Source organism: Gallinula chloropus (genome assembly GCF_964237585.1).
Source record: "Gallinula chloropus genome assembly, chromosome: 1".
Lineage (NCBI taxonomy): Eukaryota > Metazoa > Chordata > Aves > Gruiformes > Rallidae > Gallinula > Gallinula chloropus.
This window is the reverse complement of record NC_140085.1, coordinates 104,373,465-105,448,708: the sequence shown is the minus strand read 5'-3', so window position 1 is coordinate 105,448,708 and position 1,075,244 is coordinate 104,373,465. Positions and strand designations below refer to the sequence as shown.

The 1,075,244-nt window shown below is 38.3% G+C and overlaps 1 protein-coding gene across 1 annotated transcript; it reads right to left on the bottom strand.

Annotated features, from left to right (window-relative positions):
• Nucleotides 1–288,191: 288,191 nt before the first annotated feature.
• Nucleotides 288,192–812,695, bottom strand: ROBO1 (roundabout guidance receptor 1; the record flags this gene model as incomplete). The annotated part of the gene is made up of 30 exons (XM_084279118.1): nucleotides 288,192–288,364; nucleotides 289,029–289,340; nucleotides 290,580–290,888; nucleotides 298,656–298,808; nucleotides 300,673–301,082; nucleotides 304,844–305,095; nucleotides 305,387–305,531; nucleotides 308,156–308,263; nucleotides 310,684–311,019; nucleotides 314,282–314,436; nucleotides 317,426–317,468; nucleotides 320,104–320,130; nucleotides 323,502–323,699; nucleotides 330,895–331,066; nucleotides 334,518–334,639; nucleotides 335,893–336,124; nucleotides 338,543–338,664; nucleotides 342,270–342,436; nucleotides 342,537–342,705; nucleotides 342,863–342,944; nucleotides 344,353–344,558; nucleotides 347,129–347,300; nucleotides 349,198–349,322; nucleotides 368,068–368,195; nucleotides 368,851–368,989; nucleotides 371,702–371,822; nucleotides 398,921–399,078; nucleotides 551,634–551,960; nucleotides 658,025–658,108; nucleotides 812,584–812,695. 30 exons carry the CDS (start codon nucleotides 812,693–812,695, stop codon nucleotides 288,192–288,194), a joined length of 5,259 nt encoding a protein of 1,752 aa, XP_084135244.1.
• Nucleotides 812,696–1,075,244: the final 262,549 nt, after the last annotated feature.

Sequence of the window (1,075,244 nt, the reverse complement as noted above, 5' to 3'; positions counted from 1 at the left end):
GGCAGAATTTTAGAGAAGTAAATTACAATGCTAAATATGTGTTGCTTTTCATTTCATTAACTTGTTCCATGATAAGATAAAACACTACAGCCATCAATTCTAACTCAGCACTATTGAATATTTAAAAAAAAAAAAGCAAAAAAAAAAAAAGCTAGTTATCTTCCTTAAAGTCAAGACTGTTATTTAGCAGGTTGCAAACCAAAAAAGTTAAAAAAACCTGTATACGTTTATTGATATATGTGACCAATGAATATATGTCATTTTCCTGCTTGTTAAACCATTATAGTCAAAACCACTACTTAAAAATGTGCAAAAATGTTGAAGCAAGATAAAGAAGGTGTCGTATTTACATATGGATGTTTTATATTTTAGTATTACCATACAAAGAGAAGACTATTCAGAGTACAATTCCAATTTAATTCTCTGGAAAGTGTTTAAGTCAGTCACCAGTAGATTTTCTTTCCCTTTTAATGCAAAAGCTTGTGCTGAGCTTTGGTGGAACACCTTACTCGCTGTATGCTAATTGAAATTCAGTATCATTAGACGTTGACAAAGCCATCCCAATTCCTTTCAAATACGTGTTTTATCTCTTCCACTGGAAAGTAAATGTGTGTCAGTATTAAAGCTGTGCAGTACCATGATATTCACTAACTTGTCCATCTGCTTCTGTACATTTTTGTTCATTAATAATTTGCTTACAATATTACATAAGATGTTGTTGTGTATCACGAAGTGTCTCCATTATCTTACAGGTGATGTCTCTTCTTCTTTTTTCTCTCTCTCTTTTCTATACAGTGTACTTCCAATGAACCACAGTACATATTTTTTAAAATGCCATTTAATTTACTATTTTAAAAGAAGTATTCTTCTTTTTTTTAAAAAAAAAAAATTGAAAACATTTATTGTGAATAATGTGTTTAAAGAAAAGGGATGTTGTGGCAGCACTTAGAATTGTTTTTTAATTTGTTTTTTTAAAAAAAACATGTTTATTGGCTACAGTTTGTTCACGAAAAAGTATGACCTCTTAATGTGTTTCATTGGTATTGTTAGTGCAGCAAAGTTTAATTGGCATAAAAAGTTGGTTAATAGTACTGTTGAAGTGTGTATTGTATATTTACTGGGGAAAAAATAAAACATATTCACATTTCAAATCTATGTTAAAAGACCTTGAGTAAGGAGTCAATATGTGAAAACCCGAACTGGGAAAAACAGGCAATAATAACATAGACTGAGCTATAATCATCACTGTCCACTTACAGGTAGCAAGGAACATTTTGTGCACTGGTTTTTGAAGGGAGCCAAGAGCTGTCTTATAAATATTCCAGTAGCAAACATCGCCCGTCGTCGGGATTTCTGTCTATATTGGGAATAGCTGTACCAATGCAATTGCACTGCTACAGCTATTCTGGCGGTACATCCTCCCTTTGTAGGCATACTATCTCAATGCCCAGTAAGGACCGCAAGTGCCAGCTTACTTTGTGTAAAGCCCATAAAGTAGTGGACACGTAAAACCTGTGTTGACTGGGTCTGAACCCTCAGACTCGGGTTTTGTACTGGTGGAGCTACTGCCAGCCCTGTACAGAATATCCTCAGAACCTACAGATAGATGCTAAGTCCATTTTTCTCAATCTTTGCATTGAATACATGCTCAAATTTAAATGCAGGAGGGATAAAGACCAAACGATAAGTTGTTACATGTGCTTCAGTGGTGTATTGCTGTATGGGCAGCCATTCCAGTGATGCAAAAAACAGACATTTATTTCTATGTTACTTACTGTTTCTCAAGCCCTTATCCAAGTAAGTAAACATTTCAAATGGCATTTAGTTGTCACCTGCAGTACAACCAAAGAGCCATTCCTTGGGAAAAGTACAAAAGGAACATGTGTTTTAAGTATGTTTATTTAACTGTAAACCGTCGGAAAAGGAAAACATGGCTGTTTGAAAGAGTGATATACTGGTTTATGCTTGCCTCAGCTCATACATTGCCAGTCAGGAGAAAAGGTGTGTACTAAGGCTGAGAAAGAGTCCTCACAATTGACAGAGGAAAGGTAATTGGGTTGGGGGAGATTCTGGCAGGAACTTTTTATTAAAAAAAAAAAAAAGAAATTCAGACAGCATTGGCTTTTCTATGGTTTATGTAGTTGGGGTTTTTTAATGATTAATGGTCTTTTTGAAACTTAGTAGGGGAAGGAAAAAAGTTGGCCTTCTTTTGTAAAGATTGGGGGGGACTTGTTTGCTGGGAGAGGGAGATTTTTTTTAAATTTCATTTTTATATTTTTAAGTCATGTTTTGTGTTCCATCTATCTGGAACACATTAGCTAAAATAAATTATTTTTGAAAACCACGTGGGCAACGGACAATTCATTTAGGAGGTATGTTGAAATAGCAGGAAAGATGGCAAAGAGTAATATTAAAAATAGAACACATTAGCATCAGCCACTTGCCCCTAGCATCAGCCAAGTCCACCACAGTTTACTGTGTCATTCTGAACCATTGATAATACGTATATGCTTCATTGCCTTTGGTTTCCATACCCAAATGAAGTGCTCAATGTCCCTAGGAGGCCTAGATCCTCAGGACACCAGATCTGTTTCTTTATTTTAAATCTGTGTTTAACCCAATCTGGTGGGACTGGAGTATGCTCCAGATGTACAAGCCCCCCACCCTGGCTGCTGGCACCCCTGCAGTCTCCAGCCAGGATGCACACATGGCTTCAGGCTCAGTGGGTTTCAGTTGATCCCTTTGCTAGGCACCTTGTCAGGCATCACCTACATAGAGGCAGGGTACTTCACCAGGGATGGTGTTTTTCAAGGCAGGGAAGGTCTTCGATGAGTTAGGCACTTTGGCAGTTCATATTAGGCATGTTTCACGTTTTGGGACCACCCTCCCCAGTCCTTGTCTTGGTGCTGTCCTCTGTGTACTTGGTGCTGCTGCTGTGCCCTGAATCTGGGTGCCTGGCATGTCAGGGCACGAGAGAAAAAGCACAGTGTTGCTGGGGGCAGGGGGGCCACTGCATGCATTGAGTGGCTGGATACATTCCCTATCAGTTGAGAGGGTACCAGGGAGCAGTGGTCCCAAACATCTGCTCTGCTCATTCCCTTGTTCTGTTTCAGATTGACCTCTTGGTCTGCTAAACTGCTCCACCACCTAAAATAACAGGGGTGACTTAGAGACATCTCATGGGACCCAGAGGAGATGTAAGGCCATGCCTACATGCTGTTTATGTGGACTGGGGACTTGGGGAGACCTAGCTCTGGGCAATAGTGTTGCTGTGAGGATGAGATTGCTCTGTAGCCTGCACAGCTGCATAGCTACATCCAGGAAGACCCCAGCAGAAAACAAGTTCCTAGAGTGCAGCTCAGCATTGCAGCCTTTCCTCTGGCATGTGACTCCTCATTTGGTCTGTCACAGACCATCATGAGTTTGATACTGGCTGCTCACCACATCCTGAGGACTGGAACCGCTTTTGTTGGCATTTAGGGAAATGAGGTCATTCCTCTCTCTGACAAAGCATGGAACACACACCCCTCCCGCCAAAAACCAAACAACAAAGAAACCCCAAACCTGCCCTTTAAGTACAAACCTTTTAAAACAAACCTCTAAAATCCTAGAAAAGAAAGTATTTCAGATTTACTTATTTGGGGATTATTTTTTTCCCCGTTTCCTGGTATTTTGTCTTAGCTAGCATTGAAATGATCTATTCATGTTTTTTTTTCAGAGCTGTCACACTCCCCCTCTGCCCCTTCTGTTCTCCAGCCCTTATCTTTCAGCTGTAAAGAAGTTATGGTAGAGAATAATTACATTTGTGTACTTCCTGCATCACAACTTTCAACAAGGTGCGCAGTTACATTCTGTTCAATTCCTCAAAGCCAGATGGGGATGAAATGCTTGGCAGTTTGGTTGTTTGGGGTTTTTTTTTTCCTAAAAAGGCCTGCTACTGTTGGTGCCGGTATTTGCTCCCCATTTATGCTGATCAGCACATCTTTTGCCTTCAAGGATGCCATTAGTAATTCTCCTTGGCGTTCAAAAGCAGGAATCCATTGTGCAGCACTTGGAGAGCCACTCGGATGCAGGTAAAGAATATAACAGCTTGAGCAAGTGCTAATTAGAACCAATTAAACTTAATTGACCTCCTTTGGCAGTAACAAGCGTAATAGAACTTGCTCTGTCCTTGCAAAATGGAGATCTCGCCTCCAAGCTAAGAGCAGAGCAGGGCTTCATGCCTCAGCCTGTAGCAATTATGTGACTGTGAGGGCCAGGAAACCGCTCCCTCCAATCTGCTGTAAAGGCTCAGATCTCCTGTACCAGGGCAGTGCACTCAAAGTGAGGTTTCCAGTTCAGTCTGGTTAAAGCCCTAACTTTCACAGAGCAAATGAGCATCCCAAGATACCCATGCTAATCTCTAGAAATGAGTTGGCAGAAAAACACAGTGCCTCTTTTATAGGTAAGTACTGGTGTGGGCATAAAAACAAAGAAGGGAAAAAAAAAAATAAACGAAGGAAAATAAAAGGCAGTTGTAGACCTGGGAGCTGGGAATGGTGACGGTGCTCAGAGGCTGTGGCTGTCCTCAGCAGCAGGTGTCAGCTCTGGTGTGCCCTCCTCTCGCCCACATTGGCGCCTGGGCTGGGGGAGCGATCTGCCTCCCACATAGCACGGCTCCCCATGGCACCTCGCAATGAGGTTGCCTTCTGCAAACCTCTGCTTGAAAAAGGGGCGCTGGGATCCATCCACGTGAGGTTCATGGGGCTGGGGTGCAGAGAGTGTCTGTGCACCGCTACCACGGCCGCCGATTTGGAAGTAGCCAGATGTTTCAAAATAAAAGGGGAGAGAGAGAGAGGGGGGGGAGGAATGTAGGTTAAGGAATGCATAGCTGCATGAATTCAAAAGTGTCGGTGGTGGGGGTTAAACTACAGGTCACTGCGAGAAGCTGAAAAGCCATTTTTATCAATAAACCCAAATGGATCTGCTCTCAACGCTGGTGGGTTGCTGACTTTTTCCTTGGCAGGAGCTGAACGCAGCTGGTTTTGCTGCTAACTTGGCCTTACTATGAACAGCAATAAAGGTGTTAGTCAGGTGCGAACTTTGATGTGACCAATAGCATCACTATCCCTTCAGGGAAATGTTCTTGTGCTGGCTTGTTAATGAATTTCTTTCCTAATGAGTATCATTAAAAATCCTTTGATTAGCTATTTGTGTGAATGCCCTTCCTTTTTCCTCTAAGCTGCCACTCGAACTGACGGCAGCAGGATCTGCCCGAGGCGGAAAGCATGCAGCTGTATGCCTTACCTCATGGATATAGGTCTGAGGAAAATAAGAAATAAGAAAGACAGAGAGAAAATAAAAAGGAAAAAAAGGATCTCACAGAGGAGCTGAAGTTGCTTTCCACACGTGCACAGCCTGAGCAGGCGGCAGCATTCAGATGAGAACGTCGTTGGGGGAAATGAAGAGCAATAGGCAGCGATGGTGAAGCATGTAACAATAATATCCATATACCTCCAGTACCAATGGGCAAAGAAACAAATAAAGCTATAACCCGGGGAAAGGGAATGCCAGAGAATAAATGGACCGCAGCAAGCAAACAAAAAATGCCGTGTCATAAAATGTAGCAAAAACCCCTTGAAAAACAAAATTAAAAGCAAAACAAGGCATTTCACATCCCAGGCCCCTTAATGAGATATTGATGGCATAGAAATTGCCTACTTCTATGCAAGACAAAAGGAAGCCCAAGAAACACTAAAACAATTAGGAAACAGATTTGGCTATCTGAGGTTTAATAGAAAGAGATGTGGCATAGCAGAGCACAATTAATCACCAATTGCCCGAAACACTTTCTTCTCCTGAGCTACTGCAGAGCTGTCTCCCCCCCTCCCCATCTTAAAATGACAGGCACCCAATCCAGTCTGTATGCAAAATAAGTCTCTCTCTACTATTCCTACCCTGGTCCCTCAAATCTCTCACTGAATTGCAGATACTGATAGAGCTTGTGCGCTTATTCTGGTGGCACAGCCCTCAAACTGGCTTCAGCCTACCCACCCCCTTCTTCCTGCTCCTCCTTTTCTCCATCAGGCACACGCTTCATCTACATGTTTTCTACCCTGTTGTTAGGCATATAATGAGGCTTTTCTATTTTTGTCCTTCTATACCCAGAAAGCTGTCTTAAACGCATCACGCTTTGAGATATATACAGCTTCGCTTTTATGCTTCATCCACGGAGACTATGAGGTTTAAGTTTAAAATGGGTCACTGGGTGCCTTCAGAGCATTTGTGAGTAAGGGAGAGCCATTGATGGGTCTCGGTCTGAGTGTCACAGCCCTGTTGGCAGGTCCTGAGAGACTCGGGGTGAACGATTGTGGTTGCAGAAGGACTCAGGCAGGGTGTCGCAGCCTGTGCCTATCACGCCACACATGATTCTCCGATTCGGTGTGTTTGTGTTAATAGCAGCAGCAAAATGTAACCTTAAAAACATCTGAAACAATAACTTGAAACAGTGACAAGCTGAGAGTAAATCTGGGGTCTGGTGAAAGCTGTGGTAAGGCATTTGCCTTTTCTTTCATAAAAATGAAATATTATGGTTTCCTGGGTAATCTCTGCAGTGTGGCAGCAGATTTTCGCCCATCAAAAGGCTGCCTCTCTGCTCAGGGTACCTTACCACCATGAGACATTGAAACACTTGCTGATTTTCTGCACATGAATGCTTGAGTACACAAAAGCCTGTTTCCAGGCATGTGGCTTTGAATTTCCTTCCACCGTGGCCCATGTGTGCTTTGATCTCCTGGGAGTTACCCAAATCCCAAGTGTTTCTGCAAGCACTCATCGCTAATTAAGAATATTCAAAGAACCCTTTCCATAATTTCATATTCTTTACTGTCTTGTGCATGCCTATGAATGAGAACAGCTACCAATTTCAGCTTTTGGTTGCTGTTCTGCTACACCTCCGATTTCACTGAGGGATTTCAGAGACATGGTTTTCATGTCAATTAGTTAATTAGAAACTAATGGTAAAAGTACTAGACATCTGACATCTGGTAAGTACCTTTGCACTTTGGCTGAGGGCAAAACCTTTTAGTACTTGTGCAGCTATATTTTTTTTAATGGCTTGGATCAGAGTTAGAGTGTGTTTTGTAATACTCCCGGTAAAGCTGCCTGGGTGAAGAACCTTCACTTTGAAGCTGAGTTGCTCCGATCAGAAGCTCCTGTTTGGACCAATACATGGACTTTTCTGGGACAAGTAAAACTTACGTGCCTTTCTAGCAGTAGCAGCACTGTTAAAAAAACACAAAACACAAAAAAGCAAACTTAGCCAGGTAAACTCAGGGTATTTTAGCGAGCACTTGGGGGTTTCCGGTGCTTTGGTCTCTGCTTGGCATTACCCAGGAAATACTTGGTGCAGGGATGTGTTTGTGCCTGCTGACATCCCTGGTGCCTCTCACCTCACCGGTCACACTCAGAGCAGGAGTGGCCCCAAAAGCTGAGTGCAAGGAGGAGAAAATTTTTGGAGGGAAGACTAAGAAGACATACAGTATATCAGCAACAGTTTTCATGACAACAAAGAATTCTTACAATTTTCTTCCAGCCCTTGACCCCCAGGTACACAGAGATACTCCTTTTCCCCACTGTCCATTTTTTACTTTGGATTTGGATAAATGTAAACTGCTGTCTCAGAAAAGGAAATTTTGGGAAAAAACCCAATAATAACTGGCAGAACAGTGTGGGGCAGGCCTCTCAAGGCAGGCCTCTGACCATCAATATTAGGATGTGTCAGTAAATTGATTATCGCTCGTACACTGTGCCTAGTGCTGACAATAATAATGACAGAATGCTCTTAATTGGTCCCAGGGAACAAAAATGAGACAGACAGGAAATTCTCCCCTTTTTTATAGTGAACAGTTTGGGTTTTGCTGTGGGTTTTTTGTTGGTATTTTTTTTTTCTTTTTTTCTCAAGCATTCACTAGTACCATGGTAGACTTAAGGGTGTTCTGAGGCATCTTATGCTCCTCACTTTCCTAAATCCATTTATTAAATTGAATGTTGTTGAGCATGAGGCTGACATTTGGTGATTCTCACGCAGTTTCTAATAGCTGCAGGGTGCTCATTTTTGGAAGCAGTTTTATGATGCTACAAAATGTCTTCTCTGCTTTTGCTGGCACATATCATGCCATATAGCTGAAGCAGAGCTGTCAGGACAGCATGTCTCTATTTAGCAGACCATTGTTTGTCATCGCACTGATATTCTTGGAGTTTTTTCAACTATAGCATTGTTGCCAATGGTTAAAATTTCAAAGCTTCATAAATGACTGTACACAGGAAGATTAATCCAGCTGGCAATCTTTGTACTTCTAAGATTTTTGTAGAAGTCATCAACAGGGGAGCCAATAATTTTCACTCTCTGATGAAGTCTTCATTATGGAGCATTGGAAACCTTGTTATAATGTGAATGACTTTGACATTATATCTTCAGTTATGTGCTTTGCACTTCTAATAGCACTTGTACAAAGGGAATTGAGCACTACAAAGTAGAGTAACCTAATTTTCCTCTGCATTTATACAGGCTTAGTAAGGGTCTCTCATGTTATTTACAATGTCTTTGTCAGATTCTTCTTATTTTAATTCCCTGGTATATAAAAGCTGGTGAATGTCAATCCCTGTAACTATCAGCTTTCAATAAACACAATCTACAGGGATGTGAGTCGTGTAGGACACGAAAGAGTCGGTCACTCCATAATGAGCAACTGGGAAGGGAGGACAAGTTAGCTCAAAACACTTTCGTGTTTGTCAGATTTAATTTGAGGTTTTGACTGCACACAGATTCAGAAACACTTGTCACAGGTGGTCAAGACATGCTAGGAAGAACTATAGTGAATAATAAGGCTATTGTGCTATAATGGTATCATAACACCTGAAGCAGCCATGGCAGCTGTTGTTTCATCATTCTTCAGCATTGATTTTATTATTCTCAAATGAAATTTTTGCAACTTTGACCTGCTAGTGGATTCTGTGATATTGAGGAAACACTAATAACATTTTCTTTTGTCTCTGTTCCTCTCATTTTATTTTATTTTTTCTAATCTTCTACCTCCTCACCCCTACTCTCTCACCCCCTGCAATAGACTTAGTTTCATCTTACTTGAGGTGTAACCAATTATCAGCGTAGCCCTGCTGATAAAACACTCTCAGATGGCTGCATTGGAAAAAATACAACCAAAACCAACCACCAAACCAAACCAAACCAAAAACAACCCACAAAAAACATCCACTACAAAAATAATTGGCCAATGCTGCTGAAAGCAGCTATATTTCCCTTTTCTCTTTATAAAACGTCTGTCAATATTCACAGGTCTCCAAAAAAACCCACCTTCTTATTCAAAAAAACAGCTTTCGTTTTCCTTCAACAAAGCAGTTTGATGGAAGCCTTAATTCACAGCCAGACAGGACCTGGCCCTTATCCTTGCATACACTTTAAGCACCATTTATCTTACAACCATCCCAGACAAGAAGTGATGGTACTCAGAGTACAACATCTATCCCATACTGCTTATACAAGCCACTTATTCACATCACTCATTTTCCACACAGCTACTCTTATATTTCTTACATCCCGCAAGTCTGGACTCTTAAATTTGTGATGTATTTTAGTACTAGCTTCACTGTTTTTAATTTTCTTCCCCTCAGTATTCTTTGTTTTTTTTTCTTTTTTTCTGAAGATGTGATTTTGTTCCTTGAGCCCCTTCTACAGATTGTATGGATAAGAGAAATCAGAGCCTGTGTGTTCTCCCTACATGAACAGAATCATTTACAGGTTGCCCACACTTGTGCCCATGTCAACGTAGGTGTTGCTGCTTCTGCAGCAATTTTGTGCTCAGCTGTTCTATCCTTTGGTACCTTGTGTGACATGAAGAAACCTGGAAAAACACAATCTCAATGTGGAGGTTTTTCACATCTCCTAGGCAGGCCTAGCTCCCCCTTCACTGCGCTATATTTACCGAAGTGTGATGCGGCTTTGAACAGTTTCTTACTTTCTCTTCCAAAAATTTTCCTTCAACCACAGAAGTTGTTGCTGCTGATCGCATCTGGAAATTCAGTGAACAGCTTAAGCCTCTCTGAGCCTGCACCCACGTAGCCAGCCAGTGATTTGGAATGGCTTCAGTTCAATGGAGCTAGTTAGGGAGAGACAGGACGTAGCCGGCATCCCCACTCGGCTGTGGTCATAAATCATCGTACAACCTGGCATTGACAAATTGGTCTTGGCCTAGAGCATCCGGGAGCTTTGTGAGAAGCCCGGCCAGGCTCGGGCTGAAACATTAGCAGCAGGCATCCCAGGATACGCTTTTCAAACTTCTGGATGGAGGTGGATATGCGAACAATATGCTTTGTGGGCAAATTTCCAGGAAAACCTATTGAAATTTTTAATTTGTCTTCAATTAGTTTTCCCGGAATTTTCTTTCAGTTCAGTTGCTATCTTCGTTGTCCAAATGAGCACGGGCAAGGTGGATCTAGAGTGATAATCAGGCTCATCTGTCAGCAGTGATATGAGAAAAATAGCAAGGCAGTTGCAATTTAGTGCACAAAACGTCGCTGTTAAAGGGTAACCAGTTCATCAAACTTTGCTGAAAATGATGAGGCTTTCCAGTGGCAATTTAGACTAGTAGTTGGAAAACAGTTCTAATCGGACTCCAAGGCTGAGTAGCTGTCACATATGGTGAATCTCCACAGAGACTGAAATAGGCTGAGAATTAATGAGCTTCTAATTTCAAGACTGATGTCTCTTGAATATGTCTCCTTTCTTCTCTGAGATTTTCCCCTCATCCCTCCTCTCCCCCTCCCCATCCATACCCTGTCCATTATATAAATTCCTTATCTCATAAGCAGTGGCCAAAGCACTTTTCTCACGTGTGCCTGCGTGTGTATAATAGGGCTTAAACTGAACGGTGTAAATGATCATTTCGGTATCTTACTCTACCAGCAAGTGGCACAACTGGAAGAACAGGGGGACGATGGCCACAGTAAGTTATTCTGTGAAAGAAATGACACTTTTTTTTAAGCAATAACAGATTTCTATCAATTATCATCAATGGAGTGCTGCTATGTGAGCATTTTAATGTTTCTATTGGCTGCTAATCTCTGTCTTTTCACTTCATCTTTTCCTCATATTCTTTTCTTCATCTTCCAGTCTTTTCTTCCATCTCAGTTTTTCTTTCCTTTTTTTTTTCTAACTTAGGTCTTTCTGCTTTTCCCATTCTGCTTCTTCTCAAGTACCCTTTTTCTCTGCTTTGTCTAGGATTTCCAACTTTCATGCTACTCTCCAACACCAGTCTTTCCGCCTCTAATTTTCCAAGCTCATTCTTTCCCCCATCTGCATTGCTAATGTGAAATTCACTACTTTAAATATGTCATTCTAATCGATGAATAGCTAAGTCTCTGAGCACGCATATGGCAAACTAGATGTCTCTAGAAAAATGAGTAGAATCAAGTTCACTCAACTGGTAAAAAGTGACTGGTGGTCCTGGTTTAACACATACCCAATTTCTGCTTGTTACAAAATGTTAAAGGAGTTCCTACATTTCCACATAGGGGTATAACCCTTGGAAAGGAATCAGTGATTTGCTACAAACATGCTAGCTCTTTAAGAAGATCTTGCAGGGAAACATCAGTCCTTCTGAGAGGTGGGGGGCAGAGGAAGCTGGCAATGCCTGTTTCTTTTTTCGTAATCTCCATGGTGCTGTTACAGAAAGATTTAGAACTGCTTACGGGCCTATTGGCTGGGCAGTGTAAGATGTGAGTACAGTAAAATATTGTTCTTTTTCCTCATTAAAGTATTATGAGTCCACTTTGACGTAAAATCCATAAAACATATGGATTTGGGGAGCTCTGAATCATTAATAACACAATGGCTTGTTTGTGAAGTAAATATAAGGGAAAGATGAACTGGAAATTAAATGTAATTGTAAAGGAAGTGAATTTTTTACAAGATAATAGAACTTACCAGTATGTTTTAGTCTACTGGTTTAACTGTAAAGAAGAGCAGATTAAGATTTAATCCAGGTGATTTTAAGTACAGCTAAAAGTGTTCCTCTCCTGACTTCATTTTGGGCTTTTTGGGTTTGGTTTGGGGTTTGTTTTTTCTTTTTTGTTTTGTTATTTTTGTTGGGGGGGTAATAAAAAGGCAAATAATCCTCATTTTGTGGTACAGCTTTATTTTGGCTGAGGACCATGTGATAGTCAGGTCCATGATAGTACCATGACTACAGGCAGGGCCATGCAGGGAGCCAAGGTGTTATGGAGGGAACCTACAGGGCTTTGAGCGTGCTCCTATATACTGACTGCTCACTTGCCCCTCTTGGGGAGGAGGGGAAGCAATCTGAGCTTCTCTGTGGCATCTCTGACACAGAAACCAAATGTCAGATTTCGGTTTTCTTTGCTGTGGTGCTGCACCCTGATAAGGATTTGGAGGGTTGCTGTGGTTTGTTTGGAAAAGCAGCAGCCCCTGAAGGTCCCTATCAACTTCCCTGGTGTTTTTTTGCCTCTATCTATAAGGCTGGATTTGGTGGAAGTAACTCAAAGGAACTTCTCCTTTCCCTCACATTGCTGGTACAGAGGCAGCTGTTGTAAACCTGTGGAATGAGGAAGGGAAGGTAGTACTGGCTGTTGGGGATCTGTGAGGCAGTCAGCTGTCTGGAATCAGGGAAAATGTTTCTATCTCCCTTCTGTCCCATGTGCCAGATACTTCTCCCCACACACACCTCCCCTTCCTGATTTGGTGGGGTTTTGTGATGATTTCTGTAAGTTATGGGAATGTTTCATCTTGTGAATTTTATCAGTTGGATGCTGAAAGGTAAGCCTCCTTCTCGGTGCGAAGATTAACAAAATAAATCGTGGTGTAGCATTGCTACACTCTCGCTTTCCCTTCTCAAGCATGAGATTATGGTTTCTGCATTGACTGGAACCACAAGATTGCGCTGACAGTCTCTGGGTGCTCTTGTTGCCTGGCACTGCTAGCTAGGAACGTAGAGATGTCACGAGGGAACCTACATTTCCATGGAGTATTTAAATAATCTACTGAAACTTTATGTATAAGTAGGTAGAGGGATTCTCTGTTTCTTAGAGAGCTTCACCAGCTGAAGTTGAGGATGAGATGATTTGTTGCTGGTGTTAGTTGTAACACCAATTCTCTCACTTCAACCCTTCCGAAAAGTCCAAACAACTCTTCATATGTGTGTGCTGCAAATTGCTTGGCAAGTGTTTTCTGTTGACATCAAACTAGTGAAATGACAGGTAAATTGTTTCATCGTGTAGATTACAGACTGGCAGCGTGGTATGCAAGGCTCGCAAAGTTAAAGAAGTAGCCAGCTGAAAGTCACAGTATCGCTTACCAATCATGGAGCATTAATCATCGAAATGGAGGCATCAGGGGTTTATTACAGTGTATAAAACGACCTTTGGCATCCATGCTTGTTTGGTTTTGAGCATCTCATGACCAAACACAGACAGTTATACCAAGCTTCACTGGTGCTGAGGGTTATACCAGGTGTCTCTGATTTCAGTCAAGATTGTAGCAAAAAATTTATACCAAATCATGAAGATAAAGGAAGATGTCACATTATTTTACATTACTAAAATAGTTGTATTGCTCATAAAAAAGATATTAAAACTAATATGGCCTAATGAAAGTGTCCCTGCCCATGGCAGGGGGGTTGGAACTAGATGATCTTTGAGGTCCCTCCCAACCCAAACCTGTCTGTGATTCTGTAATAAAGTCTGAATAATATAATTTATGAATACACCAGCATTTTACTAAGATTCACAGGCAGATGGATAAAGTTAGCATTAAATGCTTTTCCTCTCTGTTGCCATGTGGTCAAGACTATAACTAACAAAAGCATGCAACCTGCATCACACATATTTTGTCAAAGGAATGCTCACAGAAGCAGGTTTCATGAACCAATAAAGTAATTCTGTGGGTGTGTGAATTATAGAATTACCTATTAACTGAAAAAATAAATGTCAGAGCTTTGGGGGACATTGTGTTTGGTGTCATTGTCTGATAAATTCATTTTAAAATGTAAAAGGATTAAAAATTATCATTACTTAGGCCAGGATTAGTAATAAATAAGCAAAAGCTTTTTTGCTAAAGCTCTAGGTGAACAATGCCACTTGAAAATGAAACACTGGCAAAACGCCCATCTCCCCTGGGAAAAGCCCGAAGAGCCTGCAGTTCCTCTTTGTAAGCAAACAGCCTACGGAACACAGACGTCTTCCCGGTGCATTAAGAGCATCTCAACAGGGCACACTTTCTGTGTGTTTTTGTGATTACTTGTTTAATCGTGATGGTTAAATTCACAGAGGCAAACACAGGGATGGTAGGGGTTTTTTTCCATCTGCTCTTCGAGGGTCATATGTTTACATCTAAAAGGATTTTCCCCTCATCTGTGTGTACATAGTTTTGGTTTTTTAATTTCCTCCCCAAATGTGTCTTGCAAGAATGAGAAGACTGAAATGTGACCACAGACTTTAAGAACTGATTTTTCTCACACATGTTTTTAATTTTTTTTAATATATATCTTGCTGTAAGCAGGCACATTCCAACACACACGCACACGCAGCAGACTTTTCCTACTGCAGTAGTGCTGGCGTGAGGTACTTGCATGGCTCCCCACAATGACCTACCTGCTTGAATGGGGAAGGGAGAGTTCACACATCAGAAAAACTGAAATGACAAATCCATAATTTTGTGATAAGAAATGGAAAAAGGTTGATCGTTCCTCCTTGTTTGGCAAAACATCACTTGAATCATGACTTGTATCCGTAGTTGCAGGTGAGGTTTTTATTCAGAGCTGAGTTTCATAAGATCATGTATTTAATTCTTTATGAGAAAAAGCTAAAAGGCTGTTTCATTCCCCTTTTTAAAAGTGTTGCACACGCGGTTTTGATAGCTACATGTGTCATTCCACGTTAGACCATTGGGCCAGGCCAAACTAGCAGCAGCAGCAAGGAGGAGCTTGCTTCACCATGTCTGAGGGCTGCGAAGGCAGCAGGAGGAGCTGGTTTAGTATTGCACAGATAAGCCATCATCTTGGGGCAAGAACCACTGGGTCACTGAGCTCAGGCCAGGACCGAGTCTGGGGGGAAAAGACCCCCATGTCAATGGCAGCATGTGGCAGAGTGTGATAGTGGAAACCTACAGTTTGTTGCAGAGTGGGTGCTGGGGTATAGAAGTGAGTGGTCTGGTTCCCTCTGTGAAAGTGTGAGCCAGAGTTCTCAAACTCTGGCTTTAAAAAAAAAAATTGGGTTTGTTTCCACCTCCTGCAGGATGCTGAGCACCTGCTAGTGCTGCAGGATCACCTGAGTACCCAAAGAGGTCTTCCTAGGATCTGCTTTGGGGAACGCTGCATTTCTTTCTTAAAAACAGGCCTCTTGGGAGGCACAGGCTTGTGACTTGCCTACACAAGGGGATATGCTGCCTTGGCGTTTAAAGTGTGCCAGAGGCTTGTACTGGGGATATGGACCGGGCACGTCAGTACTGGTAACTGCATCCAGGACCAGCAATGCCCTGCCCTTGGGGTCAAGCATTTGTTCCTGCGTCGCTGCTCAGTTCCAGCCTCCTGCTGTTGACCACCCCACCACACCGTTCCCACCACCACTTGCTTTCCCGTGGTATCCCCACAATGCAGAAACCCAATTATCTTCTGCAGGCTGGCACTTCTTGGGTATAAGATGTCTGAAACGAAGTGAGACCATCTTTCTAGCATAAATAAGCTGTGGGATGTACGAGGGAGCAGAAGTACTTGGGACAGTGATGAGGATGTGGATTTGTTTCAGAGGGAATTTTGTTTGTATTGCTTAACCTTGAAATAGAACACAGTAGCAATATATTTAGATTATCCCTACAGCAAAAATAGCAATTTAAAACCAGTCTGAGGTCGAAACATGTCTTTTTCTAAACTTGTGTTAGCAGACAAGATGCTGCATTAACCTTCTGGCTGTGAGCAGGCCTCAAAGGAGCGTCCAGCAGCTCTGCATTAATAGTCTGAACACTATGGTGCTTCAATCGCAGTCGCTCCCGCTTCCCAAAATTGCTCCTATTTTAAGCCATCAATTTCCAGGCTTGAGACATGCTGACTTTGTAAAGGATACAGATGCTCCCCAATGGATAAATCTTGCAGATAGGAGATCTCATCAAGTTTCTGGGCTCTCTGCACCTGGGCAACATCGACCGGGCAACATGTAACAGCAGATTTCAGATGAGATCTAAATCTGGGTGTTACCTGGAAATAGTTTCTTTGCAACTGAGAGCTTCAGCTACCCCATGCCAAACAACAAGCACAAGTCTTTTTGCATTCCAGGAAAATTGGTGGATGTCTTTTTTTTTTTTTTTTTTTTTTTTTTTTTTTTTTTTTTTTTGTTGTGTCACATTCATAGTTTCTAAGGAACCTCTCAGTGAGATGCTGCCATTATGCTGAAGGAAATGAATTCAGATTTTCCAAATGCCTCTGGCCCTGTGGATTAAGAGAAGATTTTAAGATATTGCTTATTGTTTCTGTTCAGTTCAAGCAGTTAGTTATTTTCTGGTGTGGGTTGTTGGTTTGTTGGGGTTTTTTTTAATGGAACAAAGTAATTCCCATGTTTATCTTCTGTATTTTATATCCAGTGTTTTTGGTGCTAAGTATGCATTCTGTGTGTGTTTTACAATGCCTGTCCTCAACGCACACACTCCACATATGTTTCCTCTCCCGATTTGAATAGAAATCTAACACTGCAAGTGAAGAATGCTGAACTACTGTTTCACAAGCTGTCATTTCAGTGATAGATGGTAAATTGGAATTTTGCCATGCAAATTAGTTAATGCTCAGATGAAGACAGTGTTTAACTATTCAAATAAGATCTCGTTCTTGATCAGCTGTTTCAGCTTATATCTCTGGTGAAGCAGACAAATAGCTTTCAACTGGAGCAGGCAAGTAGAACTCCACAAAACCATCGACTGTGTTCACTTAGTACCATCTCAGTAGATCAAATGATGTTCAAACAGCACTGATCTGTAGCTATCAGCTGGAAACAGCCATGGATGCTGATCCTTCAGGCAAAAAAAATTGTGATAGTTGGTAGCATTTTGAAAGAAGAATTTACATCTCTGGAATCCACTACATCCAGAAATGTAAAAATCCAACAAACGCACAGTATGACCTTTCTTCTAACAAAAACATATGTAAAATCCACACACAAAGAATGATATATTTAGACTCTTAGTGGGAGGCAGCAGTGACTCCTATAGCAAAGTTCCCTAAGCCTACACTTTAAATGTGTCTAACCTTTTTTTTTAAGCAGCTTGCTACTGCTTTTGTTCACAGGAGACCTTTGAAATAGGGGAGGAAGAAAGGCCCTTGGCTATACAAAATGCCTGGCCTTTACCTGATACAACTCTGTGCTGTTATACATTTATAGCACTTCATTTCAACTTATTTTGCTTGGATTCCTCAGGGAAATTTTGGCAACCTGTCAAATAACTGAGAAGAAGCCACCTAGAGAGCGGGCCCTGCTCCCTCACCAGGAGACCTGCAGCAGCCTTGCTCACCCCTGGGAGGTAGCAAAGTCACCACAGGGGCAGTGGGGAAGGACAGGACCTTTCCAACTGCACAGCTTCCCCCACAGCTCTTTGCCAGACTCTCCCTGAAAGAACTGCCACAGTCTTCTGGATGTGAGGAACAATTGCAGCTAAATGTAACCACATCTGGGTCCTCACAGCTATACTCAGTGGTTCATGTATGTGTTTTTTACGGGCTGCTTTGCCAGCTAAGGCAGTTAATGCCGGAGTACAGGTATGCTGCGAGTTCATAGTAAAATGCCAGTGGCGATGGATGATGGGGAGTATAGAAGAAAAAGGTGTTGCTTTCCACTACAAAAAAAGTTAAACCTGGCCACCTGTACCTTCAACAGTGTGAATGCCAACTGAGGGTGACATTTTTGTCATCAATTCTTCTTTTATTTAGACTGCTCAAAAAGCATCTTTTTGTTTTTTTTTCTTGAAAGTTTTGCCTGCATATGTCTTCTAAAAAGTTTGAAAATACTGCCCACAGTAGGCACACCTGGTCTTCTTTCAGGTCCTTTAAGAGAACACCATAGAAACAGTACGTAGTTAAATGCTGACTACCACAGAGGCTAGCAGGAGCAGAAGGACCAACCTCACCTGCTTGGTTTCCCTCAGTGGATGGGGTGTGTTGGCTGCCCCAGCTGCTGCCAGGGTGGACAAGCTAAACAAGTTTCTGAAGAAGTACTGAGTGCTTAGTTTTCCACAGGAAGGAACCAGTGGATACACTAGGCAGAAGAAAGGAATACGGGACTGAGACATCCATGAGCGGGCAGAGAGGTGGAAGGAGGAAAGTAGAGAGTGGGGCAAGCACCAGAAGAAAGGACTTACTGAAACTGTGGTTCAGTAGTAGGTGCTGGCATCAGTTCTGGGTTTTGGACGCCACTGGGCAGACGCAGGGGAGAAAAAGCATATGATGTATTGGAGATGTTTGGAAGGGTGCACTGAACTCAATATTAAGAGGAGAGCTATCAGTTTAGTGATACACACAGTTAGCAGTTGTAGTAACATCCTTCGAACACATCTTTTTTTTTTATGTAGTTTTGTGTGTGTATTTATGGAATGGGCCATTTTCCTGGTGACTAATTTATATTCTAATCACGTTCCACTCTTTATATACATTTTAGCAGCATCTACAGTGCTAAGACATCTGCTGGAAGTGATGTAGGCAACCAAACCACTTTGGGCTAGCCTGGCGTTTCTCCCAGTGTTCTGACTCAAAGTTGAAATGTGTTGCTATCTTTTGCAAGATGTTCACAAAGCAACTCTTTACAAAAGGAGATTGTGCAGTGTGCCACCATTTGAAATCTCTTTACGGTGTTTTCCCATTAAAACAACAAACCTTGGCAGCTACCATCTACTGTTTTCTGATTTGCAGCCAGCCAATTATATCACTTAGAATGCACTTGATTAGCAAGGACACAAGTTCAAGGAACTGTCATCTGCCTTTGTGTAGTTCTAATTGTGCCTTAGGAGACACTTCTGTCTTCTCTTCCGTATGTTTATCTCCTTCACAGTAGTTCTCTTGCAAACATTATTTTAGCAGTGATCTCGCAACATTCTGACTGATTTCTAAAAGGTCAGCTATTAAAAGAATCCAGTTCCCTCAATCTTTTAGTGTGACCTTCAGTCATGAGACTAGATCTGATGGTTTCACTAGGAAGATCCGCAAGAGTGAAAATTGCTCCAGTGAATCAGAGCTTAAAAAAAACAGACTCTATTTTTGTGGCTTACCAGACGGAAGAGTTACTGTAAGGTCTGTAATCAGAAGGGCAGGCATGCTACCCATAATGGAGATGAAAACAATGGGATGGCCTTCAGCATGGGCTAACCATCCAAGCATGACCGAATGACCCTGCTGAATGTTCACAATGCATGCTGAGGCCCATAGAAGCAGCCTGGATTCTTTTTCTCCAAAACCGTAATTTCTCTATCTTTTGTGATTTGGTTAGCTCCCTGCCACCACATACACACAACACAACACTCACACAACATACATACTGCACTATTCATGAAAATACTGAAAGAGGTTAAATTTATATGTATAATTTACTGAATCAAGGGGTCTAAGGTTCTGCATTAAGAATCCTACAGATAAAATAAATCATTACAGGTCTTTGGGTTTGCTTCTTACATGATATTTCATGAAAACACTTTTTACAAAGTAATTTCAACTGTGTGTTTCATTTTGCTGTCTTGTGGTGTGATATTCATGTCATATGAGGAGATTCCAATTTTAGAATCATAGAATTATAGAATCACAGAATCATTTTGGTTGTAAAAGACCTTTAATATCGTCAAGTCCAACTGCTAACCTAGCAATGCCAAGTCCAACCACTAAACCATGTCCCTAAACACCACAGCTACTCTGTTTTAAAAACCTCCAAGGATGATGTTTCAATCACTTCCCTGGTCAGCCTGGTCCAGTGCTTGAGAAACCTTTCAGTTAAGAAATTTTTCCTAAAGCCAATCTAAACCTCCCCTGGTGCCACTTGTAGCCATTTCCTCTTGTCCTATTGCTTATTAGGTGGGAGAAAAGACCAACACTTTGCTACAACCTCCTTTCAGGGAGTTAGTTGTAGAGAGCAATGAAGTCTCCCCTCAACCTCCTTTACTCTAGACTAAACAACCCCAGTTCCATCAGCTGTTCCTCACAAGACCTGTTCTTCAAACCCTTCACCTGCTTTGTTGCCCTTCTTTGGACATGCTCCAGCACCTCAATGTCTTGTAGTGAGAGGTCCAAAACTGAACACAGGACTCAGAGTGCGGCCTCACCAGTGCTGAGTACAGGGGGACGATCAGTTCCTTGGTTCTGCTGGCCACACTGTTTCTGTGAAAGCACTCCTAGGTCCTCTTCCTTCAGTCAGCTTTCCAGTCAGTCCTCCCCAAGCCTGTAGTGCTGCATGGGCTTCCTGTGACACAAGTTCAGGACATGGCACTTGGCCTTACTGAAACATTTTGCAGTGGGAACTCTCAGTTTTTAAGTTTGCATGAGCATGTGCAAGATTTTCAGTTTTAAGCCTAATTCTCCTGCCTCTAAATAAGATGTAAGTATTAAATTTAAATACGATTTAAGTACTAAATTCAACAGAGGGTCTCTGGCTAACTTTTCTTTAATGCCGATTCAGCTTATATCACACTGCCCCAGGCCCTGACTGGTGACTGTCATAGGAAAATATGGTAACTAATAAATGTCAGCTAGGCATTTAATTCCCCATGAAGCCTTTTGTTCATCTTTATCCCTGCTGTAGCACTACAATGGGAATGCAACAACTAGGGCTGCCGGAAGTAGAAACTAAAGTCTTTGCAATAGCCAAAGGAGCCCAGGCACAGGGTGGGCCATAGCTGAGGAGAGGGGTACAAGTGTCTGGCAACGATGCTACCTCTGTGGGGCTTGTTTGCTGGTGGGGTTCCAGTTACTCCTAACTGGAGACCTGTTTCTGGCACACTGTCTGAGCCATGTGTTTTTGTTGTCTCCTCTCCTGCCCTTCAACATCAAGTGCAATGTTTATTGATTTTCACCAAATAACCAGGGTGGGATTTACCCGTAGTTCAGATGAAATTTTAAAGTATCTCTGCTCACCCTTTGTATCCTATCCTATCCTATCCTATCCTATCCTATCCTATCCTATCCTATCCTATCCTATCCTATCCTATCCTATCCTATCCTATCCTATCCTATCCTCAAAGTAGTGGAAGCATTAAATAATGTTATCTATGTATAATGCTGGCTATATGACATGAGCTTGAAGCATGGTCCTGACAATCTGTGTATGTTCACCACATGTACGCTTAACCCATTTCCATGATCAAAGCTGTTCCTTCCTGTTTTAGTGCTCTGACATCCTGCCAGTAAGGATGGTGTCAGATGTCACATGACCCAGTCACAAGTGACCTTATTCAGCAAGGGAGAAAGATGTCTTGTTTGACGTCAAACAGGCATTACATCTCTACACTCACTTTTCCTTGCCGGTAGGAATTAATGAGTCCTCAAAATAGTTCTATTTTGGTTCCTCTCAAGCTGCTCATCTACCTCAGTTGCTGCACTTTAGGAAAGAGCTATGCAAATCTGAAAAATCTTATTGAAAGGACAATGCTAGTAACACTATTAAAGACAGCATAGGGCTTTCAGATGAAAAGTGTATGTTGCATGAAAAGCATACACAGAACATAATTAAGCTGGTGAGTCCTTCCTTTATTCATGACACCCTTTTTTTGGACTTCAACAGCGAGTACACCATGGAATGTAAAGTTTCTCTTTTGTTTGTCACTGCGTCCTACACCATTTTTATTTCACGTTGGTATATCCAAGCAGAACAAATCTGCTCACAAGCAAAGGAGGGAAGCAGACTGGATGTTTTAAGTTAAATGTTTTCAGAAGTCCCAAGTATCCAACCAATCTAATTTTAAGATCAAATCTTACTTGGATTTATCCCATTAAAAGGCTCTGTTAATTTATTTAGGGTATCTTCTGCTGTATTTGCTTTCAGAGTTGTTTGCTTTACTACTGGGTGTGACACAGTCTTCTGTTTTATCTCGTGTTTCTCATGAACGCTGTAGTAGTATGATCAATTGTCGCTCGGAAAAACTTCGAATTTTCTCATTACTGCAAGACATTAAATTGCCAGGATATGATTTACTTTAGCAAGTGGCTTTTATGGCATCTATATTTCAGAAATTCTGTGACTTGTTTAAATTTCCATTTCCTTGTGAATGTGTCTGTGTGTATGGCGAAACAAAGAAAGAATTGACTAACACACTGGAAGCATTAGGCATTCGAAGCTGCCCTGTTAGACAAATACAACAGCAGCACACTGCACCACATGAAACTGGAGCAACCACCTGGAAGAGAAGGAGAGAAGAGCTTAGGCTATTAACGCAGACTTTGAAACCATTTTGTCAACAAAATGCTCTTCTTTAGTTTGACCGCAGAGATAAGGAATGACAGGAAAGCAAAAAAAAAATAGAATATGCAACTGTCTTAAAAGTCTGAAAATATGCAGTGTATTTCTTCTGGTCTTTTGCATCTGATCTAATTTTTGCTGACTTACTGGCAACTGGAATTTACCCTTATACAGCTTGATTAATATAAGAGCAATGAATGGCAGTGTAAGAGTCCAACCATACCCATGCCTTAGCATATACCACATGTTCCTTTGTAATGACAGCACCGTAGAGTCTTTGTGCTGATATCTGCTGGAGGAGGATGCTGGAACATAAAGCTGGAGGAAATTGCTGTGCCTACCCCATCAGGTATGTGATACTGAACTGAGTTCACGCAAGGGTAAAATGCCGTGGTGTAGCAGGAGGCAAGATGGGATTGGTGCTATTCATACCAACAAACAACTCTGAGAAAACACAAGATTAAACAAATTAGTTGCTTGTTATATTAAACCCAGGCCTGAATATTTGCTGAAAGGATATTGCCCCTGCAAAACCTGATGGTCAAATGTGTCTCTTGCTAGACAGCATGTTGAGCATTTTGAGCATGTTGAGCATGTTGAGCATTTTCTTGACCATCAGAGCAATGAAGCAGGCCCACGTGACTTCCCGGAGAAGACATCTCTCCAGGCTGGGCACGTATGAAGCACTGCTCTGCCTGCTCCAGTGCTTGCTGCCCCTCCTGGAAGAGGACATGGTAATTTCAGTTACAGGACGAGTTGAGAGGGCTGCAGCTGCAGAGACAGCTTAAGAGAGCGGTGTCCTTCCTGGGACCCAAAGGTATTTTAAACAGGAGGCTCACATTTAAGAAATGGGCAGAGACTGCCTCAAGGCATCTGGGGGTCACTTCTGAGCACCTCACCTCTGGCACAAAGCCCTGCAGGCCTGCTCAAAGGTACTGGCCAGAAGTGGGGCAGAGAGATGGGCAGACCCAGAGTCCAGTGAGACGTGACACCTGTCTGCAATGCTGATAAATGGAATAAAAGACATTCTGTTTCGAGTCACTTTCAGAAAGAGGAGCTCAAATGCTGTCAGAATTTGTGACTAATGACCAATTAACTCGGTAATGAATCTACTTGCCTCTGTGATACTTGTATCTCTTCTTTATTTTACTAGCCAAAGCATTTTAAGTTCAAACCCGGAGACAGCATCCTTTATCACCTGGGCAAAGCACAATTTAAAAACACTTAGCAGTTCCTTTGTGTGTATTTTTAAAATACTCTTATAGCATTTAGGATTAATAGGCAAGCAAACTCTGTCGCCAACATATAGAGCAATTGTAATACTGCAGAAACCTCCTAGAACACTTTCTTAACAACCTGTTCTTGTTGTACCCTTAATTGGGTTTCTGGTATACCTCAGAAGACTAATGGACTGCTCTGGATACTACTTGCATAGCAATAATTTCCCCTATGGCTACATGAGAAAATGGATTTCTGTTACTAGTCTCCATTTAGATGAGACTGCACAGCTATGTGTGCAAATAGACATATAAACCTAGAGGAAATTAGTAACTGAGTGATGAAAGGATGCTCAGTGGGGCTGTATGTCTAGAAGAAAGAGGAAGGAGCATGTCTGATCTGTGCCTTTATCTTGACTCTGTTTAAATGGGCAATGTTAGCTCTTGGGATGAACAAACCTTTCCTTCTGAAACACATCTGGACATGAAGGGGGGCAGCTGCAGTTGCAGATTTCTTTCGGACATGCAACCAGGATCTGGCCATCAGATCCTCATCCAGGAATGAGGACTGCAGGGTTTACCATGGAGCAAGACCTACATCATGGTGTGGACAGAGAGCATTTGTGCCTTTCTTGGAGTTGCATAGGTTGACCTGCCAAAAGACAGCCTGGGATAGTGAATATCTTAATATGTTTCACTTGTTGAATCTATCTTCTTTTTTTTATTTTCTCTCTGACACTTAAAATTTTCACATAAATTCCTCTTAGAAAATAAGAGCTCTCTCTCCCCATAATAATTTTGGTGTTAATATGGCCCTGAACAATTATTTTATAATGTACATTTTAAAATATTTAAACAGGCTGAAACACTGTTATACTTCGATGGCTCTCTGGATGCATTTAGTTTGCCTGAAATATGGCCAGAGGAGCAATTTAGAAATATGTTGGGAAAAATTCAGCTATACAAAGAAAATTTGAGTGTTATCACAGTTAAATATGGATGAGTCTTGCAGAGTATCAAAGCAGTGCATCGGCTCCTTATATGGTTCATGAGGAGCTTTTGGTGCTGTCTAAATGCAGAAGCAACAGAAGTTAATGGAGAATACTGCTCTTGTATAGGACATAATTAATAGGCAGCCTTTTTATCCCTTCATACTCTTGGAACATCCCTAGAGATTGGGTGAAAGTCTCTTCTTTTAAAAAACAGTGAGGGATTAGGACCATATTGTAAAACACTGAGGTGGGTACTCTCTTTGTGCATTTGCTGCCTGATAAGGACACTGAGGATGCTGTTCAGCATCCTTTATCTAAGAGGATTTGAACCCAAACCTCCCAGGAGAGTGCCGTAATTAGCACTCTGCCGGGTAGCCAGAGTAGGCTGAGGTTTTGCACACTCATTACCTATTGTTGGAGCATCTCTGATGCTGTCAGATTTTATGTTTACAGAATTTATGTTTAAGTGTGTGTACATGTCCCGACCATTGGGCCAAATATTTAAATTGGCAGCTTGCTGTCTCATGTTAAGGCATTTAGGGGGTTCTTCTGTCAGAAAGTTTGGGTTGCTTGGTTTTAGCAGTGCTATTAGGGCTATGTGTGTTTTTTTAGGACCTAAATTAGGCATCTAATTGATCTTTAGATCCCCAGATCTCTTTTAATTCCCCCAAGGACCTAGTCTTTAGTTCATATTCTTGAGGTTTTCTCAAGAAATAACTTCTTTTTTAGCCGAGAAAGAAAATTATGCAGGGAAACATTACCTTCAGGCTTATTATAAAATCCTGACTGTGCAGTAAAGATGCAGCTGCTTGCAATTCATCACCTAACTTTCCTTAAGTCCTATTGGTGGATGTCTTTAATAACCACATTTCTGCCAGCAGATGTAGCGCTGCTTACATTTATATGCAATTTTTTTTAAAAAAATATATATAACTGCATAAAGCATAGAGTTTTTATGTGCGTTCTGCTCTATTGTTTTTTTCTTTGTTGTCTAAAAGCTGCATAAAGCTACACATTTTTTTTTTGTCCACCTACTAAATGGAGCTCTAATTTTGCAGCCTACTCATGGTAATCCTTGTTGATGTCAGTGAGGTTTCATGCTTACTGAGACCCACCTATGCGGATCAGATTGTCTGATTCAGTAAGGCCATTTAAGTGCATGCCTAAATCTATGTCCCCTCACTGGTATCCTTACACACGAGGTGTGTTCTGTTGGTTCTGGCTGACTTGAGCAAAGCCTTCAAATCAGCCATATGCTGAAGTGTTTTGTTGATTAGAATGGGCTAAATCAGATGACAAAAACTGAATCCACTGACACACCCTTGTGAATCAGTGGCTGTTTTTCCAATACGTGTTTTCAAACCTAAAAAAGATGGAATTAATTGATTATTCCATCATTGTTGTAATTTGCTAAGATCTTTTCTGCTGAATGGCAGCACTGAAAAAAATGAAACAGAATAATTCTTCTCATCTTTGCTTCTGTTATTTACATTATTTGTGAAAATTCCCATGCTACATTTCAAAATGATTTCTCTGTCTATGTGCTAAACCAAGAGACACTGCTGCTCAGTCAGCTGAAAGTAATGTGGAAAAAACCCTCATTCATTTGCTTACAGCAAGTCTGAATCCTTGCCTATAAGAGTAGATTCTACAAATGATGAGCTACATCCTTATTTTGCTTGGTTATGAAAAGGAGGTTCTTGTGGATGCAAAATTAGAGACATTTTTGCTTTAAGCAGTAAGTTATGTTCCTCTTTCAGCCCTTGCTCATTTAGCACAGCTACAAAAGAAAGCTAAAATGCTCTTAGGAGGATAATGAGAAATAGACTTACACATGCGAGCTTCCTCTTCCCTTTTAGTGCTATGCACAATGTGCAGACAGATGCAAACTGGAGCTTTGCAGAGCTTGACTGATAAAGGCCGCCTTCTTGACCAGAAAAGAAATATTTGGTGATGAAGCTAGACAATATTCTTTTTCTTCATTGTCATTCAGTTTCTCAGTTCATTTAAAAAAAATAAATTAAGAATTGCCAATTGTTTTTGGACGAAACATTTTCTGTACAGATTACGATTTACTCAGAAATCAACCCCACACTTAATTTCTCTGATTAATTGCTTCAACAAGAAATAATGTAAACCTGTTGGCATCTATGTCTGCTTCTGCTGGGTAGGTAAGTACAACACAATGAGATAGGATCAGTGGTTTCTTGGTATGGAAAGTCTGCACTTCTCAACTATCCACAACATTTGTTTTTACACTCACAGTGTAGCAAGTCTCCATACATTTTTTACAAAATAAAAATGCAACTCAGCCACTACATCTACAGTAGAAACATACAATAAGCAATAAGCATTGTATAGCATTCCTATTGTGAGAAAACCCAATTATTGTCATGCAGCCTTAGTTTTAAAATCTCAGAACAGATGGCCATACTTCGAAATCATGAGTATTCTCCACAGACAAAGGGCTTTTGTCCAAATGGATCTGATTGCAGAATCAGGGCCTATATATATGGAAATACAAACTTGTACAATATTACACAACAGGGTCTGTTGATACACAGGGAATGTAGGAAGAGAATGCAGTTGCCACAATCTAGGTAATGGTGTGAATGACTTGAAGACTGTGCAAAACTAGTTTTTGTTCCAATAGAAAGTCTCTTCAATCAGGGAAAAGTCTTATTGTGAGCTATAAATTAGGGAAGAGGTCTTGCTAAGGAATTTTCTCAAAATCAGCTGAAATATATTAGCAGTTGACTGTCAAAATTAAGGCTCTAAGTTAGGAAGAATGTAAGTTTATCTTGAGATTATTAACGGAAGTAAAAATTAATACCATTGTTTTTCAGACTCATACATACTAGACTTCAGTCTCTTGAGTGGAAATGATAGAAAGCCATAAGTATTTTTTATTTGTTTGTTTGGGTCTTTTTTGTTACCACCTTTTTGTTTTGATCAAGGAAGCTATTATTCACAGAGAAAATCAAGTTTTGCTGAGTATGGGTTTCCCAGCTTCATTAGTGAATTAGAAATGACCTAGTTTTTTAAATCTATACGGCAGAGTATCCAGATGTTTGGTCGTGGGGTTTTTGTTTGTTTGTTTGTTTGTTTGTTTTCCTTCTGTAAAAGAGGGATCAAGAAATAAATGTTCTGAAGTATTTGAAGAGTGGAGGGAGTAGGAACTGGTGAATTACAGAGGGGGTAAACTAAGCTGATCAAACTGGGACTAACTGGCTGAGGCAACTGCATAGTCAACATTGCTACTACAGTTGTACTCCTTCAGTTCACCTTGCTTTCTCTCAAACATATCAGAAATGAATGAAGTGTAGGGAGAGCAAGTCTTGTAGCTGTCCCATCTTTGTGCAAGTGACTATCATAAGACGCTGATCCTGATTTAGAATGGCTGAGTAAAAGCACACAAGAAATTACTTGATTTACGGTTCTTTTTAAGTTAGTACCCATCATCAAAACGAAATGGTGAAAGTGTGAATAAAAATTGTTGGACGGTATTATAGGGCAAACTTCTTTGGACAGATGAAGAAAAGAAATAAATTGTTTTGTCAGGTTATTGACTTGCAGAACTGGGAGAAACAGAATGACACGCCAGTTTAAAGATTTAGACCACAAGTTCACACAGTGTTTCTAAACAGTAGATTACATGCTTTTGTCCTTTCCTACTTAGAGAAGCACAAAAATACCTGGTAAATTTTTTGTCATTTTCATAGTGCTGTGAACCCCATATGCTTCAAATACATCAGTCCAGGATCAACTTCTGATCTGTGACTCAGCTGAAGAAAAAGATGAGCCACAAATCATAATTCATTTATCTTTACTTTTGTCATTCTTTAGCATCAATGGTCTACCACCATTGACATAATTTCTCAAGTTTTACTTCCAGTCTTTTACAGCCTACACAGTCAGACTTGCCCAAACTTGTGTCCATTTCTAAATGGTACTGTACAACTTAAGAATATTTTGTAAGAAAGTTCACAGGAACAGAAAGGTGGGGAACGTTTTTTAGTCATTTTTATAACACAGAGAATAATTTCCTTACTTTTGGGAAATGACTGGAAGAATCTATTACAACCTTCCAATAGGATAGCATTTTGTAGACTTTGTCTGTTTTGACTGAAGTCCTTTCTCACTCCAAGAATTTAGTGGTTTTTAGCAATGACAATACAGTTAGGATTTGTTAGCTTTATTTCAGGAAAACAGTCCTTAAAGTCTTGAAGCACCAAGTGTCGTTCTGGTGGGAAAAAAAAGAGCATGGGAACCATGTTAGTGAATATTTAGCATCAGGCAGTTAAATTGATTGAAAGCTATTAATATTATCTCATTAGATGCATTAGAAGAAACAACTTCCATTATTAGATCTCAAGTTTTTCAAAAAGGCTGTGGCTAGGTAAGACACTCTTTTCCACTCTTGCATTTATTAAAGCCTTCACTGAATACTTATTTCTATATTTAGGTGATGGTATCACAGCTCATTACCAGTGAACAAATTAGTTTGAATCAGAATCCAATCTACCTGGCATTCAAGGGAATAAGTGTGTATGGAAAGTGTTCTCAGCATGATTCTGCAAGGGGGCCAGCTGCCCTCTTACTTACTAGAACAAGTCAGTAAGGGGCAGGGGAGAACGGTGATATACTGTTCTGTCTGCTTACATGTGATGTGAACATTTTGAAACAATGCTGTTGTTTTTTTTTCTTGTTGATGTGAACTTTTTTCTTCCGTCTCTCTTCCTTAAAATTTCTGGATCAATTAAGCCGTTTCTGTTGAATCAGAGCAAATATTACTGTCCTCTTTTGAGGAATCTTTAATAAATTCTAACCAGCAGAGGTAAAGAGTTTGATACAACTGCTGTGACAAAGTTTAGGAGGCTTTGTCAGCCTGGAGCTGAGGTAGTTAAGAAGTGGGAGACACAAGTTGATTGACTCCAGGTTTGGGGCACTGACATTTCAGAAACTCTATCACCGGGGTCACTCGTCATTTCTGAGCTACTTATTTTCATTCCTCCAGGCCCCAGTAAGTATGTTATTACCTCAGAACTTGTAGGACAGCTGTAGCCAGAGGTATCATGAGACCCCATGAAATCCGATGGCTTGGTCCTGCCAGGATCAGCAGAAGTAGGTCCAAGTTGAAGAGCAAAATGAACTTTAGTCCCTTTCATTTCCTGCATGATTGTCCCAGTCACAGCACTAACAAAAGGTGAGTCCCAGGCCTTCGGGTTTTTGTGGGCAATTTGTGAGTGTGTGTGTGAGCAAGCGCATGCGTGCGTGTGTGTGAGTGCATGCATGTGAGAAACCCAGCAGTAACCTTTTGATGGATTTGACCCAGTTTTGCAACTATTTTTCAGGTCAGCTGAACCTGTTCTTTTCTGATGAATAAATCATTTGTCTATATTTTTCTGCTCTGCTCTAATGGGGTGAACAATTGATGGTGGTGAGGTGATGTATAACATTCATCCATCTTACTAGATGGTCAGAATAGCTGTGCTAAGGAGTTAATTATGGCAGGTGTACCCCAGCAGCACACCTACTGCGACCACTACAGCTTCAACTCTGAGCAAAGGCAAGAAGGGTTGAAGCCTGCTGAAAGTTTTGGAGCCCTTGGAGGTTACTTCAAGACTGAGTAAGTTTTTTACCAGGATTTTCTCAATCTCAGCCAGCTGTCAGGTATTATACCATAGAAAATATCAGTGGCCAAACTTCTCCAGAATTATTAATTTTTTGGATAATGAATCCAAGGAAATAGATTTGTCTTTGGGGTAGAGCTTCTCTCTTCACTGATGAAAAAAAAATTAAGTCGGTCTTACTATGAATAAGGCATTTGCTAAAAGTTGACTAGGTTTTAACCATTCTGTTCTTTAAATAAGTGACTGTATTGGCAGACCATCTCAACTAAGTAACCAATTTTCTCTTTGAGTTTTTTCATTTCTTTGACCCTGAAATTTTAGGATACCAAAAATCTTGGGATAAAAAGCTGCATAAACACGCTGATTTTTTTTTTTTTCAATTAGTTTCAATCAGCTGTCACTGGAATAGAGACTTAGCTGAAACAGAAGGCAAAAGCAAAAGAAAAATTGGAAAGCAGACGCAATCAGCGCGGCTTTCCTAACATGGGCTATTATTTAAACTCAATGTTTGATGTAATTGACAATTGCATCTTACATATCCACAAACTTGAAATTTTTATAAAGATGTTTAGGTCTTATCACACCTTAAATATCCTTTTTACAGTTCCAGTGTAAAGATGCATACAATGCAGTGATGTGCAATGCAGATGGATTAATCTTAAAATGGATGGAGTAGTACTATAATAACACTGTTTTTACGACAAGCAAGGTATGAAGCTATCATGTTAAACATAATTTCTAAATTTGGGGTATTTTTTTGCAAATCTTGCCAGTCAGGTAATGTCTTGTCAAAACAGGTTTTAAAAGAAAAATAGCAACAACAGCAGCAATCTTGGTAATAAGAATTCTTTTAGAAGTCTAAAGGTATTTTCTAATGGAGCCAAGTAAACTCTTGATATACAATTTAATTGCCTGGTGGTTCATGCCTTTTCTTTTCTCAGGAGGGATTAGGGTAACTGCTTGAAACAAAAGAAACATCTATTTGAATCTTGACTCCCATAGCTCTTTGCATTTGTTTAATCTATTCCTGTAGTAAAAAGGGTTTATTTTTTTAATGCTGTCCTTTCATAAAAGTGCAGAGGGGTTTTATGTCCAAGTCTTAATGTAGGACTTTTTCAGGCCATGTGGAAAGAGAAAACAATGATGAACTATGATAACATTATCACTGATGTTGTGTTTCATCATCTGTTTTATTTGTATTTCAATAGCATCCAGAGATCTATTTAAGGACAGCACTGTGGAAAGCAGCGTATGAACACATGGCACAAGACAGACCTTGTCCAGAAAGAGCTTATGATGTAAATAAAAATGTCTATAAAGAAGTGAATTGACTACTTTTAGGCCAAGCACCAGGTTTTTTGGTTTCCATTTCTGTCCTCTGACTCACATTACCTTTTGCAGCACACACCTCATATATACTCTGACTAATTTCATCTGGGGAGACAGGGGTAGTCTGAAGTCATCTGTGTACTGCGCAAGTGATTCAACCATGACGTATTTCTCTGATTTCCTTCAAAATAATTTTGATGGGATTACCCAAGCATGTAAAATGATCAGTAAGTAGAACATAGAAAATGTAGTTTCTGATACAAAATTCAGTTATTCCAATGAGCATGAATAAACTTTGGTAATGTTGGTAGCAAAACATGATTGAGGACAGAGCCAAAGTAAAATGATTAGCAGCATTCCAGAGAATGCAGAATTTGGAACATGTGAAGAATGGGAATTAGTGGTTGATGTTCCAGTAGCAATTGCTCCCAGGGACCTCATATCTCTTAAATCAGCTAGAAGACCATCTGCTCCAAAGGATTTATCAATTACTACATTCCGCTTAAAGGAATTTTTGGTATTCAGTTATATTTCCCTCTGCTTCCTTTTTGCTGGAAACATTTTAAGTATGTCTGTTACTTCATGAAAAACTTCCATAATGAAGCTCCAGCTCAAAAGAATGTGGCTGTATATGTCATTACCCACTCAACCACAGAATCTATCTATAATGATTCCAAACCCTGTTCTGTCTGACACATAAAATATATACAAATCAAAACCTGTTGTGAGTAAAAAAAAATATCACATTCCTTTCGCTTTTTATTTTGTGCTAGTCAGTGGTGCAGGGAGCACAGGGCCAGCTCTTTGACTGGGCACTTGGATTTGTAATTCTTAAAAATATGGAAAACTCTATGTGTTAAAGCATCCACTATTGTAATAATCTTGGAAAATTTTCTTCAAAACTTCTCCTGTCCCAAAATTATTTCAATCCACAATTATCAAATTCTACATTCTTAGAAATTTACTTAAGCTGTTCTCCTGGCCTCTTGTCAGTATTGAATATTATCAGTCATATAAAGATCATCTTTTCATCTTGAGAGATCCCATGAGGGAGTTAGGGGTATTGGTCAATGATGAAAGCAGAGTCCTAAAAATATGTTCTACATAAACCATGTACTAATATATATATATATATATATATATATATATATATATATATAAAATATTGTTTCTGCGTGGAATTTACATCAAAATCTTTGCTATAAACACTTCATCTTTAGGACATTGCTCTTTCATCGGAGCTTTTTGTATTTGATCATGCTCCTAGTCCTTTTCAGCAGAACAATGAGGGTGTGCATCCCTCCATACTCCTTGGAGCAGGGTTCACTTGGACAGATCTTTGGAGCTCTGGACTTTACCAGGAAATCCAGAGCCATCTGGGCCTGTCCTTGCAGTTGGATGATTTCAATCTAACCCATGTTTCTGGTTGTTTGTTTTTCTGCTAAAAAACATTTCTATTTATTAGGAAATGTGTGTTAGATGGTTTGACACTGGAATTTGGCACGTATCTTGGAGTTAACTCGGCCAAAGTGATTTATAGCTGTTTATTCATGACCAGCATCCATTAGTGGAAAATGTTGTCCAAGTAAAATCCCATGAGAGGAGCACAATGGGGAATTGTTAGGACCTATCTACACAGCTAGTGTCCCAGCCACCACTGCAAGCAGGGACAATTACTTAATGGCTTTCTTCTGGTCATGCCACCAGCCAGTTACATCCCATTTAAATTCTGTTCCCATTCTTATCTTGTCTTCCTGAATTTTCAGAGATGGCTGGAGTTCACTCATCAGCACTGCAGAGCTGCTCTGCAGGAGGAGTGTGCCAAATTGTGGACTGCTGTTCCAACGATTAGCACCTGATCCTCACGTAGTCCTATTAAAACTTCCTAATGTAGTAAGCATGAGTAAGCATATCATTATCCGATCCTGGTTGAGCATCAAGCCTTCACATCTAATGGCAACTCTCATTTAGTGGAAATGAATGCTTTGTCCTGTACATTAAATATTAGACGAGTGAGGGAGGAAAGGGGCAGTAAAAGGCTTCCCTGACTTAGGCTGAAGAGAATCGTTGGAACATAACCTCTTTATCATGTGGTAAAGCACTTTGTAAATGATATAGGAGCTAAACTACATTACAAGAACATGGGGAGTTAAGAATGAAAACAGGCCATCTTAAAAGATGTACATTGTAGTAACTACTGGCTTCTAACTTTGTGATTAACTAGGTCATGACTGCCTTTATATTTCTCCTGTTTCAAATTCCAGAAACACTGGAATTCATTCATTGTATTGTAGTAGATTTTTGTCCTGCAAAATTGTGAAGCCAAGTAGACTGATTCTCTGCCTACCTCACTAGGAAATCTGATGTAATAGGACACTTTGCATCAAGGCTTGTAAACTTGTGGGGATAGGTACCAGGCCTTAGGAATAAACTGGCACAAGGTAAACGTTGTGCCAGTGTTGTCAGTTCTTTGCCGAGTTGTTAGTCTAAAAACATGGCTCGTAAGGAACATCTCTAAAATCTGGCAATTTATGTGGTCTGTGGATTTTTGGGTATGGTTGGTTGGGCTTTTGGTGTTTGATATTTTTCTACAGCCCTTTATGCTTAAGAAAGTGTGCTATACTAGAAAAAATGGTATAAAAGGATGTTTTAAAGTCTTCAGCCTCAGTTCAGGGAAGCATATATATATATGCGCATTTAACTGTAGGTACTTTCCTAGCTGATAAACTGTCAGCTGTGTTCTAATAAAATAGGGAAAAGATACATGTAAATACTAAACCCCATTTTTTTTCCAATGCTGGGGTCAACAAAGTGCTCTGTTTATCACAATATCTATCTCCACCATCTGGTTTTGATGCTTGAAAATGTGTTAGTCTTTCTCCAATGTCTCACTCTTCCTCTGCTCTCTCCCCAGGTATGAAAATAACCATTGACAGTAAATCATCTGTATATTCATCTTAAAAAGTAACAGTTTGGAGGGTTTTTTGGCTTCATAGAAAAAGTTTGAATAAAAGGAGACTTGGTGCACGCAGTAAATATTTTTCATGTGTTCATGAAAAAAGGAGAGGAACAACTAGAGTGGTTCCAAAAGGCCACCACATGAATGAAGGTGTCATCAAGAAACGGCAAATCACTTTACGTACATTACGGGAATGCTTCAGCTTTCTCAGAAACACCAAGAATAGGCCATTTTCAAGAGCCTCACCAGAACTTGTTAATCTTAATTATGTGCCTTAGCCTATATGCTAGGAAGATGGATTCTTCAGAGATAGTTGCAATCACAAAACAAAAAATACTTGGCATACAACTGTTTTGTAGCCTTTCAGTGTGATATGCTCTTGTACCTTCAGTGGGAGATTTGTTTTTATTTTCAAATTATGTCAAGAAAGCTGTTATTGCTATTCCATACTGGTACTTGGTGACTATGTGACAGTATAAAAATCGCATGGGAGTTTTATGGTATGTTGTGTCAGAAAGCATAATTTCTGAGCACAATGGATGAGCAGTATGTGTATCCTATTACTTCAGCATGCAATTAATAGAAAACCTTGTGCTGTGTGTTTGATTTAGTGAGTTGTAATGCTCTGCAGTAGATAACTGGCTGGCAAAGCCCTCCCTGTAAAGTCCTGCTAGGAGTAGGTGCAGTGGTAAATCTCACTTTCATCAATGAAACCTATTTAGGAGGAAAGATTTATGTTAAACTCCTTGTGCTTGTAGCCCCACTCAAAACTATAACTGGGTTTCTCTTGTCACCTACTTCTCACATTAGAGTAGCTGTTGCTATCATAACCACCTCCCTCCTTCCCTGCCCCCTTCCCCTTCCCCATTTATTGTCTGTTTTCACACTCCTCCTTGCTTTATAATCGCTCACTCACACTCATTTATCACTGGCTTACTCTGTCCTGCCTACACTATCTCCCATTTTTGTCATGGTGCACTGGTACATTACAAATACAATTAAACCTTTTACGATACCACAGCTTTTGGCTAATGCATCCCAGCTTCAAGGTTGAAAGATTTCTGATATTACCACTGATATCAGTTCTTTCCCATTTATCGGCAGTGTCCGGACTAATGCAGAAGTGCTGCATTAATTAAAGGAAGCATCCAGTAATGCTGCTGTTGTTGCCAGTCTGACACTGAATTGGAGCTTGATGCCTGCTCATGTTTTAAGAGCCATTCATCACACATGTCATCCCAAAGCAGCCAGCTGTCTGAGAAAAGCCTCATTTGCATTTCATCAGCTACACTCTCCCTCTTCTCCCTACCTTTTGTATGGAGCTTTGGCTTTTTTTTTTAAAGAGCGTAGTCTTCAAAAGCAGCTTAGCTAAAATTAGTATTCCATTTAGAAAGATGATTTTCTTTAGTTCAGAGGTCTTAGAATTGATCTGAGTGGAAAAAAAAGTGTCGTACAAACATAGCCACACAATCTGTCTGTATAAAGAAATTAATGCATTAGGGGGGAAGACAAAGATTTTTATGATGGATGGACTACACCTCTATTAGTTCTGTACATTAAGCTGTTAGAATTAATAAAACATTTCATTTATTTTGAAAGTTCCTTAAAGGGCATGGGATTTTAAAATCCCAGCAGCTCTGAATGATTCCGCATTATGGATTTTGATTTCCTTTATTGTTAGACGGAAATTGTCTGTGTCAGGTTATATTGAAGCCATTTTAGGAGGCCAAAGAACACGTGAAGCTGTGTCAGTGTGCAGAAACCAGTTGGAGAGAAGAGAAAAAAAAGAAATTATAAGCTCACACTTTCATTCAGTGCCTAACTTGATGAATTAAGTTTTGCTTTTGTTGCTTTACTGACTAGGGCAGATTCTGTAAACAGTCGTATCTACCATACAGCAAAATAACTGAAAGGTAAATCTGTCTGAATATATCTTTCTATATTAAATAGAAAAAGTTCTAGCTGTAGGCATATGGGTATGGTCATCTGCCTTAATTTGAATATGCACACAGTGTCAGGACTTGTTTATAAAAAGGAAAAAAACCCCACAAACCAAAACCAGTCCAAATTTGGCTCTTCATTTAAACAGCAACAATGCAGAGGCATTCTAGTTCAACAAAAAGCAGTTTCCAATTTTAAAATAACAGTATCCCTACTCCTAAACTGTATGAGAAGATTTCCAAGTCTTTCATTCCTTAAACCAGCCCTAAAATTCTACTCACTCACACAGTGAACGAGACACATCATACACAACCATTGTGATTTAAGTTGTTATCTGTCAGCAGTAGAGAGAGACGGGGCATGTATGTACAATAGGTGTCTACAACCGAATATAATTTGAGGGGCAGATGCTCTAGGGTGGGTTGGGCTACGAGGTGAGCCTTGCAGTTTTGCTGCCCTGACTGCAGAATGTGCCTCCTGCTTTCCCCAGGGTATGCGACTACCAGCCAAAACTAGTATGCAAAGGGGTGTTGAAGCACACCTGGATCTTATCCTAACTGCCTCTGGAAACAGCTAGCATATACATCTGGAAATGTTTTGACATAAACACCTTGACTAGATGCTTAATTATTAGAGAATTCAAGATTCATTTAGTGTGTGTGTTATACGCTGAGCTAGTGGGCAATAATTCCCTGAGCCTAGGTAAATATTAGCCAACAAATACCTAACTTTGGTACATATACTGAACTCCTGTTCTTTTCAACAAGGCTTAGGAAGCGAGTGCTCTGCTGAACAGGCTGCATGGTTGAACTGTGAAAAAGATAATGTGTATTTGCATTGGCAATACAAATGTTAAATGTTATTTATTCTGATTTTTCTTATTTTAGCTGCCCCATTTGAAGTTGATGAATTTAATTCAAATCCTGGCAAAAGTTACTTTAAGTCAATTTCTAATCCCAGCAGAAGTAAAGGTGAAGCAAACATCTCAAAAGTCTGACTTGGTGTGACAGTAAGGAAGGAAGGGATAACACTGGGACTGCATTAGGCTATGACTATGTTCAGGGAACCAGAGAAAGATGGCACTCTTGATTTGTAGAGGATGGAAGGTGTGGAAGCAGCCAAGGAGTACATGCTATTTCTTCTTCCTATTGCTATAGTCAGGACAAGGTCATAACCTATGTCTCCTTTTTGGAGCTATATTTGTGCTGCATATGCACAGATTATTGCAACAGGGGCATAATTTAGTATGTAGACGATATACCCGTGTGCTTTATTAGCCAGGGAAAAGGATCTCCACCTTAGTGTCAGGTGAGCACTAGGCATCGCTTCTGTTCCAAGCTGTAGCAGGTTGTTGTGCAGGATGGGTAGGAACCATTTTTCTCTAATTCCAGGAGTAATTTCAACAGATTTGCTCATGAAAAGCAAGAAATGAGCACAAGTTGCCTTCATTCCTTTCCGTGTCTCCATACACATCTACAAGATTTCATCTGTTTATATTTTGGAGTGAACAAAGCTGAAAGAAACATCAATCTTATGTAGCTTTATCATAGTTTTTTATTCCTTTGAAGAGTAATTTTTTCAGTCCATAGGAAAAGGGACCTTCAAGGTAGCATTTTTTAATGATACATTTGGTTGCAGCCACTCCCTGTCCTGTTCTTTCTTCTGCTACATGCCCCACAGCTGTTCCTTGTGTGACACCGTTGCCGCTCCTGCTATAGAGCAATATAGGCCTGGAAAAACTACAGACCTGGAAAAAACAGCAATAGTTGGCTTACCTTTTGCAGGTGGTAAAAAATTAATACACTTGTATCTGTTATTTCTTATATAGTTCCTTCCAGTTATTTAATATCACAAATTGGGAGTGTGCAGGGTAAAATAATTTGAACATACACTGCAATGCTTTAGTGTTCCCTATAATTTTTCAAATGTCTGGCTTTTAAATAGTGTAGACATAAATATTTTAAAATAAAATCAATATTTATTTCCTGGTTTTAGCATGGACTGTCTCACCAATACCTTTTAGTTGACTATGTGTATATCTTTATTGTGAAATAGCAAAACTTTGGGTTTTGACTCCTGATGTGATGTTTTAATGCATCTCACTGGGTTAGTCACTTATCCATCCCCCAAATTTTAAAACTTCTTCCTTGCTCTGATATGCACTTGATTCACTTTACTCTTATTTTCTGCTAATGTGATTATTGCATTTATATAGGGATTAATACCAGAATCAGATTTGCTTTCAAATTCTTTAAAAGTTGTCATCTCTCTATTGTCCAATTTATCAGATACCCAATTATCGAACCTTTTTTTCCCCCAGTCTCAGTGCAAAATATATATACATACACACAACCTTATCTCTATTTCCAGCTGGAAAATAAGAATTATTTGTGAAAGTAATTAAGAAGGATTGATTCCTAATGAAATTAAAATACTTGGAAGCCATATTCTGTGAACCCAATTGTCATTTAAATAGGGTTTGAATTGGTACCTGAATAGATTAATGGTTCTGAAGCCAAAGTGATGATTTTGGTCCTTTATAAAGCAACGGCATATAGAACTGAGCAAACACGTGACAGCAACATCATCATATATGAAGAGTTTACAGTCTATCCCCAGACAAAGCGTAGGGGATTAGACTTTGTCTGGAGACAGGGTGGAGACAGACTGTTAGGGGGAAGAATGAGAGCAGCGACTTTGGGCTAAGGCTGTGAGAAGCTGCTTTACATTGAAAAGACAGCCCCAAGAGACGATATGGGTTTTTAAGGGCATGCCAGCTGCTCCCAAGAACCTGAAGCAGAGGCAGCAGAAGAAGGTTGTGTGCACTCAGGGTCCCGTATAGACAGAAGAGGAAACTGCAAGTAGTCCATGAAACCCGAAAGAACCAGGTTTTGGTCAGAACAGCTCATGTGTTTGCAGCTCTACAGAAATCTGATGTGTGCCCATCCGCACCATTTTGTGGTGAGATTTGTGATAACCAGACCTGTGTCAGTACTGGGGAGGGGGAATTTCTCAATTAAAGATGGCAGTTACAGCATCAAAAAGTGTTGAAAAGGCAGTGGAAGGTATGATGACCGAGAGTGAGCATGAGCCATAGGAACCGTGGTGTAGCAGAGAAAGTGTAGGGGAAGAAAGGTATTGGGGTCTGAGCCTGGCACTTGGGAACAGCATTCAGGCACTTGTGGAAGGAAAAGGGCTTGCTTTGAGACCAGAGGAGTCCTGAACACAAAGACAGATATAGGCCTCTCCATACATTGCAGTAGCTTTTTTTCCTGCCTTTCATGCAGGTTTTGGGGTTTGTTCTCTCTAACTTTGCCTGTCCTCCATCCCATTCACTGCTAAGGAGCAAGAATAGCCTGAGCACTGGGGCGGCACACAGAGGAACCATGAATGAAGGGTCTGAACTGAGGTAAGAAGAATACATACACTCTGATGAGATAACCCAGAAAAATACAGCTGCCAGGAAACCTATAAAAGGCCATATACAACTGTTTCTTGTGCATAGCCTCTGAGGATCCCGTTTGGCCCAAATCTGCAAATCAAATCTATTTTTCTGTGCCTACCAGCTTCTGCCTGACGGACATGACCTTCTGCCCTGCTGTCATCTTTCTCTCCTTGGATCTCCATTACCATGTTCTTCTGGTTCTCCTGGGCATTTATTCTTTTCTGGTTCTTCAAGAAGAAGACTGTAGGAGAGAGAAGTAAATAGAAATACACAGAAAAGGCTTGCTGGTTTTTGCCAAGGTCAATTGCCCTCTTGTAAGCTTGCTTTCTAAAGAAAACCTTTTAGGTTTCAGATTCCTGATTGTGACAATGTGTAAATGTGAAAGAGACAGTTGACAAAGAGGATTGGAAAGAATTTTTTTTTGTGAACGGAACAATTTGTGAATCAAATTGTCTTAAAAGCTACTATTTCTGTTTACATTTAAATTTCCCTTGGAATAAATTTTAGAAATAAAAACTTATTTTAAACCATTAGGAATTTAACTACAACTCTGAATGATTGTGATGGAAATTTATTTTCTTCATAATTACATTTGTTTCAGTAAGAGAAACAAAAATAGAAATTGAAAAAAAGCTCATTCGTTTGACAAAACAAAACAGTTGCTCTAACTGTTATAGGATTGTGGTCCAGACTGGTTAAAGCTCTGGAAGAGTGAGATAATTTGCAAAGCAAAATGCATATGCAAATTAGTTGATCAAATCACTACATTATTTTTTCCTGGTGCTTTAAGTAAAAGAAGGAAAAGGCAAGACCAACAGTAGCAGGATGTCAGAATATACATTATTATTGTTGTTAATGGGATGTAATACTGAGCATGAGGAAAATGAAATTTTTAGCACTCGTGAGGCTATGGACAGCAGTAATTTCAGTGACAATGCAGTATAACTGAGATTGCATTTGATGCACACGAGAAAAGGGATGGCATTTATTCCATCTGATTTACATTATCTACAGTGTTGTCATCTGGACTACTCTTACATGCAACAGAGAGAAAATCGCTCTTACAGCACAATGATTCAGGTCGCAGATGGCAGGTTGGATCTTAAAACCCTTGCTGGTTCTCAGTAGAATATGAGTAACTAGGTGATTTCCAACAACCTGACAAATGTTAGGTGTTAATTATTATTTGCTAGACTTTCACACCTTCATATGTTATGTCCTGGAGGTTTTTCAGGATCTTACTATGAGGAAAACTTATAACAAGCAGAAGGCCTATGCTTGTGCAGCATTTCTTATCTGCAATGAGCAAGTCACTGGTGAGATTAAGTCCTGTTAGCTGTCACTTTGAAAAAAAATTGATATTATATGCAAGAAAAAGCATGTCTAGATTTGTAAAATTTGCTAAAACCAATTAATTATTGGTAGTATACTAAAAAAACCATCCATACAAGGTCAAAAACATGGCAGGTATTTATTGAAGTAACTTTGGCTTGACTTGTGCATACATTGCAGTATCTTACTGTCAAGTTAAAACCAGTACTGGAGAGTGATAAGTGGAAAACAATGAAAACACCAATTTTGAGTGACAGATGTTGATTTTTTTAGCAGTATTTCTGAAAAGTTAAATAGATATCAGGAAATAAATAATTAAGCAAATAAATACATAAATAAAAAAAGCACTGTATTACTCCAAAGAATAGCACTTTCAGATCTCCACAAGTGGAAAAAAAATGTAGCTATTGCTGTTTATAGCCTCTTCTAATGATAATCCTCCTGCTATACTTTTTATTCAACACCAAGTGTCAGCTCCCTAGAAAAAGCTCTTTGGGGTTGGACTTAAAAGCAATGTAGCTTTATGGGCTTTTATAAAAACAATAAGATAATTTCTTATGCTGTAAACATGCCAAATGAATTAGCATTACTGACCGAAAAATTCTAAAGACACAAAGGGATGAGGTTCAGTTCTCCAGAGAAAACCCAGGGAAGGAAGTGGCCATCAAGCCAGACTTCATCACAGAACAACTCTCATTAATTTAAAAAATCTGCTGACTTTTTGGAATTGTTACAGCAAATGACTTATGAAATGAAAAACTCTTTCCCAACCCAGTGAGCTTTTCAATCAATGTTCTCCATGATGTGCTGTTTGCTAGCTGTCTCAATTCAGCAACCCTAAAAATATTTAGCAATATAAATGTACATTTTAATAGCTTGCTGTGATCTCTCTTTTGATATCTGGCTTTCATGATCTGTCTTCATCCATCCACAATCTCTGGTGCCATCAGCCGAAAAGTCAGTTTCTCTCAAGGGTTCACCTGAAGGCGTCTGCACTACTGAGCTCCCTCCCAGCCCCCACTGCTGCACTGCTCTACATCCCCATCAGTCTCACCACAAATTTTTCTTTTTTTTTCTCTCCCATGCAAAATATAACAACAATCGTTTCCTGTGCATAGTCCATGCCCTGAGGAGCAGATTAAATTAAATTAAAACTTAAAAGAGGATTTGCCAACGGCTTAGATTTCTAGTTAAAATGCCTGAACTACAAATAAGTTTTATGCAGGTTATTGTTCTTTGGCAAATGCATTGTTATTACAAGTCTTTGCTAACAGACAGGCTAATCACTGCTGAGAGAGAGGGGGCTTGTTTATTGAGTGGCCCTTACACCACTTGCTGACTAACCTTTTCCTGTATTTTTTATACTGCATACCTTTTTATTCTCTCAATGGCAAAATGACTGAGATCTTCTGGGAAGCCAGCAGACACTATCACTCTGGGGAAGGGGTGCCTTTTGCACCAGCAGTGTAAAGCTATTGGTTTACATGAATCACAGGAATCATCAGTGTTAGGAAACTACCTTTCCTATTTATTTCCTCTGTGTTTTCTTTACAGTTGTGTCTCAGCCAAATGATACAGATAGTGTCTCTACCATTATAATCCCCAATTATCATAACTGCTGGTGCTGAGGAGCAGCAGAGAATAGTGAAGGACCCTGCAAGAAACCAAAGAAGGGTGTGCTGAACCATGCACCAGTTCTGTAAAAACATTGGCTGCTTCAGCACGAGTACCCTGAATGGCCCAGCCCCTGCATCCTGGTAGGGCAGGAGGTGGAACTGAAGAATCTGTTGGTATTGACAGCCATGGTGCTGTTTATGGAGAGGAGACCAAGAGGATGGGTATGTACTTCAGACACAAATGGATAGTAGTTAGTTACAGATCTAATTTTCTCTTTTTCATTACTTTTTCATTACTTTTTATGTCCTGTTGGAGAAAGACGCTGTGGAGGATTATGTACCTTCAATATGCAAAAGTTCTACCTTCGATATGCAAAAGTTATTGTTGTGTAATCTGCAGAGCAGTTTATGATGTATCTGAGCAGTTTGCACTTGTCCCAGCGCGTATACAGACTTCTGTCAGACACCTTGGTTCTGAATGATTCGTGAAGACCACAACTCCTATTTTCTCACAAGCTTCAAAGATATTTCTACACTGCTAAAAAGTGAAAGCACATAGGGCTAGACCACTGAGTAATTCATAGCTAATGAATAATACAAATGTGTAGCCTTTGCTTGTGCAACAAAGATTACCTTCCCATACTAGGTAAAGAAATTCAACCTGAAATGATTATTTTATAATCTCTTACATCCTGGGCCATAATAAAAGAACAGATTTCACTCTCTGTAATGAACATGAACTAGGAAAATCTGCAGCAATTGGGATTTACAGAGAACTTTCCATAATGGAAGCAAGCAAGATGATTTTTAAAACTTGCCCTAATGTTTAGGTTATTTAGGGTATGATTGTTAAAATTTTGAACAATAGCTACTTGATTGCATCTACCTGCAAGAAAGACACGTATGAAGGACAAAAGACACAGAAAATTAAGGAATAACAGCACAGAGAAGCGTGTTCCTGTGGTGGTTTGACCCTGGCTGGAGGCAGATCTTAATAAATCTGGACCTCAGGGTTTTTTTCTGACAGCACTGGCTAGAGTTTTTATCAGCTAATGCAAAAATGGCATTCAGGCAACTGAACTAGTATCTGTGTATAAGACTTACAGAATATTTTGAGGAGGTTCCATGTTAACATAAGGAAAAATTTTTTGACTGTGAGGGTGACAGAGCACTGGCACAGGCTGCCCAGAGAGGTGTGGAGTCTCCTTCTCTGGAGATATTCAAAACTCGCCTGGACATGTTCTTGTCTGACGTAATCTAGGTGATCCTGTTCTGGCAGGGATGTTGGAGTGGATGATCTCCAGAGATTCCCTTCTAACCCCTAATATTCTGTGATTCTGTGATTAACTGATTCAAACTGCTGTTTTGTGGTTTTCTTTCCCTATATCTTGCATATGAGCATACACAACAGCAAAGACTAAATCCCCAAACCCTGACCTGCAGGTATAACCTTATTGAAAAACATAAAACTTCATACTGCTTGTCTTTCCCTTGTTTCACAAGGATGTTCTCTTAAAAAGGACACAGCTGTAAAATAAGAAAAAAGGACACTAGGTGTGGTTTCAAATGGTTCATGTTTTAAAAGGGTTTTGAAAGATATATTGTGCTTGGAAAAGAGATGCGAATCTGTCCCCTGGCTTTAGATGACAGATCCCTGTCTGAGCAGAATGCTGGAATCTATACAAGAGTGATACACAGCCACACATCTGATGCCTTCCACAAAGGATTCCTAGGTTCTCTCTTCCTTTAGGCACAATAGAATCATGGTAGGTTAAACAATAGAATAATAGAACCGTGGAAGGTTAAACAAAGCCTTTTTGAGTCTTCTTCTACAAATACCATGCAGTGCTAATGCCATTTTGAAATAGAATCATAGAATCATGGGATCATAGAATGGCATGGGTTGGAAGGGACCCCAAGGATCATAGAGTTCCAACCTCCCTGCCACAGGCAGGGCCACCAAACTCCAGGCCTGGATCTACACAAGGTTGCCCAGGGCCCCATCCAACCTGGCCTTGAACAGGGACAGGGCATCCACCACCTCTCTGGGCAGCCTGTTCCAGCACCTCACCACTCTTTCTGTAAAAAACTTCCCCCTAATATCTAATTTAAACCTTCCTTCCTTTAGCTTTAATCCATTCCCCCTTGTCTTGCCATTGTCTACCCTTTTAAAAAGTTGATTCCCCTCCTGTTTGTATGCTCCCTTCAGGTACTGGAAGGCTGCAATGAAGTATTTACATTACTTCTTGCCAGAAATCCCCACTTCGTGGGCTTTTTTTAGGTCTGATGCTAACATTTTGGGGGTTGGACTCGATGATCTCTTGAGGTCCCTTCCAACTCTTACAATTCTGTGATTCTGTGATTATTTGCACTTTTCAATTCTTTTTCATGATCCCCAAGCCCCATGTTTCAGCTATACGAGTCCTGGAATATAGTCGCTCACATGTTACGGTAAACACATGCACTGTTTTGTCCAAATTCTTGCAGTCTCGGGGGGGGGAAACACAAAGATGGCCTCAGGAAAGAAATCATAAAGAGGTGCATATTTTGGACTTGCAACTGTATGGTTTAATCTAATTGAGCATTCATGAAAAAAAAAACAACCCTGCTTTATTACTTACCATAAATCCAAGATAATTCTATTTAATGTTCCTTTAACTGACAAAAAAGGATAAACATAGCTAACTATAAACATGACACAAATAAAATCTAGTATTCCTCCCATTCCCCACCCACTGTCCCAGTTGGCTATTTTATCATATCACTCGATATAAAATTTAACAGTATGTTATATAAATGATCCTTTTTCATTCTTTTGCATAATAATTGGCTGGTTTCCAGTAATAAAGAATAATAAAGCTACAATTTATTCCAAATCATAAACATCTTTGGTTTATATGTGTTTCTTTGCTTTTATTGTGGAGAAAACAATGCAGTGGCCAACAGAGAGCTACATCAGCAGATTGCAATAGTTGTTTGAAAAGAACTAGAGCCACTTGAATTCAGTCTGAATTTAGCTGACTTGGTGTCTTACTTCTTGGCTTAGGGAAGTAGAGGAGCTGCTAAAATGGTGACACAAATTAATGTCAATAAATTAGTACACTCATAAAAGGAGACTCACAATTTTAGTGCTAACAGCACACCATTATATGCAGCATAATGTAGTTTAAAAGGCACACTGATAAGTGGCTGTATTCAAATCCATTTCTGTGCCCTTTTGTGTTCTTATCTACCCCGGTCCAGCAGACAATCCAGCTTTTCACTAACCTTTGGCACTCCACCATCAGCAATAACCCGTGCTCTCCTTTATACCCATCCCCACAGCTTCCGTAATGAGTGAGCATCACCTGCGGTATGCTCCATTCGGAGCCACAGCATCAGCAGAACGCACCTGCTCCGGTGCCTGCCGCTGGAAAAGGCTCTGGGGCCCGTGGGAACCCGGCTGTGTGCCCTAAAGCCACGCCAGGGAAATGGCTAAATACCTATCATCTCCAGTGAGCTATGCCTTAGCCTCTAATCCTTGTAATTGCCTTAGTAAAAGGAAATAACCAAACAGGGTTAGTTCAGGTCCTGAACTGATGCAGTGTGTCTGGGCTGCTTCTGGCAAAACTGTAAGGTTGCCTGTGTTTGCGATGAATTCTTTGTTCAAATCAAATAGGGTAGTGTGGCACCATCTGAGTTTTAAAATCATTAATTTCCTTTAAATGATAATTTTTAAGTGGCTTTTAAAAAATATATGTATTTTTAAATTCCTCTCGTACACTTTGAAGTGTATTTATACTGAAATTGGAGGCATTTTCCCTTTAGGGATTTGTATATATTGGTCAATAGATATGAATACGTGCGTTCAGATGTTTGTATATAACTTTGAATTGTAACAGCTTTCTATGGGGATAAGTGGGCTTGTGATCATTTTAAAATAATAGCTGTAACAGTTAATGTTGAATAGCACTTTGAAAAGGATAGGTTTTCCAGAACTATTGGCAGAATGCAACAAATCGAAGTACTTTCCATCTACCCGAACCAAGTGCTTCTCAACCCTCCTTCCAGTTTTTGGGTTGGGGTTTTTTTGGTTGTTGTGTTTTGTTTTTTTTTTTTTCAGAAGGTGAATCTAGCTGAGAAGTTTAAAAAATGTGTTTTCTTAAAGCAAGGTCATTTTAGCATCAAATTGTTACACTCAGTTGTAAACTTAGAGAAGTGGTATCAGGGTTTCCAACATGAAGGCACACATTCTTCTGAAAACAGAGAAGTCTCACAAAATGAAAGCTTTTTGTTGCTGAATTGATATGTTCAAAGAAGTAGAATTCAAGTAAAAAAAAATGTCCAGGCTAAAGACAATGTTTCTAGTAGTAGAAATACAAGAAGATTACTAGGAGTATAGAACAAAAAGTCTTCTGTCTCGCAATACAATTTACAGTAAAGCAGGTAATATTATTTTCTCTCTCAGAAGTTCACTGAGACAGACAGTGAAGAAATAATGTATTTTGAAGTGTCAAATACGCTTATCATATTTTAGCATCTCATTTATGTATGTCTGACATATGATTTTGCTCTGGACTTCCCCAGAGAAATATATGTATATTTTCAAAATATTGCCTTTAAAAAAACTCCAAAACAACCCATTCATTTATATGATGAATCAGCAGATAACATAGAATATTCTGACTCTTCAAATTGAGTGCCTGGTATTACTCTGTTAACTCTAACCCTGCTTGGAATGTCCTTTATTTTTTATTGGAAGACAGGGAGCAACTGGCATGTTACATGTGTCACATTGACTATTATTTATTGATTTGGTTTGGGTTTTTTTTTTATATTCATAGCAAGATATGTATATTGAGTAAAAAACATTCCAGAAGGAACTCAGTGAATATAATAATCTAAAGTCTTTTACTAACCAAAGGAATTTGCTACCTTACAACTCAGAGTCCTGGACATTATTCGGTTGAGAACATAAAAAAATAGTACCAGGATTAATATGCCACCCACCAGTGTTAAGGATTAATATGGCAATGGTTTGGTTCCCCCATACCAGCACAAACTAATTCTTCCTAGCAGGAAAGCAGACCTCTTTTAACTAATGTGCTCATCAGCAAAGCAATTTATATTGCTGCGGACTTCGCCCCGTCTTGTGAGTAGAGGAGCTGCAGCTCCTAATTATTTTACAGACATTAAATAAAAGAAAAAAAAAGGAAAAAAAAAAGCGCCTTGCATTAGATCAATTTATTTTCTCATTTTTTAAGATAACCTGGTAATTTTTGAAAACATGCAGGAGGGATAGAAAAAAAGACCCATTAAATGCAGTTATGTTGCATTGAAAGGCCAGCAACATTGCGATACTGTGGGGAGATATCCTGTGGGATGGGCGAGACAATCGGAAAAGTAAAAGTGAGAAAACCGGTGGGGGAGATAAAGGTAGTTTAAGAGGGAAAGCAAAGGCAGCACACACAAGCAATGAAGAATGAGGAATTCATTCCCCACTCCCTATGGGCAGGAAGGTGTTCAGCCATCCCCAGGAAAGCAGGGCTCCAACATGTGTAACGGTGACTTGGGAAGACAAACGCTGTCCTTTGAATATCTCCCTTTTACTTCTTCTTTCCCTGGCTTTGTCAGTTAAGCATGATGTCATACAATATGGAATTTCCGTTTGGTCAGTTGGGGTCAGCTGTCCCAGCTGTGGCCTCTCCCAGCTTCTTGTGCATCCCCAGCCCACTTGCTGGTGGGGTGGTGTGAGCACCAGCAAAGGCCTTGGCTCTGTGTGAGCACCGCTCAGCAGTAACACGGCATCCCTGTGCTATCAGCACTGTCTCCTGCACAAAAAAACCCACAGCCCTGTACTAATTACCATGAAGAAAATTAACCCTATCCCAGCCAAAACCAGTATACATGGGCATCTCAGAGAAGCCATGACAGGATGAGAGCTGAAGTGAGACTCAGAACCCATTGTTTTCAATTGCTTTCCTCTTAGTTAAAATTCAAGATTTCAGCTTTTGGGTTGGATCCTTTGTCCACCAGAAATAGGAGATTTAGAACTGTTTGCACACACCACATACGCAGTCACAGTCGGTTGCCAAATGCTGCCTGCAGCAGAAGAGCAGCAGAGCTGGGTGAAGCTGGTCACCAACGGAGCTCCCTGGAGAAGGAGGCAGGGCTGAGGTGTATGTGAGCGCTTTTGATAGTCAGGGTAATACTGACACGGGAGTTTTCCTCCCTTCTCGGTTAACAGCACAGAAAATCATTGCTTTCACAAAGACCTACTTCCTCGGGCCTCTGTGATGCATCAGGAGCCTCTTTCTTATGCATGGGATTTCTCCTGCCAGAGAACAAAAGTAGAAGAAACAAGGAAGTGTTGTGTAAGCTGGGGGTGTGCAAAAATTGCAGGGTTCCTGTGTTGTTGTTACTTTAATTATTCAAATAAACAAGAGACATAAATTATCTTGACAGTGCCTGCTGGCCACCTGCCTAGCCAAATGTTGAGGAAAATATGTATGATATACAAGGAAGAAATATGTTTGAAAGCAATGCTATACTCCTCTAGTAAACCTTAACTGCTATTAGTGTTTGATTAGTAGGTTTAATGACATTTCTTCCTAAACTATGGAGTGGAATTTTGAAACAGTGATCATATTATCAATGGTAATTAAGGGAGTATTCTGAATATAATCCTGGGTTTATGAAAAGCAATGGAAATGTTTCTTCTCTTCCTTCACTTACTATTGTTTTGAAAGAAACAAAATAAAATAAACTATTATTATGCTTTTTAAGGGCAATGAGGCTTTATTGGAAGTAGTTCTATACTTAATAAATAAAATAATGGAAATATTTGTCAATTTCAAAACAGTCAATAATTAGCAATAGATTTAAAACTAATAATTTTGTGTTTGTTATGTATGTATTTCCTTCCACCAGTTCATTATCTGTTTTGGTTCAAGATAATGAGTGGCTTTGCTAAATCTAACAGATCTTATTGAATTCTTCCTTCTTGCTTACAATCAGCCTTTCAATCTCACTAGTATCACTCATCCAGTATGCTTTCACTGACCAGGGAACTGGTCCCTACTCAAAGTGCTGGTTCCTACTGCCTTATTGTCTCTCACCTCACAAAACTGCTTGCTCTTGCTGAAAGAAATGGAGGATTTCTGTGGTACAGCTTAAACAGCAGTGGCATACAGTAAAAGAACAGCATGACCTTCAGCCACACTGGGTTTCTATAGAGTTGAATAGCCTGACACATGGTGATGGTTTTCAGCCAAATAAGTAGTGGCATGTCTACTGAAAAGAGGGAAATCCTATATTTTTGTGATGACTACCTATAAAGGACTTTGTCCATCTATCTTAGCAATTCTGGAATGAAAAGAAAAATGATGCCAGGGTGAAGGAGAGAAGAAAAAATTTAAAAGGAAATGCTTTAAAGACTTAAATTAATTACATATTCATTAGAGAGCAAAGATCTGTGGAGTTAACTCGGAGCATGTATTTACTTATTAGAGATGCATGGGAGAAAAACAAGCTGAGGTGGTGTTAGAATAAGCTGCTCAGAAGTAAATAGCTTTTGAACCTCTGTTTTTAAATATTAAAATTCCTCCCAGTTGTATTTGAAATGTTTAATGAGAGGGAAAAAATATAGTCTATTCCAATCTTTTCCCCAGCTGAGCTACAAATTTGCTTACAACCTTACTGTTATCATGAAGTTAATAATCACGGTGACAGCAGAGAACAGTTGGAGTGTGTGAGACTTTCGCTTCTGCTAGATTCAGAATCCCATTAATGACTTCGATTAGCTCTTTTCTTCCCCCCTCTTCTTCTGGAGTCATGTCAGATGCGCACCACCTCTCAGAGTGCATTAAGTCTAATGTGGGATTTGAGAGCATGTAGAGTGCTGCCCAATGCCAAAGCTTTTTAGAAGAGGAGCTGCTGGAATTAAACCCTTACATTAACTGTTTGGTGGCATAAAAATAAAACCTAGAAAAAGAGAGCAAGAACCTGGCCAGTTTCTTCCTGGGGATTTTACCACCTATGTGTCTGCATACAGTTGTTGAAGATGGCAGCTGCCTGACAGCAACACTTACCAGAGTCAGGTCTTCTGACTCCAAGGACATTTCAGGGGACACTGATTCACTTGGCTCCACAACAAATGTGATCAAAACTGTTTTTTGAAAATTTGTAAAAAAAATTGGGAAATAAAATGGCAGGCTGGAGCCAAGCTGACCTCCTCCAATAACATAGCAAAGTAAATGTTACTTGTGTTCAAAGGGGTTTAATGCTTAACCTTCCAGCTGCTAAACCTTTCACATCACAAGGAAAGTGAGGTTTTTGGCAATGCAGAAAAATCTATAGTTTTTCATGTATGAAATGCAAATACTGCATATCGCAAAAAAATCTGCAACTAAGCAACCAACAAAAATAACCTGATATATTCATGAATCCAGCAGGTTGCTTTATTCTCAGACAAGGAAATGTTGCCATACCATTCAAGTGAATGTATTCTTTGTCTCATTCAGAAACCAGCTCAGCTGACAGCACATTGAAATTAAAGTGTTTGTTGCTTGGGTTTTTTTCCAGGATTATGCCGTAGGAAATACAGCAGCTGGAGTAGACCTAAAATACCTCCATCCCAGTATCTGGTAATCTTTCTCCAGTATAGTCTCCAAATTATGTAATCTGCCATTAGCCTCCAAGGAAGCTGCAGTTTGGTATTTGATGAAACAGAAGTTTAAATTACATCACCGTGGTTTCATAGATGTTCATGGACTCTTTCTTTATGATTTTATCTCATCTCTTCTTTACTTATTTTTATAGTGAACAGATTTTAAAAACGCCACTGCAGTGAGTTCCATCATTTAATTATAGCAAGGAGTACTTTCTTTCACTGAGTGCCCTTTCAATCTTGTATTACAAACATTGAATGTTTTGTTCTTTACTTTCTCCATTCCATGCATGATTTTGTATCCATTATTTGATTATATTTTATTATTGTATTATTTCATTATATTATGCATGCTCTTTCATTTCTCTCATTTCTCAACTGTAGTTATAGTTGATTTAAATTTCTCCACAGAAAAGAAAGCATGAGGATCATCATTTCTGCCTCTTCCCTGTACCTTGTCTCTTACTAAAATGTGAACTTTGAAATGGCACGACCAGCTTTGTACATGGCAGTCAAATCATTGTTTAGCAATGTAGTCTCATAGGGAGCCCAATCCATTGTTGAGAACAACTTTTCAGACTACTAATTTGAATATGGCAAATAGATGGTAGCAGGAGGGGATGAGACATCAGTTGAAGGCAAGTTGTTCAGTTTTCTGTTTTGAGTGCTCGAGTTTACAACTTTAATAATATTTTTCTAGCATATTTTTTCGTACTTATCAGAGGTGATCATGGCTTTTTTTACTGCTCACTAGAAGAGAAGCGTAATAAAAGGTTTTAGAATCTTATTTAAAAACACTGTTTCAGATCAATTCAACAAAAGCAAATATTTTGATTTGGAGGTTAAAGAAAGTGCAAGATGAGTGGGTTCCAACTGGAAGACAGATTTCAATTTTGCAGAAAATTCACTTGTTGAATATGAACACTTATTCTGAACATACACAAAAGCATAAGAGAAAAAGCTATTAATAGACTTGTAAAATCCAATACTTAGAAGTCAGGAAACATAAAAAACAAGTTAGTGTCTTGTTCACTCTTCTACATATTTGGTAATATACACATTTTTAATTACATAACATGTAGAGTATGTGTATAGTATCCTTTCTTCATTCAGTGTGCAGAATTAAGAGCACTCCCTTACCAGTTCAGCATTTTGTTTCATCTTCTATGGTCAGTACAAGGTTATTAAGCTTTACTTAAACTCAGTCTGCTAAAACTCTGCTCCAAAGCCAAGCTTAATAATTCTTGCTTGGGTTTTCTCTGATATTACTATTCTAGTGTTTTAGTGCTTTAGGGACATTAATGAATGCATCTTCTCTCTGCAGTGATTCAGGGTTGTTGGGAGCCAGCTCACAGAGATAAAAGTTAAAAGTGTAGACGTACTTTGGGTCTCAACTTCAGATGTGCAGCTGCCTTTTCAGTTCTGACTGCTATTTCGGATGTTAAAGCAAGAAAAAGCATTTATTCAGTTGCAAATATAGGGCAAATATAGGGCTCAAACTTTTTATCAGTCATTACCACCTCCAAGAAAAAATGTCCAGTTTAACTGTTTGCCTAGTGCGCAGAGCATCTGGGAAGTAGGCACAGGCAGGGCATCCACATCCTGGGCTGGGAATTCCTCCCCACCTGGAATTGACACTCCCCTGAAAAGGGCTTACAGAAAGGCTTTTGATGCATTCCCAGAACATATATGGTCCTCTAGTCTGATACCTTTGTCCCTGTTCTGCAAGGCCCCACTTGCCAGATATTTTAGTTAACTGGAATCATGTTTGCATTTACAAAAGTTTTTGATATGTGTAAATTGTTGTTGAGTTGCAAAAGATAAACCAAATAATCAGTGCCCCTCCTATCCAGATTTGTAAAACTGCTCTAAAACATTGTTGACATTGTTGCTGTTCAGAGATTAGTCACAGAGTTTCTCAGGTGGGTGAAATATTATGTTTCCTTGGCCCTATTGCAGTAATGGAAGAGTATTTTTTCTAAAATAATTCAACTAGACTGGAGCTTAATTGTTAAAAGTTCAGCAAAATTACATGCTACTCAAATAGGTTTTACAATGGAAAGGGAAAGATTGAGTAGTTAGCAGTATTAAGATGCTTAACAATGACAAATCATTAGAGCATCATGCTACTTTCTCTGGATGATGAACCCATTTTCCTGTAAAAAGTGGAAAATGTATCCTATTGCGGGATTTAATTCAAAACAAAGAGCTTCAAAATTTTCTACTCCCTGTAGGCATTATAAAGTGCCCTTGAAATTTTGTGGTGTGAATTATGGAAATTTATTTGTTTGTGATTATTATTTTTTCTCCTTATTTTCTGTCTAAATCATCATCTAAATTACAAATTGTAATTACTACACTATTACCACATTATGTGCCAAAAAGCATACTTAAATAATGAATATACTTTGTATGTGTTTTATTTGTTTTAAACATTTCACCTAAGCCTTCAGAATTTCCTCAGGGCATCACTTGTCTTTACCAAGGAACAATGCTTTTGCTTCTTGTGGAAAAGAGTGTAATATTTAATAGGAATATTCCCTTTTTTAGAACATTTGTTGCTGAGTTCTGTGGTAGGAACTCTGATAGTTTTAGCAGAGCAATTGTTGATTTATTGGGTTTGAGTTTGAACACTGACTTACATTAAAGCATAAACGTTTTAATCGATTGCCGTAGAGTGATTTAGGCAACATTAATTTTCACAGGTAAACTGCAGAGTCACCTGTGTTTCACAGAGATTAACCATGAACTGACCCAACTCTCAAACACTTACAATAAAGTACATCACCAGAAACAAGGTTATGGCACATCTACTGTAGCCTCTGCTTTTGTAAAAGCACCAGTACTCAAGAAGAAAAGCTCTTCCTTCTTCATTTGTTGGATAACCCCTCTTTATCAGGTTTCACATAAGCATGGCCACAATGAATTCAACAGCAGCATGCTGCATTTTACACAACTCCAGGGTAGAGCTGTCTACTTCTCCACCAGCAAAGAATTCCCCTGGCTCTTCTTCCCACTACATTGTCCTACTGCTTTGTTTGCTCCATTGTTTTTTCCTGCAGAGTGATACATTGCTGTATCTTCTCTTGCTGCAGCTGAAGTAGAGCCATCCATCATCCCAATCACTGGAACTAAGGATTTCATAGACTGGGAGTAAATTATGTAGCTCTGGGTGATGAGAGAGGAAAAGAGTGAGGGGATGTGTGTGTGTGTGTGTGTGTGTGTGTGTGTGTGTGTGTGTGTGTGTGTGTGTGTGTGTGTGTGTGTGTGAGGGGTTTGGGTTTATTTTTCCTCTCCTTGAACCTGCTATTTTGCATTACTGCTTCCTTTTACATAATATTTCTGCCTTGCTTGGGATCATGATAAGGAAAATACAACAGAAGTAGTTTCATTATTTCCAGAATGTAAATTTAATCAATACAAATGCAGTTAGCAGCTCCATAGCTGACTCGACTGTTGTTTGGATCTGAATTTGAGTTTCATTTGTGGCTTTCCTTTTGACTCTAATGCAATGCAGATGCAGACTTCATTAAAATAAATGTCCAGTAAACCATAAAATAATGTTGTATAGGTGTTGAGTCCAATATACTGTTACAGGCAAGCTCTTCTTCCTATTCAGATAAAGTAAGATCCAAGTGAGGCTCCTGGTTTTAATTTTAAAAGCTACAAATTATTAAAACCTGCAACTATGCCCTCAAACCAAGTAATTTTTGGCATCTAAAGTTAATTCTTAAATCTAACTCTAAACTGAAACTAGACCCCAAAATCTCAGCAGTGTATCTTCTCCAACTAGGGTGACTGGAAACAAAGGAGATGATTAGGTCAAATTTTCACTCTTCAGTAATGCTGAGTATCTCTTCCATCTGGAACTTTATGACATCTCTGGTCTTTCACTTTAAACTTGAGTTAGGGTATGGGTGGGCTACAAACATCTGTTTCCCTGAGGTTAACCCCAGGCACCTTTATGAGCAAATTAAGTACTTAAGTGTATTCCTGTCCTCTGCCAAACCCATAATCTGAATTCTGCAGGCTGAGATGAGGGCTTGCTTAAGTTAACAACAGGACATCCAGCTGCCTTCCTAGGCTTCACACCCCACTCCTCACTTTGTCATCTCTCTGAGGGTAGACTTGACAAATACTCTTTTACCCTTCAAATTTTTTCAAGGCCTTAAAGGCATTTTTCCAATTTAAATTAAGCTTCAAGTTTATATCAGTTAAGTTGCTTACAAGGATCCAAGAGCTAAACTACAAAGAGCACTGAAAGATTTGGGTATTAAGGCATGGATTTTTACTTCTAGCAAGGACACTCTAGGCTTGATATCCAAGTTACACTTCAGATTGCCTCTTGATGTTCAGGGCATATCTGAAATGACTGAACAAAGGAATAATGAAACTGCAGTTTAATGATAGAAGCGTGTTGTTTTTCATAGTCTTGTCATGGAAATTGTGTGTAAAAATAAATTTAAGCAAGCTTTGTTGTTATAGTTAGTGAAACAATCAAAGATGCTCATATAATCTCTTTGATAATTAACTGACAAGTTTTAATGGCACCATTGAATCAGAGAACAATGAAATATCCTTTCTAGTGTTTCAAAGTAAAATGAATTTTCTCTGCATTTGGTAAAGCTTACTTGGAATTTCAATTTCAAAATATGCTCACAGCGCTCTTTTGGAACTGACAACTTTCAGCTGTTCCTTTTGGGAGACACCACAAGGAGCTGCCCTGCCATCAGAAGTGATTTAAGTTTAGATCTGTCTTGTAAAGGCTTGACCATAAACCACCTTAAAGTCTGTTTTTTTGTGGGATGAACCTGAGGGCTACGAGGTAGTCAAACCTGCATGGTGAAGCTTTGGCACAAAGTGCAAGGAATCACCTGCACATCCTGTTAACGCTAAGTGCCAGCATATTTACCTGAAAATTTACTTTCTTCCTTGTCAAAGGAAGTGCTGTTCTCTGGGGCTCCATACAGGTTATCAAATCAACAGTATCATGAAATTGTCACTGATTTCTTTTTTGCTAGAGCTTGAGTAAAAATTACACATAGAGTGTAATATTTTTTTAATTCTGCTGTTAGACTAGGTTCTTTAGGAGAGACTAGGATCCCTTCCTGTCATCCTGTGAGACTCGGATTTATTTTAATTTAATGTGAGACTAGGATCCCTTTCAACAGCTGTGATGTATTACACCTTTTCTCAAATTCACCTTGTTTGACAGATCATAATCAGCCATATTGCAGCTAAGGAATGCTACAGATATACTCAGACCCACAGAATAAGATATAACATTCCTCTAACACAGTTCCAAGACCGTGTATAAGGTTAGAGTATTGCCCTATTTAATAAAACTAAGTGCATCTAATTTGGTGATGAATGCTGTCTGTTGCTGATTAATAAAGGAAAAGCTGCTAAAATGAGATAGGAAAGGCACCCTCTCAGTCAGTGCCAGGTTGGATGCAGTGTGGTGTCTAATACCATCAGAGAGACAGCAAGTACGTGTAAAGTTATAACGTAAAATGAACAAGAATTTCACACAGTGGCTGTCAATGTGTTTTTAATATATATCTGCATACAGTACACCAAAACCATAGGTCATCAATTCGTTTATATCAGATGACTTTGGGCCAAAAATATTTACTCTAAACCAAATTGTTTAGAGCCTACTTTTGGTAACAGGAATTCATGGGTATACGTTCCGGACAGAAATCCCTAAAGCTGTTTCACACACTCCACCAAACAGTCATGAGACTGGTTTACTGCTATTCTGTACTGGATTTGGGTGGAGTAAGCTGCCATGAAACACAGTTCACATCATTCATCAAATTCTCTAGTCGCCACATTCACCATTCAATTGTCAAAAGTAGATATTTCCTTACACTCTTCCTGGATGTCAGGCATGAAATTTGTTGTTTGCTGAGATTGCTAGCTTTTTATTTTCTTTCTTTACCTAATAAGGATGAGGTTTTTTCCTGACAATGTGTTTGTTTTGAATATTCATTTCTTTGCAGTATCTTGCAAATATACTTTCTACTGAAAAAAGAATGATTACATCTATTTCTGTTTCAGCTCTGCTGTTCTTGGATTCATTCTGTTGCTGAGTTGACCTGACATATTCTTAGCTGAGTAAGGCTTGTTATTAGCAATTCTAATATGCTTCATTTGAAACCCATATGCAGACAGAAAAAGTTTTAAAAATATAAGGAAGAGTAAAGTACTGATCCCTCTAGGATAATCACTTTCAAAACTGAGGGAACATCATCATAGTCAGCCTTTTTATTCTGGAAACCACGTTGCTTGGGAGAACAAAAGGTTTGGAAGAAAGAAGAGAAATGAGATATTTAGCTTTACATCTTTGTTTTTATACTTATTTTTAATCACTGTTATCTCAGTGTTCCAGTCCCATACTCAGTACTCATTTATAGCTCTTTCTGGACTGGATTTATGTTCTTTATGTTATTATGTTCTTTATCATAAGTTGTCCTGTGTTGCTCGTTTTCCCCTTAAATCTCAGCTTCTGAAGACAGGTTATTGTGTGAAACACTCAAAAACCTTTTTTCTTTTTCCATTTGTTCTTTTTTTTTTTTTAGTAACCGTACAGCTCTCCCAGATTGCTCTAAAAAGCTTCTAAACAGTGACATTTTAATCTCCCAGCAGTAGAACCCAATATTTGCAGTTTTAAAAATATTACCTTAAACCAAAACTATAATTTGAGTCCTAAATTCTGTCTCAATAGACATTAAACCTGTTTGCTATTTGTTATCTTTCTATATGATGGTATGAATATCTTAAAATGTTTAAAACCTGGCATCTCTACCATGAATGGCTGAACCATAGAAGATTTCACGATGATGATAATCATCAGTACTATAAGCAAAAGGGTTATCATGCCACTTCTGTTTACAGATGTGGCCAGAAGCACAGAAGAGGAGTAGGGAACTTGAGGGACCATTTGTGCGTGATTTTCAGTTGCCTCAGCAGAAAGTTCCTGCAAGAACTCAGGGAACTGTATTTTACTTTTATTCACATCTAAAAAGCGGTTCTTATAGGGTGAGTAATTCTATGCTGTCTTCACATCTTCTGTCTGAAATCTAGGCCAATGGAATGTCAGGTAAAGGGACAATCTTGCCAATGTGCATAAAAAGAAAAAAGAGGAACATTTTGCTTTTCCAAATATTTTAAAGTATGTAAAAATACTCTATTTTTCTATTTTAGACCTGCCACCGATTCAAAATTGCATATTTTGTTTCTGTAAAATTCTGACAAAACTCCTTTTTGACAGAAGTGTTTAGATATTAACTGAAATTATTTGCTTGAATCCCTTTTCTGAAGAATCCAGGCAATAAAATAAACATTTTAAGCCATATGGATCAGGAAAGTACTCTCTGATAATGTCTGGCTAGAAGAAGTGAGTGAGTGGGACTGGTTTCATGAGGAAGTGTTTAGGTAAATGAACACATTGTGCTTCCCTGTTGTATTTAATGTCTAGACAGGGAGAATATAACACTGGAAATATTTTTATGCCATTCATTTTTACTCCAAAACCACCTAGGTGTGTTTGGAATATGCAAATCTTCCTTTTGATCTCTGCTACTTACAGGAACCCCACTGATACAACTCCTGTTGCCTCATAATCTTTAATGCTTCCATCTTCAAATGGCTCCATTTCACTTCTGCCCCCAGCAAGGTAGGCACTTATTTTCCCTTTATAAATATGGGGAACTGGGGCTAGACTTTAACATCCTTGATTCACAGGAACAAAAACCAACAGCCTAGGGGGAGATATGCCAGGTTAGCTTGTTTTAGCTTAAACACAAACAGAACAGATGAGTAATATGGTACTGGTAACAAGTCTTTGCTTTGCCTCTTCCCATCCAGTAAGCATCATCAATGTGTAGAGAACAATTCTGGCTCCCGAATTCTTGAGAACAGATAGAAACTGATTTTTCTTATAGGTCAAAGATAAACACTGGGCTGCTGGAGGAAAGTACAGAAAAAGGTGTAAAGGGAGGAAGATGTAGGAAACAGGGTCTCAGAAACTGAATCTTGCTGATGCTATGGCTGCTGTGGAACCAGGGAGGAACCTGGAGGTGGTGATCTAGCTGCTTCCCTGCAAGTAGGGGGAGTATTCTTTATACTTTGTGAGAGTAGTTTTACTGACCTAAGCATCTGCCTATTTTGCCTTTCCCACAGCTGGCCTTGAGCAGGGCAAAGGGAAAATTTTTTGTGGATGCATCAGGATCACATGGAACAGTTCCCATATTCATACAGCATCTCTGGGACAACTCCAGCTATTGTTTCAAGGCAACTTCATATTAGGAGATGTTTAATGCATTTTAGATCTTTTTTATGTGATTTGGCAGCTGGGCATAAGAACAACAAATCAGACAAAGTGCCATCAGCCAACTCACTGCATGCCAGGGCTTGGAAATCTTGGCTGTGTGGCACCTTTTGTTTCATGCACTTACCTCGTAGCTTTGGTGAGCTCTGCCTGGCCCGGACCCCCTCATCCTCTGGCCACTACCACAGCCTCTACATTCCAAGCTGAAGAGGCCAACAGGACCCTGCACTGTTACAGCTGAGCTCAGACTACGTGCTTGTGTAGGTTTACAAGCTACGCCTTGATGTCCTCACAGGGAAAGCATTTGTATTCATATTGGCTCATTCAGTGAAAGCATGTTGTGCAATTTACAGAGAGTAATTTGTATTTGTTTTTGACTGGTATGATGTCCAGCTCTGGCTGACTGTTATTTTTCCTGCACCAGCAGATTTGAAGAGGGCTCGAGAGCCAGGTACTCAGCTGGGACAGACCATTATTGATGTGCTTACATCAACCAAGTGTTACTGCTTTACCATAGTTGCAAAATAACCCTTTCTGAAGATGCTCACTATTTTTCTTACCCACATTGACGATAACAAAATATCTGTGCCTTGTTGCTCACAAAGTTGCTTGCTTGCATTTGTTATAGCCTTTCCCCTTCCCACACCCTGCTCCTGATGATTTGCTGTCATTTATATACCTATTTTTTTTCAACAAATCTCTCTTTCCCAAACATTCATTTAGGCTGGCCTAAATTTTATGAGACCAATGTAAATGTTGAAGAGAATTCTGACTTGCAATGCTGTCTAGACCTCTGCTAAACCTCCAGAGCATTGTGGATGACAAGTGACAGCTTTTAAGATGAACTTTTTCTAAAGGAGTTTTTTAATCCTCCTAAGGAAACCCTTATGAATCCAGAATTGTAATGCATATATTTAAACTGTTTGATCTAGAATATTTTCTGGGTTCCCATTCTCTGCAGGAAAGGTTTTGCATCACACATATCTCTGCTTTCATTTCTCCTCATGTTTTCTTGCAATTTTGACAGTAATAGCTTTGAAATGTGTGAAGATAACTGCTCAGAGTTCTAACTACATTCTCAGGGGCTAAAGTACCTGTTACTTAAAAGTTTGCTTGTTTACTGGAGATGAGAGCATTTTTTTTCCCTCTGACTTAATTAATTCTTCCAAGAAGCAATGCAGGCAGGGCAGGAAGGCCTTTTTGCTGCCTGAACTGCAGTTTTGGCTGTTTTATTATTTCAGCATGAGAATGTATGAGGTGTAAATGCCCCCTCAGTTTGACAGTTCTCTCTGGTTTTTTACCCACAAAATATGTTATTCAAAGTAATTTTTCTATAAAGAATGAATAAGCTATTTGTAACACCCTGTGCTGTAAAAGGAAGGTAGGCCAGGGTGACTTTAGGCTCAGCAGACACTTCCAGTTCTGGGAAGAGAGTGCAGATAAGCTCCAGCTGGCCTGTGCTTTTCAGTGCCTGGAAGATTTCTAGGGGTTGTCCCTGCTTGTTTCAATGCTATCTGGGTGTGAGGCAGCGACTCCCCAGAAGAAGCAGCAGGATGCTGATGTTCAAGACGAAGCAGCAGCAGGGCACGCTGCTGCACAAAGGGCACCCACCTAACCAATGATGAGCACTATGCTGATTCCCACTTGCCGTTGGATGATAGAGCCCCCAGGTGCTCTGCTAGCACTGCTCAGCCCTGCTTTGGAAAGAGGCTGGGAAAATGACTGCTCTATTCATTTCTCACTCTTCTCCCAGATAAAAGGTTTCTCTTGAAAATGTCAAGGTTCCCTACATTTTGCAGCAATAAATATGCTACTATGTACAGACTGCCTACCCCATCTATGTGTAGTAGAGAATTGCTGGACTTCAGCTATTAAAAAACTCTCATGATTCCTTTTCATTACACATCCTTGAGACTCTCACAGCTCATATATTTTCTAAGCAGAAATAAATGCACATAAAAAGTGTGCATGCACTATGAATCTGTTGTGTTCACAATGTGTCAGAACTTCTTCACAAGCTACACAGGTGACAAAAGCGTGTGTAGCAAGTCAGATACATTTTGGATGTACCCGATTTACTGTGCATGCTCAAACTGTCTTCACAGTGCACACAAAAATGGGATGATCTGTCACAGATGAGTCATAGCCACTGCACATGCACTGCAGTGTTGAGATCTGGCGAGCTGTCAGGTCCCTCTGAGCTCATGCTTCTGGGAACCACTGGTCTAAATAGATGGATAGACAGTGCCGCCACGGGAGCAGAAGCTCAGAGCATGGGCTCAGAGGATTACCAGAGCCATAGGAGAGACCAACAAAAATTCTCAGCTTACTGAAGTCTTGTTAAATATTCTACCCATTGGATTTTCTTGTCAGAAGACATAATTTCACAGTTGTTTGTTGTGTAGTCTAAAAAATTCAAATTTAATGAATGTGAACTGGGAGAAATGCCACATACTAAGTTGTCATAAGAGAAATCAAGAGCCAGCATTTCCTGTGATCTGTGTGAAAGGGGGTGATTAAGTGAAAGAGAAGCTTTCACAAAGTCTGCAAGGGACTCTTACCATGCTTAGCATGAAGGGAAGAAACCCAGAGAATCAGGTATGCTTTTTAAAGAAATTTTCCCTGCACCTTTTTCCTATGCTATTGCTGGAAAAGTTAATAAGGAATTACCAGAAAGTGTTGTTCATGGCATTTATATTCTTCAAGTCTGATACTGTCTACAGAAGATGCCTGATGTACAGAAGACATTGTAAGGACTCAGCCTGCCACTGTAGGATCTAGTTAGTTAAGTCTTCCTCTCTACCTCATGTATGTTCAACCACCCAGTGCTGACCTATGACAACTCTGTAAGTCTGGTTTTGTAGCTTCTGCTCCTTCTTGTGCAGATACCTATAGCTGTGGACTACTTATTTGGGTAAACTTGTTTTATCAATATGTTTCATAGTGCTGTTTCAAACATGCATTTGGAATTCCTTGGAAATGAAAGCAGAACACTCCAATCAGTTTAGCATACTCTAATACTAAAATTAATATGATGATCAAAGCTTCATGCCACATGGAGACTGCATGGAGGCATATACAGTGAAGAGTGAGATGTCCAGAGTTCACCGATTTTCCAGAAAGGAGATTATAAACTCTGCACGCCAATACAAACAAAAAGAATTGATCAATCAACCTCTGTTTAAATTACTTTTAAAAAAATAACTGTTGAGGGGGTAAGGTGTACATGGAAATAGGCCCCTGCCTCAGAAATGGACAACCCATCAGAATGCAGAATACTGAAAAGGTCATCCTGAAATGGCATAGGACTGTATTTCATAAAACATAGGTGTTACATTTCTGGAACCTCATTTGTGTGACAAAAACTGTGACAAGAACAGAGGTTGGCACAAAATCAATATACTCGGGCAGGGACTGTAATAAATAATAAAAATGAAGAACAGCATAAATTTTAACCAGTTTTCATTACAACTTAAAGCTGGTCTGATTTCCTATGTGATCTCTTGAAGCTGCATAATTTCCAAAGAAACATCAACAAAGGTATATTTTTCATTTCGGATGAAAGGTGCTAAGACAAATATCAGAGAGGGAGGGCAGGGGGGAACTATTCATCAGCTTCACTTGCACTTGAATGTTACCAGCAAGGAAGGAGGTGTGGAGAAAAGGCCAGAAGGCAGGTGGGGTTTTGCCATGCACCATCACTGCCACAGTCATCTGTGTGACAAGGAGCCTTGGCTGTTTTGGTGTTCTTCAGTCCCAAGAAGTCTGTCTTATACTGTACTAAGAAACTTCTCACCCCTGAGCTGCTGTGCCATTGCACCACCCCTAGTTTCAACAGCCTCTTTGCAGATCCTGACACTAACATCTAGATCCTGACACCTTCATTTTCCAGTCAGATGTACCGGTAGTATCAATTAACAAGCATAATCCTCTTGTGTTAATCTGTCGCTCTCCTCTAAAATGTCAGCAGAGCCGCTGCTGTGAAGTGATAAATCCATTAGCTGCAATTTTATCAACCCAAATGGACACGAGCTCCACAGCCTGGCTCAGCCCATGGTGGCAATTGTCTCACAGAGACCTCCTTGGGCCAGACAAGTGACTCAGCTACCCCAGTTTCCCTCCCCGGGGAGAGGTAGGGAAATTCAAGCCCGGTCCTCCACAATACGTCTCCATTTAGATTGACAACTTCCCGTGACTGCGGGGTTAACCTTGTTATGACAGCACAGCTGCAGTTGCCATCTCTCCCCATCGCACACGATAGCGCAGCCTTCCCAAAGTAATAGCAGCTCTCGGAATCACAAATTACAGTGAGTGTTTCATCTCTTGTGTTGTTATTTAGCCCCAAATGACTCTGACATCAGTTTCTAATGGCGCAGATGGGCTTGTTTCAGCTTTCTCCCAAATGAAAGGTTAGCAGGGGACAGCTCCTGCTACACTGCCTCTTTTTTTGTGTTATTTTATTGTGAAAAATATGAATCAGCATCCACTTTCGTGCTCCTATTTGGCAAGTGCTTCGTTACTTGAACACCATTTCCAACCTCCCATCAAAAGTAATAGAGTTCAGATGCATCTGTACGTCACTGCATATTGTATATATTTCTGCCAAGAAAAATTGCATCTTTAATATGCCAGTGCTATTTTCATACTGTGCTTTTATTTAGCATGTTCAATATTCTTTTTTATTATTATTATTATCAGATGATTTGACTATAGTTTGTGTAGAAAGCCAATAGTGTAGTAGAAAGACCAAGGTACCCATAGACACTGTACTTTTTATTACTGTCAAAATATTTCAGTTAGAGGGTATGTTTAATTAGACCTACACTTCTCAAATTCAGCTTTAATATTTACCTTCTATCACATCACAACATATCAAACACAACTCAGTGTGTTCAACCTCTCTGACCACTGATGATTTTTTTTCAAGTGTTAGCAGACCACTGTATTCTCTCTACTTTCCGGATAGTTCCTAGCTAAATACACTTTCTGGATAAACATCACAGTACCTTCTGGATGTTATTCAATGACCATCACTGTCCGAATGTCTATGCTACATTCTCCTACACAAAAAGTCTGATAGCCTTAGAACTGTCTATTATTAGACAGAAAAAAGAATTTGTGAGGGGATATTTTTAGTGTTGACAAATATAGAGTGCAGCATTATTAAATTTCTTCAGTTGCCCTCTGTGTCTCAGGAATGTGCCAAACCCAATACGGCTTTTAATTGCTTCATTCTCTACTCAGTAATTTTCCTGCTGTTATTAGCGCGGGCTGCTCAGCAATCACTTGGAGCCAAGGCGTTTGTCGGAGATTTCCTTTGTGTAGTGTTTGTGTTCTGCCTCTCAGCGCTCCATAATGCAGTTCTGCACATGAATATCTGCTCTACGGTGTCACTCGTTCCAACTGGCAGTTGCAAGAACTCCAGGAAATATATTTCTCCATAAAGCAGGTCCTATAGCTATATCCAGATGATATTTCTTAGATGGCTATGCAAAAAGAACTGAAAAGATTTGGAAGATCTGTTAACACATTGCAGACGATTTTCAGTCACACAGGGAGGGATGAAAGCAGGTAGGGGAGTACTAGCATCAAGCAAGCACCTGCAGGCACTGCCCTGGGTTAGACAGTCCTGGCCTGTACAGTCTAAACCATTGTACAGATATCTATATTTCCATCTGTCTGTCTATCTGTCTTTCTATCTTGTGTGTAGCATTGTAATCATTACTGCTATGTAAAATGCAGAGGGACCATGCAAATAAAGTTAAATAACAAACTAGAATGTTTTTATGCAATCTATCTTGGTTTCATCAAATTTCAAATATAATTCCATTTATTGGAAGCTGCAAATCTGCATAGTCTGCTAACATGAAACCTCTAGGTACTTAATAACTAAGACTGATTTATAACTATATCCAAACATTTGATGCACAGTGATTGGACCAAATTAAAATGTTATTGCAAATTTCGAAGTTAGAAAAAATGTTACCAGTACTACATCCCTAACGGTACTGACTTAGCTGACAGCATACTGTCACTCTGCTGGAGATAGTATCGAATCCAGAGTGTCATTATACTGGGGTTCTGATACATGATGAAAACTGGCTGTGGAAGGGCATGGTTATGTGTCTCTGAAGGCAACTGCAGAGTAGATGGCTTGAAAGAGAGCAGATTCATGTTAAAGGGAGGAAAGTTTGGTTTCTCAAAGCAATAAATGCAAACAAAAATGTAACTAAGGTATCTTAGGCATTTTGGAGAGGTCCTTCAGAAATGCATATCATAATAGCAGCGTCTTCTCTAATTGATTATGCAGCCTGAAAGTTTGCCATTAAGTGCTTGGCAAAAGCATTACGCTCTAGCTCTCCCTACTGGATTATTATTACACAATTTCTGTATTTAATGAGTGCTATGTATTGTGCTCAACAATTAAATAGATAATCCAATCATCTCACTATATTGTATATATTTTTCACACTTTATGTGCATTGCAACAGATACAGCTATGGCTCATTTCTTTAATTTGCTAATTCTTCTTATTTTGTGATATATCAGACAAAAGTATGCTGGTTCTCCTGCTGCAGTTTCTGAAGAGTCATTCTAGAACATGTGACTGTTTCTTCTGGCTGTAAATTCCAAAAGTACCTAGGTAATCTTTAAGAAATTAAGGTAATATTTCAAAAGTGCATTTGGCTCTTAGAAACTTGAATGTTAGTGGCTTTCACTTAAACTTGGTTGTCTGTCTGAAAAAAGTGTTTTATTTCTGTTTAACTCGATACCGTTTTAATCTAATTGATATCTGAAAGCAAATGGAGAGACCAGTCTATACAGGTTTTATGTTTCTACCAGACCCAGTTGTGGTTATTCAAGGGAAAAAGGAAGTGGAAATTTATCTGAGTTTAAACATACATATGTTATATTTTTCTGTCTCTTCCAGTATGATAGCTGATATTTCAGGACTTAGCTAAAAGAAGCAGGATCTTCACTGATAAAAATTTGATTAAAGTATTTTTACTCACATGCTACAATAAACTAGTTTCTGCAGCAAAATGACCTTTATGAATCATTATACCAAAGAAAAAGTGTATTTATACTTTTACCCATATATGAGCTAATTGTAGGCTTATAAAATTTCACATTTCCTCTGAGACATAATATCCACTGAGAAAGTTTACAAAGAATATGATCATATACTGTGGCTGTAAATGCAAAAATTTGCTTTATCAAGTAATTTAGGAGGGCAAGGCGGTTGCTTTAGTGTGGGTACTATTATTGTTATTGTTATTCTTCCTATTCTTGTTATTATCGTTATTATTGTATTATTTCATTTTGCTTCATTGCAAAAATCTGTACAATAAACCAGAATATTTTTCATGTGGCTATGGTCCATGCGAAGTATCATTGTAAGAAATAAAGTAATTTTATTTTCACTGTAAAATACATAGTCTTGAATTCATCCAGACTAATTGAAATATTCCTGTTCTGCTGAAATTTAAAAAAGACCGGAGACCAACTCCAGTGTCTGAAAACAAGAGGCACTGAAAGTTTAAAATCATCAAGACTTTGGCAGTCTTGATCTAGGCAGTTTGTTGGTTTGTGCCAAAGCAAACTGAGGGAATAAGATAGTGATTAAACATGTAGAGATCAGGGAACCAGTGTTCAGATTTGCTCTTTAATCGTCTTCTTTTTTATTATTATTTTTTTTCCTTTTCTTTATTTTTTTTCTCTTTTGGTGTTTGGGGTTTTTTTTAAGCACAGTATATGCTCTCTAGGATGAAGAGAAGACGAATCCCTAGAAGATTAATCCTTTAAACTTACACTGTCAGGTATCTTAGACCCTGATTCAGTCTTGGCTCCTTGTGTCCTTATTATGCACAATGTAAGGTTTCTGTGATTCTGAGCTGTCTTTTACAGCAAATTAGCTAATTCCTTTTAAGAGGAAAATATGATGCACTTCTGGGAAATGGTCTTAGAACCACCTCGTGCCATATGGGTGCAACTACAGCAGGTTGGACTGCCTCAGCTCACTGCACACCTTCAATGTGAGCTCTGTAGTCTTTACATCCTTACCTACTCTTTTATACCCTCATGTTGCACCCAAAATATTTTAATTAAATCCTACAAGGATTACAAGTCCTTTTCAGTGTGGACAGAGACCTTTTACCTGAGATACATATGGTGCACTATGGGACAAGCATGGGACTCCCTCTCCCAGTGCATATAAGGATCAAGAATTTTGCAGTGGAATAGATGTTTTCAATAAGTTTAACCACAGTAGAGGCCAGGTACAAACTGAGATTTTAGATGGGCTGAATTTCTGAGCAGCCTATTTCTCCATGAGCAGAACAAGGGCATTCCTAGTTTAGGTATTTTAGTTCAGTACTGGAAGATACATTTGCTAAACCTGTGTTGGTGTAAAATCCAGCTCCTGCACTACAATCATTTTAGCAGTGGCATTATTGAAAAATATCTGGGTCTATAAACCACTCAGTGTGTAGAGATCTTCTAGCCTATTCTCTTTTTTTTTTCAATCTGTCTTGCCACTTTAAGTGTCCATTTGTTGCATTAACATGTTTTACTGACATAGGAAGTTTGCCTATGATAAATTAAGTGCATTCTATCAAGCAAGAAGAGGTTTTCACTTCACCTCGAAGTTGTTTGAGAAGTGTTTGATAGTTCTAAAACATTGGCTCACAGTACAGATTCCTCATTTCAGAACTGGTGCTTAGTGGCCAACAATTCAGAAGGGTCAGGATTTGCAGTGGAGCTCACATGAGCTCCCAAATCCAGGCAGTGGCAAGAAGTGATTAAGTTGCACAAGTGATGATAAGCATAGCAAAGGACTGAGTTTTATCCCCCCTTAGCTGAAGAACCCTACCACAGGTTTTGTCCAACAAAAACAAGATAGTGAAAAGCTAGAGAAGATATATAAAAGAAAATAAAGTTAAACAATCGTATTTTAAGAGGCATATATAGAACACAACTTGTTTAATGTGTGAAAAAGTAGGTTGAGAAATAACTTTGATTAAATTGATAATCTCTCCCAGTGGAAAAATGTCTAGGTACTAACTACTCTTTAATATAATGCAGAAAAAACAGAGCTAGTGTGTGCATACTGTAGCTGCATGAAATCACACGAGAAATAACAGTTTTGATTCAAAGGTGATTAACAAGTGTAGTAAACCACATGCATAAGTAATAGATTTTTACATTTCTCATGTTTTCATGCTAGTCTTTAATAAAATGTGTACTTGGCTGAAAAGCGGTCACCTTAGCAGAGCTCTGCAGTAACATAGCTATACTGCTTCTGTGACAGCTTGTTTCACAAGGGTATGGGATGATATAGAAACAAATTCAAACCAGTAATGCAATTAGTTATAAGTCCACCAGGGAGGTGGTGGAGTCACCATCCCTCAGGCTATTCAAGGACAAGTTGGATGACAGTTCTTAGGGACACAGTTTAGTTAGTAATATACACAGTAGGGGGACGGTTGGACTAGATGAACTTGGAGGTCTTTTCCAACCTTAATGATACTATGATTCTATGATTCTAAGTCATAGCTGTATGTTTGAGGAACAATCCAGCCTGAAGACACATGAGAAGACTAAATATATAGAGCCATCTGTCAAGATAGGGAACTGAGGTTTAAATGGGTGTGTGAATTTTTTCTTTTTCAAAATGATAATCCATAGCACCTTTCAGCAAGTCCTGTCCTTATCATTGCTTATAAGAGTAAGTATGCATATAGGGCGATTACAGAAATATCTTAACTAGTGCTTGATGCTGAGTTCACACTTTCTTTTAGGATAAATTTAAAGTTGCTTTTAAATCTGCTGTTCTCAAATTGGGCAAGTCCCCTAGGATCTGGGAAATCTCCATCTGGTCTCTATGTTTTCTTCATTCCCCTTTCCCTTTTCTTCTTTTCTTTCCTGAAAAATGTTCTCCTCTCTGTCAGTCACAGCGGAATACAGCATTTACTCTGATCGCATTAGGATAAAGAGAGAGAAAGCAAGTGGGGAACAAAGGCTGTGACCTTAATTAGGGGGTTGCACACTGTGCATGTGAGAACACCACACACTTTATTGCAGAGAAAAAAGATCCTGTCCTTCTGGTTTTGTTTAGTTTGGGGGTTTGTTTTTGGTTTTTTTCCCTTCGTTGTGACTCTGAGCTTCTGCAGGAGTGTGAAAAAGTAAAGCAGCATGTTGAGCTGAAAAGAGTGAAGGCACCACAACTTTATAGTAGTATCAAGAGCCACCTACAGAATTTATGGCTTATTGAATAGACCCCCTAAGCCTATGTGCATCTGATCTGACACAGAACTCTTATGTCTAAAACCAAAATTGTACATCTGCAAGAAATAAATGAATGGAAGGACAGATCCATGCAGCACGTTATCAGTTGCCTGCCACTTTCAGTATAGCAACCAGTAAAAACTCACTCATCCTGTCAAAGAAAAAAATCATTAAAAACATATGCATCTGGTGGAGAAACTGGACTAAAGATGGCTTACTAATGGCATCATATATCAGCATGTGACCTGGGGTGGAAACAGAAAATCCTGCAGAAAATATCCCTTTAATGTCAATAGGAACTAAGCAAAATTATTATATCATCAGATATGTCATAAACATGTCTTAAAAGCATTTTAGATGCACTATTTTTAGTAGCATAGTCTAAAAGCAAACACTGAATGTGGACCTGAATCAAACCAATATTTCACAAAACAAGCCTTTTCATAGCTGGACAGTCACATTGCTGTCAACATTTGTTGTTACACATTTATGATAATATATCCTAATGTTTAATTAAATGTATTTTATGTACCTTATATTTGTTTCATGTAAAAGCCGCTTGCGTGGTGCTTTCGTTTATTTCATATAAAGCTGGCTAAGTGACAATTTTTTTTGTATTCTTCCACAAGCAAGGTTTGGAAATAAAACTGGCTGATCTTTGACCCATGATCCTCACTTGTGGAGAAGATTTGGACTTCAGTAAATAGAAATAGCATTCTGTGTGGGCTGTGACTAAACTCATTTCAGCACATTTGCCGAGTGCTAAACAAGTCAGCCCTCATTTGCTGAGTTTCTGACTGGAGTCTGGAAAAGTGAGACAATGAAGAGCAAGAACAAAATGTCCCTAAAACATATGCATGAAGCAATATTTCTTTTCCTTACCCCCCTATGGCTTACTGACAGAAGTGATGTATCAAATGTATTTCATGATATGATTTATTAACACTTGTTAATTTGAGCAAATACAAACAATATGCTTTTCACACAGTGGAAAAATGATAGTACATAAATATGTGGGTGTACACTTGTTCTGAGCACTGACACAAAATGCACAATTGATATATTAATCGAAATCGATTGTCTTCTTGCAGGAAAATATGCTGTCAGCCAAGGACCATGTGCATGCTAGACAGGTTTTTCACAGGAGGGATGCTTCTAACACATCAGTACAAGAGAATGGGACTTATTTTGGCCCATTTCTTCAAGCTGTGCTTTTCTGTTGTGGTTGTTTCCCTTCTCTTGCCTCCCTTTTAGCACACTGAAGTGGTATCAGAGGAACAATTGTGCTACTTACTTTATTTCACTATGAGTTTTTGCAACAGTTTTGTTTCTTTTAAAGTTCTAATGAGTGAAAGGACCGTGAGTCTGATATGATGTCAGCATTTATTTTAGGGAGAAAAAACTATTCGAAGTCTTGTGGCTGCGGAAAGCACTTTGAAATAAGGTCCTTCTATCTTTAGAATGGATCAGAGCAAAGAAAATGTAGTTCAGACATCTTTATAAAGTCATGCATGTACATCAGTCAGATGAATTTTAGAGGGGTAAAGAGAACAAAAGGCATTTAAAAGATTTTAAAACACTGGTGTATTGTAAGTCTGCCAAAAGAAGAGAAAAAGAACCAGGAGAAAAAAAATCAGAAAAGATGCTAAAGAAGTGGTGAGGACATGGAAAAAATGAATGGCAGACAGAGATTGATAATGAATGTAGGGTACAGCAAGTGTTTTTATATTTTTGTCACAGACCATTACTTTGATCATATATCTAGATGTTAAGATGGTTAAAATAAATAAATAAATACCAAAACACACAAATATATAAATAAATAGCTTCCCAAACTGAGCCTTGAAAGAAATGGTGAGGTAGCATGAGGGAAAGATAAAAATGACATTTGAGAGGCTTTTGGTTAAGTAAGTAGTCTGCCACAGGAAAAAAATATAGAAAAAAAGGTTTAAAATTGTTCTGGAAGAAATGCAAGGTATGTTTACTCAATGCATATTTTCCTTTAATACTTTAAGAGAGGGTAGGCTGAGAGGAAGAATCGTATTCTTACGCTAGTCAGGCCAATATTAGACTGATGAATACTTCTCTCTTTTTTTTTTTTTTTTTAAATACAGGCTTTCAAATGCCTTTCTTGCTGATATGAAATGTAAACTTGTATATATATTCACCTAGAGCAAGATGTACAGCTCTTCTGCCTCCCACTGATAAATCAAGGCAATCAAGCTTTGCTGTGAGACCACTTGCTTCCTAAACCAGTCATGTAGCTCAGTGGGTAGCATGGAAGGGCAGCTGTTGGGGTGAGTTTGAAAATCCTGTGTGAAGAGGGGGTGCTGACTTGCAGATATACACTGTTTTATAGCTGTACAAATGTTTGGTCCTCTGAATACTGCAGGACTGGAAAAACAGATGAGAAAAGGTATTTTCTCACATTAGTTTATCTGGTGTTCTTGATTCATTGCTGCTGCTCAGCTGTGTAGCTGAGCGTATATGCCATAGATAAATTTCACTGATGTATAGATTTAACAGAGGCAGAAAACTCTGTAGCAGACTATGAGCTATTCTGTACATGCGTTTATCTGCGTAATTTTTTTTTAGTATAGCTATCTGTATTTCTAGTTTCCCAGAGTGCAGCTGGGTAGGTTGTGTTACTTCAAAGCAGACCATGCGCTTGCATAAGCCTCAGAATTGCTCTTCTCCAGATAGTACTTTTTCATTTGTGCATCCTGAAGTTCAGTCAGCCTTGGACAGGCAGAAATCTAGTTTCTTTTTAAAATCCACAGTCCAGAACAGTGTTCTCCTTATTGACAGAAAAATAAAATACATTTTCTATGAATGAGAAGAAATGCCTCTTTTAGATATTCATTTTGTGTTATCCATAGTTTAAGGTCATTAGTATTGGTCATGTAGTTAAGTATTTAGTACTAAGGAATAGACATTTCTGTCCTATCACATAGAAGGGAAGCAGTAAGGAAGCACTCTCACTGGCAGACAAGTAATAAGAGCATACCCATGATTTTCTTTGACACACACAGATTTAGTGAAGGAATGTGAAAAATTGAATTCGTGGGCATGGTATTCCCTCTGAGATGCACAATGAAGTGTAGATTGCACAGGAATAAGTCACTTTACTACTTTTTAGCCTGGCATTCTAAAAGAAAAACAAAGGAAGCTTGTGTTTGCATGCTGTCCCTCGTGTCTGTGCTCTTTCTGACTTCTGTTAGCATTTGAACCCATTGATCACTTTTAACTAAATGGGATGGAAAGACAGAGATTTTTCCAAGACTATTTCAATCGTGCAAGCATCACAACAACTGAAAACTGTTGGAGGAATGACTCAACTAGTCCCTCTAGCTGAGGAAAAGTCTGAATAACTTGCCTGTCTGTCTATAGCTATGTATGAACAAGTGATCAGCAGTCCGTTGCACCACATTGACCTAGTCCATCCTGCCAAAGATCCAAGGAAAAGTAGTGGGGCAATGTGGTTATGTGGCACCGAGAGGGGAAGCAGCAAAAGCAGTTTTGATGACAGAGTACAAATCTAAATGAAATCAGTCTCCAACACTGCTGCAGCTTGCTGATATTTTTATTAAGTTTTATATTCCTTTTATTATGCATAAAGCAGTGAATCTGCCACAGAGATTGGAGGTTTTAGAGTCTTACAAGAAAGAAAAGCTCCCCTTTGAAGCCCAAAATCTTTGCTCTGTTGGTTCTGGAACTGTTTTTTGATGATGTTCTGGGAAGAAAACAAGGCTGGTCATACTCTTTTTTATTGAAGTGACAACTTTAAAATGCTGATCTTAAGTACACAGAAATATATTGGGGAGGGTACAATTTCCATTATACAGAACTCAGAAAAAACAACTATTTTTTCATGGAAGTTCTCTCTTCTTTAGTCTTGCATCAGAATGGTGTCAGGCAGATGCATGGCTTTTCACAGAAAACAAAAAGTAGATATTGAAACACAACACTAATAATGCTGTTGCAACAGCTTTACAGAGTTGCTGTCTGAGCAATTTAACATTTTCAGAAGTGCTTAACGCTATTTGCTACAGGTTGAATACAGAGGTTCCTAGGCTCTACAAATAGCAGCATGTTGGCACATAAAGTCTACACAAGGTCTCAATAGTCTTTCTATTGACGGTGGTTGTAAGACTTCCTTTTTTTCCATTTTATTAATACTATTTAAAAAACTTTGGGTAAACCCATGCCAATTCTTATTTGTGTAGTGTGTAGTTTCTGTGATAAGATTAGAAATTTGGAGGGCACTCTGCCTCAGAATATTTGGTAAGGGAAAGTAGGGGGAGGTGGCACTGTGAGTTAATAATCCTCATCACAAGTCAACTTGTGTTGAGGATTATTAAAAATGAAGGGGAATGTGGAAATATGGAGTCAGTTTAAATTGAAGTATTGAGGGGGAAGGAAAAAGTAGTTACTACCTGTGGTTCAGGGTAGGGAAGCACACTCAGAGATAGCTGAGAGCATTAGATTAGTGACTACAGTAATATCTAGGGAATTTTAATTTGTATAATTTATTCACTCATTAATAAGGAGGCCTAACGCTTTATGTAGAACTCATTTTTATATCAGTGTGTGTTATAGGCAACTCAGCAAGGAAAAACTTCAGACTGAATTTTATTAAATAAAATGGATATGGTAAGTACCACGATCATTAGGGATAGATTTTGGATACAAATACAGGTGTATTAACATGTAAATGGTCCAATTTAATACAATCAGAAATGTATTAAGTAAAGTAGATTGGCAGTGTTTATGAGCAGAGAACTCAGGACAAAAAAAAATAAATTGGCAAAAAGATTGGAGGGTATACTGCAAAGTAAAAGCCGAAATTTAGATTATTTAAAGGCTCTGTTGATGAGTGATAAGTTGTTAAGTTAATTACGAGTAACAACAGAGAAGTCTGACATCTCATGGAGTCAAAAGCTTTGGCATGGATACAACATCATTAGAACAGAGGAAATATAAAAAAGAGCATTTGAAGAGTGAAATAGAATAAATGAGTCACTGTTGCCTGCCCCACAAGGACAACTAGGAGGAAAAATATCACTGTGATGGAGCTCTACCCTGTGGGTGGAGGATGAGGCAAGAGAAATAAGTAAAATGAGTAAGAGAACAGGAATCCAAGAGAAATTTAACCTTTTCCTTTGCAAGAACAAAGAACCTTGTTACCGACAACCCCTTCTTTAAGACATTACTTTTGACTTACTATCTTCTGTATAATACTATAAACTACTAAAAAGAGGGTCTGATTCTTTAAAGTTTCACAGTACTCATGGAGCATCACTCTACTGTGTCTATCTCAGTGAGGGGATATAGACCTCCCTGCACCTCTTTGCACAGAGGTGCTAGGGCAACTGGAGATGAAAACCACAAAGCGGTGGTTCATGTGGTAAAGATAGATTTTATTTTAAAAAACATATCCAACTCAGCAGTTGCAATTAACTTAGGGAAATACTGACCCTCAAACTACTGGAAAGATGTCAGACATAATCGGTTTACTAGTAGAAAACTGCCTTTCTGTGCCTAAAGAAGAACATCTTCACATTTCAGTGGATGGCAAAGATTTGCACGAGTGATGTTTTTCTTTACCTGTGATAAGACCAAAAAAAAAGAAGGTTTCTGAGATGATAAATAGTGTTGTCAAATTATTGCAGAGAACACATGCATTTCTAATTTCTTTGCCACATCTACGTCGCTTTATTAGTGCTGGACATAATGTGCTACACAACAGAAATTCTTTAAGTTAAACTCCTTTTTACCACTTTTTGTTTTGTTTTTATTCATTGAATCATCACACAATATAATAAGATGCAGTTTCATAGGCAAAACTTAGGACATGGATGAATTGGTACAGTGCCAAATTAATTTCAAAATAGGGTAAAACATTAAGTTGAAGGATGTCCCAACAGGAGCACAAACTCTTCCTCCATCTTCTCTAGAAACTGTGGCCAGGGGTGTACTCCTTGGGAAGAGGACGAATCCTGAGGTTATATGTGCTTTTTTCTTTGCCAGCTTCTTGGACAGCACATTATGTTTGCTGGAAATCAAGTATTTACTACTGAAACACGGTTTATGTTGGAAAGAAATAATACAGAACAAAGTGTTTCAGTGGGTTGACTGTGGTCGAACATGAACTGCAGGGTTCATCACAAGCAACCAGTATGGGAAGTGCCTTGAAAATTTTATTACATAGCTAAAGCAAAAACTCCAAAAAGCCGACACCAACCCACCCATTTCAGGACAATGAAATACTTCAACAATGGTGAGATTAGCTAGAATAGTATTATAAGCCTAATAATCAATTTGTTAACAATAGGTTTAGAAGAAGCAGCCTTTCAGTGAACGCGAAGAGGCTATGAAAGGTATTCACACTGGAAAAGAAACAATCGGAAAGGCCAAGAAAAAATATTAGTGAGTACTATCCTCCTCATCCATAATCAGTAATAAATTAGAAGGGTGTTTTATATTGTGTAATTGTGCATGCATCTTGACTGAGAAGTCTTCATAACGCACAAATCAAAGCATACCTACCACAAATTTTCCCTTAATCTTAGGAGAAACACATCAGCTGAAGCCTTGCAAGAGAGGAGTGAGTTGTTTTTCTTCTGTACACAAGTATTAAGGAAAAAAAAAAAAGGTAATTTTAGGAGGAAACGACTAGGAAATACAGGTAATGAGTAAAGTCAGCATTATTTGGGAATGTGGGAAGAATACGGGAAAGATCTTGTTTGAAGGAGAGCAGGGGAGATGGTTTATCATACCAGATGAAAATTACAGAAACTTAATTTGCCTCCTACAATCCAAGTTTTAGCTGTGCATTACATTGCCATGTTATGACCAGAAATGAAGGGGCAAAAATATAGCGTTCCTTGAATGTGAATTTTTTAAGGTTTTAGTACCCCGATGACAAACCAGTTCTCTTCTCAGAATCATTCAAGTCTCCCTTAGAGCGTATTTTAACTTGTTTGCTTCACTTAGACTTCTACTCACTATTTCATTCAGCTTATATCTGCATTTCACCTGATCAGCAGGGACCCAAGATCATGCTCTGGACCTGTGTCTCTCTGATGCAGGCAGGAGAGGGGGGACCCTTGCTCACACAGCTGTTCCCTGCAGCTCAGCCTGTGTCCAACAAGGCTGTGCCCATGAGGGAGGGATGGCAACCACCATCAGAAACCTGGGATCTTGCTGCTGTGTGTCTTCAGAGGAGACACCCCTGAAACAGGCATGCTGTGTAGGGCTTCACAGTCTCGAGGAGGTGGTTTCCTGTGGTGAAAAATAATAGTTTTGTGCTTGGAGTGCCCAGAACAAATTATTTTGACAGTCTTCACCGCTCCAGGTGGAAAATGACAACTTGTGCATGCTCTGAAATCAAGATGCCAGCTAGGCATGCTGTCCTTTTGGACCCCTTCATGTCTCACAAAAGTGGTGGGAGTCCTCAATAGGTAAATGAGGAGCTCCTGACTAAACTCAAACATAAATAGTGTATAAGTCATGAAATCAAGGGGAGGTTACCTAGGACAAATATAGAGACACTGTCTGGGTGTGCAGAAATGGGGTTAGGATCACCAAAACACTCTAGGGGTGTGACCTAGTGAGTGTGAAAGGCAACAAAATGTCTGTCTATAGATACATCAAAAGGAACTCCAGGCAAAATGTAGACTTTCTGCTAAAACGGAGCAAAGGACCTGCTGACAGGAGACATGGAAAACTCTGAGGTTCTCAGTGTCTTCTTCACCACCTGTGTAAGACTTGTCCTTTAGAATCCCAGGACCCTGAGACCCAAAGGGAAGTCTGGAGTAACTGTCTGTGGAGGAGGACCTAGTGAAGGAACATTCAAACAACCTGGACATAGATAATTCCCTGGGACCTGATGGGATGCAGCAATGAGGTATTCAGAGAGCTGAAGGATCCAGGGATCTAGAGGCCACTCAGCCTCACTTTGGTCTCTGGAAAACTGTTTCCAAACATGAAGTAGAGGAAGGTGCTGGGAGTAGGCAGCATGGATTTATGAAGGGCAAATCATGCCTGACTGACCTGAGAGCCTTTTATGATGAAATGATGGGCTTGGTAAATAAGGAAAAGTGGTGGATGTTATTTATCTTGACCTCAGCAAGGCTTTTGACACTTACCAGCGTATGTAAATACCTGAGGGATGTATTACATGTGTTAGGTGTATATATGTAGGAAGGCATGGTCAGACTCTTCTCAGTGGTGCCCAGCAACATGTCAAGAGGCAATGGGCACAAACTGAAATACAGGAAATTCATTTTAAGCATAAGAAAGCACTTTACTATTGTCACAAATTGTCCACAGATGCTGTGGGGTCTCCGTCCTTGGAGATATTAAGAAGTCATCTGGGCATGGTCCTAAGCAGCCTCCTGTAAGTGACTCTGCACTGAGCAGGAGATGGAAGGTGCCTTTATGTCTCTGTGGACCTATGCTTCTGTAACATAGTAGAAACATATATTAGTTTAAATAATTTTTGTTTCTGTCTTTGTGAGGCTCATGTTCTTAGATAAAATTTCTGAAAAAGAGCTGAATGAAAATGTCTTTTGTATTTCATACTTAATTTTAATAATGGAAATAGTTTTTGTATAAAGCAAATAAGCTGTCTGAAATGAAAGAGGGCATCTATGGTTTTAAGAGCTAGAAATAGGAATAAGAATTCCTGTGTTTAAAAGTTTCCAGGCTGTCATTGCGATAAATTAAGTTTCTAATTAAACACATGCTCACATACACAATCTTGGATGGGAATGCTATGCTTGATCAATAGCCCTAGGCTACACAGTAGCAGGCAGAATTATAGCAAATGGAACTGGATGAATGGGTTTACCTAATGACCACAATATGATTTATTTCATTGGTGGGAAAGGGGGGAGGAAGACATCAAAATGCTAAAAATACTACCCAAGCAAATTAAGATATGTTCTTACAGGAGATATATTCCCAAGAGATCCTCTGTGAGTATAGCAGATCAGAGCTCAGATCACTCTTAAAGAAGTGCACTTGATGAAAGTGTGTCAGCTAATCTGCATTCAGCTTGTTTTCCATTTATAATTAAGAAGGTTTTTTTATTATTTTTTAATGTAAATGCCTTAACCATGGACAATTACTGACTTAATCAGCACATTTTCACAGTGTCATGATTTTAGATCTTGGAGGGCTCTTAATACAAGAAACAAAATTAATACAGATAATTCCACATATAGATAAACAAATGAAAAATATGTCTTAGAATGAATTTTCACAAAATTGAATTTTTTGATCCCTGACCAAAACCCACTTACTATTTGGCATTTGCACTCCGACTTAAAGCAACATTCCCTGCAAAACCTGCCAGTGTGGCAATGTGGTGGTAATATGCTGGTGGTGAATCTGGGGCTGACAGCTACATGCTTGGCTCTGTCACCTGAGACATGTCACTGACCCTTCTGTCCCGTTACCTTGCCAGTGAAGAGAATAATGCCAACCACAGCAGACACACAGAGAGAAAGAGAGGAAGTCAGCTTTCTGAGTTTTGACTTCACTGTAAAGAGAGTATTGTGCTTTATGGCTTATGAACCTAAGTGAGACAAAATCTAAAGAGCTGACAAAATTTAGATGATTAGCAGGAAAAAAAAATGTCTCTGGACCCTCAAAATATATGCACTCACATGTACTAATTTTGTTTCTGGTTATTGGAAATGTTCCTTCAGTTTCTCTTTCTCCTTACTTATTTATCTGTGAAAAATGCAGAAAGTGAATATAAATCAGGTTTTGACTTTTTCTATAATTGTGCTTCTCAAAGGAGATAATTAAATTTCTGCCTCTTTGGGAAAAGGTCAGCATGTTGGGGTAACAAATATTCGTATCTCTAGGGCATTTGCCCTTATTAGCCATGAATCACTGTTTCATAAGCTTGGAGCCTTGGCTAGAATCCATCTAGCCTAAAATAGTTTGAAAACCTATGAATTAACTGAGATCCACTTTAATAGTTCAACTTTATTACTAATTAACCTGTATATGCCCCTGTTTGTTATGCTCTAATTCAGAAACTAACACTATCACTATTGTCTAGACCTATATTAAATGTACAGTACTATTTCTCCATTGCTTTAGGAATTTGTTCCTATGCTGATCACTTGTTTTGTACACAAATTAAGGCTGTACACAGGCTAAAGAGGTTAGAAAAGAAGTCTTTGAAAGGCTGATGTCTGTCAATCTTCTTTTCCACATTGACTCAAATCAACAAAACAGTCTGCATTTGATTGATGCTGGAGAGCTTAGTCGCAAGTTGAATGACATAATACAAGGCACTTTGTGGAGAAGCAAACAGACCAACTGGAAGAGAACAGAAGGATCATTTTTTTTTGCATTTTATGCAATCATTCCTTGTGATCTGAATTCATAATTAGGGTTTCTATTCAGCTTTTCAGCTGCTTTTAAGCTTTTAGGATGGCAGAGGTGGTCAGGGCTGCATTTTATCTCATCGACAACTTCTACATGAAATATTATGACCAAGTTCCTGTGACTTGGGCTGAATCCACAAAACCTCTCCAAGCCTTTTGATATCCGCTGTGATGGAGCTTGAGCTGACACCAAGCTGGGATCTGTGCAACTATGCCATTGCAACATACCTGGCCTTAACATACTATTTGGGTAGTCGGGCTGGGTGCTGCATCTGGAGGTCCAGAGCATTCTGCTGAAACACAGTGACAAAAGCACGGTTTTGTATATCTTCGTCAGCATGCCCTTGCTCATCTTAAATGCTCAGATTTATCAGTAGCCATCCCTAATATAAAATTTAGTCAAATCCCCCCAACACATCTGCATCCTTAACTTCAAAAGGTCACTAGGTCTCTCAGGTTTCTACAATAGCAACCCTGAGATACTAAACTGTCTGACTACTCTGAGACTGTGCTTAACTTACTGAAAGCTTGATGAAATTGAGAGACTGAGCAGTCCTCACATTTCATTCCTGTTGAGACTCATCCTTAGAAGGTGCTTCTCGATTGTACTTGTGCAAAGGAAAAGAAAAAGTAATGTCCTCCTACTCTTGACATCTCTTTCTTTTTAGCCTACACTTTCAGTATTAAGATGTTTAGAGATTTGAAACTCTTCCTTCTTCTTGGTGGTCTTAGAGACATTTTTAATTAGTTCCTCTACTTCATATCCCTGATATTCATGATACTTTTCAGTCTTCTTCCTTCCTGTTGAAATAGTTCCATATGGTGTGGATCAGAGAGCAGGATTCCCATTTTTTGTTATACAAGTATCACCTAAGAAGTCTAGGTTCTTTTTGAAATGCTAGTAAAAATGTAAACATTTTTCATTTAAGGATGCATTGTAGCATAGAGAGTAATGGAAAGTGTGTTTGTTTTTTTTTTTCTAGGTAAGTATCTTAACAGGTAACCTATACAGTCATGTTTATGTTTGTTCACCCTCTCTTTCTGGTCTACTGAACACAGAATGATAATATTATATTTAATATTAAAGTGGAACAATCACAATAGAATGACATGAGAGCATCTGCTCTCACAGAAGCATGTAGTATACTGATTCAAACCTTCACCTGGAAGGTGAGAGAAAAGGGTTCATAGCCCTTCAGAGAAAGAAACCGAAGCTGGGAGCATTAAACTTACATGTGTGAGAACTGTTTTATGTAGAATTTCTTTATGTGACAGTAACACATAGTTAATATAAAAAGACTGAAAATTTTGGTAATAAAGAACAAACAAAAGCATGAGTATCCCTAGTCGTACAAGGAAAACAGATGTTAGCAATACATTAAATTATAACTCCAGCACAGGCATATTCTATGTCTTTTTTTATTTGCCATTGATCTTCATACCACATAAAGTAAGAGCTTTCTCATAGTAATTTAATATTTTTTCAAGTTCTGCCAAGAGCTGACAAAATGTATTGAGACTCTGATAATAGCTAAGTGTGAGTTTATCCCAACACTTTAAGAGATCTCAATGTATTACATTTACTGTGCCGTAGGAGCTGCCTAAAAGAACATAGGTCTACTCAGGGCAGCAGAGGAAATAGTAAGGTATATGTATGAAAAGAGTTTGCATGTCTAATTTCATTGGAACAAACCTTGTATCAATGGGTTTAAAGCAGATTGAAAAAGCAGAAGCGGATACAAACCACTGTTTCTAGAGCCTGAAGTCCTGTACGGAAAAGTGCCTAGAACCAATTGCTTCAGAGAATGGGGCAAGAATATCTGCAATAAGCAGCTGTATGGGAAAAGGTCTAGTCATCTTTTCTAACCATACCAATAATTTCACTGTTTCAATTCAATTTTATTTTCATTAGCTGCCCCTTCTCTATGTCTAAGGAGAAAAGCTGAAGTGCTTGATATATACTCTGTACCATTTACTATTTTGTTTGTTTTTATTACTTCTCCTATAATTTTTCTCTGCTGGAAGATTAATGCATTCCAGCAATCTTTCCCAGGAGGAAAATAGATATGGATTTTTCAATTTAAAGAAACAAACAAACCCAAACCTTCCTCTATGAAGACAGCACTGAAAGTATACATAACTGATACCAGGTAAATGGAGTTAAAGAATAATCATCTCAGCTACACTTCTATGACTAGAAAGCTTTCAGTAGACAGAGGTATCTGTATGTGTAGATATTTATATGCTTTTAAAGACAGGTGAAGATTTTTTTGTTTGTTGGTTTGGAATCCTGAAGATTTGTATCCTGAAGATTTTTGATAAATCCATCGAAACTTTAATTGAATATTGCATAGTAAAGTTGGATAAAATGATAGACTTTTTCCTAATGGAGGAAACTTTTGCTATACAGGAAGGATAAAAAAAAAGAGTTTTTCACTTTAGAGACATCACTAGCAACGCATAATTGTCTTTCAGTGGTGCTATTTTAATATACAGCTTGGTCTGATTTCCAGCTGTGCAGTGCTTTCATTTGGAGGTGTAACAACTCATTGAACTTGGTGTCACTAGCCATTTCCCTCACATTCACTCATGATTGGACTTTCTATTACATTGTTGGAAAAGTGGGCGAAAAATGGCATCTGCCACAGTTTTTTGGTGGATTTAAGGAAATGAAGAAAGAAAAAAATGCCTGCTACAGTTTGAAAGATCTCTTTTCATATATTCCCATGGGCTTCGTATCTGTATAGACCAAGGCAGCTTCAGAAATCTGTTGTATTGTAAGATAATAATCTGCCAAAAAAAGAATAAACATCAACAGTCATAAATAACAAAGTTTTTTTTTCCTGCTGTTTGAATCTTACTTCCTCACTTCCTTTACTTCCTTTTGGCATTTAGGTTCTGGGAACAATTCTATAATAGTAATATTTTTACACCCACATATTTTATTTACAAGATTTATATTTATACTTTAGGCTTGACTTTTGTAATTTCCTTTGTCCACCTAACCCTATTCCCATCAACACTAGAGGTGTTAAATCACTTCATATGTTAAAAGTCATCATTTGCCTCTTTGACTTTTCAAGTACCCTTATGACTTTTATCTTGAAAAAAGTTATGAAATCCAGGATATTTTTCTCCAAACCCATGTCTGCTTTTTGGATTATCCTTAAGGGCTTCATTTTGCTAAAGTAACCAATGTTCTTTAATGACTTTCTACAATATCTCCAGGGAAATGAAATGGCTTTTTCATGTCTGAGCATTCAAAGTACCAGTTCCTTGTCCTATTGCCCTTACCATGGGACAGGGATTTGACAATGCCTGTCAAAGTAGCATCGTCTGTGGTATCAGAAATGGCAGTGTAAAAGCTGTCAGATTTTTGATCCCGTTGGCTATGGGCAGTTGTATTATCTTGTGGGGGCGTACATTTTTTCAGTGTAGCCTTCATCTTAATGGGGTGTGATAGCTTATGAATGCCAGATCAACATTCATTGCTGCACTGATTTTTTTCCCCCTTTTGTCCACCAATAATATCCTTGTGGCAGTGGGAGAAACTGTTTACATAAGAAAATAATTGGAAAATATTCATGACTTTGTAGGTACTTAGGCAGTAAGTGCTTTTATTTGTATGATGCAATCATATTAAGCGTGCACCTGTAAGTAAGTATTTATACTCCTGCCAATTTATAACAGGCTAGAGATCTAATGATTTTTGTGTCCTGCATAATTCCATCATTTTCCTTGTGCACAGCACAGGGCTGAGGCTGCACAAAAGCTTAGGCACTAAAATGTCCAGTAATACGGCATCAGTGTTGAGCAGTTTTGCTAATACAGAGGAATTCACAGTTCTGACTTCTGTTCCTAGCCTGGCATTGCAGTCATGAAATATGCATGTGGCAAATCAGGCAGAAAAGGATGTGACTCACATCAGACATCCTAATAAGTCTGCAAATGGGAAGTGTAGCAGAGAAGGTTATGCTCTGTACTTGCTCCTTCTTTGGGGTTTTGGAGTTTCATTGCATGGTCAGGACTCTGCTTCGTGATCCATCCACTGGAAGTAGGTGTCTGAATCAAGCCCTTCCTGATAAAACACAGACAGAAGCAAAGGTTTTCCCTGTCAGGGGAAATAAGAGAAGACGTGTTATACTATCATCAAATGTGTGTTTGACCTATTGAGTCATAAAGCATTCCTTCACGTGTTTGCTACTCTATTTTAGAACTCTTGGCTACTTCTTCACCACTACATTACACTTTTCTAATGAACTCTTATTGTGTACTGTGAAGATTCAATTATTTTATGCACACTAAAACAACTTCAGCAGGGGAACTGCCTCACATACAATATCTTGTACCAGTCCATGTCAGAAAATAGGGCTTGTAAAATCTGACAACTTGAGGTTGCATAGCATGTTCAGGAGAAGGTCCTGTAACTAGCTACTGAGTGTGTATTATCCACATTTTTCTGTTCCTTCCCCTTAGCTTTCGGAAAGAGGGCATGGGGTCTGACTTTGTAGGCTAAAATGGTGGGTTAATATACTCTGCTTGTAGTGAGCCAGGGAAGCTCTGCTATCACTTAGTTGTGTTACCTTAGCTTCATCTGTCCATGGATGAGAGACCATCTGCTGCTACAGATACAGTCAAGGTAAAGAAAATTATTCCCAAACTCCAAGTAGAGACAAATAAGTAGTTGAGTGGGGTGATAATATGCAGGTTACCAAAAACATTACTGAAGAAAAGCAGAGATTGCTTGGATACTTACCTCCTCTTGCTATAGTATGTCAGGTTCCAGATATAACTGGTGAAACAAGATGGGAGGCAGGATCATTGCTCAGAAACAAAGTGACCATTGGGATAGACTTCTTTTCACGTGGTGAACAATTGCATTTGCGCATCACTTGTTGGTGGTTTTGATTTGTTTTTATTTTTTAAATTATTATTACTATAATTATTGTAATTGTTATTATTATCATTACAATCTTCATTTGTTATCCTAATAAACTGGCTTTATCTCAACCCACGAGTTCTTTTCCATTCTCCTCCTGATCCCATTGGAGGGAAGGAGTGGGTGAGCAGCTCTGTGGTGCTCAGTTACTGGCTGGGGTTAAACCCCCACACACTGCCACACTTCACCAATCCTTTTTAGGCTGGGATGCAAGCAGCCTGTTCAGTTTTGTTCTTAGTTACTTTTGGACCAGCAATACTTCAGGAACTAGCATTAGGAATTTTCAGAATCTCAGCTTTGATCTTTGTCAGTTTTTCTGCAATTTTGCCCCCAAAACACTATCATGGATTTGGACTTTAGCGAACAACAGTAGTGAACAACCGTCCCACTGAATCAAGAGACATGAGTGTGCATTTAGAGGAGTAATTTCTTGGCTTTGCTATTGCATTCTGCATATCAGGAAAGCCAGATCTGTGTCTTTAAATGGATTTGTCGTAGAGCAAGTAATGGAACAACAGTAAGAACCTACTACTTCAAATCCTTCCTCTTAGACATTTTAATTAATATTCCTAAACACTTAAAGATGAATGAAATAATGTATTTCTTAAAGTAAATAAATGCATGCTGTATAAGAATTTCCAATTGTCTACATTAAGAGCAAGCAGATGGCTCATTGTAGTGTGTTATTTTTTTTATTTACAGAGCAGCTAGCTTTTACTACAATATCTCTACATCTCCAGGATTTCTCTTCCAAGATTATGTATAAGGTCTGTTTTAGCCGCAATATTTTAATTCATCACTACATATTTAGCAAACTCCTTCTTTTATCATTTGATGACAGAGGGGATTTTTTTCTCTGACATTTATTGCTTTTTAAACTGTATTTCTGGTCCAGTGCCAGATTTCTCCCAAAATATTGTAAATAAATGTGAGTAATACAGATTTGGATTTATGAAGCATAATGGCTGGATGCTTTAGCTGTGAAGAGATGCTTTATCATATTGTCCACCATTATGTGGGGAAACTTTAAGACTTGCTTCCCTGCTTTATTTTACTACAGTCCTTAAAGGTTTTAAACCAAGTTGCTTTGAGACATGAATGCAATTATAGTAACCAATCTGACATACACACAATGTGAATAAAATGCTCTATTATATACAGGCATTTTAACACTGATACATTTTACACACCTAAAATAAAGGCACCTTGAAATAAAACTCCTATCTCCCTCACCTCACTTATCTACTAATTACATATAAACTCACACAATACACAAAAAAGATTCCTGTATGTATATCATTAAGGAACATAAAAGAAAAGCTTATCTTTTTGCATGCTTATCTGTGAGGCTCAGTAATTTTCCTATCTGTAAGAATATATACTCTATATATGTGTATATTCATATATAATTTATATATACAAATATATCTCCCTACAGACTCTGAAGGATTAAAACACAGGCTGGGGAACCATTCCTGTATTCACACTTTCTGAAAGCAGATATTCCTTAAATGGAAGACTTGCATTTCTTCCTTCATGAGAGCTGCTTCATGAGACCGTGAAATCAATCCTGCAACCCTTTTGGCTAAATTTGGATTCAAAATGAAAAATTGTCTCTCCTCTAATATGCTTATTCTCTTTCAATCACCATTCCACAACCTGGATAATTTTTTATATCATAGAACGAATGTGCTGGTAACAAAGTTTGAAAATATGGTGGCTAAGCAAAATCACCACTCACTCACTTCCCCTGTATCAGGATGGGGAAGAGAATGGGAAGAGGAAAAGTGAGAAAACTTGTGGTTGAAAGAGAGACAGCTTAATATGTAAAACAAAAGCCTTGCATGCAAGCAAAGCAAAGCAAAGCAAGACAAGGAATTCATTCTCCACTCCCCAGGCAGGTGTTCAGCGCCCCCAAGAAAGCAGGGCTCCGTCACACCTGATGGTTACTGGGGAAGACAAATACCATAATCTCAGAAGTCCTCCCCCTTCTTCTTTTTTCCCCAGCTTTATATGATGATCATGGCGTCATATGGCATGGAATATCCCTTTGGTCAGTTGGGGTCAGCTGTCCCAGCTGGGTCCCCTCCCAACTCCTTGTGCACCCCCAGCCCACTGGCTGATGGGGTGGTGTGGGAATTACCACAGGCCTTGGTGCTGTACAAGTACCACTCAGCAGTAGACAATATCCCTGTATTATCAGCACTGTTTTCAGCAGAAATCCCAAACACAGCCCCATACGAGCAACTATGAAGGACATTAACTTGATTCCAGCCAAAACCAGCACACCCTAACTACTTCCCCAGGGAAGAATAAACTCTTTGTGCCCTCAGTTGTAGCAACAGGGTCTGGCATCACTTTTCATACTGTGAGAGGCTATGTATGTGCCACAATTCAGAGGTGATGTAGAAATGCGGGCTTCACAAGTTTCTTGTCTGATTTTATTCTGGTTTGTTTAATGATTTCCCAGTGGATCCAAAAGTTGCATAAGAATTCTAAGGAGAGGAATGACCCAGTTTGGAGAGATACCATCAGGGGACATTTCCCAAGTACCAGTTTGGGTATGGGAAAGGAAGCAGATGTTTTCTATCAACAACTAATGCTGAAGAGCTATTACTCCCTCCCTAACCACAGGCTGTAGGCCATAATCATGTACTCCCTTCTTCTGCTTCTATAGATGTACAGCAGCATGTAATAATTCAAATTCTGTCTTGTTGACACAGCTTGCTTCATCTGTACTGAGAGCAAGTTGTTTGTTCACTGAATCTGTGGACACATCAGCACTTTGCAGAGAGTAAAAGGAGTTGCTGCTTTCTTGATGGCAGTTGCAACTGCCTGCTGTCATCTGAGCCTCCTAGAAATCTGTGGCATCACCCTTAAATAACCACACAGAGTAAATTTCTGTCAATATGACATAATTACTTTTGTTAGAAAGAATCACAAACTTCTCCTGAAAAAAATCCCTTGAATAACTCATTGAAAATAAATCTTTTCTGTTAATTCAGCAAGCTGATTTCAAGAATTGCCCATTTGTGTTGAGTAATTATGCCATTTTGCATACACAGGGCAATTCTAGGAATTGCTCCAGTTAGATCTTTATCACTGTTGGGGAACGATGTGTGATACAGCCCTGGCTTTGTAGAGAGTGAGAATAGCAGGTATTCTGATGTAACGTATGATAGAATAATTGAGTAAAGATGAGATGCAATGGTTAAAACTGGCCTTAAAATACAGGTATATGTGCAAGAATTTCCCAGGGAAAATATTAAACACCAAAAGGAGAAAAAAATAAAAATGAAATAGTTAACTGGCATCAGTATAATAGAAGGGGAGTAACTACTAATCTGTTAAACTAAAAGAGGTTAGCTGAAGGACTAATTTTTAAATTTTTATAGTAAATGTAAACATGGTCAAGATGTCTGTTCTGTGAGAATGAGCACTGCAGTATTCTGTTTGGCCACTGTTTCTAATATATTAGCTATATATGTTGTCTTCTAGTGCACAGCTGTAGACATACCAAAATGGAAAACAAGACCATTAACTCCTTTCCCTTTGCAACATCACAGAGACCTGCTATTTGCAGATTTACAGAATGTATAATATAAATCTATATAACAGCCCAAGTTGTAAAGACCTTGAAAGCTGATCTGGTCCAGCCTTTCATAGGCAAGGGAGCCTAAATGAGATCAGCACCCTGTCCAATCACATCTTAAAAAACTCTACCACACCCTTGGGGAGGTCATTCTAGCGACTGACCTTTCTCACAGTAAAAAAATGTCTTCTTATATCAAGCTGAATACGTTTTGGTTTTTTTTAATTTAAAGTCTGTATGGATACAGCTGTGGTTTAGGCTCTGCTTAAGGTCAATGAGCCAATGGTGACCCTCATTCAAAGGAATCCTTGTTCTTCAATCAAGGAACAATTCTCAGGATTGTTGTGGGGAACAATCTTACATAGGGGACTATGCTATTGCTTCCATAGTAAGAGTTCTGAAAACAACGAGCTCAGTAGGAAGGTCATTTAAACTATGAAGACTGTGAAACTAAGGAATGCCATGAGATTATAAACCCTAAACAAAGATGAAGGATCACATTCACGGCAACAGTATTATAAGTTCTGTACCGATTCTGAAGAACACAGAAGGGTCGTTAGAAACTGACATATTTAATATAAATCTAAAACTTGTATCTCATGAAAAGGTGAAGAAAAGGATGAGATGAAAGATAGGAAGGGAAGTTTTACCATAGGCAAAAGGAAAAAGAATATGCAGATGTTCCCTGAGGCAACACAGGCAAGGTAAAGAAGGCTGTGCTACCACCTTCTCATGTTAGTTCTGGAGGTCAGTTCTAAAAGGTAGGAGTTACGTGTGGCAGAATTTTTTTCCTGACCAAGACACACCGTCAAGAAATCTTAGGAGACAGCAAGGAAAGGTGATTGGTGCCTGGCTTCACTTTGTGGGTCTTTTGGTGCTCTTACTATTTTTGTAACTTTTTTTCCACCTAAATTTAACAGTTTCTGTTGCCAGAATAATCCTAAATTTCAGCATGGCTGACAAATCTGTAATGTTCTTTTTTTCTTGGACTTAACATTCAACAAAAGTGCTGTTTTTCAGGGAACCCTTGCAAGAACACAGCCCATGGAGAAAAGTTTGGGGACCTACAAGGTCTGCCAGGGCTTGGGATAAATTCTTCTTCAGCATATGCTACCAAGCCCCTTCCTTGCAAAAGGTAGACAAGAGGAGGCAGCCTCTATGCTGACTATTTCCAAAGTGCTACAGCTGACCAGCGCAAATACCCTTTGGAGGAAAAGATATGACAAGTGACAAGCGGGAGTGGAATGTTGCTTTGTTATTCTGATTTTTCACTGACAAACGCGGATCAGCAGTATGTGTGAAAGGAACCTTAGACTGTGAAACAGCAGAGAGCTCAGGATATGATGTATAGACTTTTTTCCTTGCTTCATGGGGCTGCTGGGATATGAACATGCCATTTTTGGGCAAGCTAATTGCCTGTTCAGCAACTAAAAGCAAGATACCTTTGTTCTGTGAGTTACAATTCCCTGAAGTACACTGCAGTAGCAAAGCAGTAATTACAATGCAGCATGTCTTAAAAGAGCACTATTATACATTTCATGAAGAAAAGGATAACTTAGGCACTGCTGCTCACTGGTTAAGGCAAAAGATTTAATACATCTTAAGCACAATCATCTATGTTTTATGAATATAAATATGTTTTCATGCAGATTTCTCTCCTTCAGTCTCCAGAAAAGAGATTGTCTCACCTGAATGGAATGACTTCTAGATGAGGTAGCTAGTATAAATTATAGCAGGGCCCTTGGCTGAAGGGAAACACAGTGAATACTCAGAAAAGGATGGTGGAAAACAGAAGTGTGACCAAATGCAAAAGATTATGGATTTAATATATTACTGATACCCAACATAGAGTGAGCATGGTTGCAGTGTTTGGAAATCACAAACACCTTTGAGAATTAAGAGTACCTCATAAAATAGGAATAGGTAATTTCTTGGGGATTATTTATAAATCAGACTTTAATTAAAAGGTCAAGGAAAGATGAATGCATGTTTTAATAAATAGTTCATTATTATGGAATCTAAATATCAGTAAGCTGTTAATAATCTCTTATTGATAACTACAAGCATGCTATAGTTATTTATTAACCATTGGCAAATGGAACCTTTTCTATGCAGTTATAAAATTGCAGAAGGAAGCTGGAAAGAAACAAGATATGAATTAGGATTTTGACAGAAATCAGTAAGGGAAGGTACCTTGCAGAGCAATTATACTGTGGTGCATTATAGGTTCCATACACTCTTCTACTAACTATGTAATTTTCTCATCTCTCCATGGCACATATTTTGTGACTTTTTAATTAAAAAGGCCAACAATACCCAATAATCTTTTGCCACATAATACATTATTAGAAGAATCATAAGGAGATAGGATGAAGGAGCAAGCTTAATAAATGCTGCAAAGCATGCTGCTGCTCCTGAATGTTTGTCTTGGATTTCATATGATGTATGAGAAGCTGACATGTCCTGTGGGGGCTAGTTTACATTTTTTTATGAAAGGTTACAGTACTATGGACCTATAGTTTATTTAGTTTTGCACTAGCGATGTAAATATTTATTAAGGATTTGACTCGTTACATTTTGTGCAACCCTTGCACTCAAATCTGTGTGATTCACAGTATACTTAAACCAGAAATAATATCCCCTAAATCACACCTGTCTACAAAGGAAAATCTATCAGCTCTTTCACTCCCAACTCTTCACCTTGCATCAGGCAAAAGGGAAAAAAAAAAGCCAAAAAACAAACTGACTGCTGCTTTGAAATTAATTCACTGGAAAAATGTTCCTTTGTTAAGAAGTGCTTGGCTGGGATGGCTAGAGAAATGCAGATCTCAAAGAGTCAGTGTTCTTCTCTCTTAGGTCACCTAGCCCTTAATTTGGAAAAAAAAGTCTGTATCACCTCTTTTGTGGTGGGGATTTTGTTTGTTTCTTTTTATCTTTCTTTGGTTGGTGTTGGTTTTGGTGGGTTTTTTTTGTTTGCCTGCTTTTGTAAATCATCCATTGAAGGTTAGTTTTATGGAAAATAAACCCCAAAAAGTACTTTAGATCAGTAGTCTGACATACTCAGATTATATATCCAGTATCAAGATGCTGTATATACACAGTTTCAATTTCTTATATTGACAAAGCCTTTAGTCCAAGAAATGGCAGGGACAGCACAAGATACCCCAGCCAATAGGTTATTTTTGAGACAGACCCACTTGCTGCTGGAATTAAAAAGTACTAGTTCTGGGCGCCAGTGACTCAGTATTCCATGAACAATCAGAATTCACTGGGACTAGCTAAAAGCTTCTTGATCCCATCAAAATTACAGGATTTTTCCTCCCATTGCTTCTAATGACCTTTAACGTAGACCTTGTTAAGCTTATGAGAGTCACTCAAAGACTTCATGGCTTGTGCACATAGCCCTGCACAGATTTCCAGCGTGACATTTCTGTGAGGTAAACTGGGAGCTACAGACTTGTGATGCATTTTGCTTGTTTGCCTTTGGAAAGGCTTTGCTTTGAATTCTTTCCTACAGTGGCATGATTTCAAAATGCATGAATAAAAATATAAATTGCTGATAACCTGGTGGTAAGTGCAGTATTTTGAGAGATGAGTTTGAATTCCTGTATGCTAGGGAGATGTAAATCATGGTCTTACATCTCCTGCTGTACCCATCTTTTAAACAAGTCCATCTGCCATCTCATTTGACCCTGTCATACTCTAAAAAATACTTTCATGAGTGTCTTGCTAAATAAAAAACTACAGCCATTGTGGAGTCCAATTGGTCTCAAGGTTATGCAGTGTTAATCAGTTTTGTGTTCTTAATTCTGTTTTCAAATGTGGCCACTGTAGTCTTCCCATTCACTTTTGTGGTGCTTGATTGATTTTGTTATTAACATTACAAGTCATGGGATCAGATAGCAGTATGTTGAACAGACGTACATCAACACAAGTCTACTGAAATGTATATTGATTGCGGCAGTATTTTTAGTCTAGAAAGGTGTTTAAATTTTTGTGTTAGAATGTCTCTCTCTCTGTATAACATAGATAAATTTATAACAAATATCTATATAAATGAAATATAAAAAAAAATTACTTATCTTTCTGATAAATGACATCTCCTGCACTGTTACCTTATGCCTCCAGATAAAAACTGTAAAGCCAGCTTTTCCTGAGTACAAGAAAATACATCCTGAAACTTTAATTAAAGAATAATCTATCAATGACAAATTACCAGAGGGTGTATATGTCACTCTCAGTGTTGGCACGTCATTTCAAAGAACACAACAGAAATCACAGGAGACTAGCAGATCTGGGTATTTGTTTGCACTCAACAGACAAGGGGAACATAACTGATATGAAGCAATTTCTAGACAGTTTCTATATTAAGAGATTGGGTGGAAATTTCTTGACTCTGAAAAAAAAAGCTGGCACAAGAGCAAGTCTGCATCCTTTGCAAAGTCTATAAAATTCTACTAAAACAAGTAATCACTAGGTATATTGAAAACTACCAGTGTTGTATTACTTATGTTCATGTTAATGACATCTCCACACTGGATGAATTCCTGAACAGTTCTTTATTTGGCTTCATGGAAATAGTTCTTGTAACCCTATATAAACTTTTCTTTTAAAAGAGTGAGAGAAGAGGCATCTGAAAGGATATGAGAATACCTTTTTTACTCAGTTCTGTAACTCAAATTAATTTGTACATGTGGTAATTGGTCATCTGCACATTCACTTCTGTGCATAGAGCCATTTACAAAAGAGCAGCTCTGTGGTGAGTTCCTCTGTAATTGATAAAAATTGTTAAAAATTGTTTGTTAAAAAAGGTTAAAAATTGCTTGTGCACGCCATAACAGAAAACACACTGGGAAATATCGCTTGACTATTTGTTGCAATGTTTTTCACTCAGCTGATTAGTAAAAGCTCTTAAAAAAAAAAAAAAAGTTATTTACAATTGTCCTGTTTCCCATGCAACTGGACTTTGTTGTCCATAAGTTATTATTATAAGTCCTGTATCGAGACAGATTTCCAATTTGAGATACTGGCTACCAGTGGAAGTAAAAGCTGTTTTATCTTGCCTTTACTGAGGCATATGACATCATATGAATAACCTTACCATTAGCTGCTTCTTCTTAAGAAAAAACACCTGCGTGGTAAGAGTCGTAGTAAGCAATGATTATCAGTTCTTTATTCCTGCTCCATAGAGCATAGTTTTACCCAGGAGAACCTCGTAAACCAGGTGGAACAAAACTTACATCAGAATTGTATGGAAACTTCATTTAGTCTGAAAGTAATTTGCTGGCAGGATAGGAACCCGTTGTCCTGGGCAACGTACAGGGGATCACCTCGTGCAGGAGAGATGCACATACTTTAGCTATAAACCTGTGAACTATCTAGTCAATGTTATTTAACTTTTGCTTGGGTTTATTTGCTTCTTTCTGTGACTGTCAGCCACCAACTTTTTGCCTAGTTTTGAGCCATGAAACACACCCAGCATGTTCTATGTGAAAGACTGTTAAGTCTACAACAAAAACTTAGAAATTCACATCTAAAGGTCATGGCTACAATTCTATATGTAGACTCAATCAGACAATGTTTTTTCAGTAACTACTTTCAAGTCTTGACCCAAAGTAGTACATTAAGTCTCTGTCACGATGTTTGGCATGAGTGTAGTTGTATTATGTTTCTCCCCATTTATGCATCTTTTCTGTATGAACAAGATATTGGAATAAAAATCTGAAAGATGAGAAATTGAAGGAATTTAACTTTCTTAACAGCAGTGTTAAGGAGGTTGTGGATTGTTTGGCCTCAAGTCCATGGTAAACTGCAAGTCATGCCATTTCTGTTAGGGTATGGTCATTCACAATGCATATGTAAAATCTGTGGGATCAGGAGGAGTACAAAGGTGCAACACTGGACCCTGGCTGAGTTCTTTGTATTCTAATGGTCACCTCCCTTTTTAGGTGTTTTAGCGTACATTTTGGTAATTTCTATACTGCTTTACATGATTGATAGATAAATTCATTGTTTTCTTCCATTAGAAATTGCTTCTTTCATCAGAGGAAAGATGCTCCATGAATGTTATTCTGGAACTGCTGGTCCTTCAAATTTTCACTCCTTTTATAATGGTGGTTTGAGCACCCTTCCTTACAGTTTTGAACATCCTTTATAGTCCTTGGCTTTCGATACAGGGGATATTTAATACCTCACAAAAAAATAGCAAGTTGCAGACACTTGAGAAGATACCAGCTCAGCTTTCCGAATCTTGCTGTGACTTGAAAAGGGATGATTTATTTGTGTTTACATTCCTATCCTGTTGATTTGTGATTCTTTTTTTCTTCTTTATTATGGATTTCACTGTCTGGAGAGAAACACGTAAGTTCTTCTCAATGAGACTCAATTTTGGGGGGAAATAGTCAAACCAGAGTAACTCTCAGTGGACTTCTTCCTGGTTATGTTATATTTACTAAGTCCTCTTATATGATTAGTTTCAGTGTGAGATTACTTCTAAAATTAAATTATATTAATAATAGCCTGTTTCTGTAGCACGTGGCACTATAAAAGGTGTTCAATAATGATCTGATAGTAATTAATTAATTATCTGTGAAAGAGCTTCCTGATGATGGCATTTTTCCTTTGCATGATGAACATACATAATAGACCATCATTCTAGCAGGCTGTGAAACTATTAAGAGCAAGATGTGCTATGGTCACTGGCTTTCTACTATTAAGAATTGTAATTTAACTATAAATAATATTGTCAATGCATATATTGAGAGGGATCAAATTAGGATTTCACACAAAAATTAAAACCTCAAACCAGTTATGGAATAGTATCTAGTATAATCATTAAGAAGGAACTGAACTGCTAACATTGCAGTCCCATGATTAGAACTATCTAAATAGGAAACATTTAGTTTCATTAAGGAGTATAGAATCGCTTTATATGTGTAAATCAAGACAAACCAGGCAGGCAATACTGGTGGTCCTTCAGTATGCACAAATGACAGGCTTCTATTTTCAGTTAATAGAGTTCTCACAGGTTATTACAGGTGACAGTATCAGATTTTGTTACTCTTTCTTAATAAAATGGAATGTATAATGATACCACTTATTTCTTGGAAGGAAGACAAAGAGTTGTGGGCTATGGGGTTTTCATAGCTTTTTGTTCTATGGCAAACAGTTCTTAAGTTCAACTAGATCTCATTCAGACATTGGTGTTCATTTTAAAAAGTGGGGGCCAAAAGCAAAGGGAAAAAAGCCATGGGAGTTCCATATTTGTTTTAGTGGCACACACTATCTGTCCATCATAAAAAGCTAGCATACAAGTGCACATCTTGCCACACCTAGTTACCTCTATAATTAGGATGACCTTTAATTCAGATCTGAGCAGGGCAAGCTTTCTATTTTGAAATGTCTGTCTTAAAGCTGGCAGAGGTAACAGTGGTAAGACTTGCTTACGTAGCTGTTTCTGTGCAGCACAAACACACCTTTTACTTGGAAACAGGGGGTTTGTCCCTTCTTTGGGGGAAAAGCTGTAATTTTCTCCATATGTATGAACTGTTTTCTTTTCTTGGGAACTATTTTCAGTGAGAATCACTTCATACAGGTTATAGAAAGGCATTAACTTTTGAGTCTGCCTGATTCCTTCAGGTGAGCAACTCCATGTTTGCCTCCTAAAATGAACACTTCTGTAGGGTCCCATGTATATCCCATATATCTCATGTCACAGTCGAACAGCACAGATCATAGGGATGTATGAGCTACTCTTTATTCATATGCTCAGTTTCCTTTTTTTATTTTCTGTGGGAAGGTTACAGAATCAGTGCAACGTGTAGCTGGATTGTTTGAGCACCTGAGCAGAAAGTTCTTTGTGTACATCCTGGATTTCTTCCTGTGTTGCTGTTCAGCAATTTTGTTTTAGAGCAAAAATGGTTGACCTTCAACTTCAAGTATTCATGGCCTGATTTTAAAACATACTAAAGATTTACTTTTCCCTCTAGCTTCTCTGAGGGCTTAAGAAGTTATGAAAATTCAAACTCCAGATAGCCTAAGATGGACTCAAAACAGACAAGATGAATGTAGCGGGTTGGTTTTTTTATTGGTTGGTTGTTTTTTGGGGGGTTTTCTGGGGGGCTTTTTTGCCACAACTAACTTGTCCAAAGTTACAGAGGAGATGATGTAACAGACAGTCAGTATTCAAACACTGTCTTAAGAAAGATGCCATAGTTTGAAATCCAGACATCTGGTCATCATTAACCATCACTGTTCACACATGATATTTTACTTAGACTGAACCAGGAAGCAGACAGTAATTTATGTCCTGTAGTCAGTGGGAAAAAGTCTGGTAAAATGCACAAGTGATCATGAATGGAAATCTCTAACAGGTTCAGCCGTGGGGTAAGGTCAGTGAGGAGACAGATTTAAGAAAGGAAATCACACCTTGGTGATTTTCCTGGCTTGCAATAAGGAGGCTCCACCTAAGCTCGTCAGATGAGAAGTGGTGTTAAGGTACCTTTTCCGCAGAATGTCAGGCTGTATGTAAAGAGATTTTGCAATGTAAATGTTAAGATTCTTAGTGGTTGTTTGCTGTTATTTTATTTAGGTCAGTCTCTATAGTATTTTCTGAGAGGGAAAAAAAAAAAAGTGGCATTACTTCATTCAATTTCAAGTTGGCATTGTGAAATGTTAGTTTAATAGCTGTCGGGCAGTCAAATATCACAAGAGTTTTCCTGTGTACTTCTTGAATTTAGCCAAAGATTAAAATGTCATTGCTACCTTTAGGGACATTGGGAATGTACTGAATTACTCTGTGGATTATGCTTTGAATAGTTTCACCAGCTGAGTATAATTTAGGAATTTATCTCTTGTGCTCAGTTTTTCAATTCTTTATAAATTGTATTTGTGGACTGAGGTTAATAGCACTGGAAAGACCACTAATTTAACAGACTTCCACCTCAGATACTCTATTTTAACATTTAGCTCCTCGTACCCATACCTTTATAGTTTTTCTAGTCTTTAATGTGGTTTCTGAATTTCTAAAAGTTCAAGAAAGTCTGTGATACCACTGCATACCTGGGTAGAAGGATTAAACAGTGAGAGTGGATGATCAAATAATATTGTGGGATCAAGTAAGATTTTTGGGGAAGGGAAGGGAAGGGAAGGGAAGGGAAGGGAAGGGAAGGGAAGGGAAGGGAAGGGAAGGGAAGGGAAGGGAAGGGAAGGGAAGGGAAGGGAAGGGAAGGGAAGGGAAGGGAAGGGAAGGGAAGGGAAGGGAAGGGAAGGGAAGGGAAGGGAAGGGAAGGGAAGGGAAGGGAAGGGAAGGGAAGGGAAGGGAAGGGAAGGGAAGGGAAGGGAAGGGAAGGGAAGGGAAGGGAAGGGAAGGGAAGGGAAGGGAAGGGAAGGGAAGGGAAGGGAAGGGAAGGGAAGGGAAGGGAAGGGAAGGGAAGGGAAGGGAAGGGAAGGGAAGGGAAGGGAAGGGAAGGGAAGGGAAGGGAAGGCCTTTCTACTGCAAACTGGTCTATGATTCTACAGAGCAGTTCAAAAATTTCCCTGGTTCAGCTAAGCACTGAATATAGTCCTCAGAATTTATCCTTTATCCAGTACAGATAGAAAAGACTCAAATGCCTGAGTTTCTTATCACTGTATCTATTTCAATGTCTCTGTTCATAAACTTTGTCCTAATTTTATTAATGGCTAGAATTTTGGGGAAACTTATGTTTGTGCCTATTCATGTTCTCCATACACACAAAAGAGCCTTTGAAATCAATGACCCAAGTAATGGCTTTTTCACCCTTTTCCTTGGGATGCACTAGAAATCAATATTGCCGAATTCCAGGTTTCTCCCTTTCTCACTAAATTGCCATGTGCCTGAGTTCACTGTCCAGTCACCCCAGCGTGTTTTTAAACTGCGATGATTTTTGTTTCAATTCTCTGTTTTTCCTGTTGGTCTGACAGTTGGAGAAAACATCACGGAGTTTGGGGACACGCAGGCTGCGCTTCAGCCATGATAAACATAAGAAGCAATTATCTTTTCAGTATGTGTTTCTGTGTGCACAGACAGCTACACACACTTAGAGGATCACTTGCAGAATAAACCCAAGGAAAGAAAAAAGGTCTTTCTGACATTGTGTTAGTGAAGACCCTGAAAAACAAACCAAAACAAGACAAACAAAACAAAACAAAGATAAAACAAGTGAATTGGTGTGATTTTTCTGGTGTGTTCAGAAAAGATTGTGTTTCAGAAAATTTTTGTAAAACGGTATTTGTTTCAAAGAAATGTGGTTACTGCAGTTCGTGTTTCCTTCAAATAGAAGCACAATGAAGTAGAAAGACTCAAAATAGCGATGAACAGCTCATATGAAAGAATAAAAGGATATTCATATTACAGTGTTTTGTTTTTATGCCATTGGTCACTTTTGATTTTCATTTTGAGCTTTTGGTTCATTCAGTACCAAAATGTAGCACATGGGAAACCAGTACATTTGGATGACAAAAAATAATGTTAAAGAGTCCATCTCAGGAGTCAACATCAGTAACTTTATTTTGATCACAAGGATTGTCCCCAAAACAAAAGTGATTAATGAGAGCTATTCAAAACAAAAGCAAAAACTGATTAATAAAATGATGATAGAAGTGTGCTTTGTATAGGAACAAACAGGTAAGATCTCTAAATGAGTTTGGTGATATGTTGAGAAAAACAATGATTTTTTGTTTTTAGTTTTTCTTTTGAAATATTTTTCTTCTGATCTAGATTCAAGCTTACTACGTGACTGTCATAGCTCTTCATGTGTCTTCATCCCGTATTTCCGTTCCTCAGCCTAGGATGAATCATTATAGGATTAATTTTGAGTACAAAGAACTTGCAAGAGCACTATTTTCAAGTAGCATGGAAATATCGGTAAGTCATGGCACTCCATCAGAAACTATTAACTTTCAGCATCCTTAACGCTGATTAGCTTTAAGGTAATTGAGACCAGTCAATGTCTCTCTGGGACAAGAACCTTATTTTTTTTAAAGTCTATCATCAAAACTTCTATCTGCAGTGAGAACTCTAGGAATTGAATGGGATTCCATCTCATTTCCTCCAGGCCGCTGAACATATTCTTTATAATTTTAAATTTAATTCTCTCTGGGATAGTCTCATGAAAATAGAGTGTTTCATTGGTTGCATAAGGGAGTAACAAAGCTTTCTGGTCAATTATATTGATTGTAATTCTGACATTTTCAAATGTATTTCTCAATTTACTCCAATTATACTAAGCATGATTGTTAAGATGATTGTCTCGGACTTTGAAAGACATGCAATGAGCCAGCTCACTTGTAGTTGTGTCAAAGTTAATTAATTTTTCTGAACCTAAAATGACCAGGGATGCATTCTGCTTTCTGTTTTGAATTAAAATCGCTTTTTCACTATGTGTTATTCCTAGTTTTTATTGATTTTAGGTTCAAAGAGTATTAACTTCAATTCTAAATTTTCTTTTAACCTGTAAAGAACATGGAGGGATCACAAGCTCTGCTTAGAAATTTCCCCAAGGGGCTCATCCAAAGCTTAACAAAACATTCTCAGTGACTTAATTTCTCTTGATGTCTTTGAAGAACCTTCTCTTTCATCCTTCAGGTTCAATTTTTTGGTAATTCTTTTATTCAGATGCAATATATCCCAAACTAAGAGTAGTCTTCTTGCAACTGAAATTATCTCAATTTTTGCATATGTCCAAAAGCAAAAGTAATAACAAAAAAGAAAAATAGGTATTTAAAAGCAATTTTCATAACCTCTACCCTGTGGTGGGTTAGCCTTGTCCAACAGCAAAAAGTCCACTCAGTTACTCTTTTACTCACCTTATTGTAAGATGTGAGAGAATATAGGAACAAGAAGAATGTGAAGGATCCCATGTTGAGGTAAAGACAAGGAAATTACTTATCGATTACCTTTGTGGGCAAAACAGACCCAAACTAGGGAAAATTAAAATAATTCATCAATTAAAGTATTTAATTACTAATTTTGGTATTAGTAAACAAACAAGCAAACAAAACCCAACACCACTTCACCTCCTTCTTTCCCCAGGGTCAACTTCATTCCTTCTCTCCAGACTCTGCCTACAACCTGAGCAGTCCAGGGGAGACTGAGGGGTTCATAGTCGGCATGCAGCAGTTTCTCTCTGCTTCTCCCTACTTCTCACATCTTTCCTATGCTCCAGTGTGAGCCCTACACTGTAGCAGCTCCCTTTGGAAAAGTTATGTGCTATGGCATGGGTTCCTCTACAGGCTGTAGTGGATGTCTCTTGTGCTGCTACGGAGCACCTTCTCCTCCTCCTCTTCTTACCTATTTCAGCCAATAAAACTGGTACGGAGCAGCCAATGCAATCAGCCTTCTAGCTTCAAATAGGAGTGTGCTTTTTTGGAAGCAAATGTTGTGATTGCCCCAATTTATTGTGCTGCAGTTCTCTCTGTGGTGCAGCCTCAGAGTGCACAAACCAGGTTCCTTGAGGCATTGCCTTACCCTCAAAGGAGGCCCCACGGCACCCCTAGCCCATACTAGCCCCAGGCACTGCTCTGGAGCAGGGTTGGGCTAGTCTGTGAACCAACACACACAGGCGTGCGTGTTCGTGGGCACCTACGTGACTTGTCACCCACTGCTCTGCTGCCCATCTAGGGCACAGAGAGGTGCACTCACGGAGTGACAAACACACCAGTATTCGGTCCAGGGTTTGTCATATACCTCAAAGTACTGTGACCTGTGTGATAAGCCCTCTGCTTGCTGAGCTGCGTGTGATGAGTTCGACAGTATTGATCTAAAACCAAGTGAGACAGAAGCTATGAGACCAAAAAAAGATAAAAAAATGCAAGTTGGTTTGACACAGTAATTACCCCTATGATAGCTCTTTCTAGGTAAGGTAAATTGGTGATGACAATGTAGGGAAATTTTCCTCTCTAGCACTGTTTTCTGAATAAAATTTCCCACAGCTGTCAATCAGACCATTTTACCCTCACACTAAATTAGCACCATTTATTTTAACAGTGTCTTTTGTACAATGCTGAAAGGTGAACTATATTTTAATTCAATCTTGAGAATATTCTGTTGTGTTAAAAGTTCCTATTTTTGAGTAGTCTTTGTTATTTCTTAACTAAAAGTCTTTGACATACAAGCTTTACTTTCTCAGCCTGGTTCTGATCTGCAGAGCAGAGCCTAAGAAGTCATTTTCATTCGTTTTACTTCATAATTGGAAATGAACGACAATTTCTCTTTGATCATAGTCATATATATTTCCTTTTCATTTTACTGTGTAGCTGTAAGATGTTGTCTGCTTTGCATAACACTTATTGTATTTGGATATTTTGCTTTATTAAAACAGTAAATGCCTTTTAAAATTACTCTTGTGTCTCTCCTGCACTATCAATAAAATTCTGTAAGACTGAATGATAGTCTTGTTAATACTACAGGTAGTTTTAGAAAGAGGTTATTGCAACATGAACCTAAGTATTTTAAAGGTAATTCTCAGGCAAATTACTTTTCTTCTCAAAATAGAAGCTATGCTAATGTGGGATACACTGGGAACTGGCTACTGAGTCCAAGGAGGATTTTTAATTCCTACCCATCATGAAGACTTAAATATCTCATGGAAAGAGAGATGAATTTGATTTCCATTCCTATTCCAAGGTTGTATTTTGTCCAATAGCAGTCACAGCTACTGCTTGAGACAAAGACTGTACCCCATTTTTCATCTTTCAGAGCTTTAATCCCTTGATTGAAGACTCCCACTCCTTAAGAAGCGACAAGAAGCAATTTAGGAGGCTCTTTCAAGAAGCAATACTATGCTCACTGTTCTCCCCCTGCTTGTCCCACATTAAATAAGCTGTGTTTGACACAAAGCCATTAAAGGTGGCAAGTTAAATTCTCTCAGAACTTGCCTATAGCCTACCATGAAGGATGGTCTGAAAAGTATTGGCCATGTGGGTTCCAGATCTGGAAATTCAATGAAGGCTTCCTAACTCTGAGTTTGGAAGGGGACAGCTTTGGAAAAATGCAAACAGCAAGCAAACACTTACACTATTAGTCTTATTATAGACTATATAACCTTGGATGTGATTTTTTTAATTATTGTTTTAAAATATTTCAGGTTTGCTCAAGTCTCATTTTTTCTTGTGTTAATATCAGGTAATCTTGTCCCATAAAACTAGCTCTGCCATCAAAATGAGTCTTGCACATAGTATGTTTAGCCAAAAGCTTAATTATTCTGTGACTGCCACTTTCTTCCAGAGCCATCCAAATGCATAGATTGTGGTGTCTATAAGCTTGAAACTCTCTCAGTGTCTACTTAGTAAGCCCGTATCTCCATTCAGAGACAGAATCTAACAGTGCCATTTGCGTTTCCTGAGGAGTCAATGACAGGTTCACACCCAGAGCCAGCTCAGCATGCTACCACTAAGACACACACACAGGGTTTGAAATGATGATGGTGTCACCCAACTACCTGTTACTGAAGGTTGTGGGAGGACACCCATAGATCAAAAGTGGTAGACAAGTTGCTCCACCTGGCCATTGCCTTTTCTGAGACAGGAAGAAGAACAGTTGCAGAGCTCCTCTTGTGCTCACCCCAGCATAAGCAGCTAGACACCACGCTGGGTGCAGCTGGGAAGCACGAGCACCTGCTGGCACAAGGACAAGCAAAACAGATAGCTACTGATGAAAAAGAGGAGTGAAGCAGGTTGCTACCACTGTGCCGGGAGGTGGATCATCCACTTGGACAGATGTTTGAAGGTGTGCAGCTGGCCAAGAGGAGAAGGTCTTTGATTGCACCACATGGGCAGGGAAGTGTGTTGGTTTCTGAGTGCAAGGGAAGGTTGTGATATCCTTCTAGGAAAAGACAGGAGAAGAGGCACTTGCAGGGATGTCCATTTCCTGAAACGCCCGTGCTCTTCATTAAACCTCTCCTTAACCACTTTGGCTCCAGCTAAGCTTTACATAGTTGAATGGGAGATAGGATTGTAAGATTTTAAAAAAATGCTAGAGGCTCAGTGGTATCAAATAAACATGAAACTACTTTAAATTTGAAACTTAAGAAGATTCTTCTTTCTTCGTTGGTTAGGAAAAAATAATACATGGAATTTTTTATTTTTTTTTTTTGGTGAGTGCTCAGATCTCATTCCATAGTCCTTTATCCACTCCTTATTGAAACTTTTCATCAGACATACAAATTGGATAATGTGAGACCTCTCTTTAAAAAATGAAAGAAATGAGTGAAACTTTGCTAGTGAGCAAACCTATTCAATCAGTGTCTGTGTAAAAGCAGTTTTCAACATTAGCAACTGGATACCACCCATTAGTATGACTTAGTGCAGCTGTGAAATGCTGCCAAACTTAAGTAATACAATTATTATGTGGCGGCATTGCATAAAATAAACCAGGGCTGTCACTGTAAGGTCTCATTTGTAGCAATTCTGGTTTTAAAAGCTGATGAAGAACATCAGGCAGTTATGTGGTACAAGGTAGATCTGGGAAAGCTCAAAAAGACCCATGAGAATAAATTTAAAAATTGCAGTACAAGATCTCTTATCAAATTAAGAGAATATTGACTTTCTGTGTTGGTTCTTGCTTTCCTCAAGAAAAATGAAAAAAATCCGATTTCCACTGCAATTAAATACGAATTCCTGATACTTGCATGTCACAAATCATGTTGCAGAAACTTGTAGTGCTTTGATGACTACTTAGAAGAAGATAAACTTTCTATTGGTTTAATTCTTTAAGCAAGGAGGGGAAAAATAGAGATGGTGTCTCTTAAGTAATGGAGGGTTTCTTTGTATAAAAGCCAAGACACCACAAACTGATATTTTGGAAGGAATGCACCTGATTATGACTTTAAATAAAGACCCATGAATCCTACCAGAACCACAGAAATGTTCCTTAAGACTCCTGAACTACATTACATTAGTCCAAGAGACCTTCACAACATATGACACTCCAAAATTTCAGGCAAGGACTCAGCTATGTGTACAAAGCTTCAGCAAGGAAGGAAGCACAATGACCTGGAGAAGAGCAGAGGTTTTTTATTGAATTTATTTGATAGGTGAAAGAAGAAACTGGAGTTGAAACAAGTTGGGATTGGCTCAGGATCTTTAAAAACTCTTTGTGAAAAAATTGAGGTGTTCTTTTTCTCCTTAATATGCTATTAAAAAAAACCAAACAACCAAAACCATAGGTCATTTACAGCTAGGTTCTTGGGCTGTAATTCTGTATAAGGCCTTCTGAAGTCTGTCCTCTGTTGAGCAGAATTAAATAACATGAAAAAAAATTGAGAATTTCCATGGAATTATACTTACTGTGCCATCACCTTCACATGGATGTACTTATTTTCCCATTTAGAGACCATAACTATATGAGTTATGTAAGGGTCAATTGCTATGATATTTTCTTTTCTTTTAATTAACAATGTTTTGCAAAATTGGTTTGTTTTGTTTTGTTGGGGGGAGGAGGGTGTTTTGGGGTGGTATTTTTTTTCTCTAAAAGTGCTTTTTTTGTGAAATTTTACTGTAATTATTTCCTGCAATCTGGCAACTTCTGACTCCCCCAGCTGCACAGAGTTGGTGGAGAGTCAAATTTGACAGGAAACCTGTGAGTTAACTTTGTCAATAGGGGAATCCTAAGTTGTCATAGAGACTGTGAAACTGTTGGCCCTTAAATATTAAAAAAACCCACCCTGTTACCAGTAAAACAGTATGAGCCCAAGGAAAGGTGTTCCAATGATCCCTAAAAGCTGGAATGGTCCCATGGTCCAAGGACAGCCAGATGCATCTTAGAACACGGCAGAAAATACTGATAGAAGGTGTTGAATCACAAACGTCGATAGACTTTGCTTCTCAGAATTGCCAAAGAGGGGAAAAATCAGCTGGACTTCCACCATCGAGGAAATGTGATGCAGCTAAATCTCAGGAGAAACAAACTTCAGAATCTCTTGCGATCATACAAATTGCCACAGGGTTTGTGCCTCACTTCCCCTGCCTGGAAGTGTTGAAGGCCAGGTTGGATGGGGCTTTGCACAAGCTGGTCTAGTTGAAGATGTCCCTGTCCACGGCAAGGGGGAGTGGAACTAGATCATCTTTGAAGTCCCTTCCAACCATAACCTTTCTGTGATTCTGCGATTTTAAGAAAATTAAATGATGGGGGATTATGTTGCGTGTATACTGCAGTTCAAAGAAAATCAAAATTGCAACTGAATACTGAGAAGTTTGACACTCAGCACAACTTTATCACATAATTTTGAAAAAAGACTTCTATGTAGTCTGCATATACTCTGCTGTCTCTGTTGAATTAATGTGTAGTTACAGAAAATATATCAGTTTAACAACTTACAAGTTATAGGGGAAGACCTAAGCATTTTGGTATTGTTAAAGCTACATTTGATTTAAAGTTCCTTTAAAAAACCACCACAATATGTGAATCAGCTTAGAAACTGCCTTGGCAATCTCTATTTCCACATCTGTGGCCACAACTTACTTTTAAAAATTCAGGTTAGTGGTCTGTCATATATCTTTGACAGACCATGACATAGGCTATTAGACACCTTTGATTTTTCCATTTACCATTTTTTCCATTCAAGCTGTTTGCTTATCTAAGTTGATTTCAAATTAGAAAATGCACCTGATTTCTTCCATTTCCCTGTCTAGTATTTCTTAAATGGTGATGTTAATGTACACTTAGTACTTGGGTGACTTCCTAAGCTCTAATGTTTCATCATTTGCTGTAGACTCAACCCTGAGAAACTATTTCAAACTAAAAGCATGGTATAATAATCACATAGGCAAATCCAAATAGTTAATAGAAGTCAATAGGCCAAACACTGTTTTCTGATGTAAGTCTGCCAGCTCAGAATACAGCCCTTGAAATCAACACATTTATCCTGTATTTACTGCTTTTACCATGGTTAGCCTGATGGAAAGATCTAAGCTTGTGATTTCTTAGAGTTTATATGTTGTATCACTTGCCATACAATGCAGTTTAGATGTTACTTCGTAAAGATTGAGACGAAAAATCAGAACTGGTGTATAAACCTTCTAAATATTTAAAATGAAAGCTATCAGTAAATGTTCTACCTCAACAGAGTGAGAGGGAAACGATGGAATAACTGCAGAAATAATTGTGTCCAAAACTAATTCTTTAATGCTAGTTTGTAACACAGATTTAGTTTATAATTAGGATAATTTAAGAGAAGGAAATGAGACATCATCTACTCAGCAAAAGAAATATCAGACTTGATAGCTCAAGCTCACCCTTTCATAAGACATACTAAATTGCATGTTTAAAGCATTTCATACAATACTATCAGAAATCAAATTAAGAAAAATTGAGTTCTAATTCAATATAGATTGTGTTTGTAGAAGATATGATTTAATGGATTAGAAATGCAGTTTAAACAGCTACAGACCAATGATAAATCCAGGAGAACATAACCCAGTGTCCTTAAAAGGGGAAGTGTTATATGATGTAGATAAAGATTTTAAAGATTTGAAAGTTAAAATCATATCAAAAACTAAACAGGCTTTGGAGTTGTCAGTGCTTCAGTAGAAGAGCTCTGAGAAGAGCCTAATTGCTACAGGACATTTTTTGAATCAACAGCTCTTTGAGTTAGTACTGGAACAATATTGCACCCTTGGTTATGAAGGATGCTGTGGAGCTGTGATTTGTCAGCATTCCAGGATACTATTAAAAATACCATTGATCTCTATTTTTTTCCTCAGCAGCCAGGTGTGTTAATTCTGGTCCTCTGGATAATTTCAAATAGCTACTTATATTGAAGGCTATGTAGAGTAGATGATATAACTTGTTTTATCCTGAAATGGTAGCTTTTTTCTGCCTTGTTTCAAAATTGTTACTGGAAAGTCAGATCAACCTAGATAAATATTTTCTCATTATGTAAAGAAACCTTTTCTTACCTTTTTGGCATAAGATAAAGCAATGATTTTCTAAAGCCTTCTTTTGTGTTTGTTTTTTAAAAAAATATATGTAGTATCTTATTGTCATGATTTGGAACTGGAATTTGAAGTTAAATACATTAAGTGGCTTTTGTCAGAGAGCTGCCTTTTGCCATCCCTGTATAAAAATCTACTCAGACTTGCTACACCTTTGGGAAATCAGTTTGCACATGCTTGGTAGTGATGTGTTAAATTTTTTAACAGTCATATATTCCCAAAGGATATCATCTGCACTGGCAGTGCTCCAGCCAGGGCTGAGAATGGTTTCCTTTGCAACTGTCTTATAAAATCCTACAGGCCATGCTTGGTCCAGCAGTTGCACCAAAACTTGAATCTGTCTGTAGTGCTCTCAGTAACTTCCTACAAAGGACTCCAGGGGAATGTAGCAAAAAACCTCCCAGATTCTAATACAGGGGGGATAATACCTAGTAGTGGTATGAGAGGAAAGATCCCAAAGCAAAGCATGAAAAGACAGAATTGGAATGGCAGCCTTCAGTGGAGAGGACTCTGGTTCTTAGGGTGTAATGGGAGAAGAATGTGGGCCTACAAGATTGATGACGGTGGGACAAGAAATCTGAGTGATGGGAATGGTGAGATGTGATAAAAGTCTCGAAGGAAAACTCTACTACCGGAGGCTACAAAGTGTGTGTGGAAAAGGAGAGCAAGAGAGAAGCTGAATGAGGAAGCAGAAGTAGAAACTGCATACATCTTATGAAACAAACTTATTGTCTGACCTCAAGGTCATGTAACTTCCATGCACTGAACCAGTTTGTGCAGTTTTAATGAAGTCTAGACTGGAGGGGAAAACCTTAAGAACCAACTCTAACCTTAGCCTCTTTGTTTCTGAGCCTGGCATTCTAATCCCATTGGGATATGTGCCCCATCATTTAGACAGTTCTGCCTTTCTTCCCCCAGGACCTCCCCTCAGAGGTTAGCCTATCTTTTCCTGGCCTTGAATGATTCATCCTTCCTAGGAATTTTTCTCCTTTTTGTCCATAAATCTCCCAGCAGACCTGTCTCCAAGTCAGATGTCTCTTTCTTCTCAGAATCTTTACACTTGTTCTCTTTATCTGTGAAGACCCCACTAATGCTGGCACAGGCAATACTTGAACAGTCACCCACCTTATGACAGCCTTATATCTAAACCTGTGTATTTTTCTGTTGACTAGTGCACAAAATAACTCCACAACTATCAGGAAGTGATCACTAGCGAACGCACACAAATTCTTAAAGACAAGGTAAAAAAAATATTCTTTTAAAGTTGGAAGGAGCCACTGTAGTTGCTTTCATAGAATCATAGAATTATAGATTATCCTGAGTTAAAAAGGACCCATAAGGATCATCAAGTCCAACTCCTGGATCCACACAGTCAAAGTATGTGACTGAGTCACATACAAATCAAAATATGTGACTGAGTGCATCATCCAGGTGCTTCTTGAACTCAGTCAAACTCAGTTTGTTAGATAATGCAACTAAAGTAGCTTATAGACTCTCACCATACGACTCCTACTGATCCTTAGTTCTGATTCAGGTAGTGCACCCCTTTTTTGAAAGACGTTTAGATGAACAAACCAACAATAATTTTTTGTCTTGTTTTATTTTTTCTCTTGGTTTTTTTGGGGTTTTTGTTTGTTTGTTTGTTTTGTTTTGTTTTGTTTTGTTTGAGGAGAAGGGAAAATATATGGAGAAAGAGGCAAAAATTCTAGACAGACTATAGCTGGTTAGGCAAGGCATATAAATATTACCATGGAAATGGGAATCCCATTCCTCACTTGAGCATGACTGTGAGGAAGCTCACTGATTTCTCTATACCTCTTTTCCTGCAGTAGTATTGTTCTGTCTTTTTTGATTTAGATTTGTGGAAAGCAGAGACATGTTTGGGGTGTGCGTTTGAAGGCATTCATAACAAGATACCTTGCATATAAATGAAAGCAAGCCCACTTTCATCCCATGGTGCCAATCTCTCCCTGCTTGTATTGCCTGGGATCTGAGAAAGCTTTTAGCAGCAAACTTTGAAAACATTTCCATCAACTGTATGGAAGGGAATATAAAATCACTTCTGATAAGCTTGCAGAAGAGATGGGAAGTGATGGCATGGGGAAAAAAAAAAAAGATGATTGCAGGAGCTACTCTACTTGGCAAATGGGTACCCTTCAATCAAAATGTGCTTCGTTCTGTCTCACCAAATGCCAATAACAGACCGAGAAATAAGGAACCAAGTCAAGCCTAGAGAATGGAACAGTTTGCCTTGGAAAGCAGTGACTCTGAAAGGAATTTAGGGGTCACAGTATATATATGATTCCAAAGTCCTTTATGTGGTGCTGTGGAAAAGGGGTTAATGTCATCCATGGGTATATAAACACAGGAGTAGAGGGAGGTGAGCTTACCTCTGTGTGGTTGTTATTGCAATAATCTGAGCTCTTCTGGTCTCCATATTTTTAAAGGATGTTGGTAAGGGTACTAAAAAGAGTCATAAAAATGATTTAATGGCTGGAGACTTAATGACTTACAGTGAGAAATTTAAAGCACTCATTTTGTTAAGCTTATAAAAAAGGAGATTGAAAGGTGATTTGATAATGGTTTATAACCACATGCATAGAGAAAAACACTAGGGAACAAAGGATTCTTTAATCTACTGTGGAAAAAAAAAGAAGTATAGAAAGAATTGATGACTAAAACCTAAAACTTCAAATTAAAAACGTGGTCTGTATTTCTAGCTGGAAATGTAAAAATTTATGAAATTAGCACCTACACCTTTAGCTGACTTTAGGTCAAGTTGGCTGTAACTGAAGAAAATATTTTTATGCAATTAATGTAAGGGGAAAATAAAATAAAATAAAAAACAATTCATCCCCATCAACTTCCAATTTTTATTTTTTTTTTAAATCAACAAGGCATGGGCAGCAGACTGCTGTATTATTTGGTAGCTCTTTTGAGCCTCTGATTATAGGTGTCCAGTGCATGGGACAATGCAGAAGGTACAAGGTTAATCTCCAAATCAGCTGGCTAGAGACATGAATTTAAGTCTGCAGGAAAAAATGGACAAGGCAGTGATTTTTTTTACAGACAGGCTGAGAACTATTATGCAAACATTATGGACATAGATTGAATATTAGAAATAGTTTGCCATCAAAATTTAGGACTTGCCAGAAGCTATACGGCAAACACCATTTCCTTCCCCAACATTTAGTTTGAAGGAATTTGGCCCCGTATGTCTAAAGAGTAAGAGCCTTTTTTGCTATTAAAATCGTCTTTGTGCTTCTGGAATTCACGAAATGAAAAAACACTGAGCTAGAATGTCAGGGAAAGAATTCTTGATAGAAAACTCCTTAATCTTTGAAAATAATTCCATGGCGGGGGCTAGCCTGATTTTTATATGTTTGTTTGCTTATTTTCACCTTTCCCTTTTATGCTTCCTTCCTTCATCCTCTACTTTTCTGGGTATTTATCTATGTCCCACACCAGGAAGCCCAGCTGGAATAGCTCTCTGACAAGGTCTGCTCTTGTTACAACTCTTGCCCCACAGGCTGTCTGCACTGATTGATTGCACTTCACCGTACTATTGAGACAGAAGGACACCCTAGTCCTTGTTATTCTCCTTTAAGAGTGAGCAAATAATTCATAATGAATTGCTGATTTGGTTAATTTTAGTCCCTCCTCCCTATTTGTGAGTTATTTATGATTCTCATAAATACATTGGCTGAATAATTCCTATTAACAGTTCTGGTTCACATCTCATTTCAGAGCACTTCACTGCCAGTCTCCAATGTGTGACATTTGAGCTGTGTTATCTAAAGTAAGGATTTCTGGTATACTCTTCCATCAGATGACCGAATTCTCAGGATTCACTTTTCTTAACAGTTCAGGATAGCCTATCCAAGAAAAGCAAGACTCCTTTTCCTGTCACACACACTGTGTGATCTCTGCCCACTAGTGGCACCTTTCTCTGCCCTGGGTATAAATTGGAGACTTTTCTATTCACCTTTCAAGTATATATCTCTGTAGAAAAGTAATGTCCTGCTTATAAAGCAGTGTGTTAAATTAAGCTTTTTCCGGCCAGGAAAATGATACTGGATTTTTCCTGCCCCCACTTGACTTTCTGAGTTCCTCTGCATTTCTGATGTTTTATTACATCTTCAAGCCCTTTCTCACTGGGCACTAGAGGAGGTGTTGGCCCCTTGCCTATTCCTTTGCTGTAGTCATGATTGTTTTCAGTGCAGGAAAACTACCTGGGCAACAAGCAGGGGTATAGTCTAAATTACATGAAATCCTGCCTGTAAGAAATTCTTCCAACAAGGAAAAAGAAAAAGAAAAAAAAAAAGGCTCAATGGTTTCTGAACCTCGGGCCAGATTTTACTGTGTGAGTAGCTCTGTGCAGTACATTTATAGTGGCCACAGTGTTGCTAAAGATGTAGCACTGATACACCAGGCAACTAGGAACCTAAGGAACTTGAGTTGTAGTAGCTCCTCTCGTGAACCTGGTAAGTAGACAACCACCATATTTCTTTTCTGTTCTTCAGCTGCAAGAAAAACGTGGGCCTGGGAAAAAAAAAAAAAAAAAAAACACAAGAGGATTTATTCCCAGAAGTTTGTCCTTCAGATTTGTTACAGTAATCACAAAGTCCATTCTTGCCATAATTTATGCTTTGTACTTGATGGTTTCTCTCTTAAAATTCTTGGTTTTCTTCTTAAACATCAACTACTAACAATTCCGGTGGGAGGGATAGAAAATATATGTGAGGCTCAAGGTGATACTTAAGATTTGTATAGAGGTGGGAAAGAATAAGAAAATTAATGGCTTATTTATTGGTGCTAAAGATCTAGGTAATAAGCATGGAGAACTGGAAATATAGAGAAGTTATCTGGTCTATCTTGCTATGCTGGAAAGGGTTGTATGTGGGGGAAAAATGGTTGAATATGAAAAAAAACCCCAAAAACCAAAAAAACTGGCCACATCTTTTTTAGGAAGTCCAAGGCTGGGAAATGGTATTTGCTAATAATGATTGTTATTTCTCATTCAGAACTGGAGAGTGATGAATATATGTAAATCAGTGCACTGCCTAGCAAGGTGAGGGGTATCTTTTTGTTAAAGATCAAAATTAAGCTAGTAAAGAGCATTAGCTACACATTCAGCAGCTGTCTGAACAGAAGCAAATGTTGTTACAAATGGAAGTGCAGTGGGATGAGCATGAATGGTTAGTTCAGATAATTTAAGTTAGCTTCCTTACAAATGAACTAACTTCCTGGTCATCATGACAATGGAAAAAGGTGAATTGATCCTTCAATTGAAGTTACAGTAGTTGCCAAAACCCTGCCCCATCATAGCCTGAACAGAGACCTTATTTTTTAGACTTCCATACTTAAATTTGACAACTGAATTATCCAAATCTTAAGAATTCTATATGTAAGGACTGGGACAAAAAAGAAAAAAAAAAAGAAAACCGCAACAAATGAAAGTAGGGAAAGCATTTGTTTCCCTGTATGTAGATAGTCAGCTCAGTCTCAAATCACACCAGAGTTAAATGAGATGCCTTGAAAAGTCACTGCAGTTAAATAAGGAGATGGGAGGGTAACAGTGCAGTGGCAAACTTATTGTCTGACACAACAGAGCCTACAGTTTCTCGTATTAGCATGCAGTCTCTTTACAGTAGGGACGAATAGAAATATGTGGCAGGATATTCACCTCTGAAAATGTGATCCAGATATGGATATTTAGGATATATAGCCATTTCCTTCAGTCAAATGAACAATGAGATAGGACAAAGGGCAATGGCTGCAAGTTGGAGCACAAGAAGTTCCGCACCAACATGTGGAAGAACTTTTTCCCAGTGAGGGTGACAGAGCACTGGGACAGGCTGCCCAGGGAGGTGGTGGAGTCTCCTCCTCTTCAAGACCCGTCTGGACGCCTACCTGTTCAATATGAGCTAGGGAGCTGCTTTGGCAGGGGGCTTGGACCTGATGATCTCTCGAGGTCCCTTCCAACCCCTGTGATTCTGTGATTGTGTGATTCTGTGATCCTTTATGTAAATTCTGTACATTGTGACTTTAGAAGTGGACTTCATAACCTTGGTCCTCATGCCTGTTAATCAATTACACTCCTTTGTGTCAATTACTGAGCTGTTTCCAGTGAAGAAAACATCTGCTAAAAATTAATCCTTTGAATGTATATCTTGAAGACACCCAGTAAAGATGCATGAGGTTTTAGTTGCTAGAATACCCTAAACCTAGTATAAATGCCCTGAATTGTCTTCTGGGTGATTCAGTGGTCCATTATCTTTTTGTCTCTGTTGAGTACAGGAGACGGCCTAGTCAAATTTACATAAAACTAGGTGTCTGAAAGATGTTTTTTCCCCTAAGTGGGGTTTTCCCCTAAACCATGAAAAACTTACAATAATAAAACATCTAAAACCATTAAAGGTTCTAGGATGAAATATTTAAAAAATAGAAAATAATAATATTAAAACTTCTCATGAAAATTTCAGGTATTTTGGCATAAATTATTTGACAGACTCTTAATTGCATGTTAACATCTGTCTTTTTTTCCCTGGGTTCTGTTTGCTAGTGTTCACATAACAAGCAACTATTTAAGATCTCCTTTATCATTATGGCCCAATACATGTCTCTATGATTTATTTGCTACACTTCGTCCAACTCGTCACTGAAATCACAAGTATTAATTGGATTGTGTATTATTCTGATTTGATCACTACTATCGCATCAGAATCGCAACCACTCCATAACGTCTTTTTACATCAGCATTCAGAGACTAAAATTAAAAATATGCCCTAAATTTAGAATTCCCAAATTATGCCTTATTCTTTGGATGGTATTGTATTGTCTACAAAATCAATTTCTCTGTGCACAGATATGCCTGAGTCTTCTCAGTACCACCAGTGGTGCTTATGTACCTCTCCTCTGTCACCTCTTAGAATTAATATATCCATGTCAGATTTAGGTCAGTTTAATGTTAGTGGGAAATAGTTACACTCTTACACTGCTCAGAAAATGAAGTCATATGCAAATGAACGGGAATCAGATTGCAGTGAAACTCTTTAGACAAAATTTATTAGTCTCTGGCACATCAATCAATGGCTATGCATAAAAGATATGTATAAGACTAATCCTGCATCTTTCATAAAACATAAAATTTACAGTACCTATAATATCCTTACGCATAAACTTAAATGTGAATTGCCAATGTTTGCAATTACCTAGAAAATGGCCTGCTCTTATAATTATTAAAGCAAATGTATAAACCCTGGCTGACAGAAAACACAATTTTACCGCTATTAAGAGACAATTTGATGTATGAAATCACATTAGCATGCTCAAAAGATGGCTTTCAATCATTCACATGAACATTATAGACCTGTCCTATGGAAGCTCAAAAAGAGGATAGGTGATTTTTCAGAGATAAACCTTTATGAGTACATTACTTACACATTGCAAGTAGAGCAGAACAGTTATCTGCTGTCCTGAGAAACCATCAACTATACAAACTTCCTTCATGGACGAAAGACTGAAACTAATATAAATGTGATACAAAAATTTTGTTAGGGACTAAAGCCAATTTCCAAATCTTATAACCTGATATTAACTAGATATTTCTCTCCCACTTCAGGGGCTGGAAGGCAGGGAGGAGAGGGAGGTGAATCAGCTTTGTTCATGGGCCCCCTATTACAGAATGGGAGAAGATTTAGACTCCCAGTGTCCTTTGTCTGGACACGCTCAAATCAGTGACCAGGTTTGTATCCTAATGTGCAGACCACTAGCTACCTGGAGGGGAGAGTACAGACACATTGAGTACAGGCCTGTGTGAAAATATTTGCCTTTAGATCCCTGGTTTCCTTTGTAAACCCAGCCTTTGTTGTGAAGCCTCTGCCACAGCAGCAGCCATTTCCCCAGTTTTTCTCAAGAAAACTTCATTTTCTCTTTGAGGATAAGGGTATGGACATTTGGGAATGCTCATACACTTCATTCTCAAATAAAAATTTAGAAAACTTCCCTGACCCATTCTCTCTTTCCATTTGCCCTTGGGCTATATAGCTCTATGATGATCTAGACTATTCCAGCTGCTACAATAGCTAGTTTTTGACATAACTATAAGGCTGATGTCTGCTCTGTGACGATGTACATTCAAGTCCAGAAATAATAACAGCACCAAAATTTACTTCCTATGGCATAGACCTGATGGTGAATTTTTGAGGATTACCTGGTTATTGTATATTTTTATTTGAATGTTTCTTCTGTGGAAGTGCCACATTTTGTTGGTACAAGAGAATGTGCAACAAATTCATAAGAAGTTATCCAAAAGAGAAAGATAGAAAAACACAGACCTTCTAGAATTTCAACATGGTTTATAGTGTCTTGTATAAGTAGTTTGCCTTTTTCGTTATGGATTATTTCATGTATGCCAAAAGTCAACAGCCAGTTGTGCTTTAGGTATATTTCTGACTACCTGATAAATATGAAATCCAGTTTAATTTATGGGAGGACAAGTAAGTGAGAGACCTTGATGTAGAAGATACATGAATGACCAAGGTCAAAAACCATAATAGACTTTTGTGTTTAGAGCTTAAATAATAACTCATAATCAGTAGAGATAGAAGAGAAAATGGAGGTCAAACGCTGGTAGAAAGACTGAAACAGCAAGTACAGATGTTATTCAAACTGACAAAGTAAATATTATTTCAGTGAATAGCACATTCACTCCCGGCCCCAGCTTCCATTTGTGATACGCAATAGAACTACCAGCCTCAACTGGAACTGCTTATATGCTAAGAAAAGTGAGAGAAAGATGCACACGTAGGACTCATGCACACACAGAAACTGAGAGAGAAATCTCATTTGTGTAAACACGTGTGTATTGATATACATTCTTGGATTGTAAAAGAGCACCCAATCTCAGTTTATGTTGTTGCATAAACATGTCTGAATTTCAACTTTCATTTTCTACTTGAATTAACATCTGTATCTCCACCCATGAAAAAATTAATTTTTTTTCCAAATAATTAAAACCAACCTCTGTTTTTCAGTGCTAGGGTCTTCCACAGTTTCATACTCTCTGAGCTTTGATTAATAAGTCTTTATTTGAAAGAAATTTTTATTAGGAGGGACTCAAGGGACTATCTTCCTCTGAAATTTTTTAGTGGTGTAAGAAGGTATAGTTTAGAATTCAATTATGTGCATGAAAGAGATGCATTTCTTAACTGAAGAAAATGGAACTAAGAGTACTAGTTAGAATTCTTTACCACTTGTTTTCTTGAACCATACATTAAAGAATGAGATTTGAATCTGTAGGAAACCATTCTCAATCAGGTGCTAGTGTCCACATTGAGATGGATGTTTATGATCCATGGCACAAGGCAAGATCTTAGGAGAAAGAAAAAGAAAGCCTCAAGCCAAATTCTAAGAGAAACAGGCTACAAAAAGAGCATGGTGGAACACACAAACCCTATCTTCAGTTGGAAAAGAATATGGCAAGGTAAATGATTTGTGAAGTGTCAACTGAGTTCCAGACAGAAACACACAAAGATGAAGTGGTGCAGAAAAGGAAATAAACACCAATACATTGGTTCTTGACTAAAGAACGTATTTGTAAACTCATTAACTATTGCTCAAAACAGGCCACTGGGCAAGAGAGGAACACGAACAAAAATACAATTAGTACACCCACCTGGCCACATTTTCATACGGATTGAAAGAATGGCAATTTAAAAAAAAAAAAAAAAAAACAACCAAAAACCTTTTAAAATTACAGCTTCAATGCTGAGTAAAGAATGGGGTAATAGGGTTCACTAACCATCTGTATGTCATTCAGCTGTATGTCTAATAATACAGAATGTGATCAATAAAATATTTGTAAACTGAGCCTGGTCATTTATGCTTAAATAGCATAAGAAAGGAAGTTTTAGATCTGAAGTAATGTCAAATGTTACTGCCTTTTATTGGTATATTGCCTTATACCTCCTGGTTGAGGTCTAGCACAAACATTATTCCAAATGCATAAAGTGCATGTGACAAATTCCAACAATAGAAAGAAAAGCTGTGTTACCTTATGAATGACAGTCTAGTCTCATCAAATTCTTTGTCACATAATGCAGAAAAAAATCCAACATATTACAAACCTTAATTATAAATCAAGTAATTTCTTTACTGTACAATTCCATGTATATTAACCAAAGGATCTCTTAACCAATGATCAGAATAAGGAAATCAATCAAATATTAAATAAGAAGGACATGAGTTGTTTTTCCTGCCCTCAGTGCTTTAAATTGCAGATTCAAATAATATATGATCATTGTTCAAGAGTGATATAATTCGATTCAGCACACTTACTTTGTATCCAACATGCCAGAAAACTTAGACGAAATCCTACCCAAAAATTATTAATGTTAGTAAAATAATATCCTTCTTTGAGTTTAAATTACAGAGTGCATTATGGACCAATATGACTTCTGTGGTCACTGCACTGTTGATGCTTTTCTAAATAAAGAAAAACAGAGAACATCAAAACTTGGGCAATAAGGATCCCAGTTAGACAAGCACAGAGCACTCCGATCCAGCAAGCTACAGCAGGACAACTGACATAATAATGAACCAAAACATTTATGGATCATCAGCTCTCAAAGCTGTCCCAGAGTTTATGAAAAGCAGCTTGCATAATCACTGATCATATACTGATTAGCAATGGATTCAACTGTACAGAAAGTTGCAGGAGGACAACTGTAGCAAGCAAAAATCAATAATAAGATGTGCATAAGTGTGAAAAACTATTTTGTTGGTGACTTTTATGAAGAGGGGAATCATGATGATGTCTGAAATGTACATGTAGTATCTTTTTACTGCTCTGCAATTTATACAAAACATCTTCAGATACTTGACAGAGGAAAAAAAATATGTTTATTTCTGGCCGGCATATCTAAACAATAATTTTCTCTCCTGTATAGCGTAAGTATATAAGGCTAAGATACAATGCAAAAACTTCCTTCTGAACAGAAGAGAGGGCACCATTAATAACAACACAATCCATACTGTCAGTGAAGTTAGATCTAAATAGAATAATTCAGGCAGCAAGTTTCAGATTCAGAAGTCACTGGATCCTACTTCACCAGTTGAAGCAAGGTCATTTTAAAAAACAAATTAATAACAGCTACAGAGACAAGAAGTCCCTAAGATAGCTTTGTATTCAATGGCAAGAAAAAAAAAGAGAGTGCGAGGGAGAATGAGGAGTCAAAACAGGGCTTTCTTTTATTTATTTTGACCAGTCTCTCAAAGGTCCTTTGCAAATTAGAGAGTTTAGCCTCTCAATGACTAAAATTTATCTTTGCGAACATGACCTCACATTCATAATCTGTCAAGTACTTCAGAAAAAGAAAATTCCAAACTAGTTCTAGTTCTTACATCTGTCCAAAATATTCTGTTTTTCTCTTTCTGAAAGATGACATGTTTTATTTTTTATAAAGATTTCTGTCATACCGTTAATTTCATGCCCTTAAGCACCAAATTGGAGAATAATCATTCAAGTAAAGGCAATGAAAGGAAGCATCCCTTATTTTATAAGACACCACCTGGGCAGTGGTGTCATGTACCAGGAATGACAGGGAAGGTTGGTCAAGTGGGAAAAGCAAACTGGTATGGATATTATAGGCTAGGATGTTGATGACAGGTATGGTTACAGCATTTCCAGTGGGATTTACGGTAGCTGTAATCCAGAAGCTGTAAAAATTCTTGAGGGATTCTAATGGAAATCACACAGCGAGTTCCTTCCAAACAGAGACTCAGAAAACATAACCCTAAGAGCAGATTCAATTACTACTTTTAAGCTATCTCTTATTGCGGTGCATTTTTTCACATCTCTGGACAATGATATTAATGTTGTTCCCCCTGAGCCACACATTGTAGTGCACCATTAACCTTCTTGTAGACTATGAATTTGATACCTTGCTCCCCGGTGGAGTGCTGAGCAAACACACGTGTACTTGCTCACACAGACACACACGCAACCCCACTCTGTTACAACACTGTTCCTACAACGTTGGCAAAGGTTAAAATTAATTTTTTGTGTAGGTGTACATTGTACTCAGACAGCGGTCGATAGCTCTAACACTACCATGAAATACACAAGGTGTGTTTATAAATCTTCAGCCTTCGAATTAATTTCAGGCTGTGCTGCACACTCTTGCATCTACCAGTCTCTTATGTACCTGGGTTTTAATTGTTTCTCTCTTTGACATAATGAATACCAGAAAGTAGCCCTGAAGCACTTATTTTGTATCATAAATCATAGTATCTTTTTAAGAGAAGGATAATTACAACAAAATAATGTTTCAAAACTGCTTTTATTGTCTTCTTACCTTTGACAAATAGTGGAGAAAATAATTGCCCAAAGACAATGTACAACATTGATTTAGATGACTTGTTAACACACACAGAGTGCATTCTCTGAAAACAATCTTCTTTCCAAAAAAACAAAAACCCTGAACACCAAACCTGAGAACTCTTCAAGCTCCTGAGAAATTAATATTTTCAGGGCAAAGCACTGCACATTTGTAATTCCTTGTCTGTTTCTTAAAAGCCTGTGTGTCACATCTCTTCCGGCCTCTGTATGTGTGTTGTATTTTATTTTAAAAAATGCTTCATTTTATCAGCCTGCTTTCTTATTACTCCTCTTATTTTTCACAAGAGTTGTCTTTCCTTGCTGTTTTTCCTTTTTATCTCTTTTAGTTTTGATGGAAACATAAGATATCACTGGTTATACGAACCAGTGTGTTCTGGTACTTTTCTGTTTGTTTACTCTCTTTCTGGTGTGGAATCTGTCTTTACAGATTCTGCTGCTTTTGTGGGAAGCTGCTTGAGGTCAGATAAAGTTATACTGGAAGATGATCTCTTATAATCGCTGTTCCAGACAAATATTGCTTGAATCAAGTAGTAGCCATCAGATTGTACTAAACTTACTATGAAAAGCCAAGATGATTTGCTTTGTTCTTAAAGGAATATGAGAGAAACAAAGGTATCCCTCTTCAAGCTCAGTAGCTTGAGTATTGTTCATGTTTGTCTGTAGGAGTTGCGTTTACTTCTGCTGTTGTTTTTAAATAGTGATGAAGACATAGACTGAACAATAGACGCAAGCTACATTACCTCCCTTTTTCTGTTCTTCATCCCCAGTCCTTTCACCTTTTTAGATCTCAGGTACAGTGGTAGAGACCTATTTCACTAGGCTACAATCTCCATTACAATCACTAGGGTTTGTGTCTCTAAGCAGCCTGGGCAAACACGCTGCTTTGCAGGATCAGGATTTGCAAGAGAAGGCTGTTCATCAGCTTGTCTGGAGCTAGCAGAATGAGGCTGCAATTTAATCTGAAGGTGTCCAGATACTACTGAAGTAGAAATGACGTGAAGGAAGAAAAGGGCATACGAAAAGCAGATCCACCTGCCACTTCCCACAAAGAGGAATATGGTCTGAGGGATGTGAATATAACTTTGTTCTCTTCAAAATGTTCTCTTTGCTTTCTTCCCCTCTTTTGCGTATATGATCCTTAACTGCAACCAAGTACTTTCGTTTACATATTGAACTACTCAAACCTTCTTCCTCTTCCACACTCTGGTATAGTGAGTGACAAATTCACCGCACACTTACCATTGCCATTTACCCATGTCAAATCCACCTAACTCAGGATATTTTTTTTTCTGTGAGGTACTTCAGATAGAAGAAGGGAAAAAAAAAGGCAACCCCTGGCAGTTACACAGAATTGGGTTATTTACTACTAGAGATGAAGCTTGATTTGGGCCAAATGTTCACTGGAAGACAATGTAGAAGGCAGGAAGAACTGATTGACCACCTATGGACAGTAATAAACAAACAAACAAACAAAAATGTTGCAAAGACATTGATTGGAAAATTCATGAAGGGTAGGAGCACAAAACTTCAGAACCCAACTGGTAAAATTCTTTTCCTTTTAAGGTTTCTTTAATTTCTTTTGAATCTATACTGTCATAGCAATACTGTTAATATCCTATTGGAGTCAATGCACAGAAAGCTAGCTTCTGATATTAAAAAAGAAAAAAAAAAAAGGTTCATTTTAAGTATGACCATTAGAGAAGACTGTTTCATTTACGAGTCAGATGATATTTTTCTTAATGACTTAGTGGTAAAATCCATTTTAAAGACTTCCTTTTTTTTTTTTTTTTTTAAACAAAACAACAACCATCAAATGGAAGTGACAGCAGTCATGATACTAAACACACAACGGAAATAGAATTTCTTAGTAATGCATAGATGTTGAAAGCACAATTTATGACTTTGGACATATTACTACAATATTCATCATTACTGAAATATCATTTTGATGACATTTTGTAGAATAGCTTTTCATTAGCAAGATGTGTTGTTTCCTTTGCTTATTTATTAGTTGTGTGGTTTGGCAGCAACTAATGTAAAATAGTTTTCCAGAAAAAATAGTATTTCCTTATTCTTTTCAGCATCAGAAGAAAACACGAATGAGGGTCTTTCTCCTTAACTGTACGACTAATTTTCAACATGACAAATTAACCGTCAGTCATCCTTCTTGGACTGACTCCCAGGGAACCCCTCTCTAGCACTGGCCAGATCCTGAGGCTGAGCTCAGCAGCAGAATCACTTACCTTAGACAAAGCTTCCTCCAATCCGTGTTTTGTGATTTATGCTTGGAAGCACAAGGTTTTTTGCCCTCATTAAACAAACAAACAAACAAACAAAAAAAAAAACCAACCAAACAAACAAACAAAAACCCAAAAAAACCAACAAAGCAAATATACAATACCATGGGTTGCAACTGTGACCACTCTCAGAAACTCTATAAAATATCTGATCTTGTCTCACAAAGTTCTCTGGCCTTACTGTATCCATAACAACACGTTTCAACAGATATCTTGTCAATATGAATGTCTCACTCATATACTTGTTATCTATTTCTGTAGAAACAATTTATTAAAGACAAGTTAAGTAGCAAATGGGAACTGGAAGTTGATGTGATAAGAGGTGCACATTAAACCAAACCAAACCAAACCAAACCAAACCAAACCAAAAGGATCTAAACACATCTGAACTGCAGGTGTAGTTGAATTTCTTTACTTGTATCCAAATACTAATTTCTGTTCTGTAAAGGACTGAAGAAGCATTCGGGCTGAATATACTCAGACCTTGGAGTTAAAATCTGAAATTCATGCATATAGGATTTGAACTGTGAGTCCTACAAGGTTAAATCAAAATCCTTGAAGCTACTTTCCACAAAGCATTATCTTGTTGAACATTGCTGCAAGTGATTTCAGCAACAGTAACAGAATATTCATGCATGGCTGAAAACGTTTTAAGATCTACATGAATGATGTGGAAAAATGGCAGAGAAGGGAAACACTTAAACTAAAAGTATCTAACTGCTGATCTTCTGAGAATAGCCAGACACCTTTGGGTCATGCTTGAATGATAATGACAGCAATATACTTTAGTAGGTCCCCTCTTTCTCATCATGTGTAGGTCTTTGGTGTTCTAGACATTATAGACTGTTACCATTTATCTCTCAGCTTCATATGTAAGTTAGGGAACAGCTTCCAATGTACTTTTTGAGGATATGTGCACATGCACAGAATTGCATACATAGCCAAGCGATGTACAATACAGACCACTCCTCGATTCAGCTAAGTAGTGGAGGCAAGAAATAAAACAGCAGGAAAACCATCAACAGTGGCAGACAAAATACATCTTTCTAAAAGAAAAATAGGAAAATGATCTAATCTGCAGTCACAAAATAGATATATTTGTTTGTCTTATTTAGATTCACCTGAACACTACCTAAAATACTAGGGTCTCAAGTTTATGTTGATTCTTTTCAATTGGTACATCATTTCCATGCAAAGCCAAAAAAGACCCCCAAAACCCCCCAAAAATGCTTCTCTCTTAGTTAATATACCATAGCAGATCAATTGCTGCCTAGCCAATGTCAATTATTTTCTCCTAATCACAAAATGTTAAGTAAAGCCGTCAGTCTCCCCCATAAGAGCTTCTACTACCCTAACCCCCAAATTTATTAGCTAAAAGACCCTTAACAAAACTGCTCCTTTTCTTAATCAGTTGGTTTCTGTATCCCTTTTCAGATAATCTATTCTGACACCAATTAAAATGTTCGGTTTTGTCCCCTGTATTCAGCAGTGCTTGGCCAGTTCAGTCTGTCTGCTCTTCCAGCTCCCCTTCCCTCCTCACATAATTGTATCCACAGCTGCCAGTTCCCAAAGGGGTTGGTCTCCAAATTTCTCATCTATGTAAACTTTGCTCATGTAAGTAGTTCTGTGCAGGAAGAGAAAAGTAGGATACCAGATGTCAAGAAGTAAAGTGGAACTGCAACCACCTTTAAAATATGTATATACTGTCAAACTACATACAATTTAAGTAGCATTTAGCATCTTGAAAGCATGTCAAAATTAATCAACTAGAAGACACAGGTCTCTATTAAAATACTAGACAGCATAAAAGAAACTTTTCAGACCTGCACTGAAATTATAAAAAGGGTGGCATCTTGGAGGAAATAAAACCATAGACTTCCTACAGTTTAAGAACAAAGTATGACAAGCATGAGCAGCAGAGAAAATGTCACAAAAGTTCTATGTGGGAAAAGCTCTAAGTGTGTATCAATCAAGAAAATAAAAGTGGGAAAAAGGCTTCAAACCATCAGTGGCTAAAAGATCAAGGTGTACTTAGAAAACATGTCTCACCTTGAAATTTTCATGCAGAAAGGAAAAGATTTAAATAATCATTTTGCGTGCTTAGTGATTCCCAGAAAACTTTTCAGCCCATCCTGTGTGAGAGTGTATGCGGGGACATAGCTATGGCTCTCGCTGTCAGGGTGTATTCTCATGGAAATTTCTAACTGAATCACTCAATGGGCACATTTACATGGTAAAAAGCTGTAGAAAAATCTCCCAAAGCCAGAGGAAAGTTATACTGCCAAAACTGTTAAGCCCTAACTGGGTTTCCAAATAAAATTCAGTTTCTCTATTGGGTGCCACTTGAATGAGTCAACAATAAACTAAGGCGATAGTTAAAAAAGGCCTTTTTACATAGAAAAGTATCTTTCAGTTTCTGAAACAGCAATCCCCTTGAGAATAAATTGAAAGGTGAGACTTGTGAAAGGCTTTGTCCAGTTTCAGCCCAGTGCCTTTTATATGTTTAGAGATGCATTCTACTGTTGCTGCATATCAAGTTTGCAGCTTTAGTGTGGTTTTCATCAGTTGCACAGAGCAAAAGAAACATCTCTTTGGACTTTAAACAGCTTTTTAACATTTCCCGTATTGTGACTAGCCTAACATACAGACCCATTCATGGACCACTTTCACTCCCTCTCTCGTTAACCTCATCTCACACCTTTTCCGTCGGAAGTTCATCTGTTTGAGTACATGAAAAGTTCACAGAATGTAATATTAAAAGGAACTTCCTTCAGTGAAGGGCTGTAGTGGAGGTTGTGATGAATTTCATGCAGGCTTGAATCTTTGGAGACCCACTGTTATTTCATAATATTCCTCAGAATTTGTTTTGATCTGTAGCTTTCTCCAAGTACTCTTTATGTCATTGAGGTAGAAAAGTCATATGCATTCTACATGCCAAATATCTGGAGTGTGTGGTTGACATATTACTGATGATGACTTTGGGAAAAAACAAAAAAAACAAACCCCGTGGTAAGAGGATATACAACCACATTGATTGTGCTGAGTACTGCTAGACATGGGAGTTGTAAATACATACTGGGCTAAAGTATTTTTTATTTTAAAATATCAGTAAAATACCAGATGTGAATCTTGAATTTTAAGCAGTTCAGTTACTTGATCTCTCAAAAATACTCCAGAATACAATTTCAGCATTACTAGACAGCTGTTAAAGAGTTGGGCTCTCCTACCCATTTACCCCTAAAAGATACTTTATATAAGAATGTTTCTCTTTGATTACTTGAATAGAACACTGTGATAATATTTAGAATATGTTAATCAACATGCCTTTTTGTCCTTTGCTTTACACAGTTAGCAAGGTTGTATTTGGAGGTATGGGTCCTAGAAAGCACAAGACATAGCAGCAGTTGAAACAAAACCGTATGTTTGAGAAGTGGGCAATATTTGCAACAAATGCATATTTCAACTTCCCACATCTTGAAAAGTGCCAAAACCTGTCTGTAATATCACCCTCTCTTCTACTTAAAAAAAAAAAAAATTAAATGTTGATTTTCAGCGTTTCTCTCCATATGTATAAAAGTATCCTCCACCTCATAACAAAGCTTCCCATCTGAGATCAGCCCTATTGTAGAGATTCAGAAGATATAATTATTTTCATTAACTCAGACTTTAAAAAAATAATCAGGCTGGTGTTTGGGGCATATGTTCTTGCTGGCTTTGTCTTTTTGGTGAGACACAGTACAAAAATACAGTTGCAGTTGTGGTGGCCTTTAATTCTGCCTAATATTCCATTTGATTATAACTCAGTTCTTTATAATTCTTTGTTTTGTGGTTAAATGCTTTGTAGCTGTTTAAATTTTTCAGTTACAGAACATAAAGCCTGACAAACAACATCAAGAATTAACATATACTGAATATATGAAATGAGCCATATCCATCATCATTAGGAGCATAAATAAAATCCACTACTGCCAGATCTTCTTGATATTCATAGCAATATTTGAAACAAAAACCCCACCCATCTGCCATGAAAAGAATTTCTCATGTTGATCCTTTCACAGTCAAACAGGGTGGGTGGATAATAGCATTGAAAGCAGGGAGTGAAAAAGGGGCGAAGTTTTAAATAGCATAAATGAGAGCAGCATATAGACAAGCTTCCTTTAATCAGCCAGCCAGCATTAGACAATTTCAAAAACTGGCAGTTAACAGTGGATTTTTTTTTTAGCTTGTGGTGTTTGAAGGACATTGATATACACATCAAACAGAATTCAGGACACACATTGTGGAAGTGCCAGCTGAAGCTTTATATGTAAGTTAAAGCTGGATTTCAATCCCTTTATCATACACAAGACATACAGCCTGCCTCTCCTACCAAAATTTACACTCATTTTGAAAGAAGAATTAATTTTCTGAGGATTTACAGGTAAATGTGTTTATTAGAATCTAGTCTCTAAATCGTGTCATACTCTGCACCAGAGATCTCTCACTGGTCAAATTGCATAGCAAGCTTGTAATGGTCATTTTTAAAAATTATTATTTAGCATTAAAAACATATCTTGCTAAATTTCTTAGAGTGGCCCTGTTTAAAATTTTAAATACCTTTGTCTATGGAGGGCATGAACAAATGTACATTCCCGAATCTTGACCTTTTTACCTCCTCTTGTACACCTGCAACATTTCTGGTTGCTTTGTCTATGTTCCGTATGCACAAGTGTGCAGTTATGAGCATACATATGCCCAAATAGCAATGTCCTTCTGCTTTCTGTGGCCACATTACCTCACCTCAAACTATTCCAGCCCAAATTAATTTATCTGCCTCAAATATGACTGTTCTTGAAATAATATATTTTGACATCATTTTAAAAGCTGCCCGTTCACCTATCAGCAGAGGTGTCTGCATAGCCTCTTCTCCAGGAAAGAGCCACAAAGGTTATCTATCTCCCAGTGATCTAAGGAAAATAGCAGAAATGGATTCCTTCTGAAAGAACCTCCTGAAAGCAAGCTGGTAAATTCAGCTGTGTCATTGACAATGGTAGATGACAACCATTTTGAAAGATATTTCTCTGTATACAACCTATAAACATTGTTTTACTGAAGAGAACACTACTGGTTAAATGAAAACAGGGAAATAATTAATGTCTCTGTTCAGGTGGCTTGGTTGGCCTGTTTTTACATACTTACGATGAAATAACAAAGTTCTCCTTGCATGGGAATTGCAGGATATCATCCCCTAAATATTTATGCAGAAGTGATACATACTAATGAGAAGGAAATGGAAGTCCTTTAAAATGAAGAAAGGCTCCTTAGCCCAAGCAGATAGTTACCAAATCTACCAACTGTATTGTTAGATCACCATAGGCAGTGTTTACAAAAACCTTGTCATATACCAAAAATGATAAACTAAACCCAGTTGCTTTGTGTTTGAAAGAAATTTCAAAAAATACTTCTAATTGTTTTTAGTGCCATCTGGAAAGGAAAGAGTGGGTAAAAAAAAAGTAATGCAACCCACTTGAAAACAGACTTATAATGAATGCTTTAAAGAGGAAAGATAACTACTTCTAATTAAGTTCTGAATGCTTCAGCTACCATAAAAGGGAACAATAAACTTCTGGCATATATGCTAGGGAAGATGTGACTAAGTGAAAGGGTTTGCATCTAAAAATAAATTTAGGTTGTTGCAGTGCTCTGAAGATAAGAAATTCCAACATAGCTCCAGGTACAGTTGATTGCTGGGGGGAACTCAGCCTAATATGTGGAGGGGGAATAGTGTCTCCTGCCAAAGTGTGTAGAGATGGTGGAGGCTGGTCCTGCTGGTACCAGGCTCTGGGCAGGAATTTCCCTCCACAGGCATAGACTGTGAGGGCAACTGTCAGCCAACACCCACTTCTAGGAAATCACGCTACTAAATCCAGCATATGAAGGGTCTTTTTAATTTTTTTTTAATTTTAACAATTTATTTAATGACTGTTTTGTGATTTTTTTAAGCAAGAATTAGATTTCAGTCCAGACTGTAGAGCAATGGTTTTTTACATGTATGTAAAACTCCACTCCTTTCCCAAGGATGACAGCTGTTCCCATACCAGTCAACAAGAGTCACAGATGCTTAGACAACACATACAAAGCTGTGATCTTTTGAAAAGGAGATATAAACCTCCAAGTTTATTTCTGTCCTTCACTGTAGGCATCTGTTTTTGTAGATGTTTGTAGCGCCAAGCAGTATATAACTGGTGAAAAGCCAAGGAATCATTTGGATGGAAGGAATGGTACACTCGTAAGAAAATATTATCTTTGTTCCTCAATTGTCATATAATCAGTGATAGGAAACATTGTTTATAAGGGAAAGGAAAGGAAGGGAAGGGAAGGGAAGGGAAGGGAAGGGAAGGGAAGGGAAGGGAAGGGAAGGGAAGGGAAGGGAAGGGAAGGGAAGGGAAGGGAAGGGAAGGGAAGGGAAGGGAAGGGAAGGGAAGGGAAGGGAAGGGAAGGGAAGGGAAGGGAAGGGAAGGGAAGGGAAGGGAAGGGAAGGGAAGGGAAGGGAAGGGAAGGGAAGGGAAGGGAAGGGAAGGGAAGGGAAGGGAAGGGAAGGGAAGGGAAGGGAAGGGAAGGGAAGGGAAGGTTTTTCTTTGTATCTAAACAGACTATTTTACACTGTCTTCAATAACTGGAAAACCAACTGATGTTAAAAGAAAAAAAATGTATTTTTCTGATGAGAAATTTATGATCTTCATTGACTCCTGAGTGGTGCTTCAGGTACCAGTGTAAAGCTACAGATATTAAGCACTGTGCAGCAGGCTAGATGAGAGATGCACAGTGTGTTCGCTACTCCATTGAAATGTCTCAAATTTTCAGTTTGCAAATTTTTACCCTACAGCAAATGTGAGGAGTGTGTTATCATACTTGCTTTGGAAGCAGCATGCACACAGTTATTTCAAAGTAATGGAATCTGTAACTTTCTTTTCCTGTCGTGATTTGTTCATGTAGAAACACCTGTAACACAGTGTGTTTTGGAACAGATTTGCTACCTTGTCTGCTCGAGGTCACTCAAAAAGGTTGATCTAAAAAAACTATATATATTTATCATGGCTTTTTAAAAATCCCATTAAACTTGAAGCAGTCTTTGTGAAATTAAAATATTCATTTAAAATTAAACTGATCTTCATTTAGTTTAGTTCACTTCCAAGGTAACAACAGATGTAACACTGTATAAAAATTGTTTTGCTTACCTAAAGTGAGACAAATATCAGATGAAAGAGCAACTCTGAGACAAAACACTTTGCAGCTAGGTCATTTTGTCTCCAAGACTCACCTTTTAATTCTTATTTAATCTCAGAAGCCTTTAAGGCTTCTCCCAAAGTAGGTTCACCTACACTGCAGTAGGACATTTATTTGATTACTGGATAACTAGTGGCAGCCAATAATGCCAGATAAAAGCTAGCAGAATAATAAACTCTATGCCTCTTCCATCTTTCAAAGGAATGACTTTACTGTAAAGGAGTCAAACTTACATCCACCAGCAACAAATTAAAATAGGAAAATTTACCAGTCTTTTAATATTGGATTTTCTTATGGCAAAGAAGGAAAAACCTGAAGTCTGTAGCAGAAGTGCTTGTCTAGCCTGTAAAAAGAATAACTACCTTGTCACTTGATGACCAATTAACTGATAATAGAAATGTCTCATGAAAAAATCCTCTTCATGTTACCTTTTGAAACTATTTGCTTATAGAACCTTTTCCCCTAAAAAATGTGTAGGTTTAAATCTCACTGAAGCTTAGAAAACCTTAAATAATTGCTTTGAAACACAGCTGAATCATATTGTAGAGGGTAGGCAACAAGACATGAGCAGAGATTATCAGAATTTCAATTTAAGCTGCTGTTGCGCAGCACGAGTAGCTGTAGGGACAGACCCCAAGTTTTCAGAAAACACACACTTGTATGAACACACACGTGCAGACACGCAGTCATAGATGCACATGGACACGTATGCTGGCACACACACACGTGTATGACCAAAAATGCACAGACACGCACACACACAAATGCAGTCCTGGAAAGCAGCAGACTTTCTGGACCTACAGCAGCAGAATCCTGAACAAAATACAGTTGGCCAGAGATCTCTGAACAGTAGAAAACCATGGTTTATTTTGTTCCAAATATAAAAATATAATTGCTTGTTCTTCCAATTTCTGTACTATTCTATTGGCTATCCCAATGTTTGGGGTTTTTTTTAAGGATCTCAGTGTATGCATCTGTATGCACAGTTCCTTCATTTAGTATTCTTCTCCTTAGTATTAAAAAAATAAAATAAAATAAAATAAAATAAAATAAAATAAAATAAAATAAAATAAAATAAAATAAAATAAAATAATTTTTTTTTTAAAAAAAAAATTGCTTTGCCTTTGGCTGTAACTTCTCTTCTCAGTGGAAAACTGAATCTCATGCCAAATCTACTGCCCAGCACATAGATCAATAAATGTGTAGTGATGCTGCCAATGAAACTGACATGGAGGGGCTGAAGAAGCCCATGAGTCTGGAGGTGCAGCAGAAAGGACAGAAATGGGAAAACTGGTCCAGGAATGGGGAAACTGGCAGAAACAGGCAAAAGTGGCAGGACGCAGCAGGCTCCACCAGAGGAGTTTTGATCCTTGGGCAGACATCACTCCCCTGCAATCAGTCCTGATCTTTTCTAGGGAAAAGGCAGAGCACTAGAGGGAAAGAGCTCCTAGGTTTGACCTGTGGCATTACCTTGACCTAGACTGTCCACATTTCACAGGGACAGAAGACAAGATTAAATACTAGAGAAAATTAATAAAATCCCTAGTTTAACTACCTACTACCAATACTAAATAGATCTTCCTGAAGAATAGTGTTGCTGAATCACTTAAAGTTCAAATATAATTGAAAATGTGCTTATGAGAAATGTTTTTTGCAAAGCCTGTGAAACTTTGAGGATTAGGTTGAAGTATCCAACATGATCAATATCTTGCAATCGCATTAAGGCCTCAGGCAACAGGGGCCCTTGTTCCTTCCCATTTCCCATTTTCTGTTTTCTGTTTCTAGGCACCATCATAGGCAATCAGACATGAACAGAAAATGAATTTGCTACAAGCTAGTAGCATTGTAAGTGGCTTTGATATAAGTGGAACAAGGGTCGGTAACTTCTAAGCTCCGGTAGTCTGACAAGAATATTAAGTCCACCATTTATCCCCAATGAGTGCTTGATTAGCCATACAGTGCTCTGCTGACAGAGTTCACTAAAAATACATTATGCTAATAACACTTGAGTGCCAGCAACACTGGGAAACCCCAAGCCTTCACACAAAGAATGAGTCATTACGGTATTTACCTGGCAGATACAGTTATAGGCAAAAAAATGACTTCCTGCTCCTGTTTGCAAAGATATGAGCAGAAACAGCGGTGATTCCTCAAATCACGTAAAGATTAGGAAAAAAATAAGAAGCACCCCACGCTGGCACACTGGCATGTGGGAAATAGGGACAATTAGTTTGTTCCAAGCAGCCAGCTGTTGCAGGGGAACGCACACACTTACATGTATTTATCTTTGCCTAAAGTGTGTCATGGGGCTATTTGCTAGTGCCTCTTTCTGCCTGGTTTAACATCGAATGTGTTTTCTCCTTACTGTGGACTCACCCTGTAAGTGGGGATTCCCACTGCGGTCCCATGGTTCACCCCTGATCCCCAAACCATATCCATTGCCTCACTACCTGTAATCCTGCTGGCACGGCATTTGCTGTCATCTAAGGGAAGGATTTATAGGCTGACTCTTAGCTAGAGGTGTTACACACCCCACCAACAATCCAAACCATACTTCACTGTGTAGAAGACAGTTGGGTGGAGAGGTTCATTGCTACTTCAGATATTAACGCATTGAGTCATGCAGCTTCTTCCAAACACTGAACAACCCAGTCCTCTGCACAGTTCTCTGGTCCTCTACCATGACTGCCAATGAGCAATTAGCAGCTCTCCTAGCAGGCCTCTGGACTCCGCACAGAAGGCAGACGCGTTCTGTAGCTGACTGCCTGGCTGCCAGCTATTGCACAGGAGAATAGATGCACGGTACTTGGCCCTGACTCACAGCAAGGGCAAGCAATCCTTTCACAGACTTACAACATAGAGGGGTGTTTTCAAAAAAGGATCAAGCTTGGAAAAAGAAAGCATAATTAATCTGGCCATTAGAGCTGGTTAAATGTGAGTTTTTCAATTCTTTTTTTTTTTTTTCTCCCAAATCTTTTGCTGGCCAAACATGCTTTTCAGGCCCAGCCAAAATTAGGTCAAATTTGCCAAAGAGTTTCTGAGAGCAAAGGCAAAATTGCAAAAGACAATGTATTGTCTCTTCAATTTCAAAAATATTTGATTTTTAATATACTTTAGAGGTGTCATAAATATATTTTTAAGAGTCAATAAAAGTTAAACCAAAAAAGTTTGCTTTAGAATGTCTAAACCACTTTGCTATACCAGAAAGATATCTTTATTTTTAGTGCTTCGTTTTGCCAAGAAAACAGAAGAATAAAAAATAACTTGGGACAGTAAGCCAAACCCTGAGCAATCAACTGTTGCAAGCCACCAGGAAATTTAAATACAAAGGTACAAAAGAGCTAAGTAATCCAAGCTATTGTATCTTCTTGTACATGAAGTAATAATCTCAGAAAAACAAGCACTTCCATGCCACAATTGGTTTCATGCTAATGTAAATGTTTAAAATAGATCTGATGAATCCTACCTTAAAATGCCCATTTCTCTTCCTTGGCTTGAAGGGAAACAGGTGACCAGTGCTGGTGTAGCCTATTGCTTTCTCAATGCCCACAGTGCGGTGGGATGAATATCTGCATTTTAATAGTTCACTAAAAACTTTAAATTTTGATCTAAAAGATTGAAAACAGGGGACCAGAAATGAAGCACTGGCCAATGGAGAGAACATAAACTCGTTGATGACTCTGGCATTTAACATTTCATGCCCTACTTATTCCTACCTTTTCTTCCATCTAACCCACTCATCTTCCTTTTTTTTCTCCCTACCATCTTCTGTCTTTCTTTCTTCAAACCACACAGCTTGATTGCTGTTTTTTAGAAGCTACTGTTGACAGTGTACACCTGCTTCTGTCATCTGCTTGCTATCTTTCATCACCATTGGTAAACAACAGAGGACACTTTAAAAACTGTGAGAACTTATGCATAGTGGGTTATGAGAATTCTCCCAAACTGGGAAGCTGTACCACTGTCAACAGGAAATGACATTAGATGTAGCTACAAGCAAGGAATGCATCATTTTTTGACTCTAGTTTTTGAAAAGCCACCTTCATTACCTTCCATTTTTCAATGTTCTCTAGACTCAGACCTCATTTTGACGTTTTGTTATGAAATAAGTATTTCAGGAACCCTAACCTCAATTAGTTTTTTTTTTTGTCCCAGCATTCAAGTACCTACTGTTGAATTCCACACGAAATATTCCAATTTTTACATACATGTAGTTTTCTTGCAAGACAAGAAGTTCAAAGTGGGGCCTTAGAAGACTTCCAGTTGGTCCAAACCTGGCCAATAATTGCCAATGCACATGCATATGTGCATACACACACACACACACGCATGCACACACACACACACACACACACACACACACAAACATGGCATCTGTCTCTTAAATTTAATTTCATTTTTAGCTAGAGTTTTCTGATGATGTCTACCATACCCTACAGAAATACAATAAGGATCACAACAAAAAATAAGGGCAATCTGTATTACTTCTGGCTGTAAAAAAATCAGGGATCTGATGACACCTCTGAGGAAAGAGAGCAATGCCTGTAATCAATCCACTCCATAAAAGCAGTTTGCAGACAAATAAACAGAAAATATAATTCCAAGGAACTGACCATACTCCTGGATGACTGAACTGCTAATCACTTTGTCTGGCTGTATGGAAAGTTAAAGCAAGCTGAAAGTTTTCAATTTATAGTGAATAGTGCACTTAAGCAGCAGAAAATTATATACTTACTGTTCCACTCCAATTGTGTGTGACATATGAAGTACAATGAACTCCAGTAAAAAAAATAAATGAAACCAGGTGGTAAACAATCAAACTATACTCTTCATTAGCCTTGGTATTTATTCTACCATTTTGCAAGCAATATGAAGCCACATGCAGTGTTAGTGCCTTTTATTTCCTACTGTCCTTTATTTTTTAACATTTATATTATCATTATTTCCCTTCTACATTTTCCTTACTGTTACTTCTTTGTTGCCCTTCTGGGATTGTGATATTGTTTGTCTCCAAATTTACTACTGGGTTTAAACTCTCTTTGTTTTATAAAGTTAATTACACATCACTATAAACATGACAATGTAAATCTATCCTGTTATCACCCCCTCTTTCCTGATAAATTCTCAGTTAATTCCAGGAATATGGGGCAGGGCAGAAGATTTTTTCTGAGCACTTCTAAACCTGATTTCTGGCAGCAGAAGGACGCACTTGGGTACATGTAAACTACATTTGAGGCAGAATAGTTATGACCAAATAAAATCCTACCACAGATTTCTAAATATTTAATCCGGGTAAGGGTACAGAGACTTTGGTGGATACTGAACATGTAGCAAATCACAGATGATGCAGATTAAGGGTCTATGAAAGCAAACCATCTTTCTACCTTCAACTAAACATGTAAAATTACTTTTATGGAAATTGAAGACTTTGACCTTCTTTCCCCCAATTATTTAAAATCGCTGATTGTCTGTCTTTTTCATAGTTCTGTGCTGTACTCCTGGCAATAACAGCGAGCATGTTAGACTCAGAAACAGTAATTAGTACCTGCTCATACAAATGTTCTGGCCTGGATTTTCTCATTATTCAAACTCCATGTTTAGAAGACATGTTTAGAAGCAGAAATTGTTTTCCTACTGCGCTTCTAATTAACACTTCCATTAAGACCCAGGCAGAGAGCATGGAACATACTGAAAGAAACTGCTGTTTACAGAAACGGTGATAAAATGTATACAAATATGTCCTGCAAAGTGCAATCAAGCCAGCTTGCGTGACATGTGGATGTGTTTCTCTATGTATCTATGCACAAACAGATGTGGTACACTCACATGCAAGACTAATTTGTTCATTAACATAAAAAAAAAGCCCTCAATGAATAACAGTACATTAATTTCTATAATTACTTCTTGAATGCCCATATCACTGCTCAATTTAGTTTCTGAAGCCCTCAGTAGCTCCAGATAGAGTCCTGGGCACGATCATACTGGAAACTTCAGTTACCTTCCACAGTTTTTCCATTTACTAGACTGGATTTACTAGGGGTTCTGTATTTATACACTTCTAACATTTTTCTTATTCTATGTAAAATCTGAATTAACCCTAAATTAGGATAAATACCAACAGTATAGTCTTTTTATTTTTCTTTTTCTTCTTCAAAGGTAGAAGGAATTGATTAAATTGCTTGCTAAAGATCATAAATAATTCCGGATTTCTAGAAGAACCAATTTATACCTTTGAATAAAAACATGCAAAATCTTTTCAATTTTGCATACTTATACAAAAACAAGTGAGAAAAACCTCTAGGCAGCTATAACTGAATTTCACCTCCAGAAATCCCATTGAGAGGCTCAGGAGAGTCAATCCACAAGGAAAGAGATTGAATAAATAGTCTTGTGTCCTAAAGTGCAATAAGCTTTGCACTGTGAGAGCAAGTTTGAAAGCCTGACAATTAACTGTAACTCAGGGTTGGTGATAGGGCGATGTTGTTGTCTTTGTTTTTAATTACATTTTATTGAACAACTAAGTGATAAGCATCAAAAGACAAGATTGTCTTGGATCATCAAAGACTGGGGGAGTTTGTTTGTTCTGTGAATTCAGGCAAACTAAAAGAGCTTTTCCTGTGTTTACCTGAGTAATTAATGAAAGACCAAATTGCTTTTGAGCCAGCAGGCTGCAGTTAATTGGAGTTATGTGCATTCAGTGAACTTAGTGATTTGGAATAAAAAGGATTTACAGTTTAGGTGACAACCCTTTTCAGGGAAATATCACAGCAAAGTCTGAATATTAGAAGACAGTGTCCACGTCATGGAATTTATGTGGAGTTTTTCTTCAGGATGCTTGGGAAAATGTAATTAAATAACAAGTTTAAAAAGTGGGATCCAGAAAATTGGTCTATTGCTATTAATTTTTTTAACTAGTAAGATTAGTGAATCAGAGAAGTTTGCTACTCTGGCCTAAGGAAAATTACGTTTGCAGAGAGAGACGTCTTAATTTCTGAAACCATTACCATGCCTATTTTTCTAATGCAGTTCACTAAGGACTGGAGACATATTGTGATGCTCTTGATCATATGTAAAATATACTAACACTCTACCATTGTTATCAAACAATAGTTAAGACAATTTGCTTTCAAATGTACTACTCAAAATACCAAGAATTAACATAATTAATCTTGTTGGTTATTTATTTTATTCTCTAAACTTGCCCGAATAAGTTCACTGAAGTGTTCTTAAAGCTGCAGTGGTACTGGGGAGCAAAGACTGCCAAGGGACAAGCCCGCTGGGGAAGAGGACAAACAGGAAAGATCTTCTTCCTGACAAATGATGTGAAATTAAACACACAAGGTTCCTCCTTCCTTGCTCTAGTAAACTTAGAGTTATTTTCTCTTCATTCCCTTAATTATTTTTTTTTTCACTTATGTAAGAAGAAATTTGAAATAAAGATGAGGAAGTGTTCTTCCTTCCTTCCTTCCTGCAGAAACTAACTTATGGGTACATACACTCTTTCTTGGATCTAATTCTGACCAAATAGAAATTAGATGCTCAGACCCCACTTACAGTGCACTTCATGAATTTGTGCACTAAATATTTGTTTTATTAGTCTGGAATATCTGTTACATTCAGGTTTTTTCCACACAAATCAGTGCCCAAAAATGATTTATCTGTATTCCTTGGAGTTTGTGATACTGTTAACCTGTGGGTATTTCCATACACTTTTAATAATAGAAAAGGTTGGTCAATTTCACATGACTTTAAATGTATGTCTACTATATATTTTTTCTGAAATAAGAGAAGGTAAAAGATATGCAGTCATTGTTCTCTGCTTTCTAGTCTTCCAGTAATGATTTTTATAGCCAGTTTCAGAATTCTGTGTTCAAAGTTAATAATCGTACTTCTCCCTCTCTCCCTCCCTTCTTTGTCTCCCTTGTCCTTTCCCAGTAACAATGCTGATAAGTTGAACTTGTATTTCCTCATATTTTCAAGCATAAAGTGTAATCAAAGTCGTATGCAAAATCTCACTGCCATTACTGGGTTAGGGATCAGGCCTGAATGCCTTTCCCCAGAGCCCTGCTACTGAAATGTCTGCAACACGTTGTGGGAGGTAGTAAGATATTTCAACAGTTTTATTTTTAGCTTATCTGTTGGGACTAAAATTTTGCAGTGCATAGGAAAACTTCTTTCAGCCTCGAGTGCTGTGAGTGTCTGCAGAGGCTGTAGTATAAGCTGTGTTTAAGTTGTTACCAGCTACATTCCCAGTGGCTTCCTTTTTAATTTGATAAACTAAGAGATCCATTACATTTTAATATCTGGTTCATGAGTTAATAGAAAAAAGCTGGCTTAAATTAGTGATAAGGCACACAGACACACTGGACTTTAATCAGTTTGTCAAGTTGTGCTGTATGAGAGAAACTGCATAGGGCCAGAGGGTGCCATTTAAAAAAAAAAAAAAAAAAGAATTCTTCATTGAAGGCAATGAAGAATGGTCCTGGAAAACTGGACTGCTATTTTTTATTTAATTTAAGAAAAATTCTGCTACACTTGCTCCCATTGATTATGACCTTGCATTCTGAATAATGATAATTAAACCCTGGGATTTCATGAGAGGAATACTTTCTTAGAGCACATAATATTATTGGAACCCAGTGTCCCTCCCCCCACCCCCACCCACCCAATATAAAATGCTACAGAACAGGAGAATGGTAATAAATTGTTTGTTTTCTTTGCTTTCATTGATGTTGGCTGTTATTTTATACTTAAACCACCTAACTATCACATAAACAATGTCCACTTGATAAGCCTTCAAGAGCAATGTGCAAAGAACCTATAAAATATATGTATTTTTATATGTGCCTACAGACACACACACAAATATCTGTATACATGTATTTTCTCAGTTAGTTTTTTGAATTGTCAAATTCCATATTTCTTTCTTCCACTTCCAAAACTGATGACTACAAGATGTGAGGCCAAAAGACTTGAGGCAAAGCCATTATCAAGTGGAAAGCAATTACCTTGTGATAACTGACATAAAAAATACTTCACTAGCGGACATTTGGTAAATACAAATAACATTATTTTCTCTGTTTATATAAGAAGGAGAGCTTTCTTTCAGAAAGACTGGAAATTGTCAAGAACAATACAGGTTTACTGCATATTCAGTGTGTCTCCCACAGCCTCAGTAACATCTTTTATAAATAGTTTAATTTTCTTTCTTTGTTCGATGGTTATTTTCATTACTTACTAAGATAATGTCATGAAGTCACTGGTTATTCATTGCACAATTATGTAAATTACATTAAATCACTGAACAAATTGTTAACAAAACAAAAGAAAAGAAAACACGCAGGCTTCTAAGTAGTACCATGTATTTCCAATGGAGCTGAGAAGACTCAGCTAAAAGCAATAAAAATATCAGAGTAGAGAAGAAGAAACAGATTTCTTGTGGTTTCATTAATTTCTATTTTATAGGAAGATCAAGTGAAAAAAAAATCTGGAAATAATGTCTGTACATTGAAATACTTTTCCAAGTTTCCTTGCTCAGAACAGATATTATATAACAACACTGTAATGACCAATTATATTTCTGGAATTTGGAACCATCTTAGAAACCTCAATATTCACATCAGAATTCAGACAGGATGATCTTGTAGACCGAGAAATATTTTTCACTTATAAATGTGTTGATACTCAGTGTTACCAGCAATACTCTTCCTCTGAGGAGAAAGGGATTAATGCTCTTAGTATGGTGTATTTTAAAAGGACTGTAGCCACATCACTAATTTTACCAGTATAATTATATCAGTGTGTACAATATTATTTACAAAGCAGTTTCATAAATGACCTTTGTTAAGCCAAAGAATTCAGGAAAATTAGTGATACAATGCGAATAGTTAATATTTAAGTAGTCTGAAGAGCCAGATTTACTCTGGGTAGCCAAAGAGTTTCTGTAAGTCACAGTGTTCTCACAAACTACGTGGAAAGAAGAGAGATTTCAGTGAATAATTAAATACAGGGAGTTTTATTAATATAGAACTAATATATGGTACTATTAATCCAAGGAATGGAAGAAAGGAGAGGAGAGAGGAGAGGGAGAGGGAGAGGGAGAGGGAGAGGGAGAGGGAGAGGGAGAGGGAGAGGGAGAGGGAGAGGGAGAGGGAGAGGGAGAGGGAGAGGGAGAGGGAGAGGGAGAGGGAGAGGGAGAGGGAGAGGGAGAGGGAGAGGGAGAGGGAGAGGGAGAGGGAGAGGAGAGGAGAGGAGAGGAGAGGAGAGGAGAGGAGAGGAGAGGAGAGGAGAGGAGAGGAGAGGAGAGGAGAGGAGAGGAGAGGAGAGGAGAGGAGAGGAGAGGAGAGGAGAGGAGAGGAGGAAGGAACATCTGGATGATTAATTCCAGGCACAAAATCCAGCTATGAGGCTCATTTTCTTATATGGCTTGTGTAGGCCTGTGTAGATAATTCAGATATCATAATGTCAAGTCACATAATAAATAAAAACCAAATTATACTCATCACCTTGTATTTTGGCCAATGCAATGTTTGGCCTCATTCCATCCTATGGGATCATTTTCATGTAAAACAAGCCAGAAAGTTTAGTAAAGAAGAAATTGTTCCTAGGAATAAGAGACGTGTAGAGTCCCAGATATGTGCCAAGCCCAGAATTCCTTTAGAGACATAATGATATGAGAAGTTACTCTTAATGTGGTTAGGGGATAAATTGTGTTTGTTACTGCCTGATTTGCAGTCCACAAAGAAACAAGAGAGACAAGGGGCACCTTTCATACACAGCTACGGATCCCAGTGCATAATTTTGCTGCATACCTCCATAGGAACCAAATGATGCTTCTTAGCTTTTATATCTAGATAGGGAAAACAAATGAAACAGACCTTTTCAGTGCACTAAACAGTGCAAGCTATCCTGTCTATTTTCAGCACATTATATAAATCCCCACCCTCTCCCCCCAGCCCCCAGGAAAAAAAAAGGAAAAAAAAAAAGGGAGAAAAACAAAACAGGGAACAGGAACTACAGCTGCTCACAGCATTAACAAGCTGCTGCTAGCATTAGACTCGATCCAGAAGAACTTGACAACTTGTAGTCAGCTTGCTACCTGATGGAGTTTGTAATGGTGTATTAGGCATGAAGTATCTCTCCCCACCACAGGGAATCCCACTGAGGACAGAGTCCAGGAGTCACCAGGTGGAAGGAGCCAACCTTTTCCAGCCACCTCAAATATCCTGAGGCATTGTTTTGAAGCTGTTCCTTGTTCTCCAAATTGTGAAATATTTTGGGGGAAGAAGAAACAGACAATGCAGGATTGACGACTAACGTACTGATAGCACTGTTGGGAGGGTAGGATTCAGGTCTCTGCTCCATAAATAGTAATTAAATTCTTTACAAAATGCAGAAAAGATTCAGCAAGAGAGATTACAAGAACCCTGAATCAGAATATGCTGCAATATGGTGACTGGCAAACTTCATCTAGTGTAGTGAAATGTAATGAAGTAATTACATCATTTTACAGGTATCATTTTTACAGATTAGTTCTATCATATAATTTTACAGATAAAAATTATTGCACACATAAGTTCTAAAACACTGAACTATTGGATAAAAAGAAGAAAGTACACTCTCCGCAGCTGTGCTTTCTGCAGATTTGGAATTGGCTTGACACTGCTTTCTGGATCAGTTCCTCAGATGACCTACCTAGTTTCCAATTCTTAAGCCAGAAAGGGATGGATACTACCCTCTGTTTTCCCTTTTATTTGTAAGAATATGTCTCTATGTTCTTCCAATGACAAAAGCTGTTTCTAAATCCTTCACATTAAGGACATCCATTTTTTGTTTTTAATTTTTGCCCATATAAATGAGATTCCATAAATCTAATGGAATATAAAGAAAGAAGCTCTTCCTTCCTAGAGTCAAATTCTTAAATCACTTTTAAGAGCATTCTTTACACAAAGTTGCAGCAAACAAAAATGATGGTACTCCACACACAAAGCTGTAGCAGGCCAAATATTTCGAACCATTACAATTTCTTATGGTAGGGAATTTTTGAAAATGAAATCAGTGCATTCTAGGAAGGCTGTGAGGAGCAGAAAGCAGCCTGAAGCCTAAAGCTAAGAATCTACTAATTAAGATAGGCAATAAAAATGTTAATGAAGCAAACTTAAGGAGGATGGGGGAGAGTGATTACATAATTCTTTTGGCACTGTACAATGTCTCAGTGCTCTCAAACGGGAAAATGATGGGTAGGTAAACAAGTAAGAGGGGGAAAAAAAACAGGTCCTTTGATTCTGGGCCAAAGAAGAAGCTGTTCCAAAAGGCTTCTCTAACCAACATTAATAGTTCAAGTTGAAAACATTCAGATCTAAGAGCTCTCTCTAGTGTGCCAGCCCAGGGATAGCTCACAGAAACCAACCAGGCAGCCTGAGAAACTGGAATATTTAAGATGATTCTTGTGGAGTATGGTTTTAGCAATGTCTTTTGTTATTCTATTTGTAACTCTATTTCATGATTGTTACAAAACTTTAAGTAGACACAATATTTGGTTCTGTGTCCTATGTTATTGATGTTTCACTGCCAACGAACAAGTAGGTTCTTCATTCATGCTTGCATGGATCCTTAACGTGAGGCCTTTGGGATTACGCTTGTCTGTAGCCTTGTTGCCCAATAAGTACTGGTGTTGCAAGTAACAGGATTAGATCTAAACTAGCACCACAGACCTCAGTACCTCTCAGGCTCTTCCTGAACTTATTTTGGCCTACTCAGAGCCATATTTAGTCTTCTTCAGCCATACAACAATCACCTAATGTTCTAATGTTCACTATTACCTGCTTTGCTTTAGTTTGTGAACGACTGTACAGAGTAGTAGCAAGCAGTCTCTTAGTGCAGAATAAACTACTTATGACACTAGAATAAAATGAAGTGCAGAGGACTACTGGCATGGTGGGATAGCAGGGGTGATGACTCAACGGGATGACACCACTAGGGGCCCCAGGGCTATAAACATTTCATCAGTGGTCAGTCAATGGTCATTAAAAGAAGGACAGTAAAGACAGTTTTATGGATAACAGATAGAACAATAACCAGGTATCTAACATAAGGTAAATACCCTATACGCAGTAATGTGGAAAGGTGAACCAGCGAAGACACAGTAGGGCATAGATCACATCACAAAACTTATAAAATTAAGGCAGACATTCAATTAGAATAACAATAAAACCCCTGTCTGTATGATACAGACTTATTTTCCTTGTTACAACATTTTGAGTGTAGAAAATAGGTGGGAATACAAGCAATTTACTCTGTAACCTGGGCACAAAAATCAGTGGCACTTGCTGGATGCACAATACCCCACTGAATTTTTCTGGTGTTTCAGAAAGGTAAGAAGATATATAACCACCAAGACACTGAGCTGTTTGAGGAGATAATAATACAAAGCCCAGATAAAACATCTTTCCATATTAGTCATGAATCCCCTGGTCTGCAAGTGGGATAATAAAGAAAATTAAAATTGAGGATTGTCCCAATTTCATAATAGCTGTGAACGTGCCATCATTGGCATCAGTGGCACAAAGCATGATACTGGACTGAGGACTGCTTAGAACCATCTGTCTGTCAAGAATTCATAAACCCAAACCAAAGATTGGAATTCACCCTTCTATCAGTCCATTAGGACTTTTTTTTTTTCAGGACAGCTAAGCTCTTTACTCAGGCAGACAGTAGGGCATTTCTGTGTTTTTTCTTCTCTTGGAGGAATTACTTCTTTACACATGCAAAAAATATTGGTGCTCAATACTCAAAGATATGATAGTAATTTGAGTTTTTGAGTTCTGTTAGGATTTAAAAAGCTTAGGAAATAATATAATTGTACATTTCAGAGCACTTACTGTTTTCTTAATATAAAATACTTTTCATTAGAAAGAAAACCTATTAAGCACAGAAATAGGCTAATTTCTGGCAAAAATAAATTAATTGGCACTAATTTTGAAAAAAGTTGTCACATTGCTAACATTATAACTGTTTTAAAAATTTTTTATTACATTTATACAGAATTATTTTTTCCAATACAAAGTATATTATGAAATAGGCTTAAAAAAATTATTCATGTTAGGTGTAACTCACACTGTAAAGATTAAATACTATATTTATTTATTTCCAAGCTAAAGATGCCTGATATTTTGGGATTATGCATATTGATTTCAGAGAGACTGCCATTATGACCTGTCTTAAAATTTCTCTCAGTTCTATTACACGCTTTCCAAAACAGTAATAATGATTTGAGGTTTTGATTGCACTGGTAATACTCCTGTAACTAATAAATATATGAATTTGAACTCCTGTCTGGAAAACCTCCATTATTATGCGCAGTTTCACTTCATACTACAAACTTGTATGTGACTTGATTTTTTTTTTAATATGAAAATATTCATTTTTATCTGAAAATACTCCTTTTGGTAAGGTGTGATACAGCAGTATCAGAACAACGAATGAAGAAAAATGTATAAGAATTGAACATGAGTATATAATACTTATGTGGTGACCACTTCTCATTCCTTCTTTTTTAAAATAAAAATATTTTTAAAGGGAAAATTAAAAATAAAAATACATATTGAAAATTTTGTAGTATTTTTGTATCCAAGGCAATCACATATGTATCTCTTTTACTAACAGAAAAGGGATGTGTCATAAAGCTTATGGAAACCGGGAAATAAGTTATAATAATATCCTCCACTTTTTCTCCCTAGATATTAAGGTTATCTATAACTATTGCCATTCTACAAAAAAGGTAGCTTAGGAACAGAAGAGTTATCTGAATTATCTGGGTATAGACTGGTCTGGCTATTAAGAACTATTCACCTAACTCACCCTGGTGCACCCTCAGAAAGTACACCTAAGCCACTGTACAATCTTAGGTTTGATTTCTACTATCCTGGCTTTGTTTTCAAGGGCAATACATAAAGTTTTCTGTATACAGGTAGCGTTTTTCATGTAGTCTTCAAGAAGACAATGGTTTCAGCACAATGCCCGTATTTACAAAGGTGAAATGCAACCCCAGTAGCATGCAGGTTGGGAACAAATCATGTATATCAAGGAGAAGTCCAGAGAATTAGGCTATAAATACACAGAAACAATGACAAACCTCTAACCCTTAACTGTGTACCACTACAGCCCAATACAATAATTTATTATGTCAATAAAACTGGATGGAACATCAGCAAAAAATGCCAGTAAAAAGGAAAAAAATCTCTTCCTAAGAATATCAGTGACAAAGGAAGCCTGCAATGAACACTTTTTTTTTTTGCTTTGCACTCCGGAGTTTTAAAGAAAAAATGAAATTTACTCCACTCAATAGTCAGTGATGTATATAATTAAATAGAAAGGTTTGGAGGATGTGATTCTATGGTTACCGTAGCAACTAGCACCTAGATGGTCCATATTCCTGTGCTCTTTTACCATTACATAAATAAATAAATAAATAAAATCTGTCTATGACCCACTTGAAAACAAATAGGTTTGTACTGCTCAAGCTCCCATTGTTCTTTGCACGCATCTATCTATTATCGCTCAGAATCAGACTGTTGGGATAATCCTATGGTGGAAAAATTCCAGTGGATTTACCAAACAGCAATATGCATGCTCTATGGCTTGACCTATAGCATAGCAATGGAAATCCTGTGCTTGGTGATATGGGGCTCTATGTGGCCATAATTCTGTATAAGGGGAGAGGAAAGGAAGATTTTTAAAAAGCTGTTGCATTTCACAGGCTAAGCTACTTCCTTCTGTTTAGAAGAGTTTTATTTTTTTTTACCACAATCTACACTCAGCCCATCCTTTTAAGAACAATAAACTTTTGAAACCATATTTAGAGTGAACAGACATTGAGATTTTTTTTCCCAAAGTTCACCTTTCTGTTGTTCTAGTGTGAGCTGAAAATAGACTAAAGATGAGCTAAAGTGCTGAATACCGTATTGCCAGAGAGACTTTTCCAATGTTCATGTTAAGAAAATCTCCTTGCTTCTCCCATGTTACATCTGAGAACTTAAGAGAAAGGAACAACAAAAGTGTGACAAAGGGTACCAAGTTACAATGTACAGTAAAAACATCTAGTATTTGAGGACACTACTTCAACTATTTGTTCTGAGTTTAGAAGGCCTCTAATTGTAAATGTTTCTTATGTTTTTTAAAGGATGCAGTAACTTTCAAGCATAAGAACAAAAACTTAGCCCAACAAAGTAAATTACCATTCTCTTAAGTTTACCATCTCCTTCCTCAGAGGCCTCATAAGTCTTACTCTTAATTTTAAATATAATCCTTGCTTCTACTCTATCCATAGGAAAGTCAGAGTCACTGCAAATATTAATGTTAAAAAACCAGGAAGATGTTATTTTTTTGTTTACCACTGAAATGTTTGGTCATAATTCCAGGCAAATTTGAGAGCAGTTCCTTAAAATAACTCTATCTCTCTTTTTTTTTTTTTTTTTTGGGGGGGGGGGGTGTTTTTGTTTTTTTTTTTTTTTAATAAGCATTTGTTTCTGTAATCTCAGAGGTGGAAAAATAAAACAAATAACATAGAACACCTTTTTATCATATATCGATTTTAGATCTTCCAGTAATTGACTATAGAACACATCCAAATGCAATACATTTATTTATTAACTAAATATTTCTTATTAGAATGACAGCTTCCTTTTTTACATTCCTTCACTCTTTTCCCTGTGGGCCTTCGAATCCTTTCTTCCAGGCATCTTAACTTTAAATCATACTCATTTCCATTCTGTGATCAGACTATAAATACCTTGAACTGACAGACAGGCATATAAGAAACTACCTTTCCCCTCTCAGTCAGTTCATCCTTTTAGAATAACAATGGAAAAAGTCCAGTTTTAGAAATAGGACTCAGAAGAGGTTTTACACAGGCAGTGTGCCATAAGTTTCTCTACAAGCTTTCATGTACTTCAAGCCTTCATTGTATATGCCAACCCATATGCAGGAGACAGATGTTCATCCTTCCACTTTGTTAACTACCTTGTCACAATACATCACCATTTGTGTATTACTTTGTGGAGGTTTGGTTTACACAATTTAGTCGCTACTTCCTCCTGTGCTTAAGTAGGATTGGAGAAGTACCTGTTAGAGCAACTGAACTGCCTTATGCTTATACAGCTGGGTTTAATTATTATATTTAATATTCATATTACACGGCAAATATTTAAAGTCTGTTCTATCCTCACTGCAGGTAACAAGTTTGCATTTCTAAACCAGAGACCATTGGGCTGCCTGCAGAGTTTGGGTGATGGTTGGGGTGTATTTTCCCTCAGGTAGCCACCCTGAGACGGGTTAGCTGTAAGTGTGGCAAGTCAACCAAGCATCTAGCCCAACTACGCAACTTTGTGACCTCGCTCAGGTGCAGCCAGCCAGGACAGACACACTGTACTATTCACAGCCTCATCTGCAAATCTAATTCAGACCACTAACTCATTTCACATGCATTTGAAAAGAGTCATTATATGTGATAAACTTTTTGTCATGATCAGAGTGTGGCATTTGATTCAGGGAGCTAGCAGAGGAGAACAAGACCTGTGTAAAATGTGTAGAGGGACCCTGTTGACTCCTAATAACAGTGCTCAGTGAACTCAAGCCCTCTGCTGACATTGGTGGTCAGTGTGACACATGAGTCCACACACTGTGTGTTGGCATCAGGCATCAATTCGCTAGTCTCAGACTGAAAAGTTAATGTTGTTTACATGCTTTGTAGGATTCCAATAAGGGGGAGGCTGAACCCTCCAGTCTCACTGTAATATTTGTATTAACACTTTCCACTGTGCCAAATAAAAATGCCAAATTAACATTCACAAGGTTATTAAACAAAGGTAAATTTTTTGATACCGCTTATTGTCTTCCATAAACCGTCTTGTACATTTGACATATGTCCAGCACTGTGAAAACATATGAAACATGCAATCCCCTCCTGACTTATGCTGCTATGACTGAAAGTGGAATTGGAATTATTTGAGGGGAGTTAAAGATGCTTCACCTTCAGTAAAACATACCCTGCCCTTTCTCTTCTCAACACCTAATGCAACTGCAAATATGAGGCTATTCAGCCTATGTAGTCATAAAACACAGGCATAATTCACAAGCAGACAAAAAACCCCAGAATTTCTGAAGCACATCGACACTCCCTAAAGTATTCTTACTGTAACCCTGTGCAGTGCCAGACTCCAACAAAAATAAGAAAGGGGAAGTTGGGATGGCTGATGTTCACACACCATCAGTCCAAAGTTATTTAGCACAATTGTTTCTGTAATTGCAGCTCACTGGGAATGTTCAGTGTTCAATGGTCCTCAAAAATCAGACTTCCAATTGTCTGATGATGGTTTTGTTAGATGCATACACTGAGCTGGGAAATTCAGATGCACATGTGAGGACCAGAGAATTCTCAACACTGCCACAGATTTTGGGGCAAAGAGGGTCTTAATGGTATCTAAGCTGTTTTTCTTCATACAAATATATGTCTCTCTTGCTGAATCAATGGCACATATATACGACTCTAAGATACTGAAACTCAATAGTTATATTAAACTGCAGAGAATGAAAAAAATAGTGATAATAGGAAATTAATATTCTAAGAAAGGTCTTAAGGAACTTAAAATTAACCATTTATATGCAATTACTACTTCTGAAATAGAAGTAATTCTTATGAAATAGTAGTGGCAGCTTCACAGCTGGAGTAGCAGAGAAATGCTAGGGGGCATATGATGCCAAGAGTATACTCCTGCTTTAGGGGTGGAGTGAGACAGGGGGTCATGATGACTTGGGACTGTAAAGGTGCAGGAGCACACACCCCTGCCCAGCACCACCTGTTGTCTCCATATCTGATGAACGAGCTAAATTTGTCAGAAGGACTGCAGGCAAAAGTAGTGGACTGGTCCAAAGCTCTTTGAAGTTCTTCTGTATCCTGTATCCCCGTTCTAAATTCACACCTGAACCTACAATAATGACAATATGAGATGACAATTAAAGGCTATTTTACAGATGCTTCCAGTCTGCAGCAACATAAGGTATTGCAGTCAATAACTCTGCCGCCTCAGGAAATATTGAGCTGGGTAAAATCAAATCCCTTGGGGGAACAGAGCTCTGCGTTCAAACACTTGATCTTAGTTTATAGATGAGACTGTTCTCTGATGGCAAAGGAAATTACAGTCCTGTTGTAGAAGCTATATGAAAGATCATGCTATGAATCTCAGGCTGGGGCTGAGGAGCTCTGCTGCTCCTGGCGAGCAGCTTGTTAAAGGTAGGCTATATCTCTGTGGGTTCACAGCCCAGTCTACCACTTCTGCCTGTTAAACTTGGCGACAACACTCTAGACTAGCAGCTCTGCAGGGTGACAATGCTGATCCAGACTCCTTGTCAGACCAAGCAGTGGCAACCAGAGAGGGCTAAGCCTCTGGGCTGGGAATGAGAGACTCAGTGGTGCCAGAGCTGTGCTGTGTGAGCACAGCCAGAGAGAGAGAAACAGCCCCAATGTGTGCTCATCTAGGAAAGCACAGAAAGCTGGGGAAAATGGGTGCAAAAACCTCCTCAAAAGAAGACATGCAAACAGGCTGTGATTGTGTGGATAGTGCTGCAATTCTCCCCAAAACACATCACCCCTATGGTGTACAGAGGTACGCCAGAGGAACAGACTGCCAAAAGTGCCTGCTCTCACAGGCATTTCTTACACAGCATCTCCTGTTGCCACCGCAGGGGAACCAGCTGCTGTGGCAAATGCTCAGACCATGCAGGGTATTCGGGTTTTTTTCCCCATCAGTTAAACTCTTGAACAGTAGTACAAACCCACAGTAAAAATACCAGCAATTCAAATCCATTACTGTCTGTATGTGAAGTCCAACTAAGACAACTTTGCATAGACGTAAACCATGCAATCAAAGCAGTATTTTTCCCCATCTCCTACACACTACCTAGGTAATCTGCATACTTAAACAAAGCTTCCTAGTATTTATGCCTGAAAATGCATGGGAAACTGAAGCCAGATGGTTAGATGTCAGAGTGACTAAAAAATTGCTTTTAAAAAGGTAGGCTTCCAATAATTAATAGTCCAGATCTTCAGATAACGTAAGTCACTGATGTGAACTGCACAGTTCTGATTTACGCTGCTACATAATCTAGTTGTGTGTGTTCAACCCTTATTCTCAAAAACATTTAGCACAGATTGCTTGGATAACTTATTTTCAAGGTGGGGAAGGGGAACTAAGCATCCATTTGCTGAAAGCCTTTAAAGATACGACGTATACCAAAGCACTCTAAAACATAACCATGTATTAATTAAAACTTCATACTTTTAAAGCAGGAAAGGAATGTAACTCCAGCTGGAATAAACAACCCACTAGAGCACACAGTTTCCAAAGGCACAAATGGCAGCAAGGTACCTCCCGTCGAGAACTTGCGATGACAGGTCAGGTCAGACAATTCTGCACTCTCTCAGTATCCAAGTGGAAAGATGTCAAAAAGCTTCTGAAGACAAAATGACTGTCACTATTCTCTGCTGATCAAAGGAAAGTTTGCAGTTTAAGTTTCAGCTGAATTCTTAGCACTTGTAGAGTGGTGAAAAGATACTATACTTCTTCCCACCTGGTAGACTCTTGTATTACACCATGCATGGCAGTAATGAAGACGGATTAATGCTATTTATTTGCTGACACTGACAAGAGTAGCCTGTCTTTGTTTCTGTAGTTTATCATTAAAGTCTTGTTTTTCAACCTCAAATAGCCCCAAGACAATGCACTGCACTAATTAAGTACCAAAAAAAAAATGTTTAAACAACATTAATAGACTGAATGAAATCAGCAAAAGGCAAGACATTGTACACCCATTGACTACCCAGCCTTAACATGCTCCTGAGGTAGGAGAAAATGAAAAAGAAGGGTGTTTCTTTGTAAAGGTTCTCCGCCCTTTGAGCTACTGTTCATCAAGCACTATAGCTAAAGCACTAAGCCAAAACCAAATAAACCAAACAAACCAAACAAGACCCAAACCAAAAATGAAGCCACAGCAGCAAAGCTGGGTGGGTAGCACAGCACTGGAGCAGGTTGCCCAGGGAGGCTGTCAAATCTGTAGATCTGGTTTTCACAACCCAGTTAGACCAAGCCAGAGCAGACCTGATCTGGCAGTGGTGACAGTCCTATTTAGAGCTGGAGTTCCACCTAAAAGACCTTCAGTTGTCCCTTTGCACAGGTGTTTCAGTGATTTGATGATTCTGTGAAGAGACTGTCCTGATGTCAGCATGTGCTTGGGCAACTTACAGCCTGGCAAGAAAGGAAGTAACACCATTGTGCTTTGTAACTTATGTGCAGCCTGAGACTCTCTCTGCTTTCCAGTAGTGATATAACTCTTACTGAAACAAGCAGGAAAAACATCTCCTAATAAAAATAGTTAAACTTTTAAGTACAGATTTAATTACATTGACAAAGACCATTGATTTTCACACATGGAAATAAATTTACTCTGGTGCTTGTACTTACAAGACCCAAACCATAAGGATGAAATTCTTGGCTTACTACTTCTAAGTTGAGCTGGCTTTTTTTCATTTTCTTTGTTTTTCTTTTATTAAGAATTAATTAAAGAAAGCTATCAAGCTCATCTCTCTGGCTGAAGTCAGCCTTCTTTGCTTGAGAAAGTGCAGGCAGTACTTACAGCTGCAAGCAGCGTAAAGTCTATTTTAAAAATGCTTTTTATTTTAAAGGGTCACTGCCAAGGTGATTAGCACCAAATCCAAATGAGCTTTTAACCTGCCTTCTTCACTCTGTTGCTGATTTAGCTAGTAAAATCCTGCCAGCAACACCAGTTTTAAAACCTGCCCTCTGAAGCCATACCACAGCAAAAGGCTTCTTCAAGTCCAAGGAGATTATGTCTACGGTGGCACTCCTGTCAGCTGTCATTGTCACTTCCAAGGAGAAGTTAATTAGATTTGTTCAGCCTGACCTCTGCTTTAAGCTACCCTGGACCTGTCTAAATCTGTACCTGTCGGGTGCTCCCTGTCGGGGTCCTGCTCACCTATGCATCCAGGCTTGGCTCTCTCCCAAAGAGGGGTGTCAGGTCAGCTCCCCTCCCTTCTTGGCCTCTCATCTGCCTCCTTCGGCTAGCAGGGAGTTACCTCATCTAGCACACACTTAGGGGTAACAGGGACTCTGCTTTCATCTTTCATCCGTGCAACAGAGTGGGTATGTACATCCTCCGTAAATTCATCGGGTGCATGATTATCCACCACCACTGGCTGAAATAGGGCTGTGGGGACCCTGGGGAGGGAGGGTGGGAGGGAAGACCTTGCCCACAGGGCCTCCCCAGCACTAAGTTGTATAATCTTCCTTTTGTTTCAAATGTTTATTCACCATTAACTTCATTTTCTTTTGCTCAGATCAAGTGTGTTTATTATGTGGAGAGCTGGTAGAGATGTTTTTAATTAAGGTTGTCTAATAATTTCCTTTATAGCTTTCAGTTTTCCGTATTTATAACCCCAGGAACATTAATCATTCTGGGCTAAATTCTGCATGCCTCATTTCTGCCTCGAGTGGATTTGAATATGGGATCATCAGCTACCCCGCTCCTGCTTCCTATTTTTCTTCCCCAAAATATTCTCTTGCTTTAATAGAGTACAGTAGGCTGGGAGCCAGACGATCATAAATTGCACTTTCATCATTTCTACTGCATAATGCTAATAATTCTGTGCAATTGTATCTGTAATCAAGCAAGGTGTTATGCATCTTTTGCATAGAAAGCAGAAAACTGTCAGTCCATCAGCTTAATCAGTGAAGCTATGGAGGTTTTCAAAGGTTGTGCAAGGTCACCAGTGCAAACTGGGATTAAAACTTCATGGAAGAAATGTTATGCTGTCCACCATAGACAATGCTTCTAGACTACTTGCTTTTGCAAAAATATTAAGCATAAGAAGCCAAGACATGAAAAGAACTTCTGTAGTCATCAGATTTCTGCACTGTGATTGCACGGGATGCCATGCATACAGTATAATGCATCAGGGACACTCTCAGTTGAGCTGGGACTACCAGGCTTTTCCAGCTCTCAAGAAAGCTGGATGAAAGCCGAAATGAAAGTTTGACAGATCAGCATGGGGAGTCACACATCATTTCTAAAGCTCACAATGAAAAGATATTGTGATTATTAAAAAAAAAGAAAGAAACTAAGTTATTTGTGTTTCCATTCTACTGGACATTACAGGAGTAAATGCTGAGCTAGAGTCTTGATGCTCTCTCTCTTTTACTTTCCCTTTCCTTCTCTTTTTTTCCTTTCCATTCCCTCTTGTCTCTTCCTCTTTGTCTCTTTTTCCTCCCTTCACAATTTCAGCTAAATTCTCCCACTTTTTTCTTCTGCATCAAGTCCCCTTTGCGAAGAAGTGTCCTCAAAATGTTGTAAAATTAACTACAGTCTAGGGCAGCCACAAGTAGAACTATAGCTTACAGCTTATACTCTTCCAGCATCCACCAGTTCAAAACAGGTACCTGGCATCTTTTCTCCTTTGCAGTTAGGCTGTTCAGAACTCTAAAGGGGCGCAAGGTGTACAACAGATGTTGAACGCTTCTTCTGTCCTCCTTGGTAAAGCAGAAGAGTATGCATGTATCTGTAGCCCGACGCTGCTTGCCTCAGCCGTGAGAGTAGTTTCATTGAAGTTACTCTTAAAGCACACTGGCTTTGCCCTTTTGTGAAGAAAGCTGCCTTCACCTTTGGCACTGAATGCAAGATCACTCACTCTTCTGATTCTACTACAATACTTGGGTCCAATGGATAAGGAAGACAACCCAATTCTAAAGTTCTCCTATTCTGTAAGGTTAACCTTCACTTTAATCCTTATACTTTTCATTCATTTTTGTGAGTGCGGTTTCTTGAATATATCAGGTCACAAGCTTCAGTGGCAGAAAGAGAAGGGGCAAAAACCATTGTTAGACAAGAATGCTAATTCTGCGAGCGAGCCTTGAAAGGTTGAGTCAGCCTGCGCCACATTGTGAGAGTTCAGCAATGCTCCATTCATTTGTGTGACAAGCCTCATTATGAGGAAGCTTTTTAAAAGCAATTCATTCTGAGGGAGCTTTGGATACAGTTCCAAAAGCAGAAAATAAAACCTAGGAGAACGAGGGAAAGCAAAAAGAGCAGACAGGAGAATCAAGCAGGAAGGCATACAAAAATCAGCTCTTTTGCAAGTTCATTTTTTCATTATGTTTGACATTCTTCAGGAGGCAGAACTGCGCTGCACACTTGTGGCCTCAGGCAGTGAAGCTGGGAGAAGATATTTCAAGAACTGCAGAACACACACAGAGCTGTACAACACAGAAAAGATACAAAAACTGAATTGACAAGATCACGATGCTAACTTGCTCCAGAATTACATCAGCCAAGGTAGTCTATTTTGAAGTGGAAAATTGTGCATATTCTTAACTCTTCGGTCACTTCTTTGGACCTTTAGGTGGTGATCAAAAGACATGACAACTAAAGGTCAGCTGAAAAATGAGTGTAAAGTCAAACTCGCCACAAACCAATTAGACTTTCTGAAGAAAACAAGCTGTCCCTGCAAGTTGCATGTAGAGAGTTGCATGAGATACCATTAGCAACGTTTCTAAGCAGACAGTGAGAAAAATACATAAGTTGGTGATGTCCTATGGCTTCTAACAACCTCTAGGATTTGTGTTTGTCTTATTTTAAGTCAACCACGCCATTGCCGAGAAATTAAAAGAAACAAAGAGTGTTTTGTGCTCCCTCTGCTGGCTCTGGAGCAGCAGGTAGCTGACAAAAGCTAGACCCAGAACTTTGCTTTTTGGCATAATTCTGCGATGATGAAGCAGAAGGAACAAGCTTTGATTTTCATGGTGCTTTTCTATGTGATTTTTTTTCTCTTATTAAACAAGTGGGGAAAAAAAAAAAGGAAAAAATCTGAAATGCATTTTAGCTCCCTTTTAGTGGAAAAGTACATTTGAGAGTGATAGAAAACTAATTTCTAATGCTCGCTGAACTTGAAGGCATCTTGCAACAGTCAGCACCTGGTCAGTGACTGGGCAAGGCTGTGAGACCGAGTGGCTTGCAACAGTACAGATACTGGCAAATTCTCTCCAAATACTTGTTGCTATTAGGATTTTCTGTCTCGCTCTAAGCTGATCAGACCTCAGCTATGCTTATTAGCCAAGTAGAATTGGGGATTTAGCTCATGTGTTCAGCAAGTGTAAAAGAAAAAAGACTTCTATCTAAAAAAGATGAGATTTCACATAAACAAACTAGTGTGCTCATGAGAGGGTATTTGTACTCACCAGATTCACAGGAAAATACCAATGTGTTTGAGATATGTGGATATCTGGCATGCTTTGGTGCAAAGTGTTTCATGTCCTACACAGCAACTACAAGTGCTACATAGAAGGATGTCTCCTCTCACCCGGCAACGGTACATCTGTTGGCAGTTCTTGTGTGAAGAGGAAGGTGGGAAGAGTGATGTTAGAGTACAGGATGAACTCATTACTCCCGAAAAAGTGTCACACATCTTTTAGTAAAAATTCAAGAGAGAACAGAAGTCTGACTCATACTGAGTGAAGAACCTCTTAACCTTCAGAGGAACAGAAGCTGACCTTCTGTACATAAAAACATGTCAGTAGATATTTTAGGTCTGGTTCAAGCTGGGTTTTGGTTACAGCATTAAGACTATGCATTGCAAATACAGAACAGGAGAAGTACATGCATAAACATCAGGGACACATAAACCCCCAACTATTCCCATTGGGAACTTGCATTCTAAAGCACTGAAATAACACTCATGCTAGTGTTCAAATGCATTGCTATCAACCTAGAGCTATTCCTTTACAAGCACATGCATAATTCTGCTAATTCTTTGTCTTTTTTTCTACCGTGTTATTACTGCTCTGGACCTATATTTTTGCAATGGGCCACAGTGGCAGAGACCAGATATGGACTTCTTGTTAGGTGGCATAACTGAACACCAGCCTAGTCCCAAGGCAGAAACAAATTCCCCAGAGGCAACAACAGGATGGCACTGGCAGAGATCCTGTCTAAATAACTGGAAGACTGGACCACCTTCTTGGCATGTCCCACACTTTTGACCTTACCAGGCTCTTCATCATTTATATAATTCCTCTTAAAAGCCATTTCAGAGACATATAAAATGCCTTCCTTCAGCAAAGAAACTTGCATAAGGCACACATGAAAAACATGTGAGAAAATTCCACCGGCCATTTGATTAACACTAAAGAACAGAACTTTCTAACATAATGAAGCATGAAACATCATCAGGAGGCTGCATCTATCTAGAGAAGTGTCAGACAGCACAGTTTTATGAAGCATGAATAGTGTGCATTATGGAAAGAGAAAAAGATTTTAATTTTATTTCAACCTCAGCTACCAGCCCACCACCCCTAGGGTAGAGATGCTTCCATATGCAAGATTGGATAGTTTAGAAAGTCACATAAATTATTATGGCATGAATAACAGTAAAAGCATCAAACCCAGACTTTTCTTTGTTGGAAATGGTAGGCAAATTCCATCCTTTCTATGGTTTAGTTCCTTTATGTTTTTTCTTTAAGGATATCCTAAGAAAAATTAATTCTTGCTTTAAAATAAAACGGACAAAGAATAACATAAAAATTGAACTATATAAATTATTAATTTCATTCAATTTTAGAAGAGGAAGATGGATTCAGGGAACATTTTCCTTGTGATTCACTGAAAAATGTATTTTTTATGGGATCTACATGCTTAAATAGTTCAGAGTGATAATGTACATCTGCGTACTGTTTCCCTCTGTGAATATTACAACTATGAATTATGTTTGTAACATCCTCAAACTGGAGAGAGAGATATCAGATCTGGCAGCATTAGGGTTTAATTTTAGAATGCACCCAGTTGCCTGATAATCATTTACACCACAGACGCTACTATGCTTTCTTATCAACTGCAGTTTATTAGTAGTAATATATTACAGGAAAAATAAAATAAATCTGCAATGACTTTTGTATGACTAGACCCAGTAGAAGGGAGTCTCAGTTTCTGGAGAAACAGCTTCAATTCCCAGACTAAGATTCAGTTCAGCACCTACTCAAACCTACAGGGTCTGTGCTGATTGTGGATCCGCTCTCCCAAAGAGAGGAGCTACAAGGCAGTAGCTGTAACATTCGTGACCACTGTGAAGGGCCATCCTCCTTTTCCTTCAGTTGCATTTTCAGTCAGTTTTGAAACCCTGCTTCCAAAGTTTGCTTCCATTCATACAATGGCATATAAAAGTTATCTAGTTCCACACTTGATTTTTTCCAGTCCTTTTTAACTTAGCCAACATCAATGTTTCTGCTGAAAATGTCCTTTGGTGACTTGAAAACTCTATATTTGGCCTTAACACTACCACCAAACGATGTAATGAACTATTTTAATGAGAAAAGTCTCTATCAACCTGGCAACTAAGCTGCTAATATCTCATTCTTTGTACTGTCATAATAACATTCATCAGGGGTATGTAAAGAATGAGAATTAATTATTCCAGAGGGGTGTCTTTTTTTTAAATTTCCAAGTGTCCTCATGAAGAATCTAGTAAAGTATTCTCAGATTATTGTCTGAATTTCATCTTCATAGACAACTGGAATAATAATAAGCAAAAAAACCAAAAAAACCCCAAACCCTACCACAACTGCATATAAAGCAGGGGTCAAGACTTATTTTCAACTGAAAGAACCCGGCAACTTTCTTTTTGTATGTTGTTTACAATAAGTAGAAAGAAAACGTAAACTCTGTTCTGAACTACTGAAGAATTAGGAGGCTGCAGATATCTGATCACTGTGCCCAGTCATTTTCTACCTACTAATTCTTGCACAGCATGGTCTGCTGAGGGGTGTGAAAGATCAACAGCTGTAAAAACAGAACAATAGCTGCTCTGAAGTTTCACACCTGCATGCAGAGACTCCTTCCTCAACTCTGTGAACTTTGTCCCTTAACTATAAGGCAAAGGGGTTTTTTAAGTGTCATGCTGCTGTTTCTTTAGTAAACAATGGGCGTAATTAAAGCTATTATGTATCCTCCAGGTGAAAGGATACCAGTATTAGGTTGGAAAAAATATGGTTTAGGATTTAAGTGTCTGGATTTGTATTTCTTCTACTGTAGGTAATAAAATGTTACCAAATGAAAAAAGTGGCAGTAAATTTTTGTTATTGCATGGGAAATGGCTGCAACACTTAGGTGCAAATGCAGTTCATAGTTAAGTGCTATTAATAAATAGGCTTCTGACAAGAAGTTTATTTTAGTATGGCATAATGTAAGTTGCATTGAATTGCATTGCATTTAGCAAACAGAGCAATGGAGCTACCTACGGATCTGGAAATAACTATAGCTGGAGAAAAACGTTAGAGATAGCAGAATCACTCTGAAACTGTGAATTTAAACCCAGAAGATGGTGATGGAGTAATCACTTGCTGTTCTCAGAGGAGACTAAGAAATTAGTAGAGAGGTAAGGTAGAAGAAAAAAGGTGCAATTCATCATTCTCTTAGCATTTTTTTTCTCCATAGAAAAATTGTGCTAAGATGACTGGAAATATTTCACTTGCTATTTCAAAACCTACCAACTACTTAAAGGATAGAGACCTTATTGTTAAATAGTTAAAATGGAATGGAATAAACCCAAACCATAGGAATCCATGGCAACAGGTGTCCAAAATAGAATACCTCTGTCTTTCATTTAGAACCCTCCAGCAGGCTGGTTACTGGTTGAGTAATTTCACGCTGCCAAAATACCTTTGGGACATGCCACTTGCTTTGGAAGTACTGTACCATGGGCCTTAGGATCTGCAGAGAGCTCTGTATAAGGAAAACGTAAGCTTCTATCTGATGTCTCGGGTTTATAGTTACAGAAGTCATACATGCAAAGGCAGTGTTTGGGCTTATGGAGACAAGATGCTCCTATGCAGAGAGGGCCCTGTGCTGCTTATTTTAGTGAGGCTGGAATCTGCCTCATGATTTTTCCATCCAAGCAAAATGGTTGTATGGTGAGTTAATAGCAGATTTCATGCTTGTGAAATGAGACCTGTTTTATACTAGCTGGTAAATGGGAGCCCAGGAACCTTGCTCCTTCAACTTCAAACTTAAGTCTTTAAGAGCTTCTTATAAGAAACATCTTTTCAAAATATATTCAGTTATTGATATGTCTTCCCTTTGAAAATATTTCCCATGTCATGGCTGAAATAATTTATACAATGATAGACCTTGTGGCCTCCCCCTGCTGTCATTTTAAATGATATTTTTACTTCTCAGGGGAAGTGGTCTGAAAAAAGGTTTATGTAGAGTGTCTACACTGAGGAATGACTAGAGATAAGGTACCTGGGGAATAACACTAACTATACCCTACAGGTTATAGAATAACAATAATATAAAAAATAAGTATGGAAAATTGGAGAGGCCAACATAAATGAAACTGGAATTTAACACTTTAGGTAGAAAAACCCTACAGTAATCTTACATTGTGAGAGAAATGTACTAAACAGTTATGCTGAATAGATTTCTTGGAAGTGGGTGACCAAAGTAAGCAGCTTTCCCTTTTGGTTTATGGGTTATCTTGAAACATGCTTGATAATAAACCACTCATTTACCACAGGTTATCTTATAATGAAGCACATACACACACACACAGAGATTGATATATGCTGATTCTTTCACTGCATTCAAAAAAATAGGTAAAATACTTACTCTTTTATGCATCTGCACCACGTCTTATCCAGGACAGCTATTGGTGCATACCTCATTCTGTGCTACAGAGCACTGTGCCCAATTGGATGTCTATCAAAAAAGAAAGGCTGCTTCCTTCAGTAGAGCAGTAGGCAGAAACAACTGACAGTTGAAGAACCAGCATTTTAACCAAATCAGTATTTCAGAAATCTTAAGATGTCCTTTGTGATATTTCTTTCTCTTTCAATTAATCCCATCAGAAGCTGTATTGCTGGGACATAAAGTTCCACTTTCAGGGGTGCAAGCAGACATTCCTATGAAAACTTAATCTTTGTCAAGTATAAACAAATATAAAAGTAAATAACAAAAAAAGCAAGCCTCTGAATACCTTTCAGACATTAAAAAAACCCACATTAATTCCTCTCAGGGAGAGAGAGGTTGCCACACTAAAAGATGGCTTCAAAGCTTGATACTATTGCAGAGAGAGCATGGGAGCAGATCCATCCCAGTAACTAGCTACTTAATTTGTACGTTTTTCTTGCTGTTCATTGCAATGCATTTACAGCAAGTCATTTAAGCTACATTCACTCTGAAAAATTAAGCCCTGGTACTACATTTCAGTCTTAAGAATTGCCAGATGTTAGAAGGACACAGGAAATAAACACTTGGAAGTAGACAAAAGCTGTGTGTGTGCCTGGCTTACTTTACAGCTCTAAAATTTTCTTTTTTCATGTACCATAAATCTGCAAATCCCATATTCCAAGATTCACAGAAATATTTTGCAAGTACCTGAGTATTTTCTTAACATTCAGTTACTTCTATGCAGCTGGCAGCTCTGGTTTGTTGCATTGAAGAAAAAGAACAAATCAGTTTTAAACAACATCATTTTTTAAGACAAATTACCTTTCTGAAACTCCAAAGAAGTAATCTTACTCAGACATGGGAAGATCTATTGTCCTCTCATCCCTAGGCATAACTTTGATTAAAGCAGATCAAGGAGGGAATACACTTTCTAGTATTTAGATTTGTAAAACTATCTCAAATCAGACCCATGAAGAATATTAAGACCATCTTAATGGACAAGCCATTAAAAAAAGAGACCAAAACACATACATTTTATTGAGCAGAAACAGTGACGTATTACCCACAGGTTGCTACACTACCACAACTCCATTTTACTCACTGCAGCATATTAACCCACTGTACAACAAAGCCAAGGCAAATGAACAACAAAACCAACCAACTAACCAACAAAAAAAAATTAAAAAACCCACACAAAATTATATTGTAAGACCAGAGTCCAATTCAGAACAGCAGCATCTCTGCAGTTAACTAGAAATATCATGGAAAGCAGTCAGAGGCATAAAACTCTAATGAGCAACAACCCATTCTCCTTCAGACAACCTTAATTTAAAGTTTGCTAGCGCCTGTTTCTGGCTCAGAATCTATAACATCAGAATTTTAACTTCAGTGATATGGTAAACATGAGCATTGTGCTAAGACAGAAATTCTTCTCCTTCCATCACAGAAGCCACAGATGTCACTTCGTGTTTCTGTATGCAACAGCTTCACAACCAACTCCGTGCAGAAATAATTGGAACAGGTGGGGACTTCAACAACATATGACCAGAAATTTTTATCACAGCATCTCAAAATAAAATACTGACTAAGCTTAGAAAACATTCAGCGGAAAACAAGATACCACCTTCTGCTTTTCTCTCTTTTTGATGTCCTCCTGAAACAACCAGCAATGTGTATGCATAGATAACACACATATATATCATATACCCTATATAAACCCTTTCCACGCTTTCTTCTAAAATGTTAACAAAGACTATACAGTATTCTAAGCCTTTCAGTTATTCACTGTAGAGTAACTGCCCTCCCCATATTCTGTTTGTTTTGGAGCAAAGCCAGATAAAACACTCAAAGTTTAACCCTAGGTGGTAGAGGGGGCGTTTTTGTTTCTGGTTTTGTTTTTGGTTTCTGTGCTTTGGGTTTTTTTGGTAGTGTTTGTGTTGTTTGGTTGGTTTTGGGTTTTTTTAACACTTAGGTATTCTTTTTGACTGTTACAAAGAGAAAGGCACGTTGGGTAGTTCCTGTTAATAACTATATGTTCATTGTTCACGGAGGGCTTGCAAAGCATCTGGGGATAAATCAAAATAAAAGTTTTGGGTTTTTTTTACCAAGTCACCTAAACATTTTTGCTACAACTTTATACTTGACATATAGAGCAGTTATTTTCTATAATATCAGTGTTACAACTCTTTTATCCTTTCCTTCTGTTACAATGTTTGAGAAGGGGTAAGAAAGCCCAAGGTGTTCTAACTTTTGACCAACTCCCTTTGTGTTTATAGTATTTCATGTTGTACCTTTTGGGTCTGAACATGGTATCCAGAAGGAAAACAATGTCCCATCCTACTGATACTTCTGTCATTCAGCTCAGTCAATTAAAATATAATCTTCTGTGATGGATACACTGAGCCTCTTAACCAAAGTAGCAGTAGTTTGGTACAGGCTCTGAAGGAATTAAAGGCCTAAGCCGTAACTCCTCTAGGTTCAATCTTTTGTCTGAAAACCCACACAGTGAGTATCCAGGCATATGATCTTAGAACACTAATCACATGATTAACACAAGAATAGTGAGTGGCTTTTCCAAAATTCATTTACCATAAACAGGGAGTGAGCCTTCCCTGCTAGGCAGTGAGACTGCATGGCAATGATCTCCCCTTGATCTGGGACACCTCTCAAGGTTGGAAGAGAGATCTTTCACCAAGTGCAGACCTTCAGTAAGTGACAGATATTGTGCATAACCTTGTGTTATACTGCAGGAAGATTTTATCTTGGTAACTTGCATTGTTCAAATTATTGTGCAGTACAGGAGTATTGTGAAACTTGCCATTGAACTTTGCTAGGTTCCACTTTTACTACATCATATTTCAGTAAACCCCCTTCTGCTAGTACATTTGACAGTGGTTCTTTAAATCGCTAATTCGTGACATTGTAGCTTAACTGCTGAGAATTACATATAAAAACGGTTAGTTATTTCTTAGGTGCAATGCCTTTATTTCAGACACATTTTAAACAAGAATGCACATGAAGAATTATTTCCCCAGAACCAGAAGGTAAGAAGGAAAACAGTTTCCTTCCTCACCATTTCCAAGTCTGTTTCTCTAACAGCTTTTGTGTTAAACAGGCTTCTTTGTCAAACAACAATCTCTTTTACAAGAGAATTTTCTTTTCTCAAGGCAGATTTATCTCCCCATCTTCTGACTCTCTAGTTAGAACCATAGAATAACAGAATAACCTGAGGTGGAAGGGACTCATAAGGATCATCGCAGCTAAACCTTCCCTGTGACAGCTTCCTGCCCTTCCCCTGGGTTCTATCACTGGTCACCAAAGAGAGGAGATCAGTGCCTGCCCCTTCGCTCCCCCTCATCAGGAAGCCACAGACTATGATGTGGTCTCCCCTCAGTCTCCTTTTCTTCAGGATGTAGAAACCAAGGGACATCAGCCTCTCCTTGTAAGTCTTCCCCTCCAGACCCTTCACCATCCTTATTTCCTCTGAACACTCTCCAGTATTTTTATGTCCCTCTTGTACTGTGGCATCCAAAACTGCACCCAGTACTTGAGGTGAGGCTGCACCAGTGCAGTGTAAAACAGGACAATCCCCTTCCTGGACCAGCTGGCAATGCCGTGCTTGATGCATCCCAGGATGTAGGAGCCCACCTGGCTGCCTGGGCACACTGTTGGCTCATGTTTAATTTGCTGTCAACCAAGACCCCCAGATCCCTCTCAGCATGGCTGGCCTCCAGCATCTGATCCGCCAGTCTGTATGCACAGCCAGGGTTGCCCCTTCCCAGGTGCAGAATCCAGCACTTGCCTGTGTTAAAACTTCATGCTGTTGGTAATTGCCCAGCTCTCTGATCTGTCCAGGTAATATACTGGACTGTCTGAAATAGTCCACTGTCACTGTCAGGCACTGCTCACCTCCTTTGTTTGCAGCCAGTATATGGTAAGTGTGACTAGGAGAGAGCACATGGGTATCACTTCTGCCGTGCAAACCCAGACATTTGACCCTGCCACAGACAAGACATGGACACTTAGCTCCTTACCTTTACACTCTGATGACCAAAGGAGTACTCACTAGTTGTGGTTCATGGGCTGACCTGCATAGACCATTACCCCCCAGCAAACTGGTCTTCCATCATTCCAGCTGGGTCTGGAACTTTAGATTTGATGCTACCTTTTATTATCACCCAAGTTCTTGAACAGAGTTTGGTGTAGTTACTGATAAATAGCAACATGTTTTGCTGTGCTGATAATACAGCATTCTTATTAAAGAATGCTTAGTGTATATATTTTTGTTTAGGTATGTCACTGATGGAAGAGACAAGCAGGATAAGCCTTATGATTGTATGAAGCATGGCAAAATATATGGCAAAATATTACTGATGTTGATCAGAGTCATTCCCGTTTTACTACCAATTCAGCATTGCACTGAGGTCAGTAGTTGTTCATGTGTATTTACACATGAATAGCTGAGATTATCACGTTGGCATTCAATACCAAGTAGAGAGAAAAAGAGACTTCAGTTCTCAAAATAGTGATTCTTTTTTTCCAGTTTCTCTCCTAGTCAACTGCTGGGATGTGTGAGTGTGTGTACTCGCTGGTACCCAGTAAAGTGCAAAGGACTTGTGATAACTTATCTGGACAGGGTGACTGTGCTAATCTAGTCTTGTAGTAACTCAGTGAGCTCAATAAAGTTATTTTGGTAAAACTCTCCCCAAGGATATTAAAAATACAAGCAACTGTATAGCTCAGTACAAGGATTTGGAAAACTTTCCAAATATATTTAGCATAAGAAAGAGTGTTGGTTAGTTGAAGTCTCCCCATTGTTTGAAGGTATGGTTTACTGTTATGGACTACTAACAAAACATTATACTGCAACTACAACTCCTGTTGACAATACCAAACTTCTGTGAGTATTACTTACATGTGTTTCTCAAAGTATGCCAGGGCAGCTTCAATTGGAAGGCTTTCACTAGCAGAGAAGCATTGTGAAGAAACACATCTAGCCAGATTAGAAAAAAATTTAATCATAAAGCAATACACAAGAAAATATTTTCATCATGCTTTGCCATTTAGGTGACTGTGTTAGGTGAATACAAGAAAACTGGTAACCCAGGACGCAGTGCTATTGCTTACTGCCTTTGAAACAGTGGTTGCTTTGTTAATATGCTAAGATTTTGCCTTCTTGTTCCAGCAGTTGCCTTTAACAGCAGGATTAGCTGATTGTCTACAAAGACAAATCATGCTAAAGAACTGCCTTGTTCCCCTTGCCACTCTCCTGCAGCTGAGATGGGAAAGGTCTCGTAGCCTCAGCAGTGGCCCAATACATGGCGGGGCAGACCCCATTTCACTGGCAGAAATAAATTGTGCACTGTCTTCCCCCAGTACTGCTATTTAAAACAAGTATCCAGGAACTCATTATTAATATTAAATTTGTTAAGTACCGTACACATTTTCCTCAGCTTTGTATTATAGAAGCTATGCTAAACTGAAGCTATTTCCTTTTGTAGTCTGTAGTCCCGTTTTCTGACTTGAGTCCTCTGTCAATTTTTCCCCTTTGTTGCAACATAACCCCTCATGGCAAATAGGGCTTCAGCCTTTTCTAAAGAGTGAAATGCTAGTTGCTTTCATAAATAGAAATACTTCAATTATTCTTTGATACTTTTGCACTTCTGGAACATGATGGACTTTCATTTACCAGACCACCTCCGTATGAAAACATATTGTTTGGCAACCTTGATGCAGACGTTTCTTCTGTTTATGTGAAATATGTAGCTATTTCACTAATGTGTTTTAACCCAGACTGTAGGTTCTTTACCATCATTCTTTGGTTCACAAGCTTAAAAAAACCCTCCTCAGATCTATTTCCCTGCTGTCATATTTTCCTTTAGATATATTCTGAAGAAAGCTTCTTTTTCTGAATTGAAAAATGTCATAGTATGCTTTGTACTGTCTAATTTTTCATCTTATTAATACCAATAAGATAATGCATTTGAACACCACGCTATTTTCATAAGATTCATTGGGGGTCTATCTTTTTCCAGAACTACTCTAATGTTCAGATAATGAAGCGTAGGGGCTGAAATAGATAGCCTGCTGACCACCTGAACCCAGAAAGATTAAAATGTATGATTCAAAGCTGTTCAAGGGATATACTTTCTGGAAGAAAGATTCCTGTAGTGCTCTATCATTAACATCTAGACATTTCACACTGCAAAACTCTGAGGAAAGTGGCAATTCAATTGCTTCACATAGCCAAAAATACATGTTTAGAGAAAATGTGAGGAGCAGAAAAAAGGGTCATCAAGCTGCATTTATACTATCAATTAAGCTATTTGAAGAAACTTCTTTTGCTTCTGTAAAGACTAAACTTTTAGGTGGTCACAAATGAACAAATAACTGCAGCAAAATACTTCCTCTGGTATTTCTCATAAAGGAGGCGGAAAATGGCACCAATAAATATCGAACAAAGATAACAAAAGCAACATGCTGTTAGTAAAGCTTCCTATGGAAGTTTAGCCTCCAGAAATTAGATGCCAAGGGAAAGGTATAATTAATGAATTCAAATGCATGCTGTAGTAAAATCAACTGTAAAGTATATACATAATTATCAAAAATTATTTTTTTAACAGACATACCAGTGACGGACAGGGAACTGCGGGGGATTTTCAAGATTTCAAAATGCAGATTTGATGCGAGCTATGAAGTAGGTAGAAAGCATAAAAGATTGAACAACACTCATTTTCATCAAAACTGCCTTTAATAATGAATGTTGTCAAAAACCTTAAAAGCAGAAAATGTTGTGCATGTCTAATTACATTGAAATAACTGTAGTCAAACAATATAGAGATAATACCTTGCCTTTGGCTTCTAGAAGTTAAGACTGTGTCTTGGACTGCAGCCTAGCTACTTTCTACAGACTGTCAGAAGAAATCCCCAGCCTGATTTGATAAAAACTCTTGATTTAGTCAAGTGACTTATTGACTTCATTGAGGCTGAGGCTACACTGACTTTTCAAAATAAAATTTACAGAGAGCTGAACAAGAGCTTGAACTGGACAAGGATATATTTAATTATCAAAACTCAATAACATTTTAAAATGTTGTTTCTATTTCAAATGTTGTTCTTTGTTATATTAAATAGGTTTTGTATCTCCTTGCCTTCTCAAATAAAACACACACTGTGATCACAATGTATAATTTTTCTGACTTTCTTCATTAATGTTACTTCCAGATGTATTGCACAGACTCTCTGCTGAGGATCATTTATTGTACCTGTAAGCCCTGAGTTCAATTGTACCTATTGAACCCTGGCAGCTTTTCTATGGAATACCACTGCCAAGTTAGAGTCATCTGCACTTCAGAGGAATATCAAGAGGTAAAAATAAAATTTTGTTTGACACCTTGATTGTGCCTTGAGGCTACAAATCTGATGGTTTTTGATTAGTGAAAAGACACTGAGGTTTTGAGAACAGGTGGAATATGACAATTCAAGATGTTCTTCAAATGTAGCAAGGGCTAAATAGACTTCAATGTCTTTGACAGGTGCTTCCAAGAGATAACTATAACCACTTCAGTCTTGAAGGCTTTTTGGCCATGAATGAAACTTTCAGTAATCCATAGGCATCGTGACAAATTGTCAGCTATTCTGCATTATTTTTAGGAAGGCTGGAGTTCAACCTACCCTATGCTCCCCGGCTATTGGGAGACTTCCTTGGCAGCTGCAGAGTTGGATGGGTTGCTATTTATCTTGCTGTGAAGTGCAGTTTTCTCACATAGCAAATTGTCTTACAAGGTGTTAACATTTCCCGTTCCCACTCATCAAAACACTTACCACGAAACAGATGCACCAAAGATGAGTCAAGTTTGAACTCATACTTCAGCTACCAGGGTTCACTTCCATGAGATTTATACAGACAACTAAGATAAGAAAAGAGAAAGCTGAGCTGACTAGGGGACAGCAACCTGCTGTCCTGCTCCAAGGACAGTTCAGGTGAAGTCATTTGTTTACTTTTCTTTCCTAAATATTTACACTATATGGTATTTTGCACTGGCCAATCAAAAGGAGGGGACATCAAGGTTTGCTCTATTTTTACCCACTGTTAATGGCCCCCAGAGTTATTCCCTCCTATGGCATCACTGCAGAATTGAAGTGCCCTGTCTGCAGGATAGTTTTCACTTTTTCTGTGTCCTACATCAAAATAGGAACCCACTATTGTATGTGGAGCCGCCAAAGGAAGACTGTGCTAAAGAGTCTTTCAGCAAGGTCAGGAGGAAATGGAAACAGCACAAAAGCACCCAGTCAGATATGTTTCCCAGGCAATAATATGCCTGCATGTTGAAACAAACCCAAAAGCAGCATCCAAGTTCAGTACCACCACCGAATATTCTCCTCTTACTTGTAATGATTTATCTTTAAATCAGCAAAAGTTTGATTTACAGTAACTAAACAATATTTGCATCTTTTGAAGAATTGTTGCTGTTGATCCACGTAACCTTTCAACAGTCCAGAGCGATTGTTACTGACAAATGCACTAGTATGTTATTGCCAGAATGAATCCTCTGATGCAAGTCCTCCAGGAATTATAGTTAAAAATGTTTGCATGGGAAAGATCACAAACTAAAGCACCTGCTTTTCACTAACAAATTCACTAGGAATGTCTTTCTTTAAGGCATAATGAGCAGTCATGAGCTTTTATCATTATGAGAATAAAGACAGTTAATTTGACAGTTCTGCCTCCACACTCCTTCACACTTATTTATACCAAAATAACTCCCCTGACTTCACCAGGGCTGCTTCTGCTATGCACTGGGTCTTGAAAATAATCATACCCAAATTCTCTTATTTCAACAATGTCTTGATTTTTCCTCGACATTTTTCAAAATTCTTAGGAAACTAAATAGGACCACCCCTGGTTTGTGTGCCCTCCCTTGAACCGACAAGGTGAGCTAGGTGCTGTGTAAACACCCTTAATGGCTTGACAAGAAGGGGCACAGTTTAGGTTTCCTGTTTGCAAGATGTCCCTCTAAGTCATATAAGCCCTCTCATTAGCACCAAGTTGTCCTTTAATCACTGCCTCCTGTTCTCCCCTAGAAGTCAATGCATCCTTAAAAACTCACCTGAGAATCTGGCTGAGGACAGCAAAGATTAGGTCTTGCCAGCCTCCATGGTTTTATTCCTGCATAATTTCACTGTTTAATGCTTTCTACATATGCCCAGAGAAGAGCATACACCTATAGGAGTTGCAGGAGTCGATGCCATAGCCAAAATATAACCAGACTTTTCACGTGTAAGACCAGAGACAGGAACGATTTCAAAATATGTTTTTTTCCAGGACAGCATACAAAAGCTTACTAGGTAAAGTCATGCTTGGTCAGCACATAACACATGACACTATTGATATTACCTAAACTGTAATCCAGCTAGATATTAGTTCTGGTGCATTTAATTTTAACATAAAATGAAAAGATTTACCTGTGAACTTTATATGCAAAAAAGGTATGTTGAAAGATCAGAGAGAACATGTGTTTACAGAGAGAGCCTGTGCCTGTCCCTGACACGGGGTCTCCCAAAGGAGTCTCCTTGTGATCTCCTTGTGCATCCACACAGGTTCCTGTTGTAAATTTGCTCCACTTGGAAAAGATGTGGGTTTTTTGCCGGCAAATCTTTATTCTGACTTTTCTGATCAAATTATATCAAGCATCTAGGTCAAACACATGCTATGGATGAAATTAGGAGAAAACCCACAATTTGTCTAGCTTTTGTGGGGGTTGCTTACAATAATTTTTTGTCTAACATAACTAAAGAACTGTTTTCTTTCCATCGCTTTATGAGAAAACTCTCAAACAAAGCAGAGCTGATGAAATTTCTTGTCTAAGATCATTTCAGATAAATCAAATAAATTACATGACCAAAAGGTTACACAAATTATTTAAACATCTGAGTGAAATCTTATGGGACCCATAAACATTTCTCAATGATGAAACATACCAATAAGAGTTTTCTTTGTGGAGGTTATGCTGAGGTTCTCGCGGATTCCTTATAAACCATAAAAAGTGATTCCTGGGATATATATCTCAAACAAGGTTCCCTCCACCCCTTACTTCTGGGTAATATTTCACTAAAATCTAATAGCATTATATCTATAAACAATACAATACCCTGTATAAAGGCATATGTTGAATGGTTACTAAAGCGTAAAGAATAGTATCTAGGTATTTGACATACACACACAAAAAGCAATGGAACATGTACTACATATAATTCCTGTGAAATATTACCTGCCTATTTTTTCAGCATCTGAATAGCATGTAGCACCAAAGCACTCCTAAATGCTAAAATACAGAAAGAAATTTAAGCTGTTACAAAACAGTTTATTCAAATTTTTATTCCTGGTTTATGAACGTCCCACTCCTCTGTTCTCATTCCTCTTTCAAAGTTGCCAAGCATGGTATCACTTGCCTTTGTAGCTGCAGTTTATTTGGTAAGGACAAGATAACTTCCATCAAGCATGGCTTAATGAATTGATATCTTAAGACCACCTTCTACCCCCTTCCAGGGTAAATACTTCTGTGGCTTATGAAATAAAATTAACATTAGTCCATTAACAGTGTTCTGCAATACCTAAACATTGCATTTGGATGTACAATAGGTGCATGTAGAAATGCTAGCGATATGTTCAGATTATTACTTTACAGAATATGAGCTTGTATTTTTGAAGTAAATAAGAAGTAAAACACTGTGTTTCTTGCAGAAAGTGCTTGTCTTATAAGCGTTTTATATAGGATTTTTTTTTCTAGTGTTTGCATGAGATGATGAGATTTGTATCTGCGGTCACCATCAAAATACAGATTCAGAGGTTTTTATTCCAGAGCAGAGATTTGATCACTTACTCAGGAAAACATTAGTCCAGAGTTCAATATGTAAATTTTACTGTATCAATTATATATGGGAGGAAAGTATTGAGAATGAACAGCAAAACACAACAAACCACGGAAAGATATATAGTTTCACCAATGCTGCTAGACTTTTTCTTCTTGTCTTGGACATAAATTGCAAATAGAAAATAGTGTTGTGCCATTCTGTCACAAAATTATAGATTTAAAACCAGTAAAATTCAAGCCCTAGTAAATGAAACTATTTTTTCTTGTCATCCCTCAGGACTGCAATGTTATTACATAAAGGAAACAGAGGAATAAGACATATTGTTTCTACAACTAATTCTAAAAAACTATTTATGTATTTTATAAAAAACAGATCATCTAGGGGCTGCTTTTCTCTCTATTGAGTTGTTAAATTTAGCCACTCTAAAAATATGTTTCAAATATTTCTGCTTTGAATAAACCTGCAAAATCTCAGAGAAAAGGAAAAAAAAAAGATTAACTATCAGCTATTTTCTGTCATACTTGTGATATTTTGGCTACTTTTACTATTGCACACACAACAGAATTATTTCAGCAAAGGAAATGTTTATTTTTTGTCTAAAGAAAACAAAGCAAAACCAAGTGGAAGCTTTTCATTTGAGGTAAGGTAAATAAACTTTTGTGGAGAAAGGACAACTCTTTTGGAAGGGCAAAAGGTAATTGGATATTCTCACCTAATCATTTGGAAGTAGCATATGCAAAGGACATTTGTCAGCAGAAAACATGCAGTAAACCTGCATGATAGTTTGCTTTTTTGAGTATTACACTGCCTATGAGACTCTAAGAATGACCTAAGAGCATCAGGTAACTCATATGCTGATCAAAACATTCAGAGGTACAATAGTCAAGGCATACTCCTTCTCAGATGGTTACATCAGACATTTACGTACCTTCATCACCACATTAAGATGCACATATTGTTGAATTCTCTTCCAGACAAATAATTTGCTGTGTAGATGCAACAATTTCACTTACTTGAAAGTGTACTAAATAGAGAAACCTTAATGAAAAACCTAGTATTTCAAATATACAGATCTTTTTAGTTCAAACCTAGAAAGAAAAATCTATTCCTCAACAATTATTGCCAAGAGCTGGCTCAGTAACATGAAAACATGTCTTCTGTTTGGATTAGACCTAATTTGTGTCTGTCTCTTTAATGTGGCTATAAACCCTACATACCCTAACAGAAAAATCCATTTGAGTTTAGCCAAGTTCATTTCTATTTTCCCTGAAGTGATAAGACACTTGAGTTTACATTGGTTCCAGATTTACTACTTTAAGACTTTCAGCTCATGAACCTAGAGCTCTCATCCTTCACATTGTTCTCATTTTTGGAACTGATGAATTGTCAGTCCTGACGCTTGACAAGTCCCCACCCTGGAAGCAATAGGGGTTTGGTGAGAGAATGGTTTGTTGCCATCCATCCAGATGACAGAGACCTTGGCTTAATTTTATCCTACATCTTAAATGCTGTCCACACCAGTGTAACACTGCAGGAAAACAAGCCGACCCACCCCATAGATGGCTCATACTTTGATGAATATACTCAAGAAAAAGTTCTTTTTTTTCCCCTAAACTATTTTTTTTTCTTTATTTCAAGGATTTGTTCTAGGCCAGTGCTTTACATCAAGACAGGGACCTCACACTTGTTTGCTATCAACATGGCTATTGGAAATGTAACCAACCTTAACCTGAGCATGCTTGTAAATTTCCTTGATAGCATTACCTGACTAGTGTAAAGGGTTTAAATGGGTTTAACTGTAAGACAGGATCAGGTCAGCTGAACATCTTCAACAAAGTATTTTTCTAGTAGTGGAGATGCAAGACTTCCCTGCTGATTTGCCTGTTTTCTTTGTTTCTTCCTTGGGACTCACTCAACCTTTGTCCATTCTGTCTGTGGCTTTCCTGCTGTGCTAACAGTTTTCCTGTCACTCACACTCTTTGGGAATGATGCTAGGAAGAACTGCTTCGCTTGCATTTGATCAAGGAAGATGAAAGAGATCTGTTGGGTTTTCTTTTGCTTTTTGCCAAGCTGGCTATTTATAATAGTTGGTGACAACCTCTGAAAAGTTCAAATCTAGCTGCCAATCTCACCAGCTATCATGTCCTTAGGGCTATGCAGTAGTTGAAAAGCAGCGTGTGAGTGCTGATTAATTTCTATACCTCACATTCCCGAATACAATGAAAGCAGCTGAATTTACAACTTTGTCAAACTAATCTATTTTAATGAGCTGCATACAAATGTTTTACTTGAAAGAGAATTGCTGTTTACCATTTATGACAATAGGGTTTTAGTGAATATTGAGACTGTGTACAATAAGATATGAGAATGAGGAAATAAATCATATTGTGGCATTATTGAGCAGGTAGCTTGCAACAGCATGGAGCCACAATCAGACACCCTCAGGAGCACACCTTTTATGGACACATGCTCTATGGTGCATGCATACCTTCCATGGGAAACAAAGTAGCCTGGAAATATTAATTTGGAGACCACCAGTATAGTCAAAGACATATTTGAATAACGTTTGTTTCTCACTGTCAAAATGTTTACGATCACCTATCTCCTAAGCTAAAAATATCGCTGTTGCTTGAATAATGCACTGTGGGGAATGGCTAGATGAAAGCCAAACATGCAACTTCTTTTGAAGAATTTGACCCAGCAATAGGATATCCAGTTTCTGTTAGTTTGTCAGATTTAATGCAGGATTCAACTTGCTGACTCCAAGTCACACTACAGTGGTCAGTTGCTTGGCATTCAGTAGCTTGCAATGCAGCAGAAAGCATTATATTAGTTTGCCAAATAAGGGAATACCATAGCTCTGTTTGTGCAAGACAGATCTCTTTCAGTGCAGAGTCATCTTGTGGTGATGACACTGGTTTTTCCCATGGATACAAGAACTCTCCTAGAGGGGTGTGAAATGAGACTGGTTCAAGACACAAATTCTGCCATGATTCACTTGGTTTCCTGCTAAAACAGGCAGCCCCATGGTACATCAAAGTCTGCCTGAGCACGTACTGCAAACCCTTCCATTTTTTGGCTAGAGGCAAATTATTTATCTACGGGCAAACTTTGAGTATGGTGTAAAAGCCAGATCTGGCATCCTTTCATGTGAGTAATCCACACTGAGGCCAATAGCATTTTCCGAGTACAACTGAAAGAGCAATACACAAGTTAAACAACATCCTTGGTATCTGAAAGCCTTACCTTTAAAAAATAGAAACGCCTAGTGACAAGCTGTCATAGCTTGAAGAGCATCACAACAGAAAATGAGGTGAATGTCTCTGCTCATCTCCTGAAGTCAAAGAGAATTGGTTTCACTCCGCAGCCAGTACATCCTGTGCCCAACCCTAAGCTAGTTGTTCCATCAGTAGCAAAGGTATTGCAGAGTGGATAGAACAGCAGCTTTGGCATTACTGTCCTGGTATGCAGAGCTTTCTACAGCATGTCACAGAATCAGAGAATGGCTGAGGTTGAAAAGAACCTCTTGAGATCATCTAGTCCAAACCCCTGATCAAGCAAGGTCAGCCTGGTATTTTTGGTTGCTGTTTCTGTTATGGTTTGGTTTTCTGTGGTGGGTTGTTTGGGTTTTGTGTGTGTGTGTTTTGTGGGTTTTTTTTTATTTTTTTAAGTAAGTAATACAGGACAGTTTCATTAAAAAAAAAAAAGTATAGTCTGCTAGAATGGTATTGGAGAACTGTGAAAAGAATAGAGGGCCAAAGTTCATATATTCTCATGCATATTATCTGGTAAAAAGTACTCACAGAAAGCGATTTGATGCCCTACCAGAATAACTCTGGAAGGAACCTTCACATTTCCTTCAAGAAGAGTCATGGAGTGAACTAGTATCTGTGGGGCAGACAATATGGGCTCAAGAATCCAGGAGCAATGCCGGGAGCTATATTATATTATTTCACCATGCAGACTCATGCAGATAAAATGAAGGGCTCCTGCTAATGCAACAGCAACCACCTCTCTCTGCAAAGAGGGGTTCTTTCAGGCGAACTGAGCTGTGCACAAGCTTGCTGCTTCCTGAGCGTTTGTTACCCTCTGTGCTCATAGAAGATGCCAGGGGCTTTGGTGCCAGAACAAGTGTCTTGCTTGCTTTTCTGTCACCACAGCTTTGCCTTCACAATCCTGACTGAAATAGCTGTGCTGGCAGATTCCAGGGTAGATCTGTGCTTCGTTTCTGGAAACAAAGGAAAAGCACTTAAGGGAAGAGAATGTTTGAATAAATTTGTAATACATTGAAGATTGAAAGACAGGATGAAATTTAGATCTCTATTATTGTTACATGGCTCGACAATCCAAATTCTTACTATTCTGTTCAGGTTCAAAATCCCACACCTCATCATTGTGATCACCTGGCTGCAATGACTGAGATTTTCAAAGGAATATAAGGGCAGTCAGATTTCAGTGAGTTTTGGGCACCTGATTTTCCCTTGATAATTCCAGAACACAAAATAAGGTTTTTATTGTCTGAAAACTGCTTAAAAAACAAACAAAAAACCCCCAACCTAAAAAACCCCATCAGAAATTATTCCACGGCAATAAGAAATTGATTATATAAAGCTAAATCCCTTTTTAAGATTAGTGATTGCATCACTGAAACCAAACTCATACAGGAAAAACTGATCTTACGAAAACCAGAGTCTATCTGGGGGTAAAGGGGGATCACACTAAACAAATAGGCAGGTAAGACAATATAGAGAAATATCTCCTCAGACTGAAATACTGGATCATTTTTGAGAAAAAAAATAATAATGTTGCAGATGGCAAGGCTCTGGCTAAAGAAAATCTAGTTATAGCAGAGGAGTAAAGCATATGTTCCAGATACATACTATAAATAGATTAGGTACTCTTATGGGATATATGAGCATACAGAAGAGCAACAATAGAAAAGGCCAGAATAAATGTGCAGTTATTTTTTTTGTCCTGTTAGTTTCCTGCATGCATGTAATGGCATTACTGGTTTTTGGGTTGTGGTTTTTTTTTCACTCATCATATGTTTTAAAATTTAGTGTTTGATTCAAAATAAAGCTAATTTGCATTGGCATAGTGACTTAACTCACTGGTGTATTATTACTGTGTAAGCAGGTGTACCAGCAACTGCAAATAAATGCTTGCTGATAGAATCCCAGCAGGGTTTCTGATGAGTTTTCATTTTGTTGAACCTTACCCAGAAAATTATTGTGTAAAAAGCTTGCTTTGCTCTTAGTTCTTTGTCTGAAACATTATTTAGCTACACCTGGCCAAATTCATGGCAATTACACTAGCTATTCATAGAGGACATACGAAAAATCCCATCAGCCTTTTTTAAATCATTGTCTCAAAACCCGTGTATGAACAGTGAAAAAAATCCCCCTCAGATTAATATGCACAGTGAGACTTCTGATCCAAGCGCTGTTCACTGTATAACCTACATAGAGAAAGATAAAATAGAAGCTTTAAGGTGGAATCTAGGTGACGCATCACTGGAACACTCCAAGTGAAATTGTTTTACAGTAAAACACATCATTCAAAGCAAAAGTATCTATTACAATGATGGTTTTGGCAACACATTTGATCATGTCATTAGAGCTGGTGGGCTTTTTTAGTTATTTAGGCTGAGAGTATCTTCAATTATTTTGCTGTTTAGGGGCTTAATGGCTTAATTCAGAATACCCAAGAAATGCTGCAATGGGCGCTGCATGTCCCACATTCTACAGTCTCCCATGAAGGAATTATTTAGGTCAATCTTTCTTACCTACAGTAAAGAGGAGGAAAAAAGTTTTCAGTAAAAGGTTGAAGAATAGCTATTGATGCTTTCATATAGATCCACAAGAGTAACCACCAAAAGCACATACAAAATCCACATCTCATAAAGGTTTGCAAGTCATTTTCAAATATTACCATGGGGATTATTAGAAAGCCAGCAAACAAGATTAAAATAAATGTTTTCCTTTCCTACACTAGCAACTAAGCTTTTGCCAAAGAATGTGAATTAAAATGAGTTTTCCTATTGATTGCCAAGAGTGTTCATAATAATTTTAAGTTATAATAATGATAATTTACATACAATCTGGAAAAGTTGACAAAGTACCTAAAATCTGCTGTGAAAGGTTCTATAGAGGAACCACACCATTATTTACAAAGCATACTCACCTACTTCTTTTTAATCCCAGTCCCCCAAAAAAATCTACATACTCAAGGCAGTAGGACTACCTTTCCCCCCCAACTTAAAGCTAAATTTAATTCCAAAATTATACCCTATTGCATAAATTTTAGTCACCTGTGATGTGAAAGTCACTGGACTGAATTTCTGCAGCATCAGGAAATGGCCAACCCAGCCATTGTGCCATCATAATATGACACCTGCCAGCAGCTAGATGAACCAGTGTCTTCATATTTTCTTTCTGGGCTCCCCAGTTCAGGAAAATACTGGAAAGAGTCCAGAAATGGGCTACAAGGATGATGAGGGGACTGGGGCATCTCTTGTCTGAAGAAAGGCAGACAGATCTGGTCTGGAGAAGAGAAGACTGAGATGGCATTTCATCAAAACTTATAAACATCTGAAGGATGGGTGTCAAGAAGATGTGGCCAGACTCTCTTCAGTGGTTCCCAGTGACAGGAGAAGGGGCAATGGGCATAAACTGGAACACAGGAAGTTCTATCTCAACATGAGGAAAAGCTTCTTTACTGTGAAGGAGTTGGAGCACTGTGACAGGCTGCCCAGAGAAGCCATGGAGTCTTCTCTGGAGATACTAGAAATCTTGCCTGGATGTGATCCTGTGCAACCTTCTCAAGGAGATCCTGCTTTAAAAGGGGCTTGGACTAGATGATCTCCTGAGGTCCCTTCCAGTCTCTACTGTTCTGTGATTCTTGGAATGATTCATAAGGGCATGTGGTGGGATGACCTGCAAACCCACAACAGGGCACTCACTATTTCAGGTTCCACTCAATTCAGTGTACTAGATTGCATAAAAAATGTAAACCATCCATCCTATGAAGAGTCTCTGCTTCACAGCTTAAGTTTTTGTACTCACAGCTTTCAATGCCATGAAGACACTCACACACCTATCTTGCCCAGCTGAGAAAACAGAATATGGTAGTGACACAGGTGTGAGTAGGCTTCTGAAAATCACTTCCAGGTGCTTTTCAACTGTGGAAACATTGATGCATGGCCAAAGGAAGAGAAGGAAGATAGCAGAGTCACATGAATATTCACATACAAACCTAACTTCTTTATAAATCTGTCTTGAGTGCTTTGAGGAGGTTCCTATGTGAATAAAATTCACAATTTACTTCGGAAATGTATATATCTGACATCACTCAACTTTGTTGCATAACTTGCCATGTTTTAAAAGGACAAGAAATAGGAAGCAGGGTAATAGAGCACAACATGTGTCTAGGATGATATTACGTTTGTAGGCTCCATCATGAGCAGGAGTGTGATATCTTTTCAAGGGTTTGGATTGGGGTGGGGTTTTTGGGTATCACAGTGCCACCACTCATTTGTACAAAACTGGGTAAGTTGCCCTCATATTGGTGCTTTGGAAGGGTCTCTCCTGAGAGCCAGCTGTCACCAGCCTGCTGAACAGCAGTCTTTCCTCTCTGTAAAAAGTGGCTGTTTATGTATCTCTGCTCCTGCTGAGCTCAGCACTCGGCTAAACATGATGTGCCTCCTGCAAGAGCAGAGATCCCAATTTCCCCAGAAAAATGGGCTCTTGGTTCCTTCTGGCTGCTGACTTTGCTCTGGAGGAAGTTAGCTCCCAGCTCTGTGATCCCACTCACCTGCAAGCACAGCAAGAGTGGAAGCTGTTAACTCTCCTGTGAGCATAATTTCCATATATTTAAAGAGCTGTGATTCACAAATCATGAGAACTCCAAATTTAGCAAGACAAATTTTGGAAAAGCAGAAGTCCTGCCCCTTCTCCGCACTTGCCCTCAGATCTCAGGAGAAGCTGAGCCAGGTGCAGACAGGGTAAACTTTGCTTTAGAAGAAAATTAGATTTTTTTTTTTATTTTGTAATTCAGCTAGGAAAGGAATGAAAAAGCAAGCATGCAAGATACACAGTCCATTTAAGAGGAAACATGTAAACAGCATTTTTATCGGGTCATCCTGGAGAAGATGTTGATTGTTACCTTGACAAAAATACTTTATCTCCCTTACCAAGATCAGCGTGATAGACTGACTGGCAGAGCTATTAATTGATTCTTTGTATTTCTGATCTCACTAGGGCCAGCAAGCATTCCTAACAGTTTCAAATTCCTCATCATGACATCCATTATGTTCACCTCTGAGATGTCTAAATGTATTCCATGTATAATGGCAATGTTATGTAAAATGCAACATGACAGGAATACTTAGAATTGTTGAAAGCTGCACTGTGGAAACGAACCTTATTTGTGCTAGCCATCCAATATGGGATTTGCATGTTTTGGTTTTCCACAGGCACGCTGAGAAACTCAACTACGTAGGGGTTTAGACATTGCAGGTGGGCTAGCTTTATATCCCTTGTGGCTCCACTACAAATAGGAAACCAAACACAAACAAAAATAATCTATACAGGAAGAACAGGCATGCTGACAGAGATTGTTTGGTATTAGAAAAGCACAGTTACAGCTGCCTACTCTTTGTTACAATGTCTACAGTAAATCTGGGATAATGCTCGCACAAGAAACAAAGAACTACCACAGAGGACTCTAAAATAGGAGAAATAGAATCTGAAAGGTGTCAATTTAAGTAATTTAGCTACAGAAAAAAAAATAAAACAGTTCTTTAAAATCTCAGCCTTTCAATTACAGAAAGCAGCTGTGGGAAAATCTAGCCTTTCTTTGAAGCAGAGAAAAACAGGACAGTTGCATGATGCAGGCAAGAAAATTCCCACAGAGGAACTAGGAAAGTTAGTAGGTGCTGAGTGCAAAACACAGAATAAAGGATACTCTCGCGGTTAACCTGTGGAACTTCCTGAAACAGGATGATGTGAATGCTGACAATTCAGATGCCTCTTGGGATTTGAGTTCTTGGGAGAAAAAAATATAATCACACTTTATATAAAAATAATCTCTGTCACAGGTAGTGCTCACAGCACAATCTGTTGGAAGCTTCAGAGGACATTTGGTATGCAGTGTCATTATTCAATCTTCAATCCACATTTACAAACGACCACTGTCAGATCCTACCTTGTTGTATTTAAGAATTGTCCAGTATGACTCTCCTTATGCTCTTATCTTAAACATTTCCCATTTTGTAATTTCTCATTACAAAAATTAGTCCAAGAAAAAAACACTTTGGAGAAAAGGCAGCAAAGGAATCAGAGGCCACAGAGCTCAAGAGAAGCATTTAAAATAAATTTGCGGGTAAGAATATTTTTGTTTACCAGACATACTTTCCATCCCATTTGCATTCGATAGTTAATGATGTTTGGTTTATTTCCTTTTGCAATATTTCTCATCTCTCTGCAGGGAAAAGTTGGATCTGAAGGTGAAGATTCTAAGGAAGATCAGCTAAAGAAAACAGCAAAGTATTTCAGACTAAATAAATGTAGCCTATTCTGAGTTTAAAAGGCCACATGAATTGTAAGAAGGGCAGAATGATACAAGTGTGCAGTTGAGATTTGTAAACAGAAAGTTAAAAATATTTTTTTTCTTTCTTCAGAGTTGTGAATCTCACAGAACACCTTCCCTACACAAGAAAGGATAGACAAAGCCTCTTTTACCCCTTCTCTCAAGCAATCTCTTTGCAGAACCACAGCCTTGCAACAATTAAGATGATGACCCCTAAACCTGTAAAAACAATTTTGCTAACAAAATGAAGTAATTTTCAAGAACATTCAAAGAAACCAAATCGAAGCTTCATTCAAAAATTTAGAGTATCAATACTTTCAACATTTGAGAACAAGAAACACATAAATCTGGATTAGCAAAAAGTAAAGCCAGGCTTTATTCTTCCTTCCAACTACATTGTTCTTTTTGTCAAGCACTTTTTAAAAATAGATTTCTGTGAGATTGTCTGCATAATCACATCACTAAAGCTCCTGCTGGGCAGCTGTGTAAAATAGCTGCTTAAACTGCCCTGCATAGGCACTCTTGGATCTGTATACGTGGTATTTTCTCCAGTAAGTTCTTAAAAGAAATTATTTTTGTAGTCATCAGGGGTTTGATTCGTGACAAGGACATTCAGTTCCTCTTAAGTGAAAAATTATTGCTTTTGTCTTTTGTAAAGACAAAATCCTACATATTTCATTTGTAAATTTTTAAAGGGAGAATAAGAGCAGTCACACTGTAACTCTAAGGCTTTGGCTGTAGCATTTCTTAAAAATATAAAATCCTTGAAGTAGGAAAAAAAAAGGAGAAACTTCTTCTTACCTAGGCAAACTCCCTCTGTAGAATCAAAAAGAGATAAGCCTACAAGGGAGAAAGAAAATGGAAGAGGATTGTCATAGCAACCAGTTAAGAACATATTCAACACAGGAAACAATCTGATTAATCTCCTCCTTTTTTTAAGGACCACAGGACATACTGCACCATCCAGTTGAGTAACAGGACATTTTTTAAAAGGTAGTAAATTAAAGCTCATTTAATTTAAATTTGTAGTTTATTTGCAGATCTTTTGACTCATTCAATGCATATACAGTTTATAGGGCCATAAACAAAATTGAAAGTAGACACTGTTTTGTTTGTTAAATTACCTAGTCTGTAATTAAACCCAAACATTTTTGGCAGGAAAAAAAGAAAAGGTGATACTCCTTTTAAAAATTAGGAATACTCTTGCACTGAAAAATAAGAGAAAGGAAACTAAACTAGTCTAAGGCAGGAGATTAAAGACTGTAATCCCAACTACCCTTCACCATTTTTTTGCAAGCCAATCTACTACACTACAGAAATATTAGCTTCTGAGCAATATCTCCAATTCATGAAACAATAATTTTGTTTTAATATTGACAACAGCAATCCACTTAGTGGTACTCAGTCTCATTTTTACCATGTACAATAATAAAATACTTCTACATTGCTAGGTTTTTGATAAAACAGACACTTATTTACTTTCCCTTTGGGGATAGTCTTGATATAAGTAACACTTTATGAAATATGTCTCTGAAGGACTTGTTTTCCACCACTACACAAGTTCACATTTAAGAATTCCGGGAAAGACTTATTAGTAGATCTGGATGGAACACATTGTAGCTCATTAGCAAAACTTTATTGCAAATAAAAGAACAAGAGACAGAAAACTTTTAATAAAATGTTCCATCTTTTTTAAAGAAAGACATTTATTAAATACAGCTAAAGCCTGTTCTAAGATGAACTTAACAATTCTGCAAAAAGCCAACACTGTCTATTTTTCATCACAGGAGAATTTGCTCCAATAATAATTGGTGAATTGCTATTCCTCAAGTTTTCAGAGCCAAATGGCATTTCCTACAAATCCGTTCCTCTATGTAGCTGTTTATATTTTAAAAGTAGAGAAAAAACACTGCATAAGCTAAATAAAAGGGGTGTTTATTACATAATTGGATTCTGCAATTATTTTCTAGGAAGTTAAATTCATCTGTCTATTTCAGATATTTTAGGAAAAAGGACTATTACTGTAACTATTAAACCCTACATATTTCTGAGGTCTAAATTTTACCCTCAGGGCTTCCTTCAGATGCAAGAGAATGAAATGCAAAACCTTATTCTGGTGGAAAGAATTAATTATAGATTTGATCTCACTCATTCATATACTTTAAAATGTTCTAACAGATCCTAAACTTTAAGCTTAATTCTCTACCTTATCCCAGGGCAGAGCCAGTCTTTACTGAAGCTTGTATTACATCTACTTACTTCTTGGCTGGCCCATGAGAAGCAGTCTTCAGTTCCTGGGCCAGAAAGCCCAAGATAATACTATCATGGTGATGGGACCGCTATGGCTTTGCAAGGCCACTGTGTGGATGTAGACCATTCTTGACTTGAGGACTACTGAGCTGCTGCCAGCCAGCAGTTCCTCCAGCTGAAGGTTTCCTCCATTCTGTTTCCTATTCATATTCATTTTGCTTAAAAAACACTCAACAAATGGACAAGGTGGTGGCCTGAAAGTGGCAGGGGAGACAAGGGAAGCTGAAAGAGCTAATTCATAAGTCAAATGCTCACTTGCCAGATTTCAATTTCATCATCTGCTGTTGCAAGTCTTTTGAGGATTTTGTTAAAACTCTTGATAAAAATGTCCCTGCTATTTTTCTTTTAATAACCAGCCAGTTATTTTTTTGTCCCAACGAAGTATATATTGAAAGAACATACATTTTCAATTATTGTTACTACGTATTGTCCTTACCTTTCATGAAGGATGAAGTGGTATTATTTATTTTCCATATAAATACACTGATTTATGGTAGATTTCTGTTATGCTTATAAGAAATCAGGGATTGTTGAACACATTAAAATGATTAAGCATTAAACAGCAAATAAAAAATGATACTGTGCAAGTATCAAAATTGCAAAATGATACTGAAAGGGTAAGGTTTAATAAGATAAAGCAGTAAAATTTTTCTGGTTCTTCCCTGTAGTGTGAACTGTATTATGTATATTATTAACACAACATATGGAGACACTGAATCACCATCCTGGAAACTTGTAGGAAATAGGACTTTGTTACAAAAAACCTCAAAAATTGCTTTTTGTTTGTTTAGTTTTGGTTTGTCTTTTGGGTTTGGTGTGTGTTTACATTACAATATAATAAACTTTTTCCTTTTCTGGAACTTTTTCCTTCTCAGGATTATTGTCTCCAAAAGGATCAAGAGAAACCTGTAATCAGTTCTTGAAGAATCCACATGAATTTATCTCCCAAATCTCTAAACAGAGGATAATGAATGAATAGTCCTTGAACCTACACTGTATCTTGAGCATACTTGCAAAAATGAGAACAATTCACAAAACATTTAAACAACCTCAAGGGCAGATAAAATTATTTTGCCAAACAAACAAACATTACCATCAAATGTCACACAAAGTTCAGCTGGAATGAATGTGGCCACTTTAAAGCGGTCACTAATGACAAACTGCCTTCTACAGTATTTCTTTGACAGCATTAGAACATTTCAGGCCTATCATGAGCAGTAAATAGATCAGGCAATCATATGTTATCATGGTGAAGATCACTAGTAGAAATAAATCAGTGACCCATGATGCTATTCATTGGCAAAATAATCTTTTAACGAAGTATGAGTGGCAAAATCACCATTTGGATTGAGATACATATTCATAAAAATAAGGAATTTGCATATATATGTTTTTTCCTTCAAAGTATCTATCTCAAGCTTTACTTTACTTTCTGGAGGGGTCACCTACACTTCCAAAACTAATAAAAAAGATACATTAAAGGGAATCAGTTATCATTCATCCATGTAAGATTTCAATCTATTCTAGTTAGATCATGATGAATATTTTTTTCACTGATAACATTATATCCTGTTAATTTAGATTTTTGTAGCAATTTTTTTTTCTTTTTCTAAATAAGAAGATTGCTACACATGTACCTGCTAGCCATCAAGGCAATAAATATGCAAGGTCCTACAACTGAGAGAAATAATATTTGAAACAAAAAAGGCAATGGAAAACTCTTACCACAAACGTACTTTAAGTGTAACCAGCTATATGAAATCACAGAATCTTAGAATATTAGGAGTTGGAAGGGACCTTGAAAGATCATCTAGTCCAAAGCCCCCACCAGACCAGGATCACCTCAATCAGGTCACACAGGAACACATCCAGGTGGGTTTTGAATGTCTCCAGAGAAGGAGACTCCACAACTTCTCTGGGCAGTCTGTGCCAGTGCTCCATCACTCTCACAGAGAAAAAGTTTCTCCATATATTCACATGGAACTTCCTGTGCTCCAGCTTACACTCATTGCTCCTTGTCCTATTGCTGGCCATCACTGAGAAGAGCCTGGCTCTGTCCTCCTGACTCTAGAGCTTTACATATTTATGAACATTAATGAGGTATTTAAATACACCCCAGGATGCCATTGGCCACCTTAGCCAAGAGGGCACATTGCTGGTTCATGGTCATCCTGCTGTCCACCATGATCTCCAGGTCCTCTCACCTACACTGCTCTCCAGCAGGTCAGTCCCCAACCTGTACTGGTACATGGGATTAAAAATGTTATGTAAGAACTCACTACCATTTCAAATGAGCAGTAAAAAAAAAAAAAAAAGAATATTGCTTAAAAATACATAATTATGAAAAACCTGAATAAACACTCATAAAACAGTATATGAAACCTTCCTGAAATCTGAATCAACCTGCCATAAAAGGAGACAATTAGTGTATTTACTTCAAAACCACTGTTGTTGTTCCAACACAAAAAAGTTAATGTAGATACAGCCTATTTAGTGAGCTCTGGACATATTGCCTACAGAAACATTTATGTTTTTACACACACACACACACATATATGCAAGTATGTATACAATACTGGTTCACAATAACATACTTGTCTATTTTCATATAGAAAAAGTGAACTGCTCAAATTATAGCAGCAAAAGAATTTAGAAGCCAACACATTTTTTTGTCTCATATAACCTTCCTCGAGCAGGACTAACATAGAAGTTGAGAAATCAGAAAAATGAAAACTATTAGCATGAACAGAGTCACAAAATAGAAGGGTTTTGTTTTGTTTTGTTTTGGGGTTTTTTTTCCATCAAAGCCAGTAAGAAAATTTAAGACTGTTACCAGAATGGCTCCTTGGAATGGATTAATAAGGAATGATTACTTACTGTCTTATAGGGAGACATTAGATGAATTTAGGAGGTAACAGGTTCAAAATAGTAAAAAGGAGGAAGTTGTTTACACAATGTGCATTCAAGCACTGAAGCATCTTCTTCCAAGATGCTGTAGGTATTTAAAGTTTACTTGAATTCAAAGGAAATCCCTGAGTGGATCCTTATGGGTCCCTTCCAACTAAGTATATACTACAGTTCTATGACAACTGAGTAAATTAACAGAAGAAATATCTGCTGTGGACTATAGGGGAAAAAAAATGAAAATCCACCTGTTTTAGAAGCCTTTTTGCCACAAACTAGGAAAATACTTTGAGAAAGTATCATTAAATGAAACTTCTGATGGTTTTCTGTACTTTATCATATCAAAAGATACGTAAACATATTAAAATATATTGGTATTATCATCTTTCTGACTTCTATTTATTAACATTCACACTGTGAAAAACTGCATTGAGTAATGTCAATTGGGATTCTTCATCCTACTGTCCATGGACAAAAGAGACTTGTGAAAATGATGTGTGAAAACTATGCAGCACCATACTGCAGCTGCCAGCAAGAGGGACAATAAATATGGTAGAAATAAAACACACATGTAAACACTCATATTTTAACTGATTGTCAAAAAAAATAAGTAATACAAACCACTGAAACAATCTGTACAGAGTTATTAAAGGGTTTGGGATTAGCATTGCTTTTTTATTTTCTAAAAGTCTGGCTAAAAAGATCTAAAACCAGTGATCTATATATACATTCGCTGCCCTAATACAGCCACAGTCATATATTTTCTTTTTTTTTCTACACACATCCACATCCATCAATGCTATAAAATTTTTAAGAAATGGGGACTACCCCAGTCTGTTTCAGGAAGGGTGTAGAAGATATGTCTTTACATTAGTTCTATAAGCAAATCTCATTTCACAGGCATACTCTGAAGCTTTAAAACAGAAAGCTGCACTGTCCTTTATTTTATTATGTTCAGTACAATTGAAACTGAAGTCCCATCTTCTTAGTTAAGCCAAAACCAAAAAAAACCCAAAAGCAACATGTTTATTTTGGAAGCTTTGGTTGCTTTGAAGGGCTGGAGAGCTCAGATACTTGAGTAAATCAGACAGCACAATTCATGGTTCATTATGTTGCCTCTGTGTTACTCTGACAGCTCAGTCATATGTCTTTATATTTGGAAGCAAGAAAAACAAGTTTTTCTACTTAGAAACCTACTTAAGAAACTCAGCTTCCTCTGCCTTTATGCTTTATTTCTGAATTTTTTCAATCTATTAGGTTTTTCTTTTCAGTGGGGCACTTCCACTATAGACTGTCTGGTGTCTGATAATGTAAGTCTGATGTTCTGCCACAACAGTCTTTATCAGAACGTGTTTTGGAAGGATACTCCAGAAATTGAGATGAACAAAGCCAAAAGGTTTATACAGTAACAATTCTGAAAATCAGTCTATATCTATGTGGGTTTTTTCTTCCTTTTTATCCAAGTTAGGTGATAGAATATCCTGGGTCCAGTTCCCTAGTATTAGAAGCATGGTATGATGCTTTGGCAGGGGGGTTGGACCTGATGATCTCTTGAGGTCCCTTCCAACCCCAACAATTCTGTGGTACTATGATCTCTCAAAACAAAAAGCTATGGTGAAGCAAGGCATATGCCAGTGAGCACTGAAAAGATTCCATATAGCTGTTGCAGGGTTTTTTTAATATATTTGTGTTTGCAGGTATATGAACATTGTAGAATGAAGGCATATGATTCTTGCTTGCTACAGTAAAAATATACACATATAAATAACATTGAACCAGGAGCTCCAGAACAAAGCTCTGTTTGTGGATTAAGGTCATTTTTAGAAGGATATATGTTCTATTAGTTTTCTTTAATTTCCAGTTCTTAATTTCTGTAGGTTTTGTATAGTGTCAGTACATTAAAGGATGACTTTTCAAAATTAGCCTGGGAACACTGCAAAAGATTGCTATAGGTTATTACCCACAAATGGGTATACATAGATTTTGGATTAGTATGTTATTGTTATGAATATTTACACATGCACTGATGTATTAATGTGCTTAAAAAATTGACTGTATAATGAATTTACAGGGTTTTAAGCATGGACATGTGTGGCCGGATGGAAAGATTGACAGATTTTTACATTCAATAGGAAGGGAAGAATATTTCTGTGCAGGTATTAATCTCTTTTGTGTTCATGTATTTGTGAACTTCATGCCATGGTGCTGTCTTATATCTCTTTTACATTATATCCTGTGTCTGATTAATAAACTAATAAATAGAAGTTGTAAAGAATAAAATGTGTATGTTTGAAAATTCTTCTGTATTTAGGCATGTTGGGAATACTAGGCACTGGTCTGATTTCACAACAACACAAGACAAGCTGACAGCAGAGAGCTCATTTATCCTTAACACAGAGCAAAAAGTAAATATTCAGCCTTGTTGTTTGATTGTACTGTCTGGACACACTGTTCACATATTATATCTGACTATATTACTTTGAACAAGTTCAGCTACAACTACCAACAAGCCTCTGTGATTTAAATTCCTCAGTCATTTTTCTCTTTATAGCTTCCAGATTTTATGATGTCTCATCTTGAACCAACTGCCTTGGGCTACTACTGCTCTAACAATGCTCAATCTAGAAAACCGTCTAACCTAATGGAAAAGGTAAAAAATCAGAAAACAGAATCATGTGGACTCTGTTCTCTTAGGAACTGTAGTCTATGCTCTGCACGCTCTCCATAATGTTTTAGCTTATGTTTCCTCAATCTCACATTGTCCATTTTTTGAAATCTATAATATTATAAATACATTTATACCTCTGACTACCTCCAGGACTAACAACATTAAACATTCAGATACCATACCTTAGGCCACGCCAACACAAATATGCATAAATATCTTAAATTTACATTCGTCTTCTCATAAAACTGACTTTGTATTCCACACACTGGAACAGAAGAGACTACTGGTAGCAGTCATATAAAGAGAAATTTTTTTTTAAAGAGAGTACTTTTAAGGTGTTCTTTTTTTTTCCCTAGTATTTGAGGCCATAGCCAAAAAATACATCATGCCACATATTTTACAATACTATCTTACAAATAGAACATCCATTAGTTTCATAATTTTACTTCTTCATAAACCCCCCCAACAAAGCAAAACAGCAAAAAACCACGTAATTTGTGTCTGCTTGTTCTGTGTACAACAGAATATGCCAGCACAAACTGAATTAATACACTTAAGCAGCCTTCAGTGCTGCATTTGACATTGGTCTTCAGTGTAAATACAAAAAGCAAGAAAAAAAAAAAAGGAAATTTGTGAATAACTGGTACAATAAATCATGTTCACTTGAACTTAAAATTATTTTTCTTTATATTAATTAAGATAATTAGTATAAAGAAAAAAGTGTCTGTATATTAGACTCTGAGGACTTATGCTGCAGAAGGTATGTAACAATTAGTTTGTCTCTGTGCTGGTCAAAATTGAGTACAAAAGTAAAATCTTCATGGAAATGTTCTTCCAGACACTATTGGTTCCAAACACTGCAAACAGAGCTCTAGCCTTAACTCTTTAGGAAGAAAAAGCAATATTTTAACCCTACATACTTTGAGTGACAGAATGAGTGTAAAGTTAGTCTGACTGTAAAAGCAAAGAGAAGGTGCCCAGAGGGAAAAAAAAAAAAAAAAAAAAAAAAGAGACATTCATAACAAAACTGATCTCTAAATGCACTCAAGTGATTTATTTTTAGTATGTGCTTGCTGTATATTTGTACATGATGCTCATTAAAAAATGCATGTCTCAAGAGTCCAGGTCTCCATCTGAAATGGCAACAAATGCAACTTTGCACAAATGCCAAGCAGTAAATGAAAAATAAATTATCCAACTAAATAGTGTTTAATGAGGTTTAAATGACAGAAAGAAACATCATATTGGAAGAAGGTTAGTAAAGATTCAAGCAAATCTCCATCTGACTTTAGTATATAAAAGAAAAATAAAACACAAAGAGAGGTTTAGCAATGAATAAAGAAGCATTGATGACTCAGAAAACCGAAATTGGTATAGATGGTGAGAAACAGCTGACCTGTTTGTGAACAAATGTTAGGTGTAATTGAAGCAGCAAAAAGAAATATAAATGTAAGAGAGAACAGCAGATACTAAAGAAACAGATGTATAATCAAGCTTTGTAGGATTTATTTTTAATTGGTTAAGTTTTAATTCATTGAATCGGTAATGGTTTCATGGTTATAATTTCTGGAAAATACAGCAATAGTTGTGGACTCCTGGAGAGGAAGTTCTCAGTCTCCAAAGCTGTTGCAGGGAAGAAAGGATACAATTGCCCAGAAATTCCAATTACTAGTAAGCATCAGCAATCAAACCTCGGTTTTAACATGTAATTTTCAAGAAAAACACAAAATCTAGACTTAAGAAGCTTAGCTATAATGAATATCTAGCCATACGTACTAGAAAGTAAAATGTGAAAGTAAAATATATAGGGTAACTATTATAGACTGAATAATTAATGCTAAGCACAATTATAAAGTGTAGCTATTTCAGTATATAATAGTAAACAGATTTATTCACCAAATACCTACTGAGTCAGCAAGAGATGATTTTATGCTATTTTTAGATGAGGTTTTGGTAAGCAGCAAGGACAGAAAAGAAGAGCTGATTGCAGAAAATAACCTTGAATGGGGTGATCATGAGTGAATTCAATTTAAACTAAGATTAATAAACTATGGATTTCCATTTCGAAAAGACAGATTTTGAGATAGCAGAGTCATCTGGACTGCATTGACAAATGAATGTGGAAGAGGCTTGGAATTCTTTTTAGTCAAAAAGTGAAAGAAAAGATATGGAATTTGTACCCTAAGGGCAGCAGAAAAAGTGGTGTTATGGCCTTTATCCATACAAAAAAGGGCCTTCTTCCATTTACACTCCCCCATGAACATCTAAGATATGTGTGTGCTTGCAATGCCCTCCATTCATGTGTGTTAATTTCTCTCAAAATGGCAAGATTTGCTTGCAGAAAGCCTGAGATATCTGTACTCTATAAATAGTCCACTTTCTCTTAATATTAAGTCTGATCTTGGCAGATGTGTTGATGAGGCGGGCTGCCAGTCCTTGAAAAACACTTCATGTTCATCATTATACATATTATTGTGTCCTTGTGTCCTCAAAGTAGTTGATGTCAAATATATTTTCATGACTGGCCACAAAGATATTTTCCACTTCAATATATGAGAAATAAATGAAATGTCTGGAAATAATCTCTAGGCTGCACAGACGCTCCACTGTTCCAGCTGTTGCTGTAAGACCTCTGGCCCACGTGCCAAAAATTCTCAAAGCCCACTAATAAATAGGTTAAAAATGAATGGAAAAACTTCCTGTAAACAAATGTATTATTAGCAGTTTTGAGAGCACATATCACTAAAAGAGGATGGTAACTTCTGAAAAATAACCCCAAACATTTATATCTGTTTGTCCTGTGCTGTCAAACAAAATGCTATAATTTAACTACTTGCTCTGTCAGAACTTTAAAATTAAAAAAAAAAAAAAAAAAATGCCCTTTATGCCTTCCTTACACAGAAAGTTGCACACTGAAGTGTTTGAGGACTTGCTTCTATAATGATTATCATGCAAGGATCCAGAAATTGTTGGGCAGTTGCTAGGTTGAATTAAAGCAGAAGAGCAAGTAGAGGAACGTATTTAGCCATTAATAGATAAATAGGAAAGCAGTTGCTTTGAAACCAGTCACAAATTTACATTATCTTTTTTCCAAAAAATTACTTCTTGTTTTTCTAAGGAAACACTCTGTGGAGTTACAAATTTTTTGTCATTATCAAGGAAAGGGCAAGTGTGTTTATATGGATGTAGACAAACTATATTCCCAAAAACTCATCCAAAATTGAGGAACTTATTTTTCTTGACAAAAATATGTGACATTTCAGTACAATTTTGCATTTCTCCCAAATGGAAGCAAGTTCCATGCAAAATGAAAAAAACATTTCAAAGCTCAGGAAGATGCAGTATCAAACAATCATTATCCTCTGAAGAATTCAAAATTAAGACACAATTACTTTTTCTGTCATTATGTTATACTGAAATAGCACCACTAAATGTATATTAGTTTAAATACATTCATATAGTTGATACATCTTAATGTTACAATATCAATAAATGTGACTATGTCCCTACTTCTGTATATTATATTGAAAAAATATCAGTGTAACCCTTCCCATCCTTCTATCTGTAAACCTATACTCGAGCTGACACGTTCTCATAACTTACCAACCCTCCCAGGATTTAAGAAAACCAGAGAAAACAGATAAAATAAAATTTTAAAATCTGTATCATTTTATTGTTGTTACACTGCATTATTTAATTCTGTAGTAAGCTACATCCCAAGTGGCCTTGATTTGTTTTTTACTGTAGATCTATAACAGGCCTTGTTATACATTTTAATATAATTTTAATCAATAATGCTAAACTAGCAAGCACTAACTTTCACAAGCATTGTCAGATGTCCAATGATGCAAACATTAAGCACGGTAACATTTTACCTCACAACCTGTGAAGAAGTAAATAGGAATGTACCTTTTTGACTATTATCCTCCTGATACCAAAAGAAAATTATGTTATGTTTTCCTGTCCTAATGATTTAAATTAATTTAGCATTTTATGCAATTGAAGCTGTACACTGTATTTTCTATCCCTCTGTAAGTAAAATAGAAATATTGCTTAATTCACAGAAGGGGTTTCATGTTTAGCTCCATAATCACAGATTTGAGTAGCCTGAATGACAATTGCAAGGAAACTCAGGTTCTTCTTATTTTGTACAGAACTAAGCAGGACTTTTCACCAGGTGCTTTCACAGGTCTGCATGAGACACTCTTATTTTTTCACTTGTTCATTGTTTACTGCTAAACCTTAAGTTAATCAGTTAAAACAATACTGTGAGAAGGTCAATGTCCGTAGATTACTAGACAAGTTCATCGCCAGCGTGAAGAGTTTGTCCTTGCAAATACTCACATTCTTCCTCCCTAATCATCTTCACTGTTATTTGCTCAAGATGTTCAGAAAACAGAACCTAATAGTAGTTTTCTTCTTTTGATCACTTTTTTCCAAAGTAATATATTGGGCAAAATCACTAATAATTTTGAGGTTTTTTGATAGTGTACTCCAAAAACCTGTGCTGCCAAGTGAAGAAAGGCACAAAACGTATCTCATATTTCTTTGAAGAGCAGTGTTCCCAAATTACATCAATTTTACCCATTTTTGATCTCCTTCCGCTGCTTAATCTTAGATTAACACAGGATTAGATACCTATTTTGACATAAGTGGTTATTTATTGTAGTGCATGTAGGAAATTTATAGATTCAGGGAGTTGTAATAGACTGATGGAGAGCACGGCAAACATCTATGAGGGTGTGACAGAAAAGGTGAGAGGGTACCAGTCAGCCTACAGAGAGAAGTAGAGAGGGAACTATATTAGGAAGTAATAAGGAGAGACAAGGCCAGTAGTTTCCATGCACTGGGGTAATACCTTCTCATATTTAATACAAATCCATTGGAAGAGAGTGCAAGGATATTTATTTTTTCATTTGGCTGTCAGACGATAAGGATCTGGCATGGACGTTACTAAGACAGCAGCTCATATGTAGTAGTCCACAGTTTCCATTAAGGGGGGACTATTAGCTCCTAGTGCAAAACACATTTTCTTACTTCTCAGCCCCAGAAAGGGCCATAACAATCAGTTATGCTTCTCAGCGCTCCTTGAGAGGGAAGAGGGAGCCAGGGAGCCCTCAATGATATAAAGTGAGGAAAGGAAGTAAACGGTGTGATAGATGCATGAATGCAGTGTCACAGTCAGCCATGGCTTGTGGGCCCATCCCCTCTTCTAAAACCCCTTCAGCACTCTGCTGGGGGGTGTGAATTCCACCTGAGGAAAGCAGCGTGTGCCGTGGCAGGGCCAAACAGTGCACCTCTTGGAGTGCCGCTGCTGCCCTTGGCAAGCAGGATTTACCCTAGGGAAAATAGGAAAGCAATGCCTCCTCCTCGCTGAGCACAGGGGCTGTAACTGTCCTCACAGGCAGAGGAAAACCCCTTCTGGCACTCTTCCCTTCCTCTCGCTCCTCCAATATGATCCACAGATTAAAAAGTCTACACAAAATAGGGTTCTAAAAACAAGGCTGAGGATTTAAAATGAAGCAGTTACCACTGCAGTCACGTCCACGCAGCTTCTGTCCTCTCCCAGTAGCAGTTTTTGGAAAGGGACTTCGTGATACCTTGCTTGTAAACTGTGTGATATAAAATTAAGTTCTTTGCCCTTCCTTGGCAGAAGGAAATATAAAAATCACTACTATAAATGCTGCATCCATCTTTTAAAATGTATAGCTTTTAAGACTATATCACACATGGTGAAAACAGATCAAGAAAACAGATTGAGGCTTTTTAAACCATCAGTTTTATCCTGCCAGCTGCACTTATTCCCACTGTCATTTACTATCAACATTTTAGTGTTCCAAAAAAAGTGTAAAGACTCAAACATATTCGTGAAAAATAGTAGAAGCTGCATGCTAATGAAGCCACTCTTCCTGAGGGTCTGTCTCCTGCTATTTGTCAATAAGGGCGTTTAAGTTTCTATAGTAAATAACGTCTGCTCCTTACAACATATTGCAAAGCACCAAGAAGAAATAGGATGATAACAAGTACCAGGCATTGTTACTTTTCTAAGAGAAATGCTAGTGACTCCCTCCATCAATCCCCACCTTACACCCTCCCCCAACATCCTGAAAATAACATCTAATTAACTGATGTATCATTAAAAAATTTGGATTTCAGAATACGGCAACACAACACAAATATTATATAGTGGACAGGCCATTAAAACAGCAAAAAATTTTGTGAACTGTAAATACTGAAAGAGAATCGGATTTGTGCCATCATTCTCAGCAGCACATACAACAATTTTAAGAGGCTGAAGCTGACATCTGACTGACTCCTTAGCAAATATCACCCCTGGCTGCACTGGCAGATTCCACCATGATATCCAAGACTGAAACACTAACTGACTGCTGCCAAGACAGGACTGAGCCTTGGCTTTTACATTGTCTACTTACCGTGATTTTGTTTGTTTGTTGGTTGTTTTTCTTAAGAAATTATTATTAATTTATGAAATTATTTATATTTCTGCTTTACATTATCTTAACATGCAGTAACAATAACAGCAACGTATGCAAATACTTCCTCTCTCCAGTGGCCCAAATAAGATTTATATACTCTTATCTCTTCACATTGTCATTTTGTGCCATAAAAGCCATGAGAAATATGTGAGCATATGAAGGAAGGGATAGCCAAGAGGATATACAAGTAATTTAGTTTTTATCCCAAATATAAACAACAACATTTTAGTAAGCATAGATAAGCGCTGCTCCATTTCCATCAGGGGGTTTTGCTGCTATCTATATGGCATGATATTCATCATTCATACAACGACCTTCAACAATTTACTTTGCTACACTACCAAGACCCCTCTGTAGAATAAAGGCCAAGTCTACCAGAATTAGAATAATTAGTCTTTCTATAGAGCGGCTTTACATAGGTCTACCTTTGCCCTCATCGTAAAGCAGAACGATGCACTTTCACTCAGGTGCACCTACACAGATCTCCTAGTGACTGTACTATTCGCAGGTAATCTGGAGGCAAAATACAATCTTTAACATGTTGACTGGAAATTTGTGTTACTAGCAGGGATGAGGTACATTTCTCATCCAAAACATCCCCAGGTACTACAGGGCTGGAAACAGCAAGCATTTTATCTGTTGGTTCAAATGGATAAACAGGCATATCCAAATGCCTTTGAACTCTTCCACAGAGGTTTGGTCCTGCATCTTTCCCTCTAACTGTCTAGAGAGGGACAATTTGGCCAGCAGGAAGGTCCTGCCTCTCCCTGGGTAGCATAAGACATTCCTCTTACTCCAGAGCATCCCCTGGCTGGAGGCAGGCACTGAATTCCTATAGGTCATTTCTACTCAAACTACCTGTGTTAGCCACACTGCTGTAAGGAGGTAAAAACAAAGCTGCATTTGCCAGAATCGAAGTGGTGAGGTGAGACAACACCTTCAGGTGATGGCATGAATGTGTTTTACTCAGAGTAAAAGGTAAAAATAGGTACAGCAAATGTCGTTTTGCATGGCAAGGTTCGGGGCAGGGGGCGGGGGGGAAGAAGGGGGATGGGTGTAGGAGGACCGCAGTGGTGGCTTCTGCAAGGAGCTGCTAGAAGTTTCCACTAGGTCCAAACCACCTGAAACGTAGGAAGAAGTACTACCTTTGCAGTAACACTAGGTAGGATAACAGCTACAAGGGCTATTAGCCTCCATATTACAGATCAGCAGAAAGGGTCAGGGAAATGTATCAGCCAAGTAGTATATCTCAGCTAGGCAGAAGGAATCACTTTAATCTTCTCTGGGCTATTCACTGGGCTAAATCAAATGATATAAGCAATCATTCTGGAGCTTAGGGGGAAGGACTGCCCTTAGAGTGCCTGGATTTCTGTCTGGTGCCAGAAGTAAATCAAAATTAGGCATCTACAGAGAACTGCTTTAAGAAACACTAAGGGATCACTCAATAGGCCAAAGTCAAAGCAGAGAACCAGGCTGGTTGTTCAGTAGTTGAACTGACCTACAATGGGACCAAAACAATAAGGAATTCCTCTAGCATTTATCTTAGGTTTTCAAAAATAAAATAAAGGTTCAAACTAAAATCACTGTATTCAACACTTCCTAATTTTAAGCACATTTAGTTGAGAGTATAGGTACAAGTTTCACTTTTCAGCCCTCTCCAGTAAACATGCCCCAAACTACAGGTAGGGGAACATAGGGGGAAGGACTTTAACACAAGCCAGCTAAATTCTTCCATTGACTGCAGGGGAAACACATCTTCTCAATGTCAGGAAAATGCAGAAATCAAAATTACACTATTAAAAATAAATGTCACTTATCATACCTTTCAAGATGGGTGGTTTTGTCCTGTAGAAATGTAATAAATACAAATTCCCAGTCAGTCTGGGATATTTATAAAGGTGTGTTTTTCTCTTCCTTTATGCATACTCCTTGCCTGTTAGGAACATTTATTCAGTTTCACAGTAAACATTTTATGCTTCTGTATCCTGCAAGGTCAACTAGGCTTAGGAAAACCAAGCTGCTGTCTGTCTGACTTACCTCATCACTAAAATTCCCAGACAGAACAGAAACTCCAAAACTCATCAAAACGCTATCAGTTAGACTGGAGAGAATTAGAGCTGAATACTAATTTTAATACCTCTATTATGTATGCACGAGACAACTATACTTGAGGTTGAAATAAGTAACACATCTTGAAGGACTCTTGTTTATTCACTCTTCCCCAAAAGAAGAAACGCAACAATTCCATCTAATGAAGTGAGAAGGTGAAGGTAGTTTTACTTTGTGAGTGAGTTAGTTAATGAGGCAATATCCTCTTGAATCTTTGAGATAAGCTCTAGGTCAAAAGTAGACAAATTAGCATAACATTCATATTAATATATTTCAGAATCAGATACAGAAACAACCTGCACTCTGAAACCTGCCTAATCACAGACAGCTAATTTTCAAAGGAGTTTTGGCACTCATTATGGTGATGGATGACAGTACTAAAAACATCAACATTTCCTTGAGATCTGCCATGCTTTGTAGGCACTTCTCTTATGCACTCCATGAATTTTACTTTATATTTTTTCATAATTTATTTAAATACTCAGTGAAGTAAAATGAGGTTCCTTGCTGAAGATACTTTGGCATGCTGCAACATTGCATTTATATTCTTGCACCAAAGATAATTCAACACAGTATCATATTCTAGTAGCAGGCAGTTGCAGTGCTGTTATCACAACAAGAAAGGCACACAGACACACACATACAAAATATTCTGTACATGAAGTCAGCATGCTAGTATTTATGAACTTCAAGTTCACATATATAGATGCACACACATGTAAACACGTCAACTCACATGGCTGTGTGTACAGACAGCCACCAGTGTTTACAGAATTACACGTACGCTATTGTAGAAACATTAAATCATTTTATTTTCCTGTAAATTAAATGTTGGTAACTCCACAACACATTGACAACTCTGAGTTAACATTGCTCATTTTGTCTAGTAAAAAGAAAAAAAAAGCAGAGGGAGAGGGTGTGTGGAAGATACTATCCAAAAAATAATAATAAAAATAGGGATGCGTTTTGAAGAGGAAGGCCCCTACTGCCACTTCCTTAAATTCTAATGGATTCAGCTGATCAGGCTGGTTTAAGCTGCCTGCAATTCTGTGGAGTTCATCTGAACTAGTCAAGATAGCAAGCCTGATTCTAGAATGAAGTGCATTCCTTACAGTCTCAGAATTCACTGCTGCTGGAGAAGATTTATTGTGAAACACAGTATTAATCATCAACAAAAATGAAATGCAGTCCTTTGCCCTGTGAGCACCGGACTTGGATAAATAGGTGCTCAGGCCCTATCTTAGATGTGTGGTAAGTATCTTTGGAGGCAATGAGCACACTCAGCTTACACAGCATACGAGGGAAACTGATGTCTTTTGGCATCTTCTGGGTTCAGGCTCCTTCAGATTACAGTAAAAAAAAACAAACCACAAAGCACTGGTGCCTTAGGCAGTGAGGATTAGCCAAAAGCACAAAAACCTAAAAATAAGAAATGACTGGAGAGCGCAAGGCAATGGTAGGGATGAGGGGAAGATTTACCCTGCAAGTTGCTGGAGCACAAGCCGGCCATGGGCCTACTAGCAGTGGAAACTGGAGAGCTAGCCAAGGGAAGGGAGCTCATCTTATCTGACATGAGAGCTGACAGCATGTTGGTAGCCCTGGTCACAGACATGACAGCTGTGAGTCAGGTTACAGCTTTCCCTCTCCCACCCAGGGGCTCTGATCCCCCTCTCATTTGTAACAGGAACAAAATCTGCAGCTCACTAGCTGCTATGGTGATGGATGCAAGCACAGCATTTCTTACAGTAGTCACTTCCAGCTCACTGCTGGAAACATCTTTATCACCTAAATATTATTTTTGCTCAGTTTCACAATATTTTTCCTCTTACATCACCCTGAGACTCCCCTTTCTTGCTTACTGTTTTCTGAACAAGTTAAGCTATGGTCACCTTCCTCCACCCTTTGGGGCTGTGCAAGACATAGAGTGAAACACTGAACAAGACAGTCTCTATGCTCCTTTAAGCACTGTTATGCTTATGCTTTCCTAAAGAACGCTTTATCTGCTAGCACCTTCCTATTCATACATTCTAAACATGAAATGTGGGGTCTCTTATGGCAGCTTGGTTGGCACAAGCTGGAAGGTAAGCAGGGAAATTGTTGGCGACATCCTACTGTGGAGACTTAGTGGCACAAGCACTGCTGACCCCAGAAAGCAGAGTAGCTTAAACCTAAAGTGAATTCACTTTGCATCCAAATGGTTCCCTTAGTCAAACCACTAATATTCCAGGAGGATGTTTCCATCCCCAGCTGTGTGCTTTGTGTCCTGTGCTCAAACCGTTATGCCTGGCCACATTCTTGCATCATGCAAGAATGAATTAAAGCCATTAAGACAAGTCCATGAATTAAGAAAGTCCTCAGCAAAGAAAGCCTGATCTTTTGGATATGTGATGCCTGCATAGCTATGAATCTAACATGGTATTTTGATTCAACTGAAAAAAGAAAATAATAAAGAGCTGCTGCAGTCTCTCTGCCCAAAGCAGCCTTAAATAGAGACGGGAAAAGACAAAAACAAAAAAAAATTAACCAAGGAAAAGCATTATCAAACCAGAAAAATACAATATAGCTCTAATCTCTCCTTCACACAAGTATTTTCTGCAGCTGTCTGTGGTGGTTCAGCCTCAGGCAGTGGCTGAGCACCACATACCACTCACTCACTCCGGGAGAAGAAGCAGACAGAACCCCGCTATGTTGGGATAAGGACAGTTTACTGACAAAATCATCAACAACGTAGAACAGTAATGGCAAATTACACTCAAAACCAGCAATAACACAGAGTACCTTACTGACCCAACAATTGCTGCACGATATAAGGGCCAACCCAACACCCCAGCCACACTCAGACTGCCCTGGAGGCACCAGGCATGCTCCTCCCAACCAGCACCTCTTATGTGGGAGTGATGCCAGGTGGTGTGGAAACAGCCTGGGCTGACTCAGCTCACCTGTGCTGGCTGCTTGGGGAGCTGAACTTTGGCCTGGCCAGAACCAGGACACTGTAATATAGCAAAATTATTTTGTGAAAAGCTTTTGGTTTCCTCAGATATAAATATGCACCTTTAATATAGGTGAACAGGTAGTGAAAGCTCATAACTGTGTCTATCCATTGCATCACTGATACTCTTATATTGGGTCAAAACCCAGGGTTTTTCAAGTCCATTCCTACCCTGCCTAGTATTTATTTACTAGTATTGAAAATGTACCTCATTTCTAGTCAGATTACGACAGTAGCTTTCAGTTCACCAAACATCTTTATACTTTCTGCCATGTGGATCCTTATTCTTCAGCGAAACTCTCTGTAGAACACAACAAAGCCACCCCGCGTTTCTTTGGATGCCCCTCCCAGAAAGACCTCACGTGTCCTGATGCCAATGAACACCTTAGTCATATTTCAGCTGCTGCTATTCTGACAGAAAAGAATAGGATGCCAATGAAACTTCCTGGTATCCCTTTTATCGCTTGTCTGTGAGGGACTGCGTTTTTACTCTGCCCTTGCGCTCCACCTGTCATGAGGTGGTTCTCGTTCAGAAGAAACTGCAGGAGACAGTTGCAGCTTGAATAACTACAGCCAGCTTCAGAAACCATGTTGCTACTACCCACTCTGACAGGTACCCACATCAAAAAATATAGCATGCCAACTCTAGGTCCTTCACTCAGTGCTCAATCCAGGAAATGTTAGATACAACAGCTGGTTATAGGCCTTATATACAGCAACCTTATTCTTACGTGTAGCAACTGAATTCACTTGTTTGATATCCAAGATTCACTAGTCATCAAAATTATCAGGGGTCATATATGTATTCACATGAAACGAAGCGTTCAGCTGTTCAGCCTCACTTGATGGAAACCAAAGAACACAAGAAAAGGAATATCTCAATTCATGTTTGTGGGCTTGGTGGAATTTTGTCCCTCACTGTCTTTACAGTGTGTTTCCTCTTGTATCTTTAACCATTATAGATTCACAAGCATTATGCAAAACATTATGAAGATAATCGGCACGATGGGGGTTCAGTATTTAAGGAAAGTAACTCTTGTTTTTAATTACAGCATTTAAAATCATGTTACTGTCAAGTGGAATGCAGCCTTGCTCTTACGCAATTTGGCATCCATGGTTGGATTTAGGAAATCTCACAACCCTCTCCTTTTACAATGAAGATCATTTCCCTGATTTTCAGGTAACTGTGTACACGCAGTATATGCATTTTTGTTTGGGAGCTTTCCAAACTAAGGCTGAATAGCAAACAAATCAAAGGCATTGTACAAACATCTTCAAGGAAAATATTTTATTATTTTAACATACTGTAAATGAAGGAGGCCAGAAGTTCAGTTTTAGGTATCTCACCCCAAGAATGTAGGTTTCACTTCTGGCATACATAGTTCCTCATTTTTGCAATTTCTTCCTCCTAAAAAGTGAATCTCCTAACAAAAACAGCCCTAATGCAAAATTTCTTAGAGCAGACACTTTGACTACAGGTAATTAGATTTCACGTGTTTTATAATTTCAGTTATTTCACTTATACTATAATCAATGTTTTCCACATGTAAGGAACACTATTGGACTAGAGATTTCTATCTTACAAGCGAAAACAGCAAACAAAAGAATAAAACCAGTAATTAAAACAACATTCCAAATCCTGTTTGCATACAGATATACACTACACCTCAGCAACAGGAGAAAGTAATTGTATCCAGACACAAATGCATTACAAGACTGAAAAAAAACCCCATAATTGCTGTGCTTAATGTTTGTATCTTTTGTGTATATTTTAACCATATTTGCAATTTGCAAAGCTATTTGCCTGATGGCATTATTATAAATCTATGAAATCCATTCTTTGAACAGATGGTGCTATAAAGCACAATTGTATCTGGGAAGAGGTGTTTGAAGACATAGTATATGTGTAGGCGTACATGTGATGACACCTAGAAGACCACAAAAGCTATGTAAAATAGATAAGCACACCAACTGGGAGGCCCACTTTCCCAGGATGGCTGATAGGTATGTCTTTTTCATAATATCAAATGCCATCTTTGCAATGCTTGTAAAATAATATCCATTGGGTATAGGAATAAAGATCTCCACTGTTACTTCAGCAGTATCTTTTTCCTGAAAGCTCTGTATTCTCTGAGGATAATCTGTTTCAGCAAGAAAGAGATAAACAACATGCCATGTTATTTAGTTTCTCTGCATTTACAGGTAAGTTTTCCTTTTTTTTAATGGAACAATCTGCAATTGGTTCAAAAATCCAACAAAAGTTTAAGCATTTCTTTTCATCATAACATTATCATGTTTTCATTTTCATGAAAATATGCAGCAGAAATATAAAAACCAATGATATACTATTTAATTTGATGTATATAAGAAGCTGACTCCCAGTGCTGAAATTCGTACATGCTGGCATAGCTCAAGGAGAACAAATCTGCAATGAATGATGATAATTTGCACTGAAAGAAATTAGTGCCTATTTTGATTAGGAATTAGCCTTCTGTTCAAATTTCAGCAGAGTAATGTATTCATTCCTGGTTAGAACATTAACTGGGTTGAAAGGGTGAGACAAAAGCTGGTGGACAAAGGGAAAATTAAAAAGTAAAAAGATTAAAGAGCTATTTCTCTAGTTCTGTAATAAGGTAACTTACACAGTTGAAAAAACCCAAATAAACAAGACACACAAACAGCATGTCACACTGAAATTCCATGGTATAACCATGGTACCCAACCTTTGCTGAGGTAGGACCTCCTATTGTTCAGATTTTAGGAGTACATCTTGCATCTTTGTGCCTGATCAAACCCAAACTGCTCGGCTTTGGAGGCAGGTGGAAACATTACCACTTCATTACTACGTAAAAAAGAAAACAGCCCTTTAACAAATAGTGTAGCATTCATACCTTCAGTGTCGTGTCAGACAATATGAGCTTTCCCTTACTGAAATTAATTTGATATTACACATACCACCTCTGTAGTGACTTTGGACCATGGAGTAGATGCTTACCTACAAAAATTGCCATCGGTCTTGTGACTCCACAGGATGTGACAACACACAACTGTTGAAAATGTGGCACACACTTCATAATTACGTACATACAAATATCGCACAGCTAAGACTTTGCTTTCCTTTCTTTTAGCCTTGGTTTGAAAAAAAAAAAAACAAAACAAACAACAAAACCATCTGTTTTCTTAAATTCCTGTTAAACACACAGAAGCAGGCTTCAGAGCTACTGAAATCTTCAGTTGTCCTGCTACAGTTCCTACCCAGGGTGCCACACCAGCCAGGGCTCCTATTCTTACAAATTCTAGCCAAGAAAAACACATTTCCAGAAAGAATTGGCTAGAAATTCCACTTTATGTATTGCTAAACATGGTGGAGAGCAAATGAATTCTGAGCAATCTCTGCTCAGTGTAAGTCAAAGCGTTGACTCTGATGAAGCTGAACCTGGAAGGGTCTGCCATTCAAGTGTGCAAGTGCTTTGAGGAGTTAATCTAGGAGATAAGCTTTTAAAATGATGGTATTTCTGTTGTGGTGCCAGCTGTCAGGGCTCTGACAGTTTACCTCAGTACTGAATCTTCAGAACAAAGGAACTAGGTCATGAAACATAAAATTTAAGCATGTTCCCCATGAAACTTACCTTAAAAGACACGCATTCAGGTTACTAAGTCAAGAACTGAAAAGTCAGAAAATGACAAATTTAGGGCTGTATGTGCAACTTTAACTCTCCTTCTTTGTGTACACGCACTGTTGAACTACTAATTATATGACTGCAGAAATAATTATATTTAAAGACTTTATTTCAACTAACAGCAAAAAGGAATGCTGTTATTTAATTTTAAATCATTAATCAAAACAGGGGTTTAAAACATCTCGGTGAATATAGTGCCTGCCCATCAGTGGTTTTAAGTTATTTATGATTAACCTGACAACTAAGACTATTATATTTAATATTAGTTTTCCAAAACCACAAAAAATATTTACAAATATTCTAAAGGAATTAAGCTATTTAAGTGCAAATAAGGTCTTCTGCACAATGACAGAATGGTTTCCTCCCCTGCAGAAAGATATAGCCATTTTTTTTCCTCAATCAACATATTGTAAACCCGAACTAGTCAATGAATCTGGACTTAAGCATGACGAAGGCCTTAACCTAAATCCACTGAAAGCAGATCACGATCAGATGTAGAACTAATCTGAGAAGGAAAGAAGCATCTTGATACCCAGGCCCATTGAGAAACAAGCACCTGGATGACTAACTCAGTCCATGAAAAGATGAAGCTTTTTCAGCCAAGCTGTCTGTTACACAGCAGCAACCTGAGAACAGCAAAAAGTCTGACATTTCTTAGACCCACTCAGGCCACAGCAAAGACAACCTTGCCAAAAGCCATACATGCTTCTCATTCCCTAAGATCTCCAAATTCAATGAAGTATTCTAGCAACACACTTATTTCTTCACCACAGGACAAAGCAGAAATCTATGAAGGTTTGTTTAAGAAGGGAAAGGAACTGCATAGTAAAAGGAAATAGTTGCCATCTTCTCAACTTTAGGAAGACATCACCCCTTCTGTATCCTACCCACAGTCCAAATAGGACTTTGTCATCCCTCCTCCCCCAACCCCCTAGCTCCTTCCCTTCGTCACCTACCTGCTCCCTTTCACTGCCTCAGTTTTCCCCCATCTCCAATCTCAGTTCAGCTCCATTGGTCAGCAGCACCCCAACATCTCTATGTTACTTTTTATTTTGTTTATTGCTCTTTCTTCATCCCTTCCTCTTGGGTAAGACATGTGACAGCAAAGAAATGATAGCTCTGCCTCTGGACAGAGCTCAGCTGATGCATCTCAGCTCCACTTTTGCTCTTGGACACCATGAACAAAGCCTAGGCAAGGACTTCATCCACCAGCAGGAACACGCATCCTAAAGCAGTTTCTTGCCTCCCTAGCTACTAATTTTTCAGAAGACAAAATTGTCAATTGATTATAGCCAAAGGCTTTGACAGAGATCTCCTTCATTCAGTGTGAGCCAACTTCAACTTCCTTGTCAGGTACTCTTCAGTGTGCAGCTCCCAGTGTAAGTAATGAGCTTATAGCTGAGAGTGCAAGTTTTCAAATACTGATACCTTCCTCAAAAGCAGTGCTGATCCTAAGTCCCTTCTGTCTTCCTGCTCCAGGCAGGAAAGGAAGGACACAGTCTGTATATCCTCTTATATCCAAAATCCAAGGTGATGCATACGCCTTGTCCCACTTGCTACCCAGGCACAAAATGCATGTAATGTGTAGAGTACTCCTAAGATTTGCAAAGTTATTTCCTGCCATAGGAGATGTGACTCTAAATCAAACCTCAGTCTTTAATGACTGGGACATTTCATAAGGATAGAAAGTCTTGTGTGTGGCTAACTAATAAAGCTGGACAAAGTGTGGAAGCTTTTGGGAATACATTCTTCATACCTTGATTTCTTCAGGTCACAGATTTATGGGTCAAGTCTATTTAAAAACAACAGCAGCAAGTGTATGGTACCAGGTATGAGATAGAAAAATAAGGCAGATTATATCTAATATGTATTTACAAAGCCATTGCTCAAACTGTTCAGAGAATAAATGTTTCCTAGAGCCATTTTAAGCACACTGAAATATGCTCCCTGACAAACATATCTTTTACAACCTTTTCCAAGTCAGAAATGCTTTTCAGTTTAAAAACAGCAGATACTGTTTTTCTAAAGCAGTACAGAAGTGGCATATCCTTCAGCATAAAGTGCTTGCTTAGCGAAGATAATTGAGGATGGAAAATACACAATTTTGCTGTTCTATCCACTATGGCAATTAAAACCAACAATTAATTGTGTCAAGGTGCAATACGATGATTTTAATTACACTGCCAGAATAACAGAAGAGGTTCACATGTAATGACTGCACCCTTGATTGGCCCAGGATGGTACAGAAAAGATAGAAATCCTTCTCTAGGGCAATGTTGCCCATCTCTTTCTGCTTCACAAATAATCCCAGTAACTTATTTTATTTCCCTCCAAGGTAGCAGATTTTTGAAAGCGAAGCCAAGATATTTTTCCCTTTTATGGAAATTTTAAAATTCCAGTCTATTTTTAAATATTATTGAGAGAAGTATGCACATCATATTTTACAATCTGTTTCACCATTTTAAACATGGTTATGAAGATAACAATCCTAAAAGAACAAAAAAGGGTTTTTTCAGCAACATTCCCTAGACTCATAAAGTCTAGATTTCTCACTACCATTGCTATCACACTCAAGCACACTCGGAAAGCAGAACACCAAAAAGACCCTCTTTTCTTTAATTATGCTTTTACATCTACCGTCATTGAAATAGCATGCCTCAAGGCAAAGTAGGGAGAAACAGCAAACTCTTTCCTGAAAAGTTCATAAAGCAAACATGATCCATATATCTGAGTGTCTATTCCCCTTGTACCTTCAGGGAGAGAGGAATATTATTGAAATGATTAAGTTCATTTTACTGTCTAGTGCCTTTGAATAGTATTGTTAAATTCAAAAAAAAAAAAAAAGAATATCACTGCACTCCTGAAGCCAGTGTCTCTAATCTAGCGCTCGAGGCACATGGTACCTTATCCACATGCTGCAGAAGATTAATATATTCAGATTTATATTAGACATTTCAAGCTGGAGAGGGCAGTTTCACACTAATGCAATACCCTAGAGTAAATAGCTTTGTCAAAACAAGTTTTCCTGTGGTTTCTGACCTTTTTTTTTGAGCTGTTACAAATACAAAGATTGTCTTGATTCCTCTTGGTTTTATTCAAACAAACACCTGTGTTGGTTGTTGTGGTTTCGCCCTGGCTGGAGGCCAGACGTCCACCAAAGTCAGTCTATTACTCCCCTTAGTTGGACAGGGAAGAAAATATACATTAAGAGGCTCAGGAGTCAAAATAAGGACAGGGAGAGATCATTCTGTCATCAACGACGTGGGCAAAACAGACTCAACACAAAGTGAAGAAGAGAAAAACTACTCTACTTTATTACACTACACTACAAAAACAGCGAAGAAACGGGAGTTGAGAGCACGACCAGATCTTAAAACAAACGTAACCAGCTCTTAAAACACTTTCCCCCCACCAATGCCTTCTTAGCAGACTTTAGTCGTGATTTCACTCCCTTCTTCCCCCCTGTTCGCAGCACAGGGGGGGCAGGGACTGGGAGATGGGGGCTTCGGTCAGTCCCTTGCAAGTTGGTTTCCTTCTCGGCCAAGGAGTGGGCCTTTGTTCCACACCCTCCCACTGCCGCACCGTGGGGTCTCACCCACAGGAGACAGTCCTCCACGAACTTCTCCAACATGAATCCTTTTCCCAGGGCTTTATCTATTCACCAGCTGCCCTGGCGTGGGTCACTGCTGTGGCGGGCAGTCATAAATCACAATGTCTCTCAGTCCCAGACCTCTGTGGGGTCACCAGCCTCCCCCAGCAAACCTGTTCCGGTGCAAATCTCTCTCACTCGTCTCTGTTTCTCCTCATGGCTGCAAGTGTTGGCAGCGGCTTGTTCCAACGTAGGGTCACAGCATCTCCTCTATGTCTCCACCTGCTCCATCCAGCGTGGAGCCCCTCCACAGGCTGCAGGTGGGGTCTCGGCCTTTTCCATGGGTTTCTCCATGGGCTGCAGGGGCATCTTTCTCTCCAGCACCTGGGCCGCCTCCTCCCCCGCCCTTTCCAGGCCTTGGTGTCTGCACAGCTCGTTACATCTTCTCGCTACTTCCGGACTGTTTCCTCCTATATGTGATTCTCAGAGGCGCTTGACTATCTCTCGACTTTGGCCTTGAATTGCTCGTTGTTTATAGTTTAGGCTGGCAGAAAACTCTAACTGCTGCTTAAAGAAACTGTCTCAACAGCACAGCCTCACAAAACTGCAACATGGTGCATATTCATAGAGATGTTTCATATCACATCATGCATCTTCCAGACGGCTTTTATTAAAGGTCTTGGGGAAGATTTTCCTCTTACCCCGTTCCTTTCTTCTTCAGAATAGTTAATTAAAATACTTCCACAGAGATGCACAACATGGACCCACTAACTAGTGTCAGTCATTGTGCAAAAAATGAGCCAGTGTGTTGAGTAACTAGTTATTGCAACTTTTTTCTTTCATGGCATCCTGTGTTCTTATTGTGATTCAGCAGAACTGCTGAAGCATCAATTAGTGCATGGCTTCTAAAATCTTTTATAATTCATGCTTAAAATGCCAGTTTCATCCACAAAGCACAGCAGTCCCATAATCTACAAAATAAAATTTGGGGCTCAGTTTCCATTTACCTAAATTTCTTCAATAATAAAAATGTGTCTGCTGAAGACATCTGTTACAACTCAGTAACATCTAATTTTAAAGGCAAATAACAGAGTTCAGCTCCGTAAGATTAGAGGTTATGGGATAGGCCTTTTGGCTGGCTCGGCATCCCTGTTGAAATGTTCTGCCAGCCAACTTAATATATGCGTTAAAAAATCCCAATGACTTGATGATTCTCTCCTCCTCCTAAGCCTTAAAATAAAGGAATTCTGTCGCCTCTTAATGCTTTGCTCCATTGCATTGTTGAGCCTATGGCAGTGTCTGTTTGATGGGACTGACAATAATATTATTCCTTTTCACTAAAAATACAGGCTAAATGAGGAGAAATCCAGACTTAATTATATGGTGGAAACATATGCACTGCTGGAGAGGAGGTGGAGTTGCAAAAATTACTGTATTTCAGGCCAGCCCTGCTTGCACTCCTGGATTTCAGATATTGGACTTTGTCAACCCAAAGCTTGAGGCTCAGTTTTTTTCAGATCTAATTCAGCCTTCTAGCTCATATAAATCACGCAGTGGTACACAGGATGATTTTGGAGAGGAAGTATAACAATATCATGTTCATAACAACTAAACTGTCTGTAACTTTTAACCAAAATTTGGCATTCCTTTTTAATCCAAAACCCTGTGTGAGAAATAATTATGATTCTCTTGGGCAGTATACATATTAGTGAAATAACCAGATTTGAAATGCCTGTGGAAATCATGAGTAGAAGAAGGATAAGTCCACTTTACATAGCCTCTAAAAGAGCAACCAATCCAGCAAATCAGTAAGCAGAACTGCTTGCTAGGACACAAGTGAATAAAGCTGCAGAGAGCCATTCACCAGATACTCAGATGTTAGCGAATAAACCTCTTGTAATGCCAACAGAATCTGGGGAGATTGTGCCATCATAATCAATTTGCCTCATTTGAAAGGTGAGCACCAGAAATATTGTAAGCTCGGGATGAAAAATTATCAGGCATCCCACAGACTCGCTGCTGATGTTGCAGAGGTCTAAAGGGCCTGCTGGAGTTTTTGAAAGGGAGGAAAGCACAGGCCAGGTCATGGTTCAGGTTTTATTGCTCCTCTGTGCCCTGCTTCGCTTTAAGGCATGTGCCCTTACTCTGTCTCCTTGCCCAGCTCAGCAGCTTGCTCTCTTTCTCCCTCCTTTCTAGGAGAGCTTACTACAAGACTGTTTCTAGAGACTATCCATATACAGACAGTGCCTAAAAGTTAGAAGAATTATCAAACAAGCCACTTGCATGACTCAAATAAAGAAACTGCACTCCAGGAATAGGGGAGTGCCCTGGAATAACACCACAATAAGAATAAGACCATCTCCCCAGCTATCATCGGGTTTTCCTCAGGTACCACTCACAAGTAGCATTTTAATACACCTTGGTCCTATTTCCACACTATATTTTTTCTGGTATAGTCATTTGCAACTCTACAAATAATTGAAAGCTAAGTGACAGGCATTTCTATCTATTTTTAGTAGTGCTTTATGAACAAATATGTAATATAAAGTTTAGAAGTGAGAACCAACTGTTGACCAAAAATTCCATCATATTTAAAAAGGACAAAGACTTTGAACTAGCCACTTGGAACTCCATGGAAAGAACTTTTACCACCTTGACCTCTACCCCACTCCTCCCTGTACTGGTTCTAACATTCACCCAATTACCAGGTACACAAGGTGTTGCTAACTGAGCAAGAAAACTCCAAATTTACTTTTCTTATCCCCCCAAGTACTACCTTCCCTTTATTTTAGGAACAGTTGCCATAAGCTCACCTGAGTGCCACATCATGCTCAAGAGCAACATTAGAAGCACAAGCCTCCATGGGATAGAGCTGGCTGTGAGGGAAGGGAATGTCCCTTTTCACAGATGACATGCAATTGCATCAGCTGAAGCCATGTCACAAAAACACATCTCCAGAGAGTGAGGGGTGATCCTGCAGACTTAGTGGAACAGTCAGGAGCATAAGTGACACTTACCTGCTATTCACTCTTCCTGGTGCATGGCTAGGGAACAGAAATCTATGTGGCGCCCCAGCGTGGGGAAAGTTAAGAGGATGCTGAAAGCACAGCCACAGCTTATTCTCTGTTCTGCCCAGGGGTTAACCACCCATGTCCCTCTCATTTGGAACGTGTCATAATGCAACAAGCTAGCTCTTTACAACTGGAGGATAGATTTTGTTTATCATGGCTTCTTTAACTCAACAAATATTAAGCAATCCTATCGTTTCCATCTTCTCTCAGTGCTACAACATGTACCACTTTCACTCCGTTGTCTAATGAAGCTGTCTGTGTGCTGGACACACCTGCAGAGCTCTTTAGGAACAGAAGATTGGTCATCATCAAGCAAATGTTTCTTCACCTCTCATGACTCTATTTATGATATACTGATTAATCAATCATCAGGGAGATTAAAGGTCATCTTTACAAAATAAATGGCTTATGGCTGCAGCAAATCATGCCTTTGAGATTTATTGGAAAAGGCTGTAAATTGTCAGTCATGTTATTACACAAATAAATCAGATAGTTACTGCAAATTGATTAACTGATTCCAATTTTTTTAGGAACAAATTGTTGCTCCAACCTATTTTTCTCTCTTCTTGGACAAAATGATTGCTTTGTAGTCCAAGTGAATGATTGCCTGTGTGTCCAAGGCCACAGATATTGCTTTAAGTTACTGCACGCACATTAACGGTTTTTGAGTGTTGCTCACCACAATTTTCTTTCGCATGAGCGTGGCTCCTCATGTGAAAAGACTGAATGGTACAATGCCCATTTGAGATGCTGAAAATGTTATTTCAATGGCATAGTCAGCATTACATTTATATATATGGAATAACCCTACAATTAATATAGGTAGTTATTTTTCAAGTTTCACAATAAAACTAGACGACCAAGGATAATTTTCTACGCTGAGAGAGAAACAATGAAGATGCTCTCATTATACCTGGTTTGCTGTAAACATATCAGTATTGTGGGGTGAGGAGGGGAAAGGGAATTAATGGAATCTTTCAATAACAGAAAATAAAACTGGCTGAAATTCAGGAAATTCATTGCTGAAGTTACAATGAACTTTCTGGAGAAAATAATTATACTGAGGTACATGAAATTAGAAATTAAAAGCCAGCTAAGCACATTTAACTTAGTTTATTCTCACTGCATTTGCACCATCTGCATTTCTCACCCCCCCCGGATCACAGCTAGTAGACACATTGGTTGAATTTACACTGTCAATTTAGATTACTCTTTGTTTCGTTTCAGCGCCTTGTTGCTGCAACCAGCCTCACTGCATGCCCCTGCAGGATCCCTTCTGGAGGAAAACAGACAAGTTCCTCTCACCAGCTAAAACCCAGGCATGACGCCATGGCGAGATCAGCCCAGGTACTGCTCAGATTCGCGACATAGATAATTGCACCAGGTTTTTCTGCTGTTGTAGAGACCTGTCCTACGGTTGTAACAGGTCTTGCATCTTTGCGCATCCTCTTGGCATGCACAGCCACAGGCACAACCTGAGGTGTCATGCTATCAGAACACATATTCAAAAGCCTGTCATCTCTGGCACATCGCAAAGAAGTATTGATCGTTAAAATACCTTAAAACAGCTAAAATATTTCAGGATCAGTGAATGATGGGTGAAGCCAGAGGGCTCCTGCCTCAAACTACCCCAGAACTGGGAGTGTGTAGGGAGAAGGAAGTTCATACCTCAGAAGCCAAGAGGAAGATGTACCAGCTCAGCTTGTTGCTGAGAATTGTAAAGCACTACCACTCAAAACTGGAAAACTAAAAGCACCCCACTTGAAGGTCCATCATGAAAATTAGTATGAATATGTGACAAATATGGAGCAGGCAAATTTTGTGCGTACAATGGGCCAGAGGGGCATATAGGTGAGAAACAGAAAGCTGGGTGATACATGTGAGTGTGGTTTCATCCGAAGTGCCATCCTCTGAGACTAGCCAGGTCTCCCCAGAAGATCCCTAAAGGGAAGGACCTGAAAAAAAGTCACTTAATGCCATGTTCAAGCAGTTTGGTGGAAAAGTAAAGCCTCTATAAACTTGAATATAAAACTCTTGCTCTGGACAAAATGTGAAGTGGAGGTGGTCCTGACTATGCATACAAGATTTCTGTAGTAGGCACACAGTTATGTTGCCACTCCCAAAGGGAGATTGCTATCCCTCATCTTCAACAAATGGGACTTCAGCTTGAATCTAACTTATCACTCGTCTGGTCCTTCTGCATGTGATTGCAGTCATGAGGTTAGTGGATTGCTTGGACTGCTAATAGTGAAAATCTTTCCTGCCATCAGAAAACGTTTTGACCCTTTAGGGCACAGGCAGATGTCAGTGTCACTAGAACACATTTCTGGAACTTCTGTGAGAATAAAAGGAGATGTGTTGCCACTTCCACGGTAAGCAGGAAGAAAGGAGCTATAATTCTTTAAAATGGTGATGGAAAAGAAAAAGAGTTCAGCAACTTAAGATAAAGCTCTTAAAGAAGGGAAAGGCCATTGAACAAAGAAAAGGCTGTGTGGCTGACTGCAAATGTGAAGGAGTTTATGTCTTACCGATCTGAGCATACCATAAAGGAGCTGTTATGGACATTGCAAGAACTCTCATTGGCTTGCAAATCTTTAGCAGCTTGCACACGCAGGATGACCTTCTGCTGTTGCGAGGCCATCATAGTGCTGCACCCCTGTGTCCTCCACAAGGGCTGGAGCACATTCGATGCATATCAGGAAGAGGACTTTTGCCTTAGTTTGCTTTATAAGGATTCAAGTTTGCACACACCAGACTAACCCTGTGAACCAAACCATTGCCTAGGAAGGTAGGATGATGCACAGTTCGCTTTGAGACATTTCTAGCCCTTTTACAAAGAAAATGCTAACACGATCCCAGACGCTTCTATTACACACACATAATGACTAGCAGAACTGTTTATGCTATCATGAAGCAGCAGCTCTGGCAATGTGGACAGCAGACCTGATTAGCAAGTCTGATTCATCCCGGTCCCTCATTAAAGTCTTACCCCTTTGCATATACAGTAACACAATAGCTCCTAAAACATCCACTTTGCCAACATGAATACAGCTGAAAAGAAGATATTGTTTGGCCTCCTGAATGTTGGAGTTCCTAGTCTCTCAATACTGGAATGGCCCCAGCAGCTATGGGGTGCCGGTCAGAAAACTGACAAGCTTGAGGATAAATGTTTTATGGCAAAGATTTAACTGGCATCTGGCAGGTCCTGAAAGAAGGAGCAGAAAGATAACTGAAATGTCACATTTTCCCTTCAGAGCCTCCATGAAGCACAGTTCAGGCAAACCAGAGACTCTGTGCCAGACAGCTAAAAGGTCTGATCACCTCCTGCCCTAGGAGGGAAAGGTACCAGGCGCTCAGTGCCACCAGCTGCTCAGGCTCAGTCATTCATCTTTTTAGGAATGTTGCTGTTTTTTGTAAACACATTGATTCAAATAACTTGTTTATTATGAAGCAGCTCGTAACTGCCAAGGTGACTAAAAACACTACATGCTTGTTAACATACTTGAAAAATAAAGGTGATAGGATTGACAGAATCCACTAATCTGTTTAGGAGTTCATCTCAAAAATACTGATCATATACAGGCAAGTCAAAATTTGCTAGTCTTAAAAAGTTGATAATATCTAGTAATTCCATTTAGAAATTTTTTAGGCACTTTCTTCATGCATACTGACTCACATGCATCTGATATGCCACATACTTATCTGTTGCAAATCAGCCTTATCCCATCAACTCAAAAAAATATTTCATTAGTTGGAGCTAGGCTGATGCTTTTGTGATAGGCTCCTTCCTGCAGATGCCTGCAACACCAGACGGTCAGTGTAAGGTTACTGAATTCAATGGAGCAAGGCTGATTACCACCAGCTGAAAGCCCAGTCTTCCCTGTAAGCATGGGCAGTTATTTTGGGTATTTTTTTTAACTGTATCCTGAATACCTTTAAAAAGTTTTACAAAAGTTTTGTGCTTTTTACAATGGGTTCTAAAACATTAAAAATCTCTATAAATGTTTTAAAGATTTAACAAAGCCAAAAGAAAAAAAAATCTCTGCAGGTTCATCCACTCCTATTCTGAAGTTCCCTGTGGGCACACTGCTTCACAGAAACCCTTTTCCCAAAGTAACAGAATAACCTTTTAATAGCAAAAAGCTGTATTGTTATTCTTAACTCTTAGACCAATATTTGCTTTAGTTACATCATAATGAAGCCCTTTCTATAGAAATCAGCTGGAGAAAAATAATCCCTATGAAATTGTAACAAACAGGATGTGCCACCTAGCTCATTGGTTTTAAAATATCACTGTTATTTTTTTCTGATAAATGTAGTAAAATACCTGTAATATACTTTCAAGTAGCACCAAGCAGAACTGTTGAACTTTGCTTTTCAAATGTCTTCCTTTCTTTTTACAGTTTTGCCCTGAGGTCTCTGCACTTTGGTGAGTATATGAAAGTCCTCAGAATCCCCACTATTTTCTTTCACTTTCTTCTGTTACTAGCCATCTTCTGGGTTACCACTGAAAAAAACATGCTGTTGTAAGACAGCTATATGTGCTTCACTGTCTCTTGACACTCAGTGTTGCAAAGACCCAAGCAAACACTGCTAGTGAGCTCTCTTTAAGGTGACCAAATAGAAAAACATCTTTCAAATGACCAGGAATAGAAGAAATTAAATACTTAAAAATACTTAAAAAAACACTTCATTAACTTATTACTCTGAATATTTGAATTATAAGTAATAAGCAAAACTATAATATCCTACCTACCTTTCTTATATTGCTCATGGAACACAACATCTAGTATACCTGTAAATCTCACTGATAGGTCTCACCAGAAAAAGGCATACCTGGATGCATATATCAAAATTTAGTAATTCAAATACCATCTTGTACAGTTGTGATGCTGTGATTTGATCATCTGAGTGAGAGAATTATATGTCCTACTAACATACTCCAGCTTGAAAACTAAGAGCACAGAAATAAATCTTGTGGCTATTGAAGTCAATACACAAATTTTCATTGCTTTCCAAAAGGATAGGATCTGACATGTTGCAAAATCACTGTAGAGAAACACATAATAAACCCACGTTAAAAAACTACTTTTCATTTGGCTTCAGACCACTGTATAATGACCCAAAATATTTGCATTCCTTTGTCAAGCAATTCTATGTCCCATTATTTTAAAATAAGCTCCAGCATATCTTTAATATATCCCCCTACTCCCTGAAAGACTTTGTCAGTTTAAAGAAAAATGTTTTCCTTCCTTTTGGACAAAGTGTTCTAATACTGTGCTAAACTGCTAAAAAAGACATAATAGCCTTGCTTAGGTTCTCTTCTTGGTGGCATTCCCACCACTGAGTTATTATGCAAATTATTGCAATCTGGTTAGCTCCTTCCGTCTCTTTTCTTAACAAAAGGGGTCTGCAAGTGCTAATCAAACTGTTGTAATTTACATATTAATGAAGTTTTCATAATGGCACTTGCTTCATATGCAATATGAATGGTATGGAGACTTTTCACTCCTCTATTGAGCAACCACTACGTTTTGATTTCCTGAATTAGCTGATGTACATTTACAAACAAACTATAAGTGTATCACAGTATATCTCTCTATATAGATCAATATTTCTATATGTCTTCATGATCAGAATGACACCCTCCAGTATTTGAAGTTTAAACATAGCATCACTTATGCCTGTGGACTGTCATTATTTACTCACATTCCCTTGAACACTTTTGTTGCAGTCATTCTGCAAAATGCTAAAGGCATATTTTTCTGCTGAGACTGCTGAGCACAAATAAGTAGTTGATCATTTTTGTGGCTTAAAAAAAAAAAGAAAAAGGAAAGAAGATAGAGAAGAGTGAAAGAGATCAAGTTTTAAAAATACCACAACCCACTCATATGAAAAGTTGAAAGGTAAAAAATTGCCCTGAAAATTGCCCAGGATACACGATTCTATCGCATTAGAAAAAGCTGGATAAGGAAGCACACTGCGTTTCAATTTTCTATTCTATTTTCTATTTTGCTGTTATTTTAAAATCTGGCAACCACACAAATTCCTCTCAGTATTAGATCTTTGAAGTTTTCTAACTAAAGTTCTGGGATCACACCTGTCTGTGAGTCGATACAGTGGACTGCATTGTTTTCTACTTTGAGTTAAATAGCCAATCGTGAACAAAATTATGTCCTATAAATTCAATACATAAATTGTTAGGAAATCCCAAACAATACTGGGTATTCCAAGTGAAAAATTGTCATCCATATTCAAATTGAATCTCCAATTGTTGGGGTTTTTTTAATAACTTCCAGTCATGGGAACTTACTCGGTTCTTTTCAGTTAGACTGAACTGTTCTTTACCAAATATTTGTTCCTTACTAAATAGATTATGTGGAATCTCTCAAAACAATCCATTTTATTTAATCATTCTTCTTTATTCTTATTTGAACCTTCTTCACTATTTAACTCTTTTCTTCATGAGTGGACTCCAAACTTGAGCATTACAGAAAAATGTATTCTTAGTAACAGAAAATTTATACACCTCATCAGTTTCCCAGGTTTCTTCTCTGAACAACCCTATTAGCCTTTTTCAGCCATAATTGATTCTGGGAGCTATAACCACTATGCCTCAGTTTCCTGAATTTGTAACTGAGAATCTTTTTTACAGTGTTCTTGACACATCAAGATAGAAGACTCTTTGTCATGATGATATCTAATATGAATTGGTACTATATCTGAGAACACTGACCCAGGAGCTTAAAAACAATTTCTCCAAATTTTCAGAATCAAAATAATGAGAAATTATATTTTGTACAGAACTTCACTCCTGCTCTCCACTTACTCAACCCACTGTTTGCCCTTTAGGGTCTAATCCAAAGCCAACAGAGCCAATGTTATCCAGGCTTCAATTCAAGATTGGATTTGCACGGTGTACGATTTTTATCATTCAGAAAGAGACCTAGTAATGGTTTGCATCCGAAGCTTCATGACAAATACTTCAAAAGCAGATTGACGACATGTAGGAGGTATAGAATGATATTAAGAAAAGGATAATTTACACTGAAATTGAGGAAAACACTTGAGAATAAGATTGATTCAGCTACAGAGAATATTCCCAGGGGTGTTGATAAGTGTTTCATTGCTTTTGAGTATTTAGAACTAGTGCTAAGGAATAAATATATTTTCTTCTTTTAGTTCAAAGCGTTTGAAACTGAAGTCATGTTCTTTCCTATTATTTGTTCTTCTTTTTAGAAACTGACATGTGATCAATATTTTTAATTTACTAAAATAGCTAGTGTTTGAAAAATGATACATTTCAATAACTGTTGCAATTATATTCACTAAGCAGATCAGAATTAATCCAGAAAGGTCACAAAACAGTCAGTCAAATGTAATAGTAAGAATTTAATTCTATGTTTGAAATGTGTATTTTTTTCAACCAGAAAACCTAGCTCATATGAAAATCTAGAACACCTATATTTAGAATAAGGTTAAGCAATGCTTTGAAGATCATGCCTGTTTTTTACTCCTCCTATCCAGTTCTCAATATTTTATTCCCTGAAAAGAGAGGCAGGGACGATGTACAATGCCAGCCATCATGCCAGTGTCTTGTATTACCTTGCAGGGGAAAGATAGAAAGTATTTTGTGTACCTCTTCTCCTTGCTAAGGCATCTTATGACCCAACAAGAGACAGACAACCCTTCTAGCTATGTGAACTTCTTACCAACAGTACCCTATTATTGGGGGCCATTTAACACATGCCACGTACTTCAGAGACCAAAGAGATGATCTCTGAAAGGGGTTAACTGAAGAACAGCAATTGAAGAATTTGAACTTCATAAGCTGTATTCAACTCAAGAATTGCAAGTTGGCCATCCTGATCTAACTCAGTGCCAGCATACAAAGCAGGAATTAAAATAACCAGTATAATTCAGCACACATATTGCATACAATATCTGATAACAGATAAGGAAGCAAACGCTGAAAATACTGCTTTGAAACTTGCTTTTTCTTCATAAAACCTGTGGGAGGTTCATTCCAACCTTGTATAATTTCTGTAAGGAGTTCTGGCAAGATTTTAATGCAACCTCATTTTATGGAATCCTGGTTCCAGCCAGGATCTTCCCCAGGCAGCACAGGTGAGCCAAGCTGGCCAGGGCTGTTTCCACACCACCTGACATCACGCCCCCATAAACGGGGCTGGTTGGGGAGGGGCAGGTCAGTGATGGTCTGGGACAGTCTGAGTGTGGTTGGGTGTTGTGTTGGGCGTTGTGTCAGTTACTGGTCTGTGTTATCACCTCGACAGGTCCATAAAGTGCTCTGTGTCAACGTGTGTCTATTCGTATTCTGTCACCGCCTCTGTTGTTGTTCCCCTGTCACAGTGCCTTGTCAGTACCAGCCTTTATCCCACCCCCCCAACCCCAGGAGAGGGCAGGGTGCTCAGATGCTGCCTGGGGATGAACCACAACATATGGTCAGCTTTAAATTAGATACAAAAAATTACTTTTGTCAAAGGCTAAATATCCCGTTTTATTAAGGACAATATTCCCTGCAAGGAAAGTTCTAGTGATGTAGTGGCAGGCAAAGAAAAGTGGTGGGTGACATTGCGATTTTGAGCCAGGGAGGGCATGTCTCTCTCTCTCTCTCTCTCAAAACAAAACACTCATTGGGAGCTGGAATATAGTGTTTAATAATACAGTGTTAGAAGAGTCAGATGACTTTTTTGTCAATGCTGTCCTGTTTGTTTGGATTTTTTTCCAAGCAATTCTCAGGGACATATGAGGATCTAAATCCTTCCATAGCGGTATTGGTAAGCATTTTAAAAGCAAAGACTTATTGTTCTCTGCAAGTTGACATCCATGCCCAGGACCCCTCCTGTTCACATTCAGTTTACTAGCAAAGACAAAAGTACATAGCTCTTCGACGAACGAGAAGGGTGTTGGATAAACTGATTCATAAAACTTATCTAACTTTTTTTTTTTCTAGGATTCACCCACTTTTTGAGCAAATCAAGTGTTTTTTCCTATCAATGATTTACAGTTGAATCGGGAGTGGGGAGGGATCCTTTACTTCCTATGCATTTGGTGGCTTTTGCAAATACATCCCAAGTGGAAGAAATGTTTGCACAAATACTATGAAACAAAGAATGAACCATCTAAAGCAGATTTCACTAATATTCTGTGATACCAGTAGAAGTATTAATCTCATATCTGAAAGGCTCAGATTTGAAATATATCAATAATCTTTTGCAGTTGTTCTTTATTCCAGAAGACATAGCACATATTCCAAATCCTGGAAAACAAATAACAGACTCACCTTCTGCTGTGAATGACAGGGAAACTTCAAACACAGCAGCATATAGATACCTGGGAAAACAAAGTATAAAGAGTGTTTTGTGGAGACTTCTCAATCAAACCTTTCTAAAGAGAACAAATTCACTGATCCATACCAACTCAGTTACTTCTCATCCTAGATCAAATGGCTCAACAGAATTCTTTGTACAGACACTTAAAAAGACATTACAGACAAAATTATTTCGAAGCCAGCAAAACTGCCTTGCAGATTTTCTATTTTCGTACAGATCTGCACTACATTATGCATCTCAGAAAACTCCAGCAGAGCTCCTTCTATGAGATCAGTTATCTATCAGATTTGATCTGCTTAGAACAGGTTTAGCAAAGAAGTTAAAGCAGAGCAGTAAAAGGTTTAAAAGCATTCCCTGGAAAATATACTCTACATGGAATCCGCATGAAATTACAGGGGAGGAAGGAAATGGGAGAGGAGCGTATTTCTAGGAAGGTGTTGCATCTGTGACATGTCTGGCTGGGGCACAGGAGGGAACAATATAGATTCACACTGGCCAGTTGTTATCCAAGAAAAGCCTGCATAATTTAAGCACCCCATTTGTGTAAACATGGAAAAGATTAAAAAGTGTATGGTAGGCAAGTGATAGAAGTGGCAGGGAAGAGGCAGACCAGTGGGTTGTGGTGAGGAACCTGGATCTGTAGTGCCGAGAGGAACCTGGCTGGTGAAAGCAAAAACTCTTGTTAGGAACTAATGAACCACTCTGAGCTACAGAATTTCAGGATACTATGGTATGTGTGGAAAGAGCTGCAAGGGAAGATAACATAAACCTGGACCACCTGTGTTGACAATTTTTCTGGCCATGAAAATTTTATTCCCTACTAAGTGTGGAAACATCTACCTCTGGAAAAAGTTCCCAATAAATATATTGCTTGTTTCTATTACCTCCGCTTCTTACCTCATAAAGATCTACGTGCTAGGTTCCTCTCTGCTTTTACTTGTAATGAAAGACAATGCCAAGCTTCAATGAAATTAAGTTTGGACTCCTGCCAGAAACTTTTTGTGTGCTGTAATTTAATTTCATTTAAGAGAAAGGTGCATTCCAGCTCTGTCCGGGAACATGAGGAGGAAAACGTGTCATTGTCTCACATTTAGAAACAAGTGACAGATGTCATTGTTATAAAAATACTAGGATACTATATAGACTTGGGATGAGCAGTAATGGTAGTCTATTAATACACTCTCCTTATAAATGAGCAGAAGTTCTCATGTTTTCAGATTTTAAAAATTAGCTTGTCTAATTTAAAAACAATGGAGAAATATGGAGCTAAATTTCTGTGAGGGAAAATGTGTTTTTTGGAATTTATAATAAGGATTTGAAAAAGAACATTTACCTGGAATCCTGAATGAACAGGTTCACTTTAAAGCATTTGCCAATCCCCCAGTTTAAGATGGGAGATACAGCCCTCTGACTTGGCTCTACATTTCAAATATATGAACAAGCACAGACATATTTTAGGTCCATATGTCTGGAGACCAGTTACTGTCCAAAACAATCACTGTCTTTTTTTTCTAACACTTACTTCCCAAGTAAAGCAAAAAACCTATTTTAAATCATCTCAGACCAGATGTTTGTAGAAATCTCTTGCTTTTCTATGGTATTTGTGTTGGAAACAATTGCCAAGATGCCCAGACTGTCAGAGGGAAGTTAAAATTTAACCTTGGCAGAAGGCCATGTGATTGACATTTCCATTGCCAGAGTTTGTCCAAGCCATTTCAAGAGCCAGCTAGATTTCATTTTGCCTTATCTGTGGGTTATCATTCTTACAAGAATCATCTCATTCTGGCGGGATCTTGATTTAAGGCTTAAAAGTCAGCTGGGCTCAAACTGATTTTGCAAGGTCACAAACACTGCAGGTTTGTTCCATAATATGGAATTAGAAGATTGAGTGCCAGTCCTTTCAAGGTCCTAGCAACAGTTAGATGTGCCTCACGGTCTCATTCTCAATTAGGGCAATTTTTAAGGCTGTCAACAGCTCACAATTTTATCTCATGGTTCTCACCTCAATATTTTTTCCAGGTGCACAATGCTGACAAAAGTTTGCTTCCTTTCCATTTGCAAGCTACTTGGAGATCCTTCTTTAAATAAGTACACATTCCAAATTTTCACACAATCAAATAAAGTCTCCCTTTCCAATGAATCATCTGCTGCTTTAATTGTCTCTCTCAACCATGGGGACATATAAGATTAAATGCTCACTTGCATCTCTCTGGCATATGAAGGATCAGAGGTGCAAAATTGTTGCCATATTTGATTTAATTTCTAATTGTTTCATTAATTTACAAAAAATAGTTATTGTCAAATGTATTGCTGCTTTTTACACTAAGCCATTCCTCGGGGAAACAATTTAAGCACTGAAGTGTTGGTAAATAATTGCAAGGCATAGTTAACTAGTAGATTTTACCATTCAGTAGCCACTTGGGCTAGTCACTTGTTCTGCTAATATCACTGAAAGAGGGTAGCTCACACAAAATCCTAGGCAGGAAGTCATTGTACATGTGTGAACTGACTCTGAGAGGCACAAGTCCCACTGTGAGTGCTGTTCAGAACTGATGCAGGCTGACTGCATATGAGCAATAGATGTGATGTGGGGTCCTGGAGTGCACTTCTTGTAGGTTGGTGTAAGTCAGATCAATTGTATGGAGCAGGCACTGCACAACTAATAAGTCCTGGACATGTGAAACACTATTAATATATCATATGTTATGTATGTTACATATGATATAAACATCTCCTGTGTTAGAAATCTGAGAATTCTGAGATCAGAGAGCTTTTCACTTAATAGATGTTTTCATTTTTAATTTCAAGTATCAGATATCAAATTTTAGTGGGATGTCTCATGCCAATATGCAGCTCTGTATACATGAGGTAAGTGATGCAAAGTAATGCCATTAACGGGGGAAACCAGTCCTATCAAACCTTAACTTTTAAGGTAGCAACTGCCAGTTATTTCTAAATGTCTTAGTTTATTTGTGCCATCATTAATATTTACTGCTAGATTTCTACTCCTTTAGTTGCCTAAGTAATTACTGTACAAGGTGCTCCTTAAGACCAAAGAAAAAGAAACTGCAAGCTAATGTCTTAGTAACATTGTTACAGAACCTCGAAGGAACAAGGCAAATCTATATAATCCAAATTACCAGAGGGATACCTTTAACCAAAGTAGCCAACAAGCTACAGAAAGTTTTAATTTAATAATAAGTGTGAAACAGCACAATAATTGCTGCTACTTACTATTTGCATTACAGTAATATCAACGACAGAAAGTTATAAATCCTTCCCCAAAGAGCTTTGGTCCCAGTCCAGCCATGCACTTAAATAAATATACAACTTCAACTAAATCTACTGAATTGAAAATGCAGTTCATGTGCTTCAAGTTAAACAATGTGTTTGATCACTTTCCTGTGTCAGGGGCTTAAAAACTATGAATCTTTTTTTGGAAAACCAGGTTAGCCGTGTTAAGCTACGAGATGCTTTATCTAATGAAGACTAACCAGGGAAGCTTCATTTATATTTTTCCTTCAGTCTTTTTAGTAAGAGTAATTTCCATTTTGTTAAAAAAATTGCTTCCTCCTAAAAAAGTGCCCCATGAACGTACATGTCAGGGACTTCTGCTGGATCATAAATATAACTATCCACAACATAACCACCCAGGGATAGTCCGGTTATTTATTATATACCATAAACAACATGTTCTTCCCATCACTTTGAATTATCCTTGATGTCATGCCCTCTACCTTCATCTGGGCACTACTCTTTGTTTGCAAAGGTCACTGAAACTAAATACAGTGAACTAGCTGAAATCTGGCCAGTAGCTTGTACAGCAAACATAAGCATTTCAATTCCAGTTTCTCTATGGAGATGCCTCTATAGTCTGCTTGTCTTTTCCAGTGCTGTTGCATGCAGTCAGCAATTCAAAGACCATTAAAAAACAAAAACTGCTTCTTTGTCACTTGCATCTTCAGTTTCCTATAGCTGTTATTATTTGTTTGTCATCCACTTATAGAATCATAGAATCATTATGGTTGGAAAAGACCTCTGAGATCATCAAGTTCAACTGTCAATGCAACACCACTATGCACGTGAAACCATGCCCTGAATGTGCCACGTCTACATATGTCTTGAACACCTCCAGGGATGGTGATTTCACCACTTCCCTGGGCAGCCTGTTTCAATGCCTGACCACTCTTTCAGTAAAGAATTTTTTCCTAATATCCAATGTAAATGTCCCCTGCCACAACTTGAAGCCATTGCCTCTCTTCCTGTCACTAGTTACTTGGGACAAGAGAACAATACCCATTTTACTACCACCTCCTTTCAGGTAATTGTAGAGACTGATAGAGTCAACCTTCATTGTCCTCTTCTCCAGACTAAACCACCCCAGTTCCCCCAGTCACTTCTCAAAAAACCTGAAGATGGTAATAGGCGGAGTTCAAGCTAGAGACACTGCGTGGGAATACAGCTGGCTGAGTACCATAGGCATTTTCACATCTCAGTGATATTCTGTACTTGCTTTTTTAATTAGGTTCAAAAATCCTTTTTGTTCAGCCTGTGTCAGTCAATAATTCATACTCATGACTGAAGTACAACTACCTAAGGATTTTAGCAAAAGGCTTGACTGACATTACATGTAATTTGACAGGGTGAGGTGCGGTGCATAACCAGGTCACAAAGCCTTTGTGAGGTAGCTATTTATCATCATTAAAAGATTTTTGTATCCTCAGTGAGCCATATACTATAGAAAGTAGGAGTCAAGGTATGCACACAGCTGGAGAAAGCTCAGGATGTAAAACTCGCAAAGCAAGTGGACTGATCATCTCCATGGGTAAGCTACTGTCCAGTGAAGTCCACAGCAGCAAAGGCAGGTTCCAACACTAACGGATCACTCTTGCAAGTGAAATCACGGGCTGACGCATCGCCTTGTATTTTCCGAATCACACTGATACTTCATTTCTGTTCCTGAAACATGTTGATTCTTCAGCCACAAACCCCAGTGCTGCATGCAAAAGAGCCACAATTTAAGAGAAAGTGGACATAATATCAGGTAGAATGAATAAAAAGTAAGATATTTATATGAATAACAAATAACTTTGTAATAGACTATAAGTTTGATTTTCCAGATGCTATAGTGACTAATTACAGATTAATCTGCCTTCTAACTGAAACCATCACTTAGCTCCAAGATGTCTATTACATTAGTAGCAGTTCTTGAGCAAGAAGACTCTATACCTGTTAAACACCTATATATCCAGTACTTACAACCTTGTGAGACTGCTGGTAAAGGCAAAAGTCTTCTGAAATCTCTGTACCATTCTGCTGTCTGATAGACAGAGAAACCCCTTCCTCATGTCCAGTGTAAACCATATCATTAGTCTTTTAGTAAATTTACTGAAGAGAAGGAAAGAACTGGAAAAGATAAATACATAATAAAACTGATTACAAACAAAATCTGTGTCAAATCTGAATTATTGTTACATACTGGTTTGGACACTTCCATTTGGCCATGCTCCTGCAGTGTATTACCTTTTGTAATACACTATTTTCTAGAAAATATTTGAGGAGTTTGAAAACCATGAAATCATCACACAAATGCCACTACCTTGACAAAAAATATTTGACCTGCAAGCTTCGGTCCTGCTCTGAAAAGTGATGTGTAATTTGTAAAAGACAGAAGCAATGTGTTTAAGCAGCATCTGACACAAGAAGACAAGCTGTGGCCAGCTTGGAGGGCCACGCTGGAAGAGCAGCTGACCTCACCCCTCTTCCACATCCAGAAGAGAAGGGGTAAGCACAAATCATACATCTAAAAGCATCACCTCATAAAATGGTGGGAACAGGCTCAGTCTTCGAAGGAAAAGGATAATATCTTTAACTTCTTCACCAAGATGAGTCCTTCATAAAATTCATCACGGCCAAGGGTGAAAATGGCATTGATAATAAAATTATGTTAATTCTTTCTATACCAAATGCTGACAATACCACATAATAAAAACTAATAAAAACTAGTGGCGGAGGGCGGGGGGGGGGGGGCAGGGAATGGCAATTGGATTAAGCAATAACAGACTCTCTTAAATTTATGTTACTTGTCTAAATAAATTAAGTACCACAGCATGCTCCATCAATGACCCTACACATTTTCGCTAATATTTTTTATAATTGATGTCACAGACATATCTTGGAATAATGACATTATGTTTGCAAGTTTCTAGTGCTCTCATCAAGGAACTTGGAAAGTAATTTCCCAAAGACATCACCTGTTTCTGTCTTCATTTTCTTGAACTCTTATAGTTATAAATCATTTGCATTCTTTCCTCAAGATACTAGGAATATTCCTTTATGATCAGGTCTACATCATGAAGACCTTGGCTGTGAATCATTTAAGAGCATAAGCTTGTTCTCGACTTCAAGTACATGAGTGGTCTTTTTGAAACTGCTGGAAACATTTATAATTTTAATACCAAACTTCCCTTGGACTTTACAAGTCAGCCAGTAGCAGAAGGAAAAAAGGAAGGATGGAAGGATAGATGGAAGGAAAGAAGAATGGAAAGCCTGCTTGAGGCCTAGGCATACAGGTTGGGGTCTGCATGGTATGAAAATGCATGTGGTCTGTCCCCTGGTGAGTGTACCAGGTCCTCTCCTCAGATATTCCAAACTATTCAAAAGTTCCTGGTTCCTGCAGGAACCCTAAACACCCTACTTCAAACTATGTCAGTCTGGTGGAAAGCTGCACCATGACTGGCTTCACTGTGGCCGTGAAAGGTGTCTGCCACCATGGAAAGGTTTGTAAAACTGGAGAACTAATTTCCTTACTGTTTTCTTGCTTTGCTGAGCTATTCTGTTACCTCTTGCTGCCTTTAATCAGAATTTGGCAATCCAATAATGGGACCAGAGAGACAGAGAACTCTACGTCAAAAAGACCTCTAATTTCACCAGTATACCAACCTTAGCTCATCCCTGCCTCTGCTTCCCCATCTGTAAAATGGAGCTAAGATGACTCCTTTGCATCTCTTCCAAGGTAGTGCAGAGCTCTGAATGCTAAATGTAATGTTGAGTGTTGATAATTAGTTTAATTAAGAAATGTAATCCTTGCCCTGAGCTGCTTTTTATATCCCATCTCTTCTTGAAATCTCTTCTTTTGTTAGACATTTTCTTGCTTCCCTAGTCTTCCTTTTAAGTAGATAACTTTCTCGTTTTATTTTTCATTTACTGTAAATACTGCAGTAGAATATTTTGTCAGTTAAAATACACTTTACAATTCAATATTCAGCACTGATAATTATGTTCTTGACTTGCTTATGCTTATTTTTAGAGATTTCCCAATCCACTCCTCACTACTTTTTGTATATATTTTTAAAGAACCCTTCTGTTTATAATTATTTTTACATTGCCACTTAAACAAACTTGCATCTGTTGCCTTTTTTTCCCTTTAGACTGAACCAGGATGGATTTTAATTTCATCACCAACTGTTTCTAAAACACTTCTTAGAGTCTCCACTAGATTCCCTCTGCATAATAAAATCTTGACCAATAAAATACTAACCAAAATCTGTTAGGGCATTTTGTGTTTTCTCAAAGTCAACTTTCCTGCCATCTAGAATGCTCACTTTGCTTCCCCCAGCCCCCAAGAATATTTTTAACTAATGGCATTGTAATGTCCTGGGTGTTTCTTTGCTTCGGTCCTATTAATCATACTTGGTATATTTTCTAGGACTTGATCCAAAATAGCCTCTAACCATCTGAATGCTTCAGTAATGTGTAGAAGAAAGCAATCCTGAAATACCTCTCAAAATGTGTTCCTCCTCTTCATTTTTGTATTGAGTGGCATCCAAATCAACATCTGAGTAATTAAAACTCTGCCAGGATCAAATATCCTGCCTTGTTATAGGATTCTCCAGTGCATAAAAACATTTGCTGAGTCTGTGTTATTTTATTTTAACTACCCTAGAGATGTAAACTCTCTCTGCAGCATCCTAGAATCAACTTACAATTTTATGGCTGTAATTTCTATACAGATTTCTATGTCAGCCATAATACTTCATTTCACAAATCAATGTCCCACCTTACCTATTGCTTTAATTTACTTAAGCCTTTGGCACATTCTATATTCTTCATATATTTCTTTGTAAAATTAAAAATTCTATATTCTATATTTTTTTTATATTTCTTTGTAAAATTATTTTTCAAAGTATCCTACTTATAGAATTGTATATAAAATATACAAGCAGAATATAAGTGGACAGAAAAAAATTCACAAGATGCACAACGGAAACATCCACACAACAGAAATTCATTTGAATAAACTGCTTTAGATTTAATTTGATAGGCATGCTACAGTCTGCCTAACTTCTCTAGTCACGTTACAGCATTTGAAGTCACAAGCTCATGATTCTCTCTTGCTGTCATTACAGAAGCTGTTGGTAGAGATGGATATCTGTTTACGTTTTCAAATGGAAAACCGATCTTGATAGATCAGACAGACAGAGAAACAGATCAGAAAGCAGGTTGATTAGATTCGAGATCCCAGAGTCATTGAAAACTGGGGGTGCAGATCTCAGGGTGGTAGCAATTCACTAGTGAGGGAGCTGGGATATGAAGAGAGGAATACATGCAGTAAGAAAAATATCCCAGTCATTGAGGTAAGGCAGTAACTGAGAACCATCTTAGGCAGTGGAAGAGTCTAAAGACAGATGGAATTGCAGGGAAGTTACCTGGAGAGGTAGGATGAAAAGCCTGCACAAAATCAAGGGTCTTTGTGCAGGGTTCAACTCAGAATGAGATGTTTCAGTGACTAATAAAGAAGTTGGAATTACGTAACTCATGAGCCCTGAGCCTATCAATGATTCTTCTCTGAATTAAAGTTTTTTTCTTTTATTACTTCACCTATCATCTGTAAGAGAAAATTATTTATACTCCTTTTCATTTTTGCAGATGCAATTCTACACATGAATTTCTAAAACATTTTCAGTTGTGTATTTCCCATGTGATGTTCATTTCAGGAATCACAAGGAACTGCAGCAGGTTCATCCTTCTAATTTCTCTCAACTCACTAATCAACCTTCTCATTATGTTCACTAGTGTTTGGCCTCTGCTGAATAATCATTTTCCGATTAGCCTTACAGTTCTTACTTAAATGGTTATCCAAGCACAAATGAGTAAGCTCTATTCATAGGAGGCAGAACTTCCACAGTGTCCACCTTGACTTGTAACACCCTCTTATTCTTCCTTTGCTGCAAGCATCCCCTTGCTCCCCCATCATTACTAAAAATGGCTACAAAACCTTTAGCCACTTGGACAGTGAAGGAGGTTTTTTACATCTTTTTTCTAACTAGAATCTTCTTTGAATCCAGTAATAGCAATGGATTTGGAAATGAAAGCTGCAGAAGGATTCTGGATTTCAGGGAACTATCAGATCATTCACATTAGGATCCAGGTGTCCCAGAATGATGGCACCACTTTAGGTTTTAAAGCTTTAAAGTTCTCACTTGTTCTATGGGGAAAGAATAGACTAGAAACACACTTGGGGAATTAATTGCACCATTGGAAACCTAATACCTGGAAAATCCCACACAGGACAGGATGAGTACCTGGGTTGTCACTGTGGTCCTTGGCATTGGCTCAAATTGGAGTACAGAGAACCTAGGGAAAGATTTAACATTGTGGCCCTTGAGGAACTAGCTTGTGCCTAAAGCATATTCTTCTGAGTTCAGTGTCCACCTATGCAAGAATCACAGAATCACAAGGTTGGAAAAGACCTTTGAAGATCATCAAGTCCAACCATTCCCATCCTATGCTAAACCATATCCCTAAGTACCTCATCTACCCTTTCTTTGAACACATCCAGGGAAGGTGACTCAACCACATCCCTGGGCAGCCTGTTCCAGGCCCTGACATCTCTTTTAGTAAAGGCACAACTGAGATTCGTAGCTGCCCTTAACTATAAGGACGTCAGCACCAGTGCAAACAGAGCAGGTCCAGAAACATGTTAGCTTGCTTCTTTGAGCCAAAACTTCTTCATGATGGAATAAAAGCCAGTGTAGTGTTTAAATGTTGAATTTGGCTCTTCTCTTGATGCCATGCAAGTGCACAAGAGTGGCCAGAGAGAAGTACCAGAGGCTACCTGGATAGGGAGCCTTTTTTTTTTCCTTTCTATTCCAGAGCTTGATCATTCATGGTTTACCACTGTTACTCCATTACATTTTTTTCATTTAATTTTGGTTTTACAAAGCAGAATGCTGATAGTAGTCTCAAATATACTGATAAAAAACTGCTAGCTCTCTCAAATATGAACGTCTTCTATGGAGCTTGGTCACTTCTTCCATAAAAAAGAAAAAAAAATCAGACTGAAGAAATAAAACAAAACAGAAAAAAGGCTGAATTCTGCCTTTAATTTATGCTAGTTAAATCAAAATGCTAGGTGTAAGAAAGAATCATCAGGACTCTTTAACAACAGCCTTTGTTCACATGACAATTATGGTGCAGACATGACCATGGAGCTCTCAGTCCACAGTTGCCCTGAAAACAACATTTACATCTACATTGTTCTTTCACTTATCCTGGCAAATTATCCACCTCAAATAGATGAATGCTTATAATACCAAAGTGTTACTGTCCTTGAAGGTCTCAGTTTCCTAGTGATTTTAATTCAATATACAAATTGGGATTAACAATATGGAATTGGTTTTTTGGTTTTATATTAATTGAAATAGCTGTATGTTTATTTTGATGTTAATATTCAGGCTATCTGAATATATATATTCTATATATACATACATGAAACAAATATATATTACTTGTTTTAAGTACAAGCTTTTTTCTTAAAAACATAATTATATTTCTTGTAATTTTCTGGGAGTTCTGCATACTTTATTGTAAAATTGTAAAATAATATTATAGTTCTCCCTTCTTTATCACACAGATTTTTTTAGTTAAGTGAAAAAAGTGAAAAAATGGAGATGGAAAAAAACAGGGAAGAAATATAAAAGAAAAAGAAAGAACAATCTCTGGTGGATTTTCTTTTCTTTTTCTAAATAAATTCCTTAGAATATTTAATAGTGATAACAGCTTTTGCCTTGATTTTTATAACTGAACGGGAAAAAAAATCCTCTTTTTAACCTTTTGACAGGGTCTTTTCTGCAAATTATAGACAGTCGGAAAAATATTTCACACATTGTCCCTCCTCTAATTGTTACAGCTGTATTGTAGCAAAGGATGGAAGGTGAGTGTCTTACCTTTGATGAAAGAAAAAGAAGAAGTGAAAGAGGAAAAAGACATCTGGATTACCTTCAGGTAATACAATATTATTGTTTGAAAGCCTTGTTATTTCAGCAAAGCTTATCTTAGTTAATTCTCAATTTTCCCAGAACAGGACAACAGTCCGGTGAGGTGACACAGATACAGGAGGTCTCTACTCATTTTCAGCACTCTGAGTGATAAGGCTTAGCAAAAGTCTTTCTGAGATGATTAATGGCAGATTTGACTCTGGGAGGTAATTATAGGTTTTGACAAGAAGTTAGAGACTTTGGGGATGAAAGTGACTGTGAAGGTTTCACTGAGGAAACCAACCCCTGACAGGCACAACATGCTCATTACAGAAATTCTGAAAAAGCTCAGAGATCTATAAAATAAGCTAGATACAGAAGAACATGTTTTTATTAACCCCACTGCTGCTGACAGCAGATGCATCCTCCTTGTTGTTTGGGGACTGAAGTGATTTGTAACCTCAGTAAGTGCAGCCTTTTTAAAAAGCAGAGGATCATTTCCTTGTGAATTCTCTCCCATCCTCCCTCCTTCACCCTTCTGAGGGTTAGGCAGTGGAGAGTGGAGGGAGGCAATATCGGATAAATAGTGTCATGGAAAATAAATTATGCTTGATCAGAAAGTTCTTCCCATAATTCAACTAGTTACACTTGCTGCTATATTTTTTTTTTTTATTGTCTGGGTTTCAGCAGTGCTATGAGTAAAGAAAATATCAAAGTGGCATATGCACTTCTGATACTCAGAATACTTGTTTTCAGTATTCCGAAATGTAGGAGACGATGTATATGAGAACTGAAGCAAAGCCTAATTAAAAGGGCTTTCTCCAAGGTAAAGGCCCTTAAAGACAGCAGGGCTTCTGGTAGGAGCTCTTAGTGTCAGCAAGTGCTTTAGGCTCTTCAAAGCAGCATCTTTCAGCTGCTTCAAACTACTGTTTGGATTGACCATCATATTACTACAACTCAAAAATATACTGACCAAGCTTTTACTGCAGAACCTCTGACTTCCCAGATCTTTTGGCAATGTAGGGGGAAACAGTCTGCATCACACAGCAGAGAGCAGAGCCCTAATGTCAATTCTGAAATGAACTTTTCCCCAAAGAAATATCCTTTTCTCTTCCAGTGAATAAGAGCACTGAAATAGATTCCAGCTCTAGGAAAGGGCCATGAGACTTATTGTCAAATCTAAATATATTTACGATTCATACACTCCTTTGTACATCTTATCACTATCAGCTACAGACCTCATTTCAATAGTACCTCTGGCTCCTTTGTGCCTTTTTGTCAATATAAAGCAGCTGTAAACCTGCCTGCTCTGCCAAATTAAGTTGTTTTGTATTTCTGGAGTGGCACAAAGGAAAACCATCCCTCCCCATTTTGGTTTAATAAAACAGGGATATATGGGGCACACAGGAATCACAAAAGTAGACGTGGAACAAGAGTCACAAACCAGATTCTTGAGCTGCAATAAAACAGTGGCAATCCAAGGGAGAGATGGAAAATTGTGCTGGCTGGGAATTTCTCTCTGAGATTCCTCAAAAGCTGTTCTGTCAGAAACTAAAATGTCATTATTAGGCCGCCTGTCACAAACATTTCCAAAAATATATCTTCTCAAACCATTTGTGGGAATCTGTGAAAAGGGGCATATGCCCAAGTTCATTTTTATGACACTGTTTCTGTGACTTCATATTAATTGTGAACATACGCCTCAGCCCAGAAGGGGCTGGACAAGACGGACTAGGAACCATCAGTCAGCAAGAGGATGTCTCCCTGACCAGGGAGTCAGCATGGAGTCATTTGACTTCTCCTCAAAGCCTTGTTCTGAGGGTTTGAGTAAAAGTCAAATCAGAAATTTGTCCTGGACTTTGGTCCAGGAATAAATCTCTAACCTGCAATGAGTAATGAAAATATTAATAAGCAGAAGTGAGGTGAGCAGCAGAACTGCTCTGAGCAAGGCAGCATGAATTTCGCTTCTCGAAACAGAATTGAGTCCTTATTCCAATACATGGTCACACTTTCCACTGCATTAAAATAACCCCTGCGATGTAGATTATGTGACTATATTTAGGCACCTAACATAGAACAGCATTCATTAAACATAAATTCAATGTAGAAATCTCTCCTGGAGCTAGCCATTTTACTGTGCTGCTTTAGAATGAAATTGATCATAGTCTAGAAATCACAGATGCATATGGTTTGGGTTGGAAGAGACCTCAGAGATAATCTATTTCCAACCCCCTACCATGGTTAGGGACACCTTCAACTAGACCAGGTTGCCCAAAGCCCCATTCAACCTGGCCTTGAACACTGCCAGCAAGGGGGCAGCCAGTCTCTCTGGGCAGCCTGTGCCAGGACCTCATCATCCTCACAGGAAAGAATTTCTTCCTAATGTCTAATTTAAATCTATGCTCTTTCAGTTTAAAGCCTTTACTCCTCATCCTATCACTACGCACCCTTGTAAACTGTCCGTCTCCAGTTTTCAAACACTATTTCACTCATTGTATCTACATTTTGGTTAGGTAAAACCTGTCTTTGGCCTTCTGCTCTTTCACTGTGATGAGCAATGAGAGCAATCAAGATGATCCAGAGAGCAATCCAGAGCATTTGTTGTCCAAATTGTTCTTGCGTGGTTACCTGTCTCTCTCTGTACTGATTGAAAAGGGAGCCAAAAGGGAGTTCCTGGTGGCTATCAGGAACTAACCACTCTGAGAGTGAGTCTCACCTCTTAAGTCTCATATAAGATCTTCAGTTACATGTCTGGAATTAGGTGGAAGGCATCTGGGCCTGTAAATTTCTGTCTGACAGGGATTTGCAGACTATGCTTTCGTGCAAAAAACCTAATTTAATGGTTTGTCTTTATAAAAAACACAAAAGGAGTAACAGTAGGTGGAGTACTGTAGCACATAAAGTTTTTTGTGACTCACTTATAATATTTGGTTTCATCTTCGCTCCTCAGTGAAAGAAACAGCTACTGGAAGATCATGGTCTCAGGACCAGGCAGATGAACGTTAGGAAAAAGGCAGATCACACCACAGAGAGTAGATAAATAATGCGAAGCATGAAGCTGCAATGGTGAACCTAGCTAAAAACCTGTAAGCAAAGATGTTTGATATTTTAGAAGTTATTTCATGACATCCTTGAAGTACTATCTTACAGTTGACCAATATATTCTGTGAAAGCTTCCTTGAAGTTCTGTGTGTGAGAATTCACAGAAACTGACCTTTATGCCTGTACATAAAATGCTCACGTAAGAAATGCTTGTGTTATCATGCCGCCAGAGCACAAAGTACTGTGGGATTCACAAGGCCAATTGCAGATAATCAAGGATCAGATAAAAAGCATCCCATTTATTTCAGCAGAATTAGAGTACACAGCTCCATTTTCAAATAATCGCTGTCAAGGCATAAAATAAAAACTCAAAAAGACATCTGTCAAATAAAATTTTAATAACATATGAATCAGAACAAGTTGTGGCCCATTGTTTGAATATTCCAATAGTAGAAAAGGAGGTTAAATTCAGATAAATTATTCATTGAGAATAGTTGTTCATCTCTAGTATGTCTCTCTATAATTTAAACAAAAACAAAGGTGTGCCACGGAATAAAATGAGATTTTTTTTAATACTCCCTTGAATCTAGATGATTCAATTCCCTATCTCAGTCCAAAATAATTATTAAACACATGGATAAAAGCACTAATGCATAAAAAATATATTCAATTGGCAGATGACAAATACATTATTTATTGCTTCAAGTTATTGATGAGCTTTCATACCACCTCGTCATTCTGTTTTGCTCTGTCACTCATGAGCTATAAGATCATCAGTAACTCATAATAAATAATGTATCCATAGCCAGTCCTTTGGGTAGCTACCCCTATTTATCTAGTTATATGCACATGGATACGCACTTTCTCACCAAAACAAATGATAAGCACATTAAACAATACTGATTCAAACTTACAGGCAGAGAAAAAACCCAAAAAACAAGCCATTGAGGACATTAGAATTTGTTTGACTATATATATTTTTCATGCTAAGAATGCACTGCTAGAATAATATGCAGATATGGGAGGTTATAATGGTTCTTTCAAACAATATTTACGATAATTCAAAATCATAATGAAAACATATTTCAACAGATTTAATATAAGCATAGAGAATAAAATTAATACAGAATTTGGTTTGACTATTCAGTCAATGAACAGTACACTTTTAAGTTTATGGAAAATATTTGTAAAGGTATTAATGGAAAGTAAATTCAAATTGTATGATAGCCTTGTAAAAATAAAAATTACATACATTGTTGGACTTAATAGATGTTATTAGGAAGAACAAATTGATTCTGATACAATAACATCACTTTTTAATAAGTAAGACCCTAATACCTTTTCACCTTATAACACAAAGATTCCTGGATATTTGTATTGAAATGTTGATGCAGAGTGATCACTACTCTTGTTTTGACCTGGATAATAGTTATATACAATAAACTTATTAACTCTTTTTTTCAATGAATGAAGTAAGAATTCAGTTGGTTCATGTGAACTATGAAATGGTATTCAAAATGGTTAACCTGTTAACCTGAGTAACAATTTGCATTATCAAAAAGCAGCTGGAAGAGACCTTTTCTACATTCTTTGTCTTTGGGGAAAAAATATTGCTTGGGCCAGGTGCTAGAGCCTCCAATTCTCTACGTTGTGTGCCGGATTGCACGTTTTTTCTGTTACTCTAGCCACCTTGTTTTATAATTTGATATGTACAATCAGCAGTTTTAAATGGGTATATTAGGTGCATAAATTAGATGAATTGATAAAATACGTAAGCAGGATGAACATGAACAATATTGGGTTTTTTTTAAATTGTATTTTAAAACAGCTAATATGATTGTACAACACCAAAACCCAAGTATTTCCATAGGGAGATGCAATATGAAGTCTATCGTATAAAATCCTGATGACAAATGACGTAGAATACTATAGGGATACTTTGTGTAGTTCCAGTCATGTACAGTCAAGGAAGAGAGCTTCAAACTGGAACAGAAAAAAAAAGCAGGGTGTCTAGGTTAATATGAGGACTAAAAAGGCTTTGTTTGTTCATTTTAGAGAAAAAAAAATCAGTTTGTGTAAGTAGATTGTATATTTTGCAAATAATGTGAGTGTGTATGTGTTATAGGAAGAGAGGAATAAACATTTAAAAGAAAAACTATTTATACTAACCGACTAAGAACAAAGAGGAGGAAAACATGGCCAGGAATAACCTTGCAGAGCAAAAAAGATTTCCAGAGTGAAGTTTTGAAGTTTTTAAGCATATTTCTAGTAGGCATCACAAGGAGACCAACTGCAAAGGGAATTCAGTAAATCTATGAATGTCATTAGATAACACAAGGCAGGCTGCAGCTGCCCTTGATGACCCCAGAAACCTTCCCTACACTCTTGTAGACTACAATGTGATTTTTTTCCTGAATAAAGGCTGCACAATAACATACAGAACCACAAGGTCTCAGCTCTTGTTATTATTTCTCATTTAAAAGAAATAATTAAAAGAACTGCCTAATAGAACCAAACCAAACAAACCAACACCCTCCCCCACCCCCGAACCTCCCAGCTCGCAGCTACTTTCTCCTGCTCAGCACTGGGGCCCCATAGTTACCATCTTATCTTAGCAAGGCACAAAGAGTTACATATTACACACCTAGTCTTTTCCTGCAGCACCTTTCTCCACAGCTGAGAGCTGCCGGCTGCTCACCAAGAAGTAACAAATACGTGGAGATTTTACATGTTAAAAGAGGTGCTTATGGAAACAACAGTGACCCACACCGACTGAAATCAATAGGTATAGTAGCTGAATACACAGAAGTAAATGAAGAGCTGGCATGCCAAAATTCCTCAGTGCTTCCCACTGACTTCAAAGACTTATGTTAGGAAGGGGTCCAAATTAATTTTGTACGTGTTATTAAAGTTTTTCATCATTCAAGGCAGAGATAGGCTGAGGCCCCAAGGCTATGGTGAGCTACATGGCAGACCGTGAGCGCAGCTGCCCTGAAGCTGCACCTTAACCCAGTCGTACACAGCAGAGGCCTTTGCTTGACTGCCAGGAAAGGCTCAGACTCTGCCATATGCTGAAAATCAGAAAACAAACTCTACCTTAGCAGAGTGTGACAAAGTGGTCCCCACATATGGCCTTGTTTCACACAATGCTCATAAAGCAACCCATTACAGCAGCAAGCCAGATAAGTGTCTGGACTTTGGTTTTTTTTTTTACTTTTTCTTCCTAGGGAAAAAAAGAACTAGTACAATTCTACCCAGAATTTCATTCTTCTCCTTTTTTAAATCTGACATCTGCTGTCATATCCCAAAGTTTACACTAGAAAGCAGCAGCCTGGAATTTCTCAAATGTGTAAATTTTTCATATTGCACTGAGACTGCAACAGCCTTACCTAACCAACTGGATCTATCTGTCACCTGCCAAGCAGCACTTGCAATTTGTTTACAGTCAACTGTAAGGAGATATATAAACTCCCCCAGATGAGGAAGATGTTGAATTTACACAGACAAGTGACAAACGAGCTCAGAATGAGAACGCATACAGGAATAGCCTGCAGTATGCCATTATATCATGACACAAATATATGACAACTACTCTCACCAATGCCCATGGCAAATGTTTCCATGCTTTACCACCACTGGAATAATTTCTCTGTGTTGAAGTTCTTTTATTTTTTTCCTGAATGAGTGATTAGTTGTATAGTAATAATGAATAAAAAGAGACCTACTAGAGTGAGAAGATCGTACTGTACTGAATGGGTTTCGGGACAAGAGTCTAGTTATTGCAGTTAATGTGTCTCACTTCTTGTGGATCACTGTCCAGATACTAGATACCAGTAATACACTCCACTAGAAATATACACATGTATATGTGCTATGGTTAAGTTATAATCTTACTATATCCATCATTACATATAGTCTCTGATTATAATAAACAGAATAACCTACCATATGCATCTGAACAGTAATACAAGCCAAAGCTCGCACTGTGCATGAACAGCAGTCTTTCCTAAAAGAACTGGATTCTGCATCACTGCTAGCATGGAATTCAAGCTTCCTTCTGTCAAGCAGCATTTCCAGCTCTTTCAAAGCCTGAAAATCATGCCTCTGTAGAGAGAAACAAAACAGAAATCCTCTGGGCACAAAGTGAAATCCTCCCTAATCCCTCAAAATGAAGTTTACATTGCAGGAGGTGTTGCATAGATCTTGGGGTAATCCTCTGGAAGTGAAGGACTACCTTTGAAAACAAGGAAAAAGTGGCATCAACCATGGTAAATTCCCCAGTCTACAGATTGCTACTGGAGATAAGACTGATCCTTACTCAGACCTCCTACACATTTAGGAAACAGAGGAAGCAACCTTTCTGTTTTAGAAGGGTAGGCTTCTGTAGCCAACTAAATCTCCTATCTAAACACACCCAATCCAGGAGTTTCCAAAATGTAAGTTCTACCTTTTCAGCTTGAAAGCTCATTCCTCTCGTTGACTACTCATATCCCTGCGCTGCTTTGCTAGGAAGTTAAAATTTAGTTGAAGATGTTTGAAAAAGTAACAGAAGCGAGTTTCAGTAGAAATAAACCAAATTCCTCTGCCAGAGAAAATTGAAGCAGGAGTCACTGCCCAAATGCAGGCCAGCCAGTGCAGGCTGAAATATAACCAAAGAGTTATGACAGAATATGTGTGTATGCTTGCATGAGCTGGATTAGAGCTGGATTAGATACTGCTAGAAAATAACAAACTGTTACTGAGGATATTAAGGATAAGGAGTTGGACTTGATCATCTTTATAGGTCCAGATAGTCTATGATTCCATAAAGATTTGATTCCTAAAAAGTTCAGAAGACTGAGACTTTTTCCCTGTATTTTTCGTTTTTTTTTTTGTTTGTTTGTTTTTTTTTTTTTTTGAAGGTGGCTGGGAAGGACACATAGAACATTTGGACCAAGATCTTACTGTGGTTATCCAGAAGACTGGGACTTCATATTAAGCTTTGATGTCCTGACTGTAGTTCAAGACACACACTAGGCATTACTGTTTATTTACAGTAAAGGCTGAAGTATTTTCAAATTCTGAGACCCTTATGGACTAGACACTCAAAGAATGCAACAGAGTCATCCCTTCTGACACAGAAAAGAGAGAACATTAACAGAAGTTGCCTAAATTTAGTAAAAAAATAGGAATTGCCCTAAGGAGAAAGAAGCGTCATTACACCCGTATGCAATCCAGTACAATTTTCAGCTTCAAGAATAATGCAAATTACATTTAGCCTTACACAGCCCAGAAATGAGCTGTCCAGGAAGAACAAGGTTCATTTAGGCAACTAACCATTGTGCTATTTTAGATACCCTAGGGTATTGCCTCTATCCTTGCCTCCAGCTCCAGATCTTCTCCAAACCCTACATCCTCTGAAGGTGTCTGAGGTACCTAAGGACTTCTATCTAAAATGTTCTACATATTTATGTCTAGGAAGCTGAATCCCACCCATTATGCTTTTCCTGGTTTTATGCTGAAGGTGTAAAGAATATTATAGTCCATGTTTCTTGACAGTCCTGAGATATGTTCTGTGTAAAAGGAACGGTTGCTCCATCTTAACAACCCCTCTGTGTAAAAAGCAGCATAAAGAGGTCATATCAGAGCTGAAAATTGGGCCAAAGAGAGTATATTTTCCTCTGGATGCACAGTTATAATTACTATTATGTTTAGGGAATTGGGCTTGATCACTGAATGGAAAACACTTTGCAATTAAGAGGGTTGAAAGCATAACTAGATTTGAATAATTGATGTTAATTTCCATTTGCAGAGAAGACTATCACAACGCTGAATTCAAATGTCATGCAATCTTCTGGTCCATTCCCTCATTTCTTGTTGCCATAAATTGCAAAGTAATGCTAACTGGAGGGCCTTGTACAGAATTGCTATACGGATCATATCCCATTATACATCCAAAATCAGGAAGAATCCACACTTCCATCACTCATGCTTATGAAGCAAGTTATTTCCTTATTTGGCTATACAATTAACTTAAATGAAACTGAATGTAATGCCTTGAAAACAATACTAAATTAAATGGTAATGCAGTAATCCATCAATTACAATGGGGCAACTAATGGCTTGAAATAGCTTTGTACAAGAGTTTCTAGTTGGATTAATAATATAATTAATGCTATGTACTCACCATTAAAGTAGGAAATAAAATATTGTTTTAGTTAATCTCTCTTTGTCATTGATGGGGCAGTGCAATGCAACTAAAATGAATATTCATAACATGGTTTCCAAGTATGAAAGTATCTATGAAAAAAAATCCAACAACCAGAATTTGCCAAGTCTTAAAACAGTTATCACTGGAATTGCTCTAAGTATCAGAAATGATGAACACAGTTTAAATAACATTTTTTTTTTATGTTCCAAATGCAATAACAGTCATGTTAACTGTCTACAGGTTAGAGAGAGCAGAAGCTTTGAGTGACAGTGTGAGCTAGCAGCCCCAGTATTCAGTTGGCTCTCTTCTTTCGGAAGCACTACCAGAAGCACAGAAATTGGAAAAGATAGATGTAGATTATCTGGCCAGCTGTAGCAGGAAGGAACAGAAAAGAATCTATATTTGGAGAAATGAAGGGAAGCTCACCCCTATGCTTTGATCATCATGCAGACGATCAGTTACTTCAGATTTTCATACTTCCTACTGACATCTAACAAAGCTTAAGAACTGCAGGAATCTGCAGCCATGTGCATGTGTTTAGTGTCCCTTGCATGACACACGTGCAAAGAGATGCACAGCAGGTGTCACCCTTTCTAGTCTCCTTCATTAGACCCGGGATCTGAATAACACCGTCGCCCTCATGGTTTATTGAATTTAAAAAGCAATCTGCTCTGTTACTGACAGTTGTAAAACAGCCACTAGCTCCATGTTACAGACCAGAGGACTCAATATTTACCCAACAGATCCCAAAGATGTGGTTTAACCACCATCACCATTGGTCAAGAATGGGGTGGGAGCCAGAGGATGCTCAAGCGGACAGAGGGAGGGTGGGTGCCCTCTCCTGTCCTCCAAGTGCTGCCAAGGGGCCATGGGGTGGGGGGAAAAAGCCAGAGGAAGAACAGCCAAGCCCACCCCATGTGTCATGGCTAAAGCCGCCCTGCTCAAGCAATTTAGAGACGGCATAGGTCCTAATGTTCACAGGGGAAAGAGTACGATGTGCATGAGCACACCGGGACTTTAAAGCCTTGCAGCCCACTCCTTTGGATAGCTTTAGATCCAAGGGCTCTCTGAATAAGCCTGTACTTCAACAGCTGTTTAACACGTCCTATGGACCAAAACCACAACTATAAAGAGGAAACCAAAGCTCTGATTTCATGTTTTGTATGGAAAATTTGCCCCAAGACACTGGTTAGTTTATGACGTGATGCTAAGGACTCGAAGATTTATCTATAAATAGAGGTAGGCAGAGACATGCACGCAGACACAGTGCAGTTTGTCTTGGTATGTTTACAGTGGCCTTTGAAGCAGATATAAAAATAATTCCCCGTCGCAATAGGGCTCGCTCAGAGGCTCCACAGGAGAAATGGCTTGCTCCTACATCTCTTTGGACCGATGAACTGGAAAGCAGAGATAACACTACTGGCTCCTCCTTCCTTCACCTTTCCCTCTCTCAGGTTTTTGTCTTGCCCAGTAACTGAACAGATGCAGTTATGTCTGAGCTGCAGAAAAGCAAGGAAATGGCAGCTCTGCTTTGCTTCCTAATGCCTTTCCCTGACTCCAACACAACACCCCATGGGCAAGGTATATTCAAATAGACTGTTAACACATGCTACAGGGGTCACTTGCAGAGTAAAAAGCTATCTTGTATTATTTACAAGAAGTATTAGATAACATTTTGGCCACCGAGACACAAAGAAGCATCCTGAGATCATTAAAGCTTTAAAGTGCATGTAAAGCAGAAGGGTGTCTTTTTAAGAGGTTATCAAAGGATCCCACATGTATATCAAGTCGACTCTGATGGAAGCAAAAAGAAATATGCCTGTTAACATTAATGGGAACTGCAGAGTAAGTAGAAAGGCACTGAATCCTACCGTCTCTGAAAACCATGGAATGTACCTTTCAATAATGCTGAGATTTTAACTTGTGATTTAAGGTAATCTATACATTTCAGATAAGCATAGAACATTAGACATCATGCCTAAGAATTTGTAAGGGTTTAACACATCCACACAGAAAGGTTTTATTGTTTACTATCTAGGAGGGGAAGGTTGGTAAGGAAAATCGGCTTATCTTACTGTATTTATTTTATGCTCATAAGGGAAATGGAAGAAAACAACACAGGATATCAGAAAACCCAAGGGGTGAGTTGGAAAAAAGGTTAAAATAATGATATAGGATAGAGTCTCCACTGACCTTGTGCATTATGTCCTTTAAATGTAAACACCGCCTTGCAAACCAACAGTATTTTGCATTTTATTAGTGCCTGTGGAAGGACAATAAAAACACAGAAAGTGTAAAAGTCAGGCTTCTGCAAGATAACTTTAATAAGCTAAAATTAGGAGCATATCCTACCCAATTAAGGATGTCTTTTGTGTTGCAGTCATGCCTAACTATTTTTAAATATTGAAGGATATTCTAATGGATATTTGTGGCTATACTTCTATGACTTCCAAGAAGAGGAAAAACTGCACAAGAAGCCTGGGTTTGGGGGGGAAGGAGCACAGGAAAGTGAGTGTATTAAAAGCAAAGGTGGGTGATAAGTGGAGTGAAAAAAAAAAGGATTAAGAGGGAGAGAAAAAGTAGTTTTGAAGTCATTTGTATTTGAAGTAGGGGGAATGAACGGATTGTGGGGTTTTAATTGTTTGACTGTCTACAACTGTCTTGGGTGTCTTAACATCTGGAAAAGACTTGAATTACTAACGGAGTGAATAACTAGCAAAAAAAGCTTCATTAAATTATGAACCTACGTGTTTTAACGCCCCTTAACAAGAAAATACCAGTTAAAAGAGAAATCTGCTCCAGTGTAGAACAGTGTCCCACTCAGAAAGCACAGCTCCTCCACACCGGATTGAAGATGTGGATAGTGGCATCAGGGATGTGAAGCTGGGGACAATCCTGTGTGATCGCCTTGTCCTATGATTTATTGACTGCTGTCATGGCACATGGCATTGTGCAAACACTGCCCTAGGGTGTTTGTCCTCTAAATCAGACACAAATACTAGAAGTCAGACATAAAATACCAGGGGAGAGGCCAAACCAGATGGAGATGATCCATTTTACATCAGATGTGGATGTGACTTCCTCTTGGACTGATTACTTCTTGTTAGAAGATTGCTTTGCTCAAGGATTTAATGGAGAAGTGGCCATCAGCCCTACCAAGACAAAGAGCTCCCTTGCAGGTGCAGGATAAGCGCAACAACTGTAAATTTAGAACAGGGAGCACCGTTCAGGGACACCCTGTGACTAGAGACTGTTTAGCCAAGGTTCTGGATGCAGCATAGTCGTACCATGTACTGCCACCCTTGAGTAATTACAACATTTTGAAGTGACTGTTCTGTGTCTGCAGAACACAGGAAGCATGCCATGCTGACCTGGCACTTTGTTCAGAGCCAGATTTTATTTCTGTGCCTGGTCTTACATTGCACAGGCTGTATTTTACTCAAGAGGGAGGAAGAAAACTGAGCAGTACTAGTGCAGGCTTTTTCCTACTTCAGCTATTTAGACTGCAAAGTCTTCATGTGTCTGACCACGATTTTGTATAGGAGCAGGGCGGCACAATCTGGCATGTGCAGAATAATGCCAGACCATACATTTTGGCAAACTTGCTGACATACCTTTAAAATCATCATCATAAATATTCCCAGAGACATCAAGATCCTGAAGCCTGACAGCTGCATCGTCCAATGAACCCAAAGTCTTAGCCAAGATGGTAACACATGAAAATGAACTCCTGGGTTCATAAAGGACTGAAAGCCCTAGTGACTCACATGAGAGAAATTCACACAAAATAACCACGGTATCAGTGATCTATTGGCCCTGATCTCCAGAGAAATGTGTAAAGCATTTCCAGACACAAGCTTGAGAGCTAAACTTTGTAAATATACTGAATATCAAAAAATTCCCATATAGTTGTTAGCTTCATAACTTTCTTAGTTTCATGTTCACCTACACTCCTACTGATCAAGTTCTGGAGGAACTGTAATTTTATTTTGCTACACCTTATCATCCTTCTCCAGTAGTAACACTTCCAACAGATCTCATGCTTGTTGTCACATGATCTGAGATTCAACTACTCAAACTCAGCTTATATTTGAAAGCTGGTTTTTATTTTGAACATGAAAGGTGTGTAAAAAGGTTTATGTCCTCTGTTAACTGTTCTAGACATTTTAGTAGAAGATACCTGTTTTGACTAAAAACTGTTGGACAGAAACTAAGCACCTGGTGAATTTCTAGGGAAACTTCAAATTTGTCAGGTTTTTCCATATATAGCTCCATGAGAAGCAAAATAAATAGTTTTAAATATTTTCATTGTGTAAATATTTTCAGTTACTGAATTGAGACACTTTAGGCTGTATTTAGCACCTGAAGGAATCTCAACTCCAGTACCATTAGTGCTCACTCTGATCAACTCAGCTTTTGAGCCAAATCACCTCTTTTACTGGTATACAGTGGTCACCCTTCTTATTCAAGTGTATAGTGAACCCCTCCCCATGACTCACATCTAGCCATTATGTGCTATAAGGCAATTCACCAAAACAAAATGTTTTTATTTGCTTTAATAATTACTGCAAACTGGAGTCTTTGAATCCTCATTCACATTTTCTCTATTTTGCTGGGCAATTAGTTTCACTGGGATGAATGGGATACTTGAAATCTAATGCATGCCTCAGTGAGGGTAAGTACAGTGGGATCGGGTGTAACAATGGATAAAGTAAACACATTCTTTTGTTGTCATCCACCCTGTTCTTAAAAGCCCTATTTAAAATAGCTATCAGACAAAGATGGTGATGAAAAGACACAAAATGAGGCCATGAATAACAGCATAATTCAGATTAAGAATTGTAACCCAAAATGGCCTTCGGAATTAATAGGCTATTCAAAGAAAAAGAATACCCTCAATAAAAACAACTATTTATATGAAGTCCTCCCTTTATACCTTTAATTTAAGCAGAGCTTTTCCTCCTGAACTGCTGTTTTTCAAGTATTTATATGCTTCAGTCCACATGCAGGAGCAAATAGAACCTTGTATATTACTGACATATATGAAATGAGTAAGAAATATCACTGCATTTGCAGGACACTAAAACTCAGCTGTTACAACTGTGTGATGCAACTTGATTACTCACATAACAATACCTTGACATTCACTGGCTTCTTTATTTTGGAATTCTCCAATAGCAGTGAGTGCATGTTGTACATGAAGCCAGCAGTTTCAGATATCTTTAAATTATAAAGTTAGCATTTTTCATTATGTGTAGAAGTCATTTTAATGCATTTTTTCCCCTTTGTAATACAGAGTAATTATAAAGCTTGTAAAATGATGCTGTAATACTTTGGAAGATTGGGTGACTCATGCTTTGTTGCAGGGCAGTAAAGACTCAGGCTCTGTGGCGACATTTTCCTTAAAAATATCTTTCTCCTTCTCCCCTCAACAATGGTTGACACAGCTGACTCCAAAAAGTCCTGAAAACTGGCTACAAAAATATCTTCTTTAATGATTTGTTATGTTTTATCCCCCTAGTCTTATTCTTTATCTTACTGAAAAACACTTCAATCCATAAAAGTCTGTACAGCCTTGCTGCTAACAGGATTTTGTTCAAGTTGCACTGGCTCTTACCTCAGGTATGAGTGATGTTAAGTCTTGTAACAGCTATGACTGTCACACTGTATCCACATTTCCTCAAAAGTTTCTAGTTGATGCAGACAAAGGAGACTAATTATGAAAATCAATTACATATTGTTATAAATTTGAGACATACTCCAGTTGATAAAGCCAAACAACAATTTATTAATTAAGCAAGCCCGCAAGATATAGGCAAATATCAGCGCTGGGCGTCCGGAGGAGACCCTTGCTCCTGCAAACGGCACGCACCTCACCCTTCTGGAGTCCCCTTTTTATAGTCCCGTAGTTCCGGGTACACGTGGCATATTCCGGTGTTTTTCTGTAGCTGTGTAAGCTGGTAGTGGGGGTCGTCCTGGTCCCCCGTAGTCCTCCTCTACGTTGTGTTCAGTATCTTATTTGGTTAACTCATTTAATCCTATCAGGATGTTGCTAGTGATAAAACAATGGTTCCCCTTTTGACCTGGTTACCTATTCACAGCCATAGTCTACCACAGGCACCAACTCAGCAAGATCTGAAGTTCTTTCAGGGTGTTACTAGTGATGGAACAATGGTTCCCCTTTGCCCTAGTTGCTTATTTACAGTCATAGAAGGTTTGAGAACAATTACTTATTACAATCCCCCCTTTCAATTTTGACCAATTTGTTTCTCAAACCGACTAACAGCTTTTTGAGATAATAGCATTGATGCCTCTTCTTTTTCTAAATCGGTTTTGGGTCATCATTCAAGAAACATTAACGTGATTACCTTCGTTACATGGGTACTTGGCAGCATCTATGTATATACAATAGCTGGTATTCAAAGAATCCATTAATTCCAGTTCCTGTGGTTCTGGACCAATTGGGACTCTATCATCCCAAGAATCATACCTTGTCATGCCCTCACTGGTATTATAAATATAAGGACATCTTGCTATTTTACTCATTGCAACCTCAAAAACTTTCCAGGTGGAACTATTCAGTGGCACTCCTACCAAACATGTGATAAATGGAGTACTTGGTGTGGCAAGACTAGCACAAAAAGTAGTAGCATTCAAAGCTTGAGATAATGTAACCCAATACGTTTTGCCTTGGATCTAATGCGGTCCCAGTCCCCAAATAACAAAATACAAAATAAAATAAATCTATAAAAATACAATTATTAGCCCCCCTTTATTTAAGGCAATTGGTGGGTTCATAATAACTATTCTAGAGTGGTGACGCTTGGACTCAATCGTTTTTGTTTGGTATTTTCTGGTTCTTGGGTATCTGGTGCCTTTTTCAGCCTTGGTGTATGGAGCCATCTCGTGATAGGACTGGAGGGCTTAATACCCCACGATTTCCTTATGCCTCTGCCTCCTTTGCCTACTCCGTTGCTTGGAGCAGCAAGGTGTTCCATCTTCTCGGCAGCAGTCATAGTCTTCAGGGGTTCTTCCTGTCCTCAGCTTACAAGTGTTATAGGCTTCCCAATTTTTATGTTTCACTTCCAGGGCTGAACAATCCAAATGTTTCACCTGGGACCGGCACACTACCCGCATTATTTTTGGGCTACCTTGTTTATATTCATTGGGATATGTACAACCTAATTTGGGATTTATCCCTTTTGTATATATCCTCCACCACTCTTCAGACCCTTGGATAATCTCTCCGATTTTTACTGCTAATTTAAGGGTTAATTTGGTTAGTTTTCTTTCTGCCCAGTAACATTTTTCACAAATGTCTGGGGTATATTCTCTTTCTCTATAATGTACCCACCAATTGTCTTTACACACTCGACACTCAAAACAAAAGAAAGTATAACATATACATCCAACATTTGAACAAAATAAATTGTCATTCATAGACAGTTTTACTCGCTGGTTCTTCGAAAGGTGGCGTTTAAGTTGTCAGGATTGTTTGTAGTTTCCCACCGAGATTCTCGAACTGGTCTTTATTCTGCTCGTGCGTCCAACCTCTTTCGGCCGTTCAAACCGCAGTATCTGTGGTAAGCAACACAAGAAAGGGTCCCTCCCCCCCCGGTATCTTTTTTTCTGAGTTGTTGTTTATTGACCTTCTGGCATGTCAGGCACTTTCCCACCATCCTTTTGGCGATTTTATAAATTCCAATACACATATACTTGGTTCCAAAGTGGTCCACTAGTGCCTGTACTACCCAGTGGATAAATAAACAGCGACCTGTTGGCAAGGGTATGTCCCTCAAGTCAGGTCACACTTTAATATGGTATTCTATTATGTCTAAGCAGTTATGCTCAAGTTTTTGGTTATTAGTCTCCCCTTTTGATAAAAAGGTGGCAGGATTGAGGCATGATTCAGCAGTTATAACTAAATCATCTTTTTCCATTAAAATTGCTTCATACTTCAAAATCCTAGAATCAGTGAGACCTCTTCCTGCCTTCTGAGTCAGAATTGTCCTTACTTGATGTGGAGTGCTTACTATAAGTGCTCTTCCAAAAGTTAGCCTTCTGCTTTCTACCACCAAGAGGGCTGTGGCTGCTACTGCCTGTACACATTCAGGCCACCCTCGGGATATTGGGTCCAGCAGTTTAGATAAATAGGCAATTAGCTGTCGTTTGCCTCCCCACTTTTGAGTAACTCCCCCCCCCAGGGCTGTTTCCTTATCTATGGTAGCAAACAAGTGGAATGGTTTGTTAAGGGAGGGCAGTGCCATCACAGGAGTAGTGATCAAGTTTTGTTTTAATCCTTGTATTAATTCTTTTTCTTCATTACTCCATACCAAGTCATTAGGCTCTTCTAACAATTTAAAATATAATCCCTTTGTTTTTAGTACAAATGATTCAATCCATAGGCGACAATAGTCTGTCAATCCCAAAAATTTTCACAGCTCTTTCTTAGTTTTCCAGAGAAGTAACTCAACTACTCCTCTTATCTTCTCAGGGTTTATTTTCTGTCTCCCTTCACTGATTAGATGTCCTAAATATTTAACTTTCTTTTCCATGTACTGCAGTTTGGTTTTTTTTGATACTTTTAGTCCCTGTTTCCCTAGGAAATTTAGCAAAGCATTTGTTGTTTCCTTTACGATTCTCTTATTTTTCCCTGAGATTAAAAGATCATCTACATATTGTAGAAGGGTGACTTCAGTTGGGACTTTAAACTTTTCTAATACTTGTTTCAATGCTTGTCCAAATAAATTTGGTGATTCAGTGAATCCCTGAGGTAAAACTGTCCATCTAAATAAATTGTTGCTTTTGTCCTGTGAAAGGATCTTCCCATTCAAAAGCAAACATGTCTCTACTATCAGGGTCCAGTGGACAGGTCCAGAAAGCATCCTTTAAATCAATCATATTAAACCATCTGTGGTCATCTGGTGTTTTACTCAATAGAGTGTAAGGTTTAGGAACTACTGGGTGACGCACTTGAACTATTTGGTTTAACTGTCTTAAATCCTGTACCAAAGGATATGACCCATCGGGGGTTTTGTTTGTTTGTTTGTTTTTGGGTGGTTTTTGTTTTTTTTTTTTTACTGATAAGATTGGGGTATTAAAAGGAGACATACATGGTTTCAGAAGCTTATCCTTAATTAAACTCTCTATAAATGGTTGGAGACTTTTACAGCCTTCCAATGAAATAGCATACTGTTTTTGGCAAATAATGTCATTGTCCCTTTTAAGTTTAATCTTTAAAGTGGTAATGTTTAATCCACCTCGATTACCCTCTCGCACCCACGCTATTGGATCAATTTGGTTTTCATCTTCCTCTGTTAGTAAAGCCATGGATACCACAATTTGGTCATCCTGGGTTTTCAATTCCAATCCTAATTGTATTATCGAATCTCTTCCCAATAAATTAGTTCCGGAATCAGGGATATATAAATTGCCCACAAATTTTCTCATCACCTAATCTTAAAGTGGTATTTTCAAACATGGGGACTGGGAATCCTTTCCCTTTTACCCCGATACAGTTATACTTTGGTCTGATAGCTTCAGTCCTTGAGGTATAAAATTTAAGGAAGTCCTAGAAGCTCAACCAGGGAGACAACATCCTCCTCCTCCTGGGGTCCCACCTTCAATTTTATCAAGGGTTCTTGGTAGGACCTTAAATTAATAAACCCCTGACTTCCCTATTCATGTTCAAAGGACATGAAGGGAATTACCCTTTCTTCTTTTCTTAGCTCAGGACATTCTCACTTAAGATGTCCCTGTTTGCTACACCCGTAACATCCTGCTGAGAGAAAACCAGCCCATAGGGATTGCCAAAGTTTTCCCCTACCTCGGCCAATTCCTCCTTCATTCATGTTTCTCACACCCCTCCCACTTCCTTTTGTCCAGCTTTTCCCTCTATCTCTAGGTGAGACTGGCTCTGTTCTTTTCTTTACTACCTCATCAACAGCAGATACCATCATTTTTGCTTTCTGCTTCTGCTTTTCTTACTCTCTTTTCACAAACACTTTCTGAGCCTCTCTTAGTAAATCTTCCAAAGATCTTTCACTCCAACCATCTATCTTCTGTACCTTTCGCCTAATATCAGGTCATGCTTTAGTCACAAAATAAACTTTCAGAAGACCTTGTGCTACAGGATCTTCAGGATTCATACCCGAATATTTTCTCATTTGATCTCTCAGTCGCTGTAAAAACACTGAGGGTGTCTCATCTTTTTCCTGCTCAATCTCAAAGGCTTTAGTAAAGTTTAGGAGCAGCCTCCTTTATACCTTCTATGATTAGGTTTCTTAAATCTCCCATGTTAAAACAGGCTGTTTCTGCTAGTTGGGGTAGCAAGTATTGTGATCAATTGCTCGCAGAATCTTTTCCTTTAGGCTTTGCACATAGATTTTCAAGCTATCAGGAAGACCCCTAATCAGTGGTTTAAGGTGTGGCAAGGGGAATGCCCTGCCCCCATGGCTCATACATGCTTGAATACACACAGCCTTTTTGCACTGATTCTGCCAGCCCAGATAATTTAATGGAGCCAGCAGTTTTTCACCCAATCCTGTCCCTGGGGTAAGGGACAAGATCAGTGCATCTCAAGATTGCAAAACTTATCTATCCCCCAGGCCAGGGAAGAAGCATCATTAGAGATACTGACTGCCTTAGAGGCGGCCATCCTATAATTACCTACAAACTTCACAGGGGCAATACATCCTGAGAGGGCCACACTGTAGTATCCAAATTTCCCCTGTTCACTCTCAGGAGGTCACACTGTAGTTACACAGTTTACGTTACCCGTATCATACACTCTTTATTCTTTCATCGCCTAGACAGCTAGTCCCCTCAGTGGGCAATCATTAACCCCAAAGGACTGTCTGGCGGCTTACCGTGTAGCACTACCCTTGGGCTACCCATGGGATCAGACAGCTTGCTCTTCTTCTGTCCCATCGTCTGGAGCGCACTCAGTCAACAATATATTCACTCGCTTCCCCTGGTTCGTGGCTCACGCCCTCGCGGGCAATGAGAACCGCACTACTGAGGGTCCGCACTCGCCTGGGGAATGCGAGCTGCCGGTCCCCCTCTCATGCACACACACACTCGCCGCGCTTCCAGGATCCCTGACCCAGACCGAACGGATTTCCCCCCCAGATACTCACGCGTCCTGCGTCTTCGTCCGGACCTTTGTGCACAAAGTTTATAGGGTCTGCCGGCCTCCTTTGCCTAATATCTTGGAATTTGGGTTCGTCGGTGCAATCGAGATGGGAAATGGGCTACCAAGGCCGCCAAACAACAGGCGGGGCGCCTCCCTGATAAGACCAAGAGTCCCATCTCGTGAGTTGCATCCGAGTCACGGCACCAAATTGTTATGAATTTGAGACATACTCCAGTTGATAAAGCCAAACAACAATTTATTAATTAAGCAAGCCCGCAAGATATAGGCAAATATCAGCGCTGGGCGTCCGGAGGAGACCCTTGCTCCTGCAAACGGCACGCACCTCACCCTTCTGGAGTCCCCTTTTTATAGTCCCGTAGTTCCGGGTACACGTGGCATATTCCGGTGTTTTTCTGTAGCTGTGTAAGCTGGTAGTGGGGGTCGTCCTGGTCCCCCGTAGTCCTCCTCTACGTTGTGTTCAGTATCTTATTTGGTTAACTCATTTAATCCTATCAGGATGTTGCTAGTGATAAAACAATGGTTCCCCTTTTGACCTGGTTACCTATTCACAGCCATAGTCTACCACAGGCACCAACTCAGCAAGATCTGAAGTTCTTTCAGGGTGTTACTAGTGATGGAACAATGGTTCCCCTTTGCCCTAGTTGCTTATTTACAGTCATAGAAGGTTTGAGAACAATTACTTATTACACATATAAATGAGACTTATTAAGTATTAAACAAACTGTTGTATTTTGAATTTTCCCCCACTATGTTGTGCTCTGTTAAAAGCACATCAGTGCTTGAATACCTGAAAAAAACATTTCACAGCTGGGAAATAGTAAAGAGGTACAAGAAATCTGACTGAATCTGGAACAAAACCTGGATTTTGTCCAATGGAAAATCCCAACTTGACAAAGAAAGGAGTAGTTCTGACTGAATCAACCAGGAACAGTTGATAGAAAGTGTTCAGAAATCAAATAAATCATTATCAAAAATGCTACAAGAGACATCTCATAAAAGAAATCTCATATGCTGTGCAAAGCTGGAGTCTGAAAAACATTGCACACACTGATGCAAAATGAATTTACTAAGGCAATATCCCACCCTTAGCAAGAAGAAAGACCTCCATGATTTTTTTCAACAGAGCAAGCATCTGTTAAATGTACCAAGGGCAGAGTTCATGACCATTAAAGCAGAGTATGCATGACATTCCTGATCAGAAATGAGAAAAGATAACACATGAAAGAATAATCTCAGAGGAGAAAGAATAGCTCTGTGGGTTAAGAACATGGCAGTCCTTGGTACACTAGAATTTGCAAGGTGTCATAAAGCCATTGGAGAAGTAATTGAAAAAGTGCAGGCAACATTTCAACTAATTATTAAATGGATGTGAAGAATGACAAGCACTAAAGTTGATGGGCAAATTCTCCTTGTTCTTGAAACTTCAAGAAACAGAGAGAAAAGAGAAGGATTAAGAGATTCAGCATCCTCCATGATCATTAAAATATTTTTTAAAATATTTTTAAAAATATTTTTTAAAATAAAATAGAATATGTATGTGTATAAATATATTCGTATATATGTGTGTGTATGTATATATATGTGTGTATATATATATATAAAAACTTGTTCACACCATACAATTCTAAATAGCCAAGAGCAGATAACATACTGATTTTTCTCCTGACACCTCAAGTGCTGGGCATGTCCTAGGTAGCACAGAGGATGAGCCCATGCAGAATGCAATGAATTCTCCTGAAGAGGGTAAATTGCATGATTGTAAGGCACTGGCAGTGACGAGAACTAAAAGAAAGTCTGAAGTCTATTAGGGGTGAAACAAAAGAAGACAAAGCTCCAGGGTTCTTTTTTAATCTTATATATGCAAAATATATTTTTCAACAAAACCTGAACCTTTTGTTAGAAAAAAAATAGTTGCTAGCCATTGACATTTTTATATTGGTTGTAGGAAAGTGTGTTTGTGTCATAGACTACCTAGAGTCACTTCCTTCAGATAGCCTTACTAGATAATACTTCAGTTCAACAGTTATTTTTGGTACCCACTATCCCTGCAATAGTGGGTATGACTATGCAATTTTCAGCAAATTACACGTTTTGACATAATCTGCTGAAAATCTAAATAGGAAACATGGAAAAACACTCTAAAGCCAGACCTATCTCCACACTTAGCAGTGCTAGATTACAGTTTGGGACGAGTGAAATATAGGTTGCAAGCTGATAACATCTGGTTTGGTAGAAATCAGAAAATAAGAATGTTTGTACTTATGTGAGGGGCACTGGAGGCTTCTAGATGTACAAGACAAAACTCTCACTGTGATTTGGAGATGAGGAAACTTCCATTAATTCCCAAAAAGACAGTGCATTGTCCGAAAGCTACAGAGAGTAGCAGCACCTGGGAATTAGTGACAGAGGTTCTCAGTTTTCTGCTCCAGTCTCTCCAGCACTTTTGGAAAAAGCAAATATCCCTTCCCACTGTGGCAGATACTGAGGAAGAGCAGAGGCAATGCTTCTGCCATGCTGTCAGACACAACATACTGATGTGCTTAGCCTTGGGGCTTGGAGACACCAGGAAAATAGCACTATTGGAGTCCATGGAGAAACATGTATGTCTGTGTGGCAACACATGGAGCTTTGGAGCCTACAAGAACGTTATTGGTTTATAGAGAGGAATGCATCTGTGAAATCTCACCATCCTCTGTGTTTTTACTTGTTAGTATCAATGTGTTTGGCTGCAAAAGGCAGGTGTGGGAAGCTGCACATACAGAGAGTCATTGTAGGAGAGCTGAGCCATGGGATCTGTGGTGTGCGGAGCATTAGATTACACAGCAGTGAGCAGACAGACTCTGCATAAAGAAAAAACTACCCAACCCAGTGATTTGGAGGGAGTATTCGCCAGATGTACCATTAGCACATCGGGGGGGAAGCTCCAGGGACAGCTTAGCCCATCACAAGCATATTGGTCCCACAAGAAGAAGGCCCCATCCTGCTTTTCTCTTCTCCTTCTCCAAAGACCCATCCAGTTTTTTCTGGGGTTTGCTAGCCCCTCCCCTTAGCCCCTTAAGAAAGATTCGTAGCGAGTCTGAGGAAAACACAGGGTTAACTCCCCTGACAAGGTAAAAAGCTGGAGCCCAGGGCCAGGATTACCAAGGGGAATAAGAAAGGTGGGAATGGGACCCCCACCCCCTTTCAGCAGCAATGAGCTATTAATTTGCCTCAGCCATGTCTTGTGGAACAACAGCCGGCAATCGATCTCTGCTCAGCATTAACGGCAGCAGCAGAGCGTTTCTGACAGACTAAATGCGCACAATGAATGGTGAGGAGAGATAGTAAGCGGTTCTCCAGCCTTCAAGTTCTGGAAATTGGTGGTTGGGGGGGGAATAAAAATGTTGCCCCACCCTGCTTTTGGAAAAAGGCCTCACATTCCTCTGACCAATGCAAATCTAGAAAATACTGACATTTTTCACTGGAAAGAAAAGCAGCGAATACTAATCATTAACCAGTTACTAAGTATAGTTATCAGCTGAATCATATACATTGAGCAGAGGAATCGCTGCATCTGTTGTGTGGGAGGCAGACATTGTGCTGTTATGGGAGTGAACCGAGTGTCAAGTAATGCAGTATTCTTGTTACAGCTTCAGAACAGATGTCATTTTGTCATAGCTGCTGACACAATTTTGAAGATAAGAAGATTTGGAGATTCAGTCCATGATGTTTTAAAGCTAAACACAGACAGGATTAAAGCTTTAAATTTAAACATAAGCTAGATATGGCCTTACAGCACAGTTATATCAAACATACCCTAAAAAAAATCTTTAAAACCCACCATACTGTTTTTAATTTATTGTAATTGTGGTGTTAATGCTACTTCAATTACTATTGTACCATCTCATATATTATTAACTATTATTTTCAGAGAATAATGTAGCCAGAAAACTTGACCCTAGATCGCTGTTCTGGGGAAAAAAAAAAGTACAACTAATGAGGCTTGGTTTCCTTGGATTAAGTTTTATCGACTTTCACATCTAGGATGATGTAAACTCCAATGTAAGCCTTCCTCTGTGAGTGGGACCGCTTAAATGAACATCTTTGTGGATTCTCTGGTGTCTGGTACTGTATGAGCTCATGCTGCAGTATTTTTTTTCAATTGGTGATATTACAGAATTTCTCTTCTCCAGCCAGGCCTGTATTTTGAAACAGCTCTGCAACATTAATATCTTTCAAAATTCTGAACCTTGTTCAGTTTTAACTGGGTTAGCTCAATGGGTTTGAGTCTATTTGGTGAAAGAGACACCAGTCCATACCTGAAGACACAGTGATCACTTAATGACTTTTAGTGGGTTTATATTTAAAAACAGAAATACTACATAACAATTGAAGATGGAGTAGGAATTTCTTCAGCAATCTCCAAATTAATCTGAAGTTAATCAGCTTGGGTATGGGTACAGATACAAAGTGTAGATTTAAGTGCACAGAACAGATGAACTACAAGAAGAGTAGCCCATAGCGCTCTCTGATCTAGCCCAGCTAATGTACTGGCGCTCAAACTAGCAAAGGCCAGTTTAAAGGCTGGAGACACTTTTATATCCAGGTGAGCTGAAGGGACACTGATGACCACAATGTAGTCGGCATACATATAGCTATATCCCATTGTTGCAGTATCCATTATATATCTATTGTATATCAGTATAAATGTAAGATAAATAATGTAAATAAAAGGAAATAAAGTTCACTTCAGAGAAATTAATCCAGCACAGACATGAAAACTTAACCTATTATTTTGAAAGAAATCTATTCTGTGATTCTGGGTCCAGTGAAAAGAAAATACTAAATTCAATTGTAATTTGCTATTAAATGTTTCTCAAGGATTTTCTTTTACTGGTTAAATAACCTTAGTAAAGGACTCTCATTCTGTATAGTCATCTAAACTCTACATCAAAACAGTATTGCTTTTTGTTGAGGTTTAGTCGTGGCCACATATACTACAGAAGATTTCAAATGCATCAAACTCTACCCCAGCTGAACAGTATAAAACCAAATCAAAGTCTTGCCTTAGCAAGAGTAAAAGAAGGACTCTTAGCTTTTTTGACAGAGATTGAGCCAGGTCTCCCAGGAGCTTCCAAATATTTTACCAGTGACTACTCAAACCTCTTCTAGACATAGAATCACTACTGAGAAAAATGACTGCAAATACCTATCAGTCTCTATCTCTTTTGATTCTTTTAACAAGACTTTCAAATGATGATCTCATGGAGATCTGCTGTTAACGGCCTAAGCTGGTAAAAATAGTTTTATAAAACCTACAGTGAATAGATTGAGCTTTCTGACTATCCTGCCTGTCATTAGATATTTTAGTGACTTGTCCATGATCCTCTGTCCCCATAGACATGAACTGCTCATGGTTATTTCTAATGTGGGAAGCTTATCCTTTCTGCTGTTTTGCATCTGAACCCAAAGGCCATTGCTATGGCAGTTCAAACACTGTTTGCAAATAACACACAACTACTGGTCTCACACTAACAAACCAAGAATAGGAGAAAATGTCAAATTAACAAAGACAGTCAGAACTGCACCGGCTGGCACTGTATGGGCAAAATAACTAGCAGCAGGCAAAATATTTGTGCCGCCTTCTAATAGTGTGGAATATACTAGCATTAAAGTCAGTAAAATACTGTAACATGTACAAGAATATGGGGGTTGGACTCAATGATCTCTGGAGGTCCCTTCCAACCCCTACAATTCCATGAATCTGTGATTTTTCTAAAATGTTGTTTGAAAGTGTATCATGAGGAAAAGGAAGTGGAAAAATAGAGAGAACAATTAACTAGGTATATCATCAAATAGATCTTGCAAGTAATCTGATCTTTTGATACAGGAATGGTTTCACATTTCACAACTGTAAGCAGTCCAACCAAAGTTACAATAGGAAAAATGGGGCATTCTCTTCAACCTCTCCCAAGGTTCCAATCTCATCTTTATTGGTTATGCAATTAATCTCTACAAGTATGTTCAGGTCACTCTAAGTTTTTCATTTAATGTTTAAAATGATCTGCATGGGATTACTGTACCATTTGGAGTCACATAGCACTAAACCTACTCTGCTTGGATGGGTTTGTCTTGTGACTTTTTAGGAAAGAGAGGCCAACAAAGTGAGGTGGTGGAGTTTCTCTCTATGTGAGAGAGCAACTAGAATGTATTGAGTTCTGTTCAGGGGTGAATGAGGACCGAGTTGAGAGTTTTTTGGTAAGAATTAAGGGACAGGCTAGCATGGGTTTTACTGTTGTGGGTGTCTATTACAGGCCACCGTATCAGGATGGGAAAGTTGATGAGGCCTTGTACAGGCAGCTCATAGCACCCTCACAATCACAGGTCCTGGTTCTCATGGGGGATTTTAACTATTCAGATATTTGCTGGAAAGCCTACACAGCCAGCCATTTGCAGTCCAGGAAGTTCCTCCAGTGCATTTCTTGATGCAAATGGTGGATGAGACAACTAGGAGAAGAGTGCTGCTGGATCTTACACTCACTAACAAAGAAGGTCTGGCCAAAGTGGTAAAGACTGAGGACAGCTCTCGCTGCAGTGACCATGATGTGGTGGAGTTCAGGATCTTACATGGTAAGAACAGAGTACCAAACACGATCACAACCCTGGACTTCAGCAGGGCCAACTCTAGCCTTTTCAAACAACTGCTAGGGGAAATCCCATGGGACAGGGTACTAGAAGGAAAAGGAGCCCAAGATCACTTTTTCCAAGCCCAAGATCATCACATCCCAACAGGTAGGAAATAAAGAAAGGGAGCCAGAAGACCCGCATGGTTAAACAGGGGACTGTTGGGCAAATATAAGTGAAAGAAGAGAGTCTATAGTCCATGGAATGACATGATGCTACTTGGAGGGAATATAAGACTGATGTCAGAGCATGTAGGGAGGCAACTAGGAAAGCTAAGGCCTCTTTGGAGTTAAACCTTGCAAGGTAGGTCAAAGACAACAAAAAGGGCTTCTTCAAATATATTACAGACAAAACTAACACTAGAGGCAATGTAGGTCCTCTGTTGAATGAGTTCGGAGCCCTGGTGACAGAGAATATTAAGAAGGCAAAGTTACTAAATGCCTTCTTTGTCTCTGTCTCTGAGGACACCTGGAGACTGTCCTCAGGAGCCACAGGCCCCTGAGGCCCCAAAAGAAGTCAGGATAAATGAGGAGTTTACCTTGGTTGATGAGGTTAGGTATCAATTAAGCAATCTCTGGACATCCATAAATCCATGGGTCCTGATGGGATGCACCCGCAGGTGCTAAGGGAGTTGGTGAAAGTCATTGCTAGGCCACTCTCCATCTTCTTTGGTAATTCATGGGAAATGGGAGGGGTGTCTGAGGACTGGAAGAAAGCAAATGTCACTCCAGTCTTCACACAGGGCAAGAAGGAGGACCCTGGTAACTACAGACCAGTCAGCCTCACTTCCATCCCAGGAAAGGTGATGGAACAACTTATACTCAGTGCTGTCTCTGGGCATATCAAGGATAAGAGGGTCATTAGGAGCAGTTGGCATGGTTTTAGCAAGGGGAAGTCACGTTTGACCAATCTGATAGCCTTTAATGAAGACATAACCGGGTGGATAGGTGATGGTAGGGCAGTAGTTGTGGTTTACCTTGATTTCAGTAAAGCATTTGACAACATTTCCCACAGCATCCTCGCAGCTAAACTGAGGAAGCTTGATCTGGAGGATTAGGTTATGAGGTGGATTGTGAACTGGTTGAAGGAAAAAAAATTAAAGAGTTGTGGTCAGTGGGACAGAGTCTAGCTGGAGAGCTATATCTAGTGGAGTCCCTCAAGGATGAGTACTGGGACCAGTACTAGTCAATATATTCATCAATGACCTGGATGAGAGAACTGAGGGTACCATCATCAAGTTTGCCAATGGCACAAAATTAAGAGGAGTGGTTGAGACACTAGAAGGTTGTGCTGCCATTCAGTGAGATCTGGACAGACTGGAGAGTGGGAGGGGAGAAATTTAATAAAATAAAAGAGCAAGTGTGGAGTCTTGCATCTGGGGAAGAACACCCCCATGTACCAATATAGGTTGGGGACAGAAATGTTGGAGAGCAGCTGAGGGAAAAGGGACCTGGGGGTCCTGGTGGACAGCAGGATGACCATGAGCCAGCTACGTGCCCTTGTGGCTAAGAAGGCCAATGGCATCCTGGGGTGTATTGGAAGGAGTTCTCCTCCCCCTCTACTCTGCCCTGGTGAGACCACACTGGGAATATTGTGTCCAGTTCTGGACCCCTCAGTTCAAGAAGGACATAGAACTCCTTGAAAGAGTCCAGCGCAGAACCACCAAGATGATTAAGGGAGTGGAACACCTTCCTTATGAGGAAAGGCTGAGGGAGCTGGGTCTCTTTAGCCTGCAGAAGAGGAGACTGAGGGGTGACTTCATTAATATCTTTAAGTATGTAAAGTGTGAGTGTCAGGAGGATGAAGCCAGGCTCTTCTCACTGATGTCCAATGACAGAACAAGAGGCAACGGGTGCAAGTTGGAGCGTAGAAGGTTCCATGAGAACATAAGGAAAAACCTTTTCCCTATGAGGATGACGGAGCACTGGCACAGGCTGCCTAGAGAGGTTGTGGAGTCTCCTTCTCTGGAGGCATTCAAAACCCACCTGGACATGTAACTGCATGACTTAATCTAGGTGATCCTGCTCTGGCAGGGGGGTTGGACTACATGATCTCCAGAGATCCCTTCCAACCCCTAACATTCTGTGATTCTATGACTTCACTGATGTATAGGGATTTAACACCACACCATGTTTTGAAAGATAAAACTTAACTCACTGAATATAACCATTCCCTTTACATATTAATATGAAAGAACCTCTGATTGCCTTTCAAAAGGAAAAAATGACTTTACAGTCATATCCATACAGGAAAAGCTGATTTGAGGCTTGTTATAAAGTCACCTTCAGTAAATTCTGTTTAACCTCGTGGAAAACCACTAGCTAAAGTTAATCCATCAAAGGACAACATGCATCATTTTTCTCTTGAGGCCCATTAAAATTTCCAAAGTGTGAGAGTTTGGGCTTCCCCCCACCCCCCTCCCCCTCCACTCTCCTTGAATTCTTTACCTTAAGAATATTCTAGACATGATCCTATTCCAGGACTTTGCTTGCTCTTGACTTTCTTCAGAAAAATAAATCTTTCTCTGATTGTTGTAGTTGTCAATGCCTTTTCACTCCCTCTCTCTCTATATATATTTAACTGAATTATTAATGGTAGATTTTCTTTAAGTTCTGAAAGACATTCCCTTTTTGGGACTTCTAGGGACTGGGGTGAAGAGGACAACACATAATTCCTGAGAAGTACAAGGTGAAAGAAGCAGTCACATTGTCCTTCAGATCTATTAATTCATACAGGTTACTATCGCCTTTCCTGAGTTCAATATAGAAGTAAAAGCTTGTGTGCTGAATCTTAATTCATGCACGTGTTTCTCTCTATCGATTTCCTCCTATTGAATTTTCTGAAACACATGAATTAGAGACGCCTTTAGTTGCCATTTTAGACTTAGTCAGGTAAATGGTTAACGACCAAACCATGACACAGTGAAATCCTCATAATCATAGGAAATCTTAACGGTTAGACTTAATGATTTTGAAAGGGTTCTTTTTTCCACCTCCCAGGAGGGTATCATGTGTTTGGTCAAAAGGCAAGCTGTGATTTGAGGTACTCTGGCTCATGGATGGCTCCTTACCTGTGTGTATGTGGTGACTGTGCAGCTGTGAGGATATCTGCCTCCTCAAAGCAGGCTGTCAAGGAGGAGGAAAGAGGAGCAATGCCCACAGAGACCCCACTCTGTGATTGAGACTTGCTAGTTTAACAGTTGGACTTGATGATCGTAGAGGTTTTTTCCACCCAAAACAATTCTATGATTGTATGTTTAGGAAGCAACAGCAAGTACACATCCAGACCTTCAAAAGACAGAAAAGAAACTCCCCCTAAGGACTCTGGTGTTAATGTCTTGAGGTTTTCTGTACTTCAATAGAGAATGTTTCTGGACTGAGAGCAAAGACAACCAACCATCTCTGCAAGGGCACAATGGGTGTGAGGGCAGTCTGATCCTGCAGATCCTGTGTAAAATCCAAACTCTCTAGTTTGATCTGCAGAAAAGCTTTGGTTTTGATGGTGAAAATTCACATTACTTGTACATACATATTCTTGAAGAGGGATTGGCAGACCTACCTTGCATTTGCCTTTTATTTGTAGTCCCGCCACAGCAGCATCTGAATATCTGACCCCAAATGATTGGGGTATTTGTAGTGTTTTTTCTTCCCTGGTTGTTGCTCCTTCATCTTTTGATGTGTTCCCCTTCATTAAGAAAACAATATCTACTTAATATTATTTTATGACCAAACAAGAGCCTTTTCTTTAGAATCATGACTTTTCTCATAGTATCATATCACACCCATCATCCGGCTCCAGTTCTTTTTGACAGATGACTGTGATGCAGAAATATCTAAATCCTCAGGAGCAAGATCTTCCTTGACAGAAACTATCTAAGAAAGCAGCATGTCGTTCCCATGAACCACTCACAGTGGAGAGACCTGGGTGAGACTTGGGGACCAGTATCAGCAACAGGACTGACAAAAATACCAACCATGGCATTGTTGCTTCCTAGGAGAGCTGTGGCTATCAGAATAACTAAGCTTGGAAATTCAATTCAAACATGCTGATGGCTGCAAGCTTCTTTGCGTCTCTCTTATCCCGTGGGATACTGAACTCTTCCCTTTTTCACCACAATTATAAGCAACCCACGCCCTGACAGCATAGAGAAAGAAGTCTTTTTCTTAGAAAACAGCACTGGATGTTAAAAATTAATCTCTCTTGAGAGCCAGTAAATATGATCAAAAGTTTCTGCAAATTTCAGAAACACATTTTCACCATACACCTCTGTACACATGTCTATTTACATGTGTCTCTGGACACGTCTCTGTACAGATACACGTAGAGTTCATAGGTATGCAACACTCAGCACAACATTCTCAATTTCCCCATCACTTCCTATTGACCAAGCGCAGACTGAATACAGGTGGTCTCATAACAGCAAGCATAAAAGTGACATCCATTTTTTTATTGTAGAATAATCCACACTGTCAGATGTACTGCCATCTGTGTTATTCAGCACTACTGCTCACCGCCTGCTGCCACCAGCAGTGACCCATTGTTGAAGAAATTGCAGGAGGAGATGCTTAGCTTTATGATGGAGCTTGAAACTGGTCCCAGAGTCAAGTGTAACATAAACCCCAAAGCTGGATTTGCATGTGTGTTCAAACGATGTGCCCTGCTGTTACACACAACCACAGGCATATCTGAAGGGGATCGTCTCCACTATTTCCTTGTCAGGTATCAATGAGTTAAAATAATCAAGGACAGAAAATGCTTCATAAAATTGTGGCAGTAGAATTAAAGATCCCAGTGACTCAAGCTTACTTAAAACAGTTGCATCTACATCTGTCATTGCTGCATTATGGCAGAAACACTCCTAGCACCAAGCTTGGGGACAAATCTGAAGTCAAACCTGATTACAAGGACTGCTAGACTCCAATTATTAATGGGTGAATCCTTGCAAGAGAAAACCTTGGCCAAAATTTGGAGACCATTCTCTTTAAATTAAACTTATGCCCTAATGAACACTGGTCAGCATCGATGTTAAAATGAGCATGGTCTGTGCAGAATAGTACCTATGGGGACATTAAGACCTTCTATGCTTGTAGTCTGCTCTTTGTTTTCTTACCTTTTCCCTCACATCCTCAACTGCTAACAAGGAATATTTTCTGATATGACAACTGCTGTGGCAGTTTCATTTGTAGTGCAAAGCCAGGTACTAATCTACTATTGTAAGCAGTTCTATTTTGAGAATGAAAATGTTTTAATAGTCATTGTAAAATTAAAACATTGCAAGACAGAGATGTTTTCCTAATCATCACATTTTAAATAGCAAAAAGAGAAAAAAAAAATCTAACCAAGCAATTATCTTCAGTAGACACAGTTCAGTCACAAATATTTTGTCAGACTTTGGCCTTTTACTATGTATGCATTCATAATTCAAACCGCCATGTGATGTATAACAAATAAAGCCTGCCAGATGGACTAAAGATTGGAGGCAATAATTACAGATTAAACATGGACTAGTCATGGTCCCAGTTGTCCCATTCCACCTGTAAAGGGCCTGAAAAAATTTAGGAAAGTTTCCTACACAAATATTGCTTCAAAGGTGTTAAGAAGGTTTTTTTCTCAGCCATAATATTTTGACATGGGTCTATCAGTAAAACCAAAGTAAGCAAAAGCAAAAATCTGCAGAATGGATTAGCAGCAAGGCTACTTACTATGAGCTCCCTGTAGGTTTCTATAACTTTCACATTGCTTCCAAACAAGAATACAGTAGTAGCCTTCATCCATTCCTACAAACTCCTCATCAGTGACAAGACTTACTCTTCTCCTTGCGGTCCAGGTCTGAACCCTTAAATAATCTGAAGTCAATATCAGCTAGTTATCCACTAACAGTTTCTCTAACGTAATATTTTGTGTTATGCTGTAACAATACATTAAGACAATAATTTCATATAATAATGCAATTTAATGCTCTTTTTTTCACTCTAAAAGAAATTATGAGTGAAGGCTGAAGTTTGCCTGACTCCGAAGTTATGTCTTTCAAAGGTAGCTTCTGTATATACTGTTTCCATCCAGCTCTGACATACCTGAGCAGAGTAGGGAGGTGTAGTTACAAACACCAACATGTTATATTCTCTCTTACATGATGTCACATTATAATCTTAATTTCATGACATCGCTTGCACTGAACATTTTTCTATTCAGAACAAATGAAGTTTACATTCCTGTTAATGACTTCCATATATTTGCTGGAATCATAGTAATACATAAACATCTCTTGAAATTAGCAAGAAAAAGAAAAGACAGAAAACCCAAAAATCTCAGCATGCTATAAGCACTGTTGTTAATCTCTGAAATGGCAAAAATGTACCATTGAAATAGATCATAACCCTGGAAGAAAATTGAGTAAAGAACAAAAGTAAGCACAAAAAATCATTGTAGTTCTGAAAATGCTTTCAATAGGTATAAGATTTCCATTATATTACTGAAACATATATATTTGATTGCTTTGTCTTTCACTTACTTACTTCCTTTAAGTGATGTGAATAAGAAATAGAAAAAAAGATTTAAAAAGAGAAATGAAGAAAGCATAAAGCAGAAAATTAAATTGTACATTTTTAGCTCAGCCTTACACAAAATCCATCAAATAATAATAATAAAAAAAGATTAAAAGCTTTGTTAAATTTTTGTGAAAAAGAAAAGTTACTGTTGGTTCAAAAAAATTTTGGCTAGCTAAGTATAGTGGGTGTAAAATCCTGAACCTGGTGTTTCGTGGTGATACATTAAAAGAAGAATATGGGCATTAGTAGTGCCAGAAGATAATTTGTTTAGGTTATACATTGTTATCCTATAACTATTCCATTTTTCTTTTCTTTGTGTAAAGGTTGGTTCTTCATCTATATACCTATTAGTAGAAAATCACATGCATACAGTTGCACTCACACATTCTTAAAAACATGTATTTATTCAAACCAAAGCCCTGGTAAATATGGAATATATTTAAAATAAATTTAGCTGTAAGAAAGGAAAAATACTAATAAGAACCTCACAGAGCATGAAAATTAACTGTATGTTAATTGAAGTTGAATTTCAAACATAACATGGACTTTTGTAGAGCTCCAATTACAAAAATGGTACATTGAGTTCAGCATAATAACAGAGTTCATTCTGCCACAAACAGCAACTTTTTTTTTTAAGTCCAAACTCAAGCATTGTCAAGAAACGTGAGCATCACATCACACTGCACACAGTATTTAGTAACTGAGTATGGGGGTTTTCCAAGCACTGATAGGAGTAGTATATTGAGTCAGCAGGAGAGGCTTACTGAATATCTTGCCTCTGAAATCCATCTAGCGCAGATTACGAATACTATCACATGTAGAACAAATTTTTGTCAAGGTTACTTCTACCAGCAGTTGTTTTTCAGGACTGGATTGACAGTTTGACTGAGTCCATAATTTTCACAGTTGGAGTTTCATGATTTGTCATGCAACAGTGGCCAGCTTGGCGCAGTGGGAAAGTCCACAATCCTATAAATGCCCCAAAGGACATAGCAGGATTTACCATGCGTGTACTGATCCACTGGGATGGGGTCCAAGTCACAAATCATTCCTTTCACTCACAGGCAGGAGAATATTCCTGTTCAACAACTTCACAAGGATACTGTTCTGATCTGAAGGCTTACCTTCTTGTCCTTGTGCTGCTTTTTTCTGTTTCTTTATACAAGCATAGATACCCTGCACATCTGCATAGCTTATTGTGTTGACGATCAGATAAAGACAAGAAAACATTTAGCTCTGTAGTGAAACTGCCTCCCTGCATGCTTTTTGGTCTATAATTTTAGCTATTATTAAATCTGTGAGCTGTTAAACATCCTCATCTCTGCTGAAATAAGTAAGAGAAAAGAGTGATTGGCCCCTGGCAGGGCTGGGATCTAAATGATTTATAAAAGCTCAGTAGCTGCTTTTCTAATTCAGAATAATTTGTATTGAGCATGACTTTATGTGTAAAAAGGATTTACCAGACAAAACGGTGGATTGGCAAGAAAAGTAAGGAGGAAGAACATAGTATAACGGAGAAGAAAATTGTAAAAGTGAAATACCTAAAGGAGTAAAGAGAGCAGAACGAGAAGAATAAAGCTAGTTTCCTTTCAAAATCTCTTCTAGCAGGGCTTCCTTATGCCTGTTACAACATATTCACACAGCATCCCAAAAACCTTTCTCTTTGCAACCCCTATTGAAAGTTGCTGTTAGTAACATAGCAAGGACTGAAAATTCAACCTTTTCTGGCGACTGATTAGATTTCCAGCCTTACAGCTATGATTTCACCTTTCATTGTTACTCTCCTCAGTTACATGTGTTTATTTTTCTTCTGGCAACATCTCTCCTCTACTTTAGGTTTTTTTCAGTTCATGGACCAAGGAATCCTACATCATCTTCTTAAGTGGGACTCAGAGTAGTAGCTAAGACTACCAATTTACTCTTTTGACACAGATAATTTCTCTGGCCCAGAAGCCACAGTAGCAAATTGCAGTGCAAAGGGTATAGAAAGCAGGGGGAGGATGAAAAGTCAGTGAAATAAATAGCTTACAAAAAAAGTGCGACCCAAAGGTGAAATGAGTCTGTGGGTAGCTGTTGCTCGATTAATGGAAGAAGTAAAGCTAAAACACCAGGACCAAGACAGCTGGCTGTCAGTGGTGTCAGAGCTCAGGTAAGCCATTTTTCCTAGACAGAATATAAACCAACTTCTCCTTTTCAAAAGGTGGACATCTTTGTAAGTAAGCTCTGTGTGAGCAGAGTGGCTGATACAAGGGAGTTCTGTTTCTTTAGGAGACAAACAATGTGCTTCTGTGCCCCAAAGGCAATACTGGGAGAATGACCCTGGGGCTCTGGAGTTGGTAAAAGGGACGGCAACCTCCAGCACTCCTTACTTTTCTATTCCCCAAGCTGCATTTGAACTGCTATTTGGCATCCTCCTCTGCTTATCAGGGAGTGCTGCATTTTGGACTGAAAACTTGCTAAGAGCCAAATTTGTAAGCAGCTACTGAAAACATTATTCTGTCTTTCATCTCTGCATTGCTTATTGAATATTAATGTGTCTCTGACTTTTTACCACCATCAAAATTCCCCAGCCATATCCTGGCCACAAACCTCTGTTTCAGGATTTTTAACCTCATTTCTGCTCTGATAGTTTCCCAGTGCCTGTTTATTCAATACATGGCTTTACCTGTCTTTGTGGGAACAGGTTAAGTGCCCTCCTCTTCCATTACACAGCTATAGCATACTGCTACTCTTCCATAATTAAATATCTGCAGAAGAAGTGGACAGGCATGATGATGGATGTGATAGAGCACAGAGTGGCCATGGTGCAGTGGGCGCGTAAGGAAGGAGCCAGTACTAGAGGGAGCACACTCGCATGGAAGAGCCGGAACGACAGGAGATGCAGAAGCACTGTGGTTGGGCAGAAATGACTGTGCAGTCATTATTCAGATGAGCTCTCCCCAGCCAAACAGAGCGCTAGAAGCTACATATCTGTGAAATAAGTGTATGGTTATGGGTCATTAAGGCTACAATATCTATGTTCTCTCTCTGATGGGGGCAGTAACGTTTGACTGTAATTTTTAAGGATGCCTGAGGTTGCAGGAAAGTTACATCTAACATTTGCCAGATCTATTCTTTGGGGTTTTTCCATATGTAAAAAAAAAATGTATAGAATATCTGTAACTTGATAGCTAAAGCAGATCTCCCATGTTTTCATCCTGGTCAAATGGCATTGTGTACACATGCATTTCCTGGTTGAATCTGAGAAAGGATGGGACAACGGGGCTGACCTGCAGGCTAACAACATATTCATGATGCCTTTTGTTCAAGTATGACTTCTGCCAGAAATGTTGTTCCTGCAACTATACCAGAAATATAGATGCACATGGCTTTCCCTCGACTGAAGAACTTCTGGAGATAACGATCTTTTGTGTTAAACCACCTCTTTTTCCTTTTTTTCTTTTTTAGGTGTGTCTAAATGTGATGGAGTCTCGTCCACTGTGATCTCACTCCTAAGCGCTACAGTCAAATGTCTCATTTGGAGGATATTGATCCAAAGCAGTTGGGAAGAAAGAGAGATCTCTTTTGATGACTACATCACTTCAGAACCACAGTGCAGATCTCATGCTGTACTAATGAGATCTGTCGGTGTTTGTACCCTCATGTTATTTAGAACTTCATCACATACTGCAAATGCAGCTAGAACTCAACATTTGGGAATTAAAGCATCTGTCTATTCTGTCTTAAAAAAAACAAACAGGCAAAACTCCTTTAATTTTCCTGGCAATACAAATTTGTACTAAGCTCCCAAGTCTTTTGGGGACTTTTTTAGCTATTACAAAACATTAATTCCTCTTTTGGATAATGAGTCACATAAACAGTTTCAACTCCCTTATCTCGTCTGTCCCTCAGAGGAAGGAAATATCTTTCAGCTCTAGATGCAGGGCAGTAGCACTAAGGGATTTCAGTGTTGTGATAGTTTCCCAAAGGCCACCCATCAGTGCAGCAATGAAACACAAACCTCTGCATTACTATTAATCCAAAATACTAATCAGCATGACAGTTCTTAATGTCTCCTACAGCATGGAATTGGAATTTTTTTGCCATCCATTCCTGTCAGTCACCGTGGAAAAGCTTTGCCTGAAAGCAGAACTGATTCTGCTCAGCATGGAAGCTGAAAAATTCAGCTATGAGGCAGTTAATGTTAATATGCTACCAGAAATGACATTAAGACAGTGAAAAGTTCTAGCAAATGAGAGTAAACAAATTTAAAGGTGTGACAAAAATATGCTCATACATGTACTTATAGCAGATTAATAGTCCAAGTAATGGGTGGCTTCTAGAAATAAAGGGGAAACTTGTCTGCCTTTAAAGGTTCAGGAATACACACAGGTGCTTTAAAGGAAAAAAACCTGATCCCTTCTGATAGCCTTGTTTCACAGCTTGCAATCTGACCTGTCCTCATTTCCTTCATAATACACATACTTCTTTAAATTAAATTACCAGGATAAATGATTGAATCTTTAATTTAAACAAAGTCATAGGCAGATTTCCAACCCTGTTTTCTTGTTCCTGTGCTAAATGTACACCTGTCAGTCTCAGCCTGCAGCAATTATCAATTAGCTATGCCCTGCATTAGTCTGCATAGAAGCTAAAGAAAACTCTTCCATACAAGAAAAGGGGCAGAAATCCATTTTTTTTTTTGCTTTTCAAGCTCCTATCTTAGCTTAGGAGAAGAAGCAGCATCAGAAAGTGGATGCTACATCTCAGTTTATCCATGCAATTTGCTGCTGCAGTACAGGGATTGCTCTAATCTTGTCTTGCAGCAGGGCCAGGGAGAGTGGGGCTGGAGGGGAATGAGGCCCTGGGGGTGCATAAGGCAGACTGTCCTGCTGGGACCTGTTCTATAATTGCCTCCTAGGTGAAGAATCCTGAAGTGAGAGAGTACCTGCTAACTGGATCAGACTTTGCCTTCTCCATTACACTGCACTGATGTCTTCAAAATTTATGGATAGAGAAGTTTCTCCCTTTCCCTTGCTCCTGGCTCTTTCTCTGTCTTTTGCTTGCTCTTTTTCTCTTTCCCTTCTGCATTACTTTCTCCCTTTCTCTTTCTTGCTCTTTTTCTTCCTTTCTCTTATTTTCTTTTACCTTGGTGTGGCATTGATTCACATGCCATCCTTTCTCCAGAAAAGAAATTGCTGCCGTGTGTGAAAAAAGATTCTTTGATGGTGCTGCTAAGATGTTCAAGGGCACAGCAACACTGGGCAAGCTGTAGTCCTTAACAGATCTTTCCCTGGGAGGAGTTCAAAAAAGAAACTAAGAAGATGTCTCCCTATGGCAGAAATGTCATGCAGATCCCTCCAGTTCATTCAGGTTTCTGGAAAATAGCTTATGTTGACTTCTCTCACACTTGTGTACAAGTTGCAGGTAAGTTGGAAAAAGTGAGAAGATATCCAAACCCCCTCTTTCTTGATCATCACCTGCAAGTGGAACATTTACCTACCTGAGGAAAATGCCCAGCTTGGCTTTTCTGCAGAACAAATAGAAATAAACAACATTATTTCTGGACCATGTTTTGTATAGTATATCAAACCTACATCTGGAGCAAATTTTTACAGCTGAATCATAAGACTTGGAAGGCAGAATCCATAATGAAAATTATGACAGTGACATTGTTCTGCTAATAATATAGTAATTTCAACCACTTAAAATAATAATGTGGTACAGAAAACATAGTATTGCCCTAGCAGACAAAAGGGCTGAGAGAACACAAGTCAGTAAAACCACAGATCAGACTCAATTGCTTGCTGTAGAGTAAGTATTTAGAGTCATAGAATCACAGAACAGTTTCTGTTTGAAAGGACCTCAAAGCCCATCTAGTTCTCACCCCCCTGGCATCGACAGGGTCACAATCCATGAGACCAGGTTGCCCAAAACTCCATCCATTCTGGCCTTGGATAGTGAGAGGGAGGTTGCAGCCACAGCTTCTCTGGAAAGCCTGTGCCAGGGCATCACCGCCCTCACAGTGGAGAATTTCTTCCTTTTCCAGTTTAAACCCGTTTCCACTTGTGCTATCACTACTCTCTCTGATAAACATCCCCTCTCCAGCTTTCCTGTAGGCCCCTTCAGGTACTAGTAAACCTTAATAAGGTCTCCCAAGGGCCTTCTCCTCTCCAGGCTGAACAAGCCCAAGTCTCTAGGCCCGTCTTTGCAGGAGGAGTGCTCCAGCCCTCTGATCATCCTCATGGCTCATCTCTGGACTTGCTCCAACAGCTCCGCATCTGTCTTTTGCTGGGGACCCCAGAACTGGACACTGTACTCTAGGTGGGGTCTCACAGGAGCAGAGTAGAGGGGCAGAATCACCTCCCTTGACCTGCTGGTCCTATTTCTTTTGCTTCAGCCCAGGATGCATTTGCCTCTTGGGGCTGCAAGCACGCGTTGCCAGCTCATGTTAAGCTTCTCATCCACCAACACCCTCAAGACCTTCTCCTCAGGGCTTCTCTAAATCCATTCTCCACCCATCCTTTTCATGTGAAATGATATAAAAGGGATTCAGCCACATGATGCTCAGTGGCATTAATTGAACCCCATGCAGCAAAATCCCTCCCATACAGCTACCGCCCATATTTCTGATATGATAATTAAGCAATGGGATGTGTGCTCTGTTGCATTCATTTATACCTATGCTGTTAAACTCAGAATAGAAGCCAAGTATCACCAGTACAACCAGGCATAGGTCAACAATATACAAGCCTTGTACTACTGCACCCTATTGCTATTAGAAAATGTTAGCTAGAAACATTTATACAGCTAACTAAGCAATGACGTTCTGGGCTGTAAATGTAATCAGCCCTATTCACTGCAAGCGAGTTCAGCACCATGAATGGCGTTGATTACTCATGGTTTGTAAGGCTTCCAGACAATCAGATTACACAGAGGCGCATGCCCATTTTATAATTATGTAACAGAACAGTAAATAGAATTTTCATAAAAAATCCAATAATGTCCCTACTTTTTTTTTTTATTTTATGCAGCTAACACTCCTCCAACATTTCCACCTGGAATCTTCTATTCAGTCTTACCAGGGATGAATTTGGCTCAAATTCCACAGACTTAAGAAGATATAGTTACGTTCCATTTTATTTCCATGTTATCTTCTGTGATTTATCGAGGATATCACACTCTCACAGAACAACTAGACTTAATCCTGTATTTTAAAATGCCCACATCCATTTCTTTTTACACAAGCTTTATTAATGTTATTAAATTCTTAGTTTCATAAGAGTGAATGGGCTATAGAAATTTGTCTCTATTGATGTAGAACTGCAGTAAGCCTAGAAAGGAAACAATCTTCAAGCACTTATTAAGAAAGAAATAAATGTTTCCTTAATCACTAAATTAAATATAAAAGGTCAAAATTAAAAAATGCCATAGCATGAGATTAATCACCATCACCAAGAATCAATGATAATCCATAGGACCATAGGAGCACAAGTCCTGCTGAAACTAAGTAGAGGTTTGTCTTCTAAGACTGTTTTGGTATCTATACTAGGTGACTAATGCAAGTGAGAAAGGACACAGGATAACAGGTCTAACTGTTTAATATTGGGAGGGAAATAGTTTTCCTGAACTACCTGATACTGCTTTTACCTCCAGTAACTTGAACCTCAGGGTAATCCCATACTGAGTCAGTCAGTCAATGTCTGAACAGCAGAGTCCCCAACCCCAAGAGTTTTGGAGACAAAGACAGAGCTATACAAGACCAACAAAGCCAAGGATCAAACAGAGCAGCTACAGGCTTGTTCCGCTTGAATAGCTTGAGGTTAATACACAACATTTATTCGTCACTAGGCATAAATCTAAGTGACTCTGAGTAAGCTTAGCAGCAAGAGATTACTCGTGATTTAGTTATGTATCCAACTCAAAAGGATTATTTTAATACTGATATCAATATTACTTGGCTTGCACAGGCTGAGTGTTTGCCATGCTGTGACTGGAATTGGGAACTACAGAGTATATCTTACTCTCCTAATGCCAGCTCCATGGCTTGCTTCTGTCAAGCAGAAATCACCACTGCAAATCCTTGCTGTGACTGCAATGTGAAGGTGGGAGGGGAGGAGTACTTCTGTGTGTTACTTGCACTCAAAGCAAGATATGTTTAGTCAGAATTGTTCTACTGGTAAACACTACCCCAGATTTTCCACTTGTTTTTATGGTTTGAATATAGGAAATTATTGAGACAAAATGTACAGAACTAGGGTACTGGTATCTGCTCACTGAACCTTTACCAGTGCCACAAGGATCACAGGGTAGAATGAGAGAAAGAGAAAATTGACCTCTTTACCCAGAGCAGAAAACACCAAAGCTATTTTCACTGCAGTCTGTAAAAAAAACCATAATCTCTGTAGCCTTTAGGTGATACATAAATAATAAATTGAACAATCACAATGGTGTGTAATGGCAATATCAATAATAAAATAACCAACCTAGGGAAAAGAAATCAAAGCTAGAAAAAAACCCAGAATAATTCAAAAACAGAAGAGCAGAATATATGTGAATTAAAGGTGTAATAAGTCTCCAGGTAGCAAAGAACATCAAGTGCTATAAACTACCATTATATAGACAGCAAGAAAGATTCAGGGAAAGAGTCTTTTTTTGTCAGCTGCTTTCTTGCTGGTGCAGTTTCCAGCTACAGATATATCAAGGCTTTTTGCAAATATGCTCATGTCAGAATATATATTTTTAAAAGTACAAATAAACAAACCACCTGTAAACAGGCTTAATGAATGGCAGTAGATCTGTAAATACCACTGAACTGCTGTATTTCAGAGAATCCACACATGACAGTGAACAGGAATGAAAATTAAATGCCCATGCACTACTGAAATACATATTGACAAGTATCTTGCTTTCCTATTGTCATGATGTTCAAAGTCATTTTGTGCTAAAGTGCTGTGACTATTTATCAAAGACCTCTACTGGTAATTTGCAGGGAAATCATCTATGTTTTAGTTTAGACAAAGCATTAATTTTTACATTCAAGTAAAGGTCAACTATCACAGCCAGATGCAGCTGTAATGAAAATGTGTTTTGCTGAACAATGAAATAGTTCTTTCTATATTCTGTGTCAAATGCCTCTTTAAATTAGCTATATTAAAACTGTACGGAAAAAAGCACACACTAATCCTTCAACTGTCAGGTATGATAAGGAATTACTGAGATGTGAATTACAGGACTCAGGCAGGAAAACAGAACCAAGAAAAAAACACTTGAAAAAAATATGAATTATAACAAAGATTGGGATTGCTTAAAAAATAGCAAGGGCTAAACTGTTACAGATAGCATTTTATAGGATTATATACTTGATTTGAATTTATAGGCTTTATAGAATTTCAGTTCATGCTTTTTAGAACAGAAAAATAAAATATTATGGATGGTTTGGTTATATTCAGAGAAGAATTGGGAGAAATTTGTGCTTGAACTACCATATTTACATTGTCCTAGAGATATGTAAGAGTCTGCTCTAATTTTTGCATACCTTTGATGACTTCTTCATGAACTGCTCTCACATAATTAGTTTGAGGTGACAGTAAGAACTGGGCCAAAATTATTTATGAACGTGATTCAAATTTAGTAACATAAGGATCTCATTTTCCAGCTCTTCAGGAAAACATACTCTGAGCATTAAAAAAAAAAAAAACAAAAGATTAAAAGTTATGATCTGTATCACAAAGTACTATGTACTATTGATAAACATATATCTTATAATTGCTAAGTTCACACTGACTTTTAATAAAATCATAATTAAGAATATCTAGGAGAAAATAAAAATGTCAAAGTCTGAACTCTAAGTAAAGAGACTATAAAAATTACATGCCTTTGTACTTTTCTGCAGAAATACTATCAAACTTCTACAGATTTGCTGTTAAAACGGCCTGCCTCCCTGTTGTCCTTTCTGCATGACTACAGATTGCGGTTCAGTTCAGTTTGAGGGGTAGCCTGAAAGACAGCAATAGGCATCCAAGCAGCCTTCATATCATTAGACTGAAAGTTAAGCAGACCTAGATTTTGAATGAAAACTCTGCTTAAAGGCCCCAGCCCAGATCAGGATTTCGATTATATTTGCATTTGTATAAAGCCAGAAGGGTTTGGTTGAAATTTTAGGCTTTCTTAAGCCAGCATTTTTAGGCTTCAGTGTCTAAAGAAATCCACAGCTAGACAGAAAACAGAATTCTTTTTGAGTTTGTTTTTATTGCCTATAAGAACCGAAGGTTAGTGGTTCAAATATTTTCCACTGACAGGATTTAAAAAAAAACAACCTAATAATCCAGAGAATGATGAAACCTTTCAAATCAATAATGTTTCAATTTTGCTATGTTAACATGTAGTGACAAAACAGAATTGATAAAAATGAGAAACTCAAAATAACTCATTTCAGCATTTTCTAAGAGAAGATTGCCTTAGAAAAACACAGCTCCATAAAACTTCTACCTTTCAGTAAACTAGTGCCTCTGTTGCCTTTTATTTATAAGAGCAATTCATATTAACCTAAGAAGAATAAAGGCAATAATAAACAGCTCAAAAAAAAAAAAAAATCGACAGTTCATTTGAAGGAACTACTTGAGATGATCAAGTGTAAGAGTTTTGCAGTGCAATAGGAATGGTTATGTCATTGGTTTGTATCTTAACACTGCAACTTTTTTTTTAAGTAAAGATGATAGGACTGGAATTAGTCTCACTAAAGTTTAAGCATCAGCAGTGCAGATACCTAAGTCTGACCTGGTCCTCCTGGGCCCCTGGCATAAGCCATCAATCAAGAGAAATAGCCAGTGTCAGAACATGATATATCTGACCTATTTTAGACACATATCTTAGGATGAAATGCGTCGCATCAGGAAGATGCCATTTCCTTCTCCATACAAGGAGCCCGGGCACAGTCTCAGCCTAGGTGTAGACTGCTATGCTTGGGTCAGAAGACTCTCAACCGTGGAGTACAGGGCACAACAACAAAGACCAGGAAGGTACGGGTCATCCTGTGCTGGTTTTGGCTGGGATAGAGTAAATTTTCTTCATAGTAGCAGATATGGGTCTATGTTTAGGATTTATGTTGGAAACAGAGCTGATAACACAGGGATATTTTAGCTGCTGCTGAGCAGTGCTCACATAGAGCCAAGGCCTTTGCTGCTTCTCACACCACCCCACTAGCTGGGGGTACACAAGGTGTTGGGAGGGAACACAGCTGGCACAGCTGACCCCAACTGTCCACAGGCCTATTTCATACCATATGGTGCCATGTTCAATATATAGAGCTGGGGAAGAAGAAGAAAGAGGGGGAACATTGGGAATGATGGCATTTGTCTTTCCAAGTCACCATTAGGTGTGCTGGAGACCTGCTTTGCTGAGGATGGCTGAACATCTGCCTGCCCATGGGGAGTGGGGAATGAATTCTGTGTTCTGCTTTGCTTGTGTGTGTGGTTTTTGCTTTCCCTGTTAAACTGTCTTTATCTCACCCATGACTTTTCTCACTTTTACCCTTCCGACGGTCTCCCCCAGCCTGCTGGTGGGGAGTGAGCGGCTGTGTGGGGTGTAGTTGCCGGCTGGGGTTAAACCACGACACGTCCATGCATGCACACGCCCAGTTTACGTGAAGCTGTTGCCTAAATATTGCGGCTGGAATAAGAGATTCTTTCAGACAAGTTTGCCTTCTCTCTGGCTTTTTTTCTTTCTCCTGAAGGACAACTTAAGACGTAGCTTTGCGATTTAATTAAATGTGACACGTGTTGCTATAAGTTACGCAGTTGCAAGTACAGTATTTATGCCAAGTATGAGCAATCCTGGAGTAATTATGGTTTATGTTTTACAGAGGGCATGTCACTCAGCAGACAAGTTTCATGAAAGGACAGAGAAAAAGAAATGCCAAAAAAAGAGAAGGAAATTGTGGGCCAGAGGGTTTAAAGCTCCCAGCTGAATAAAGCGAAATGGGAAAGTCTCTTAATGACAGAGGAGCAGATATGACAATAATGATAATAAGAACCTAGAGGTTACAGTTTAGGGTCAGACTGCCAAAGCAGGCCCCGCGCTCAGGCTGCTGGGAGGCAATTACTCCAAGACTTGCTAGAAGTACTTTTTCCAAAGGTCTGCTCCAGAGCCTTTGGGGTGTAATTCCCTTTCAATGGTACAAGCTGGATAAAAAAGGCAATTTCAGAAGGTAGATGCAGAGAAGTAATGTCGACTGGAGGAGCGGGGGGGGGGTGTCTGGATGTATTCATAGGTAGACTCCATCATCACGCTACAGCTTGTAGCATGAAAAACCATGCTGCAGCTTTCGTGCACTGGAGTGTAACATCACTGGAAAAGCCATAGGAGAGACCGTGAGAGTCAAGGAAAAACATGAAGATATTTTGGTAATAGATACAAGATGCAATTTTAAAAAAAATGTTTAAATGCAAACTATACTAATTTTTTCCCATGGAATAGATATTCAATTTAGAGTTATTCATTTCTTGCCCTATAAACTACTGTGATTACAATTGTACTGGCATTTAATTAAATCACTGTAAGATACTTTGCTATCAATAAAAACTTTATAAACTATTGTAAATATCCTCCTTCCTCTGTGAGATTCAGCTATGCAGGTAGCAACATTGTTACCCTAAATATTTGCGAAGGAAGTGATCTCTAATTACACTGAGATATTAAAAATTGTGCAACCGTCGCGTGATGGGGTTTAAAATATTTGAATGTATTAAAATGTGCTCAGGGGCTAAATCCTAGGCTTCTAAGTCATTTAAGCGTATTTGAAAATTATTTCTTTTGTTTTCACACTTAGCACCTTGGGTGAAAAAGATGTGCTCTCAGGACACCGAATCACTCATGCAGTCACGCAGAAATGAATCAAAGCAATATGTAACACCCTATTAAAAAAATGCACCAGGCTAATAAAATTGCAGGAGGAGCTGGGTTGCCTCAATTAACTGCATTAAACTAAATACAAAGGAAGTTGTTTTCTACTCTCAAGTTCATGTACAGCAAGAGAGAGGGAGAGGTCCTACTCATCATCAACATAGTACCAGAGAATTACCAGCAGGTGCAGCAGAAGGTGCCTTCCTTTGGCCTGGAGAGGTGAGCTGAACAACCTTGTGATCCTCCTAGATTCTGGCAGCTCAAATTTCTTCACTGATGTCATGCTGGAACTGCTTTTACAGCACTCTTGCTCCTTTGCACCTCAGAGCATGGGGATTGGACTAGATGGCCTTTAAAGGTCCCTTCTAACCCCATACATTCTAAGATCCTATAACATCTACCTTCTGATTACAGGATATTTATTCTCCCTGGCTTCCTGGTGACTTGCACAATCTTATAGACTTGTCCTCTCTTTATCCTCTGGATCATGCCATTGAGGAGGGGGCGGGGGTCAGCTTTACTTTCGCAGGGCTCATGTTCTTCCTTCTTGTATTCTCATTTCTACTTCCTCACATATTTTCTCTGAACTCTCGCACACATTCAGATGGTCTCAACTGTCATCTTTCCAAACAGATTAAGATACCCCTAGTTCAGATTTAGCTTAGGGTGGAACATTCAACTTTGGATCTACCTCCAAAAGATAAGTTATTATAAGAATGAACTTTATTATTTTCTGCCTGTCCATTTCATTGTCTGAATAGTGAAATCAAGTTGACCACCATAGGCTACCTCAGCTATTGGTACTCTGCCATTTCCCCCAAACCACTGAAGTGTTTAGTCTTCTCTGTCTTAACACTGTGGTTTAGATGGAAAAGCAACACATTAACCTTAACGTCTTGCTCTGAAATTGAATATGATACTCCAGCATTCTAGCCTGTGTCAGAAGCTGCTGTCAGGGAAAAAGTTGCATCCTGTGCTTTCATGACTTTACTGATGAGTCCAGCTGTTAATGTTTCTTAATGAAGAGTGAGATTCCACTAGAATTTTAGACCAATTACACTGAGTTCAAATGAAATTATTCTGAATTTTTCACGTATAAACAGGCAGACAGATGTTTTTTCTATGTGTCTATAATAGTTCCTATCAAAAAGATGCACTATGACATGAATTAAAATGTCTTTACCACAAACTTTCAGTTTTCAAGGAGCATATCTGACTATAGAAAGTAGATGCTTCTCATTTTCTATAAATTTCACCGCAGCATCAGCTCTACAAACAACTAGAATTGGACAAAGTATGCCATTTGTGTTGTTACAAGTGCTGAGACAATGACACCTGCATGTCCCTCTCTTTCTACTGGATATCTCAGGTTTGCATTTGTTTTGCTTTGGATTTCTTAGCATCATCTCACTGGGAGTTCATAAAACGTCCTGGGATCAACAAATGCATTCAGGCCTTTTTCTTCCTCACAATTGTTTACAACAGACGAATTTCCAGCATATAATAGGCATTTATATAAATTCCTAAATGCATGACCTTGCATAGTGAACTTCTTAATTTCATCCAATATCTGTTATTCCAGCCCTCAAGGTGACCCGCTCCTCCGCCATCCTGACAATTGCTCACAACTTTTGTGATCAGCACATTTCATTATCGGACTCCTGCTTTTGTGCCAAGTACTTTAATGAAAACATTAAATAAGATTGTCCCAAAATTGATTCTCAAGGGCCTCCACTGATAGTCTCAGAATAACACTAGGCCTTACGTTTAAATGCTAATTATATTGTATTATTTACATTACGGTAGCAATGCTCAGCTCAGCCGTCCTGCAGCTCTTTGCACATGTACACAGGAGGAGAGAGAGCCCTTCTCCAGAAGAGACAGCTATCTGGGATGAGAGGACAGAGTAGAAGTAGTCTTCTACTGTTTTGAGAGGCCATAATCTAGGTGATGTCATGGCAGCTGTAACAAGATTATCTGAGAACTTAACTATTTAAAATTCAGATATCTGCTGTTTGAAGATTGGGGGAGGGCTGGGGATGGATGGGCACAAAGAGATCCTGCTGTAACTTACTCAACTACAAGAATGACGGTCTAAGGTTAATAGAAAACTGAAATTTCTAAGCAGCTGGTAAGGAAACGGATAGTGATAACGATAGTTTGCAAGCTATAATAGTGCCTGAAGAAATAGGATTTTTCTTTGATGTTCTTTACAAATCAGGATCCTGTCACACAAGGCATTCTCCATCACACAGAGAACTGGGTTTGCCAAATGAGATGCCTAACCGGTTAATCCAAACATTTCTCAACATTACTTTCTGCAGTTCTGGGAATTGTTTTTAATGTATCGTCTCTCACCAATATGAAATCAGTTTGGTGACTACAATCAAAGTCAATGAAGAACTGTTTGCTTCTGATTGTTGAAATACTGCAACCAGAAAATACCTAAGTGCAATTTATATTTTTCCTCTCAATTTTTCTTTGATCCTTTCTGTAAAGTTATGGTGATATTTGAACTAATTTCTTAAAAACTTGATGAATATATTAAACTATTAACTTTGACTGGAACTTTAACAAAAGATTCATATTTTAGCTGGACTAATATCTTTATAGTTTGCACTCAACAAGAAATATAAAGGAACTGAAATTAGTACATTATGTGTTTTACTGGCTCTAGGAATCTCTATTTCCCCAGCGTGAGCCTGATGTCAAAGCATAGTGACAGTGTGCATGCATCCAAGAAAGCAAGCCTACAAGCAGTGAATGGGGAACAAAAAAAAAAATCCACATAAATCTATTTTTCTTCTCTTCTTCCCCTTCCTTTTTTTTTTTTTTTTTTTTTTTTTTTGGTATAGTATAGATTTATTGCACTTCAGTGGACTGGTTAACTAACTAAATAAAAGCTCTCCAAAAGCTATTGAGAAACCATCTTGACTGTGATCGCAGAGCAAAACTGACAGAAGTGCTGCTGCTACTTACAGCTCATACAGAAACGCTCATATTCAGAGTGCTTGACAGACATTAAATTAATCCCACTGTATCTTAATTCTAATTGCCACGGGGATTCAGACAGTTCTGAGGCATATCTGCTGCAAAAGTTAAGTGTCTGTAGCACCTTCCGACTGCAGGAAATACAGCTAAGCCCCAGTTCGTTACTTTAGTGAGGATATGCTTTCAAGGATATTTTCCTACATTTTAACAAGGAGCTCAAGCATCCTGGTTGGTATCTTGCTGGCACAGCCTTATTAATCTCTCTGTAGTGTAAAAAATGGATGTAGCTAAAATTTGTCATTTGAAAGTTTTATGACGATTACTGTGACAGCCAAGAATCTCCACAGGAAGTATCACCTGTTAGTTGCTTTCATAAGACTTCCTAACAGTGTTTACTTGTTCTCCTTTCAGGGCAAAAAAAAGCCCCAAACAAACCACAAAACCCCATTAAAGAACATTTTCAACCACTCTCTTCACCTCCCTTTTTCAACTTTGAATTTTTCTTTGGGGACTGTCCTCGGTTCAGCAAGGATAGAGTTAATTTTCTTTCTAGCAGCTGGTGTAATGCTGCCTGTGTTTGGGAGTAAGGATGAGAGCAGTGCTGATAACACACTGGTATTTTAGACATTGCCAAGCAGTCAAGGACTTTTCAGATGTCCATGCTGCCCTGCTAACGAGAAGGTGGGGGGCACCCAGGAAGCTGTGAGGGGACACAGCTGGGACAGGTGACCCAAACTGGCCAAAGAGGATATTTCATGTCAATTACATCATGCTCAGAATAAAGGGGGGGCCAGCGAGGGGAGGAGTGCATGGCTCCAGGATGTGTGGTTCTGGGGATGGTCCAGCTCTGGGATGGATCTGAGCTGTATAGCCCGAGTTGTGCTGTTTGGTGAGAAACTGCATTGTGTATCACCAGTTTCATATATTTTTGCTATTACTGTTATTTCTCTCTCTGCTGTCCTAGAAAACTATCCTTACCCCAACCTACAAGGTTTGCCTTTGCTTTTTGTCCTTTTCCCCTTCCCCTTCTCCCCTCTATCGCCCCGAGAGCAAGCTGCTGTGCAGTGCTCAGCTCCCAGTTGGGGCAGAACCACAACACAGGCATGCAACATATCTGACCAACTCCCTTTCAAGCACTTGTGCACTCCATCACCTCATCACTGATCACAGTGCCAGGAGGACTGAATGCTGGGGAGGGGGGTGTGTGTGTGTCATATCTCGATTTCTGACACCGATACTCTGCAAACAACAGGTTCTTCAGCCCCTGCATCATTACACTGGGCTTCATTTTGCTGCCCTCCCTGACTTCCTCCTTGGAGTACAGTGGACAAAACCCTGAGAAAGGCAGAGAAGTACATGTGGACATGGATATAAGCAGGCAATGTATGAGGTACTGTAACCCCAGAGCATCAGTAGGCTGAGTTTGAGTTGGCGGTATTTCTTAATGTGCAATGAAGGAAAACATTGCAGGACTTCAGAACCTGAACATCAGCACTATGTTCAAAGCACTATGTTCCTTTGTGATCTTAATAAAATCTCAGAAGTGCTCTGTGAAGGTAAGTTTCCACTCATGTTTTGTACAGCCGGGAACAAACCGCCACCTGCCTCAGGGGAGTGCAATGAGGGTCCCTACATGAAATGTAATATGAACAGCTACACAGGCATGATAATAGAGTGTAGTAGTGTGAACTCTGGATTTGTTGTCGGCCTCTATTATAGCCAGCTGAAGTGAACTCTCAAGGGTTAGGTTCCCAGTGATGGGTGTTGGTTTCATAGCACTGTGCAGTGTCAATGGGAAAATCAAATATTCCTGCTGAAGAGAAGCATTTGCAAAATATTCACCAAAGCCAAAGATGTGGTCAACAAACACAGAGGTTGTGGCAAACTGCAGTTAGTGTTCATCCTCTCCACTCTATGAAACACATCTTGTGCAAAAAAAAATAAAAAAGGTAAAATGCAAGTGAAAAGAATGTCATACTGCAAGCACAGGAAGGTGGAACATTTTAGATTGATGAACAAGTGTACAGTTTTTTTTTCCTTTACACCTTGCACACTATCATCTGATGATGACTTCTGTGAAGTTCTTCTGAGGAACACAACCTGCAGTAACAGAAGCATAATATCCATGTCCCTCCCAAATGGATCACATAAGAATGACATTTGCTCAAGTAACATAAGATGCATATGCATAGGTCTATATATCCACATATAAATAAAACTATGTAGCACTCATATTCTTTACATCTGCCTAAACTAATTCTGTTTCCTACAAGACTTCCCCATTAGTACCTTGCATTTTTATACTACCTGTACAATTATTTCAGGCACCAGTATCCAAGAAATAAAGACTTGAGCATTATGATGTCTTTTGAATTTCACACTAAGGCAATGTTTGTTTTTTGTGCTGCTTCCTTTGAAGTATCTGTTTGTGATGGCTGTTTCCATTGTACATTGTGTTAGTAAGGTGATTAGCAGGCTAGTCTTGGCACACTGCTGAGGTGATTGTGGCACGACCTAGTTCTTCGCTCCACTTTCTTCGGGATTTTACTAGGTATGAGAAACTGCATTGCTCCGTACTCAGTGCAGTAGAGCACAAATTTCTTTTGCAAACATCTTGCTCAAGACTATAATGACATATTTGATTTTGTGACAATTAACATTGCAGAAACAAAGGTACTTGGCCATTATTTTCATGCTATTGAAATGCTTTAGGAATACCCTATTAGCTATCTTTTGTTAAAGGAGGCAGAGTGTGGAGGCTTGGGGTTTTTTTTGAATTGTTTTCCTTTTGTCCTTCTATGCATCAAATCCTGTAAGGGGTCCTTTACTGTTATCCCTTGCTGCTCTGTTTGAAGCAGACCTGTGCTTAAAGGCTGGTGGGAAGCTACAGAATAGAAGTCAATACTAAATCGTTTTATTCTACATTTCATTGTATTACTTTTGCTAAAAATATCTTACATCTAAAAAAAAAAAAATCCAATAAACACCATCTTTATCATCATGGACTGTCATGCTCCAAAAAAGGTCTGCAAAGCAACTGGCTCCAATTTAGGCCAGATACAGAGACTAAAGCTAAGTAGGTTCCACCCTCATCATCTCATGCGGCAGGAAAGCTGAATGCCACGGTGAATTAAAACCCCACTTTCCTCTTCTGGCAGCTTAAAACGAGCCTATTAGGTGTATATTTAGCAAGGACACAGAACAAAACCAACATGCGGCAAAGATTTCGCTCTTCTTCCAGTGTTCATTGCGCTGTGATGGCTATTGTTTACCAGCCTGTAAGGAGGCAATTGACTTCTGGGACAGTTCGACTCAACAGGAATTTTGCCATTAGCTTCAATGAGAATTGGGTTCCTCAGTTCAAGCTTTTGTTCTCTTTATATCCCTTGATTCCCCCTTTCCAACCTGTCTTCCTGCTTTACGGCTTTCATAGAGACTGGATTCCAGTTTCATCAATCCCTTTTACTCTTTCTGAATAAGATGGAGTGGGTTTTTTTCCCCCATCCTCAATATGGATCCCAATTTCCACAGTGTCATTTCAAACCTTTGACTGTTTCTGTGATCCACAACTCAGTGGCTTGATAAAAAGAAAGAATTAATTTAAGAACTAATGTTCCTAATCTTCAAATATTTCACAGGACAGTAGTGCACTGTTTTTTGTGAGGAACTATTTATAGGCAACAGAAAAATCCTTGGGCGGTGTTATCAAACACAAGCAAACTGTTCACATCGAGATCCATAGTTGGTGTTAATTTTAAAGATTCATCCTGAAAATTTCAGTTATTTCAAAACAAAAAAGGAGATGTTGAAGGACATGTCCAGTGAGGATGATGTTATACTCATACAATTATAGAATATACAGAGTTGGACCCATTAGGATCATCATGTCCACCTCAAACATCCATAAACATGTTCATCTTTCAGTCGTGTGTTTGGAACAGACTCTCAGTTCTCAACCTTAATCCCATCAAATACAAAAACCACACGCGTATCTCAGTCTGCATTTGTGTACACACTAAACATACTATAATGCTTCTCTTACAGATAAGCTGTAGGACTTTCATTTGAAAAGAATTTTCATCTGTAACATAAGCAAAAACAATGTGTGAAACTTTTCTCCACCTGTATGTAGATAATTAAACCGAATGCTTCATTTAAGGAATGTACCATTTCTACTTTTTAATAGATGAGTCTGTTGCTGACAGTAAAAGAATCCTTTAGGAACTGTGAATGCAAAGGTTGGAGATGCGCTTTTGAGAAAGCATACCGCAGAACAGATGTGATGGTAGCCAGATCTTATATTTTCCCTACAGAAGTTTTTTTCTTCCATAAGTTTAATCAAGGAAGGTAATATATTACAGAAAACTAAAGTAGGAAATATCAAAAGCAACATACTATGCAAAATTTATGGGGCCAACTAAAGCAATCAACTAGGTTGGGATTTTAACAACTAGCTGGGTCTGGAATAGAGGGAGTAGTGTGATAGTTCAAATATATTTTCAGGAGTTGAAGAAAATTGCACTTCTGTTACAGCTAACCTACTCATAAACTTTCTGCAAGTACAGATGTTGGCTATATTTGCATCACCCTAAAATAAAACCACTTTGTCTCTTATGCTTCAAAATAAATGCTCTTTGGAAAATAAACTTGTACATAATACTAAAACATGTGAGATGCATTTTCTAAAATTTTATGATTCTGACTTTTTAGCCATCTTTCAGAGTATCCCAATAAATACTATTTTACTTTCAATGAAGTCAGATTGAACAATACCTCTTACAGGATTTTGCAGCACACTTTAAGAAAAATCAAACTTCTACATTCCTGACATTAATCCAGCACACAAACAGTACAGATTCTCTAGCAAAACTCTTATTTTCTTCAGCTACACAGCATAATCAAACCTCCTGTTGCATTGGCTTTCCAGTCACTGGATAACTCCACATGTAAAGTAATAATGCATGAATGACTGAGTTTTACTGTACCTAGACTCCAAAGACCAGGTCAGGTGCGTGTCAATACCAATTAACAGCAATTTTAATTTTAAGGGCAAGCTGTTGTAAATTTTATGTTCACTGTGATGCTTTTGGTTAGACCACGGTGAACTGAGGACCCAGTGTGAACGCATGAACTCTGTGGCAACTCTGTGATACAGTGTCTCAAGCTACTGCTAAATCACAAAACAATCCAAGTAGCTCCTCAGGGAATCCCACCAACCATCAGACAAACTTATAGTAACGCTTACTAAAAAAATACATTGGGCAAGATTTCCCACTTACCTCTGTCTGAGGTCAGAAATTCAGCTGGAGTTTGACCTCTAGTGCAAAAGCTATGCAGATGGATATGGACAGCAGCTGGGGATCCAATGCCTGTTTTCCAGTATGTCACCGTGCCAGTACAGAATGAACCAAGTGCCTGTTCTTTCAGGCCATGAGCACCAGTGTTCCTGGACAGATACACCTTACAGAGGTCTACACATGACAGCTGCAACTGGATCCCAGCATTGTGATGCACCACTACACCTCTGGCAGTGGCTTAAGGTTTTGCGCCAAGTGGTTGACATGCTCAGGGACCATGCCTCAAGCTCCATCTCGTTTCCCACATCCTGCCATGGCAATGGCTTGGTCCTAAACCATGAGGCTGTTCCAGTGCCAGGAAAGACAATCATCTGCTGAAGCAGCCTGTGCCCATGAAATCAACCTCTCCTGCTTCCTCCAACAGAAAGGTGCAGCCAGATGGATGTCTCCTCTGGCACAGTCCTGTGTATGGGCTCTTGACTGGGTTATGTTGGCGGTTCTATCACATGCCGGTTGGAACTCCGGCACGACAGATGAAGATGCCCCAAAAAATCCTCCTAAGCAGTGTAGAAAAGTAACAAATTCGACTTACTCTACTATCTTAATATCTGCTTCAAAACTACAATTACAAAAAAAAAATAAATTGAAGCTCACACCCAATCAAGTTGTCGAGGCTCTAGACCCTTCTCTGGAAAGGCACTTGACGCTGTTAGTACGTTGCAGTACCTTTGGATCTGGGTCCAGACTGTTTAAAGCTCTCGGGAAAGGAGAAATACAGCAGCCAAAAAGACAAGTGACAAAAAGGTTTTGTTGAAGAAAAGCATCGGGGTTTTGATGGAACATGCTGTCTATCTTTTTCTGGGACCATCACCTGCTTGATTGTGATTCACAGCAGGACTCTGCCGAACACAGAATGGCTAACATGTAGGAACACAGCTGGCACATAAGACAAGACAAACTGTATTTGTGCAACCCTCAAGAAACTATAACTCAGAATACTCACTCCCTTCACATATTTGGATCTTATTTCCTTTGCAACAACTGTACCTTACCCCTGAGGTGAACGCTTTTGTTGGTACAGATTTTCTTCGTCAGCTCTCTCTGGAAATTGGCAGGCAAAGAGACATTTTCGTTATCACAGTTCATGAAGCACCCAGAAATCAGATCTTTAAAGCAATCAATTGTAATTATGTAAAAATCTTAGGCTGCATCCAGCTCTCCCACTTCGCTCATGTTACTGTAATGGAATGATTTCTAAGGGGCAGATTCTGACTCGTCTCAGTAGAAAGAAGAGCAGAGTAGGCCCTAAAATTACATTTGGGGAACACAAGAAACTACACAAGAAAGAGAATGTATTTGAGAACATTTTTAATAAATAATGTGACAAAAATTACTTTTCTGATTATTGGATCCTCAGTATGCAAAATTATGGCTAAAATATGAGGTTTCTTACATGAACATAATGAAAACATTAATCACATGGATTGTTCCTTTAGTACTGCACACCCTTTCTATGGAACCTTTCTTTAAAAATTAGCTAAATGAAAAATTTCAGTCCTCGGTAAACACCAAAACACTTTTTTTTTCTTTTTTTTTTTTTTTTTTTTTCATTGGGGCTAGTCCTGATAGCTGTCAATAAACAAACACACATTTTTTTCCATTAGCACCAATGACAAAGAAATTTTATAATTACAAAAAAGATCGTAAAATCTACAGACAGAGGACATCATTTGGCAAATTCAACGCAACTAATGCCTCTATTTCAGCTTTAATGATAATCCAATGTTGAGAGAGGCCACCATAAAAATTGGTAATTTTCTGTAAATCCAGGAAAAGTGAGAAGTGTTTTGATTATGGCCCACACTTACGTTTGTTACTTTACCGTCTGTCATCATTCAAATATTCCAAATACAAACATAGAGCATTAACAAAAAAGATGAAAAATATCCCAAACAAATGCTTAACATTTTCAATAAGACAAAGAAAAAAAAAAAAAAGGTTAATAGTTACAATGGTTTACAAACAAAGTTTAGTGATTGTGCTTTTAAAACCAAAAAAAAAAAAAAGATAAGCAGTGCATTACAAAAAAAATTAATTGCCAAGATCAAACAAAACTTCTTTTAAGTGGCACTTCTTCTTTAAGGTGAATCGACACAAGTAGAGGTCTGAGATTTGGGCCAGTAACAGTAAATGATATCACCCCATCATTATTAAAAATGTCCATCTATTTTCCTGCTTATTTTCATAAGCACTGTTGAAGTTGAAAATGAGAAAAAGTTTCTGATAAACTCGCTCACGTCATGATTAGGCAAATAGCAATCACACCAGCTTACTTCCTGCCTACCCCAAAGGACATTTTTAATAAGAATGTACTTAATGATGGAAATGGAAAGACAAATCAAAGTACCACAGGGGATTTAAAATGAGTACATATTTACAAATGAGCCACCTCATCCTAAATTAATTTTACTTGAATTTGTAAAACTGTATCATCCGCAAAAGGTTAGTGAGAGACTGGCAGAAAACAAGACACGCCGTCTGCACTGGAATCACAAGGTACTGCTTGTCCTCACCGCAGATGACAGTGAAATCCCCAGAATAAAAGAACACTCTTCCTCTTGATGTTCACTTTGGGGATCTCTTTAATCAATGCTGTAAGGACTTGTGACGTTATCGACTGGCTCACTGGTGTATCGGCAGTGTACTAAGCACTGCCTCGCTGGGAAGAAACCTCAGGATCCTCTCTGGGATGCCTTTCTGCTCTAATCCTGAAGCAGCAGCTGGCCCATGTACCAGCAGGAGCAGCTTACCCGCCTTCTTGGGCAGCGATGTAACAGAATAGGCTGGGGCCATTCCTAGTAAGGAGGATTTACAAAGAAAGAGCAAAATTAAAACTAGCATTCTGATGGCATGAAGAAAAATGAAAAATCGTACACTCTGATTGCACTGAACATTATTTCTGGCGTCAAACATCATCAGACTTGAGGCATCTTAAGTGATTTTTTTTTTTCTGATTAGATTTTGAAAGCCTGTTACAGTACATGTTGTCTTCAGCTTTCTGTTTCCTGTATTAAAGAAAAAAAGAGACATAAGTGACTGCATGCTAGATTATTTAAAGTGTGCTTCACATAATTATTAGACATTTGTTACCTTTACATAATTTCTTTTTTTAATTATGTGCAGCAATGTGACTGCATGTTGGATACCTTTTCTATAATCAAGGTTGAAACTGAACTAATATTGCTAGGCAGAAAGGTAAAGAGAAGAGTTCATGTCTTAATGTTTAAAAAAATCTAGAATAAACTTCCAAAAAACATGAAAATCAATGCCAAGGTGTTCTTAGAGGGGCTAATGGTTTATTTGCACTTTTGAAAGAATCTGGACAATGTAAAGTGCACATTTAAATTTTCAGTTCCATAGGTTTTAATGCGCTGTGCTACTTGTTTCTTGTGGTTTTGACACATTCTAAAATTTTCTTTTCTTCGAATGTGCATACTATTAATTGATGGATACACGTACTTATTTTTCTAAAAAGAAATATTTCTGGTTCACAATTGATCTTTCTTGGCATCTGCCTAAACCCATGAAATAGCCCTATTGTAGCCAGCTTCAGTAATGCAACTCCAGTTACCTCCATCTCTTCTTCTTCCTCCTCTCCTTGTTCATACGCTCCCAGTACTTGCATTTCTGCAACATTCCTTCGGGCTATATTTGCTTGATCTGCCCTCTGTCGACCTCCTGATCCTCTTGATGACATAGAGCTGGAGGAGCTGGGATCTCTAGGATTATTTGATGTTGGAAACGTTGGTCTAGAATATGGCAGGATGTCCTCTGTACAATTAAATAAATACATGGTTATGTAAACACATTCCTAGAGACATCATGATCCTAAAATTTCTGCAGGTACTTGATTTGTATTACTTTTTATGCTTCTCAGTAGTGATGCCTGAGAGGAAAATTAAATACAGTTTCCATAATAGCATTATAGAAGCTTTCTAGAGGAAAGTTATAGTATTCACATGGTAACATTCACCACAGAAAAACTAATTCATGATTACTGTCCACTTCATTTCAATTTACGATCACTGCTCTATGGTCTACAGGGAAATGAAGGAAAAAATAACATCACCCTGTAGTCTATTTTTGATACCACTGAGTAGGAGGAAATAGCAATACATGTATAAAACTGGCAAGGAGCTCACAGCATCTAATTATTAGTCCCTGTATTTCTCAAAGTGAGATTTAAACAAAATTAGTGGGCACATTCTAAAATTTCAGCACCAGCCTCATAAGGTTTTCTCCATAGTAATCCACTGCAATCAGTACCAATCTGTTACTAATTCGCCCATTTCCCCAACTTACTGCCCAATCACCCCTGATATTGACCCTGCAGGAAGAAAGGGCCAGGCATTTGTATGACTCCGTGTTGAAAGCCCGAGTGAACACTTGGCAAATTCTATTAATCGTGTTCTATAAATTAGTAACCTTGCCAGCTTCCATAAACAATGGATTACATTGATCAGGTCTGATTCACATAATGCCATGTCAGTATTTATACCTAATGCTTTACTACTAGGGCTTTCTTAATTTTTTTTAACTGGACCAGGTTTACAATTAGACAAAAACGGGCCAAGGGTCAATTCTTTGGTAGAAAAGTTGAACGCTCGACTTAAAAACTTACTATCTGGCTTTATTCAGTTCCCTTCCAAATTAGATTATGATTATACAGATTAGACAAAACTAGACTATAAATGTATGCAAGGGGCAAGGACACTGATCCTTAGCTCTCTCAAGGAATACTTCTGCCTGGGCTTCCTTAGCATGAGCTTTAACACATGATGGGTGCATTAGGAAAGCAAGAGAGAAAATCTTTGTTTTTTCCTAAGATTTTGTTTCCATCTTACCCTAATGAGAACCTGCAACATGACCTGCATTAGCACCTCTGTTAACAATAAATGGTGACAAGACCCGACTTGACTCACACCATTGCTGTAAGAGACCAGGAAAGAGCTGCCTCTTCCCTGCAATCAACACACAAAACTTCACTGAATCCAGGGCATGCAAAATAACCTTGAAGAAGATGAGTTTTTGCTGGTGTGCCTTCTCGTTTTGGTGCTTTATTTCCTCGCAGTTTCCCATCGTTTTGCTGCTCCTGCGATTCTCTCCGCTCTCCCGAATTTGTCCGCACGTCTGAATGCTGTCGCCCGTCCACCCCGTCCCTCCCCTTGTAGCTCGCTCCTTTCCTCTCTGCAGACCTGTCTGTCCTCGCTTCTACAGAAGCAAGTTTTGGCAGCATGACCGGCCGCACCTCCAGCTGCGATTTGGACTGAGCGGTCGGTGATTTTATAGCCGGAGGTGGCACAGGAGGGGGTGGCAAGTCTACAAAGTTGAAGAAGAATAATAATTACAATTACATCATACACTAATGAAATTAAGAAATAATATTTAACTTCCACTGAAGAAACAGACGCCCTATTTACTTTCAGCCCTCCCTCTGTCCCTTTCTCTCCACCCCAAAACGTATTATGTTACTGATACAACTGCTGATGGGTATTTTTCCAAAGCTTGAACTTTAAAAATGTGTAGACCCCTCACTGCCTTTTGAAATGATAATATTTGCTTTAAAATTATTACAAAAAAGCTGTCATAAACATTGGACACTTGGATATAAATGTATTGGCTATGGATAGAAGAGTTACTGATATTTATCATTTTGGCTAAGTCAATTCAACAAAACAGCACCTTGTGCTATAGTTACTCAAGGTCTTCAGTGTGCTGAGCATTGAACCAAGTTGGCTGGGGTGTAAGAATGTGTATCAGATGCACTGCTGATACATATAAGGATAGACTATATTAATTATTACATTCCTCTTTCAAAATAGTAGGTTAATCTAACATGCACAACCCTGATGTCTGTGGGTATCTCATGAGATATTAAAAAATATCCTCATTCAATCAACAAAGTAACAAGCTCTCAGGAAGCATAAAAAAAAAGGGAAAAAAAAGACACACAGGACTTTTGAATTAGTCTCCTTAAGTTAGCACAGCTTAAGGAGTTCTAAAATTCTGTATATATTTACAAGGCCTTTATAAAGCACACAGATATTTTACTTAGTTATTTTTTCTACGTCTGCATTAAGACTTAAAACTAGAATATGTACACTCTTCATCAGGTTACAATAGGGCTCTGTGGAATATAGAATGCCAAGGGGAAAAAGAAGTCAAACAAGGAAGCAACAACACAGAAGTGGTTCACAACAAAACTGTAGGAATAGACCACATGCTTATAAGAGAACAACAGGTTAAAAGAAAGTGAGATGTGAAAGACATTACTGAGGTTAATATTCTCAAGTGAGGCTGCAAAAAAAGCCCCACAACAGCACTATTAAAAATGTTACTTCAGCATTTTGTAATAGTGTGCATTCATTCTTTCTACTTCCAGAAAAATCTTGGAGCAGCTGTGTTTTTCAAACACCATCACTATATATACAGCTAATTCACCCTCTATTCAAGAGAACATTTCAACCGAAAATGAAACTAAATTGGGCCAAGAATAAAGGTAGTACTCCTGAATAAGAAGAAAATAGTCCTCTAACATATATGTATGAATTCAAATATGGTAGATGCCAGATATTTTTGAGAGGCTTTCCAGTGACACGAAGCATGTATGACTTGATCTCGCCTCATGGAATGGTGCAGCAACGCAGAAGTCAGTACTCTACGCAGTCCTACTGGGCATCATTCTCCATGTTAAATTGGTGGTATGGCTTGGAATTGGCTTTGGCCTCCTTTAAATAAGACTTGACATGTTATCAGTTGTCTAGACTGGGATGATGAAGTAGAAAGATGTCATAAAGTTCATTCCCTAAGGTTGCACATACTGCAGGTAAATGAGATCTGTAACATCATTCTTGCTACATTAATTCCACTGTCTTTGTAAAAAACACCACCACCACCAAAGAGAAGAAAAGGCCCCATAAAAACCCCAATCAAGCAAGCAACAAAGTTTCTCCTTGTTCTCATTTGTGGCTTGAATTTGGGACCAAATTCATATAACAAGAAACAGAGAAACATCTTCACTTCTGTTCCGCCTAGCTTAGAAAAAGTCGGACTAATGACCTTACATTCTTTGCAAAATATGTAGGGTAGTTTGTTTTTCAAAGTCTGGCAGGTTTAGGAATGTCATCATTATAGAATAACTAAAGGTAAACAATTGGATACTGAAAACTTAAGCATCTACTGAATTTTCAGCATTTCCAGAATTTTTCTTTTAAGAAAAAGCAGTCATTTCCAAAACTTGGAAAGGCACAAATTAGCTGGAAGCCTGGATGTACTAAGTTGATGAATCAAAATAATTTCGTTTATGGAGCAGGAATTATTAGACTATAAAGTAAGAACAAGGATTGATCTGTGGACAATGGACTGGGCTTGTATAACTGTGGGAACTAAAACTGTAAAATATTCCACAGACTTTGGCAAGAAAGCAGAGAATCAGCTATGTTGTATTCTTTTGTTATCCATAATGCCTTAAACCGAGTTTACAGTAGTAAGCTCTTTCCAATACACAATCACAGCAATAAATCTGTAATTTCACACATCAGAACAGCCTCCAGACTATGTCCTCTGTGCATCTAAAGATGCCCTGTGAGTTCTAACCACCAAAGACCTAGCCAAACCAGTTTCACTGTGCTGCCCCGGCCCAGTAGATGCTTAAATTCAGTATGTGTCTACAAGTGTGGGCATTTGGATCACAGGGCTCTATAGTCATGTAAGCTTAAGTGTCAATATCTGCTCAAAAAAAACCTTGGGCTGAAGTATGTAGCTTCATACAATTCAACAACTAGCTGACAAATCCTGTGAAGACCTCAGAATACTATGTGATATATTTCTTGAAGGTCCAGTGTATCAGATCATGGCAGATCCAGCCCAAAGCTCATCAAGCACAGTAATGGTTCAAAAGCAGATGGTGAGGGTTCCCACCTTTTGCAGAATACTTTTAGTGACTATAAAACTTGGTTGAGATTTAAAAAACAAGATAAACTTAATTAGCCTAAGGGGATTCAAACAATATTTTCCTTTCTTGGGAAAGCATCCTTCTCACATGCCTTGTCTCAGAAAAGGACACACCAAATCAGAAGCGGATGAAGATACCCAAACTCAGAAAGAGTAGGCTTCTGGAACCACAGCTGTTCATGCAGTTACTTGTGTCTTACATTCCCCAGTCACTGCCTCTATTATCAAAGCACTGTATAGCCCTTCTGTAGAGCCTGCTGATGTAAATGGAGTGTAGGCACTTAACACCCAGTGTTTTCAGCCACCTCTGGAGCCAGCCTCCAGCAGCTGCGACACAGCAATGCACTGGCTGAATACCAAGAGGAAGGAACAGCATCTTTCCCGTAGCCTATAAAACACAACTTTACAACAAACTACTTTATTCAAGAATTATATCCAGCTACACAGGACAATGAACAAAGTGGTGTTAAGTTTTGGCTATCGAAAGGAAAGATGCATTGGTATGAAAAGTTTGATAAAATGACAGCTTTATGGTACAGTGCTAACTAAAGAAAAGTGATATTCTCTTTCAAGAACATTTTTGCAACCTGCAGAGAAACTATAAAAAACTTCATTATAACACGGTACTCCTCGCTGAGAAGAATCCTTTACAGAGGAAAAAAAAAAAAAAAACAACAACTTTTCAGAGGTCAACACCATTACACCCCTGTGGTATTTATTTTAACAGCTCAGATCACAGAGAAAATCCAGATTCAATCTGCCTCCTCGACTACAAACTGGCACGCTTCTTATTAAAAGGAAAACAGAAGGTTCCATTGTAAGGAATAAAAAATAAATCACAAAGCAACATCAGACCAATATAAAGAACTCAGAAGTATTTGTTAAAGGTCAGCTGCTGCGCTCACATGTTTCATTCATGTCAGTGTATCACTGGCATACTACTTCCCACATAGCTAAAACAATTAAGGGATGCCATTTCACAGCGCGGTCTACAGGGGAAATCTTACACGTGTCTTTTGAAAGGAGTGATGATAATTCTCTAAATGAGAACATATACAGGAATCATGGGATAAGCAAAACACCAGTGGGGAAAAATAATATGCTAAGTTAGTCTGGCACTGAAGTGGAGAAAGCACAATTAAGCACACAAAGATGAATTGTAAGTAGCGGCAAATGAAGGAAGTAGGCCTTGCGAGGCAAGTCTCCCTCTTAAACCCGATTGGGCTGGCGGTTTCTACAGTCATACCCTGAAGAAAACAGCAGAGCTATAGATCTGATGCAATATTGGGAAAGGTATAGGCTGATTTTTTTTCAATTTCTTTTTTTTCTGTTGTGCATTTCTGCAGGCATGAAAACCTCAGGATTGTTCCTGACTTAGTAAAAGCTTTAAGATAATTTAAGATTCCTAAGACACATAATAAGCTCGGCTACTATTATTCACGTACTGAAGTTATTTTCACGCTTTATATTTCAGGAAACATGGCTTAAACTGTATGTAACTGGATGAATAAAGAGATACAGCAAAACTTGCTATGATGTATAATAGCAGTGAGTTGTTGGGTTGCAGGGGTTTTGTGCCTACACGTAGATTTACATAACGCCTCTGTCAAAACAATTTTCACTCTACAAAAAAAAATCCTTCAGTAACAAAATCAACATTTGCAAAATATCTCACAATGGAACCAGAAGTAAGGACTGCAAAGAGAGCAGCTATCTGAAAATTATTAACATTCCATAACCAGCTGGTTTCTAGCAGAGGTAAGAAATGCATTCCTACTTACTTCTCACCTTGCTGAAACTTGCGCAGAACAGGTTTCTTTGCATTGCGCATGCAGAGGGAGACAAAAGTACAAACCACACCAGCATGTGTAATTGCTTATCATTCCAAAGTGAAAATTCAAGGGAATATTTGGCAGATGCTCAACTGTCTTTTGCAAGAAATTCATCTGCCCTAATGTCGTTACACTGGTAACACAGAACACAGCTAAGCAACTCAGCCATGGTATCAAAGAGTTAGCTGTGAAAATGTTAATATTTTTTAATATTTGTCAGTCACCAAGTTAAGAAAAGAATTGGGATTTAAAATCTCGTGTGAACTGTTAGTGGTGTAATTCCTAATGAAATACCTATTGAATCATAGCAGTGATAAAATGCTTTTACCCTTTTATGTAAATGCTTACAATTCCAAAGGCTTGTAACTACTAATAAATAAATTCAAGAGCATTCAGAAGAGACAAAAATATTCTTTTAAAATTTGGTTCCTTAAATTAAATATGTAAGTAGGTCAGTCAAGGTTGAGAAGGAGGATACATCTGTTTGTTGGTTTTTGTAATGCACTCTTAGTAGTTAACTCTCTAAAAGGCTAGATGAAGAGCAATTAAAAATTCATACATTTTAATCCCTACCACCTACTGAGCAAAGATTTTTAGCAACAAATATGGAGAACATTTCACCGCTTGGATGACTGTCAAGGAACAAAACAACCGAGCTGAAATCCCATTCCACATAAAGTAGAAACTGATTTGAGCCAATGCTAGCAGAAAATATAAAATCGTTACTACTTATGCAATGCAGAGTAGATCAGAAATCACTCTCCTTTATTTAAAAAAAGGGCAGCACAGGTAGTAGACGAACTTTACTGCTAAATTAGTAACAAATACACCTTCAGAAATTCCAATCTCTTTCAGACATCTTGCTCTACATAGAAAACCAGAATTTTTTTAAGACTTACATGCATTGCGCTGCTGATGATGCTCTTGGCATTTTCAACCATTCATGCAAAACCTTAATTTATTTATCTATCTTTTCTGTCAACCAGTCATAAATTCTTCATGACACTGGTATTTCATGAAACTGCTAGCAAATACTAATTAAGGCAATTTTTGAACAGTAGAAAATTCTCTATATGTGAAAGTTAATTTCATTTTAAAGGCTGAAAAATAATGAAGTGATGTGTCTTTCTCTTTTCAGTGCTTATGCAATGCTTCTAGCCATTGATAAATGCTTAAATTCAGAATATTTGCTTTGCTTTATTGCAAACACACGTGTGTTCACCCACTATAAGGAAAAAAGAAAAAATCTATCAGGCACTCCTTTTTGAAAAAGATAAGTAACAGTGGGACATCAAGCCAACAGAAAAATCTAAGTATATCTGGGAAAGGTCAGTTGTGATTAAATGTTTCATTCATGTCTCCCTATCAGTTTTCTTCACTTAAGAAAAACAATTAGTTGATGTTATTTTTATGGATAATTCTAAAGGGATAATATATTAAATGTGACTATTAAAATGTATGGTTAGATTCTTCAGTATGGTTCCAAATATGCTTACATAAAATGTATTGAGGAAGGGAAAAAATAATTAAAAAAAAAAAATCAAACCTAAACAAGCCCTTCAACCTTTGAACTGGGTTTTATTAGTTCTGAAGAAATTAAAGCCATAATTTGCTGTTCCCTGAATGACCACGCTGCACTGCACACTAAACAGGTTAGCGGAAATTCTTACCTAATTAGAAAATATGCTGAAGTAAGCAGCTGCTATATAACACAAAACAAATATTGATCATGATTGTCAAATCTATTGCAATATCTAACCACAGTGCTCTCTGATTTAACTGTGTATAATTGCTTTCACAAAAAGCTGTCATCACACACAGGCCCACCTCTTATTTATTCCCGTGTTAGAGGAAAATGGCCACATAAAACTCCTGTTCAGATTTTTATTTCTGATGTTGTAGCTGTTGTGTTTGTATCGAGGTTTGACGCTCAGCCAATTATTCAGTTAAGGGCATTCTCTTCGAGAGAATAAAAGCTGATAAAATGTCCATAAAATCTTGCAAAATGCCATTACAAGGGTCTCATAAACGTAACATTTCTGGTGCGGTTTTGGGATTTACACCTTGTGTTGTCCTTTCACAGAAGCAAACATGCACAAAACCACTGCAATAACCTCTTGAAACCAGATAATATTCCAACAGCTCAGTTTCTCTGACAGAAGGGGCCTGGGCATAAGCCAAGAGGCCCAGGTGCACTGTGTCATGCCAGTATTTAATGCAGCCTAATATCAGATAGATGCTAGTGAGAGAAAATACTTGGAATAAAGTACAGATAATAGCACGGACAACCACTCATTGCTAAATTACTTCTGCTCATCGTGCTGTGAGCTTTGTATTAAATTTTTTTGTCAAGGGGCAGGAATCATAGGGAGAAGTGTCTCAAAACTCCCTTCTTGTAACCCTGGATAAGGATCTATAATATTAGGCTTTCATATGATAATGGCAAATGATGCCCCTCTTTGAAAAATTTCAGACTGGTAATGAAAGTCCTAATCAGATTGTTGTTGCGGAGAACCAGGAGGTGGGGAATGATGCTTTTCTTTCCCCTCCCCCCCGTTAGCAAATTTAGCAAACTTGACAAGATGGGTTAAGTCTTGGAGAATTTATCTTACATGAATTTCCAACAAAGCCCGTGGGTTGTTTTATAAAACTGGAAGGTAGTACTTTAATAAAAGCTGCACCACCTGAGGCATTTTCATTAAAGGCTCTCTCTAGACAACATCACAATGTTTGCATTATCCTCCTACACTCCCAAGAGAATACAAGCACTACCTTTTCAGCAAGAGTTGATATTGTGTGTGAAGGCACGAAAGAAGATGATTAGATTTTGCTTTTACTCACAAAGTAACCCCTTGCAACAATGCTGTGGTCAGGATTGGAATTCATTGATTTGTGTTGCCCACCATTTAAATGGTAAATGTGTTGGGTTTTTTTCAGGAAAAGATACATTCTGAAGGTTTTAATAGTCAGTCACGTGAACAAAGATTTTAATCCTAACCACACATTATTCTCAATGACTGTACTATTTATGCTATCTGGGCTCTTAAATAATGACAGTAATTAGCCGATTAGGACACTACAGAAAACAGGTGCAAGGCTCTGGAGTGGGAGCATCAATGTACAGTATTAAGGAACTCTGGCATTTAAAATGATTAATCTGTTCAATGTGTTTAGCAACAGGAAACACAAATCACTGAATTCTGAAACATAATGTCATCTCTGTGGAAAAATTTCACACACATGCACTGAATACATATTTAGAAAGGTTCACTGGCGTTTTCACCCATTTCAGTGGACTCACCATCTGTGTAGACTTCTCTGCGCAGATGTCCTGGCTGGTGTTTTTGCTTTTTGGCAGGTCGGACCTTCTGTATTACAACAGCACTCATGTTGCTGTCGGTAGACACGGGGCTGGTGGGTCTAGGACAGTGTGATGCATGAAAATGTCTACGGCCTGGAAATTGTTACAAGAACAATAGCTATTAGTTTCCTCATTTATAAAAAGACACGTCATGCTTTCTATTTTTTTTTTTTTCACATTGGAATGCCCTAGCTATACAAAACCTGAAAACACACTGCTGGAACAAAAAAGAAAATCTCATCCTTCTTGTAATCTGTTTTAGAGTGAGCCATAGCGAAATCAAAGCATCTGCTGTCCTATCAGTAGACATGTTGGCTTAGTTGCACAGAAATTATCCAGCTGATCGGTAGATGGAAGCTCCTGCCACAGGAAGCTGAGGACTGTAGGTGGCCAAGCACAGGGAGGTTTCTCACCTTCCAGAAACAACGAAGCATTTCACATTCAGAAGGGTTTCCCCTCCCCCAGATTGAGCAGCATGAGGTCAACCATGCCACCAGGAGAGCAAACCACTAGCAGGCCTTGGGTACAGATGCCCTCTCTGTTGCTTTGAGCAAATTACCAGGAATGCATCAGGGATGTATGACTGGCATTTTGTCACAGCTTGTTCGCAGATAAGTGTCACATTTTTAGGATGCGTAGCCAGGTATGGCTAGTATCAATACACAAAATCACTGCCTAACATGAACTGGACTATTGTAAAATTATTTACCTGCAGCAGCAACGGGATGTAAAAAGACCTTTTCTAAATAAGTAAATTCACAAGCACATAGAGAAAGACACTTATATGAACCTATATGTATAAAGTGGGTAATATCCTGGCCCCGTGCACATGAATGGGAGTTTTGCCACCTACTTCAATCGGGCAGGATTTCATCCAGAATTACTAAATTACCTCCCCTCTCACTCTTCATGATGAACAGCTGTGTTGAAATGAAACAGAGGACTGGTAACTGGGAGAGGATATCAGAAATGGGAGGAAAGTTGCAAATCTGTGGAGTCAGGGTGGACACAGAAGTGATAGAGTACCTCTTGTCCATGTTTGGCAGTTTAATAGGACTGGCAGGGAGCGCATTCACGGATCTGCTTGAAACCTGCATCCCATCCTCGGGAATTTTTGTTCTTTGTTGAACTATAACAATATCCTAGGCCTGGTTAGTGATCAGGCTACTGATTGCCTTTCTGTACCCAATCTTACTACCAACCAGTATGTTGTGACACACTAAATATTGAAAATACCATATTTCATATGTCCAGTGGTGACTCACAAAAAAGCCCCACCACCCAAACACAAAACATATGCATAAGGCCTTGCTGCATATTCAATCTATAATCTAAGCCATAGCTATATAACATGTCAAATTATGAAATATATATATATATATATAACATGTCAAATTCTGAAACCAACACAAACTCAGTTCATCCCAAAAATACAGCAGTAAGAGCTTGAGCAGCATTCTCCAAAAGACAGCAACAAAATAGAAAACTGAAAGCAAACACATGACAATTATATGTTTGTTTTTTTTTTTAAATCCAGGGGACATGTGACTCTAAAGGTTTACCATTTATTTGGACATTTCAATGCAGACAGATTAAATCTCTCACAAAGAGCGACTGAAAAAACTGAAAAAACTATGGAAAAGGATACAATTCTGTGATTTTTTTTTTTTCCTTACTGATTTCTGGGTGGAAACCCACTAGCAGGGACAAGGTTTGGAAATAATCAATGGCACCAAAAAATTAGGAACTAATTATGAAAAGCAGCGTAGACCAGCAATTTTTTAAACTGCTTCACCAAAATTTCTTTTCTCATTCTCCACTGTAAATTGACAGCTCCCCCCACACCGAACTTCTAACTGTCATAAGAACAAGAATAATTTGGGAAGCAGTTGTGGATAAATACAGTTCCCAATGGCCATTTTTTTCTCCTCTCTCACCAAACAGAGCACAAACTCACCTCCTGCTGCATCCTGCATCTGACGCCTGGCTACCTTCAGGCCAGCGTATTCTGCAGCTGCTGCAACAGCCTGTGCAAAATCTGCATCGGTAAAAAAGGATCCATCCGAAGAGCTAACGCTAGACCGCCCGCTTGAGATGTTATCTTCTTCAGAGGCTGAACCCCAGCCATTGATCATGGACCCTGTTACAGAGCTCTCCAAATCCCCAACACTGGAGGCAGGTGTCTGCTCAAGGCCACGCAAGAGGAGCCTTCTGTTCTGCATCTTGGCAACCTCTATATCTGCCTCATCTTCCTCCTCTTCTGGTGCGTCAGTATCCATATCAGAGACCAAGGGCCCTGAGATATATCCATAGGTATGTGGTGGGGAGATAGGCCTTGGAGGGGGTGGAGGACTCACAGGTTGACGTCTGCATAAAAATACAAGGGTAAGAAGAAGTCACGCAACAGTCAAAGAAAATAGCAGATTGATGAAAATACTGCTTTTCTTTCCCAACAAGCTTGACTTGACTTTTTAAATCAAAAGGATTTATATCTGAAAGGTTCATGGCTGTCTGGGGTTTTTTTTAGTTTTCATTTTTGCTGTAAATCAGTAATGACTGACAGCTATGCAGTTTATAATCTACCACAAAGAAATACGATTTTTTTAAATCCGGTTCCTTTATCACTGATTTTAATGAAAGTAGGCTTATTTTGCAGGAAGCTGCTCATTTTTCCTAAAGCAGGATTTGTACAGCTAGGCAAGGAGGTGGTGGTTACAGTTCACATAACCATTTAAAAAAAAAAATTATTTGTGAGCCCTTGAGGACACAAGTAAAAGAAGTGTCTGTATATTTCTCTAGAAGCTTGAGACTATCAATGTCAACAGAGGCTTATATCCAAACACATTGCTCCATTAACATTATCTTCCCTCCACCCGCCCCCGTGATTCAGAAAGATATGAAAAGAGATATTGTTATTTCATTATTTTTTAAATTGGTCTAGGGGATATTATTAAGAAAGAATTCTCTCCATAATGTTAGTTCTTGGTGCCTTAAGGACAATAAAATGTATATAAATGTATAACTTAATTTGAGCTTAAATTATCAGTAAAGATGTCTCCTCCAGCTTAAAGAGGTGAAGTATTAGGTATCATTGAATAAACGCCCAGTTAAGTTAATACCTCGCTCAGAAGTCCCTGGTAGCAACATTGTCCACAGTTTTTCTTCACAGGGACAGCAGCATGTTCTTTAATTGCTGTTTGATAGGAATAAATACTTCCTGCAGCAATGGTTGTACTGCTGGCATTTCTTGCATGGAATTCCTACTGCAGCCTTTGCAAAAAATCTCCACAGTAATTTTCCTTTGTCAATTTTCCCCTCTTGTTATCTCATTGACAATCAGTGACGCTCACAAATTAAATCTAATACTAAATTTGAAAGGAAACTGTAGCAAGAAAAAAACCCTAATACTTTGTGGTAAAAGCAAACTGAAACCTCCCTGGACTACATCTAGTGCCCATTTTCCACTTGCTATAGTAAGTACAAAGGTCAGTTAGGGATGTATATTCAGTAAGTCCCTTCTCCCAAATCCCCAAAGGCGTTGTTGCATAGGAATCTCTACCTGCCTTTGGCTAGAGACCTTGCTCAAGAAAGTTTTACTACCTTAATTTAAAGCTCCCGTGACAACCATCCTTGTGATGTATTTGCCACTCTTCCTACTCTTCATGTTTTGGGATTAGGAGACAGGCAACTGGTTACAAAATATGTTAGGGTTCTTGAAAATACAGCTTGCCTGCCAACCTTTAAGGGTAGGCTAATTGAGAGCAGCTGGTTCATGGGCATATGGAATTAACAATACTTCATTCACTTTATCTGATGTAGTGGTTCTTGCTTTAACAGTGACATCGTCTCTGATCTCAGCTCCCACTTTACCACTGATATTGTCTGCTATCTCACTAAATCTTTAGTTTTTTGCCTGCTTGTCCACCCCTGCAGAGCAGAGATTTCTGTTTCAGATCGCTATACTCCTTGCACATGGACTAGACAGAGAAATATTACATAGACCAGCACCACCAGAATTATATTCTAGATGTCTGTTTCTGATCAGCAATTGAGATAATATTCAGCAGAACTACAAGTAAAGCTGATGAAAAGTATGACAAACAGTATTTTAGACATTATTTTCATTATAAACGCACCATTTATAGCCACACACCTCATCCCCACCCTCACCACCACCACCCCCCGCCCCGAAACCAATAGAGCTCAGAATGTGTTCTTAATTGGAAAGTATTGCCACACCATACTCCAAACAGAAACCCTCTTTCCAGAAGGGGCTACAGCTGTTGAGCACAGTACATCCAACTCCAAAGCAGCAACATCACGGGACATATCAACACCATTAAATGGAAAAGGTAGTCAGTCAAGCTTTCCAAACCATGTAAGTAGAATAATGTGAATCTTTTTTAACTGAGATGGATGCAGCAAAAAGAAAGGAAATGTTGTTTGAAAATGGGAGGCAAAAAAAGACAAATTTAGTCACTACAAATTCTAACACTTGCAGCAAATCTACACTTAACCATTACAGGAAGAACAAAATAAATATAGATTTTATTTTTTCAGTCCACTCAATGAGTAAGCTGTACGCCCTGGGAGCTTAAACTGGAACATGCTTCCAGATACTTCTGCCAGTACTTTTTATGGCATTTATGGTGACTGGCCGCGAGTCTGTATTTGTGTTGAGCAAACTTTCTGCTTTTCAGGCAGTTGCTGGCCAGTTATGCACGTTTACATACATCTGCTCCAATGCCTAATCCGCTCTGTTTGTCAGTATGCATCTCCCACTCTCCGGAACATGGCAGCTGAGGTTCTGGAAAGTCACTCATATTACATCACTCACTCTGCATTTCTCTTTCCCATTAGTGTCGAGCTAGTTTAACCTCTAAATAACCCTGAAAACTTAAGTGATTAAAATGAACACTTCTGTGCCCTTCCATACTGGGGCCAATGGAAATTACAGGAAAATAGTATTAGCCACCCACCAATAAAAAGAGTGATTGTAAAGGCCTGGGAAGATAAAGGAAGAGAAAAAGATAGACAGTACAGGAAATCTTACCACAAAGAATAAAGCAAGGTAGACCAACTAGAAGTGGGGAGCAAAAATAAAAGCCGATACAGGCCTTTATAAAGAAAATTAATAACTGCTGCTTACTTTAAAAATGGGAAACATAAAAATTAACTAACTTTATAAAAAACCTTCTGGAAAATACATCCATAATGTCCAGCAAGATACATTAATAAAATCAAAGATCTACAGTCTACTTGGCAAGATCAAATTAATTCCATCATAATACACCTGTATTTCACTAAAAATAAAAAGCATGACTCAAATGTTGCAGATAAGTTTGTATATTTCTGGCAATAAAAACGTGTGCAAACGACTGGAGGAGAAAAATAATAAAAGAAATATAATTTGGGATAGAAAAGCTGAGCCTTCTTAACAAAAAACAATAGAATAAAGCATATACATAAAAAGCCTCATTCCAGATTCACTGTTTTATGGAAGAGAAGCTGTGAGAGTGTATATGCAAAACAGTTTGTACTAAAAGCAACTCAGAAGAAACAAAATTTCCCTGTAAGAAATATCTATCTTTATTAATGTTGGTCATTCCTTTAAATAAGGGTAGGTGGAAATGTTAAGAAAATTTTGCAAGCAATAATTTCCTGTATTAGGATTTATGAGAGAAGGAAAATCTATAGGTTATATAAATTATATATTTATATATATTCATGCATATTGGTGACAAGTTAATTGCACAGTTACTGTGAAATAATGCATGCTATTTTATGGTAATAATGCAGTAAATCTATTGGAAACAATGGAACTGTAATTATATGGTAAGCTGTGTTAACGATATCACTTTAATATCCTGATGACTGTGAATTTAACTTGTGTCAGCATCGTACGTACCGTAACGTGATATACTGCATTTCTTTCCATGGTATAATAATAAAGCAACTTAATTACGTATTTCTTAAGTTACAAATAGTTCTATCATCCAGGATTAGAAGTTCAATATTAACTGAATAAATATCATGGGGAAAATCTTGGCCTCACTGAATTCCGCAGGAATTTTCAGTGGGGCCAGGATGATGTTTACATCTCTCTCGCTACATTTGCATTGATTCACCTCCGGTCAGGTTGGTGTTGTATGTGTCCCAGATCCTCCTGACAGTCCTGTAACATGGGCTGGAGTTCTTCCTGGGGAGAGGGGGTGAGAGTGGCAGTTGACTGATGGCTATAGGAGACAGCGGCTGGAGAGGAAGCTGCTCCTCGGACAGGTGGAGTAGGACCTCGCTCATCTTCTTCCTCTTCCTCTAGCTCATCCTGCTGCAGATACATCCTTGCAGGTGGGACAGGACAAGGAATTTCTTGGTCATAGCTAAAATTAATTTTTTAAGAAAATAAGGACTTACATTTTTACTGTGTAATTAGCATATCTGATACACGTACAAACAGCCCAGAAAAAAATATTGCTAGATGTGCTCTTACAAACAGCTTAGTAAGCACATACTGAGAGGATGCACATCACTGTCAGCCAGTGATCTCTCTAAATAGCCACACTACAGCTAGTTGAGGAGCACCAGAACAGGAAGATGTGACTGCCAGCAAATTACAGTTCACTTGACTAGCGAGTAAAGCGAGCAATGGATGACGTATTCACGTTTCTTACCTTTCATCCACTGAAAGACTGTAATCTTCACTATTGCTATGGGGAGGTGGATGTGCTGGAGGGGGTGGGAGAAGATCTGCCCAGTTCATGCCAGCTTGCTTGGGAGCCTTTGGGGTGCGAGCACCTTTCTTGTGCCCTTGACTCCCTAAGAATAAAAAGAAGTAACTATTTGCAGTGCTTTAAAAAATCTCTTCATCCTTGTGCTTTGAAAAACTACATAATGATTTCCTCTTGCTGGGAATACGCTGTTGCGCTGAGTTGGAATAAACTGGTATTTCATTTTTTTACACCAATCTGTGTAATCCTAACTTCTATGTAGAACAACTCTACATTTTCAAGCACTTGAATGTAGCCAGAAAGTTTACATAGCATGGAAAAAGCACATGGGATCCAAAACTCAAACTGTTAATAAATAGCCAAAATGCGATAAAACCATAAATGAATTTTACAAGCAATGTCATTAAGAGTGAGCTTCCTACTTCTATTAATTACATTATAGATTATCATCTAAAACAAATGAGCTGTAGACATATTTTCTAAAGTGCCTTTATACTATTTAATTGCTGGAACCTAAAATACAATATGATACAGATATGATCTATTAAAGTTTCACTGTTGCATTAAGTCACTGAATATATGTAATTTGTACTTGTCCACTGAAACGTTTTAGGCACAATGAAATTACTGTTTTTAGTCTAAATGGCAGGTGCAGTTGAAAATAATTGCTAGAAGAACTAAAATAACATAAGAAAGAAGATCGATGAAGTATGGCACAAATGTTTTCAATGACTATTACTGGGAAATTATAGCTCATAATAAAACAACGCAGCTTTAACAGTTATGATAACTTTGAATAAGACCAATTATTTAGGTGGTCTTGAATTTTAGCTTTGGACATGGTTGTGATCAGAACAGACTACTATTGTTCCTTGGTATACATTTTTATCCTTCTTTGTTACTGTAACTTCTTTAATTCTAGATAAAGTCACATTATTTTTGAGCATGTTTTAGACTCCTTCATATTTCTCTCTTCAGCAGCTAAGGCATGGTTTTATATTACACATGATTAAATATATTGCAGTGAGATTCAGCAAACTTCTTTTTCTCGCTTCTGCCATCTCAGATTTTTATGAATAGTAGTTCTGCTTATTACTGTTCCACATTAGCTGCCAGATACAAATATGTTTAGCTATGTACAATTATTTTTCTGGTATCTCAGTATGTCAAGCAGGACCCTAACTATCCCAAGGCGACCATCATCTGTGCTGCCTACCCTAAGCACCATAATATATACTAGGTTCAGCACGATTAATTTATTGCTCTGGTCACCTTGCTTCATTCCTCCTGGAGTCCTTGCTACAGGACTATAAATTGTTAGCATTATGAATAACCATAATAGGTGTCAGCATGGAGAACACCACCTTCTCAATTTAATTTGCATGGATTCATACCCCTGAGATGTTTCACACTGAGTTTCGGGTCTTAATGTCATTGAGCACATGCTCATCACCACATCCTGATGTTGGAGACTTGGGAACAAGCAAAAGGCTGGCTCTGAGAAGAGCACCCCTGAGCAGCTGGGTGACTTGTGAGCCATGCTTATCCCAACCATGGAGAATACAGGTCACCCAAAGGCACAGCAGGCTCATCTACAAGTTTATGCCTCTGCTGTGAGGCAGCTATAGTCAGTTAAAATGGACCACAGGTTAGGATTAAGGCAACTGGACAACAGCGGGGCGGAAGATGAAAAGAAAAGCTCTAGACCTGATTAGAAGATGTAAAGTCCTGGGCGATGGTGACTGCAATCATAACTCACTCTATAAGTGGCTCGATGAAAATAAACATAGGCTCAGTATCAGACTTCGAGTAAAGCCTGTGTGCAGTTTACAGTTTATCTCTGAACATTTCACACACCTCTACCAGAAATCAAAGCTGAAAGTGAACAGGTTATATCCAGATGAGAAGCAATAATTTTTTTATTAAACCATATTCTGTGGTTCCAAAGCATGGAGCACAGTTTCAGTGCCCTGATCAGCATTCTCCAGCACAAAAAGCTGTCTTGTTTCAAGAGTTTTACAAAGGGCTCTTAAGATATTTTGCATAGGAGAAGCCAACGAGAAACAATATTTAACTTTAATTATCTACTGTCTACATTTGAATGATGTACAGGAATGTTCTTGACATATAGCCAAGGCATTGAAATCTATAAAAATCGTATGTAAGCATTTGTGCATTTTAACTCTATAAAATGTAGGGATTTAATTTTAAACATGAAAATTTTCTTAAAGCAGTTCTGTTAGGTATCACTCAAATGTCCTGGTACCTTAAGCTTATTCATGAACAAGGTTGTCTGGTGTGAGCTGACCCAAGAAATGGAAATCAGTGAAGTACCAGGAAGGTAATATATAAATTAAAGTATCTTTTTTTTTTGGTGACAGCTGTAAAGGAATTTCTACAAATTGCCCATCTGAGACCATGGTACTAACCAGTGGGGCATTAACAGTGGGAAATCCAACTTTTATTTGATAGCAGGACTTTCAAAATTGTGGATAATTAATCACTTAATTGACATTTAGGTTGCACTAATTATGAGGATTTCACAGAAATACAAGCACTTATTGGGCCAGTTCTTACACTGTTTAACAACCCTGCGAGTGTCAGTGGGTTCCTCTCTGTCATCCCCTCTGTCAGCCCAATAACTAGTGCTATAGGCATCGTTAGACGTCCAAACAACAGACCTAAGGTTTGGAAAACACAGTAGATACTCACCTGATGTACTACTGCCTCTGTCCGAGCTGTTGTAGGATCCACCTGTATTCTGGTCATATGACTGGTTGTACGGAATAGTTGGAGCAATGTTGTCATTTACCCGGTAATCTGCAAGTTTAACAGTACAGTTAATGCTACCTTTCAGAAACACATCTACTCTTATATACCTGCCTTATAACACAAAATAAGATCTCCTGAAAACAGGGAGGAATAAAAAAAATATTTTTTTTTTTTTTTGAAAGGAAAATCATCCTGCAATCCTGTAAGCTTAAGGAGAATCAGGGGAACTTAGGTGCTCCACAGCAAAACTGAAGGTGGTCACAATGCCTCTGCAACAACTATGTCTCAGTGGATATCTGTGACCTGTGTGAGCATTCTGTATACAGACTGTCACCTTGGATTGATTTTTCCACGGTCTCTGCTTAATTTATGCACACAGGGTGGCTAATGGACTATGGCAACCACTTTTTGCATTTCAAAGGTGACAAACCCACATAGGAATCAGCCCTGTATTACAAGGGCTGAAGGATCTGCTGGAGCAACCAGGCAGCTCCACTGAATGCGGTTTACAACATAAGAGGTCTTTGTTCAACGCCTGCTGGCTCCAGGAAGATGTCTATTTACATTGAGTCATGCAGGTTCTAGCTACCGCAAGGCCTTTTTCTGCTAATGGCCGTTCCCGTAACTTCCTTCTCCAGTTCCAAAGCACTTGAAATACACACGTTTTTTTAAAATCTAGATTTGGCAACCAGATCTGTAGAAGTTTAGCAGAAGTAAAATACTCATCTAACAAAACAGTACTCTGATGCCAAAAAGGAATTCTAATTTACAGGCAACAGAAAGGAGCCGAGTTACTCTTCATACAGCAAATAAAACTGCGTCATAAACGGAACCACTGGACATAAAGTAGTGACAATGAAGCACAGCATGCAACTCATCAAAATGGTTGTTTCCCATCACAAAAGCTATAGGTATAATCATCAGCAAGATGGTTTTGACTTAGGAAATGAGAAAACCAAGACCAGAATATTGACTCATAAAATAGCAAATCAAAACAAAAATAAACAAAACTAAGAATCCAGTCCCCATCTGCTGCAGAAATGTTTGCCATAATGTAAGCATGGGAGAAAGAGCAAAATGATAAATTCCACACCAGAGTGTATTCTGTAGTAGTTTCTCAGCCTAGTTGCATTCCAGAGACCACGCTGAAGCCCTACATGCCGCATATGTTTACACAGAGGATAAACAGTAAATCAACACTCTGAAATATGTATATATGGCTGTCAGCAGACAATGCTTTAAGGGGGCCTTTCCACACTACAATATGCTAGAGAATATGCAGCTGTAATATACACAGTTTGAAAGATGCCGTATCTTCCAGGGCATAAAAACCAAACATGTTTTAATTCCAGAACAGATACGTAACACACAGTTCATGAAAGAAAACATAATTACAAAAAAAATACAGCTTTCACCCTCTAGTAAGGAGCCACAAAAATTGAATTTTCTTTTGACATGTTTATGTCAAGGGAAGGTGTCACATTTTATATTGCCCTTTGAACTCCTCTGTGAGTAGATGGGTCCGGCTGAGAAAGCAACATTCCTGTAATGAAACGGATCTTTTTACTGGAAAACTTATCACTTATGCGATCGCCTGAGTTACAACAAGCCATGCAAAAAGTTCCGAGTTAGAATGGGTCCAGTTCCTAGGGATACTGTTTTGCAAATCAGGTTATTAAAAGAGGTTGCATGGTAGCCTGGAGGACTAGCAAGAAATCACATACCTATTTCTTCCAACTCCCACACATTATATTAAAGAAACATGCCCTCGAGGCCATGAAAGTACATTCTGATGTTTCCCTTTAACACTGAAATCAATTTATTTTTAGCTTCTGGATCCACAGACTTCAGTCAGGGTAACAAAGGAATTTAGTTTCCAAAACTGTGAGCGGTAGCATTGCCTCTCAATATGTGAATCGAAGGCTTGCTAGGAACAAGTCTAAAATGAATTGGATCACTCCGTTTGTGTCCCCAGTGTACAACACAATACAATTTTACAGAGTTTGATATGCAAAATTTCATTCGTTTACACGAACATGTAGATTTAATTAGTCTCCATCCACGACTGGGAAGAATGGGTTGACCTATTTAAAATTTAAGGTAGAGTATAATGTGACTACCATGCATCTGGCTTATGAATAAAATATCTGGCCTCTGTCCTAACCGATCCCTTACCTACTATTAAATTTAAATTAATCTCAAATCCATAGGAAATGTATTTTATTTCACTCTTTTCTAAAGATACAACGTGTTATTTTTTTCTAATAAATTCAATATCTGAAGGTTATTGTGGTGCTAATTAACTTTCTGACACTGCTAACTCTGGATTTCTAAATCTAAAGAGAGAGAAGTCTAAAAGCACCACAGAAGCCTGTAATTGCTGAACCTGAAAGCTTTAGACTCCCAGCACCAGAAGGTCAAAACTCCTCTGATGCCTAAAGAGGAGAAACAAGCTAAAAGCTCTTCACCTTTATTTAATTTGTTTTGCTCCATAATGTTGTACTGTATGGGTGCAACCTCTTGCTTTTGCTGAACAGAGGGTTTCCAGTGTTTCTCATTCGTATCCCCGCTGCCATTGTTAACATTATTGCTGATATTTGACTGGATGAGTTGAGTGGTTGCATAAGGAGTGGGCTGCCCAGGCTGGCTGACAAATCTTCCGTCCTTTAGATTTGGACTATTGAAGGTTTTCATCTCATTGATTTTGTTGCTGAGGTCCACATCCCCATACACAGTTGACTCAGGCAACATCAGGTTTGTTTGCTTGTTGTCCAGCTGATTGTTGTAATTTGCTATACAATCGGCTAACCACAGAGGAAAGAAAAAAGAAAAGGTCATTCTGTTCGCTTACACTATACTTTCAATGAAATTCCCTTTAAAAAACTTTTACTGCATAACTACATGGCTTGCATCCATGAAACAGAGATACTGTCATCAACTAAATGATTTAGAGAGTATTATTTACCTTATAAGCTACGACTTCAAAAGCAGCGCTTGCCCTTGTGGCTCACTGTAAATTCAGACCTTCTGAACTGTAACTACAATGACTTACCTTGCTGGGCTTTTTCTACAGCGGCCACAGAAGCAGTGATATTTTTAGACATTATTCTCAAAGAAGTATACATATCCAACTGTGAGTAAAATAATTTGCATTAAAAGGAAAAAAAAAATCAACCAAAACTTAGTAACAGGAGTAACTAAACGTGACCGTCATGTCACGTTGTCAACAATATTTAGACATTCTTGTGATAAGAAACAAATATACAACAGACTTTTATAAACCAGACTGAAACACGATTGCACATGATAGAATTAAAGAGAAGCAGTACAATGTGAAAGGTAACTCAGTACCCAGTAGCAAGTCTTTATTTGATCACTGTTTCCTTGTACAATCTTCTATTTTTGTTTGAGACAAAAAGACAGGAAAGCACTCTGGAATTCTTGCTAACCATTAGTTGCTTTGGGTATTGCAGAATAAATATTAGTATAGTAATGCTGTTGTCCTGCATGCTAAATATATATCACATAGACAGCGATAATTCATCTTCTGGTAGTTGCTGCATCATGAGATCACCACTTATTGGATAGAGTAAATTAGACATGTACTGATGCTCTGGCCACTACTGTGCACAGAAGCATTCTTTTGCTTCTGTGGGACAGCAGTTCCATGCACTTTTTTTTCCTCTCCACATCCACATTCAGTGTCTTCCACAGTCTACTGGGAAGACACTGAATGGAATAACACAGTCCGTGGGTTGGCAGTTAGAAGGCTTAGCATCCCATGATCATTAAGCAAAAATTATCATTTGCCAGTTGATTAATGAATCAATAATTACATAAAAATCACCAGGAATATAGTTTTCCTCTTTAAAAAAATGTAGTATGTATGCTAATGAGTTTGATTCAGAACCTGAAGTTCATTACGTGTGGAGGTGGTAATTAATTTATTGGAGAGGGTGTCAAGTAAAACTGAGTACAGAATTCAGTATGTAACCATTGCACTAAATGAAATAACTACTAAATATAGAGGATGTTCAGTTTCAAAGTTATTTGCTAATGCATACATGGTTTTGTTGAGAAATATTTCCTGAAATAGAGATACAAAATCTACTTGAGGAAAAAAACCACTGATCTCCATTTTCAGTGATTAAGGAACGGTATCAGAACATGGCACATACAACTTATCATTTCACATTTCATGCCTCCCAGCTTGTGTTTTTTGAAGGTTTTACTGCTTAAATGTTTCCATTTCTCCTTTTTCTTTCAGCTACTAAAATCATGGTACGTCTTTCCTCCTTTCGAAGTCTACTGTATTACATTGGGCAATTATACATCCAGCACTTTCTTTATTCCTAATACCTCATGCTTTGCTATAATACCCTTGTAGAGTCACTTGTGACACATATTTTTACTTTCTTCCATTTTCAGCTACATCTGATTTGTGTGTAGGGCAATACAGTTGATACAGTATATGCAGTAGGTACATTTCTTGCAGACACATTAGAATTCCTCACACAAAATACTTAAAACTGTTTTGCTTGTATAACAGAAGATTTATTCTTTTAGATTTTTTTTACAGCATGCAATTTTAGAACAACCTGTTCTCATTCTGTAGACTTGGAAGACAATACTATACTTAAATTAAAAATGCAGAGTTACTTAGCATATTCACAGCTATAGAGGGTGACATCCAACTCTGCTGCTTTAGCACTTAAGCCAAGCCCAAGCTGATATAATTAAGAATATTTGTCAGATATTCCAGGACAGGAGAGATCACCACGAGCCCCTTACCTGACCCTCACGCTCATGGACTCTACTCAAAAGCAAGGAACTGCTTTGCAGCACAACTGAGCTTAACATAAAAGCTAAATTGACAGAGAATCCATTGTACCTCAAGACAAGATGTTGCAATAGCTTGCAGCCCTCAAAAATATGCACTCACTTCCTTTTCTGAATTTCTTAAGTTTCAGTTGCTAGAACTTGGTATGTCTGTACTTGCCACAATAGAGTATCTCTAGATGAGAAATCTTTTTATGTAGGTTTTTGTGGACGTGATATCCTCAGGGAGAGCAAAAGACAAGTCTCTAATGTTAAAATCTCTCACCTTCCTCTGAAGCACCTGGCACTGGTCACTGTCAGAGAACATATTGCAGGAGATGAATTACCACCATCGCATTATGGCTGGTTTCACATTAATTACAGCAGGTAATGCTGTTTTGCACTTATGCAACTTCACTATAGGTAATCATACTTCCTCTCCAAAATGCTGGAAAATGCTGCCAGCAAATATCCGCTAGAGATACTAGTGGTGGAAAAGACTCATTTTCATTATTCACCCATACTAACAAGGTTAAAACAAAAGGAGAATGGGGTCTGTTAAAACAAAACGTGCAACAACTGAGCTTCCAGATATATTTCCTCAAGTGTCTTCAAAGGGAACTTGTGAGATTTTCTTGAAGAGCACTCCTAATCCTGGCCCAGCTCCTGGGAACTACCACTTAACCTAACATTTTGAGATTGCTTTTACAGGGTGAATTTAACGTTTTTTATCCAGAAAACCAGCTATGCCATTATTGTACAAAACAGCATCTCAAGGGATGTTTTGAATGTGCCCAAAGAGACTGTCTAGCGAGTACTGTAGCAATGTTTTATTCTTTGCTTCCCATCATTGCCAAAACAAAATGAAAATCGCACTACCTTTTGGTACTTGTCCTTCTCCAGCAAAACAACAAAGACATACAGGACAACCTAACAAATTCCTTATCTGCTCTTTTTTTGGATGCCAGAACATGTAAATCCAGTGTGATTTTGGGCAACATGGATTACTGCAGGGAATTCTTCAGCCTATAGCTTTCTACATCTGGCTAGGGACGAAAGGGGACAATAAAAAAAAAAGGGGATCTGGAAAGGAATCAAAAGCATAATCACAACATAAAGGAGTAACTTTACTAAATCTAAATGTATTGGAAATAAAAAAAAACCCGAACAAACCTGTACACTCTCTCAGGTATTAGAAATATATACTCTGCAAAGAAGATTCTTTAGCAAGGTAGAAACATATCTAACCTGGTCGACTGTACGTTGTAAGGTTGCTATCACTGTTCCCATTGCCAGCGGTGCAGCAGTTGATGGAGCAGTCATTGTGATTGTTTCCTGTGTTAGGCCAAGTATCTGCTAGCCATGGCTGAGTGGCTGGTTCACTGATGTTTAGGAGTCCTGGCCTTTAAAAACAAAGTTATGTCATTTCGAATATTAACTAGAAGCATTTACATATTGTAACTGTATTCTTCCCAAAAGGTTAGATATTACAAAATAATATCACATATTTAAAGGCTTGGGTATTGGAAAAGACAGCTTGATTCAATTATTTAATGGTTTCTGGTCTCTTATATAGCTTGTTCCTTGCCAAGATGCTCTGAAGTGAACAAAGACAGCATCAGTTCAGTTTGCTGAACTACACATATACATTAGTGTGCAATCTTTAATTGTCACTTGAGTTTGGGATTTTCTTTATTATTTTTACTTTCTGGGAAGGTTGCATTTTTATTTTTCTGTCTCTTCTCCCTTTCTTAAAAAAAGTGAGGTGAAAAGGGTGAAATTGGCAAGCCAAACAAACAAAAAATTCACACATGGAAGCGAGATGGATACGTGGAAATAAGAGCTGAATTTAGATGTGAATGCTCTCAAATTCTTGGTGATTTATGAATCCAAGTTCACCTCATCTCAGATAGTACTACTGTAGTGGATCAAAGGGAACAGCGGGTTACAGAAACCTCTGTTGCTTAGGAGTATTTGGATCTCATACTGAGTGGGAGATGCATCTTTGTTAATGAGTAAGCCACTCAGTGTTTATGTGGGTGGAACAGCAGCAGCTTGCAAGCAAGTTTAAAAGTAGCTGGGAATACTCAACATCTTAAAAATCATCCATCTATCAATGCTGCATACTTGTTGCATTTGGAGTACAGTGTATTCCTGCCACTGGCAGAAAGAAATTGCATTCCTTGGTTTCCAAGTTGCTGATTTTTTCTAGTGAGCATGAAAGATGTTCTGATGAATGTTTTGTAGAATCTTTTGTGCCTCTTCAGTTTTCACACTAACAATGCAATAGCATGTCCCAATCCCACATAAGTAGCATCCCTTAAGAATCTGCAATTGCTTTTCATAAATAAGGTGCTTTTAAAAATAGATAACGTTAGCCACACGTATTATTAATAATAATAATAAATAATAATAATAAAGGAACAGTCTCTTTCATCACAGGATTTGCCAGGCAACTTTCTATTTGAAATGGTGCAGAAACTCTGGAGAAGACTGAGCAAGCAGCCTTATGGGTGCTTGGCTGCCAGCTGGAGTCAGCCCACCATAATTGTCCTGACTTGAATTCTGTCTAGAAAAGTGATCACTTCAGAAAAGGGTGCTTTTTCAGCACCACAGAAGTGGGGTTATGTTGAAATGTATCACTGTGACATGCTGCATTCTGAATAATGCTTTAATACATAACTGCACTTGGCAAAAATGCTAAAGCCCTCCAAAACATTGCAAATATAATTTAAGGAAGCAAAAACCTTCAGTTTGCCAATCAGAGTTATGGTTTCATATGAGAAATAACGTATTCTTTTATATTGCAGAAGTATGTTTCATATTCTACAATGCACAGTACAACTGTGTGCATTCTGTAAATGCTATATATGCAAATGAATAAAAGACACGTAGATGTCAGCACCTTGAATCAATTCCACTGCTAGATTGTGGCATTGCTCCTTAAAACCAGGACAGTAAAAAATGATACTGCTTCCCTAGCAGGACCAAAATGACTGTATATGATGTAGACACCTCTGGGTTCATTTCTGCCCTCTGAGTCTACATGAGTGTGCTTTGTCTAGCTTGTGCTATGGGAAGAGCAAGACAGCGCAGTGGCACAAAGAACACAAAGGATGCTAACTGCGTAGTTTTTTTTTTTTTGAACAACCTTGTCAGGGAAAGGGAGAGTTCATCTCTGTTCTTTCTTATTTTCTCACTATCCCGGGGTGAAGGCAGCAACCCAGTGATTTAGAGATTTGCCCATTCAAAAATCACATGGCAACAGTTCTAGAGGTTTTTCTCCATGGTTTTACGGCTATGACATCACAGAAGCACATAGTGCTGGACAGAGATGTCTGCAATTGCTCTTAACGTGCCAGGTTCAGCAGCAGCAGCACAGCAGCCTCGCCTCCACGCAGCATTCAAGTAGACTGGGAATATTTAATTTTATGCCTAATCTTTACCATTACTGAATTTTTGTATGGTCTTGCAAATTAGGAATCACAAGACGCCACTTGTGAAATAGGAACTGATACCGGAATTTATCGCCCAGCTGCTCGCTGAGGTTTTAGAGTTTATTTCCACGTCATGCCACATCTTTAATTGAGATGCTTATGAAAAGGCATGTTTGAGTGTGACCTAAAAGTAAAAAAAAGATAAATGTGCTACTAAAATGACACTGCTCTGAGCTGCCCTCCTGCTAAAACCCCCGGTTTGCCTCCTGAAGAAAACTCCACCTGGACACAGGAAATATAAATTCCTTTTTTGTCCATTATCATTCATAAGCAAAAACGTAATCCAGTAAACATGCTTCAGCTAAATCCTCGATCTGGAATGGGCTAGGTTCTCAAAGCACAGATCCTTAAATTTAAAAGGTTTCCCTCTCCTTCAGTGCCCTGTCTCTTGTAAGAGATGCTTTAAATGTTTTGCATTCATAGGAAGATTTTTTCTTTAAAAAGTCACTTTATAAGCCGTTTACATCTTCAGCAATTTTTTCCAATAAGCGGTTTTGTTTGTAGTATTTGGGAACCAGCTATATTTCTTAATCTTCATAAATGCCACGACTTAATTACTTTTACTCCCTTAATCAGCGGCTAAGCCAGGTCTTTATTTTGAAGTTAAAGTGCTCCCTCTGCTGCTCATTCATTGAGTTGCGGTTTTTACAGGTTAACAAAGCTAAAAACATTACGACTCATTCTTTGGAAATCAAACTAAACATTCAAATCGTATATCCTCCTTCGACACAGAAAAAAAAAATACATGGCCAAAATTTATAAATTAATACAGTAAGTTAAACCATATCTCTGCAAGTTATTATTTTGCCATCACTTATAAGGACAACTGTACTCCTACCATCCTTACATTTAGTCGCACAGAATTTATAGCTTTAAAAGCAAAGCACATAATTACCTGCCTCCACTGCTTACGGCCTCTCCTCCTCTCTGATAGGTTACTGAAATAGTTAAAGATAGAAGAAAGGAAATAATTTTAAAATCATCAAAGACTCTGTAAATAGCAGTATTAAATTTGCCTTTGTTTCATTTGAGCTTAGACAATACATTGTGTATCATTAACTCTGAGTCTCATTCTACAAGCTAGTCCTTCAGACGCAAGCTTATGCACAACACCCGTGTTGCTGGACAACACTGCTAGCCTTAGGTCCAATAAAGTTTTACATTTTGGTTCTGCTCTGAAAAACACACACCCACCCACACACACACACACACACATATCGTTTAGGAAAGCAGGAAGCCATACATCAGGCTGAACTTATCCTTAACATAACTCTGCTGACTTCAGTGGAGTTACGCCGTGGAAGAATTTAGGTCATATATTTATTTCATGAATGGCTAGACGCTAAAGCTCTGCTCTACCTTCGTATTGGGTGAGATTAAAGAGGTATCACAATTCTGTAGCAGACCTGGCTTCCAATGTAAACAATGGCTCATTACAGCTGCACCCACCCCACAAACACATGCTCGTTCTGAACATTACTGCGCGGTACTCACTGAACGAGCACAGTCTAGAAGTCCACAGAATGTTTTACAATTGGATTTATCAATGATACTTTTTCTATCAAAAAAACTTCAATGTATCAATCTTGGCATAGAATGTTTGGCAGAAGGAGTACTTCCTGAACAGGAAGGGATAGTTTCTCTAGCATCTCAGAAGCATTGTACATTAACAGAGTGGATGCCCACATGCATTTATTTGCTGGCATGGATTGCATGTCCTTTGCAGGAAGCATCACAGTTGAGAAGTTAAGTTTTTAGGATGCGAACATCCAAGAAGACAACGTGCTATAAATTCTGCAGGTTTGCATTGGGTTTGGCAAAGGGTTAAGGAGATTGCCTCCCTGCAAATGTTGATGGATTCTACATTTTCCAACTAGGGATGTGTTGAAAATAGCAGCCAAATCCTGCTCTTTAAAAGAACTCCAAACTGGGAGTCTGCAAGAGAGAGATAAATGCTGGCAGTGATTACAATAACAGGATTAAAATGTAGGATGCATTGCTACAGGTAAGTCTTTTACTATAGGTAATGCTAAAGAAGAAGAGCTGGTTTCATTTAAAGTCAACGGAACTAATGACTGGGATCCTGGATTGAAAAAGGATTTTTTTTCCCCTTTAAATGTTTTACATACTTTGTGATTTTTTCCAATTTCTTCTTTGAAAATCTCAGTGCTATTTATTTTGCAGCGCTGACATATCTTACGGAGCCTTGATATTTTCTTTTAATGTTAAGAATCCAACAGAGAAAAATACATGTTAGCTAACCTACCAACCTCTGCAGAATTTCAGTAGCATGCTACAATGCGATTGCAACAGAACCCTTCTGTTAAGCCAATTAAAATAACAGCAAAATAATAGTAGTTTGAATTAGTCTCCACCATGGATCTCAAAGGACTTCAGAAACATTCAGGGCTGCTCTGACGCATTCCAAACAGTAAGCAACTCCACCAAATGTTAACAGGATGACTTTTGAAGCAAGATACTATTCAGAATGATTAAAAGCACATGGGTAAGGATCAACCCCATTTTGATTAGGTCTATGTGGATGAATACAGACAGATATGAGATTGCTTCATCTGCAGTCCAACTTGGAAGGATGTAACTCAGCTGCTGCCCAGAGGCCAAATTAGTACAGGGCTAATTTTGAGCTAATATGCCCGGCTAATGTGAGACTGCAGAGGAGGGGGTAGGTGGTTTTTACCTTGCCTGGAAATACACGTCCTGTGAGTCTCATGGACCTCTTGTGAAAAGAAGGGATTTAGAACAAAGAAGGAAGAGACAATCTGTCTGCTTGGTCAGGCTGCAGCTGAAAGCAATGCATGCAGTTGACTGGTGAGTACTGGCTGCATTGAACTGTGTCTACTGCAGAGGAAGAGCCACTGAACTGCCAGACTGTGGGACAGACTGAAGGTCAGCTCTACAGAAGAGGAAGACTCTCACGGACTTTGGTGGGCTACGGCCCAGGTTATGTCACATTTTGTGCATTTCCAAGCAAAATGAAACTCTGAATTTGAAATGTACCTCTGTTTATTTCGAGCAGGGTGCTTCTTTTAAAATTTTGTAGCACAAATACAGTTTAAGGCAGCAAGCAAAGAAACCTAACTGCTGTAACACTTCCATATTTTTGTAGTTTCCAAAGCAGGTAACTACTAGGATGCTGGATTAACACCGACTCAAAAGAAAAGAAGCAAATGTTTCACCAACTAAAATCCCACTGATTCCTTCTCAAGTCAGCACATCTGGGCTCTGCTAAAGTCATTCCTTCTCCCTCAGAAGCACCCTTCACATGGCTAGATGAAGAAGGCCATACTACTTAGCCCGTTGCAGGAAGAGAGCCCAGGTTCTACACACTGATGGGATCATGCTACAAAATGGTACACACTAGTGAAAAAAAATATGTGTCAGCTAAAAAACAAATACATACCACTTAGAGAACAAAATAATGATACCTGTCATTAATGAAATTGTTTAAAAACCCTTCAGAACAGCTGGGCTGGTTATGTCAGAAAAAAGAGAAACAGTATCACAAACACATGCTAAAGTAACAAAGAAGGGGGGAAAAGTGCAAATATATACCTGTTGGTGTGAAGGTAAAAGACGGGACTGAAAAATCAAAACAAAATACAAACTGGTTATTAAGCTGAAGAGAGAAAGGGAAACATACCACATTAGTATAAATCTAGCAGACAGCTGAACATAAAACAAATGTGTATAACTAACCCAGTAGTTCAGTCACATTGATATAGAAAACAAATCTAATCTGTGATTCAGAAAGTAGCTTGTCTCTGCAGGTACCATTCTGGGGGAAAAAAAAAAAAGCAAAAAAAAAAAAAGTTTGATATTCTATTGTACCCCTGAGGGAACTGGGCTGTGGTTTAAGCCTTTCAAGTACCCCTCAGTTTGGCATTTTAGGTTTTTCTGAAAATTCTAGCAGAAACACTCCCCCACCCCCTTAATCATTTTAGAATGCAGAATGACAGATTCCTTAACAAGGCCTTATCAAAGTCCTGTTGAATCTTATCTGCAGTTCACTAAGTAAATGCTCATTATGCTGAACTAATAGGCACACTGAAGTATTCAGTAAGGAAATAATAATCATATAAAGGAACAAAGAGAACTGCTGTTTTACTGTCTCTGAATCAAGAACGGCCCCAACTCTCACTCCAATCAAGGCACTAAAATCTACTGCAGCAATTAATTTTTGTTTTCATAGATGAGACTGTTAAACAGTTATTATCTTTTTTTCTTAAATAATTAGAGAAAAGGTAAAAAGATCTTCATAGGTGTTACACTTTTCTACCTTTCAACCCCTGGCTTTAAGAGGGAAAGGTTAACAGCAGAACAACGACATTGCTTGACAATCTTCACTCTCACAGCTACTATAAATCCTCTTTGGATCAATAGGGTGTCTAATCCAAATACAAAGCACCAGCATCTGCTCTTCCTATTAGCACATGCTCCCCCTCCTGTTGACAAGACAGTATAGTTTTTCTATCACTGATGGGCTGAAAAAGGCCAACATTGCCCTTTTTGATCTAACAACTGCAGAGAGAAACGTAAGAGAAACAATAAAATATTCACTGAAAGTAGCCTTGAGACAGAATTTGATCAGCAAACCTGGCACAGAAAGGAAAGGTTCTGGCTAAGAGAACCCCTGGCTTAATCTAATTTTTACAGTAACTCTGATGTTTGGGGGGAGTCATAAGTGTCATCTTGTTATAATTTAGGACATGCTGCAGTTCTTTTTCTCCTTTTACCAAGCCAATTTATTTCCAGGGATATGACACTAAGCAAAAAAGGAAAACCTCTGAGCATTTGCCTGTTTCAGGCTTCATTTGTAGCAGAGCTCTTTATCTTGGGAATTCCATTGTATTTTCTTTGAGCTAGGCCTTTTCACAGAGTCAAGTTTAATTTAGCTACATTGAAAAATGTAGAACCATAGTAACAGGGTTTCATTAAAATAGAAGGCACATTTAAACCAGAGCTATTCAAAAGAGAATCAAGTGTCTCAAAATTAATTTGCAATCACAAGGACACGAAAAAAAAATATCTTAAACTACTGTCTCATTGCTCTCCTGTGAGCTAAGTACTAAACCTAGTTTGGTTTCTTAAGGAACTGAGGAACAGATGAACAGAGGTTCAACTAAATGAAATCTTTATCGCTACCACATGAAAGAACAACTTAATTCTCAGAGCTTCTATTAATAAACTCTTCTGAGTGTGTAAGAGTGCTAGTACAATATGTATGTGTGGGAGTAGCGAAGTATTTTAACAGATGTCAGGCCTGAAGCTAAATATAAAAATAAATAAGTAAATGCAAGACTCAAGAAAGTTTGGGCTTGCAGTCATGACTTGATGCACTGCAGAGCGACAAAACCACTTTGCAATTTATATTGCACTAAGGATAGCTTTTTTTTTTCTTAAGGAACACTTACAATGGAAAGTACACATTTTCCATGGACTTCCATTAAAATCCCCGCCAAATTGCACAAAAGATATTTTTACAGATATTGAAAAACACAGCTGTTTTGAACAATAGCTGATGTCACAAAAGTAACCATTTTTAAGGACAAATTGCACGTCTTTTGCTTAATCATAGGTACTGTTGAAAGCATAGTGATGTTAGTTTGATAGAACTGTAGAAAGGCAGCATGGCAGCATGCTATTAGTAAAACAAAACAGAGCAGGCCAGTGCAGCAGCATGTTGGGGTCTGTCTTATCTAGGAATCCCTAGCAGAACACAACCAAGAGTGAAATTCGCTCCTGGTTTCTGCAGTTACAATTCTGCCACAGCCACTGTGCCTGAAGTCTATGGTGAGCGTCAACACTTAAACAGCACAGAGGACACCTTCAACTCCACAACACTCTCCAGAACTATTTCTGTGGTTCCACTCACTCGATTGCTGTTTTTAGCACCGCTGCTTTTTCACAGTGACACGGTGCTCCTGTTTGGAAACATTTGCGTTATTTTTTCCTATCTGCCTTGCCCATCACACATACACACCCGAAGTAACTAAACAACATACGCTCATACATTGGGATGTGTGCACCTTTCAAGCTTGGGTCTTTGGCTTGCTAAATATCACTTTTGCCTCTATTCCTTCAGAAGCAGGATCTCCCATTGCCTGATTCAGTCCAGAATTCACAGTTCTCACTCTGTGAGTGCCTATGAGGTCCTGCTTTGAGATGTAATGAACTGCAGCTTACTGAATTCAGCTTTAACTTTGGGTTTTAATCAAAAGACTATTGAATCAGGACAAATCAAGTTTTTATTCCAGAAAATCTTCGAGGTAGCGGTTCTAATTTCTTTTGTCACAGAGCATACTGTAAAGCAATGCTCATCCACCAACAAGCTGATATAAAAGGTATTGATAACACGAAAATGAAGAGGGCTTTCAGTTAGTCCCACTGCTACCATTCTAACCAAATGCAGATGGCAAGATGAGAGAGCCCCAGAATTCAGTCCCAGCAAAGGGTCTTACAACAGCATTTACGAAAGTGTCTTGGAAAATATTATTGACTGCTATGCTTTTGCAAACAGCCACTTCACCACATTCCCCCAAGTACACACACCAGAAGCATTACTGTAACGTACACCACTGTTAGTATACATAGCAGCAAGCAAAGGACCAAACAGGGGGACAATGAACTACCAAACAATTGGCTCCTTTTCAGATGGTTCAGTGTCAGATACCAACGGTACACTGGAACCTCCATCTTTACACTTCTCATTCGTAGGAGTACCTTTATGAAAAGCTAGTCTAGGTATTTTTCTAAAGGCTTATCCTTTAAAGCCAGGTTTAACACGTTTTGTGCTTCCTGCACTGGCTCCTGATCCGCACTTCCTGAAAGTACTGAAGCAATTCGATAACTCCTGCATCGAGTCTTAGAAGAACAAGAGACTGATAATCAAGTAAAAATAGCCAGTGAACAGGCATTCAGCAGCCAGAGGACCGAAATATATGATATGGCACCTTTTCTGATACCAGCGTAAGTACTAGTGAGTCCATTTCGCTTCTTCCTGTGGCGATACAACCAGATGCTGAAGACCATAAGGATAATCCAACAGGCTGCGCCAATTCCAGCAATAAAGGCAGGCTGCTTTACTACGTCAGAGATCTGCTGGGCTAAACTGACTTGATCTTCAGAAGACACGGGGTTTCCATGAGAATCTGAAAAAAAGATACCCAAAATAGCCATTCAATTTGAGTGAGCAACTGTGAAAGCATGAAAAGATCTGACATAACCGTAGTCCACTTTTTCAAGGCAAAATCTTTAAGATTGCTCTTCAATATTTATTTTTATATGTCTTTATAGAAAGACTTTGCTTTCCATTCAAGACAGGTACTTCCAACTTCACTGATCTTTTTTTCTTTTTATGAAATCCGCTAAAATCAGGCTACTGGGATACAAATAAAAAATTTAGGCTCATAAATTTCAAACTTAGGGACTACTATTTTAATTCAAATTTTTACTTTAGCAAAGCAACACCAGCTTCTGAAAGGGAAGCAATGAACACAAAAAGTAAAAGAAAGCTCAAGTATGAAACCCATGTAGTCTGTTCTCTGTGAATGGGTAGAAGTCACACCCCCAAACATCCGCTCCCATAACTGTACATTCATGTGAGATTAATACTGAGGGATACATTATCATGTCAAATGACTTAAATCCTGCATTGCACTCTAACATACTCTTTGCAGTCTTCTACTTTGACCTCAATTAAAAAAGACTGAATATTTAAAAGTATGTAAAGAAGTCCAAAATAACCAATTCTGTCCTCTTGATGTGGATGAAGAAGTTAATAACTAAAAAAGGAGTTATGAACTGGTAAAAATAGTCAAGCAGTCTCACTACTACTGAACAAGGAACCCATTTCCAAAACAGTTTATCCCACATGAAAATAAAGAAAATATACTTTTTCCCCACACACTTTTAATATTTTTCAATAGAGAAAGCACTAGTAAGAATCCATCTTTTCTGCTCTTTTTGTACTTAACTTTTACATGGAAGTTCTAGGAACAGTAGTAAGAATTTTCAGTCAGTGACCAGTGCTTTCTAACTGAAATGAAGCAACTCAAAAAAAAAAATCCTTCCTTCCTGATTTTCTACCACTACAGAAAGCACTTACTGGAAATATCATTACTGCACAGGGTGAGGGCAAGAATTTGAGACCTTTACTCAGAGACAATACTGCTTTACACATTCCTCAGCTTAGTCTTTGAAATACTGATTTTTACTCTTGTGAAAATCCAACAGTTAGTTGTTTTTTACTATGAGTAGTGACATCAGATTCAGAATGAGAGATTAATGTTTTAAGGAGCAAGGTGCTGTTATTAATTCTATTAATACAAGCTAGATAAGAAATGAAAAACTATTTCCTTAAATCAAAATGTGTTTTCCCTACAGACTAAAAACTGAATAGATTTTTTTTTAAGATGATGATATGTCTTGCATTATTCCAAATTAAGCCCAAATAAATGTAAGAAACTGCAATACAAACAGGAGGTGGAATCACAATGAACTGTATTAAAAAAAAAAAACAAAACAAAGCAAAAAAAAACCTTCTCTGGAGAAAGACACCTCTATGAATGGGAAATGGTTAAATTAATAACAGCTTCTTTCAGTGAAGGATTCCAGATTTCAGATTTTGAGACACAGAAGTCAAATATCTATTTTGCTGAGGAACCACCGCCGCCTTTGCTACCTTATTGGAAATTTTATTTCATATTTCAGGTCGCTTTATCTTCTGTGATCCTAAGTGCACTTCTAGTCAGAAAGTTCGCCAGGCAGACTCATTCTTTTCTTACTAATGCACCCTTTGTGTCTGCTGGGTTTATAGATTTCATGCCTATTTATGCAAGGTTAAGATGGGTTGCTTCAGATTTTATGGAGACAGCCAAGTGAAGTTCCATGCAAGTGTTTAGATGAGCTTAAACATATAAAGTATACTGTGGCCAATGAATTAAACCTGTCACTCTCTATCTCATCTTTTATCTCCTTGCAGCTGAGGCCATATTAAGATATGAAAACCTGCATCATCAGTCTCCCTTCAAAATGAGTAAGGCTAGCATTTCTGTACCTTCAAACAGCTACGCTACCTAGTACATCTTAATGGAATAGAATAAAAGATTTCTGGGGAACCTATGGTGCTGAATAAATTTTGAAGACTAAAAAATTTTTTTTTTTTCCTCTAATCCTCTAAATCTACATACTTTAAACAATAAATCCAGGGATGGGGAAGGCAATAATCACAATCTCAAAATTCAAATATACACACACAAACATCTTGCATTTCTCAGTCAATACAAAATACTGAAGAATCTCTTTGAACATTTATGGTTCTAATTTTTTGTTAACATTAATTTCATGGTATTATTTTGCCAATCATTGCAAGCATAAGAACAGCAACATAATATATTTGCTTTTATGAAACTAGGCTTACGGCACACTGTAGATGGGTGGACTGTTAGAGCCATTACATTACATTAGCCGGTATATATTTACACACGACGAGGAAAAAAAACACATGTGTATGTGTTCATGTAGAGTCACATAAACAGCATTTCTGACCCATGACCTGCTCCTCTTGTAATTAAAAAATAGACAGTAAGCTACATATCAAGCAAAGGGAATGAAATCTAGTGAACCCCTTATTACTAAAAGTTTCCAGGAACAATGTCTTGGAAGCCTTGCTTTGGGAAGGATATCTTGCCTCTCCACAATATTCCTGTGAGATCCTGAATGACCTGCCAGGAAAAAAGCTCTTGAACTAAAAAAAGTACTTTTTTTCATCCCAGGAAGTTTCTGGAAGCTTTAACTGAGATATAAACGCTTCATAATCAACATTCTTGTTCCTGCTTGCACTCCTCAGAGAGACGTGCCAAAATAATAAGCGAACATAAACATTCTACAGCAAAGTGCATCTCACTGCCAGAGCAGCAGCCGCAGCATTTAACGCACTTGAAAATGCCTCTGAGTTGTTGGAACAGCCTGATCCCACAACTCCCTGAAAGCAGCGTGTTATCACAGTGACTCATCCCTCCTTCTTCTTCTACCCCAAGATAAGAGCCGCCTTTTTAATCACAGCTAATGTTGCTATGGCTATTGCTCGCAAGCTACCTGATCTGACTGCCTTGAAGCTCCAAGTCTTCAACTTCCAGGACAACTAATTAGATTTACATCAAGAAAAAGTAGGACCTCTAATACTCAAATGTTAAATATTCATATAAATAAGAATAATAAACCCTAACATTCTAAGCTGTTAAATGTTAAATGATTAATATACAATTAAGATTGGAATGCCAAAGATTCAAAATACAGGAAATTCCAGGTTCACAGGTGTGCAAGCAACCTTAACTTTGCCCTGTATGTGTACAGCCTATGGAACAGTACTTCTCCATATGCTTGTGTCATTTAGTATACAAAATGTACAAGCAGTAAGTAGGAAGATCTAAGTTCTGTCAGCTTTGTTAATAATTCTGGCAATTTGGAACTTGCAAAACAACTAGAATCTGCAACATGAAGTCTGAGTGTTTCCTCAAATACATGTGCATGATGCAATATGAAAAATACTCTGTAAACTACTTGGTAAAATATTACCAGGTTAAGCACATGTTGTTTTGTCTCCTTTCTAGTTACGCACGTTTCTCAAACTGAAAAAATCTCATTTTTGCGCTTCAACCTAACTAACAGCACAGAGTTTGTGAGGAGACAGCACTGAACTGGTTTTGAAGGGCTTGTTGTGAGTCATTTGCAGGCCACAAGACAAAAACATCAACAAAAAAGCTCTTTACAGCTATCATGCTAGAAGTATCTGAGGGACTGGCAGAACAATATTCCTGAAGGCATGATAGCTAACACGCAAATCATCTCTTCTAAATGAACCAAGCAGAATAATAAACTTTGAGTGAGACTTTCTTCTGTTTTGCACACTCGACACATTAACTGGTTCGATAATGCACTCAATGTTTAGAATAACTGTGCAGACATTTTTTAATAAGTAACTGCATACCATGTATTTATATAAATTATGTTTATAAGAGTGACATTAACTGCAGTTGCGGGGCTTCCCAAACTTGGTACCATGAAGAAAAATATTATTATTATTTGCCAAGAAACATATCTAATATTGCTGAGCTATCATACATAGTGTCCTATCACTGGACAGAAGTTAGGGTACAGATCAGCAGAAAACTGTTTGTTGTAATAACTCTCACTTTTACATACAGGGTATTTTTCTGATCAATGTCATGAAGTTACATGTTGTGACAAGGTAAAAAGTTCTATACAAATTCAGTATTGGTTTTTTCTTCACATCAGAGTATTATAAGCTCACAATACAGTGAGCTGTGGTTAACTCTCACGAAATAATTTTTTTTTCCTTAACACCAAAGCTCTTGCAGTCTTTCTGTGTGTAAAATATTAACTTTTCTTTTAAATTCAGGGAGAAAAAAAAAGGGGGGGGGAGGGGAAAGAAAGGTTTCCCCAGCCCTTGGAATTCGACATAAAGCTTTGAAAGGTCATTCAAAGACCAGGAGAAAAATTCAGAAGCCCCAGGGGGAGTCTTTTAAGAAGACACACGTGATTTTTCAGTTGATCTCATGATTTTAAGCACAGAAAGGTGATTTTTGAATAACAAGCAAGTATATTGTTGGCTTGTCCCAGGTGGCACGGGAAGTCTGGGGTACCACAGATCAGTGAGCTGCTTCATGTCAGCCGAGACAGGGAAAATGAAAGAGCTTGGAGTTTACAATTTGTACCTGTCTTTGTAACAGGTTAAGTGCGCGCACGAGGTCAGTTATCACAGCTCAGCTGATGCATGGGACTGCGACTGCACGCCTCAGCTCGCAGAGAATCCAATTTCTCCTGTCCTCCCCTCTTGTTCTGGAAGGCAGCCTCCCAAAGGTGAAGCTTCCTCCTGTCATACACCCCACTAAGACTCTGCCCAGGCATTTCTGGCAGTCTGAAACCTGGGAGCACCCCACACAGCATGCAAAGTCACATATGAGGTTGCTGTGCAAGAGAGTAGACTATACCTAGAGTTGAAAGAAAACCCCTTTTTTTCAGAGGCTCCCAAGCCAGCCACAACCTAGTCTCACATTTTTGAAAGAAAAACACATTATAAGGAGACATGTTTAATTTTAATGAGAAGTTCTTAAAAATAATACATTTTTTAAAAAGCTGATATCTAAAACACATAGTATAGCCTGTTTCCATACACAGAATCATTAAATAGTTAAAAAAAGAGGGACAAAGTAACTATTCCTGAAGGGATAGTTGGGATCGGTGATAGAAACATCAGAACTTGAAGTTGTCAGTGGCAAGCATGCAGTTGCCAGAACAGTTAGGTGCAGGGAGTCAGAGCTCTCTCAAACCTTCTAAAAGTAGCATCCTTAGTCCTCCCCCTCCCTGGCCTCTTTTCCCTCTCTCTGTAACCATGTAATTTATTGCTGGTGAAAAGTGCCAACTGATGACATCAACAAATTAATTTTTATTCTTCAGAAGAGCTACCAGAAAACTCCAGCGTCTGCTCCACCCCCGTGCTGGGAGCACATCCAAAACGTAAGAATGTGATTCCTTGCGGGGGCTGTAGGAGAGTTCGTATCGCAGGGTAGTGTTAGGGAAACTGCAGCCATTCTTCTGCCTTGATGATTTTAGGTTGATGTGTGCTACTGAAGGGTACTCCTCTTACACTGAAGCACTAATTTTCAGCAGCCTCCTGCAGTTGCCAAAAGGACTGCAACACTCTCTAGGCACTTCTTTGTGCTGCTTCTAGCGGCATGGATCTCCACAAGACTCTGGTCTCATGGGTCTTTGCCATGTAACAACCAAATTATGGGATTTTTACTACAGTGTATGTAGATTTGGCCAGGCTGTTTAATTACAAGCAAGGAGTACAGTCTATGAGAGCAGACCCCAACCATAAGGAGATGTATGGCTCCTACCAGACTTGCACATTCAAACAACCTCTGAGGTGTGTGATTTCTTCATGCTTTCCAACATAGCATCAGTAAAGGCCAGGAACCCAGAGGCAGGCAAAAGTCTTACCCTGACTGAGTCTCATTTGTTTCTTTTTTTTTCACTTCCCCAAACCCCAAAGTGATTAAGTTCCATTACAAAATTCACCTTCATTTAGCATTTACATGTCATCTGAGAAAAGGGGAAAATAAAAGGTGTTTATGAAGTCTGGCTTTGGACAGAGAAGCTACCCTATTATTTTACAGTCATAAGCCTCATGAATATAATATTTTCAAAATCTAAGGTATACAGAGCAAAATTGACTTTGACTGGAAAGCTGGCTGTAGGAAACTCTGAATGGAAGCTAGCTAAAGGAAAGAACAATCCAACATATGACCATGGGGTTTTGCACCTATTAATGGAATATCATATAAACTATGTATAATTTTGTCATAAAAATCTCTATTAATGTAATAGAAATCATATGCCTGTGTAAGTTAAATAAGTTAAAAATTAACTCCATTTGAATAGCCAAGGAAACATACATGCAATTTTCCAGAGAATATATTAGTTGCTCAGTCTTGTTCTCACACGCTGTAATTACAGATTTTTAAATATAAAAAGCGAAATAACAATGAACATGACACAGAGACAGGGCATAAAGTCCAAAGCAACATACTGAGTTCGCTTTCACAATTACATACTATAACCATAAGGTATTTTGATAGAAGCATACTAGTAAAGCAGCATATGACTACACCTAAAGCTGCTTTAAATGCACATCAGTTAACCAACAGCAAAGATGCCTTTCTCTCAGGTACATCCAGAAGCAATGCTCCTGATCTGCATGTGTGACAGACAGATGTTAAGTGTAAAGAAGTCAGGAAGTCAAGATTATTGTAAATCATCTGTGTTACCCTTTTTCCCGTACTCAGGTTATTTTTCCTGAACTCAGGTTATTTACTAGCTTTCACAAGGAATTGGTATTTATTGTGCCTAATTTTAGCATGCTCTTGGGTTTTTTTTACTTCAATAAAGAAAGATAAAATCTGATCAAGACAAATTACATCCGTAAACTAAAGTTAGCCAACACTAGTGATTCACAGTCCCAAACATGTTTCATTATGCCAGTCTTAAGTATGAAAATTCACTTGGAAAAATCAATAATCAAAAAGCACCACTGAATGAGGTGATTAAAAAAAACCGCAACCCAACCTGTGTTGTTATCATCCCCTTTTTAGAAAGCAGTTAAGGCAAGTTTAAAACCAGAAACGCCAATTCCTGCAATTCCCGAGATCAAGTAACACTATCTATTTCACTTGTCTTGAAAGTATTCCTGGTGCCATAAAAGACAAAAGCAAACAAACAAAAATCATTGAAACCAATAGGTAGAATTACCAGCAGGCTTACCTAATTGGATAAACTGGGGATCGCTTTTTACTCCAGGTCCTGCCCCAGTACTTGCTGCCACTTCCACGCTATATCGAATACCAGGAACTAGGGAGGGGATGACTACAGAAAAGGTGGAACCGTCTACAGTCTTGTTTATGTGGTATCGACTTTCATTGCCAAGACACCAAACCTGCAGGGAAGTAAGCATAGGGCATGGATAAATATTCAAAATTCAACACCAAAGAGTAAGTAGGAGGGAGGATGACTCATTCCTTTCTGCTGGATAAAGACATTCATTATTTGTCACTACTCTAACATCTGTGGTCACGGATCACTGTCCATCTTGCTGAAAAGATACTTCTTGTTCCAAAGAGCAACTTCCAACTAGTAAAATGATTTGATGGGTTTATTGTTTATTCACATTTCAACCAGAGACATCAGTCCTAACGAAACTAAAAGCATTGGTAACAGGGAACAAATAAGGGAAGCCCCACAGCCAAGAATTATTCACATAAACAATGAAGTAAGAGCATCCAGTTAAATGAATTTGCAATTCTCTTGTTCAGGAATCATTTCTCAAACAAGGCTTTCTTCACTTAAGTGCAAGGGCAAGTCTTTCATCACATTATGTCACAAGAGAACTGATGTCATGCTGGAATCCACACATTTGGTTTTAAAAAATGGCAGCAAGAGGCAAGGATTGAGTACCATACCACCTACCATTGAGACACAACAACACAATATTAGATCTTATTTTTTGATTAACATCAGGACACAGGTCTAATTTCAATTTGCCACTTTATAAATCACATCAGTGATATTAAATGATTGGAAGAAACAATATGCTAATTTTATCTCTTTAGGCCTGCATCATTGATGTGGCAAATGGTTGAAGTCCCAGCTGCTATTAAAGTAGGAACTAATCTAATTTGTTAAAAAAATGATGAAGCTGTGTTTATTTTATTTTTATTCTGTTATCTCAAATTTATTGCTCTACAATGAATATTTACCCAGAAAGTTAAATTACTTAAATTCAGTACTTTATCTGTAAAGAAGCAAACTTTCTGAGTACAGCAGCATTTTTGAACCTGTGCTGACTGTACACAGGAGGGAAGATTTTTCTTTTGACATATGGAGCTCCTGAAAGATTTAGTACCCAGATAGCTGCTCTTAATCCCTTGTGCAATTCTGCTGCTGTGGTGATTGCCAGGTGAGTGAGCTATAGCTTCATGTGCACAACAATTGCTAGGGCCCTTTCTGTAGAGCCCTTTCTGCCTGGACACTGGAAATTTTATTTCCCCTCAGGACATTCTAAGACCCTTTTTTCCTCTATGGATGCCAAGGATTTAAACAAGGCTAGTGGGACTCTGAGGATCTGAAATGCATTTTAAGCTCCCTTGAAACAGAATTCCAAAGTAGTATATACATAACTGCTGCTGTGGAGCAGGTCAGAGCACACGAAGAAAGGAGAACCTTTTTATACTCTGATACTAAGTAAAGACTGTTTCAGTTAGTAGTAGGATAATTACTAGTAATATTAGTTATAGCACTATTCCTAAAGGATGGCCCATGAAAATCATCTTCTGTGAATAAGAATTCATCCATTTTCACATAAATTGTTACTGCCACCTTGTACAATGATGTATGTACAAACGATAAAACAAATTTATGTACTTGGAACTGTGCACTAATTTATAGAAATGTTTTGTTCTTAGGCACTCAAATACATGGAGAAATTCACAAATTAAGAACATTGGATTAAATGTCATGTTGTTCAGTACTTGCAAGACTGTATTTGATTGTTACATCTAAACAGAAGAGGGGAAACCAACATTTACAGTGTTAGGAAGGAAGGAGGGATTCACACTACAATAGCCACATAATTGAAGAAAGAATTACTTTAACAAGATAATATCTAACTTCCTGCTAGGGAAGGAGGGAATGACTTCTGCTGTGATTTGAATTTCTGATTTTTCTGTGTGCTACTGACACTTCTTAAATTAAAGTGGTATAATCTTCCCTATTTTGTCCTTTAATTACAGTAGATACACTCTTGCCTTATATCCGAGTTGCTGAGAAAGCAAAGAATTCCGCCACATATGAGTACCTTTTTTTTCTGCAATAAAATGTAGGATGAAAAAGAACAAAGAGTGAACAAAAAAAAGAGATTTTATAAGACATATATTTGGTTTTCCTTGTAATAACAAGGAAAAGAACTTACTAGTTCTTAATCTCAAACCACTGTTTCTGCATGTATTTTTTTTAATACAATTTTATTTACATCTAGCAACTTAAATAACAATTATATATATAGACACACACACATACACACACATATTCATTGTGTTTGTTTTCTATTCATGGTGAAAAGCAAAGGAAAATAATGGCACACACACAATAGATGTAGGTGTGAAACGTACCAGTGTGCCATCTACTGCTACACAAGCACTACAAGACACTTATTCTTTCACCTGATAGGCTATTATCTCTGAATGCTTGCAGGTACGTTAGATATTACATCCATTTGGAAATGTGAATTTCATGACTTTTATTGTTTTGTCCTTACAACATTAACATTATTCCAATGCACTTTCTTCATGGAAATAATTCCATCTCTCCAGCAAAAAGTGTCATTGAATAAAATAACTTCGCAAGCATTTTTTCCAACTATATTGTATAACTGAAACTAAGCCGAGACATGATGATTTGGGTTTTTTTTTACCAGTTGACCGAGTTCTGAAAAGCATTTTAGTACTCTAAATTGACCATGAAGCTTGGTGATCTCTTGCCTTTTCCTTTCCCACTGAGGACAAACAAAATATCAGAATCGTATTTGATAGCTAGGAATATATGTCTATATGTTTATCCTGAAAAAATACCCAAGACATTCTCATGTTAAAAATTTTCTCAATAATGCATATTTGTAGGGGACTGGAACCAAAGATTCTGCCACTCTGTGGCTATAAAGCTTACTTGATGTCCACTAGACATTTAAAATGTCTGTAGCTTGCTCAGGACAATGATCGCTAAACAATTTGAACTAAAAATAATACAGTGTATATTGCTAAATGAACATAAATAATAAATATTATATAATGCATTTACAATTTGTTAAAAATTAAATAGCATGATGAGACCGGTGTTTGCATGAAAGAAAATTTTCTATACGCTAAATGCATCAGGTATTATACAAGCATTCTTTACTTAAAAGTTTTCCATTTGTTTTAACTGCCCAGTTACGCATAATTTACTCAGATCTTAACACTGTTAATTATTATCCCTGAGCTTTTCAACTCATTAAGCCTGTTTATATTTATTACCTCGGCCAATGTCTTTGAGTAACAAAACGGTTCTCAAACAGGTATGGTTCCCTTTCTACTCGTGTGTGCATTTCTCCATTTATAATGAAGGCAAGAAGGTAGTTGTTTTAATTAAGAGTGTTGACCCTTTGCTTTGATTTATGGAGGCTGTTTTAATTGCTTCCTACCATCTAGAGAAATTACTAAACATGGAGTTTGATACGGAGAACTGGCTTTGCTTCAATTAACCAGTAGATGGAGCCAAGCATCCACAAACAACCTAATCTGTTACTACCTGGCCAAGATCCCCTCTGCCAGGGGATCCAGGCACGCCAGCAGTACCTTATATTCTTGAACCATCCCGTTCTGGTTGTCTTCAGGGGGTGGCTGCCAGGTGACCACAATTGCTGTCCCGTTCCCATCGTTCTTCATGACTGAAACGCTCTGAGGTGGAGCACTGGGAGCTGTTTGTTTGGAGAGAGGGATTAAGAGCGGTTAAGTTTGTCACACACAATGGTGAACTCTTTTCAGAGGAACCTGGTTTCTAGGCTACACAAATGCATTCTTGTATGCCCTACCATTCATTAAGGGCAGTTCTTGCCCACAAGCAAAAATTATACACAAGGAAAGCGATGTGAACCTGCAGCCAGGCTCCTGAGTTCTGCTGCAAACTCACTGTGCAGGACAGAAGCCACACTGGTCACCAGACTCTCCAAACTTGGACAGAGGTTACCTGACTGCCACAGTCCCAAGTACTGAATTCCTCACCGGTCTCAAAGGACTTCATCCAGGATCAACAGTTTTGAAAGATAAAGTCTACAAATTGAGTTCATTACAATGCTAAAACTCAATTCCTCTAATGCATAAACAGAAATGAGTAATACAAAACATACTGGAATCAGGACAGAATATCTTAATATTAACACATTTACAATAATGCTTTGTGTTTTGCATTTTAGATACTCTTTCTAAAAACTGGATGCTTAGGGTGAATGCAGTTAAGCAGACCTCTTGAACCACCTGCAGCGATAAACCAAAGAATTTATACTGGGGAGGGAAAAGAGAAGTGGAAAGGTATCGCATCCCAACAGAGGCACTGAAATCCTTATACAGAGGCGCTGGCCGTCTTGCATATTCATTATGTCTGAACAGCAACAAAAGGAACAGCTTCATGAACCTTCTCTTTTAAGCACATACATGAGAGGGAAATACATAATTCAGTCCACTAGATACGTTGCCCCCATTCATCTTTTCATTTTGTCTAACTGATTGATCCAGATATGAAAGCCGCCTAAAAATGTGGTTTCCATTCCCTCAGCTATAGTGCTTTGATGATTTCTGCGGTGTCTGCTATCTACTCAAGATAGTGATTAGTAAGTGCTTGAATCTGACAGAAGTCACTTGTGACCAGACCATGAACTCAGCAGGGAGGAGTGCACGCTGCAGTGAAGATAAAAAGCATGTTTCCCATTGTGTGTTGGAGGGGATTTTTGCACATCCCTCCCTCTCCGCCTCTCGCCCATGGTTCTGAATATTTACTTCAGTGTCACCAAACAATTCACATAATGATCAGTCCAACACGGCCTCCTCTGCCACAGATTGCCATTCTCAAACAGCACACACTTCAAACAAAATCAAATAACGCACATATCAGAGGAAAGCAGGCCAAAGTACTACTTCAAAAAGGAAAGACGAAGACAGTCTGCCTCCTACTTGCCTTCTTCCAGGGTCTTTGCAAATTTCACTTCACTGTCTGCTCCCTGAAACTCATTAAAAAAAGGGCGAGCCTTGATTTCGTAGTTTACACCTTTCTTCAGCTCGGGAATGATAACGCTGTTTTTGGTTGGAGTCCTCACTTCAAAGATTAACCACTCTGACTCTCCATAGGATGCTGGCGTAGGCCGGTACAGAATTTTATAACCTTGAATATACTGGGATTGCTGGTCCACCTGGGAAGACAGAAGAACACACAACATGTCCTTTAGTAAGCATGAAGGAGAATGGTGTCTGTGACCATTGTCCTTGGACTATCAGTCTGTTTTATTCAAAGTACACAACCCTACTGAAGCACCTGAAGGCTCCTTGCAATGCTGTAAATTACAGGCCTGATTCACAAGTGCACCAATCTTTTCAACACTGGTAGAACCGCGCTGGTTTCTGTGGATTTATGAAAGCATTAAAGGGGGATAACTGAGCTGTGTAATGTGCCCCAGCTCCATGAAATGAACAGCCTTTGCATCCGCTCAGCAATGCAGCCCAGCATAGGCCTGACTTCTACCCACCTGGATCTGCCCAGCAGGGCAGGGGCCACAGGGGAAAAGCGGGGAGGGCGAGGGAAGGGGATCTACAGCCCCACAACTCTTGGTGATGAATATGGAGATCAAAGAGAGAGCCTGCCAACTCTCCTGAGGTATGGAAGCCTCCCAAAATCCCGAAATGAGCACGGCTTCCTGCCTGCTTCCTTCTGGAGAAGGCAAATTGAAAGGGCAGCCAGCTGGCACTATCTCCACTGCTGTGATTAGGCTGGGCTCTGTCAGAGGGCAGGTTTGTCCAAGCACTTCCTCCACATCCACCCACTCAGTGGGAGGCTCCTCTGCTGGGGGCAAAGGGCTGTTTTGAGAGGGCTCTGAAGAGACTCGTAAAACTCAGTATGGTAACACAGACTAGGGAAACTCAGCGGTCCTGAGTGCTTTTTAGGCTGAGGTCATTTAATATCACACATATGAAGAAAGATCTTAATGTAAATGAGGGTGGGACTCAGTGCTTTTGTCTGTAATTGAAACAGAAAGCTATCAGACAGGAGTCATCTCTTGTGGAGCACTCGCTGTCTTATAAATACCGGTTTCAATTTCTGATGAAAAATGAAGTCCAATAACAACAACAACAGATTTTTTAGAAGTGCATTGGATTTTCCCTATTTTAAAAAATCTCACACAGTGATAAAATAGAACTGTTTGCTTGCAATTTTACTCCAAAAAGCAACACATTTAACTTCTTCATAATCACATAAGGAATGCCTGTGTTAACTAAAACTGAGGTAATGCTTATTTTTGAAATTGCAGAGAAGCCACAGGCCACCCAAGAGACTGACAAAAACTGCCTGTCTGGAAAAGGTTGTTCTGTAAGTAGAGGTCAACCAAAATCATGCTAGGAACTCAAAGATGTTTTAACGTTATTAGTTAAAACAGGAGATTGCCTGCTGCAGGTGGCTGTACTGCAGGGGACACTGAAATTACCATGCAACACAGCAGATATTATTTGTACACTTGCAGCACCAAGGAGCCCTGGTCATGGACCAGGACTCCATTGGGCCACAGCTCTTCTATAAAGCCAAAACACCTTTTGTTCTTGTTCAAAATGTTCTGCCATGGCCTGGCAGGGGCTATACTCTGTGCTCTCCATCACTGTCCCTGCCAATATATTGACATGTTCAGATGTCCTGAAAAGACCTTAAAGCTCACTCCATCTGGATTTATTCCTCCACCTACTCTAATTATCCCCCATTTTTACTTCATTCTGCATTCTGTTTTAAAACTGCTTTTCTTAGAATTACATTTTCTTATCCCATTGCTTGGCACTTGCAGCTTCCCATGTTGTTGTTTCTCTTCATTTCTACCACTTAATTGCCAGATATATCCCACAGTAAGCCATTTCTACTCCTTTCTCTCACTGGGACCTCAGCCTTGCAAGCCTACTTGAATGTTTTTCACATAAGTTCCCATTCTGCTTGCTTCAGGACTCCTACAATATTGTTTCCTCACTCTCTCACTTCCTCTGCTATACCCTCTATGTGACCAAATTCTTGCTTCCTCCTGTCAGAGCAATATCAACACAACATCTCAAAACTGCCTATTTTGTCTCTTCTCTCCATTTTCCTAGCACTGTGGGAAAGGATGGGTTCCGATGAGGCTATATTGGTTTGGGTGTGTTTCTCAGTATGCATGTAGGATGGAGGTAACACTTTCAAACAGAATTATGCAGTATTTCTCTCCACTGACAGACAGGGAAGTGCCCATGTTATCTCATTAGTGGATTGATACACTTCCTACTGAAAGCAGTGCAAAAGCTTCAAATGATATGACAAAAGAAGGCTTTGATCAGTCAGTCCTTTAGCTTCCAGAGGAGGACTCTGAAACTCTCACCATATTGTAAGCAGCACTCTCTATGGAGGCATAAAATGGTGAAAATAGGACAAAACATAATGAAGAAAGCAAGCAAAACCCACGTAGAACTCACTCCAGAGAAAAAAACATTTGCAGGCATACAAACAACACAGCTTCTTGAAGTGCGATTCCACTGGAGTCAAAAGGTCCATTTCAGCAGTATATATAGCCACCTCCATGATATACATATATATCTATACTTACAGTCCAATGAACTTCAATTGAGGATGAAGAAAGGATAGTAGGGTTGTGTAGATGTAGTACCACATCACCTAGTTCTCTCTGGACCTGCTTGTGATCCACACCTTGACTTGTTGGAGGAACATCTGTAATAATTTTGAGATTCCTTTCTCAGAAGTATATATGATTGTTGAAAAAAGTGCATGGTAATACAAATTAATATGTAATAAAGCATATTATGCTATCACTAATAAAATTTACCAAAATTAATTCCCAATTATGTAAGAAAAAACTACACAAGTACTTTCCCACATCACTACCAAATCAATGCACTGTTGACTGCGAGAAAGAGGAGGAAAATGCTGCATAAGAAGAAAAAACACACTCAGGGATGTCTTTGGTAAATGACTACAGCTGTATCTCTTCACTCTTTCCTGATGGTAGTAGAAAATGTTCTATTACCCATTCCAAATTCCAAGAGACCAGGAAACCTATAAAGAATGGCAAAAGCTGAAGCTGTATCTTCAGTTAAATTTAAGAGCAAACTTCCTGGTTTTAATTACAAAAGAAATGTAACAACTTAAGGAAAGAAAAATTAGTCATGTGGCTACAGCTTCTCTGATGGCAAGTGACTTCTGTAAGCTGGAGGCAGAGCACAGCTGAGTGCAGTCTGACTTCTGACATTTGGTCTATCTTATAGCTAAAAGAATTATTCATATGCATGAAGGGATAAATTCCTTTCAAAGTACACAATGGTACAATGGAAACATATTTTCTGCATGCAGAGATTTTGAAAAGTATATTTAACTGAAATGGAATGACTGTCAGATGAATAAATTTATAGGGCAATCACTATTAGGGTGTCTAAAATATACATGTACTATGGACAACAGAGTAACATAGTTATTGTATTGATTTCATATGTCTCTCTTAGATCATTTTAAACAAATACCATACTGACTATGGCAAAAAAATCACAGTCTAGGAAATTAATGAAAAGTACTCACAGTGATTTTTTTTTAAATGAATCTAATTCTAGATAGAGAGTAACGTATTACACAAACTTTTCTCCAGCCTACTCTTTCCCTGTCTGATCTCCTCTGCAGTCTAGGCAAGATCAGGAAATTTTTGAGGGTTCTGTTCTCTGAAGAGACTGAAAATTTCCATACCCATCTGCTTACAAGAAATGCCAAAGCGACAGCACACAGAAATTGCACATATATATTGCCATACAACTACTGTAATAAGTCACGGCGGGTGTGCAGACTATCTTGAAAGCTGAGTTTTGGATAGTGCAGTTGATGCTGATATAGAAGACACATTAAATTCAAGTGCAACAGTTAGAAAACCTGCTTTTTGCATGGTGTTCATATTCTCAGTTTGCCAGTGTTTGGTCTTATTTAAATAATAAAGAAAAAAACATTGTAAAACTACATTAGGACAAGGTAAGAGGACAAGTTTCTTTCCAGAAATATACTTTGGGAATACAAAGCCTATGTAGCTTTGAAATTTTATCATACAATTTCCCCAACATATTTACAAGAAGATGGGATTTCTTCAAAGTCGAAGCAGCACGCTGAGGCTAGTATGTATTCAGTGGGTGAAAACCTGGATTCTCAGCAAGGAACACTGATAACAACAAAACCCAAAATCCCACCACTGAGCCACTGCTGTGTCCACATGTAGTATGTTCCACTAAACAGTCCACTGATGAGAGTATTTCCCTCCCCTCCAAGGTTTGACAGCATTAAAGATAGCTGCTTCAGTTTGGATTGTTGCCTGAATATCACCCTGTTTAGAAGTTAACAAGAAAGTCAGTGGAATACTTCTATCTTTGCTAGCCATAAAAGATGAATCATCAACAATATGAATCAAACTATTAATAGGCTTAGCCATTTGCACATCTGGCCTACACACAATACAAATGTTTCCTTGTTTCAGCTCCAAGCTTCCAGAGCAGGGACTGTCAATGAGAAACGTTGTTGTTGATGTTGGTAAAGTGCAAAGACAGAAGGTAGGTCAGGGTCCTGGTCTGGACTTAGGAGAAGACTATTCCACCACCTAGACAAAGCTCTACTACTGGGAAATTTTTGAACTTATTTAGCTAGACTACCATTCAAACAAAGCTGAAATGGCATTGAAAGAAGAGTGGAATTGCTTTATAGAACTTTGACTTTGATTACATTTCTTGCTATTGATGAAAACTGTATATATTGGTTGTTACTTTCACTCAGGATTTGTGTGGTTCTCAGATCTTCAGATCTATTAGATTCCCAGAGGACAGTGAAGCTTTTCCATGCCATTATAAACCGTTCCATTCTGTAAGTGAACAGAACATACCGCCTCATTCACTGCTTATCAGTTAGGGCAGTGATCAGTCCATTTGGGACATCCAGACCTGCTATCTCATCTCCAGGATTCAAACAACACTGTATGACAAATGGACTGGTGCAGAACACGGCAGTCTGCCCTCATAATACCACATGTTCCCCTACTCTCAGGAGTACAGAACCCACAAAAACATTTCTAAATCTCTTCTTGGTAACAGACCTGTGAACCTGCACAATCCCTATTTTCCACGTGGCCTTGGCTCTGCTGTCTGTATATCCACTGAAATTGTCACCCATTAGGAGAAACACATAATAACAAAGGACAGCACTGTGAAATTGCTTACTCCCCAGGGGAGATGAGAAAGATTTGCTTTCAGGCCAACTTCAGAACAGATGAAAAGTCACCAAAGGAAAATGCATTGCTTCCTTTAAGGAACTTCCTTTCAAAAACAAACATGTACTTACTTACGAAAACAAAGAAACAAACATAGGACAGGGACAGTCTTAATAAACCAATGGGTCAATTTCATCAGTGAATAGGAAAAGAAGGAAACCAAGCAACAACAAAAAATAAAACAGGGAAAAAGAAAAAAAAAAAGAAAATGATCTCTATCACTTTTACTTTGCAAAAGAATATGCCTGGTTTTCCCCTTCTTAAGAATCAAAGTGTTTCCACTGGGAAATATGAATGCTGCAAAGTTGCACTGCATCATTCCCTGTAAAGCATCTTAAATGTCATTTATTTTCTACAGTAAATGCAAAAATATTTTACATTTTACATATCTGGATTCACTCCATAGCTGGACTTCAGTCATAGCTGGAGTCAGCGAATGACTCCTTCATCCAGTACTACCCAGCCTTTTATTCCACTTGGCAATCTGTAAGCATAGTCTCTTTTCCCTACGGTTTTATTTTCAATAGTAGTACTACCACAATACTTGTATTATATTGGCAAAACTCCTTTATTACCATATGATTCCTGATTCCTTCAAAATTTAAATTTCCCTCTTTCCTAATGCAGCAGAAACCAAGTCAGATTATGTGCTGTTTCTCGCTGTGTCAGTCTTAAGCCTCATTTGATTCACTGGACATAACAATATATTCATGGAATTTGAGCATTTCTGTGATAACAAATCAGGAATTACTTCTGTTGCTAACAAGCGGCATTATCCAAAGACAGTCACATCTTGAAGAAGAGATACTAGGATTCCCTTAGGCAAAGCAACATGCTGTCTAAGCAGCTTTTAGAATCTCTGTTACAGGGAAACACAAGTTTAAACATTGTATTTTACTATCTAGCATATATTAGAGCCAGGACAGACAGACATAGGAAAGCTAACAAAATTCCTGCATCTGGGTTTGCTCAGTCAACTTGTGACAGCCACTGTGGACACAGAAAATGTTTGGTATCAAAAGCTTACCTTGAGTTTTCACTGGATCAGATATTTGGCTTGGGTCACTTAGCCCATACGCATTAGCCGCCCTCACAAGGAATAGATAAATTGCGTTAGGTTTTAGCCCTTTCACTGCAAAACTCTCCGTTTTCACGTTTTCAGCTACAGTTTGCCAGCTGCTGCCAGATGCATGGCTAAGGATAAAACACACACAACAGCGGGTCAGCACGTGCTTCTTGAACAACAAGCTACATATAGGTGTGCATATAGTGAGATCACATTAGACTCATATACCTGAAGGCCTCAATTATGTAAGAGGTCGGTGTTGCACCTGAATTCAGATTAGGTTGCCATGACAATGTAACTGTATTTCTGCTGACATCTGTCACCTCGGGTTTTGATGGAGCACTGGGAATCAAGTTCGGGTCAGTGGGTCTTGGTGGCTGCACGGGGACTCCAAATTCTAACAAAGGAGAGAGAAATGCTGAGTACAGACAGGAAGCAGCTGTAAGCTAAGCGGTGTTCACATCTGCACTGAGACAGAGACAGAACTTCTGCATTTTGATTTCTGACTTTCCTCCATGTATTTTCTCCATGCAGAGAAAGCCTAATTGATTTACCTTGGACCTCTATGTATGCACTCCATGTAGCTTCGCCGCTTGGGGTTGAAGCGATGCAGGTGTACCGACCAGTGTCACCCAGCTAAGTGGGAAAAGAGAAGAATAAATATTTGAAACAATCAGGCACTCAGTGGGCTAGAAAGGTAATTACAGCTCACTGTGGTCCCCCGTGAATACGGATAAACGTAGTAGACTGCAAAAACTTAGAAGCAGAAACTTCTTCCACTAGAAGTTACGATTTCGCATGCTGCAAAATGGAAATGGATACTTATTTCTGCACATTTGATAAAGAATTAGAAAAGATACAGATTCTAACTTTATGTTACCTATTCTGTAATGAAAAAAAAAACAAAGGCTGATTCTTGTAGCATTTTATCCCTTGACTCCACAGAGGTCCTGACAAATAAATTGAGAAGGAATGCAGATGACCAGACCCCATGCCACTGTCAACCTTCTGCCTAAATAATACCTGGTGATTTGTCATCCTTAAAACAAAGCTTAAATATTGCACAGGGGCCTTGTACATACAGGGTTCCCTGTGTTAGTATAAATTTCACTCTACAGCGCACCTAAAAAACAAATCTCCACATGCTATTCTCATCCAGTTCTGAACGCTGGATTATTTGTCCATATGTGACTTAATCACATTTCAGAAGAGCTTCTTTTTTTCCCCAAAAAAAGTAATGCTATCCTCCTAAGGTTCCAGCCTCAGCAGATGAGTCGAATAGAAGTGCTCAAAAATCAAGGGGTTTAAAATCTAAGCAGAGAAGCTTGTAACTGCTAACAGGGTAACTCTGGGGAACACAGTTATGTATCCAGCCCTATATTAAACAAACAAACAAAAAAATACCAAACCCACACCACAACCTCCTATATTTTAGAGCACAGAAAAGACAGCAGAGAATAGCCAGTATGCTAAAATTTAACATTTTAAAACATTTTACAGCGGGCAAGGCATAACCAGCAATACTGACCAGGTACTTGCTGTAATTCCCTGAGGAAGCCAGGGATTTGGTAAGTGGTTAACCATTTTAAGCTATGTTTATGCTGTTGAGTGAATATGCTTAAACTTTAAAAACTGTTTTGAAAAAGCTGTGCACATGCCTCTATTACTGCAGCATGCCAAACAAAGGTTTTATTTATAAAGATTTGAAATAATTGGATCATTTTAATTTATTAGTGCCCAAGTAATTTAAAGGATCTGTCTTACTGAAATACGAGTTTTGCTTTCCCCTTCATGTTTTAAGTCCTTTAATTAATACCTCTTAAAAGCATTTTTCCTTATGAAATCTGAAATAATGTGCCCCAGGCAGAATAAGGTGTTAAGCATAGAGAATGAACTATCTGAGAGCATGAGGTATCAAAATTTTAATACATTTATTTAACATTTCATTAATTCTAAATGTAGGATTTACTACATGAAAAGTGCCCAGAGGGGGAAAACCAAAGTCAAACAAACACAGGAGAACCCCTTTGCCAGTTCAAGCTACCTTGGCATATCGGATCTGTAATGCTCCTGTCTCCAACTGCTTGATGCGAGAGTCCTGAGTAGAAACGAGGATCCCATCTTTTTTCCAGAGGATAGTGGGCATTAAAGCGCCTGTGGCCACGCAGTTCAGCACTAAAGTACCATCTACAGCTACTGTCTGATTCACAGGACCCTGTCGAATGACAGGGGGAGGCCGGTCTGCAATCACTGCCAGACGAAACAACAGGAAAGAGATTTCTGCAACTGGAAGCAATTTCTAATCATCTAAGCAACAGCAGTTGCTTGAGGCTTTGAAACAAACTCAAGATAATTAAACAAGTAATTAAAATGCATTATTCAGGGCAGGGTACATTATAATGATGCACAACTACAGAATTTTAAAATGGTACTTGGCATGGTATTTTCAGAAAGTAAAGCAGCATTACATATAACATAGTGGTATCCATTAGGCATTCTTTAATCCCAGTGCCTTCATAAAGTGGTAATGGAATGAGAATGGGCTTCCCAAATTCCTTGTCAAGGCACAGATTTCACCTTGTCCGTCTTCTACCATGTAGCAGGACTGTATTAGAGAATTCATACTTTCAGCATTCAAAGACAGAGAAAAAGGAGGTTGTAGGCAGGGAGGGGATAACCTGGAAAATATGCACTTCATTGAAAAAAAAAAGACTATCAACTCATCTTGCTGCTGTTTCCTAATTGGGAGATGTCTAGCATTAGGGTAAAGCAAACAAAGATAATGAACAGGGACCATGCAAAAAAATTTCAGTTAAGAAATATTTTTCCAGCAGTTTCTAACTTCTAGTTCTATGATGACTTAATCTGCCAATGTGATTTCAAAGTCACAGAAAGAATCCCACGGTGTGTTTGCATCAATTTTAATGCATCTTTTACACCATGGTAATTAAATGCCATCCACTGATTGTTCAATAACTGTGCACAGAAAAATGTAAAGCAGTCTCACAGAAAAAAGAATGATTGTTTATTGGAGGTTTTGGGTTTTTTTTTTTATGTTATATAATGGATAAATAAAAACAGAGATAAAAGCTATCATACAGTGTTTCAGTGACTTTGTCTGCCTGTACCATCCAACATGACATAGACTGATGACTCGAAAATAACCACAACTTTAACTATATAAATCTGTTCAGCAGTGTCATGCAGGATCACGCAACTTAAACTGGTTTGGTAGCTAAAATATAAACCTGAAGTTCTGATAATTTGTGAACGCTAGATATTTCTAAATTACTTTTCATAACAACAGACAGGGTGTTAGCATTGCTTTTTTGGGCTAAATTCCAACTCCTGTAATTTCATTTGCATGTTCAAGTGACACTGTGTTTTCAGCTGCATAATTTATCCTTTACTTCTTGTTCCAACTTGTTGCAATATACTGTGAGACCATTAGTATCCTTCTCCGCAGAGACAGCCAAAATGAACTCTCTTCTAGCTTGCTCTTGACTTTGACAAGTTTGCATGAGTTTGCCAATGGTAAGAGGCTGACTGATCTTGAACAGGGGAAATCTAATGCAACTGCAATGCCACTGAGGTTGATGGCAACTTCTGTTACTTTTAGGAATACCAGGGTATCGCTCTCCATATCCTGTCTTTACTTTTATAAAAACAAACCAACAAAAAAATTCCCAAGACATTACAGAAAAACAACCACCCATCAGATTGATCCAGAACATAAAGTAATGATAAAAGAAATATATTTCATTTTATTTTTTCCAAGTTCAGGTGGCATAGGTCATTAACTGGAAAACTCTTAATTTTCTTAATTTTCTTTTCAAAATTTATTTCTCACCTTGTCATGGGCATTGTCCCAATGAAAAATAGATAAAAGTGGATTAAGAAATGTGGTTTATGACTTGCAGCCCTATTCCTGCAAACAATCTCAATCCAGTGGGTGTAAATAAACAATTTTATTCTCCAGGTGCACTGCCTGTTTCTAATACTGCATCATGTCTGTGTTTCTTATTAGAGCAAAGGCCTAATTTACGGAAATTCTTGCAGATAACAGCTTCCCTCCTCACAAAGTCTCTCCTAAGACCACTCTTACCTTCCTTTTCTGTAAGTGCTAAAATTACTATTTTTTCTGTGTACCTTTGCTGTTAAAAAAAGTGAAGTATTTTTGATAATTAACAAATTCCCCTCACATCAGGACATATTACCACTTGCAATCATACCCCCCGTAGCTGTTTCATCTTTGTTTTTTCTTTCCCCAACTGCTCCTAAAAAGGAATTTACAGAAGTACTCATTTCTGTGTTATTCTACTGACTTTGTACAGGTTGAGGATTTTCCTTGTTATGCTGCAATACTAAAAAACAGGGGAAAACCAGGCAAATGGAGATACTAAGGAAATGGACACACAATAACAGGGATAAAGAACTAGGCAGGCAACAACCTGAAAGTAAACTTAATCTAGTGAGGAAAGCTAAAAAAGGGTCAGAGAGATCTGACAAGTCTGTAAGCTAAGGTACACTTAGTAAGGAAGCAAAGGTATACTTAGTGAGTGGTGTCCCTGCCCATGGCACGGAGGTTGGAACTTGATGATCTTTGGACCCTTCCAGCCCAAACCATTCTGTTATTCTATGATTCAATGTAGTGTTACAGAATATTTGAAATTTTAAACCTCTGAGAGAGACGGCCAAACCAGGAGTTTAATGTTCAAATAGATGTGCAATCCATGCAATGCAAAACAGACTTCAAAGGAGTGTCACAACATCCAAATACAAATAAAAACGTGGAAATGATAAAATAAACGTTTCGTTACCATCAGTAACTTCCAAGTAGGCTTTTGTTATGATACTTCCTGCAACATTTAAAGTCTGGCAGATATAGTACCCAACATCAGATCTCTGGACATTGGTGATAGTGAGGTCTCCTGTCTGGGAAACTGAAAATCGGCTGGATGACTGAGGGGGCTGGTATGAGAAAAGTAGATTCTACAAGATATACATGAAAGAAAATGGGGGAGGGAAAAAAGGTTAAATAAATTTCAATAATCTTAACTTTAATATAGCTTAAAAAAAAATCACCTTTTCACATTATGCGTAAAACTTTCAGCTCTTCGTATTGTAAGCATGTCTATACTAGAATATCAATAGATTTTAAAGGGTTTTTGTGGTAAAATATATATTGTGTAATTCTTTTGGCAATGCTCTAACACCCTCTGTGGTCAAAGCTGGACTTAACACAAAGTTTAACAGGAACTAGCAAAGATATGACATGCACAGATACCATAATGGTGCAAGCAACTGCAGTGAACCTAATTTCCTTTAACATTATTTTTAGAATTTACTCCAGGGCATTCTATTTACTTCATTTAAATTCAGAAGTTGGTTTACTTACTTGTATTTTAACTTTTACCTTCCTAAGAATGGAGCAGGTTTTTTTTAGAAAAGAGATGCTGTTTAGGTCTCTATGATCATAGTGTTTGCGTTCTATAATGAATCTTAAAATACAGAGTTAAATTCTATGCCAGTTTCTACTTAGAGACCTTTGGCATGAAATACCTGTATTTACAAACAGTGGACAAAAATCAGTACTGATATCAAAATAATACAAGTCCTTTGAACTAAGTACTGATTCTGAATGTCTACCTCTGGCTGAACAGTTTGTGAATGAGAATACTTCAAGGTGACAGAGGTTATTTTTTATCTCTCTGTCTTGCCTAACTACATATTACATTTTCAAAATAATCCAAAGGAATGGGATGTAACATTCTCTGTTTCAGTATTAGCAAACCTTATTTATTGACCTCCTCCTACAGTTCCCTCATGTCATGACAAGTGGTCACAACTCAGCAGAGTTGAAAGTGAGACAGAAAAATTACATACTAGGGAAAACTCAGCAAAAAAACCCCAAACCAGACCCTACAAAAATACAAGCATAATATGCTGGTATAGGTATACAATTGAAGAATATAATCTAAATTTGGTAAGCAGTCTAGTTATACTTAGGTATTTAGACAGAAACATTGAAAATGGGGTAAAGAAGCCAATCTCTAAGTGTTCTCAATTTCTCTGGCCTATTGTTCTGTAAGACAAAGAACCCTGTCATATGCTATTGCACCATTCATTCCTTGCATTCACAGGAAAACCAGAATCCCGTATTCCTTCTTTCCTTCCAATAAAGAATACTTTGTGTCACATCCCTCCTTCAAAGGATGACTCTGAAAGAAAATTGCGATTCTTTTGCTGTGCTATATTGTATTTCACCCACTGGCTTTACTCTACAAAGGAGCTGAAAATATTTTCCCCTCCTATTCAAATAAAGACGCTGGGAGAAAAGGTGACCTATTCAGGTATGACCTGTCAGCCAGCTGACTGAGGGGGAAAGTAGATCTCCTCAGCCCCAGACTAGAGTCCTACCCATGCAGTGATGTAGATCAATACAGCAAATGGCTTAGTTTGCCAGACACACACAAGGCAAACTAATATCTGCACCATAAGCTTAAAGCCAAACTTTCTTAACACTTGAGAGTGTTTGGGAGGTCAAACAAACTTCAGCATTGGTCATCTCTTCATCTCTTAAAAGGTTCTCCCTGTTGGGTTAAAAGATTTTCACAGCAGTGAAAAATAGAATGTTTCTAGTTGTTTCACAGATTTACTTTCACATTCATGGAGAAAACAGGAGATTGAGCAAAACATCGTCATCCTCGCTAGCGAGGATGACTTTCCCTTGTATGCAAGCAACTCAGAAGTAGAGAAGAAATATCCAGCACCTCTAAGCTCTAGACCTGTTTTCCACATCTTTAAAAGAGTAATTATTTTTTTTCTCTCATGTGACATCATCCCTTCAAGGACCTGATAGGAAGAAGGGACAGAAAAGCTGTTTTACCTGACTTCCCTCTCTCCTCCAAAAGATGGCTGGCTGGGGGTTTCCAGTTGCTTCACACTGGAAAGTCACTGTTCTCCCCAGTGCAGCTACCTGATCTCGAGGCTTTACAACAAACTGTGGAGGCTCTGAAAGGAATATAGAAAAATAAGTAAAAATATGAACATCACACAACTATCAGAAGACCAAAGTTAGCCTATTTGAAAGCACAATTTGCCTACTGACTTTAAACGGTATGAACTGGAATAGTCAAGTTTCTTTACATGGAAAAGCAGCACAAAGACACATCTGTCTTTAACAGCCACAGCTTCTGCATCAATAAGAGCATCTTTTCTGTTGCTGGACCTCCCAATTAAAATTGCAACAGTGCATCACATACTTTTATTACTGACCACTTATGCAAGAAAGCTGGTCCAATGGACTTGACGGGACTATTTGTAGAGCAACGATCACCAATACGAACAAATTTGTCACAATTTTGTTTTTTAAAGGAGGAGTACAGCTACAGGTCAGAAAGGAGAAATTCTTTGAGGGACAAATGGCTCACAGGCCACACTTTGTCCAGGGCTGCAATAAAAACTGTTGAATGACTAGGAATTTAGGCTTACATGCACAAAAGTCATTATGTTTGATTTAGGAAAGCTGAGGAGAGAGAAAGCCCTTAATTGCCTAGATAAGAGACTTTTGATGCAGACAGGGTCTCAAAAAAACTGAAGTCAAAAGCCCCCGAAATACTATTGAACAAATAACCATTTAGAATACTCAGTCCAATTACTGAAGAAGAATGAATTTAAAGGAACAGCAGAGCTAAATGTCTTTTTCATTTACATAGGCAAAGGCATGTTCAAACAAAATATATATGCAAATGAAGGCAAATTTGAAACATCTGCTCAGCCTAACATTATAAATATTGCCAGCATTGTCCAAACTGTTTGACTCATACAGAATTCAACAACCCCTTCATCCAGTAGTAAATAGAATGTCAAAAAATCATGTCAGCCACATTTAAAAAGATTCAGCAGAGATGACAGCATTAGATGTCTTGATGGGGCTAGCACAGAAAAAAAATATCTAGCTTGTTTTATAGGCTGTTAACTCACACTTCTTGAAAAATGTGCATTAAATGAAAGACCATTTACTTATTAATTTCCAATTCATTCTGATCATCTGTCCAAAACTCTCTCTCTCTTCATTGGGTTGAGAATAAACAGGATGTTATGAATCTGGCTTTAATAACTCAAAAGACTTTTGTGGGTTTTGGTGTGTGTTTATTTTGCCTTTCAAACATCTCTGTATTGACAAGATTTTCCTTTAAAAATAAAAAGTGTGAATCATATAATTAAAAGATATAATCCAATGTGTTTTATAAACATAAAGTAATTGTGGCTTTATCTAGAATGAATTTTGTAGTGCTCCAAGTCCTTTCTAAACATACTATAATTTGGGTTAGGGGCCAATTTCTTTCATTTCAGCTCCCTATTGAGTTCATATTAGAATATGCTCTTCCTACATCCCTCCTGCTTTGGGAGGAATGTTTAAAGCACAACAAGCTGTTATTTATGTTTGCTTGCAAACGCTACTGTTCCTAGAATTTCCTTAGGTAAGAATACCCAAAGTGAAGGTGAGATTGACCTACAGTAATTAGCAGACTTCAAAACATTTAGCTCTGAAATTTTCAATCAATACCTGGGAAGATGTGGGAAGACTTTTACGTGACAGCATGTTTAATTTAGAAGAGATGGTGAAACCAGTGGGGGTGTGCCACAGGACAGTGAGGTATGAGGGGGAAAATGGAGATGAGGGTGAAGGACCTTTGTTATGCTATTGGATTCTAATAACAAGAATAAATTTAGCATATAGTTAAATTTAGAGCTTGAGTGACACAATGCTACATAAAACAGATCTGAGGGTTTCTAAATCCTGTGCTAGTGCACAGGATTTGTAAGGTTTCAGATTTCATTGAACTTTAGAATGGGTACAGTTAAAAGGAGATTACAATGGAGAAATAGCTGAATGCTTATGATTCTAGTACCTGAAGATGACTGCTCAGGGACTACTGAACACAAAAGATGAGCAGAAATTCAGTCTTTCAGGTAACCATGGCAGAAATTATAAAATGTAAATGGGTATATGTTTCTCTAGATATTATTCTAAGTAGGTATTTTGTATGTATATTACTCTAAATATATAGGTATATTATGCACATGTGCACAGGGTTAAGTGAAACTTTGTGACCAAATCCAATTCCATGTTTATTGCATTGGAAGCAGTTCCACCATCTTTTTAACTTCAGTTTGCTTTCACCCCTTGGGTCCCATACATGTGGTGTGTGATGAATATACTGTAAAAGATGCCAGAATAATAATCCACTTAAGGAAAGCACAACTTCCGTCCTTGACATCTTTAAAACAAAAGTATTTTTTAATAGAACACTTTGAAGTTCTGCTACTGCCATCACTGAAGAAAGAAAACATTAGGATTTGACTCGTTACATCATGTAAAAACAGACAGAAAGTTATCAACCCATTACCTTTCTCTTTGCCATTAAGTTACCCATACTTCATGCAGAATTTATTCTGTGCGATGTATCTTGTCAATAACAAGTAAAAGATGGGAGCTGACTGGTTGAAGGACATGGAAGGGTATGGATGGGAAGGGGAGAAGTTCCCGTCACAGTGATACGATGATTAGAAGATGGCCAATAAAATTTCAACTTACCAGACATAACTAAAAACAAAAACAAAACAAAAAGAAAACATGGAATAAATAAAATTGAACAGACAGGAAACAAAGCAAAGAATAAAGCAAAATTAAAAAAAAATAAAAATAAAAAGGACCCTTGGTAAGGACCTTAGAAAGCACACATATATTCTGATATATGAAAAACAGGTTAAAAATGTTAAACCACATATTTTTTATTTGATTTTTAAGCAGAAGTCTCTATCAAATGCAGAAAGCCAGCTGTAGAGGAAAACAGATAACAGGCTAACATAATGGTCAGGCAACCTTGGTTCTACTCCAAGTCTTTCCAATGAACTGTTGTGTAACCGTGAGTAAGATTTCTTCTTTTTATAAAAATTTTCATTTAGTATTATTTCTCTGCAACAAGAGCTTTCCACTCTAAAATTAACTTGAAATCTCGAGTAAATATCAATTGTCAACATAGCCAACATGGACCAGTGATATTTAGACTCTTTCTAATCATCTGAATATCTCCAAATGGAAAAAAATTTTCTAAGGCAAACAGATATTACAAAGGAAGTTTATTAAAAAAAATTAAGAATGTGCTGAGGCATTTAGCCCACACACCAATTCTTTCAATATAAGATTGCTGTATTAAGGTCATAATGCTCAGCATTAAATTGTAAATGCAAACTAAACCAGGTAGTTTGATTCTTAAGCCTTTTCTTCCCTCCTACCCCAAACCTCAATTTCACTTCATTAAAAAACAGATTTACTACAAAACATTACATTTCTCAACAGAATTTCCTACTGTTAAATTATTTAATATTAAATTATCATTCAACCATAGTTAAAATTTTCATAAACTTTGAAATGGCACAGATCCTGGCAGGCTAATTCCGCTTACAGAAGAAAGGCATGTTAAAAAGCATTCCAACTGCTTATCTCTAATTGAAAGAACAGCCTGAAAATATGAAAATCATACATTTCTAAAATATACACAGATGCTGACAAAAATGTGAATCAAAAAAGCGCATGTGGTATAAGATAATTACAGTATTTTTTTTTTAAATTAAAATATATATATGTTACAAATATCAAGCCCTGCAACACTTTGGTCTTACTGCTTTACATAGAGAGTAAAACAGCTACTGTTCAGTGGGGTACACTTTCATGTTGGGTAGGTAAGCACCTGCAATACACCATCCTCTGATAAAACACATGGAGGATGATAATGACATCCAGTCTGCCAAAATTCATTAGGCATGAGGAATACTGGCTAACTGTTCAAATAAATACAGAGGACTCCAGGTGTATTATAAAAATGAAGCCGAAGGAGAATCAGATATAATATTGGAATTTGGATCATGTTGAAGCCAAGAAACTGCAACTGAAGGCGCCAAAACCAGCTCACATAGAGAATTTGGATTTTGTGTTACTAGAATCATGTGTAATTTTTTTAGGAAATAATCCCAAACAGAGGAAATTAAGATTATCATTTCTGAAAGATTTGATTTTCAATTTTAAGGAAGCATTCTCAATGTACATTAGCCTTCTTTAAGTTTGTGGGCTCAGTAATTCTCAAGAACATCAGCCTGTATCATTCTGCTCAGATTACCCTGGCAAGCCTATGATTTGTAAGAGGAGTGGCCATGAAACTATTCCCAAGAATTCCTGAAAGAAATATGGTCATCCCCAAGACTCAGCTCCTAGCTACTCTTTATCAAGTATGAGTACATTACCCAGTAACCACTCCTTTTTAACTGAAAAGCTCTCTACTAAAGTTAAAATTACGGTCTGACCTGCTCTGGAATTAGAAATCCTGCTCCATGAAACACATCTCACGTCCTACAAACTCTGATACAAGGATTAATGGGATGTAATTCTTGCACAGAGGAAGCAACTATAAATTTCCAATTTTCCATTACCCTAGTAGTGCCAAAAAGGGAAAAGTTCAGCCTTCTGGGTAGCAATGCAAAGCTGCCTGAGCCCGCTACTGAAGGCTCACCTGAAAATTGCTAACAGATAGGTATCTGTCTTGGTTGCTTAATTACATTTCTACAAATTAAATTAACTTTTAAGAGCTGAATTTCCACTTTTTTTACCAGACCATTCTGTTATTGTAGGTCAAAAATAGCCCTGTCAAGCAAATGTATTTTTTTCACCCACCTGTAAAAACAGAGGGGAGACGGATACTTGAAAATAAATCCCTGTAGAAACAGGGCATCATGTTGGTTGCAAGTCCATGGCAAGGGCAAAGGGTGAAATTTCATAGAAAAATTTAAACAGTTCTGTCAGAGGGACATCACGTGGCTTAAAGGAACAACAATAATAGTAACAGCTACAACAAAGACCACTTTCTTATTCTGATTTAAATATTACTGATATCTAAGGTTATTAAAACTGAGAAGTAAGTAGGTTTTTCTCTATTATGGCACATTATAGATTTGTGTTAATCGTGGCTTTTCACATGGCAATTAGAGAGAATAACCTGTTTGTAAAGACAGGGAGGTAGCATGCAAAACCACAAATTCCAAAGGAATAATACTTTTGCCTTTCAAATAATTTCCTTGACATGTGAGGTTTTTCAGGGAAGATGTTTCCACTCACAGAACAAAAAACAAAAGAAAAGTGTTTTCCAGACTAGTGACGTGATCCTTTAATGCCTTATTCTTGCCAGCTATACTATCACCCGCCTTGGGACTATTGGTGTCATTAAATACACTCATAAGAGTAGGAATTTGCAGTTTTAGGACTCAAACTACAGACTAGTATAGCTGTCAGATGGTAATGGAGCAGTTACTGTATTTAACAGATTAGTACTGTAGGGTCACAGGATAACCAGGTTGAAAGTAACCAAGAAGTCTCTAGTCTAACCTCCTGCTCAAGAGGGGTCAGCAATGGGGTGTGACCAGCTTGAACAGGGCTTGATGCAGTTGGGTCCCTAGGACTGAGAAAGCACTGCCTTTCTGGGCAGCCTGCTCCACTGTTTGACTGTCCACCCAGTGATGAAATTTCTCCTTATATCCATCCTTGATCTCCCTTGTTTCAACTTAGATCCATTGCTTCTTGTCCTCCCACCATGCACCATTATGAACAACCTTGCCATGAGCCAGCAGTGTGCCTCGGTGGCTAAGAGAGCTAATGGGATCCTGGGGTGCATCTGGAGGAGTGTAGCCAGCAGGTCAAAGGAGGTGATCCTCCCCCTCTACTCTGCCCTGGTCAGGCCCCACCTGGAGTATTGTGTCCAGTTCTGGGCTCCTTGGTTTAAAAAGGACAGGGATCTCCTGGAGAGAGTCCAAAGAAGAGCTACGAAGATGATTAAGGGCCTGGAGCATTTCCCCTATGAGGAAAGGCTGAGTAAGTTGGGACTGTTCAGCCTCGAGAAGAGAAGACTAAGGGGGGACCTAATTAAAGTTTATAAATATCTTAAGAAGGGGATGCAGGGGGAATCAGCCAGCCCCTTTTTAGTGGTTTGTGGGGATAGGACAAGGGGCAATGGCTGCAAGTTGGAGCACAGGAAGTTCCGCACCAACATGCGGAAGAACTTTCTCACAGTGAGGGTGACAGAGCCCTGGGACAGGCTGCCCAGGGAGGTGGTGGAGTCTCCTTCTCTGGAGATATTCAAGACCCGTCTGGACGCCTATCTGAGTGATATGTCCTAGGGAGCTGCTCTGGCAGGGGGGTTGGACCCGATGATCTCTCGAGGTCCCTTCCAACCCCTACAATTCTATGATTCTATGATTCTGTGATCTTACTGGCAACCTCATTGTAGGCCCCAGGGAACTGCTTTCACATCCCACCACCCTGAAGCCATTTCTCCTTGAAGCTGAGCAAGCACCATTCTCTCAGCCCTTCCTCAGAGGGCATATGTACATACATGACCTCCACATACTGTATGTAATGCCTGCATGTCTAAATAGCACATTCTTTTGGTAATGCTTCTGACAAAGGTGAATGCAAATGCTCACCTGGTGTTTCTCTGTAACTCACTGGTTTCATCAGATTTAAACATTACAGAGCTGTGTCTGTTTTTTAGTCTGATATTGGACAAGATATAAACTTCGAGTAAGCCATTCTTGAATGCTGTGGTAGTAATTATTTATCTCAAAAAAAGTAAAATTATAGAAATTTTCAGTCATTTATACTAATAAGGAGCTTTTGAGATCTTTAGATTCAAAGTGGTACTTAATTACTAAACAGTATTTTGTTCTGCATATTAAATACTCATTAATTATTGTTCTATTTCTACTTATGAATACCTTCCAGGTGGTCAAGATATCTTGCAATTCAGCTGACACAAGCTGAATACTTCTGATTTAAACTCAATGTGTTTCATTTTTGATTATTTAAATAAGCCTTCATGTCTTCAATAACCGCTTGACACCCTTACAGCATATAGAGGCTATTATAAAGGAAGCAAGAAAGTACAACTCCACATCAGAGAAATCAGACAATCCCAATCTTCAGGTCAATAATTACACACAACAACCAAGCTCATGTGCAATCTTTTGCTTCTGTATAAATCCTTGGCCATACGACTGATCAAGGAAATGTCAATCATGATGAAATTTAGATGGCTTTGAATTAATTTTGTGATGCATTAATCCCAGCTCAAGTGAAAAACATGAGAGGTTGCATGTGCCTGTAGAAACAAACTGGCAGGAGACAGTATGTGAGTATGAGACTGCTGGAAGAGACAGCAGACTTCAGGAGCAGGCATTCCTGATGTGGTCAGCCAGGCAGACACTAAGTGCAAGAGGAGAAGGTCCAGAGCTACCAACAGAGACAGCACAGAGAGCACTGCATCCATCTGTGATGGAGCACTGACATTCTACAGAATGGCTGAAACTCAGCTGCTTATAATCTCTGTAATCAGTGTGTGGGTGAGGAACCCACTGTTTATAATCTCTGTCTGAAATGTGTGGGTACAGAAAATTTGGGTACTAGCATTACATGCAGAGGAAATATGAAAGTCTGAGTATGTTTTGCAAACTGGTCAAACTGTGAGTGCTCAGTTCTTTAAAAAAAAAAACAAAACTAAACAATTTTATTTTTCAGCTCCTTCTCTAATTCCAAAGCCTCAGATAAAAAGCTGCCAACCCCTTCTGTTCATAAATATGTTTCACTGCTAAGCCTGCTGAAGTCTGAAATCTAGCTAACAACTTTTTATCCTCAAGTACCTGAGCAAGGACCACTGAATGCCTTTCTGAAACATGACCACCAGAAATTTATGCTGGTGTTTTGCGAAAACTATTATTAAGGGAGATAGTTTAAGACAATGTGCCATGTTTCATTTCCTATCTAGTGATTTGTAGGCTATTTGTTCTTTTCAAAGCAATCTGAAACACCCAATATCCTTGATATGCACATCTCTCTGCAGTCATTTGTGGAAAGTATCACTTTCCACAGAGAAATAAACAAAGGCCAAAATCTCTGGTTCTGAGAAAATATAAATGCTGCCATTCAGCTGTCTCCTGGCTTCAACCTGTGAAAAATTATGGGAAAATAACATCAGGCACTTACATAAGAATTGGGGTATATTGTTTTTCATCCTCATTTATTTCCCTATTTTCAGCTGTCACTTCTTGAGGTCTAGATACGTACATGTAAAATTCATATTTTCCCAGATTTTCTACCAAAAACCACATCCACGCAAGACCAGACTGAAACCCTTACTGACCATGAATGCTTTCACAGTACCTTGGCCCAGAGCTTGAAGAGTGATGCAGTACAGGAAAGGTCTGACAGTCTGAAGCTAAGCATGCCACAGCCATAGAGTTGAGGCAAAATGCTTACAACAGGTTTTTGATGTATTGAATCCAAAGTGATGACTTGTAATTCCAAACCCCTAGCAAGGGTTTAGGAAGAAATTCTTTACTATGAGGGTGGTGAGGTACTGCCATAGGTTGCCTAGAGAGGTTGTAGAAGCCCCATCCCTAGAAGTGCTTAGGGACAGGTTGGGTGAGGCTTTGGGCAACCTGGTCTGGTGGAGGGTGCTCCCTGCCCACATCAGGGTGGTTGGAACTAGATGGTCTTTGAGGTCCCTTCCAACCCAAATCATTCTATGGCTCTATGATTCTAAGGGAGCGATCACAGTTTATTAGAAAAATTCTGGTTTGGATTGCTGCAGATGTGCCAGAGAAGGACTTAAGTTTAAAGGAACAAGTGATTATGGTAACTTCAAAGTTACCAAAGGCAAAAAGACACAAATCTAACTGATTGGAAAAGAAACTGATTGATTGTTTCATATCATGGTATTGTAAGTAGGAGTATGAAATGAAGAAAGCACGCAGTTGAAAGCAAGCAAGAGTATTAAGAAAAACAGTGTTGATAATAAGATCACATTCAAAAGCAGTGGAAACCTTTAACAATGTTAAGGGAAAAGATCTCAGCATCAACTAGCTGCTGTGCTCCTCAACTTCCTTCCCAATGAGGTTTCATTTGTATTTATTTACTTTTTGTTTACGGTTGACCCACGCAGACTCATCTGTCAGGAGTTGGAACAGTGCAGACTTCTCACGTGCTGGGCATTAAATTAGAAACAGGCGAGTCTGTGCCCCATGTAAAAGTGTCACTCTCAGGGTTCTGGTGGGCTGCCAGCTTCACTCCTCCCTGTGCATTTACCTGGCTGTGCTCTGAGCCAGTAGCCATGAGACAGCTGCAGTGTGGAGAGCCGGCAGCCATAGTGCAACAGTGCTTACTCTGACCACGCAGAGCAAAATATAGCCTTTCATTGTCAGCACAGGGCACTTGCCTGGCAGGATGGAAGTAGCTTACACCTCTTGACCTGGTACCCAGTGAAAAAGGGCGGGTGTCTGTGCATGCCATGGGGAGCTAACGTGCTCTAGGAGAAAGCGGACTCAGTCTGGGAATGAAAAAAGGCAAGTGTTGCTCCTTGGTGCTGACAGTACAAATAAAGCCTTGGAAATGTAACTGCATTAAGAGCCAGTACACATACCAGGGAGAGACACAGGCGAGGATATGGCTTTAGTACATGTACCTAAATGTGTACGTCACAACACATGCAGCATGGCAGTTCAACATCATCAACTCCAGAACCAACTTGAGAGACCAGCTTTAAGTGTCATGGATTCAAAATCGACGACCAGAGCAAAAAACAGAAAAATGTAAAGTATCTGTTCTCAGCCCTGTGGCAGGAGCAACAGGCAATGAGTTTGTTGGTTTTATTATTGGTGACACAAGGTCATTAAGCTTCTCTACACTCTTTGGTGGCTTAAAATCCACCACCTGCTAACAACCTCCTGCTTTGGTGCTATTCTGTTTTCAAGAGCTATCAAATGGTATTTTGACACCTTATGGATTACTGGCCATTCTGAGATTTAATCTAGGCTGAGAGGTGTTTTCCTCCTCAACTCTAATTGATGGGGGTGGGCTATCTCAGCTGTATCTCAGTCATGGAACTGTATTATCTTAATGTCTGTTTCACAGCAGGCTAATGAATCTTCCCTTTAAACCATTTAAAAAAATCAAGATGAAAAGGGCTACATAACTGTGTGGGTGTGTATGTGTGGCGGGGAGAAACCTGCTGCAAAAATTTGTAGGAATAAAACAATGAACAAAGTATAAAACGTACTCATATGAGATATTTGATTTGCAAGCGATTTTGCTGATGCTAGCTATAAAATAAGAAAGTTCATAATCTCTGCTTCTGCAGGAGTCAAAGAAGATTTCAATGATAAAAACTCAAAATGGGGAAGTAGACTTTTCAGTGTGGTTTTAAAAGGTAGCACTTCTGAGGTTAATGCCTGTAGCACACAATTTAAAACATTTGTAAATCCTGTCGTCATTGCCTTGAGGTGACAGGAGAAATCTGAAATATGGGGGTTAGAAGACAAAGAGAGGGAAAGAGGGATTTAAGGTCTTCCAGAAGTTTGTCTCCTAGCCTCCCCTCCCCCTTTCTTGCTCTCTGTCCTCTTAAGCCATCCTATAAACCAAATACAATTTAGAGAGCACACTTAAGACAAGTCTAATTCCATCTATTTAAAAACTAGAGTAATGCAGTAAACTGTGGAGTCCTGTTTCCCAGGCTTCTCTCTTTGGAGAAGAGTTGTCTTCCCCTGTGTTTAAAAAGAACTGAGGTAATTTTGGGCACTGCTGCAACCTAAGTAGTGGTGGCTACAAATATTTATGCTAAAGCCTTTTAAAAGAGTGCAAAAAGATAGATGAATTTTAAATAAGCTGTGCAGAAGTACAACAAGATTATGATATCTGGATACTATTTGAAGAATTCCTAGGAGCTTCCTACAGCATTTTTTAACTTACAGTAAAAGATAGAGTTGAAAAGGAAACAGAGTGGATTTTTTTTTTCCCCCAGCTGTTTATGATAGCACAGTTTCCTTTCTGGAAAGAAGTGCTTGAAATCCATAGCAACCTTCTTGGAATAAGTCAAATCTACTTGTGAAAAGTGGCCAAGGTCCCATGATCAATGGATACCAAACACACGCTAAAATATAGAAGGATAATAAATCTCTGTAACTTTTGATCATTTAAAAAATGTTAGTTTGGACATGCAGTACTCAGTAAGGAGTTATGTCAACTGAAAGACAGTATTTCAATAGAAGTCTGGATTTCTTTTTATGGAGACACCACATTGCCCACAGGGAGACAACCCAAATCTACACATGGGACACTAATACCTGAACTTACCTTTTAGTAACATTAACAAGAAGGTAAGCGTGACATATTGACAAATTTTAATTATAGGTGGCAAAAAATTGCAACTGATAAGAATTTTATACAAGAAAAGGGATCTAGTTCATGTATAAAGACTGCAAGATACTTCACTACCAGTTCTTGAGCAGTACTCAGCATTTAACTATTTTAGTGTTCCAGCAAAACATATTTCATAGTAACAAATGGTACTCAAAACAGCTTATTAAAATAAGGTTTGAATCCGCTGTTATTTTAAGTCAGCTCTCTTTTTGATCAAGAACCAATTCAGAGATGACTGATTTTCATGACGCACATAAACTAAGAAAAATAAGAGAGTGAACTATAATCACTGTATAGTCCTTACAGACTATAAACAAGGCAAAAATAAAGTGTGTATTACTTTTTATGGATGTTTAGCACAATTTAATAAAGCTTATTTCAGAGTGAACATATAGCCAAAGTTTTGTTTAATGAATGATCAATGAAATTACTTTTTGTACTCTATTTTATACATAACCCCCCAAATCTGCAAACTCAACAACTTCTACTGCAATTTTACTTTCTCTACTCCAAAGATTATTGAAATGTTATCTTTAGAACAGCGGTCACAAAATAAAGTCTGCAACTGTGAAGCTTGATAAAAAACATTGATTTTTCCCTAGCTATGGGATTTAGGAAATTGCTGGGTATAGAAAAGCCTTCAGGTTATACTCGCTACTTTTTATTTGAGTGCTTAAGTATGCTGCAGAAATTATCTTTCTTCAATTAAAAGGTAAAATTTTTAAGAACTTTACAGCCACTAAAACCTTTTCAGCAGGAGAAAGCCTTTAGCTTCAACTTATTTTTATAGTAATGTTTCTCCAAATGATTTGGACTCCTGCTCTACTTGCTCAGGAACTCGTGTCTCAAGTCTTTGTTTCAAAGTACTAAATTGCAAGAAAGGATCTCAAAAGTTTTAAGTTGCTATTTTCCTGTAAGCAATTGCTGTCACTATTGTAAGAATGTGGTTTTAAAAAAATCCAGCTTAAAAACCATAGAAGCAGTTATTTACTACAATATGTTACATGGATTTGAAATAACTATCAATCACTTAAAAAAAAAAAAAAAGAAAACAACAAAACCCTGAAATAATTTACCTGTATTTCTTACACCTGTATTTCAGAAATGCTTCAGGAATCTTAAGTCTTCATCACTTGCATCAGTAGAACAAGCACCTTCAGGGCACTAATCTCCTTTTCAGATAGTTTCCCCAGTTCCTTCTGATTAACTTTTAAGATTTATATTCTTTCACCAGAAATAGGTGGCGGTCAAACTCTTCAGATCCTTGATAGAAATCTGAAGTGCTGTCATAGTTTACAGCAGTCATTAAGGGGGAAACGGCTGTTTCTTTAAGCTATGCAGATCACATGAGATGGTTTCCCTCATTCATCCTGACAAATGTTTATTAATTTAAAAAAATCATAAAGTTCATAGGACAATCTCTCATCTTTCTCCCTCTTTCATGGGGAATGAGGACAGAATATGGCCTAAAATTAGTTCTTTCAAAAGGAGAAAAGCTGACCTGAAGAGAGATCATGTAGACAAGTTCAGATTTAAATTCAAATCCTGGTTTTAAAATTCAAGTGGCTCAGCTGATCCATGATACTGAGAGACGTTCACTGCTAATGCATAATACCTGCCCTGTACCTCCATAGCATTTCTATAATCCCCCAAAAAGCGGAATTGTATTGTTGTTATTTTAATGTAGGTAGCTCGGATGCCTATAAAGCAATTACATTTACAACCCATTTATGTGTGCCAGTAGTCTGACACTGTGGAAACATTTATATGGCTATCTGACAGATGAAAGAGCAAAACCTATTCATTTTCATTCTGGGTGGTACTCTCAGCCCAACCCAGAAACCTTATCACATCGGTGCCTTTTAAGGCATGCCTTGAAGCTACTTTGCACAAAGAGGGGGTGGAAGGAGGAGGAAATTCCAGACCTGAAGCATGTGCCACCTTTTCAGAATAAAATTCCTTGTCAGTTGAGTAGTACAACAAAATCACAGCCAGAAGTGACCTCTCAGAAGTTCTGCTCACTATTCACCTTGCAGACAAGCTCTGTTAACCCTAAAATTAATGACATTGCAAGCTAAACCTCCTTGATATCAAAGATCACCACTGTAAAACATGAATTGGATGGATTAACTTCCATAGGAATTCTTTTTTCCTGCCAAACTGATAATACTGAATGTATTTAGTGTTTTTGAATGGCAAAAATTGATATTTTACATTTCAGTCATTACTGCTGCACACTGATGTGCATATTAGGCAGGGCACTGTAAGAAGTATTGTGAGGTCCTCCAGAGCCACTGCTCAAGGAAGAAGAATTAAGAACTCAAAGGCTGAGGATTGTTGCTCACTCCAAACCAGCTTGTGACTGACTGTCAGTCACTAACAGCCACAGTGTTGGTACCCGTCTTGCAAAGACCTCAAGTCAACTGAGTTACTTGACCTGTTTCGCTGTCAACTGCTGCTGAGTAGCAACTACATTGCCATCGCTGTAACGCTTATTGCCCAACTGCCTAGCAGGACTTCCACTGGAGCCCTAATTTTCACTTCTATCAGAAAGCAAAGCTTGATTCAGCACAAATTACGCATTTATAAAATTAAATGTTAAAAAAGACTGGTTAAGTGCTGCAAAAGGTAGAGAAGCAAAGTAGGGGGAAATATGTCAAATCTTTAGTTGTTAGATTTAGTTAAAATCATTTTTATGATAATATGTGAAATTTGCAAGGTTTTGAAGAAGCCCTACTTTTATTTCCATTAATAGGAAAGCAAAATCTCTTTTAGAACTGAAGTTCTGAGGCACATGTTCTGTGTGCCTTCGGAACACAGGCTTCAGTTACAATGTATATAGTAGTATTGCTACAGTCCTACTTCAAAGCATAAAGGTAAGTCATCTTTATGCCTTGGAAATCTCCAAGAAAACATGAGCACCTTGCACATATTAAATACATGTACAATAATCATATCAAACTTGCTTAGTGCAAGAGCAAGAGAGAAATTCACTGGTTCTAGAGATGCACTTTTGGCCATTGTTTGCCTTTTTGGAGCACATTGGATACTTAGTAACATACAGTGTATTGGTAGAATAGAATTACTCTGGGATGCTTCCTGGCAGTTTGCATTGACTGATGTATTTATTTAATATTTAATCACCTCCTGAACGAAACGCTTCCACATGAATTTAGCAGCGTCTCTGGGTGCCTTACACATGCACTATACATTGCTGTAAAATAAAAACAGTGGACTGAGACACTCTAGTTTTAGGAAAATGCAAACAACATCAGGATTACATTTTCTTAACTATTTAGCTTTCCAAGGAGAAAAGAAGATAACTTGACAAACAGTTTCATGCATGGAAATGCTTTTAAGCTGCAATAGTAAGAGAGTAAGTGAAGGGTTCAAACTTCCATGCCAATTCAGAACTACAAATTTGGTTTAGGAATATGACTGAAATTGCTATACAAATACATCATCTGTACTTCATCTGGGAGAAACGCTTATAAACCTCAGAGCTGGGAGTCTGTGTGCAAGGAAATGCAGATTCCAGTAATCAGAATCTGTGGTGCTGGTGCCATGCAGAGGAAGAACATTAAAAGGGAAATCATACTCCCTCCCCTTATCTGTGTTTTCTACAGTCAGTGTTATATACAGTTGAGTTGACAGTTCATAGTCAGCGTACACAGATAGGGCCCCCTTGCCTAGCTCACGGGCAGCACTGTGAGGCTTTCCGGAGACAGGGAGCACCGCAGAGCACGCACTATGCACTCACACGTTTGCTAGGTCAAGTAGGGCTGGAGCTGACCTGGAGGTGATGATACTGACAGAGCCAGGGCAGCTCTCTGTGGAGACACCAGGTTAGCTATTCAGCCTGTTTCAACCACACATCCCTGACACCTCGTTATCTCAATTAGCCCTGCTGTTGCACGCTCTACCTTTTAATACCCTAGATAAGCCTGCACAGTGCAGAACGGACACAGGTCAATCGCAGTGCTTCAGGCCTGAAAAATGACAAGTAAGAAGAGGGTATGTGCTCTTAACAGCGCTACCAACTCTAAGGTCTGAGAAGCGACCTGAAGAGCACAGCTTGCATCCCCTTCTGTGTGACAGCTCCCCTGTACAGGCATTTGACAGATGATGACAGACCCTTTCCTACTGTAGGCACGCATCTTCTGTGGTTACTGTTAACAGCTCTCATATTCTTTCTTGGACTACAGGCTGGTATGAAAGCAGTACAGATGTCAAGAGGGAAAAATTCCAAAACAATCCCCCACAAAAACTGAGGAAAATCCAAAACCAAGTGAAAAACCACCCCTCTTTCTCCTTTGCTGAATTTAGTAAGTCTACGCGGTGGCAGCTGTAACTTCTGAGGCCACGGTTAGTAACACAGCCCCCTGCTTACAAAGTTGTAACAGAAATAACTATTTGTAACAACAGAGTACACATTTACATTTACCCTACAGTCAACACATCTAGTATCTATTACCAAAAGTGGAAACGAGATCTGTCATTTCTAATTCTTAAATCACCTAGAAAAAATAAAATTCTCCTCAAAGACTTGTGTGTACACACAGTCTGTTCAATGCCATCTTACCACTGAAAAAAGATCAAATCTACCTCTTTAGATGGAGAATCCTCAAAACACTGACCCTTTATAGCAAAATGAAGTATTTTAAGCTAGAAGGAAGAGGTGGGGAGAGGAGGGAAGACAAGAGGGAGAAGAAAAAGTGAAAAAAAAAAAGTGGAAAAAGTTCTGAATGGAAAATAGATGTTTTCTAGAGAAGTCTTTTTTCCTACTTCCCATAAAACTGTGTCTCCTGGATACTGTAATGAATAGATTTTGATGGTAATTTACTACATTACTATTCTGGTTGCAGCTGAGATAAAATTACTTTTTCTTTCTAGTAGCTGTGCGTTGGATTTAGGATTAAACTAATACTGATAAACTGATGTTTTAGTTGTCATTAGGCAGCCATAGTGCTTACACTAACTGAAGGACTTTTCAGCTTCTCACACCCTGCCAGGTGCAGCAGAAGCTACAGAGCACAGCCAGGACAGCTGGCCCAGGTTGGCCAAAGGGATGTGCTCTGCCATATATTGCCATGCTCCAGATATAACTGGGAAAAACAAGCTGGGAGGCAGGATCACTGCTTGGAAACAGACTGGACATTGGGTTGTTTTACTTTCCTTTTGCACATGGTGAGCAATTGCATTTGTGCATCTTCTGTATTATTGCTATTACTATTATACCTGTTGTTACCATTACTATTATTCCATTCCTTTGTTATCCTATTAAGCTGTCTTTATCTCAACCCATGAGATATCTTTCCATTCTCGTCCCTTTCTCTTACGGGAGGGAAATGAGCAAGTGGCTGCATGGTGCTCAGTTACTATCTGGGGTAAAACCATGACAATTACCAAACACAAATTGGCCTTACACATTACAATTTCTCACATCAATCGCTTCTAGGAAGACATCAGTAGAGACAAATGGCTCAGGAGGTAATGCATGCACACTGGGAAACTAATTATCCCATAGCAATATCTGCAGACTAAAGCTGTTATAGTGTAAATATCTACTGTGTAATACAAATATTTAAATTTAAAAAAAAAACAAAAACAAAAAAAGAATCTTGCTGAATCAAGACTTAGGTTATGATACTCTTTCTTAAAAGTACCATTTTAAAAAACAAAATTCAAATATTTCACTCTATATTTCTGCATCTTCATACTTACGTGATTTTATAACTAAATAGCACCGTTAACCTAAATGAGATTACAAGAACATGTTTGCTTATAATTTGGAATAGGACTATGAAGGATTTAGGCTAACAATATCTTATTTCCAGAAATTAAACTGCTCAACCAGTCATAAAGATTTTTTTCTTAATACTGACATTTTAGAAGGTTAACAGTTGATATAAGACACAATCTTCAGTACAAATTACCACTTTAAAAACAATTCAGCCTTCCTCTTTTGAATAATCTGTGCTTACTGCTCTGTGGTGGTTCAGCCCCAAGCAGCAGCTGAGCACCACACTCTGCTTGCTCACTCCTGGAGGAGAAACAGAGAGCCCTGTGGGTTGGGATAAGGGCAGTTTACTGAGAAGCACAGCAAGAACAAAATCCAGGGACAAATTGCATACACCAGATGATAACACAGAGTACCTTACAGACCCAAGGATAGCACTGAGCCTCACACCAATGCCCCAGCAGCACTCATACTGCCTGGGAGGCACCAGAAGAACCCCTCCCCAACCAGCCCCTCCCATGGGGGAGTAATGCCAGGTGGTGCGGAAACAGCCCAGGCTGACTCAGCTCACCTGTGCTGTGCTGGGTGCTTAGGGAGGTTAGCTATGGCCTGGCCTGAACCAGGACATGCTCACATGTTAATCTTTTCTTCTAAAGCACTGAGCATAAGAGTTGGTTATTTTGCAAACATAAGATATCAGTGTTGATATATAAACATAATGGTGATCAACAAAATGAACATCTCAAAATTATTGGGTTTAAAAGACCTTTGACAAAAGAGTTCCTCTTTTCCCAGCAGCTACAGATGTTAGGGACAACAAATGTTTCTAGTGGAAAAAGGAGAGCAGGTTAAGGACAGGACCTTTCCTGTTACAGTAAATGTGTGAAAATAGAAGCCTGCTACCAGATAAGATACTTTCAAGCCTGTATTTCCCCAGAACTCCATAATGACTAATTGCCACTGAACAGAGTAAAGGACAAAAGGACCATCAGCGCTTCGAAAAAAGCACCAAGATGACATCATTGCCTGTCTTCCAGCCAGGAAAGGAAGAGAGGGATTATCTGAACAGTGAACATCTGGATCGTGTATATAGAGGCAGTGAAGGATTTTTATACATATTAGTTTACCAAGTTCCACTGAATTTTTATCTTACAAGGAAGCGGTAGTGCTACAACACCCTTCTATAATGAAAAAGCAACAGGAATTCCAGTGGTCTTAGTTAATGTATTTAAAAATACACAAACAGATTTTTCATTCACTGCTTCTTTACAACATTTAATTGAAACAAAAAAAAAAATTGCCAGATACTTGAACTTGTAACTCTTTCCTTTCAAGCTAAAACAATATAGTTTGGTAACACTGGTTTTTGTCTTTCTGATAGGGTTTCAGATACAAAGGTTGCAAGTGAGATGATACTGATCACACAGAAGTTCAAAATATATATGGTTCCCCATCCCAGTACCACTTACTGTTTAGAAAAGAAATCTTGTATTCAAAGTGCTTCAATTTCTTAAGAATGTAACTCAAACCAAATTTATACTTTTACCAGGATTTTTGTTTTGTTTTCTACACAACAGAGTTCCTGCATAAGTTGCAACACTAATAGCTGCATGTAGTCTCAACTATTCTGTGTATAGTAACTCTATAAAGTTGATGTGGAAAAAAAAAATCAGTTTTATTCTCGATTGGAGTACCATGCAAAGAAACAGTCTTACCTTGAACTGTTAGAGTTGCTGATGCTTCAGCTTTTCCAACCATATTTTCTGCAACACAAGTATATGAGCCCATGTCTCCTGCCATAACCTTCCGGATTTTCAAGGTATGATCATCACGGATTTCATATCTTTAAACACACATAGTAATAAACAATGAATAGGAATAGGAGAACTTTGTACAATTTCTGTAAAGGGTAACAATGTGGTGGGTTTGCTCTCATTTTTATTCCTACATTTGTCTTAGAAATAAAAATACGTATAAATCCTTATAAAGTGATAATGATCATATTTATATTATGCCTGGAGGTTGGTAGCACTGCCTGTGGCAGGGGGATGGAAATATATTTTTTGGCCTGAAAAGTTAATTGGAAACTTAGTAACAAACCATGTATGGCCAAGGCTGCTTTCTACATTACTACACTGCATTTTATATCAACTGCAATTCCAATATATACTTCTTGATATTTTATTCTAATTTATTATTTGTTACATGTTTTCCAAAACTTTTGCAACTAAAAAAGACTCTTCAGGTAAAGAATTAATCTGCATCAGTTATTACTGACAGAACTTAGTTATTTTTTTATTGTATCTGTCATGTGCTGTCGCAACGAGTGCTTGAGAACAAGCTGCACTTAAGTTTCAATATACATTATAACTTCAAACAGAGCTCAGTGATAATTAGAAACATCTTATTTGACCAGCCAGACCTGAAGAAAAAGACGAGTTAGCTGTCAAATTTTGAATGGCTAGATGTCATTAAAAAGGTAACTCCATGTATCGCACCTTGCTTTTGGTAACTCCCCATCATCTTTTCTCCATCTTACTGTAGGGACTGGGTCACCTCTTGCCTCACACTTGAACTCTGCACTGTCATCAACAGTTACAGCCAAATTACTTGGTCTCTTCACAAAAGATGGTCTCTCTGAAAGGAAAGGAAGAAAAAAAAAACCAACAGGGATTAGTCCAGCAATTCTGTATCTGAATTGTGATTTTCCCTGAAACATTACAGTTAGAGCAAGAAAGCAGGGTGATTAAGCTGATGGAAGTGCTTCTGGTGCTGGTCCTCTCACACCCAGGCTCAGGACAAGAGCTCAGCCAGGAAGCAGAAGATCTGTAGCTATGCAGGTGGCCAGTGCTGTGAACCTCTAGCACAAGAGGCAGATGCTCTCAACAGCGGCTCAGTACCCAAACAGAGACTTCCTTTTTTCTTCTGTATCATCCCTGCTGATACAGCTAAAGGTAAACACAACCTACACAGAAAACCTAAATACACAGCAGTCCTCAGATAGAAGCAGGCCTGTGGTAAGGATCGAGACAAATGACCACTCATCTCCTACACTGCTTCAGAAAGACAGAAGGCACAAATCAAACATTTTCTCACTTGAGGTTTTGACTCAATGTTGCTTCTAAATCTGGGGCTAATGAAGGCCCAGCACTGTAGCTCTGTGAGGTTGCTCGCAAATGTCAGCAGCAAATAGCATTTGATGCGATCATTTCTGATGCTGCATTAAAAAGACAATATTTTCTTTGACTATCACACATAAAACAATCCCAAAACCCCACAAAGTTGTCCGCAATTTTTGTTTAGAAAAATCACTGTTGTCCCTGATTTACACACTTTTCTACCTGTAACAAAGATTAAAAAGCTTTACGCTACTGCACTATTCATGGTTTCATACCAGGCTGGAGTGCAGTAAGCTTTGTACATGAGTAAAGAAGAAAAGGATTTTGTTTTTAACAGTTTCTGAGATACTCCAGGAAGGATTACCCATCTAGAAAGGCAGCACCAAGTGACAACCTGATGTCCGAAAAAGAGCAGGGAAGGTTTAACCAGAGAGTACTTTGCAGGTTCCTTTGCCTCAGGCAAATGACCCTTTTGCCTACAAACGTGTGAAAGCTTTGAGGGACTTGAGAAGGCAGTTTCATGTCTTGACTTGTGGGTATTAAAGCTATAAACATTATCTCCCTGGAACTGGAAGAGTCTGAAGCCACTGGCACAATCAGGAAGTGTGAATACCCAAAAATATGCCCTGAAATTCTCACAGGAGTATAAAAGCGCCAGACAGAAGGGTAAAGAGACAAACCCAGTGAGTGTGTCACATTTGTGTTTAACAAAGGTGGTTCCAAGTATTACTTTAACTTTGCAGATAAAGATACAGAGATTCAGTATTACAAACCCTTACTGAATAGTTCAAAAAGCATTGATGTGGAAATGTGAACTGAACAAAACCCTGAAAAAGAACTTCCTTTATTCTCAGGATATCCAGCCCAACTGGACACTTGTGTTGCAGAAAACCTATCTTTGCTTGCAATGCTAGGCAAATAATGTTAGATGAAATAGCAAGTTGATCTTCAAGCCCTCAGTTTTAGCCTGGATTTGCATAAAAGTGAGAAATAAAACAGGGACATACAGACACAAATCTAGCCGTCTATTAAAAAAAAAAATACAAATATAGACACACACATATACACTTTCTTGTAGGTGTAGTAAAAACATAGTTTGAATGCAAGAAAAAAAGAAAAACAACAGAGAATAAACTTGAGAGGAAGAATAGTTTGGGGGAAAAAATTTCAACTTAATTATGCAAGAGAGTAAGAAGCCATCTTCAGCACCACAGTGAAAGCCACAAGAGGCACCTCCTTCTCTAGATCAGTCTCCTAAAGGAAATGTCTGCCCATTCGTAACACTCTTATTCAAACACATGAATGGATAAGGGAAATCAGCACTGATTTATGTATCTGTCTTTGTCACACAAGTATTCAGTAAATACAAGGAAAGCTTAGCAGGGATCACTTTTAAAATTTCTAGTATTACAGTTTCTGACATGTAATCCTCCTTCTGATCTAAAGCAGAGACTTAAAACCACAAATTCAACTTCTAAATAGCCAAATGTCATAAACAGAAGATTTCTGTTGAAAGATTTTAATATATGAAGTCAGCACAGTTCTCATGCTTTTCCATGCATATCTAAGGCCTGAGTTGAAAGAATAAGATGTATCAAAGATTTTGAGAGAAAGTGATAAGACATTCAAACTTTTACTCTCCTGTTTGAAAATAAAACCTCACCAATTTTCCTCGGCTGAAAATCAGGAATAGATTTGAAGGGAAGACACGATGAAGGAAAAATGCAAAGACAGACCTTTTTCTGCAATGCATCTCTCTTACAGGTGTTTGGGAGAAGCCATATTTTCCAGCCTGGATTATCTAACAGTCCGTACCATGATTCCCTGGTTAGTAGTAGTAGACTAGTGAGTAGAACTAAAGCAGTTAACTGGTAGATCTGACTAGAAGCCCAGTGCTGGAACTGTACTCATGTTACTATGACCTTATTTCAATTCTAGACTTTGTTCTGAAGTTCTAAAAGTCTATTAGACAATAAATTTTCTCCCATAGTGCTTCAAAGGTGGGTTTGAAAGCAGCCAGATAGCAAAAAGAATCCAAGGTGATTGCAAAGCCACTTACTGCCTCCCATTTGCTAAAACACAACTGACAAAAAAAATGTCAACGAAAACACTGAAAAGGAAACAGATGAGAATGACCCTTGATAATAGCCTTCTTAGGAGAAACAAAAGGTGGACACCTTTATTTTCATGGACATTTTCATTAGCAGAGTCTTAAAACAGGAGTTCTTACCTAAAACAGTGAGCTCCGCAACTTCACTTTCACGTTCTCCAACCATATTTGTTCCAACACAAACATATTTGCCAGCATCATTCTTTCTTGTGTATGTGATCATAAGCTTTCCTCCTCTGATCTAAGACAAATCAAAGATAATGAAAAAATACTTTAAAATGAACTAGCAATTTAATAATATTTATTAACATGTAAAAGGTTTTGTTACAGATAATGGCAAGACCAAGCTCTCAGTGATATTCCAAATCATCATCCAAAAAAGTAAAATTACTATTATATTGGTTTCCTTCTTTTATGCAAAAAGGCTTAGCTTTACATCAGTATTTTAAAAATCTCTCATATTTGGACCCCTGTTACTCTTTTGTGTGACGCAACACTGGCTGTTCTACAGCCTGTTTAATGTGTGTTGTCCAGAAGGATGACAATTCTTTCCTACGTACTATGACAGTTTGTTATAATCAGGTGGAGAATAAAAATTAACACCAGACATAAATTCCATTTTCACATCAAGTGCTGCAATTTTGCTTGACAAGAAACCTGAGTACATTACCCTAACATTGGTCATGCTTGTTATTATTCAAGAATATTGTGTTTGTTTAGATTTCATTTCCATAGGAAGCAAAGAATTCTTTTTTATTCTTTAGTTCTTCTCCTTTAAATAAGTAATTTTAGTGGCTGATAAGCAGCTGGATAGAAGCAATTAAACCTTTACTGGCAAATGAATAACATTCTGCTCTTAATTCTGAATTCAGTTTTTGGAATATAATGGAATTCCAATAACCCTAAAATTGGAAAACATACTTGCCCTTTGTGATTCCAAATCTTATTATTTTATTTTAAAATATTTATTTAATACATATGGAAATATCTAATCTCCCTTTAGAAATATTCATTCTCCCATTTGTCTGACAAAATAATTGAACACGTTTCAAAGTTCACCAAAATGCAGTAAAATTTGTGTAACCAACTGAATACATACTGTGTTTAATATACAAACCCATTATTTAATCACATTAATCACATTTTAAAGTGAACATATGCTTATAAATCCAATCACATATGAAAACCACTGTAGTTCAGGGCATAGGTGGAAGTAAACAATAAATAAAAGTTACATGTGAAGATACATGAAAGGATCCAATGTGGTCAGTGACAAGGAGAGTGTTCTCAGTATGAGATATTTTGCTCAAGTTGCCTAGAGCTAGAAATCCATCCTTGAAAATTTGACATCTTGAACAGCATTGGACTCTTATTATCATTGTAAGATGTATGCACACGAAGATGACAGTCAGTTATTGAGATAAATGAACACGAACATGTAACATAGATAGTGTTGCATACAAATATCATTCTGTTGCCTTTGGCACTCCTTCTTTGAGAACAGAAAAGATACGTCCTTTATCATCTAGAAATCTAGTAATGCTGAAACTTCAAGGGGGATCTGAGGCATGAAGAATGAGAAAATTAAGGTGACCTGCAAACACACATTTTTCAAGAATTTGTATGCATTTTTAGATAGCTGACCACCTGAAACAGTAAGCATGAGAAGAGAAAGGAACATGTAACTAAAAGTCTAACTATATTTATTACTTTCTACTTCCTAAATGACAGAAATATGTTTATTTCCAATTAACCTATGCAAACAATTTTAAAAACAATTTTAGAAAGCTTTTGGGGTATTTGTATATCCAGATACATATGCAGAAATATATACTTCTCATGTATATCAATATTGAATGCACTAGATTTAACAAAGAAATCTATTTACATATCACAAGAATTTAGCAACTCTGCTGAGGACTTCAAGCCCACATGAACCAAAAGCAGTGATTTTCATACATGTCTTAAGAGCTGAAGTCCTACTGACATTCAGTACCACTTGTGCTCCTCTGTGATTCTGGCACCTAAGAAAATCCCATTCAAACTCATTACAGTATGCCATGGCTGTGTATTTTGCACAAATTGTAACCTCCAGCAAGTACTATCTAGGAATTTCTTCTAGTAATCACAAGAAGACTCTTTTCAAAGCAGAGATAGAGGGAAGCATTAAAGCAGAAACATTCAAACAACTAAAAAAAATTAAATAAATCACTGAGAGCTGCTTTTCTTCCAAGCTATTTGAGATTTTCATGAAGAAGGAGAAGCAGAGGAAACATTCCCTCATGGATACTGAGGCAGATTTCCAAAGCTCTAACATGCCTACTGAAGGAAGCTGTGCTTCTGAGATGGAATTCAGAACATATTTGGTGTCTTTTTCCTAAGGGCTTCCCTCTGCTGATCATGGTTGCTTGTTTGTTTTCCTTAAAAGAGAAGGAGGATTCAGAACTTTCACTACAATGACGCCACATTAACTTGTGACGGATTACACAGTTACAACAAAATGTACCACTGTGCACATGGAATTATGCATGTCTGTAACCAGAGCACTCACAGATGGCTAGAAGAAAACGCACTTCCGCTCTTGGATCACTGTAACACTCCATTTCCATGAAGTGTTAGCAATTAGGTACACGCCATCTCCGTAAGATTGATCAAGCCCTTCTGTTTATTACCAAGACATTGCAAAGCAGATTTGGAGCTATGACAAATTTATGTTCTATTTGTGTGGTGTTTGCCACATTTTCTCTCAACAGGAAATACTAGAAATACCCACGGACTGTAGAGCAATGGCTTTAACTAACAAAGTGCACAATGAAATACACACATGTGATAAACAAGGATAAACAAGCATTTCCTTGCTTTACTAAATTAAATCTAGTAACTTGGTACCACAGTGTGTCTCCAGCATTTAGAGCGGTGAAGAGCCAAATCATCTTGGGGGGGGGGGGAAGTATCTGAAATCATGCAAATTACAAACTATTCATAGTCTGTGGAAACTTAACAGTTAATCAAGGCGTTTTAATGTGAGTTCTTTGGCTCTTCTCATATTCGTGTCCCTGCCACAGAGTACACCAGCTGGAGTTTATAGTAGCAAATAATATAATGGCTTGAAAAAGTGACAGGCAGTGTAACATTTCATCTCAAACCTCCAGAAGAGTTGTTACCATGATGAATGCAAAGAAGAATCTTTTCTTCCTAGCAAACAAGATCTAGCAAGCAGTTTTGTTACACTACTCTGGTAGATACTACATATCATGGGAAAAGAATTGCTTTGCTAACTGCCAAAGTCTTAAGTCCAATTTTGAAAAGATGGAAGTCAGTATCGTGTTCCATTTATACAGAAATGATGCCAATGACTTTTTGACTTTTCACGCCTCTCCAGAATTTTGTTCTGTTCTGTGCCTTGCAGCAAACGTATCAGGGCTGCACAAGTAGAGAATACAAGAACTGCACTGAATATGGATGAATATGGTGTGATCAGCAGTTTGCAGATGATCTTCATTTGCCTGTTGTAGCAATGTACCGTGAGAAGACCAGACATGTGGCCCATCTAGACTCACTATTGCCCTGACATGTCTAGGCTTGCCCTAATATAATCAGGCCTGAGGGGCGAGCAGAGACATGTATGGGCAGAGCTGGTGAGCAGTGACAGAATATGCTGAAGCCTGAAAGAACAAGAAGAGAGGAACAAAACTAGAAACAGTAATGATGCATTGATGAGGAAAATGAAACTATCCAAGGAAGCTATCCATGGGAACAGTGATCGAAATTGCAAGGATGCCAAAAACTGCCTGATGAAGACTAACGTAATTCTGTGGTTTTAACCAATTATTAACAAGAATAAGATGCGTGAGCAGAGCGTGTAGCCAATAGCAATATAATGTAGTTCATCTACTGACATAGAAAATATAAATAAGCTGCGTGTATGTTTCAATAAATGAACTCAACATTGATCACATTGGTCTGAGTTAGGTCTGTCCTTCAACTCCCGCAGCCTGTAACATGTATGGACATCTGTGCACATGTTAAAAGAATATATGATAGCATGGTGACTTACAAAGACTTACTCAAACCTATTTTCTATGACCTGCCTGACCAACCACATTTTGCTCCTCATGAGCAAACTGCTCATTCAAGCAAGTCCACTTCATTTATTTCTTTAAACAATAGTTGGGGATGTCCATACAGAAAATTCTGGGCACCCAGAGAGTTAACTAGGTCCAGAATTGTAAATTATGGCCACCCAGCAGCAAAAAATCATATACAAATAATGAATCAACTCGGTCAGCCAATAAATCAAATCCATAAAAAATTACCCAAGGGTTCTACAACATACCACCAAGTATTCAGTATAGCTGTACACATATATATACTCACACACTTAAGCCTAAAACCATATTTTATGTACCTATGCCTATTGTATGTGCATGTGTAAATTTCTGTATGTATAAATCCATACCCATCTGTTAGAGTTAAGAAATGTTTTTATACATGCGGGTGATTAATTTACTTTTCACAGAAAAGTGCTACGAAATAAGAGAAAGAATGAAGCCATGAGAGAAAAGCTGGTAAGTCCAAATATAAAGGTGACTGGTATATGCTTTAACTTTCTTTTCGCTCCTAGTTTCATTCTATTTAATAAATGAAATCTGTTCTATTGCAAAATAATTCTAAAGCAAACTCAAATCCATAAGAAAATGAAATTTAGACTGCAGAGTGAAATACTGACCTCTGCTTATATGGCCAGGCTTTCTGCATGTGCAGTACCGCAAGTTTCCCATGTTTTCAGTCTTCTACAGTACAGCATACATAATATCACATTTTATTTAAATGAAAAGTGACAGGCATGTGATATTAATCTGTCAGACACGGGTTTTGCTTTAAAAGCATACCATCTAATTATAAATGACAATAAAAGAGTGAAAGAACAAGGCAAGTATAGGCAATTATAATTAATAGCGTCGCCGATGGTAGATAGAGGTAAAATGGAGTAAAATGGAGATAGTGCTTGCTCAGTTCCTTCCATGAAGTCTAGCATCCCAAATCAGATTAGTCTACCCATACTACGATTTAGCATTGCAGCACAGATTCTAAGACATGTAATGTCAGCAGTAGAAGACCACTTTCCAGTTTTTACCAAGTTGAAGAACTATCTTTAATTCTTATTTTGAAATGTGTATCTCATACCAAGCCTTGTGACTCCAATGTATTCTTACTTACCTATTTTAGCATGCCTAAATATCAGACACTAAACTTCAAAACATGTTCAAAATAGGTCTTTAACAATGATTAAAGTTTGTTCTTGCTTAACTTCAAAGCTCAGACAGAGGAGTCTGTCCCATTTTCAATTCCATTCTCTGGGACCCCAGGAAGGTACCTGCTGCCTCCTCCAGATCAAACACACAAAAAATTCTATTTGAAAGAAGTTTAAAACATACTTTCAAGTGGTCTTCCTGTGCTGTAAATCTCTGTCATGACAAAGTGCAAGTCAATTGTTCCCCCCTACCATACAGGCCAACAAAACATTCTTGTAATGATGACAGGTCTGAAGATTGAATCTCTAAAGGACAGTGCAAACCGCATAGGAAGATAGCTTTACTTATAAAGAAAGAGCATTTAAGGTAGATAGAATGACAATCGATTCAAGCTGTTGCTTCTGGCACCCCTGCCAATCTGGCCAGGACACTTCAAAGTCAGAATCAGATTCAAGTCCATTCGCAGTCTCCCTTCCTCTCTTTTATGGCCTCATTATTAATGGCTTCATCTACAAGAAGATGGGTATCTACAAAGGCTTAAGGGTTATCAGTGTCCTGAATTGTTTGGTGACTTCAGAGGGAGCTGAGGTTTATTCAGCACTTGGCATTATCACAAGACACCAAATACCAGAATTACCATATGTGTTTGATACTTCACCCAACAAACAAGGTCGTGGAAACAGATAAGATACATGTAGAATGTTATAAATCAACTTCAGAAATGAAAAATCCATACCTCAGCATATATAATTTTCAGAAGTTAAAACCTGTAACAATCCCAAACTTACTTTCTGCAAACATTTGGCTTTTGTTAATCACAAAGGAAGACTTAATTCAAAATAGGCTGTACTGGCTCATGCTAATCAGAACCAATTTCTGAACAGACAGCTATGTTTATATGAAAATATTTGAACCAGTGAAATACTTTCCTGAAATGTTTTCACAGCTACAGCACAAAACATTTACTATGTAATACTTCCTTTCTTATTATAAACCAAGATTAAAATCCTCTTACAATAAAAACACGTTACAACTACCTTCATGGCTTTAAAACTGCCCTACCAAGATCTCACACACACACAAAAAAAATCCCAAACACCCCCACCCCCCCAAAAAAGGAGAGAGAAAAAGAGGGAAAAAAAGAAAAAAGTAGAAGAAATTAGCAAATGTTTTCCTCAATAGAGATGTTCCACAATGTACAGAAAACACACTAAACTAATAGGCAACACATATGGCACATCCTGTGTGTCAGTAAAGTATATGGAACAAATCAATCTTTCTGCATACCCAAAGAAAACCCAACTGAGCCCAACATGGGAACAATGTGTATGCAGTGACAACTAGAATATTTTTGTAAAACTGTAAATTTAACCTCACGCAAGATTCTCCCTTGGCTGCACGGGTGCCTATGTAGCTTTCACTGCAATCCGTGACTGAAATCAGAAATAAAAGTGAACTTGAACTGAACTCAGTGTCTGGTATGTCTTAATTTCTCTCCCCTTAAGCAAGTATCTGATTTGAAGTATCTGTTACACAGGAATTTTCTTTTAAGCATCACTACTGCTGTGTTATGTGCACACCTCGAAGGATAAAATCCCAGACCAGCTGGGGTTAATTTGCCACCAAAAAAAAATCTCACAGTTTTTAATTATGTTACATGAAGTATCACAAATGTAATACTGAAAAATGATCCTAAAACCCCACAAATTTTGAAACATAAAAAATGCCTACCTGGTAGCCATAAAAGAAACGACATAGCCCAAATCTAGAGAGTTCAGCAGCCTATTTCCCACTGAGAGTGCCCACCCTGCAAACGACAGACCCAAGGCCACTCTGCGAGGCTGTGCTGGAAAGTCATCAAGAATGAACCCAAAGTTGGTTTCAGGCCAGCCCTCCGGGGATCACAAGGGTCCATTTACCCAACCAGATCAGACTCCACAGTGACTCTGCCCAATGCAGGATATGCCTAAACCTTCAAGATGGCACCAGGGGTAGGGGTGGAGGGGACAGGAGGACCATACTGCTTCAGAGGAGTATGGACTCTGCTGGTGATTTCAGTTCCTAACTCTCATTGTAGGTATTGACCAATGCTGCCTTGCTTTTCTAAACCTGGAGTTAATGCTGGCAGGACAACGACATGGCCTTAAGACAACTTTATATCAGGGGGTGTATTTCCATGATAGGGAATTTCCTGCTTTCCTCATGGGAAAGACAAGCTGTGCAGAGTACAAGTGTCCAACAGCAAAGTCTTAATTTTCAACTTCTGAGCATAGAGGCAGGGTAGATAAAACATCAGTAAGGTGTGTGATCTGATGAAACACATTTCTCAGAGTGCAGGTCTCTCACAGTCATCGTGTGAAAATATGGGATTTTTAAAGGTCCTAATATAGGGAGTTCTGAAGGGAACTGTTCTGACAGGACTCAACTTATTGAGAGCTTTGAAGCAGGCATTGATAGGTCTTCTACAATGAGCTCCCACAATAAACTGAAAGTCTTTTAACATGAAAAGACAAGATTCTCCTGGATTAAAAAGTACTACTGTGAAACAACAGCAACAAAATTATCACAGTCTGAGGAGAGACAATAGAAATAATAATAATAAAAGGAATTATCCAGAATTTCTCTCTTGACATGGGTCTGTGCAGAGGGTCATTATTTTCAGCTTTGGCTTCAGTCATTCCGTGACCTTCTGAGCTGTATCAGATTTGTCTCAGATTTCCACTGGCCTCAAAGAGAGAGCACACCCCCTCTGAGGCTGGTTGTGCACTGCTGGCTCCTTACTGAAGGGGATGCGAATTACAGGCTCCCGGATCCTTTCCGTGACCGTTGCACTTCCTGCACTCGATTGCCTGTGAAAGCTTTCTTCCCTGGAGCCAGCACAGCAGCTTCCCAAGGGGAGAAGGAATTTCTGCCTTCCTCTCTGGGTAAACCTGAGCCCATATAGCACAGAATACAAACTGAGAAGCAAACTTAAAAACACACACACACACAAAAATAACCCAACCCACCCCCCCTCCCTGCCCAAACCCTGAAAACTCACAGATGGTAAAATGCAGTTTCCACACATTTCCAAGTTGGTATTTTGACAGTTTTGAATCCTGAGGCATATTTGACTTCTCATTCAAAACATTGTCCTTCAGAACTTTATAATCAAGCTTACTTCCAAAGAAGCGCTGGCACTACCAGCTAAGCACCACAGATACCTAAATAATTCACAAAACGTACCCTTGAAAGACTATAAAATGTTTTCTAACTTAAATACTAAAACACCTGCTGTCCTGGGTTCAGCTGGGATAGAGTTAATTCTGACTTTTGATCAAGATGACATGTCATGGAAATGAGACAATACTTAAAAAAATAAATACATAAACCTGGCTTAAGTTTCAATCACATTTGTCTCTGAGCCTAAGCTGTGTATAACTCTAACTTTCATACCTAGGCTATGCTGGACATACAGGATTGTGAAAACGTTCAACCTTTCACATCATTTGTTTAACACTTTCAAAAAAAGGAACACATGCACCACACTGTTCATTTTTCACAAAAAGTTTAATACAAATGTCATATATTAATCCACCACATTTCACTCATCCATCAGCAATCACTGGGGCTCTTGTGAGTGCAGCACATGCAAATCATAAATCACAGTTTCCTTGTATTTTTTGCGGTCTGAACACAAGGTTTGTGCTACAGCACTGAGGTAAAAACCTGCAATCGCAGGCAACCACAAGGAAATCTGACTGTAACTATTATTTTTATTGGAGGAACACTGAAAAGACACTGGGCAAGACATTGCAGCTACAGATAAGGTCCCTGCTGGGAAGCTGCTAAAATTTCAGCTTGCAAAGAATAAGGAGGAGAATGTATGCACAGAGAGGTAAAGATCAAATCCCCCAAATCCCCCTGCCCACACAGCAGCCCAGCAAATTATTTAATTTCCATGTTCAATTTTAGATTCTCCAGAGAGACTCAACAGGTAGTAAGTGACCTGCAGATCTCTGTCCAGTCACAAATGTTCAAGCCTCTGCTACCCCAGGAGACTCTGCAATAGAAGCTGATCTTTAGCAATGGACAGTGAAGCCAGAAGCTACTTGGTTTCTGTTTCTCTTAAAACATGCCAGAACGGGTTGCACTCAAGCAGAACAAAGTATACACTGCTCCCATTCTCATTATGTGCTGGGATCTCTGCTCCCCGATGCTTACACGTTTCCCATGGCCATCCTTTAACTATGATACTCTCTCAGAACTGTTTTTTGTGGGTTCTTGCTAGCCTGGCCCTTTGAGAGATAAAACAGGGCTCCAGTGTCAGCAGGGACAGGCTGCCCACCAGTTCTCTTCCCACTCGGCCCTCGCCTTCAGAGCAGTGAACTGCTTACTGCTCAGTGCTCACATTGAAGTGGTTACAGTGCCAAAAGCCAAGGAAAATGAAGAGGAAGAAGCCTGAAGAATTGTGCTTCTTCCATTGACTCCTCTGCTAGGGCTGGGGCCTGCCTGAGCTATTCAGGGGGGCTCTGGAGTCCTGCTGGGATAATTGCTTCCTTTGCAGCAGTTTCTTGTTCTTCCTCTGGATGCCACAGTGGGTTTAAACTCCTGCCACAATTTTTTGTGATTGTTAAAAGGGTATTGTAAACTGCACCAAGGGAAAAGATGGAGGGGAAAAAAGAAAAAAGAAAGAAAGAAAAATAAAAAGTGGCTGGAAGCGGGGTAGAAACTGTCCTGGACACTGGAAATATCTGCTGCTTGCCTTCTTCATTTGCATTTAGAAAGCAAACTATGATTTAGCTGGCCATGTTGGAAATCAGTGTCTCCTGTTTGCGGTGATTTGCTATTGGTGGAATGGGCTTGAAAAAGTGGCAGAGAAGCCGAGATTACTCAGCACTTCCAGTTTCCCAGTTTTTCTTGTGGCTGTGCGCACATCTTTTTCAAAACCAGTGGTATCCTAAAATAAATAAGAAGCTCTGGCATCTTTGGTGTAAGCAGTGTAACAGCACGTAACAAATAAGAAGCAATCTGTATAGAAAACCATAAGTGTTACCTAATCAGATTTCAGCTCCCTTGGCACGAATGACCCTTTTTTAGGACAGTGACAAGTAGTTAAAAACTGTGAACATTCCCAAAGTAAACTTTCCTGCCTAAAAACACAGAAACAGCAACAGTATAGTTTCCAAAACAGATACAAATCCAAACCTTCAGTCTGAAGTAAACACTTAACTTTTAAAGCCATTACTGTTTCCTTGACAGCTACTCAAAAGCACAAGCAGAAAAGAGGATGTACTTTTGCATTTAAAAGACTAATCTACCTACCTAACATTCTGGCCAAGTTTTTCAAAAGCAGATGGAAACGGTTAGGAGTCCCTGACCACTATGCAAGGTAAGGAATAGTCAGCACTTCCAACTATCAGGGGGATATTGATGCATCCAGGTAGTTAAGTTTGTAAGTCCACTTTCAAAATTTGGCCTTGACTGCAGATCATCACTAGGTGTTGTCTGTAGCCTGTGGCATGCAATACGCAGAGAGCCTTCCAGACTGATCAGGGACCATTTACCGATGGGACGAGTAAGAGCTGCCCTCACCAAGGTCTGAACTCACCATTCCTGACATATACTCAATGACTCCAACCATCACTCCAATTACATAGAAATATTCATAGGAAAAATAGCTATGACTGACATTTCTCTGTGGTGTTCCCATTAATGCAAATTTTTCATCTGCTGACTTCTGCCCCATGCTGATGTACCCCAAGGAAAGTTAAGGAAAATGATGCAAAAAACACATGCTAAAGCATAGTGAGCTGACGTATGGGAACAGGCATGGGAGACAGTATTTAAAGGACTGTCTTGATAGTATCTATGCAAACAAAAGACCTTATCAATAAGCTTCCTTAGTCTTGCTTCCTTTTCCAACACAAACAAACATCAACAGGATTGACCACTATTGCAATAAGTAAACACATTTCAGTAGGTCACATCAGTACTCTGATGCTTGCACCAAGGTACAACTTTGTGGAAAATGTTTTTAACAGTAACATTCACCCTTGTATATATTAGAGGAAACATTTTCTCCAACACAGATCCACTGTTTTTGCTTGTTTATGTCTAGAAAAGGTAAATAAATACTTTCTACCCTAGAAAATTTATTTTTAACGGAAGACTAGGAATGTGGTTTGCAAACTCGGAATAGAGAAAACATTCCAAAATTAAGGGAGAATGTTCTAAAACCCCTCAAGTATGATGAGCATAAACCAAAACAATCAGCTGAATTAAGACTTCAACTATTTACTGTATACTCCATTATACTATTAGGCATGATACCTCATGCACTGCAGATAGATTTTTTCCTAAGACAGTTATATTGCTAGCTGTTGCTAGAAAAAAGAAAGCCAAATTCTTCTGAAAATGAGTCAGTCGTGACCAGAAAAGTCAGAATTTTAGAGAATGTTTTAAATAGAGGGGGTAATCAGTGTTCTGATTATTCTCTTCACGTTTTAAATAGTTCCATGTGTTACTATAAATCTGATAAAAAGGCTAGAAAATCTTTAAATGTTTTGTCCTTTGATGAGATCAACTTTCCATGGATTACAATGAAATGCTATGTGTTTTCCCCACACCTAAAAATCGGCAAGAAATATTTGGCAAAATATAATATTAATATTTCTATTATAATTTGGAAGAATGCTTAAATATTTTTTAATTTCTGACTACAGAAATTCTTGAAAATCCTATTAGATTCAAACTTTTGTTCAAGACGGGTAACAAAAGGCTAACTGCTGTAACATAGATATTGTTAATGACAATTTCACATCCATGCAAAGAACCATCCCATATGCAGGGCATTCTACACATAGAATACTAAACTCTCATATTTGCTGTATTTAAAGTTGCCTTTAATCATGTGTTGGATTTTGATCTAGGCTAATTCTGCTCACACAGCAAGCTAATTTCATAGCCTGATTGCTCGGAAGTAGGCCACAAAGGTGTGAGCTTATGATCCTAATGGTTACTTTCCAACAAATGCTTAGGGGAAGCAGAAGCCTAGGACTGGCCCTCTGCTGAGCCTGACCCATTCGTAGCTCAAAGCAGCAACTCTGTTCCCGAGATATAAGAGGAGGTGAAAACCAAAGCAGAAAGAAGGATTTAATGAGATGCATACTTCCTTGAGGAGTACAGGACTAGAAGTTTATTAAATGGATATTTGGAAGAAGGTGTACATATGGGATGCCCTCAGAAAGAAATTTCAGAAGATAAACTAGTCAGCTACGCATGCAGATATTAGAGTGGTTTGAAGTGCTGTTTCTTTTTCTGTGTGAACATGTGGTTAAAAACCCAGTACTCTTCCTTTCCAGAGAGCTCTTTTGTGGCATTGTCAGTTACTGTTCAGATGCATCCAAAGGGAAAAAACATGGGATCACACCTAACTGGAGTTAGTGTAATTGTTACACTAACTATTGTGACTTTCCAGACAAGCCTATGACAGGGCAAATGATATAAATCTGACTGAAAAGTGTAAGCAACTTAAGGCTTGCTACCTAAAAGATTGTGTTGAAGGTGTCTATTGAGAGGATAGAAAAGGATACAATACTGTCTCTCAACTGCACGTAAAGAGGGCAGAGAATAACTTCGCATATAGTCTGAATGCAGTAGATAGGTACTTAGCTGCAATGCCCGTAGACCTATTTTAAAGCCTGCATTTTATAAAAAATAAGGAAGAAAGAACACTAGGGAAAAACCTAGTAGACTATGAGCTGTTAGGGTTTAAAAGGAATCTCCTATATTAGCAGAAACAAAAATTGCATTTGGATTGTCCACTGTACCAAATTAAATAGGTCATCTTTACCTTATAAAACTTTTCAGTGTTAGCTAGTGTTAATTCTCCAATGAGAATATGCAGAAATCAATTGAAACAATGTAGGAGGGAGAATAAAACTGGTTTTTGTATCTATTCGTTTTGTTATTTCACAAACACAAAGCTGATGGCCATAACAGTATCTAGGAGAAGATCAGGCCAGTCAAATGGTGTATGTGTTTTATCAGAGGACAGCCTTGACAAAAATATGAATTTTGCTAAGAGGACATTTAAAGGGTCCATTGTATTAAAATAACTAATTTTAATACATATTCGGAAAATCTCTGTCAACAGACTTCTCTAATGAAGAGTTCCCTTGGCTGGATATCAGTCCCATAGACAAGAACGGCATTTGCAAATATAATTTTCTGAGTTAGCAAATCAAAACTCATTTTAATTACAGCTGGCTAATTATCCAACATGGTACCTTGGTAAGGCTATTCCAAATAAGTGTCCTTAACCTGTGAGTAGCTAGAACTTATCCCACAAAGCCAATACTTAATGATGTCATTTGTCTGTCACCACATACTTTTTCGCTGTGTCACCACATATTTTGAGAAGCTATGTGGTACTGTAAGCAACAGCTCAGGTATGGATCTACCCTTTTTCAAATTGAAAAAGATTACTCACCTTCATATTTTTGCTTTATAATCCTATAAAATAACCCTTGCTATTTTAATAATTTAGGAAAAACAGAGGTAAAACTCTTAATATTTCACATCTATTTGAGCACAAAATACGGAAGAAATATAATTCATTCTCAAAAATCATCAAAACATCTTCCTATGAAACAGCAGCGACTGAGGCTTCTGTTCAAGTTGCCTCAAACAGTGAGGGTTGATAAAGTCTCCGAATGAACAGGTATCCTGAACATCACAGGCTGTAATGATGTGTTAACCTTGGTGACAGTCAGAACTGAAGGGTCAATGGTTCAGCTGGCATCCCTGGGGGTGATCCTTCAAGGTGAATTTGAGACTCATTGACAGGGCAGCACAGTAAAACTGACACAGCAGACTAAGAAACCTGTATGTTACAAAGATGAAGAGCTGCCTTTTTCTTGAACTTTATATTCAGAGCACTAGAAGAAATGGCCTTTGTTACGATGGTTAGTGTGTGGAGAACTCAGTTCTCCACCAGCTGAAATCACAAAAGCAAGCACTTAAAAAAGTTACCTTCTACTTTCGGATTTGAAATAATTAGGCAAGGTTTTTCTGTTCTGGTTGCTTCAAATTTTAAAAGCTATTTCCTCATGTCCTACTTAAAAATGTCCTGAATGCTAAAATTATTATTTCTCCTCCTGCTGAAAAATTGGTTACAACTACCTATGTTGTTAGCTTCAAGAGAAGCAAACACAATAGATGACCTTTATATCACCAAAGCCTTTGATTCTAGATGACAAAAGTAGAGTAACAGCTGTCACCTCCAGTTGGGTAATTCTCAATATTTCAGAATGATAAATGCAAAAGATAACAGCCAGGCAAATAAGAAGGGAATTTTCTTAGCAGAAGGTCTCAATAGGACGAAACTGAGGATGGATATGGAGTACGCCCATAAAATCCTAGCTGGCACAAGGAAAGTAACTTCATGCCAAGCCACTAACAACCAGAAGTGAAGCCGTAACAACAGCAGCAAGGAAAAGAAGAAGGATGTCAACTCATTTAGCACTTCAAAAAGAGGCTTCTCCTCTGCTATAAATTGTACTATATACCCCCTTGGAAAGCCTGAGACACTAGTCTCAGTGAAGACAAAGGTAATACTCGCCCTGATTTCAGTACCGCCAACTCCGCACACCGAGAGTTCCGGATGTGCGCAAAGTGTATTTTCATGAAACATACTAATCATAGTCATTGTGAATGCAAATTTCCCAGGAGTTATAATCATGCAAAGTACCTACTGTAAAAGCATTCCTAGTTTATTAATAAACTTTTGAGATCCTTGAATACAAGTGAACCATCATTTCAAAACCGCTTTGAGGCTTCACCATATAACTTGAATTGTAAAGAGATGTTTTTGTTAAAGTAAAAGAAAATCTCAAAATATTTGCAGCTGGGCTAGATCCTGGAAGCATGATGCAGTCACAAACACCTAGAGCAGAGCACGGCCTAAGTATGTAAGCAAGAATATTACCCTACTGTTTTGTCTACAAAAAAAGAGCCTATTTGTGATTTAAGAAGTAGTAACACTTTGCACTTTGGCAAAGTGGCACAGCACAGCTTTGTTGCAACAGCGTCAGGCTGCTTTACCCATATGAATGAATTCAGTCCCACGACTCATGAAATGCTGAACAAGAAGTACTCAGCAATTTCAAGGCTTGCCCAGAATCACACAGGAAGATTGCAGTAGTCCGGCAATCTGCTTTGCTTAGCTTGCAGACTTTCTACCTCAAGGCAGTCTTTACCGTACAGTAATTTTCTCTGCAGCAGCTCACTCTCAAAAACCATGTTACAATGACTGTATAGTCTCATGGTAAAGACAGCTTATCTTTAATTCTGTCCAGTGTATGGGCCCGTCAGAGAGCAGAGCCACTCATTTCTGGAGCCTGAAATATCTACCATGAACCATCCAGCTTCCATTGGATACCTGCAGCTTCTGTGGTGACATTTTACCCAGATCTCACAACTATTTTTCCTACTTGACTTGTGCCAGGTCTTAGTCCAAGAGAAATGCACAAATGGAACACCAGAGCTCAAAGCAGCCCTAAGAGACAAAGAACTCCAGATTAATGGGAAGAGCAAGATCTGCAATCTGAAATGTAAGCCACGGAGAAGGGAAGCCCAAGCCATCATGTCAGTATCTTTTGCTTTCAAAAAACTTGGCATTCTGAATGGCCGACAGTTGGAAAAACAATGATACAAAATACACAGACCTTGAGTCATAGTCATCTTATTCAAGGAACCAAACTTCACATTTTGTTAGGAAAGACAAAGTTACATAAGCATACATCTCAATGGCTAGTTTCAAAATTAAATATATTCCATGCAGGGCTAAAAATGTTTCAATATATCTACCATGAAAGCATATTGCTTTCTCAAATTTTATATTTTTAACAGCATTATTTTCCCTGGAATGTTTGTGGGATTTCTTCTCTACTAAACTGAGAGGGGGAAGAAGTCACTCACTTTTCCCCCTCTTTATGTCTGGGTAATTTATTCACCCCCACGCAGCCAGAACCAGGTGGCCTTGCAGAAGCAAGCAGAAAACTGACGACAGCAGCAGAGAGAGAGGCAAAAGCAAAGCTGTTGAGTTAGAAGAAAATAATTAGATCCAAGTATAATTAACCACCCACACTTCCTCGTTAAATAAAAGAACAATCTCTGTGTGACCACGTGCCAAACAGATTCTTGTTAGATAACAAATTTTTACAGAGGGGGGAAAAAAAATCAATTAATTGCTCAATGCAGTGTATTAGCAAGAATTGTCCTACAGCTAGATAAGGAATGAAAATAGCTACTTTTCTTTCCTTTTTAAGGAGGGCAACCACAAGAAGGCAGACTTGGTCCTGCATGATGTTGCAAAGGAGCCTGGAATAACACCCTGCAATGTGTATTTTAGCCCCACACTACCACACATGGCGAATATCTGAACTTGGCAGTAAGTAATTGTGAGTATATTATTACCTGGAGAGAGAGAAGTACTCTGTTGGGTTGAGGAAACCCAAGAACTGAAAAATTATTATTTTTGAAGTGCTGTGATTTGGACTAGACTTTTCATATAACCAGAAGCATCACAGGAAACTCAGTAAGGCAAAACTATCCAAACAAAGTGAAATAAGCAAAAATGAAGTTGACAGAACTTTCAAAAAGTAGATCAAAAAATCAAAGCAAACCAAACAAGAAGCTCTAATCACTTACATCTGTTAAAGGCTCCAAAAATGGGCACTGCTCTTCTTTACTATTTTTATTTTACATTTTTCTTTTGATTACGAGAACATAATATGTGCAAACTCAGCACATAGATTGTTGAGGTTTTATTAAACATGCTTTTAGCGTTAGTGTCATTTTTACTTTACAAAACCAATTCCTAAAAAAAACATGATACACAGTAAAGTCTCAGTTAGCAGTTATCTGATATTTAGATTTTAAGTGACAACATGTGGCTGCTGTGGTGTGCAAGCGACTAGGAATATCAAAAATGCCAAGAACAATCACATTTATAAGGTTCGCTAGAGTTTTTCAAGAACAAAAATGTACCTTAACCCTCCCTTCTATCCCCCAAATGGAGAGGGTTTCGGTGCTTGGAAAACAATGGACACAGTGAGGAGCTGGGTTGCTTCACTTCACTGATACAGATTTGCTACAAATAATACAGTGATTTCAATAGGATGTATGTACGTTAAAATCTCTTTCATGCTTTACTAATGGGAGTACCTCTGTATGCAAGTGTAAAGAAAATGTAAATACAGTAAAAAATAAAGTAAAAGGTTCACAGGCCCAGAGAATTTCTAGTGCCGCTTGGCACATTTGATCCGTAGGGGTCCTAAAAGTCCCACGCCCAGTGGACTGAACATGTTTTCTGCCTGCACACGGTGTGCACACTTCAGTGTGAACCCTAATGCTCGGAGCATCAGATTCAAAAAAGGCTTTAAATGTCTGATTTTTTGAATATTGCTTTGCTCCTCAGCAGTTTTGCTCAAGATGAGGATTTGGAGAAGTCCCTAAGGGCTGGGACCAGACGCGTCTCCAGAAATGCATTTTTACTTGAGAGGAGTATGTCCAGACTCTACATGAAGGATTTCCATGCAGCTGGTGAAGGGAGGGAAGAAGGAGAATTAACTTTCTAAACCAAATCTTCATCTTATTGTGCATAATATAAGCAAACACTCCTTTCCCGACCGCTTAAAAAAACTAACCAAACAAAAATGTTTCTTTTTCATTAAGAGAATAAAATGAATGAAGAAATAATTTCCCTCCCACATCCTTTCTTCATCTCCCTTAACCATGCAAAAAAACCCCAACAACTAGACTGTCAGCCAAACAAAACAAAGAATTTACTTTCTCAGCATAATAAATCACCTTCGCTCCTAGCCATTCAAATCATAAAGTCCTACACGCGCAAGTAACCTCGCCTGAGATAACAACCACCTGGGTTTTTATTATTTTTTTAGGGAGAAGCTTCCCAGACTCCGTTTCTAAAATTTCAGATGGTCCCAGAGGTTCAAAACTCTCAATAAGCCATTTTAACAAGAAAATCCTGATAGTCTAATGTCTAGGCCCATGGAAGTCTCAAACCTCAGATATCTAACACATACTCTATTTGCTGCAGGCATTTATTTTCTTTTTTTATCTAGGTCATCAGTTCATGACTAGAGACAGACACAAAAAAGAAAAAATAAAATCCATGGAGAATTTTGACTTAGTGAGGAGTTTTCAAATTCCTTTAAGTCCACACAATATCTGCAAAAGAATTTCATTCTTCACCTTACCTTCATATTCAAAAGTAGAGTAGTGTAAAATAAAGTTGACATAGAAAAATACATACCTAGTTCACATTAAAAGAGTACTTTGCATTACTATGGGGTGAAACAATACTGAGAAACCATAGTTAGGCACGTCTAATGCCAAACATTTTAAGTGGCAAGAAAACAAGAAAGCTGAAGCGTCACTGATGCAAAGGAACACTTTGAGAGCTGTCAGACAAAACAGAAGGTGCATATTCTCTTAGCTATAGGGACAATATGATCAGCAATAACTTGGTTTAAAATACTAGCAATTAAATGACTATAAAGAGCCTTGTAGTCTAACGCTGAATGAGTTTCAGTTAGTGTGAACACAATTGTTAAATCTCATAACCTCACCATAACCTCACACAGTAGGTTACATTACAACCAGGTGTGCCCTTAGGACCATAGAGGTCAGTTGGATACTAAATGCAAAATCCGATCTCTGTGATAGTCAGCACAAGCCTACAGAACGTGGTGTGTCCCCCTGTCCACAAATGTTTGACACTGGGCCACTCTCTTGCCTTGTGTCATGATGACCATTCCCTTTCCACTAATTCCACAGACCAAGATTTTCCTTTGGAGATGTCTGCTGAAAAGGCAGTTCACATCAAGTGTGAACCAATGGATGGTTTATCCTGTCCTATACTTTATTCAGCAACCTTTCATAGAAGATTCAGGCTTAATAATGAGCCATTTAAACAGCCAGAACAATGTTGGGCATACAGCATGACTTAAACACTTCAGAGTAATGGGCTAATGGACTTTTTCCTCACTATTTTCTTGCAGCAAACATCACATCAATGGTGAAAGCATCCTGTCCTTCAAAGTAGTACTGGGGACAGTTGACTGCCAGACATATTAGAGAAGGAAGGGAATGTCCACACGGGTCTTTGTAGGCCTCTTGCTTTGGCTTGGCTCATGGAGATTTCAAGCCATGGCAAGATCCTCTTGCCCTTACCCTCAGTGCCACAGAAGCTGTGTGGCCATATTAGTACAATACCATGCCGGAATGATCTAGCCTGTCTCTCAGCAGGGCTTATTAGCTCAGGCTCGGCGCCACATTAACCGCTGCCATATGGCTTCTGGTCGATTCAAAGAGCGAACTGAATGAGCTCACATCTGCCTGACAAAGTCTGCATAGCTATGCTCTTTAAAATGGCAAACCTGCAAAAAGCTACGAGGAGAGAATCTTGTAATAGGTTAGGATTTTCAACCCGCGTTTACTTCAGTGCGTGTAGAAATACCAGATATCACTATTGACAGCTGTGGTCAGGGTTTGAAACTACTTGTGGATGTGTTAGGGATGAAAAGTTTCATCTCCAAGAGCTGAGTCTGAAAAATGATGTATGGTAAAACTTCAAATAGACTGGAAGAACAGAAAAACAAATATGAAAATAAAAGATGTCTGATACTTTTTCTTCTTTCTGTTAACCCAGGATACTACTCAGATATTTTACAGCCTTTTTAGGGCTCAGACAAAAAAACCCACAAACAATGTAAAAAATGAAGCAAGAAATACTAATCAAAGATAAATGTACCACTGAAAAGCATTCAGATTTGCCTGTGACAATTAAAAAATGACACAGGAAGTAGCAGTGAAGAAGATACCCTGAGAACTCTTTGTCTTAACACAGCATCATTGTGCAGATGTGGAAACTCGAGTGGTTTAGACCTGGCACAGGGAACGGCAGGCACACAGACAGAATTGAGGGGAAAGATGGGAAACGTGCCCTACTGATAACACAGGAGACAACAGAAGCACATGCCACGGTCAGAACAGAAAACAAGGCAGATGATCTAGAAGACACATTTTGAATGATCTGTGGAATCTGGAGAGCAGAGAGACTCCAGTTGGAGCAACAGGGACCCTGTATCAGAGCTTTAAGTGTGAACACAGAAAAACAGCGTCATATTTTGGAAAAGCTAAGAGCAAGAAACAGCAGGCTTGAGAGCCATTCTCAGTATCCTTTGGGACAGCTGTGTGGTTCCAAATTATTTTTCACAATCTTTTACTTTTTTTTTTTTTTTTTCCCCTTGGGGTGCCAAGCTAACTCACAGCATCTCCAGATGTGTCTCCAGAGGTAGCAATATTAGTACCAGAAGAAATATAAATCATTAAGAAAAACTACTCTTGATCCACAAGGAAGCCACCATCATAAGGATCAGCAGATGAAGGAAAAAGAGAGATAGCTAGGAAGCCAACCCTCTCACAGAGTGACAATAAGAGGCAGAATGAAGAAAAAGGAATGGGAAGAAAGGAAGTTGCTGGGGGGCAACAAATACATATTGGGAATCAGAAGAAAAAATACGCTTCTCATTTTAACCCTCCTGGGGCATATAGGAAATTGCTGCCTGCCCTTTAATCTGCCCCAAAACAGAAAAACAATTAAAATGAAATAAAACCCTGAACTGTAGGTACTTGCTCCCCCCTTCCCCTCACTCCCTCACTCCCATTGCTTTGTGTGCTGTGTACCCAGGCCATGATCCTTCACACAGCTGTGTGACAATGTCTTCTACGAGATTGTGCATTCTTTTGCTATGTGTCTTGAATATGTAATTTGAGCAGTTGGGAGACTTTAAGAGATAAACGATTAATAAGTTATTGAAAGAAAGAAAGGAGACCAGGGGAAGGGGTAAAAAAAAAAAAAGAGAAGTGGAGACAGAAAAAAAAAAGTGGAGAAGAAAGAAATACGGATAAACATCTTGAATGAATTTGGAGTGGCACCATAATAGTATGGTTTGTGTCAGGAGCATACCTATTTTAAAGGGTTAAGACTGTTAATACTGCACAGGACACAGCAACAAATTCAATCAGGTTTTGTTTCCTTTTTCTTGATTCACCACCCCTCTGCAGCTTTTCCCTGCAATTTAACTTTGGAAGGAAGGACCCCGTTCATAAATAGCAAATTAATTTCTGCTTTTTCCACTGTTCCTTCCAATACAAACAAGCCTTTCCCTCTTTTCCTTTTTAAATGATAGGCACAGTAATTTCTTCAATTTCTATTTGCTTTCTTGTTATCACCACGATCGCAGTGGGATCACCTGTGTATTTTTAAACTCGCCAAAGCACACTGAGGCTGTGAATGGTCTCCACCAAGAACAAACCAAGTTCTCTTTGACAATTCATTAACGAAAAAAAATGGGGCAAATGAATAAATAAAATGCCTTCCTGTGGGTGGTACCTTTAAGGAGGTTTTCCTGTCACAGCAGATGATCAGAGGCTTCGTTTTAACATTTTGTAGAAAACATTTTCATCACTCACCTAAGAGTAGCATTGTGCAAGACACAATAAATGCTTCATATTTGTGATGTACTACTTAAGGGCCAGGAAAAGAAACAGGAATCAAGAATTCAAGCTACAACTTATCTAAAATAAGAGTGTAAGTCTTTCAAAACTGTTGATGTCACAAGACAGCCACACAAAAAAGGAATGAAAACCTGCATGCATTATTCATCCTGTAACTTTGATCTTAAAAGCTAAGAAACTTGAACAAGCAAAGATAAATGGCTTCTCAAGCTTTTTCTTTTAAAAATCAAATGAGGACGATTCAGGATAAATGATAGATAAGAGTTAATACGAAAGAGGGGGAAATTGCAATCACAGTGCTGCACCAAAGTTTCAATGCAAAGGCTTTGCTTTTTGTATTCAATTACAAAGGATTTCTTTTTTAGGTACCAGCATCCTTTTTCATGTATATGTGAAAGATTTTACTTATTAAAATTTCATATTCAATATGCATAGCTTTTTTCTTCTACTACCTACACCACGGCTTCCTGCGAACAATTAGGAAGCTTTCTGAAGCTTGGGCTTCTACTGGTCATAGGGCAGGAACAACAGAGCCTGTGGAACACGGGCCTCCAAACCTGTCTCAAATATCAACTTGCTCTGGAGTTTACATAAGGTATGTATACATTCTCCCACTAGGAAAGTATTGATAATTACAGACACTCTGACTGGCTCCTGATTTTACTGAGGCTTAGTTAATTATGCAGGCATTGCCCCTAAAATATGAGACAAATGAGGAGGAAGATTCAAAAGTGCACGGAGGTTCCCCTGTCTAGATGGGAGATCCACAAAATCCTCTTTGAACGCTTTGTGCTCCCAAGAGTCTGTAATTATTCCCAGTTTTTGCCCAAAGAAATGCTCAAAGGCCCCACCATCTTGCTTAAATTACTGTATCTTATACACAGACAATTGCATTTGGGATTCACAAAGAAGACGGTGCAGCAACACGGTTCCTTAAGGGAGGCTGTGAGCAAACCTAACGCAGACAGACAGCACCGCTTGCATTACAAATCACAGCACACCAGCCATTTGCATCGGCAGCAAAGCCAGAGGAAGAGTGCCTTTACATTACAGCTTTACAGCAGGAGTTTTTGCTTATCTGAGCTGCCAAATTGTTACCTTCACACAAGCAGTTAGCACCGACAAGATGACAGAGTGGGGCTACACAGGTGGGAGGAAAAGGCTGGCTGAATCCAACAGCAGGTTGTGAGAGGGAGGGCAGGGATAGGGAATAAGGTGAAAATTTTATTGTGGTGGTTTGTGGCAGAAGGTCAGTGGGGACACCGTTTGAAAAGTAGCAGGGGGTTTTGGGGCACAACAGAAAGATAGATGGCTGAGAAGTGAATGGTGGCACCCTGGAGGTATTCACAGGCTTACAAACAACCAATATTCACAGCAACTGCTGGGAGTGCCCAAGCAAGTCATCGCTAATGCTACTCATGGCCACTGACGCTCCTGCCAACTGCATCTAGACAAAATACACTTGGAAAGACCAAGCCCAGTGATTACAGCAGTCAGCAGAAACTAGGAGACTTGACTGCACTTCCTCCTCAGCCGGAGGGAATGCAAACTCATAGCTTCCAGCGCCAAGGGAAGTGCCTGAAACACGTGGCTACGTCCTGATGAAACTGGGCTGCCATGCAAAGGAGATGGCTAGACTGAAGGGGCTGTTCCTGGTGACGATACCTAGCAGCCTGGAGTCCTGGCATAGATCCTCGCTCTGAGCAGTTCATGGGTCCATAAACTTCACCTGGCAAGGCAGCGATTCCAGATGCTCAAAACCGCTACAGGCTGGAAACAGAACAAGGAACTTACCCAACCCGTGAGCTCCCTTCTCCCTTACAGACAAGACATTGCATCTTCTTCCTCCACTATGCCTCACCTTCAAGAGGAGAGGCAGGCAGCCTCTCTTAGCACAGATGGAACTTTTCAGAAATCAGAGAAATGCATTTTATTTTTACATTGTTTGTGGCGCAAAATCAGAGTTATTCTGTGTGTGGCATCAAAACACCCCTTTCCAGCTACACATTTCATAGTAGGGATCCTGCATTCCACAGTAATCCCAGGAGAAAAATTAACTAGATGAGCACAGAATTGCACTAGTTCTGCTCTGGCCTTGTGATAATTGCTTTTCAATTCAACAAATTAAGTCGAAGATAAGCATTTGTTTCACATGCAGTCATTCCTGTTTCATTTGTAATATATGGAGAGGGATTAGCCACGTCAAGCACGTGCTGTAAAGAATACACATGAGAAAAATGCTGTTTAGCTCCCATGCACTGAGAAAAGTGTTTCTAGACAACACATTCAAAAGAAGAGGGGAAAAAAATGTTATTATGACGATTCTTTATCAGATACAGTGGACATGTGCACACTGAATAGCCTACACTAAGTCTGACTTGTGGTAAAACTGAGCAGTGCTGGGAAAGCTATGCTCAAAGAAAATGTGTGTTTCGATAATCCCTACCAGAGACAGCTGTGCCCACACCCTTACTTTACTTTAATTTCTTATTTATTCCACTCACTACTGTTTATAACCTGAAGGACATATAAATTAATTTCTCTCAGAAGTACATTTATTTGTCCAAAATATGCAAAGACTACTTTGATTTTTATTATCTCACCTACATAAACATATTGATTTCCTTAACCATACCAGCACAAAATAATATTTTCTTTTTATTGCATTCCAGGGGAAGTTGTGCTTGAACTTGGATCTTATTTAACTATTATTTATCTACATCTCTTGCTTCAGACTCTCTGTCAGGAACCAAGCTACCACTTCTGTTTCTCTGGCACCCTTAATACTCGGTCTGTAAAGGCTGGTTCTGCTGACGCAAAGAACAACGTTGTCATTGCAGATGAGAAAAAAAAGCTTCCATATAATTAAAAATAAGGTTGCTTCATGGACATACCCTCTTTTTGAAGAAAGTATAGCTATGAATCAAAAAAGAGGTGTCAAGCACTGTCCCTTATTCAAAAAACCCCTACAGTCTTAATATTTATTTTAAATCTGTCAGAAAGGAAAGCATTAATATGAAACACTCTAAACCGCTTTTGACAGAGAAGTCTTAAAATGGCAACAAGTCAAAGATCAACAAGCCTTTAAGAATGAAAACAACTGGAAATGCTTTAGAAGTGGAGCCATTAAAAACTCTTCATTGATTAAATGCCCCCTGGTATTACATATATATTGAACACCAACACATATAGTTTGTCATTTCCTGATCTGGTAATTTCATGGCTTAAAAAGAGGAAGGTAAAACCTGTAAACTATATTACCTGAAATTTAGTCTCACTGAGTTACTGATACTTTTGCCATCAGATAAATGGAGGTGTTCATTTTAAATGTAGGCACTTCCCTGGTTTTGGTGGGGTTTTTTGGTGGGGTTTTTTGGTTTTTTGTGGGGATTTTTTTGTAAAGGTTGATTTAACGTAAAAATGAAATCTACCATTTAAACCCCAAGAACTTCATTCAAAACCCAACCTGTTGCAGCTGTTGTACTCTTGATTCTTTAAATTTCTGTCACTAAACTGAAAGGGGAAATGACCTAAAGGAGAGAAGTTAACAGAAATGGAGTAATTCTAAGTCAGGTTTCAGAATTAATATTTCTTTGCCCATCTGTCCTTTAGCACGCTGTCCAATCCAGGTCCCAATGTCCCCTTGCCTTCTCCCAGGCACTGGCAAGATAATACAGATGGTTACTGCAAAGCTGTTAAGACACACATCTGAATGCATATTTATCTACTTGGCAAGATCCTGCTACAGCTGTAAGTCGATGCAGATCTGCATCACAATGCAGCTTCAGCCTTTTGCCTGTGTGAGAAAGCAGCCCTGATATTAAATAGCACTGGTTAAAACAATGCCAGGCAAATAGGAGGTAAATGAAGAAGTTGAACTAGCTATCCCAGCACTGTTAATTTACTCATCTGAAAACAAACACTCATTTGGGCACGTGAAACAACTGTATATCTGCACCCACATCAAAACTCATTTTCATGTGTTTATTTCTGGAAGCAGAAACTGATAACACAAGATAACTCCACCAGATGTCACGGCGAAAGAATACTGCCTAGGTGAGTAGTTGATACAATCACCGGAGAAGAAAACCAAACCAAGAGGCTTTATTCTGTCCTAAGCACAGTTTTAATAAATCCAGGTGGCACTGCCAGCCAGTGATAGCGGCTTTTGTCCTGAGGACCTCTTTGTTCCGGCAGCTGGGAGGAAGGGCAGTTTTCATGTCTACTGAAAGAAACGTACCTAATAAGCAACACCTGAAAATCCTTCAAGAGAATAAACTATAGCAATAGAAAATGTAAGATGAGAAAGCATTTCCTGGAAAAAAGGAAAAAGTAAAAAAAAAAAAAAGAGTAGCATTGGAATCTTCTCTTTATCTCAGGTCAATTGACTTGTCACAGTGGGAAGGAGATTTGAAAAGGAAATTGCAAGTTCTTAGCAAGTATGATTGGAGGAATTGAGTTAATAGCCAGCAATCAGTACAGGTTCAGTAGGGTACTTAAAAATTTAAATGTATGCATGTGCCACAACTACAGAATGCCTGTGCTTTGTCTTGTTTGTAAAAACCAAATGGAACAACAGGCAATTTAAATCTCAAACAAAAATGCTAATTTTTTACTTAGATTGCTGGGGTTTAAGTGTTCTTCCATGAAAAAAATCCCTCATTTCAGCATATGATTGAGGTATATAAATTGTATGTGCCTCTGATCTTGTTTTATGCTGGTAATCCTCCCAGTACCAACAGGATACTACACGGTATGTGCTTTCAGACGATAGTTTCTCAACATATGGAAAGATGTTTCGGATCACCATGTTGGCAGCATATAAATTACTTTTTGAACTCTATTTTTCATTGCCATTTCTTCAAGCCATTCGGGATCAACAGATTATTGTTTCATATGTCAAAAATTAAAAGAAGGATAGTCTTCTGATTTGAGAAGCTGCTCTATCCATAGTCTTGAACAATCACACACTGTATTCAACAAGCTACAGATACAGATGAATGTGACAACACCTCTTACAAGAAAATAGTTTCATTTGAGAGGGCAGGATAAGCCAAGATCTCTCTAAAGAAATATGAGTACATCCCAAAAGCCTTCTTATCTTTTCTAATACAACACACAACTTTTCCGCAGTCTTTTCAACAGAACTACAAAAGAAGGTCTCACCTAAGCTACTAGCAGTCCCTCTTTCCAACCAAAGAAGACAGATACCACAGGTTGCTAGAAAATTATAGAACAGTGATAAATACAATGAATCTCACCTCTGCAAGCTTCTAATTCCTCTTGGAAAAAGATGAATCTAGGTTTTGCAGCCATCTTTAATAAATAAATACATACCCTGCAATGAAGTAGTATGGGACTAGAGGATGCCTTCGAGGCAAGGAAAGGAGACATTCTAGAAAGTACAGCACAGCTGGATATCTGCATGCTAAACAGCCTACTAATTTTAGGTTAGATGATTTTTTGTGTAGTTTGGAAAACTTTTTATACTTACTGTAATTCTCTCATCTTTGTCATCTAGTGGGGTCCCATCTTTTTTCCATGATATAGTGGGTTCTGGGTGACCTCTTGGGGGTTGACATTCCATCACTGCAGGCTCGCCCACAGCTACCATTACATCTGACGGATTTTGTCGGAAGTCATCCCGTAAAACTGAAAGAATAAAGAAAATGAAGTAAATACACCAACAGTTTGTAATAAGTAATTGTTCTCAAACCTTCTATGACTGTAAATAAGCAACTAGGGCAAAGGGGAACCATTGTTCCATCACTAGTAACACCCTGAAAGAACTTCAGATCTTGCTGAGTTGGTGCCTGTGGTAGACTATGGCTGTGAATAGGTAACCAGGTCAAAAGGGGAACCATTGTTTTATCACTAGCAACATCCTGATAGGATTAAATGAGTTAACCAAATAAGATACTGAACACAACGTAGAGGAGGACTACGGGGGACCAGGACGACCCCCACTACCAGCTTACACAGCTACAGAAAAACACTGGAATATGCCACGTGTACCCGGAACTACAGGACTATAAAAAGGGGACTCCAGAAGGGTGAGGTGCGTGCCGTTTGCAGGAGCAAGGGTCTCCTCCGGACGCCCAGCGCTGATATTTGCCTATATCTTGCGGGCTTGCTTAATTAATAAATTGTTGTTTGGCTTTATCAACTGGACTATGTCTCAAATTCATAACAAGTTCACCAATAGCACTGCAAAGTGTGTTGATTAGGCATTTAATGGTCTCTGTTATCATTGTACTTCAAATTTATGAACAATTCAGATAACTGATTTCATTTGGCATCTGCGGATGGTCTTCCACACAATGATAGAGAAAACCCATGTACAACTCATATTTAATTTCCTACAAACAAGCCCAGTGACTTTAACACAAACAGAGGTGACAGGCTAATGCAGGCATAGAGCTGTCTGCCAACCCTGTGGGCACAGGATTCCTGTCACAGCTGAGAAAGACACAACGTCTTCTGCTCAGGCAGAAGGTCAATCAGGGAGAAGCATGGTGGATACTGCTTTCTGCCCCTCTTTTCCTGATGCACAAGGTCAGCCTGCCAATAACTCCAAGGTTTTTGGTTAAAGACTGGCCACTGGCTGTATGAATTGCACTTATCCCTGAATTTATTACAAAGATGAACAAACTGGCTAAATTTCCCAATTCTTTGATGACAAAAGATGCCAAATGTTTCTGCAGCTTCAGTCAAACTCATTGTTGCAATTAAGCTTGTGTCTTTCTAAGAGAAATATTAATAAAATATTTCTTGATCTCAGGGAATCAGCCCTTAGCTTGAGCAAGAGCCACATCCTTTGTTTGAAAGAAGTAAATTTTACTACTTTTTCACAGAAGGTAACACTTTTATTGTGGCTTCATTACTAGGATTTGTTCTTTCTCATCATTTGGCCAAGCCCAGGCCTAGGAAACTCTAATTCCCTCCAATCACCCACTATGAATTTTACGAAAACCCATGTGATTATTTTTCTTTTTGGGAGAGGAGAAGCATCATACTGTGCTTAGCAGAGCACTACACAGGGACACAGTTTACAGAATAATGACATTCCTAAATCTTGCCAAGTAAGTGGCATTAGGTTTAACCTAAAAATAAATAACTCAAATGATAACAAATATAAGGGTCTAGTCCTCCTACTGTTACTCCATCCACACTCAACAAAGGATATGGCAATGGAAAAGTACAATAAAACCAAAAGACTCTTAGGATTTTTACAAAGCTATCTGTCACTCTTTGCTATGTGCAACAATCTTGTGTCAACAGCAAACAGTGCCAAGAATCTACATATTCCCTAAGACATGGACCACAGATATATGGACCTTTGCTACTGAATAATGGTTTGGTTGTTAATGTTGCTTCAGAGTGCAGTGTGATTTATTGTTAGATGTTAAGGAATGTGGGTGTGCTTACAGATTGGCAGGTACAGCACTGCCAACAAACCATTCCTCTCTGCAAGGTCTTTCATGCTGAAAATGGTCTGAAGGCAAATGGGACTGAGGGATATACCTTTATCAGACCTACTTCCTGCAGTGCTATATAATATAAAATGGAGGAAAAAATGACTTGTAGTTCTTTGTTTTGAAGGTTTATTGGCAAATAGCCCTGTCAATAATCAGAACAACTGTGTTCTATAATTTCTTGTCAAGTACATCTACCTTACATTCTGATACCCTATCATTCAGTAGTTACAGTCACGGCCTGTGTTTGCAGGTTGGCTCATTATAACATAATACACAATGGACTGATACAGAAGCCCAGATGGGAATCAAAAGCAATAAATACGGAACATTTAACCACTGTTCTAGAAAGAAGACATAATTTCTAAAAGTACCAATGAGCATCTGTGTACCAACAAGACTGAAGTAAACTGCAGATCTCACCAGACATCATCTGAATTTACCAATCCTCTTCAATACCAAAGCACTAGCATTTCAAATATTTCAGCTTAATTATGAAGTTTCTGGATGCCCTGGAGCCAGGAGATAACTGATGCACTGAAAGACGATAATCAAGGACAATACAAACTAATGCAACAGAATGACAGGACCTAATGAAGAAATTATAGAATAAAATAGGTCGGAAGGGTTGGGAGGGGCCTAAGGAGGTCATCTAGTCTACAGCAATGAGATGCTGTTAAATGAACATTCTCTTAGATGAACTAGGTCTTTTGAACAGAGCAAGTATAAAAAGTTTATTAAAAAAAACCCCACCTATTACTTGGTGTACAAATAGCTGAGAGTATGGTCTATCTAGCAGTAAAGAATTTCTCTCCAAGAAGGAAAACACATGGATGTCTCCCTTCTATAGGCTAGGAAAATTGTCAATGTTCTCAGCTATAAAATTAATCCAGGTTACATCTAGAGGAAACAATATGTTCTCAGAAGGGGGAATGATGTAATTTTAAGTTATTCAGAAAAGTCAAAAGACCAATCCCTAGTTTCCCTTGTGTTTTCAACAAAACTTTATAAAGTTTAACCTGGATTCTCTTACAGCTTCCTCACTACATTTCCCTAAATACTGATGCATCAAAATAGGATACATCAGATTATTTTGGTTATGAGAGTATCAATATACTACTCACATACATTGAAAACCTTATATATACTTACTCCATTTACAACTTATATGGTATTACTAACCAGACGCAACTTCTTGCATTCCCAAGTAGCCCTCAAGCCATCCAGATACAGTAAATCATGGAAGTGTCTGGGTTGACGCTGCTTCTGCTGAAGTCAAAGAATTTTTTCTATTTACTTTAATAGAGCTTGATCTGGCTTGGAGCCACTGGGCATATTATTACTTCTTTTTTCCACTTCTCCGAACTAAAGAACATAAAAGAAGATGAAACAGAAGTTGCACCAAGTTACTAAAAAAAAATCCCCATATATCCAGTGGGAGGGATATTTTCCAGTGCCAGCAGCACATGAAAGTGCAGAGGACTTTATTTGCTACACCACAGTTCTACTGCAGCACAATAAAAGGGGTGTTTTGACCGTGAGTAAGAAACCTCCTAATACTGCTGAAGATTGTATCACTTGGATAAAGCTAAGAGATATATAAAAAGAAGTGCCCATAAGTTAAAATAAAATCAAATAAAATCAACTGAAGTGATCTTAATAAACTGTAAGTGCTTTTCAAGTCAGAAAGACCATATAAATCTAAGAGGAAAGCCTATCAGATAGCACCTCTGATGACGTTTAGCACCTTTGAAGCAGCAAAGAAGTCCAGCACTTACACAATAAAAACAAATTACTTCAGTAATTTCTACAGTCCTTAGTGTCAGATCAGCTCTATAAGCATAGTAACTTGCCTGTCAACAAAGACCTTTCACAAATTAACAAAGGCATAACAGAATGCCTTAGGAAAACATCAAAGGTCCAGACCATAGATACATCAAAACAATTTTTTTAATTATTATTATTTTGGCTCTAACATTACATAATGAATTTTTAACAAAATGTAATCCATTAGAGATTACTCCACAGATAGTTGTCATGTAACTATTTTTGCAGCTGTAAAGTGGAAATGTGCTCTGTTTTTTTTTTTTGCTTCGGGCCCTGACAATCTTGCATAAAGTTGTAAATTTAAAATTTTCTTCCCTAACTGAAAAAAAAATAATTCCTGTTCTTCCTAGTCAAGACTCACTGTAAACTGAGAATACATTTTCTTCTGAAGATATATTAGAAGTGTACTTTGTACATCTGGTACAGCGTGTGCTTTCAGTCACCCAAAGGTCAAATTTCACCACGTGCATCTCTTTCTATGTATATGCAGCTGGAATGAAAACAGATAAAATTAAGAGGATTTTTTCCTTTTTTAACAAATTCAGAGTACTTTGCATAGATAAAAATACCCTTACATTTCTGACATACTGCGGGTATGGTTTTCTTACATTTTACTCTAATATTTTCTAAACTGCAATGAATTATGACAGTAATTATTGTCACTGCACAGCTAGGACAACTCCACAGTCTTGCTGTGTGAACTCCGTACTCCAGTGTTTGTGCTGAAAACATTTCTGCGCCATCCTTGCTAAACTAATCAGGTTCAAGAGCAACTTTTTCTAACTCCACTTTAAAAGCAAGCTCCTTGTACAGCTATTTAAGGCAGCATACTACTCAATCAATAAAGTAATTACACTTTCCCCAGAGAATCTTTCCCAGAGCAGAAAGGAACTTGCAATCACTTGAGGATAAATTTTTATTGACAAGAACATAAGTAGAGACAATATTTTTTGTGTGTAAACGGTGTTTTTCAAAATGCAGCACCCAGTGCTTTTTTTCTAAATTTTTAATTTGCTAGTATGAAAAAGAGTGGGAGTCTTTACTGGGGAAAATGAGAGGGAAAAAGGCTGGCAGAATTTTATTTATTTATTTATTTTAATATATACACACTGCATATATCTAAGAAACTTTATTGTTAGAGTTTATCATTGAATAACTGTGATCTAGTTCAAAGACAATAAAGAAAACCAAAGCAAAACACACACAAAAAAGCAGCAAGCCAGAAAGCTTTAGTCATTAATAGAAAAGAATTAATTTGTAAGGAACACACTAATTACCATCATACACTATGGGCATCATGCCTTACTTAACAGGTGGCATCATTTAAGTAGTAGAAATAAGACAATCTTTTGGAAATTTTTATTACAGGACTATTTTAGTCAGACTGGCCAGATGCTTCATGCTAGACCAGTTTAAAGCAGTGCACCAAAATACTCCCAGGATCCCTAATCAACCAGACATTACAGCTGTGATCACCCGATGAACAGTGGAAGAGAGGGAGATTAAGAAATTTGGGGTGTAGTTTCATAATCAGATTAAGGCACCTTAATCCATTTCAATTTCCGACTTGCTTCCTGCTAACTCTCCTGCACTGTCCTGGACAAAGGGCACACACTATTTTGCACAGGTAGTTGCTGGGGAGCAGCCAGTGAGCCAAAGAGTCACACACTTAGACAATCGAAGAGATCCCAACAATTTCCACTCTTGTCGCATGACAATAATTTAAATATTTCTCCTTATTGCAACCCGTGCCTCAAAAATGTTGGAAAGTGAAATGAATGGAAGAGATGCCTATTCCTCACATTGTTTTATAAAACAATCAGACCTCAACTAGCAAGCAAATTTCCTCCCAGCAAAGAAAAATGTGACAACGCCAAGCAATATGCTAAAGCTCAGCAATGCCACCCTACTAACAGGCCACAGCTCTGCCTTTTGGCCAATTTTGTTGTAAAACCCTATGTAAAATATTTTTACTTTTATTTTAATACCCACTAATTCTAGTATTTTAATTCCTGTAAATTTACAACAAGCATGTCTGTTTCTCTTCCCTGCCTCCAAACAAAACAGCAGCTTTACAAAGAAAGTTCCCATCTAGTATGAGGAACAAAACCGCAACAACATGCACTTGCTGTAAAAAGCTGTAAGATGTGGAAAATGGTATTCAGAAGGTTATGGAAAAGTTCCAACCCCGTGACCCCATAATCAAATTGAAAGTAGACACATGGCCTAAGAGTTTACTCTCTCACAGAGCCAGCCCTCTTACGACACAGGACTTCCCTAATTATATCGGCTAAGAGTTTACCTTGAATAGGCTTCCAGATCTAGTGACTGCTCATTGTGAAGAGTCTGATCCTAAGGTGTTGTTATGCAGAGGTATGAAATGGAAGCTGTGAAATTATATCACACTTCTAGAAAGTTAACAAAATGTACTGCCTCAATTACTGTAACTGTTTTAAATGCGTTCTCCTCAAAGACTAATGTTTTTGATTGACTGCTTTTTATACAGCACCACCAAACTGGGATCTTAATGTCTACTGAAGGTCAATAGTTACCTTCTCTGGAAAAAAAGTGTCATTTCTTGTTATGTTAAGCAACACGTGTTAGCAAATACACCACCTGCATGCTTCTAAATCATTAACACAGAAAGAAATCACACAGTGCTGTACCTACTGGAACGCATCTTTTAAAAGGTGCTGATGACAAATACAGGTGATGTACTTGCAGCTAGCAATCTGCCGCACCGCAAGAGCAATTAAACACTGAGGCATTTGGAAGTGAACATACTGAATGCACAGAAAGATGTTAACATAATCACATTGGCATTCGTTATTTTTCATTCGGTCATTAAGAAGCTTACAGTCGCCAACAGGCAGAAATGCATACTTAAGGAGCAGGTTTCAAAAAAGATCTCTGTAAAAACTGCTGGCTGAAAGTTACTGATCATAACTACAAAAAAATATGAAAATCACTCGTAGCCAGTCTGATTGTCTTTCACTAGTTGAAGATTTGGGCTTTAAGTTTTGCCAGGAATCTAACTGGGCATCACAGCTGTCATCCCATAACTGTATTTTGATGTGTTGAAAGAAAAGTGTAAATGAATTAGATGATGAATTGGGAATCAATTAAACGACCAAATCTGATAAGTCATATAAAAAAGTAGTTTTAACTCCTGTGAGAAGGGCAACTGACAGGCCCAGGAGAGCATGCTGCAGCACTGGGAATCCTAATTAAGCCCTGAAGGATCTGTGATGCCTCAGGCATGCGACTCTGAGCGAGTCCCTTAGCTTGATTGAAAATTGGAAATAGATAAGGAGACCGGACCTAATTATTAATTTGATTGACTGTGTATAAAATGTGGACCGCCTCAACATCTTCCACATATTATGGCCTATGACAAGGCATTTATTGTATGTAACTTTGAATTTACTTCCTGCAACAGTAGATTCATATTTCGGACTGCCAGGACAGTTATTAATTTGTCCTAAAACAGTTACTTGGGGTGGGGTTTTTTTCTGTTGTTGTTATTATTGTTTTTATTTATTAATTTGTACATTCCATTTTAGAGTTTTGGGGTTATTTGAATAATGCTTTATAACAGATAATATTTTTAGAGTGACTGACACAGTGGATTTCCAGACTTATGGATATAAACCAGAGGGTTTTAGACACAGCTTACAGAAGGACTGTGTCTTTGGGAGATCACAAATTGTTTTTTTCCAAGGCAAAGAAGGTTTTACATCTTTAAATCCAAGGATTTGGGTGTGTTCTGTAAATAAAGGTTGGGGTTTTTTTCTACAGTCCAAGTCAAGGTCCTGGTGTCCAGTTTGCAATGAACTGTCAGCTGCCCTAGCCTTCAACGCAGACTGTAACAGAAAAGAAGAATCAGATTAAGTTACTGCAGCAAGACCTTGACTTGGCCCTCCTCATTAAAGCATAAAGAGGAAACTGAAATGACAGAAGAGATACTGAGATCAAACAATGAAAGAGGAAAGGTGAGAAGACATGTCACTGAAAAGCCAGTGTTTTTCTTAGCTACTTATCAAACCTTATTTCACAAGCAGTATGGTTTTCCTTTTTAAGAGAACAGACACAAAGCAACCCAGAAACAACAGTGTCCTATACCCCAGAATTCCAGGGAGAAAAATAAAGAAGGAATACAAGTAGCAAGGACAGAAGCAAACATGCAGCCAGTTTTCAATGAGAGCTTAAAGCTGGGATATATGACACTGGCAAATGAAGCCAGATTGCAATTGATTGAAAAGGTGTTGCTGCCAAATAGCGAGCTACGCTGGCTCGAGATGTGAAAAACTGACTCTCTTCCCATAGTTTCTAGGCTGGAAAATCCCTCACTAGGCCAAACCTGAAGGAACCTTATTTGTCTTCATTTGTGCTATTAAAAGAGGAGATACAACTGTTCCACAGGCTTGCCAACGGAACTGTGGCAGCACTGGTTCTGTAGCACGGGCAAGACTCAAATAGCTGCTGCTGGTACAATTGCTTACCTTCATCCTTTCATTCTGATCAGACAAAAGTTATCAGAGGAGACAATTACAAAGAAACAGATTCACATGCCTGTGATAACAAGTATTTCTGCAGCACAGCCCTAAACCTCCTTATGTGCTATGCTATTGTTTTGCTAAGGTCCTGCCTCAAGGCAGCAATTTTAGCTGTGTCCTTCTGCTTAGCATTCAAATTTAAGCATGTTATAACTGTACTGCTAGCATCACCATTTTTGAAAGGACACTATTTCCAAGAAAAATCCCCATTATTCTGTTAAACTGGTCAAAAAATATGTCATTTTAATATCAGGGAATATACAGTATCATTATCACACTCAAACAGTTAAGTCTCTTCTTCAATATCCTGGAAAAATGATATTCCACCACTACACCTGAGGTCAAGCCTGAAACATCAGTCAGAGGGTGCAAGATACGGGCACTTCATATGGCTGAGCGGCCAGTTCTAAGTAACAGCATCTGCTGTCACCAAACACCACAGCCAAGCCAGGCTGCTTAAAAATGTCGCTGAACTATTACACACACTTACAGTCTGCTCTCTTGTTCTCTTGTTATTATACACAATTTTATTCTGTTCAAAGGAACAGCAGACCCCAAAACCCCACTGCGTTTTCTCACCTCTCTCGACTGCTCTACAGCAGGATATGCTTTAGTTAGAAGGTGTTTCCTTAATTATACTCTGCATGTCCAAATGCATGAATATATTGCTCTTATGGTGATGTTATCTTGGTTCTTTACTTCCTAAAACATTCACCATGTAAACTGACAACAGGCTGCCACAGTAGAAACAGGTGAACTTTTTCAAAGTTGCACTTAGGCCTACTTTTCAGATTACTTTTGCTCATTTTAGAAAACATTTCAGGAAATCATCTCAGGGAAAAACGGCAGACAGCCTTATGCAGAGGTCATTGAGAAATACAGTCTTCATCTAATTCAATTAACTGCTTTGAGTTGGATCCCAAACCATACAGGCACACGTTTGTTCTATTTCAAGCATATTATAACATATCTAACAAATCATTCTGCCTTCTCAGTATATAAAGCGAGGTGCAATATCATGCCCTCAATTTTTTTATTGCTCAGAATTAAAAAAACCCTCTAGACAGATGCCTTGATGATTTACAACGATAACTCTTCATTTAGACAACTGTGTAAAGGCTTCAGATATTGTAAAACTCTACCTGGAGCATTACAAAAAGAAAAAAAGTTAATAGCTACAACAATGAAAAACAGTATGGTAAGCAAATGGACATGACCAAATTCACCAAGCTGGAACTTGCAACTCTTCAAGATTTATACGCTATCGTAAATGGCAAAAGACAATAAAATCACACAGAAAAGTACTTCTGCATTTAGACTCTTATTCTGGCTCCAGTCCCTATGAGATATTTAAAGGCAGGCAACATGCCAATTGATCAATATGTTAGTATTTAATGTGCAATAAGTGCTACTGAGTAAAAATCAGAGAAACATTGCCTGTTAGCAGAGTCTGCCTTATTGCTGGCAGGAAGGAGTGCACGAAGTTTTGGATCACCCCATGTGGTAAAACAGCAGCCAGAAGTCTGATTCAGAATTAACAAAAGGAAACGGAGGGCGATGCTCAGCGTGAACACAAATGCACATAAAGCCAGCCAGATTTCATTACTGAAGATTTTAATTTTGATTAAATGCTTCCTTTTATATTGGGTCACATGCATTGTTTTCAACCCTCTGTTTTCATTAATATTTTAATACAGGCAGAACATTAAGTTGCGTAACTTCAGTGTTGCGGCTAAAGATAGCATCTTTAATAACAGCTGGGAAAGAGATGCTGGCATCCATCCCCGTCCAACTTCGTAGCACTGTGAGGCACCACAGGCTGGTAGGGGCTTTGCAGCATGTAAGACAACGCATCTGCACTCACCGCCAAGGAAAAGAAAGTGGATGGATGCAACATTAGCTTAGTCTGTTTGAAACAGGGACTTACCAACACATTCAAGACAAAACCACCCTACGTAAGGGAGTTGGCTGTGAAAAGCCTAGCTGGATCAAGGCAGTGAGTGCATTTGGTGGAAATCTTGCCCTCACCTTTGCTTTACACCCTGTGAGAAACTGCAGTACAATGGCAACTCCTCAAAAACTTCCCCGGAAGCCACCGAGGTAAAGAAATTGCAACGTGTAACTTTAGTAATTGGACTGTTGACGTTTTTCCCCTTGTTTTTGCTATTTCTGACTCCTAATGATGAAACTGAATTTTGAGAGACCATACTTTTTCTTGATTCCATATGCCTGGAGTGCCATTAGCTCAATTTCCCCTGCCAATAAAAACCTGAACTGCGGGGTGCCACAATGCACACTACAAAGACCAATAAACTCCATTCATTCAATTCCTATCAGTCTTAAGCAGCAAATATAGGTTAATGTTCTGGTAAACCACAAGACTCTCACGTTTACATTAAGAGTTGTTAGAGAGAGAAAAAGCAAGTGTGTGGTATTGTGTGAAACCGGGAGCCTTGTTATTTCTCTATAAATTAGGAATATAATTCAGTTTTCGACTCAGTTCAGCAGATTGCTTCTTTTCTATATGTTTAACAAAAATATACTTGAAAACATGAGACTTGATCTAGATTCATTTTTAGGCATCTATTGATGCATTTTCAGGACACTTTAAAAAAAAAAAACAAATGCTTTGCAACTAATTTTGGTCAGCAGAATGCTGCAAGCCGGTGAATTTGCAATATGCCATTTTCTAATACTTCTCTCAGAAACAACTGAGTTAAGCGGGGAAAGCCAACCCTAAAACACTATCTGGATTGCCAAAATCCCTACCCTTGGCATTACTGATACACTGTGAGAAGACATTTTTGCTGTTATAGGACTTCCTAGCAAACAAAAGCTCCAGCTGGTTTGGTGCTGTGTAGCGTCATTGTTAGACATTTTAAATCTTACTGGTGAATGGCACCATGGAGGTTATTTACAATCATTCCTTACTATTAGTGTCTTTAGAGCAAAACAACATTGGCTTCAGCAGTCTACAATCAGGAATAATTCCAAGTTCTGTTTTCCTATCCTACCTGGTTAGTTAGTACAGTGCAGCTGTACCAGGCATGTCAGAAATTCAATTAATTTTTTAGGTTTCTGGTCTGCATATTTGTGTGGTCTCTAGTAAATACATGAGGTATACACAAGAAATTAAAAACTAATTTTGGCTTCTCTGGCTCCTCTTCAGTTTGTGTCCAAACAGAAAGAAAACCAAACTCATAAGCAAAATGGAAGTTCCTGTATGGATATGTTTAAATCAGCATTTGAGTTTGGATCAGGACTGCACTGTGAAGGAAAACTCCAAATCTTCTCCACCAACTTGGCTTTGATTCATATCTTACACTGGGCTTGGAATGCAAACACTGATTATCTTGGGAGGGATGGATGGAACTAGACCAGAAGATGAACACCAGTTTCTAATGGATGGTCAGGCAACAGACCAAACTGGAGCCCTCACAAGGCATGCACAGTGCAGGCACTGTTTCTCAGGCCAACTGTCTCCCTCTATAAAGACACATTTAGCGGGTTGTGCTACTTGAAACTACTTCCTGTAGACATAACGTACACATAGCAGAACTAAGAACATCTGGTATCATAAAAATTCCTTATGAATATCCAGTATAGCAGTCTTATCTTTTCCTCTCCACATTTCTTTTACCTACCACACCATGGTCTGTCCTCCAGTTCTTTCAGCATTACCATGCCTTTCCTCCCACATGCCTACTAAATTACTGTGGAGTAAGAGTTGCGAAATGGCTACTGTCAATATTTACACACTGTTTGCCTAGCCAGGAGGCCAAACAGGACAGATAAATTTTAAGTTCATATCACAGGTTTGCTTTCAGTGTATGTATCCATTTATTAGATTTTGACCAGTGACTGCAAAACCAACCAGGAGCAAAAGGGCTAAGAGAAAAGTGATACAAGCCTTTTCTTCTCAGAAACGAGAGAATACAAAACATCGAATGTTACCATGCTCATCCATAGATGAGAATCTAAAACAAAAAGAGACATTATCTTTGTGAAAGAGAAGTGTTTTGCTGTTGCTTGCATGCTTGAATGAAATTCACAAGCATCTATCCATAGCTTGCCATGATAAGTGACTACTCAGAAGCTTTCCTGAACTTTCTGACTGAGGTACTACAGTTACTTCATGTAGAAAATGCTTTTAAATTGTAGATACTCCTAATGTTTATACAAGGAGCGTGTAAGTCCTTGGTTTTCTGTGGTATGTTTCTTGTTCAGTTTACAGCAATGAGATACTCATACCACATAGACCGTCTGAAGTGGTACTGAAAATGCAATACATGTACACTGCAGCCAAAAGTTAAGATATGCATTTGCAGATTTCGGAATTCTGGTGGGAAGGACTATAGCTGTTCTGTCCTTACTAAAGCCACAGAAATACCAGTATTATGTATCAACAAATCCACAGAATCAATGCACCTGATCTAAAATGGGAACCCCAAAGAATGTAATACTAAGCCGGGGAGAAAAAAAAGTGAGTGTTTTTATCAATGAACAGAGGAAGCAGCACCACTAGCATTTAGTCACATTTTTGTGCCCATTTTATGCTTAGGTCTGTATGAATAACGCCTAAGTAGCCTTTCTTATTCTCACACGTAAAACCATACAACAGACAAAACTATCTGATCCCTCAGAGGAAAAAATTTTAAAGACCGAAGTGGTAACTCCATACATATTCATCTAAAAACCCAGTAACAAATACCTCACTAAATTCTGTCAAGGTTCATGGAAACAATTGGGATTTGTATATACATCATTTGGATATAGGCCATTATCAAACTATCTAGAGAGTTAATCAACAGAGGACACTCTCAGCAAAACAAGACTGATGCTACATAATCAGAAACACCGGAGCTGTAAACAATGGAAATGCACATTATTCCCAAACAGTATAAATAATTTAAGACTTCCAGAACAGAAATTAATCTACATACCATTTGAAGCACACAGAACCACCAATTCAGACAGAATAATAAAAAGTAAGGGGAAAACAGATGGATAATTAAAAAGATACTTTCCAAGTGGGAATACATGTAGCTTAGCAGTGCCCGTAACAAGTAAAGAAATAAATTTCACGGAAATCCTATTACGGGCACGTATATTTGATATGATTTTTGTTTTTCTTCCCAGAAAGGACTGGGGGTTTTTTCATCTGGTGTGATTGGACACTGAACCTGATATATCCATCAACATCTATCTGATTAACTCTTCAGTTCTTTGAAGCTTCAGTGTTTTATAGGGCATTATTTGCAGAGAGATGGAAACAATCTGATTTGCCCACATTTGAGATGGGCATTCTTCTTTTAGCCCCTGCTGCCCGAGAAGCCCATACCCTTTCCTCCCCAGATGAAGTCTCAACAGCATACTTCAAAGGAAAAAGATATTGATGGTGTCTTAACCTTTCCTTTGAAACAAAATCTCTAGATCCAATATCATCTAGCAAGGCTAATTGCATAGTATGCAAGGGAATTACTATTATTTCAACATAACGCACCATACAGAAATGATGAAAGCTGAGGCACTGCTGTAACAAGCTCTAAATAGAGGCAGCACTGCAAATGCACTATCAAAGGTGAGTATCTTGCACAGGTATATCAGGAAAATTTCACAAATTATCTTTATAACCTTAACAATTGCCTTCCAATATCAGTCAGCTTAGCCTGCAAAGAAAAGCTTGGGAGAAGAGAAGAAAAAGAGAGAGAGAGAGAGAATATGAAGATATGAAGAAGGTATGTGATTTCATGGTTAGATTTACTAAACATCTTTGATCATATTAACTCACTTGCTATTTATTTTACATTCAAATCTTCTCACCCTCTACAAGTTTTACATTTCCATGTAATACGCGTCCAAATTACTCTACAAGGTGATTTAAGATAACGTTGAAACAAAAATGGGAATGCAAGAGAGTAAGTAATGAAAATTTCATCAAAAAAGTAGAAATGTTATCTTTTTCATTAAACATTCATAGTTCAGACTGTCTACCTACCTAGAAACTCAACCAACGTGTTCTAAACATCTTTTACAATTCCATTTCAAAAAGTGGGCAGCTGCTCGATTATTTAACATGAAATAGTCAAATTTGAAAATAGTTATCCAGTTAGAATTCAAGTTTTTATGTCTTAGAAGCCTAACGATGACACTTCTGAAAGTCAAGCAGAAGAATCAAAAAGCAAGTATCTTCCTGTTTAGATTACTACAACCTCTCAAGTATTTTCTAGAATAGAAATTATTTTCTACATTGCAGGAATTTACCATAGTACTTCACTGGAGTTCTTTTTAGCAGTAATGCATGTGCTTTAGAACATGAATAGCTCTACTAAACTCGGATTGTCTAAAATGAATGGAGTTTTTTCTTTCTTCTGCAGCAAGAAAGAGTGAGAAAAAATCATGAAGAGAGAGGCATGTGCACAAGTAGATGTATGACCTAAACAGCAATTTGGAAAACTTGCTATATTAAATGACTTCTACTTTAAGTATGTAAACAAAAGGTGACTAACTTGGAGACAACTAAAAGCTTTGAAGTAAGAAAGAAGTACCTTCTACTCCTCATTGTGAAAATTCACACCTTAGATCAGTTCCACGATTTCCATAAAAACAAAAGTAAAAGAGAACTGCTGGAATCAGAGCTAGGAAAGGGCTTAAGGATGTGACAATGTTTCTGGAGCAACAATGAGTATAAGATATGCTTAAACATTTTCTTCAGTCAGTGAGAGACCTGACAGTTCTCCTAGAAATGTCAAAACCGGGTAAAAAGTCTTAAATCTTGTACTAGTATGGTCTTCAGGGGGCAAAAAACCAACCCAACCAACCCAAAAAGACCACCCACAAAAAACCCCCAATGCACCTACACAACAAAAAAAACCCCAAACCTTGAATAACAGTAACACATAGAATTTTTATAGACTGATCGTTGCCTTCTCTGTTCCTTTCTTACATAAGACTGCGGAGGTACGATTACCTGAGTTGCCTTCAGCACTGCAGCATGCTACCGGTGATTAGACACCAGGGACCATGCCTAGTTTTACTCAGAACGCAACAGTTGAACTTAATGCCACTAAGACCTGGTATGCTATAAGAAGATGCAGCTCCACACAAGGTAACAGACATTCAAAACAATTTTGTTAACAGTTCAACTGCTTTTGTCCATTTATATATATATAATATATACATATTATATTTCCCCACAGTGTCCAGATACTAGATCAAAATAGCTTTTGCCTCACCTATTTAAAAATAAACATAATGTACTTGCAAGTGCAAGTACTGTTTATCATTAAAAGTGTCTAGAATTTATACATGTTTACTTTAGGCAACATGATCGACCAAGAACAATCAAACATATTCTTAAAGGCAGCAAAACTCTTCAGAGTTCAGTACCCCAGTCCAGCAACCATTGCAACCATTACCAGTATTTTTAAAGTATTTGTTGTAAAATTTAGGCCTGAAATCTTTGACTTAAATGTTTTCAGGGAAACAGCTACAAAAAAAGAGCAAAGAAAAATGAGGTTACTTTTAATTAAACACAGAAATTAATATCTAGCACAAAATAGCACATTATTGATGTGGTAATTACAGTACTGTATTCTGAAAGATAAATATATTAGCAAGCCAGAAGGATCTGGCCATATTTTATTATGTTTTAATAGAGGGGAAACAGAGTTAAACAGATGGCACTCAGGATTTCTCAATGAATTCAGCATCTGTGAGTACATGTTGCATATATGCCAATTAAAACGTGTCCGAGTAAATGTAAATCCTTCGCTGATAGAACGTAAGCCAACCTAGCTGGCTTAAGATCAAGGTTAAACTTAAATGTCTGCTCAACTTGTAACAAGTTGCTCTCAAGTTGTTCACAAATTGCCGGTAAAATAATAAACCAGTGTTCATATTGATTTGTATTTATTTACATTCATAACTCTCCTCTCAAGTGTTGGGCTGAAGCACAAAGCCAAAAAAAAAAGTACTACATGAATCATTTGGCTAGACTAAATTGAAAAAATGCTTGTTTGATTTAAAAAGCTTCTGCAACAATATTCTGCAGAACTTTCCCTTTGGGTAGTTTTATGAAACAATCACTTCGGATGTTTGTTCATAATTTTTTATTAACCATACTAAGCTTCTTTTTACTTTCTTTTATTCTGCTACTGACAAATTGCCTATATATTAGGTTGTCATCTAAAATCTTTGCACAATGCAAAGTGAATGTTGAATATTGTGTAGCAAATATTGCATTACAGATGTACAGAAGAGGCTACATTGAAAAGTCAAAGCAATGCCGTTACGCAACCGTGTAGCTGTTCTAACTCAGTTTGGCATTCAACTCTCCCGTAATAAAAACATATTCGCACATGAACAGAAAAAATAGTCCCTTTGCTATGAAGGCATTAAAGAAAAAAACATCCAAATCCCAAGCTCACAAAACTTTCAATTTCCATCTATTTCTAGAATTCCGAAGGGCAGTTTAGCAGACGTGTACCCAAGAAGGCTGACCATCCACTCTCATGAGAAAAGAGAAGGCATTTTTGTGATGTGCTGGGCCATCCATAAAAATTTGGTATCATTGACTGAATTGGGGCAAACACACACTGAGCAAAGCTTGGATCTTTCGCAAGGCTAATCAATTAAGTCCCTTTATACATAGTCCATGTGCACAGCCTTTTCCCATACCACTTATTTTATGCTGGCAGTGTTTTGTTGAGGGAAAAGTCAGTCAGAAACTATAAAACATATAACACAACAGCAAATGAAATTAAATGCCCGAAGTGCAAATTGCTATCTAGGAGATGAAATCTGAACTATTCATGCATGTATACATAGTAGTAATAAATTAAATGATGGCAGTCAGGGAAAAGACCTAAATGTCATTAGGAAGAGTGCAATGGGAACACTGGTGCCCCACTCAACAACTACCAAATGAAAGCTTTCCTTGAAAGTAGGAAAGCAAAAGGTTTGTCGCTCTTCTCTACAACAGCAGGAATACAGTGACAAGGCAAGAAACATAGGTATCCCCACCTATCTTTAGAGAACAGCAATCACAGTGGATTTTGAACAGTTCACTACTTCAGCAAAACCTGTTTCTTAGGCACTTCTGCAAGACAGGCTAGGGAAGACATCCTCATGTCTTTTACAGAAGACCAATGACGAACAGAGTGCACACAAGGAGCCTGAAGTTCAGACCTATATTCATCACTGAACTATGGAACCTTTGGTTGAGAAGCATCACTGAAAATCAGGTTCCTGCACATTTTAATAACAATAGACAATGCTACTAGATAAGTACAGAAATAAACCCTTCCCAAAAGTCAGGGTCCACAACAGAACATGCTTCCAAAATTGGATTATGAATTGGGCGATGTCAGCAGAATTTTCTGACACAAATTTAACTAAGGACAGCACACTACTCTTGACTGCCTTGTGACTTGCAGTCTCTTATTGCACTATAGGGTGACTTCAGCAGGAACAATAAAACACTAAAATGTTGATACAATCAAAGGTCATACAGTACAAAATGACCGACTATATAATTTACTGGAAAAGAAGCACAGGGTCCAAAATAAGAAAACTTGTCACTCAAAGTACTATTTGCCAAGAAAAATAAAGCAGAAAGCCTTCTGAGCACAGGTAGCATTCAGCCCAGGCAGAGGCCAAGGGAATGGAAGACAAGATGACAGAGTAACTTGGCACCACTGAAAATATGACATGACAACCCGTGCTGTCTACTTCAGGCCCATTCTGTCCTCTATTGATTGATTCATCTAAAAAGATGATTTTGGGGAAAAGCAAATTCCAATGGCCACATGCAACAGCCCCCAAAACATCAGGTCTGCCTTAATCCACTACAGAAGAGTGTGCCAGTGAAGAGGAAGGAGAGGTTTGTATGCTGTGTTCTTCTTTCACACTCCTTTGCTCTCCAGTAATTTTTCCTGATTGCACCCATGCTTGATCTCGCCTATTGGCTCCTTTTCCAATCCTCTTTGGAGGCTTTGTATCCTTGTACTTAAAAGTTCCATCAAAGTGAGGCAAGGCCCATTTCCCCAATCAGTTTGCAAGGGCTGAAAGGCACATACATCATAGCAGACTGCAAGCTGTTTGAAAGCAGATGCAGAACCTTTTGATGACGGGAGCAATCTCTAGTTTTAGAAACAGCAAGTTTTGCAGCTGATGTTTCAGACGTATTTGTCTCAAAGGCCCTGGAAAATGAATGACAGAGCATCTCATAGGATGGATCGGGCCCTACCAGTACCCTTTGGAGCACTAATTCCTCACAACGACTGTAAGGATACGCAGATTAGAGTCGTTACTCAAGCTTGCAATGAACAAGATAATTCGATTCAATAACCGCTGTAGTTCTCTGCAGTTGCACAAAGAATAAACACTTAAAGACTCAACTCAGCAGCTTTCATTGTTTTCTACTGTAACTGCTGCTCTATTTATTCAGAACAGGCGACCTTCTAGTAACCTTGTTCTGTGGCTATGAATGAATGGAAATTTGAGTTTGACCTCACTTGGTGACCCCTATAAACAGAATTATACTACAACAATTTTGCATCTTTATGTCGGCATGTCAGATAAATATTTTATTTACTTGCTAACTGGATAATGCATTTTCAAAGCAACTCACAATGCTGAATGTGGTTTTAAAATATATTGTTAAATGAAGCAAAAATTCTTCTAATTTTTTAATATTTAAATATATTTGACATTTAAGAAATATTGGACATATTTGCCTTAGTGAGAATGCATTATGCATTAAAAAAAAGAGTTTTAGCTTCCATTAGGAAGCAGTACCTATGAATAATATATATTTTTCTAATGCCTTTTTATGTACACAAAACCATCAATTTGTACCTAGCTTAAAAGAAATCTAAATTGCAGGTAAGCCATCTAATGTGTCACTTACTACCTTTTGGCAAGCTTAGTCTAATCAGAGTTTTTCCACTAAATTACCCAGATCAACAGAAACTCTGCACAATTATAACCTGCTCTCTAACACAGCACATGATCTTTGCTCATGTGGGTAATTGCCAGGGTGGAAAATTGCAGTGAGGATGATGGTACAGATGTTCTTTTTCAGTTGACCAAACAAAATGAAAGAAAACAAAGAATTCCTGTTTCATAATGACTTCTATTTAAAATGCACTCTTTCATACACATTCACACACACATAAACCAGTATAATGGGAATTTTCTTCAGATTTTTCTAAAGGAAAAGTGATGTGTATGAAAGAGTGCATTTTAAATAGAAGTTGATGGCACAGGAAAAGATTAAGTTTTATGGCAGAGAAAGTATTAATAAAGCATCAACACATATGAAAACAGACATTCAATGTTTGCAAACTTTAAGAATGCACACTATCACACTTACTAAGGTAAAGCAGAATAGATACACTGGAGAAAATCTTTTTCACTTGTATGCAGAGATGAAAAACAAACAATCTCAGCACTCACAGGATAAAAAGGATTTGCCTGCAATTGTTATTACTGCTGCAGTTACCACTCCCCATCATTGAAAGCAGAAATTGCCCTTTAAGGAGATGAAGATAGGTCATCATAAGTAATGTCCCGCGTATTCACCAGAGACTTTTGCAGAACCATGCCCACAGGAGGGACATCTCTTGAAATCAATTTTCCAAATCTCATAACTCCCTGCCCTCCTCCCATCTTGTTCTTCTCTCCTCACAGGTACTCCCTGCTCTCTTCTCCAGTATATGTTTTTCGGTGAGATTCTATCAAGTTGTAGAAAATTTTGGTCTCTTGTTTTCTTACAACTAATTATTTTACATTGCACCCAAAACCCACCATTGAGCATCACTGCTGTTAGTTAAGGTTATCTGACATTTAGGTTATTTACAGAAGTGCCCTGCTTATTCTCAAATAAAATGTGCATCAAATAAATAAACCCTAGTGATTATTTTGCACTGACATACATAGGCACTAGCATTTGTTTAGGGCAACTTTGCTGGTTTTGGCTGGGATAGAATTAATTTTCCTCACAGTAGCTGGTAAAGAGCTGAGTTTTGGATTTGTGCCGGAAACAGCGCTGATAACACAGGGATGTTGTTGTTACTGCGGAACAGTGCTCACACAGAGCCAAGGCCTTTGCTGCTTCTCACCACCACCCCACCAGTCAGTGGGCTGGGGGTGCACAAGGGGTTGGGTGGGGACACAGCCGGAACAGCTGAGTCCAACTGATCAAAGGGATATTCCATACTATGTGATGTCACGCTCAGCATATAAAGCAGGGGAAAGAAGAAGGAACAGGGATACATTTGGAGTGATGGCATTTGTCTTCCTAAGTCACCATTAGCTGTGATGGAGCCCTGCTTCCCTGTGGATGGCTGAACACCTTCCTTGTCTTGATCTGCTTGCATACAGGATTTTTGCTTTCCCTTTTAAACTGTCTTTATCTCAACCTTTTTCCCTTCCAATTCTCTCTCACACCCTGCGTGGAGTGTAGTTGCCAGTTGGGGATAAAACACAATGCAATACAGAATGATCAAGATTTTACTATGCTAGAGAGAGACACAACAAGAAAAGGAGACACGGAACAAAAGGCGATATATAAAGGTTAGAGCTTAGAAGACAAACTGTTGGAAGCTGCTCTTCCCTTAATATAAGTGACAGGAGTAATTTTTATCAGAATGAGTAGCATAAAGCACATTGGAAAAGGAGGAGTTGCAGCAGAACTTGTGCTGACCCGAGAAATTATACTATGGACAGTAGTGAAAACCAAAACACTTTAAGAACACTGAGAAATATCCGTGGTGAAGATCTTCCACCAATGTACCCAAGAGGCAGGAGAAACAGAGATCTGCACCATGTTATGGCTCCTATCTTTCAGTTCCTTGTCTGTGAAAGTATTCGTATTCGAGAAGGAGGAGGAGAAAAGTTAATGGGTATATTGTATGCATAACATTTTGGTTTTGTGAGGGGTGCAAGAATCTCTGTATGAAGAACAGCTGCAAAACCATTTTGGTAAGGTAGGTACAGGCCAGAAACAAGCATTGCCACCTTCTATAGTCTAACCAACAGTGCTTTGCTGTTGTCATTCTTTAAACAGACTTGTGTCTTCTTTTGCTTGGAAATAAATAATACTCTTTGTTATTCAACATGGATATGAAAAAGACCAAGAAATATCCACATCACACTCAGACAGCATGCTGTTATCGCCTATCCCAAAGGCTTGGTTACATCTAAGCCTATTACTGGAGAAGGAAGAACAGCTTAGAGTCAACATGAGATTGGTGACTAGGTATGGATTAGCTACCCTCAACTTCGTTTCTCACAAAATTCGGATGCTTACGTGTCTGGATTAAGGGCAACAACCGGAAATAAGCAATAAAATTATCAGCACTTTTCAAGAAATACCGTATCAATTTCATGGTTCATAAGTCAGTACCTTCACGGTGTGTAGGTGCTGCATGAAAGTTTGCTGGCACAAGTCCTTCCATGACTGGTTCCTAACAGCACCACTATAATTTCTTACAGGTGATTCCGTAACTGCTCTGAACTGTGTTGCTAGTCACTGAAAATTTCATGTGTCAGAAAGGGAATGAACACCCATGTACGGTATAAAATGCAACTAAAAAACAACCTTATTTTTTCAGACATCTTTTTGCAAATCATGCTAAAGGCATGTGGTTGGCGTTAGGTTACACAGAAGATGCACCAGAGGAACTGCATTTCCTTGAGGTCTCTGAATACTGATAGAGAACAGAATATGCAATTATTTTACAATAATATATGCATTGCAATATATGCATTTTCCTGTATGATTTCTAATCATGAACAGGGATAAAAGTGTTCTTCCTATCAACCTCAAGGATGTATTTTATTTATCCTCACTGAGAACAAAGTAATTGAAAACACCCAACCAGTGTTTAACAATAACAAATACGTAATTACTGAGAGTTGCAGATGGGAAGAGTAAACCCACTATCTTTCAGCACTTTCTAGCATTTCCTATCCAGAGGAAAGTCAGTTCCCTTTTGTTTCCTCTGCAGAGCACATGCCTGTAACTACAGGCTAGGCTCACCCCTGCTTTAGTTGCCCATAAAGGTGCAGTACAAGACAAAAATATAGCAGCCTTTGGGCTATGTGTCTCTCTCAACGAGTCCGTCATGGATCAGTCACACAAGGCAGGTTCCTGAAATGCTGACCATCTCTCCAACACGCAAGTGACAAGTCAGAAGAACCATTTCATTTCAGGGTAATGGCCTAACATCAACAGTTAGTTAATGACTAAAAGATCTCCACCACACTCCTAGATATTTAAATATTTGCTCCCAAAGAATGGAGGGAAGAAGAGCAAAGAAGAGAACCCATTCGCTGCCTCATAACACAGGTAGGTGAGGCATAGTCTTCCCTCTTTTCCCAATCCAAAAACCTGTCTGTGGTGCAGGATTTCAGCTACTGATGTCAGCTTAAACTCAGCGCTGCATCAGACATCTCACTTCACCATGCCCTGGCCACAGCTCTGGCTGTGTTACCTCCACTTCTCTGAGAACAGCTGAACACAGCGTTTTCTGCCAAAGGGATCAACTTCAGCAACTTTGCAAGCTATTTCTATCACTAAATAACTTCACATGCAGTTAAATTTCAGGAATATCATATTAGCAGTACATAAGTTGCCTCCCAACCAAAACTGACACTCATAGTACACACACTGGTGGCGCACACATATCACCTCTCACAACTGAGAGGTCAGCAGTTAAATTCACATCTCCCTATTGTGATTCATGGAGAAACTTCTCATGTCTTTCTGAACAATGTCTCAAACACCAACCTTCTGGTTTATCTAAACACTAAAGGCCTAACACTAGCATTTCCATCCTATTCCCATTTGTGAGCTCTGCTCTCTGCAAAAAGTTAGGTATACCGCTGGAGTAACTTAGCATGCAGCAGGTTTGGGCTTCAAGTATTTGGTATTGAAAATAGTATTTTCTTTCTCTTTTTTTACAGCAATACTGTCAAAATTCTTTCCTTTAGCAAACATGTCAGCATTTAACTTATTAAGCAGTACTTGTGGCTTATTATAAACCATACCATTATATGGCCTGTATCTTTGATTCTGTGTTCACAGAAACAGCTGGATGTGCACACCGTGGAATTCACCAGTATCCACACAATGCTTCAGTGATGCAAAGACAGACCCATCTCTTGGTGCTCCCAAGTAATGGGAAGGTCTTCAAAACTATTTTAATCAATATAAAACCAATAAGTACATACTTATAAAAATGAGAGTACCAGGATTCAGTTAGGCTGATTTATTGTTGTTTCATGACTTTGTCTGAAAGCTTGCAAAAAATCAGCAACATTAGAAATGGATCATGAAGTAACTCCGTGCTAGGACATGATCGAACTGCCACTCCTGTTCCACTACAAATATCCTATACACCTTGTACATGCCACTCAGGGTGTATCTGTGCCCTGCAGACAGATTGCAGAGTAGCTACAATCATGTCAGCATGTTCCCATGGTGTGGTACCAGTGACGGGGATATTCCACAGCAGGTCTGAAATCAGTGAAGCCACCACAAAACCCAGCACCTGCAGTAAGAAACCTATTTGTCAGCGTTTACAAATCTGGGAACCGAACCATGCTAGCTGCCTCTGCAGTGTAAACGTGCCTTTACTTGCTCTACTGCCTGTTTCTCACCTACAAATCTTATGGCTTACCACACAGCTAAAGGTCATAAAACATTAGAAGCATGAAAGCTATATGAAAACCTCAGATAGATGTAGAACATGACCTAGATCGAGACATAAATACTGAGACGTAGTGAATACTGAGAGGATTTAGATCACTGAGCCCTTCAGAAACTAAAATGGCTTTATGTTAATGAAAATCCTCCCATCCTCTCCATATTGCCAAAAGCCCAGGCACATATGTTAAGAAATTCAACTAATTCATGGCTTTCTGTGCTTAAGGTCCTATTTTTGCCACAAAGACAGACACGTTTTTGTTGATCACACTATCAATGTTAACCTGAGAAGATATTACCAAACTGCTTCACTGTATTTTTGATACTCATATTAAATTCTGATCTGGAAGCCTGCAAATCAGTCATTACATAGGTTTGAATCATACTGAAACCGCACAAGTGAGATTTCTCTATTGTCTGTTTATAACATAAAAAGAACCATAATAATTTATGTGATATGGATCTGACAATTTCCATTCACCTGCTCCAATGGGAGCAAGAGGTTAATAAAAGATGTCAATTTAAATGAAAAGCACCGCAATTGGAATCCCGTTTTTTCATTTGCTCTTATACTATCAAATCCTGCAGAGTAAACAGTTGCCAGCTTCATGTGGCAAAATATATGAGGACTTTACATCACCGACTTTTATTGAATAACGAGGCTGCCGCCATACCTGGTCGAGGCTACCATTTTATGTATGCTCAAATTAAATTTACATTCTTTAACAAGCTCTTTGAAGCTCTGTTGATATTATGTGTACACTAATTACTGCCGTACTTTAAAGTTATAAGTAATTACATCAACTGGAATTCCAGTCAGATCATTAAAGTTTAGGGGCAGCCACAAGAGGTGACAGGAAGAAAGAGGACAGCGTTTCAATACACGCATGGAGCTGGACTATATGCAAGCACTGGATTCTTCTATAGGTTTCATATTGCCTAAAAAATTGTAATCTTCAGTGACACAACAAAACTTCACAATCTTACCAGAATCTGCACCTTGGCAGATACGATTCAACTGAGACCATGAATTGAAGACTTCTTATGCCTTCCACCCCTTCTTCCCATACAAAGTCCCGAAACTAAGAAACAACAGTTCCCCATGCGTAAGACTCAGCACAGACGTATACATAGGTATGCAAACAAAGATGCACGTCTGTTCACCAGCAGTTCCACAACAGCAGGTGATTGCCTGGGAAGTTGCTGTACCTCCCAATATCCTGACAGCAGCTTCGTGTCTTTCAGAAATCAGAGGAGGCCCTGGAGCCATAATAGTTATATTAGCACTTACACAGGAATTGGTTCCCAAGCAAACCTGCTTCCAAGCATTCAATGGGATTTTTTGGGGTGATTTGTTGTTGATATTTTAAAAAATAATTTTAAAAGGTCTCCTGCTGGGGCCAGCTCCTATGCAGTTCACCTGAGAACATTTTTCAGCTGACTACCATGACTCCTGTGGTTGCGGCTGCGATTCTGTAATGCTGCTACAAGGTCAGTGACCAGAAGGCAACGTTGGATGCTTTTTAAAAAGAAAAGTATTGGGAAAAAGGAGAACAAATGTTAAGGTGATGCCAATCACCAAGCTTATACCAATAAAAAAATTAAAAACTTAAGAGGAAATATGACTCCTTATTGCACTGAATAGCTATTTATAATTTTGTATTTGGGAACACTGGTGGATGGTACCAAATTGCCTATAATAAAACCACCTCCACAAAAAAACACCTTTAGCTGTCTGCCTTTGGGTTTTCTTTGGTGTTAGCTTGTTATGATTTTGGAGTGGCTAAAAACAGCTTCCTGAAACAATCTTGTAGCTCAAGTACAAATGCACTTACATGCAATAACTGCAATGTGTTTTCAACACAATCAATACAGCTTCACATTGAAGTACTTTGACATTGCTCATAGATCATCTCTATTCTACAAATTCATTTATTAATTCTATCACCAAAGGGTTACTAAAACCTCAGACTCTTATCTACATTTAGGTCTGCATTAGACAGTTGTAATCACATGATTGAATAATTTTCTGAAACAAAATAAAGCTTAGACCTAGATAAAATGACTGAGTCTTGGGTCTGTAACTACAAAATCTCTGGAAGAAGAGCCAAACCGGTAATTTATAAAACTAAACTCCATTTCAGTGACAGTAAAATAATAGAAGGATTTATGAATAGTTTCTCTCTTTGCTACACCCAGATTACTGTGTCATCTGGGTGAGGTTGAGGACTTAAGGGTATTTCACCTAAACCAATAAATGTATTTACTGAATCTGAACTAAGTGCTGAAGTTTATTTCTAACGAGTGTTGACTGATCTTGGCAAATAACGTGAATTAGACCACACATAGCTGAGCCAGACAAGTCATCACTAGTCAGCATGTCCCCAGGGGACAGAATGAATAAAAATTGTTTCTCAGCTTTTTTTTTTTTGAAGGATCACCACAAATGCTCATGTTGATAACAGCACTATCTTGACATCCTTTCAGCGCTGTTTGTAGCACTGGTAGTATCTTGTCTTGTTGAGACTTATTTTGCAAGTTAAAAAATGGAGCCATCTTAACAGTTTATTTTATTTTTATCTATCCAAACACTTATAACACACTCATCACCCCTGTGTTTGTAAGCTTGAGATTTGAATGTTGTCACACAAAGGATTAGTGTGCAAATCCACCAGGGCCTGGAGTGCTCCATGTCAAACAAAGGGTTTCATCGCCGGTTTCCAGCGTAGCAGCTCTGGGGTGGCAAGGGACTCTGCTCCAAGGGGTGCTGGGCTGGGGGGCAGAGAACCCGGCTGGTTTGACTCAGCTTTTCCTGACACCCTGAGCAATTTGCCTCACATCGCTCTGCCTCAGTCTCCAAGCAGAATGGAAACAGCGACAGCTCTCAAAAGCTATGCCTAGAAAGTCTAAATAAACATTCTGTCTCTATGAGTATTCTCTATGAAAAATGCACAAGATACCACTAAAAGGTTCAGGATGTTATCACGCTTAATTGCTTCCACTGAAAGCAATGCTCTGATGCCACCAGCACTGTCATTCTTGTGGGCTCTCAGGACCTGCCCAGCTTTCAATGAGCGAGGGCAGCCCTCAGGAGAGTGTCCCTGCCGGTGCAGCAGGAGGTTGCGGCCAGGGCCAACGCCAGGGATGGAGGACTGCCTGTCCCACCTACCTCACACCCTGACACAGAAATGCAGAGGGACAGCGCTTACAGAAATGCAGAGGAGCAGCGCTTTCAAAGAGAGCGATGAAGGGTGCCTGCATGCACCCATGCCAGGCACACTGCGGGGACACACACCTCTCCACATCAGTAAATGCATAGGTGCATTGCTGAAGCTCCTAGTCATAACTTGACTTGGTCTCACATGGACACTTGTATTTGTGCTGCCTTTAACCTGGTTCTGGTAAATTTTGCAGCCGCTGGACTCCCATAACTTTCTCCATAGTTTAGTTGTCTTTAAAACAAAGAAAACTCATGTACTGTGTTATAGAGTGTTGTTCCACCCAGATAAATTAGGCCTTCTGTAAATTTTTTTAAGTATGAAATCAGAAATAATGCAAGATAAAGAAAATATACAAAGGTTCAGTCTTATTTTTCATTTGCAGTAATTGCAAACTCCAATAATGTGACAAAAAACCCAACCCTTGAAACCAAACAAACTAAAAAAACCTCACAACCAAATCCCTCTTTGTTTGGCAAGGGTGGGTATCAGAGGTAGATGATTTGGAACACAAAACTTCTTGGACCACACCGTGCTACTGACTGTATCGGAGCATAGGAAGCTGGAGCTCTTCAAAGGTTATTTTAGAGACATCAAAAACATTTGCAGTCTAATATAATACTAACAACTTCTCTTTAAAAGTAACAGTGCATCTGCTAAACCTCTTTGTGCAAAGGACACAGCTCATTTGCTCTCTGGAGATTTTTCAGCTCTGCTGTATATCAGCTTAAGTAATCATAAAAAGCAAACATTACCTGCCATGAATTTCTTTTGTAAGTACACTTTGAGATGGTCCTGAAGTTCTTTTTAGCTACATCTTTGGTTACCTGTATGTTTCCCAGATCTCTAGGATCTGAGGCCAAAAATTGCTGGTTAAAAATAAAAACTCAATGTTGGTTCAGTGCTGGAGGAGGAAATTAGCATGTCCTTTGCATACAAGCTTCAGACAACGTGGAAAAAGTAGAAGTAATTGGAAATTCCTCTAATTGAAACCGAGTATTCAGATAAACTTGCACACATCTAACCTTTGTTCTTTTACTACACCACTGTTCAATTACACATGGAATAATGGAGCACAATAAAAGCTACGGCATCTATTCACACCACAGGAATCCAGTTTAATTATTCCCACTAGGAGATATGAAGTATTTCTTAATGCAAATACTGGACTCTCAGAACATTGACATCAAGGACCTGCACTGTATTTTCTCCTGCAGGGAATAAGGATAAAAAGTGTTGCATTTTACAGTCAGTTTAAGCGCAGTATTTTCTGAGGATTTTTCTATGGAATTAAAAAGAGGTATCTAAGTTTTCAGCAAAGTCCTTCCAGATTTTCCAGTGTGAAGTATGAATCTGCATAATGGAATTTTGCAAAATACAGTTTTTTCTACAAACATCAACAGAAACACACCGTAATGGGCTCTACATTCATTCCTGGGGCTGCCATCAAGATATAAGCAATTTTCTGTAAGCAGCAAGCCTCCTAGCGCTGGGTTTCACCATTAGCTATGCAGATATAAATTAGTACCAGTTACAATCAAATTGGGTGATAAATTTGTGGAACATATCAATGAGCAAAACTTCTTTTCTAAAGAAATGTCTAATGAGTGACAATAAATGAGGGCTTTAAAAAGGGTAGATTGATTTTCTAATGGTTTAATCAACAATTCAAAGATTTATACGGCGCAAAATGCAAACCTGAGGCCTCAACCTAAGCCAAAATATTTACTATTTGCCAGTACTGCACCCTCCTTTTCCACTTCCAAATTGATTTCCAGTGCCTTCTGCTGGTCCATAAAGTGAGGCAGTCTCCAAGCAGTGACTGGAGGCTGGTGACCTGGGGTCCCCCACAGAGCTCAGCTGCAGCACAGCTGAGAGTCCTCCACACTACCTACTCCATTACTACAGAAATCAGAATTCCCATTTCCTACATTTTAAAATAATTAAACAAAAACTAAATATGAAGGGAAAAAGGTCCTGAATCTCCAGGCTACCATATTAAAAGTCCTTTGTGTACTCCCAGAGTCTGTGGATTTTAGGTGAAGCTTTCTGAAACAGCAAGTGAGTCCCAAAACACACATCTGTCATGAGCAATAGCTTTTCCTCCAGCGACAGAAATAGGAAATAGTTTTAAGAAAGTATCTGTGTATTTTCATGAAAAGCATCTGCAATTTGATTCTGGAAGGAAAATGGTTTGTGATTGGGGTCTATGAAAAAAAAAAAAAAGAAGTCACAAAGTTTCATTTTGGAGGAAAATTGGGTTTTACATTGTCCCCTATGCTGTGTTAGTAATCCAAACATTCTCATTTATACTTGAAAAGCTCTGGTTGCAAATCACACTTATAAATAAAAGTAAGTTGATTTTCAGTGTCTATGGTGAATGACATGTATGCATATGTGAATTATGTATGTTCATATATATATATGCACACACATATATGTCTTCATCCAAAATACTAGAGCTATTGTAGGGTCTTTCAGCATTATGTTCAAAGGTACACTTACTTAAGCATAAAAAAATCTTTTCAATATAGCATTTTTAACTTGATATATCATTTAAAAAACCCCAAAACCTGGATAAACGAAATGTTTTGGACAAATATTGTAGATTCCCTGGTTTAACTTCTGTACAGAGACATATACACATCTTTGCCATACACACAGCTTAAAATTGCTACCATGTGCCAAGTAAACTTTTACAGATGTTCAGCAACAGAGTTCAAAGAAACTCCATTGTGTCTTCCTGGATATATACCAGCCAAATATATAAAACCAAAGAAATGTCAAGATATCAAATGAAGTGTCCGTTTGCTGATGTTCAGATAAATGAGAGATGCAGGACTGCTAATATTCTTTCTTTCTTGTTACTCGAAATACATCCAAACGGTGCTCTGCAGTTATTTTGAGCTTACATCGTGAGGCATTCCAGCCAAGCCATGACTTTTCCCCTTGGCTTTCAGAAGCATATTTCTACATCACAGTACATGCATGAAATTCTCCTCTCAAAACTTTTGTGCCCTTCCATAGAAACTGTTACTCTTTCTCAGTATTATACATTTTGGCCAGAGAAAAAGCTACATGTTGGGGTGTGGTTACTTTTGTAAATTTAATCATAAAAAACAGTTAAGTGTTTTTGTTTAGTATTACCAAAAGGTTCCTAGATAAGGTATGCCCCAAAAGGCCTACATTTATTTTTTATTTTCTAAAGACAAATATATTGCAAATCCATGTAATAAATCTAAAAACCTTGCAGTGAAGCTTGTAACTGAATGGTGAGTTTAATTCATCACGTCCTGCTGGCCACTCACCTGTTACATGCTTCAGGGCCCACTAATCCATCTTCCCTCAGACCATGTCTAACATTCCCACCTTTCAAACGCTTGAACATCTACAATCACTTCTTAAAAATAAAATGTAAGCCCTCCTCCCCCTAGAAATATTTCTTTTCTTCCTCTCCACAGCAGAATTTCCATTTACTTCCTTATCCCCAAAACACCCCCCATGCACACGCTCCAAATTACATTTCCCAAAGGCACAGGACAAGCCATACTCAGTCCTGGAATAGTGACAGGTTTAAAGTATAGTATTTCACAGCCCATTAGGGCTGGAAAGAGAGGCTTTTTAGCATTTAGTGAGCTACAAATTCCCCTTCCAATAAGAGATTCCCTGCTCCTACTTCACATTATTCACTCATTCTCTATATATGCATATATATACACATACACATCCAGCTGAATACAGATCTCTTTATGCCCATCCATCACATTTCTTCAACAGCAAATTTACTGAAAAGCTGTATTAGGCAATTTTTAAAGGTTTCTACGATTTATTTCTTGTAATTTTCCTTTGTATTCTAGTTCCACAGAGGCGGATTTGTTCTGTGGCAGGAACTCAGTCAAGCAAAGGAAGAGATGAGAAATAATACCATGAAACTGAGAAATAATTCAAGGGAGTTTTATAAAGATAGTTTTTTCTTTCATGAAAGTTATGTGGTACTTGGAGAATTCATGGTGTTTTGGTATAACATTAACAGGTTTATTTGCCTCAGGACGAACTGCAAAAGTAACTTACAGCTTTCACTCACAATACCATCAAAAGCTCTTGCCAGTAAAAGTTACCACAAAGCTTCATGCCTTCTTCCCCTCTTAAATTCAAATTCTGCTCTCATACAGAACAGTCCATAAATACCACTAACTAAATAAACAGGTTGGGTTTTCTTTTTTTTTTAAAGACAAATTAGGAATCATAGTTTTGTAATCTGAAAAATTAATTAAGCTTGATTTCTTGCAGATTTGTATCCTACAATCAGCTACTCCAGTGTCTAACCAGGTGGCAAATTGGAACTGCAGCTTTTCACTGGTTAAGTCACGACTGCTCTGCTCTCTGGTGTCTCATAAAGGTCAAACTCATGCACAGTACTTCTGCCAAGGTCTCTCACTCTCTGGGTTTCTTACCTAGGTGCTGGTATTTCCGTGAATTTGTAGGAATCGGAGTGTGTGAGGAACTAGGCTCTCCTTCAACCCTTCAGATTTGGTTGAAAGGGGACAGTGAGTTAAAAAATCTGTTGTTGTGGGAAATGCTCACATGCATGTGAACGCACGTGTGCACGCACACCCAGGCACACATAGTGTAATCACATAAACCTCATTTCCTTCGGAAACCAGGATAAAATGACATAGCAACAGCAGATGTGAACACAGTTATGAAAAGCAGCTGCGTAAGTTTTCCATGAAACAAACAAACATAAGGTCAACACGCATACAGGTTCCTTTAACAAAGCTCAACAGGCAAGCCTTTGAAATATTTACATAAATATTTTAAATATCCTCTTTCCGGGGGGCAGAGGATGCACATCTTAACTTCAGTTCATATAAGGCATGTTTCCTATTTTCTCTGGGTCCAACTCTTACCCATTGAATCAATGGAAGCTTTATCTCTGACTTTTAAGTCTACAGTCAGGATTACTTTCTCTGAATATACTGATATAATTTCTGTGGGCGTGCTCACACCTCCCCTTACTCTGCCTACACTTATATAAATAATACATTTTAAAATCTTTTCCATACCATATATAACTATATTTGAGGAATTCCAAAATCTGCCACTAACCAAATACATATAATAATCTTTGTAGCAAAATGAATTGGAACCCAGGGACATGTGGAGACAAGTATCACCACAAAACAGGCCCATACTCTTAACCAGAGGGATGAGCTTTCCCCTACTGACTATGGAAAACAGTTTGGGCTCTCTTAGACCAGTGTGAGAACCATTTAGCAAATGCTTTGTTACAGCCAACTTCAAAAGCCATCTGGAAGTTATACTGTGGCATGTGTCATACTGTCATATAAAAACACTGGGACCGTGAGGGGCAGCAGCAAACAGTCCCATCCTCTCCTGGTGCATTATGCAGACGTCAGAGAAGTTAACGGCATATCTACATTTAATATCCCACTTTTCTCAACTGATGCAGAAAGCTCAAGAAACCAATGGTAACACCCTAAGTAACCCAAAAAAGACATCTTGTGTTTAAGAATCGAATTCAAATATTAGTTCATACATGGCTTGACATTCTTTTTTTCCCAGTAGGTCACAGGAGATACATTTCCTCCTCAGTACTCCTCAAGGAAAGCTTCCTGGATGGAACATACATAATTTGAATGTTTCAGCTCAGTGAACCATTAGTTGATGTTTTCATACCTTTTCCAGAGGTAAAAAAGGTTAACTTAACAGCTTCTATGGCAAATGTAGTAAAAGACTAAAAAATACAATTACGTTTTGACCATAGTGTTCGTTACTCATGCAACCAAAGAATTGTTTGGGTTGGAAGGGACTTTTAAAGATCATCTAGTCCAACCCCTTTTTATAGAAGTTTTATTTTCCTTAACTCTAATTTCACTGGGAGTTGTAGTGGGTTTAATGCAACTTTTTTGAAATGAGGGACAATTTCATAGGAGATGAGGGAGTCTGGGCTGTTATTTTTAGTTGTGTGACTGATCCCTTGCTAACTAAAATAAAAAAAAAAATGAATAATAACAATTAAAATAAACAAACAAAAAAAAGAGCAATCAAAATTTTAAACAACTACCTCAACTACAGTCTGCCTTCCCTAATCTAGCAGTTAAGTTTCTTTCTTTCTATGGAGTAAGACTCAAGCAAAACTCACTCAATAACCTCCCCTAGGGAGATCGGGGTGAAAACTGAAAGAGAGGAAGAGTTATATGCACACGACATGGAAGGCACCAGCAGGCAGATCCCCTCAGGCTAAACACTGAAAACAAAGACTATCAGAATGTACAGCAAAGCACAGCCCCCTTGCAATGTTATAACTTCTTCAGAAAGCAAACAGCATCAAGTGAAGTACATACTTGATAGCCTAGACGCTCTAACTGGGATTAGTTACCTCAAGCAGAACGTTTTCAGCACACTGAAGTTTCTCAGCACCGCTTGTCTCTTTTTAAAAGAAAACCAGGCTGTGTTGCTTTTGCTGGTATAATTTCTATTTGCTAGAGCGAACAAACAGCAGTTTTCCTCATGTGAATGAAGGAGCAAAGCCTTTGTCAGGACAGGGACTCCTAAACTGGTGCAACCCTGTAATGCCCATGTGCATCCCGGTTTGAAACATTTTTCCTAGCTTTACCAGCTTTTCCCACTCTGTCACATTTAGTCTTTTACAATAGCTGGGAGCACAATGATGGCTGGATGCTTATTAAGAATCTGCACAGTAACGTTTCTTACAATACATGAGATGTCAGGTGTTTCAATGAGGATGACAATGCACTAAGTGCTTTGCCAGGTAACAGGTGTGCCACCACCAAGGTGAGCACTCATTGTTCTTTTTACTTAGGAAGAGGAGGGGAAGGCAAGTTCAAATGAAGCTAGAAAATGAAGATATGAAATGCAAACATGTAAATTAACTCTGTCCAGGATGACTTTACTAACATTTCAATTGCATTTTCAACAACATGCAAAGCTTATAATTAATGGTGTCACCGAATTTGCAGAGACAGGAGTGTCCAGAGTAATTTCCAAGTCTTATTTGCTGCCAGTGCTTATCTGATGTATCAGAAATATAATTAGAAGCCGACAATGAAGGAAGGAGGTTGATCTGAGAAGTTGGTCTCCAGTATGCATGCTTGATTGATATTATCAGTGTTCCCTGTTGAGAAAGATTACTAGTACCCAATCTTGCTGTATCGGATTAGAATTTTCTCTAATTACATCTCTGTTAACATTTTTTTCACTATCAATTCTTGTAAGCACATACCTATTCTGCTACTTTGCTAGAATATACTTCTTTGTGTCTGTAATCTTCACACAAAGTAAGGATAAACTTAACTTTGACAGTCATCAAAGCACATTATTTCTTAGAAAGTTATTCTCCCTCCTCAAAATATGTAAATATTTTCTGGTGGATTTTATCCTCCCAGATATGTTTTGGACTCTTCAGGATCCAGCTGAGGTATTTAGTTTAAGATTGCTGTCAGATCAATGAAACACAATCTCTACTGCAGCATACAAACTGATACACAACCGTATGTAACAGAGAAAACAAAGCCGGAGCCAGGAGCAACCCATTAACTTTGCAAGACAGTTGTCTATCCCTCTGAGAAGTTTAGCAAGATTTGCTAAAAATTAGTCAAAAGAAGAAGAAATTGCTTTCAATTGTTTTAGTTGTTTTCATACAGAAAGTATTAGGAATTTTCATACTATGTTTTAGAATCAGTTTTTCCGCAGTAAAACTCACACACAGATGCTGCTATGCATCAAAAGCAACAACTGCACTACTTTTCAGTTAAAACAAGCAAAATTAAAATAAAAAACCTAAAATGAAAGAAAAGTTCTGTTTCTTCACTGAATCCTTAATGAAAATGCAATTGATTTTCATTTTGCATCTGCCTTAGGGTCTGGCACATCCTGGATCAGCTTGCCAGTTCTTTGCTGCTTAGTTCATTGGAAAAAAAAAAAAAAAAAAAAAAAGAAAAAAAGAAAGTACTTCTGGCTTTGACAAAGTCCTTTTCCCTCTTGGACGCCTTCCCAATATTTGTGGTTCCTGATGCCTTTTTCTATGGACAGCTCAGACATCTCTGGGTTAGCCTGCCTTCTGCAGACCTCTAGATTTCTTTACTGTGCTGTTTGGATGAAGTTCCCAAACCCTCACACTCCTAAGTGTTCTCGCGACTCCCGCCTCTCACATGCTCTTCTGGTTTCTGAGCTGATGATTCTGGCACCAGTTTTTCGATAGTTCCTTTCCAGCAATGAGTCAATGTGGTACGAGTCTCAGCACAGCAGCTGCCTTCATCTTCCTCTTATTTTAACTAGCAGTACTCTGTTTAGCATCTTACATAAAGTCAAGCTTTAAAATGACTTGTAGAGGTCAGCAGCAGCTTTGTTCCCTTTTGTTTGGAATTCAGGATTCCTCAGAGATTGGTTCCGTCTCTTAAGGAGTACTCCAGAGTGGACATGTTCTCTTCACTTCTTCAGTACGTTTTCAGGTTTAGGTGCCTACATCTGAAGGTGCAGGCAAACCCACTCTTGAGACAATGGTTGCAGTTTGATAAGAAAACATGTCACAACGTACTTGAAAGATGGGAGCTTGCTTTAGATGTCATCTAGCAAAAAAAACCCCAAACCACTTGCAGGCACATGTTTTCTCTCTTTCTCCAAAAGTTAATCCAACTATGGAACACTAAAATGAATGTGACTTTGGATCCTAATGAGCACAATCAGATAGCCTAATCCATGTCTCATTCTTCTGATTTGCATCTATTCAACCCTAACAAACATAGGGAAACCAGGAACGCTTCTATGAAACCTATGCTGCTAATGAGGATACATAACCTAGAGGAAAAATACCTCCACAGGAGCCAGGAAAGGAAATTTATTTGTTGTAAAGACAAATATCTGACTTATAAATCCAGCAGTATTTATATATAATAATTCTGCTTGCTGCTGTTACAGAAACATTTCTAAACAGAACCAGATGCCTAAAGGCAGCTCTTCCATATCACTGAGAGCAAAAAGCATCATACTATCACTTTCCTGTGCCACCAGATCCCTTTTAGCTTTGGGATTTAGCAAGAGTTGCAAAGGCACTACTGAAGGCCTGAGACATGAAGAAACATGGCATGTGCCTAACTTCAAGACGGTAAAGAGCCTCTTTTTCTTAACGTGACGCACTGGTTGCAATGGCACATGTCATTAACAGCCCTGCTTTTTATGCTTCTAAATATTGAAGATACTAGCACACACCATGTAAAGACCTAAACAAGTCTTTCTTTACAGTTCTCTACACAGCTTTGTCCTTTTGTGTGTGTTACAATGCAACAGCTCATATCCTATCAATCTGGCTTTCGTGCATTTCTTATTAAAATGCTGTAACAATTCCTGAATAATATATTATTATTTTTTAATTAGTCAATCATTTCTGTAACCCTGAATTGTCATATCATAGAAAGATGTGTATGAGATTAGGAGTTGAAGTGAAACCTAAAATAGGATTCTGGCATTTGAAGGTTATTTGTCATATGGAGATTCATGCCACATCAGCCATTTTATATATGGTTACAAGGGAAACATCTGCAAGGTCTAACAGCTGATAAAGAATAACCTGCCCTGCTACTAAAAAAAGGAAGACTGCATTCTATTCAAAGGCTGCAGATAAGACTTAATGAACTGAGATTTCATAATGGAGAAATGATGGATAAAATAGACCTAATATAATCCACATACACAAAGCATGAAGAAAATAGCTTAAGATTCCTTTTTATGGGGTTTTTCCAGGTATTTACAATCCTGCATAAAATACAGATTTAACAATTTCTTTGAACAAGTCTTTCAATATCTTTTCCAGAGATGCCATTTCTAAATTAAGACTGTATGATTCCCTCCCCTTCTCCCACCCATGTCTTGGCAAGTGCTACTAAAACACATTATTTTAACCAGGATGGAGAATGCAGTCTCAGAGAGGGCCTGGGGATATTAGCTTTGCTGGCCTTTTTCATAGAGAAGAGGTTAATCCACATAAATTTTAACAGTACACTTATTGGTCATTTCAGAGACGAGCAAATCTAGTTGGTGGCATGGAAAAGAAGGATGGAATTAGAAGCTAAAGGGGAGAAAAAAATAAAAGAGAAAAGAAAAACCTTCTCACTGACAATAAACAACAAGCTTGACCTTTAGGAGGAGGGGGCTCTTTCCTCATACTCTAGCTCAAATGAGCTGAAAAGAAGATCTTAGCCACACAGGATGATTTATAAAATGGTGAATCCTACAGCAGAAGAAAAGAGGGAGCCTAAATGACAATGGGTGAAGGAATTAATTCCCATGACTTCAGGCAGTGTTTCACTTTCAGCTAAGCCTCAAACTAAACGCGCTATTTGCATACTGATTTAACCCCTTTGCAATTCTGTTTAGCAAAGGCCTGGCTCTGCGTCTCCACAGGACTGAGGCAAAGCCCATACATTGTTAAGTAAGTCCCTGACACTTCATCTGGCCACAGCTAGAACCAGAGGCTGGGTTTAGTTTCTGAGGTATTAAGGCATGCGAGTTTCAAAGCTAACAGAAATCTCGGAGACAAATGGAGCTTCCACTCCAGATCAAGCCCGTCGCACCACAGCCCTTCTACAATATTTGTAGCCTTGTCAACAGTTTTCCTTTCAAAATATATTGCTGAATCCAAACTTTAATCAAAAACATTTTATTTGGCCGGGAACTGCTACTTCTCAACCAAATGCTAATTGTGCCAACATTTTTTTTTTCCTTGTCTCAGTAACTTCGAGTTGTATTCTTGAAAAGATTGTTAAATCTGTTACAAGACTTGTCCTTCACAGCAGTGATACCAGTCTAGTAAGTAAGAAGGCTTTCATCATAGAACGACTCTTAGCTGCCAGCTTTCTCTACTGCGTATTAGTGAATAAAATGGGATAACCATGTGCTGTACAAGCATAATTGGCTGAAATGATCAATATGATTGGCTTCCACTCCTGTGGTATACATTTGCCTAAGCGCTCAGTAGGTGTTATACAACTGAGCGCGTGTTTTAGGATTGGCATTAAAAAACCCCGTTGAAACCATTTAAGGTCAATAATCACTCCTGGGAATGCCGAAGGGGAAGTATGGTACCAAGATTTCTACATTGTTTAAAAAAAAACCCAAAAAACAACAGTGGAAAAAACCCCAAACAAACTATACAAGTAACTTCATCTGGTGAAAAAATTACTTTGTAAAATGCATTGGAAAAGTAACTTTATTCTGTAACTGCTTTCATAATTCAGCTCTTATGTTACCCATAATGCTCCCAGGTCTGCGAGGGACAAAGGGAAATTTGCATCCAAGAAAGTGATACATATGGTTTTAATTGCTTTTTGCAGGGAAGTCAGGGTCCAACGTAAAGAAAAGTTATTCCAAACTCCAGCTTGCAAACCAGGTTTTCATGTGAAAATTTCCAATAAAAAAGCAGCAACAGATGTGGCTGAGGCTATTAACTTGCTTGGGACTTTTTTTTTTTTTTCCTAGTCTGTCCAGTTCCAATTATCTGCCATCTAGTTCTTCCCAATCAACACTGTTTTCACTAAGCATAGTCAAAGCTCCTCTCACAAAGTATCTTCCTGCAAAGATTCTGCTGTACATACAGCAATGTCTAATACCTTCCAGTACCTTCGGTTCTCTTTTTTTTTTCTTTTTTATGCATACCTGTTTTTTTTTTTCCCTTTTATTCCTGACATCATAGACTTCATATAGAGTATCATTTTTAAAGGAGGCAATGAAATACGGTATCAAGCTACTGCTCAGCAATGGAGCCATCTGTTCTAACACTAACCAGAGCAAAGGAACTCAACTTTGAACTCCCATAAAATATAACCAACATTTTCCTAATTCAATTCCTTGGTCTTGGCTACTCAGGGCGTTAGGCACAGTAAACCTTCACCTACAGATACTGTATCCAATGACATAGTTCAATTTTAATGCCCTCAGAATAAATACTGTGCTTTTCTTAAACAAATTAATCAAAAAATGTCCATAACTGACAACTATTTGCTGTTACAGACGCTACTCTTCCAACTACCTGTGAATGTGTTCAATTCTGCAAAGGAACCACTATTATGTGAGTGGAAAGCAGAAGAGAGATCACGAAAAGCTCAATGTTGGGGGCCAGCACAAAGGTTAGCACAGGATACAGGAATAAACATTACAAAATTTAAGGAAGAAGAAAGATGATGTGAGTAGTAATGAAAACATTAGCAGAGCAAGAAAAAAAGTAAAAAGACAGTATATAATATTCTTGAGTGTAAGCTAAGTTTCTAGGTCTAAGTAAATAAATAAATACACCAAGCACACCAAAATAAAATAAAAATTTAAAAACCCAACTATCTTAGCTAGGTGAAATTTCACAAAGCTCTGACAACTGGTTTTATAGAAATTATAGTTATTATTATGTCAAAATTTGTTGTCAATCTATAAATATAAATATTGTCTTTAGTCCTTATGATGATTCACAGAAGATCTGGATTGTTACCATCTGTGAAAGATACAGAATAAGCAACTAAAGCACAAGAATTCAGTTTAAATACTAATATATTTTGGGGCTGTAAGCAGCCATTAGAAAATGGCATCTCAATGAACTCCCTCCAAAACAAATCTTCACTTTTATTTTCAACACTAGTATGGAGGTGATGGTTGAAGCATGGATTGAAGGGAAAATGCTCTAAGAGGCTGCATGGTTTTATTTTCTTGTGATTGTATTCTTTCACTGTTACATATTTGGGGAAGAGATTATACATCTTTCACATTCTTTATATATATATATATTTCACATAATATTAAACCCGTCCAACATTTGGGCTTTCTAAACAACACTGCATTTACAAAAAAGATATAAAAAAATCTCAAACAAAAGAAGGCTAAATAGAAATGAAAACATTGCAAAATAATACACAACCTCTTGAAAATGTATAAAAAGAGGTTAATTTTAATCTATAGTCTACTTAATGTAATTTAGGTATCTTACATTTAATGAAAGAACATTTACCAGTAAGTTGCAAGTGATATGAAAACAGAGATCATTCATGTCAACATTTCTGGTTCTGCAACAGCCATTCAACAACATACATACAATTCTTCTATAATTCAGTGACTTTTAATTATGAATCCTATCTATGATAAGATCTTCAATCTGAGAAAAAAACCCCACCTAACAAAAAAAACCTCTGTGTGTTGTTAATAATTACATTGTCAACTCTGTATTTTCAGTTGAGTTGAAAGCACAAGCAGAAGTAATCAAATTAATACGCTTTGGCATATGTTAACACAGTGCCCAACACAGCTTTCTTTCAGGTTGTTCAGGAAACATTCCTAGTAACTTTAACATGCTTTTAAAAGGAAATTCCTGGGTGTAACTGAGTGATATCTAGCTCTTTAGAGACTGTGGACTCATGTATACTCTTGAGCTTTAATATGGCTGAGAGGATGGGAATATTGACAGTTTATGGACTAACGCGTAAGGACAAGAAAAAAAAAATCCTGTTTATAAAAGCACTGCTCCCATCAAACATTTTCTAATTTTCTATAAAGGACTAACAATGTTCATTGAAAGTTATATAACCCTTTCTGCTCCTTTCTTAAGAGAAGGCATATCGCCTGTGTACCTAATGACAAGGACATACTGGACAGGCATTTTGGTATCCACAAATTCTTTCCTCTCCATCATGCCCTCAGATCAAGGCTGTGAATTACCTGACCAATAGAATTTGCTTGTCAAATGGCACAATAAAAAAACTCTTTGCCATACAACCCTGCTGTTATGTTCATTTTCTGTGCCTCTTTCCTGTTTCTGCTCTTTGCCACTCTTTCTCTGCAGCAACACTCAAATCTCAATTCATCATTACTTTATCATCTTCATTCTCCTAAACTATAGTAGGAAACTGTCACACAGCAATCTACATTTTCATTTCTGAAAATAAAATAAGGTTATGGGCAAGGGGCTCGTACCTTTTCTTTACCACCAACAAGGTCACAGAATCACAGAAAGCTAGGGTTTGGAAGGCACCTCTGGAGCTCATCTAGTCCAAGCCCCCAGCCAGAGAAGGATCCCCTACAGCAACAATATAAAACTAGCTACATAAATAACATTATGTCACACAAGCTATACTAACGCACCATGCCAACCACAAGGATGGTGAATTAAATAATTACAGTCCTCATCTACAGGGTTTCTTGGAGAAAACAGCAGCAGACGCCAGAGAAGAAGTTCTAGAGCAAGCAGCTTTGCAGTGTCTAACCTCAGGGAAGAGAATCGAGCCCTCATCTGTCCATAGAAGTCTCTGTTGCTTGCCAGGGAAAACTTACAAACAAGAAATCTTGCTCCAATACCTGCCTCCCTGCATGCATATGTTTATTTTAAGGAAATTGCCATCTCTATGCATCTCATTTTATATGCATACAGGCGTTTTCTTTAATCTGATATGAAAAGAAGTAGCTGAAAAGAGGAAAAGCATGTCCTATGGTCTAGAGAAAAGTCAAAATACTTGAGCATCACTTGTGTTAAAGAATGGCAACGCAGGAAGTCAAGTGTACAAATACATTCTCCTTACATTTCTTCCTCTTCTAATAGAAATCGGATTTCTAGGCATCAAAAGTGTGTGCAGCTCCAGCATTTGAGATCTCCCACTGATATGGGAGTTTCAGAACATCTTTTGGGTGACCACATCCCCATTTCTGGCTTTCTGCTAAAAATGAATTGTCTATTATTATTATTATTATTATTGTTGTTGTTGTTGTTGTTGTTGTTGTTGTTTTGGTATGGGTTACCCTATGCCCACTTACAACAATTTTATATTAGATTGATTTGATTCACTTGAAAGCTTACTTTAATTACTAAAGCATGATTTTGTTCCAGCTTAGTTCTGTAAGCCAGAGTCTCCATTACTCTGTGAACATCATCATTAAAGAATGTGCTTTGTTCTTTTTTTTAAAAAGAAAAAAAAAAAAGTTCCACAATTCTTTCTTTGTTGGGTTTGCATTTTGTCTTTTTAGTTAACACTCAACTAAATCTCTTCTTTCTCTCTCTAATGTTCTTTGCAATCTGAAAAAAAAAATGAGTACTATAGTATTTCTTTATTTCTCATGTGGTTGTAACAAAATACAGTGGGAAATCTTTAATTTTCTACCTTCATAATTAAGGTAAGTGAAGCTGAAGGAAGAACCGCTCCTATAAAACTGAAGAATACCAAAAAAAGATCTGTAATTAGCACAGGCTTATAATGATTTTACAGAGAAAACGTACATTTTTGTACATTATAAAACATTCTTCTAAGGCTGATGCAAATTAATATTTACAAATCACTCTGAATCTTTCTCTGTAAGTATACAATAGTTCACTTGTTAACACTGACATATTTATCTGGCCTTTCCCAGTTGTAGGAAAAAATTATGTCAATTTTCCCTCAGACTGCCTTCCTATTCTGTCACACACATTATTTCATGAAACATGAATCCAAATGTTCTGTTTCTTTTCAATTTCCTTTCACCAAAAATTCCAGAGTCCCCCTCTTCGTGGCTTTTAGTAACAATTCAGTCTTTCTAGTCTAATGGCAAAAACTCAATACTGCTGTCTTTAATCCAGCTACTTTTCACTTTGACATCTTCAATACTGAAGATTCAACCCTTTGTTAGAACTACTTCTTTCCAGGTCAGAAGTTTTGCCTATGATTCTACATTAAGCCTCTCTTCACATAAGAAGCAGAAAGGCTTGACAAGATGTCTGAAAAACACAGCTACACACACAGAAGGAAAAAAAAAATAATGGATTTTAATAAAGATCATCTTTTACAAGTCTTAATAATCAAGTACTCAGGCACTTTCTAAAAGACTCAGGTGACTTGGTACTGGGATATGGGCCATTAGAATTATAGCCAATGCAAAGATAACTTGTATCACTTGGAAAAGAAAACAAAAAAATAAAAGATGTTTACATAATTAGAGGTACTTTGTCTCCTCACTTTCCAGATTAAAGAATCATCACTCGGTTCAAATCACCTACTGCAGGTCTGTGTCAGACTTTAGATAGTTGAAGAGATGAAGGTCCAAAGCAGCTGGGTGCGAATTCTGATCACAAAACCAACAGTTTTTGAATGGTTTGTCCTGGGGACAACATACTGGAAACTCTAACCTCAGTGTAACGAAACGAGGCAGAAGGGGTACACAGGTGAATCATTTGTAAAACTAAAGAATGGAAGATCATTTGCTTAGGAGAAATAGCTGTCTTTCCCATACCACAGAAAGGCAAATCCCCAGCCTGTGATATAGCTCCATATAGACTCAGTAGCCTGTATTGCCTTACTCATATGAGAATAACCTTGATTGTGAAGAACAACCACCCTTGATTAGCCACATCTCTTGATCCCAAAGGAGCAGAAAACTCCGAAGGAACACCCTATATAAAGCTAGAAACTGTACATGTAAATTAAACATAGTAGCGATCAGTATGTAAGAGATGAGAAAAACAAATTCCTCTGGATCTGTGGTCCAGTTGATGCTATGAAGACTGCTGTTCCAAATATCCTTTACAATCTTTCTTTTGTTATCGAAGACCATTATAGACAGCACTCCAACTCTGCCACATAAGCTTTGAGACACAGGGCTTAAACATCCTGAATTCTGTGCTCCTACGTAAGATTCGGGTCATAGAATCATAGAATCATAGAATTGTAGGGGTTGGAAGGGACCTCAAGAGATCATCGGGTCCAACCCCCCTGCCAAAGCAGGCTCCCTAGGACATATCACTCAGATAGGCGTCCAGACAGGTCTTGAATATCTCCAGAGATGGAGACTCCACCACCTCCCTGGGCAGCCTATCCCAGGGCTCTGTCACCCTCACTGGGAAAAAGTTCTTCCGCATGTTGGTGCGGAACTTCCTGTGCTCCAACTTGCAGCCATTACCCCTTGTCCTATCCCCACAGACCACTGAAAAGGGGCTGGCTGATTCCCCCTGCATCCCCTGCTTCAGATAATTATAAACTTTAATTCGGTCCCCCCTTAGTCTTCTCTTCTCAAGGCTGAAAAGTCCCAACTTACTCAGCCTTTCCTCATAGGGGAGATGTTCCAGGCCCCTAATCATCTTCGTGGCCCTTCTTTGGACTCTCTCCAGGGGATCCCTGTCCTTTTTAAACCAAGGAGCCCAGAACTGGACACAATACTCCAGGTGGGGCCTGACCAGGGCAGAGTAGAGGGGGAGGATCACCTCCTTTGACCTGCTGGCTATACTCCTCCGGATGCACCCCAGGATCCCACTGGCTCTCTTAGCCACCAGGGCACACTGCTGGCTCATGGCCAACCTGTCATCTACCAGGACCCCCAGGTCCTTCTCCACTGAGCTCTTCTCCAGCAGGTCATCCCCCAGCCTGTACTGATACAAACGGTTGTTCCTTCCCAGGTGCAAGACTTTACACTTGCTTTTGTTGAACTTCATCTGGTTTCTAACGGCCCAGCTCTCCAGCCTGTCCAGGTCTCGCTGGATGGCAGCGCAGTGTTCCTGCGTGTCAGCCACTCCTCCCAGCTTTGTATCATTGGTGTACTTGCTGAGGGTGGATGCTATTCCCTCATCAAGGTCGTCAATGAGGATATTAAACACGACTGGACCCAACACCGAGCCCTGGGGAACACCGCTAGTAACAGGCCTCCAGTCAGATTCTGCTCCTCGAATCACAACCCTCTGGGCTCGGCCTGACAGCCAATTCTCAACCCACCTCACCGTCCACTCATCTATCCCATGCTTTCTCAGCTTTGCTATCAGGGTGTCATGGGAGACAGTATCCCATGGGAGACAGTCCTCATTCTAAGACCTGAAGAAGGAAAAACAACTGTGTGGACACATGAAGCACACTTACGTGAACTTCAGATACGCCAGCAGAATCCTGCTTCCAACTGCAGACTGTTCAACCAATCATACAAATTTGAGGTTCTTTAGATCTACATCTGCCTGCAGCAGGTGGGGAATATATCCTGAGGAAGTATATTCTACAGATAGTCTATGCTACAAATTGAAAATAGCATAAAAAGTGGATCTCAGGATAAGAACATAAAAAAATCAAGAACTTGGTTCCATTGGATTGTGTACATTTTAGGACTTTGTTCCAAAAGAACCATATGTCTGGTTTTAAAATAGATACATTAAGTTCAAAACTGCTTACTGAAATGAACAGCAGTTCTGATTCAGATGTGTTTATAAACACAGAGGTTATGCCGAAAGATAAACAGGCATTTAAAAATGCTATGTATATTTGTGTATGGCTATCTGTATGTAAACCGGCCTCAAGTGTTATGCTTTGATTAATCCCTAAAAGGCAAACTTGCAGAACTAGGGACAAGTTACACTAACAGCAACCACAGAAATTACATGGGGGTAAAAAAAAAGGTTTTGCCTATAGGTAATTCAGTTATTTCTTTAAAGTTGGGGGTTTAGCTCACGAGTGCTTCCTTCTGCAATGCCACTCCTTTTTAAGGACACATGGTAAGCACAGATTTGTTTCAGCAGTGCAAATACCAATGGAAGATGTAAGCAAGGCACAGATTGGGAAAATCATTAAAAATAAGCTTTTCGGCTTTGAAAAGATGCTGCACCTCACAGAGCCAGTAGCAAAGAGTTTGTCTTTTAAAGGGTAGAACTACATGCTCATTGGAAATTAAGTAAACTCGTCTGGGTTTTATCTAACCAGGTGACCTAGAAATCTGTTCAAATCAAAGTACTCTTTCATGGGATATTAAGTTAGGAAACGCTAAAAGGTGGTTTGAAAATTCTAGCAGATTAGGTAACAAAATATTGAGACATGCTCATCCTGTCCCAAGGGGAAGTCAAGCCAAACAGAACACAACTGAAAACATTTTAAGACAATTCATCACGGAGAACTGCATACCGGAGATTCTTAACAAGATACACAAAATACACCTCTTAATCATCGCTGAGCATATAGAGTGCATATAGCTGAAAATTCCTGCCCTGTGATGGTAATAAATTGCTTTAGTATTGAGTTTTAAAATCAGGTCTATAGTGCTAATGCATACCATAGCTCCTTTTTATGTATTGATAATTACCTGCCCATTTCATTCTTGTTTAATATAGTTGCAATTTTGGAACAGCAAAAATTAATGGTCCCATTTTCCTCTAAGCTGGTGGTAGTGAAAGGCTCACATTAAGAAAGAGCTGTTGGAATGCTGAATCTTAATTTAACTTCAGAAGGGAGCTGCCAAAGAAAGACAGAACTGTTTTCTCAGTGTTGAACTTCATATTGAGAAAGACTGGCATTGGAGAAATGTAGTTTTCTCTCTAAAGACATTGTCGCATTGTCATATGTTTAAAGAGAAATAAATAAATAAATAAAAAATAACTGTGGAAGCTGAAAAGTACTCCTGAGGTCAGTGCTATGTAAGAAAGATGACTCTAATCAGTCAAAGGATTAAGGTAATAAAAGCGAAATACTTCAACCAGGTTACTGTCCTTAGACCTGATCATAAGAATGAGGAAGAAATAAACATTTGAAATGCCAATCCAAATAACCTTGACAATTGTTATTAAAAGGTACAGAATTTGTACAAAACTCTATAAGAAGGTTGTAATGGAACGTAGTGATTCTCTACTTCCTATTAAAACAGAAAAGATATATTTTGAAAAATAAAAAACAAGCACCTTTTGTTGGGATGTTTAAACAGATTCTCCTATTTTCAATCATCTGGTAGAAATTAAAGTGTCGAAGATCCAGGTAAATCTTAATAAGGCTATGCAATTTAATTCATCTTACAGTACACAAAAGGAAGTGAAATACTGTTCTAGGAGTGTTATTCAGTCCTTAGAGAAAGAGCTTCCCAGAAGGTTGATGCCTAAGTATGCAGTTAGAGCTCAACAGGATTTTCACAATGTACACACTGGGCTGCATAACTCATGTGTGATTGAGCAATTTCATTGTTCTAATCTTGTTTGTCATCGTACTTGAAGGCTTCAAAATAATGCTGTGGCCAGGAAAACACTTCTACATGTTTTCTACAGAGAAAGAACTGAAGCACAGACGAGCCAACCGGTCACACAAGTTGTCAATGAATAGGGAAATTGGGACAACCAAGCATGAGATGGGCCTTCTATCTCTTCTGCTTTGGAGATCATGGAAGAAGATCTAAGCACTCAGAGGAAAGCAAGTCTGGAGAGTACTCACATAGCTATTTTTCTTCCTTTTAGTGTAAACTGGTACTTTGTGCTATCTTTAGCTAGAACTAACTAGATGCAAAACTAGTAACTGCAAAAATGATCTGTTACTCTACTAAGGACTCAATTAAACACTGTATTTAGAGGAAGACTAAACAGAGTTCTTCATAGGGAAAAAATTCCATGTCCAGTCGTAGGATCAAACCCAAGCACATCTAAGATTTATTCAGAGTTTTTAGCATATTCAGCTCTGACAAGATTGAAGGCATAATTGTTTAAGAGATCTGGTTTTGTCTCCTCTACTTACCTGACATCACATGTATGTACAATACACCTTCATGAATTGTAATTTGTGTGCCACTAAAGAGATTTGTAAACGCGTACTACCAACTATGGACAGAGACAACAACTTCATCTTTAAATTGATCTGGAAAGCTAAAATCTCACCTTATTTACACAACACAGCCAAATTGAAATCAGTGAAGAAGATGTCACAACATTTCTGACACAGTTAGCCTCTAAGCACCACACCTCAAACGTGCAAAACCACTTTTAGTAGATACACTGAAGCATTAGACTTTGTCTATACAAATTACCTCATTCTGTTTCCTTGCTTTTACTTGAATTTTGCTGTTAGCAACCCAAAACTTACTACCACCATCTCCTGCTCATGTTTCTGGCACCAGGAACCCCAGAGCCACTCTATAAAACTCGATGCCTGTCAAAAAGGCTATTCTGAGTGTTTTGACTTGGCTTAAACCCAATAAGATTATTTTGCAGGAAACGGACAAAACTGGAACATATTATCTATTTACACTGATAAAGTCAGTCAGCTGGAATATATTAAAGAATTTGCTGGAGTTAAATTAAATTTTCTAGTAACTGCATCACCTGATATGGAAGAAACAGAACTTCTCAATTATAATGCGTCTATTTGAAGACCTCTTTCTTTCACATTTTATGTCCAAAATAATGGCACATGAAACAACTTCAGCTCTGCTTGATGTTGTACAGCTCAAGATCAAGCTTATACTCTTCTGTGGCTGGGAGTAAAATTGCACTCAATTTTAAATTATCTCTAATAAGCAGCATGTGCTGGTATACTTGTCAAAATTGCTCTGTTTACAGCAACAGCGGAAATAAGTATTTTTCAATAACTGACTCATATTTACAGATGCTGAGTTTTAATTATGATATACTCTGGTAATTAGGAAGAATGCAGAATGCAATACTCTTAATAGATTGGATTCTCTGAGAAATGAATGAGACTCCTTAAGAAAAAGATGGGACCATTGAGACAAAATGTGGTGACTATCATTTTAGACATTTAGTACTGCACAAAGATTTTAAAGTTTTCTAGCTTAATTTCTCTAACTTTTCTTACCTAGAAGAGGTATAGTATTGAAAAAAAAGCAGGAAAAATAAAAGCAAGCAAGCCAAGGAAATACCATTACACAATAAACCCCCAAATACGCAACCCCAAGAAACACATGTAAAGTAAATTCATCATTCTAACAATAGTTAGGGCCTACAAGTATCAATAATGTCAACCAGCAAGGCTAGCAAACTGTGTTATATTTCTGTGATAGGGTCAATGGTTTGTGTTGTGTTGATATCCTAGATTTCCATTTCCAATTTAATAGCTGCACTTGACTTTATTAAATACCTGCACTGTATGTTTTCTCTTTTTACGACTTTTTGGCTCACAAAGAACAAGCAAAAGTGCTTTAAGGGCCTCAGGGACCCATTCTTAGTACACTGCTATTTCCAACTGTTTTGGGTTGTGAGTTTGGTTTGTTGTGTTGGATTTTTATGTTTTTTTTAAACAATGATCTAAACATAAAATCTCTGTTGCAAGATCTCAAGATGACAGAGAGATTAGTAAGTACATAAATAATTAAAGAACTAAAGCAACTTGGCTACTGCTACAGAATAATCTATGAAGTTAAACAACTGCAAACCAACAAAATATGCTTGATACTGACAAATTGGAAATAAAATCTTTGAGATTAAATTGCAATTTAGTGTAATAAAAGTATGAAAACTAAAGTTTGGAAGGTTTTCATACAGTACAACTAAAACAATATAGATTGGAAGCCTCAAAATAAGCTACTGTTGGACGGAAAAGCGTAGCTGCCGCAGCGTGGCACCATGCCAGAGGCCGGTAACATTGGCACAACACTGCTCTGGGAGACAATCTGGCCACAAGCAACTGAAACTAATCTAACATTACGCTACCACTGAAAACAAAGGTTACAAATTTCTCTGCTTCTGGCCAGAAGGCAGCTGTAGTGCTCTTCATGGGGACTTGGATCAGATCACCAATTCAAATGGAGACAACACTTGGGTTTGTTTTTTTTGGTTTTTTTTTTCCATGGTAGATTTAGTCAGATGAGCAAACTTGATTCACCATGCTATGGCTTGGGTAGGAGGGCCAGCACAGGGGAAGAGTGGGAACGTGTGGCTGTGGCTGAAGAAAGAACAGCCTGTTCCCTTCAGCAGCAACGCAGGCTTTGACCAACTTGTAAGCCAACAAATAGCTACACCACTTCCAGAACCACATGAAGAAAAACATGCCATCAAGCAATATTTGCAGACAATTGCCATAACATGTGTTTCTAATGTAACACAGTGACCAAAAAAAAAAAGAAGGAAAAAAAAAATGCAACAGCAATACAACAATCACTGGTTGTGTATGAAGAGAAACTTCAAGTACAAGTGAAGAACTGGCTACACCTTTACACTGTGGTAGAAGGCACCCTGCCAGTTTTAGTTCCCATAGCTCAAGACAGAGAGGCAGTCAACACTTCTAACTCTTAAGATGAGAGCTTAGTTTTCCAGGCTGAACTTAGGACTGTTAGGAAACCCCATTCCTCATTTGATTCCCAGAAAGTATAGATCACTTGGTAAAAGTGATCATATGCCTTCTTGTCTGACTGCTTTCAGTTTTCATATTTATTTTCTGCTGCCCACCCTCCCCTCACACACCCTCCATCCCCCATTTCTGGGAGATGGAATAAAAGCAAAACTCCTAATTCCTTTAAAAATGTGCCTATTGGTTATTGGTATTCCTAGACACCAGCTTGTGGGCACTGCTTGCCCACAGAGTGTCATGTTGTCTGCTCCATGTATAATCAAATGGGATGTTTACTGTAGGTCTGACTGGCAGGAAGGAAAAGAGGAAACAAATCATCTCCCTTTTCAGCATACATGATGACATACCTGCTGAGATCATCTTAGCAAACTAATCATTTAGCATAGACCTCCAAATTGGTTAATTCTCTAGTCTCTGCTACTTTTAGCTGTTCAAAAAAAAAAATTATTTATATAAAGTTGCCAGTCTTTGCACGCTGTGTGAAATTTAACAGATGTGACATGCACGGTCCCAATGAGACTAAATGGTTTATTGATCCTTTCCAGTCTTAAACATTATGAAAGCCAGACCTAGTGGGCATGGCAGGCAGACCTGAATTATGATGAATCCCCAGGTGAAAACAACAATTGTGGCTAATGACAACTGTGGGGGGAAGGGGGGCAGTGGTTAAAAAATAAAATAGATCAATGCAATATAAAATAATTTCCACTTTAACTAATTTCATTTGACTGAGCGTGCAGCCAGATGCATCACACAGAGTCTGAAATCTTTACTGTGTGCGTGCTCACACGAGTATATGCAGACACAAATTACCATTGGGTGGAATTCATAAACCGTTCCTGTCCCATGTCTCCTCTACTGATGCTCATTGAAGGAAGGGATCTGAGACAGAGCCAGAGGCACAGGGGACAGCCCAAGCCTTCTTGCATTTTTCTGAATATTTGTCACAAAATGTTCAGTTCAACACGTGAAAATAAAGAGGAAAAAAACCCCAAACCCCAAAACCATAAAAGCCCCAAAAAGACAATTTACATCTATGTTTTCCTTGCCCCTATTTTGATAATGCTCAGGCCTTGGACTGCTCTTGCTGCATTTGTACTGTATCAAGCATAACAATGCCCCGGTCAGAGCCGGAATCCCTAAGGTCTAGTGTAATATATTTAATGAGTAATAATGCAGTCTCCTGCTGTTTCCTGTGTCTCTAGCTGCTACGCTGACCTTCTTCTCTTGATACTGCACATGTCAGCTGGCTCCATTTGCTTCTGGAATTAGCATTAAAATGGCAATCCTTAGAGATTATGCTACAGCCAGAGTAATGATAATGGAGATTTTGTAAATAACTTCCAGGATATTTTTAATCGCATATTTTAAAGCATAACACTTTTCCTATGATAATACGGAGCAAAACTAAAACAGTGTTTTCTTAAAAAAGAAAATAAAATAAATAATTGCTATAAGAACTTTGTGTTGGATAATATATTTCTTCATCTCTTGCTGCCAAGACAGCCTGTGGATGTATTTGTCAGAGCCATGCCATTAAGAAGATTTTATTGCAAGTTTATCCTAATTGAAAGAATAAATGTTTTTCCTTTCTAAAGTGACTGCTACAGACATGAAAATTCCTGCAATCTTTGATCAGATTTTAAAATGAAAGACAAACTATATTAGTTTAAAAATCTGATCAATAGTTATAAGATTGGTAGAAGCAATATAATATTTGATAAACAATAATTTTCAGGTACTGAAGCAACTGGTTACTGAAATTTTGCATGGGCATAGCATGTTGGAGTATTCCTCTCATGCTATACGTCAAAGTTGATACACATATTAAATCTAGTCCCTTCTATTGAACTAAACTGTGTTTTCTACATTTGTATCACTTGCCCTTTACCTGAAACTCAGTAGGAAGATGCTGTCACAACAGATTTGCCAGACCACATGAAAGTTCAAGGAGAAATAAGATTAAGAAATAGGATACATCAGAGCCTGTAAAATAAAAGCTTTTTTTTTGTAAGGTGAATCTTAACTGTTTAAAATTCTTAAGTTGAGTTTACACTGTATGTTCATAGGTTTGGTTTTTTGTAAACATATATATCTATATTTTTATATTTATATTTATGTTTTTATATTTACAATGCATGGAAAATATAAGGAAATACACTGATTTTGCACCAACAGCTATTAACAATGCTAAGAAATACAGTTAAGTACTGCACTTTATAAACTGTTTTTTAACATCATCCTGATTATATTTGCAGCATGTCAAACCTAAAAGACTACTGCCTAGTTAAGTATCTAAGAAGATTAATATTTCTAGTTAAAAAAATAAGTATACTTTAATCTGGCAAATGGAAAGATCAATTGCTGAAAGTTGTAATTGGACAAATTCAGTCCAGAAAACATAGAGAACACTCAACCATCAAGGAATGCAATAGATTCTCCCTCATTTGAAATCCTTTAATTAAGACTGGATGTCTGTCTGAAAGATATGCTCTAGCTCAGCCACAAATTGTAGGTTGGATATTGAAATTACTGAGTGAAATTCTAAGGCCTGTGATATGCAGGAGGTCCATTCCTGGTCTACATTTATACTGAGATGAAAGGCACTCTAAGTAGCACTTAATTTGATTTCTGTGAATTTTGAAGTCAATGTGTGTTCTCAGGGGCAGAAAGAAAGAATGCAGGCATGCAGACTGCAGCCTCGTTCCTCTAAATGAAGAGGATAATTTACCTTTCTTGTATGACAACACTTTTCTAACTGCAAAAGTAGTGTCTGTGCTCTCAAAAACATGCCAGTGCATTAGAAAAAAATCAAATATTTACAATATTTTTTAAAATAGGCATAATGTTACTTACTTAATTGATTTGTCATTGTACCATTCAGACACCATCTTAGCTTGCTATCTTACAGTCCTGTGGAACAGCTTAGAGTAATATTACTTCCATTTTCACCACTTTAAATACCTACTAATAGGTATATATTTTCCTCTCTATTAAGACAAAATCTAGATTTTTCATAAATGCATGCAAACCGGTTTCTCAGGCAAGATAAGGCTTTATAATCTCTTTATATGTAGTGCTGGGTGTGTTACAGAGACAACATTCCATACAGTAAGTCACAAGTTTCTCAAGAAACTGATGAGAGTTTAAGGGCAGCAGTAAAACCCATACCGTTCCTTGAAAGAGGAACAGTTCATGCAGAACTATGAGAAGATGCCAGCTTTTCCCTTTGCTAAGACAACATGAACTGGAACTAGCATGAGAACTGTCTATGGTTATCGAGGGTAGAAAAGCGAGCATCTGCTTAGACGGTTCAAGTCTACTAGTGTTATTTACACGGATAGTCCTGCTGAGCTTTGAGCTTTAAACCGAAGCTCAGAACTTGCAATGCATTATTAAACACTGGCTATGGAACACAGAGCCCCCCAGGCCAGAAATGAGCCAGGCTGGGCTGACTCAGCACTGTGTGCAGTGCAAATAGACACTCTGAAGTCCACAGGGTTACTAAAACCCTTCCTTCCCTCTATTCTCTCTCCTGTTATGAGCGGGCTGGCAGCAGGCTGGCAGCCGCAGGCAGCTCATCCTGCTTCGCTTGTTAGAGGGCTGCAGAGCCAGGACAAGCAGCACCAGCCTTGTGGGGAGAGGCAGGCTGCTTCAGGGGAGGCCTTGCCCACCTAATCTGCAGCACTTTGGAAACAAACAGTTCAGGATAACCTGTTCTCCCAGGTGAACTTCCCGTGCTGCTTCCAGCCTCTGCAGGGGTGACAGGTGCTCATCTCTGTCTGACACACTGCAGCCCAAAAGTCCTCCTTTCCATCCTGTCCATGCAGGGCTTTCTCCTGCTGCTTCCCAGCTCCAGTGTCTGACTGGCGTTTCATATGTTGACTTATTCTGATACACACTAGAGCACAGGGAAAGGAAAGCTGCTGTCTGAACAATCATGAAACACAGGAAGAACAAGGTTTAGGTTGGACTGTGTGTGCAAGTGCTGAGTGCTGGTCCACCCGTGCAGACCTGCCATCAGTACAAGCCTGGTTGTGCTGGGCAGATAATGGACACCTTGGGTGCCGGCGCTGCCTTCAGCACTGACAGCCCCAACCACACAGGGCATCTGACCCATATGAACCAGCCTGTCTGGGGCTACAAGGGCTCTGCAAAGTGACCTTCTCAATCTTGCTGACGCAGTTTCCTTTTGCAGCTCAAAAGTTCTGTGTTGAAATATGGTCATTCTCCAAATACTCTCATTTACATAAAATCAAATCAAATCAAGCACAGCAAGTAGGGAAAAAAAAAACCAAACCACAAACAAAAAAAACCAAAACCCAAACAACAAAACAAACCAAAAGCAGGGGAAGAGTGAAAATACCAAATGATGTACAATTAGCTGATGGAAATCTGCTCCTGTGATGTGAAAGATGCACCAATGTTTAAGTAATTTAAACGCTAACTTAATTACTCTCCTTTGGGAAGTAACTGAATTGGTGATGGGATGATCTAACAAGCCTCTCTCCTCTGTGAGACTTTGTAAGGAAAAGCACTTAATTTTAAAATGCTTATTTGCCAGTGCTGTGACTTTATCACCTCTGATCATTCTTACAATAATATTTCCCTATTCCTACTCAACTTTTAACTATGATGTCAAAGCTGTAATTTTCATCGATGAATAAAAATGCAATGCATTTTTAAATGGCAGAATTACTCATTAACTTCACAGACTCCCTTATCTACTTCTGAATGACCATCCCTGAGCTGTCTAGCTGAGATGGCCTTAGGGAGTTGCTCCACTATCAGCTGAAGTAGCAGAACTCTTTGAAGTCATTCTCTTGTAACTCCGAGTTTAAAAGAAAGCACTGCCTCCAAGGAATTCTAATTACAGTATTTCATTTTCAGGAACATATTTTTATACTGACCCAATGGCTCAAGGTACACACATCTTTCTTCTTGTCACTATGATAAATTAATAATGAAAAAAATATATTTTAAATATTTCCCATGCCAGAAGGTTTTAAATATGTGGTTAAAAAAAATCAAGGTCAGAAATTATCTGCAGTAAAACAAATTCAATTCTGATGAGGATTAAAACCCAAGTCATTCATCCGCTTTACAGTTCTATTTACAGTGTGTCCACATAGACTATTTACTAAATTGTGTATATGAACAGATTAATGGCAGTGGTAAAAATAGAACAAATTCAGTTAGAAGGAGAATGCCAACAGTTCAGGTTACAGCTTTTGTTGCTCTAAATAGGTTGTATTAAGTTTTATTTCTTTATGAAAGGCTACTTTACCTTTATTTTTAACTATGGTCAGATAATGGAAATACATCTCATTCACTAAAATACATGTACCTTAATTTGGTTGGAAAACATTCTAGCACTTTGCCTTTCTGAAGAAATCAAGGAAAAACTCAGTTCATTTAATCTCCGGAAAGGCAGCCGCAAAGCGATGACTTTGTGTGGTCAGGTTCTACTGAACAATAATAAAAGTTCCCTGGGAAAACATTACTACTCTTTGGAAAATTTTGTCCACTGACTTTGGAAACAGTGATTTGGTGTCATACACTTCACAATCAATTTTATGGATATGGCAGAAATACAAAGACGACTGAAGTAAGCCTACACAACAGTAATCTACATTGTTTACATTATAAGGCTGCATTCTAATTTTTCTACAGGGAGCAGTTAGTGTTAAATTATAAAGCAATAATTTTTTTACATAAAAATCCTACTGGGAAATGATATAACCTGGGTATTACAGAAGCAGTATGTCTACCTGATTAATTATACCAACTTTGGGATTCCAAGTTGCCTGCATTTAACTGGCTGGGAAATGCACATTTCCTTGCATTTTTAATACTGTATTAATCTTCAGTATTTCAATTCACCCAGGCAGTCAAATTAAACATTTTGAAAAAGCACAGTGATATGTCTTAACTTCGTATTAAAGATATTCCTGCTATGAAAGCTTAAGCATCCATTAGGAATTCAGGTGGAATAGAAAGGACTGATTAATTAAAACACAAAAGAGATTTGTTCCACTACTTTCTGAATGCCATTAAAGAAAGCAAGAGGAAACAATGGGATGAGCTCACTTATAGTTTGCCACCTTGTTTAAATGACGCGTTCTGGCAACCAAAACCAGTCCCCCAGAAATTCTGCCTCACTCCCACCCTTCTCCTGGTCTTCCAAATTGCATCAATCTGAGTATAACAAAATGTCAGTTGACTGCATTTCTCTAGCTTTAGGAACAAAACTTCTCTTTATTGTCCCACTGGGTAAAATGGGCTTGGATATCAGTAGGTGGCCTTTTCTGACAGGGCAGCATGTAGGACACCTACGGGACAGCACTGCAGACAGCACTGGATCCCAGAGTCAGCAACGTTAGAAGTAGACAGTGGAGGAAAATAAGAATAGAAGGGAAAACTTTTAGGACCTTCTATTTCTAAAGGCATTTTCCTACATGTTTATGGACCCAGATGTAAATGACCCACTAATAAATTGTCCACAAATTCTGACTTGAGCAGGTGCGATATTATTTACCAGCCATGATATTCTTCATATTATTTAGATATGCTAAGGGGTATTTAGGAACCTGTTAATCAATAAAACATATCTGAGAGTAATACTTCATAAAAGAATAGTAGAAAGACCAATATAAACAGGAAATTTCCATCAGCTTTATAAAAAGGACAGCATCTTTCATCTCCCAAATGCCCCTGCACATGCTGCTCTCTCAACTAAGAATTAATTAAACATATCGATATTATAATCCAACTTTATCATAAATTCAGAACCCTTTGTTGTCTCCTGAAACTCCTTAAATACCATAATCTTGTCATCTAGAAGGGTTTTAGCTGAAGATTGAGCTTTGCCATCACACATCAGAAAAGATGTTGGCTAACTCTCAGCTTAGACCAGAAAGGGATAAACAGAAAGTCATGATGTGTCCTCAGAGGAGAAGGTGCAACAGTGCTCAGAAGAATGGATAAGACTGGAAGGGAGACATGATAACAGTCCTTGTTTATATCAAAATTTCTTTCTTGTAAACTAGTAATATACCAGACACTTAAACGCTGCTGAGAAGTTTTACTTAGACCTAGTGATCTGTTGCAAGATTTGGAAGCAGACTTGATGTGAATGCTTCAAGAGAGGTTACCTCACAACTCTTGCATCCTATTACAAAGCATGTCTACTCTGACTTGCATGACAAATAAAAAGCACAAAATCATTGTATAGCCAAAACTATGCTGGATGACATCTTCAAGTGTCAAAACCTCTGCTTTTGATTTAATTGTTCAAATTCAAACTTTCTGTCAGGATGACAACAGAATGATCCCTTGAGGCTTGTTCTTTCTGAAGGTATGAATTAGAGGAATGATCTAACAAATCTTGATCCAAAAACACTGTCATAGAATGAATTAAACCTCAATATTGTGTAATGCAGAAACTGTGACTTCTGTGCTATTTTAAGTGATCTTCATATCTTCAATTTGAATCACAACCTGAAGAAAAAAAATATCTAAAGCTGTATTTTTTAACAAATAAGTCATTGATAGAGGCAGTCCCAACTTCCATGAACTGCATTCCACAATTCTTTGCAGTGAATCCAAGTAAACCTGCTTTTGTCTGTCATGATAGTATCTGGAGACAGGAGAATGATTTTTTTCCCTTTTCACTTTTTTTTTTTTTTAATTCTGGATATATGTGGAGATATGTATGCTATTTTCAGAGGTTACACAATAGTTTGCAAAATCACTATATTGGAAGGTTAAACAAGTTTTTGTAGAGAGATACGTAATGCAGCAGACTGGAAGGGATGAGAATTCCAAAGACCTTCTTCATAATGCCTGTTACTTTTACAGTGAATAGATCTTTCCTTTTCAGATTTGCATGTGCACGTCCCTGTACATGCATGTGCATGATTACAAAGTCCCAAAACATCAGTAGTGTGATGATGGAAAACATAGGGCTAGACGAACATGCCTAAATATTTCTGTGAATGGCAGAGTCAAAGCTAGCTCTGGAGAAGCTAGCTCTTGACAAATACTACATATTAGTCACATTTGGAAGGCTGTTCCAGTGATGCCCTGCTGCAACTCAACGCATTTTTTCATTGGGCCTTTACACCTTTACCATTAATATGTGATTAAAGGATTTGAAAAAAATTAATCAGGTAAAATATTATATCTGCTACCCCATTATCTCTGTAAGAGAGATATGAGAAACAATGTTTGTCCTTTTGCTTATCGCATAACTTCAAGACACCTCAGTGGTAAAGGCGCTACAAAAACGTTGGCAAGGCAGAACTGCTCAATACTGGAGTCTTAAAATATTGCCATTGCTGCAGGGGTAATTTCCACCCTACAGGATGCTGTCTGTAAAACAAGTTCCTACACAGTTCCTACCTATTATACCTGCGGGACATAACGAGATTTGAAAGATTCAGTGCTGTGTGAGTGATGCTTTTAAATAGAAATAACTTTCCTAAACAAGCAAGGTTTATATGGTTAGATTGCCTATCCATCTGCTTACCTGTCTCCTCCTAATAACTTGGTGGAATATGGTCGCTTTCAACCAAATTTAACACCAGGCTGTGGTCTCTGTGATAATTGCACTCCTACATGTTCTCTGAAAACGAGCTGCTAGAGCCGTGAGAGTCTAAATCAGTGTTCCCAGCAAGAAAAAGGCAGTCAAAGCTTTTAGGCAGTAGTTGGCTCACAAATTATTAGAAACATGCATTAACCACAACAGCCTCATGGCTTACCTGAGCAGCAAAGACTACGTAGAAATTAAATGGGGTTACCTGAGTATCGGTCCATACATTGAGAAAGGATGAGGAAACAACCATCAGAACTTTCTCTTTCCCTTTGATTAGTATTTTTGATTTTGCCTGAGATTTGGGGTTTTACAAGAACTCCGATACCCTGGCAGAGCACTCCAGTGTGCAAGCCTGATGATAGGAAGGCTTCCCACGATGCTTCCCTACAGCCACCACTCAGAGGCAGAGAATAGCCCTGACCCACCTCTCTTCCCAAGCCCTTCCTCTGAAGCTCCATGCACAGTGACAGGGTCTATGGCTACTGGATGGTGCTGTTACACAAAGAGAGGACATTCCTGACATTTCACAAACATCATCAAACCAACACAACAGTAAAACCGTGTGAGGTTTAATGATCTAGCTGCTTTGTGTTATTCATGTGCTGTAAAGGATACTGAATTTCAATGAGCAAATGAAATGAGAACAAGGACAGCACAATAAGGAAAATTTGTGTCCCTTTCAATGCAATTATACATACAATGGTCTATATGTACCTAGGCCAGTTTTCCATTTCTCCTAATTAAAAGCAATGAATCAGGACAGTTTATTGCTGTGTTTAGTTGTGTAGATATTTGTTTCCTAAAGGAGGTTTTGACTTCTCAGTTTGACATTTTCAGCATCAATTAACAATTGGATCTCATCTTCTGTTACAAAGTCTAATTTCAGATCCATTCTAGAGCCTATTAAAAAAAGCCTTTTGATTGAACCCTCACTTTCATTTACAATGTATAGCAATAGGACTGACAGAGATCACACAATAGAGATGGTTACATTTTATCACAAAAGGACTGAATAGTAATGAACTATCAAATTTGAGAAAAAGCATTATTTGTTTTTGCTACGTGTTAAAAAAAAAAACCCAAACAACTATGTAGGAGATACCCAGAAACTAACCCCGAATCAAGCTCTCGGTGTAACACACTGCAGAGATGCCAGTTGGAGTCCTGAAAGCAAGAGTACGCCTCATCACTGCAGTGCTGTGCCCACAAGAATAATTCTGTCATCTCCATGAGAACACAGATTATTTTAAGGCCATATAACACAATCATTACTGGCTACACTGTGCCTCATCTCACAGACATAAAAAGTGCTGTACAATAGGGGTTTTTCTTAATCTGCATTTCATTTTAATTAAGCAATTTACATTAAGAATAGAAAATAAGAGTAGGAGAAAATCATAATAGTCAACTTTAATACTTGTAATATTAATATCCTCTTAGGATGACAAATATAGTTTGACAGAACTGCTGAACTAAAGCACTACTTTACAGCCCATGAAATGCTGTCAGTTTAAAAACATCTCTGGAGTAGCATTGCTTGCTGTTTCTTTCCTTTCTTTTTTTTTTTTTTAAAGCTACATGATAAAATCTTCATTAGAACCCCATGCTATATTTTAGTTAACTTCTAAAATTATTTTTAAATATGCAGAATCTCTACCGTGATAACAACTTAGAAAATCATATTATGAAAAAAAGAGTCAACTTGGATTAAAGCAGTAAAATTGTGTCTTAGTGCTACAGAATCTAAAACCAAACCAAACCAAAAAACCTTCTAGTTTTACCATTCTGGTATACTTCTACTGAATAAATCTAGATTAAACCAAAGTACAGTCAGTAGCCAAAAGAAGTGGATTTGCTCAAAGTGCAAAAAGATCCAGGTTTCTCATTTGAGCTAACACACAGCTAGTTTTCCAAGTCCCTTAATAGGTCTTCAAGGAGCTGAAAGTAGATTTAGTCATTTGACTCTGGTCACAGTCAAGCAGAGTCTTGTTGCTAAAATCTTAATTACCACTTTGAGAACTGAAGCAGTGATGGAGGCTTTGTTTATGCCAATTGTCTTCTGAAGGCTGTCTACAGCAAGATACTTTCTTCTTTATGGAGCAAGTAACTTGGATCCAAATGACAGCTGAACAATGACCATAATATTTTTCATAAACCTGTTGGTGATAGTTTTTTAACTGCTCCAGTCAATGCTAAATATCTCAAGATAAATGCTAATCCTGGATACAGAAATGTAAATGTCATGCTGACTTGATGAAAGGGCTCTCAAATTACTAAGTTAGAATATCATTTTTGCTCCTAACGAAAAGCTTTAGCAGTGGCATTGGTCAACTCTAAACATGTGGGAAACCCTCCTTGCTGAATTTAATACAGAATGCTTCTGAATTATAAAAGTCTTCACCACCCCAAACACAAAATATTTAAGTACAAAGGGTCAAATAGACAATAACTACAAGTACTTCACTTGTAGCAATTTGGCAAATATTTCTACAGTAGCAAAATGAAATTAAGTGTTTGGCATTTTTTCATAGTCCTCAGATGAACAAATCAGGATGACTGCAAAAAGCAAAATAACTTTCAGACAATTTCTCCTGACATACTGGCTCCCCTTTAAGTACTACTATAAAATGCATTCTCTGATTCAGACTTTGTAGAGTGATAAAGATAAATGCACATGGACAATAGTTAAAAATAGCTGAGCTATAGCTAACAGATATGTAAAAATACATCCACATACTCACACAGAAATATGCAGACACATGTATACAGATAGAAAGCAAGTTAGCTTTATGTGGTTGTATGATACTACCTACTGTGAAATAGTAAGAAAGTAGCCAAACATTATACTTGTTTTGTAAAAGAGAGATTGTGCTGGTGGCACACACACACTCACACTCTCTCTCTCTCTCTCTCTCCCCCTCTCTTCAGAAAGAATAAGTGTTCTAACATACACCACAAGACCCAAACATCTATTCTTCATGTGCTTAGCTCCACTCACAAAACCTGTTTGCAAACCTGTGATTTGACATGGCCTGTGCCTGGATATAGCACAATAATAGCAGTAAAGAGAAAAATACAAATCTACGCATCATCATGTACATGATATCTTAGAACTGGAAGACAGAAGATACAACTACAAGGGACAATGGGAAACCGAAGACTGATGCTTTGAAAACACAGATTTATTTTTAACTCCTCTTTGACATCTACTGTTTTATAGTTAAGAGTATTTACTACCAAATTAGGATGAGGTTTTCAAAAGCTCTCCATGTTGGTTAAATCTGCTACCACTGAAGTTAATGGGGGCCAGATTCACAGATGGTGTAAATCGGCTTAATCCTATCAAATCCAGCTTTGAGTGTTTTATCACTAACTTCACTGAGTACAGATTAGGCCACTGCCGAGTCTTTTGAAAATCCCACTCCTTAATTCTTCTGCACACAGTACATTTAAAGCCCAGTAATTAAAAAAAAAAAAAAAAAAAAAAAGGAGAAAATAAAACAAAATGAGGCTACTAGCTCCAGAGGGGTCTACTTGTCCTCTCACAGAACATCCCAGCTGAGACTTGTAATCCAGTTTTCAAAGACATTCAACCTGGACATATCGTTAGTAAAAAGAATCCTGGCTCTTTCTAAAGGAAGCACTACTATGCTGACTAACTTATAGCCAGCTACTTGCTTGTGAAATAAATGCTCTCAGAGCTATTTGATAAAATCAGGGGAGGCCAACAACATGTACAATAACTAATTTTTTACATTATCTTAATCTGAGTCAAATTAAGACTGTAATTATAATGTATTTATCTCATGGTGTAACTGTACAACTGAAAATACTGCTTCGGTTAGTTTGCCATCAATCTTAAGAGGTTGTAAATTACTCTGTGAATAATAATTTGAAAGCAAAGAAAGGGACTTTTTGCTGTAAGAGTAAGAGGGAAGATACCCTCTGTAAGGGTATCAACTTTTAGGGGTATAAAATTTAGTGTGCAAGGTCAAGTGAACACTGCACAAGTCCTGTTAATCTTCATCTAGACAGAAACCATCAGCTTCAGCCACGGCCAATTTGTTAGAAACAGCCTTGTACTGTAGACAAAGAACTGGAGAAACTGAACTGCTGAAGCACTGAAATGTCAAAGCAACGGTTAGGTAACATGATTGGAGGACTCTATCAGGTAGTTTATATTTCACACTATTTGGAAAAGCCACCCCATTTTTGAAGTCCCTTCCCATCTTGTTTGCAAACCCCCATTCTGTATGTGGTGATGGTAGAAAGGGTGAGGTTTGTACCATCTCATCTAGTGCGCCGAGCCTCTCTCTGAAGGTATTCTGATGATACAAAGAAGAAAATAAAGAGCGCATGATCAGCTGTCTAAACTTCTGGCTGACTATGCAGGCAACCAGACAGAACAGTATTTGACTGAACGGTCAGGGATGTGAGAAACCTGAAGGCAACACAAGCAACTCTCTTCTCCCCAGGGGCCTTAAAGGAATTGTGAGGAGCTCCCAGGGCTGGCTAAGATTAAATTGTAAGCATTGCAAAACAGTACATTTTTTTGCAGTTAGGAGGCCACTGTTCCTGTTCTGCACACCTTTCTTACACTTCCATGACATTTTCTCTATGAGAAATGTCTCTGAAGAAAGAGAAAAATCATATGTGTGACTCAGAGGTTTCCATGTTATAAAGACACAGACCATGATAGGTAAATTATTTCTGGGGTTTCTACACTCATTTAGTTAATCAATGTCATAAAGATTCAATAGCACATCATCATGTCTCTGGCACAGAAAAACCAAGTACTTCTTAAGTGAAACTGAAAATATGAAACGACAATTTCAATCTCATTCTTGACACTGAAATCTGTGTTACAACCTTTTTCAAACCTGGAATCAGATATTTAGAAAGACTCTGCTCTCTTAAACACCTCATGAGTTTACTCACACAATTAAAGGGCAGATATCTAAACTACTTTTACAGTTTTATTAGAATTATAATATTTCAAGTGCTAAGATAACCTTAACATTTTTTTATCTCTATGATAACCTTAACTTTTGAGGTACCTTAACATCTTACCCCTCCATCTTACCCCTCCATCTTAATCAAGCTTTCTTTTACTCAATTTTTCCCCACAGACGACTAACTCTGTGACTGCAAAACAGCATCCCTGTAACAGTAATGTTTCCCACAAAAGCCTCAGAGTCACAAAGCAGTTTTACCAAAGTTATCCTGTCGCAATATTTACACAGAACTCAAAAACTGCTAGACTGGTGATGGGCTGTGTCATCATCACTAACCATTTAACTTATTTCATTACTAGCTTATACTGCCTCTGGCTGATTTTTTTCTTCATGCTTCTACTATCTCACACCACAGACCTATCTGCACTGTGCGTGGTATCACACACAGCACACTCATGGCATACAGTTTCCTCTCCTCCTGTTTTTCTTCTCTCTTTAGCTGCTGAAATCACTAAAGTAAAGCGACTGTTTATTGCAGTGTTAATTAATGATAGAGGGACAAGTGACCCTCACAAAAGCAGGAACCATCTCTTAACACCCACACTCCAATTGTATTGTCTAACCTTTCAGACAGTTAAAACTTCCAAAACTTATCACACAAAGAGGTTATACAAAACTAAAGCAGGAAGAGGTGCTTGGTTTTTATTTGTAAGTGTACCTTTGCACTCAATTCCAGTGAGTAACAGACTCCTTGAAATACTGCTTTCAGAACTCGGGTTCAGTAGCAACACATAGCAATGATCACTCCATTAATTTCTTCTTTTCATTCCAGGGAAATACCAAAGAGGGACAAATATAGTTGCAAAGGAATCAAACAAGGTCTTTTTCCATGACACACCCTTGATAACTACATGTGTTCCAAAGCTGCTTACAAAAGGTGGGATTTCAGTGGAAGATTGTTCAAGGTTTCTCCACAGGAAAATGTAAGTACAATAAACTCCACTATAGTGTTCATAGGGATTTACATACAAAATCCAGAAGAGAAATTAAAAAAAAAAAAAAAAAATCCCTCTCAGGCGTTAAATCTTTAATCCTTGGTTATTTGTCCAGCAAGGTGACAGATGGCAAATCTACTGCTATTATTAAAGCTCTTCCTCTGCATTGGCATCTGTTTTCCCTGGGGTAAGTAGAATGAGGGAGTTTGCCTGCCTAACCAAATCAGCCAAGTCTAGATATGACTCCTTTCAGTATATTAGTACTGCAGAGAACTACGCATCCTCACATTGCCTTCTAGTACTGTGTCTGACAGTAACCTACATATATTAGGTTGTCATGATATTCAGTTCCATCCTTTGCATAAAGGAGACTCTAAAAGTATATCAATTCACACCTATCTTCATATTTCTGGTACGTTAATAGCTGACAAAGATAGGCAGCAAATATTACCGATCTCAGAAAACTGCAATCGTAGCCATGGAAACAAGATCCAAGCATCAATTTGACTTCCGAATTCGAAACGAATGATCATTAAAAGAAGGTTGGTATTGACAAACTCTTTGATACAGCTGTGTGCTCCTGCAAGCATATCTAATCCCATAACACACAGACCTAGACTAAATCCTAGATAAAAATGAAGCTGCAAAAATATCTGCATCTATAGATGGATAATCTGCGGTGGGGGTAAAGGGGGTGCCGGGATATTTAGAAGACCACATTGATGACAGAGTCACTGTTCAATGAAAAGAATATTCTTTGTTTCAGAAAGTTGAAGGTACTAGGTGTTACCTGTGACATGTAATGAGAGTTTGCCATCCAACTTCAAAGAAACAAAAGAGCATTTCATGTAAACTATGTAAAACCATCCAGGGTAACAAGGGGAACTTGCTGAGATTTTCCTCATAGTGAATCCCTTTGCTTTTTCAGAAGCACATGTATACTCTATAGTGGAGTGTGGTGGGGACAGGGGACAGTTCTGTTTTCTGTTCTTACAGAAGGAGAAACTACCACCTACTTCAGAACCCTAACAGTCGAGGCTTTTATCTTCTCTAAAACCCAATTAAATTATTTCCTTCAAAATATGTCAGAAATTTTGCTCTAAATGACATTTAGCAACATTTTGCATTCCCTCAAAATTTTATTCACAGTTTAATGGAAGTACTTTCCATTACCAAAAGTGAAAAGTTACACTAAAATCATAAACCAAAAGATAAAAAGCGTTGAGATGCTGATGATTATTGTATGCAAAATGCTATATATCCATGCACCCCCAATGATAATACCATAACCTAGGTCACAGAAATAAACAACTGGCATTCAGTGTACAAAACTACTTTTCTTTTGGGGGATGGGTGTGGGTAAAGGGAGGCCCATGGGCAAGGTCTATAATTCATTCAGATTAGTTCCATTAACTGCTTTTTACAAACAATTTCAAACAAACCAAATAAAGACAAGCCGAAGAAAAGAAGCCATCTGCACAACTGAATGGTCAGTCAGCACATTTAACTTATATAAGCCATATTACTGAACAATGTAAACACTATCTCTCTGAGCTGACATCCTGGCAGAAAAAATATGCATCTTTCATGTGTTTGAGGTTAAAGTTGTTGTGAAGTGGTGTACCTTGCTCTAGAGAAGAGAGCAAACATACGCTTTATCTATGAAGAAGCGGGAAGGAAACAGAGCCTCTCAATGGTGTTCTGTTTGTGAGAAAGATTAAAAAGGAGGAAGCTTAAAACATGAAAAATGCAGCAGTCGGGAACTTGCTGAGAACTTTTTTTTTCCCCCCACTTAGTACAGATGCGAGTTAAAAGACAAGCGAGAAGAAGAAAAATGCATGTGACAACAGAAGGCAGCTACCCGTTGTGCAACATGCACGGTTACTGTCTCCTGAAAAAAAAACTCATTGCTTAATTCTGAGAAATATTTTTGACAGTGAGGTTTTCTGAACTTCTTAATTTGCTTTCTCCTGCCACCTAGATTATTAAACGGGCTGATTTATTTAAAACGAGCCTTTTGGCCTTTTGAATATAGAAAAAAACCCACCCTATTAAACAGTATGACTCAGGCACGTACCGTAATTTTTCCAGCAACAAAACAAAAGGTCAAAGGCTGAGCTTAGAATTGACAGGTTAGCTGTGCTGTAAATCAATACTAGCCTTTGTTGACTGCAGCGATCGCTTCATGGATAAAGGTCAAACCATTTAGAAGGTTCACGGAATAGTAATGAAACCTTGTGCTTCAATTCTTCCGTTTTTCTACACCCCCCAAAACATACTTCTCCTGTATTAGTCCTCTACCGAACAGAAAGATGAAATGATAAATTATAAATCATTCTGTTACTAGTCATAAACAGCAGTGAGACAGAAATCATCATCCATAAACTCTAAAAGTTCCCCTGACACCAGAAATTAAGAGGATGATGCCTTTCCCTGCTGGCCTAAGAGAGTGATTACTAGCGCTGTGCTAGTGCTGTAAAATACCACTTAATTTGGAATTCACCGTGAGACTACTAATTGGGTCAATAGCCAGAAAGTGAAAGGCAGCAGTGACAGTCTGCCACTCAAGCATGCTTTTGCTATCTGTTTAAAGATAGTTTATGCATCTGTAAGGAGCCGCCATCAGTGGGATGCAGCTGCAATTACACAAGGAGTAGGGACAACTGGAGGGATACCAGCTGAAACTGTATGGAAGGGTCTTGGACCTACGGAGTGCAAGGCCTTCCGGTATCCAGCTATAGCACTGCTTTCTTGATTGTCCCATAACAAAGCAGTGCTCTGAGCCAGGTCAAACAGGAGAAAGTTCAGGGCTAGGCTAGAAGACAGCATTTGTTTTGAAAACAGAAGCATCTCAATGAACCCAGAGTAGCTCCAGCTGTCCTTTGAGAGACAGACACCCACACGTTCATAGCGTACGCGGAAGAGAGCGAGCGCTAATTCATGCAGATCTTTTAGAAGAGATGCACCTTATCTTGAGAGAATTTCTTGAAAATAATTAGATAGAATTAAATCATACACCATTTAAATATGTAACCTTCAGGAAGTTATCAGTGGTTCTTCTATCAGTACAAATTCTGTAACTGGAGTTTCCAGCGTTTATTCTGTAAATGCATTCAGAAAGGCATTGACTGGTCTAAATGTTTCTTTTGATCTACTAAAGTTTTATTTGTTTCAACAATTTGTTGCTACTAATGTAGTATTCTGATTAGTTACCCCTCAGCTTCTTCCCTATTGCCAGACTCCTCTTAACAAGACTGTAAGCCACTTTGTCACTACACTGCAGGGGAGACAGAAGCTATCTCCTGGATTTCATCAGCTTGGCAATCGGAGATTTAGGATTCAGAAGAAAAGACAAATGCTTTTCTCTCCATTTTGATGCAGGTCAGCCACAGGAATTTGTCGTTTCCTGGAAAGCCCTGTACTATTATTGTTTTACACTTCACTGGAGTCAGTTAAGAAAGGTTAAAAAGCTTGAGGTTCTCTCTGAGGTCAGAAACATTAAGGAGCAAGTAACCCATGTGAGCACATGGTCTTACTATGAAGTCTCAAAAGCTCTTCTCCTGCTGCCTCGCTATTGTTTAATGCATTTTGGCCCATCATGTCGATGTAACTTATAAATAATTTGTACGATTTTCAGGAATGTTATCATCTCTTTGTGGCAAAACTGTGTGAAATACAATTCCGTGTGCAACATGATTCAAAGGTCATACCCTTATATGCAACTATGGAAAAGATTTAAACAAACCTCTTAAAATCAGTCTTTGTGTGCCATGTGCCCTGCTGGAATCACTGCATTCCCCCCTTCCTTTGAAAAGCAGGAACCAAATTCCTAACCTGGCTGTAGGGATGGGTCTGTCAATTCACAACAGACATCATCCCTCGATTACTTTAAAATGGAAACACTAATTTAAAAAGGCCAGGCACTATTTAAAGAAGAAAAAAAAAAATCTTCCTGCGGTTTTCCAAAAGCATTCCAATGAGGTTACTTACATTGCTTTGAAATTGGTTTGAGTTATGGGAAGGCCACAGCCTGAGAGCAGCAGCTGAGACAGCAGCGGAGATGAAAGTTTTTTAGCTTCCAGATTTGAGGGGGAACACAGCTGCTACAGCTGGTCCTCTCAGATCTCAACACTTACTACAGCGATCGAGAAAGCGATAATGTTTTGTGGCTGAGTTTGAAGAAGCATGAATTAAAACAGTCCTTAAATAGAACCAACATTCCCCCCACCAAATAATTAATCAAACACTAGGCTTTTAGCTCTGGAAATCAAAGTGGGCAGATTTTAAGGAAACTGGGTCCTGTTACATACTGAATTGCCACCTCTGCATTGTAGTGAGTAAGGACTTACTGGGTTTTAAAACAACCGGCATTTATTTATATTAACCCCATAGATGTGTGAGCAATTTTAATTGATATATAGCAGCATACATAGGAAGTAATTACACAAGTTTCTTGTAGACTGCTAGAAAAATGCAAATGATACCATTAAATGTTGATCTAGTCAGATATGATGGGCAAGTGTGAAATACAGGATGTTTTCAAAGAAAAACTGAAGCAATAATCTATGAGAAAAGGACTGCAGAAGTTTAAGATCTCTGTTTAGTAGCTGCTGAGACCTCAGCTCAGAAACGATTTTGTGATGCTATGCATTCTCCCTTCTAAGAATTTCAAGAAGTTGAGGGGTGGAGGAGAGAAAACACCCAAGTTTGGATTTTGGAGAAAATAAGCATCCTATTCCACACATGTAATTTCAACATCACTGCTAATTTCTGATTTTTTCTACAAACAAGTACTGATTTTAAACCAAAATGTTACCATGGTTACAGTTGTTATTCAAGCCTATTTAATCAACATGAAATTCATATTATTTTAACTGAAATTATCCAGATCCTGGAACAGAAAATAACTTTGTTAAGGCACAGAGGAAAGCACCAAACCAGAAACTCAGATTCAAATTTTCAGGCTCAGTTTATAAAAAGCTTTCAGTTCCCCACAGAGAGCAAAGCAGAGTGATGAATACAACAATAATGATGATGGCACTAGTTCAATTGAGGTGTTTAAACATAAATAGAGCAACTTTAGGAATCTGCCTTCTGCAAAGTTGTATTCCTGGTCAGTATTGTGCTGGTTTTGGCTGGGTAGATTTAATTCATTAGTATGGGTCTGTGTTTTGGATTTGTGCTGGAAACAGTGCCAATAACACAGGGATGTTTTAGCGACTGCTGAGCAGTGCTCACACAGCACCAAGGCCTTTGATGCTTCTCTCACCACCCCACCAGCCAATGGGCTGCGGGTACACAAAAAGCTGTGAGGGGTACACAGCCGGGACAGCAGACCCCAACTGACCAAAGGGATACACTATACCATATGGTGTCATCCTCAGCATATAAAGCTGAAGGAAAAAGGAGGAAGGGGGCAAGTGATGGTGTTTGTCTTCCCAAGTCACCATTAGGCATGCTGGAGCCCTGCTTTCCTGGGGATGGCTGAACACCTGCCTGGCCCATGGGAAGAGGGGAATGAATTCCTTGTTTTGCTTTGCTTGCACATGTGGGTTTTGATTTACTTATGAACTGTCTTTATTTCAACCCACAAGTTTTCACACCTTTACCCTTATGATTCACTCAGCCATCCTGCTGGGGGCAGTGAGTGGCTGGGTGCCCGCTGGGCTCAACCTGCAAGAGTCCAACAGTCAGCAACCAAGAGTTTGTCAAAAAATTAACACTCAAAAAATATACTTCTTCAGAAAACACCTCCAGTCACTGGTAGAAGTCTTTTGTATTGTGTTGTATACAAATTTATGAAAGAGAATGTATTTCAAACATGGCCTACCAGAACACAATATTTTCTTTCCTCTGGCATCTAAAATACAGCTTATGAAGCTGATGGTTCCTCTACAATCAATCAGACAAAGAACAAAAAAAAAAAAAAAAAAAATCATGTATCTTAAATAACCCCTTATTACTTTTAATTGCTTATGTCTTCTTATAAACTTATTACTGGTTATCATAAGAGGCATCCTTCAAGATTTTATTTATAAATCCTCTCCAAGTAGTAAAAATGCTGAAAGCAAATAATCACCAGTATTAAAAGTAGCCTTTATTCTATAAAGTGAGCTAAATCATTCAGGCACTTCGAAAGCTACATGAGCTACAAGCTGCCAAGTCGATACGCAAAAACCACACATTCACACAGACAAAAAACTCCCAGAACTACTTCATGACAATTTGCTTGGGAATTGTGTTATGATTCCCATTGGTTTTTCACAGGATGGATAACGGAACTTTACAAAATAATCATTCATAACAATTAATTTAAAAAGTAAATAAATGAAAAGTCATTCGCCACAGTAAACCTCATTTAGGACTCACTAAGAAATAGATATGGCCTAAACTACTATTATAACACAAAGAAACTTTGAATTTTAATTATGTGCCATGCACACAAGTTGTAGGTTATATTTTGATCAAACATGCTGAAAAAAACGGTCCTGTTTGAAATTAATCCAATCATGTTTTTTCTCCATGAAATAGGTTTTTGAATAAAACTTTAGATTAGTTAACCTGTTTTCCTTTCCTATTACTAAATTATGTACTTTTTTTTTTTTAAAGGCAGAAACTGTGTGTCTACAACAGGATTTTGTACATTTTATTGTGGATGCTCAAGAAATGAACTTCACAGAGAAGTTAGTGATAAATAATTACTGCATCCTTTCAAATGGCAGGTGCAAACGTTTGAAGCTTTTGTTTCTGTGGTGTGGGAAGTGAGTCATTTGAATGTTGCTGAGCTTAATTAGCCTACATTTGGAAAATGAATTTCAGACAAATGTCTTTCACAGCTTTCAGATGCATCCTCTAATTTTAACTTTAAAAAGGTAGTTAGGACAAAAAAATCACCATACAACCTTCCAGAGGAATTAATTTACAGTAGGATTCTGGACCTCTTTAAGTCAACAATTGGCTATTGTTGACCTAGAATTTCTTTCTTCCAAGGTACATTTCTTTCTGAGCTTGCAACTGGCCTCCACATTTTGGACCTTCTTGCTTCAGAGATTAGAAGCCTCCCGTATCAATATAAGCAGCACTGCTGGTACTTCAGCACAAAAAACAAAGCCTTCTCTGAAGTGGATTCATCCCGTCTAACAGCCTGCACAGAAGTACCACTCGGTTTATTTCAGTTGTTATAAACAGCAAGTGGTGCTCAGATCTAAGACGAGATCACAAAACATCAGCTACAGCCAGGAGCAAAAGAAGGCAGAGCAGAGCAGGCCCAACAGACATGCGAAGATACAGAAAACACCTGGCTTTGAGAGGGAAGAAGCTGGGCAAGTCCATGCAAGCTTCATTTCCAATAGGATCCATGTGCAGTTCACGTGGCTCATGCTGTATCTCCTCTGGAGTTAGAGTTCAGAAAAAATCTGGCAAAAGGCTTATGCAAAGTGCAAAATGATCACAGAGCTGACTACACCCATCAGATCTTCAGAACTACCAAAGACTGGAACTCTACTTTCGTTTTTAGTTAAAACCTCAGTTTTCATTACAGCCATATTTGATTCTCACCACTTGTATGGGACATACCCATGGGTGCTGAAGGAGCAGCAGTGGTAGAAGTCATTGCTAAGCCACTCTCCATCATCTTTGGTAAGTCATGGGAAACCGGAGGGGTGTCTGAGGACTGGAGGAAAGCAAATATCACTCCAGTCTTCATGCAGCGCAAGAAGAAGGACCTGGGTGACTACAAACAGTCAACCTCACCTCCATCCCAGAAAGGGTGATGGAACAACTTATACTCAGTGCAGTCTCTGGGCATATCAAGGATATGCCAATGACACAAAAGTGGGAGGAGTGGTTGGCACACCAGAAGGCTGTGCTGCCATTCAGCAAGATCTGGACAAGCTGGAGAGTTAGTAAGGGGGAAATTTAATGAAATACAATAAGGGCCAGTGTAGGGTCTTGCATCTGGGAAAGGTCCTTCTCCCTCTCTACTCTGCCCAGGTGAGATGGCATCTGGAATATTGTGTCCAGTTTTAGACCCCTCAGGTCAAGGACAGGGAGCTAGTTGAAAGACTCCAGTGCAGGGCCACAAAGATGATTAAGGGAGTGGAACACCTTCCTTATGAGGAAAGGCTGAGGGAGCTGGGCCTCTTTAGCCTGGAGAAGAGGAGACTGAGGGGTGTCCTCATTAATGTCTGTAAATATGTAAATGGTGAGTGTCAGGAGGATGTAGCCAGGCTTTTCTCAGTGATGGCCAGTGATAGGACAAGGGGCAATGGGTACGAGCTGAAGCACAGGAACTTCCATGTGAATATAAGGAAAAACCTTTTCACTGTGAGGGTGATGAAGCACTGGCACAGATTGCCCAGAGAGGTTGTATGGAGTTTCATTCTCTGGTGACATTCAAAACCTGCCAGGACGCGTCCCTGTGTGACCTGTCTCAGTGATCCTGCTCTGGCAGGGAGGTTGGGGAGACAATCTCCAGAAGTTCCTTTCCAACCCCTAATGCTCTGTGATTCCTGGCCAGCCAGGGAACACACTACAGGTCGTTATTATGGTGCAGATATTCTTGTATGTTTCAAAAGAACAAGTGCTTTTCACTCTTATACACTGCATTTTACATCCAGATCCATCTGCGAATCTCGGATGAGGAATAAATAACTAAGCAAAGCCTTTTAATTCAGAGGGCTACAATGCTAACAAGCCATGACATTATAATTCTTCTGAACATTTGCCATTAAAAAGCTACCCTTTAAAAGTACAGCAGTGAAGCGTGTTTGAAAAAAATACCCCTGAGATTGTTCTGCCTTACCAGAATTAACTGTTTCTTCGGTTTTATATTCCTTCCGCAAATCAAGTGTAGCATCAGGTAAATCCATCTGGCTACTGAACATTCAGTACAATATTTTCACTTACAAATGCTTCAAGGCATTTACATTGCCTCTTGCTTCAGAAGTGACATTTGGGATACATCCAACACTTGAATGTCACAACTTTAATCACTTGGGATTCAAATCAACCCAAAATCCCCATTCCTTCAATGGAAGCATTGGCATGTAAAGTACTAAGAAATACTCTTCTACTTTCTCAATCTTTCTACATATTAACATTAATCTATTGCATTAATATTAGATTACTTTCAACAAAATTTTAACTTTTCAAAAGAAATTACCTAGTCTTCCTCAGCTTAAAATAACTAAACCAAATAAGCTTAGAATGTATCATAATGTGAAATTCACATATTTAAATGCCTAACATTCTAGAAAAATTGCAGACTTCAGAAAATTTGATAAAACCATCAGTGAAACTTAAAATGAAATGGAATGAGCTAGCCTAAAACGATGCTGTTTAATTTACCTAATTATCAGGTAGAAATCAGAAATTCATACCAGCTAATTCTAAGCAAAAGATCCAACTAATTACACACCTATTGGAATTTTAGATCAGAATTACATATCCATGAAGAAAAAAGACAGTCAAAAACTCAAAACATTTATATTACAAACAAAGAAACTTTTTTAGTAGAGTTGTGCTTAAGCGAGAACACTCAGAGCTTTTTTTGAATGGTTTTATCATCTCCTAGTTAACATGCACAGCTATTTGTGACTTTACTAGAAAACGCCTTTGCAATTCAATCACTTGTTCAAGAAGTGTAAGCTTAACTTCCAATACGCCTTTGGGATTCAAAAGATACTCAAATACACCCCTCCTACATCTTGCAGCATTGCATTCTGAGTAAGCTGAGCGGCTATCATGTAAAATAGAGCAGCACAATGAAAATTGGCTTTTACAGACATTATCTCTAAAAAAGAGGGTCACTACTGATAAATCTGCCATGCCTTAGAACCAATACCACATAAAAGAGATAAGCCTGGGAATCAGGGAACACAGCATTTGGTTTGCTTGTCCCAAGCAGCTGTAGACATGAATTCTGAATGAAATGCTCACCTCTGCTGTGCTAATGCAATCCCACAAAATAAAATTAATAAAGCAGACAGCTGATAAAATCGTGGGCTGCCAACAACTACCAATAGAGCTTTTTTTAAATCCTTAATTGTATTAAAATAAAAATTCTGCTGAAATTTTCTACATCACCTGCATAATATGTCATTGCTTTAAAATTACTGTACTTTTTTCCTTATCCGTAAACATAAGCAGAATATTAATTAAAACTGCAACTTCATGATCAGATACAACACATAATTTTTGAGTATTCTTTCTATGAAGTGAAGAAAAACCTTCAAGATTTTCTATTGCTTTTACAGAACCTTGTGGGCAGCAGTAAAACTGTAAGTAATTATGCCAGTGCCACACTACTGCTGAGTCAAATGCCTGAAAATAAATCCAAGCATTAAAAAAGTCAGGAAATACCATTATTTGTGGAGAAATATGACCTAAAATCTGGTGTTATTGTGGGCAGCTATGACTAAAAACTTGAAACTGGGGTGAAAAAAAGTTATAGACTTTTCTTGGAAATGTATAGCAGACGCAAAATTTTGTTTCTCCCCTTAATTTGTCAACAGGCTTTGCCATGGGAAAGCAGTTGAAAGCCCCTTCTCATCTCATCCTCTGTGTCTAAAGACAAATACTGGTTAAAACCAAATCTATGAAGGCTGACCAAGGACCTGATCAATGCAGTTGGTCTTAGTAGGGGCTCTGCATGAGTTTACGACCCCCAGAATTTGTCTACCATGTTCTGAAGAACTCTCTATAAAATTAATTATTTTATTCAGACCAAGGAAAATGTTCAAGAGGTTGATTTCAATGTTTCTTTTGCAAGAGAACTTATTAAAATAACAGTTTCTGCAGTAAAATGTAGATTGAAGATTAATAAACTAATGAAGAAGTACTTGAATTAAAGTCATTACTGAAGTTAATTACTAAAGGTGGTACAAATATTGATTCTATTGTATTTTTGCTGATGTTCATACAAAACCTACCAACACCAAACAGATTACAAAAGCGAGTGAATGGGATAAGCCGTTTTGTTACAGATCTTATCACTGCACTCCAAACACATGCATTGAGAGCAGAGAAATAAAAAGCTTCAAATCAGATGTTAGGAAAAAAGCAGAACTACAGTAATTACATATCAGACAGACTTTTCCATTAAGTATCTTTCCTGTTTTTTCTCCTCTCCCTGGAAGTCCTAAAATACTGAGATATTCTGAGTACATGGCACCCCAACTCAATTTCCATGCCACACAGGATCCAACTGAAATACCATTTGAAAAATGTCATCTCTAAAAGAAAGTAGCATAAAGAGCTAATTACAAGATAATCTTACTGGTTAGCATCTGGTATCTGTGACTACTTTTTTTCCAAGTAAGTTCTATACCAAAGACTACAACATTAAGCAAACACATCTCTTTCATAATTAAAATTTTCTTATAAATATTATAATATAAACTCAGAAATGTTCTGCATTAAATATGAGTCTAAAGAACATTCCTAAAGTTCAAATGGACTTTTTTCCAAATCAGTGAAGGATTTTAATTTGGTGTAAGCAGCTGGCAAATGAGCCACAACTTCTGGAAGGTAGTCAATGTTTTTAATGCTTTCTATCAATTTGCAGATGCCCCTGAAGCCATTTCAGGTTCTTATGTAGAATTACACCAAATTGATATTTAAGGTTGGTGATTTAGTGTGTTTTAAGGTTGAAAAGATCAGTTATCAAACCATGTTTTTTCACTCAAAATGTATTTGGCTGACTTGGTGATTTACAAATCATTCTGTGATCAACATTCAGTAACACTTTGGAACACCTTCCCACCTCCTTCACTTTAATTCTTAATTTGGTTCAATGAAGAATAGTTAAGAAATACCATTCAGGCTGTAAATGATACAGTGACTGTTTTTCAGCATGCTAACAACAATACAACCTTTGTATATTTTCAAGGAAAATGACTTCTGAGAGAGAATATATCTATTCTGTATCTGAAAGCCACTAGAGCAAATGGCCATGCTTAGGTCCTTGACTTCAACCCTGGAAAATGCAAATATTGTCAATCTTATGTCATTTTATTTGCCTCCCTTTCACCAATCCTCTGACTACAGCTATTAAAGGAAAGGCTGCAAATAAACATTTTCTATTTACACATTTACAACCAAAACTTTAGCATTGTCTAAGTAAGTGAATTACAAGTTTTCATGAGATAATAAAACTACCTTTATTTTTAATCAACAATGGATTTTAATCAAATAGACCTAAACTTATTTCATATCTTGCTTGCCATTTCAAAATCAATGTCATCATTTGTATATATTTTTATACTTCAGTCCTGTAAAGATTTATGCACAAGGAACTCCCCCCATGGTGGGGAGGGTGGAACTAAATGATCTTTGAGGTCCACTCCAACCCAAAGCATTCTATGATTTTATGATTCTAGCATGTTCCAGTGTTGCCTTTTTATTCCCTTAGAAAAAAGCCACAATTTGTATTTTAAGTTTGCAACATGTACTCAAAACTCTGAAATAGAATTAAATTATAATGTAACATATTCCAGTTTTTTAAGGTAAGTAAATTCAGTAAATTATTTTTAGTGGCTTTTTGGTTTAAAATACCCAGAAGGTCTGGCACTTCTTTTCTTGGTTTCAGATGGTAAGACCATTGACATGGAGACCAGGGCTGCTTTTGACTGTCTACAGAAATAACAATCAATGGTTTAACGGACTCTGATTTGTATAGAACAGGCACCTATCTTGCAAGCTTAAAGGAGAAAACCAGTTGAAGAATTGGATATGGTTGCCATTTCTCTGCCTCAAAAAACTTGGTGCTGATACAGTGCCAGCAGTTGGCCCACAAGGCTAAGGCAGTCAATTCTTCCAGCCAGGATGAGGAAAATCAACTCACTCCCAGCTCTTGAGATTAAAAAAAAAAGCTAATCCCTTTGTTATTTAAAGGGATTTCCATCCAGGTACTCTCCAGGAGTACCAAGGATCCTGGATCTCACGGATTCATGAGTTAAGGGACTAGGTTGCCTTTAAGAAGGCAAACACGGTAATTTACAACACTCAACTAACCCAGATTGTTTACAAGTGCCAAAGGTTTATTAAAATGGTCCAAAGAAGAAAGTGATTTTGAGCTACCAATGTAAATATTCAATTTAAATTAACACCAATTTTAAAATTCATATAAAACTGCTGTAGGCATTGGAGATGATAGTTAAACTCTGACTGCACTCCTTTGAAGTGCATAAATGCTGGTTTTCTGTTTTGTTACTAAGAAAAAAGAAAGAGCTGGAACAAAACTGAAGTTGGGCAGACAGGTGAACTTCACCACATTGGAATAATCACTTAAAGCAAACACTCAAAGGCAAGAGAAACATTACGTCAATATTTCAGCAAAACGAGTCTGACCATCCCTCATAATCAGCTGCAAAACTCACTCAGATAAGGAGATAGAACCTGCACTGTTTAGCAAGGGTTATTATACTCTTTGCTTCAGACGTGTAAAATAACCCAACCCATTCATTTGAATTTTGCAAAAAATGTATATAGCATTAGACTAAGTTCATTAAGGGATTTTATACTGTCAAGATTATTTTTGTATAGTATTAAAATAAAAAGCATGTGGGTTTTTTTTATTATAGACTGTTCATTAATAATCACATAGCAGAAATACTCAAAAGAAGTAAAGACCAAAGTCCTTACAACGTTGTGAGCACAACAAGGGGAAAAGAAGACAAAAGAGGAGTTTTAAAATTTTATATTTAATGAAGGGGTTGTAGACTGTGATGTAAAGAAGTGCAGATTTAAAGAATAAAAATGGAAGTGGAGGAAGGCATAGCAAAATGTAGAGTGAGTCAAGGGCACACAAGAAGACAGTGAGAGGGAAAGTAAATCTTGCCAAGAAAATGGGATGGCTACTAAACAGACCTAGAGAAAATGACAGGAAATGAGTTTAGGAATTAGGTCATAGACATGGAAAGAAAACATTGGACTACAATGCCACCTGTTTCCCAACATTGGATAGGGATGGGCAGAAGAAGCTGAAAGCTAATTTCCTCTTCAGTTATGAAATAAATCACACAGAAATTAGAAGTTTTTTCCCCTCCTAAAAGCACACTGACATGATTATTCTGTAAAATTTTAAAACCAATCCAACCAAACATGCTTGAGAATAACTCAGATATACAAGTACTCTCCTACATGAGAGTAATAAATGCTAATTTCTTAGAATTTGCACCTTGGAGTAGTAGCTGCTAAGCTCTGAGCTCTATGGGTTACATTTATGGTATGTAGGAGAGAAAGTACATGTACTGATTTGAAAAGAGCGCTAAGTGAAAGCTGTAGCACTTTCGTTAAAGTGTCATGGCTATTGTCCAAAAAGACTGGAGCACTGCTCTTATCTCTAATTAAAATATAATATCTGATTCTCTGTATCTGACAATTTAGAAACGATATGACTTCTGAAGCATCAAAGGGTACCACAACCAGAAAACGTATTAGTGTTCAGAACAGCAACAACTGCCAAGGAGCTTTCCTGCAGGCCATCATTTCAGAGTTGATGTGTTGCCCTTCCAGCAGCAGCAGCACACAGTGAGCATACTTGCAAAAAATAAAGTAGGCAAGAATATTTCAGGAAAGTAACGACAGTTGATAACATACTTTTATATGCATCTATGAGAGACAGCAAGAGATGGGAAGACGTAAGCAGAGAGTTAGCATACTAAGAAGGGGAGTGCATATATATATATATCCATCCTAATAGTAATGACAGTTTTTCCTAGAAGGTAATCTCAGTTATACCCTGATTTGTGGAGATTAGCCAAGGACTAATGAGGTAACGTTTCTGCCCCCTGGGATACTATTCTTTTTGAATTATAAAGAAGTAGAGAACTGAAAAGTGGTCAGAAAACCTGCTCCTTCAGACAGTTTGTCAGTGACATCTCCACTGCAGGACATATCAGGGTGGGCTCTGCCCAAATATTTTGCATGCAAAGCACCTCAAATGCCTACAAAGTATTAGGTTGTCTCTGGAATTACTGGTAATTATTTTCTATAAAAACACATTTCATCAGATTATAACAGAGCACAATAATCTTTTATAATCATGTAAATATTTGAACCTAAACTTATCTTCAAAAGCAAACTGGCCTGCCAACAGGAACTGGGCTTATGTCACCACGCAAGACATACAGTCCTCTAAGGTTCAAAACAGGCGCAGGCCATTTATACCAGTACAAAAAAGATTTCATTCATTTACAAATTGGTGATTTCATACAAAATATTGAAAGTCAAATTACACACCATTATGAACATGCACAGAAATTTCAAGACTAACTCTGTGATTGCCTGGAGGATGACTCCTCCATCCAGGAACTGGGTAGAAAGAAATGTTGCAATATTTACATTTGTTGAGATGATGAAAGAGCAGTGAGGGATGATGGAGTATATGACTTTGGAATTCAGACTGTGATTTAGTGGATTTTGCATGAACAAAGCATTCTGAAATCAGCGCCTGCCACATGGATCACTGGTGATTCAGAAAATATTTCAGTGGAAAAGATACACACATAGGCCCTTGTTAGCATTTTGGCAACAGATCATTTCAGTTTTCCTGCCAGACGTTCAGAAGCCGAACTGGCATAATATCGTGCTGCACACTGTACATCCTGCACGTATCTTTCAGCTGTGATTGCTCTGGTATAACAAACGGCATCTGAGAAGCCATAAATATCAGTAACAGTTCCAGCCTACTAATATCTTGTCTCTCTCTTTAATTTGGCATCTCATACAAGTAACATCAGGCCTTTGCTTCTGCTCTGAATAGAGAGCATGTGCTTTTGGGAAAGGCAGACAGAAAGACATAACCCAAAAAGAAAAAGATGCCCAACTGTCTTTTTTTAAAACCACTGAATAGACACACAATTGAACCCCTGTGCAATACTCAATACGTGGCAGTGAGTGATTGAGTGCAACTAGGACAAAACAGATGCTTGACTTTTTGCCACTACTTCCAAGCAAGAAACATTAATAGTCACGTGTTCTCCATAAGCAACTAGAAAAGTCCAGGTGACATCTGTGACAACCGCTCTACTTCAGTATGAGCTTTCATTTTCACCCGTGTTGCTGTTGCAAGCGCAGCAGCATGTATACAAGAAGTCTACATCTTCTTCCATACAGTGCTCAAGCTCATTAAATGTCACAAAATGTTTCCAAATGGAGAAAGCGGAAAGGGCAAGGTTCATAACAGGATTTACAGAACAAAACATCCCTTTCACTTTCTCTGACTTGGGAGAACACTTACAGCAAAAGGAAAAAAAAAAAAAAACAAAACAAAAACCAACACCCACCTAAATAAACTGAAGTTCAGTCATCTGACTGCCCTAAAAGCTGTTAAACAAAACTGATAAAGCTAACCTATTAATCCTCCAGCAGGACTACTGTAGAAATTACAATTTATGCAACCTCCCTGGTTACTCTGATGTCTTTATCTGTGGAAGTGCAGTGACCCCTAAATGTCTTTGACCTACTAAGTGCTAACAGATCAAACACTCAACAGCTTTTAATATATTTTCAATTTGAGGTCTTCTAATCAGATGCTGACTCTGGAGTTCTCCAGCAATGAATATTTCATAATATTCAGCCAAATACTGCTAGAGTGAGAAAGTATCAACTCCTGTGGATTACACACAATATATTATCTGCATGCAATAATTTGGTTTCCTAAATTCTTATCATTTGGCAATATTGAGTGATTGGAGGGAATCAAAGCAGGCATGATAATAATACTTTAATAATAAATCACTATGAAAAATATATGGAAAGTTTTAGTCTGCAGCATTATAAATTCTTATTTCTTAAGCAATATTTCTTCATAGGGGAAAGGTACATGTGATACATTACATTCACAAGTTTATACTGACAGGAAGTACAAAAAGAAAATGTTGAACTTTTTCACTGAAATTCCACGTACAGACATTTATCATACTGGCAAGGAAATAAACTATTCCTGCCACAGGTCCAGATGTGGCATCATTCTACAAAAATAAACACAATTAATTATAAATTGGCCTACTCTACTGTATTAAAATGGAAAAAAAAAAAAGATTCAGTAGGACAATCATACAAAAGCAGAGGGGAAATAAATGGTAAAGATTATCCAATTAAAAAATAACTAATGGCTGTAAAAGAGATTATTTTCTTAGGCTGTTTTCTTCAATTAACAAAAGTAACAGGATCAATCTAGTCAAAGAAAACAATAATCTTACATTTTGTAAAATCCTTATTCATATTAATGTAAGAAGAACCTGCAGGACCAAATATGATGACGTGGGATTTATAAGGGATTCATAAGGAAGGATAAAGAACAAATCGAGTCAGGAGTTGATTAGAAGCCACTAAAATCTGACCTGGAAAGAAAGACTGTTATACACCACATTAAAGAATTCTAAACATAATCCAAGAGGTCATCCTCCTTCCTTTTGGTCCTCTTTTACTGTCACGGGAAGTACAATGTTATTACAAGTTTGTCTCTACCTAGTGGAAATGAAATGTTAATTATGTTTAATGACTCATTTTTCTACTGTTTGAATGCAAAAGTACTATGCAAAGTAAAATCATTCCGAACAGGCATAGTTAATAAATCCACAGTATTCAGAATAGGGATTGAGAAGGCAAACAGAATTTGCAATGTGTGCCAGTAAGTAGCTTACCTTCTCATGAACTCAGATTTGATGATCATTTCATTGGTTTTTCAAGTAAAAAATTGCTTGCACTTCAGCAATTTGCCAGAGGGGAAAAACCCTCTAGTATCGTATGACATGCAACAACTGAAGAACAAGCAACTCCCTATTTGAATGAAACAATTATACAATGTCACTAAGCTGAGCTAAAAATAAATAATCAATCCTCTTTAAAAGATGCATTACTGCTCTCTCATTTTTATTATGGAAAATACATTACCTTTATTAAACTACTTTTGTCCAAGCAGACTTTAAAAACATTTTAACTTAAAATGGAAAAAATAAAATGAGCTTGAACCGTGATGCTTGTTTCCCCTCCACACACACACTGGGACGATTATAAAAAATTCACAACCTGACTTATCTTTAATGTCTCATCCTTCTGAAACAAAACTAACTGCCCACATTCACCCACAATAGCTGTCTGAAAGGAAAGCTGTCAGAGAAGTAAGCCTTCAACACATGATTTGTCACTACATACCTCACACTGTGACTTGCATTGAACAGGCTTGCAGGCTCCACTGAACTTTCTTCATCCTAAGTGTAGAAATAGGGTCCCAGAAGAAAAGAAACAGATAGCAGTAGCCATATCCTCTCTTTCTAATGCACAGAATAAATACTGCTTGGAAGCCAGAAGTGGAACTTGAGGTTTGCTTTTTTTTTTGCTAAAGAATCCTTTCTCTGAAACCTGGATTTATAACTACTATTAAAATCAATAAAGTATTAGAGGAAGTAGTACTGCTTTTTTATGGTGGTAGCATCTTCTGCATTTCTGGGATTTATAGAGAGCAAGAAAGCAGCAGGAAGCACAACTAAGTCAGCCCTTGGAGACTTACATCTGAAAAAGTTATACATTTGCAGTAATTAAATAATATTCATAGTCACTGTAAGAAAACTAGTAATGTGAAAAGTTGTCCATAAACATGAAGGTCATTTCCACAGCTCCCTACTAAACACTGTTTAATTAAGAAGGAGATTTTCCAATTAAATATAACCAGTTGCATGGGGAAATTCTCTAAGGCAAAAAGGGAACTTGTGTTGAAAGCATCAGGTAGGTAAGCAGATTCTCCTCTTGTGCATTTGAAAGGATCTCTCCAGGAAAGCCCTGGTACAAATAAACATGAAGTGCTTCTGAAAATTCTCGTTCACTGCTGTGAAGAAGGGAAAATACATATTTCACAAATGATGCAAATGCAATGACTCTCTTACTAAACTAGAGTAAGTCTACTGGAGTAGACTTGCCATAGGAAAAATGTAACAGCTACTAAGTCCAGGCTCTAATTATTCTCTTCCAGGGCTGCAGGGCTTGCTGGGAAGAGCAGCATGCCACCCTTCACCAAAGATGACCACTCTGCCTGGTGAGTGGTGAGGGGAGATCGTCACAGGTCTGCGACGCCTCTTGCTCACCACAGCTGCCACCACTTTCTGCAGTCTTTTGAGACTTTTTGGATTTGTATAAATAGGGATGGAGGAATAAAAGCCAAAGGGAAGAAAAGAGCAGACAAGGATGTCTTATTAAGCAGCAAATTTCCCACGCTGTTGTTTTATCAATTATGACCTTAGCTAGAAACAAAGAAAGATCAGTGAGATTTGAAATCGGCAATACATCCCATCTGGCCTTATTCTTGTTATTGCAGATATTGAATTGGATTTAGATTTACTGGATGGGAGGCAGTAAAAAAATTCCCTTGTAAATTGCCTTCTGAGGAGGTACATGTGTCAAGAACTATGAACAAAGGAAGGGAAAGCATACCAACAGAGGAGAAACCAAGATAATTTTGGCAACCCAAGGACAAAGGGCAGGGTGTCAAGAAAGATTAAAAACTGAAAAATATTTCTGGAGAAACTCTCTCTTCAAATATTAGGTAGTGCTTACATCTTGGCAATCTTCACATGCAGAAGTGAGACTGTTTACAGGGAAAACAAAGATAGAAAGACACTGTCCAGCTCAATAAACAAGGCAAACTAGTACAGTTCTGGATAAAAGGAAGTTGCATTCTTCTGTCTCATTCGAGATGGTTAGCTGGCAGGACTCAAATCTGATGCCTTTTCAAATATTTTAATTCAGAAAATATTGGTTTGGACTTGAAAGAATGCACTTTGCAAGTCCTGGAAAAAATGGCTTTTCCTCTAGATGAAAGGGGCAAAGCTTAGAATAAAGTAATAGACTTGAAATATCTGGCTTTTCTGTCCAACAAGCAGATGTTTTCTAAAATATTTCTAGGGTGTAAAAGACGTGAGTGGTGAGTGCTGGAACTGCAAGCAAGGGACTGAACCCATGATCTTGGCCAAACGTCTTATAACAAGTCCCAGAAGGTCGCATGACAGAATTCCAGAGCACAATACAGAAACCTTTTTATTTATTTATTTTGCCTGTGTATTGAAACGCATCCAATATCCAAAGTGGTTATCATCCGATATCCATTTAAAAGCAGACAAAACTAATACCTATCGTTGATACCACCTCTATCCAGCAAGTACTTTTGACATTCCTGCCTTAACATGAAGAACAATACCGAAATAAGATCACAGAATCACAAGGTTGAAAAAGACCTTTAAGATCATCACGTCCAACCGTTCCCAACCTAAGGTAGGCCATATCCCTAAGTACATCATCTACCCTTTTTTTAAACACATCCAGGGAAGGTGACTCAACTACCACCCTGGGCAGCCTGTTCCAGGCCTCAACAACTCTTTCAGTAATTTTTTTTTTTCCTAATATCTAATCTGAACCTGCACTGGCACAGCTTAGTGCCATTTCCCCTTGTCCTATCTCCTGTCACTCAGCTGAAGAGACCATCGCCCACCTCTCTACAACTTCCCTTCAGGTAGTTGTAGGTGGTGATAAGGTCTCCCCTCAGCCTCCTCTTCTCCAGACTAAACATCCCCAGCTCCATCAGCTGCTTCTCTTATGATTTGCCCTCCAGCCCCTTCACCAGCCTGGTTGCCCTTCTCTGGACTCGCTCGACACTTGTATGCACCACTAAATGATTGCTGAGGCTGTGTGTGAAGCGACGCCTTTTGCGCAGAAGTGTAACGTATCAACGGCAGTAACTACATGATAAAAACATTTCTTTCATGTTGTTGATTACTCCCTGTGCTGTGGAAACAGCAGCCAGCATTCTCAGTGCTAATACCAGTTTCTTCCAAAAGTATGCTCAGATATTACTGACAAATATTTAACCTTCAGATAACAACCTTGGGTCTTTGTCCTTATTAAATTGTATTAATTCACTGATAACCAAATCTGCATGAACTATGACTCTGAAATGAGTAAGAAAGATAGAAGGCAAACACTTCCTGTATTGGTCTCCAGGTTGAAGTACTTTTAGAAATAGACTTTAAAATAAATACCATAGAAAATAGAGAGGAATTGGGGAAAAAAGAGAAAAAATCTTCTATGACACTAAACAAAATACATCTTTGGCAAATGAAAGCTATTTCCCTGTATTAAATGAAATTGCAAACATCTAATTCAACGTTTTTTGAGCCATCTTTCATAATGGGCCCATGGTACAGACCTGAAGAGCTTCGGTATTCTTTTATTTATCCAAATTTTGTAGCAAACACAATAGAATTATTCTCTGGTATTTCACTAAGAAATAAAAAATCATATAGATTTGAGGATAATTAATAGAGTCTGGAAAATTGATCTAAACTTTTATGTGCTTCATCTTTCACTTTTTTTAATTTTACAAATCATACTATAATTTTCTCTATATGAAAATATACATGAAATGCCTTCATCTGACATTGAGCTTAAGTGAAAGCCTTCAGATATGGATTGATGCTGCTGAGATTTTCCTCTTCATTTCAGTAGGTGATGACAAGTCAGATAAAAAGCAATTGCAGTAAGCAGCACACATGCTGGACTTGCAACCAACCTCAGCTTCATTGTACTTCAGAGCCTACAGCATTTACACTGTACCATCAATTCTCTATTACTTTAATATCATTTTCAAAATTCAAAAGACAACTTTGAGGTTCTTCAGACACAAATGCTACTCAACCTAAACATCAATACTTTGTGGTAACCTGTGTATTTTTACAACAAACATAAGCAGTGAAAACATAATAAAATCTTGAGACAACTTTTTTATTTTTCAAAAGACAACACTAATTCACCCTTGCATGGGACCAACAAATCCAGAAAGAACAAGCTGAGACGAAGGAAAAACTGGTGGGGAAGTTTAAAGGACGTAAATTTAGCAGAGGTGAAGAGTGTTTATTCTCAGTCTGAGAGTACACACACGGGCGTAGGGGCACACACATACAAACACAAAGATCTTTTCTTTATTAGGCTTGTGCTTTATTCTCCAGCCTCAAACAGGGTGACAAGCCATCACAGGAAGATATGATGTCTCTAGCTTACCCAACCAAGTATTGCATACACACAGAATTGCCAGAAAATGGTTTCTGCAAGATGAAAGTCTATCTGAAATTGCTAGTTGAAAATTCTATCTCACGCTTGGTAAGCAGACAAAAAAATATTGAACACACTGGAAAATGAACACATTCATCTGTACCTTCCCTGCATTATTTTACATAAATATTGGATTTGGGGGGTTGACAATGCTTATTTCTGTTTCTTGACAAAAAAAGAAAGTCATTGAGTTGGGGGAAGCATGGGACAGAGATGGACAAAAACATACATTTGCTCTCATAAACTAGAATCCACTATTTCAATGCAAAGCATTAGCCAGGAAAAGCAGACAACAGATTCTCATGGGATTATGTCATATCATGGTCTTCCAAACTTTATCTAATTCCTTGCCAGGCAAGTTTTACAGTTCATTAATGAGAAACAGCCTATCTACTTGGCCTGAGATGGGTGCCAGTCAGGTGTTGAGTGCTCTATGAACAGAGCTGAAAAAACGTAAATATTCATACAGGTATGAACACTGATTATTAGGCAACACTCTTTCACAAGTAATTTTGTCCAAGTCAGTTTACTTAATTACCCACCAGCTAAGTGCCAGCTAAAGAAATTCTGAATTTATACAACATATCTATCCACGTATAGCAGCAGACCCCTAAAAGTCTTTAAATACCCCAATCTTCCACCTTAAAGTTCACCTTGAATAATTACATATATTATTCCTATCCCTTAAGAGGAAAAAACAAGCAAGACAAAAAGCACACACACAATAAACCCAAACAAAAGACAAAAAGGGAAAGGGCAAGCAACAGCTATGCAAAAATTCCAGAGTCTGTGTTCTCTTCACCTGGATGGAAAGGAGAAAAAGTTTTGGCTTTGTTTTTCCCCTCATCCTCCCATTATTAATGACAGAGCTACAAAAGAAAATAACTACATATGTCTCTATGTGTTTGATGGTTTATATATCAACAAGCATACACCTAGGTATGCATTTAACGTTCCTAGGTGTCTCCTATTACAGTTATTGCTCACAAATAACTTGCTCTGATTTTAGTATAGATATCAGTATCCCTAACGAAAGGCCTGGAGAGTTGCTGTTTTATCGTTGCATGGCTGGATCTCATGAAGATTTCTCAATTCTCACAGCATAATCCTCCCAGCAAAGAGCTATTCAACAAAACAATTCTCTCTCCCTTTACAAAGATACCAGTCAGGAAGTCAGATATTGCATCAGACAGCTACTAAACCAGACCACCCTCTTAGCCCCCCACATTAGACACGGCTCCTTTGGAAGTCCCTACTAAAATGCTAAACACCAAGTCTGCAAAAAATTGGTTCCAGCAGACAAGAATGGAAATATCTGCCTTGGCCTTGCTGTGGTGCAGAGTACCAAGATTTCTCATGTCACCTCACACCAGCCCACGGTGCATGGACAGACAATGGGACTATTCTGAAAATGACCCTGTTAAACTGTGCAATCATAGCAAACTCCCAACTGAAAACCAGATTTCTTTAGTTAAGTCTAAACATGACTTCTCAATCAGATAGGAACTGTGTCCTGCAGATAGGTTTCCTCTCTAATTCCACGTACGAGGTTTTTCTCTTTCCAGATGACTTGCCAAAAGTTCCAGTAAATGTGATGAAAATGTGGCACCTCATTTTTTCCGTCCTTAAACTCTACCTAATTGTAAGACAGCTGACTTTGTCAGCTTAGAGACTGAGCTTCAGCTCTGGCTTTGCTTTCTTCACACGTCCAAGACAAAACCAAAGCAAGTGTCTTTTTCAGTCTGGGTTAAACATATCACTGCCTGTCAGCTCTGAGATGATGTTTTATGCTGCTCTTTTACACAATTTCAATAACAGTTAAATTCTTGCTAGTTTCATCCATCAGCTGTCCTCTCCACCTCTGCCAGCTACCTTCTAGATTGCCCTAAAGAAATGAGTTCACAAAGCTTCAGTGCAACAGGCCAACTGTCTTTGTTCACTTAATGCCTTGCTCAAATAAAAAGCCGTTTCATGGCATTCACTAAAGCTAATTCTTAAATGGTCCACCCTCGTAGTAGAGAAATAAGCAAAAATTTGAAACTTACGTAAGAATTTCAACCTAAGATAATTCTCTTTAGACTTAATTTTTTTTAGACTTCCTTTTCAACAAGTCGAAGATAATCTGGCAGGTGGCTCAGCCAGGCACACCACCAAACACCTGATCAAATAATCAAAAATAGAAGCTGTTCCTCTTCAGAAATCAACAGTTATTACACCAGCTGGCTGGTTTCATACAAAATAGTCTTGAACCTAAAGAGAGAAAGTATAAGGATACAGAAGGAGAAACTTATATAATTTTAGAGAAAGTGACAAATCAACGGGAAATATTAAGACAAAGGATATAAATCAGAGATAAGAAAATATATTTACTCATTCAATTTTAATTAAACAATTGCATTAAAATTCCCAATTATGCTTTAAGAAATACTCAGTGGAATAGGATTGAAAATCAAGGGACAGATTTTTGAAGTTCTCTGCTGAGATGTGTTCCCTACCACTCATCTCTGCGTAAGAAGTTTCCATTTTGATATATAATTAACCAAAGGGCCACAGTGAATACAAAATTTGTGAGATGAAATATCTAAATACAAACACAAGGGGAACACAGTAAAGAACACAGCAATAAGGCTGTACTACTTTTCTGGGAATTAAACAGCCTGAGCACTGTTTGAAACTAATTTGCATTACCACCATTTCATTCTACCATTTCATTACCACCATTTAGATATACCACCATTTCATACTATCCTGACAGATACAATAACAGCTTCTCTATATTTAAACCCAAACTTTAGCTAAATTTGGGAGAGGAGCCATAAAAAAAAACCCCAAAAAACCAAACCCAAACAACATGAAACTAACATCATAGAAACAAATTAAAAATCTGATGCAGATAGCTGTTTCTTTGAAAGCATCAAAAAAAAAAATCCAAGTATCGAACATAATCCTGTCTAAAACTTACTTTTTGTTTTCAATTCTTTGTGAAAGATGATTACCCATTCCTTCTAAATACAGTACAATAATGGTTGCAACTGAACTGAATTTTATTACATGAACAAATGCAAGCATGAATTTAGCAATGTTCTTCTCTCGTTTGGGAGGGAAGAGTTGGGAATATTCACATACAAAGTACATTTTACCATTTTGCATCTTGTGTACCAAGTGAAAGCTTCAGAAGATACAGAGTGGCTTGTTTAAAAGTAAACCCTCTCAGATAGAAAATGCTACATTTAGGAAAGCAATCAGATCTGACTAACTGCAGAATTAGTTCAAAATTTACAATATTATGCAAGGGGGCATACATATAACTCACAAAACATTACAACTTCCCTCAAAAAAGAAAAAGTCACTCAAAGAAAGAGCCTTTTAAGTTACAGTATATAAAATGGTGATCAGAAATAAACTAGGTGATGATGATAAAGTAAATTATGGTTATCACACTTAGTATTCAAGAATAGGGACACTACTGAAATTTTACCTGTACATAAATATTTTTTTTAAGTTTTAATGTCTAGAATCTGCATATGTTGGATTGTATCTATTTTAGTAAATCCTTCCCCATTGGAGGGCCTATTAGCTTTACCTATAACTTTAGTTAACCAATCAACTAAGATTCAGGTGTATCTGCAATATAGTAGGATATAATTGTGAAAAAGCCATGGAAAATTTCAAGCTGGGTAAGAAAGAAGAACTAAGTGGTTTGATTAATAGATAATTTTCTTTTTACAAACACGCTGAAAATTAAAAGCACCTGGAATTTGCAGGATGGCTCTGAACAGAAGGCATTCTTAATAGAAGTTTCATCAATGTCAAAAGAATTTATCCGGTGCTTTATTTGACAGAGGTGACTAAACTTTCTGACTGAGATGACCAGGTTACTCAAACAGTTATCCAGACTTCCATCAACATGAAACAAAAGAAATGCCTAGCCCCTGAAATCTCTCGTTTTTTAAGGGAAGGACACTAAATATTGCTTGGCCATATATATAGATTAGTGTACAGGAAGCAAAACCAAATGCTTTAACTATTATCTCTACTATATATAGTGAAAAAAAATGCTGATTTGGTTGACAACATGCATTTTAAACATTTGAAAGTTACTCAAAAGAGGCATGTAAGAACTATGACAGTGCCACAGAAATTCCTCTTTGTTAATGATGAAATGTTTCTATTAAAATAAAAATAAGTAAAATAACTTGGGTACTTGGGGCCCTTGATGCACATTGTTCCAAGATTTTAAAGTATGCTATTACAAGACAAAGAATCAACCTTGTCAAAAGCAGGAAAAGAATAAAAAGAAAAAAATATCAGGCTTAAGCTCCAAGGAAGAAATCCATAAGTGAATAAAACCAGAGATTTACAACGGAATTTGAGCTGCAGCTTTAACTATAGCTTTCACAGTCAGGGACAGTCATAGGCATTATCCATTCACACTAAAAAAAACAAAAGGGGGGAAAGGTGTATTTGGTACATCACAGTCGTCTTCCACTACCTGTAATCATCCATGTTCAGACCACGCTAGGAATGCAAATGCAGAAGGAATGATAGTTAACTGCATGTTACAAGGCAAGGGTGTAGTATTCTTTCCTGTACATGACATTCCCTTGCAATGAAAAACACCAAGTGTCCTATTTGCAGGATGCAAGGTTTTGCTTTACACTGTGGCTGTTTGAATTAAACACAAGTTAAATTGGGTACTTTATTTTTAAATTGACGATTTTTTTGAAATATGTTCCTTGATAAATTTTCTTCAAAGATGTATGCTTATAATCATAAACTTTTTACCAACAGATGATTAGTACAGACGTTCTGAATTAATGAAGCCTGTCCTTAGTTCCAAAACAAAATACATAAACTTTAAAATTTATTCACTGAGATCTGCCTTAGAAAGTAACATTTTTCCCCCCAGTACTCCACCCAGAAACCTGTTTCAAAACCTCATATCTCTTCTAATTAAACTCCCTTTATAAATTTCTAGTCAGGTTTTAATTAAAATCATTTTCTACTCCTCTGCACTTGGGTAAAATCTGGTCTTTAACAGTAAGGAAAGATCTTCCTCTTCTACACCCCTCATATGTTACAGATTTTTTAGCTCTCAATTTCACTAATAAAGGTGCTTTTATAGTCTCTTTTCACGATCCCAATTCACCATTTTCCCAGTGATTCTTGTAGATCTCCTCAGCATTACCTGTAGTCTCCATTCACATCTCTGGAACATGTGAGATGACCATTTTATGTGGTATTGCACGAGGTATCACCTGGGCTCTCTACAATGGCACAAAGGCTTCCTTACCTACTTAATAACATTTTTAGGCAGAATATCTTCTGGTACCCTCACAAACCTTGTTTTCAGTAACTTTTACTTTGTAAGATCATTGTATATGTTTGATAATTATGTTGTTCAACTTAAAAACAGGATTCTCTGTTCATCATTCTAATACAGGGCTATACATTTCAGATGATACTGAATTTAATTTTTTTTTATCCTCTTTACTAGAAGAGGTCCTAAGACTAGTAACCATGCGATCACTCAAGACCAAAAGTGACAATGTCTTAAGGTTAAAATTAGGAAAAAAATCTCACTGAATGAAAGACTACTATGTCCTCCTCCTTAAAATATATGAGCATTAAAAGGGCGAGGGAGTAAAGCATGGTCAAAGATTCACTTGTTAAATTAAAAAAAGCAAAAAAAAAAAGAAACACCCCCCCACACCCAAAAGACAAACCACCCCTCCCCCAGTTTCACAAACGGAAAACAAATGATTTTACACATCCACTTGTCCTCCTACTTCCATATTTTTTGATAGCCCCATGGCTGTATTCATTGTAGAAGCAAAATCCAAAATGCAAGGATTAAGGGGAGTCAGACGTTTGCAATGCTGGGTTAATGTTTTACGTTCTCATCAGACGCTACTGATAAGGGAGAAGCCTATTCAGAGAAGGATGCTGAAAAGTCATCATGCTGAATAAAAAAAAAAAAAAAAAGTAAGTCAGCACATTCAGCAGAAAGTTCCCTGGCAGTAGGTAACAAAAATGCTGATGAAAACAACCTTAAAGCCCACCATTAAAGCAGGCACCTTTGCAAGGGAGTTCCTAGCCAGTAGCTTACAAAGACGCAAACTCATAATAATGGATCATTACCATAAACCACAGACTAATTTAAAGACAGACTGGTCTTTTGGGGTTTGCTTCACTCTTGAGAACATAAAACTCGCATTTTTCATGCTGTCGCTGCTGTAGAGCAGAGGAAGATTTGTATGTAACGCCACCCCTTTACAAGATACGATCCCAAAGCATGTGGTGCTTCCCATAAAATTCTGACCTACTTAGTGGTTTCAAACTTGGCCTTCCCCCTCCTTGAATTATGTCCCAACTTCTGCTGTTGCAACTCAGACATATTCAATATAAGAATAGTGTAAGAACTATAGAAATTGTGTGCAGGATAACTATTTCTTGTCACATTTCAAATCCATTTAAAAGTTTTTCCACCAGAAACCAAGCGATATTTCTGCTGATTGTGTACACTTGTCAAAATCCATGTTTAAAAAACAGCTTCTTTGTATCTTTCCTTGCAATTGCATGGTTTCAAAAATACTTTTCTCACTAGCTTACACAGTATTGAGCAAAAGACAATAAAGTTTCCTTTTTGTATAGATTATTTTATAATTTAGACATCTAATTTTACTTGGAACTTTCAATTTTCCTGCAATACCTTTCAGAATGTCAGGAAAAAGTATACAGAACTATGTAATCATGGTCCTTTTCTTACTTGGTCCATCTCTAGAAGCTATTTAAACATTAAATTACTCACAAAACCACTGCATGAAACTATCAGACTTAATTAAAAATATCTCCCTTCCTCTCATTTTCTTTAATGCAAATGTTCTCCTTCCTTTCCTAAAGAGGAGCCACCTGACAGAGGTACGTTATTCTTACTTGTCGGGTTTATTTTCTTCACCTTTCCAAGAGAACTGAGGTAACTGTGACTTTCAGAAGGATTTATTGTTTTGTTTGCACTATTATCTCCCTCTGGAGAGATCAGATTTTGCTTTCTCTCCTCCATCAAAAGAGTAATAGATGGGCTAGCTGAACTATTAGATCTTATTTCTGTGTTGTCCGTACTCCTTTGTCCATCGACTGAAGCTCCGTCTGCAGTAGTATGCCTGCACTAGGTCTCCCTCTTTTCCCAGGCTACTGTACAAACAATTCAATACCACTGGGATCACTAAACAATTGCTTGGAAAGTTCATTGGTTTCAAGGTTCCTTTCATGCTTATACCCAGTTCTTTCTTTAGATTAAAAATCAGACACCTAAATAGCGGAAGCCTTGCCAATAAACTTGTGAATCAACAAAATCTGATCCCTAAACACAGTGAAAAGATCTTCCCCTTGCCTAGCATGACTACATCCAAATGAATTAATTCTTCATTCTGCAGAGCCACTGACATACAAAACAAGCATTTGTCCCCTCAACAAGTGATTCTATGCCTGTAGCCTAGTCCCACGTTTTTCCTGTGGTAGACGTTTTGCTACTTTGTCACTTCAGCTGTTTGAAAACACTTTTCTGCTGCCATGAAGTTAGTTAAGAAAATGTTAGTGGTTCCACTCCTCAAGTCACTATACCAAGAATTCCTTTTTTAACAAAAGTTTCCCTAGGAATGTTTCTAGGACAGCCATACTACACAAAAAGAGTATTCTGGAGGGATACTGAATGGTTCTGCTGAGAAAGTGAATGCTATGTTACAAATGTAGTTCAGTGGTATTCGATACCAGCGCACATTTTCCTTCAGCATCATCCTAAGGAGAACACTTACATCCACATTTTAATACATACTGCCCCAAACCACTCTTTATAACTCCATCTGGTATCTGACTCATCTTTTCTTTCGCGGCAGCTGCAATGAACAGAGAGCAGGACATGTCCCACCATGACACAAATACAGCTGTTCTTTCAATGTGGGCACACTTCATATGCAATGTGTACTGTGAAGGGGCACCATGAAACAATCACTCCGTTTTCCCAGTGTGGAGAACTAAGAGATTACCAAAGCTGGACTAATGGGCAGGGCAAACCGCAAAGGCCCTGCTGCTGGCAGAGCTGCGGGGCCACTTCTACCCCACCAAAAGTTCATTGTTTGTCACGTCTTGCCAGATGATCCCAATTACAAACTAGAGTTGTTCTTTCAAATGCTTGTGGATTTTAGTTATGTGAAAATGTGTTCTTTCTTCTTTTGCTATTGCCATCACTGCACTGGACTTAGGAAAATATTTATGCAAACGATATTAATGTCTCAAAATCCACACCTTTAGCTGGGAGAAAAGTGACACAATAACAGTTTTCAGACAAGCAAATGTTGCTGCAAAGAGAACAACTCTTGGTGTCCCTAGTGGACTGGACAGGGAATAATGCATTTAAATTTCAACAAGGATAATTCAGATGAGATAATGCAACAGTAGAACAGATTGCGCTCGGGAGATAGTGGAGTCTCCCAACACCGCAGGTCTTCGAAAATGCATTAAACAGACATTTACCAGGACTGATAACGGAGGCTGATTCAAGTGATCTGCTTTGCGATTCTTCTTGAATGGAAGTGGAGAATGTCTCCTGTTGGCACCTTCTGCCAGGCCTACCCTTCAACTACTGAAAACTATAGCACTGATATATATACACTCAACAATGAACATATAGCTCTCAAACACCCTCCATTCTCATTTCCTTGGGAGACCAGATAATTTGAAGGACAGTTTTTATGCAAGGTTTGCTGCCTAGAGTATAAGAGAAAAACAGTGGTAGTATGAAACTAACAAAAGTCAGGCAATGCCCACAGTTACCAAAAGGCAATTACAATTTTGTTTTGAATGTAAACTAGTCAAAATGTCATGAGTTAAATATTGATGTTAAACAAGGTATTCCACATCTCTGCTTCAGGCCACCAACACTTTCTTAGGCATTTTGTAAGAATATATGCAATTATATAATTTATATGTTCAACAGAAATAGCTTCCTTCACCTTCCTATATATTTTTTAAACCCACAACGCTGAACAAATCGATCCAAAATGTCTTAATAAACTTCACGTAAGGAGAATACAGAATCACGTCTTGAAAGAACTGAAAAAAAGTTAGCCGCCTTTTCTTCTACTGGAGAGTCAGTAACTTGGAAACAAAATTCCATATTCTGAAATGTGAGCCAGCATACATATCAAGACTTGAAATTTGAATTTCATTACTTGTAGCTTATCTTTCAGATGGAAACCATCAGATATCTATCTCTAGTAACACATGGAGACACCATCTCCTCAAGTGGGCATAGAAGGAATGAATCACTGAGTTCCTTCTGAGCACAGCATATTTCAAAAACAGAACAATGTTTCTTATCCGCTCACCTAAAATGTTGAGTATCTCTCTCAGTGATCTGGGGCACATTAAGCACACCATCAGTAAGTTCACAGATGCCAAATTGGGCAGAAGTGCTGATCTGCTTGTGGATGGGAAGACTCTACAGAGGGATCTGGCAAGTCTACATCAGTTGCCCAAGGCCAAACTGTATGAGGTTCAACAAGGCCAAGTGCTGGGTTCTGCATCACTATTGCAATTACATACTGTGAATATGTCAGTTCTACATAGACTTTAAAAAGTTTAGAACATCGCTGTATTACACATTCTCATTAGGTCCCTTCCCAGCCTGCAACTTTCTGCTACTTTTAGGACAATACCTAAAAAAGGGGGAGAAAAAAAAAAAAAAAAAAAAAATACTGGTATCCACATCCCCTTACTACTGTCCCCTACACTGTGACTGTTCTCTCTCCCTCACTGTTATGTGAGTTAAGTCTTGCCTTTCAATCTGATACTCTTTTTCTCCACCTGCACCGTTACTCCCATGTTAACCTAGAATCTTGACTCTCCACCATTAAAAAACCACACAACTAGATCTTACATCATTCTCCCAAATACTATTAGCACTGAATTCACAACATTTTAATATAGCTGTTATTTCTTGACTTTTCTTTAACTCTTCCTAGGTTCTGGTTCTGCACTCAGGATGCTACTTGCACATCTTTTTTTATTCTTGCATTTGTTCCTTTGAAGTTCTTATGAGAATCTCTTCAACACTTCAAATACGTTCAGTAACAGTAACAAAACACAGTAAACCAGTGTTTTATCAAAACAATGTGGAAAAAACCCATTCCATTTACTGAAAGTCCACCTTGGACAATTTAAAAGCTGCAATTTGATTCCAATTGCACCATATAAATGCCAGAGAGAATGAGAAACTGTCACTGTAATTGGCAAGTTCAAACACAGCAAGGCTCAGCTTTTATGATGGCTCATTTATGTATTATTTGTTGATTCCATGGGTGATGCATAAGAAAATGCAAAACACTGCTATCATTGCAGTAATTTTTAAAGCAAGTATGCAATTTTTCTCATAGATAACACTGGGGATATTTATGTGTTGTACTAAGAAAAATTCTCTGCAAATGACTTCCCAATAAAAGCGCTTTGCAATAATGCATCTCCCTCTGACATCTACACTACATAAACCCTTTGTCCAAAAGGTTTAAATCATTCTCTAGAAAATTAACCTACTATATATTTTAAACTTGAAAACCCAGTATGTCTTTGTCAGCATTTATTATTCAAAACCAAAGTGAAGCACAGCACAGCTCCTTTACAACGTACTATTGGATATAGCATTGGAATGAGCGCAATAATGCAGACTTTACTGAGTTTTACTTTTTGGGGTCAACGACCAAGATAATGAAAAACTTGTTGCCTTGTCACAAATAGCAGCAGTGTGGTGCAATGCATTCACTTGTTTATTGCATGCTGTAAAGCGATTTGCTAAGAATTTCATTGTGCATTAAGGTTCAATTTCACATTTGTTTCCACCCAGTGGTCTGGCCCAAATACAAGGTTAAGAAATATGCGAGCAAAACCTACATAGCATGTTTGATCTTATAAAAATTCATGAATATTGTTACCACATGCTTTCTTCACACACAAAAAGGGATCTAAATACCATCTGTGCAAGATAGTCTAATTAGGGGATTAGGACCACAGAAGTTCTGCTCGCTCATGTGTTCAAGCGCCTGGCTCCCTTGGCCACTTAAGAAAAAAAACAAGTGAAGAAGAGGAGAAAAGGGACAGCAGCACCCTCCTGGATCCAGTGTAGACAGGAGTTAACTACCCTCACAGAATTTAGTTGTCCAACTCTACCCACGGGAGTTTGCATTTTTTTCCCTTGATGTATAATGCCTGGCCCAGCTCAAGGCTTGTGAATAAACTTGGCACAGGATGAATCACATTTTAATAAGTTCAAATGATATTCTGCAACCGACTGGTATTTAATGGCTGCAGCATACTACAGGGACCAATTTTTCTGGATTTGGCACCAACAATAGAAAACTAAATGTTAAAAGCACATAAGTAGTTCTTAAACAAAATAAATGAGGTATAAACATAAGTAAAGGCTGGACTGAATATATAAAAAGAGTCTGACTACACACAAACCCAAAGATTTGGAACACCTTATTTTAGAAATGGAAGCGATAAACGTACAAAGCAATCTTCTAGTAAAACAGAATCACTAACTAACGTGCTTCACTATCAATTAAAACCCCTTCCTGTTTGCCATGTCATTTTTCTTAATCTAGGGATAATTTACAAATGTTAGTAACTACATGTAACCAAAATCCTTAAAGGAAAAATCAGATCATTGTATTTTGAACACAAATGCCACCAAGTTTCAACAGCTTATATTGTATTCAACAATTCGACAGAAATTTATAGAGCTAAGCACTGAACTTCCTCAGAAATATGTACTCAAAACAATTTTTTCCTCTTTGGCTCACAGAGTGCTCACAAACAGATGGGTTCTATTTTTTTAACATATTTAATAAATTTAATTTTTATTGTAGTTTTTTTTACCCTCTCTGTAGCAGCTGCTGATAGTTCACTTTGACTAAAGAAAAATAAAACTGTGAGACTGGTCATGAATCACAATTATGCAACCAGCCTGCTTCTTGACTGAGTACACATTTATATCTCTGCTACCACTAACTAAAATTTGTATTCTGAAAACATTTTCCAGGTTGAAGCCAAAACTGAATATCTTTGTGGAAGTAGTATATAATTCCAGACTATGGAAATATTACATGTAATTCCCACTGCTGTCCCAATCTTATAGCTAGAAGAATGCCATACAACAAGGCAATGTACTGTATCAACATTGTGCAAGACAACCGAGCGGAAGAGAACGACAGGATCTCCAATATCTTGCAGTAACATTGCCAACACCAAATCAGGTCTTTACCAGTGTCCAGATAAAGCACAGGGACCTTTTAAAAGCACTGTTTAATAATAAAGATGATCAATATTGTGCAATAATTAAGCTGAAGACGGAAATTACTCAAGTTGGTAAATGTTGAGATACTCAACATGATTACATCACTGAACCTAATTTTGATTTTCAGTGCTAGCCCTTGTTTAGACTAGCACTGCTGTGGAAGACAAACGGTTGATTACAAGGAGTAACGTTTTTAAGTGATTTAGTAAGACACAGCTGGCCATCCAGAAGAAAAGCAAATCCCCAAACAACTTATTTAATTGCACAAGCTTGAGTTTAAATTAAAGTAGCTCTGAAAAATTGGGGCTCTACCAACTTTCCTGAAAAGATTTCCTTTGATTACAATTTCAGTAAATTCACTAAAATGAAAAGTATTGCTTTAACCAAGTAAATACCCAGTAACCAGTATGGTTGGGCTTCTCCCAGAATAATGATCTCTGGTTCTCCAGCTGTGCTACATAAATACTGGAGAAACAGAAGACACCCAGTACCATATCCATGTTCCAGCGAGTACCTGACCTCACTCGAATTCAGAGCACCCACTTCCTAGTGACTAATAATCTCTCTCCCATCACAGATGCTCTAGAGCATCTTCTCAGATACTGGCATCCGCAATGAACTCACTTCATCAACAGATGTGAGGGTGCTGCTTACTCAGCTTATGAATGGTTGCCAGAAGAGATTTGCTGCTTCAGGCTGCAGTAAATTAATCCCAGGAGAGGCAAGGTTTATGTGCTTCTCCCAGAGTCTGAAGAAAATACTGATGGCACAATTCTAAGCAAGGCTAAGGACAGTGGAGAGCTGGAGATGACAGCCTTGGAAAATTCTGATGGAATGCTCTTTCAAGTCTGCATTACCTATAGGGTATTCACCTCAGAAACTCCACTTACCCTTTACAAGATACTGCTGTTTGCTGTTCAAATGTTTACACAGAGAAAATTGTTAGTAACAGTGTATATATACATTTAAAGTCAAGGACACAAAGCTAGCCAGTGAGGGCAATAAAACCAAATAAAGTACAAGCTACGGAACCTTCTTCCCAAAGCTCTACACTAGAAGGAAGACATTTTTTTTTTCCCCAGCAGAAATTCTTTCAATATGACCACTAGTCTGAGAAATTCAAATTCTGCATGGTTAGTTTCCTTTAATTTTTTGTGATCATTTATGATAATAAAATCTAAAATAACAAAAGCAGTCTAACTTTGCTTCCATTTTCAAAGCACCACCTAGAAGTAATGTCTGGTTGTATATTGGGAAAGGGAAGTTTTCTTTTCTGTTCTGAAAGCCAACTCCAGGTACTACCTTGATCATTTTGTTCTCCTTTCCCTGCCTGCTGAGTCAAAGAACGGCTACAAATGGGACACTTGCTGCACTGCTTCCCCCTCTATCTTCTGCCTACCATATTACGTATGTTCAAATACCCTGCTTATCTACACCACAACACAACTCTAACAGCTACTTGAAAAGGCCAGAACAGCATTTTTTATTTTTTTTTTTTTTCAAAATCTAATATGACTAAGCCAGAGTCAGCGATATGGGAAAGAAATATCAGGAAACTATTACAAACTCCATGTATCTAATGGCAAATGCTCAAAAATAGCGCATGCATTAAGGAAGCTGCCAACGGATCTTTCAAATCAGAAGCACTGCACATGAGAAGGAACTTCTCTTCAGCAACATTCATCCCTCTGATAAAAGCATTACTGCCAGTGGGAGTATTCAAGTGCTAAACTGTCAGCCGGGCAACATAAAAATATTTGTCTGCTTTTGGTTCAGCAGAGGAAGAAAGAAAGAAATGTGGGAAGTTCTGTCCTCAAGGTTTTATTTTCTTTATGTAGGCATGGACGTTCTACACCCAAGCTACACAGCTCCTACACAAAGTATGTATTTGTACAATATCTAACAGTGTAATATAGAACTTGAACAATAGGTTGGGTTCCAGAAAATGTTCAGCCTCCTCACTATCATTATGATTTTTGTCCAACCTTAACCTGCACTTTTGTGGGTTTTTTGGGTTTTTTTTTTAAATAAATCTCCATGGAGAACTAAAATAACAACATTGAGCAAAAATCTCTAATGGATACTCTGAGAGCTTACATGTGGGAGGAAACTGAAATCTAAGTTCTGTCTCCAAAACTACTGAAAAGGTAAATTATCTACAGTAGTGCAGATACAAAAAAATATTACACTTACTAGTAAATAAAGTATTATTATCTAAATCCAGTAGGTTCTGGACTTTATAAATAAATAAAAAAAATATATCATGATATTAAATGACTTCGGAATATCCACTACCTCAAATCAGCAAAAGATTTAGAAATCTGACAGAATATCCTGGAGCCTATTTATTTCTTTTCCCTGATTCTGTTGAGCACACTTTTCACCTAACACTTCCAGATTTACACTCATCCTCACTGAACTGCTTAACATCCCTGCCAGTTTGGGTTTTCTGGTATTTGCAACTTCACATTATTATTTTCTTGGAAACACAGCATCAAATAAGCTCTTGGGTTAGATAAAGGAACTGTCCCAATTGGAAGGAATCTGCTTGCTTCTACTTCCTCCACCAACTCCACTTAAAAGTCCTGCATCAGTGACGTTCTCAGGGTCTGATGGCAACATCAAGTGTTGGTACTCAAGCCCTGCAGTGGGAGCAGCAAGATTTGCTTCATTCTGTTACAGCTACAAACATGCTCAGCAGCAAAGACACAAGGAGATGGCTGCAGGATGGCAAACCACAGAGCTGGGTTACCTACAATAGCCACAGATTTGAGGAAGGACATGGGATCAATACACTGTTGCCTTCTTTTCTCTTTCCCAAAGGCAAACTTGCGTGAGAAAGAAGAGTTGACTTAATTTATCAAGCATTTAATAGAAAAAGCCGGAGGAAATTAAATTCATGAGCAACAACAGAAGCATGTACTTCTCCCTGCAGATCACCCTCTAGTAAGTCATCATTTCCTTAGTTTCTTCAACATATTCCACTTTTTTTTTTTTTTAATTGTTTCTAAAATACTGCATTTAATTCAAAAAGCCCTCCTACATTTATTTCAGTAGCTGGTAATATTGCATTGAGATTCCTGAGATTCGGCACCCGTGGGAAAACCAGTGCATGCAGTGAACCCTGCCGGCTACGTACTGAAACAGAGCCCAAGGAAACAGCAGGTCTGAGAAGCTCAAAGATGGCAAACAGCCACTTCAGTTTAACTCTGGGCTGTATCCTCCATGTCCATTTCGTGAACTCTCTGGAATATTTAAGAAATGCCATACACTATCATTTTCTTTGTTGTTTCTCCATTAGCCTTCACAACCTAAAAACATCTTTACCTGTAAAACACAAGAACACAAAATATTTCCTTGCAGGATGAGGCTCAAGGCCCGTTTCACCCAGTATTACATCCCCACCAGGGGTGAGTTGCAGATTCCTAAGTAACAGGCTTAATGGAATTACTGTTTTTGTAATACACAGAGTTCAGCTACTGGATATCAGGAAGAGTTTCCATCTGGATTTACACATTCAGTAGCCATTGACAGATCTATTCTCCATAGCTATTTATTTCCTTTAGGAGACAGTTTGTACCAGTATATTGCACTAGTGAAGCCATTTCATCATGCTAGAAGGAAAAAAAACAACAGTCTGAGATTTTCCTATTCAGTAAATTGGGAATTTTTTTTAAGAGTTTCTCCAGAACAATACTGCAATTAGGCAAAATGATATGTCATTCTCCATTTAATGGGAGCAAGAGAACAGACACAAAAATCTTCTTCTGACAGTCATCGCAGAAACCATGTAATCTTTAAAAATTACAATCTAATTAGGAAGGATAACTAACAAGGAGTGATGGAGTTTTTCTGGATTGTCACATATAGGTTGTTAAAACACAAGAAATGTTTAGAAAATGTACTTTCCATGCCTGTACTGGATTCTTAAAGCCTTTTGCTACTGATGAATGCTTAATCTGGCCAAATAAATAAAATCTTCCTCTCCAAAGCATTTCTATGAGGAAAATTAGCCAAGCTCCTCCTTGAATAGCATTGTGGGTGTTGTTTTTTTTTTAAAAATCACAGAATCACTGCTATTCCAATCAAAAAGAATCTTACCAATTTACTCAGAAGTAGCCAGTCAATAAATCGTTCATTGCACGGCTTTGCAACAATATTTTTGTATATTAAAATTTTAGGATTTGTGAGGTAATCACAAAACATTGTCTGCCCATGTTCCCTATAGGAGAGCAAAAGACAAGTGAAATATTCCTTGTAGTTCCATGGGATGTCCTTTCACATTTTCTTTAAAAGAAAAAAAAACAAAACAAAACCCCAAAAATCCGCCAACAAAGAAGCCAACAAGCAAAGAAACAGGAAGAACACCCACAGACAAGCAAACCAGATAAATTACCAAATTAAACTAGCTGAGCTTACAAGGGCAGTGGTCTCATGCTTCACACAGATGAATCATTAAAGGACATTCCCAGTGGTCTTCCAAAAGAGAGAAAGAATTAAATTCTATCATAAGTTAATGTCTGGCACAGAAAAGTTAAAATTAAATAACTGATAGAAATATGACTTGTAATTGGAGATGTTTCATTCAAATTTTATACACTTACTGTCTGGTTTAACTGCACTGGAAGGGCTGAGTGCCACCAAAAATACTTCAACGTCTCATGGTAACCCAGAATTTTGACTTCCAGAGCTGAGAGAATTACTACAACTAAAAGCCCACCATAAAATCCCCTTCGCTCCAGAGCTGATTCTGAATACTAATTCTGCCTGATCGGTCAGTGCCAGGACCATTTTTCCTGTTCCCTTGTAGAAAAACATAATTTTCTTATTACTTTTCCATCAACAATGCAACTGTCTCTACCCTCAGCCCCTTTGTGATGCAGATGAATATCAATCTCAAATACAACTGACAGTGCTTCACAGATACTCCCTTAAAACAGGTGTAATTAATTTTAAAACATCACTCGGACAATCTGCACAAATCCTGAAGTGAATTCCTTAGGAGGCACTAGCTAATCTGAACGAAAGAAATAAATCCCTTCCCAGACCTTCTCAGGGTTTAACCTTTCTAGAACCTTGGTTTTGCTTTTCAAATTTATTGCGAGCCATGGAGAAAGTAGGACAGTTAGTCTGCTGCCTTCCTGGGCACATAAAGAGTTATTTAAATGCTTTATCAACGTTTTGGAAAAGACCTCTCTTTCAAAACCGAGTTCCCACCACTTCCTTTGTGGTTCCACTCAAACAGTGGGCAACAGCATTAATTAAAACCAGCCGGCCAGATTTAGAGCATGCACTGTTTGTTGTTTTAAATTGTTGAATATCAATTACCTTATTATTTTGTGATTAGCATGAAACATATGCATCTATGCCTTGTGGCTTTTGGCAGTGATTTAAAAAAAAAATCAGCAACTTTGCATACGGCTGTAAAACAGCATGTTTCCAGGCATTTTTAGCGCTGACTAGAGCCATTCTCAATCTGCTCACCAGCATGAAGTTAATTAGGAGAGGCATGAAGCTTATGGCTGGGTGCAGAAATCAGCAATGGAACAAAATTATCCATTTTTGGCTTCAGCCAGTAACTGCCACTGTGTCTACATGATTTTTTTTTTAAATGCTTTCACTGTTAAGTATCAGTTGAAGCTTTAACTTTGTATCTCATCCAATTTTCTAAATCCTTCAATGAATGCAAATTGATGAACACATGAAAATGGAAAGAGCTAATTATGTAGAGCTCAGTAAGGTACTATAACATACTAATTTACAGAAAATCCAGTTTCAGACACAGACTTAGGATTCCTTTATCAACAGCGTGTTTTCGATCAGAGTGAAACGGGCGATTTTATTCAAAGAATGCCCAACCAAGCCTGTGATATAACCCATAAATGCTTTACAGGAATATCTGTATCAGAGGGAATCTCCCTGAACAAATGACAGCACTCCTGCATCATTACAGTCCATACACAGGGCAGAAAAAAGAAAAGAAAAGAAAACACTACCTTGGACACATGGAGTTCCTCAAGGCCCAGTATATTTTTCTCTTGGAACAAGATCGCAGTGAAAGGAGAGGAATATGATGAAAGAGAAATAAACAGGAAAACCTTCCTACTTGTAATAGATTTCATTCCTTACATGATAGTACACCAGAGATTTATTGGGGAAGAAGGCACATTAAAAATTAAATAAATAAGTAATCTAGGAACAGGTGAAATTCAAACTCCTTTCTCTTCACTTTGGAAGCTAAGGATGGATTTGCTTGTCTAGGTGACCTTCCTCAGTAAAAGGACCACTCACAGCTACATAATGAGGTATTTGTTACCTCTGCAATGCCTCAAACGTTGTGCATACATTAGGTTTTCAATTTAGATATGTCTGCTTTTCAATTACTCCCCAACATCCCCACATACTGCATTTTAGTTTGCATTGTGTAGCAGCCCTACAGCATGTGGATTCCCTCCAGATGAAGATAATGCAGGGTCTTGGAGAGGAGCTAAGGTCATATAGCCCAAGCATCTGGACCAGAACTAGTTTAAAGTAAAAGCTCTAAAGGCCATGAAGAGCTGCTGATGGGGCCCTCCTCAACCCAAACCTTTTCATTCTAATCCTGTTTTACTGTAGTATTTGTTAACATCAACACAATGAATCTTCTAAGTGTCCTTTGGCTTATGTGAGCAGAGTTTAACCAAAGTTCAATCTCATATCCTACAAAGTAGTCAGACATCAGGGAAACATTAGCTAGGTGCAAGAGGACACACAGGAGGATAGAGTAACAGTGGTTCAGATGAAAACAACAGGAGGAAGCTTGGGATATTCCAGGTCAGACCCTTCTTTTTCTTCTCAAGTAAAGAAATATTATAACAAGTCATTTCTGAAAACTGCTATTGTCTCTTCTGACACTGATTTAAGTTTCTATTCAACATACCTGCTTGGGAAGTGCCATGAGCTTTTACCTTTCAAAACCAACTGTTTCAGTACATGAACCTTTTCCTGATCCTTTTCCCCTGCAAAGCAGTTCTCCAGAAGAACACCCATGTTCTTTGGAATGTTGATTCCACATGACACAGAGTGCAAAATACCAAAAGCCAGGATGTGAGCTGCAGTCTCAACCTCACAAAGGAAAATCTATTCAGCACATTGCCACCTCTTGCATCAAGCATGACCAGTGCACTTAAAAGTACAAAACGGGACATATACTTTGAAACTAGATACGAGTTCAGGCAGAACCATAGGGTATGTCAAAACTTCGTAATTATGGCATTCCATCATGTCAAATTCACATTAAAACATAATCAGAACATTAACATTTTGATAGATAAATATAGAAGATGGATTTTTATAATGAACACATCAATCAAATTATGGTATGTCTGATCCTACCTTTTCCTTCTCTCTACTTCAAAGATTTAAAGACACAGTCATGATATCACAAACAAAAAGAACCAAAACAGTACCCACAAGTGGCAATTCAGACAGTTTTATAAAACATGGTTTCCAAAAGGAAAAAAACAAAAAAAGAGAAAACAAACCAATAGAGCAAATGGATGCTGAAGGCTAGAGAAGGCAAAAGAAATCAAAGTTCAGAGCCACAAGCAATACTAAAACTTATTTTTACTATGCCTTTTTTGTGACAAAAATACATCTCAAACTTTTGCAAAGAAATACAAACTTTCTTGTACTGAAAATTCACACAAGAGATCATTGAAGACTCCTGGATTTGGGGACAGGATGAGTGGAGGGAGGAATCTGATCCATGTTTCTGTTTCCAAATTAGTGTTAGAAGAGTTTGGAAGAAGAAAATTAAAGAGCAAAAACACATCTCTGAAATTATGAGGACTTTGGGTTCTAGTGACCATACCCTGATATCGCTTATTCTTCTGGTAGTAGAGATACAAAAAAATATTAATGTATACTGAAGACAATAAAGAACCACTAATGAACTAAGAAATGGGAAGAAGACAGACAATCTATTACACCTATTATTACCAAATCCAAAAGTAAATATTTTCCCTATAGATCCGATAGGAATGCAAAATTAAACACAATTAGAGCTCGATACAAATATAGCAAATGTAAGTACACTTACAGTACAAACAAGCGTGCACTTTGCCTACCACAGAACAATTCCATTCCAGGCTGCAGCCATTTCCAATCAGCATATGTTTGCTGTTCTATTTAAGGTGCTTTTTCATTATTTATTCTCCTATCGCATCACACAATTATTTTACAGTGATTTAAGCTGTTAGCTGGTAAGGTGGAAAGTTTTTCTATTTCATTCCCAGTATGCAAAGGCACGGTTTCCTGTATTTCAAGTGTACTCAATTAAAAAGTTAGAGGGCAGTTGATTTTACTAAACAGTCACTAGTTTGTGGCAACCATTTTCCTTCAGTAAAGAACTGCCATTTTACAGCTATTTTTATAGAAATTTAAATTCTATATTAAGAAAATCAAAAATAAGGCATTGGAAAGTTTGGAAGAGTTTTAGAGAGAGTAACAACACTCCTGGTTCTGTGTTGGCTTTGCTGTTTTAATTGGCCAAATGGTGCAGGATTACTCAGAAGATTAATTGAGGCTAATGAACTGAGGCGCCTCCCAAGGGCAGGAAAGGCCCTGTTCTCCAAGCCTTGTCACAGGGGTTTGTTTCAAAGCAGCAGGAGCGTACCAACAATTGCAGGTTAGGAACAGTAACCTGTCAAAAGACGAGAGAACTACTGAACTCACACACCCCCAACACTCCTTCCCTCTACACTTTTTTCTGAGCCTTAAATAAAAACTGGCACATAAACCTTAACCAAATCCAAACATCTCACTCTAAATTTAGTCTTAGCCATTTATTCATCTGCCAACTGAAGCTCATTATCCATTTTGACAAAAGACTTCGACTATGCATTAAATACAGCCAGGGGTCCCAAGCAGTAAGCTGCCTTGCAGCTGTGAGGGGCATGTCTGGGACATGTGCCCTTGGCATCTCCAGAGAGGAGAGACAGACTTCCTAAAGGGTCTCATTACCTGCTCAGGTTGTGGGCAAATCCAGCTTGACTGAAGTCCTGGCAATCAATTAACAGAGGTCCAGACCAGTCCAGGAAGGGAAACATCTAAAGAGAAGGGTGGGGAGCAGGGAAGACGCAGCTATCTCTTGCACTAGAAGAGCTTTTCATGTGCATATGTGCCTTAAGCATTGTTCTGCCACTGAAGCGCCACATTAATCAATGTTCAGGACTGCTTTAAATACAGAAGTACAGACCTGGCTATTCATCAGTGATTTATTACTGGGCCCAATATGCCGTCAACATGAAACGAGTTGGTACCTTGGAAGCTGCCACCAACAGAGAGAAGGGGGACGTGGCAGTGGGTGTACAGAGGCACAGTCAAGCCAGCTCCATTTAAATGCCATGCAAGGGAAACGCAGTGTCGGCAATCACCTCGGCAAACGTCCACAAAACATCCCAAGGGACTGAGTGCCTCATTTTGATTAGCAGAATTGTATAATTGCTGAGACTCCAGAAAATTAAAGCTCATGCAGTCATGAATACTGCCATTATATATACATAATGTCCTAAATGTCATTTGGAAGTGCCTGGAACTGAGGTTATAAATTAAGATATCTACACCTCCCCCAGAAGCCTATGGAAGTTTTAAAGCTGCATGTCCTTAAACAGAGAAAAATAAACCAGTTTTCCATGTTCTTATACTTCAAGAATTCTTGAATAAGTCATTTTAATGTAACCCAGAGATGGAAGTTTCAGATACATCTTTCATTTTGATGACCAGGGAATGTCTATTTAAAACTTTAATGAGAATTATCTCCGAAATCACCTCTTCTCTGGTTATGTGCTTGAGTCCCAAAGCACATATGGCAACTTAGTAACTCCTCAACAAGTTCAGCCCTCTTAAATATTACTCAAGGAGAGAGGAAGGACCAAAATCTCTCTGACCAAAAGAATTCACATGTTTAGCACATTTCTAAGTGCTTGGTTTTCCTCATGGCAAAAGCTAGAAAGAACAATTGCACTTCTATTCTTCCAGGGCAGTTAATATTTCAGTTTTATCTCGAGATTACCCTTAAATAATAATAAAAAAATACTACTATAGCACCCCTCACATTCAGATTTTTTTTGCATAAGATACAAATTAGCACACTTTGAACTGAAAGAATAGAAATTACATGGTAGAATTCCCAACATGTATGTATTACACAAAGAAGAAACAATAAGAAATTGTTTCAGGAAGAAAGAGGAAATCACTGCAGCTCAAAATACAAAGACCAAGAGTCAGAGGTCACAAGTTTAAAAGTGTGCCCTATAAACTCTGACACCAGCCCAAAATACGTATGTTGCAAAGTGCCATCTGTGCAATGTATATAAATGTTTTTTTTGCAATCTGTCTGAAAACTCAAAGGAAACGCAACCACAGCCTGTGGACAATTACAATTTGTCTTCTATTTCTAGAAAAATTAGGTTTGTGATCTCCTTCAAGGAGTGAATCTTAACTTTTGCTTAAATAATCTGTTCTTTTCCTTTAAAGGATACAATCCCCCTGATATTTCTGCTTTAGAGACAGCACACACACTGAGTAGTCAGTGCCTTCCTTGGCTCTTGAAAGAACACTCCACAAACAGATGTAGCATTTGGCTGTACAGCACTGAACCTATTAATATTACACTAACTGGATCTGTCTCAATGTCTGGTGGGTGTCCTTAAAATATTTTTTTTTTAAAAAAAGCACTCTTCCACAAATTCTACATCATTTGAGCCAGCAGTTTCATCCAAGTAGCGCACTCTGAGTTTCTGGTCTTCACACCACCTTTATTTTTACAAAGCTTTATGGGAACACTTATCATATATTCTAAACAAATGTGTCTCAGAAAATCTGATTTTTTTTTCCTAAAGGAACTTGCTAATATATCATAGCCTAAAGAAACATTTTTAATCCATGCATTCTCATCTAAACATTCTTTTAAAATAAATATATTTTGCAAAAGAAAGAACTAACTATGCTTTTTTTTTTATTTTGAAGTTTCATTTGTAAAAATGCAAGTACACATAAGTATGCATAAAACACAACATGCAGCAAGTCTGCTACAATTACAACATTGCAGTGCAATGGCTGGATAGTGCAATATTGTCCTTCAATTGACCTAAAAGCTTAAAATATTCTCCAAAGAAGGGATGTCACTCAGAATTACAAAGAGAAAAGCAATTTAAAATTTATGGCATTTTCTAAAATTACACAAAACAAATATGAGAATGTGAAAAAGTACAGTTAGAATTTGGCTCTGAATAGTTATATTAAGCATTTATTAATAAATCTTAATACACACACACATCCTTTGAAATACCTTAGCCTACTTGACAGGGAAAGCATAAAATAAGGTATAGCAATTAAAAAATAACAATAAGCATGAGCTACAGAAACTAGAAAAATTTACCTCCCTAAGGAGCAGCAAATTTAGATCTTACAAAGCCTTGGAAGAAAGCAGGACTGTATTCATTATATTTGCAAATGATGTGTAATCAAGGAAAGTAAAGGCGTTGAAAAATGGAAGCAGAGAAAGGCATCATGTTTGAAGAACCATATGAACAAAATCAGGCATGTGGGTGGAATATATTCTGCACTGAGGTTAAAAACATGTATTGACTTTAACTATGAACTACATGCAAAAAAATAGAAAAAAAAAAAAAGAAAGAGCTTTGAAAATGTTCAACATATTCACAAGAAAACCCTTACATGAAGAATAGAAGATTGTGTGATTCCAGTAGCATTACAGGCTTCAGGTAGCCATATAAAGTACTGCATATGAGGATTCATTAACTATAAAAGTATTTACTTGGTTCAAAGAGAAATTCAAAAGGACACGAGTGTAAGATTCTCTAACATAATTGAATGTACAAATTAGAATTATAATGAGACAGAATGCAGAGAGCATTATTTGGGTAAATTTGCAGTTGATGCAAATCTATATAGAGTTATTCACCATACTATTTATTTAAATGCTCTAATTTTTAATTTTTTTTTCCAATAACGGCAACACAAAAGAAAAAGGAAGAAAATCAGAGCAAGGCTGAGGTCTATCGTGTATAAAGTACACAGACTTTGAAATCAGCCATAAAGAATTTAATAGCTACTCTAGTGACAGCAGTCTCAGGGAAAAAAAGGCAAGGATGAAGAGGATTATAAAGAGCCAAGAATCCAATATTTAGCTAGCTACAGCACAATTTAAAAACAAGTGTCCTTTTTCAAAAGCATTACAGGATGAAATAGGACAACAGAGGATAAAATATATTAAATCTCTCATAATACTTAGAAATCAAAGCTCCAGCCACAGGAAATCAAGCTAATTCAATCTAAGTTCTTTAAATAAAAAGACTAGTTAACTGAGGTAAACATAAAGTTAGTCTACAAACTTCAGCTGGTTGCATAGCTCCCTCTTGAAATTAAGGGAGCTGCACAGGCAACTCAAGTTTAAGCTTTGGATGCACACATTGTTTACTGATTTACTATAGAACGAATGTAGAAAAAAACCTAGTATTCACTGGGCCCTATTAAAATGGCCACATTTGGATGATACGTAGCTTCTACTAACTAACATACAAAACTTCTACCACTAAGGTAGTGTTTGCATCACTGTTACATCATGGTTTTTGACAGTGATTAAAAACATTCAGGTAAACGAACTTTTTTAACTAGTAGGCCATGATCTAGGAGGCAACAGGTAAACACTGTGTATCCATGTAAATAATGCCCTGTATTTGCCCACTGAAGTAAAGCCTGAGCTAAAGGATACATAATTACAACCACAAGAGTAGTGCACTCCAAGACCTCTAAAACCATGAAGTCCAACCACCAGTCCAGCACCATCATGTCAACTAAACCATGTCTTGGAGTGCCAAGTCTACACATTTTTTGAACATATCCAGGGATGATGTCTCCACCACCTCTGAGCAGCACGTTCCAATGCCTGACCACTCTTTCAGTGAAGAAATTTTTCCTAATATCCAATCAAAACCCACCCCTGACACAATTTGATACTATTTCTTGTCATCCTATTGCTAGTTACTTGGAAGACAAGACCAACCCCCACATCACTATAACCTTCTTTCAGGTAACCTCCTTTCATTTGTTATAATGACAATTACTTTTTTTTTTTTTTTTTTAAATGAGGATGAGGGAGAACTCACATCATTCAAGCAATGGGTTTTCTGTTAAACCAGCACTGTGACTGCAATTTGAAATGGAAACCTAGAGGTTAAAAGCCCGAGATACTCCAAGCTGAAGCACTGAAAAAGAATTTCTCTAAATCCAAGAGGTAGAGTTTGTGATTGCCACAACATACACTTCCATTAGAATAGCTGTATCATGCCAGCGCAAGGAGGACAGAGTCATAGGCCAAGTAGATTAAGATTTTTACTTTTTTTTCAGGAAAAAAAAAGTTAGCATATATTCTGTCATCCAGAGAGGCATGTTTTTTCCTCATTTATAGCTAGACATACATTTTAGAGACACCTTGAAAGATGACAAAGCAATTTGTTAATAAAACTGAAATACCTTTCAGTGGAGAGCTGTTGAAGAAACAGTTTATATTTAAAAATTAAAATCTCAATACATTATGAAACAAAAATTACGTTTTCATTTTAAAGTGTTAGTTACACAATTATATATCCCATTAATATTTTCCTTTAATAATTCTTATTGATGTGAAAAGAGAACCCCCTCAGATGACAGTTTCTAAATAAGTGCTTTAAAAAACCCAACAACCCTGAAAGTGAACTTTTTACCTTAATGTTTGAGACAAAAAAAAAGAAGATTCATTATAAAAGTCAGTTTCAAAAAAAGAAAATATAAATTAGTTATAATTCCTAAATGGATTAAGTACGTATTTCAATTTCAACTCCTTTAATTTAATCCTATCTCTTGATACTGTAAATCCCATTCACTTATGGAGTTATCTGGTTAACATGGTTGATGCCCTAGAGGAATCTTTGAAGACATGACATCTATTGTTACGGAATGACACAAAAGATCGCTTCCAAACCTAATAAATCTCCAAATAAGCTGTTCTTTAAAAGTGAAATTGAACCATCTATACACTTAGCCCATGTTTGATAAAGTGTTTCATGGGTCAAGTAATGTTCTTACAACACATTTCAATTGAAGGAATTTGTCTTAATCACAATAGTATGCTAAAATTGAATCAACAGTCATCTCTTAATCATCCAAATTTTATTAAAGCTACAAGAACCCATACAGAGAATAATTTTATTCAAACTAATGAGAATTCAGGAGAACAAATTTACACAAATAAAATCAAATATAATTAACTTTTTGTGACAAAGGAGGAAACCTCCCCAAAGCATTTACCCACGAGCTTCAGTCTAGAGTACTTAATTTTTGAAGATTATACATAAAGGATAAACAAAGGATCCAGAACTAGCATATAATCAATGATAAAGAGGACACTTTGTGCTGTTACGTGAGGTGTGATCTCACATGTATGCGATAAAATCTTTATCTTCAAACTCAACACTCGCGTTTCTGCAGCTATACATTGCACTGAACTGCTTTTAGCCAACTCATTTATTTTACACAGATATAAATATTTCTTCCCCCACTTGTTTTAAGGGATTGCCTTGGGGCCTTTTTCAGTTTTGGATCAAGCAGACCCTTCTCACCGCATGGTCCCAAATAAGAAACAGGGTAGCAAGATGGTTCCAAGGCTACGCAGCCCATCCAGCCCTAAGTTTCCAACCACACCACAGTCTATCTTAACAAAGGTTTTAATTACAAACTTAACTGCCCAGCATGCCCGTTGGTTCTGCTAAAATCTAGATGGTTCATTATTGGCCACCACTCAGTTTCATTTACTGATGCAGATGTTAAAGGGTCTACAGAGACAACTGATCAGTACAACCTTCCTCAAAGTAACTTTGACACAGCCTACTGTATGTGCTGGTTTCTTTCAGTGTTATTAATCCTCACTTGGAATTGGCATGGACAGGGGCAAGAAGTCACTTTAAATCTTGTTTATTTCGTATTAGGGTTGATGTAACTTTTGTGGAAGAAATGCATCCTTTGAAGAGAAGACACCTTGATCTGTATGCTTACTGAAGTTGTTCAGGATTATAGAACTCTTAAATAAGACCTGATGGAAGTTCAGCAAGTAAAAAGCTAGCAAAACACTCAGATGGGCATGAAATTCTTTCTCCCCATGCCACAACTGTTTGCCATGTGCCTGAACTCTGTGAGAAGCACAGCTAGTCACCGTGTACATACTTTACCCATAGAAGCAGGGGTTTAGCTCACTGATGGACACAAAAAATATCTGACTTCTTTTTCTATCCCTCCCCTTTATTCTCAATAGGAGTCTGTTTACTATGCTCAAATTTTAAAGAACAGTGATGCAGCCTCTCAATTTTCAAACTGTTATTAGTTCTCGAATCACTGTAATTCATAAATGTTGCAACTTTGGCTTTATTACTTAGGCTGTCATGGGAGACGCATTACAAAAGCACTCACCACAGGCATACACTTTGGTCACAAAACAGTTCAGATAACTTTACCGATACTACTCAGAGGAGTAAGAGTTATAGGAAGACTGCGAACCCTGCCCGTAAATCAAGACTAACATAACATTTCTATGTGTAAGAAACACAGAAATAAATTAAGTCATAAAAAATAATCTTTCAAAAACAGAACAAAAGTAGCTACTGGCTTTGCCTCATATCCTGCCAGCACAAAGAATTCCTGCTCGCAAGAAAAACAGTCCACGTTGAAAGCAAGCAGAGAGGCCTGTGGGAATATGAAAAGTGCAAGGCTATTATTTCTAGGTTTTCACAGACAGAAATGTGTTTGGAGCTCCAAGAAAACACAGAAACCAGAAAACATGGCAATTTCAATTTTAACTAGAAGAACTCTGAAAGTGCAGTTCTGCATGTGGCTCTTGAAATTCTATCAGTATTACCATATAAGCCTTAATAAAAAAAGTTAATATTTTTAATTTTATTCCAAGCGAGGTCCTTTTGACAAGGTAACCTGTTCTCCAACATGCCCAAAATTAATTCAACTATGTATCCTGATAAAAAAAAAAAGTAATTCATTTGCTAGTTAAGGAACGGTTTACTTTATTTTCCTAACTGAACTTAAGAACAAAAAAGCCTTCATGGGTACAAGTTTGAATTCATTATTCCATTCTCTTTTCTGGTATTACCAGCATTGATTTGAGGGTTGGGGTGGGAGACAAGTGTCATGGGGGAAGTTGTGCAAAGGATATCATTAAGGAAACTGAAGTCTGGTCCACATACAAAGTTGGACTGTTGCAATAAATCAGTTCAACTTCAGATGTTGACACACTTTAATGGCTCTACCACTGACTTGTATATTTTAACACGTGTCAGTAAATAAACAGAAATAAGCCGAGCTGACATAAGCAGTTTGAAACCAGAACAAATATTCAACTGGGACACTAAACTTACTCAGTTAAGTCAGCTTCAAAACCTACTTTAAAAAGTAAACGAAGCATAGCAAGTGCTTACACATGAACATATAACACTTATAAACGCCCAGTGAGTCCAAGTCCTAAACATGGCAGAAGTACAGCAAGGGCGCAGTATTTCCAAAAGAAGTGAGAAGGGGGGTTGGTTTTCCTTGAGTGCATTTCATATGAATTTAAATAGAAGAACAGAAACACAGATATGCAGCATCCTTGTCTCTAATTTGCTGTTGGAAGGCTACAAAATAATATTGATTTCAAGCTTATCCTCAAAACCATTGCTCTAAGAGGCCTTTGGCAAAGTATCATTCTTAAAATACACAAAAACAAAAATTGCAGAAAATGATATTAACATTAGGCTCCTGCATCTCCAGAGCGCAGCTCTACTTCACTGAATATTCGCCTCAATTATCCATGTTATTTGCAAACAACTTGCATTATTTCTCCTGATTTCAATGTAGTCATCTATTCTTTTGGACTTGGAAGATGAACAATGTTTCCTCCTCTTATGAGCTGGCTTCATTTAAAATACAATTAATTAAAAATAAAAAATGTAAAATGAAAATAAACCCACAGACTAAGATGACACCAATTACTCAGATTTTTTTTTGTTTTATATAGACAGTTTCCAAGTTTGAAGATGGGACTTGAAATACCAACAAAACCCAAAACCTAGAATTGACTGGCCAAAGGAGAATTCTATTCACCTACCATAACAAAAAATTATCTATCCTTCCAGCTGCACTTCTGCAGATATTTTTAAATTATTCAAGTCTATAAAAAACAATTCATATTGATAAATTCAATTATAAACAAAAGCAAAAATTTATTATCTGAAAACTCAGAACAAATGTTTCTATGTTTTCTAACAAAAAGGAAGCCAGAAAGTAGGGATGTTCATGAATATCTGCTTATTACCTTATATTTTCTCTTTTATGACAATATTATCCCCTCCAAATATTGTTGTATGAGTGAAAATTGCTTAATATATAAATCAATATTTAATAAACTGTAATTTCAGAGATGTATCTTAGCTTTATTCCTGCTAGAAAAAGCTAATACACAGGGTACATATTACAGAAAGATCTCCAGGACCTGAAGGCCATCATCTTGGTAGAAGTAAGCCAGGAATCTCGGAAGTTCCCTCTGTACCCAGAGTTTCATGATGATATGACAACCTCGAGAAGCGACAGTCGCCTCTGCATGTCATGGAGAGTTAATCAACCAGCTCCTTTTCATTAAAGTATAACCTTGCAGTGGCATACATTATCAGAACATAACAGGAGCCATGACTCTTGTTAAACACAGTATTTTGAAAAAGAAGATATTTTGAGAAGATCACAAGAAAGACAAAAAACACTTTTGTTGAAGGACTAAAATTTGAAAGGACTTTCTCAAAACTGGCAGCATCTAAGAACTAACAAAAAAATCAGCAGGGGGACACAATACTGGAGATTTCAATGCAGTAATATTTACTGAAAAAAATATTTGCCAGTTCCAATCAAGCTACATTTATGTGGGTTTGGTTTGGGTTTGTTTTGGTTGGGGCTTTTTTGTTTGGTTGGTTGGGTTTTTTAAGTGGGTAGGAGGAATACTGCAAAATTGGCAGTGAACAGAAATTCTTGTTAAGGTGGGGGAAAATAATCTGGCGTGGAAATGATTTACATCTATAAAACGTTGGCCTGACAGACACGAATTAGCTCCTGTCTTCTGATATGCAGAAGACACATTAGCTATCATTTCTTCACACCTGTACCTTTGGTAAATTAGACCACATCAAGTGTCTCCTCTAATCACTTCTGTGATAGCACAATTTCCCCTCTGCAGTGGCCATTTTCATGCTTGTTTTCTTTCTCTCAGTATGTCAGTTTTCCCTTGTCTGCATCCTCCTCCCCCCTGCTCCAGTACTGGCTTAATACAACAACAACAAAAAAAAAAAAAAATGCAAAAGTTGATGGGCATGTCCAAGAGAAGCTGAATATGCTGTTTGATTTCTTTATCCACAATTTAAAATAGAACACAGCAAAAAATATATGTTTTTTCCAGTCACTGTAGTCCAACATTTATAGACTAAACACTTTCACTTAAAGATTTTCTGTAATATTTTTACCAAGTTTAAGAAAAGGTAAACTTAGTTATCAGAAAAAGTCCAAAGCACCAGAAAGAAGCATTAGAAATTAAATGCACCGATAACAGTACCATGTTATAACCATGAAATTGGTCTAAAGAAAACATTTATTGACAAGATTTTTTTAGAGCCGGATTTTTTTTAAATCTAGTTAGACAGCACATGCTAGAACAGGATGTACTTAGAATTAAGCAACCCTATTTCAGATCAAAGGATTTTGGAGCCATTTCTAGCCAGAGAATGACATTATTTATACTACTGTCTCCACAGAGGATAAATCCATTTCTTGTTTGAAAAGGTTAGGCAATAAAGAGAGATTTATAAAACTAGTACAAATAATTGGTTTCCTTTTCTTATCCTCTGTTGGTTTCAGTACATGTTGGATAACCTTAAACCTCCACCCAGTCTGGAACAAAATATTTTTTCTAAGATTTTACATGACTGTTTTTCTAAGAGATCTGCATGATTATAATTAGGTTTGTACCGAATCAAAACCATATTTTAAAGGAAGACCTATCTGCATATGTTCTCTCATAGTGTTCTAAAATTAGGATTTGTGGAAAGAGACTTCTCAGTCAGTTTTCTTATTTCATACACCTTTGTAAAATAATAATTACAAATACTCAGAAGAAAAAAAGAATGGAAGGAATTTCTAGTTTATAAACAGTATTAATTTTTATAAAATTAATTAATAGAGAATGAAGGCAGCAACAAATACGGAGGTAAACAGTGACTTTAATTATTTCTGAAAACTGTAGACTGGGATACTAGGTTTTATTGCAATTTACTATTTAGTTTAGTCCTTGGGGTTAAGTCACTATGTCTATACATAATGTTGTTTATTGAAAATACAAAATCACAGAATCACAAGGTTGGAAAAGACCTTTAAGATCATCAAGTACAACTGATGATAATACAATTTCATTATCCCTTAAAAACAGCCCAATTTTTAAAAATTGTTTAGGTATTGGTTGCCCTTTTATGGAGGGGAAAAAATAAACAAGCTTTTTAATATGCTGTGACATTCATTGAGATAATTTCCTAGTAACATTTGTAAATCAAGGGTTTCAAGATTTTATTGCATTTCACACAATGTCATTGATACTATCATTAACAGCTACAATCTATTTTTAAACATGTCAGACTTGCTGATGACTATCACTGACTATACCAGGTGATAAAATCACTGAAAAGTATTTTTAAATAAATATGAAGAAATGAGACTTTGAATGAAGTCATACACATCTTATGTTCTATTTATCCATAACGGAGGCAGAATAGCAACAGCAAAGAACAGGATGTCTTTTTCTGTGTAATAAAAATGAAATCCACCTAAACCATAATCGAAAAGGAGGGATTTCTCAGTGAAATGGTTCAGTGCTAGTTTTCACGCTCTGATTTAGCAATTTGATCGTGTTAAGCAAGAGACTCAGATACATCCTTAGTAGTAAGTATCACATACTTAAAACTTTTTGATTTTTAAGTGACATATAAATAAGCATCAACTTTTTGCAAAATTATTGCTTAAATATTTGGCATTTCCTTGATGACAGCTTGGCCAATTAATGCAAATTACTACAGCACTTAATATACAACTTTAACACCTGGGCACCAGAAATTAGTGAATATTCACTTAGTCATTTCACATAGGCCACTGAGCAATAAATCAGGACTAATGGCTAGAATGCAACTTCTTACCTAAAATGGACAAATTGAGTAGAACAAAGGAATATTTAACTAGCCTATAAATAAATGCCTTTTTAGAAGCTTTATTAGTCACAATCGGAAAAACACAATGAATATCGTCCAGCCAAAATGACCAATGTAACATCACAGAAATTGTTGAGACGTCCCCTTATTTTTCTCAACTAAATAAGACAATACCCAGTTGCCTATAAACAACTTATTTTTTGGTATACTAACCTGAATATCACACACAAAAATTAATACCAAGAAATTATTTTAAAAGTGAGGTATTTCCTGTTGAATGGAGCGTCATATGCTGCTCCAGCAAAAGCAATGAATAAGGTAACATCTGTGAGATTGTGTTTTCAGTAACTAGGTTAACAATTCTGCCCTGCTTTCCCATGCAAATACTGAAAAATTAAATTTAAAAAATCACATTTTAGGAAGAATTAATTAGTACAGGCTCATTTATCATTAAGTATATAGATATGCTACTGATGAAATGTGAACCTAGTACTTAGCTAGCAAGAGCAGCAGTGATGGAAGCTACAGGTACAAACTCATGCCAGGTAATGTGCAATGAATACAGAGGGAAAATAGGGCTCAGCTCAGAAAACTTCTATAAAGACGACACTATACAAGTAGCTTCACCTTTTCCACTGAACAGACTGAGCAGCTAGATTGAATGTGAACCTATTCAAACTCGGTTGACCAGAACTTCTTGTATGGTCCTTATCTAGTGACACACATCAATAAGCAAGTGTTGAATTCACAGATGGAGAGACATCTTTTCTGTACAGCTACAGATCTATGAGATCCACTCCTTTCTCCTCATCAGTGCCCTAACACTTTGTATAAACTGGAATAAAAGAGTCTGGACCAGCAGGGACTAAGAATGAGCCAATTATGCAGTGCTGTTGTGAGTCTATATGCATATTTTGCATCAGTTAGGCTTCTGCCATAATACTGTCTGGGGTCTCACTCTTCAAGAAAATAATTTTTAAATAAATAGCTTCAGACATCAGAAAGTCAATGGGAGTGTAACACGGATGACTAGAAGGTGTGAAAAACAACATGGAATCATCAAATCATTAAGATTGGAAAACACCTTCAAGATCATCCAGTCCAACAGTCACCCCTACACCACCATAGCCACTAAACCATCTCCTGAAGCGCCTCATCTACCTTTTTTTTTAAACACTCCCAGGGACAGTGACTCCACCACCTCCCTGTGCAGCTCCTTCCAATGCTTCACCACTGTTTCAGTGAAGAAATTTTTCCTGATATCCAATCTGATAGAAGGAAAGAGATTCAGCATTGCAAAGGAAGCAAACCTTAAGTACAACAAGTAATAATGGTCTTCAAGAGGGCAAAGTAATTCTTGAGAAAAAGACACTTTGTCTCCCTGTTAACACACAACACTAGAGAAAGTTCAGGTTCACCAGAGCTGAACAGAGGTGAAGGATCACCCCACTTTACCCACTGAAAACACTCTTCCTAACACAGGCCAGGAAGCTGGTAGCCGCCTTAGCCAAATGTGCACTGTTGGATTGTGGCCAAGCTGTGGTCCACCAGGACACCAAGGTCCTTCTCCGCAGAGCTACTTCCCAGCCCATCAGCCCCCAAGCCTATAACTTGGTATAAGAAGTTACTCTTAACAAGTACAGGATTTGGCACTTTCCGCTGTTGAACTTCATAAGGTTTCTCTTTGCCCAGTTTGACAGGCCAAAGTAATATGAAAGGCCAAAATGTCAGTGCATTCAAGTGACAAGTTCTAGCTAGAAGCTTCCATTCACCACTGAAAGCTTGAAAACATGCCAAGTGCACCTTTTGCCCCCTTAACATTTAATACAGGCTAGTTGTTGCTTACTAAGAAATTCCTCCAGCCCCAATCTCTTCTGAACTAGCACACCTTTCACACACTCCATCCTGTTCTATTCTTCCCAGTTACACTATTCTGTAGTTCCTCAGTAGCTATTCCTACTGATCCTACTATTTGTCTGAATTATCAAAGCCTCTTCTCATTCATTCAGCTATTAAACACTGGAAAATGCCTACAGTGGCTACCCAATACAATTCAGTTTCAGGCCACCTTCTTCACCAAAGTAATATTAACCCATTAAATCTGAACAAAACCTCTGAAACTGTAACACGGACAACATGCTGCACAGTATTCCCAGTATATTACACATGGGACCTCTCTCTGACATTACACTTGACACTTCAAGAACTCCACCATTTAGACAGAAGTATGCAGTACAGTTTCTAGCTGTATGTTTTCTTTTCCTCAAATATACACACTGATGAAATGGATATTTTTTAGATTTATAATCAAAACATCAAACTTGACAGTAAATGATATTTTGCAAGTGAGATTACTAAGCAAGAAAAGCAAGTTTATTTCTTTTTTAATCCCATTCTAATTATCTTTTTAATCTCCCAGCTAATGGAAGTCTACTCTAAATGTTATTTTATTCTATTGTGTTGCCTTTCAGTTACGCTGCAGTGCTCATCTCGACTAATATATGTCTGCAAATCAACTAGACTGGCTGTCTCTCTCAGTATCTACTGACCAGAAGGCATAGCCCAAAAGCTAATGAGCTGCTAAACATTGCTGCCATTGAAGAGACATGTATTGTGAATTTGCAATTTTGCAAAACACCATGCACATAACTGATGATTCCTGTCAGTAGCTGTAGTGTGAGATCACGATTGACTCCAAGATAACAATTAAACTGGAATACATTAGAGTAACTCGTTACAGATAGGAGAAGCATAAAGCTTGTCATTGACTGTGGCTTCATTTCCCTGACGCAATACTTCATGAAAGCCTTAATGATTTGTCAGGTATCACAGATGATGAGTCCATGTATAAAACTTACTTGGAATAGTCTACAGCTTTGCCCTTCTGCAGGCAAATCACAAATTTTATTTACTTTGGAATATAAACCTCTTTTGTCTGGATGCCCAGACAGAAGAAGAGCTAAATGATTCAGAAGAAAAGTATTACTATTCAGTCATTTCACTCATACAAAATTAAAGATCTGATTCACAAAAGGATGACTTATTTTTCAAGAACCTTAATTCCACATTGGACTTCACTACCCAGAGTCTTTAGTTCCCATTTCACTACAGAAGAGAAAGGGATGGCTCAGAACCAGATTCACACAGAAGGATTTTGCTAATTCCACCCCTGGACTCACTATATAAATTCTGCTTATAACTTCCTTCCTTTGTGAACCTGGACTACATATTCACTAGCATTTTAAAGGCAGAAGATTTTTTCCTGAAATTAGTAAATGTTGAACAAGGAACACGATATCTCATCCTTTTAGATTTAAGTGTCTGTTTCATCACTGAATTCATAAACCATAATCCTCTAGATTTAGATAAGATTCCTCCTTCAACAGAAAAAGGTCAATTCTTTCCAAATACAGCAACATTCGGAAATTAACCTATTTAGATTCAGTAGTTCAGTGGTCAAAATTCTCATACATGTATCATCACATCCTCAGGGACTAGGATCTCATCTCCCTAGCCATCTGGGCTGTTCTGAAGTGGGTTTGGTGATAAGTTTGTGTATTTATGTAAACTTAAATAAAGTAATAGTTATTGTTCTTGTTAAAATCAGTTAAGTCTTAATCAGCCCAAAATAATTTCACATTTCCCTTGCTCCCTTTCAGTGAACCTGTTTTTTGCAACCTTTGAACTCTCCTGCACCTGACTTATTTCTATCACGATTTTTTTTATATTTTATCAAATCAAGGACCAATATTTCTGTGATTCCCTGAACCAATGTGCCTGTTGTTCAAGTTAGTCCTGTTCATTTGTGACTAACAAAAGAGTAAATTTCCACTGACTGTGCTTTAAGCACATGCATATTTGTGCATACTGTCCTATTAAATGAATTCTAATGAAAATGGAAGTGACTTTACAGTAACATTTCCAGCAATGCATATCGACTGACTTTATAACAAAAAAAAAACAACTCAAAAAACAAAACCCCAAAAACCAAACCACAACAATAAAAAAACTGTTGAGAAAATCCCCAAATGTCAGGCTGCAGATTTTGATATTTTCCTCTAACTTTTCACACCACTTGAATTCTGAGGGGGAATGAATTTTATACAATGAAAATAAAGCTCAGCTGGCCCAAGGCCGAGGCTTTTTGGGAAGGCTGTTCGCTTAGGTGAAAAATGAAAGCAGTAAGTCATTAAAATTAGACACATTTTAAATCAGAGGTAGAAAATAAAGCAAGACACCAAGCCAGCTTCAGAAATTTTCTTTTACAACATCTTACTATATTCCTCACTCTAGAGTCAATAGGTGTGGAGGCCTTAAATTGGTGGGGGTTTCTTAGCTATTTTAAAAAAATTTGCTAGTTTTCTGTGATTTATGAAATAAATTCAAACCTTGATTTTTGTTTCCCAACTAACAAAGCATAAAGGACTAAATCTATGAACCACTGCTTTCATTGTACTCTTCCTCTTAAGGCCAAAAAATCAGCTTTCAAGTGGCACTGAACATTATTATCATCTAAGTGCATTGGCTCATGAAATATTGGACATTAAAATCAATCAGAGTTTATCAGAGAAGCCTGGAGAGAAAATGAGATGTTTGAAGTGTAACTTTTAGAAATAAAGGAGAAGAATTTTCATCACCGTAGCTGATCATGGGTGAAAAAACATGTGGACACAAAGTACAGACATTTTCATGCTTAGGAAATGAGGATCTGTGCACAGTAATCAGACAGAAAAAAATTCTCCAAGGACACATATGATTAACAAGCTGAAACCAATTAAATTCAAGTGAAATCCATTAGAACAGAAAACCCTTAAAATTCTGCTCATGCCTGCCTGGATGGCTACATGCTCCCTAAATAGGCACATGCAACATAGGACAGGACAACCAGAAGTTATTTGTACACTATTCACTTTGAGGAGGAGATTATGTAACCATTTTTCTTAAAGCTTTAGCACACCACTTTTTGTAGTGGATTGCTAAAGGATATTTACTAGTAAAGACAAACATATTTCTTGGCTGTCTTTTGACGTTTCAAAAAATATGCGCATTTGAAAAGCAATAACATAAACCAACCCCAAGTCACACTCTATTTATGCAGGAATACTTCGAGTGTGTTAGTTTCAGTAGTTCTTTTATGTTTCTTCTACTTTAAAAGAAAAACAAAACAATATAAAACAAAGCAAAACAAAAAGCAACTCACAAAGCAAAAGCCAAATGGACCAGGCAAAATGCTGGCAAAGCTGTTGATTCTCCTAAGCAACTTAAGTTTCATCTCCTATGCGGTAGCAGACTCTCTAGGTAATCGTGTCATTCTGTTAGTACCATTAAAACAGTTTTATCAATTTTTTTGTTAAGTTTACATTTGGTCGTTAATAAAGATTACAGACATGAGACTACTTTCTTGATTAATATCAATGCTTTAAAAATTAATTAATTAGAATTTCTGAGTAATTTCTGCTTTTAACCTATATCAGAAATTTAAGCCTCAACAAGACCCTTACCTGGACTTACTGGGCTCCAGTTTCACAAAGCTCATGCTCCTTTTCTGCCCAGAACCCTTCTACTATAGATCTAGAGAATGTAATTTTTTTCCTCCAAGTTTATTACATTCATTTTTATTAATAAGAAAAAAAACCAGTATAAACATGGTTTCTAAAAAAACACCCACCACCACCAACAACTTTATTCAGATAAAGACATGAAATTCTTTGTTATCCCCAAGTAAAAATAATGTGTCTGATGAATAGTCTCTCCCTGGCTCTGCTGTCCGCGGACTTCTCACACCCCTCCCTGTCTCAACCTTCAGAAGATGTTCCTCTGTCTCCTCTCCTTCCTCCAGGACTGGTGTGAGTTTGTCTCATTGATATGGCTTTAATGAACACGTCTGTGATGATAATTGCCAGAGCTTCCACCCCACTCCTGACCCATCCATGCTGTGTCCTCTAACAGTAGCTCAACATTAACAGAGCTTGTCTGGGGTTTGAACCACAACACTGGTTCTGCTGGTGAATTTTATCAATGAACTTAAGATAGCCACGTGTAGAGACAAGCAACTTTGGCTCCTGCTTGCCAGGGCCTGGAAGCAGAAAGCAGAGTCCCACAAAAGCCTCTCATGGAACATCAGTACCCATTTCCCCCACAACCTAGACAATTATTAAATATTTAAAAGGAAAATCAACTGCAATGCAGCATTTGTTCCTAATTTCTCCTTAGAGGGGGGGGAAAGGAAAAGGATAAAAAAAAAGATAAAAAAGGAAAAAACAAAGCCAACTCATTATACTCATGCTGGGAACAAAATTACTGGAGTCTGAAAAGTTACACATGTATATAAATTAAGCAATGTGGCTGAAAATAAATGCAAGTGAATTTACAAAGCAATTTTATTTCTTTTCTGCATGACCTTTGTTTTTCACCTAAATTAAATGAAAGGGGATGGTTCTAAAATACTCCCTCAATCTGTCTCCCACTGGTAAAAAAATAAATCTATACAAATGATAAACTTTAACATTTTGTCTACTATCTACTGACGAATATCATAGTAACACATGTAAAGAGGTCCATCAGGCAAGCTGAGTACATCTTGTATTACTATAAACATTAAACGGCCATGTTTACAGACAGGCAGTTTGATACTTCCCCCTCTGGACATTACATAGGAATAGATAAAGGGGTTAACATACAGTTGGTATTGTTCTAACAAGCAAGATATCAGCTGGTAGGTGAGACCATACAGAAAAGCACCACTGAAGCCCAAGGAAAATACCAGCTGTCTCTGCTCCAAGAAGACAGATTACCACCTGTCCCGTTATCTTCCATACACAATACAAGGCACGTTGGTCATTTTAACAGGGATAACTGTACCCATATGCTGTTTAATTTTGTGCTGCTCTCTGCCTACTTGTAAATATTCGTGATGGATCATTGTAAATCGTAGATTAGGCCAGTGGTGATGTTTAGCTAGAGGCTGAACTTCACGCTTACTTCAACTCCCTGAAGCCTTGGTTGACAGTACGTTATGTCAGCATCACGACTTCAGCAACCAACGGAAAGCACGCATAAGCACACGTGTGTGAGCACACATGCACACACAGAGGAAGGGAAAGAATTATTAAAAATTAAAATTGTAAAAAGAGTTTAGAGAAAAAGCTCTTTAAGTCACAGTCTGGCAAAAATGCATTCACTGAGCTATGTTTTATATACTGCAAGAACAGTATATAACATTTTAGGCAATAAACTGAATACTGCCATAGCTTTAAAACCAAACAAGAAAAAAACAAATCTTCCAACATCCTATACAGCTAGGAAGATCTTTTCCAGTAAGCTTTACATTGTTAGCAGAACATGCCATTTATGATACAAATACATGAACGGCATTTTTGTTTTTTCCAAACAAAGTATCAGCAGATTCAGAATATCAGCAAATAACTAGAAACTAGGCAACAACTTTCTGTTAACTTGGCCATTGATTCTTGCAAGGTAACTGAGTGGTTTTATATTTGAAATGCAGTTTGGAATAACTGGTTTCATAACACAGTCTGAGTTTTACAAAGTACAACAATGCAAAAGTAACGCTGCCACCTTCACAACTATAGCTTTGCCAAAAATGCTGACTCAACCTGAAATCTTCAGATGTCACAGGAGCTGCAAACTTTATTTGAATATTCTGGCTCTTTTGGAATATTCTTTTTTTCTGCCATTCTCTGTGCTGAAGACAAAAAAAAAAAAAAAGAATAAAGAAGAAAAAGGCACTTGAGAATGGCTGGCATGGAGCACAGCTGACTGCTGTCTGTCAGCCAGATGTTAGTAACTGAAAGCTGCATCATTTGCAGGGAATAGCAAGGGTGCCTGAATAGGACGCAGGAATACATCAATGAGGAGTGGGATGAAGAAGCTCAAATTTTGAGTCTCTCAAACTTCAGAGATTTGGGGTTTCTAGCAAGGTCTCTAGCCTTGCTCGAACCTTGCAAATATAGCTGCCCTAGCAGCTGCTCTGATGTTTGTTTGAACAAAGGTTTGTAAAAAATGTTGAAATAATTATTTTGTATGAAGTTGTTGCATAATGGTCTAAACTGTGAGTTATTGCAGGGCTCTGAGACAATGAGCTGTGGTTTTGACCCAGAACCAAGTATTAGTCACTTATGCTGCTCTCAGTTTTAGGAACAAATTAAAAGACCCAAAGCCGTGAAAGACTCACTCTGAAAGGATGGCAGATTCCCCATGGAAGCTCTGGGCACTCACTCATACTGTTAGATCAGGTGCGAAATTAGCAACAACTGAGCAGAAATATAACACCATACTCATCCCTTCATTTTTTTGCTAAAATAATGATGCAAATCACAAATCTACCATCTAGGCTTTTCAATATTTTGGATTTCTCAATTTTTCCAACAATAAAATGTCATCACATGTTTACACATAACATATATTTTAATTTGTCCCTTGTCTGCATGCACTTAATACTAAGCTGCTGAGTTAGCAAAATAAAAACAAATAAACAAAAAATAATTCTCACCCCAAAAAAACCCCAACAAACCAAAAACCAAAGAATCCACAGAACATTATTTTTGACAGTGACATATGATTTCTATTTGGAAATTCTAGGCTAGAAAACATAAAATTGTCATAAAATTAAACCATAGGAACTTCAGATTTTAAAACATGCTAGAATGTAGCTCAGCATGCAAGAGACACACAATTTATTGACAAATTACCTTAAAATATCTAGTAATTTTATTAGTCTCCACTTCAATGAAACTGATAAATTTTATTCTCGGTTGAATCAAGACAAGGCATTTCTTATGTTGATCTACATAGAAACTGAGCTTCACGTGTTGCTTTTTAATAAAACTTCAAATGCTCTTACAGTATGATCTTTTTAGTATTAACAAATGCAACTTCTAAAAATTGTTTCCCTTTTTTGTAAGAGAAATATAAATTCCTTTAATTAGATTTTAAAATAAAACCGTGTAAAGCCACAGAAAAGAAAATAAATTTTTCTACCTGAACTTCAGATACATTATTCATCTTCTCTCCAGGTTTATAAAGAATTATGGAATTTAATTATCATCTGTAAAGGTGATGAGGTAAAACTTAATCGTATAGCTATCAATACTCAAAGTCTGTTCAACTGCTAATTACCTTCTCAGCCTGGGCACTGTCACCTTGACGGTGCTCCCCCAACTGTGTGAGAGTTAGTACCCCAGTCTCAAAGATACAGCTTGGCTTCAACCTCAAACAGGCAGCTTTCTCAACTGCAAACTAAGTTTAACCACAATGGCCCATCAAGCAACAGTTATAATACTTAAATGCACTCAGCAATTGGTGTGGGATTATTTTAAATTATTCTGAAAACCCCACAGACAAAATATAAACAAGACTTTTTTTACAGCAATTTTTACAGAAATTGAGGAATGCCTCAAGCTCCTTCACACACAGGAATTTCTTTCAAGATCACAAAAAAAAGTAAGTTGACTGTTAAAAATTTTATGTCCTTTCACAAGTTTCATACTTAGGAGTTTATTCCCTGTAAAATAGTATAGTATTTTACCTAAAACCGTGCAGCAGGATGTGACTATATTATACTTAACAGTAAATAGTGTAAACACAAATTTACTGGGTTAGCAACTATGGTTTTCTTAACTGTCGGTAGAAGCAAACTCTCTTTCTGTAACATTTCCCTATAAACAAAGAAATTATTTTTAGTTTCAGCACTCAGAAAGAATAAATCTTCCATGCAGTCAGAATTGTATTGCTTAAGTCTGATTAGACCTTTGTTTCAAGTAACTGAAGACAGTTGTGTAATCCAGGCAAGAAACAGAGGTTCCACCCAGGCATCATTACTTAAGTCTAGTATATCAGGTGAAAATAACGAACTTCAAATGGTGGAGATTTAAAAATTCAACTTATCATTAGGGGAATGTCCAATAAGAAAAAACAAGTAAAGGCCCAAATTCTTTATAGGACAAGAGAAGTAACAACAAGATGAGAGAACCTGGAGGGAAATCATAATTTTGTCATACTTTTACCAAATTCCTAATTGTAGTCTGGCAGCAGTATGACATAGCCCTGCATGTTACCCTGACAGTGAGATGAGGATACCACCTCTGGCTGCTTATTCATGCTCCTTTACCAAAAGGTATCGTCTCTGAAAAATATCTGTTTAAATACATCGGCCCAATTGTAGGCTAAGTAACAACTAGAATATAACCTTTCCCTAACTTTAGTTTCTCAAAATAATTTTGTACAGTTTAAGTAGCACAATTAAATTTAGTTTTTCTCAAAACAATATTCAGGTTATTTACTTTAGATGGAAACAAACTCATTCATACTAACAAAACTCATTCATACTAACATCTAAGTGTTGTCTTCTCATTCATGCCAATGCCTGCCAGCTGTGCTTGGTAAAGCAGTAGCCACAGGGCTCCACTTCTCCTGCAAAACTACACAAAGAATTGCTTATCTCGCCATGCATGAAATGAGTTGTAGATCTTGTGACACTGTGCCACAACAGTAGGGTGGTTTAATCTGCATCTGAACTGAAAATTCCAGGAGAGTCTCAAGCCAGGCAGTGAATAGTTTTGGACCATGTCCATGGCTAACTTATCTCAGGTGTCAAGCACCGCTCTGACTGCAAACCAGTGGGAAGTTGTTTAAGGACAAATCCCAATTCAAATACTCAAAAGGACACTTGCTACCTCTGCCTGGGTGTCCACAACAGCACTTTTTCAAGAGAACAGTGTATCCTCTCTCTGCAGCCTATTCTGCTCTTCCCAGACACCTCTATCTACATCTTTACTTTTGCTCCTGTGAACATTGGATTTCATTCTCCCATCAGTATGGGGGCAGGGGGAAGGATGAAAACAGTGCTCAGTTTCCCAATATCTTCCTGACTCATTCAATACCTACACCTAAAAAAGTCCTGATGTTTTTCATGTGTATGTTCTGATTTTGCTGAAGAGCATCTTAATAAAATACTACTCTGGAACAAAAAATACAGTATTAATAACTTAGAAGAAAGTTAGCCACACAATTTTTTACACTTTCTTACTGCAGAATTTCTTATGATTATGAGAAAAAATAGTGGAGTTATGTCAGATATCATTATATGAAACAAAGTCACTATAAACCAACCAAAAACGTTGCAATCAGGATAGTTTGGGTTTTTTCTCCTTGTTATACATGCTTTTTAGAACTAAGATTATGAAATTATTTTTTTCAAACTTGCATAGAAAATTGAAGTAATGACATTTAATACAAAAAAGTACACTGTTTTCATTTGAGTTCCTTTAATTAAGCCTTTTTCCCTGTTGCCTAGAATAACAGAGGCAGAACAAAAATATATTTAAGTGGTTTACACTTTCCTCTATTTTATTTCTTTGAAATTCATAAGTCTTTGATCAAGAATATGTATAGCAACTTTTAGTTAATTAAAAGAAAATGTAAAGTAAGCTCATATTGCATTTACTGGAATTTTCATTTTCTTCTACAAAACTGTACAAAAAAATCCACCAAGAAAGTCTGGGAGTGTACAATATTTAAAGGATCTTCACTTATCTCAGTACATCCCTTGCTTTCCTTCCCAGATAAGTAGTGAAGTAATCTATGAACAAAAGTGAATAGAGATGCTTTACTGCATCAGGTCTATGCAACCTGAAATCTTACTTTTGCCGATAAACTCTGACATAGTTTGGCATTGATATTATTCTGAACTCTTTCCATATGATTACAAGCTGACAGGCTTTGAGGATGGGAGTTGGACTAGACATTCTCCAGAGAAATCTTCCAACCACAGCAATTCTAAAGCTGGTTTAGAAACAATGGCCTGCTAAATTTACATCTTTAAATGCTCATATTGGTACAAATATGTCTAGGTTTATTTTCTATTAAAACTTTAGTTATACAACTACTGCTCTTATTGAATGAGCCTTGCAGCAGAATACCTTCATGTACACAAGGCAACAGAATATTCCACTATGTTCACAAAAGCAATAAACATGCAAGACCACTTCACAGGCTCCAACACATCATCTCCTCTAGTCAGCTGGACAACCACACTCTGGAACTGCTTCAGTGAGTGCAATTCACAGAATCCCAGTTACCACAGCCACCCCTCATAAGACTTGCTCTCTAGACCTCCTTTGTTGCCTTTGTTGTCTGGACACGGTCCAGCACCTCAATGTCTTTCTTGCAGTCAGGAGCTCAAAACTGAACACAGGAAACAAGGTGTGGCCTCACCGGTGCTGAATACAGGGGGACAATCACTTCCCAAGTCCTGCTGGCCGCAAGGTTTCTGAAACAAGCCAGGATGGTTTTGGCCACCTTCGCCACTTGAGCTCATATTCAACCAACACTCACGGGTGCTTTTTCCACCAGCTTTCCATACACTCTTTCCCAAGTCTGTTGTGTTGTTGTGACCATACTGCAGGACACAGCACTTGGCCTTATCAAACCTCCTAAGATTTGCACTGGCCCATCAATCCAGCATGGCCAGATATCTCTGCAGAGCCTTCCTACCCTCAAGCACATTAACACCTCTGCTCAAATCACTGTCATCTGCAAATTTACTGAGGGTGCACTTGATAAGTTCCAAGGGAGGGGGCTTCCACAGCTTCTCTGTGCAACCTGTTTCAGTGCCTCACCACCCTTACAGTGAAGGATTTCTTCCAAATATCTAATCTAAATCTACCCCCCCTCCAGTTTAAAGCTATTGCCTCTTGTCTTATCACTGAAACAGGTACTTCTAAACAGTCCCTCTCCAGCTTTCATGTAGGTGCCTTCAGGTACTGGAAGGCTGCTATAATGTTACCCAGAGCCTTCTCTTCTCCAGGCTGAACATGCCCAACTCTCCCAGTCTGTCTTCACAAGAGAGGTGCACTCATCTTTGCAGCCCTCCTTTGGACATGCTCCAACAGCTTTATGTCCTTCCTGTACTGGGGACCCCAGCACTGGATGTAGTACTCCAGGGGGGGTCTCACGAGAGCAGAATACAGGAGCAGAATCACCACCCTTGTCCTGCTTGTCATGCTTCTTTTGCTGCAGCACAGGATAGAGTTGACTTTCTGGGTTGCAAGTGTACACTGCTGGCTCATGTTGAGCTTCAACCAGCCACACCCCCAAGTCATTCTCATCATGGCTTCTCTCAATCTATTCTCTGCCCATCCTGTATTTATTACAGAGGTCCACCTCTCAATCCTGTCAAGTTCCATCTGGATAGATTATTTCAAATAATAAATGAATATAAACCAAACAAATTTGAAATACTATTTCTTCTTAAAGTCTTTGTTTTTTATTAATTTCAATTTTATGGTAGGGTTATATTTTTTTTTTTAAAAAAGAAACTAACACATTTCTGTTTGTATACTCAAAGTCTGAAATGGTACAATCAAGGAAGACCCCCTTCCTCCACTTGAGACTGTATTTTCGCCCTGAGAACATCAATAAACTCAAAAACACCGAGAAAGTTAAGTCCTGATGGGATTTTTTTGGTTCTCAAATTTTATAGTTACCTAAAATTAACTGGGAGGTGATTGCAAGTTAAGAGAAAATGCCAACAATATTTTTCATGTTTCTTCACCTGAAATTCCTCAAAATCATAAGCCCTAATATCACACCATCTTGAATACATTAATTTAAAACTCTACTGGATCTACCAAGTTTCGGACCATAACATCTACCATGAGCATAATTTCACTCATGAGAAATCTTGCATATTTTAATATGATTCAGTATCTTTACAGAGTAGATATAATGGCAACCAACACAATGCTTACCTTGTAGTTAAAGAAAACTTTTTGTTTACCTTTGAAATTGCAAACATCCAGTTTACAAGAAAGTAAAGCATTATTAAAATGCATTCTTTCTAGAAATTTGCTATGACAACCCTCCACTGAGTTACATTTGGTTACAGATCAAACCCAAATTTTGTGGGGCTTTAAGTCAAAGGACAATTAATAGTATTTGCAAGTAGGCAATGTGTTGTTATTTTTTTTAAATCATGAATATATATATCAGAAACAACAACAGCAACAAATTCCTGGGGTTTTTTTCCTAAAGAAAATATCAAAAAGACTGAAAAATATCCACAGGAAAATAATTAATTTCTTCAGTTTTGATCAACTAGTGTGGTTTTTGCACATCACCTTGTGAGGAAAAAAACCTCAAAAGGCAAACCTTAACTGTACCCATGACAAGAATACCAAAGTCTTTGCAGAACTTTTCCAGCTGCCTGCATTTCAAGCACAGCTCACCTAAACCAGGAACCATCTCACTTCTGAAATGAGTATGATTTTCTGCCTTCTGTAATTGTTACCAAATCCAGTATGGAAAACTTAAGAGAGCTCTGAACAAACCATGGACTATACATATGAATATGTATATACATATACTATATAAGCACCTATGATTCTTTATTTCTGAAAGCTAGTTCTTGGTTCCTACTAATTTTTTAAAAGATCTTACTTGAAACCAAAAGTCACTGAAAATATTTGACTCAAATTTTACTTAAATCCTACAATAAGCAACATCATGGTCTTAATCTGAACATCTCAGTGAAGCTGCCCTAGCAGAACGGCTAACCTGCTTCAAATACTTGTCAATAAAGACTCAGCTGGCACTTTTTCCTCAACATACTCAACAAAACACTGCCTGTGCCACATAGTATGCCTATACAAAGGTTATTTCTATACAGCTGCAGGTCTCTTGAGATACATATTCTTCTGAGACAAAGGTAGAAAAGGTGCACTAGTTCAGGGCCACAGAGCAGATTAATTCAGGTCTGGAACAGAGTGTGGCTTCCTGGCCTCAGTACTATCTCGCATAACTCCTTTAGAAATGTGTTTTGCTTTGGTTTGGTTGGCTAGGGATTTTTAGGCCAGTTTTATGTTGCTGTACTTCATTACTGAACTCTGAAGACACGATACAGACTTCACTGATACAGATGGTCCTGACAACTAAACGCAATTTTTCATAGATTTGACATTGGTAATAACACACTTCTGTGTATATTTCATATTATTTTAAAATACTAATGCATTTGCCACTTCATAAGACAGCAAAGACAAATGGAAATATATTTTATGGTATCATCTGCTTAATAGACAAACCTTTAAAGAAGATGACTACGTTTTAAATGCAATCACTTATACCATATGTTCACATGTTCATGTTTGGCATATTGAATGTTAAGGTTGTACATACACATTCTAAAATGAAAAATACCTTCATTATTTAGCTTGTGAAATACTGACTGATGCTATCAAAAGTGACACTGAACTTGACAAAGTCAAATAATCAAGCTAAATAATCGACCAATGCACTTCCAACATTGCAGTGTACCTGTCCATCAACATCTCATGTAACAGAGATGGAGTAACAAGTAACCCACACATCTGATACAATACTCCCTCTGCAATTAGTATTATCCTAATGATTTATGCCATACACAAGCATGTAGCAATTTGAACTTTGGTGTAGAGACAGCATTGTCCTTAGTTAATTTATTTTTATTTCTTTTCCAAATTGAGCTCCCATTAAATGGAAGAGCAGATCTGTATCACCAAAAGACTACACACCAACCAGCTGTGTCCTCAACCGTAGCTTTTTGTACTTCATCTTGAACTAGAATCCAGATAAGATGAACAGCAAGGTTACCAGCCACCTTAAAATTTTCATAAACTTAAATGGTTAAATGACAGCCAAAGATGACTCTTCGTATCTACCTCATTCCCTTCAACATTTTCCTACACATGACAATCTATCTAGAACCGCAGGGATTTGGCCTCTGCTCCACTAAGAAATTCAGGTGCCTACAATCGCACCATAAAGCTGACTTTGCCCAGGACATACACACATGCTGGTGTTGGTATGTAAACCAGATAGACACATAAAAACAGTCTTTCACTGATAAATAGATAACTGAATATTTACAAAATGAGCTCCAAATCCTTGATGAGAACAGAAGCCAGAAAGTGATGTCCCACTCACAAGACATCAAATAATTATTACAAAATTTCTAATTAAAAAAATCCTTTGTAAACGAAACCCCTTTTAATCTTCACTGTAATTAAAGGCCCTTATGACCTCTACATCCTACAATCATATTTATCATAGGTTTTAATTATAAACTATGTTGAAGAGACTCTTATTGGCTACCAAGTCTTATTTCACATCACCAGTAATACTTACCATAGAAAAAAGCTGAAAGAGAAACAGTAATACTCTACTGGAAATGTTGTTCTGGGAATTAATTTAAAACTATTTGGACTACTGTTTTTATAAACAAAAAGGCAAAGCATCCTTAGAAGGCATTCATGTATTTTGACCATCAGTGAAATCACACGCTTAACAATACTTAGGAAAAAGTTCACTAATTTAACAAATTTTACAAAAATATTCACACTGCCATATATTCTATTGCTGTCAGAAAACAATTCCCTTTCCATTGCCATAAAGCATACATCTTCTCCCCACTGTAACCAAATATAACATCTTCCAGCATTAGCACTATTTCTGTCCGTGAAAAGGGTGAGGACTTCCAGACGGTATTTTCCAGTGTATTTTGGCTAAAATTCTTTCATAAGGAGTACTACTCTCCCTTTAATTTGCCCTAGTATAACACTACTCCTTCCTGATTCTTGTTGTAGAAGCTCTCTCTCCTTTCCAAGCACACCTTGAACTTCCTCAAGAAGGTGAAATCTGTAACATTACCCAGTCAGTGCCTTAAAAAATACAGCTGCAAAGCCTGCCATAACTTTTTATAGCATCCATATTACTTCCTTTATGGATGATACAATAAATCCAAGATTAAAAAAATAAAAATGCATGGGCAAATATAAGATCTTTATTGTATGCAATAATTGAAAATATATTTTGTCATTTATTTTTTTAAGGTAAAGCTGCTTTGTGTATTAAATGAATAATTTAATTAATGAATTAATTAAAATTCAATAGACCTTTAACCAAGATGCATGTATAAATTTGTGCAGGATTTTTATTTCCAGTGATATATACATGAAATCTATATAGAACACATGTGTATGTTTAATTAAACACACATTTTAAACAATATGCTGGTATACACTTTATTTAGTAGATGGACACAAAAAATGCAGGGCATTATCTAAAGTTAAAACATTTATTGCTTTAAACAGTCGAATCTATACACAACATTCCTTTTGTTCTGTTCACTTGAGGGTTTTTTAACTGCAAGCGGAAACAAAAGCAATGTAACTTCTTCCAAAGTTTGACACACTGCAGTGGTTACAGAATAAACTGAAAAACTTGCCCCTGATTATTTAGTAAACATATCTATTTTCAGATACGTTCAACTCATCAACCAGAAGGGTCTTCGATACCTTTACAGTAGGAACGATCAGACACAAATAATCATCAGGCATTAGACACACTAAGCCATCCATGTGTCTCAACAAATCATCTTAGTGATAATAATACCCGTCAAAGGAAGTAAGTTTTCTTTCTCCAAATCATTTAAAGACAAAACCTTCAATGATTACAGTCAGGAATAACAAGACTATAATCATTATTTTACCTTTCTGTGCTTTGAGTCTCCCACACAACATAATGCTGAACTTCAGGCCAATATCACATAACAGTGGGAGCAATCCCCTGCTTGCTTTCATTGAGGAAAAAGTTACCAAATTCTAGAGAGGCCACCAACGCAGGAAAATAGGAAATAACAGTTAGACAAAATTTTACCTAGCTTATATCCACTAACAGCAGCTTTCTTGGTTTGGGTAATAATCCTACTTCCAAGTCCAGCAGTGCCACTGCCTTTCAAGCCGACCCCATGAGAGATGTTCCCTCCTGCTGCAGCACCTGGCTGAGGGATGCCCTGGGGCTGCAAAGCCATTTCTACACTCAGAAGACTATCAAAGGCCTGAGATCCAGAACAGAGGACAAAGGAGGGCTCATTAAGAACTAAAATGGCAAGTACAGCAACTAGCATTATCAGAAAACAGACTTTGAAGAGACCCCAGAAACAGGAGGTGAGGGAAGGAGAGGGAGGAGGCATGGAGCCCTGAGGGCCTGGCACCTTCTGCAACTGGGCAAAGGCCTTCATCTTCCTACACAAGAGCAGGTCTGATGCAGAGTCTCCACGGGCAGAGGTGGATGAGGAATAAAAAGATTTGTTTTCTGTGCATTTTGCACGCATCAAGACACTTTTAAATGAAATCTGCTGAGCAAGACCATAGAGCGTAACCAGCTACTTTCAACTGTGTACTGCTCTTTTGGTGGTCTGTGGGTTTACAAGGAGCCATCAAGACGAATTACAAGCAGAACTGATAACTGAAGTCTGGTGAGCAGTTAATATCTTCAGATGTAGACCACAGATCAATTCAAACTTTCTACTCTTCTCTTTAAATATAAAGATACTGCAGGGAGCCTTACCCAGTCTTACATATCATCAGCTCACTTCAGTACTGGAATATTTCAAGTAAGGAAAAAAAAAAAGCAAACAGCAAACACAAAAGAAAAACCTAAAACCACACATTTTCTTACTGCAGTAAAATACAACCCAAAAAGTCTATGTTTCCCACAGAAGAAATGTGTATTAAAAAGCTACTACTGTTTTCTGACAAGTTGTGCTTCTGAAGTTTTAACTGCAATTTTCTTTTGCCCTTTCTACTTTGGTTCACTAATTTGTGTACTGTATGAATAGCAATGTATTTCTTCAAGACACAAACACTACTTAGGAAACCAAAACAGACTGAATGGCAAATCACACACCTTCTTAGCCTCGACCTCTCCTTACTCTGTTCTTAATTGAAGAATGACAGTAATGAAATAAAGTGCTGCTTTAAATTCACAGAACAGTATGAAAGCCAAAGTGCAACAGAATTAGCAATGTTTTACCCACAGATTTACTTCATAGGCACAAAACTGTTTAGCCTTTCTTCAGTGCTGTAAATGTAGTCAGGGTTGTATGCATATATATGCGTGTGTGTATATATATACATATATAGCTTCTTAGAGACAGAATCCCTGCATCTACTTCAATGCAAATATAGCACTAATTCGGATTTCTATAAAGTATGAGTTGATTTGCAGCCTCGTGTTACCTGTTAATATTTGCTTTAATAAAGCTACATGAGGTTGAGCAGAAGTCTCACGTATACCAAGCTTTTCAAATTTGGAATCCTTTGCACAACTGTTTTTTGAGCCTCTTCCAACTTCCCAATGCCCTTTTTCATGTGTGTGAAGACTCAGCATTCCAATAATGGTCTCACTGATGATTCACCTGTACTTCACCTCCCTACTTGTATTTCCAAGGATAATCTAGCGATATCTAAGTCATCTAATGAAAGTCCTTTTCAGCATCACCCCCTCACAGATGATGGTCCCAAAATGCTAAACTTCTTTAGCATTTTTTCTTTTAGGCTTTCTTTAGCCTAAAGCCTTTCATGCTTAGGCAGATGGTATGATGTTTGAATGCAAGCATATATACTTACCAAGCTAGTTAGTTGGAATACAGGGAATGGACTGTGCTTTACCAGCACTTGTTTAACTGTCAACATTTGCTTTATGTGCAAATCCTGCAAGTTGCAATTAACAATTACTGGGTAAATCCATTTTGAGCTATGAACTCATATTTCAGTAACTCTTTCTACATATAGCCACTGACATAGTACCTTTGTGTGCATATTTAGAGGAAATGGTCACTGCTCAATTCTTTCTATAAACTAGTCAGATGATTTGAACAAAAGTAAATCAGTTTTTCACCATAACCCTATACTGCTCCTCTATGCACAAGCTCCCCTCATGCTCATCTAATCCTCTATAAAGACTGGTTCAAATAACATTTCTTTTTTGTCATAATTGAAGTCAGGAAAAGATTAAACTTACTGGGAAGAAGAAAGTCACAAAATATTTAAATGATGACAGCATACTGAAGGAGCAAACCCAGGGACTGTGACTCCTAATTACTGCTCCCATTTTCTACCCTCTTAACTTTGAAGCTCTGCATCTATTCATGACATAGAGCAGAAATATGCATGAGTTGCGATTCTCCCTCTAGAACAGGGAAAACTAATTGACAGCCTGAAGGCTGAATCCAGCTCCTCAAGATGGTTTTACTTGGCTCCCACAATGGCCTAGAGCAAGACTGCACATCATGCACTGAGCTAAACAATTTGCTTAGCCCACAGGAGAGAAGAAAAGAATGAAAAGAAGTGAAGTAGAGGGTAGAAGAAATAAAAGAGCATGGGTGATGGTTGACAGCCTAAAAATGCAAGTGTAACCTTTTCAGCACTCTCCCACCTCCCCAGGTTGCGTACACTGAGAACAGTGAGCATGGAGCACAGCTGGAGCAGACTGAATCCTTCACAAGATCTTTGTCAAACCCAGATGAGCCAGAGGAGGAGCCACTTCCTGCTGCAGTGGACAACCACACCAGGCTCTTGACCCTACATGCTTTTTGAAACGGGTCTTTATAAGAGGTAGATTTGCTAGAGTAGCTAGACAATTAGGGGAGACCAGGAATGAACCAGTGCCCTAAGAATCCCTACAAACAGAAGAGAGGAAGGCAGCACCATTCCTGCAAGGACTGTACAGTCTCTCCAAAGGGAAATTACATTGTTGGAGCAGAGACATGGTTTGGATGTTCCTGGTCTGGGCACAAAGTCATCATCTTCACATCCAGTTTGTATTAAAACAAGGAAGTTGAATTTGACTTTGTAAGTTTTCCCTGAGCATGGGTATTCTGTATTGGCTGGGATAGAATTGATTTTCTTCACAGTAGCTAGTAAGGGGCTGAGTTTTAGATTTGTGCTAGAAATGATGTTGATAACACAAGATATATTGTTGTTACTGCCAAGCAGTACTTACACAGAGCCAAAGCCTTTGCTGCTTCTCACCACCACCCCACCAGACAGTGGGCTGGGGGTGCACAAAGAATTGGGAGGGGACACAGCCAGGACAGCTGACCCCAGCTGACCAGAGGGATATTCACAAAATCACAGAGCGTTAGGGGTTGGGAGGGAACTTGATATCTAAGTCCATCCCCCCCCCCCCCCCGCCCCGCATACTATATTACATCATGCCCAGCATATAAAGGGGGAGACTACTAGGGTTTTGGTCTTTGTCTTCCCATGTCACCACTGCACATGCTGGAGCCCTATTCCTGGAGATGGCTGACAACCTGCCTGCCCATGGGGAGTGGGGAATGAATTCATTGCCTTGCTTTGCCTGTGTGTGTGGCTTTTGCCTTTCCTATTAAATTGTCTTTATCTCAACCAATGAGTTTATTTTTACCCTTCCAATTCTCTTCCCCATCCTGCTGGTGGGGAGTAAGCGAGTGTCTGCATGGTGTTCAGTTGCCAGCTGGGGTTAAGCCATGACAATGGGCAAAATTGAAATCAGTAATGCTCATCTGTTTCTGCAGGAGCAGTCCCAAGTCAAGCAGGAACACACTAAACTGAACTCACAAAAACATGTGTCCCTGTACCAGGATAACACGCATGTCCTACAGTACCTCTACACCATTAGAATTTCTCTTTTGTCCCTTTCTCTTTCCAGACAATGGAGGGTTAAACATGCAATCATCTTTATATATTCATCTGATCTATGAGCAGCTGGCAGGGGGAGGGGGAAGAAGGGGAAAAAAAAAGGTGGCCCATAAGCATAGGGAATCAGCAATCCAGGCACTACAGGAATACAATCATAGATGGAAAATTGAAACTTATACGTTAAATAACCAAACTTCTATCTCAACACCAAAAGGGAAAATTTGTGGAATATGTCAAAAGACTTCTGAAGTTATTTGCAAACAGCTATGAAACATTTTGCATAGTCCTTAAAGCATAGTGATAAAGAACAGTCTTGTAAGGAATAGATGTAACAGCGAGTTCCCAACCTCTCCATGGGTGACAGACATCTTTGTGACCTGCTGAAACCAAGATTTAATTTCTTCCTGCCTCAGTTTTTCTTTCCAGAGAACAGCTATAGTAAGACATACTTGTTTGCCAAGTATGAATTCATTTGAACATTTATAAAATGCTTTTAAAAGCTTGACTTGAAATACCTACATATGAAACAGAGTAGTGTGGACTTTTCAGGGCACTCTTGCAAAATAAAACATCACAAAGCAATGCTAAGATACTGGAATCAAAGTACATGCACTGATTCTCTTCTGTACAGAGACAATATTTACTAAAATTTATGAGGGGACAGTCCTTTCCACAATACTGTAGTTGATGCTTATTGAGAAAGTTATATATGGATAAGTTCTCATGTATTTTGAAAAAAAAAAATGATCACTTAACAAACCAAAACCATAGTTATTTGAATGAGTGGTCCAAAAGAAGACACAGTTTTATAAAATACCTTACTAAAGTTACACTATCAGTGAAGCCTTTCCTGTTTTAAAATCTCACCACAGACTACACCAAAGAACTAATTCCTCTAGTAAAACTGGAGCCAAACAAATTATCTTCAGATAAAGATGTCTACGAGAGAGACTTGCTAGTGTCTGATGAAAAATTTAAGAGCAGCATGGTATTCAAGGAATCTGCCTAATTATTGCCATCTTACTCTTCTGGCATTTGTTGTCTACGTATTCTGTATACTTCAGAGTGAAAAAAATGTATTTTTAATTTTGACATCAAGAGAAGAACCTGAAGGTTTTTACTAAAGACTTTATCTGAACTATAATTGTTGAGTAAGGATAAGGCATTGAGCTGAATACCAGACTTGCAACACTAGCAGTTTCTGCCAATAAAGCATTTACTAATAAGAACTGAGGAACAAAAGCAAGCAAGAATGCCTTTGCATCTGGAAATGGTTACAGAAACCAAAATGGTAACTGTGTATAAAGTAGCAGTCACATAACCCCATGATTTTTTTTTCCTTTTAAGAACATGGGTTAGCAAAAGTATTTGACACTTTTGCCTTTTTTTTTTTTTTTCTAACTGGAACACTTTTAAGTTGTAAATTAATAGGAAAAAATAATTTTTAGTGGAGGAGAGCTTCCACTTTATTATATACTTCTGGAAGCAAATTATAGCAGGCATATAGGTAAAAATACTAAATTACAGTCAAGCCAGCTCTGGCATACAGCTCCCCTCCAATCACTTTTGATAGCATAGAAGCACAAAGAAGCCCAGTTTAGAGAGTCCACATGTGTTTAATCTTTGATTAATTGAAAGAAACTAAGCGCCTCCAGACATATTTCTTTTAATCACGAGCAAGATATCTTTTCAGTTGCTTTGCTAGTAGGAAAGAGTCAGCAGATGTCTGTCTGGTCTAAAGGGACTTTCTTTTTCTCTGGAGAAAACAGTTTAAATAGGAGAGGAGCAGCCATATGCTGACTATGCACTGCTTAACAGATGACGTAGAAAAGCATCTACTACCGCAGGGAGTGGAACAAGGCAGTTTTCAAATTAAATTTCTTTCAAATTCAAAGCAATCAGCTGAAATCAATTTACATACAGGATGAGAGTTAAATCAGACAGTTATCATCAAAACAGCTCACAGACAAAGATGCAAATCTATCTTTGTCAGCAGCAAGATTTTTTTAAGAAAGGTTTCAATATGATGACAGTAAGAAAGAAAGAAAATAAATTTCTTCCGTTTTAAATAGAGCTGATACTTTTGCTCTGCAGGTAACGATGATTCAAAAGAACAGTGTTATTATTACTGCTACTAATGTAACCCATCAATAACTAGTAATTGCAAAAGGTTCTTAATTCATACAGGAAAGAATATTGGCACAATGCAAACTTAGCTCCAAATTTACCAAAAAGCAAGACTTTCAGTACTTCCAGAAAACATGATTTCAAACATTGTAGGATGGGGGAAAAAAACCCATCCAAACAAGCAAAGCATGATTATTAATCAGCATTTTAATTGTATGATTTTAGTCATTTACATATATCCTTCTACCTCCATGCCTGTGAAATCCAAACACTAATAAAAACAGGAATGATCTCCCTCATTTAGTCCTACCAAGACATTGGGGGATGGTGGAGTGCTGATGAGCTGGAGAACACACAGAAAATGGGGGAAAAAACCAAAACCTGAGAAATTTAGTTGAAAACTACATGTAAAATTTCCCTTGGAATAAAGGATATATCCAAACCAGAAAAAAGAGGATACAGCCAATGTTGCAAATCCATTTGATAATTTCCACCAAGGAGTGTTACTGTACTCTGAACTTTGCTTGAAGCTCCAGCTTTTACAGTCCACAGGGCATCATACAGCCTTGAGACATGGCATGGCATGGCACGTAACTCCACAGACATGGGAGGAGAGTATCCAGTGGAAACTGAAAGCAGACTGGTATCAAAACCATCGCTTCCTTTTTCATACAATTAGTATGTCTATCTTTATTTGTATTTCTAGTTGATGTTAGGCTGTGTTGCCTTACACAGGCTTCTGAACAGCAACAGCAAAACTAAGGAGAGCTTTGGTGTCAATTCACTATATTGGCTGGACTCAAGAAAATTTCTTTGAATTAAAAGTGTTCAGGTTTAAGGGTGTCTCTTCCTTTCCAAGCATAAGCCTGAGAGAGAATCCCCCCACCCCACCCCTCCCCGAAGATAATAACCAATGAGTCTAAAGCTGCAAAGCAGAGCTTCCACCCAGTTCTACAAAACAACTTTTCCAGGTTTGGTTTAAGGTTTCAGATACTTTTACTCATCAGAGTCACCATCCCACAGAAAGACTGCCACTACATTCTATGCTTTATGAATTTACCAAGCTGCACTTCAGTTTCTGGCAAGACTACAAAACACATAATTTGCTTTATTATCCATCCCAGCATGGTCACCATAACATCCTAAATTAACTATACTGATTATTCTTAAGCTTATGAGTACAGTTCCATAACCGATTGAGAACTCTGTTGGCTTAAATCAACCTAAATTCCTCTGTTCCACATAGTTTCTGGGATGACACTAAGACATAAGCACAGCTTTCTTAGGTCACGCAAAGTGCTCATCTAGCCTACTATCTACTCCTGCCAAGGCCAGGGAAAAATAAAGAAAAGATTCCAATTCAATGCAATTATGTGTGCTGTTATCACAATAGTTGTAAGTCTCATGTTTATCAGAATCTATAAAAACCTTTTGTTTGTTTCATACATATCATGTTTATCCACTAACAATATCACTGACCTGTGAACTGTCTTGAGTACAGAAGTAACTACAATACTCAAATACATTAGCACACATTTCAACAGAAGTCCTCTTAGTCTGCTTACAAAATCTATTGAATCTTAGTATTTCATACTAACATGAAAGATATAAATGCTGCAGCTTTCCAGTCCCCTCCATGGTACAACATGGTAAAACACTAATCCTACAAATATTGGCTATGTAGCCATGGCATGAATCCATTCCTTCAGGGGTGTCTCCAGGTGACTAACGAAATCTGAGCTATCACAGCTATGGGAGCGTTTGTTTCAGATCCCATGTAACAGATTTGATCTAAGCAAGTCAGATGGAGGCAAGGCCTTTAAAGCCAGAGTCGTCTTTATCTGTCTGCACTTTGAATACAGATGTCATTTCTGTCGTCACTGGAAACAACATATTAACACTTGTAGAACTGTAGTGTGAGTGTATTTAGTCAAGGGTTTGATAACTAAGCACTATTTCTTTTGTATGTTTATCAAGCACTAATGGAAACTGTAGCACGCATCATAGGCACACATCTACGGGTCCACCACACGGAGGATGCAGAGAAGACAAAATTATGAATTAAAACTGAGTTAATAAATCTTTTAGTGAACTGGTGACAGGGATCACAGATCTGATAACAATGTTCCACCACCAAGTTTGTGGGGAGGTTGCGCTCCCTGGGACAAAGAGAGGAAAAATCATACTAAAAATAAAAGTCAAAAATTCTTCCCCAATCCGGTGAAATAAAAGTGGTACACAGAACGCAAACGAACCAAATCATTTTAGCATTGCCTTTAAGAACAAAATTCTTCAAGTTTTATCATTAAGAAATGTGAAAACATAGTAAGAGAGGTAGCTGTTGGAAGCACAGAAAATGCTCCTACATTATCCAACACATACTACTGTTAATCACGATAACTTAGAGAGATCTGCGGATCATGACAGCAAGTAAACAGAACAGTTCTTCTGACTTTCACTCAATATTAAAGTTATACAGCCAGGTAGGATGGTATACTGCCAACATAATGAGTTCCTCTCTTGACTGAAGAAAGGAGCTGATGGTTTGGTTAAAAATGGCATATTTTTCTCTGAGACCATGGGTGTCTCAACCCATGGAAATTATAAAAAGTGTCCAAAATGTTTGGTTTGTGGTCACATAATGGAAAAGGTAACTAACCTGTTGGTTCCCTGACTATTTTAACACACCAGCGATTGCACATTAGGTTTAAAACACAAAGCGTTTAGAAAAAAGAAGTTGTTTGCATTTTGACAGAATTGCACATCTCAAACATTAACTCAACCTGACTTGCCTAAAATTAATGGAAAATAAGAAAGAATTTTGCAGCTAATTGAACAGCTCATTTTTCCACATAACACAGGAAAAATGACTTACAGGGAAATCATCACTGATCTTTAGATTCTGTAGCAACTTTTTCTTCATCTGCCAAAGGAATTTCATAACAACAAGGGATATTTAATTTTACCAACAATAATTCATGATGCTGCTGATGAAGCCACCTTCTCCACTGGATGTTTAAATCTTGTTTCTTGTAAGTCAAAGGTACTGAAGTGTTTTTAACCATAAGACACCTGTAATGACTCTATGTCATGTTTATTCCTTTTAAATCATTTTGAAACTGCAATAATGCATTTTCAGAACTCCAGCAGCCATCAAATACATACTGAGGATTATGTTATACTGATGACAAAATTTCATATGAAGGAATCATGCCAAATTACTGGGTTATAAATTCATCTTTTTCTAAAAACTCACTATGACACAGCAAGGGTTGGGAAGGAAGAAAAGAAAACTCAATTCAGTGGGAAACATCAGATTTCCTATCTCAAGCTCATCACATAAAACCATTCAGCCACATTCTCTGAAACTTGACACAGGCCACTTGTGGATTGCTTGCATGAAGATGAGTTCTGTTCATAAAGAACACAGAGACTCAATAAGTTGGGACAGTCCAATTTGAAGACAATCTTAAATTATGTCTTATTTCCACCCAATAGAGGAGAACACCCTGACAATTTTTCTTTTCATTTGAAATCTCCTGAAATACGTTATTCTGTTGGCACCACGCTATGAGTTCACACTGAAATTGTTTAAGTGTGCCAGTACTTCATTTCATAACCATGCTATAGGACAGTCATGGAGGGCTGTCAGGATAGACATGGAAGTCTCATGGAACACCATTTATTTTAAACTAGGAATATAATAGTAATAATGATACCATTAAGTCTGAGTACCGTAAGACCTATAATATTTAAGCATTTCTGTTTGCTGCACTTTAGATTTCTGTGCAGCCTGACTTCCCTATCTCTTTCCATTTGGTGATTCTGGTTAGAATTTAAAGATGCACAAAGTAGATATACAGAATGAGAAACCCTTGCTATTTTCTAAGAGACCTTTAATGAAAAAGAATAAAAAGAAGGTTTAACGCATCTTTTAAAATTAGGTGGGGGACTTAAAAGACTACACTAACATTCAAACTCTCAACGTTTCTCAACTTACTGTAATGACAGAACAAAACAATATACACAACCTAGTAAAGGTAGCTAAAACAAATGTTCTTGCTTTCCTCAAGCAGAGATAACTACACTGTAAAAAGTAGCACATCTGCATGTTACTCTGACTTCATTACAAAGAAATTTCTCCTAAATGACGTTACCTTTTTTACTACACCATACTTCAGAGGCAGTTCAGAGTAATCTAGGCTTTGAATGACTGTTACAGCGGTATAGTAAAAGTCAAGGTAAACCTACCATTGATAAATGGTAGGTTTTAAGAAGCATTAGCAACAGAACTACTATTAAGCCTTCTACGCCGCCTCAAGCAACTTTAGTTAATGACATTGCTCATGGTAAGCAATGGTAGAGCTTTACTATATTTTTTTATATGTACTTAGGAGCTTAATGAGATTCTTGTAAAATTGAGATTCATCTTCATTATATAGGCACTCAAGCATCTGAATTGTCACTTGTTTATTACCAAGATATGAACTGCCCAGGTAACAAAATCTGCAAATGTGTTTATTTCAACTTGGCTTAAGACATAGATGTTGCACAACAGCAGCCAGGAGATCGTACTGTCTAGTGTAACACCTTATAGATTGAACATATGATGCAATCAACACACAGAGAAATAGCGACTCCTCATTATGAGAAGGATATTACTGGTTTCGAAGCCCCTGAGTAGACAGAGCTGTTCAAGTCACCTTTCAGATGAGTCCTGTGCCATGGAAGGTTTTTGTTTGGTTTTGAAGTCACAATGTGGCAAGTCTATTAAGTGGGACATTCCTGGGATCTAATGTAGAAAATATTTAGAGTATTACCCACTATAAATTGAAAACAAATGCGAGCAAACTTTTATATACAGCAGTATACTCTGTTACTGAGGTTAGAGATAACATGCATGGGCATGCATAGCTCTTGAGAAGCAAGTCCACTATGCAGCAAATCCTATAATAAAATGTACAAGAACTATGAGAGCAAATGTGAAAAGCTCAGAGAAATATCATTTGAAATCACAGAATCTTAGAATAGTTTGGGTTGTAAGAACTGAGAAATCACAGATTCATATAATGGTTTGGGTTGGAAGGGACTTGATCGAAGTCCCAAACCTCCTGCTGTAAACAAGGACAAATCCACTGACCAGCAAACATAATTAAACTAATGTGCTTCCATTTTTTTCTAACATCTTCGAAAACTTTACAGTGGAAAAAGATGGATGCAACCCTGCAGCTACTGTTGCTGCTCTTGGTATGGGTAGATGTCTACATAATGCTACATAACAGACACCCATGAGATCCAGAAATAAAATTTTGTTCAAAAAGGCTTAACTGGAGAAAAAAAAAAAAAAAAAAAAGAGAGAAAAACACAGGATCACTCTGTCACACACCAATAACTGAATTTGGTCTTGATCAGATGCATCCCTTCACCAGCCAGTCCTGAGAGATTCAAGCATAAGCAGCAGCAGCCACCTTCCAGCCTGCTAACGGGCAACTTCCCACTTTTTCAAAACTGCTTCTGCTTCTCTGCTGTGAAACAAAACTTTTGTTTCCCAACTGTTTGTGTGACAGCCTAAACAGTCTCCAGCCCTTACTCTGAGGATCAAGCATGGCTCCATTTTGCACTTCCACCCATAAAAGTTGACATTTATAGAGAGAATTACCCAGTTTCATTTCGACAAGGACATGCCCTTTTTCACATTCTTTAGGACCTTTCACTACTAGAGAAAGTGTCACTGGTAGGCAGTAATCCAAACCCAGTTACATTCCTCAAAAACAAAACATGCAGCTAATTTAAGTCAGTCTCCAGTGATCAAAAGGCTGAGTTCAGGAAGTCAAGAAGAGGGCAGCAAATGGACCTCTAGCAACATAAGTCTGAAGGATGACTACAGAATTTTATCTGATTATTCCATCACCACGCACTCTGGGCTACCCTACTGGAACCTCGTTCTACTGCGAATGAAGCTGGAAAACATAGAGAGTCTCCATTTCAGAATTTTTTTGGGAATAACATTTCAAATAAAGATGCAACCAGTCAACTACCAAAAAAAAAAAAAAAAAAAAAAAGGAATTTCCCAATTAATCTGGTGTTACATCTCTTATTTAATTGACATGTAATTTAGCTCACTGTTGAGTTCCTATTTATGCAGATTTAGACCCTTCCCATTAATGAACATCTTACAGATCTAAATTACACATAAAATGTCATGTAATATTAAATTACAAAGCTATTTCACACAGGGCTGTGGAGCTTAGAACAGTTTCACTAGTCCCTAAAGCGTCCAAGATATTTTAATTCTTGAAATATCAAGTGGCTAGCTATTTGAATAGATAAAGTTACAGTCCCTGCAACACTCAAATGCAATGCAGTCCATGGGGTTTCCAGGACTTGTTTGGTATATTCAATACAGACCTCACCCTTTACCAGCAAGAATCACCACCTTATTTTTCACGTTTGCCGGAGATACGCATCTGTGAAAGAAAATGTATCATCCTTCGGATTGAGATGCACGCCTCACTCAAATCACCAACGGAAGGCTGATGAATAGAGGCACAGAGCGGAGAGGAAACTCTCTGCAAGTTTATGATTCATGGATTTATCTCTCCCTCATTAAACACATCTGTTATAGAATGTAAAACAGCTTTTCATATATTGCACTTCTGAAATTTCTGGAGATTCGAAACGGCTCTACATTTCCTTCTGTGCAACTTCAGAATCTAGCACAGTGTACTTAAGAAACCCGAGCAACTTATTAAAAAGGCAACAAACTCTTTGTGGACTACCTCAGCAACGAGCACTGTAACTGCCTGAACAAAAGTTACCTGCATGAAGGAATAACAGGCATGAAAATTTGTTTTTAAACACTAAGCTGAATCACTTCACTGATCAGTGAAGGAACATCATCTGACTGAAACTGTTACTGTAAGAGGTGATGGAAGAAAATGAGATAAATTCCCTATCCTATTAGGAAAAAAAAATGATGCAGATGGGAGCCACTTACTCCAAAGAGCTTTCACAAAAAGTTTTTTGGTTAAACTTGCAGCACCAAAGCATATAATCAAAAGAGTACTCTAAACGATCTGCTGGACTTTGCAAATAAAACCCAGATAAAAGCAATCTTACTCTGTAAAGATACAAAAATTAAACTGTAACATAAGGATTTCTAAACCAGCAATGATATATGACTACATGTATACAAATGTAAACACCATGGTGCTCAAAGCAGGCATACTGAGAACCTAATCAAGTCAGTTTGCCAATTTGCCATTAATGCACTGCGAATGTAGCAACAGTTTATAATGGCAATAGCGTTACAGATATAATGCACAGATTTGGAATTTAATGCAAATTTATTCCACCAACCTTCAACTCCTTCCTTGTTCTTCACCTCTTCTGTGCTATTTAAAGTGTTTTGGTGCTTTTGCACTGTCATCTCACTACCTTTTCTATTAAAATAATAGCCTCTTCTGCTAAAATTCTTTGCCTATAATCTGCTGGTATACAATTAAAATTGTATATCATTATACCTCAAATATTTTTCCAAACATGGTAATCCCCCCTCTCCCCCAATAAACCGGTGTTTATTTTCTGACACTAGCCCCTCTCTATGAGAGTAATTTTGAGCTGGATTTACAATTTAATGCTATACTATTGTCGGTGGTGTACATCTGAACACTTTCAACAAGATACTCATCTTTGTCTTGAATGTTGGCAGAGGCTCTAGAAAAAAAAGATTTGTGGTGATCCCAGTATTTTGCGTTCAGACCCTCCACAGTTTTCACATGAAGATGACTTAAGGCAGGGGATAAACACTCAATTATCAACACCTGCATAGCAGTTAAACTGATGCATACCACTGTACCAATCATTGAAGCCTACCTCACGTTTCTGTGTTCTGATGAAAAATTGTGGAAGACACAGAAACACTACATGCACTTCAAACATTACTTCAAGGTACATCATAAACCAAAAAAAGGTGAAATAAGCACAACTGTCCAGGCTGCTTTTCAGGGACAGACCATTAAAACTCATTTTAAGAATCAACAAGCAGTGCTTTAAAGAACAGCAATGACATAAATATAAAAATCTCTTAAACATTAATGTCAACTGGAAATTTTACCTACAAGATACTGGATTTAACATTTGGGACTAACTAAGCGACATATAATTTTAACAGGTTATACATTTACTGGGTAAGCATACTTCCAGCAAGGCAGGCACTAATTACCTTTATCACTAAAAGCAGTAACAAGGAAACAGAATGGTCACAGATCTTAATCAGGTGTATTTACTATATTATATGTGATGCTTGAGAGCCTTCTAGTAAAAGAACGAAGAATGTCCTTGGGATTTTCTGTGAGTGTGAGCAAGACTAGACAAAGGACTCAAGTAAATGCACAAAAGTACAGTCTATTTCCTCTGCCTTCTGTGAAAGTTAGTAAAATCTTGCCCTTCTTCTAGAGTTATATATCAACAGTAGCATTTATTCAACTTTTCTAAAAGTTAGGAATCTCATCAGAACTAGTTAACAACATGACTTGTGTAGTCAACAGAGAGATCAGTATTTCAGAGAGCAACTCACCCAGCTCTGAGCTGGCTCTTGAACATAACACCAGATGAACTGCTACAGTTTACAGAGGAAGCCTATAAAAGCAACTTGAAATGGATACCTAACTTGAATTGCAAGATTTCTCCTCATACTTCAGTATCCCCAAATTGATATTTTTTGACCTACACTTGGCCCTCCCTATGAATGCTCAAAACCCTTTCATGTACACTCTCTTCCTCTAAAATAAGTAGAGTTTAAAGGGTATACAGGAAGAGATAAGCATTACAAAGTGATGTGAACATACTTGACTGCTCCTTCCGTTGGCCAAATACTTAGAACTAGAGAGATAATTTGCACAGAATTTCTTTTTGAGAAAAAAAAATACAAATAAAAACTTGAGTTTCTAAATCTGCCATTGTTTTTTGTAATGTTTATTTATGCAACAATTTGAAACATACCCTATTAAATCAAATCCTGGCTACTTTCCCTCTTATAACACATTGCACTTTGCATGGCTACCAGCAGAGGAAAAAAAAAAAATCTTTAACTTGAAATTAAGCACACAAAATCTACACAAACGTTAATTATCTTAACTGCATGGAAGTGTGAACGCAATGAGAATGCACAAAAATGTTTCAATTTCTACAGTGACAGGATAATCACTTCTGACTCTTTTTCTATTTCCCTATTTCTGGATCAATAATAATTAACTCCATAATTCCTTCATTGCTTTTAAGTCAATGCCTCAGAGGCAGCTCACACTCACTGTTTTAGCTTCAAATAACATCACAGCAAGCAGCTACTACCAAAGGGTGGAAAAAACCTAAAATATGTACTTACTTGCCACCTCCAGCGATGCGTTATGACTAACAGCTTCCCCAAGGTAATTCCTTGCCACACAGACATAGACCCCTTCATCTGGCCGGCTCTTGCGCCCATGGACTATGCGTAAGAAAAATAACGATCCGCTGGGCAGCAGCATGCGGTGGGAGCGTGGATCATCCTTGTCTGTTTCCACTCTTTCCCCTCCCTTGTACCACTCAATGGTGGGGGTCGGCCTTCCTTCTGCCTTACAGTTTAAAGTTGCTGGTTCTCCTTTGGAAACAATTAGATCAGAAGGGTGTTCGACAATTCGAGGTGGAAAATCTTCTTGCCGAAGACGGGAGCCTGGAAGACAGAAACGCAAGTTTTCATAGGAGATCGCTGACAAGTACAAGTCACTGTGCTTTGAAATACAGCTACTTAACCATTGTCATAGTACAGGATCTAATAAGAACAGGTATTCATATGTTTTTAAAGTGGAAAAAAAAAACCCAAACTCATAAAACACTTCACTATTTGCAACATTCTCCCAAGTGACTAACATTCAAAAGCATTGTTTTCAATAGGTCACCTGTGCCAGTGAACTGAGATGCCATGTTCTTAAGTCATATCCATTTACATAAATTTATACATAGATATATACACATAGAATATACACATAGAATAGATATATACACATAGAATTTTGAAATGCTAATCCTACAGACACCACACCATCATTACCAGCCAACCCGATACCACTGTAATTTATAACACAAAGTCACAGTCAACCTCACTTGACCTTTTGAAAAGCCCATTAATTCATACAATGTCTGCAAAATAAGCCCAACATCTCTGGCACCCACAAAACTGCTGTACTTTACTTGTACTATCAGATCTTTTCAGTCACTTAAGTGGCACCATGGAGGTACAAATGCGTGAGGTACCTGGATGCTTCTTCACTTCTTGTGCCAGGGAAAACTACAGCAGCTTTCTGCACTATAAAATTCTTACTGTCTTCCATCTAGAACACTGATATAACTTGAGACAACAGTTTGGGTGATAAACAAAAAAGTTACAAGCAAAGAAACCACTTTTCTTGAAAAGCATTCAAATTCAAACTAGCTTCAACTGCAAGCCAGTTGGCATGAAACATCCTACAGTGGTCTGGCTAGATATACACCACAGAAGAACATGGCAAGCGACTAGCAACCCAAGCACTCAAAATCAGGAATAAGCAGCCACAAAAACTTTTGGGGTTTTAAATCGCTGACTCAATTTCAAATTACTGTTTTCCTCCTTTCTCTCTTTCTTGATATATAACTTTGACATGGATGAAATTAGTCTCTTGGGCCACTAATTCCTGATTATTGAAATTTTTGATGCCAACATTCTTTATTAACATTAGTAACATGTTTTTGACCAGCTGTGAAGCACCAGAAAGAAATACAAGGTCTATTCCCTACTGGAACACAAATTGGTATGGAAAAGGTGAAGGAGACAAGGAGAGGACAGTCCCAGAGAGAGCACTATTTTCAATACATTTTATACATGTGTTTCTATGTAAGCATAGCATATATTTATGTAAATATTTTTAAATGCAGAACTTCTACATAATGTTTATTTCACATTTTGTTCACTTCGAGATAATCAATGCAAATTAAATGTTACACTATCTAGCACTAACCACACATTCCCAAATCTCTGGTAGTATGGCTTGACTACATCAAAATACATTTGCATTCTGTATGCAGTTAAAGAAGATCGTTTTATACGAGCATTATTGATCATTAAATTCAAAATAACAAAACAGCAACAAACCTACTTTTTTGTCCTTTGAGGAAAGATAATACGTCTAATATTTAGGACTATATTAGTAAGTTATAAGAAATATTTTCTCATTCATCTAAATTTGCCAATTTCTGTCTATATATTCAAAATATTGCAAGATCTTGTGGTACCTAAAGCAAACAAGCAATTTTATTGTAAAATTACCTCCAACAACTGCCAATGACATGAAAACTAAAGGATGCACAGAGACAGAAGCCAGGGAACTCCCAAATCCTTTTGGTAGCTACACACCACTGTGCAGGCCAGCCCTGCACATTACTCTAAAGTGTAACTTTGAGCTGGACCTCCCAGAGGTAGGGCACAGGCCAAATCCAGTGAAAGGACTGCTAAAAGCACAAGAAATTAAATTTGTGCCAACCAGCACTTGTCTTTTCCAGTAAGTAGAAATTCCTCAAACATACTTCTGCAAGTGTCTGCTCATCCTGACCTTTCACACAGCATTTGTGAAAAGCCCCTCATGTAATAATTCTGTCACAACCAGGGTAACCAATTTTAGATGTCTCTTTCTAAGACAAAAATACCTAAACAGACATAAACCCCTCATTTTATTCATACTTTTACTCGCTTGTTAAGTACCTCACAAGGAAAGGCACATAAACCAAGGAGGCGAGAACTACAATCAGTTGTTATAAGTCACTCTGGAAATATAAAAATCCAAGTTCCATATAAAATGTTTTTAAAAAGTTAAGAATTTTTAAGAGGGAAAAAAACTATGTATCACATTTGTTTTTTTTACAGACTGTGCTGGCAAACCAGCACACAATACAGTGCAAGCTTCCTATTGTTTCTAGTCCAGGCGACAAATAAATGAAATACCATTTTCAGATATATTGTATGCACACCTTCCATACTGGCACTCAAGTGACTGTACACTAACTTCAAGTACTGTACAGAAGGCAAGTTTAAAGACTGACCTCTAAACTTTCTTGATAACTGAGACTCAGAACTCTTGGAGGGGGGAAGGCCTCAGGAAACTCCAGGAATGCTTATATACTTGATAAATTTCTTTGCTGACTAACATTAGGAGTTAACATTACAGAAATGACCGATAATTTTGAGTTTTGTAGGTTGGTTGGTTGGTTTGTTTTTTTATCCTAGCATTTTATAAAGTAACATTTCTCTAGAAAAAAAATTGTAATATTGCTTGAAGCAGAAAGGGACAGAAGTTGCACAAGCAGTTGACTGGCACATAGTGAGCATTAACAACAGATTTAATGACAACTGCCTGAGGGGTATAATGGCCTTGACAACCAAGTTATAATCTTTCTATGTATCTACACATTTATTTTTTTTTAATATTTCTTTCCTTTTAGCCTAGTTATTTAAACTGCATTTACTTTTTACTGAGAAGAAGCAGCTTCTATTATCAACATAAATCTTATAGTGGGCACCAATCCTGTAATTTTCCTGTCAAAAATCCTTCCTAAGGGGATATTTGGTAAAAAAAAAAAAAAAGTAATAGAAGCAGAACACCTATTACATGCTGGATCTGCTATTAAATATACAATGGAGCTGCTTTTTCTTTCTCTCTAAGATGACAGCGTTGGGTTATAGGAACTAACCAACTTGTGTTCTCTGTTTTTATTACTATTCAAGTCCTTCATAAAAAGTCAACAGGATGCCACCAATTAAAGTATGCCATACTAATTATTTCATGCTGCTACTTAAAAAAAACAATTCTATGAAATCATTTTTCCAGTTTCTAGGACTGTGCCACAACTATTTTTATAAGAATTTAAACACTGAAATAAACAGATACAAAGGTTCGAAGGAAGCTAGCATTAAACTTGAAGAGGCAAGATTTACATTTGTTCCCACTCTAAAACTTCCTGTTGTTAGCATATACAAATAAAATATATTGAAAAATAGCAGGGAATGCGTATAAACGGATACAAACACTGCCCTTATCCTTAAAGTGGGCAATCAAAAAGGTTTCATGCAACTGGAACGAAGTGTCTTCATTTGCAACATATAAAGACAGTTAAAAATCAAGACCATATCTACACCCCATCTAAACTTCAGTCTATATGGATGTGGTCCTGTATGACCTAACCCAGGTGATCCTGCTCTGGTGGGGGATTGGGCCAGATGATTTCCAGAAGTACTTTCTAACCCCTGCCATTCTATACATGGAAAACCTGATTTCGCAAGATGTATACATCTAAATAATAATTTATCTAATGCCTTACAAAAGAACTGCATAATTCTTTGTCTTCAGCCAAGTGCCAAAATGCCAGTATACTCTTGGCCCCATTTCTTTGCCACTGCACAAGTGCAATATTTACCACTGATTTTCAGAGCACAAAACCTCCACTCTTCTTGTAAAGAAACATTTTGCTCAAGTTCTGAGTAACTGGTGTAGTTGCTATCAAAGTTATTAGTGAAATGCTAACAAGCAAAACTATAGGTTTTAAAAGACTCTTGCAAACAATTATACTGCATCAGAACATAGAAGCATTCCCAATTCCCCAGCATTTTAGCTACTCGGAATCTTAACATCTTTCAGAAATTTCTCAGAAAGTATGAGAAAGTTTTGTGATTTTGTTTATGTTGACTGGAAAGATGTTCCAAAACTTACTTGCTCTACTGGTTAGAAATCTTCCTCTAATCCTCAGGTTAAACATATCCCCAAGTAGCAAATGCCTCATTCCTCATTCTTCCTGTGCTTAAGCTGCCCTTTAATTCACATCTCTCCACACAGAGATACACACACGTCTCCGGATTTTTATCCCTTTGACACGCAAAACACAACCTTGCAACCTTTTCCTTTTTTTTTTTTTAAACCATCCTCTTGGATTTTCTGTTCTTGTCACTCTTAGAAATCCAACTCATCTCATTTAGTTTTCTCCTCATAAGCTGCAGGCACCTTGTCCTCGTCTTAAGGTCTAGTTTGAGTTCATCCTTTCTGAACATGGAAGGCCAAACCTACACACAGTTAAGAGGCAAGCAGACGGAATATTCCACACACACAATGCAAAAGCAGACTTTACATAGTATCACTTTGCAGCCTGTGCTTGGAATCTCACTTCATGCTACAGGGGAAAAATTACTACAGTAATTTTTCTGAAAGTGGCTTTTCCGTACACAAAGACATGTAGTTAACCTAATCTATTGGGTTTACCTGTTCTCACATAATGAATAATTTTCAAGGAAAAACAACAGGACAAGAAAGATCCACAGAGATCTTTTCCTGTTCACTTTCTCTCAAATTCTTCAATTTTTAAAATATTCTTACTCTTTATATACCACCCTTGTTCGGCTCTAATAAAACACCTGATTACCTGACCTTTGGGGCTGATAAGAAAAGCACATATTAAAAAGGAACTATTTTGAAATTTCTTTTACAGGTATTGCAGTCTTTCCTCTGTGACCAAATACAAGAAGTAATTAACCAAGTCAGTAATTAATGTCCTGCCTTTGGATTTTCCCTAAATAGTCAACTACTGTATAACAACAAAAAATTCACTTTCATACTCCACTTTGGCATAAAGCACAACAGCCCAAACTGCATTTAAACGGTACTTCTGGAACACTGATTTGAGAATAGCATTGGTCATCATATCATTTTGGTCTCAGAAAGTAATTCTTCACAGAGAGTTTTGTCTAACAACTGAGTATTGAACATATAATCCAGGAAAAAAGTTACATTTTTTCATCTAAACCTTGCCATTACTTTGCACAATCATAACTGTGAAGATTCCCATAACTACTTTAAAAGGATGCCAGCTTTGCAAACAAAAATGTCAGGCAACGGAGGTGCTACAGTCCTGCAGGTGAGCCAGCATTTGTACACTAAGGAGAAAAAAGAATAGCTGGGAAGTAACAGCACTGTTGCATCATCTAATTAACACCCAGGTGTTAATCAACAGGTTTACTGAAATACATTTTAAGATGTGTTTAATGGTTCCAAATACTGGTCTGGGAATAGGTCCAGTGCTTTCCAGTAACTTAGATACCATAAAACATGGGAAGCGAGGCTCTCATTGCAGTAGAACCTGCAATTCCCCCTACATGTTCCTAATACAGAGTAACACCTCCATTTCTTTTCCAAGCATGCAATGGAAAACTGGTGACCAAGACGTCACAAGAAAGAAAAGTGCTGAATGCTACCCAATCATTCCTGCCATGAAATTACTATGAAATCCCCTGAAAAAGAAGTTGTTCTTATTTCACTTCAGACCATTACACAAAGGAATGATTTTGTTTCCCTCCTTTAACTGCTATTTGAGTTCCTGTTCTCAGTGAGACATTAAATTATTAATAAATGTTCTTTTTCATTATTTCCATTACTAAAGGATATATTTTGGGTAAAGCAAGTTGCACTTTAAATACAAAGTCTGATTATAAAATATAAAAATAAATTTTGTGGGCCATGGCTTTTAAGCTAAAGTTGTAGGCACCCATAAAACATTATTCCCCACTTACAAAGATAGCCTTAAAGTATTTTATGTTGCTAAGACACTATGAATTACAATTACAGTTCTGTCACAGCTACCATACTATCAGGAGATGTCAGAAACCAGTAATTTACTGTACACTTATGGTTGGAAAAGAACTAGAATAACCACAGAGAGCCTGGAGTTTTAAGCCACGTCTGTCTGTCTCTCTGAAACAAGAGATTAAATGGGAGCTGTACTAAAAATGCCTCAAATCCAGGCTGATCTTATGCCTGGCTCTTACGCTGAGAGAAGATGTAACCCAAACAACTGGAAGTTATAGACATTTATTTTACACAATACTCATGTACTGGTCAACTGACATATTCTGGCAATAAGCTAAATAAACAAAAGGAGAAAATTAAAAACCATTTACCCACTATGTTGGTTTAAATGGTTTCTGTTCCTTATTCTGCAGCAATTCTGTACCAGTCAGAAAAAGACACAATTTTTTAGGCCAAAAGACCTCTGGAAATATGTGCCTCAACTTAGTTATTTAAACACTCTGACCAGGGCAGGGGGAGGGGGGTGGAGGAGCTTAAAAAAAAAATAAAATAAATCCAACAACAAAACCCCCACCAACTTTGGCAGGTACTGTATTGCAGAGATATTAACACTAAGTCTTTGTTTTAATACCTAAAGCCGTATTTCCCAGGAGATACTAAGAGAGACTAGCTCTAAAATAATCACTTTTAACAAAGAAGCTGAAAGCAGCAACAGTAAGAGTGATGCTTTAGTTTCTTAATACAAGATTAAATAAAATTTAAAAATTGCTCCTGAACAAACCATTTATTTTTGAGATATGTAGCTTTACAGTCAAACTTTGTTTTGTGAACACATGCTACTGGTTTGTCCAGCAGTTAGCATAAATAAGTCCTGACCTGGTTATTCATTAAATTAGCTAGAATGTAAACTTTGAATGATAATATTTATATTGGGCCATGTAGGATGCTGACATTAACATAAAACCTCAGGCAGTAGGTAATGTTCCCAGTGTAAGAAAATGTTCACTTTTAGTTTTCCTTAGTTCTGCTTTCTGGCAAGATACTTATCACATCTGACTTTAGCAGATACTGGAGTAACCCAAGATAGCAGTATTTGTAGCACTGACTTTTGAAACCAAGCTTCATTCAACAAAAATTAAAATAACCCACATCAAACTAGTCAGCTAGGAGAAGTGTTTTCCCTGAAAGAAAATGTTAATTACAGGAGTATTTTCATTAATAATGCAAAATAACCTATGACCCAATGAGCAACCACACTGTATTCAAAAACAAACACAATGGTAATAAAGCATACTTCGTTACTCATTTTGTCTTTGAAATGGCAGAAGTAGTGCTGGGAGGTGTTTCCTGCACTTAGATGACACTGAGATGTGTACAACAAGATGATGGAGAATGGGAGAGATGCACCCAAAGGCAAGCTCGTCTTTGGAGATCTGGATGTGACAGCCTGGCAATGACAAACCGCTGGAGACAATCATACTAAATTACAGGATGAGTGAAGCAGTGGCATCAGGCAGGTAGAGGGGGAACACCGAGAAGGCAGTGACATTGCAAGAACTGCACAGACCCTGGAACAGCAGTCAAAGAGCGTAAAAAGGATGGCTGGGGGAAGAGAAGTGGCAAAGGATTATCGAAAGGCTGTAAAGATTAGATAGAACTGGAGTAAAGAGTGAAAAAGACACTTGGGAAACAGATAGTTGAATATTCAACTGATAGGACTTGATGATAAACGGATACTTCTGTGGATAACAGATTTGGAAAGGTACCGGAAGTGACTGACGCTTAAACAGGCAAGTTGGGACAGGGTAGGACAACCTGGAGAAGCCCAGAGCAATCACTACTGCCCTTTTCCTCTCTAACAAATTATGTTCCCTACACAGGAAGGCCTGACAGCTCTGATCTGGTGTCAGCAGTTTCACCAGCACACCCAAGAAGAAAAACAACTACTGTAAATGGCAAAGTGTGGCAACAACAGCTGGCATGAGTCACCAAATAATTGACATTTCCAGAGCTTGTTTTTCAGTTGAGCCATGAAGGAAACAAGAGACTGTAAGGCCACCATCCTCCTCTCCTGCTCTGACCCTTATATGAACTATTGGTGTATTAATAAATTGATATGTAATACATATGTTCTATCTTGTACTTTATTTCATTCTTTGTTGGTAATTGTGATGTCAAACATACTGATGCAGGAAAAACATACTTCACCTTGAGGTTTGTCTATAATCAGTGTCAGAGATCCCACCTATTTGTGGCATGATTACAGCACACTAGGCTATTTTACTCCAGAGGCTTATATGGACCTAAACTAAAAGGCAAAATATCCCTGACACACTCATGCATAACTAAATATTTCTGAAGATATACCTGCCTTTTGAGACTTTATTAAAATCATTTAGCCATCAAAATACATGTAACACATTCTCTTCATATTATTTCAGATGGGTTACCCCCACTCTTCCAGATGTTTCAAAGCCCTCTCCTACCATGCTGTGGAATACCACCTTTTAATTCGCTTCCAAGTCCACATTCAGTGTAAGATTTAATCTGATATTGATCAACTGCATGTTCAAATATCTGAGAGATGCTGACAGAAGGGAAAAGGGATCCCAATTTCTGCAGGACTATCAGGAAATCAGAGAAACAGTTCTGAAAAGAGCAAGGGTTTCCCTTCTCAGATGAATCAAGCAACACCCCTCAACACTGCAGCAATAGAAGCCCAGTATAGCACTCCCAGGCTTATGCCTCTGCCGATTTTGGTATCTCACATATAACTGATATTGCCACTTATTCTTGCTTCCAAAATAAATTTGAAGCCCAACAGAAGGACTCAACACCTATCCCAAATCCTGCTTTTTAAAACTATAACAAATTTGTTTCAGCTATACAGGTGAATGAACTATCAAAACTGCTGTCATGAATCAACATATTCAGTATTAAAGGAAGGTTTACGTCAGCTCAGGAGCAAGTTTGAATTTAATTACTTAGAGTGATCATAATTTAGAAAATATTAGCAACAGAATAAAGAGAATCACTATTAACTATTCCTAAAATTATTTCTATTATTATTTTCAAATGTTAAAAAATTGGATTAAAACAGCTTGCTTTCACTCACTTTAAATCAATTTGACTTTTTGTACATCATCACATTTGGACAATTACAAAAAGGCCAGGCATTTTCAATTACAAGTTGTTACTGCAGTAAAATGCTACTGACATGTTTTAGATGCATAAAGAAGAATGGAAATTTAAACCCAAGTGAAGAACTATTTTCAATCATTTGTTTTGAATTGCATAAAATATACAGAACAACATCAATTAAATAATTCATAATTAATGTTTTCCACACACAAAAAAGTAATCAAATAACTACTTATTTAAAAGCTGTATATCCCTACCTTCTTCTCAAAAGATACTTTTATTCAAATATAAAGCTAAGTATGTTAGTATGAAAAACATAAGAGATAACACTCTTGCGGAAAAGTAACAAGTATCGCCTCCTGAGGAGATGGAGGAACTATGATCCCACTGCTTTAGAAATTAAACATCTGTTGAACTTCTAAGATGACTGCTAGCCAAATGAGACTTCACTGCTGCACACTGACATCTCAAAGACTCCATGAGAGACGATCCTGTTTGCAATAATAAGAACTACTACAGTATTTTCAGAGAACTTGTGAAATATTTTACCTTCCCGTACAAATGCAGGTTAACCACATATTCCTCAACATATATTTCAGCTCATTTGTGCACTAAAAAGCCATGACTTACTCTGCATAGCAATCAACGTGACATTCACTACATGGGTGAAGATATTGGTATTTTTGCTAATATAAAGAAAGACATGTCAAAGCAGCAAAGAAACTTTCACATAAAATAAGCTTCTACCTATCATTGCCATCAGGATAAACTTTTATCGAGACTCTGTGCTATGTTTTCCCTTTGACTGTTTGAATTTCTTGTACCTCAACAGGCAATGAAGTCCACTGGGTTTGGGTTTTCTTATTTCTTCAAAGGTTTGTTTTGTTCCAAATTCAAACTGAAGAGAGGTCTTCTTATTTCTACTTACTCCACTGCATAAAGCATAACTTCACAATGCTAATATTGAATCTAACTGTAGATGAAAGCACATAGAAAGCTGTGCCCCAGGACTTATTGAAATGCACAGTAGTATGAGCTTAGAAGACTACCACTGACTGAATTTTCTTCTCCGAGAGATGAAGAACTAAGGCTTCCAATACCATCTGTGGTTCATGTTCCCATCCCAAAGCATAGCTACCAAAAATCTAGTGATTTAAAAACAAACAAACAAAAAAAAAAATCAGCAAAATCTCTTTCACTCCTATAGCTTACCAACTGGATTTTAGCTCTAGTTGTAGTGAAAATCATACAAGTTGACTACACAGCGAAGACTTTCATTCAGTGGCTACCAAAAAGCTTCCTAAAAACAGGGCCTTGAGAGTTCCATTAACCAGGCTCATGTATTTACTCTTATATAAACCTTAAGTCATCTTGATCACCTACACCTTTAGCAACCACAGTTCTCACACTTTGAGCTCTGAATCATGTTACCGGGAAAGCTCTCTGGAAGATGTCAAGAAAAAGCCATGCAGGGAATTGCTCAGCTCCATATACTTCTCCTCTACCACTGCATATGGCAAAGTTTCTCAGTTACCAAATACTGAAGTAAGACCCACACAGAAGAAAAACTGGTTCAGTGTAAGAGCTATGTTAAAGTGATCATGACAGAAAACATCACCCTTTTACACAGTGGAGAAGCACAAACAAGCAGCTGGGTGAAATTTCTCCATGATCTCATAGCCGAGCACAGGGAGATGATTCAGTCAACAAGCTGGCTGTTACCCATAGCAAGAGCAAAGGGAAAGGCAAGCCATGGTACCTGCTGCAGGAGGCACTCCCCCAGCTAGCAGTCTGACACTCTGCCAAATGAAACATATGGGTATAAATGGAACTGAGAAAAGTACAAAGGACTTCAATTTTACTTTATGGTCTCTAAAAGATCACTGAACCTACCTCTCAATTTTCTAAACATAACAGCATGTCTTCTGGATAAAAGAAGATTCTACAGTATATACACAGCTACATATATATATACATATACATAAAATAAAAGTTAGCAATGTGGCTTTTAGTATTTCTCTTTCATTTTATACTAGAACTCAGTCTGTGAGAAAAGAAAAAAACTCAAATAGTTTCAAAACAAATATAACTTTGAAAGAACTCTCTGTAGACAGTAACTTCAATCTTCAAGCATCAAAAATGTAACACCTCTCTCTATGAAATTAGCAGGAGTAGTAGTAAAAGCACACTTTATCAAGTCATGTTACTGATAAAAGACATGGTAAAAAGAAACTTTAGCAGACTGTTTTCCTGAGTGTTCATAGAGAATTCTTCAGAAAAAACTGTAGCTCATCGCCTAAGTGTTCAGCAGCCTGCAATGTATTTAAACATTTAAAACAAAGCTTTTGAGATGCCCTGTATGATAGGCACACTTAAGGAAGATATTTAAACAGCACTAGTTTTAGGTGAGTTAGTAACTTCAAGAAAAAGTACTGAACCACATTTTTAGGGATAATTGTCCTGAGTAATTTATACTTTCAGAAAACAAAATATTTGAAATGGCCTTTTAAGGGATTAGTAACAAATCCCTAGAGGAATGCAACCCACCTCAGTCAATTTTCAACCTTAAAAGCAAATTCTGACATATCCTGAACATTAATGAAGACAATGTTTATACTTTACATAGCATGCTAAATGTGAGACTTTAGCAGGTAAACAAAAACGCTGTTGACTCTGCCTACTGAAGCTTATAATGGAAGAAAAAAAAGGTTCAAGAAGGTCAATAGCTTATAGTTGTTGAGGATGAGATTTAAGGAGTGAAGGACATCATTAACAGTATGAGAAAAAAAAAATACAATTATGTGACCAAGCAAAATAAAAGTCATTAATTTGGTTTTCTTTTGGATATTTAAATCATTTCAATTAATTTACAGCTATTTTAATAGCATGTTTAATAGCTAGCTTTTGAATTGCTATTATAAGGGGTTCTGGTGAAAGAATGAGAGTGCTGATAGAGAAACAGAGATCAATACTCAGAGGTCAAAAACTGATAAAAGACATGAGAGGAGAGGTAAGAGTAAGACACGGTATTACATAGCCATTAGGCCGAGTCAAAAGTAGCAGAAATGAATGTAAACAGCAAGAAACAGAAGAATTCTACACAACTATGGAATAAAAAAAATAATATCAGCATGCAAAAATGAAAGGAACAGAGTTGTATGATTTGAGAAGATTATAATGCATAATAAAACACTACCACAGGCAAGCAGACAGGGGTTGGTATGGTTTACACATATAAATGCAAATGATGACAAAGTCTCAAAATTATTGAGAGTAGCTGTTTAAAACAAGGGAAAGGAATCATCATTATTTCTAGCAGCAGTTCCAATGTGCTGGGGGAGGGGGCTCACACAGCAAAGAAAAATAGGTTATCCCAGGAACAAATAAGCCTTAGAGGAGTCTGTGCGCTCACAAATATTACCCATCTTCTTTGCAACTTTATCAGCAGATCTAATAAAAGAGATTACTTCTCTGCACAGGGCTTTTTTCACAAGGTAAGATAGCCATGTACAGAGAGGCAAACGGAAGAGCAACAGCAACAGCCTATAAAAGATGAACAGCTAGAGTCAAAGAATTCATCTCAGTATGCTCCTTCCACAAAGGTATTTTTCTCTAGTCTGTAAGACTCTAAGGTTTGATTATATTAGAGAATTCCATGCAACAAATTAAACTGCATTTTACAAGGATGTAGAAATACTGAAGAAAACCAGCTAATTTTATTCATACATATAAAGCAACAAATTTAATCTCAAGTACAAGTATCTCATCATCTACCACTCAGGATTATGGTAATACTTCCTATTATGCATGGAAACGACCAGTTCATTAAGTCTATGTGTTCCTCTCTAATTTATTAGAGAGTGGACTAGTTTTAATTACCACCATCACCTCCTGTCTTCCCACTCCCTCCTCCCATGGCTACTCCATGCAGAACTTGCTCAGTCCCTCTGGAGAGATAAAATTAGGCTGGGACCTTTACTGCCAACACATAACATTAATCTCACTAGAAATTCACACCATTCAAGTCGCAACATCTATCTCTGTTACTGCACAGGTAGGTTATCAACCATGACTTGAGAGGTGGATACAAGGAACTGGATGTTTTGTTCATTTTCGTGCTTGCAACAGCCTATCCAAGGTTTTAAGCAGGCTTTTTTTCCCTTTGCAATAGGGTTTTCAAGGCTGAGCTACCTTTTTCGATCATGAACTTAAGTACAGCATGGCTTCCAAACACTAAAAAGCAACTAATGCACAAATTTTCCACTATACGTAAACATCTATTTGAAACAAAACCTCTCAGCCAAAATTATGGCTTCCTGAATAGGCTGAAAACCTTCAGTGGGACTAATTAGATAGAACCACTAGGCCTTGAGGCTCACAGCTGCTCACAAGCCAGTACCCTCTGCAAAGGCTGAGAATTCAATGAATGGTTAGGGGTTTAAATTGATTAACGAGCATCATTTGTCCCTCCTCTACAGGTAATCTTCTTATTATCTAATATAACATTATATGGCTAATTAGTAGGCAATGCAGCACATATATCAGTTTAAGGGAATTTTTAATGACAATTAATTTGTCCTTAAAGTATTACTTTAAATAAAGAGGAAATTCTCTCTCAGCATCTTGATTCTCTTGCAGTGTCTTGATCAGTCTAGATTAAAAGCAAAAGTTTAGTGCTAAAAAAGGTCTATTAAATGGATCTTTTCTTGAGAGATTGTACCACAAATTGTCAGTCCTCTACGTATTATTTAGGAGTTCTGCTCTTAAGTTCTATAACTTTGTCATTACTCTGAGTATTTATAAGCTGTACTACTTGCATTAGGAACACCACACTGTAACAGCTACAGGACTTAGTAAACAGAAGTGAATTATAAGTAGTCCAGCTGCATGGGACACATTTAACACTACTTGATTCTTCGAAGGACAGTGGTGAACAGCCCACTCAGGACTGTTAGGAAGGAAACATTGTGAAAGGAGTCCCTAGTCTCCTTTTGCAGCAACTACTTTAATCTTTCAAAGAGCACACCATCATCTTTGAGAAATATAACATTGCTCAAAAGAGCAATGGTGTTAATTCATCAACTTTGAAAATTATAAATCCAGGCCCCAGAAAGAGTTGTCAGGGCCTGGAACAGGCTGCCCAGGGAGATGGTTAAGTCACCTTCCCTGGATGTGTTCAAAAAAAGGGTAGATGAGGTACTTAAGGATATGGTTTAGCTTAGGATGGGAATGGTTGGACTCGATCTTCAAAAGTCTCTTCCAACCTTGTTATTCTGTGATTCTGTAAAGTAAAAATTAAATGAAGAAGAAACTGATGTACAAGAGTTAGAAGGGGAGAAGAAAAAAGGACTAAAATATTTCAGCCTGAATTCCATGTTTTGCTATCAGGAAAAAATAAACTGGGCTTCAGGGAGAGCTCAAAGCTCTCAAAGACTGTGCAGCACTCAACCATATGTTGTTCTTTCAGCATAAGAGTGATGTGGTGAGGTCCCCTCTGGATATACCCCTAAGTGAAGCCACTATATGTAAACGCCAAGCATGCAGGGGGGAAAGAAAATAAATAAAAATATCTATTAAGTACATAAAACCCCCACAGAGTGCAGAGGAAAGACAAAATAACTCAATATAAAGTAATATTTTTTTAACATTCTAAGCAGAAAGTGACATTGAATTAGCCTACTTGGTGTGAAACTGCCTAACCAAGCCAAAGCCAAATTTCTTGTTTCCTCATGCCAAGCCACTTCAGTAATGGTAAATGAGTCACCTCCTTCCACCTGGAATGAGCAGCTAGGTACCTTGCTTTCCTGTGCAAAGATATTTGGCATACTAAACAGGCTTTCCCAAAAGGCACCATACCATTTTTAAAAAACAAGAAAAATATGGGGGGCTGATTTAAAAGCCTGATGAATTAATAACGGTGTTATAAGTCTACTCAAGACAGATTTCTGTTTAAAAAGACAGAAAAGTCTGAACCAAAGCTGAAAACTGCTTATATTTAAGTCAGGATATACAGCTTTAAGCATGAAAATACACCCTCTGCCTGCCTCTTGCTTGAAGAGGACCATTTTTCATCTAGTTGCTGTATTAGTTATTAATTGGCCATGCAGCATTATCAATGAGACAAGAAAGTTCAATGTTTATCCTTGTAATTCTCCAGAAAGTCATCTGTTAACTGATGAAGAAAGGCACAGGGGATTGGGTTAATGCCCAGCTACTGGAGCTTTGACCTTGTATTATTTACATAAACTGAGATCAACTTTTGTACAAATGCTCAGCAACTAAAAACCTGCAAATGGAAGAACATCTTACTTGGATATAAACTGATATCTTAAGATAAAAATGACAAATCAAACAATGGTTTCCAAGTTACTTTGAAAAATATATCAGAGAGAAAACTGAGTTCCAATCCGATACAAAAAATAATTTAAAAAAAAACATAAATATTTTTTCACATGACAATGGTGAACTCTGAAACTAGAAAAAAAGCCAGTCTTTTTTTCTCATGACATAAACTGAATATACTAAATCATGTCCATTAAAGCTACCATTCTATACACACCGCAGAAAGCGTTTCAGGTAGTACAGCCTTCTCTAAAGGTCTTGAAATGCAGTTAATACTAAATATCTGACAGACCTTCAACATTTCTGTTCTTACCAATTAAAGTAATTGTCATCATTGTCCAGGCCTTTGTAATCCCCTTAAAAGTGCTATTTTCCAAAGGAATAAACATGCTCCCAAACCTATTCTGAAATCACGAATTTACAAGTTCAGGCAATAAAAAGGTTCTGAGAAGCACCAAGTCCCTGGGCAATTCAATAGGATCCCAGTGCCTAAATCCTTAAAGCCAATTTCAAAAACTGAAAAACTTCTTAATATAGTTCTGAGAAAAGGGTGTGGAGGGGCTTTGGTTGGTTGGTTTTTACTTTAGATCACTTGACCATAGAACTCTTCCCCTAATTTAATAGGGCATGCCTGCATACACACCAACTCAAATGGGTTATCTCAGCAAGCATTTACCCACATTCATACAGGTTTCACAGATTGAACTCTGAAGTGTTATGTGATGATGACTAGAAACGATAAAGCAAGCAACTAAACAGGAAGCTCTGAGTATGCTGCCAGCCTAATGAAATAAATAGTGCATCTCAAGTATCTCATCCCATCCTTCTTACAGCCTAGTAAGAAAGAACTGGCTAAAGCAAACTGAGTCATGAAGTATAGTAAATGAAGACTAGAGAAATAAACACAAAGTAGTCTCTTTCCTTAGCCCTAATAAAATATCACCTTATAATTCCCTGAAATTCCACCTTAAACAAAACCACAAAAAGTTACAGATTTGCCATTCTTCAGCCTCTATTAACTACATTCCTTAACAAGATTATCTTCTTTCACTAGAAGTCAGTTTGACAGGCCACAGACTAAAACGTCTCTCATATCACCATAAATATGACTAAACCAAAACACTAATGCTGTTCTGAAGTATAACAACAGATCCAAAAAAAAATCTTTTATCCTAGTTTAAGAAAACATCCTCAGTGATTAAATGCAGAAGGAATACTCATATAAACATGTAGAATCAAGTCATTGTAAAGATCATCTCTGACCTTGATAAAAGCCCTTCTTGGTACATTTCAGGAGGAAAAATCCCCACTTTCCTGTTAATGCTGTCATAAAGCCTAGAATGGATTACTAAAGATGGTTACTTTTATGTTAAAAGCTCTCAGGCTGACAAGAATGAATTAGCAGGGGACAGGAAGTGAAAAGACAAATACTGCTAAAGAGCCTATTTCCACAAAGCCGCTGCAGTGAATGCAACTGCCTAAAGCCTTGCATCCTTATTAGCATTGTTCATTGTAGTCCCCTCTCCATGCAACAATTTACCTGCTCTCCTTCACTAATGTACAATCTTCCTTTTCTTTCTTTTTTTTTTTTTTCTCCATTAAGACAACTGCCTTCCTTATGAATACCTATCACTCACTCTACAGCATGCTGGCTGCTCACTGACACAGAACTCTTAGTAACTACTGGTGGAAAAAAAGAAAGACTGCAGGGGTAGACAGAACTATTATGGGAGCATAGTGCCTTGATTCTTATGAAGAAAATACAGTACACTACTAGAAACTACTCTGAATGAAATATTAATCTGTACAATTTAACAATTCTATAAATCATTGAAGATAAGCATTATTAAAGTAAACCCTAACTTAGTTAAAACAGTAAAGCTGGCTTTCCCACTTCCTCCAAATAAATATGTTTTTTTTTAAGTGAAGCTTACAATCAAAATATGATAGGATGACACTATAGTTTAACAAAATGAGGTACCATTCTCAAAATGAAGTATTTCTTCACACAGATAAAAATAATCCAGCTACATGTTCACCATTCCTTAACATACCCCAACCTAATATATTGTTTATACCTCCCCTCCTTTTCTTTTTCTAAGGTCAGGAAATTGCTGCATACAGATGCCAGATATTTCTGTCTTGCATAGGGAGATATGTTGAAGACACCATTTTACGAAGGGGATTTACATGAAGATAAAAAGCATGAAAGAAAATGTGGTTGACTTGACATATTATTATGCACACTTTATAAAAATCCCTATAACATTGACTGAGGTATACATTATATTTTAATCACAGTTCAAAAACACATTGCATCCAAAGTATGTGGTGTGATGTTGAAGACTATTATTACATTTTGAGTTTATTAAATGGTCAAACATTCTTTTTCTTTTTTTTTTTAGAGTAAGAGTTTGAGTTTCAGGGCTTTTCAGTATCTTTGATGCAGTCACTGTTGGGTCACTTTTGATCATCTGAAGGTCTCAGCAAAATTGATGACTGAATACCACAAAGATATTTTTAAAAATAAGTCAGAATATTCTTGTAACTGGCTCTAAACAGCTGGATGTGAGGCTAACAATAAAAACCACACCCTTCTATAAACCGGAACCAGATTTTTTCCCTGCAATGCTTCAGCTCCTTCATGCTACAGATTTATAAATTATATGAAAAGTTTATATAATAAAATCTTTACAGTTTCTAAAAAATAAAGAACAACCAAAAAAAATCCAAAATATTTTTTCTCTTCTCACCCAAAATAATCCAAATGTAACTATTGCAGAACCTGCCCAGGTCTGCAGAACCAAAAGCAGTGCCCGAGAGGTGTGACCAACACATTTTTCCCTAAAAGATATCAGAAATAAATTGTCTATTTATAAAAACAGGGGGAAAACCTGAATTTGCCACAGATGACATTCATACGGTTAGAACATATTTGACAAGTAGAGCTGAGTACAGCACTACTAAGGCTTGGATTTTTTTGTTAACACAAAAGCGTAGTCTTGCAAAACATGTGAGCAGACGAACTTAAGGTTTCTAAATAACATTAAATTACATGGGTCAGGTGACTTCAATTGAGAAGGTACTTTAGTATTGCCTTTATAACTCAGAGATTCGGATTGTTTAATATTAACCCAAGTTAAATATTACAAAAGTCAGAAACAAACATCAGCCAAACAGAAGAAACTTGTCCATTGTGAAGAAATTACCTTAAGTCAGTGTACTAGTTTTGGCTGGGCTAGAATTAATATTCTTTGTAGTAGCTGGTAAGAGGCCATTTTGGGTTTGTGCTGAAAACAGCATTGATAACACGGGGATGTTTTACCTACTGCTGAGCAGCAATCACACAGAGCCAAGGCCTCTGCTGCTGCTCCCACTACCCCACCAACCAGTGGGCTGAGGGCGCACAAGGAGTTGGGAGGGGGGGACAGCAGGGACAGCTGAGCCCATCTGACCAAAGGTGATACCATATCATATGATGTCATGCTCAGATATAAAGCTGGTGGAAGAATGAGGAAAGGGGGGTACTTTTAGGATTACAGCGCTTGTCTTCCCAAGTCACTGTTCTGCATATGACAGAGACCGGCTTTCCAAGGGGTGGCTGAACACCTGCCTGCCCATGGGGACTGGGGAATGGGGAATTAATTCCTTGCCTTGCTTTGCTTGTGCATGCATCTTTTGCTTTCCCTAATAAACTGTTTTTACCTCAACCCACGTGTTTTCTCACTTCTACTCTTCTGATCCTCTTCCTGCTGCTGGGGAGTGAGCAAGTAGCTACATGGGGCTTAGCTGCCAGCTGGGGCAAAGCCACAACTACCACAGCCAGACAGAGGTTATCTCTCCTTCCCACAATCTCTCCATCGCACCATCAGCTTGCTGCCACTACTCAAAGCTGGCACAGCTTCAAATTTTACCTAGCATTTTGCTTTTAAATTAAATTCCTCAGGAAAACTCATGATAAAGTTTTTCTCACCTCTTGCCTAGGTCCTCAGTTACAAATAACAGCTTTTGGTTTGACTTGCTACAACTTTCAGCAAGCCAAATCAATCACTACTGCTCTGGAAATTGACCTTACCATTTCCACTTGATAGGTATTTGTGAAGAGCTCAGTGAGGCACAAGCTAGAGTTCCACCATGCTTCAGAAGTCATCTTCACAGAAGGCTACATTTTAATATAAATGCATATAATTGTCCCTCTAAATTTTCAGCATTAAAAAACATTCTTTGCCCAGAGCATCATGGTGCTTCTGCCAACCACAAATGGCAAGACTGTGCAGCTTTAGTTCCTACTGGAACTCTGCATATCAACCTATGTGTGCTTTCTCTACCAAATACCTTCACACTACCCAAAGAGAATAATTTTTAAAGAACTATATAGTCTAAGTATTAAGTACAATTTGACTCCACCTTGTAAAAATAGATATTTCTGTCATCAAACAGGACTATTTCAGAAGATACACTATTAAATCTGGTTATTTCACCATCAGTTCATTTCTAAAATCATTATCTACGTACATCAAATACTTTCCAAAAAGATCAAAACAATTTAAGAGAATCATCTGCAAAATGAGCTGCTGAATGTTTTATTTCTGTCCAGATTGCCCTACAGCTTCTACACTGTGATAAAACATGCCAACATATCATACAATACTGGAGAATCGAGAGCTAAATTTACTGGATGTGAACGTGAAGGGGTTTTTTTTGGGGGAAGTTGTGGGAAATTCCGATATGAATCACCACTGAGGATGTCTGGGAGGAGAAAGCGAGCAGAAGAGAAATAAAAGAGAAACACAGAAATAATTCTTCCTATAAATAATGCTTTTCTATTGAAAAGTAAACCAGACTTAGAAAGAACGGCTGTGAATTCCTTAGACAGATGTTGTCAATAGATCTGTCCATTAGACACATTGGCAGCTAGCGCTATTGTGATGGGGTTTGTAAAATTCCACTTAAAAACTCAAAATAAACACACACGAAGTACATTAAGAAGTTAATGTCACACATTGGAAAGTTGAATTATTTCCCACCTATCACATAAAACTACCTACTGCTAATGTCTGAGAGTTTGCAGTTTTACAGGCTGTAGTACAAATGGACTTAAACCCACACATGGGACAGCTGGCCTTAACAGATGAAAAGCTCATACCTAATGGTTTTCCTCTGAGTCCTTCAGCATCTTTGTTTCTGTTTTCTTGTCAGAACTGACAACACATAGTGCTGTTTTCTCAGTGACATACCTATCATATAAAATTGCAAGTATTGGTTGCTCATCCGCCTCTCTCCCTAATGCAGGGTGCCTACTTCTTCCTACCTGATCAAACATTTTAAGTAATTAAATCTTAATCCTTAAATGCTTAAAAGGTAAATCTGTCTGGTTTATTTATCTGAAACTACATTCTAGAAACGTTTGATGCCAACAGATATGAGGCATTCTTAAATAAAAACATTTGAACTTAAGAATTCTTCACACCCTTCCAAAACCAACGTGTTTAGCTTCTACTGAGTTTTACAGAGGGGTGAGGGAAAAAAAAAACCACCACCAAAAATAAAAAAACAGATTTGGGAATTAAAATATTACCATTGTAACACAATGTCTTTTCATAGGACTTTATATGTTAAAGATACCCAGAATTTGACAGAATACTTAAAAGCTTTAAGAACAAAGTCCATTTGGTATTTAGGCAGGATGATGCATTAGCTTTTAAATGGCATGCATCTGGTCAAGTTCAACAAGTATATGTAAAATAATACCACTCTATTAGAAATTAAATATCTTTTAAAAACATGCATTTCTAGGATTACTGTCTTCCTCATTGTTAGGTCGATGATTAAAGTAAGCTGCAGCAATCACATTAAACAGCACTTCTGATGGCAAGGAGCTTAGAGATTCACTTCTAATTCTCAGAAATATTTAGAGCATTCAGAAAGTCAGAGCCTATCCCATTGCCCTACTTTATTTCTCCAATAAGAAATGTAACTGAAAGGAGCAATGGTTGAAACCTGTTCTTCTAAGGTGGGGGCAGATGCTTAACACAGAACATCTGTCCTCTAAGAGAACAGACATGTAGCTCCAATAAACTTGGTTGTTACCCATGTAAAAAGGAATGCATAAGCCAAACAAAGACAAGGCTGGTCTTATCGCAGGTAATGTGTATGGTGAGAAAACTCCTTGGAAAATGGTCAAGATCTAAGAGCAAGAGAGTTGTAATTTAATTACCCACTACAAAGCATTCCACCTGCCTAGAACAAAATCTGAGTCATACAGCGGCTGTTTTAATTATAAAAGACTCATTGGTTATATCTATGCCTCCACTGGCAGGGCAAATGTATCTTCAAGAACTTTTTCTCTCTTGTTACTGTGCTAGAAAAGAAAGTGTTTCTGAAGGAATCCATACAACACACTTGAAGATGGGCAACTGCTCCTGGAAGCAAGTACATAGTTACACTCATATCAAGGAAGTCCCCAAGACCTTAGCCTGCTTATAAATTCTAACTCTGACCAAACAATACCTGTATATGGAGAACAGACAATATGTAAAACAGCAATGACAAAGTCCTTTCCACTCCTGTTATTAGAAAAGAAGGCTTTTGTCTTTGTTCTTTTCTTAAAGATGGATGCTAAGCTGTAAACTGCAAAATCACTTTTTTGCATTTACACAGTATCATAATCCCAAAAAATGTAGAAACCACTTGTCATACCATATTTATGACTAATGCTATAAACAGTTAATTAGGTACTACACTGTGACGTTCATCACATCTTATAAAACTTAATTCCATATATTTGGGGGTATTTTGCGGGGTTTTTTTCTGTTGGTGGGTTGTTTGGGCTTTTGTTTTGTTGGGAGTTTTGAGTCAACTATCTTTACCTGAAAAATAAAATGCTTTCTACTGTAGTACCACAACTGGAAGCTCAGGCTGTTTATGCAAAAGGCTGGAGCAAGACTGCTCTGTAGCCAGTATGCTTCATAAAATTTAAACTCACTCAAGTGTTATGCTGCGGACCAGCACTTCCTTTATGGAAAGGAAAGGAATAGCGGCACTACAGGCTTGTGTTCACACAGCAGAATTTAACAAGGTAGAGATTGAGGAGAAGAGGGTGGACTCAGAGGGAAGGGTGCAATTTCCTAAGGAAACTGTAGTATTAACATAGGGATGTTCTGAGCAGAGGCTCAAATAAAAAATATAGAAGGAATCAAACAAAAATCCTTAGAAACGTGGATGGGACAAGCAAGAAATTATTTGTCATTATGTATCTTTAAAATGGCTTTTTTTTTGTTCTAATGCAACAGAAAATACATTTTATAAGTGACACTTTCCTCTCTGAAGCTTCCCAAATTATAAAAAGCTGTTAAAATACACACTTTAAAGATTCTGCAGGGGGTTCTTCTAAATATATATAAGCTTCCTTGTTTTATTAACAGTCTAGAACACTTTTTTTTTTCAAGGATGAATATTGTCTCAGAGAAAACATTCCCCCCCCCCCCGCCTCCTCTAGCATGCCAAAACTTGTATGTGTAGGGATGGAGACAGGCAGTAGTAAAGGATTAAAGGCCCATCTAAAAGGACTTGCTGAAAACTGTGAAAACTATTGCCTATTCATGAGAAGGATGACAAGAAGAAAAAAAAAAAAAGAGATCACAACAAAGATTCCTGAGTTATGTAAGTATTAATCTATTTCAAACTAAATAACTAAATATCCTGAAAATAAAGTATGGTAGATTGTGATCTAGAAGAACAAGCGTTTGCCATATGGAACCTTGGACTTGTTAAAACAATCAAGTACTTAGTGATTTTTGCATTATTTTATTTATCAAATTTACACACTTAACTTTGAAGTTTATTCCTGTGACAAATTGTTTTCATTTCCTAGAAAGCAAGGAAGGAGAGAAAGAGCTTATCTTTAGAAACTAATAAAGTCTCAGCTTACAAGGTTTACTCCTTAAGACTGTTGAAAATTAAAAAAAATACACTTAAAAAATAATCAAAATAGTTAAGATTTTTATCACCGTGGTAAGGATATCTTATTCTACTGGGAGGGAAAACATTACCAAATAGGATATGGACATTTCTTCTCCTCCTGCTGCTCCTGAAATTGAGAAATGTTTGGTTTGTTTGGAGGATTTTGTTATGCTAAGAAAAGGCATAATGCTCTAGACTTCAAACTCAAATATTATTCTACAAGTTGGTTAATACCAACACATTTCAAGCAGGCATGACATATCGTGTACAAGTCCAAATATAAAGGTAGTAACAAAAGCAAATACATAAAAACCTAAGCAGTATTTTTCATCAACAGCAACATTTCTGCAATTGTAAACCTAACATCATGCTAGCACTCCTGTCACAGACAACCAAATCCTTTCCACTGTACCTGGATGCAACTGCACTTTATCACAGGAAGTGTGCTTAGAACATTTTAACAATCCTATGTCGTTCCATATGAGTTCCATATGAGTTCCATATAATACACATCGGCAGGGAAGGCTAAGTGCAGTGAATATCCAGTACTTGTCAATGATCCATGGTAGGACATAAATAGTGAGGATAGACAAAGAATTCTTTTTGTTTTTTACAGTAACGAGTCACAGATTTAAATGTACATATATACATACAAAACCAGGCAATGGCACAAGCGTTTCATTGCTGAAGGTTATATAAAATATTTATCCCTAACACAACATTCCTTCAACTGTGAAACTCAAACCACTTCCTTATGATGGCAAGATAATATCGAATCTGTAATTTTCTATTCATGTTTTTGAATGCAAGAATGCACCCAAAAAGGTAAAATATTATTTCAAAAGCCAGTGTGTAGCTATTTCAATAAATATTGTTCTTTGGACTCCCTATCAATTTTCTTCAGGATAGAAATATTTCCCTAAGAAACAAACGTAGCTTAAGTAGCATCAACTTTTTATTGAATGCACATAATTAGCACTGGCCAATACATAAACAGCTTAACACAGAGAGGCACCAATTAGCTCAAACGCTGAATACATCCTAGATTCTAGACTTCTATTTTCATAGTTGGGTGCTGTGATCCTTTTCCATGGCTTTCATGGAGTCCTAATTAGTGATTTCTTAATCCCATTAAGAAAAACAAAACCAAAACACCCCACACACAACACAGCCACAAAAGAGCCCAACAAAAAAAAACCAACCAACCAACCCAACAACCTGAAGGTAGACTACGCCATTGCGTGAACAGGTGGGCATTTACACTAGGTCAGTCTAAAAGAGCCCACAAAAACATCTTTACTCTGTCAATGTGAAACAGAAGTGAAGAAAAGTCCTACTTAATTATTCCTTCTATGTTACCACTAATTAAAACATGGAGTCTCCTTTCATTAGAGACCTGCTGATATCCTGTGCATTAACTCACTAACAAGCAGTGCTGAATACACGAACTGAATGGCTGTTGAAACTTAGAGGTTCCAAAAGAAAGTATTTAAAGATTTTGTTCCCCTAGTCAGCTTCCAATTGAGAAAGAAACTCCCATTTACTTCTCATATTTTCCCCAGAATTTTTCCTCATTTACTTATTTTTAAGTCTGTATGCTTACAAGCCAGATATATTAATCTCTGGAACTGTGAGCCCTATCAATGAAAACTGAGAAGCTGTACGTGCAATCTTTCTCCCTGAAGGGAGCTTATAAGCAGGAGGGGATTCAATTTTTTAAGAGTAGATAATGGCAGGACAAGGGGGAACGGACTAAAGTTAAAGGAGGGAAGGTTTAGATTAGATACTAGGGGGATGTTTTTTACAGAAAGCGTGGTGAGGTGCTGGAACAGGCTGCCCAAAGAAGAAGTAGATTCCCCATCCCTGGAGGTGTTCAAGGCCAGGTTGGATGGGGCCCTGGGCAGCCTTGTGTAGATCCAGGCCTGGAGGTTGGTGTCCCTGCCTGTGGCAGGGGGGTTGGAGCTCTATGATCCTTGGGGTCCCTTCCAACCCAGACCATTCTATGATTCTACGATTCTATGATTCAAGGTATGTCTGCATGCTAGCACACCTTCTGACACTTTTCACAACCAAATTGTGGAAACAGTTGTTTCCTTTACTTTTATTCACCCCCAAGTAGACCTCTACTATTCTGACTTGGTCTGTTAATGACATGGGAAACAAGGCTTTGGAGTAGAGTCCTGTCTGACACCTGTCCTGAAATTATTAGCCCTCAGACTGCCAAGTCATTTGGGCACAAATATTAGCAAAATTGCAGTATTAACACGGACAATATTTAATTTAACTTCTTAAGTAGAAATGGCTTTTGATCCTACTTTATCCCAAAGGATATTACTTCATATTAAAAAAAAAAAAAATTACTCTGTAGGTAACTTACAAGTAAAATAATAATTTCCTCCACTACAATATACGTAAAGGTATAATTTTGCTTAACATTTGCCAGGGAACTATGCATGTTCCAAAACATACCAGATACATATTTTATTTTATTTTTTTAAGTCAGATATTGTATAATGTATTTGAGAGACATACCTTAACATGTTCAAAGAAAAGTTAACCCAAACTGTAATTAAAATAAATGTAAGCAGGGCAGGGCAAGCAAAACATCTGGATAGACTGTTAAAGGGGAAATAAAAGAAATAAGAAAAAAATAAACTAAGCAAAGGATTAAATGATAGAACAGCCACAGGAAAAAAAACCCAAAAAACAAAAAAAACCTGAGTGAGACCAAGATGACTTTGGTTGCAGTCTCCCACAACTTAGGGGATCTCCAGTCCCAAAGGAAGGAGCTGCTGGGAAAGTCCTGCATACCAGCCTTGTTTCTGAATCATTAGCAGAGATCACATCCGTCACTGAGGACCTACAAGTCCCTAACCTTCCATCACCTTTACTATCATGCTTGCCACACTGCTTCTCAAATTGCTGACATACAAGTGACTTCAGATCCCCACTGACCCAGACATGGAAAGTGACCTCTTAATCAGCAGGCACACAGCTCAGGGGCAGTCCATTGGACTGCTGCTACAGCCCAGCTGATGTACAGAAGGCAAAAGAATTCCCAGGCAGCAAAGGCGATGCCGAGCAGGATAGGCACCTGTGCTGCCGTACGCAGGCTCATCACAAACAAACACGATGGGGGCCCGACTTATCTCTGTTTACAACCCTCGAGAATTTAAGAGGGGAAACCCTGCCCAGGCTGCCCTAAACACAAGAGCACATATGATCCTTGCTTATTGTAAGTTTTCCCTGTCTGTTTGTGAATGTTTAAAGTATATGGTCTTATTCCTGGAGTTGTTTCAACACAAAAATAGTTTACCTTTTAATGTGTATTTACATTTCAGATGGTTGCACCCTGTAAATGATGAGCAACTGGCATGCAAAGCACGTCATATAGGAAACTTCAATACATCTGCTTACAGGAGAAACCAAAGTACTGGCCACTAAAGAGCCGCAATTCAAATTGAATAAAATAAATTTCTTCAGTCCTGCAAGCACTTAGAAAAATGTTAAATCTAGTTACAAATTATTCCATCAGTTGGAAAGGCCAATCTTAAGAGTGTCTGGGCAGCGCTGAATTGTTAAGGACAGCAACAACAAACCCAAAAGTCAGTCAGTATTTTCTTTTTCTCATTTACTGCATGCTCTTCCAATAGTATGTAGTATGCAATAGAAACTGGGGGTGGGAATGTCCTCCATTTGAGTGTTTTGTTGGGTTTGGTTTTTTTAAGTAGTGCACAGTCTGGTACTAAAAGCACGCAAGCTCTTTCAGACTTACACACAGCATTACTTGACATTAGATTAGGAAACTAATGCCATAGTTACTTCGACATGTTTTTTGAAGTCTACAGCTTTGCCATCTAGCTGGCTAAAAGAATCACAGTTTTCATTTGACCTGCAAGATTTATTTTTTGAACAACATAAAACTTAAATTTTTTCAGCCTTGCATTAGTTCTCTGCAACATTTTTTTGCACCTGTAGGAACCAGACTGATCCAGGCTTGGTTTTGATGAAGTTGTTCTGGAAGGACAGAGAATGCATCCTCATGAGCCCGAGAGGCCTAACTAGTCTATGTCCTTTTCCTTCTGCTGTGTAAAGATGTTTACTTGACAGTCAACTATAAGACAGCAACGTCAGCTGTTTAAGGGCAAAACATAGTAATTATTTCATTTTCACTAGATATATCAAAAGCCCTGAGATACACAATCAGATAACCTCTGAATGGGGCAGAGCAACCATTAGCAGTTTCCACTAAGAGCCATCTCTAGTCTCCTTTACATAGAAGTTACTAATTTTGTCAGTCATGCTGATTGATGTCTGACAGTTTTGTGACCTCAACTATTCTCAGATCACCCACTCATTTTGTTAGTAAAGAGAAGATCTGGAATGAGAAGCTGAAGTACCTATTCTCCCTTTATTTCCAAAACAGAAATGGTTTACAAACTTTTCATTTGTGGATAAAAAAAACCCCTCCTTGCAATAAACACAATCAAGATGTAAGAATGTTAACTTCTCCCTCAGAAGAGAGGGAAAAGAAAATAAATACAAAACACAGAACTGATTTGAACTTTTCCTTTGAGACAAGCTCTCGCCTTTGAGTTTGCAAGTTGCTCATCTACTTGGGCAGATTCTCAAGTGAAGTAAATTAACACCGGCTCATTGACTTCACTAGAACTACACTCCTTTACAACAGTTAAAGCTGACCTACATTAAAGCGGCATTTCACACCAAGGAAGAGCTTCCTAAGAACCGCTGGAGCCAGGAACTCCAGCACATTTCTTCTGCACACTTAAAGGTTATGCTGAATGCTGGTGCCCCTCTTCTCCAAGGCCCTGCAGTTCCTCCTTACACTGCAGTGATAAAAAAAAGTGATGGCTTACACAACCAATTTCTCACTGGTCAGCCGCAGCCAACTCACAGCTGGTGGATGAGGAGACAAAGCATGTGAAAGCCTGAGCAATTGCCCTTCAAACCTCTGGGCGGGAGTTGTGCCTGTGCTTGCCAGACTAAGTTACAGAACTCCGGTTTCAATTGAATTTTTTGCAGACTTCACCAGGCATCCTTCCGTTAACAGTCAGAGGCGTGTTCTGTCTGGAGCTGGTGGTTCCTTCTGACTGGAAATGTAGTGAAATGAAAGGAGGCTCGACACAAAAGGACTCAGAGATCAGGCAGGGAGAAAGAAAGCAAGCCACGTAATTCAGAATGGAAAAGTGTTAAGATACCTCCACACCCTTGAATTTCTTTCCTACCGTGCATAAATGTAGGTCAGAATACATAATCCAAACCACTAATGAAGGGAAAAAGAGCAACCAAGCCTCACAACCACTGGAACTAAATAAAGATTTAATACACTTGAGGAGATATACAGCACCACTCAAGACTGCAAGAAAGATACACACATGAACTCCATGGAAAAAGAAAATACTATTCAAAAGATCTAACTAGAAACAGAAGTTCTAAGAAGCTGTCTCATCGTGAACAGGAGGATTTTACGGAATGGGATGTGGGAGACCTGCACAAAGGTTACCAAAGTCTGACACTACAGAACCACTCAGTAGCAACAGGCATCCACAAGCAATCATAAATAAAATCATAAATAAATACTTCTCACTTTTTCCCATTAACTGATTAAATGAGGATACAGAAGCTGCACTCAAAGTTTGATATAAGTGCACCCCCTTTTTCATTTTCTTTTTTTTTTTTTAAATTAGCTTAACCTCATTAAATCAATTCTTATACTTACCAGGGCATGACACTGTTTACATAAGACTAAGTGCAAAACCCTGACCCCTGTATTTCCATCATGACCTCAGAGAATAGAGCCCACTCACCCCACCCCAGTTCTTACAACTTTAATTATGTTCAACAAGGCTCCTGTGCTTTAAAGGTATCATTTACCAAGACCAAAACCTGTTTGTTTTTATTCCCGTTAATCACTTCCATTTTTGTTTGTTCCATTTCTATGCCCTGGCTTTTGCAATCAGAATTGCTATCAGGCTGGATCACTTCTTCAGACGCAGCTGAACAGCCTTTTGCACTAGTATACATTTGTATGAAAATCCATACAATTTACCTCATATCTGATATAAATGGAATCATTGATATTCAAGAGAGCTATTTTTCTTGGCCCTTCAGGAAATCTTTAATGGGCTGGGGGGGGGCGGGGTGTGTGTGCATTGGGACGGGACAGAACAGGTCCTACCTTTATCATCAGTTACAATTTCAAAAACCAGGCTGAAAGCTTTAAAAGAAATTCCAGCCTTTCAGTGTAACTTCCCTGTCACTCAAAACACACCTATTCTCTTCCCACATGCCACTGAACTTTTTCGGGAATAAGGTAGAGTCAGAGAACTGAGTGAATACAACTTTAAAACTGTCTAGAAGGAGAGCTTAAACACAGTTGGGGAGTTTTACTGAGGTTTTATCTCAAGAAGTTCTTCAAATTATTTAATGGCATATGAGTATCATAAAAGTACATTAATGTTAGAAGTTAAGCTATAATAATAAGCCATTATCATTTAGTTTATCATTATCACTTAGTTTAAAGCCATTATCCTTTCACTTCACATTTAGAAGATGAACAGACAAAAAAAGAAAAACAAAGTTGTATTAGGCTCAAGTTTATTTAATGGGACTTCTAAATTGAAATAAAAAGTATGCAGTTTGAACTTTATGGCAAACTGCACAATCTTCACATTTTCTTTTCTGTACCACATGAGCAAGTCGTTCATTAGACATAAATGGGTAGAAAACAAGAGATTCTTTGTTTGCGTACATTAACTTAAAGCTGTAAAACTCATTCAGCCAAACTTTCACCTTTAAACCTTAACCTGACTTGTAACAACATTTGTAGCCTCTAAAATTACACTGCATGCACCCAGACGGAGTTAATCACCCTTCACTTTTGATGCGTTGAGTAATGATCTACCACTTAAACTTGAGCCCTTAAAAGCCTGAAGAAAAATATGTACATATCTGTCTTAAATCAGTAGCAAAATAACAAAACTCAGTACCTAGCATTGCCCAGTTGAAAAGACAAACAAAACAAGACATACAACTTGTAGCTTATGAAAGTTGAAAATAAGTGCATTTAAAGTCTCCTTGGAGATGAAATTCATGCTCCCCAGCACATGCTATTGATCAGACACCTGGTACTTCCAGGAGAAAAGAAAAAAAAAAAAAAGAAAAAAAACCCTAGTCACAGAGGAAACACTGGCTTTATTTCTTCTGTAATTTAAAACTTTGGTGGGGAATGAAATGGAGATTTGGAAATAGCATGTTCTAAAAGCTTGATGAGTTTGTTATCATTCCAAATGGCTAGCACCATCCTTTCTTTAAAGGAGTGATCTGTGCTTAACAGTGTTCATAATGTACTACAGCGCTTCCCAGAGAGGAACAAGACTATTCCTTTTCGAACCCTGCAATGGCTGAGTATTTTTGCCATCTAGAAGAAAAAAAAAAAAGTCAGAACTATGTAAACCAAATTAATAGAATTCAGCTTCTCTCACAATCCCGGCTAGATAACACAGGAAAAAAATTAAAGAATGTTATACAGCTCAGGAAAATTCAGAGCCAAAAATGCTTTGAAAAAGTAATTAGGCATGCAGGCAACAAAGAAGAAAAAGATAGAAAAATGAGAAGCTAATCCAAAACCAGTATGTGTGTTGAAGAAGCAGGGGAATGACTAACTACCACAGGAAAGAGACAAGCAGCACCAACACAACACACAGTAAATCCAACTTTGCAATGAATAACAAAAAAGGACCCTAAATCACAGAATTTGATTGATCTTGAAACTCTCCCCACTTTTCAAGTTTATACTTTATTAATCGTTTCTTTTTCCCCATTACTAAGTTTTTCCATGTATTTTCATGAGCGGAGAAGTGACACACATGACACACAACTTGAGAAAAACTTGCAAGGCAAGGTAAAACTGAAATCAGTCATCAAACTTAGTCTGACTTTAAGGGGCTGAGGATTCATCCTGGTTTTGTTTTTCTTCCCCAGGCCACAGAAGGAATGAGTTGCTGTTTCTCTCTCATTTATGCTAATAAAGAACAGAGAGCTATTTTTATTTTCTCTTTATTACTGCTTTTAAAAAAAGGAATCCTCGTTTTAAAGCAAGTTTTAACAAGTACGTTACAGTCTGCACACATAATGGCTTGGGTGGAGTAAAAGCCCTCAGCAACACAGCTCACAGAGCCAGTAATGGACTTGTCGCCAACACCCCGTGATTTCATGGCTGCTAGAACAAAAAAAAAGCCCCAAATGCCACATTCAGTTCATTGCAAAGAAAAGGATTAATTAACTCAATGCGTTTTTTTACTTGACCTGCGTAAGGTGAGTAGAGTAAAATAAAATTTCATTTTATGAGATTCAAAATGATCGGCTGCAAGCCTACAGGAATTGTGATGAAATAACCAAGAGAAATGACTAACTCTGTTTAATTCTAATTATTAGCGGACTGTAGGTCACCATGAATTTTTAGCTGTGAGGTTGTTGCTTACCTTCCCGCAATAATGTAATGGCAAACAAGTTGAAAAATGTTTTTTTTTCGGTAAATTGATATAAGATAAAATGCAAATTCCTGTCAAAAACAGAAATATCAGTCCCAAAGACACAATGATCTGAGTGCAGACATTAAACCAATCTTTCAGGAATAGTAACAGTTGACTTCACTGACATTTAAATAGTGCTCCCCCCCCCAAGAGAGAAAGAAAAAAAAAAAAAAAAAAAAAAAAACAAACAACCAAGCTGTCTATACAAATAACATTCACTCCTGGCCACAGCATTAAGTCACTGGGTCAACCTAAACCTGCCAAACTTCCTATCTGGCTTGGCTCTCCCAGCAAAGGCAGGTAAAAAAAAATCTCCATCTGATATAGAATACTGGAGAGAAGGGGAGAGTAGGAGGGGAGGGAGGACTGGAGGGGAAGGAGTGGGAGAAAAATAAAACAGTCCCATTCCACACTATGGCAAAGACTACCACATAAAGGTACAGACGGGAACAAAACAATCCTTTAGCTTTAAGGTGTCTTACTTCCTAGCTTTCTGCTAGATGCTCACCCTTAACCCATCCCCCCCCAAAAAAAAAATAATTGAAGACAACCAAGACAGCCATTAAACAAGCAGAAATACTGGCAACCCATTAGCCAAAAACATTGCAAGCAGAGATTTTGCATCAATGAAGTTTAGGGAACCTCAGCCCCTAGTCGGTAGAGATTTAAGTTGAATTCTAGTTTAGGGTTTGCAGCAATAAGCCCCAGAGAGATGATATCTTAAAAGGGAGCTAGGCTCTTCTAGAATATTTTCTACCCCTATGAATTTGCTGCAGAAAGGCTAATCATTTTAAGCAATAGCATCAAGAATGATGCCACTGTTTCTTTTTGTATTTCTAAAAAAAAACAAATTAACACTTGAAGACATACTTCACTGGTTTCTCTGTTCCCTCCAATAAAAAAAAAAAGCTTGGAAGTAAACAGAAATGTGTTTATATCAGTACTATAATCCTCCTACAGAATGACAGCCTTTGAACATTATTCTTCATATGATACCAAGCTACATTACCATTCGGCTCTGTAACTGCCAGAACCATGCTCGAGAAAAGTTAAAATACGTACTCTGCATGCCTCTAATCTTGTTTCACTTTATATGCTTCAATATTTTGCTTTCCCTATAGGCAACACAGATTAACACTCATGAGTGAAAGAAAATTGAAATAATCATTTTCTGACATTTTCTAAGCAGAAAAATACTCACCACCAGCAAAATTCCACCCTGCACACCACTTACTATTTCAAGGCTCTGACCAATGCATTCATGTTTTAAGTCACAAAATGTTCCTCAGAACAATTGCTTAAAAGTTCATTTATTAGTTTTGAAACTTAGCAGCAGCACTTCACAGATTTCTCCTTGTATCAAAAGGTAGGGAAGATTGTCATCCACCTTCCGTATTGAAGAGGCAAGCGAGATCAATGGATCCTTCTTTCCGCTTTGCATCTAGTCTTAAATTATTCCTTTTAATTTTTAAGGGCTGTATAACTGAAGCAATGAGTGTCATTAATCACTACTGAATGATTTAACCCAGCCATTCAGTTCCAGATGCTCCTCAGTGCTAGAGATATGCTAATGTCTCCCAAGCTTTACCCCCTTTTGCAGTTGAAACCATAATTTTCCACACTGGTGGAGACAGGATCTTACTCCTTGCATGGGGCCTCCTGCCAATCACTTTTATGCCTGATCAGTGGCACAGCATAAGTTCCATTCCACAGCTACATCAAGCACCTTTCCACTAAACCAGTTTGTTGTATAAGTCCTCTCCTACATTCTGCTGCTCCAGCATCACATTCCCGAGAACCCTACCCTCTCCAGCAAGAGTTTCTGGATCAGGGCACAAAAAGCAAAATAATTTGGTACTACCCTTACCTTGTTTTCTTTTCTCCTTGTTTCATCACATTAGTTCATTTTTTCCCCTACCTCCTACCATTCCCACCTCCTACCATTTAACACTTTGATTGTGAAGTATGTCAACTGCTGTACCTAGGGCATCAGCTCTATTCCAAAACCAGAAAATTGCGCTGACAAGTTTTGTGAGTGGGAGGTGAGGGGAGAAACATGTAGAATTTGTAAATGGCAGTCCTGAACCTGCCTAGCATCCAAGGGATCCCCAGCACAAAATTAGAGTGAGTTTATACCAGGTGCCAAGAGGTTTTTTCTTTTTCTTCTCTCAAGGAGTAGTGAGAATGAAGAACATTTGATCAAAAAAAAAAAAAAAAAAATGTGTATTTTATGACCTGTATTCACCACAAACATGGGCACAAACTATTTTTGGATTTGGGGATGCTATCATCACCTTAAGCTTATATGCTAGAGCTTATTTGGCCAACAGGAAATGTTTAAATTGAAAAGTCTGCTTGTGACCGATATTAGTAGAAAGTACTATGAAGTGACAAGCCGAGAAAATTCTAGAATACAGTCACAAACACGCTCTTCATTGGCTTCTCACCCCACACACAGATCAAGACGCACATGCATGTGTACGCAAAAGGTACACAGCTTTTTTCAGTTAATTGGCTCTAAAGAAAATGTTTGCCAGAATCTCAGTTCTCAGATGGGCTGACAACCCACAGTGGTCTAAAAACTTCTGCACCTGAAGGCAAGTCAGTTATGCAATTCAATTTGAACATTAGAATCAAGAGTTTCAAAAGGCACTGTGGATCTTAAGGGGCTCCAAATTTAGGCTAGAAGTTCCCAACTTAAACAACTACAACATCCTGGATTTCAAAACCCCAAGTTTTAGTGTTTGCTGAAGAATCAAGCCACTTGCTGAAGTATGTCCATCTGGTCACCATCAAAAATCTTTTTTCTTTTTTTTTTTTTTTTTTTTTTTAACCCCATTACCTATATCCAAAATACAGGAAAGCTCATCCAGCATCCATCGTTAGGCTCACATTGTATCCTAATTATAGGCATGTATAATATCCTAATTTCCAAGATGACAAACTGTTAACGTCTATTACATTACTGTAGAAACAAATAGGGTAAGTGTTCTATCTATTAATTTTAAACCATGAGCTACTTTATATGTCTAATCTTCAGTGTAAAGGCAGTTAAGCCATTAGATAAGAAGCAATGTAACTAACCCAGAATGCAAAATAAATACCTCGCCTCAGGATATGCAAATTTCAGAACATACAAAAAATGCTAACCGAGCAAGTCTTAATGCAACACTGGCATGTAGCACTTTAACAGTACTAAAGAAATCACAATTCTGATTTATGTACAAGACAGTTAAAGAGGCAGAGGACAAAGGCTACAACACTGCGTAACATCAGAAATATATAGACTATACAGTTCTCTTGCATGACTGTCACGGTTGACTTCAGGTTTCATTCACTGGAAATCGACCCTCACTATACCCTGTGCTTCACATCTAAGATGACAGGCTGTTCCAAAATTGAGCTTATCCAACTGCTAGTTTACTATACGAGACGAAGAAAATAAAATCTTAAATTTGAGGTTTTAAATCCAGAGCTCAGCACAGGCTTGGCAACTTTACAGATCTGTAATCTACAGTAAGAGATGTTCATATTATTTTAATCATTCACTATATTAGCATTAGACTTAAGGTAATGCAACACCATATTGAGCAAATAATTGCTAACAGAAAAGGGCAGCATGAATAATTTTGCATAATCGAAGTTGTTTTGTTTTGGTTTTTTTGCTTCAAACAAAGTATATGTATTTCAGGACTGCAGTAGTCTAAGTTGAATTTGGAGTAAATTATATTTAAATTACGTGCTCTGGGTATTTAACCTACGGTGCTTTACTTACATGTAAATATAAACATTTAACACAGTACAGAAAGCCCTATGCCATTCTAAAGGTGCGAAGTCTAGTGGCGGAAAACAAGAGGTGAGTGGGAGTACATTGTGGGATTTACCTCAACCACCTGCCAGCAAACCCACTGCGGTACTTCACCCCTTGTTTAGATATGGAATCCAATTGTTTGTTACGGAATTTCTTTGAAAGGCAAGTAAGAAAAGAAGTCTTCAGCAACATATTTACTATTTTGTGAAAGTATATATGCCAATCCAAGCATTCAATGTATGTCAGCATTCTGACTGGGAAAATGAATGCCTAAAATATCTTTATTTTGAAAATAAAATTTAAAAACCCCAACCAACTATGCACTAGCTGTATTGACTTTAGATATATATTTTTTTTAAAGTCCCTTAAAATAAAGGCAAAGCATGTTAAAAAATGAGACTGGAAATGACAAAAAATGCAAATGCCATTACCAATCCATGTACTGCACATTTACATCAGAAGGTGAAGCGCATGCCAAAGTTACACCATCAGGGCCTTCACTTCTGTAGCAACACAGACATAATTTCACTGGATAAGTGCTCAAATTACATGTAGTTCTTTGGACAAGGGTGCTGAAAGCAACTATGAGTAAGCTTGAGGACCTTAAATGCAGTTAATACAAAGATGCAAAGCTACTTTTTAAGCCTTCAAAACATACAGAGAGTATGTAAATCTGAATAAGCATCAGATCCTTATTGAATTTCCAAGTTTCTGCAACTGAAAAACACAATTAACATTATTTCCCACTAAAAAAAAAAAAAGTGAAGGCAAAAGTTCTCTGTTCCCTTCCTCAGCACAGTTTGCCTCCTTTGGGTAAGGCCACCGTAAGGATGCACTGCATTCAATAAGCCGTTGCGTCCCCAGCAAAGGAGAAAGGACCTCTGTTCATGGAGGTGAACACAGCATTCTGCATCTTCCCCTTGACTGCAGCTGCTCAGACTACAAGCAGGCACTAAATGAAAAGTCTGGCCTGCTACCGCTCACAAATCACATTAAAACGAAACAAATAAATTGGCCATCAGTCATACGCAGACACGCACACATCAGGCTTGGTCAGAAAATTTCCTAAGCTTCAGGAAGAGTGGCATGGAACCCTAGAATCCCTGAGGTACCAAGTTCCAAATGTGTGACTTCAGCATAGCTGGGTCCCACCTATGGCCCATGTCTGCAGACCCAAGCATTTGGTTCAGGTAAGGCATTTTCTTTCTTCACATGAAGCGTCCCTCTACCCACGCTAATTTAGCACCAATTTAAGGCTGACAACAGTCAGCCAAGAGGCATCAGTGTATGTGTGAAACACAGTATTATAGTCAAATAGTGGCATTAAGACCTAGATAGATAATCCTAAAGAAGGTATCAAGACAAGGTATAAAGTAGTAACTTATCTGGCCTTAAAAGCATCTCTAACTTTCAAGATATTTAAGAGGGGTCTTTCTTTCTAGCTCTATGCTCACCTCTTTGTCAAGCTTCTAGTCAGTAATAGGATTATACTCTTATTTCCCCTGTTTACACAATTTATTGGACTTAAAATACACCTCAGTTGCTACTTCAGTTATTTTACTATTTGCTTTACAATTTTATGAAGAGGCACTCAGGTGAAGAGTTAAGGAAGGTTATCACCACCAAACGAGATTATATAACAGAATACACAAGTAAAACATGTTAGGACCTCAACATATAGAATTCCTAAGTGCCCTTTAGTTTGCTTCAAAAGAGCCAGGTTCCTACAGACTCCCTGACCACAAAATAGCCTCAAAATATTAAAAGTTATTGACAACAAAAAGTCTCATTCTTAGATGTTCAAGTACACAACTCCCCCCAAAAAATCAACAAAAAACCCAACAACACTGATCGTCATTAGAGAGAAACGTGCTGACGAAGAATCTAAACCAGCTACTACAACACCAAGCCAAGCAACTGTTACTCACACAATGCATTTAGGGATGTGAAAAACAATAAATGGTAAAAGCTCAGCAAGTGAGTAGTCTTGCTAGCCCTGGAACATTATTAGATTAATTAGCAAAGCTATACCCTAATGAGACATAATATTAAACTTGTTTAGGATTATGAAATAAAACTCTTTCAGTTATTTAGGAAAATTAAGCACCAAACCAAAAACAGTGCTATTTGAGAATGAGGGAATAGGTTCTCAGATTCTTAAGTATCCCAAGTAGATTACTGTGTCTTGAATGTCTAATGACAGTATTTTCTCTCTCTGCTTCTTATGATAAAAAAAAAAAAGATTGGTTTTGAATCCCCATTGAACTTCTTTGGCCACCACTTCCAAAGCATTTTGTATTAAAACATAATTTGGCATGGATATCACATGTTAATGTTTGGCATTAAATAACATTGTAACTAGCCCTGCCTACAGTGGGCAAAAAAGTCAGCTTGAATGTTCTTCTGTTTGAAACAGGTATCCAAATTAATTGCTAAGCTGCATGAGTGTCTCTTTCTAGTTGAAAAGGAAAAGAACCCAACAAAGCAACAACCCACATAAATGCAAATTGGAAAGAAAAAAAAAAGTCCCCACCAAGTTTGATCTCTACAGGATTCTTTGATAACTCCTTACTTGTGATGAAATATTCTCTATCTCATATCACGTAGTTATATCTTTTTTTAGCCTGAAGTCCTCCAACACAGCACAGGCATGGCCAGCTTCATCTGAAAGTAGCTGACTGCATCTTAAACATTGTTACGCTAAAATTAGTTAGAACAGCACATCAGCCTATATTGGGTAGGGGAAAAGCACCTGGGGTTTATGCTTTCTTGGGTGAACCTGTTTACTGCACAGACTGTGCATTCATTATACTTTGACTTACTATGTAGATTTTTAAATTCTTTTATTACCATTAGACAGCAAGTATGGAAAAGAGCAGAAACATTTCCTGAAATACTCTAATACCACTTCCCTTTTTTACATACAAACTTACGGAACAAAGTGTATCAAATCAGTGACTGATTTATTTACTCAAATAGGTAGGCTAACTAACTGGGAAGGACTTTGGGGGTACTCCATGGGCACCCCTTAAACTATTAGCCATCAGAAGAGACCTCTCTCACGAAGGGATACAAGAGACAATTTTGCCCTCCACTGGCTAGAACTATCACTGGAAACCATGCCTGCCTCACTGCTGTCAGAGCTGCCCGTTTCATACAGCACGAAGAGCCCTCTCAAGCAAACGTACCAATCCCGTGTGGAGCACAGTAATTAGTATGGGTATCACGGACAGGAAACGGGGAAAACATGTTGAGCAGGTGGGAATCAGCAAGGCAATGCAATACCTTGTAGAAATATAAAGATTCCCATGGAGGGATGATAAAAATCAAACAGTAACATATTCAGCCTAGAGAACTGCTGGAGAAATGAACACGCACGTGGAGAACCAGAACCTTGACACTCTTATTCCCAGCAAAATCGTTCTGCATGTTTCTCCCCAGATATCCAAAAGCTTTCGTTCTTCCAAACGTAATAACTTGATGCGGCTGTTTCTTGAGAGACGGAGAGAGGAAAACTCAATGGATTATGAAGGAAAAACTGCCTCAAAATGGAGGAAAAAGGGCAGAATGCAAGTAAATACTCAAGGAAAATAAAGATATCAGAGAAGTACCCCTTAAAGCAATCTTTATTCTTATCTTTATGCAAATCAGCATTCAAATTACACTGGGAGACTAAGGGAGGAAAGCTACTAAATTCCAATGTTCCAACTTATTCGAATTTAAATTTATTCAACATTTATTAACCACAGAAGCAGATGAAAGAGGGTATTTCACAGGAATGCACAGAAGCAACACCAGGGTAAAAATTAGGGGATTTAAATTTTAGAGTGGCTTACCAATTACTGTTAAACACTAACGCATTTACCTTCCTATTATTAAGAGTCTCCTCCTCCCCATCCCCCAATTGTTTCCCCATCTCTTAGAAGTTTCTAACACCCCATTTGGAGTGTGGCCACACTTGATTCAGTAGTGGGCGTGAGGGAAGTGAAAACCTTCAGTGGAAAAGAGAGGAAAGGATCCATCAACTTGCAAGCAGATCAGCTGTCAGTGGAACTCAAAGGATTTCAGTGTGGAAACTGCTGTAGATGTCTCCTGTCCTTCCTTCTGCACTGCAGCCATCTGCCCTCAGACTTCATCCTGCCAAAGGTTTCTGGCATCTCCATTGTTCTAGACACAAGACTGACTATTTGACCACACTGAGGGAAAAAGAAACCCCTCTGGCAAGGGAGTTGGAACAGTTATTGTCCTGTGCTTGTCTCTATCTTTGTTACTGACTTTGCTCACTAGGCAAAATGAAAACTCCATTAAAAAAAAAAAAAATCACAGTTTTTTTCTTTTTTTTCTGCCCAAGAACTCGAGCTGGAATTAACATTATTGAAGAGAACATCTCCACCCTGAGGGGAAAAAAACCCCACAAAACCAGATGAAACAAGTCACATCCACCTTCCTCTATGGAGTATGTGAGAAATTTATGAATAAAGCAAAATTTTTAACTCACAACACCAAAAAAAAACCAAACTTTGTTCTTAACTTGGAGTTAATGATATCCCAGTACAGAACTGAGTTTGAGTACATCGTCTATGAAGTCAACTTTTCCATGTCTGGTACGATCACCATGAAAGATTTACATAGAGCAAATTGGCAAAAAGGCTCTTCACCGTTCCAATTGTTTCTTCCATTAAGTAAAGAAGGCAACGCAGTTAAAAGAGGGTTGAATGACTGACACAGTCAAAAGTGAAGACAGTTAAAGTTACTCTTTAAGAAAAAAGAAAACAAAAAACAAAACAAAAAAAAAACCAAAAAAAAAAAACCACAAAGCTTTCCGCATTGAAAGCCACAACAAGCAAACCTAATACCTAACAGAAAAAGGGTAATGGTTAAATTTATGATATAATCTAGAAACAGGCATAAGTTATTGCATTTGGTGACATAATTAAGACTTAAAGCTTCAGGCAGTGTACTTAAGTCTTTCAAAAACTTCATTCATTCGTCCAGTGACCAGGTGTCTCACGCTACGCTACCATAACTTTTACGGCTCAAAGGGGTCCTCGGCAAACTTATAAAAATCAATTAGGGCAGAAAAAGTCAGCGCCCAAACCAACCTCCACGCGAGGCTTTGCCGAACTTACTCGTAGCCTCACGTATGGCAAAAGGAGTTCCCGAGGCCGGGAAGGAATACCGGCACGGCGGAGAAACCCGCCCCCTAAGAGCAACAGGAAGCTTACACAGACACAAAACCCGAACCCCAAGCCCCTTCACGGCAACCCCGGTGCACGTGCGCACCCCGCGCCACCGCGGAGGCGGAGGGATGCGCACCCCCGTTCCGACGTCGGTGCGCGCTGCCCTCTACCGCGGACCTCGGCACCGCCACCGGGGAAGGGTGCTTGCGGAGAGCCAGATCTGCCATCGACAATGCCCTATTAGTACGACCCTATCTTTAACCTACAGACACGATAAGATGCCCCGACACGCATAAGCCCCGCGCAAACAGTGACTAATGACCATTAATCCGCCCTATCTCCTCGGCGATCTCTCCTGCTCTCATTTATCACTCTGGCGCGTCACTTCACACACGTGGGTAAACTTTAACCGCCAAGGTGAAGCGAAACCTGTCCGAAGCCCACCCCACCCTCCCCCGCCCGCCCTGCTCCCCACTCGGGGCGGGTGCGTGGGGCTACCCCGCTCGCTGCCCCCGCCGCCGCTAACGGGCCGCCTGCGGAAGGACGCGCAGTACCCGCGGCCTCTCCCCCGGCGCGTTATCCGCGGGGAGCCCCAGCCGAGCGGAAGGCGCAGCCCACCCCCCGCGGGAGGACGGGGTCACTTCCCGCCGTCCCCTCGCCGCCGCGGCTCGTTACCAGCCGTGGTCACAGTTAAACGACCCTCGGGAGCCCGCCGCCGCCACGGCTGCTGCAGCCGGCGGGGGAGGGGGCGACGCGGCCGCACGCAGCCCCGGGCCGCACCCGGGGCCGCGCATCCCACCCTCCCCAGCCCGGCCTCTGCGCCCAGCCGGGGGCAGCGCCCACCCGCGGAGGGGCCACGGCTGGCGGCGGCTCCCGACACCGCACCGGGGGCAAATGCGGTCCCGCTCTTCGTTTCCGAGGAAAGGAGGGAGGCGGGAAGGCGCGGAGCAGCCGGCTCAGCGCATCTCCCCCTCCGCCAAACCGGGGCGGGCGGCGGGAGCGCGGCCACCGCCGCGGCCTCGTAACCGACTCGCCTGCGCTGGTGGTTACCTGAGGTGAGACATATGAATCCAAAGAGGTAAAAGTGAGCAAACTCCGCGATCATTGTCCTCGGCTGGTGCCTGCAAGCAGTCTCATGCCAGAAGAGCAGGGGGGAAGAAACGAAGAGCCCCCAGTTGTAATTCCACAGAGAAGCTTAACGTAAGCGAGGTTTCCTAGTCCCGCCGGACTCCCAGGGCGATCCCCCTCTGGGAAGGGCACTGTCAGATCCGCGGGGCTCCAGCAGCAAGCCAACTCCGGCCGGCCTCCCCTCTCCCGGCCCTGGCTTTCCTAAGCGGCGCCTTGACACTTCCCAGGACTATCCAAAGCGACAGGAGAAAACAAAAGATCCTCCGAGTTCACGCAGCCGAGGTCCGCCGCCTCCCGATCACAAGTTGTCGCTCCGTCCCGACACTTTGGTTTTGGGTGCCCAGGACGAGCCAGTAACGGAACGCAGCTGGGACGGGGACGGACCGGCCTCCGCCGCCCTCCGAAGGCGAAGAGAGGGGTGGGCAGGGAAGAGCTCTCCGCAAAGTGCCCCGCCAAGTCACTGGGCAGCCGGCGCGGGCGAAGGGCGGGCGGCGGTGCGGGGCGAGCGGCGGACAGAGCTCGGCGGCGGCGCGGCGGCAGCCCCCGCTCCCATCACGGGGGAAGGAGGCGGGCGCGTCGGGGGCCGCGGCGGAGCCCGGCCGCGGTCAGGCGGGGCAGCGGTCAGGGGAGCCCCGGCGGCAGCCCCTCGCCCTGACCAGCATCGCCACCACCCCTTGCACGCGGGAATCCCAAACTCGCCCTTTCCCCAGCTCCGGAGGAGGGCACGGGAGGGGCGAAGGAAGGAAGAAAGAAAGGAGAGAGGGAGGGAGAACAAAACTTCCCCGGGCCAACGCCCCCAGCCACCCACCCCACCCGCCCGCCCTCAGCGCGGCACCAGCGGCGGCGGGAGAAGGAGGAGCGGCTCCTCGCCTTCCCCCGCCGCCGGGGCAGGGGTGCACGAGTCAGGCGGGGCCGATCCCGCCGCGCCTGAACTTTCTGGTGTCACGTCGAGTCGCTCCGGGCCGCCGTGGGTTTCCCCTTCCCCTTCCCCTTCCCCTTCCCCTCCCGACCGCCTCCGCCTCCTCCCCGCGCCGCCGCCGCGGCAGGTCTGGTGCCGCCTCAGGACACCTTAAAGGAGCCGCACCTACACGGCCCCCGCACGCCCAGCGCGGCGCGGCCCGGCCCGGCGGATCCCCCTACGCCCCGCCCCGCGCGGACCCAGCACCGCCTCCCCGCCTCCTCCCCCCGCCGGTCGCCGCCGAAGGTAACGAGCGGAGCGGGTCCCGCCGTCCCTCCGCCACCGGCCGTGCTCCGGGACACAGCGTAACTCCCTTCTCCCCCGTCTCCGGTCTGAGTCCGCGGCAGGGGAAGAGACCCCGGTCCGCGCTGGGTTAGCATCAGCCACGGGAAAAAGTGCTGATTCCCCTCCCCCCCCCCGCCGCAAACAAGCCAACAAAAATGCACCGCTCGGGTCTCTGCAGCCCCGAGCCCCAGGCGGAAATCGTCCCCCTCGAGGTTACCGGCGGTTCAGTCACCCCCGTGACCGGGCGACTCCACACGGCCAGGAAGAAGCCCCTCACCACCGCGGCGCGGCCCACAGCCGGTCGGGCCGCAGCCAGCCTTTCCCCTCGTGGTTTACCTGACCGTTTCCCTTGCCTCTGCTGCAAGGCAACAGGCAGGAGGCATCGCCGGTAGGTCCGGCATCACCTGGCACTCCCGGCGGAGCGAGGGGCCGGGGTTTGCCGGGTGGTCCCCCAGCGCCTACGGCCCAGCCGTGCGCCAGGCATGGACCAAACCTCTGGGCCAAGCGCCCACAAATCCTCGCTCCTGAGTCCAGTCGCACGGGCAAATACTAGGTAGGACTATGTGGACCTGCACGGTCAGCTCCGCCTGGCCTTGTTAGCTTTACCTCACCCCAGGAGAGGTGGTGGTGGTGGTGGGGCAAGAAGGTGTAGAGCTGTAGGTGAAAAGGGAAGGTGGGCTTGGCGGAGAGACTGCCACCTGTTAAGACAGACACAGCGCGCTGCTACCACCTCACCCGCACAGCTCCAGCTACTTCTAGGTTTGATTCATTGTTACGAGACCTTAAAAAGATGTTTCATTTCTAAGAACCGGGTAGAACACATTAGCCCCAGCGAGTGAGCCTGTTCTTGCTGCAGGATAACAAAATCCCAGCGAACGAACCTTCCTTTGCTTCCCATCGTGGGATCTGTAGACACCCCGTACTGTTATCAGCCAAACGAGTTAGGATGCTCTCAGCCACTATCAGTCCAACCGCACTTGCACTGCCCTGCTGCTACATTGGCCTCATTTCACCTCCCTTGTGGTGGCAAAGGGCAAACTCTGGCTGAAAAGTCCAACATCAGAAAGGTCCTGTCGGTTGCACTGAATCTGGTTTAGTCCACTTCTGTGCCAAGGTCTCTAAAGACAAATTTTCAGTAATGTAAAGCAAAATTGGCTTAATTGGATACTGAAGTTCCTAGTTTGTTAGCATATATATATATAATCTCAGCAGCAGCCAAGCTGACATGGTTTTCCACTAAAACTTGTGAGAATAGACCAAGCATTAGAACAGCCAACAGACAGAATAATAATCTAACACTAATCAGACATTAAATCTCATAGAAAAAAAAAAGTTAAGAGTTAGAGTACTACTTCAAACATGTTTAGAAAATTATAATAACTGTGAAATCAATAGCTATAAATACTTTTGCATATGGACAGATTTCTTCAAGCTGTACCTAGCCAACAATTCCTCATTCTGTTCAGGGACCTCAGGTCATTGTTCTGTGCCTTATGAAAGAAAAATGTATCAGCCCTTCAGAATTAAACCACGCTGCAAAAACAGTGAAGAGGTCCTTGGTAATCCTTGAACCCTAGTGAGAAGTTTGCAATTTCAGTAAATTGGGTTTGGGGTTGTTGGTTGTTTAGGTTTGTGGGGGTTTTTTTGGTTTGGTTTTTTTTTGTTTGTTTGTTTTTTTTGTTAGTTTTTGTTGTTTTTTTTTTTTTTAATTAAATAAATGGGAGTCAAATGCAGGGCTGAAAATGAGCCTCAAGAGCTCATTTGCTTCACCTCCCCCTTCTGAGATAGGGTCAAATACAATCAGACTCCCACCACCAAGTATTTTTTTAATCCCATTACTGTAGACTTCTAATGACTGAGATTTCACATCCTCTTTAGGAAACCTGTTCCAGTTACTATATAGTCAGATTTTCATTTTGGTTTTATGTCTAGACTAAGTAGTCTCCAGAAAGAAAACACGCTACAACTGCTAAACAATTGAAGGCATGTTTTTTTATTCCTCCTCGAGTATCAATACTTGACAGACTCACCGTGTACCAAATTACGTATTTTAATGCTTCTGTTAAAAAAGCAAAACCACAAATCTCCAAGTAGGTTTAGTCTATAGGGAATAAATGGCCTTACACACTCCGTGAATGCACTTATTATTTATATATACGTGTATTTATTTACTTCTGTCATTTTTATGTATCACCGGTTGTATATGAAGCTGTCAATGTTTCCTGTAATCTCTAATTGTAAAACCATCATTTTTAATGCATTTGTATGACATATGTATTATCTAGCAACATAAATTAAGCCATGTACTTTGTAACAGCAACAAGTATATACGGTGTGGAGTTAAAGTAAACAAAGCATTTAACTAATTCCCAGAGCCTGTTCTCTGCTCCAGATAAATCTGTTTCCTGTACATTAGTGAAATAGTAGATCTCTAGATTCACACACACTTTTGTTTAGGTCATTCAGAAGAAGGGCCAGTAAAATTTTATGCTGTGTATGTAGAAGTCTTCTGCATGTCAGACGTTAATTTTCTAATTTCACGTTTCAAATTCAGAGATATTCTAAATACAGCAGTGGATTAAAGCTCTGAAGCTTGAATGACCTTGCTGTGTGACCATGAGGTGACTGTAAGTAAAACAGTTTAAAGCTTTTGTGCCACAGTTACCCCCACCGTAACAGGCATCTGAGACTGTTTCTATGGCTATAAAGACTTTTTTTATCAGTTGAGAAGTACAGATTCATCCTCCTTTAGGTACCTACAGTCAAAGTACACTACAGCTTCCAAGACTTGTTCAATTTGTACTGTCTCAGATACTTCATAAGATCATCTTTAGCTGTCATTGTTTTCTCACTGAAGAAAAATTACTAGGAGTGCATATATACTGCTCTAATTATCTTTTTTTTTTAAATTCATTTACATTGTAATAATATATAACAGCTGCACGGCTGAGTGACTCTTCAAATTGTAAGCCTACAGAGATTCGTCAGAATATCTCAGAATGAAGAATATATCAGAATAAAGTAATTGATATCAGAATAAAGTAATTGACATAGTCGCTAATGCTGCAGATGTTCTTAGAAAATGTGTGCTATTCAAGCATCCTTATTGTCCTTGATACTGAGACTTACATACATATGTGTGAGACACACACACACATATAGATATATGCCACAACATGTTGCTAGGAAAAGAAGTACAGCTTTAACCTCTTGCAGTCTGGGGAACACTTCTCCTGTGTGTATAAAAACGACGGTGTGACTCACTGTGTTAATTCTGTAATAACATGTGAAACGTGTGTGCCTGGAAAATGATCAGGTAAGATCATAAGTAAATTTGGTGGCTTCTGAAAAGGAGAAGGCAAAAATGTTGTAAAATTATATTCCATTATACCATTGGGTAATTTTGACTCCAGAAACTGTAGAAAAAAATACCCCTATTCTAGTGGCATAAAGTCATGTTTCTAAGCTGATTTTAAAACTACAAAGATGACGGTGATACATGCATTTGATTGTACAACAGCATACATCTAGTGCATTCATCAAAGTGAAATATTAGCTCTAATTCCCAGCATGTATCTCTTTATTTAAATCTCATACAGTACCGAATGCACAACAGTTGAAGGACTGAATTTTTAATCTGGTATTTATCTTCTCCCAACTCTCTCACACACACGCTCGCCTGCCTTTTTTTCAGACTTACACAAACGTGTCATTTCTGAGATAACAGAACCACTCCTATGCCCAAAATTACACATGCTGCCTCTGTTTGAGGCACAGGAATCTGGTCGGGAAACCTCCAAGAAAAAGGAAAGGTTCTACAGACGTGATGGTTGGGATTCAGCAGATGGCACTCTTCCCTCGGAGTGACCGAAATCCGTGCTGCCTCGGAGACAAGGGACAATGGGCTTTTATAGATTATTTCTTTCACGTCACACAGAAGAACCTGAAATTCTGAGAGAGATCCCAGGATGCTCCTCTCTAAAGGCAGAGATGTGCACACAGTGTCTTGGAGGTGTCACGGGGTGTGTGTGTGTGTGTGGCAACTGCACAGTCTCGCAGCAAAGCTTTTTGAACTTCAAATGATTCTTACCTTCGAGATCTTAAAACTACTGTGTAGCCCTCCGGTTATCACCGGGAGCTGGCTGCCAGAAGTACCTATGCACCTGCGTGCGTACATTACGAGATCGGATGTGCACGTGTCTGCATAAGCACAAGGGGCTTATCATTCCAGGGCGTTTTGGGGCTGGCAGTGAGGATGACTGAGTCAGTAACGTTATTCTATATGCTACAATCAAGCTTCTATTGACCTCACAGGAAACTAGTTCAGGTAAGAGTAGTGCAGTCCCAGCGTTACCAATTAGACTATCATGAAGATGTCGGTACAGTTTATTCCAGCTAGAAAGCTTTTCACAGATTTTAGTTAAGACTTGAGTGGCACCCATCCCAGGCTTGAGCCTGCTTTCATACGATCAACGGCACAACACCGGCCAATGCACTTGCACGTTCACTTGTAGCGACTCATGTGTCCTGTACTTTGTGGTTTGGTTTGTTGGCTTCCCCCCCGATACCAGTTATTATCTTAATCACTTTAATGTTCGTCATTTACCTACCGTGGTCTAAAACATGGTTAAATTACTCTATCGCATTATGTTACCCTCAGAATGCAGTGCTCATTAAAAAAGGGCAGACACCTAAAAAAGTCCATTATATTCCTGCTATCATTCATCAACTGTAACAAAGTTTCAAGAATTCTTTCTTCCCAGACTGTTTAGGACACCACAGGAGGGATCAGTGGGATTATTTAGTAAACTGTCTTAAAAAAAAACCCCAAAAAACCAAAGTTTAAAAATCATTTTTTCTAAGTGCAAGAAGGTGAAATGAAAGGGCAAACTACAAGGAACTGTGTATCTCTCTCCACGTATTTGTTTTGAAGCGTATTATGGCCTAACGCCTGGTAGGCACCCTAACTGAAGTCAAGAAAGATGCGTGACAGCAGGACAGTGTATAATTTCTGTAGGGTTTTTGCAGTTTCAGTAGAAAAAGTATTTCTCTACATGGAGAACAAGCGAAACAGTCAGTGAAGCTGCTAGAAGAAGGGGCACTGTAAAATGGAGCTATGTATAAAAAGTGCACGGACAGCAAAAGCTTGAAAGTTGCCATATAATTAATTGGGATAATTATTATGAGTAACAAAAAATTGTTACGATTTCCATGCCCATCCAAGTCGATTTCTGTCTCTTGACCTGGCTGGTAACTGTTTAAACATGCTACTCAAATTATTTTCTTGTGTTTGTCTGTTAGGGCCTTGACATGACTTTGCTTTTATTGACATTAATTTTGGAATGTAACTCTTATTTCTTTGATGTTACTCTTTGTTACACACCGCTGGCGAATTTAGACCTCCGTACAACACTTACATCAGCACTCATAGTCATTGCAGAGTAAGGAATACTAGCAATAAAACACAAGTTTTATTTATGCTATGTTCAATTCGTAGATAGAGACCCTAAACAAGCTCAAGCCTCATTACGCTAGGTGTATAAAAACAACATGACAATAGATCCTTTCTTCAAAGGATTTATAAAGCATCATTATCAACATAAAGGACTACAAGAAAAATTCACCACCGGCATAAACAGGCGAAATTCCATTGATGTTTATCCTTTAATACTCCTTTATATTAGGGGTGAATGAGGCTTTTCACTTCTGTTTCAAAGATGCTCTAGCACATCCCCACTGGAACAAAAAAAAAAAAAAAAGAAAAAAAAAAAAAAGAAAAAAAATCACTGAAGCTGTATTCCTGCTGTTCCCTCAGTAAAAAATGCTAAGGGCATATTCTCTCTTTAGTCTACTCAGCAGATGAGCTCAAATGCCTTTTAAAAATTATTATAATTATAGGAAATACTGCGTCCAACTTCTGCTCTGTGGTTTTGTTCTTGTGGACGACAAAATGGTAATCTGCTTAATATGTAATTTATAGACAAACAACGCTGTATTCATTACAAACACGGCGTTATCTCTGATACCGCTAAAAACAAAGAGAGACCCGTCCCTGGAAATCTCAGCATCTGCTTGAAGCGGGTAACAAACGTGCTATTCAGGGCTTGGTACCTCGGAGGAAGGGTATGAGGGGTGTCACCTAGCAGTGTGGCCGGGCTGCCTGGCCTGTGAGAGAGCTAACAAGCAAACCTATCCCAATGGCATTGAACGAACTAACAAAATGAAAGAGAAAGGATTCTTTTCTCTTTATTTAATTACTCCAGGAGCTGTGAAGGCTTCGACAGAGCCTTATTGTTCTCTAATATCTGCCTTTGGGTACCCATTCATGTCACAGAATCCACTGATGCTGAAAAGGGTGGTAAGACTGATGCATCCAAAATTTTGAAGAGAAAATTACCTATGCTCCTGTCTTAGAGGAATGGTTTAATATTACCAGAGACAACCATTCTAAATGAGTTGCACAAAACTTTTGTTTAAGGTTACAAATAAGTGGAAGAAATGATATACAGTGCCTGTAGGTTCCATCAATTATATTTTAAAAGGAGGAACTATTCCATGGTTTTCAACAGGCCATCAAAAGAAGGTTTTTTACATGTACATGTATCAGTTCGAGATTGCTGCATGCATTTATAATTCATGAATAGTTAAGGTTAACCGTAGCAATGTGGAGATGAAAAGGATTACATAAACTATCCATCTTACTTCTTTGATTGAATTACTGCACATATTTAAAGCAGACGCCACTTAAGAACTGAATACCTGCAGTGAATTAACTCAGTCAAATGCAAAGCAGATACCCAAGCCAGCTCGCCCAGTACAATTTCAATTGCATGTTGAAATTTAAAATAACCAGCATACAATTTATAATTGCATGATGAAAGCCTATCTGATCCCATATATTTAACCTCTTTTAATTAAAAAAATGCTTACTATAGTTTTAATATTACATTCTGCCCTTGAGTGGAGGAAGGGAAAAAAGTGAGGATGGAACTACAAATGACAGAGACGTCCTGTTTCAGTGCCTCGAGCATCCGTTTTATTACACCCCCTGAAAATTTTTCAGCGTGTGCTGTGTGACCAGTATGGGAAGACAAGAAATGCTTTGCCCCATGATGATGGTATGCTCGTTTGCTGGCGTCAGAACCACACGCCACCCGTCAGCAGGCACAGTATGCTGCTGGAAGCAGCAGCAGGAGTCTTGCACTAGTAAGTACGCCTTGCTGGCGGTGCTGCGCTCGAAGCGGTAGCTCTTTTAACGAACAAGTAGAACTGCCTGTCTCTGTGTGTAAGGGCCAGCCCAGCCTCTGCCTCTTCTGCACATATGGAATTCATACAGGCCACCCATCATTCCTTGCAAAATATCCTAGGTAGAGAAGGGAGAGGGAGAGACCCAAGCAATTCTCATCCATACTAAAAGCTCTCAAAACCACACTCCAAGAGGACTGTGAAAATGTGTATTGCTTAGCTCAATTTCCAAACAAAAACGTGTATAAATGGATTTCAAGCGTTTGAGTAAAAAACAAACTATCCCTACTTTCTGAGGCAGGAAATAAAAGGAAAAAAGCAAAAACGCTAAGCTAATTGCCTCGCCCCCAAAACAGAGAGCAGACTTCTGTTGATCAGAAGCGTCTTATTCTGTTAGATACAAATGTTTTCTGTCCCTGGTGGCTTTTTCTTTTGGTTGTGTGTGTGTGTTTTTTGATGATGGATCCTGGTGAGAAGTGCCCAAGTGGTTTATCCTGTGAAGTGCAGTAGTAGACACTGATAAAGGACAAGATCTGTAGGGCAAAAGTAAGGATTGCTGCTGAGTGAGAGGACACTGTTGATGAGTTCTTGTATACCCATTCATATAGCAGGGTATTTTATTTTAAAATAGCTACTTTGAGCTTTGTGCAGGAAACTGCAGTACCAGGCTCCCACATTGCATACATCTCCTTTCTCATAGAAGGTCAGGCTGCCTTCAGAATAATAATAGTAATTTAAGAAAAACAAAACAAAACAAAACAAAACCAATAAAAACCCACCCAACCCAAACCAAAAAAGAAACTAGAGAGAGGGCCTTGGGCCCCAGCTAAATATTTCATTACAAAGAAAACTGGTCTTGCATGTGTTCTCCTTAAAACCTCCCAAAGGACAAATCTGTCAGGGTATGTCTACATAGTTAGGAGCATCCAGTAACACAGCTATTCCTCCCACTCTCTGAGACAGCCCGACACGAGCCAGCTCCAATCCAGAAGCTGAGTAAATATGCTATCATAGTGCCAAGCCTGAGCTAACACAGGTTGTGTCTCAACAGGCCTTATTAGCTCAGGCTCATTACTATAACAACGTGGCTGTGTGGCTGCTGCACTGCAGCTGGCTCGGCGTGACTGGCTTGCCATGTGCGAGGAGCAGGCACTTAAGTATCTGCTCCTGACTGTGTAGACATGCCGTCAGCGTGTTCCTCCTCTTCTTCCCGGAGATTCTGTCATTTAATTTAAAGGCAGCAGCTGCTCTTGTCAAAAAAAAAAAAAAAAAAAAAACCCTGTACTGGGATAAACCAAGACCATTTAAAAACTAGTATGTTTGTAAAAGGTTGTGGAGTAGTGACTGCTTCTAGCAGGTCTGAGGATCACTTCTGTGATGCCATGATGGGGTTTTCCCCAGTAGAAAGCACGACCTTAAGCTAGGATCACATAGGTATACAACTTTCCGTTCCCTCTTCTCTCACCTCTTAGCAGAAGAGATGCACAGAGCACTGGTGGAGGCCTAAAAACCACAGCAAACAGCTTTCAAATAGAAAGTGAAAACTTCACCCTGCTCTTTTGTATAAATAGACCCATTTTGTATTTCCCACGTTGTTACTGAGTAGACACAATTTATCCGCATTTACCTGTGACTATACTGTCAGATAAACATCCTATGGGAGGACACAGTCAGAGATGTATGGATGAGCAGCTGAACTCGAATGCAATGAGAACAGAAAAATCGCTCTTTGCATGGAAATGCTGGAAGGTTTTGGAGTTCAGATAGACATATCAGGCTAAGTAAATACTCAGATCAAACAAACTCCCAAGCTAACTTTTCCCAGGCCATAATAGGGGAGGATGTTACCTGGGATCTACCCTTTCCACATATGGTTTCTGTAGTTGTAGTTCTTAGGTAATTAAGTAGAAAAGCAACAGCAAGACAAACATTACATGCCAAAACCAAACTCTAAATCTACACCTAAACACACTAAGAAAATTATTCCTGATTGCTGTGCATTTTTTAATACTTTTTGTTTGTTTGTTTTTTAGCTTTAACTGACAGTTTCAAGTATTGTTTCATAATGGAGGAGTGTGGAAACACACTTTCATATATTCTAAATGAGTAGTCTCCCATAGAGATAACAACCTCAGGCCAGGGAACATTGCCTTGGCATTGAGAGGTTTTGCAATATTGAAATTGTGGACATTGCCACGAAAACATGGTACTACCAAGGACCTCTTCTTAACTGGTAGGGAAAACTGTTCACCTGAGTAAAAGTTGGAGAGATTTCTGTCAAACACACTCAGCTGGTTCTCTTTATGAAGCACTTCGGTTTTAATTGTAAAATTTAAAATTTTCTTCCCAACTTCTAAGAAAATACATGTGCCTCTTTTTTTGCGACACATTTTGGTATGCAATACTACTTGTGTTGCAACATTAGCATTTTGATTTAAAGGAGAAAATGAGGTTTAAAACCCTTAATTTTTATGATTACAATGGGGAAATCCTCTCAGTTGGTTCAATATGATAACTGAAGAGTCTACATGTCTTTCAGTACAGTACTTATCAAACCTCTAATGTACTTTGTTTCTTCATATCTGGATTGTTTCCAAAAAGCAAGTTTTTAGATTTGCGTGGATTATGCTGTAATGCCCTCTGCTGGTATTAAGAGTCTAAAAGCACTTTAGATTTCCAATTTGGTTTTTCAAAGTGGTATAAAAGTGATTTAAAGACTAGGTCTTCAACCACTATGAAGTCCTACCAGCATTTATGGCTGGTGAGACTCTGTAAGAGGCTTTTAGGTAAGAGTAGGCGAAGTGTTGTTAAACGGTATCAAATTCGGTATAAACTTCTTAAGAAGTCATCGTGATTGATTGAGGTTGCTCAAGAAAGCATATTTCCTAAATTCTCAAATTATATGAAAAATACCAGGGCTAAATCAAGAAACTATTAAGACCATCAACTGATGTCCATTAAACTTCAGAAGTTAATTTTGCCTTAGAAAATCAAGACTCTGAAAACCTTATGGCACTGGTCATGTTAGATTTCAGTGTTTAAGAGGTCTTGGCTTACATTTTGCCCTGCCAACATATGACAACAATCATACAGTGAAGCCACTACTCAAGCAAGGATCTGAATATATCCACTAAGACCTATATGATACTCCTAGTAGTTTAAATAGCTTTCAAGAAAATGGGAATGACAATTTAGACAATTAAGTAGACATGTACTGAAGAGTCCTGCTTTAATACTTCTATGGCATGAGTTCATGGACAGACAGAAATACTGGGATTCGTACTAAGTTTTTTCCTTCCCAATTTGCTACTGTCTTAGAGAAAGCTTAGTGAGATGCTACCCAGTCCCAAGGAGTTAATTAATGCTTTCCCTGAATAACTATCAAATACAGCAACATCATCTATGCAGCAAGATTAATCAAGTAATGTTTTCTTCAAAGTGCCCTATCATTTGAAGTATGTATTTCACAGTGGCCAGTTAAAATTGCCTTAATTATATATGGTACTGATAACAATAAGGTCTAGGTTGTTCTTGGTTTTGTCTTTCAGTTCTCTCTGAGCACAGAGTAAAAACTATAAACCTGGCCTGAATTTGGCATCTTGGAAACATGAATGAGAGTTTCAAAAGTGCTTTGCAGAGGGGGATGTTCAACTGCTGTTGAAAGAAATCCCCTTGGTATTCTTGAAAATCCCACCCTTAAACCTTTATTAAGAATCCCTTGAAAGAGATTTTTGCTTGAAGCAATAAATCTTCCCATCAGATATGCAGGGCAAATCACCAATTAACAGGAGACGTGAAGGATTTTCTTGATTACCGTTTGGACATGAATTTCTCTGGAGAGCTGCTTTTGTTCAAAACCAGCCCATCTCCTCCAGGTTTGAGCACAGTTGAAAACTGGACAAATTTTACCGCAGCAGAAATACGGGTTTGAAGAGGTTGAGATGTTTTCATGAGACAAACTGTTGTGCAGTAGATGACACATTATTGTTTTGACACAACATCGTTTCAGATGGCAAAAACATTCTGCTTCTGTGTGGCACAGTGGTGTTGGATCCAAACGATGAGTGCATGTAGATGTGTTCATAAACACGTTAAATGCAGACATTAGCACTCGAGACTGTTGTGTAGATTTAGGCTAATCCTCAGAGGATTTTAGGTTCTTGGATCTGCTGTGTCCTAAGCTGGCAGTAGCTTTGAGGTGACAACCCACTGCCTGAGAGCAGGTGTGGGAGGCCTGCCCGCCACTTTTCCAATACGTAGGAAAGGCTGGAATCTGTCTGTTTTCTTCCCCAAAATTTTAAGGATTTGCCATCTCTCTGGTTATTCATGTCACAGTGAAGCCACAGTGAAGACAAGAGTGGAGACAAATTTTAAATAGCATTATGCAGTTCTCGGTTTGCTCTGACGAGGATTGCAGTTGGTTTTATTTTATTTGTTTGAATTTAGGCTTTAAACTTAACATATTAACTACAGGAAATGGTTTGATCGATGATCAGTGAAATAGTGTGATGCTTCGCCTTTGTAAAATGGCCTTTATTGATATCCTGGAATACATTGCCCAATGTAGTCTAACAAAGTAACATTCTTGAGCTGTTTTTTATTTCTACTCTTCTCTACTAAAAAATGTATTAGAAGTAATGTTAATCCCAATTATATGTAACCATTTCTTACTAAAGAGGTTAGTATTGCATCCAGTGGCTAAGCAAAGGCAAATTGAAGGACCAGCATATTCTTTTATTACCTATTGGATTCAGGATAACCTATTGATTAAGGACTGATTACTCACTTGAATAGCAGGGAGCCTGAAGTAAGCACAGAGTGAAAAACCCATCTTAGAGAGATGAGATAGTCTGTTTCTAGAATCTCACTTCACATAGATAGATTGTTGTGATGCTTTAACAATGTAATCAAAGTGTAGAAACCCAGTAATATCCTCGCCCAAATGCTTGCATGCTTGCCATGATGCATAGGTCTTAACCATCCAGGGGGAAAAAGCTGTCCTGGTAACAAGAAAGCTTAGGCTGTTCTAGGGACAACAGCCACTTCTGTGGTGTAGCCATCTTCCCTGCTTCTCACAGCAGAGCACCCACTGAAAGCAAGAGGCACAAAGAAAAGCAGAAAGCCTGCTGTCCTCAGTGGCAACTCCTAAGCCTGACTAAGATTCCATAGCCACAAAGTTGCATCCAGGTCCATATACAGAATAACAAAAAAATACCTATGTCCAGTTGTCCGGCTTCTGCCCAGGCCAGAGGTAACCTCCCCAGGTTATTAATCACCTATGCTAGTGGCTGCACGGAGAGGTTAACTCTGGCCTGACCAGAACCAGGACACCAGTCCGGTTGTGCCTCAAATGTTTGCCGTCTGAAACACTGACGTGTCCAAATTAAGAGCACAACAATTTTACCTCAGGAGGCTTGAGGTCATGACTTCTGGAGTAACACGAAAGTTTTACTTCTGTCATACCCTGGAAAAACTAAGAACATTGTATTTGTACCCACAGGGAAAAATAACAATGGGTCAATACCTTTTTGGGTGCATTTATGCCAAACCGTTAACATCAGTGAGATACATGAACTAGATCTTTACTTTTGAAATCATATACCAGCTTCTGGAACCGATATGTACACGAGTGACTGGCAGTAGTACAACCAATCTACAGTAACATGCTACTGAAGAGTCTGGAGAAGAGGCACAATCTTCATTTCTTGATCGCTGCAAATTAAGATGAAGTGCTTTCCCAGAAGCCTTAGGCAAGTACGAGTGTGCCTGGTGGGGCCCTGTACAGCGCTTAAACGGGTGAAATTTAAATGGCTTTTACAAGCTTATACTTGTTAATCAAGTGTTATTTTCTGTCTCAAATGCTACAAATCATGCAACTGATACTAAACAATATATTATCCAGGAGACGACCATCCATATTTTAAAGTTTTGGGGTTTTTTCTGGTTTTGTTTTGTTGGTTTTTTGGGATTTTTTTTTGTCTGCAACTATAACAATGCCACAGCTTGCAAGAGGTTCTTTTCTACTAACAGAAATGAACAGAGATCCAAAACATGACAGCCCATACCCACAAAACGGGAACAAGTTACTGCTTTGACACCTCTTCAGTTTGTGGTTTACAGACTACAACACTAGTTGATTATGCTCATGTTCCTAATTATAAAAGTTAAGGGAATTTTCATATCTTTCAGTAGTGTCTTCAGTTGATTACAAGTAAGATTGGAAAACAAATCCTTTAATGAAATATGTGACATAGTTGTACTAAGTACAATCACACAGTGCTCAGCAAAGCTGCTGGTAAAGTGAAACAAATACAAATCCTCAGTGTTTCCATGAAATAAGTAATTAAATGTTTTCTAGTGTGCAGCTTCATGGAGTACAAAGAATAAATCACATAAAATAAAGGCAAGACACTAACAACCCGATTTCATGCAGAATTCCAACTCCTGAAAGGTTTGAAGCCTCAGGCACTTAGAATTTACTGTTCTCATTCAGAGAAATGATTTGCAGACCTAAATGAATATTTTAGGTTTTTTTCTTTGAGCCAAATGATCCATCTGTTTACTAAAACAATTCACTGCAAAGTCAAAGAGGTCATTTCAGGGTAAAACCTCCATCTTAGCAAAGGGTAAACCAAACAGGGTGTCAAGTTGAACTATTTGAAGTATAAAGTGACATCAGATAATGTTTGATGATAGTCAGATTGTATGATCTTTCTGCTGCAGCATTTTTAAGACTGGGAAACAAAGAAATATTTTCTGGAAGGTTAACAAAGATTTATGTTTCTGCCTCACTATCCTAGTCTTATGCTATCGAGTAGTGTACACAAGGAACTTTATCTGTAAAAATGTGTACACACTCCAAATCACTAAGTAGTTTACAGCCACACCACTGGACAAAGAAGCATTTGCCAGGAGTCTATGAATTTGTAAACTACATCAAGGCAATAGGCACATGCTAGTGAATATTCCTAATCTTTTCCTATTTTAGAATGAGAGATTAAATTTATTTCAAATAACTGATTTGCAGTAAAGTTGGAATGCTTGGTGGCAGAGAGAGAAGATAGGATAGAATATGTTCTTGTAGAACCAGCACGTTGTGTAGGAAAATGTTGTCAGAAATGAAAGTATACCATATTACCTAAATTTAACATTACAAAATAAATTAGGTGTTGTGATGTTTATAGTATGGCTTCTACTGAAACCAAAGGAGAGCTCCATTCAAATGGATTATATTCTCAAAATTATAATCTATTTTTGCTTCCTAAAATAAAAAAAAACAACAGAGATGTTGCCATGATTCTACAAAATCCATCCACTATTCCCAGGAATTAGCAGAACACATGGAGAATAAGAGCTGTTCTCAGTGAGCTGATTCTCCCCACTTGGATTGTGGGTTTCTTTTCATGTTCCATCCATTGGAAGCAGGACGGTGGAAATTCTGCGTTAGTGACTCTGCAGATAGTACAGAATCCAGTGAAGGAAACAGAATTAAGCAAAAAATCTGTACAGATAGTATTGTGAATACTTTTCCAACTCACAACCTCACCCAATGGTTGAAAGTACAGTGTTGGGTCCCAACCAGAGTTTATTGATCTGTGGAGCCTAGGGCCCCAAAAGAGAACCTGTTCCTTTGGACCTAGATTTCCTTTCAGTCATTATCTTCATCAGAAAATTCGAAGGTCATTTGTTTTACTCATACATTTTTCCATTTTTTCTTTTGAAGCCAAAGCAGAAATTTGTGGCACATTTTCTTTTCTGCACTAATGCCTTCCTTCCGTGTGCCTGGTTTGGAATAGTGTTTCACAGAAGCTCAGCTGTCTACAAGCAAGTTCTGTCCCTATTCCAACTGCAGCCAGCACACAGAAATGGGCAGCTCCAGAGGCCTTTTAAGGGATGGATCTTAACGCCTGTCTTAGAACTGATGAATCATCTTGTGGAAGTGCCTGTTTCTGCCCTCTTAGAGCAGAGAGGCAAGCATGCATGCCTCTCTGCATAGTTTAGACTTGACCTAACAACTTTAGGCAAGATCAATCCAATCTTTACATGTCCACTTGAGTGAAGGGCCTTGTTCTGCTTGCATAAGATGTTCACATGAAAGCATCTTCAATATCTAGCTTTACATATATTTAACACAGGTCTTTGCGGAAGGACTCTCTGCTGTAGACAAAGTCTGTGAAGAAGCAGTGAAACTACTAAGAACTATGAATCTGAGTGGTGTGGTTGAGCCATCATCCATCTGATTGAATCAAGCAGTTTCCTTGATTATTTTAGCAGAAAATTCTAAATCAGCTGTTTGCATACATAAATGAATTAAAAAAAATCAAATCACTGTAAGAAAGAGATAGATTAATTACTCTGCAATTTCCTTTAACACCATTACCTTTCTTCTAGTACCATGCAAGAGAAACACACAAACACAACTATATTTCCCTGGCCAGCAGTTCTGCCATACAAGAGGAAATTGCTCAAACCACAGCAAAAGACTACTATTGAGTCTTACATGTACACAATGCGTGTGCTTCTCTTTGTCCCCTTTGTCATCCACCTATTCTTGTATTTCAGGAAGAAACCATAATGGACTTTCTGTGCAATTAAGATCTTGTCCTAGTGTCTGTATTAGAGGTCTTGACTCCCTTTTAATTACCCTTTGAACAAAATGCTTAACTGAGCTTGCTTTAAGGTGGCTGGGTCCTTGATGTTGCATAACATAATAGTCTATCAACAGAAAAATCTTTTCATGTTTTCCTATAAACCCGCCTCACTTCTTGGTTTATAAAAATGATATTGTCAGTGTGCAAACAGTCCACTAAAGCAGACAGGGCACACAATGGTACTACTCATTCTTCCTTCCAGTAAAAATTTCTAGGATGACTTTTTATCTCCACGACCCTGGAACTGCAGGAGATCCTTTATCAGGGGCAGTGTTGCTTCTTCTTGTGCCCTGCTTTGGAAGATGCATTTTCCTTTGAAATGTGTGAAGACGACAGATAAATTGCAGTGAATCTATGTAAAATACCACCACCAAAAATCAAGTCTTACTCTCCAAACATGCTACACATAGACACTATAGAAATGAAGAAAAGTATATTCTCAATGGAGACCAGAAGAGTTCCCCATGTTCTGCATGTATGAAGTGTGGTGATGATGATAGGAAGCTGCCTCCTGCTTTACTCTCTTTTCATGTCTCTTGAGTTTTAACACCCAAGTAAGTGTTTAATCCTTACTGCTTATTTTCAAAGCCATGGCAAAATTCTTCCAAAGCTCTTTAGATAAACAGTGAAAAGGCTGTTCTAAAAACATATGTGTTGCTGTCTTTCCATTTCTTCTTTCAAATCCATTCCTTTGTACATGTCTTTTATGCTACTTTTGAGAATATTAGATGCACAGGCTAGAGGTAAAATACTGATATAACATAGATTTAATCTCATAAGAAAACAGATGCCATCTTTAAAATGATTTAAAGAGTACAGGTGCTTTATATTAATCAAATTCTTTTTTGCTTTGAGTATAACTATGTCAATTGAGGTGCTTATCTGTTCATGTTCTGTTCAGATAAATTACTGCTAATCATGTTTGAGGGCATGTTTAAGAGTTTTTAGACTGGTTATAGATATTATACCATTTAAAAACTACCATAAATATTGTACTTTAACAGCTATAGTGCATCTGGATAACATTCAACCCAATTTGTAATCGTTGCCACCTACTGTGCTACAGTAACCAAGCACAGAAGCACGTAGTTCATAGCCTGTGCACTCAAACTATACAGTAAATATTTCTGAGGTGGGTATCACAGCCTTACCTGCTTTACTATCGCTGTATATTTGAATATTATAATTGTTAAGAATTTATTGCAGGATTGCAGCCTCCGCTGCACATCCAAACCTATTCCACTTTCTTATGGGAGGAGGCTGTTAGCGGGAGAGGCAGAAGAACCAAATATATTCTTTATATTTCTCACTGGGAAAGATAATCTTAACCTAGGGGAGGGACATGGGAACCAAGTTGATTTACATAACAAAAATCAAACCTCTTTTCTGACTCAAAGCATAGAGGTTCGGGTGAGGTATGCTTGCAGTGAGCTGTACTCCTGTATTTTTTTTGGTATCACCAAGAAAATTAATTGCAGGATAGAAAGATAATCAAGTTGAGATTACTAAAAACCTTTGCAAGAGGCAAAAGAATCACTGGAAAATATAAGGAGCAACTTGGCTGATGTTGCAAGGTATAGCTGTATGAAGCACTCACTGAGAGAAGGGAGTAGGAGGGGGCAAAGGGAATCTGAAAACTTGGTAATGAATTTCACATGATGATATTATGCTACCAGAAGGAGATAAAGGGGAAAGTGAAGGAAGGGAGATGGGAGAAGTAAAACTGAAGACAGATTGGATGGAAACCAGGGAACAGGCAGATGCAGAAGCTGAGGAAAAGTGACAGTAACACTCTAATGAGAAGTGGAAAGGATTAGAATAGCTTCGGCAAGTCTAGTAGCATAGCAGTAACCCAGAGAAACCTAATGACAGTTGGGAACTTAAGCAGGGCCTCATATCTAGTCTGGATGTTACCAAGGTAAATGAAAATCTTTAACAACAGCACCACTTGAGTTCTTATTCAGGTGTTATGACAGTTACTTGCTGTTCATCAGAAGACTGCACTTTTGAGAGGAGGACTGGGTTATGCATTAAATATCTGAATAGAGCAAAAAAATCATCCTCTGTGCACTCAGGGCTTCCTATCCCTTTCTGAAGAATATTCCCCTCCTTATTTACTTTGACAGGAGTCAAAATGTTCAGTGTTTGACAGGGACTGGGCTTTAAGAATAGTCTTCAGTCATTACTGTCTTTATGTTTTCCTGTCTGCTGCCTATCTTGTAAAATACAATTTCCCAAATCCAAAGCCAGCCACCATCCTTCTTCAATCAGTTTCTTCACAGAGACTCACAAGTGTCACATCAACCAATCCAGCACCTCATTATAAAGCTGGGGGTGAAACATTGGGAAAAGAAAGCAAACAGAAAAGAAAAATGTAAATAGCATCACTTCTTGGTTACCAGGTGCATCTTATCTTATCTCTTTCTGTCTCCCAGGCTGTAAATTCCTTAGGGGTAAGGGTTGTCTTAGCAAGTGCTTTGTAGAGTGTTTATCACAGCATCATGCACCATCCTAGCACCGTGACAAATAAGTTGCTGAGCTACTTTTCAGTTACTGTACGTTATCTTATGCAACAGCGCTTTGGGATTAATATGTGTCAAGAAATTTGGACTTCATTGTTACCTTTCTATGACAAAACCCCTAGAAATTAGTGCTAAACCTGAGTTCTGTTTCGACTGCAGCACAAGTATGAGTAAAAGGGGTATTTGATTTACTCACTTGCAGGTTCTTTATGCTGAGATTTGCTGCTGCTTTGTTGACATGCTGGTTAGATTGCATGAAGTCTGGCAAACTGAACGGTCTTTATACCAAATTGCAAAATGGGTTTCTAAAAACTGTCCTGAAGTCAGGACTGAGATCCCTATGTTCTAAGCAATGCCGCTCCCCTGTTAGCCAACACCAGATATTCAAGGCAAGTGTACTTTTATATATGTCCACCCAATTCCTGTTCTGTTGTATTACTACATAATCTTTTCACTTTAGGCACGCTGATTTCAGTTGATGCCAATGCAATTTAATCCCAAATTCACGGCATACTGGCTGTTTCTATCCCAGCCCTTTCAAAGCTCTTCACTTGAAGCAGAGGCATGGGGGCAAGCGCTTTCTTCCCTCTGCCGCTAGCACAGGTTTGCATTTTTCCCTCCACCTAACAAGAAGTGATGCAAAAAGATGAATTGCTCATTTTTGTCTCTTTTGATACACTGATCTTTTATACCTTCTATTCACATTCCCAACTTACAGCAAATCACTTTTACTTCATTCTTTTCTGCAGTTTCCTAACCTGCTCTTCTAACAATCTCAGTGAAGCAGGTAGGTTGTATAAACAGAAAGATTTTTTGCAAAATGGCTTAAAACATTGTGTCAGGCAGTAAAAAAAGGATAGTTTCAGGGGTGGGATTTGACCTAAGAGATCACAGTTTACCTTCTGTTTACCCCCAGTCAGATTTGACATCACCATCTACATATGCAAAGTCAAATTGCAATTTGCATACAAGCCTAACAGCCCACCTCAGAAAATACATGCTTAATACATGCTTTATTCCTTCAGGTAAACCAAGGCACGTTCATAGTAGCACCCCATGACAACAGGTCATATGGCTTACATTCCAACTACGAACGAGAGCAATATTTCATGTTTGAGCTAACAAGACACAGGAGAGCTGTTCAACTGCTCTCAGCATCTTATTTCTCATGCACTGTGGTCGTCACGGACTTAATAGTAGCTAATATTAAGAACAGAGCTAAACCCCAAGTTTTGGTTAGCTAACAAGCAACGCCGCTCTTGTCAAGTCTACTTCCTTGTAAAAGCAACGGGTGTACAACTGCCTAATTTCTCTCTGCTTCCAAGTGGGACAGAGTCGCACTCATTCGTTATTTGTACCACCATTTTTTGGCAAAGTCCTGGAAAGAAAATATGTCACTAGGGCTAGAACATGTTGATAGACTTCGAAGTGAAGAGCTAAAAAGCAGCAGAGAATTTGGGGCCACGTGCATTTTGCTCCCAAAACCCCAGGTTTTAAGAGTCCTAGTTTTTCCAAAGCTGCCTTAAATGAAAACTGCCACTGCTAAGCAGAACTGCCAAATCCTACTGATGGCCAAAAATAGAAGGTCTGAAATTATCGATTACTTAAAAGAACTGCTTTGGCACCAGCTGTAGGCTACTGAGAAAGAGTGCAAATGCAACAAATGGTTTACTTTGTTGGAGTTCAGTTGGAGTTTTCTTCTTAGATACCAACTATGACAGATTTAGGCAGCTGTAAGGAGGAGGCTGAGATTACCTCTCATCTGATGTGGGGGAACCCAGCCAGGGAATTAGTGTCGGGAAGGGGAAGCAGCCTCTCCGGTCAGGTTTTCTCCAGTATTTGCCACAGAGAAGTAAGGACTCAATACATTGTACAATTTGCTGTACAGCCCCAGTGTGGAAAAGGTAAAGCAAAGGTAATGCTTATTTAACAAGGATCCATGCCTATGAATAATATTTTCAGCCTCTGACTGAATTCCAAATCTCAAAGTACGTGACAGAAATATATCTATTTGCTACACGATGAAACAGAACACCTAACCTACAATCAACGGTAGGCTTATTTTTTAAAAAACTCTTCATTCTGTATTGAAATAAAGACTTTTTTCTCTTTAAAATGAAAGAAGAGTAAAGACATCATGCTGAGGAAATTATGCAAATTAAAGAGAGTCCATGCAAACCAATTAGTTTCAAGATCAGAGGTGACATATTTTCTAAATAATACCAGTTTAAGCTTTTATTTTTGAGCCTATAAAGAAATACAACCTCACAGAAGAATGTATGAAAGATGGTAGAGTATCTACAGAAGAGAATTAGACTAACTTTCCATACCACAAATATGTTATATTAATAAAAAATAACCTCTTAAGAACAGTTAATTTATAAATTCCGGAATTCCTTTTATTGTTCTGTAGCCATGAGTTTTGACAAGACTGTATAACTTGATTGAAAGCTGGAGAGTGACTTTTTACAATGGCACGGAGTGACAGGGTAAGGGGCAATGGCTTTAAAACAGAAGAGGGTCAATTCAGCTGAGATACAAGGAAGAAATTCTTCCCTGTGACGGTGGTGAGGCACTGGCACAGGCTGTCTGGAGAAGCTGTGGCTGCCCCCTCCCTGGCAGTGTTCAAGGCCAGGTTGGATGGGGCTTTGGGCAACCTTGTCTGGTGGAGGGTGTCCCTGCCCACGGCAGGGGGGCTGGAACTAGATGGTCTTTGAGGTCCCTTCCAAACCAAACCATCCTAGGATCCTATGACTCACAGACTAAAAATTCATTAAGACCATGGACATAATGGCTAGATGTCTGGGGAGTCTTATAACAGACCCTTTGATTCAGAATACACTAGAGCAAGCGTTCATTTGGTGGTTTTCCTTGTGTCCACAATAACACCACCTGCCTTTAAAATGACTGCTTTGAGTCAGCTCTCCCCCAGAGCAGACAGTCGGCTAGTGCTCTCCAGTGCATTGCGTGCTCTTAATAGCCATGTACTATTTTTTTCCCAAATACCACAGCATCTATTCACCTGGGAATCTGTGGCAAGCTGGACTGAGGCCAGAGTAGTCCCCCTGCTCTGACTGCTTCTGGCAGAATTGCCATCCGCAAACCTGCTGCTCCCAGCACAATTTACTAGAGGTGTGTGGAAATTGTACTCATGGCCCCATATGGAACTTTGAAACTCTGTATATTTTATTTTTTTTTTCCTTTTCAGGAACCAAGTGAAAAGAATATACAAAGCCTGAGGTGTTTGGTTGCTGCAGAGCACATTCTCTTACTTTGTCTTTACTACTGAAATACATAAGAAGTTCTATGAGAAGCATTTTTAAAAAGGACAATTTAAATGTTGCATTCAATTCTTAGCAAAATAATTTATTTTTTAATTTTCGCTTTTTAACTCCTTTCTCTCCCCCCATTCATCTGAAATATTGTGATAAAACACCATTTTGGAGGGAAAACTGTTTGCTAAACAACTTCTTTTTCACACATTATTTCTCCTGCAAAGGAATTACATTTTGAGATAGATTTTGCATCAGCTATCCCTACTGGGAGGCTGTGCCAGAATTTCACTCTTCCCATGCACATATGCCTTTTTCTAATTTATACATTTATTTATAGCCACTTTATGCCTTCTAAGTATTGTGCCAACAACATCTTTATATTTGATGATTTCCTTCTCTTTCCCTGATGAATGTGTCCTGATGAATGCTTTTGGGAACAAACCTCTCTCAACCTTGTTGCTGCATGACAACTGTTTACCAGTTGTCGTTTTGTGATTGATGTGTACACTCAGGTGTTTTCCCTTTATTGTTTCACAATCATGAATTCTCAAATTTGTGGTTGAAAGTGGAAGTCCCCTAGTTTATGACCTTGTTCTTCACATACTCAGTCCTACTTCAGTTTTGTTAGTCACAGAATCACAAGGTTGGAAAAGACCTTTAAGATCATCAAGCCCAACTGTTCCTGTCCTATGCTAATTCATATCCCTAAGTATCTGATCTACCCTGTTTTTAAACACATCCAGGGAAGGTGACTCAACCCCCTCCCTGGGCAGCCTGTTCCAGGCCACGACAACGCTTTCAGTATTTTTTTTTTTTAAATATCTAACCTAAACCTGCCCTAGCACAGCTTAGAGCCATTTCCCCTTGTCCTATCTCTTGTCACTTGGCTAAAGAGACCATTGCCCACCTCTCTAACACCTCCTTTCACATAATTGTAGATGGTGATAAGGTCCTTATTTACAATGGTCTGGTATACTTCTGTATTAACGGGATCCACAAATCTTCCCATACACCATGCCCTCATACAAGGATGGTTAGGAAAACTTGTAATCTAGAGCAGAGCAAAGACAAATATTTGAAAGATTCCCCTGTAACTTCACTTCAGCTTAAATATTTCTGTAGCATTCCCTTCAGCATTGCCCTTTGAGTTGCTTACTCAATTCACTGATCTTATGCTAGTTTCAATCTTCTGCAGTATGTTTCAATTTTTGTTTACATAGAGGAGAAAAAAATCTGTACCCAAGTCTGGGTGTATTGAATATCTGCTTTTCTTCATATAAAAAAAATCAGTTATCAAAGAAAAATATGACATGCCATAATTTTTTTTCATAGTCATCAAATATAGAAAATCTTTCTATATTCTGTATTTCACTTTCCTTTTTTCCCCCCTCCCTTTCTCAGTCATAAATATGAATCCCATTTAACACCACAGTGATCACAGTGTTTTTCACAGTAAAAAATCAATGTGCCTGTCAACACACAGTCTTTTTCCACCCACCATACTCTAAACACAAACCATGCAAAACCACAGTTTCTCTCCAGCTTAGACCTAATACTACCAGCACACAGCTGTGAATATGTCAGGCAAGCGTGGGTTATTGAAGGGCAGGACATCTCACACCTTGGGTATTTAACATTGACTTCTAGCTTCCTACCAAACCTTTCCACACTGTCCCTGGTCTTCTACCACTTTCTCATTTCTACTCCACTTCCTACCTTCCTCAGAGAAACCCAGGTGGATGTGTTACCTCCTGCTCCATCAGCACCTCTACCACGCACTGCTCCGCACAAGAACCACGGCCCACACCTTCTGCATTTCTCTACCTCGGCTCCTCTTTCTGTACTCTCAGCTACTGGTAGAGCTCCTCAGACTGGCTGGGGGAACAACAGGAAAGCAGTTGTAGGAAAGGGGGAAGCCCGTGCCCCTCACCAGAACTTAGTCTGCTTCTGAACATACTTATGCCCAGAATTTGCAGGCATCAATCCTAACATACATGGAGTCTGGGAAAAAAAGCTCTGGTAAGTCTGCCTGGAATATAAAACTAGCTGAAAATGAAATACAAGATTCAGCTGAAGTATTATTTCAAATTTGGTATTTCCTGGAAGGCTGCTTCTCTTGTACCACGTCCTCTCTCAGTCTTTATTCAAAAACGGCGCATCAAGAGGAATGGGCCTTCTGTTCACATTAGATCTTTTTTTTTTACTATTGTTTATTCAAACTAACTGAAAATCATTTATCAAGATTTCAGCACAGGAGCAAATGGACATAAACAGGGTAGAAACAGAATCCTTCTCATGGCTGCTATAGCTGCAGCAGCACTTTAATACTGCACCAACAGTTTTTCCCCCAATAGCTTGTTTTTTAATACCCCCGCCCCCAACACCCCTTCCCCAAAATACTAGAAGCATCCAAAGCACCTTGCTGTCTTTGCAATGGTGGCTCCCGTAGCACAGTGCGACAGCTAAGACTCCTGAAAAGGTCCGATCCGTTGGGAAGCAAATAATCCATGTTTGCTTCGCCTGCCTGAATTTGTATTCCTGTGAAAGACGAGACTCCAAGAAAACCCCAAAGCAACACACCCACCCACACCCCCTCCTCAACACACACTAAAACACTGCCACCGGCGCCTGCTTAAGGACGGATAGAATAGGCCAGTGGTTTGGGGGGCATCACGTCCTTTAGAAAAGTTCCCACACTCAGAGGGCTTTCAGTGGTGGTGCCAGTGAACCGTTACGCAAAGCCCCCCCAAACACTTTGTAAACTCGGATCCGGGAGGACAATAGTAAAGTTCAGGGCTGGAAGGAGATAGTGTCCTGAATGCACAATGCCAAGCTTTGTCTGCGGGGGCTTCTGTCGAGGGAGAGGGCTACTTAATCTCCCCACTTGCCCTGGGGATTCTAGCTGGTTTAATGTGGCCTTTTTGAGCCCATGAACTGTAGAATATAGGCTGGTAACAACTTTCTTTAGGGCTGCCGCAGCAGAACCGAGGGCTGCCAACCCAGAACACCAGCACAGTGCTGCTAATGAGCACAAAGACGACCTTTAACTGCTCTTACAGCCACCGTGGCTGGAGTTTCATGTCATTCCTTGGTGAAGGAACTAATTCTTTGGCTTGTTTTATATGAGCCTAGCTTCTGCCACGCTGCAGAGGATGGCCTCTTCACCCATTTTTCTTTGTCTTTTTTTTCCTCTCTTTTGAATGATAATAAAGCCTGATGCATCTTTAATGAACTGTGGAGCTTTCAGGGCTTCCCCCCCCAGCCCTTACCATGTGCTGTACATACACACTTCATATGTGCTGACTGGCACAAAAATTATTGAAATTATTATTTATTGTTCTAAGGATAATGGCAAAAGCAAATCAAAAACAGTTGATGGATTTTTAACATTCAGGGACAAACTCCTGAAGTCAGTGAAATACCTGAAGTAAGATTAGAATAAGCTAATTTACTTCAGGAATCTTCTAGGTTTTGTTCTGTTATGAAATGTCAATGTTTTATTTTAGGTAATTTGGGCCTTTGTCTGTTTGTTCTATATTATGAATAAAATTGAGAACAACAAAATTGGAAAAAGTGATGCTATGTATTAAAACTGGATGTACACAAAGATGCAGATCCCTAAAACAACAGAAAAAAAATCAGATACCTCGTAGAGGAATGAATGACCAGAAATAAATACATATAAACATATGAACTCATTTGGCTTTCCATTGTCCAGCCAAAAGTATTTTCTTTATCAGCTACATATCCTGTTCCCTACCTGTGGACATAATAAGTGTAAATAATTTTCAGGTTGGGCTTTGTGAATATCTGCCTTTGCATCAATCTGAGTACTGCACTTGTCAGTGCACTCACGACAGGATATATGAACATTTGTGTTTGACTGTTATCTCCTTCCCTCCAGGTATCTAGAAACTATATAAAAGCTGCATGTGCATCTATCCATACTGGTATCTGAATATCCTTTTGTGTTTTCATGGGTTTTTTTTTAATCCCTCTTCACTTTGCTCTTTCCTTTCTACTTCACTCTGAATTTTTACATTAAAAATTAAAAAGATACAACACAACTAAGGCTGAAGTGTTAATGAGATACTCGGGGCAAAGGACACTTTCATAAGCCGCAGTTAGTTGCTTTTTGCTGCAGTAGCATAGGACAAAGCAGCACAGATGTTCTTTGTATGTATATTAATACTTCATATCAAGTAAGAAATGGGCCATAAGTAACAGACTCTTGCGTATGAAAGCCCAAAATGCAGCTGCATGTTTCGAAGCACACTAGCAGGCTGTTTTCTCTTTGAGAATGAATGCGTTTTATGGCCTCATGAGAAATCACAGATATTTACAGATTTAACCTAATCAAAGGCAGGCTGATGAGAAACGCACGTTGTAGGTGTTCTGGAAGCAGTAAATTAACTCTACTTTTAGTACTTTGGGGCTTTCTCTATCAAGAATCATTTGTGCACTACTTTTATGTGGAAAGCTCTGCTGTGAAGCAAAGCTGCTTTAACATATATTGATGCCCCCTGAGATTAGCCAGCAAGGTGAGAACTCATGCTGAGACACTAGCTTTACACCTATATGTCATGAGCCAAATTCATGACCCATTTTAGCAAATTGCTGCTCCCTTTGCACATGATGGCACGTGATGGTCAATGAAGTCAATTAAAGAGCATGGTTTAAGGAAGGAAAAAAACCATCAGGAATAAAGAGCTATAGAAAGTTTCACTCTAAACTAACTAGTACCACGGGATATGGATTTCGGTATTTGGCAAAACAATAAACTATGCATGGCATTTTACAGGCAATGGGATTTTGCTGTCCAGCTAACATTTGCTGTGAACCATGAGTTCATACAAACCCAGTAACTTGGTCCTGCTCTAGAAAATCAAATAAACAATTTTGCCTGAGAATTTATAGGGAATTAAACAGAGTTCTATGGCATCGATACCCAAAGATTTCTTCAAGCAGTCAGGCTAATACGTTAGATTGCTCTCGGTTTTTTTCCCATGGTATTTTGAACCAAACCCATTCTTATGGTATGTAACTTACTTTCAGGGTTCAGTCCAAGATATATAGCTGAGATATCAGTGATGTTAGAGATGGTAGCATTTAGGTCCTTAATCATGGCCTCAAACAGAACAATCCAAACCAGAACAGAAGTAAGAAGAGATTTGGCTGCATGCAAACACAATCTAAAGCAAAAAACTAATGAAAAATACGAAATCTGTTCTAAAACTTCACAGGCAAGCACAGGTTATTAAATCCATGCAAAAACTGTAGGATGAATCTGCAGAAGAGGTGGGAAACCCCTATTGTTTAGCCATCATGAGGGATAAAAAGGTCCTGAAAAACTACAAAGCCATTTGAGTTTGCTTTAACGTGCTCTTATGGCACCAGGTTGGCTTATACCTGGATAGATTTTGTTGGTGGTTTCATATGTGACATAGTGTTTGGTTACCTTGTGGAGGAAAGACCACTTAGGATAGGCAAGGCAAAAGGAAAAATCTATTTTCCTGGCTTCAACAGAGAAAATTAGTCTTTATGTTAGCAGCATAATTTCTGACCTAAAAAGAAAAGTTAGTTGGCCACAAGAGATTGATTTTGGCTGCTCATGAATCAAGCAAAAAAGTGAAGAGGCAGAGAAAGGGAAATTAATTATATGAAAGCTACATCCACATTTCCCTCTCTGAAGCTGAAGGCCAAGCAGAAAAGCTTCCGTGACTTTGCTGAGCGTGAGGCCAATGCCTGTGGCTCACTGTGGATGTAGGCAGCCCCTAGGTAACTATAAATTGCAGATCCCTGCATGAATGCAAATATAGTCACATTCACGCATCTGTGTTTTATTAAGTCAATATTGGTTGCCAAAAAAAGTATTATCATTTCCACTAATAAATAAATAATATTGTTAGGAATAGTCAAATATAAACTTAATTTTACTGCAACAGACAACCCTGCTTCCACAGAAAAAAGCTAAGGTCTTATACTTTGGCCATGTTATTTTTGTGTACAGAACATGAGTTATTTGATAATGGAGTAATACAGTTTCCAGAAATTATCTTGTATAGCTGCGGCAAAATCTTACTAATTTGTCCTAATAAACAACAGTCCCATTTGTGGGTTATGTCTTGTCTATATGAGGAAATGAATGCATTGTGAACTAGCATGTGAATTAAAAGTATACTTGCTACTCAACACCAATTCCTTGTATGGATGTGCTAAGATCTAGATTCATCCACCTAATTTTGGGCATACAACTGAAGAATCCAAGTTAGGAGCGTATGCGTCCTGCAGTATTTCTATCACTGGTGAAGGTTCTATTTGAGATTTCTCTTACGCTCTAGAAGAATCTCTCTTTAGCCATCACCTACATAGGGTAAGTAAATATAGATTAAACACCAGAAAGTAGATGAGATGTATCCTGGTGTAAGGGTGCTCCAGAACAGCAAGCCAAATCTATGCAAAGACGTGCCTTGGGCAGGTGTTGGCCTGGCTCCATAACTGTTCCTTCTGTCCCTGGATCAGCGATGAATAGGGAGTTTGGGACTGTGACTGCTTATGTTATGCTGGCTCTCTCTAAAAATAAGAGTTCTGTCTTCAGGGCTGTCAAATCAGTACTTTTTTTTTTTTACAAGCTTTAAAAGTTCACAGGTTTCTAGTAGAAAGGAAGGAGTATAAATAAAGAAAATACAATCCTCAGGCTTTTTGCCTCTCTCGCTCCCACCCCAAAGGACATTAGTATGTTCTGTCTGGTCTCTTTCAGCTTTAACATTTCCTGCTACACTCAGTGAAATTTAAACAAAATCACTTTTACAAACATTTAAATGGAAAAGTATGGCGTTTTGTCATTTCCCTCCTTGTCTAGCACTAATTAACAAAGCCTTTTTGTGCAAGCAGAAATCTTTCCATTTTTAGAGCTGGCATGCTCCTCCTTACTGATTCCCAACTGTGGTGGCACAATCCAGTATTTCTGAACAATGATGAGAACAGAAATAGATGGAATTCAATAGAAGCATGAATAATGGCAACCAGAAACGGAGTGGTGACATAATCTGTCTTCCAAACTGCCTTGAGATAGAGTCAAGAAAACACCGCTTTGTAACTTGTATGTTGTGATCACCTCTGATGGGTATCACCAAATAGTTTTCAGGACAGATTTACCCACTCTGGTTAGCCTTTTAAAAACTGTTAAATGAAAGCTGCGCTTACGTACTTCTGTCACACGTGCCATCAGCTCCCACGTCCTAATGATTATCAGCTGGTTGTTTTCTCCTGTGCTCAAGAGAGAGAAGGTCCCGCAGCCTTTCCCATGAGGCAGTTTCTGAAAATGCACTCAAGGAAGGGTATGCCACATGAAAAACACATTGAATAAACATGTTCAAGGGGGCAAAAGAGATGTAAGGCTCTGTGAACGTGTGTATGTGTATGTGATGTGTGCATATGCAGAGAAATACGAGGGGAACAACCTGAGTGAGGTGTGAGGCTGGTCAGACTTCCAGAGGGAAGGAGGCGGGTGAGTTCACATTCAGCAGAAAAAGCACTGTATCCAGATGCTGCTTTGTTTTGTTTCTAACACCAAGCTGTAAGCCTGCTTTATCAATACTATATTAGGTATCAGAAAGACAAATGCATTTTAAAATAAGTAGTATGATTTTGTAGGGTGTTTTTTTTTTTTTTGTTTTTTGTTTTTTTTTTTTTTTAACCAGACAAAACTTAAAATTCATTAGTGGTAAAACAATCCAATACAGTGAGGATGCAAAGTATTCATTTAGAGATTGAATTTACGGTCCTCAGAGGGATGCGACCCATTACAATTTGCTTATTATTATAGCTTTTGGGGGAACAAGATATGCATGGCTGTTAAAGCTGTGCCACGATTTATCACAGTCTGCTGTTTTCATTTGTTTGTGACTTTCTGAAAGAGTCTTTTTTTGGGCTGAGACCTCTATAATTGGTCTCAGCACAATGGAACTCCTCCTCACTCATCCCTCTTCCCGTCCCATCCCCCTGCCTTCAATCTGTTCAGCATTTTTGTGTTAGTGGTGAGTGGAAAAAACAGCGTTTATTAGAGGCTTGCTGCTTCTTTTTTTTTGTTTCACCATGGTTCAAAAGCTGTCTAAAAAAGAAACCAAGAGAATATTTGTTCGGCACGGCAGAAGAGCACAAACTGCCCAGTTTAAAGGTGCAAAGCGATGTTTTTGAAATATGATGGCACAGTGCCCCAGGGGGCATTTTCGTTATCTTTGCCACAGGAAGGTAAAACCCTTCCAGCTCGCTGACATAACACGATGCCCACATCTCTCTAGCACACTTCCCATTGCATTTGCCAAAAAGTAACTCCAAAAAGCACACAAAAGTCAATACAGGAGCAAGATCAAATGGAGCACAGTGGAAGGAAAGGTACTAGTGCAGTGGTTGAAAAGCTCTTTAAGTAAACAGCTCTCCTTTCAGACAGATCTGTGCATGATTTTCATCTCCACTTCCTTTATATGCAGCAATGGGCACTGCAGCTGACCTGTCCTCCTCCATCTCTTTTCCTTCTTGCCATCATTTCTTTCTGATCTTTCTTGTCCCTTTTCCTCTACCCTTTTGTGAGATTTTCTACTCAGAGTTTCAGCCTTTTCCTCTTGCAAAGCCATTCCATTTGTTTTTGTCCTACTGCTACTGTCAGTTCATCAGGGATTACATGCAACTGGTAGTAACACACCCTCCAAGAACTGTGAGGCTCCATTGTATTGACAAAAAAGGCAACTGTGGAAGAGAGCTCAAACCCCTGCCAAAGCGAGAGCTGCAGGCCAACCATACAGATCAGCACAGGGCTGCATATCAGAGGGCTATCTGTCAGAAGCTTGTGTCCAGATCGATAAACAACCTTTTTTGCACCTGTAAGCATTCCCTAACCTTTGTCTGCAATGACTGGAAACTCAATGTATGTGAGGGCAAGGATTAGGACAAGAAGACACTGCTTTCCATTGGGATCCTTAGATATGATTTCATTGCCTACAGGTAATTACTGTAATGTTTGATGTGGGTTTGAACATTCAGATTTGCTCCTCTTTTTCCTTCTCTTGAGTTTTGAGAAGTCATCTGGGCAAAGATGGGCCCTGGAGTCTCCTTGGATGCCAGGTTCACATCAGCGGAACGCCTCTGGTATCACTCACATTCCTCCTCAGCTAGACGAGGTCAAAGGGAGAAATAATCACAGCCAACCAGTGCTGAGCTGCTTGCACTTGATTAAATACACTGACACTATCATTAATCAAAGTTATGTTTCAATGGTATATTCATGGTGAAATATATGATTAATGCTATTGATATCAGAAGAACAACCTTCTGTTACCTTGCAACTACTTTGTCTTCTTTAAAATGAGTGGTGAGCTGCATTTGAGGGTATTCACGAGTGACTGAATGCACATGTGCATTTATTCCTGCCCTTTATGCATTTACCCACATTACCCACCATACGGCTTTGTGCCTGGGTGGGTGAGGGTGCCTCATGCAATACGCGCACGAGCAACGTTGTTGTTTACATATGTGAATCACCAGCACATGCTTTTAGAGCAGCTTGTCACACCCATTCGCTGCCACCAAGGGAAGCCTGGGGCAGCCGGGCAGCAGCGCTCTGCAGCGAGGCCTGGAAGACATTCCGCTTTAGGCGACTCCACTTGTCTGGAGGCGCAAAACATGGGTGTGAGGGGAAAAAGCATATTTGGCGTGACATTGATTTATGGGGTGCAATGTACTCCTTCTGCATACCAAACACAGAGCGCAGGCTGGTGTGGAGATTAGGGGAGGTGAGGCCATACTTTATTTTCTACCCCCTTGAGAGCCCGCTTGCCCCGTGAGGACAAGGGATAAAGAAGTCTCTGTAAACACCTGTTTCTCTATTTTTCCTTTCTCCTCCTGCGCTGTCGTCATATCTCAGAAGAATCTATCCCCTTGTATTAATCCAATTTCTTTAAAGAAATTAAAATTGCGATCCATAAGGAATGGGTTTAGCAAGCAAACAAATTACATTCCTCACCATTCTCTAATGGGCCTTTGAGCTTCAAGGCTTTGTAATTCCAGTCTCTGTGTATACTGCATACATACACTGCTTTTCCCTAAAGGAACTGACAGAATTTGTCTTGATTACTGAAAACAGATGTTGGTAGCATATGCATCATGTGCTACAGCTATGTTGCGTGAAAAATTGTGGCGAGAAATTCAAGATTCACCACCTGCAGAGTTACAGGTCTCCACTAGAGGGAGATCAGCAGAAAGCAAAAAAAGCCGTTCTGGACCCAAAAAGGATGACAGCAACACGATCATATATTTCCCCCTAAACTGGCGTTTTTAGGTATGCTGCTGTTTAGGAATTTCTAAATAACCAGAATCCACCTACCAAAGACTTGCATGGCATTTGCACGTTTGGGATGGAATGCGTGGATTTCAGTTACTTCAAAATTGTCGTCTGTATGAAACATGAAATTTTTGCATTGGAGTTGGTGATCTTATTAAGGCCTCATGTTTAGCTTTTATTTCACAATTTTGGCTTATATGCATCATAATTGAAAAATACAAATAAACACTCAAAGAATACAGCTACCAGATGACACTGATATTCTGCTTTTGTCTGACTTCTCTACGTTTTAGCGCATGTACTATAATTTGATACCTCAGGAAATACTTAAGCAAGCAAAATACTTCATACTTATGGATTTTAGATTATCTCCCTCACAAAAAGAAGATCATTCTCTGGAGAAGAAAGCAGTCCAATCACTTCAGCATTTAGAACATAAAAATAGCAAAAAAGGATTTGAAATTATGTCTTAATAGCTTAGTATTTCACATTTGATAAAAAGAAACCAACACAATGCAGACACAGCATTACGCTATATAATACTTCCTGGATTTTAGGATTTTTTTCCTTCTCATCATTCTGTTGTAACGATGTAGTTGTTATGATGCCCTTTAGGAGCAGAACATCTCCCTGGACTCTGTGTACTTACATGTTTTCTAATGTCCATGTAAGAATAACCCCATGCTCTTAAAAGCGGTGGTATCACCCTCACTGTGATGACTCTGTCTGTTCTGGGTGTTACAGTAAGTCTGGTTACTGTAGAGTGTTCTATGGTGGAGTGAAACTCTCACAATATAGACCTGGGATATTTAGCCAGTCTAGACAAAACGGGCAAGGACACAGCATGCAATCCCCACCGTGAACATCTATCTACAAACACACGGTCTTCTTTTAAAACACACAGTGCAAAATGACTTCATGGTAACGTGCATAGAGTATAAAAGGTTTTCTACCACTCTGTGGATGCTTCTTTTGCAAACACCCCAAAAGGGTGATCACAAAATTATTTTAACTCAGTGACACTTTGTGAAAGACTGTGAGCCCTTTCTATTTTGTACATTATTGCAGGATTTGAAAAAGTTAATTTTCCATAACTACTTGCCTGTTACCCCTGAAAACTTTAGGCAGTCGTCAGAATCTTGCCCTGCTTGCATGCCTAGCGGCTCTAATTTTTAAGAGGAAACTACAGACCTGGAAAAAAAGGAGGAATCTTTTCTTGGGTATTTTCAAGCTAGTCCATTTGCTCACCAACAGGAATTCATTTCTGACATTTAAAAAATGTAAGAGTTTCTGTATTCTTATTCAACACAGCCTACCTAATCTAGGATCTGGCCTCTGGGATTGATTTGTAACATAGGTTGAGGTATAAGCCAGTAACTTTGCATTAGACAAAACTATTTTCTTTCCATTTTAAATATATTTTCCTTTCATTCAATGCTACAGAAGGAAATAGGGGCAGTCAGTCTATCCTGGGAACCACAGCCTAGTATTATCAAGCAACTGTTGCTTCTAAATCCAATTTCTAAAAGTATTTTTCTGTGTATTTTTTACATCCCAGTTTGGGCTGTTCCGCTTTGAGTCAAATTTTCAGCTATTTAAAATAAGCAATTTTTATATAGCATCATCCTTGTTTAATCTTTATTTCTTCTGACCTGAGTTGTTTTACCAGAACTGAGATTGCATAATGTTTTTCAGTTTCAAATTCTAATGTCTTAATGCTGACATCTATTTGATTTGAAATATGTATACTATCACTCAAATAGAGGTATTACAACAATTTAAGAGACTTACCTATTGTTACTTCACTTCCTTTAAGAGTTTTGTTTCTCATGTTTCCACTGGTTCCCCTGCACTGTGCCTCTCAAAATCCTTTCTATCTTCCATTAAAGACACTTAATAGAGGTACTATTCTTTTTGTAATAAATTATACAGTACTGAGAAAAACTCAGTATGTTATATGAGGGTGTAAAATTTGAAATTTGGCAGGCACACTGCCTCCGAAGGTTGTCAATCAGGTGATTAGCATCACCCCATGCCTGCAGTGACATTGGCTTTTCCACCTCAAAGTGACTTCAGAGCCCTGTGGCTGGCTTTCTCTCTCAGAGGCACGAGAGTTGTACTGGCCTCTGCCCAAGGCAGTGACTCCAGCCTGTCCTAGGCATCAAATGTTAGTGCCCCTAATGTCATCTGTGCCACTAATAAGGTTAAGGCACTAATGATGCCACACTCAGAGGGTTCAACCTTTCTTCTTTGCGTCAGAGGAGCTATAGCTGTGTGAAGGGCAATGTGACTCATTGTAGCTTCCTCAGAAGAGCAGAGTAACTGGGTTAACTACAGAAAACGAACAATTTATATTGAAATGTGCTAGAGTTTTATCACTAGGAGCAATGCTTTCTGGAAGCCAAATGACTAAAGTTTTGTTAAACAAAGCTATATGATGTCAACTGGGCTCACTTACTGGTAAACAGATGTATTTTTCAAAAGCTGACATTTTTCATTGTCTCAGTCTAAGAATAATGTATATATTTGGCTAGCAGTAGATTTTGTTAATGTTTATGATACTTGGCTCTGAAAAAGTTGAATTCCAAGGGATATCCTAGATGTTGATTTCTAAAAATATAAGCCCTTGTTTCTTAATAGCTCTTATTATAAAAAATATATATTTTGAATTTTAATTTTATTTTTAGTTGTGATTTCTATTGATTCAGAATTAGAAACTTCTTAGAATTTCCCTTGAAATTCAGGAATAAAAAAAAAACAACCCCTTAAAGACTATTTCTTATATCATATGAAATACTGCTTTCCAAAGAATTTTTATCAGGGTACAAAAAAAAAAACAATGTCAAGGAGAAAAATTAAATCATTAATCCATATAAAAGGTGACAGTTGTAGCTGAAAAAAAATGAGTATGCATATATACAATGCAAATTCATTTTTACATCTATTTATGTTCACATGCATTTGCATTTACATTCAGAGAGATGATTCATTGAGCATTTTCATTCTGCCAAGTATGCTGGGAAAGTAGAGATGAAGACAACCAAAGCAGAGCTGAAGAAATGTGTAGGCTTTCTGCTACCTGGCTGTGATGGCGCACTGAGATTTTCTTCAGATTCAGTTGTCACCTGTGAGACTTATCTAAAGATTTAGGAATAGGTACCTCAGCAGTATGTCTGCATGGCATTCTGCAGGAAGAATGAAGAATTCAGGGCTTATTGGGCCACTATGTTGAAATGTGTTGCTTCCTTCTCAAGCGAATGTCTGGTTTTAGCCCCCACTCATTGTATTTTGATATGCTGCCACTTTCCATCTAGTGAGGATGGTAACACACTGTGATCAAATTTCTCCTTGAACTTATTTTTAACAAGTAAGCTAAGCAAACTAAGCATATTATTAGTATTCCAGTGGGAAATACGGAACATCTTGGCACTCTCCTGCATACATTTTTTTTCAGTATCTCCTGATACAACAAACATTAAAAAAGTGACATATTGGGCTCCTTCCATCCAGGAGGATTGTGTCTAAAATCCCAAACTACAGAAAATATATCACAGGCAGAGGGAATGGTGACAAAGGGGCAATTTATCAGGCTTTCATCTGTTTCAGATTCTGAAATAAGCTTTTAAGCTGGAGACATTTTTTCCACTCATTTACTAAAGCTACAACTGGGAGACTAGGTCATATATAAGCTGTAGTGATAAGCATTTTATGGGCATATAACTATATTTTTAATATAAAACTAAAATAATCAACCATATGGGGAAGATCATTCTGCAGCTTGAACACAGAAGTGCCGTTTAGAGTGAAGACTGAGATCCTAGGCTCATTGAAATCACTGGAAAAATCCTGTTGACTTCAGTGGACTGAATATTTAGCATTGATTATTTCCCACAGAAGGGTTAAACAGCATTTTTTTTTTTCCGGTCTTTTTGGTCCTTATCTTGCTACATAAGAACTTAAGAGCATTGAATACTGATGAAGGAAACTCACCATGCACATACAAAACCCTAGCATTTTACCTGCGGACTATTTCTAAGCAATTTGAAGTGACAGCCATTACTAATACAGAGCGTGGGTTTTACCACAGAGGTGCTGTGCAGGCTGCAGCATAGGGAATTTTGTGGAATTTCTCCTGGTTTGACCTCTGACCTTATTTATGGCAAAATTAATTCAGAATAGCATTTGTCTCTAACTCTCGAAAACAGAGACTGTCACTCCTACCAGATTATCCCATATAAAGTGATTTGATAATATATACTAATTTCCAAAATGAATTAGCTGACCTATAACGGCTGTTTATAATTAAGTTGTTGCCATTCGACTCTGAACCAAGCTCTGGACATGCAGCAGAATTTTTTCCAATAAATCAATTTTTATCCTATAAGCCAATTGACCCAAATCATTTCTTTTCCTTTAATAAAGGTATAGCCCTGTTTTAATCTCTTAACTACACACATCACATATGAAGCCATGAAAATTCTAGACCACTAATAATACAATACGTCTCTTGTTCCCACAACAAGAAAAAAGAACACCTGTATGACTTTCAAGCCACACCACTGAATCATTTGGCAAGAGATCAAACAGAACAGCATTGTTTTCGATTGCTATTCATTTATGTGCTGCCAAAACACATTATACTGCTTTTAAAAAGTGTCATGCTGATTACCACTTCCAAAGATTGCATTTCTATAGTTGATGAGCTCTGCTTCATCGCCTCTGTCAAAAATGAACACTTGCATTGTTAATATTCTCTCTCATAGGTTCTGAAACACTTAAAGGGGCTTACAAAGTTTGTGAAAAATATGAATAATATAATTTAAGTTGTATATTTTTTGTTGGTATAAGCTCCAGGAAGCTAAACCCAAATACCATCTATGCAGGTGTTGCTGATACAGTTTTCTAGTTTTCTCTAAGACTGTGAGTCTGAGACAACTGTGACTGACAGCAACAGATAATTCATCAGTGCATTTTCAGTCAAGCCCAGAAAACTCTTTCCAAACAAGCATGATACAAACAAAATGGATCCATTCACATGTACTGTATGATTGAAGTTGTACATGGGAATTGGTCTTTTGGCGAACTGGGCTTTCATAGAATCATAGAATCATCAAGGTTGAGATCATCAAGTCCAACTATCAGCCCTACACCACCATAACCTCTAAACCACTTCCCAGAGTACCACATCTACTTGTTTTTTGTACACCCTCAGGGACAGTGGCTCCACCACTTCCCTGGGAAGCCTGTTTCGATGCTTCACCACTCTTTCGGTGAAGAAATTTCTCTTCATATCCAATCTGAATGTCCCCCAGCACAACTTGAGACCATTTCCTCTTGTCCTGTCATTTGTCACTAGTGAGAAGAGGCCAACCCCCGCCTCACTTCAACTTCCTTTCAGGTAGCTGCAGAGAGCCTCCTCATCTCCAGGCTGAACAGCCCCAGCTCCCTCAGCCTCTCCTCATAAAGACCTCTCTCCAGACCCCTAATCAGCCTAGTCACCCTTGTCTGCACCCTCTCCAGCTGCAAAATTTTCTGACCAGCCACATCTTCAGAAATTCATCACAAAACCTACTTACCTATAGATAAATTAAAAGTATTGAGGCATTCCTAGCTATGCACCTACGTAACATGCAATTACACATAAACCCTAAGTTTTTTGGTACTTCTGAGGGCAGAATCTGCCTTTCACTGTCCAAAATTACAGGGCATCTGATTCTTGACTAAAGGCTTAATGTTAAGAAGTGTCAATTGAATAACATTAAAATACAGCATTTCAACTCTAATTTATACATTGTAATTTTAAGTCATTTTCATGAGTAGACTGAAGTGAATCATATTAAAAAACAGGTGTAGTTTTCATGGTTAGAGCACGTCTTTTGGGTCAAACAGTAAAACACATGAGTGAAAAAATTGCTATGGCATACACAGCACCAGAAAGGATTTGTGATGAAGCAAAATAGCTTAGTTATAAATTCAATAAACAATTCAGTAACTGAGGATTTCAATCTAAAATTGCTTTATGCCAAACATGCAACATTGTGAAACAATGAGATCTATCTTTTTAAAACAGACCTTGTGTTTACTTTTAAATAAATTAAAAGCCCCCCAAAAAACAAAAAGAATTCACAAAAAATCATTGCTTCCATGGACTTATGAAAGTTTTTTCTGAATGCACATTCTATAACATCAAACAGGACAGAAAACCCGTGCAGTTTCTCAGTAGTCCCAAGTTGTCCAAGGTTATTTAGCAAGACTCTCAAAGTGTGAAGAAAATACTATAAAATAGTGCCATAAGTGTAGTGAAACAGTGCCATAAAAAGCTGTCATAGGTGTTCTGAATGAGCAAAATTATGATTCTTGCTCTACAGACTTTCTATAATTTTGAGACAACTAAGTATGAAGAGCAATTGGCAAAGAGAAAAATGAAGATTACAAAGAACTACCGTGTGGTGTCTTTGCCACGATATGTTGCCAGCTGTCTGAACCACGCTGCTGTAATACGTGAACATCTATAATGCTTATATTTTTCAATAGGGTTTTAAACAAGAGCCAAAACATGTATGTCCATCACACAAAGCTGGTAGAGTAAAACAACTAGGCAGAGATTGACCAGATTGAAGTAATCTCCTTTTCCCTACTACAGTTAGGTGGCTCTGGACTTTTAACATAATCTCACTGCCATGAGTGCCCTTTACATGAATGAAAAGTTCAGAAAACACGCAAAACCAAACAAAAACCACACCAAAACAAGTAGTAGAGAAATTTCTGCAAATGTAAACTTCGCACAGTTGTTTTGAAATAGAACCGAGTCAGCCATTTGAATACATTTTTAATAAAAGTTTTGTTGTTCTACACAGATTTTATCAGTAGGAGGGACCTTTAGTAGGCAGCACTGAACCTCAAATTGTTAAAAACTGGGAAAAATAATGAGGAGAAAAGATGTTTCTACATATGGTTTTTTTTATGTATTTCCATCTTCCTGCAACCTGCCATTACACTTCACTTCTAACTTATGCTTCAGATCCCTAATCCTGAAAATAGCCAAAATGAAACATGATTATAGCCATTTCTAGGTAGTATGTTAGAAATTCAACTTCAAGTTCTTGTGATTACTTTGATTAGTCTACAGTTCTGAAGATCTTAGTTACTATCCATCACTTATGCAAACAGCTTTAGTCACAACAAAGACACTGTGAAATTATTTGTCTTTATGAAGTTTCTTGGGTAATGTGTACAGTTCCCAGAATCATTCTTCATTTAGCATTATGGAGTTGCAACAAATCACTGAATTAAAATAATTAAAAATTGGGGTGGTGAAATACCATGCTTGCTAAAATTAATGAAAACCTTCAGCCACTTAAAATTTTATGCAGAGTATTTTCATTGGATATGCAGATTATTTAGTAGGCGCTTTTATGTCTCTATTGTGCTAGTGTAATTCTATAATTCATGTTTTCTATAAATACATTTATGAAAACAAATTCCCATTTGTTGTACATGGTTAATTTGCTCCTATCATTCCAACAAAAACTACATATACAGAGTAATACTCCAATGCGTAGTAAAAACTACATATACTAGAGTATCATTGAAGATTGGCTTAAACAGAATAAAAATATATTTTTATGGTTTTAATAAGTCAAAGATTTCCTCAATCTTGTTTAAAATAAGTTTCAAGAAAATTTTAGCCGGATAGAATAATAGCATAATCATTCTCATTAAAACAGATACGCAGAAATGAAAGTAGAATATGTCCATTCAGAAAATTATTTAGTTTTGGACAAAACTAACATTTAACAGATGATTTTCAGAAATTTAGGGTTATCTATTAAATTCTACAGCAAGCTCACTTACACCGAAACACTCCTGTCAGTATAACCATAGATGTTTAGCCCACACATCTAATGAATGGGTTTGGGGAAATGACTTTTTACTAACTCTTATAAACAACAACAAAAAAATAAGATCACATTCACGGCATGGGGTTCACACAAAAATTTAGTGTACATCTACATTTATCAGAAATGTTAAATGTCAGAACCTGCCCTGAAGTTTTTTCTTTGAGACCTTCTCACAAGTGGATGCCGACTCTTCTCCTGATCTGTTTCAGCCAGCTGTTTTCACAGAGTTTCAGACTAAGATAAAAGAAAACTCTAAGGAATAGATGACCTCATGAGATTTCCACTCCTTAGGGTAGAAGCCTACTAAGAGCAGTTTATGATATTTCCCAGCTGTCAAAGTCATAATGAAAACCTTGCATTAACTAATTCAATATAAACAACTACCTCCAGACTCCATTGACTTGGCCAACTTCAAGTTTGCGTTTAAAGATCTTCTGAAAAGCCAAGATCTGAGGTTTTTTTCCACAAATCTATGCATGCAATAATTCTACAAAATACACGATTTACAGAAAACATTTCACACTCCTTTCCAGAATGCATCTGCTTTAATTAGCTGAATGTGATAATGGAACTGTGTCGGTTTTCAGGTTTCTAGCATTTAAACCAAATATTTTAGTTCACAAGGATGGGAGCTGCTCTGTGGGATATTTCCATGGCAGGTGGCAGCCTGCTTTCTTTCAACACACACCATACATGCATTCATTAAAAAAAAAAAAAAAAAAAAAGAAAAAATAGGGAAAGACGAAAAAGCACTGAATAAATTCCAATTTGGAATGATTATGTGAGTGTGGCCTTGTGTGCATGGAAACTCTCACCTATTGGCACTTGCGATTTTAGTATCATATAATTAAATTGATTTTTTTGTCAAGTCAGTTTTAAACTATGTCTTTGAGGTAAAAGGCCAGTGCATTAATCCACTGTGGTATTTATTATTTAAATATGAATCAAGAGGTCAATTAATGTTTTCATTGCTTTTGTAAATGAGTAATGGAGTACTGCTCAGAGCTCTTGGGAGAGTCTACTGTTAAACAGCAATATGATTTCATTCCTTTTTTCAAATGGCCCTAAATGTATTTATCATGCAGCTCTTGCCTTCTCCGCTGTAAGTGGGGAGTTTTACTTGAACTCTAATCTGTATACTGCACATCAAAAGGCTCAAGCTTCTCAAATATGCTAGGATTCTAGTTCCACTCTTCAAGCCTGTATCTCTTTTGCAGTAAAAGGGTGTGATGAATATACAGCTGATTTAATTCTAAGAATGAATGTCTCTCCATGTGCCAGACCTGAACTAGGAAGTTTCTATTTGATTCATATTATCTACAGTACAAAATTAAGCTAGTGAGGGCTGGCTAGCCACTCTGCTAAAATTGCTTCATATGTATGGAAAAGCGTATTTCGATATATATATATCTCCTGAGTTTACCAAACACCTGTATAAGCTCTACTTTCCGCACTAAATAGGGATAACGCTATTTAAAGCATTTTGTGTTAAAGCCAGAATTCCTTTTTCCTATGGGGGTTAGACTTGAACAGCTACTTTGTCACCTAATGAAACACCAGACTGCTGTAAAACGATCATGGTGCAATGTACTTCTCCTCATGGTTATCTGCTTCCTTATAAACTCTACAGTTCTCCTGGCCCAAAAGCACGCTGGCTATCTCAGCTAGGAGCAGAGATGCCAGATGTCAGCACAGGTATGGACTAGTTCAAGATCTTCACTCTAGTACAGTCTTGCTCACAGTTCCTCTGGCACCCGTTACTTTTCACTCTATTGCCTTTGGTCTCTTGTGCAAATTGAAAAATAAAAAATCAGATAGATAGGGAAAGAGACACCATCACATCGGTTTCTATGAAGAATATGTAAAACTTTTAGAAAGTGATACTTGATTTCTTCCTGCTGCTGCATTTGGGAACAAGGTTGACTGACCAGATAAATTCTGATTTCATTACTGCCTCTAATGTTACACAAGCAAGGAAGAACTATAAAAATGGCCTAGAACCTCTGACATTGTTCAATGATTCAAAACCTTCCAGTTAGGTCTATTAGAATTAAGTGGACTAATTGAGCAGTTAGAGTGGGCAGTTTATCTAAGTAAATAACAATAAGTAATGGCAAGCAAAATATGTTGCACTGTGACATCTTAGTGATCAAATCTAGTTTTTAAAATGGCAGAGAATACAGTTTAGAAGCCATCGTTACAATACTGATAACACAAAAAGAGAAATACATACCTACAAGAGAGAATTTGGGAAAAACTTTTAGAATTTTCATACCCCAGAATATAGGTTTTACCCCAATAGAGAGGAGAGTAGGACCCAAGCACGACCATTAAAAACAAAATGTAAAAAAAACATGAACACCAAAGACCAGGGAATGTGACTGAGCTCTGCAATTATACTGAAAGAAGACAGAAAAATTCTTTTGTGTACTTTGTGTAAAACGAGCCCTTTTACTTCAGTCAAGTCGCAGACTGTCTGCCTCTTCTTTGACCTTGCTCATCTAGTCCCCATCTCTGATGTATGAAGTGAGAGGCGAGGTGGTGAAATGCAAATAGGACTACAAATAAGGATCACGTATGTGCATGTGATGCTGAGACCTTCAAAGAGGCTCTAAAAGCAAAGCTAACACAGAAATCTGGCATTACTGCTACTCATCAAGAGAGGTGTGCACTCAAGGCAATCAAGTAGGTTGTCTATCGCTTAGCAGAGGTTGTTAATTGATAATTCTCCACATCTGTTTGAAGAGGGCTGCTCAATAATAGGATTTTATCTTTTTGTATAAAGGATGCAGCTTCTTCAACACACAACTGACTTTTTTTTTTTTCTTTTTTGGCACTGGACTTTTATCTAGAGCTGAAGCTTTGAAGTCTATGGTCCTGCTGTCAGGGCTTATTTCTTTTATTGGTTCTTTCTCCCTCTCAGACTAAGGCAATATAAAAATTGAAGCTGACAATTTTTCATTACTAATACACTTTTCATAGTTTTTGAACTTCATATTCAAAGGTTTCTTCTCACAGGAAAAGAAAATCACATGTTTAGTTTACGTTACAGTAACACCCAAAAGCTTACTCTGAGTCTACTGCAATATGATGCTCTTAAAAGGATAATTTCTGCTCCAGCGGCCTTACAATTTTACATTATTGCTAACAGTCCTTTTTCTGAGTGTGCTGAGTGCTTAGTCAAGATGCAATCTGGTGAATGAGGTTCAGAATATGACTACTGCTAATTAGCAGCTGTTAACAACTGCAAAGATGCATGTGGTACCAATGCCTCAATGCAGCAAAGAGAAGGGCTTCCTACATGATGAGTGGTTATTCACAGGGTTGCGCTGGTTCACGAAGCAAGTCTATTGTTGTTGGTACCCACAGTGTAGGGACAACGCTCTTGTTGGCTGCGAGCGGACTCTAAGCCATCCTGACAGATGGTTTCTGCCGTGGGTAGAGCGTGTGTGTTGTATGCAATATGTCAGAGCAATGATGCCCACTTAGGAGAAGCGAAGCGTCTGTCTTACCTTGATCTTCCACACTGCCACGCCGGCCTCAGTTCTGAAGTCACTGCATTTTAAAAAGCCTCCCCATACAGAGACTTCCAGTATTCCTGGACTTTGCAGAGAGCTTGAGAGGTAAGAAGGGTAACAGTAATGACAGTCCCATCACCACCTTTCATCCTTCAGCTAAAAGAATCCAGTGGAACGAGCCAAAAAACTTTTGGTAGGCCTGCCAAGGTTTGTAAATATGTCAACAAGGGGAGGAAACTCTGTGATAGTCCCTGTGCTAGAATGAAAAACATATGTGTGGACAACTGAATCTCCAGTGCTTTCGAGCGAGAGCACTTTCTGTGTATGACTGCTGCTATACTATGGTAAAGTAGGTTTATATACTGGAGGTATTTTAGCTAGATGTGCTTACTTCCCAGTAAGAAAAAGTACTTTACTGAAACCATTTCTCAAATGACAGCAAACTAACTGTTTTATCATGAGGTGAGTTATTGACATTTTGTCTATTTACCTGATTCACAGTATAGAGTAATGTAATGTGAGTGGCAAAAAAACCAGTTAAAAAGTCCCTCAAACTGATAACAGGGAAGTATTTTCCTCAGAATGATGACAATTTTAGCTTGCTTTCAAATTACACAAGAATTGTGCAGTGTCATCAATGATAATACATGACTAGTACAGCATGTGGCATGAGGACAAATGGTTGCCTGAACAGCCAGATCAATGAAGTTCGGTTTCCTAAGGTTCTGATTCTTCTCTCCTCTCCCAGCATTCACATTGCCACAATTCATTGCTTGCTCTGCTCACGATCTCTACATTATTTGCAGCCTAATGTCCTATTGTTAGTTCTCCCACAGTCTTCTTCTTGTGCTGTAATATCTCTGCTCTCTCCTGTGTCTTCTATTTACCATTTTGGAGATGTTGGCTGTTCAGTAGTCAGCCCCTGTTTGTAAGGAGTCCACAACTACATATCTGTTAATTTGTCAAGCAGTCCAAACAGAATGGGACCTGCCTTTTAGAGAAGAAGAAGAAGAAGAAAAAAAAAATCTTCCTTCTCTGTCATGTTTAGTTGACATTCAATTGTTAAAAGCAGGGCTGAGATCACAAACATTTTGTTCACGTAGAAGCACAGACAAATAAAGACTGCTTTTGCCCTTAAATCTAAAACATTCATGTAATTTTTATGCACCATCCTACCTCTGAAGGAAGCACTGCATTCATTTTTTTTTCTTTGCTGCTTAACATGTCATGTTAACATCTTATTGACTCCAAAATGTCTGATTATTATATTTTATGTTCTGTACAAAAGCACCCCCGACCCTCTTCCTTTGCTTTTCAACAGAGATTTACTAGTAAAGGCTGGAGTGCATAACAATGTTAGGGAGGCCTCATGATTTCCAGTATATCATGCTCCTGAGCGTTTATTCTGTTTTCATTACTTAACTGGGCTTCCTAAAATAACTATCTGTCATTTATCAATATGTAACGTACCTTTAATAAATATTACCTTTTCAGTTTTATTATATTTACTCCAATATGCAATACTTGGAACCATCCTTTGAAATAGGGTTTTCCTTCAGGAGTGTGAGTGGCTCCTTCCTATTCAGCTGGATTTACACAGATCATAAATTCAAGATAAAATGGAAACAACTGCAGTCGACCTGAATTGTGAAACTCAACCTTCTTACAAACCCTTGCAGTTCCCTGCTTGCGGATCTCAGTCTTATTTAACTAGAACCCAAGAGACGGCATTCTAGAGACCAAATGAAAAGCTCCTTATTGTGTACCTTGCCCGTGGAACACGATATTGTATAAAGCTTGTAACATCGTTAGATTGCTGGTAGCTTGTGGAAGTCAATAAGGGCAGAAGATGTTTTCTGATGATGGTTTCACTTGAGAAGCTTATTCTTGGTTTGTATTGATTCATTCTGATGTATGGTAGCAATCTCGTGAAATGTTCTAGTCTCTGAATTCCAAACAAAGGCTATTTGGGAAACTTCATATATTTCTTACTGGTTTATGTGTTTATATAGGAAAATAATGTCTCATATTTTTAATATAAATAGCCAGGCATTCTCCATCTACTGGAATAGTTTCAATGAGGAAATAAAATGTAAAGCCGTTCATTCTGACATATATAGAAGCAATATTTGTTTCATCATCGATTTCTGTTTATACTTACAGTTTATCAATGGAAATTTATTTCTGTAATGCAGTCATCTATGAAATTCAACATGTTTTAATCCACAACTTCATTTGTTTAGTGTTCTAGACCAATAATGTGTGTACTTGTCTTGCAATAAAGATGATGTGTGAAAATGAACTACTCTAAAACCTTATTTATCTTACATAGAGGTTATTTATCTAGGTATGTATAATATGCCTTCCATATTTTTATTCTTTTTCCTAACAAAAGCCTGTATTTTTGGAGGGACAAACCTTATTTAATCTAAGACAAAAATGTTGCAGTTCAGTATACCAGTTAAACAGATGGCTGGGCATTCATTACTCTCTACTCTTAGTGGCTGTTGGAGGTATAGAGAACTGGTAGCTGTCGAGTAAATGAGATGGGCACTGCTTGAATCAGACACGTAGTTAGTGTTATACCTGCACATCTACCTCAGAAAAATTCCTTCTTTAAATACAACTAGACCTATATCCACTAGTTTCTCTAGAGAACATAGAAGAAGAAGGGTAGAGTCAGACAGAGGTCAGATCCACAGCTATAGGGAACTCTAGGCACGGATCCATATAAAACATTACAAGGCTCTATCCTTGCTTTGAGCAGCACTGAGTAAAGGACCGGCAACCAAATGCAATACCCCCTGAACTGCCAGCCACTGTGAACTGAACCACATATTCATAAACAATTGTGAATTCTCTTTTAACTCTATAGGTTAGAATAATCGATATAAATGGGACCATAGCACATAGTAATGTGCATGCAACATTTTAGTGTGGAAAAATTCAAGCCAGCACTTGGCAAAGATCAACAGGCCCAATCTATCTAAATTTACCCATGCCTAAGGGGGTTTTTAACAATATTTGGATGCTGTGTAATTAACTTTTGCCTAAATAATGCTTCATCTAATGGCATTTTCATACATATCGTAATGATTTTCCAAAGATGTAGAAAATATATCCACATATTCAGCACTCTAGTTTTTCAACCACTCAACAAAGAAAAGAAATCCCCAAGAATTTTCTTGAGAAATGGTTGTATTATTTTTAAGTGGTAACTAATAATACAATCCCTTCAATGCTCCACTCACTTGAACATAATGAAAATCTCTAGGGACATCATCTAAGGCAATGAATGATACAGAGCTACTACATAAAATTCAGAATACACTGAATGGTTTTTTTGAAAGAACTTTTTGATATATAGCAGGTGTTACAGTAAAATCTCTTTAGTGAATTAGAATTTTCCATCACATCACACTGAGATCCATACGATGTGGAACAAAAAAGTATTATGCTTGATTTGGTAGTCAGGAGGAATGTCTATCTATAAATCAGAAACTGACTGAGTACAACACATATACCAGGTACCTCTGGGGAACATAAAACTGTGAAACATAGAGTGTAGTGGTACAGTTAATTTCTACTATTTTAGTATTATATTACCAGGCTTTCATTAGATGATCTGTCTTTAAAGGAAATGCAATTATTTCACATCCCTTTGTATTCTTGCCTGTACATGAAAGGAGGCATTGCAACTTAAAACAATTTCAGAATGCAGGAAGCTACCTCTTACTGGTTTTATTCAGTGATATATCTTTGGCTTCTTATTTGAGTGTCGTGTATTTAACTGTTTCTCTGCAATTTCTTTCTTGTACCAGAGGAGTTTGAATTGAAGTACATTTAAAATTGGTACTTGTGTTGAACATAGGTACTTTAAATCAGAAAGAACACATATAGGAAATCATTCTCAGATTATGTAAGTATTGAAGACATGCTGGCCTAATTTTTTTGCATCCTCAGGTTTTGCTGAAAGGTTTTTCAACACAAAAGCCCTGAAGGATCGGTTTCAGTGGGACTACTTTAAAGAACATTTATGTGGTAGGTCCATTTATGATATTTAAAATGAAGACTTAGAAATACTTCATATGTTAATATTTTATTTACTAACTTATATTAATTTAATGTACTTAATGCTGTTCCGTGTACATTTTTCTATTTTGATATTTGCTACTTTCCCATTATCAATCTTGATAATGAAATATATAAAATGTTAACATTTATCATATTTAACATACTTCACTCAGTCTAATCAGAACATTCTCAGGATGCTCTTAATAGAAGAATTAATTATTTTTTAAAAGAAGATTAGGTATGCTATTGTTTTCATTTATCAGCTGATATTAGTATGATTGATTAACAGACTACATTTTCAAGAAAAGGTATCAGTTTTGGAGAACTTTTTTTCCATTAATATCCCAGGAAAGTAGTGTTTGCTGTGCTAGTGGCAGCATGTTTTAGGTAAATCTATTAATCTTACATCCTTGCCAGAAAATAAAATACAGAAAAGGGTCTGCTACTAGATCTACAATAAAAACATCACAGTAAGATTTCATTTCCCAAAAGAAGGTAATCTTTTCTATTTCTCTGAAAAAAGATTTAAATGAGGTCTCATTAGCCTCAGTGGTTGGTGCTCAAGGTGTGCAGCTAGATTTGCTAACCTTTTGATTAAATCCCCAGAGGTCCCTGGCCTAGTTTTTCTGCGCTGACCATCTAAAATACATTCTGATGCATACTGTTGTTAAGGCAGTCGCAGAACCAGTATAATTAGTGAGCCTTAAGCTATTTAGAGCTTGAAAAGGCAAGAAACCATTCATATGGAAACTCACAGGCTTGGTGTCTCTTCCAAGGAAATCAAAAATCATCAGTGCAACACTGGGAGCCTTGACTATTCCTGATAAGATTACTTTCCTATTTGAGTCTCTTGCATGTTTGCTTGAAAAATACTGAAGTTTATCAGTAAAAGAAATTGTGAAGACAAGGATGGGAAAAGAGTTGGATGTTATGAATAATGGTGCCAAGTAAGAAGTTTTAATTGTCAGTATTTTTTCTACTAACACTTATCTAAAAATATTCCACATATATGTAATATTCCACTTTATTCCAAACCACAGTTGTTTTATGTTTGGTTGTTTTTTTTTACAAGAGAGGCTCATTATAATCCAAGTCCCAGGCTTGCCTATGTACTCTCTGTTGGAATCAGGTGGTTTCAGAATTGTCCAGAATAAATTTTTATTCCATTGACCTCATCTAGTGAAAGGATAAACAAGCCCCACTGATTCTGAGACACTGAAAAGCAAACTCAGAGGATGCTTTATCTATTTATTTTTCAAATGTCTTGCAAGAGAAAAGCTTCAAATTTAGCTTTAACCATACTGATAAACGGCCAAGTTAAAATCAACTTTTTCTATTATTTGAGTGCTCTAGCAGAGTCCTGAAAACATGTTTTTTACTTCTGCTGAAAAACAGAAAGACAAAAAAATAAGCAAACAAAAATATACAATTAAGAAATGTCCGATTCCTTGCAGGACTGTACGCTCTGCTATCTTAGTAGAAAAAAAGAAGGAAACTACATTTCAAAACCTGCTGGGGTACATAGAAGCCTACATTGTTCTAGTTGGTCTCATGCCCTTAAGTCAGTTTTTAGTAATTTTTTTAAAATCTTCCCATGAATAGTACTTCTTGGATCCATTGCTTGCTGAAGTAAACGGACTGTGGTTGGATGGGCATCGGATCAGTCTTACCACAAACAGATGTGTTATGGCTACAGGGAAGTGAATATAAGCAGCAAAAGATTGTAGCGAATCGTAATTTCTCCCTATATTCTGTTCAGGCTGTGTCCTGATGGATGCACACCACTGTTGAACACCACGCTACCCTGCCAGCACTGCTGCAGAGCCTATCACAGGGACACAGTTTTAGGAAAGCTAACTCAGCCGTTTCCAACTGCATCACTTTGATACACTTGTCTGCCTAAGTACAGCCGTTCTGCTTTGATCAGGCTGCCAAAATAAATGTGTCATAACGCTTTTTCTTTATCTCCGTTCAGCTTCAGGACAGCAGAATTTAAGAGCATCTGCAGCTACAAAAAGACCTTAACCTTGGTATAAGGACATTTTCCCAACCAAATAAGTAGAAAATTCATAATGATGTCATTTGAGTACTACAAAAGAACTATTGATCCAGATTTTAAAACTCACCGCCTCCATTCTTGAGAGAACTTTTTATAGACCTATTAAAAAAGAGATATCATCTTGTATATTTTTCTAGGTATTATAGTTAAGGTCACGTGAGTTAAAAAAAAAGAAAATAACTTTTTCTACCTATTCTGTTCCCCACTGAGTCCCTAGTCTCTTGTTACATTTGTAGCTGTCTTGCCTTGGATCAATATTTAGCATGTTGGCAAGTACAGAAACACAGGGACAAGCTGACCTGACACACTGGCATGTATACATGAGAATAAGCTTATAATTAACTTATAGTGAATATATATATTAATTAATTAGCTTATAAAGCACTTAGACAATAAAAGTATACTGTAACTCATTTGTATGGCTAAAGTACATCCCTGTCTGTATCAACAGGGCTCTACATCTCTAGGTTGTGCTCCTGGAAGAAAGAGCAAACAGCTCCTAAGCTCAGTGGGGTATTCTTTCTGGAAAGATAAAGCCTCTGTATCCTGGAGTACAAGGGAAGGTTCTTCACATTTTTTTAGTAGTTTTTCAAGTAATATTTTTGGCCAAGAAAACAGTTAGTTTCAGGTAGGTTAAGATAGAAAAAGTTGGAGTTTTTGTTTAAGTTCTTACGTTACAGAATCACAGACTAGCTAAGGTTGGTGGGTACTTTTAGAGGGTTTCTTGTCCAGCCCCCCTGCTCAGGCAGGTCCACTCAGGATCATGTGCAGATGGCTTTTGAATAGTTCCAAGAATGGAGACTTCACAGCCTCTCTGGGCAACCCAAGCTCATGCTCTGTCACCCTCTCTGTGAAAAACTGTTTCCTGATGGTCAGAGAGCATCTCCTGTGTTTGAGTTTGTGCCATTGCCATTGCCTCTGGTCCTGCTAGTGGGCACTACTGAAATGAGCCTGGTTCCATCCTCCTTGCACCCTAAAAGGTATAAACACCTTTTAGGTATTTATCACTGTATATAGTGATGAGAATCCTGCCTGTTATTACAAGCTTTAGTGTACCTGTAGCCCAATATTTTCCATTCTTAATAAGCTAAAAAATGGTTCATCACTGTGTTGATTTGCTGAAGTGATGCTTGCATTATGCCTGGCCAGCTGTTAGCAGTGTGTTACAAGTAATCTTGCTTGTTAAGAAAAACGCACACCTCCTTTACCTAAGGAAACATTTCCACTAAAAGTTCTTCATTATAAAGCCTTCCCTTTGGGATGATGATGCTGTTTACCTGGCTTGTATACACTCACAAGATCTTGAATGTTGAGGAATTTCCATCAGGGGCTGTATGGAATCAATATATTATGTTTATGGTGATATTTTTTTTTCCCTCCAAATCTTCAACACATTCCTGAAAACCCCCAAAATGTGTCTGTGTGTGTGTGGTATCAAATATTGAGTGTGTGTGATATATATCAGCTCTAATACTTCTTTATTTGAGAGGATTATTTTTTTTCTTGCATACTGATTGCTTCATGCTATGGATATAATTTTACTAAGTAAGTCCTGATAAACCTAAAAGTGACTATATTTATGCATATAAATTTTACATAAAGATACAGTTATTTTATGGGTGATGTATTCTCAAGAACTGAAAAACCTGTTAACAAAAATGTGTGCACATATTGTGCAACAACAGTCACACTATACCCACAAATGTCTTCAAATTTTGTTTTCCAAATAATCTTTCTCTTTTTTTAAGCAATTGATGATGATCTGGAATGTATTAACTAAACAGCTATAATTTTGGAGGAAGAAAACACCATTTTCAGCCTCCTGTGCTGTATTTATTGTTCATTAAAAATGGTCTCTAAAGTCTACATAATACCTGAACATTTCAGAGTACTTTTTTTCCAGAGAAATAGGTATCTTCCCCACCTCCCTGCCAGACTATTATGCTAAATTTGCCACTTGTGGTTTTGTAAGAAATCCAGAATACTAACTAAGTTCATGATCCATTCACCTTCCTTTTCCTTTCTCTGGTGCTTCCTGTCAAACCTCACCATTTCCACTGACATGAAGACTGCAATGTTATCCCTTTGTTTTTAAGCAAAAAAAAAAAAAAAAAGGAAAGAAAAATAATCTATATATGAAATTATGAAAGGCTTCATTACCTATCCTAGCACAAGCAAATAATCATACTGACAATGAAGCATATGAAACTTTGCTATCCAAAAATTTTAAGTGTACTGAAAAGCAATTTGGTTTCCCTTGGACAATACTTACTGCTAACAGAAAGAGCAAAATGTTGTATTTGACTTTACACAAACCCTGAAAAGTATTATGCTAAAGATTAGAAGTAAATAAGGAAAATAGTTTTGGTTGGGGTTTTTTTTGCACAGGTAAGTTATGAGGGCTTGTTTCATTACCATGTTAGCCAAAAAAAAAAAAAAAAAGAAAATGGGAGAATGAAGCAACGGGAGTTTGCTCACATTCACTCAGGACGGGAATAAAAGAGTTTAAGAAGAGGCAGAGAATGTAGTCAAAAAGCTAGGGCAGGTTTGGAAGAGATTATTTTGTAATATTCATGGTTTGAATAAAATAAAATTAGGGGTTTCCCTATATTTAGGAGAGCAAAATCAATTAAGCTGCTTTTTTTTTTTTTCCCATAAAGCAAGCAGCTGAGTTTTAGTAGTAATTTTTTACTGCCTTTCAGGAAGCATCAGACAGAAACCCTATAAATAATACATTGTCCAGTAAATTGTAAATTTTGCCACAGAAAAATGTCTCCTTCCTTATACAAGGGTCACTGAAAATCAATAGAGTTCCTTCTAAAAACCTCTCTACAATGTTTTAACGCTTGTAGGTGATGGTTCAACTTTTTATGGTTTATGGTAAGTAATGTACAAGAATAACACACATACACATAAAGCACTGAAAGAAATGTCTGATAGCACTTCTAGAAGGACCAGATAAAAATAACACTGGATCTTCTGATAGACGTTTATTGTTATTTTCTTCCTTAGCGTAGAAGTATGAAGCTGTGATTCTGGGACAAGAGCTGCAATTACACACACTGCTAAAGAGAGAGATCAATTTTGAAGGGAAATCCTAATTTCATTGATTCTTTGGATTATTTTAGACTCTTGAGTTTATCGGGTTTAACGCTGCCCCCCATGAGCGGGGACATTATGGTCTGGGTGGGTGAGCCACCAAAGGAGGCAAAACTTGATGATTCGTCATCTCAGAAGGTGATGGTTAATGGGCTGCAGCCTACCTGGAGGACAGAACAAGAGGGATGGCCAGGTCTCTCCTGGGACCTGGCCTGCTTAAGATCTTTATCAGTAACCTGGAGGAGGATACTCAGGCAAAATCCAACTGGAGGAACCAGTCCACATGCCCAGCAGCAGGGATGGCACCTGGAGGGAGCCAGATTGACTGGAGGAATGGGCCAACAGGAACCTAATGAAATTTAACAAGGACAAATGCAAAGTCCTGCCGTGGGGGAAGGGAGAGGGGGAAGGAACTCCCTGCATCCATGAGGGCTGGGGAGTACCAGCCTGGGGAGCAGCTCTGCTGTGAAGGCCCTGTGGCTCTGGGCCATCAACAAGCTGGATCTGAGCCAGCAGCCTGTTCTGGCAGCAGGGATGGTGGCCATCCTGGGCTACAGGTGGTAGATCAAGGAAAGAGACTATCCCTCCTACTCAGCACTCATCTGAGTATTGAACCCAGTTTTGGGCCTCCCGGGCAAAAAAGACATTTGATAAACTGGGACCAGTTCAACAGAGAGTCACCAGGACAGTCAGGGCTGGAGCATCAGGAGGATGAGGGACCAAGGCTTGTTCAACCTGATAAAGAGGCAGCTATAGGGGACAGAACAACCTGCTGACCATACCAACAGGGATTTTCTTGAGGAGATGGAGACACAGTCACTGCAGTGGCCCCTGGCAGGGTGAGAGACAACAGGCACAAGTCAAACCAAAAGAGGTTCAGACTAAATATAAGGAGAATTTATTTTCCCTGTGAGGACAGACAGGCGATGGAGCAGATTTCCCAGAGAGGCTGTGCCAGTTCTGACCCTGAAGGCTTTCAAGACCTGAGTGGATCAAACACTGAACAGCCTGGTCTGACCTCATAGCTGACCCTGCTTGCACAGGAGGTTGGACTAGAGACTCTCAACTCTTGCTTCCAGCCTGAATTATCCTGTAAATACATGAGCCTATATAGTAATTTTGGAAAATGACCAACTACACTAATATCTGATTTATAAGAAGTTACCTGTCAAAATTTTTGTTTTCCTACAATACTCTAGAACGTGCATTATTTCAGGCACAGTAAATGTCCAGTCTCCATCTATACAGTGCATTTCATTGCTATGCATCAATGAGATCATGGGCATTATCAACTTCCTACTTCTTTAAATGAAACAAATTGCCTGGCTAAAACAAAAGACTAACTTGTATAACACACCCTGATGAGGACGGGAAGTGATGATCTCTTACCGTTTTCATCCTGTGATAATTCATACTCTTTTGACCTACTGGCAGAAATTTGCACTTCTGAACATCCTCACAAATTGCTTTGCATACTTAATTCGCTGACAGCAGTGTCTGAGGGTAATTTACTCTGTCTTTACTCTTTCTAGGAGGCCCTCAGCAGAAAGCCTCTCATCAACTCCAGGGGTTCCTGTCTGACAGTCCAAATGGAAAAAAGAAAGTATGATATGCTGAGAATGCCTTTTGTTTTGATTTTACTTGTCTCAGGATTAATTAGGAACACACGAACTCAAGATTAAAATGCTCATCCTGGGGAATCAAATCTAGCATGCACAGCCATCATGAACTTAAAATCTTTCGGAAGGGGATTTCAAATTCCTGTCTGAAAATGGCTTTAGAATTTGCAGCTGTAAAGCTACCTAAATTTCTATCCTAAATTAATTAGGGGCAATTTTATGCCTGGTTATTCTTTTGTTGAGTAGTAATGTATGAGTGAAAGTTTAGAATCGCTCATTAGAAGAGCAAATACTTTGAGCTCTATTTGCCAATAACTACGTTTCTTCAAGTTGTACAGTCAACATGTTTTATAGTCATTTTTTTTTTTTTGTATGTGTTTTCTAAGGACATAAGGCTGGCAGTATATGCCAATCACACCCCCTTTCATTAAGACCTCTGTCAAAATAAGCTTTCTACTCCCGGATTATTTTAATAGCCCTTTCCTGCACCTTGTCTTGCTCAAAATCATCTTCCTGAGATATGGTTGTTTAGAATAATCCCTGGTATCTCAGCTATATAGGGGCATACACTGCTACTAATGTCATTATTCACACAATGTTTTGATGGCTTTTTTTTTTTTTTTCTTTCTTTTTTTTTTTTGGGAGACGGAGGCAAGGGAATCACAGAATCACAGAATCATAGGGGTTGGAAGGGACCTCGAGAGATCTTCGGGTCCAACCCCCTGCCAGAGCAGCTCCCTAGCTCATATTGCACAGATAAGCATCCAGATGGGTCTTGAATATCTCCAGAGAAGGAGACTCCACCACCTCCCTGGGCAACCTAGGAGCATAGGGGAGTGGACATGTCATTTTAAATTGGTCTGATGGCTACCGGAAAACTCACCAACTGGTTAGAAAACATGGATTTTGCCATTGCTTTCTGTTTTAATCAAAGCTCTGCCTTCAAGTATAACACAATAACTGGAGGAAGAGATTCTCTATAAACATTTTCATAAAAACTGTCAGTGTAAGATTTATGTAAGTATCTGTGCTTCAATATTGCTACTATATGTTTTAATTAAATTATTATGGCCCAAACAACACTATTGTTGATGGGAAACTCTATTGATTCGGTGCTATATTTACATCTATATTTTAATACATATTTTAAAAAGAAATCCTCAGTGTCTGTGTAGGAGGAACACTTGCAAAGAGAAGCACAAAACTGAAAGGACCTTTCTGGCAGTTCTGATTGATATGGGGGACAGAATGACTGCTGATAGACAAGAGCAGGCGATTTTTTTTTTAACTTTCTTTCTCCTTTCTTTCTTTTTCCTTAAACAAGCATATCAGTATCCATCTGTTCCTGGATTTAGAGTGCAGATGCACTTCAAGAAGTAACTTTGTAAAACTGGTATCATGGGGCTCTGTGCTCATTCTCCCAGTGACTTGAGAGCACACTTCCTCAGTTGGCAAGTTTTAAAAAAGAGAAAGAGTCTTAACTGCCAGTTTTGCACATATCCTGAGATGTAAAAATCAAGCAGTCCACTGTGTATTACTGATAGCACTAGGGATTCTGTAACTGCAATTAAATTAATGGCGCTGCTACATAATCTAGTGATTCATTCCGTTCTCTCAGACATGTTTGTTTTTCTCTTTAGGTTGTTGGATGGGATAAACTCAGCAAAATGAGACATGCTGATAGTTTACTTGGAATACTTGTATGGAAACAAGATCTTTGTTTTGTTCAGGCATCGCTACCTACCTTCTTCGGATCTGAAATAAGAGTCTCCTCTCAACCCAAAATACTCAAACTCTACAAGCTATATCTTAATTCACCCTTTTTGCATCCCATTCGGCAAACTTTGCTTTTGTTTCATGTGGGTTTTTTTCCCCCAGTATCACTCATTCTTTCCAACTAATCCTTAAAAGATGATACTTTAGAAGGAATATCAAATCAAAGAGCAAGCATTTCTTTACAACATTCTTACTTGTTATCCTGTCGCATATCATTACTTTTTCTCCTCTCACCTCTTCCTCTCTGCCATAAAATCTGTATATGCATTTACTACCCCTATGAATCTGTTAGAAATGGCTGGAAAATACTCCATTTCTCACAGAATATTGTAGATTTCCACCTTTGATGTCCAAGAAATCTTAGAAGTATTTTCTTGAGTGTGTTTTTAGAACTATCACTTTCCAAAGCATTCACTCTCTAATACATAGGATAACTGTATTTGGTTTGTGTGGCAATGTTTTGGTAGCAGAGGGCTACAGGGGTGGCTTCTGTCAGAAGCTGCTAGAAGCTTCTTCCATGTCCAAAAGAGCCAATGCCAGCAAGCTCCAAGATGGGCCCACTGCTAGCCAAGTCTGAGCTCATCAGCCACAGCACCTCTGGGATAAAGTAGTTAAAAAGGGGAAAAGAAAAAACACTAAGGGGCATTGCAGCCAGAGAGACCTAAGAATACATCAGAGAAACAACTCTGTAGACAGCAAGGTCAGTGAAAAAGTTGGTGGAGGACTACCTCATGTGGGAAGGACCCCATACTGGAGCAGGGGAAGAGTGTGAGGATCCTTCCCCCATGAGGAGGAAGGAGTGGCAGAGACTACGTGAGATGAACTGAATGCAACCCCCATTCCCTTTCTCGCTGTGCTGTTGGCAAGGGTAAGGGGTGGGGAAGGAAGGAGAGAAATTGGGCGTGAAGTTAAACCCGCAAAGAAGGGATGGGTGGGGGAAAGTATTTTAAGATTTGGCTTTATTTCTTATTATGCAATTCAGAATTGATTGGTATACATTTGCCTGAGTTGAGTCTGTTGTGCCCATGATGACGAGTGGGTTGTCTCTTCCTGTCCTTATCTCCACCCATTATATTTTCTACCCTGTCCAGTTGAGGAGGGCAGTGATAGAGCAGCTTTGGTGGGCACCTGGCCTCCAGCCAGGGTCAACCCACCACAATAACCTATGGAAATGCACTGGAATAGAAGAATAGACATCTCAGAAATGACTGTGTAATGAAGAGCAATTTTCCCTTACTTTCTTGAAATGCTCACCGAGGGCAATCTGTCTTATGTGACATGGGACGAAAAATTATCTACTACAAACAATTCTCCCGATCACATAACAGAGTAGTAAAAAACAAATATAATGAGGGAAAAAGGCATGGTATCTCTTGTCATACAAAAGAAGAGCAAGACAATGTTTTCATGATTAAAATCATGGGAGAAAAAAATCAAAGGCTAATTCTGGGTCACAAGTGGGAACCACAGGATTCCTCCGCATACTGGAAGAGCCTTTTGAGAATACTGTGGATAAAAAAGTTTGTTTGGAAAGATTCCTTTAGAAAGCCGTGAATCTGCTTAATGAGGAGTGGTGATCCCTGTCTGCAAACATTTGACGGTATAGTGTTAATTTAACAAGCCATCATTCTGGTCTCCAACACAAATGATACTCTGTGATCTGTTAAATGATCCCCGATATTTATGTCACAGTTGATTTAACAGGAAATGTGCTACTTCCTGGAATATAATGCACGCACACACTTCAACAGCACAGCACAATGCAATCTTAGAGATTACTCTGCAGCCGTTGATTATGTGGAAAATAACTGAGACTCATACTTGGTGCTTACTGCCCTTGCACTATTTTGGGGAGGAAAAAAGAAGGCTGTGGGCTAAGAGTGAACGGTGACATTACTAATCAGACTGGCAAACCAGATGTGAAATCTGATGTGGAATTACTTTACTCTTTTCTCGAAAAATCTGCCTTTACGGTTAAATATTAAACAGAAAAGTATGCTTAGTAGAGCTTTAGTTAAGATAGTTTTATCCTATGCTTTGCTTCAGATTTCCTCACTCCCTGCTGTGGGGCTGTGTCTCCCAAAGCTCCTCAGGCACTAGGGGACATCGTTCAGCACATCATCTGCTCCATTTGACCACAAAACACAAGCTCTTGCCTAGGAAGTCCTGATGTTATTTAAAGCCCTTCCTTCTGTGAGCCCTTTTCCCAAATTCTCTATTACCTAAGTTCTTGCAATATCTTTATTTGGATGATTTTCCATATTCTCCTCTGATACACAGTAGGAACTCTCCAAGATCTGTTTCCTAGCATCCCTTCCTTTTCTGTTTGTCCCTGTACTTATCTTCAGGACTTCACTGAAAAAAAATAACAATGGGTAAACTTAAGGGTTTCTTTCCACTCTGTCAAAACATTAGTCTTTGTTTGACATCTCTGCAGCCTAAACATGAAAACAACTGAATTCCTACTTGCATCTTCCATTGCCCTGCCTTCTTTTGGTGATGAGAAAAAAAAATCATTATATTCTGTGGTGCACACTCCTATCACCTGGTTGTCCTTTCACAGAACCTAGATCCAAACTGATGGAGAGGTGGGATTACTTGCAATTGTTTGTAGGTATCTACATGACTGCTAGTCACCTAAAGTTCCCTTAAAGTCAGTAGAAAGAGCAACAACTGTAGTTACAGAGCATTTCAGAAAACTACTTTGGATGTCTTCCTTAGTATAAATTAAGTACAACAAAATGTATCTGAATCATATGCTTTTATCCTATTGAATGTCACTGTGATCTCGACTGTTCTTTATGCACATCGTTAAAATAGCAATTTGGATTTTTACTACTATATGTCCTAACTATGCAATTATTTTCCAATCTGGCCTTGACAGAGTAGAGTTGGTCTTTTGTGAAGATGCAGACAAGGTAATCTGCCTGGCTCATTTCTTTAAACTGACTGAGCTACTGTTAAAACTTCTGGGGTTTTATTTTAACCTAAATCATTTGCAATCTGAATCCAGATCTGCCTACCATCTTTATTATGCTACATAAGTAGTCACATCAGCTTTCAGATTTTTTTAAAATTATTATTATTAGTAGTAGTAGTATTCTAAGCATTTCTCTCATCCCAAATATGCAAGAGAAAACCTTCCTATAAGCTCCCTTGGTCTAACACCAGCGCCATGCATATGGAACAATCCTGTGACTGACCTTCATTTCTCAATTTGTTATTTATTAAGACCTTATTTAATTGTATTACAAATAGTTTACAAAAGTGATGATCTTTAATATTGATGTGTGTGCAGCTTCTCCATTTAGGTCTGCAGTTAATAATTAATAATAGTTATTTTGAAAACAAAAACCCAATGACCTATAAAAAGTGTAACAATTTATTGGATACCACCTTGCTCTACTGATTAGGGAGATTAAAAAAAAAATCAAGAGTTTGGTCCTGTAACATACTAAGAATCATTAAAATTTAAATAAAAGCTCACCGTTTTCCAATAATAATGGTCTTGAAATTTATCAACAACTTCAATCTTTATCGGAAATAACTCAACCTCCTCTCTCCCCCCTGAAACCAATGTGTTTTAATTTTGGTATGAGGTTACTTCTTAAGGCAAGTGCTCACATCCACTGTGGAGATATCAGAACCTAAAGGGATAGCAAAAAGCCTCCCACTTTTAAGTGGATTTTAGGAAAACACACTGAAACACTCTCTGGGAGTCATGTACCTCCACTCCAGGACAGTATGAAACAGCTGGATATAATCATACTGAACAATACATAAGGAAAGAAAAATACATAGGAAAAAGTTATAATCTTAACCTTGAAACTACCCATACTAGCAAATGCTTTGCTGATTTACCCCACAGCTAAATTGATACGGAACTGGAAGATGTGCACTACAGATGTATCACTGCTCTTAGTATGAGTAAAAATTTCCAACCCTACTATATAACAGCAAGTTGTTTCCTTGTTTGGGTTCTGTCTATTCAGCCACCACCTGGAGACAAATGCAGGATTAAAAAATAAACTGCTGGGTTTTTTGCCCATGGGTCCAGACATTCTGGACTTCATCTGGGTGATTTTAGGAATGAGTCAGAGAATTTTATGTAAAAACTTTTCCTTTGGAGAATGGAATTCTATAGGTAAGAGACAACAAAAAATCATCTAAGAATACTTCCATAATATCTACAAACTGCATATTAGGCCCACATAAATGGACCCATGAATTAGGAGGGAAAAATAAAAGTAATTTCACCTATAAGATTTTATTATTGTTAATGTTATTTTCAAAAATCCTTACTGATTACTATAGAAACCTGTTGAACTAATTTAAATAAATACCTCAGGGCTTTTCTATATAAACCAAGTATACACATAGGGCTACTGATTACTATTACATAGTGGAAGAAAAATACCAGATCATTAAATCTTTAAACATGAAAAAACTTCTTTCCCTCATTCAGTGCTCATTCAAATAGAGGCACAAAAAATGTAATTAAGAAAACCCAGCCATCCTCTTGGTTTTCAATTTTGTTCAGCTTGTGTTTCCTTCCACCTTGATCCTGACTTTTATGTTAGCTTGGAAAACGCCTATTAAAAAAGAGCCTAGAGTTAAGATCTGGAGCCTCTGGGGAACTACTAGACCAGGGTTTGATTTTGTAAGTCCTTCCAAATGACCCCATTAATCTCTGAGAGGCTGGTTAAACAACCCCAACACCCTACAGAAGCCCATCCTCTGACATGGTGCCTAGATGTACATGTGCACCTTGGTATAGGTGAAGGGTCATCAAGGATGGATGGACACAGAAGGTGCTTAGGAAGTTTTCCCACGACCCCATGCTCAGAGGGCAGCTACTGTCTTAAACATATAACTTATACAACAGAAATACTGCCCTGCGAGGTGGGTGGGGGAAATGTCTTCGCTGTGGAGCAGCACCCCCTGCAGCCCTGACACCCTCTGCCTGTCATCACCTATCCGGCATGTTCACCATGGGATGTCCCCACCAAGCCTCCAGCTCCTCTCCAAAACATGCCTGTAGGCAAAGGTGATGGTGTCTTCCCCAAGAATCTTACCCCCACTACTCTTGTGGCTAAGGGCACTTGTGTAGGTTGCACACAGGGCCCCATCTCACACCTCCATGGGCAGACATGAAGATGGCAGGAGCAGAAGCTGCCTGCTGGGCACCTACCCCTGGCCAGGGAAGTGTGAGGGGGCTGGAGAGGAACCGATCGCTCCTCTCTAGGTAAAACTAAGCCACTTGATAGATAACTGAGTCTGACTTATGGTCTGAAATAAATTAGTAGCTGCTTAACTACAGGACCCAAGGATCATAGTTCCCAGCCCTATGAATCGGGGACCATAGATGTCCTGAACTCAAAATGGGGGGGGGGGGAGAATTTAGAAAAATAAGAAGAAGAATGTTCAGAAGGCAGAAAAATTTAAATAATCCACGTGCACCAGGGTGAAAACATCTATTATCTGAGGAAAGAATTGTATTGCTAGGCATTTTTTACCTTTTCAGGAAAAAAATAAACTGGAATAAAATTATGTGTCAAGGTTTCAAACCACATGCAGGGTTGATTGCAAGGGGTAGATGATGAAAGCCGTAATCAACGTAAGTGGTGTAAAACAGACCTGAAGTTTTATCAATGGACAAGAAATTACTACTTCTCTCATATTTCTTTATCTCCTTCTTGTACCCTGTAGGATTGTCTTAATTATGAATGTCTGACCCTGGAACGTGTGTTAATATCTTGACTAGATGCAGTTTTAAACCATGTGAGCAGTAATAGCACTAGTAACCCACCAGTAAAGTATTTAAAGAGTATCTTCGAGTTAAACATCCAACTCATTCTCTCTCCTTCATTCCCTTCTTTCCCTTTCCAACAGTTGCTACCACCAGAAGAATGAATGAATAGTAACTTCCACAACCTAAAAGTTACGCAGACCTAGAGCCTGTCACCATTCTGGACCGCCATGAAAACCAGAGGCCCAGGGACCCTGTAAGCTGAGCCCAAGCTGCGGTCAGCAGTGTGACTCCTGGAGCTGGGTGTTGTTTCAGTGTGCAGAGGTGTTGTGGGACTGTGTCCCTCCTCGGACATCCCTACTGGAACACGCTGCATGGTGCTGCTTATCTGGGGCTTTTCTTATTTGGCCTAGAGACACATTTCTCTAGTTTATTCAAAGCAGAAGCCAATGAAACAGATTCTCCAATCACATTTTAGCTTCACTTCTTGTTGTTTTGTTTTTTTTTTTCCTGCTGCAATATATTTTAATTTGTTTATAACAAAAACAAAGCAAAAGAAAACAAACTAAAATAAAGCACTTGGAAAAATCCCCGCATCTTAGGTCTTCAAAAACATTGCTCTGAGATGATATATTGCCTCATGCACTAATATACACAGTTAGAAGGGAAATAATGGGTGCATTGTTTCAACAACAGGAAAGGACTTTAAACATTTAAAAAACTGAAATGTACTGTAACACACACACACACAAACACAGTCATCTTGGTTAGTTAAAAGGCACGATCATATTTCCTGATGGTACTAAGGATGTGGAACTTGTAGCGTGATGGTGAAAGGGAGCCAGTTCGCAAAGATGAGTCAACCCCCGTGTACAGGTGGTAATGGCAGATGTAGGTGGAAAGTGTCAGAAGTAGGCAGTCAGGAATATTGTGGAAAGATGCACTCTACCTGTGTAGCCCAGCGAATTGTCGCCGTTATCAGAGGTGGGGAGTGGTGTCCCGCTGTCGTTTCCCTTCTCTAGGTCGTCGGAGTCTGTCGGAAACAACACCAGAGCTGCTGATGGGGTCACAGGAGTAACAGTAGTTGCCATTTCGATCACAACACGTCCAGACACAATTAAATCCACACATGACAGCAAGATCCACAGTGCCAGCACGCGGCACGCTTCCCCCTTCCCCCGCCTGCCTGGTGGTGCCCAGCAAAAGGCAGCCAGCAACATTGCCCAGGGTCCCCAAAACACTGCCTGACGTCCCGCTCTGCCCACCCCAAGCCTGTATTTGCAGCTCGCCAGGAGCAGTGGCCACCCTGCCAGCACAGGCTGTGGTGAGCATATGGAGACGGGGAAGGCAGGGGAGCTGAATGCTAGCATTGCTAATTTCCCACCTTATTGTTAATCAAAGCTATTGACTGTGATCACTCCCCATCATCGCTTCATCTCCTGGCAATTACAGACTCAGGGGACTTCACCTCTTTGTGGGGAGGAGGCGGAGGGGGGGTGGGACGGACTGTGTCTTGCCAAGCACAGGGGGGGTGCTCTACCTCTTCTGGAAGATGGGGCAGGGGAAAAGGTTAGAGCCCCTCTATGAAAAGGCAACAGTTTAACACCAAAAGAACTAAGACGAATTTTCTGAGTTGAAAGATGCTTTCAGGGAAACATTTAATTTTAGTGTCACACAAAAGGAAAAAAAAAAAGAAAAAAGAAAAAAAAGGGAAGGCAGCTGGTCAGCTAAACACATACATGAATACATGTTTTAAAAACCCAAGATAAATTGCTGATCAAACACCACAAAGCACTGTCACGATAACTCATAATCATGAACTAAATAATTCAAAGCAAAAAATAAAATAAAAATCCCAGTGGCTCTGGAAACAAAACTGCACAACCCAATGGAATTTGTTGTCAATATCATTAGAGCTTTTTATTCTCCTCTATACAGCTTAATATAAAACTTAAATCCCATTTTAAATTTACTTTTGATAGTGCACCATACAACAGATAACATCTAAAAAGGAACATTCACATTTTGTTTTAAAAAACCTGCAAGAAGCAAATCTCTTTACAAGAACGTCCACTACCACAACAATAGGCTGCTTATTTCTTTTTCCTGTTGACAGGTGTCAGATAATTTATTAATTATTGTAAAGACCCTGAATAGGGAAGATATATTTTGCACTCTCACACACACACTCATTCTGGACTTCTGTAATGACTGAAAGTGACTGCTCCTTTTCAACAAAATGCATGTGCTGCTAAGAATCATCCATAAGTTTCACAAAGCACCTAAAATAAATATCTATAAAATTAAACTACAATAAAACACATGTGATTTTCTTTTCTTTTTTGTATGCTTGATTTTATTAGCTCAATCAATCTAATTTTTAAAATGTGATGCCAAACGTTCATATTTTCCATTTGTTTTTTAAGCAATCGTATAGAGACCACATCCTTATAAATGAACACCTCTTTAATGAATTACAAAAGAAAAATGAAAAGAAAATAAAAACCCTTAGACAAACCTACTTAGGGGGACTTACTAGAAAGAATACTTCTTAAAAAAAGCCAATTAAATAATTGACAGCATGCCTTTCAAAACACTGTTGTGCAAATTAAGAATATAAAAGACAAAACAACAAAAAAACCCAAACACCAAGATGGTGTTTCATCTTGGCAGATGAAAAAAGTGAAATATGCTCGTTTATTGGTCCATTCATCTCTGCTAGCTCACTAATGGCCAATGTCACGTACATCTTTTAAATCTGCTCTGTAAATGGCCGTAGAGTGACTGGATCAACATTCTGCTTCTCCAGATTGCTCACTTATTTGCATTCAAGTGTTGATTGGGTCAGAGTTTTAAATTACAGCAGTAGAGAACAGAAGGATATGACTTTTTATTAAATTAAGAGGGACCACGCCTACTTTTTTTAGTGTAAATCCTCACAAGCAGCCACAGAAAGCTCAGCCTGAGATTTCATGCAGTGAACCCACTGGTCATCATTTTGAAAGATTGATTGCCTTCTAGGAGATTTAACCACACGCTACTCAAAATGATGAAGAAGGAGGGGGATGCACTGAAAGCTACTGGAGTGCTCTACCCATCAGCGTAGCGCTTGGCATCATGTGTAAGATAGAATTGCCTAATGAATCGATCACCATTTTTATGGGAGATACTCCCGCAGATATGGCATTCCCAACAAAGGGGAATTCCCACCCTCCTGGTAACAGCTCACAAAACAAAATGGTGCTAATGGCCTTTAGCAAGGCTCACCCAGCAGTTTAAATAGGAGCAGTTTCTATTTCAGAAACTTTGTCCATTTAATACACCCAAAAGGAGAGGAGAGAAGCAGCTTCAGAAACTATGCTACGGCTACTTGCACACATTTAGACATGAAAAATCTTGGCTTTGATCCTTCCCTGATGGAAACATGGGGAGCAGGCTTTTTTTTGACACTATCTGTATCTGCATCATATCTGCTAGTGACAAGGCACTTATTATTTACCACCAAAAAGTACAGAGCCTTTGAGAAATTCTACTTTTTGACCTGCTCATGAAGAACATGATATTCAACTAATGTTAAATTGCAGCGTCTGGGTGGAAATTCCGAGAACTGCTGAAGTTCAGTTCTTGCTGCGGGTGAATTCTACCCATTTCACTGAATGATAACTCTGCACCCAAGTCAGATGTTTCAGGCTGCGCCACCCTGCACTAAGCCAAATCTAATTTCAGCTCTGTCACACGATCCAGCTTTGCCTTTGCCTGAGACCCTCTGCTAAAACTTAAGAGAAATAAGTACTATTGACTTAAACAGCGTATTTTACCATGAGGCTGATGTGAAGGCGTTCTGTTGAATGGGTGCTAAAGGGCCTGAATGATAAGATACGGTGTATTTCTTATGACTACTTTGCTGTAAGATCAGGCAACTGATCAGCCACTTGTCTTTGCTAAACATAATTTAAACATAATGATTTTACTTCATTGCACTTTTTGAACTAGTCGCTGTGCCAAAAAAAAAAAAAAAGATGAAGGGAATTATATAACCTGGAACAATTCACTTGATGTAGGAAAAATTTGCAGCTGAATCTGAGTCAAAGGAGATGCTGAACTCTGTGTCTCATCCCTCTAGAGAAACACCACAATGGCTCTGCAACAGGACTCTCATCTAGTTTCAACTAATACGAAGTAGTAGAGTTTTCATTGAACTTACAAAGAGAGGTGTCCCTCAAAACAATTTTCCAGTAAGGTTGAACATCCTGGTTGAATTTCTATATCCGACAGGAGGAATTTAAACACAGCTCTCTGATATCCTAGATGCTCAGAAAATCTTATTTTCAGTGAAAAAAATTGTACTTTAATAAATACCTAAGCAGTAACTGATTGATTTATGAAGTCAAAAAATCCCCAAAATGAGAAATAAACAAAACAAAAGCATCCAATAAAACCCCCAACAAACCAGAGCCCAATATTTGATAAAAGAGAAAAACATTTTTATCTGTAAGTATGCAAAGCTTCAGAAAGAAGGTAAAACGAGTCCGTAATCTTGTTCTCACTGCCGCCCCCCCCCCCCCCCCCCCCCCCCACCAATCCCTCCTTTTTTTTTGTTATAGTCCCAAACAGGTTTATTTTGGAAGAGGAAGATGAAAAGTGAAGCCCTGACTACCCATGAGATAAAACAAAGCAAGCAAGAGTAGCTGTTACTAAACTTTTCTTTCACAAGAACATTTGAGAGTGGAAACCCCCCTCATGGTGATAAAAATATCTCATTCTCTCTTTCCACAGACATTTCTATAGTCACTATTCATTAAATTGGACAAGTATTTTACAGCATTAAAAAGACCCCAACAAATATCTTGCTAGGAGAGCACTAAGTTTACCAGCACTGAGTGGTCCAGATTTTTTGGTGGAACAGTTTCAGGTTTAGTCAGTACAGCCCAAGAACAGATGAAATCTTCATAAGAACAAGAGGATCTGTCTTAATCGTACAAGTTCAGGTGGTCCACTGGTGGTTAGACAGCACCAGAGATTTATGAAACTGTGAGGAGCCTTTTACAAGGAAGTTTCCACTGAAATCCATAAACTACTGCATTTTATTGAACTGCAGCAGGAGCTACTAAACACTATTCATGCTTTAATTTTCATATCTTTAACCCTTCAAAATACTAAATTCAAACATGAAATATTTACTAGTTACTTATTGTCTTGCTTCCCAACACCTCAGATCAGACACATTCATTTTCATTTACATTCAAAGTGCTTTGTGCAATCCTAAACTCAAAAATATTAAATATGCTTTCAACCATGTCTCTCCTATTCACAGAAAATTCACTGGTGTTTTTTTTTCCCCAATGGTAATAGAAAGTGATGCCATCGGTTATTGCTTCTTTTGTACCAAGAAGATATGTCTCTATGGCACATTTTATTGATGATGCATCCTTAAAAGTCCCCAAATGAGTAAGTATTGATGCCCTGGCCAGTCCTCTGGAGGACATAAAGAAAAATTGAAGAGACTTAAACAGACACAACTTCTTAGTACTGTAGGAATCTTAAGCATCTGAGTTTCTACACAGGTCATATTTTATTTGAAATTGAAGCCATCTACTGAAAAACATCTGACTACAAAATAGTAGCTGTTGTCTATTAAATTCCAAAATACGTAACTTCATTCTTTCTTGTTCTGCTTCTCTAAATTTCATCATCACCTTGGCGGGGGGGGACAAAACTGGGAGGAAACAGCATGATCAGCATTTTGCAAATGAACATTAATAAAAGATTAGGGTGAAGCAAATGAATATAAACTACTATCAATATTAGAATTGTGTTCTACAAATTGGATCAATTCCCATTGATTCTTTCCTAATGATCTAGGAAATTCAGGAAGAGATATCAGGCAAAAAAACCCCAACTCTGACTGCAACAAACCACAACGTACAATGAGGAAATAAATTAGCACCCCTTTTTTCAGTATTTTGTTTTATGCTAGGTTTTCATTGAAATTACAGTAGAAATACATTATAATATGTCTTCAGGGATATTTTGTTTAATTCTCTTTCTGAATTTTGTTATTCATAATGACAAAACATTTTATGCTATTAGAGTATAGGCAATAAGGATAATATCTAAGCAAGTACCACTGTTCAATTAATACGTCTGTGAGGGAAGTACTACCTACCATTATATATTTATTTACAAAGATACAGACAAGCTTTCCAGAATGTAGACCTAGTCTTCAGATCTGGATCAAAAAAGGAAAAATTTCAAGTTATGTATAGAATTGGGAATAATTGGGACACCCTTAGACTATTGCAGCTTTGTAAGCACTTACAGGTCAGTATCAGAAATCTCTGTAGCATCTGGCTGATTAACCTGGAGAATAAATTTACCAATGTTTCATATTAGCAGAAAGGAAACATTGTATTATTAAGACTTAACAGAGCAATGTTGTAGATACTTTCACATTCAGCCAGATAAAGTGCTTAAATCTGGTAACTTTTGGGAGTTATGGCCATTTTCATCCAACAAGAGTCTCCACAAGTAATTAAGAAGTCTTCATTAAAAGTTTACACTGCTCAGCTGCCTCATCTTAAAAGTTAAGAAAGGTTTAAGCTAAGGGGAAAAAGCAAACAATTGTTTTCACATAATGGGTTTAATCTGAGGATCTGGCATGAGTAAATTACAAATAAGTCCATAAGGCTGCCTTTTATTAATAGCCTGTACAAGTATGTTCCAGCAACTTAGTATGTGGTTCTAAAAATAAAATGTGCACTATGCACAGGTACAGAAATGCTATTCACTACACACAAGAGAATTTTCTGATAAGAACAGAATACTTCGTGGTGTAAAAAGCCTTCAGAACAGATTTTTCTAAAGCAAGGAAGAATACAGCTTTTATTCAATGGTTTCAGTATCTTTTTTGTTATTTTCTTCAAAGAACAGGGCATATGACAGAAATCCTGACAAAAATTCAGTAGTGGATGCTATTTAAACATCTTTCCTCCCCTTCATTTTCATGATTCATTTAATAACAGCCTTTAGCTCAGTAAATAGTAAATGAAGACTTCAAGTTATGCAAAAGCAGTAAACAACCTCTTTGCATCCTTATGCTGCCAGTAAACAACCTCTCTGCATCTTATTTTTATTTTGGAAGTAGGTAGCAAACATAGGTGTTAGCAACTTCAACACAGATAGAGAAACAGAAAATGCGTTTTATGGAGTAGCGTAACTGTGATTTGTTGGGTTTGTTGTTTGTTTGGGTTTGGTTTGTTTTAAATCTGCATCGCTTGCTTTTGAATTCCAAAGTCTTATTGTGGGATCAGTCACGCAGGAAACCATACGAATGTAATTACGCAGCGCCCTTTGAGCGCGATCACTTTAATTCTCAAAACTTGGTATTTAGCAGAGAGCACATAAACATGCACTGCAAGACTTGGATGCCCCCAAACGTGTCTTTTGTCCTCTCTCCACTTCCACCCACACCTTGACTTCTCCTAGGTCATCCTTGTACTTCTTATGCTGTCCCTTGTAGCTCTCTCCTGTTCGGCATCTGCTCCGGTTTCTTTCCCTGCCAGATAAACCCGAAGGTAACAGTCATTCCAGCTAATTAAATGGTGCTGAAAGTGACTTAACAGGTGGTGGCCCCAGCTGCTTGAGTTGCAGGGGTAGATAAGAGGCCCATCACTAGTCTGTGTAAGGCACTATGATTAATTAGGACAAGAAGCCATTTGCTAAGGAGGGACAACCAGATTTATAACAGAACTTTCTTCTCTAAGGCACAAGGAAACTTTCTCCAGAAAACACAGTAATAAAGGGCTTATTCAAATATGCTCACCAGTCATCTTCACTATGTCCAATCTGGCATGTGTATAAGATTAAACATATTTGGCATGGGATTCTTCATGTCAAGATTTTGTATTTTTACTGCAAACTCTGAATTTGACCTCACTTTAGGAAATTTCCTCTCTCTTAGAGGCTCTCTTATATTGTTTTCCTCCAAGGAAACTTCACACGCTTCTCCAGAGAGTTCTGATTACTGTGGGAACTACTATCAAGACATCTAAATAATAGCAACTAGCACCATTTGCAGTTGAAGAGCAGGTTATGCAAGCTTCCCATTTGAGTTTCCAAGTCCACTGGACTTCTCCTTGCAATAACCCCCTCACTGTTGTAATCAACTCCCTGAAACTACACCCAGTCCTCCAGGCACTGACCTGGGGAACTGCTGCTTCTATGCCTTTAGCCGTCTAAAGTTGTTTAAGTGCTTCACAAGTAGCTGTTCCCAAAATAGTAGTAAAGCACTGGGTTCATTTTCTCTTTACCGTAGAGCTGGAAGACAGTGAGAAACCCGCAATGCTTAATTACACCTTATTATATTCTGTTGAGTGGTGAACTTAAGAAAGGTGATGAATTTCCCTCATTAATGACTATTACAGACAGACAACGAAAATACAGGAACTAATTCAACATGCCACCCCCAACAGTCTTGCAGTCACGTAATTTAAAATTGTAACTGCCATAAAAATGAACATGGAAGGCAATGTACACAGTTCTGGAGCTGATAAAGCCCTTTCTTGTTCCTTTGCTTTTCTGCATATGGAAAGTCATTTTCTGACTTGTCAAAGATCTATCTGCAACATGATTGTGTCGTTCACATTGTATTAGTCTTTCTGCAGAGCTCAGCATGAAGAATAATATTAAATCAAGTGTGTAATGCTTGTTTATTTAAAGAACAGACATACTTGCACTAATACACTGTCCAGCAAGGGAATACACTGGCACATGAAGTAAATCTATTAAAACTGCTCTATAAGCAAGGAAGTCTTTCTGGTACCTCAAAAATCCCAGGCCCTTTCTTTTTAAGAGACATTCCTGACAAAATTGCCAGCTGTTCTGGTTCAGTTTCCCTTCCCTCCTTTTATAAATGCAGAGCTTTGAACCCTTTTGCTGTTGCCAACATGTTCTGTACCTCCCAACAATAACTTCTGCCATATCATTATTACTGGTACCCTTAGCATACAGATTTCTCAGAGGAAGTATGCCCTGTGGTTGCTCTTACATTCATTCCCTTCCCTTTTGCCTTCCACAGTCCCAGCCTTTTGCCAATGACAGAGAAGCCAGCAGACAGGACAGGTTCTGAAGGTCCTCTTCTTTCCATACATAAACCCACTCACATTCTGTTTAAACTGTTTTCTCTGCACAAACCAAACCAGGATGACGCTATATACTACGGGGTTATTCAAGGACTGAATAAAACATGGTGTTAACCCTGTCATAGTTTACAATTGAAATCTTGGTGGCCTAACAGGAAAGTAATTTAGTAAGTAATGTACAGGGAAGATTTTGAAATTTAATCAAAAGGTGAACTGCAAGGTAAACAGATACTCACACTGACTTGTAAAAGGACATGGAATGGAAAAACATGCCACGTCAATCAGTATGGCTTTACAAAAATAAATTTACAACAAGCTACAAGCATCATCAAGTCACAAATACATATCCATGCAAAGTAGTAGTAAATCAAGTCTGTCCAGAATTCCCTTTCCTATTAACCTTCTGAGACAGTGAGTTACCCACAGATATCAAATGATTCTCACTTGCAACACAATTATTTTATTTATTTATTTTTTTTTCAATCCAAAGAATGTTCTCTTTTATTCATACTAAGTAGAAGTACTTCAGGGAAGGTTTTGTCTTTTGTTATTAGATCACAGGGGTTCTTTCTATAAAGCTCTTCCTAAGAGTACCTAAGAGGTACTGCTTTTGTGCAGTGTAATGCAACACGTTCTACAAAGGAGGTTTTTAAGTTTGTCCCTTGGAGAGAGGAGAAGCCACACAACAGGTGTTCCTTCTTTCTTTGTTTACCTGAGCTGACTACTCACCACTCAAAATCATATCCTTAAGAAAACAAATGATGGAGCAAGTAAGCATTTGCCTGGAAAATTTGATATTAGGCTGAAGCCCTTTCTTGTTAAGGCAGCAAAATGCTCCCATTGACTGTATGCAGGGTTCTGTTAGCACAGCTGTGAATACTTCAGGGAAATGGGAGAAAGAGCCACAAATAAAGAATTAGCAATTGCTATCTAGCTTGTAATGAAACATACACATATGTCCCAATCAACTTAAATCTCAGTCTAAACTGGGAAAGATTCATAAAATAGTGGTAAGTTAATTTCGTAGCTTCTAGTGGTTCTTTAGCATCTTCCAGCTGGGAATCTCATTTCTCATTGTGATTAATGTTGGCCTCAAAAGAAAGCACAGGGTCAAAAATTACTCCAAGTTTATGAACTCAAACTCCAGACGAAATAGAACTACGGTGAAATGAAATAGCCGAGGAGAACAATCAATAACTCTTCTATCTTGTCAGAATTCAGCTCTGCAAAATTAATACCAGATAAGAAATCATACAACACAGCAAGGGGTACTTGGGTTTACAAGGATCTACAGATTTCTCTAGATATTGTCAGTTTGTAATATTGTGTACACTGAGCACGGGAATTACTAGCTAGAGGCAGTAATTTTGAAACAAAATAGGACCTTCAATAGATCCATGGGAACTCCCAAAATAATTAGAGCCGTAACTGGAAGCAGAGAGCCCAAAGCAATAACGTATGAACATTGAAAAATGTTACATGTTTTAAACTATACAAATGTGATGAGAACAATGCCAGTGTAAATAAAAAAAAAAAAAAGCTGCCCTATCAACATTTTGATGGATAAGACTATCGAGATGCCAAAGATGGAGCAAATTACAAGTCTATGTTCAAAAACCAACCAGACCTTTGATATAAACTGTCCAGTAAGATATAACCTTATCAGGAATTTCTGTTTGTGTGTTGGTAGATACATACCAAGAACTAAATAGCAAGTAGAAAGAACAATTATGCCACCCTTGAAAAGCAAAACCTCAAAACCCATAGAGCTAGAGCTCAGGAAATTTGGCTTCTCATAGTAAGGGACTCATTTACAGTCACAGTATTGAATTGAAAATGGAAGCACAGGTGACTAACAATGCATTGTGTCAGATTTGCTTGTCCAAAGTTTTCCCAAGTATATCATTACTGATTAGGTCACAGCTTTAATATCTCTGAACTCAAGTACAGCACTGTAAGAGTGACAGCTTAAAAAACCCAGAAATTTCTTCAGCAAGCCATGATTGTTTGTTTGCACTAACTTCATTAAACGTGTTGGTGCAGCTGCTTTGGGCAGGAAATAAAAAAATACTTCTGAAGCAACATTATACATATCATATGTTGCTAGCATGATTGGTTCCATATTGTTGGGGCCCTCAAGTGCCTCTAGGAGAGTTCCTCAGCAAATTTTAACATGTCAAACTGGATAAAAGTCAGAAGTAGATGCTCTATCCCTACGGGCTAGGACAACTGCTATTCAGCACAGAAACTCCTGCAGGGAAGATGATGCCCTGGCTTCGATCTGGGTCCTGCACATTCCCGATAAGAACACGTGGCCTGAGTCCCGAGGTGCCTGCCAGCAGCCCCCTCCAAACTGCTGCACACCCTGATGCCCTTGAGGTCCCTCTCTGACTGCTCACAGTTAAGATCTCAGCCCAAGGGTAACTCAGCTCAGTGGCAGTGGGGCCAGCAGCTCCCACCCCTTGCTGGGGTGGAACTTGTTGCCCACACGTGGGCAACAAGCCAGTGGAGCACAGCAGATGTGTCAACAAACCAATCAAATGTCCTTCAACAGCATTTTTACTACCTAGTCAATGGGGAAGCTCATAACCAGATCAGATCTCAAGTTGAAAACATTAGCTTACTGCAATGAACCTTTAAAATTAAATACACAGAGCAGATTATAAGTATACCACATAGCAGATTATATCAGAAGATCATGCCACTGATAAACACAGAGCTATGGAACAGGATCTGTACACATAGCATATAAATCGTAAACAAGTGAAGAAAACAAAACCGTAAGAACCTATAAAAAGGCAAGCATATTTTAGCATATTAAAGGCAATTAATCATCTTTCATTTTAGGAGGCCAGACTACAGAAAAACCCTGGAAAAATAATGTAATTTCAGAAGGTGTTAGATATAAAAAAAAAGAAATGCGTTGTATCAAATAACAAGTCCAGCTAGAGACTAATCGGACATTGAGCACTGGTTAGAAAGTAAAACACCACAAAGCAGTATGGTATTGTTTTATTACACTTTATTACATTTATTCCTATTTTAATATTTTAAATAGGAAAAAAACCCTCAAAAGATAGTTAAGAAATTTAAGCTTTAAAACAAAAGAAACAACTGCAACTGGAGAGTGACCAAGAAGATGTGGTAGAATCTTGAAAGTGTAACACTAGTGATAAATAAGCTGTAAGTGCTCAAAACTGAACACAACTGAAGCATTAAGCAAGTCAGTGAAAAAGAGCTTTCATTGGAGATGAAGACTGTTTCAGTGGCTACTTATTTTAGAACTTTTTCTTAGCTACAAAGGAGTGAGCAACGAAAACAGAAACGTTTGTTGCTAATATGTATATAATGTAATAAAAATTAGCCTGATTTATAATTAAAAATAACCTAACTCTGTAGCTTTTATTTTTTCTAAATTCTCAGGGCTGTATTTTTGAAAATGCAGTCTCAGAAAGGAATATACTGACACATAAACCAAAGGAAGTTATGTTCAGTGATGAAAGGTAAACTGATTTAAAACATAAAATAAATAAATAAATGAAGTTTCCCATAAGAACAGACCAAACGTTAACTAGTTTGACACTGATTTGCACTCATGCGTAGAAAGGATCCCTAGGTAAGCTCCCGCTTAAGCTTTTCTCATCAGCTCGAAACTTGAACATAATGATGTTTGACTAGACTCAGGCTGAGTGTGTCTCAGGGTCCTGCACCCCCAGTCATCCCAATCAGAGTGCTAGACAAAACCTTCCCAGGTTTACTTGCAGCTCCCACCATGGGTATGTTTCTCAAGGCAACCAAAATACAGAAGTTGGTGTGTGGTGAAGTTTCGTCCTAACATGCAGACAAAATGTAACTACAACTCATTTCTACTGGTTCAGACATAGCTTTGACACTCTTTCCATATTTATTTAAGATTTTGGCTAAGATTAGCAAGTGAATTGAGAAGACACTGGAGGAGGATACCCAACAGATGCTGACTGCAATAGCAAAACCCCTGCTCTGTAGAAAATCATACTAAAGTGAAACATTTTCAAGCCCTTTCCCATCCCTCTCAGCTGTATTTATTAATATACATATCATAATCTGAATTAGTAACATGAATATTTCATAAATCTGAATGACTGACTCCATTTCCATAATTTGAAGAATTATAAAGATACTTAAAATTGAAAATAAAGGCCACTGGTAAGAAGGAAAATAAAAATTCACTTTACGAAAAACTCTCTAGGCACATGAAGATTTTTCTGATGATATAGTATGAAAGAAAATTTTGTTGAATTTAAGCTGACCCCTCATTTATCATACCATGTGAGTGAGTCAGTTAATGACTATATTGATTCTCTTTTGTGTTCGTTCTTATACATTATCCAACCAAGGTGAAAGGAACTATAAACTATTAATTCTAGAGAAAAATGCTTCAATGGTAAGCATTTGAGGTGGCAGTTAAGAAGGATTATCATACAATAGTACTGAAATTATAGGACATATTCATATAATCGCAGTGGGAAATATCACGTAATACTCACTAGGTGATCTCTCGAAGTGGTGTGTTGCTGGTAACTAAAATGTACTCCAGCATCAGCTTCAGATCTGATATGTGTTAAGTGCTGCTTTTTGCTAAACTCAGAACTACTGGATTGCTTGGGAACCTTTGATCATTCAGAAAACAAGGATGAAATTGGCACCTGAGACCACAGTTTCTATAGCCTACCAGTATGTGAAGATGAGAAGAAGGAAAAAGATTCTATTTCTACACATACATGATTTCACAGGCATCTTGTGGAGTTTGGGGTTTTGCTGTCACTGAAATGTAAAGAGCAAAGCACATGATTCCCATGCTAATGCTTGCCTGTTTTGAAGAAAAATTTCTCAACAAGAGAAAAACAGAAAGCAAAATAAAGTTGAAGGAGCATCTTGGTGAAAACTGTGTTCGCACAGGCTTTTGTTAGCTGCTGAAAGGTTACGGCGCTAAGGGAAGCTGCAAGTCAGTAGGCAAGTGTATCTTATAATTTTATTTAAGTGCTTTGGAGAAAAGACGAAGAGAGAGAGGGAGAGAGAGAAAGCACACACTTGGTTCAGTCTATGGCTCCTTTTAAGGAAACAATTTCTTTTGTATTTCTATTACTAGAAAAACTGAAAACAGATATCTGAGGAAAACAGAACCAGATCTTCCATTGCAAAGAGACACTTCAGAAAAATACGGCTGGTGTCTCATGCAGTGCTCAACCACAGGGAAAGCCTGGGCTTGAGAAGAGCCCCTGACTGCTGCAGCTGGGGCTGAAGCCCCGTGGAGGTCAGGGAGGTGTGGCAGCGCCTCCGGGGAGAGCTTCCTAGGGGCCCAACAGAGCTGAGGTACAGCTGCTGCTGCTGCTGGAAAAGGAGGAGATGAAATTATAGCGTGGAGTGGGGAGGCAGGCAGGGGAGGAAAGCAGGATGTCTGAAGGGATGAACACACCACAGTTTCACTTTCATCCCTCTAATATTCTCAGGAATCACTTTAGGGGAATGAAAGCCATCACTTGAAAGTCTGATTCCTCTATCTTTACCCTTTGCAGTCATCTACAAAGAGCAGAAATGAACAAGCATTAAAAATGGTACAAACTGCTGCCTGAATCCAAATTAAGTCTGTGCAGTCAGAATATTTTGGTCAACAGTGCCAAAAAAACAGGCAGTTACAAGATGATTCGCCCACCTCAAATCCTTGGAAATAAAGAGACTCTTGTACAGCCTCATGGTCACAAATACATAAACTTGAAACTCTGGGAATTGTAGAAGTGGATCCGTGCAACTAATCTTACAGCAGCTTCCCCAGGCACTTCTTAATTCCGTGACATTATCAAAGTAATTTCCCAAGCAAAGAACAGATGATGGTCACTCAACAAGCAATGTCAGATCTCTCCTTATTGTTAGTATATATCCCAAATATCAGTCTAATGGTAGCTTCATATTGCTAAGTGACTTTGCCTGATGGTAATTGAAGTATTAAGTGCTTGAGGTACATAGACACCAAACACTGATGAGGAATCAGACTTTGTCAAAACCAACAAACTCATAGACATCACTGCTGAATGTCCTGCAAATCTGAACTAACACATTTTCCCCAAAAGCCCGCAAGCTGGAGGAGGTACTGTTATCATCATTTTAAAGCTGGAGATTGGAGATGCCATTGTGGTTAGAGTCAAGTTGTCTGGAGAAAGTCACTCATTTCAGACTTCCACAACACCAAGGCTTCCAGGTCCATGTTAAAAGCCTATACTGCTGGAGTTAGTAAAGGGAGAAGAGCATACTGATGATGTCCCAATACCTTCATGGTCTCTGGGATCTGGAGCTTTTAATCTGCTACCTGATCGCACAAGGTTGACTAGTTTCAAAGTTTCAGCCTATGCAGCCCGAGGGACCAAGCAAGCCAAAGATGTTATTAGCTCAAACAAGGACATTTACTGCCTTTATGAACATTACTAGACCAATGAATAATTACTTGATTAACCTACAGAGGAATATTTCCAATTCTTAGAAAAAGATTAGCAAGCATGAAAGAAATTTGTCGCTTCCACCAAGTATGTTTGAACAATTTAATAGCTAATTCATAATATTCTGGATGAAGCTGATATTTAATGTCTACTTTTTCAAAATACATCTAAATGTAATCTTCAGTCTTTAAAAATCTGGGTTTATGTTTGCATGGCTAATGTGAAATCAAATATAAACTGCAGACTTTGATTTCTGTCTTCTCCTTTTCTCTCTTTCTTCTTCCCAGTCCTCCCAACAAAGCAAAAACGTAAGCCCTATTGCTGTTTATAAGTATGCACGTGGAAGAAAATTGATAGCTGAGGCAAAGTTCTGTATGTGCTGCAGAAAATAAGGTTGTGCTGACAAAGGTTCACTTCATTTAAAGGAAACAGTTTGTGACTGATTTCTTGGGAAGTAAACAAAAGAGAAGTTATTTTAAAGGCTGTTTCAGCTCCTGGAATCAAGACAGCTTGAAGAATAAGAAATCTTAAGGAGAGAGATATGTTTTGAAAGGAAGAATGCTCACCTAGAAACCATATCAGCTGCTAACTTTTGAAATCAAGTATATGAATCAGTCACTTTTCTTGCTGGGTTACCACAATCAGATCAATAGTGCTCAAACCCAGACAGGTACTCAGATGCCAGACACCTCTGCGGATCTATTCCCAAGTGTTTCTATATCCAGTTTATAAAACGGGAATAAATGATTCCTGCATTATAAAATATGCATGTCCATATCAAATTGAAATATGTCTTAATGTCTTTGTTATTACTATAAATTACACTATCAAAAAATGTTTCAGTAATGATTTCAGAGGGCTTGATAAGTTATGAGAGGCATAAATTTATCTGAGACATTCCTTAACCACTTAACCTTCTTAAGCACTGAAAGTTAAAGAATTGTGTAAGTACAACTCTTATCTTCCTAATCCTATACTTTGAAGTGAACATTGTATTTGCATTGTAATTACATCTTCAGAAGTGTCAGCTGCAGCACCCTGTGAAAGAAATAGTTTTATTAGGCCAAAGTTCACCACTGCTACTGAAGGCTGGCAATTTGTTAAGCAGGTATAGGTATTCATTATTCTATAAAACAATGATTTATCTCACACAACACCATTCACGTTTTTGAGGTGACAGCGAGGATTTTCTTTGGTATAATGAGAAATACTAATGAGCATTAAAAATGCTCTTGCTGTTAATCTCCTCAACAGTCACGCGGCACCTTAGTCTTAAAGACTGAACTTTCTTAATATGAGACTTGTAAACTATGAAATCTAGCTATGCCTACCACCAAACACATACTTTGCATGTTAACAGGTCAGGTTTTGTCATTGCTAAAAACTCACGTCAAAACTGCTTCTGGTATTTCTGTGCTGCTACAGAAGGCCCTGGCAGCATTCAAACGCGACACGCTGCACGACCACTTAGCACAATCCTCAAATGACACAAGCTGCAAACACGTTCCTTCCCCGTGTCTCACAATGTACACCCCACATTTGCAAAAACCTAATTAGCAGCCTCTAAGACTGTTGAGTCAGGTTCTCCTCATTTGTGTTATGAAATGAATGGCAAAATCGCTGGGTTTTTATTCTGTATTACACAAGGCACTGCTTGACACCAAACGGATTTCTGGGATCACGTCTGGGTGAAGAAGCCACAACAGCTTGCTCTTTCATAGCTTAAGGAATTAGTGACCTTTTAAATATATCATAAAGCCTAATTTGGAAAGAGTAAATAAGGATGTAGTCTAAATATTTTTGCTTCATGAAGCTGGGCTAGCTGCAACATGCCCAGGTTATTCTCAAGACAAAGAAGTCCAAGCAAAAAAAAAATACCTTGGCATTTACGAATGCCATATGGAGTTTCCATGTGTCAGTGTTGTATGACAAAATTATCTCCCCAAATTTGTTTTCCCAAGATATTTATAATATATTGGTATTCTTGCCAGTGTTTTTTCTTCCAAATCCGGGAGGAGGAGAGTTAAATTATTTTTGACTCCAGAAGCAGAGAAAAATAATTAGCTTAAAAAATTCCAGCTACAGTCTGAAATGGCTTTTCCAGGCATAAACCGGCACATTATTAAGGCCTAGTGTTGTGGGACTTTCCATGGCTTGAGGCTAATGCTCTCCCCAAGCGAAGCAGAGGATCCATCTTTTCTCATGGTTTGATGCTCCTGTTTCTAACCTTCATGGTTTGTTAGCCAGGTGACCTTCAACCTTTGATCCTGCAAAGACTATTAGCAGTGACTCCAGGAGATTTGCCTCAATAGCACGGCTGTAGGGGAGCATTCCCAGGTGCAATATAAATGCAACTTATCACATCATTCTACAATTAATCAATGGGATATCACGATACACTCAGAATATGTATATATCAATATAAATAAATAAATACGCATATAAATAAAAATTGGCATTTAGTGGAGGTAAGTGAAGCTACATCCATTATGCTACTGTGAAACACATTTATGTACATATATCCTACTTATCCTCATCAAAAATAGGATTTATGCTTTGCTTCAAGCAAAGCCTTAGTGTCGTGACTGGGGAGTGTTCTTTAAACAAAGCTATAGGAATCAATGGCACAACCACCAGAGAAATTCTCTACGTTGCTTCAACAGCTTTTATTGAAATGGGACCCTTCAGACTAGAACAGACATTGCAAAATTCAGGACAGGTTTGACTACATGTCAAGTAAACAATTCAACACCTGCTGTGTTTGGGGCATTATTATAATATCAGTAAAATAACATCTCAGAGCTTTAGGCTGTTTAGAAGAATTGCCAGTAAGGATTTTTTTTTCCCCCTCTTCTTCACTCTAATTCCCACCAGTTGCAATTTCCCCTTCTCTTCAAGGTTCTTTGTGGCACTCCTCATTGGTGTCTTCTAAAAGTTTTCTTTCAGGATAAAAGGCTAAAAGGAAGCTTTCCATGGTGATAACATATCTCTAGTTAAATTCTGCTGCTCTTCATGTAGTTGTAAAATGAAGGCATTACCTGATGCTGTACTTAGATACAATATTTGAACAAAAATCCTTAAACAAGTTTTTTTTTTCTATTTAGATCATAATTAAAGTGAAACTATATGCCTAGGAAAGGAAGCATAGAAGGACCAAAGAAGATGCAAAAATAACATGTTCCTTAAAGCAAGTAAGACAAACCAGTATTACTTTACTGAGTCTATGGAATTTGAAATACATGTTTCACACATAACACAACATGATTCAAAACAGCTGACCTGGCCTCACAAAGAGTTTGGAAATTATGTAGTGACAACTAGAACTTAAAATGGCTCCAGTGACATAACTGTAACATGAACCAAAAGCCTCATCTTGCAAAGACTTCTGTGCTTCCCATTACGTGTGGTGGGAAGTCCCACTGACCTCATGGCTTTGAAGGGTAAGCAACCAACTATGTCTTTTCCTCTTCATAGTTTATTTGACTTCTGGTCTAGCAAATTAATAACTAAGAAGTGCCAAGCTTAAAATTAAGCATTCTTATTTGGGCAGCAATAGTTATGCGGACTCAGAGGAGGGTAACGACAGATAACGAGGATGGACAAGAGAAGAAAAAAGTTTAGTTGAGAAATGAGCTTCAGCTGCTGACTCATAGAAACATTTCTCAATGAAGCCATAAGGATGTTGCATATAGATTCAGCATGCCTGCGACTGCAGAACAGTCCATGGATTGTGCCCCTGTACTCGGCCTTGGTGAAGCCACACCTCGAGTACTGTGTGCAGTTCTGGGCTCCCCACCATAAAAAGGACATTGAGGTCCTTGAGCAAGTGCAGAGAAGGGCAACCAGGCTGGTGAAGGGACTGGAGGGCAAATCATATGAGGAAGGGCTGAGGGAGCTGGGGATGTTTAGCCTGGAGAAGAGGGGGTTGAGGGGAGACCTTATCACCACCTACAACTAGCTGAAGGGAGGTTGTAGAGAGGTGGACAATGGTCTCTTCAGCCAGGTGACAGAAGATAGAACAAGGGGAAATGGCATGAAGCTGTGCCAGGGCAGGTTTAGATTGGATATTAGAAAAAAAAAAAAAATTACTGAAAGAGTTGTCAGGGCCTGGAACAGGCTGCCCAGGGAGGTGGTTGAGTCACCTTCCCTGGATGTGTTTTAGAAAAGGGTAGATGACATACTTAGGGATATGGTTTAGCATAGGATGGGAACAGTTGGACTTGATCTTCAAAGGTCTCTTCCAACCTTGTGATTCGGTGATTCTGTGATTAAGAGCCATAGGAACAGTAACACCCCTCTTGAGCTTTTAAATTCTAATGACTATCAAGCCTGAAACCTGTTTTTTGTTGTTTGGATTTTTTTTCCTCTAATAAAGTTTATGGGTTGCATAATACACACTAAAAGTCTTTAGAGAGTTCCCATACCTATTTTGACTGTAAGGTATCCTTTGGTGATATTACTACATAATCAATCATAAAAAGAAGGGGGTAAGTTTCTAGGCTATTTTTGTAAACTTAAATAGCTGAAAAATAAATATTGAGTCTAGATAACTATACTTTCATCAGTATTGGGGGTATAAACCCTAACCAAGAAAAAAATCTGCCTCTGACTTTCTGATCCTCTCATTCCAGTTTCCATTTAAGACAGCAACACATGAAAAACCTTTCTTGAGATTTCTCCATTGCCATTACCAACAGAGCTGCATCCCTGACAGCAACACAATTCAATGCACCGAGACAGTCAATGCCCTCCTTTGTTACGCAGTCTCCAAATATTTAGTAGTATAATAGGAAGCGTAAAATGTTCCAAGTTCAGCAGAACATTGAACAGATATTTAGGTTTATCCCTTTATCAGCAGTTCAGTATATATTCTGTTTGAGGATGTTTAAGCTACATACAGTTCAATGGGACTTAAGCATGTGCTTAGCGGCAGTCATATGTCTTGACGAATGAGGATAGAAGTGCTGGTAAATGAGCGTTAGTCTTGCTTTTGAATTCCTGGTGTCTTCTTAAGACAGACTTTGAGACTGGTCTGTAAATCTTTTATTATTGCACACTCACTAATAGACTTGTCCTGGGGAGTCCTCTAGTATTACAGTGCAGATTCCTCAGATTATACCAAAAAAATCAAAATACCTATTACATGCAATGTCTTTCCTGTAAAGTGATATGCCAACTTCCATAATGGTTTACTATTCTCTATTTAGGAAAAAAAATTATATCTTTTAAACCTCCTAATTAAAATAACAAATAAAAAGACCTTTTTAGTAATAAGGAAGGAAACTGGCACAGAACCATAAAAAAGAAAAGCCAGCTGAGGAGCCTGCTAGAAAACAATACTATGTATAATTGGTGTTTAATTATGCAGAATTAACAAATGGCAGCAGCACTGGTTGTATTACTTGACCAGGGCTCCTTGCCAAGTCAACAAGCTGGTTTTAATGTAGGAAGAAACCCATTCAGTTATCTGGCGCCTTTGAGCAAGGCCCTAACTGCTGCGTTCTCCATCTGTGTTGCCAAAAACATTTAACAGAAGAAAGAAATCCGTTGATTTGCTAAAGCAAGATAAATTTCAGTCATTGATACGGGTGAATGCACCAATAAGATGATAAAAAAAGTTTTCTAAACATTTTATTCATCTGGTGCCAATGATGTAGTAACACCATGAGCGCTCAAAATACTAATTAGTATGATTTTGTAGGGTTGATATATTATACAATAGAATATCGAACATGTTTATTTGAATATATTACCTCCAATAACCCCTCCCTTCTCCATACACACATATTTGAATGTATTTAAAAACATGTTTAAATATTTATGTTCTCTAGAGCCTCATTACATAATTTTCTCCTATGGTAAGCAATTAATTTGCATTTTGAAATTAACATAACTATGATGATACATCTGAGAGGTTCATGGAGAGCACGCCTATTGATGTACCCACACTCAAAACTGACCCCTGTAATGGAGATGATTACTGTCCTTACCAGTAAACCACCTTACTTCCCCACTGCTGTGGCTTGCTGCACTCAGGAGATTTGTCCTGGAACACGATGTGCTTTTTGAAGGAGAGCTCAAATTCAATTTGAAAAAAAGCCTTTTTGAGTTAAGTACAGAGAACAGAAACCTTTGGGGGAAGGAGAATGCCACAAAAACTTGCAGATCCCCAAAAGTGTGTAGCAATTTGCCCCTTCTGAACTTTTCTTTCATCAGTAGGGTTCTTAGAGGGCTGTCACCATGACAATGGTAACAGTAGCAGATCAATGCTACTGTTCAACAGAACAGTCATATGAATGAGAACCTTCACTGAATAGCATATTGCTACAAATAGTACATTCATGTCACATATTTATACTTGTTTTCAGGAAAGCAGAAGGTCTAACAAGAACCACAGAAAGAGAAGCAGAATTTGGGTTTCAGTGGGACAGAAAATACTGGCAGAAAGTAAACAAATAGGAAAGTCTCTGTCAACCACACTCTCCTACAGATTTGCATAGATTTGGCTTCACACAAGTAGCTAGACCTGGTATTGTTAAGATACTGAACAGTTTTCTTCCATGTCAAACTAAGATTTAGGTTACTGCAAGATACAGTGAGTTAGTCTCATCTGAAATGCTAGGAAAAAGGTTAATTTTGACCGATCTTTCCCACAATGAGTCACTGCCACAGGAATCTGGTTGCAGCTGAAGAGAAACTACAACCAGAAAGATGTGTCTGCTTTCAGGGCTTGTCAAGACAGGGTGCATGCAAATAAAGAGCACCAATCTGTGCCGCACCAAGCGTGACACTGAACTAAATGGACACCTCTTCTACATCCTTAAAAAATAACAAACTTTAAAAGTCAATGCTCATTTTAACCCCTGCCTTTACTGGCAAAAAAGGGTGTTTTTCTCCTTCCTTTTTTTCATCATACATTTTCAATGACATTCAGCATCATAAAAAAGAATTCTTAAATCTACAATACGTTATGTTTGGAAATAGAAAGGTAAATAAAACATGCCCCTCTCCATGCGCGCGTGTGCATCAGTATGTGATTTTACAAAGTTGAGCTATTTCCAATGCAAACACAAGTAACTCTGGACATCCTCGTATATTCTGTATTTTATAGGCCCAGTAAAACTTGATCAAAATCCACTTATACTTGTTGGTTGTGTGACTTAACCTTTAGAGCAGATTAATTAGATTAACAGACCACATACTGTAGATTCCAGTACTTCCTCAATGGCTATTAAATTACACAGAAGGAATTATGTTTTAGGGTCCTGCTTCCTTAAATCAAATTCCAGCCCTGTCACCTTTCTTTCATTTATTAGACTGCAAAAGCTCTTGTTCATTTTGTAATAAAAACTGAACCTCTGTTAAATTCCATCCTCAGTACTTGAAGTTATTCATGATTGCTGTGCTTAGGATCAGATAACAACAGAATCTGAGTCTGTACTGGCAGAGTACAGTCCATGACAGGTATCCTCCCAAAGGAGTGAAAATGTGCCACTTTGTGAAGAGGCAGAGAGTAGCAGAGTATTTTTGACTTTTAAGAGATGGGCTACAAGCCATGCCCTGTGCCGACCACAGCAGTGGAAGTGCAGAATGGCTGCCACTGTGGCAGAAGGGAGCGAGCACCAAGGCTGGGAGAAAGGTACTGTTTGAAGGAGGTCAGTTGAGCCCTTGCCATCAGGTTAGGTAACACTAACATGCACAATGCCTCCTGGTTAAGGCATAGAGTTGGGTAAACAGGACTTAAGAAGTACTTCTGCTGCTTTCCCAGAATGTTCACTTTTTATTTCTCAAGACGTCCAACACAGCAAGCAAGGATTTTATACTTTTGCCCTGCTCTCCCAGACACCAGAGAGCCAGGGCAAACTCTTAAACATGGGAAGAATATCCAGCATTTCCCAGAAAGCACCAGAGAAACTGCATACCCACAACATGAAGCAGCTCTGAAGACCAATGGTATCCTGGGCTCCATCAGAAGAGGGGTGGCCAGCAGGGACAGGGAGGTGATTGTCCCTCCCTACTCTGCCCTTGTGAGGCCCCATCTGAAGTACTGTGTCCAGAGCTGGGGACCCCAATACAAGAAAGATGTGGAACTGTTGGAGAGGGTTCAGAGGAGGGCCATAAAGATGATTAGAGGGCTGGAGCACTCTCCCTATGAAGAGAAGCTGAGGGAGCTGGGCTTGTTCAGCCTAGAGAAGAGAAGGCTGTGGGGGGACCTCATTGCAGCCTTCCAATACCTGAAGGGAGCATACAAACAGGAGAGGAATCAACTTTTTAAGCAGATAGACAATGGCAGGACAAGGGGGAATGGCTTGAAGCTAAAGGAGGGAACATTTAGATTAGTTATTAGGGGGAAGATCTTTACAGAGAGAGTGGTGAGGTGCTGGAACAGGCTGCCCAGAGAGGTTGTGGATGCCCCGACCCTGGAGGTGTTCAAGGCCAGGTTGGATGGGGCCCTGGGCAATTTTGCCTAGATCTGAGCCTGAAGGTTGGTGGCCCTACCTGTGGCAGGGAGGTTGGAACTCTATGATCCTTGAGGTCCTTTGCAACCCATGCCATTCTATGATGATTCTATGATGATTCTGTGATGAAACTTCCATTTCAAGAGCTTCCTCCAAAGCAGAGCACTATTAGCTGGCCATACTCTTAATTCTTTTCTTCTAAAATGCAAAAAAGTATTTTCCTTCCAATTTTTTTTTTTTGGAGCTGTTTTCAGTTAAGGATGATAGCTTGGTGATGTGACTCTCCTGTAATTCTCAGGATTATGTCTAGGATGGTGGACTCTATCTGTGAAGTGTACAGCCGTAAGGACCAAGGCTTTGAATGTGTACACTTTGACAAGAGCAGGTAGAGAGCAGAGAAAATACCTGACAGACTCCACAGGTATGGAGGCTAAATTGTCAAGATGTAGCTTCCCACCACTTCTTGCTGATTGCATCTTGCCAGGAAACAACAGCACTCTCTAGGGTTGATGAAGCTCTGGGCAACATAATCTAGTTAAAGGTGCTCCTGCTTACTGCAGGGAGGTTGGACTAGATGACCTTGAAGGTTCCTTCCAACCTAATGCATTCTATTATTGTAAAATCTGTCACACAAGAACATGACTATGGACATCTGATCTACTGCACGCCAGCTGATGCATAGTTTTCCACTGAAATGGCAACATGCTCCTGCTGCCAAAATTGCTAGAAACACTGAAAGTGGAAGTACAGAAAAGTCGGTGACAGTGTACTTTTTAAGCTATCCAGATGCCCTGACTGGCTTTGAAGCAGTGGCACACTACCCAGCGCTAAACATACCAGTGTGCGCAGCCTCTGTGTCTGATTCAAACAGCGTTCAGGACAGTCCCATTAGGGCATCAGAAAAACTTGTCATAATCAAGACATCACAGTCTCATTCTTCTGTCTCTGCAGCTCGTTTCTGGCCTGCAATACTAATTCCACATTGCAGGCCAAGCTTTCTCACCCCACTTCCTGCTGGTGCTGCTCATTCTGCGCTCTCCATATAGCTGGCAAATCCCCTTACAGTTAGTACAGCTGCATTAGTAGCTGGGGCAATCCATGGCTCCTAGTGACAGGCCAATTATCTTTGAGGGTAGCAACTTACCCGCAATTGTATTTCTCCAAAACTGTGTGATTAAACCCATATGGCTTCAGTAAATAGCAAAGCAGTCTTGGAGAAAAAGCTTGATGAACAAAGACAAAAGAATCCTCCACCTTTATTTCCAAGGTGTTAAAAGCCACTCACTTGTATACATTTTTCAAGACAGAAATTTCATTTCAATTGGAGCAGGAAGGCAGAGCCTTTAAGCAGCCTGAGACAAAGAGGGTTTGGAACAATGGAAGAACCCTGACAACCCCGCACTTGTGATCAGGTAGCAGAGCCCGGGAGGAAAGCTGGAGAAGGCAATTAGGAGTAGCTCGCACTTGCCAAGAGACTTCGATCTTTAGGCAATCCCTCCTGAAGGGGCTTTGACAAGCCCTACAGGGAGTCCAGAGCTGCCCTAACTGCTCAGAACTTTTTCAGGATGCACCACGCCTGGTGCAAAGTATGACAAGATGTGAAAACTTCTTACTATAATCATGGCAGTGAGTAAAAATATTATTTCTATCTTTTTTTTTGGGGGGGGGGGGGGGGAGGGGCGGGGCACACACACGGATGCTCACGTCTTCATGCTTCGCGGCAGGAAAAGGAAGAGTGTGTATTTTAGGCTATCTATTCTTGCCATCCTAATTTGGATGCCATCTACCCCATGGTGGGAAGATCCTCCACAGTGATTTAAAGCACTTGAACTACAACCACAGCCAGAAGAGTCTGTCCTTGTTCACTAAGTACTTGCCAACTAATGATAAGCTGCTAAAATTGCATGCCTAAAGAAGGTGGTACTGCTGTAAATAATGCTAAAGGGTTCCTGCCCCCAAATGCTTACAGTTGTAAATAAAAAAAGAAGCAAAATGGACAGAGTCTTAATTTACTCTATGCCAGAAGTTAGCAGCAGAGAGAGAAACACTACCCAAGGTCTGTTCACCACTCACTAGATTCCATTTGCACAGCCAAAGACATTTGTATGACGGAGTTTAAAGCACAAAATCTCCTGCTAATAAAATCCTACGATGAATATTAGAGAAAAACATCCTTCTCCCTTCAATCATGGGGAAAAAAATTCTTTAATGCCTTTATCTTCTTACTTAAGATATAAATCTGCATTCTGAACTCCATTTTTCTCCCATTTGATTACCATACTGAATCAGGGGGGAAGAAGCACACTGAAAAATACATTCTTTGAATGAAAAAAGGAAAAAAAAAAATTCTTAGTGTCACAGATGGCTGTCAGGATGAAATGAAGCCTGTGTCTGCTGAGGGAATCAGACGTTAGTGTGAAATCTGAATAGAAAGGAACATAGCAGAAGGCAACATTTCAAAAGGAGTTCAGCACCAACTGGCATTGTGAGGGTTAATTTACTGCCAGGAACTGCTGGGCTTTTCATTCTCAGTAGACACACAATAGACAGATCCCAAAAGTACCCATCATAATCACAGATGCTGGGGATTAATGCTAAAATGAAAGCTTCATGAATATTAAAAATATCAAAACTGCTAATGATGTAGCAGAGTTTGGAATAACAACCAATCTGAAAATCTAAGAGTGTGCCATGCAGACATAGTGAGACACTGTCTTTTTAAAACTGATTAAACCTACTCAATTTGTAACAGAAAGAGGCTTATGCATATTAGGAGCTGAATCGACTGCCAAACTTTACAAATTGCACAGCCTAATTACCATAATTAAGCTTTGGATTGAAGAAGAAAATTCCATTTATCTCAGAATGACTCAGTGGAACTTCAACAAAGAAGGCAAAGTACATCAGATGGTATGGCCTCCCCCCCCCCCCCTTTTTTTTTTTTTTGCCTCTAAGTGGTGTTTCAAAAGCAGTTGTGAAAAAATAATCAGAGTGACAGCACAGAAATACTTTTGGTTGAAAAATCAGAAAAAATGCATAGTTTAGGGATCTGATTTTGGAATTTGCTGTAAACCCTCCCCTACAAACTGCTACAGTAAAATATGCTCTGTTTTTCAAATATAAAGTCTGAATCAGGACAAATGTAGCAATGTAAAGCCAAGTGTCTTTTATAACCTAAAGCAACATATAAGTCCTGTAACTACACTCCATCAGTTTCCTGGAGAGGACACGGGGGTAACGTTTTATCTGCTGGACTCTCCTGCTGGTATGCATGTCTGCTGTTTGCCCTCTCATGCCGACACAGAGAAGTTATCTCGAAGGATGAGATAACAGCTACCACATTTTAAGATAAAGACTACAAGTTAGTCTATGACTGAACTGGATCCAAAGTGTTCCACTAATCTAAAATGGGATTTGGATCTTGTCCTTAGGGAATGATTAGTCTGAGAACAATAAAAGAACAGCTGTGAAAACTTTATTATGGGATACAGGAAAATGTCTTACTGTATTTCCTGTCTTATCCCCATTTAGGAACAAAACATAATGTGAAGGTCTTCCTTCAGCTTACCTGGGCTTTTAAGTCACACACCTATGAGACCATATGTACACACAGACATCATACAAAGGAGAATGCTGGGATACTGGGTCAGTATTAACTCTCCCACATATAATGGGACTCTGACTTCTTCTCCCCTCCCCCCCTCCAAGTTTTGCTTGCCTTTTACTTTTGCTTCCAGGATGATGTTTATGTGTTTTCAGGTCTCTTTAAAGAAAGCTTTGAATAAAGTGGTCCTGGGGCAGGAAAAAAACACAACAAAACAAACCTATGCACAGGTTAATTTCTTAAAAACTAAAGAAAACTCACAGTGTGTTATCGCCCTGCAAACCAAAGCAAATTAAACAGACCTGTATCTCATTCCCTGTAAACTCAGGACTGTTAGATATCTGGTCTTATGGGCATGCTATAAGTACTTGTACAAATAAATGTGAATTAGAGCCCTAGGTGAACACATGAAAGAAAAAACAGGTAAAAATATAAAGGGCTGTCATGTTCAAACATGATTTTATACAGCTACATTAGAAGAATCATAGGGCCATCAGAAAAGAACTCTGCAAGGAGAAGCCAGGAACAATGTCAAAACACATGACTAGAAGATGCCACACAAAGGAAGAGGGAGAAGAATGCAATATCTATCAGCCCTGGTGCTTTCAGGAACAACCTGAATTTTCTGGAGCACATCTTTATTAAAGATTCGCTAACATTGTACGAAAATGTATTCATGTGTGAGCATATAAGAGAGAAGAAACTACTAACTAATTCTAGTCCAGAATTTGCATCCGTCAAGAAAGATGCAAATTTTAATGTGATATTACTCATCTCATTTATACAAACCATGATACATATCTGCTTCTATGAAATTCTGATGTCATATAATAACTAAAATGCAGAAAGCACCACCACATTTACTGAAATCAACAGAAATTATATTAAAAATACCAGACCACGGGTCCTTTTATGAAAATCTCTCATCTACGCACACCATGCCTTTCCCTCTTTTATGTGGCTGATAATACAACCATCTCTGAGATTAGCCATCAGCTGAAACTCCCCACAATGCAAACCAAGCATCCTGGCAGCAACTCCACACTGCGTTCTGAATAATCAGAAGGCATTCACTTCACATGCTCAAAATTAAGCTTGTGTTACTTTGTGTGGCGGCAGAAGAAAGAAATGCAAGTTGTGGAGACCCACTAGTCATGAGGAATTTCTGTGACTGGGTTATGTAAGCGATTACATTGAAGAGGTATGTATGTGAGCAATTTTCTCTGTTACTAATTCTGTATGTGGAAATGTACCCGTCTCCTTGTCTAAGATGAAAATAAGTTGACCAGACATACTAGAGATGCAAGCAGCAAGGGAAGAGGATGGTCCCAAATTTACATCATCTCCCCTGTTTCCTATGCTCATTAAAAAAGCAAACACATTCTTTATTGAGGAAATACAACAAAGCAGATTATCCTTTTTCTTTTCACCTTTTTTTTAAGAATCTTTTTTTTGTCCTTGCATGGATCTGTTCTGTGAACAAAAGCAGCTGTAACTGGATGAAACAGCAACAGAATAAGCAGCACTGTAAATTGTGTATTGTGTGATTATGTCTGGGTTGTTTGGTTTTTTTGATACCAGCCTCTCTTTTTACTCACCGTCCTGCACCCAGTGGAAAGCTCTGTGGTGGAAAACCTCACAGGGAGCTCTCAATAGGCTAACTACCCAAACGTCTAAGCCCTCCTTTTAAGTGGAATAAGGAGGTTAAGTGGTATCTAAACCAGACCAAAAAATAATAATAATAAAAAAAAATCATTACTCCTGCAGTAAGACACTGTCTGACCTCACTCAAAATCAACACACATGTTCAACAATTTAAGTGAAAAATGCCAGGACTTAAGTTGTCTCTGCTTCACCTGATCTTTTGTCTGAGGGATTGTTCCTTGAGTACCTCTGGCTAGAATGAACTTTATATAGACCACATACTGCTGAATAAAACCACCTCTCTACTTTCTCAGAAATTTTTCCCTTGCCCTCACTTTAAGAACAAAGAAAAATCTCTTTATTCATGGGTTCGAAACAAAACTTTAACACGTTACTTGATATTTGTAACCTTTTCAACAAGAATAGCCATAACCTAAAGCAGGTCAAGCACAATTGTGTGTGCTATGCAAGATGCCCTACTGTTGGTACAATCTATTGATAATCCCTCAGATAAGAACAGGAAAGATAAGTTCTAAATATTTGAGTTTTGAGTGAATGGACGTTCAGTTAATGATTCAAGATTTCACATAGTCTGTTCCTTTCATAGCCTGTTTGGTTTCAGTTTCTTGTTTAGACAAACTAACAAAACCACCTGATCTATCTCATTCCAATCTAAAATCTTGGTGAAGAGGCACAGGAGAGAAAAGCGGCAGCTCTGTTTGGTATTACACATAGAAAACAAATGTCTTCAAAATATTTTAAGTTAGTAAGAAGTACAAAGTTATGTATGATTGAAACAGCATTACTAAAATAATTTCATCCAAATAATTAGTTTATATTTTGCATTTTTAGAAATAAACCAAAGCTGGATGTAAATGTTTGGGTCATTTTAGAGGCTGCAACATAAAAACCCCACAACTGAACAACAAACCAAAGTGGAATCCTACACCACAAATGTTTCACCAGTTTAACAGAACATTAAGGAACTTTAGAAACTGGTATATTATTACTCAAGAAGAGATTTTATTACAGTTTATAATATGTCTGTTATTTCTAAAATCACTCAGGATTTTCTTAAGGTATTTTTATATACATTTCTGTTCTGTGTCAGTGGGCTAAAATCCTCACACCTTGTTCTGGTGTTAGGACTCGAGACGCTGAAGAACCCATTCCAATCCTTCAGAGGTCTAAATTAACCTCAAAGTTGCCTTCATTAAAAACTCTCATTCTTGTCCTGGCTTAGAAGGAGCGGGGCAATTTTATCAAGCTGATGTTGATGAGGCTCTGGAAGTCCTTTGAGAAGCTTACTATAGAATGGAATGCCTGGATGGCAATCTGTCAATACAGTACAGCACAGACATACATGTTTTTTAAAAAACAACATAGAAAAGAAAAAAAGAAGTCATAGAATCCTAGAACAGCTTGGGTTGGAAGGGACCTCAAAGATCATCTAGTTCCAACCCTCCTGCCATGGGCAGGGACACCTTCCCCTAGACCAGGTTGCCCAAAACCCCATCTAACATGGCCCTGAACACTGCCAGGGAGGGGGAAGCCACAGCTTCTCTATGCAGCCTGTGCCAGGGCCTCCTCACCTCTGTCACAGTGATGAATTTCTTCCTAATATCTAATCTAAATCTACCTTCTTTTAGTTTAAACCCATTACTCGTTGTCCTATCAGTATACTCTCTGATAAAGAGTTCCTCCCCAGTCTTCCTCTAGGTCCCTACAGGTACTAGAAGTCATTCAAGTCATCTTGAGCCTTTAGTATAGAAACATACAGATATGATGTAAAAGATATCTGTCATGATCTTCAGAGGGAGATATTTTGAGAAATACCCCTGGGCTAACCTGTACTTTGGAAGAGAATGTTTCTTTATATTGAACTATGGTCTATAAATATGCTGAAATTTAATTTACCCTAAATCTTAAAATATGGACAAAATGGTGGCAGGATACAAATGCTCAGAGAATTAAGGAATATATTGCCTATGACTTGTAGGTTAGTGGTTCAAATTCTGTCAGAGGAATAGTGACAGAAAGTCAATACAAACCGATGGCTGTTGCATGAACTACACGTGCATCAGGTAACTAGTTCAAGAGCATTTCCCAGTATAGTATAATTCCTGATGGGGAACAGCTGATGGTTGTAGCAAAAAAGCTGAACTGGACTCCTCTCCAATACAGACCCATGTTATGAAAAGTATGCACATTTGAAATATGTACATTTGAAAGCACTGGAAGAGCACTATTTACACTCTAGTTTCAAAAGATCTGTTTACCTTCAAATGTTGACAATGTGACTTGAGCATATATGCAAAATCAGTGTCACTAGACACCATGATTCAGAACTCTCTGCAGACATCACTTTTGCTGCCAGGGAAACACATTCACTTCACAAAAAAATATGCAGTTCAATAAATAGTATTCACTAATGCTCTTTCTTGCAAAGCAATAAATCAAAATTGTATTTTCCAAAAGATTCTATATTGTTCTTAGAGTACCATTATAACATTGCTTAACCAACATAAAGATGTGTCTATTAGAGTTCTTTATTAGATGGCACTAATAGGGTTTTTAAAATTGATACAAAGTTTTTTTCTAAGGTTTTGGGTTTTTTAAATACTCATTTAGAAAATGAGTGTAAAGAAAAGACATGAAGATGCTGGTGGACATTCTCTATTTTTTTAGGAAGAGCTAATTATTACTTAGAAACAATTTTCTGATTTTCATTTAAGAGTGTTCATTGTAAAAGTTTATTTCCATTACACTTCAATTGATACTAGATACGTTACAAGTTAGTTTAACTCTCAGGAACTCCAAAGCACAACTTTCTGGTGCTAGTGTAGCCAGAGCCACAGGGAACACATCCAGGAAGCAAATTCACCGCTGCTGTAAATCAAGTTGCTTTCAAAATTTAATTTCCCACACTGGCCAGAGCTCTTGAAACAAAACAGTAAAGCCAGCTCTCTACCACCTACACTGGAGATAATGTGAAGGATTCTGCTAATACCATATGGCAGCATAGTTAAACAGCTAAATTATTTAAGTCATCAGAATTTAAATTACATGGGTTTGGAACAGATTTAAGCAGCTCCCAAATTAAATGAAGTTTAAATTATAGGTGCCAAAAAAAAATCTAGAAAATACTTGAGTGTTATTATCAGTGCTTTTGTTCATACTGCACACATCATTGTCTTTTTCATTCCTTATTTTAACTTTTAATTTCTCTCAGATTTTTATAAAATGCCACCTATTTCAGAACCTCAGGCACACAATGGCTAATGTAACACAAATTTCCACTGACTTTAAGGCAGCAACCTTAATTTTGTGCATTTTAAGAACCACCACAGATATTTTCCCCAGTGAAAATCCTTCAAATTTACTCAACTTATTTTCAGTAGATCTTATTCTATCTAAGATCTACGGGTCCTACCGCTTCAGCAATCTTTGTTTTTCATTAGTCTGGAGAAGAAAAATCTAGAAATAAATCTCTGCTGTATGTTTTGATCACAGATAACTTCTTCCACTGTGGCTGAGTTGCAGTTGTACCCATACAAATCTCTCGACTAGAAAGAGAGGTGAAGTAACTTGATCTATCCTGGTTATAGTATAGGAAGAATACTTCCAAGGAGCCGTGGGAGTATCTGCAATACACTTAAAATAATACTGCAAAATACCTGAAACATATAAGAGGACCTTCTAAAGATTGAACCCCTCTCCTCCACACACACTTTGGGTTTTTTTGTGGAAAAGGACAACTTAATTTGTAATAATCTGTGAATTCAAAGTGCACCTCCTTAGCAAAACCTCTTTTCAACCCATGCAGAATCGCGGACATCTGTATCAAGGCTGGCTACCATTCTCCAGTATTGGAGAATAATTTTTAACACCTGTTTTTACAGCCTATTGGATGAATACGGCTGCTTTTGACAGACAAGTATTGGAACTAAACCATCAAATTACAGAACAAGTTAATTTAGGGAGGTACAGAATAGATGGGAGAGTTGAAAAGGATACAAATGTCTACTCATGTGTGAGTGAGTGATAAATTATGGAGCACAACGTTATTTCCTGGCAACTTTTTTACAACGTGGCTAGAGACTGATGAAACACAAGATGAGCCATAGTAAATCTGATAACTGGTTCTGTGAAGCCCAGACTTCTTTCTGTTCATGCTGGATGTTCAGAGAACTAAAATATACCTGATGTACAGATAGTCAGACAAGGAGGAAGGCTACTTGAAACGCATTTTTGGTTAGAAAAACAAGTTACACTGTTTTAGCCTTTTCTCTTTCAAAAGAAAGACAAGAAATTATACAGAAACAAAATATGCTGCACAGCAAAGACATGCACCAAGCATTTCAGCAACTGTTGCTAATAGGAGTCCCAAACAACACACTCGAAGTGGAAATCACTGCCACATGTTAAATGTATTTAGGATGTGATGCAGAAGGGCAAGATTAGTACAAAAATTCCAAACATGTGCGGGGAAGGAGATAACCCCTGAGGAATTCCAGTTCCACACAATAAAGGTGAAACTGCTCTGCTCAAGTTTCTCTGGACTAGCTGCAGCTACATCTGTGTGGCTATTCCCACCACCCATTTCACGTGCAGCTGCACCAAAATCTGAATGCGAGGAGAATCAGAGAACCCATCTGTGCTTAGCATAATATTGCCACAGGCACCGGAGTGGCAAACATGCAAATGAGCTGATTAATCAGGAGGTAATTATGCTTGGGTTACTCTTTCTGTTACAGAACTGCTTTGATAGCAAGATTAGGTATTATACATAGGAGCAGCTCACCAGGGAAAACGTCACAGTACCCTTCGAGAGAGTTTCAAGTCAAGCACATTTCCTCTAATATTTAGATGAACGTTTCATTTATGAGAATAGGTTTGTATGTCATTAAACCAAGTGAATCCTGACAGAGAGTGATAAGCCTATAAAATATTGCTTTCCAAAATAAAACATTTACATGGCACTTTCCAGCTAAAGCGATTCCCTGACACGGGGTACAATCTATTTACTCGTTTCCTACAAGGCCTATTTTCTCAGAGTAATATATTCTTAAATTTTTCCATCTCTTAGAACTGTGCTGCTGCTGTAAAAACAGAGCAGAAGTCACTAAAGGAAGATTAACTTAATTTAAATAAATAAAAAAAAAAGAAAGCAAGATACATTGAGCATCTTCAATGATCATGCAAAAATTCAGATGGGCAGTTATGTAGCAGTCTGTAGCAGTTATATTGCAGAGTAACAAGCAAATTTTTGTGCCCAGAGTATAAGCATAAGTCAGTGGAGGATTTCTATCTCCAACTTGGAGAGAGATTGCTCTAGAAGTTGCTTGATGATGGCAATCAAGGAAAGCTATCCCAGCTTGTGACTCACAGACCAGCAGCTCCGGCTTACAGCCTGCCAGGCCCCCTTGACATCTCCTCTGCAAGCTGTAGGAATTGCTGCAGTTAAGGACTGTGGGTTGTTCTGCAACCGTACAGAATCCAAGGACCTTCTCAAGCTGTGCTGTTCTTGTATTGCTCAGCATTCAGAACACAGCTGGCATTTTAGTGATCAGTCCTGTAAGCTGTTCAGTTCCCTGTATGTTCACATGCACGCCTTTCCTACTTTTGCACTTCTATAGGATCCCCTCACACACTGCCAGGATCACCAGAAAAACACGCATGCTGGAGCTAATTCACAATACAAGGACTCCAATGTGCACTTGCACCGATGATAATAAATCTCTATGGACTCAAGGCTATGTTATCTCTATCAGTTAAGGTGATTTTCCCCACTGAGAAGATTTAGCACACCTCCCCGGGAGGGCAGCGTGCCTGAGTAGGAAGCAGACTTTCACAGATGTCAAGCACAATAGCCTGCCCGCATGTGAGAGTTACGCGATTATTAGGATCACAATAGTGGAGGTTTGTATTCCTGGAGGGAGCACTAAATGCCCCAGGATCTATTATTTATACCAAAAATATTTATACGTGCACAGGTATCATGTGTCCTGCTTTCACCTCCTGAAGGGCCTAGCTTAGCACAGCGAACTGACCTGTGACACAGGGACTTCAGCACAGCCAGAGCACACCTTTTCTTTGCTTCCTAAGCACCTGACACTCTCCATGCTTGTAGCATGAAGAAATCTTTAAAGCAAGATTTGCACCTAATATTAAATATTACAATAAGCCAAGAACGTTAAGAGTACACCTAAAATATTTTTCCTCTGTGAGGAACATCTCTGTCTCTCATTTGTGGTGAGGTGTCTATGAGGTGTATTTAAGAAGTGATTGTGCGATGACTGCACCCCACCATTCACTATGCAGACAAACCCCATACAGGTTAACCCCAACACTACTCTGAAATGCTTCAGTGTGCCCCTTTTCCTTTTGGGCCTTCTCGCTAGTGTGGCAGATTACATCTCTGATTGAAAGCTCTGCCAGTGATTTTCCCACTGGGCTTTTTCAAAGACTGGATCCTGGTTGCAAAATACAGTCCATTTGGAACCTGTCTGGTTCCAGTTGAGTTTTGAAACCCCATGTTTGTACTGCACTGGATTTATGGAAAAAAACCCAACCCATCCACAACAAAAACAAACAAGCAAAACCGAAACCAAGCCATGCTAAATTATGCACAGCAGCAGCGATTGCTGACAGTAAATAACAACCTGTTTTGTGGATGGTCTCATGGCAGCTGGCTAGCTTCAGAGCCTTTCAATGCCTGGAAGAGCTGGCTGTGGATCTGGCTCTGCTGTGCCTGGGGGAAGGCTGATGATGGGCTGGATCCATGCACACTTAAATAAGCTCTGTCCTATTGAGAAATTCTTTGGTCCCTTCACCTGAGGGCTGAAGCATTAGCCTGTTTCCCACAGCATGTTACATGAGTTTGGGAGCTGAAGTAACACTGGAATCCAGTGTCAAATGTTTTTAGCCTTTGTTAGGGAAGAGGCTCACACTGCTCACAGCTGCTCTCTGGCACCTTGTCTCTCCTGAAACAGTACTAATGTCGGTATCAACCAGCAGAAAAAGTAGCAAACAAGGCTAAAAACATTTCTTCTTCAAAATATCATTCAGGGCTGTGCTATCAAGTGTAACATTCTGCAGTAACTGTAATTCACCGCAGTTTTCTAACAACCTGAGCCAAATTGCAACAGAAAGAGAAACAAACTAACAAATAAAAATTACCTCTTTCTGTACTCGAAATAGCAAGTAATAACAAGTAATACTCAACAACTGCTTTAATACCCTTTCTGAGTAGACATGCCAGTCTGTCTTACAGAAACTCGAACAAATTCATTTTGTGGAAAGATGAAAAAATCCAATAAAATTGGAAGCCGGGGTGTTCTATCACTTGGGCTTTTCCCCTCCTCCTTGCATGATGAGATGGGACACAGGATCCAAAAAAAGAGGTTTTATTAAAATAAAACCTTTAGCACTTGGCTTTTAAAGGAGAGAAATCTCCACATCCAGAAAATACAGAAAAGTCACGTAAAAGGTCAGACGATTCCTACCGCTTTCCTTGCCTTTGCATATTTGCCTTAGTCCTTAGTTCACTGAGAGACTTTTAGATTACACCACCTCTGACTGGTCTGTGGTGATCTCTGGGAGGATATCTGTATCCTCACCATTGGCTAGAATTGATTTTTAAAGAAAAAAAATTTACATGAGTTCCGATTTGTATCTTTGCTGCGACCACCTGCTTTTCCTTTTCCTGCCATTCACTGGTATCTGTAAAACTTCTGTCAACAAAGGCAATTAATTTTTGGATCATGCCATATCTGTACTCCTGAATGAAGAAATATTCTCTGTGACACCACCTGTATCATTCGAGATCTGAGAAGAGGTTTCACATGAGGTGTGTTAAAAATCAAGTGAAAAAATAAAATGAACTAAAGACTGAATGACAGTTCAACAATCATGCTCAGTAAGACTACCTAAGCATAAGTTTTTTCTGAGAGTGGATTATTCATAACACCTATTTGCATGGATAGGGCTAGTAACACACAGTATTTTAACTTGTGTTATAACTTCTTGAAAGAGTTTTACAGAAAGTAATTCCCACTGCACTTGGAAGTCTAAAACTAAGTGACTGTGCTAGAGCTCTACACAGGTAAAGCCAGGGTATTTCAAAAGATTTTACTCAATTTGCCTGTATTCAGCAAAGAATGAATTATTATATTTTCAAAACACCAAGTCAGCCAAACAGATAAAATTTATTACAGTTATAAGTCACCCCAGAAAATACAAGGCTCATAATCTGCCTCTTTCTGTCCTAGGCTCAGCTAGAATAAAGGTAATTTTCTTTCTAGTAGCTTCTATAGGATGAGAACAATGTTGATAATACACTGATATTTTAGTTGTTGCTGGGTAGTTACATTGTCTACACTAAGCAAAGGACTTTTCAGCGTCTCATGCCCTGCCCGGTGCACCAGAAGCTGTGAGAGCATAGCCAGGATAGGTGGTCCAGGCTGGCCAAAGGGATGTTCCCCAACATAGAATATCAGGCTCTGGTTCTAACTTTGGAAGCAACTTGGGAGGCAGTATCACTGCTCAGAAACAAACTGGGCAATTTTTTTTCTGCATGTGGTGAGCAATTGCATTCACACATCACATATATACACACACATATTACAAACACTATTATTATTCCCATCATTTGTTATCCTATTAAACTTTCTTTATCTCAACCCACAAGTCTTTTTTTCCATTCTGCTCCCCATCCCACTAGGAGAGGAGGGGTGAGTGAGCAGTTGCATGGTGATCAGTTACTGGCTGAGGCTAAACCATGACATTTTCACTGACCACGTATAAATTATGATACTTTTAAGCAACGGTGCATTACATGTATTCTTCCTTATTCAGAGATTTATTCAGATTAATTCTGAATATAGCAATTCACACCATATACCTTTGGTTTTCAGTTCTCCTTATGAATAATAATGATGTGATTAAAATGGCTGGGAAATAATATAATTAAACACCTTAGGTGATCTTTAGATGCTTCACTAAAGTACTTTAAGAGCCCTCAAGCCACGAATATGTTCCTGAAAAGCATACTAAAATTATTTTAATGTAATTGTTTAGCCCTTAAAGAAAACCTGTTAAAAAAAAAATCTGCTTTATTTTGCTTTCAACAAGCATAACTTTTATCAGACATACATAGAGTTGACACAAATATAAAGCTGACATAGAAATATCAGGCAGTTGGCAACATTTGTTAATACTTCCCTTTGAGAGGCCAGTTACAACAAAATTTGGGCAGACTTTTCACAGAAAACAGTAAGATTTGTCAGTATTGTTAACCTAAATAATAAAAGAGCTGCCAGACTGTAAAAAGTTATTAAGGAAGTGGTAATGAGGCAGCTTCAGAAAGAACTGGATGCCATAATATTTGCAATTTATTCTTAACATGCTGAAAAGATGTGGAACTGAAACGGTACCAACATAACAGCCATGGGAAGGTTACCCTCATGTGAGGTTTTTTTATTATTGTTATAAGCAGCTTCTGATACCATGACTAAAACATGCTGTTGATTCACCTGCGTATTTTAGCAAACCAGCCAGAATGCTCTTTCAGGTTATTGATGTCAGCAGTCCCAAAGGAAAATTTGGCATTTTTTCACCTTCTTATGTGGATTACAGTTTAGGTTCTCCTGGTGTATCCTGTTATGTACTGTTTACAATGTGCAAATATGTGAGTGGAAATCTGTGAAACATTGGTCTCTGTGATTCTCAGCTTGGGCAGCATCCGACACTCACCTATGTCATTCTCTCAGTTTCATGGAATACAGCTGGTGGACTTCAGCAACACAGCATTTGTTGGCTAAGCAGCAGATTATGCACCAAGCATCTAGTATAATATGTCAGTGAATATGGTTTTGTTTTCACTCTTATGACTGGATTTTAATAATTAAAAAAATAGAAGGAAATCAAGTGCTGTCCCTTGGTATTACAGGCAACCACATTTCATAATCTCTTATGTAAACTGATCAAGCTCTCTCAATTCAGTAATATTTTTATGACCTTCAGAAATGGCAGCAGCAAGGTATGTATAAATTTTAATTTATTTTTTTATACTGGATGAACTCTTTGAACCTTTTTTTTTTTGTTACAGTCAAAGACTTAGCCCCAGTGGAACAAGCACAATACAATTTAAGGAAAAAAAATACCAAATATATTAAAAAAATAGCTGTCTCTAGGTTAGCCAAATACTTTCACGAGATGAAAAAAAAATCTCATACCATGCTATCGTAAAATGTATTTTGGATTATAAAAAGCACACAACTGTCATCATATTGAAATATTAATTTCCTTTTATGCTAAGCAACTCTGTCATACCAAGCTGCAGTTGCCACTACAGCTAAGGGTGAGACTGATCATCCAAATTTGATTCAAAGCATTTTTGAAGCTGAAGTGGATCAAAGACTACAAGATTTGACCAAAATCTAATTTGTTTTCATCTAATATGTGGAATCACCCCTACTGCAACCAGAAGAAAAAGGATAAACACCACACACTGCATAGCAAAATGATGCAGCATCAGAAAAAGAGCCTAATTAGACAGTGTATGATGTATGACTTACACCTGAATGATCCATCTATACATGTAGAATTTAAACATGAACATGTCAATGCCATCTTTCAAGCCAAATGTATAGACTTAAGGCCTAGAAATATAAGTAGCAGAAGATATTTCTGATCCAAAGCTGAATAAGAACATTTAAAAAAAAAATTAAATAAAAGTACCAAGTCATTTATTTTTTTTCCATGGGCCATGAAGAGCTGATAATCGTTGGCAGTAGCACATTAGACATCTTTTAAGTAAAGGATGCTGAATAGAACATTTGATTATATTTTCAGATCACACTTTTGTGCTGTTCAGAAAGCTGTCAGGAAAAGCAAACGCTAGCTGTACTTGGGTTTGAAGAACAATGGCATTATCTGAGGTCTCATGAAATACCTCATATGTTGCTGATGACAGACAAGTGCTGGCATTTCATGTTCAAAAGTGAGCTAGAAATTGGGATTTTGGACAAGAAAACGTGTAAGAAAATAGTCAGGTTCAAATTATGACTTTAGCAAGCACTTGCTCAGTTTTCAATACACAGGATCTGCTAAGGCTTTCTTAGCTGTAAGGTAATTAGGTACACATTAATAGCCTTCTCCAAACAGACTGACCTGGAAGAATGAAACGGCCTCAGCCCCAGCACCTGGCTGCAGGGGAAATGGGAGGTGGAGTGTGGGTAGTGACATCTGCACTCTATTTGGTTAGCAAGACCAGCTTCAGAAACAAATTCAGAGGATTAAGCTCAACTTTTTCAAAGATCTCGATGCTGTGCTGCGGAGAGCAAGACATTTGACCTGGTGGCTGTTACTGTCAATCTTCAGACTTGGTAAAACACTGCTTGGCAGCAGTACTTACAGCATCTCCCCCTTTGCTCGGTTTTTCATTGTGCTTCATCTCAGACAGCCTTTTGTGTATCTGGGAAGCGACAGGAGGGTGATGCTGTTCTAACGCAGTCATGTTTGCTGACACCGTTACCTCAGACACTCAGTACATACAAAACCAGTAGTTACAAGTGCTGAGAGAAATTCAGTTTCTGCCACTACTACCAAATGCTCCAGATGTACTTAATAACTAGGCTATAATAGTCCTACTTCTATCTTTCTGAAGCTGTAAAAACTGCCTTAAAAAAGAGTAAAAAGTGATGTGAAAACAAGGACCAACAGCCAAGTTCAGGCCATTGCAGCTCTTGAAATACCAGCTCCGACTTTTCTCGAGAAACACAGATATCTCACCCAGAAATCGGGCTGTATTTGTTTTGCAATTTGAGTGAGTCAGACACATAAATATTTAAGTTTTAATTCAATTGCCTCTCCTGCGGTCGATGAGTCACTACTACTCTGATATCTGAGGAGTCTCACTAGGGGAGGTCCTGGAAATGTGTTATGACTCCCAAGTGGGTTCCAGCCGGAAAGTCTGTGAGCTGCACATTTAATATGTATAAACTTATTTTCCTTTCATACACTCAAAATACATGTAATGAACTAGAGTGTGTTTGCTTCCTGGACAGCAAACAATCTTGCAGCCAGAAAAAATGTTTACTTTGTAAACACTATTTTCTTTTCAGAAAAATGCTTTAGCAATAGGTTCCATGATGAAAAACAGTTTAGGTCATAAAAGACCTAAAAGAAATAGAAACGGTAACACTTTTCCCTCTCTCTAAACTCCTGAAATTAACTTACAAGACCTTACAGTCACTCTTAACATGCTAAAAATACACAGGCCATAGTCCACACAAATGGATGATGCAAGATAATTTCAAGGCCTTTGATCAAACCGGGACTATTATGAATCTTTCCATAGACAAGCTGCAAGGAGTAACTAATTAAAAACTGAAAGGCTACATTCCATCGGCATACACCTCATAAATCAAGCGTGGAAGTCAGTCGTGACTGCAACCTAAAAATAATTAATGCGGAGGGGCGAGAGTCATGCCCCTTCCTATATGGCACTCTGCAATATTCCTGAAACTGCTGTGAGCCATCTTACCACTACTGAGCATGAAATATGCCATCATTTACTCATTTGTGACAGTTCCTGTTTTGACTCATGCTGGATAAAACATGGCGTCAGCACCAAAGAAGCAGATGGACACCAAATTTAGTCCTGCTCTGAATTCGGAAGAAATCATGTCTTTCATCCATGGAGTTTCAGGTGAAAGAAGAAAAATAACCCCACTGGAGTGCAATAGGTCCAAAACAATGACAAAGCAAAAGACAAACCTGCACAGCCTTTGGGGCCTTACGAGCCCTGCAGCCCCTGAGACACTCCTGACCCTAGCTGTGAACCAAGCCAGCTAGTTTGCAGACGAAAAGTAAAGCCGCTGCAGATGTCCTGACACACCCCAAAGTCAAGTTATGGAGCCTGTGCAAATGAGCTCCCCATAGCCCACATCTCACAACTCCCAGTCCTCAGAAGATCTGTACGTATCTCATGGGGATGAAGCCCAAAGTAGCGTATCTTTGCTGCACAGCTGTTAGTGTGGAAATATTAGGTGTGAGCACAGTATTATTAAATCTTCCCCCCAATAACCACCTGTTGTTATACCCACAACACAAATTCTGTACATGCACGAGATGCAAGAGCATGAATATACACTATGCTCTTCCCCTCCAAAACAGAGACAAAACCCTTTGGTTTTCACTTCACCTGCATTTTGAAACTAGAATTTACATTTACCTGAAGTCCAGGCTTTCATATCCTGCTTAGCAGGCTTTGTGCAGCTCAAGCAGGTGTCACGATCTAATGGCATGTATTCAGGAGAACACTATTTTCACCGATCAGTTAAGGTAGCACAGAACTGACACCCAAAGGAAACCTATTTTTGGAGTATACAAAAGCCCCTTTTACTACATGTAGAAAGCCTAATGCATTTGTTTTCTTTTTCCTTATGCCAGAACATATGAACGAGGTGGTGGATATAGTGGAAAATGACATACTGCCTACATATGTTACCTCAGAATAAGGATTCCAAGAAGGACTCTGAATAACGTGTACCCCACATGCTTCAGCTTAAACTTTTCAGGTCTCTTTTCTACTGGTTGTTACACTGGCTTCTCTTTTACACTTTGCAATAAGCATATCAATTCTCTGGATGCTATGCTACTCCTATATGGCATTTCGTTCTTAATCACTGCATCCACCTTGAATTGATTTCATTTTTCTGAGACACTAACAAGGGAGGGGGCAGCCACTTTCCTACAGGTACCCAGAATACAAGTCTTTTTCAGAGGGGGAAATCCATGCCACAGGGTAATTTCATGGACACGGAATGCCATCATGCCACTGGCGCCTGAAATTTAGCGGTTAACTGTGGGTGCTGCAGGACTGCTTTTTATCACTGGTGTCAAATTTATAAGAAAATCACCACAGAATGCCTTTAATGTCGGCTACAGTTTTCAGTTCTGGAAAGTATCAGAAGGATGTAAGGCAATGGATCCCTTCCCATGTACAGGGATTTGTCTTCCAAAGCTGGAGCTATTAAGGATGATGGGCCGTAGTTCACAAACAATCAAGATGTCACTGAACTACAAAGCATTTTTTTCTTGGCATGTCACATAAGTAAAATAGAATTGAGTTTTACAGAAAATAATCTTTTCTTTTTTTCTGACTTTTCTTTCACTAATTTAGTGTTCAGATCTTGATGGTGACTTCTGACTCCACATACCAAAGAAAGTATCTGACATGACTTCATCACTGAGGACATATACAGTCACAGGTAACTCTTGTCCACAACTTTCATAGGAAATAAAACACTTGATTTCAGATAATTGCAAACTATGCTGCTACTACCTCTCAATAATGTGATTTTATTCATCAGAAATACAGGTCTGGAGTATTATCCTCTGGAAATCAACATTTTCCCAACAATAATTACAGACAACAGACTAATTTTTAAAAATCCACCAAAACCCTAAAACCTAACTATTTTATCAAATAAATATTCATAATAAAATGGTAGCAGGAAAGTATTTAAATATGACTTATCACTGTAGTACGAGTAGGGGTTTCACATGCAGTAATTTGGCAAGTTTTCACATACAGTAGTTGTATTTTCCCAAAGGGAGAGCCAAAATCTGGCCAGATCTGTCATGGTTTTGTACGTGTGCCAGATATGACACGAAATAGATGTGATTAATTATTTGGAGAATTATATGTACATGCATTTCCATGAAATAGTCACAATCGCCCCTATACAAATTATCCCAGCAGCCGTCTTGCTGGGCTGAGAGAGATGAGGGAACAGAGAGAAATCTCAGAGGCTGTGAGGTTCTACCCAGGACTGAAAGGAAAAAAACCCAACAAAATAACCCCACCCCAAACTTAACTGCCTTTTTTTTCCTCATTCTGGAGTGATTTTTAAATATATTTCTTTCTCAGTTTCTTCTTATTTTGTCCATGGTATAAAACTATAGCAAGGCATTTAAGATTCACAGAAGTATATGGACATTGGTTTGAAAAGTGAACAACAAAATTTAAACTTCTGACACAATCTTAAACATTTAAGAAATGGCCTGAATAGTTAAAAAGTCAAGCAACAAATATATTTTTCAAAAACTTATTCAAAAGGCAACATTTAAATTGGCAGGTCCTTTTTAAAATGCTCTTATTTTATATCTTCCCTTACCAACTACAATAACAGCAAGTATATTTTTTGTTAATTCATGTGCTCTCTAGGCAAGGAACACAAGAGCTTTCCAAACTGAGCCACAAAAATTATTGTCATAATAAATCATAAAGATTACAAGTGAGATGAAATAAGTTTAAAGATCATATTTTAGTAGATTTGGCCCCAAAACACTATGTGCTACATACACTGTCAGATGGTAATTTCCAATTAAGCTTGAATTATGCAAAAGCAGTATTTTAGCCGGGTTAGGGTGAAGCCTCTGTGTTCTTGTGACTATAAAGGAATTCCAGAATTCCTTAGACACAGTTCTAATTTTTGTGCCTTAGCGAAGACATAAAACAATCGCTTTATGGTCAATCAGTGAAGTCCTTAGAAGGGCTTGCTGGGGAAACTGCTACTGCCATCTGCAATGAAACTGTATAGGCATAACTAAAATGGAGCACAAGATACTCTTCCCTTATAAAAATCTGACCTGCTGGAGTAATTCCTGTGAACAGCCACCTGCTCTTACAAGCCAGGTGTTCTGTTTGGAAAGCGGAACTTAGCTTCATACTAACTTCTGAATGAGAAAGTCATTAAGGTGGCCAACCGTTCCCGCAGCCACTCCACTGCAAAAACTAGCTACGTTCTTATGATTCGAAAAAATGTCATTCAGATTTCATTCCTCTCAGATGGCACAATTAAAGCATTCAAACTGCAAGACAGAAGTATGGAAGATAAAAGGGAATTATAAAGGCAGATCTTTCAATGGTTCACTTTTTTGAACTACACGTTACGTAGTAGCGCATATCCAAACAACATGGTCATCTCATGGCCTTTCAAGCCACGAGAGTACCCAGCAGACACAACAGTCATGAAATGTCATGCTTTTATGCTATCTACTCCAGACTGACCAACAACTCTACAGAAAAAGCTTGACTTATTTTCTAAGGAATCACATCATCAGCCTGTCTTGAGACACCACCAGTTGTTTACATCAGGCATTGTGAGATCACTGTGGATCCAATCTTCATCTTTCTACATGCTGAACTGCATTGCTATAGCTCCTCTCATAGCGTCAAAGTTGAATTCCAAAGCAAAGAAGAAGAATACACTTGAAACAGCCTAGTTGCATAATTATACCTTTAATTTTGCCCCCTTCTGGGCAATGGATGCCTATGATATGTAGCAGATGTGAGAAATAAGCTGGGAATATTAAGTGGGAATTTTCTGTCTATATACTCTGGTGAGTATGAAGGACACATCTACGTTGTAGTAGGGGAAAATATGAAGAACAACCTAGCAGGATAAGGTGTTGTCCATATCTACAAAGGCAGTTGTCTGCTGTGTGATCCTTCTAGTTCTGAGGGCCAGAAGTGAAATCTAGCACTTCTGACTAGTCCCAAATGCACCACAGGAGCTGGAAACTTTGGGTCTGAGAATGTCAAGTCCTGGCACCTGCTCTCTGTGCTGTGGATGTGCCAGCATCACCTCAGTGCCAGTGTGTGAAGAAAGATCATGACTTTGTGTCACGAGTCACATTAAAGTGAAATTCATAACTGAATGACAGCCAAATCCAATAAACCAGAATCTTAACCAAGGCCCAATTGTAAATAAAACACCCGTTCCCTCACTTCCTCCAGACTCTCAAAGACATGAATGCCCCTTTTTGTCCCAATTCTGCATGTTTATACTCTGATGCCCTAGAATTAACATTGTAAAATCACTGTTCACCTTGCAGTATGTTCCCAGGAGCTGATCCCACACAAAAAGGAAAAGGAAGAGAGTAAAGCTCTCTCCTTGAAAAATGCCCAGGTATATTGTACTTAAATGACACTTCTAAGTGGAGAAATTTTAAAAGAAAAGAAAAAAGGAAAAAATCAATTTCATAGCTTTTATTCACTGAAACACACTAAGGAAATCAGAACTATGAATTCAACAGTACCTCTTTAAAAACATGATCTGATGCAATGGATAGATTTGATGCCAGAAGTATGTTGTATGTCATACGTTTCTGATGTAATTGATGTGAAACATTTAAACATTTCTAACTGCTGATTGTGGTCTTTCTGTCACCTAAACAGAAAAAGAGCATTTTAAATCCTTCTTCTGTTTTTGTTATTTTTATTGTGTGCTTTCAGTAAGGAGGTAAACACTCAGTCCCAGCTGGTTACCAAGTCACATTTATCAGGCCATTCTTCAAAGTAGTAACAATGTCACTTTTTTTTTTTTTTTTTTAGTTAAACAGTAGATAGTTTATATCTTCAGAATTAACTTTTTAAAATTTAAAATAATATTCTTGTTTCCCTACCTAGATGTCTGGGTTTATTTCTAGACACCAGTCTGAATACTTGAAAAAGCCAGAGAGGTGAATTAGCAGATCACGCTTAGACCCCAGGTAATGCCTTATATAAAAGCCTACTGATAGTCAACAGTATATAACTTAGTGACTTATGTAAATAAGTCTATTATTTACATAGTAAATAATATGACTATAGTAAAAAACCCCATTAAGATCATACCATTTTTAGGGTTTGGTTCATTTGTACTAGTAACAAGCATCATATGCACTTTCATATACAATGTCATGACTGGGAACTTTGGTACAGCTCCATCTGCTTTGGGAAGGGCTGGCTGGCACCAGAGCCCTGCAACGTCTCCCCACAAACCTGAAGCTGAGTAGCTACAGATGCAAGGACTAAAAGCAGGATTTGAACGGTCCCCTCTCCCTCCCCTTTTTCTTGAATGCCTCTTTTTCTCTGTTCCAGCACTCTGCAAACAAAGAAAATCGATTATCAGGTCACCCCTAATTAGCTACACAAGTGCTTTCTGCCACTGCTATCTCTTTTTTACACTTAAAAGCAGTGGAACAGGCAGACCAGAGAGGTGGTTGGATGGGTCTCTGAGCCACCTGATCTAATTGAAAATGTCCCTGAACATCGCAGAGGGGTTGGAGTAAATGGCCTTTAAAGTTTTCTTCCAACTAAAACTGATCTATGATTCAGGACATTACCCTAGCGAATTAACTCTCCTACCTAAATAGAAAAGTGGTAGTCACAGCAAGTAATTAAGAATTATTTTTCCGGCAGGAAAAGTACACACTTAAGTGATGTGTGAGTACAGTTCATTCAGGAATACCTGTGTCAATCTTGCGTGGGAGTGTCAAAATGACACCCCACAATAGGAAGCGTGTAATACTGGGATCCACCAGCAGCTCTGCTCCGCAGATGCATGATAGAAAGCAGGATGGGACACATCGGCAACATGTTTGTTTCTGCTTTGCCATGTCACTCCAATAACAGTTATGACCATGGGGGAAGAGGGGAGATAGGAAACCTCTAGATACACAGGAAGTGGTTTGGATAAAAGTCAATAATCACTGCCAGCATCTTTAGCATGAAAACCAGAAGACGTGCTGTGTCTTATCCTCTGAGCTTGAATAAACAGCACCACACTACTCTTCCTCTTTTGCTGTGGCATGAACTGCCATTGTTGTTTCAAGCTACTTTAACCAGCTACTACACACAAAACAAAATTTTCCAGATTATTTTCTTAGTAATTGTTTTTTCACTGAGTACATCTACACTGCTTGGAAAAATTAAGGATGGAACACAGAAAAGATCAGCAACACTGAGAAAAAAAAAACCCAAACAAACCTAAGGCCACCTTCTCCTCACAAGAAAAGAGCAAGGCTGCCAGGATTAGGGCCTTAGCCTGATGAAATCAAGAATTAAGACACAGACTTCCTGTCTGACTTTGAAAAAGATCACATGCTTCTGAATCAGATCTTAATGTGGAAGTACTGACATGTCCTCCGTCATCAGAAAGGCCTGCAAGCCTGGCAGATGCCCCAGGACCAGAAACCACTGAAGTGCATTAACATCAGCACAGCTTTTCTGATATAGATGATTTTAAAAGTGGGGCTTTGCTTTTAAATACGTACATATCTACAGTAACACGTCCTCAAAAAGAGTACTTGGGTTTATGTGCTTGTGTTTACCGTGTGAACAATGAAAGCACTACCTTTCCACCGATAACGTGTAGTAATTTCCTCTGAACCTCTCCCTAAAATGCACTGTTACAAGTATGAAATCTGTCTCGTTTGGCTTTTTCCTTTCTACCTTACCTTCTGAGAGATTGCATTGACTGTCACTTAAATGCACAACTCTAGTTATGTTTTGTTTATGGCTTTTCAGCAGCTCTGTAATCCTAGAGGATGAAAATATTTTCCATTTGCCACAGTGACACGTGCTGCAGAGAAAAAATATGAACAGCTGCAGGCTTCCCTAATAATGGGATCAGATAACACACTGTTCAGGATTTTGGCTTATCATTTTTCCTTAAAGGAAAAAGGAAGTCCTTCCATTTGACATCTCAGTGTCAGACTATGTAAGTACCATCACACCGTGGATCACAAGCGAGTGTTTCAAAATGAGATGTCTCTACACTGCCTGGCTGAGGAACATTCACCAATACAGAACCAGCCTGCTTGAACCATCTTTTTCTGAAACAAACTTGCTGCCTTTAATTTAGCCATGTGCGCTGTATGAGAGCACTCAGGAGGTCAGTCCTTTGCAATTAAACAAACTCTTCAGAAGAAAAAGAATCTTGCAGGTCAACGAAATTGAGGTGGTGAGTTGCCATTCCTCTACTAGAGAACTTTCAATATTTGTCAGTGATATATTAGGTCCATAAAAAATAAAATATCATTATTTAGGATGTTTACTTTAGCTTGGCTCTGAGAGGCATTTGTGACCTTACAGAAGTACTTCATTGGAGGTCATTATTTAGACTAAATTCCAGATACAGAAAACAAAGAGCTCTATTCATAACAACGAAGACAGCAAAGTATTCACAAGAGAAATGAGCAAGAATTTCAAAATGTAGACTAAATAGGACCGTGATTCAACAGAGGTCCCAATCCAGGAAAGCACCTCTGTAAAGCTAACTCTTCAAGCACGTACTTATTACTTATTTTCATTCTAAGCAGCAGTGAATTCTACAAAACTTTAAAAACACTTCAAAATGGTTTCTTGTCTTGGAGCCTGGGATTCGTCTCAAACAAATTCCTTGCTCATGCATAGGATAGACTCCATTAGAGAACAAAAAGACCCACTGCAGTATCAGTCACCACTGCAGCTGTCAAGCACATCATTTTCATGGTTCAGAATTACAATTTTTCTTACAGAACATCTAGAAGCACACAGGTCAGAAAGGGATGAAGCTTGTAGACAGGCAACTTGAATTCATTGAATCAACAATAAATGCATGAGCCAAAAGAGGAAACAACAGGACACGTTGTAGAAGGATAGCCTGCAAAACCCTGAGATCCAAATGAGCAGATCAGTTTTTAATTAACAGTTTATCTTTGTACCTTTTCCATAATAAACATTACTGAAAATATTACACACAAAGAAGCAGCAACACTGGTGCAAGGTCACTATTCTGATTCATCATGAAGTATACATCAGTGTTTCCTGAGGAATACATAAACATCACTTATGTCAGGTGATCTCAGAAACATTAATGTATTTTAAAGTACCTACAAATATTCTGCAACTTAACCAGACAGACTGAACAAGAAGTTGAGAATTGCTAAAGGCTGGAAACTACAAAGAAAATGAACCAACTTCATGTCCATTTACAGAAGCTATGAAGAATGGGTCAGTGGCTGAAGAGGTCTTAAAAAACAGTGTGTCACTAATTACCAAGTCTAAAAAGAGTCATTTATAGGATCTTCTCTGACAGTCGCTTGGAGTAAATATTGACTGATATTCATTAGCTTCCTCTTAAATGACAAGGTGATCTTTACTGAATATGCACAGTCTTATACAAAATGGTCTGGTCATGAAACATGTGAAATCATAAATTTCAAGTTTTCTTCCTGAACACATAAAGGAATAGTGGAAGATCTCAACTGACATGTCAAACCGTACTAGCTTTGAAATATTATCATGGAAAACCTTTAAGAAACAACACTGTTAGTAAATGTCAGTAATTCACAGAAATTTTTGGCCTCTTAAGTGAGGCTTCCTTCTCAATTCCTTCAGGTTTTTTTATATTTTTTGTAACACAAAGGCTTTCTGTAGAAAAGCCTACTACATGTACAGTCTGTACCATAGGGCTTAAAAAGACTTGGAGATGTTTGTGGTGTTGTACTAATAATTAGTGAGACATGATGCCAATAAAGATTGACTTTCTACAGAACTTCCTTAGACAACTGATCCTCTTTCCCTATCTGTTGAATGTGGAGGGTGAAAAGCATTAAAAATACAGAGAAAATATTTCTTACTTTCACAAAGATGGTTAAATAAGCCCTGCGTAACACTGAATTCTGGGACTGACATTTTTGCATCCATATTTATTATTTTTAAGCCTCCACATTAGTAAAAGACTATTGCTTTAACAGTGTGACCTAGTCCTCCCGGATTGAAGAACAATGTGGATTCCATTTAAATGAGATTAATGTTTTTTAAAAGCATGGGTTTTTTTTTAAATCTCACAGCAGACATAAAGAAAATAGCACCTTCTATTCTCCTATAAAGTAAACATATATATTATATGAATATAACTTTTCTGCATTTGTTTTGGGTTTATGTGGCAAGGTTTGTTAGCAGGGGGGCTAGAGGGGTGTGTTCTGAAAGAGGCTGCAAGAAGCTTCATCTAGGTCCAAGAGAACCAATACCAGCCAGCTCCAGGACAAAGCCACCTACTGGGAGCTTTTGCAGCCAGAGAGAGGAGTGAGATGTGAGAAACTTTACAGATACCAAGGTCAGTGAAGAAGGAAGGGGATGAGGTGTTTCAGGCACTGGAGGAGAGATTTCTCTCCAACTCTTGGTGAAGATCATGGTGAAACAGACTGTTCCACTGCAGCCCATGGAGGATGGTTGGGAACAGAGATTCCACCTGCAGCCCATGGAGGACCCCACAGAGTACACACCTCAAAAAAATTCTGACCCCTTTGGAAGCCCAGACTAGATCAGGCTCTTGGCAGGACCTATGGCACCCATGCTGGAGCAGTTTCACTGGCAGGGCTTGTGACCCTATGGTGGGCCTATGCTGAAGCAGTCTGTTCCTGATGATTTGCACCCCAATGAAAGGACCCATGTTGGAGCAGTTCATGAAAAACTGCAGCCCATGGGAAAGACTCATATTTGAGATCTGGTGGAGGGACCCCATGCTGGAGCAGGGGAAGAGTGCAAGGAGTCCTCTCTCTGAGAAGGAAGGAGCAGAAGAGACCACGTGATGAACTGACCACAACCGCCATTCCCTGTGCCCCCTGTGCCACTTGGTGGAGGATGTAGAGAAATTGGGAGCGAAGATGAGCCTGGGAACAAGGGAGGGCTGTGGGCAAGGTGTTTTAAGATTTGGGTTTACTTCTCATTGCTCTACTGTGGTTTACTTGGAAATAAACTAGATTTTTTTTTCCTAAGTCAGGTCTGATATGCTTATTATCGTAATTAATGGGTGATCTCTTTCCATCTTTACCTCAACACATGAGCCTTTTGTTCTCTCCCCTGTCCAGTTTAAGAGGGCAGTGATAGAGTGGTGCTGGTGACATCTGGCCTCCAGCCAGGGTCAACCCACCACAATATTGTTTGAAGTCACCCTATTAGATCTCACAATCCTGCTGGATCATTATGTATGATCATGGTTTTTATTTCTGAAACTATGTTGAGCCTGTAAAGACAGAAAGATCTGTTGCTAAAGGATATAAAAATAACATCTTTTTCTTGATTTTGAGAGGAAAAATCTTTGGAACAGCTGGGACATAGCCAAGAATATACTTTGCCCTGTACATTCTTTATCTAATATAAAGTTGCTTTGTTGTTACAGGCAGAAATCCATTTGCAATTGTTTTGGCGACTCTTAATAGCTCACATACTAACTGATTGGTTATTCACAGCTGACATCACTTACAAATAGTTGCAAAACTGTAGATCCGTATTTTGCACAATCATCTTAGGAAATACATATAAATAGTTACATAAATTTTTAATCAGCCTCATTTACTGATAAGAGTACTTTTATGAAGAAAGAATTTAAAAAAATCCCTTGGTTTTGTTTAAAAGCAGTATTTTCAAACTGTAGAAAGTAATGTACATCAACCAACCCCATGTTCTTCAGGAAAAAAACCTTGTACAGTCATTAATAAATTATATGCATGGGTGCAATATGCTGGACTACAAGTAATAAGCGATATAAGCACAGTACTCATATTACAATTCTATATGAATCTTTCTGAATAATGACAACTATGAACTTCTCCAAATGAACTCTACAACTCAACTGGACCTGATCTCTGCACTACTTTACCACCACATTAATGACGGTTGGTATTTACACTGGTTCCCTGATGTTCCCTTTCTCAGGGAAGAACCAAAGCCAACAAAGACTGCTTTGGCACTGTCTGGACATTTTACAAAGATTTAAGATTCAGCATTCTTAATCTGAAGTTATAACCTTATAAAACAAATTAAAAATTCAAGCCAATTACTCACATCATTCTGATAGAGATTTGTATGAAAAAAAAAATCAAATCCAAAAGGAAAATTGCACTGGAAAACTTGACTACTATGCACATGGGAGCATGCGAACCTGAAAAACACAGAACTAACACAACTTCACTGTACAGCTAAAATGTACAAGAAGTGGCTGTAAAAAAACCCTTTACTTCTAGCTCGCAGTTATTCCTCTGCCCTGTGAAGTATGAAAGACATGACACTAATTCTAACCATGAGTCATATTTGACTCTCATATTCAAGAAGCCACAAAGATTTCAATTTTCTCCCACGTGGGTGTGTAGAACTGCTGAATACACACTCAGATTTCCAGATATCACTGTATCTATTATACATGCTAACAGGATTAGCCAGCGCTAGACCGGCATCCACAGGAAGCACAATATGCGGCGAGACCTGAGGAATTCTCTCGGGAGGAAAAAGGTCTAAGTTGAGGCATGCATGATTTCAAAGCAATTCTTAGCACAATTAACTGCTTGACCTGCAAGATGAACAAGCATATCATTTAATTAATTGCTGAGCTTTTTTGAGCCACGCTGCTCATTTTTCTTAGAAGTGTATGATAATATACTGCTACCAGTTTTTATGGAGATGATCGAAGAAGCTGTGGATTAAATCGCCTGGTGATGAATCAGGACTGCATTTCCCCTTGCCCTCCATCTCTCCCATCAGCTCTGCTGATGTGATGTGTATTTATGCACCTTAATATTATTGTGAAGATGAAGCAACACTAATACTACTAGAAGCAATTCCGCTTCTTACAGAGGTTCCCTTTTTTTTTGTCTTCTTAATGATATAGGTAGAAAAATAAACTAAAAAAATAAAAATATTTTAAAGCAAGGTGTGAATTACCAATTAATTCTGTTGAAAAACAAACAGGTTTTGTCACTTTTGAACTATATCAAATATACTCTAACATAGTCCAGAACCTGCAAGTCAGAACAAAACCTAATTATTTTTCTCCCCATACAGGTAAGTGGATGGATTTTTATCTTGTCTTTCTATAGATTCACAGAAGTGACTAATTATTCCTTTAAGTTATCTGTTTAGAAGTATAAACATGCATTCTTTGGATCAGTGGCAGAAGACTCATGTGCAATTCTATTCTTTAACTTATGGAATACAGAAAGAAGTATAAACTTCAATAATTTTAAATAGTAACTTTTAAATTTATGGCCACAGCACATAAAAGCTCTGTGCAGGAAAATACTGGAAAATAACAATTTATTCTCTATAACTGACATCTTTCATAGATAACTGACATCTGTTTGTATTCACAAACAGAAGACCTGCTTTACTAAGCACTTAAGATTTTCATTTTGGCAGCAAAGCTGATGTTCATTTTGTTAGCAAAGGTGATGTTTGTTTTATCAGTGTATTGGAGAATTCTTAGATGACTTTGTCCCTCTACTCTTCTCTCATGAGACCCCACCTGGAGTACTGCATCCAGCCCTGGAGTCCCCAGAACAAGACAGACATCGAGCTGTCTGAGCAGGGCCAGAGGAGGGCTGCAGAGATGATCAGGAGGCTAGAGCACCTCTACTGTGAAGACAGGCTGAGAGAGTTGGGCTTGTTCAGCCTGGAGAAGAGAAGGCTCCAGGGAGACCTTATTACAGCATTTCAGTGTTAAAAGGGGTTTATAATAAAGATGGGAACAGACTTTTTAGCAGGGCCTGTTGGAACAAGACAAGGGGTAATGGCTGTAAAGAAAAAGAGGGTAGTTTTAGAATAGATATAAGGAAGACCTTTTTTATGATGAGGGTCATGAAACACTGGAACAGGTTGCTTAGAGAGATTGTAGATGCCCTGTCCCTGGAAAAATTGAAGTTCAGGCTGGACAGGGCTCTGAGAAACCTGATCTAGTTGAAAATGTCCCTGCTCACGGCAAGGAAATTGAACTAGATGACCTTTAAAGGTCTCTGGCAACCCAAACCATTCTATGATTCTGTGACTTCAGGAAAATCATCCTGAAAATCTGGTTTACTCACATAACTGGTAAGATCTAGGTAAATGGCTTGGTGCTATTAAAAAGCTTAAGTTTTTATTAATTAGAATTTTGCTTTGGGGGCCATATAGTTATGTCAAAACTTCTAGGCATCCCTGCAGTACACATATTAACTCTCTGCCACATTTCATATTACTTGCATGCAGCTCTTCAGTCAAATTAATTTTAAAAGGGGAGTAGAGTCACCAACAACTGCCTTTTCATTTCCAGCATTTCCTTCATTTCTTCTGGCACTAAACTGTTGTACTGCTCTTGTTTCTCCCCACCCCTCCAATCAATAAACATATAAAATTATTAGTTCATGCCATCTATATGAAGTCCATTATATATATAAGAGAAAAAGCACTTACACAACTGTCTTCACATAACCAAGTTAAGCAAAAAAGCCCCAAACAACCACATGGCCACTTCATGTTCCCTTCCTTAATTCTCCCAAAAGGCAAAGCAGAGACCCTTCTGCATTTTGTGTGATTTAGTAATTTAGAACAGGCTACACTTTTTCCCCTTGCCTTTTGGGTTGGTTTTTTGTTTGTTTTTGTTTTTTTTTTTTTAATCCCACATCTTTGTATAATTTAGATGCTAACTGATGAAATAGTTTTCCCTTTCCTTTATAAAAATGTGTATATTTATAAAAATTGTATAAACAATAGAACACTCACAAGAAGCCTCTAGTAATAATAATTTCTTCAAAAACTAACTTTTTAGTCTAAATGATTTCTCTTTGATCAAACAGCACCAATGTGTTGCAAAACCCATTGCTTTTAACAGTTGGTGAAAGCGTAACAAATTTTCAGGATGGCTTGAATTTATTGAGGAACAAATGAGGCTAGGGCAAGTAACACAGCGACTTTAAACAGAAACAGTAGAAATGAGGTGGGGAGTTCAGCTGCAGGGATGAACAGGAACATATAACTCTCTAAAGATGGAGAAAGCCAGCCTTTGTACCTCTTTTGGTCTCAGAAATATTCTTCCTGACAGCAAGGGATTTGCTATTAAAAGCATTTCACTCTTCTCAGTACTTTTCCTTTACAAAGTGTTAAAGATTTTCTATGACCTTATCAAGTCTCTACTTGCTCATATTCACCTCTGCTCTAAGAAGTACCAATAAGAGTTTTCTCTTTAATTCCCTACTATAATTAACTTAAGCTTGAAGCAACTCTTCTCTTCCATGATTAGCTTGAAGTTTGCAGTTTCTGACCTTGGTGCCTGAGAGCCAAGGAATCTGTTTTCCAACTGTGTCAACTAGTCTATTAAATAACGTAAGATTCCCCCAAAAGCCTTGTCCCCTGAGCCACAGCCCTCACCCATTTCAAACTAATTTATAAATACACATTCTTTCTGAAAGTGGAGCCCTTAACACACCCTGATGCTCTGAAACTAGTAGATGATTATCTGGAAAAGCAGCCCTTTCACAGTCAAATTATCATGGAAATACAGATATATCAAGATCCCTGCAAATTATACCAGGAACATATATACAACACAGCACAGCAAAAGGCAGGAAGGTTCCTGTACAATAAAGCACTTTATATAGAAGAAAGTGCATTTGAAGGAGGAAAGAGAAGCGGCACCTCCAAACATAAAGCTTTTTTTTTTCCTCTCAGAATTCAATTTTTTTTCCTACTCCACCTTTCTTTGTTGGCACGTATTTAACCACAGGATCTACTGATGTCAGAGGTTAGAAATTATCTGACTGCCACTCCCATGGCAATGAAGACAGTGTAAGACAGAAAAGGAGCCCTGGGCTGCCTTCTTTTCTCTGATCTTTGATGTCTTGTAGACAAGAATATTCATTAGTAACACAGACAAACTGACTAATGGCATGCAACTCGTCCATACCTATCTGTCAAATATTGAAAAGATAGTCCATTGATTTGTACAGGTCACTGTACAGAGCAACAGCTTTAGCAATGCAATGTCACACAAAGAACAACAAGCAGGAACTGACAGATGAGCCACATATTCTGCCAAAGTTGTATAAAAGTTAATTATAACATTTCCTAATGCCTACTTATGCAGGTAACATCTTCCCATCATTGAAATTATTGCTAGCAGGTACAAATGCCAACATAATTGACTTATATTCTGTTTACTATCAGATTTCTGCATTTATTTCAAATAGGTACAAATAAGACAAAAAATTGCATTTACCATTTGCCAATCCTATGTGCATATGAAATACCATACGACTATTCCTGTAAGATTTTTACCTGCTCTAAAGCAGATGACCAAAATGCCTGCTGCAAAATTCCTGAAGTCCATCACTGTGCCCATCCCAAGAATCACGAAAACAAAACCCAAGAAGGGCCACATCATTCCCTGTATCCTATCTTGAACAAAGAATCACAGAATCATAGAATGGCACATGTTGGAAGGGACCTCAAGGATCATAGTGCTCCAACCCCCCTGCCTCCAGGCCTGGATCTAAACAAGGTTGCCCAGGGCCCCATCCAACCTGGCCTTGAACACCTCCAGGGATGGGGCATCCACCACCTCTTTGGGCAGCGTGTTCCAGCACCTCACCACTCTTTCCGTAAAAAAACTTCCCGCTAATATCTAATTTAAACCTTCCTTCCTTTAGCTTCAATCCATTCCCCCTTGTCCTGCCATTGTCTGCCCTTTTAAAAAGTTGATTCCCCTCCTGTTTGTATGCTCCCTTCAGGTACTGGAAGGCTGCAATGAGATCCCCCCGCAGCCTTCTCTTCTCTAGGCTGAACAAGCCCAGCTCCCCAAGTCTCTCTTTGTAGGGCAGGTGCTTCTGCCCTCTAATCACCTTTGTGGCCTCCTCTGAACCCTCTCCAACAGTTCTACATCTTTCTTGAATTCGGGGCCCCAGATCTGGACACAGTACTCCAGATGGGGCCTCACAAGGGCAGAGGAGAAAGGGGCAATCACCTCCCTGTCCCTGCTGGCCACCCCTCTTCTGATGGAGCCCAGGATAACATTGGCTTCCCGAGCTGTAAAAGCACACTGCTGGCTCATGTTACATTTCTCATCCACCATGACACCCAGGTCCTTCTCAGCAGGGCTACTCTCAAGGAGCTCTTCTCCCAGTCTGTATATATGTCTGGGATTCTATATACAGACTGGGAAAACTATTTGTTTCTTACTAAGGAAACAACTTACTGCATGCCTGGTAGTTCTTTTTTTATATAAATAAAGCAGCATCTTAATATTGCCTTTAGAAAGAAAAATGATTGGTCATTTAGTCAATTAAGGTAAGGGAGTTTCCTAAACAGCACAAAATTACTTGACTGCCATGCAATGTTCCCTCTATTTTCATAGAAATGGTAGTAGACCTCCATAATTTCAACCCCCCAAAAATCTGGGGAAATGTAAACATGATCTTTTTACACCATCTTTCATGCTTTAAAATTTTCAATGGAACTATTGACATTTTGTGCTTTGTGTGGGTGCCCAGGGTATGTCAGGGGCACTGCAGGGCCTCTGTGCGGAGCTGCTGGGACCACCCAATGCTGAGTACAGCCTGTTCCAGATGACTCCAACCCACCCACCACAGGGTGAGAGGACCTGAAGGAAGCCGCGTTTGGGTTTTTTTAGTTTCTCACTACCTTATTTCTTACTATATTAATCAGCATGAATTTAGTTTTCTCCAATTCAAATCTGTTTTGCCTGTGACAGTAATCGGTAAATGATGGCCCTTGTCTTCATCTTGACTCATGAGCTTTTCCATCATACTTACTTTGTGTTGAGGAGTGGGAGTGAGCAAGCAGCTGGGCAGACATTTGGCCTTTGGCCAAGGTTAACTCACCATACTTTTTCTATAGATGATGCTTCTGTGAAGGGCATATCTGTCCAGACCCAAGATCTTGTCTGAACCTTGACACTACAGAATTTCAACTACATATTTAGTAAAATATTAATATCCCACGAGGTATGACCCATCTTGTCATTCTTAATTTATTTACTTAGAGAGAACTGATGCTTACAGGTTGCTGGACTCCCCAAGTATCACAGATCATTTCCACTGCAGCAGAACTTGAACCTACCTATTCCAAGTCCGACTCCTGGGCTGCAGTCAAACTGAAATTATACAAAGCCTCACAATGCTCGTCAGCTTCCTGAGGGAAGTATCAACTACTGTTGACATCTTTACAACAGCTGCTTCTATTAATACATGATAATAACATATTACCAACATTGATAAAACAAATTTCCATGAAACTACAAAAAAAAAAAATTCACAAACATGATCACGTCCTCCTTATTCTTAATAATGTCACATAAATAAATTCTTAAGTTGAACAGCAAGACTACCATACCTTTTTCATTACATGTGGACTGTAAAGGAAGTAGAAACACCAGTTCTATCAGGGGATTGTAGCAGATGATTTTGCCAAGATCAACCAACCTGCTGATGATTTCTATTACTGAAATGGTCTCCCATCCATAGTCTATGCTAAAGCAGAATTTAACTGTGGAAAATTAGAATCTCTGATTCCAGTACAAAGAACTAACACTAGGAAGAAACACTAATCCTAGGATTTAAAATCAAATGAAAATTTAAGGCATTTAAAGCATAAGGAAATAGGTTCCTCTAACTACATATTTATTTCACAGAGGAGATTACTGTAAGGACACTGAAACTGGCAAGGGAAAAGGGCAAAATTACATAATCTTAAAAAAAAAAAAAAAAAAGGCTCAGGACATAGGGATGAAAGACAAAGTCCTGAAATCCTTTTTCTTTAGGCTTGAGAAACTTCATCCCACCAAAGGCAGCTCTGCTTTTTCACTTCAGTCTTTCAATAGGTTCAGCTGAAAAATAATCTTAAAAAAAATCCAAGATGAAAAACTATGCCCAGAACAGCAAAACAAAAAAGAAACCCAGAAGTTTGGTTTTAGCTGGATCAGATCCCTTATGTGACTGAAGATATGACCACACAGTACCAAGTCTGGTACTACATAAGAATCAAGTTTGTGGACCGAAATGGAAAGAAACAAGAGTTGCATTATTTCTTCTATTGGTCCACTCTGTCTTTGAAGAAACCTCATCTACCTGTGAAATTGCATCCCCGCAAAAATATTAAATAATAAATGCCAGGTACAGTTTTGAAAACGTACAAAGGAACATACATCTTGTGAATCTGCACATGTAGCTCCCAGGTAGAACTGTTCATCTTCGTTTGTCAGCTGAGTTCAATCTACAATACCTGGGGAGAGCTAAGCTCCTCACAATATTAATTAAAACAACCAGTAGCAAGAAGAGTGTGTATTTTAAGGAAGTAACAAGAAAACCTGAAGAAGTTGTCTCCATCTCTGGAGATAATAAAAACCCAACTGGACACTGCCCTGAGCAACCTGGTGTGGCTTTCCCCAGTCTGAGAAAGCTGTTGGACCAGGTTGTCTCCAAAGGTGCCTTCCTGCTTTTCTATCACTTACACTTTTAAAAATACCTTCTGCCCAACATAATGTAAATGTTTTTAGAAAAGTTCTCTGGAATTATGCATTTTCTTTTCTGACAGGTAAATGTATCTCTATATTTCAAATAGTAATATTTTATTTTATTTTGACTGCTGATACAACATGTTAAGTGACAGATATCAAACAAATAAACAAGTCTTGATGTGTTGCAGTTAAGGCTTAAAATTTTCTGGTGATACGTTTTCTTTCAGAAAGGTGCAACAATACTGTTTTCATGTAACTTTTTAGTCCACCTTCTAATCTCAAAAAAAAAAAGTTATTTTATATTCAGTACTTTCTTCTGGCAGTTGCTTAACCTACTCTTTCTTTGACTTACAGAGCTATCAGTCACTGTTTTAAAGTCCTCAATAAACTAAATCGACTGCCCTGAAAGCAAGCCATCAATCATATTGACTAGTACTAAGAAAGGCCAACACCACATTAATTGCATGCAAAATTAACAAGAATTTGCAAGTGATTTTCTCAAGCAGAATCATCTCTTCTGTCCTTTGCATGTGTTGAATTACTAAGTATTCTTAGGTTAGAAGCAGCTCTATTAATATCAGAATAAATTTCCCGATTTCTCAGGAAATCACTTAATATTACCAAAACAGACAAAACCAGCAGGCGACGAAGAAGATTTTCTTTTAAAAAACTTGCTTGCATCAAACAAACCACGCTCTTCTGAGGTTTTAGGGCTGTTGCAGTGACTGTGCATGTTCTTACTATCCCAAGAGCTGCTGCAGCCCTCACACATTCGGCTCACAGAAAGCCATGGCCGATCAAGCCTCAATGTTCAAAACCCAAGTCGAAGTAGCATAACGTACCTAAAGAAGGACAACGTGTTCAAACCCCCTGAACAAAACCACCATCTCTATTGCTGTATTTCTAAATAGCAGAAGTAACCACTTGGGTGATCACACAGCTCGTTTCATGGAAGCCTTCTCATTATCCCTTGTGATCAGTATTGAAGTTGTACACACAGCTGTAGCCATTTTAACCTGACAAGCCTTTGTTCTTAGTTTCAACCCTCTACTTTTTTCACTTTATAACTTGGGGGGATATTCTTGTATTGATGAGTTCAATGTTTCTTATATAACTCACTGTGCAGGAGAAGATAATTACCCCGAGTAAGGTCTGACACCTTTCTTGCCGCCCCCTCCCCCTTTTCTTAAAGAGTGGGTAGATGAAAGCACGCTTTTTGAATTTTATATTGTATGTAAAATAATCATACTTCTCTCCCATTTGATCTATATTATCTTCATCTAGCATCAGTCACATAAGCTTAAAAAACAACATGGGCAGATCACATGAAAGCATTCTAGAGGGGCAGATGTGGAGATTAACAACTATGAGAAGGATACATTTTCACCGGTCTTCCAGACAGATCATAATATCTCTTAAGACAAATTTTTAATCCTGCACGTAACAGACTGGTGACCTAAAAAATTCTCAGTGTAATATTGTGTATCACATCTACACATGTTGGGGGATTTGAAACAAAAAAACATATCCCCCCAAAAAAACGTGGTGCTTTTGAATGGTTTGGGGTTTTGTTTGTTTTAAAAGCAGCCTGTCAGCACTTCATGGTCCATTAAGAGAGTCATCTTGCGTTCTCCTTCAAATACTATTCCTTCTGGGAGACTTTTCTCAACAATATGAACGGCTAGATTGTGGGTCACGATCTATCCACACTGTATGTCTGTGTTGGCATAGAAAGGCTATAAAATTCAGAGCAGTGGCAGGCAAGACAGCTCATCTGCCCTAAAAGGCTGCTGTAAGAGGCATTTTCACCTACTCCTTTCACGGTTTCTACCTCTTCTCTCTTTTCTTGCCAGACATGAGCCTTCCTCACAGAGACTGTTGTTCTAATCTGACTTAACAGCAAACTGACACAGCTCAGGAAGGCACCAGAAAATCCAATTCTCTCCCCCCTTTATTACTTTTACATCCCCATCTGAACTGCTTTGGTTTTCCAAGTGGTCAACTAAGCATCAGGACAGAACAAGGAGCAGGAGGAGAATGCAGGACCATCCCTTTCAGTGTCAGTGAACCCTGTGATCATCTGTGCCCTTACTGTCCAGTTACATCCGAATTCTCTTGATTTCAATAGCTGAGAACCAGCAAGTGGAATATATCGGCAACAGGAGCCTGCATACTCCTCAGCATTCAAGAGCACATTCAGTGCAACAAGAGTTACAGTCAAAGTATTGCTGTGCTCTGGAGTTCTTTATAAAACAATTCCCAGGAAAAAACTCACAATTTTGAGCTGTGTTCAAAAGTTTGACATTTAGTCTGAAGGTAGACCTCAACAGCTAAAATCCAAGGATGATAAAGCTGCCGCATGCTTATAGATCAGCTCATCTGAACCCAAAGGTGTAGAGTCCTGCATCCATCCATAGTAAGAGGCATTGATTATATCAGTAAAGATATGTTCACTAACCAGTATGCAGAAACAGGGGAAGGGAAAAGACGACAGTCAGAATTCCTAATGGTAAAGGGCTAGCGAAGGAGGATAAGGGAAAATTACAAGTCTTTGAAAAACCTAGCTGAAGAGGTGGCCTGTTCAAAAATCCAGCTATGTAAAATGCTGAATACAGGTCTTAGATTTAAACATCATATTTGCTATAAATTAAGTAAGAAGTAAGCCTCCTGAGAAGCAACAATGCTACTCTCCCAGGTAATTTGAACATTTTTTCCTCTACAAAGCTACATGACATGTGAAGATTACTCAGCTACTGGCTCTCCTGGGGAGGAGAATGGGAACAGCTAGATGCACTGATAATATCAAAGTATTGATCTGTTGGTCTAAACAAACTCACTATCCAGCAACACCTTCATGCCACAGTTTCATGAGCAGGAGTTCTGCACAATGGCTACGTTCAAACCTCAACTTGCCGAGGAGCAGCAGCAGCTGCTGCACTGACTAAAAATGGCACCATACCTCCCAGTACCGCATGCCCTTGGTCAGGTTAGGACAGTGGTGCTGACACCACAAAGAGGATCGCACTCAAGAATGGACTCAGGCTCAAAATAATCTGCTTGGGGTTTTTTGTGCATGACTTCTTTTTAATTTCTTCACATCAATTTTCTTAAAAATCTACTTATTCCACATAATATATCTAATATGGTCAACCTAAAATTGATTTTTCTGACATGAATAAAAACATGGTGGTTCACTACCACTCCCTGCCCCTGCCTGTCCCCCACCCCCCACTCCCCCTTCGACCTTTTTTAAAGAAGAATGCAACAATTTGGTTTCATTACTGCATATACACCCTATTAAGAGCTCAGATAGGTAAAGTGAACCTTAACTGAGGATTTGATTAAGTATCCCCTTTAACTTGTTGCACGTGTATTTTAGCCACAGTACTGACTACATAAGACTGACGTTTTCTACAACACTGGAGTCTCCTTGAAAATACTGACACCTTCAGTGAAGTACTGGAAATTAAATAAATACAATAGACTACACAGACCTACTCTGTGCTTTAACCCATATATGCCTGAAATAGAGCATGTGCCGATTCAGAACAAAGACTGCTGTTCTGAGATAACTAAAGGATAAAAAGATGCTAAGGAAACAGACTAAAGTCCAAAAGGTGATATCACAACAGAAAAAGTGGAGAATGAGCATTAAAATTATTTTTAAAAATGCATGATGCTTTCAAATGCCATACTAAATACAGAGTAATATTCAATGCAAACATACGTAATTCCAATAAAGAGTTAAAAGACTGAATATTAGATGCATGCTTAATTATCAAGTAAGCATGTAAGATAGTGAAACTGAGTCACAGATACCAAAGTATAAGTCTTAAGCACCAAGAGCCTGAGGAGGCAAAGATTGTTCAATTTGCAAAAATACAGTAAGATATTTCTCTTAAGTAATTTTTCACTGAAAAGAAATATTTTAACCAAATTGTATTTTTTCCCCTGACGCCACACATCTGTTTTCTACCAGATACTTAACCGACTTACTCCCTGCAAAAAATAATTAAAATTACCTAAAGAAAAAAAGAAATCAACATGTTGAAGGCAAACAAAGAACTTTCAGTGAAAATCCTTTGTTTTTCAGAACTTTGGATTTCTTGATGAAAAATTCTAATAAAGCCTTGAAGAATACGGAAGCCAGCATTAAACGGAAGGTGTTGCCTCAGAAGAGCCTCACGTACTAAGGCACTAAGCATATTAAGTTGTGTTCAGTTTTGCCACAGCTACTGGAAGAGGAGCAACACACTTTACAGGTTCAGACTTGTTCCAACTGCAGGATCTGTCACTATGAGGAAGTACGGTGCCTTTTCTGGCATCCATGCTGAAGGGGAACCTCCTGCTACAGACATTGTGTTACTGCACATAAATAGCTGAAATTCAGGTATCCAAGAAGATCCACCCCTATGGCACACAGGAGTGCTCGATCTTGGGGGAGAGGGGTTGTTTCACAAATGCAGAACTGCTTGAATAACAGTGACAACTCTTTCTACCACCTCTTCTCCATGTAGTTACCCCGTGAAAAAGGCACTAGGTTACTTATTGAAGTTTTCCTCCTTTAGAATAACCCCCTCAAGCTTGCTTTTGCACTAGGAAGAAATTTGAGCCTGATGAAGGGCAGCACTCGCTACAGTCAAATGGAATCCACATGTTTGTGCAACATGAAAAGGCAGATTAATAGAAAGAAGTTACTACATGTCATGACTGTAGAGTTTCCAGCCCAACTTCCTCCCATTTTCTTTACTGTCTGTCTCATTCTCATTCACATCACAACTCTCTAAAAAATAAATAAAACCAGCTGGGCTTCTTTCTATGGCATTATATCCAGGAAAGTATAGCTAAGCCCAGCATTCGAGTTACACAAATTTAGATCAGCTCAGGATGAGGTCCATAAAACTTCTGAAGTAACTCACCAGTATCATAAAAGCTCAAAACCACTGGCCAAGCCAAAAGGTCTAAAAACACTGGGAAGCAGCTGAAGCCGGCAAAATTACAAGCAATTGAAAACAGACGTGGTAACAGAAAGTGTTAAGAAACTTTAGCTATAGACATTGCTGCCAACTCTTGCTATAAATCAGACAAGTAAAATGGGAGGGGAACCATCAGCAGTCTGTTCAGAGCTTTTTAGAATAAGAGCATGTCTGTTTATATGCTTTGGTACAGTGCTAGAAAAATATGGTAATTAGAATAGAAATACTACATTTTGCTTTACACTAAGAACAGATAAAGTAAGGGATCTCCAGAATTTGCAGAGAGAACTAAAGATTTCATTTTTTTTTCCAATATCTTCTAAGTTTTTGTTAAAATTTCAGTATTTGAAACAAACTATATCTCCCAACCAGTTTTGCAGAAAATGTCAGCAAGACATGCTCATCTTCATCTAGAATAACAGCATAATTATAAATTAATTTAATTGCAATAATCAAGCACACTTCTACAGATTATGTTCCTACTGTTGAAGAGTACTGTGGAACACTTTTTGAGTATCATAGGGTTAAGATCTTGGTGAATAAGTGAGGCCCCTCTTGATTTTGGTCTTTGTGGCTAGCCTTCCTCAGATCTGTTCCAGAAGTTCCTTCTTTCCATCTTAATCCTCCAGACAAAATAATACTTCTTGCCTCTTTCACAGTGTTTTATATCTGGGATATATTCAGTCATCACAGAAATGCTGTCATTCCTTGATCTTGCAGGTGGGGAACAGAACTGATTCACCCTGGTCCCACAGCAACTCAATAGTTAGAATGAACAGATGCACCAAAGCAACCCAAGCAACTGAGCCACGAGCCTCCTTCTCTCTACTGAGATCTGCCACTCCTCACACCTCACATCCTAGCTCTGGGCACCACATCATCTTCTCACTCCCTGCTCTGTTCTCATTGCACCCCAGCCTTTGCAGGATCACACTCACACTATTGCTACTGTTGCTGCTCCTACTCTGCTCCTTGGGGTTTTTATGACTTTTGATAACGTGAGTGCTAAATAACCACTTGCACTGAGGCCTCAGCACTGACAAACTTTGTTCCATACACAAAGCCTTGGGCTTCTCCAATGAGCCCCAGGCAGGTGAAGAAAAACTGTGATGGGAGTGGCAAGGAAGTGAAAAGGGAGGACAGAAGCTTTGCAGTCTGCTTTTAAGGATTACAAGTTATATGCCAACTAAGAGGTATTTTAAAAATGCAATTTACCCTCTGCCAGGACTCATGCTACTAAGGCCATTTTTGAAAAAAAGAAAGGGGGTCTAAAAAAACATACGCAGTTAAGTTTTTGTTAACTGTTTTCTTCATCACCATTAATGACTTCATAGCAATACTTATTCTCCCCTGGTCTGAAAAGAAAATGTACTACTATTTTTAAATAATTCCAGATTATCCTAAACATTGTTTCTGTAAAAGCTAAAGTAAAACCATTACTGATCTTGACAGGAGATTTAAACCAGCTAAGCGGTTTGTTCACTTTTTAAACTCTTGCCTTATTTCTTCTGAACTATACCTCCCTCTATGTTTGAATGAACGACTAAATAAAAAGTAAAGCTGTGCAGTCTGCCTATTGATTTCACAGCCAGCTTGTCTGACAGAGCTGTTACCTGTGAAGTTTCTTGCACACCGTTTTAAGGAGCCAGTATTGCTCTAAAACCTACTGGAAATACAAAACAGTTGAGCAGTTCCTGTTTACTGTAGTATGGAGCCAGGACAATAAATAAAACAACAGTTCAATGCTTCTCAAACATGTTTGAGTTTCTGTTGGATGCATTTCAGTGTGACTTGAAGTATACGCTGACCTATAGATACTAATTACGGGTTTGCTCAACTACCAGAAGCTCAAAAAAATCTTTTACATGTACTGCATTATTATTACAGGGGATGTTTTCCCTTCAATTTAATCACACATTGACTCCATTTTGGTTTATTGTTTAAGTGCTGAAGAAAGTGAAATATAGGAATTTTAGGAAAATTCAGACTTGAAAAGCCTGAAATAAATCTCATGCACTTTTAAATAAATCAAGTAAACCACAGATGTAATGGCACAGAGCCTTACCAAAAAAATGGTTGAAAACACTTTTTTTACATAAATAGGAAAGTAGAGTCTACTATTGCTAGATTTTAATAACACCATATATTCTAATGCATACATATATCTTGAATGGGTATAGCTAGTAATGAAGTGTGAGATTAAACTACAATAACAACAACAGAAACATGGTAGGAAGCACAAACTTCTTTTATATCAACACACAGTTTAAGAGGTTCTATTTTATAAATATATAAAATAGGAAAATAAGGTGTGAATCGCTTATTTAAAATGCTTAAGTGTGGAGAGCTATCCTTATTCTGGACCAGACAATACCTGATTTAATGTAAAGACAGACAATAAACTTGGATGTGAAGAACAAAGAATTCCAGCTCAACCTTTAGATTTGTCCTTACATAGACCTACTTTTGCTCTAAGAATCCCAGAGCAATTAATTAGCTATGAATTTAAAAGATGTGGATCAATTCATACTTATCTAATAAAGAAGTGATCAAACCCTTATAGCTCCTCTTGCAAAAGTGTTCCAGAGACAGTGTAGAACAAAACTGTCCATACTTTGATTCACTGCCAAAAAATGTGAAGCCAGGTCTTCAGTAGCATGAAAATACAGAGTAAAAGGGCTTGAAGTGTGCATTTTCTTGCCAGTGATAAAAATTAAACAGCTAGGGTGAGGCAGGTAACAATGAAATCAAGAGCCACATTGTTTTCTTTACTTTTGAGCTCAGGAATTCCTGTATTGAGCAGGTAAGCAGAACTGTCAGACCAGAATGCATTTAAACAATTGGCTCGATCAAGGTCAGAGTGCTCAGCAGTTGCCAGGACTGAAAGGACTTCAGATCCTAAATTATACTCTCCCAAAATCTATCACCACAGCAGCTGAAGTACACAAGGCAAGACCATATTGAACAAGAACAAATATGCCATAGTTTGCTCTTTACCACTTACTACCGATTAGAGTTGCAGTTGATTCTGTCCCAATGGTTATTTACGTGGTTTTCAGACACTCCTGTCTGCCTTGTGTCATCCTCATACAGCCTGAGCCCAGAACACCCTCACCAGACACGCAAAGCCAAGCTTGCTGGACAAGCCTGTGGCAGGAGGTGGCTGCAGGGCTGTGCCAGCACCAAGCACCCCGCATCTATTCAGGAGCCATCATGGCCCCTGGCACTGGGTGGACAGATCCTGGCTTGGCAAAACTCGTCAGGCTCACACCAGAGAGGACAAGGGGACGCCTGGCTCTGTGGTCCTGTACTGCATCAGTGAGGCATCCTGGCACCGTACAGCAGTACCCAATTGGGTCTGCAAGACGCAGCTCGTGGCTAGCTAGCTAACCAGGTTCCCCTGTCAGACCTGAAATAGCTCTCACTGGGGGCAACAGGGCTTCTGCCCAGCACTATGTACTGCATACCATAGTACTCTATTATCCTGAATAATGGAACACACAAATAACATTACCTTGAATGACAGAAAACTCACTCCTGAAAAAAACACCAAACCACCACCTAGAAGTATTTTTTTAAATTTCAGGAAAGGGTGGAAGGTAATGTAAAGAATTAACAGAAAAAAAAAGAAAAAAAAAGTGATCTGACAACTATACCTTTTTTTTAATGTTTTCAATTTTTTTTTTAAATTTATTTTACTTTCTTACACTAACCATCTGCTTATTCTTTGCCAAGATGTATTAGCAAATGTCATTTTGACTTGGTCAAATATCCTCCTTCTGCGTTAAGATGATTAGGCTAATGGAATCACGTTATATTTATTATTTACAGAGTACATGGGAATGGCTTAGAAAAAGTTCAGGTTGAACAAAGCTCAAAAGATGACTTTATTTTTGGCACTTGCCATGTTTGCAGAAGAAACAATATCTAAGGAAGTGCAGTTAATGAAAGGAGTCTGTTTAATCAGCATAAAATAAACAGCTAAGAGCAGGTTGCACAGGGAGAAGCAATAAAAGAACAAGTGACTTGCTATGCTATTGTTTTCTTTTCAAGTTCTGCTTAAAACAGAAGCTTTTCAACAACTGTACTTAAATATATCAGCTTCAACACCGAATTCCATAAGGAAGGAAAGAAAAAACTCTCTGTCCTTTGTCCTACAACGCTCACGAGCCACCCTGTATCTTCTGTAAGCCTTATGACATGCTCCTCAAGTATAAGGTAAAGCACAAAAATCGATAAAAAAAGAGCACAATTTGTGCACCAGATGCAAGTAAAAACAGTAATGGAGCACAGAGACTGTATTTTAAGTGGAAAACTATGTTCACTGAATAAATAAGCTTCTCTTAACAACACATATGTAGACTCAAGAGTACACATTGGATTTGGGAATGTGCTGCCCTGCTGGAAATCTTTACGTGATCAGATCCTTCTACCCCCGTGGGACTTACAAAAATGACAAGCTGGATTTTCTTGTTATAGCAAAAGTTATGATGCTATTTTTGATCTTAAGCTGCTACTAGAGCCAGGCACAAATAATGCATCTACTGTCTTTGGAATAACAGGAGTAATAATAATTAAAAAAACCTGAAAAGAACAAACCACTTTTTTCTCTTTCAGGGGCCTTTCTTTTTACAACAGATTGGAATTGTCTACCATTTCACAAAGTCAGAATTCCAAAATGCCAGTTTTAAAGAATTGTCTTTTGCAAATTGCTTTAGTACAGTAACAAGGCTTCAAACACAACTCATCCTAGGAAGCTAGATGAAATCCTATTTCCATCCCTAAAGCAGCATGTGCAGTACAGAAACCTTCCCCCCCCACCCCCACCCTGCCCCGCCATCTGCTAAGCTCTCCTTGAAGGCATCACACACAGAAGTCAGCAGAATACGTTGGTCCGATGACTTTAGTCTCTCACTATAATCAAATAACAATCTCAGCATCTGGTTCTGTGACCTGGAACAAGAGTTTCTTGCTAGAAGACGCATACGTCTGCAGCATATTTTGCTTTTCCAACTGTAGTTTCAGCTTTTAAGTGAAACTAGTTCCACTGGCAAGACCTCAGATAGGAATGTAGAAAATGTAGGTGATTTATTTTTTTCTTCTAAAACTGTCTAGCAAAGGAATTTGAGTAAAAAGTAGGGCCCAAGGATGAAGCATGTGCCCATCTTCAAAAGAGATGAATAAAAGGAGTCATACACTACCACAATGCAAAACAGTACAGCCCAAAATCCCCTGCGCTTTTCCGTTCCCCATACCTCACAATACAGGTACAAGAGAACAGCCCAAGTGCTTAAGAAGCAGGAAGCTCAGAACAGTTGAAAGAACTTATTAGTCATGCAAAGAGACCGTGGAAATCGCTGCCAAAAGGCACAACAGAGAGCACACTTCGGAGACCCAAAGATACACTTTTTTCTATTTTTTGTAATAACTCGTGAAGATGAGCTTTCCATCGCTAAGGCTCTATGATGCTGCAGTCCATTTGTTTCCTGAGGTTCAGCTTCCAATTGCTTATACCTGTCATTATTCAGGCAAAAGATTTTCACGCTGGATACAGCTGCAGAACGAAAGCTTTGCAGGTTCAAATAAGCTTTGCACCTCATAGGTGATTCTGCATCCCGGAATTTTGGATTTTGTTTTCAGTTTCTTTCCTTAAAAGACAAACCTTAACAAAAAAAAACAACCCACAACTTTCCCTCAAACCTGTCATAACACTTAGATGAATCATTGATAACCAATGGCATTCTACACACTAAGGAATAGAGTCTCCTTCTCTGGAGACATTCAAAACCCACCTAGACATATTCCTGTATGATCTACTCTAGGTGATCCTGCTCTGGTAGGGCAGCTGGACTAGATGACCTTCGATGTCCCTTCCAACCCCTGCTGTTCTGTGATTCTGTGAATAACCACCAAAAAATAAAAAAAAAAAAGTGATGGAAAACTCCTCAGCTTAACTATCCAAAAAGGAAAAAAAAAGGGGAGAGAAAAAAAAAGAAAAAGAAAAAAGAATTGCTGCATACTGAATATGTCTAGAAACATTTTCTTCATTTTTATTCTAAAAGTAATGATTTGCAAATGGGAATTAAATGAATAAAGTTATATTCATATGGATAAGGATTCTAGGATATTATCTATAATCAGTCTGAAGAACCTGGAAGGTAGAAAAAAAAGGTAAGTGCCCAACAACCACAAAGACAGCACAGAAAAAAAGAGAAAATTATCACGTTAAAGGAACCACTGCTTCAAACTGCATATGTTCTCTGAGGAGGACAGGGAGGGCTGTACATGATCAATTATTTTCTGGAACCAAAATACAGGAGAAATAAAACTGACAGTAACTGTAGTGCTTTGCATTGACTGAACGGCTCCAGCACTGGGAGAACCTGGAGCCACGGCTTCAGTGGGTTCATAGAGCAGCTGCTGTGAGATATCACATCCAAGAATTAGATCTGAATTTTAAGTAGAAATTGAAATAAAGCTGAATCACAGATAAATTATGTGCAACTTTCTTCCCTTGTTTAGAATAGCCACGATACCTGTTACACCACACAATATAACACCGTAGCAGCACATTGCTGCAGTTCCACAACGTCCTTTACTGACATTAGGAGATGGGTTTCTAATTACCATCTGAGATCTTTGATTTAGAGGTATTTAGATATTTAGTGCTGAGCTACTACAAAGTTCTTCACTTTTGTGGGAGGTGAAGGGAGAAAGACAGAGGAAGAAGGAAGGAAGGAAGGAAGGATGGAATTCATTTTGTTTAAAGTTCGACTTGTAGGAAAAACAGCTTACTTCTGACAAAAATTCCCATGGGGAAATATGTCTTAATTTTAAGATTTTGCTTTAGGAAATGAATGATTTTTTTTTTTTTTTTTTTTACTGCATTTTTCCTCCTTTTACAGTTAAAATATATTACCTTACATTTATCTCTGATCCTGCTGAGTATGTTTACAATTGAAACTGTCAAGTTGTTTTCAGGCCAAGACACATTTTGGAGAAAACAGAAGCAGAAATAGCAATATCTGTCCAAAACAATTTAAAAAATGTACTAAAATAAAAAATAGAAGCTAGCATTTTGTGATATTCTGACATGATAGCAATAAGTGTGCTATGACTACTACCATCATATAGTGATGGTTTTATTTCTTTATGTATCAAATGGATGGAGTAAAATTGTATTTCAAAAATGTAAAAAAAAATTCAGTAACATTTTTTAACTTTTTTTCCTACCATTTCCTTTTAACGGAAAATATAAGCACCTCCTTCATTTCTGAGGGGAAATTAAAATAGTGACATATATAGGAGTTCTAACTCTTTAATGCAACTGCATTAAGTGTTAAGTCAACTTTTAAATCTGTGCATATGAATTTTGCATATTAAGAAGCTTACCAAAATCCTACCTGACTGCAGTCCTTTAAAAATAAAGCTGACATGTAGCAATGCATCGCATGAATTCAGTAACTGAGGAGACCTTTAGTGATAAGTAAGTAAATAACTCCACAATAAGTATCAGTACTCAGCAATAATACATACCAATTCAATAGCTACATCCTCCAATGAGGATCTGAAAGCTCTCCCCACTTTTGTAGCTGTGTGTTGAGCAGCCAGCTGATGAGCTAGAAAAAGTCCTCTTCCACACGTCTGGTTTGCTTAAATCCCAACAAAAAGGAAGTATGGCAGAAATGCTGGAAGGCCTGCATGCATACATGAACAATGAATTCTTGTCTTCACCAGCAAGGGCTCTAGCCACACTGCCCAGGTCACAGAAGGAATTGGGGTGACGAAAAATCACCCACTGTACAAAACATTCAGGCTTGAGACCATCTAAGAAACCTGAAGGTATACAAGTCTATGGGACCTGATGAGACACATCTGCAGAGAGATGCTGTAGATGCCCTGACCCTGCAAAAGTTCTACAGCTACCTGAAAGGAGGTTGTGGTGGGCTGGGGGTCAACCTCTTCTCACAGATAGGTAGCAACAGGACAAGAGGGAATGGCTGCAAGTTCTGCCAGGGGAGGTTCAGGTTAAATTAAGATAAATTTCTTTTCAGAAAGGTTCTAGGAAAGGTTGGATGACTTAGGCACATGGTTTAATTGGTAATATCATAGAATCGAATCATAGAATTGTAGGGGTTGGAAGGGACCTCAAGAGATCATCGGGTCCAACCCCCCTGCCAAAGCAGCTCCCTAGGACATATCACTCAGATAGGCATCCAAACGGGTCTTGAATATCTCCAGAGATGGAGACTCCACCACAAATTATACACAGGCTTCATTTTCAATTATTTTGGGAGTGGAAGGCATTAGTTAATTTCAGGTGAATAATCACTTAACCAAATTTGGTTTTATACTACTTTACAGGTAATGTTTTGTTTTATATAGATACAACATTTACTTTCCACAGGAAATGCCCATATGATGAATTCTGTAGGTTGATGTATTTTCAGGGAGTGTCAGATTTCACAGCATAATTCATAATACGTTTTTTCAATTATAAAAGTTGTTAAGAAAAGAATCTGTAAGAAGGAATTGAGAGATTAAATATCTCAGACTATAAGTTATAGTATAGTAGGCTACTGTGAATGCAAAAAACCCTCATAACTTCATACCATTTTGTATAAAAAAATGCTTGAGGAAATTACTAGAAATGGAAGAATATCTTTGCCTTGTAGCAATGCTTAATGAAGGTATTAAATTTTTGTCTTCTGAGGCTGTCAACTTACTTTGCTGAGGTTCACAAATCCTCCCTTAAGAGACATTTGTATTGCATGCATTTCAAAAAAAATGAGCTGAAAGATGGATAGAAAGAGGGTGTCTTATGAACTGAAGACAAGGAGCTGAATAAACCACTAGGTTTGGCTGCTACATGGAGTTGTTTCCTTCCCTTTCTTTGTTAACAGACACCATTGCTGTTGCACAGACTTAAAAGACCAGATGAAATTTAGGAAAAAGTGATGTAGGAAATGGAACAGGACTGCAAAGGGCGGGGGAAGTTTTTTAAAACAGTGGAGGGAGGGCACAAATACTCCAGTGGGTATAAAAAAATTAGAACATACATATATGAAAATCCTGGGAGTTAACATGAGAGACAAAATAAGAGAGACAAATTAAGAAAATGGATATGAAAAGTTTTCTGTTTTGTGTAGTGAAGAAAAAAAAAAGAGAAGGAAGAGAGGAAAAGAACTAAATACAACTTGGGAAAGTTAAAAGAAGGCAAAATTTTAAAGATTACAAAAGTGGGTCTGAAACATAAATCACAAAGTGATTAGTGGAATATTTAGCTCGATTCTCACAGAGAAAAGACTTCTAAGTAATTATATCTTTTGAATAGGGGATTGGAGCTACTCTGAAAGTTTTATTCAAGGACAGAAGCTATCTTGAGGAAAGGGAAGGGATTTTTGGAAAGAATACCAGCTTTAGACAACATGTACAGCTACAGAAAGGTTAAAATGGTAAAAGAAACTCAAAAAAAGGATCAAAGAGAAATTAAGATAAGAAAGTCAGTGAGAATAAGGGACTTTTCAAGCTTTTATCCAAATGCAGAATGAAGAAAGGAAACAGGAAATGAATACAAATCAGGGACTTTCTTGACAGAACAAAGTTCAGCATTAAAGGCAAATCTGTCATCTCAAACCCATGTGTTTACACTCAATTTTGGTACTTCAATTTTCAGACATGACATTGAAATACAGAATTCTCATTGAACTAGTAACTTTGAGCAAAATACATCATCTTACAAGGACAAAATTGTGTATTAAATTAACTTAATACATGCAATAACATGTAATTGCATTGCTTCCAAATCAGTCCAAAAACAGGAGGGTGGCTCAGTCACATTGCCCCGTCCTATAAGCTGCTTAGTTCATAGGGCAAGGTACTACCATTTCTTTAAATATTTTTTAAAAATCATTTTTATTGGTGCATTTCATTTGGTAGAAATGCACACACATTCTGAAGGCCTTATCCTGCAATGGAGGAATGCATGTATTTTTTCTAGTTTTCTCCAGTAGTTTCCTGAGCACCAGGAAAATTAAATGAGACATGTCAGGCAGAGAAAGCCTACTGCCTTCTCTCCTAACTTCAGAGGATGCTATAAAAGGAACCACAGAGAAAGTACCTTTGTGGAGTCAGTGACTTTCCTATTTGCTCAGAGGAGACAGCCTTGGCATGGATCAAGAGAGACACTTGTATAGGAGGTAGTATAAAAGGAGATAGAATAGACTTCCTGGTCATGAGACATTATTATCTTCTCCTGCCCTTTCCTATTCATACAGGTGCTGGAGGTCTGGAGAAGGGTCATAGGAACATTAGAGAAATGAGGGGGAAAAGACTGACTCTATTTAAGTGTTCTCTCTTCTTGACCTACTTTCACCAGCCCAGGCCTCCCATCAGCTACAGCAGATCCAAGGAAACTAGAATGGGACCTGGCATTACTGATATTATAAAATACTCTGTAGTTCTGAATGGTATATGCCCATTCCTAATACTTTGTTTCCCTTTCCCACCATGAGCTGTTCATGACTACTTCTGCTTCTCGTCCTTTATGTGTATCCAACATCCACTGCAAAGCGGTACATAGGTCATTGGCCTTTGGAGATCATCTTTAGCTTCAGACTAAGGCCTGAGAGCTGAGAGTTATCTGCTCTAATGAATAGGTCTGGGCTCAGCTAGGATAGGGTTAATTTTCTCTAGAAGTTGGGATGGGACACAGTCAGGACAGATGACTCAAACCCACCAAAGAGGGTACTCCATACCATATGGCATCATACACAGAGGGGGCTAGTCAGGGAGGGATGGTGTGATTCCAGGACAATCCGTCTTTGGGACATGCCTGAAACTGTGGTCTGAGTTGTGTGGTTGTAGGTGAGAAAGTGTCTTAAGTATCACCTGCTGTGTATATTCTTTTCTAAATCCTGCTGTTCTTTCCCTCTCCTTGTGCTGTCCCAGCACTGTCCTTATCCCAGCTCATGAGGTTTTGCCTTTGTCTCCCCATCCCAATGGGGGACAGGAGGGAAGTGAATGAGTAGCCACATGATGCTCAGCTGCCTGCTGAACCATGACATGAATATATACTCCTATACATACAGATATAATTTTCCTTTGCTTGTAATATTATGCATTTCTCAGTCCTGAGGACTCTGCAAGGGAATATCCTTCCTCTGAATCTTTGTAGTTAAGACGAAGAAATAACACAGAAATGTAAGAACACCACAAAAACCCTCTCAACTCTTCTATTAGCAGCAGAAGTGGAAGACAAGCCCTGGGTTTTAACTACCAGCACAGTGATTTGGGTATGTGTCCCCTGCCACATTCTATCTTTTTTAGACTATTGTGTCCTGGTCATCCTTAAAATTATGGAAGAGGCAAAATAAAATTTTAACACAAAATATTTAACTGACTATCTTGGCCCATGTGCTGGCTGCAGACCACTGTCTAGCTTTGTAGTCAAAAAGGCTTAAATAACTTATTTTTAGAAAGTAGAAATTAAAGTAAATCTTTGTTCACATCATAACATTGGAAAGACTTTAATGACATCGTTTAGATCTAAGTACTAAGTTGAATTTTCATTTGAGGTCACCATTTTAAGCAGTAGGTTTTTGATTAACTTTTTGACATTCAAAATTTTCCATATTCAAGTTAGAACATTCAGTAACAGAGGGGAAAATATAAACGAAAGGTCACAAGAGGTAATTCTTGCAAGCATTTGAGAAAGTACACAACTAACTTCAAAATGTCAAGCCAAAAATATCTTGATGTATGTCCCAGTGAAGGTATTTTATAGCAGTAAAAACTTCATTTCTTAAACTCAATTTTAGCTGAAACTCAAACAACCTCAAAAGAAATAAACAAACTTGAAATTCAGGAGGATGTTTTGTCCATCCATATTAAACTGAAGGATTCAGGTTAGGGACCATGATCAGTGCTGACAGTCTTAGTTATAATTTGTAGGGAAAGAGGCTAGACTCAGGGAATAGATAAAATAGAAAAGATGGACAGAGGCAGCCTTAAGAAGAGGCAAACAGGAGAAATCATGATCTGTGGATGAAATTGGCAACTTCCAGCATCTCAGGCCTGCAAAAGAATTTCCCACCTCTTGAAGGCAATTCAGTGTCCACAGAGTTTGTGGAACCATGGTACACAAGAGCTGTCAATATGCATGTGTGTTGAATAGATAATCCGCCAACAGGGCATCTGTCAGTGAGGGCTAGGAAATGTTACAGCAGTGTAGGCAACTCTCTCATTAACAGTAAAACTTCAGTCCTCTCCCTCCTCTTCCTCACCCCCAGCCTGCCTTTAAACAGCTTACATGATTTTGATAATCATTTCCATTTGTCTTAAAACTGCTTGAAATACAATGTTGCATATGAAAGCACATCTAGAATTAATTAGAGTCCTGCATCTGCAATTACATTTCCAACTAATCTGAAGCCAGAAGCAAAATCTTGATGACAGAATTCAGAGTGAAATCTTAGTTTAACCTTGGGAAGATGAAAATACCTTAATATTCATTGACCTATCATCTTAGTTTTAATCAATATTAATTTCTGATGCTAATAAATCTTTACACTATGCCAAGGACAGGGGAGTCAATAATTGCTTATCATAGAATAAAAATGCAAGATTATATTTTCATTTTTCACGTTTCAGACATGGCAATTCCCAGCCAGCATTTAAGTTCATAAAAGCATCTGTCTCAGGCTCCACCAGGTAAAAACAACTTAAAACTTTCCAGGCAGCCATGGTTAATTTAAGCACCACAGAAAATTTGAGTTTTTTCTCAGTGAGCCACAAAGTACTACCTCATTTAACACCTGTTACGTTGCAAGGAGATTACTCCACAAGGACAACCAATAGCCACATATCTCCCAAGAGTATCTCATGGAGAAACTATTTAGTAGGCTCAGACCTCAGAACGGGACACCATTCTTAAATTTTAGGCTAAACATTTCAAGATTTCATTCACTTAAGCATCAGGCAGCGAAGGGAGCTCATGAATATACTTAAGGCTGTGCTAAAATTCCCGTTGATTTTAACTGGGACAGGGGCTCTCCCTAGGGAAATGAAGACGATTTTGGTGACACTGGGAAAGAAGCCAAAGGCTGAAATAGCCAAGACTTAATAACTGTATTTAATTTCAAAGTATCCCAGCTTTGCCTCTAAAAACCTTGCCTTTGTGCTGGCTCTATCAGCATCGCTTCCGGACAGCACCAGCGAACGAACACGTTTAATGGGATGATAGTGTCACAATAACAGGTCATGCAGATAAGAAGGCAATACATAACAACTTGACATATTGATGGCTCGGTCTCCCTAATTTTAGTCCTAACAGGATCTTTTAAGCCTATATGTAGGCTGAACCCAAAGCTTACTGCACAAATAACTTTAACTGTTAACTCCACTTTTTAAGTTGGGTTCCACACAAGTCAGTGACTTTTGACTTTGATGATTAAGCTTTCTAATGGGATGCCACATGTTCGCAGGGGCAAACAATCAATCAGTGCAATACTCAAACCTCTTAATCAATGACTACAGCAATTGCTCTTTATTACAGAGTCAGCAATCTCCTGCTTTTAGCCAACAGCCACAGCCTTTAAAGCTGCTTCACTCCACTGCCATTTTTGCGTCTCTGACGCAAGATAGTGTGCCACTTATAGATAGCTACAAAAGAGGCCGTTGTATGTTACCAAGTTTTCTGATACTTTTCCTTTGATAGAACATTTAGGTTTTTTGCTAAAGAAAAAAAAAAAGGAAATTGCCATCTGATTTTACTGAAATCTAATTTATATCTATGTTAATTATGCGGCCAACGAGCCTCGAGGGATTATGTGGGAAGCCAATGGTACATGCTTTATCATCATAAATATTGTATTACTTCAAATGCAGTTTGGAAATCCCATTCTCAGCAGTTCTTAATGATATGCAGCACTCCAGGATAAAGCAGACTTATCTAATGTTAGAGTAAGTTCTACTGCTTGTTCACTATTTTTTTCAATTACTGTAATATCAATCTTCTTTTATACTTCAATAATCTACTAAAAGATAATATTATTATGCTAGTCAAAGGGTTACTGAAATTTCTATTTAAATGCTTTTGATCAGAAAACAAAAATAAATTAACAGTTGAAAAGCTTTTACCACAGCAAGAAAAAGTCTGTACATAATATTTTAGCCCTTTCAAAATTAAAATAAAGCAAACAAAAAAACCCCCAGCAAAAACCCAGTATACTTTTAGATAAGCATATTAATCTGTATCCTTAATACACTAAAATGCTACTAGGTTTTATGTGTCTTAATTAAAACAAATCCACTAGTCATGGAAGAAGATTTTATTTTGTGCCTGCAAAACAAGTGCACAAAGCGAACCGAGTGCAATAATTCCTTCCATCATTTAGAAGTCTTTCTTTACAGACCTCTATTCATGACTGCTTTCAGGACCTCTGTCTAGCTGACTTCCCCAAGCTACTTCATTTTTAAGGATGAACTTGCTCCTGGAAACTACCATGCTTTGTAATTGCTTAAATGCTTCGCTGTCAATTGCTGACTACTGATTTAAAAAAAAAAAAAAAAAAAAAGCCTTGATATAAACACCTGATCTGTACTCCAATCCCTTGTGGCCCTCAGTCTGTAAAGACACTGATAGAACTTGTACCCATTGAAAAGGAAATTGTGTGAGTGCTCTAAGAGGAAAGAGCTGCGCAAACTCCCCCAGTCCCAGGCAGCAGATAGAAACTGCCTTCAAACTGTGCTTTGTTTAAACACACCGCTGTTCCTTATGCAGATTCACAGTATCTAATCTGAGCTGAAAGTGTAATGAAAAAGGCACTGTGAGAGCATCACATGAGTTCCACCTGCATGGCTGGAGATGGATTACGCAGAGAACACGCAAAGCTGCATGCTTGAAGGGTCACAAACTCTTGCTGTTCACTGCACATGCCTTCTAAAATCCTCAGTTTATATCTCTCTCTTCCTACAGCTATACAGCTGCTGGTTTGCCTTGCTGTAAGCACTAACAGAAGCTGACCCACTGTTGTGGCTTCCTTTTTGGTTCTTCAGGGGCTGGTCACGGGTTGGGAGTGGAATAGAACTTTGGTTTCATGGCTTCCACAGCATATAAAAGTGGTTTCCTCTTGCCTGCACACAGATCTGATAAGCACAACCAGCAGGACTAATCAAAAGCCATGTGGAAACGGTGAAGGAAGATTCTTCACACTGTTGATACCTCCTCTTGCATTTCAGAAACAGTATGGGAAAAAACATAAATGTATAAAGATTTTTTTTTCTTTTAATAGGTTAAAATAGATATACCCATTTCCCCAAACCAGCACAGAATAAGGTTATGATCTGAAATTCAACACTCAATTAGAATGACAGCTTCTAGAAATCTTTAAAAAAAATCTTTAAGATATTGCCTCCCATCATAACTCGAGAAACACGTAGAAGTCATGTGTCCCAAAGAGGAGGGAGAAAGAATGAAGCACACAGTGTTCCTGAAATTAAGATAAAATTTCCAAATGGAGCAAATTCTTCTATGTCATTTATTTCTCCAATATAATTTATTTATCAGTTCTTAGTGCCATGCTGTGTCAGCACATTTCAGGTTTTAATGTAAACCAGACGAAATAGAGTTTAGCGTGACTACTACTATTACTCAGGTGTAATTTAAAGTATGGTTTAGGTCTAGGTGTGCAATAGGATATAACAAACAAGGAATTAGGAAAGTATAATGGAAAATACAAATAGATTATATAAAAAAATGCAGATTTCCTTTTTTTTCCCCCAAATTCAGAAATAGTTCCTGCTCATTCGTTTCAGACATCTTTTTAATGGACTTTTTTTGAGAACTGTTAACAATAAAAGTGATTCCTTTTTGTTTTAAAGACAGGCATTAATAATCCAAGTATAGAAGTTGATCAAATTAGACTAGTTAAAAGGAGCTTTTATTTCTGTAGTCAAGGAAGACTATTGCACACATTTTTCCATAGATTTTGGATAGTGGATACTTCACAATTTTTTATTAATGATAATAGAAGCATATTTAGTATTAGTCAAATGGAGACTCCCATGACAGAGTTGAGAGACTGCATCGTAAAGAGGTAAAAAGTCTTTTTTCTTTTTCAATTTAGGCATGAAAAAGCCTCTAAAGGAATTTCTCACAATGACAACTTAAACAATGATTGATCCACAGACAAAAAAAAAAAATGTTATTGTCAAGCTGAGCTTACTAGTACCTTAAATGCAAGATGGTTTCCCTTTCATGAAGGTCTTGTACTCTATGTCATATATTGGGAATACTGCATTGTATTTCTTAATTTCCAGAAACTCTAGATCTGTTCATCTTGGGACACCATATTCTGATTCCATTGCTTTGCGTTCATGGCAGTACTCATCACAATGCCTCTGGTGACTCATACTTGCCTCGTGTACATGGAAAATGCAGCTAATGCGGTTTCTATCAGGCTTCTAGGTGTCATCAGCACATGCAAGTTAAAACCCTTATCTGTGATCACATATCACACTGATGTTATTCACAGATAACCTAATATAATTTTCCTAAAAGGAAAATTAAGCTTAAATTCACTTACATAATGAGAATTTTCTGCTGACCCATTCATTGTTTGTCAAATATTAGAATTGATTAATAAAATACCCTAGATTTAAATAGTCCTTTGCAAACAAGTATCTTTTGAATGCCTTGTAAGAGTTGCATGACTGCAACCCCAGCTACCTGTCACAGAACTGCTGATTCCACATACTAAAGCTATCCATAGGTTTTTCATCATCTTTCTTGACTTGTGCCAATATTGTGCTTTTTATACTACACACCTCTTCCTTTATTTATTATTGATTTTTTCCTTATTAATTATATAACTGTTTTCATCCTTTTAATTTTCTTTTTTAATGCACTTATGTCACAGGAATTCCTCTGCCACAACTGAAGGCAGTCTAATTCAGTGAATTACACTTAGTGTCAAATATATGAAGTGTCGTACAACATTTGGGTTATATGAAACAACAACATAAGTTAATCAAATTATAAGTGCCTTTATACAAATGTGAATAGCTTCAAACTACTTTTTTTTTTTTTACTGGTTAAGTACTCTGTTGAGATATTTTATGATGGTGAAGCTAGCCACAATATATTCATCATGTATTTTAAAAATACTTGATAGGAACTGGATCCACAAATGAAGTCAGCTTATTTAACGAAAATGATAATTTCTCTCACGGTTTCTCTCAGTGACCTCCCTGGTCATCTGATATAAAAAGTTCCTTTATGGTCTGGGCAGCTGCTCTTTACACAGTATGCACTGTGGACAAACAGGATTCTCCAGCATCATAAAATCTGGGGAGCAGCAGCCTATACTGGGTGTCCTTCTACACCCTCAAGCTGCACCAAGCTTACTGTAGCCACCGTAAAAAGCTGCACCCCACAGGATGCAAAGTTCAAGTCCCACAGAAACCAAGACACGATGACACAAATTCTGCCACTGATGCCACAAGTGTGTGGTGGTAAGCATAAAATATGACAAGAATTTTGTAAAAGCATAAATAACTTCAACTTTAAATCACAAAGTTATCAAATGCTAAACTCCTGAACACGTTAAAAACACAATGCTATAGGGCTGTCGCTGGGATGGGAAGTTACAAAGCACATACTATTACGATACTAATTCCATCTTCAGAGCATTATTAGAGTGCAGGAAGATAACTTTTAGAAATGAATGGGCCTGTAAGGTAGCACACAAGGAGACAGCAACGAAGAGGAGAGATCGGTGGACGATGAATTCTCAAAGTGCTTTGCAGCAACTCCTCCCCACTGCTTCCAAAATCAGCTGGGCCTTCTCAATTGCAAAGCCAGCATTCAGAGCTCTGCCTAAGCAACATGTCTTGAACTGAGACATGAGAACCTAGATAAAGATTTATGAATGAGGGAATGGAATCATCCCAAACCTACAGATTTGGCCTGTTTCATTGCCTGTCATGTGGCAATATTGAAAAATGAGACTACAAAATTACCAGAAGTGTCTCAAATCTGACCTGGGGTGAACACAGAACACGATCCTTGCACATTTGTGACTGTCTTCTCTCTCCCTTCTGAATCTGTGCCAAACTGAAAACCCTGAGGGGAAGGGTGGGTCTTACTGGTCTGGGTGAGCAGGTCTTCCCTCTTCCTTTCATTCATCACACTCACTTAGATATTTCCACATCCCTTAAAAGAGTTAGGCTTGGATCCCACTCCTTTAGATGCCAGAAGACAAGTCTTTTAGCTTCCATCAAGATGCAACTATTGAAGACACCACAGATCACTAAGACAGTTGCGTGCCTGGAAAGAGTCCAGCAGAGAGTCACAAAGATGATTAAGGGCCTGGACCATCTCCCCTGTGAGGAAAGGCTGAGTGAACTGGGGCTGTTCAGCCTTGAGAAAAGATGACTGAGAGGGGATCTAATTTATGTTTATAAATATCTCAAGTGTAGGAGACAAAGGGAAACGGCCAATCTCTTTTCAGTGACATATGGGGACAGGACAAGGGGCAATGGCATGAAGCTGGAGCATAAGAAGTTCTGCACCAATATGCAGAAGAACTTTTTCACAGTGACAGAGCACTAAAATAGGCTGACTGGGGGGTTGTGGAGTCTCCTTCTCTGGAGATATTCAAGACCCATCTGGACGCCTACCTGTGCAACCTGTTCTAGAGAACCTGCTTTAGCCAGGGGATTGGACTCGTTGATCTCTTGAGGTCCCTTCCAACCCCTACGATTCTGTGATTCTGTCCCATAGTGCCTACCAATTTAAGCTTCATAGGCTCCTAACTTTACTCTAAAGAAGTTATTCAGTGTTTCTAGACCAGCAATAAAATCTCACAAGTATAGACTTTTAAAAATGCTGAATTCCTTGCCTACATGTATTTATCAGTTATTTCTATAATTTAAACCACTACAAAAATCACTTCAACATACAGGTTAGTAATTTTGAAAGAAATTAAACTTGGGCATCTCATATGTTGGAAGAGAAAAGTTTTGAATAGAAGTAATATTCATTCTCCAAGAACTGTTTTGTAGAGTAAATTATACCAAATGATTTCTCCTATCTCACAGTTTTCCTATTACAAGTGGAACATTCACAAGAAGATATTTTAACCACCACCTTCAAGTACCTTGAAGGACACTACCTAAATGAAGTGAATGAAAGCATAGGAAAGGCAAAAAAAATCTACTAATCAGAAAGCCTGCTAGGCAAAGATTGAAACAGTTATAGCTCCTTTCCACTTACAGGGATCATATAGATTGGCACTATAAAAACCTGTTGTTTGATACCAATAAATAAAAAGTCAAACCCAGCTATTTTCAAGAAAGAAGTTTCAGAACTGGAAGGGGAAAATTTGCACATTTATGTTTATTTTTTTTTGTACTTCTCTTTCCACCCTCTGCTCCCCTTGGGGTAGAGATGTAGCTCATTCAGAAACCCTGCTTACTGCCAATCACAGACGGAAAAAGAACAAGGCTAGAGGCTGACTAAATCATCGACTCCTTGCTACAGCTCTTTGAAGTTTTATATATTTATGTGTGTGTACACACACACAAAAAGTATGGTGTTTTCTGTTTTTCTTTTGCAGCCTAAAGGATCTCTTATGTCTCCTGGTATCTCAAGTCTGAATGAACCAATCTGAAGGTTAAGAGCATTTTTGCTGGAAGTTCACCAGCCTTCTTATTACCTGTGGTCAGGAGCTCAATTCTTAATGCTTTGATTTTGCCTTGGGAGTTTGGAAAGTATCATATCAATATTTGCATTAAATCTGTAGTAATGCGGTATAGCCCTAATTTAATTCACTAATTACATGGCAGATGTACATTCCACACAGCTACTTACCAGTAATTGAAGATATTTAAAATAATTGCTTTAATGAATGCACCATTAAGAATTTCATGTAATAATTCTACTCCAAATTGTCTCCAAAAAAACCTCAGGAGATACACCCAGTGATAGCATCTACATCAAAACCACTGTTTAATGTTTGGCATTTGAGAAGTATCCTAAGCTTACAGTAACAACAATAATGAAAAAAAAAAGAGTTGAATTCAATGGTATTCATCTCTAATTATGTCAATAAGATATTAACTGGTTTTATGGCTCTTAAGAGCTTGATTGTTCAATTCATAGTGACATGGGAGCTGTCTTTCAATTGGCAGAAGAAAAAACAGCAAAAAAACAGACTCCCAAAATGAATATATATGGTCAAGGAGCCCGGTTTACTGTTGCTGAATTTTATTCTCCTTTTCATTTTCAGTAATTGCAGTAAAATAGCTGCTCTTCAGGGACATATTAGGAAAAGAATAGTAATTAAGCTTAGGAAGGTATAATCTGTATAAAAATGAATTGGAACTGACTCAGTCCAAAACTAACGTATTATAGATTCAAATGAAAACCTAGCTGTACCCTGTGAATAGCTAATTCAAAAACACTTCCAGATTTCTAGATGTCAGCTCTGTCACTCTGGGCACATTTATTATCCTCCTCAAAATGTGTAACCCTTCAATGTGAAAAACGGCATCACTGAGGAGTCAACACTTTCTCTTCCCTAAGGAGCCATGCCTGGGAACACAAGCAAAAATCCTAAAACCAGACAAATAGGAACTCTCTTTATGAATGAGTGTGCATAGTTTATCAACGCAATCACTTAAATTATCCACATTGTTTTTGCAAAACATGCAGCCCGTGCTCTATTTCTTAAGCCAATCTCAGAAGCCACAAAGAAATCAACATCCCACAGGCTTATAACAGCTAGGTTTCCAGCATAGCTTTTTTGAATTGAAGCAGTTTACTAAGAATAAATAAATTCACTGTTTAATCATTCCTATACTTTGTTTCCAACTAGTGAAGAAAGGAAGAAGGACTAACAATCTGTAAATAATTGCTTTTTTGATGCTGTGCTTGGCAAAGCAAAGCAGTGAAAACTGTAGTGAGGTGTATTTTATGGGACCATCTCAAACAGTTCAAAGAAACTGGACCCCTCTAAAAATTGTGGGCTCTTGGCACATACATTTTCTACTAGACTTTAATAAAATGACACAGACACCAGTGAAAGTTACCACCAAATTCACTGGACTTCCTATGCCAGAAAATTCAAACTTGTCTACTTCCCTGCTTATATGACATTGTTGCTTTCCTAGCTCCCAGCTCCTCTACTCCAGTACTTGGCCTTCCCTTATTGAAGGGACTAGAAATACAGAGTTTATTATGTCAAGTCTAAATACTAGATTTATTGTTAAAATTATTTTAGTCAATATATGCACAGAAAAAAATAAAAGGGCTTTAACCAGACCTCTTAGATTTCTTCACTGTAAATTAGAAAACCAGAAATTAAATTGAACAGAAAGCAAAATAAAGCATCATTTTCCCTAACCACTAAATCACCTGTACCAACCTGTACAAATTAATATATTTTGGAATGTTCCCAAAGTTGAACTGTCAAAGCTAGCTTTAAAACAAGGTGTGAATTAGCTTCTTGCCATGCTTCACCCTTGACTTAACCCTCAAAGAGATGGCCAAAAAGGGGTAAACGAGCAGACAGGGAAGGAAGCGTACTGTCACTGAGAACAAGTCAGTCATACAATTTCTTGCCTATAATTTTGCAAATCACTGACCTCTGCATAGAAAATGTAAGAAGTGAAGCTCATAAAATGTGCTACCACCCCCAGAATAATCGGTTGTGTGATATTACTTATTTTAAATTAAAAAATATATTATAATGTTTATCGTCTTACATTGTTTTTCCAAGCTTTATTCCATATTTTTAGCCATCTTCCAATGGCATGGGAAAACCCTACATATAAACATTTCTAAAACCATGAAGAGGTGAAAACAGCTTCTTCTAGGATACAGGCCTAAGACTTAGAGAATACATGACAGTTGTATATAAAATCTATGCAAGCAAGGAGGGTTAGTAGAGCTTTACTATCAGACTAGAAATACTGGTTTTAATTATTCTGAGAACATCAACGATCTTGATGAGGGTATAGCATCCACCCTCAGCAAGTACGCCGATGATACAAAGCTGGGAGGATTGGCTGACACGCAGGAACACTGCGCTACCATCCAGCGAGACCTTGACAGGCTGGAGAGCTGGGCTGGGAGAAACCAGATGAGGTTCAACAAGAGCAAGTGTAAAGTCTTGCACCTGGGGAGGAACAACCGACTGTATCAGTACAGGCTGGGGGATGACCTGCTGGAAAGGAGCTCTGTGGAGAAGGACCTGGGGGTCCTGGTTGATGACAGGTTGGCTATGAGCCGGCAGTGCGCACTGGTGGCGAAGAGAGCCAATGGGATCCTGGGATGCATCAGGAAGAGTATGTCCAGCAGGTCGAAGGAAGTGATGCTCCCCCTCTACTCTGCGTTGGTCAGGCCCCACCTGGAGTACTGTGTCCAGTTCTGGGCTCCATGGTATAAAAAAGACAGGGATCTCCTGGAGAGAGTCCAGAGAAGGGCCACGAAGATGATTAAGGGCCTGGAACATCTCCCATATGAGGAAAGGCTGAGTAAGCTGGGTCTGTTCAGCCTGGAGAAAAGAAGGCTTAGGGGAGACCTAATTAGTGTTTATAAATATCTTAGACTTGGGACGCAGGGGGATTTGGCCAGCCCCTTTTCAGTGGTCTGTGGGGACAGGACTAGGGGCAATGGCTGTAAGCTGGAGCATAGGAAGTTCCGCACCAACATGCGGAAGAACTTTTTCACAGTGAGGGTGACGGAGCAGTGGAATAGGCTGCCCAGGGAGGTGGTTGAGTCTCCTTCTCTGGAGATATTCAAGTCTCGTCTGGATGCCTATCTGTGTAATATGAGATAGCGAGCCTGCTTTGGCAGGGGGGTTGGACCCGATGATCTCTTGAGGTCCCTTCCAACCCCTAAGATTCTGTGATTCTGTAACATTTGCAACACAACTGTATAAAACCCAAGCAGATCTGAAACACCATGCAATAGCATTCTGGCCTACAGATACACGCACAGAGATAACAGCTCCCTGTGATGCTCTTAATGCTGATGGATAAGATGCTGGCTCAGTTCCAGTCTGACACACGTGGGCCCGTGCTACAGCAAGTCCTGGAAAATAGGCAGTTGGTTTTAAGTATGCAGGACTAGGGAAGAAACTACCTTCTGCAGCATGCCAGATACTAAGTGAGGTTTAAAATCCAGTATGCCGAGGAGTTCGTAAAGCAGCCTTCTTCATTTAATTTATTAAACACTGGAACGTGCATATCAATTGCTGGAGAGTATCACAAGCGATTTACCTACATTGCTTATTTTGTGGTGCAATACAAGGAGACAAATATGTCCCAGCTCCTTATTGTATGTTAATATTAAATCATTACACATGGCAGCTGTTTTGTGTTCCTTGTGGTTTTCAGTTTCTCACTGACAGGTGTCTAAATCACAGAAACTATCCCCACATGTAGCAGCAGCTGGCCACACTGCCATCTCTGAGATACCAGAAGCTGAAAAAGGGGCAGTTTGTTTACTGGGATGATTAATGCAATCATCAGATAGCTCTGTCTGGTTTGAAAACTAAGAAGAATTTAGACCACTGTATTTTGAAGCATTCAGAAAAATAGTCTTTCTAAAGTTATAAGCAGGACATTGATTTTGTATGGAAAAAAAACCCAAAACACCCTGACAATGGCTTGAAATATTTGGTCAAAAAGCTGAAATATCATTTGCAGAGTTATCCTTTAGTTTAGCGAGCTTTTCATAACATGGCTGTGTTCAAGTCAGGTAATCCAATCACCAAAAGATTCCAGCATAGTACTCAAATAGATCATGTTATTCCTACATACCTGAATTTGGATGGATGTGTACTTTTTCAATGTTGTAGTCATTTTTCTGATAAGTGAGAAGAGTTCAAAGAAGACGGAGGCTTCATTGACAAGACAACATTAGGTCAAACACGTATTGTCATGGCTTTACTTCATTTACACTGGGAACAGGAATCAACAATACTATTTTCACACCAATGCCTGTTGGAGTGACAGTCCATCTAATCGTACGAGAACTGCTGGTATGCACCAAAAGACAGAAAGCAATAAAGCTCACAACACCCTGTATGGCAGAAGGTCACCCTCTTGGGGCTGGTGGAACCCCATTACACGCCTCTGTCCCTGCAGCCAAGTGGTGAAATGCCACCGCATCAACAGCGGGAGAGACCTTGACTGGCTTTGTAGAAACTTCTCCCAACAAAAGAATGGTGTCTGAAGAGCAAGTGTTGGACTGCTTCACTGAACCACCTTTCCCAGTCTGCCCAGATTCAAGCTTTTCTAAAGTTCACAATTAGAAAAGAGAAGCTGAAATCCAAATGAGCTTCAGCCCACACTGACTCTTCTCTATTTTCCCTGTTAACGTCCAGACTTTAAAGGGTTTAGAAAAGTGTTAACCATCTTGGTTGCAGACTCATTCCCTTAAGAAATTCTAAACCTGATATTGCAGAAAGGCATGGATATTTCATCCTCACACCTGCTAACCCTGGAGGAAAATATCTTTAAAACAATCTTCTGGGAATGCTTAAAAGAAAAAAAAAAAAAAAAAGAAAGAAAAAATCCTTAGAGCACATTCCCCAGAAATTTTAGAAATCTTCTAGAAGCACTGTGCCTTTGAAAAGAAAAGGCAGCAAAAACCCCCAGCGACAAACAAGGCAAGTTAATTCAAAGCATATTTTCAAGTATCGGATGTGCTCAACTGTAATAACTTCTGCTTCTATCACAAAGTTACAATTGAGCAGTACCACTGATGTGTACTCTATTAAAAAGAAAATCAAAATGGAAAAAATAGGGGGGTTTGTTATTTTAAGTGATTAAAAGAGAAATAAAAACCCCAACAAAACTGTTAGCACAGATCTAATCTTGCTAATAAATGTTTGTATAAGCATTAATGTATTCTGGTTATCTGCAGTACATTCTGAATGCAGTTCTCCCTTTGTTTAAAATCCATTTTTAAACAGGAATTTCTACAACTATAATTCACAAAAGATGTTACCTTTCACCCAGCATTATATTCATAAATTATATGCATTTATTGCTCTGAGGAAGTTTTTATTTAAAAGGTACCTCCTTTTATAAACAGCAAGGAGGAATCTCCTAAACATGCTGAGAGCCCCAAGATGACATTACTGGGGCTCAGTTGCACGCTATTTCGAGGCCAATACTAGTTAGAGATGAGAGAAGCAGGTCATCCTTTCCCCCCCCCCCCTCCCAGTATCTGCTGGGGCAGATGGAGGACACAAAAGCAGGAAGCTTCTTCATGGCATTAGCTTCCTGTGTTCAACCCCCTTCTAACTGCAGCTACATGGGGAGTTACTCCCTGATATGCCATCAGCGACTTAGAACAGAAATCAACATTTCTGGTGCAAACACACACTACCCAGGCTGATGAAATCAGTCCCACGGTGCTTTCTGTGCCTGCGCCTTACAAAAAGATAAATTACTACCTACGCAAGACAGAATGAAGCGAGCTCAGAGGGGAATTGTTCCTCAATAGGGTAAGTCATGTGCTGAGAAGCAATCCAAAACTCCGATTTCGGATCCATATGAAACTAAAGAGAGCAGATGCAGAATCCACTGCTCTGGCAATAAATCTCCCCTGCCCCCAGCACTGTGGTTTTCTTTATTGAACCGGCTCCCTTAGAAGTTCACAGCTGCCCCCTGAGTCCGACCTTCAACCTTCTGCCTGACTTGCTGTTGCAAGTATTATTAACATTGTATCTTTTAGAGCATATCAGCAGTTCTGGGGAGAGGGTGAAGGGGTGGTGGTATTTATTTATTTGGAAGTTACTTTTTGTCTTTCAAGTAGGAACATAGCTGTTGAACATACAGGGATGCAAGATAAGTGTTATAACTGTTCAACCAATTACCCCTGCACCACTCACGTGTATGTCACAAAAAGGGGCACCTGGTACTTTTTTGTATCATCAATCAGACTAAATGCAGTGTGAACAGACTGTTACGTGATTACAGGAAGCCCGTTCCTATGGGCCACTGAGAGCAAGACGTGTAGATACAGTTTAGAATAAACAGTTCTTTTTTCCTAATTTGAGGTGCATAATTAAATTTCTTCTTTTAATTAATAAAAGGATACCCAGAGAAACTGCTGACTTCCTTCCCCTGCCCTAACAAGGAAAACAAATACATAGGGAACAATACAATATTTTCTGTCCTTCATTGGCTTTCGTGGTGACACAGATACAGAATTTGGGACAAATCAGTGAATCTTGTTCCCAAACAAGGTTTCAAAACTACCTGACCACATCCCATATCTGATCACACTTCAGTTATGAGATTTTGTCCTGTAGCACAAGTCTGTTTTACATGGCAACACTGGAGAAGCTCATAACGCAGCCTAGACAAGGACAGACTCCCTATTTTGTTACTGTGAAGTCATCTTCAGGCTTTCATGAAGGCAATGCTATTAAGTACATGTTAAATATCATTAATAACTATTTAAATTATTAAAAAGAGAAATATGTAAATAATCTATTTGTGCATAAATTTATCTATGTTTCTGTTTAAACAAACTTATTTGTAACATAATCTAGTTATAAACTATAAATATTTTCTCGAATTCTGAGCACGACACATTATAATTTTGTTTGCAATATAATTATCCCTGTGTATCCCAGCATATGCTTTAAAGAATATTTTTTCCCATATGAAAACAACTACATAAATGTCCACTTTCCATAAATGCATAATTTAAATCTGTTTACTGAATGTTTTATACTAGTGCTCTGTGTCCAGGAAAAGGAAGAGATTTAAGCAACAGCATAGGGAAATTAATCTTTAGACTCAACCTGCCATTTTAAAATATCCCAATATATCTCTATTAGGCCAAAGTCAAAAGTCAACAGAAGTGCAGCCTGCCTAACCTCCTTATTCCTACATTAATCAATCTCATTCTGCTCCATTTTGCTTTTGGAATAGGAAATAAAAGAAATAAGGGGGGTGGGTGGGAGATGATTAGACAAACATACACCTTCAAGGACACTGCAGCTAGACTGTTGAAAAACATTCATTAAAATAAGGTAAGATAATACTTTCTTTCTGTAAAAGAAAGATCAGTCATAGTAATTAAATAGCCAAATGGAACCTTCAGGCATATTATAGTAAATCTCCAGTAAACTTCAATTAGTATTGAAGTAATGAGTCTGGAAACGATTTTTGTCCATATAAGCAATGCATATACTTAAAGAAAAAAAGCTAATAACTTAGATACCATCAAGGACCAGGTCACTAGATATATATTATATAAAATGATTCATTTAGCTAATTAATTGATACATAGTTTAAGATACATGTCTTTAAAAATCCTAAAAACCAAACAAAAAAACCCACCCCAAACCACCAACAAACCACCCCACCACAGTTCATCAGCAAGTCAGAACCACAACATTGCCCTTCAGTAGAGTGGTGCCATTTGATGGCCACATTCAAGCTGGCAGTCCCTTCTGCTGTCAGATCACCATAAAACATTCTATCTTCAAGAGCAGAAAACCCACTACTGTAAATGAAAGTCTTCCACACAGCCAAATGAAGAGACATAAATGGACAGTCATGTTGCATTCATGCTTTGTGAAAGTGTAAGAATAAAGCAAAGTGATCTCAACAGAGACTGGAGAGACATTTTCACCAAAATACTTTGTGCAAAACAGATGTATGCATTATGTTAAGCTAGTGTTGAATTTTCCTGAATGCTGTTTATTAAATATGATTGAAAATGTATGCACCATTCAGTGTTGAATTTTGACATTACAGTAAGTAAACGATGTTGATTTTTTGACAAATACAGTCATGAATACACTTTTCCACACACGAATCTAGAATCTGATCCTATCTGTATTAACATGATGGTGAAATCAGAAGACAAATGTTTACCACTCACCCACACCTACTCCTTCTTCATTTCCATAGCCCAAAAGCAGAGGAAACCTAGTTTTACTGAAAACCTAGTTTTACTGGTATCAGAGACAAAATTTTAGGGATTTCATAAGAATTGAGACTTCATCCTTGGGTCTGGGCACTGAGTCTTAAATTAGGATGTTCAAATCAAGACACAACTGATTCTTTTTAACTTACTACTTTCCAGGATTTTGTACAACACATCATGCTCCCACATGACATACTCAGTAAATAATCACCTCAATACCTTTCAGCAGTAAAATAGGTAAGAAATGTTCCTTCCTTTGTGTCTGCTTTCTTTCTGTGTGCTGGCCAGTAAATCAGAGCTAATGCAGAGAAAAGGCAGCCCAGGAAAATCTGTCCTCAGAAGGTAGGAAAAAAAATATTAAAAAAAAAAAATAATCTATATACCTTTCCTAATATGTCACAGGTTTTCCTTTCAATGGTTTATGCCATAAGGGCAGTCCAATTGAGGCAACAAGAATATGGGAAGAGTTGTTTAGCTCTTCCCAACTTTTCTAGTAAGTCAAGATTTTAGATAGCATGGACTGAAAAAACATGCATTGCATTAGTTTGTCTGCTTCTATAGGCATGCTTAACACTGATAAAACTGAATTTAGTTCTCGCTGCTACCGAGTCACTCACATTTACTCTAGTTCACCTCTGCATACCTCCAAAGAACTGGTAACTCACAAATCATATTTTTGTGGCACTATGATTTACAGAGTGTGAGGGGGACAATTACATAACTGTTTACTTAAACTCATAATTTCTTGGAAGCCCCACACAATCCTTTTGTTATCGTAATCTCTAATGGGCACATGTAGCGTGAACGCATCATGGCATGAAACTGGATATAGCTGACTTTGCCTGTCTGACTGGTGACTTACTGAGTCCTGCATGTCTGAACTTCTGGGAAACAGCTGCTGGTCCCACACTGAAATTAGAACATTTGAGCTCATCTGATTTATGTTAATTCCCGTGGGAACAATGACATGAAAAATGAATGCCACTTGTAAATAAAGTATTGGTTCTCTCGGTGGTGAAAAAAAAAACCCCAACAAAATAATCTATTTCAGAACACACTGATCTATTTACCACCTTGCTACACTGAAACATATACAGTGTCATGGTCTTGAAAACGGAGCCCTGAGTATCCGGCTGTTCAAAGAGGATATTATCAGTCTGTTGTCTTGCCATTATTTACATAATCATTTTGCTACAGTTATTGGGTTGGTTTCAGTTGAAAAAGAAATATGATGTTCCAGGGCATGAGGGAGGCAAGTAGAAATTAGGTTTATGTAGAAAAAGACAAGATACAGAAAATAAGTCTAAGTGATCTGACTGTCAAGGAGTTCATATTGGCCAAAATTTAAAAGCCATCACAGTTTATCTAGATCTGATTGCTCAGCCTGTCAGATCAAACATTTGAAATCTGCTTTTTTAACATTTTGGACTCTCATGGGAGACTCCACACAACATTACACTGTCCACTGATCAAGGCTGGTATTCACGAGACCAAAGTCAAGGAGGCTGGAAATGACTCCTTAAGGGTTTCCAGTTCTTCCTGTAGATGGACAGGAAGAACAATCCCTCAGAATATTCAGCATAGTCAAAAAAAATTAGCCAAAGCAAAGAACTACCAAGTTGTCCCTGTAACCAAAATATGACTGGATCATCTAATAACACGCTGAGATACTTCTTAGGTCTGCATAGCTAACAACAGTTATGACCTTTTAGCATGCAGGATTTATTACTTCTGAAGCTCTAGCAAAAAGTCTCATCAGTTGGCTGAACCTCCAAGTTTTACCTATGAGCACAAACAGCCTTTAATCAACTGGGGAGATTCTGCTGCTTGAGTTATATGAGGCAGCAGAGCACAGGCAGGGTTACTTAACAAAATTTACAGGATTTTTAAAGGAAATTAATGGAATTAAGTCTTTTCTAGGCTAGCTTGGAAAGACAGGTTAATAGGAGGTCAGGGAAGGAGAGAGTCATGGTCAATGTGCTTACAAATACAGAGAATCATCAACTAGAGCCATTTCAAAGGAAAGAGCACTAACATACTATTACTAGTAATCTCCTTATGAATTTTACGTGCCAAGTTCAACTCAGGGTTAATAAATAAAAAAACCCCAAACCAACCAAAACCAAAAACGCCTCTCCATCCTTAAGTTTTTGTAAAAACTACATTAATATATTTAAGAAAATTTCAGATTGCCCCTTTCAAAATTTAGATATAAAATTAAAGAACTTTTTGTGTATTCTCTTCCTTGAGTATATAGACAACTTTACTGTGATGTGCAAATGCTGGTGTACAAATGCCACCAAAGTCAAAAAGCGGGCATCAACAGTGGCATCTTCATACAATGCACTGAAAGTGCAGTGCCCCAAAGACATCCTCCCCTCAAAAAAAAAATTAATATGCACGTAAGACTGACTGACTGAATACCTCCACATTCTGCAGCTCTTTAGATGAGACTCTTTTAAGGCACAGGGTGACCCGAATTTAAGTTTTGCTATGTTCTTGAATGGTATAATGTGAAAACTTAGTTGACTAATCTGCAGTGGTTTTAGTGCAAATAGCTCTGAAAGGGGGGTGGGGAGGAATGGATGCTTTTGCCAAAGCAATAGGAAAACCCTCAAATATCAAAGGACTGAAGCAAGGGCGGGGGAGAAAGATACAGCACTTTATACAGATGTTTCATTAATGATTACCAATCCAATTGTGTCACTCCTCAATGTGCTAAAGGAGATTAAAGACTTTACTACAGTCTTCAGGGTTTTAGAGGTAGATTAATGTGGAATAGGACTTCCTGGAACCGAGATTTGGACTCGAGCAAAAAGAAACTAAACATATGAAAACTGCTATTAATAAGAACTGAAGTTTGGAGGTTTTTGTTTGTTTGTTTGTTTGTTTTTTTTTCTGAAGAACTGTATTTACGGAGGAAGACGAGGAACAGAACGTAAATGCTGGAAAGAAAGCTAAACTAAAAACGAAGAAGAATCTGTTGCCACTTAATGTCTTAGTGTCTCAATTTTTCTCCAAAACACGAAGTGCAAGATGGAGCATGTCAACTTGGTTATCTTGGGATGAAAAGCTTGGGGATTCAGACAAGCTACATATTAGTATTGTTTTCAAATGCAAACCAGCAATTTGTAGCCTTATTTTAATATTCACACACTTTCCTTCAGAATTTCCAGCAAAGGAAAAGAGGGAAGGAAACCCATACAAAAAACAAACCAATCAAGAACATCAGCTCTGTTTTACTAGCCACATTCTGCTTTTTCTCATTTCCCCCAATTTCCACTCTAAATTCCATTCAGTCAGCTTCCCAGTCTCTACAACCTGTATGAGAGGTTTTTGCCTCCAACGTTTTCAAAAGTCTCCAGGGAATGTTTTTTAAGCCATGGATATCAGTTCTCTTTTTTTTTTTTTGGCTGCATCAGTTAAAAAAATAAATAAATAATTTGCTATCTACATATAAACTACATAAACATTGAAGTCCCTCACAGCTGTCATGCTACACTTTTCCAAGGCAGAGATGGCTCCCTTTTATCCATGGAAGAATCTCTCAGGAATTCCATGAGATAAAATTCTCAGAAACTTCACTTTGAGCTTTTGTGTTGCCATCAATAATGAGGGAAAGAAACATTTTGTCCTTGGCTGTCACGTGTGTCATCCTCTCATTGAAGCATTCTAATCAGTAGCAAAGACAGACACTTTAGACATACCTTACCTGTTAAGCTAATAGTTACCTATTTTTTTAGTAAGTAGTACAATAATTGTCTCTTCAGCAACTAGTCCTAAAGTACAGCAATTACAGCTTGTACTAGAGCTCTTCATTAACAAAGCAGGAGTCTGAGCTTTTCCGTAACAAAATAGCTAAATTTAAGCAATAAAGACTGAATCGTTTTTTCATGTCCTAGTACTTTTTTTTTTCTTTCCAAAGGCAATGTTGAAAATATCAAGTTTCCTGCAGAATATTAGAGTCTGGAGAAGTATTGGTAAACAAAACAAAAATCAGTCCTGTTCCTAGTAACTGACATTCCTTGTCACAGACAGAGGACTATTCAGTTTGAAGGAGAAAGTGCTCAATGTTCAACTACCTTGAACAATAATCTCCGAAATCAAGCAGAGTGGAAGCACACATACTAGTCAATTTACAATTAGAAAACGCTTGATTATTCTTATTGTTAATATTTGCATATATATTTTTAATTGGTTTATCAGTATTTTGATTTTTTGTTATGTTTACCAATACCATCTTGGGAATATACATTTTTTTTTTTTTTTTAACTGTGGTTACAGCTAGGTTTAGTATGAAGAAGGTAAATTAATTTTTGAATTTATTTTCAAGTTATTTAATTTCTTCAGCTTAGCTAAGACACTTCAAGCCTTCACTTTACTGCTTTAACAGATAGCATGATAGCTTTTACACAATGCCCTTTTGTGTAAGGGATGTTTTGTTTATTAGGATGAGACAGACAACCATGGTAGAGGACCACACGCCTGCATGACATGCTACCAGCTATACTCCTTTCTCTCCCCTCTGCTTGGAGAACAGTTGTTTCCTTAAGAGCCTCCTTCCCCAAGCTCCTCGGAAGCTTCACCAGCATCTAATAGTGCAAAGTTCATTGTCTCACTTTTGCCTCTGGAAAGATGGAACTCCTTCCACCTCTGTCGTGGTTTCACCCGGCTGAGGGCCAAGATCCACGCAGCTGCCTGCTCCTTTAAGGAAAAGAGCAGGTTAAAGGGAAGAGGGAAGGGGGGTAAGAAGTAAGGGAAGGGAAAAAAGAAGAGAAAGGGGCAAATAACCCCAAAATCAAGAAATTAAGAGGCCCGTGGGTTGGGATAAGGATAGTTTACTAAGATAACAGAAAGATACAATGTAACAATACTAACAGGACTTCAAAGCAAAATATATGAAGCTGTTGATACACAAGGCAGTTTCTCACCGAACCACACAACTCAGGCCGTGCCACCCAGAGCCGTCCCGGAACCCGACCGTCCCCCCAAGAACCGCACGTCCCGGAGCCGCCCCAGGCCTTCCTCCCATCAGCCCCCGATATCCTGGGCAGGACGTAACTGGCGTGGAATACTCTCTTTGGTCAGCTCGGTCACCTGTCCTGGCTTCGCCCCTCCTTTCTCATGAAGAGCTGAGAAAGTCCTTGACTGTCTGACAGCAACTAGAAACATCAGGGTGTTATCAGCACTACTCCCATTTTACTCTCAAACACAGCATTTCATCCACTGTTACAAATGAAAATAACTCCATCCTGACCAAAACCAGGACAACCTCTTTTATCCTCCCATTTCTTATTTTGCAAATCTATACTCATCTTCAGTTGTGAGTTGATAAGACTTGCAGGGAAATATGATTTACCACACTTTTTTCCTGTCTTTCACATCTTAGGTGCATTTTCTAGATCAAAAAGAGACATAAAGATAAATTTACATACCTAACCCATCAGTATTTCTACTTCGCACTTATCGACTATGCTATATGGCTACAGTAGTTCATGATATTTATGATCCGGTTGTAATCCAGTTTCCTCAGGGAAGCAGAATGGTTTCTCTGGTTTCTCCTGCATCTCCATAAAGAGGGTCACTTGGATCCAACTGAACATACTGGGAGAGGGAAGGATGACCCTGGTCTGAAAGACTAATGCAATTTTCACAGAAACCAGGCTCTAGTGAAAGAAACTTCAAGGTGCAGTATGTTAGCTCCATTCATTGTTCTGTTAGTTTCTCAGGGCCTTGAGAACCAATGCTTCTCCTATGGATTAAGGACACAGAATAATGTAACCACTTGCATGTCTAAGAACATCCCAGATAGTGGCCTGTGTGAGAGAAATACACAGTTGTCCTGGTTTTGGCAGGGGAAGAGTTCATTTTCCTCCGAGTAGCTGGTATAGAGCTGTGTTTTGGCTCTAGGATGAGAACACACTGATGTTTTTAGCTGTTGCCAAGCAGTCAGGGACTTTTCAGCTTCTCCTTTTCAGCCCTGTCAATGAGAAGGTGGGGGCAACCAAGCACCTGGAATGAACATGACCAGGACAGCTGACCCAAACTGGCCATAAGGATGTTCCACACCATATGATGTCATGCTCAGTATATAACTGGGGAGTTGGACAAGGGCGGGGCAGTTTAAGAACTAGCTGGGGATCAGCTCTGGGTAGTGAGAAATTGTGCAGTTCATCACTTGGTTTGCATATTCTTTAATCATCATCATCATCCTCATCCATTTATGTCCTCTTAAACTGCCTTTATCTAAACCCATGAGTTTTACCTTTTTTCTTTTAGATTACCATCCCCCATCCCACTGCAGATGGGGGAAAAAAGACCACAAAAAAAGGGAAAACAACCCCACCACTAAAAAAGCTGAACCCCCCAAATACAAAACAGCAGTGAAGAGCCAAAAGTCAGAAGTCTGCCATATCAGCTGAAGTCATCTACACATATTAAGTATTTTTCCACTGTAATTCACCAAGGCAAAACAAAGTACAGTGGCAGGAAAACAGAATAGCAAATATTATGTCCTGCCAGCCCACATGAAATATTGATGATAACTCATGTGGAAAAAGATTTAATGTTGAAGTTTATCAGCACTTGACACATGACACATTCTAAATAATTAGGAATTACTGTAGGTGATAGATAGACCAGATCTTTGTGTCAATAGGAAGGGTCAGTTTCATACCAGCCTTAATCTGTATCAGTGTAGTCACAACAAAATATTGTATTAATGTGAATTTTTCATTAAAAAAGGGGTGGGAGAAAAAACTCCACACTAAAAAGAAAAAAAAATCCACTTAAAAATCCAGGGTTTTTTCTCCAAGTGAGCAGTGAAACTTGATTGACATAAGATACAGGAAAAGAACAGGAACTTCTATAAAACCGCAAATGCCTTTACATAGAGATCAAGGTTCCAGTGACTTCAGCTCATAATTAATGAGAATTAATTTTAAGAAAATCTGTGAAAAAATATCTTAAAATTTTGAATATAAAAATTAAGATATTTTTATGATACTAAGTAAAATAAGTAGTTAAACTCTTATGCAAATCTCTAAGAGATGGCTTAAATAGACCATGGAAAAAACTGCATGTGTATTTTTCACTGTGCTTTCAAAAGGTTGCACCTTTCGTTCTCAATGTTTATCTCTCTTGTCAACAGAACGAAGGGCTATCCAAAGGGATAACAACAGAGCATCAGGGATCCTTTTCATACCAACGACTCAGCTTGTAACCACTGTACTGCAATTGTTTGAATGATACTCATATGGGACTGGCATAAAGACCTAGCAGAGCATGAAGGAGATGGAAACAAGCACACATCCTGCACGTCTGGACATTGCTCCTACTTGGAAGGAGGTAATGCAAAAAGCTATGCATAGCTGCCTGCCACTGGTTAATGTTGCCTTGCGGAGGTTGCCCTTGCTGTCCTCCTGTAGCCACTGTAGAACTGACAGACGCCAATTCCACAGAGCGGGCAATGTGGCAAAAAGTTTTAGTGACTAAAGCCAAATAGCTGCCATTTCTAATGCAACTCCCTCTTGCTTTCAGCTCACTAATCCCTGATGTCCAGCGACTGGTGGGGATGGCCATACCGCTGATAGACTGCTAGAACTATAAATATCTATGCTCTTGTTCTATGGCAACATACTGCATGCCTAAGGAGATTTGAGTATCTTGAAATTCAAACCAAGGAATCCAGAGAGATGGACAGGATCAACGTAGTTGGGTGCAATGCTGGATTTTTTTTTTTATGGGGGGGGAGGTGGTTGATTGTCTTCTCCCCACCCCCCTCAATCCTCTCCAGACAGTGATGGCTATTGCTAAATTAGCACAAGAGTGGTTCAGCATAATTATTTGCCATCTCCCAGGCTGGCTAATCCCCCCTGAGCAAGGAGCCAAGCCTGCTTTGCAGCCCTCTGGAGATAGGGAAGAGAGAGCCTTCTGGCAGCAGATCAAAGAGCTACACTGTTCACTTGAAATACATAGAAGGCAGAAGCAGCCTGAGTTTTTATTAAGGTAGAGAATGCTTTTCTTGTTTTGCTGCTTTGCTGGCCATTTAGTTGGCTATGCCAATTCTCTGAGGGAGGCACAAGCCATCAGACAGATTTAGGGTATGTGCAAAGGAACCTGTAAAATCTTTTCCATCTACCTGAGAAGCATCCAGACAGGGATGGTTTCACAAGCCAGCCATTAGCTGACACAAAGTTTGTACAATTCTATATTTAGTTGGTTACAACTAGCAGAGCAACTCATAGGATTTTGCATTACTTTAAGAGGTACGTATTGGGTGCAGGTACCCCGGGTCTGTCAGGTGCTGCAGGGCATCTATGAGGAGCGGCCGGGGCTGCCCTGCACTGGGCACAGCTGGTTCCATCCAGCTCCAACCCACACAGTGCAAGGCACTGCTGAGCCCCACAGCCACCACAACGGCACTTCAGGGAAAGTCTGGCTAAGAAAGGGCAAAGCGCTGCCCAGCAGTGAGGGGAAGAGTGTGAGAAACAGGAGAGGCAAGAAAAAGACCAAGGTCAGCGAAGGAGGAACGTCATGATTGCCCAGCAGAGATGCACTGAGGGCTGTGGAAAGCCCATACTGGCACAGGGAAAAACTAAGATAAGGAAGAAGCATCTGATGGAAATTGCTGTGTGTTGACAGTATCCTCCTGCTGATCAGGGCTGAGGGTGGAGAAGTTGGGAGCAAAGGAGTGATATGGAGCTGGGGAAGGAGGAGTAGCTTTGATGGAAGCCATTTTAGGTTTTGTTTTTATTTGTCAACACCTGACACTATTTTTAATTAGCAATACATTTAATTTATTTTCCCCAAGTCAAGCCTATTTTGGTTTTGCCTGTGACAGTAACTCGTAAGCTATCTTACTGTTTATCATGGCACACAACCTTTCGCATCCTATTTTCTCCTAATGGGTGAGCAGCTGGGTGGGCATCTGACTGTTAGCCAAGGCAAAGCTACAACACAAATGTTAGGGCCACACTGCTTTGAGGAAGAGAAAGGTTTTACAGAGCTTTTAAAATATTATTAGGGTAAAAAGCAGAATAAGGCAACTCATTAGGAATTTTTTGGAAGTGTCCTCAAAATCTAGAATAAAATCACTGTGTGATATTAGAATGTCCTGTAGATTGAAAAAAAAAAAAAAAAAGCCAGCAATCTACACCTCTAACACATGCTAAGCAGTACAAATTTAGGCTCTGTACTTCTCTTATCCATCTGTACACTAGATGCAAGAACACGCCAGATCAAAGCAGAACTCTCCACAGCAGCAGCAATTTTCTATACACTGTGTGTATATGTGAAAGACTTTTCAAGGTAGAGTGAGAACTCATGTTTTCCAATAAATGTTTTCATTGCAGGCATGGTCTTCTGAAAAGAAGTGAATGAATTCAAATCCATAAATTCTGCACCAGGAAAAAGGGAAATCGGAACTCTGCACAACACAATCCATGGTAAGGCATGATAATTTATAAGGCCATATGTCAAGTCATACAACAGAAATGAAGGCACCATGGTCTCTAGAATGAAAAAGCCACTCCACAGCACTTTGATTGCTTGATAGTGACAGATGAGAGCTAGAAAATACAACATCCAAAATTCATATATCATACTGCAGATTGATGCGTGCACATACTGCAGTTTGAAAACCCTCCACTGTATTTATGCATCATGATAGAACACTCTAAGAGCCCTTTGCCTTACTGTATTTCAAGATAAGCTGTGAGGAGTAAAACAAACATCAAACAAACAAAAAGTTTACTCCTATATATTTAGTAAATCTCCATGAATCAAATTCAAAGAGATATTGAAAATTCATATAGGTTTTTTTGAACCATGTGCAACTCTCATAAGCACTTTTTTCCCCCCATTAAATGCACATCTGTCTAATTGAGCATTAACAATCTAATAAGGTACACAACAGGACCTGAAGAGCAACTTTTCTTTCAAAGCCTGCAGTGCACAGGTTCTGTATCACTCCCAGCTTTTCAATTAGATCATAATTATAACATGCCTCATTTAGAGCTACAGGAACCCTGACCCTGTCAACAGTACTGGACCATAACGTGTCTGTCTTAATTAGATCTGATTAGTTCTGGGCCCAGATTTCATTGTGAATCTTAGCTCTGTTAAAAACTGCTCATCTGTTTGGCAGCTGCAGATATTGCTGAGCCTTTTCATCATACTGCAAGGGTGTGCTATGCTCTTCCTGATTCTCCCAAGACATTAGGACTCAATGCAGCATTTTGCTTCGCCCTCAGAATAAGGCAGATTATGGAAAGTAAAGGAAGACGGTAAAAGAGAAGTCTTCATTCTTTTTACAGACAATTTCACACTGTATCAGACTGCTCAATTGTATTTTAATAGGGCTTAACATTTGTAGTAACAAGACATACTTTTTTTTGGGAAAAAAGTATTTTTGTAAAATATCTCACAGATATGTTGAAATTGAAGACGTGACAAGATAAAATCATCTATGTAATCTATGACTGACGGAAAAATGCATAAGTGGTGTGGTGTTCTGGTTGGTTTTGTTGTTATTTAGAGGATGTTGGGATTTTTTTCGTGTTTTTTTCTTTTTAACATCAAAGGTACTAAAATTTCTCAGAATTACCGTTCTGGGTGCATTTCTCCACTGTAGTATTTTGAGCATATTTTAATCATCTTAGAATGCATAAAAGCCTTTCACCAATAGTGATTTAATCTTACTTTGAAACACACGATTGATACAAAGAAAATAAACTTCATCCATTTTAATACCCTTCCCATCTTCTATGTTGTAATTGATTTTTTATCTGTATCACACTTTTGGGGTAATATTAAAAGAAATATATAATTATCTCAGTAAGAGAAAAGAAAACCATAACAGACATTCCCTAAGCATTAGTTATCAGTCTCTACTAAAAGCACTGTTCCCACAGTTTTCATAGCTACGTGTACAGCTTAAAAATAAAACCCCAACAGAAACAAAATCCAACCTCAACAACTTAGTTTACAAACAATACAGAATGAATTCTAGCAGCACAATGGTAGCAGTGTCTCAGTTATACTTCTTTGCTTGACTAAAAAAACCCTCAAATCCCCCAATGATTCTCATGTACTATAATTGCTGTGGAAAGCTGAAACATACTCAGCGTTATGAATACAGATTTAAAAGCTGTCATTGTATACACTACGCCTACAAAAGCACTGGCTAAAAAAAGCATTTCCAAGAGCTTCCATTATTGTCAAAAATGCAGAACCTTATTTAGGTAAAGGGACAACTCGGGTCACTCACAGAAGGTTGTCTTTAGAAAGGTAGTATTTAAACCTCACTCTCTGCACATCTCTGGTTCTTTGCAAATGAAGAGAGAAGCCCCATGTACTAATGTGATTGTTTATAAACGTGTTCTATATCTCACCAATAGTAACTTACATCTATCCCAATACAGTTACTTTAATTCTTAAGTATTAGAAAAGTGTCACAGTTTAACCAGACCAGTAGCTAAAACAACCACAGAGCTGCCTGCTCACCCCTCCCCTCTGCGTGGAATGAGGGAGAAAAGAAAAATAGGCCACACTTCTGAGTTGAGATAAAGAAGGCAGTTTAAGTGGACAGAAAATGAAAAGAATAATAAAGATTTTTTTTTTAAATAATGAAAAACAAGTGATGAACAGCACAATTTCTCACCACACAGAGCCGATGCTCAGCTAGTTCCCAAGTCGCCCTGCCTCCTGGCCAACCCCTCAGGTATATATATATTATGACATCATATGGTGTGGTATATCCCTTGAGGCAGTTTGGGTCTGCTGTCCAGACTGTGTCCCCTCTTAGGTGCTTGGGTATCCCCCACCTTCTCATTCTGGCCCATAGGTTGAGAAGCTGAGGAGACCTTGAAAGCTTGGCAACAACTAAAAACATCAGTGTGCTATCAACATTGTTGTCATCCTAGAGCCAAAACACAGCTCTGTACCAGCTGCTAGGAATAAATTTAACTCTATCCCCGCTGAATCCACAACAAAAAGTTGGAATATCTGAATAATATCACTTGTAAAAGCACAATATCACAAAACAATGTTAAAATCAATGTTTAAGAACAACTGGGCACTTCAAGACATTTTTCAGAAGTCAGAGCTAATCAATACCTAACCTCCAAGTTGCCATAAGAGATTATTACCAGAGTAGGATCATAGAATATACTGAGTTGGAAGGGACCCATAAGGATCATCAAGTCAAAGTCAGAGCGTGTGACTGAATGCAGAGTAAGAATACTTTGAAGAACACAAATATTAGCACATGCTTCATTATCAATGCCACACTTTTAAAAGTGTCTTAAGTAAGTTAAATGTTTAGCTTTATGAAGAAAACTGAGTAAGTGAAGAAAATTCAAAATGTCATTTCTTCACTATATACCAGAATAAGGATGCAGCAAGTACAAAAACCCTCAATTACAAAGCTTCCATTGCGATAACTCCCAGAAGCTAAACTTTTTTTATTATTTTTGAGTATGAAAATCTTAGAGCTGGAGGTAAGGAAGAATTATATTTAACGACTACCGTAGTATCTGTATAGCAAAAACATTTGCAATAAAACAACCAATCAACCTTAGTTCAAACCATAAGTCTAAACCTACTAATGTTCCTTCCTGCTTCTCAAGTTTAAATAGAGGTTACCTGAAAATTACGTTAAATTGAAAACTACCCCTGTGCCCCTACCCCTTGCCACAAGAGTCTCAAAATTTAGGTTTCATTAAAGAAGAGAAAATGAGAAGTAAAATGTGTCTAATAAAAGAAACAACTATGTCTTTAGAAGTTTCAAGTGTCATAGTAGATGGCACCCCAGGTATACTGAAGTACGTGATACTAGTTCTCTTTTTTTTTGCATTAGTTAATAATGATGAAAAAATCCATCTGTTGCACATTCCTCTTCCGAAATGTGATCTTACACCTCCTTCTATGTAAGCACTGTTAACTGTCCATTGAAAAAAAATTTCTGGTTTTAGGAGTCTCAGTTGTGTAGAGGAAGGATACTCTTTCAATCTTCCATCTCTGCTGCTTCAGTCTACCGGAGCTGTGCTCCTTTAAATACAGCTGAGGATACCATTGACCATCCCTGCTGTCAAGGTAGGCTGCCAGCTTATGCTTAGCTTCCTGTCACCAGGAATTAGGTCCTTTTCTGCAGAACTGCTTCCCAGCTTTTTATGTTGCCAGGGGCTATTTGCCTAAGTGTAAGGCTTTGCATTTGTCCTTGCCGGACTTTCTAATGTTCCTCCTGGCCCATTCCTTCAGCCTGAGTTCATCCAATCAGTATTTTACTTATCTAGTTCTCCATCCACTAAGACTGCAATAGCTTCACTTGGACACAGGAATGTCATGGGAGGCACTTGGAAAGGCTTTGCTGAAGTTAAATTACATCAATGGCTTTTTCCTCACTTGCCTATGCAGTTACTTTGTTAAGACAAAATAAGACAACAAGGTTGGTCAGACATGATTTACTATTGGTAACACCGTTCATTCCAAGTCACTACCGTCATGGGCCCAAAATTTCTACTGAGTTGATTTCCTTAGAGACTGAAGTGAGGTCTGTAGTCACCCTGATTGTCCTTTTGGCACTTTCTGTAGGTGATGTGTGTCACTTGCTGTTGAGACAGTCTCCAGGTCTCCCTGGAGGTATTGCAGATGGCCACACAGAAGAGAAGCAGAAGAAATTGTCCAAGGACAAATGAGTCTTGGCAGCTTCCAAGAAAACTCAGATCTGAGCCACCTGCACTCCTCCCTGGACAGTAGGTGAAATCAGCAGATGTGTCCCCTGTCCCTTGCAACAGGGAATCTCTCACAGGGATCTCTTGGCACTTTGTCTCCTGGTGGAGATGAGGCGCAGACTCAGCACCTGTGATACCTCCCCAGCATGAGCTCTCAGCCCCTTGCTTGCCATTAGGGCACCAAACTTACTCACAGAATTATCGGTGTTGGAAGGGACCATCTCATCCAACCCTCTGCCAAGGAGGTTCACTCAGGTCATGACACACAGTAACACATCCAGGTGGGTTTTGAAAGTCTCCAGACAGGGAAACTCCACAACTAATCTGCGCAGCCTGTGCCAGTGTTCTGTCACCCTCACAGTAAAGAAGCTTTTCCTCATGTGGAGGTGGAACTTCCTGTGTTCCAGTTTGTGCCAATTGCCCCTTGTCCTGTCACTTGGCACCAGTGAAAAAAGACTGGCCCCATCTTCTTGACACCCACCCTTCAGGTATTTATAGACGTTGATCAGATCTCAGCTTTCTCTTCTCCAGGCTGAACAAACCCGGGTTCCTCAGCCAAGGGAGAAAATGAAAAAGGAAAATAGGTAACACTTGTGGGTTGAGATAAAGGCAGTTTAAGAGGACAGAAAATGAAAAGAATAATAAAGATTTTTTAAAAATCATGAAAAATAAGTGAACAGCACAATTTCTCACCACACAGAGCCGATGCTCAGCTAGTTCCCAAGTCACCCTGCCTCATGGCCAACCCCTCAGGTATATACATATTATGACATCATATGGTGTGGTATATCCCTTGAGGCGGTTTGGGTCAGCTGTCCAGACCATGTCCCCTCCTAGCTGCTTGGGGTATCCCCCACCTTCTCATACTCTCCACATGCTCTATTCTCTTAATTATGCTTCCAGTCCTCCAGTGGACTCTCTCCAGTGTTTCCACATCTCTCCTGAAATGGGGAGCCCAGAACTGGACACAATACTCCAGATGATGCCTCACCAGGGTGTAGCAGAGGAGCAGAAGAACCTTCCTTGACCTCCTGGTCACACTTCCGCAGGTGTTGATCTGCAGGGACAGACAGAGCCATCCACTCATTCCTGGAAACCACAAATCTCCAGCCTGCCATGATGGCAGTCCCCATTTGCAGTTCAATCAAGCAGCTTCCCTCTGTGCCCCTGTCCACACAGATGGGGTGCGGGCACCTTCCTGCAAGGTCTGTGAAGGTCCTAATGCTCCTTCTTTCCTCTTCCCTAGTGCTGGGCTGTCTGCTTACCTCCTCCTGTAGCACACCTCCACAGGTGGGTGAGGACCTCACTACCATTCCAGTCCCAGAGAGCTGAGCCTGACCAGTCACTCCCAGAGCTCTGCTGAGTCCAGACTGTGACTGGGATGGTACAGCTACATTAGCCAGGGCAGGGGGAATGGGTGGTGTAGTCTCTGCACTGGCACTGACCAGTCCACGGCCAAGTTCCTGTCCTCAGCCCCATAAACTGCTGCCTCTGCTGCTTGTGCTCCCCACAGGCATGAAAAATAAATTCTCTTACTGCGATGGACTTGAGGTTGGGTGTATCTCACCTAAAACTACAGTTTTATCTTCCTTTTTTGTCCCACAAGTAGTCATTAAAAAACAGAGAAATGTAACGCTGGCACAAAATTTAAGCAATGGATGAATCCACTTTCACTTAGAGTTTCCTCTGCTGCAAGTAGTGCATACCCCAACAGGATTTAAAACGACACGACCACCTAAGCACCCCAAATTTATATTCCAGTCATTGTAACTGTCAGTCATTGGATTCCATTATCTTCAGCAGAATCTGTACAGTTACAAGAACAAACACAGCCACTAAGAATTACTGGGCAGAGACCTTGCTTTCTGGTATGGCTGCAAAGAAGCATGAAAACTACAGGGGCTGTCGGTGCACTGAACAGCGACTACAGTTTGGCCACTGACCCACATGAATTGCAAATGCTAATTTAGGGAATTTTTTAAAAACTCATTTGCATTAAAGCAATCAGCATTAAACTCTCCACAAATTATTTTGCAAGTAATTACACAAACATAATATTTTTAGGTATTAAACACAGACAAGGCCATAGTAATCTTAGCGGCTTTAGCCCAGTGAATAAATACGAATCATTGTGCATCTCTGCAGATTTTGGTTTCTGATCTCTGCTTTCTATTAAGAGTGTGTCATAATGTTTACAGAAACAGAACATTTATCATAAAATTCCATGCATGTGGCTTACTATAAATTAACTCCGACACATTTTGAATAATGAGATCACCAGTTTAGCAAAATATTACTGTAAACATTAGAAGTTAAGTAGCTCACTATTTTAAGATACTGTGACCTCACTACATGAAGTTTCATAAGAACAAAAAAGACTTTCCTGAAGTTTTTATGCTGTTTGTTGCCATTAATCATAGGAAAAAAGCGTTTGCATCAAGAGATTAATGTGTTTTGTATAATAAACAGTGTAAATAAAAAATGTGCATTACAAATCACCAGGAATTTTATTGAATTTATATCAACTGGCAAAATACAGTATAAGTTTATATTCAAGTAATAAAAACCAGAATTCATGCTGTATTTTGTTGCCAGTTGATATATTTACATTCCTTTGGGTCCCGTTAAAATTTCGGCAGCACTGTTTTAGATTCATTACTAATCTCACTGCGTCAGCTGACAGTGCAGTGCCCCAGCACTTCGTGCTCTAATCGCAAAGGACATCAACTCAGAGAAGCAAGCACACTGCTGGCTTTCAATGAGTATTAAAAAAAAAAAGAAATCCATATATTCAACCTGAAGAAGATATCTTCCTACAGATGAATGATTGCTAGCAGTTACCCATGCACAGGTTAACTTAGAATGACCTTTTCAGAATCATATAGAAAACTGAAATCCTAACTTCTGAGGACTTCCCAAACTTGTCTAACTTTGCTTTTCTTTTATGTTATTTGAGGTCCTGAAAGGAACCAGTAGGTTTTCCCTCCAAATCCAGAACTTCTTATTGTGCCATACCCTAGCAGGAGTGCAGAAGCCTATTAGGACAAGAACAGCAGCATAGAAATAACCTGTTCTGTGGTGCTGACAGAAACATACTAGTTCCTGTTGCCATGTCCCAGAGAGGATGGCAATAGTTGAAAACAGTTACACTCATAAAGAACAAGTCTGCCACAGGTAAGAGCACCAGGCCTTTATCAAGAAAAGCTTTCAAAACTATCTTTGAAAGCAGCACCCTGGGCACATGCACACACAATCCAAAACAAAAAGTGAATTGGGAACTATGAACTTCTTATGGCTGAAAGAGCTGGTGAGACTCTCTGAGCACTTAATCCATTTGTAGTGCTGTATGGCTTCCAGTGATGAGTATCCTATCATTCCTCCCCTACTCTTGCAGTAGCTGGTTTGCAGGTTTGGCACTGAAGGGGTGTGGATCAGAAATTAGGACAGCATCAAAGAATAATTTAGTCCTGAAGATTCCATCCCCACTTTTAGCACCGTAGTGAACATCCCATTTGGATAAAGGTTTCACTTGATGGAGCAAGATGTTAATTATAAAAAGCATTTTCCCCCAGCAAGTGTTACAAATATTTGGCATGGTGGTAGGCAGGCATGCAGGGGAAGAAATACAACAATCTAATATATGGAATTATTTTATTTTTTTTCCTTTCATTCCCTTAAAGGTAAGTCAAGACCACAGCGTTTAAGTCAATAAGCTATTAAAATTGCCTATGAACTACTGAAGCAAGAAAATATCTTGATGGTAAAATAAATTAGAACAGCACTGTCAATTTCTCCCCACTGGTAGATTAAAATATTCCAAGAATTACCAATAGCAAACTCCAAGCCTCCTTCCCTTATTATTGTCATTATCTCTTCCATTCCCCCAGCAATCCCTTTCCCTTCTTCCCTGCCCACATAAAAACACAAATGCAAAACAAGCCAATTCCAACCAAGAGTTCAAAAAAATCATACCAACTAAATCTAAACATACTTGTAAGTGGAAAAAATATCTATAGCAGAGGTGGCTTGTTGGTGGTGTGGGAGGCTATGTGCACATTGGTTTCTGTTTTTTGATGGGTTTTTTGGTTTTGTTTTTCTGTTTGTTTGTTTGTGTTTTTTAACACAAAGGTGATTATAGGACATGTGTTTTAATCCATAGCATGCCACATGAAGTAAATTCCGGCATGCTTTTAAAGCTTAGTGAGTTGTTAGGTTTGTATATTGCCACTTGCAATACTATCCCCCCAAAATGGATGCCATGCTTCATCTATGTAAATATATAGCCAAAATAAAAGCGATCCATCATCAGGGAAATTAAATTGTCCCTAAAATATTAGGAGTTCTGGAAATTATGAGGAAGAGAGAGTTCTGACAGTCAGATAGATTAACAGTGTGATAATAAATTAAACATAAAGCACCAATCCCAGCTGCCTGTGATCTAATGGTCACTCAGGGACATTGCAGAGCTTTAACATCTGGTGCAAAGAGGGCAAAATTACCACTACACTGGCCTTTCACCTTCTGAAGACACCAGGATTGCATATGGCACAGTTACATGTGTACCAGATGCTCACTTAAAATCTCTAATGATCCCTTTTCAGTAAACCCAAACAGTTTAAGTGATTTTTAGTCCAAGCTATATCACAATGAGGTCAAAAGAAAATGAAAACAGAGTACTACTTTTTCCATATAAGATTTCCTCCTTAGGAGACCTATCCTTAGGTAAGGGGAGTACTTGTTTCACTCCAGGTGGAAAGGGATGGACATTAAGTCCTGGGAAAAAGCTTCGGAAAGCACTGCCTAACAGTTGGCTGGCTTTAGCACATTTTCAGTATATTCCCTTTCAAATGAAAATGGCTATGCTTGAAAGCACAAAGTCGCAATTTAGAAAACCAATGCCACAGCGTACACAAATAATGACCTCCAAACCAATAAAAATGTAAATCCAAATTTAATGGGAGATTAAATACAGAGGGAAATTAACATTAGATCAACAATTTTATCTTGCATACAATATAATTGTTTCACTCATTCTTAATATTTGGGAAAAGACATGTGACTGTCTGTACTACACACAATTGTGCCCAGTGGTACTGCAGCATTTAATCCTTACATAAAGGTTTATTTCTATTTACCACCAAAAGGTTTTGTTTAATCATATCTTGTATCAACATGATAGCATTACATCAGACTGGAAGTACTTGCTTCAAATAAATCTGACCTTCATGAGTAAGATAAGGGAATATTTGAGGATTTTGTGGTTTTCTTTCTCCTGCTTCTTAAAACAGTGCATTTTCCTGCATATCTTAACTATTCAATGTGTCATTTACTATTTAGCCAACCATTAACTGCATTTCTAACTATTAATAATGTTTTCCACTCAGGAAGGATGAAGTAGTAAATTCTTAACCATGCCTTCCCGAGACAGACAAACAGAACCCAGCCCTACAGGCCCATAACCGCTCCTTACCACATGGCAATACGGCTTCACTTCAAACATGAACAGTGGCATGACTTATTTGGGAACTTCATGCTCAAGCAACTTCATGGAAAAGGTAGTTTAAGGCTAGGTAAATCTTTCCAGGAATTGCATAGAAGCTTGATAGTCTTTTGTTATGAATTTTCAGAAGTATTTGTACAGTGCCTTACATAATGAAAGTACATTGTGCCTAGGTAACCATTTGTAATTCAAGGAAACAAAAAACTTTCTTCTGGGTGAAGAACAGCAGACATGCACTGAAAGTTTGCATCCATGTATCAGGTCAGGGACTGGCAGCTGGCATTAAGACAGGCATTTTGTTAATTATGTCAAATCAGCAATCCTGATTTTGCAAGATTTTGACACCACCAGAACTCAATTGCCTCCTCCAAAAGGAGAAATGGGTAGTCTCATTTTTGACACTTCCTTTTTTAGGGATGAGGGATATGGAAGAAAAGAAGGAATATGTGTTTGTGGGGAAAAAAGAGCCTGCAAAACCCTAATAGTTAAATTTAAGTGAACTTTTAGGAAACAGTATCCTAAATTTTTACACTGGTTTTCTTTCACATAATGCACAAATCATATGTAGGCCTCCTTTATTAAAAAAAAAAAAAGGAAAGAAAAGGAAAAAAGAAATAAAAAAGAGACACTACTTCAAAGCCTTCTTTCCCCAAAAGGCTTAACACAGCATAGTACACCTGAGAAGTTTGCCTGTGTGATTTAGTAAGTATGAGCTGAAAAATTTTTTTCTTACAGATGTATTGTTAATCTCTAATGCAGCATACACTATCCAGTATAGTCCAATACAACACTTTCCTCCATTACCATAAAAAATTAGTACAGAGGTACAGTTACTCCTTACTGCTCAGTAGACTTGCTATGCTATATCATCCTTACATTGCTGTTATTGTAGGTTGCTTTCTTTTTCTCAATGTAGCCTTCAAAGACAAAAATTTACACTACGCCACCTTAAACCAGGAATCAAGCTGTTGCAATCAGAGGCCTCACAAACGTAACTGTCTTTATGCTTGACTTCCAGTTTACTCAAAGACGTATTTTGAACTTCCATTTTCTGCTGAAGACTGATAGGAACAAACACATTGCCACATTTTTTAAGATTTCACAGTTTTTTGCACATGCCCCACGGACCGGGTACGATCCAAATCTAAATCATGACTGGGAAATCCTTCCCAAGCAAAACCTCCAAACACAGTTAATACTGAGCCATACAATCAAAGGTGTAACTAGTAAAGTCTCAAAGACACTGGTGATCACTGATCAGACCATGATTTTACAGTTGTCATCTATTATCCTCCAAGATCTTAGAGCATTGTCTGAAGTTAGTTTTCCATTTAATATTTTAAAATTAGCACACAACTGAAGGTAAGAATTGGGATAATGTATCTGTCAAACCAGAAAACACTGTTAAACTGATTCTCAAGCAAACTCCCCAGTATTCAAGATCACCCAAATAGAGGACCACCACCGTACTAGTTGGGTTTCTACAGCAAGAATATATTCTGCTCTGAACCACAAAAGGAAAGAATTTTGAATTGACAATAGGAGGGGAAGGGCCTATCACAGCAATTAAAAATAAGTTTTACCATCTCTTGATGAGTTTTATTTTATTATGGTTTTATGGTTTCTTGTGGAATCATATTACTAACAGAATGTTTTGCATATGAGCTAAACTCATGAGACAACATCTGGATGTTACATTCCATCTAATAGCATTTGCAGAAACAGGCTGTTGGGATGAATCCCTCACGTGACAAGAATGTCTCCACTTTATTTGTTTTACTATTGGGCTCCTATATAAAAATGCCTGGGTAAACAGCATCCACACATCAGTTGAAGGATGTACAAGGAGTTTGGAAGGTTTCTTCTATAATTGTGTTATATTGAGAGACAAATCTATGGCACATTTAGTATGCTATTAATGCATTAAGATGGATCTCAGTACTGTACCGTGCTCAAGAGCTGTGACAAGTGGTAGTGAAGTGCTAATTTCAAGCACGCCTGCACAGCTCTGACTTCCATACGCCTTACCCTGCAGAACATCAGAAAACTCGAACACTTCTACACTGCATCTCCTGAACATCGTAATCCATCAAACCAAGGGATCATGAGAGATGTTCAATTACTTACACTTTCTCACCCTGTTGCAAACATGTGACCAGTTTTTAACACCACTGAGATTGTGTCACAAGGAAACAGTGTCAACTTTGATTTCCTCAGAATTAGCTACCCCTTGGGTAACTAAGCTTTCACATACTCAATGCATTTCCAAAAATAATTATTCATGTCTCAGTTCACAGTCCCATTTTAAAGGCTTTTCAACACAAATAGTAAGCCATTAAAATGTTATAAGACTTTAATCTATTGTTTGTTTTAAAATTGTTATAAAGTTTACTTCAATCTCCCTTCATGGAAGGTTTCATGAGGAAAACACATCATTTCAGAGAAATAATTCAGGAAGCGAAGAGTGCAACAGGGGTGAGGGAATAGATTTTTTGATGCGTAGGAGACAGGTTTAACTCTTCTCTATTATTAGGACAGGCGTGTATACATTTTGGGGAGAGAACAGTAGTCCTACTTTTGACTGTGAAAGTTTTCCTTTTTTCTTCCTAATTCATATATTCACTAGACAGATATCCACCCAGCATCAGATTAAAGAGACAAAAAGCAAACCCAGAAAGCAACAACATATCCATGATTGGTTTCTGTGACTTTTTAGTGGAGATGAACAAGTCTTTGCTTTACGGAACTCAATTATCCACACTGGAAAATAAAACCAAGCCCCAAAACATCAGACACCAAAACACTGTGCCTGCAAAACAGATTACCCCCACCCAAGGAAGAAGACAGGCTGTCTTCAGGAACAGGTACAAAACCCCCAAGTTCATAACTACTCTATGTAAGAGCTAATAGCTTTTACTGTAGGTTCCATATGTCATCATTTACTGAGTTTTCTGAGTTCACAGGACCCACCACTGACAGCTCTGATAGCCAACTAATTCTTCACAGGGAGTGACATCATTAGTGCTGTCAAATGGTGTGAGGGCCAAGCACCTCACTCCAGAACTGTTACCAGTAGCAACCTTTAGGAGTTCCAGGATTCCTCTCCATATGTAATTAAGAAATGTCTAAATTCATTTGCAATCTATAAAAGCAGTTTCACCTCTTGAATTATTAACAGCCCTAATGTTTACTCAATGGACGAATATGCTAGCAAAATTTTGGCAATGAAATAACCTGAATCTGTAGAAAAAAGAAATGAGGGTTTTAAACTTCTATGAGGCGGGGATACTCTTCCTAGGTTTTTGCCTTGGGGAAATAAAATAATAAATAAAAAAAGGTGACGGACACAGTCTGGTGAGTGATATTGGATACATACTAAAACTCTGGCGTTTGTTTTGTTTTAACTGAAATGGAGCTAATGTGGATTAGCTTAAGGTATAGCGTAGCATTATATACAGAGTTTGACTGGAAGCACTCACAGGACAACTAGAGTAGGAAAAATGGAAATAATATCATTTTAGGCCTGACAGCAGCTTCCTCCTTTACGGGCCTCAAAGGCAATTTTTTGTGATGCTACTGTTAGAACATATTTAAGTGACTAATCAGCATTTTTTCACCTAAAGCCTGAAGGGAGGCAGAGCACAGAAGTCACAAAGAAACAAAATAAATAGAGTGCATTGCAAAATCATTTCAATCAGTCATCTGGCTACAGAGAGATAACATTGAAATAGGGGGAGGTTAAGGATACAGTCTTTAACTAGACTGCCTACATGTCCTCATATTCGGCTACAGTATGATTTTCAGAGCTATCACCTCATCTTTTCCTTTCTATTGCTTCTTATATTGTTGCCGGGCATCCAAATGTTTACTACAGTCAGCATGCCACACCCAAACAGAGAAAGATAGCATTTATCAAAGCTTGGTGCAAAGAAGTAGAAAAAGTGCTGAGCTAGACAACATGAATACAAGAGCCTGGATTAGAACATTAGTTACGTGCGTGAACAGCGACAGCTGTATTTTGGTACAAACAGATGATTACAAGAAAGAGCCATAATGGCTTAGTGAGTTATTGTTTGTTAGCTGAGCAATAATACCTGAGTGTACACAAGCTCTCAGCTTGCTCCAAGTACAAAGCCTGATATTTTCACCATCAAACATGTACCAGCAGGCCAGCACTCCATCTTACTCAAGCCTCACTCCTGACCTCTCATATATCAATGCTATGTTATTATTGTGCAAGCCTCATGTTAGAGCTTGTGTGTTTAGGTGGGCACACTGAAGTACAGATGCCTGATCTTTAAGGTACCTAACCATTTTCTACAAGAAAAAACACAGTCACTTCTGAAGTGTCTCAACAGCAGATGCCATTTTCCACAAGAGGTCAATATGTCCTGAATAGAGAGTACTAATACATTTCTCTCTCCCTTGGCCCCCTCAAGGGAAGAGAAAACAAGAACTCAATGCTCAGCTATACAGACACAAAAAACACAAGGCAGAGCAGAGCTGTTGAAAAACTGGTTTTACTTTGGGTGCTCCTGACTTCTCAATAATCATAGAGTGGCAGATCACTTGAACAGGTTTCCCAGAGATGTACTGGTGGCCCCATCCCTGGAGATACTCAAGATCAGGCTTGATGGGGCTCTGAGCAACCTGACTGAGTGAAAATGTCCCTGCTTACTGCAGGAGGGTTAGACCAGCTGGCTTTTAAAAGATCCTTTCCAACCTAACGCATTCTATGATCCTATACTCAGATCTCACCTTTACATATTGACACCTCTACCTCCTCACTGTTCTGTGAATCTCCTGATGAAGGTAACTTGCCTTTGTGTGATCCTTCTACTTGTGTACTCCAGCAGCAGCTTGCAATAGAAACAGGCAGCAATTCCATAATTTATCCTATTTAACCACAACGGTTTTTCATAATTGTATTTCAAGATAGCATCTTGGGGTTTTTTTGAGATATTTCAGAAGGTCAGTTTCTAAACAGTACTGCACACCCACTGTAATTTTAATGTGTGTTTTACAATCATTTATTAAGAGCAATTATTACTTATTTATACATTAATTGTTACAATACCACTAAGAAATGTTCATGTATTAAGAGACATGGTTAAAATATTTCAAATTGACAGACACTCTCTTCTGGCCAGATTTGGTTGCACCGGAATATTGACTGACATTTCAAAATTAAGAACATTCCCTATTGGAAAAATAGGTTTTATTTAGGGTTTTTTTTATTTATTGAAATAAAAGTGCTAATATATATTTCACTGTTACTTGTTAACTGCTGGGAGTATAATTACAAGCGCTGTACATGAATTTGGCACATTCTAGCACAGATCATTAAGCCATTTCTTTGATGAAATGAAGGAGCATTGAGAAAATTCACTTATGCATTCCTCTTGCATACAGTCATGTCATCAATAATACATGCCTAGTGACTTTTGGGTTACTATTTTACACCATATGAATAACCAGTTCTTGTAATTTTATTGTAATCATGATACTTTAGAACAGAAACTTTTCATGGTTTCATTATCAATTACATCAATGTTACAACCCTTCCCCCCCACCTCTGAGTGGGAATGCCAACAATGGACAGAACCATCTTTTCACCAAAGTGAAATAAATTTAAGGTTTTCATTACTAAACATGGCAATCTAATCCTTGTCAGACAGGACTAACATCAGTCCATGTATGAAAACCCACAGCTAGATATGGCATATGAAAGGGAGCGGGAAAGAAGGAAGGAAGGAGGGAGGAAGGGAAACAGGGGGGACTGGGGTTTTGGGCCTCAGGAAGGCGGCTGATCTTGGCTACCTGGTACATGAAGAGAAGTACTAGTGGCTGTAAGCTTTTCAGAAGGAGGCAGCAAGTCTGGCGTGCATGTCAAGGCTAATTACCAAGTCAACTAAAACCAGCTTAGTGAGCACGGAAAAAAAGCCAAAGCTCTGTGAGACACTTGAATTTTGCATTATGGTGTATAATCTTTTTTCAACAAATTTTCTTTGTTCCTTGACATTTGACCTTTTTTCCTTGTCCTCCTCAAGCTGGTTTCTGTGAAGAGTTTCTGCTGGTTCAGATTCTTCAGAGGTTCCAGCCCACTTCCCCCAAAAAAGTAAAGTGTCATGGAAACCTGACTTTGACTTTGTCCTATCAAAGAAGTGTAAGTGATACCAGTGACAACCACCCAGCCTTCCCAGTGGGAGTGAAGCTACCTGGGGGCCTGTGTAGGTCTAGGGCAGCACTGACATGCTCTGGCCAGTACCTAGGTCCTGACTGAGCTCTGTTGAAGCAAGAGCTCCCAGAAACATGTTTGTCTTTCATTGCAGAACTGACAGGGTAGGGAGTTATTTACCTCCTTGACACACAGAGAAAGGAAATGCCAGCAGACATCAGGAATAAATACAGGGATTTGAAATGCAAATCTGTTCACCATACAGGCTGTCAGGATTGTAACCCTCCAACATTCCTTTCTTGGTATAAACAAAAACTAAGTTATATTGGATCCTAGGCTTGGCCTTCACAGCTTAGCATGCCTTACAACCACACTGCTTCATCTGAGTTTCAAACTTCATATAGTTCTTTGTTCATTAGCACTAATCTTTATTTAAAATGCTGTATCAAAAGCAGCTTTTCTCAAAGGTATTTCCAGTGAAGTTTATTTTCAATACAGGACATTACTTCAACTGCCAGCTCTTCAGATGTTAGTCACAAAATTTTGCATTCCTAGATCTCTTAATTCCTGGAAAAATTAAGAAAGTTTGAGGCAAGCAGAGAATCTGAAAGCTTCAGCATATTTTGCCTGTGGATAAAAGCCTGGAGAAAATACTGGTAGCCCACAGACCATGATATATTTAAAGGATCCATAAAAAACTTTTCAAAATCTTTTAATTAGCACTTGGGACTCTTAATATTACTGGCTTCCTGGTGCCTCCTTCAAACTTCTGCTTTGTAAAACTAGCACTATTTCTTCCTGTCTAAATCCTTCTTACTAGCATTGGGACAAGCTTTTGTCCACTATGTTGTAAACAATTGAAAATGTTTTATATGAGTGAATTTTCCTTTAAGAAAGAAATAGCCCACAATAACTAACAAACTTTGAAGATGTTACATAACATGCCCATTCTTTAACCAGAAACAGACATCAGAAATCTTGCATCTGCTGATATATCCAGGATTGCTTTACCAGCAGCAGCCACTTTTATTCACAGGCATTACTTCCCAATAGACAAATGACATCAGAAGAAACATTGTATTTTATTCACTACTCTTCCTGCACTAACGTAGTCAAGAGATGCCATCTCTAGTTGAAGAAGTACTTTCAAAACAATCTTAAACCCAAAAAATATTGAACATTCAAACTTCAGAATTTTCTGTATCCTAACATCCTGATCCCTTAACTGAGGACAATTTAATGCAAACTAAATAGGTAAGTAATAATTATAGTAAGTTTTCAACCATTAAGTCATCTTAAAAAAATATATAATCAGTTAGGCATGAAATAATTTCATTTGATTGTTCTGACAAGCGCTTCGTATCTGTTTCATGGGAAAACCAAACCACAAATGTGCATGATGGCAGTATTTTCCATGTCAGCAATAGATAGTGTAACATAAACAACAGAGCATGATTATCTAGGGCTGTCTTTAAGCCCCATGAGCGACGTTGTTTTAAAATTATTTTTCCTCTGTGTGTCTTCGGAATGATTTAGTCATAAGGGGGCGGGGGGGGGGGGAGGGGAGGGGGGGAGAGAATTTGCTCCTGCAACATGTTTCTTCCTGTAACATAAATTATGTTCTTCACAAATACTACTGATGAATACTAAGCCTCTAATGCTTTCATTAGCTGTCTCCATAAAATTTGGGAAGAATGTGAAAGGTAGCAAAGAACAAGCAGAAGAAGGGTAAGACACAGGTGCATACTAAGAGAAGTTATTTTTGTCTCTTTCCCACACATTAGACAATGCACAGGTAAATACATACCAGGATCTAAAAATGAAACAAATGCTTTGAGGGCATATAGTGAAAGGATGAGGAGCTCAGGCTGACCCGTCCCTCTAAGTGTTTGAGGCCAGGTTGGATGGGGCCTTGAGCAGCCTGGTCTAGTGAGAGGTGTCCCTGCCCATGGCAAGGGGTTGGAACTTTATGATCTTTAAGGTCCCTTCCAACTGTAACCATTCTACTGAGGGAAGTTGAGAGATCGTGATCTCCTCTTTGCAACAGACAGTTGCCTAAATATAGAGAAGGTAACTTGCATCTTACATATCTTTCTTCACAAATAATGACAACTCTAGCCAAATAACACATTAACGAGTTAACATGCTCAAAATGGGCAGATACTTAAAACAGTGTCTTATCTTATTTCTGAATGGGGATTCAGTCTTCAAATGCTCCACGGGTATCTTCCCATCTTTGGCCTCAATCGTAGCCCCAAAAAGCATTCTTCTCCTCATAAGCCTTTTCTAGTGACATTGGAAACTTTTCCTCACAGGAGGGGACAGGACAATTTATCTGCTGTCCAACTGTGCACACAGGCTAACGAAACGAAGACTTTTTGCACAATGCCTGATCTATAACAGATCTTCACCTCAAGCCATGAGCTGGGCCCTGTGCTATCTGTTCTTTCTTAAGCCAAGTTACAGACCACTTTCTGCAGACACGTTCTAAGCCATTTGGCATCAACCTGTACCTAAGGAGTTTTCCTGATCCTTCCCTGCAAAGCAAGACATTTTAATGACCTGATAACTCATCATCTCCAAAGAGGAATACAAGAAGCTGTCTTAGGCTATCTTGTCTTTGGCAATAAGCTGACTTTTTATACTTTTACTTCAGGAAGTACAGTGCAGCTTTGCGTTAACTTTCTGCCTAGATCCCTTAAGAGATTTCTATGAAAATAAATAAGTGAAGAAACATAATAATGTGTGACTTAAAGGGATGTTTTTGTATTGCTAGTGTACAGCCTCACAGAAGAAGCCGCTACATAGGCATTGCTTGCAAATAACTTCAAACTGAGAAGTTTCACCCTCTAAGGGCTAATTGATCATACTGAAGAGCAAGTAATCATGCATCTGATAGATACGTATAGGAATCAGCTGTTTGTATTTTTTAAATTTGTAGGTGCAGCCAAGTTACTTAAAATACCATGAATGTGCTTCTAATAGAAAACACAACAGTAGTCTTAATTTTAAGTTCTTCCCTCATCTGGACTCAGTTCCAGTAAACCATCATTAATAAAATGCATTGCAGAGCCCATTGCTTTCTGCAGTACTTAACAGTCCCTTCATTTTCCAGAAATGAAAAATTCCCATAATGGCCACAAACAACATTGTCTATAAAGCAGAAAGCCAGGCACAAGGAATTGTTCAGTAAATATTAAAGCCAGAGGCTTGTACCAAAGACCTCTCAACTATAAGTGCAGGAAAGAGTCAGTTAAAGCAAAAAATCCCGAAAAACTCTGACAATGTACAAGAAAAACCGTGTTTCACTCATCATACATGTTTTGAGATCAAATGTGAAATAAAGCTTAATTCACTTGAGAGTCAAAATGAAAAGAATTTTTTTTTTTTTTTTTTTTTTTTTTGGAGGGCGGGAGGGACATGAATCAGAGTTTCTTGCAAAAGCTTATGAAGACCAAACTCCTAGGTTCCCTAGTAATCGGGGAGAGAAACAACCCTAATTGTCTCCCAGGGTGCTTCTCTCCAACTGCTTTGAAAAAGATGAATCCTGCCCTTAGTGCCCATTAAACAAGAGCACTTACTTCCTCAAGTGGAATGACCTCCTGAACCACCCAGCGGCATGGTCTCCTGCCGTGAGCTGCAGGACCTACACCACTGTGGGTCATAAAGGACATACCAGACTCCTAACTTTCCTCCCGCAACAAAAGCAAGCCCCGAGTTAGTGATTAAAGCCAAGGGTGATGTATGAGGGGGAGTGGGGACACTTCAGGCCTCCCTTAGTAGTTTCCAACGTTTGCATATAAAATGCAGCGCAGTGCAATGTATACCACAGTAGTCTTGCATATCACTTCCTGTGTTAGGAACAAGGGATTCAGCACATTAAAGCCTATTTGGTAACATAATTAATGTCTTCCTTATTAGGCAATATTTGAATGGAAAAGCAGCAACACAATCTACAAATCACGTACGATGTGATTTACTGTCCTGCCATAACAAAAATCCCCACTGCTAGCACCACATGGAAGACTATCAGCGCTGTTCCTCCAAATGCCTTTGTTGCGTGCATCACCAGTCACCATGGACTGATGGGGTCTCCAAGACAGGTTCCCAAATCTCAGCTGAGTTCTCTCTGCTGGTGGGGGAGCTAGTGGAAGGGATGATGGCAGCACAAAATGCATTTTCTTGTGGGTTTTTTCTTTTTCCCCCCCTCTGTGTATATAGACTACCTCCATCTGGTACAGAAATTAGGGTATAAATGTTATTACCTGAAGTGCAGCAAGGTGACTGTGAACAAGACTTCAGTAGTTTAAGTATCAAAGCCTGCCACTACTGAGTGCTATCTGACCCTATGATAAAAGAGGCCTTGTTTTCCTTTCAGGTATGGAGTTCAGCAGTTTTTCAGATTACAGTTTCTACTCTTTCTCAGACCACAGACTTTAAACAATGGAAGCATTGCATCTGATAGTATGCTTATCGCTCTAGTAACATCCCTTTGATAAGCACGCTACCCTCGGAAAGAATGACATCAAGGAAAGAGCTGAATATTATAGATCTCAATGCTGTTTCAGTATAATGCAAAGATTTGCATAGGTTTTTTGCATGCAGTTGCCTAAACCCAGGTGCTAAGTGACATTTGTATGGCTTATGATATTCCTCCTAGTCTCCAGCTGGCTATTTCCTTTGCCCTAGGGTATCCCAGCCATCCAATGTCTAACTGGCACATAAAAGGCAGGACATGTGGGACAACAACAACAGTCTGGAGAAGCAGTTGGAAGTTAAGAAGAATGCTCTGAGGTGACTCTAAGTCAGAAAAAACACACATTTTTGGGCAACTGAATTCTATTTTCAGAGACAGGCAAAGACCTATTGCTAGTCTGGGCAACTGCAGAGCAGAAAAGGAGAGATACTCTACAGGCTTGCAGCTTTCGGCTCTTCCCTGGGAAGACACACGTCCCCAAGCACATGCTACCTGAATATATGCTGTATCCCATCTGTCCTATTTGTCTGAAACAAGTAATGAAAACTCAAAAAGCGTTATCTGATGTTTACAGTAGAGTAAAAAGAATAGAAAGGAATTTTATTTTAGCAAAGATCATTACTTTTATTTGCCTTAAAATACCATACAAGGTTCAAGTAGAAGTGAGTTACTGAAATGTAAGTGAATTAGCAATAGAAACCTGTGAGAGACAAACAGAAACAAGATTACTGTATATTTTCACAGTTCGTTGTACAGATGCCCATGAAAAACACCTTGTTATGGGAGTTACATGGCAGGACTGCTCCTTCAAGATGTCACCACTAGTTTTATTGCAGTTCACTGTTGCACTTTGGAAAACACACATATGCAGCAGGGCAGTTTATCATTATGTTCCCCTAGATTGCATGGTTTTAACAAAGTCTTGAGCATACTGAATAAAACCGAAGCATCAACAACAGCAACAAACCCAGACACACCACTGCACACAAACAAATGGAAAAAAATAAAAGATATCGAAGATACTGAAGAGTGGTTTAGACATTCAGAATCACATGGTGAAACTCAGCAGCCATCCAGGTTGGGTATATTGGGCTTATGCAAGAAAGCTTTGGAGAAAAACTAAAAATCAAAACAGGTCTCCCAAAAAGCCTGTTTAAAAAGAATACATCCTTACAGCACATGCCCCAGTAATCCTTCACATGAAGTGGGATCTTCTATTCTCCTATCATATCGCTGGATGATTATTTATTCTGAGAAGGACCAATGTACAGTTGCAGAAAAGACAAATATTTTAGTTCCCAGCCTCTTCCACAAAAACCCGCCTAATGGGTCAAACTCTTGGCTTAGAACAAGATCAGTTTGATTTAGGTTCTGTTCAACCTGTGCTAAAATTACATGATAACAACACAGTAATTTGTTTGCCTCTTCAGCATTTTAAGAGAGATTAATCCACTATTGACATTTAATGGAAATTAAGTTACAAGCATATTACAATATAACTGGGAAGCATGAAAGGAGTTACTCAACTAGAGTCATGCACATCCTGTTCTAGGGAATTACAGTACCGAGCACTCGTCAGAGTTTCTTTTAGTTTCCCTACAGGAGAATGAGGTAGAATTGAGTGCCAAAAAGTTATAACAGAAAGCAACTACTGAAGTCAGAAACACAGAATACAGCTCAAGCTGGCTGCTGCATGGAGCAGCTGAATGACTGCAGAGAGAATTGGGCAGTAGCACGTCCAGCCTCATGGGACCAGAGCAGCGAGCACAGCTAACTTACTCCAGGGCCAAGACACACGCTGCACTGACACAGCAAGACAGGAGACAGTCATGGTTAAATGTTTGTGGTGTTATTCTGCCTTACCTAGAGCATTTGAGTTCTGTGTCATTTAAAAAGTTAAATGGCCCAGTTTACCTTTCAACAAAAAATGACCTATTAGTGTTTGAGAGCACTTTGGTCAAACTGGGCTACTCAGAGAGCCCAACAGAAGTTTCCCCACAAATATTAACTCTTTCATGATGAGAGGTATGCCTCTGCATACCAGAATTCTATTTAGTATACTCTACTGATACTTTTATCTATTTTGCATCTTCAGATAAACAGTCTTCTAAAGTTTCAGTTCCAAGACACAGAAAAGCATGTATTTATTACCTGCTTCCTGATAGATATTTCATTCTTCACAAAACACAGAAACTTGATACATCTCTCTTTGATACCACTGATTATTAACAGAGAGCAGTTTTTAGTCCTGATTAAGTAATGAAACTAATCTGAGACAAACCCAAAACATAGTGAATCTCAGTTACATGAAACAGTTTCCAGCAATGAATTTGGCGCCATGATACGCTGCACATCATCATTTTAATACCTCTATGTTTAAAAAAAAAAGTTCTTTTGAAGTAGAACTAATCACAGCAGTCAAGGCAGAATGATGATAGCTGAAGGCAGAATAAGGGTAAGCTCCATGCAAGAAAGACTATCGCAACCGTTTTGACACAAGTTTGACACTTGAGAGGAGAGTGGTACAGCAGAAGGCATGGCTGCTCTTCTGCATGTGTGAGGCCTGGCCCAGGGACAGAAGCAGCTGCTGTTTGGGTATAGCCTCCTTTGATAGTGATACCCAAGCAAGCCAGACATGCAAGCCTCAGATGGGTGGATAAAACACATGTGCGTTTGCACAGCCAGGTTAGAACAGGTGGGTGCAGTTTCTTGTGTTCTCTTGAAGGTGCATTAGCAGCACTGCTTTCCCCTTAAGGTTCAGCATCTTTGCTTGTTATCTGGCTGCAAAGAACAATTTGTCTCCAGAACCTCATGTCCAGGCAAACACTAAGTTGCTGTAAGAGCAACAAAACCGACTGGAGTTAGCACAGCAAGACTTGCTTTGCCCTTACCTCAGGGCAAGCAGTACAATCCCAGACAGTCATGAGCTTGAACAGCATATGCACAAGGAAGATACTTGCAGGTGAGGAAAGCTGTGCATTGGTACAATTGCGCAGGGAAAATGCATATGGCACCTGCTGGCACCCTACAGGCGCTTTCCAGTGCCTTAAACCCCTTCAAAAACACTAAGTAAACAAGTTAAATTCCTCATCCCAAGGTTTACAATTTACGGGCGGGCAGATTGCTGCACCTACGTGGTGCCTCACTTAAGTCAGCATGGCTCCATGCAGGTGCAGCTGTCCATATGCACATAGTAAACTGCAGGCTCAAGGTTTATAATTGTTATTATAGAAAAAATAAAAATCAAAGACAGGCAAAGAACAGCAAGAAATTGGTTTACGCTTTCCCTGCACTCTGAGTGTATGAACGACTCAGAGAGAAGTAACAGAACTCATCCTGGCTTAATTTCTCTTTCTCCCTGTATAGGTACCTGGGGAAATGTCTCTCCAGAAAAGCTTGGGAAAAGCAGCAGCACATATTTTCGCCTGCAAAATGGGGGTATCAGAGTAAGGGCAATCGAGTCAGAGTAAACTCTAAAGTAGTGTGATTTGTTACTGCTGCATGCATTTTGGATTCTTTATGTAGACATGGATCCTTGAAAAGATATTGGCTGCAATATGCCTTACTTCGTGGGGTCCTCAAAGTTTGATTCGGGGAACGCGTGGGAGTGGTGTAAAGCAGACAGCTGTTCCTGCAATCTTCAGTAACCTCCTGTTTCATAACTGCTAGATCACATTATAGAAAAAGCGCATTCCAAGTATTACTTTTCAGAGTAACTCAGACTATACAGTTACTGCTATGGGAGTACCGTATGCTGAAATACAGGAGAGAAAGTGGGTTCTGTGGTCTGAAGAAAGAAAATGGGTCAGAGCCCCCATCTCTTCTAAAATACGTGAAACAGTGTGAGAAAACAGAAGTCACATTTCAGTCACCTGAATAACCGGTTCTGAGGTTGGAAGTCAGACTGTACGCTCATTAAATCATAATTTTTCAGTATTGCTGTTCGTTTTGTATGTTGCCAGTTCATCACCTCAGCATTGATTCAGAAGCCCCTTCCCATGAGCCAGCAAAGACTTGCAGAACTTATTTGATCAGTTTTTGCATTTAATTACTCAGTCTCATTTGCTTCTTGGTGTTTGAGAAACCTCAGGAGACAGTAAAAGCTTAGTGTCATGACAGAAGCCATTTTCAAAGCAAGATTATCTCCCCACCCCCTTTTACTCTGATTACATACAATTCCCAGGGAAAGAAGAAAAAAAAAAAAGAAAAAGAAAAAAAAAGGCAGGCAGCAAGACCCAACCTAACCCCCAGTCTCCCCAGCATTATTTGGACTTCTTACACAGGCAGACCTTCAAGACAGCTTTCCTCAGATAACAACTACCTTATTACAGAGACAACAAGGCTCTTAAGCACACATACAGCAAAGTTGGGGGGCCACCTTTGCAGCCCCTCCTGCGTTGCATCTTCGTGGCCGATATTATGCAACTAGAGACTTCCCTGCCACATCTGAAGTAAGCGCTCTGAAAAAGTCATTCTTTTCCCGCTCCAGCACACGCGTGACAGATAACACGGCCAGCCAGAGCTGAGCACAACTCCCCTCTGCCACGGTTTCTCTACACCAGAGCCACTCAGAAAGACCGTATATAAGATTCTCCTGCCGCTCTGTGTATTCAACATATATTGCCCAAAACAATTAGGTTTAGGAGTTTGCGCTCCACTAGGTTTTTAACAGCCGGAATAACACTTTTGGATTAGGAAACAGTTAGGACAGGCTTAGCTGAGAAAGTAAGGCAGAGAGAGCGCAGACCGCAGACCTGCGTGCGGCCTCAAGCAGCATTCTTTCTCCCTGCCTGAAGAATAATACGTAACGACAGTTTGTTTGATTTCCATAATAGAAAACAGTTCAAGAATATAGCAAAATATTTTCCAGTCACATGGCTGAAACTGAGTATTTTCTAGTAAAAAAAAAAAAGTTGTCGAAGCATTTTGTGAGAGAGTCTGTTAAGCCCATTGTTTGGGGACTACTTTTAAGCCCCTGTTCTTCAATTTCCTGAGTAGTGCCTTACGCGGCAGGTTGTAATCACTTCCATCCTTTGCAATATTTTAAATATGCCTATTTCAATCTAAGGCCATAAAATAAAAAAGAATAAAAAAACCTTACAATACTGAACTGCAGTGAGTTTGTCTTTCTAGCCATCTGAAAAGAATACTGAAATGGTAAAACCTACAACAGCTTTCTTCTTCCACCCCTTTTCTAATGGCATTATACAATAAATACAAAGGACCTGAAAGAATATGGAGTTTAAGAAGTCCATTCTGTTAGATAGTAACTGAACAGCAAAGTTGGTAAACCCCCCATTTCCACCTCCCCATCCTCCCCACTCCCACCCTGTTTCTTTTTCTTCAAGTTAAGCAAAAGACTTGAGTTTTGTTGGTTGTGGGTTTTTTTTTTTTGTGCATCTGTGTGTGCGTGCGTGCTTCTGGAATTACAGCTTTTATGAGCTAAAGATTCAGAAGAGTATCAAATCATCCACTAAAGTTCAGTATCCAAGAGGAAAAGAAAACAAAAGCTCCATTGTATCGACAACTCTTCTTTCCTTCCAGAGCAAATGCTTCCTAAAGAGTTCTTGCTTTTTAACAGACGATCAAAAAAGGCAACTGTAAGTTTCATCTATTGGTGTCTTCCATAGGGAAAAACATAGCACCGAACTAGATTTACACAAAGCAAAAGTAGGATGCCAGCAGAAATAAGTGCAGCATTCATTTAAAAAATGGATCAACCTGAAGGCATAAACTACATGAAAACAAATCTTTGAGTGCTCCTACACACACCCATCTTTGAAAACTTGGGTTTAATTATCAATATCTTTAGGTAAGTCTAGCAATACCTGAAGCATTTCCAGCACAGAAATTTTGGATTAAGCTCTGAACACAATTTAGAGCATAAAGCAAGAGATCTTCACATATTCTGCAGCAAAGCAAGAAACTGCAAAACTGCCGAAGTTTTTATAGCAACCCAGTTAAAACTTTTTTTTTTTCCTCCGTGAAAAACTTTATAAATAGGGCATACCATGTTCCTAACAGCCAAAGAAACAAGCTTCAAGCATATCACTCATCTGTTATATTGGTCTGCCATCTGTAGGTCACCGAGAAAATTCTTTATTCCTAGAATTTCAGAGTGCTTTGTTCATTAGCTGCACTTTTGAGTAGAGAGCAATTAGAATTATCGCCATCAGTAGTGCCCTTTACACATCATACACAGCTGATCAGCAAGTCATTCCAGTCGTGGGATCATTATGAGAGACTCAACACTTCTGCACCCCAGGAACCCTCCAATCCACAATGCAGAGTTGGTTTATTATCCTCACTTCTAATGGCATCGTGGGATTAGTAAGGTGTGAGCTGGAGCCTCAGGAATGGCCATTTATAGCTGGGTAATACCAGCTGCTCAGCCCTATGCCGTTGGGTTTCTCACCTCTGCTGTGCTGTATCGTACCTATATTCTGTGTGTGTGCGGGCACACACTTACAAGGTATAAAAATGTGTGTACCCATGCACACACTCACATTCTTGCACCCCATCCCATTTCTCTGCAAGTTTCTTCCAAGCATGACACAGGCAACGTTTCTCAGGGATGTGTATGAGTAAAAACAGCCCGATGGCCTTAAGATGCAAAATACTCTTTCTGTTTTCAATGTCCTCAGCCAACCTCAGCTGCAATTAGTTGTGAGCTCTCAGATTCTGCAGGCAACAGGAACTGCTGTGTCTGCGTGTCATGCTCACAGATGTCATTTAGACTGCTCAGTAGGAACAAGCGTTCCTTTAGAGATTAGTCCGTTCCTATCTGTTAGGATAGGAGATGAAAAAATAGCTCCGGAATAGTTGAGACAAGGTACAGAGAGAGGGCTCAGTGCCAGGATCTACCAGATTTGGGCAGGTTGGCTAGCACCTTTCAGGGTGTAAATTAAGTTATGGTCCATTGGGACTGTTGGGTATCACATTGACACAAACACACAAAAATTCTCCTTAGATCCACATGTTCTGCAGTGCAGTAATGAGCCCTTTACTAAGGATAAATTGCTTGAAGACACCTTCCTTCTATATTTCAGAATCTTTCTAGAACTAAAGGCAAAGGAATCTTCAGGCTTATAAACCAGTAAATAGGTTCATGCAATACAGGACAGTTCATCAGTGATACTAAACATTTGTGACCATGGTTCCCACACTTTAGGTAAGTATGGATACGAAATGGTATACAGCTCCTATCCGTGAAATCAGGGATTCCTAGCAAGGCTCTGATACAGCTGAAGGGAAAGAGATGCTCTTTTTGTCCAGAAAGTTTCCAACCACTGAAGTCTGCTCTATGCAGTCTTGCCAAATTCCAGGCAAAGAACATCTGCACTGCACCATATCTTATTGATCTGCGAGCGGAAAAGCCCAAGCTAGTTCTAAACAAATACTTAGAGACCTAGAAGCAGCCAAGAGGTCCCTGCTTAGACCAGTTGTGAGTGGGACTAGACTGCTTCCAAGGCTCTGGCTACTACCCCTGCCTAATGCGGTGGTGCACAGCCTTGACATACACACTCAGAGCAGATGAGATTTTCAACACATGGATTATTTTTTTTCTGTTGTAAACATGAACAAAGAGACAGTAAAACCATGGCTAGTGTCATGTGGTCAGCCCAGACAGAATATGTGCCCATGTCTGAAAGTTAATTATCACAAAAGAGAAAGGAGGGAAAAAACCCCACCCCAGCAAACAAACCCAAACCAAGTGACAACCTCCTGTATGACCCCCACACATATCATTCCTTTTCATATAATAGACTGGGTTCTTCTGAAACACAGTTGTATTGTGCTGAGAATACAGACCCCCCATATGTTAATCCCAGCCTTTCTTCTCCACAATTTAAAGGTGAAATATCCAGTCAAATCACTTACTCGAAGCATAATATCATCTTTCTTTCTGCAATCTGTACTGAACTCCTCATCCAGAAATGCACTTTAAAACCACAGCATAGAAAGGATATATCATACTACCAATTTATGTAAAAGTCAAAGCAAAACCCTACAAAGGTTAATTTCACCGATATTGAGTGCTCAGCTCTGCTTTGGATGGCAGTAAAACTGAGACTTCAGCTCGTTATTAAAAGAGCACAAGTTGGGAGTTTTCACACACTTCCAGAAATCTAATCAGTGCCCTACAGGAGGGAAAATGGGATCGGTATTCTTGTGGCACATCCTGAAGTGAAACACCAAGCGATTATCACCCTCATCAACAGAAGCAGGCACAGACAGCCTGCATCTCTCCAATAGCTTATTTGACAAATAAATGATACCTATCACTTCCCAATCTCACCTGGGCATCTTGGCAGTAAAATGGACTTAACTCCAATTTAGAAAAAAACTCTTTGGCATGGTCTCAAAGGAGAGGAGTAAGTATCATGAAGAGGATTGACCAGTTGGCGGTAAGTCAGGTCCAAGGGCGGAGTATCCTCTTTCAGAAAGGTGTCCAAGAAAGTGTTTGCACTTAAACACTGAACTGATACTTCCCCTGAATTATCAGTATCCTGTACGTGGTGCTACGCACTACAGGCAGTGACTAAGAGAGGTATTCCCCACCCCGTGCAGTCCTAAAGGTACTTTTTCAGAACTTGTTTGGATTCCTGGTAGTTTCCAGCCTCCACACTCTCCTTCAGGAGAGAATTCTATCATGCAACTCATTGTGGTCACACACACCAAAAAAAAAAAAAAAAAAAAGGAATCCTCTCTCTCAAAAAAACCCAACAAACCTGAAACCTCAAAATCCCCTACATAAAACCAAAAACCCCAAAAACCCTGTCACCTGATGTCTGCTGGACCTTGAACTGGAAGATTAAACTGCACAGACAATCAAGCACATTGGTTCAGACTGCCAGACAAGTTGTTTTAATCTAATCCTAAATTGCCTCAGGAACAAAGAGTGCTGTACACCACTTCGCCGGATCAAAATACAGACAGCTATAGCCAAAATAGAAATCTAGACTTTATGTTGGGAAATGTTAAATCCAGAGGAGAATTTCCTGTTGTGCAGTCTACAGCTGTGGGCTCAAGTGTCCAGCAAGGAGGCACAACATGCATGCAGTCCACAGCTCCAGCATAAACCCAGCTCGTGCCTGGAACAGTGAAAAAATTCCCAGCTATCCCATAACTACCACATCATTATATCTGTCACAAATACCGAGCTGCACAGGAGAAAATCTGTGGCTTGAAACTTAAACTGTCATGCAGAACTTCAGACAAAAGGGTATGTTTTTAATTATTTTACTTTTCAAGTGAACTTCTTGTCCTGTAGAATCCCATCTATGGCAAATAAATGGGAAACAAATCTGAAGTCATATTGTTGCACATCTGTGAGGCTAGCAAGCCACAGCTCATCTATTCTGAGAGCTTGAAAACTGAGAGCACATAAAACCGCTGCAGTCTTAGGTGAGATGAGGTGATCTCTGATGAAGGACCAATTAGATTATTATTAACAACTTGCAGTTAAGATCAGGCCTTTTCTTGAAACACTGCCATAAATACAAGTCATCGGTTTCAGCACAGGGATACCTTGGCAGTTACTCCGTGGTTAGTAGTGCAGTGGAAGTCAGGCTAAGTCTTTATATTACTTTGTGGAAATAGCAACCCTCCTATGATTACTGCTGTACCTAAATATATATATACACACTTGCTGATCAATACAGGTGTCTTGTGGCCTAGCTAAAAAGTGCTTCATGAATAGAAGGAAGATTAGAGCAATATTAGCTCTGTGAAGAGGACAAACAAAATTGTTTGGATCCTCATAATTTCTCTGGCCGCAAAAGTGACAGACCCCAACATATTCCAATACTTGACTGTTCCAGCTGTGAAAACAAACTTTTCAAAGTTCCCAACCAGCAGGATTTCACATTTCTGGGAAATGAAACACTACTAGTTGTTTTATTTATGGTATCTTTGCTTTATGACAGTTAATGAGCTGTAATTTTATAAAAGAGAACAAAAACAATACTTTGTGCCATCACAAATAGCCATCAGCATTATTTATTGCAGATGTTTTAATCTATTGTCGTAATAATGAAACATTCATTGTTTTGCTATCCTGAGCAATCTGTGAGAAATTTTAAATGACAAAGCTCCCCCTCCTTTCCCCCTGAAGTGTTTGCTCCTTTCCAGAAGTTTCTGTTGTGGAAGGGATAATGACGCGCTTGGTAAGAACCATAGCCGAGGAAACAAATGTACAGAAATAGTTTAACAATGAAGTTTAATCAATGCCTTCTGCAGAACACAACTGTTTTGTAGACAAACAGGACATTACAGCCATGATTAAATGCCAAATTTTTAGTCCTTGAGTTGATAAAATTCATGTAAAAGCAGTTTTCACAGTTTTTAGTTGGTTGTTTTAGTGTTGCAACTTGAAGGCATTCAAAAGCAAGTTGAAGACCATCAATTCAGTCGCATCCAGCCGCTGCTCTCATTGGGAACTGCCATGGCTGTCCAGTGATCTTATCAAAGCCAAGCAAACAGTTCCATGAATGCAAGACAACACCTGCCAGGGCTGTCCATACATACAGAGAACAGTATATTGACCCAGCTTCTCCAAGCTAAGCTGACAGCTCTGCAATCTGATCTGCCTCGTATCAGGAAAGAGTAGTGCTGAAACTCGCAACAAGGCAACTCCTTCACACCGATGCTTTGGTTTCCCACCTAGTAAGCAGTGATGAAAAGAAGTCTGGGATGACTTTACTACTTGAGCTGCATCAGCTTCCACACAAAAACATCAGGGGGTATAACAAAGCCAAACCTAACCCAACCCAATCCCTGAAGGCTCCTAGGACCAAGGTTTTGGTTCATGTTCCAGTGAACATTCCACATTCCTTGTCTTATTTCTCCATTAGCTCAACTATTGACTAATGCATTCCCACTCGCCTGGTAAAGCAAGGAGACAACTTAATTTAGAGCAGGTTTAGCATCTGTCAGGCAAGTAACAAGACAATCATTCACAAGGCTCTATACCTAAGAGAACTGGCAATTACTCAGCCATCTGGAAAAGACAAAAGAAAAAGTGAAAAGTTTGTAGTGTGGTGAGCTCATTTTCCAGCAGTTGACTTTCCACAATAACACTAAGGAGTCAGGAGCCCAACTTCTGCAGTTCTCCAGCATCGTAGTTTCACTTTAAATCAAGTTTAATCACAGAGGAAATAATGAACTGTAGAAAGTGGAGATGCGTTGAGGAAGAAGACCTATCACCTGGCCAAAGATGTTTTGAGCTCACCATCACGATCGTATTGCTACAATCCTATCATAAGGAAACAAGTAATTTGTCTTTATCACATCTAAAATTTAACTCTTTGAGGACTACTGCCTGCATTGCTTGTGCCATTTTCAATGAAAATAACTCCTCCATTACAGCACACCATTCCTGGTTGCAGGACCCAAAAGCTTACATTCAGCTCAGGTGACTTGAGGGAGTTCCCTGCAAGTACCAGCTCCTTGACTACGTGCTCCAGACCTACTAACCCCAACCACAGCCATCTTGTACATTATTACTTTTAGCCAGAATGAAAGCACTAGATGTAGCACAACCCTCTGTGTCCATATTCCCACCGCGATCTTTCGTTTCCACTCCTCATATCAACCAGATAGCTCAAGGGGAGCACTAAGGACACATATCTTCCATTGTAGTTCACCAGAAAGGGTCTTCAATACCAAAAAAAGTCACTTAGCATTCACTATTAAATGCAAAATGAAGTTTTGAGAAAGAAGGCTGCAGCAACAGATTATCTTGTCTTAAAAAGTGCTGCCTATTCTCCTAATAGCTTCCGCAGCAATTATCGAGGGAATTTAACTGAGATCCTTACTCGCAGGTAAAATGACAATTAAATCCAGCGTTGTTACAGTTAAACTGCACTCGGTTTCTTAAAGCATTTCCAAGGATATCAGATAACATTTCACATGCTTTTACTCTCGTCATAGCACAGGTAGAATCTGGGTTTAGGCTAGACATTTAAGCACATTAAAAACCACAATTGCTTAGGAACTTTCATTGCTGCATTTCCCTCATCAAGTCAAGTCTTAGGTATGTCCTGAAACTCTTTCTGTCCTTATCTACCTCTACAGCAGCGGTATCTTCACAGGTCTCCATTTCCCCTTTGAATTAGCTCAGTGATGCTATCTGCTTCAGAAACCTATGGTTGGTCTCTTCAGGTCAAAACTTCCCAAAACTAACATGAAAACTTGATAATATTCATGATGATGTTTGATTTACAGCTTGCCAGAGTTTGTTTGCTAGATCCCAGAGATCTGCCTCCTTTAAACACATTATTTTTCCTAGAGGTTTTTCAAAACTCATTTCAGTAGGTATGCTTTCAAATGTAAAACAAAGGTAAACTGTGACTCTTTGCTATCAAAGGAAGAAGACTCCCTTTCTCAGCCAAATGAAGCTTTTCAGGGGAGTTAATTACATTGCTAATGGGATCAAAAGACAATGTAGCATTCAAAAGTCATCTTAAAGTAACCACCAGGATGGAGAACACACATAAGCAGCCTTCCTCGCCTGTTTTATTTGTGGTAGACAGGCTAGTGATATTTGCTGCTCTTCTGAGCAGTGAGTCTCATTTCCTATTTACTTTAGGCCCAGGAACCTGTGCCCCGCAGCTGAGTCAATCCCATGCAGCAAGACAGCCAGATGTTTAGTTCCAACAGAGACTTCTCACATGTAACAGAGAACGGTCGGCATACAACTGCCTACAGATATCCAGGGAAAAGGGTTCCAACAGCATTGAAAGTATGTCAGGAGTCAAGGGCACTGTGCCCTGCTGTGATTTGCTTTGCAAGCTGGTAAGAAGCAAGATTTCAGAACTGCAATTTTCAGCTTCAGTACTCAGACTTGCATCTACTGCAAAAATATCACATTGTATGCAAAAAGAAACTACTACAGCACAAAAAAAAAAGAGAGAAGAAAAGGCCATCAAGCCAGGTGGTAACTGTGCTGCCCACAGCAGTGATTCCAAACAGACAGCTGAAGTGAATGCAGCATCATCACAAGGAAAAAAGTGTGGTTCCCAAGGATGATGGCTGGGTCGCTCAGCAAGCACCCTTTAAAAGTACCAAGGACAATCTCAGGCTTCACAGGACTCTGATGACCATTTGAAGAGATGCTAGGATGCTTTTTGATACAGCAGCTGTTAACATTAAAAGCAAAACCTTACAAAATACGAGCAGGTAATCCTGAATTGCTGTTAGGAGATATAATTGCTAAAGAGATCCTTACTCATCTTTATGTAGAAACTTCGTGCCCAAAATAATTACCAGCCAACATGCCTGGTTCATCTCCAAAACAACAAACCTGAAAAAACCAGCAGTTTTGTGAAGCTACCTCCTCAAACTTCTTCTTCTAAAGAATATTTTTGTAGCAAGAATAATAGAGGATTTTCCAGTACAGTAAGGATTGCTATTCCCACAGCTTCAGAATATTAGAAGCTTAACATACTATGCATTATCATTTAAGAAATTTTTACACAATTATTAATTGCATTCATACAACATGATAAAAACAAACCCAGGAATACATTACATTAGATGGCTCTTATTAAGTTAAATGCAATTGTGATTTCTCCACCTTACAGATAGTGGCAAGATAGAACTTTGACTGCTCTTCGCTGGGCTGTATATATCTCAATCAGCTGGCAGACCCACATTTTTATCTTTCAGACCAATAAATTTCAAGTACCCTTCAGTCCCTTGTAATCAAAGGGGCTCCTCTGCTTTTCAGCAACCTTACTCACTTCAGTAAGATCAACAGGACTCAAAGCTCTATTAGATGCCACTTTCCCTAAGGTCCACTGGATAGTTTGGGAAGAGTGACCAGTTTACCCACTCTGGTGTTCTGAACTCAATAACAAGAAAAGCTCTGACTACAGATTGGCAGAAACAGAATTAGCAATACACCATATGCTGCATTAAATTGCCAGCCTCTCTGCATCAAGGACCCTAGAACCGACCTAAGACCATAATAAGAAACAAATAAAGAAAAAGAAACAGATACAAAAACAAACACCTCCACCCCCCAAACCAATCCATAAAGTAAAGTTTAACCACAAAAAATAAAAAAACCCAAACAAAACAAACAAAAAACAAACCCAAACAAAAAACAGAGAGAAATAGGATTAAATAACAGCAATAAATTTATTGTGACCTTGTATTCCCATACCAGTTAAAGCTATCAACTCAAGGCCAAAGCTCACCACCCTAGAATTTCCTCAGGGAAAACTATTTGAGCACCTCACTCCCAACTCAGCATTCTCCTCTCCCTGCCCCACATAAGGCTTGCTCCTCCTCAGATTATTTCATCCACTGCCCCAGACAGTTGAGGAGCAACCTCTCTCAAGCTGATTGCAACCTTATTCACCAGACAAACATTACCACTGGGCCTTACAGGATTTAGCAAAAAACCTGCTGAGGACCAAACCAAGCTCAGACCAGAAAGCTGGTAGTGAAAGCCATCAAGCCAAAACCAACACGGAGTACTTTCATAGCACAAGACATTCCCAAGTCCTACAAAAAAGCCCTGTAACACATACCTTGAACTCACACATAGCTCCAAAGTCCCAATTTCAGCAAGACCAGGCTACTCCTAAGTTGCTGCCTTCCATCCCAATCTTCACTAAGGGATGGCCAGATCCACAGCTGGCACTAATAGCTCTGATCACTAGATTCATTTCTGCCAGCTGAGGAAAGGGGGTCCTACTTCGTAGCTTGGGGCACATTCCACTTCTTCTGTCACTTGTCATCTCATATACATCAGAATTAGCAAAGAATCAGTTGTGTTTCTGATAGACAGCTAATCTCTTTACTTGAAATGGCACATGACTTTCCACATCTGCCTGTTGAACTCTAGACAATGAAAACAATTTAAAGATCTGTGACAATACATTGAATAGTTACTGAAAGCAGATGCCAGTTTTGAGTATGACAAGTAGAGGTTTATTACTTCAGTCTAAGAGTATTCTAGCACTTATTTCTCTCCATAGATTGATGCAGGGTAATTCATAGCAGGAAGTCAAAACATTCAGCCAGTTTAACAGCAGCTTTCCATTCTCCTTCATAAATAGGTGTGAGCAAACTCTCTAAAAACCCCAGAATCAGGATGGCCACACAGCTGACTACCCCAAAGCATGAAAAATTCCTTTCCCCATCACCTCACTTTGGGATTTGATGATCACATCACCCCTGTTGCCTACAAAGCTCATCTAACTAGTGCAAGTACTGTTTAAAGATCAGTACCTACCGATCCTCATACCCTACTTGCTTTCCCCATGAGATAGAAAGGCACCGAGCTGTTTTCTGCAGCAGGATTTGGGGCGGCTGCTTGACTCAGATGTTAAAGAGCAACTGTCTAAATAAATATTCTGTACGACGTGAGGTTTATACTGTAACTTTATACTACACATGAATAACTACATTAAAAGAATTAATGCATGAATGGAGGTTTTCAATGTGATTTTGATCATCCTTCTGAAATTCAAACTCATAACCTATGCATGCACATTTTGCAAATTAAGCAAGAATTTCTTGTCACCTGTGAAGCATGAAAAGTTGATTTCAAATCACCAGAATAGCAATAGATGACAGTTATGTAGCTTGAATGGCTCGGGTCCAAGTTGAAATGTTTTCTCACAGTTTCAGAATTAAAGAACTTGTTTTGGAATTTTATATAAGCATTTTACTGTAAAGATGAATCACCAAGGCTGAAGGCAAAAGAAAAAAAAAAAAAAGCCCAGACATTCTCACAGCAACGAAAGTATCTTATTGAAAAGAATGTGCCTTACATTCTACAGTGTATTATTCCAAGAATCTTAAACTCCTTTATAAATGATTTCTAAATACTTCACAATACTTCTTTCAGTCTCACCTCTGTACTTTCTAACTCTTAAATGATTTTTTTTCTGTCAGATACATATGATAGGAACAAAACTAGCAGTCTAGAGGCAAAACTGAACAACTGTTCCCCTTTGGTGCCTTTTTTTTTTTCCAAGAAACAATAACTTTTTTTAATTTTCACCACCAAGTCCCTGATTTTTTTTCCATGCTGCCATCCCACATGAAAGTGACTGTTTTTAATTAAGCAAAAATGCCTCTATCCATTTTGAGTGAAAGACCTATTTTTTCTGTATTAGTAAGCACACAAGTATGTTTCCTTTAAGAAACACCAGAGCAGGTGTAGTCTGGCAGATAACACCTACCGTAAGCATACATTTTGCTAAGTAGCTGTGCCCACCTGACTCTGGAAGGCATCGCGTCTGTTATTATATAAATACATTTAAATTATGGATTAAATACATACGATAGCCTTCTTTCCCTGAACTTGGAAATTATATCCTAAGAACGAGCTGTGTGAAAGTGCAGAGATAATTAAATGGCACAAATGAAATCTTAGGCTAAATACTTGCATTTTTCAAAATGGATAAAACCATTCGGGTTACCCCGGGCTTATTGCAGAACTGCAGATGCTGTAGCATCAAGGCAAAAAAGGGCTGAAGTTGTGCAAAAAAGTTTCCAAAAGGCTTTTAAAAACTCAGAACAGGTATGAAACGAGCCACAGAGATTTTGTCAGGCACTGACACAAAGGGATTGAGAAGAGAGTACGTTTAAAGAAAAAGGAACAATTAATCTAATGATGACTTATTCTATGAATGCAGTCCTTACTTCTTCTGTGAATTCTTATGTCCACTTCAGGACTGCAGCCCAAGTCTGTAAGTGCTGTACTGAAGTACTGTAGTAACAAGAGAGTGGCAAGCAAAGAGCATGAACACATCTTTATGAATGTGCACAAAACACAGAGAGGTGTATGATCAAAGGCAGTGTGCAAATGTGAACTAAATACTGGACTCTTAATCTGAATTCTGGCATTTTCTGAGACTGCTCATCAACAATTACAGCAGTAGTGTTTTGAGTATTTAAGCATGAAATGACATCCTGCATGGATGGCAGCTTCAGTGTATCCTTCAGTAATTTCTAATTGTACTCCAAATGCTACCCTTCTGAAATAGGTACCGGGTGGAACGCAGCTGGCATTATATGCCCCATATCTATACGTACATTTAGGAGACCTGGGCCTCCAGGCTCTGTTTTGCTTTATCTGTGTGAGATGAAAACTCAAGCTGGCACCTTTAACAGTTCGATTCCAAGGAAACAGTAGAACTAAGTGTCATGTTAGGTAATCTTGGGGTCAGACTGGCTAAACAGGGGAGGTTAAGGAGGCTTTCTTTGCTAAGTAGAACCAAAGGTATTGTAACAAGGTACTGGTTAAAGCAGCTGCAATGCTTCTCTGCAGAAGGGGATATTTCCATGCTGCCTCTCGATGAAGCCAGCTAATCCTATGCGTGGTACCAAAAGTTGTCACAAAAAAACCCAGAACCTGTGTTTCATTGATAACAGCAACACTGACCTTGCCGGTTCCTGCCAAATCCATGTTCTGTGACGCTTGTATAGTGGTGAAACCCGGCTGTTACACCTCTTTCCTGTTCATTGGAAAAGTCAGTGCTGTAATCTGCACCTAGAATGCTCTCACAGATCAAAAATCAAGTATACTATGGAAGCTGCTGAGAAAAACATAGGCAGCTGCATGAGTTGATATTCCAAAATCTTGTGCAGATGTATTATTACGTTATTTATAGTTGTCTAATTCTTTCTAATCTGGGGAGGTTTCATCCTAACATTTAACATGGCATGTCTTGCAACATATGCATTCAGGTCTTTTGTAACCAACTAATAAGAAGTTTATTTCTGCTTCTTCTTTAAGGGAACCTTGTAAATTCTTTTACCCAGAGAAAGTAACAACTGTCCTAGTGCCAAATAAATACACGTGTGGGGCATATATGCTGCTGTGTGCACAAGCACTATAAACTCGTTTTCAGGCTCTGTCACAGAATAATTCATCCCTTTTGGTAATTACTCAACCATTGAGCAGGTTCTACATGACAGAGTACTAATCATCACATTCTACTCATTTTTAATACTTCCTTCTCTGTGTAAGTGATGGAGACTGCTGTGTGTAATCTTAAACTTGATTTACTACTTGGCAATACCTTGTTCTTGCTTAGTACGTAATGTTACTTAAATGTATAGCAGCGCTTTTTATAAGAACATGGAGTCTCAGATTTTCTAAGGTGGTCTCGGTACACTATTGCATAACTGAAATCTTCAGCTTCACATGTCAGCGAGCTTCATCTGATTATAAGCAGTCAGTTCCCCAAGAAACATGCTTTATTACATGTTTTCTCTGTTGCTGAGACTCCCTTTCCTGGCTGTTCTGGAATTATGGATCCCTAGATACATCCTTGGCTCCTAAGACATTTTCTGTTTTACTGAGGACCCCAAAGCCCTAGTGGAGACATGTTGTCCAAAAATGTTGTTGCCCTTGGAGAGGTCCAAATGCAAACTTCAGCCTAACGAGGTTAATTTCCCTAGGTTCCCTGTACTGGCTCCTTCAAAGGAAGCTGTCTGCTGAGACGCTTTGGGATCGCTAGGCTACATTCAGCTTTTATAGAAATACCACCCTTATTTAGTTAGTACCTTAATTGACTTATACATCTGGTCTCTTGGACTCCAAACAAAACGTTAAATCATTTGATTCTGCTATAGCTCAGAGTAAACACATTTCCTCTATCATGGAAAAGCTGGTGTAGATTTTTCAGACCCGCTAAAGTCCTGAAAGTATAATTTCAATTGTTATTCTCTTTCTCATCTTAATTGTCATGAGCTGCTGCCTGTGCGAAGAACTAGGTAGTGAAAAGCATTCTTGCACTGCGGGAAAGAACATGCTGCTATATATGAGTGCGAGATTACGTAGGACTTTTACTGGCACCTGTGCCCAAACACGGTTTTATCAATAAAGAAACGCTTAAGCTAACCCAGAATTAAATTTGCTTTTCTACCTCTGCTGCAATGTCCTCAGAAGACCGCATATGCCCAGATATTTCTGGATTGACCCTGTTTCTCTAGCTGCTCATAACATATGGCAACACTGTCAGTAACCATCATAAAATATATCTAGAGCCAAAAACATGTACAAGAGAATACCCATATATAGACTTTGCACTATATACTGACATATTGATATATCTTTCTTTTTGGGTTTTTTTGATTTTTTTTTTTTTTTTTTTTTAGCAACACCATGTTCTCATGAGTTTAGGACTACAGAATAGGAATCTGTAAAATTACTAATTTTCTGTGTGGCTATTGCAAATTCTCATACACATTTTGTCTGTCATTGACTTCAATCGCCTTTCTGATGACGCACGTTTTCACAGAGAAGAACGTGTCAGAGCTGCAGAAGTTCTCCAGCTACAGCATGAATTCAAAAGTTAGATACAGTATAGGCTGAAGAACCTACAGAAGCAAAATGATGGATAGTACCTACATGATAATAGATTGAAGATATATAAAAAGTTAGAGATGTAATCTTACGAAGACTCACAGTTTAAGATTTTAATATTTGAGATTAAAAAAAAAGAAAAAAGAAAAAGGTGGGAACTTTATAATCTGGGTGGGATAAAGTGTCTGTCAAAGATTTGCTTTGGCACCTGTCTCATCATTTTCATATTTCTCTAACAGTTCATATGAAAAGGGTTTCTGAAATACAGCAGACAGCCCTGGGAGACAATCTGACAAGCCAGGCTAAAGTCTGCATCCACCAGCACAATAACATCATTGCTTTTCAGCCTGCAAGTTCCACATTATCTGGGAGGTGCTTATGTACACAGACTATCAGATGTCCAATTAAAGCTTAAAGGTGCTGCATATAAAATGCAAACTAAAATGTTTACAGTCATTAAAAAGAAGACATTAATGTCACAGTGTTATATGAAACTAAGCAGGCTTTGCGAAAAAAAAAAACCCAAAATACTATTCAGGGCAATGTGATTTTTGAATCAAATATTGGATATAAAACCATTAGTAGCTGACATGTAAAACTGTAATATTCCCAATGGTCTGTAAGAAAAAAGAAAAGTTAAGTCAGTGAGATTTTGTTTTCAAGGAAACATGCAGTTAGATTTTATTTTTATGTTGCTGAACACATAAAAAAAAGGAAAAAAAGTATCTTTATTGGTACCTGAACATTAATAAATCACATCAACAGATGTTAAAGCAGCCAGAAATTAATTATGAGAAAAATATTATCTTTGGATATTGTTGTAAAGGGACAACTGTTGTTAAGAAAGAAAAAAGTATTTCTATAAAATGATACTGAAAGCACCTAAGAAACAACAAAAAATTTGAATATGTATTTATTAGCTTATGCGGCTTTGTTACTGTGCTTCGTGGGTTTTTTTCTTTTTAACAAAGACATGTGCACAGACTGCATAGTAGACAGAACAAGTTAAAAAGACATTATTTTAAGCAACATCTAAACCACCAATCATAAAACTAACATCTTGCTACAATATCCTGTAACCTACACTGATTTTATTCCTAATGTTACATGTTGGCTTCTCTTTACACAAAACAGTAGCCTTTCTCCATTAACAATGCACAGGCCCCATCTGTTTCTCATTAAATACCTTATTTTTTTCTGTAGTGCATTGTGTTTCTGTTGCAGAAATCTCTCAGAGAAAAATGGGTTTCATAACTAAAGGATTTAGGTAAACTCTTGAAGCCTTCTCAGCCCTGTTTCAGCACATGGAAGGAGGGTCAGTAACTGGGTTGACACTGGCTCTTTCTGCTTAGAGTGACCATGTGGTTCCTCGTCCCCCACTGGCAAAAGAATCATAGAATGGTTTGGGTTGGAAAGGACCTCAAAGACAATCTAGTTCCAAGCCCCATGCCGTGGACAGGGACACCCTCCACTAGACCAGATTGCTACCCAATCGTAGCCCCGAAACACTAAGGGGGGTTTCTCTGTGCAACCGTGTGACAGCCAAGAATTGTTTTGGGAAAGCAAGGATGAAAGGACAGAAGAGAGACAGACCTCCAAATGCTAGCTTCTTTCAGCAAAGCCTGTTAAGGAGAAAACACAAATGCAGGGAACAAAACCAAGTCCATTTTCTGGACTGCAGTATATCAGAGGAAACATTCCTTTGGGGGAATTTCCCAGCCTGACAATTCATTCCTCTGGGTAGGCTGAAACGTATAAAAACCTTGATGAAAGACAGCGTAACTGAGAGAGTAGTGAAGTGATTGATTCTGAACATATGTAAAAGAACAGTAAATAAGCGTATTTTTCTCTAGCAGCTATGTTTTTCAGCTCAAGTAATCACAGATTTTTCACACAGTTTTACTACACAGTATATACAGGTTTCAATTTCTGTCCATTTTTGTAATTTATACATTTCTCACATTAATTACTCCAATACAGGCTTTTTTTTAGCATGTGATGAGTGGTCCGTGCCTTTCTACACTCATGTATGTGGATCACAACTGGCTTTTGTTCTATTTTGACCGAATTCCAACCAACCCCTGCAGCACAGAGTATCTGAGGGACACTATGAGCTTACACATAGCACAAAAACAAGAGGTTGGGCAGGACAGACAGAATCACAGACATCCTCAAGCGTGTTCAGAGAAGGACAACCAGGCTGGTGAAGGGGCTGGAGGACAAATCTTACAGGGAGCATCTGAAGGAGCTGGGGATGGTTAGCCTGGAGAAGAGGAGGCTGAGAGGAGACCTTATCACTGCCTACAACTACCTGAAAGGAGGTTTTAGAGAGGTGGGCAATGGTCTCTTCAGCCAAGTAACATGAGATAGGACAAGGGGAAATGGCACAAAGCTGTTCCAGGGCAGGTTCAGATTAGATGTTAGGAAAAAAAATTTCACTGAAGGGTAGTCAGGGCCTGAAACAGGCTGCCCAGGGAGACAGTTGAGTCACCATCCCTAGACGTGTTCAAAAAATGGGTGAGGTGCTTAGAAATACGGTTTAGTAGAGGACAGGTATGGTTCGGCTCGATGATCTCAAAGGTCTTTCTCAACCTTGTGAGTCTGTGATTCTGTGAGACCCTATGAGCATTCCTACTGTGGGAAAAGTTGGTGCCAAGGATGGAGTTTAGTGCTACAAGTAGACAGAAAGGGAGAGGAAGGAACTAAAAATAGCCACGTGCCTTTAAAGATACTAAAACCTACGATGCAAGACACACACCTCAGGCTTCATTGTATCTGCTGTGAGTGAACTTCCTAATTTTTTGGTTTCTTTTCGTTTTATCTCATATTCAATCGAGTGTAAAAACATGAGGGTCTTCCCAGCACCCTGCGGGGCCCAGTCACATTTCATGCCATTTTGCCTTAGCTGTTTAATATCACGGGACCAAGTAAAACCAGCAATGGCAAATAAATGATCCTCTGCATTCTTCCATTGCCTAGAAAAAAAATCCTGTTTTTTGTAAATATATTCCTTGTAAATATAGGCAATACAACTCTGAAGGGCAAACTGCACGTGCATCGTTAAATTTATGCTCATTCATTTCTGCATAAAGTTCCTTTAGGCAGTATGTGATTAGACCCTGAACAAACATACTATAGGTTTTGGTGCCTAATTGGAATGCAGACCTGAAGAGAATGAGAAGAGTTGAAACACTTGTTATTTATGACTTGAAAGTATGCAAATATGGCTAACTATACAAAGAACAGCCATCCTCTTCATTTGTATAATCATTTATAATATAATCATTTATGAACAAACCCCATTTAAACAGGCGTTTGCAAAAAGTAAGTATGTTACGTCACTGATGGGGCTACTGAACAAACAGCAATTTAGAAAAATAAACCGAAGCTCACAAGCTCTTCAGGGTTCGTACAAATGGCTGCGTCCGGTTCCGAATGGCGAGAGCAAGGAACACAGCACTATCTACCACTTCCACTTTTGGAAGAGTCTTCTCCAATTTGGTGTTTTTATAGCCCAACACCAATATCCAGAGAATGTCCAGGAACCATAAAGTGCGTATTAACCTGGAGGTGCCCTGTATAGAGCAAGCTTCGTGGTTATGATTTGGTTTCATTTTTTACACACACGCAGCCTGGCCAGAGCAGGGGGTTGGACTAGAGGATCTTTCAAAGTCCCTTCCAACCCCTAATATCCTGTGATTCTGTGATCAGCAAAATATTTATGACATATGTTATAATAAATACAAACAAAACGGACTAAACCCTAATGTTATACTTGCTTTCTGGAATACTGCATTTTATGGAAAAAACATATAGCGAAAACGAAGGACTCTGACTCAAGAAAGTTTTGAGAGTGCCAATGGATTCCTATGTCTTGCTCTGTCTTGAAGATTTGAGACACGTATGCGCAAGCATCATCACGTACAGTACCTGTGTAAACTAAACAGCCCCCTGTAAAACCACGTGTGCAACTCATGATACAAAGTCAAGACTTCTGTAAAAAAAACAAAAAAAAAATTAAAAGGAACTATTTTTATTTTGGTTAAATAAAAATAAAAATTGGTTTCTCTCAGCCAATACAAGTAGCCCTGAAAGGCAGCTGTGTCCTAACTTGAACTTACAGGGCGTTAGCCAGATTTTCCAATCCTTCAAATTGCAACCCAAAATCTTCAGTTACTGAAATTCAGTAGGTGCTTCAAAAAGTAACTTGATGGTGGGAATACCAGGGACAGACTAGAAGTACAAAGTTGCTCATTTCCACGGGAAAAGTGGTTGCCCAGGGCTAACTGCCATGTAGGCTGGCAACACTCATGCAAGGTATTGGAAAAGATACAGTAGATTAGAAAAACATGAAAAAAACTTTTTTAAATAAATCACAACTGGAGCACCAGAATAGTATACAGTAAGGAAGGTGGCACAAAGATAGGGCAGGAGTGAAATGAACACAGGAGATCAAGACACTCCCAACATGCCCGGGCAACACAGCATTTCTGTAGTCCCAATTGTTATTCCCTGGAGCTGTAGGGAGGAATTGGGAGTCCTTGCCTCCTTTCCCCTGACTGACTGAGATAAAGGAAGCTGGCAGTGGGATTTCAGATTCTCAAGAAGAAGAGAAACATTGTCAAAAGGAAAAAGCATCCTTTGAAGAGAAAAGGGAAATATATGAAGTGCTGTGATTCAGAGATGTTTGCCCCGCTAGTCAGTAATCTATCTGTGTCTGATGTAAAAGAAAGACCATGTCTTGCATTTTCATTAAGAGTGGGACACAAGAGAGTGTCCCAGTTACAGCTCCAGGCCCAGGAGGCAAACAATGACAACTTGAACTTCCTTGGGAAACAGCCTGAAAGCAGAGGAGTTGAGCTGAAGTGCAAGGCTCTGCGATCACTGTTAAGAGGGACAAGAGGGTTCTTGACTGTTTTTTCCTCAATCTTGAGATTTTTAAATCATGGATTTTAGATGTTTGGAGTTCAAAGCAGAGTTCTTGGCAAGAAAGCAAACTTAGAGCACCATGAATCTAGGTACTGGGTGGTCCTCCTGTTCCTGTTTGGATACATGAGCCTAATGATTCCATCTATCACCGAGCAGAGAAGCAGAGGGAGGTGAATTATGAGGGAGCCTGACTATCTGAGATAAGGACAAAAAGAAGGGAATGCAGTCACTGAGAATTTTAGTAGAGTACACATAGAGAATGGCGTTAACTCTTCTATTGTCCTTAGACAACAGCTAAGATGAAGAGTTAAAGGAAAATAAAGCTGCTCTTACAGGTGTTAGGAAATACAGATAATGTTTTAAGACTTAACTATGGAGTGATTTTTTTAAAAGGATGTTATTATAAAATATATTTTAAGGAGGATGTACACTGGCTTGATTTAACAGATGGTACAGGAAGGACCACAAAGAGAAATGGACTTTTATCTCTCAGCATAACTAGGTTACCAGGACAAGAATTGCTTTTGTTACTCAGAAATCACAAACAGAAAATAAAATTGCTAAAAGTTTATAATCAAATAATTTTACACAAAAATAGAACAAATAGAAGCACGCAAATTCTGCTCTTTTTTTTCTCTTCATACAAGTACTTCAAAATCATTTAAAGACTCTTGAAATCGAGATGTGTCTTGCAGAAATGCAGTCTCGCAGCAGCCTTATTGACTCTCTCTCCTATGGTGTGATCAAAGTGGGACACTGACGTTAATGCCACTGACTAAGCAGCTTGCAAGAGAAATTGCAAATTAATGGTAACAGCAGTAGCAGTTTGTTTTATGCCCCTCTAGTTTTTCTCCTTTTCTCCTTCTTACCATTTTTTCCCTTTACTTCCCTCCCGCCTTCAGCCATTTAACTGTCACTTTTTTGCTTGCTTCAGTTCAGTCCTTTTTCTCCCTTTTAAAATCTCTCTCCTTTTCTTAGTCTCCCTTTTCATTATTCTTCTAAGTTTCGTATCATCCACATCTACTCAAGAAGAAAAAAAAATCTCCCCCAAACTGCAGTATCTAAAGGCAACTCTATTCTTTGCCCATAGCTCTTGTGTGAAACAAGATTTCTTGTAAGAAATATGACTACCTGAAAGCTGGAAAAAAAAAAAAAAGTACTTTGAAAGTGGCCTTGAGGTTAGGAAAGGCTGTATTAAACCTTTCTGGTTACACTCTGACACTGGGATCACAAAATGGTTTTGGTTTGGGACTCTTTAAAGCTTCCCGTGGAGCATTTAGCGCAAGTGGGTAATATTAATAGGCAAACTTGCAAATTAAAGGTACATGATACATGTTAGGGTTAAGTAATGTAACAAAAGATCAAATTTGAACATCAAGGACTACTTTGTAGCAGTTTGAGAGGAATGATTTTTTATTCTTTCCTCTAAGATGAACAACTTGCAGGTTTCTATAAAAGAGCACATTTTTAGCAATCTAAAGCGGGTGTACTCTACCTTACACTTTTTTACATCAAACTAGTAGAGTTCATCTGGGCAGAGAAATTACTCTCTGTCCATTGTGTGCTTCCAGCAGCTCTTTGTCTAGGGAGCCCAGTGGTCAGTCCCACAAGGAGAGATGGGCACGGTGGCCAGTGACACACCTGGCTCCCTGGCAAGGTGGTGACTGCAGAGCAATCCATCTGCCCTGAAGCTCACCTCATTCTAAAAATCCTCCCGGAAAAAAGCGTGCCTGGGATCACTGCAGCACACCACACCACTGGGTTGCACTAATTGCTGCCCTTTGTTGTCCTCTGTCCTACCACCCCCTCGCCCCCAAGCCCTGCAAGAGCTGTGTGTGGTGTGGGCTGAATGCACACCTTTGGTCTGTACACCCACCACAAAGCCAGTCCTTCTGACCTTCCAGAGGATGGTCCTCTGTGCCTGGTGTGGCAGGAGGTGCAGGGTGTGCCAGGGGGTCTCAGGTAGGGCTGGAATTCCACCTCCTCAAGGCTAATGATCAATATCTACATGCCGGGCTCGCAGTGCTTAACCTATGGACCTGGGTCTGGTTTGAGATGACTTTTTCATGGAAACAGAAGATAGAGTCAACATGTTCTTAAAAATATAAACAAAGATTATTAACCCCCCACCCCCACCCCCGCCACATTTCAGTCAAAAGATATTCCTCCTAACTTCTTTCAGTACTAGCGTTGATCTTTTTCAAGTGTATTTATATTTGAGGCAGAAACATTGCTGTTAAATCTCCGTTTTTTTCATGGATCCACACAGCTACACCACATGCCAGATTTCTTTTCCTTCTCACAAAACTATTTGAAGGATAAATTTCCTTGATAGTCAAATATAAACCGTGGAATAACTTGCAGCATGTAACCCCAGTGCAAGATCCCACTTGTCTAAATTGTGAAGAGTCTGAGGAAACTTGGCAAGAAACAGCCAGATTTTACATTAACAGAATGAGGACAGTGTGTCTTCATCACTTGAAGATAGGTAAAAATTATAAGCATGAAATAACCATAATACATTCACAACCAATCAACTAACAGCACCGCAACATTTTTAGCTGGAAACAGGTAAACAATTTCAGCATATTTACTCTACCTAGATAACACCATATTAGGACTGAGAAATGACAAATCTGTTGCTGAAAGGTTTTTAGCATTGTAACAGCAGATTGTTAAAGCTTTTAATGGAGTGAAGTGTCTCCCTATGTACCTACATTAAATGTCAGACTGATGACTCAGCACCAGCTGAGTCATACTGCAATATCAAATAGGCTTCAGGTACCACCATGAACCGGGAAGAAAGCAAAGTATTTTTAAGTCAAAAAGTAAAATTATGATTATAGGTATCATTTTAAGGGAATTGCTTATTCACTGGAAGTTTATGTAGTTACTGAAAGTAACCACAGGAAATTATTGATACTACTTCTTAACACACATTACAGGAATTTTAAAACTTTCTTTCCTGGTACTTCTGTCAATGGACTGAAAGTTTTGCTTATTCTCTGCTGGTAAATAAATCTGAAAAATTAAATACATTCCCTGTCCAGGGGAAAAAAAATTGCTTCTTTTTGGTTTTGTTTTTTGTTTTTTTTTCTATAGGGAGACAGCAGTAGAAAAGTATCACAAATACTAACAGATATTTTTTGCTATCTGTTACATATGTGTATATGTATTTACTTTTAAAAATTAGTAACATTAGAAATAAATTATTTTTATGCAGTAATTTACATATGAATATGTTAGATTAACAAATACATTAACATTTTTTGTTATTTGTTAAATTAAATTTAATCTAGATAGAGTTTGATAGTTTTTTAAATCTAGAAAAAATATCACATATACACTGACTTTTGCAGGGGTTGGCAGTTCTAGTAGTTAGATTTCTTGCTAGGAAAACCTTGGTAACCTTAGAACTATTTTTCTCCTGAACTGCATATTCTATGTTTGTGTGATTTAGGTGAAAAATTCAGACTATAATAATTGTAAAGTAAGGCCATAATGTGGATTAAAAGAAAATCATTACTACACAAACTATTGATAATATTTACCTCATCAATATTAGCTCTATCCTCTATTCAGAGGCCTTCATTGTCAAATAAGTACTTTACTTTTTAGCCTCTTTTTCTATCGGTTTGAGGTGTAAGATATTTTGAAGGTTAAATTCGATATTCAGAAATGCACAACACATTCTGCTCTAGAGCAACAGTCTAAAGCCTGTACCTGTGCAGATTTTCCTTCTTGATCAACCTTTTGCCTACGTAAAGCTTCTCCAAAGGAACAAGGGATGCACACACACATGCATACTGTCAACCCACACAATGCATACATGCTGTTTATATTCCAAGCTTCAGCAGTAACAGTTTAAAGTCAATCCTTTCCCAAGATTCAGTCCTACTGTGACACTTTCTCTTTCAGAAGTTTCTCTAGCACACAATTCCTGTTAAAAATATGAACGTTCCACTGAAAGTTCTTCACAAAACTGAGTTAACCTATAGGAATTTTTTACAATCATCACACGAGTTCAACAAGAGTTTATTTTTTCCCAGATTGCTCAAGCAAGAATGGATTTTTTTTAAAGTGTAAATATGTATTTGTAACATTTATGTATGTATGCATATGTGCGTGTGTACGTATATATATTTTGCAACATACAAGTCAGCAAGAACAGGTATCACTTTGCTTTGCTAGTGGCATATTAGTGACATTCTTAGTAATAGCTATGATTAAATGAAGACGATGACATTCCTAATGACAGCTACAGTAAATAAGACAACAGTGCTGATCTCAAGCTCTTTGCCTAAAATGCAAAATTAATTAAGCAATGCAAAGAATAGTTTTAACTCCTCGTGAAATATTAGAACTTCATAATTCTATTTCTACCAAAACCACAAAACCACATTTTTCTCCAGGAGTTCACTCTGTGACAACTTTAAATTAAACAAATTACATCTGACATCCAAAACTTGCCCAGAAACTACAATTTTATTCTCTCTGAGAAAACATATTTTATTCACAGAGTAAGCAAACCATTTTGATTAAGATTTCCAAACAAGGAAAATTACATATGCTACAGCAATAAATATACAAAGTTATAAATGTCGGAACATATGCATGTACAGTCTCCAGTGCAAACATTGTATGCCATTTATAGCAATTAATAGTAACCACGGTGTTACTCTACAATACAGTTTTTTTTTTCTGAGGGACAGTAAGATGGTCTTAATATATTGCCACTTCAGTACCAAAATAACAATGAGATTTCTTTGTGTTACTTCCTATGACCATAAGCATGGAAGTTGCAAAACAAAGGCATTCATAACAGTTTTTGGCCTTCTTAAAAATGAACAGAAAAACTAACATGCTAGAAGACGACACCATAGCATAAGCAATTAGGCAATGATTTTTTCAATATAATTAGACATTTCTTGTTTAAATGACCTCCAAGATATTGTTGCTCCCCCCCTCCAGGTGCTCTTATGAAAAGTATAGATGCACAGGGGAATAAATTCTATTCTTTTCCTTCTACACACATTTTTGTTGCAGTTATACTTGTCAGAAATGATAATTACTTCTCACTCTCCCCAAATCCAATTTCACTCATTGGAACTGTGGTGGAACAGAAACTAGGCTACAAAATTCCCAGCTCCAAGATCCTTCTATGGGAAAGTAAAGAACAAAGCTTGGTCCAAGGAGGTGTAAGCTCAAACAAATCAGAGTGTTATTGTGGTCCTGGCTTGACCACTTTGGTTTGCCCCTTAGATGCATGACTAGGACTGGGACCATAATGACTTTTCAGAGCAACGCATAATGCCTCTTATGACCTTGTCTGAAGAAGCATCACAGAGACTCCAAAGAAATGGAAAGTTATTCTATATTTTAAAAGACCACTTGGAGCAGAATTGTTTTGAAATCTCTCTATATTGTAAATATAAAAGACTTCTAAAGTGTTGCCACATTGCTATACCCGGATGCTTTAGTGAAAATTGCTTCCAAGAGGTGCAGAAGATGCTCAAGTCCTCTTTCATTTAAAGTCATATTTTTTGTCTTGGGTTATGCAATTTTGGCATAACACAATTAAATGACCATATATATATATATATTATGTAATCACACACATTCTCAGACTATTTGTATTAGTCTTTTAACTACCACAGGCAAAAATAACCCAACAGGAGGACACCTTTGAGTATTTTGTCAACTGACAGGCAAAAAATGAAGCATTAATAGCAATCAACAACCAATCATCTATGATTACACAACATCTTGGCTTTCTCCTCTCTCAGAAAGAAGTAGCTACCTACTTCCCACAACATCCAGCTCTGCATGACATCTGCATTCTGCTACTGGAGAAATTTTTACATCATGGATAGCAAAGCCAAATGGTTTACAATTCAGATGGCACTCCTGTAAAATCCCTCTTGCCCAACAGTTGTTCCTAGTGTGAATATTGCTAAATGTAAATAATGAAACATTGAGGTCTAATCTAAGTATCTTCTCATAATTTCAAGGAGACTTGACTGAGATCCATGATTTTTAACACACTGCAAAAACCGATCACTCTAAGCAATTAAATATCACAATATCAACATGATGATAGAAAAAAAACAACCCTGTATAATTTTCCCTTTAACCTAGTATTAGCCATTTGCTAATGTGCTGGATTGAGAGATCTCGATCCTGAAAGAAGAAAGCAAGCAATTTGAATCCATAAGGTCTAGCAACTAACTACAATTGACATTAAATGACATATTACATTTGCAAAGCAATTTCCAAAAGATGCAGTGCTCTTAAACTCCTATATCTTTGTGTCATTGTCTCATGATGGATTAACACCATCACAAACAGATTAATTTCAGTCATGTTTTTGTGAGACACTAATATCTGTATCTCCATACATTTCAGATCATCCTAGGAAAAAATTCAAAGTAAATACGCAGAATCACGAATTTCCAAACACCTGAAAATCAATGAATCAAAGCTGAAATTACAGTATTGTTTCCTGGAAACTGGCTTTTCTTCATAGAAGGTAGAACTTGAAAAGATACACAGGTACATGTTTTAGAAGACCTTTTTACTGAGCAAGAAGCATACCTTGGAAAACGTTCAATCAACATATTTCAGGTCTTATTAGATTCGCGCCTCAGTTTCCACATCCATTAAATCAAAAGAGCTCTTTTAATCATAATTAGTTAATATCCTTAAATATTCATAAGTCATAGAACGTTACATTTTTTATGCATCACTTGTGCACACATTAACAGCCTGCTAGCTTGGGTGGTGCAGTTTTTAGATGCAAATTACTCGTGAATGAATGAAGCAAGTTCACAGTTCCACTCAGTCCAGTGCCTTAACGCTGCTGATGTAGGGGACCAAATGAAGCATGTCAGATTTGTTGATATGTATGTTTGTACTTCAGGAAAAACAAATATTATTTGAGCTGCAGATTAGCTTCCAGACAACATGTTTGTTAAGATAATGCCCATCACAATGATGCAAACAACAGACACCCCTGTAAGTTCTGGTTATTCCAGGGACTTCCATCATATATATATTCCAGTCAACCATATAATATTTAGCTGAATTGATCTGAAAAACTGAATTAAATTTTCCATACTCCTTCCCTTTTCTGTAATGTAGGTATTTCTTGTAAATAAATAAATAAATAAATAAATAAATAAATAAATAAACAAACAAACAGACAGATAAATAAATAAATAGAGGAAAAAATTCACACACATAATGATAACAGTATGCTCACCATTACGGCTGTGCTTATTTATAAACACCTGGATAGAAATAAAGAATAATCTCAGCAATAAGTGAATTGCCCTTTAAATGAAAATAATCATCTCTCTCACTCTTTCAGTCCAGCAACAGCACATGCAGTAGGAAGTCTCACTCCCAAATATTATGACTCAGCTACTTTCCTTTTCTAATACTAATGTGCTTTTCTCTTTTCTATGTGCCGCACTGATAAGCCTGGCACAAGCTGCAGCACTTTATTATATCCCCCTGTCTAATTCTGTAGGCTGTAAACCCCAGTTACCCGTTTCTAGCCGTGAAGTTACCCGGTACAGTCACCGTGGTTACAAGGTTCCTTCACACAAACAGTGGACCCGTACGGCTTCCTACTTTCCCCTGCACTAGCCTTTGGAGCAGCCTGCAAAATGGTAAGACCACACATCGGGAAGGCACAGCTGATTGCAGCCTGGAAGTCTCCCGCTCTCTCTGGAAATAGAGGAGTTAATCAGCCCAAGCAGTTGGGAAAGCTCGCAGGGAGACACAGGACTGTACTGCAGATGTGCGGAGCACACAGAAGGTGTGGCCCGTACTTTCTGCATGCATATTTAAATTCCTAAAATTATACGCCCTTAAGGTTGCTATTAAAGAATAACCTCCCGGAGAGGAAGAATTATACAGCGCAGCAAGGCCTAACACATTTCCTCAAACAGAGAGACGAGAAGAAGAGAAGGAAAAACCCAGGTTACTCACGATTCTTTTCACCTCTCCACCTTGACCCCGCTTTTATCCTAGGCGCAACGTCCGCAGCAGCAGTTATGTCTACCAGCCCAAGCAGCAGCAGCAGCACGGACAGCACAGCCATGCCAGGTAACAAAAAAAAAAACAAAACACCCCAAAATCACCTCTACCTGGGGTACCGATAAAGATGAATTAGAAGTCTTTCCTTAGGAATGAATAATTGGAGCTAGCAGCGCTTACTCAGCAGAGGCTGAGATGTAAAATGTTATCCCCTCTAGAAATGTTTACTTCAAATTGTAGTTCCATTGCATCACTTATTTCCTTCATGCAGGGAATGTAAAAACAGAATAGTCGTAGAGGCTTCCCCTAACCAGGAGCCTCTGGCGCCTAGACGCCAGAGAGATGCACTGGCAGCTCTCTGTGGTCCCTGGGAAGCCACCGGCTCCTCACCTGCCTCTGCCACCTCTCAGCCCTTCCCAATGTTTATCAACATTCCCCACAGCACCCTGGCAGGGGACACAGCCAGGCTGAAAACGGAGGAGTTTTTTTCTCCTTCACTTGCACATTTCACTGCAGCTTCCCAGAGCTGGCGGCACAGAACATTTTTAACCCTGACACTCAAAACTTATTACATTTACCAATGGGTGCAAAAACACAGTTTGCAAAGCTTCCTCCTTTACCCACAAAGGGGGGCAAGGGAAGGGAGGAAAAATTATGTATCTGGGATGAGAAAGAAAGGCTTAAGAAACTTTTTTTTTTTTTAATCTGTTCAATAACTCTGTCTCTTACTCAGCATAAGTAGCTCCTATTTCAGGGGAAAATAACACCAGCAATACTAGCTCCAGCCCAGGCTTTGGTCAGCAGACCCTGCATGAAGGAGCAGTTCACTGACGGCGGGAGAAGCTCTGAGACCGACAGTATCTGTGATTCCAGGCTGACTCCGTGTCACCTAACAAAACTTCACCCTCCAGACCAACAGCCCGTGGGCAGGCAGTGCCCGTGCAGGCAGCCTCTCGCGCATGCAGCATTAATAACAGTATGGTTGGAAGCTATTTAACCCCGCATCTGTCAGTGCCAGAGAGCCAGATCAGAAACGGCCCTGCGGCAACCAAAACAGTCTCCAGTAAGAACTGCAACAAAAATTATCCACTAACCCTTTCACAGCCGTTACAAAATCACTTTGCCCGACCTGTGGAGGCCCAGGAAAGCTTCACCCTGAGAGCTGAAAATCATTATAATGAAACCAGAGAGCTTATCACTCATGGTGACAAAGGACATGAAAGAAACTGCAAAATATGAAGTTCTTTCATATCGTAAGCATCACCCTCAGGAACATTACAACTGCAGCTTACTTATACAATGGTAAAACTTATTTTCTTAATAGAACAGCAATTAATTAGCATTTTATGAGCTGATCTTTTACCTCATCCATCTCATATCCGCTGCTGTGTAGATGCTATGGCTGTAACAGAGCTGCAGTAATTGGGGGTTGGATAAAGTGCTAGAACAAGTTTATAGATAAAATTTCAATTACAAAGAGAGACAAAGTAAGCTGTTTTAGTCTTAATAATGCGTCTACTAATTTGTAGTGTTCAGAGACAGCACTCTATGAAATTTGAGCTCAAAATGATTAGTCCTATTGAAGCACTCCACAGTGGCCAGTTAAAGTGTGAAGCCATTCACCTCCAGATGTTCCCATGTTGGTGATGGTAACTTTCCAAAAGAGACCATGAGCAATTTTTTTACCTAAAGTTGTCAAGAGTTCAGAGGACAGCAGTGATATTGTATCAGTCAGTCAGTTTTCCATGACTATTAAAGCAGTTATTCACAAGTCCTTCAAAAGGAAAGCTCAGTTTCTTCACTCAGACCAGTTGGAGAAATTAAGGATTTAATTTCAATTATTTGAAATTTAATTACTTATTTCAATTTGGGCTAACTACATTCAGTACAAAAAGCAAAGCATTTCCAGCAGAATGAACCAGTGATCTGCCCAATGTCCCACATGTTACATATTACAAGTGGTCTTCGGTTTGAGTCTGAGTCCAGCAGCCCTTGTGCAGCTGCTCCCCTGTGCAGATGACCAGGAGGGCTAGTTTCCACACATGGACCCTTCACCGTGACCGGAGACGCTCGCCACCTCCCTTACCTCATCAGAAGTTTCTGATGAAGAGGTTTGGTTTCTTTGATATCATTTTACTTTACAGGAATAACACGTATAGGCAAAAGAACAATGGAGCATCAGTCCCACACCTGGTACTGGGCCTTTCCCCCCTCACAAAAATAACTCCCATGGCAACATAGAGCAATTAAAGAAATGGGTTTTTTAGCCACATTCTAACTGCACATCCTTTACCATTTGAACTCATGCCAGGAAATTGTGTCAACACTGTTAAAGATGACTCATCATCATGCTGTTGGTTATGTAAGACACTTAAATGTAGCAAACTGTACGCTGCACCAAAATATGGCATAGGAAAAAACCTCAGTTAATACAAGGCGGTCCTTTAGGAACATGTTAGCAGTATTGTGGAATGATGTCATTTACCATGAATGCAGAAAAATTGCCTTTTCAAATGACAGCTGCAGTTTTGAAGACCAAAATCCAAAAGGCTTTGTGATCTTGCAGTTGGCAATGCAATGTCTGAAGGACAGAAGATAAAGGTTTTCAAGAAGAAAAATAAAAAAGAGAAGCGTGGAATTCCAGAATGAGCTAAACAAAACAAATCCCAGCCAAAAACTCAAGCTGTCTCACAGAAGAAACCTTGGCCTTGTAGGTAATGCTTGTTATCCTTTGCTTGGTCCCAGATCCGACCCTCATTGAGCTTTGTACCATGTGAAAGTAGCACAGTGCATCAGAGGGATGTTCCAGCAGCTGTCTGCTGAGCGTCAAGCCACACGGTTTTGTCTGGTGTGCCATCTAACACCAAGTTAATGGAAAGTTTCAGAATTGTGGGTCAGATGGCTTTTTATCTTACAAAGCTAATGGAAGGGTGCCTTTTCGAACACAAAACCTGCATGGACCTTTTTTTGCACAGGTTGCATCCATTTATCCTGTCACAGGAGAAGGAGCTGTTGCCTTCAAAACCTGCCATGTATCCTGATGGATGTAGTGGGATGCCCAAAGCAGCATCTTGTAAATGACCATTTTTCCCTTCATTCACACCAAAAATGCAGTCAGACAAGGATATCATATCACCAAAAAAACTTCTCCATCACCTTGTCTAACACAGTCCCTCGCGCACAGTGTTGCTGGTTAGCAGCATAGTGGACAATAATTGCTATAGAAGTACTGCCAGTTCACTGCCTTCCCCACTGGAGTAATACAAAATAAAACCCAACTGATTAAGCATTCAGAGGTGTGAAGCCCAATAAAAGGTGGCCTGCTCCTGTGTGATTCAGTGTTTTATAGCTCATTTAACTGGTTTCTGCTGTATAATTTCTGCTCATTTGAGCTCCTTAGTAATTTGAAAGCTTACTCAAAAGCAATGTGATTAATTCTCAAATTAGCCACGTGGACAGCTTTCTCAGAGATACAGCGGGTCACTTGAACATGTTATGCCAAGACTGGATGCTTTTCTGAATTATGTGCTGTGTTTCAGTCAGAAGTTAAGGATTTGAAGATAAAATTACTAAATGAATTTATGGTCTGTGTTACACTAGTTCCATCTAACTTTAATATATGTCATTCTCTAAAATCTTCAGGCATATTTAATTTCTTTTCTCCTCAGCTTTCATTATGTCCCAGCCTTTTTAATTTTTGTTTTAGTGTGTCATAGATAAAAGTTGCTAGCAATTTATTGTGCAGTTCTTTCCGCGCATCAGGTATCTTCCATGGAGCTTTTTACCCATAAAGAGCAGAACTTTTTCTAAAGTTCTCTCTCCCTTCATTAGAGGCTTCACCTTTACCTTCTAAGGGGTAGCAGAGCTCTCTGCAGCACCCTGATGTGGCCTTCCAGGAAGGGTTTGAAACAATTTTCCTCTTTTCCACACAGGGATACTTCATTCACTGAGGCATGATGAAAGCTGCTGCCTCTCTCACTGGAAGCCCCCAAGGCCGTTAGGTCAACCCTCTTGCACACAGAAGTCCTTCTCCACTCTCCTCAAAGCCAAAGCCACTTCCTTACACAGAGATCTGTCTGTTGCCTTGTCTGAAGAACCCATCACTGATTTTCTTGGAAACTGATGACCTGGGAAAGCTTTTTCTAATTTTCTTTTTTCCCATGGAGGTCACATGCTGCTTTAGTGCTGAGAGAGGACAGACTGACAAGGAAGAGTTTGGCCACTACAGCACAGGCTCATAATTCAGTCTCTCCTGAAAGTCACACTAGGACTGGGCCAACTCATACGTGAGGGTGTCTATTGCTCTCTACCTTTCTTATTGTGGAGGGTGATGAGTTGTCCCTGATTGCCCTTCATTTTAAGACACCTTTATCAAGTTCACAAAACAGAGCAGGTCCCCAATTCTGCTGCCACACACTGATCTTACATCACCTTTGATGCATTTCTGCAGCAGACCCACCTTTTGGAGGAAAGATTCAATCTGGTGACTGTCGGAGAGCCTCTGTGAGGCAGCCATACAGAGGCTTTAAGGCATGACAGTTACAGAGCTCATTAGAGCCAAAAATTACCTAAGTTTTATTTTGCAGCCCCTAAGACTCTAAGAACTCTGGTGAGGTCAACTCAGACACAACAATGTTTGCCATGAAAACACTGAAGGGAACACTCACATACTTCAGCAGTGTGTGTGGGGACCAGACCATTTTAACCCTGAAAGCTTGGGGAAATGCTGAAGTTGTCAGATCAGCTTGGAGGGGGTGGTGGGGTTTTTTATTTGTTTTGCTTATAATACAGAACTATTAACTATAACCAAGCAAACAATGGATTCCAAGATTTTTTGTAGCTCATGGAGTGTACAAAACACGCTTTTCATTTTGTCTTTAATCATCTAAATTCATACAATTAAAGAAATATGCAAAATATGCAAAATTTACCATGCTAATAACATACCCTTTACTTTTTCTGTTTACTTATTCAACACGGAGAGTGCACTTGGCACTGTGTAAAGAGATAAACTGTCATTAACTAAAGACTTTATGGTCTAGTTCAACTGCATCTTAAAAGAAGTCACTTCTATGAGGACCCATGTTTGTTTCTTAATTTCCCCACTTCAAATTCTCAACTGTAGCATTTTGCTAGTGCTGTTTAAGTTCTCAATGGCAGAGGAAAACAAATGTGTTCTGCATCAATGGATACACTCGTACAAATCTTTAAGTGTATGTACTGCATCTATGTATACATGCTCCGGCTAATAAGCTCACAAACATACAAACAAAGCAAGAGTTGAACATTTAAAAAATCAGGTTTGGCTTTTTTTTTTTTTTTTAATCCTGATTGAAGTAACATTTGAGTAAACTAATCTTAGTTTGGGACAACCACGACTTACATATATACGCTTACTTATTTTACACAATGAACATGGAATAAAGCTCTTCTTAATGATTTGGTTTTTTTTTTTTTTTTAAAAAGATGATCTGGATTATGAGGGGAAAAATACAATTTTTCTTAACCCATGTGCCTGATCAATTTGCCCTCTATCCTTATGCCCTCAAGGTAACACAGATTTTTGCGTTTTTAAGTGCAAGGATCTGAGACTATCAACTATAAAAGAGACTTCAAAATACATACAGAGATCAAAGAATATGACCAGAATTACTTTTTCCACGTGGCTGCAGAAGCATAGGCATTAGACAATGTCTATAAAGCTCAGTCAGCAATTGCTGTATCATTTACAAGAAATTCCACATTACTAGCCTAACCAGTATGAGAAAAGCAAGAATTATGACTACATTTTGTCTTACCTCATAATTTTTGTCTTTGCTTGTAATAGACACTTTAAGCCCTTCAGAAAGTAAATCTAAGAAAAACTGATCCGTAAACATGCAATAGAGAAGGGTTCCTGTTGTTACAAATACAAAGTTCCTGTAAGATATCTCCAAACGTATTCAGGCAAAAAAATAAATTAAGCATCAGCCTTTCTAAGCAACCTAGACACCTGAGACATTGTGAGTGGCTAAAGTCTGCATGAGAAAACATTTCTTAAGGGTTGCTATTTGAGCTGGAGGTGGAAAACTTGTTCTTGATACCATGGCATTCCAGAGGACTTTATGCTTTTACAGTCTCTATTAAAATAAATAGATAAATAAATAAACTAACAAACAAAACCACAAACAGAAACAACCAAAACCAACTGGCTAAGGACCAGAAGACCAGGGCACACCCTGGCTCAGCCAGCATGGGAATGTGAGCGATGGTGACTCTACTGCAGGCCACCAAGTCAAGTTTCTTCCTAGAGTCACAAACAGCTTCTACATGATACAAAGTTACTTCTTTAAAAGCAAAAAGTACTAGCAGACTCTGCATCCAAACACACCATTAGTAAAAGAAGCTTTCACAAAAGCATCTCATCTCAACACTCCTTCTTAGGTCTGGCATTAAATCAGCAAAAAACCCAAGTACATCTGAAGAGCTCTCAGGGACCCTACACCTTGGCACTTCAGACATTTGTGGCACTCTGCCTCTTACTGCGTTCACCCCAAACCAGCAGCCATAGCATGCCTTCTTGTAATGATTATTTAGCATTTTTATGCGTGACACTACATCTGTCAGATCTACAGTTTTATGTGAACTGATATTTCAGCGTAGTCGGTGTTTATATTAGCATAAATGAGAAGCCGTATGAGACTACTGCAAGAATGCTTTCCAGATCATATTTCTAGTAAAATTTCATAAGATTTTTTCTTTGCTTTTAATATCAAACCTATTGATTAAATATGTCCCAAACATATTTCATGTATGCAAGCAATTTATTGTTTTCTGTTCTAATAAAGTGGTAAACTTTATCCTATTAGTTCAGGCAAATGTAGAAGTGTTTGCTGTGTGGTAGAGAATTATAAGGATACCTTCAGACAAAAATAAACACAAGGAAACTAAAAGGAATACTCTTTAATGTAAAAATATGCCATCCTACCCAGCTCTCAAAATAAACTGCTAAACTGTGGTCGGCCTTCTGTTTTTCAAAAAATGATTGCTAGGCTAATCTTTCAGTCCTAATTTGCATTTCTATATTTACTTTTTCTCACACCCTTAAAATATAATGTCAGTGGGCTTCAGGAAAGCGTTCAGAGAAGATGTGGACCTTCTTAATTGAAAGATGAAAGACAAAGCTTGTTGCAACTTTTTCTTTGTTTCTTTGATTCTTAAGATTTCTTCCCTTTTTGCTAGCTGCTCAATACTGAAATCTTATTTTCCTTTCCATCTTGCTCTGAATTCTCAGTGAACTATTCTCTTTCTTTCTCAGTATATCCTCTACTTATCATTCCTCACCTCCTTCCTTGGTATGCTCAGTCACCCAATCCCCTCTTCAGCGCTGAGGTCCTTCACTGAGGAGGTACGAAGGAACAGTAGCTGGGCTGAGAACTGTGACAACACAAGTGAACAGCAGATGCCAAGAAGCCAAGGCGAGCGTGGCGTTATCTCAGCAGCTGAAGCTGAGTAGATGACATAAGATAAAAATGCAATACACCTTGCACGCTGGCCCTGTTGGATGTTTCTGCTCCAAAAGGTCAAAACTGGAGCCAGTTTACAAAGTATATAAAAGCTCCATGAAATTTATCCCAGAAGATAAAGAGATTCATGGCACTCACTTTGTTCTTTTACGAAGAAAAAAAGCTTTCTGCACAGGCTTGCTGAATGGGGAATGGTGCTAGAACAAAATCAACTGATTTTTCCTGGCATGGGTGGCACCAGAAACATGGGGAACTATTTTGGCAGATGGGCAGAGAAGAGGAACTATGACAAAATGTGCAAAACCAGGTTTAAGAGCCTGGATGCATGGGGTTTTTTTGCATCTGCCAACACTACTGCAGCCTAAATTGCAATGCAGTAAAGGCATATTTACCCAAGTCGGTGAGAGTGTTTCCTCCTCAGTGCTTCCATACAAGAAAGCAATTGCATTGGTGTTAATGAATGGATTAAAAAAAAAAAAAAAAGCAGCCCAAAAACCCCAGAATTTTTTTGTCTTTATTCATTTTAACTTGGAAAACTTAATTCCTTAATGTTTATTTTTGTTATTAGGAGACTACGTAACTTACAATCATTTTAGCAATGATATATGATTGTGTCTCAAATGGCACAAATAATTCACTGACCACACCAGAACTATTAACAAACTGTGAGCATCTGGCCTCCTCTGCTTCAATCAACGTTTTCAAAGCCTATTTGAGAACGATGGATGCTCATTCCTATTAAGAGAACAATGGGAACTGGATTTCCATGTATCCAGAGAGAAGGCAGTGATACAGTTCTCAGTGGTCTAATAGAAGTTAGTGGCCTAACTGCTATTTTTGCCTTTGAGAATTGCCTCAATGAGATTCTTTGGGTGAATTAGAGCTAAGGAGTAATCTCTTCAAGCAAAACAGAATCAGAAAGCTAAATAAAAACATTTACCTTAAATTCTAACTTAAGCCCTCAGCAGATGGACTTGAAAATGTCGTATCCTTTATAGATGTATGGAAATGAAAGTCTCACCACTAGCTGATGTCACAAAGAGCATGGGACTAAAATACCACCTGAAATATCGCGACAACTCTACATTCAATTGAAACATAACACAAATATCTTTTTCTATGGGTTGGGATATGGAGACACCCAGAATATAGGCCAATGTGCCTGGCTTATGTTTATATGTTAAACGCAAAAAATAATTTCTTAGCTGATTCAGGGCAACTTTTCACTTTAAGTTTCATGTTGTACTACTGCACACAGATGTGCTAATGGATATCTGCTCAATGACAAAAGTTTTTAATGAGTTCCTCACTTTCTAGAAAATCAGTATAAAATATTGGTGTTTAGAATTATATAATAATTAAGACACAGGATAAGAAACATGCTGAAGCATATGACCTACTTGAAATTAATAACTTCAATAATAAAATCAATACTTTTCTCATAGTATTTAGTAACTGCTTCCAATAGAACTTCTGACTCAATTAACTCACAGAAGCTTTTGTCATCTGCTAAATGAAATTTCTTACATCCCACCAGAAGGCTTGCTTAAGATTTGGGTTCATGTTATCATGTTTATCTACTACAAAAAGCAACATTATTTTGTGAAATCATTGAAAATACATATGTGAAATAAACAGGAAATAACTGGAAAAATGTAAGTGACTGTTTCAAAGATTGTCAAATCACATTTCAGAGACACACTAATCCTGACTGTTTTCTTTGGGGGGAAAAAATCCACAAACAAACAAACAAAAAACCAATAAAATGCAACTGCACCTTTCCTTTATTTGTAGGAGTTTGTTATGGGAATTAAAAAAAAAGAATTTTCATGTAAATGAAAGATTTTGTTTTAGAAAAAAATTCTCCTAACTAAAACCAGAACGGCTAAACTATGCTAGGGAAATAATGATTTTTTGAGGAGGAGAATTATGTAGTAACATAATTTGTCAGCAGACAAATTCATATTTTTTTCCCAGATAAGATAGATTTTTTATGTGTAACACATCAAAAAAAAGTAATTATCATCAAAATAAAAATGAAAAATACTAAAATACTCAACTTTCATAAGGGGAGTGACATAACTTTCATAAGGGACACAGTGATTAACATTCTTTCTGATAATATAATGATGAGTATTACCTTTTGGAGTATAAATCTCCGAATGCTGTAAAATGGTTTCGGTGTCTGTAGGTTTTGCTTCCCACAGAAAATCTAGTTTTTCTCTTATTAGTAAGTCTAGTGTCTTCTTTTTTTTCTTTTCTTTCTTTTCTTTTCTTTTTTCCCTGATTGTTTGATTTTCCATGTTAGCCAAGTTAACACATTTGCTTCTCACTTACATGTGGTTCTGCTGTCTGATACGTTTCACTGATTTCTGCTCTGTTGACAGCAATTGTAGGTGCATGTAAAAGCTATTTTAAAGATGAAAGCTGCTAACATGACTTTCTCAGACAAGCCAGTTAAGACAATACTTTCAAATGTACAAGAGTTTTTAAAATCCCATTTAAAAAAAAAAATCAAAAGCACCATTTTCTTTGTATTTTAAACATATTAGCAGTCACAGAAAAACTATTAGCTTACTAAAGAAAACCTCAATTTTTAAGTATAAAAAAATTCCTATTAAGGATTAGCATAAAATTGATGTCTATTTGCATATTTTGCACTACAGTATGGAAGGGATTTGAAAGAAGTAAAAATCAACCTCTGCAACATGCTGGTTTTGCATACAATATATTTGCATGGCTGGGTTCATATGGAATCTGCAGACTGCAAAAAGGATGTCTCTGAAAGCTGGTGGTACAACAGCCCACCTGTGCCGTGCAAAGAATGTACTACCTTTCTTCTCAAACAGAAGACCTGACATTAGCAGCAATAAAGACCAGGAGTGCCAGGGAAGAGGTAAGTGCAAAGTAAGAGTGGCAGTCCCTGGGATGGGTATGCGGCTGTGCAGGCTCCAGGCTGACACGGTGGCAGCTGGTGGTCTGATGGAAGCTCATACTGGAAAAAAGCCTGAACACGCTTTTTTGTGAGGCCTTGGAAGGAGGCAATAGCATTCCTGGCTGACTCCCACTCCGTGTTTCCTTCTCTCCAACTGCAAACTGCTGTAATTCAGCTCAAAATGGGGAGGAAGAGCATCTGGTGAAAGGTTGTGGGTTTGGGCTTTTTTTTCTTTTTAAATTTTAGATACATTTAATGTACATTGAATAAATTAATCTCAGATTTGCTGTAGCAGAACACCTTTAACATTCACATTGGCTTTGGTGTGAACTTCTGCCTCTAAAAGTGTTTTTATTCTCCCATCATTTTCCAAGACCTACCATTAGCTGTTGCTGTGCAGTGGGATTTTATTAAATAATTAAACAACAACAAAAAAAAAAACACAAAACAACCAAAAAACCTATAAAACAAAAGCAGGCAAAGAAAAGCCACAGTCAACTCTGAGGTGAACTAACTCCACAGAATTCAAAAGCATTTGGTTCACAAACCTCAGGGCAGCTTTCGATCCCACATAAATCCTACTGACATCTGGGAAAGACAGGAGAGACAACCCTGTAGGAACAGCGTAGAGCTTTTCCCTTTGCTCACCCTCTTTCGTTGCCTTATGTTGCTTCTTATTTTCTCCTCCTCCTGTCCATCTCCTACACTTCTTCACAAAATACACTCATAACTGTCAGCTTGGACAAATCACAAATCAGTTTACTGAAATTGTTCACTCATTTAACATAATGTTGATTGGTTTATCAGAGGTCATTAGAGGGACTTTTAACAGAAGGAGTCAGCCTCAGATGAATTAGCAAATCTATCCCAGTCGTTCGAACTTTCTAGGGATTCTTTAATATCTTTTTCTTTTCCTCTCCTAATGAGGTCAATGCAATGAGATTCTCTCCAAGGAGCTGGTCAAGTCTTTTTCATGGCTACATATCCCCTTAGATACATATATCTGCAATATGTATTAGGCTATGTATTTGCTATTCATTTATAGCAAGCAACTAGATGGAGAATAAAAGGAAGCAAACACCTAACATCTTGTTTTGTAAAGTGATAACTTCTCTTCTGACTAGCTGCTGCACTTCATGGTGGGCGCTGTAAGGCCACCTGTGGGTCCATTGCCATTTATCTGTAATTTAGCCTATCAACCTTAACACAACATGACATAATTCTCTGCTTATAACATTTGTTGGCACTTTCACTCTGTGAGGTCCATTTACAGATTCTAAAGCGAGGACACAGCAAAATTGTGTGGTGTATACCCAGTAATCCCCAGAGTAACTTTATAGCTGTAATCCATGTCACTGCTTAGTTTGTTTTGAATTAGGTGTGTTTTAAATTAATGATTTTGGGATGTATGCAATTACCTCATACATTAAGATGCTTATTGTACTCATTATGTAATGCAACGTAGACCAGAAATTAGGAACTCTAACTTGCTATGTCAGTTTAGAAAATGGTGCCGAAGAAATAGAGAAAAGCCCAAAAACAAAGACCTGAAAGAAGTACAAAGGAGGAAATAGTTTCTTCTTGAAATCAGCAGACATTATTACTAAAGGACAGCTTACTTGGTACTTAACAGAGTAGCCATATTCTAGATCTGCAGCTGTCTGAACTTTATTTCATAAATAACTCAAGCTCATCATGTTAAAGTTCACCCCAAAGACAATCTGGAAAGCAATCAGTTTCTAAAACTGGTTTTAAAACACCTTTTTATATTTTGTTCAAGAAAAATAAAGACTGTAGATATCACTATATCAACTGTTGCTAAGGCAAATACTTGTAATTATAAATGGCACCAACACAGCCATATTAATTTTAAACATCAGAATTTTAACACAAAGAAACCCCAATTTTCATCAGTGTTGGATTTGCTCAACCACAGCTAAGGACATTTGGTCCCAAATTATATAGCCAGCTGAAATGCAGGCTACAGCAAGTGACTATAGAGATTCTCAGGATCATTACTCATGAAACATTTTTTCACACTACAATGCTGAGACATGAAAGGCTTAGGGCATACCTTCTAAATCCTCCACTATCAAATACAGACTTGGCTTTGTTAGCTAGTCCAAATTCCAAAGGTGACGAGTCACCAGACCTATAAATATTCCTTTGATATATGGGAACACAAAACAAGCAATTGATTAGTATTTGCAGAAGTACTGAATTAGACCCCTGGATAATTTTTTTCTGGGATAGAAGCATGAGTTTTTGAACTTGAACCACCATACCTTGATGAATAAACATCTAGCCTTGAATTAAATTGTGAAGGACTGCACCAGCATTTCATAATTGTCGTACATATTTCATTGTTATTGGCAAACCACAATTATTAGAATAAATGTCTAATTTATACACAGCCAAATGGTACGATATGTCAAACAGGTACACATGCACTTGGAAATAGTCAACATTTTCCAGTTATTTCAGAGTTTTTCACCATTCTTGAAAGGGAGAGGTAATGTTTTTCAAATTTTCTAGAGTGTATATGAATACCTTCAGGAGCCAAATCTTTTATTCTGTGTTTCTGTGCCACCAGATGGTTCCTTCAAAACCACCCTCCCAGTTTTTACTCTTGAAATAGTATGCCATGTAAGCTTTCTGGTTCTGGCAGCAAAACATCCAGATTTTCTTTTTTTCTTTGAATCTTAAGAATTTCTGTGACTCCTCATAAAAAAAAAAAAAAAAAAAAGGCACAAGAGCATGCTACTCCTTTGAGCAGAGAGAACTGCAGAGAAGAAAATCACAAGGCAGAATTTGAAAAGTAAGATGATGAAAAGGATTAATGAATAGCTGCAATTTTTATAAATCAAAATGAAAATTAAAAAGGAAAAAAAAAATCAGTAGGAAAGAAGTATTTTTGTCCAGTACTTTGCTGGGAGCTGTGAAGCTGATAAACTATTCTAAATAGCCTCAGGCACAAAAAAAATCAAAAGATAGGGAATGTGAGGTACGAGAGCCAAGAAACAAGGTATAGTATCACAGTGACTTTCTAAACCTAGTTCTTCACATAATAAAGGTGATCTCCTGTGAAATTAGTTGCAGTGCGCTTGTGCCTCTTGTCAGAGCATCCCTTTTTAATTTAGAATATGGTTAAAAAACACTAAAGCTAAAACTGCATTACTTTTTCCTCGTCAGGATTAAAATACCTGAATATTCAACTGCTCAAAATCTGCTTTTCTTTGTGCTTTTGGTGTGACTGAAATCCCTAAGGTAAAATTTATTGTTTAGTACTCTTTTTATAGGAATTATTTTAAGATAAAATTCTGTTAGACATTCTATACCAGAACTTGTTTCTGAAACTGTCTACATGGCTAAAAGTATAATAGTATATAATTAAACCCAATATAAAATTGAAGTAATTTCAAATAGTCTGTCTAATGCTTATAGCTTTGTTTCCCAAGAAACAAAGCAGCATTATTTAATCAAATCTATAACATATTAGCTTTCTCACAGACCTTGCAAATAAAGCAGACTGCATAGGTATATATATGCTTTACTTGCTAGACAGGAGCAAGACTACATTAAATTTATTACAGCCTTTAAAACATCTCTGTTGTATAGTCTGCAAAGTGACAGTCCAGAAGTTTCAACCTAAGTCTAGTCAAGTTTTTCATCACCAAAACTATGAGCTCACTCTACATTTTGTTCTGAAAAATGTGTATATAATTTGCTTGCTCATCTGTGCTTAAAGAAATTGAATGTGATACACTAAATTTATTTTTACTCCAGATTTTGCAATCTCCGCTTAACTATGAAATAGGATAATTACTAGTTAAGAATTATAACTTTTGCAAAGCTTGAAAGTTGCCTTTCTTCCTAGTGCAAAAGTATTATGTTCTTACGTTCAGTATGTATGAATAAGATATGTCATTCCCTCCGACACAAATACCAGTGTATGCTCTACAACACATCTCTCTAGTTTTATTTCTATTAGAATATCATATATGCTGAATAATATCACTTTGGACTAAATCTATTAATTTCTGCTCTAGCCGTACAGCAGAGGTTGGTGTCATCCACCTCCTTCCGGAGAATGGAACACGCAGCAAGTCTTCAATTAGCCATGGGTGCTGCTCCTAGCCCCATAAACACAAAAATAAAACCAGATGTTAGAAATCTGCAGAAGAGATTTGAGGATATCTTATGGCTCTCAGGCACATAATAAAACTCCAATGAATTTTTTAGACGAGGCAGTAGGATTTAAGTATCACGATATGCTCACATGGAGTATTTGAAGTTGTTTCTACTTCATACAATGTAAAAAACAATTCAGCCATCATAAGAATTAATACTATTCCAAGGCATTTTTTCTCACCCTCTCTCCCTCTTTCTCTCTAAATTAAGGAAACTGGAGAGTTATAAAGTCATAATAAAACCTGAATTTCAAAAGAACGATCCAAAATAAGATACGTCAAACTTCTAACACCCTGGAACAGATTCAAGTTAAATTTCTGTTGAATGAAATTCTGTTTAGCTTCAACTAGTAGACAAATTCAATTAGTAGACAAATGTTTTGACAGCAGAGGATCTACAATCAAAATGATGCAAAGCAATGAAGCCCCACACTTATGAACTAATTCTGTAGCTTACTATCACAAAAATATCCTTACAGAATACTGTGTCCTTTGTGATAATTTAGCCACGTAGACTTCAATGGAAGTTTTTCCTTTGGGTCATATAGATTTTAGACAATGACTGTGAGAAAAATAAGTGTCAGTGTTTCAGAAAGATCTTTAAATCAGATGCCTGGGGAAAGAAGCAAAACACTGCTCTGCTCAGAAATTATAAATTCCAGAAATATGCATGCAATAAAAATCCCAGCTAATGTTGAAGTCTTAGTATCAATACATGATATAATGCTATCAAAATCCTAAAATACAATATTTATTCTCTCAAGGAAAAAAACCAAAAACTTGCTTTGACATACTTAAACAATGTATTAAAACAAGAACATAATTTATTTTACAGTTTTATAATTGTTCCACTTTTAATAAAGACTGCTGAAGGTTAATGTAATCTCTATTCATTTTAGAAAGAACCAATAAAGCATCTCAAACACTTAAAATTTGTGCAATGAAGTTCATAACATAATGTTTAATAATTTAATATTTGTTAGATTGACTAATTTTCTGTATTCTTTTTGCACAGAGAGGTTGTGGAGTCTCCTTCTCTGGAGACATTTAAAACCCACCTGGACACGTTCCTGCATGACCTAATCTAGGTGATTCTGCTCTGGCAGGGGTGTTGAACTAGATGATCTTTCGAGGTCCCTTCCAACCCCTAACATTCTGTGATTTTGTGAAATCCTGAATGGCTGTAAAGCTAGAGAAAGATTCAAAGTAGATTACTAAATGAGCTTAAGTCGTTTTGTCTTACTTTAAATAGGGCTGTCCTGTAAGACTTTTTTCTCATTAGTGTGCATACTAAGGAAATAAGATGCAGTTTTAAAAATATAATTGTTAGGTATATTTCACTGGATCATCCTTTTGAAATTTTTTATATGTTCCATCTAACACCAAACACAACTTAATATTGAAGTAATTTACAATAACACATCTAATGTTTTTAGCCTTGTTTACCAAGAAAGTAAAGCATTATTATTTACTCAAACTTCAATCTGACTATTTTTTCTAACCTATATTTTCTAGCAGATACTTCATGAATGGATCTTGTTACTGATATTCTCCTCCTCCAACTAATTTAATGCTGGGGAATGTGTTACAGACCTCATTGTTCGTAAAGCAAATGCTAATTCTAATTTAGTGGGGTTTATAATGAACAATATAGTAACAAAATGCATTCCTATTACAATTATATTAAATATAACTTTTTCAGTTTAAGTTCTGTTTCATTAACAAGTTTAAAATATAGTACCCTGATGAAGGTGGGTTATTACTCCCTTAAGACGCAAAACTTAGGTGGACTAACTCTCATGGTGTTATATGCAGATACATAAATAAAAATGCCCCTTGACATTTTTAATGTATGTTCTGTAGCAAATAATTTAAAGTATTTCTTCAGAAACAAGATGGAGGATAATAACATACATCTGCCCACACATAGTCATCGGTGGATTATGAGTGGAAACTCAGGTGAATTGGTATAATCCATCCAGAAAAAAACCTCAGGCCTCACAAAGTGCCTACTGTATAACTGACTTAATGTTCAAAAAATGCAATAAAAGCTTGGAAATATCCTATAGATATAATTATCTTATAGAAGAAAATTTATCTTTTCAATATAACTTAGCTAATACAGAAGATAAACTGGTGAAGACGACACTAATGTGATAAAAACATAGTTGATGAAAGAAAGATGTTCTCTCTCAATTACCATAAATTTGGTCAAGACAAATGGGGTTTTCAGTCAGTACATCACAGAAGTCAGGAATGTAAAAACTGTACTTTCTAAGAGATCATTATGAAATGTAACTGGCACTGAAATTAATCCTTATGCTTTCCAGAAATTACATTACAACATACAGCTCAGGGATATACTGAACTGGTTAATATGTCCATAGAAGCAGAAACACCTTTTTTAAGTCATTAGTCAGGCTCGGACAAGAAAAAGCCCAAGAATTTCACATATAAAAGAAGATGGGTTACCACAGGGAAGTTTATCAATTTATTTCCCTTGATCTTCATCTGTCTTTTCTGTCTGCTGCCTAAAATGAAAATGAATCAGATCATAGATGTCACATATTTACAGTCCAGTGTTTCAGAATAAAAGTGTACTGCAAGCACCTCTGTAGCTGCCTCACACAGGGCTTATTCAGCTTTACAAAGACAGAAAGATGAGGGCAGAAACTATTTTGCAATATGAGTGTTGTGTCTTTTCTTTCTAAGTCAAAAAGGGGGAAACTTTATGGGTCACTTTAGTTAGTCAGTGTCAGTCACTTCCATCAGCCAAATTTGGGCCTGATCTTGGGTTATCCTACCACCCCCATGTTCATACGTACATTTGGGCTCTGGATCAGGAACTTCTGAGGCATGAATGACACTTCCTTAACACCTTTGAGGGTATTCTCCTTCCCCTGGTCTGGGTATAACAAGCCTGGGAAGGGTTCAGAACCAGATAGCCCACAGTTAAATAGCTGTAAGTTTGTTGGACAGGCTTTGAGTCAAAGCAAACTAGCAACAGTACAGACCAAAAGTTTATGCCTGGCTTCCTACTCCACACTTAGCCATGCTGCACAGAGAAAATCTTGACCTTTAAAATATTTCTGCACAATGGATATCCTTCCTCTCATTCTTCCCTCCGTCCATCTCTACAGACTGTAATTAAGAATCTGGGTCTTTGCCAGTAAGGTGTTCAGTTCAAGCCACGTGCAAATTATGAGAGGTCTGGATGTGATAAATACAAAGAAATTGAAAATTCTTCCAATGACCACATCCACACCTTTGCAAGCTGTGAATATATCACATTTTAGGAAAAAGAAAGCCAAACTCAACATTATATTCACTGAAAGAGAAGAAATATGTAGTTGTTAGCCAGCAAAACTGTAACATATGCACCAGAGAGCTACTGCCTGTCAGTATAATCTACTAGGAATACAGTTCTTAAGCTGCATCCTTCCGGGCATTTGGGAAAAAGAAGTCATTACTGCAGTGGGAGGGGACAATATTCTTCTTTAAGGTCAGAGGGGCACCTCCTATTTGCTGGCAAATAGACTCCTTAAAGCATGATGTGATCAAAGGGACAATCCAGAATAAAGCTGAGGCACAATTGTCTGGTTTATCCACATGACATAAACTGAAGTGAATTTGATATTGAAAGAAGATAGTATTAGGCAGCATAAAGCCTCCAAATTTCACACGTGTAAAATACCTTGCTACAAATAGTTAAGTATTATTGTTGTTATTGTGATGTGTGCTATTAGAAGGGTATAAAATGTGACTGAGAAGACAAGCCTGCCCATGCAGTCTTGTACACATCGGACACAACGCATTAAAATGGAGTTCTGCAGGAGCTGACAGGACACGGAAGGAAGGAAGGAGAGGGGAAAGGGAGGAGAGAGGAATGGGGTCAGAGAAAAAAGGAAAGGCGCCAGGGAAATGTAGACCCCCAGGCACACAGCAAAAATTTATTCAACCTGCCTGTTAGCTGTCAGGGTACTTCAAGCTCACTAGAATATGTTCCAGAACTGATACAAAAAAAAAAAAGAAAGTGTCACAGAGAGGTGGAGGAAGAATAGAAACGCGCGTTGAAATTTGTGGTCAGAATACATAATCCCTATTCAGCAATGCCGAGTAGTTAAAAAAGAACAGGCAGCAGTAAATACTTTTAACCTGACCTTCAGCTAGGATTTTGTTAGTATTGTTGGGATTCTTTGAGAGACTGGTAGAGAAGCACCTTTGTTTAACATTTGTATCTTGTCTCCTCTCCGGACGGCTGCCTGTGTGTGCGGATGTGCGTTGGGCTTTGCCTAATGACTTACCTTTGTGTACACTGGTACTGTTTATATGACTTATTAAACAAACGGTCTTTTTCTTTGCTTTATGAGTTCCTTATGTTCATAAAATATTCTTAGGCATTTATTGTGCAAATTTGAGTTGTATCTTTAAATTTTTGATCAGTATTGTTTCTGTCCCTTGGATGAATATGTAAAGGGAAATGGGGGAAAAAATTAAAAATTAGGAATGCCAGCCAAATCCACACTCATGGCAGAAATCTTCAAAGCAAAACATACGTTAAATTTTAATTTTTTGAAACACAAAACTAATGGCTAGAGGAACTCTAGAAAGAACTCAGTACGGAAAATAAAATTGTTACTTATCTACAGCTTCATTCTTCTCCTTTAGTAATAGACACTTAAAAATCTCCTCTGTCTATTTTTAGTTAGCTTATTTTCATTCCCTACTTTATCACCCAAGCATCTGCTAACAGTTAGTGTTTCCTCAAGATTTTTCCCTGTATCATAAGACAAAAAATTATGGCATAAGGAATTCTTGATGGTTTGTTGGGTTTTTTTTTCCCCCTCAGTGACAAGTAATACCTCCTAACAGATCTCATTAATTTCTTCTGTGTGAGCTTGATTCTTACTGCATTGACAAGGTAATATAGGGAATGGGTAGATGGATAGTGTAAAGCCAATTGGCTGAGAAAAGTAATACTTTACAAAAGGAGCTGGGTTTTGAGCATTGTGGTGGAAACAAAAGTGTTTGTGGTTAATGAAGAAAATAATTGGAGTGGGTAAGTTTTACAGCCTGTGTTGGCTGTCATATTAGAAGATCGAATCTCCCACATTCACTGGATGGCACCTTAAAAGGGATCTCAGAGGTTGACAAAGCCCCTGGTGTTCCAACAGAATGTTACTCTCACAAAGAATCTGTGAGGATGCTGTAGTGAAAAACCAGGGTCCTTTCGTTTCTCTGACAGACAGTAGGAAGATTAGAAAGGCAAAAAGATAGAGCATCAAACACATAAATAACCCACCTGCATAGAACGATGGGACAGTGTTTCACACAATGCTCTTGCAAATGCCCTCAGGAACACTAGGTGCTGGTAATTGTGACTTTGAACAGATCTGGAAAATTGTGCCTAAACCATCTAAAACAGGATATGCAGAGGGACTTAATGTAGATTTAACAGATCTTGCCAAAAGCAGCAGGGATTTTTAATGCTGCCTTCAACAGACAATGGAATTGCATCATGCTATCCATTTGACTATAGCTCCACTAATGATTTGGCTCTGGCTGAAACAGCAACACTTTTCTGAAATATAAAATTTGTCACAAAAATACTCATGGCTGTGGCACCTCTGCATTCGATTGGTAAGTTGTTAGGCAAGTTGTCACACTGAAATCAAGGTAAACTTAAACCACTACAGAATTCTGGGACCACCTTGTTATAGCAGATTTACCATCTGGGGGTTGCTAAATGTTACATCGGTGCTCTGGGCAGATTCACATGGTGCCAAAGAATAAACTTGTAGAATTCAACATGTTGGATATAATCTAAAAAGCTCCAAATGGTTTAAGAATATGGTTAAATTAGAACATGACTTTCTCTGTGTGATAGATACCTGCAGCTATTTCATCATGAAGAGAAGGAGTCTCTCAGTTTGCATTCACTGAGTAGAGCTGCACATCAGAACAAACCATGCATGGCACAGCCCCTTGATCATACCCTCATCTCTTTATTTTGCAAGGACACAGGAGAAAAAGGAGCTGACATGCAGAAAGAGAAGAGCCTCATTATTTAACTTTAGCATTATGTTTTGGGTTTTATTTCCCTGTTTATTATGCACTTGTAATTGTGAACTCAAAGTTATTTTGGTCATTCAGAATTTGGGATGAACATTCTCCTCATTGCTTCCATCATCACAACATTGAAGTGATTCTGCAAACACAGATGGACTGAAGTTAAGAAGACTTGTTCAACTGTCAGGAACATTTCCCCATAGAAAAATAACTTTTCTTTTTTTGGATCACGTTTAGTTATATAATTAGAAGATAAACCTCTCTCACTTGTACTAAATTCTCAGAGGCTAAAGGCATGTCACTGAGTTGGATTTGATTTCTCACCCTACTGTACGTGCTAACATATCATCAGAAAAAGACTTTTATCTTAAAGTGTTGCATGTTGCAGTGATGTACACTTAGCAGAATAAATATGCCTCAAAGTTCTACTCCTAGGTTTAACAATAGTTCTGATGAATCAGGTAATGTGTAACGTTTTACATCAATCTTTTTTATTCTTCCAGGAAATTAACGGAGTTAATTGTAGATTAGATGACCTAGGTGCTTTGCCTTTTCTTTTGTAATTATTGTGAGACTAGTCTGTCAAAAAAATTAAGGTAAAATTTCAAAGATGAAAAGGAAAGTGCACCTGACAAAACATCTCACTAATTAGAAATAATTTTAAAAGGAGGTTATTAAATACAATTTTTTCTGCATTTCATGTCAATGAAATATACTTGAACATTTCAAGACCTTTCTCACTATTTTTCCTAATCACAACTTCCTACGCTGTCACAACTTGGGAATCCCAATGCATTATTGTTGCAAGTGCATACATCTACATGAAAAAGTGACTATTTAATTTATATCATCACTGCTACGCCCTATCATTGTTCCCACCACCAAAGAAAACGTTCTGTCAACATGATGATAGATGGCCTGGAGTCAGAACAGTGCAATTAACCTTTCCTCAGCTTATTCTCATTTCAGAGGGATAATAGAATTTGATTTTTCTTTTCAGGGACATTGGAGTTTTAAAAATTATTTTATGGTATGCAGAAGCTAAGCACTTTCTACATTTCCTATGAAACAATGCTTGTCATTCAAAGCAAAAATAACTCTCATTGCAATCAGTCCAAGAAACTACAACACTAAATAACAAGACCTCCCAAATAACAGGATTTTAAAATACAGTTCAGATTTTGTGTTCCAATTTGTTTTTTGCTTTTATGATTATTACTTGAAAATGCATTCTTTTGAAGTTTTTAAGCATTCCTTTGGAAGCTTACTCTCTACAAAAGAGTTGCAAACTTCTTTTAAAGGGAGAAGAAAGAAGGGAAAAAAAAAGAAAAAATATAAATTAAAATTCTGATGCTGAGCTCGGAGCTGATGGGAATTTCAAGACTTGAAACAGGAGCACAAGAGGTGGAAGGGTTGATTAACATACACAGATCTTTTCCTGACACAACAAAGGAGAACGAGCACAGCTGAGTCCACTTGTGACAGCTCCTGTTTAAAAAGGCTAAGTGACTTTTCAAAGTCACACAGGGATGACTTTGCCATCTGATTTTCTTTCCCTTGCTCCATTAGATCTCCACAGTGCTCCACACACATACTGACAGGAGGATGTGCATGAGCCAGTTGTGACTGACAGTTTGCTGTACTGTCATCACTATATAAGAAATACCAAAAGAGAAAAAAGGAACTACAGACTACAAAGCAGGTTGCAGGAAATCTTAAAATATTACTTCCCAGTATTATGAATACCTCACGAGGTCAGTCAAAGGTACCATTTTATGTCTTAGGAAGCATCTTCTGGGTGCATTTTTAACTTTCTGTCTTTTGTCTTCACAGGAACAGAAAATAAATAATGGAGTAACTCCCACCATAACACAAAGGTGTGTGGGTTTTTTTGGGTTTTTTGTTTTTATACCTTGAGTAATCCCACTGATATTACATTTCACAAGATTATATTTTGTAGAATAAAAGGGTACCTAGTAACTTCTCAAATGTATTCTCAAATTCACCTACACTGTTCAGAGCATTTCCTTTATGTTGGTTAGCCTGCCTCAGATTCAACAGCAAACCACATGCTGTATTGCAGGAGAGATGTTATCTGGGATACATTATCCTATTCCTAGTGTTACCTGCCTGTAAGAGAGCCAGGACATCTCAAAATAGCTGTAGAAGCTGCCACAGTGACTGAGGGAGATCCTCATGGTACAGACGTTCAGCAACGAGGCTGACTCCTCTACAGCCACTGACATTCATGCTTTCAAAGAAAACGTCTCATGAAATGGAGCAGCCAGCCCAGAGGTCAGAAACAGGCACACTTCCTACAAGAACTGAGCAGGATATCAGAGCAAAACAGTTTAGCACCTGGCTAAAGATCCAGCAAAGCTAGCTTGAAACATCTCTCCAGACTCATTCTAGCGCAACAGTCTTGGCTGATGGAGCTATAAATGATCACTTCCCAGAGAGTGGGGTAGGCTACAGAGGTCTCTCTACTCCTTTGTAAGCAGCTGGCCGAAGAAACTGAGCTCACCTGATAAGGCAAAGGGTATCAGAAGTGCGTACGGGGACCAATGGTAGGAATAAAGCAGGAAAAGAGTAAACAGATCCTTACGAAATGAATATAAGCCTCATATTTTTACCCAATTAAATACATATATTAATACAAATAAATACATTTAAAAACCCCACTTTTATTGCTGGAATCCACCATTTGTACCTGCTGGATGAAAGCATAGCAGAAAACACTGCTATAAACACATTTCTTGTACGTGTTTTATTGTTTGGTGGTTTGTTTGGGTTTTTTTCCCCAGGAGTAATGTGAATGAATCCTGATCAATTCTTTCTTTCAAAGGAACCCACAGTGACTGAGGAGAAGCATGAACTAATTTAGTACATCTTTCTGTACAGTAAAACATTGAGATATGTATTTTAAATGAATTTTCCTTGCCTTATGTAAATGGCAGTATTTGTGTTCAGGATTTTACTTTTATTTTACAACTTCTGTTCTAATCTTATGTTTCCTTTTCCTTGTGTTGCTGAAATGAACAATTAACGGTGAACGATGGTTCATCTAAATTCATGTATAGAAAAATATAAAATGCATTATTTGTTTTTTCTCCACTCAAGTAAAAATAAAAGCACACTTTATATGCTCATCCTGTGGCTTGATAGCTGAAGCAGAGTTTAGAAAAAATCATGTACAGCAGCTTCCTACACGATTTAATTAATCCTTCACACCACTATGAGTAAAGTAATGCATAATCCAATAGGACTTCATTCGTAATTTATCATCAATTATTGTCCCTCATTGTAGTGTTAAATAATACCAACCTCATTTAATGTGTGAAATGAGTCCCATTGATTCCTTTGTCTTTGTAATTGAAAGGGACAGTCCCATCAGTTTCATTAGAGGTTATTTGTCTTCGAACACATCAAACAAGATTTAAAGCTTAAATATTAAAAAAAAAAAAAAAATCCATTACAAAACACAAATAAACCCAAAGGTAAAATTTATAAGGTCAGTGTAATACTAATATTAGGTTCAGCTACCCCAGCATCATGGAGACAGATAGTATATTAGCAGCTAGTACATGATTTCCCTGTGAAAATTGCAATAAAAGAAATGACTGCAAGTTAAAATCAATGTTAATATAGAGAAGTATGACAATACACATTGCAGGCCAGTGTACATTTCTGAAGAATGTGCTTTCATAACTGCTGTATCAGTAGCTATGTCAGTCACACTTGTGTCACGCTCTGATTTAGGTCCTAGAGAATGCTGGGACAGCAGAAGCATCACTATGCAATCGTATTATTTTTGGCTTAGGAAGTGAATGCGCATTTTAAGCAAGCAATCCAAGCCACAGATAAAAATCAGTCCTCCCTAATAAGTACTGGAATTGCCAAAGGAGCTTACAAATATGAAGGAACCCATTTACTGGTTGGGGCAGTTAACTCATTTTTTTCTGGAGTAGGCATGAAAGGGTAGTCTAATAATATTAGGACCCAGACAGATGCTCAAGACCCAGACTTTAAATACATGTACAACAATTTATTTTATATTCAGATGTTTGGTTCATTATTATGTAGGGTTCTGAGAATATTTTAGCTGTGTTCTTTAGGGGATGGTGTACTATCGACCAGGAATCACAAAGCAGGATAAAGAAAAAAGAAAAGAAAAAGAAAAGGGGAAAAGAAAAAAAGAAAAAAAAAGAAAAAAAAAAAAGAAAAAAATAGCTCTTAGCTATTCTGGAGAAACCCATCACCTGAGTATTCACTGAGTTCAATATTATTATTCATGCATGAAAGAGCTACTTGTGACAAGCAGTTATGGAAAAGAATTGATTCCTCACATTCGCCTTTCAGAATGGACCTTTGCCTTTAACGTGTTATGTATTTCCCCAGTGTGAGAGTCCAGTTTCCTTCTTCCCCTTTATGGAGGGGAAGCAAGGCAGAACTATATCTGTAATGCTATGTTATCTTGGGACTCCAGTCTGTACTGCAGCCCAACCCCCAAAATTATCTTCACTCTTCACGTGTTGGTTCACATTCTGGCTTTCCTGGCAAGAAAATTCAAATGGCTGACACCTGAGCTTTGCTTTGATGGGAAGCAAGAATCAAAATGGTTCAAGCCCCGTTATCTGAGGCAATAGCAATATATTGACTTGAATTTGAGAAAGATGAGAAAAGAAAGCTAAAAACAATCAAGCAATTAGTATCTCACAGCCAAGAAGCTGAAATTTCACAAATATATCAGGAGATTAGTGAAAAGCATGAGTAAGATAGTATAACAATATTTTGTAGCACATATTTCCCACTTTTCATCTGAAAGTATGTGTTAGGTACTCCACCAAGAATGAGCTACCTTAGCAAGGTCTCCGTAGTAGCTACATTTCTTCCCTTTCTGTTCTCTACTCTGTCTAAAAGCCTTTCTTGGAAGATCAATATGTAGTTAACATTTATGGGACCTAAGGCTTAGCCTGAGAACTTTGTACCTGAATACCATTTTCTTCTTATTCATGTTCTATTTTCCCCATAAACATGTCAGGCACATGTGTCTGAAGTATTGGTTCTTCCCTCAAATGTTTTGCCGTACTTTCAGGATGGTATTTTTTCCCCAAAAAAAGTGGTCAGGAAGCTTCCTGGACTATTTAATGTACACAATACATATCTAAGAGATAATTTCTCCTTTATGAAGCAAGAACTCAGTTTCATCCACAGACGAGCAAAATTAGCAATCGTCAATGAGCCTTGGCATAGAGTGACACAAAAAATACATGCTTACTTCCATAGCTTTATTAGAAATAGCAGAGTCATCCTCTACATCATATTCCAGTCTCTCTTACCAATACTCCAATACAATAGAAATAGAAGCATTTCTCTAAAAGTAAAGGACTAACAGGAAGCAAGTATTACAAGAAAATAGCCCTTCAGTTTTGGAGGAAAAAAACAGAAGTAGCCTATTCTCCTACCTAGACACATGCACAGCGGTATCTCAGGTTTCCCCACCCTATGTGAATACTTAAAAGCTTTGTGACAGTACAGGAAGGCCAATGGTCTCAGGCAACTTGAGGGAGAATTTCAAATGGAGAAGTTGGTATGAAATCTAAGAGGTCCCTGGCACCAGCCTCCTACCTAACAGTTTCTCCCCCCTGCCTTGTCAGAGCTCCAACATGATACTGATGAAAAGCCATCAGCTGCTTTAGCTGTCCCTCTAGGGTGGGGAACAGAGAGGAAATCTCAGGTAAATGTCTTTAGGCTTTCACATAAAGCAACTGCCATCATTTCCATATGGGAGATGATATGTTTAGCAGAAAGCTCTCACCAAAATTCAGCACTTGATCTATAAATCAAGCCACGGACCCAACAGTAACATGAACAGAAAGGCAAGAGAAGATGGTGACTGATGGTATTTGAAGAAAGAAGCAGAATAGAGGATAGGAACAAAGAAAACAAGGTGAGGAGTGGGTATAGTAGGTGAAGAGCTGAATAGAAAGAACAAATAAATTAAAGAACTTCAACATCCTCTTTGTCATTTTTGATACCACAGAAATAGTGTTTGAATCACACTTCTTCAGTGTGCACTTTGTGGGTTCCTTATCTTTAAACATTTTTTGTAATTATGGACATTCCCATTTGACATTTCTACACTGATTCCCCATTTCAAGACATGGTCTCTAATTTTGTGCGATAATATTCTTGCATTACCTTGAATAATTATTTCAATATTTAATTTTTGCTTTATTCAGAAGTGAGTCTTAAAAGAGCTCTGTGGAAATTTTAAGACATGAAACTATCTCTGTGGTTAGGATTTCCATTAATCCCAAAATAAATTTATCCTGCTGGCTTGCCTGGTTTAGAATCCACTGATTAATGGTAGAAGTTTTTTTTTGTATTTGCAATATGCTACCTCTTTTTTACTAATTCATTATTTGGAAAACTTAGCTGGGCAAGGTAGAATGACGTAAACTATCTTGTACAAAGGTATTCTTAGTGTGTGCCAGAATTAGATAGCTCGCTATTAATTCACATCTTACATTACTGAATAGTATTATTCCTCTGTTCCTTTGGAACAGAAAAAAATAAATACGGAGAGTGATAGGTGAGCTGTAATTGGAGCCTGAAGCAGACTTTGTATTTATGTTTGGTATTGTTCATTTTAATGTCACAGTATAGTTTCTCTGTGATATCTGGTCAGCATTCTGAATTTCATTGCCTACTGGAATCGACTAGGAAATATGAAGCTATGTAAGACAAAAAATAAAACCAGCTCCTTTCTATCCATTTCTCTCTATTCCAAAAGACAGAGTACATTACTACCAGCTTGGTAAAAAGCTTTATAAATAAACATCTACATTTTGTATACATTGAGTATGCTCTACTGCATTACATGGGCAACTTGTATATCAAAAAAGGTGATTTCCAAGAAAAATATTCAACTGTGTCCATCCACAATCTGTAAAGAAATCCCAGGGCATGGAATGTAAATCACCATCCTAGCTGAAGCACAATGCTCCCTTGCATGTTTCATGCTGAAAGACCATAACTCATTGTCAGTTTTGATGTTTTTTCTTTGAAAAGGTAGTATATGTTTCAAATTTACTATTTGCTCTCTGATAGAACATAAAACCTAGTAATACTACCACCACAACAAATGAAAATTTGGTGGTTGACATAAGTAAAATTTCTGTTTGGGTTGAAGAACTTAGAACTTTCTGTGGCCCTTTGAAATCAGTCAACTGCCTAAACATTATTTTAATTTTTCTCCACATTGTTATAGTCCACTACGTATTATCCTTCTAAATAAAGCAGTAGTAATACTACTTTCCCTATGCTGCTGATAATGAGCCCAGGAAAATATCTGATTGCATGAACTTCTTCATTCAACTCAAAGCAAATAGATTCTTTGCATATTACAGATTTTTAAAATTTATCTTCATGTGCTTTTATTTGACATAATGAAATCAAATTGTGATGTAAGTTCTTTCTACAGAAGGAAAATGGGTTAAAAAATGTCAAAACACTGTTTGTAAGTTATCATTATCTCTTTTTTTATAATTGAAATTTAGATTAAAATTTACAACTGTACAAGAGATATTCAAAGTAAAGATTTTCATTTTTGGTTGAAGGACCAGTGTTTTCTAACAAGTCACAGACTTCATTATTATACACTGACACACTTATTAGCCATCTGCTTCAGTGAAGCTCCACTAATTTACACCAGCTAATGATTTGCTTAAAATTAATACAAATATATGCTTTTTTCCAGCTTTACAGAAACTAAGCTGGAAGTCCTGGTGGACACCAAGTTGAACATAAATCAACAACACGCCCTTGCTGCAAAGAAGGCTAATGGTATCCTGGGCTGCATTAGGAGTGTTGTCAGCAGGACAAGGGAGACGATCCTTCCCCTCTGTTCAGCACTGGTGAGACACACATGGAGTGCTGGGCTTCCCAGTTCAAAAGGGAGATGGAGCTACTGGAGAGAGTCCAGCAAAGGGCCACTAAGATGATTAAAGCACTGGACCTTCTCTCCTATAAAGGAATGCTGAGGGAGATGGAGCTGTTCAGCTTAAGACAATATCAGGCTCCAGGGAATCTTGTGAAGGTATGAAGAAGATGGAGCCAGGCTCTTTTCAGTGGTGCTCAGCAACAGGCCTGAGACAATGAGCACAAACTGTAACACAGGATATAGTATCTGAACATTAGGAAATACTTTTTCACTGCAAGGGTGTCGAAGCACTGGCACAGGTTGCCCAGAGACCTTGTGGTTTCTCCATTCTTGGAGGTATTCAAAAAACATCTGCATGTGGTACCTCCTGGATCAGGGACCCTCAAGCTGTGGCACTCAGCAACTACACATCTGCTACACCACTGCTCTGCTAGGTATGCCACAAAATATGCTAGACCTATGACCTGAAGGTGTCATTGCTGATAAAGACTTGCCTTCATCGATGTTGCTGAAGGCCTGAATTAGTCTAATAGAACAGGTACTCTTGAATTTTTATGTATACACAAATAGAGTATGTAAAAATAGTGTTACTGACCTCCAGCATTTCTATGGCATTCAGAATTTCAGATTGCTCTGGCTCTTTAAACTTCTAAGTAGTATCTCAACTACAGAGCATGTTCTTTGTGCAAAATACCTTATACAAACCCAAGGTTTATCTTCTTTAAATTAAGCTAGCCCTCAGAAGCTTAACATTTAAATCAGGATTATTTCTCAACCAAACCACAAGCTACACTTGAATATCCCAAATCAATGCATGACTAAAAGGATTTTTCCTGCTGCAGATTGACTAAATTCAAATACAATCTTAGCTACCGCTTCCTTTCTAGTGATTACAGTCAAGGATGCAGCAACCTTTGCTGCTTGGGCAAACTCTTTCTGATATCTTAATGCAATTTACAGTACACCCTGGGATAATCCTTTGTTCAATATTGCTGAAGTAGCTTTTTCACTGACCAGCGGTTTGGAGGAAAGCTGAAGACATTATCAGTTAGGAATTGTCAGTTAAAACTGTTTACTTTGAAACTCATTATAACACATATAGATGAACAAATGGTTTTAAACTTTTCATTCTGTGATTTTTTTTTTTAATTTCAAAAAATATTTAATTTTATCCAGACTATCCTTTCAGTTAGATACCAGTAACTTGTTTAAAGGAAATACAAATACATATGCATTTATGAACACACAAAGACTGCATTTGATAATTTAAAAAAATATATCACTATCTGATCTCTATTTGATATCAGTAGAAACATCCTTCACCTTTGTCACCAGACGAAAAACTTGCTCACAATGTGAATGCTATATTCTATGTTCCTCCCTTACAAAGCATCTCTCCCCTTCTGAAGGCTCTTTCTGTTCCTTGGCCAGCAGGTGAGGGAAAGCAGCTTCCCCTAAAACATAAAGATTGACTCATGTATTTTGACTGCTACTAAAGTGCCTTTTCTCCACACTGGTGTTTAAGGCTAACATTTGCCGGATGCTTCAGGTTTTACTGGCCAACTCTGATAAGGGAATCATAATTGAGTTGATGCAAAACCAAATGGTGGGTCAAAACTGACAGAGACTTAGCTAACACTTTCTCAGAACAAGCAGCAAAGGCAGGCAGCAATTCATTCTTTTTTTAGTAGTTAACATGGGTGTTGCGATTGTTCATTTTTTGTATGGTAGAAACACAGACAAAAGGAACAAAAAATAATGTTACTGGTAGACCCTTTTCTATTTAAAACATTTTGTCCCTCTTACACTGGGCTAAATCCCTTTGAGAGGCTGAATAATGACCACTGTATCCTAAACCTGTCCATGAGCCAGCTAAAGTAAATCGATTAAATAGCCTACTCCCTTTTGAATCCTTCCAGTCATGTGCACGCCTTAACCAAATAAAACTTGGTCATCCTAACATGCAGTTTTGCATGTATGCTTGCAGCTTTTCCCCCCATGCTTGGGGACAACGTCTATTTATGAGAATTTTCCGTCAGCCTCTGCCTACCCTGAGCTGCACTGAGTACCCAGGTATGGTAAGCTACATCTACCCCACATTGCTGTGTAAAAGCAGCACAAAGCAGCTGGAGGATATAGATGGAATCATTCCTTTTCCTCTAAAATTCTTCTTAGAATTTGACTTACCTATTTTTCCTGAATTTCATGGCTCCCCTTACTGTAGTATCTACCACTGCATCACTTTTTAAATGCACCTATGCCACATCTGAGAGAGGTATTTCTATTGTCCTTTCACTGACCTGGACTTAATGCATGGAGAGTCTAAACCCACAGCTTACAGGGAATTCCACTGTCTTCAGCCAATTGTTCTGTGAACAATTCTAAGCATTAAGAAATAAAAAGGAAATTATCTGTTGTGTCTGTTTGCCTCTTCCAGAAAAATTCACAAGAACACCCGAGAGACAACACAACCTTCCACTGGAATAGGGACATTAGCTGCCATCAAATCGTGTTTCCACAGCATTAAGGTCAACAAGCAGAGGCTTCAAGTAGAGGCAGACTACATTAAAAACTCAAAGCTGAAGAAAAGTTACCGGAATCCAAAATGCTGCAACTATTTAAGTCTACAAGCACAGAAAAATTCTTGTTTGTTTTCTGGGCAAACCCCTCCCCCCAAACATTTTAGCTATGTGAGTAGATGGTTGGATGACATTCTGGAGCAGATGCAGTATGGTAAAATGGTCAGGAGAGTACTTACTGCATTTTCCATAGTAACTTAGCACAAAGTCATGCTCTAACTTTTTATTTTCTGTTTTACAAGTGGGAGTTTCCTTCCCATTCTCTTGTAAAGCAGCTGAGGAAGGTCACAAGTTCCTGGGTGGCCATCCTTTGAAGGCAACTTCCATTCTTGTTCCTCTGAGCTCCTTTATATCATCACACACCAATGCCAAATGTAATTGCTGAACATAAAAAAAAAATCCTAATCAATGAGAAGACCTAAACCAAAATAAATGGGTGGAACTAAACCATTAACTGAGCATTGCTCAGCATAAGAAGTGTCCTAGAAAATATGTTGCAAGACAAATTAACTTGAGATAATTCTGTTAGTGTCTGCCGAACAATATAACTTAGTCTGCTCCAAAGCAGAAAAAATAGATGGAACAGATATTTTCCATTAGAGTGAAATGTTAAGCTAGTTGTAGGAGGCTCCTGTTTCTCTTGCTTTTGTGGACATTTCCATACACCTATTTCTAATCTTAAAGTAGATCGACCTAAGGTTATTACTTATCACGCAGCCAAAGCAGGCAGACCCCTTCTCATGGCACATATGCAGGGAAAGAAATTGAAACTTCTTTTCATTTTAGCTCTTACCCATTACTAAAATAGAGACAGCAGGATGCATTTTAGCAAGTAATGATACAGTCAATCTACAGGTGGAAACAGGTACCGAGAGCTCAGCAGCTGTGATCAAGGAACAAACATACCTGCACTGCAGTGACCTGACTGCAAATACTAAAATAATCCACAAAACCCCACTTTAACTTGAGGCTTCACCCAGACGGTAGGCTTTCTATCACCTGAAAGACATCCTAGTCCTGATAATCAGGACAGAAAGTCAGAATACATTAAGCAAAGATCAGTTGTAAAACTCAATTTAGCCTGTGGTATAGTATGAAATAAGAACTCCTGCTATGCTGTGGATATCCACCCGATCATTTTCACAGAAAGTACTTTCGAAAGATGTTGCAGCCAAGATTCATATGAAGAACTGATATTTGGTAAGCCAATAGTAGATCAGTGCTTTGTTTAGTCACCAAAATTCAAGGTGAGTTAGATAACTCAGGGAAGAATAGTTTCAATTTTTCACTTCACATTTTTCACCTGCTTTTAAGAGACATTTTCTGCAATGTTCATAACTGCATGATCTGTATCTGCAGGAATCATAAACTTACAACAGATTAAGTGCTATTCCTTTCCATAAAAGCGCAATCTGCTACTGAAACTAAAGATAGAAAATTTATTATGATAGACTTCCCACTTATGTAGTAGCAAACTTTAAGAAATGTACTGTAATACATGCTCGCACTTAATTTTCATCTGCTGGATACATTGCTGTGGAAAATATGTTGAAAAGTATCCCATATGTTATATTAAGGACTGATGGCATTTTTGCTACTAGCAGAAGTGATGATAAACATCTGTCAGCAATAGAGGGGGACTAGACTGACTAGAGATTCTGAGAATTTGCTTAAGCTGTTTATATAAAATTGGAGCCTGTGGTCAACTGCAGAGACCAGAAGGGAGAATTACTCCTAAATGTACTCAGGTTAACATCAAAGTGACCATCCCACTCTAAAAAACACAGATGTGATGAGGAACTATTAGTCTTACTGAACATGTTGGTTCTTTCAGAATGAAAGAAGAAACAAAGTCCCTGGGGAAAGAGCCAAGGGACCTTTCCAAGCACAGCCCTCAGAACCCTCAGACCTTCTGAGTTAAAGGATAAAGTCGCATTTTAGTATCGCTACTTCATAGTTGGGGAAAGTAAGGTTTTTGCCACAAGTATTGATGACCCATTAGTTATGTTCCCAGGTTACTGGCTGAAGTTGTGACGTTTTCCCAACTACAGAAAGAAAAAATCTGATAAAATGCAATCAGTGTATGAACACATTTGCTGCTCTGACAGACAACAAAACACTTGTGGAACTTTTTGATGAAATGCAAGGGGGTGTTAGCCATGGCATCTGTTCAGCTGGGGCCCTGGGTTTGAATGTAGCTGCACAAATCTGGGATAATCAATTAGGTAGGGTGTCAGTATGCCAGCACAGATGTCCTCAGTCAATTGCAGATAATCATCAAGTTCTTTGAAATTTCCAGAGGAGATTGCATTTCTCTCGGGACACCCTTGACCTGCCATCAGGAAAGGTTTCTCAGATAAGAAAAATAAAACGATCGTATCCATCTCTAGCGCAACAATATATATTGCAGGCTATCCATAACCTTGAAAGGGCTCAAGCGATACACAGAAACCTGGTTGCATACTGCAGGACACAAGAGCACCGCTCCACCCTTTCCCTCCCTGCTCCCATCATACTCAAGTATGATATAAGACTTTACAGCATGATATGATCAATGGCACCAGTGACCTCAGCAGACATTTTCCCTCATAGTCTTTTCCTGGGAAGTCCAGCAGTTTCATGGGCACGTAACTTTTGCAAGGTCAGACAAAGGGAGAGGGGTTTAATTTCAGTGCATATTTATTCAAGATAACATTTGGAATATACATAACAGAAATCAAGGCAGCAATGGCTTCAAGTTGGAGCACAAGAAGTTCTGCACCAATATGCAGAAAAACTTTTTCACAGTGAGGGTGACAGAGCCCTGGGACAGGCTGCCCAGGGGGTTGTGGAGCTTCTTTCTCTGGAGATATTCAAGACCTATCTGGACACGTACCTGTGTGACCTGTCCTAGGGAACCTGAAGGGGGGTTGGACCTGATGATCTCCTGAGGTCCCTTCCAACCTCTTGGAATCTGTGACTCTGTGATCAGTAGTAACAGACTGAAACAAAGCTAGCCTGATTTCTTTGGAAGTACAGGGCAACTTTTTTGTCTGGAAGAATATTTTAGAGGGGAAACCCATTTTGACTTAATCCATCCCTGCACAAAGGATAATTATGACATAAATGAAAGCCAAAAAAGCTATGATACCAAAGAAAGAGAGCTGGATACAGAGGATTATTCAGATTTGTGGTCACCTGATCCTGATTCTTACTAAAATTAGAAATACATTCTTTTTGTTAGAGGAACTACTGATGTGCAGTGATGGGACAAGCAATAGCATCAAGAACTTATCTACATCAGAAAGGACATGCAAGCAACAGAATAATATATTCAACTGAGGTGCATCTGGAAGACCTAAGGACAGAACTCTCACTTTTGCTGGAATTGCAGTTTGAATATCCAGGCAATTGCTGAGTGGGCCAGCAGATCGCAAAAGCAGGCGGTAGCTACTTGAAAAAAAGCCTAATGTCTCCGATTCACAACACTCTAGGACAGAGCAAAGGAAAATAACCCTTGAATAGAAAAAGAAGACAGATTACATCAAGATCCTTAGACAACAGAGATAAATACGGCAAAACAGGTATGCCAGAGTTAATCACATCTACATTGTAGTCAGGGCTGTGTAGCTGAGAGATAAACCAGCCAATCTTTATCTGGCTTGGGTTTCAGTAGTCAATCAGTTGTGACAGCATAGAGCTCACCACAGGCTAATTCACATCTAAGTCACTTCTGTGACTGCAGTTTAAATAGATGGGCTTATTTGGGTATGCACTGTGTCGTTCCTTTTCCAAGTGAGGATACTTATTCTCCACACACAACTGTTGTTTTAGTCTTTTACTTTAAGTAGTGAGTTCCTAGAATACAGAGTGGTATATAGGTTTTTGGTTTTGTTTTGGTTTGATTTTTATGGAAGGAGGGGAGTTGTCCCATTCAGCACTACTCAAAACAATATAAAACATAACAAGCAGTATTCTTTGTCTGCTGTTTCTGGAGACATAGGATATGTAGCATTTACTTTTCCAGCAAAGCTTTGCCCATATCAGTGATACTAGTATAAAGAAGAAAGAAATCAGTTTGAGTGCTCTGTGAAGACAACAATGGTTATCTCTGTTCCTAAGCACTGATATAAAGTGTTGAACATTCTGTAAGTTACAGCAAATTGTACATCATACAGTGAGGCTGAAGAGAGAAGTGTATGAAAAATGAAGCATTACGTATATATTGAAAAAATTATTTTCCAGAGTTTGAGCATCCTACTGTATTGGTCAGTTTTTATGACCATACTGTATAGTGATAATGCCCACTTTGACACTGAAATATCAATGTATGAATTCATCTAAAATAATGCTTCTTCAAAGCTAGACTATATAAAAATGTTCTTATATATTCTGTGCAGCATGCACAAAATCTGAGAAGTTTAACTCTCTCATTCTTTACAAGGAGAGAAATAGAAAAAAACTTAATCCTTAGACATGAGCTTTGTGAGTCTCAAGAAATTGATGAGACGGCAAGTTTTATGCCAATGCCATTGATCAGATGTCATTGTCTTACAGGACTGATTTAATTGTTTTGGACTGGGTTGGACCACCCTTATTCTATTAAGAGTGTAATTGATTTCATTGTGATTACTTATAGAGAAAAGCCCTAGCCTGTGTGTATAACAAATGCAGGCTCCTGCCCTAATGAATTAATGCAAGAGGAATAATCAGATGAAAATTACACTTCCACCTTTAGATCTTGTTGGTTGGGTTTGGGGTTTTGGTTTTGTTTTGTTTTTTAAGATAGCCTGTAAAATTATATCTTCCAGTTGTGTAACATGGTAGGCTAGGCTCTTTTTTCCCTTCAAGCAGCCTCCCAATGTTGCCACTAACCTGCTCCAACATGAATTGAGCATATGCTCAGCTAACGCGTGACCTTTGAACAGACACTACATGCTTCCATTAGGCACGAAGGCATTTCCAATGCAAGAATGCTTGCGTTAAGACAGTCCAAGTGATAAATGAAACGCATATTAAGCCTTAATTGTAATTAATTATAAGTACACATAACAACACCCATGTTCAGTACCATATAAAATAGGATTGGTTTCTATTAACACCTATCAATGTGCAAGGTTTAGATAACACTACAAATTAATACAGAAAAATGCTAAATACAAAATCAATGAACTTCATCCAAGTCTGTTGAATAATGAAAGGATTTAATAAGACCCTTGTAGTTAAATGCCTGGTATATGTTGCCCTCTCGTGGAAACTGTCATAAAGTACAAGTTACTTTATTTTTATAATTTTGCAGTGATATTTTAATGTCTGCAGTGTAATGATTTATTAAATTAATGATGCGAGTAGTTTATCATAATAAAAACTGAATATATTCTGTAAAGAGCTACATTTGACAACCAAACCTAGGTAATTAACTCTAGTAAATCAGGCTTCTGCAGTGCAAATTGCAAAGCCTTAGAATATTAGTCAAAGTTTCATTTATTTATTTTGGGGAAAAATAATTAAAAAAAAAGAATTCTAGAACCCTGTTGAAGTTTTGGGTATTTTTTTTTCTAACCATACAAAATGGTTATTGAAAATCCCAGGCTTACCTGACCTTTGAATGCTACTACTGGCAGCAGATACAACATAAACAGAATCCCTCGACTGCTTCATATTTCACTATCGAATCACTCATGTTCTTTAAATGCAGAGTAATTAAAATGCTAAGTTTCAAAGAATAATACATTTAATCTTTTTTCAGTACATATTTAAGAAAGCAATATTTTCTTTTTGAACCAAGAAGAAAATTAGGAAGCCTGAATTAAACATTTAATTAGGCATTAGAGAACTAGAAATAGATTTTAATGAAGCTAAAGAGAAGAATCAAGAGCTTCAAAGGTAGTTGAGCATATGATTGGGATATTTTAAAGGAGTTAAAAATTGAACTGTACCCAAATTTTCCTTGGGAAAGTGTCTTCATACAAGAATATGATTATTTTAACTCCTTTAGCATATCTTCTAACAGAAGCTAAGGTATATTTAACACATTTACATAGCACTATATTTATGGCAACTTCAGATACCTCTAAAGTTGGTTGTTTTGTTAACTTTTTACCATTTTGGTTTGATTTCAGACACAAGTCAGCTTAGTACAACACTTGTACCCTTGATCAAAGATTTCCATCAGCTGTGGACAAAGGTCAGGTGCCCATGTTCATGTTATCAATGGCCTCTGATACTGCTGACAGCAAGGTGTCACTGATACCTCCACAGGATCTGATGGATTTGGTGTGATTGCTTTATTCTTCACCCACTGAGGTTTTATTTAGTTTAGAAAAAGGGGCTGAAGGAAGGTTGTGATTAGCTAACGCATTTCAGTTCACCCTGTCCCTTGACCCTTTTCCTAGTGCTGGCACAAACTAAACATTTTACTTGATTTACCTGGATCAAATCAATCCAGGAGACAGTCTTCGAAGTTTAACTGGTTGGTGTTCCTGGACCGCCTCACAAAAAACAGTAAATTTGCAGGATGTTTGAATTCTTTCAATATATAGGGTTTTTAATGGAGACTGTGAACAACTTGGGGCAGCAATGTCATTGCTAAATATTTGGATGAATGGAAGTCCTCAGGCTGAGTTTGTTTCTAGCACCTCCCTCTTTTCTTCTATCTGAGGTTTTTCACCACAGCTTCTGTCTGCTCTAGGAAAACAATAAATAAGCAGCCCTTAAACTGAGGTATTTGACTGATAAGGGCCTAAAAAACTTGCTAGTATCTTCAGATGATTAGTCCATGTTTCTTCTATCCCTATTTTCCATGAATTGCCTTGATTTTCTTGAAATTCTGCCTCCAAATTTTATCTAAAACATCCCTTAAAACTGGCTCTGTGCAGTTATAGTACTAAAATGTGTATGCTTGTATTTATGTGTGTTCATATGCATATGCATACGTGCCTTCTAACATACTCATATACATGCTTATTGCACCTAAATTACTTGAGGGAGGTAATTGAGTAACTACCCCCCTGCTTCACAGAAGTGTGCTAAAGGCAAATAACATCCTCAGTTTTTAATGCATTATGATTTTTATATCAGCAAACAAATAACAAAATGTAGTATCAATGTCATTAATGTACAAACAAAACTATTTCATAATGGCTTCTGCCTTATGCTAAGCTGATCTGACTAAAAATTTGTTGTTTGCTTTTTAAAAAACTTTTCTTCTTCTTTTTAGGTTTTGTTTTATCAGGGCTAGCCTGATCAATTCCTCAGCTGACTGACCATGTAGCTTTGATAACATCAATGCTGACTCAAGGGAAGTGGAAGGGGTGCCTGGTGGAGAACACAACCATCGCTTTTGTCAACGGTGTCAATTTATTTTGTCTCAACTGAGATGTGAAGCAATACCCCAGTTAGATGACCTAGGTGAAGTGAGGCTTTAGTGGTTTGAGGTCAATAATGCCCAGACTTTAAAACCCAAACTACCTACATATATCACAAAGCATTAGGCTCACGTGTTCAGGAAGAACAGCAGTACTGACACAGCCACTGCCCTTTCCACTAGCTCCGATAGGTTTATTCGTGAAGGAGCATCATGTAGCAGAACTGATCTGCACACCAGAAAGGTATGGATCATGAAACTTCAGGAGCAATTATCATAATACACAAACCAAGGATAAGTGAAAACACGTATTATGGTGACTGCTTTTATATTCCTACTCAAAAGCAGACATAAATACAGCACCAGTAACTTAAGCAGTATCCAGGTGGCAATTGCTCTCATTTCAAATAAGAACACATATTTTCTTTTGAGTTCTCAGTTAGCCATTTATACTTTCATCTTATCTACCTGGTAAATCATCTTGGAAGAGCACCGTTTATAACCCAGAGCCATGAAGGAGCAAGCAAGGCATTTCTGTTGGTTCTGACAAATTATTCATACAGAACAGAAAATCTTCAGAGCACCAAAACCATTTTATCCATAAAAACCCTAAACATGAAAAAAATGTGAAAACTAGTCCTTTACACACAGCACATACACAGATACACACACACTCACCCCAGAGTAAACCAAGTGAAAACTCTGCAGGTATCTAAAATAACTTTGAATTCTCTGCAAGCCAGATCCAGTGTTAGGACCTTGGATCTTGGAAGAGCCTGATGACTTGCTCAGTCGAAGTTATTATTCCTTTAGTGTGATTACAACTTCCTAGCAGGCCCACGCTGTCTTTGGGTTACTTCTGCAGAGGAGGATTAGAAAGTTGTATCTGCAGAATATTATGAGTGAAGATGTCTGGTGTGAAATGCTCCAAGGAAAAATGTAGGCAACATTCAATGTTGCAGTGTGGGGAGAGGACATGAACCTCCCCCATCCCTGCCTTAATTTCCTCAGAGCTTTAGGTGAAAAGTATTGAAGACTGTCCACACATAAGCTTCATAAATTCATGAATTATATGAGAAGAGAACAATAAATCTTAGAAAGCTTGACTGCAATTGAATGGAAAGGAAAGGCAAAAAAAGGATTCAAAGTGCAGACTTAGTGAGTATACAGTCAGAAATAAGGCTGTTGTAACCAAGAATTAAGATGATAGTCATACTAGATCTGAATTTCACCACTGCAACTCAGTGCTGAAGTAACTGTAGATTGGTCTATGAAATTTTCACTGACAGCTGTTAGTAGTTGATCAAGCAATGAACTGATGATGATGACTGCATCAACTGTGTAAAACCATTACCTGATTAGCTCTCATAACACTTTCTTACTATCTTACATCTTCAGAGAATCAGGTTTTCAACAGTAACAAGCGAAAGTGCTTTCCAGTTTCTGTCACTGAGTAACGAAGAAACACAAGCTGCTACTTGCAAGTCCCTTTCAGTAACACAATGATCAACCCAAGGACTATTAAGAAAGTCTGCAAACAGCCCCTTTGAGGAACGAATAAAAGCCATGCTGTGTACACAAAGTACTTTCAGTTGGATAAAACATTTCATGGGTCATGATCAATGTTTCATATCCTGATAAATTTAGATTAGCAGCTGTACTGCTTTACAAAGGTGGGTGAAAAAACCTCCCTGCTCAATAGACCTTTCAAAGGCTAGATGTCTCAAAAAGCTTCTAAAATAGCTTTTCTTCCCCCGTCCCTCCACCCAAAAATCAATATGCTTTAAAACATTTTACCTTCAAGAGTTATTTCACTTTAAAAAGAATGTAGTTCCCCCAAATGAAAAATGTTGTTATAGTCATAGATATTACAGTTCAGCATTTAATGTTCAAAACATAGAGTCTTCTCTCATGGATTAATTTTTAATTTTGGTATCCAGAACTCAAACAATTTTATTTAACATACTTCATGGGAGGTGGGAAGGGGCAAGAGGCCAGAACATTAGCCCTACTGACATTCTTTGTGCTTTCCAGCTAGTAAAAGATTTATGTGGTACTTCAGTCTTCTGCTGACTTTGCTTCATGGTAAATGTGCATGTATGGCAACTTTACAACTAAAATCAATGTAAAACTTTCAGATCTCTTGGGTTTTTTTTTGCTATTCTGTTAAAACAGAGCTCTTTGCAGTAACATCTTGGAATGAGGAATACTGAATATATTTTGTTATACTGAATGATATTTTACTTATTTTAACACAAAGCATATATTAATTAGTTAGTTACAACATACTAGAGTTAGTACAACATACTAGAGCACTTCATCCTGTTTCTGTTCTAAAACTGAATCATGAGAATTAAGATTTTCAAGCAAACCTGATTCTGAATATAAGGAAAAGGAATACTAGCATTTGGCCCCGAATCTTCATGAACACACCAAATTTAGTGGGTTCTAAATGACTGCATTATCCTCCAGCAACAGCCAAGGATTAAAATGAGCCTAATGTTAAACAAAAGGCTGTTTCATCCTTTTAATCACAGGATTTATAGCTTCTCTGTAATTTCTTATTGCTGCCTCCAGTTTCTACATCTTCTACTCTTCACTGTTATCCCATTAACTCACACATATCCACTGAAAATGATGGGTGACAGAAGCCATCATCACAGCTTGTGGTAACCCATGCAAGACCATTCATGACATACATAAACAGCATGATAAAGAAGTAGTCCTGGGCAAAATACACCAGGACTCAACATCAGTTGACAGTTATTTATATAGGCCTCAGACTGTAAGTTCTAAACCAACTTAGTTGTTTATGACAGGTATTAATTTTTTTAATTTGCTTATATCAAGGCAGCATTGAAAGGGATAATGAAAGCTTGCCTAGGCCTTCCCTCCCTTTCCCTGGCAAGAACAGCCATGGCTCTGCTGAGTTGTTAGCCTACACCACAGTCCTGAGAAACTAGTCCAGCTGCTAGTGAAGGGGAGAGGCTTAGGACCAGTGGTGGTAGCGCAGACACTACTGGCAAGATCTATTTCTCATTTTCAATTTTCTACCCACAGGAGCAGATGCTACTTTTCTGCCTTTTGCCTACCTAATGGCTCTAGGCACAATCAGCATAAAGGTAAAAAAAAATTCTCCTTGCTCTTCAGCCAGCACTCTGTCAAACCTCTACTCCGCAGAAGCTGGGAGAGCAAAATTTATTTTTGCCTACATTGATGAGAAGCCCTGAATCAGCTCTGCTAGAATGATCCCCCCAATGAAAAATTTATAGCTTTTACTCTGCCTGTCTCCCTCCCTCTTAATAACCTTCCTTTTTCCCCACAATGTTCCCAATTGGATTTGGCAACCTCCCCAATTCCTGTTTAACATTCTCCATCATAATTTTAAAAATAACTGTTTCTAGCATCATGCCTCTCTATTCCAAGACCTCTATCCTTTGTTTTCACAATGATGACTTTCAAAGGGTGAGCCAAATCTCTAAATGTTTTAAATCAAGTGTTCTGTAAGAGTTGCTTTAATCACTTAGATATGATACCTATGCAATTTCTAGGAGCAAAGTCACAACTCATGGAAGGATTGAGTTATGCAAGATACTGCCATCAGCTGTGAAGTGCTGTGAAAAGCCAGAGATGTTGGAATGTGCAGTCAGCTAGAAATAGTCAGCAAAGCACAGAAATGGACTCAGAAATAAGAAAGGAAATCAGGTAATGCTCATCCTTCCAGTTGCTTGAAAACTAGCATTATGTCCACCCACTACAGGGCTCCAGCCCATTACGGTTGATGACAATCAGAAGCACAGAGAAGAGAACGGAGCTTTCCATCAGGGCCATCTGTACAAGAGGTCTGACAGGAGGGGAAGAGCAGGAAAGGGTCAGCCAATGCAGCCTACCTGCTGGGACTTAAACTAGCCCTATATAAATCAGGGTAAAAACTACCACTGGGTTTACTCCAGAATTTGTTTGGCTTAATTTACAAGGAAATTTTCTGTCCCAGAAGAAAGCCACAGCTTAAAGAAACCTTTAAAACAGGTTGTTTATTCCAGCACAGTATTTTAGAAACCACTTCATAAAAAATAGATATAAACATTTTCTTCAGCTTGCCAGATTTCTCTGGATTTAATTTTTGTTCTCTGCACTGTTTGCCCTTGCATTGGTTTAGAAATAATTTTTTGGTCTATGATCTCTGAGTGTTTCTGCCACATCAACAAGTGAAAGAGAGAAAAAAAAAAAAAACTGACCTAGATACTGACACACTTTTACATCTTGTTATTATTCATTTTTATGCATGTTACTTGTTTATGAGAGGCACGAAGTCTGTAGGAGGTAGCTGCTATTCACACTCTACCTCTCCTTGCCTTCAGAACTGGGGGATGCTGCATCTGTGCTCAGAGGATGCCAGATCCCTGACTGTGCCTGCCTAGATGCAGCTGGCAAGTGGCACAGCAGCTGGTAGAGATGGGACAACCCTTCAGGTTTCTGTTTTTTTTTTCCTAAAAAAGTACCAGCCATAGTTCAGATGCAGTTGTCCCCAAAAATATGCCTAGAACCTTTAATGAAGAAATAATTTCCATTCAAGGATAGAAATTCCATGTAACTCCATGTTAGAAAAATGGTTACCTGCAGGTAACAAAGCTCTCCTTCTGGGCAGGGGAGAACAGCTTTCGGGGGACTGTGAGAAGCTGACTCCCAGTCAGAGTGACTGAGGTAACTGGAACCAAGGCTGCATGCAAGGACCCACCCACAAATATTGTGAGCAGAGTCAAGTTTACAGAACCTCCTTATTTGTATTCTATATGACCTTAGCATTTGACCAGAGCCAAGTATTTAAAGAGAAGCATCTTGAAATACATTACATCTCAACTCAGTAATAAGAAAACTAATCTTATAGGCAACAACCACTAGGTGAGAGGAGCAGGTGTGAGGAACACCCCCTGAGCAGGAGAAATAGAAGTATTCTGTATGCCATGTATCCAAGTAGATTCTGTAAGTCAACGATAACCTGACCTTCACATAGAATATGCAATGTCTAACAGCAGAGTAAGGGTTGAACATCAAAATCTCATTTCCGATTACTGATCTGTGAAATGCTTATAGGCAACAGAAGAGTTTTGGAGAACAAATAATATAAAAAGAAATATCAGCAAACTATGATATTTAATGAAGTGTAAGATATATTCTTATCTTTACTGACTGATCCATGCATCTGCAGATCTAGGATTCCAGAAAATGCTGTTAACAAGGGCAGAACACCGTTTTTTTTATAAAGAGTGGCACATTTCATTTTCATGCACTTACTGAAGGCGGCAGTGGCATTTCTAGGAAAAGAAGTTGCAAGGTTTTATTCTTATTTAGCTAATCTCATTATTTTAAAAGAAAGAACAACTCTTTAAGTGCATATTTTTTCTGTAAACTGAGTATTTTGTCAGAACACTTTTTTTCTTAATTAACATTACAAACGTTTCTGACAATTGAAAAAGATGCCAGTAATATTGATGTTATAAACTATGATATTTCAGCTGTTTAAAGTAATGGAGATTGAATACAGATTACATGCTTTGCTAACATCTTGGAGTCAGTTATATAAATGCATTTGTTTCTTTCTGGAAATAAAACAGATCTCATTGGATTTTGTTGCCCACATGGAAGAATACAAAATGGAATCCAATGATGACAAATTGATTTCAAAAATACATTTTTACCAATAGCCAGATGATGCAGTCAGAGCTGTGGTTATTTACAGTATACAGCTTTGTAACTGCAACTTGGAACTAATAACATCTTGAATCAGCCAGGGAGGGACCCGAGCCTGTGACACTGCTGGTGGGAACCCCTCCACAGCTGCAGCCCAACAGGTTGTAGTACACACATAGATACATGTACATATGCTATGCAAAGTACAATTGTACACCTCCATTACGTTTGGGATATGATGCCAAAAGGATTGCAAGGATTGAAAAATAATGAAATAAATCAAACTTTGAATCTGTAGTCTTTTAATACTAACGTGTTGGGGCAAAATAAGGCTCTTTGCTACTGACTAGAATAGGGCAAGGTATTGACATAAATTTCTTAGCAGCCTGTTCTGGTGCCCATCTTTAACCTTCTTAAAGAGCCATTTCTATCCAAGAGTTAGAACAAAAAGAACCCTATCTTTACAGAATCACAAGGTTGGAAAAGACCTTTAAGATCATCAAGTCCAACCATTCCCATCCTATGCTAAACCATATCCCTAAGTACCTCATCTACCCCTTTTTTTAAACACATATGGGGAAGGTGACTCAACCACGTCCCTGGGCAGCCTGTTCCAGGCCCCGACAACAGTTTCAGTAAAAAATTTTTTTAAAATATGTAATCTGAACCTGCCCTGGTGCAGCTTTGTGCCATTTCCCCTTGTCCTATCACCTGTTGCCTGGCTGAAGAGACCATTGCCCACCTCTACAACCTCCTTTCAGGTAGTTGTAAGCAGTGATATGATCTCCCCTCAGCCTCCTCTTCTCCAGACTAAACACCCCCAAGCTCCCTCAGCTGTTCCTCATATCATTTGCCCTCCAGTCCCTTCATCAGCCTGGTTGCCCTTCTCTGGACTCGTTCAAGGACCTCAATGTCCTTCTTATGGTGGACAGAAGTGGACACAGTACTCAAGGTGTGGCCTCACCAATGCCGAGTACAGGGGCACAATCACCTCCCTAGACCTACTGGCCACGCTGGTTTTAATACAAGCCAGGATGCCATTGGCTTTCCTGGCCGCCTGGGCACACTGCTGGCTCATATTCAGCCTGCAGTCAACCAGCACCCCCAGGTCCTTCTCTCCCTGACAGCTCTCCAGCCAGTCTCCCCCAAGCCTGTAGTGTTGCATGGGGTTGTTATGTCCCATGTGCAGCACTCTACACTTGGCCTTGTTAAACTTCATCCTGTTGGTCTCAGCCCATCGGTCCAGTCTGGTCAGATCCCTCTGAAGAGCCTCCCTACCCTCAGGCAGATCAACACTTCCTCACAGTTTAGTGTCATCTGCAGACTTTCTGAGGGAGCATTCAATCCCTTCATCGAGGTCATTGATAAAGATGTTGAATAAGACTGGACCCAGGACTGAGCCCTGGGGGACACCACTTGTGACTGGCCTCCAGATGGGTTTGGTTCCATTTACCCTTTGGGCCCAGCCATCCAGCCAGGTTTTAACACAGCAGAGTATCCACCTGTCAAGGCCAGTGGCAGCCAGTTTCTCAGTCAGAATGCTGTGAGAAATAGTGTAAAAGGTTTTACTGAAGTCCAGGTAGACCACATCCACAGCCTCCCCCTCATCCATTAAGCGGGTCACCTTGTCATAGAAGGCAATCAGGTTAGTTTGACAGGATCTACCTTTTGTAAACTTTCTTACTATACTTTCCTTCTCGTTTCTTCTTCCTATCAAACCCTTTAGTGGTGTGCTTGTCCACTGCATCCCCTTGGGCAGCTCTCCCTTCTCAGCCCTTCCATGTTCACTCCCATCCCAAAAATGCCTGGACAACCTCTGGTTTATGTTGCTGCTTTTCTCTCCCTACAGGATTATCAGCAGAATTTGAGGTGCAAATATTTAAGAAACAATATATGTGTTACTAGAGCTAACTCCAGTACTTTGTAGTAGTAAATAGGTTGTTAATTTTGAGGAAATAGTCTAATACAAGTTGACAACGGGGCCCTTTCCATACTGTTCTTTAGATGTTCTGGGTGATATAGGAGAAAGGGTGGTATAGCACAGAGAACAAATGGAAGTCTGCAAATGTCATCTTGTTTCAGGAGGCACTAAAGAGATATGCAAAGAAAAAAAGTCTACATGCTACTTCATATGCAATCACTGTGAGACATACGTGTTCAGTGAGGAAGGAGAAAGAAATCCAAACAAAATAAGCTTTATTTGTTGGCTTGGCTCCTTTTTATTGCCTGCTGCTTCACCATAAACCACGCTGTTGGTCTGAACTCAGTGCAAAATACTCCCTCCTTTTTTTTTTATCTTGTACCCCTTTAGAGTTACATCTTGTTTGCTGGAAGTTTCCTACAAAATACCCACTGTGTGCTTGTTTAAACACATCAAGTGTTTTGGTTTAGATCGCAATGCTGGAGAAAGGTTAAAAACCATGCTTTACTGAGGGGCACTTGCTCTCTCTCACAGTGAACGTGTTCCACTTCTCTGGCCAAAAGGACAAAAAGATTTTATTTTAGCATTATCAGAATGAATATCTAACCATCTTTAAACCTACTATAAGATGGAAATTGAATTTTTTTTTTCCATGTCTTTTTCCTTCTTTCCATTAGTGATAACTATGCAATCATTTTTTATTTCTTTTTTTCCTGAATGTAGACAATTATTAAGATACATACATTAAAATTCTTGATCCAAAATGACAAAGCATTAGGGAATGTAGAAATGCAGCTACAAAGGATTTGAAATTATTGCATGGCAAAACACATCATCTCTTCCTTTTGAGATGCAAATCTCCACATGAAATGTAAAAATTGTCTGCGGCCAACTAGAAAAATAACAGAGCTATGTTGTGCCATCTCAATACACAGTTGAACATACTTAACCATCAGAGTTTTTACTATTGCATAAATAATGTTCTGACAGTTCTGAATGGTTATGCTGATTTTGACTTAAAAACAAATAATCCCATTTATCCATGAAGAATACAGATATAACTGGATGCTGAGTTATTGTGAAAGGAATAAAGACAAGACTGGGTGTTGAGTGTTATAAAATTCAGACATTTTTGGATGGCTGAACCCTGATAAAATCAATTGACTTTAACGGTTGCAAGAATACATTCACAAAGTCCTGACTTACAGGATAAGGACCTTCTGTAGGCAATTTTCTTAGATAACTTGTAAACACACCGAAAATGAGCTTTCTGTCATTGATTTTTACATAGAAGATTTTTCACTTTCGGTCATAAGTTACTTCAAACCAGAAAATAAAAATGTTTCACATGGAATGCTTTATAACAGAAATAAATTTCACACTTGACAGCACACAAAAAGAGCAAAACTTCTATTCTACAAACATAAAGTTAGCTGTTAATGTTATGAGCCCCATCTGACAGAAAGCAAAACAAAGTGGTGGGTTTTTTACTTCGTAAGTATACAACATATAAATAGCAGTGGACAGGATCATATTTTCCAGAAAGCAGAAGAAAAACACTGGAAGTCTGTGGATTACAGGTCAGAGGTGAACTACTGCAGAGCTTCAGCATGCTCTAATGCTGTTTGGGCTATAGCTGAAGAAGCTCTTTGAGGACAAGCAGTCCACATAGCAGGGAAACGAGTGGTAGGCTTCAACAAAGAAAGTGTGCAAAAGATGAATTTACTGTTCAAAATGTTAAATTTAAAAAGAAAGGGGACAAACAGGATTTGTTTGCCTTTCTTCAACATAGGAGAGAAAAACACATATCATTATTGACATTTAAAGTCATTAAGAAATGAAGAACTTCATGACCACACTGTCTTTTCAGTGATGCCTTTTTTTCTCAAATAAAGGCAGACAATTTTTTTTTAAATGTCCCTAATTCTTCTACTTATCACAAAGGTCAAAAAGGATTCAAATCTGAAGAGGATGTGAAAGTATGGTATCGCCAAACAGATACGATGCACAATTTCCTGATCCATACTCTTCTTGGAGATCTGTGCTGTACTGTGCTGCTCAATGTGCCAACGGGTTATTTTAATCTCATTTAATTTCATCCCGTTAGCTCTTCTCATAGAAAATAACCAGAAGGCTGCAGAAGGCATTACTTACATAGAAGATACTAAAAAATTCTAGGCTCAAGTATGATTGATTTGGAACATGCAATTTTGTGCATTTGTAATTATCCTAAAATATAACTTCAAAACAAGGGTATATCATGGCTTTTATGTGCATGAGCATGTGAAATGGAACAAAACTCTCAGTATACTTTCATTACAGGTAGTTCTGTGAATTTGCCAAATTTGGAGAAACAGCTGACTTTTATTACTTTTTTAATCTCTAGCTCTTTTTACTGTCTTGCATAGGTAAATAAGAATTGAAATCACTGCTGTAATTCTTAGCCCAAGATGCTCCTTGACCCATAGTTGCTAACCACTGAAAGTGACAATTTCTTAGAAAATCGGTTAAACACCCCAATAACTCGATGAATTCAGTTGAACACTATCACTGAGAGCAATGTCATATTAACATAGTAGTTTATCCCAAAGGACCCAGAACAGTCTCATATTGCAGTGAAACACAGCAATGACTGAGAAGTAGTTAAGAGAGTATCAACCTTTTGCCAAATATTTGGAAACAAAAACAAAAAGGAGCAAAAAAACCCAACCCAACCCTGAAAAATCGGACAAATCATGAAAACACAGGCAACGCAAAGTCACCCTTCTTCTTCCAATCTCCTCCCTGTCCTCAGACAGATATCAAAACGATACAGACTTCCTCTTCAAGACCTCACTGTTATACTATAGATTTCTCAAAATGTTTGGGTTTTGTAGTTTGTTTTTTTTTTTCTCCTCAGTCACACCACAAGTTTGTAAACAAACAAATAACCAACACCCCTACCCCTCAAAAAACAAAACTGAAACCCAATACGGAAAAGCGACCAGCCATTTAAATAGCACTTACTGTCAGAAAACAGTGGCTGCACGAGATTTGAAGAAATCACCAAGAATCACTTTCCTAACCTGAAACTTTACTAACCAAAAGATTAAATTAATTCTAAAGCAAGGACAATGAAAAATTGCATTTAACAGGTATGTTTTTTTTTCCCCAGAGCTCAATGGGGGTCCCATCAACACAGAAGACTGTGCTGTACTGTAACTTCCAGTCAAGTAAGTTTCCACACCATCCCAGGGAGAAGTAATCTGTCTGATAAAGATGACCTGATCTTGTAAGATCTGAAACAAACCCAATCATTTTCTAGTTTTAAAAGCCTATATAAATGATCTAATTATTCTGAAGTCAAACAGGGCACAAATACAAGTCTGAAACAGTCAAAATTAAACCATCTAGAAAAAAAACCCCACAATCTAAACGCTAGTTACCCGAGTGCTCGGTGACTATTTGGACCAACAGATAGTCTGCACGGAACATCTGGATTCACTCTTAAAATAAATTTCCTCTTAGCAAAACAAACAGAGCCCAAAATCATGGGACTGTAATAAATTTTTTTTTACAGCACTGTCAGTGAAAAACATTAGCCACAGCGATGACCAGTTAATTTACTGTCTACAAGAGCAGTTCCACTCAGAACACACACACCAAAAAAAGCTATTTGTATTGAGTCTTTCCCCAGTTTCACGCTATCAAACGCCGTTTCTCCACCTCGTTCGCAATTTTTAATTTAATCCCCGCCCCGGAAAAACAGGCTTCGGACTAGTTTGGGTGAAGCTGCAATTCGGCGCGGGAAGCACTAGATGGCAGAACAAGGCTGGAACTGAGTGTCTGGGAAAAAGCCGCGCCTCGGCGAGCCTGCCTTTCCTCCGGAACACCTCAGAAAAACTGAGAATCGTAGAACCTATTGAGTTGGAAGGGACCCATCAGGATCATCGAGTCCAGCTCCTGGCTCCACACGGGGCCGGCCAAGTCAGAACATGCGACTCAGTGCATCGTCCAGACGTTTCTTGAGCTCAGTCAAGCTCAGTGCTGCGACCACTTCCCTGGGGAGCCTGTGCCAGTGCCCGAGTACCCCTCTCAGTAAAGAACCTCTTCCTAATACCCAACCTAAACCTCCCCTGCTGCAGCTTCATACCGTTCCATTGGGTTCTATTGCTGGTCACTAAAAAGAGGAGGTCTGTGCCTGCCCCTTTGCTACCCCCATCAGGAAGCCATAGACTGTGAGAGACACCAGTTGAACTATTTTACCTGGGTTTAACATAAATGTTACCAGTACTTATATAAAAATCATCTCCATGTGCTACAAGCTTCACACCCACGCTGTCTGCCTGCCTTGAAAGAGAAAAACAAGCAGTACCAGCCCAGCAGTCACCCAGCACTTGCCCCCAGAGCCCAAAGGTAGCTCCTGAAGCCAAACCACATCAGCTTCCAGTTTTTAAGTTGCAAACGACCAAGGACTGATAGAATATAGAATTTAGGCTTAAGTACAGATCAAAAAAAGGGGTTTATCTTTCAGATTCATCAAGGAATTCAGCGATAAGACACACAGGAATGATACTGGTATAATAAACACTCAAATACAGAAGTGAGCAGGCAGATTCAAAAGACCTCCCCTAAAATTTGAAACCACTCTTCATAAACAATGTTAACAGAAATGAAGAGATTAAGAGGTACCCTAGCTCACCTGACCAGGATGATGGTCAGGTGATCTTTATGCATCTCCTTGATACATAAAAGAAGACAACAAACAAATACACTTAAATTAATAAAAGTTGTTATTCAGTTGTATTGCCACTGAGAACAATTAAAATCCCATCTTTTTCACAGTCAGGCTCACCATGCCTTTGACAAACCCCCCTGCATCACCTCAGTGGAAAAGCTCACATTTCGGCTAAGTGAAAAAGAACGTGTGTCAGTGAAGTGAGAAGTTATGTACAGCTGAACTTGGGCAGCACCGCGTGTGATTTGCTGCTAACAGTACTAACAGTATGTTTCAGATGGGACAGCAAATTTCACTGAGGCGGTGCTGCACCTCTGCATTTAATTCTCATATAGCAAGCCTCATCTCCTGTAGCAAAAGGCTTTGCAAAAGATCAATGATGCTTTTCTTTTTTTACAGGCTGCCCAGGGGGGTGCAGAGTCTCCTTCTCTGGAGATATTCAAGACCCATCTGGATGCCTACCTGTGCAATCTGTCTAGGGAAACTGCTTTGGCAGGGGGGTTGGACCCAATGGTCTCTGGAGGCCCCTTTCTACCCCTACAATTCTGTGAATCTGTAAATTGCAGCCTAGACAGGTAGCACAGCCAAAAAAGGCAGTGTGTGCAGACATTATCTCCTATCCTAAACCTTGTCCCAGCCATGTTATATTTCTTCATGTACCTGGAGTTATTACACTTTAGGAGCTTCAGTCTTTCTGGTTTTGGCAGAGCTCTCCTAGGCAGACCCTGAGGAGATGCCTGAGCACACACTACATGAAAACAAAAGGCAGAAATGTCACAAATGAAGGCAACAAATGGTCAGGGAGGGCTGCTGGGCTGCTGCTCCAAGGAGGGCAGAGCAGCTGCTCCTAGCTCTCCCACATCACACAGAGCAGCTCCCGGCACTGCTGGGGAAGGCAGGCATGTCCTGGTGGAAACAGGGCTTGCTCAAATGCATTCTAAAATAAAAGAGGATGGCTTGGGCAACAGCATAACTACTGTTTGTAATCAAATAGGTAAATCACATTATTTCAGGCCTGTATTGTCATATATATAATATTTCAGGCTTCATGCTGAATGATAGGCAGGAGTTGCTGCTTTGGGATGATGAAAATTGCATTGTCTCCTAAGAATCAACATACAAGCATGCAAACTACTGATAAAAAATGAGAGAGAAAGGATGTGGACTGAGTGTGTGTGTGGGGAGAGAGAGAGAGAGAGAGAGAGAGAGAGAGAGACTCTCTCCCCACTCCACATATACCACTCACTGGCTGTTCTTTTGTTCCAGTTTTGCCTCGTTCTTAAGGTGGTACATTTAACTGGAATTAAGCAGTAATTTCAGCCCAGGAAGGTAGAATAAGTGAGAACATGGCTGACCCACCAACTCCCCTGTCCCTTGGGCTGCCAAGCCTCTCAAACTGCAGAAGCAATGCTGGATCTGTTGGTCCTGCGGTCTTCCTTGCCCAGCTCTCCCTCTGCAGCCCAAAGGGCCTGGAATGGGAATGAGGTCCAAAATGCCCAAGAAGCAATGACGGGGAAAGTCAGATGACTGTACCCCAAAAGATTCATGGCTGACTTTTTTCCCCCCAGTTACCTTAGCACTGTACAAGGGTAAATTCAGCAAAACTAGGATGCCATAGTAAGCTAATATGAATTACCTATCACAGTGGTTTACACCTAAGCTATGCAAGCCTTTATGTCCAGGGTCTGATATTGCTCATGTTAACTAGGCAGTGCAAGTTTACTCCTTACATGCTTTAAAAGCAGAACCAGGGGTAAACAGTGTTTCAGCATCCCTATTCATAAATATCTATGATCTTTTCCTGTGACCAAAATGTCATATTACAAATATAGAGATAGATTTATTCTTTCTCTGGGATTAATTAGCTGTATACCAACTGAAAGCCAACTAGTGTAGAAGTACTACAAGTGGGAAAGGGAGACCCAATATCCTAATAATCAATTAGGATTTTCATAGCTCAGTTTTCCTATCATTTTGGTTTTGTTTTCTTTGCCTCATCTTACATACAAACATCTTTACGTATACACCCAGGAACCCATCTCACTGCTGTCTTTCAACCCTTTCTTTACTAACCCAGAGCATTGCACTGATGCTGTGGTGAAGGTAATTTCACAGCTTCTCACATCGCTCCCAGCTGTTTCAGAAACCTCATGCTCTTTTTTTACCAGATGAGAACAAACCTACTCATTTTTCACCTCAGACTCCAGTCTCTTTCAAGAAATTGCCAGGTTGCTACTGTATCATGATTTCTCAGCTGGCATTAAAAAAAAAGCAAACAACAAAGCCAACAAACAAAATGATAAATATAAATATATTTGATAAAGAACAAGGCTCCAAGCAGGCTTTCTGTTCGAGTATGAGTATTACACAGATGAACACAAATATCACCCTGACTACGTATTACCAGAGCAAGAACTGCTGGCAGCACTTCGATGCCCGCAGTTTTTACATACATATCTACAACTGCTAGGTTCAAGAGCCTTCACACTTGACTAAGCACAACATCCTCTTTCATATTCAGAAATACCAGCTCTCTAGCATGTTGGCTGGATTAAAAATAGTAATGCCTAAGAAGAGGCTACTCAAGGATGGGAAGAACTATTCTCCAGCTGTAACACAAGAGCTATAGAGCAGCAAAAGTAGGTGGCAGCAGGTGACATATTTGTATCCTCTGGAGTACTTTCTTTTTCTCAAAAGCTGAAGAAGCCACTGTACTTATTTACACAAAACAGAGAAGATGTTAAAAGTTTAAACGATTTCAAAAAATGTTTAGACAAATTAATTGGCAACCTCTGCCCCTGCTGAAGGCTATTAAAGTGAAAGATACCACCTTGGGCTAGGAAATCCCTTGGAGTGTTTTAGGGAGGTGGGCTTTCCTTTTTCTTATATTGCCTCTATACTTGCTGTTGGCAATTTTAGATTTGAGGCATCAAGATAGACAGACCATTGATGGGTCCCGTGACAGCCTTTACTACACCCTTGTTAAATTTCAGTGTATTTTGATGAGTGATGGGTTGACCTACTTCAATTATTTCAATGATTGCTATAGAATCTAGTTAAAGAAACACAGCTTTACATTTGTTGATTTAAAAGAAAATATTTAATTGAAGTCTGCACATAATGCTGTCCCTGATTAATCAGATGGTCTAGCAATGGTGAGCTTTTCTCAGCTTTCCTGCATTTTTCTGTATATTTTCTTTCAGATTAGGGCAAGTTCCCAACTGAACTGAATTACTGCTGAGCACAGTTAATACTTGAACCATGGGTAAAAACACGTCATCCTCACTAATAGTGAGCATAAACAGAAACAGCTTTTACTTTTATTAAACTAAATAAGACAGTAAAATATTTAAACTGATTAAGCAGAGCAGAATCACTTAGCATATGAGTTCATATTATTTTTATTTTGCCTTTCTGAACACGGACAGAATAACTTCAGCTGTAATTTTCCATTGGAAGCTGATAGCTGTTTCTGACTTAAAAGAAAGACATGATGTTACTAGTTATTTACAGGAGCTTTGCTGGTTTGTTTTGAAAGGAAACACCTTGTCACTGATAGTTACAGAAATTGCCTACAGCCTTCAGCTTTCTAAAAACTTTCAGGCCCAATTAAACTTCTAAAATAGTCTCTATAAATAAACGCAATAAAAATCCAAATCCCCTGGAAAACCTTGTATATTAGTCTCTGACAGGAGAATTCAAATGGTCAGATTCCCCAGTGCTGCTCACAATAAACAATGGCTTAAACCCAGGAGGAAGGCTGGAGCCAGGGCAGGCGCCCAGCACCAAAACACAATGGGTGGTAAAAGCCAAAGCTCTGTGGACAGCAATATCCCATGTGCTTTGCTCCGGTGGGCATGACGTGCCTGGAGTACGGGGATGGGTCCTCTCCACGATCCCTTCATTGAGGGATGTAATTTTATGCAGAGGTCTGAAGAACATAGTGGAAATTTGAACATGCTATATCTTAACCAGCCCCAGAAGGTTTGCAGGAGTGTGCCTTCCAAAACCATCTGCACATTTTCAGCTTGACAATTTTTTTATGGGAATCAGAAATTGCTATGAATGGCTCTGTCATAAAAGTAGAGTACAGCATTTTTCTCTCTATAGACACATATCTCTCTTTGGTAAAAGTTGGTGAAAAAAATGAAGTTTAATTTGGGAGAGGAAAATGAGTGGGTCATTGGCTAAAATCACTCAGTACAGACTAGTTTTCAGATTTTTGTAGGCTATGAAAAATATAAAAATTCCATGAGTGCATATGGCTCAGTTATTTTGAACTCTGATAATCAGATGTCTGAAATTTGACTCACTGTAGGCTGACTTAATTTTCAGTAATGAAATTCTAAATGTTACTTAATGCTAATTCTAGGCATACCTCTGTCTAAAAACAAAGGGATATATTTTCATTTTAATGCACAGGGGAGTCATAAACATAACCACTATTAACAGCAGTGGGTATTACAGGGAATACATTGTGTGTACTAAGAACAGATTTTTTTTTTTAGTTTGACACATTTCATCAGTTGTCATATTACAATGAATGAACAAATAAATATATCTAACAAGAAAATATGATTGTGAATGACTCATAATCACAAATTCTGCTCTTTTTACAAATATAAGAAGGGGGCACAGTTATTCTCTTTCTTACCACCTAAGCTGAGACATTAAAATTGCATGGAGGTTCATGAGTCTTAGAAGAAAACCAGCTGACAGTGGAATGAAATTTTGGAGAATCTGTACTACTTTCGAAAAAAATACATGAAAATGTGGATTCTGCTAAAATTTTCCTCTCTCTTATTCTGAATGGATATGGGATTCTAGGTGAAGAAAATAACTTTAGAGAGAAAAAAATGTATGCATCTGGCAAAGACATGAGAAAGAATTATTCTTCTCCAACTAAGTCATGTTTCCAGGGCTGGGCACTGAGACCTCCAGCTCCAAGTGTTGTTTAAAGAGACTGCAAATGCCTCTTCTGCTCTGAACTGAAGACCTCCCGCTCCATCACTCAGCAGCATCTTATTGCTTCCATAATTTCACCAAAAAATAGTGGGAATATTCAAGTGATAGTTGACCATAAAGAAATGCATTGGGTCTGTCCCTAAGCAGACAAGACAAAAGGAGGGAGATGGAAATCTAAGGCTGCTGTTCTGCCACCTTGGTACTGACTGGTACATCCCCGAGCATCTGCAAGAATCTGACAGGTGAAGCATGAGCTGCATGTGGATCATTTCAGTCTCAGTCCTGTATCTCTACTACCAGGCTAATATCACTAACGTGCTGAAGGTAGTCAGGGCTCTGTTCTCCTGGGGAGGTCAGTGCACAGTATCACTTCTTTCCCAATGAATGCTTCAAGAAGCAGTCATCTCCCTCATTGGCAGACATCTTTCTCTACCCAACTGATTTTTAATGGAGCTTCACATATGCTGATTTACTTCTGTTTTCTCTTCCTCCTTCGAAAGTATCTTCTTTTTAGAAGCATGTGCTGCTTTCCAACATAGATAAGTCATGACTGAGGTAAAGGAAAGAATAATTTCCTTGCCCATCTCCAGGGGAGATTACAGCTCCTAGCCTAGTCTAATCACCAGCTTGGATTGTAAACAGCATGCTGCAGCATTCAGTTAAGACACCTTGTAAAACAGCAAGGCATTCTGCTTTTATATTGTCTTCCATATACTGGTATCAACTAGGACAAATTCATCAAAGTCAATCTTCACTGATATAAAACCATGCAATAGAAAAGAGAAAAGCTCTAAATACTCTGGTACTGCACTAAATCCAAAGAATAAAAAACTATGCACGCACTGTCTCAAACAAGTTTCACCAAATGAGAAGAAGATATTCTTTCATCCACCACTAGAAAGCAGTATAACAACGTTTTTAACAATCTGGAAATTATAACTATTCAAGTCAGACTTCTGGAATATTTAAAGAGTGGACCCCAAGACAAAAAGGAGGAGGGAAAAGAAAAAAAAAAAAGAAATAAAAAAGCCATTTGTGCCTGATGATTATATCAACCACTTGTGACACTAGATGCCCCTGCAGGAAAGTAAACTGAGGAGAATTCTGAACGTGATGGAAAAGCTTAATGTAAGATATTTTTCTCATGATTAAAGGAGATAAATCTTTGCAAGCTCTCACATCCTTCCTGCACATGATTATCAAGAAAAATATAAGACAAAAAGCACAGAGGGCCTGCTACCTTTTCCTTTTGCACCATACAATGTGTTCAGTTACAGTTTTTGAAAATTTCTGATGTCTTTGTGGTATGCTTTTGTAAAGGTGTGCTCAGTGTGGTGCATTTCTAAGAAGATGAAAAAGATGACGATATTACAAAATTTAATGGAGCGAAGTTTACCAAATTGGATTTTGAGCTAAATTAGTGTGCAAGAGATGCAAAGGCATGAAAACTCTTGCTACCTCTATCTTATTTTGTAAGACTGCTTCATGTCTGTCTTGAGCAAGAAAAGCAGGGGGTAAATATCTCATTTCTGCCTATAGGATCAATGGATCCATACTCTTCCTGACCCTTAAGCCCTAACATGTCCTAAATATTTTAGCAGTAAATGAAATCTCAGTAAATAATATGACTTTAAGAAGAAAAGTCTGAAGGCCTAGATTCTCTTGCAATTCAAATATCACAAGATTACTTATTGTGGTAATAGCACTTAACATTTACACCCCTCATTCATCAACTACTTCACAAGCATCAGCTAATAAGGCAGACTTAGATGTGTTTATTTTCTTGACCTTCTAGACTAGAAATGCAATCCAGGGAAGTGATTCATTAGTCAAATGCTATACGTGCCAAATTCGGTAATGTTACATTCCCTAGATTTTTTTTGCTACCTGAAACCATCCTATTATACTCCCTGGTATATATCCTGCTTCAGGAGACAGATACAGCGATCTAATTTCTAAGACGTTTATTACTTCCAGAGTATTAAATGTAGGTATTTTACATCCTAACCTCCATATATAAGGTGGTTTTTTTAATTACATATTTCAAAAATTAAATTGTTAGTTTGGTAAATATTTCACCTTTTCCCTCATTTGCAAATACATCACTGGTTTATACTGATACACATGACATACTTCTATAACTAAATATGCTCATCTCCTTACATATCTTCTTGGCAGAAAGTTTCAAAACCAGATGTTTTGTGCAACACTGTGTTTCTTTCTAGTCCTGATCTATATCCTTGAAAGCCCTGTACTCAATTCTAAACTCTTCTGAATCTTTCATGCTTTTCTTTCTTGTCTATCAAGACATTTTACTTGTTCTAATTTCATTTCGGTAGTTTGAAGACTGCTGGCTAAGCCCTTGGCAAAACATCCTGTTGGTATTTATTCTAGCCTTAATGTTAAAATGACATTGAAATGCACATACACACAAAGAATGGGTATATACATCACCTAAGAGAGTTTACATGACCTCCTAGACAGGAGGGTCATCACTAGAAGGTAAATTAGGTTGAGTTGGGTAAACACTCACCCACTCCCCTTTCACGCCTGTCTCTGCTATCACACAAAACACATACTGCCAAATTAGTAGCACTAATACACTTTTTATGATGGAATTGATTGCAAGAAAAAATGTATGTCCTTATGTAAGCTTGAAGACTTTAATAGAGTAGGTAAATGATAAAGATTCTGTAATTTAACCTGTTATCTGAGGGAAGAGCTAGAAACAAAATAGACCCAACATGATAAAGAGGGAGAATAAAGATAATCTGGGAGGGCATTCCAGAGCCTCAGTGAAGGCTGTAGCAAAAATTGCTAAAACTGCAGTGATGAATTCATTCAGACTTAAGACTTTTTAGCTGTCTCTAAACTGTTGGTAAGCTTGCTGTGTGTGTTTTGGGGGCAGGATGAGGACAGAGTCCCTTCCAAATTCATGTAATTTAAAATATATGCTTTGTAGTAATAATAAAACACACTGTCTAAAGCAGCAATAGTATGCTTTGTTTCCCCTGAATTAACTCATTTTAAATATAGGAAACAAGATTAAAAGATAGTACCATGTATCACAGCGAGTAGCATAAATGATACAGAAATAAAATATAGTCTGGTTGGCATCATTCCAGCCATCTTGGCTACTTGTCAACTCTCAGATGTGATGATATGCTGCCTGACATTTGCCTCCCTATCTTCTACATGAAACCCTTATCTGACAGGGACCTAAACAATGCCCTTCAGACGAGACAGACTATGAATGCGGCAGTTCATTTTTCAAGCTAAATTCCACAATTATGTATAATTATGTACCGTATGTTTTCATTCTTTCAATTTCATGCAGTCTTGAAAACTAAGTAAAGATGTAGGTCTCTCAAATAATGGAACATGTCTCTGTCACGATGCAGCATCTGTGGTATACTGCAGTAATTCTAAACTGGAAATACAATCAATGTAATTATTCTAAACAAAGTTATCTGAATTACAGGATAGGTATCATATGTATGTGGAACAGTTTTGAAACTTCGTCTGCCTGTAGTTCTACTATATTCGGGTCACACTTCAGAGCTCTAAAACATTAAAGATCACAAAGGAACTGACAACTATGCTCCCTAAAACCATTGCAATTGCCCCAGGAAAACAAAAGATACGACCTCTTCTCATATGTTTATAATGATAATATTAAGATTTATAGTTTCCTTCCTTCTTATTCTCCCATTTGATGACTGCATGCCTCTGTAAACTTGCTTCTAAATGAATTTCATTTTATAAAAATAATTTAAAATTGATTTTTTTTTAATTGAAATGCTTTTTATATAAACCATTGATTAATGTAATGGAAGACCGTGAGAATACTTAAATGTTCCCACCCTAACAAAGAATGCTTTTGAAGCTAATTTGATGAAAACATCTTTTCCACAGAACCTAAGACAGAAATACTCATTACAGTAGTTTTTGGTCATAGTAATTACAGCACAGTTACTGGTAATCTCAACACAAGGACAAAAACTTATCCACATTGATTCCACAGTTGTACCCAAGCTCAAAGTCTTGTCTTGTTTCCTCTGGGAAAAGGCTCATCATACCCAGAGTCAGTTTGAGATGAAGTTCCAGCTGACATTATGGCACTTTTGAAGTCACTTCCAGGGCTGACCAAAAGGGGGCTAAGGATTTCACGTGCTAAATTCAAATACTTTTATTCAATTTCTTCGTTTGGACTTGTTTTCAGGGTGATTTTTGAGGCATTTCCTTGCTTTCGAGGAAACAAATTCAATGAGTTCAATTAGCCAATTCTCATACACTTCCAGGAAATTACAGCTTTTTAAATGCCACACAAACACTACAATGCAGGACACCACTAAAACCCTAAGCTGTTTGATTTATAGAAATGACGTATCCATGATTGAAAATTAAGTGTTTTCAAACAGAGTAATTCTAGTAGAACAGACATATTAAGCAATTAGCTTATCTGGCAGTGTAGAAAATAAATATATATGCATTTACATATCATACTACAGGATATATATTCTACTATATACAGAATACATATCTAACTTAAAAAAAACTTGAAAAAATAACTAATGAGCCCCTATATGTGCAGAATGTTTCCCTAATTCTGATAAGATCAATATGAAAACAGGGCTTTTTATGATTTTTATTTTAAAAGCTGTGCAAGAAATGGACTTACAACGGAAATGCTATTGCAACCATAGTTACACTACAGCATCAGCTATGGCCTGGCTTGTTCTGATGTGTTTCGTCACAAAAACTGCTCTAATGGTTTTTATCTGGCTCTTTGGATGGCATCTTTAGGCTCAGCTTCAAAATAAGCAATATGCACAGAAATACTTATCAAAGACTGCAATTGAAGACTGTGCTAATTACGCATTCAGGGCTCTCCCTGATTATTTGCTTTATTTATCCCAAAATATTTTTCAACAGAAATGATAACTACCTAGTTACTTTTAGTTTTTATATACTGCAGTTAGCATCCACTATGGTAGTTTGTAGACACAACACGCTACAAGATATTCTTAATAATCGAAGGAAATTACAGAACAAACTAAAAAATCACCATTTTCTAAGTCAGCAATGAAAGAGAAAAAGAAATACAGCTTTAAAGACACTTGGAAATCCATCTTCCATAGTGGATGCCATTATTAGAGCACTGTTTCTTTTTATTATTAAACCTTCACCTGAGAAAAAAACATTCTACAAAAAAAAACCAACAATGAAGAAAAATTCTGTACCATGACCTTGGAGTCAGTTAACACTTTCTACAAATCAGCACTTGTTAAATAACATTTTAAAATGAAGACTGCAAATAAATGTACCGCAAGGATAAATCAACAATTATTCTTCATTCCTACTAAAGATTCATCGTGGCAGCTTAATGTCAGATAAAGAGGTAAACCCCCACTTTTTTTCAGAGTTGGAACAATTAATATTTTTGGATCTATTGAGATGTTGAACTACTACTGAATCCCACTAATTCTTGACCTCTAATACCAATTTTCACCACCGGCTTATGACCGTTTTATCATGGAACAGAATAATTCATGATTAAACACATTGATTTTATTGCAACACTGCTCTTCCTTTAAGCTAATACGCTTTTGCTGAATTTTTACTATTGGCCGAAAATGCTACACTTATTTTTATAAAGATAAGACTTCTCACTCTTCATCTTGCAAGACATTCCAAAATGAACCCAACCTTGAGTGTGATATACTTTCAAGAGAAGGCTTTTTTTTTCTCGTCTTGCACACGCTACTCCTTCAAAAAAGTAGTTAAGATGGCATGGGTGGAGAGGAGAAAAGGGTGAGTATAAATCAGAGAGGCAAAAGCAATGAGAAAAAAATTTAGCAAAGTCACAAGAAAAAAGCAAGCAGAATGAGTCAAGGCAAATGTGTATCTCAGCCAGGAATCGCTGGATTCCTGTAGCATGTATTCAGGTGTATTTTTAAAGTGCAAGAAAGAAATAGTAGCACCTTATGAAATCAGTAAAGAAGCTAATGCAAGTGATTAGCAGAGTCCAACAGATCTGTTAACCTCCTCAGCATTTTCAGACACTACATGGCCTGCATACCCTGCATCAGTCTCTAGAGTCTATTTTCTATCTCTCTCCAACTATCACTTAATTAGAGAGTTCACGCTATCCTGAAATCCCATAAGAACATGACTTGGTGGCCAGCAGCAGAGTTCAAGAAGCATTTCATGGCTCAGAGCTGGAACTGAGAGCTCACAGTCAAGCCTGGTCTCTCCCTGGTAATTCTAAACCTCTGTGCTGTTGCATAAATCTTTAAATAGCTTATACACCCTTTTTATTGATTACTGAGAAGGTATTTAACAAGTTTTTTTCCAGGAAAAGATTAACTAGCCATGATGTCTTTAGATTAAAAAGGAGACAATGATATGATAAACAAATAAATTCACCATCAACTGGAGCAGGTTTCTCTCATTACTAGGCAGCCAGGTTATATTTGTTTCTGTACTAGTTTTTTTGTGTTTGTTTACCAATAAAGCCTTCCATTTTCCCCTATCCTTCAGTATTTCTAGTGCACTAAAGCTTTAGGGTACTAAGTGGTCTGAGCTGCAAGGGAAAAGATTGTGTTACAGAGAAATGGAATCAAAAGCCGATAGTCTCAACTAGGCTATGAGGTGATACATGTAAGCATTAGAAAGCAGAACAAGGTGTGTCACAAGATGTGTACAGTGACAGTTTACTGCTTGTACAGTGTTGTATGAATCAGCCAGGGATTTTGCACAGCACGGTTTGCTGGGAACCCCTCTTGGGTTTTCTCTGTCAGTTCTCACTGGAAATGGAACAAAATACAGCAGGTGGCTGGGGCTCCATCTGGGTCCACTGCTTAGTATTATTAAGCCACAGTAGAAAACCACAGTGATCCCACATCTAGGATACTACATACAATTAAAGGTATTATATAGAAATAGAAGTAATACAGGAAAGAATAACAAAATTGATGTGAGACAGGTAGCAGAGTTTGTACGAGAAGAGATAAGGTACCTTAGGACTCCTCAGGTGGTTTCAAAACTGAGGCTTGAACATTTTATTTGATGCTATTACGTTTGAAATAATCTCTGTGCCATGCTTGATTTTCATGTGTTTCAACATTTATTTCCTAATAAGTGACAAAAATAAATTCTTTTTTATATGATGCGTGCTTAAGTTACAGCCCTCTGTCACAAATCTTGTGAATGTCAGAAGTAGAAACTGAGACTGATCAATGAACCCCTGCAGTGGAAGAAGGTTCTGAGGAGACAGGCTTTGTGCTCATGAAGCTCATAATGCAATGTGAGGAATGACTGCCTGCTCCTCATGCAACAAAAGCTGAACTTACCTCAAGACAGAGAGGTCCAGAGGGTTGCTTTTGGACTACATCAGCTGTCTTCCTGAGGTAGCCAAACTAGTGGGACACAGGTTAATGCATGACACAGCTCAGTCCAACACAGACTACAAAAAGTGAACCGGTAACAAACAGAACTTAGAAGAGAGCAAAGGGCTTGAGCTGGTTTGAACCTGTGTACTCTTTCGCAGTGGCTAGGGACACCTAACCATTGCACTGGCATCCAGCTGTGCATTGCAATTGTTATATGCTGTTAAGTGCACTTATATGCACGCACTGCTGCATCACTATGCTAAATAAAAATTCCACATCACTTTAGATAACATCAAATAAGTAAATGTGATGTTAAACATCAACCCCATAATGTTTGGAATATAAAAAATAACCTGGTCAGAGAGAAGTGGACTCTTGATAGTAATGCAGTCCAACGTGGTCAGATCACTTAATGTAAGAAAAAAACCTTTAAGGACTATTAAACACCATTATTCAGTATAGCCTTTCATCTGACATTCCCTAACTTGCATGTCAAGGGAATTATCGTCTTGTAACATTTCTTCCCTAAGCTGCTGGCCAGTAAAAACAAGCTGGCCTGGTCCTTTAGCCTGACTCAGTACGTTGTTCTTGCATGGGATAATTCAGAAGTTCTAAAGGAGGTATATATCTCTGTCCAGATTGTTTGTTTCATTCTTTGTTTGTTAAAGGTGCAGGGGCACAGAGGGGTGACAGCAAAAACTGTTCATTTGATCTCAGTTTTCATCCTCTGTATCCCAGTCAGTTTTTGATACAATACAGCACACACAGCTCACATCCCATGAGTATTCAGTATATTTGATAAGTGCTGCAAAAGATCTCTTCAAAGTCTTATCAGAGTCTAAATAAAATATCTGTTATAATCTTCTTACTATGCTCATTTATAAACACGCTTTTAAATAGTCAACAGACTAACAAGGAAGAGTTTTTCACAAACTTTTTTGCTCACATTTGTCATATATTGTGGTTTCCTGGGTCTTCCCTTTCACTATCAGACTAGCCTGAAGTATCTGTTTTAGAAGTCAGCACTCCCTGGTTCAAACACAGACCTCTGTAAAATATAGATGTGATATCTCTCACTCTCCAGTCCCACAAACAAGAAAAGCCTGCATATTTTTAATAGCCTTTCATTCATTTCATACTCCAGTTCTCTTAGCAGACTTGAGTTTGTCCTATTTGATTTTTCAAAAAGTGTGAATAGCTCAGAACCTCTCCAAATGCTCAGTCATTACTGCCAAGAGAGGGAGGTACTTCTTCAAGCCTTCAGTGCAAGTGAGGTGCACATAGAGTTCATTTAGCTACTTATCACTGTCTGTAGCTCCCTTGTTCCTATTTCAATAATGAACATGAGTGTTTCTTACTTAAATATTAAAGGAAGGTTTTAGTTTGAATTCTCTATGTATAGCAATAGCTCTTTTAATGTGTTAAAATGAATCTCAATTAGGCCTACATGGCAATATTACAAATCTCTTCTAGTACATTTTATTCTGGTTTCATCTCTGGTGCATGCCTTGATACAAGAATTACAGTTAAAAGGAGTCACAGAACAATTTTATGCTATTGTTGCTGAAGACATGTAAATGTCAAATGCTCTCTGACATTAGAATAACTATACTTTTGATTATAAATTTATTTTTTTAAAAACCACTCAAAGATTAAACTAGACAGGAATCAAATGAAATTCTACCTTATTTTGTGACAGTTAATAAATCAAGTTTAAACAAATTGGGGCATATGCTCATAACAATCCTCTGTGAAAAGCAATCTTCTGAGTTCATGGGAAGCGAAGGTTTAGCGGACAAACTTAATTTCTATGTTTTCACAAGGAAGTATGAAACAAAATACTTCCTGCATATGTCTACAGACTCACACCTTCACATTAAAGCCTGCCATAATCAACAAGCAGAACATTTGACAAATTCCATTTGCTATTTCTTCTTTTTTTTAAATCTCTTGTCACTCTGCAATTCATCATGCTAAAAGCTTTGATCCCTAGCGTTGAACAGACATGAATTTCCTAAATGACTAAAACTTATGGGCAAGTGTTTCCTTTTAGAGCTGTATGTAAATGCAATGTTAAATTTTATTTTTGTAATCTCTTTAATCAGAAACAAGGGAATTAGCCAGCTGTTTGGAACTCATGTTAAGATGTAATTAAGCATCTGATTGAATTTCTGTGCATATCAAATAGCAAAGGCTAGTATTTGCACACAAGACAGATCGCTTTCATTAAAATAAAAATCTTCTCACCAAATGACAACAGAAAGGGTTTACTCCAATGGTTTGTCTCTGAGATATCCCTCCACAAGAAAGCACACATCAGAATGGCAAAAAAATTTGCTTTATGTGTCAATCATACCAACAGGATTCCTTACTGAGTGACACCTAGCTTTCCCTTACATCTGTACTGCATGCTACTGCAATACGCTAAGGAATTGCCTGTCTTGCAGGCTTCACAAAGAGAGGGAAAAAAAATCCCACAAATTATCAATTACTCCAGTGTGGAAATAAGCTTTACTGCCACCTGTGCTATTTATTTATTTGGTGAGGAGTGGGTTTTGGCATTTAATTGCTAGTGAAAGATCTATTAAAAACTATTACTGCTGAGGTTTATATTTATCTATCACATATAGCCGGGGTTATTCTATCTGTTAATGCAAACCCCAAATTTTCTTCTTTTCATGAGAGATTATCCAGAGATTAATATTAAGAAAGACGAAAATGTATTCTGGTTTTTAATACTAACAGACAAGTACAACAGTAAACCAGAAGGAAAACAGTCTTAGGATATAGAATGAAGCTGGGTAAAGAAATCATTAAAGAAAACAGCTTCATTAGTAAATTCCTGATAAGAGAAGTGGGAGCAGCTCCTTGAACATTGCAATCAATGCTGATTTGGATCAAAGCATCCATATTTCCTTTGTGCTAGCTAGGAACAAAGCAGCACTGGTAAGGTAGGACAGTTACTCCTTTTTCTTCTTCAGTTTCCAAGGGTGGAAGTTTAATCACACATTTATCTTCTTCCCACTGCATTTTGGTACTCAAGGCTCAAGGGATGGAGGAATGGAGGGGTTCTGACTCTTCTAGGAACAATCTGTGCGTGCTCCACTGCAGTCCCCTCTCCCAAGGACTACCACTTGTTTTGAGAGAACATGGAAAACAGCTGACCAGAAAGCCATGGTACATCAGCTTGCTGCATGAAGTGCCAGAGCTGAGAGCTGCTGAAAAACATGACTCCAGTTTGGCGCTCTAACCTAGTCTTATCCAAGCTCCGCCTGGAGGTGAGCCTCACATGTAACAAATTAGTCTGGTTTTATAAAAGTCTTTGATGTACAATACCCCCAGTACAACCCTGTAAATTCCTAATCTGGACAACTGGGAAAGATAGAGACAGGGAGTAATGAGTCTCTAGAAAACGACAATATCTTAGGCAAAGGCATTTCCTGATGTGGTGATCTGCACACTTGCTAGACATAAGCACACTGTAGACATTTTCCCCTTCCTATCTTCTTTTGTATGCTACACAGAAGGAACGTATTTCTCAAAGAGTTACTATCCACATGAGAAAAAGTCCTGTTGTGGTCATGTTTGATAACTCAGAGGAAAGGAATATCACAGCGCAAGACTACATGTGCAATTCAAGTCTATTACTTCAGCTTCTGATAATGATAGTTAAGAAAAATTAGCACATCCTAAAGGTATGAGAATTACAAAGGGACTTTTTGTTTCCTTGCCAATGAAAAGAGTACAAAATGTAACATTTAAACCTCTATTCACACCACTATAGATAGCCCTAAAGATTGTGCTATGAAGAATGGGCCTTTTTACCACAAAAGGAAATTGTATGTATGAATATGTTAAAGAAAAAAATTAGTTTTGAAGTGTTGAGGATTTTTTTAATATTAAAACAGTGAGGAATATTTTTCTGAAACTGAGATTATCATCAGGTGTGAAATAAAAGCATATTAAGGTATGAAGGTACTCTCATTAAACTTTTCTGTAAGTGAAAATACAATAGCATTATCTTAGAACCTTGTGGTATTACAAAGCAGCATATACAGGCAACATTTTCTGCTCTCTCCTCAGCCAAGTTCTTGATTGAGATCTTCATAATCAAGGCATCAGATTTAAATTCAACACTTCCTCATTACTTGAAAGTGTGCTAAAATCTTGTTCTTGAAGTTGGGAAAGTAATACAAATATAAAGAAACAAATGCCACACTTGACATGACACAAGCTCAGCCTCAGAACTAGGGAAATAGCAGAATTTTCAGCTTGGCTTTGAACTTGTAATCAGGTGCATGAACTGGATGCAACTTCAGTACTACTGTTGTTACTGACATGCGGTAGTTGTTCACAGTGCCTTCAGTCATGTTCTGCAAAGAGTCCACTTAACAGATAAATCTGGACCACTGTGAATTCAAAGAGACATTTTTCTATGAAGCACGTTGCACTGACTATAGGAGTTAAAAAGCATAAACCAGGGACAGAGCGAAGAGGAGAAAGAATCTGGGATTAAACTTGCCAAAAGAAATGGATTGGAGCCCTGTCTTAATGCGGTGGCAGTCAAGTCATTTAGAGTTGAGCTCTTGCTAGTGATCTCCCTGCACTGCTCTTACGCAGGTCTAGGCGCAGCTAGGTTACACCTGGTTCCCAAAACTGCCTAGCCTCACCACTGCAACTGAAGACAATGAAATCTGTGCTCTGAATGGTTCAAAAGCTAGGACCAATGTGTCTCCCTTTTGTGGAAGAAACTAAGTAGCTATTTCTCATCTAATCCTCTGCATTTCAGAATTTAATTTACAAATCAAGGCAACAACATCATTTTTGCCTTGCTGGAGCAATGCAAATATAAGTTTGCTGATGTTTCTAAATCTTTTGGATACGTTTGGCATATGAGAAATAAATACACACACACACTCTTTTTGAATGAGCAAACTGGAAAAGACTGTTAGAAAATTAATAGCTGTCTTGAAAGCGATGCAGTAAATTCAGATTGTATCTGCACAACCAAGAATGTTAAATGAGCACTAATGATTATTTTAATTGCCTTTCAATTTGTCATATTTCTATCCTTTGTAATAGCTACTGGTTTTATATGATTATTTCAGAAAGTAGTTGAGATGACATGGTTTGGTGCACCGACTTCATAAGCGTGCATTTGGGATTGCCACTGTCCATTGGTAGCTAAATCAAAAAACAATTGTATAGATGAGTCTGAACAAATGAAAACAAAGTATTTTTGTTACAGTGTTATGCATTTTAGATATAGTGAACAGATCAACAAAACTATTTGACACACACCTAAGAGATTTTATTAATTTTTAATTTCAACTATTATACTTATCTTGACATATGCAATACATTTTAGTTCTGCAAAACACACAACATTTACTTGTCTACTTGACTTACCCTGGGTGGATGCTAAAGATGTGAATCATAAAGATTTTCCTATCTATATAAAATATAGAAGAGAAAATGTTATGATCTTATTTTAAAATATAATTAATGTTTTATGTAGAGACCTTATACACTGCAGCTACAGGAAATGCTGTATCTGCTCTGTTGGGAATTGGGATCTACTTTTTTAACATTCAAATACCATCCAATTCACACAATCTTTATTAATAATAATGATAAATTATTTCTTCCCCTGTAACAAAACATACTTATCGCTGTTTCTGTTTCTTTGGTTTTATCTTATGGTTACAAAAGCAATATTAATTTCAACACAAACTTAACAAAGCCATAGCTGTGTCTATTGCTCCTGCTCGTGTGTGTTTCCCTTTGGGGTTGAAATCTCATCTCTAGTGCTCTTTGAAAAAGTTCATACAATTAAAGACCGTGTTTGCCACCATATTCTCTCTCTCTCTCGTGCACACAAGTGTATTCACAAAGGTGAAAAAGTATTAACTTTTTAAAAGGAACATCATATTTTATCTCTGCAAAGTTATACTTATTTGTCAACCAGCGGAACCTAAATCTAAGCTCATATAATTAATATTTCCCCCCAGCAGTTAATAAAGGAATGCTAATCTTAAACTGGAAAAGTGATCATCCATTTACATCCTCACCATAAATCTGCAGAAACTGACACAAAACCAAGTTTTTAGTTTTTATTTGCTATATACAATTTACTGTTAGTCTTTGGCCACTTAGCCAACAACAGCTTTCTTCCATCAGCAAATTATCTGGCAGTAAACTGGACATATAGTGTCTTTAATGTTGACTTATGAGGACTGACAGTTAAACATACTTTTACTCAGGGTTGACCATATAGCCTTAAATGTCTAGAATGAAAGGAAGATAGAAGATACAGAACAGCATATTTTCCAGAAAGCAGGACACAAAAACATTTCATCTCTGCTATTAAAGGCATGATACAAATGTCATAAAAATGTTGCTCATATGTTTAAGATGTCACTAAATTGATTAACGATTAAGAGGAGGTGAACAGTTCAGCAGAGTTAACTCTGAGTCTAATACATGCCAAGGCACTAGCATTTGCTGAACAAAAACAATCTCATTTTTATTAGGTAGGTTCACATTTGATGGGATGAACCATTCACCCAGACACAGTCATTACTCAAGAGAACTATAAACAGCAACAAAATGTCTTCTTTACTTTGTCATTTTGTATATAAACAGACAAACAACATGGGTAAAATCCTACTGTTTGCATCAAGAATTAAAACACAGGAAAATAGAACATAAAAAAAAATACTAAATTAATGTACTCTCATCAGAGTAGAAGTATTAATCTACTGCCATAATGCAGGCATAATGCTGCACAGCTTCCCCATTAAATCATCTCAGGAAAAAAAATAACTCAAATAAAGACCCTTCTTTTGAGACGAATGAAACGGGTAATATTCAAAAGTACCAGAACCATATTGACAGAGGTCTATGTTTAATTTCACAATACCTTAGTCTTCTTTACTTATGGTGCACTGTGCCATCAACAGTTTCCCTCCTGGTATATTTTTAGGTATGAAGAAACATATAGCCTAAGGAGGAAATTTGCCAACCTCTCAGTCTCTCTCCAAAGCACATGAAATATGCAGGATCTAAAGAATGAATGTTTGAAGGGTATTGAAAGGACAATTTAGAAGTGTATTTTCAGTTTCTGGAGAGATGTTTTAATCGCTCATCGTTAACTACAGTTATCACATTAACCTGTAATAGTGTGAACCAGCAAGCAAACAGACCATGGCCAAGTATACTGCTAGATGAAAAAAAGGACTAATAAAAATTTAGGAGGAATGTGTTAGATAGAAACCAACAAAACGATATTATATGAAAAAAAGCAAACGAGATAAAATCTGATAATTAAATTGATTACATATTCCCAAAGTAAATTCTGAAAATGTTCAACACAAAGTATGAAATAATGAATATATATTTCAAGGTAAATTGCCTCAAAAGTTGCTAATAAATTTTCAGTTCCATGGGTACTTAAGATTTGTAGCTAATAATGTGCAATAATTAATAATTAAAACATTTAATAATTAATTAGCTTATTAGGGAAGGATCAGTGCTTATTATGATGTATTTGAAGCAGCAGTAGTTGTCGGCATGTTTGTCCCCTATGACTGGTAAATTCTATCCATTTCTTTATGTGATTAAAATTATTTCTTTAAAGGCTGGCATCACAGGCATTAATTAGAATCTTTACGATGGATACAATACAAGCATATACATCTGTGACCCCATGCCGCCCGAAAACTTTGATGTTCCAACTGAAAGGAACAAAATTATTATAAAAACAAACAAGGGGAAAATTAAGATTTCTGTGCTTACAAAAACAAATCATATGCATAAATTATATAGTCTTTACTCTTTAATATATCGTATTTTCAAATATCACTACTGAAATAGATTCTGATGCAAACTAATGTTCACAGTAAAAAGTGAACAGCCTCCACCTCCATTCAGGTCAGAAACTTTCTGAACTACAGCTTTACGCAGACCTGTCTTATGAGGGAAGTGCAGGCACTGCAGTTACAACAGTAACATTGCCAAAAGTGACTCTCTGTTCATTATAGCCAAGTCTTATATAAAAAAGTGTAAAATTTGAGAAACAGATCGGCCTATTAACATAAAGATGTGTATCCTGTGACATTTATGGACATTAAATAAATTCCAATAGTCAGGTTAAGTTAACATGCAGAAATTATGTATGAATATTTGAAAGTACTTTAAACATGATTAATGAAGCCTGGAAGATAATTACATTAGGAAACTAGTAGCATTAAACAAAGATAATTCTCTGTAAAAGAACAAAATTCATCAAAAAATTTAACAAATGGGTGAGGAATTAAAGATAAAAATCCAATTCAGTTGCAGCCTGTGGCCCCAATCCAGCAAACCACTTACAGCATAAGTTTAGTTTTATCAAAGTTAACAGACCTCATCAGTTTAAAGATAAGCATCTGCCCAAGGCACTTCCTAGATGGCGCCTATGGTTTCTGAGTAACTGCATTGAAACACAACACATTTGCCTCGCAATAATTACATATTTAAATAATAATTAAAATACTATCTGTCAAAACAAAGTATACCCTAAAAGGCTTTGGTGAAATGCAAATGCTTATGGTTCTACCACTGTTCCATGCAGCATGATCTGGAAAATATTCCAGGAAACTAAATAAGAGATTGCTGATCTCTAATCACAGAAAGAGAGAATGCATATTGCCACCTTTTTTTTTAATGCCTCTGAGCAGCATATATAACTATTGAAACAACTCTTTCCATGATGGTTCAATCAAGTTTAAAGATAGCCACGGTGCCAGCATTTAGGTTTTGCTTCAGCTTTCTAGAACAGAAAATAATCTTTAAATAAGTATTTTAGGATAGTGACAAAATCGCTAGCATTGGCTCTCAATATTGGTAGAGACCTCTGCTGAAAATTGGAGAGCAAATAGTATTGATAATTATGTTTTGCATTCAAAACACAGCTTAAAGAACAAATACTGCTTTTAGGATGAGGCATTTCTGGATGTGATAGTTGACTATGTCTTCACCACTGAGTCACCAGCTGGTGTTACTTTTTTTGGACGTGGTAAAATGTAAATGCACTTGTAAACAGATGCTTAAGAATAGTGAACTCATTATGGAAAAAAGTGCAATAGAAAACCCCCGAGTAGACTGCGCTCTGGAACATTCAAGACAAAGATGAAAAAGAAAACCAGAAACTGTTTTCCAGTCAAGAGGTAACCCTATTCAGAAAATTGGCCCAGGGAGGATGAGCAACAAATAAGGGTCAACTTCATCCCATAGCTCGGTGACTTAGCATTTTATTCATTAAGGAGTTATGGTGGTGGTCTGCTCTTCTTACAACAGTCCAATATCTAGAGCAGGAGAGTATCTACAAATGCTTGAGTTCCTTCTGTTTGAGTAGTTTCAGCATATGAGATTTTGTCTCAGGGAAATGACAAACGTTTGAAGCAATAATAGTGGTAAGAACTGATACAGACTGGATATGTTCTCAATTCAACCCTTTTAAGAAAGAAAAGGGCTAAAATCCAAAGACTGGAAAAGACATCCTAAACCATCAGATTAGACAGAAATGTCTTCTAAAATACAGGTAGTGTCACCTGAATGCCAATACAGACATTTTTTCGCTGTTGCATATAGGGATGCATGGCAGATTGCAGAGATTCTGCTTTGCATAGTATCATGTATAGCTTTTACACAGCCATAATTTGAAATTATATAGGAAAATTTGTGGGGTTGTTTGGGTGTTTTTGTTTTTATTTCATTGAATGTGTTTGAAAGGTAAAATGCATTCACTGAAAATACAGAAAACATTGCTCAGCAGAAACAGTGATCCTTATGGAAGAAAGCTGTACACATGACAGGTTCATTTGTTGTACACAGTTTAAGTAAATAAACGTTAATTTTTTTTTAAAAGAATATACACTTCATTAAAAATCATTCCACTTTACAGTTTTATATGAATAGCTCAGCGTTTTGTGTGCAAATTAATTTAGTTAACTTGTAAAAAATCCTTCATGGGTAGGGCCTATGCAATATGTTCAATGGAACTTGGATGTACCAGCACTCTCTTTGCAGATGGTGACCAAGATAGAAAATAACACTCTAATGATGCAATTCCCGAGGATGTACATAATCAGAAACTGCCAATTCCTGCCTCACAAAAAAAAAAAAAATAAAAAAAATAAAAGCCCTGCAATATGCAATTCTATTTGAGATTCCCTGCTGTGGAAGCAGTGTCTGTCTGCACTGCCAATACTCAATTGATTGCTTTGGAAAGCACTTGTGTTAAGGTGTGACGGGAATACTGCTCTTCAATTAATGCATATTTTATTCCACTCTAAAAAACATTCTCTCTACAGCAAGGTCAAGAAATAAGTAAGTGGACGTAACTATGAAATCAACTAGATATATCTATTATTCTCAACTTTAGTAATTCTAACAATTCTGCTATTTAATGTATCAGATAAACTGTTGAAGTTCTTCCCTTTATAAGAACAGGAAGTTCTTAGCCATAAAGAATCTACACAAAGACTTTAATAATATTTATTTCAATAGTAAAAAATGTTTCAGATACAGAGTGAACATAGCTTCCAAATAAAATTCACCTCAGATACCTTGTCTCAACTTTCCCCAGCTAGGTTTTATAACTATTTTAGTCCATTTAGTAATAACCAAGGAAAAATAAATTATTTCAAATAAACAAATGGAAACATTTTTTTAAATGTTTCTTTCCTTCCTTTTTTTAAAGTCAGAAAGTTAGTTCAGCAGGTGTGAAATTCTAGTTTAAGTACAAGCAACTATAATTTCCAGCTGAATCGCAGAGTTGCCACAGAGTCCCCATTGAGCAAATTTCACATTTGCATGCATTCAAGGTCATTACTGAAGGTGATTGAAATGAGACTCGACACCTCCATTTATTTATTGTCAGAGAGTGGGTCTGAAATTTACACTGACTCTAATCATTCTGATTCCGCATCTAAGTCAAGGTTATTGCAGTCTTTTCTTGCCTTGCCAAAGAAGAATTTCCACTTCTAAAACACTAGCTTTCAATAATGCCTATCTTTGATCAGATTTCAAGCTCAATAAGTCTGACACAGATACTACGCAATCTGCTTGCACAACACTTCATCAATTCATATTACCTCTCATTGGATTACAACAGCATCTGTTTCTGACCCTTACCGTATTCCTGAGTATGTCATTCAATGATGCACCTCAACATCTTAAATAACACAGAAGACTGTTTAAAACGCATACGTATATATTTGCCTGTGTTTAAAATTGCAACCCTCTATTTGTATATATGGTACATATACATGTTCATAAAAATGTGAACAAGCATATATAGACACTCATATAAGAAGAGATAATTTAGATTTTATATCCAGAATGAAAAGAAAGACTGTGAGTGAATACTATCATAAATTTGAATGTTTACAGTAATGCTTTAAGTGCATATTTTGCAGGCTTTGAGCCTGAACTTGGAACACATGCTTAAATTTGTCTATCATATACAGCTATTATGAAATAAATCTATGATGTCAGACTAAATCATTAAGTCAAACCACACTAATTTTTAAGGTATATTTTCTTGGATTAGCTTCCACGGTCAGATAATCTCTAAACAGACTAGAGAGGCAACTGCCATCAATTGATTTCCTTTCACTCATTAAAAAGCTTTCTGTTGAGCTGAAAAATAAGCGGTGAATTGGTAAGTGCGAAATCAATTCCTTTTTACTCTTTGCAGGCCAAAGATAAATACTTGTAATAGACTTGGAAGTTACAGCATACGGCTAACTTTTGATCCTTGTACTTTCTGTACTGCACTGTATGTCAAAGTTATCAATCAGAGTTTGTCTAATTCAAAGATCCATTTCTCTTTCCAAAGTAAATTAAGTTTAAATGTTACTATAAGGAAGAACATCAATAAATAGTCATTTGGTCACTGCATTTATATAAATTGGTTTTCCAATGAGCATTTTGCTAAGCTTAATATATATTTTTAATATTGCATGTTTAAGATCTTTTCTAGGTATGCAGAAATATATAATCACTGTAACATCTGACTTCTTCCGTTACTATGTTTATTCTCACATGTGCCTATGATTCAGGAAGAATTACTAACTACAGAATAATTGAGAATAACACAGCAGTATTAAGTGAACTGAATTAAGCTACAGAAGTAGTCTACAGAAAGGCTGAGAAAAGAATACTCATCTCCTCTCTGAGTGCTTTACCCCTGAGCATTTGCTGATACCTCCCCTGGGAGACATTATCTATGCATCAAGGACACGTTCAGTAACACTTGCCAGGAACAGGGGAAATAGTTCTTCAGTACAGTACAGTTTTTGAAGTTATTTATAAATAAGTATTTCTATTGATGTTTAAGTTAAACATTTTCACCCCTGAAATTAAAAAAAAAAAAATCCCACTCTTTTCTGGGATTGGTCTGAGATTCAAAAGTAAAGATCAGATTCATCAGCCTTGTTTTAATAATTCGAAGAAAACTTATTTCTTTGACTGGACAAGGGCTGTAGAAATATTTTGCAGAAAGGGAGTTCTAGCTATAAAGGACAGAGGAACACCCCAACTACCCTTTTGTCCCTTTCCAGCTTTCTTGTAGCAATACCACTTGAACTTGAACAAAAGGCTTCAGAAACTTTAAACAAGGTGCTCTTTAGGCCCTCTAGGACAACTTTTATCAGCTGAAACATCATATGTTAACATAAGATATCATATTGATAGCCCTGATGTGCTAGCACTAAAATATTTCGTTTGCATTAATTTTATTAATAAAACGATTATATTTTACTTTATGAAAGATAATATTAAAAGGTCAAATGCAATCAAATGAAACAAAAATATAAAGTAACTGGTGTTATCAACATGTTGGAACAAATCACACTGAATCAAACATTGGCTGATGGTTTTGCTGGCTCAAAGTGTTATGGGACTAATTTACTGAAGGAAGCAGTAGAAGTTTTTTTGGTGCAATGTTGTCTTTCCCAAGTTACCTCATTGTTGACAGCATGGCTGATGACACAGACACACAGAACTCTGTTACATCTCATCTTTAATATGAAACCTAAGATGTTACAAATTAACATTTTGCACCTATGATGATTAGCAAAAATGTCAGTTGCTCGCCACTTGCTGCAGTAATGGCATCAATCGGAAAACACAGGGTGAAATCTATGGTGCACCTTTCTACATGAGCACAGAGCTGGTGCTAGTGCCTAGTATCAGCTTTAAGACATCAGAGAGCTAACGTTAACATTGATCTCTAAAAGGTGCTATCTAGTTTCTTGATGAACATTAGATATTTCTCAGGTTCAGATTTCTTCTTTTAAGAATCAGGTAATTATACAAACATTTAAAAAAACTTTCCAGGATTCGTGATGTTTGTGTGGCAACCACAGTGAATTAAAACACACTGCTGAGGTCCTTCGACATGTTGCAATCCTTGTCTGTGCTAGCAAATTGGGTTACTCTCCAAAGAATGGAAAGCTGCAGGGACTGGTTCTCTGGCTAATATTAAAACGCTCAGCCGTGCCTAGGGACCTCCTCAACTTCTGGCTGGCCCCGGCCAACACCCCTGCCAGAGGCCAGCCCAGGTATTCCTCATTGCAAACTGACAGGTTTCAGTGGTCAAGAACGCTCCCCTAAGAATCTGTAATTTAGCAGCATAGGCAGAACTTCACCTGTGTCATTTCCAGTACTACTGTCAAGCCAAAATCTTCAGATGTGACAAGTGTTTTGTACCTCCGTTTCAGGATATCTAGTTTGCAAATTTAGTTTTGACTTTCAGAAACTCAGACCATTCTCCCACTGAATATAATGTACTAAATGATTTCTCAGGGTAGCTTTTTCCTATCAGTCCTGAATATAATTCTTGCAATTGTTATGCTGCTAGTGCATGCTAATAAAATGGTAAGAATTGGGAAAAGCATCTTTAATTTTACTTTTAAATGCAGTAAGGCTCTTAAATCCCTACTTAAAGAGATGTGCAATGTTTAGAAAGGGTCTAAGCACTCAACAGGTTGTGGTAACTTCAGAAGACTTTGGATTATAACCCCCAGGAAATTATTAGATTAACATCTGATAGTAGTACAACTAATACCTATATAATAATAATAAGCAAGAACTAAATCAAACACAAGACACACAAAACCCTAACATGCCCAGATGTCTTAAAATTGCCTTTCATAAAAAAACCAGCCAAGAGCCTGCTCCTGAATCATACGTCATGTTCTGAATGACACTATAGCCCTTTTTAAAAACACAAAACAAAACTGTGGGTCACAAACACTTCTCTTTTTTAAAATGCATTGCAGATAATGATAAACTAATTCCTAAAGTCCTGACAATGTATTTTCTGAGACTGAAATTGATTTGTGTTCCTTTCCCATTGATTTTATGACAAAGTGAGAAATATATATGAAATGTGTTGATATTTGATGAGTAGAAGGAAAACATCTCTTTTGTACACAAACATCATTTTGATTCCATCTACCTGTTGCTCCAAGGGATTTTTTGCTAGCTTGTGTTTGTAGAAGGAATCATTTTAAGTTCTAGGCTACATTTTTGAAAAGCAAAATTCAATACATATAAGTCTCTCAAGGAAACAATTCTTTAAAAACAAAAAATAAGAAGTCTAGTTTTCACAGCACACCTGTGAGCAAATGGAACCTTTGAAGCAGGATTTACAGAATTCTGCCTTGTTTATAGACTCATTTTCTCAAACATATAAAGCAAACATCTACTTGCTTATCTTTCCTCCTTTGCCTTCAAAGAAGATATAACCCAGATTTTCATCAAGAACCCACCTCAAGGTAATGTAGCACAGCCATACCCAGGAAAAGCACAGGACCTAAGGCATCTCATTACTTTAAACTCAAAACTTTATCTTCACAGCATGCCTGTCAGGAATTACCTTACAGCCCTACTTTTCTGATATGAAATTTAGGCAAAGGTATCTGCCCAAGAATAATTTTAGGGATTAAGTAGAGCTGCGGTGACTGAAATATACTCTTTTTTTTTTGTCTTCCAAGGGGTGAAGAAAGTAGCTTTTTCTGTATTTGGCTTTGAAGTGCCCTCAGTGTCTGGAACTACTTCCAAAGCCTCTCTGAACTGCCACTAGTCAGGAAGCCTATGAAGTTCATTTCAATACCTCAAGACTACTCAGTCAGGATCAAGACAACATGGGTTTGTTTCATGACCAGGTATTTGCTACAGAACCTTCCCCACAAGCCTTGCAGCCACTGGCAAAAAGGTGTATCTCATCTGGGCAAGAACTACCTGCAGGACCACCATTGTGGCTTCAGCCCACCCAGGGAGAATCCAATGCACAATTATCTTCCAAGAAGAATAATATTAAAGATGCACTTTAACATCTTCATTGAAAGAATGAACTAGCTACAAGAGAATATATGTTGTATTATATAACACCGCGTAAAGGCCTGTTCAGGTACATGCTGACCAACAGCAGTGAGTGACAAACAAAGGTGGCTCATGTTGCCGCTGGGCTGCATTTCTGCAGAGCACAGTCTAGTCCTGCATGACTCAAATGAATCTCTCTGATGTGAAAAGGATCCTTACTATGTGTCTTTCAATTGTCAGAAATTCCATACAAAGGTTATAGAGATACCTATTCATGTTATTGCTCTTATTTTCCTGCTTCTTTTGGTATGTGCAACATGAAGAAAAATAAATTATTTCTGTTATCCCATGATCTCATGAACAACTTTTCAGTTCATCTCCTCCAACCTCACTATTTTTTCTCATAACGATGACACAACACAAATGCACATACACTTGTTGATTGGTTATATACACTGTAAAACTAGTAAGCCACATTTATAATGCATCTAAAAACGTATAACACTTCATTGTTTTTTATCAATAAAATTAATCTTGCTTAAAACAAAGTAAGTGCGATTAAAAACAAAAGAGAACGACTTATTTAGTTTAACTGAAGTAGTTTTTTATTGTTTTTAAGATTTGGGGCAAGGAGAAATACAAATATGAAATAAATGTACTTGTCTTATAATTCTATTTTTAGTAGTCTGCACAAGCTCAGATTTCTTAAACTATTAAGTTGCAAAGTGCAGACACACAGGTCCTGCATTAGCAATTACAGCTTATGCAGCAGATGAAGAAAAGAGTTCATTCCCAAAGGTATTGTTGTATTTGTTGCCTGTGGCTCATTTCTATTTTGACTGAAGTCAAAAGTGAAAGATCTATTGACTTCAGTTAAATGGAATCAAATGCAAGTGCATGTGTTAATATAAATGCAAAACAGAATTAGTATGAGAATGGGTGACAAGCACAAGGAAGGTAAAACTCAAAGGACTCTGCAGAGTGAGCCCTGGAAAGGGTAAACTTTTATAACTTCGTGAGCAAGTCTGAACTCTCTGAAATATACAGGAAGGCTGTGCATCTGAAGAGCACCAAGGTGCCTTGGTTATAGTAAGACCTAACATTCAATCATGTAGATTTTAATAACTGTAATTAATTTTGGTTTTATAGGCATTCCACTTGACACAGAAAAAAAGGGATAAAATTCAGGTAGGCAGCTATATACCACCCACAAAGACAGATTTGGCAATTTGGAGAATTTGTGTTTTAGAGACATCACTGTAAATAAGTCTTCGGCAAACATTACATCCTAGCAAAGCATCAGAAAAAAAAAAAGTATCATTATCATAAAAATGGTGCTTTTTAAAGTCTAAGCCCAGAACTTTGCACTTCACTGTAGAACTGGTGAAAGAAATAGCTGTAGTCCAAGTAAATAGGGAGGTTGTTTTATATAGGTCTTGCCTAAAATCCTATCTTATATTTTATCTGCAAAGATCTTCTAGCTCCTGCCTCCAACAGCAGCTAATGGTCATGGCCACCCAGAGTGCAGTATCAGACAAGGTTACAGCGCTCTTTCCTTCATAGGCTTTGCCTATATCCAACAACTACCAAATCATGGACATTTAGTGCTAAATGTATCATTTGGTATGGAACAGCACTTTCTCTTCCATTAATTTTCCTAGTCAATTTTTGACAAGACATCTTGTAGTAAGGAGTCCTACAGGCTGGCTACATGTTAGATGAAGGAAGAATAAGCTCACTTTTTTTTGTTTTGGTTTTTTCCCCCTCAAGTTTCCCCTCAACATCCTTTCCTTGCATCTGAAGAGCTAGTAGGCAATATTTTCTAAATCTCCATCCTTTCTACCTTTACCAATATTTTCAAGGACTGAAAAGTCCTAAAGTGTTCGGTCAGTCTTTCTCTTCAGTCATACCTGTCATTTTACTCCAGAGATTTTCCAGCTCCACAGCATGCTTTAGAGAAGGTAAGAGTAGAGCTAACTTCAGACAATATTCAAAATTTTGCTACACTAGAGACTTTATATAAGCATATTAATGTTATTTGTCTTATTCTATATGCCTTTCCTAGTAACACCTAATGTTTGATTTGCCTTTTTTTTTGAGCACTGAACTGACATTTTCATAGAACTATCAATTATAAATCCAAGTTCTCATTTTCTCATTTCTATGTGATAATAGTCAGTCAGGAATCCATCATTAAATATGTAAAGTTGGAATTGTTTATTTCCCATGTGCATCACTTGAAATTTATCTAGATTGCATTTCACCTGCTATTTTACTGCAGTTACTTAATATGGTAATAACTCTTTTCAGTTCTTCATAGTCAGCCTTTGTTTTTATTACACTGAAAAACATGGTGTCATCAGTAAATTCTGTCTACTCATACACACACCCCTTTCTCAATACTAATGAAAATGTTGAACAACCCAGACGTATGACACAGATGGTGACCTCCATCCTTTCTCAAAGGCAACTTTTTGTTCCAACTTTCTGTTTCCTGACTTATTTGTCTTTGCTTGGATGCTAGAATTCTGCCTTCATATTTCAGCTTTTTCTCTTCCCCTTTTCTTCATCCCTTTGCTCAAATCTCTTCAACATCATCATATGATATTGTACACTGTTGTCTAGATGCCTTTTACAAAAAAAACAGCTGGACAGAAGGAGGGTTGATACTGTTCACATAGGGATATATAACAAACATAACCCCCAAATGCAAATATGCATGTTTTATTGTATGTATTTTCTCATCAGTATTATGAGGGGAAAAAACCCTCAATAAACCCACACATAAAACACCAAACTATCTTATATCCATCAGATACATACAAAGGAAATCTCCATGTCAGAAGTAATGAGGCAAAAAATGACTAGCACAAGCTGCAATCCATCACTATTTTAAAGATTTGGGGTACTTGTTCTGTGAAGCGCCATGTGTTGTGTCAATGCAGATGATATTTATTTTCTCTTCTTTAATGCCTTACCAATTCATTAAAAAGTAACAATGTCAATCATATTCCATCTGTACACCTTTAGAATATGACTAAATCCAGCTTCAATGTAAGACTACTAAAACTATTCTGAATTGTTCTGCAGCAGAATTCAAGTACATGTAAAAATTACATATACTACAATTGACCCTTTAATCATATGTTGACAATATTAACCTACTACATGATTGATTTTCCCCCACCTATGACTTTTACTTGGCTAACCATAAGACTTACTATTGATATCTATTTACTGTTAGTGCTATGGGATGAAAAATAAGATTATTTTTCCTATTCCTCTGCTCAGATGCTGACTCTTACACTGGAATGAAAGTACCTGGGGCTTCCCAGCCAATAATTGCTACCCACAAGTATATGGGTAGTAAGCAAGGGACTTTAAAAACACCACCACTCAAAACAAAAAACAAAACCAAGAACAACAAAAATAATTCCCACTTCCCTCTGAATATGACAATAGTATTAAAAAATAGTAATAAAAGTAATATATACTTCCAAAATGCATTAAGTCCACTGCTTCTTTTTTTTTAAGGCCACTGAGCACTTGAAGTTCTTGGTTATCACAGGTATTTCTTTATATACTCACAAATAAGATTTGAATGTCATTAATCACTTTCTATAATGTTTTCTTTATTCCACTATTATAGTCTCCTTTGCTTCCTTTTCAAAGTAATTAAAAACAGAAAGCTCTGAACTAACTTGCATTTGACAGTTGATTTCAAAGAATCTAATGTGACATCTTACATTCCATCTCACATAAACACATATTATATAACCCAGGAATTTTATTACTTTTCCTAGGTGCTTTATCCACAACAGTAATTTTGAACACCTCCCCAGAAGAATATGTAAAAACATTTCAGTTTCTGAGCTGTATTCTTTCTAATCTCTTACATCAATTTTGCCAAAAATCTTTCATTGCTCCCTAACTATAGAGGCATAATGCTGGACTCTGAATGACTACGTACACAGAATAAGAGTACAGACAATGCAGATATGTAGCACAAATTCATATGAAGATGCAACTCTCTTCTCTGTTCATTAACTATCACAGGAAATATAACCAACACATATCATGTTGCTAATGAACATAGCCACACAGAATCTGAAATAGCTATTTAATGATCAACTTTTTTAAAAAAAAGACATTGAAATGGCATTAATAAAATTTGCAACACAATGTACAAGCACCTGACAACATGGCAGAAAAAAGGCAAAAGAAATTTCATTTTCCATTCACAGACACAGCCTCAATCCTGTGAGTACATTCATCTTTCACTTGAAATCTCCTTTTAAGTCCTAGAAGCAAAAGGAAGAGATGAAAGACCCTATCCCATCAGCCTTTCCCCACCCTGTACATTAGAGTGGCCACAGTAGATAAATTGAAAGAAGGAGTATTTTACCCAATTAATTTCATAGTATGAATATAAATAGGTAGGTCACGGTAGCCAAATAGTAATTCTGCAGTCTTTTGAATTATTTTAATGAAAAAATAACATGGATAGAGATAGTTCAGTACTTCACAATATGAACAGCATCCAAACATATTTCATTTATTAGAAATATGGCTTAATCACTAACAAAATATTATCTTTCTGATATATGACAGTCCCAATTTGAAAAGACTGTGTGTGACTACTAATTGTATTTTAATAAGCCACATTACAAGTTTCTACTTAAACATCTAAAAGACTTGTCAGTAAAGATAGTAAATTGATTATTCTTGTTATTGCAAATGCTACAAACGTTTTTTCTAACATAACAGATGAACTTACACTATCATATTGGTGCACAAAAACGTCCTGGTCTATCAAGGAGAAGGCAAGCTCTTTAGAGCAGTGGAAAACAAGAGACAACAGACACAGAATTTTGGACTGGATGTAAAAAAAAAAAAATCCTATGAGGAAAGTCAAACACTGGAGAAGGTTGCCCAGACCAGTTGAGCAGACACACAAACAACCTGGTCTCACCTGGTGGCTGACCCTGTTTCAAGCAGGAGGCTGCACTAGGGACCTCCCACGGCTGTTCCAGCCTCAACTATTCTGCAGTCTTGTGACCATCCACAGGGTCTACAAGCTGGTTATAACATCAGGCATCCATCTAGGGTATAATCTTGGTTTCCTTGTAAAGAACAACCCAGTGCTTGGTGTCCAGGAGTGTTCATACAGAATCACAGAATCGTAGGGGTTGGAAGGGACCTCAAGAGATCATCAGGTCCAACCCCCCTGCCAAAGCAGCTCCCTAGCTCATATTGCACAGATAGGCATCCAGACGAGACTTGAATATCTCCAGTGAAGGAGACTCCACCACCTCCCTGGGCAGCCTGTCCCAGGGCTCTGTCACCCTCACTGTGAAAAAGTTCTTCCGCACGTCGGTGCAGAATTTCCTATGCTCCAGTTTACAGCCATTGCCCCTTGTCCTGTCCCCACAGATCATTGAAAAGGGGCTGGCCAATTCCCCCTGCATCCCATGTCTAAGATATTTATAAACACTAATTAGGTCCCCCCTAAGTCTTCTTTTCTTGAGACTAAACAGTCCCAGTTCACCCAGCCTGTCCTCATACGGGAGATGTTCCAGGCCCCTAATCATCTTCGTAGCCCTTCTCTGGACTGTCTCCAGGAGGTCCCTGTTTTTTTACACCAGGGAGCCCAGAACTGGACACGATACTCCAGGTGGGGCCTGACCAAGGCAGAGTAGAGGGGGAGGATCACCTCCTTCAACCTGCTGGACACACTCTTCCTAATGTATCCCAGGATCCCATTGGCTCTCTTAGCCACCAGTGCACCCTGCTGGCTCATAGCCAACCTGTCATCAACATACATGTGTGTGCCCATATACACATACATACAAACACAACACACTCTCCAACACCTGATGCCACCATCATAAGTTCCTCAAAAACATATACTGACTACTGTGTTTTGATTTATTTTGCACATGTATTGAAGTATATAGAATGATTTAACTTGAACAGAAAGACTGCCTATAAATGTCTTGTTGTTTTACTGTGTTTTTATATTGTCTGGAAGAAAAAAATGTGAATATTAAGATAACATGAATAATGCATTACTCTGTTTTGGAAGAATATTTCCTTTCATATGGTGACTTCACACTGATTCAGTGGACAGAAAGTATACATGGATAAGACTTCTAAGCTGTATGACGGATAACACATACAAATAAGCCAATTCTCCCCGACCTTTAAGATAGCTAACAGTAATTAGATACCTTAGTCTACAGACTGGGATCAGTTATCAGACTATGAGAAATGTGTTTCAGGATAGCATTAACAGGAATCGTAATGAACACACTCTGAAAGCTCAGATTGGAGATAAAATACATTTAAAAAAACACTATATAGATTCTACATCAGTGAAAATTTTAGAAATAGGTACATAAAAGTAATTGATGGCACGTTCTCACATTTTTCACAGATCTCCTTTCCATATCCAAGCCTTTCCTGCTTTTAGCTTGAGTGATCAATATTACTTTGTTACTACCTAGCACTCCACTCTTACCTTCTCCAAATCAGTTTTTTGTACCCTTCCACTGTATTGCGTTCCCTCTTCAGTTGGCAAGTGTCCAGATAAAGGACTATTTTTATTCTTTCCTTCCTCTTCTTTACACCTCACTGCATTTACAAAGAAGCAAGTGTAGAGATCCCTTTCTCCACTGATACATACAGTTACATCCAGCAACTTCCCAATTGGAATTCACTACCAAAAAAATAAAAAGCTCTCATCCCATAGTTCAGGGTTTTTTTTGAGTGTGATCTTTTCTGAAGGGTGCTCTTGGTTTCAGAGTCCATTGGAAAATTTTGACTTATGGGATTTCTATGAAAAACAGCGTTCTCAAACTGGACCTCACAACAGCCTCCTGGCTGAGTCACATCCACTTACACTGGATTCTTATTTTATGCATTTTCTGACCTGTAAGTCTTCCTCATTGCTGACTTAGTTCCTTAAAAATATAGCCATACCAGGGATAGAAAAATATTTATTTCTTATGTCGGATAGATTAAAAGTGGTTAGCTTGCTTATGAACTTCCAACACTTCCTTAACACACTGCTGACTTTCAGAAGACGAATCCAGGATGAAATTATTTTAATTCTAACATAATTCAAACTCTAGATGTGAAAAAAAACAGAAGATATCTATGGTCCAGTACACTAGTGATTCTTTCAGTGATCTGAGAAAAACAGATTAGAACACAGTAATCAGAATAGTTATCTTTTGCATCTCTGACCAGGGTACTGTATCAAATAATTCCATATTATTTCTGAGAAGTGGATTGAGAAATGGTGTATTCTTTTCTCTGACCTCTCTGTCAGATGTGATTTTTGTGTGGTAAAAAAAGGCACCTTTTAATATAGTCAACCTGAGTTTTTCATTATGCATATATCTTGTGTTAAATTTTTCATATATAATTTAATCTAAGTAAAGAGCTCCTCAAAGAACAGGAAATGTATAAACCAGAGAAATGGAACATAAAGGTAACATCACTGTGTGTGAAAGAAAGATCCATAAATTAAGCAGCAAAGAAATGGTTCCTTTGGAAAAAAATATAAAAGGTATCATTTTAAACTATGATGGATGGAGTATTTCATAAATTTGGGTACTCTTATCCAATAAGCATCTATTCTCCAAATGGAAAAATGTGTGCATGTATTGTTTCATTACCAATAGAAATATGTGGTAATACATAAACTTGGTACGTTGGCAATATCATCTGTTACACACATGTGCAGACTCATTCTTTTTCTTAATGTGCCCAGGATTCCTGTTAAACTGTTTGCAAACTGCACCAGAAAAAAATTAACTGTAGTTCAGTATTATAAAAATTGGTTTCAAATAAACCAAATAAACCCCCTAAAATTCAAAATTCCAATCAAAACGAAACTTAATCCTTGTCTTGTAGCATTCTAGATTAGAAGCACCCTAACATGTATTTTCCTGCAAGGCTGGTAACTATCAGATCATTGTCTATCTTCCCCTAGAATCTATTTGAAACTGTACTATGCAGTCACCAAAAGCTGTTTTTTTGAAAATTGATTATGGCATGGGCTTCTCTATGTCAGACCCTGGCACAAAATTCATATGGGTCAATACAGTAATATCCATTCATGATCCTGTTTCCTCTTGACCTGGACTTCTGCCTGAGCTGTGTAGGTTCAACAGTAAATGTTAATCCCTAGTTCCTTAGAATATTTTTTTTTAAACTTCTCATCACTGTAATAATTGAGACAGTACACAACTATTCTGAATTCATATAAATTCAGATTCCTGAGGAATCTGTTTAGAAGTACATTTCCTTGCACACTTACCTGAATGTACTGTACTTACCTGAACTACAAATTTGTTTTGATACAAAAGTGTTAAAATATACAGTGAATTTAGAGGCTTCTGGGAAAATGGCTGTCTGACACATTTGATTTGCACTGCACACACTAAAAAGTCTCCCTGAGTGGCACATGGGATATTATTTCATGCCACCAGACATGTCACCACACATAGCTGAATCCTTAATATTCTTTTTACTTTGTTTGTTTGGTGTTTTTTTTCACTTAAAGTAAGTGTGTTATTCTCAGGGTTCCTTTCTCATTTTCTTTGACCTTTGGGCTAAAGCTTTAATTCCAATATTGGAGCTGCTCAATGGTCTCTACATTTTCTCTTTAACAGCTAGTGAGCATGTCCCACAAATGCTGCTATACGGTTACAAGTTGTAGGACTTGCATAATTTAATCTCTCTCCTCTCTGTTATAGCATTCCTTTATTTTCACCCATGTACTTAGTAAATACCTCTCAGCTATTTAACGAGCAATTTTCCTCTTCCTTAACTAGCAATCCCCAAAACATAAGCATTCTGTGCTGTCTCCCTTCTAAGTTCAGAGAGCAAGGCTCCACAGTACAAGTAATCTGCTCTTTTCAATGAGTGCTACGTCAAAGACATGGATGCAGCTGTTACACAGAATAGAAACTCTTGTCTTTTGAAATCCACTCAGCCCATAATAAAAATTAGATATGACTCAATGGACTTTCTGCAGCTGTATAAATTTCAGTCTTCCACAGCTCCATTGATAGCAGCTCAGCAGAAGCAGCATTCAGTAGCCTAAACCCAAAACTCAGAACCATTGCAGAGAAAGAGAAATAGCAATTGAGATGTAAAAATGCTAGGTTGTCTGTAATGAAAACCATCCGTCTCCTTTTCATTATCGGCACATAAACTAGGATGACTGCTCCTTTACTCAAACAAGAGTTTAAAAATTGCTAACTCAATTGTGCAATAACATTTTCAGAAATCAGTCAGTAATTTGGCCTTTCTTATCCTTAGGTACAGATGCTCATTGCTACAGCAAACAGCTACATTGAATTACAGCCTTAACATGGAGATTACATCTGAAACATGTGGGACAATGACTCCTGTGTGTGCAAATTAAAGAGGCTTTTAATAATAGAGAAATAAAATCATTCGTGCAGAAGTCTGTGCAATAAGCAGTATCAAAAGCAGAGCAATAACAATACATATATTTTTACTATGCCTGCAACACTGGTTGATAGCTACATCTATAATTCAAAATGTATGTAAAAATGTAGGAGCAATAAAACTTTAACATCAAGAAGCTGGGTCATTAATCAGAAGATACGATCAATTTATGAGTAGCAATTATAAGGAATTGTGACCTCTGTTAGTCCCAGAATAATTCAACAGGTAAGTATCTGAATATTTTTAGACTCCAAAGGACACCAAATATAAAAATGCTGGATTTCTAAATCCCATTTAAATTTAGTGAGCCACTCCAGATTTTATAAGTATCACAGGCCTTTGATAATTCATGCAAGAAACAGACTAATTTTTGTAAGATCTAAACACTTGCAAGTTTTGTTAGGAGTGCAGGAGAAAGATTTTTTTAAAAAATAGTATCAAGAAATTGAACAATGTTGTGGAAGCACCTATATGTATAATTAGGCAAATGCTATCTGTACGCCCTATAAATTAAGGAATTAGGATATACTTGTAAAGTTGGAACATGAAGGTTTACTTTCAGGCCTACAAAATTAATAGATTGACATTTGAATTTCAAGCAGCATGCAAAATGAAGTACTTTCTGTGTATTCTTTCTCGAACTAAATTAGTTCAATTAAACTGTTTTAAATTAGCTATGTTATTTTTAATTATTGTAAACCACACTTTTACCATACCATTTTTTCAAGTCCTTCCCTGAAGCAACAGTCTTGATATGACCAGGCACACACAAACCTATTTTCATGCATATTTTTACAACCTTTTAAAAAACCTGCAGCACAAAACAATTTAAAATGCCATTTCACAGAATCACAGAACCATAGGGGTTGGAAGGGACCTCTGGAGATCATCTAGTTCAATCCCCCTGGTAAAGCAAGACCTGACCACCTAGGTCAGGTTGCACAGGATCATATCCAGGAGAGTTTTGAAGAAGCTTAGGAATCTGAGGTACATGAAAAAAATTGCTGTATCCATACTAGAGTAAGCTTCATGCTGTTGGTACTATTTCTTTACATAGCATACATGTTTCCTGTCTCAACAGAAAATGAGAATGTAGTTATTAACCAGGAGAGTGTAGCTGGATTATTTGTGAAGAAGGCTTGTCAGTATCTAGATGAGAACAGGACTCAATACATTTCATCCAACATCAGACACTCACCAAGTATTGTTACTGGTTTATTCTTTAATCAGTGGCAAGACACTGGTAGTCAAGGAATAATTCAGCTCACTCCATCCGTGGCTGCAGCAGGGCCCTTCCTCATGAGTCTCCACTTAACATTAGCTGGAAGGAGTTCAGAGCCTCATAACTGTTCTCTAATTTATTTCCTTGGGCTTCACATGGTTCAGTTTCTTTGTTTCCTGAGACTGGTTAGCTGTTGGGCACCGTGCCCAAACTTAATGCTCTAGGCATAGCTCTTTTTCCTTTTTTAAGACCTGAGGTACTCTGACCCAGCTGCTGAAGCTTGTGACTCATGCTTCAAGGTTTCAGCAAGCTCACTTGAGTCCCTTCCAAGACTATGCAGGGATGCTGAAGACTTCAGAGACTTTCAAAATTCCTCATTTCTGACAGCACAATGTCCAAACAATGCCATGAAACAGATCATGTGTTCCCACAGTCTCGCTTACTTTTAGAACTACAAATGAACCCCAAATACTTCCTCTCTGTGCACTAGAGCTGCAAGCCTTCTAAATAATTTGGAGCTGCTGTCAGAATACGTTGGGAAAAGTACTTTTCTGTAATATATCATCCTTAAACCTCTCCTCAGCTTCATAATGGAAAAGGTCTCACATTTTAAGTCTGCTGAAGACTTCTCTGCTACACCTAAATTAGTGGAGCTAGCAGTACATCCCAAGCTTGACTTGTACTTCAGGTAAGCACCAAGGGCCCTTGGTTTTCCTGAAAAGAAAACAGGAGCCTGCGGACTACAAGATGGCAACAGTTCACTTTGCCTTGATCCCTCATCAGGTTAATTACAGGACAAACAGGTGCAAGATAAACAACAGCATAACCACTGTTTAATCTGGAGGCAGCCCAATCGTCAGGAAAGAATTAACAGACTCCGAGGATGGGATTTATCTGACCAAAGACAAATCCATACTCTTTTCTTTCGTAAAGGCAGATAGATGGATGCTGGTTCTCTGTGGCTGCACAGTAAACAAGACAGGAAATATAAAACCAGCAGTTCCTTACCATACTACCCTGACCACAGTTCGGAAGTAATATGCGCTCAAAGGCAGGGGGATATTACAGAAAAAGATGTCATTGCCTACAACATCTAGCAAGTTGCCAGGCAAGTCCCATTGCCAATTTCAAGTTCTTGCTCCAAAATGTTAAACATGCACTAATAAAGGCAGAAGGGAGTCCTTTTACCCAACCCTTTCTTGAAAAACAAAACAAAGTCCTGAAGCATTTCTCTTACATTAAACAAGTACGAATGTGGATCACCTGGAAAAATGGTGAACTGCAATCCAAAATATTAGACTAGTCAAAAGGTAGGTCTTAATAATGGAAACTATTAATTATGTAGTCATTGCTTTATCACTGTTTTAGGTTGAAATAAACTTTCCAAGTGATGAGGAACTTTGCTGTATGGTCGGAATGGGAAAAAAAAAAAAAAGAAATTCAAAGACAATTTCAAAAGTTTAAAAATGTTATGCTATTCCTCCATATTTTACTTGCTTACATAAACAGACTAAAAAAAAAGTAATAAATCTTGTAGACAGAAGTAAGAGAAAGCAAGCACAGAAATGTCCACGAGGTAGGAATAAAGACTTTTGGCAAAGAAAAGACTACAAACTAGTCTTTGGCAGCTAGGGAATGAAATACAATGTATTTCTATGAAACTGAAGACATGTATTAAAGATTAAATTTAGAAGTGAGACAAAGTCTTCAATAGTAGTCTTCTTCTTTTCAATAGAAGACTACTCAGATTTCTTAACTTTCATTTTGACAATAGTCAATTGATTAGCAAGTTTCAATGGTGACTGTGAGTGTTCTGTGGCCCTTTAGGGGAATTTGTTATTTTGGCACTCTAGAATTAAAATATAATGTATTATTAATGTAGCCATATATATCATGCATACTTTTACTCTTTTTTTTTTTTTTTTTAAAGATGATAGACTAGTTGGTTTATTTCTAGCATCAACATACTGTCAGTCTTTCTGAATTAACAAAATGGACTGGTCTGCAAATGCTGACCCAGGGAATTTACTTACTTCTTGCAAGGTGACTGTAACATAGATTGATAGGAATTTCTGCAGTAACAGAAAGGTTAAATATTTTGAACTAGAGCTTAAAGCCAGACTTGACACTGACTGAATACCTTCATAAGCTACAATGACCTCAGACCATCCTTTTACTCACTGCACTTAATTCCTTTGAAATACTAGATGATTCAGACTTTCCTGCTAAAGCATGCAAAACTTTTTACAAATGTTTAAAAAAACCTCTTCACACACAGCCTTTCAAAAACGGTGGCAGACAAGAACCCTTAACAATGAACCATTTCTGAAAAAAAACAAGAATTAGAAACCAATTTCACTTACAAGCTATATTATTACTTCCAAAACAACTACAAAAGGATAAAACACCATGAAGTCTCACAAGAAAAGCTGCACTGTGAAATAAAGACGGCAGATAAGGAGAGAATAGCAGATCACATTGTGAAGTCAAGTTCCCAGACTAGCTTTAAATGAGCTAGCTCAGGTCCCAGAAGTAATCTAGCCGTGACAGCAGGGAGCTCAATTCGGGTAAGCTGTATGAATACGAGAAGGAGCTGGACATAAGTTAACATTTTGACTTCTCTACGCAGCAAGTACCTTCAAGGACAGCAAAGTTTTGAAAAAAATATGCTTTAAAAAAAGGGACAATAAACTAGGACGGCAGCAATCATTGTTCCCTTCTCAGTCCTGTTTCCTGCATTTTAGTCCAAATTTAGAATTGTCTGCGTATTTTGAAAATTTGGGGAAGAGTACCATCAAATTCAAACAGCAGTTGTGATCTTTGTATCAGATTGCCAAGATAATTTTATGAGACTAATCCAAACTACCTTGTCCAACCCAAATTCTAAAACAAAGTTAATGCATAAGAAGTTTTTCTCCTGCAACTGCTCCAACTTAAAACCAGAAACCCTTCATGAATGCTCTACCAGAAGCAGGCCACCAAAATGCTGACATTTAAAAACAGATGTTAGCTTCTTTGTCCATAGTAAACCTCAAGCTTGCAGTAAAGGTAATCACAGCTATTTCAGACTGTAAACAAAAACCTGAAGGATATCATTCTGTGATATTATAAACAACAGATAAAACCAAACAAAACCATGAAATAGGGAATAAAGCTATGGGAATGAAAAAAAAAAGAATCCATATATAAATTTGGACAGACCAGATTAAAAAGATAACTGAATATATACAACCAAGAGGATCTAGCTCTTAACCATCTGTAAACTCTTCCCCAGTCTTTCTCAGTAGTTGTGAACATCCACAGGCTCTAATGCCTCTGCTAACTCCAATTCTGAGTTAGCACAATTTTTAAGTCCTGGTTTGATAGTCAGATAAAAATCCACCTTCTTAGCTAACATTCATGAGCAAACACATACTTAAGAGGCGTGGCAATAGGAGATGGTGGAAACTAGTGAACAGAAGCGGTCATGGGCCCCGCATCTTTCAAAACTGTGATGCTTGTCTATGTATTACGGGCAAAATCAGCAAAGAAACCTAGGTGTGCACCACACGTCAACTACTAAAGCATGCTGGACATTTGAGAGTAACATACTTTTAAGGAAGATACGCTTCTACATTAGTATTTTCAGAAAATGCAAGTGATGGATTCTATGCCAGTTTAGTGGCATGGTTTTAGATCTGTTGGTGAATATAACCAAGCGTGTTTCCTGAAGTGGTACTGTACATGAACAGGACCTTTAATTTTACTCTGATACTTTTAAGTGCCAGATAGAGGTAAAGTGAACTGGAAATTATTTAATATTTTTGTGAGTAGGGAGTACTGTAACTGCATAAAATCCTGAAGGGCATAACTAATCCATTTGGCAAAGACAGAAGAGAGAAAGGAAGGAGGGGTGGGGTGGTGGTGAGAGCACGCATCCTTTTGCTATGTACCATTAGCTGCCTATTTATTTTCATATATTAAAAGTTTGACCTTGGAGGTCACCTCAGCTGCGTGTCAAAATGAAGTGGGTTTAAAACCTCAGTCATTTATGATCTGATTTGAAAAACAAGTTTTAAATAATATTATTAAAATTTACCCTTAGGGTAATTTGGAGGAAAACAAAAGACAAAGAAAAAAATATACCCAAAATGTAATTAAAGAAACGTCTAAATGTGGAAACTTAACAACAAATGGCTAACCAGATGTACTTCCCAGCACTTTTAAGGGTTCTTTTATCTTCATGGTAGCCTGTAACAATGCCTTGAGCAAAAAACATGTTTAAAGAATAGGTATTTCTTTGTTTTCATACAAACTCGGAACAAGAGTTGATGGCTTTAGTAGTGGCATACATGGAATATTTGACACACATTTCGACAATTAGTGTAAAAGAATTAATATAGGAAAAATATTTTATCTGTATATAAAAAACCCAAAAAACAAAACCCAAACATAGAAACTAACTGTTATGGTACCTGCAGCCTTATAGTGTTTAACATATTGAATATAAAATATCATCTCCTCTGAATATCTCTCTGGGTCAAAACAACAGGTGATGGTTTTTAAACGATAGCAAAAACTGTTCTTTCATAACATAAAATGCTATTACGAGAAAGGTCAGAATAAAGAAGGCAAAATAAGTAGTTAGATATACATTGCTGTACTGATAACACCATCATGGGTATACAGGATAAATACTTAGAATAATGTTACTGTCAATCAAACTCAACACTTAAGGTTGAGAACAAAAGCTTAAAATATAAAACTTGTTTGCTTTCACCAGTTCCATTTTGATTTAAAATTCAAAGTAGACAAAAGTCAGCAATTTCCTGTTTACTTTGTGCAAAGAATAACATGGCAATCTCTGACAAAGGGATATTTTTTTCTGTGTATGCAGATACAGGTGCATATAAATCACCCTTTGTCAAGGCAGACATTGTGCAAATATGTCCGACACTTATTAAAATATTTAATAAAGCATCTCTAGACATTTTATTTCACGGCACTGAAAATAAATTACCAAGTGTAGATATGCCTACAGTAGTCCCTTGAGTAATCATAAGTGTGAAAACACCCTTGTAAATTGTTACATTCTTTCACTGATATGACTGAAATTAGTTTTATAATTGATGTTAAAGACATTAAATTGCTTTGAAGCTCTAACAGATTCATCATCTAAGTAAATATTAGATTCAATAGAGACTCTATGTCATTTTGTGCTCTACTTTTGTAACGGAAGATTGTTCTTCGTGTAATTGATGGATTATATAAAGAAACACTTATTCTTGTTAATTTTAATATAGGTAGAACAAATTTTCATGAAAATTCTATTTGTATTATCTACAAATACATAGTTAACATTTATGCCAGTTTCTCCATTAACCATACGAAAGACAAACTTTATAGAAGAATTCAAGGAAATGCCTTCTTAGATTTTTGTACACAAATGTCTGTACAATACCCTTGCTTTCAACTTTGGAGTGTGACAGAGCTATGTAAACTAGGAAAGATTTTCAACATAAATTTGTAATGCCTATGATACATTGTCAAGACCTCATCATACCATTCTCATAATGAGCACATTTTTGTTTCTAAAAAGTTTAGAGCTTCAAGCAGACTATTTGTCAAGTAAGATGTATATTTACCAACAATCTTACCACTAAAAGTTCAGAATCTAGTCTACACATTTGCAAAATCTTCAGCTGTGGCCAATAAAGCTCCTATCAACAAAACTGATTTCCTCCTCATTATATATAATTCAAACTCTTTTATATGACCATGATTGTGATTGTTGATTTTCTTCTTTCTTGTTTATCTTTTAACTTATTTTAGTGGTGCAGCTTTCCCTGAATCTTACTTTTGAGATCAGTTTTAGTGAATTCTCTGTCAGTGCATTGAAAAAGACCAGAATATCTGCACATTTTGAGGAAAAAAAAAAATAAATATCACAGGCAGATACTTCTAGAAGGAAAAAAAAAGAAATAAAAAATTTGAGGAAATGCCTCTGGGATAACATCCTCAAAAAGTAAAAGAAAGGGAAACAAAGCAAAGTGTGCTTTTTTAAACACGCACAGAAACAGCTTATAAAGGCGTCTACCTGCAGGCACAATAATAGCAGCTGTAGCATCTAACCTCTATCAGTCATAATCTAGAACAGTGCCACTTTCTATTAACTGAGCAATAGAGGAACTAAAATTACTTATACTGGTCTATGCAAGTCACTCAGTTTGCTCCAGTGCATTTTGATGACTTAATTAGGAAGAGGGTACAGCGCATGTGGTTTTCCAGCAAGGTTCATCACAAAGGCCACATCATCAAAGGAGAAGAGTTGTGTCTTCTACAGCTAGATTAAAAATAGGGATTTCTTCATTAAGTGTCTTGCAGCTGACTGTGCCTCTTGGTTTGTCTCCATCTATTCAGACAATTAAATAAAGCGTCATGCTTTATTTATTTCTTTTTAAAGGCTAATAAAGAAGCCATGAATTGAAGTACAGCTGGCAATCTTTTCATTTATTAAGACCTCAGTGTACACAGTGACAACCTCTAGAAGGCAAGGCACGTGCTGGGATTCTTTCCCCCTCTTAATACACATCCTCTTTCCAGGCACAGCAATTCTACTAATAGGAATTATAAACCTTTGTCATCCTCCCAAACAGGGAGTGGAGTTGAAAAAAAAAAAAAAAAAAAAGAAAACCCAAAACCAACCAAACAATAAAACCAAACAGGGAAAATGTAAGGTCACTTCATAAAGCCAAGAAATGTGAAACAGTCTAAGCCCTTTGAAAATGTGTTGATGTTAGTCAAAATAAGATGGTTACATGACAGAACTGTAAAAAAAATAATCAGCTGGCATGCGCTTGATACAGTCAGAACAAATTTAGTCACAATATTCCAAATTAGATTAAAAAAAGCTACGTATTTTTACTTCTATTAGAAGGGGTGAATGACTAGATAAATTACATGATATTTATGTGGATAAATTTGTGGAAAACATATGCAAGATTTACTACACTGTTACCATTTTCTGATAGCAAGAAATAAACTTTTGTGCTATTAAGTAATCTGGTTTGTACAGTCATAACAGAAATTATATATGGAAAATCACAATGTTTCTTTGATACAGATGCACTGTATCATAACATAATGCGGTCTAGAATTAATCCATTAAGATATAGGAATTTAAATTAGTGAAAAATATTTTGCAAGGATTACATGTTACCCAGTACTTCAAAGAAAGCTGAATGCTCCAGGAGGCAAGATGACTTCTCATTCTAAAGAGTTACTAACTGATAATTGTCTATCATTACGAGAGAAATGGCAAAATAGGAGAGAGCCTAGAAGAGAGTCTCTAATATGGTCAAGGGGCTGGAGCATATGAGATACCAGGAGAAGATAAAAGATAGTTTTCTTTAGCATACAGAAGATTAGAGTAACAGTCTAATTACAGTCTTCAGCTACCTTAAGGAAATTTTTGCAAAAATGAGAGCCAGACTGTCCTCAGAAGTGCACAGTGAAAGGACAAGATGCAAGGGTCACAAATCTCAAAACAAAAAGTTCCAACTGACTAAATGGAAGTAAAAATTCTCCTTTAGAGTGCTCCAAAGAAGCTATGAAATTTCCATCCCTGGAGGTGCACAGAACACAGCTGACCCCATGCAACCTGGTTTAACTCTGAAGATAGCACCATTTAGAAGAAAAAAAAAAAAACAACCCACCCACCAAAGTAAGTTACCTCTATGTGCCTTCTTACTTACATTTTTCCATCATTATATGGGTGTTCCTACATCGGCACTACAGATTTATACATATGTCTTCAATCAAAAATAGGTTATCTACATTTGGGCTCAGATTCAAGAAAAGAATAAGTGGAATTTATATGGAATTTGGGGACCTATATTTAAAAATTTGACCCTCTTAAGTCATGTCCTTCCATCTTTAGAGTTAACATTTTTCTGAGACTTAAAGTTCTGTCCTGAGGGGCGTAGCTTTACAGAAGTTTTGAGGGTTTTGGCTTCTATCCTTTGTCTTATTTCCCCTGTGACTTACAAACAAGGCTTTCCTGTTCAGGTGCTCTGAAATTCTTACTGGCTCATCACAAAATAGCTATGAACACTACTTTAAAACAATACAAAATAATAACCAAAACTGCTGTGGAACCACTTGCTCAGAAAGGGTGAAAACTATTCTCAAGTACCTCCCTATTGAAGGAATTTAAATCCATATGCCCTACTCTTTGAAATGTATCAAGGGAGAGAGTACTGGTCACAATTTCCATGGCTCAGTGAGTCTTCACTCTTCTTTTACAGCCTCGCATTCAGGGGCTCACAAAGAATTCAAACGTCAAATTCTTTTTGCCTCTGACCGGATGCCACAAGACAGAACAGCAACACTGCGGGTCGGGTTTGGCTGAACATTTCGTTTTTAAACCTTGTTCTCAGAAACAAAACTGCACAACCATAAAACTAACTAGATTCTTCACCTGAACTATTCAATGCCTTATTCAGTTCATTGAGAGATTAATTTTGGATATTTGATTGAAAATTCATTCAGGCGGTTAAGAAATACAGAAGAATGAATGAGTACACATTACATTATACAAGACAGTGATCTTCATGAAGCATCAAAAATGACCTTTCAGTGCTAGGAACCATTTTTTCAAGGTACCTTCACAGGCTGCAGGGAAAAGTTCACAATGCCTTCTAAAAAACAAAAAACCCCACACCAAATAATTCAGTTACTTCTGTTACTGAATTATTACTTTGACAAAATCTCTGATTAAAGAGTTTACAGATTCCAAAAATGATTGCTTACACCTTTGCATATTAAAGGCAGTGAAAAAAGACAATTTTAATTTATGAAATTTTTGTTAAGAATAACAACAGTCTTCTGTTGAATGAGGCATACAAGTTAGGATAGAAAATATATTTCCTGTGGGGTTTCACTGGTGAGCCAAGAAGAATTAGGGAAAAGGAAATTTAAAATATTCTTGTCTACCGAAGAAGAGGTCAAATCCTGGGCTGGTTCTCTTCAGAATTTCAGTAAGCTTCTAAGATTATCAGAGAGGTTTGTGATTTTTTTTTTTTTTTTTTTAAAAAAAAAACCTTACACTACCAAAATATGTTTTTCAAATTTACATTTTACTACGTTTGTTTTATTATCATATGCTCTATTATCTATCTGCATCTCCTAAAGGGAACCTATTTCCTGGAAAAACGATGCACTTCACATATTTAAAAAAAAAAAAAGAAAGATCAAGAGTATCAGAAAAACAATCGTGTTTTACTTGATAATGACAGAAATATATCAGGCCTTCTAGTACAACACCAGTCTTTCCCCAAGTACTGAGAGTACCTGCAGACCAGGTTTACAGGCTTCTACCAAAATTTCTCCAAAAAATGGGTTCAAAGAGGTTTTCTCCTCAGCTTCCTTCCTCCAACATCTACAGGGGATTCTGCTACAAAAATGTTAATGAACTATCAGGTTCATTTAAAATTTGTCATTCCAAGGTTTTACAAGGGTTTTTGTCCAAATATCTCTGTAAAGCTCAAGGATTGACTAGATCCCACATATCTGGCATCTGTTCCAGTTCAGATGGAGGGCACTTCCACATTATTCTCTGCTGAAAGATCTGATCCCAAGCCCAGCCAAATCCACGAGGAATGCTCCTACTGTCTTTATTAACAGACCATAAATCTGAAAGCTTGCACTCATTCCTATTGATGTACAGGGGAAAAAAAAAAAGTTTTCTGTTTAAATTATTAAAATCTTTTGCTGCATGTCAGATTTGTAGTTCTCCTATGTTTTTTGACAACATAGTAACTGGTAACTTTAAAACACTTCAATGACTTAACTGAAAACATACAGCTCAATGTATTCATCTAAACATAATATAGAATTAGTTAATGCCATGTTTTCTTAGATCAGTGCACTTTAAAATCAGCCATCAAGTTTTCCAGCTTTTAAATATGCAGACCAACTGGAAAGAAAAATCACATCTTTCCCAGATAATGTTCAACCCCTGATTAAATAAAGATGTGCCAAGGCAGAGATACTTTATGCCTCAAGAGACAGCCAAAGCAGAATTGCGAGTGTATTTTATATGTGAATTAGAGGTAAGATGTAATGACATGAGATGAAAGGCTCAGCCGTGATTTTAATAAAGGGGGAGACAGCACTTCCCTGTGGACCCCATATGCAAAAGAGTGAGACTCAACAAGAATATATGAAAAGATTCAGCAAAAACTACAATAACTGTTTCAAAGTTATAAGACCACCATTGAAATTCATCCCATTTTACTGCAGTTGAGAATTCCAGCTCTGAGGGTAAGCTTTAACACATTTCTGATAATTTGTCATATGAAATTAAATCTGTCTCATCAATAAGCTGGAACAGTTTTCAATTTTTAGATAAGGCAGAATTGGAGAGTTGAAACCATAAAGTTTCCTTTTTAAAGGTTTCTAATAACCCGATGTAAAATAATTACATTGAACCTGTTATTTTGAAAGCATGATTTATTGACGTAAACTAACACACTTAATTTAGTAGTACTATGATCACAGACATTTTAGCTGCTCAGTGCTTTTAGCAGTCCTCAGAAAAAGCTGTTACCTATTGCTCTATTGATATTTTTATGGACAGAGTAGAATTCCAAAGAACCGTTATTTCCCTTTTTTCCCCCATTAAATGGAGGAAAAAGTTTGAGATTTTACACAGGTCTCTCTGTGTGGATTTAAAAAAAAAATTAAAAGAGAAACATGCCTTTGTAAGGAAAAGACATGAAAGAAAAATGAATGGGACGAACAGCTTAAAGAAAAAAAAATAATCCTGCTTTATTTGATCTTTTGTGATAATCACACTCCTGGCACCCTGCCAGCAAGGCTGAGCACACTGATGTCTGGCCAAGTACAGTAATCTCTTGGTTCAAGTCTGAGGTCTGTGATGAAAATTACAAAGCAGGGACAAAATCAAAATGCCACCTGTGATTTTATTCTGAAACTAATTTGATGGAAAAAGTAATACAATGCAAACAGCCTTTTCAGTAGAGTCTACAAAACTATAACTAAATTGAAACCAATGCAAGCGGATGGAGGTAGCTGTCATGCAAATACATTTGGATCTGCAGGCGTTCCTTTTTAAAAGAGCAGTAGATGTCTTTGTGACAGGTAAATTGCTTTGAAATTATGTTTGAAGTCTGAGGTCAAACTTTTAAAATGATAATTTTAACTTACATCTTCCTTTATTCTGGAATCTTTTTGCATCTCCTATAGAAAGCATTTGAAACCAACAAAACCAGGGGGAGGAGGGGAAAAGCTATCAATTTATTTCCTTAATTTACTTTCTATGAACCACCATTTATTATAGGTCAACAAACATTTTCCTTTCTCTTTTCATTCAGTAGTCTACATCTGAAATAGTTGGCCACAAAGTATATGGAGAAGAATTGTATAGCCGCAAAATTCTGTGAGCACAATGCATTAAACTTAGGAATCCAGCCAGTTTGGTCTTCTACATTATTATTCAGATGCAAAGCAGAAAAAGAAACCACCAAAAATCAGCTTGTCACTTGCTTTTTTATATGTCTATTATGTTTTCCTACCTTTTGCTGAAAAAAGCTGTACATTATTAGCAGTACTGATAGAAGTTTGTTTTGTTTTTCCCTAACAAATATTGAAAATGATTCAGAATGACTCAGAAGTTGTTTTTATAAAATTATTCTTTAAAAAAAAGAAAAAGAAAATCCAACTCAAGGAAACAGATTTTATTTTTCCCTGGATGCTACTTCAATACAAATCACCGCTCACTGAAATGATATAGATGACCTGTTCTACTACCACCTTCTCTTTAAAGTTGGATAGTACCTTGCCATTTTTATACAAGCTTAATATGCCTCTCTACACTAGTACAACTTGCCACATACAAGCACCAGGACATTACCTGACCTCTAGGACTTCACTGAAAACACTGCATTTCAGCTATTTAATGGTTCTGCTGTTTTCCTTCTTTTTCAGGAATATAGATTTCCTATTCTTTTTATATTCAGGTCTGTTTCTGCACTCTGCACTTCTTCCCTCCACCAACACTGCTAATCAGAAGAAAGCTTTAATAGCCACCTTAACCTTCTTGTACTTAGCTTTTCAGACCACCCCTCTTCCTTTGCAGACAAAGAAACACCAACAAAACACTGCAGAATAGCCAATAGAGTCCTTATTAAATTTTGTGTCTTAAATACATAAATGTGCTCACAAATTTCCTAATTCCATGCACCCTCATATTAATACAGCGATAGAGAACTTCAGGTGCACACACACACATACACACGCAGACAACATGAAAATTATTCATAAAAACATGAATATTTGCATTGAAATAAAAGGTACCTACCTGGAATGAGCTGACCCAGTAACTGATGGCATCTGGGAAGGCTGAATACAGCTACTATGACCAAAAAAGGATAGTGTTTCCATTTCATGATGTGTCCTTCCTTGCATTACACCAGCTCAGCAGCGCTACCGTAAATGTTACCTACGATACACAATGGAAATAAGAACAGACAAATTACCAACAATCTTAAGAGTACTTTTAAAGAGTTTTGCCCAGTACAACTCTATGGAGTGTGCTGCTTTCAATACAGTTTTATCTATTAAAATAGTACATTTTCTAACACTTAGGAAATTGTAAAATACAACTAGAATATAAACAACAGTTTGCCAGAATATGGCAACAGTTTGCATTGACTTCTCCAGCTGTGGTGCAGAGCACATCTATCCTTGCAAAGCAGACAGCCCCAAACCAGATTGTTTTAAAGGGAGACACAGGAGCGCTATGGTGCACATGTACATTTTAAAGTACTGCAAGTTGGTTGGTCGTGTTATTGAAGAAACTTCTTAGTTCAGCAAGATAATTCAGTGTAGGTTTAGTCCACCTCAGTTCAAGAAAATGCTTAAACATTTGCCTAAGTTGAAAATACTTCAATGATATTCAGCTTTCTATACAAGCAGGGTTAAAACTTTACACTAGACTTCCTCTTATGACATGATGTTTTGCTGAATGAGGAATAGGGCTTTTAGACAGTAATTTTAATTAAAATACACATGATCTGTAAAGAAACAGATTTAGTGTTTTGCTTGGCGTTTTTGTTGGTTTGTTCTTTTGTCATTTTAAGGACCTTTACCTCAATACAAACCACAATGTGTGCCACTGCAATGTCCCATACACTGAACAGTACCCAGGCTTCATGTCAAGTTCTTGATGACAAAAGAGATGCTATTTTAAGTGTCGAGTTACTAGATGCACACAATTACCTGACCTAACCAACAATTAGAAACCACTGTAAACAACTGTAAACGTGAAGTAGGCTGATGCACCAAGCTCTACTCCAACAATGAATAACTCAGACCCTTCTAATGTTACAACCACACTTCTCATTTCTCTCTCCTCGTACTCATTCCCCTTGTAGTTATGAATGCATACGCATACTCAGAGATGAACAGCTTGGATTATAACTCCAATAATGCCTAAATGCCAGCAGACAGAATCATAACCGTGAAAAAACCTATGGTGCCATCAGTCACTCCTGCAGTCTGCTGGGACAGAGAATTTTGAGCTGTAAAGCTAATATATATTTAATGACTGCAGATAGAAGGGCTGTATCGCTACTGGGAGTATTTTGTGTCATCTAATACTTTCGGATGTTCAAAAGTGCATAAATAAGCTAAACATGAATAGATTCAATCACCTACACATTCTGCATTTCACATTTGCTTCTTGCATTATACCCATACCTCCGTTATCTTAGTAACCAGAAATAATACTCTATTTCCTGCTACTGACAATACCTGAATCCTACATAATATTTTTTCTTAATTCTTCTCACTTCATTTGCACCTGCACATTAAAAATCAGATCCTTCTGCTCCCATTCTTTTAATTTCCCCTACCTCTTGTATGACCACTCTTCTGTGGCAAAAGGTTTGACAGCTCTTAATGGCAGAGTTAGCAGCAATTAATGGCCAAGGTGTTACATGCTGTTCTAAATTCTGTTCCTGATATGCCACAAAGACTGATTTGCAACTTCAGACTTTTACAATATCAATCTCTTTCTCTGACAGGAATACAGGATTGCTTTATAAAACTATTTACTGCTTTGGCTTCAGATTCCCAGTTTCATCATCTTTACTTTCTGCTTGCACATACAAGATTGAATGTTGTTTCTAATGCAAAGCTGAGGAGGCAAGCCCACTGAATTTGGTTCACCAAACAAAAAGTTAATGCTTTCAAGCAAGGGTTTACTTTGTCATTATCACAGAATCACTAGGTTGTAAATCACCTTTGAGATCAAGTCCAACCATTCCCATCCTCTACTAAACCATATCACTGAGCACCTCATCTATCTATCCTTTAAATATATCCAGGGTCAGTGACTCAACCACCTCCCTGGGCAGCCTGTTCCAATGCTCAACAACCTTCTCAGTGAAGAACTTTTTCCTGATGTCTGATCCGAACCTGCCCTGGTGCAGCTTGTGTCTATTCATGCTTGTTCCATCACCTGCCACTTGGGTGAAGAGACCAACATTCATCTCTCTACAACCTCCTTTCAGGTAATTCCAGGCAGTGATAAGGTCTCCCCTCAGCCTCCTCTTGTCCAGGCTAAACAAGCCCAGTTCCCTCAGCCGCTCCTCATAAGGTTTCCTTTCCAGCCTGTTCACCAGCCTGGTTGCCCTTTTCCAGACACACTCCAGGACCTCAATGTCTTTCTTGTAGTGAGGGGCCCAAAACTGAACACAGTGCTTGCTGTGTGCTCACTTAATATACATCAATATGAAAGAATGATTTTATTAACACCCATTGCAAATTATTCAAGGACTCAGAGAGTCCTTGAATATGAGACTAAGTCTTTCCATCCAGTGGCAGGACACAGCTCCCACTGATCTCAACAGAAGTTAGGATCACACATAGCATTTGATTTGTGGATCAAAGTGTACTGATTTTATGTAGCTTCACATGGCAAGGTGCTGGTAGAGGAGGTGTTGCAGGGTGCAATATCTGCGGTGAGGTCAGAGGCTATCCATGACCATTGCAGCTGATCCTGTCAGCCAGTGGCGCCTCTAAGAAAGTCTGTGTAAGAAAGGGCAAAATGCCAGATAGGCAGAGCAATGAGTAGGGGGAGTGTGTGTGGAATTTTCAAAAACAGGCAAAGGAACACCAAGGTGAAAGTAAGAGGAGGGGGAGGAGATGCTTCAGGTGCCAGAGCAAATTCCCCTTCAGTCCCCACACTGGAGCAGATATTCACACTACAGCCTGTGGAGGACTCCAGGATGCAGCAAGTGAACATGGCCTGAAGGAAGCTGCAGACCAGCAGTACATCTCTCCTTGTTGACTCCTCTACCACCTGAGTCAAAAAGTTATCATCGATACACTGGAGGAACCTCCCAGACTGTATGTGCTTGGCTCTGTGGCCTTCCCAGCATATACCAGGGTGACTGAAGTCTCCCATAAAAACCAAGGCCTGCAGTGTGAGGCTACTTTGAGCTGTCTGTAAAAGGTCTCATCAACTTCCCTATCCTCTAATACACACCCACAACAGGATTTCCCATTTTAGCCTGCCTCTTAATCTTTACCCACAAGCTCTCTGCTTGCTCCTCCATCCACTCCCAGAGAGAGGGTTTTTGTACAGGCACTTCAGGAAGGGAGTAAAGTCTGTAAATTTTACTCCCAACACTGGGCTGCCACCCTTAGTCTTGACTCTAGCAAGGTTGGTTTCATCCCCCTCCTCCTTCAAAACTAGTTTAAAGCCCTATCTGTGAGCCCTGCCAACTCATACATGAGGATCCTTTTCCCCCCTATGGGACAGATGAACTCTGTCCCATTTGTGGCAAGCACACCCAGTGCTGGGAAAACTTCCTCATGACGAAAAAACCCAAAGTTCTGTTGGTGGCACCACCCTCTAAGCCATGTGAAATCAGGTGGGTTTTCTCTTTCGTTCAGTATTCCTTCCTGGCACTAGAGGAATTGAGGAGAACACTGCCTGTGCTCCCAAGACCTCAACCAATCTCCTTAAAACCTGAAGTCCTTTTTAATTACTTTCAGACTTCTCTCTGCAGTCTTGTCACTCCCAACCTGCATAACCAACACTGGATAGTAGTCAGCTGGCCTGACCCAGCCTCAGAAGGGAACCACCTACTACTATTACTCTCCTTTTTTTCTTTATTGAGCTAGTCCCAAGTTGTGAGGGTGACCGACTCACTGTGGCAGACTCCTCTGATGGACCTTTGTCTCCATCCTCATTCACCTGGATCTCAATTTCCAGAGTTATATACCTGTTGTGCAAGGATAACTGAGAAGGCCAGGGAGGTCGGGAGGAGATTAGCCTACATCTCGAAGTAGGATCTGTTTCCATTCCACCCTTCCTCTTAGGTCCCCTCTCTTTACTTGGTGGCAAGAGGGCAGGGGATCCTCTGCTTCTCATGGAGCCTCCACCTGCTGCCTTTTTCTCAGGGAGTGTACAGTTTGGCTCCACCAATCCCTCTCACACTCTTATAGTTCTCAGTGTTTCAACCTTCTCCTTCAACTCAGCCACCATACTGAGCAGATCGTTCACCTGTTCGCACTGAACCTGAGAATTGTCCCTGTCACCCTCCATTACAAATACTAGGCTCTGCCACCCCCTTGCAGCCCATGACACAGACACCCACATGTTTGTGTGGGACCTCTGCCTGGGTATCCACATTTCTTTTGGCAACAGCTTTTGCCCAGGTTAAAACCGTGGCTGGTCCTCCCTGGATGACCAAACTGCTGAGACGCCCTGGTGACTCCTCATGCCCCCCATGCTCCTTGAGGATGGCTTCTTAAGGTGAGGGGGCTGGAGGCGAGTGAACGTTGGCATACTGATGCCTTGTTTAGGTGAGCCATGGGTGGTGCTGGTTCTGCTCACACCACGTCAGCAGCCCTACCAGAAGCTGCTGGCCCTTGGCCCAGGCTAGCTGTTTTTTCCAGCCACAAAAAGCTCCCAGAAGAGCCCCTAACCAGCCCTTTTTTGCTGCAAATCCCTCCCCAGTGCAGGCATACCTGCACTGGAGTTTGTCTCCTCAGCTCAATCACAATTCTGCTTGTGGTTTGTTTGAAATATAACATTTCATTTAATCCCAAACCCTTAAATTATTTCAGTGTTATTTAAACTGTTACAGAAAGTTTCAGTGAAGATGGCTTTCACAAAGCCAAATAATTTTACTATGAAAACAAAGCTTTTTAGTCTACAGTTTAGAAGTCCTGAATAGGACACTAATTTTCTGTATTTGTAACACGGTGCTGTCCTTCTGGAACAGTGGCTGTGATGACAGGAAAGACAAAGCAGAAAAAGTTGTCATCAGAAAGGAAGATGGTTTTCAGGTAGAAGCTGAGTTCAGTAGAAGAGAACTTAGTCTACTACCACAGTCCTGCAATTCAAGTACTACCACTGTAGGGTAAGAAACCCACAGAAATGCATCACAACCAAAGGGATTCAGTTGGCAATTTAAAACACTGCTTCACTTCGTGCATACTAAAAGCTCATGAATTATCTGTTACATGCATTCAGAACTTCTGTGTATATACAGATTTATCAGTGTCATAACACGTAACTTTTTGATTATAGTAACTGAGGTAAACGTTTCCGTGTTTGGTCCTTCTCTGCAATTAGTCTTTCAGTAGCTGAAATATAAAACTAATACTGTGGAATAAGGACTGGCACTAATTAGACTTTGCCACTGACAGTAGAATGCACTTGCCATATAAACATCAGCTGTCCTGAGACCTCACTTAACTCCATAACAAATGATTGCAGACCTACACCAGAATGTGCAAGAGAAGATTCAGGTCCAATGTGTTGTCCAGAGTGCACAATGAAGATAAACACTGGCTCCTCTATGACATTATAATCATTAAAGAATCAATGGCAAATTAAACTGCACACACCCAGAGGGAAAAGAAGCACTATAGTAAATGCAGGGAAAGGGTCTAATCAATTATTTCTTCCACCTCCCAAGTATAGTGCTATTTATCACTACAGTCAGTGCAGCATTGAGCAGCAGAAGCAAAGACACTCAAACAAGACAGAAACCAATGCTGTTTTTCTTTTAATTCTTTTTTTTTTCCTCTTTTTTGAGGGGGTGGGGTGGGTGTTGGGCATTGTTATTTTTGTTAACAATTTGAATAATTTTGTTTCTTGTCTCAGAAATGGTGTCCCACTTGGTAAGACTGGCTTTTGACAGTATATTGAATAGAAAAAAAAAAAGGACACAAAGGTCAGGTAATTAAGACTTGTAAAAATAAATTTCCTTTAGCATAATATTTACAAAGTGCATAGATTTTATAAACAAGATTGCCTACAGGATGTGGCAGAATTTTGATGTTCCTTGTATTCATATGCCATTTTGGAGTAGACTGGTAATGTTTTGCTGAAAGGAGGAAAAAAAAAAATCTTCCTTTGGAAGCAATGTTAACCCATTTTGAATGCAGAATTTTTTTAAAGTTTCTCATGCATTTTTAGGGCTGCTGATACTGGATGGACTTTCCTGTATTTAAAATCCTTTTTCTATTAAGTCTTAATGTTTATTAGCTGGACACTCAGTTAATCTGATCATCTCTGTTTAGACCGACTCTACTTCTGAACTTACCCCTCCTGTGCATTATCATCAGTAAAGTTATATATCACTGAAATTAAGGACTTCCTTCTACTATTTTAAACATCCTGTCTTTGTTAAACTAAACTTATGTGGCGTTCCAGGAGGATGAGAAGGAAGCACTGCCATACATTGTCTCAACTGTTTCCATTTAGGAGTAAGAATGACAGAGGGTTGATGAACTAGAGGAAAAAAGTCTGGCCAGCTCATTTTCTGTTATAAAGTAAATCAACTCTACAAAGATCAAAGCAGCTAAAGTATATAAAGCTATTAAAACCACAGTAGTTATCAGTATAGAACATCTATGGATCTGGACTGTAGTCCTTTCAGTGACGGTTTGAACAGACATGCATGAAGTTCACCTTATTTAATCTCTTAGTATTAAAAAACTTTTGCTTTTTAGAACCAATTGCCAGGTCAGTTTTAAAATAGGTATAATATAAATCTTGCATCATAATTGTTAACCTGTGAGGGGGTTTTATATGCAGAGACAAGAATCAAAAGTAAAAATATTACCATTAATAACATTACTAATAACAGATTGAATGGAGGCCCTCAGGGGTCAGTCCTGGGGCCAGCCCAGGTCAATATATTCATCAACGACTTAGGTGAAGGTATAGAGTGTACCCTCAGCAAGTTTTTTGATGATACAAAACTGGATGGAGTGGCTGACAGACCAGAAGGCTCTACTGCCATCTAGCAAGATCTGAACAGGCTGAAGATATGGGCAGACTGATGTTATGAAATTCAACAAGGGCAAGTGTAGGGTCCTGCACCAAGGGAGGAATAGGCCCATGCACCAGTACAGGTTAGCGGGTGACATGCTGGAAAGCAGCTCTGTGGAAAAAGACTTGGGAGTCCCAGTGGACAACAGGTTGACCATGAGCCAGCAGTATGATTTCACGGCCAAGAAAGTCAATGGCATCCTGGGGTGTATCAAGAGAAGTGTGGCCAGCAGGCTTCATCTGAAATATTGTGTGCAGTTCTGGGCTTCCCAGCTCAAGAAGGACAGGGAGCTACAGGAAAGGGTCCAAAATAGGGCTACAAAGATATTTAGGGGACAAGAACTATCTCTCTTATGAAGAGAGGCTGAGGGACTTGGGACTTTTCAGCCTAGAGAAGGGAAGAATGAAGGGGGATCTTATTAGTACTTATAAATGCTTCAGGGGTGAGCGTCAGGACAATGGGATCAGCCTTTTTTCAGTGGTGCCCAGTAACAACACAAGAGGCAATGGGCACAAACTTGAATATAGGAAGTTCCACCTAAACATGAGGAGGAACTTCTTTACTGTGAGGGGAGGAAGAACACTGGAACAGGATGCTCAGATAGGCTGGGGAGTCTCCTTCTCTACAGACATTCAAAACCTGCCTGGATACTGCCCTGTGCAGTCTGCTCTAGGTGATCCTGCTCTGGCACAGAGGTTGGATTAGATGATCTCCAGAGGTCTCTTCCAGCTCCTATCATTCTGTGATTCAGTGCTCAATTTATGTTTCTACACTGGCAGATGACAAACTTAGGTATAAACTAGTCTTAGCTATAATTTAACTATTTAACTGACTTGATTCTTTATACAGTATATTCCCCGCCTAAGCAGTACCATAGAAATACCTTCACCTAGTATAATTCAAAGAGAAAGAAAAAGGAACCTGTGTCCATATTCAGCTATTCATACTGAAAGACCACAGACGAAACCCAAGCATCAGTATCAGCCTGACAAAATGTAGTATGTGACATAAACTGTAGCCTAAACCCACATACCCTCTACTATGCTGTCTACACATTAAAGCCCAGTATGAGGAGCCAAATTTACACCACCACAAGCATCTTTTCTCCCACTAATCTCAGTCTCATAAAACACCTCTCTACCAGAAGTTCTGCTAATCTCTAGCATTTCATGTGTCTGGCTATATAAACTGAGATTAATTTTGAATAAGGGAAAACTTTAACAAGAAAGTTTTCCTCGGGGAGGGCTGCATGAGTGAGACAGTGAACAATAGGACATCATTTGCCTAATGAAGCAATATATTTATAACGCAGTAATCACACAAGGCAAGGTATGAAGCATGAAGTGCAGTTTCAAGAAATGTTAGAGAAAGAAAAAAAAACAACCTTAATGACCCAACAGCCAACAATCCCAACAAATGTAAACCAATGCTTTCCAATTGTTTTGTGAATCAGGGACACTGAAGAAAACTGACAGTGCTCTGTAGGCTCCTGCCCCGCCTGAATCCCAAACTGTTGGAATAGGTAGCCCAGCTAAGTGTGGAGATTCCATCCTTACATGTAAAACTTGGTAAGATACGGTCCTGGGCAAGCTGTCCTGGCTGACCCTGCTCTGAGCAGGGCACTGGACTAAACGATCTCCTCCCTTCCTCAGATGTGATTATCTTGCTTCACTGTTTAGGAGCCACAGCACCAAAACCAGCAATCTATATATTGTTCCAGGAAATGCAGCATTATAGTGCCTGGCACGGAATGAACGAAGGCTATTTCTCCCAGAAAACTAGTCACAAAATGCCCAGGAGCAGTAGAGTGACTAGAAGAGCTAGCAGCATCAAATGGTCCCGGAGCAGATGCTGACTGGATGGAGACAGCATGCTGGGCAGGTCTTTTAGGGCTTAAGAGAAAAAAAGACTTTCTTTTTTTTCTTTTTAAACAAACAGCAACAACAAAGACTACTCGAGAAATCACTTATCGTGCGAGAAATCCTCCATTCCTCAATGCACAGTCAAAATTGGAAAGTTGATGAGGTTTTTGATGACATTTTAGGGGGAATAACCTGATGATCCCACAGGTATGCAGAACATACAGACAAACACTTAAATATGCTCTGCAGCATTGTAAGTCATTGTCTGTCATCTCAGTGTTGCTTGTGTGTTCAGGCTGATTATTCCCCTGGAATACAAAAATCAATCCTAACTTATTCTGCACAGACCTGCAGTACTGCTGGTTTTGCTCTCTATTTGATATTCAGTCACTCTCAGGGGAGCAATCAGAGGCCAAAGGTAATTGGTAGCCATCACCAGTGAATACATTGGACAAAACTTTCTCTCAAATCCAGAGGGTAATTTCATTCTGTTAATTAGCCTTTTTTTGTTGTTGTTGAAACTGCTGATACAACTAAAAGCTGGGGGAAGAGAGGAGAGAAGTGAAGGTATTTGTATCATCACTCGGAAGAAGCCATACAAGAAAGTGAGAGGGGAAGGTCTTAGTTTAAAACTTGACAGTGCAAGATACTCTGTGTACACACACGAGCACTTGTGTGAGAGGAAGAGATGATGTAGCTTTAGAGACATCTACTAAAATTTACTTGCATTTCAAGCAAAGTGGAAAGCAACATTTTGGGCTGTTCTTCCCAACTGTAGCCAGGCTGCCTGGCATAATTTGTGCTTTCAGAGTGCCAAATTTTTCTGTAACTAATGAAATCTGCTAAAGGAGCAGAACTGCAGTCTCCAGGAGCTTCAACTGAGTCACTCCACGCAACTCTAAAACACAAAAGACATATGAACCAGCTGTTTGGGTTTGCTTAGCTTATTTTTTTAAATAAGCAATTTCTTATTTTTCAAAATTGTATCCCCTTGAACCAACCTGGGCCTCCCTGTTGTGTAATATGGGACTATCTCTGAATAAGGGCAAGCAAATAAATGTGAAGCAAATCCTGTAGGAACATCACTATGGAAAACCCTATGAGAAAATTAATTTAATTCAGAGCTAACATGGATGTGGTATCGTATCGAAAATAGGGTATACATCCGGGAGGAAAAATAAAGAAAAACAACAGTTCGTGGTTAGTAGTTGGATCACTGACTGCAAGAGTCAGCAAAGAACTTGCACATAGTCATGCAAATAAAAAAACCCCAACAAAAAACCATGGAATATCTATGAGGTTTTTATCTTTTAAATGCTTTGCCCTGTTTTAGCCACATTTTCTGACTGTGATTCAACAGCGAGTGAAGAGAGATGGAACATGATTCTGAGCCCAAGTTACAAGGCTGACAAACATCAAATACTAGTCTATACCTACTCTGAAGAAAGCAATATTTATGGCATAAAATAATTTTCTCATCGTTTCTCAAGTCTGCAACACAGTATGACAAAAGCAAACTTCCCTTTGGGGTTACTCCTACTTGTGAACGTCACAAAGAAAAAAAGTAGTACTCTGCTCCTACTGTACCAGATACTTTCAGCTTTCATGTCTATGAACTCCTACACAGAAGTGAAGCAATAATTAAGTAACTTCTGTCAAAACTTAGATAGGTTCCTTTAAAGAGGTTTGAATTTGTTAAAAGCAATGTTGTCTCTTCAAAATATTAGGAACATGCTTGCACTCTAATCTACATTTGACAAATTCAGTAACAGTGGAACGAGTCCTGGGTTTGCCATCAGACAAATCTTAACAGCGGGCTGAGTATTCAAAAATTTTTGCTTTTTTGAAAATATAACCAAGGTGTTATCTAAATAAAGCAAGACCTTTCTTGTATCTTGTATTATGGATGCATCATCTCTTTTTGCCTTTGGCATAGAAGTTGTTGATTTATTATCTCAGCTACCGAGACTTTCAAGGGAGTATTTGGAAAAAAATGGGTACTGCACCAGTGGGAGGTTTCCCAGTAAGAAGCACCATGTTTCCAAATTGCTTTTCTAGATCTACATACTCATCACTTTCTAAACAGGGGGGAGAAAAAATATATATCCTTAGTAATGCATTGATGTAATTAGCAATTCCTTGATTGATAAGAAATACCGTCAATGTTCAAACACTATTAAAAACAGTGCATATTTTAAGTAGTAAACTGGTTCCTGTCAAAAATACTTTCAAAGTCACTTGGAAAAGAGACAACATTTGATAGAAAGAATATCCAGTGCCTGAAAGCTTAAAAAAAATTTCTTTTGACTACATTTTGACTCCTCTGTTATACCTGATCAAAAAAAGCAAGGGTTTTTCAAAGGCATTTAGCTTTAAACATTCACAGTACCTTTGAATGTCCTCAGCAGTACCAGAGAAGAGGGATTCAATTTTCAAAGATAATTGTGCCAGATAACTGTCTCATCCCTTCTCAGAAACAATCTGATAAATACCTAATTACCAGCCAAGTGATTTCAGAGCCACACAGCTGGGTCTGAGAAAAGGCTACAGGGAATGACAAGGTCCCCCCTAAAGCCATCGAGAGCACAAGGCAGTTGGTTTGTGAATTACTTCATTTATTCAGCTGATAAAATGCATAGAAAATCCCTCGAGAAAACAAAATATTCACAGTATGTTGAAATACTAAACAGAATCAATATTTAACTAGAGAAGTAAAATATTAATTTTCAAATAAAACAGAACTGCATACTACAGAACAATTACATTCCAAAATCCACAATGGTAAATATTTAAGTCCTTAAAAACCACTCATTTTTCCAGAAAGTATTTGTACACTACTCAATCTAACCTTGTTTTATGCTGATATGTAATGCCATACGATAAGAAATTGGCTTTTGACTCATTTATATATTGCAAGTACTGCTGCAAACTTAAAAAACCATTCTAATCTTAAAACAATTCTAGTCTTCATTGTCAGACTAGAAAAGAATTTATAAAGTGCCACCAGCCCACAAGAACTCTCTCATGCTTCTAAAAGCTGGTAGTCCAACAATCCCTCCTAAAAATACAGAGGAGATACACTTTTACATTGTCTTCACCGATTGAAAAACCCACAGGTATACGTAGCAACTTTGATTTCAGTGAATCTTTTTAAATTGTACATTCTACAAGCCAATCCTGTAATCCTGCTGGATTCCTTGTGCTTGGAGAAGTGTTGGCCCCTACTATGCATCCTAAATGTTAATGGAGTGGAGAGCATGAAATATCAACATAATGATCCAGAGTTCAGAATCACAGATGGGAAGCAGAAGATTACTGATAATGCTTCAACAATATTAAATTGACCAAGTTATATATTCCTCAGGCTTTATGAAATACGTGTTTGCTTTGTGAAAAATGCAACAGATCTGGGGTTGTAATCTCAAAGATAATATTTCTGACCTCACTCTGCTCCCAGACTGGAGCAAATTGGAATTTTGGAAATACAGTGAAATAGGGATGAATCTGTGCACTTCTCTAAATCCCATTTACATAATTGTAAAGTAAGAAGAAAAACATCACATACACATAGCAGAGTGTTGATTCAAGGGCCATTGAGTAAGCAATGTGGGGACAAGGATTTAAACTAAATTGGTTGCCTTTACCCGGGAGTCAAACAGTCGTGACCACATGGACAAGAACAGAGGGACAGTTTTAAAACCTGTTCCTTTCAGATGCATTTCTGCATGTGTTATCATTCATCTTGCACATAAATATGGATTAAAGCTGGCTGAGAAGAGCTGACACTCTACTAGCATTTAGGTTCTGGCAATCAGGCATGTGGATTCAGCGGGGCAGGCAGGAAGAAGTCTTGGGGTTTTGCTTGTGTGAAAATTAGTATCTGACCGCAGATCACAGCTTTGGTGTAACTGTTGTCATGAAAGTGTATTGAAATATCAAGTAAAATTCCCAGATAAATTCTCTCCCCATCTACAATTAGCAGAGACCTCAGTGTTGGTCACTCAATAGAAGGAAAAGCCCAGGTTCTGGCACTTGATGAAAGCTTCTTGTTCATCTTGTCTCCGAGCTTCTTAGATTTCTATCTATCATGACAGAAGCAGTAAATTCACCCTCAAATTTAAAGCTTTGAAATTAAAAAAGGGAATGCTAGACAAAGCCTCAGCACACAGAGCAAAACAGGAAACACTCTCTACTGCAAAGCTATAAAACAGTAAGCATTCAGGGACAATGGACTGCAGCCTCTGGAGGCAAAAGGCTTGCCAGAACCCTTTTCCTCTTGTGATTCAACTTTGAGGGAAAGAAAAAGAACTTGGCTTTTGCCCTTAATGAGAGCAATTAGAAGGGATTTGTAAATCCCATCCTACCAACATGCCTTCTTAGAGTAGAAATTTACATCAGGATTGAAAGAATATTTAGCTTTCCCATAGACCAAATTCAACCTTCTGGTGTTACCAGTAAAGGTGAAGCTTAGACAATAAAAGGACTTGTCCACTTCTTGTTTAAACAGTCTTGTGTGAAAGTCTAACTCCCTGGGGGAAAAGAAGATGCTAGCTTTCATGAAGATACTGGAAGAGTGGCAGAATCCCTTTGAAACTGAGACAGATCTGTTAAGGTCAAGGTCATTATGGTTGTTAATAGCAACTCTTTCCTCTGCTTTCTGGGATGAAGCCATGGCATTTAGCTGCAGTTTGGGGCAGCAAGCAGCTAAACTGTCATTGCAGGGGGTCACTGAGGACTAGCTGCATCTCTGGAAAGCGCCATGCTGTCCATAACCCAGCAGACAAGACCTTCCTGTGAAAGGAATACTATTTCCTCTTAGCCTTTCTGGGACCAAAGCTAGTAGCTTATTTTCTGTTTCATACTTACAGAATGGTTTGGCTTGGAAGGGACCTCAAAGACGACCTAGTTCCAACCTCCCCGCCATTGGCAGGGACACCGTCTCCCAGACCAGGTTTCCCAAAGCCCCATCCAGCCTGGCCTTAAACACTGCCAGGGAGGGGGCTGCCACAGCTTCTCTGGGCAGCCTGTGCCAGTGCCTCACCACCCTCACAGTGAGGAATTCTTTCCTAACATCTAATCTAAATCTGACTTTTTCCAGTTTAAACCAGTTATCCTTTGTCCTATCACTTCATGCCCTTGTAAACAGCCCCTCTCCAGTTGTCCTGTAGAACCTAAAGGGGGCCTACTGGAAGGCTGCTATAGGGTCTCCCTGGAGCCTTTTCTTCTCCAGGCTGAACAAACCTAGCGCTTTCAGCCTGTCTTCGTAGGTGAGCTACTCCAACTCTGATGATCTTTGTGGCCTCCTCTGAGCAGAGGGGCAGAATCACCACCCTTGACCTGCCCCTTTGTCATGCTCCTTTTGATGCAGCCCAGGATGCAGTTGGCCTTCTGAGTTACAAGTGCACTTTGTCTGTTCAGGTTGAGCTACTCATCCACCAACACCTCAATTGTTTGTTCTCATGGCTGCTCTCAATCTATTCTCTGACCAGCCTGTATTGGTGCTTGGGACTGCAGGACCTTGCCCTTGGCCTCATTCAACTTCACGAGGTTTTGAAGCTTTTCAAGGTCACTTTGAATGGCAAACAAAGCAGCCTTTGCCATCCCACTGTCAAATTTCCTCCCAACACTAGCTTTTAAACCAGGAGTCCAGCATGAAGAGAAACACAAAGATTTAAAGTAAATTGCATTTCTACATCTCCTGAGACTGTAAATCTTAGGGTCAAAGGAAATGTCACCACTCCCAGCCCTAAGAGGAATGCATGCCGGGAGTGAAAGACCACTTCTGTCTGGCTAATGGGCCCATGCAGAACTTCACACCAGCTCCAGAGGAATGAGATTCAGGGCAATTCAGTGGTAGGCCTTAAAGCATGCAGGAGGGAGTGAAAAAGGAGATCTGAGATTATTTTGGAAAGAAAGTTTAGTGGATGTAGGACGTGAATCTTTCAGAACCCAAATCCTTCTGATTCTGCTATTTCAATTTCTGCTTCCTATGAGGAGAATGGGGGTGGAGGGACCACAGACTACCTGCAGGAAAGTGCTATTCCGTAAACCCTGACAATCTCTCAAGTATGCTTTATGAAAGGGATTTCAACCTATGAAAAATTAAGGTATAACCAGCAAGGTCCTTCCAAGGCAAAACGGACTCCCTGTCCCTACTAGGAGGAGGGAAGAGTGACAATCTGAGGCAACACCTAGAGTCACATTTTTAATATTTCTATGGAATTGAATTTTCAGACAAAATATATTTAAAAACTGCACTAAATTGTTATCAAGAGCAAGATACACAAAAGAGGTTTCTCCTCATGGTCTAACATTAATTTGAAAATACTGATTTTTCCTAAAAATATGTTATCTCTTCCCCTGCCTTCCTCTTTGCTTTTTCCCTTTAAGGAAACACCTGTCTCCCCCTGCGGGGAGAGAAGGTAGAGAATTCAGGAGTAAAGTTAAACCTAGGAAGAAGGGAGGGGTCAAGGAAGGTGGTTTTAAGATTTAGTTTCATTTTGTCATTGCTCATCTCCAATTTTGTAATGAAATTAATTTTCCCAAGTTTAGTCTTTTTACCCATGACAGTAATTGGTTAATGATCTCTCTCTATCCTTATCTTGTTCCACAAGCTTTTTATTATATTTTCTCTTTCCTGTGCAGATAAGGGTAGTGATGAGCAGCTTGGGTAGGCACCTGGCTTCCAGCCAGAACCAACTCTCCAAATTCTGGAGCTTCAGCTACCTAGCTAGCACAGTAGACCAAAGCCTGAAAAAAATTTCATTCATATTTTCACCTATCAATGCAATGATCTTTCCTAAAGAAAACATTCAGCATTAAAAAAAAAAGAGGAAAAGAAAGGATTTCATTTTGTCAGAATATCTAACATTCTACAAGTTCAGATGAACTGGCAAGTATTTTGACAGGTCCCTAGTTTCCTCATGGAGTTAGTATCTGTCAGATGCACAATCAGATGCTCACACATGTATCATGCTCCCTGTAACTACAGCGGACACCAGCTATAAACATATTTTAAAAGTTATGGATGTGCCTGACATAACTGGTGTGACCTTTCCTAATAGAACTGCTGTATAATCACTCTCAGGTGGGCCAGAAAATAAAACATCTTGAATCACTGAATTCAGTCGCATCAGCAGGAATTTGAAAATGTGGACCAAATAACTAAACTGCTAGCTCCTAAACCTTCAGAGACTAAAGCTTAAATAATCCTGAGCTGGACAGAAACAGACAACTGGAAATTTATAGAGACAGACAACTGATTCCCTAGCAGTAAACCTTAATGACCAAACCAACTTGTAATAGATGAACAATTGGATAGGGCTAGAAGAAAAGGCTGAATCCATGGGAATTATGGATTCATGACTTAATAACCAACTGTAATTCTGCATATTTCATTTAAACAGTTCTCTCAATCTGGACTACTAGAAGAGTGATGGACATTGTGTCAGTAAGGCTAAGGAGGCTATGCAGACAGGCTGAGAGTTGGGCTTGTTCAGCCTGGAGAAGGCTCTGGGAAGACATAACTGCAGCCTACCAATACTTAAAGGGGTCCTACAGAAAAGTGGGAGAGGGGCAGTTCATCAGGCAGTGCAGTGATAGAACAAGGGGAAATGGCTTCAAGCTAAAAAGAGGGTAGGTTTAGATTAAATGTTAGGAAGAAATTATTTACAGTGAGGGTGGTGAGGCACTGGCACAGGCTGCCCAGAGAAGTTGTAGAACCCCCTTCCCTGGAAGTGTTTAAGGCCAGGTTGAAAGGGGCCTTTGGGCAATCTGGCCTAGGAGGGGGCGTCCCTGCCTATGACAGGGAGTTGGAACTAGATAATCACTGAATGATAGAATTCTTTGGAGTTGGAAGGGACCTCAAAGATCATCCAACCCCAAAGCATTCTATGATTCTGTGATTCAAGAGAAACATTTCTATCTTTGACTTTATCGAACATTTTAACTTTCTTTCACTGAAGCAGCTGTCTCTTTGGAAATACCTGAAATAAAGTGGAATTCATTTTCTAACAAGCCTTACACTATTAGAAATAAGGTACCACTGGAGCAAGACAACATCATATACTTTCTCTCTGAACTGGAAACTGAAATGAAGAATGTTAATTAGGTGTTAGAGAAAATTATGCATGTGCTTTTGGAAGGCAATATTGCTTTTCTAGGACTCTGAAAAACACCAACATTAACCTGACTTCCTGAAAAAGCAAGACAGTAAAAAACTGACTCAAGATACTTTTACTCCATTTGATGCTTTTAAGAATAATAATGCTGTTCTGATATCTCCATTACCTTGCCTTTCCACCCCCACTCTTTCTCTGCCTTTCCTTTCAGGTAAGTCTAGAGACCTGAATCCATGTAGATGGGTTCTTTTCATCACTCTAACACTACAAGTGAGCAGCAGTGGATTAGACATTCATATGGCCGCAATGTAAATTTACTCACATTTTCAGCATGTGATTTATCATAGAGTCCAATGTACTAATCGGTATTAATGAAGAGGTTCATAACATGTCCAAGTCTCATTCCCTGCACGCATTAAACTGATTCAGAACTACTCTTCTCTAGCTCTTTTGCTGTTAGTGAGGGGAAATAAATTTATTTTAAATCCTTGCTCTCATCTGTACCAAACCATATCACAACCCGCTTTTCATTCATTTCTGGAAAAAATGGGTACTTAATTTGTTTTCAATCTGCCTTGGAGTTCTCCAGTACGTACTGGCAGACAAAAAGTGAATTTGTTGAGTATCACAAAGAGCATGATCTATAGTGTACGAAATATCCTAAACTTTTTAACTGGAAAAAACCTAACAGCTAATAAATTTTTTCCCAAGGAAATGAATATGCACTAGCATACCTGGACATGCTTATAAGACTGTACCTTGCACAGCAAGCACTAAAAATGTGAAACCTCTAACAATATATGGTCACAAGTAACACACTAGTGATTAATATAAATCAAGATTCTTTTGTGTAACCACAAAGCAATTTAATTTCCCTATCTGAAACAAAATATTTTAATTATTCCGTGGTACTCTTGACATTTCTTTTATGTCACAACACATGCATACTGTTACTAACATCTCTTTCACAGATACCAGCATCCTAATACTTAGTCTGAATTTGCTGACTGAGTCTTTACTACCATGGATTGATCAGCTCACAAGCACGAAATCTACAGCTATCCTGGTCTTTGCACAATAGTTTATATCCTTTGTTTGTAAATAGCTCCTGCCAAGTACATGTGTAGCAATTACAACAACACCGGTTTTCCCTCTGGGCTGGGGCGGCACTGCCATGAGGAACCGTTTTCTCTGGTCCTCAAGGTGTCTCCTAGTTCCACACAGATCCTGCTTACACAGAGCACTCGCATAGCTCAGGAGCCATGAACTGAAGTGCCAGCAGATGACAAATCAAAAATCTCATTTTCATAAAATGAACACTACTACCTCTCTCCTGGTATTTAAAGCTCTAGTCTGAAATTGCCTTTGATAAAACAAAAAAGTTAAATTTAAGTCAGAGAAAAAGAGCCTGCTGAAGTACACCACTCTGCTCAGCAGCAGACCCACAACAATACACACTGGGACACACTATAATGTATGTTTTGGAAGGCAGCACCTTCACCAGTATGCTGGGAAAAACTTTACCCTTATGAACAACTGCAATAAATAGCTCTCCTCCAGTAAAATCAGCTGAGAAATACTCCCTCAGATAAAATATAACCAAATACAAACTAATTAATGACTGATATTCTTCAAAGCAATAGATGCTGCTCTACCATTACAGGCAAGGAAAACTAAGACAAATAAATCTGTAGTGCATTAATAGTAATTACAGGAGGTTTTATTACAGTGGCAAATAAGAAAATCCAAAGCTCCTGAAAAGCAGTTTCAAAACCTGAGCCCCAGATAAGACAAGGACCCCTGTTTTTCAAGTGGCAGTCAGAAAATCAAATTTCCATGGAAAAAAGTTTTCCTTTTTTTAATATTCAGACTCCAATCTTCAAAAGTCCATATTTATAACACTCCTTTTTTAGCAATTTGCTTCTCTAATCTGAAACAGCATTGCTCACATTTACACGTAAATTAGCCCAACTGCACCATCACATTCTTTAAGCAGCTTAGTTAGTACTTGTCAAAGCATGTGTTTTAATTTTCTGTAATGTAGAACATATCATATAGAATATATCCATCTTCTCTGAACATCTGAAACTGAATAAACCAAATTGCATGCTCAGTGTGACACAGTGGGTCCAGGACACAGTATTAGAAAAAGGAAAGTACACAAACAGTAGAGGAATGACACAATATAGTTTTAGTGCTCTTCCATTTAGTGCAACCCTTCGGTCTAACTGCAAGTATAAACCACCAAATTTCACATCTGAAAGTCAATCTGATCTGCTGGGCAAACATTCAGGCAGTTTATTTTAATGGATCACTGTCTCCATCCAAACATAAATCAAACCCAGTATCAAGAATAATAGAAGATATAAGAACTTCTGGTAGCAGATCTATCTTCAAGTCATGAAACCCACAATAAACACACCCTGTATTTAAAAAAAGTCTAGTCACCATCAATGGCTTTTGTGGGGGTTTTTTTTGGGAGGGATTTATTTGGCTTTGCTGATATTATTTTGGGTCGGAGGGTTTTTTTTGAGATTCTGATACAGGATATTTACTAAACAGAATATATAAGCAGTTTTATTGTCAAGTAGCAGATTAACCTTTGCATTCCCAAACCTTTCTTCTACTTAACCTCCTATCTCAGCTGTCTCACTGGTACCTCACCTAGTTGGCATACCATCAGCTTAACATGGCCAAAATTGACCTCTTTGTCTTCCCACCCAAGCACTGCATCACCAGCATCCCCCCTGCCACTCAAACCTGTAATAAAAATGTCATTTTTGTTTCATCTTTCCTTTTCCTTCCTAATTCAGATCATAAATAAATCTTTCTGCTGCTTCTTCTACACATTAAAGACAATTTTCTTCCTTTTTGCCTGCACAGCTAAATGCTCACTTAAGCTCTTGGTTCTCATTTTGATTCATTTATTCTCAAGCTCCATTACTTCATATCAACCATTCCCTTTCAGCCCATTCTAAATGCAGTTTTTAGTTTTATCTCCATCTAGGTTTCATCACAATGGGTAAAATTTCCAAAAGCATAAAACAGCCTAAAACCCAAAGATCCTTGAATCCATTTAGGATTCTAAATGGATACGGGTCATTTTTATAAGCACTCATGCAGCTAAAGATGCAGATTATTATTAGACACATGAACATCTACAAAAGCTTCTCTCTGACAATGGCACATCAGTCACTAAGTATGTTGAAAATTGGACAATTTTACACACTCATCCACTCTTGTAATCCTTCTACCATATTCTTGTGTTTCATAAACCATTTTTTTCACATAATTTCTTAACGTTGTCCTTTTTTGCCTCTTCTTCTCTTTTGGCATTTTAAATTCTACTCCTTCTGTTACCATCTATTTTACAGTAGCTTTGCCACTTTTTCCTATGTCTAAAATATCATTTCACTTCACTCCTTCAGCATAAAATCTCTCTCCTTAATGGTACACCTAATTCTAACAAGTAGTTCACTAATGCCAGCTAAGTGTAAGATGCTTAATGCTAGAACAGTAACAAAGCAAGTAACCATTCACATAAAGTGTGCATATGTTTATAAACAATATACACCTGATTGCATATTGTCACTCTTCTTACAATTATTTACATTCAAATCTATATAATTTCTGTGTATTACAGTGAGATTGAGACTTCACTGGGAACAATAAATCATCTATCAGCATATACATTAAAACCGTAGGTTCTAATAATTCATGTACAGAGACTACATGAAAGTTACCATACATGACACCACAATTTTAAACCTAACCATAGATAAACAATATTTCATTCTTTCTTGATTGTTTCTTCCTAGGACCCCCTCTCATTGATCACAGTATAATTTTGCTGAATTAACTACTAGAAATCTAAGGTTTTTTAATTATATGAACTAAAAAATATTTTTATGCTGTTGACTGTTAACTCACTCAGAGAACAAAGGGCCTGTTGATCCTCTATCAGTCTGATCTGAAACTTAACAGGCTTGATGTCACAGAGGGACATTTATGGACTGGGGAAAAACACTTGGCCCTGTGTCATTCTAAAATGGCAACTGGTTATGGGACGTGCAGTCAGATAGCCATGGCCATCAGCCAGTGTGCATCCACCTCCAACCCAGGCCATACAGAAGGGTGAGAGCACTGACTCCCTAGAATATAGTGTGGTTTAGAGGCTTGGTTAAATCGCAAACTTTGCCCTTGGAGTCAAAATTAATATAAACCACCCATGATATCAACACGACAACAGCAATTTCTCCTCTGTTTGGTCAACTGAGCCATCATGTTCCCTACGCCCCTAACCAGCACCATTACTAGGTCCTGTCTATAATGTGTCAAAGTTTCTGTCCCTGTAAAAAACACCATTCACCTAGCTCTTTGCTCAGCTTTGGTGAAATAATTCCTGTAGACAGTCAGCAAGCTAGCCAATTTTTAATTATCTTTCTTTCAAATCAGGTAAGTTTTTCACTCAGTCTATGGTTTGGCATCATAAATGCTACAGGGAGCATGAAGGACACAGTAAGTGCAGGCAGTGTGACTATGAAAGAGGAAGCAGGGAACTGCCTCTGCTGGCACTTGTGCCAAACTAAATTACTATATGAACATGGCTTTAGACCATGAGCAAATCACAGCTATTAACAGCCTCTGACAAGTTATAATAAATCTCTACCTTCTGGATTGATTTTTAAGGTATACATATGCGAAGGAGCACAGCATAACAAAACAAAACCTTAAGGAGAAGGTATTTGACAGCTTTCAAGGGTAAGCTTCATACATAATGAAATTACTTAAGAAATATTTCAGAGTTCATTTCTATAGTAATTTCACAGCTATAAAGTAATATTATTCTAATCAAAACTTCAGTGCCCATTATGTAGTAAACCATGTCGCCTTTTTTTTTTCGCTATTAGAATGTTTTGATAAGCACTAAATATGACAGCAAAAACTATCATATCTATTCTATAAAAACACCCCTAGGTTAAAGCCTATATAAATGCATCCCATAAAATACTTGGATTTTTTCCCTAAAAGAGGTACTAAAACTTTCCCCCTTAATTCATTAGCTTTCATTCAACTTTGATTGCCGCTATAAAATGCTCTTTCTTTTTATGATGCCATGATCAGGTTTTTTTGGCTTACCATAAAGGAAGTGAACATCAATCATTTGTATTATTCTATCATGATCAGTGCTCAGAAGGGAATGCTCAAGTAATTTTATTAAATCATGCATTACCTACAGCTTGCAGTTAAAGAAAAACAAACCACTGAATCCAAAGCTCTAGTTATCAAAGAAATATGAATTGCCCTTTTCAATATGTATTATTAAGCATCCTGTACAAAAAAACCCTCTAGTATTGAAGCCAAAACTGATTCACATGAGATATGTTTAGGGATGAAGCACTAAGAAATTTCTGGCAGAAGTGTTAATTCAGCACATTTTCAATGACGGAATAAAATGGCCAGCACATGTATTAATCATCTGATATTATCTTTTGTGCAACACATGTACTCCTCTCCCTTTAATTGTTGCTAGCTGAAACGGTACTTGAGCTGAGCAGAGACTTGAGGATTAAGGTCATAATGATATACAGCCAGAACTGCTTTGCCAGGTCTTCTGCTGAGTACATCTTAGCCACAACTCTCAAGGCTCCCCTTCTGCTAAAAGTTGCAATCAAGAGACCCAGATAATAAAAGATACTGAAACGACCCACACCAAGAGGCATGTCCTAGTTTTTTGTGAAACACGTTTGGTTGGTCACAAACGCTCCTTTCCTTACGTCTCGTGGTAGAGACCAGGAGCACGATGCATTTTTCCATGTGGGAGTATCACTCCTGACAACTTGCTCATAAAGACGGTTCCTCATGCTGAACTTCATACTTTCTTAGAACTGTCCAGAAACTTGGAGAGGACTTTCACATTCCTCCCTTTATGTTTCAGTTAACATAGTTCCCACAAATGCTGTTGGATACCCAGCCCTGGGTAAAATGTAGTTACTTTGTACTGTAACATATCAGAGTGCACCATAATACTTCCAGTAGCAATGCTAGCTCATTTCCACTGGGTCTCAAACTTTGGCTGCGAGTCTGTGGGAGTGTTTCTGTGCATTCCTTGGCTGTGGATCTCTGTTAACTTTCATTATTTTCTAGCTGACAGAATTAAAATGGAGACAAGCAAGTATGCCTCCACATTCATGAAGTGACATAAGGGGTTAAAACTAGGAAAAAAGAATGGTTTAGACTATATCTCTAGACAAATCAAAACAATATAATGAAATGCATTTATTCTCTCGCCTGCAAAGAGATGCTGTACTAACAAATTTACTAAAATGCAAGAAACTCTCAGGTAGAGAAAACAGGCAATTAATTGCTTTCATATTTAAGACATGACAGAGGAAACAACCCAACTTCAATCCCTGAAGGCATACAAAGAATCTCTACATCTAAAAGAGTATGATTGCCTAGAGGATAAGGGCTGGGAAAAAGCCCATCACGATAGAAGTAGAGAAATGCTCCTCAAAGTCATACTACAGAACACTTCATCTAAGAAGCATATACTTATGGGAAAGCCACAGCAGTGTTCAGCTCCTGTGATACCCAGTCTGGTGTTATAGGAAGATCTGCAACAGTAGCAGTCTTCCCAAATATTTCATGGGCCACATGCATCTGTACTGTCTTTCTGAGCTGCTTCAGGTCAGTCCATGTTTCCTTCACCAGCTGGCTCAGAGTGGCTCACATCCATATCATTCTTTGCAACCTCTGCTTATAGTTGCCTGGTCCTGCTCACACCACAAGTCACTCAAAGTAATCTGTGGCTTGGTACCAATACTACAGATACTCACCCATAGGCATCTCTAATATATTTGCATATAGCACATCTATGACCGCTCAATGACCACTAGTTTTTGTCTATGGATGCTCAAGGCATATCACACAGTGGTTAGGGAATGGTTCTGGTACCATGAAGCAAAGATGATCCAGGGGACAGGTGCCCAGAATGAAAGGAGGGGTGATGCAAGCTGAACCACAAAGGCCATAAGAGTAGTCAAGAGTTTACTGAACCCATGTATCAGACCAGTCCAGATCTGCAATACAAGCTACATCAACAGTGTAATGTAATTAACATATGCTGTCTCATCTGACAAGATCTATGTGTTTTCCAAAAGACATGCTAAATACTGCATCAACCTCTAAAATACCTTATTCTTCTTCCAGACACCCTAAATTGAAAAGGGACTTAAAATTAAAACAAAACTGAACACCGTTTATTAACAAAATACCCATGTTAAGACCTACAATAAATAAAACAATAAAATTAAGACTTTCCCGTTTTGAAGGGAGGAAGAGGCTACAGCAATTGACTCCAGCAAAATGTTTTAAAAATTCCCTAGAAAAAGTCTATTTTCCAATTATGGCTGGTATTGACAAAACTAAATTACTTGCAAATTATGTCAGGAATCTTTGTTTCCCCCTCTCACAATATACATATATATAGCTCTCTTTCCCTAGTGAAATGGTTAATCCTTACTGAGACTGAATAACTCTCTAGTGGTAAGGGTAGCAAAAGAAAACCAAATTACCAAAATATCTCAAGATTTTAGTAACATTCTATGACTAGTCACAGAGTAAGCAAAGCAGCGCTTTGAAGATCCAATTCAAAAGCTAACACTGGTAAGAGTGTCTCATTTATTTGCATATTTATATAGTAACTCTCCATAATTCAAAGAAAAATAAAAGCTAAAACCAAACAAATTAAAATCATAAACATAAATAACTAGGAGTTACTAAATACTTAATCTGTGATGTCATCTAGTGGACATTTGTATGGAAAGGTTCCCAGGCACATCTCACATCACCACTGGTCCCCATATTTTTAAGCAGGCACAAAAAAAGCTGTTGGTGTTCCATGACTGCACAGAGCTCCCAGTCTTATTTGTTCAGAGTTTTCTGTGTGTAGGAGTAACACTGCCAGGTAGCAAAGAGCAGAGATAGTTAAGGGGCAGAATTCTGTGGAGGTGACTACAGCCACACCATACCTTAGAGCTGGTGGGGATGTCCCTACTCAAGGGCTCTAGCCCAGGAGGGTGTTCTTTTTGCTCCGGGAGCACCACCCACTTCCCTCTGCTAGGTGCTGTTGTCAGTATGTGTGTCGCTGTGCTTAGCATGAGAGGAAAATAATAGTCAAATAAATAGTTATAAACATCTGGACCTCGCTGTCCCCACAGGAAGACCTGGCTCACCCACCACCGCTGGACCCATCCTTCTCATGTTTTCTGGAAGGAGTCTGAGACAGACAGACCTTCTCTCTTCCCTTTTCTCTGCCCTCTGCCAGTTTATTGTGTGGTCATGGCACATTTTGGCAAAAGAGGTAGAGCCTTGCTATTATAGTGCTGGGCAGCAGAAATGAGCAAACATTTATCTCTTGCACACCAAATTCTGAAAACTTGGCTCAGGATTAAGTCAAGATTTTTAACATCCATGAAATAGAACAAACTATCAAGAATGTGAACTGTGAAGCTAGTTCTGCCTTGAGCAGGAGGTTGAACTAGCTGCCAAATACTGAAGTTTGAACATGCTTCATCCTTTATACATATGTTCCAACTACAAAGACATGGGAAAACAGTCTCCTTTTTACCCACAATTGCAGCTCATTAATCCTGATTCTTGGCTTGTCACCTGACCAAAAAGATGATATTTGCTAGCTTTTACATTTCAAGCTCCACTCTTTACCATGGAAAAATGTCTTACATGTCTGAAGTAAGGAAGATCTTTTTTCTCAGTAGGCATTCCCCACTTATAGCATAAACACACAAAATTCTGCTGAAGCCATTTATGTGATTTCATATTGCTTGACTCAAGCCCACATCAAGTTCTGTTACTGTATATGAATTTCCAAAGTAAACTTAGATTTATACCCTATCATATAAAGTTCAGCATTTTAACAGGGATAGTTGGAATTTGCAATAAATTTATAGTTAAGTTGAAAACACTGAGCTAACAAACTTCATTAAATGCTTTTAGGATATACAGTAATCTTACTTTGGGATTCCTTATTTTGCCTTTATTTAAGTATGCAGTAATAAATTACTATTCCAGAGCTAGGTTTATATCCTGTAAAGTTGCTGCTACTTAGCTCACAGGTAAATAGCTAAGGAGTATAGAGACTGTCTCGGATCTGCTCCTGAAAGAGCAAGAATGTTAATGAGTTGAAAAATGAATGTCTTAAATACAGTAAGGACACAGCCTCCACAAAGGGCCTGAGATGCTAGAAAACAGTAGTCATACTAACTGTAGTGTCATCACTCGTCATGTTTCTAAAGATAACTACTGTCAGATAGAAATAAATTCTTTTTTACTGTAGTATCAGTGGATCTTTCTTTATAGTACTGCTGTCTCGCTAGATGGTCAATAGGTCACACACACCTCGGAATGTCCTTGCATCCATTTAGAATAACTGTACATAAAGCTCATTTATCATGCCTTAGTAAAAGGCAGGTCTTCCAATCTTATTCCTCTTTTTAATTGTCCCCAAAAAAACCAACCCAACCAAACCCCAAGCTAATAAACCACCACCACCCTCAACTTGTATGGACTGAATACAAATATATACAGAATTTTCCGAATCTCCCTCTTTATCAGTCTGCATTAATACAGCTATCTGTGCTTTCATTTGCATCTCTCTGTTCCCAATAGTAACTTCTGCACTAGAGTCTTCTATTAAAGGCAAGCAGCGCTGATTGATTGTTGCCTGGCTTCCCGCACCGCTCCCCATCCCAAGCCATTCACAATGGGCTCATTGCTTCCTTCCATCACCTTAGCCTGAATGCCTGAAGCGATGTATCCGTATCTAAGCTTCAGATCAGACTTTCAAGGAGCAAAGGACCTAATTAAATCAACTGGAAAAGGAGTCTAATCAATAGCAAGCTATAAACTCCCATCTTTGTTTTATCTGTAAATATATAAATTAGAAACGAAAAGTTGAATGCAGGAAAAGAGATTGAAAGAAGCGCTATCCAATCTACACTACTCAATGCTTCCATTGAATTAAGTCTCAAACTATTTAAAAGAATAGCTTGAATTTTAATCAGGAAATGCAATATTCATTGTGTGCTTTAATTGAGGCAGGTGAAAAACGTATCATTTTTTTCCCCGTTTTCAGCTCTTCTTTTCAGCCAGCAATTTCTGCTCCTTCACAAGCCTTTCCTTCAACTATTCAAGGTACAAAATTATTTTTAATCTCCAGTATATCCTAGACAGTAGTTTAAACCTCACACTGCAATCTCTGCCTTCGCCCATTCAGTTTTGAATGCAACATAATAGATACAAATTCTTCTCAAATATGCCTTCATTATTCACAATTTTCACTGTAGCAGTTTCTTAAATGCCGCGTACGCTGTGTTAGCTCAATGAGTTCCACAGCAAGCGGACTTTTCTGTTCACTTAAAAGGGGCTTTGGCAATCCAAATGACATTGATAACCCCAAGCACCACTTGCATTTCCTCTTTGCATGAAAGCTGTCGGTTTTCCTCCCCTGTTAACATTGTTCTTGCCATCTAGACCTTTATAAGCCATAGGCTGCGTGACTGTTTTGCATACTGCTATCTTTACACACAATGCTGAACTGGTGAGCACCTATTACAACACCACTGAATCTCCAATCTATCCCTCTGTGTCTGCTTTGCTCATTTTAATTTGATTGCAAAGTGCTAGCCACACGTTCTTCTCAAACTTCCCTTCTTTTATCTGCAGGCTGTTACATCCACATGCAAAGAGAGAGGACTCCATATTTCTAACACTACATACAGCACTTACTAAAAGAATTCTCTCTCCTGCAGCTGGCTTTCCATACACGCATATGCAGATTAACTTCTTGGTATCTCTCCTATCTTTCTTCGTGTAACCAGAACTCTCCTCAAATCCCAGAGAAGCAGATACATCTGAATGGAGTTCTTGCTTTTAAGCCAAACGCTAAATTGGCACAGAAATTGCAATCAAAATACACTTTGTTAGATGAATATAATTTATATGTATTGCAAACATTTTTTCCCAGTAATAGCTGCCTAAACCAAAATGCATAAATCTGACTCCTTTATTCCCCTGTTTTCCTTCAAAACAATATACACGATCATGCAGGATAGCCCTACACTGAATCCAAGAACATAATAGCTGTTGAATCTGTTCACAAACTGTAACCAGATTTGGGAGGTCTCAGAAATAAACTTCTAGTTTTCCAGGCGGTTGAAATGGGCATGTGGACAGAGATGCCCATTAGTGCTCTCACCGAAGGGCAGTCAGCAGCAGGTGATCTCCCTGCCAACCATCTCACTTGCATGGGTGAGACAGATAATTAACACAGCTGAGCTCAGGGCAACCCACCACTCACTCGTGCTGTCAAAACTGCAGGTAGGAAAGGCTGGACTAGGCACCTGTCAAGTAACTACAAGTACTTCAGAGGATGAGGTTCAGAGATTGAGCTAGCACAACTGAGCTGCAACAGGATTAAAAAAAAACTGAAAGAACATGCTTGATTTCCCTACAAAACCCATAAAGGACATGTTTGTCAAGGGAAAACGCAAGTAATAGTCTCAACGGAACACATACTGGTGACAGCAACCAATTCACTTTTCACTCCAACCTTAAATCTGCTAAGAACTTGCAATGAGTCACAAATCAAAACCTGCAACTGTCTATCACTACAATTTTTTTTTTTTTACAGTAAAAAGTTTTAAAAAAACTCTTAAATATCCAATGGATAGTCGCTGTGTTTATTAACATTGATTATTCATAGAATCCTAAAAAGTTTTGGGTTGGAAGGGATCTCAAAGACCATCTAGTTCCAACCCCAATGCCATTGTCAAGGACACCCTCCACCAGCCCAGGCTGCCTAAAGCCCCATCCAAACAGTCCCTCTCCAGGTTTCCTGTAGGCCCCTGTAAATTCCCAAAAGCATGCACTACATTACATTGAATGGGTGCTTTTTTCAAGTTGCTATTCATTTTCAAAAATTCTTGGAACCCCAGTGCTCTATCTTCCCTACAAATCACTGACTTGCATTAAGTTTGCATGAGCATTTCCGGCTCTTTCCACATTGCATTACTCATTTTATGAGTGTGTGTCTGAAAAAATTAGGTGGGGAACATAAACTATATTTAAGCCTTGCTTGCCTAATTAAAAAATAAAGGATCCTACCATGTGCCCACAAAACTTACATTTTAGTTATATCTATGTCATTTTGATTTACAGGAAGAAGCAATTTGCCCTTAGTTTCTAGGTTTTTGGTGTGTGTGTGGGGTTAATTCAAGAGGAAAAAGGATGGTTTAGTAAACTGTAAGAAAATAAGTGATTATTTCTAACACAAGTCATTTAAAATTTAAAACTAGATTTACCCAGTATCCTCAATGCACAAGTACTTTAAAGTTGTCTCTTGCTTCAACTTTGCATTAACTTCATGACAGATAATTAATATCTCCAGAATGCTTAACTAACACCCCTTCCCAAAACTTATCTGATTTACGAGTATATCCATATACACATACACAAGGCTGTCTAGATCAGATGATGCTGAACAATATAAATCTCTTACTGATGTTTTTAAGCAAAATGTAAATCTGATGAATTTTACACTCTAATTCTTACAGCTGACGTAGGGACAAAATAACCTAAGGGAACATTATCATCTTCAGTCTATCACAAGAGTTCTGAAAACTCTGAAGTATTTGAACCATGCCAGAAATGTTTCTCTTCTGCAAAAAAACCCTGGAACTTAGCATAGCTGAAACAGCCCCCTTACCCCCAGACTGGTAACTACTGAAGATTCATTGATGTACATGTAACATGCTTCACTTTGCAAGTGAAGAGTTTAAATTAATTCTTCACCTATTTTCCTTCTTTGATGAGTTTGAGCTAAAAAAGGAAAGCTGTATTGGCAATAAAAATGGAGGGGGAGGGTGGGGGAGGGATAAATGTAGCATTAAGCAGTACCTGCAGTACCTTGTGCTGTTTTTGTGTTACAGTAAAAAAGTAATTCTATTAGTTGTATCTCTCTCAGAGACTATATGATCACATCAGAAAGAGCTTATCTTACATCTTGATAATTTACTCAACAGCAAAAAATCAAAGAGCCACTTTATATAAGCAGTTTTTAATGCTGGGGTTTGTCTGTCTGCTTTGTCTCTTGCCTTCAGACAGAAAAGCTCAGGGAAAAGGGATTCTCTTCCGCTTACTGACTATCAGCTATTTTCATTTTGAGTCCTGTTTGCAACTAGGGTTTGGGGCACTAACAAGTTGCAAGAAACCAATTCTTATATACCACAACACTGAACATCTGGTGTATATATCTAGTTTCAAAGCTGCAATCATTTTCAAGGAAAGTAATTCTTTGGTCTTTTGATCAACAGTCAGTAATGGTAAAATCTTACAAGCATGTGTCCCTAAAAAAAAGTTAATTAAATGACAAAAGCTACAAATCCAGATAAAAAGTTCTCTGAGGAGCAGAGTGTCAAAAATTATTGTTATATTCAGAAAAACATACTCCTTGGAAATGAATATTTCATGGCGGTAGTTCACAAAATGCCAAAAGTATATAACTGTTTCCATTTATATAAATGTTGCTGCTAATTTAGAAATACGGTTCATTAAAGGCCACACGGCTAAATCAAATCTGGTTTATGCTCACTAATTTCCATGTTCTGTTAATGTATTGGCTGTGTTTTTTATTTTAATGAACTAAGTTTTTAATGTCTGTTGCTAGCTACCGTTAAATGGCCAGCTTTCTACCACATCTGGCTTCTTATTACATATAAAGAGCAGCTGCTCTAATGCGCTCCACCATTTCAGACAGGAGATGTTCTTTTCCCGTACAAATACCTCAGCACAATGCATCATTTATGTTTAATAACAGCCAAAAACTCTCCAGAATTACACTTCTCCATTCCTAGCAGCTGGGTTGAGTTTGCATTAACCTGATGCGGCAAAAGAACAAAATGAATCAGATAAAAATTAAACTCCTTGCAGCACCAGTCTGAAGCCGACAAACACTGAATGCTTACAAAGCCTGTTGAAGTCAAATGGATGTACAGATGCTCAGCAGTGCTAATAATGAGGCTTTGTGGCCTTGGGTCATTAAGAAACAATAAAGTAGACTAATTTGAAGCAAATCTGAAGCCTTAAAATAAATCTTAACCTACTTAGTATCTATCATTGCTGTGGTTTGAGGAATGGAAGGTAGCATCAAATTCCCAAAACCTTCAAGTAATCAGACAGATGACAAAGGTGACCGGAACGGTGACAGTATTTTTCACTTTGTATTTCAAAATTAATAACTCATTTCCAAATAAAAGATTAGAAAATGGACCAGAACTGTAACATTGCTGACACACACAAGTACTAACTTGGCCTGCATTTCCCCATTTGAGGTAATATCTAACTTTAATATCTATGAAGTACCTCATTGAATTGAAAAATATTGTTATTAATAATTTTAATAACAATAATAAGGCATACTAGTGTTTTCTTACTTAAGAGGCCACATGTATCTTCCCAGTTGTTGGGTTTGGATTTTTTGTAATCTTCCAAAATCAAGTCCTAAAAATTCTGGTGTCCTCAATTAAGTACTATGCCTTTCTCCTTACTGAAGTCTAAATCCATAAATCTTAATATAAATATTCTTCTGTGTTCAACAGATACATATACATAGGCATACATCTCTTTTACTATTTTAGGCACAGCAAAGTAAAAATGCAGTAATTTCTTAACATGACCACTGTACTTATATAAATATCACATCTATTTAAGTGTGGTTTTAACTTTCATTAGTGGATACAACAGTGTAACCTAAGAATTTTAGAAGCTGCCACTTGGAATATATACCATCAAGGAGATTACCTATTTTAGGTATATGAATTCAAAGGAAACATACTCCTGAGTTATTTTCTAATTTTTAATCTGTTTTTCAAAATCAGTTGGGAATTACTACTCTGTATTTACTCATTGAAGCTTACAGTAAAGCTTATTTAAGTAAAGGGTCTGTGTTGTTTGATGCTGATCATCTTTTTTTCCCTCAATGAATTCTGCATGGAACTCAGCACTGCCAATGGCAGGGGTAGGTGGTACCTCTCCCTCTCTCACAATGCCTTTCCAGTATCCATCCACTTTGTCCCACAGAGCGATATACTAAGAATGAGAAAGTTCAAGTGTTTTTTTATTGTAATACTCCAATGTCTGCAAGAGTAAAACAAGTTATTAATAACCCTGTGCAAGTTCTGTCTGTAGGATGTGGTCATTTAGAGATCTAGATTCCAGAGAAACTAGACTGTGACAATTTATCCATTTCTCATGGATTATGGAACAGCTGTCAGATGGTAACAACTTATACTAACTATTAAGCTAGTCTGCATTTGAACTGGTGACCTAGGAGTGAAATATTCTCTTTCTCATGATCTTTCATTCTCTCATTAACAAGACCCCTGAGCCTTTTGCTTCCCACCAAATAGATCTACTTTTTTTTTTCTCCCCCCTTTTAAGTCAAAGGCATGTGTTTTCTTGATTACCCAGTAAGATAGCCCTGTGTGGTGCATCTCTTTCAGACCCCCATGACCAGGGACAGAACAATTGCTGGCTACCTAGAGACTTAATTACAACCTGGAAAAAGTAAAAGGCAATAAAGAGCATGCACATTCTACCACATAGCTAAGATACAGATTGTAAATAATTTGAAGACTACAAGTCAAAATGAAGACAAGAATTTAAAGCATAATGCTACGTTTTTTATAAGCGTGCATATACGTGCACACATGAACCACAAATACCTAGATTGCTAGTGCAGAGACTAAACGAGCATAGAGTTCCCCCTGACAGAAAAGCATTAAATTCAAAAGAAATATATATCAATATATCTGCCAAAATGCCACAGTGGATGAACCCCTCCCACTACAAGTATTACTCTTCTTTTTTCTTTCTTTCTCAGTCCTGTAACAATGTGAAGAAACTGATACCTCTTCAAGACTCACACTCCTGCAGGATTTTACTGAACGCACCCTGAGGTTATGAGTGTTGCAGAAATATAAAAATCACAGGATATATTAGAGAGTGAAAAAAAACAACTAAAAACCCTGAAAAAAACCAAAAAAAACCCACCCTCAACCCACCCAACAAAAACTGCCAACCCCAACCACCACCAGAGGACAGAAAATGGCCAAGGTGACTATATATTTATACACTATAGATACAGAACACTAGAAAACATAGAAAAGGAAAAGGTAGCAACCACTTAATCATCAATACAATGAAGGGTGGATGACAGCCAAACATCTAGGACCAAGAAACATAACCTATCGTTAAGGAAGGATAGAAAAGATGTCAAGCATTTAGCAGCCCTAAAACAGACTGTTTTGCACCATCCTTCACAACGGACAAGTAGGGAAGTGGAAAGGTGAGAAGAGAAAGAAAACTCACTGCAGTTTGCTATATTTAAAAGATTTGGCATAGATAATTCCATGGATATGCAAGACAACAGGAGTCAGCAGTTAGCAAAAGAAGAAAGTTTTCTTTTTTTTCCATTTACAAAAACAACTGAAATAAAGAATATTTTAAATTTTTTTTAAAGGAGAATAAAAAGAAGTTCACAACCAATAGACCACAACTATATATATAAATATATACACACACAAGCCAAAGGGTCTGACAGAAACGAGTCATGTTTTTCAGTCAACTAAGCGAATGAAGTTAAATCTGATTTCCCTTACAAGGGAAGGTGCTACCTTCAATGTTTTAATGTTTAAGTGGGAATTCTAAGTGCTTGGATATTTCAGCAAGCTAGGGGTTAAATTGCTCTCTTCTCTGTTTGTGCCATAACCAAAAAGCATTTTATGAGTACAGTAATACACTTCAATAAATGGAGCTCACAATGGATACTCACTTTTCTCTGGAGAATGAAGAAAACTTGTATTCTCTTTCTGCCTCACAACACATTGGCAGTCCAACGTATCCTCTGCAGCCACATATCTTGTCATATATTACTGGATATATTTCACTTATATAGATGCAGGAAGCGGTTAAGTGTAGTCCCTCAACTAAGGTATAACTGTTTTAGTCTCTCAAACTGTTACCTTCCTTATTTGTGCAGAAACAAAGTTAGACAGTTTCTTAACTCCAAGTTTCTATTTCAATTTAAGGAAAAAATGGTGAAGTAATCATAGAAAAGGACCATAAAGTTACACCCCATATATTCAAATTCTCATATTGATAATACAATGGCAATTCTATTACCATAATAATAGGTATATGAATATAAATAAATGCTTCACTTCATTTGTGTCAGCATTTGCAGAAAATAATATGACAGAGAGCAGGGCTCCAGGGATTCATTTGACATTATTGAACAACCTCTTAGCCTAGGATATGCCTTTCGCTGCCCGCTACAGGCGGATTACACAAAGGAAGATTTACCCTGGGTTTGTGAATGGAAGTCTCAGAGATTGATCTGTGCAACACAAAGAATTCGCTAATGGGAATGCAAATAGCGGCACCTTTATAAAACAAACAAAGAAAAAACCCACCACGGAGCAAGGGAATCCTAGCACTTTAGCACCCTAATAAATACTTTCTTAAGAATGTTTCTCAGAAGGAGCCCTTGTGAACTCTCCTGAAGGCACCTCAAGCCCCTGGAGCAATGGCTGAGATTTTGGATATAAAATTTAGATTAAAATTTTATTATTCTATTTCAAAAGCAATGAAATACGAGTGAGGTTTTTTGTTTCAGAGGACATAAAACTTAATAGCAAAACGTCCCCTAAAATATAAGGTTTTAGTAGTACTGAGTACCACGTTACCAAATACAATTCTCAGAACTCATTTCTGAAAACCTAATAGCAACCTGCATGTGGTAAGACTGCCAAACTAATTTTAAACAATTATTTTTGATGTAAACGCGCCACGTATTATAGAGAGACTCAGCAGTTCAACACTTCGAGTAATTTAGGGTATTCTGTTGCAATAGGATTTCCAGCATTGCAGTTGGGGAACACCCTACACCAGCAAGAGGGACGATGCTTCAGAGAAGAACTTGTTTCCACTTTGAACTGCAGAAGGAAAAGAAGGGGTGTGGGGGGAAATAAAGCATCTCACTGGGGCTCCTTTAAGGATAGACGCCTGCTGGTTCTGTGCATATTGGATAGTACCTCATACCATGAGAAAAGTCAGGAAGGTCAGAGTCGTTATTCATAGCAGAAGGCTACTAAAGTAAAGATTTAGAAGGGCAGTAAAGATCGTTTTAACAATAGTCTTTAGTTTATTCAGCAAAATAAAGGGCAGTCTTACTTCCACATGTAGTCACTTGCAGACAGATTTAGCCTAGCAGTTCACAAGTTGGGTTTTTTTTCCCTCTTTTTAATGAAACGTGGCCAATGATCCGCTTTCTGTATTTTGTGATTCATACACACCTGAACATAGAAAATCCACAAATTTCCAGTTCTTATAGCATCATGTAGAATTTTGATTTCTACAATATTAACAGCTTGGCCGATAAAATTGTTTAAAATTAATGTCCCCAAAAACCTACACATCACACGATATGCCTGCAGCCTTCTAACTAGAATTGCAACACAGAGGTGCTCTGCAAACTTTACCTGAGTGAACTAAGGTAGAATCACATCTCTGAAGGGATAATAACTTTTTTTTTTTCAGTTAATAGCTTGATATGAAGAATTCATTTAAATCCAGATTGCTACAATATATATTGTTCCATTGCTGAACTTCAATAGATTTTTAGCTGTGCATTAATTGAGGAAGAATTTGGAATGGAATAAAAAGGGACTAGAAAGTTATATGGCTATATAAAAGGGCAATATAGGATAGCCATTTGCAAATATATTTGGCCTGACCTTAAACGGGTAGAAATCTACAATGCTTCACTTTATACCAGCTGAGAATCTGACCTACTGAATCTAAGGTGACATTTCCCATCAATCTTTTATTTATTTCACATTCATTGCCTGTTTTCTGTATACTGTATGAACAAATGACAACTACATCTATTAGCTGCTGTATTCAAGAGTCAGCATCGTGACATTAAAAATAAAGAGGATCAAGTTCCACTCTTTCTTCCCTTTTATCCTCCCTTTTGTACAATTCACAATTCTCTTTCAGAATTTGGCAGTTATTCACCTCAGCACCATTCAGGCTACTGTATCTTATTTCAGTAAATAAAACAATCTGAAAATTAAAGTGAGGAGTGAAGAAAGTAAGTTCGCAATTAAGGATAAGATTAAGATGATCTAAAGCTGTGAAAAAGAATTGATTAGTACTGCAGTGAAACCATTTCAGTAATCTGGCACCATGTGGTAGAGGTCTGACCTGTCCTACACATCAAAGCAAAGGCAGCAAGACCCACTGCAAGGCCAGTTCTCAGCTGAGGTCCACCCTCTGCACAGGTGGTAGGAGACCTGGCTCCTTCCCCCAGCATTCCTACTCACTCAGTCAGGCTGATATAGAGAGTTTGTACTCCCTCAGAAAAAGCAAAAGACAAGCAGGAAGTGAACTGTATCTAGTTTTTACATTTATTTCCCTGGAGTATTGCAGACGCCACCTTTTATTTGGGGTGAGATGACTTGCATGCAGAGATCTCACATGTAGAATAGAGGAGCAGGGAAAGAAGAAAGTAAAAAGGTAAGGAGTGCAAAATAAGAAAATTAAACAGAAACTGCTGAAGAAGAATGAAATGAACATAGCAAGTGAAACAGCCATCTTCGGTAATGGGTACAACCAGCACACGTTTATTCTCCAAAAGTTCAATTGAAAATAATTGGGCAGCACATGGCTTTGCAGCAGTACAGTGCAGATGTATGGGGGCTTGCCACTGAAAGCATGGGTAAAAACATCCTTGCATGATGCCACTGGAGATTTCTACATGCAGTTAATTTGACAATGGATCCACGTTTTGGGTGCACTTAAAGCTGCAGAGTAGTGTACTTAGGAAATATCACAGAATGTAGTGGAGGGAAGTCGGATATTTTTGGCATCCGTGAAGGAAGCATTTCGGATATGCATTTGAGAGGCAGCAACAATACAAAGTAGCTAATTGATTGTTCAGAGTCCCTTCTCATGTCTTGGCTAGTAAGCAAAGCTGATTACAGCATAAAATTAATATCATTCTGCTATATAGCTCTTGGACATCCACGGCACCTGTTAGAAATAAATAAACCCTACTTTTTGATGAAGTTTATCCTTTTTCCCTCAATAGCACACAAAAATATTCTTGGGATATAGGAAAATAAAGTGCAAGTTCTTGCATGTTCCATATCCCGTTCCCAATCTGTGAGCTCCAGCCACAACTTTTCAGATAGCCAAGATATTGTGAACTTGTCATTCAAATTCAATTGATTCATATCCTTAGTAAATGCTTTAATTTGAAGAAACATTGTGCTTATTGTACAAGTATTGTTGTTGAAACAGATTCATCTTCCTAAAACCATTAATTCATTTAAGTTCACAGCTGTATTTACCCACACCTGAAAATGCCATTTTCCCACTGTGAAAACCAAACAGCAACTAAAACCACAAGAAAAAATGACCCAAATGCACATCAGTGCCTGCATCTTGGAAAAATAATTCTACAGACATGGAACATTCAGATAAGGCTACAGAGCTTGAAACCCCATCTTCTCCATTTCTTTGAGCACGAGTGGCTTCTAACCAGCCTAATGTGTCTACAACCAATAAAGAAGCACAGGTACCTTCATGTAAATGACTTGCCTCATATGCCTTTTTTGTACGAGGAAGTCACCTTGTGCAGACGGTCACTGCTTCCCACTATTTGGTCAGGCTGTCAGAGCTTACAGTACAAATCTAACCTGAAGAGGACTAATGCAGGATGGCCGAATCCTTCCCACTATGGATACTCGGTTAACATTTTAGTGTAATTGAAAACTGGAAGGAAATAAAACCTTTCTTCTCAAAACTTCCAGGCGGCCATTTCTGACACACAGCTTGCAAAGGAGTCCATCAGAAAGCTGTTAAAACAGATTGTTTTCTCCTCCCTTCTCTGCATATCAAAGGCTTTGCTCATTCCCAGTCTCTTCCTCGCTGTCACTCATCTGCGACTTCACTCTCCATCTGTACTGCCGTATGCTGAGTGATAAGGTCATATCAAAATCCTACCCATCATTAAATATTTTTTTAAAGTTGCCTAGCAGCTTCAGCAAGAGAGCTAAGATTTAACAGCAGCATATATATAAAAAAATTTTCTCTAACCCCCTTCACCCATCACCAAATAGGAATACAGTTACTCTACAAGTATGTGAGTGTTACATGCACATTCTTTCTGGTTCCAAGTTCTTGGTTCTCAAACATCAAGACTTTGGATTGTTTTAGGGTGTTTTTGTCAGGTCTGATGAGAAACCTTTACTCTTTATTATATACTCCTATACAAAGAAATAGCAGGCTATAAGGCATTCTTTATAGTTGTCAAATTTAGACAGACAAACTCACCAAGTGGCTAAAGCAAGCTATTTCAAACCAAAAGGCTTCTCTCCCCCTCTGTCTTGCCTTACTGCCTCACTTAATCTTGCATCCTAAATTACCTAACAAAACGGTGGCAAAATTTATGTTGATACCAAGACCTCCAATGCCCTGAAAATTGCTGAGTCAATATCCATTGCTCAGGATGCTACTTCTCATGGGTGATGAAGCAAAGAACACCTTAATCTGCACACATCAAGAAAAGTAAAATTCTTGTCAGTCCTCACAAAACAAAACTACTGGTGCATAAGGTCACTAAACACTTAAGGCCAAATGCTGAACCCTCATCCTGCAAACTTTTCCTTGACAATACAAAGTCAACCCATAAATTTTGAATATTCTTCAAACAAGTGAGGATAAACCCTTCTTCAGGGCCTTTTGCGTGAACAGGGAGTATTATCCTGTAAATTTACTGTTGCTCTGGGATGCTGAAATTGGGTTACATATTAAAAACCATTAGTTTTTTTCCTCTAACAACCTAGGGAGAACTGTGTGTGCATATAGACAGTGGAATACCGGTTCAGCAAAGGATTTAACCTTGTGCTCTACACATATTTCTACTCAGCAAAGTTCTTTGACTCAGATTAAAACTTTAAATCCTCTAGGTAATAAACAGGAACAGCAAACACCACCAGATACTGAAATGACAAGCCGGGGGGGGGGGGAGGGGCGGAGGGGGATAGTTTTGATCCCTACACAGACTAATGGTAATACATGAAAAGCTATATAATTGCAAAATAAGAGGTGAGAAGCAGCTAAAGTAAAATATATATATAAAAAAATCATAAGCCACCTAGAATGTGTCAAACAAGTGGATTATCTAGCTTAGTCCCTTCTCTGAGCACATCAGTCAATGAGGACAGAGGGACAAGAACAGTGCAGGCACAGAGCTGTTCTCTTCCAGTTACTAAGAACCTGCTCAGACAGGGACTGATAAGCCCGAGATCAAACCTGCATCTTAGGTCTTTATTTTAGGTATAGATTTTTCTTTTCCCAAATTTAATTGATGCTTTGACCCATTTTGGCCATTGCATCATTTGGCCTACTACGAGAAGCAATTCTTTGTACTACAAGAAGCAATTCTTTGTATTTCATAAATGTAATACTTAAACACAGAAATATTAGATTCTGCAAATCAAAACCATGTTTGGTTATTGTGATGCTCATTATGGACAGAAAAACCTGAGGTGGCTGACTCCTGATGCATGAAGGCTGGTATGGATGGAGGAGCTGGTGTGCTAGCACTGGCAGGTCGGGATGCTGTGCGGTATGACCAAAGGCATTATGATGCTGTTCCTGGCATTTTGTAAAGCTTCATATGAGAAGCACAAAACCCTACACTTAGGATCTTTGCAAATGCTTTGTTCATCCGCTTCTAACACAAATCTAAAGCATTCTCTTAGCAGGTGGATCTAAAGGACAGTATGGTCATTTTTTGTTAATCACCCTCCTGCTGCTTTCAATGTAAAGGGAAGGCTAAAGCACTTTACAGTGCTGGCCTCAGATCTATAAATGGAGACAGTAAAGCAGGTGTCCCTGCGCCACACTGTCTCCACAGCTGCACACTAGGCAGCAAGAAAGCACTGATATTGATTATCTTTTTTGTTTTCCCATGGGAAACAACTTCTTCCAAGAAATACTTGGTTCGCATTTGTTATCACAAGCTATAGCTCTCCAGACAGATTAAATATTCTAGAGATTAAAAAAATAATAATAATTTTGCCTTCAATCGGTTTGGTCTCAGTATCTCTTGTGAGTTGCCGTTTAGATACAGTAAGAGAGACAACCTGTAATGACCATAAAATTGGACAAAAAAAGCTTCCAGACTTCCCTGTATCAAGTAGCATAAGTTTAGTATAAAGAACTGGGGCAGGGAACAAAGAATAGGAAATAAAACCACAAATGCAAATTTAAAATTAAGAAGTCACTTTCAAGTCTTCATCTGCAGAGTCTAATAATCAACAAAAAGCTGGCTAAGTCTGCTTATACCATTTCCTGGTATATCTATAGTACGGGTTCCATTTTCTTGTTGTTTTGGGGTTATTTTAAATATGATTTCAAACACCAGAGCTGGCTACTACAAAACAAAAGCTTGAAGAGAAAACAAACATAAATCACATGAATAGTACATGCCAACAGGTTGCAGTGTTGGAATCATACAAAGCCACATTACATCTTTTGAGAAAAGTTTACATTACTCTGATCAGGGATAACAAAGATTTGGAAAGAAAAAAGCCTAGAAGTTATTCTCAGTGCTAATCCTTTAATTGAGCAACTTCAGTCGACATCTTAAATTTTGGTGAAGCATGCTATTACACTTAAATTCCAGTTTAAAAAGTTTCAAAAACAGTAAGCATTGATTTGTGAATGAGCCTTACTTAGCTTCACGAGCAGCAAGTAATGAACAAGACTGATCATGTCTTAAGGCTTGATCCACAGACGTTAGTTTCTTTAAGCAGAACCCTACACGTCCTGCAATTTCAGGGTAATCAAGTAGAAATCTAATTAGAGATTTTAATTGAATTTTACCTTCTGTACATTCAAGAAGTAACATATTTGTATGGGGACAAGGCAGATTTCAAAGGCAGTGCAAGGGGGTAGGATTCCCCTCCTCTTGCAGGGATTTTCAGCAGCAGTTGGTCCAAATTCACTCTAAAAATCCCTTTGTATGCAGATTATCACTCTTTCATTTGCATAAGGAAATCTTTCCCTCAAATCTCACAGTTGTCATGCACAGTAGCGACTCTGGGCTATACTTTTGATTGCATTTTAAATTAATATTTGCCCTCAGTTTCCAATCAATAGGAAGGAATATTTTGTCAAAAGGCACACTGTTGGCAACACTTGAGCATATTCATGAGGGCTTAGCAGTGATTGCGGTGCTCAGGCACACCCAGCAGCGGAGCTTCTCTTGCCCCTGCTTTGTGCATGCTGCACCTTGCATCTTGCCTGGAGATTTTCCATAGGCTCTAATAGCTCCCAGTAGGCCTCCCCACGGCAGACCCCCACACAGCTGGGAAGCTGACGTTGCTATGGAGCACCACCACCATTACTGAATAAAGGTGCAAAACAGTGCATTACAGCTGACACGCAGCTATGGAAGGCATTAAGCGTCTTTACCGAGCTGTCACTTACAGCCCTGTGGGAGATGAGAGGCAAGTCACGGGTCCGGGAAAATAATATAGTGCATTAGCAATAACTGTGACAGAAAGCTGAAGGGGTTACACAGAATTAGTTATACCACATATGGTTGTACTTGGCAAAGGATGACTAAACTAATATTGACTGTATTAAAGCATACGACTCTGTTCTGGCCTTTCAGAAACTTGAAGGTATCACTAGAGTGATAGTCTGACAAGGAGCTGTTACCTCTATTAAAAAAAACTTATACATATGTTAGACCTTATATGTATACATAAAATAGACATATATGCATGTATTTCTATTAACTTTGTCTGTGTGGGAGTTGAGCCAAACTCTCTTTTCAGACTTAGACAAGGCAGTCTTATTTACTGCCCTACGAGTTATGAATGCATTTCTCAAGATCACAGTTTACGCCTTATGAGCATATATAAGCAGGCTATGTAGTGCTCTTCATTATTCTACATAGGTGACACTCACTCCTTCAACTAGCAAAGATTTCCATACAGTCAGATACAATAAATTAGGCATCATTATAATCCATCAAGTGTCCCTGATGCTGTCAACATCTTTAGTTCTTGGAGTCACTCATTATAAAATAGACTTATTCATATGTATTTTTAACAGCAGATTTACCTGAGTCAGGAAACACAGACTTTGTTCTCTTTCCTCCAGATTTTTCAAAGTCACTATATCAACAGGCAGGTGGCCGTATGATATCCATCAGTTGTTGCTTGGTATAAAAGCAAAGTCTGCTATTGTGTTAAAATATAACTTAGGGACTTTGTGTAACTCCTTCCAGTTAAACTCTCATAATCCCTTTACGTAAACTGGCAAGTCTCTCACTAAATAAACTGCTCCACTGGGATGCAAGTTAGCACGCATCCTGCTCATACACATGTTAAATCCTGATCTTCACATGACATTCTGTGAATTTAGTGACTATAAACACATTAGGGTAAGAGAATAAGAGATTTTCAATTTGCAATTACAACTGTAGTACAGGTTACATTTGCTTAACATATCAGATCCAGAGCTCAATCCGGTATGAGTTCAGCTCAGTAGTCACAATCTGTTACAGCAAAAGTCACTCGCCTTTGGGCACACTGCTTTTCATCAAGCTAACTGCCCATTTCCCAGCATTTCTGAGAGCAACACTGTCGGTACCAATTCACTAATGATATCGACTCTAGATTGCAACACAGTACGATATTGGTTTATCCATTAAGGATTTTATTGTGTTCTGGTCATATTTAAAGGTTCACCTGCATCAGGACCTTCATCACTGCAACACATGCAGTGGAAGCGAGAGTTTCATTTCCCAAAGATCCCAAGACCTTTTCCTTTTTTAAAAAAGGCTTCTTGTTTATTTTCATTATAGGTGGATACTACTTTATGTCGCTATCCCCGAGAGCATTTTCTGAAAATGCAATGCAATTCTTTGCTACACCTTTTGACAAGAACCAAGGAGTTCAGGAGCTTATTTTAAGCCTCAGTAAAGAGGGGAGATTTGCTTTTACAAGAAATCACTTCCATCTTATGGGTCAACTGGATAAAGCTTTGCAGATCTATGGAAACATAGCCCAATCCCACATTTCTTACCTATCAAAACACACAAATTGTATCCCCACTATGAAAACAGCAAGTTAAATCAGACTGATTTAAAGCCGTGATGAGCTTAACTTGATCTTCAGCTAAGTTACTCTAAGAACAAGCATATGCAGAAGAGTTTTAGAGGAAAAAGTAGTGCTAAGTAAAACTCAAACACATAAGTAATGCTTAGTCAATAAAACCTGGTCCAAACAAAGGCAGAATTCTTAGTTAAAAAGGAATTCCTACATTCAAATAAAAGCACAATATGGGAGGAATCATAAAGAATTACATCTTTAACAGAGGTTAAAGCAAGAAATCTCTTCCCTTCTCCAGGAAAATGCACAGTTCCTTTCAGCCTCCTTATCGGAGAGGTATTGGTGGTATTTCACATATATAGCTGTCTGCACATAAAAAAACACTTAGATGCATCCTGGCCAAGCTTTCCTCTGCTTTTTTTTATTTTTGCCCATTGTTTGGCTCTTCTACAAACCAACCTACTAATGAAACTGTACACATATGATTCATGGAGCGCTGTGTTCCAAACCACAGAGAGAAGGACCTTGTCAACTGTTACCAAAATCAGGTAACTTTGACTTTGCAAGTATATAACAGATCAGCACCGCCTGGAATACAAATGCTTGATACTATACATATCAAATCTGCATACAAGAAAGGAGATTAATATTAGCTGTGAAGGTGCAATTGGTTTGACACCATTATATTCATTTTGTTTTCTCCACGTAAGACAATAGCATAGACAAGAAAACTATTTCCATAAAAACAATTTTTTGATAATTCAGTAATTTCAGTACATGCTTTGAAGTTGGTGTGTATTTGACTATCAACAATGAATATTTTTTATCAATTTTGAAGGGATTGGGAAGAAAAAGGACATGTATTTTGAGAATTTTAAACTGAGAGTTTCTAAAATATTTCAAGGAAATTAGCAAAAGTTATGCTGTACCAATCTTCCTGTTAAAAAAATAATTGCCAGCTAACTAAGGTTTTTTGTTAAATTTTGTTTATTAATTGCAACATACCTTTATTGCAGGGCTTTCCCAAATAACTCAAATAAGTACTGGTGAAAAAATGACAGATGCCCATTAGCATAACTGACTGCTCGAAAAATAACATTAATGCCTTATTACTTATAACATATTCATCCAAATGTTTCATTAACTTCGTAATGTAATATTAATGAGAAAGATAACTAAAATTTTCTGGACCCAGCAACTGCAAACTGCCAGCTAATCATTAAATCCCAGCTCTCCTTTCACTTAGTTTCATCTGCACAGGTTCCTCAGAAATTCCCATTCACAGATCACAAAAGAACAATTTGGGTTACTTCAAGAATTAATTAGACATTTGTATGAAAGCCACTAGAACAACTGCTCCTCCTGCGAGTTCATAAAGCTGTTTAATTTGCTCTTGTATTTTCATTCAGAGAAGCTGGCAACACCACAATAAAACACAGCATGCAGAGATAGCAAGCCAAATTTCTTACTTAATTGTTCACTTTCATTTACTATGCTCATTTAAAAGATGCAAGCACTAACACCTTTTAACCTCAGCAGTGACACAGCTGGGGCACTCTTCACACATAATACGGACTGACTTAGAATAATGCACCCCTTGTCAATCTGTAAAGAGTATTCAGGTTGAGATTTAGAGTCTGTACTTGCATTAGCAAATGGATGAAAACCTCTCTCTTGTACAGTTTAGCTTTTATTATGTTTATATCTTTGCAGCTAATTGCCCTAAGAAAGGAAAAGAACCACTGAGGAGGAAGTCTTGAAATGCGTATTAAATGCTGCAGAATAAGACAGCATATTCACCGATTTCTTTTTCTTAACATCTCAGCTTCTTCACTGCAGAGTTAAGTAGCCATTTGAATGATGCTCTTTTGCCAAAGCTGTCTTTATAAAAGCTTCTGTTGAGCAGAGCAGTAGACAAGACTCCTGTATGGGACGCAGGACAGATCAGATTTCTGTATTCAGCAGATGCATTCCCCCAAGAAACTTGGCTTGGTCACAAAAATAATGTCACCAAGAAGTCAGAGCGTGCCCCATGGAGAGCTAATCAAGGGTGGAGATGAAGATAATCCTCCCTCTGAACAGTAGCCCTGGCCAACCAGAGCTAAACATCTGTTTCATACCACCACATGATTTTTCCTAATCTCCAACCATGGAGTTGGAAAGCGCTGGTGCACCCTTGTCACCTTAAACATGAAAGCCCTTCTAAGACTTTCAGATTCACTATCTGCAAAGCAATACATAGGCACTCAGACTTAAATGCAATGTGAAAACTGGCTCTCTAGCATACCAGCACTGATGTCCATCTGTCAGCATGGCACTTAGCCCACACGCAAGGTGGAACGCCAGTTTCAATAGGGCGTAGGTGCCAATTAAATACAAATTTAGAGTGATAGCCTGCAGAAGGCAGAAAATAGAATATATTCTGTGAAGAGGAATTTCTGATGGTAAATAGTGCCAAATGTTTTATTATAAGGGATCACTGATGTCTGTGATAGCGGGCATTATGAGTCAGAATCCCATGGAAGTCAAAGTAGTCTTTCAAACACTGCAGAAAGAATACATATGTAATACATGTCAAAGCCTGCTCTTACTAACTTGAATAGCAAGACTATTTAATTCATCAGGAGAAGGGAGGCCTTAGAGAACATGCCTTTTTCCAATCAATCTACATGACAGTGAAAAGTCTCTGTGCACGGAAAGTACTAATTATGTGTGATTGACAAGGTAAAAAGAAAGACACCAGTGCTTACCCCTAAAAAAAAAAAAAACCCACAACAATCTCACAACACAAAACAAAAAAAAGAGCTTGGCTCTCCATAACTCTGTCTTCATCCTCCCTCCATGATAAACAGGTTGCAATTAAATAATATTAATTCCAGCTACTTCCCAAATAAACTATTTCTGAAATAAACACAGTACCGAGACAAACAAAATCTGGAATCTGGCATTTGCTCTGCACAGAATAGTGTTCAAGGAATAATTAAAAAAAAACCTTACAGCATTATTGTTTATTAATGAAAAGAACTTTCAAATTTCCTTCTCATTTCTATTCTCCTTTGTTCCACTGCCTCCCTTCCAACCACTGCCACTCCAGCCTTTCTGGGCACTTACCCCCCTGTGGAATGTATTTCCTGGGATAACGCAGGATGGAAAAAAACACAACATAGACCCCAAAGATTTCTGGAAATTGTGAGAGAAGGGAAGCACTGCAAAGGCAGGAGGAAGATCAGCTGATATCCAATGGTCCGACCTTTCCAGGTGTGAAATCCAAATTGAATACCATAGGAAACTGCCGGGTGTGGAAAGAACAGAGATGGCAGTGAGGCAGATAGGTCAAAACCAGAGCAGTTACAGCTCCTCAGAGTTACAGACCATTGTGCTGAATGGGGTCTACACCTGCTTTTGGTCCTCTGGAGAACCAGAATCAGCAGAGAAGCTGATGGAGCATGTAACAAGGATTCTCCTTCCTGCGAATATGGGCTGCTTCACACCAGGTTTTCAGAGACTCAATGACCCCTACAAATCCAACCAGCTTTTCCTCATTCGTGCTTTTCCCCCTCACCTCCAGCCCCACACCTAACGCCCTGCACACCTCATCCACGACTGTCATTTTCAGATGTTTACAAATGCTGCTGAACACACAGATAAGGTATTCTGAAAGTTTACAAGAGAGATCGCTGTTTTATGCAGCACATAAATGCATCCTGACACTTTAAATGGAAAGATTTTGCACAGGCACTCTATTCCAGTATGGGAGTCAAACATCTTCGTATTAATATTGTTCTTATCACTTGTTTTTGTGAGGTATGTCACAAAAACAACCCTCTCCTTCCCAAGCTTTACTTAAAGCTCTGTCTGAACAGGGAAATATCACCTTATTTCCAATGCCCTTCTTTGTTCTTCTGTCAAAATTACGGCATTTCAAAGTGTCAAATTCAGTTACCAGGCAGATTTTTGCCACTGCAACGTAATCAACAATTTTTTAATTTTTTTAATAAAAAGCTGAGAGTATTATTCAAAGATATAAGTAAAAAAGTCAATTGAAATAAAAATAATGTATGTGATGTCTTCATAGCACATTTGATAAAGTGCTCAATATTTATTTTCATTAATTCATGATGGAGATGTAGCTAGTGCCTGTGGTACAAGGAAATGAACTTTACATGGAAATACAAGCACCTGCCTTGACTTAGAAAGATACAGGAAGGATTTTCTAGAATCCTTGGCATCAAGCAGTTGTAATATCTAATATCTGCAGGTCTAAGCTTGGATTGGGGTGCTTTTTCTAGTCAAATTTGAGCTTAGAGAAGCCTTGAAGAGTGCATTTCATATAAAAAAAAAAAAAAAACCCAGACAATTTCATATCTCTGCATTTGTTTTCCATTTTCTTTCTCTCCTGGAACAATCTTATCATGCTCCTTCCCACTCTGAAAAACGTGAAGTGTGACACACTTTCTCTATCCTGTAAAATACAATCTCATTTACTGAAAACAGTTTGTGGGAGAGTAGCTTCTGAAAGGTTTAGGGGTGAAGGAATTGCAATTTGACTGCCAATTTCTGCAGAAGACTTTGGTAAAGTCACTTTAGCTCAATTAATCACTGAAAAGCACAGAACATATTACATCCAACAACAATACAGAACCTAAGGTAATATTCCAAGTAAATCTGAGCACAAAATAAAATTAATCATGCTTCAGACCACACAAGAGCTTCACAAAAAAAAAAAAAGAAAAAAGAAGAGAAGCTGTCAAACACTGGAGTAAACCCAAACCAATGATGGGGACCAGAAACAGTAACCAGTTAGCAACAAAGAACTATACAGACACAATGTCATCCTTCAGTCTTGCATAAGCAGGGTACGTCTTCAAATCTGGCAGTGAATTGTAAAGCCAATGATTCATTATTGAAATTATCTCGCAAGTGGGCCTATCTTTGCATTCCTCTTAATACACAGCAGACGTGGCTTAATAGATTTAAACTGCTACGACCTGAGACCAGAGAAAAAACTGTGTTCCGATTTAATAGGTTCCAAAATCATTAAAGCTAGTTAAACCATAATGGCAGAAAATCTCTGTTGAATCTACACTGTTAATATACAGTGCAGGGTACAGAATTTTATTAGAGAATACATTTTTGCCTTTACCTTGCCTAAATAAGGGAAACAAGGTTGGAAAATATACATAACTTTTAGCATTCCCATGTTTATATTTTCCCCCTACCCCCCTACTTTTCTTTTTTATTCTTCACCAAAAATCAAAACCTAAAAGCGCGTGGAAAGTCTTCTCGTATAGCAGAACCCCTGTGCATCGCGTACGCTGTCTTCAGGAAAGCTCCAGCAAAGACACCTCTTTCCTGCGAGGTGACAGGGTGTGAGCACAATTTTCCTGGTAAAGGCTCACAGAGCCTTCCCTGGAGTTTAAAGAACATCTGCCACACTTTTCTGTAAGTAGATGAGTTAAGAGGGGAATATTAAATGGTATCAAATCAGAGTACCCTAATTTGGCTGCCTTGAAAACAGACAAAGGGCAATCTCTCAAAGAACATCTAAAGCACAGAGGCAGATTAATAATAATAATATGGAGACAGGTTAATAATAATTACTATTATGATGATTCTTTTTACATATTAAGGCAATACAGAGTCTTTTTTTTTCCACAGATGAGTAAACTAGCATTCCCTAAAAACTAATTTCGCCAGAAATATGCACTTGCTGAGGTGATCACAAACCAGAGCTGCCTATCTCAGTGTTGGAGCTAAAAAAAAATAATTAAAAAAAAATAATAAATCAAGCCTCATTACCAGAAGGGCTACAATCAGAGAATGCTGTTACTGAAGTGATAGACAAATCCATGGCTTGTAGGGCAAACGTCATGATCTCTCTGAATGCAAGACTCCTAGATGAAGGGTGGTTCACAAATGGACTTCAAGTAGTTCAGTGCCATAGCCTTACCTCTAGCTTTACAGACTAGGCTGGATCATTCTCTCCCCATCCTCACTTCTGACTGCACTGTAGCCTGACAGTGCTATCGCCATCCGTATGGTCTGCAGAAGTGTCAGATAGCTACAAAATGAATGCATTAACGCCATCATAATGACTTGCTTGTGCCTCTATGTCAGAAGTAGAAGAAAATCATGCTAGGCATTTGCAAAGAACCGCTGTGCATTACCAGGGCCTCTCTGAATATCAGCTGCAGCACAAGCCCTTAAAACCAAGTTCTGCACAGACAAAAATAAACATGTTTTGACTGCTCAATCCTTCACTTTCTAAAATATCCCTACTGCTCAAAGAAACCTAAAAGAAATACAACCTTTCCAAAATCTCAGCCTTGTCACCACTTCCTGTGGCCCTGGCTACACAGCCGCTGTAGCATGGGCACAGGACTTTTGTTTATATAAAAATCTCTCTAGTACTGAATTACTAACATTTTTTCCTGACCACTTAATTCCTTTGAGAAAGCTGCCTAAGCAGAGACTCTTCCTAAGATGGGGCTGGTGCAATGGGTGCATGCTTCTCTTGCTCCCCTCCCCTGCTTTGGGCAGAAGGAGCCATATCAACAGTGCAAAGATCTGGGGCTTTTCCTCCATCCTCCCTACTCTTTGACTCCTTAACCTTAGAAACTCTTCTTTACAGCTTTAAAAAACAATAACTCTAGGCATGCCTGTGGTCATTCCTCTCTTCCTACCTCATTGTTGATCTACAGAAAAGAAAAGAGTTAACTGAGGATCAAACACTTCACCTTTTGAAGGAAAACAGATCTCCTTCAAGCTGTAATTCTGGAAACTTGTTCTTGGTATCAGAGGTCAGGAAGGAGTAAATTCATCAACCGTTTCCTACTTTGTGAGTTGCTGCATCATTTTAGAAGCACAATGTGAATACTCTAACCTGCCTGAACCATATCCAAGCTGAGCCCAGGAAATTCCTATTGTTCATTAAACCTTATAAAGAGGAAAATATTCGGTCAGCTTATGCATAGTACTGAAAAGAGAAAAAAGGAGGCAAAAAAATAATACCATGTTTTGCAATTAGAAGGAAAGTTTTACCAACAGGCCCCATAATGGATCATTAACCAAAACATCCATATTCAGAAGCCCAACAGATTTAGCGAGGCACTGTACAGATCATTAGCACTAGAGATAATAGCCATTGATTAAAAACTGACACATTGATCATTTGTTCTGGCTTCTGATTTTCCTAAGGCTTCCATCCAATTTCTTACCGCCTTCTCCAGCATTCTATCCCCTAGATCATGAAAACTGTAGTTTCAGCTTCATGAACATACATCCTCAGTCCATCTATTTATGGTATTTATGCAGCATGTCCATTGATAGGTTCCTGCCCATATAATTTAGTCATAAAATCTTGCCAGGCCCATGACATGATTTGCTTCAAATTATTAAACCACTTTGTTCATTATTTATTATTGCAATATTGTTTGCCCTGTAACAGCTAAGGTTATGTTAGCATTTCCATTACAAACACAGATATATCAAGGGATTTAAAACTTGACTGTAAAAATCTTGCTCTAGGCTGGGACTCTGCAGACAAGGTTTCAGCTGACAACACGATTATTTTTTTTAAAACCACTTTGTACTAAGAATAAAACCAAAATCCATCTCCTACCAATTTGGTTATAGCAATATGGAAGAAAATAATTACCATTTGCTATCAAATCACTTCCACATACACGTTTTCCTAAATTAAGATTTTTATAGCATGCCATGGGTCATTTTGTTGTATTTCAAAATTATAAGGCAGTTCGACTCTGTTAGGCTGGCCACTATATCTTCATAATAGTTTCATATTTTATGTATGGAACTCAGAATTTGTATAATAGCATCGTTTCCTGCCTACGTAAATGTAACAAATTATTATTTAAGGACAGATAATAGGCATTTCTCAACCTCAGTAACCATAGAGATGGTTTGAATACAACTTTACAACCATATTGAAAGACCTAAATTAATATTAGTAGTTTGCAATCCTGAATAATGGATTGCTACTCTGCAAAGGGGTGATCCTATTGCCTATGCCTACTTCATCAGCATTTATTGGAATAATGCCTATTTTTTGAAAGTGAAACTATTATTTCTTTGGGGAGGGTGTGTAGATGTAAAGAGCTGCTACGAGTGTGAAACAACAGTTCTTACCAGCATTAGGATTTAACATGCTACTTTTGCAAATAAAGACTTCAATTTTGACAGTGCATTTGCTTGTAGTTCAGATGCAGACAGCATCCTGTTCTGATGGATTAGAGACTGACAATTCACCTTCAAAGAAGGTGGAAGAAATCTTTGCTTGAGGCACAACAAATTCCAATACAGCTTGCTTTCTCTATTAATACACAACCAGATATACGATAAGGATTAATAATAAGGTTAAATGGATTCCTCTACCAGGTTGTCTCAGAAATCTTAAGCAGAATTTCTCCATTTGCTTGTTTATACAGGTCTATCCATAGGTAGCTCATGCATTACCCAGATTTAATATTTTGGTATGTCAAATATTTTCAGGTGCAATGATTTAATGAACCTATCCCAGAGATGGGAAATTGGAAATATAAGTAATTGTTTGGTTTAGACTTCCATGTTATGCTACTTTATAATCAAAATGATTCTGTAGAGCACCGGATTAGGGTTTGTGGAGTGTGAATTTGAAACGGAGAAAGAGGTACAGGGTCAAACTCACATTCAGTCACACTTCAATTCAGTATTTTGGTTTTTTGATAGCTGTGTGATATAACCACAAGACCACTAGCTTTACTTATAGAAAAAATACAGCAAAATTTTAAGTAAAATTTTTGAACTCCATCTTTTTTTAAAAATGTGCTTCCTAGATATACTGTTCTGGAGATTTTTAGAGTAATGTAAAATTTTAATGTTGCAACAGCAGAAAGAAACATGAAGACTCTACATATTTAAAAGAAAAGTCATTTGAGTCACATCTCAGTATTCTTGTTTCTCTCAAGGTTAAATTTGCATGACTTAACATATTATGTACTCATCATTGACTCATATAAAGTCCATTATGCCTGCATATGAATAGATTTAAGTATTTCTACAGTTAGGTATGGATATTTTACAGTCACAGCAGATACATTTGTGAATCTAGCCTTTCTCTGTTCTCCATGGAACCTTTACCTAAATTTGTATTTTCAATTAAAATACTATCTTTTTTCTTTAATGCACTTATTCCCAAAATCTTCATACTCGCACAAGAAAGCAGCAGTGGATAAGCCACCAAGAAATGATCCAGTATAGCTATCTGATCAAAGTCCACACCAAATACACATCACGTTTCTCACAGATGCATTCCCAATCTATTCCTGAGGATATCATACCATGGAAATCCCAGTTTCCCCAACTAATCTATTTCACTGCTTTGCCATCTCTATCATTGGAAAAACTTGTCTGACAGAGAGAATCTATCCATGTTGTCATGGAGAAGAGTTTATTAGCATCTATCTGCACATACAAAGATTGATCACGACTCAAGTTTTCTTACCTCAGCAGTTAACAGTCCAGTTACCTCCCTCTTTACTTTGAAATCCTGCTTCTGAGATCATCTTATTGCTTTCCTCGGCATAATTCCTTTTTCATACATTTGGCCAGCAGATTTCTCAGTCTCATTCTGAACAGTAGAATTTAATCCTAGTGTGCCAAAAAGCCTTACCCTCCTCCCACAAAGCTCTCTCCTTTCCTTTCTAAGGCAACCCAATACAAAGTCCTAAAGAAAGCAATTTCTTTACCACCACTTGGATGACTGTATTAAAGTTCCTACTAATCTTCTCCTTATTAAGCAGGACATAAACATGAGTGGGTATACATTTACATTTTTTGCAATGGGGCAACAGAAAAAAAAGTCTGAGTTAATTTCCCTTAAGTACTCAAGTACAGTGGTACAGTTGTGTCCAAAGAGCTTTTACAGATATTTAACACAATTAAAAGCAAACGATTTATCAAACTATGCAGTTCAATGAAAGATGCTTACCTATTAGCTTGCTTCACCATCCAGCAAAGTTGATGGGATGTCATCTATGACTAGAGGGCAGTGATCCAGGCAAGGCTGGATAATACCGTGCTGAAAGCATGGTTATTACTGGAGGCTTTAAGCATGTATGATCAAATAACCTCAAATTGATTTGCAGGTCACCTTTAAGTAACCAATATACTCTACCCCTGTCCTCCTACCTTTCCTAGTGAACTTCCTCTTTCAAACACTCCCACTGCATGAGGAGAGGCAGCAAATATCAGAGAGGCATCCTCAGTTCACGTCAATCATGTTGCTCCATTAAAGACAGTAACTGGTATCTGTTTGCTTTAGATGAGAAATGTGTTCTTACTCTGCAGAAGGGACCTACGGTTTTCCAGACCTGCCAGTTTTACCTTTTATTGTTTCCTCCCCCCCCCCCGCCAACGGCTTTTAATTGTTTTTAATTGTTTTAAGTATTCTACCACTCAAAAACTGTTTCTACCAAAATAAAACCTGTTAGAGGGTGAACAGTGAGGTGCAGGAACAGCAAAATTCACAGATACAATTAAGAGAGAATTCAGCCCAGCTAGGTAAGACACAGGAGAGATTCCTTCACCTTCTCCCAAATCGATGCCCCTGCCCTGCTACATTTCTCAGTCAGCACACCACCACATAAACTCAGCTGCTGCCAACAGACCCGGCTTTTCCTTTGGAAGACAGAAGGGGCAAACTGGTGCTCAACGCGCTTGCTTGCAGCAAGCTCTAGAAACTCCCACAAGTGTGACTTTCATGTTCTGTCTTAGTGCAAGTCAATTCAGTTCCTTTGGTGAAATCAATCCATGGATATATGTGGAGTGGGGGAGAAAAATCTGAGGGCTAGTGTGGCTTTCAAAGTGCATCATTAAAGCCAGGATCACTAGTCAGGTGCTCTGAAAACTCTCATTAAGTATCTTAAACCCACTAAAAATCTGAAATACAAAAAGGCATCAATAACTATTTTTGCTTCAACCACACTTCCTGCCACACAGCGGAGGTGACAGATACACTAGAGTAGCTATTGATCTGGGGAATTTAGTGTCCATTCCTTTGCCAGGCTTAACGCCTTTGACTGATTCAGAGAAAGACATTTCCACTATGTCCCTTGCCAACAGGTTACTATGTTATTAAAGGAGTGGTTATTGATTGAAAGCCACAACACCCTGGGCATCCCAGTAAATTTTCGTTTAAAAGTCTTTAAATCACTTAGTGAATTTATTTCAAGCTGAAAGTGAAAAAATTAACGTGTCCAAAATCATCAGGCAGATTTAAAATTAAGATTCTGAAAAGTTTGTTGCCAGCAACAGAAATCTGGTTTCTAATAAGTTCTTTTTATATCTTTTTGTTTGGTTTAAGTTGTTGGGTTTTTTTAACGTGTTGTCCGTGCTTGTTAGCTAAGGTACAGAGGAACAGCCTGGAGACTTTGGGAGTGAAATTCAAACTCATTTTGTGAGGCAGCATCTATTTCCCTGTCAGAAGGAACTACCATGGGACCTCCTTCATGCCTCTCTGCACAGCCATGAGATTAAAGTTTTCTCTACAACACCCAGGGGAACACTCTAGAAAGCAGTTTAAAATTTAAACTGATAGTTCAAAAGGAAGCCACGCTACAATGGCAGGGTCCACACCCGTGCTGAGGGGGAAGTAGGTTAGCCAGGGCTTAAAAACCCCTCCCCCTTTGGAGTACAGCCTGTGGACACTCCTGTACTGCTCCTGAGATACAGGGATGTGATTCAGGAAAGACCTTAATTGATCCCAGAGCTGGATGGCCTCTTGGCCCAGAGGACATAAGAGTGGGACTGCAGAAGAGAGGCATAGATAGGCAGAGCATTAAAAAACATTAGTTTTTAAGAATGACCAAAACTGGGATTACTTCCTGTTAGTGATTAGCTGAAAAGCTACAGGCAGCTAGGAAACTGAAGAGTTCCCTGTTTTTCAAAACTACTTTAAAAAGGCACGTCTTTTAAAAGTTTTAAATATCTTCATCGTTCAGAACACAGTGAAATGTTTGTGTTTCCAGGACACAGAGCGGAAGGTGAGAACTGCTTAGCTTGTACAGCCACTGACATTCGTCTCTCCTCCAGCCACAGCTCAGGCAGTCACTCCTGACGCTGCATAGACACTAGTACAATCAACTACAAGCACTACCTTTTGGGTAGTTTGAAAGTGAATTCCAGCTTCACAACTACCCTTTTTTCCTTATCACCATCACATTCAGACCCAAACCAGAAAGGGTCTAGTCTACACAAGAGTCATCAGTTCTCTACAAACATAGAGTTAAACCAATCCAAGCCTCTAGGTGATACCCTTAATTTCATTCAGATGAAGGCCATATTGATTTACCTCTTATTGATAAATTGACAGTCATAAGCTATAACCATTCAAAAACTGACACTTCAATCATTCAACTAAACTGCTATTCAAATCCATTTCAGGTCATGTTTTTAGACAAAACAGATTCACAATTTGAAACAAAAGGAACTTCTATTTTTATGTCAGAATCAGTTCTTTTCTTGAAACCCATTTGTCTGCCCTTGATTCCCTTTCTCTGTTTTCATTTCTTACCCAATACTGTTTTATGTATTCCTCCCTAAGGAATATAAACATATCATATGCCATGTGTGAACCTGTAAACTCTTTCGAGATACAAGGATAGTAAATTCTGAACAGTATCATTTCAAATGTTTGAATAACTCTACTGCACAAACCATCTATCAAAGATACAAGAAAATGTCCTCCCACAAGGCAAGAATTAGAGGGAGAAATAACAGTATAAAGCTTGCCTTATTTACCTAGCAATCAGAACTTATAACCAATACACCTATTCACTTGTAATAATGTGTGAGGAGTATTTACATTTATATTTAATATAGTGACATAGTCATCATGGTACGACAGCTGTGGGCAAACCCACACGGCATTATTTGTGGAGGAACACAATAACGATAACTTGACCAACACCACAAAACCCAAACCATGTAGGCTTAGAGAAACCAAGGCTAAATCTTTATCTTTCAGTGTAATTCTTAAATCCAAGAACAGCACTCTTACAGCCAAACTAAAATTATGTCTACAGAAGAAAAATGCTGCTTCTCCATTACACTGGGATGAGAAACTTTCAGTTCAGTTACTTTGATGCAGTCAGAAATCCTATTTGAACTACTCAGAATGAAAGACAACACTTACAAAGAACTTAAAAATCACAGAATGTTAGGGACTGGAAGTGGTCTCGAAAGATCAAAATAACTACTTTTAATTCATAGTTGGTTGGACTAACTTATCACAAACTTACAAAGTTTCAAACCGTAAGTGCTTCATCACATTTTATATTGTTAAGGTTATTATGTACAGCTATCACTCTGGTTAGTAAATCAGCACACCAATAATTTCCATTGCTTTCATTAGTATATGCGAGAATCAGATAGTAGGCTCTTTACAGCTCATTACTTTCTAGATGTTTATTCAACTAATTATAATCATCCTTTAAGTAGATGCAATCCATCATTTTAATAGGTCAAAATCTCTTTTTTTTTTCCTGTACCGTAACAAGTTTGATGAAACATTAAGTTTCAATTTCACACAGAGATCTTTGTTTTAAAATAAATGTAACTATGGCAGAAGCACTTACCTACAAATATTTGTCAGCTGGCAACCACAGCGATTTCAGTGAGTGACCACTGTGACTACTTTGCCCACAGAGATACCTTGGTAAGCTTGAAGAACCTTGTGGACTCAGCAGGCTGGGTAACCTTAGCCCCTGGACAGATTTTGAAAGGACTCTGAGGCGGCTCTTTTGCCTTACCTACTCAGATGAGGTGCTGTGGGTGCACACTGTGTTCCCCACATAAATAACACCCATAAGGAAGTATCTCCCTTGTAACACAGTATTAACTCAAAATTTTGCACAGGCTTTATCATGCTCACCTTAACATATACACCTTAACTCACAACTGGAGCAGAATAGAAGAAAAGCTACTCACATATACCAACCCACCAGTGGAGTGGAAGATCAAAAGAAATCTCTAAACTCTGCTCCCACCCATGTGACTCTCCCTATGGCAGGAGAGGCTAGGATGGGATGGGGGAGAAGTTGAGCTCCAGCTGCAGCTGGGAGAGGGAGGATAGAGGTGTTTGCTGCAGTGCTTAATTGTTTATGCTCCCTTTTTCCTCCTCAATGCCCAAATGGGCTGTTAGAAGTTTGTGTTAATTGGCAACAAATTAAGTAAAATATCCCAGGGCTGAGACCATTTTGCCTTCACCAATATGTTTGATAGATACTTTTATAGCTAGTTTAGAATTAAGCACTGAAGGAGGGAACTGCGTCACAGAAGATCTCTCTTTCCTAGGTTACAGCTTGTTGTAGTTGGCCCTGTTCATGCCCCATAACCTAGGAAGATGAGTGAGTTATAATCTGATGACTGATACCTTTCTGTAACAAGGAACACGGAGAAACAGCAAAGAGTAACTGTATGTATTCACACCACATGCACCACTCAGACCCCCTCCCTCAGCTCGTCTCCCGAGGAATTTGCCCTCACGCCAGTTGAAGAAATAAGAGTGATAAGAAGTGGTAGCGTAGAAAAATTTTAAGAGGCAACTGACTAAAAGACAAAAATGACTCTAGAAAACTCGAATTTTCTTTTCCTTCTATGTAATTCTTTCTCCCAGCTAAGTTATGAGTTCTGTTAAAGAGAGCATTTTTACAAGTACAGGTTCAAAAGTATTACCATTCTCTTTATTGAGATAAATTAAGAAGACGTGCTCTCTAATTCTAGGTCACTGACTAGTTGGTTAAAGTGCATTTAGTGCAATTGGTGTTAAAAGAAAAGACCAAAACACACCCCCCACAACATCTTCACAAAATAGAAAAAATGTTCAATTGAATCACATGGTTCCAAAAGCACCAAGCCCAAAAAGCTCCCTGTAGTGAATGATGCCTCTTCAAAAACAAGGATTATATAGCCAGAACATAATTTTTGTCAGTATGTCTTTTGCTAAGGCTATTTGAGCTTTCAAGGATCTCAATATAGCGTAGAATTACAATTGTTAGGAAATAAGAAAGGACAAAGAACTAACATGTTAACCTCACCACAAATAAGCATCCTTAATATTTTCATTAAGTTACAGAGAATCACAAAATGCAACACTGGTAATTCCCAAATCCTATTGAAAATTGAATATTGAATATTATATTATATTATATTCCTAACTACACATTAGGTAATTTTCAGATCTCATTAGCCCTACTGAAATCAACATGGTAACTGCTGTGATTTCAAGTCCAGGTCATGCACAACTTCTATTCAAGTAGAAATAGGAAGTTAGGGCCAATTGAAAAATCACACGTGTGTGTGAGAAAACAGTGCTGTTAATCCATGAAATCACCAAAAAACAGATTCTTGAAACAGCAGCACAACTAAAACTTAACACCTCTCATCCATTGATGAGATTTTGATATTAATATCCTTAGAGTACCTAAATATTGGTGTTTGAGAATGCTCAGCAGCACTGAAACTTGCAGCTTGCTACCTATTGCACCTACAGTAACTCAAGACTCACAGAGATGTTCCAGCTCCTTGTTGGGGACAGATAGGGATACTGACAAAAGTCCCTTTTCTGGGTTTTGAAAGAATTGTCACATGTCTCATGAGCCTTGTTTGCAACTCATTCTGGAATACAGGACTCTGAACCACTACAACAAGGGCTGTTTCCCACAGCTGTCTGTTACGAAGTACCTGAAACAATAGAGAAAAACTTGACAATCTGTACCTCCTCATCATCTGCAGAAGCATTCTTGGCTAAATGGGGCAGCTTCCATGGGTGATGCTATGCCTGAGCTCTCAGCAGAAACACACCAGGGAAGCCAGGCACACCATTTTACAGCTAGCCCATGGTGACCTCAGCGTTGCCAGAGCTGTAGCAATAGCAGAGCCCAATTCACGCAGCTGAAAGCTAGATGGCATTTCTCAAGTAGATATGTTTTCATCTTTACATACAATGTAATTCTTCCCCTCCCCCAAAAAATTGGTGCAGGTACAAATCCAATCAACAGTGCTGCTGAACGTTACAGGTATGTATCATTACAATGAAGAAATCCTGGCATGTTGCTTGTTTTAGGGTTATTCTGGCTATAATCCACGCTTATAGCGACTGAGTCCCAAATGCTACACAGGTTTCAATCAGAAAAGGAGGATTTTATGGCTTTGGGAATCTCTTTCATGTAGAAAATAACAAAAAGGAACCACCCCTATGTTTGCTGTGCATGTAAGATTAATATGAATAAGACAAGCTCCCCCCCCAGCTTTTAATATTACAGCTAGAAGAGTAAGCACAGTAAGCTCAAAGCATTTGTTTAAATGTCAATATCCTGTCTGCTTCAGCAGTGACGCAGGTTTTTGTGTCACTTCTCCTGCCCGCCATTGATTAAACAATCATGATTGCTAATGAGGAAGCAAAAGGTGCTATTTGTAATTCTGATTTTTAACCCTGTTATTTCAAATGTGAAATTACATTTGTTGTTTTAAAAATCAGGAAGGTCTTTATTATGCACTCTGAGAATTATAAATTTCTTAATAATTCATTCTCATGTCCAAAGATATATTTCTTCCTCCCTTCAGAACTCAATTAACCTTAATGAATCGCCCTACCACAAGCTGTCAGTCAAGCAGAACATATAACCATTATGAATTAAGTTCTCAAACAAAGAGGGACCTCGATATTCACGTGCAGTCTGTTCAGCTTCACATAATCATGGGTAAGGAAAAGACTGTGTAGCTGAAACCTATAGAAATCATGTTCTGGGAGCACCAGCAAATGTCAGCATGGAGAGCTCTTACTGTCTGTTTCTGTGGGAGAGCTGCATTCATCCTTTAATGCAGACAATGAAGGTATTTAACCATTTCACCCTGCAACAAAAGTATGGTATGTGAAGAGATGACACTGAACTGGTGCCCTAGGGTATGGAAAGACAGCAGTTTCTCTTTGTATTCAAACATTACCTGTATACCCAACAGTGTCTGGTTTTAATGAATGTTACCAAAAAGATCTAAGCTATGACTTCTGCACATGATTAATATAGCAAGGCAATGTTTTCTAGCAACTTCCTAAAAATAACCAAAGTGGGCATGTAAGTTGTAAAACATTTCCTCTTACTTTAAATATGGGAGTTGGGTTTTTCAGGGTTTACTGTGTTCCTAAGTACAAGTGATTAATTTTCCATTAAATGTGGCTATTGCAAAGGATTTTATTAGGACACAGTAGTTTCTAGATTCACTATAGGATCTTACTTCTTGATTCTCACTTCACAATGATTCAAAAGTGTTTTGTATGTAATATATCAAGTGGTTTGCTTCCTCATGTCAGGGGGATGATCTCTTAATGGTTTATTTCAAGTGCTGGTGTTAGTACACCCATACTTAGGTCCCAGATGCCTTAAAAAGACTTTGTAGTACATGAAAAGCATATTCTGTAGGATGAATTGACATGGATGCTCAAAACAGTCAGCCAGACAGTGATTATTTGCTGTAGAGCCCACATGCTTGGGCCTATAGAGGATAAATTAATGCAGTTCGATTTTTCTTCTTATCTTTTGACAGCAGGTTCAAGAAAGAAGTTGGATGAAGAACAGTTGCAAAGTTGAAATATGTGATTTATTACCAGAAACTTCAGTCTCTATCTACTAATATAATCTATAAAAATATTAGACATGAAAAATAAACATACTCATCTTGAGTAGTTCAATGAGAAAAAATTATTAACTGACTAGTAAATAATTCCCTCCAGCAATAAACAACTGTCTTGCACAAGGGCTCTGAAGGTGGCATTGGTAATTCAAAGGTGACACATTCTAGGGAGTAAAAGTCTACTTAGATGGGGTCAGCTGCTCTGAAACAAGCCTTAGTATCTGACATTTCTTTCCGTCATTATCTGCTTTTAGACATAGGTATAAAACACAGGCAATTGTGTAGCACAAGACAGAGCATAACGGTTCATTCCATTCTTTGCAGCACATGACTAAACTGTATCCACTCTTGCCTTCATTTTCTAGTGTTATGAGTGCTGTAAAATTGCTAACAGGGAGGTTCAGGCATGTACAGGAGCACCAAACATGTAGGGTTTTATTTCCTCTTTCAATACATGGTTTTGGTTATCAAAGCTGAGGCACAGACCCTCACCTCTCTGCAGAGGATGAAACAGTGCACTGTTGGAAGAGCTGCTGGAAGGTGAGCAAAAGATTGCCACTAGTGCGTGGAGAGCACCGTGGCGTTGCATTAAAAAGCTTTCTGGTGCAACAAGTGGACAAGAAGACGCTACATCACAGTTTCTCAGCTCTTCACCAGAATTCTTATTTCTCAATATCTCCTGACATGGTGGATTGGCTCCTGGCATCCATAACTGCTCTTTGCTACACATACTTCTAACCCGGAGCCACGTCTTCTATTGATCTCTTCTGCAAATCTCTTCCAGCTGCAGATGAGGATTCATGTTGCACTTGACAATTTCCTGCAAATCCCTGATCCCCTTCTAAACAACACATCTCCCAAAGTGGTTTAATATGGCATGTGGTATACCACTAAAAACTGCAACTAGAAGCACTTCACAGTATGAAAATGTTTCAGTTTTAAACAAAAAAATCTTAATGCAATATGGTCAAAGAAATGCAGTGTCATGAACATTGAAGAAACAGCTGGAAGGCTGTTCATGAGGAAGTACACAATTCCTGTCCCCAGTTTTGCTGTTCTTCCCCAAAAGTACCCTAAGTCATTGGCAAAGATCCTTCTCCATTACCACCTCCACAGGTTTGACAGAGGATAGGTAAACCAAAGATCCATAAACATCTAGTCAGGCTGATTACATTTCACTGGGGGCCAGAGCTTTTTAAAAAACTGTATCTATGCCATACACATAAGAGATGAATTAAAACCAGAACATTTTAAAGAGCTTAACATTTCTACCATAAATTGTTACCAGGAATGCAGGAGCTTTTAGCTTTCCACCTAGTGAAGCTTTGTCAATTTTCTCATCTGTCATAGCCTGTGCCTCGTTAAATTCCCTATAGTTATAGTTTAACTATGCAAAAGAAATAATTTATGAAAACAATTTTCTCAGAATTGCTCAAGAGAAAACAGTGAAAAAAAGTCTCTGTTAGTTTCATGACTTAGTCCTAACAACTTAAATGCTTCAAAGCAAATCCACTCTTCTAAAGCTGCTTGACACAGTTAGTTCAGCTTATCTGTACAACCCTGCACCATATTTCACACGGAGATATATACCTTGCTATCATATTTGCAATGAACAAATCTGCCTGTGCTCTGTGCTTGATTGAGTCACTTGTTACTCATCCTGATAATGCATTTTACAACATTATCCTATTTGGTAATCATTTCATGCCGGTCACTAAATCACTTTCAATTGCTTGTGTTATAATGCAGCTTAAAAACATATTTCTACATTTCTAGATTCCTATCTAGAATTTTTTATTCTATTATCAAGAATATCAGCTATGATTAAAATCATCAAAAGATGATAGAGCTGAGAGCTTGATACTGCATTCAGACATATCAGCAATAGATATAAAATTATATGCATAAAATTATGTAGAATAAAGGATTAATAATATTTTTAATTTCCTAGTGATTCCACACTGATAACCCTTCGTATACAGTAGGTTCCACTACACAGAAGGTGTTCATCAGCAGATTATGCCCAATGACAGCTTGCTGGTTTTGCAGAAACTTTGAACAAGGCATGTGTGGAACACCTCCTCTGTAACTGCAAAAGGAAAAGGCAGGGGTAGGGTGGCGAACTGCAAGCCCAGCTATCAGAAGATAGGGTACTGCATGTTCTGTATTTTCCATCCAGCTTGATTGAGCCTGTGGCACTAACAACAGAAGTGGCCCGGGTGGTACTGCGACTGGAGGGTATAAACTCATGAGGACTCTGGGGAAATAGTTCATGTTGTAGCCCAGTTAACCAGATTCCTGTCATGATCCATGTTATCTGTAGAAACTAGTACGTAGCACAGATGCTATACTTGCAGGTATTCTGTCTGTATGTCAGTCATTCTGCTCAAGATCACTTTGAAGGCCTTTAAAGACAGCAGTGAAAAATCATCACAGTTTCATCACACCACCCAAGCATGCTGGCAGCAAAGTCTTGTGGCTTTTTTTTGTTTGTTTGTTTGTTTTGTTTTGTTTTTAAATCAGTTGGAAGCAGCAGTGCTGAACAGGCTTACTCCTGTTCTTACCTCTGCCATCAGAGTGGTTCCAAAGAATGTTTATCAATACAGTGATAGGCACTTTATAAATATATATATTTGTATGTATTTTTAGAGCCAAAGCAATCAAAAAATTGTGCTGCTTTTATAGTCTTTGTGTTACATATTAATTTTTCCCACTTGTTTAGAAATGAAACTTCTAGCATTTTTCTCTTTAAAATTATGTGTCCCTGTCATGTAGACATATCTTGCTGTTAAGACTTCGAGCCAAACTACAACTAGATGACAACTCTTCCTCACTTCAAATGATTTCATGAAGTACAGTTATGCATTTGTTAAAAAAAGGTGTGTGTTACGTATTTAAGTAGTAAATCCCTCCCACCAATATCAGTTCAGGGTGAAATATCTGTTTATTGCTATTATGATGTTGGTTATTAATTGATCTTGACTCTGACCCAAAAGTACCGGTGAGAATCTGGTACAGCTCAGTGCGGAATAATGATTAGAATGTGCTCATGTGTTGTAAATGGGAATTTAATCTGAGGAAGAGACGGGCTGGCAACCATGTCAGTTGTTAATCTACAAGGAGAGGGGGTGGAACATAGGAATCGTAACAAACTCCCCAACCTTGATAAACATTATTAAATAAAAACGTGAAGCTGCTCTATTAACAGTGCTTGCAGGGTAGAGCTGATCTTTAGGAGTGCTGTCTTGTGCCTTAAGTGCATTAAAATGTCATTATCCGTAGTCACCAAAGTACCATTCTCACTTCCTTTCTTTAAGCTTTTTTGTAAGCTATAATTACAATTAAGCAAAGACATGTTTATTGTCACGGAATGTATGCCAACGGTTCACACTAATGCAATCCAAACATTAGTATGAAACATTTTTCCAATTACTGCACAGACTCCCTATAGTGTTTCAAGCTGCTTTATGACATTTTAAACTCTGTATATAATACAGTCCTTTAAAAAGCTGCAAAATCTTTCTATTTCTTCCTTATGACCCGAGAAAACCTAAATCTATTAAAAGCACATTTTCATAGCAGCAGGATAAAAATGCTTTTACTACATTTATCTTCAAAATTGGTGGTGTTAAATAGTGCCAGGGGATAAATAACCATAAAATATAACATTAGTGTACAGGGTACTGTTCTAACTAGGCATGATGGGATGTCTTTCTACCCTTCCATTTCTTCTTTCTATTTGTCCCATTAGAGCTATGCAATCACTCATCAGTCACTGTGGCAAGCGGTGTTGCTCCATCCCGACTCCTGCCTAAAATGAGACCTAAGGAAGCAAGCTACGGAGAGAAAATACAGTCCACAGAAGTCTAGAGATACCCACACCTATACTCCTGACTGATTTTCTGCCAAAACACTTTTTCTGTTTATGGAAAGAGTAGTTTAATAGCTTCGCATACGAGTTTTGAAATTCTATTAGAGAAACATCCATTTAGCACATTAAATAGAACCGGCAAAAAAGTCTGAGTAATTAATAGCCACACACATACACAAAAGCAACTTTCAGCTTTGATTTAAAACCTGTATGTTACAATCAGCTTCTGCTAATCTCACTCTGTTTCTCTGTACTGGGACTTCCAGCAAACTTATGGTAACTTAGTACACCTGATCTGTTGAAGTGTTTAAGCTTTAAGCAGATGCTGTTTTCTCAATCAAAATACTACTAATAACAGCATTGAAGCAATCCTTAGTTAAGCTTAATTTAACAAAAAAAAAACAAAACCAAAACTTATCCATAGTAAAGCCACAATTTTTTTTACTACGAAAACTGAGAGAACAATATGGGTTATGGAAAAGGTAGAAGATGGTTTCTTGACATAGCTTTTGATAAAAATGCATCTAGTTGTTCTTTACCTACTGTGCAACATTCACCAGCTAAACCAAGAGAAGCAACTCACAAGAAAATCTGATGCTTTTTAAATATACATATCTAATCTTGCAGAATTCAACAAGAATGTTTAACTTCACACTGAAGATTATTTTTTAGCAAAAAATATGGAAGACAACTGCCTGAATTCAGGGGCAAAGCTACAATATTTGCTACATGCCCTACAGAAATCAATACATAAAAAGGCCATGTTATAGTTCAAACACTGTCCTTTTTTTGGTCAGTTGATAACATGTATCCTTTAAATAACTTATAAATAGTAAAACTGATATTCAGATCACGCTTCTTCAGTAAATCTTGCACTGACTCTCCCGGAAGGAATGAAAATTGCATCTTCATATCGCACACTCCATCAGACATTCGTTAAGCACATTGTCATTACTTCCAAGTATGCTCTCTTACAGATGTCTCATAGACTTTTCTAAAAGAACAAAACAACAAAAAAAAGGAAACTGTAACGCTCTGAATAAAACACAAGAACTGAAAACGTGTGGAGTCTTTCATTCAAAGGGTAAATAATTTCCTGAACTTGCACATACTGAGAGCTCTAAACAATCTACATTTTTTTTTAATCATCTGAATTATTTACAAAGTCCAAGAAAATAAATATCATACTTCAAACTCATGATATCTGAAGCATAGAGATCAGTAGAAATGCGTATTGAAATCACTCGAGCAAGACTGTGAGCCCTTTACTCATAAAATCAGTATTTCATTTCACTGAAATGAATAAATGATCTTGTAAGACAAATAAACAGCAAAAGGCCAATGTTGATGATGTTCCCCATTTTCATCTTAAGGCCAGAAGTCAACATATCTGTAGCTCTGATGACCTCATTGGACACTGTATGTGCTTGATATTTTTTAGTTGCTAAACGCTTCTAAGTCAAAGCCTAAATCCACAAACACTATGGGCCTAATAAGGTCAGGGGGTTATTATAAAACAATTTTTGTAATTTATTTTTTTTTTTAAACTAGCATGGGCCAGAAGCCTTAATTTGTTGTGGAGACAAACAAATTAGTGATAATGGGAACTCTCCAGCATGCAGACCAGTGGCAGTAAGGGATAAAGGAAATTCAAGAACAAAGCTAAAAGGACACTCTGATCTGAAGTATCATTAGCATCCACAGATTCAGACAGGCATTTTGTATTGACACCACATCTGTTGCTGCACCAGATTTTATCAAGTGTCTCAAAGCAACTTGGAGATAGACCTTTTGTCATAGGAAGTGCCACGTAAAACTGAGAGATGAAATTATGGACAGTCCCTTTGTAGCACAGAACAACATGCCCTCCTTGTTCTCCCTCCAAGCCTGACAGCTTCACTGAAATTTCTAGCTGTACAGCTGTAGGACTTTATTGCATTCCACAGTTCAGATGCTTGGATAGAAAGAAAGGCAAAATACATAACTGAACTTGTTTGGAAAAGCAACAGATCTCTAGGAAGCTATGAAATTTATGGTGTGTTGAACATGTAGAATACAATACACTACAATCTTTGACTACTCCATCCTAAAAAAAAATGGCAGAACAAAAATAAAAGTTGACATCAGCCTTTGAGAAGAATTTCATTAATATCACCAAGAAACAAAGACCATTTCCCAAATTTCTTTGAAGAGCAGTTATTCCAGTTATTATGTTATCAAATACAGACATAATAAAATAAAAAAAGGTGTTTGATCCAATTGCATGTGAACAACATTCTCTCAATCCAGAATTTAGCCAGTACACTGACTTGAACATATATATTTAGAATATTTCCAGCAGCAAAGCTAAATTAGAAATAAATAGACCTACGTTGTGTTTGGGCTTTTTCGGTTTCATCCTTCACTTCATAATTAAGCAACCCACTGAAATACTTCTTGCTTCCAGTATGCCTAAAGTCTCAGACAGCCACACTAGCATGGGAAGTCCAGAGACCAACCTGTTGACAACATCTAAGAAACACATGGTTGCACATGTTTGAAAAGTTTGCTTTAAAGTTACAGTAACACTGTGTGCCTAACAAAAATAAACTCTCCTAGGGAAAGAAATTTCAGCACTGGTTGGCTTGGATAACTACAGTTGGTAAATTGCCATTTAAACTGGTTTCTCTGTAGTTTTATTTTATATTCTACAGATCTAAGTGCTCTATGACTCACAAAGAAAAAAAGATTGCTATAGGGTATTCAAATCAATGGCATATCTCCAAAAGGTCTGCTGGTTTAAAGTCCAGGAGGAACTATTCCTGACTTTAATTGTGCCTCAAACATTTCTATTAGCACATAAATATTCTGTACCAGAGGGAAAATGTCAGGACCCTTCCAAGAAAACTATTCCATACATTAATAGTCAAAAAAGACATCTCTGCTACTGGCTTTTCCACATTCCTTATTTTTTTATAAGGACATAAAATAAAATAATGCCTCCACATAAATATTCTGTAATGGATTTTTGACCGGCTGAACTGAGACACTGCAGGTTCATTCTTTAAATGGAGCCCCATAATTACAGTAACCTTTCATCTTTGGGAGGGGAGTGTTTGTCACTGAACAACAGATGCTCCAGTGAGAAGACAAAGCCTTTCAATGTAGTTCAATGAGAATTCGGAGATGGGGCCAACTGATTCAACGGATAGTATTGTCCACACTAGTATCAGATTTTGGTAGGGGATAAGGGAGTTGTTTATGCTTTTTATTTGTTGGCAGTGAGAAGGGTAAATGAAATGTCATAGTGAAGTCTTTGCAAAACCTTTGCAACCTTAAGAGACTCCAAGTTTTAAAAAAAATTATGACATGACAGCACCCGAATAAAAGCAAGACCAACCCCATTTGGGGTTTCAACAGAAGTAGAAATCGAGCATATTTCATGTAAATGTTATTACTATCATGTTTCAAATGTAATAGTAAACAAAGTCTTCCTCTACACATAGCAAAAAACCTGAAGAGTTGCTGGAATACAGTCCTTGCTATAAGGGATCCCAAGGGAACTCTTCGTGTTGAATTCTTTTTCACATGCTTTGAGGTTATGAAGAAACTATGATTCCCATGATGCATCTACAAGTTATACTCTATCATAGTAATCATGCAATTTTAGTTGCTGGATAAGAAATATGATCTAATATGAAGAGCAAAACATTACATCAACTAGCACATTGCTTATAAATCCTGGGAGAACTTATAGGCTCTATAAGAAAAGGCATACAAAACTTAAAAGGATAGACTAGATGAAACTATTGCTAGTACAAAAGAAATAGCTTAAAGTTCTGTATATCAAAATATTTTTTAAAATATTTAAAACTTTTGTTATATACGTGCTCCTGTAAAGAACTAGACACTGTACAGATTTATGATGAAAACCTATGGAAATTACACTATTTTAACAGAGCTCTAATCAGCATCTGTGTTGGTAGGACCTTTGTCTGTCTTTATTTAACCTTCAACAATTGCCAGGGACAGGAACATGCAAAGAACAATTAGTTCTATCTAATTTTAGATCAGGATCAGAGGTCACTGTCTGATGTTGCCTAGTATTTTCAAACAGTATTTAACGCCTCATGTAGCTATAAAATGATCCCTGTTATTTCATTCATAGTTAATTCAAGACCATGAGGAGCAATACCACAGTCTTGCTACTTGCTCTCCAGATCAATTACATGCTGAATGTAAAAGAAATCAGTTTCATGGACAAATTGCCTAACACTTATTGTCTCGGTCAACAGTAATTCATATTTCTGTACTCTCAAAATTAAGGCTTCTTTTCCTTATTAGGCTGTTGACTCCTCTGCAACTATTGAGCTCATCATAAAATAAATTTTTAAAAAGAAAAAAATTGAGTTATTTTTTTATATATTATAGGCACTACAGTTTAAAGTTATTCTTTCTGGAGAAACAACATTATTTTGTGTAACTCTTATACACAAGTTCTATATACAGAAATCTGTCAATAAAAAAACAATAAACAAATTCCCTTTGCCTCATTCTCTCATTGCTGCTTCTGTCTCCCTTTTTCCTTAACACATTTGTGAAAATTTTAATGTGTTTCTATCAAATTGTCTTTGACAATGTTTATGTTTTTGCAGTCAGTTGGAGCCCAAATTAGGAGAGAACTGATTTACTTTTAAATTACTTCTGGCTTATGTCAGCCAGAAATACTATCTGTACTATTTGATGACATACAGGTGTGGGTTATCCAAACTAAAACATGGTGTTATAGAATATGATGGCAATACATCCTCTTTGCCGAAAACAGGGGAAGAGTGCAACAAATGCCACTTCTCCTGATAGTACTACTACTGCTATTCTTATTATTAAACTCTTACACAGAATCTAGTGTAGAACAGTACTTTTATTGTTTCTGTGATTCGTGTCAAGGCTGTCTTCAAAAGATTGGACTCCCTATCTGGGATTCATTTTTTTGATTATGTAAGTTTTTCTTTTTGTCCAAACACTGTGGTTCTTAGAACAACATCCTAGTAAATACGCTTTATGAAGTATATAGGTTAGCAGAAGAATCAAATACTATATTGCTCCAAAGAGTATAATTTGTTAGGCAAATCAGCACTTTATCAAGCATTGTGGTTGGTTTTGTAAAATCTTTTAATCGACCTACAATTTTAGCAAACTAATCATCCAAAATTGGATGGATGGATGGATGGATGGATGGATGGATGGATGGATGGATGGATGGATGGACGGATGGAAAAGAATTTCACAAATCATGATCAGGCATCATGTGCTGTTTTTGTAAGAAAGCTTATTTTTCTCAATATACATAAAACAAGCTTAGCGACATGCTATTGGGAGATACAATGACATATATGCAGTATCTATCCCAGAAACCTCTCTAAGAAAAACTAGTATACTTTTGTCTTATATCACAGCTATTTAACATCTTGATTAAATTAAACATGAAATACGACACACATGTCCTTAATATACATACTCAGGTTCTGAGGCTCTGTTTTGTAAACCAGCTTTCTCCTGAGATGTATCCATTTAGGTCATGAATAGATAGAGATTAACTGAGGATTATTCTGAGGTTAATTCATTCAGTAGAAATCCCAGGATATTCAGCTTTATGATTCTGGCATGCTTTGTAGCCAAATTTTTCCTTTCTAACTGGTCTTATAAAAGGCTGAGAGCCAGAAGTTATCATGACCCCATTTAAACAACTGAAAGTCCCAAAATGAAGTTTGTAAGTATAATATATACTAGAAAGCGGAGTGAAGGAAAGTGATTTCATGTCATTAAGAGATCTGATTTGGATCACATAGTGAAAGAAAATAAAAAAGAAAAAAAAGCCGCAAGAAAAAATATATTTCCTTCTATTGTATCAGACCAGGTTTTTTTCTCACATGGCTGCCTCAGGCCACTGATTCTGCCTATCAATACATTGCTGCTCCATTTCATATTCCTTTTTAACAGCAGTCCCATCTTCCTTGTCTGACTTTCACTTTTCCTATTAACAAGAACAGGGGAAGCAAAACCAAACAAAAATCAAGTGCTAAACCAGAATGCCTACAAATTGGCCCAGAAAACAAAATAAACCAAAATAAAACCCACATAACATTAAAACCCAATAATACTGATTCCAAAATGAGATGATATGGCAAACAAAAGTCACTAAAGGTAAATACATTTATCATCCGTGTGAGACCACAGTTGTGTAGAAGCAGTGTCTTTTGGAAACTTACTTTTTAAAGACGTAATGATGTTCTCATTTTAAATTACTACCTTATATCTGAACTGGATATCCAAGACTAGAGGTGTATGTGCTCCTGCAACTTAAACTAGTGAATCAGAGAAAGTCGTAAGAAATAATTTTTCCTACTGCTGAGGCCCACTAAGTTACCTTTCACACAGATCAAGTTAAGCCCGCAAGCGGGTTTTTCAGAATATGGGAGTAGCTGAATAATTTCATTTTAAGGATATAAGGAATAGCATAATTTATTATACATTTCTGAAAAGCTCAGATTTCAGTGCTCTTGTGGCAAGCATTTGAACATTTGGTGTTGGAGCAGATGGAACGTTTTACAGCAAGGTTTTAATTCTGAATCCAAAAGGCATCGCTTTTGCTTCTGGTCAAAGGTGAATTTATTCCCTCGGCTAGCTCTGTCCTGGGGCTCTCCCTAAGCAGGCTCTGTCAACTGTACTATGCTTCTGCCAAATTACGTGATGATTTTGTCATGTGGGTTAATATTCTCCTGTGATTCCGTTTTAATCAAATGCATAAAGGCAAAGCATTGTTGAACAGCACAGTAACAAAACCAACTGTTTTAAAGAGATATGAAGGAAGTGCATTTGGGTTTCATAACTTGCGCACACGTAAATGCAAAAACCCCAGCACACCTCAGAAAGGCTCTGCTCTTTCTTCCTGAAAAGAAGTTACTACACGCTCTCATAACCACATTTGAATCTGTAACATTTGTCCTTGTATTGACAGGAAATATTCTTTACATTGAATTTAATCTTTGGAGCAAGGATTTGTCTTCAGTAGGGGTGGTTTTCAGGGCTGTTAGACATACTTCAACAGTGTTCAACTAGCATAGTAGAACTATATAATAACTTGGATAATAAACTGCACAAAATTCAGGAAAAACTTTTAAAACTCAATGACAGAAGTGAAAGATGGCTCAGGTCCACAGGTCCTCAGCTTCTGCTGAGGGATGCAGATCCTGAAGGTTTTGCAACAAATTAATACATACAGTAATTAAGTTGTTTTGACTGTGACGTACTGTAGAAGTGCTTGCTATAGTCATGTAGGAATAGTGTCTTATCCTTTACAGAGAATCATAAAATTATTGACATACAAGAATTCAGAGGCTATGCCTAGGTTAGCAGATGGTTTCTGGATGGATAGTGGCATCCCTGTAGAGAGAAATAGTTGATGCTGACAACACGTGTCCATAATGCACACTTTTCAAAGCCTTTTATTTCAGATTAGCTCTAGTCCAGCCCTATGGACTGAATGCCCATTTGCAGCTGGAGTGCATTAGTTACACTCCTGAAGTGTGCTAAATCTTCCAAATCTGAATCCTAGTTTCATCTGAAAGGAATCAAGTTGAGGCACTGCAAAAGCTCCACATGACATCAACCAAAGCACAATCTGAAAGAAAGAAAAATATGCACTTCAAAGGCACGCTCATGATTCAAACCAACACACTAACAAAGATGTGTCCTGAAAATACATATGCATATCTCAGCCCACACACATATGCACATAAACATATATGTATTGCTAACATAAATAAAAAAGTGCTTCTAGCACAAACAGGTGGATATCATTTATCTGTCTTCATGAATTCATTTTCTTTGTTTACTACAAGCCAGCATAGCTCTGTCAGGATTAATTTGCCCACTATTCTTTTTTTCAAATTCAGTCTAATTAATTTTTAAAATGTTTTAATGAGCCTTATGATACAATTTTTTCCTCTGTTAAAATTTTATCTCCGAATAGCAATTCAGTAATTTGAAACTACTTAAAGTTTTTCACTAGCATGGAATTCTGAATTAGATGTGGCACGTACTTGTAAAATAAATGTTGAACATGAAACAAGTTGGCACTCTGTAATACCACATAAATACATCAGGGAAGCTATCTGTGTGCATTTATCTTATAATCTTGCCAAATACACCAGTTGATTTGCCTTGACAATACATTCCCCGTATAATTAACAAGTGTGTTTTATTTCTCAGCAGCAATGGCAGAATTAGCCTCAAATCAGGATTCTTTGGTGACATGAAAAACCGGTCAAAGGTGAATGTCTGAAAATACCAGTTTGAGAATAAGAAAGTATTCACCCACAAAACATTTTGAGAACATTCAAGAAACAAAATTTTTCATAGATAAGGATGGACACACAAAAAAAAAAAGAAAAAAAATTTAAAAAACAAAGAAGAAAAAAGAGTGAGCTAATATATTTAGTCATTGACTCACACTACAGCAGGGTCAGAAGATGGGATTTAGGGAGATGAAGAGCTCAGTATTCAAGATTTCTATGTGAGTTTAGAAGAACCTGTACTCAATTCCAACCAGCAGATATCTGGATTTTGTGAATTGTTTTTTTAACTCTGGTTCATTGCTCATTTCCTAAAAGAGACTTTACACATCTGTAGCACCTACTAACTAAAAAGTACTGCATTTCTAAATATGCATTGTTTGCTCTCACATGACTTGTGAACACGTGCTTACATTCGGTCACCAACTCCTCCACTTTATGCATACCAAAGTGTGCATGCTTGGTTCATACAGGACTGTACACTGAGGAACAATGCATTTGCGCTGTGTTATAGCAGATACTCTGGAAAATACCTGCTTCCCAGAGACTGCAGCGTGTAACCACTTTTTATAGAAAGCATTGTAGTTTATCCCGAAGGAGTTCAGCTGGCTGATGCAGAGTAAGACCATGTTTTGACAGGATGTCTTCATTGTGTAAGTATCCCAGACTAATCAGAGCCTGGCTTTAATTTCTCTCCTACTTAAAAATACCCAGACACTTGCATTTCTGTATGTACGTATAGATTGTGTCCACCACAGTAGCATTTATATATGTATCCCATATATGCTGCAGTAGCTGAATATTTTGGATACTTAGATGTTCTGATGTTACAGATGCTCAGAATCATCTGATGCTTACCGGTAATTAATGACGAGGCATGTGGTGATAGGTGACAACGAGCTTTAAAAAACTCTTGTCCACAGTACAAGACCGCAAGTCTTTTCAGCTGACAGTAGTGTTGGAAGCGAAGGCAGGCAATTTTAGCATGGAAAGTGTTTTACATGGAATCCCGAATGAAGAATTGGAATGAAAATGCATTATTTATATATACCAGAGAAGTACGACGACGACAAAAGCCAACATTTAAAATGCAAATCTGCTAGTGTTGTGTGACACAGTGTGAGATATATCTCAAAGTCTTAAGGTTGACTAATTGAATTGCCATTGATAAGATGTCACTTAAAGAGACATCTCTGCAGTGAAACATGGGTTTGCTGTAAATGACCTGTTATTAGAGCCATGGGTAATGTCCGTGTCCAGACTGAAAAATACCATAGCTCCCAGCAATATGCTTGGTAGGAGTTAAAACAGCAAGAACGGTACGAAGTCAGTGTACGCAAAGCACCAGAGAATTATGCCTCAGGTGCTACGTTAATTTACTTGTTGGCATACATTAATTGAAACCAATCAATAAAGCTGGTGGTACAACAGAAGGAATGCAAAAGAAGTAATCGACTGCCACACTTACTCATTTTAAACTTGGAAAACAGAAATAATTTAGTCCAAGATTTTTCATTTCTGTCAATACAGATAATGGGATTATTTATTTATTTTCTATTCTTTCAGCACTAATTGTAATAACTATGAAGCCTTTCAACAGCCCTTGTGTAAACCCCAGTATTCTGATTAGCAGCTGATATCTTGCATATAACGGGAGGGACTTCTTTAAACTGAGAAGCTAGAAAATATATGGGTTTGCTACTACAAATAGTGCTAATTATTTGTCACACTGAAATCAATTATATATTTTAATAAATTTACAGTTGGGCTTTTCATCTGTGGTATAAAAGCTTTTAAAATTTTTCATTCCCAAGGCAAATATTTCAAAGTAATCGCCTAAGAAGCACATAAAGAGCTGCTAGTGTTCTTTTGATTTTTTTTGCATTAAATTTGCTTAATGTATTCATTCTATATGTCTAGTATTGACTAGTATGGATTTTAATTTTCAGTCTAGGTTATTGGATTTTTTTCCCTTATGTTGCTCTTTTGTGTCTTCATTAGCTGTTGTCTTGTTTACTACAGTTAGCTCCGTGAGCTCCAGCAGTCTTTCTCAAGACCACACCAGATTTAAAAAAAGAATAAAAGAGCTACTTTTTCATATGTGGAGAAATGCATTCACTATTATCACCCTCATTTCATGGAAACTGTCTGTCCTTACTGAACTTCTGTTTCCAGAGAAATCAATGGAAATCTGAGCACTGTTATTTATAATGGCTTGGCAGAAGGAATGGGCATTTCCATGACGGTAAGCATGGTGCCATACACAATCATGACATCTTTGGTGGCATTGAGTTTTCTCAAAAGTCATCCAGAAGTGAAAAACATCAAAAAATTTGGCCTCTATCAAATAAGAAACACTTCCTTCTACGTTTGTAGCAGCAATACTTTCCTCCTGATCATGCTGAAAGGCATATGGTTTCCCTAGCATGTCTTATTTTTTCCTCGTCTGTTAAACTCCATGTAACAGTGTTAAATTCAACCTTCAGACAAAGGACTAGATCTGCAACTGTTGTCCTTCGGCACAGGTTCATTAAAACCATGTACTTACACAGATTTGTAGACAAACTTGAAGACCATGATTACCAGGCAGGATGCTTATTACGAGACTGTCCACGCCTGGCAAATTTTTCCCATGCAGACATGTGTTTTGCTTGTAAGTGAACTGAACCATCCAGTTACAATTTCTACATACATATATATTCGTCTCCAGACTCTTGCTTAATTTGGTTCTAAAACATCAGTTCTACATGATTATTTTCTAATGCACTCTAATTACTTTTGATTCTTAGGGAAAAAATAATAAAAAATAGTTGAGCACTAGAAGCATATACAGCGAGGGGTTGCTAACAGTGGTGCTGTTTCTTGAAAAGCCTAAAAGCAAAATAGTAATTTATATCTGACTGAAGAGCCAGTTTTCTGTGGACTCAGGTAAGTTTAATGCAGGCCTGTTGAATTACTTCTGGATTACTAATGGGGCAGAGAAGATTTGTGAAACACTGAGCAACAACATCAGACTCGCTTAGGTCCTTTTCCACCACAATGCCATACAACAATATTGTATTATGGACTTTACATTTTTCAACAGGAATTCTCCAGCCAAAGGTTAATTCAATTCCCAGAAAGGAGAAAGTCCTGAGTGCCAATTACTACGTAATGTGTGAGACTGAATCCAAGGACTGAATCCCAGGTAGCTGCTACAGGAATTAAATCAAAGAGTTAGGCTGAAGCCTGTTTTCCATCTCTCATATTCTCTAAATCTTATTCAAACTTAGGAGTTTCAATAGTTTGAAATAGTTTGAAGCCTGGAACAATATTCAGTCATAAGACACTTAGGATTGGAAAGTAAAAGTGGAAGTGTATGCTACCATTACAAACTTTTTTTTTTTTAACGCTGGCAAAAGAAAAGGCTTTATGGCAGGCAAAAGAAATGTAACGTTCTACATCAGACTGCTCAAAGTTTCTGCCTTTTATTTGCTGTTACAAAGCAGGATTCAGAACCAGCTATTAAATACATCTATTAAAGTGAAAAATCACCTTTATCCATTTTATAGTACTCATTTAAGATACTATCAATGAATGATAATAGCTAAAGACATTGTAATTCTCCTTTGTTGCTGTGAAAAAGGCTAAATACTCCACATTTTATTCAATCCCACCTAGTTGATCAACTTCCAAAGTCAAATTGTTTCATATAACTTCTTTTATTGGAATAGAGGGGTTTACTAGCTGTATGCTTGAGGGACAGAGCAGGAGCCAGTTTATGGATTTCTTTCATGACAGTAAATCTAGGGAATGTTCTCACATTTTCAGGAACTGCTATTGATAGTGACTACACCCTATTTGATTTTATTATTGTCTTTCTTCCTCCTTCCCTGTCCTTGGAAAACTGTGCTGCTCAAAAACTTCTGGAAAATGTAATAGCTAGACCCTCTGGATGGTTACAATGAACAACCTGTCCTGTTGAACATCTGTCCCCATAGATTCAGATCCTAAATCCCTCCTCCAGTTCTATTAAAATAGCCCAGTTACAACTCATTCACCTTCCAGTCACAGCAGAGAAGACAGTGCACATCATCAGGTCAACTCAACATTTGCCTATTTCCCACCAGCACATGACAAAGTCACTCAGAGAGACAAAACAGGAAAGGATCTGGATCTGATCTGGAGCAGCTCACTTCTCATTAGCCAGCCAAGAAGTACACATTAGTAATCATTCAGCAAGACAAGCAGAACAGATAAATACTGTTGCAATATGGAAGAAGAGGAGGGTTGAGGGGAGACCTTATCACCACCTACAACTACCTGAAGGGAGGTTGTAGAGAGGTGGACGATAGTCTCTTCACCTGAGTAATAGGAGATAGAACAAGGGGAAATGGCATGAAGCTGTGCCAGGGCAGGTTTAGATTGGACAGTAGAAAAAAAATTTTTTACTGAAAGAGTTGTTAGGGCCTGGAACAGGCTGCCCAGGGAGGTGGTTGAGACACCTTCCCTGGATGTGTTTAAAAAAAGGGTAGATGAGGTACTTAGTGATATGGTTTAGCTTAGGATGGGATTGGTTGGACTTGATGATCTTAAAGGTCTTTTCCAACCTTGTGATTCTGTGATTCTGTGATTCTGTGAATATGGACACTAATTCGGGTCTCTCTCTTCTCCCTTGTTACCTGTGGGAAATCAGGTATCTTTGAGACCTCAAACTCTCTAGTACATTTAACTGAATAGTTGGGTAGCAGACGTTGAGATTAGCTATAAAGAGAGAATAACTGTCATTGTAATTGATCAAGCTTTTTTTCCTTTACCTGTTGGAAGCATGTGAGATGATGTCAAATTATTCCAATTAAAGGTACTAGACCCTGTGTATGTTGGTCAACCCCACTGTGAAACCTCACACAAGTAACGCATGACTGAGTCATTTGTATTGTATTCTCCTCTTCTCAAGCAATTTTATCTTAAAGACTGTGGCTTTGTCAAATATGTATTCAATAAAATAACTTTGCAAAGAATCAAGAAAAATGCCTCCTACCTGGAGCTGTTAGGTGTCCAACAATAAACAAGAATGAAAGAACAGAGTTGTTATGAAAAGAAGACAGAAAGGGACAAAAGGATAATAATATTATTAAAGGCTTATTGTGGCAGCATTTGTCCAAGTCCCCCTTACTAAATATATAAATATATATACAAGCATATGCTTGTGTGTGTGTATATATATATATGTATGTATGTATACATATATATATATATATATATACATACAAGCAGCTTTGTAAAGAGACAAAGAAGGCCAGAATAGATCTGGAGCAATTTGACTATTTTTTGTTTGTCTTTTAATATACCGTAAGACATTGAAACTTCACTTGGGAAGCAAAAGAAAACACTGCCTATAAGCAAGTATGCTGTTTCTGTAGGACATAAAACTCGAATATCCTCAGCCTAATGTGTGAAGTTTGCACGCAAAGATTCACTTTTAAAGCACTGCATAAATGGCGTCAGAATTTAATTAAAGGCTGATGAGCTTTATTGAATGAACTCTTCCGCATGTTCTGTTTACCAGCTTAGGACTACAAAGACATTACTTAGGGAACATTAACTTCAATCTTGCATTTGAATCAAAACTTATAATTTTAAACTTTTAAAGGCAAGTTATATTCCACCTAAAATTACAAACAAAAAGTAGATCTCAAACACAATGTGAAATAACTGCCTATCAATCTTCCCTAGCAGACCTTCCACATTCATACTATCTTAGCCTCCAGATCCAATTATCCTCCAACATTTGCTGCTCAACCATGCTGAGATTATTCACCGGCCCTCCAGTTAGACTGTAATAAAAGGTCCATAGGTGCATTTACACTTAGAGAAATAAGGTATAAATGCTAGCATTTTAGCTATCTCTTTTTCAGTTAAATGCATAGCCATAAACAGTGCAGTCATGAATCCAACTATTTCTAGCCACTTTATCCATTCATTTGCATGTTATTTAGACTTGTTAATTAAAAAAAAAAAAGACATCTAGATGCAGCATACATTCAAGACAAAAAAAAAAAACTTGATCCAAAAGCATTACAAAATAAGAGTACTAATATCACAGGGAAGATACTTCCTCTTGTGCCCAGGCAGCCAAAGTGTGGCTCCAGTGTGGATATGTGATTACCCTTTGTAATGGCAATCTCAGCTTCCTCATGCTTTTTTTTTTTTTTTAAGCTTGACATTTTAAGAAAGTAATCATACCTGCTGAAACTGCATTGACCTCTAAGATTGTGTTCTGCATGAAATTTGGCAGACTTTCTGCTTCTCAGCAAAAAAAATTAACAGCAGATTAATGATAAAATGGCTTCTGATATTCCAGTCTTCATGGTCTTTGCTCACTGCAGTAGTTGTACATCATGACAAAACAAAACCCCTCTGCCATAGGACACTGCTATATGCTGCCAAAAAATGTCAGAACCATAGTTTTCAGCCCAAAGCTGCAACTACTTGAACTGCAGGAGTCATTTCATTAGCTGACAGCTGCAATAAGCTGTTCTTTATGTGGAGAAGCTACTGGTGGGAGGTACAATTCACACAGGCATACTCCATAAATCATACACCACTTAAAGAAAAATATCTTTAAGAAAACATTTACAAAGACCTGTGCAATATCTTTTTTATTATCTTTACTTTCGTACTGCATTCATACCTTAACATTTTGTAATTCAGAAGCTCACAATAGACTTTAAAGACATGGGCATAATTCAGAAAAATGTGAACTTTTTTGTTCCCGTTTGTGCTATTTCTGTTGATCTAGAAAATGTAGATCCTTGGTGTTCCTTTATAATTTATTTCTAGTGAGTATATTCCTACTGGCATAGAGAAAATGAAATTAGGTTCTTTAGTTGCAGGTTGAAACCATGATGACAGAATTTATTTACTATGATACCACTATGTAAGGTAACATAAAATTGTATCTTGATATGTGATTAGCTGAAAAGGACACTAACACATTTCAAAATCATAAGGTACTGGTAAAACACAGTATACCAGTGAACTACATTAACATACAAAGACATGTTTCAGTCTTTAATGCTGTGATAACCTTCAGTCCTCTAATTGTCTACAGAAAGCAGTGGCCTGATACTAGCAATGAAAATGGTGGGAGTATATTTCAGCATCACAAGCAAGTGCTTTCCAGCCGTTTCTGAGCCAGGCAAGTAACAGGCCTTCAATTCACCTTTCCAAATTACGTATTACTCAAACAGTGTTTATGGAAACCACTGAAAATTGCTGGTGGGCAGTAGCACAGCCATGTACCTAGCTTTGGTTTGTGTTTTGTTTTGTTTGGTTTCTTTCTTTAAATGCATCTTACGTGAAGCCAAGACAGGTATATAGTCTCCATTCCCATAGGAAACCTTCTCCATTCTTCATCAGTGCCCTATTGCCAAACAACAGAAATGTTATGTTTGAACAGAAGTTACATGAATAGAAAGCTGGCTTCTGTAATTTTTAATTTGAAAAGGATTGATACAGGTATTCCACTGCTGAACTACCGTGATTTCACCTTAGATGATTAGCATGAAACAGTTAAAAACCTAGCACTGTTTGAACCAGAGTAGGGTGACACATCTCTGCTACAAACTCAACATTAGCTGTTGCACATCCAGAATAGTCCCTAGCACCAAAGACTCTCAAAAGCAAAGCAGGACAAAACAGGCACCGTAGCCCTGCACTCCAGCAATGGCTCTAGCCAGTGGGTGATCGAGATGAAGCAGCATTTGATTAAGCTGCCTCCAGAGGCAGTCCTCAGTTATTCAGTTTCTAAGAAGTCATGGAGAGGAAGAAATATGTGTTGCCAAGCTGAGGTATTTCCAACACTTTTCTCCAGAATTATTCAGGAGAATAGTATCTGTTCCGCTAGAGGGAGGAGCAGGCCTGGGAACAGAATTTCCAACTAGTGTTCCAGGGCCACCTACAAAACAGCCTTAACCCTACGTGAAGGGCTGTCGTCACAAAGAGATGAAAGGGCAAAACTGGAACACGAAGGTCCATTTATGCAGAAAAATTTTATAACAACAACAAAAAAATAAAAGGTATCTCATCAGAGATGCATTTAGTTTAATGGGTTTGTTCCTGTTTTTCTTAAAAATGGGATGCATTTTTAAATTATAAATCATGTCTTTCAGATTACATTGAGGTTTCTAAACCATGCTTCCCTTTCACCTTGGCATAAGATACCTGGAACAGATTATCAATTTTTAGCTTATTTTCTCTCTTGTAAAGGACTTTATGCAGATGTTTTTCATTTATTCTTTCTTATTGATCCTTATTGGTTCAATAACAGGATACCATCTTCATCTAAAAGCAGATATATTTAAGAACTTACAGATTATGAATACTTTGCAAAGTACAGAGATACTAGTATTTCTAAATCCAGTATCTTCCCAAAAATATGTTTGAGATAGACCTAGAGATTTGATAGTTTAATTCTTTTTCTTAAGAAAAGTCAAGACTACAAAGCCCTCATGTCAGAGTTTCTATATAACTATACAACAACCCACTGTAATGAGAAGATTAAGACCACCGGCTACTGAAACTATTTCTAGCAATTCTGGCTGCGACAAGTCCCATGACTAGGTATTGCAGCACAAAAGAAACAGGCTCATTAGAACAGCTGTATCTTATGCAGACGAGCAAAGCTGCAAGGAGACATGGCTTTAGTCCAACCTATCCATCTCATCTGCCAGAGAATAGCTGTACCAGAAAGGGAGGACGTTTATGGAAGAGCTAGAACCTGGCACGTGTCCCTCTTCTCCTCGCCCTCTGAAGTGGTCAGCAGACTGATGTACCGTCTCCCCTTTATGGTACTCTGCAATAACATCCTCATTGGCAACTATAATATGCTAAGCATAGTGGCATATTACTGCCTTCTGCTTGGGGTTGACCAGCAGCTGTCACACGTGAAGCTTCTACCTGATGTCTGAGAGTCAGTCTGAAACAAACTCCCTCTGTGTTGTACAATCAAGCAAGACAAGACCCCAACAAAGAGGCGCACAGTGTTTGAAGAGGAAGATGCAGTTTAATGTTGTTTCTTAACTCCTTAGGCAAATAGTTTCATAGCGCTTTAGTGTATACTCTGTGGAAGTTCTGTCTTAGATTTTGCTGCAGCACATTCTACCAGGCCAGAAAGGCAGAAACATATAGAGCTTGAAAAATCTCTGGTTATCCTGGACCAACAATGTCAAGTTCTGTGGATATTTAAACAGAAGCCTTGAACTTGATGTGATGCAGAGTCTAGGGTCAATACGCTTACAGTAGCCCCAGCAGGAAACATGCTGCGTCATTTTACATAGCCTAGTGTTTTCTAAATATTTCTAAATATTATATAAATATTTCTCATTACTGTAGCTCTGCCAAGACTCAATGAAAATTTGGGTAACTGAGATCAGCTGAAGTTTTCCTGCCTTCCCAGAGATGTGTGAGGGTTTGAACTGTTCTCTCAAGCAATGTGTTATATTACAGCCAGCATAAGACCAGGACAAGTTTTACAGTCATCCACGATCACCTTAGCGCAACAGGACAAGGGCAGTATGGTCTTGTACCAAACCACAAGAAATGTTTAGTGGTTGCTTCTACTGTAGGTTTTTCCTGACATCAGGATTAGAAGCCACGTGTAGTCTGTGATTAGAAGTGAACTGTAGAGCTGTCCAGAGGTCACTGAGAAGAAACCTGAATTATTCCACTATTCCTAAAGTACACTGGTTCCCCTTCTGAATCTCTTGATCTGTTACAATAAGCAGATAGCAAAAAAAGCTGTAGGATCCAGGTGTGGTTCCAGCTGTCAGGAAAAAAACATCATCCCACCTGTGGCTGGACTCTTTCTGGATCAATGCAAGGTTAAAGTCACCACCTCTTTTGATCTCTGCTGGCTAGCACAGAACTTGTGGTCTCAATCAGATGTGGGTGATGCTGGGCATATAGGGTACGTCAGCAATAGTAGGTTGTCAACTATGTTGTCTTCCAAAAACTGTCACACTAAAATTGATGTATTTTGCTTTACAGTATCACATGCTTCTTGACACAGATGGAGATCGGTTTCACCTGGTTTAGTCTTTTAAAGCGCTGCTTATTGATGCCAGTTGCATACAATGGAATCATATCATTGTAATGAAATCAATGGGAATAGGTACAAAACAATTATTGCCTTTGCACTTCAAGCTATTTATCAAGCAAAACAAACATATAACCATTATGACTTGTCCTAAAATAACCAAGAAAGGACTGCTACCATTTTTCATCTGGGAAAAATCAAGGAGCTGCTTTGAGCCTACAGGCAAATTAGGCACTTTTCCCATACAAATATATAGCTGTGACCTCAAATAATAAGAGATTTACTGCAATGACAGTAGAAACCTAGTCTAGCAGATTTAGGATAACCTTTCCTGAAAAAGAGTTGCAGTATTTATATTAATAATATTTCAAGGTTTTGGGTTTTTTTTTACAGAAATACCATTGTGAACTATGCTGTCATTGTGAACAGACAGTTTAATAGCTGCACATTGGCTCTCTCATACATGACATTAAGGAATAATAGTTGATAGAATCAGTATGGCCCCCAGACAAAATCATTCAGATCACCAACTTCAACCTCCTCCTACCAAAGATTTTTTGATAAATATTCCTGATTGGAAAGAGTTGATGAGTGTGCTGGTTGCTCATATTACTACATAATGTGAGAAATTAAAAAAGAAAAAAAAAAAAAGAAAAGGAGAAATCACATATTGACAACTCATATGCAAACACAAGCAAAAATATTTTAGCTATATAAGCTATATCAGTAGTTTATAGAAACACAACAGCCCCCTCCAATCACATAATACTAAATGTTGATGATGTTTAAGTATGAAAAGGCACAAAAATACCCATCCTTCTCTTGGACATTTATGCTTAGTACATTTTAATAATTTTTTACCAGAACTTTCAGGATGAAAAAAAATTCCCACTATCTCAAAACATGCCCCAGAGCTAAACTTTGTGTCTTTTACCTTATTCATATGTCTCAAAATGGAAAGTTCTGCATTGCTCAAGTGAAAATGTTCATTTAAGTATTTCATTTTTTTCTTTTTTTTTAAATTTTCCACTGAGATAATGCTTTGAGGTACAGAAATGCCAGTTATTCTACACAGTGTTCAGGAGCTATGAAATTAAAATTCTTGTTTGGGTGATCTATCAAAGACAACTCAAATGAGGTAACACTCTTCATTCCATGACAGACCATGACTGTAAAATTTTGGAAAATGTACTTTTCTTCCTCTCAGAGGAGAAGAGGAATGCTTCTTGGTCTTGCTTGCCATTTAGTCATTATCATTATTTAAATACATAGTTTTCATATGTTGATCTTCTCCTTACTATGACTCTTTTCTGTACTAAGATTTATTAGTACACAGAGGCAATAAGCTGTGGGTTACTCCAAAATATATTTCAGTGAACAAAGATAAAATTAACTTGTAGTGTCAAATTTCCATGCAAGATGAAGCATATTTGGACCCTCTCATTCCTTCTGCCATACTTTCCATGCTCTCATTCCTCTCCTATTACACTCAGAGGAAGTGTTCCTATCTTTTCATAACATGGTGTAGATAGTTCAAAAGCGTGCCTTGCTTTCATCCATATATAGCACATCCCAGCTAAAAGAAATTATTTGGAACAGTTTTTTCAATGCTTCATTTCAATGCCATAGGCAAACTCGATTACACTACCACACCATAAGAAATAGTGATACATTTTAACATTCTTTAGACTTTATCCTTGCAGTGTTTTCAATAGCAGCTTTTTTCTTAAATTTGAAAACATTCTGAAGTACAATTAGCAAAAAAGTACTTAAATGCATCAGGGGCTTGTCTGGGGACTGAAGTTGGCTTTATTTTATTCCAATATTTCAGTCAAAGTTGTCGGCTGTCCTGTCTGCCTGCAGGCAGCTTGTTTAATTTTTCTGTTTAATTTTTAACAAAGAAAGGACTCTTTTTTTTTTTTCCCCTCAGTTGTCAGCTATGAAAACTCCAACATGGGTTCAACGAGTCAAGTCATATCGTTAAATGCATTTATCACTAATAAAATTCTTGACACAACTGGGGTGGATTCAAAACAAACTTGCAGAGTAATTCCTTCGAGTCACAGCTAACTACAACTGATGATAAATGAGAGTGAAAGAAAAGCATTTCACTTTCAGATATTAAGTTGGGTGTGTCAGAACTTGCAGTTAGAAGTTGTTTAGTAAATTTGGAAACTTTTATAAGGAATCAAAATGAGCTTACACTTCTTTTGTCCAGCTGTTCTCAGTAAAATCCCCCTCTAAACCCTTTGTGTTGTCGGAACAAGGGAAGTTACAAACACTACTGTCATTTGTTCAGATTTCCATGTTTGCTAAGGACAACACCATATGCAGTGCATCTCCTCCTGTAGTTATGTGATTAATTCTTAGATGTACACTATTTTGGAGGATAACTTTACTTTTCATGCTTTGTTTTTTGTGATTTCTAGCACTAAATTATTTTGAGTGTGGAAGTCTTCATGAAGACTGTAATGAGTTCCTTTTCTTTCTGGAATGTACTACAGAACATTAAAATAGTACACTCACAGACAGTGCTTTGCATTAACATTTTTTCAATTACCTTCCTATGGCTAAAAGGCACAGAAGAACCAAAAATAAGCTAAGTGTTCGTCTATCGCATCTGAAGTCAGACAGGCACCTTAAGTGCTAGAAGCATCCAAGTCCAATATATTAAATGAGATATTCAAATACGATTCTTTTCAAATATATATATTAACCATTGTAGCAAACTTGTTAGTATGAAAATTTGCCATTGCTGTCAACTGAATCCTAGTTTACCAGATGAGTCAGATTCTTCCTCATGCCATTTTTCAGAGTGGAACAGACTTACTGTTTGGGAGTAACGAAGACATACCTTTAAATTCACTCTTTGTGCTCCCCATAAAACTTTTTCTTCCACCAATAGAGGCTTGAAGAGGAAAATCCAGCATGCAAGGGAATTTATGGAGAATCATTTCCCCTAAATTGAAGGAAGTGATATAGAATAAACTATATTCTAATTGGTACTTAAGAGGTGTCTCTCTTCAGCCTGAGAATTTCTCCAGATGATGCAGAACTTCCTCAACTAGGGAACTTAGATTACACCACAGCAATACAGAAACAAGATGAAAGTGCTTTTGAACCCAGTGCCACTCTCTGGTTGGAAAAGAACCCTGTGCTCTGAGTAAGGTGAAGATTCAGGCAGCATGAACTACAATACAAACCATGGCAGCCACTTTACTTCAAAAGACTGAGGAGAAAAAAGAAGGAATGAGGTATTCGTCAGGAATTGCTTCATGTGGAATTAACAGACCTCAATTCCAGCTACATTCTTGTGAGAAATTCAGACCTCATGGCTCTTGTCTTCCCCGTGGAAATACCTAATTCTATGTTATGGTTCAAGGAAACTCCAAGGAAGATGGGCAAGTAGCATCTTCCCTCCCTATTGTGCCGGACTGCAAGGAGAAAGGACTATTATTTGGGGTAAAAATAGCATGTAAGAAAATTCTGTGGCCCAGAAACTGAAGCACTTGATTGAAGATAAGATGCTCTGGGCTCTGGACGCTACTCCTTAGATCAATTCTGAACATTAGAACCACGTGGTATTTGTCTGAAGCCAGATGTGTTATAGAGAAGTCAGGCCAGAATTAGCAACATCTCCCCTATGCTGAAGGCAGGCAGTAAGCTACCAAGTGATATTGTTGTTTCCTGCCTACTCTCATTTTCTCTCCCGCCACACTCATTTTATTGGTGTAAGCATCAATGTATACAGAGTCTGAGGAGCAAGAGATGAGTTGAGGAGGGAAAGAGGAAAAACATGCTCAATGTGTGGGGAAAAAATTTACTATTTGAAAACATGAGAAATTCTCTCGACTTGGCAGATCTGTAGGACAGACTGGGAGCGGGCTAAGGAAGGACAGATGATACAGGACTGGGAACAAGCACACACAACTGCCTTTATGGAAATTACACAGAGCTGACCAGGAAAGGCAGGAGGGTGGTACACACTCAAGATGGACGAGGACAGATTAATGATTGAAGAAGTTTGGAGGAGAGAGAGAGTTAATTGAGGCAAAGGATTGATGTGTTTGGCAGACTATAAATTGATGGTGGTGAGAGAATTGATGGGACTGATGATTAGAAGATGGATAGGGAATGAAAGATTTATTGACTGAGCACTTTAGACAGAGTATTACAGGTGAAACACCAGATAGCTGCTAAGTCTCTTGGAAATTGGAGGGAATATTTCATTACACCCTGCGTTGAGTCTTCTGAGAATTTACAGTGTTGCTGCATGTTTAACTCACATGCTCACTTGCCTCATGCTTCTTGCAATCACTACAGGCTAATTCAGTTTCTCCTTTCTACACTTTTGGGGGTTTTCTTAAGACTATCATATAATGGTAGAGAATGTACAATGCTTCTCTTCATTTTTCTGTTGTGTGCTGTATCACCTCAATGAGTCCAGAAACTTGAAATTGTCTAAGTTTTTCTTGAAGAGGCATTTTCCCTATCATACAAGCAAATTCTTATGCAACTCCTCTCAAACTAACTAGTTACGGTAACTAGAGTTACAGTATTATGGAACCCAGGGATGGAAAAAACTTTAGACCACAAGCTCCTCCTTAACCAAGAACCAAGCAGGTCTTGGCTAATAATTGTAAAGATGTCTTCATAAACAATGTCACCAAGAAACTTCAGTCCTGATCTGCAATTCCAGTATTTTCCTCACAGATTTAAAGTTCTTGATCTTGTATGTTAACAAAGATGTAGGTAGGAAAGTAACAGGGACATAAAGAATCATTAGTGCAAGGACATACACTACATTAAAAAAGGGATAATTTCTATTTTTATTTACATTTTAAGCCACAGAAGAGGCTATCCAACAAAGATATACAGGTGAACAAAGTAAAATTTAAGTCCATGTTACTTAATTCTTCATCTCTTTCCTTTCACAAAGACAGGTTTGTAGCCCCCAGTGGACGAACACATTATACATGTAGCTTGTCACCTGCTATCTGGGAGTCCAGGACGAGCTCTAAGCAAAACAGCCTGAGATTGCTTCTGAGGACACAGAAACCACTTAACAGAGCAAGTGCAAAATTTGGACAAATAAAATCAAGGTTCCCCAATCATTTTCACTTTTTGACTTAAGGACTTCTTTGCTTGAAAGCTGATTTCACCCCAGAAGTATCGCAGAATTCCTCTCATGTAAAAGGTCAAAAGAAGATAAATGCCTCACTCCTTCCTTTTGTTTTCTTTCCTTACCTGTTGAACACTTACCTGTTGAACTATACAAGTCTGCTAAATATATACCTGGCCATATGCCACAATGAACAGGTTAGGGAAACCCAGACATAAGAAGAAAGACTTCTCTACTCTAATTTCTATTTATTAGTCTACCATATGAGGAAACTACATGTATTTGCTTGGCTCTATACATTGAGATTTCCTAGTTTCCTCAAAAAAAAACCCTCAAAAAACCCTGTCTCCTGTGGCTAACACTTTTTAGGCTGAAGTTCACATGTGCACATAGACCTCAAAAAGCTACTTGAAGGAAATCCACATGAACATTACACTTACGAAATATTATGTTGCTTATTGTGGTCCAAATCCAGTGATAGCAAAAGACAGTATGAAAAGCCCACAAAGTAAAACAAACACAAAAACTAACATAAATCACAGAGATAGATAAAATAACATCAACAAAGAAAAGCAACAGAACTCAAATATCCTTCCTGCTTGTTAAGAATTTAATTCCTTTTAAAACCCTATTGAGGGTCTAATAAACTTTTTGTTTATGCCTTTGTGAGGACACTTGCAGATACCTCATTGAAAAAAGGAGTCAAGTACTCCTCCTTTCTCCCATATTTTACTGGTCAATATCCAATATTGATGATTTAATATTACACAAGAAAGCGAAAGGGATGGCTTGAAATTTCCTCTCACTGGAATCAACAATCAACCACCACCAAGCTGGCTGAGTTGCCACAATGGCTTTTTTTGTTTGTTTTGGGTTTTTTTTGTTTAAACGAGGATTCTTATGGAAATCAGTGCAGCTTCTGGCCAAGCGTCAGTCACGGTATCAAAAATGCTTGCAGGAATCCATTATTGCAGGGGCTTGGGACACAATTGCCATACAATTTGCAGAAGTTTGGCGGTGTTTGCTGAAAGACTGAAAAGCCATGTACTAGTCTGAAAAGCACTGGAATAATTTTAGTAGCTTTCTGCCTTCCTTTCTTGTCCCTAATCACCAAAACCAAGGTCTCTTTCCACACGCTTATAACCTGTTTATGCCAGTGTAATGCCCCTGGATTTTACAGCAGTGTGAGATATAAGCACAAAACATGCATATAGACAAATATGAAATGAATGTGGTTTTTTCCCATGTGCTTCTCCAAACAAGTCAGAGATTATGTTGGAGATGAGCCTTTTACTCCATAACATATAAAAGGACATTCTTAGCCTGTTTTACCTACAAACTGCATCCAACAAAGGCTTCTTCCATTAATGAAGAGTATGAACTTCTGTTTTATAAAAGCCTTTCTCAAATGCAAGATCTTGCCTGTCAGTTGAACCTCAACATGTACCTACAGCACAATAGTCTAGGGTGAAAGAACTGTCACATCCCTGAAACAAGTATGCCTCTGAACAAAAACAAACAAAAAAACCGCCCAGCCTCTAAAAAGCCTCTTAAGTTCTTCAGTTTACCTGCAATAACCAGGATTTAAGGATTTCCTTTTTGTAACTAAGATGTGAAACATACGCAAGTGAAATTAAAATTAAAAAAAACCACCTTCAATCTGTTAAAATCCGTTTTCAAGTCTTCGGTCACTACTTAACCTTAACACATCCCAGTGATGATGGAGACAACAAAAAAATACATTAACCTACACCACTCTGCAAAAGATACGGATACCGATCGCGTTAGCGGCGAACTTAATTCCAGCCTTATTTTCGCACATGTCCGTGTCCTGCACTCCTCCCTCCTCGCTGCATTTCTTTACTAGCCTCCTGCTCAGGTGCGGTAGCACCTCTGCTGCTGAGCCGGCACCGAGGAGCGCCTGTCGCCCCGCCGCGCAGCCGCGCCGCCCTCCGCACCGCCCGCGACCCCGCGCCGGGGGGGGGCGGTCCCAGGGAGGGGGCGCAGGTTTCAGTACCCACCCCACACCACCCCCCCCCCCCGCTCCCCCTCTCGGGGGGGCCACGTCAACGCGCCGTCTGCGCCGCGCCGAGCATCCTCCGCGGGGGCGCTGCCCCGCGGGGCGGGGGCGGTGCGGGTTTGCGGCACTGCAGCAGCAGCTGCTGCAGCGGAGCTGGAGACCTCCCTCCTCTTCTTCCTCCCTCCTTTCCCCCCCAGCCCCGCCGCGCTGGGGGCCCTCCATTGTGCGGGGAGGCGGCCGCACACCCGCGGTCTGCTCCCGCCCCCCCCTCTCCTCCCCTCCCGCCAGCGCCCGAGGAGAGGGGCACCTACCCTCCCTCACCCCAGGCGGAGAGCTGGCGGGTGCGCTAACACGGCCCCTATCCCAGGGCTGCCGCTTTCCGTTTCTAAACATATTTATACACACATATACACCCATATATATGCACACATATATTCCACCCCCTCCCGTTGAATTTCGGTCTCCGCCCGTCCGCCCTGCGGGGGACCAGGCACCGGCGGGCTGGGGGAGAGGATGGCTGCTCCCCAGCGGCGGCATCCCCACGAGAAGAGAAAAGGTTATTGCAAGCGCGGCGAAAACAAAGCCGGCGCTTCTCGCCCCAGCCGCCCGACCACGGCCGGGGCAGGAGGGTTGCGGGGACCGCCCCGCCAGAAGTTGCGGCGCGGATCCCCCCCTTCCTCCGCGACCGCGGCGGCAGGCCAGCCCCAAGCAGCACCCGGAGATCGCCGCGGGGGCCAGCGGGCACAGCGAGGGATGCCGGCTGAGCAGCGGTAAAACTTCTTTGTTAATAACGACCGAGCCAAAGGAACGGCAGTGAAGCGGGGGACGGCGTCCCGCGGAAACCCCGGCAACTTTACAGACAATAAGCGCGCCTTCGGTACCTGCAAAGAAACTTGTTGGACCGCTCCCTCCGCTAGCCCTGCGCACTAGCTGCTCTCGCGTCCCCCTCTCCCGCTGTGACCTCTCCCGGCGGCTGCGGGAAACTGTTGCCTCGCCCGGGGCCGGGGCGGCGGGGCGACCACCCCCTCCCTCCGGCTGCCGGAGAGACCCCTCGCACCAGTCGCTACTTCGGTAGTTGGGGGGGGGGGGGGGGGGGGGGAAGGGAGGAGGAGCGGGAGAAACTTACCCTCCGAGATCAGAAGGCTCTCAGAAAACTAGCAGTTCCATCATCCACAGACAGTCCTTCGCAACTTTCCTTGCATAGAGCGAGAATATATATATATATATATATATATATATATTTATATGTAGTGAGAGAGGGAGAGCGCGGTTAAGACGACAGGCTGTTCAGGAGACTTTTGAATAAAAAGGGGATGAAACCGGATTTCTTCCCAATATCAGGACCCCGGAAAATCAAATCCTTCTTCAGAAGAGAATTCTTTCAGTCCCGTTATCTGTATTACTATTAATGCGCCGAGCAGGAGGCATTGCATACAAATAGATCCAAGTAGCAGCCTCTATTGGTGGCTGCGGAGGGCCCCTGGGTCCTACTGCTCCGGCGCCGGGAAACTACAAAGCCGAGCAGCAACGAGCGGCTCCGGAGAGGGCACGGTCTGGGGGGACGGGAGGGCGAGGGAGGAGGGGGGCGGCTGCAGGGGCCGAGTCCCGTTTAATTGATTCGTTACCTCGGGTATTGTAATACGTGTTGCGATGTTAAAGCGGGAGAAAGCCGCATTATGAACCGATGTCATGCGATCTCCCCTTTCAGAGCTGCTCTTGCAGGGCTATTGTGCGGTCTGGTATGAAAAATGTGTCTGATTTTTTAAAACAGGGGTTTATTTGTCTACGGTTTTCTTTTTTCTATTTTTTTTTCTTTCTTCCCCCCCCCCCCCCGCCCCCCTCTCCCGCACTGTCAAAATTATCCGTCACGTTCCCTAATAATTACGTAGTTACTTCAGTAGTCAAGTATTCATTGAATTTCCCTTACCTATGCTTTTCCTTTCTCAAGTTATGGCTTTCCAAGGACACATCTGCTCCTCTGTGCAAGGAGGGTGAACGAGCATTCAAAAAAATTTTACAAAGTAAAATAAAAATATAAAATTAAAATAAATCAAGGTAAGTTTTCTCCATTAGAGAATGCACAGACATCTAGTTTGCAATATGTAAATTATGGTCCTTACTGGATGTAAGAAATCACCTGAAAGAAAGACACTGAAAGAAAATAGCCCATCTGAAAATTCAGCCAGTGAAAGGAACAAAAACCAGACACAGCGTTTATGTATTGGTTGCTAAATGGAGAGTAAATGTGAGATAATGACAGCATTGGACAATGTAACTGAGAGCTGGAAACAATATAAGCACTTACATATGCAAGAATATCACTCAAACTTCTATTACTGTCTTATAGGTAATACACGTTATATGCTAAGCATACATCTAGATAATAAACACTAATAGGCTTAAAACTGTAAGTTTTTAATGGAGTCTTTTAAATAGTGTATGAGCATTATTTAGAAATCAAGCCTGCAGTATGTTGCAATGCATGGTGCTATTAAAGGTCTAAACATACCCACTTCCACTACATAGAGGAATGGAAATCATTGACATGGGGATGTTGTCCACAAGGTCCCTTGCGGAGGGTATTGTTGATATGGCAAGGTCTTTCAACTCTAGTTGGGAGCTGCCAATGTAAATACAGGCTTTGTGACAAAGGCATTTTTACATATATTCTTGAACAGCCATTCCAACACAAGGTTACTTACCACCAGCCCGTTATTTTACGAGTTCTATAGGCAGAAAAAACACAAAAGACTTCAAAACAACACATGGAGAAAAACACTAATGTTTAAACAACTCTCACACTGAGAATCAACAGCAGTAGTTGAACCATTCTTTGAACTAAATACTCTGCACAGCCTGGAGGAGAAGAGAGGGCAGGAGGAAATGGGCATTTTTGTGCATGAGTATCTTGTGATAAGAGAAATGCTACAGTAGGAGCTCAAATTCAGTTCTTCAGTGCTGCACTTCAGACCTACCTTATAGCATGCACCTCTAAGGCCTTGCATCTTCTTGTAAGAAGTTTCTAACTTTTTGTTCTTTTAATTCTGTTGTTGCTTTGGTTTGTGTATTGTGTCCCTTAGGTAACAAGTACATCCCAAAGCAGTACCATTTTTGTTGTCAGAGTAGGTATACTAGAACAACTAATTAAGCAGTTAATCAGTATAGTTACATGCATACTTTTTTTTTTCTTAAATAGGAAAAATGTTTCTGTTAAGTTAGCTTGAGAACAGCTGACTTTTACACCAGTAAATACAAGTTGCAAAGGAAGATATCATAGGTATTCTCAGTTTGGACCAAATTTTGGTTTGCTCTTTTTTTTTTTTCTTTTTAGGTCTACTCAGGACAAATGCTGCTTACCTGAGAGTTCAGTATATAGTTCTCACCTCTTCTATTTTATTCTTCCACAGGACCTATGCTTGCCATCATAACCTTAAGAAAATTCCTGATTAACATCAATTTAAAATATTGTATTTCACAAAATAATGTAAAATCTTTGGCATCATCTGCAAATAAAAAAATAAAAACCACAAACAAAACCAACCAGATTAGTATAAGTGCAAATTAAAGAGGCAATAACCAACACCATCACAATTAAGAAATTACCCCGTGAACCATGCCTACTGTAGAGCCTACAGAGATTAATGAAATATGGCTGTGAAACTGTTTTAATAGATAAATTGGGTGGGTGGTTAAACATCTGAGCTAAGATGATTACTTTGTAGTGAAACAAAACAAAGAGGAATAAATCACAAAGCTGCTCTATTACCACAATTAAAATGCAATTGCTTGATCAATTATCACTCTAGCTAATAGCTTGATGGAGGACAAGGAAATAAATAAAACATTACACTAACCAAAGTTGCTTGAAGTATAATAATAATAATAATATCTGTATTCATATATGTTCCTTATTTGTGTGCATTTATGCCTGATACATATATACAGCTTTACATACCATAAGCAAGACTGTATGTAATGTGTTTAGCTATTTATTTGTAGTACACAAGTAAATACCAATTATACATAATCACGATAATGCATGCAGTGGGTAAATAGCTAACACATGTTTAGATTACTGATATAATGCATTTCAGTTTTTTCTAGGTCTCTAAGAATCTCCTGGTTTTACATATTTACCAGCCAAAGGTGTTTTGGAATAATTTCCCCTTGGAATAGTTGCCAAGGTCAATACATGTGATGAGGCGTGTTGGTTTCCAACTTGCCCTTGGAAAATGATGGCCACTTACTGGAGTTCATGTGGACACAGGGCATTTCAGGGAGGTAGTAAAGCAAACCGTGACTGTCATATATCAGTGTTACATTTTTATATCCAGTAACCAGCAAAGCGTGCATTCTTATATAGGAAGGTAAGTGGTAACATATACTTTTGCATGAAATAAAATGTAGTGCATAAAGATAAATAACTTGCTTATTTGATCTCCTGGTCCAAAGTCAGTAGCAATGAGCAGACTTGTCCCCTTGTTCCAAAGTCTTGGTCAAATATATTATTCACTTCTGCTGTGGAAATATTCATACAGAATAGATTGAGTAGGAAGGGAACAACACTTCATTACGTGTATTTATCTTACCTAAGAGCAACACAGATTCTGTTAAAAGTTGAGTAAGATTTGAGAAGAAAACTCTGAACTTGAGTGAGCTTCTCAGGCATCGAAATGCAAATAAAGGGCAATTGGAAAGTATTCAATTGTAGAGAGGTATGTCTAGGATTTCTTTTTAACATTTTAATGCTTTGTTCTATGCAAAGGGATTACATGTGTTCAACAAACTTCTTTTGCCTTTTGTTTTGCCTTTCCCAGGGTAAATGTAATTAGAATACAAACACATTTGAATGTATTTAAAGGGAGCAATGTATATGTTGCCATTATGTAGGTATTACTGCAATGTACTAATGAAACATCAGAATTTGTGCTCTTGCAAAATTAGTATAAGCCTTCACCAAATCTCTTGTGTCTTGTTATTCCCTCAGATGCAGGTAGCATCCATTTAAATCCCTTCACTTATGTATTTGCAGATAATTTTTACCCTTGCTTTGGTGCGTTTGGTAGGCTATTTGAAGGAAAGTCTGAGAAACTATTGGCATTTCGTCACTTGTGGATCAAAAGATTTAAAAAATGTGGTGTCCTCCCTTTCCACCTTTCCCATTTATAAAAGGAAGTGTGCCTTCTGACATAATTTATGAAGATAGAAATTGAACCTTTTGCAAAAAAAACGGTAGAACGGAAGAACATAATCTGAATGAGAAATTGGATTTTAAAGTTCTGCTAGAATAATGGACTAGACTTTTCTCAAGTACCCTCTACTACCCAAAATCCGGTACATCCAGTTATCACTTGTCTGAAAATGTAGGAGGGAAATAATGGGTATAGGAAAGGAAAACTAAGAAACACTGAAATGGCACTTCAAAAAGGGTGTGAAGAAAAAAAGTCCAAAGCTACATATATACAAAAGTAATGCTACATTGAACAGAAACACTGCTATATAATTAAAAGTAGACAATAATAAAGACTAACAATCTTTCTTAGAATGGAGATATAAGGCAAAGTTAGGATGAAATAATGATTTTGTGAAATTCAAGCTGATAGTTGCCTTTGCTGCAGAGCATGAAGGAGTAAAATTGAAGAGGAACCATCACCCTGCACACTGTTCCCTTATGCAGTCATGTACTTTGGCCTCCATGCAATCATTTTATTTCAAAGCCCAAGACGTTTTCAGTTCGATTGACAGCTGTTGTCAACAGGTAGGAATAGTTGCAGATCACAATGCTGCTGGCTCTCAGCTGGTACCATTTTTTTTTCCTTTCCCCAGATGCTATATCGGGCTTGCAGTTAGTAGAGAGATGAGGTATTTTCCGTAGGCTGATAAGACTGCTCTGCCCATTCTTACAGTACAGTCACATTCATGTTTAAGAATGTCTGGGGCGGAACTGAGAGAGAGAGAGGAAAGCATTTTGGATGAAACTCTGTTGTGTGAGGAGGCTGGAGAAAAGCGGTTAACTGAAAGGGAACCTTTAGCTCCATAAACATCTTCTGTAGCCAGAGCAGTGGCATCTCAAGGGGATTTTAGCTCCTACGCTCCTGCCTGGTCCCACGGCACAGGTATGATGAAGCCACTTGGTGTGTGCACACCAGTGTGACTCTCCAAACCCACTGCACATGGTGTGCAGGTCTGATGCATCTGTCAGTGGGGCTTGTGCATTTATGCTTTGAGATGGACCAAAATCCGCAGTTTCAGGATCTGTGTTCTCCAATTTGCTCCTGGATTAGCAAATTGCATCAGGGCCAAAGTCATGCAGACTTGAAGCACTGGTGTCCTGGGTTCAGCTAGGATAGAGTTAATTCAAGTACAAGTAAACCACGACAGCAGGAAAATGAGATTTCAGTGTTTGGAAGAATGAGGCCTTTCTGTTCCTGCCTTTTGAATGCAAGGGAGAGATTCACAATATTGGCAGTACCTACTGTAGTTCTACAGTATTATCTTTTTAAATGTACTGTGGAATTGAGGACCTGAGCATTGTATGGCCACTGTATATGCTGAGGGTTTTTTTCAGCACTTAATAATATATAAATACATATATAAAAAACAAAGAGTCTCCCATGTGCTGTAGTGGGGCATGCACAAAGACTGAAAGTTAAAATGAGCTTGAAGAAATTGTGAAAAATGGGAAAGCATCATACATCTACCTAGTGAGGCCTGCGGGGAAAAGATAATGTCAGGAGAAAGTAAAATTAGTTAATGCCATCCAAAGAGTGTAGGAGAGGAGAGAACTTCAAAAGTGTTTATCAGGGGAAAGCAAAGTGCCAGAAAGAAACTTTTCCTATTAGCAAATGAGAAGGAAAATGAAGATTGAAAAAAAAATTGATTCAGGCACTGAAGTAATTAATTTTCTGGATTCTTTTTCCTTCTGTTAAAGAAAAGTAAAAGGTCTTTATCAAAATATTTTTGATGGAACCGCTACCAAAAGTGAAAAAGCATGCCTAAAAAAATTAAATCAGTGGGAGACATCAGTTCAAGATTATAACACAGTTGGTCTTAAGCAAATCAACACAGATCCGCTGATGCAGCAGGGGGAGTGGGAAGTTGAGACTGATGACTGTATGAGCTCTCCCAGTCAGTTTATCTCATTTACATTCCTAGACTATTACAACTACACCAGCATGAAAACTTGCATTTTAATTTGAAACTTAGGACTTGGAAAAGTCCAGCTTCTAATCATAGAATGGCCTGGGTTGGAAGCGACCCCAAGGATCATAGAGTTCCAACCCCCCTGCCACAGGCAGGGACACCAACCTCCAGGCCTGGATCTACACAAGGTTGCCCAGGGCCCCATCCAACCTGGCCTTGAACACTTCCAGGGACGGGGCATCCACAACCTCTCTGGGCAGCCTGTTCCAGCACCTGACCACTCTCTCTGTAAAGATCTTCCCCCTAGTATCTATCTAAACGTTCCCTCCTTTAGCTTCAATCCATTCTCCCTTGTCCTGGCATTATCTATCCTTTTAAAAAGCTGATTCCCCTCCTGTTTGTATGCTCCCTTTAGGTACTGGAAGGCTGCAATGAGGTCCCCCCACAGCCTTCTCTTCTCTAGGCTGAACAAGTCCAGGTCCCTCAGCCTCTTTTCATAGGGAAGGTGCTCGAGCCCTCTAATCATCTTTATGGCCCTCCTCTGAACCCTTTCCAACAATTCTGTATCTTTCTTGTATTGAGGGCCCCAGATCTGGACACAGTACTCCAGCTGGGGCCTCACGAGGGCAGAGTAGAGAGGGACAATCACCTCCCTGTCCCTGCTGGCCACCCCTCTTCTGATGGAGCTCAGGATACTACTGGCCTTCCAAGCTGCAGGAGCACACTGCTGCCTCATGTTAAGTTTCTCATCCACCAAAACCTCCAGGTCCTTCTCAGCAGGGCTACTCTCCAGGAGCTCTTCTCCCAGTCTGTATATATGTATCTGGGATTCCTCCAGCCCAAGTGCAAGACCTTACACATTGCAGTGTTGAACCTCATTAGGTTCATCTGGCCCCACCTTTCCAGCCTGTCAAGATCCCTCTGGATGGCTTCCTTTCCTTCTGTTGTGTCAACCAAACCACTCAGCTTGGTGTCAGCCGCAAACTTGCAGAGGGTGCACTCAATTCCATCATCGATGTCTTTGATAAAGATGTTAAAGAGCACCGGTCCCAAGACAGACCCCTGGGGGACCCCACTTGTCACCGGCCTCCACCTGGACATAGAGCCATTGGCCACCACCCTTTGTCTACGTTCTGTCAACCAGTTTCTTATCCATTGAATGGTCCATCATCAAATCCACATCTCTCCAACTTAGAGATAAGGATGTGGTGGGGGACTGTGCCAAAGGCCTTGCACAAGTCCAGGTTGATGACATTGGTCGCCTTCCCTTTATCCACCTATGCTGTCACTCCATCACAGGTCACCAGATTGGTAAGGCTTAGTGAAGCCGTGCTGGCTGTCCCGGATCACATGCTTATCCCTCATGTGCTTTAACATGTCATCCAGGAGGATCTGTTCCATGATCTTCCCAGGTACAGAGGTGACGCTCACCAGCCTGTAGTTCCCAGGGTCCTTCTTGCTCCCTTTCTTATAAATGGGAGTGATGTGACCCTTTTTCTAGTCCCTGGGGACCTCACCTGATGAAACTCTGACAACTGCTTTCCAAACTAAGGCAAGTTGAAATATGAAACTAGGATGGTGCAACTACTTTTTTCAGGACATATATACTGCTGGGTTTAATAGATACTGAAACAACGGTACAGAAAGCATACACAGTGTTCACTATAAGGGTACAGGACTTCAGGTGTCAACTGTTAGAGAGCTCTGAACCTCAGGATTAGGTTCTCTAGAGGGCAGGGAGGAGATTCTGTGGCTAGACCTGGAGTGGCTGATACCAAATTTCTAGTCACTCAGTCCTCTACAGGAGTGTATGACACTGCCACTGCTAACAAGTAAATGTGGTCCTTCAGCTCAACCTCTGCTCTTGCTGGAGCAGTAAGGGTTGAGAAAGGAGTGGCAACTTTTGCCCTTCCCCCACTGCTATTTTTATGCTTGCTAGGATCCAGTTGGGTACATGAGTCTTGAGACAAAGTTAATGGAGAGTAAGCAGGTTGTGTTGGTTTCACTTCTACACCTTGTTATTCAATTATTTGTACAGAATGACTAATCCCAGTGACACTTGATCATTTTGGAAAGGCCTCTAAGTGTGTATGGCAGAAGAAATTTGGCCAGGAACTCAACACAAGCTTAAAAAGATGGTGGAGTATTGTGTGGAATCACTAAGGGACTATAATGCAGAGTAATCTTGTCAGCAAGTTTACTGCTGGGCATAAAATAATGTCCTATCTTATTTTTTATCTTTGTTGTTCAGAAGTAGAAAAAGAACAGGAAGATTTTATTGAAACTATGATAAAGTTAGAAGCCAATTTTTCTTCACCAATGTATGTATTTAGGTGTTGGTTGATAATGGTTTGTTAAGACAATATTTTGGGGAGGGAATTGAGTACTTTAAAAAAAAGGCAGATCTTTTTAATGGAAATTATAACTTCCTTTAAAACAGTTGAACTCTAGAAAAGCAAAACATTTAACTGAATGCCTAAATTCAGAAATACTACCTTTATATTTCCCTAATAAAGCTATAATGCTTCTGCATCATTTTGGTCTTTGTTTCTCATCTGTGCTTCATCATGACTTCTATATTTCTTATTTACTGAAAAAAAATTAAATAGTAAATAATTTTATGTTATCTACAGGGTCTGTACATATCAGAGGGGAAAAAGGTTGTTTTATTTTTTTAAAAAAGCAAAATACTACTCTATGCTTTCTCAGGTAGGTGGAATTTGTCATAGGTAATAGGGAAGGCAGGTGAAGATGGGAGGTTTTTTGTGGGGAGCTAGCATTAAGGTGCACTATTTTTCTTTCAAAACCCAGAATTTATTTTAGCTATACCTTATGAGATACAGGAAGAATAAAGCCAGAGCTATAAGACAGCAAAGTATCTGCCTTTTCTTAACCAAAATCCTGAGATGAGTCACTGACAGCACATGCTGATTAAGTCACTGCCTATGTGTGCAGGTGTTTCCTTTTTTGTTTGGGAAACCTTGAGTGAGACCCATGAAACTGAAGAGACAGGAGGCATAGGCTGAAGAAGATAGGTGAGTTTTTGTGGAAGGAGTGCTATATCTACAGAAGGGAAAAAAGGCATTCTTTTGACATCAGGAAAGAAAGAAATATGAATGGCAAGGCTGAAAAGTTTATTTTTCATTTAATGTCTTTTCCTATATGTGCTCTAATAATAATAAAAAGGTTCCTTGTATGGAGAAAGCCATGTATGTGTAATCATGCCTGGGCCAGCTAGCTGTACTGAAGTGGTGCAGTTGTAAATAATCAGGGGCAGTGGTACACAGGTTCATGCCATGCACAGACCACAAAATAGTACCAAAAAGACTGTTGGAGATATCTTTGCAGTTGAAAGACTCCTGCATGTGGTCTTGACAGGGCACATAAGCTCTTGTCAGTGCTACAGCCATTAGCCAGAGCAAACAGTGTAAAAAGAGCATCAAATTGTGGTGGTGAAGCAGGGAAGACTAAGAGAGGGAGAACGTGACCTTCAATGGTATCTCAAGCAGTTGAGCTACCCTAAAGTCAGTAGCAGTTTGGTGAAGATAGACTTTTTAAGGTAGGAGAGTTAATGTTGTTCACTCTGAGGAGGGTTTTAATGTGGGAGGAGGGGAGCAGCTTTTTGTATTTCCTACTGCAGCAACTGATGTTTTAAATAGAGCTTGCATTCAGAAAATAAGTGTTTCATTATTCTGCATTATTCGGTTTATTCTCCTGCTGCCATTTTATCTTCTTTCTTGAATTAAATACTGCTTGTTAAGCCTTCTAATTTTCTAGTTATGTGAAGATACTAGGTCCTTGAGTCCAGTAGATTTATTTTCTGAACTTGCTAAAATTTGAAGCTACTGCTGCCAGTTGATTTTTGGGAGAAGAATGATGATTAGTTTTGCTAATTCTTCTTCGTAATTATGAAAGGTTGGTTGGCTGTTTTTGAGGATGGGCAAAACATGAATAACAAGCCTCAGTGATTATATAAAAGAGGAGGAAAAAAAAGAATATTTCCAAATAATGCCACTAGATAGTCACTTATTCTGATATCTCTTCTTCCATTACCTTGTGGTTTTCTCTGGAAAATGAATATATCTTTTTCATTTCTGTATTTTTCTCAGCTTGAACCTGACAATTTTTATTTCTAGTGGGGACAGAAGACAAATACCATGAAAATGAGATGCAACTAAATCTGAGTAAACAATCAGTGATTAATTTTCTGTTGTCTTTCTTCTTCTGCCACTTTTAGTCTTTTTGGAACTTAAAGTCACCTAGTGTAATAATGAAATCCAAAGGTAAAGGGGCAAATTGTCTAAAAGGCTTCTGGAAAACTGTAGAAACTAGGCTTGTCTGAAACTGAGTGCCACGCAGATTTCCTAACTCTGAAAGCATCTTGCATTCTCTGTTTCGGCAAAGTGCGTATCACCCATGTAGACCTTTCATTAGTAAGGATACAGTCTGGCTCATCTGTTCATAAGCCAGATAAATACATAGCTGTTTCCACAGTGAAAAGATACAAGAAATCTATGTCCCAAGACTGTAGAAAACTGATGCATGCTTTTCCCACTGAGAGCTAATACCACTGATGCCTACTCTGTTAGGAGAGAGACTTGACTCTTTTGGGAGATGAAGGAAGCTCTTTTATAGTCAAGATCTGAAACTCTAGCTGGTGTATGAGGAGATTTTAAGGGTGCTTTTGAAAGTGACTAAAAGCAGCACGTGATTTTCAAGAAAGAAATGGAGGTGTCCCAAGCAGTGAGTAATAGGCAGGGGGTTGAAAGGAAAAAAAAAAAAAAAAAAGAAAAAGCAAATATCAGTCTATGGCAGTGAGAGAACTGTGGCGGAGAGGCAGACCATTGGACTGACTGCTCTCAGAGGTCAAAATGAAGTAGAGTAAGAACACAGACTGAAGAGATGAATAATGACTAGTGAGACTCCAACATGCGCTCTCTGGGCTTCAGCCAGAAAACCTAACAGTGAGGAACACTGACAAGCTGAATCCCAGAGGCTGATGTGGTAAAAAATGACAATGTCCAGACCGAGAAGGAAAATAAAGTGTGATGTGAAACCGATGGTAATATGCAAAATATAAATAAGATTAATTTTTAAGACCACATACATGACAAATAATGGAAATGCTAATCCTAATGATGACTTCTCCCCTCACATACAAAATATTCACTGGAGAAGTAATATTTTTCTGCGTCTTAGAACAGAGGTTCAAGTTTTTAAATGGGTGTTGTGGTTTTGCATGGCAAGGTTCTGGTGAAGGAGGGGGGCTGCAGGGGTGGCTTCTATGGGAGGTGGCTGGAGGCTTCCCCCCTAGGCCTGACAGCAAACACCAGCTCTCTCAAGGCCAGACCTGCCACTGACCAAGGCCAAGGCCATCAGCAATGGTCACAGCACCTCTGGGAATCATATTTATGGAAAAAAACCACAAGCAGCTGCTTTATGTCACCAGAGAAGGGTATGAGACAATATAAGAAACTGTGCAGGCACCAAGGTCAGTGAAGAAGGTGGGGGGAGGAGGTGCTCCAGTCTCCAGAGGGAAAGATTCCTCTGCAGCCTGTGGAGAAGACCACAGTGGAAGGGGTTTTCCCCCTGCAGCCCATGGAAGATGATGGGGAGCAGAGATCCCACCTGTAGCCCATGGAGAAACCCACTCTGGAGCGGGTGGAGACATGAAAGATGCTGTGACCATCAGTGGAGCAAGCCTTTGGCAGAACCTGCAGTCAATGAGGAGAGAGAGAGAGAGACTCCCACACCAGAGCAGGTTTGCTAGGGGGGACTTGTGACTCCATGGGGACCAGGCTAGAGCAGCCTGGGGCTGAGAGATTCCATAAAAGTGATCCACAGTGGGGCACCTGGTGAAGAGCTGAAGCCCCATGGGAAAGGACTTCCATGGAGGACTGTCTTCCATGGGTGAGACCCCATGCTGGAGCAGGTGAAGGGTGTGAGGAATGCCCCCCCCGGCTAAGAAGGAAAACTGGCTAGTGAGGAACTGAATCCCCCATTTCCCCCTCACCCCATGCCACCATGCAGGGGGAAGAATTGAGAGAATAAATCATGAATAAAGTTAAGTCTAAGAAGGGAGGGATGGGAGGAGGAAAGATCTGGTTTTACTTCTCATTATTCTACTCTGTTTTCCCTCTGTGTAATATATATATTACATGGTACAGTGTAATAATTTAGATGCTTTTTCTTTTTAGTCTGTTAAGTCTGCTTTGCCCATGACGCTGGCTGCGGAATGATCTCTCCCTGTCCTTATCTTGACTCCTGAGCCTCTCCATGTATATTTTCTCCCTTGTCCAGCTGAAAAGGGGAGTGATAGAGTGGCTTTGGTGGGCATCTGGCCTTCAGCCAGGGTCGAACCACCCCAATGTGGAATAAGTGCAACAACATAGCACTGCAGTGGCTGAGCAGTGGGTTATCTTGAAGAACCATTGTGTGCTGTAGAAGGACAATGACTGAAAACTTGAGTTAGTGGAGTCTCCTCAAAGGAGTATGTCAATAGAAGTATTTTGATCAATAACATGTTCTCTTTTTTTAAAGTAATGTACATATAGTTCCTACACACTTGCTGAATTTAGGGCTTCTGCCGATGTAAATATATCAAAAGCCTCACTGGGTAATCTGAGAGGTGTTTTTAGCTCACTCCTTTCCTTCTGCATGAAACAATGGAAGTCAAGTCAACTAAACCCGAGTTGATATGGCTCATACTGGTCCTGACATAATAGCACTTATGCTATTGTTTAAACCTGTATCCAAGAATTGGCAGTTAAACTGAAATATTTAAAAAAAAAAAAAAAAAAGATTTTGACATTAAATGATTGGCATATCCACTATTACAAAAGAGAAGTATGAATACTGCAAATGCTAACATTTTAATTAACTTTTTTCCCAAAACTTTTCTAATTTTAATAATTCTTTCAGCATTGAGGTAAATGTGCTTTAGTGAAAACTATAACTACCTATTCTACAAACTTCAGAGTGACTTTACCTAATCTGTCTATGTTGCTGGATGTGATGAAATGACTGACGAATAAAGCAACTGCAGAATCCCTAAATTATATGTTAAATGAAGATCCACAATAGAACTTTGAGTCTTGATGTGTGTTGAAACTATTTCAAAGGATTTGAAATCTACATTTGAATAGAAATTTTGGCAGAAGAGGAAAAACCCTTATGGAAAGTCAAATGCTCACAGATTTTAAGTGCACTTTGTAAGAACAGGTGTCCCATTTTAATGCATAACCTGAGACCACTGTTATCAATGAAAATTCTTACATTGCCTGGTGGAACAGCACTAAAACTGATTTGTTTGTCTTTAAGTCAGTTCTCAGATCTTTGCAAGGTGCGTTTTCTTCATGCTCATTGGAATCTGAAACTTCATTTTATTCTGTAAATAGAGATTTTTAATGGATCTAGAGGAAAAAAAAAGAAGAGGGCTTTGATTTTAAGTGGTTAGTGCTGTGCACCACTTCAGCAATGGTATCTGCTCTAGAATGAAAAAGCAGCAGCTTCATGCTGAATGTGCTGTAGCAGATCTGTTGTAAAGTGAGTTGAATCATAGCTAAGGTGTGTCATACTCTATACTTGCTGCCTCATGAGAGCTCCCTGGAGAGCTCTACAGCTATTTTTGATGTGGATTAGAGGTGTTATTATTTACATAGCAATGCACAGTATCTGGGTATGGATAAAAGTATCTCTTGAAGAGCCAGACATTTTGAAAACCTAGATTAACAAAGAAGATACAGAAAACATATTTGGTAGAATAACTTTACATTTAATCTTCCCTAAAACAGATAAATCTTTGTCACTCACAAGCTTCAGCTGTTGAGTTTACAGACACTAGAAATAAACTTGCCAAGATTGGAACTTATGAAAGCTTTAATATGTTGTTGTGTATAATTAAACTATATACAATGGAACTTTTTTTGCTGCCTTTTTTTTTTTGTAAAAGTTTACATCAGCTGATTCAATTCGAAGTGAATTTCAATCTTAAATGTGGATTTTTATTTTTTTTACCTCAGTGATTGTAATATTTTTCTATAAAAAACCATAAAAATAAATGTAACGTGTATCTAGGAGTTATCCAAGATCTGCAGGTTTTGGAACTCAAGGCTTCAGTGTTAATTTTGGTTGAATCCATTAAAATGCCTAATTGCATAGTTTACTTGTGAACATTGAGTAGTTTCAATTAATAGATGTTAATGGATTATTGCATACCTTAATAACTTGTGTGGGTCATGAGCTCACAGCACATACTAACCTCTAATCTCCTAGGAATTTCTGCAACACAAAAAATAACTGAAACAAAGCAACATAATGAGTTGGGCTTTGTTTTCTTCAGTTCATTGATATGACCAAACTTCTATTGGATTTTCATGAAGATTGCCTTAGTCTGCATTTGCATTACAAATTTTTATTCTTATCGGTGTTAAATGGATATATAATACTCACATGCCTGTAACAATGAGCTTAGAGCCTCACTTATTTTGTTTTATAATTCAGTATTGTAGGGGAATGAAAAGCAAATATTTTGCTATAATGGTTATGCTAATTGACTTTTAATGTTTTATTTTCCATCTACTCACCAGCAGTCTCCAAAGTTTAATAAAGCTCAAAACATTTAATTTTATTGCCTTGGACTATTGATTATCTGTTTAACGCTAAGAACAATGTGATCTGTTGTCTTTGCCTTGCTGATTGCCTGAATTATCTTGAAGAAATAAGAGATGTGCATGTGGAGAATCTCATGCACAATAAAAAATGTCACTCGTATGCATTACTCATGGCTATTGTACAAAACCCACGAGCCTTTAATCTCAGACTTGCAAAGGAAAGAAATTTTATTGTTTCACAACTGAACTCAATATTCCCTCAGGCATTACATCGCCATTTACGTTTTCCTTTCTTGATTTTTTTATTGCCAACATAAGCTTATTTAAAGGAATGAATAGCATACTATCTACTTTGAGACAAGTATTAAAATAATACTTCAAAAACCCACTAGATTTATTAGGAAATGTTTATTCCAATCTTCGAAGTTAAAATATTAAGGGAAACCACCTTTGTTTCAAAGAAATACAGAAAGAAAAAAGACCTCCAAGCAATATAAGGCTATAGACATTCCACCATTATGAATAAATTCTCACTTACAATGTGGCTATGAAAACTTAGGGAGAAGGAAGATGCAAACAAACCATTCAGAGGAAATAATAGGAGAGTTTTTAGGAATCATAGTGAAATGCTATTTTGCAGCAGTTTGTCAGTGCAATGTTTTATTACACTCTTCAAAACATTTCTTTGTGTGGAACTATATTTTCTCTATCTGTTAATCACATGGTTAGAGCTAGTAACTTCTGTCAAATGTATGGAGCTCCTGTCCTACTGTACAATTCCTTCTTTTGAAAGCTGCCATGGTATTGACTGTGCTGCATTGGATTTCTGTTTGTGAAGTAGAAGAAATTCCAGGTGGTGTGGCAGCAGATGTTTTACTAGAAATAAGCTCATAGAAACTAGCATTCTAGTACATCAGTAAGTGCAATCTTTTGCTTGGTGAGGTGGAAAAAATCATGTCTTTTATGCTAACTTTATTTCAAAGTATACTCATGTCCTGTGTCTCCAAATTTTCAGAGAAATGTGTAGCATACTTAATACAGACCCATATTTTTTCTGTGCATCTAACTTCAGTGCTTGCACTGGGGATGTCAGTTGCATTGACTGGAGAGAGGAAGAGGAATAAGATAGCAAATCACCCAAGAATATTACTTCCAAGGAAGTAAATGGAGGTATATGTGTACAGGATGCACTGGTTGTTGCTATTAGATTCTCACTCTTTTTAAGAAAAATCTCTGTGAGTTTTTTCCATGTATTCTAGAATATTAATATTTGCTTGTGACTTACATCATAAATATGTGCTGTTTAACCTGAAGAGAGTTGAAAACTGACTGAAAGTCAAAGTCTTTAAGGTTAAGAGATAGGAAGTGCTATTGATTCCATTCTAAAGATCCCCTCCTCCTACCCAGTTACATTTTACCTTTATACTGTCAGGAAAATTGAACATACAATCATAGAATGGTTTGGGTTGGAGGGGATCTCTAGAGGTCATCTAGTCCAATCTTGCAATGAGTAGGGGCATCTTCAAATAGATCAGGTTGCTCAGAGCCCCATGCATCCTGACCTGGAATGTTTCCAGGGATGGGGCATCTACAACCTCTCTGGGCAGCATGTTCCAGTGTTTCACCTGACATAACATATAAGGTTATATATAGAAGTGTCAGTATGCTGAGGATTTAGGATAGACTTATCCTGGCTGTGATTATTTTTTTCTTTATATGAAAAAAAGCCTTAGTAGAGGTCCAAAAAAGATTACATGCTTTCCTTTCATGATAAACTTCTGACCATTTCTAGTAAAGACTTTTAGCTTCTGAACAACATAGGTTTAAAATTGAGTTTTAGGTTTGACCCTTCTTGTCAGTAAATTGTCGTATGTTCTGTCTCAGAAATTACAAAAAGACATACAACTCCATTGCCTACTGTTTAAATACTGGAGGGTTGAACTAACCTCTTTCTCAGTAAAGACCATTTTCTAGTTCCAGCTCTCCAGTTCTTTCTAGTATTAACAAAGTGAAAGGTTATTTCTTCTTTCTCTGCCTTTACAACCATGAGATTTCAGCCATACACCTTCCTTGACTTGGATCAGCAATTTCACCGCCAGCAAGGGGGACCTAGGAGGGATGAGCAATGAAACAGAGAAATTCAACATCCTGGACTTACACTTCAATAAAACGTAACCATGGTTTAAAATCCTTCAGCTAAGCACTTTTCCTTGAGATAAACTATTTTGGGCAGACAAATTAGCCCCAGAGAACAGAGCTTCTGGCCACTGTGGCTCCTAAGCATTGGGTAATCTATGGTAGGTACCCTGTCAGCTTCTGTCCTGGGCAGTATTTGAAACATGTTGCCCCCATAAACTCGCTCCAGAAATCACTATTTTCAAATCTTTTGCGCACCAGGGTTTTGAATGTGTGTGGCAATTGCTATAGAGGAGCATTAAGACATTCCATTATTTTAGAAAATTATCAGAAGGTGTCTTTGCATAAGCTTTTGAACTATGATCAAATATTTGCAATGTTGTTTACTCTCTTCTGCTTTAAAATAAAGTTTCAATCTAAAAGAGGTTAATAAGTGACTGAATTGTTTTGCAGTTTGACATAATCTTTTATTTTTAAAGGCAAAATTTAAAAGTGGATAGTGTATTTTTTTAATTCTTCTGGAGAAAAAAAATATTTTTTTTTTTCTTTTTCCTGTTGCATATTAGAACCAGTGTAATTGAGAACCTGTTGGTAGCATCAGTCTTGATACCTAGACATCCTCTGCAGTTTTGTAAATTCTAACATTCTTGGTGAAGCCCATTAAAAGTTTTTCAGAAAATGTTGTTTTCAGTAAACATTAAAATACATTGGTTCAGTAGGAGCCAATTTATGTCTAAGTGATTGGTTTCCTTCTTTGGAGAACAGGCAAATTAATAATTTCAGTCTGTGTTTTATTTATTTCAAGTGTTTTCACTGTGTTATCATACTGTAAAAATTTTTAATGTGTATATGTTGTAAAAACATAAAAGAAAATTGCAGATTTCCGTCAGATATAATTTTTTCTTGCAAAAAAAAATAGTTTCAAAACTTCAGTAAAAATAGTATGTTGATATAAAATATATAGAAAATAGGAATTTCAAGATACTCTTTGTTGTAACTGAAAGTTGACTAGTATTTTCTTACGTAGAAAATAATATTTTAGATTTTTTAAAAAATTATTATTAAGTAATTATAAGCTCACGAATAAAAAGGTTAATCCATGCTCTGGAAAAAAAAAGGCACTAAATCTAGAATTTTTTCCCCCCTTCAATGAACTAAGAGAGATATAAACATGAAAGGATTTGGGAAAAGAAAGAGGAAAGAAGATTTCAATGTAAAAGCACTTAGGCTGCTACAGAATTTAGGACTTTTAAATTTTAATGGAGTGTCTAATGGACCACCAAAAGTATCTGTATCTTTTTGTGTGTCAGCTGCAGTAATAACTTAAGATTTTCTAACTAATGTGTATAAATTATTTTAATGTAGCCCATAAGATAGAAACAGAACAAAATATAGTACCATGTGACAAAACAGTCTGTTAAACACCTGCAAAACCGGGAGATTTGAGCTAGAAAAAATTGCCTTTTTTTTTTTTTTTTTACCCTGTGAGAGCTGGGTAAGGATAATTATCTCTTGATGGCTCTGCTTCTCTATTGGTAAAATACATAAAATTATGCTTTTAAGAAAGTATTCTGCCTGCCTGTTACATTACCCTAATTGTCGACGTGAATCTGCGTTGTTCCTGTGATACCTGTATCTATCCCTGCGGTAGCTGTTCTCTCACACTTGTGTGACATGCTGAAGTGTTTGAGAGGAAGGTGCAATATAAATACAGAGCAGAACTGCCAACCACTGTTTTGTGGTATGTGCATCCCAGCATACACCCATGTGACGGTGTTTTGGTTCGTGCTCTGTCTCTTTTTACTCAGAGGTTGTGAAGAGGCAGAAGGGGAATGTGAGGGCAGGAACAAGAAAGGGTTGATATCCTCATGTATTGTCCTGGTTGTGCCAAGGAAGAGGGCTAGAGAAGCATGTGTCCATGATGTGGAAAAGATTAGGTGTAAAAAGTGGTTGGTTGACTCTGGCGACGTGGAGTCTGGTGCTGTGGTTGAGTGGACCTTCAGGCCCATGAGACCAGGCTTTGAAGAACCTTCGTATTATCGCCTTGCTTTAGGATCGTCAGTGTTTTAGAGTAATTCTGAGACCTCCTTCACCTGTGTTGTCTTCTGGCTGTGGCCTATGAGCTCTGAGAAGCTCAGAAATAAAAGTCACCCCATAGTTTGAGCTGGAGAGACTAAGCAGTTGTCAAGCATAAAGAAGGTGAAAATATGAAAAACTACACTTGTTCAGTTTATTTAATGCATCTATTGTCTTTTTTGTGTATGCAGTACTAATTAATAACAGCTAGCTCATATCACATCTCAAAAAACTTGTAGAAAGGGTACTACTTTCTTCCACTGGGGAACTGAATTGCAAGGTGATTAAATGATTTTTCTGAGTTCGTTAACGGCAGAGCTAGGGATAAAGATTGCATTTATGAGACCCTGAACTCCATTCACTAGCTCACAGTGCTATCAGAAATATGATAAAATTCTGAGATATTGTTCCCATTACAATTCTAACATTTAATGAACTACAATTCTAACATTTCCATGAACTTTCTCCTTTCCAGGTGCACTGGGAAAAGTATATCAGTAAGGATTGTATAGTATTCCCTAACACATGCATTCCACAAGTGCTTTGGTCCTTTTGCCTTGTAATAGTTTTGCCATCAGTTAAACCAAGCACTATAGGAAACAGCACAGTGAACTTTATCTCTGTGTTAGTAGCACCTTTCTTCAAGATTGAACTGCTTTAAATAATAAATCACATCTCAACAGGTTACCATCAGACTTTCAGGTCTGACTTGTTCTGGGTCGATTTGTGGTTTAAATTCAGGGCTTCTTTTCTCCTTGCTCTTTCTCATGCACGCTTTTGCTCTCTCTTTGTCTGATTCTTCAATCTGAAAGAACAAATGTGATTGCTTTGCAGACTAAGACTGAAAATCGGTTATCTCATGAAATAAATAGACAGCTAAGCTCAATGTTTTTATACTTGGAAGGATGACATTTAAATTGCTATTGATCAGTAAAAAAAATTCAGATTGAGCAAGACAATAAGGATAAACTCAAAATTATTTGTTGAGTCTTTCAAACAATTCAGATATATAACAGACTTAACAGAAAAATCTATGTCTGCTGAAAGTCATCAGGTTTTGTTAACTCTGTAATGCTCTCAAGTTTATTTTTTTAAAGGAGAATTTTGAATCCTACTAATTAAAAGTTAAAATCGTAGAAGAGAGCTAAGACCTTGAAGTTAAATTTTGAAATATTTATTTCTAAATTAGGAATATGCGGCTGAGTGAAAGCTCTTTGGTGGTGGTTTTGTGTTAGGTTTTGTGTTTAGCTTTTTTTTTCTTGTAGGCTTTTTGGGTTTTGCTGGTTAGTTGTTCAGTTTGGATATTTTTTGTTTGTTTGTTTGCGGTTTTTTTATGGGCTTGGGGGTTTTTAGTTAAGTATAAAACCTAGAGAATTTTGTGACATGCCTAATCTTCCTGGAAGGTGAATGTTCCTTCCTGTTCTGCAGAATATCTGGCTTTATGTCTGTTTTAGAGCCTCTTGCACCGCTGGCCAGCAGGTGAGTAGAATGCTCTGAAGCAACTGCTAGCACCTCGGGTAGGTGTTAGTGCCCTTTGCTGCTATGCTGTGACATGTTAATGACACTTTCAGACAGTTAAAGAGTAGTTCTTAAATATTTTTATCCCGGACGCTTATAGTGATGTTGACCTTGCTGTGTGTAAAAAATCCAGGCTAACAAACAAATAAAAAAACCCCTCTCTATTAAAAGTGATTTGGAAGGCCTGGTATTTGCCTAACATCCTTTTCGATTCAAAACCACCCTCCCCTATTTTTTGATGTCTAGAATGTGTTCTTCACGGTAACTTCATTGTTTCCTTCCTGTTGTCATCTATGTACTTGATTTATGTAGGATCTGAATACCTTTTAAATAATTTTTAAGCATTAATAATAGTGCTGGTTTATTTCTAATGCATATAACAAGCAATCTTGAACTTGTGTTGTTTTGGTTGTGGCATATATTTCTGTGCTAAGTTGTGTCTCTGAAATACCTGCAGAAAGGTATGAAGAAACTCACGCCAGGGACTTCAGTGTACTTATGTTGATTTTTAAAATCTGCCTCTCTATTTTACTTTTTTCTTTTATTTTTTCTCAACATGGCTCATCTTACTGTTTGTTTTTTTTCATACACCTTTACTTTACCTTTCCCATTGTGCTACTAACCCACTGTGAGTTTGAGTTACGAGTCCCTTATTGCTTCCTCTGAAGCAGCTGGAGTAGGTTAGTGCTAGGGTCAGGCTGCTGGAAAAGATGAATTTGTGCTCTGCTTAAATTACAGGCAGAGAACCAATGTTCATGAGGGATTCTATTTGAAACAGATAAAACTCAGTACTATTCAGCATGTCATTGGTCTACTAGTGTACAAGTCCTTATGTATATACATCTTTACAGAAAAAGAAGAGCGCTCAAGCTACATGGTATAGTGTGGTCTTTGAGACTGAACTTTTCAGCTGTAAAACTTATGATTTTCATGAAATAAGGAAGAAAGAAAGGAAGAAGAAAGAAGTGAAAAAGACATACTAGTGAACTGTGATGTCTCGGTATGTAAGTCAGTTCTTTAAGACTACTCATGGTTGGTAGTACACAAGGATCTGGACTGATCACTCTTTATGCATAAATTAAGAGTAGGGATAGGCTGCTGGGGTTCAAACAGACATTTTGTTCCTGTCCTTTTAAATTCTTCTGTTTCCTTGGATACTGATAGCTACCCAAAAAGGCCTGAAATATTGTATAATACAATTTGATGGACACCAAAGTTGCAATTTCAAAGCAAAATGACCTCATTTTAATGTAGTTCTCCACAACATGCACTGTGAAGTCTGAGCTGTTATTCATCAGAGGGTATGAAGTGTACTATTGCAAAGATACACTGATACAAATGAACGGTTATGAGAATTTTATGACCTGCTCATTTCTTTAATATCTTAAGTAGGATGAGGCAATTGGCTGACTAATGAGATCTTAATGGGAGCAGTGGTCTGAGTGAGGGGAGCATAGCTGTCTTCATTTAGTCTAAATCTGTCCTGCTTAGAAATTTACTGTCCTGAGAATTTTTTCTTTTAATATTGCAGAACTGGCACTGACAACATTACCAGTTGGTAATGGAATTACCAATGGTTTGGAAAGGTCAATGACAGCAACAGCAAAAGTAATCTTAGAAAACATGAGCATTGCTGGTGAGTGTTTGGAGGGGACCTGCATGTTTTCAGGGACCAAGTAGACATTTCTTTTATCAAACCCCAGGACTTTAAATCTCTGTGGCTCAAAAGACAAATTTCATAAATAATTTCCAGCAGTTAGGATACATTATTTTCGTTTTCATTTTCCTACCAGAGATACAGAGCATTATGTAGGAGTGTAGTGAAATAAATCTTAGTCGCACAGGCTTTTGTTTGTGTCCTCTAATTTTGTATGTTAATTCACTCCTGTTTCTTCCGATAATTTATTTTCCTCCCTTCTGAGAGCAAGAGCTCTTCACTTCAAGAGTTTACTTTTAGCCGATACATCTTTTATTTCTACATTACAGAAATTTTCTCTCTCCCTTTTTCCTTCTCAGCTGCTTCCACCCAATTCTTCCTAATCAGTTAGCAGATTAGTGTAGCCGAGTCTCACATTTTATATTTACTTTCATCCTCCTTTTGGTCTAAAACTGCTTTTGCAGATGTCTCTCTCTTAGTGTTTTATGTTTTGAAGTCTAACATCTTTAGGTCAATTAGGTCTCTTTAAATTTATGTAGCATTTTGTATACTACTGTAGCTTTTAAGGTCTACAATATTTTTTCTGAATGTAGCATCTCAGATCAACCAATATAGTCTGGAAGAAAACCTTCAGCTTATAGAGAGAGATGCTCTTCCTGTCTGAAAGAGAACCCGCAGTCTTTAAAACTAAATACCAGCTGAAAACAATTATTCTAACTTAATTAGCTGTGTTACTTAGACCATGGGATAATAGATAATTTGCATCTGTGCTTGTATGGAGGTGTTAACCATGTCTTTACCTCTTTTCCTGTCTTACAAGAAAGGAAGAGAGTGAATTTATCATTTGTGGGATGTTGTTGGTTAACTGAGGGAGATTGCAGTGTTCCATGGAAGCAGTGTCTCTGTTGAGAACATAATTGTGAGTATCCTCTAGCATTATGAATTCCATTTTCTTGTCCCTGTGGGAATTAGTCAATATTTTAGATGTTTTTTGGGACTGTCCCTGGAAGGGGAGAAGATGAGATAGGGGTCAGAGCTGACTTGAGATAAATGCCCTTCCTTTGGTGGCTGTGCCCTTCGTCGACTGGCTCTGAGAGGCAGTTATTTCACCCAAGCAATTTGGTGCTTTGCGTGATGTATCCTGCATTTTGGAAAGGGAGTGGACTGGATATGGTACACATTTTTCTGCTGTGTGAGGCACCTGCTGGGTTTGTCTATATTTGTGCTTTTTCCCTAGGTGTGGACAGATCATATATGATGTGTTCCATGTACTGGGAAGCTTCATGATAACCAGGGACTGTTTGAAAAGATATTTCTGGGAAATATCTATTAAAATTGAAATTCCTTTTAGCATAGGTTGTAACTTTTGATTCAAGAGTTTTATTTTTATTTAAAAAAAAAAAAGTGCATAGGAGGTATTTTTCCAGAACAGTATTCTAGTCAGGCAGAAATCCTCTTCAGGTAGCTGAGTGGTATTACAGCAGGTCTCAGAAAATATGGTGATATTTAAAGGGATCTCTCATATTATTTATATTGTAGTAGATAGAAAAATTAATTTATAATGACTAATTAATATAATTACTATTGCTACTTCCATAGTAGTAGTATCTACACATAATACTTCTTGGTTCATATGTATTGAACATTCTTTCATGTGGTTGGAAAGATTGCTGGGGTTTTGGGGGTAGTTATTGGTCCCAATAAACTAGTTAATTTGTTTTTGGCTAAAGCTTGTCATTTAAAGAGGACAAGAGCCTACAGGAGGCTCTGTCCTTCTCAGCCTAAACTGGTTTTTTTTCTGTCTTCAGAACAGTAGTTTGAGTATAGACTACTACTACTAGTGTATAAGGAGAGAGATATATCACCTTTGGAAAGTTTGTTGTAGTGGATAATCTCAGAGCTGCTTGTCAGCCTCAATGATGTAGTCCTCTTTCAGGATCACTATCTCCTTTCTTTCATCTGCTACTTTAATTACAATTTGATGGTTATGGACAGTATGGATTTTCTCTCTGAAATATAACAATCTCTTTTTCCCTTCTACAGCACTTTCTGCTCCATAGTCAGACAACATCTTTCTTTCAGGTAGTCTAATATATTCAATTAAATTTAATTGTTTTCAACTCACATGTGACTTGGAAATTTCCTGTTTCAAATCTGAAGGGCTTTGTACCTGAAAGTCTATTTTTCTTTCCTACTAAAGGATGTTATCTTTTTCCATAGATCTGGTCTTAGCTTGGGTGGAAATCTGTTTATAATGTGGGTCATTATCCTAAATAAGATATTAAAGTGTGATAAAATGCAGGGACAGCCTGGCCATAATCAGTCCACTAAATTTTTTGGCACAGCTTTCTGGCCCATATCATTCAAAATAAGATAGCAAAATTTCAGTATAACAAAGATAGCTTTAAAACCAGAGAATTTAGGAAACCTTTTTATTAATGTGTTATGGAATATAAAATTTTCTTAATAAACCTGAAACTCTGCATAGGCATCTAAAATATTCACATCATCATTTAGTAAGCTTAGATAAAAGCGGTGAAAACCAAAAATGCCTATCCATATTTAGGAAATCCAGATTTCTGAAACAATCCCAAAAAAGGGTTACACGGACACAAAATTTAGTGCTTAATTTTGGTGTTGTGATTTTTAAAATTCACAGTCCTGTAGCTCCTGAAGTCTTGAATTTTATTAGGTGAATATCCCTAAGAATCTATTTAGTTTTTTTTTTACATGCTTCCCTAAACCATGGGTGCTTTGACAGAACTGAACAGTTCAGCATCTTCCATGGGTGCTGAGCTCAGCTACTTGAGTAGCACCCGAGCAATGCTCTTAGCAGTGTATGCTACATTGAGGTTTTTTTTAAGTTTTCTGTTTCTTGAATAAGGGCCAGGAAGCAGAGAAGCTCTGTGTGAGAACAGAAAACAGAGGAAGACAGCAGGAGTGTGGATTGTGCTGGCCTGCTGCTCTGGTGGACCTACTGACATGGACGGTGAAGGTGGCAGTGGTGTTAGGAGGAGCAGCCTGACAGGGTTCCTACAGCATCTCCCAGACCTCTGGGGCTACCCCAGCCTTTGATACCATGAAAGCAGGGCCAGTGTGGTTGGACACAAGGAAATTTTCAGCTAGAGGTCAGCACCCATCTTTCCTTCATGCAGAGCTCTCAGCTCAGCCCAAAACACACCTTTTGGGCAGAAGCAGAAAGTGAGGAGAGGGAACTGCTGGTGGTACGCTTTCTGCATGATTAGGTATTGGCTGAAGTACATAAATTAGTCTTTGGAGTAGACTTCCAATTGCAGTCTTCCTCTCCCAATAGGATGAATGTACCAATTATGGAAATAAACGGTTATGAACTGTTTCCTTACAGCAAGGTCAAGGCATTACATTACCAGTGGGGTATGATCACTATAATTGAGCAGAAATCTGGGAGATGCAAAGTAACAGAATAAGGGTCACAAAGTCTCTGATGGTGTGTTGTAATATTTTTTCTTATAGTAAATTAAAAAGTTTTATGTAGTAAGTGCCAACACGCAAACAAAAACACCTCAGGCTGTCTGAAGGAACGGTAACAATTTGAAGATAGACAGACATCAACGCTTACTTTCCTGGAGACAGTTATTGATGTTAATGATAGTATTTTGAAACAGAAATAGCATGTCCCTCTGTTATTGGCAGCGGGTGCATAAAAAACCAGCATCAAAAACACTCCCAAATTAAAGGAGTCAGATTTGCTATAGTTGCTAAATGCGAGAATAGAAGACTCTGTTTGACAACAACTTGTCTTCATGTGGTCAGAAAGCCATTAATATTCAGAGTTAGCAGTTATGGATAGGTATCCACCAGGAGAGAAAGTGACTTTATTTTTCATGAAGTTTAGGCCACTTACAATAATGTCTTCTGCTGGTGTGGCCTTCAACCCTTTCTTCCCATTCAAAGCAAGAGAAATCTTTAGATTCTTCTTGATGAAGTTCAAAATTGTGTTCTTTTTTTATTTTTTTTTTAAATCTGTCTCCCCTGGAATAATAGATTAAGAACTAGAAAGTATTTAAAAATAATGGATTTATATTGTTTAAAGCTTAAACTCTAATTTCCCATTTTAAATTAATTTTAGTTTGTAGTGTATCTCTAGGATAATACGACTGATCCAGTTCTAATCCTGTTGCTGGGATCACAAATCCATTTTTGTTTTGGTGCTCAGTTCAGAGCTCTATTAAGTCTGTCAAACCTTTTGACAGCCAACTCTCAGTGTTTGCCAAACTGGCTATCTTTAATTTGAGGAAGAAAACACCAACAGAGATGGCTTTTTCTACAACTGTTGATGATTTTCTTTAAAAGATAATGTTCCAGACAATGACTCATGCATGTCTTTGGGAAACAGTATATATATTGTATTAGCTGATAGGAGTTCCTTCATTAGCAAGAGTAGGATGAAACCTAATGCTGCTAAACAGTTTTTAGAAATTTTTCTTTGACTCTAGTGAGCAATAGTCTTGATTATATATGTAGTAATATGGCTAATGACATACATCACCTTGCTTTAGATACATTTCTTTCACGTTAGAATCTTGATGTTTTAGTTGATGTGAACTGGTTTAGATTCAGTGAAGTTAATCTCTATTGTTTCAGGATCTTGTAATTTATATTCTGTTTATGTCATCATGTAAGATCAAAATAACAAGAAGCAAATTTGTAACTTCGTGGCTCATTAAGTACACCAAATAAAAAAAGTTAATTAAATAATAATTCTATATAACTAAGCAAGATTGGCTGTGGTTGAAGATATGGATTGCATAATTTACAGTATAGGAAAACAAAGTACAAAAATGCTGAGTTCAGCATCACCTCAATAACGTGTCAAAATACATTCAGACTCACTGTTGGGAGTTTTCGGGCAGTGCCTTCATTTTTATCTGAGAAATAAACACAGTATGAGGAAATTATGATTAAAATAACTAAGCCAATACACAAGTCCTCCGATTGACAAGTAAGGATTCAAATAACCATGTACACCATCTATAAATGTTTGCTTGGTGTGGTTCTACTTGTCACTCTAAATATTTCTGTATTGGTGTACTGTTTAATATCTGATAAAAGGAACAATTAATTAGAATGCCTTTTTTTAACCACAGATCATGAGGAAGCAATGTTTTATTGGAGATGAACCAACATAGACTTGTGATTATTTTGTGTGTTTATGATGATAAATTTCAGCTCTTTTGTGAATAAGAGTAGGACTAGTTGGGGGCTTAAAATCAAGCATATTTTCCACCTTTTCTGAGTGCATTCTAGAACTACACAGATGTGTAACTGATAGAATTCCTGGACTTTGTGGGAAGTTCAAGTTGTATACCCTTGAGCCTCATTTTTGGATTGAGTTCAATCACACTATTTCTGCACTCTGCAAAATGTTTGAAAACATTTTCATATAGCTTTGATTATATTATTTAAAAGTTCTAATTACAAGTTGTTATTCAAAAAAAGCAAATTTATTATTTTTTAGAATTATAATCCAGCTAATTTCTGGCTCATTCTCGGTTGTAGGTGTATATTACAAATCCTTCCCCATTGTAAAGTTTGCCAACATGACATTCTGGTTTATGAGCGATGCTGTTTCTATTCTACTTACTGTGTTGCCATAGATGGAGCTTTGTCTGGGTTGACAGGTCTGGTCTAATTCAGCCTGGATTATTCTAACCTTTGCCTTTTGTCTACTTGACTACGTATGCAGAAAATAACAGAGAATTACATCATTTCCCGAGGTCATTTAAAAGCGTGAAACCCGACCTAGTAAAATGGCTAAAGTTTTAAAGACTTATATGCCTGGATTCTGTTTCTGTCACCAAGTATCTGTTTGCTAATTATAAAACAAGTTAACTTAAATTTCAGCTGCAGTGGCTAATCTTTTTATCTGAATAGGTACAGGGGTACATACTGTCTAAGGCAGTGTCCTCCTGAGGTGAACCCCAAATCCTCTCTACCATTCTAGGCTAAATGACAGGTGGCTTATTTTTTGTCTTTCCTTCTTGGATCTACTTTTCTCATTAGCATGTCTCTTCTAGTCTTTTTTTTTTTTTCCCACTCCCTTTCTTTTTACCACTACAGATTAAATTATCCAATAATACCTGTGTTGATCAAAATAATGAGTTTTAATATAGATAATTTTACTTTTGATTTTCTAATCAAACTAAGTGGACAATTAAACAATGATTGAATTTTGGGGAAAGCATTGTAACAGCTAATTTTTAAACTGGCTTTTAATAATGTATTGCTGGTAGCACTTTCTAAAGTCTGTCTAAAAGTCTTCAGGCATGTTGGAATATTCTGAGTAACCTAAAATGACATTTCATGTGTCTATGGCGATTCAGACCACTGAACTTTTCAATATTGCTTCTTAAATAAACTGTAAGCTTTTGATTTGAGTTTACTTTGTATTTTTCTGCCATAATCCGTGCTGAAGAAGCCATGATTTTTTAGATAAAACTGGCCTGTGGTAAGATTGCAATTTGGAAAATCCTGACATGGTATCTGTCTTTGTTTTTGATGTTTTTCCACAGCCTCACTTAAAAACAGAGGAATATTTTTCTATTGTATATCCTGAAAATTTTTCCTAAGACTGTGGGTTTATGTATATTTTTATTTGATGGAGCTGCACTGGTTTAGCTAGCAGTTCCCTGAGGAAATAGAAATGGATGCCTGGTTAAAAGATCTCGCAGCTTAAAGAAAAGTGGAGTTGTCCAAGGACACAGGTTGTGTGATAGAACTCTGTATGGAAGCTGTTTGTGGATTTTTTTTGTTTGGTTGGCTGGTTGGTGTGATGCCATGCTTTTTCCTAAGCATTAACTGAAACAATATAAAGTGGGAATTTAGGATTGTTATCTTTCCCATTTACAGTTGGGTATACTGAAGCATAAGTAAGTCCAGTGACTGGCCCACTGCCACTAGCCGTGTCAGCCACTGTCAGTGACAGAGGTGTTGTACGTGAGAGCCAGACAAGGTATCTGCTTGGCCAGAATGCCATTGAGCTGAACAATGTTTGCAGCTTGAATGAAGCCTGACTCCTTTTTTTCTTTTGTTCAATCATGCAGACAAATTCCTAATGATCTTACATAGCCTATGGTCTTGCTGGTATCAAGGAACAGCAAAAATTAGTAACCTTATATGCTCATCATCCTTCTTGAGAAAGAATCTAGGTACAGTAGAAGTGAGAAGGTTTAAAGACGTCTGGAGTATGCCAACTTTGGGAAATGGGAACAACATGTAATTTGGATGGATGTAGGAAAAAGACATGTAAAGGGTTAATAAAGGTTTGCTAAAGCACAACAATGAAAGCAGGTAGTACGTAAATTAATCTGCAGTCGAGTCTCTAAAACATTTAATTATGAACTGTTAATATAGATGTTTAATATTACTAATAAACCAAAGTAGAATACTGGTAATCAGATAATGAAAATCTAAGAAGAGAAATCACCAGGCTATAAAGTGAGCAATGCCCTTCCAAATTAAAAAAAAAAAAAAAAAAGGATTTTGTGTCACATTTGTCATTAAAGACTGAGGACAGAGACACATTCTTTTTACTCCCACTTGCAAAGCCCAGTGGATAAAGATTAGCAGTAAGCAGCAAAAGCTTGGGGGGGGGAGTGACCAATGTCACCTTTCAAGCCACAAAAGCTGCAGCAACAGAATTTTTATGTTGCTTCCCAGTTCACCGCGATGACTTACAGTTAACATTTGCAGCACTGCACTGCTGAGAACTAAAGGCTTACTCAGCAGAAGTAACGTAAGGTGAATGCTCGTTGCTTGCTCATATGGGGTCAGTGTGAACTGAAAACGCTTAGTACTATACCATCATCAATATTACCAGATAGGGAATGCAACGAAATGATAACAGGGCTAGCTATGACCTTGGTGTAAGTGACAAACACCTTACATTATAGCAGTTCACAAGTGGCAATAAGTAATAGGGCTCGCTGAGGTGGCCGTCAAATATAAGTAATTAACTGAAGTAATGTAGAGAGAATACATGAGCCTGGGAAATGGTCCAAGAAAGAAGTAGAAAAAAACCCAGACAAACTGGAGGAAAATGACATTTTTGTTTTAAGACGGGACACTTATGAAGGTTGCTGATAGCATCCTCGACAGGCTGGAAAGTGGAGATAAGTTGGATGAATGCTATATAAAAAAATAAATATCTTGTATGGCTTGGATAATATCACATTAGCAGAACTGGTATTTTCTTTCTCGCTCACATGTGAAGCGTATACCAAACTAATACATATATCATGGGATGGGGGGAAGGAAGGGCAGATCCAGACTAAGGTTTAAAACATAAATTTATCCAGGGCCAACATCCTAGACTGCTAGACTAAAAAAACCCGATAAACTCAGCTTCCTTTTTTTCTTTTTTTTTCTTGTTCTCACCACTGTGGAGGGGAGGGCATGACGCTTGAAAACATCTCCAGCACGCAGCTGAAGTACTGATGTCTTCTCGAGTCAGCAGCTGGGAGGTGGTGGTGGGAAGTAAAATTAAGACTATTCTAGTGCAGAGGCGTGTTGGAACTACAGGACACACACAGGCATGAAGCATTTCTAACAATGGAGTCTATCTTGTAGAATTTGCAAGCACATTCGGCCTTATTAAAAGTACAAATGGAGACAAAACCCATTTCTGCTAGCTTTGCCTCTAACAGCCTATCTAACCTATTGAAATCTGTGCAGTTGGAAGCTCAACCTCCAAACTGGTTCAGTCTCTCACTGTGAGGGGAGCATGCAATCTTGCAAATATCAAAAGCATTTTATATTGTTTTATTATCTGTCTATACATCCTGCTCCCCATCTTTTCTGAAAACCAGGCATTACAAAATGAGCGAAGAACATTTGCAATTTCTTGCAACTGGGAAGAGCCACAAAATGTACAGCTGTTAAACCCAAGGCTTTATACCTCCATTTTGTGGAAAAGGTTTATGTTGAAATATGGAAGGAAAATGTGGCATACCATTTTTTCCCTCTCTTTGTGCTTTCCAGGGATGGTTGCAAAATAGATCACATTACTTCAGCCCTTTGGGTAATCAAGGACTGGAGCAAATGATCCAAAAGTTTAAGCGGGTCATTTATTTGCAACATTATTTTTTTTTTCCTTGTTTTTCTTCTTTCCTTGGTTGATGAATCTCATTTTTATAGAAGGCATTAAGAACTTCTTTATGCAGAGGGAATATTCGTTGAACTCTTCTCTTCTGGGAATCCCGTAACTGGGCAAGAAAGCAGGCAATATTACCTCTTTTTTATGCTTTTCTCCTTTCAGTTTAGTAAACAGGGGCAGTCTTGACCAGGTGTTATAGAAAAGAAACAATTGTTTAAGATTGTCCCGTGGCTCATATCAAAAGTGCTTCTGAAACTACATGACAAGCAAGGAGATTTGAGGGGGAGACAGAAATAGAACTTCTCTCTAACTGTAGCCTCTGAAGAAGCTGAGTCCTCTTGAAAGTTGAACCCAGATATTATCAAAAAGTGAAGACAATTTTAGCTTATATGTGCTAGCAGCATGATGACTTAAAATCCTACAAACAAGTGGAGCTTTGGTGGTCTCCAGCCTGGGGTGCATCTTGAATAATGTAGATAAACTTAATAGGGAGGTTGCTGGAACTTTTAGGTCTGTCTGGGAGGGTATTTACATCCTTTGTTTGGTATTGAAATAGGTCTAAAAATATTTGGGAGCTGGAAATAATTCTACAATTGCCTTGAAAATCTTTAGTTTAGGTTTCTATATGGTTTAGAAGTCTATCAGTTAGAAAAATGAATATGCACTGGTGAATAGATTTGAATACTGATTGTTCAAAGATGATTTATCAACGAGTCAGATACTTTTTGGTGATACCTGATTCCCGCAGTGAAGGACAAGTGTACAAAATCACTGAAGGATTTCCATAACACACTTCTAATGCACTCCAGAAATTAGGTTGTTTATAGGTGTTTCTATGCTTTTAAAAATTGAGTCCTGAAAATCACTGTTTAGATATGTATAAAACACCTATAAGAAATTAATTTTATGCAGTGTACCACATGAAATTTTACGGTAAATTCCATGAACAAGTCTTTAGTGTTATCTACTTGCAGAATTATAAACAATCAAATTATTAGTGCTGCATTTTTAATATTTTTTTAATGATTATTCTTCAATAGTTACAAACTTTTACTCCCATGCTTTTCCAGGAAGGTACCATTTTTGAAAAAGCTAAGTAAACTATTCCTGAACCCAATCCTATCTGGAAATCATGTTGAAAACAATATAGTTCTTCTTGTTCACATCATATGTGTAATCACTCCTCTTTGCTTAGGTTTAGATATTAGCTTATGTTGAGTATTATTACAGTAAAATTCTGTGGGGAAACTTTAGGAAATGCCCAGGTGTTCTCTAAGTGAGAGCTGGTAAGTTTGCGGCAAACACAGTTTTCGCTGGGTGCTTATGATTTCCTGAGTTTATGATGTTTTCTTCATTTTATCCAGTCTTCCTAAAATGTAAGTTTCCCTCAAAATGGTTAGATTTTTGTGGATGCATACATATGGTTGTTCCTAAGACAGGCACCTTTTTAGAAGAGAAGACACCACTTTAGTATGAAACCACCCAGAACATTTGTTAGAACATATTTCCATCTGCAGTTGATAGCCAGCTGGCAATGTCTCCTCGCTGGCTGCAGATGCTTGCCAGAACTAAATGTGGTTTTGTTCTCCCTGCCTTCCAATTCTGCTCTATTTTAATATTTTCTTTCTTTCTAATATTTCAGGTTCATCTACCTTGTGGCCTCAAATAATTTTCCACTGACTTTTTTTTCTAGTAAATATTTACCAGTGACTTATTTGATGGTAATAATTGTCATACCAGATAATTTCCTCTGCATTTGCATTTGATTTACTCTTTGAAAGACACAATGTCTTCATTGATTGACCTTTTTTGAGGCAGCTGCAAGGTCACCCTGCTCTTTTCTCGAAGGCATATTATTGGTTCCAAACAAGTATTCTTCAACTAGATTGGCATATAGGACACAAATTTGAAACTTTGTTTTGCACTTTCTAGATATTTAATTTGGGCACATTCCATGAAGAATGGTATACGTAATATCTTGTTTATCTCAATAATATTGTTTAAAATGTTATTTATCCATGCTTTGGTGCACATTCATAATAAAATTTACAGAAACTGTGGTATCTTTCAGAATGATGGTGATTGCTATTAGCATTAATTAGAGCGAGAAGCATGAAAGAATTTTCATGGACAATTAATTTTTTTTATTTTATTTTTTTCCCCGTGATAAAAAGCAGAAGTCTGGCTGCTGTTAGAAACTACAACTTTATGGCTTTTGTAGGGAACTAAAGGGTTAATATATGCTGACATTAGAATAAATTTGAGTGTTTTGGTGGGTTTTTTTGAGTATTTTAATTCAAAAGCACTAAATAGCACTGCTGTACTAAATAGGAATTTTATGTAATGCAAAAAGATGTGGTTTTACTTCATCCCTATATTAATCATTTGCATTAAACCCAGAAGTTTTCAATGTAGTATAAAAAATTATTTTAGTAAATTATGACTTCTTGTATTTTGCAGTGTACTAGTTGAAGAAAATATGAGTGAAAGGTTTCCATGTGTTGGATATTTTTTAACCTGTGGCATTTTTATCAATCTAAGTTTATTAAAATTTTTCTTTTCAGTCTGATGCTCAATTATAATAATAGTAGTTTCATAAATATTTATATACAACAGAAATTAAAAAGAAAACCCAACAAAAAATTAGGAAGAGGAGCTTCAGAAAACTTACCATTCATTTGCATTATTTATAGTTCTGGATTCTAACAATTATTCCCTGTACGTGACTGGTTTTTGTACTTTTGTTTTTGGTCCTTGGTTTTTTTTTTTTATTTTCTTGTACCATTCCTATGTGCTATCACATGTATTTGTTTGAAAATAAGAGAAAAGTAGAAAGCTGATTTTATTAAAAATCCCACAGTAATTTCTATACTACCTCTACATGTGGGCTACAGAATGGTTCAGCTCCTCTGCACCATGAGAGGCACAAGGAGGTACCCGCTTCAGAGTACACCTGATGTTTACTTGTCAGGAATTATTTCTGTTTAGTCTTCTGTTAATATGCAATTCAATTTTGAAATTGTTATATTTCTACTGTCCTTCATGGAGTTCTCAAGGTTATAATTGGTGAACCTTCCCTTTCCCTGCTCTGCTTTCTTCCAGTAGTGTGCTTTAAAAAACGGAAATGTAGATATTCTGAAAAACAAATAACGCAGTGTGCCAAACCTTGTCTTTGAAGCATGTTTCTTGTTGCTTTTCACATCAGTAGAAACATTGTATTTCAGATTAATCCACTGAAATTTATTCCAGAAAACCAAACCAAAATGGCAGTAAAGAACTGCCTCTTGCAAACTAGCAGTAGGACAACTGTACTCTATAAAATAAAGTTTTTAATTGCATATTGATTTATTTAAAATAATCATAAAATCAAAGCAGCAGTAGTTCCAGAAATTGCCACGGCTGATCAATGCTTATTATTTATAAACACTTTAAACAGCGTCTTGTCCTAAGTGCAGAGTACTCAAATCTCTTTCCAAGTTCTCTAATCTTTTGCATGCATAAAATGTTATCTAGATTATTATTAAAGATATTGGGTATGGTGTGGTTTACCATGATTAACATTCAATGTCTTAATCTAAATCTGGGTAGCAGTTTTACAACAGATCGTAGAAATCTAAAAGTTTTAGACCTTCTCATACTATAAAAACTTATCCATGGATGAGTTTTCAGATGTTGCACTTGCAAATAGAGAAACTACAAGGCTGTCAACCCTTTTTGACCTCTGAAAATTAAATAGAGGCAAAAAAAGGAATATTGATTCTGAAACTTATCTGTGCAGCAGGGCAATGGAATTTCTTTTGAAGGGAAGCAGGGAGGTAATGATCTTACAAATTTAGTCTTTGCATTAATAAGGAGATATGAAAAAGCAGTAATGACAGGTGAGGAAAAAGTGGAGGAAGAAAGGTTATTACAAAACTAATCATAAATGAGCAGTGAATACTGATAATGACATGCAACATCCAGAAAGTGGAAATAACTCAAAGTATGATCATGAAGGAGTAAAGAAAGAAAAGTTCAGACAGCTTCTTCGTTAATGGAAACCAAACACAACCCAGGTTACAGGTAAGAATTCAGACAAAATCAATGTGGGTATTTGCGTATTCTGCACAGAATTAGTTTTGCTTGTCTTCAAACATCTGACAACTTCTGCCCTGAGGAATGTTCTCAGTGCATTTGCACTGCCAACAGTGAGTCTGATCAACCTCGCTCAATGTTAGTTCTCTTAACAAACCAGTCAGAGAAATACTCAGTAACTTGACCAACTTGACCTTTGTCTGTGCATCCTCAGATGAAGACCTCTAGATTAAGAAAGAATTTTTTCACTCTGTGTGTGTGTGGTGTGTATGTTGAGACACTGGAACAGGTTGTCCAGGGAAGTGCAGATGGCCCCTCCCTGGAAGAGTTAAAGGCCAGGCTGGATGGGGCTTTGAGCAACCTGGTCTAGTGGGAGATGTCTTTGCCCGTAGTGAGGGCATTGGAAAAACATCATCTCTAAGGTCCCTTCCAACACACACCATTCTGTTGTGACACATAAACATGCACCAACAAGATCAGCACTCACTGCATTGTCTGTTAACCAGGGATGATCAAGGCTTCCTACTCTCTCCCACAGTTCACGTCCCATGAGCCTTGGCCTCTTTTTTTCTGTCCCTTACAAGCCATTGGGAAGTACAGTCTTTGTCAAAGCTCTGTATTTGTCCTGATCTGGAGGCTTCAGCTGGAGCTCCTTTCTCTACTCTTCATGTACACATGCTTCTTTGCCCCACATCTGCTGAGGTCTGGCACCATGACACATAATAGACATCTAATTGGCAAAAATTGCACCTTTTATTAGGCTGACATCCCTAGTCTCTGATTAGGATCTCTGACAGGCTGATTTAATCTTTTAAAAGTGGCTATGCAAAGGTACCATAATATTTGTATATGATCTACTTGAAAAATTATTCAAGACAATTTCTTTAAGCCGTGGCTGACTACATGGCAACTATAATCGCCCAGGGGGTGTTTTTCAATAATCCTGTTGTTGATACTGTCGTGTATGTTGAATAAGGAGAGGATGGCTTCACAAACCCACCTTCACCTTATTATGACACTGAACATGCGTTGTCCTTGCACAGAGGCAGGAAGCGATGACACGGAAGAGAGGAACAGAGGGAGAGAGTATCAAACTTGGTATAGTCAGTTTCTGGATAAATTGAAAGTGACAGATTAGAAAAAAAAGAGGGACCAAAACAAATTGGTGATGTAAACATATATTGGGAGTGTTCACCTGTGTACCCACTAGTCCAACATAATGTCTAGGTCCAAACATTTGCCCTGCATTTTCTTACAGGCTTGTGCATCTTTGGTCCTCACCAATGAGGGCATCCTACAGGTATCCACTCAAAAAGATGAAAATAATTATAACCACTTAAAATCTCCTTGCAAATATGGAGTTGAAAGTGTGCTTACTATAAAGGCTTCATACTGTGTTACTGAAATTAAAGCTAAGGTCTAGTCAACTCTCATCCATTATGTTTCACTTGTGTTGAGTAGAGATGATTACATGACACTGATGCATGGACTAATATTATAATAGGTTTTTAATTGAACTGCAGAAAATACTTCTGGGGTCAAAGTTTTTAATAAATGAACAGATTAAATGTCCCATGAAAGGTACCATATGTTTTTTAAAATCTGAAAATTAGTTGCAAAGTCACAGTTAATTTAATTATATGGTCTCTCTGTCTTGGGATAATAAAGTAGACTGAGAATTATTAGACTAAGAGAAAAAAACCTTTGCTGTTGAGAGGCGTTTTGAAAAAGAAATGTTTGGCTAACTGCTGTTAAATGACTCTGTATTCATAAGGATATTACTTTAAAAATAACACTGTATTTATGTCATAATGCAATAATGATTGGTGGTGTGTCATCATCTGAGTTGTGCCTCCTTGTTATGCTGGGTATCTCAATCTTTATGGATGCAAATTTTGCTCACAGAAAGGTGAAGATACTGTTATAAACACATGGGAAGAAAATATCTTGGGGCACCAATAGGGTATCCTGTTTACAAGTACACTGACAACCTTTATGGCCAGTACTACCAATATGACTATTACAGGACATTTTTCTAAGAAAGCAACTGTCTTCCAATGCACCTGCATCTGTCATTAAAATAATTAACACACACGCTAAAAAAAAAAATAGCTTATATATAATAATCCCAGACTGCCATATTCTCTTGAACAATAAAGTGTTCTGATAACACATCAGCATCTCTCTTTAATTTATGGTCATAAATTTTGAAATTTTTGACTGTCTATTCTTCTTTCCAACATTATGTTATTTAGTAGCTGAGATCACCACCAACGTATCTCTTCCCTCCTTTTTTTGGTATGTGCAAATGCTATACCTGCATTGACTTTCTTCTTTCCAGGTGAATGATATATAAAGTTAAGTCTTTGATTCATCAATTTAGTTAATTATAAACAGCATGGACTAAAGTTTATCTTGTGGTTAACAAAGAAGATAGAACTTGTGTAAGGAATTAGAATTTAAGATTATTCACAGAAACAACTACTCTCTACACCAGCTAATATTCTACCTTAATGATACAATGAAATAAGAAGTTTATTCATCAGCAAACTCTGTCACTGGTAAGAAATAAGGCTGAGTTTGATTACATTTTTTTCAGATATAGTGTAAAAAATGTTCTTTCAGAATTAGGGAGAGGGTTTTTTCTAGTTTGTGGGGTTTTTTTTTGTTCTGATCAACTAATTTTCTTGAAGATGTACACCTAAAATGTTTTATATTCTGAAAAAGTATTATGTATTTATGGTGTCTGGAAAAAAAGTGAAAGAAATTTTGTTAGTTTGTAAAGAAATGAACATAGTAATAGAAGATGAACTAATTAGAAGCATTCAATGAAAAATATTTTTTAAAAGTGCATTTCATAAAAGTAGATGAAGAAAACTTAAAAAACCCCACCCCTGATCAATAAAATCTAAGATCTTATTTCTTGTTAACAGTTTGAAGAAGTCAGTATCATTACAAATAGAATGATGATTGGAATCTTTAATAATTATCCACTCTGTCTTCTTATAACAAAATATAATGATAGGGAAAGGATAGAACTTATGTCATGCTTCAATACTTACTGAATAGAAAATGTACTGATTTGAAATAGTGAATACCCAGAGGAAAGTGTAATAGATAACCTGATTCATTAAACCATATTACTAAGAGAGATTTAATTTTTTTTCTTATCTCCTTTTATTTTTAAGGGCAGAGGTGTTTCTATAGACTTGTGATATTGTCTTATGTCAGGCAATTTCCATCTCAAATGTATTAACCTTCCTTTCTTTTCAAATGAACGCCGTTGAGTACTTTCAATCGCAACTGTACATAGTAAACTAATATAGTTGATTTTGTTGATTATCATTATAGTGAAACATTTTGTATTTCTTGTGATATTATTAAATTATGCAGCATAGTTCCCTTTCATATCATGAAAGTTTCTATGTATACAAACAACTCTTGCTGAGCTAAATAACTACACTATTGAGTATTGAAGTGTTGCATAGGAGGGAAAGGAATTGGAATGCCTCTCTGTGGAAAATGCTTTTGTCAGATAGGTAATATTCCCTTTTCCTCCTCCAAAAATTTCTCACTGAAGACAATTTACAGACAGACAAGATTAGCATAGGAAAACATTGTTTTTATTTACTTTTGCACCTACTGTTTACTTGAATCTCAGTTCCTTGAAAACTATACTCCAAAAAATATTAATACTAAGCCCATGGAAATCAAAAGATGAAGTTAAAGATTTCAAAACCTTTTTACATTAAGCCAGTTGGATAGAAACCTAGGGAAATTACTTTAAAAGGTGATAGCTTTAAAGAAGTATTTCCACTATGGCTGACAGAGCATTCTGTTAAGCTAGGGGGGAAAAAAACATAACAGAAGACTTTTGTGTACCATTGCGCTGAAACATAGGTATATCCAGCCCAGTTATGTCGTGTAAGTGGAAGCCCCAAATTTCCCATGACTTGTAAAGCCTGGAGAGTATAAAAATCTGACCTCACTTGCTGAGCACACTAGGAACATAGCCTTGTGTCGAGGAACCTGGCTTCAAGACTTTCATGTTTGGTCTTGCTCAGAGAGTGCTGTATGCGTTATGTACATTTGCTTTGTAAACACCTTTAACTTTTTTTTTTTAAGTCCTAAAACTGGAACAAAAATAATTTTATAGACAGTGTCTCTTCAGTTCTGCATGTCTTTTAATGTTATGGGTAATGACTGTGACCTTTCTTACATTAAATACAGTCTTTGATTTGATGCACTCCATTTCCAGTAGCTAGAAAGCTGAAAGTAGATTTAAATCAATCAAAAATAGCCAACTGAGGGTTTTTTGAAAAAAACTGAGTTTTTTTGTGAAATACTATTTTTTGTAGTAGCTGAAATCAGACAGAAATGGGAATCAGACAGAAATGTGGGCACTTGATTCTGTCCCTGGGTTGTCCCTGACTTGCAGTAAGAAGGAAAGAATGTTCAAATCCTAATTAGAAGAAGATAAAATGTGATGGAAAAAAAGAAAAAATCAGTGTAAAAGAAGTGGAAAAAAAATATTTTTAAGATACCAGGTGTCAATAATGTAATTTTGGTATTTATTACCTGTGACTGTAACTCTTGATAGCAGTAAGGGAGATCTCCCTTTCTGATATTATGTTATTACAGTTACTGCTTCTTTATAGTCTTGGTTTTTGCTGTGCTTAAATTAGGCTTTGTGATGATTCATACTATAGATCTCTGCAACAGAGTAATTCTAATTGACTGTGTAGGGTCCATATGTGTTTCTTAAAGATTAGTACATGACAACAAGTGCTCTGCTTATCACACAGCAACACTACTGAGCAAAAAGATCCAGAACTGGACAACAATTAAAAGAAAGAGACAATTGATATTTTAAATAATTGTTGAAGAAGGAAAGTGTGGTGTGGAAAGTAATAGGGCTGGAACAATCCAGTTTTCACAACTAGTGATAAAAGAGGAGGGAAGTTTATTCAGGTAGAAGTTTCTCATCTGAAGAGCAAAACAAAATGGGCTGATGAGAGAGAGAAGAAAGGGACAACTATCTATTCCTTAATAAAGATACATAATCTTGACTCAAGAAGAAGTAATGGTGAAAGAAACTTAGCATACAAGTGGGAGGTTCTGATTTCTGAGCTCTTGCATGTGATTTCTGGTGTCTTGGATACACAGACACTGAGAGATCTGGTCTCTGACTGGATACATGTACAAAAGTACGTGGGGAGTGAGTGGCTGACAGGGGTGATGGTACTGTTTTCATCTACACTATTGATCTTTCCAAGCTACAGGGAGACTTCATTAGACTTTTCATGCAGCAGGTCTGTTTGCTAGCTTTGAGTCTTCTATTACTAGAGTGAGAACTTCTGCAGATGCACCTCCTCTTTTATTGTCTGATCCTGAAAATTTGGATGCAAGAGTAACTTTCGACATGAGGCTTGTTCCACTGAATTAGTATTTGGAAAGGAGTTACATGCCTAGAATTGTTCTTGTGAACACATATTTGTGAGTAGAAAGGAGGTATTATTTTTCTGTAATTCCAAGATGAAACCCCATTAATCTGCAGGAGGAAAAAATTCTTCCATTTCCTTTTGTCTGCATATGTAGATGTTTACATGCTCCAACTGAAAATGTTCCAGTCCTAAGACACTTGCAGTCTTCTATTTTTGCTCTCTTAGCCTCTTAGTTAAAATCTTCCCTTTACAAATAACAAGAGAGGAAGGCAATGACAGATTACCTAAAAAAACAAAAAGCTATCTAAAACATATATAGGATTTGAGTAAAATGTATTTTTAAAACCTGCTTTGACTAGTTAAGCAACCAAGTGTGATTAAGCACCCTATATTTTGTGATTGTTTTTCTTTAGTTTTTATGTCTTTCCCTTTAAATCCTCTCTGGTTTTTATTCATTGTCTGTTCCTAGTTAGTAGATGGTTATGATGAGTGAGCATATAATATATTAACTGTGAAGTACACTTAATGTTTAATGTACGCTATTCATACAGTCCTTTAAATGTAGAATAATGGAGAACTTCACATAGAAGTCTATCGTGCTTCAAAATATTTTAATCTTGCCCTTCTGTCACTTGAAGGTGTAGTGTTTTGATTAGGCATGCTATTACCTGTGGATCTAGGATTTTCTACTTACTTTTTTTCTTAAATTCAGGTAAATTTTATGGAGAGAGGGTTCAGTTTCATGGGTCTATTAAAAAAAAACCCACCAAACAAATCCAAAACAAAACCACCAAGAAATAACATCCCATAGGTCACCTGCATGGCAGGAACATATGAAAGCCATGATATTTGCTACCTGCCCTAAGAGGGTAACTAATAACAGTAGCAGCTTACCATTTGGTGTACAGACTGTTACTGGTGTACTTGGACATACTCAGACAGTACGTTTCGTAAACATTTGCTGACAGTTTTAGGCAAATGCTACAGTAAGCATCACTTTGAAGCATTTTAAGCAGATGTTCTAGTGGTAGCACATTTCAAATCTTGCAGTAAGGCTAAAATGCAGTGCATAGGAAATTGTGTGCTTGAGTGTATTCATAATTTTTGTACTCCTCTTTTATGCAACTTTTCTTTCATGAATTCTCTACACTGATTTTGCAGAGGATCCTGTATTCAATCTGACTCTTCATGCCAAGACAGTGAGGTCAGACTGCTGTTCTTGGTGCATCTAGTAGTCATGGTCCCTCTGCTGTCAGGGATTGACTATGTTGTGCATGCTAGGGGCTTCCGTCAGACCCATATACTCGTTTTCTTCCACATGCTGCTTCTGTCCAGTGGCTGTCTGGGATGCATCTGGATTACATACTTCTAGTAGGAACTAGGAATTGATCCTAGCATAGCAATTCGCACATATGGGGGAAGTTCAGCATTTTATTCCAAGTACCTGAATGGGCTACACTGTTGTAATCACCTATTTGCTTAGTGAAACCCATTATACCTCTGCATATTCCAGCCACCTTCCATTTCCATCACTTCCCAGCCTAATAGGACCTTATAGGTCAATTTTTTTATTGGTTTAAAGTTGAGACAATCACCTCCACCACCACCCCCACCCCTCCACCCCACTTCTCACCCAAAAGACTGTAGAGCATTTTGTTAAAAATTAACCAGAATGCAACTTTTGCAAATGAGGCTGTTAGTTTATCTTGCATTAGGATATTAATTTCTTAAATGCCTTGGAGATGAAGGTAACTTATGATAATTATTGGGGATTTTCTTGTTGTCTCCTTTTCATGCCACTTACCATGTTTCAGTCACGTAAAACGCTATTATTTATGAAGAAAGTAACGGTTTCCTAAGTTTAAAGCAACTGGTACAAGTATATTGCTTGCTATTTCTGTTTCATATCATTGTATGTGAGCATCCAAAGTGCATTGGTTTTTCTTTCCAAGTGTGGAGGATTGATGGTAGCAGCTCTAGATTTGCTAGCATTAGGGCGACAGGCTCAGCAGTGCTAGGAGGCTGAGGCAGCTTTCCTATGCATTTCCAATTAATCCCAGCAGGTTGTCTCTTTGTGGCAGGATAACATATGAAGTGCACCGTAAGATTGTGGCACTTTCTCTTCTACAGATGGAAAGGAAAATACTTGTGTCTGTATTTCAGTTACATGGCTAGAGAGAGCTTGCCTGTAGTCTTTTATATATGCATGTATTTTGAATATTCTGGAGTGCACGGTGCAGTGAAGCAGGTGCTCATTCTCAGCTGAAGATCCCATTAGTTGTTCTCAAAATTATAAAGAAAACCTGTGCATGTACTGGCAGAATAGTGAGATCTGAAGGATCAAAGCGGACTAAATGCTTAAGCCTAAAGCTACCGTAGCAGAGTGGCTTCTTTTCTGTTTGGCACATCTGTTATCGTTATGCTTTGTGTGCAGGATGTTATTCACATATACACGTGAATGAATTGTACTAAGGTATTGGAATTGCTGGTACGTGTCCTACCACTGATGATAAGTACATGAAAACATGGACTCCTGTTACTGCTAAAGAAGGGCTAGAAGATGTACTCACACACTCAGAGTCTCTTACAGTTTCTGTAAATTATTAATTATCAAGATCTGATTTTTTTTTAAACAGAAGACTTCATTAGCCACTACTCCTAAACTACCAAAGTAATTATTGAATGATAGTTTATTATAGTTCATGATAATAGAATGTATTGCTTATAGAGTGAAACTGTTACGCAGACATTTTGAATTGCAAATGAATAGCTGCACATCTTCCAGATCTACTAATGCATGCCAGATCAGAGCCAAATAGCCACTAGCTACACAGATACAGTGTGACATTTCTGAATCCTCTTGTTTTCTTCTTGAATCGTATTTGCACAAGTGGAATCACTTAAAACAGTAAACATTGTTCTTAATGATTTTGGCAGCTGTACTGAAGCCCTTTTTAAGTAAAGGCATAAATATTTAAGTTAAATTTCATATGATGTTCAGAAAAATGCATAATTACACCTGTTTAATGATCCAAAATTAAGGTGTTCTTACATGTTTGTGTTCTATATGTTCTTTCATATGATTCAACCCTTTTAATAATACTTACTTGCCTATGATTATTTTTTTTAAATCGTGTTTCCCCCTAAAACTGCTCTTTTGCATAAAATACATATTTATCTCATGGAATAAAATAGGGAATTGTACAATGTTTACTATATCGGTGTTCCAACGGATTTTAAAAAGTAAGTCCCAGATAAGAATGTTATTTTCAGTCATATTTAAAAATATTTTAGAACTTTCTCTGCTATTAACAAGTGTGTACTTGCTGCACGTGGTTGGGAAAAACTAATTTCTCTGAGTCACTGCAAACTCCTTATCAACAGATGAGCCTGAGGTCTCATTTTGCAGTCAAAGTATATAGTAGGTGATTAAGCTTTAAAAGTGAAAATGAGAAATTCCATTCAGTAGGTAAACTCCGGGCTCCAGTACGGTGGCAAGATAGATATTCCTGCTGGTAACAGCAGGAAACATTCTTTGATGTGTTCTCTGGCACTTCAGTACAAATGATCCTTACATGAACGTTGACAGAATAGAAAACTAACTGGAGGAGGCAGCCTCCAAGACATATCTCTTTACAATCCTGTTTTGGCAATCGAAGTACAGTATTTCAGAAGTAAGTAAATAAGTCAAAGCAGCCAATTTTATTTTATGGGTGTATACAATGAATACTTTTTCAGAAAATGTTATTAAGATCTTTTCAGAAGTGTTTACTTTAAAGATAAACATCAGGAAGTCTTTTGAATCATGAAATTATAGTCTATTTAGAAACTAGTTTTTCATAAGGAGGGTGTTGATTTTTTTCAGAGAGGACAAGAAATCAAGAATCACATTTCTTACACAATATAAAGATTTCTTAAAATTATATTCATAATATTTTATTTCCATGGTTCTTAGGAAAAACAAAAAAAACAAACCCATGCATGTCAAAGTAGCAAAATTTAATATTTTTTTGTTTTAACTTTCTAAAACAAATTGAAAGATTTTAGTTTTCTCTATCATAATGTTAACTTGTGGCTCCATGTACTTCCGTGGTATTTCACAACACAGACTGAACATGCTTTGTGACCATCCCTTTCTGTATGTCATGCTCAATCCAAGTAAGTTTTCCGATATTTGCAACGGCCAGCTTCCTCCTCTCATGCAGACCAAGGAAAGGAATCCCTGGCACTGTGTGATTCAGCCAAGGAGAAGCCAAACAATACTTTCTAAAAAAATTAATGAAAAACTGAGTTTTTTTGAAATCTTTCTTCAACCTACAAAATAGTATTTTCAAACAGAAAAGCTATACATGTGATCATATTTATTTCAGTACCTGATTCCCTGCCCCAGTTAACTGATGGGAAGATTCAGGTTGAGAAGTGGGATTTGGATCTGAATTGAAAAACGGGCAAGGAGGAAAGAGAGTTTCTGGTTTCCAGAGACCTCAACTGCAGTGTGTGGATAAAGTAGTCATCTGTATCCCTGCAGAGCTGTGCTGTTGTGGTGTGTTTAGATGTGCATGCACAAGCAGGGTCTGAGCAAGCAACAGCATCATCTTGTCTTCTTATCCCAAAGGCAGGGCGGAAGGAGGGATATAGCAGAAGCCTCCAGTCTGTTGCTGGCTGAGCCAGTGCTGGGGAGCTGCCAGATCCCTGCAGCATGAGGGGTGTCAAGGGGAAACATCCCTGCTGGCAGGACTCAAGGGCAGATTAAAAGCTCCAGTGTGGAGAATGGTTTGTGGGGTTGTAATGCTTTTGTTTGCCATTATACAAGTTGACCAATACAGGGATGAGAGATAGCTTTCTGTGTCCAACCATAACCCAGGCTGCATCAAAAGAAAGGGAGATGACACTCCGTCCCTACTCTGCTCTGGTGTACAGTGTCCAGCTCTGAGGTCCTCAGCCCAGGAAAGATATGGGCCTCCTAGGGTGAGTCCAGAGGTAAGCCACAAAGATGATCAGAAGGCTGGAGCACCTCTCCTGTGAAGACAGGCTAAGAGTTGGGCTTATTTAGCCTGGAGAAGGCTCTGGGGAGACCTTATTGCATCATTTCAGTGCATAAAGGGGGCCTATAATGAAGATGAGGACAAACTTTTAGCGTTGCTAAAGTTTAGGCCTGTTGCAATGGAACAAAGGGTAATAGTTTTAAAATGAAATAGGGCAGGTTTAGACTAGATATAAAGAAAAAAATCATTTATAGTGATGAGAGGGTGGTGAAACACTGGAGCAGGTTGCCCAGAGAGGTTGCAGATGCAACCATCTCTGGAAACATTGAAGGTCAGGTTGGACAGGGCTCTGAGCAACCTGATCTAGTTGATATCCCTGTTCATTGCAGAGGGGGTTTGGACTAGGTGGCCTTTAAAGGTCCTTTCCAACCATATTCTATACTTCTATGATTCCATCCAAATACAAATGCCAGCTTGAGTCAGAGCGATATATTTCACATCCTGTGTAGAATACATTATTTTTATTTATGCATTTTCCTGGCTACATAATCATACGAATGGAATGACTTGAAATAATTTATTTGAAAGATAACATATATACACTATTTCTAATTTATAAATTATTATGTTGTACAGATAGCAAAAAGAGGGCATAACCTACCTGCTTGCAATGAAAATTGGAAATAGAATACAGATGGACTCTTATCCTCAGGGAAAGCCTTGCTTCCCATGAATGCTGTAATGCTTAAGAATGTTTTACTGAGAAAAACAGAAATGATCCTTTTTGGGGAAGTATCACAAGATTCCAGCCTTCCTGTTTTATAAAATTCTATGTTAAAGGGAGGGAGCATGAAGATACTGCTGTGAGTTCCACTAATTCTTGAAATACCCATTGCCCCTAAATTGAAGCATTTCTAAGAAACATAAAAGAATGCTCCTCATTGCCAGTGGTGAGGCATTCTCAATTATCTCAAGTACTACTAACCTACACAGTCATATATTTAAGACATACTGCCCACATTGGATGGAGGAGTAATATTGGATAATTTTTTTTAAATGGTTATATGGATAACATTTGAACTAGAGTAGCCAGAAGAATAATTGTCACTAGACAACAGAATCTGTTTTCTTGACTAAAATCCTTTCTTTGGTTTTATATTTTGGCTCTGAAATGATTCAGGCTATTAAATAAGATGCAACCTACAATATCTTTTCTGAAGAAAAAAATATTGAAACGTGGCACATAGTGATAGTAAAAAGTAAGAGATTTAACTGTTCTTTTTATTTGACTAAGGATTCTACAACCAGTTACTAAATTTGTTCATTAAATTAGTATTTCTTACAAATTGCCAGAGAGGAGAATGAGCAAGTAGAATATGCAGCAAGAAGTTTGGAGGCTTATCTAATAACCAACTCATGCGTCAGCAGTTCTGAATGATCAAGAATTTTTACAGCTACACATTTTAATGTAGCACTATTAATACAATTAATGTTCTCCTGACTGTGGAGAAGTTAGAGCAAAAAGCTTTCCTATATTAATTTGTTGTGATGCTTTGCCAGCAGGAATCTACCTAATTATATCTTAATTTTTAGTTTTAATGAATGCCATGAAGTTGTTTCTTTTCTTTTTTTTTTTTTATATCGTGCTCAGTATTCCAAGAAATGGAGTTACATGTGTGATACAAAATCCATTTAAAAAAAATATAGTATGTTGGCAAATAGTATGTGATCACGAAGGTATGCTTTAAACAACAGTTCTAAAGAAACCAATGAGGTTTTGGTTTAAAGACATAATTTCAAGTACAGATTAAACTTTGGTCTTATTGAAGTTGAGAATAAAATTCAAGTTTTCTTCAGGGAGTGCAGTAGTATAAAAAAAAACCTAAACTAAAACACCTTATACTAAAAGAAATAGAGAAAATAAAATCAGTGCATTTCATATACTTCTAATAATTTTAAAGTTATATAGCTATATACATTGCATATATTTGTAAAAAAGTTTTATAATTTATTGTTATTTAATTATGTATCTACTGTGGTTTCACAAAACAAAAGTTGTTTTAGCAATTAGGGGGTTTTTTTTATACCTAATTATTCAGAAAATATTTCTCTTTTGCTGTTTTCCTGTTCTCCCTGTACAGGAAAGGAATAGCGATAAGGTTATGTAGTTCTCATCAGATGCACTTACCTCTCTGATTAACGTCACTGAAATCAGTCCATGATAAGATGCTTTTCAGTGTAAGAAAACCAGTGAGAATTATCAAGACTAACTTAGACCAGTCTGTTATTTTCATCTAGTAATTTATACTCTAGAAAAAAGTATCAAGGCACCAAAATGTAGTTGCAAGAAAACTGAAATTATTCTTCTGGTTGATATCTCCTATTTCTGATACTCTCTGATGAAAGAGAATTTAGTTCTTTACTATACAAAGTCTGTAATATTAATTCACAGAGTAAATGCCTCCCAGATCATTATTTAAGCCAAACAAGACTTCTCAGTCACCAGTGAGTGGCAAGCAGGAAGATCTTGGAATTTGCATGATAATTGGTTTGAAACAAGTGATATTCCATACAGTGCTATGTATACAGAGAGTAATGAATATGGTAGCCACAGTCTGTGAGATCAGTATCGGGACTGTAATGAAAGCAGAGTATTTTTCCATCTTTGGAGGTTTTCAAACATCCATACAAGCTAATGGGCAAATTTAGATAAGCATTAAACATGAATTTAATCACATTACTGGTAATTATTAGCAGACACACAATATGACGGCCTTTTAGTTTCCTTCAAAAGTTTTAATTAAACATAAAAAAAGTAAATTGTTTGACCTCATGAACTGCATATAAATGACTCAACTAAAGACTTTTAGGTTTAATAGAATGCCTTGCTTGGAGTAATTTTTCCTTATATATTATTTAGCTGAAAGTAAAAGTGTGGGTGTTTTGCCATGTTATCTTAAGAGCAAAATCAGATTATATCTCTGAAAATGTTAGTCACTTGAAATGAACCTGAAAACCAAACAGATTTCCTAAAAGTATACAGCATGTGTTTACCTGACTGGTGGCCTCATCCCAGTGCCATCTCCCACATTGGCTGTGGGTTAACAGGTAAGCATAGCCTTCCAGTAACCTCCCCAGCTCCTCTGAAATGTTTCAAGTTAACCGTGCAGGCAAGGGTCTTGGGGATTAGAGAAAAATAAGACTCGATGTTTTCCTTGGCAAGTATCACACAAACAGGTGTACCTGGTCCAAAAGGCTTGAGAGAGCAAGATTTCTTCCCCGGCTGCCAGCACCAGGCAGGGGTCTGTGCTCCCAGTGCACTTCAGGGACAAAAATTAGTGGTTGGAGTATAAAGAGAAGTATATAAAGAATTTTACAACATGATTTTAAGCTGAAGTTTTCAGTCCTAGAAATAAGTGACCAAAGAAATATTTTTAGTTTGCTTGCTTTTAAAGGAAAAGTAGCTGTTACACAGAGTCTTAGGGCTGATGTATATAGAGATTGATCCCTGAAGTTATGATTCTGGAAAGACATGCTTAATAATCTAATTTCAAATAATGGAAGTGAACTGTTTTTTGAAAGTTGGCAAATGGCTATGACTGTTCAATTTCTCTCTGGCAGTGAGGGAGAGTGGTTTCTTATTTAACAGAGTGGTGAGCTCATCCACTTTTTCATTTATCAATGGACCATTGCTCAAGAGTGCATCTTCCATGACTTTACTTACGTTACTCAGAAGTTACGCTATTCCAGCGTTATTGAAAATGAAGATTTATATGAAAATAGATAAAATGCCTTTTTTTCCAATGGATTGTCACTGATATAAAATGATCACCTTTTAAGAGGCTTGTTGAAAGAAATTCTTTCACTGTAAAAATTGGTGGAGAAGCCATTTTCCATATAATTAATTTTTCAGCAAAAATTGTTCAGCCAGCTCTGTGACCAGCCGTGCTATTTGTGCCTGTGATTAAACCAAAGACTGTCTTTGGGCTCTAGCAAGTCAACTGCAAACCTAAGCTAGAATGTGCTTTTGTACACAACAGGGGTGAAGGGGAATCACGCCAAAGCTACCTTTTTCCCATCTCAGAAATGGTCCAGAACTTCCCTCCAGCATGCTTAAATTTCGTGTGGCCTTACTATGAAAACTCACTTCCAGCCCCTAAACCCCACAATATTTGGAACAGGAATAAGCAAAAGTCATCAGACAAGTGTAGTTAATCACCTATAAGGATGTTGGTGTCAACAAGAAGACAGAGTAATCAACGGGGTTTGAGTGCTTTTTTCTGTTGTATAAATTATTTTTTCTTCTTGCAACTGTTTTTCCTTCCTGTCTTTCACCCAACTTTGTTCTTCAGCTCTACTTTAAAGTATTTTCCTCTCCTCTGTCCTCTTTCTTCCTATGAGGTAGACACCCTTTCTTCCACTGTTGCTTTTCCAACTGGGTAATCTTGCTAAATAGAGCATTCCTGAAATATTGTGTGGTTGTGAGGGATGCTGCAATTGCATTCTTCAGTTTATTTATGAGATATATCTTTCTCTATGTTTATATAAGCAGTTACAACAGTGGAATGTGCTATCTATAGACTAATTAGAATTTACCATAATAAACACAACTATTAATCATGACTTTCATTATTTTTTGCTCCAATAAACAATTGATATAATCCAGGACAGTGACAAGAGAATGATCATTAATAACAAACACTAAGTATTTACTAATTAATTAAACCCTCATACTAATTTATTTGAAGGATAAGGATTAAAGGAACATGTCATTCATATAATGTACTGTAAATAGAACACAAGTATCATCCCTTGGAATTAAAATTTTCATGAACTTCATAAAGTGCATTAAGGACCTTGTGAGTGGAAAGTTACACCTGTTTTATGAAAATTCTGAACGCCCCCAAGCTGTATGGTGTATGTGTGAAATTACATTAGGTAAGAAAGACAAAGTATTCTGTTTTGCAGACTCTGTGTGGGAAGAATATCTCTTGCTATGCTTTTTGTGGTCTATCTATTAGCAAATGGAGATGTGACCTTGTCCCCAAGTGTCACTTGTTTCTGTTGTGTTTAACTAACATAATAAAAAATCCTAGAAATTCTCAACTTCCTGCAAGAATATAAAATCTGACTGAGAAAGGGAATTAACCTTTTTTTGTTGTTGCCTCAGGTACATCTTTAATTCAGTTACACCCATCTCTATGAAACTGATTTTTCCATCCTATCTACTGGACTTACCTTACATAACCACTAATGTCTTCCTTTGTTTATACCTTTAACAGTTCAGTTTTTGTAATACTCTAATTGCACCTAGATGTCCTGGGTTTTTACTGTGTCAAGCTTGGAAATTTTCTAACTGTTGAGCGCTCAGTTTTGATCAACAAACTAATGATTTTGTCTTAACTCTTTTAGAGTCTTCACGAACCTAAAGTGCTTTATCTTCTGCACTGGTGTCCTGGTTCCAGCCAGGCCAGAGTTACCTTCCCCAAGCAGCCAGCACATGTGAGCTGAGCAGGCCTGGGATGTTTTCCACACCAGCTGGCACCATGCCCCCCCATAAAAGGGTCTGGTCAGGGAAGAAGGGGTCCACATGGCTCTGGGACAGTCCAACTGTGGTTGGGCACTGGATCTGGTGTCCTGCTGGTTACTGCTTTGTGTTACCACATCGTTATGTTGGTAAACATCTCTGTGTCATTGCGGTGCGGAGTCAGTAACTGCCTGTATCCCATCCCACAGGGCTCTGTCTGTTTCCCCTCCTGAGGGAGGGGTGAGCTAGCAGCACGGGGTGCTCAGCTGCTGCCTGTGGCCAAACCACAGCAACTGATGAGCAAAATTTTCCCCTAATTTTGCTGCTCTAGTTATAATACTGGAACAGGATGAAATGGAATGAGAACCTGTGGTGATAATGCAGGAAATAGAAAGGCTGTAAGAAAAACTACATGCAGTAAGAAGTCTATAGTCTTTCCTGGTTTTAACAATGATCATCTTTCATGCTGTTGAAGGGCTGCTGTCGCTATTGGGGTGGTGGGGAAACTGTGCAAATACAGAGCCACTTTCCGGTAACATGGTGGAAGCTGAACCCAGTGCAGAGCAGTGCTAATGCTGCCGCTTCGGCTCCATGCCTGGAAATCCACGTCTGGGCTGTTGAATCATGAAAACTAATTTACTTGTTGTGTGTTGAATGTACCAATGCAATGAGTGACTTTTGTATAGTTTTTTAAAGGGAACATTCTTTAACAAACTTCAGAAATGTTATTCCAAATTATGAAAGCAGCTCTTGAAAACAAAATAAAACATAAATCTAATGGGCATCAGTTGAAGGAATATCCAGGTTTGTTTGCTTCTTTCTGTTATAAATGATTTCATGGCTACCATTCCTATTTTTCCAAATTGCCAGAGCAACGATTCTGACCTCTGTAAAAAGTGTTCAGAAAATAATTTGTATTTCATCTCTCTGAACTCAAAATTACCTTTCCAAGTTGTAAAATTTGGGTGTGGATTCATTTAAGTAGTGAATATGTCTTAAAAATTTTAAACTGCATTCCAAAAATGTTTTTTTCGTAGTCCTTTATGGAACATTCTCCTAGATCATGACAGAGGAACAGGTGCACTAACAAAAATATTTGACATTTATTGTAGAAATTGCTCATTTGATTGTATGGTTAATAACTGGCATTTTGAAGTTTTGGTTTTATAAGCATAGGGGAACATGTAGCCAGTGTTAATCCTTGACAGAGCTGTGTTAATTTATGATGATCCAAAATGCTTGAGGCAGCTTTTTTTTTTTCTTCATGTTTTTTTCCTTTTTTTTTAAATAGAAAAGGCACTATAGAAATTATAGTAATTTTTCTTGGCTCAGAAAATCAGTATGTGCCGTAAAAAGTGGAAGAAATATTCCTATGTGATGCTTACCATTTTTCCTCCTCCTTATCATCAAATTAAAGAAATTTAAAAAACCCAAAAAACAAACCCGGAGTAACTTTGACCCATGTCGTTCCTTCAGCCAGTCAAATTTAAAAAAGAAAGTCTTGCTGAATGAGGAAAAAAAAAAAATTATATGTCTACATATCTATGGAAGCAGAGGTTTCCAGTGGGATCTTGTTCATTCTGTGAGTTTTTGTGACCTCTGCATGAGCAGAACGTTGCGCATGAATATGTAGGCAAGCACCAGCAAGGCAGATGTTACAACTGCTGACCTTCACTCACTGAAACCGATAATCAGTTTGGCTGTCATTCATTGTCCTTTTGAGGCTTTCTCGCAGCAAACGAATGCCAAGGAGACATATTTGATCCTGCAAGTCTTGCCAGAAATTAGATTTGGACTTGGATATTTTGGAATGAATCTGAGTCGAGTTTGACAACAAAGGAAAGGCTGCTGCGGTAACACGTGCGGGTGATACACTTCTCAATCTGTTTGCATCCTCCAGAGCAGGGAGGCACTGGGGCCCTTTCCTGCCTTTCTTTCAGCAGTGAGTATGAAGGCAAAATAGGCTATAATGTCAAAACATGTCATTCATGACAGGCAAACTGGCCATTGAAGTTGCACCCCCGTAACCTAACAAATGGGGCAGTTATAGCGTTTCACTTCACAATAGGTAAATCATTAATGATCGGAGCGGAAGTCTCCTGCTTTGTAATATTTAAATAAGAAGAGGATGAGAACTTGCATATTAAATAGGAAGATTAACATTTTTCTCACACAGCTAATGATATCTTTTACACCATAGTCATCCACTAGCTAAATTGTATTTGACAAAAAGCAAATTTTCTGTATTTCTTAATCAGATGTTTTTCATAACGTTACATTAGTGATTTTCAGAGGTGTTGCAATGGTATATTTGGGTGAAAAACACTGCAGGTGTGTCTACTGGGTAGAAGGAATGTGACAACTGAAGCGCAATAATGTCCAAGGTCCAGAGCTTATGAGGGTTTATAAGACTTTAGAAGCTGCTGTGGGATAGTAATAGAACATAGGTTCATAGAGAAGTAAAGGTTGGAGACAACAAAGGAGATGTACAAATACGGATGAAATCAGTATTATTTAGAAAGATGCAACGTTCCTTATGACAAGGAAAAGCATTCTTTGTCCCCTTCCTGAATAAAGAGGAGGTAGATACTTCTTAACTAATGTTTCTTTTTGTCAACTGATTGCAGTTTCCCAGGTTTTGGATCAGTCACCTTATCAGCATATAAAGCAGGAGAAATGATGTGAAGCCTGGTTTACTGCTTGCCTGGTTTCTATATCCCTTCAGAATCCCTCATGTGCAATCTGCACCATCTTGCTTATTTCTTTGATGTTTTCCATCATCTTCTAGAGTTTAATCAAATTTTAAACAATATACAAAGTGGTAATAACAAACTGTATAGTCTTTAACAAAGACAGAATAAAACCACAATGCTAATAGTACAACAAAGAAAATTTTCCATGAACACTGCAACATTCACAAGCATGTTTGGTCATTTGGTATGTAATGTAAAACCTGTTTTGTGCACACTGATGAAATAGAGATCTCAGTGTTCTCCTACGAATTTTGGTACAGGTGATATTGCACACCACTGTATGCATACATGCCAAGTACAAATTGCATTTTAGAATTTCTTATATGTTGCAGTAGAATTTATTGAGTGATACTGAGATATAGGACTACATTGCTAGTCCTCTCTTCTCCCCCCCACTTCTTTATAGAAATCTGTTTATTGCAAACTATTTCTACTGTTTCTGTTTTCCCTATACTTAAGTGCATTGATAACCATAGCACATTATCTTCACTATCTGCTTTCTGAGAAGCCATTCACCAGCCTGCGTCTGTTTCCAGTGCAAAGTCCTTTCCTATATGCCTTTTGTTGCTGATGGTACTTTTCCCTGCAGCAGCCTGGATTTAGGTGGAGTTACAGTCAGCATTCTTCTATAAAAAAGGAATAAAAAATAAAAAAACCCTGCTGGGATGGCAACAGCCAGGATCTTTTGAAGTTCAAACATGAGTGGCCTTGAGGCCTGTGTAAGCAGATGCTTCCTCCTGCTACCACTCCTTGACCGAGCTCTCCTGTGGCTGCTCTAAACTTCTCCAGCGCTTGGTGTCACATGAGCCTGTGCCTCACAGCCTCCCAGAGAAGGGAAAGATCCCGAGTGTAACCTGAAAATGGAGTGAAACAATAGATACACATGAAGGAAAAGAGGGAATCTTAGTCACTGGTGTACGACAAAGATGATGTTGGTATGTGCTGGAATTTAGACTCCAAGGCTGTAACTGCAGCTTGCAGCCAATGAGCATCAGGGCCAGCTCAGCAGGAGAGTCAGCTTGGTGCTTTTCTTTATCAGTCTCCATTTTTGTATGTGTTGATATATTCTTTCAGCATACCTGGACTTCACTGGGCTGGTGGGGGGGAGCAGGGGAGCTGTGATGTGCTTCTCAAGCAGTTATTCCCCTGTTCAGGACCGTATTTGCCATCTGGTTTGGCAAAGAAAGCCTGGGCGAGCAAACCCCCTCCCTCTGCCCCCTTATTTGCATAGAGGAGAGTAATTTGAAAGTGATATTACCTCAATATTATTATAGTGATACCTTGATTATTTTGGCCTTCTATTGCCTTTCCATTACCAGAAGTGGACCAGTAAAATACAGGATTGAGGAAAAGATGCACAATCCTGTATCTAAAATACTGCAGTGTGTTTCTAAGTTGCTAGATGTCCTTTATAGCTGTGCTGACCAGTTTGACCCTTCAGTGTTACCAAGTCTCTGGGGTGTTTTCTGCTTTGCCATGAGAGGTTTACACCTCAGAGTAGAGTCACAGTTGGCAATGACCTGGGCTGCTAACAGTGCAGCATGCAACTTTAATGTTGTAGTTTGATTTTGGGAGCACTCTCCAGTCATAGGAGTTTCAGCATCATTTGCTAAACCAGGCTATTTCTTATTCCAGAGCTTTTAGCCTCTGTTTTCATGTCACTGCTGAGTGCAGATGTGATCCATGCTGGTTAAAAAGGTATTCAGAAAGGAAAGGATTTGAAAGGAAATATCTTTTAGACAAAGGTGAGATAACATCTCACTCAATTGTATCAATAAATATGTTTTTGACTCTGACATACAAGGAAAATTTTTACTGAAACTCGCTGAAGATTTTTATGATATATAAAAATGAACCTTAAGAGCATTATTAATAGTAAAGGTATTTACATTATAAAAACACCATGCAAATTGTCATATAGATATAACCAAGTGTATTTTCTTTTTTACCCTAGTGATTCCATTTAAGAAGTTCAATTTCCCCCATTCTCTTCTCTCTTTATCCAATTGTGTGTTCAGATTAGAAAAACCTGCTGTCTTCATGGCAACTAAAATCTTATCAGCAGCACAAAACCAGCCCTGAGTTATACGCAGCCACTGAATCCTCTGAATCCTGCCCTACCCGAGACCTTAATCTTGGCTTCAGAATGAAGACTTTTTTGAATATGGAAGACAATTCAATCTGAAAAATCGTGATCCTAGGGCTTGCTGCAGCACGGACTCTTGGTTCTGAAGGGAAAAGCAAAAAACCAGGAAAACATATCTGACTGTGCAGCTGAAGATTAGAAAACAGGTAGGGTGGTATCAGAAGACTCTAGGATTGCAGTTTAGAGAATACATGAAAAAGATCCCAATGTTGCTTTGTTACTTTTCCAGGCTCTTTGGCTCAAAAAAAAAAACAACAAAAACCTTGGTGTTTATTTATTCTCCATATATTATGGTTTTCAGGCTGCCAGACATTCACCCCATTCACCACTGGTCACAATGAGTTGTGGGGGTTTTGCTTGGTTTTGTTTATTTTGTCTGGGTAAAAGCATTAGTCAGGTTGTACTTTACACAAGAAATGTTATTGTTGGACTTATGCATGCAATTAAAAACAGAAATTAGTGAAGAATTGTTTATTATTTCCAGTATGAACTTTAACTATATGAGGTAAGGAAGGTATAAGGTGGCACAAAAGTATCTACCAGCCAATTCCAGTTTATTTCTTAAACTAAGGTCATTAGTGGCTGTGAACGGATCTCATTCTGCTGGTGTCAATGATTAGAGTTTAGTCCTGTGAGCTTGAGAGCATTGCTTATGGCTGAGAAGAATACTAAATAATAGGACTTGATGCAGTGTTCTACAGTTTCCAAGGCACTGGTATTAGCTGTTTGTTTTGCTCTGGAAAGGGGGACTTTTGTCCAAGCAGAAATGGCAGAGAAACTTCCACCATCCTCAAAAGTGAATGTACAGGTCAGTTTCTGTATGAGGTAGGCTGGGAGCTATGGAGCTAGTTCTGCGGTGATGTGCTGTTTCTACATTTGTGCTCCTAAGTCTTCACTGAACTGTGTGTTTTCAATATACTTGGGTCTCCTCCAGCCTCAGTACCTACTTTACTGTCATTTGTTTCCCAAATGTGCAGATCCTATTGTCCTGGTTTTGGTCAGGATGGAGTTAATTTCATTTGTAACAGCAGATGAATGCTGTGTTTGAGAGTTAAAATGGGAGTAGTGCTGATAACACCCTGATGTTTCTAGTTGCTGTCAGACAGTCAAGGACTTTCTCAGCTCTTCATGAGAAAGGAGGGGCGAAGCCAGGACAGGTGACCCAACTGACCAAAGAGAGTATTCCACGCCAGTTACGTCCTGCCCAGGATATCGGGGGCTGACGGGAGGAAGGCGGAGGGCGGCTCTGGGACGCGCGGTTCTTGGGGGGACGGTCGGGTTCCGGGATGGCTCTGGGTGGCACGGCCTGAGTTGTGTGGTTTGGTGAGAAACTGCATTGTGTATCAACAGCTTCATATATTTTTGCTCTAAAGTCCTGTTAGCATTGTTACATTGTATCTTTCTGTTATCTTAGTAAACTATCCTTATCCCAACCCACGGGCCTCTTATTCCTTTTTCTTTTCCCTTCCCTTACCTCTCACACACCCCACCCCCCCCCCACCCCCCCCCCCCCTTACCTTTTCCCTGCTCTTTTCCTTTATGGAGCAGGCAGCTGCGTGGATCTCGGCTCTCAGCCGGGGTGAAACCACGACACCTATATATCTCTAGGTGTGCCAAGAGTGGTATGGATGTACTTCGGCAGAGAAGCTCTCAGGTCCTCTGCCAAAGAACTGTTATCAAATAGATGGTACTTTAATTAATATTAAACAGGTGGACATGGAAGTCGCTCTCCTAGAAACATGTGGCATTAATGCAGTGGTACCATATCAGCCATTGGTAGATCAAAAACTGTTGTGATGCTGGGCCCATAGCCAGTGATGAGAAGGAGTAATTCATTCACTCGAGCTGCCAAAGAGAGCCTCAGAAGTACAAGACATTTGTTCTGCCTAGGCAGAAAGTGATCCTGGCCTTGGGACTGTCCTCGCTTGTTTGGTTTTCCTGTGTCCTGGCTGTTCCCTCGGGGCAGAAGAGCACAGAGGAGGAATCCAGAGTCTGCAGTTTTCGTGCTGGATGCACTGAAGATGTAAACAACTGCATTGCAGTCGAAAGGGATCATATGGTAGGGAACTGCACCCTGGAGTGTCTCTTTCTCTCTTTACTGGGACAGAGAACGTCAGCGGGATGTACTTTTTCCTTTGTTATCAGCAGCATGCTGTTTCTACTTAAGCTAATTATAATGTACTGAAGTGAGTTACTGAGGGGTTTTTTGCCTGTCTTGGTTGGTGGCGGAAGAAAGTATCTCTAAGAAGGAATCTGGAAAGGCCAGGAGGAAAGCTATAGAAGGACATGTAAACAGGACTGGAATGGTTTGAGATACAGAACATGTCACCTGGTATTACTACTGAAAAAACGTCAATACACCAGGAATGGTAATTAGGCACATCAGTATGGGACGCAATGTCTTTTGTTTCAGCGCAAAGTGTGTTCTGGACACAGAAGAAACATATGGGAAGGTGAAAAGGCTCTTATTTCCTGGCTGCTTTGGGATCTCACAGAAAATAGCATCTAGGGCAATACAGGATCGTAGTCACTACAGCAAACCAATACCATAACAACCTAGAAAAAGACTAATCTTCATACCTGTGGTGGGCCCTGCTGAAAAGGCAGCACTGCTTTAAAAGCAGATCGGAGTCATGTGAACTCAAAGGGACCAATTATTTTTTTCAGCTGTGCTGGTCTCTCAGCCTAAAGGTGCCTACCCAACTATTCCTACCCTCATTTCAATCCAGAAAATTCACAGGTGGTTCATGTTAGTTTATGGGGACCTTCACGATCATCATTTTGATGTTACCACTCGTCTGCTCACTGTATTTCAGTGCTTTGATCAGGGGACTGGTTTTCCTTATAGTCACAGATGGTTGCTGTTTGACAGGCTGACAGGCAGACAAAGTAAATAGGCATGAAAATAAAATATTCCTTTGTTTTGATGAGTCAGGACAATGTCATGTGGGTAGACACTGCTCCGAAATCCTTCTAGCTGCGTTACAATGGGGAGAGGATATCATGCATAATGGTACACAGGAATCTTACATCATTCTTTCCTGGACTGTCCTGTTGAGGATTTGATCAACAAATCTGAGTTTACAATGAAATTGCACAGATACTTTTTCAGTTAAAGTGGTAAGTGTTACATAGTACTGTGAAATTTCAAGGGGTTAGTCTGGAAAAATCCCACCTGGCAAAGATGTGCCTGATCCTGCATATCAATGGGGGTTTTGAGTACAGAGCAACTGCAGGACAAAATGCTACATAATTATTGTTTGTCTGTATCTACTTGCCTGTATTCACAATGCAGAAGAGAGATAAAAACAAACAAAATTTGCAAAAAACCCGCCCACCCCACAAGCAAACTCCTGGTCTCACGAAAGAGATGGATCCTAATACAATAATAAACTAGTTACCTAGGCAGTATAAATGTTTTTATGACAAATTTCTCTCTTATGAAAAGAAAAATCAAATAAATCAATAGTGATTTTGAAATTGATGAAATACTTTGGAATAAGGACTGCTTTATGACATTTGTGGCTACTCTTGAAGAAAAGTGACATCTGGTCAGTGAACTCTCCTGGGGTAATTTTGTGGGATTGGAAATCTGGTTTCCCATAAAGAAATTGTTACTGACCTATTGATGTGATATGACATTGCTTCCTTTTTGGCAGTGTTAGTCAGTAATACAGAAAGTTAGTCCCACCAGCTCTCAGAGTGTTCATCTGCCAGTTAAAGGGGAAGGGGGTGGTCAAATAGGGAGCTGGCTGACTGGCCCCAGGGAAGGATGGTAACATGACAAATTTCTTTGTGTATCAATTAAAGTGAGCTTGAAGGTATGTTTTTTTGTCATTACCTTTATTTTAATTGAAAATAATGATGCTACCAAGAAAATAGATTTTGTTTTACTGATACATTACCCAGCTAATGACTAGCTCTTTACATTCCCTGCTTGAAATAAATGATTTGGTTAATGTAAATAGTTGAAAAGAATCGGGGAACTTTTGTATACAGTTCTCTCTTTTCTGTTCCTGAATGGTTTTGGTGGATCAGGTTTATCTGATCAATGAAGCAGTTTGCCAGGTACTTCTGCTGAAAAGGAAAACCAAGCCTGTTCTTCCTAAGGGCGCTGGGGGATAGAGGGAGGAAAAGGAAGGAAAAAAAAAAAAGAAAAAGTGTTATTTTTTTATTTAGGATTTAACCCTTTTGAGAGTCTAGTGATGCATAAATACCTACGGCGCTCAGACCATAATTCCAGATTAGGACCTTTGAGTGAGCTCTCGCTACGAAGACCGCATTTCCCATCAATCCGTAATCAATAGAACAAAACATACTCGGGGGCGGCTGCAGCCGCTCATCTTTTGCCCGATAACGCCCCGTGGCGATCCAGAAGCCCGGCGCCTGAAATGCTGAAGCTGGGTCGATGAGCAGACGGGAAACGTGGCAAGAGGCGGCGGCGGCAGCAGCAGCAGCCGCCGGGGAGTTTGCAGGGGATGAATGGCCCGGTACCCACTGGTGGCGAGTGCCCCTGTGCGGCGGAGCTCCGCCGGCGGCGGGGCCGGGATGCGCCGGCTCAGCCCGCGGCTCGGGCTGCGCTTGGCCCCAGCCCCGGGACCGTGAGCCCCAGGACCGGCGGGGAAAAGGAAAACAAGCCGGCTGAAAAAAAACATCTTGCTCAGTTGTTGGATCTAGACCTAAAAATTTCCGTTGTGCGCTGGGCACCCGAACTTTCACAAAACTCTGGTTGTGTGGGAGGAGTCCCAGGGCATGGAGTTCTGTCACGGCTTTTGGAAATGTCTCTGCCTTTTTGGCTTGCTTACACCATTGTTTCTTAAGAATTGTAAATACCATAATCTTTAATTTGAATTTGCTTTGCTCAATACGCATAGAATCCCACGAGACTATATTTCATTAAGAAAAAAGACCAGGTAAGAGATTGCAGACCATTGATTTAAAAATTTTGGCTGATGTTGGTACAACCTGGAAATTAACACTGTAAATCTGTATTGATAATTTGCCTTCAGCTGGGTATACGTGTACCTCTGGGTTAGTGAAATTATGTCAGTAAGTGGAAACAACCATAAATACAGTCAGAAAAAAAGGTCTTTTCACAGAACAATGGATTTTCTGGGTTTGGAATGGGTTGCTTAGGGAGGTGGTGGAGTCACCATCCCTCTGGGTGTTCAAGGAAAGGTTAGATTAAGGTACTGAGGGACATGGTTTAGTGAGTAATATAGGTGGTAGGGGGACGGTTGTACTGGATCATCTTGGAGGTCTTTTCCAACCTTAATGATTCTATGATTCTATAACAAATTGCTTGGTGGTTATTTGCAAATACTTTCCTAAATTGAGATAAACTAAGGTCAGGGAAGACTATTTTTTTTTAAAAAGGCAAAAAGAGAACAGGGATCTCATGAAGAAATAACCAGCAATTATATTGTAAAAGCATACAGAATTACATGTGAAATATATACATTGAGATTCATAGATTATTTCCTATATATTCAGAGTAAATGTTAATGCTCAAATTCTTTTTGATCTTAGGTATTAAAAAAAAAGTTTGAGACTCCTCAGTGTAACAACGGGTATCTGAAATAATGTTTTGACCATGACTAAATCAATCTGTTTTGGAAACATTTCTCTTTTTATTTATAGCTGTGCTAGATTCTACTATTTTTTTTTCCATTGAGCTCTCTTGCTTCTCCCAGAATCTGCAAGAGGATGATTTTTTTTCTCATTTTTCCAGCCCTATGTCATGAATCAAAAGATAATTTAGAAAATAATTGAAAATGTTAATGGCTTTATTATTGAGTCATGTTACAAAGTATGAGGCTTGAAGCTTTTCTGTGAAGTGTGTGAAGGTGGAAGCAGTTATGCAATCATTTCTGGAGTCTCAGGCTTTGTTTCTGAGCAACTTCAAAGATCTAATGTTGGTCGCAGCATAATTGTTGTCTTTCTCTTATGGCAACGGCATTTCTTCAATCTGCCTTCTGAAGAATCCTAGAGGACTTCTACACCGCAAGTCTCATTCAGGTCTGTGAGAGAAACCTGCTGACAGATATTTGTTGGATATGTCCCATGGTATAATTTTTTAGAATTATTTTTTGTTTTCAGTGCTGGAGCCACTTCAGTTAATTTTCTCTCCCTCACCTTCCATAAAATTTACATATCGCTTTTTATAAAATGTAAATAAACTGAAATGACTAAAGCCCTCTTATATTAATATTTAAGTTTAAATATTATGACTAAGTTGTTAACTGCAGTTACTACTGGCAAGAGTAACATCATCCATCTACAGTTTCTCTGTCCTGAGTTAATAGTTGAGCTTTTTAATTATATTAGATAATTTTATTTTTTCCCCACTTTTCTCTATGTGTCTATTGCTTCAGGAAAATTCATGAGTCAACATTGTCCCTTGTTTTAGGGAACTGAAAATGAGAAAAATAATTCAGCTTGTTCAGCTTGTGTCTTTGCATTAAATCAATCTTGAAATACTTTATCTTTCCCACGAGCCTTTTGGATACACAGATCTCATTTATGCAGCTTCTGTGCAACTTTCTTCAGAGCTTTCATTTGATTTGCTCATCCATGAGCTTCTGCATGCTCACGTTGGATCTTGGGCTTAATAGGAAGTGCAGCAGGGCTTTGTGATGTTTCGGGTACTCTGGGTAAATCAGATCCTTAAAACACAGCTTAGCCTAATAGATCACCTTGGACTGTAAATAAATAACTAAAATCCTTCTCCATATTAAAATGAAAAAAACTGTTTAACAACTTCCACAGCACTGGAGAATAAAGTGTATGTGGAAAACCAGTATGAAACATTTAACAACTTATTCCCTAAAGCTCACAGTTTTGACTCCTCCCTCTGCATCTTCCTCTGGGATTTCACTTGAGGGAGAGACCATCTTTTTGTATTTTGTTTGCACAGTGCCCTGATGCAGGTTAGGGGCTCCTTGTTGCTACTGTTAGATGAATAGGCTCTGTTTGGAATCAGAAACATCATTAAAATCTTTTATTACGCTGAATTCCATTCTCACCAGGTTTACATATGCTAAGACCTTCATCATGAATCTAAATGCATTAAGGAAGGAAACAGAAATTTGCGTGCTTGATAAAGCATGCTTGAATAGATGTGCTTTGTCAGACAGGTGATATTATCTCATAATTCATTTGAGCATAGACTGCAATGGCTGAAGCATCTCTCTGGGCCTAAGGCACTGCAGACCCACTCTGGCCCCAGATCCAGAGACCCCAGCATGTCCCTCACCTCACGGAAGCTCTCTGTTAAAGCACACAGCCTGCTTGCTCAAGTGGCTGGTGAGGTCCCTTGCCAGTCAGAGATGACAAAGGCATCACCTTTCCATAACAAAGGCAATGCACAGTTCCCCAATTTCTGCTGGAAAGTGGGGCTGCTGTTGACCTGCATTACCCCAGCAGGGTAATGCTCCCTCCCTTTTTGGTGGGGAAGGCTCGCTCCTGCCAAGGACATGATGGAGCTTGCTGTGGAACATTTTAGGCTCCTGATTCCTCACTCTCTGGACCAGACTCTAGTCTCCCATTCAGCCTGTGCGTGCTCTTCTGGCTTATCTCTTTACTTCGTTTTGTAGGAATTGGTGTGTATATGCAGTGACTGGTGCCAAAATGGCTCTTGTCCAGGATGCTGCAGGTGCAGGTCTCCAAACCTGTGAGTTAAGAAGTTCTCCCAGGCCAAATTAAATGGCAGGGAGACTTGATCTGTGGAGGACTGACTGGGGGGAAAGACAGAGGTAAGAAAATGTTCTGTTAACTTCACCTTGTCAGAGATACTACATTGTAATACTAGGAAAGAAATGTCATCGTGCAGGATTGGGACATGGATAAACGTACATTTCAAGCACAAAATTAATGAATCCTTCCAAGGACCTTAAAAATTTGTTATAAATTGACACCAGCACTAGATATTTCTTATTTGAGCTACTAGCTTTCAGTAGGCTGAAAACCAGTTCAGCTGCCTATTCTGCTGCCACTTGATGCAGTTCATGTCCCACCTTCCTCTGTTGATCACTGGTCAAGACTTTAACCCCCTAATGAAGACCTGAATTCCTTTAACCCCCTAATAGTGACCTGAACTCCTCCTCCACTCAGAGGCTGCTGTGATCTGTCGTTGCTTTATCAATGCAAACAGTGCCTTGTTCCCTGACCCTTAGGCCAGCCCGTGAAGATATACGATATGGATGTTTATGTACCACCTACAAGCAGTTTGTGCAGAATAGCAAGTGCTAGGCACTATCCCTGAGGTTGCTAGAGGAGCAAATAGAAGCATCTGTGTGAAGGAAGAAGAGCCAGAGCTGCTGCTTTCCAGGGTCTAGAATTAGTACTTCTGTTTTAAAGATAATCACGTATCCTACATAGATTAAATGGCTGGGCCAACCCAGTGATGGAGAGGAATTTTAGCATGGAAAGAACAGTTAAAGAAAAAAATAGATAAAAAGGCAAACAGAAAAGATGATTTGTCACCATTTTATTAATTCTCAAGCAAATAAGTAGCATAAGCATTAAGAATTAAAGTAAATAATAAAGATATAATATCTGTACTTTATAACTGTGACTTCTTCCAGGTCTAGCAGCCTGAAACCAAGACACCATCAGGCCTCAAAAAGGATTCATGAATCTAGGAGTTGAAGTGCTACTTTCTTTAAAAGCTGAAGAAAATATAAAATCAGAATAGAATTCACAGGCTTTAATGGTAAATTCATTAGGAGAGAGGCAGGAAAAAGATCAAACCTGGAAACCTGCTCTGGATAAAATATTTTAGGTTTTTGGGGGTTTTTTTCTGCTGTGGGATTTTTTTGTTGTTTTTGTTTTAAATTATGCATCAGAGAATAGACTATCAGTTTTTAAAAATATAGGAAAAGACTGGAACTGGCAATACCTCTTTGAAAGAAGAGAAGGTGTGATTTGAAATGTTTCCCATCTATTGGCTTAATGCCAGAAACACTTCCTCTGGATCTCAGACTTTGCATACCTGTGCAGGAAGACTCACCAGGTTCCCTTCAGAAAGGCTAATTCCAGGAAGAATTTCATGGTGCGATCCGATTAGCCTTTTGTAGCTGCAAAAATCTTCACAAAAATAGCTCACTGAGTTCATGTGCGTTGAGGAGTTCAAGTGAAAAGCCATCAGTAGAACTGAATTAAAACCATAGAGCCAAGGTCTCTCCTGGTATAAATCATGTGCATTGCTACAATAAACCAACATGTAACAGAAGCAATTCTTCACACCACTGAATTTTTGGCATGGGAGCTGTTACCAGAATCCAAATCTTACTGCTTTAGCTTCCATATATCTTAGTATGTAGGAAAACCTAAACTACAATATGCTGTAATAATTTTGTGACATATGAGAATAGAATATATGTGACCTAGAGTCTAAAAAAACCCTGTAAAATATGTTGGAATTTATCTTATTTTTCTTTTTTAATGGTCTTGGTCACGCTAGTAAATGGCATTTTCTTATCTGTAGAATGTAGTGGAGGTATTGTACCATGTCCTGATTTTACCAGTCGAAGCCTCTTTCTCTTTTCATAGTCATAAAATATATGTCAAGCACTGTGAGCAACTCCTTTATGCCTTGCTTGCAGTGCTGCAATTAGGATCATACTGTGTCATATTCGAAGCTCAGTGACTGTTAAATGTGCTACGCCTGCATCACACTAACTACTATATCAGTCATTTTCGATGACCCTCTTGAAAATTGCTGCCAAAAGTTTATATGTCAGAAATCACTTTCAAAATGCTTATGAAGTGAAGAATTTTCACAGCTCTTTACCTACTCAAATACTAAAAACTGTCAGTCAGTGAAATCGGGCTAGACAGTTTATATTCCAAGACTCACTATTCAAAGATTTGCTTGAAAAATTATTCCTATTATCTGTCAGCAATTGGGCTCTGTGTTTAGTCAGTTGCTCACTTTTATATTGTGATAACCACTGGAAGTTGCTACAAAAGATCTGCCAGAACCCTTGGCATTATTTTTAAATGAGATGAACTGGAGATGTGTACTTCAGCACTGCAGTACTTGAATGTTGCCTGTTGTATGAGCTGGAAATTCAGCCCTCTTGCCCAAGCATCCAGTTGTTTTTATTCAGAGCACTGTACTGTTTCATTGGCATCTTCAGTCCCAAGTCACAGCAAAAATATGACCCAGGCACTGGACCCAGGAAATGCTTTTACAAAGTCGTTAACAATTTATAATATTTTCTGAGAAGAGAGTTTAAGATTTTAAATTTTTATGGATTTGGACTGTAAACTTATCCTGTAAGTCCAATATTGAGGATGATGCTTGATTTACGAATGAATCTCTATTTTAACTTTTTAATTTTCTGCAAAAATAAATCATTAATCTGCTCTGCTGTAGGTGGGGCTTTAGTAACATGGTTCAGGTGCAAGCCTAAGCCTACTGAATCCATAGGCTCTTTGTTTATTTGATAACAGCTGTCTGGCCATCAATATAATGCTAAGAGTCATTAGCTACAATGACCTGTTACTAATTAAAAGTGAATCACTCTTATTCAGAAGTTCAAGGCTGGATCATCATCCCATTACAATGACTGGCAAAAATGCAGTAGGAGTTCGTGTGCCCTGTTGTCAACCTGTACCAAACCATTTCACGGAAAAGTTTCCTCAGTGCCATCAGTCCTTTTGCTCAGCCTGAGCAGGCAGGGGATCTGGGTACTGGGGATGCAGAAAGTAAGCTCATGGGTGCTGAAGGCTGTCAACAAGACCTATCCGACACACATGCTCAGAGCATAATAAACATATATCTATATAACTGCGTTCTTCACAAAGCAAAGTCACAGAAAAATTCTATTGCAGTCATCTGTCTTCAACACAGTAAAAGATAGGTTTGTGTGCTCCTTGTTCTCAAAGGATTTAATTTCCTCTTTTTTTTGGCTTTCTAGGAGATGACTCAACCTCTAGGCCAAGGGCATGACTTTTTGTCCTCTCCTAGGAGCAAGATTTCAACAGAAAAAAAGGGGAGATCTGTGTTCTTGCCTTTTGATTGCATTTTGCATTAAACTCTCACTGGATAAATACAGATGACACTGGGACCAAGACACAACTGTAACCTAGCCACCATGTGTTAACCAAAGAAGCTTTTAGAACTCTTGTAAGGATGCTGCCTAATTTTTCCTACTGGGCCAACTACCAGTAAAATAGTGAGGCTTTGCCCCTATTTAAAGAGAAAGCTCTTGTGAAACGGTCTCTGTAGCCCCAGGATAGGTAGTCAGTCACCGGGTGGTTCCGTGTGGTGCCTCGTGTCCTGCAGGAAGACCAGTTCCTGCCAAACACCCAGTAGCAATCAAGTCTTTTTATGCAAAATGCAAGGTGTATCGTAGCGCTTCCTCTTCATATGGTGTGTCTGTATGGCAGTTATAAGCATGTGGGTGTTTTTTTCTAAAGATATATATATATATAGGTGTATAAATATTTATGGCTATAGTAACATAGGTACAAAAAAATTACTGTAGCTGGTGTTAAATGAACACATAAACCATGCATAGGAATGTCAGTGGGAACATCTTCACTGAATTTCATGGGCATTCAACCAGGCTCTCCCCAGAAAAAGAAATTTCTCTGCTGGGTACAGAGAGTTCTGGGAATCTGATTGCTCTTGGACAGGAGGAGAGACAAAAGCATTTCAGTCTGCTCTTGTTTTTCTGCAGTCTGGTGAGAAGCCTTTTTGCTGTCTGGCCTAGCCATTTTAAACACCAAGCCTTTGGATGGCATTTCTTTGACTTTGGCCTCATTTCCCTGGCCTGTCACAGAGTGTTAGCTGTCAGAAAGACTTTAGAACACAAGCATTCAGCAGAGGAATTTCTCCAAGAATTGAGCCAGCATAATTTTAATTACATGATATGAAAATCTATTGTGTCTATCGTTCAATGTAGATACTCATCCCTTGGCATCATAAATGTGTCTGACCTTTTATTACAGGCGAGAGAAAGTATGATTTAGACAGAAACAAATACGTTGTAAGGGAGTGTCTGCTTTCATATCTGTTATGTATATACAAAAAATCTAAAATAGATGACCGCTAAATTAAGACACTAAAGGAGATGAGATTAGGATTAGTGACAGTACTGCTTAGGATTTGGTCTTATTGCTGAATCCAACACCTCAGTTTGAGTATCGCGACTTTCTTCAGTATTTTTTTTCCTCAATGAATCCTATAAACCACCTCAAGAGGCCTGTAGCAGTGGGCTTCACTACAAAGCTTTTGAGGCTCATGGCTGTCTCTGTTGGAGTTACCTGTCAAGAAAACAGCAAGTCAAATTGGAAGGTTTAATTTAAATAGAACAGGACTCCTTAACTGCTTGTTGTATTATCTATGGTTGCTGGAGCGATAAATCTGTTTGAGAATGCAAGAATCATTTAACCCTTTTTAGATGCTTTTCAAAGAGTTATGTGCCAAGTGCACAATGGAAATATGTGATGGTCTCCGTATATCCCCAAATTATACAAAGCGACAATAACTGCAGTATGAAGACCATTAATGCCCTCATCTTAAGGCTAAAGCAGATTTTCTTGAGAACATGTCTTACTAACTTGACAAAACAAGATGAGTGATGTTGGTGAGGAATTATACCACGAGTAGTGCAGTAGTGAGTCGTCCTGTTCTGACAAGTCATTTTTTTCTAGGTCAAATTACATAACATAAAAAAGCAAGCCTTAAATAAGCAGGGCTAATTTAAGAATAGGATCAGTGGGGATTAGGTCTGGGCTGTCACTGATCCTGGTGGACAATGCAATTCTGCTTGTAATTCCTATAGCCATTTGGCGGGTGAAATCCCTGGATCAGTTCAAACTCCCACCACTCCTTTTGGAATTCAGGACCAGTGGCAAAAATGGGGACCAGACAGGCGTCTCAAAGTGCTGTTTAATGGTGGGAGTGCGATACACTAACAAAGCGTAGTTTGCAACCGCAGAAATGTCAACACTCAAGATTACTTGAGTCAGTTCCCACCCTGGCTTGGAACCTAGGAATTTGGGTTTCTTTATAAACTGTAGGAGTGGTCTTTATCTTAGTGCAGTTTGTTAAGAGTAAATGCTTTTGTTCCCCCAAAGATCAACTTTTGAATTTGAAATCCTTTGTTTTCTCATTTTCACTGTGCCTCTCCTTTGACAACCTGGTTGGATGGGTTCAACAGGGGGTCAGCACTTTTGTTGCCTCTCAAGTGTTGCTAGATGGGTAGTTATTTGAAGGTGTTGCATTCTTTTCTACTCGTGGGAACTAGCCCTCTGTTAAGTTAATGCTAGATATTTGGACTAATTATGTATATATAAAATATTCCTGCACTATTGAAAAATA